Source organism: Astyanax mexicanus, unplaced genomic scaffold (assembly GCF_023375975.1).
Source record: "Astyanax mexicanus isolate ESR-SI-001 unplaced genomic scaffold, AstMex3_surface scaffold_31, whole genome shotgun sequence".
NCBI lineage: Eukaryota > Metazoa > Chordata > Actinopteri > Characiformes > Acestrorhamphidae > Astyanax > Astyanax mexicanus.
This window is the reverse complement of record NW_026040041.1, coordinates 442501-1457500: the sequence shown is the minus strand read 5'-3', so window position 1 is coordinate 1457500 and position 1015000 is coordinate 442501. Positions and strand designations below refer to the sequence as shown.

The 1015000-nt window shown below is 41.1% G+C and overlaps 28 protein-coding genes, 6 long non-coding RNA genes, 835 other non-coding genes, 2 pseudogenes and 3 gene segments (V, D, J or C); 420 read left to right on the top strand and 454 right to left on the bottom strand.

Moving 5' to 3' along the window:
* Window positions 1-24928, bottom strand: part of LOC111197530 (NLR family CARD domain-containing protein 3-like) — a 141681-nt gene extending 116753 nt beyond the window's left edge. The window contains exons 1-6 of the mRNA XM_049472838.1: window positions 24879-24928; window positions 22849-22965; window positions 19356-19472; window positions 18722-18776; window positions 6339-6546; window positions 809-2636 (exon numbers count right to left, since the gene is read on the bottom strand). Coding sequence (XP_049328795.1) covers window positions 809-2636; window positions 6339-6546; window positions 18722-18776; window positions 19356-19472; window positions 22849-22916 — 2276 coding nt within the window. The 5' untranslated portion in view covers window positions 22917-22965; window positions 24879-24928. The remainder of the gene's footprint in view (window positions 1-808; window positions 2637-6338; window positions 6547-18721; window positions 18777-19355; window positions 19473-22848; window positions 22966-24878) is intronic.
* Window positions 24929-47575: 22647 nt separating this feature from the next.
* Window positions 47576-49042, bottom strand: LOC125788835 (zinc finger MYM-type protein 1-like). The gene has a single exon (XM_049472711.1). It carries the CDS (start codon window positions 49040-49042, stop codon window positions 47576-47578), a length of 1467 nt encoding a protein of 488 aa, XP_049328668.1.
* Window positions 49043-94718: 45676 nt separating this feature from the next.
* LOC125788920 (Ig kappa chain V region 3381-like) lies at window positions 94719-95885 on the bottom strand. The segment is given in 2 exon segments: window positions 94719-95651; window positions 95795-95885. Coding segments are annotated over 2 exon segments (399 nt in total).
* Window positions 95886-96185: 300 nt separating this feature from the next.
* On the top strand, window positions 96186-98500 carry LOC125788923 (uncharacterized). The gene is made up of 2 exons (XR_007429881.1): window positions 96186-96277; window positions 98025-98500. It is a non-coding gene; the product is annotated as an uncharacterized LOC125788923 (long non-coding RNA).
* A 9115-nt stretch (window positions 98501-107615) lies between these two features.
* Window positions 107616-110199, top strand: LOC111196859 (uncharacterized). The gene is made up of 2 exons (XR_007429882.1): window positions 107616-107966; window positions 109724-110199. It is a non-coding gene; the product is annotated as an uncharacterized LOC111196859 (long non-coding RNA).
* Window positions 110200-122479: 12280 nt separating this feature from the next.
* On the top strand, window positions 122480-125401 carry LOC111196856 (immunoglobulin lambda constant 7-like). The segment is given in 2 exon segments: window positions 122480-123078; window positions 124830-125401. Coding segments are annotated over 2 exon segments (606 nt in total).
* Window positions 125402-142927: 17526 nt separating this feature from the next.
* LOC111189215 (Ig kappa chain C region, B allele-like) lies at window positions 142928-145478 on the top strand (the record flags this gene model as incomplete). The annotated part of the segment is given in 2 exon segments: window positions 142928-143087; window positions 144853-145478. Coding segments are annotated over 2 exon segments (480 nt in total), but the record flags the coding sequence as incomplete, so codon positions are not given.
* A 7150-nt stretch (window positions 145479-152628) lies between these two features.
* Window positions 152629-169033, bottom strand: LOC125780505 (uncharacterized). The gene is made up of 9 exons (XM_049472867.1): window positions 168958-169033; window positions 159693-159748; window positions 156008-156087; window positions 155551-155765; window positions 154979-155226; window positions 153827-153937; window positions 153537-153681; window positions 153415-153456; window positions 152629-153066 (listed from the first exon to the last, which is right to left on the bottom strand). The coding sequence occupies exons 1-9, from the start codon at window positions 168980-168982 to the stop codon at window positions 152795-152797; spliced, it is 1194 nt and encodes a 397-aa protein (XP_049328824.1). The 5' UTR covers window positions 168983-169033; the 3' UTR covers window positions 152629-152794.
* Window positions 169034-182443: 13410 nt separating this feature from the next.
* On the bottom strand, window positions 182444-200819 carry LOC125788915 (procathepsin L-like). Its single transcript, XM_049472870.1, has 8 exons — window positions 200387-200819; window positions 198536-198678; window positions 196580-196774; window positions 188325-188516; window positions 186591-186756; window positions 185603-185711; window positions 183687-183788; window positions 182444-182725 (listed from the first exon to the last, which is right to left on the bottom strand). Exons 1-7 carry the CDS (start codon window positions 200484-200486, stop codon window positions 183689-183691), a joined length of 1005 nt encoding a protein of 334 aa, XP_049328827.1. The 5' UTR covers window positions 200487-200819; the 3' UTR covers window positions 182444-182725; window positions 183687-183688.
* A 5546-nt stretch (window positions 200820-206365) lies between these two features.
* On the bottom strand, window positions 206366-215272 carry LOC125788918 (uncharacterized). The gene is made up of 4 exons (XM_049472872.1): window positions 215194-215272; window positions 212496-212858; window positions 209579-209626; window positions 206366-207501 (listed from the first exon to the last, which is right to left on the bottom strand). The coding sequence occupies exons 1-4, from the start codon at window positions 215252-215254 to the stop codon at window positions 207332-207334; spliced, it is 642 nt and encodes a 213-aa protein (XP_049328829.1). The 5' UTR covers window positions 215255-215272; the 3' UTR covers window positions 206366-207331.
* A 4263-nt stretch (window positions 215273-219535) lies between these two features.
* On the bottom strand, window positions 219536-227978 carry LOC125780522 (NACHT, LRR and PYD domains-containing protein 12-like; annotated as a pseudogene).
* Window positions 227979-260981: 33003 nt separating this feature from the next.
* On the top strand, window positions 260982-270161 carry LOC125780427 (interferon-induced protein 44-like). Its single transcript, XM_049472710.1, has 5 exons — window positions 260982-261164; window positions 261977-262126; window positions 268134-268302; window positions 269529-269629; window positions 269725-270161. Exons 1-5 carry the CDS (start codon window positions 260982-260984, stop codon window positions 269932-269934), a joined length of 813 nt encoding a protein of 270 aa, XP_049328667.1. The 3' UTR covers window positions 269935-270161.
* Window positions 270162-281744: 11583 nt separating this feature from the next.
* On the bottom strand, window positions 281745-317316 carry LOC111196675 (semaphorin-6D-like). Its single transcript, XM_049472851.1, has 18 exons — window positions 317229-317316; window positions 305323-305498; window positions 303509-303623; window positions 301847-301904; window positions 301453-301509; window positions 299783-299884; window positions 297823-297913; window positions 297134-297259; window positions 296288-296376; window positions 294725-294942; window positions 293297-293428; window positions 291689-291844; window positions 290173-290346; window positions 289016-289144; window positions 286641-286718; window positions 285964-286022; window positions 283924-283974; window positions 281745-283014 (listed from the first exon to the last, which is right to left on the bottom strand). Exons 2-18 carry the CDS (start codon window positions 305417-305419, stop codon window positions 281789-281791), a joined length of 2958 nt encoding a protein of 985 aa, XP_049328808.1. The 5' UTR covers window positions 305420-305498; window positions 317229-317316; the 3' UTR covers window positions 281745-281788.
* A 2027-nt stretch (window positions 317317-319343) lies between these two features.
* On the top strand, window positions 319344-328975 carry LOC125788922 (gastrula zinc finger protein XlCGF26.1-like). The gene is made up of 3 exons (XM_049472873.1): window positions 319344-319453; window positions 322025-323250; window positions 325900-328975. The coding sequence occupies exons 2-3, from the start codon at window positions 322113-322115 to the stop codon at window positions 326745-326747; spliced, it is 1986 nt and encodes a 661-aa protein (XP_049328830.1). The 5' UTR covers window positions 319344-319453; window positions 322025-322112; the 3' UTR covers window positions 326748-328975.
* LOC125780419 (zinc finger protein 420-like) lies at window positions 323951-333233 on the top strand. Of its 2 annotated transcripts, none has more exons than XM_049472852.1 (2): window positions 323951-324007; window positions 330831-333233. In XM_049472852.1, exon 2 carries the CDS (start codon window positions 330919-330921, stop codon window positions 332569-332571), a length of 1653 nt encoding a protein of 550 aa, XP_049328809.1. In that variant the 5' UTR covers window positions 323951-324007; window positions 330831-330918; the 3' UTR covers window positions 332572-333233. The 2 variants fall into 2 exon arrangements, with proteins under 2 accessions (XP_049328809.1, XP_049328810.1); XM_049472853.1 differs by lacking the exon at window positions 323951-324007 and adding an exon at window positions 330039-330122.
* Window positions 323954-414844, top strand: LOC125788909 (zinc finger protein 729-like). Of its 12 annotated transcripts, none has more exons than XM_049472840.1 (2): window positions 323954-324007; window positions 411265-414844. In XM_049472840.1, exon 2 carries the CDS (start codon window positions 411389-411391, stop codon window positions 414494-414496), a length of 3108 nt encoding a protein of 1035 aa, XP_049328797.1. In that variant the 5' UTR covers window positions 323954-324007; window positions 411265-411388; the 3' UTR covers window positions 414497-414844. The 12 variants fall into 12 exon arrangements, with proteins under 12 accessions (XP_049328797.1, XP_049328803.1, XP_049328800.1 ...); XM_049472846.1 differs by lacking the exon at window positions 323954-324007 and adding an exon at window positions 330106-330122; XM_049472843.1 differs by lacking the exon at window positions 323954-324007 and adding an exon at window positions 334821-334854.
* Window positions 323966-397087, top strand: LOC103034338 (gastrula zinc finger protein XlCGF26.1). 7 transcript variants are annotated; one of them, XM_049472857.1, is made up of 2 exons: window positions 323966-324007; window positions 393628-397087. In XM_049472857.1, the coding sequence occupies exon 2, from the start codon at window positions 393728-393730 to the stop codon at window positions 395027-395029; it is 1302 nt and encodes a 433-aa protein (XP_049328814.1). In that variant the 5' UTR covers window positions 323966-324007; window positions 393628-393727; the 3' UTR covers window positions 395030-397087. The 7 variants fall into 7 exon arrangements, with proteins under 7 accessions (XP_049328814.1, XP_049328818.1, XP_049328813.1 ...); XM_049472861.1 differs by lacking the exon at window positions 323966-324007 and adding an exon at window positions 330102-330122; XM_049472856.1 differs by lacking the exon at window positions 323966-324007 and adding an exon at window positions 334825-334854.
* Window positions 339025-342228, top strand: LOC107196862 (zinc finger protein 501-like; annotated as a pseudogene).
* Window positions 342939-350604, top strand: LOC125780481 (zinc finger protein 850-like). The gene is made up of 4 exons (XM_049472709.1): window positions 342939-342972; window positions 344560-345721; window positions 348072-348151; window positions 349276-350604. The coding sequence occupies exons 2-4, from the start codon at window positions 344680-344682 to the stop codon at window positions 350470-350472; spliced, it is 2319 nt and encodes a 772-aa protein (XP_049328666.1). The 5' UTR covers window positions 342939-342972; window positions 344560-344679; the 3' UTR covers window positions 350473-350604.
* On the top strand, window positions 354098-365339 carry LOC103040715 (zinc finger protein 850-like). The gene is made up of 3 exons (XM_049472874.1): window positions 354098-354177; window positions 355941-357047; window positions 363337-365339. Exons 2-3 carry the CDS (start codon window positions 356045-356047, stop codon window positions 364428-364430), a joined length of 2097 nt encoding a protein of 698 aa, XP_049328831.1. The 5' UTR covers window positions 354098-354177; window positions 355941-356044; the 3' UTR covers window positions 364431-365339.
* LOC111189525 (zinc finger protein 271-like) lies at window positions 368269-370656 on the top strand. Its single transcript, XM_049472866.1, has 2 exons — window positions 368269-368355; window positions 368628-370656. Exon 2 carries the CDS (start codon window positions 368794-368796, stop codon window positions 370042-370044), a length of 1251 nt encoding a protein of 416 aa, XP_049328823.1. The 5' UTR covers window positions 368269-368355; window positions 368628-368793; the 3' UTR covers window positions 370045-370656.
* Window positions 373359-378254, top strand: LOC125788912 (zinc finger protein 501-like). The gene is made up of 2 exons (XM_049472854.1): window positions 373359-373482; window positions 374848-378254. The coding sequence occupies exon 2, from the start codon at window positions 374969-374971 to the stop codon at window positions 376532-376534; it is 1566 nt and encodes a 521-aa protein (XP_049328811.1). The 5' UTR covers window positions 373359-373482; window positions 374848-374968; the 3' UTR covers window positions 376535-378254.
* LOC125788917 (zinc finger protein 239-like) lies at window positions 383049-385811 on the top strand. Its single transcript, XM_049472871.1, has one exon. It carries the CDS (start codon window positions 384513-384515, stop codon window positions 385488-385490), a length of 978 nt encoding a protein of 325 aa, XP_049328828.1. The 5' UTR covers window positions 383049-384512; the 3' UTR covers window positions 385491-385811.
* A 2568-nt stretch (window positions 414845-417412) lies between the features above and the next one.
* LOC103033704 (zinc finger protein 239) lies at window positions 417413-420931 on the bottom strand. The gene is made up of 2 exons (XM_049472869.1): window positions 420576-420931; window positions 417413-418848 (listed from the first exon to the last, which is right to left on the bottom strand). The coding sequence occupies exon 2, from the start codon at window positions 418783-418785 to the stop codon at window positions 417739-417741; it is 1047 nt and encodes a 348-aa protein (XP_049328826.1). The 5' UTR covers window positions 418786-418848; window positions 420576-420931; the 3' UTR covers window positions 417413-417738.
* A 2951-nt stretch (window positions 420932-423882) lies between these two features.
* Window positions 423883-507723, bottom strand: LOC125788904 (zinc finger protein OZF-like). 6 transcript variants are annotated; one of them, XM_049472830.1, is made up of 5 exons: window positions 507646-507723; window positions 488271-488400; window positions 446279-447945; window positions 444779-444855; window positions 423883-427645 (listed from the first exon to the last, which is right to left on the bottom strand). In XM_049472830.1, exons 3-4 carry the CDS (start codon window positions 447928-447930, stop codon window positions 444819-444821), a joined length of 1689 nt encoding a protein of 562 aa, XP_049328787.1. In that variant the 5' UTR covers window positions 447931-447945; window positions 488271-488400; window positions 507646-507723; the 3' UTR covers window positions 423883-427645; window positions 444779-444818. The 6 variants fall into 6 exon arrangements, with proteins under 6 accessions (XP_049328787.1, XP_049328788.1, XP_049328786.1 ...); XM_049472831.1 differs by lacking the exon at window positions 507646-507723 and adding an exon at window positions 498960-499033; XM_049472829.1 differs by lacking the exons at window positions 488271-488400; window positions 507646-507723 and adding exons at window positions 460605-461690; window positions 480421-480600 and having other exon boundaries at window positions 446279-446987.
* On the top strand, window positions 431925-434132 carry LOC125788908 (uncharacterized). The gene is made up of 2 exons (XR_007429880.1): window positions 431925-431991; window positions 432797-434132. It is a non-coding gene; the product is annotated as an uncharacterized LOC125788908 (long non-coding RNA).
* LOC125788905 (gastrula zinc finger protein XlCGF26.1-like) lies at window positions 447952-525891 on the bottom strand. Of its 8 annotated transcripts, none has more exons than XR_007429875.1 (5): window positions 525818-525891; window positions 515631-517425; window positions 514482-514558; window positions 512323-512405; window positions 447952-448073 (listed from the first exon to the last, which is right to left on the bottom strand). XR_007429875.1 is itself a non-coding variant. In XM_049472836.1 (4 exons), the coding sequence occupies exons 2-3, from the start codon at window positions 503900-503902 to the stop codon at window positions 485500-485502; spliced, it is 1689 nt and encodes a 562-aa protein (XP_049328793.1). In that variant the 5' UTR covers window positions 503903-504045; window positions 525818-525891; the 3' UTR covers window positions 482214-483399; window positions 485460-485499. The 8 variants fall into 8 exon arrangements, 3 of the variants coding, with proteins under 3 accessions (XP_049328793.1, XP_049328791.1, XP_049328792.1); XR_007429876.1 differs by lacking the exon at window positions 512323-512405 and adding an exon at window positions 456594-456676; XR_007429879.1 differs by lacking the exons at window positions 447952-448073; window positions 512323-512405 and adding exons at window positions 455489-456458; window positions 456594-456676.
* On the bottom strand, window positions 469006-474729 carry LOC125788907 (zinc finger protein OZF-like). Its single transcript, XM_049472837.1, has 3 exons — window positions 473067-474729; window positions 471918-471994; window positions 469006-469841 (listed from the first exon to the last, which is right to left on the bottom strand). The coding sequence occupies exons 1-2, from the start codon at window positions 474713-474715 to the stop codon at window positions 471958-471960; spliced, it is 1686 nt and encodes a 561-aa protein (XP_049328794.1). The 5' UTR covers window positions 474716-474729; the 3' UTR covers window positions 469006-469841; window positions 471918-471957.
* Window positions 525892-531254: 5363 nt separating the features above from the next.
* Window positions 531255-531327, bottom strand: trnav-uac (transfer RNA valine (anticodon UAC)). Its single transcript has one exon. It is a non-coding gene; the product is annotated as a tRNA-Val (tRNA).
* Window positions 531328-531447: 120 nt separating this feature from the next.
* On the top strand, window positions 531448-531519 carry trnag-ucc (transfer RNA glycine (anticodon UCC)). Its single transcript has one exon. It is a non-coding gene; the product is annotated as a tRNA-Gly (tRNA).
* A 79-nt stretch (window positions 531520-531598) lies between these two features.
* Window positions 531599-531670, bottom strand: trnad-guc (transfer RNA aspartic acid (anticodon GUC)). The gene has a single exon. It is a non-coding gene; the product is annotated as a tRNA-Asp (tRNA).
* Window positions 531671-531937: 267 nt separating this feature from the next.
* trnaa-agc (transfer RNA alanine (anticodon AGC)) lies at window positions 531938-532010 on the top strand. Its single transcript has one exon. It is a non-coding gene; the product is annotated as a tRNA-Ala (tRNA).
* Window positions 532011-532171: 161 nt separating this feature from the next.
* Window positions 532172-532245, bottom strand: trnai-aau (transfer RNA isoleucine (anticodon AAU)). The gene has a single exon. It is a non-coding gene; the product is annotated as a tRNA-Ile (tRNA).
* Window positions 532246-532688: 443 nt separating this feature from the next.
* Window positions 532689-532760, top strand: trnag-ucc (transfer RNA glycine (anticodon UCC)). The gene has a single exon. It is a non-coding gene; the product is annotated as a tRNA-Gly (tRNA).
* Window positions 532761-533178: 418 nt separating this feature from the next.
* trnaa-agc (transfer RNA alanine (anticodon AGC)) lies at window positions 533179-533251 on the top strand. The gene has a single exon. It is a non-coding gene; the product is annotated as a tRNA-Ala (tRNA).
* A 681-nt stretch (window positions 533252-533932) lies between these two features.
* Window positions 533933-534004, top strand: trnag-ucc (transfer RNA glycine (anticodon UCC)). Its single transcript has one exon. It is a non-coding gene; the product is annotated as a tRNA-Gly (tRNA).
* Window positions 534005-535176: 1172 nt separating this feature from the next.
* trnag-ucc (transfer RNA glycine (anticodon UCC)) lies at window positions 535177-535248 on the top strand. The gene has a single exon. It is a non-coding gene; the product is annotated as a tRNA-Gly (tRNA).
* A 79-nt stretch (window positions 535249-535327) lies between these two features.
* trnad-guc (transfer RNA aspartic acid (anticodon GUC)) lies at window positions 535328-535399 on the bottom strand. The gene has a single exon. It is a non-coding gene; the product is annotated as a tRNA-Asp (tRNA).
* Window positions 535400-535666: 267 nt separating this feature from the next.
* trnaa-agc (transfer RNA alanine (anticodon AGC)) lies at window positions 535667-535739 on the top strand. Its single transcript has one exon. It is a non-coding gene; the product is annotated as a tRNA-Ala (tRNA).
* Window positions 535740-536227: 488 nt separating this feature from the next.
* Window positions 536228-536300, bottom strand: trnav-uac (transfer RNA valine (anticodon UAC)). The gene has a single exon. It is a non-coding gene; the product is annotated as a tRNA-Val (tRNA).
* Window positions 536301-536571: 271 nt separating this feature from the next.
* On the bottom strand, window positions 536572-536643 carry trnad-guc (transfer RNA aspartic acid (anticodon GUC)). Its single transcript has one exon. It is a non-coding gene; the product is annotated as a tRNA-Asp (tRNA).
* Window positions 536644-536910: 267 nt separating this feature from the next.
* Window positions 536911-536983, top strand: trnaa-agc (transfer RNA alanine (anticodon AGC)). The gene has a single exon. It is a non-coding gene; the product is annotated as a tRNA-Ala (tRNA).
* Window positions 536984-537665: 682 nt separating this feature from the next.
* On the top strand, window positions 537666-537737 carry trnag-ucc (transfer RNA glycine (anticodon UCC)). Its single transcript has one exon. It is a non-coding gene; the product is annotated as a tRNA-Gly (tRNA).
* A 4074-nt stretch (window positions 537738-541811) lies between these two features.
* trnav-uac (transfer RNA valine (anticodon UAC)) lies at window positions 541812-541884 on the bottom strand. Its single transcript has one exon. It is a non-coding gene; the product is annotated as a tRNA-Val (tRNA).
* A 271-nt stretch (window positions 541885-542155) lies between these two features.
* Window positions 542156-542227, bottom strand: trnad-guc (transfer RNA aspartic acid (anticodon GUC)). The gene has a single exon. It is a non-coding gene; the product is annotated as a tRNA-Asp (tRNA).
* Window positions 542228-543055: 828 nt separating this feature from the next.
* On the bottom strand, window positions 543056-543128 carry trnav-uac (transfer RNA valine (anticodon UAC)). The gene has a single exon. It is a non-coding gene; the product is annotated as a tRNA-Val (tRNA).
* A 271-nt stretch (window positions 543129-543399) lies between these two features.
* trnad-guc (transfer RNA aspartic acid (anticodon GUC)) lies at window positions 543400-543471 on the bottom strand. Its single transcript has one exon. It is a non-coding gene; the product is annotated as a tRNA-Asp (tRNA).
* A 267-nt stretch (window positions 543472-543738) lies between these two features.
* On the top strand, window positions 543739-543811 carry trnaa-agc (transfer RNA alanine (anticodon AGC)). Its single transcript has one exon. It is a non-coding gene; the product is annotated as a tRNA-Ala (tRNA).
* Window positions 543812-543972: 161 nt separating this feature from the next.
* On the bottom strand, window positions 543973-544046 carry trnai-aau (transfer RNA isoleucine (anticodon AAU)). Its single transcript has one exon. It is a non-coding gene; the product is annotated as a tRNA-Ile (tRNA).
* Window positions 544047-544985: 939 nt separating this feature from the next.
* trnaa-agc (transfer RNA alanine (anticodon AGC)) lies at window positions 544986-545058 on the top strand. Its single transcript has one exon. It is a non-coding gene; the product is annotated as a tRNA-Ala (tRNA).
* A 161-nt stretch (window positions 545059-545219) lies between these two features.
* trnai-aau (transfer RNA isoleucine (anticodon AAU)) lies at window positions 545220-545293 on the bottom strand. Its single transcript has one exon. It is a non-coding gene; the product is annotated as a tRNA-Ile (tRNA).
* A 253-nt stretch (window positions 545294-545546) lies between these two features.
* On the bottom strand, window positions 545547-545619 carry trnav-uac (transfer RNA valine (anticodon UAC)). Its single transcript has one exon. It is a non-coding gene; the product is annotated as a tRNA-Val (tRNA).
* Window positions 545620-545739: 120 nt separating this feature from the next.
* On the top strand, window positions 545740-545811 carry trnag-ucc (transfer RNA glycine (anticodon UCC)). The gene has a single exon. It is a non-coding gene; the product is annotated as a tRNA-Gly (tRNA).
* A 79-nt stretch (window positions 545812-545890) lies between these two features.
* On the bottom strand, window positions 545891-545962 carry trnad-guc (transfer RNA aspartic acid (anticodon GUC)). Its single transcript has one exon. It is a non-coding gene; the product is annotated as a tRNA-Asp (tRNA).
* A 267-nt stretch (window positions 545963-546229) lies between these two features.
* trnaa-agc (transfer RNA alanine (anticodon AGC)) lies at window positions 546230-546302 on the top strand. Its single transcript has one exon. It is a non-coding gene; the product is annotated as a tRNA-Ala (tRNA).
* Window positions 546303-546463: 161 nt separating this feature from the next.
* trnai-aau (transfer RNA isoleucine (anticodon AAU)) lies at window positions 546464-546537 on the bottom strand. The gene has a single exon. It is a non-coding gene; the product is annotated as a tRNA-Ile (tRNA).
* Window positions 546538-546790: 253 nt separating this feature from the next.
* On the bottom strand, window positions 546791-546863 carry trnav-uac (transfer RNA valine (anticodon UAC)). Its single transcript has one exon. It is a non-coding gene; the product is annotated as a tRNA-Val (tRNA).
* Window positions 546864-546983: 120 nt separating this feature from the next.
* On the top strand, window positions 546984-547055 carry trnag-ucc (transfer RNA glycine (anticodon UCC)). Its single transcript has one exon. It is a non-coding gene; the product is annotated as a tRNA-Gly (tRNA).
* A 418-nt stretch (window positions 547056-547473) lies between these two features.
* On the top strand, window positions 547474-547546 carry trnaa-agc (transfer RNA alanine (anticodon AGC)). Its single transcript has one exon. It is a non-coding gene; the product is annotated as a tRNA-Ala (tRNA).
* Window positions 547547-548703: 1157 nt separating this feature from the next.
* trnag-ucc (transfer RNA glycine (anticodon UCC)) lies at window positions 548704-548775 on the top strand. The gene has a single exon. It is a non-coding gene; the product is annotated as a tRNA-Gly (tRNA).
* Window positions 548776-548854: 79 nt separating this feature from the next.
* On the bottom strand, window positions 548855-548926 carry trnad-guc (transfer RNA aspartic acid (anticodon GUC)). The gene has a single exon. It is a non-coding gene; the product is annotated as a tRNA-Asp (tRNA).
* Window positions 548927-549754: 828 nt separating this feature from the next.
* On the bottom strand, window positions 549755-549827 carry trnav-uac (transfer RNA valine (anticodon UAC)). Its single transcript has one exon. It is a non-coding gene; the product is annotated as a tRNA-Val (tRNA).
* Window positions 549828-550098: 271 nt separating this feature from the next.
* Window positions 550099-550170, bottom strand: trnad-guc (transfer RNA aspartic acid (anticodon GUC)). The gene has a single exon. It is a non-coding gene; the product is annotated as a tRNA-Asp (tRNA).
* Window positions 550171-550437: 267 nt separating this feature from the next.
* On the top strand, window positions 550438-550510 carry trnaa-agc (transfer RNA alanine (anticodon AGC)). The gene has a single exon. It is a non-coding gene; the product is annotated as a tRNA-Ala (tRNA).
* Window positions 550511-550999: 489 nt separating this feature from the next.
* trnav-uac (transfer RNA valine (anticodon UAC)) lies at window positions 551000-551072 on the bottom strand. The gene has a single exon. It is a non-coding gene; the product is annotated as a tRNA-Val (tRNA).
* A 120-nt stretch (window positions 551073-551192) lies between these two features.
* Window positions 551193-551264, top strand: trnag-ucc (transfer RNA glycine (anticodon UCC)). Its single transcript has one exon. It is a non-coding gene; the product is annotated as a tRNA-Gly (tRNA).
* A 1169-nt stretch (window positions 551265-552433) lies between these two features.
* trnag-ucc (transfer RNA glycine (anticodon UCC)) lies at window positions 552434-552505 on the top strand. Its single transcript has one exon. It is a non-coding gene; the product is annotated as a tRNA-Gly (tRNA).
* A 652-nt stretch (window positions 552506-553157) lies between these two features.
* Window positions 553158-553231, bottom strand: trnai-aau (transfer RNA isoleucine (anticodon AAU)). The gene has a single exon. It is a non-coding gene; the product is annotated as a tRNA-Ile (tRNA).
* A 446-nt stretch (window positions 553232-553677) lies between these two features.
* Window positions 553678-553749, top strand: trnag-ucc (transfer RNA glycine (anticodon UCC)). The gene has a single exon. It is a non-coding gene; the product is annotated as a tRNA-Gly (tRNA).
* A 79-nt stretch (window positions 553750-553828) lies between these two features.
* trnad-guc (transfer RNA aspartic acid (anticodon GUC)) lies at window positions 553829-553900 on the bottom strand. Its single transcript has one exon. It is a non-coding gene; the product is annotated as a tRNA-Asp (tRNA).
* Window positions 553901-554728: 828 nt separating this feature from the next.
* trnav-uac (transfer RNA valine (anticodon UAC)) lies at window positions 554729-554801 on the bottom strand. The gene has a single exon. It is a non-coding gene; the product is annotated as a tRNA-Val (tRNA).
* A 120-nt stretch (window positions 554802-554921) lies between these two features.
* On the top strand, window positions 554922-554993 carry trnag-ucc (transfer RNA glycine (anticodon UCC)). Its single transcript has one exon. It is a non-coding gene; the product is annotated as a tRNA-Gly (tRNA).
* Window positions 554994-555411: 418 nt separating this feature from the next.
* trnaa-agc (transfer RNA alanine (anticodon AGC)) lies at window positions 555412-555484 on the top strand. The gene has a single exon. It is a non-coding gene; the product is annotated as a tRNA-Ala (tRNA).
* Window positions 555485-555972: 488 nt separating this feature from the next.
* Window positions 555973-556045, bottom strand: trnav-uac (transfer RNA valine (anticodon UAC)). The gene has a single exon. It is a non-coding gene; the product is annotated as a tRNA-Val (tRNA).
* A 120-nt stretch (window positions 556046-556165) lies between these two features.
* Window positions 556166-556237, top strand: trnag-ucc (transfer RNA glycine (anticodon UCC)). Its single transcript has one exon. It is a non-coding gene; the product is annotated as a tRNA-Gly (tRNA).
* A 79-nt stretch (window positions 556238-556316) lies between these two features.
* On the bottom strand, window positions 556317-556388 carry trnad-guc (transfer RNA aspartic acid (anticodon GUC)). The gene has a single exon. It is a non-coding gene; the product is annotated as a tRNA-Asp (tRNA).
* Window positions 556389-556655: 267 nt separating this feature from the next.
* trnaa-agc (transfer RNA alanine (anticodon AGC)) lies at window positions 556656-556728 on the top strand. Its single transcript has one exon. It is a non-coding gene; the product is annotated as a tRNA-Ala (tRNA).
* A 161-nt stretch (window positions 556729-556889) lies between these two features.
* trnai-aau (transfer RNA isoleucine (anticodon AAU)) lies at window positions 556890-556963 on the bottom strand. Its single transcript has one exon. It is a non-coding gene; the product is annotated as a tRNA-Ile (tRNA).
* Window positions 556964-557216: 253 nt separating this feature from the next.
* Window positions 557217-557289, bottom strand: trnav-uac (transfer RNA valine (anticodon UAC)). Its single transcript has one exon. It is a non-coding gene; the product is annotated as a tRNA-Val (tRNA).
* Window positions 557290-557899: 610 nt separating this feature from the next.
* Window positions 557900-557972, top strand: trnaa-agc (transfer RNA alanine (anticodon AGC)). Its single transcript has one exon. It is a non-coding gene; the product is annotated as a tRNA-Ala (tRNA).
* A 1157-nt stretch (window positions 557973-559129) lies between these two features.
* On the top strand, window positions 559130-559201 carry trnag-ucc (transfer RNA glycine (anticodon UCC)). The gene has a single exon. It is a non-coding gene; the product is annotated as a tRNA-Gly (tRNA).
* A 979-nt stretch (window positions 559202-560180) lies between these two features.
* Window positions 560181-560253, bottom strand: trnav-uac (transfer RNA valine (anticodon UAC)). The gene has a single exon. It is a non-coding gene; the product is annotated as a tRNA-Val (tRNA).
* Window positions 560254-560524: 271 nt separating this feature from the next.
* trnad-guc (transfer RNA aspartic acid (anticodon GUC)) lies at window positions 560525-560596 on the bottom strand. The gene has a single exon. It is a non-coding gene; the product is annotated as a tRNA-Asp (tRNA).
* Window positions 560597-560863: 267 nt separating this feature from the next.
* On the top strand, window positions 560864-560936 carry trnaa-agc (transfer RNA alanine (anticodon AGC)). Its single transcript has one exon. It is a non-coding gene; the product is annotated as a tRNA-Ala (tRNA).
* Window positions 560937-561531: 595 nt separating this feature from the next.
* trnav-uac (transfer RNA valine (anticodon UAC)) lies at window positions 561532-561604 on the bottom strand. The gene has a single exon. It is a non-coding gene; the product is annotated as a tRNA-Val (tRNA).
* A 120-nt stretch (window positions 561605-561724) lies between these two features.
* Window positions 561725-561796, top strand: trnag-ucc (transfer RNA glycine (anticodon UCC)). Its single transcript has one exon. It is a non-coding gene; the product is annotated as a tRNA-Gly (tRNA).
* A 1169-nt stretch (window positions 561797-562965) lies between these two features.
* trnag-ucc (transfer RNA glycine (anticodon UCC)) lies at window positions 562966-563037 on the top strand. The gene has a single exon. It is a non-coding gene; the product is annotated as a tRNA-Gly (tRNA).
* Window positions 563038-563689: 652 nt separating this feature from the next.
* trnai-aau (transfer RNA isoleucine (anticodon AAU)) lies at window positions 563690-563763 on the bottom strand. The gene has a single exon. It is a non-coding gene; the product is annotated as a tRNA-Ile (tRNA).
* A 446-nt stretch (window positions 563764-564209) lies between these two features.
* On the top strand, window positions 564210-564281 carry trnag-ucc (transfer RNA glycine (anticodon UCC)). The gene has a single exon. It is a non-coding gene; the product is annotated as a tRNA-Gly (tRNA).
* A 79-nt stretch (window positions 564282-564360) lies between these two features.
* On the bottom strand, window positions 564361-564432 carry trnad-guc (transfer RNA aspartic acid (anticodon GUC)). Its single transcript has one exon. It is a non-coding gene; the product is annotated as a tRNA-Asp (tRNA).
* Window positions 564433-564699: 267 nt separating this feature from the next.
* On the top strand, window positions 564700-564772 carry trnaa-agc (transfer RNA alanine (anticodon AGC)). Its single transcript has one exon. It is a non-coding gene; the product is annotated as a tRNA-Ala (tRNA).
* A 161-nt stretch (window positions 564773-564933) lies between these two features.
* Window positions 564934-565007, bottom strand: trnai-aau (transfer RNA isoleucine (anticodon AAU)). The gene has a single exon. It is a non-coding gene; the product is annotated as a tRNA-Ile (tRNA).
* A 253-nt stretch (window positions 565008-565260) lies between these two features.
* trnav-uac (transfer RNA valine (anticodon UAC)) lies at window positions 565261-565333 on the bottom strand. The gene has a single exon. It is a non-coding gene; the product is annotated as a tRNA-Val (tRNA).
* Window positions 565334-565453: 120 nt separating this feature from the next.
* trnag-ucc (transfer RNA glycine (anticodon UCC)) lies at window positions 565454-565525 on the top strand. Its single transcript has one exon. It is a non-coding gene; the product is annotated as a tRNA-Gly (tRNA).
* A 418-nt stretch (window positions 565526-565943) lies between these two features.
* On the top strand, window positions 565944-566016 carry trnaa-agc (transfer RNA alanine (anticodon AGC)). Its single transcript has one exon. It is a non-coding gene; the product is annotated as a tRNA-Ala (tRNA).
* Window positions 566017-566177: 161 nt separating this feature from the next.
* On the bottom strand, window positions 566178-566251 carry trnai-aau (transfer RNA isoleucine (anticodon AAU)). The gene has a single exon. It is a non-coding gene; the product is annotated as a tRNA-Ile (tRNA).
* Window positions 566252-566504: 253 nt separating this feature from the next.
* On the bottom strand, window positions 566505-566577 carry trnav-uac (transfer RNA valine (anticodon UAC)). The gene has a single exon. It is a non-coding gene; the product is annotated as a tRNA-Val (tRNA).
* A 120-nt stretch (window positions 566578-566697) lies between these two features.
* Window positions 566698-566769, top strand: trnag-ucc (transfer RNA glycine (anticodon UCC)). The gene has a single exon. It is a non-coding gene; the product is annotated as a tRNA-Gly (tRNA).
* Window positions 566770-566848: 79 nt separating this feature from the next.
* On the bottom strand, window positions 566849-566920 carry trnad-guc (transfer RNA aspartic acid (anticodon GUC)). Its single transcript has one exon. It is a non-coding gene; the product is annotated as a tRNA-Asp (tRNA).
* A 267-nt stretch (window positions 566921-567187) lies between these two features.
* trnaa-agc (transfer RNA alanine (anticodon AGC)) lies at window positions 567188-567260 on the top strand. The gene has a single exon. It is a non-coding gene; the product is annotated as a tRNA-Ala (tRNA).
* A 161-nt stretch (window positions 567261-567421) lies between these two features.
* Window positions 567422-567495, bottom strand: trnai-aau (transfer RNA isoleucine (anticodon AAU)). The gene has a single exon. It is a non-coding gene; the product is annotated as a tRNA-Ile (tRNA).
* Window positions 567496-567941: 446 nt separating this feature from the next.
* Window positions 567942-568013, top strand: trnag-ucc (transfer RNA glycine (anticodon UCC)). The gene has a single exon. It is a non-coding gene; the product is annotated as a tRNA-Gly (tRNA).
* A 418-nt stretch (window positions 568014-568431) lies between these two features.
* Window positions 568432-568504, top strand: trnaa-agc (transfer RNA alanine (anticodon AGC)). The gene has a single exon. It is a non-coding gene; the product is annotated as a tRNA-Ala (tRNA).
* A 161-nt stretch (window positions 568505-568665) lies between these two features.
* trnai-aau (transfer RNA isoleucine (anticodon AAU)) lies at window positions 568666-568739 on the bottom strand. The gene has a single exon. It is a non-coding gene; the product is annotated as a tRNA-Ile (tRNA).
* Window positions 568740-569182: 443 nt separating this feature from the next.
* trnag-ucc (transfer RNA glycine (anticodon UCC)) lies at window positions 569183-569254 on the top strand. Its single transcript has one exon. It is a non-coding gene; the product is annotated as a tRNA-Gly (tRNA).
* Window positions 569255-569672: 418 nt separating this feature from the next.
* Window positions 569673-569745, top strand: trnaa-agc (transfer RNA alanine (anticodon AGC)). Its single transcript has one exon. It is a non-coding gene; the product is annotated as a tRNA-Ala (tRNA).
* A 161-nt stretch (window positions 569746-569906) lies between these two features.
* On the bottom strand, window positions 569907-569980 carry trnai-aau (transfer RNA isoleucine (anticodon AAU)). Its single transcript has one exon. It is a non-coding gene; the product is annotated as a tRNA-Ile (tRNA).
* Window positions 569981-570233: 253 nt separating this feature from the next.
* On the bottom strand, window positions 570234-570306 carry trnav-uac (transfer RNA valine (anticodon UAC)). The gene has a single exon. It is a non-coding gene; the product is annotated as a tRNA-Val (tRNA).
* Window positions 570307-570426: 120 nt separating this feature from the next.
* Window positions 570427-570498, top strand: trnag-ucc (transfer RNA glycine (anticodon UCC)). Its single transcript has one exon. It is a non-coding gene; the product is annotated as a tRNA-Gly (tRNA).
* Window positions 570499-570916: 418 nt separating this feature from the next.
* On the top strand, window positions 570917-570989 carry trnaa-agc (transfer RNA alanine (anticodon AGC)). Its single transcript has one exon. It is a non-coding gene; the product is annotated as a tRNA-Ala (tRNA).
* Window positions 570990-571150: 161 nt separating this feature from the next.
* Window positions 571151-571224, bottom strand: trnai-aau (transfer RNA isoleucine (anticodon AAU)). Its single transcript has one exon. It is a non-coding gene; the product is annotated as a tRNA-Ile (tRNA).
* A 250-nt stretch (window positions 571225-571474) lies between these two features.
* On the bottom strand, window positions 571475-571547 carry trnav-uac (transfer RNA valine (anticodon UAC)). Its single transcript has one exon. It is a non-coding gene; the product is annotated as a tRNA-Val (tRNA).
* A 120-nt stretch (window positions 571548-571667) lies between these two features.
* trnag-ucc (transfer RNA glycine (anticodon UCC)) lies at window positions 571668-571739 on the top strand. The gene has a single exon. It is a non-coding gene; the product is annotated as a tRNA-Gly (tRNA).
* A 79-nt stretch (window positions 571740-571818) lies between these two features.
* trnad-guc (transfer RNA aspartic acid (anticodon GUC)) lies at window positions 571819-571890 on the bottom strand. The gene has a single exon. It is a non-coding gene; the product is annotated as a tRNA-Asp (tRNA).
* A 267-nt stretch (window positions 571891-572157) lies between these two features.
* trnaa-agc (transfer RNA alanine (anticodon AGC)) lies at window positions 572158-572230 on the top strand. The gene has a single exon. It is a non-coding gene; the product is annotated as a tRNA-Ala (tRNA).
* Window positions 572231-572391: 161 nt separating this feature from the next.
* On the bottom strand, window positions 572392-572465 carry trnai-aau (transfer RNA isoleucine (anticodon AAU)). The gene has a single exon. It is a non-coding gene; the product is annotated as a tRNA-Ile (tRNA).
* Window positions 572466-572911: 446 nt separating this feature from the next.
* Window positions 572912-572983, top strand: trnag-ucc (transfer RNA glycine (anticodon UCC)). Its single transcript has one exon. It is a non-coding gene; the product is annotated as a tRNA-Gly (tRNA).
* Window positions 572984-573400: 417 nt separating this feature from the next.
* trnaa-agc (transfer RNA alanine (anticodon AGC)) lies at window positions 573401-573473 on the top strand. The gene has a single exon. It is a non-coding gene; the product is annotated as a tRNA-Ala (tRNA).
* A 161-nt stretch (window positions 573474-573634) lies between these two features.
* Window positions 573635-573708, bottom strand: trnai-aau (transfer RNA isoleucine (anticodon AAU)). The gene has a single exon. It is a non-coding gene; the product is annotated as a tRNA-Ile (tRNA).
* A 253-nt stretch (window positions 573709-573961) lies between these two features.
* On the bottom strand, window positions 573962-574034 carry trnav-uac (transfer RNA valine (anticodon UAC)). Its single transcript has one exon. It is a non-coding gene; the product is annotated as a tRNA-Val (tRNA).
* Window positions 574035-574154: 120 nt separating this feature from the next.
* On the top strand, window positions 574155-574226 carry trnag-ucc (transfer RNA glycine (anticodon UCC)). The gene has a single exon. It is a non-coding gene; the product is annotated as a tRNA-Gly (tRNA).
* A 79-nt stretch (window positions 574227-574305) lies between these two features.
* On the bottom strand, window positions 574306-574377 carry trnad-guc (transfer RNA aspartic acid (anticodon GUC)). The gene has a single exon. It is a non-coding gene; the product is annotated as a tRNA-Asp (tRNA).
* A 267-nt stretch (window positions 574378-574644) lies between these two features.
* On the top strand, window positions 574645-574717 carry trnaa-agc (transfer RNA alanine (anticodon AGC)). The gene has a single exon. It is a non-coding gene; the product is annotated as a tRNA-Ala (tRNA).
* A 678-nt stretch (window positions 574718-575395) lies between these two features.
* On the top strand, window positions 575396-575467 carry trnag-ucc (transfer RNA glycine (anticodon UCC)). The gene has a single exon. It is a non-coding gene; the product is annotated as a tRNA-Gly (tRNA).
* Window positions 575468-575546: 79 nt separating this feature from the next.
* Window positions 575547-575618, bottom strand: trnad-guc (transfer RNA aspartic acid (anticodon GUC)). The gene has a single exon. It is a non-coding gene; the product is annotated as a tRNA-Asp (tRNA).
* A 267-nt stretch (window positions 575619-575885) lies between these two features.
* Window positions 575886-575958, top strand: trnaa-agc (transfer RNA alanine (anticodon AGC)). The gene has a single exon. It is a non-coding gene; the product is annotated as a tRNA-Ala (tRNA).
* A 161-nt stretch (window positions 575959-576119) lies between these two features.
* trnai-aau (transfer RNA isoleucine (anticodon AAU)) lies at window positions 576120-576193 on the bottom strand. Its single transcript has one exon. It is a non-coding gene; the product is annotated as a tRNA-Ile (tRNA).
* Window positions 576194-576639: 446 nt separating this feature from the next.
* On the top strand, window positions 576640-576711 carry trnag-ucc (transfer RNA glycine (anticodon UCC)). The gene has a single exon. It is a non-coding gene; the product is annotated as a tRNA-Gly (tRNA).
* A 418-nt stretch (window positions 576712-577129) lies between these two features.
* trnaa-agc (transfer RNA alanine (anticodon AGC)) lies at window positions 577130-577202 on the top strand. The gene has a single exon. It is a non-coding gene; the product is annotated as a tRNA-Ala (tRNA).
* Window positions 577203-577363: 161 nt separating this feature from the next.
* Window positions 577364-577437, bottom strand: trnai-aau (transfer RNA isoleucine (anticodon AAU)). The gene has a single exon. It is a non-coding gene; the product is annotated as a tRNA-Ile (tRNA).
* A 253-nt stretch (window positions 577438-577690) lies between these two features.
* On the bottom strand, window positions 577691-577763 carry trnav-uac (transfer RNA valine (anticodon UAC)). The gene has a single exon. It is a non-coding gene; the product is annotated as a tRNA-Val (tRNA).
* Window positions 577764-577883: 120 nt separating this feature from the next.
* Window positions 577884-577955, top strand: trnag-ucc (transfer RNA glycine (anticodon UCC)). The gene has a single exon. It is a non-coding gene; the product is annotated as a tRNA-Gly (tRNA).
* A 79-nt stretch (window positions 577956-578034) lies between these two features.
* On the bottom strand, window positions 578035-578106 carry trnad-guc (transfer RNA aspartic acid (anticodon GUC)). The gene has a single exon. It is a non-coding gene; the product is annotated as a tRNA-Asp (tRNA).
* A 267-nt stretch (window positions 578107-578373) lies between these two features.
* Window positions 578374-578446, top strand: trnaa-agc (transfer RNA alanine (anticodon AGC)). Its single transcript has one exon. It is a non-coding gene; the product is annotated as a tRNA-Ala (tRNA).
* Window positions 578447-578607: 161 nt separating this feature from the next.
* Window positions 578608-578681, bottom strand: trnai-aau (transfer RNA isoleucine (anticodon AAU)). Its single transcript has one exon. It is a non-coding gene; the product is annotated as a tRNA-Ile (tRNA).
* A 443-nt stretch (window positions 578682-579124) lies between these two features.
* trnag-ucc (transfer RNA glycine (anticodon UCC)) lies at window positions 579125-579196 on the top strand. The gene has a single exon. It is a non-coding gene; the product is annotated as a tRNA-Gly (tRNA).
* Window positions 579197-579614: 418 nt separating this feature from the next.
* Window positions 579615-579687, top strand: trnaa-agc (transfer RNA alanine (anticodon AGC)). Its single transcript has one exon. It is a non-coding gene; the product is annotated as a tRNA-Ala (tRNA).
* Window positions 579688-579848: 161 nt separating this feature from the next.
* On the bottom strand, window positions 579849-579922 carry trnai-aau (transfer RNA isoleucine (anticodon AAU)). The gene has a single exon. It is a non-coding gene; the product is annotated as a tRNA-Ile (tRNA).
* A 446-nt stretch (window positions 579923-580368) lies between these two features.
* Window positions 580369-580440, top strand: trnag-ucc (transfer RNA glycine (anticodon UCC)). Its single transcript has one exon. It is a non-coding gene; the product is annotated as a tRNA-Gly (tRNA).
* A 79-nt stretch (window positions 580441-580519) lies between these two features.
* On the bottom strand, window positions 580520-580591 carry trnad-guc (transfer RNA aspartic acid (anticodon GUC)). Its single transcript has one exon. It is a non-coding gene; the product is annotated as a tRNA-Asp (tRNA).
* Window positions 580592-581092: 501 nt separating this feature from the next.
* On the bottom strand, window positions 581093-581166 carry trnai-aau (transfer RNA isoleucine (anticodon AAU)). Its single transcript has one exon. It is a non-coding gene; the product is annotated as a tRNA-Ile (tRNA).
* Window positions 581167-584632: 3466 nt separating this feature from the next.
* trnag-ucc (transfer RNA glycine (anticodon UCC)) lies at window positions 584633-584704 on the top strand. Its single transcript has one exon. It is a non-coding gene; the product is annotated as a tRNA-Gly (tRNA).
* A 418-nt stretch (window positions 584705-585122) lies between these two features.
* Window positions 585123-585195, top strand: trnaa-agc (transfer RNA alanine (anticodon AGC)). The gene has a single exon. It is a non-coding gene; the product is annotated as a tRNA-Ala (tRNA).
* A 161-nt stretch (window positions 585196-585356) lies between these two features.
* trnai-aau (transfer RNA isoleucine (anticodon AAU)) lies at window positions 585357-585430 on the bottom strand. The gene has a single exon. It is a non-coding gene; the product is annotated as a tRNA-Ile (tRNA).
* A 253-nt stretch (window positions 585431-585683) lies between these two features.
* On the bottom strand, window positions 585684-585756 carry trnav-uac (transfer RNA valine (anticodon UAC)). Its single transcript has one exon. It is a non-coding gene; the product is annotated as a tRNA-Val (tRNA).
* A 120-nt stretch (window positions 585757-585876) lies between these two features.
* On the top strand, window positions 585877-585948 carry trnag-ucc (transfer RNA glycine (anticodon UCC)). The gene has a single exon. It is a non-coding gene; the product is annotated as a tRNA-Gly (tRNA).
* A 79-nt stretch (window positions 585949-586027) lies between these two features.
* On the bottom strand, window positions 586028-586099 carry trnad-guc (transfer RNA aspartic acid (anticodon GUC)). Its single transcript has one exon. It is a non-coding gene; the product is annotated as a tRNA-Asp (tRNA).
* Window positions 586100-586366: 267 nt separating this feature from the next.
* Window positions 586367-586439, top strand: trnaa-agc (transfer RNA alanine (anticodon AGC)). Its single transcript has one exon. It is a non-coding gene; the product is annotated as a tRNA-Ala (tRNA).
* A 161-nt stretch (window positions 586440-586600) lies between these two features.
* trnai-aau (transfer RNA isoleucine (anticodon AAU)) lies at window positions 586601-586674 on the bottom strand. The gene has a single exon. It is a non-coding gene; the product is annotated as a tRNA-Ile (tRNA).
* Window positions 586675-586927: 253 nt separating this feature from the next.
* trnav-uac (transfer RNA valine (anticodon UAC)) lies at window positions 586928-587000 on the bottom strand. The gene has a single exon. It is a non-coding gene; the product is annotated as a tRNA-Val (tRNA).
* Window positions 587001-587610: 610 nt separating this feature from the next.
* trnaa-agc (transfer RNA alanine (anticodon AGC)) lies at window positions 587611-587683 on the top strand. The gene has a single exon. It is a non-coding gene; the product is annotated as a tRNA-Ala (tRNA).
* Window positions 587684-587844: 161 nt separating this feature from the next.
* Window positions 587845-587918, bottom strand: trnai-aau (transfer RNA isoleucine (anticodon AAU)). Its single transcript has one exon. It is a non-coding gene; the product is annotated as a tRNA-Ile (tRNA).
* A 253-nt stretch (window positions 587919-588171) lies between these two features.
* Window positions 588172-588244, bottom strand: trnav-uac (transfer RNA valine (anticodon UAC)). The gene has a single exon. It is a non-coding gene; the product is annotated as a tRNA-Val (tRNA).
* Window positions 588245-588854: 610 nt separating this feature from the next.
* On the top strand, window positions 588855-588927 carry trnaa-agc (transfer RNA alanine (anticodon AGC)). Its single transcript has one exon. It is a non-coding gene; the product is annotated as a tRNA-Ala (tRNA).
* Window positions 588928-589088: 161 nt separating this feature from the next.
* Window positions 589089-589162, bottom strand: trnai-aau (transfer RNA isoleucine (anticodon AAU)). Its single transcript has one exon. It is a non-coding gene; the product is annotated as a tRNA-Ile (tRNA).
* Window positions 589163-589415: 253 nt separating this feature from the next.
* On the bottom strand, window positions 589416-589488 carry trnav-uac (transfer RNA valine (anticodon UAC)). Its single transcript has one exon. It is a non-coding gene; the product is annotated as a tRNA-Val (tRNA).
* Window positions 589489-589759: 271 nt separating this feature from the next.
* On the bottom strand, window positions 589760-589831 carry trnad-guc (transfer RNA aspartic acid (anticodon GUC)). Its single transcript has one exon. It is a non-coding gene; the product is annotated as a tRNA-Asp (tRNA).
* Window positions 589832-590098: 267 nt separating this feature from the next.
* trnaa-agc (transfer RNA alanine (anticodon AGC)) lies at window positions 590099-590171 on the top strand. The gene has a single exon. It is a non-coding gene; the product is annotated as a tRNA-Ala (tRNA).
* A 161-nt stretch (window positions 590172-590332) lies between these two features.
* Window positions 590333-590406, bottom strand: trnai-aau (transfer RNA isoleucine (anticodon AAU)). The gene has a single exon. It is a non-coding gene; the product is annotated as a tRNA-Ile (tRNA).
* A 253-nt stretch (window positions 590407-590659) lies between these two features.
* Window positions 590660-590732, bottom strand: trnav-uac (transfer RNA valine (anticodon UAC)). The gene has a single exon. It is a non-coding gene; the product is annotated as a tRNA-Val (tRNA).
* Window positions 590733-590852: 120 nt separating this feature from the next.
* On the top strand, window positions 590853-590924 carry trnag-ucc (transfer RNA glycine (anticodon UCC)). Its single transcript has one exon. It is a non-coding gene; the product is annotated as a tRNA-Gly (tRNA).
* Window positions 590925-591003: 79 nt separating this feature from the next.
* trnad-guc (transfer RNA aspartic acid (anticodon GUC)) lies at window positions 591004-591075 on the bottom strand. The gene has a single exon. It is a non-coding gene; the product is annotated as a tRNA-Asp (tRNA).
* Window positions 591076-591342: 267 nt separating this feature from the next.
* trnaa-agc (transfer RNA alanine (anticodon AGC)) lies at window positions 591343-591415 on the top strand. The gene has a single exon. It is a non-coding gene; the product is annotated as a tRNA-Ala (tRNA).
* Window positions 591416-591576: 161 nt separating this feature from the next.
* trnai-aau (transfer RNA isoleucine (anticodon AAU)) lies at window positions 591577-591650 on the bottom strand. The gene has a single exon. It is a non-coding gene; the product is annotated as a tRNA-Ile (tRNA).
* Window positions 591651-592093: 443 nt separating this feature from the next.
* Window positions 592094-592165, top strand: trnag-ucc (transfer RNA glycine (anticodon UCC)). The gene has a single exon. It is a non-coding gene; the product is annotated as a tRNA-Gly (tRNA).
* Window positions 592166-592583: 418 nt separating this feature from the next.
* trnaa-agc (transfer RNA alanine (anticodon AGC)) lies at window positions 592584-592656 on the top strand. Its single transcript has one exon. It is a non-coding gene; the product is annotated as a tRNA-Ala (tRNA).
* Window positions 592657-592817: 161 nt separating this feature from the next.
* trnai-aau (transfer RNA isoleucine (anticodon AAU)) lies at window positions 592818-592891 on the bottom strand. Its single transcript has one exon. It is a non-coding gene; the product is annotated as a tRNA-Ile (tRNA).
* Window positions 592892-593337: 446 nt separating this feature from the next.
* trnag-ucc (transfer RNA glycine (anticodon UCC)) lies at window positions 593338-593409 on the top strand. Its single transcript has one exon. It is a non-coding gene; the product is annotated as a tRNA-Gly (tRNA).
* A 79-nt stretch (window positions 593410-593488) lies between these two features.
* trnad-guc (transfer RNA aspartic acid (anticodon GUC)) lies at window positions 593489-593560 on the bottom strand. Its single transcript has one exon. It is a non-coding gene; the product is annotated as a tRNA-Asp (tRNA).
* Window positions 593561-594061: 501 nt separating this feature from the next.
* On the bottom strand, window positions 594062-594135 carry trnai-aau (transfer RNA isoleucine (anticodon AAU)). The gene has a single exon. It is a non-coding gene; the product is annotated as a tRNA-Ile (tRNA).
* A 446-nt stretch (window positions 594136-594581) lies between these two features.
* Window positions 594582-594653, top strand: trnag-ucc (transfer RNA glycine (anticodon UCC)). Its single transcript has one exon. It is a non-coding gene; the product is annotated as a tRNA-Gly (tRNA).
* Window positions 594654-594732: 79 nt separating this feature from the next.
* trnad-guc (transfer RNA aspartic acid (anticodon GUC)) lies at window positions 594733-594804 on the bottom strand. Its single transcript has one exon. It is a non-coding gene; the product is annotated as a tRNA-Asp (tRNA).
* A 501-nt stretch (window positions 594805-595305) lies between these two features.
* trnai-aau (transfer RNA isoleucine (anticodon AAU)) lies at window positions 595306-595379 on the bottom strand. The gene has a single exon. It is a non-coding gene; the product is annotated as a tRNA-Ile (tRNA).
* Window positions 595380-595976: 597 nt separating this feature from the next.
* On the bottom strand, window positions 595977-596048 carry trnad-guc (transfer RNA aspartic acid (anticodon GUC)). Its single transcript has one exon. It is a non-coding gene; the product is annotated as a tRNA-Asp (tRNA).
* Window positions 596049-596315: 267 nt separating this feature from the next.
* Window positions 596316-596388, top strand: trnaa-agc (transfer RNA alanine (anticodon AGC)). Its single transcript has one exon. It is a non-coding gene; the product is annotated as a tRNA-Ala (tRNA).
* Window positions 596389-596876: 488 nt separating this feature from the next.
* Window positions 596877-596949, bottom strand: trnav-uac (transfer RNA valine (anticodon UAC)). The gene has a single exon. It is a non-coding gene; the product is annotated as a tRNA-Val (tRNA).
* Window positions 596950-597220: 271 nt separating this feature from the next.
* On the bottom strand, window positions 597221-597292 carry trnad-guc (transfer RNA aspartic acid (anticodon GUC)). Its single transcript has one exon. It is a non-coding gene; the product is annotated as a tRNA-Asp (tRNA).
* A 267-nt stretch (window positions 597293-597559) lies between these two features.
* Window positions 597560-597632, top strand: trnaa-agc (transfer RNA alanine (anticodon AGC)). The gene has a single exon. It is a non-coding gene; the product is annotated as a tRNA-Ala (tRNA).
* Window positions 597633-598226: 594 nt separating this feature from the next.
* trnav-uac (transfer RNA valine (anticodon UAC)) lies at window positions 598227-598299 on the bottom strand. The gene has a single exon. It is a non-coding gene; the product is annotated as a tRNA-Val (tRNA).
* A 120-nt stretch (window positions 598300-598419) lies between these two features.
* On the top strand, window positions 598420-598491 carry trnag-ucc (transfer RNA glycine (anticodon UCC)). Its single transcript has one exon. It is a non-coding gene; the product is annotated as a tRNA-Gly (tRNA).
* A 79-nt stretch (window positions 598492-598570) lies between these two features.
* Window positions 598571-598642, bottom strand: trnad-guc (transfer RNA aspartic acid (anticodon GUC)). The gene has a single exon. It is a non-coding gene; the product is annotated as a tRNA-Asp (tRNA).
* Window positions 598643-598909: 267 nt separating this feature from the next.
* On the top strand, window positions 598910-598982 carry trnaa-agc (transfer RNA alanine (anticodon AGC)). The gene has a single exon. It is a non-coding gene; the product is annotated as a tRNA-Ala (tRNA).
* Window positions 598983-599143: 161 nt separating this feature from the next.
* Window positions 599144-599217, bottom strand: trnai-aau (transfer RNA isoleucine (anticodon AAU)). Its single transcript has one exon. It is a non-coding gene; the product is annotated as a tRNA-Ile (tRNA).
* Window positions 599218-599660: 443 nt separating this feature from the next.
* On the top strand, window positions 599661-599732 carry trnag-ucc (transfer RNA glycine (anticodon UCC)). The gene has a single exon. It is a non-coding gene; the product is annotated as a tRNA-Gly (tRNA).
* A 418-nt stretch (window positions 599733-600150) lies between these two features.
* trnaa-agc (transfer RNA alanine (anticodon AGC)) lies at window positions 600151-600223 on the top strand. Its single transcript has one exon. It is a non-coding gene; the product is annotated as a tRNA-Ala (tRNA).
* A 161-nt stretch (window positions 600224-600384) lies between these two features.
* On the bottom strand, window positions 600385-600458 carry trnai-aau (transfer RNA isoleucine (anticodon AAU)). Its single transcript has one exon. It is a non-coding gene; the product is annotated as a tRNA-Ile (tRNA).
* A 446-nt stretch (window positions 600459-600904) lies between these two features.
* Window positions 600905-600976, top strand: trnag-ucc (transfer RNA glycine (anticodon UCC)). The gene has a single exon. It is a non-coding gene; the product is annotated as a tRNA-Gly (tRNA).
* A 418-nt stretch (window positions 600977-601394) lies between these two features.
* trnaa-agc (transfer RNA alanine (anticodon AGC)) lies at window positions 601395-601467 on the top strand. The gene has a single exon. It is a non-coding gene; the product is annotated as a tRNA-Ala (tRNA).
* A 161-nt stretch (window positions 601468-601628) lies between these two features.
* trnai-aau (transfer RNA isoleucine (anticodon AAU)) lies at window positions 601629-601702 on the bottom strand. The gene has a single exon. It is a non-coding gene; the product is annotated as a tRNA-Ile (tRNA).
* A 253-nt stretch (window positions 601703-601955) lies between these two features.
* On the bottom strand, window positions 601956-602028 carry trnav-uac (transfer RNA valine (anticodon UAC)). The gene has a single exon. It is a non-coding gene; the product is annotated as a tRNA-Val (tRNA).
* Window positions 602029-602148: 120 nt separating this feature from the next.
* trnag-ucc (transfer RNA glycine (anticodon UCC)) lies at window positions 602149-602220 on the top strand. The gene has a single exon. It is a non-coding gene; the product is annotated as a tRNA-Gly (tRNA).
* Window positions 602221-602638: 418 nt separating this feature from the next.
* On the top strand, window positions 602639-602711 carry trnaa-agc (transfer RNA alanine (anticodon AGC)). The gene has a single exon. It is a non-coding gene; the product is annotated as a tRNA-Ala (tRNA).
* A 161-nt stretch (window positions 602712-602872) lies between these two features.
* Window positions 602873-602946, bottom strand: trnai-aau (transfer RNA isoleucine (anticodon AAU)). Its single transcript has one exon. It is a non-coding gene; the product is annotated as a tRNA-Ile (tRNA).
* Window positions 602947-606502: 3556 nt separating this feature from the next.
* On the top strand, window positions 606503-606574 carry trnag-ucc (transfer RNA glycine (anticodon UCC)). The gene has a single exon. It is a non-coding gene; the product is annotated as a tRNA-Gly (tRNA).
* A 418-nt stretch (window positions 606575-606992) lies between these two features.
* On the top strand, window positions 606993-607065 carry trnaa-agc (transfer RNA alanine (anticodon AGC)). Its single transcript has one exon. It is a non-coding gene; the product is annotated as a tRNA-Ala (tRNA).
* Window positions 607066-607226: 161 nt separating this feature from the next.
* trnai-aau (transfer RNA isoleucine (anticodon AAU)) lies at window positions 607227-607300 on the bottom strand. Its single transcript has one exon. It is a non-coding gene; the product is annotated as a tRNA-Ile (tRNA).
* A 446-nt stretch (window positions 607301-607746) lies between these two features.
* On the top strand, window positions 607747-607818 carry trnag-ucc (transfer RNA glycine (anticodon UCC)). Its single transcript has one exon. It is a non-coding gene; the product is annotated as a tRNA-Gly (tRNA).
* Window positions 607819-607897: 79 nt separating this feature from the next.
* Window positions 607898-607969, bottom strand: trnad-guc (transfer RNA aspartic acid (anticodon GUC)). Its single transcript has one exon. It is a non-coding gene; the product is annotated as a tRNA-Asp (tRNA).
* Window positions 607970-608236: 267 nt separating this feature from the next.
* Window positions 608237-608309, top strand: trnaa-agc (transfer RNA alanine (anticodon AGC)). Its single transcript has one exon. It is a non-coding gene; the product is annotated as a tRNA-Ala (tRNA).
* A 161-nt stretch (window positions 608310-608470) lies between these two features.
* Window positions 608471-608544, bottom strand: trnai-aau (transfer RNA isoleucine (anticodon AAU)). Its single transcript has one exon. It is a non-coding gene; the product is annotated as a tRNA-Ile (tRNA).
* A 253-nt stretch (window positions 608545-608797) lies between these two features.
* Window positions 608798-608870, bottom strand: trnav-uac (transfer RNA valine (anticodon UAC)). Its single transcript has one exon. It is a non-coding gene; the product is annotated as a tRNA-Val (tRNA).
* Window positions 608871-608990: 120 nt separating this feature from the next.
* Window positions 608991-609062, top strand: trnag-ucc (transfer RNA glycine (anticodon UCC)). Its single transcript has one exon. It is a non-coding gene; the product is annotated as a tRNA-Gly (tRNA).
* A 79-nt stretch (window positions 609063-609141) lies between these two features.
* On the bottom strand, window positions 609142-609213 carry trnad-guc (transfer RNA aspartic acid (anticodon GUC)). The gene has a single exon. It is a non-coding gene; the product is annotated as a tRNA-Asp (tRNA).
* Window positions 609214-609480: 267 nt separating this feature from the next.
* Window positions 609481-609553, top strand: trnaa-agc (transfer RNA alanine (anticodon AGC)). The gene has a single exon. It is a non-coding gene; the product is annotated as a tRNA-Ala (tRNA).
* A 678-nt stretch (window positions 609554-610231) lies between these two features.
* trnag-ucc (transfer RNA glycine (anticodon UCC)) lies at window positions 610232-610303 on the top strand. The gene has a single exon. It is a non-coding gene; the product is annotated as a tRNA-Gly (tRNA).
* A 79-nt stretch (window positions 610304-610382) lies between these two features.
* On the bottom strand, window positions 610383-610454 carry trnad-guc (transfer RNA aspartic acid (anticodon GUC)). The gene has a single exon. It is a non-coding gene; the product is annotated as a tRNA-Asp (tRNA).
* A 501-nt stretch (window positions 610455-610955) lies between these two features.
* trnai-aau (transfer RNA isoleucine (anticodon AAU)) lies at window positions 610956-611029 on the bottom strand. The gene has a single exon. It is a non-coding gene; the product is annotated as a tRNA-Ile (tRNA).
* Window positions 611030-611475: 446 nt separating this feature from the next.
* Window positions 611476-611547, top strand: trnag-ucc (transfer RNA glycine (anticodon UCC)). Its single transcript has one exon. It is a non-coding gene; the product is annotated as a tRNA-Gly (tRNA).
* A 79-nt stretch (window positions 611548-611626) lies between these two features.
* On the bottom strand, window positions 611627-611698 carry trnad-guc (transfer RNA aspartic acid (anticodon GUC)). Its single transcript has one exon. It is a non-coding gene; the product is annotated as a tRNA-Asp (tRNA).
* A 267-nt stretch (window positions 611699-611965) lies between these two features.
* trnaa-agc (transfer RNA alanine (anticodon AGC)) lies at window positions 611966-612038 on the top strand. The gene has a single exon. It is a non-coding gene; the product is annotated as a tRNA-Ala (tRNA).
* A 161-nt stretch (window positions 612039-612199) lies between these two features.
* Window positions 612200-612273, bottom strand: trnai-aau (transfer RNA isoleucine (anticodon AAU)). Its single transcript has one exon. It is a non-coding gene; the product is annotated as a tRNA-Ile (tRNA).
* A 253-nt stretch (window positions 612274-612526) lies between these two features.
* Window positions 612527-612599, bottom strand: trnav-uac (transfer RNA valine (anticodon UAC)). The gene has a single exon. It is a non-coding gene; the product is annotated as a tRNA-Val (tRNA).
* A 120-nt stretch (window positions 612600-612719) lies between these two features.
* Window positions 612720-612791, top strand: trnag-ucc (transfer RNA glycine (anticodon UCC)). Its single transcript has one exon. It is a non-coding gene; the product is annotated as a tRNA-Gly (tRNA).
* Window positions 612792-612870: 79 nt separating this feature from the next.
* On the bottom strand, window positions 612871-612942 carry trnad-guc (transfer RNA aspartic acid (anticodon GUC)). Its single transcript has one exon. It is a non-coding gene; the product is annotated as a tRNA-Asp (tRNA).
* A 267-nt stretch (window positions 612943-613209) lies between these two features.
* Window positions 613210-613282, top strand: trnaa-agc (transfer RNA alanine (anticodon AGC)). The gene has a single exon. It is a non-coding gene; the product is annotated as a tRNA-Ala (tRNA).
* A 161-nt stretch (window positions 613283-613443) lies between these two features.
* trnai-aau (transfer RNA isoleucine (anticodon AAU)) lies at window positions 613444-613517 on the bottom strand. Its single transcript has one exon. It is a non-coding gene; the product is annotated as a tRNA-Ile (tRNA).
* Window positions 613518-613960: 443 nt separating this feature from the next.
* Window positions 613961-614032, top strand: trnag-ucc (transfer RNA glycine (anticodon UCC)). The gene has a single exon. It is a non-coding gene; the product is annotated as a tRNA-Gly (tRNA).
* A 652-nt stretch (window positions 614033-614684) lies between these two features.
* On the bottom strand, window positions 614685-614758 carry trnai-aau (transfer RNA isoleucine (anticodon AAU)). Its single transcript has one exon. It is a non-coding gene; the product is annotated as a tRNA-Ile (tRNA).
* A 597-nt stretch (window positions 614759-615355) lies between these two features.
* trnad-guc (transfer RNA aspartic acid (anticodon GUC)) lies at window positions 615356-615427 on the bottom strand. The gene has a single exon. It is a non-coding gene; the product is annotated as a tRNA-Asp (tRNA).
* A 267-nt stretch (window positions 615428-615694) lies between these two features.
* Window positions 615695-615767, top strand: trnaa-agc (transfer RNA alanine (anticodon AGC)). Its single transcript has one exon. It is a non-coding gene; the product is annotated as a tRNA-Ala (tRNA).
* Window positions 615768-619328: 3561 nt separating this feature from the next.
* Window positions 619329-619401, bottom strand: trnav-uac (transfer RNA valine (anticodon UAC)). Its single transcript has one exon. It is a non-coding gene; the product is annotated as a tRNA-Val (tRNA).
* A 120-nt stretch (window positions 619402-619521) lies between these two features.
* trnag-ucc (transfer RNA glycine (anticodon UCC)) lies at window positions 619522-619593 on the top strand. The gene has a single exon. It is a non-coding gene; the product is annotated as a tRNA-Gly (tRNA).
* A 79-nt stretch (window positions 619594-619672) lies between these two features.
* trnad-guc (transfer RNA aspartic acid (anticodon GUC)) lies at window positions 619673-619744 on the bottom strand. The gene has a single exon. It is a non-coding gene; the product is annotated as a tRNA-Asp (tRNA).
* Window positions 619745-620011: 267 nt separating this feature from the next.
* Window positions 620012-620084, top strand: trnaa-agc (transfer RNA alanine (anticodon AGC)). The gene has a single exon. It is a non-coding gene; the product is annotated as a tRNA-Ala (tRNA).
* A 161-nt stretch (window positions 620085-620245) lies between these two features.
* On the bottom strand, window positions 620246-620319 carry trnai-aau (transfer RNA isoleucine (anticodon AAU)). The gene has a single exon. It is a non-coding gene; the product is annotated as a tRNA-Ile (tRNA).
* Window positions 620320-620765: 446 nt separating this feature from the next.
* Window positions 620766-620837, top strand: trnag-ucc (transfer RNA glycine (anticodon UCC)). Its single transcript has one exon. It is a non-coding gene; the product is annotated as a tRNA-Gly (tRNA).
* Window positions 620838-620916: 79 nt separating this feature from the next.
* On the bottom strand, window positions 620917-620988 carry trnad-guc (transfer RNA aspartic acid (anticodon GUC)). The gene has a single exon. It is a non-coding gene; the product is annotated as a tRNA-Asp (tRNA).
* A 267-nt stretch (window positions 620989-621255) lies between these two features.
* trnaa-agc (transfer RNA alanine (anticodon AGC)) lies at window positions 621256-621328 on the top strand. The gene has a single exon. It is a non-coding gene; the product is annotated as a tRNA-Ala (tRNA).
* A 161-nt stretch (window positions 621329-621489) lies between these two features.
* Window positions 621490-621563, bottom strand: trnai-aau (transfer RNA isoleucine (anticodon AAU)). The gene has a single exon. It is a non-coding gene; the product is annotated as a tRNA-Ile (tRNA).
* Window positions 621564-621816: 253 nt separating this feature from the next.
* On the bottom strand, window positions 621817-621889 carry trnav-uac (transfer RNA valine (anticodon UAC)). The gene has a single exon. It is a non-coding gene; the product is annotated as a tRNA-Val (tRNA).
* Window positions 621890-622009: 120 nt separating this feature from the next.
* Window positions 622010-622081, top strand: trnag-ucc (transfer RNA glycine (anticodon UCC)). Its single transcript has one exon. It is a non-coding gene; the product is annotated as a tRNA-Gly (tRNA).
* Window positions 622082-622160: 79 nt separating this feature from the next.
* trnad-guc (transfer RNA aspartic acid (anticodon GUC)) lies at window positions 622161-622232 on the bottom strand. Its single transcript has one exon. It is a non-coding gene; the product is annotated as a tRNA-Asp (tRNA).
* Window positions 622233-622499: 267 nt separating this feature from the next.
* Window positions 622500-622572, top strand: trnaa-agc (transfer RNA alanine (anticodon AGC)). Its single transcript has one exon. It is a non-coding gene; the product is annotated as a tRNA-Ala (tRNA).
* A 161-nt stretch (window positions 622573-622733) lies between these two features.
* Window positions 622734-622807, bottom strand: trnai-aau (transfer RNA isoleucine (anticodon AAU)). Its single transcript has one exon. It is a non-coding gene; the product is annotated as a tRNA-Ile (tRNA).
* A 446-nt stretch (window positions 622808-623253) lies between these two features.
* On the top strand, window positions 623254-623325 carry trnag-ucc (transfer RNA glycine (anticodon UCC)). The gene has a single exon. It is a non-coding gene; the product is annotated as a tRNA-Gly (tRNA).
* A 79-nt stretch (window positions 623326-623404) lies between these two features.
* Window positions 623405-623476, bottom strand: trnad-guc (transfer RNA aspartic acid (anticodon GUC)). Its single transcript has one exon. It is a non-coding gene; the product is annotated as a tRNA-Asp (tRNA).
* A 267-nt stretch (window positions 623477-623743) lies between these two features.
* On the top strand, window positions 623744-623816 carry trnaa-agc (transfer RNA alanine (anticodon AGC)). Its single transcript has one exon. It is a non-coding gene; the product is annotated as a tRNA-Ala (tRNA).
* A 161-nt stretch (window positions 623817-623977) lies between these two features.
* On the bottom strand, window positions 623978-624051 carry trnai-aau (transfer RNA isoleucine (anticodon AAU)). The gene has a single exon. It is a non-coding gene; the product is annotated as a tRNA-Ile (tRNA).
* A 446-nt stretch (window positions 624052-624497) lies between these two features.
* On the top strand, window positions 624498-624569 carry trnag-ucc (transfer RNA glycine (anticodon UCC)). The gene has a single exon. It is a non-coding gene; the product is annotated as a tRNA-Gly (tRNA).
* A 79-nt stretch (window positions 624570-624648) lies between these two features.
* Window positions 624649-624720, bottom strand: trnad-guc (transfer RNA aspartic acid (anticodon GUC)). The gene has a single exon. It is a non-coding gene; the product is annotated as a tRNA-Asp (tRNA).
* Window positions 624721-625548: 828 nt separating this feature from the next.
* Window positions 625549-625621, bottom strand: trnav-uac (transfer RNA valine (anticodon UAC)). The gene has a single exon. It is a non-coding gene; the product is annotated as a tRNA-Val (tRNA).
* A 120-nt stretch (window positions 625622-625741) lies between these two features.
* On the top strand, window positions 625742-625813 carry trnag-ucc (transfer RNA glycine (anticodon UCC)). Its single transcript has one exon. It is a non-coding gene; the product is annotated as a tRNA-Gly (tRNA).
* A 79-nt stretch (window positions 625814-625892) lies between these two features.
* Window positions 625893-625964, bottom strand: trnad-guc (transfer RNA aspartic acid (anticodon GUC)). The gene has a single exon. It is a non-coding gene; the product is annotated as a tRNA-Asp (tRNA).
* A 2915-nt stretch (window positions 625965-628879) lies between these two features.
* On the top strand, window positions 628880-628951 carry trnag-ucc (transfer RNA glycine (anticodon UCC)). Its single transcript has one exon. It is a non-coding gene; the product is annotated as a tRNA-Gly (tRNA).
* A 79-nt stretch (window positions 628952-629030) lies between these two features.
* On the bottom strand, window positions 629031-629102 carry trnad-guc (transfer RNA aspartic acid (anticodon GUC)). Its single transcript has one exon. It is a non-coding gene; the product is annotated as a tRNA-Asp (tRNA).
* Window positions 629103-629369: 267 nt separating this feature from the next.
* On the top strand, window positions 629370-629442 carry trnaa-agc (transfer RNA alanine (anticodon AGC)). Its single transcript has one exon. It is a non-coding gene; the product is annotated as a tRNA-Ala (tRNA).
* A 161-nt stretch (window positions 629443-629603) lies between these two features.
* trnai-aau (transfer RNA isoleucine (anticodon AAU)) lies at window positions 629604-629677 on the bottom strand. The gene has a single exon. It is a non-coding gene; the product is annotated as a tRNA-Ile (tRNA).
* Window positions 629678-630123: 446 nt separating this feature from the next.
* trnag-ucc (transfer RNA glycine (anticodon UCC)) lies at window positions 630124-630195 on the top strand. Its single transcript has one exon. It is a non-coding gene; the product is annotated as a tRNA-Gly (tRNA).
* Window positions 630196-630274: 79 nt separating this feature from the next.
* On the bottom strand, window positions 630275-630346 carry trnad-guc (transfer RNA aspartic acid (anticodon GUC)). The gene has a single exon. It is a non-coding gene; the product is annotated as a tRNA-Asp (tRNA).
* A 267-nt stretch (window positions 630347-630613) lies between these two features.
* trnaa-agc (transfer RNA alanine (anticodon AGC)) lies at window positions 630614-630686 on the top strand. The gene has a single exon. It is a non-coding gene; the product is annotated as a tRNA-Ala (tRNA).
* Window positions 630687-630847: 161 nt separating this feature from the next.
* trnai-aau (transfer RNA isoleucine (anticodon AAU)) lies at window positions 630848-630921 on the bottom strand. The gene has a single exon. It is a non-coding gene; the product is annotated as a tRNA-Ile (tRNA).
* A 253-nt stretch (window positions 630922-631174) lies between these two features.
* On the bottom strand, window positions 631175-631247 carry trnav-uac (transfer RNA valine (anticodon UAC)). The gene has a single exon. It is a non-coding gene; the product is annotated as a tRNA-Val (tRNA).
* Window positions 631248-631367: 120 nt separating this feature from the next.
* Window positions 631368-631439, top strand: trnag-ucc (transfer RNA glycine (anticodon UCC)). Its single transcript has one exon. It is a non-coding gene; the product is annotated as a tRNA-Gly (tRNA).
* Window positions 631440-631857: 418 nt separating this feature from the next.
* Window positions 631858-631930, top strand: trnaa-agc (transfer RNA alanine (anticodon AGC)). Its single transcript has one exon. It is a non-coding gene; the product is annotated as a tRNA-Ala (tRNA).
* A 161-nt stretch (window positions 631931-632091) lies between these two features.
* Window positions 632092-632165, bottom strand: trnai-aau (transfer RNA isoleucine (anticodon AAU)). Its single transcript has one exon. It is a non-coding gene; the product is annotated as a tRNA-Ile (tRNA).
* Window positions 632166-632418: 253 nt separating this feature from the next.
* On the bottom strand, window positions 632419-632491 carry trnav-uac (transfer RNA valine (anticodon UAC)). Its single transcript has one exon. It is a non-coding gene; the product is annotated as a tRNA-Val (tRNA).
* Window positions 632492-632611: 120 nt separating this feature from the next.
* Window positions 632612-632683, top strand: trnag-ucc (transfer RNA glycine (anticodon UCC)). Its single transcript has one exon. It is a non-coding gene; the product is annotated as a tRNA-Gly (tRNA).
* Window positions 632684-632763: 80 nt separating this feature from the next.
* Window positions 632764-632835, bottom strand: trnad-guc (transfer RNA aspartic acid (anticodon GUC)). The gene has a single exon. It is a non-coding gene; the product is annotated as a tRNA-Asp (tRNA).
* Window positions 632836-633102: 267 nt separating this feature from the next.
* On the top strand, window positions 633103-633175 carry trnaa-agc (transfer RNA alanine (anticodon AGC)). Its single transcript has one exon. It is a non-coding gene; the product is annotated as a tRNA-Ala (tRNA).
* Window positions 633176-633336: 161 nt separating this feature from the next.
* On the bottom strand, window positions 633337-633410 carry trnai-aau (transfer RNA isoleucine (anticodon AAU)). Its single transcript has one exon. It is a non-coding gene; the product is annotated as a tRNA-Ile (tRNA).
* Window positions 633411-633856: 446 nt separating this feature from the next.
* Window positions 633857-633928, top strand: trnag-ucc (transfer RNA glycine (anticodon UCC)). Its single transcript has one exon. It is a non-coding gene; the product is annotated as a tRNA-Gly (tRNA).
* Window positions 633929-634007: 79 nt separating this feature from the next.
* Window positions 634008-634079, bottom strand: trnad-guc (transfer RNA aspartic acid (anticodon GUC)). Its single transcript has one exon. It is a non-coding gene; the product is annotated as a tRNA-Asp (tRNA).
* A 267-nt stretch (window positions 634080-634346) lies between these two features.
* trnaa-agc (transfer RNA alanine (anticodon AGC)) lies at window positions 634347-634419 on the top strand. Its single transcript has one exon. It is a non-coding gene; the product is annotated as a tRNA-Ala (tRNA).
* A 161-nt stretch (window positions 634420-634580) lies between these two features.
* trnai-aau (transfer RNA isoleucine (anticodon AAU)) lies at window positions 634581-634654 on the bottom strand. The gene has a single exon. It is a non-coding gene; the product is annotated as a tRNA-Ile (tRNA).
* Window positions 634655-634907: 253 nt separating this feature from the next.
* On the bottom strand, window positions 634908-634980 carry trnav-uac (transfer RNA valine (anticodon UAC)). The gene has a single exon. It is a non-coding gene; the product is annotated as a tRNA-Val (tRNA).
* Window positions 634981-635100: 120 nt separating this feature from the next.
* trnag-ucc (transfer RNA glycine (anticodon UCC)) lies at window positions 635101-635172 on the top strand. The gene has a single exon. It is a non-coding gene; the product is annotated as a tRNA-Gly (tRNA).
* A 418-nt stretch (window positions 635173-635590) lies between these two features.
* trnaa-agc (transfer RNA alanine (anticodon AGC)) lies at window positions 635591-635663 on the top strand. Its single transcript has one exon. It is a non-coding gene; the product is annotated as a tRNA-Ala (tRNA).
* Window positions 635664-635824: 161 nt separating this feature from the next.
* Window positions 635825-635898, bottom strand: trnai-aau (transfer RNA isoleucine (anticodon AAU)). The gene has a single exon. It is a non-coding gene; the product is annotated as a tRNA-Ile (tRNA).
* Window positions 635899-636345: 447 nt separating this feature from the next.
* On the top strand, window positions 636346-636417 carry trnag-ucc (transfer RNA glycine (anticodon UCC)). Its single transcript has one exon. It is a non-coding gene; the product is annotated as a tRNA-Gly (tRNA).
* A 79-nt stretch (window positions 636418-636496) lies between these two features.
* trnad-guc (transfer RNA aspartic acid (anticodon GUC)) lies at window positions 636497-636568 on the bottom strand. The gene has a single exon. It is a non-coding gene; the product is annotated as a tRNA-Asp (tRNA).
* A 267-nt stretch (window positions 636569-636835) lies between these two features.
* trnaa-agc (transfer RNA alanine (anticodon AGC)) lies at window positions 636836-636908 on the top strand. Its single transcript has one exon. It is a non-coding gene; the product is annotated as a tRNA-Ala (tRNA).
* A 161-nt stretch (window positions 636909-637069) lies between these two features.
* On the bottom strand, window positions 637070-637143 carry trnai-aau (transfer RNA isoleucine (anticodon AAU)). The gene has a single exon. It is a non-coding gene; the product is annotated as a tRNA-Ile (tRNA).
* A 253-nt stretch (window positions 637144-637396) lies between these two features.
* Window positions 637397-637469, bottom strand: trnav-uac (transfer RNA valine (anticodon UAC)). Its single transcript has one exon. It is a non-coding gene; the product is annotated as a tRNA-Val (tRNA).
* A 120-nt stretch (window positions 637470-637589) lies between these two features.
* On the top strand, window positions 637590-637661 carry trnag-ucc (transfer RNA glycine (anticodon UCC)). Its single transcript has one exon. It is a non-coding gene; the product is annotated as a tRNA-Gly (tRNA).
* A 79-nt stretch (window positions 637662-637740) lies between these two features.
* On the bottom strand, window positions 637741-637812 carry trnad-guc (transfer RNA aspartic acid (anticodon GUC)). Its single transcript has one exon. It is a non-coding gene; the product is annotated as a tRNA-Asp (tRNA).
* Window positions 637813-638079: 267 nt separating this feature from the next.
* On the top strand, window positions 638080-638152 carry trnaa-agc (transfer RNA alanine (anticodon AGC)). The gene has a single exon. It is a non-coding gene; the product is annotated as a tRNA-Ala (tRNA).
* A 161-nt stretch (window positions 638153-638313) lies between these two features.
* trnai-aau (transfer RNA isoleucine (anticodon AAU)) lies at window positions 638314-638387 on the bottom strand. Its single transcript has one exon. It is a non-coding gene; the product is annotated as a tRNA-Ile (tRNA).
* A 253-nt stretch (window positions 638388-638640) lies between these two features.
* Window positions 638641-638713, bottom strand: trnav-uac (transfer RNA valine (anticodon UAC)). Its single transcript has one exon. It is a non-coding gene; the product is annotated as a tRNA-Val (tRNA).
* A 120-nt stretch (window positions 638714-638833) lies between these two features.
* Window positions 638834-638905, top strand: trnag-ucc (transfer RNA glycine (anticodon UCC)). Its single transcript has one exon. It is a non-coding gene; the product is annotated as a tRNA-Gly (tRNA).
* Window positions 638906-639323: 418 nt separating this feature from the next.
* Window positions 639324-639396, top strand: trnaa-agc (transfer RNA alanine (anticodon AGC)). Its single transcript has one exon. It is a non-coding gene; the product is annotated as a tRNA-Ala (tRNA).
* Window positions 639397-640074: 678 nt separating this feature from the next.
* trnag-ucc (transfer RNA glycine (anticodon UCC)) lies at window positions 640075-640146 on the top strand. The gene has a single exon. It is a non-coding gene; the product is annotated as a tRNA-Gly (tRNA).
* Window positions 640147-640225: 79 nt separating this feature from the next.
* Window positions 640226-640297, bottom strand: trnad-guc (transfer RNA aspartic acid (anticodon GUC)). The gene has a single exon. It is a non-coding gene; the product is annotated as a tRNA-Asp (tRNA).
* Window positions 640298-640564: 267 nt separating this feature from the next.
* trnaa-agc (transfer RNA alanine (anticodon AGC)) lies at window positions 640565-640637 on the top strand. Its single transcript has one exon. It is a non-coding gene; the product is annotated as a tRNA-Ala (tRNA).
* Window positions 640638-641469: 832 nt separating this feature from the next.
* trnad-guc (transfer RNA aspartic acid (anticodon GUC)) lies at window positions 641470-641541 on the bottom strand. The gene has a single exon. It is a non-coding gene; the product is annotated as a tRNA-Asp (tRNA).
* A 267-nt stretch (window positions 641542-641808) lies between these two features.
* Window positions 641809-641881, top strand: trnaa-agc (transfer RNA alanine (anticodon AGC)). Its single transcript has one exon. It is a non-coding gene; the product is annotated as a tRNA-Ala (tRNA).
* A 161-nt stretch (window positions 641882-642042) lies between these two features.
* On the bottom strand, window positions 642043-642116 carry trnai-aau (transfer RNA isoleucine (anticodon AAU)). Its single transcript has one exon. It is a non-coding gene; the product is annotated as a tRNA-Ile (tRNA).
* A 446-nt stretch (window positions 642117-642562) lies between these two features.
* On the top strand, window positions 642563-642634 carry trnag-ucc (transfer RNA glycine (anticodon UCC)). Its single transcript has one exon. It is a non-coding gene; the product is annotated as a tRNA-Gly (tRNA).
* A 79-nt stretch (window positions 642635-642713) lies between these two features.
* trnad-guc (transfer RNA aspartic acid (anticodon GUC)) lies at window positions 642714-642785 on the bottom strand. Its single transcript has one exon. It is a non-coding gene; the product is annotated as a tRNA-Asp (tRNA).
* Window positions 642786-643052: 267 nt separating this feature from the next.
* On the top strand, window positions 643053-643125 carry trnaa-agc (transfer RNA alanine (anticodon AGC)). Its single transcript has one exon. It is a non-coding gene; the product is annotated as a tRNA-Ala (tRNA).
* A 161-nt stretch (window positions 643126-643286) lies between these two features.
* On the bottom strand, window positions 643287-643360 carry trnai-aau (transfer RNA isoleucine (anticodon AAU)). Its single transcript has one exon. It is a non-coding gene; the product is annotated as a tRNA-Ile (tRNA).
* Window positions 643361-643613: 253 nt separating this feature from the next.
* On the bottom strand, window positions 643614-643686 carry trnav-uac (transfer RNA valine (anticodon UAC)). The gene has a single exon. It is a non-coding gene; the product is annotated as a tRNA-Val (tRNA).
* Window positions 643687-643957: 271 nt separating this feature from the next.
* trnad-guc (transfer RNA aspartic acid (anticodon GUC)) lies at window positions 643958-644029 on the bottom strand. The gene has a single exon. It is a non-coding gene; the product is annotated as a tRNA-Asp (tRNA).
* A 267-nt stretch (window positions 644030-644296) lies between these two features.
* trnaa-agc (transfer RNA alanine (anticodon AGC)) lies at window positions 644297-644369 on the top strand. The gene has a single exon. It is a non-coding gene; the product is annotated as a tRNA-Ala (tRNA).
* Window positions 644370-644530: 161 nt separating this feature from the next.
* trnai-aau (transfer RNA isoleucine (anticodon AAU)) lies at window positions 644531-644604 on the bottom strand. The gene has a single exon. It is a non-coding gene; the product is annotated as a tRNA-Ile (tRNA).
* Window positions 644605-645047: 443 nt separating this feature from the next.
* On the top strand, window positions 645048-645119 carry trnag-ucc (transfer RNA glycine (anticodon UCC)). The gene has a single exon. It is a non-coding gene; the product is annotated as a tRNA-Gly (tRNA).
* Window positions 645120-645537: 418 nt separating this feature from the next.
* trnaa-agc (transfer RNA alanine (anticodon AGC)) lies at window positions 645538-645610 on the top strand. The gene has a single exon. It is a non-coding gene; the product is annotated as a tRNA-Ala (tRNA).
* A 161-nt stretch (window positions 645611-645771) lies between these two features.
* Window positions 645772-645845, bottom strand: trnai-aau (transfer RNA isoleucine (anticodon AAU)). Its single transcript has one exon. It is a non-coding gene; the product is annotated as a tRNA-Ile (tRNA).
* Window positions 645846-646291: 446 nt separating this feature from the next.
* trnag-ucc (transfer RNA glycine (anticodon UCC)) lies at window positions 646292-646363 on the top strand. The gene has a single exon. It is a non-coding gene; the product is annotated as a tRNA-Gly (tRNA).
* A 79-nt stretch (window positions 646364-646442) lies between these two features.
* Window positions 646443-646514, bottom strand: trnad-guc (transfer RNA aspartic acid (anticodon GUC)). The gene has a single exon. It is a non-coding gene; the product is annotated as a tRNA-Asp (tRNA).
* A 267-nt stretch (window positions 646515-646781) lies between these two features.
* Window positions 646782-646854, top strand: trnaa-agc (transfer RNA alanine (anticodon AGC)). The gene has a single exon. It is a non-coding gene; the product is annotated as a tRNA-Ala (tRNA).
* Window positions 646855-647015: 161 nt separating this feature from the next.
* Window positions 647016-647089, bottom strand: trnai-aau (transfer RNA isoleucine (anticodon AAU)). The gene has a single exon. It is a non-coding gene; the product is annotated as a tRNA-Ile (tRNA).
* Window positions 647090-647342: 253 nt separating this feature from the next.
* trnav-uac (transfer RNA valine (anticodon UAC)) lies at window positions 647343-647415 on the bottom strand. Its single transcript has one exon. It is a non-coding gene; the product is annotated as a tRNA-Val (tRNA).
* Window positions 647416-647535: 120 nt separating this feature from the next.
* Window positions 647536-647607, top strand: trnag-ucc (transfer RNA glycine (anticodon UCC)). Its single transcript has one exon. It is a non-coding gene; the product is annotated as a tRNA-Gly (tRNA).
* A 418-nt stretch (window positions 647608-648025) lies between these two features.
* On the top strand, window positions 648026-648098 carry trnaa-agc (transfer RNA alanine (anticodon AGC)). Its single transcript has one exon. It is a non-coding gene; the product is annotated as a tRNA-Ala (tRNA).
* A 161-nt stretch (window positions 648099-648259) lies between these two features.
* Window positions 648260-648333, bottom strand: trnai-aau (transfer RNA isoleucine (anticodon AAU)). The gene has a single exon. It is a non-coding gene; the product is annotated as a tRNA-Ile (tRNA).
* A 446-nt stretch (window positions 648334-648779) lies between these two features.
* On the top strand, window positions 648780-648851 carry trnag-ucc (transfer RNA glycine (anticodon UCC)). Its single transcript has one exon. It is a non-coding gene; the product is annotated as a tRNA-Gly (tRNA).
* Window positions 648852-648930: 79 nt separating this feature from the next.
* Window positions 648931-649002, bottom strand: trnad-guc (transfer RNA aspartic acid (anticodon GUC)). Its single transcript has one exon. It is a non-coding gene; the product is annotated as a tRNA-Asp (tRNA).
* Window positions 649003-649269: 267 nt separating this feature from the next.
* trnaa-agc (transfer RNA alanine (anticodon AGC)) lies at window positions 649270-649342 on the top strand. Its single transcript has one exon. It is a non-coding gene; the product is annotated as a tRNA-Ala (tRNA).
* Window positions 649343-649503: 161 nt separating this feature from the next.
* On the bottom strand, window positions 649504-649577 carry trnai-aau (transfer RNA isoleucine (anticodon AAU)). The gene has a single exon. It is a non-coding gene; the product is annotated as a tRNA-Ile (tRNA).
* A 253-nt stretch (window positions 649578-649830) lies between these two features.
* Window positions 649831-649903, bottom strand: trnav-uac (transfer RNA valine (anticodon UAC)). Its single transcript has one exon. It is a non-coding gene; the product is annotated as a tRNA-Val (tRNA).
* A 120-nt stretch (window positions 649904-650023) lies between these two features.
* trnag-ucc (transfer RNA glycine (anticodon UCC)) lies at window positions 650024-650095 on the top strand. Its single transcript has one exon. It is a non-coding gene; the product is annotated as a tRNA-Gly (tRNA).
* A 418-nt stretch (window positions 650096-650513) lies between these two features.
* On the top strand, window positions 650514-650586 carry trnaa-agc (transfer RNA alanine (anticodon AGC)). The gene has a single exon. It is a non-coding gene; the product is annotated as a tRNA-Ala (tRNA).
* A 161-nt stretch (window positions 650587-650747) lies between these two features.
* Window positions 650748-650821, bottom strand: trnai-aau (transfer RNA isoleucine (anticodon AAU)). The gene has a single exon. It is a non-coding gene; the product is annotated as a tRNA-Ile (tRNA).
* Window positions 650822-651074: 253 nt separating this feature from the next.
* Window positions 651075-651147, bottom strand: trnav-uac (transfer RNA valine (anticodon UAC)). Its single transcript has one exon. It is a non-coding gene; the product is annotated as a tRNA-Val (tRNA).
* A 120-nt stretch (window positions 651148-651267) lies between these two features.
* On the top strand, window positions 651268-651339 carry trnag-ucc (transfer RNA glycine (anticodon UCC)). The gene has a single exon. It is a non-coding gene; the product is annotated as a tRNA-Gly (tRNA).
* A 418-nt stretch (window positions 651340-651757) lies between these two features.
* Window positions 651758-651830, top strand: trnaa-agc (transfer RNA alanine (anticodon AGC)). Its single transcript has one exon. It is a non-coding gene; the product is annotated as a tRNA-Ala (tRNA).
* An 829-nt stretch (window positions 651831-652659) lies between these two features.
* Window positions 652660-652731, bottom strand: trnad-guc (transfer RNA aspartic acid (anticodon GUC)). The gene has a single exon. It is a non-coding gene; the product is annotated as a tRNA-Asp (tRNA).
* Window positions 652732-652998: 267 nt separating this feature from the next.
* On the top strand, window positions 652999-653071 carry trnaa-agc (transfer RNA alanine (anticodon AGC)). Its single transcript has one exon. It is a non-coding gene; the product is annotated as a tRNA-Ala (tRNA).
* Window positions 653072-653559: 488 nt separating this feature from the next.
* trnav-uac (transfer RNA valine (anticodon UAC)) lies at window positions 653560-653632 on the bottom strand. The gene has a single exon. It is a non-coding gene; the product is annotated as a tRNA-Val (tRNA).
* A 271-nt stretch (window positions 653633-653903) lies between these two features.
* trnad-guc (transfer RNA aspartic acid (anticodon GUC)) lies at window positions 653904-653975 on the bottom strand. Its single transcript has one exon. It is a non-coding gene; the product is annotated as a tRNA-Asp (tRNA).
* Window positions 653976-654242: 267 nt separating this feature from the next.
* trnaa-agc (transfer RNA alanine (anticodon AGC)) lies at window positions 654243-654315 on the top strand. The gene has a single exon. It is a non-coding gene; the product is annotated as a tRNA-Ala (tRNA).
* A 488-nt stretch (window positions 654316-654803) lies between these two features.
* Window positions 654804-654876, bottom strand: trnav-uac (transfer RNA valine (anticodon UAC)). The gene has a single exon. It is a non-coding gene; the product is annotated as a tRNA-Val (tRNA).
* A 610-nt stretch (window positions 654877-655486) lies between these two features.
* On the top strand, window positions 655487-655559 carry trnaa-agc (transfer RNA alanine (anticodon AGC)). Its single transcript has one exon. It is a non-coding gene; the product is annotated as a tRNA-Ala (tRNA).
* Window positions 655560-655720: 161 nt separating this feature from the next.
* On the bottom strand, window positions 655721-655794 carry trnai-aau (transfer RNA isoleucine (anticodon AAU)). Its single transcript has one exon. It is a non-coding gene; the product is annotated as a tRNA-Ile (tRNA).
* A 253-nt stretch (window positions 655795-656047) lies between these two features.
* Window positions 656048-656120, bottom strand: trnav-uac (transfer RNA valine (anticodon UAC)). The gene has a single exon. It is a non-coding gene; the product is annotated as a tRNA-Val (tRNA).
* Window positions 656121-656391: 271 nt separating this feature from the next.
* trnad-guc (transfer RNA aspartic acid (anticodon GUC)) lies at window positions 656392-656463 on the bottom strand. Its single transcript has one exon. It is a non-coding gene; the product is annotated as a tRNA-Asp (tRNA).
* Window positions 656464-656730: 267 nt separating this feature from the next.
* On the top strand, window positions 656731-656803 carry trnaa-agc (transfer RNA alanine (anticodon AGC)). The gene has a single exon. It is a non-coding gene; the product is annotated as a tRNA-Ala (tRNA).
* A 488-nt stretch (window positions 656804-657291) lies between these two features.
* Window positions 657292-657364, bottom strand: trnav-uac (transfer RNA valine (anticodon UAC)). The gene has a single exon. It is a non-coding gene; the product is annotated as a tRNA-Val (tRNA).
* A 120-nt stretch (window positions 657365-657484) lies between these two features.
* Window positions 657485-657556, top strand: trnag-ucc (transfer RNA glycine (anticodon UCC)). The gene has a single exon. It is a non-coding gene; the product is annotated as a tRNA-Gly (tRNA).
* Window positions 657557-657974: 418 nt separating this feature from the next.
* Window positions 657975-658047, top strand: trnaa-agc (transfer RNA alanine (anticodon AGC)). Its single transcript has one exon. It is a non-coding gene; the product is annotated as a tRNA-Ala (tRNA).
* A 161-nt stretch (window positions 658048-658208) lies between these two features.
* trnai-aau (transfer RNA isoleucine (anticodon AAU)) lies at window positions 658209-658282 on the bottom strand. Its single transcript has one exon. It is a non-coding gene; the product is annotated as a tRNA-Ile (tRNA).
* Window positions 658283-661599: 3317 nt separating this feature from the next.
* On the bottom strand, window positions 661600-661672 carry trnav-uac (transfer RNA valine (anticodon UAC)). The gene has a single exon. It is a non-coding gene; the product is annotated as a tRNA-Val (tRNA).
* Window positions 661673-662282: 610 nt separating this feature from the next.
* Window positions 662283-662355, top strand: trnaa-agc (transfer RNA alanine (anticodon AGC)). The gene has a single exon. It is a non-coding gene; the product is annotated as a tRNA-Ala (tRNA).
* A 488-nt stretch (window positions 662356-662843) lies between these two features.
* On the bottom strand, window positions 662844-662916 carry trnav-uac (transfer RNA valine (anticodon UAC)). The gene has a single exon. It is a non-coding gene; the product is annotated as a tRNA-Val (tRNA).
* Window positions 662917-663036: 120 nt separating this feature from the next.
* Window positions 663037-663108, top strand: trnag-ucc (transfer RNA glycine (anticodon UCC)). The gene has a single exon. It is a non-coding gene; the product is annotated as a tRNA-Gly (tRNA).
* Window positions 663109-663526: 418 nt separating this feature from the next.
* Window positions 663527-663599, top strand: trnaa-agc (transfer RNA alanine (anticodon AGC)). The gene has a single exon. It is a non-coding gene; the product is annotated as a tRNA-Ala (tRNA).
* A 5791-nt stretch (window positions 663600-669390) lies between these two features.
* trnav-uac (transfer RNA valine (anticodon UAC)) lies at window positions 669391-669463 on the bottom strand. The gene has a single exon. It is a non-coding gene; the product is annotated as a tRNA-Val (tRNA).
* Window positions 669464-669734: 271 nt separating this feature from the next.
* trnad-guc (transfer RNA aspartic acid (anticodon GUC)) lies at window positions 669735-669806 on the bottom strand. The gene has a single exon. It is a non-coding gene; the product is annotated as a tRNA-Asp (tRNA).
* A 267-nt stretch (window positions 669807-670073) lies between these two features.
* Window positions 670074-670146, top strand: trnaa-agc (transfer RNA alanine (anticodon AGC)). The gene has a single exon. It is a non-coding gene; the product is annotated as a tRNA-Ala (tRNA).
* Window positions 670147-670307: 161 nt separating this feature from the next.
* Window positions 670308-670381, bottom strand: trnai-aau (transfer RNA isoleucine (anticodon AAU)). Its single transcript has one exon. It is a non-coding gene; the product is annotated as a tRNA-Ile (tRNA).
* Window positions 670382-670977: 596 nt separating this feature from the next.
* trnad-guc (transfer RNA aspartic acid (anticodon GUC)) lies at window positions 670978-671049 on the bottom strand. The gene has a single exon. It is a non-coding gene; the product is annotated as a tRNA-Asp (tRNA).
* An 829-nt stretch (window positions 671050-671878) lies between these two features.
* On the bottom strand, window positions 671879-671951 carry trnav-uac (transfer RNA valine (anticodon UAC)). Its single transcript has one exon. It is a non-coding gene; the product is annotated as a tRNA-Val (tRNA).
* Window positions 671952-672071: 120 nt separating this feature from the next.
* Window positions 672072-672143, top strand: trnag-ucc (transfer RNA glycine (anticodon UCC)). The gene has a single exon. It is a non-coding gene; the product is annotated as a tRNA-Gly (tRNA).
* Window positions 672144-672222: 79 nt separating this feature from the next.
* Window positions 672223-672294, bottom strand: trnad-guc (transfer RNA aspartic acid (anticodon GUC)). The gene has a single exon. It is a non-coding gene; the product is annotated as a tRNA-Asp (tRNA).
* A 267-nt stretch (window positions 672295-672561) lies between these two features.
* Window positions 672562-672634, top strand: trnaa-agc (transfer RNA alanine (anticodon AGC)). Its single transcript has one exon. It is a non-coding gene; the product is annotated as a tRNA-Ala (tRNA).
* Window positions 672635-673122: 488 nt separating this feature from the next.
* Window positions 673123-673195, bottom strand: trnav-uac (transfer RNA valine (anticodon UAC)). The gene has a single exon. It is a non-coding gene; the product is annotated as a tRNA-Val (tRNA).
* Window positions 673196-673315: 120 nt separating this feature from the next.
* Window positions 673316-673387, top strand: trnag-ucc (transfer RNA glycine (anticodon UCC)). The gene has a single exon. It is a non-coding gene; the product is annotated as a tRNA-Gly (tRNA).
* Window positions 673388-673466: 79 nt separating this feature from the next.
* On the bottom strand, window positions 673467-673538 carry trnad-guc (transfer RNA aspartic acid (anticodon GUC)). Its single transcript has one exon. It is a non-coding gene; the product is annotated as a tRNA-Asp (tRNA).
* A 267-nt stretch (window positions 673539-673805) lies between these two features.
* Window positions 673806-673878, top strand: trnaa-agc (transfer RNA alanine (anticodon AGC)). Its single transcript has one exon. It is a non-coding gene; the product is annotated as a tRNA-Ala (tRNA).
* A 161-nt stretch (window positions 673879-674039) lies between these two features.
* Window positions 674040-674113, bottom strand: trnai-aau (transfer RNA isoleucine (anticodon AAU)). Its single transcript has one exon. It is a non-coding gene; the product is annotated as a tRNA-Ile (tRNA).
* Window positions 674114-674366: 253 nt separating this feature from the next.
* Window positions 674367-674439, bottom strand: trnav-uac (transfer RNA valine (anticodon UAC)). The gene has a single exon. It is a non-coding gene; the product is annotated as a tRNA-Val (tRNA).
* A 120-nt stretch (window positions 674440-674559) lies between these two features.
* trnag-ucc (transfer RNA glycine (anticodon UCC)) lies at window positions 674560-674631 on the top strand. Its single transcript has one exon. It is a non-coding gene; the product is annotated as a tRNA-Gly (tRNA).
* Window positions 674632-675049: 418 nt separating this feature from the next.
* trnaa-agc (transfer RNA alanine (anticodon AGC)) lies at window positions 675050-675122 on the top strand. Its single transcript has one exon. It is a non-coding gene; the product is annotated as a tRNA-Ala (tRNA).
* A 676-nt stretch (window positions 675123-675798) lies between these two features.
* Window positions 675799-675870, top strand: trnag-ucc (transfer RNA glycine (anticodon UCC)). Its single transcript has one exon. It is a non-coding gene; the product is annotated as a tRNA-Gly (tRNA).
* Window positions 675871-675949: 79 nt separating this feature from the next.
* Window positions 675950-676021, bottom strand: trnad-guc (transfer RNA aspartic acid (anticodon GUC)). The gene has a single exon. It is a non-coding gene; the product is annotated as a tRNA-Asp (tRNA).
* A 267-nt stretch (window positions 676022-676288) lies between these two features.
* trnaa-agc (transfer RNA alanine (anticodon AGC)) lies at window positions 676289-676361 on the top strand. The gene has a single exon. It is a non-coding gene; the product is annotated as a tRNA-Ala (tRNA).
* Window positions 676362-676522: 161 nt separating this feature from the next.
* On the bottom strand, window positions 676523-676596 carry trnai-aau (transfer RNA isoleucine (anticodon AAU)). The gene has a single exon. It is a non-coding gene; the product is annotated as a tRNA-Ile (tRNA).
* Window positions 676597-676850: 254 nt separating this feature from the next.
* trnav-uac (transfer RNA valine (anticodon UAC)) lies at window positions 676851-676923 on the bottom strand. The gene has a single exon. It is a non-coding gene; the product is annotated as a tRNA-Val (tRNA).
* A 610-nt stretch (window positions 676924-677533) lies between these two features.
* trnaa-agc (transfer RNA alanine (anticodon AGC)) lies at window positions 677534-677606 on the top strand. The gene has a single exon. It is a non-coding gene; the product is annotated as a tRNA-Ala (tRNA).
* A 161-nt stretch (window positions 677607-677767) lies between these two features.
* Window positions 677768-677841, bottom strand: trnai-aau (transfer RNA isoleucine (anticodon AAU)). Its single transcript has one exon. It is a non-coding gene; the product is annotated as a tRNA-Ile (tRNA).
* A 935-nt stretch (window positions 677842-678776) lies between these two features.
* On the top strand, window positions 678777-678849 carry trnaa-agc (transfer RNA alanine (anticodon AGC)). Its single transcript has one exon. It is a non-coding gene; the product is annotated as a tRNA-Ala (tRNA).
* A 161-nt stretch (window positions 678850-679010) lies between these two features.
* trnai-aau (transfer RNA isoleucine (anticodon AAU)) lies at window positions 679011-679084 on the bottom strand. The gene has a single exon. It is a non-coding gene; the product is annotated as a tRNA-Ile (tRNA).
* Window positions 679085-679530: 446 nt separating this feature from the next.
* On the top strand, window positions 679531-679602 carry trnag-ucc (transfer RNA glycine (anticodon UCC)). Its single transcript has one exon. It is a non-coding gene; the product is annotated as a tRNA-Gly (tRNA).
* A 79-nt stretch (window positions 679603-679681) lies between these two features.
* Window positions 679682-679753, bottom strand: trnad-guc (transfer RNA aspartic acid (anticodon GUC)). The gene has a single exon. It is a non-coding gene; the product is annotated as a tRNA-Asp (tRNA).
* Window positions 679754-680020: 267 nt separating this feature from the next.
* Window positions 680021-680093, top strand: trnaa-agc (transfer RNA alanine (anticodon AGC)). Its single transcript has one exon. It is a non-coding gene; the product is annotated as a tRNA-Ala (tRNA).
* Window positions 680094-680254: 161 nt separating this feature from the next.
* On the bottom strand, window positions 680255-680328 carry trnai-aau (transfer RNA isoleucine (anticodon AAU)). The gene has a single exon. It is a non-coding gene; the product is annotated as a tRNA-Ile (tRNA).
* Window positions 680329-680925: 597 nt separating this feature from the next.
* Window positions 680926-680997, bottom strand: trnad-guc (transfer RNA aspartic acid (anticodon GUC)). Its single transcript has one exon. It is a non-coding gene; the product is annotated as a tRNA-Asp (tRNA).
* A 267-nt stretch (window positions 680998-681264) lies between these two features.
* trnaa-agc (transfer RNA alanine (anticodon AGC)) lies at window positions 681265-681337 on the top strand. Its single transcript has one exon. It is a non-coding gene; the product is annotated as a tRNA-Ala (tRNA).
* A 161-nt stretch (window positions 681338-681498) lies between these two features.
* trnai-aau (transfer RNA isoleucine (anticodon AAU)) lies at window positions 681499-681572 on the bottom strand. Its single transcript has one exon. It is a non-coding gene; the product is annotated as a tRNA-Ile (tRNA).
* Window positions 681573-681825: 253 nt separating this feature from the next.
* Window positions 681826-681898, bottom strand: trnav-uac (transfer RNA valine (anticodon UAC)). Its single transcript has one exon. It is a non-coding gene; the product is annotated as a tRNA-Val (tRNA).
* A 120-nt stretch (window positions 681899-682018) lies between these two features.
* trnag-ucc (transfer RNA glycine (anticodon UCC)) lies at window positions 682019-682090 on the top strand. Its single transcript has one exon. It is a non-coding gene; the product is annotated as a tRNA-Gly (tRNA).
* Window positions 682091-682508: 418 nt separating this feature from the next.
* On the top strand, window positions 682509-682581 carry trnaa-agc (transfer RNA alanine (anticodon AGC)). Its single transcript has one exon. It is a non-coding gene; the product is annotated as a tRNA-Ala (tRNA).
* Window positions 682582-683257: 676 nt separating this feature from the next.
* On the top strand, window positions 683258-683329 carry trnag-ucc (transfer RNA glycine (anticodon UCC)). The gene has a single exon. It is a non-coding gene; the product is annotated as a tRNA-Gly (tRNA).
* Window positions 683330-683747: 418 nt separating this feature from the next.
* Window positions 683748-683820, top strand: trnaa-agc (transfer RNA alanine (anticodon AGC)). The gene has a single exon. It is a non-coding gene; the product is annotated as a tRNA-Ala (tRNA).
* Window positions 683821-683981: 161 nt separating this feature from the next.
* Window positions 683982-684055, bottom strand: trnai-aau (transfer RNA isoleucine (anticodon AAU)). The gene has a single exon. It is a non-coding gene; the product is annotated as a tRNA-Ile (tRNA).
* A 253-nt stretch (window positions 684056-684308) lies between these two features.
* On the bottom strand, window positions 684309-684381 carry trnav-uac (transfer RNA valine (anticodon UAC)). The gene has a single exon. It is a non-coding gene; the product is annotated as a tRNA-Val (tRNA).
* A 271-nt stretch (window positions 684382-684652) lies between these two features.
* trnad-guc (transfer RNA aspartic acid (anticodon GUC)) lies at window positions 684653-684724 on the bottom strand. The gene has a single exon. It is a non-coding gene; the product is annotated as a tRNA-Asp (tRNA).
* A 267-nt stretch (window positions 684725-684991) lies between these two features.
* trnaa-agc (transfer RNA alanine (anticodon AGC)) lies at window positions 684992-685064 on the top strand. The gene has a single exon. It is a non-coding gene; the product is annotated as a tRNA-Ala (tRNA).
* A 681-nt stretch (window positions 685065-685745) lies between these two features.
* On the top strand, window positions 685746-685817 carry trnag-ucc (transfer RNA glycine (anticodon UCC)). Its single transcript has one exon. It is a non-coding gene; the product is annotated as a tRNA-Gly (tRNA).
* A 79-nt stretch (window positions 685818-685896) lies between these two features.
* On the bottom strand, window positions 685897-685968 carry trnad-guc (transfer RNA aspartic acid (anticodon GUC)). The gene has a single exon. It is a non-coding gene; the product is annotated as a tRNA-Asp (tRNA).
* Window positions 685969-686235: 267 nt separating this feature from the next.
* trnaa-agc (transfer RNA alanine (anticodon AGC)) lies at window positions 686236-686308 on the top strand. The gene has a single exon. It is a non-coding gene; the product is annotated as a tRNA-Ala (tRNA).
* Window positions 686309-686469: 161 nt separating this feature from the next.
* Window positions 686470-686543, bottom strand: trnai-aau (transfer RNA isoleucine (anticodon AAU)). The gene has a single exon. It is a non-coding gene; the product is annotated as a tRNA-Ile (tRNA).
* Window positions 686544-686796: 253 nt separating this feature from the next.
* trnav-uac (transfer RNA valine (anticodon UAC)) lies at window positions 686797-686869 on the bottom strand. The gene has a single exon. It is a non-coding gene; the product is annotated as a tRNA-Val (tRNA).
* A 120-nt stretch (window positions 686870-686989) lies between these two features.
* On the top strand, window positions 686990-687061 carry trnag-ucc (transfer RNA glycine (anticodon UCC)). The gene has a single exon. It is a non-coding gene; the product is annotated as a tRNA-Gly (tRNA).
* A 418-nt stretch (window positions 687062-687479) lies between these two features.
* Window positions 687480-687552, top strand: trnaa-agc (transfer RNA alanine (anticodon AGC)). Its single transcript has one exon. It is a non-coding gene; the product is annotated as a tRNA-Ala (tRNA).
* A 488-nt stretch (window positions 687553-688040) lies between these two features.
* trnag-ucc (transfer RNA glycine (anticodon UCC)) lies at window positions 688041-688113 on the bottom strand. Its single transcript has one exon. It is a non-coding gene; the product is annotated as a tRNA-Gly (tRNA).
* A 120-nt stretch (window positions 688114-688233) lies between these two features.
* Window positions 688234-688305, top strand: trnag-ucc (transfer RNA glycine (anticodon UCC)). The gene has a single exon. It is a non-coding gene; the product is annotated as a tRNA-Gly (tRNA).
* A 79-nt stretch (window positions 688306-688384) lies between these two features.
* trnad-guc (transfer RNA aspartic acid (anticodon GUC)) lies at window positions 688385-688456 on the bottom strand. Its single transcript has one exon. It is a non-coding gene; the product is annotated as a tRNA-Asp (tRNA).
* Window positions 688457-688723: 267 nt separating this feature from the next.
* trnaa-agc (transfer RNA alanine (anticodon AGC)) lies at window positions 688724-688796 on the top strand. The gene has a single exon. It is a non-coding gene; the product is annotated as a tRNA-Ala (tRNA).
* Window positions 688797-688957: 161 nt separating this feature from the next.
* On the bottom strand, window positions 688958-689031 carry trnai-aau (transfer RNA isoleucine (anticodon AAU)). The gene has a single exon. It is a non-coding gene; the product is annotated as a tRNA-Ile (tRNA).
* Window positions 689032-689477: 446 nt separating this feature from the next.
* On the top strand, window positions 689478-689549 carry trnag-ucc (transfer RNA glycine (anticodon UCC)). Its single transcript has one exon. It is a non-coding gene; the product is annotated as a tRNA-Gly (tRNA).
* A 79-nt stretch (window positions 689550-689628) lies between these two features.
* trnad-guc (transfer RNA aspartic acid (anticodon GUC)) lies at window positions 689629-689700 on the bottom strand. Its single transcript has one exon. It is a non-coding gene; the product is annotated as a tRNA-Asp (tRNA).
* Window positions 689701-690713: 1013 nt separating this feature from the next.
* trnag-ucc (transfer RNA glycine (anticodon UCC)) lies at window positions 690714-690785 on the top strand. Its single transcript has one exon. It is a non-coding gene; the product is annotated as a tRNA-Gly (tRNA).
* A 418-nt stretch (window positions 690786-691203) lies between these two features.
* On the top strand, window positions 691204-691276 carry trnaa-agc (transfer RNA alanine (anticodon AGC)). The gene has a single exon. It is a non-coding gene; the product is annotated as a tRNA-Ala (tRNA).
* Window positions 691277-691437: 161 nt separating this feature from the next.
* Window positions 691438-691511, bottom strand: trnai-aau (transfer RNA isoleucine (anticodon AAU)). The gene has a single exon. It is a non-coding gene; the product is annotated as a tRNA-Ile (tRNA).
* A 597-nt stretch (window positions 691512-692108) lies between these two features.
* Window positions 692109-692180, bottom strand: trnad-guc (transfer RNA aspartic acid (anticodon GUC)). The gene has a single exon. It is a non-coding gene; the product is annotated as a tRNA-Asp (tRNA).
* Window positions 692181-692447: 267 nt separating this feature from the next.
* trnaa-agc (transfer RNA alanine (anticodon AGC)) lies at window positions 692448-692520 on the top strand. Its single transcript has one exon. It is a non-coding gene; the product is annotated as a tRNA-Ala (tRNA).
* Window positions 692521-693196: 676 nt separating this feature from the next.
* Window positions 693197-693268, top strand: trnag-ucc (transfer RNA glycine (anticodon UCC)). The gene has a single exon. It is a non-coding gene; the product is annotated as a tRNA-Gly (tRNA).
* A 4525-nt stretch (window positions 693269-697793) lies between these two features.
* On the top strand, window positions 697794-697866 carry trnaa-agc (transfer RNA alanine (anticodon AGC)). The gene has a single exon. It is a non-coding gene; the product is annotated as a tRNA-Ala (tRNA).
* Window positions 697867-698546: 680 nt separating this feature from the next.
* Window positions 698547-698618, top strand: trnag-ucc (transfer RNA glycine (anticodon UCC)). The gene has a single exon. It is a non-coding gene; the product is annotated as a tRNA-Gly (tRNA).
* Window positions 698619-699036: 418 nt separating this feature from the next.
* Window positions 699037-699109, top strand: trnaa-agc (transfer RNA alanine (anticodon AGC)). Its single transcript has one exon. It is a non-coding gene; the product is annotated as a tRNA-Ala (tRNA).
* Window positions 699110-699270: 161 nt separating this feature from the next.
* trnai-aau (transfer RNA isoleucine (anticodon AAU)) lies at window positions 699271-699344 on the bottom strand. The gene has a single exon. It is a non-coding gene; the product is annotated as a tRNA-Ile (tRNA).
* A 935-nt stretch (window positions 699345-700279) lies between these two features.
* Window positions 700280-700352, top strand: trnaa-agc (transfer RNA alanine (anticodon AGC)). Its single transcript has one exon. It is a non-coding gene; the product is annotated as a tRNA-Ala (tRNA).
* A 162-nt stretch (window positions 700353-700514) lies between these two features.
* On the bottom strand, window positions 700515-700588 carry trnai-aau (transfer RNA isoleucine (anticodon AAU)). The gene has a single exon. It is a non-coding gene; the product is annotated as a tRNA-Ile (tRNA).
* A 254-nt stretch (window positions 700589-700842) lies between these two features.
* Window positions 700843-700915, bottom strand: trnav-uac (transfer RNA valine (anticodon UAC)). Its single transcript has one exon. It is a non-coding gene; the product is annotated as a tRNA-Val (tRNA).
* A 120-nt stretch (window positions 700916-701035) lies between these two features.
* Window positions 701036-701107, top strand: trnag-ucc (transfer RNA glycine (anticodon UCC)). Its single transcript has one exon. It is a non-coding gene; the product is annotated as a tRNA-Gly (tRNA).
* A 418-nt stretch (window positions 701108-701525) lies between these two features.
* Window positions 701526-701598, top strand: trnaa-agc (transfer RNA alanine (anticodon AGC)). The gene has a single exon. It is a non-coding gene; the product is annotated as a tRNA-Ala (tRNA).
* Window positions 701599-701759: 161 nt separating this feature from the next.
* Window positions 701760-701833, bottom strand: trnai-aau (transfer RNA isoleucine (anticodon AAU)). The gene has a single exon. It is a non-coding gene; the product is annotated as a tRNA-Ile (tRNA).
* Window positions 701834-702087: 254 nt separating this feature from the next.
* On the bottom strand, window positions 702088-702160 carry trnav-uac (transfer RNA valine (anticodon UAC)). Its single transcript has one exon. It is a non-coding gene; the product is annotated as a tRNA-Val (tRNA).
* Window positions 702161-702280: 120 nt separating this feature from the next.
* trnag-ucc (transfer RNA glycine (anticodon UCC)) lies at window positions 702281-702352 on the top strand. Its single transcript has one exon. It is a non-coding gene; the product is annotated as a tRNA-Gly (tRNA).
* A 418-nt stretch (window positions 702353-702770) lies between these two features.
* On the top strand, window positions 702771-702843 carry trnaa-agc (transfer RNA alanine (anticodon AGC)). The gene has a single exon. It is a non-coding gene; the product is annotated as a tRNA-Ala (tRNA).
* Window positions 702844-703331: 488 nt separating this feature from the next.
* Window positions 703332-703404, bottom strand: trnav-uac (transfer RNA valine (anticodon UAC)). Its single transcript has one exon. It is a non-coding gene; the product is annotated as a tRNA-Val (tRNA).
* A 271-nt stretch (window positions 703405-703675) lies between these two features.
* trnad-guc (transfer RNA aspartic acid (anticodon GUC)) lies at window positions 703676-703747 on the bottom strand. The gene has a single exon. It is a non-coding gene; the product is annotated as a tRNA-Asp (tRNA).
* Window positions 703748-704014: 267 nt separating this feature from the next.
* Window positions 704015-704087, top strand: trnaa-agc (transfer RNA alanine (anticodon AGC)). The gene has a single exon. It is a non-coding gene; the product is annotated as a tRNA-Ala (tRNA).
* Window positions 704088-704248: 161 nt separating this feature from the next.
* On the bottom strand, window positions 704249-704322 carry trnai-aau (transfer RNA isoleucine (anticodon AAU)). Its single transcript has one exon. It is a non-coding gene; the product is annotated as a tRNA-Ile (tRNA).
* A 445-nt stretch (window positions 704323-704767) lies between these two features.
* On the top strand, window positions 704768-704839 carry trnag-ucc (transfer RNA glycine (anticodon UCC)). Its single transcript has one exon. It is a non-coding gene; the product is annotated as a tRNA-Gly (tRNA).
* Window positions 704840-704918: 79 nt separating this feature from the next.
* trnad-guc (transfer RNA aspartic acid (anticodon GUC)) lies at window positions 704919-704990 on the bottom strand. Its single transcript has one exon. It is a non-coding gene; the product is annotated as a tRNA-Asp (tRNA).
* Window positions 704991-705490: 500 nt separating this feature from the next.
* On the bottom strand, window positions 705491-705564 carry trnai-aau (transfer RNA isoleucine (anticodon AAU)). The gene has a single exon. It is a non-coding gene; the product is annotated as a tRNA-Ile (tRNA).
* A 252-nt stretch (window positions 705565-705816) lies between these two features.
* On the bottom strand, window positions 705817-705889 carry trnav-uac (transfer RNA valine (anticodon UAC)). The gene has a single exon. It is a non-coding gene; the product is annotated as a tRNA-Val (tRNA).
* A 611-nt stretch (window positions 705890-706500) lies between these two features.
* trnaa-agc (transfer RNA alanine (anticodon AGC)) lies at window positions 706501-706573 on the top strand. Its single transcript has one exon. It is a non-coding gene; the product is annotated as a tRNA-Ala (tRNA).
* A 161-nt stretch (window positions 706574-706734) lies between these two features.
* On the bottom strand, window positions 706735-706808 carry trnai-aau (transfer RNA isoleucine (anticodon AAU)). Its single transcript has one exon. It is a non-coding gene; the product is annotated as a tRNA-Ile (tRNA).
* A 253-nt stretch (window positions 706809-707061) lies between these two features.
* On the bottom strand, window positions 707062-707134 carry trnav-uac (transfer RNA valine (anticodon UAC)). Its single transcript has one exon. It is a non-coding gene; the product is annotated as a tRNA-Val (tRNA).
* Window positions 707135-707405: 271 nt separating this feature from the next.
* trnad-guc (transfer RNA aspartic acid (anticodon GUC)) lies at window positions 707406-707477 on the bottom strand. Its single transcript has one exon. It is a non-coding gene; the product is annotated as a tRNA-Asp (tRNA).
* A 267-nt stretch (window positions 707478-707744) lies between these two features.
* trnaa-agc (transfer RNA alanine (anticodon AGC)) lies at window positions 707745-707817 on the top strand. The gene has a single exon. It is a non-coding gene; the product is annotated as a tRNA-Ala (tRNA).
* A 681-nt stretch (window positions 707818-708498) lies between these two features.
* Window positions 708499-708570, top strand: trnag-ucc (transfer RNA glycine (anticodon UCC)). The gene has a single exon. It is a non-coding gene; the product is annotated as a tRNA-Gly (tRNA).
* A 79-nt stretch (window positions 708571-708649) lies between these two features.
* On the bottom strand, window positions 708650-708721 carry trnad-guc (transfer RNA aspartic acid (anticodon GUC)). The gene has a single exon. It is a non-coding gene; the product is annotated as a tRNA-Asp (tRNA).
* A 267-nt stretch (window positions 708722-708988) lies between these two features.
* trnaa-agc (transfer RNA alanine (anticodon AGC)) lies at window positions 708989-709061 on the top strand. The gene has a single exon. It is a non-coding gene; the product is annotated as a tRNA-Ala (tRNA).
* Window positions 709062-709222: 161 nt separating this feature from the next.
* Window positions 709223-709296, bottom strand: trnai-aau (transfer RNA isoleucine (anticodon AAU)). The gene has a single exon. It is a non-coding gene; the product is annotated as a tRNA-Ile (tRNA).
* A 936-nt stretch (window positions 709297-710232) lies between these two features.
* On the top strand, window positions 710233-710305 carry trnaa-agc (transfer RNA alanine (anticodon AGC)). The gene has a single exon. It is a non-coding gene; the product is annotated as a tRNA-Ala (tRNA).
* Window positions 710306-710793: 488 nt separating this feature from the next.
* On the bottom strand, window positions 710794-710866 carry trnag-ucc (transfer RNA glycine (anticodon UCC)). Its single transcript has one exon. It is a non-coding gene; the product is annotated as a tRNA-Gly (tRNA).
* Window positions 710867-710986: 120 nt separating this feature from the next.
* trnag-ucc (transfer RNA glycine (anticodon UCC)) lies at window positions 710987-711058 on the top strand. The gene has a single exon. It is a non-coding gene; the product is annotated as a tRNA-Gly (tRNA).
* Window positions 711059-711137: 79 nt separating this feature from the next.
* trnad-guc (transfer RNA aspartic acid (anticodon GUC)) lies at window positions 711138-711209 on the bottom strand. The gene has a single exon. It is a non-coding gene; the product is annotated as a tRNA-Asp (tRNA).
* A 267-nt stretch (window positions 711210-711476) lies between these two features.
* trnaa-agc (transfer RNA alanine (anticodon AGC)) lies at window positions 711477-711549 on the top strand. The gene has a single exon. It is a non-coding gene; the product is annotated as a tRNA-Ala (tRNA).
* Window positions 711550-711710: 161 nt separating this feature from the next.
* On the bottom strand, window positions 711711-711784 carry trnai-aau (transfer RNA isoleucine (anticodon AAU)). The gene has a single exon. It is a non-coding gene; the product is annotated as a tRNA-Ile (tRNA).
* A 446-nt stretch (window positions 711785-712230) lies between these two features.
* Window positions 712231-712302, top strand: trnag-ucc (transfer RNA glycine (anticodon UCC)). Its single transcript has one exon. It is a non-coding gene; the product is annotated as a tRNA-Gly (tRNA).
* Window positions 712303-712381: 79 nt separating this feature from the next.
* trnad-guc (transfer RNA aspartic acid (anticodon GUC)) lies at window positions 712382-712453 on the bottom strand. The gene has a single exon. It is a non-coding gene; the product is annotated as a tRNA-Asp (tRNA).
* A 1013-nt stretch (window positions 712454-713466) lies between these two features.
* On the top strand, window positions 713467-713538 carry trnag-ucc (transfer RNA glycine (anticodon UCC)). The gene has a single exon. It is a non-coding gene; the product is annotated as a tRNA-Gly (tRNA).
* Window positions 713539-713956: 418 nt separating this feature from the next.
* On the top strand, window positions 713957-714029 carry trnaa-agc (transfer RNA alanine (anticodon AGC)). Its single transcript has one exon. It is a non-coding gene; the product is annotated as a tRNA-Ala (tRNA).
* Window positions 714030-714512: 483 nt separating this feature from the next.
* On the bottom strand, window positions 714513-714585 carry trnav-uac (transfer RNA valine (anticodon UAC)). Its single transcript has one exon. It is a non-coding gene; the product is annotated as a tRNA-Val (tRNA).
* A 120-nt stretch (window positions 714586-714705) lies between these two features.
* trnag-ucc (transfer RNA glycine (anticodon UCC)) lies at window positions 714706-714777 on the top strand. The gene has a single exon. It is a non-coding gene; the product is annotated as a tRNA-Gly (tRNA).
* A 418-nt stretch (window positions 714778-715195) lies between these two features.
* Window positions 715196-715268, top strand: trnaa-agc (transfer RNA alanine (anticodon AGC)). Its single transcript has one exon. It is a non-coding gene; the product is annotated as a tRNA-Ala (tRNA).
* A 1170-nt stretch (window positions 715269-716438) lies between these two features.
* trnaa-agc (transfer RNA alanine (anticodon AGC)) lies at window positions 716439-716511 on the top strand. The gene has a single exon. It is a non-coding gene; the product is annotated as a tRNA-Ala (tRNA).
* A 162-nt stretch (window positions 716512-716673) lies between these two features.
* Window positions 716674-716747, bottom strand: trnai-aau (transfer RNA isoleucine (anticodon AAU)). Its single transcript has one exon. It is a non-coding gene; the product is annotated as a tRNA-Ile (tRNA).
* A 254-nt stretch (window positions 716748-717001) lies between these two features.
* On the bottom strand, window positions 717002-717074 carry trnav-uac (transfer RNA valine (anticodon UAC)). The gene has a single exon. It is a non-coding gene; the product is annotated as a tRNA-Val (tRNA).
* Window positions 717075-717194: 120 nt separating this feature from the next.
* Window positions 717195-717266, top strand: trnag-ucc (transfer RNA glycine (anticodon UCC)). Its single transcript has one exon. It is a non-coding gene; the product is annotated as a tRNA-Gly (tRNA).
* Window positions 717267-717684: 418 nt separating this feature from the next.
* Window positions 717685-717757, top strand: trnaa-agc (transfer RNA alanine (anticodon AGC)). The gene has a single exon. It is a non-coding gene; the product is annotated as a tRNA-Ala (tRNA).
* Window positions 717758-717918: 161 nt separating this feature from the next.
* Window positions 717919-717992, bottom strand: trnai-aau (transfer RNA isoleucine (anticodon AAU)). Its single transcript has one exon. It is a non-coding gene; the product is annotated as a tRNA-Ile (tRNA).
* Window positions 717993-718246: 254 nt separating this feature from the next.
* On the bottom strand, window positions 718247-718319 carry trnav-uac (transfer RNA valine (anticodon UAC)). The gene has a single exon. It is a non-coding gene; the product is annotated as a tRNA-Val (tRNA).
* Window positions 718320-718439: 120 nt separating this feature from the next.
* trnag-ucc (transfer RNA glycine (anticodon UCC)) lies at window positions 718440-718511 on the top strand. Its single transcript has one exon. It is a non-coding gene; the product is annotated as a tRNA-Gly (tRNA).
* Window positions 718512-718929: 418 nt separating this feature from the next.
* Window positions 718930-719002, top strand: trnaa-agc (transfer RNA alanine (anticodon AGC)). Its single transcript has one exon. It is a non-coding gene; the product is annotated as a tRNA-Ala (tRNA).
* Window positions 719003-719490: 488 nt separating this feature from the next.
* trnav-uac (transfer RNA valine (anticodon UAC)) lies at window positions 719491-719563 on the bottom strand. Its single transcript has one exon. It is a non-coding gene; the product is annotated as a tRNA-Val (tRNA).
* A 271-nt stretch (window positions 719564-719834) lies between these two features.
* trnad-guc (transfer RNA aspartic acid (anticodon GUC)) lies at window positions 719835-719906 on the bottom strand. The gene has a single exon. It is a non-coding gene; the product is annotated as a tRNA-Asp (tRNA).
* Window positions 719907-720173: 267 nt separating this feature from the next.
* On the top strand, window positions 720174-720246 carry trnaa-agc (transfer RNA alanine (anticodon AGC)). Its single transcript has one exon. It is a non-coding gene; the product is annotated as a tRNA-Ala (tRNA).
* Window positions 720247-720407: 161 nt separating this feature from the next.
* On the bottom strand, window positions 720408-720481 carry trnai-aau (transfer RNA isoleucine (anticodon AAU)). The gene has a single exon. It is a non-coding gene; the product is annotated as a tRNA-Ile (tRNA).
* A 445-nt stretch (window positions 720482-720926) lies between these two features.
* trnag-ucc (transfer RNA glycine (anticodon UCC)) lies at window positions 720927-720998 on the top strand. Its single transcript has one exon. It is a non-coding gene; the product is annotated as a tRNA-Gly (tRNA).
* A 418-nt stretch (window positions 720999-721416) lies between these two features.
* trnaa-agc (transfer RNA alanine (anticodon AGC)) lies at window positions 721417-721489 on the top strand. Its single transcript has one exon. It is a non-coding gene; the product is annotated as a tRNA-Ala (tRNA).
* Window positions 721490-721650: 161 nt separating this feature from the next.
* trnai-aau (transfer RNA isoleucine (anticodon AAU)) lies at window positions 721651-721724 on the bottom strand. Its single transcript has one exon. It is a non-coding gene; the product is annotated as a tRNA-Ile (tRNA).
* A 254-nt stretch (window positions 721725-721978) lies between these two features.
* trnav-uac (transfer RNA valine (anticodon UAC)) lies at window positions 721979-722051 on the bottom strand. Its single transcript has one exon. It is a non-coding gene; the product is annotated as a tRNA-Val (tRNA).
* A 120-nt stretch (window positions 722052-722171) lies between these two features.
* Window positions 722172-722243, top strand: trnag-ucc (transfer RNA glycine (anticodon UCC)). Its single transcript has one exon. It is a non-coding gene; the product is annotated as a tRNA-Gly (tRNA).
* Window positions 722244-722661: 418 nt separating this feature from the next.
* On the top strand, window positions 722662-722734 carry trnaa-agc (transfer RNA alanine (anticodon AGC)). Its single transcript has one exon. It is a non-coding gene; the product is annotated as a tRNA-Ala (tRNA).
* A 488-nt stretch (window positions 722735-723222) lies between these two features.
* On the bottom strand, window positions 723223-723295 carry trnav-uac (transfer RNA valine (anticodon UAC)). Its single transcript has one exon. It is a non-coding gene; the product is annotated as a tRNA-Val (tRNA).
* Window positions 723296-723905: 610 nt separating this feature from the next.
* On the top strand, window positions 723906-723978 carry trnaa-agc (transfer RNA alanine (anticodon AGC)). Its single transcript has one exon. It is a non-coding gene; the product is annotated as a tRNA-Ala (tRNA).
* Window positions 723979-724139: 161 nt separating this feature from the next.
* Window positions 724140-724213, bottom strand: trnai-aau (transfer RNA isoleucine (anticodon AAU)). The gene has a single exon. It is a non-coding gene; the product is annotated as a tRNA-Ile (tRNA).
* Window positions 724214-725148: 935 nt separating this feature from the next.
* On the top strand, window positions 725149-725221 carry trnaa-agc (transfer RNA alanine (anticodon AGC)). The gene has a single exon. It is a non-coding gene; the product is annotated as a tRNA-Ala (tRNA).
* Window positions 725222-725383: 162 nt separating this feature from the next.
* trnai-aau (transfer RNA isoleucine (anticodon AAU)) lies at window positions 725384-725457 on the bottom strand. Its single transcript has one exon. It is a non-coding gene; the product is annotated as a tRNA-Ile (tRNA).
* A 254-nt stretch (window positions 725458-725711) lies between these two features.
* On the bottom strand, window positions 725712-725784 carry trnav-uac (transfer RNA valine (anticodon UAC)). The gene has a single exon. It is a non-coding gene; the product is annotated as a tRNA-Val (tRNA).
* A 120-nt stretch (window positions 725785-725904) lies between these two features.
* trnag-ucc (transfer RNA glycine (anticodon UCC)) lies at window positions 725905-725976 on the top strand. Its single transcript has one exon. It is a non-coding gene; the product is annotated as a tRNA-Gly (tRNA).
* Window positions 725977-726394: 418 nt separating this feature from the next.
* Window positions 726395-726467, top strand: trnaa-agc (transfer RNA alanine (anticodon AGC)). Its single transcript has one exon. It is a non-coding gene; the product is annotated as a tRNA-Ala (tRNA).
* Window positions 726468-726628: 161 nt separating this feature from the next.
* On the bottom strand, window positions 726629-726702 carry trnai-aau (transfer RNA isoleucine (anticodon AAU)). Its single transcript has one exon. It is a non-coding gene; the product is annotated as a tRNA-Ile (tRNA).
* Window positions 726703-726956: 254 nt separating this feature from the next.
* trnav-uac (transfer RNA valine (anticodon UAC)) lies at window positions 726957-727029 on the bottom strand. The gene has a single exon. It is a non-coding gene; the product is annotated as a tRNA-Val (tRNA).
* Window positions 727030-727149: 120 nt separating this feature from the next.
* trnag-ucc (transfer RNA glycine (anticodon UCC)) lies at window positions 727150-727221 on the top strand. The gene has a single exon. It is a non-coding gene; the product is annotated as a tRNA-Gly (tRNA).
* Window positions 727222-727639: 418 nt separating this feature from the next.
* Window positions 727640-727712, top strand: trnaa-agc (transfer RNA alanine (anticodon AGC)). The gene has a single exon. It is a non-coding gene; the product is annotated as a tRNA-Ala (tRNA).
* A 488-nt stretch (window positions 727713-728200) lies between these two features.
* trnav-uac (transfer RNA valine (anticodon UAC)) lies at window positions 728201-728273 on the bottom strand. Its single transcript has one exon. It is a non-coding gene; the product is annotated as a tRNA-Val (tRNA).
* A 271-nt stretch (window positions 728274-728544) lies between these two features.
* On the bottom strand, window positions 728545-728616 carry trnad-guc (transfer RNA aspartic acid (anticodon GUC)). The gene has a single exon. It is a non-coding gene; the product is annotated as a tRNA-Asp (tRNA).
* Window positions 728617-728883: 267 nt separating this feature from the next.
* On the top strand, window positions 728884-728956 carry trnaa-agc (transfer RNA alanine (anticodon AGC)). Its single transcript has one exon. It is a non-coding gene; the product is annotated as a tRNA-Ala (tRNA).
* A 161-nt stretch (window positions 728957-729117) lies between these two features.
* trnai-aau (transfer RNA isoleucine (anticodon AAU)) lies at window positions 729118-729191 on the bottom strand. The gene has a single exon. It is a non-coding gene; the product is annotated as a tRNA-Ile (tRNA).
* A 445-nt stretch (window positions 729192-729636) lies between these two features.
* Window positions 729637-729708, top strand: trnag-ucc (transfer RNA glycine (anticodon UCC)). Its single transcript has one exon. It is a non-coding gene; the product is annotated as a tRNA-Gly (tRNA).
* A 79-nt stretch (window positions 729709-729787) lies between these two features.
* trnad-guc (transfer RNA aspartic acid (anticodon GUC)) lies at window positions 729788-729859 on the bottom strand. Its single transcript has one exon. It is a non-coding gene; the product is annotated as a tRNA-Asp (tRNA).
* Window positions 729860-730359: 500 nt separating this feature from the next.
* trnai-aau (transfer RNA isoleucine (anticodon AAU)) lies at window positions 730360-730433 on the bottom strand. The gene has a single exon. It is a non-coding gene; the product is annotated as a tRNA-Ile (tRNA).
* A 445-nt stretch (window positions 730434-730878) lies between these two features.
* On the top strand, window positions 730879-730950 carry trnag-ucc (transfer RNA glycine (anticodon UCC)). The gene has a single exon. It is a non-coding gene; the product is annotated as a tRNA-Gly (tRNA).
* Window positions 730951-731368: 418 nt separating this feature from the next.
* trnaa-agc (transfer RNA alanine (anticodon AGC)) lies at window positions 731369-731441 on the top strand. The gene has a single exon. It is a non-coding gene; the product is annotated as a tRNA-Ala (tRNA).
* Window positions 731442-731602: 161 nt separating this feature from the next.
* trnai-aau (transfer RNA isoleucine (anticodon AAU)) lies at window positions 731603-731676 on the bottom strand. The gene has a single exon. It is a non-coding gene; the product is annotated as a tRNA-Ile (tRNA).
* A 253-nt stretch (window positions 731677-731929) lies between these two features.
* trnav-uac (transfer RNA valine (anticodon UAC)) lies at window positions 731930-732002 on the bottom strand. Its single transcript has one exon. It is a non-coding gene; the product is annotated as a tRNA-Val (tRNA).
* Window positions 732003-732273: 271 nt separating this feature from the next.
* Window positions 732274-732345, bottom strand: trnad-guc (transfer RNA aspartic acid (anticodon GUC)). Its single transcript has one exon. It is a non-coding gene; the product is annotated as a tRNA-Asp (tRNA).
* A 267-nt stretch (window positions 732346-732612) lies between these two features.
* Window positions 732613-732685, top strand: trnaa-agc (transfer RNA alanine (anticodon AGC)). The gene has a single exon. It is a non-coding gene; the product is annotated as a tRNA-Ala (tRNA).
* Window positions 732686-733340: 655 nt separating this feature from the next.
* On the top strand, window positions 733341-733412 carry trnag-ucc (transfer RNA glycine (anticodon UCC)). Its single transcript has one exon. It is a non-coding gene; the product is annotated as a tRNA-Gly (tRNA).
* Window positions 733413-733491: 79 nt separating this feature from the next.
* Window positions 733492-733563, bottom strand: trnad-guc (transfer RNA aspartic acid (anticodon GUC)). The gene has a single exon. It is a non-coding gene; the product is annotated as a tRNA-Asp (tRNA).
* A 267-nt stretch (window positions 733564-733830) lies between these two features.
* trnaa-agc (transfer RNA alanine (anticodon AGC)) lies at window positions 733831-733903 on the top strand. Its single transcript has one exon. It is a non-coding gene; the product is annotated as a tRNA-Ala (tRNA).
* Window positions 733904-734064: 161 nt separating this feature from the next.
* trnai-aau (transfer RNA isoleucine (anticodon AAU)) lies at window positions 734065-734138 on the bottom strand. The gene has a single exon. It is a non-coding gene; the product is annotated as a tRNA-Ile (tRNA).
* Window positions 734139-734584: 446 nt separating this feature from the next.
* On the top strand, window positions 734585-734656 carry trnag-ucc (transfer RNA glycine (anticodon UCC)). The gene has a single exon. It is a non-coding gene; the product is annotated as a tRNA-Gly (tRNA).
* A 79-nt stretch (window positions 734657-734735) lies between these two features.
* On the bottom strand, window positions 734736-734807 carry trnad-guc (transfer RNA aspartic acid (anticodon GUC)). The gene has a single exon. It is a non-coding gene; the product is annotated as a tRNA-Asp (tRNA).
* Window positions 734808-735074: 267 nt separating this feature from the next.
* trnaa-agc (transfer RNA alanine (anticodon AGC)) lies at window positions 735075-735147 on the top strand. The gene has a single exon. It is a non-coding gene; the product is annotated as a tRNA-Ala (tRNA).
* Window positions 735148-735308: 161 nt separating this feature from the next.
* On the bottom strand, window positions 735309-735382 carry trnai-aau (transfer RNA isoleucine (anticodon AAU)). Its single transcript has one exon. It is a non-coding gene; the product is annotated as a tRNA-Ile (tRNA).
* Window positions 735383-735635: 253 nt separating this feature from the next.
* trnav-uac (transfer RNA valine (anticodon UAC)) lies at window positions 735636-735708 on the bottom strand. The gene has a single exon. It is a non-coding gene; the product is annotated as a tRNA-Val (tRNA).
* Window positions 735709-735828: 120 nt separating this feature from the next.
* trnag-ucc (transfer RNA glycine (anticodon UCC)) lies at window positions 735829-735900 on the top strand. Its single transcript has one exon. It is a non-coding gene; the product is annotated as a tRNA-Gly (tRNA).
* Window positions 735901-735979: 79 nt separating this feature from the next.
* trnad-guc (transfer RNA aspartic acid (anticodon GUC)) lies at window positions 735980-736051 on the bottom strand. Its single transcript has one exon. It is a non-coding gene; the product is annotated as a tRNA-Asp (tRNA).
* A 267-nt stretch (window positions 736052-736318) lies between these two features.
* Window positions 736319-736391, top strand: trnaa-agc (transfer RNA alanine (anticodon AGC)). The gene has a single exon. It is a non-coding gene; the product is annotated as a tRNA-Ala (tRNA).
* Window positions 736392-737536: 1145 nt separating this feature from the next.
* Window positions 737537-737609, top strand: trnaa-agc (transfer RNA alanine (anticodon AGC)). The gene has a single exon. It is a non-coding gene; the product is annotated as a tRNA-Ala (tRNA).
* Window positions 737610-737770: 161 nt separating this feature from the next.
* On the bottom strand, window positions 737771-737844 carry trnai-aau (transfer RNA isoleucine (anticodon AAU)). The gene has a single exon. It is a non-coding gene; the product is annotated as a tRNA-Ile (tRNA).
* Window positions 737845-738290: 446 nt separating this feature from the next.
* On the top strand, window positions 738291-738362 carry trnag-ucc (transfer RNA glycine (anticodon UCC)). The gene has a single exon. It is a non-coding gene; the product is annotated as a tRNA-Gly (tRNA).
* A 79-nt stretch (window positions 738363-738441) lies between these two features.
* On the bottom strand, window positions 738442-738513 carry trnad-guc (transfer RNA aspartic acid (anticodon GUC)). Its single transcript has one exon. It is a non-coding gene; the product is annotated as a tRNA-Asp (tRNA).
* A 267-nt stretch (window positions 738514-738780) lies between these two features.
* trnaa-agc (transfer RNA alanine (anticodon AGC)) lies at window positions 738781-738853 on the top strand. Its single transcript has one exon. It is a non-coding gene; the product is annotated as a tRNA-Ala (tRNA).
* An 832-nt stretch (window positions 738854-739685) lies between these two features.
* trnad-guc (transfer RNA aspartic acid (anticodon GUC)) lies at window positions 739686-739757 on the bottom strand. The gene has a single exon. It is a non-coding gene; the product is annotated as a tRNA-Asp (tRNA).
* A 267-nt stretch (window positions 739758-740024) lies between these two features.
* Window positions 740025-740097, top strand: trnaa-agc (transfer RNA alanine (anticodon AGC)). Its single transcript has one exon. It is a non-coding gene; the product is annotated as a tRNA-Ala (tRNA).
* A 161-nt stretch (window positions 740098-740258) lies between these two features.
* trnai-aau (transfer RNA isoleucine (anticodon AAU)) lies at window positions 740259-740332 on the bottom strand. Its single transcript has one exon. It is a non-coding gene; the product is annotated as a tRNA-Ile (tRNA).
* Window positions 740333-740585: 253 nt separating this feature from the next.
* trnav-uac (transfer RNA valine (anticodon UAC)) lies at window positions 740586-740658 on the bottom strand. The gene has a single exon. It is a non-coding gene; the product is annotated as a tRNA-Val (tRNA).
* A 120-nt stretch (window positions 740659-740778) lies between these two features.
* On the top strand, window positions 740779-740850 carry trnag-ucc (transfer RNA glycine (anticodon UCC)). Its single transcript has one exon. It is a non-coding gene; the product is annotated as a tRNA-Gly (tRNA).
* Window positions 740851-740929: 79 nt separating this feature from the next.
* Window positions 740930-741001, bottom strand: trnad-guc (transfer RNA aspartic acid (anticodon GUC)). Its single transcript has one exon. It is a non-coding gene; the product is annotated as a tRNA-Asp (tRNA).
* A 267-nt stretch (window positions 741002-741268) lies between these two features.
* Window positions 741269-741341, top strand: trnaa-agc (transfer RNA alanine (anticodon AGC)). The gene has a single exon. It is a non-coding gene; the product is annotated as a tRNA-Ala (tRNA).
* A 161-nt stretch (window positions 741342-741502) lies between these two features.
* On the bottom strand, window positions 741503-741576 carry trnai-aau (transfer RNA isoleucine (anticodon AAU)). The gene has a single exon. It is a non-coding gene; the product is annotated as a tRNA-Ile (tRNA).
* A 253-nt stretch (window positions 741577-741829) lies between these two features.
* Window positions 741830-741902, bottom strand: trnav-uac (transfer RNA valine (anticodon UAC)). Its single transcript has one exon. It is a non-coding gene; the product is annotated as a tRNA-Val (tRNA).
* A 120-nt stretch (window positions 741903-742022) lies between these two features.
* Window positions 742023-742094, top strand: trnag-ucc (transfer RNA glycine (anticodon UCC)). The gene has a single exon. It is a non-coding gene; the product is annotated as a tRNA-Gly (tRNA).
* A 418-nt stretch (window positions 742095-742512) lies between these two features.
* trnaa-agc (transfer RNA alanine (anticodon AGC)) lies at window positions 742513-742585 on the top strand. Its single transcript has one exon. It is a non-coding gene; the product is annotated as a tRNA-Ala (tRNA).
* A 676-nt stretch (window positions 742586-743261) lies between these two features.
* trnag-ucc (transfer RNA glycine (anticodon UCC)) lies at window positions 743262-743333 on the top strand. Its single transcript has one exon. It is a non-coding gene; the product is annotated as a tRNA-Gly (tRNA).
* Window positions 743334-743751: 418 nt separating this feature from the next.
* Window positions 743752-743824, top strand: trnaa-agc (transfer RNA alanine (anticodon AGC)). Its single transcript has one exon. It is a non-coding gene; the product is annotated as a tRNA-Ala (tRNA).
* Window positions 743825-743985: 161 nt separating this feature from the next.
* On the bottom strand, window positions 743986-744059 carry trnai-aau (transfer RNA isoleucine (anticodon AAU)). Its single transcript has one exon. It is a non-coding gene; the product is annotated as a tRNA-Ile (tRNA).
* A 253-nt stretch (window positions 744060-744312) lies between these two features.
* Window positions 744313-744385, bottom strand: trnav-uac (transfer RNA valine (anticodon UAC)). The gene has a single exon. It is a non-coding gene; the product is annotated as a tRNA-Val (tRNA).
* Window positions 744386-745285: 900 nt separating this feature from the next.
* On the top strand, window positions 745286-745357 carry trnag-ucc (transfer RNA glycine (anticodon UCC)). The gene has a single exon. It is a non-coding gene; the product is annotated as a tRNA-Gly (tRNA).
* A 418-nt stretch (window positions 745358-745775) lies between these two features.
* trnaa-agc (transfer RNA alanine (anticodon AGC)) lies at window positions 745776-745848 on the top strand. Its single transcript has one exon. It is a non-coding gene; the product is annotated as a tRNA-Ala (tRNA).
* A 488-nt stretch (window positions 745849-746336) lies between these two features.
* Window positions 746337-746409, bottom strand: trnag-ucc (transfer RNA glycine (anticodon UCC)). The gene has a single exon. It is a non-coding gene; the product is annotated as a tRNA-Gly (tRNA).
* A 120-nt stretch (window positions 746410-746529) lies between these two features.
* trnag-ucc (transfer RNA glycine (anticodon UCC)) lies at window positions 746530-746601 on the top strand. Its single transcript has one exon. It is a non-coding gene; the product is annotated as a tRNA-Gly (tRNA).
* A 79-nt stretch (window positions 746602-746680) lies between these two features.
* trnad-guc (transfer RNA aspartic acid (anticodon GUC)) lies at window positions 746681-746752 on the bottom strand. Its single transcript has one exon. It is a non-coding gene; the product is annotated as a tRNA-Asp (tRNA).
* Window positions 746753-747019: 267 nt separating this feature from the next.
* Window positions 747020-747092, top strand: trnaa-agc (transfer RNA alanine (anticodon AGC)). The gene has a single exon. It is a non-coding gene; the product is annotated as a tRNA-Ala (tRNA).
* A 161-nt stretch (window positions 747093-747253) lies between these two features.
* trnai-aau (transfer RNA isoleucine (anticodon AAU)) lies at window positions 747254-747327 on the bottom strand. Its single transcript has one exon. It is a non-coding gene; the product is annotated as a tRNA-Ile (tRNA).
* A 446-nt stretch (window positions 747328-747773) lies between these two features.
* trnag-ucc (transfer RNA glycine (anticodon UCC)) lies at window positions 747774-747845 on the top strand. The gene has a single exon. It is a non-coding gene; the product is annotated as a tRNA-Gly (tRNA).
* Window positions 747846-749005: 1160 nt separating this feature from the next.
* On the top strand, window positions 749006-749077 carry trnag-ucc (transfer RNA glycine (anticodon UCC)). Its single transcript has one exon. It is a non-coding gene; the product is annotated as a tRNA-Gly (tRNA).
* A 418-nt stretch (window positions 749078-749495) lies between these two features.
* trnaa-agc (transfer RNA alanine (anticodon AGC)) lies at window positions 749496-749568 on the top strand. The gene has a single exon. It is a non-coding gene; the product is annotated as a tRNA-Ala (tRNA).
* Window positions 749569-749729: 161 nt separating this feature from the next.
* On the bottom strand, window positions 749730-749803 carry trnai-aau (transfer RNA isoleucine (anticodon AAU)). Its single transcript has one exon. It is a non-coding gene; the product is annotated as a tRNA-Ile (tRNA).
* Window positions 749804-750400: 597 nt separating this feature from the next.
* On the bottom strand, window positions 750401-750472 carry trnad-guc (transfer RNA aspartic acid (anticodon GUC)). The gene has a single exon. It is a non-coding gene; the product is annotated as a tRNA-Asp (tRNA).
* A 267-nt stretch (window positions 750473-750739) lies between these two features.
* On the top strand, window positions 750740-750812 carry trnaa-agc (transfer RNA alanine (anticodon AGC)). The gene has a single exon. It is a non-coding gene; the product is annotated as a tRNA-Ala (tRNA).
* A 676-nt stretch (window positions 750813-751488) lies between these two features.
* Window positions 751489-751560, top strand: trnag-ucc (transfer RNA glycine (anticodon UCC)). Its single transcript has one exon. It is a non-coding gene; the product is annotated as a tRNA-Gly (tRNA).
* Window positions 751561-751978: 418 nt separating this feature from the next.
* Window positions 751979-752051, top strand: trnaa-agc (transfer RNA alanine (anticodon AGC)). Its single transcript has one exon. It is a non-coding gene; the product is annotated as a tRNA-Ala (tRNA).
* Window positions 752052-752731: 680 nt separating this feature from the next.
* On the top strand, window positions 752732-752803 carry trnag-ucc (transfer RNA glycine (anticodon UCC)). The gene has a single exon. It is a non-coding gene; the product is annotated as a tRNA-Gly (tRNA).
* Window positions 752804-753221: 418 nt separating this feature from the next.
* Window positions 753222-753294, top strand: trnaa-agc (transfer RNA alanine (anticodon AGC)). Its single transcript has one exon. It is a non-coding gene; the product is annotated as a tRNA-Ala (tRNA).
* A 161-nt stretch (window positions 753295-753455) lies between these two features.
* trnai-aau (transfer RNA isoleucine (anticodon AAU)) lies at window positions 753456-753529 on the bottom strand. Its single transcript has one exon. It is a non-coding gene; the product is annotated as a tRNA-Ile (tRNA).
* Window positions 753530-754464: 935 nt separating this feature from the next.
* On the top strand, window positions 754465-754537 carry trnaa-agc (transfer RNA alanine (anticodon AGC)). Its single transcript has one exon. It is a non-coding gene; the product is annotated as a tRNA-Ala (tRNA).
* Window positions 754538-754699: 162 nt separating this feature from the next.
* On the bottom strand, window positions 754700-754773 carry trnai-aau (transfer RNA isoleucine (anticodon AAU)). Its single transcript has one exon. It is a non-coding gene; the product is annotated as a tRNA-Ile (tRNA).
* A 254-nt stretch (window positions 754774-755027) lies between these two features.
* trnav-uac (transfer RNA valine (anticodon UAC)) lies at window positions 755028-755100 on the bottom strand. The gene has a single exon. It is a non-coding gene; the product is annotated as a tRNA-Val (tRNA).
* Window positions 755101-755220: 120 nt separating this feature from the next.
* trnag-ucc (transfer RNA glycine (anticodon UCC)) lies at window positions 755221-755292 on the top strand. Its single transcript has one exon. It is a non-coding gene; the product is annotated as a tRNA-Gly (tRNA).
* Window positions 755293-755710: 418 nt separating this feature from the next.
* On the top strand, window positions 755711-755783 carry trnaa-agc (transfer RNA alanine (anticodon AGC)). Its single transcript has one exon. It is a non-coding gene; the product is annotated as a tRNA-Ala (tRNA).
* A 161-nt stretch (window positions 755784-755944) lies between these two features.
* trnai-aau (transfer RNA isoleucine (anticodon AAU)) lies at window positions 755945-756018 on the bottom strand. Its single transcript has one exon. It is a non-coding gene; the product is annotated as a tRNA-Ile (tRNA).
* A 254-nt stretch (window positions 756019-756272) lies between these two features.
* Window positions 756273-756345, bottom strand: trnav-uac (transfer RNA valine (anticodon UAC)). Its single transcript has one exon. It is a non-coding gene; the product is annotated as a tRNA-Val (tRNA).
* Window positions 756346-756465: 120 nt separating this feature from the next.
* On the top strand, window positions 756466-756537 carry trnag-ucc (transfer RNA glycine (anticodon UCC)). Its single transcript has one exon. It is a non-coding gene; the product is annotated as a tRNA-Gly (tRNA).
* Window positions 756538-756955: 418 nt separating this feature from the next.
* trnaa-agc (transfer RNA alanine (anticodon AGC)) lies at window positions 756956-757028 on the top strand. Its single transcript has one exon. It is a non-coding gene; the product is annotated as a tRNA-Ala (tRNA).
* Window positions 757029-757516: 488 nt separating this feature from the next.
* trnav-uac (transfer RNA valine (anticodon UAC)) lies at window positions 757517-757589 on the bottom strand. The gene has a single exon. It is a non-coding gene; the product is annotated as a tRNA-Val (tRNA).
* A 271-nt stretch (window positions 757590-757860) lies between these two features.
* trnad-guc (transfer RNA aspartic acid (anticodon GUC)) lies at window positions 757861-757932 on the bottom strand. Its single transcript has one exon. It is a non-coding gene; the product is annotated as a tRNA-Asp (tRNA).
* A 267-nt stretch (window positions 757933-758199) lies between these two features.
* trnaa-agc (transfer RNA alanine (anticodon AGC)) lies at window positions 758200-758272 on the top strand. Its single transcript has one exon. It is a non-coding gene; the product is annotated as a tRNA-Ala (tRNA).
* Window positions 758273-758433: 161 nt separating this feature from the next.
* Window positions 758434-758507, bottom strand: trnai-aau (transfer RNA isoleucine (anticodon AAU)). Its single transcript has one exon. It is a non-coding gene; the product is annotated as a tRNA-Ile (tRNA).
* Window positions 758508-758952: 445 nt separating this feature from the next.
* On the top strand, window positions 758953-759024 carry trnag-ucc (transfer RNA glycine (anticodon UCC)). The gene has a single exon. It is a non-coding gene; the product is annotated as a tRNA-Gly (tRNA).
* Window positions 759025-759103: 79 nt separating this feature from the next.
* On the bottom strand, window positions 759104-759175 carry trnad-guc (transfer RNA aspartic acid (anticodon GUC)). The gene has a single exon. It is a non-coding gene; the product is annotated as a tRNA-Asp (tRNA).
* Window positions 759176-759675: 500 nt separating this feature from the next.
* On the bottom strand, window positions 759676-759749 carry trnai-aau (transfer RNA isoleucine (anticodon AAU)). The gene has a single exon. It is a non-coding gene; the product is annotated as a tRNA-Ile (tRNA).
* Window positions 759750-760194: 445 nt separating this feature from the next.
* On the top strand, window positions 760195-760266 carry trnag-ucc (transfer RNA glycine (anticodon UCC)). The gene has a single exon. It is a non-coding gene; the product is annotated as a tRNA-Gly (tRNA).
* Window positions 760267-760684: 418 nt separating this feature from the next.
* On the top strand, window positions 760685-760757 carry trnaa-agc (transfer RNA alanine (anticodon AGC)). The gene has a single exon. It is a non-coding gene; the product is annotated as a tRNA-Ala (tRNA).
* A 161-nt stretch (window positions 760758-760918) lies between these two features.
* Window positions 760919-760992, bottom strand: trnai-aau (transfer RNA isoleucine (anticodon AAU)). The gene has a single exon. It is a non-coding gene; the product is annotated as a tRNA-Ile (tRNA).
* Window positions 760993-761245: 253 nt separating this feature from the next.
* Window positions 761246-761318, bottom strand: trnav-uac (transfer RNA valine (anticodon UAC)). Its single transcript has one exon. It is a non-coding gene; the product is annotated as a tRNA-Val (tRNA).
* A 271-nt stretch (window positions 761319-761589) lies between these two features.
* Window positions 761590-761661, bottom strand: trnad-guc (transfer RNA aspartic acid (anticodon GUC)). The gene has a single exon. It is a non-coding gene; the product is annotated as a tRNA-Asp (tRNA).
* A 267-nt stretch (window positions 761662-761928) lies between these two features.
* trnaa-agc (transfer RNA alanine (anticodon AGC)) lies at window positions 761929-762001 on the top strand. Its single transcript has one exon. It is a non-coding gene; the product is annotated as a tRNA-Ala (tRNA).
* A 655-nt stretch (window positions 762002-762656) lies between these two features.
* trnag-ucc (transfer RNA glycine (anticodon UCC)) lies at window positions 762657-762728 on the top strand. Its single transcript has one exon. It is a non-coding gene; the product is annotated as a tRNA-Gly (tRNA).
* A 79-nt stretch (window positions 762729-762807) lies between these two features.
* Window positions 762808-762879, bottom strand: trnad-guc (transfer RNA aspartic acid (anticodon GUC)). The gene has a single exon. It is a non-coding gene; the product is annotated as a tRNA-Asp (tRNA).
* Window positions 762880-763146: 267 nt separating this feature from the next.
* trnaa-agc (transfer RNA alanine (anticodon AGC)) lies at window positions 763147-763219 on the top strand. The gene has a single exon. It is a non-coding gene; the product is annotated as a tRNA-Ala (tRNA).
* Window positions 763220-763380: 161 nt separating this feature from the next.
* Window positions 763381-763454, bottom strand: trnai-aau (transfer RNA isoleucine (anticodon AAU)). Its single transcript has one exon. It is a non-coding gene; the product is annotated as a tRNA-Ile (tRNA).
* Window positions 763455-763900: 446 nt separating this feature from the next.
* On the top strand, window positions 763901-763972 carry trnag-ucc (transfer RNA glycine (anticodon UCC)). The gene has a single exon. It is a non-coding gene; the product is annotated as a tRNA-Gly (tRNA).
* Window positions 763973-764051: 79 nt separating this feature from the next.
* On the bottom strand, window positions 764052-764123 carry trnad-guc (transfer RNA aspartic acid (anticodon GUC)). Its single transcript has one exon. It is a non-coding gene; the product is annotated as a tRNA-Asp (tRNA).
* Window positions 764124-764390: 267 nt separating this feature from the next.
* Window positions 764391-764463, top strand: trnaa-agc (transfer RNA alanine (anticodon AGC)). Its single transcript has one exon. It is a non-coding gene; the product is annotated as a tRNA-Ala (tRNA).
* A 161-nt stretch (window positions 764464-764624) lies between these two features.
* On the bottom strand, window positions 764625-764698 carry trnai-aau (transfer RNA isoleucine (anticodon AAU)). Its single transcript has one exon. It is a non-coding gene; the product is annotated as a tRNA-Ile (tRNA).
* A 253-nt stretch (window positions 764699-764951) lies between these two features.
* Window positions 764952-765024, bottom strand: trnav-uac (transfer RNA valine (anticodon UAC)). The gene has a single exon. It is a non-coding gene; the product is annotated as a tRNA-Val (tRNA).
* Window positions 765025-765144: 120 nt separating this feature from the next.
* trnag-ucc (transfer RNA glycine (anticodon UCC)) lies at window positions 765145-765216 on the top strand. Its single transcript has one exon. It is a non-coding gene; the product is annotated as a tRNA-Gly (tRNA).
* A 79-nt stretch (window positions 765217-765295) lies between these two features.
* On the bottom strand, window positions 765296-765367 carry trnad-guc (transfer RNA aspartic acid (anticodon GUC)). The gene has a single exon. It is a non-coding gene; the product is annotated as a tRNA-Asp (tRNA).
* A 267-nt stretch (window positions 765368-765634) lies between these two features.
* On the top strand, window positions 765635-765707 carry trnaa-agc (transfer RNA alanine (anticodon AGC)). The gene has a single exon. It is a non-coding gene; the product is annotated as a tRNA-Ala (tRNA).
* Window positions 765708-766362: 655 nt separating this feature from the next.
* Window positions 766363-766434, top strand: trnag-ucc (transfer RNA glycine (anticodon UCC)). The gene has a single exon. It is a non-coding gene; the product is annotated as a tRNA-Gly (tRNA).
* A 79-nt stretch (window positions 766435-766513) lies between these two features.
* Window positions 766514-766585, bottom strand: trnad-guc (transfer RNA aspartic acid (anticodon GUC)). The gene has a single exon. It is a non-coding gene; the product is annotated as a tRNA-Asp (tRNA).
* A 267-nt stretch (window positions 766586-766852) lies between these two features.
* On the top strand, window positions 766853-766925 carry trnaa-agc (transfer RNA alanine (anticodon AGC)). Its single transcript has one exon. It is a non-coding gene; the product is annotated as a tRNA-Ala (tRNA).
* Window positions 766926-767086: 161 nt separating this feature from the next.
* Window positions 767087-767160, bottom strand: trnai-aau (transfer RNA isoleucine (anticodon AAU)). Its single transcript has one exon. It is a non-coding gene; the product is annotated as a tRNA-Ile (tRNA).
* A 253-nt stretch (window positions 767161-767413) lies between these two features.
* On the bottom strand, window positions 767414-767486 carry trnav-uac (transfer RNA valine (anticodon UAC)). Its single transcript has one exon. It is a non-coding gene; the product is annotated as a tRNA-Val (tRNA).
* Window positions 767487-767606: 120 nt separating this feature from the next.
* On the top strand, window positions 767607-767678 carry trnag-ucc (transfer RNA glycine (anticodon UCC)). Its single transcript has one exon. It is a non-coding gene; the product is annotated as a tRNA-Gly (tRNA).
* Window positions 767679-768096: 418 nt separating this feature from the next.
* trnaa-agc (transfer RNA alanine (anticodon AGC)) lies at window positions 768097-768169 on the top strand. The gene has a single exon. It is a non-coding gene; the product is annotated as a tRNA-Ala (tRNA).
* A 161-nt stretch (window positions 768170-768330) lies between these two features.
* On the bottom strand, window positions 768331-768404 carry trnai-aau (transfer RNA isoleucine (anticodon AAU)). The gene has a single exon. It is a non-coding gene; the product is annotated as a tRNA-Ile (tRNA).
* A 253-nt stretch (window positions 768405-768657) lies between these two features.
* trnav-uac (transfer RNA valine (anticodon UAC)) lies at window positions 768658-768730 on the bottom strand. Its single transcript has one exon. It is a non-coding gene; the product is annotated as a tRNA-Val (tRNA).
* A 271-nt stretch (window positions 768731-769001) lies between these two features.
* Window positions 769002-769073, bottom strand: trnad-guc (transfer RNA aspartic acid (anticodon GUC)). Its single transcript has one exon. It is a non-coding gene; the product is annotated as a tRNA-Asp (tRNA).
* A 267-nt stretch (window positions 769074-769340) lies between these two features.
* trnaa-agc (transfer RNA alanine (anticodon AGC)) lies at window positions 769341-769413 on the top strand. The gene has a single exon. It is a non-coding gene; the product is annotated as a tRNA-Ala (tRNA).
* Window positions 769414-770068: 655 nt separating this feature from the next.
* Window positions 770069-770140, top strand: trnag-ucc (transfer RNA glycine (anticodon UCC)). Its single transcript has one exon. It is a non-coding gene; the product is annotated as a tRNA-Gly (tRNA).
* A 79-nt stretch (window positions 770141-770219) lies between these two features.
* trnad-guc (transfer RNA aspartic acid (anticodon GUC)) lies at window positions 770220-770291 on the bottom strand. The gene has a single exon. It is a non-coding gene; the product is annotated as a tRNA-Asp (tRNA).
* Window positions 770292-770558: 267 nt separating this feature from the next.
* Window positions 770559-770631, top strand: trnaa-agc (transfer RNA alanine (anticodon AGC)). The gene has a single exon. It is a non-coding gene; the product is annotated as a tRNA-Ala (tRNA).
* Window positions 770632-770792: 161 nt separating this feature from the next.
* trnai-aau (transfer RNA isoleucine (anticodon AAU)) lies at window positions 770793-770866 on the bottom strand. Its single transcript has one exon. It is a non-coding gene; the product is annotated as a tRNA-Ile (tRNA).
* A 446-nt stretch (window positions 770867-771312) lies between these two features.
* On the top strand, window positions 771313-771384 carry trnag-ucc (transfer RNA glycine (anticodon UCC)). Its single transcript has one exon. It is a non-coding gene; the product is annotated as a tRNA-Gly (tRNA).
* A 79-nt stretch (window positions 771385-771463) lies between these two features.
* trnad-guc (transfer RNA aspartic acid (anticodon GUC)) lies at window positions 771464-771535 on the bottom strand. The gene has a single exon. It is a non-coding gene; the product is annotated as a tRNA-Asp (tRNA).
* Window positions 771536-771802: 267 nt separating this feature from the next.
* On the top strand, window positions 771803-771875 carry trnaa-agc (transfer RNA alanine (anticodon AGC)). The gene has a single exon. It is a non-coding gene; the product is annotated as a tRNA-Ala (tRNA).
* A 161-nt stretch (window positions 771876-772036) lies between these two features.
* Window positions 772037-772110, bottom strand: trnai-aau (transfer RNA isoleucine (anticodon AAU)). The gene has a single exon. It is a non-coding gene; the product is annotated as a tRNA-Ile (tRNA).
* Window positions 772111-772363: 253 nt separating this feature from the next.
* On the bottom strand, window positions 772364-772436 carry trnav-uac (transfer RNA valine (anticodon UAC)). Its single transcript has one exon. It is a non-coding gene; the product is annotated as a tRNA-Val (tRNA).
* A 120-nt stretch (window positions 772437-772556) lies between these two features.
* Window positions 772557-772628, top strand: trnag-ucc (transfer RNA glycine (anticodon UCC)). The gene has a single exon. It is a non-coding gene; the product is annotated as a tRNA-Gly (tRNA).
* Window positions 772629-772707: 79 nt separating this feature from the next.
* On the bottom strand, window positions 772708-772779 carry trnad-guc (transfer RNA aspartic acid (anticodon GUC)). The gene has a single exon. It is a non-coding gene; the product is annotated as a tRNA-Asp (tRNA).
* A 267-nt stretch (window positions 772780-773046) lies between these two features.
* Window positions 773047-773119, top strand: trnaa-agc (transfer RNA alanine (anticodon AGC)). Its single transcript has one exon. It is a non-coding gene; the product is annotated as a tRNA-Ala (tRNA).
* A 655-nt stretch (window positions 773120-773774) lies between these two features.
* Window positions 773775-773846, top strand: trnag-ucc (transfer RNA glycine (anticodon UCC)). Its single transcript has one exon. It is a non-coding gene; the product is annotated as a tRNA-Gly (tRNA).
* Window positions 773847-773925: 79 nt separating this feature from the next.
* On the bottom strand, window positions 773926-773997 carry trnad-guc (transfer RNA aspartic acid (anticodon GUC)). The gene has a single exon. It is a non-coding gene; the product is annotated as a tRNA-Asp (tRNA).
* A 267-nt stretch (window positions 773998-774264) lies between these two features.
* trnaa-agc (transfer RNA alanine (anticodon AGC)) lies at window positions 774265-774337 on the top strand. Its single transcript has one exon. It is a non-coding gene; the product is annotated as a tRNA-Ala (tRNA).
* A 161-nt stretch (window positions 774338-774498) lies between these two features.
* Window positions 774499-774572, bottom strand: trnai-aau (transfer RNA isoleucine (anticodon AAU)). Its single transcript has one exon. It is a non-coding gene; the product is annotated as a tRNA-Ile (tRNA).
* Window positions 774573-774825: 253 nt separating this feature from the next.
* Window positions 774826-774898, bottom strand: trnav-uac (transfer RNA valine (anticodon UAC)). Its single transcript has one exon. It is a non-coding gene; the product is annotated as a tRNA-Val (tRNA).
* Window positions 774899-775018: 120 nt separating this feature from the next.
* On the top strand, window positions 775019-775090 carry trnag-ucc (transfer RNA glycine (anticodon UCC)). Its single transcript has one exon. It is a non-coding gene; the product is annotated as a tRNA-Gly (tRNA).
* A 79-nt stretch (window positions 775091-775169) lies between these two features.
* On the bottom strand, window positions 775170-775241 carry trnad-guc (transfer RNA aspartic acid (anticodon GUC)). The gene has a single exon. It is a non-coding gene; the product is annotated as a tRNA-Asp (tRNA).
* Window positions 775242-775741: 500 nt separating this feature from the next.
* Window positions 775742-775815, bottom strand: trnai-aau (transfer RNA isoleucine (anticodon AAU)). Its single transcript has one exon. It is a non-coding gene; the product is annotated as a tRNA-Ile (tRNA).
* A 445-nt stretch (window positions 775816-776260) lies between these two features.
* On the top strand, window positions 776261-776332 carry trnag-ucc (transfer RNA glycine (anticodon UCC)). Its single transcript has one exon. It is a non-coding gene; the product is annotated as a tRNA-Gly (tRNA).
* A 418-nt stretch (window positions 776333-776750) lies between these two features.
* Window positions 776751-776823, top strand: trnaa-agc (transfer RNA alanine (anticodon AGC)). The gene has a single exon. It is a non-coding gene; the product is annotated as a tRNA-Ala (tRNA).
* Window positions 776824-776984: 161 nt separating this feature from the next.
* Window positions 776985-777058, bottom strand: trnai-aau (transfer RNA isoleucine (anticodon AAU)). Its single transcript has one exon. It is a non-coding gene; the product is annotated as a tRNA-Ile (tRNA).
* A 253-nt stretch (window positions 777059-777311) lies between these two features.
* trnav-uac (transfer RNA valine (anticodon UAC)) lies at window positions 777312-777384 on the bottom strand. Its single transcript has one exon. It is a non-coding gene; the product is annotated as a tRNA-Val (tRNA).
* A 271-nt stretch (window positions 777385-777655) lies between these two features.
* On the bottom strand, window positions 777656-777727 carry trnad-guc (transfer RNA aspartic acid (anticodon GUC)). Its single transcript has one exon. It is a non-coding gene; the product is annotated as a tRNA-Asp (tRNA).
* A 267-nt stretch (window positions 777728-777994) lies between these two features.
* On the top strand, window positions 777995-778067 carry trnaa-agc (transfer RNA alanine (anticodon AGC)). The gene has a single exon. It is a non-coding gene; the product is annotated as a tRNA-Ala (tRNA).
* Window positions 778068-778722: 655 nt separating this feature from the next.
* On the top strand, window positions 778723-778794 carry trnag-ucc (transfer RNA glycine (anticodon UCC)). The gene has a single exon. It is a non-coding gene; the product is annotated as a tRNA-Gly (tRNA).
* Window positions 778795-778873: 79 nt separating this feature from the next.
* Window positions 778874-778945, bottom strand: trnad-guc (transfer RNA aspartic acid (anticodon GUC)). The gene has a single exon. It is a non-coding gene; the product is annotated as a tRNA-Asp (tRNA).
* A 267-nt stretch (window positions 778946-779212) lies between these two features.
* Window positions 779213-779285, top strand: trnaa-agc (transfer RNA alanine (anticodon AGC)). Its single transcript has one exon. It is a non-coding gene; the product is annotated as a tRNA-Ala (tRNA).
* Window positions 779286-779446: 161 nt separating this feature from the next.
* On the bottom strand, window positions 779447-779520 carry trnai-aau (transfer RNA isoleucine (anticodon AAU)). Its single transcript has one exon. It is a non-coding gene; the product is annotated as a tRNA-Ile (tRNA).
* A 446-nt stretch (window positions 779521-779966) lies between these two features.
* Window positions 779967-780038, top strand: trnag-ucc (transfer RNA glycine (anticodon UCC)). Its single transcript has one exon. It is a non-coding gene; the product is annotated as a tRNA-Gly (tRNA).
* Window positions 780039-780117: 79 nt separating this feature from the next.
* Window positions 780118-780189, bottom strand: trnad-guc (transfer RNA aspartic acid (anticodon GUC)). Its single transcript has one exon. It is a non-coding gene; the product is annotated as a tRNA-Asp (tRNA).
* A 267-nt stretch (window positions 780190-780456) lies between these two features.
* trnaa-agc (transfer RNA alanine (anticodon AGC)) lies at window positions 780457-780529 on the top strand. The gene has a single exon. It is a non-coding gene; the product is annotated as a tRNA-Ala (tRNA).
* Window positions 780530-780690: 161 nt separating this feature from the next.
* trnai-aau (transfer RNA isoleucine (anticodon AAU)) lies at window positions 780691-780764 on the bottom strand. Its single transcript has one exon. It is a non-coding gene; the product is annotated as a tRNA-Ile (tRNA).
* A 253-nt stretch (window positions 780765-781017) lies between these two features.
* trnav-uac (transfer RNA valine (anticodon UAC)) lies at window positions 781018-781090 on the bottom strand. Its single transcript has one exon. It is a non-coding gene; the product is annotated as a tRNA-Val (tRNA).
* Window positions 781091-781210: 120 nt separating this feature from the next.
* trnag-ucc (transfer RNA glycine (anticodon UCC)) lies at window positions 781211-781282 on the top strand. Its single transcript has one exon. It is a non-coding gene; the product is annotated as a tRNA-Gly (tRNA).
* Window positions 781283-781361: 79 nt separating this feature from the next.
* On the bottom strand, window positions 781362-781433 carry trnad-guc (transfer RNA aspartic acid (anticodon GUC)). Its single transcript has one exon. It is a non-coding gene; the product is annotated as a tRNA-Asp (tRNA).
* Window positions 781434-781700: 267 nt separating this feature from the next.
* On the top strand, window positions 781701-781773 carry trnaa-agc (transfer RNA alanine (anticodon AGC)). Its single transcript has one exon. It is a non-coding gene; the product is annotated as a tRNA-Ala (tRNA).
* Window positions 781774-782428: 655 nt separating this feature from the next.
* Window positions 782429-782500, top strand: trnag-ucc (transfer RNA glycine (anticodon UCC)). The gene has a single exon. It is a non-coding gene; the product is annotated as a tRNA-Gly (tRNA).
* A 79-nt stretch (window positions 782501-782579) lies between these two features.
* Window positions 782580-782651, bottom strand: trnad-guc (transfer RNA aspartic acid (anticodon GUC)). The gene has a single exon. It is a non-coding gene; the product is annotated as a tRNA-Asp (tRNA).
* A 267-nt stretch (window positions 782652-782918) lies between these two features.
* Window positions 782919-782991, top strand: trnaa-agc (transfer RNA alanine (anticodon AGC)). The gene has a single exon. It is a non-coding gene; the product is annotated as a tRNA-Ala (tRNA).
* Window positions 782992-783152: 161 nt separating this feature from the next.
* On the bottom strand, window positions 783153-783226 carry trnai-aau (transfer RNA isoleucine (anticodon AAU)). Its single transcript has one exon. It is a non-coding gene; the product is annotated as a tRNA-Ile (tRNA).
* Window positions 783227-783479: 253 nt separating this feature from the next.
* trnav-uac (transfer RNA valine (anticodon UAC)) lies at window positions 783480-783552 on the bottom strand. The gene has a single exon. It is a non-coding gene; the product is annotated as a tRNA-Val (tRNA).
* A 120-nt stretch (window positions 783553-783672) lies between these two features.
* On the top strand, window positions 783673-783744 carry trnag-ucc (transfer RNA glycine (anticodon UCC)). The gene has a single exon. It is a non-coding gene; the product is annotated as a tRNA-Gly (tRNA).
* Window positions 783745-784162: 418 nt separating this feature from the next.
* Window positions 784163-784235, top strand: trnaa-agc (transfer RNA alanine (anticodon AGC)). The gene has a single exon. It is a non-coding gene; the product is annotated as a tRNA-Ala (tRNA).
* A 681-nt stretch (window positions 784236-784916) lies between these two features.
* trnag-ucc (transfer RNA glycine (anticodon UCC)) lies at window positions 784917-784988 on the top strand. Its single transcript has one exon. It is a non-coding gene; the product is annotated as a tRNA-Gly (tRNA).
* Window positions 784989-785067: 79 nt separating this feature from the next.
* On the bottom strand, window positions 785068-785139 carry trnad-guc (transfer RNA aspartic acid (anticodon GUC)). Its single transcript has one exon. It is a non-coding gene; the product is annotated as a tRNA-Asp (tRNA).
* Window positions 785140-785406: 267 nt separating this feature from the next.
* trnaa-agc (transfer RNA alanine (anticodon AGC)) lies at window positions 785407-785479 on the top strand. Its single transcript has one exon. It is a non-coding gene; the product is annotated as a tRNA-Ala (tRNA).
* A 161-nt stretch (window positions 785480-785640) lies between these two features.
* Window positions 785641-785714, bottom strand: trnai-aau (transfer RNA isoleucine (anticodon AAU)). Its single transcript has one exon. It is a non-coding gene; the product is annotated as a tRNA-Ile (tRNA).
* A 253-nt stretch (window positions 785715-785967) lies between these two features.
* On the bottom strand, window positions 785968-786040 carry trnav-uac (transfer RNA valine (anticodon UAC)). The gene has a single exon. It is a non-coding gene; the product is annotated as a tRNA-Val (tRNA).
* Window positions 786041-786311: 271 nt separating this feature from the next.
* Window positions 786312-786383, bottom strand: trnad-guc (transfer RNA aspartic acid (anticodon GUC)). The gene has a single exon. It is a non-coding gene; the product is annotated as a tRNA-Asp (tRNA).
* Window positions 786384-786650: 267 nt separating this feature from the next.
* On the top strand, window positions 786651-786723 carry trnaa-agc (transfer RNA alanine (anticodon AGC)). The gene has a single exon. It is a non-coding gene; the product is annotated as a tRNA-Ala (tRNA).
* Window positions 786724-787403: 680 nt separating this feature from the next.
* trnag-ucc (transfer RNA glycine (anticodon UCC)) lies at window positions 787404-787475 on the top strand. The gene has a single exon. It is a non-coding gene; the product is annotated as a tRNA-Gly (tRNA).
* A 79-nt stretch (window positions 787476-787554) lies between these two features.
* On the bottom strand, window positions 787555-787626 carry trnad-guc (transfer RNA aspartic acid (anticodon GUC)). The gene has a single exon. It is a non-coding gene; the product is annotated as a tRNA-Asp (tRNA).
* A 267-nt stretch (window positions 787627-787893) lies between these two features.
* Window positions 787894-787966, top strand: trnaa-agc (transfer RNA alanine (anticodon AGC)). The gene has a single exon. It is a non-coding gene; the product is annotated as a tRNA-Ala (tRNA).
* Window positions 787967-788647: 681 nt separating this feature from the next.
* trnag-ucc (transfer RNA glycine (anticodon UCC)) lies at window positions 788648-788719 on the top strand. Its single transcript has one exon. It is a non-coding gene; the product is annotated as a tRNA-Gly (tRNA).
* Window positions 788720-788798: 79 nt separating this feature from the next.
* Window positions 788799-788870, bottom strand: trnad-guc (transfer RNA aspartic acid (anticodon GUC)). Its single transcript has one exon. It is a non-coding gene; the product is annotated as a tRNA-Asp (tRNA).
* Window positions 788871-789137: 267 nt separating this feature from the next.
* Window positions 789138-789210, top strand: trnaa-agc (transfer RNA alanine (anticodon AGC)). The gene has a single exon. It is a non-coding gene; the product is annotated as a tRNA-Ala (tRNA).
* A 161-nt stretch (window positions 789211-789371) lies between these two features.
* On the bottom strand, window positions 789372-789445 carry trnai-aau (transfer RNA isoleucine (anticodon AAU)). Its single transcript has one exon. It is a non-coding gene; the product is annotated as a tRNA-Ile (tRNA).
* Window positions 789446-789698: 253 nt separating this feature from the next.
* On the bottom strand, window positions 789699-789771 carry trnav-uac (transfer RNA valine (anticodon UAC)). The gene has a single exon. It is a non-coding gene; the product is annotated as a tRNA-Val (tRNA).
* A 271-nt stretch (window positions 789772-790042) lies between these two features.
* trnad-guc (transfer RNA aspartic acid (anticodon GUC)) lies at window positions 790043-790114 on the bottom strand. Its single transcript has one exon. It is a non-coding gene; the product is annotated as a tRNA-Asp (tRNA).
* A 267-nt stretch (window positions 790115-790381) lies between these two features.
* trnaa-agc (transfer RNA alanine (anticodon AGC)) lies at window positions 790382-790454 on the top strand. Its single transcript has one exon. It is a non-coding gene; the product is annotated as a tRNA-Ala (tRNA).
* Window positions 790455-791134: 680 nt separating this feature from the next.
* trnag-ucc (transfer RNA glycine (anticodon UCC)) lies at window positions 791135-791206 on the top strand. Its single transcript has one exon. It is a non-coding gene; the product is annotated as a tRNA-Gly (tRNA).
* A 79-nt stretch (window positions 791207-791285) lies between these two features.
* Window positions 791286-791357, bottom strand: trnad-guc (transfer RNA aspartic acid (anticodon GUC)). The gene has a single exon. It is a non-coding gene; the product is annotated as a tRNA-Asp (tRNA).
* A 267-nt stretch (window positions 791358-791624) lies between these two features.
* trnaa-agc (transfer RNA alanine (anticodon AGC)) lies at window positions 791625-791697 on the top strand. The gene has a single exon. It is a non-coding gene; the product is annotated as a tRNA-Ala (tRNA).
* Window positions 791698-792378: 681 nt separating this feature from the next.
* trnag-ucc (transfer RNA glycine (anticodon UCC)) lies at window positions 792379-792450 on the top strand. The gene has a single exon. It is a non-coding gene; the product is annotated as a tRNA-Gly (tRNA).
* Window positions 792451-792868: 418 nt separating this feature from the next.
* trnaa-agc (transfer RNA alanine (anticodon AGC)) lies at window positions 792869-792941 on the top strand. Its single transcript has one exon. It is a non-coding gene; the product is annotated as a tRNA-Ala (tRNA).
* A 161-nt stretch (window positions 792942-793102) lies between these two features.
* Window positions 793103-793176, bottom strand: trnai-aau (transfer RNA isoleucine (anticodon AAU)). Its single transcript has one exon. It is a non-coding gene; the product is annotated as a tRNA-Ile (tRNA).
* Window positions 793177-796716: 3540 nt separating this feature from the next.
* trnag-ucc (transfer RNA glycine (anticodon UCC)) lies at window positions 796717-796788 on the top strand. Its single transcript has one exon. It is a non-coding gene; the product is annotated as a tRNA-Gly (tRNA).
* Window positions 796789-797206: 418 nt separating this feature from the next.
* On the top strand, window positions 797207-797279 carry trnaa-agc (transfer RNA alanine (anticodon AGC)). The gene has a single exon. It is a non-coding gene; the product is annotated as a tRNA-Ala (tRNA).
* Window positions 797280-797767: 488 nt separating this feature from the next.
* Window positions 797768-797840, bottom strand: trnav-uac (transfer RNA valine (anticodon UAC)). Its single transcript has one exon. It is a non-coding gene; the product is annotated as a tRNA-Val (tRNA).
* Window positions 797841-797960: 120 nt separating this feature from the next.
* On the top strand, window positions 797961-798032 carry trnag-ucc (transfer RNA glycine (anticodon UCC)). Its single transcript has one exon. It is a non-coding gene; the product is annotated as a tRNA-Gly (tRNA).
* A 79-nt stretch (window positions 798033-798111) lies between these two features.
* On the bottom strand, window positions 798112-798183 carry trnad-guc (transfer RNA aspartic acid (anticodon GUC)). Its single transcript has one exon. It is a non-coding gene; the product is annotated as a tRNA-Asp (tRNA).
* Window positions 798184-798450: 267 nt separating this feature from the next.
* trnaa-agc (transfer RNA alanine (anticodon AGC)) lies at window positions 798451-798523 on the top strand. Its single transcript has one exon. It is a non-coding gene; the product is annotated as a tRNA-Ala (tRNA).
* Window positions 798524-798684: 161 nt separating this feature from the next.
* trnai-aau (transfer RNA isoleucine (anticodon AAU)) lies at window positions 798685-798758 on the bottom strand. Its single transcript has one exon. It is a non-coding gene; the product is annotated as a tRNA-Ile (tRNA).
* Window positions 798759-799204: 446 nt separating this feature from the next.
* On the top strand, window positions 799205-799276 carry trnag-ucc (transfer RNA glycine (anticodon UCC)). The gene has a single exon. It is a non-coding gene; the product is annotated as a tRNA-Gly (tRNA).
* Window positions 799277-799928: 652 nt separating this feature from the next.
* Window positions 799929-800002, bottom strand: trnai-aau (transfer RNA isoleucine (anticodon AAU)). The gene has a single exon. It is a non-coding gene; the product is annotated as a tRNA-Ile (tRNA).
* A 253-nt stretch (window positions 800003-800255) lies between these two features.
* trnav-uac (transfer RNA valine (anticodon UAC)) lies at window positions 800256-800328 on the bottom strand. The gene has a single exon. It is a non-coding gene; the product is annotated as a tRNA-Val (tRNA).
* Window positions 800329-800448: 120 nt separating this feature from the next.
* Window positions 800449-800520, top strand: trnag-ucc (transfer RNA glycine (anticodon UCC)). The gene has a single exon. It is a non-coding gene; the product is annotated as a tRNA-Gly (tRNA).
* A 651-nt stretch (window positions 800521-801171) lies between these two features.
* trnai-aau (transfer RNA isoleucine (anticodon AAU)) lies at window positions 801172-801245 on the bottom strand. The gene has a single exon. It is a non-coding gene; the product is annotated as a tRNA-Ile (tRNA).
* A 445-nt stretch (window positions 801246-801690) lies between these two features.
* Window positions 801691-801762, top strand: trnag-ucc (transfer RNA glycine (anticodon UCC)). The gene has a single exon. It is a non-coding gene; the product is annotated as a tRNA-Gly (tRNA).
* Window positions 801763-802180: 418 nt separating this feature from the next.
* trnaa-agc (transfer RNA alanine (anticodon AGC)) lies at window positions 802181-802253 on the top strand. The gene has a single exon. It is a non-coding gene; the product is annotated as a tRNA-Ala (tRNA).
* A 680-nt stretch (window positions 802254-802933) lies between these two features.
* Window positions 802934-803005, top strand: trnag-ucc (transfer RNA glycine (anticodon UCC)). Its single transcript has one exon. It is a non-coding gene; the product is annotated as a tRNA-Gly (tRNA).
* A 79-nt stretch (window positions 803006-803084) lies between these two features.
* Window positions 803085-803156, bottom strand: trnad-guc (transfer RNA aspartic acid (anticodon GUC)). The gene has a single exon. It is a non-coding gene; the product is annotated as a tRNA-Asp (tRNA).
* Window positions 803157-803423: 267 nt separating this feature from the next.
* Window positions 803424-803496, top strand: trnaa-agc (transfer RNA alanine (anticodon AGC)). Its single transcript has one exon. It is a non-coding gene; the product is annotated as a tRNA-Ala (tRNA).
* A 161-nt stretch (window positions 803497-803657) lies between these two features.
* On the bottom strand, window positions 803658-803731 carry trnai-aau (transfer RNA isoleucine (anticodon AAU)). The gene has a single exon. It is a non-coding gene; the product is annotated as a tRNA-Ile (tRNA).
* A 446-nt stretch (window positions 803732-804177) lies between these two features.
* trnag-ucc (transfer RNA glycine (anticodon UCC)) lies at window positions 804178-804249 on the top strand. The gene has a single exon. It is a non-coding gene; the product is annotated as a tRNA-Gly (tRNA).
* A 652-nt stretch (window positions 804250-804901) lies between these two features.
* Window positions 804902-804975, bottom strand: trnai-aau (transfer RNA isoleucine (anticodon AAU)). The gene has a single exon. It is a non-coding gene; the product is annotated as a tRNA-Ile (tRNA).
* Window positions 804976-805228: 253 nt separating this feature from the next.
* trnav-uac (transfer RNA valine (anticodon UAC)) lies at window positions 805229-805301 on the bottom strand. Its single transcript has one exon. It is a non-coding gene; the product is annotated as a tRNA-Val (tRNA).
* Window positions 805302-805421: 120 nt separating this feature from the next.
* Window positions 805422-805493, top strand: trnag-ucc (transfer RNA glycine (anticodon UCC)). The gene has a single exon. It is a non-coding gene; the product is annotated as a tRNA-Gly (tRNA).
* Window positions 805494-805572: 79 nt separating this feature from the next.
* Window positions 805573-805644, bottom strand: trnad-guc (transfer RNA aspartic acid (anticodon GUC)). The gene has a single exon. It is a non-coding gene; the product is annotated as a tRNA-Asp (tRNA).
* A 500-nt stretch (window positions 805645-806144) lies between these two features.
* trnai-aau (transfer RNA isoleucine (anticodon AAU)) lies at window positions 806145-806218 on the bottom strand. The gene has a single exon. It is a non-coding gene; the product is annotated as a tRNA-Ile (tRNA).
* Window positions 806219-806663: 445 nt separating this feature from the next.
* trnag-ucc (transfer RNA glycine (anticodon UCC)) lies at window positions 806664-806735 on the top strand. The gene has a single exon. It is a non-coding gene; the product is annotated as a tRNA-Gly (tRNA).
* Window positions 806736-807153: 418 nt separating this feature from the next.
* trnaa-agc (transfer RNA alanine (anticodon AGC)) lies at window positions 807154-807226 on the top strand. The gene has a single exon. It is a non-coding gene; the product is annotated as a tRNA-Ala (tRNA).
* Window positions 807227-807387: 161 nt separating this feature from the next.
* Window positions 807388-807461, bottom strand: trnai-aau (transfer RNA isoleucine (anticodon AAU)). Its single transcript has one exon. It is a non-coding gene; the product is annotated as a tRNA-Ile (tRNA).
* A 446-nt stretch (window positions 807462-807907) lies between these two features.
* trnag-ucc (transfer RNA glycine (anticodon UCC)) lies at window positions 807908-807979 on the top strand. Its single transcript has one exon. It is a non-coding gene; the product is annotated as a tRNA-Gly (tRNA).
* Window positions 807980-808058: 79 nt separating this feature from the next.
* On the bottom strand, window positions 808059-808130 carry trnad-guc (transfer RNA aspartic acid (anticodon GUC)). Its single transcript has one exon. It is a non-coding gene; the product is annotated as a tRNA-Asp (tRNA).
* Window positions 808131-809125: 995 nt separating this feature from the next.
* Window positions 809126-809197, top strand: trnag-ucc (transfer RNA glycine (anticodon UCC)). Its single transcript has one exon. It is a non-coding gene; the product is annotated as a tRNA-Gly (tRNA).
* A 79-nt stretch (window positions 809198-809276) lies between these two features.
* On the bottom strand, window positions 809277-809348 carry trnad-guc (transfer RNA aspartic acid (anticodon GUC)). The gene has a single exon. It is a non-coding gene; the product is annotated as a tRNA-Asp (tRNA).
* Window positions 809349-809615: 267 nt separating this feature from the next.
* On the top strand, window positions 809616-809688 carry trnaa-agc (transfer RNA alanine (anticodon AGC)). Its single transcript has one exon. It is a non-coding gene; the product is annotated as a tRNA-Ala (tRNA).
* Window positions 809689-809849: 161 nt separating this feature from the next.
* trnai-aau (transfer RNA isoleucine (anticodon AAU)) lies at window positions 809850-809923 on the bottom strand. Its single transcript has one exon. It is a non-coding gene; the product is annotated as a tRNA-Ile (tRNA).
* A 253-nt stretch (window positions 809924-810176) lies between these two features.
* trnav-uac (transfer RNA valine (anticodon UAC)) lies at window positions 810177-810249 on the bottom strand. Its single transcript has one exon. It is a non-coding gene; the product is annotated as a tRNA-Val (tRNA).
* Window positions 810250-810369: 120 nt separating this feature from the next.
* trnag-ucc (transfer RNA glycine (anticodon UCC)) lies at window positions 810370-810441 on the top strand. The gene has a single exon. It is a non-coding gene; the product is annotated as a tRNA-Gly (tRNA).
* Window positions 810442-810520: 79 nt separating this feature from the next.
* Window positions 810521-810592, bottom strand: trnad-guc (transfer RNA aspartic acid (anticodon GUC)). The gene has a single exon. It is a non-coding gene; the product is annotated as a tRNA-Asp (tRNA).
* A 501-nt stretch (window positions 810593-811093) lies between these two features.
* trnai-aau (transfer RNA isoleucine (anticodon AAU)) lies at window positions 811094-811167 on the bottom strand. Its single transcript has one exon. It is a non-coding gene; the product is annotated as a tRNA-Ile (tRNA).
* A 253-nt stretch (window positions 811168-811420) lies between these two features.
* On the bottom strand, window positions 811421-811493 carry trnav-uac (transfer RNA valine (anticodon UAC)). The gene has a single exon. It is a non-coding gene; the product is annotated as a tRNA-Val (tRNA).
* A 120-nt stretch (window positions 811494-811613) lies between these two features.
* On the top strand, window positions 811614-811685 carry trnag-ucc (transfer RNA glycine (anticodon UCC)). The gene has a single exon. It is a non-coding gene; the product is annotated as a tRNA-Gly (tRNA).
* A 79-nt stretch (window positions 811686-811764) lies between these two features.
* On the bottom strand, window positions 811765-811836 carry trnad-guc (transfer RNA aspartic acid (anticodon GUC)). The gene has a single exon. It is a non-coding gene; the product is annotated as a tRNA-Asp (tRNA).
* Window positions 811837-812103: 267 nt separating this feature from the next.
* trnaa-agc (transfer RNA alanine (anticodon AGC)) lies at window positions 812104-812176 on the top strand. The gene has a single exon. It is a non-coding gene; the product is annotated as a tRNA-Ala (tRNA).
* A 161-nt stretch (window positions 812177-812337) lies between these two features.
* trnai-aau (transfer RNA isoleucine (anticodon AAU)) lies at window positions 812338-812411 on the bottom strand. The gene has a single exon. It is a non-coding gene; the product is annotated as a tRNA-Ile (tRNA).
* Window positions 812412-812664: 253 nt separating this feature from the next.
* On the bottom strand, window positions 812665-812737 carry trnav-uac (transfer RNA valine (anticodon UAC)). Its single transcript has one exon. It is a non-coding gene; the product is annotated as a tRNA-Val (tRNA).
* A 120-nt stretch (window positions 812738-812857) lies between these two features.
* Window positions 812858-812929, top strand: trnag-ucc (transfer RNA glycine (anticodon UCC)). Its single transcript has one exon. It is a non-coding gene; the product is annotated as a tRNA-Gly (tRNA).
* A 346-nt stretch (window positions 812930-813275) lies between these two features.
* Window positions 813276-813348, top strand: trnaa-agc (transfer RNA alanine (anticodon AGC)). The gene has a single exon. It is a non-coding gene; the product is annotated as a tRNA-Ala (tRNA).
* A 1732-nt stretch (window positions 813349-815080) lies between these two features.
* On the bottom strand, window positions 815081-815153 carry trnav-uac (transfer RNA valine (anticodon UAC)). The gene has a single exon. It is a non-coding gene; the product is annotated as a tRNA-Val (tRNA).
* A 120-nt stretch (window positions 815154-815273) lies between these two features.
* On the top strand, window positions 815274-815345 carry trnag-ucc (transfer RNA glycine (anticodon UCC)). The gene has a single exon. It is a non-coding gene; the product is annotated as a tRNA-Gly (tRNA).
* A 79-nt stretch (window positions 815346-815424) lies between these two features.
* trnad-guc (transfer RNA aspartic acid (anticodon GUC)) lies at window positions 815425-815496 on the bottom strand. Its single transcript has one exon. It is a non-coding gene; the product is annotated as a tRNA-Asp (tRNA).
* A 266-nt stretch (window positions 815497-815762) lies between these two features.
* trnaa-agc (transfer RNA alanine (anticodon AGC)) lies at window positions 815763-815835 on the top strand. The gene has a single exon. It is a non-coding gene; the product is annotated as a tRNA-Ala (tRNA).
* Window positions 815836-815996: 161 nt separating this feature from the next.
* trnai-aau (transfer RNA isoleucine (anticodon AAU)) lies at window positions 815997-816070 on the bottom strand. The gene has a single exon. It is a non-coding gene; the product is annotated as a tRNA-Ile (tRNA).
* A 1497-nt stretch (window positions 816071-817567) lies between these two features.
* On the bottom strand, window positions 817568-817640 carry trnav-uac (transfer RNA valine (anticodon UAC)). The gene has a single exon. It is a non-coding gene; the product is annotated as a tRNA-Val (tRNA).
* Window positions 817641-817760: 120 nt separating this feature from the next.
* On the top strand, window positions 817761-817832 carry trnag-ucc (transfer RNA glycine (anticodon UCC)). Its single transcript has one exon. It is a non-coding gene; the product is annotated as a tRNA-Gly (tRNA).
* Window positions 817833-817911: 79 nt separating this feature from the next.
* On the bottom strand, window positions 817912-817983 carry trnad-guc (transfer RNA aspartic acid (anticodon GUC)). Its single transcript has one exon. It is a non-coding gene; the product is annotated as a tRNA-Asp (tRNA).
* Window positions 817984-818250: 267 nt separating this feature from the next.
* On the top strand, window positions 818251-818323 carry trnaa-agc (transfer RNA alanine (anticodon AGC)). Its single transcript has one exon. It is a non-coding gene; the product is annotated as a tRNA-Ala (tRNA).
* A 161-nt stretch (window positions 818324-818484) lies between these two features.
* trnai-aau (transfer RNA isoleucine (anticodon AAU)) lies at window positions 818485-818558 on the bottom strand. Its single transcript has one exon. It is a non-coding gene; the product is annotated as a tRNA-Ile (tRNA).
* A 253-nt stretch (window positions 818559-818811) lies between these two features.
* trnav-uac (transfer RNA valine (anticodon UAC)) lies at window positions 818812-818884 on the bottom strand. The gene has a single exon. It is a non-coding gene; the product is annotated as a tRNA-Val (tRNA).
* Window positions 818885-819004: 120 nt separating this feature from the next.
* trnag-ucc (transfer RNA glycine (anticodon UCC)) lies at window positions 819005-819076 on the top strand. The gene has a single exon. It is a non-coding gene; the product is annotated as a tRNA-Gly (tRNA).
* A 418-nt stretch (window positions 819077-819494) lies between these two features.
* Window positions 819495-819567, top strand: trnaa-agc (transfer RNA alanine (anticodon AGC)). The gene has a single exon. It is a non-coding gene; the product is annotated as a tRNA-Ala (tRNA).
* An 832-nt stretch (window positions 819568-820399) lies between these two features.
* Window positions 820400-820471, bottom strand: trnad-guc (transfer RNA aspartic acid (anticodon GUC)). Its single transcript has one exon. It is a non-coding gene; the product is annotated as a tRNA-Asp (tRNA).
* A 267-nt stretch (window positions 820472-820738) lies between these two features.
* trnaa-agc (transfer RNA alanine (anticodon AGC)) lies at window positions 820739-820811 on the top strand. The gene has a single exon. It is a non-coding gene; the product is annotated as a tRNA-Ala (tRNA).
* A 161-nt stretch (window positions 820812-820972) lies between these two features.
* trnai-aau (transfer RNA isoleucine (anticodon AAU)) lies at window positions 820973-821046 on the bottom strand. The gene has a single exon. It is a non-coding gene; the product is annotated as a tRNA-Ile (tRNA).
* Window positions 821047-821299: 253 nt separating this feature from the next.
* trnav-uac (transfer RNA valine (anticodon UAC)) lies at window positions 821300-821372 on the bottom strand. Its single transcript has one exon. It is a non-coding gene; the product is annotated as a tRNA-Val (tRNA).
* Window positions 821373-821492: 120 nt separating this feature from the next.
* trnag-ucc (transfer RNA glycine (anticodon UCC)) lies at window positions 821493-821564 on the top strand. The gene has a single exon. It is a non-coding gene; the product is annotated as a tRNA-Gly (tRNA).
* A 79-nt stretch (window positions 821565-821643) lies between these two features.
* Window positions 821644-821715, bottom strand: trnad-guc (transfer RNA aspartic acid (anticodon GUC)). The gene has a single exon. It is a non-coding gene; the product is annotated as a tRNA-Asp (tRNA).
* Window positions 821716-821982: 267 nt separating this feature from the next.
* Window positions 821983-822055, top strand: trnaa-agc (transfer RNA alanine (anticodon AGC)). Its single transcript has one exon. It is a non-coding gene; the product is annotated as a tRNA-Ala (tRNA).
* Window positions 822056-823226: 1171 nt separating this feature from the next.
* On the top strand, window positions 823227-823299 carry trnaa-agc (transfer RNA alanine (anticodon AGC)). The gene has a single exon. It is a non-coding gene; the product is annotated as a tRNA-Ala (tRNA).
* A 161-nt stretch (window positions 823300-823460) lies between these two features.
* On the bottom strand, window positions 823461-823534 carry trnai-aau (transfer RNA isoleucine (anticodon AAU)). Its single transcript has one exon. It is a non-coding gene; the product is annotated as a tRNA-Ile (tRNA).
* Window positions 823535-823979: 445 nt separating this feature from the next.
* trnag-ucc (transfer RNA glycine (anticodon UCC)) lies at window positions 823980-824051 on the top strand. Its single transcript has one exon. It is a non-coding gene; the product is annotated as a tRNA-Gly (tRNA).
* Window positions 824052-824469: 418 nt separating this feature from the next.
* On the top strand, window positions 824470-824542 carry trnaa-agc (transfer RNA alanine (anticodon AGC)). The gene has a single exon. It is a non-coding gene; the product is annotated as a tRNA-Ala (tRNA).
* A 681-nt stretch (window positions 824543-825223) lies between these two features.
* trnag-ucc (transfer RNA glycine (anticodon UCC)) lies at window positions 825224-825295 on the top strand. The gene has a single exon. It is a non-coding gene; the product is annotated as a tRNA-Gly (tRNA).
* A 418-nt stretch (window positions 825296-825713) lies between these two features.
* On the top strand, window positions 825714-825786 carry trnaa-agc (transfer RNA alanine (anticodon AGC)). The gene has a single exon. It is a non-coding gene; the product is annotated as a tRNA-Ala (tRNA).
* A 161-nt stretch (window positions 825787-825947) lies between these two features.
* On the bottom strand, window positions 825948-826021 carry trnai-aau (transfer RNA isoleucine (anticodon AAU)). The gene has a single exon. It is a non-coding gene; the product is annotated as a tRNA-Ile (tRNA).
* A 446-nt stretch (window positions 826022-826467) lies between these two features.
* Window positions 826468-826539, top strand: trnag-ucc (transfer RNA glycine (anticodon UCC)). Its single transcript has one exon. It is a non-coding gene; the product is annotated as a tRNA-Gly (tRNA).
* A 79-nt stretch (window positions 826540-826618) lies between these two features.
* On the bottom strand, window positions 826619-826690 carry trnad-guc (transfer RNA aspartic acid (anticodon GUC)). The gene has a single exon. It is a non-coding gene; the product is annotated as a tRNA-Asp (tRNA).
* Window positions 826691-827190: 500 nt separating this feature from the next.
* On the bottom strand, window positions 827191-827264 carry trnai-aau (transfer RNA isoleucine (anticodon AAU)). The gene has a single exon. It is a non-coding gene; the product is annotated as a tRNA-Ile (tRNA).
* A 252-nt stretch (window positions 827265-827516) lies between these two features.
* On the bottom strand, window positions 827517-827589 carry trnav-uac (transfer RNA valine (anticodon UAC)). The gene has a single exon. It is a non-coding gene; the product is annotated as a tRNA-Val (tRNA).
* A 120-nt stretch (window positions 827590-827709) lies between these two features.
* Window positions 827710-827781, top strand: trnag-ucc (transfer RNA glycine (anticodon UCC)). Its single transcript has one exon. It is a non-coding gene; the product is annotated as a tRNA-Gly (tRNA).
* Window positions 827782-827860: 79 nt separating this feature from the next.
* trnad-guc (transfer RNA aspartic acid (anticodon GUC)) lies at window positions 827861-827932 on the bottom strand. Its single transcript has one exon. It is a non-coding gene; the product is annotated as a tRNA-Asp (tRNA).
* A 500-nt stretch (window positions 827933-828432) lies between these two features.
* On the bottom strand, window positions 828433-828506 carry trnai-aau (transfer RNA isoleucine (anticodon AAU)). The gene has a single exon. It is a non-coding gene; the product is annotated as a tRNA-Ile (tRNA).
* A 445-nt stretch (window positions 828507-828951) lies between these two features.
* trnag-ucc (transfer RNA glycine (anticodon UCC)) lies at window positions 828952-829023 on the top strand. Its single transcript has one exon. It is a non-coding gene; the product is annotated as a tRNA-Gly (tRNA).
* Window positions 829024-829441: 418 nt separating this feature from the next.
* Window positions 829442-829514, top strand: trnaa-agc (transfer RNA alanine (anticodon AGC)). Its single transcript has one exon. It is a non-coding gene; the product is annotated as a tRNA-Ala (tRNA).
* Window positions 829515-829675: 161 nt separating this feature from the next.
* On the bottom strand, window positions 829676-829749 carry trnai-aau (transfer RNA isoleucine (anticodon AAU)). The gene has a single exon. It is a non-coding gene; the product is annotated as a tRNA-Ile (tRNA).
* A 253-nt stretch (window positions 829750-830002) lies between these two features.
* On the bottom strand, window positions 830003-830075 carry trnav-uac (transfer RNA valine (anticodon UAC)). Its single transcript has one exon. It is a non-coding gene; the product is annotated as a tRNA-Val (tRNA).
* A 120-nt stretch (window positions 830076-830195) lies between these two features.
* trnag-ucc (transfer RNA glycine (anticodon UCC)) lies at window positions 830196-830267 on the top strand. Its single transcript has one exon. It is a non-coding gene; the product is annotated as a tRNA-Gly (tRNA).
* A 79-nt stretch (window positions 830268-830346) lies between these two features.
* On the bottom strand, window positions 830347-830418 carry trnad-guc (transfer RNA aspartic acid (anticodon GUC)). Its single transcript has one exon. It is a non-coding gene; the product is annotated as a tRNA-Asp (tRNA).
* Window positions 830419-831220: 802 nt separating this feature from the next.
* On the bottom strand, window positions 831221-831293 carry trnav-uac (transfer RNA valine (anticodon UAC)). The gene has a single exon. It is a non-coding gene; the product is annotated as a tRNA-Val (tRNA).
* Window positions 831294-831413: 120 nt separating this feature from the next.
* On the top strand, window positions 831414-831485 carry trnag-ucc (transfer RNA glycine (anticodon UCC)). Its single transcript has one exon. It is a non-coding gene; the product is annotated as a tRNA-Gly (tRNA).
* Window positions 831486-831564: 79 nt separating this feature from the next.
* trnad-guc (transfer RNA aspartic acid (anticodon GUC)) lies at window positions 831565-831636 on the bottom strand. Its single transcript has one exon. It is a non-coding gene; the product is annotated as a tRNA-Asp (tRNA).
* A 267-nt stretch (window positions 831637-831903) lies between these two features.
* trnaa-agc (transfer RNA alanine (anticodon AGC)) lies at window positions 831904-831976 on the top strand. The gene has a single exon. It is a non-coding gene; the product is annotated as a tRNA-Ala (tRNA).
* Window positions 831977-832137: 161 nt separating this feature from the next.
* Window positions 832138-832211, bottom strand: trnai-aau (transfer RNA isoleucine (anticodon AAU)). Its single transcript has one exon. It is a non-coding gene; the product is annotated as a tRNA-Ile (tRNA).
* A 253-nt stretch (window positions 832212-832464) lies between these two features.
* trnav-uac (transfer RNA valine (anticodon UAC)) lies at window positions 832465-832537 on the bottom strand. The gene has a single exon. It is a non-coding gene; the product is annotated as a tRNA-Val (tRNA).
* Window positions 832538-832657: 120 nt separating this feature from the next.
* trnag-ucc (transfer RNA glycine (anticodon UCC)) lies at window positions 832658-832729 on the top strand. The gene has a single exon. It is a non-coding gene; the product is annotated as a tRNA-Gly (tRNA).
* Window positions 832730-832808: 79 nt separating this feature from the next.
* trnad-guc (transfer RNA aspartic acid (anticodon GUC)) lies at window positions 832809-832880 on the bottom strand. Its single transcript has one exon. It is a non-coding gene; the product is annotated as a tRNA-Asp (tRNA).
* A 267-nt stretch (window positions 832881-833147) lies between these two features.
* On the top strand, window positions 833148-833220 carry trnaa-agc (transfer RNA alanine (anticodon AGC)). The gene has a single exon. It is a non-coding gene; the product is annotated as a tRNA-Ala (tRNA).
* Window positions 833221-833381: 161 nt separating this feature from the next.
* On the bottom strand, window positions 833382-833455 carry trnai-aau (transfer RNA isoleucine (anticodon AAU)). Its single transcript has one exon. It is a non-coding gene; the product is annotated as a tRNA-Ile (tRNA).
* A 253-nt stretch (window positions 833456-833708) lies between these two features.
* On the bottom strand, window positions 833709-833781 carry trnav-uac (transfer RNA valine (anticodon UAC)). Its single transcript has one exon. It is a non-coding gene; the product is annotated as a tRNA-Val (tRNA).
* A 120-nt stretch (window positions 833782-833901) lies between these two features.
* Window positions 833902-833973, top strand: trnag-ucc (transfer RNA glycine (anticodon UCC)). Its single transcript has one exon. It is a non-coding gene; the product is annotated as a tRNA-Gly (tRNA).
* Window positions 833974-834319: 346 nt separating this feature from the next.
* trnaa-agc (transfer RNA alanine (anticodon AGC)) lies at window positions 834320-834392 on the top strand. The gene has a single exon. It is a non-coding gene; the product is annotated as a tRNA-Ala (tRNA).
* A 1732-nt stretch (window positions 834393-836124) lies between these two features.
* On the bottom strand, window positions 836125-836197 carry trnav-uac (transfer RNA valine (anticodon UAC)). Its single transcript has one exon. It is a non-coding gene; the product is annotated as a tRNA-Val (tRNA).
* A 120-nt stretch (window positions 836198-836317) lies between these two features.
* On the top strand, window positions 836318-836389 carry trnag-ucc (transfer RNA glycine (anticodon UCC)). The gene has a single exon. It is a non-coding gene; the product is annotated as a tRNA-Gly (tRNA).
* Window positions 836390-837559: 1170 nt separating this feature from the next.
* trnag-ucc (transfer RNA glycine (anticodon UCC)) lies at window positions 837560-837631 on the top strand. The gene has a single exon. It is a non-coding gene; the product is annotated as a tRNA-Gly (tRNA).
* A 418-nt stretch (window positions 837632-838049) lies between these two features.
* On the top strand, window positions 838050-838122 carry trnaa-agc (transfer RNA alanine (anticodon AGC)). The gene has a single exon. It is a non-coding gene; the product is annotated as a tRNA-Ala (tRNA).
* A 161-nt stretch (window positions 838123-838283) lies between these two features.
* Window positions 838284-838357, bottom strand: trnai-aau (transfer RNA isoleucine (anticodon AAU)). The gene has a single exon. It is a non-coding gene; the product is annotated as a tRNA-Ile (tRNA).
* A 253-nt stretch (window positions 838358-838610) lies between these two features.
* trnav-uac (transfer RNA valine (anticodon UAC)) lies at window positions 838611-838683 on the bottom strand. The gene has a single exon. It is a non-coding gene; the product is annotated as a tRNA-Val (tRNA).
* A 120-nt stretch (window positions 838684-838803) lies between these two features.
* On the top strand, window positions 838804-838875 carry trnag-ucc (transfer RNA glycine (anticodon UCC)). The gene has a single exon. It is a non-coding gene; the product is annotated as a tRNA-Gly (tRNA).
* A 79-nt stretch (window positions 838876-838954) lies between these two features.
* trnad-guc (transfer RNA aspartic acid (anticodon GUC)) lies at window positions 838955-839026 on the bottom strand. The gene has a single exon. It is a non-coding gene; the product is annotated as a tRNA-Asp (tRNA).
* Window positions 839027-840021: 995 nt separating this feature from the next.
* On the top strand, window positions 840022-840093 carry trnag-ucc (transfer RNA glycine (anticodon UCC)). Its single transcript has one exon. It is a non-coding gene; the product is annotated as a tRNA-Gly (tRNA).
* Window positions 840094-840172: 79 nt separating this feature from the next.
* Window positions 840173-840244, bottom strand: trnad-guc (transfer RNA aspartic acid (anticodon GUC)). The gene has a single exon. It is a non-coding gene; the product is annotated as a tRNA-Asp (tRNA).
* Window positions 840245-840511: 267 nt separating this feature from the next.
* Window positions 840512-840584, top strand: trnaa-agc (transfer RNA alanine (anticodon AGC)). Its single transcript has one exon. It is a non-coding gene; the product is annotated as a tRNA-Ala (tRNA).
* Window positions 840585-840745: 161 nt separating this feature from the next.
* On the bottom strand, window positions 840746-840819 carry trnai-aau (transfer RNA isoleucine (anticodon AAU)). Its single transcript has one exon. It is a non-coding gene; the product is annotated as a tRNA-Ile (tRNA).
* A 253-nt stretch (window positions 840820-841072) lies between these two features.
* On the bottom strand, window positions 841073-841145 carry trnav-uac (transfer RNA valine (anticodon UAC)). The gene has a single exon. It is a non-coding gene; the product is annotated as a tRNA-Val (tRNA).
* A 120-nt stretch (window positions 841146-841265) lies between these two features.
* On the top strand, window positions 841266-841337 carry trnag-ucc (transfer RNA glycine (anticodon UCC)). The gene has a single exon. It is a non-coding gene; the product is annotated as a tRNA-Gly (tRNA).
* A 79-nt stretch (window positions 841338-841416) lies between these two features.
* Window positions 841417-841488, bottom strand: trnad-guc (transfer RNA aspartic acid (anticodon GUC)). The gene has a single exon. It is a non-coding gene; the product is annotated as a tRNA-Asp (tRNA).
* A 501-nt stretch (window positions 841489-841989) lies between these two features.
* Window positions 841990-842063, bottom strand: trnai-aau (transfer RNA isoleucine (anticodon AAU)). Its single transcript has one exon. It is a non-coding gene; the product is annotated as a tRNA-Ile (tRNA).
* Window positions 842064-842316: 253 nt separating this feature from the next.
* trnav-uac (transfer RNA valine (anticodon UAC)) lies at window positions 842317-842389 on the bottom strand. Its single transcript has one exon. It is a non-coding gene; the product is annotated as a tRNA-Val (tRNA).
* Window positions 842390-842509: 120 nt separating this feature from the next.
* trnag-ucc (transfer RNA glycine (anticodon UCC)) lies at window positions 842510-842581 on the top strand. Its single transcript has one exon. It is a non-coding gene; the product is annotated as a tRNA-Gly (tRNA).
* Window positions 842582-842660: 79 nt separating this feature from the next.
* trnad-guc (transfer RNA aspartic acid (anticodon GUC)) lies at window positions 842661-842732 on the bottom strand. Its single transcript has one exon. It is a non-coding gene; the product is annotated as a tRNA-Asp (tRNA).
* A 267-nt stretch (window positions 842733-842999) lies between these two features.
* trnaa-agc (transfer RNA alanine (anticodon AGC)) lies at window positions 843000-843072 on the top strand. Its single transcript has one exon. It is a non-coding gene; the product is annotated as a tRNA-Ala (tRNA).
* A 161-nt stretch (window positions 843073-843233) lies between these two features.
* Window positions 843234-843307, bottom strand: trnai-aau (transfer RNA isoleucine (anticodon AAU)). The gene has a single exon. It is a non-coding gene; the product is annotated as a tRNA-Ile (tRNA).
* Window positions 843308-843560: 253 nt separating this feature from the next.
* On the bottom strand, window positions 843561-843633 carry trnav-uac (transfer RNA valine (anticodon UAC)). The gene has a single exon. It is a non-coding gene; the product is annotated as a tRNA-Val (tRNA).
* Window positions 843634-843753: 120 nt separating this feature from the next.
* Window positions 843754-843825, top strand: trnag-ucc (transfer RNA glycine (anticodon UCC)). Its single transcript has one exon. It is a non-coding gene; the product is annotated as a tRNA-Gly (tRNA).
* Window positions 843826-845976: 2151 nt separating this feature from the next.
* Window positions 845977-846049, bottom strand: trnav-uac (transfer RNA valine (anticodon UAC)). The gene has a single exon. It is a non-coding gene; the product is annotated as a tRNA-Val (tRNA).
* A 120-nt stretch (window positions 846050-846169) lies between these two features.
* On the top strand, window positions 846170-846241 carry trnag-ucc (transfer RNA glycine (anticodon UCC)). Its single transcript has one exon. It is a non-coding gene; the product is annotated as a tRNA-Gly (tRNA).
* Window positions 846242-846320: 79 nt separating this feature from the next.
* Window positions 846321-846392, bottom strand: trnad-guc (transfer RNA aspartic acid (anticodon GUC)). Its single transcript has one exon. It is a non-coding gene; the product is annotated as a tRNA-Asp (tRNA).
* A 266-nt stretch (window positions 846393-846658) lies between these two features.
* On the top strand, window positions 846659-846731 carry trnaa-agc (transfer RNA alanine (anticodon AGC)). The gene has a single exon. It is a non-coding gene; the product is annotated as a tRNA-Ala (tRNA).
* Window positions 846732-846892: 161 nt separating this feature from the next.
* trnai-aau (transfer RNA isoleucine (anticodon AAU)) lies at window positions 846893-846966 on the bottom strand. The gene has a single exon. It is a non-coding gene; the product is annotated as a tRNA-Ile (tRNA).
* Window positions 846967-848136: 1170 nt separating this feature from the next.
* trnai-aau (transfer RNA isoleucine (anticodon AAU)) lies at window positions 848137-848210 on the bottom strand. Its single transcript has one exon. It is a non-coding gene; the product is annotated as a tRNA-Ile (tRNA).
* Window positions 848211-848463: 253 nt separating this feature from the next.
* Window positions 848464-848536, bottom strand: trnav-uac (transfer RNA valine (anticodon UAC)). Its single transcript has one exon. It is a non-coding gene; the product is annotated as a tRNA-Val (tRNA).
* Window positions 848537-849706: 1170 nt separating this feature from the next.
* trnav-uac (transfer RNA valine (anticodon UAC)) lies at window positions 849707-849779 on the bottom strand. Its single transcript has one exon. It is a non-coding gene; the product is annotated as a tRNA-Val (tRNA).
* Window positions 849780-850389: 610 nt separating this feature from the next.
* trnaa-agc (transfer RNA alanine (anticodon AGC)) lies at window positions 850390-850462 on the top strand. The gene has a single exon. It is a non-coding gene; the product is annotated as a tRNA-Ala (tRNA).
* Window positions 850463-850949: 487 nt separating this feature from the next.
* Window positions 850950-851022, bottom strand: trnav-uac (transfer RNA valine (anticodon UAC)). The gene has a single exon. It is a non-coding gene; the product is annotated as a tRNA-Val (tRNA).
* A 272-nt stretch (window positions 851023-851294) lies between these two features.
* trnad-guc (transfer RNA aspartic acid (anticodon GUC)) lies at window positions 851295-851366 on the bottom strand. Its single transcript has one exon. It is a non-coding gene; the product is annotated as a tRNA-Asp (tRNA).
* Window positions 851367-851867: 501 nt separating this feature from the next.
* Window positions 851868-851941, bottom strand: trnai-aau (transfer RNA isoleucine (anticodon AAU)). The gene has a single exon. It is a non-coding gene; the product is annotated as a tRNA-Ile (tRNA).
* Window positions 851942-852877: 936 nt separating this feature from the next.
* Window positions 852878-852950, top strand: trnaa-agc (transfer RNA alanine (anticodon AGC)). The gene has a single exon. It is a non-coding gene; the product is annotated as a tRNA-Ala (tRNA).
* A 161-nt stretch (window positions 852951-853111) lies between these two features.
* trnai-aau (transfer RNA isoleucine (anticodon AAU)) lies at window positions 853112-853185 on the bottom strand. Its single transcript has one exon. It is a non-coding gene; the product is annotated as a tRNA-Ile (tRNA).
* Window positions 853186-853438: 253 nt separating this feature from the next.
* Window positions 853439-853511, bottom strand: trnav-uac (transfer RNA valine (anticodon UAC)). Its single transcript has one exon. It is a non-coding gene; the product is annotated as a tRNA-Val (tRNA).
* Window positions 853512-853631: 120 nt separating this feature from the next.
* Window positions 853632-853703, top strand: trnag-ucc (transfer RNA glycine (anticodon UCC)). Its single transcript has one exon. It is a non-coding gene; the product is annotated as a tRNA-Gly (tRNA).
* A 79-nt stretch (window positions 853704-853782) lies between these two features.
* On the bottom strand, window positions 853783-853854 carry trnad-guc (transfer RNA aspartic acid (anticodon GUC)). The gene has a single exon. It is a non-coding gene; the product is annotated as a tRNA-Asp (tRNA).
* Window positions 853855-854121: 267 nt separating this feature from the next.
* trnaa-agc (transfer RNA alanine (anticodon AGC)) lies at window positions 854122-854194 on the top strand. Its single transcript has one exon. It is a non-coding gene; the product is annotated as a tRNA-Ala (tRNA).
* Window positions 854195-855926: 1732 nt separating this feature from the next.
* Window positions 855927-855999, bottom strand: trnav-uac (transfer RNA valine (anticodon UAC)). Its single transcript has one exon. It is a non-coding gene; the product is annotated as a tRNA-Val (tRNA).
* Window positions 856000-856119: 120 nt separating this feature from the next.
* On the top strand, window positions 856120-856191 carry trnag-ucc (transfer RNA glycine (anticodon UCC)). Its single transcript has one exon. It is a non-coding gene; the product is annotated as a tRNA-Gly (tRNA).
* Window positions 856192-856270: 79 nt separating this feature from the next.
* Window positions 856271-856342, bottom strand: trnad-guc (transfer RNA aspartic acid (anticodon GUC)). Its single transcript has one exon. It is a non-coding gene; the product is annotated as a tRNA-Asp (tRNA).
* A 266-nt stretch (window positions 856343-856608) lies between these two features.
* On the top strand, window positions 856609-856681 carry trnaa-agc (transfer RNA alanine (anticodon AGC)). The gene has a single exon. It is a non-coding gene; the product is annotated as a tRNA-Ala (tRNA).
* Window positions 856682-856842: 161 nt separating this feature from the next.
* Window positions 856843-856916, bottom strand: trnai-aau (transfer RNA isoleucine (anticodon AAU)). Its single transcript has one exon. It is a non-coding gene; the product is annotated as a tRNA-Ile (tRNA).
* Window positions 856917-857852: 936 nt separating this feature from the next.
* Window positions 857853-857925, top strand: trnaa-agc (transfer RNA alanine (anticodon AGC)). Its single transcript has one exon. It is a non-coding gene; the product is annotated as a tRNA-Ala (tRNA).
* Window positions 857926-858086: 161 nt separating this feature from the next.
* On the bottom strand, window positions 858087-858160 carry trnai-aau (transfer RNA isoleucine (anticodon AAU)). Its single transcript has one exon. It is a non-coding gene; the product is annotated as a tRNA-Ile (tRNA).
* Window positions 858161-860418: 2258 nt separating this feature from the next.
* Window positions 860419-860490, top strand: trnag-ucc (transfer RNA glycine (anticodon UCC)). The gene has a single exon. It is a non-coding gene; the product is annotated as a tRNA-Gly (tRNA).
* Window positions 860491-860569: 79 nt separating this feature from the next.
* trnad-guc (transfer RNA aspartic acid (anticodon GUC)) lies at window positions 860570-860641 on the bottom strand. Its single transcript has one exon. It is a non-coding gene; the product is annotated as a tRNA-Asp (tRNA).
* Window positions 860642-860908: 267 nt separating this feature from the next.
* On the top strand, window positions 860909-860981 carry trnaa-agc (transfer RNA alanine (anticodon AGC)). Its single transcript has one exon. It is a non-coding gene; the product is annotated as a tRNA-Ala (tRNA).
* A 161-nt stretch (window positions 860982-861142) lies between these two features.
* On the bottom strand, window positions 861143-861216 carry trnai-aau (transfer RNA isoleucine (anticodon AAU)). Its single transcript has one exon. It is a non-coding gene; the product is annotated as a tRNA-Ile (tRNA).
* Window positions 861217-861813: 597 nt separating this feature from the next.
* trnad-guc (transfer RNA aspartic acid (anticodon GUC)) lies at window positions 861814-861885 on the bottom strand. The gene has a single exon. It is a non-coding gene; the product is annotated as a tRNA-Asp (tRNA).
* A 2072-nt stretch (window positions 861886-863957) lies between these two features.
* On the bottom strand, window positions 863958-864030 carry trnav-uac (transfer RNA valine (anticodon UAC)). The gene has a single exon. It is a non-coding gene; the product is annotated as a tRNA-Val (tRNA).
* Window positions 864031-864150: 120 nt separating this feature from the next.
* On the top strand, window positions 864151-864222 carry trnag-ucc (transfer RNA glycine (anticodon UCC)). Its single transcript has one exon. It is a non-coding gene; the product is annotated as a tRNA-Gly (tRNA).
* Window positions 864223-864301: 79 nt separating this feature from the next.
* trnad-guc (transfer RNA aspartic acid (anticodon GUC)) lies at window positions 864302-864373 on the bottom strand. Its single transcript has one exon. It is a non-coding gene; the product is annotated as a tRNA-Asp (tRNA).
* Window positions 864374-864639: 266 nt separating this feature from the next.
* Window positions 864640-864712, top strand: trnaa-agc (transfer RNA alanine (anticodon AGC)). The gene has a single exon. It is a non-coding gene; the product is annotated as a tRNA-Ala (tRNA).
* Window positions 864713-865200: 488 nt separating this feature from the next.
* Window positions 865201-865273, bottom strand: trnav-uac (transfer RNA valine (anticodon UAC)). The gene has a single exon. It is a non-coding gene; the product is annotated as a tRNA-Val (tRNA).
* Window positions 865274-865393: 120 nt separating this feature from the next.
* On the top strand, window positions 865394-865465 carry trnag-ucc (transfer RNA glycine (anticodon UCC)). Its single transcript has one exon. It is a non-coding gene; the product is annotated as a tRNA-Gly (tRNA).
* Window positions 865466-865883: 418 nt separating this feature from the next.
* Window positions 865884-865956, top strand: trnaa-agc (transfer RNA alanine (anticodon AGC)). Its single transcript has one exon. It is a non-coding gene; the product is annotated as a tRNA-Ala (tRNA).
* A 161-nt stretch (window positions 865957-866117) lies between these two features.
* Window positions 866118-866191, bottom strand: trnai-aau (transfer RNA isoleucine (anticodon AAU)). Its single transcript has one exon. It is a non-coding gene; the product is annotated as a tRNA-Ile (tRNA).
* A 253-nt stretch (window positions 866192-866444) lies between these two features.
* Window positions 866445-866517, bottom strand: trnav-uac (transfer RNA valine (anticodon UAC)). Its single transcript has one exon. It is a non-coding gene; the product is annotated as a tRNA-Val (tRNA).
* A 120-nt stretch (window positions 866518-866637) lies between these two features.
* trnag-ucc (transfer RNA glycine (anticodon UCC)) lies at window positions 866638-866709 on the top strand. The gene has a single exon. It is a non-coding gene; the product is annotated as a tRNA-Gly (tRNA).
* Window positions 866710-867127: 418 nt separating this feature from the next.
* trnaa-agc (transfer RNA alanine (anticodon AGC)) lies at window positions 867128-867200 on the top strand. The gene has a single exon. It is a non-coding gene; the product is annotated as a tRNA-Ala (tRNA).
* Window positions 867201-868032: 832 nt separating this feature from the next.
* trnad-guc (transfer RNA aspartic acid (anticodon GUC)) lies at window positions 868033-868104 on the bottom strand. The gene has a single exon. It is a non-coding gene; the product is annotated as a tRNA-Asp (tRNA).
* A 267-nt stretch (window positions 868105-868371) lies between these two features.
* trnaa-agc (transfer RNA alanine (anticodon AGC)) lies at window positions 868372-868444 on the top strand. Its single transcript has one exon. It is a non-coding gene; the product is annotated as a tRNA-Ala (tRNA).
* Window positions 868445-868605: 161 nt separating this feature from the next.
* On the bottom strand, window positions 868606-868679 carry trnai-aau (transfer RNA isoleucine (anticodon AAU)). Its single transcript has one exon. It is a non-coding gene; the product is annotated as a tRNA-Ile (tRNA).
* Window positions 868680-868932: 253 nt separating this feature from the next.
* Window positions 868933-869005, bottom strand: trnav-uac (transfer RNA valine (anticodon UAC)). The gene has a single exon. It is a non-coding gene; the product is annotated as a tRNA-Val (tRNA).
* Window positions 869006-869125: 120 nt separating this feature from the next.
* Window positions 869126-869197, top strand: trnag-ucc (transfer RNA glycine (anticodon UCC)). The gene has a single exon. It is a non-coding gene; the product is annotated as a tRNA-Gly (tRNA).
* Window positions 869198-869276: 79 nt separating this feature from the next.
* trnad-guc (transfer RNA aspartic acid (anticodon GUC)) lies at window positions 869277-869348 on the bottom strand. The gene has a single exon. It is a non-coding gene; the product is annotated as a tRNA-Asp (tRNA).
* Window positions 869349-869615: 267 nt separating this feature from the next.
* trnaa-agc (transfer RNA alanine (anticodon AGC)) lies at window positions 869616-869688 on the top strand. Its single transcript has one exon. It is a non-coding gene; the product is annotated as a tRNA-Ala (tRNA).
* Window positions 869689-869849: 161 nt separating this feature from the next.
* On the bottom strand, window positions 869850-869923 carry trnai-aau (transfer RNA isoleucine (anticodon AAU)). Its single transcript has one exon. It is a non-coding gene; the product is annotated as a tRNA-Ile (tRNA).
* A 1497-nt stretch (window positions 869924-871420) lies between these two features.
* trnav-uac (transfer RNA valine (anticodon UAC)) lies at window positions 871421-871493 on the bottom strand. The gene has a single exon. It is a non-coding gene; the product is annotated as a tRNA-Val (tRNA).
* A 120-nt stretch (window positions 871494-871613) lies between these two features.
* Window positions 871614-871685, top strand: trnag-ucc (transfer RNA glycine (anticodon UCC)). The gene has a single exon. It is a non-coding gene; the product is annotated as a tRNA-Gly (tRNA).
* A 79-nt stretch (window positions 871686-871764) lies between these two features.
* On the bottom strand, window positions 871765-871836 carry trnad-guc (transfer RNA aspartic acid (anticodon GUC)). The gene has a single exon. It is a non-coding gene; the product is annotated as a tRNA-Asp (tRNA).
* Window positions 871837-872336: 500 nt separating this feature from the next.
* On the bottom strand, window positions 872337-872410 carry trnai-aau (transfer RNA isoleucine (anticodon AAU)). The gene has a single exon. It is a non-coding gene; the product is annotated as a tRNA-Ile (tRNA).
* Window positions 872411-872663: 253 nt separating this feature from the next.
* trnav-uac (transfer RNA valine (anticodon UAC)) lies at window positions 872664-872736 on the bottom strand. Its single transcript has one exon. It is a non-coding gene; the product is annotated as a tRNA-Val (tRNA).
* Window positions 872737-872856: 120 nt separating this feature from the next.
* On the top strand, window positions 872857-872928 carry trnag-ucc (transfer RNA glycine (anticodon UCC)). Its single transcript has one exon. It is a non-coding gene; the product is annotated as a tRNA-Gly (tRNA).
* Window positions 872929-873346: 418 nt separating this feature from the next.
* Window positions 873347-873419, top strand: trnaa-agc (transfer RNA alanine (anticodon AGC)). The gene has a single exon. It is a non-coding gene; the product is annotated as a tRNA-Ala (tRNA).
* A 161-nt stretch (window positions 873420-873580) lies between these two features.
* Window positions 873581-873654, bottom strand: trnai-aau (transfer RNA isoleucine (anticodon AAU)). The gene has a single exon. It is a non-coding gene; the product is annotated as a tRNA-Ile (tRNA).
* Window positions 873655-873907: 253 nt separating this feature from the next.
* On the bottom strand, window positions 873908-873980 carry trnav-uac (transfer RNA valine (anticodon UAC)). The gene has a single exon. It is a non-coding gene; the product is annotated as a tRNA-Val (tRNA).
* Window positions 873981-874251: 271 nt separating this feature from the next.
* trnad-guc (transfer RNA aspartic acid (anticodon GUC)) lies at window positions 874252-874323 on the bottom strand. Its single transcript has one exon. It is a non-coding gene; the product is annotated as a tRNA-Asp (tRNA).
* Window positions 874324-874589: 266 nt separating this feature from the next.
* On the top strand, window positions 874590-874662 carry trnaa-agc (transfer RNA alanine (anticodon AGC)). Its single transcript has one exon. It is a non-coding gene; the product is annotated as a tRNA-Ala (tRNA).
* Window positions 874663-874823: 161 nt separating this feature from the next.
* Window positions 874824-874897, bottom strand: trnai-aau (transfer RNA isoleucine (anticodon AAU)). Its single transcript has one exon. It is a non-coding gene; the product is annotated as a tRNA-Ile (tRNA).
* A 1497-nt stretch (window positions 874898-876394) lies between these two features.
* Window positions 876395-876467, bottom strand: trnav-uac (transfer RNA valine (anticodon UAC)). Its single transcript has one exon. It is a non-coding gene; the product is annotated as a tRNA-Val (tRNA).
* A 271-nt stretch (window positions 876468-876738) lies between these two features.
* trnad-guc (transfer RNA aspartic acid (anticodon GUC)) lies at window positions 876739-876810 on the bottom strand. The gene has a single exon. It is a non-coding gene; the product is annotated as a tRNA-Asp (tRNA).
* A 267-nt stretch (window positions 876811-877077) lies between these two features.
* trnaa-agc (transfer RNA alanine (anticodon AGC)) lies at window positions 877078-877150 on the top strand. The gene has a single exon. It is a non-coding gene; the product is annotated as a tRNA-Ala (tRNA).
* Window positions 877151-877311: 161 nt separating this feature from the next.
* trnai-aau (transfer RNA isoleucine (anticodon AAU)) lies at window positions 877312-877385 on the bottom strand. Its single transcript has one exon. It is a non-coding gene; the product is annotated as a tRNA-Ile (tRNA).
* Window positions 877386-877638: 253 nt separating this feature from the next.
* trnav-uac (transfer RNA valine (anticodon UAC)) lies at window positions 877639-877711 on the bottom strand. The gene has a single exon. It is a non-coding gene; the product is annotated as a tRNA-Val (tRNA).
* A 120-nt stretch (window positions 877712-877831) lies between these two features.
* trnag-ucc (transfer RNA glycine (anticodon UCC)) lies at window positions 877832-877903 on the top strand. Its single transcript has one exon. It is a non-coding gene; the product is annotated as a tRNA-Gly (tRNA).
* Window positions 877904-877982: 79 nt separating this feature from the next.
* On the bottom strand, window positions 877983-878054 carry trnad-guc (transfer RNA aspartic acid (anticodon GUC)). Its single transcript has one exon. It is a non-coding gene; the product is annotated as a tRNA-Asp (tRNA).
* A 267-nt stretch (window positions 878055-878321) lies between these two features.
* On the top strand, window positions 878322-878394 carry trnaa-agc (transfer RNA alanine (anticodon AGC)). Its single transcript has one exon. It is a non-coding gene; the product is annotated as a tRNA-Ala (tRNA).
* Window positions 878395-878882: 488 nt separating this feature from the next.
* Window positions 878883-878955, bottom strand: trnav-uac (transfer RNA valine (anticodon UAC)). The gene has a single exon. It is a non-coding gene; the product is annotated as a tRNA-Val (tRNA).
* A 120-nt stretch (window positions 878956-879075) lies between these two features.
* trnag-ucc (transfer RNA glycine (anticodon UCC)) lies at window positions 879076-879147 on the top strand. The gene has a single exon. It is a non-coding gene; the product is annotated as a tRNA-Gly (tRNA).
* Window positions 879148-879565: 418 nt separating this feature from the next.
* trnaa-agc (transfer RNA alanine (anticodon AGC)) lies at window positions 879566-879638 on the top strand. Its single transcript has one exon. It is a non-coding gene; the product is annotated as a tRNA-Ala (tRNA).
* A 1171-nt stretch (window positions 879639-880809) lies between these two features.
* trnaa-agc (transfer RNA alanine (anticodon AGC)) lies at window positions 880810-880882 on the top strand. The gene has a single exon. It is a non-coding gene; the product is annotated as a tRNA-Ala (tRNA).
* Window positions 880883-881043: 161 nt separating this feature from the next.
* trnai-aau (transfer RNA isoleucine (anticodon AAU)) lies at window positions 881044-881117 on the bottom strand. Its single transcript has one exon. It is a non-coding gene; the product is annotated as a tRNA-Ile (tRNA).
* Window positions 881118-882611: 1494 nt separating this feature from the next.
* trnav-uac (transfer RNA valine (anticodon UAC)) lies at window positions 882612-882684 on the bottom strand. Its single transcript has one exon. It is a non-coding gene; the product is annotated as a tRNA-Val (tRNA).
* A 120-nt stretch (window positions 882685-882804) lies between these two features.
* trnag-ucc (transfer RNA glycine (anticodon UCC)) lies at window positions 882805-882876 on the top strand. Its single transcript has one exon. It is a non-coding gene; the product is annotated as a tRNA-Gly (tRNA).
* Window positions 882877-882955: 79 nt separating this feature from the next.
* trnad-guc (transfer RNA aspartic acid (anticodon GUC)) lies at window positions 882956-883027 on the bottom strand. Its single transcript has one exon. It is a non-coding gene; the product is annotated as a tRNA-Asp (tRNA).
* Window positions 883028-883527: 500 nt separating this feature from the next.
* trnai-aau (transfer RNA isoleucine (anticodon AAU)) lies at window positions 883528-883601 on the bottom strand. The gene has a single exon. It is a non-coding gene; the product is annotated as a tRNA-Ile (tRNA).
* A 446-nt stretch (window positions 883602-884047) lies between these two features.
* On the top strand, window positions 884048-884119 carry trnag-ucc (transfer RNA glycine (anticodon UCC)). The gene has a single exon. It is a non-coding gene; the product is annotated as a tRNA-Gly (tRNA).
* A 418-nt stretch (window positions 884120-884537) lies between these two features.
* On the top strand, window positions 884538-884610 carry trnaa-agc (transfer RNA alanine (anticodon AGC)). Its single transcript has one exon. It is a non-coding gene; the product is annotated as a tRNA-Ala (tRNA).
* An 832-nt stretch (window positions 884611-885442) lies between these two features.
* On the bottom strand, window positions 885443-885514 carry trnad-guc (transfer RNA aspartic acid (anticodon GUC)). The gene has a single exon. It is a non-coding gene; the product is annotated as a tRNA-Asp (tRNA).
* A 267-nt stretch (window positions 885515-885781) lies between these two features.
* On the top strand, window positions 885782-885854 carry trnaa-agc (transfer RNA alanine (anticodon AGC)). The gene has a single exon. It is a non-coding gene; the product is annotated as a tRNA-Ala (tRNA).
* Window positions 885855-886015: 161 nt separating this feature from the next.
* Window positions 886016-886089, bottom strand: trnai-aau (transfer RNA isoleucine (anticodon AAU)). The gene has a single exon. It is a non-coding gene; the product is annotated as a tRNA-Ile (tRNA).
* Window positions 886090-886342: 253 nt separating this feature from the next.
* Window positions 886343-886415, bottom strand: trnav-uac (transfer RNA valine (anticodon UAC)). The gene has a single exon. It is a non-coding gene; the product is annotated as a tRNA-Val (tRNA).
* Window positions 886416-886535: 120 nt separating this feature from the next.
* trnag-ucc (transfer RNA glycine (anticodon UCC)) lies at window positions 886536-886607 on the top strand. Its single transcript has one exon. It is a non-coding gene; the product is annotated as a tRNA-Gly (tRNA).
* A 418-nt stretch (window positions 886608-887025) lies between these two features.
* On the top strand, window positions 887026-887098 carry trnaa-agc (transfer RNA alanine (anticodon AGC)). Its single transcript has one exon. It is a non-coding gene; the product is annotated as a tRNA-Ala (tRNA).
* A 161-nt stretch (window positions 887099-887259) lies between these two features.
* Window positions 887260-887333, bottom strand: trnai-aau (transfer RNA isoleucine (anticodon AAU)). The gene has a single exon. It is a non-coding gene; the product is annotated as a tRNA-Ile (tRNA).
* A 253-nt stretch (window positions 887334-887586) lies between these two features.
* On the bottom strand, window positions 887587-887659 carry trnav-uac (transfer RNA valine (anticodon UAC)). Its single transcript has one exon. It is a non-coding gene; the product is annotated as a tRNA-Val (tRNA).
* A 120-nt stretch (window positions 887660-887779) lies between these two features.
* On the top strand, window positions 887780-887851 carry trnag-ucc (transfer RNA glycine (anticodon UCC)). Its single transcript has one exon. It is a non-coding gene; the product is annotated as a tRNA-Gly (tRNA).
* A 418-nt stretch (window positions 887852-888269) lies between these two features.
* trnaa-agc (transfer RNA alanine (anticodon AGC)) lies at window positions 888270-888342 on the top strand. Its single transcript has one exon. It is a non-coding gene; the product is annotated as a tRNA-Ala (tRNA).
* A 161-nt stretch (window positions 888343-888503) lies between these two features.
* Window positions 888504-888577, bottom strand: trnai-aau (transfer RNA isoleucine (anticodon AAU)). Its single transcript has one exon. It is a non-coding gene; the product is annotated as a tRNA-Ile (tRNA).
* A 253-nt stretch (window positions 888578-888830) lies between these two features.
* On the bottom strand, window positions 888831-888903 carry trnav-uac (transfer RNA valine (anticodon UAC)). Its single transcript has one exon. It is a non-coding gene; the product is annotated as a tRNA-Val (tRNA).
* A 120-nt stretch (window positions 888904-889023) lies between these two features.
* Window positions 889024-889095, top strand: trnag-ucc (transfer RNA glycine (anticodon UCC)). The gene has a single exon. It is a non-coding gene; the product is annotated as a tRNA-Gly (tRNA).
* Window positions 889096-890613: 1518 nt separating this feature from the next.
* LOC111196875 (uncharacterized) lies at window positions 890614-892392 on the top strand. Its single transcript, XR_007429929.1, has 5 exons — window positions 890614-891042; window positions 891139-891237; window positions 891628-891705; window positions 891986-892192; window positions 892288-892392. It is a non-coding gene; the product is annotated as an uncharacterized LOC111196875 (long non-coding RNA).
* A 9-nt stretch (window positions 892393-892401) lies between these two features.
* LOC125788833 (histone deacetylase complex subunit SAP130-like) lies at window positions 892402-897822 on the top strand. The gene is made up of 6 exons (XM_049472708.1): window positions 892402-892865; window positions 892958-893052; window positions 893655-894451; window positions 894553-894762; window positions 895127-896316; window positions 896455-897822. Exons 3-6 carry the CDS (start codon window positions 893692-893694, stop codon window positions 897637-897639), a joined length of 3345 nt encoding a protein of 1114 aa, XP_049328665.1. The 5' UTR covers window positions 892402-892865; window positions 892958-893052; window positions 893655-893691; the 3' UTR covers window positions 897640-897822.
* Window positions 897823-899891: 2069 nt separating this feature from the next.
* On the bottom strand, window positions 899892-899965 carry trnai-aau (transfer RNA isoleucine (anticodon AAU)). Its single transcript has one exon. It is a non-coding gene; the product is annotated as a tRNA-Ile (tRNA).
* Window positions 899966-901444: 1479 nt separating this feature from the next.
* Window positions 901445-906600, bottom strand: LOC125788949 (zinc finger protein 239-like). The gene is made up of 2 exons (XM_049472915.1): window positions 906530-906600; window positions 901445-903299 (listed from the first exon to the last, which is right to left on the bottom strand). Exon 2 carries the CDS (start codon window positions 903228-903230, stop codon window positions 902205-902207), a length of 1026 nt encoding a protein of 341 aa, XP_049328872.1. The 5' UTR covers window positions 903231-903299; window positions 906530-906600; the 3' UTR covers window positions 901445-902204.
* Window positions 906601-906745: 145 nt separating this feature from the next.
* Window positions 906746-910070, bottom strand: LOC125788951 (gastrula zinc finger protein XlCGF49.1-like). Its single transcript, XM_049472916.1, has 2 exons — window positions 910001-910070; window positions 906746-908162 (listed from the first exon to the last, which is right to left on the bottom strand). The coding sequence occupies exon 2, from the start codon at window positions 908068-908070 to the stop codon at window positions 907354-907356; it is 717 nt and encodes a 238-aa protein (XP_049328873.1). The 5' UTR covers window positions 908071-908162; window positions 910001-910070; the 3' UTR covers window positions 906746-907353.
* A 4201-nt stretch (window positions 910071-914271) lies between these two features.
* Window positions 914272-926973, bottom strand: LOC125780457 (uncharacterized protein DDB_G0283697-like). The gene is made up of 7 exons (XM_049472914.1): window positions 926811-926973; window positions 920483-920514; window positions 919160-919384; window positions 918911-919060; window positions 917918-917963; window positions 917320-917762; window positions 914272-915320 (listed from the first exon to the last, which is right to left on the bottom strand). The coding sequence occupies exons 2-7, from the start codon at window positions 920494-920496 to the stop codon at window positions 915095-915097; spliced, it is 1104 nt and encodes a 367-aa protein (XP_049328871.1). The 5' UTR covers window positions 920497-920514; window positions 926811-926973; the 3' UTR covers window positions 914272-915094.
* A 9393-nt stretch (window positions 926974-936366) lies between these two features.
* LOC125788978 (uro-adherence factor A-like) lies at window positions 936367-942348 on the top strand. Its single transcript, XM_049472955.1, has 4 exons — window positions 936367-936642; window positions 936780-936838; window positions 938423-938971; window positions 939187-942348. Exons 1-4 carry the CDS (start codon window positions 936400-936402, stop codon window positions 942194-942196), a joined length of 3861 nt encoding a protein of 1286 aa, XP_049328912.1. The 5' UTR covers window positions 936367-936399; the 3' UTR covers window positions 942197-942348.
* Window positions 942349-945572: 3224 nt separating this feature from the next.
* Window positions 945573-952033, bottom strand: LOC125788832 (uncharacterized). The gene is made up of 4 exons (XM_049472707.1): window positions 951789-952033; window positions 947309-947411; window positions 947085-947224; window positions 945573-945699 (listed from the first exon to the last, which is right to left on the bottom strand). The coding sequence occupies exons 1-4, from the start codon at window positions 951854-951856 to the stop codon at window positions 945573-945575; spliced, it is 438 nt and encodes a 145-aa protein (XP_049328664.1). The 5' UTR covers window positions 951857-952033.
* LOC125788831 (ubiquitin-conjugating enzyme E2 E3-like) lies at window positions 951972-968202 on the bottom strand. Its single transcript, XM_049472706.1, has 6 exons — window positions 968106-968202; window positions 961592-961716; window positions 959777-959874; window positions 954098-954234; window positions 953417-953541; window positions 951972-951980 (listed from the first exon to the last, which is right to left on the bottom strand). The coding sequence occupies exons 1-6, from the start codon at window positions 968200-968202 to the stop codon at window positions 951972-951974; spliced, it is 591 nt and encodes a 196-aa protein (XP_049328663.1).
* On the top strand, window positions 960029-960925 carry LOC125788980 (uncharacterized). The gene is made up of 2 exons (XR_007429928.1): window positions 960029-960304; window positions 960807-960925. It is a non-coding gene; the product is annotated as an uncharacterized LOC125788980 (long non-coding RNA).
* A 35734-nt stretch (window positions 968203-1003936) lies between the features above and the next one.
* The window catches only part of LOC125788973 (tumor necrosis factor alpha-induced protein 8-like protein 2), a 21580-nt gene continuing 10516 nt past the window's right edge, over window positions 1003937-1015000 (bottom strand). For 3 of the 7 annotated variants that reach the window (XM_049472951.1, XM_049472950.1, XM_049472947.1), the window contains exons 3-4: window positions 1005125-1005773; window positions 1003937-1004728 (exon numbers count right to left, since the gene is read on the bottom strand). In XM_049472951.1, coding sequence (XP_049328908.1) covers window positions 1005531-1005773 — 243 coding nt within the window. In that variant the 3' untranslated portion in view covers window positions 1003937-1004728; window positions 1005125-1005530. The remainder of the gene's footprint in view (window positions 1004729-1005124; window positions 1005774-1015000) is intronic. The other 4 variants (XM_049472953.1, XM_049472949.1, XM_049472952.1 and 1 more) reach the window with 4 other exon arrangements.
* LOC125788975 (uncharacterized) lies at window positions 1007062-1010914 on the top strand. The gene is made up of 3 exons (XR_007429926.1): window positions 1007062-1007336; window positions 1010622-1010749; window positions 1010888-1010914. It is a non-coding gene; the product is annotated as an uncharacterized LOC125788975 (long non-coding RNA).

Here is a 1015000-nt window from a genome sequence, read left to right as displayed (position 1 = left end):
CTTCCAAAAACCAAGTTAGTGAACCAGTTTTTACTCACGATTATGTGTACTGCAACTCATTTTCCAGAGGCAATACCTTATTACATTTAAGGTCTCCAGAGGCAGTTTATTCCATATACATAGTGTTGTATTTCCCCTTTTACCCCTAAACCCAAAAGGTGGGGAATTTAACAGTTCATTTTATCTTAAGAGATGTTTTTGTATTGTGATGTTTCTATCTGAAACTATGTGTGTATAGGCTGCAGGTTGGAGTGATTAAGTAAGTGATTGGTTGATGGACCAAATCATTTTTTTGTGTACACAATTCATTTTTTCATAATAGGTTGGAGCATTGAAATGGATTTTGTTTTGTTTATTTATGTAGTTGTGTGCTTACAAGTATTTTGAAATGCCTAAATTTGATCATGTGTTTTTTTCAGAATATGCAAAATGATATTGATTCCCCCACATTTAATATTTTTTTAGGCATAATAGAGAATTATTTTTATATACTTTTCTGAGTTTTCTTCAGAGAGAATCAATGTTTGTATTTTGACTGAGCTTTTTCAGAGGAGGAGTCAACAAAGACGTTCTTTTAAATTGTTTAAGTTTGGGCTTGCAAATCTCTCTGAGAAATACTCATAGAAATGACTTTTCTAATATCCTGCGTTAGTTAATTTGTAATTTGCTAAGATTGATCGCTTTTAGGAAACACGCCTCTGATTAATATGTTTAGTTTTTCAACAAATCATCAATAAAAGGACAGATTAATCCATACTATAAAATATAAAACAGCACAGATGAAACACTGATTAATGAAAATACTCACACAATCTTTCTGGATGTTTTCACCACTGGAAGCAGCCTCAGAAGACATTCTTCTGATTTCTGAAATTTACTCAGGTCAAACTCATCCAGATCCTCTTCTGAATTCAGCATCACAAACGCCACAGCTGACCACTCAGCAGGAGAGAGTTTAGCTCCACTGAGACCCCTGGATCCTCTTCCTCTGGATCCTCTTCCTCTGGATCCTCCTCCTCTGGATCCTCCTCCTCTGTTCAGGTACTGTTGGACTTGCTGCACTAGAGAATGATCATTCAGTTCATTCAGACAGTGGAACAGACTGATCGTTTTATCTGGAGAGAGATTCTCCTCGATCTTCTGCTTGATGTGCTCCACTACTTCCTCTTTACTGTGAGAGATGCTTCCTGTCTGTATCAGAAGACCTCGTAAGAGAGTCTGATTGGACTCCAGTGAGAGACCCAGAAGAAATCGGAGGAAAAGGTCCAGGTGTCCGTTTTTACTTTTTAAGGCCTCGTCCACGGCTCTCTTCAGGAAGTCAGACATCGTTTCCTTTTTGGAGAAATCCAAAACTCCAGGTAGAACATTTCTGTTGTTGGAGATGAAGGAGAGAAACGCATATAAAGCAGCCAGAAACTCCTGAACACTCAGATGTACAAAGCTAAAGACCTTTCCCAGGTGAAGTTCAGATTCCTGTCTGAAGATCTGGGTGCACACTCCTGAGTACACGAACACTTCTTTCACATCAATGCTGCACTCTTTCAGATCTTCCTCGTAGAAGATCAGGTTTCCTTTCTCCAGCTGTTGGAAAGCCAGTTTTCCCAGAGCCAGAATAATCTTTCTAGTCTGCTTAAGATCATCCTCACTGTTATGGTGGTACTTCTGGCTGCGGTGTTTGATCTGAAAGATCAGGAAGTGTGTGAACATTTGAGTCAGAGTCTTGGGGATCTCTCCTCCCTCTGCTTCACCCAACATCCTCTCTAGAACAGTGGCTGAGATCCAGCAGAAGACTGGGATGTGGCACATGATGTAGAGGCTTCTGGAGGACTTCATGTGTGTAATGATTCTTTCAGCAAGGCTCTGATCTCTGATCCTTTTCCTGAAGTATTCCTCTTTCTGAGGGTCTCTGAACCCTCGTACCTCTGTTACCTGGTCTATACAGTCAGGGGGGATCTGATTGGCTGCTGCTGGTCGAGTAGTTATCCACAGGAGAGCAGATGGAAGCAGGTTCTTCTTGATGAGGTTTGTCAGCAGCACATCCACTGAGGTTTGTTCTTCTATATCCACCAAGTTCTCATTGTTCTGGAAATCCAGAGGAAGTCGACACTCATCCAGACCATCAAAGATGAACATGATCTTGTAGCTCTTATAATGTCTTGGTTTTAAATCTTGTGTTTCTGGGAAGAAGCGCTGAAGAAGATTCACCAGACTGAGCTTCTTCTCCTTCATCAGATTCAGTTCTCTAAAAGGAAGAGGGAAAATGAAGAGGACGTCCTGATTTACTTTTCCTTCAGCCCAGTCCAGAATGAACTTCTGCACAGAGACTGTTTTTCCAATTCCAGCAACTCCTTTAGTCAGCACAGTTCTGATGGACCGGTTCTGTTCTGGTAATGGTTTAAAGATGTCGTTACATTTGATGGGAATCTCCTGTGTTGTCCTTTTCCTGGATGCATCTTCTATCTGTCTCACTTCATGTTCCTGATTGATCTCTCCACCCCCTCCCTGTGTGATGTAGAGCTCTGTGTAGATCTGATTCAGGAGGACTGAGGTTTCAGGATTTGTCATTCCTTCATTAATTTTCTCAAATTTTCCCTTCAGTGTTGATTTGAGCTTTCGGTGGCAGGAAGGAGCCAGTTCTAATAAACAGAGAAAACAAATAACAAAAACAAATACAGAACATTTGACGTTATAATTAATATATCATGTACCATATTAAGGGCCCTATTTTAACAATCTGTAACGCAATAGGTAATTGCGCTTTGCGCAGCTGGATTTTGGGGCGTGTCCTGTGTCTGTGTGTTTGGTATCTTGAGGGCGCGAAAAATATGCCTTGCGCAGCTCCAACTTATTCATGGGTGTGTTTTGGGCGTAAAGTGAAATAAAACCAATCAGTGTGTCTGTATCCATCCCCTTTAAGAGGCAGCTGCGCTCTGTCTTCTGTTCATTCCTATTTTAAGAGCATAAACTGACTGCGCCTCACGCTGTTCAAATAAGGCAAGAGTAATGTTATTTTATTCTTTATTCTGTTTATTGTTTATGTAAAAACTGGGTTTGCGTCATTGAATATTAATCAAGCAATCAACCATCATTTACACTGGAGAGGGACCCTCATTTACAATGCCACTGAGCATTTACAGTTTAAAAGGGATTAAACATATTTTTAAAAAATTAGAAATAAAAACTGACATTTACTATAGACAATTAAAATATATACGTAAAAAAGAAAAAATAAGACATTTTTAAAAGATCATAAAAATTGATACGTAAAAAAAAAAGAATTTATATCTTATGAAGAAAAAATAATAGTAGTGATTATAAAGTAAAATGATAAGAATGATAAAAAATTATAAAATTTATATGAATAAACGAAGAACATGGGATTCATGGGAAAAAAAAAATATATATATATATATATATATATATATACATATATATATATATATATAATTTGATCAATAAAATAATTAAAATAATTAAAATGAATTAAAAAATAAATAATATAAAATATAAACATATTAAAAAACTAATTTAAAACAATCACAGGCTTCCTGCTGATAAGAAACGAACGCTAACATATAGCTTTATATTTCTGTGTATTTTAAAAGTTTTAAGTTTTATATAATTGACGGACAGCCCCAGAGGCCAGGGTGACAATGTGCTTTATTTTTCAGATATATAAAAAAAAATAATAATAAAAGTGAATTTTTGGTTAAATAATAGTGAAGTGAAATAAAAGTCGATTTGTCCATTATGTTTATTTTTTATTTCTAAAACTATATAATAATAAGCATCTGTTAAAATTCTAAAACAGCAGAATGCCTGTGTCTGCTGAAATACAGCTATTAAATCTGTGTACTGAACATAAATATAAATCCTTATAACTGTAATGCAGATTTTTAAGTATATTTTATTTTTATAGTTGATTGCTGAAGGCTCTGGGTAAGGTTTTTTTATTTACTGTGGTAAGGAAGTGATGGTATGGGGTATTTTGCGGGGGGGGGGGGGGCGCAGGGTGATCGTGATTCAGTTTTTGGTGCGCGACTGACCATTGAATTTCAACGTCCTCTCACAGGATCAATCGTGCAACGCGTTTTTCCGCCGCCAAGATAGAAAAATGCCAGAAATTTACCTGAACACACGTCATTTCCAGACCACCACGCCCATCAGCGTTAATATATTCCAGAAGTCCATTGCTATTTTAAGGACGAGTGCGCAAGGCGTAAAAATAGACTGTTGATGTGGTTTACGATGGCAACGCGCCATGCTACACGCCTTGCGCGGGGTGTACGATAGGGCCCTAAACCCCCATGTAGAAATGTGGTGTTAGGAAGTTTGAAGTGGTCTCATAGCGTTTCAGACTACAGAAAAAAACCTAATTAAAACCAAATTTCAGAATATCCCAGCTCTTATTCAGAAACAAACAGAGAAACCCCTAGATGTCTTTTTTTTACTTTTTTTTGTGGATAAACTTAATGACAGTAAAAAAAACTGTTTGATTATAGATCAATTACAATTCAAAGTCAGAATTCTAGAAACAGTAGTGATAAAGCAGCTCTGCTCAGATCTCCACAACAACAGCATTCATTTGTTTTTTTTAGTCTGGACTGTAGCACTGAAACCAGCTTTACTAAGAGTAACTAATGATATACTTTTTCACTTGATAGGGGCAGCACTTCTTTTTCTTTCGTACACAATCAGATGGCCAACTCAGTGTCATGCAGCCACACCCTTCTCTATGGGTCCAAGTAAAATGGGCCAGATAATGAAAGTGAACAGGGGGCATCCCGTAATTATATGTTCGGCAGTCTGTTGAGGTTCGCCACACTCGCAAGGTCCATAGGTGGTGTGGCAGGTCTTCTCCTTTTACACCACCACCTGGTCCCTGATGAATTGTTGGATGTGTGAAAGCCAAGCTGTCTCCCATGTCTGCTTCCAGGATGCTGCTAGCCAAGCATCCCTGGAGAGGTCCTCAGGGATAGTCTGTAGCATCTCTTGTGCTGCCTTGTTGTATGGACGATGAGACTTGAGTCCTGGTGGGGCCGGTGTTGTAGTGACTCTGTGCAGGGTGTGCGTGTTATACTTCTGGGCTTTTCACACCAGAGTGAGGGTAGCTGCTTCCCCCCGGAAATTAGCTGGGGCGATTCCAGAAAGGACTGAGAGGTAGGACACGGAGGTGGATTTCAGGCAGCTAGTTTCACAGGGCGCTATAGATGGCAGTGTCTACCTTGGTCACGTGTGGGGTTCTGCTCCATGAAGGGGCACATTATTCGGCTACAGAAAGGACAAGGGCTTGAGTGAAGATGTGTAGGGTCTGAGGGAAAGCTCCCTAAATTGAACTGGCCAACCAGCAGTAGAGCGAGACCATTGTAGTTAACTTGGCCTTAACTTCATTGAGGTGCTGCTTATTGGACAGTGTTCCAGGCGAACACCTAGGTACTTTGGGGCTTGCTGGAACTTCTGGCGGTTATTGCCAACATACACACCCAATTTCCTTTCTTGCTTCCCGATTGTTGAGATGGTATGCTGCGGACACTGTCTTACGCACACTAAGCTGCAGATGCCACTTTTGGAGGTAGTCTGTCAGGATGCGACCCTTTGGTTGAGACCCTTCCATCACCTTCCATGTTGGGTGTCGTAGAATGATTGCCAATTTGTCTGCATAGACTTACTTGGTAGATTTTGTTTCTGGCAGGTCGTGAATATAGATGTTTAACAACATTGGCAAGAGGACGAAGCCTTGTGGGACACCATTCCTCAGCCTTCAGAGCCTGCTGGTCTGGCCTTCCCTGGTCAGGACAATTAAGCTATGGTTCGCAAGCATCTCCATGATGAACCTCACTATATGCCAGTCCGGGATAGTCCTCAGCAGTTTCAGGTGTAGCCTGTGGTGCCACACAGTGTCCCAGGCAACACTGCCATTCTTGTACTCTAGATCGTAGTGCTGCATTTGACACGATCAGTTCTAACCGATAGGTTTGAAAATCTTATAGGAATTAAAGGATCTGCTCAAAACTTTTCTCTTTACACAAGCTTTTGGATACGTTTTTTTATAATAATGTTTATCTGTATGTGTAGCCTGCTCTTTCTATTAGCTATAGTGCTTCATTATCTCTTTAACATTAACACTGAACATATACCATCACCTACACACACTCATAACTCAGAACCTGTTTCTACATTATCTATAGCTCTACATTATCTCTTTAACATTAACACTGAACATATACCATCACCTACTCACACTCATAACTCAGAACCTGTTTCTACATTATCTCTTAAATTCTCTTCTATTTAAATTCTAAATTAATTTACATAATGAGAAATCACATGACTCTTACTGGTCTGCAGTTTGTTAGCGAGGTCTGTCTGGTTCATGTTTCTCAGGACGTGCAGTGTGATCTTCAGCGCTCCCTCTCTGACACCACTCTGATCCTCCTCATCCTCCTCCTCTTTCCCAGAGCATGCTGGGTAATCCAGATTCTTCAGGACCTTCACAAACCTCTTCAGCTGGTTCTTTACCAGAGAGATGACTTTGTGCTCCAGTTCCTGATTAAACACATGGTAAGAAATGGTAGTAAGACAAGAACAGATGATAGTTTGTGATAAACTACCAAAAAAAAAAAAAACAGTATGAAAGGCCAATCTTTTTTACTGTAGTGTTGGGCAAATGATCTGAAGCACCAGATAAAAACAAAAGAAAGGCAGATTAAACTGATTTTATTTTCTTTGATCCTGTCACCATTTTTTTAGTGCAGGATATTTACAAGCATGCAGTTAAAAATAAAAAATAAAGAAAAATATATAAATAAATGGCCTTTAAACAGAGGCATAAGACTATGACTAATACCTAGGCCTGTCACAATAACAACATTTCCAGGACAATATATTGTCATTTTAAAGCACCACTGCTTCTAGGCTCCCAAAGGAGCGTAAAGACAATGTGCCACAGTAATAATATACTAGCATAATAATACTGTTACACCATTTTACAGTGAACCTAACTTTTTATTATTAAGAGCAGACATTGGGCTTCCAATATACAATTATATCCTAAATAAACAAAACAAATACAAGAACACCCACCCTGGGACTCCGTGGATTCTGAGAAAACGGCACTAAATAAAGACCTTTTATATAAAAATTATTAAAAAAAATTAAGTAACAACATACAGATTCAAGTAACATTTACATTAATTTTTTATTACTTTTTTTTATTAATTTTAAACTCTGCACAATAACACAAAGACACTTGCAGATGAATTTTTCGGATCATATATGTATATGCTGTAAAACACAAATTAGCTACAAACACAAGTGTCTATATGTTAAAAGTCAGATGGCTCAGCAATTAAGTCAATTTATCCTCATTTTTTGTTATTATTATTTAAAATATAGCATTGTTCATGTGCAAATATGTTACCTTTTGCATTATTTTTCATTATCTACACACATAGGAACACATTTAATCAAATTCTTTCAACTTACTTCAATTTAATTTGGGAATATCTTTTTATAAAAGTACCAAAATTCTTGTAACCTAAGCAGTTTATTATAAATACCCAAAATCCTTATTTTTTGTTTTTATTCTGAATGTCACACCATATGACATGGTGTCACACCATATGATGAATCACACCTCACACCTATCTGTATGCAAAAATCTGTATTAGCTGCATTTAGCAAACAAACAAACTTGGTTTGTTTACTGACTGAAATCATTTTCAGTTACAGCAGAATCACAAAATTGTTGAAGGAAAAGTGAAATCTACTCAACATAGTAAAGAATGTTTATAAGACATTAACTAATCCACTTATTGTATTCATTAGATGTTGCACTTTTTATTTTAATCTGCCGAATGTTAGCTACAGGAATTCTAACAATCTTTAGTAAATCATTGAACCTTTTTATATTTAATGCATATTTTTTTATATGAGAATGTCAGGGATCTAGAAATTGGACCCAAAAGCAGAGAGAAATCGGGAGAGTGCTGATTTATTAGGTCAAACAAAGAATACAACACAAACTTCCTCTTCTCAGGACAAAAACCTTTTCCCAAAAATACCAAACTAAAAATCCACTGGTTGGAGCAAAAATCTCTACAAAAATATCCCTTTAAGCAGGTCAAAAAATATCTAACAAAACAACCCACAAAAACAGTCCATCAATTGTCCAAACAAAAACAGATTCCCAAAATCCCATTTAATCAATTGTCCAAGAAAATCCCACAAAAACAGTCCATCAATTGTCCAAACAAAAAAACAGGTTCACAAAAATCCCACTTAAGTCCTTTCAGAGAGAAAAAAACACAACAGAACAGCACGAAGGATAAAGTCAGGAATAACTCACAAAACGTTGACAGGGCACGGCACGACAATCCGAGGCAGATTACCCAAAATCCAGGGTTTAAATAAGGCAGGAGGGGGGGAAAGAACCAATGAGAGGCAAGGAAACAACAAGGTCAAACAGTCACAGGTGGATGGCATCACAGACAATCAAGGTTCAGAGTTCAGATCAAAAAGGCAGGTCAATACCCACAAATGTCCACCAGATGGAGACAAAGGGGCCCGCAGATAGAACCCTTACAGTACCCCCCCATCAACGAACGCCTCCCGGCGTAACAGTGGATTGGGCAAGATGCCGATGGTGAAAGTCCCTGATGAGAGAGGGATCGAGGATCTGGCGCGCAGGGACCCAGCTCCTCTCCTCCGGGCCGTAACCCTCCCAGTCAACAAGATACTGCCAGCCACGGCCCCGTCGACGGGCCTGCAGCAGCCGACGCACTGTATAGGCATCAGAGCCATCAATGAGTCGGGGGGGAGGAGGGGGTACAGGGGCAGGGTGCATGGGACTACAAATGAATGGCTTGATGCGGGAGACGTGGAAAGTGGGGTGGATGCAGCGAAGGTTGAGGGGCAACTTCAGCCTAACAGCAGACCGGTTGATAAGTTTACAAATCGGGAAGGGGCCGATGAAGCGGGGTGCCAGCTTGCGGGAGTCCACCTTAAGTGGAAGGTCCTGGGTGGACAACCAAACACGCTGGCCCACCCGGTAACGAGGGGCCATGGTGCGATGCCTGTCCGCCTGTTTCTTGATCCTGGCCGAGGCACGTCGGAGAGCAGAGCGTGCTTGGCGCCATGTCCGACGGCAGCGACGAACGAAGGCTTGGGCAGAGGGAACCCCAACCTCCACTTCTTGGTCAGGGAACAGGGGCGGTTGGTAACCCAGGCAGCATTCAAAGGGTGACAGACCAGACGAAGAGGAGGTGAGCGAGTTGATAGAGTACTCGGCCCAGGGCAACTGCTGACTCCAGGTGGAGGGGTTCTGGGAGGCCAGGCAGCGTAGAACCGTCTCCAGAAGCTGGTTCGCCCTCTCCGTCTGGCCATTAGACTGCGGGTGAAAACCAGAAGAGAGAGAGACTGAAGCACCAAGCATCTTACAAAAGGCTTGCCAGAACCTAGATGTAAACTGTGGACCCCTGTCCGAGACCACCTCTACGGGGAGCCCATGCAGTCTAAAAACATGATTTATCAGCAAATTAGCGGTCTCTCTAGCAGATGGTAGTTTGGGCAAAGGGATAAAATGAACAGATTTAGAAAACCGGTCAACCACAGTTAAAATGGTAGTGTTGCCGTTAGATTCGGGCAGGCCGGTAATGAAATCAAGGGCAATGTGGGACCAGGGTCTCTTGGGTATAGATAAAGGCTGTAATAGACCTGATGGAGGTTGAGTAGGCCTCTTGTTCTGGGCGCAGACTGGACAGGCAGAGACGAATCGGCGGACCTCTCTCCCCATGGACGGCCACCAGAACCGTCTCTTGATAAAGGACTGGGTTCGTCTGGTTCCAGGGTGGCAGGACAGGCGGGAGGAGTGACCCCATTGCAGCACCTGTGGACGGACAGAAACTGGGACAAACAAACAATTAGACGGACACTGACTGGGGGTGGATTCAGAGTCTTGAGCATTCTGTACCAGTGACTCAATGTCCATAATGGCGGCGCCGACAAGGCAGCGTTCAGGGAGAATAGTGGTGGGGGAAGGGGTACTGTCCGAACTGCTGAATGAACGGGAAAGGGCATCAGGTTTTCCATTCTTCGACCCAGGGCGATAGGAGAGGGTAAAATTAAATCTGGAGAAGAAGAGGGACCAGCGGGCTTGACGGGGATTCAGGCGTTTGGCAGAGCGCAGATATTCCAGATTTTTATGGTCAGTCCAGACCAGGAATGGCAATGTGCTCCCCTCCAACCAATGCCTCCACTCCTCCAAGGCCAATTTCACCGCCAGGAGCTCTCGGTCACCGATGTCATAGTTGCGTTCACTGGGGGAGAGCCGGTGGGAGTAAAAGGCACATGGATGTACCTTCTGATCCTTAGTAGAGCGCTGGGAGAGGACAGCCCCCACACCCACATCCGAGGCATCTACCTCCACAATGAATTGTTGGTCAGGGTCAGGCTGTACGAGGATGGGGGCAGAGGTGAAACAAGATTTCAAGGCTTGGAAGACCTTATTGGCAGATGGGGACCAGTGGAAGGCCACAGCGGAAGATGTGAGAGAAGTCAGGGGGGCTGCCAGGGTGCTATAGTTCCTGATAAACCGGCGGTAAAAATTAGCAAAACCAAGGAACCGCTGTAGCTCCTTGCGTGTAGATGGTTCGGGCCACTCCACCACAGCCCGCACTTTGCTAGGATCCATTTGTAGGGTTCCCGTGGAGACCACAAAGCCCAGGAAGGAGATGGTGTCTTGATGGAACTCACTTTTTTCTGCCTTCACATAGAGCCGATTCTCCAGGAGGCGTTGAAGGACTGTTCGGACATGAGCAATATGCTCTGGTAAGGACTTCGAAAAAATGAGGATGTCATCCAAATAAACAAAAACAAACTTATTAAGCATGTCCCTGAGGACATCGTTAACAAGGGCCTGAAAGACGGCAGGAGCATTGGTCAGTCCAAATGGGAGGACAAGATATTCATAATGGCCAGAGGGGGTATTGAAAGCGGTCTTCCACTCATCTCCCTCCTTAATCCGGACCAAGTGGTAGGCATTACGGAGATCCAATTTGCTGAACACCGTGGCACCTTGAAGCATTTCAAAGGCAGAGGACATAAGAGGAAGGGGATAGCGGTTTCGGACAGTTATTTCATTTAGTCCTCGATAGTCAATGCAGGGCCGAAGTGAGCCATCCTTCTTGCCCACGAAGAAGAAACCGGCACCTGCTGGTGAGGAAGAAGGGCGAATGATACCCGCAGCTAGGGACTCTGATATGTATTTATTCATAGCCACAGTCTCAGGCTGAGAGAGCGAATATAGACCACCTCTGGGGGGGAATGTGCCAGGTAGAAGCTCTATGGCACAGTCATAGGGTCGGTGCGGGGGTAGGGATATGGCTCGGGACTTGCTAAACACCGCCTTCAGATCCAGGTATTCTAGGGGAATTTCAGACAGGTCAGGGAACTCTTCATGGGGTTCCGGGCTAGGGGACTCTGAAAGCATAGCAGAGCGCAGGCATTGGGAATGGCAGGACTGATTCCAACCAACAATTTTGTTTTTAGACCAGTCAATGAGAGGGTTGTGCTTGGCTAGCCAGGGGGTGCCCAGGACGAGGGGGGCTTGAGGGGAATCAACAAGGCATAGGGTAATCGACTCACGGTGGTTGCCAGACAGAGTGAGACTGACTGGAGAGGTGATGTGAGTGACCTCTCCCAGAGATGCTCCATTCAGAGCCCTTGCCAGTAAGGGTGTTTGAAGGGGAGATGTGGGTATGGCCAACTTGGAGGCTAGAGAAGCATCAATGAAGCTCTCGTCAGCTCCTGAGTCAATAAGCACCTGAAAGGTTTGACGTTGCTGGCCCCATTCTAAAACTGCAGGGAACAGGTTGCAAGGAATGGAAGAGGGTGGGTTAACAGGAGTCATGCTCACCAGTACTCCTCGCTTTACTGGCGAGCGTTGGCTTTTAGCGGGCAGGTGGCAGCCAGATGTCCCAACTGACCACAATAGAGGCAGGAACCGGACTGAATTCTTCTTTGCCTCTCTGTAGGTGACAGCCGGGTACGATCTACCTGCATGGGCTCGACATTGCTTGGTGTGGGAGGGGTCAGGCCTAGTGTAGACCGATGTGTGGATACGGTGCAGCCTGGTACACTCTGAAGCCTGGTGAAGAACCCCCCTCCTTGGCGTTGTCGCAGGCGATTATCAATACGAATGGCACGGTCCACAAGGTCGTCTAAAGTCTTAGGGGGGTCTTGGGCTATTAGTTGGTCTTTTACTGCCTCTGATAGACCATGGAGGAAGGTGTCGTGCTGGGCCTCGGAGTTCCAGCCACTCGAGGTGGCCAGGGTGCGGAACTGGATAGCAAAATCTGAAACTGACCTGTTGCCTTGGCGGATAACCAACATCTCTCTGGCAGCCTCTCTCCCATACTTCGACCTGTCAAAGACCTTCTTCATTTCCTCCACAAAATCTTTGTAGATCATGCAGAATGGCTGCTTTGTCTCCCAGACTGATGTTCCCCACTCTTTGGCTTTCCCCGAAAGTTGCGTTATGATATACGCCACCTTGGCTGGATCAGACGGAAAGGTCATAGGCTGGAGTTGAAAGACTAAGTCACACTGGGTGAGGAAAGCGCGGCAGGTGCCAGGTTCACCTGAGTACCGTTCTGGAGGGGGCAAACGGGGTTCGGGAGTATGGAGGGTTGACAGTGTCATAGGGGTCGGTTCGGCTTGGGTGGCAGGTGTAGCTTCAGCCGTGGCAGCTGTCCGGGAGAGGTGGAGGTGCTGGATCTGGGCCGCCAGGTCAGCTAGTCTTGTTGTCATGTTCTCCATAGTTTTGGACATTGAGTCTAGTTGGTTGTGGTGCCTCCCGAGAACAGCTCCTTGTTGTTCCAAGGCAGAGCGAAGGAAGTCGGGGAACGCTTGGTCTTGGGATGGTTGGTCTGCTGGGTCCATGTTGCTCGGATTGTACTGTCAGGGATCTAGAAATTGGACCCAAAAGCAGAGAGAAATCGGGAGAGTGCTGATTTATTAGGTCAAACAAAGAATACAACACAAACTTCCTCTTCTCAGGACAAAAACCTTTTCCCAAAAATACCAAACTAAAAATCCACTGGTTGGAGCAAAAATCTCTACAAAAATATCCCTTTAAGCAGGTCAAAAAATATCTAACAAAACAACCCACAAAAACAGTCCATCAATTGTCCAAACAAAAACAGATTCCCAAAATCCCATTTAATCAATTGTCCAAGAAAATCCCACAAAAACAGTCCATCAATTGTCCAAACAAAAACAGATTCCCAAAAATCCCACTTAATCGATTGTCCAACAAAAACCCACAAAAACAGTCCATCAATTGTCCAAACAAAAAAACAGGTTCACAAAAATCCCACTTAAGTCCTTTCAGAGAGAAAAAAACACAACAGAACAGCACGAAGGATAAAGTCAGGAATAACTCACAAAACGTTGACAGGGCACGGCACGACAATCCGAGGCAGATTACCCAAAATCCAGGGTTTAAATAAGGCAGGAGGGGGGGAAAGAACCAATGAGAGGCAAGGAAACAACAAGGTCAAACAGTCACAGGTGGATGGCATCACAGACAATCAAGGTTCAGAGTTCAGATTAAAAAGGCAGGTCAATACCCACAAATGTCCACCAGATGGAGACAAAGGGGCCCGCAGATAGAACCCTTACAGAGAATGAGCAAAACAATGATGGATCAGAAAGGTGATGATGTATTAATAAAAACAGTGTGCCAATAAACATTGTGAAACATTTGGCTTCTACTTAAAGAAACAAACAGAAGAACCATGTGTTTATAATGTCTTTCCTGGTTTTGTGCTGAAGCTGGATTTTCAGATGTGCTACAGTGAACTGAAACTGGGTCAGACTGAACTTTTTCTTTTGTGTTCAGGAGTAACTGAGTCTGAGTAAGTGAGTGAATCTGCATGCATGAGTGAGTGTTGCTGTATAAATATTACATTTGTGAATAATATACTATAAAAATGTTAAATAAAAGAAATATAAAAAAATCTTAACTATTAGATATAACATATGTATCTAATAGCATTATTTATGTATTTAAATGCAGTTCATATCATATAGTGTGACAAAATATTCATAACCCTGTCACACCATATGACGTTTCATGTACTTATCATGACATTAAGCAATGCGGCTTTAAGCTAACATCATAAAACCATGCTAACTACAATATGACAATATAGTTTAAAGGTAAAATTGACTGAACAGTAATTTAATTTGGGTATTATTGTGTAAAAGTGTAAAAATTTTTCTGAAAGAATAAAGAGCGATAATTCACCCTGTAACTTTCAGGGTCCTTCTGAGGTGTTGTTCTTCCTCCTGAAAAGATACTGTTTATTTTACCTTGGGTGTATTGACAAATATCATCAATTATGATTACTTATCTTAGTATCTATAAGTACATAATCATTGTGTGAAACCTTGTATTTTATATGCATTAACCAATACTCACATTGTATTTGATCATTTTTACTCACAGTGTATTTTACACGCATTTATATAGAAGATTAACCAATAATCACAATATATTCTTTACATATATAGTAAAACATTGTTTGATCAGGCATGTGACTAACACATCTATTATGACAAATTAACCCACATTATACATAAGGCGTTTACTAACACATAGGATCTATTATATGGCGGACTAACCACGCGCTACTAACACATTAATATATAACATATGAAATCTATTGTGTGACTAGCGTAGCTCATGCTTGAAGCATTTCGTTCACTGCATGTTTCTGACTAACGGCCATCAATCATCAGCTAGTGCACTCTGTATGATTTCGACTGGTGCGCTCGGTACGGGGCTAAATTGCTACAGAAGAGGCTCTTAGATCAAAGCGGCCTTTTGGTGAGTGAGTGCCTCCCTAAAAACCGCTGCAAACACTAGTGGTCCGGTCAGACACGTGAAACTTGAGTACTAACACGTGAAATTGTGCATATTAACATGAGCTAATCGTTAGCAACGCCTCATCAGCAGGTTTCACGTCATTTGGGGTATAAAACATGGAGTCAGATCAGACGGGGTCAGAACTTTTACTGAGACGGCTGTTAACTGTCTTGTATGTATTGGTTCTCCTGAGCTCAGTAATAAATACTTGGTTTGCTTTCAACTTCACTCCACCTGTCTGCGACTCTATCAAAACGAACACGTAGGGGAGTTGTACCCCGGATGAGGGGTGGGTGTGGACCCATCTTTCATTTTCTTTTTTACAACACTCCTGAAAGAAGAAGGACCCCCAGTCCCTAAAGGTCTCCAAACAAAAGCCCATTTTAAAAAAGGAGTATGGCGTCACACCATATTAAATTTATTTTTGTGACAAAATGTTTTAGTGAATGGGGGCTTATTATGCCCGAACTTTTGGCCAATCAGATCCACAAGTAGACATCTGGGTTATTAATATATGACTGATTAAACAGAAAATAAATTAATTTCCTTGTTTTTATTCAAAATCAAACTTTGTGAAATGTGATCGGGACAGTGACACCATATAAGCTTTTTCTGATTTGACTAAAAATTGTGAAAAAATGTAATGTTAATCCCATAAATGCTCTTTAAGTTCATATAAAACAGCACTTTTTTGACATATTCGTCTATACTTTACATATATTTGACACAATGGACCAAAAAAAAGGCCACGTCATGTCAACCAAACACCAAACCTAATTACAGGTAACTAACACGTTATTGTGATTTATGCCATTGATGTGATTTGTGTATTACGTGATGAACCCGTATGTGTGGTTTTGGGAGACGTTAGACGTTGTTGCTGTGAGTCTCCAATAAAGAACACACTTCCATTATCAATAGCTCTTCATGCATTTCTTTTAGGAGCACAAAATATAACATCAGCAGTTTTCAAACTTCAGCTCGATGTGCACACAGACAAGCAGGTGACGCTGGAGAACGTTGAAGGCAAGTCCGAGAAAAGCTCTCTTGCTAGTTAGCTTAGCTAGCTTGCAGTAGCCAAGACTTTGCTAGCTACGTTGCACAGCAGGGAAAAATAGCTGTGAGCCTGGCAATGGAGCAGTTTTTAAAGCCAACAACTGAACTAAAGTTGACAGGGAACGTAGAGGAACAATGGAAAAGGTTCAAACAACGGTTTACCCTATATCTGACGGTGATAGGGGCTGACGGAATAGTTGACAGACGAAGGGTAGCGCTGTTTCTGACTACAGCGGGTAGCAATGCCCTGGATGTCTTCGATAGCATGCAGCTAACAGAAGCTCAACTGAAGAACTATGCACTGGTAATGGAGAGAGTTGAACTGTCCTGTACTCCCAAGAAAAACGAGTCATATGAAAGATATGTTTTCAACAACAGGACACAGACAGAGTCAGAAACTGTGGAATAGTTTGTCATGAACTTGAAACTAAAGAGTAGGGGTGGGCGATATGCATACCTGTCAAGTTTTGGACTTAAAAATAAGGGATTTTTTCCGCCGCCCCAACAGCCCAAACGAGGGAAAAAAAAAAAAAAAAAAAAAAAATATATATATATATATATATATATATATATATATATATATATATATATATATATTTTTTATAGATTTAAAATTGAAATTGAAGGGTGCACAAATTTACAAAAAGGACATGGATCAGATATATTCCATAAGTAAATAATAGTCCTAAGGGACCTACACAATTAATAATCTTTCATTAATACTTCTTTCTATCGTTCAGTCCACTCCTGATCATCTCTTCTACCCCTTCTAAATAATACATTACATTACATTATAATACATTACCACAATACTTGAGATTTAAACAAATTCTAACAAACCCTAAAACTAGCCCTGAACTAATAGAGTTTGGAAATGATAGTTATTGGCTGATCAGGCACATCAGGGCAGGGCATTATATATATATATATATATATATATATATATATATATATATATATATATATATATATATATGTAGATTTTTCTCAAACCCTGAATATCTATCTAGCTAATTCTAAAGTTAAGCTAACTGAGTCACAAGCTGTATTTTATTAAACACACAGTGGGTTTAATTTATGTTTTGATTCAGAGAAGAGTCTTTTTAACCAGCTATCAGAAACAATCTCATCACAGTTTACATGGTTAATTACCTTTCTTTTAGAAAAATCTCCGTATATCCAGATTAGTTTTAACGACAGCTGCTCCGACTAGCTGCCTGAACTCACAGCGAGGGGAGGGGCGGGGCTTCCCCCACACTAAACTGCGCTCCGCAAAACCAGCTAGCTGATTGGCTGTTTCTCCAGAAAGGCGGGCTTTTCTCCTTGAACCGGCACCACGATTGGTTAAGAGACACACAGCGGTCAGTGCATTGTCGCCTGTGGCCTATATATTTTTTTATTTAGTATAATACGGGAAATTTACGGGAAAATACTAATACGGGAGGACGGCGGGAAAGAGGAGTAAAATACGGTAGTTTCCCGGCCAAAACGGGAGACTTGACAGGTATGGCGATATGGCTCTAAATAATATCACGATATTTCAGGGTATTTTTGCGATAACGATATACTTGGCGATATAGGAAAACAGAAAATTAATTAATTCATTTCAGGAATATAGTATAAGAGTATAACAGCATAATCATAATGTGGCAAAATAAATAATATAGCATAAAATAATATAATGCAGCAAAAAATATTGCAGAATATTTAGTGCATGCATATAAACTGCAAACTAAAACAATTATACAATAAATACACCTAAAGCTTCACAGTAAATAATAGACTACTTTTAAGACAGAACAGCCCTATTATCACGATATGGATTTTTAATATCATGATATTTCAGTGTCACGATATATTGTATACGATATAATATTGCCCACCCCTACTAAAGAGCCAAACTTGCAACTTCGGAGACCTCACTGATTCGCTCATACGCGACAGAATAGTGATGGGTGTGCGTGACAGAGACTGAGAGAGAGGCTACTCTGGGAATCTGATCTGACGCTTGAGAAAGCCGTGCAGATTTGTCAAGCAAGAGAAGCGACACAGAGCAGGATGAAAAGCATGGACAGTGGAAAGCCTCCGTAATGAAAACTGACAAGACGCCAAGAGCCATGGGAAAGAGGCAGAGTGGCAAAAAGCAAAAAGAACATAAAAATTTGACGCTGCTCGCGCTGCGGAGCTGATCAAGAGTGCTGAAAGTGTGGGATAATGAATCACTCTTATCTTATTTCTGCACTGATCACTAATAAATGGTCTTATCATTAATTAATGTGTGACATTACTAATGTGAATTAATCATTATGTAAATCACAATTATAGACAAACACAGTCTCACTAAATCTATAAAACATTTACTGTTAACATCTCGCTGTATTTTATTGAGTATGTTGAGTAAACCTCTGCCGCTCAGCTATTATTTCTTAATGACTATTAAATATCTAACTGGCCAAACTGAAACTACTGCTAAATATGATTATTAAATTATTTTTTATTTATGCTACAATAATAAAAGCAGCACTAATTAAATATAAACAGAGTAAAAAATACAGCTTTCTTCTTAATTGATAATTTAATGTTTATTATCCTAAGTTTACTAAACAGTAATATGTTGGATGTAATCTGAAAATATGTTTATTAAAATGAATAATTATATTTATCACTTCATATTTAAAGTTTAAATCACATTTTACAGTGTTCACATGTGCTCTGGCATTAGTCACACCTACACACCTTTAATATGGAGTCCATATTTCTCCTGCTGATTTCTGGAGTCTCCTTCTGGACTCTGTCAGAAAACATAACATTAACATATGTTACTAAATGGTGATTGTGAATATATCTACAGAAAGAAAGTTCCAGAAGATCAACCACCACTGCAACACTCCACCAACCTTCACGCTCACCAAAAAGTTAATTCTAGATTTATCAGATCAGAGAATCATGTTTCTCACAGTCTGGTGTTTTTTTGTAAAATCCAGATGTGTTTTTTACAGAGGTGAGGTTTTAGTTTCCTCCATAAAGATCAGATAGCTGGAGAGCTGCAGTGATGATTTATCTGCTGAAAGATTCTCCCATCTGCACACAGGATCTCTAGAGCTCAGTCAGAGTGATGATTATACACTACACTGCCCAAAGTATTCATTCACCCAATCAAATCATTAAACTCAGGTTCCAATCACTTCCATTACCACAGGTGTACAAAACCAAACACCTCCACACACAGACTGATTCTATTTGTTAGAATTTGTATTAGTAGAATTGTTTTCTCTAAAGTGTGTTTTAGTATAGAAGTTATAGTTGTAGAATTCAGAGAAAACATAGAAGTGTCTTTTCATCTTATTCTCCAGAGTCACGTCATCCTTACCTGAGATCAGCAGAACTGTTGTCCTCTCTGAAGTTTATTGGATTGCCCATTGACCGGTCACTCTTCATGGAGACACAGCTGGGTTCAGGTGAGTCTGATCTCTTATCCTGATCCAGTCTAAAACACAACCAGTATCAGACACCATCTACAACCTTTCCAGCATGCTGGTGTGATTCTACATTCATGTGATTTTGATGGTAAATGAGTTTATAATTGGGAAGTTGAACTTGAAAAACTTCTCAAGATTTAATTCCTAAATCATGTTTCTCACATTCTGAGAGTCTTTCAGAGATAATTTAGAAAAAATTAAGTTGAGACGTTGTTTAAAACATAATTTAAAAAAGAATACGTCAATTAGCAAATCCAATTTATATTCAATTTAATTCATTTCAAAGGAAAAAAATATTTAATGTTCAAACAAGATAAACGTTACTGTTTTTAGCAGATATTCACTCACTTTGAATCTGATCGTCTACAACACATTCTAAAGAAGTTGGGATGGTTTTTACCACTGTGTTAAATCACCTTCCCTTTAAAAACTCAATAAGCGCTCAGGAACTGAGGACCCTATGTGTGGAAGTTTTAGTTCAGGAAGTTCAACTAATGGTTTTCTGAAGTGATCCTGAGACCGTGTGGTGATTAATATCCCTTACAGAATGATGTCAGTTTATAATGCAGTGCCGTCTGAGGGGTCGAAGGTCACGGGTGTTTAATGTTGTTTTTCTGCAGCTTACTTACAGAGATTTCTCCAAATTCTCAGGATATTTTTTTTAGTTTAGTTTATTTTGGTTCATTAAAATTAAACCCTTTTTATACAAAGTGACAATAATAACAGTGATTAAAAATGTTAAGTGCACACATGCTTTCACACATGAAAAATTAGTAAAGAAAAGAGAAAAATAATAAAACCTGATAATGACTGAAAAGGTGTAGTCTGAAGCTGATGCTTATTTTTACTGCCCTTTTTAAATCTTATTGTCATCTTATATAGTCAAATCATACACATAAATAATACAGGAGTATGTTAATGTTAATCCACATATCAGAGCCTCCCATCATTAATAGTAGTTAATTCTTCATATTTATAAGAGCTTATCCTCTTATCTTTAAACATTCTTTTAAATTTACAAAGTGTTCTACACATTCTTAAATCTTTTTCACATTTATTCCATAACCGAACCCCTTTAACAGATATACATGTATTTTTTAAATCAGTTCTTAATTTTGTTTTTTTAAACACACACCTACTCCTCTAAGTTCATATTTACTCTCTTTAATTTCAAACAGCTTCTGGATGCAGATAGGAAGTAAATGGTTTTGTGCTTTGTACATTAACAGTGCAGTTTAAAGGTTGACTATATCACTGAATTTTAAAATATGTAGATTAATAAATAATCTGTTGGTTGGTTCATAGTATGTTTTTTTGACTTATAATTCTTATAGCTTTCTTTTGTAATATGAAGATTTAAAGGTTTAGTGTTGGTTTTATATGTGTTTCCCCACTGCTCCACACAATAGCTCATGTATGGAACAATGAAGGAACAATACAGTATATAAAGTTAATTTTGATTCAATATATCTTTAGTTTTATATAGTATTGCAAAAAGTTGAATTGTTGCCAGCATAATTTATGAATAACATTTATGATTAACATCATCAATCTTAATTTTAACTGTTTTTCTAATTTGTCTTTTACTAAATATTATGAATTTTGTTTTACTTAAATACAGGGATAGCTTGTTTATATCAAACCATTTCATTAAGACTGTCAGTTCCCTTTCCATCGTATTCAGTAGCTGTTCCAAACATTTCTCAGAGCACTACAGATTAGTATCATCAGCAAATAATGCAAATTTTAGCAATTTTGACACTTTACAGATATCATTTATATACAGTGTGAACAATATCGGTCCTAATACTGAACCTTGTGGAACTCCACAAGTGACCTTCAATAATTTAGATTTAAAATGATTTATTTGTACATATTGATACCTGTTATCAAGATTACTCTCAAGTCATGAGTATGCTGCTCCTCTAAAGCCATATCGTTCTAATTTGGTCATTAATAATTCATGATCTATAGTGTTAAATGCTTTTTTTAAAATCTATAAACACCCCAACAGCATATTCCTTGTGATCCACTGCAGCTGATATATCTTCTACAAGATGCATCACCGCCATTGAGGTGGACCTATTTACTCTAAAACCAAACTGTTGATCATTCAGTAAATTGTGTTTGTCTATGAAATGATTTATCCTGTCTACAAATATTTTTTCTAATTTTGTTTGAGAACTGGGAGAGCAGAGAGATTGATCTGTAATTTGAGAGCTGGTGAAAGTCTCCACTTTTAGAAATTGGAATAATTTTAGCTTTTTTCATTTAATTAGGAAATGAGCCTGTTTTAAGAGACTGATTACAGATATATGTAAAAGGGTTCACTATATATTCTATTATAGACTTAACTGTAGTCATTTCTATTCCATTCCAGTTTGTGGATGTTTTATTTATTTATTTTTTACAATTTCCAGTATTTCATTTTTTTTTATCAGTTCTCCTGTTAAATATGGAGAAAGGGTTTATATCAACAGTATCTTTGTCTACATCATCCTTATTTGTTGGTTTCTCAATCTCTTTTACTAAGTTGTATTTAATTTGTACATAGTAATCATTAAACTCATGAATCATTTATTTAGTTATAACTGTATCGTCTTCTTTTACAAGATATTCTGGAGAGTCTACTCTTGCAGGTCCTTCCTGATGATGGTATTTAGTACACTCCATGTTTTATGCAGGTTGTATCTATGCTGCTCCAATAAGTTTTTGATGATATTATGGGCTGTAGATGATGAAATCCCTAAATTCTGTGCAGCTGCATGTTGAGAAACACTGTTCTTAAACTGTTGGACTATTTCTTCACGCAGTTCTTCACAAAGTGGTGATCCTCTCTCCATCCTTGCTTATGAACGACTGAACTTTTCAGGAATGCTCCCTTCATACCCAATCATGACCCTCACCTGTTTCCTATTAACCTGATCACCTGTGGAATGTTCTGAACAGGTGTTTTTCCAGCATTCCTCACCTCTCCCGGTCTTTTGTTGCCCCTGTCCCAACTTACTTTGTACCTGTTGCAGCACCAAATTCAAAATAAGTGAATATTTGCAAAAAACGAATTAAGTTTAAACATTGGAACATTAAATATCTTGTCTTTGTAGTGAATAAAATGTAATATAAGGATTTGCAAATTATTATATTCTGTTTTGATTTATGTTTTACACAGAATCCCAAACTTTATTGGAATTAGAGTTGTAAAAAACAACAACAATAAAATATAAAACCTCTAAAGCCAGAATAATTAATCCCTTCATTTGAGTCCAGAGAACATAATTGTTACCATCACTAAAGTGTGTTTAGTATAGAAGTTATAGTTGTAGAATTCAGAGAAAACATAGAAGTGTCTTGTCATCTTATTCTCCAGAGTCACGTCATCCTTACCTGAGATCAGCAGAACTGTTATCCTCTCTGAAGTTTATAAGTTTACCCATTGACTCTTCACTCTTCATGGAGACACAGCTGGGTTCAGGTGAGTCTGATCTCTTATCCTGATCCAGTCTAAAACACAACCAGTATCAGACACCATCTACAACCTTTCCAGCATGTTGGTGTGATTCTACATTCATGTGATTTTGGAATGATGGTAAATACGAGTTTCTGATTGGGAAGTGGACCATGAACACCCTTTCGATTAGTAACTACTGGTGGGGAAACTCAGACGTAAAATTGTTTTCCTAAGATCCCAAGTTGAGGTGACCATTAATCTTATAACATGGCAGAAAAGAAGATCTATGGTCATTAACCTTGATACAGAACAATGCTATTATTTGTTCTGGCAATAGCACCATTTCCCAATGAAGATGATGAAAACAATACAAAAGTACAGAATTTACAGGTTAAGAAAATACAACGTTAGATTAGTCTCTATTGAACTAGTGTAAAGGTAAAACAACTATCCTCACATGGATTTTTGTCAATATGAATTTCAAGCATATTGGAAATTGTAATTAAAATGTAATCCCAGAATTTAGAAATCACACTGCACTCCCAAAATATATTTAAAAATGTAGCAACAGAATCAGTGTTACAGACAGTACAGTAAGGCGTGGGAATCTTGCCCATGTTGTATCTTAAGTATGGAGTGGAATAAGCCCTGTGTATACACTTATAGTTCAGAGGACATACTAATGAATACAAGCTGTATATTCCTGCACTGAAGTTCTGATAGACTCTTCCTTCTTCTGTCATCTTCAACAACAGACGTTACGCTTTAAGTGAACTCACACATTTACTGTGAACGAGTTTCACATCCAAACCAGTTTTAGCTGAAATCACAAAATCATTAATTTTTGCGTGAGGGTCACATCGGCTCGTAAAACGATCTTTGTTCCTTTTGCATCGGTAAGAACAGTATTATGTTTCTTGCATCAGCCTGTGATTTTTCCAGGCATCAACCTACAGCTGAGTTTTCCAGGTTCAAAGTTCATTCTCATAAGATCATATTAAATGAAATGTGAGTGAGTTCACACAATCTTTGGACTGTGATTTCCCAGATCAAAAACTGTTTGTTCTAAGGGTTTAGGGTTTGTGCATCAGATAGGCAGCGTTTCTATTTCAGAGAATCTTGGCCATACAACTTATAAGAATTATCTGTAAAACACGAGATAATAATTATTGAAATAATTAATATGAGTGGTTTTATAATCTTAAATTTTGTAAAGGGCAAAAATGAGCCATAGAGGAATATTTTCTTTTTTTTTTGTCCACCAGAAAATCTACATCTAGTGCTAAACATATTCTGTCTATATATGCTGACAGAGATGCATTTCAGGCAGATTTAAACCAGATGATGGATACATTTTTCTCCAAAAGAAAAACTAAGTTGTGCAAAAGGTTTAACACTGCAAATAAATCATTATGGTCTGAAATTCAGGGTTCTGCAGTGTTAATGTGTTCAGAAACACTATCTAGAACATTGTTTGATAGTTTTTAGTCAATATCATTTTATCTTTACTGATGGCAGAACACTGTGAACACAATATGAACACAATTAGAAGAAGAATGTTCTGATCATGAAACAGGTTTTAGAACTGATCAGGAAGTGTGCTGAGAAATTCTAAATTCTCCAGAATTCTCTAAATGTTCTAAAATCATAATTAGGTTTTTATACTGACAGGAGAACACAGGTTTCTGCTCCTTCTGTATTTTGTATTTTGGTTTTAGTAAAATGGTGAGATCTGGTCATTCAAACCCAGACTGCTCATCGTACCAATAACCCACTTAATTTCTGCTCATCTGGATTTTATGAATTGGTTGAATAATCTACTCTTATTGCGACTTTTAAAGGTGGACCAGAAATACAGAATAAGGTGCTGTGAAGTAAGATCTTTCAACTAGCTCATGAACACAGCATGAGAACAAAGAACACAGAGAACAAACTTATTTTACATCAAACCACATTATTATCTTACCTCTCAGCTTTCCCTGTGTCCAGTTCCTCAGAAACACTCTTAATAGACCTTTTTTCCGAAAAACACAGAACAAGAAAAAGTGGATTTTAGTGGAAGGAGACGTTAAAATAAAATTTTATTTTATATTTTGTTTGTGATTGATGTAAAAGCTGGAGTTGTGCTGAGCAGTGCATATATGGGCCCTATCGTGCACCCTGTGCAAGACGCATAGTGAGGCGCATTGCTATCTTCCACCCCATCAACAGTCTATTTTCACGCATCATTAAAATAGCGTTAGACTTCAGGAATATATTAACGCTGATGGGCGTGGTGGTCTGAAAGTGACTTGTGTTCAGGTAAATTTCTGGCGTGTTTCTATCTTAATATAATAGAGCTGCGCGACTGATCCAGATAAACCCGGACTAAAATCAACAGTCAGCCGCGCAACCAGAACTGGATCACCAATCACCACGAGCACTGCTCTCCCCATTCACTATACCACACACCATCACTTTACCACCTTTACCTTTAGCAAAAAACACCTCGCCCAGAGCCTTCAGCAATCAACTATAAAATAAATATACTTTAAAATCTGCACAGTAACTATAAGTTATTATTAGTTATAATTATTTCTGACAGTTATAAGGATTTATATTAATATTCAGTACACAGATTTAATAACTGTAGCTTAATATAGCAGATATACGCATTCTGCTGTTTGAGAATTTCAACAGATGCTCATTCTCAATCATTTTCTCATAAAAAAATTAAAAGAGAGAACATAACTTTTGACTGAACATAATTTAATATTATTTTACCTTGCTATTATTTAACTGAAAGTCACTTTTATATATTTTTTTATATACTCAAAAAACAAAACATAAAAGCACATTGTCAATGCGCTCTTGTCTGGTGCTGAACTTAAATTTTTCAAAACTTTAAAAAGCTTTATAAAGCTATATGTTAGCGTTCAATTCCTATCACCAGGGCACATTTATTAAAATATATAATACATATATTTATTAATTAAAATCTCGTCCAGCGTTCTATAAAATGCCACACAAGCACGGCATGGCGGAGTGTGTTAAACCGGCGGGGGTGTACCCACGCTGAGCGTGTGCCTCAGCACACGTATAAGATTATATGCGTGTCCATGCGGATGACTATTGACTGTTGTGTGGCGCACCTGTGTTTTTCACCGCCAACATAGTAACACGCCAGAAATGAACCTGAACACACCTCACTTTCAGAGCGCCACGCCCATCAGTGTAGATTTATTCCTAAACTCCAACTCTATTTTAATTTCATTGGTTTAAGGCGTGAAAATAGACTGTTGACGGGGTGTAAGATAGCAAAGAGCATTGTGACGTGCCTTGCACAGGGTGTACAATAGTGCCCAAGGTGTTGAAGTTCAAGCACTATTAAATTCTAAATAAAACTGTATTTGTAGTCTGTTTTATGCACTTTCTAGGGTATAAAGAGTCATTTGGTAAATGATATAATCAAGCGCAGCTGCCTGGAGTTAGCCTAGAACATTTCCCAACTCACTGCTCTGCTCCTGCTTCCCAAACACCTGATCCAGCTGATCTGCTCATCAACATCTTATTGAGTTAATATTAGAGTTTAACACCATGATGCAGGAAAAGGAACCAGATTTCTCTCAGTGTTGATTCTAAAGAACCCTGTTCATTTTTAAGGTAAGTGAAGAAGAAAAAACTCCTCCCCCTGATACTTAACAGCTGTAATCTGGGTTTAAATATTATATAAGGCCTGCAGAGAATTATTTGAAGAAAACATCAGATTATTTTTACAGTATAAAGATCACCAGTCACCTGTGCTGATAGTGCTGTTTGCTGGTGATGGACTGGGAGAATGAGTCTGTTTCTCCACAAGACTCATTCACACGTTCAGTTTGAGTCAGAAAGGGGAAATAACTGACTGACTGACTATTTATTTATAATCTAGTCCAGACTCGACTCGTGTAAAGATCCTGAAGGTGCTTAAAGGACCTCAGTGAAGCTGGCCCCTCATATCATTAGAAATGACGTAGAAAAGTTACCATTGGTTAGTGCTACATTTCTGCTGGTTTTTGCAGCAAATCTGCGTTTGTGCTGTTATCATTATTGAGATATTAAACATATTCATTTATTGAAATATTAAAGATCTAATTTCTGACCTGTTATGTAACACAGCCCCTCATCTGTGGCCAAACTGCACTCAGATGGTCTCGTTGGTTAGTGCTACATTTGTGCTGTTATTGTTATTGATTTATTAGGAAAAAAATATTTAATGGGTGTGAAGCTGGCCCCTCATATAATCAGAAATGGTATAAAAATATTTCGATTGGTTAGTGCTACATTTGTGCTGATTGGTGCAGCAAAAATTAGCGTTTATGATGTTATCATTATTGAGATATTAAACATCATATTCACTGTTATCGTTATTGAGAAATTAAACAATTTAATTTTAATTTAAAGCCCTTCATCTGTGGCTGAATCGCACCAAAGTGGTCTTGTTTTTTAGTGCTGTGTTTGTGTTGTTATTCTTATTGAGATATTAAACATTATATTTACTGTTCTCCTTAATTAAATATTAAACGTTTAATTCCTGACCTGTTATGTTACACAGCCCCTCATCTAAGGCCAAATTTCACCAAAGCGGTCTCATTGGTTAGTGCTATGTTTGTGAAAAAAAGCAAAAAAGATTGTGTTTGTGCTGTTACTGTTATTGAGTTATTAGCTAAAAATTATTTAATGGGTGTGAATTTTCCTAATAATATTTTCCTAATAAATAAATAACGATAACAACACAAATATAGCACTAACCAATGGAAATATATATCTTTTTTTTTTTATTTCTGATGATATGAGGGGCCAGCTTCACTCTCTCACATATAGTCTCTCACAGGAAAGCAAAATCAGTTCTGACTTGCATTGAAACAGAAGATACAGATGTCCGTGTAGCTCTTGATTAAACTGTGTGAAAATCACCAACAGCAGTAACTCTGTTCTGTGTATCACCTTAAAATGAGATCATTTCACTTGTTAAGATTTAGTTTTTAGCAGTTTATAAATGATTGTTCTTTTTAATCCATTCAGTCTAAGTACTGTAGTGTGATCTAAGGGTCTGTGTTTTAGAATCTGTGGTTAAGACTAATCTATAGTTTATGCTGATCCGTTTTTGATCAGTTATTTCTATGCTTATTAAGCAAAGCTATCAGTGACCTCTGGTGGAGTTCAGTTCATAAGTCATGTTTTGTGTTTATTGGGTTATAATGGGTAAACATTGGTTATTTTTCTGATAATTCATGATTTTTGGTCTGTATTTTGTATTTTAGTTGCAGTAAAATGGTGACATCTGGTCATTCAAGCCCAGTAAGACTCTCATCATACCCACAACCCCCTCTGATTTCTGCTCATCTGGATTTTATGAATTGGTTGAATTCATTGGTACTGGTATTGAGATTTTTTAAGGTGGACCGGAAATACAGAATAAGTTCCTGTGATGTACGATCTTTCAACTAGCACATGAACACAGCATGAGAACAAACTTATTTTACACCAAAAAATCACATTATTCTCTCACCTCCCAGCTTCCTGTGTGTGCTGCTCCCCAGAGACGCTCATTTTGGAGCTCATCTTAGACCTTTTTTACATCTAATCCTGTAAACACACACACACACACACACACACACACACAAACACACAGACACACACAGACACACACACACACACACACACACACACACACACAGTTAGGACCACGTGTTTCCTTCATCTTAAAGTTGTTATCTGAAATATTTCTATGTATTTCTGTTCTCTTTGTGTCTAAAACTCTTTAATATCAGATCAGACAGTAAATTCTAGTATTAAAGCTTCAGTTTTTACCTCTGTGCTTTTTATCCAAACGCTCTTCACCTTCTTCTCTCATCTAAACAGAAGCTGCTGAAGATTTCACTTTCACTTTAAACCGGTTTAAACTGGATCAGTTCCTCACTATAGGAGGAAGCGCTGAAAGGCTTTTTATAGGTTGAAGAGAGAGGAGTGATGTGTTTCTTGACCAATCAGAACACAGTGTTTAATGGTGGATGAATGGAGGAATTACACTATAACTTTTTAACATATATACAGTACTGTGCAAAAGTTTAGGCACCAAAGCAAATTACACTAATCTATTTATCTCAGCAATATGAGTGTTTTTACCTGAAAAAGCACCACATATGATATATGAACAGATGCAAATAAACATAAATACAGTAAAAAGTAACAAGGAATTTCTCATTTTTAACTATAAGTATGTTTTATATCCTGTGAGCCGAGCTGAAGAACAAAGTGTAGAGATTCCAGATTTCTCCTGGATGCTCCTCAGCCAGCATGTGTTTATTATGTTCAGTTCCGTCAGCAGCTCACCTGATTTACCACATTTACCAATTCACCAAACCAGGTGTTGATTAATATGATGAGAACTAGAAATAAAACTCTATTAAACTCAGATGAGGAGGAGAGATTATGAGATGTTTTAAGGAAAACAGGGCTGTAAAAGCTGCTCTGCTTTTTGTAAAATTGCTGTTTGTATTTATTGTAATGCTGTAATGTGTTTTACTGAGCTATTAAACACTTACTGCACAGATAAGAAGCTTTTTATTTACTGAAATTCCCACAGGGGCCTAAAACATTTGCACAGTACTGTATGTTAATTTTTTAAACCTACAGTGATTGTTTTATTTTTAGCACATTTTAAATTATATAAAGATAGGAGTTAAAAGAAAATACAAACAATTCATTACGTGCATTAAGGCATTCATTAACAAACAACAACAAAATACATATATACATGAATACATTCATACACATAGCTGACATATTATTGTAATAGAAATCATTTAACTTTAATTATAATCTTTAAAAAGCTAAAAAGTGTAACTAAAAATATCAGAGAAGTTTGTCTCTTTAAAAACTGTAAGAACAGCTTTGTTGAGTCTCTCTGATGGTTGATGTTTAATATAAACATATTCCTGCATATATGGATCCTATCTGTAAACTCTTTATTCTGCTCTGAGTTCCTCACATCTCCCACTCTAAGAGCTAAAATGTGTGTTCTTCAGTTTCCTCTGCTCTAACACTGCTGACCTGGAGCTGATGAATCTTCCATGGGTTATAAAATACAGTAACACACATCCTTATAAAGAAACTGTAAAATGAGCTCGTGTGAGAGAGAGGGCGGTACCTTAAATAAAATCCTCAAAAATCTTTACTTTCTTTTTTCTCTTTCCTAGAGGCTCCTCAGTTTCACTGTCTGACTGGCCAGTAGTTTAGTCATAATCATGACATTCCTGCTCTACATCTACTATTAAAAATAATAAAATAATAACTGACTGCTCATAACATTACAATACATATACTATTATGATTATATTATTAATATTTACCTGATTCATCTTCTGTTTTACAAGTTGAAAGGTGAACCCGTCTCTTTCAGGCTCTGACTTTTTATTTTTGATTAAATGCAGAAAACTGCCCCCTTCTAGACCATCTTACTTCCTTCTTTTCATGGTCAATCCATCGACTGGGGAGAAAACCCTCCATTTGAACTCCATTTTCACCCCATACTGCTCTTATAAAAGCCATTATCTAAAAATATAAAACAGAATAAGTCTGAGTCACTCGTGACTTTACCAAACACATGCACTCAAAACATGTTTATAGATGTTTCATTAAAACATTAATACACAATTAGATTCCAACTGAACAGAAAGATTCCTATTATATCAAGATTAACACAAACTTTAACATAAATTTATCTGTTATAATTAAAGCAGTTCCTCAGCGTTGGCTAGCTGCACTCAAACAACACAATCCTACACTTGATCACAGTTGTGGAGTTTTCAGCTGTTCTTACTGTCCAAACTAACTTTTTAAAACTCTTTTTTAATCTATAAAATGTAAAACCCGTAAAAGGAGCTCTGTTCTGATAGAAGTGAGTTTAGGACAGTGCTGGTTAGTCTGGTTATGTGGTTTTTCTCCACATTGCTCGTCACTCCTCTCTCTGCTCTGATAGGTGGCGCTGTTGGGCTCTTTCCTCGCGGCGCACGGACTCTTCTGTTATAGTACTCTGGGTCGGACAGTCAGTTCACCCAAACGCATAAGAAGAAGAACCGAACATGGAGGGGCGTCCTCCAACTTCAGCTTATTACTCCACCCAACTACCAGCACCCTGTCCTCCACAAAGTCCTCATTTACAAAGTGCAAATCACAGCATCACGCAGCAACGCTCAACAACCACTGTCTGATTAACAGACAAGATATAAAGTAGACCATCTTTTTTACTGTGTTTTATTACTGTATAAAATTCATTGCTATGGAGGACCAAAACTGCCAAAATAAAAAATAAATTAATAAATAAAAACATAAATAAATCACTCAATAAAAGTAATAAAACTATAAATAAAAAACGATAAAGAATAATTATAATTAATATAAAAATAAATACATATACATAAAAATAAATGTAATAATAATTTGTTATTTATGGGTTTCTTTATTAACATTGTTTAATTTTTCTTTTGATTCATTTATTTATTTATTTACATAAGTATTTATTTATGCATTTATTTATTTCCCTACGTATTTATTTCTGCATTCATTTATTTCCCAATTTATTTATTTCTGCATTTATTTATTTTCCGATGTATTTATTTCTGCATTCATTTATTTTTTGGTCAGTTTTTGTCCTCCATACATTGCTAGATCCAGGGGAAATACAAAAGTGATCTCCTTTGCATTGATATAATATTTGGCTTCTTTTGCTCATTTTCCACAGAGTTATCTAACGTAATGTAAACTAATGAAGGTTTACTGAGGCATAATGTCACATTTAGCACGAGGGCAACATGGTGCTACACTTTTTTTAAAGGGCCCTTTAAAATAATTAATAATTATATTTTATTCAGCTTCCCTGACACTGTTAAACCTATAAGGAGTTTTATTTTATTTAATATTATTACTGTAACAGACTTTATTATGTTGTGGGTAAAACTGATGGGGGGAGTTGACAGGGTGGTTTTGGGAGTAAAGAGAGAGCGCACCTGCGAGCTCGGGAGTTTTTTTCTTGCTGAGGAGTTTCTGATCAGGTGGATAAAGTGGAATATTTTGCACTCTTGTCTCGGTAAAGCTTACTGTGCTGTAAAGCACGTAAACCATAAAGACAATAAACGTTCCGCCGCTTTAAATGAACACGGTCAGAATTAAATCCTTCTCAGTAGTTTATCGGTCTGGGTCCGGACCTGGACCGCGGTCCACCTATTAGTGACCCCTGGGCTAGGGGAAGTCATTTTAAACAGCATGGCTTCAGAGGACTGATCTTGGATAGTATATGGAGTATTTATGGCTGTAATTTGTTTTATAAAACTAGAGTACATGTGGGGTAAGAAGAAAATTGTGTAAATTAGATTTTTTTACAGAACCATATTCTTTTAAAGAGTTTAAATTCTCAGTCACTAAATACTGTAAGTATAGGAACTAACAACCAGAAAACTGAAGATAAATTATTAAAAAATATTCTGTTTTCAATTTGTCTGTATTATTTCACCACTGCCAGTATGATGATGTGGTGCACAGGCAAACTTCTGTAACACATTTATTATAAAAGAAGACGGCCAAAGCAAATTAACTAAGTATTAGCATGTCTGACTGACATTCTGTCCTTTCCTACCAACATCTTCTAAACACAGTTTAAGAGTTTGTGATAATTGAGAGCTAAAATTCTAGTTAAATTAACTATCTGTGTAAATTAACTACTTTCTACAACCGTAAAACAATCGTTAGTAATAGTATTTAATTTTACAGTAAAATATGCTACTGACAGTTTCTAAATCAAGCCTCAGACTATTAACACACAGGACTATAAGTTAAATATAGCTAACAAATGTACCTCAATATAGCTAACGGCTAATTTTCTCAACACGCAAAAATCCAAGGTATGAAGAAACTGCAGCGGCAGGAGCTGCGTATTATACACTCTAACCTAGACATTACATAAAGAGCTAAATACACAACATACTGCTAATATTCACTACAGTGTTTTATTCCAGAATATTTATCTGGAGTTTGTAAGAAGTTATTAGTAACGTTAAATATTCTAAATGTGGGGAAAACATAAAAACAGCTCACTTCAGAAACCGTTTGGATAGTTAGCTAACCTACCTAGCTTAGTGTTTATTGGTACATACAGCTGAATTAAGAAACACATTATTACATTTTTACTGGGTTTTATTCAGCCGAGACAGAACTATTTTAATCTAATTATCGTTAAAGTTAATGACGAGCCCCAGGTGCGTAGCAGCAAATTTTGGGCCCTGTACACTCTCAATGTCAGTGGGCCCCTATCCATGCCAGTGTAACAGGTTTAAAAATGACCTTAAAAATAGCCTTAATAATTATAGTGAATTCAACCAAAATTATAATAATATTCAGCAAATAGTTTTGTAATTATCCTTTTTTTTATATAATTGTTCATTTCTGTTCACTATTTTGAAGTTGTGCTTTGCATTTGCAACATCCTGTTAGTGTGCAGCTGTAGCTTGGTCCCGCCCTCTTCCCTCACTCTGGCACAGTCTAACATGTGCTCTGCCAGAGAATGTGAAAATGTGCAGCTGCTGAAATCAAATTGCTGCTTGCTATGTGTGCAGAGGTCGAGAGAGAGAGAGAGAGAGTGCGAGACAATAAAGAGTAAAGAGAGAGAAAGACAAGAGAGCGGTCTCCTGGTCCTCCTTCACGCACGCACATGCAACCGTTACACTGGTGCCATGACGCCTTGGATCTCAAGATCAGCCTGATGCAGATCACCGTGTGGTTGCAGTAGGAGAGGTGGAGACCAAAGATATTCATCTAATCGGGTCAGATTGTGTCTTTCAAGGGACTGTTTGTGACTGATATTTACAGCATTGTACATTTACTCTTATTCAAAAAAATATTTCTATTTTTTTTTTCTCTTTCACAAACTTGTGAGTACAATATACTAAGTAGTATACGCCTACTTTTTTTTTTTCTCTTTCATTATTATTACTCTTTTTTTTGTACATTTTAAGGAACTCTTTTTTTTAACACTTTTTTTAAATATGGCCCAAAAACCCTCATTAGAGCTGCAAAGTGACGAATTCAGCCCTTTTGTTCCAAGAGGTAGAGGTGCATTGTTTTCTGGATTAGATGACAGTGGTGTAGTTTCTAATACATTTCACAGTGGTGGGGTGGGATTTACCCAGTCAAAGACTGTTAGTGCTAGGAGTGTTGGCCGAGGTCAGGCAACTGGTTGTTCTCCTGTAGGACAGTTTTTGAGGGAGGGTCCACATGCTTCCACACCCAGCAGTGATATCACAGACTCTGCATTGCATCATCTTACAGACATGGTGGGTCAGCTAGGTGCTCAGATAGGCGAATCCATTGTATCCAAGTTAATGTCAGCTGGTATGGTCAACATTAGCAGTACACAGCACAACACTTCACAAAAGAATATAGACACTGACACACTTGCTGACACAGATAGTACGAGACATGGAACACCCCAACTCTCAGTACACGTCGTATCAGAGAGAGAACCGGTCATATTTAGAGGGGATGGCTCTGATAAATATTCAGTACGTGAATGGATTGACATGACAAGAGCTTATCTGAGGAAACGGAAGTGTCCAGTGTCTGATCAAGCTGAAGAGATAATGAGCAGGTTGGCAGGCAAAGCCAAGGATGTCGTAAAAATTGGCTTGCGGAGTGATGAGTCTCTTGATGTACAGCAAAACCCAGAGCTAATTTACACTGTCCTTCTCAAATATTTCAGTGATGCTCCATCATGTCTGCCTCTAGCAGATTTCTACTCAACACTGCCCAAACCAAGAGAGAATCCAGTTGATTACTGGTTCAGAATAAATAAAGCAGCTGATCTGGCTGATGAAGGCCTATGCAGACAAGGTAGGAAAATGGAGAATCTCAGTGAGGAAGTGGCCCGAATGTTTGTTAAACATTGTCCGGATCCTGAGCTATCCTCAATCTTTAAATGCAAGCCCATCAGTGACTGGAATGCAAAAGACATCCAGCTAAGAATAGATGAGTACCAACGAGAGCAAAGAGCAACTACAACCCATGATAGGTTCCATCAACTTAAAAGTCAGGCCACAGCGCTTCAAGAGGAGCCTTCGTATGTTCAGATGCTCAGTCCACCCAGTGTTGATCAGCACCATGTTCCAAGTCTGCCTTCTGCCACACAGTATCAGACATCTGCCTCACCATGCGCATCCTCTGTCTCACCCTACCTGCATTCTGCACCACTGTGCCCATCTTCCACTTCTGCACAGACACACTGTCATTCTTCGTATTCCCAGCAAGCCCACTCACTGATCCAAAATGTGCAACAGCCTGAGGAGAGGATGTTGAACCGAATGATGGGTATGTTAGAGCTGGTGCTGGAAAAAGTACAGCAGAGAAATAACCCTGCACCAAGAACTGAGAGAAAATTTTATCCTAGCTCTGCTGAAAAAGCATGTAGAGTCTGCGAATCAAAAACACACACTACCAAGACTCACTGTCTCAGAGAGAGATTGTGCTTTGAATGCTTAACTCCTGGCCACTCTCACAACGAATGCAGCAAAAGATGTACACCTCAGCAAAATCCACAGGCAGGAAACTAGCCAACCTGTATGTGGCGGGAGGCCATACAGGTGTTTCTGAAAACTCCCATGAAAGAGAGCTCAGTGCTGATGTTCTATTTGAGACTGCTAAAGCATCATGCAACACACACAAAGTTATCTTCCAGAACACACAAGTAATAGGTAGGAGTGACAGCCTGTTTTACACACCAGTTATTGTTGGAAGAAAACTCACCTTGGGAGCAATGCTAGACAGTGGCTCCATGGCCTGCACTATAAGTGAGACTGCGGAGTTCCAGCTCATCAAGGCTGGTCTACTTGATGTAAAAAAACAGCATGATGCAGATGTTATTCTGGTAGGCTGTGGTGGTAATCAAGTCAAGCCCAAGTCAGCTTATGACCTCCAAATAGAAGTGTATGGCTGTGAAATGATTGTTCCAATCCTGGTTGTTCCAGGTCAACATGATGACATGATTTTAGGTACTAACGTCATTAAACACATGCTTCGTGAGTCAAAGAAGTGTGGTAGTTACTGGACAGCAGTATCATCTCCATGCTCTAATCTAGACTCAGAATCTGAGCAGTTCCTGTCAATGTTAGCTGGTCTATGTCGCTGGAGAGGCGATAAAATCCCAGACAAAATTGGCACAGTCAAGTCCAATTCTGCTGTGTGTCTTGATCCTGGCAAGGAGTATCTGGTTTGGGGTAAATTGCCAAAAACCTCTCTTGTTTCTGCTGGCAGCACTGTGATGACAGAGCCTACCTCGTCCCGCTCAGCTCCCAGAAACATACTGGTGTCACGAATTGTCACACCTCTTTGGGGAGACAGATGGGTCCCACTCAAACTCATTAACATGTCTGACCATCCAGTGACAATCAAACGTAATGCAAAGCTTGCTGACGTATTCTCTTGTGTCGCATTGGAAGACATGGATGATGATTGTCCAGTTCAACCTACTCCTCTTTCATGCTGTTCTCAGATGATTGCCTCAGATGTTTCTGTAGCAAGTAGATTGCAGGTTCCAGAAGATGCTGACAAGCGACTTCAGCAAATTGGACTGAGTGGACTGGATTTGAAATTGTGTGATGTCTCTGAGAAGTGTAAATCTCAGCTGGTCGACCTTATTGTGCGCTACGAGGATGTTTTCTCCCGCCACCACCTTGACTGTGGGGAAGCAAAGGGATTTGTGCACAGAATACACCTCTCTGACCAAAAGCCATTTCGTCTACCATTCAGAAGAGTGCCCCCAAGCCAATACCAAAAGTTGAGGCAAGTTCTAAACGAGATGGAAGAGCGAGACATTATTCGAAAGTCAAGCAGCGAATATGCATCTCCTTTAGTACTAGTTTGGAAGAAGAACGGAGACTTACGTGTGTGCACAGACTTCCGGTGGCTTAACAAAAGAACTCTGAAGGATGCACATCCTCTCCCTCATCAAGCAGACTGTTTGGCTGCACTTGGTGGCAATTGTCTTTTTAGCACGTTGGACCTTACCTCAGGATTTTACAATATGCCACTTCATGAAGAGGACAAGAGGTACTCAGCCTTTACGACACCTATGGGGCTATATGAGTACAACAGGCTCCCTCAAGGCCTATGTAACAGTCCTGCCAGCTTTATGCGCATGATGATGGGCATTTTTGGAGACCAAAATTTCCTGAGCTTACTTTGCTACCTTGACGATTTACTTGTCTTTGCACCAAATGAGACCATTGCCTTAGAACGCCTGGAGATGGTGTTTGTCAGACTGCGCAGTCACAACCTGAAACTGGCTCCAAAGAAATGTTTTTTTCTTAGGAACTCTGTCAAGTTCCTTGGCCATGTAATCAATGAAGATGGTGTCTCTACTGACCCAGGAAAGGTTGAGAGCATTGCAAATCTGACCAGTGCCCAACTCATGGAGGAGGATGGTGTGACACCATGCCAAAAACGTATCAGATCATTTCTTGGTATGATCAATTACTATCAACATTTTGTGCCCAACTACTCTGCTATCGCTAAGCCACTGTTTGATTTACTGTCTGGCCAGAAAAGAAAGTACAAAGGCACACGTAAGTCAAAACAAGCATCTCAGTATCGGAAACTAAACCCAACTGACTGGACACCTGAGCACCAGCAGGCCTTCGATAGACTGAAAGAATCTCTTGTTAACACTGCAGTCCTGGCACACCCTGATTTCACTCGTCCTTTTCTGCTGTCGACTGATGCATCACAAGATGGTATAGGTGCAGTCCTTTCACAGATACAGGATGGTGGAACTCGAGCAAGACCCATCGCATTTGCTAGTAAATCACTGTCTCGGTCTCAAAAGAATTATCCAGCCCACCGTTTGGAGTTTTTGGCATTAAAGTGGTCTATATGCGATAAATTTTGCCACTGGCTCAAGGGACATAAATTCACAGTCTTTACTGACAACAACCCACTCACTCACATTATGTCCAAACCTAAGCTGGATTGCTGTGAGCAGCGATGGGTTGCCAAATTGGCATCGTTTGATTTTGATATAAAGTATGTGCCTGGTACTCAGAACATTGTTGCTGATGCCCTTAGCCGAGTACCATTTGTCAAATCAAATATGGGTTATAGACTACTGAATGAGCCATTTCATAGTCTTATCCATGATGTTCAAAATGTGTCCAGTGCTGCAGTTCAAGATGCATTCAGATGGTCAACTGATCCTTCAGGCAGAGAAATGAGTCCATACCCACCAGCTGTTTGTCTTCAATCGTTGGCGAAGGATGATGTAGCTGCGATCTTACAGTCTCAGAAAGAATGGGAAACTGGAGTCAGGTCTCGTGCTGTTGAAGTTTTACATCACTTACCTCAAATAATAAACACTGGTCATGACACCTTACCTGCTTACTCAGTAAAAGAGCTCCATGATGCACAACTGAAAGACAAAATCCTGTCGAGAGTGCTGATGTATGTAGAGAGGCGTCGCAGACCTTCCAGACGTGACAGAGTGAGAGAGCCAGCATCTGTCTTGAGATACTTGAAGCACTGGGAGAAACTCATTGTCACTGATGGGATTCTCTACAGGGTCTCAAAAGATCAGTTTTCTAGAACTAAACGTTTCCAGTTTGTGGTTCCAGATTCTCTCAAATCTGAAGTTCTGAAGGGTATCCATGACCATGTTGGCCACCAAGGCCAGTTTAGAAGTCTTAGTTTGGCAAGACAAAGATTCTTCTGGGTGCACATGGACCGAGACGTGAGAGAATATGTGCGTCATTGTCAGCGCTGCATTGTAAGTAAAGCTGCTGAGCCAGAGGGCAGAGCACGTCTAGAGAACATAACATCTACAAGACCACTACAGCTTGTGTGCATCGATTTTTGGTCAGCAGAAGATGCAAGCAATAAGTCCATTGACGTGCTGGTTGTTACTGACCATTTTTCGAGGCTAGCTCACGCATTTGTCTGCAAAAATCAGTCGGCTAAACAAGTTGCCAGAGTCCTGTGGGATAAGTACTTCTGTGTGTATGGGTTTCCAGAGAGGATACACTCAGATCAAGGGGCGAGTTTTGAAAGTCAGCTGATCAGTGAACTCCTCAGAATCTCTGGAATAAGGAAGTCCCATACCACCCCTTACCACCCAATGGGTAACGGAAGTGTTGAGCGTTTCAACAGGACACTAGGTAACATGATCCGAGCTCTTAGTCCAGAAAGAAAGCTCAACTGGCCAAGTCAACTGCAGACACTTACTTTCATGTACAATTGCACGGTTCATGAGACGACGGGGTATGCTCCATTTGCTCCATATTTGATGTTTGGAAGGCTCCCTCGTCTTCCCATAGATGTCATGTTTAAGAGTGTTCTACATGATCCATGCGTAGCAGATTACAACAAGTATGTGGCATCTCTGTCCAAAGATCTCAAGGAGGCCATGTTGATTGCCCAGAAGCATGCTGAAAAGGAGCAGAGTCGCCATGCTGAGATCTACAACAGGAAAGTGAAAGGGCCTTCTATTGAAGTGAATGACCGGGTGCTCTTGGCTAATAAGACAGAAAGAGGAAAGAGGAAAACTGCAGATCGCTGGGAGTCAACAGTGTATACAGTGGTGGATAAAAACCCTCAAACTCACACTTTCAGGATTCGAAATACAGCCAATGGGCAAGAGAAAGTTGTGCATCGCAACCTCTTGATGCTAGCAAACTTCCTTCCAGTAGTGGAAGACAGTCTGTTGCCTGACTCAGTCACAACTATGTCCAGTGTCAGCTCAGATGAGCCTATGGACATTCATATGCAAACAGGCCATGATTTTCCTGCTCCTGACCAAAACACTGAGCAACTTTCATCTGACGACAGACAAAGTGACTGTGCATCTTTGAGCTTTGGTGGATCACAGGAACCTGTTTATGACTCTGACAGAGGAACAAAGACATGCCCATCTGCAATTGGCAGTTCAGATACTAACTCTGTGCGCACAAATGATCCAAACCATTTCAACTCTGAAAACAGGACTTTGGAATGGATCAAGGACTTGAATGAATCTCCTGTAAGAAACCTTAGCCATGCTAGAAGTGTGTCACTATTTCTTGAGAATGAGACCAGTACAAGTAAGAGTGGAGATGAGGCTGAAGACATCCAAGATGGTCAAGAACCTGTAAATCTCACTGAGAGTGTCAATTCTGTACATCCTGATCAGAAGTCTCCTCATCCTGAGAATGAACAGCCCAATATATCCCTCAATACACACCCAGATGCACCCAACACTCAGACTGAGAACACAACTACACACACAGATGTCAGATCTCGTTTTGGTCGCATTGTTAGACCAGTAAACAGATTGATATACACTATGTCTAGGCAAGACGCTGTTAGCAATGCTAAAGATAATGTTCGGACCGTTTGTAGGTCAATTTTTCAGACATTCAAACATTAAGATGTAGGTTAACACTGTTCAGTTTCGATACATTGTAAACCAATTTGCTTTTGTTATTGTTTTATTTTAACAGTAATTTGTTTGGATGTGACAGGCATTATGGTGCATATTGAATGGGTAATGTGGGGTGTAAAAGGCATCTTACAGCCAGTGGTTGGCTTTAGAGTTTAGCGCTGCTCTCTTGCCACTTCGTCCACATGGGACACTTTCCAAAGTTGGCAGTCCAGTTTAGGACATCCTGTTGGTTAAATGTTATGTATAGCACCTATGTGTTTTTCATATTTGTTATGTAATTTTGGCAGAATTCAGTGGGGGTGGGTGTAACAGGTTTAAAAATGACCTTAAAAATAGCCTTAATAATTATAGTGAATTCAACCAAAATTATAATAATATTCAGCAAATAGTTTTGTAATTATCCTTTTTTTTATATAATTGTTCATTTCTGTTCACTATTTTGAAGTTGTGCTTTGCATTTGCAACATCCTGTTAGTGTGCAGCTGTAGCTTGGTCCCGCCCTCTTCCCTCACTCTGGCACAGTCTAACATGTGCTCTGCCAGAGAATGTGAAAATGTGCAGCTGCTGAAATCAAATTGCTGCTTGCTATGTGTGCAGAGGTCGAGAGAGAGAGAGAGAGTGCGAGACAATAAAGAGTAAAGAGAGAGAAAGACAAGAGAGCGGTCTCCTGGTCCTCCTTCACGCACGCACATGCAACCGTTACACCAGTACACAAGGAAAGTGAGCGAAAGAGGCCCCTCTCCCTACTTGGGCCCTGGGTCGTCAGGTCCACTTTTCCCCCCACTACCACGCCCATGACGAGCCACACCGACCCTCATCTTTACCGTGGAACAGGACTGGTCTAGCACTGGCGTTAGCACGTTAGCTTCTGCTGTAGCATAACACATAGCTAGCTAGCAGGCTAATTATCTTTATTACAGAACAGAAAACATGATAATATTTATATTAAAAGACCCGCTGTACATGTACTGTATTAAACACTGCAAATATCTACTTAAAAATAGTGAAATATTACTCCTCACCTGGACCAGCGTCTGAATGTGGAGCTCTGGGGTGAGTTACCAATTCCAGAACCTTCTAAAGGGGCGGAACCCATTAGCCCCGCCCCCGCAGCGTTTGATTGACAGGATTGCTAATTTCCCATAACTTCAGGCCACCAGTTTTTATTTCTGCCCTGCTGGAAAGAGAGGGATATTTATTATGCTGCTGATTTGTTGGACGAATCTGAACATTTACTCTCTTATGAAAATTTTATTAACAAATATTTATATTTCTTTTCTTATAAAATATAAAGAGTTTATAGTTGTAGCTAAAGCTATTCCTAAAGGTTTATTAATGCTGATGGAATCTCATATGTAATTTTACACCGTCTCCAAGTTTAAACCTTTGCTTTATTTGCTTTAATGGTCGAAACTTCAGAAGTGAAAAGTGTTCTAATAAATACTGTATATTAGGGAAGTATTCTATATCAAAATAAAAATTAGACCACGAGGGATATCATATTGGAATTCTTGTTTTAAAAGATCTTTTGGAGGGAAGCTTGGTCACTCCCTTTATATAATTTTTTTATATAAATTTATAATAAAATCAGAGAAGTACATTTAAAAATCCTAGATAATATCTACCCATGTAATTATAATCTTGCTAAATTTGTAGATATAGATCAGAATTTTTTATTTGATTAATTTTGCTCTAAACACCCAGAAAAACTAGAACATTTATTATTTGAATGTTCTTATTCAGAATATTTTTAGAAAGCTCTAGCTAAATATTTTTCTAATAAAGCAAATTTCAGGGTAGATATAAAATGTAAAGATGTTTTTTTTTAGCTGTAAGGTCTCTAATATCTTTTTTTTTTACTTTGAATCTGATTATCCTCTTTAAGGAACACTATCTGCACAAATAAAAAAATGTTAAAGGAAAACCCTTTTTTAATGTAACTCTCATGTTTAATTTAACATGTTTACGGAGTCTCTTAACTGCCTTAGCAACAACAACAAAAAAAGCTGTGTCCACCATAAAGTACATGAAGGAGTTAAATTTGCTGGTTGATGAATGAGATGTGTTGTCAGTATAAACTGTTTGTTTAGCTTGTAATAAAGTTTTGGTTGTATTTTATTATCTATGTCCGTGTTTGTATTTTGTTGTTTTGTAAAATGTAAGAAAAAGAGAGAAAAAAGGCCTGAATAAATATTGTAGAATTAAAATAAGGAAAAAGACAAATAAAAAATCCCATTAGAACATAAAAACAAAAATAATAATAATAATAATAATAAATAAATAAATAAATAACTTGAGCGCCACCTTGAGGTGCAAGCTGTCCATTGTTTAAATTTTTACCAGACTGAGAATAAAACACCACAATTTCTCTGTACTCTGTACTGAATACTCATTTAAATTTAAAATGGGTTTTAAGTAATGAACTTTTAGTAAAATATATATTTAAAAATGGTAATCGCCAAGTGACATTTAAATCATGCAGACGCATAACAAATAATTTTCTAACTCAGTGGTGTCCTGATGATCTTCTCAGCAGTCTCTACAGAACCAAACCACCATCAGTTCCAGTACTCACTGGACCACCAAACCATTATCCAGGGGGGAAACCTGCTTCTGATTCCTGGGATGAATCACGGCTGAATCGGTAAAATATCACAAGGTCTGTTTCTTTACCCAAACGGAAGTGAACGCTTATAGATCATGGCCAGACATGCTGCAAATAATTTACTTTAATTTTTATTAATCGTTATTTTTAATAACCACTCACCCAGTTAACACCCCGCTAATACAAGTGAATATATAAAAATAAATAAATACATAAATTAATCACTGCAGACAGATTCCCAATAATTCACTTCCCACCAGCAGTAACACCTAAACCCACCAGATGGAGCCAATGGACTATTTTACATACAGTCCCTTACCAGCCCTACTACACTTTACAGACAGGTCATACTGTGGAGGAGAAACAGATACCAGTCTTCACACCTCAATAAAACCTTTCATTAGTTTTTCATAATTAAACACAAGAGAATAAACTCTGACTCAGAAAACGAAGACATGTCTGTGTTTGATTTTATTAAACTGTGTGAAGTCATTACATTTCATATATATATGTTTTTATTTACATATTTAACAGAAATAATGCAGATAAACACTTTTAAACAAAATACAAGTTATGTAATGTATATAGGAATTCTAGCTGTTGATAATTTTGAGCTGTTGTTTTTGGGTAGAAAGGCTTAAAGGGAAATAACACATTTTAAGGTTCTGTAAAAGTTAAAAGAATGTGTTTAGATAAGAGTTTATACAGTTTCTGAAGGTTTCAACACATTCTTAATTAATTTAAACAACATGATAAAAGTATAAGACAGTGCTGAACCGATCACTGTCGACTGGTTAACCCTCACTGCTCTGCCTGCTATACAGAATATAAAAGTGTACTATACTGTATGTGTAGATTCAGATCTCTCTAAACCAGATTTCACACCACATTTTAGCACAGCCAATGATTTAGAGCTCGGAGTATTTACCTAAGAGTCTGAAAATGCTGCTCTACCTCTCACTGACTTTCAGTAGGAATTAAGAATCTTCTGGAACCAAAATATCATCTGTGAAAATTTCAGTTTTTAACAGACAAGACTCCCACTTTCCTACTAAACTCCACAATATAGAAATCAACAAGGTTCTATTTCCACTCTGATAAGAAGATTAGAGCTGTTCTGATAATGATCTGTTACTGTTTAGTTCAGCTATTCCAGCTGCTGAACAGCCGGATCTCACTTCAGCTCATATGAACATTTTGGAAGCTTCTAAACTCCACAGAAGAGCTGAATGAAGAGCTGATGAAGAGCCCAGATTGTCCAATAAGAGCAGGTCAGGTTTTCAGAAGCTGGAAAGCAGAAAACAGAACAGAATGATCAGACATGAACACACACTTACAGTCAGCACTAACCTTATTAGATTGTGAAAACATCCACAAGAAACAGAAATTGTATAAAATCCTCTAAATCTAAAACTCTCATTCTCTGTCTGACTGAAACTCACTGAGCACAGTTCCACACACAAGGTGATTCAGAACAGCTTCATCAAACAAACTACAGCTTAATCCTATAAAACCACACACTCACATACCAAACACTTCACACTCTACACTGTAGAGATGGAGAGAGGTTCTTTTTGGTCAAAACTACTAAATTAATAATATGTTATATGTTTAATTATAAATTATATACTAAAGATATTAACCCTCTTACCTTTTTGGTAAAATAAATATCTGATAAAACTATATTAAAACTATATATTAGTATATTAGTTATATTAGTTTTTTTTTCATAATTAAGCTGAATGTTTAATATTGTGCTGCTTCTCTACACAGAGTCACAATAATGAGTCTTAGAGAGTAATATATTCTCACTACACTGAGAAAAGGCTGTGAAGTTCATCCTGTGTTTAAAAGTTAAACAGGTTTGATTGAAGTTGATACAATATTTCCAGTGACTGTGAACCACAGTAACACACTCTGTTTCACACAGGTCTATTTTCACCCTAAACGTCACTAAAATAACGGTCTGATCTGGTTTGTTCGGCAGGTCAATCAAACACCTCCTTCCTTTAAAAACAGGAAGTTCTTGTTCATGCTGTGATGTAACCCACCTGACTCTCAGATACAAACAATGGTAGCTTAGCAACACTGCCCAAACATGAACTCAATTATAACCCAAACATACTGTTTTTATTACATCAAATCAAAATCACCATAAATTGGTGCATTTTGGGTAGAATTCTTCCAGTCCACTGTATACAATATTACCTTAACAAGTTAACTTAAACTCAACTCTAAAAAACTGTAGGTGAACAACAATTGTGTGTGTGTGTGTATGTGTGTGTGTGTTTCAGAGACAGTAATTCAGTAACTTACTATAGTTTCTCCAGTTTAAAGTGAGGATCCTTCTGTAGATCAGAGAGCAGCTTCTTTCCTGACTCTCCTGGATTATTGAGTTTCAGATTCAACACTCTCAGGTGTGAGGGGTTTGATTTCAGAGCTGAAGCTAAAGCAGCACAGCCTTCTTCTGTAATACTGCAGCTCTTCAGCCTGCAGAGAGAAGGAGTGAAAAGTACAACAGATGAGTGTACAGTTATATTCACACACTAGGAGTGTAAAGACCCCCCATACACCCAACCGCCACTAGCTTATAACAATGTTGTAGGAGCAAGTATAAATAAGCTTAACTATACCTGTGAAAGAATCAGACCTGTAAACGTATATTAACATGTCTTACAGTCATTAACATCATATAGACAAACACAGGGTAAGACAGGCATTAGTATTGGATTTTATATACCCTGCATTCCAACCCTCTGCTATTGACCTGTAGAATTACATTAAACACTGCCAAAGAGAGCAGTGTAAATTCCACCCACAGAGAACACTGATAGTTCTACTGAGCTCAAGAAGAGACCTGAATGTTCATCACTCTCTCGATCTGTTGCACAAAAAATATCATGAGCAGCTCGATATACTGATTTGCGGGATACTGTACATGATTTGTGGCTGTCAGGGAGACAAAATCAATATGCAGGAGAATCCTGAGACTCACAGGATCTGTAAAATCTCAAAGTTAAAGATGAACAAATAAATCACTCTGTTACTTTGTGTAGAAGAAAACTCTCTCCTATAGTGTTACAGCAACTACTACAGCTTCACTCCTGAATCCTGCAGTTCATTATTACTCAGGTTTAGTTCTCTCAGAGTTGAGGAGTTTTATGGAGTCAAATTGGGGTCTTTAATGTTGACAAGAAAATAAAACAATCACGAAAAAAATGTTGCAAAAAGTTGCAAAAATAATCTGATATTGCAAACAAAGAAGAGAACATAAATTACCTTTTTTCACTTCTAATAATTTTTTTTTGCATAAATCTTCTGCAACACCACTTTTACTTTGTGTTTTGCGCTTTACTTTCCTTTTTTCTTTCTGCAATACATTCCCTCCTTTGTGTTCCTCCGTTTTGTTTGCGAGTCTTTTTGGACCCCTTTTTGATATGGGGCACGGGGAGAGGAGAGGGGCGTGACCTAAACCGAAAGGGGGTTATGGAGGATTAATGTCATCAGCTGGAGCCTCTGCCGCTATACGTAATGCTGGCTGCTGGCCAGTTCATCCAGCCGTTCTGACCGAGCTAACCAGGCAGAACAACAGCTATTTATAGTTCATAAGTTAATGCTAATAATTTATTTTACGTTTACATAATTATTAAATTTAATTATTAAATTATAGAACATTGTTGATGTCAGTTTTTAAATTGAGCATGAGGCTGAATTTGGCTTCTTTTTCACCAGCATGCTTGCTGCAGTTACATGCGGCCGCCTGTAGATGGCGGATTTTAACAGGAAAAAGCCCCATTAAAACAGCACTGTGCAAACGCTTTAAATAAAAAGGAAAAACACAGAAAGACCTTGAAGTTTATTTTAGATTTATATATAGATAAATTAAAATAATAAGACAGAAGATAACATAAAATAAGAATGTTTTACTCTCCCTGGAGGAATTGGAGGAATTGGACTGTTCCAGGAACTTATATACAGATACACACAAGTAGACACGTCAGAAAAATAGAATAATAACAAAGGAAGACATTTTCTCATACCAGAATGTGATTTTAGATTTTTTTTTTTGTGATAGTTTTACTTTCTCGTCAGCATTAAAGACCCCAATTTGACTCCACAGAGTTTGAGCTGAGAGCTGAGGCCAGATCTGCACATTTAAAACTTACTCTTACACTCACTAACAATAACACACACACACACACACACACACAGTCTTTTTGAGAGTGGGCAAATTAGGCCTGGACAATAATTAGATATCAGTATTTATCACGATAAGAAATGTTTCAATAACAGTGATATCATTTTTGTGTCATATCGATATGTATTATTTACAGAATCTGTCACGGACAGGCATTTCACTGCAGAGCTGAACACAATCAGCCTCCGTAGCAGGGCTACATCAGTGCGTGATGACGTAATCACACAGGCACGTAGCCAGATAGCAGGGGCGGACTTGGTAGTTCTGGGGCCCCAAGCAATGTTTTTTCTGGGGGCCCTGATCATACGTTTTTTTGGTTGTTTGTTTTTTTAATAGCAAAATGCAATATTAACTCACCTTGCACTATTTTCAATCTTCCTACTGCACTCAGAATTGAACCATCCTGGTTTTGGTTTCAGCAAATGCGTTGATGATGTCCTCCATATTCAATGACCTACGGACTCTCTGCTCGATAGAGATCATTGCTAAGCCAGTCAGTCTTTCTTGAGACATGGTGGAGCGCAGGAAATTTTTTATCAGTTTTAAGGAGGAGAAGCTTCTTTCTCCTGAAGCAACAGTGATGGGCAATGTCAAGAGTAAGCGCAGGGCAATGCTTAAATTGCCATAAAGCTCCAAGAGATTCTCCTTGTAAATGTAATCTAAAATATCTGCAGGAGAAGAGATGTGATCTGGAAAAACACTGACAGCTGCCGTCACTTCCAGAACCAGGTCTTGGCTGTCAACATCACCCAGTGTGCGCTCCAGTTTCTTACATGAGTCCTCCAGAGTGTCCTCTTGAATTGCCTTCTTCATGTTATTTGCATAGTACAAAAATCCAAACAAAGAAAAGAAAACATCGACTTGGGTGAACCTTTCACTGATACTGATTAGTGCTGTATCAATCAGGGGAAGAAAAACATCCTGATTAAAACGCTGTTCTGGTGTAAGCTGAACTTCGTCCTTCCCCTCATAAAGGAACTTGCGAGTTGTTCTTCTTTGTCTTGCCACTGGAAATGTCATATCTACCTGTAATTTCTCTGCAATTTCTCTTGCTTCTGTTTTGGCAGATGAAATTCCATGATCCCGGTATTCTTGGAGAAACTGTTTAACATGGTCAGTCTCTCTCTTCACTGCATCAATTGCCATATTCGGGCTCTGTAGGAGTTTGCTTACATGGTTAATGTGAAACAACACATTGTACCAGATCACAACACAAAGAATAAATTGCCATGACATCAGTTCCTTACACAAATTCTGTGCTGAATACAGTGTCTCTCCATCCTTTTTCTCTGCAGCATGTTCAGTGAGCACAGATAAGGCCTCAATCATCTCTGGATATTGGTGGCGCAAGGCTTTTACACTTTCAATACGGCACTCCCACCTCGTTGTTGAAAGATTTTTCACAGTGAGCTTTACATGGCGCTGTAGGATTGACCAGCGGTGCACAGAAGAACTGAAAAGGTTGTAGAGCCACTGAAGAATGCCAAAAAAGGTCACAGACAACACAGAAGACTTGGCAGCATCAGCTACAACAAGGTTTAGTGAATGACTGCTGCAGGGAACACACAGTGCCTTTTGGTTTATCTCCAGCACTCTTTTCTGAACTCCCTGCTTGTGTCCCATCATATTGCTTCCATTATTGTAAGACTGACCACGGCAGTCTGCGATGTTCAGTTTCATGTGTTTGAGCTCTTCAGTGAGGGTATTACACAGGCCTCTTCCTGAGGTGTCCTGAACGCTGAAAAAACCAACAAAGTGCTCTGAGATGGAGGCTCCTGAACATGATTCACAATTCACAATGCGTAGTACCAGGGACATTTGTTCATTGTGACTGGTATCTGGAGTGCAGTCCATTATTACAGAAAAGTATTTCGCATCCTTAACTTTCTGGACAATTGCATCCTTTGTTTTCTGTCCAACCAATGAAATTAGTTCATTCTGAATGGTTTTACTTAAGTAGTGATCTTTGATCTCCTTTTTGTCAATCCTTCTGAGGTGTTCACTCATTAACTGTGCCATTAACTCTATCTGGCCAAGAAAGTTGCCATTATGGGGCTCAAATAGTTTCTCTGAATGCCCTCTTAGTGCCTGGTTGCGTTCTGCTAAATGACAAACAATAGCAAGTATCCTTCTTAAGACAGCTTTCCTATGCTGTACTTCAAGGGCACGTAATTCCTGACAAGCATTGTGCCTGTTTTAAGCCTCTCTGCTAATTCACGCCAGTTTTGCATGTTTGCACGGTGTATTTTGCTTTTTTCATGATCTCTTAAATGACTGTGAATATTGATCCACGAGCGAAATCCACTGCTACTGAGAGCAAACTTGCTTTCCCTCTCAAAAACAGTGCAACAGAAGCAGAACACAGAATCGCTGCTCAGTGAATAAACTAGCCAATTCCGATTTATTTTCTCTCCGTTGTTCATTTTCATGTGGTAGTTGTCGACAGTAAATCGACGAGGTATTTTGTCGTTGTTTTGAGGAAAGTCAAACTCCTTTATTTGAACTGGCCCACGTTTTATAATTTCACATCGCTGTTGGTCAGTCAACGTTTCTGGCCAAAGCGCTGGGTCGTCAGAAAGAACGGTAATTTTAGCTGCGCTTACCGTCTCTTCTAGGATTGACTGCTGTGGGGAACTGTGTAGAGAAACACTAGACCCAGCCACTTCAGCTGCTACGGGTGCAGCATCTTCCTCTGACAACCTAGCGGTCTCAGGTACCTCATCCTCGTCTGACTTTTCATCTCTTGCTGCTAAGAAAAAATTGGTAAGCTTTGTCAAGCTTTGAGTACTGGATTTCCTCTCCTTTATTTTCCTTCTTTTTTGGGCACCGCTGGGGTAAGAGCGCTTCATTGTTGTGCCTCCTTAGTTAACCTCGACTAGCTTAACTTATGTGTATGGTGTCTCTTCGGTGTCAAAAATAAATAAATAATGCGTTTTTTTTTTTTTTTCCAACCTTTTGGCCAGCAGGGGGCCCCCTGATCCCAGGGGCCCCAAGCAATTGCGTGGTCTGCGTGGTGGTTAAATCCGCCCCTGCCAGATAGGCTAGGCTAGGCTAGGCTAGGCTCGGATCCGCTCCAATCTGCATCTAAAATGTCCCACGATGAAGCCAAACTGACCCTAACCGAGCGGTTCCGCTACATACAATATTTTCCTTATTCTGGCTGAAGCGATTTTGTAGTTTATGTTGTAACTGAGTTATTTATAGTTGATAAAGCCTATAGGTTTGATTATTTTACGGGGATATCATGTTCCTTTTATGTGTATGAAGGATTTTTGCATTCTTTATCCTGGTTGAAGCATTTTTATTTTGATCTGTTAAATTTGTTTACAAAAGAATAAGAAGCCTCTGTTATAATTTAAAGTTATTTATATTGGTAATATGTATATAGGTTATAGGTTTATGCTTGACAGGGATGTCGTGTTTTTATTTTGCTATATGCAAATAAAAGTGAGCATTAATTTATTTAGAAATGTTTTATTATATTAAGTGTTATATTATTCTATAGTTTTTGTGTGAGGAGGCTTCAAAAACTTAAATTAAATGTTCAGACAGTAGTGGGTACAAATTTCCATTGCATTCCATTTATTCCTAGCAGTTTTTCTGAGGCCTTCAAAGTATTTATATCGATATGGAAATTGTATCGTATCGACCGAAATTAAGGAATATATTGTGATATAAATTTTGGCCAGCACTAGGGCAAATATATATCTGAGATTTTTTTTTGTTCGAGGTGGGATTATTATACCATAGTGTGAGGAATACACAGTGCTGTAACCTCCAGAATATAAAATATAAAATCACGGAGTCGGTTAAGGAATTAACTTCTGCCCCTCAGTAGAAACAGCCAATCAGCTTGCTGGTTTTGTGGCGCCCAGAGGAGAGTCAGTGTGCTGGTGGGATGGAAGCCCCTCCCCCTCGCTGTGAGATTTAGAAGCGGGGTACAGAATCAGCTGATGTTAAAACAGATCTGGATATACAGAGATTTTTCTAAAAGAAAGGTAAAGGAGCTAACCATGTAAACTGTGGTGACACTGTTTCTGATAGCTGGTTAAAAAGACACGTCTCTGAATCAAAACAGACAGATCAAACCCACTGTGTGATTAATAAACTGCAGCTGTGTTAGTCAGTTAGCTTAACTTTGGAATTAGATAGATAGGGAGTCAAGGTTTAAGAAAAAAATAAACTATATATGTAATGTTCATCTTGCCCTGATGTACCTGATCAGCTAATCACTATTTCATTTTCAAACTGTGTTTATTAATTTAAGATCGCAGGACTTACTGTAAGCTATAATGAACAAAAATTCATTTAAATAACTAGATCTAGAAGCTAGATGTAGAGGATAGCCAGAATTTAAAGGAACAGGGTTAAGAAACATTGATCTAACCTGACTTCTGTTCATTTGTAGTTTACAGTAACACCACAGTAAGACCACATGTCCTGACTTTTCACGCATATTTTTTCTAACAACAGTAATGTAATGTGTTTAGGTTGTAAAGTCACCTTTACTTGGATGTAACTAATAATAAACTGAATACAAAAATAGGGATTATTTGTGATTTAAAGATGTTGTTCTATGATACTTTAGGCTGGGCTTTGGTTCATATTAGCAAGTGTGTGTGTAGTGGTGTGTGAGTGTGAGTGTGTGTGTGTGTGTGTGTGTGTGTGTGAAGGTGAGATGCTCTGTTTGTTGTATTTTGATGATCTTACTCCAGTTTCTCCAGTTTACAGTGTGAACTCTTCAGTCCAGCAGAGAGCAGCTTCACTCCTGAATCCTGCAGTTTATTATAACCCAGGTTCAGATCTCTCAGAGTTGAGGAGTTTGAGCTGAGAGCTGAGGCCAGATCTGCACAGCTTTTCTCTGATAGGTTACACCCAGCCAGCCTGAGAGGGAAAGGATAATCCATTAGAAACACTGACATATAAACACAAATACACACCCCTTAGGAAGGAGGTGTAGTAGTATATATTTGAGACAATTATGCTTTATTGCATAGCAGATATATAATCATGTTTATTTAATATAGATCTAGTAAATATAACTATTTTGACTCACTGCTGTGGTTCCTCTTATGTCAAAACTATATCTTGTTGTGCAACACTGACCAAAAAAATATTTTATTGAATCAGGATGTTTTGATCAATTAGTACGTATAATTAGGAGTATTTGTCCTCCATTTTGATATTCCTTTATACTGGATATAAAAAGTTTTCATCTGCTACTAGTTTCAATCGTTTACTAATGTGTGTGTATATGTGTGTGTGTGTGTGTGAAGTTGAGATCCTCTGTTTGTTGTATTTTGATGATCTTACCCCAGTTTCTCCAGTTTACAGTGTGGATTCTTCAGTCCAGCAGAGAGCAGCTTCACTCCTGAATCCTGCAGTTTATTATAACCCAGGTCAAGTTCTCTCAGAGTTGAGGAGTTTGAGCTGAGAACTGAGGCCAGATCTGCACAGCTTTTCTCTGATAGATTACAGTTCCACAGCCTGAGAGAGAAATGATAATCCATTAGAAACACTGACATATAAACACACAACACCCTATTAGTATATATTTGAGATAATTATGCTTTATTACATAATAGTTATACAATCCTTTTTTATTAAAATACATCTAGTAAATATATCTATTGTGTAGAACAGTTCATGTAAAAATATTATACTATTATTTAGTGAATTAAACTGAGTGAAGCTGAATATGTTTTACATATTTAAGAAATGTTTAACATGTTTCCCTTCCTTTACTATAAACATAAATATGCACATGAATACATATACATATCCTCCACACACACAACTAATTCTAATTTCTTTATCAGTAAATTGGTTACAGAACATTTTCAGTGATTATTTCGTCAATTATTAAAGCAAGACATGATCATTCATTTAGCTGAATCTCACACACTGCAGATTAAACTAACACTGAACTTAAATTCAGATAAACAGACATGCATGTACTTCTGATAAAGATATCAGAACAGAACACTTTTCCACAGAAAACATGCTGTAGTGTATTTCTCTTTATGAGGGTGAAATTAGAATAAGATTATTTAGTATTGTTTTAAATAATTTTGTTGAACCACACTTCAAAAGCAATGTCTGTTTTTCATTTATTTTTTATTTACAACCACCCTCCTCTTTAGAGGACTATTAATTATTTATTCTTTATTTATTAATTTGTTTAATTTGTATATAACTATATTCATTTAACATAGTTGGAGGGGTTCAGGGTTGGATGGAGTGAGATGCAGAAGGGAGAAGGGAGAAAAAACAAACAAACAAACAAAAACAAAGAAACAAAGAGAAAGAAAAATTAGGAAAGAAATAGACATACATATATACCAAAACATAGCTAAACAGAAAACAGTATCATGAAGTTATGTGTGATTTTAACTAATGGTTTTGCTACGCTTTATCTTGTGTTGGATTATTGTGATTTACTGTAATGTTTGAATTAGATGTGTCCAAATTGGGTCTGAATCTGTGTTTTTGGTGGGTTCTGAGTGTCTAGAGAGAGATAGTCTGTTAGTAGATTTTTCCAGTGATTGATGTTAATGTTATTTTTGTTTTCCAGTTTATGAGGAGGATTTTCTTGGCGATGACTCGCGACATTAAGATTATTCTATTGTTTTGTGGTGTTGTGTTAGTGGTTGTTGTGTCTCCTAGTAGGCAGAGTGATGGTGTTGGGTGGATTTGGGTGGTGAGGGCCTGAGATAGGAGGGTAATAACTTCTTTCCAGAACTGGTTAATGGGTGTGCAGTGCCACATAGCGTGGATATAATTATCGACTGTGTTTTGATTGCAGTGTGTACAAATTGGTGAGTTTATGAATCCCATTTTATACATTTTGTATATGGTGTAGTGTACTCGGTGGATAACTTTATACTGGATGAGTTGTAAATTAGTGTTTCTGATCATGTTGTGATTATTATTACACACCTGGACCCAGAAATCGGCATTAGGAGTTAATGATAAATCTTCTTCCCATTGTTTGCATGGTAAGCTAATAGTAAGATTCAATTGATAGATTATTTTATATATGTTGGATAATATTTTATTTGTTGTAGTAATACTAAGAAATTCTGAAATTGGTGTAGGCAGGTCTAATGTGATTGGGGTGATTTTTGAACAGATGATTGATCTTAACTGGTGGTATTGTAAAAATTGAGTTCTCCCAATGCCGTATTTCTGGGTTAATTGTGGTAGTGACATTAAGGTGGTATTGTGATACATGTGTTTGATGTGTGTGATCCCCTTTTTGATCCAAGGTGGGTAGTTTAGTGTTTTTTATCAATGATAAAGTCCGGGTTGTTCCAGATGGGTGAATGACTGGTTGGTGTGAGTACAGAGTTTGTTATCTTGTGAAAATAATGGTGGAAGTTTGGTGCCTCTAGGCCGCCATGCAATTTTGAGTTCTGTAATGTGGTGAGTTTGATTCTGGGTGGTTTATTTTTCCAGTAATATTCAGTTATTGTGGTATTTAGAGTTTGAAACCAGGAGGGTGGGGCTGAATGGGAATCATTGAAAATAAATAATTGATTTTTGGTAATACTGTCATTTTAATTGTAGCAATTCTGCCAGAAAGTGAAAAGGGAAGTGTTGTCCAACAGCGAAGATCATCACTTATTGTTTTAGTTAATGAGTTTAAATTGAGTTTGAACAACTCTGACAGCTGGGGGAGACCCTCACACCCAGATATGTAAATTAGTGCACATGGGGATGGGTAGTGTTTTCAGTTTAACATCAGGTTTATTTATGGTTATTGGGAGAACTGCAGATTTTGACCAATTGATTGAATACTCTTATATTTTTGAATAATTTTCCGATTGTTTGGATTGTTTCTTTTATTGAAATAACTGTTTTTTTGTAGAAATAGTAAGATATCACCTGCATATAGACTGATTTTATGTAGCATGCTGGGTGTTTGGATTCCTTTAATGTTTGTGTTTTGATGTATCGCTGCTGCTAGCGGTTCTATGAAGATAGAGAATAGATAAGGAGAGAGTGAGCATCTGTCACCATAAACAGGTAAAGAGACTGAATGCAGATGCAGATTGGGTTTATTCAAATAAACAATCCAAAAGACAGTCACGGGTCGAATCACAGGCAAACAGGGTATTCAGAGGAAAAGGCTGAGACGAAGTAAATAAACAAGGCTAGAGGTCAGACTACCAGAAAAACAATACGAATATAATGCTCAGAGCTTAGAATTCAAATGAAATGCTAAGACTTCGCAGAGAGTCTCTTAACTGGAGCTCCTTTATAGAGCTGGTAATAGAGTTCAGGTGCTCAGGGTGGGGCCGGTGATTAAAACTACGGTGAAGCCAAGCGCTGTTGGGCAGGAGAGGGTGGAGTCGGCGGGCTGACAGCATCCTTGTCTAGTCCCCCGGTGTAGTGTGAAGGGTTGTGATATTACCCCATTGGTGTTGACTGTGGTCTTAGGTGCAGTGTATAAAATCTGTATCCAATTAACAAATGATTCTCCAAACCCGAGTTTGTGCAGTGTGGTGAATAAGAGTTTCCAATTCACTCTATCAAAGACTTTCTCTGCATCCAGGGTTACAACTGCTGTTGGTATGTTCTGGTGAGAGGTGTAATCTATTATGTTCACTAATCTGCACATATTGGTGGATGAATATCGACCCTTGAGGAATCCAGTTTGATCAGGATGTACTAAATTACGGATTATTGTTTCTATTCTGTTGGCTGGAGCCTTGCTGATTATTCTTGTGTCTGTATTTATTAATGATAATGGTCTCTAGCTGGATGGTAGGGTAGGGTCTTTGTTTGGTTTAAGGTGAAGGGAGATGAATGCAGTATTCATGTTTGTTGGTAGTTTTGCATTTTGTTTAATTTCTGATATCATTCTGTAAAACAGTTGAGATAGGTATGACCAAAAGTGTTTATAAATCTCAGCAGGGAATCCGTCAGGTCCTGGTGCTTTATTGTTAGGAATGTGTTTTAGGGCTTTGTAGAATTCTTCTGGAGATAATGATATTTCAAGTGTATGTTTTTGGTTTTTGGTTAATTTAGGCAGTTTGATGTGGTCCAGAAAGTTACTGATTTCATCTAAGTTGGTTTCATTGCCTGATGAATAAACATTTTTAAAAATCTTTAAAGGTGTCGTTAATTTTATCAGGTATCTGTACTATTTTCCCTGCTGAGTTTTTTATGGTAGGAAAAATATTTTTTTCTTTATTAAGCTTAATGAGATTTGCTAAATATTTTCAGTATGTATTCAGTGTTTGAATTCCATATCACTGAGACAGGTGCATGGTCACTTATTGTGATAGGGTGAATTTATATATGTCCAATGTTTGAGAAAATTGAATTACTAATTAGAAAATAATCAATGTGTGAATATGATTTATGTACTGCTGAGTAAAATGTGAATTCTTTGGTTGTTGGATGATTTTGTCGCCACCCATCACTAAGACCAAAATCCTGCATGTACTGTTTTATTATTTCAGTATCTCAGGTAAGAGATAGAGAGAAAGATTAGTGTAGGCATAAACAGGGTAGTGCGGTGTTGTTTTCCTGTTTTATGCATAAAGAAAAGTGCAGTGTAGACGAGTGCGATGTAGTGATGGATAGTTATAAATACATATTCAGACAGTATTCTTATGTACATTATTTGTGTATATATTTGCATGTATATTTCTTATTAAAATATATATAAGATAGATAGATATATCTAGATAGATAGACAGTTATTCAGCGTGGTGCGCAGTCAGGTAAACAGCTGTGGTGCGTCTCCATTAATGAGCACCCAACCGGCATCAGTACAGCCAGGGCGTGATTTCCTTATATCTCTACAGCTGAACATTCACATAGAGTTTATCAATGGAGAGAACTGCCCTTTTTCCATTTTGTATGAGCTGTTTTCTTACGGTGAGTAGTTTTTTCCGTCTGTCAAGTATTTCTCTGTGGTGCTGGTTAATGTCGTAGTTTGTTCCTTTCAGTTCTTTCCTTTGCTGAATATTGTTTGTGTTTATAGTGTTCCACTTTTGCTAAAATGGGTCTGGGGTGTTTGTATTGTGAGTTTATTCCTCCCATGCGGTGCACGCGGTGAAAGGTTATGGTGTTGGCTGTTTCAGGTGGGTGGGTTTTTTAGTTTGGAGATTATGAACTCCGTGACCAGTTTTTCTGGGGTTTTGGGGATCCCGAAAAAAACACAACATTGTTCCTCATACTGTGAGTTTGTAAGTTAAGTATTGTCCGTTTCATTTCCTTGTTTTCCTTGATAACAGATGAGAGTTGGTTCGTGACGGTGTTTATATTGTGCTGTAGTGTTTTGTTCTCCTTTGCCAGAGACGTGACCTGCTCCTGGCTGAACTCCAGGCTTTCACGCAGCGCCTGGAACTCTTTATGCAGGATCTCCACTAGTGAGATCCTCGTATCCAGAGTAGCGAGCTTGGAGTCGATGGAGATGAGGATTTCACGAACCTCTGTGTGGGACGGGGACTCCTGTCCCTCCGAGTCTCCAGGTGAGCTGGGAGGACGTGGTCTTTTAGAGGTAGGAGTTGACCTCATTTTTTCTTTTTTGTCCGAGCTCATGCTGCAGAACAGGTGGTAGTACTCCTCAATGAGTTCTTCTAGCACTTACAGGTTTTGGTTTTGTGTTTGTTTGTTTTTTATTTGAAGAGAAAAAAAGTATACGTATTCTGAAGCTTCCAATGTTTGTTTTGGTTAGTCACTGTGGGCTGCCATCTTGCTCTGTCTTGTCTTGCTCTGTCTTGTGAGAGGGTAGCGTTACAGCGTCATCAGCCTGTCTCTAAATAATCTAATGTCTGATTTTCATTAGGTTTAGTATTTTTACGTTTATTACTTTTTTCAGTTTAAAGATATACAGTTGTAAGAAAAAGTTTGTGAACCTTTTGGGATTAAACTTGGATTTCTGCATAAATTGGTCATTAAATGTGTTCTGATCTTCACCTAAGTCACAACAATAGATAAACACACTCTGCTTAAACTAATACCACACAAAAATATGTTTGCATGGTTTTATTGAACACAACATGTTAACATTCACAGTGAGGGTAGAAAAACTATGTGAATCTTTGGATTTAATAACTGGTTGATCCTCCTTGGGCAGCAAAAACCTCAACCAATCGTTTCCTGTAGCTGCAGATCAGACCTGCAGAACAGTCAGGAGGAATATTGGATCATTCCTCTTCACTAAACTGTTTCAGTTCAGCTGTAATATTCTTGGGATATCTGGTGTGAATCGCCCTTTTGAGGTCATGATGCCACAGCATCTCTATTGGGTTCAGGAGGTCAGGACTCTCCAGAAGGCGTATTTTCTTCTGTAGAAGCCGTTCGATTGTTGATTTGTTTCTATGTTTTGGGTCGCTGTTCTGTTGCATCATCCATCCTCTGTTGAGGTTCAGTTGGCGGACAGATGGTCTTAAGTTTTCCTGCAAAAAGTCTTGGTAAACTGGGGAAATGCTGTGCCTTTTTTCTCCATACATAACATTGTGTGTTCCTTCCAAACAACTCAAATTTGGTTTAATCTGTCCACAGTATATTAAGCCAGTACTGCTGTGGAGCATCCAGGTGCTCTTTTGCAAAGTTCAAATGTGCAGCAATGTTTTTTTGTAGCTTCCTCCGTGGTTTCCTCCCATGAACTCCATTCTTGTTTAATGTTTTCCTCATTCTTGAGGAATTCTTGAACGTAGGTCTTCTGAGAGCTCTTTTGTGTGAGGCATGATTTACATCAAGTAATGCTTCTTAACAACAGCAAACTCAAAACTGGTGTGTTTTTATAGGGCAGGGCAGCTTTAACCAACACATCCAATCTCATCACATCCTGCCTCCAATTAGCTCTTAGAAAATTCATTAGCCTAGGGGTTCACATACTTTTCCCCTCTCACAGTGAATGTTAACATGTTGTGCTCAATAAAACCATGCAAACATACCATTTTTTGTGTGATATTAGTTTAAGCAGACTGTGTTTGTTTATTGTTGTGACTTAGATGAAGATCAGAACACATTCAATGGCCAATTTATGCAGAAATCTAAGTAATCCCAAAGGGTTCATATACTGTTTGTTGCAACTGTATCAACATTGTGGCTATATGAATTGCAACTACTGTGTTTTTATCTTATTTTAACTGAAGTGTACCAACGATTTTGTTCCAGTGTGCACATATTTAAGTTTACCTTTACTGTAACAAAGAAAACTTCTCTTTGAATAAAAATTCTCACAGTTTCACTGTTAATAGAGTGGTTATCTCATGGCTACATCTTCAAAACCTTTTAGTTTTGCAACTTTTAAAAATATTTTTTCTCAATATTTTATTGGATGGGGATGATCAATAAATATTATAAACATTACAGCTAAAAAACTTAGGAGGAAAAGAAGCAGGTTCGTAAAGTAACCTCTCTCATTAGAACTAAATAAAACAGAAATGGTAGAAGAAAAGTGTAGAAAAAAAAGTATACAGGCAACCATAACATTTTCTGCTAATTCTTTATCTTTTTGTCCCAGAATTGAGTCAAATGTGTCAAAAACTTAAAAAGAATTCTATTGAATTCCTTGGTCCAGAATTGTATGGAAAAGTGTGCTCATTTGACTGTATAGGTTTTTAACTCAAGGAGCTATGCCAATTTCTTTATATTTTTTTAGGTTCAGATTTGGGATAGGTGTAGTAAAGGGTTAAAAATAAGCTGCACAGGACATTTTTTGTCCTGTTAGCTGTCATTATCTTAAAGTAGACACTTCAAAAATTAAGAAAAATATCAAGATGTTTTTATCCAGTGCACAGGATTTTAGTATAATGTGAAAACAAACATGCGACCTTAACATTTTCTGTTATTTTTTTAAATCTCTTTGTCCCAGAATTGAGTCACAATGTGTCAAAAACTTAAAAATAACCATTCTATTGAATTCCTTGGCCCAGAATTGTATGGAAAAGTGTGCTCATTTGTCTGTTTAACTTAAGGAGATATGCCAATTTATTAATTATTTTTCAGGTTTGGCATTAGGATAGATGTAGTAAAAAGTAAAAAATAAGCCCCACAGGACATTTTTTGTCCTGTTACCTGTCAGTAGATACTTTAAGGACTAAGAAAAATGTTTTTATTTAGTGTGCAGGAATTTAGTATAACGTGAAAACGTACAGGCAAATTAACATTTTCTGCTATTTTTTTTTTTTCCCCAGAATTAAGTCAAAATGTGTCAAAAAATTCTATTGAAATCCTTGGCCCAGAATTGTATGGAAAAGTGTGCTCATTTGTCTGTATAGGTTGTTAACTCAAGGAGCTATGCCATTTTCTTCATTATTTTTTTCTGGTTCGGAATTAGCATAGATGCATTAAAGGGTTAAAAATAAATGTCATGGGAAATTATTTCATCCTGTTACCTGTCAGAATCTTAAAATAGACACTTTAAAGATTAAGAAAAAACAGGTGGCGAAAAAAAATCCACTATGTGCTCGTGGACCCCTGTTTCCATCTAGACTAATAGTCAGAGCACACCTGCTTAATATAATTTGCATAAGAGATCATGTTTGTGTGTGTATGTGTGTGTGTGTGTGTGTGTGTGTGTATGTGCGTGTGTGTGTGTGTGTGTGTGTGGTGTGTGTGTGTGTGTGTGTGTGTGTATGTGTGTATGTGTGTGTGTGTGTGTGAAGGTGAGATGCTCTGTTTGTTGTATTTTGATGATCTTACCCCAGTGTCTCCAGTTTACAGTGTGGATTCTTCAGTCCAGCAGAGAGCAGCTTCACTCCTGAATCCTGCAGTTCATTATTACTCAGGTTCAGTTCTCTCAGAGTTGAGGAGTTTGAGCTGAGAGCTGAGGCCAGATCTGCACAGCTTTTCTCTGATAGATTACACCAATCCAGCCTGAGAGAGAAATAATAATCCATTAGAAACACTGACATATAAACACACACACACCTTAGGAAGAGGTGTAAATATATCTATTACTTATCTATTACCTATCTAATATATCTATTAAATATATCTATTATGTAGAATAGTTTATGTAGAAATTTGATATGATTATTCAGTGAATTAAAGTAAGTAAAGCTGAAGATTATTTACTTATTTAAGAAAGGATTAAAATGCCTCTCACATGCATACATATACATATCCTCCACACACAAACTAACTCCATTTTTTTTTCAATAAATTGGTTAACATATTTTTCAGAGATTATTTCAGCAATTATTAAAGCACAACATGATTTAGCTGATTCTCACACACTGCAGATTAAACTAACACTGAACTTAAAATTCAGATAAACAGACATGCATGTACTTCTGATAAAGAGCTCAGAATAGAACACTTTTCCACAGAGAACATGCTCTACTGACATGGTTCTTATAGCCTATAGGAATATAAAGGATAGGTTCCATCACCTTTCTAGTAGAGATCAGTTCATGTTCAGTGTAGAACAGCAGAGAAAATGCAGTAATGCAGGAATATTTACAAACTAAATCATTTTATTACACTTCACAACTACACCTCTACTGAACTAGGATACATTCTCTATCTAAGCCCTGAGAAAAATATATATTAAATGTATGTAAATAGTTTTTATCTCTTTTACTGTAACTAATGAAACAATGGTTCCCATTAAGTCAAAAATGTACCTTGTGGTGTAACACTGACAAAAAAATCTTAATATTTTATTGGATCAGGATCTTTTGATCAAAAAGTACAAATAATTAGATGCAGCTTTACTAATGGAGTATTTGTCCTCTGTGAAATTACCACATTTATACTGGAATATCAAAAGTATTCAGGTGATGCTGGTTTTAATTATTTAATTGTGTGTGTGTGTGTGTGTGTGTGTGTGAGTGTGAAGGTGAGATGTTGTATTTTGATGATCTTACTCCAGTTTCTGCAGTTTACAGTGTGAACTGTAAATATATATATATTGTGTAGAACAGTTCATGTAAAAATATTATACTATTATTTACTGAATTAAAATGAGTAAAGCTGAAGATGTTTTACATATTTAAGAAATGTTTAACATGTTTCCCTTCCTTTACTATAAACAATAATATGCACCTGAATACATATAAATATCCTCCACACACAGAATTCTAACTAAAGAAACTAACTCTAATTTCTTTATCAATAAATTGGTTACAGATTATTTTCAGTGATTATTCCATCAATAATTAAAGCAAGACATGATCATTCATTTAGCTGAATCTCACACACTGCAGATTAAACTAACACTGAACTTAAATTCAGATAAACAGACATGCATGTACTTCTGATAAAGAGCTCAGAATAGAACACTTTTCCACAGAGAACATGTTGCTCACCTCTCTATATGAGGGTGAAATTAGAATAAGATTATTTAGTATTGTTTTAAATGATTCTGTTGAACCACACTTCAAAAACAATGTCTGGTTTTCATTTGTTTCATTTGTATATAACTATATTCATTTAATATAGTTGGGGGGTTCAGGGTTGGAGGAAGTGAGATGCAGAAGGGGTTACAGGGGGAGAAAAAAACAAACAAACAAACAAAAAAACAAAAACAAAAAAACAAAGAAAAATTAAAATTAAGAAAGAAATAGATATATATATATACCAAAATATAGCTAAACAATATTACATGCAATATTACATGCAATTTTAACTGCTAGTTTTGCTATGTTTTATCTTGTGTTGGATTATTATGTGATTTAATGTAATGTTTGAATTAGATGTGTCCAAATTGGGTCTGAATCTGTGTTTTTGGTGGGTTCTGAGTGTCTAGAGAGAGATAGTCTGTTAGTAGATTTTTTCCAGTGATTGATGTTAATGTTATTTTTTGTTTTCCAGTTTATGAGGAAGATTTCTTGGCGATGACTCGCGACATTAAGATTATTCTATTGTTTTGTGGTGTTGTGTTAGTGGTTGGTGTGTCTCCTAGTAGGCAGAGTGATGGTGTTGGGTGGATTTGGGTGGTGAGGGCATGAGATAGGAGGGTGATAACTTCTTTCCAGAACTGGTTAACGGGTGTGCAGTGCCACATAGCGTGGATATAATTATCAACTGTGTTTTGATTTCAGTGAGTACAAATTGGTGAGATAGTGAATCCCATTTTATACATTTTGTGTGTGGTGTAATGTAAATTAGTGTTTCTGATCATGTTGTGATTATTATTACACACCTGGACCCAGAAATCGGCATTAGGAGTTAATGATAAATCTTCTTCCCATTGTTTGCACGGTAAGCTAATAGTAAGATTCAATTGATAGATTATTTTATATATGTTGGATAATATTTTATTTGTTGTAGTAATTCTAAGAAATTCTGAAATTGGTGTAGGCAGGTCTAATGTGATTGGGGTGATTTTTGAACAGATTGATCTTAACTGGTGGTATTGTAAAAATTGAGTTCTCCCAATGCCGTATTTCTGGGTTAATTGTGGTAGTGACATTAAGGTGGTATTGTGATACATGTGTTTGAGGTGTGTGATCCCTTTTCAATTGAAGGTGGGTAGTTTAGTGTTTTTTATTGATGATAAAGTCTGGGTTGTTCCAGATGGGTGAATGACTGGTTGGTGTGAGTACAGAGTTTGTTATCTTGTGAAAATAATGGTGGAAGTTTGGTGCCTCTAGGCCGCCATGTGATATTGAGTTCTGTAATGTTGTGAGTTTGATTCTGGGTGGTTTATTTGTCCAGTAATATTCAGTTGTTGTAGTATTTAGAGTTTGAAACCAGGAGGGTGGGGCTGAATGGGAATCATTGAAAATAAATCATTGATTTTTGGTAATACTGTCATTTTAATTGTAGCAATTCTGCCTGCAAGTGAAAGGGGAAGTGTTGTCCAACGGCGGAGATCATCACTTATTGTTTTAGTTAATGAGTTTAAATTGAGTTTGAACAACTCTGACAGCTGGGGGAGACCCTCACACCCCGATATGTGAATTAGTGCACATGGGGGTGGGTAGTGTTTTCAGTTTAACATCAGGTTTATTTATGTTTATTGGGAGAACTGCAGATTTTGACCAATAGATTGAATACTCTTATATTTTTGAATAATTTCCGATTGTTTAGATTGTTTCTTTTACTGAAATAACTGTTTTTTGTAGAAATAGTAAGATATCACCTGCATATAGACTGATTTTATGTTGCATGTTTGCTGTTTGGATTCCTTTAATGTTGGTGAAGCACCAACTGAGGAGCCTGTTAAAGGTACTCTGGTGATAGGAGATTCTATCGTCCGACACGTGAAATTAGCTACTCCTTTAGGGGCACCAGCGGCAACAGTTACTTGTTTACCGGGAGCCAGAGCACCGGACATTAGTGGCAACCTCAGGTTAGGGAATAGGAGATATTCGAGGGTAGTAATTCATGTAGGGGCCAATGATATTCGTCTGCGGCAGTCTGAAGTAACTAAGGCTAATATTAAAGAGGTGATTAAACAGGCCCAGACGCTGTCCGAGGAAGTAATCTGCTCTGGCCCCATCCCAATGAGGCGTGGTGATGAAGCTTACAGCAGGCTTTCTTCGCTGAACCGCTGGATGTCCAAGTGGTGTGCAGAAAATCATGTGGGCTTTATAGATAACTGGCTACACTTTGAGGGCAAGCCTGGTCTTTTAGGTAGGGATGGTGTCCACCCCACTCGGGAGGGTGCTGCCTTACTTTCATGCAGCATAGCTCATAGTCTTTTAGCTAGTCGGCAGAGTAGTATTAGAAGCTGCTGACAATCCAGAGCCGGGACCAGGCCGCAGACAGAGAGGCTTAACCGACCATCTGCGAGCTGCAAAGAGACGTTACCTAGATACCAATGTATTCAGGCTGTGTCTGTCCCCCGAGTCAAACAAAAACATCAAAAAACTAAAACAGTAAATCTAAATAACTTAACTTATATTAAACAATCATATCCAGACTGTAGTACTAACATTTCAAGCCTAAAGATTGGTTTACTTAATATTAGATCTCTAAATTCAAAAGCAGTTCTAGTGAATGAAATGATAACTGATCAGAAATTCGATGTTCTGTGTCTGACAGAAACCTGGATTAGGCCAAATGAATATGTAGCATTAAATGAAGCCACCCCTGCAGGCTATAATTATATACACAATCCGAGATTTTCCGGTAGAGGAGGTGGGGTCTGCATATTTTTCCAAAGTACTTTAGTTAGCAATCAGAAACGCTATGAAAATTTTACTTCTTTTGAGCTTCTTTACACCAGTATAATTAATCCAGTTACAAAAAAGAATACATTTTCTTTAATTAACATCTACAGACCACCAGGGCCCTATTTAGAATTTTTAAAAGAATTTAGTGATTTTGTCACAGACTTAGCAGTAAGTAATGATAAAGTGATTATAGTTGGAGACTTCAACATTCATTTCGAAAAATTGGATGATCCATTAAAAAAGGCATTCACATCGATTTTAGACTCAGTTGGTATTATTCAAAATATAACAGGACCTACTCATTACTGTAATCATACTCTGGATTTAGTTTTGACCCTGGGTGTGAGCATAGATAACCCGAATATTCATTCTCAAACCTCCGCAATTTCAGATCATTACCTTATTTCATTTAAATTACATCTCAGTCATAATATACGTACATCCCCTAGCTACTCTGTAAAACGTTCAATTACGCCTTTTACAGCCCAACAATTTACAGGTAAGCTTCCAGACTTATCAACTCAAATATATTCTCCTGTAGACCCAGTAGAACTAGACAAACTAACCGAAGGTTTAGAAAATACCTTTCGCTCTACCTTAGATGTTGTAGCACCCCTTAAACACAAAATAGAGAGACAGAAAAAGCTCGCACCGTGGTACAATGATCAAACTCGTACCTTAAAGCAGTTAGTATGAAATTTAGAGCGTAAATATCGATCAACTAAACTGGAAGTGTTTCGCTCTGCGTGGAAAGACAGTCTTGTTAAATATAGAAAAGAACTAAATAAAGCCCGCTCAGCGTATCTGGCCTCACAGATCGAGATAAATAAAAATAATCCTAGAGTTCTCTTTAGTGTTATTTCCAAATTAACTAAAAACCAGGCAGGTACTGAACCTCAGATTCCAGCCATTCACACCAGCAACGATTTTATGGACTTCTTCAATAGTAAAATTGAAAACATTCGGGATAAAATTAAACAGATAAATAATACATCCTCTCTGTCATCTGGTCTGGCTGATCTAGAACAAAACCCTGTTACTGAAGTTAGGTTGGAAGTCTTTAACCCACTTCCACAGCTAGAACTAGAGAAAATTATCTCCTCTTCAAACAGCACAACCTGCACACTTGATGCTGTTCCCACAAAATTACTAAAACGGGTACTGCCAGATATAATTAAACCTCTGTTAATGATAGTAAACTCATCGCTCACCCTGGGCCATGTACCCAAAGCCTTTAAAACAGCTGTAATTAAACCTCTGATCAAGAAACCAAATCTTGATCCTAGTGTACTGTCTAACTATAGACCTATTTCAAACTTACCCTTTATTTCTAAGATTTTAGAAAAAGCTGTAGCCCAACAACTTTGCTCTTACCTGCAAAGAAACCAGATCTATGAAAAATTTCAATCTGGATTTAGGCCTTATCATAGCACTGAGACAGCTTTAGTTAGAATAACAAACGATCTACTTATAGCCGCTGACCAAGGCTGTGTTTCCCTACTCGTACTTCTCGATCTGAGCGCAGCCTTTGATACAATAGATCATACTATCCTTTTAGAAAGACTAGAGAACATGGTCGGTGTAACCGGAACTGCCTTAGCATGGTTTAAATCGTACTTAACCGATCGCTATCAGTTTGTAAGGTTAAATGATATGTCTTCCAGTTATACCAAGGTAAGATATGGAATTCCACAAGGCTCTATATTAGGACCGTTATTATTTACATTATATATGCTCCCACTGGGCAAAGTTATTAGAAAACATGATGTGAATTTTCATTGTTATGCGGATGACACGCAGCTCTTCATATCAGCCAAACCTGATGACAGAGTGAGATTAAAGAAAATCGAGGATTGTGTAGAAGATGTAAAATCATGGATGTCGCACAACTTCCTCCTATTAAATAGTGATAAAACAGAAGTTCTCCTATTAGGCCCCAAAGCTGCTAGAAATAAATTATCAGACTTAATGCTAAATCTGGCTGACTTCTCAGCCACCCCTGGTTCAGCAGCTAAAAACCTTGGAGTTATCATAGATTCAGATCAAGCATTCGATAAACACATATCTAATGTTACTAGAACAGCTTTTCTACACCTCCGTAATATTGCCAAGCTAAGAAATGCCCTATCACTGCATGACGCAGAAAAATTAGTACATGCCTTTATTACCTCAAGGCTAGATTATTGTAATGCGCTACTGTCTGGATGTTCCGGCAGTAACTTAAATAAACTTCAGCTAGTTCAAAATGCTGCAGCCAGGGTCCTTACTAAAACTAGAAAATTTGACCATATTAGTCCAGTATTATCAGCACTGCACTGGCTTCCAGTCAAATTCCGCATAGACTATAAAATTCTCCTGTTAACGTATAAAGCCCTACACGTGCTCGCTCCTGAGTATGTACAAGACCTCATCTCCTGTTATGAACCACCGCGATTACTTAGATCTCAGGGTGCTGGTTTATTAGTAGTTCCTAAAATTCAGAGGAGCTCTGCAGGAGGAAGAGCTTTCTCTTATAAAGCACCTCAACTCTGGAATAATCTCCCCGAATATGTTCGGGACTCAGACACAGTCTCAATCTTTAAGTCTAGACTGAAAACTTACTTGTTTAGTTTAGCTTTTGGTAATTAATGTTTTTCCCTTTAGATAAGGCTGCAGATTCAGGGGTTCATGGACAGAGGAAATTGTGGTAAACTGAGATGCTGGTGCTGCTGTTCTCCCACTGCACACGGTCACTCAGGTTTGTGGACGGTGGAGTGGGTGGATGCCGATGTTTCAGGGAGCCTCCATGTCTATGTTACCTTCTGGCTCTCTGCCTATAGTTAGGCTGTTATAATTAGATCTGCCGGAGTCATTTGCCACACTCTGATAATGTTTTATATTCTCTGTTTTACATAAATCCAGTCAAAACTAATTCCATCTCTCTGCCTTCCTCCGAGTTACTGACTGCCCACCTGTCTGACCCGATACCGAGGGATGTTGGACCCTCAGGCTCTCATGTCCTCTGTCTGGCCAGACTGGAAGTTTCTGAAGTCAGCTCTTCTCCATCCACCACCACAGATCAGCTGCTCATCATCCATCTTTCTCTATAAGCCATTAGTGGAGCTGCTACTGAATATATAAAACCTATGTGGATGTATGAAAGACTTTTAAAAATTAATTTAAAAGCCATTTGACCAGTGGTAGGATGGTCCCCCCTTTAATGTGAGTCTTGGTCCTCCCAAGGTTTCTTCCTCCTCCTGCAGCTCTGAGGGAGTTTTTCCTTGCCTCCGCGCTCACTGGGGGTTCTGTATTATGTATATTCTATGTTTAATATTTTGCCTGATTCTTTGTCCTGTAATCATGTTTCTGTAAAGCTGCTTTGTGCCAACACCAGTTGTAAAAAGCGCTATACAAATAAATTTGATTTGATTTGATTTGATGTTTGTGTTTTGATGTATCGCTGCTGCTAGCAGTTCTATGAAGATAGAGAATAGATAAGAAGAGAGTGAGCATCTGTCACCATAAACAGGTAAAGAGACTGAATGCAGATGCAGACTGGGTTTATTCAAATAAACAATCCAAAAGACAGGCACGGGTCGAATCACAGGCAAACAGGGTATTCAGAGGAAAAGGCTGAGACGAAGTAAATAAACAAGGCTAGAGGTCAGACTACCAGAAAAACAATACGAATATAATGCTCAGAGCTTAGAGTTCAAATGAAATGCTAAGACTTTGCAGAGAGTCTCTTAACTGGAGCTCCTTTATAGAGCTGGTAATAGAGTTCAGGTGCTCAGGGTGGGGCCGGTGATTAAAACTACGGTGAAGCCAAGCGCTGTTGGGCAGGAGAGGGAGGAGTCGGCGGGCTGACAGCATCCTTGTCTAGTCCCCCGGTGTAGTGTGAAAGGTTGTGATATTACCCCATTGGTGTTGACTGTGGTCTTAGGTGCAGTGTATAAAATCTGTATCCAATTAACAAATGATTCTCCAAACCCGAGTTTGTGCAGTGTGGTGAATAAGAGTTTCCAGTTCACTCTATCAAAGGCTTTCTCTGCATCCAGGGTTACAACTGCTGTTGGTATTGTTGTAAAAAAAAGAAAATGAAAGGTGGGTTTACACCCACCCCTCATCCGGGGTACAACTCCCCTACGTGTTCGTTTTGATAGAGTCGCAGACAGGTGGAGTGAAGTTGAAAGCAAACCAAGTATTTATTACTGAATTCAGGAGAACCAATACATACAAGACAGTTAACAGCCGTCCCAGTAAAAGTTCTGACCCCCTCTGATCTGACTCCATGTTTTATACCCCAAAATGACATGAAACCTGCTGATGAGGCGTTGCTAAAATCATCTCATGTTAGTATGCATAATTTCACGTGTTAGTAATCCATTTCACGTGTCTGACCGGACCACTAGTGTCTGACCTTGACTGTGTTCTTCCAGAATGGAACATCGTGGCACTATCTGTGTGTGTGCGTCACCCCCCGCTTTGAAGCAGCGGTTTTAGGGAGGCACCCACACAGAGTAGGCTGCTTTGATGTAAGAGCCTCCTCTGTAGCAATTTAGTCTCGTACCAAGTGTACCAGTCGAAATCATACAGAGTGTACCAGCCGATGATTGATGGCCGTTAGTTAGGGTCATGCAGTGAACGAGATGCTTCAAGCATGAGCTACGCAAGTCACACAATAGATTTCATATGTTATATGCTAATGTGTTAATAACGCGTGGTTAGTACGCCATACAGTAGATCCTATGTGTTAGTAAATGCCTTATGTATCATGTGGGTTGATTTGTCATATAATAGAGTCTGTGTTAGTCACATGCCTGATAAAGCAATGTTTTACTATATGTGTAAAGAATATATATTGTGGTTATTGGTTAATCTTCTATATAAATGTATATAAAGTAAAATGTGAGTATTGATTAGTCTTCTGTATAAATGTATATAAAATACAAGGTTTCACACAATGATTATGTACTTATAGATACTAAGTTAAGTAATCATAACTGAAAGATATTTGTCAATACACCCAAGGTATAATAAACAGTTACTCTTCAATTCCCCCTTTTGACGTATCAACCAGATACGTCAGTATGTTTTGGTGAGAGGTGTAATCTATTATGTTCACTAATCTACTCATATTGGTGGATGAATGTCGACCCTTGAGGAATCCAGTTTGATCAGGATGTATTAAATTATGGATTATTGTTTCTATTCTGTTATCTAGAGCCTTGCTGATTATTCTTGTGTCTGTATTTATTAATGATAATGGTCTGTAGCTGGATGGTAGGGTAGGGTCTTTGTTTGGTTTAAGGTGAAGGGAGATGATTGCAGTATTCATGTTTGTTGGTAGTTTTGCATTTTGTTTAATTTCTGATATAATTCTATAAAACAGTTGAGATAGTGATGACCAAAAGTGTTTATAAAACTCAGCAGGGAATCCGTCAGGTCCTGGTGCTTTATTGTTAGGAATGTGTTTTAGGGCTTTGTAGAATTCTTCTGGAGATAATGGTATTTCAAGTGTATGTTTTTGGTTTTTGGTTAATTTAGGCAGTTTTATGTGGTCCAGGAAGTTACTGATTTCATCTAAGTTGGTTTCATTGTCTGATGAATACACTTTAAAAAAAAATCTTTAAAGGGTGTCGTTAATTTCATCAGGTGTCTGTACTATTTTCCCTGCTGACTTTTTTAGGGTTGGAATAATTGTTTTTTTCTTTTATTACACTTAATGAGATTTGCTAAATATTTTCCAGATTTAATTGAGTATTCAGTGTTTTCATGTCTCAATCTTTGAAATAAGAATTTAGTTTTCTTGTTTTTTAATTAATTTAGATCATATCTTAGTTGCCGAAGTTCTTTTTGCTTTTCTTCAGATATACTTATTCTACTTATATTCTTTAATGTTTTATTCTAACTTTACCTCATGTTCTGTTTCTTTCTTCTGTTTAAATGTGGCATATGATATTATTTTTCCTCTTAGAACCGCTTTGCCAGTCTCCCATAAAAGTGTTGGTGATGTGTCTGGAGAATCATTTATTTCTAGGGACGATACCCACTTTCTTTTTATATAGCTGTTGAATTCTTTTTTTTTTATATATTTTGTTTTATTGAATTTTTATTTTTGCAGAAACATATACAGAACACGCATATTCAACCCTGCCCCATCCGTTCAGACATTCAGTACATCCTCAAGATAGCAAAAAAAAAAAAAAAAAAAAAAAAAAAAGGTACATAAAGTAGATATACAAATATATAAATTAAATAAAACAGAATTTAAATGTAAAAAAAAGGGGGGGGGGATTAATCAGAGGGTGGATTATTTTTATATTTCTCTCACTCTTTAAGGTGATGAAGTATGGGTTCCCAGAATTTTATGATGTGCAACCGGGAATGAGGATTCCGAGTGCGTAGTCGCTCCATTGTAATAAAATTGTACATTTCAGTTTTTAAAAGAGGGAGCTGAACGTGATTTCCAATGTAACAGGATCAATTTTTTAGCAACCATCATAGACGCCATCACTATACGTTGAACCGTATACGACAACCCAAATAAAAAAGAAGAGCAGCCACATATTATAAGAATAGGATCTGGTTCCAAAGGGATTTCGAGAACACTTGAAAGCCATCCAAAGATATTATTCCAAAAGGGCTGCAAAGCCGAGCATGTGGTGAATAAATGCGCCAAGGTGCCTCTTTCTATTGAACATTTGTCACAGAGTGGAGAGATAGCAGGGAAAATCTTGTGCAGTTTAGTTTTAGAATAGTGCAACCGATGCAATACTTTGAATTGAATTAATCTATACCGTGAGTTTATAGAGCAGTCCAATGTTCTAGAAAGACTTTCCTCCCACAGATCCTCAGGTATTTTATCTTCTATTTCTTTTGCCCAGGCTTCCCTGAGATAAGCAAAATCAGGAGTACATTTTAGAAATGAGATACAACGAGATATTCTTTGTTTGGACAGCGGATCTGAGTTCAGGAAACGGTATAAAACATGATCTGGTGGTTTTGATGCTAAGTCCAGGAGGGCAGTCTTGGTGTAGTGCCTTAGCTGTAAGTAACGAAAGAAATGCGTCTGTGGTATGTTGTATTTATCTCTCATGTCGTTAAATGACATAAAACAACCGTCTTTATACAAGTCTCCTAAAGAGACTAAGCCTTGGTTTTCAAGTTCTATAAAAAATCTTTCATTTTTGGCAGGGATGAATTCTTGGTTGAATGTAATAGGGGTATGTATAGAAGTTGGTGGGGCTTTTGTGGCAAGCTTAATTTGATTCAATATTTTTAAAGAGTTTTTGATTATCAAATTGTAGTTTATGCCAATTTTACCAAATGATAGTTTTGTATATAGAAACGTTGGTAAAGAGGTCAAAGGAGAGAAACTGGCCTCAACCTTAACCCATAGCGGGGTATGCTTTGACACCAGTCCAGAGCGAGAACCTAGCTGCCAAAATGAAATGGCTCTAGCATTTGCCGCCCAATAGTAGTGTTTAAAGTTGGGTAAGTTCAAGCCTCCATCTGTGGTGCTTTTTTGTAAATGAGTTTTGGAGATGCGTGGGGTCTTTTGAGCCCATATGAACGAGAGTATACACGTATCTATTAGCTGGAAAAAGGAGTTGGGGAGGAAAAAAGGAAGGTTTTGAAAAAGATATAGATATCGTGGTAATATAATAATTTTAATGGCATTAATTTTTCCAATCATAGACAGTGGAAGTAATTTCCATCTTGCTATTTCCTTTTTAAGCTTGTCTAATGCATTCTCGTAGTTTAATTTGATGGTTGTTTTTGGATTTTTAGAAATTTGGAGACCAAGGTATGTGAAGTGTTCGTTAGTTATGTTGAAGGGTAATGTCAAGTCAAAATGTAAATAAATAAATAAATAATGGAAAAAGAGAGAGGGCGGAGCTAAGTGTGAGTGAAAGTGAAACTTAGCAGTGTACCGAGAGCCAGTGTCTGTAACTAAATATGTTCTGTTTAGTTAAAAATTAAGTTGATGTTCGGCAAATGGGATGCCTTCTTTTAAACATGTGACTGAAACGCGCTGCTGCTCGCGCTGCGGACTCGCGGTGCTCTCGCAAGGGATCGCGCTGAAATCGCGCTAAAATCGCGCTGGACAGAAAAAAAGGCGAGCAGGCTGAGTTTTCCCCGCGGTGAAAAACGGGTCCGTCTAAGATGTGCACCAGAGGCAAACGACTCTTAACCTCCATTCTGAGGTAGTTTAAGACACCAGTGCAGGATTGGAGAAGGAGACTGTTGCACAGGCGTCCACACGGAGGAGAGAGGAGAAGCTGAGTTGTGCAGAGAGGTGTTTCAGCTCGTGTTTGACTGCAGAGAGGCACTGGTAGGATCTAACGTGCCACCTAGCACATGTAGAAGTTTAAGTATTGATATAATTTGCAATTGTTAGTGAAATAGTAAATGTATTGTGTGTATTTTGTGTGTATTTTAGGTTATCAACCTGTTAACTAAATCCTGGAAATAATAAAAATCCCTAAGAGGAGGCAAAGTTTCATCTGTTGTGGGGAAATTTACTAAAATATCCAGAGTTTGGGAGTGGATACAAGCGCCCTAATTGTAGTCACAACACAGGCTTTTTCAAGTTAAGCCAAGAACTGAAACGAACCTGAGATAACTTGACAGTTGATAACCACCAAAGTGGGGTCCTTAGTATCAAACAACCTGGAAGAAAAATGGCAGAGGAACTCTTTGGTAAAACAGTGGATGAGCTAAAAAGATGGAGGACTGTTGCAAAAAGTGCCCTGACCAAGCAGGCTAATTTTCTCAGTAGAGGTGGCCATAACTTTACTGAATCAGAGCTCAGGGAAGAGTTTAAGAAGCTTGATGATGCAGCAAGAAAAGTCTGGGAAACCAATGATGACTACAGGGCTGGTCTACTAGCTGAGAAAGAGGCTAAAGCTGAGTTTGGTGAGCAGGTGACTCTTGAGGAGCAGATAGAGAATGATATTGAAAACACAGTCCAAGAATGTAAATCAAGATTGGATGAAGGAAGGAAGATTGTTCAGACTTATCTTTGGTCTAAATATGGGGAGGCTCAGCTGCTGACTGCTATTCAGGAAGCTGAAAAAGCTTGTGATGATGCAACTGCTATCCCCGCAAATGGTACCAATTGTGATGGCTATGACGTGCAGCTGGATATGGTGGACAAGTTGATTATTGAGGCAACTAAAGCACTGTCAAACTGGGAGCAGTGGATTCCCGAAGCAGATAAAGTTAGTCTTGGGAACAGTGTAAAGTCGTTTAAAGTAATTGGCAACAGGCTCCAAGCAAGAAGAGTGGAGTTTGTTACAGCACGGAGAATTGCAGAGGAAGAAAAGGCTGCTACTGTACTTCGAGCATCAGTTATGCCTGCCATGCCAGTTATCAAACTAAAACCCACCAGTCTACCTAGGTTCTATGGCAACAGAAGGGATTTTCATCATTGGAAGAAAGACTGGGAAAGCCTGCAAAAGCAGGGAGAGCCAACTGGATCAGCAGAGGTTAAGAAAATTCAGCTCCTTGACAGTCTAGATGACAAAATCATCAGAGACCTTAGGCTTTCAACATACAACACAGCTGGTGACATACTCAGAGTGTTAGAAAACCGGTATGGAAACAAGTCCTCAATTGCAATGGAAATTGTAGAGAGCCTGGAGAAGATTCCAGCAGTGCAAGAAAGCCAGCCTAGGAAGGTGATAGACCTAATCCGCACAGTGGAAAAAGCCCTGGTAGACCTCACAGAGTTAGAGGACACCGGAGCCATTAAGAACCCCTTGGTAATCAAGTCCATAGAGAGCAAGCTGCCAGACTCTGTGAAAAAGGATTGGCTTATCTTCATGGTCAACCCCAGTAATGGTGTCAAGCCAGACAACCACTTTGACAACCTCCTGAAATTTCTAAAGACACAAGAAGAGGTCTTTGAGAGGCTTGAACAGCTTGGAGTCACAGAAAAACTAGAGAGACCAGATAAGCTAAACAGGAAATTGGAAAAGAAATATGCTTCTACAAAAAACACAAAAAAGACGAGTCAGAAGATGGGTGCAGTATCTGTGGTGCAGATGGCCACAAGAATAAAGTCTACTTTTGCAAGAAATTCAGGAGACTTCGGCTCTCCGAAAAGAAGGATGCTGTTAAAAAACTGGGAGCATGCAGGAAGTGCCTTGGGTGTCACGAGACTGATGACGGCTGTAAAGACACCTTTCTGTGCAAGAATAAAGACTGCAGAAAGGGCAGCTGTTCAGACCACCACTTTTTCCTTTGCCCAAAAGCAGAAGAAAAAAGAGCCAAAGATGGAAATGGCACAAGGACTAGTGAAAGAAAAGTCAGGCTGACTGAAGAGCAAGAACGTTTCTTAGCTGAACTCCCTCCAGAAATGGCAGAAAAGTGCAAAAAGGCTTTTACCAATAAGACTAGCATGACAGACTGCAGTAATCAAAATCAAATAGGACTTGTGAAGGAAAACGGACTTCAAGAACTCCCTGTCATTATGATGCTGCTGGAGGTTACAGCCAATGCAGGCCAGAGAATTGGAACTCTAATAGATCTTGCATCAGACACCAATTACATCACCCATGAGGCCACTGATAGGCTAAGACTCAGAGGTGAAGAAGTCACATTAGTCGTGCATGGGGTTGGTGGAATGACCATGCAAGAGAGAACCAAGAGGTATCTTCTCAGAGTCCGGGTCAAAACTCCCAAAGGAACAGAGATTGCACATGAAATGATTTGCTATGGTTTGGATGAGATTGCCAAAGTACATCGAGGTGTCACTCCTATGCAACTGAAAAGGTTCTTCCCAGAGGCCGAGCTTGAAGAGCTAAAAAGACCTGAAGAGATTGAACTCCTTATCAGCCACCGGGAGGGCAAACTCGCACCACAAAGAGTGAAAATTGTGGGAGATCTTGTCTTATGGGAAAGCCCACTTGGAAAGATTGTGGGTGGAGCACATCCTGACCTCTTTGAGGAGATAGAGGTTGCAGCGCATGAATCCAAGACACATTTTGCCCGCTCTATGAGAACAGCTGCAGTCAAGTATGAAGAAAAAGTCATACAACCCAAGGAAGAAGTAATCTGGCTGTCACAAAAGGCTATGGCTACGACTGTGAGTACAGCTGTTGGAAGCCGAGAGTTCCTTGAATGGTGGCGGTGGGACAGTATTGGGGCAGCTTGTGAACCAAAGTGTGGAGGTTGTCGCTGTGGAACCTGCCAACCAGGAGGGAAAGAGATGACCTTAGCAGAGGAAAGAGAACTCGAGGTAATCAAAGAAGGGCTCACATACATCAAAAAAGATGCTCACAGTAAGACACCCCATTGGGATGCAAAGTATCCATGGACTGAGGATCCAGCTTCTCTTCCCAACAACAGAAGAGGAGTGGAAGCAACTTTCCTGAGGACAGAAAGGCAACTCATTAAAACACCTGAGTGGAAGGCTGCCTACACAGCTCAAGTCTGTGACATGGTGGAGCGGGGAGCTGCGAAAAAACTCACAACTGAAATCAGCAGCTGGAAGGGACCAGTGTGGTATGTGAGTCACTTGGTTGCTCCAAACCCCCATTCAGTAACAACTCCAGTAAGGCTTGTATGGAATAGCAGCCAGAAGTTTGAAGGGTTAAGCATGAATGACCTTCTGCTCAAGGGGCCAGATGTCCTTAATCCAATCAGAGCAGTGTTACTAAGATTCCGGAATGGGGTACATGCAGCATTAGGTGACATCACAAAAATGTACAATTCGGTGTGGTTGGAAGAGCGTGAGATGCACCTTCACCGCTTTCTTTGGAGAGACAGTCCAGAAGAAGATTTAAGTGAGTATGCCATTACTAGAGTCAATATCGGAGACCGACCAGCAGGGTGCATTGCTCAGTTAGCTATGAGGGAGACAGCCAGACTGCCCGAATTCACTGACCTTAAAGAGGCGAGGAGAGTCCTTGAAGAGGACAGCTATGTAGACGACATTCTTACCTCTCATAACAGCAAAGACATTCTGGACAAGATAGTTGGTGAGGTTGAGGAGATTCTCAATACTGGTGGATTCTCTCTCAAGCCATGGGTTCGGTCAGGGCAAAGTGAGGAGACATCAGCTGCAGAGACCACTGATGCAGAAAGATCAGCTAAGGGGAGCAATGCCTTGATACTTCCAAATCAAATGAAGGATGGGGAAAATAAAGCTCTAGGAGTTGGATACCTCGTGGAGGAGGACAAGCTTTATTTAATGACCTCAATTAACTTTTCAAAAAGGAAAAAGAAGATGAGGTTAGGTCGGGATCTCCATGAAGGTGAGGTGAGAGAAAACACTCCTAATCCCCTGACAAGAAGGGAATTATTAAGTCAAGTGGCTGGACTTTATGACCCAATCGGCCTTGTCACACCAGCCAAACAAAAAGGTGCTGTTCTGGTGAGAAAGGCTTTCCAGGAGGTGGGATCACGAAATCTGACACGTGACACATGGGATAATCCACTTTCAGAGGGCCTTAGAGAGGATGCAGTGAAACTGTTTGTGGAATATGTGCAACTTGGCCAGATTACATTTCAGAGGAGTCTTACACCAGCTGGTTGGAAAGGAAAGCCATGGGGAGTCACATTCTCAGATGGGAGCGAAAGTGCTTATGGGGCTGTGGCATACCTAAGGTGGCAAACTGACCAAGGAATTGAGGTCAGACTGATTGAATCCAAAGCCAAACTGACACCACTGAATCAGAAGGGGGAGGCTGTTAAAGCGGAGATCTGCGGTGCAGTCTTTGCAACTCGACTTCGGAAGTATATTGAAAGGCACAGCCGAATGGAAGTAGAACGCTGGCTCCACCTAGTGGACAGTCGGACAGTGCTGGGAGCAATTCAACGGGACAGCTACGGATACCAAACCTTCTTTGCCAATAGGATTGGGGAAATTCAAAAGGACAGCTCAATCAGTGATTGGTGGTGGATTCCAGGAGACTTCAATATCGCTGACATCATCACCAGAGGAAGTTCTCCTGAAGACCTAAATGAACATTCTGTATGGCAAAGGGAACCAGAGTTCCTGAGAAGGCCTGAAGAAGAATGGCCAAAAAAGTCAGCAAAAGAGGTTGCGGTTGATGCCAGAGAGGATATCAGCAAGCTTCAGAGAAAATCATTCTCTGCTGCAATAACAACAAGTCAAGCTAATAAACCACCAGAAAACATTGCAAGACAGGGAAATAGTTTGGAAGAGTACAACCAAAGCTCAAGCACTGAGAGAACAGTTAGAGGAAGAGCACCAGCTCCCTCGATGGTCAAGACACTTATAGACGTTACAAGGTTCAGTAACTTGCATAGATTGGTCTCTACTGTTGCCTGGGTTTGGCAAGCTGCCAAGAAATGGCTAAAGTTAAAAAATCAATCCGGTGAAAAGGCAAAGTGGGAGGTTACTCTTCAAAAGAAGGCGACTAAAAACTTGACAAAAGAACTAGTGCTGAACGTGAGGGAGCGTGAAGATGCTTTCTGGGATCTGGTTCTGTCTGCTCAAGAAAATGCAACATTTTCTGTCACTACCCTTAACAGGTTGGTGGTGTACAGAGAAGAGAGCTCTGGACTGCTACTGTGTGGAGGCAGAGTCCAAAACTTCAGTGAAGACAGAACAGCTGTACCAGTTCTACCACATAATGCATGGATATCCACATTACTGTGTTTGGAATCTCATAAAACAAACCATGAAGGAGTAGCAGGAACTCTCCTCAAAATGAGAAAGAAGGCTTGGGTGATAAAAGGCAGAAGACTTGCAAAGAGAATCGTAGATAGCTGTATTATCTGCTGAAAAGCCAGGGCTAGGAAGTGTCGGCAGATCATGGGTGACCTTCCACCTGAAAGATCAACACCATCCACCCCGTTTGAGTTCACCACTTTAGATCTCTTTGGCCCTTATGAGGTGAGGGATGAGGTGAAAAAGAGAGTAAAGCTCAAAGTGTGGGGAATCGTCTGGTGTTGCATGGCATCACGAGCCATACATGCTGATGTTGTCAGTGACCAGTCTTCTGAAGGTTTTCTGTTAGCCTACAAGAGATTTACAGCTTTGAGAGGGCACCCAAGAAAGCTTTGGTCAGATCCAGGGACAAATTTCACGGGAGCAAAGCCTGCACTTGGAGAGCTTTATTGCTACCTTGATCAATTGAATAAAACTGAACTGGAGAGAGAGGCTGCTAAAAATGGAACAGAATGGCACTGGCACATCCATCCTGCAGATTCTCCTCATAGAAACGGAGCTGCTGAAGCAGCTGTGCAGATAATAAAGCGAGCTCTGCAAAACCTAGGAGGAGATGGTAGTTTGACATGGGGAGAATTCCAGACTTTCCTCTACATGGCAGCCAACTTGGCCAACGAAAGACCTATTGATGCCAGGATACAAAGTAGAGAAGACTCTGTTGAGTACATCAGCCCCAACTCACTACTGCTGGGACGAACCGGACCCAGAGGAGACCCAGGTGACTTTAGTTTTCAAGGGTACCCTTACAAAAGGCTAAAGGCTATTCAAGAGGAAGTGAACAGGTTCTGGAAGAAATGGTGCCAATTAGCTGGGCCGAACTTGTTTGTGAGGAACAAGTGGCATACAAAAGAGCGAAATGTGGCTGTTGGAGATTTGGTCTGGCTTGCTGACCAGAATGCTTTAAGGGGCCAGTACAAGTTAGCCAGGGTAGTCAGTGTAAATGCTGACAGTAAAGGCATTGTGAGAGATGTCAAGGTTAGAACAGTCCCAAGCTACCCAGTCTCAATGGCAAAACCAGCTAAGAAGGGATTCGCCAATAAAGGTGACAAGGCTACCAGACAACCCTCGACCAAGATCCCTGCCACAATCCTTCATAGGGATGTTAGGCGTCTGATTGTTCTACTTGCTGCAGAGGAGCAGGAGATGGGCATGTTGGAATCAGCATGTCTAATGAATGAATAACCGCCCTGAAGCATCACCACCATACAAGCGGACTGTGACTTTACCAGAGAAAGGCAACCATAGTGAGGTGACCTCCTTGGGTTGACACCAGGAGCTCAAGTGGGAGGTGTCAAGTCAAAATGTAAATAAATAAATAAATAATGGAAAAAGAGAGAGGGCGGAGCTAAGTGTGAGTGAAAGTGAAACTTAGCAGTGTACCGAGAGCCAGTGTCTGTAACTAAATATGTTCTGTTTAGTTAAAAATTAAGTTGATGTTCGGCAAATGGGATGCCTTCTTTTAAACATGTGACTGAAACGCGCTGCTGCTCGCGCTGCGGACTCGCGGTGCTCTCGCGAGGGATCGCGCTGAAATCGCGCTAAAATCGCGCTGGACAGAAAAAAAGGCGAGCAGGCTGAGTTTTCCCCGCGGTGAAAAACGGGTCCGTCTAAGACGTGCACCAGAGGCAAACGACTCTTAACCTCCATTCTGAGGTAGTTTAAGACACCAGTGCAGGATTGGAGAAGGAGACTGTTGCACAGGCGTCCACACGGAGGAGAGAGGAGAAGCTGAGTTGTGCAGAGAGGTGTTTCAGCTCATGTTTGACTGCAGAGAGGCACTGGTAGGATCTAACGTGCCACCTAGCACATGTAGAAGTTTAAGTATTGATATAATTTGCAATTGTTAGTGAAATAGTAAATGTATTGTGTGTATTTTGTGTGTATTTTAGGTTATCAACCTGTTAACTAAATCCTGGAAATAATAAAAATCCCTAAGAGGAGGCAAAGTTTCATCTGTTGTGGGGAAATTTACTAAAATATCCAGAGTTTGGGAGTGGATACAAGCGCCCTAATTGTAGTCACAACACAGGCTTTTTCAAGTTAAGCCAAGAACTGAAACGAACCTGAGATAACTTGACAGGTAAAGCAGATAAGAAGTTTTGATCAAAATTATTAGTAAGTGGCATAAATTCACATTTATTCCAATTAATTGTGTAGCCTGACAATCGACCAAACAGATTTATATAATCCAAAAGTTTGGGAACAGAAGTAGCAGGATTGGAAATAGACAGTAAAAGGTCATCCGCATATAAGTTAACCAAGGTCTCAAGACCATTTATTGTAATACCATGGATAGCTGGGTGATTTCGAATGCCAATTGCAAGCGGTTCGAGCGCCAAATTGAAAAGTAATGGGAAACGAGGATCGCCTTGTCTGACCCCGCGCTGAAGCGGGAATGGGAGAGAGCGATTAGAGTTAGTTAGAATGGAGGAGCAGGGGTGTAAGTAGAGGGCCTTGACCAGGTTTATGAAGGGAGTGCCGAATCCGAATTTACTGAGTGTATAAAACATGTAAGGCCATTCAACCTGGTCAAAGGCCTTTTGGGCATCCAATGAAAGAATGGCCGCTGGGACACTGCCTTGTTGTGCAGAATGAATGGTATTGAGAAGTAAATGCACATTACCAAATGAAAATCTCCCAGGGATAAATCCCGTCTGATCTGGGTGAATTATATCTGAAATATGATGCGCTAAACGATTAGCCAAGACTTTTGAAATTATTTTTTGGTCTACGTTGAGCAAAGCAATAGGTCGATAAGAGGCAGGATCAGTTTTGACTTTTCCTTTCTTTAATATTACAGAAATGTTTGCCTGGTACAATGAGTCAGGGAACCTGTTATTAGCAATTGAGTCATTAAACATCCTAAGTAACAGAGGGATAAGTTTCGAGGAGAACGTTTTGTAAAACTCGCATCCAAATCCGTCGGGTCCAGTGGCTTTACCTAATGGGAAGCTATCTATTGCGTCCTGAATTTCAGATGGATCAATCGGTGAGTCTAGAGTTTCTCTTGCTGAGTCAGAAAGTTTGGGTATGGCAAGATTATTGAAGAAGGAGTCTAAAGCAGGTTCTGAAGCTGTAAATCTTGAGGTATATAAATCTGAATAGTAATCTCTAAATCTATTGTTAATCTCTTGGTGATTTGTAATCGAGTGTCCTGAAATTGAATAAATTTCGTGAATTGCTTGGTTAGCCCTGATGTCTCTAAGTTGTCTAGCTAGAAGCCCTTCTGGTTTTTCCCCAAGTTCAAAATATTTCCTTTTAAGTTTAAGAAGAAGATTTTCAACTCTCTGATTGAGAATATTGTTGTATTCAAATTTATATTGCAGAATTTGGTTGTAGACTTCAGTAGAGGGAGAAAGCGCATTTGTTTTTTCCAGCGTGATTATAATATTTTCAAGTTCAGTGAGACGCTTATTTAATTCTTTCTTTTTTGTTGCTTCAAATGCTAATATATGTCCCCTGGTTACTGCTTTAAATGTTTCCCAAAGAACTGTATCCGAAACATCCTTAGTATCATTAAATTCTAAAAATTCTGAAATCTTAGCATTCATGTATTTAATAAAAGTAGTGTCTGAAAGAAGGTTAGGATTAAATTTCCAGTGATATGCAGGCTTAGTGATTATGTTCTGTAGTGTAAGGGTGATCGGGCTATGGTCAGAAATTAGAATGGGATGATATACAGTAGAGTTAACCCTTGGGACTAACTCTGATGAGATCAAGAAATAATCAATCCTAGAAAAAGATTTATGTACAGGAGAGTAGAATGAAAAACCTTTAGTAGTTGGATGCTGTAGTCTCCAGATGTCTACAAGGTTAGTAGACTTAAGTAAAGAGTTTAAGATCTGAGCGGAAACTAGAGTGGGTGATGTTTTGGCGGATAATTTATCCAGGTTTGAATCTAAACAACAGTTAAAATCTCCGCCAATAATAATATTATCTGATGAGGTGAATGGAATAATATTGAAGAGATTGCGAAAGAAATCAGGGTTGTCATAGTTAGGGCCATAGACATTGACTAAGGTCAAGGGAATGGAATTAATGTTTCCCAAAATAATGATATACCTGCCTTGCGGATCATGTCCGCGGATCATGTTGCGGATCATGTCCTTCAGTTGGAATGGGACGTTTTTCCTAAAAAGAATTGCTACACCACGGGCTTTTGATGAAAATGTAGTTTGGAAAGTTTGAGATATCCACTGTGTTCTCAATCTGGCTCGATGGGAAAAATCTATATGAGTTTCCTGTAGAAAAATTATATCCGCTTTCAGCCTTTTCAAGTGTGCGAAGACTTTTCCCCGCTTAAGGGGATGGTTAATACCTCGAACATTCCAAGAGGCAAGTGTGATGTTAGTTAGACTTATATCAGTGGTGAGTACCATTTAAATTGGAAGGTAGAAGAATAAGTGTATCCACCCAGAGGAAAAAATAATAATAATAATAAAAAAAAATAATAATAAATAAATAAATAAAAAAGGGGGAAAAAACACACCACGCACATCTTGAGTTTTGATATTCCTGAGAAAAAGTCAGTAAGAACGTAACCTTATACACCCACCCACCCAAACTCCGAACAGACCTATTTCCACCCTGGAAATGTCTAAGTATACCCATATAACAGGGACACAACCGCTATATAATGAACTCTACGCTAAACTGTACTGCGGGTGGAGGAGGGTCCCCAGGACGAAGTGACAGTTATGTGAGACGAGGAGAAAGGGAAAAAAAAAAAAAACTTAAATCTTCCTAGAGAATCCGATTACAGAGTGGCATATAAGTAGAGCCGTAGAAATAAGAGCAATAAAGAACGTAACGTATTTCCTTCCTTGAGCATTTTGATTATAGTCAACTTCAGAAAGTCAGTGCTTTACACAGATCGAAAAAGAAGATTGTGTAGGACCTCCCAAAACAGGTGAACTTCCAGTTTCTTAGATCTTGCCTCTGGTCCTGCATATTGTCTTATTTTTTTCAAACACAGAGGGGAAGGCAAAAAGAGAAGAAGAAAGAAAAAAAAAAAAAAAAAACCCAAAGGTATTAAAATAATATAATACAATTCGGTCACAGATACGCACAACTTGCTTTCAAAGTTCGTGTAGTATAAAGAGATGCAACATTTTCGGTTATTACCGAGGACCAACACACTGTAGTGGCCCGATAAGGAGTGAAGCGCTTAAGTAAAGTGTTGCATTCTTGATTTGATCGACTTCACAAAGTCATCAGCCTCAGATGAATCGTGAAAAGTATGTGACTGGTTTTCAAAGGTTACCTGTAGTGTGTAATCTTTAGATTTCTTAACTCTTGCAGTGTTCCTGTAAACTGCCTCCTTTTGTCGATCACTGAGCTGGTGTAGTCCGGGAAGATAAGGATTTTGTGTCCTTGAAACAGGAGCGGGCCCGCGGATCTCCTTAGACGTAGAATCTTTTCCTTGGTTTGGAAAAGGTGTATCCGTGCGATGATGGGTCGTGGCCTGGCACCCTCCAGCGGGCGCGGGCGCAGCGCTCTGTGAGCCCGGTCCACCAATAGCGGAGAATCGAGATTACTCTCGCCGAGAAGCTTGGGTAGAAGAGCGGCCACAAAATCAGTGACCCTAGAACCCTCGCTCCCCTCGGGGACACCGATGATTCGGATGTTATTCCTCCTCGATCGGCTCTCCAGGTCGTCTAATTTCAGCATGATCATAGCGTTCGCTTTTTCCAGCTCTTTCAGCGCGTATTCCAGGGAGTCGATTCGGGAGTCATGGGTTGATACCGCTTCTCCCAGGGAGCTCAGGGTTTCTTTGAGGTCCTTTAGCTCAGACCGGACAGACGTTAAGGTAAGCTCCAGGTTACCCAGACGTGAAGAGATATTTTCCAGCGGATTTCGTAGCGAGTCGAACAGGTTCTTAGCCCACAATGGCGGAGAGTCAAGTTCAGTTTCGCTTTGTTCAGGTAGCCCTCGTGGTGGTGAGGCTGAGTGTGCCGGAGATCGGTTTCCGGAGTCCTTGGGAGTTTTCGCAGATTTGGGCGGCATTTTGTAGCTTGTCGATCTCAGAGAGTTTCCAAGTTGTGCTAGGAGTCTTTAGCCATCAAATAAACATAAACTTAACAAAATAAAAGCAGAAAAAATCAGTTTAAATAATAATGGCCTGGAGACCCTGGCTAACACACGTCTACACCATTGTGTGCTCCCTAGCGCCCCCCCGAATTCTTGATCATTAAGTAGTGATGTGTTAAAGCGCCATCTAAAGGTCTGTTTATGTTGTTGGTTTGAATTCCATATCATTGAGACAGGTGCATGGTCACTTATTGTGATAGGGTGAATTTATATATGTACAATGTTTGAGAAAATTGAATTAATAATTAGAAAATAATCAATGTGTGAATATGATTTATGTACTGCTGAGTAAAATATGAATTATTTGGTTGTTGGATGATTTTGTCGCCACCCATCACCAAGACCAAAATCCTGCATGTACTGTTTTATTATTTCAGTGGAATTCCAGTTGTGTGTGTTCTGAGTATGAGCTGATTGGTCTAAAGATGAATCTATAACTGCATTAAAATCGCTTCCAATCATGATTGAATAGTTCGATAGTGAGGAAATTTGTGTAAAAAAGTCATGAAAAAATGAGGGATTGTCAATATTTGGTCTGTAGATGTTAGCAATGGTAAAAGTGTGGTTGTTAATGGTGATATTTATGATGATAAATCGTTCATCTGGGTCTGTGATTGTAGTATTGTGTGTGAATGTGATTTTGTTATGTATTAAAATGGCTACACCTCTTTGTCTAGAGTTATAATTGGCTGTAAATATATGATTGTGTTCTACTGATTTCAGTTTATGTTGATCTGATTCTGTTAGGTCAGTTTCTTGTAGAAGGTATATATCTGCTTTTAAACGGCTGAGATGGAGGAGTATTTTAGTTTTTTTCTCTTGGGAGCCGATTCCATGTATATTCCATGTAATACATTTTAATCAATGCAGGTTTGAGTGTTGTTGGGTGAATAAAGCATGATTGATTCAAACATGATTAAAACAAATAGAAGTAACATTTAAAAACATGTAAAAGCACAACAAGGAATTGGAAATAAAAAATAAAATAAGAATAAAGCATGAATAAAACATGATACAAAAGTGCCGTTACAGAATAAAAGTGGGCGGAGCTGCAGTGTTTTAAGCTAAGCTGAAGGCCTGATCAAACATGTAGGTTTTCAGTCTGGATTTAAAAGTGTTTAGAGTTGGTGCTCTTCTAATGCTCTCTGTTAACTGGTTCCATTTAAGAGCAGCGTAGTAGCTAAACGCTGCCTCTCCGTGTTTAGTTTTTACTTTAGGAAGCTCTAACTGACCAGTTCCTGATGATCTGAGAGTTCTGCTCGGCTCATACTGCTGGAGCACATCAGATAAATATGCTGGTCCTGCACCATTAAGACATTTATAGACCAGTAACAGTACCTTAAAGTCATTTATGTAACATACTGGTATCCAGAGTAGGGATTTAAGGATGGGGGTGATGTGCTCCCTTCTTTTACTCCTAGTCAGAACTCTGGCTGCTGAATTCTGAATCAGCTGAAGCTGTTTGAGGGTCTTTTTTGGGAGTCCAGTTAGGAGTCCATTACAGTAATCAATCCTACTAGAAATAAAGGCGTGGATGAGTTTCTCCAGGTCTGCTGTAGACAGAAAATCTCTGATCTTATTGATGTTCTTGAGGTGATAAAATGCTGATTTGGTGACGGCTTTGACATGACTGTTAAAAGTGAGATCAGAGTCCATTTGTACACCAAGTTTACGCACTAGTTCTTTAGATTTTAGGCTTTTTGAATCCAGATAGGCAGCTAGTCTGTGCCTCTCATTACTATTCCCAAATAAAATAATCTCTGTTTTATCTTTATTCAACTGCAGAAAGTTCTGTCCCATCCATTTATTTATCTGCTCAAGGCATTTACACAGTGAGTCAATGGGAGCATAGTTGTTTGGGCAGAGGGCCATGTAGATCTGAGTGTCATCTGCATAGCTGTGGTAAGATATCCCATAGTCACGCATGATTTCACCCAGAGGAATCATATATAAATTAAATAAGAGTGGCCCAAGAATTGAACCCTGGGGTATACCACAGGTCACTTGCACAGTCTCACAGAAACATTATTTTCCATTTCCACAAAGTATTTCCATGAAGGTATGAACTGAACCATTTTAGGACAGTTCCAGAAAGTCCAACCCGGTTCTCAAGTCTATCTGTGAGAATGTTGTGGTCAATGGTGTCAAAAGCAGCAGTGAGATCAAGCAGTAGTAGAATAGACATTTTTCCTGAGTCTGTATTTAAGCGAAGGTCATTGATAACCTTAATTTGCGCAGTCTCAGTACTATTATTGGGCCGGAAACCTGACTGAAATTGGTCTAGACAGTTATTTATGGACAGAAAGTGCATAACTTGCTTGAATAAATTTTTTTTAGAGATTGGTCTGTAATTGTTTAATAAGTTTGTATCTAAATTTTTCTTTTTTAATAGAGGCTTCACAACGGCTGTTTTGAATGCATTTGGAAAAACACCCAACATGAGTGAGGTACTTACTATTTGAAGAACGTCTGCTGATATTGAGTAAAAACATTCTTTAAAAACTTGGTTGGTAATGTATCAAGACTGCAAGTGGATGATTTGAGGTTACTCACTGTATCAATTAAAACTTCGGTAACGCTTTCTTTTACAGTACCCTAAGTTCTAGGTATTAACCAGGTAATAGTGAGGTACAAACTCTGAAGTACTAAGTAATTATTTTTGGTAACGAGATGGTAAGTACCAGGAAAGTCTTGCCTAATTACACTGAAATATCTAGGTATTAACCAGGTAATAGTGAGGTACAAACTCGGAAGTACTAAGTCATTATTTTTGGTAACAAGATGGTAAGTACCAGGAAAGTCTTGCCTAATTACACTGAAATATCTAGGTATTAAGCAGGTAATAGTGAGGTACAAACTCGGAAGTACTAAGTCATTATTTTGGGTAACAAGATGGTAAGCACCAGGACAGTCTTGCCTAATTACACTGAAATGGAACTAGGTAATAAACAGGTACATGGGTGGTACAAACTCTAAAGTACTAGGTAATTATGTTGGTTAACAAGATGGTAAGAACAAGGACAGTTCAATTTAATTACACTGAAATGTCTCACAGGTTCTAGGTAATAACCAGGTAAGTGTGAGGTACTAACCCCAGTAACATGATGATAAGTACCAATACAGTCTCCTTACCCTGAAATATCTCGCAGGTTCTAGGTAATAACCAGGTAAGTGTGAGGTACTAACCCCAGTAACATGATGATAAGTACCAATACTGTTCATTTTAATCAGTCTCTATTTATTTGATTTAAAAATAAAAGGTCAATACCTGATAACAGAGAAGAAATAGCTTATTTCTCTTTACTGAGTTCTTACCATTTAGTTCAACAAATAACCCTCTGTAGAACATCCTTCTGTAAGTACCATATAAAACACTGTGTAACTAACAGAACTTTCTGCTTAATAAAGGAGTAAAAGGACTGTAAAAGAAAGCAGAGCTTATTTCTCTGGTTTTACTCAGTTCTTACCGTGTAGTTCAACAAATAACCCTCTGTAGAACATCCTACTGTAAGTACCATGTAAAACACTGTGTAACTAACAGAACTTTTTGCTTAATAAAGGAGTAAAAGGACTGTAAAAGAAAGCAGAGCTTATTTCTCTGGTTTTACTCAGTTCTTACCGTGTAGTTCAACAAATAACCCTCTGTAGAACATCCTTCTGTAAGTACCATGTAAAACACTGTGTAACTAACAGAACTTTCTGCTTAATAAAGGAGTAAAAGGACTGTAAAAGAAAGCAGAGCTTATTTCTCTGGTTTTACTCAGTTCTTACCGTGTAGTTCAACAAATAACCCTCTGTAGAACATCCTACTGTAAGTACCATGTAAAACACTGTGTAAGTAACAGAACTTTCTGCTTAATAAAGGAGTAAAAGGACTGTAAAAGAAAGCAGAGCTTATTTTTCTGGTTTTACTCAGTTCTTACCATGTAGTTCAACAAATAACCCTCTGTAGAACATCCTACTGTAAGTACCATATAAAACACTGTGTAACTAACAGAACTTTCTGCTTAATAAAGGAGTAAAAGGACTGTAAAAGAAAGCAGAGCTTATTTCTCTGGTTTTACTCAGTTCTTACCATGTAGTTCAACAAATAACCCTCTGTAGAACATCCTACTGTAAGTACCATGTAAAAACACTAACTGTTACACTCCCCAGGCGTGGGTTAGGCTATAACAGTTTGCGACCCCGGGTGAGCAGGGCCTAGATCAGCTGAATACAGGATACAGAGAAGACACAGTGAGACGGTGTTTCCAGTGAGTTCTCAGCTTAATCTCTTTATTTAACAACATACACAAACTAAACCACTTTTACTTTGGTCTCTTTTCTCTTTCTTTTGCAGTTTCACATACACATTGCATCTCATCTGCATTTTACATACATTCACAGAGAATCCTTTTTTTTTTTACTTTTTTTCAGTTAACAAAACTCTGTATATCACAGTACATATTACCTTTACTTTTTAATCAGCAAACCCTCTTAATACTGTTTCTACACAAAAAAAAATATATATATATATATATATATATATGAATATAAAAATACTACTCTATATTAATACATTTACATATGCATACATATACCAATACTCAAACTTCTTTCATATTAACACACTACATTACCGAAAACACCTTTAACTTTTACTGAGCACACTAACTACATCTTAGTGCTTTTAAATCTCATTTTAAGCAGAGTTTCTAATATTTGTATCTGCATAGAGTGTATAGAATTGACCAAAGTATAAAACTTGAACAAAGTGTATAAAAACATGATTACTTAGAGAAACCTTAAACTGTAGCTTATCTAGCTGTAATAACTCATTATTGTGGTTGGCAGAGGCTCTATATTTACTTTAACAAGGCCAAACTGGCTCTTAAAAAGAGAATAAAATTGACTTGACTTTTAATAAACATGTATTTAACTAACAGCGACTGCTAATGCTAGCGTAAATGTATAGAGAAACAATAGGAATGAAGGCGCGAAATTAGCCCGAGCTACTTTGAGAAACAGCGACACACGGGCACAATTACCGAGCGAAAATAGCTAAAACTAGAGCGCGAACACACGAGAGATAATTACAGGCTTAAACACGGTTATAGAGCGAAGTTAGCGACCGAAAGAGCGAGAGGAATAACAGCGGGGAGCCGGTAAGGCGCGCGGTTAGCGGGGGCAGTGGTTAATGCTAGTGGCAGAGGCAAGAGCGCCGGCCAGGCGCGCGGCTCGCGGGCCGCGGGAGTGAATGCTCCCCGATGCTGAGCGTCCACCAACACACAAGACCATAGCGGCTCATATTACACAGCAAAACCTTTTAACGAACATATACACTCAAATATCCCTCTTATAGTGCTTTGGAAACATTTATACTTGCACAGTTCCACATATTTCCCCACCTGGATACAGAGAAGACACGGTGTTCCCAGTTCTCAGCTGAATCTGAGACCCATCTCCTGTTGCTCACCTAAGCCACAGCCTAGCGCCCGCCCCCTGGCACTGCTCCCCCTACAGGACTGGATGTTTCACGTTTCACATACAAAAACCCATTCAGAAACCCAAAAGAATATATATTACATGGTACTTACAGAAAGTTGTGTCACATTTAAGTAGTTATTATTTTATATATATATATATATATATATATATATATATATATATATATATATATATATATATATATATATTAAAATATATATAATAACTACTTAAATGTGACACAACTTTCTGTAAGTACCATATAAAACACTGTGTAACTAACAGAACTTTCTGCTTAATAAAGGAGTAAAAGGACTGTAAAAGAGAGCAGAGCTTATTTCTCTGGTTTTACTCAGTTCTTACCATGTAGTTCAACAAATAAGCACTTCAAAAAGAACAACATACAACTTCAAAACAAAACAGAACTGTTTACTGTTTATTATTTATCTCTTTTTTGACACAACCAAGCATGCATTACTGAACTTATATATATACAATGAAAGCTGAGGACAGCTTTTATTGGGGTAAGCAGCTTGCGGGCAGGAGCTTGCCTTCGCCCCCTTGACCCTTCCAAGCCACTTCAAATTTTCTATTTCTCTGATCTATGTATAGGTACATGTTTGAGTAAAATGAACACTGTTATTTTATTCTATAAACTACTGACAACATTTCTCCCAAATACTAAATAAAAATATTGTAATTTAGAGCAGAAAATGAGAAATGGTCAAAATAATGAAAAAGATGCTTTAGTGCTTTCAGATCTCAAATAATGCAAACAAAAGCAGTTAATATTAATTTAGAAACAACTATAATAATGTTTTAAGATTTCAGAAATCAATATTTGGTAGTTTTAATAACCCTGATTTTTAAGCAGTTTTAATATATATATATAAGTTAAATATATATATATATATATATTTAACATGTAAGACCTTATTCTACAAATTATGTTTAAAAAGGGGGTAAATACACATATTCAACACTTTATTCTTATGGTATACTTTTTCACCCTTAAACCTTGTAACATGCTCTAATGTCTTTAAACATATGGCCAAGTATTCCATTCCTGTGCTGTCTTCCTAGTGAAGAATTCCACTCTATAAACCTTAAATTCATTTTTAGAGATTTCTCAGTCAAATAAATAGAGACTGATTAAAATGAACAGTATTGGTACTTATCATCATGTTACTGGGGTTAGTACCTCACACTTACCTGGTTATTACCTAGAACCTGCGAGATATTTCAGTGTAAGGAGACTGTATTGGTACTTATCATCATGTTACTGGGGTTAGTACCTCACACTTACCTGGTTATTACCTAGAACCTGCGAGATATTTCAGGGTAAGGAGACTGTATTTGTACTTATCATCATGTTACTGGGGTTAGTACCTCACACTTACCTGGTTATTACCTAGAACCTGCGAGGTATATCAGGGTAAGGAGACTATATTGGTACTTATCATCATGTTACTGGGGTTAGTACCTCACACTTACCTGGTTATTACCTAGAACCTGCGAGATATTTCAGTGTAAGGAGACTGTATTTGTACTTATCATCATGTTACTGGGGTTAGTACCTCACACTTACCTGGTTATTACCTAGAACCTGCGAGGTATATCAGGGTAAGGAGACTATATTGGTACTTATCATCATGTTACTGGGGTTAGTACCTAAAACTTACCTGGGTATTACCTAGAACCTGTGAGATATTTCAGTGTAATTAAATTGAACTGTCTGGTTCTTACCATCTTGTTAACCAACATAATTACCTAGTACTTTGGACTTTGTACCACCCATGTACCTGTTTATTACCTAGTTCCATTTCAGTGTAATTAGGCAAGACTTTTCTGGTACTTACCACCTTGTTACCCAAAATAATTACTTAGTACTTCCGAGTTTGTACCTCACTATTACCTGGTTAATACCTAGACATTTCAGTGTAATTAGGCAATACTTTCCTGGTACTTACCATCTTGTTACCAAAAATAATTACTTAGTACTTCCGAGTTTGTACCTCACTATTACCTGGTTAATACCTAGAACTTAGGGTACTGTAAAAGAAAGCGTTACCAATATTTTGGTCCTTCTAATGAAAAATTGTATGTTCAGAAATGCTCTGTTAGAACTGCCTTGCTCTGCTAAAAAGGATCTTGCCAGAATCTTGAGGAGACTTAAAATTTCATAGGGGGCTAATAATATCGTCCTCAACTGTATATATATATATATATATGTATATATATATACATATATATATATAGTCACACCTGGCGCTGTAGGCGCTTCTGTCTCTCCCACAATCAGCTCTACCTGCAATCTGCAGCCCAGGATGCACCTCACACTGAAACTACACTGACTCATGATCACATGACACATCACATGCTTCTACCAGGAAGTCGGTCCCCAGAATACTAGGCCTCATGGCCTATAAAAGGGACTCATTTTGCACCTGTGCTCCGCCGAGTACTGATGGTATTTTTCCTCATACAACGCGTTTCTTTTGCCTATTTTTGTATCTCTTGTTTTTTGACCTTGCTTTGTTCACCGACTCTGATTTTTGCCTGCCCTCTGATATTGCCTGCCTGTGTTTGACCTCTGGACTGTTTCTACTCTGGTATGTTGTATTCCTTCTGCTGTTGTTCGCCCCTGTTGATATATTTCTGTCTGACTATCCCTTTGTCTGCTACTTTATTTAATAAAGTCACGTTTTATCTGCATCAGCGCGTGTCTGAGTCCTGTCCAGCCATGACACACATATATATATATATATATATATATATATATATATATATATATATAGCACCTTTAGATTTTACAACTGTGAGATAAAACAAATAATACAAATAAAACTGAAATAAACTACAAAGTGAAATATACAAGTTAGTGGAAAATTAACACTACATATACATATAATACAGAATAAGATATAGAAATAATTTTAACTATACATGCAGAAAAAAAATATTGAAACAAGTAATGCTTAATCTTCCTTTGTTAATTTTGATTTATGTGGTATCTAAGATGGGGAAGGAAGAAAAGCTTGCGCATTTACTTACAATTCCCTACTTTACCACATGATGCCACTAATTCCCGCTCTCTCCGCACACTTTTGAAGGCATACGCATGCCTCAAACCTTGCATAAATGTACGCTCATTTTCACGCCAAGTATTTCTTTCTCACAATTCTTGTGTGAGATGTTGCTTACGCACATTTCTGCCCTCTTTTTATGCGTACGCACTTCACTGAGGAGTTTCCCCTTCCCCCAGAGGGAGGCAGACGCTGCATCTTTTACAGTAAAAGAACAAAAATACATCATATATATTAGCAGTGGGGCCGGTGCATGCAGTTACTGTAAGATAGCATCAGTAGGAATATACTTGTAAAACGTATTCTTTACCTATTAGTTTATCTAAATGTCTGAATAATGGAAGACACAGTTGAGCGTCTGAGGTTGGGCTGCACTCTTTCACCAGCCTCCCTCAGTGATTGGCCGTGGTTCATCAGATGGTCTATGATGGAGGCTCTAATTTCATCAGTGACAGTAGTTCTTACCCTTTGTTGAACACCACCATGCATTCTTACTCCTCTCCCTCGCCTCGGCCCAACTCTTCCTCTTCCTTGTCCAGACATGATTCCTCTTTCCTCTTTTCTTTCCTCTTTCCTCTGCCTGCTCCTGTGCCCACACTGACCAAACTCATTCAAAATAAAGCCCTGTTTTTATGTGTTCCTGTCACTGACAGCAGCTGCTTGTGTCTCTAACTGGGATTGGAATCAGCTGCCTTTTATTTCAGTGATCTGATGTGTAAAATGTGTAAATGTGTAAAAGTTTGTATGACAGTATGAGCTTTTCACCTGATTTTTAGGTTTTCAGTTTTGACTTGCTGTTTGCAAGCATTTGTAAATAAGAGAAAAATTATCCAGAATTGTGTTATTGGGTAACCTTGTGTGTACAGAAAATGTAAGCATTGTAGAAGCATGATAAATGACTGAATTTTCTGTAAAAACAACATTAATTGTGTTAATGGTATAGCCCAAGAAACACTGATTTACTGTGTTTAGAGTTTTGTGACTACAGATTGGAAAAAAGGATTTTAGCAATCGTGAAAAACTGTAGTACTTAAGTACAGTAGTGAAGTAAAAATAATACCCCAATAGAGTGCAGATACAGTATTTTAGTACTTAAGTACAGTAGTGAAGTAAAAATAATATTCCAGTAGATACAGATACAGTATTTTAGTACTTTAGTACTAAGTATAATAAGTATAATTCTGTTTTATTCTTCCTGTAAACACATCACTACTGGATACAGATCAGGACTGCAGGCAGGACAGTCCAGTATCTGTACGCTGTTCTTCCACAGTCATGTATTTTAATGTGGTTTTGTATTATTTCTGCATTAATGCTGCATCACAGAAGTGTAGTGATGCACCTCCATACCATGACTGAACCTGAATTTTGGACTTGTTGCTGAGAACAGTCTGCATGGTACTTTACAGTTTTGTTCTGGAGCTCACGTCGTTCATTTCTTCCAAAAATGATCTGAAATTTTTAATCCCAGTCTCTGGAGAGTGTGTGTGATCTCCTAAGAGTGTGTATCTGCTGCTGCTTCACTGCTACTAGTGAGATGTTCCATCTAGTGGTGAAATCTCTGTTCCACAGTGAGGAAAACTCCCTAAAGAGAGAGAAATGTTCACTACTGTAGAGTTCTGGAGTTGATGAGCTCAGCTGAGTGCAGCTTTATCAGCTGATCTCAGATCAGTGTGTGTTTCTGAGTCTGAGCACTTCCTCTACAGCTGAGGGAGGTTTTTGTACGACGCTCTAACACTGTGTGATCCCGCTGCTATACTGCTGACAGTAATAATCTCCTGCATCTCCAGCCTGAACTCCAGAGATCTGTAGAGAATATTCAGATCCAGATCCACTCCCAGTAAAACGATCAGAAACACCAGACTGACGAGTAGAAGCACGATAGACCAGCAGTTTAGGAGCTTCTCCAGATTTCTGAAGATACCAGGCTAACCAACTATAAATGTTCTGACTGGATCTGCAGCTGATGGTAACAGTCTGTCCTGGAGTCACAAGCTGAGAATTTGGAGACTGAGTCATTATGATTTCCCCAAAAGACTCTAAAAAGAAGAAAAAGTAGAAAAAAGAACAAAAACACATTTAATATATTAGAACACACTGGATTCACCCGTTCACACACATCTAAACTCAGTGATAATAAAGGGGTTAATGTGACTGTTAATATTTAACCCCTGATATTTACCTCCAGTCCAGAGAGTGAGAGTCCAGATGAAGATGGAGAAGAAAGTCATGGTTGCTGTGGGTGAAGTTGCTGGGCAGCAGCTCTCAGTCATGAAGTGTTAAACTCACAGGACTATAAACACTAGCAGAGCACTGAAGCATGGGCTGATAATGCAAAGTGGAACCTCTCTATGGAAATATCTAGAACCCCTCCTGAACCTAAAACACAACAAAGAAAACACTCTAAATATTACAGAACAATATTACACTCACACCATTTTATACACCCAGATTCTGACTGGATACATCTGATACACATCCAGAGGACTGAGTGTGTGTGTGTGTGTGTGTGTGAGTGTGTGTGTGTGTGTGTGTGTGTGTGTGTGTGTGAGTGTGTGTGTGTGTGTGGTTCATCACTGGAGTGTAACAGAGGTTTTTGTACGACGGCTTCATTGGAATGTATCACTGTGGTACACTTTCGGCGGAGGAACTAAACTCACTATAAGTAAGTCTCTATTTTACATTTTAACAAGAAAAATCCAGAATTCAGGAAGATTTTATAATGATGCTAGTTTTTAAAACATGTACAATTAAATATATATATAAATTATAATGACAGAATCATGATATAATGTAATTAATGTAACTGGAGCTAGAAATAATTAAATAGTATATTAGTAACATTTTATAAGACCCATATCAGCTGAAACTTCATCCTAAAGAAATATGGTGAACATATCTGGAATTCAAGTCAAGTCAAGTAGTTTTATTGTCAGTACTGCATATGTACAGGACATACAGAGAATTGAAATTACGTTACTCTCTTCCCAATTTTACAGCAAGTACAGATAATAGATATAATAAAGGAGAATGGGAGACACTATGTGTACAATATAGTTGTATATACAGTTGTTGTACATCAGTTCTGAATATTTTATAATAATAACAATACTGCTTATATAAGTATTATATTTACAATTATCATTAATGTACATGTTCTTTAGCCTAAAGTATCACACTACTGTACATAAACTATGTATAAATGTTTCTATTAAATAAATAAGTAATGATATTTGAGTTGATGAATTAATTTAGATTATAATTACTATATATAGTGGTGGCATTGGATTTTTATAGATTCTATACTCTATATTCACTCTCCAGCCCTGTGTGTCCTCAATATAATGTTTCAGGGTTTTATAATATTTATACATTTAAAAAGGTCTTTTACTATTTACAGTTAATGTAATATAAATATACATGGTTACTACTTCATAAATCATGATGGATAAATCAGGTTGTATGTAATGCAGTTATTTAAAATGCAGTGACACTATTAGACACATTTTAAAATTAAATGAAAATTATTAGGAACAACTTTTCAGCCCTTTTTATAAAGAGGAAACTATTCTATATTATTATTATTCTAAAAATCATTATGTTTATTACTAATCTAATACCTTGTAGTGAGTCATTTTTTAATTTATTGATAAAAAATTATTTATTCCGTTGTAGCTAAAATAAGACCAAAGCATTTACTCATTGCAAATATCCATCAATGTTATTGTTTCTATTAAACATAAACTGATGGACATTGTTTTACGTGTGATTTAGCTTTCTGGACCTTCAAATTAATAAGAAACCTAAAAAGCAGATTAGTAGAACTTAACAGCTTATATAAATTGTCTTATAAATTTGTCTAACATATTGGTTTGTTTTTAAATATTATAAAAATATATAACAATTCATGATGGGTTAAATATGAATAAATCTAAAAATGACTTTGAAACTAACTTTGCTCTAAAGTTTTTTTTTGCTGTAAAGACGTGATGTTGATTATTTGAAGATGTTGATAATAAAGTGAAGATGTTCTCCAGTGCTGGAGAGCATTGGTGCTGCTGCAGAGCTTCCAGTTGTGTCTCTATTGGAGTTGAGATCATTTCCAGAATACACTCACTGAGCGTTCCAGTGTTGGACACAGTTGGACTATTGGAGTTAGTGAATAGATCTGGGAGTGCACTAAATCTAATGCAGTCTGATTACGCTGTGGACTCACTATTAGTGCTTTCTAAATGGATCTTTGTTACTTAGTGACTTTAATCTCACTATACTGGAGTTTGGGGGTCCCACCATCAAGCCTTATACCCTTATACCCCTTATACTACATGGGGGGTGTAGGTAGGTAAAGCTGATTTGGGACCATGTCTGTTCTAAACAGTGTGTGTGTGTGTGTGTGTGTGTTCTCTCTCCAGCCGGTCCCACGGTGAAGCCCTCCGTGTCTCTGCTCCGCCCCTCCTCTCTGCAGCTGTCTGAGGGCTCCGCCTCTCTGCTCTGCCTGCTGTCTGGCTACTCTCCACAGGGGGCGCTGGTCAGCTGGACGGTGGACGGCTCAGAGGTGAAGGACGGGGTTCTGACCAGTGCAGAAGAAGAGAAGAACGGCCGCTACAGCCGCAGCAGCACCCTGACACTCAGCAAAGCACTCTGGGAAAAGGGGGAGGAGTTTATCTGCAACGTCTCCCACGACAACGCGGTTCAGCCAATCAGGTTGAGGAAGAGCGAGTGTGAAGGCTAGCAGCTCCAAGATAGAAGTGAACATAGAGCTGCTTCCACCTGCATCTCCAATAGAGTGTAAATTCTACACAGTGCTGATATTTGTGTCTTTACTCTGGTCAGTGTGCTGTAGCTGTCCCCATACTTTTGCTGTGCTGAAATAAAGCTGGATTTTGGACACTGTGTGTGTTGTATTGTAATGAATGCTGATGATCAGTGTTGGTAGAGAGTGTGTTTAGCTGCAGCTTCAGTGCAGTGCTGTTTGTGTTGTGCTTGAGTGAGTTTGGCTGAATGAAGCTGAACATCTGCTGAAAGTTCTGCTCTATTCTGGGAGAAAGAGGACCAATCAGGACTGTTCATGCAGATCTGAGCTCCACTGGTTGGAGGGGGGTCTGGTTTCACTTCTGTCTTCTGTCTTTACTGCTGCTGATAACAGTAAACACGAGTCCAATCAGATCAAACACACATTTAACAAAGTTTCAGATAAATTTAGGAAGAGTTTTCTACATGGGTATTAAAAGTTATATTTAGATTTAATTAGATTTAGATTAAATATTACCCTGAAAACTTCTCTCTCACATGTATCAGGACTAGGAATGTACTCTTAGTGCACCTCTTTAATGCTACAGATACCTTGTATAGATTAATTTAATATAAATGATTAAATCTGAGCCATATTACGTCAAAGACATGGTTTATCTGGCAACAGTTGTAGATTGTAGTCAGATTCTCAAGGTTGTGCTCCAGTATTTCCAAACTTAGAACCATCCAACTGGGAACTTTTTACTATGGGTGTTATATTGGCCTCATGAATGGGTTCCAACCAGAGTCAATTATCAGATCAGGAGGGGTTAGATATGGGCACGCCCCTTAAATGGAGCCCATGTGAAATTAAGGTTGGCTGTAATGACGAGGTTCATTTTGGGAGTCCAACTTAGTCTCAGTAAAAACTATAAAACTTGAAACCCATCTAGCCCATGTTTTTAGAGCATGTTGGCTGTGTTTATTTCAGAGATTGAGAAAAGTAGATGTTATATATGCTATCCATCCTCAAAGAGAGTTCTCACATTCATCAGCAGGTATTTCTTATTGTGAAATGCTGTAGGATTCTCAGGTAAGGATTTTGACCTCCTAGGAAACAGTAAAAGAATAAAATGCTTAAAACAGGTTATTCCTTAATGGAATTGGAAATTACTGAGACATTGGTTACTACTCTATCCAGACATTTAGTTTTCTCTAGAAAAGTGTATTTACAAAACCTATAGAAATAAGTATACTCATTCTTTTAGATCTGCAAAGAAGAAATACTTCAGTGAAAAAATAAAGACTCATTCACAAGATACTAAAACAACATGGAAAGTAATAAATCAGTTGCTACAGAGAGAAAAGGCTGCTATAGAGGTACCATACAAAATTATTTCAACAATCCATCTGATATTGCTAATAAATATAACTGTTTTTTTGTAAATATTGGTTGTGAAATAGTTAACAGTATTCGGAATTGTAATGGTAACCCACTGGACTTTATAACCAGAACATTTCCTGTGATATCTTCTTTTACGTCTGTTGATAACCAAGAAATAAGTGATATAATTGATGAATTAATAATATCTTCAGCTGGTCATGACAATATTTCTGCATTTCTTGTTAAACAGTTAAAGCATGAAATATTGCAGCCACTAGCTTATATTTTTTCATTCTCTTTGAGAACTGGCATTGTGCCAGCAGATTAAAAATTTGCCATCGTTACTCCAATGTTTAAAGCAGATGATCCATGTTGTTTTAACAATTATAGACCTATATCAATTTTGCCATGTTTTTCAAAGAAATTAGAAAAAATAATACATAAAAAGAATAGTCTTTCATCTAGATTCTAATTCAGTTTTTTATAAACATCAGTATGGTTTTCGGAAACATCATTCTACTTTTATGGCTCTGACAAAATAACCTCTGCACTAGAAAAAAATACATGTTAATTAAGTTTGTCTTTATAGATGGCGTCTACTCTAGTAAAGCTGAATTGCTTTGTGGTGTCCCACAGGGTTCTATTCTGGGAGCATTATTATTTCTTATTTATATTAATGATTTGTCTAATATTTCATATTTTCCCCCAATAAAGTTTGCAGATGATGTAACTCTAATAAATTGCCATTCAAATTTTAATTCATTAATTAAGGATGCAAATACTGATTTAGCTGCTTATGCAACCTGGTTTAAATTAAACAAACTTGTCTTAAATATTAAAGAGTCAAGTCAAGTCAAGAGGCTTTTATTGTCATTACATCTGAGTACAGGTACACAGTGTAGTGAAATTACGTTCCTCCGGAACCATGGTGCAACATAGAACAACAAGCAATAGACAACATAAAGTGCAGGAGTGACGACAGTGCAACATAAAATTATAAAATTATAACACTAAATAACAATAAATACAATAAATACAAAAGACGAGACAATTTAAAGGCAAGGCAAGGCAAGGCAAGGCAAGTTTATTTATATAGCACCTTTCATACACAACGGTCATTCAAAGTGCTTTACAAGTTAGAAAATACACAGAGAAATCAAATAAAAAAAAAACATGTAAAAGATTAACAGTAAAAATGGAAATAAAAACTAAAATAAGAATAAAGCATGATTGATTAAAACATGATTAAAACAAAGAGGATTAAATTAAAAACATGTAAAAGAACAACAAGGAATTAATAAGAATAAAGCATGAATAAAACATGATATAAAAGTGCCGTTACAGAATAAAAGTGGGCGGAGCTGCAGTGTTTTAAGCTGAGCTGAAAGCCTGATCAAACATGTAGGTTTTCAGTCTAGATTTAAACATGTTTAGTGTTGGAGCTCTTCTAATGCTCTCTGTTAACTGGTTCCATTTAAGAGCAGCGTAGTAGCTAAACGCTGCCTCTCCGTGTTTAGTTTTTACTTTAGGCGGCTCTAACTGAGCAGTTCCTGATGATCTAAAGACAGGACAGTGCAGTACCGATACGGTATAATAAAGTGTATAGTGAGGATAAGGTGCAGAGATGTGTGACATACTGTAACATATAGAACATATATAATCACAGCAGTTACTGAGGTAGAGTTTATAGTTTTTAAGAGTGCAGCAAATATTGCTGATAGGAATAAAGTCATGTCAGCCTCTGTGTGCTGAGTGTGAGTGTGTGTGTGAAGCTCAGTCTTTGTGAGTGTAAAGGGGGGGGGTCAGTTCAGGTTTGCGTGAGTGTGGTGGGTGAGTGGTGGGTGGGGTGGGGTTCAGTTCTGTCTCTGTGCGTTGAGAAGTCTGACTGCCTGGTGGATGAAGCTGTTGCAGAGTCTAGTAGTGGAGGCTCGGATGCTCCTGTATCTTCTGCCGGACGGAGTTTACCTGCACCGTCTAACTACATTATTTTTTAAAAGCATATCAAAAATGACAATTGAATCCGTGATGTTGACTAATGTCATGTGGTCCCTGTCTGTTCTCGTGTTTCTGTGTTTATTTACCTTTTTCTGTGCCTGTCTCTGCTTGTGCCTGTGAGTGTGTCTCCCACGTGATCCGTGCTCCTCAGTGTTTCTTGCCCTCACCTGTGTATCATTTGTAACTCCGCCCCTTAGCCCCAGGTGTTCTCTGTTTCCCGTGTGTGTTACACTATTTATAGTCCGTGCTCCCTTTCCCTCGTGTCGGTTCTTGTGCTTTGTTAGCCTGTTGTGGTTGCGTCTCTGTGTCTCATGTTTCTTGTTTTCAGTTTAGTTTCCGTTTATTTGTTTATTTTTGTCTTTTGTTATCTGTATAATAAATACACTCGCATTTGCATCCGCTCTCCTCGTCCCTCCTTCACGCACCCTGACAGAAGAACCGACCAAACTATGGATGCAGCGAGTGGCGTCTACCTGGGTTCCAGATTGGCGATCCGCCGCACCTCCCTTTCTCGCGGCGTGCTGGAGGAGCAGCCTCCTCTCAACTCCTCAGCTAGCCGGCGCCGGAGGAGGAAAAGACGGCAGCGGCGTTCTCAGCGCTCCCGCTCGCCCGAGGAGGACCCTCTCAAGGGGGGAGCACTTTTTGGGGGGGCGCACCGTGTTGGCAGGGACGCAGGTTGTGAGGAGTCTTATTTCTGGGACTATGTAGACTTCCTCACACCTGCGTCCAGCTCGGAGGAGGAGGAGGGAGATTACCTCCCTACACCAGCCCGTCTGCCGTTGCCTCCAGGGGCAGTCCTGCCTCCCGCATGCCTTTGTCCGCCCTGGTTCCTGACCGGCGACCCAGCGCCCTCCGAGCCGGACTTCACCGGCGGACCAGCGCTTCCCGCGCCGGACTTCACCGGCGGACCAGCGCTCCCCGCGCCGGACTTCACCGGCGGACCAGCGCTCCCCGCGCCGGACTTCACCGGCGACCCAGCGCTCCCCGCGCCGGACTTCACCGGCGGACCAGCGCTCCCCGCGCCGGACTTCACCGGCGGACCAGCGCTCCCCGCGCCGGACTTCACCGGCGGACCAGCGCTCCCCGCGCCGGACTTCACCGGCGGACCAGCGCTCCCCGCGCCGGACTTCAACGGCGGACCAGCGCTCCCCGCGCCGGACTTCACCGGCGGACCAGCGCTCCCCGCGCCGGACTTCACCGGCGGACCAGCGCTCCCCGCGCCGGACTTCACCGGCGACCCAGCGCTCCCCGCGCCGGACTTCACCGGCGACCCAGCGCTCCCCGCGCCGGACTTCACCGGCGACCCAGCGCTCCCCGCGCCGGACTTCACCGGCGGACCAGCGCTCTCCGCGCCGGATTTCACCGGCGGACCAGCGGCCTCTGCACCTACCCCTGTGCCCGTGGCTCCCGCCGCCACGCCCACTCCCAGGCCCCGCCTTTCCAGGCCTGCTCCGAGGCCCCCTGACTTTGCCTCCCGTGGTGTACCCAGGCTACCCCCACAGACTTTGTCCAGCCCTGGGTACCCATCTATGTTTCTCGTACCCCTGTCTCTGCCTGTCATGGTTCCCGTCTCTGTCTATGTTCCAGTCTCTGTCACTCGTGGTTTTTCTGTTCCAGTCCCCGTCACCGTGTTTGTTTCTGTCCCCATTACTGTTTTCGTTCCGGTCCCTTTGCCCAGTAATGTCCAGTCCCCGTTTTCTGTTCAGTCTCCTCTCGGGTGTCCTCTGTTCTAGTCTTGTGTTTTGTTTTGTTTTTTGGTTTCCACCCTCTCCTGACCGGCTCCTGGGGGTTTGTTTTTTCGCGCCCCAGGAGTTGCGCGTTAAGGGGTGGGTTCTGTCATGTGGTCCCTGTCTGTTCTCGTGTTTCTGTGTTTATTTACCTTTTTCTGTGCCTGTCTCTGCTTGTGCCTGTGAGTGTGTCTCCCACGTGATCCGTGCTCCTCAGTGTTTCTTGCCCTCACCTGTGTATCATTTGTAACTCCGCCCCTTAGCCCCAGGTGTTCTCTGTTTCCCGTGTGTGTTACACTATTTATAGTCCGTGCTCCCTTTCCCTCGTGTCGGTTCTTGTGCTTTGTTAGCCTGTTGTGGTTGCGTCTCTGTGTCTCATGTTTCTTGTTTTCAGTTTAGTTTCCGTTTATTTGTTTATTTTTGTCTTTTGTTATCTGTATAATAAATACACTCGCATTTGCATCCGCTCTCCTCGTCCCTCCTTCACGCACCCTGACAACTAAAGTGCCTAATTCAAAGTTTTCGGGAATCATTATTGATGAAAATTTGAGTTGGAAAGAGCAAATAGACTGGGTTAGTAGAAAAATAAATAAATCTATAGGTATAATAAGGAGGATTAGTTATCTGGTTAACACAAAATGTCTTCTTACTCTTTACTATAGTCTTATTTAACCATATCTTTCATATTGTAATATAGTTTGGGGGAGTACATATTCTACTAGTCTTAGTTTGTTTGTATTGCAGCACAATTAAATTTATACACACCATCTGCTCCTCTATTTCAGAAACTTCAAATTCTCTCAATTTACAATATTAATATATTTCAAATGTGTATTTTTATTCATAAAATTTATTCAAATCATGAAAATATCCCAGAGCAATTCAAAAATTACTTCATTACAAAAACAGAGATTCATAAATATTCAACTCGTCAGTCTTTAGATCTTCATCTTCCAAAATTTCTCTATTGTAGAGGTAAATTTTCAATAAGATATCGGGGGACAAAACTGTGGAATGATTTTAACCATTTGGCAAAAAAATGTTCATCTGTAAAACATAAGCGGTGTTTAAAAGATCATTTGATTATTGTTTTGTGATCATTTTTTAGTGTTTTTTGTCATATAGTTGAAATGTGATATTCTTCTGTTATGTTCATTATAATACATTTTTTGTATATTATTAAGGTAGAGGCTTTATATAAGCCCATGTTAGCCATTTGCAGTATATGTATGTTGTTTTTTTTGTTTGTGCAAAAATAAAAACACAAAATACAAATAGGGAGGAAAATGTTCTACAAATATTATGTTTATAGTGGATACATTGACAGTCCTGAGCAAAAAGCTCTGGAGTCTTCATTGTTTATGGAGGTAAATAAAAGAACAACCTTCAGAAACACATTTGGGATGTTTGAGTTTAATGTGATTCCATTTGGACTATATTGGGCACCAGCATGTTTCTGAATTTAGATGTTTCTACTGAACCAGAACACCAGTAAACTCTCTGTAGACTCATTATTGCTGCTTTTGAGACCATGATGGCATCATCTGCAAACCCAGGATCATCTGAGATGACTCTTTAGAGATGTAGTATTTAATATAAAGGATATATTAGAATATAAATATAAGGAGTGACAGCACACAGCCTTGTGCTACTCCATTACTGAGATTCAGCAGGTCTGATACACAGTACTGGTGTTTGTAATGATGATATTGATGCCTGGTTAATAATGAGAAACACCATCATGAACACATATAAAGAACAAACTGTTTTATTAGCATCAACACCAAGACAGAATGAAGGTGAAGGATGAAGGTGTGGAGGAGGAGGGATAGATGATGGATGGGTTAATAAGCAATAATGCATCCTAACTTGGAACATGGAGAAAATCTCTCCCACGGGTAGTCAGGAGATCAAGAAAATGACTTCCTGTTCCTGCCCCCTAACAATCCCTATGTTCTACCTATGTCCTGCCTGCAGGACTATGGGAACTGGAGTTTGTAAACTCTCTGTGTGTTTAGGTTAAGTTGTGTGTCAGTTTGTGTTGTGTTAGTGTGTTAGTTTTGTGTTGAATTGTAAGTTACAGGTTTTCTCGATTGTTTATACAAATATTCTGAAAGCATGCCTTATATTCTCAGAACTCTACACACAAATAAAACCACACACAATTGTCAAATTTAAATGTTATCTCTTCTCAAAACGGTGCTTTGTTTTCAGATGACACACACAGACCATCATATGAATAGGCTTTTATAAAAAGCAGTTGAACTCTGATGTGCTCAATGTAAAACACTTCTTCAACATTCATCCTAATGACTTAGCTCTTTTATGTTCATTGTTAGATTTACTACAAACAGGACATACATAAAAGTGCTGAAAAATAGTTTAGAATATTGTTTTTACTCAGAACAAACAATTACACAATAACAAATATATTTTATTTTTCTCACATAAGCAATGTATACAGTGTACATCACAACCAACGCAAAGTTGCACATACAGTGATCTAAATACAAAACAATAGAAGAATTTACTGTATAAAGTTACAGTAAAACCAAATGCAGCATCCTCTCTTCCAATGTTGGAAACCCTTCAGTTTTTCAATAGAAATAGTAAAATACTGTAATACATTTTCCAAATACTTGAAGCATACTTTATATTTACAGCTATAAAGAACTGGTCACATACAATACTGTACTACTGTACTCACTGATACTGTATAGATATGCAGTACTGCAGTTTAATAGTTAATAGTGAAAGTAGATTTCTTGCCTGTTCTCTTTTCATAGAGTCTGGATGATGGATGCTACAGTTTATCTGCTGAAATTTGCATGTATTCTTTTTCCAGCCTACCTCACTGTTAGCCAATGGATGACCACATGGTCGAACAAAGTGGCTCGGATCTCATCAGAGATTTAGGTCCATAGCCTTCCTCATCCTCCTCCTCTTACTCTCACTCCTCTGACTCTTCCTCTGTTTCCAATGATGGCAACAACCTGTTGGAGCTCACCTGTTGCTCTTTCATGCTAAAGCTCTGATTGATAAATCTAAACCTGTGTGAAAGGTGTTTGTCCATGTGACAAGTTAATGTGTAGAGTAGGGCAGTTAACTTTACAGTATTGAATAACAGTGTGTTCCTTGTGTAAACAAGAGATTTTCTGCATGAAAATTGTGCCAAATGCAGAAAATTGTGTGTAGTGTTTTGAAAAAAAAAAAGTGTTTTATAGCTGCAGTTTGAGTGTAAAGCAGGACTTGTGATTGTAGTTTAGCAGAACTGGTTCAGGAGGTTGAGATACATGAGTTACATGTTGTGGACATTGTGTCTCCAGTACCAGTATGTGTGTGTAAACAAACAAGAAAAACTGTAAGATGTTAATGTATGTGTTATTGTGCTGGTGTTAGTGTGTGTGTTGAGTTGTGAGTAAATGTGTTGAGTTGTATGTTATTGTGTGTATTGAGTTTTGTGTTAGTATGTTTGTGTGTGTGTATGTAGTGTGTGTTAGTGTGTATGGTGTGTTAGTGTGTGTATCTCCTGCAGTAGGTGCAGCAGTGCAGTGTGTGAGTGAGGGGGTTTTTGTACAGCTCTGTAACACTGTGTGAACGACCAGGTGTTACTGATATAGTGAGCACTCTGACAGTAATAATCTGCTGCATCTCCAGGCTGGATGTTACTGATGGTCAGAGTGAAGGAAGATCCAGATCCACTACCACTGAAACGAGCTGGAGTTTCACCATAATTTGTATCTGCATAATAAATCAGGAGTTTAGGAGCTTCTCCAGGTTTCTGCTGATACCAGGCAAGACAGTCATCTGAAGAATAACAGCTTGCTGGTGCAGAACTGAATCTGCAGCTGATAGAAAGTGATTCTCCTGCAGAAACTGATTTCACTGTAGGAGTCTGATCCACAGTCACCTGACCACTGGATTCTGAAAGAATGAATAAATAAAATAAATGAAATCTTACAGTTATTAGAAAATGTAAAAGATGAGAAACAGTATGTTCTATTGTACTGTATAAGTACAGAAATGAATTTAGAGCTGCAGATAGAAATGAAGGACTTACCCTGAATCCAGAGAGTGAGAGTCCAGATGAAGATGGAGAAGAAAGTCATGGTTGCTGTGGGTGAAGTTGCTGGGCAGCAGCTCTCAGTCATGAAGTGTTAAACTCACAGGACTATAAACACTAGCAGAGCACTGAAGCATGGGCTGATAATGCAAAGTGGAACCTCTCTATGGAAATATCTAGAACCCCTCCTGAACCTAAAACACAACAAAGAAAACACTCTAAATATTACAGAACAATATTACACTCACACCATTTTATACACCCAGATTCTGACTGGATACATCTGATACACATCCAGAGGACTGAGTGTGTGAGTGTGTGAGTGTGTGTGTGTGTGTGTGTGTGTGTGTGTGTGTGGTTCATCACTGGAGTGTAACAGAGGTTTTTGTACGACGGCTTCATTGGAATGTATCACTGTGGTACACTTTCGGTGGAGGAACTAAACTCACTATAAGTAAGTCTCTATTTTACATTTTTAACGAGAAAAATCCAGAATTCAGTAAGACTTTACAATGATGCTAGTTTTTAAAACATGTACAATTAAATATATCTATAAATTATAATGACAGAATCATGATATAATGTAATTAATGTAACTGGAGCTAGAAATAATTAAATAGTATATTAGTAACATTTTATAAGACCCATATCAGCTGAAACTTCATCCTAAAGAAATATGGTGAACAGATCTGGAATTCAAGTCAAGTCAAGTAGTTTTATTGTCAGTACTGCATATGTACAGGACATACAGAGAATTGAAATTACGTTACTCTCTTCCCAATTTTACAGTAAGTACAGATAATAGATATAATAAAGGAGAATGGGAGACACTATGTGTACAATATAGTTGTATATACAGTTGTTGTACATCAGTTATGACTATTTTATAATAATAACAATAGTGCTTATATAAGTATTATATTTACAATTATCATTAATGTACATGTTCTTTAGCCTAAAGTATCACACTACTGTACATAAACTATGTATAAATGTTTCTATTAAATAAATAAGTAATGATATTTGAGTTGATGAATTAATTTAGATTATAATTACTATATATAGTGGTGGCATTGGATTTTTATAGATTCTATACTCTACATTCACTCTCCGCCCTGTGTGTCCTTAATATAATGTTTCAGGGTTTTATAATATTTATAAAGTTAAAAAGGTCTTTTACTATTTACAGTTAATGTAATATAAATATACATGGTTACTACTTCATAATTCATGATGGATAAATCAGGTTGTATGTAATGCCATTATTTAAAATGCAGTGACACTATTAGTCACATTTTAATTAAAATTAAATGAAAATTTTTAGGAACAACTTTTCAGCCCTTTTTCTAAAGAGGAAACTATTCTATATTATTATTATTATAAAAATCATTATGTTTATTACTAATCTAATACCTTGTAGTGAGTCATTTTTTTATTTATTGATAAAATATAATAATTGCGTTGTAGATAAAATAAGACCAAAGCATTTACTCACTGAAAATAGCCATCAATGTTATTGTTTCTATTAAACATAAACTGATGGACATTGTTTTACCTGTGATTTAGCTTTCTGGACCTTCAAATTACTAAGAAACCTAAAAAGCAGATTAGTAGAACTTAACAGCTTATATAAATTGTCTTATAAATTTGTCTAACATATTGCTTTGTTAATAAATATTATAAAAATATATAACAATTCATGATGGGTTAAATATGAATAAACCTAAAAATGACTTTGAAACTAACTTTGTTCTAAAGGTTTTTTTTGCTGTAAAGACGTGATGTTGATGATTTGAAGATGTTGATAATAAAGTGAAGATGTTCTCCAGTGCTGGAGAGCATTGGTGCTGCTGCAGAGCTTCCAGTTGTGTCTCTATTGGAGTTGAGATCATTTCCAGAATACACTCACTGAGCGTTCCAGTGTTGGACACAGTTGGACTATTGGAGTTAGTGAATAGATCTGGGAGTGCACTAAATCTAATGCAGTCTGATTACGCTGTGGACTCACTATTAGTGCTTTCTAAATGGATCTTTGTTACTTAGTGACTTTAATCTCACTATACTGGAGTTTGGGGGTCCCACCATCAAGCCTTATACCCTTATACCCCTTATACTACATGGGGGTGTAGGTAGGTAAAGCTGATTTGGGACCATGTCTGTTCTAAACAGTGTGTGTGTGTGTGTGTGTGTGTGTGTGTGTTCTCTCTCCAGCCGGTCCCACGGTGAAGCCCTCCGTGTCTCTGCTCCGCCCCTCCTCTCTGCAGCTGTCTGAGGGCTCCGCCTCTCTGCTCTGCCTGCTGTCTGGCTACTCTCCACAGGGGGCGCTGGTCAGCTGGACGGTGGACGGCTCAGAGGTGAAGGACGGGGTTCTGACCAGTGCAGAAGAAGAGAAGAACGGCCACTACAGCCGCAGCAGCACCCTGACCCTCAGCAAAGCACTCTGGGAACAGGGGGAGGAGTTTATCTGCACCGTCACCCACGACAACGCAATTCAGCCAATCAGGTTGAGGAAGAGCGAGTGTGAAGGCTAGCAGCTCCAAGATAGAAGTGAACATAGAGCTGCTTCCACCTGCATCTCCAATAGAGTGTAAATTCTACACAGTGCTGATATTTGTGTCTTTACTCTGGTCAGTGTGCTGTAGCTGTCCCCATACTTTTGCTGTGCTGAAATAAAGCTGGATTTTGGACACTGTGTGTGTTGTATTGTAATGAATGCTGATGATCAGTGTTGGTAGAGAGTGTGTTTAGCTGCAGCTTCAGTGCAGTGCTGTGTGTGTTGTGCTTGAGTGAGTTTGGCTGAATGAAGCTGAACATCTGCTGAAAGTTCTGCTCTATTCTGGGAGAAAGAGGACCAATCAGGACTGTTCATGCAGATCTGAGCTCCACTGGTTGGAGGGGGGTCTGGTTTCACTTCTGTCTTCTGTCTTTACTGCTGCTGATAACAGTAAACACGAGTCCAATCAGATCAAACACAAATTTAACAAAGTTTCAGATAAATTTAGGAAGAATTTTCTATATGGGTATTAAAATAGTTATATTTAGATTTTTTTTCTGTAATTATATGTTTATTAAGTTTTTCAAACATTACAATTATATCAAAACAAATTTAAAATCTCTCGTCACATCAGTATCAAAAGGAGGTTAACATAGTATGTAAACGTAGAGGATAACAGGTAAAATAAAGAAAATAACAACATGGTAAATAAGAATAACATTAAAATCGTGGAAAATAAAGATAAAGCAGAATGCCAGACATGATACAAAAGGGAGAATCACAAATCATCCAATGTTTTCCAGACTGATGACCAGATTTTACAGAATTTTTGGTGTCTATTGTGAATTCTGAAAGTGAGTTCCTCCAATGGAAGAAGGTTAGATACCTGTGTCAACCACATATTGAGTGAGGGAACATTCGGGGATATCCACAGCAGTAAGATGCATTTTTTTTGCTAGATATGATAAGACTCCCAACAAATAGGCTTCATTCTCATTTAAACCCACATCAGGGCTGTAGTTCAAAAGATACAAATATGGTGACATAGAAACATTTTTATCCAGCATTTTTATAACAACTTGGTGGACATCTCTCCAAAATGTTTGAATTTTTGTACATTTCCAAAACATATGCATAAATGTGCCATGCTCTGTATTGCACTTGGGACACATTGGAGATACACTTCTAAACATCTTATGAAGACGTGTAGGAGTTAGGTCAAATCTGTAAAAGAATTTGAAATTCTGTTCTTGAATGTTAACAGAGGTACACCTGGGAAATATTTTCTTATGAATATTGTTCCATGTATCATCATCAAATGTAATAGAGAGATCCCTCTCCCAAACATACCTCAATGAGTCATAAGATGATATACTGGCTTCAGACAGGGTAGAATATTTATAAGAGACTTTGCACAGGAGACCATCAGGTTTAATAAGAAATTTCTCCAGATCAGTTAGCTCCCTGCGAAACTTATTGTCTTTAGATAGGGAATCTACAAAATGCGGTAACTACAGGTATTTAAAGAAATCTGAGTTTGGGACCTTAAACTGAGTCCTTATCTGCTCAAAAGTCATTAAACCTTGATTGAATATACAGGACAGATCTATTATTCCACATATAAACCAGTTACGTAACCCTATGATCCTTAGTTGCGTGGGAAAATCTGGGTTGAGGAAAATTGGGGAATATAAAGAAATGGAGTTCGGGATTTTCAAGTATTGCCTAACATCATTCCAAGCCAGAAGTGTATTGTAAATAATGTACTTGTCTTTTAGGATATCACATTTTTTCTATGGAACAAATAAATGGGAGAGACTTTAATTCAAGTGGCTTGGAAAATAAAGATTCAATTCCAACCCATCTGGAATCTTGCCTGTCTAAAAACCAAGATGCCATTTGTTTAATTTGTGCTGACCAGTAATAAAGTTGAAAGTTAGGTAGAGAGACACCTCCCTTTTCTTTGGGTTTGGTAAGTTTTGATAGTTTGATTCGAGGTTTCTTTTTATTCCATATATACTCTGTTATGCTAGCATTTATGATCAAGATTTACGCGCAAATCTTGATCAATTTTGCCCCAGAGTGATGGGTAATTAGCAGTGAATAAATCATCCAGCTTAGGTGTAATAAATACTCCTAGATATCTAAATCCCATATCAGAAATTTGAAAGGGAGATAAATGTCGTATGTCAGCATCCTGTGAGATATTCATGGGCAGAGCCAATGATTTACTAAGATTAATTTTATAGCCAGACACTAAACTATATTCTGAGATCAAATCTAGGACAACTTTAACAGAATTGTCCGGATTAGATAAGTAGAAGAGGACATCATCTGCGTAAAGAGAAATCCGGTGGTCTTCTCCACCAATATTAATGCCAGAAAGAAGTATATTACCTCTGATTGACTGAGCTAAGGGTTCAATTACTAAGGAAAAAAGGAGAGGAGAGAGTGGGCACCCCTGACGACAGCCCCTAGCCACTGGAAACATTCCAGAATTAAGATTGTTTGTATTAACTATGGCAGCTGGGTGTGAGTACAGTGATTTAATTAAATTGATAAAAACTGATCCCAAGTTTGATTTCTCCAGAACCGCGAATAAGAAATCCCAATGGACCCTGTCAAACGCTTTTTCAGCGTCAAGAGAAACAATTAGTGCTGGGTCCGTGTTTCTACTAAGGTGGTCTATTATATTGAGAGCTCGACGCACATTGTCTGAACCATATCTTGATCTTACAAATCCCGTTTGGTCGGCATGTATTAACCGTGGCAATAAACCATCAAGTCTTTGAGCTAGCACTTTAGAAATAATTTTAAAGTCCACATTCAGTAAACTTATCGGTCTATAAGAAGAGCATTCCAGTGGATTTTTATTTTTTTTAAGAAGCAGACAGATGGATGCGGCTCTCCATGAATCTGGCATAACATTTTGTTCATAAATGTGGTGGAGAACAGGCATAAAAATAGGTGATAACTCAGGCCAGAATTTCTTATAAAACTCCACAGAATATCCGTCTAGTCCTGGAGCCTTACCAGAGGGCATAGACTGAATCGCCTCCAAAACCTCCTCCTCAGTGAACGGTGAGCTAAGGTCTGCTATTTCGGCTTCGGAAGCTACTCGTAGAACAATCTGATCAAGATAAGCTTCAATATTTACACCGCTCTTGGGCTGTGCTGAGTAGAGATTTTTATAGAAATCTCGAAAAGTTTCATTTATTAAATGTGGGTCATATGTAATGTCACCATTATTTGTTTTAATTGCTTTTATGGATTTCATGTTCTGATCTGCCTTTAGTTGATACGCCAACAGTCTGCTCGGTCTGTTCCTGTCACGGATTGACCCAGGCAGGGAGACGAGGAGGCGGACACAGGTGCAGGTAAGGGCGATATAAATAAATAATTTATTAAATAAATAACAAAGAAACAAGGAAACGAGGAACAAATAAACATGTAACAAAGAAACACAAATAACCAATAACAAACGAGTGATGATAATAATGAAAAACAAACAGGGAATATATATAGGGAGCTAAACTAGGAATAAACACAAAGCAGGGGTATGTACAAGGAACTAGGGAACACGGAGCTAAACAAGAGACTAGAAAAACCAAACAAGAAATGAACAAAACCAAACAAGGCAGGGATATGTAAACAAGGGAATAAACTAATAAACACAAGCAGGGTAATATACAAGGAACTAACAAGAGGCTAAACTAGACAGGGAAAAACTAAACTAGACAAGAATAAATAAACTAAGCAGGGAACTTAAAGGGAACAAGAAACAAGAAGATGTAAACAAGGAACTAGGGCTAGGGCTAAGGCTTGAAATAACAAAGAGACACGGAGAGACAAACAACAGGGGTTAGTGCAAAGACCGACGGAGACAAAGTGGTAGACCAGGGCTATTTATAGCAACACAAACACACTAGAATTGGAAACACCTGGGGAAGGGGCGGAGCTACAAATGAGACACAGGTGGAAAAGTACTGAGACGGAAGACACAGGGGAGCACAGGTCACGTGGGGAATGCACACAAGGACACGAGACAGGGCCAAGACATGACAGAAGCCTCCCCCTAAACGCGCAGCTCCCGAGGCGCGGAAAAACGAACCCCGGGGGCTGGCGGCAGGGAGAGGCCAGGGAAAACAGGAGTCGAGACCGGGGACTGAAACGGAGACAGGACAGAGGACAGAGACTGGACGAGAGACTGGACAGAGGACAGAGACTGGACGAGAGACTGGACAGGCCTAGGAGACTGAACGGGGAACTGGAGAGGGGATGGAGACTGGACGGGGAACGGAGACAGAACGGGAGACTGGACGGGGAACGGAGACAGAACGGGAGACTGGACGTGAGACTGGACAGGAGACGGAGACTGGACGTGAGACTGGACAGGAGACGGAGACTGGACGTGAGACTGGACAGGAGACGGAGACTGGACGTGAGACTGGACAGGAGACGGAGACTGGACAGGAGACGGAGACTGGACAGGAGACGGAGACTGGGCGGGAGACTGGACAGGAGACGGAGACTGGGCGGGAGACTGGACAGGAGACGGAGACTGGACAGGACTAGACATGGGAACAGGGACGAAGACATTAACAGGGACAGAAACAAACACGGTGACTGGGACAGGAACGGAGAAACGACCAGGGACAGGAACAGGAACAAACACAGACACGGGGACCAAGACAGGGAGAGACACAGGGACCAAAAACATGGGTGGATGCCCAGGACTGGCAAAAGTCTGAGGGGATAGCCTGGGCACATAACTGGAATGAAAGTCCGGGGGCCTCGGTGCCTGCCTGGGTAAATGGGCCCTGGGGCCAAACAAAGTTCTGGGAGCAGGAACCGGCGGGGTAGTGACACTGGCAGCGGGAGCTGGTGCTGGCGGCGCGGCGACTCTGGCAGCGGGAGCTGGTGCTGGCGGCGCGGCGACTCTGGCAGCGGGAGCTGGTGCTGGCGGCGCGGCGACTCTGGCAGCGGGAGCTGGTGCTGGCGGCGCGGCGACTCTGGCAGCGGGAGCTGGTGCTGGCGGCGCGGCGACTCTGGCAGCGGGAGCTGGTGCTGGCGGCGCGGCGACTCTGGCAGCGGGAGCTGGTGCTGGCGGCGCGGCGACTCTGGCAGCGGGAGCTGGTGCTGGCGGCGCGGCGACTCTGGCAGCGGGAGCTGGTGCTGGCACGGAGACTTGGGCAGCTGGCTCTGGCACGGAGACTTGGGCAGCTGGCACTGGCACGGAGACTAGGGCAGCTGGCTCTGGCACGGAGACTTGGGCAGCTGGCTCTGGCACGGAGACTTGGGCAGCTGGCTCTGGCACGGAGACTTGGGCAGCTGGCTCTGGCACGGAGACTGGAACTGCTGGAGCAGACACTGAGACTGGAACTGCTGGAGCAGACACTGAGACTGGAACTGCTGGAGCAGACACTGAGACTGGAACTGCTGGAGCAGACTTGAAGGCTTGAACAGCTGGAGCAGACTTGAAGGCTTGAACAGCTGGAGCAGACTTGAAGGCTTGAACAGCTGGAGCAGACTTGAAGGCTTGAACAGCTGGAGCAGACTTGAAGGCTTGAACAGCTGGAGCAGACTTGAAGGCTTGAACAGCTGGAGCAGACTTGAAGGCTTGAACAGCTGGAGCAGACTTGAAGGCTTGAACAGCTGGAGCAGACTTGGAGGCTTGAACAGCTTCAGCAGAGACGGAGGCTGGAGCAGCTTCTGCAGACACGGAGGCTTCAGCAGCTTCAGCAGACACGGAGACTGGAGCAGAGACTGAGGCTGGAGCAGCTTCTGCAGAGACGGAGGCTGGAGCAGCTTCTGCAGACACGGAGGCTTCAGCAGCTTCAGCAGACACGGAGACTGGAGCAGAGACTGAGGCTGGAGCAGCTTCTGCAGAGACGGAGGCTGGAGCAGCTTCTGCAGACACGGCAGGAGTCCGGGGGCGTGGCTCAGCAGCCGAAGACACCTCGGAGATGGGCGTGGCCGCCGAGAGAATTTCGGAGCTGGGTGTGTGCAGATCCAGCGGAGCAGCAGCAGGGCTTGAGACTGCGGTTGAAATAAAAACCCGGACCGGAGCTGCAGCTTCGCCGGCAGAGACTGTAGAAGCAGAAAGCGCGGGGCCGCCGGTAAAGTCCGGCGCGGAGAGAGTTCCAGAGCGCGGCTGATTTGCCGCGGAGATGGTCCCAGAGAGAGGCTGGTTCGCAGCGGCGGAATCCAGCTCTGCAGCCGCCATGAAAACCAGCTCCTCAGCCTGAGGTGCTGGCGCTGCAGCTGTGGGGCTTGAGAGTGCGGTAGCCGTAAAATCCCGGACTGGATTAGTACTCTCTCCAGCTGAGTCAAGCGCGGGGAAAGTCTCTGCTCGCGGCTGGCTCGCTGGGCAGGAGTTCCTGTAGCGCGGCTCGATTGCTACCGCGGAAATCACGGGGCACGGTTCGGCAGCTACCGCGGGGATCTCGGGGCGCGGTTTCACAGCAGTCACGGAGCGTGGCTTAGCCGCTGAAGAGGAGAGTGTCTTGGCCGCGGGAGGAGCTAGCTTTGGAGGCGCTGGGGAAGCTAACGCCTTAGCCACCGGGGAAGCTAGCTCTGGAACCGCCGGTGAGGAGCGCACCTTGGCTGCAGGGGATCGGACGGGAGTCGGAACGGCCTCTGGAGCTGTGCGGCCGAGAGCCGGGTAGAGCACCGCCCCTGGGGGAAACGGTAACGGAGCACGGACTGGTGCAGGGTAGAGCTCCTCTTCGTCCTCGGAGCTACTGGGAGCGCACCCGAGAAAGTCCCACGGATCCCGCTCCTTTAGCCTCGGGTACACGGAGGCACCGAGGCTAACCGCACCAGCCCTTAGCGCCCCCCCAAGAAAATCCTCCCCGGAAAAGGGGTCTTCTTCAGGCTGGCGGGACCCCTTAGAACGCCTACCCCGAGGCCTGCGGCGTCCTTGAGGCCTCGAGGTGTCCTGCGCCGGGGTCCCGCAAGGAGCACGGCGAATCGCCATTCTGGTGCCAGTCCACGCAGAACCTGCTGTGTCCATGTTGAGGTCGGTCTTTCTGTCACGGATTGACCCAGGCAGGGAGACGAGGAGGCGGACACAGGTGCAGGTAAGGGCGATATAAATAAATAATTTATTAAATAAATAACAAAGAAACAAGGAAACGAGGAACAAATAAACATGTAACAAAGAAACACAAATAACCAATAACAAACGAGTGATGATAATAATGAAAAACAAACAGGGAATATATATAGGGAGCTAAACTAGGAATAAACACAAAGCAGGGGTATGTACAAGGAACTAGGGAACACGGAGCTAAACAAGAGACTAGAAAAACCAAACAAGAAATGAACAAAACCAAACAAGGCAGGGATATGTAAACAAGGGAATAAACTAATAAACACAAGCAGGGTAATATACAAGGAACTAACAAGAGGCTAAACTAGACAGGGAAAAACTAAACTAGACAAGAATAAATAAACTAAGCAGGGAACTTAAAGGGAACAAGAAACAAGAAGATGTAAACAAGGAACTAGGGCTAGGGCTAAGGCTTGAAATAACAAAGAGACACGGAGAGACAAACAACAGGGGTTAGTGCAAAGACCGACGGAGACAAAGTGGTAGACCAGGGCTATTTATAGCAACACAAACACACTAGAATTGGAAACACCTGGGGAAGGGGCGGAGCTACAAATGAGACACAGGTGGAAAAGTACTGAGACGGAAGACACAGGGGAGCACAGGTCACGTGGGGAATGCACACAAGGACACGAGACAGGGCCAAGACATGACAGTTCCCGTACTCATAAAAATTTTGCTTAGTTAAAAAAAGGAGCTTCTTTATATAATCCGTGTAATGGAGATTGAACTGTGCCCTTGCTTTAATCGACTGATTCCAGTTATGTTGATTAGGTATTTGTTTATGTTGCTGTTCCAATCGGAGAAGCTCGGCCTCTAGAGTGCGTCGTCTCTCCTCTCGTGATTTTTTAATAAACGAGCTCTGGCTGATTATATGGCCACGAATTGTTGCTTTGGCAGCATCCCAGATTATGCACGAGGAGACTGGGGAGTGTTGATTTTCTGACCAGTAGTATTTTATTGAATTCCGGATTGATTCGCAGAATGTGTCATTACTCAACAATGACGAATTACATTTCCAATTTTTTGTCCTTGGTAAAGTTACACAGAAATTACAGTTCAAATAAACCGGACTATGATCTGAGAGCAAAATGGGGCCAATTTTACAATCCATTACTGTATGTATATAACTAACCGGTATAAAAATATAATCTAATCTTAAGTATAATTGGTGTGGATGAGAATAAAATGTATAATCTTTGATCATGGGGTGCCGCTCTCTCCATATGTCAGCAAGGCCAAAATCACTGCAGAGTTTTTTAAGGGTTTTGGAAGATTTCTGATTTGATGATGGGACAGATGATGATCTATCTAATGTATCGTCCAGCACACAATTAAAGTCCCCGGCCAAAAGGGTTAATCCTTTACAGTACTGATTAAACAACAAGACGATGTGAGACATAAATTGAGGGCAGTCTACATTGGGGGCATAAACATTCATTATAGTGATAGATTGTCCCAAAATGGAGCCAACAATTAGAATATAACGACCTTCGGGATCCCGCTTTTCAAAGTCGAGGATTAGTTTAGCATGTTCTGCATCAGTGAGATGCGTTTCTTGTAGTAATCTGATTGATATTTTATCTTTCTTTAAGGACATTAAGATTTTTTTCCTTTTTATAACATTGCCCATACCCTTAACATTCCATGTAACCAACCTCATAGTATCGTTCATAATAAGTATGATTTAAAAGTAGGCTTGTATTATAATGATATGCAAAGATAACATACTGTGCGGCGAGAGATTGAGCAGTTATATAGTAGAACAAAATTAAACAAAGAACACAATAACAATAACATCCCCTTACCCACCCTCCCAGCCCCGTCCCCAAATGACGGGGCAGTTTAATCAAATCTATCAGGTCACCAAAATCAAACATATCACAGGACAAACATCGGGACCTCCTGAGGACAACAGCGGCTCCATGTATATTACGAACCAGCAAGAAAACTTACTATTAGTCAAATGAGAAAGTTATACAATCCATGATTTATGTCTATTTGTCATCCACCCAGTACTAAAACAACAACACCTCAACAAAATGCCCTGGGTGGTGAAGAGACTGCTGGTTTTAAAGTGAAGACATCTCCGAAAAATAAAAATAAAATATAACTTGGACATAAAGCCAGAACAGGTACAAGTAAGAAAACTCACTCTGGTCCGAGGGATTCCAGAAAGGTGAGAGCGGATTTTGGATCCTCAAACAGCCAGATCTGTCCTTCATGAACGCATCTATGCCTGGCGGGGTACGCAAACCCACAAAACATGTTGCGTTGTACCATGCGTTTCAAAACGGTGACAAATGTACGGCCTTTCCGAAGAACCTCCGATGACAGATCTGCGTAAAAGCGGAGCCGGGAACCCTGAAAGGACATCTCACGCTTCTTAGCTGTGGCTCTCAGGACAGCCTCCCTATCTGGGAACCGCAGAAAACGGACAAGGACGCTCCTCGGTGGAGAACCTGAGGCTGGTGCAGGAGCGAGAGAGCGGTGGGCACGCTCTATGTCAAGGGGATGGAAATCCTGAGAAAGACCCACCCAAGAGGGAAGCATTTCTTGGAGAAACTGAACAAGTGGTGTGGAACCCTCAGCTTTTTCAGGTAGGCCGATGATTTTTAAATTCTTCCGTCGTCCTCTGTTTTCCAAATCATCGACCTTGGCCTAAAGCTGACCCATCGTTGCCGTCAGAGACGCGAGAATCGTAGCCTGCTTACCGAGATTCTGTTTTCGGCTACATTGAGCCTACTTTCGGTTTGTTGGACCCGCTGAGTGAGGTTGGTGATAGCTCTTTCCATAGATGAGATTGATACAGCGATTGTGTTCAGTCGCCCATCCATGGTGTCCAGCCACGACCCAACAGACTTAATCTCGGCAAGGATCAGGTCTGAATCAGACAGAGCTGCTGACGCCGTGGCGTCCATGTTAGCTTTAGCCGGTTCGTTGGGCACATGCGGTTCTTTTTTTCTTGCCTCTTTAAGGGCAAGACGAGGCAAAAATTGGAAAGTCCTTGTCATTTTGTGGATCCGACATGTTTCAGAAACGGATAGTAGTACCTTTTTAAAAGCAGAATGTCCTTTTTGGAGAAGAAAAAGCTATTTTTAGAATATTTAGGAGCGGAGCGAAGTTTCAGGCGGCCATCTCCTATCAACTCACGTGACACCCCCCATTTAGATTTATTTTAATTAAATAAAACCCTGAAAACTTCTCTCTCACAACTACCAGGACTAGGAGTTCACTCTTATTGCACCTGTTCAAACGTGTGGTTGTCTAAATGTATTATAACTGATAATGCTACAGATACTTCATGTAAATTAAATTCATAAAAATATTTAATAAAACTTATCAAATGTTTTCCATACTACATCAAATACATTGTTTATCTGGCATGTTTTGGAATGTAGTCAAATCTTCAAGGTTGTGCTCCAGTTTTTCCAATATAAGAACCATCAAATTGTTTTTACTTTGGATATTATATTGGCCCCATGTATGGGTTCCAACCATAATCACCTGGCCAGGTGTTAGGTATTTGAACTTTGAAATTAAGGTGGGCTGTAATAATAGCTTGAAACTTATCTAGCCCATGTTTTAGAGAATGCTGGGTGTTTTACTTTCAGAGAATGGGAAAAGTGGCTATTATATCTGCTATCCATCCTCAAAGAGAGTTCTCACATTCATCAGCAGGTATTTCTCAGTGTGAAAGGCTTTAGGATTCTCAGGTGAGGATTGGGAACTCTGGGAAAACATATATTTTAGCATCTGTCATCAGAGTAGCCCAGAATAACTCAAGACCGGGAAAAACATAGGAAATTAAACTAAGGAAAGTACAAGATTGGGCCAGAACAGCAAATGCTGATGGTGCAAATGAAGTAGAATGGGCTACAAACACAGAAACAACATCATCAGCAAACATCATCAGCACAGATCATAGTGAGGTGTAGGAAAAGAGGAATATCATCACTAACTGAACGATAACTAACTGAAACTGAATTTAGTGTTTATAATACCAACTAAAACAAACTAAACGTACAGACAGAATACCCTTCCTTTTCATGTTTGTTAATTTATTTTTAAGCATTGTTTCAGCTCGAACAGTCGCCAGCTAGCCACGAAATAGGAACAGAAAATACTGAGAAAGCTGCAGAATTCTGTATGGGATTAGAATATGAGCATGAGGGAGATAAAAGCACATGTTCTGTAGTGAAACAGGAGATACAGTATGTAGAATAAACTCCACACAGATATACGTCTGTTTGAGAAGCAGCATAAGAGCGCTAACTGTGAGAACATTTACCAGCCTGACTCTGTGAGTAGCTCATACACCAGAACACCAGAGGATGAACTGATAAATCTCTCTCTGACTCACACACACTCTAACAGACTGTAGTTTACTTACTGATGCTATAAATGTGAAGTACAGTAGAGTTAATTCTGCACTGATTTGGTGTGAGTGGATAATTCTGGTGAAAATGAGTGAAAGCTGTAGAGTTTATTGGTTTCTGAGTTTGTTTATATGTTTCTCAGATTGAGCTCTCTGGTGTGATGTGTGTTTTATGTTCATGTGTGTCCTATTGGCTGTTTTAAGCAGCACTAATACATATATATTTAGCAGTTAAGGCTGCTAGCTTGTGGACTGTTTCAGTGTTTGTGGACAGTAACTGAACATTTTTAATGGTTTCTTTTTGTAGTTTTATTACATAAGACCTTTTTGAATCATGCAGCTCACAAATAACCCAAAGTATGAAAGCACTAAACGTAATACTAGCATTAATACGAACTAACTAAAACTAAGCACAAATAAAAACTATTAGAAACTAGAAAACCCACCCTAAAAACTAATTAAAAATAACTGAATTGGATGAGAAAAAGTTATAATAAAATTAAATTATAATGAAAAATTCTAAACTATTATAACCTTGGTGTGTATACTGTGTATAAGTGTGTGTATATATGTGGGTATGGGTGTGTGTAGTTCCTGCAGTAGGTGCAGCAGTGCAGTGTGTGAGTGAGGGGGTTTTTGTACAGCTCTGTAACACTGTGTGAACGGGTAGCTCCCACTGATAGAATGAACACTCTGACAGTAATAATCTGCTGCATCTCCAGGCTGGATGTTACTGATGGTCAGAGTGAAGGAAGATCCAGATCCACTACCACTGAAACGATCTGGAATTCCTGACTGTCTGCGGCTAACACCGTAGATCAGGAGTTTAGGAGCTTCTCCAGGTTTCTGCTGATACCAGGCAAGACAGTCATTTGAAGAATAACAGCTTGCTGGTGCAGAACTGAATCTACAGCTGATAGAAAGTGATTCTCCTGGAGAAACTGATTTCACTGTAGGAGTCTGATCCACAGTCACCTGACCACTGGATTCTGAAAGAATGAATAAATAAAATAAATGAAATCTTACAGTTATTAGAAAATGTAAAAGATGAGAAACAGTATGTTCTATTGTACTGTATAAGTACAGAAATGAATTTAGAGCTGCAGATAGAAATGAAGGACTTACCCTGAATCCAGAGAGTGAGAGTCCAGATGAAGATGGAGAAGAAAGTCATGGTTGCTGTGGGTGAAGTTGCTGGGCAGCAGCTCTCAGTCATGAAGTGTTAAACTCACAGGACTATAAACACTAGCAGAGCACTGAAGCATGGGCTGATAATGCAAAGTGGAACCTCTCTATGGAAATATCTAGAACCCCTCCTGAACCTAAAACACAACAAAGAAAACACTCTAAATATTACAGAACAATATTACACTCACACCATTTTATACACCCAGATTCTGACTGGATACATCTGATACACATCCAGAGGACTGAGTGTGTGTGTGTGAGTGTGTGTGAGTGTGTGTGTGTGTGTGTGTGTGTGGTTCATCACTGGAGTGTAACAGAGGTTTTTGTACGACGGCTTCATTGGAATGTATCACTGTGGTACACTTTCGGTGGAGGAACTAAACTCACTATAAGTAAGTCTCTCTTTTACATTTTTAACGAGAAAAATCCAGAATTCAGTAAGACTTTATAATGATGCTAGTTTTTAAAACATGTACAATTAAATATATATATATAAATTATAATGACAGAATCATGATATAATGTAATTAATGTAACTGGAGCTAGAAATAATGAAATAGTATATTATTAACATTTTATAAGACCCATATCAGCTGAAACTTCATCCTAAAGAAATATGGTGAACATATCTGGAATTCAAGTCAAGTCAAGTAGTTTTATTGTCAGTACTGCATATGTACAGGACATACAGAGAATTGAAATTACGTTACTCTCTTCCCAATTTTACAGCAAGTACAGATAATAGATATAATAAAGGAGAATGGGAGACACTATGTGTACAATATAGTTGTATATACAGTTGTTGTACATCAGTTATGACTATTTTATAATAATAACAATAGTGCTTATATAAGTATTATATTTACAATTATCATTAATGTACATGTTCTTTAGCCTAAAGTATCACACTACTGTACATAAACTATGTATAAATGTTTCTATTAAATAAATAAGTAATGATATTTGAGTTGATGAATTAATTTAGATTATAATTACTATATATAGTGGTGGCATTGGATTTTTATAGATTCTATACTCTACATTCACTCTCCGGCCCTGTGTGTCCTTAATATAATGTTTCAGGGTTTTATAATATTTATAAAGTTAAAAAGGTCTTTTACTATTTACAGTTAATGTAATATAAATATACATGGTTACTACTTCATAATTCATGATGGATAAATCAGGTTGTATGTAATGCCATTATTTAAAATGCAGTGACACTATTAGTCGCATTTTAATTAAAATTAAATGAAAATTATTAGGAACAACTTTTCAGCCCTTTTTCTAAAGAGGAAACTATTCTATATTATTATTATTATAAAAATCATTATGTTTATTACTAATCTAATACCTTGTAGTGAGTCATTTTTTAATTTATTGATAAAATATATTAATTGCGTTGTAGCTAAAATAAGACCAAAGCATTTACTCATTGAAAATATCCATCAATGTCATTTTTTCTATTAAACATAAACTGATGTACATTGTTTTACCTGTGATTTAGCTTTCTGGACCTTCAAATTACTAAGAAACCTAAAAAGCAGATTAGTAGAACTTAACTGCTTATATAAATTGTCTTATAAATTTGTCTAACATATTGCTTTGTTATTAAATATTATAAAAATATATATAACAATTCATGATGGGTTAAATATGAATAAATCTAAAAATGACTTTGAAACTAACTTTGATCTAAAGTTTTTTTTTTTTGCTGTAAAGACGTGATGTTGATGATTTGAAGATGTTGATAATAAAGTGAAGATGTTCTCCAGTGCTGGAGAGCATTGGTGCTGCTGCAGAGCTTCCAGTTGTGTCTCTATTGGAGTTGAGATCATTTCCAGAATACACTCACTGAGCGTTCCAGTGTTGGACACAGTTGGACTATTGGAGTTAGTGAATAGATCTGGGAGTGCACTAAATCTAATGCAGTCTGATTACGCTGTGGACTCACTATTAGTGCTTTCTAAATGGATCTTTGTTACTTAGTGACTTTAATCTCACTATACTGGAGTTTGGGGGTCCCACCATCAAGCCTTATACCCTTATACCCCTTATACTACATGGGGGTGTAGGTAGGTAAAGCTGATTTGGGACCATGTCTGTTCTAAACAGTGTGTGTGTGTGTGTGTTCTCTCTCCAGCCGGTCCCACGGTGAAGCCCTCCGTGTCTCTGCTCCGCCCCTCCTCTCTGCAGCTGTCTGAGGGCTCCGCCTCTCTGCTCTGCCTGCTGTCTGGCTACTCTCCACAGGGGGCGCTGGTCAGCTGGACGGTGGACGGCTCAGAGGTGAAGGACGGGGTTCTGACCAGTGCAGAAGAAGAGAAGAACGGCCGCTACAGCCGTAGCAGCACCCTGACCCTCAGCAAAGCACTCTGGGAAAAGGGGGAGGAGTTTATCTGCACCGTCACCCACGAAAAGGTGGTTCAGCCAATCAGGTTGAGGAAGAGCGAGTGTGAAGGCTAGCAGCTCCAAGATAGAAGTGAACATAGAGCTGCTTCCACCTGCATCTCCAATAGAGTGTAAATTCTACACAGTGCTGATATTTGTGTCTTTACTCTGGTCAGTGTGCTGTAGCTGTCCCCATACTTTTGCTGTGCTGAAATAAAGCTGGATTTTGGACACTGTGTGTGTTGTATTGTAATGAATGCTGATGATCAGTGTTGGTAGAGAGTGTGTTTAGCTGCAGCTTCAGTGCAGTGCTGTGTGTGTTGTGCTTGAGTGAGTTTGGCTGAATGAAGCTGAACATCTGGGACACCTGGGTCCAAAGAGGACCAATCAGGACTGTTCATGCAGATCTGAGCTCCACTGGTTGGAGGGGGGTCTGGTTTCACTTCTGTCTTCTGTCTTTACTGCTGCTGATAACAGTAAACACGAGTCCAGTCAGATCAAACACACATTTAACAAAGTTTCAGTTAAATTTAGGAAGAATTTTCTACATGGGTATTAAAATAGTTATATTTAGATTTATTTAGATTAAATATAACCCTGAAAAACTTCTCTCTCACAACTACCAGAACTAGATATGTACTCTTAGTGCACCTGTTTAAACATATGTGAAGACTGATAATGCTACAGATAACTTGTGTAGATTAATTTCATACACAATACTGAATATGCGTAATATTATATCAAAGATATAGTTTATATTGGAATAGTTTTGCATTGCAGTCATATTATCAAGGTTGTGCTCCAGTGTTTCCATGTTTTCAATGATCCAACTGGGAATTAGACAGTTTTACTATGTGTGTTATATTGGCCCCATGTATGAGTTCCAACCAAACCAGGAGGGTTAGATGTGGGACCCCCCCCCCCCCCCCCCCCCCGGCTCATAAGAAATTAACTTGGGCACTAATGAAGAGACCCATTTCTGGAGTCAAACTCAGTCCCAGTAAGAACTTTAAAACATGAAACACTTCTAGCCCATGTTTTTAGAGCATGTTGTCTGTGTTACTTTCTGAGATTGCGAAAAGTGGCTATTATAACTGCTATCCATCGTTAAAGAGAGTTCTCACATTCATCAACAGGTACAATACAGGCCAAAAGTTTAGACACACCTTCTCTTTTTCAATGTGTTTTCTTTATTTTCATAACTATTTACATTGTAAATTCTCACTGAAGGCATCAAAACTATAAATGAACACATGGATTTTTGTACTTAACATAAAATAAATAACATTCTAATTTCTTCAAAATAGCCCCCCTTTGCACACTCTTGTTATTCTCTCAATGAGCTTCAAGAGGTGGCCACCTGAAATGGTTTTCCAACAGTCTTGAAGGAAGGAAGGAGTTCCCAGAGGTGTTTATTAGTTCTTGTTGCTCCTTTATCTTCTTCACTCTGTGCTCCAGCTCACCCCAAACCATCTGGATTGAGTTCAGGTCCGGTGACTGTGGAGGTTCAGCTCATTTTTTCTTAAGTACATAAAACTCCACATGTGTTCATTCATAGTTTTGATGCCTTCAGTGACTAAATCTCATTCGGGATCAATAAAGTATCTATCTATCTATCTATCTATCTATCTATCTATCTATCTATCTATCTATCTATCTATCTATCTTCAGTGAGAATCTACAATGCAAATAATCATGAACATAAAGAAAATGCATTGAATGAGAAGGTTTTTGGCCTGTACTAAATTTCTCATTGTGAAATCCTGTAGGACTATCAGTTGAGGATTGTGAACTCTGGGAAAACAGTAAAAGGACAAAATACTTAAATATTTTAGCATCTGTCATCAGATTGGCCCAAAAGAAACCCAAGACCAGGAAAACCCTAGGACATTAAAATAAAGAAAGTATAATAAGATTGAACCAGAAGTACAAATTCTGATCTCCAAATGAAGTTGGATGGGCTACTAACACAGCATCATCATCACAGATCATAGTAAGATCTGGGAGAAAAGGAATATCATCACTTCATTAATGTTACAGCTGTAAAAAACATGTTGTACCTAGATGGAAATGGAAATCATTAGTTCCAGATCATTTATCAAGAAAAGTGTTTAAATAGGGAGGGAAATTTAGTACAAATATTATGTATATAGTGGATAGATTGAGAGTCCTCAACTGAAAGCTCTGCAGTCTCCATAGTTTATTAATGTAAATGAAAGAAGAACTTTCAGAAACACATTTGGAATGTTTGAGTTTAACGTGATTCCATTTGGACTATATTGGGCACCAGCATCTATCTGAACTCAGATGTTTCTACTGTACCAAAACACCAGTAAACTCTCTGTATACTTATTATTGCTGGTTTTGAGATCATGATGGAGTCATGTGCAAACCCAGGATCATCAGAGATAGTTCTTTAGAGATGTAGTCATTAATATAAAGACTAAACACAAGAGGTGTCAGCACACAGTCTTGTGTGTACTGGTGTTTGTAATGATGTTTTAGATTCCTGGTTAGTAATAAGGAACACCACCATGAAAAGATATGAAGAACAAACTGATTTATTAACACTGATACCAAGAGGATGTAGGTGGATGGATGAAGGTGTTGAGGAGGAGGGAGAGATGATGGATGGATTAATAAGCAATAATCAATCCCAATTTGGAACATGGAAAAATCTGTCCCCCAGGTGGTCAGGAGATCAAGAAAAGGACTTCTTCTTCCTGCCCCTTAAAAACCCTAGGTTCCACCTACATCCTGCCAACAGGACTATGGGGACTGGAGTTTTTAGGCTATGTGTGTTCGTATTAAGATGTGTGTTAGTCTGTGTGTTGAGTTATATGTATTGTGTGTTAGAGTAATTGTGAGTGTGTAAGAGTGTGTGTATTGTGCAAGTTGTGTGTGTTGAGTTGTGTGTTAGTATGTGTGACAAGGTTATTATTGGTAATTAAAAAGGAAAGAAATAACAAAAACTGACAGTGAAAAAACTTTTTGGGTATTTAAAACGTATAGAAATGGTAATTAAAAGACAACAATGGTAACTAACGGGAACTAAATTGAATGTTTATAAAACAAATTAAAACAAACTGAAATTATAGAGAGAATACCTTTAATTTTCGCGTTTGTTAATTTATTTATAGGTGCTGTTTCCACTTGAGCAGTTTACACCTCATGGTCAGTAATGTTACTTTCCTTTAGAGTTGTCACTTAGCCATGAAATATTGGTAACGCTTTCTTTTACAGTACCCTAAGTTCTAGGTATTAACCAGGTAATAGTGAGGTACAAACTCGGAAGTACTAAGTAATTATTTTTGGTAACAAGATGGTAAGTACCAGAAAAGTCTTGCCTAATTACACTGAAATGTCTAGGTATTAACCAGGTAATAGTGAGGTACAAACTCGGAAGTACTAAGTAATTATTTTTGGTAACGAGATGGTAAGTACCAGGAAAGTCTTGCCTAATTACACTGAAATGTCTAGGTATTAACCAGGTAATAGTGAGGTACAAACTCGGAAGTACTAAGTAATTATTTTTGGTAACGAGATGGTAAGTACCAGGAAAGTCTTGCCTAATTACACTGAAATGTCTAGGTATTAACCAGGTAATAGTGAGGTACAAACTCGGAAGTACTAAGTAATTATTTTGGGTAACAAGATGGTAAGCACCAGGACAGTCTTGCCTAATTACACTGAAATGGAACTAGGTAATAAACAGGTACATGGGTGGTACAAACTCTAAAGTACTAGGTAATTATGTTGGTTAACAAGATGGTAAGAACAAGGACAGTTCAATTTAATTACACTGAAATGTCTCACAGGTTCTAGGTAATAACCAGGTAAGTGTGAGGTACTAACCCCAGTAACATGATGATAAGTACCAATACAGTTTCCTTACACTGAAATATCTCGCAGGTTCTAGGTAATAACCAGGTAAGTGTGAGGTACTAACCCCAGTAACATGATGATAAGTACCAATACTGTTCATTTTAATCAGTCTCTATTTATTTGATTTAAAAATAAAAGGTCAATACCTGATAACAGAGAAGAAATAGCTTATTTCTCTTTACTGAGTTCTTACCATTTAGTTCAACAAATAACCCTCTGTAGAACATCCTTCTGTAAGTACCATATAAAACACAGTGTAACTAACAGAACTTTCTGCTTAATAAAGGAGTAAATGGACTGTAAAAGAAAGCAGAGCTTATTTTTCTGGTTTTACTCAGTTCTTACCATGTAGTTCAACAAATAACCCTCTGTAGAACATCCTTCTGTAAGTACCATATAAAACACTGTGTAACTAACAGAACTTTCTGCTTAATAAAGGAGTAAATGGACTGTAAAAGAAAGCAGAGCTTATTTTTCTGGTTTTACTCAGTTCTTACCATGTAGTTCAACAAATAACCCTCTGTAGAACATCCTTCTGTAAGTACCATATAAAACACTGTGTAACTAACAGAACTTTCTGCTTAATAAATGAGTAAAAGGACTGTAAAAGAAAGCAGAGCTGATTTCTCTGGTTTTACTCAGTTCTTACCGTGTAGTTCAACAAATAACCCTCTGTAGAACATCCTACTGTAAGTACCATGTAAAACACTGTGTAACTAACAGAACTTTCTGCTTAATAAAGGAGTAAAAGGACTGTAAAAGAAAGCAGAGCTTATTTCTCTGGTTTTACTCAGTTCTTACCATGTAGTTCAACAAATAACCCTCTGTAGAACATCCTACTGTAAGTACCATGTAAAACACTGTGTAACTAACAGAACTTTCTGCTTAATAAAGGAGTAAAAGGACTGTAAAAGAAAGCAGAGCTTATTTCTCTGGTTTTACTCAGTTCTTACCATGTAGTTCAACAAATAACCCTCTGTAGAACATCCTACTGTAAGTACCATGTAAAAACACTAACTGTTACACTCCCCAGGCGTGGGTTAGGCTATAACAGTTTGCGACCCCGGGTGAGCAGGGCCTAGATCAGCTGAATACAGGATACAGAGAAGACACAGTGAGACAGTGTTTCCAGTGAGTTCTCAGCTTAATCTCTTTATTTAACAACATACACAAACTAAACCACTTTTACTTTGGTCTCTTTTCTCTTTCTTTTGCAGTTTCACATACACATTGCATCTCATCTGCATTTTACATACATTCACAGAGAATCCTTTTTTTTTTTTTTTTACTTTTTTTCAGTTAACAAAACTCTGTATATCACAGTACACATTACCTTTACTTTTTAATCAGCAAACCCTCTTAATACTGTTTCTACACAAAAAAACAAAACAAAACAAAACATATATATATATATATATATATATATATATATATATATATATATATATATATATATATATGAATATAAAAATACTACTCTATATTAATACATTTACATATGCATACATATACCAATACTCAAACTTCTTTCATATTAACACACTACATTACCAAAAACACCTTTAACTTTTACTGAGCACACTAACTACATCTTAGTGCTAATATTTGTATCTGCATAGAGTGTATAGAATTGACCAAAGTATAAAACTTGAACAAAGTGTATAAAAACATGATTACTTAGAGAAACCTTAAACTGTAGCTTATCTAGCTGTAATAACTAATTATTGTGGTTGGCAGAGGCTCTATATTTACTTTAACAAGGCCAAACTGGCTCTTAAAAAGAGAATAAAATTGACTTGACTTTTAATAAACATGTATTTAACTAACAGCGACTGCTAATGCTAGCCTAAATGTATAGAGAAACAATAGGAATGAAGGCGCGAAATTAGCCCGAGCTACTTTGAGAAACAGCGACACACGGGCACAATTACCGAGCGAAAATAGCTAAAACTAGAGCGCAAACACACGAGAGATAATCACAGGCTTAAACACGGTTATAGAGCGAAGTTAGCGACCGAAAGAGCGAGAGGAATAACAGCGGGGAGCCGGTAAGGCGCGCGGTTAGCGGGGGCAGTGGCTAATGCTAGTGGCAGAGGCAAGAGCGCCGGCCAGGCGCGCGGCTAGCGGGCCGCGGGAGTGATTGCTCCCCGATGCTGAGCGTCCACCAACACACAAGACCATAGCGGCTCATATTACACAGCAAAACCTTTTAACGAACATATACACTCAAATATCCCTCTTATAGTGCTTTGGAAACATTTATACTTGCACAGTTCCACATATTTCCCCACCTGGATACAGAGAAGACACGGTGTTCCCAGTGTGAGTTCTCAGCTGAATCTGAGACCCATCTCCTGTTGCTCACCTAAGCCACAGCCTAGCGCCCGCCCCCTGGCACTGCTCCCCCTACAGGACTGGATGTTTCACGTTTCACATACAAAAACCCATTCAGAAACCCAAAAGAATATATATTACATGGTACTTACAGAAAGTTGTGTCACATTTAAGTAGTTATTATATATATATATATATATATATATATATATATATATATATATATATATATATATATATATATATATAATAACTACTTAAATGTGACACAACTTTCTGTAAGTACCATATAAAACACTGTGTAACTAACAGAACTTTCTGCTTAATAAAGGAGTAAAAGGACTGTAGGACTGAAGAGAGCAGAGCTTATTTCTCTGGTTTTACTCAGTTCTTACCATGTAGTTCAACAAATAAGCACTTCAAAAAGAACAACATACAACTTCAAAACAAAACAGAAATGTTTACTGTTTATTATTTATCTCTTTTTTGACACAACCAAGCATGCATTACTGAACTTATATATATATATACAATGAAAGCTGAGGACAGCTTTTATTGGGGTAAGCAGCTTGCGGGCAGGAGCTTGCCTTCGCCCCCTTGACCCTTCCAAGCCACTTCAAATTTTCTATTTCTCTGATCTTACTATGTATAGGTATATGTTTGAGTAAAATGAACACTGTTATTTTATTCTATAAACTACTGACAACATTTCTCCCAAATACTAAATAAAAATATTGTAATTTAGAGCAGAAAATGAGAAATGGTCAAAATAATGAAAAAGATGCTTTAGTGCTTTCAGATCTCAAATAATGCAAACAAAAGCAGTTAATATTAATTTAGAAACAACTATAATAATGTTTTAAGATTTCAGAAATCAATATTTGGTAGTTTTAATAACCCTGATTTTTAAGCAGTTTTAATTTATATATATAAGTTATATATATATATATATATATATATATATATATATATATATATATATATATATATATATATATATATATATTTAACATGTAAGACCTTATTCTACAAATTATGTTTAAAAAGGGGGTAAATACACATATTCAACACTTTATTCCTTTATTCTTATGGTATACTTTTTCACCCTTAAACCTTGTAACATGCTCTAATGTCTTTAAACATATGGCCAAGTATTCCATTCCTGTGCTGTCTTCCTAGTGAAGAATTCCACTCTATAAACCTTAAATTCATTTTTAGGGATTTCTCAGTCAAATAAATAGAGACTGATTAAAATGAACAGTATTGGTACTTATCATCATGTTACTGGGGTTAGTACCTCACACTTACCTGGTTATTAGCTAGAACCTGTGAGGTATATCAGGGTAAGGAGACTATATTGGTACTTATCATCATGTTACTGGGGTTAGTACCTCACACTTACCAGGTTATTACCTAGAACCTGTGAGATATTTCAGTGTAATTAAATTGAACTGTCCTTGTTCTTACCATCTTGTTAACCAACATAATTACCTAGTACTTTGGACTTTGTACCACCCATGTACCTGTTTATTACCTAGTTCCATTTCAGTGTAATTAGGCAAGACTTTCCTGGTACTTACCATCTTGTTACCAAAAATAATTACTTAGTACTTCCGAGTTTGTACCTCACTATTACCTGGTTAATACCTAGACATTTCAGTGTAATTAGGCAAGACTTTTCTGGTACTTACCATCTTGTTACCAAAAATAATTACTTAGTACTTCCGAGTTTGTACCTCACTATTACCTGGTTAATACCTAGAACTTAGGGTACTGTAAAAGAAAGCGTTACCGAAATATTACCAGAAAACAGAGAAAGCTGTAGAATTATATATGAGACGAGTGTGAGGGAGATAAAAGCATGTGTTCTGTAGTGAAAGAGGAGATACAGTATGTAGAATAAACTCCACACAGATACACGTCTGTTTGAGAAGCAGCATAAGAGCACTAACTGTGAGAACATTTACCTGTGAGTAGCTCATGTACCAGAACCCCAAACAGGAGGATGAACTGATGAATCTCTCTCTATCTCTCACACACACTCTAAAAGTGTATTTCAGACAGCTGTGTTCTGATGTTATATATGTGAGGTACAGTATAGTTAGATCTGCACTGATATGGTAAAAAGCTATATCTGTATCTAGTGCTGGATCTCCATTTCCTCCTTGTAAATTTCCTAGTAGATAATTCTGGTGAAAATAAGTGAAAGCTGTAGAGTTTATTGGGTTTCTGAGTTTATGTGTTTCTCAGGTTGAGCTCTCTGATGTGATGTGTGTTTTATGTTCATGTGTGTCTGTTTTAAGCAGCACTAATACATATATATTTAGCAGTTAAGGCTGCTAGCTTGTGGACTGTTACAGTGTTTGTGGACAGTTGGTTGTTTAACAGTAACTGACTATATTTGAAAGGGTTTCTTTTGTTGAGTTTTATAACATAAGACCTTTTTGAATCATGCAGCTCACAAATAACCCAAATTATGAAAAAACTAAAACTAATACTAGAATTAATAAGAACTAACCCAAACTAAGCACTAATAGAAAAATAAAAACTAATGAAAACTAGCAAAACCACCTTAAAAACTACTTTAAAATAACTGAATCGGAAGAGAACAAAAGGAAAACTAAATAAAATTTAATTATAATGAAAAATGTAACCCTATTATAACCTTGGTGTGTGTATTGTGTGTATGTAGTGTGTGTTAGTGTGTGTGTGTGTATTGTGTGTATGTAGTGTGTGTTAGTGTGTGTGTGTATTGTGTGTAGCTCCTGCAGTAGGTGCAGCAGTGCAGTGTGTGAGTGAGGGGGTTTTTGTACAGCTCTGTAACAGTGTGTGAACACTAAGCTATCACTGATCACATGGAGACTCTGACAGTAATAATCTGCTGCATCTTCAGGCTGGATGTTACTGATGGTCAGAGTGAAGGAAGATCCAGATCCACTACCACTGAAACCAGCTGAAATTCCTGACTCTAACTGATTTACATATTTAATCAGGAGTTTAGGAGCTTCTCCAGATTTCTGCTGATACCAGGCAAGAGCAATATCCCCTAACACATCAGTGCTGGTTCTACAGCTGATAGAAAGTGATTCTCCTGGAGAAACTGATTTCACTGTAGGAGTCTGATCCACAGTCACCTGACCACTGGATTCTGAAAGAATGAATAAATAAAATAAATGAAATCTTACAGTTATTAGAAAATGTAAAAGATGAGAAACAGTATGTTCTATTGTACTGTATAAGTACAGAAATGAATTTAGAGCTGCAGATAGAAATGAAGGACTTACCCTGAATCCAGAGAGTGAGAGTCCAGATGAAGATGGAGAAGAAAGTCATGGTTGCTGTGGGTGAAGTTGCTGGGCAGCAGCTCTCAGTCATGAAGTGTTAAACTCACAGGACTATAAACACTAGCAGAGCACTGAAGCATGGGCTGATAATGCAAAGTGGAACCTCTCTATGGAAATATCTAGAACCCCTCCTGAACCTAAAACACAACAAAGAAAACACTCTAAATATTACAGAACAATATTACACTCACACCATTTTATACACCCAGATTCTGACTGGATACATCTGATACATATCCAGAGGACTGAGTGTGTGTGTGTGTGTGTGTGTGTGTGTGTGTGTGTGTGAGTGTGGTTCATCACTGGAGTGTAACAGAGGTTTTTGTACGACGGCTTCATTGGAATGTATCACTGTGGTACACATTCGGTGGAGGAACTAAACTCATTATAAAGAGTGAGTAACTTTACTTCTTCTAAAGCTTCAAATATTATATTACATTTTATATATTTAATTGAATTAATATATAACTGAGTTTATAAAGAAAAACAGATGAATGACCCAGAATTGCTCTGACTAAATGGTGGTGCTTCAACTAAACATAATGATCAAGAAATTATCATTAATATTTAATTTTATATACGAATTTTAATGATTAAACAAGTTAATAATGAGCTTTAAAATGTTTTTAATTTTGCCTGTAAAAGTGTTGTTGTGTCAATAGTGATATACATAGTATATATATTGTATTGTTATAATAAATATTACTCTTTAGCTCTTGACATTCTAAACCATTAAACAACATCTTGAAAATTCTAAATTGTTTAAACTGCAGTGTTTGTTTGAAATATATCTGCTGCATTTTAGAACTTTTATTAGTGAAGATATTGGAGATATGATCCAATCACAAATCAGAATTTACACTCATTAATCAGAATTGACTCCTGATACTGTAGTATTTAATAATGAAGTTATCAGAAGTGTTAGGAGTGTTGTTTGTGTTGATCTTATCAGATATGTATGGATTATTGTTTTTCTATAAACTGTTACAGTATCTGTGATTATGGGATGTACTGAATGCAGAGTAACTGTACTGGTTCTGTAGTTTTGGGCTCATTAATAAAGTGTGTATTTGGGTTCTGCAGATTGTTGGAGCAGGTTAAAGAAAAGTCGAGCAGTTAGTAAAGAACTGTTCTCTCTCTCAGTGGTTATAGGCAGCCTGTATATCTGGACGACACGCTGTTCTCTGAATCTTTAACATCGTTCTCAGTCTAAACCTGGATTACATAATGACTCTCAACTAACATATGGATACTATCATTTATTTTCTCCCTTTTTAATGTAAATAAAGTGTTTAAATGTGTGTGTTCTCTCTCCAGCCGGTCCCACGGTGAAGCCCTCCGTGTCTCTGCTCCGCCCCTCCTCTCTGCAGCTGTCTGAGGGCTCCGCCTCTCTGCTCTGCCTGCTGTCTGGCTACTCTCCACAGGGGGCGCTGGTCAGCTGGACGGTGGACGGCTCAGAGGTGAAGGACGGGGTTCTGACCAGTGCAGAAGAAGAGAAGAACGGCCGCTACAGCCGCAGCAGCACCCTGACCCTCAGCAAAGCACTCTGGGAAAAGAGGGAGGAGTTTACCTGCACCGTCACCCACGAAGAGGTGGTTCAGCCAATCAGGTTGAGGAAGAGCGAGTGTGAAGGCTAGCAGCTCCAAGATAGAAGTGAACATAGAGCTGCTTCCACCTGCATCTCCAATAGAGTGTAAATTCTACACAGTGCTGATATTTGTGTCTTTACTCTGGTCAGTGTGCTGTAGCTGTCCCCATACTTTTGCTGTGCTGAAATAAAGCTGGATTTTGGACACTGTGTGTGTTGTATTGTAATGAATGCTGATGATCAGTGTTGGTAGAGAGTGTGTTTAGCTGCAGCTTCAGTGCAGTGCTGTGTGTGTTGTGCTTGAGTGAGTTTGGCTGAATGAAGCTGAACATCTGCTGAAAGTTCTGCTCTATTCTGGGAGAAAGAGGACCAATCAGGACTGTTCATGCAGATCTGAGCTCCACTGGTTGGAGGGGGGTCTGGTTTCACTTCTGTCTTCTGTCTTTACTGCTGCTGATAACAGTAAACACGAGTCCAATCAGATCAAACACACATTTAACAAAGTTTCAGTTACATTTAGGAAGAATTTTCTATATGGGTATTAAAATAGCTACATTAAGATTTATTTAGATTAAATATAACCCTAAAAACTTCTGGGTAAGTACTCTTAGTGTACCTGTTTAAATATGTGTGATTGTCTACAGATCTGATAATCCTACAAATACCTTGTGTAGATTAATTTAATACAACATAGTAAATGTGTCATATTATACCAAAGACATGGTTTATCTGGCAATAGTTTTAGATCATAGTCATATTCTCAAGGTTGTGCCTCATATGAAATTAAAGTGGGCTGTAATGATGAGTCCCATTTCTGGAGTGAGAGATTGGGAAAAGTGACCCTTATATCTGCTATCCATCCTCAAAGAGAGTTCTTAAATTAATCAGAAGGTATTTCTTATTGTGAAATGCTCTAGTGCTCTCAGTGAGGATTGGGACCTCTTGGGAAAATAGTAAAAGAACAAATTACTTAAATATTTTAGCATCTGAAATCAGCGTAGCCTGAAAGAACCCAATATCAGGAAAACCCAAGAGAATTAAAACAAGGAAAGAACATGATTAGACCAGAACAGCAAATGCTAATGGTTGGAATGAAGTAGAATGGGCTAAAAACACAGAATCATTAGCATAGATCATAATGAAGTGCAGGAGAAAGGAAATATTACCTAATTAATTATACATGAATTAAAACATGTTATACCTGGAAGGACAAAGAAAATACTGAGACATTTGTTACTACTTTCTATAGATCATTAGTTTTCTCAACAAAAGTGTTAAATAGGCAGGGAAATACAGTACATATGTTATTACTATAGTGGATACATTGACAGTCCTGAGCAAAAAGCTCTGCATTCTTTATTGATTATGGAGGTAAATGAAAGAAGAACCTTCAGAAACAGATTTGGGATGTATGAGTTAGGCATGATTCCATTTGGACTATATTGGGCACCAGCATGTTTCTGAATGCAGATGTTTTTACTGTACCAGAACACCAGTAAACTCACTGTAGACTCATTATTCTTGGTTTTGAGCAAAACCAGGATCCTCAGAAATGAGCCTTTGTAGATGTAGTCATTAATATAAAGGATATATTAGAATATAAGGTTAAGGGGTAACTGTTGTATTAGCATAAATACCAAGACAGAATGAAGAAGGATGAAGGTGTGGAGGAGGAGGGATAGATGATGGATGCGTTAGTAAGCAATAATGCATCCTAACTTGGAACATGGAGAAAATCTTTCCCACGGGTAGTCAGGAGATCAAGAAAATGACTTCCTGTTCCTGTCCCCTAACAACCCCTGTGTTCTACCTATGTCCTGCCTGCAGGACTATGGGAAGTGGAGTTTGTAGACTCTGTGTGTTTAGGTTAAGTTGTGTGTTAGTGTGTGTTGTGTTAGTGTGCTAGTTTTGTGTTGAATTGTAAGTTACAGGTTTTCTCGATTGTTTATACACAAATTATAAAGCATGCCTTATAAAAAAAACACATAAAAAACACATACACATTGGGCAAAACACCTAAATGTTCTTGCAAAAAAACTATACATTCAAATCAATGTATCTCTTCTCAAAATGGTGCTTTGTTTTCAGATGACACACACAGACCATCATATGAATAAGTTTTTATAAAAAGCAGTTGAACACTGATGTGCTCAATGTAAAACAATTCAACATTCATCCTAATGACTTAGCTCTTTTATGTGCATTGTTAGACTTACTACAGACAGTACATACATAAAAGTGCTGTAAAATATTTTAGCATATTGTTTTTTACTCAGAACAAACAATTACACAATAAAAAATAAATTTTATTTTTCTCACAAAAACAATGTACACAGTGTACATCTCAACCAATGCAAAGTTGCACATACAGTGATGTAAATACAAAACAATAGAAGAATTTACTGTATAAAGTTACAGTAAAACCAAATGCAGCATCCTCTCTTCCACCTTGAGTTGGAAATCCTTCAGTTTTACAATAGAAATAGTAAAATACTGTAATACTGTAACGGGTGAGCAGGGAGGCGGACGTTTAGACGGGTAAGACATGACTTTATTAAATAACAAATAAACAAGTAAACAAAACAGGGGAATAACGAAAATATCTATATACATAAACAAACAAGGAAAACCAACAAAGAACTAAGCTAAACTAAACAGATAATAACAAAACAAGGCAAGGGAATATATACAAAGGAATAATACGTAAATATATACAAAATAAACAAAGAAACAAACAAGAACTAAACGTGACTAGAATATAAACAAGAGCGAGAAACTACAAACAACCAAAGAACGAGAACTAGAGCAATAACGTAAACGTGGCGAGACAGACAACAGGGGAAGGTGCAAAGACCGACAGCAAACATAGATTAACAAGTACTATTTATACTAAACATGAAACACAGAACACCTGGGAAGGGGCGGAGTTACAAATTAGACACAAGTAATGGAAAAGTACAAGAGAAACACACTAGGAAACGGGGAAAACACCAGAAAACATAGCGAGGGCGTAACAGAAGCCCCTCCCTAAACGCGCAGCTCCCGAGGCGCGTAAAAACGAACTCCGGGGGCCGGCACCGGGGAGAGGCCGGGAAAAACAAGAGACGAGACCGGGGACTTGACTTGAGACAAAACAGGAGATGGGACAGAAGACTTGACAAAGAAAGGAGACTGAACCGGGGACGTGACTTGAGACTGGACATTGGGCGAGACAGGAGACTGGACAGGGAACTGGACAGGGGTCGATGACTGGACATGGGGCATGACTGGTGACTGGACTGGACTGGACAAGGGAACAGGGACAAAAACATTAACCGGGACAGACACGAACACGGTCACAGGGACAGGTACACAGAAACCAGACAAGACAGGAACAGGAACATAGACCGACACAGGAACCATAACGGGGAGCGACATGGGGACCAGAAAGACCTGGGGATGCCCAGGACTGGCTAAAGTCATAGGGGTAGTTCGTGGAGCCAGCCTGGGCAAAGTTCTTGGGCTGGGGTCCGGGGGCCTTGGGGCAGACCTGGGCACACGAGGCTTGGGGCAAAACGTAGTCCTGGGCACCGGGATAGGCGTGGGTGTGGTGACGGGCCTCGCTGGCGACGCGACGGCTTGGGCAGCATAAGCTGGAGGCGCGGCGACTCGGGGAGCAGGAGCTGGCGGCGCGGCGACTCGGGCAGCAGGAGCTGGCGCTGCGGCGACTCGGGCAGCAGGAGCTGGCGGTGCGGCATCTCGGGCAACTGGAGCTGGCGGCACAGCGACTCGGGCAGCAGGAGCTGGCGGTGCGGCGACTCGGACAGTAGACACTGGTGGTGCGGCATCTCGGGCAGCAGGAGCTGACGGCGCGGCGACTTGAGCAGCTGGGGCTGGCGGCGTGGTCGGCGCTGGAGCGGTAGGCACCACTGGCACAGGGACATGGACGGTGGGCACTGCTGGCTTCGGTACATGGGCAGTGGACACCGCTGGCACAGGAACATGGACGGTGGGCACTGCTGGCTTTGGCACATGGACAGTGGACACCGCTGGCACAGGAACATGGACGGTGTCTGGCACCGCTGGTATCGTAGCATGGACGGTGGGCACTGCTGGCACAGGAACATAGGCGGTGGGCACTGCTGGCATCGTAGCAGGAGCGGTGGGCACCGCTGGCATCGTAGCATGGGCGGTGGGCACCGCTGGCACAGGAACATTGGCGGTGGGCACCGCTGGCATCGTAGTAGGGGCGGTGGTCACCGCTGGCATCGTAGCATGGGCGGTGGGCACCGCTGGCACAGGAACATTGGCGGTGGGCACCGCTGGCACAGGAACAATGGCGGTGGGCACCGCTGGCACAGGAACATTGGCGGTGGGCACCGCTGGCACAGGAATATTAGCGGTGGCGGGCACCGCTGACACAGGAACACTCACATGAACTGACTTGGACCCTTGGGCTGTAGATGTCTGTGTGACGACTCGGGCTGCTGAAGACTGCACGGAGACTTGACCTAATTTCACCGCAGCGTATTCAGGTTCCGGGGTGGCAGTAGCAGTACAGTGTAGCGCCGTTGTCATGGGAACCCCGGAGCGAAGATCTGCTGCCGCTACGGGTGACTGGAAGCGCTGCACGGCGGCCGCCGTGGAAGCTGGGTCTGCAGCCGTAGAAGATGCGAGCGCCGTAGCAGCCAGAGAAACTTGACCCGTGGAATCAGGAGATGCTAACTGCGTTAGCCGCGTAGCCGTGGGGATGCCTGGAGCTGCAGCTGCTGGAGATGCTAACTGCGTTAGCCGCGTAGCCATGGGGATGCCTGGATCTTCAGCCGCTGGAGATGCTAACTGCATTAGCCGCGTAGCCGTGGGGATGCCTGGAGCTGCAGCCGCTGGAGATGCTAACTGCGTTAGCCGCGTAGCCGTGGGGATGCCTGGAGCTGCAGCCGCTGGAGGAGCTAGCTGGTTAGCCTCAGAAGCTAGCTGCGGAGCCGCCGAGGTGGAGCGCGCCCTGGGAGGCGGGTGGAGGATAGCCTCCGCAAGCGGCGGCAAGCGGGCTCTCGTCAGGGGGTAGAACTCGTCCTCCGAACTGGACGCGGCTGCGAGGAGGTCCACGTAATCCCAGAAGTAGTCCTCACAGTCCGCGTTTCTGCCCGCCTTGCCTACCTCGCGGTTCGGAGCGAGGCCGATGGCCCCAACCGTTAGCCCCCCCCAAGAAAATCCTCCGATTTTTGGGACCTCTTAGAACGCCTAGCCCGAGGCCTTCTCTGGCCTCGAGGCCTCGGGTTTTCCTGCGCCGAGGTCCCAAAGGGGGCATGACGGATGGCCAGCCCGGATCCAACCCAAGGGTTTCCCACATGGTCAAACAAAGTGGCTCGGGTCTCATCAGAGATTATAGTCCTTAGCCTTCCTCATCCTCCTCCTCTTACTCTCACTCCTCTGACTGTTCCTCTGTTTGCAATGATGGCAACAACCTGTTGGAGCTCCCCTGTTGCTCTTTCATGTTAAAGCTCTGATTGATAAATCTAAACCTGTGTGAAAGGTGTTTGCCCATGTGAGAGTAGGGTTTTAGTGTATTAAATAACAGTGTTTTCCTTATGTAAACAAGAGATTGTCTTCAAGAAAATTTTGCCAAATGCAGACATTTGCATGTAGTGTTTTAAAACATGTGTTTTATAGCTGCAGATTGAGTGTAAAGCAGGAATTTTGATTGTAGTTTAGCAGAACTGGTTCAGGAGGTTGAGCTACATGAGTTACATGTTGTGGACATTATGTCTCAATTACCAGTATGTGTGTGTAAACAATCAAGAAAACATCTAATATGTTAATATATGTGATTGTGCTCATGTTAGTGTGTCTGTTGAGCTGTGTGTATTGTGGTATTGTGTGTGTGTGTAGTAGTGTGTGTGTATTGTGTAGTTCCTGCAGTATGTGCAGCAGTGCAGTGTGTGAGTGAGGGGGTTTTTGTACAGCTCTGTAACACTGTGTGAACACGTAGCTACCACTGATCTCATGGAGACTCTGACAGTAATAATCTGCTGCATCTCCAGGCTGGATGTTACTGATGGTCAGAGTGAAGGAAGATCCAGATCCACTACCACTGAAACGATCTGAAATTTCATCTTCATTTGTATCTGCACCATAAATCAGGAGTTTAGGAGCTTCTCCATGTTTCTGCTGATACCAGGCAACATAATAACAACAGTCTGGTTCAGAACTGAATGTACAGCTGATAGAAAGTGATTCTCCTGCAGAAACTGATTTCACTGTAGGAGTCTGATCCACAGTCACCTGACCACTGGATTCTGAAAGAATGAATAAATAAAATAAATGAAATCTTACAGTTATTAGAAAATGTAAAAGATGAGAAACAGTATGTTCTATTGTACTGTATAAGTACAGAAATGAATTTAGAGCTGCAGATAGAAATGAAGGACTTACCCTGAATCCAGAGAGTGAGAGTCCAGATGAAGATGGAGAAGAAAGTCATGGTTGCTGTGGGTGAAGTTGCTGGGCAGCAGCTCTCAGTCATGAAGTGTTAAACTCACAGGACTATAAACACTAGCAGAGCACTGAAGCATGGGCTGATAATGCAAAGTGGAATCTCTATGGAAATATCTAGAACCCCTCCTGAACCTAAAACACAACAAAGAAAACACTCTAAATATTACAGAACAATATTACACTCACACCATTTTATACACCCAGATTCTGACTGGATACATCTGATACATATCCAGAGGACTGAGTGTGTGTTTGTGTGTGTGTGTGTGTGTGTGTGTGTGTGTGTGTGTGGTTCATCACTGGAGTGTAACAGAGGTTTTTGTACGACGGCTTCATTGGAATGTATCACTGTGGTACACTTTCGGCGGAGGAACTAAACTCACTATAAGTAAGTCTCTCTTTTACATTTTAACAAGAAAAATCCAGAATTCAGGAAGATTTTATAATGATGCTAGTTTTTAAAACATGTACAATTAAATATATATATAAATTATAATGACAGAATCATGATATAATGTAATTAATGTAACCGGAGCTAGAAATAATTAAATAGTATATTAGTAACATTTTATAAGACCCATATCAGCTGAAACTTCATCCTAAAGAAATATGGTGAACATATCTGGAATTCAAGTCAAGTCAAGTAGTTTTATTGTCAGTACTGCATATGTACAGGACATACAGAGAATTGAAATTACGTTACTCTCTTCCCAATTTTACAGCAAGTACAGATAATAGATATAATAAAGGAGAATGGGAGACACTATGTGTACAATATAGTTGTATATACAGTTGTTGTACATCAGTTATGACTATTTTATAATAATAACAATAGTGCTTATATAAGTATTATATTTACAATTATCATTAATGTACATGTTCTTTAGCCTAAAGTATCACACTACTGTACATAAACTATGTATAAATGTTTATATTAAATAAATAAGTAATGATATTTGAGTTGATTAATTAATTTAGATTATAATTAATATATATAGTGGTGGCATTGGATTTTTATAGATTCTTTACTCTACATTCACTCTCCAGCCCTGTGTGTCCTTAATATAATGTTTCAGGGTTTTATAATATTTATAAAGTTAAAAAGGTCTTTTACTATTTACAGTTAATGTAATATAAATATACATGGTTACTACTTCATAATTCATGATGGATAAATCAGGTTGTATGTAATGCCATTATTTAAAATGCAGTGACACTATAAGTCACATTTTAATTAAAATTAAATGAAAATTTTTAGGAACAACTTTTCAGCCCTTTTTCTAAAGAGGAAACTATTCTATATTATTATTATTATAAAAATCATTATGTTTATTACTAATCTAACACCTTGTAGTGAGTCATTTTTTAATTTATTGATAAAATATATTAATTGCGTTGTAGCTAAAATAAGACCAAAGCATTTACTCATTGTAAATAGCCATCAATGTCATTGTTTCTATTAAACATAAGCTGATGGACATTGTTTTACCTGTGATTTAGCTTTCTGGACCTTCAAATTACTAAGAAATCTAAAAAGCAGATTAGTAGAACTTAACAGCTTATATAAATTGTCTTATAAATTTGTCTAACGTATTGCTTTGTTATTAAATATTATAAAAATATATATAACAATTCATGATGGGTTAAATATGAATAAATCTAAAAATGACTTTGAAACTAACTTTGTTCTAAAGTTTTTTTTTTGCTGTAAAGACGTGATGTTGATGATTTGAAGATGTTGATAATAAAGTGAAGATGTTCTCCAGTGCTGGAGAGCATTGGTGCTGCTGCAGAGCTTCCAGTTGTGTCTCTATTGGAGTTGAGATCATTTCCAGAATACACTCACTGAGCGTTCCAGTGTTGGACACAGTTGGACTATTGGAGTTAGTGAATAGATCTGGGAGTGCACTAAATCTAATGCAGTCTGATTACGCTGTGGACTCACTATTAGTGCTTTCTAAATGGATCTTTGTTACTTAGTGACTTTAATCTCACTATACTGGAGTTTGGGGGTCCCACTATCAAGCCTTATACCCTTATACCCCTTATACTACATGGGGGGTGTAGGTAGGTAAAGCTGATTTGGGACCATGTCTGTTCTAAACAGTGTGTGTGTGTGTGTGTGTGTGTGTGTGTGTGTGTTCTCTCTCCAGCCGGTCCCACGGTGAAGCCCTCCGTGTCTCTGCTCCGCCCCTCCTCTCTGCAGCTGTCTGAGGGCTCCGCCTCTCTGCTCTGCCTGCTGTCTGGCTACTCTCCACAGGGGGCGCTGGTCAGCTGGACGGTGGACGGCTCAGAGGTGAAGGATGGGGTTCTGACCAGTGCAGAAGAAGAGAAGAACGGCCGCTACAGCCGCAGCAGCACCCTGACCCTCAGCAAAGCACTCTGGGAAAAGAGGGAGGAGTTTACCTGCACCGTCACCCACGACAACGCGGTTCAGCCAATCAGGTTGAGGAAGAGCGAGTGTGAAGGCTAGCAGCTCCAAGATAGAAGTGAACATAGAGCTGCTTCCACCTGCATCTCCAATAGAGTGTAAATTCTACACAGTGCTGATATTTGTGTCTTTACTCTGGTCAGTGTGCTGTAGCTGTCCCCATACTTTTGCTGTGCTGAAATAAAGCTGGATTTTGGACACTGTGTGTGTTGTATTGTAATGAATGCTGATGATCTCTATAGAGTCGTGTTTTATCAGTATCAGTATCAGTGTAGCTGTGGAAGGAGAGAACATATAGAGATTTAACAATAATGATATTGATCCTAATATGGATTCAGAGAACCTCGTTTCAGAGAGAAATGAGTAAAAGCAGTTAAATCAGTTCTAGACAGGCCAGCATGGTCTAATTCTATCTAACAGAATCTGATGGTCCACAGTGTGGAAGGAGGCACTCAGGTCTCGCAGCACCAGAAATGAAGGACTGTTATTTTAAGGATTTGTTCTGATTTTATTTACTATATTATGCAGAACAGGTTCTGTGCTGTGAGCTGGGTTTATATCTTTTAATAATTCAGAAATGATCTCTGTTGGGAATAAAAGGTAGAATGTGAAGAAATCCCCTTGTTAATGAAAGTCTTATAATTAGAATGTGTTTTTAATGCATGACTGATCTCAGCTCTGCTCTGTTATGAAAAGGAGAAATGAAACTCACATCTGTGCGTGTGTGTGTGTGTGTGTGTGTGTGTGTGTGTGCAGTTGCCTTGGGTTTGATTCATAGCTAACGCATTACCTTTAAGGGAAAGGTTCAGGCATCAGGGCATCAGGCTATCGATGACAGGGTTGTGGGTTTGATGCTACTGTTGGGCTCTTAACCCTCACTGCTCCCTGGTCCAGATTCACACTTTTCCAAACAAACTGGGATTGTTTAAAGTATCGTCACCTCAACATCAATACCAATAATATTTTACTTATAATGAAAATGCTTTAAAATAAAATAAAATAAGGTAATATTATCAGAAGTAGATTAATAGTTCTGTGAATTGCAGTGATCCATTAGCTTCTCACTCCTTTATCTCTGGTCAGTCTGTAAAAGTAAAGCTCTGATTCTTTTCACTGAATCTGTTCGTACATCAATCACAATCAACATCAACCCTCCCCTTCTGTGATTCACATCATGTGAACAGAATGCTAATGCTAACAATATTTTAGCAATCTGTGCTTGTCATTCCCTTTAAGATCCAGGTGAGCTCTGACTTTGGCGAATTGCTATTTGACCGGCGCAGCTACCTGGACAAGTCCAATGCTACTTCTCAGCATATGACCTTTATTTTGTTTTGAGGAAGAACTATTTTATTGTATTATTCTTTTATATTAATTTATTTTATTTTGTATTTTGACAGGATGTATGTGTTTATGCACTGCTGTGTGTACGTGTGTGTAACAAACGGGAGTGTACGCACTTATGCACAGTGTAATTCACTGCCAAGATAGCAATGAATGTCTGTCTAGGTTGTATTGCGTTTTCTGTTGCCAAGATAAACAAGCAAAACTCCAGAAATTTACATTTACCTGAACACACCTCATTTCCAGAACACCACGCCCATCAGTGAAGATATATTCAGAAGCTCTGCTATTTAAACCAGGCAGGAGTAAGGAGTGAAAATAGACTGTTGGTGGGGTGTAAGATAGCAATGAGCATTGTGACATGCTTTACACAAGGTGCGAGATCTGGCACGTCTGTATTTTTACCACTCAGTGGGTGTGACCACAGTGACTCCTCCCATCTGTGATATCACAACCATACCCTGCTACAGCTGATCCCCCATTCCAAGTCATGGTCAGATCTTTCCTCAGCCCAGTTTACTGACATTTACTAACACAGTTTACTGAAACTCAGATTGTTTCTTGTAATCAGACGGTGGTCCTGAGGGCTGTGTTGCTCTGGTTAATTCTGATTATTGAAGATCTGTGGATCTCATCATGTACAGGCTCTGCAGCTGAAGTATATTTACTTTAGCTTTATAATAATTTACTCTTAAATCAAAATGTGGAATATAATATATGGTGTAAATGTAAATAAGCTCCCAGCTCTCGGATCGGACCGCAGTGATCAGACCGCTGGATGGGCTGCTAGTGTGGTTCTGGTTCTTGTGTTGGCTGTGAGAGATCTGCTGCTGGAGGGAGGGGTTTACTGTGTGTTACTGGGATCTGAAGTGCTGCTGTGGCTCCCTCCAGTGGTCAGAGTTTGTAATAGCAGGCAGTGTAACATGGGGACTGCTAGAACTGTGTTCTTCACTACTGGAGCTCCACAGCATGGTCCAGTATAGTGCTTTCACTGCTACAGGACTGGGAGTAGACTCCACTAGTAATCCTGTAAATGGATATTGTATAACTCTAGTAAATGTTGTAGCATAAGTCATGGTCATTCTCCAGGCTTTAGGCTAAAGATCAGCAGTGGAAACTCTGATTACTGAACAAAGAAATACAGTCATTTACATCAAAGGCTTCACATTAGATCAGCTAAAGTTTCTATACATAGGCAGAACTACTGTCTGAGTTACATTCATAATGAGATCATGGTCGAGGTCTAGACTGAACTTCCTGTTGAAATGTTTTTATTTTTGGACGGTTCAGGTTTTTACAGCGTATACAGGTGTTCCCAAGCTGTCCACTCAGGTAACACTTCATGATCCAATTTTCATGAACATTCTGCTGTCCCATCACTTTTGGCATGTCATTATTGTTGAGAAAATCAAAAACAGACATCAAACTGTCCGACATTTGGATTATCTTGAGATGCTTCTCTATTTAATTCAAGATTTGATAGTTTATTATCATATGCACAGAGAAACAAATAGATGCACTGTACGATGAATGATGAGTCGCTGTTTATCAATAAGCTCTATAATACAATATAGTGATAAAATAATAAATGATAAACATCAAATCACCAAACCAAAATCTCATAATAATTTGTTAGTAGAGTCCCATTAACTGATTTTTGGTTTAAAAAAAAGTCTCAAATTTCCTGGTTCAGACCACAAATTATTCTGCAATGCTATGAGCTCCTCCCTTATTGTGATGTCACAATAAGAAAACCTGCTTTGAACCACCCTGGCTCCACCCCTCCACCCGTCAACCACCACCAGAGCCCCGCCCACAAGATCATTTGAAGAAACGCCATTTCGGTCTGCTGGTTAAGAACCTCAGAGTCAGTACACAGCAGGATTAGCCAGTAGACTTCGTCTGAGGGAGGAATCTGTACCTACTGTCTGTATCTTTTCCATCTCTCCACTCATCCATCACATCCTGCATTCTGTTCATCACTATACTGTGAAAGACACTGAGTGAATAAACTGTATCAGCTGAAGTCTGTTCATCCTACTGTGTTTAATAAACACACCATCACAACAATCAACCTCCCAGTTACTAAACCCAACAGAACTTTACACTTAGTGTTACATCCATATAAATAATAACATAAAAATACAACACTTGGATAAGAACAACCATTTATTAAAAATACATAAAAAGTAAATTTTACAAAAGATAAAAATATATGTTTTCATTTCCTTTAATACATCCTCATCTGTCTTTGTCTTAAAAGTAAGAGACAGATTTGCCCAAATCGACTCTAAATCAACTCTAAATATGCAGACGATAAAAAACTAACTTCATGTATCCACGTTGGTGGATTGGTTGTGATAAAAGAGATAACTGTGATAATTGTATAAAATATCTGTCTGTTTAATCACCGTATGTTCTACTAATCCCTTCCTGAAAAATACAAATTTAATATAATACAGGTTTAAGGTGGAAACATTTACATTTTTACAGCTTTAGAACACAAAATGAACAATTTTAAAACATGAAAAAACAAGAGGTTTTACTGATACAGAAAAACGCTATGATACATTGACCATTTCATGACTTTTACTCTGAACATGATAAAAAATAAATTAGAAACCTGTTCAACCTGTTTACATGATCTACCAACCAAATCTGGAGAATGTAATTATTGTGTGCATTTCTACAGAGGGATATTATTTAGAGAAATATATTATTTACATCATTTAACAATCTGTTCCCTCAATCAAATAATATTCTTCTTTAATTTAATCATCCACTCTGTACATTTCCTCTGGAATCTGAGAATCAGAGCCACAGGTTGCAGTAATTACCCAGAGTCCAACACCACAGCGCCCCCTACTGGGAAACCTCTATAACAGTGAGCTAGTGACTCAGAGGAGCTTCAGCATAAGTTCATAACTAAACATAAACAGAATTAACAAAGCAGATCTTTATAAATATAAAAACACTTTGTAGGAGTGCTGTACATTTTTAAAGCAGGTGATTGGACACTTCTAGACGCTACAGAAGTCCTGAATGAATAAAATACTGTAATAAATATGATTAAAGCAGTTTATTAAGATCAGAATCTTCATATTGATTACTGTTAGAGAACAGAAGCAGCAGAACTTCAGCTCCTTCATTCCTTCTCCACCCATATTCAACCATACCTGTGTGTGTGTGTTGATGTACAGGACACTGTATGTGGAGTCACAGGCAGTGTTGGGCACGTTACTTTGAAAAAGTAATTAGTTATAGTTACTAGTTACTTCTCCAAAAAAGTAACCGAGTTACTAACTGAGTTACTCCACTATAAAAGTAACTAGTTACCAGTAAAAGTAACTATTGCGTTACTTCGCCCTGTAAAAATAAATAAATAAAGAATAAATAAAGAAAATAAATGATGTAATTACTATTATTATTAGAAAAATAACAAACAAAAATAAACCCAAAATGTTGACAAAAATATAGTCTAACGAATAAAAAAAAAAAAAGAAACGAAAAACTCCACAGGACCAAAGAAAATTACTAAGACATGTAATACTGAAAAAAAACCGGAAAAAACAAATACACGTCTGGGGATAAAAATTAAACAAACCAAACCACACTCAAAGAAATAAATGTATATATAAACAAAACAAAAGAATGGACAAAAACAACAATCCGTTAAAAAAACTCATTTAAATCCATTAAAAAAACTCATTTAAAACAATCACAGGCTTTTTGCGCAGAATAATAAAAGTTTCGGTTAGTTTCAGTTTCAAATCATGAAAACAGCTCACCAAAACCTCAACCTATCCTTTATATTTGACAATATTTGATTAACTTACAGGTCCTTACTTATTTTTATTTAACTGAACTGAGTTGTAAATTATTTATAGCCTCGCGCTGAATTCAGCTCTGCACTGTGAAAGAAAAAGAGAGAGAGAGAGCGAGAGAGAGAGAGGCGCAGCGCATTTTGCCTGATTTCTCTTTATTAATTAACAGTACATTTGTTGGCTTTAGTAAGTTTAATAACATTAATTTTAGTATACTTGTCAGATCTTATTTATAAAAACTTTTTTTAGAAGACAGAGGTTATTCTGCGCGCAATGCCGCGCCGCTGCGCCAAGCACCACTTTGCGTGCCTGACATTTCAGAGCGCTGGACGAGATTTTAATTCATGAATTAATATATTTAATATTTTAATAAATTTGCCCTTGTGATAAGAAACGAATGCTAACATATAGTGTTATATTTCTGTGTATTTCAAATGTTTTAACTTTTATATAATTGACGGGCAGCACCACGCGCCAGATTGACAATGTGCTTTGTTTTTCAGATATAAAAGTGAAATTCAGTTAAATAATAGCAAAGTTAACTAAAATAAATTTATGTTCAGTCAAAGTTATTTTCTCTTTTAATTTTCCATTTCAAAACTCCAGCATTTGAGTGAGAATAAGCATCTGTTGAAATTTTTAAACAGCAGAATGCCTAGTTACAGTTATTTAGTCTGTGTACTAAACATAGATATAAATCCTTATAACTGACAGAAATAAATATAACTAATAATAATTTATAGATACAGTGCAGATTTTTAAGTATATATATTTTTTCATAGTTGATTGCTGAAGGCTCTGGGTGTGGTTTATTTTTATGTGGTAAAGATGTGATGGTATGGAGTATTTTGGAGCGCAGGGTGAGCAATCGCGCTAAGCTTTTTTCCGCCGCCAAGATAAAAACACGCCAGAAATTTACCTCAACACACATCATTTCCAGACCACCACGCCCATCGGTGTTAATATATTCCAAAGTCCAACGCTATTTTAAGGACGCGTGCAAGGCCTAAAAATAGACTGTTGACAGGTGGCAAAGCGCCACGCTACACGCCTTGTGCGGGGTGTATGATAGGGCTCTTTGTCTGTATGCGCAAAGTTAAAAAAAAGTTCATTCAGCTGCTAAAGTAACGTGCAGTAACGGAGTGTCGAAAATGGTAACGGCGTTATAGTTACAGTCTGAGTAATTAGTTAGATTACTCGTTACTGAAAAAAGTAACGGCGTTAGTAACGCCGTTTATTTTAACGCCGTTACTCCCAACACTGAGTATGAACAGCACAATAACCTGACAACACAAAATGCTGTGTATTGTGAACCAGGCATTATGATTCCTAAATTTGCATTTGCATTGTAGCATAATAATTTAGTAATTTAGTAGCGTGCATTTTCACAGTGAAGTGGTCTGCGTTCTGAGTCTGTTCATGTTCATTCTGATACTAACACAGTGGATCCAACAATAAATTCAGCATTCAACTTCTTGTATAACGTCACTGATGGATTATCAGACATCCCAAGTTGCAAAAGTTGATTTCAGGGAGGCCCCCCAAACCGGGAAATTATATGTGACTCTATTGGCTGTGCTTCTCATGGGGTAAAAAGTGATTGAGTGCCCTCTAGAGTTGCCTTTCTTGCAGTAAATTATGATGATGTGCCTCTAGATCATGAATAGTCTGATAGTGTGCCTTAATAAACTCTACTTAATGGCAAAAGGCAAGAATGTTGAAGTTGTCCGTTTTTTTTTTTTATTAATTTCAGTTGTCTGTCACCTATTCTATCCATGTAAGTTTTTAGTTCTATCCACACCCTTTCTAAAAGTGTTTATATGGCATGAAACTTACTATACAGTCTGAGCTGTAATCCTGGTACAGCAACAGTGTTTAACTTGGTCAAACAACTGTTTATTTGTAGCTGTAAAGAACAAGTTTATCCTAATAACATAGTATTTTTAGTAATATGAATATTGTATTGTATCTGTGGTGAGGTGCATTGCAATAAGCACCCAAAGCCCTCACCTAAAAAGGTGTAATACTGACTATGCCACCCCTATATTTTGGAGAAAAAGGGGAACCCTGCGCTAGGCCACCCAGCAAAATAAATTTAAGTACCATAACAATATACGTCCATCAAATAGTCAATGTAAATTTTATTTCAGTTAATTATAGAAATACATTAAGAGTAAGAGTTTTTTGTCTTGTGTTGTTTTAACGTCTTCAATATTAATAAAAAAAGAATTTAAAAAAAGAAAACACATTGAATGAGAAGAGGTGTGTCCAAACTTTTGACTCCAAAACAGCAACTTTACAGGAGTGAGAAAAAACTTGTAAACTTTCAATGATAGTCAATGTAAAAAGAGTTTATTTCAAGTCATTTTAAAGAGTTTCTATTGGTCCGTTTATCAAGAAATTTAGGCACAGTATAAGGGACAGTTTGTCTGTTCAAATTATGTAGTAAACTAAAAATCGACCAAAAAATGTTTTATTGGACAGCGACGATATCCTCTAAGCCTGGCTGGGTCCAGCCTCCAGTTCATCCACAAGGAGCTGCTGCTTCTTCTTAAGGATTTTGTAGAATTCCACCTTCACAGCTCGTCCTCCTGAATTAAGCACATTGTACAACATCCTCATTTGTTCCTGAGATGGTTTTGTAACTTTGATGTTATCGTACATTTCCTTGCTGATCATTTTTTGCTTTTCTAAACAGTCCAGTATCTCCATCACAGAGGAAACTCTCTGAATGAGCTGTTCCCTGTGAGCATCCACAAATGCAGCACCTGAAATACAGATAAATAGATAAAGAGACACAGTAAATGGATTTTAACCTGCTAATTAAGCCTATTCATCATACACTATATTGCCAAAAGTATCTGTTAGCCTGCACTGCGTTTGGTAATGTAAGGCTTAGATGGATCTGCTCGACCCATTCTTTCACTGATGTTATTAGAAGCAGTCATAGGCGCTTGGTTTTATACACCTGTGGCCATAGAAGTGACTGGAACCTGAGTTCAGTGATTTGGAGGGGTGAGCAAATACATTTAGCAATATAGTGTAAAAGAGGATAAAATATTTCTGTTGGTATCACTATTGCAAATTTTGTAAAATTAATTATCAGAAGGTCTTACATTCTGCTTCTGTCTGGAGTTTGACTCCTTGTGTACTAATATCTGAAAAGAAAATATAGAAATTGTCATGTATGTTTATGTAAACATAAATCAGTATACAAAAAGCAAGAACACTTGTCTACCTGTAAGAAAGACCAGCCGGGGCTTCCACACCTCCTGCTCATCTTCATCCAGCAGCCCTATTTTGGCATCCTCAGCATCAATGTCTATGAACACCTCAAATGTAGCATGATAGTTGGGACCATAGTCACACTCAAATGTCTCATCCTTGTGGAAAAAACAAGAACAGAGTTTTTTGTTCCAAGAAATTAAACTGTCTCTGAAATATCTCAACTCATTTTATTTACAAGTGAATGCAATGTTATAATAAGCTTTGTGGTGAGGAACTTAACTAGTGAGCACTGTAATTTACCTCTGGCTGAGATACATAAGGGTCACAGGAAAGCCTGTATTTTCTACCAGGGGTCAATTGACATTTAGAGCTGGTGTCAATGTATTTGCTGGACGGATGTTTTTTCTTCACCTTGAAGGACAGGAAAATCAAAGTCAAAGTCAATGTTTTCTACCTTACTATGTATATAATAAAAAAAAACATAAATAGCTCAGTAAAATCCCCCTCAGTAGTAAGAGCAGTGATAGTGGTGCAAGCTGACCTTAGTGAAATCTGCAGTAGTCAGATTAGAATTAAGGAAATTAAGATTCTTGTGTTAAAATTTCTCTATCACTGCATAATAGAAGCCCACTGCCAGGCCAGTTGCAATGGAGCAAGGAAACCAAGCAATTGCTTGGGGCCCAAAGCTGGTCTGGGGCCCCCAGACAATGAGAGGTTAAGAATTAAATGCAGTGACAAACTGTGGGAGTCCCCCATTAAATTCTGTTACTGTCCATGAACTTGAGACTGTTTTCAGAATCCTCCTCAAGGCAGAGCTTAGATCAGGCCCAAAATATCCAGCCTAACCTGGTCCAAGCCAATGCACGTTCTGCACAAAATCCCGACCCCACCCCCCCATAAAGTGTCCTTTTTAGCCCGAGTCTGATTTAAACCCGACATTTTTTTAGAAAGTAGAGTGTTAAAACTTTTTTGGGCTGTTTAAATGCATCTGTTCAGAATGATGTTAATTAAAATTGCAACACTGAAGAAGAGCTATTATTTAAGAAAAAATGTTACAGGAACAAAACAATATTTTAAAGCTTAATAAACACATAAAATAAATAAAATAAAAACAAACAGCTCTGGAAAAAAATAAGAGACCACTTAAAAATAATTAGTTTCTTTGATTTTACCAAATTAAAAACCTCTGGAATATAATCAAGAGGAAAATGGATGATCACAAACCATCAAACCAAACTGGACTGCTTGAATTTTTGCACCAGGAGTGGCATAAAGTTATCCAAAAGCAGTGTGTAAGACTGGTGGAGGAGAACATGCCAAGATGCATGAAAATTGTGATTCAAAAACAGGATTATTCCACCAAATATTGATTTCTGAACTCTGTTTGTAAATGAATCCAACCACACAAAACAGGGTTACAAGCACTTAATGAACTTCTGAATTGTAGTTTACCTCTTCAACAGGCACATTCCTTGGCAACAGGTGGATGTTTAGTTTACTCATTCTTTGTCTGACAGACAGTTTTTTATGAAAGAGTAATACTTGGCCACTGATGGGATTAGCTGAGAATAGATTTCTTAAAAGGCCAAAGAGAGAAAGTGCTTGGATGCATATGATCACATGAGTGGTCGTCACTCTGAGGGGTGGAATGATCTCTACATTACCAGCAGTGAAATGCACCACAGCTTGCTGACTTTCATCTGTAAAATGTGAACAGAAACAGGATAAGTGGTTAAAATAGTCTACAGTCTGCAGAGTAAACAACTAAGGCATCCGTTATGGATGAGCTAAAGTTAGCATGCTCCCTGTAGACAGTAGACATGTTACTAACACTGGGTGTAATTATGCTTTCTATCAATCACAAATGACCCTACTCTGTGTTTTTTATTAGCTTTTTGAAGGAAGCCTACCTGTCTCAAGATGTTTTGAACATCTTATATTGAACCATTTTATATTACACTAAATATTAAATAAAACTTTTGAATTAGCCTCAATTTTATTTTAATGTTCAGAGACAAACTCACCTGAAAGTATCTCACAGTGTGGAAGATACAAATGACTAATTAATCCTTTGCAGTCAATATCATACAGAGGTCCTGCAGGCTGCATCTGACCTAATCCATCCAGGAGACGAGCATCCCAGGAGACAATTCTGTACAGCACCTCCCCTTTCTCCTTCATCTCAAACACAAGGCTGGTAATTTTACACTGAAACAGACCAGCATGAGGGCAATGAAACCTGCAAGGAAGAAGACTCAACTGTCATATTTAATACCTTATTCAGTTTCTTATCCTTTTTGTTTAATATACATGATTCTCAATCTAGACCAGGAAACAGCAGCCAGTCCATGTTTTCTCTGTTCCAGCTCCTCACAGACATGAACACAGGTAATCAGGAGCTTAAGCCTAAGGTATTAACTGGAAGTCTAGGTTGAAACTATCTGGTTAAGAAAACAAAGCTGACATAAGTTAACATTTTACCTGTAACAGATGGTGGTCCCATCCCCTGAAGTGACTTCAGTCTCTTCAGGAATGAACAGTTTAGTATCTGCTGAGAGCAGCTAAAGTAGAGAAGAACAGAGGAGGACAAGCATTTATTTTATTTAAAATTCATCTTCACCTATTAAGTAATACAAATGTTAAACCATTGACCATAATTTTAAGGTGAACTTAAAATCCATCAATTTCCCCAAAAATCATCAGTGTGCCTTTTAATCTAGTGAGCCTTATGTATGAATTGTACCAGTCAGGTTGAAGTACAGCATAATACAGGAGTTTCAGTTTAGCTCTCCAGCACTGAGACTGGAGTAGCATTAGCATTAGCCACTAGCTGCTATTTCCCCATTCAGAGGTATTATTGACCTGTAGCCTGCTCCTAATCACGGCTAGAACTGCAGCTAGTTCTTTCGTGTTCAGAGGTGAGTATATCGGACTTTAGCCTGCGTGTTTACCATGTTAAGGAAGCTATGTGGGACAAACCGCTAGATAATATCTTCCTGGCTTACCAGAGCACTCAGGGTTACTCAGTTAACTGATAATGGTTAGCCGCTAATGCCAAAACAACAGCCTTAATGCTGGAGAAATTCAGGAATCTAAGCTTACTGTAAATAAATGGAAGCACTTTACTCGCCCAAATAAACAGTTTTCAGTAGAGTAATCTGTGTAGATTGACATCCGGCGCTCGTTTAACTTTAAAATACAGTCTTTTAATTTTGTTTATTAGCTTAGCTTTACTTAGTTAGCTACCCCCCACCACCACCTAACAGTGAGACCTACTGAATTAGAAATTCAAAAAAGGTGTCTCTTAAAATGTATGAAATGACGAGTATGCATGAAAATAGACCAGGAAACAGATGTCCATTGATCTTATAAAACAGTGCACCTTATAGTGCAAAACATATGGTTTAAGGACGTTTTGGTATCAAAGATTCCTTCTATTTTTGAAAAAAAATTACAAAAATGATAAAATCAATCAAATGATTCTGTTGTACTTCATCTTATTAACACATAAATGAGACAAGGGGTATAGATGCATCAAATGCAATTGAGTGTTGTAAAGCTGCACGTTTACTAATATATTTAGAATACAGAGGCATATTTTATACCAATAAGACTAGCATGTACAATATACTTAAAATAGGCCTGAAAGAAACATCTGACTACACCAATCAAGTCAATCTCACACTAGCTCAAAATAATAATAATAATAATACTTTATTTTTATATAGCGCTTTTCAAAAACCCAAAGACGCTTACAGTTATTGGTACAAAGATACAGATATACAATACACAGACAATACAGGTACAACATTTACAGTGGAGCTCCAACTCAGCAGTACTATAGTATGTGAGATCAAACATAATGTTAAGCAGAAGAGAGACCATAAGCAAGAGAGAATCAGTGTTGGGCACGTTACTTTGAAAAAGTAATTAGTTATAGTTACTCGTTACTTCTCCAAAAAAGTAACTGAGTTACTAACGGAGTTACTCCACTATAAAAGTAATTAGTTACCAGTAAAAGTAACTATCGCGTTACTTTTTATTATTCGCCCGTCAAAAAAAGGAAATCAATTATGCATTTACTATTATTATTAGAAAAATAACAAAAAATAACAAACGAAAATAAACCCAAAATGTTGACAAAAATATAATCTAACGAATTTCAAAAAAATAAAACGAAATTCTCCACACAACCAAAGAAAATTACTAAAACTTGTAATACTGAAAAAAGCGGAAAAACGCGTCTGGGGATGAAATTTAACAAACCAAGCCACACTCAAAAGAAATATGTATATATAAAACAAAATAATGGACAAAAACAACAATTTAATGCCCGTTAAAATGGTATTAATATAACAGCTTCACCAAAAGAGAATAGAGCTTAGATCGTGCCCAAAAAATCCGACCCAGCCGGAGCCCGTGCACATTCTGCCCAAGCCCGAACCATAAACTGTCATTATGAGCCTGACCCGATCCGCTCCATAAACTGTCTGTTTTCGGGCTGATTGAATGAGCCAAATATAATCAGAATTATGTTAATTAACACTGTAACATAGAAGCATAGAACTATTATTTAATTTAAATGATTTTTAAGAACAGCTACACACAGTGCTGCAAGTCAAACGCGGAGGCGTTCACGTGCGCCCAGAGCTACGTGATTACAGTTTTCATTTTTATTATAGTTTAATTTTATTTTGTTTTTATTTTTTCTGTTCATTTTAGGGTGGGCTTGCTAGCGCGAGCGCTTTACACAAGAACTAACGGACCACGAGTGCCGCGCGCTCGGCACAACAACTCCCGCTGTACAACTCCGCTTTACAACAGCGCTTATAAATAAATTAAACACAAAAATGAGGGTATTCTATCAGTAATTTAAATTCGTTTTAGTTAGTTTTATAAATACAAAATACAGTTCGAGATAGTTATGTTTTTCCTTTTAATTACCGTTTTTATTAGATTCAGTTAACACAAATGTTTTTCACTTTCAATTTTCGCTATTTCGTTCGCTTTAGTGAACAATAATAATTGGTTACTTAGCAACATTGTGATTATCACACCAGAGCTTTATATAAAATAAAAATTTGCCTGATTTCGGGTCGGTCCTCAGGTCAGGTGGGATTCGGGCAGAGAATCTAAGCTCTAAAATAGAAAGCAGCAGCACCACAAAAACCGGAGCAGCTAAAAAGAGCTTAACGTCCTTAATTCGGAACTTGGGTTGTCCACGGCAATCACTGAATTGATTAGAGCAGCAAATCGTCACAATTGTGCCTCACTTCACCACGCCAAACCACAGGCACAGCGGCCAGAAGCTCAAGTTCACCGGACAGAGGAGGGGTTAACCAGGGCAAAGCGAAATAAAAAAAAAAAAGTTCATAGAGCGGCTAAAGTAACGTGCAGTAACGGGGTGTCGGAAATGGTAACGGCGTTATAGTTACAGTCATAGTAATTAGTTAGATTACTCGTTACTGAAAAAAAGTAACGGCGTTAGTAACGGAGTTACTCCCAACACTGGAGAGAATAGATGAGTTTTAAGATTTGATTTAAATATGGGAAGAGTGGGAGATAGCTTAACTGCAGTTAATTACAAGTTACATTTGCAAGTCTGGCAGATAAAGGCTTGGCTGAGCAGTGTCTCATTTCACGGAATATCATTATAATAATAAAAAAAAGACAATCAAACCAGCCGTTCTGAACAGAGCTGCTGACGCAGGTTTATGGTGTTCTTGGCGGTTGATCATTGAGGTATTTTAACCTAAACATGTCACACACTTTTGATTCTAACCTCAGAAAATTGTGTTAATTTGTGGAATCTTTAAGCCTCATATTATTTCAATACACACACATTTCGCTAACACAATTAACAGTACTTACAACAGTAATAAACATTGTTAAATGGTTCAGTAATGCCTCAACTAATTATATATTGGTAAATGTTAATTAACACTAATTAAACATTACTCAATTTAAATGTTTACGAATGTTATAAATAATAATTAATTGACATTAGTTAAAACATTTGTAAACATTAATAATGTTCCTGTAATAATGTATCTCTATTGTGAAGTGTTTTTAAAATTAAAATTCAGGTTTTATTAGTTTTCTGATATTTCTTTGTTTTGAATTACTTTATCTTTACAGGCTTCAGTTTAATAAACATGGCACTCACTTCTGCAGCATCAGTGTATGATGGTTTTGACTTAGATTCTCCAGAAAGCTCCTCTTCTGAAAAAAAAAAAACAAACATTTTTTACCTGGAACAACAGTGCAGGCAACACAAACGTTCAGGTAACTCGTTCTGTACTATTCTCTATTGTGTTGATTTTGTTTATGTGTGTGTGCAATTTGGTATTATAAATAAACACTACATGGTTGGGTAATTTTAGTACATTTCTCTAAATATTTTATGTTATTTTGTACACCTATAGAGAGTAATACATTACCTATGCCACATCAGTGTTTATAGTGTTTCAATGTTACAGATGGGTTTAAATACTGTAAAACATTTTCTTAAATAATTGTTAATACAGGCAATTGTTTTATATAGAACCATGACAACTTAAAGAATCACACAAGTTCTTCAAATGATTGAAAAATATTTTGCAGATGTTTTTTTGCACTATTTTAATGAGTAAAACAATCCTTTGCAATATTTAAAATGTAAAATGTAGGAAATGTCTATTTGTACAGAAATGCGTTTGGACTTGGTGCATGTTGGGTTTTTTACCAATAAATATTTAGATATTTTTGTAATGGTGCTTCTGTAGACATTGAGCTTTAAGCTGTTTAACAAACAAATCTTTTTGGATGAAAGCCCTCCCTTATTTTAAGTACACCATATTGCCAAAAGTATCTACTCGCATACTGTTCCTGAGCTGATCTGAAGGCCACTTCAAGTTTGGAGATCTGTAGTGATTGACTCTACAGAAACTAGCAACCTCTCCACACTATGCACCTCATCATCCACTGACCCCAATCTGTTGTTTCATGTTGACAAAGCGAGTTGATGTTGTTTCCAGTCGCCTCCACTTTGTCATAATAGCACTGACGGTTGACTGTGGAATATTTAGTAGTGAGGAAAGTTCAGGACTGAACTTAAAGAAGTGCTGCATCCTATATTGGTACCAGACTGGATTTCACTGAGCTTCTGAGAGAGACCCATTCTTTCACTAATGTTTGTAGGAGCAGTCTGCATGACTATGTGCTTTATTTTATATACCTGTGGCCATAGAAGGGACTGGAATTTTATTCCATTATTATTTAAGTAGAGCTTGTAAGATCTTAGTGTCTATAATAAATAGGTCAGAAGCGTTCTTTGACCAAAAACTACATTTCCCACAATGCTTGTCGATTGTGTTACCCGCGAAGTTACGGCTTACTGCCACTACACGGCAGTGCAGTCATTGATGTGGAAACCCTGCCGGAGGGAAGGTGTAACTTCGCGGGTGGAATTGAGACATACAAATGTTTATCCCATAATGTCCAGAAAAAGAAAAGTTGATGCAGACGGACGGCTGTGCTTCAAGGCGAAAGACCGGTAAGCCTTTTGTGTTACGAAGAGTGTTACTGACCAAAATAGACGCTTTTTAGGAGAGATATAAGTTCTGTGTAAATATTTATAAGACAATAGCTGACAAAATCTGTTTTAATGAGGTTAATAAACATCACTGTGACAGCGCTAGTCGCAGTTTCACCGCAGAAAAGGACGAGGACGTGAATCACTTATCTAACCAGCCTTTACTGATTTCTGCCCCCAATAACCCTTTTAATAACCTCCAATAGCCTTTAATAGTCTTCAGTAGCCTTCAACAGTCTAACCTTGCAGCCGTGGTGTGTTCTAAACTCCGTAGTTATAAACATCCTGAGGTTAGCAGCGCGCTAACTAACCTGTTTATAATGTAATCCCAGCAGTGACTCTGTGACGGCTGCTCTAAACTGCAGCTGTTAGCTGCTTGGGCTGAAATATGAACTGTAGAGAGCTGTATTATCCGGTTACTGGGGTTATTTTATTTCATACACAGAAGAACTTAAAATTTTTAAAACCGCTCCAGACTGGCTCAGCTGAGTCCTGTAGCCCGTGGCTGGGCTGTAGCTCTGACGTGGCTGGGCTGTAGCTCTGACTCAGTAAAGACTGCGGGCTTGTGCTGCTGCAGCTCCCACTAATGGTTGGATGAGGAACTGCTAAATCTGAGGAAATGCTAAATCTGAGGAAATGCTAAATCTGTCACATGTTCTTAACAGCTCACAATTTTTGATTTTATATTTATTAAGCCTTATTTCAGTATCAAACGTTTTGATCAAAGTTAATATAACTTGTATTTGATGTAATTTCTATTCACTTGTATAGTTTGGTTCTTGATTGATGGAGTTTTTGGATTTCATAACATGACAAATTAAAAGGATTTATGTTAATAGAGCAACAAGCAAACATATTTTCCATGCAACTGTAATATTTGATTGAATAAATAATATATTGAGAGTTATTTAACATTAAGGAGTAATTATATTCATTTTATATTACATTTGGTTACATTTTATTACATTTATAAGTTACATCTGGCCCTGAGAGGACAGCCAATATGCCAATGTGGCCCTCGGCCAAAATGAGTTTGACACCCCTGCTGTATAATATGTAGTTTTTACTTTTTTATTTAACGGATTTACAAAAAAATAAAGCGTGCAGGAGTTCATAATTGTTTATTGTTGTTATCTTAATTCAAATCAATACAACAACTAGGAAACAAGAGATAACACTGCTTTTAACAGAAAATGAAAGTGTCAAACTCTAAAAACAATTTTTACTAGATTTCCCAGCCAAACTTCTGTTTACACGCAGATGCTTTCTTGAGGTTTAGTGGATGTTTATTTAAGCAAAGTCTACCTATGTCCCTGGAACTCTTTAACTGCATTTTAACTGTCTCTTCTGAACTGAAGGTAGTGAAAAAGACAGGCTGCATGTGAGTGTAACCCAGCTGTATTCTAGCCATTAAATGTAAGGTTACCCCTTAATCAAGCGCTGCCCCTTTAAGAAAACCGCAGCAGTTTTCACACACACTCTGCACACTGTCAGTTCTGTCTGCTTTACGGCAAAATCACGCAGCTCCCGTAGGAATGCATAGGCAGGAGAGCACGAGGCTCAGACGATTAGGCGCGAAGAGGTCTGATAGCTGCAGCTGCCCTCATATTATTAACTCGTGTTTACTGATTCTCCTGCTAGGTGAGCATTGCCCGCTTATAGGGCATCCTAGTGCATAATTATGAAGAGCTTTATATGTTTTATTTGTTTCATAAAAATAGCACTAAATGTGTTTAAAAGTTCTGCTGAAGTACGTTCAGTTTAAGCTTGAAACTCTAGTTTATCTGGTCTGTATTAGTGGATTATATGCTCTCTACATGCTTTAAGCATGCAACTCAAATGTTTGAGTAAAATATTAAGTGTATTTTAATTACTTAAAATGCTCTGTATATGCTTTAAATATAAGCATTTAGTTCCAGAGTTTTGGGTGACATATTAAGTGTTTTATTAACTTTAATCGCTCTGTTTATGCTTTAAATAGAAGCATATAATTCAAGTGTTTTGACTGAAATGTTAAATGTATTTTAATGACTTTAAATGCTCTTTATATGCTTTAAATATAAGCATTTAGTTAAAGTGTTTTAAGTGAAATACTAGAGGTGTTTTCTAAAAGTTCTAAAGATAGATAGATAGATAGATAGATAGATAGATAGATAGATAGATAGATACTTTATTGATCCAGAAGGAAATTTAGCAGCCTGTAGCAGTTACACAACATAATAGAAACAAACAATAAGTGTAGTACAATACAAGAGCCCATTGAGGGATAAAAGACTCTAAACTATAAAATTCTAAACTGATACTTAAAAATATATACATAAATATATAAATACAAAAAACTATAGAAAGTGTGGAAGTAAACAGTCATAGATATGTATAGGAGGTATTAGCAGATATGACTATATTAAACATAAACACGTGCAAGTATTGTTTTTAAGTTAGGTGCGTAGTGTCCAGGGGTGCAAATGTACAGGATGTACAGTAAAATGTTTTTCCAGTCCAGATAAAAAGAAGGCTGTGATTAAGAAAGCATATATGAGACTCGTTCCCTTATCTGTCTTCTCTCTTCCGGCTCCACTGGGAGGAGTTGAAGAGTCTGATGGCTCTCGGAACAAACGATCTTCTCAGTCTGTCCGTAGAGCAGCTCTGTGACAAGAATCTGCCACTGAAACTGCTCCTTTGGTCCATGATGATGGAATGCAATGGGTGACCCGCATCATCCATGATGGAGAGTAGTTTTTGCAGTGTCCTCCTCTCTGCCACCGTTACCACAGAGTCCAGCTCCACGCCAACCACGGACCCCGCACGCCTGACCAACTTGTCCAGACGCATCTCGTCCCTCTTCTTCATGCTTCCTCCCCAGCACACCACAGCATAGAAAAGACAGCTGGACACCACAGTCCGATAAAACATTAGCAGGAGCTTCCGACAGATGTTAAAAGACCCCAGCCTCCTCAGGAAGTAGAGCCGGCTCTGTCCCTTCCTGTACAGGATGTCTGTGTTGGCTGACCAGTCCAGCCTATCATCCAGATGCAGTCCGAGATACCTGTAGGTCTTTACCATCTCCACATCAACTCCCACAATAGATACTTGCTGTGTGGGTGGCCTGGCCCTGCGGAAGTCCACCACCATCTCCTTGGTCTTGGAGGTGTTCAACAGCAGGTTGTTCCTATTGCACCACGCCACAAAGTCATTCACAAGGTGTCTGTACTCCTCCTCCTTTCCTCCCCGTATACATGCCACAATGGCAGTGTCGTCCGAAAACTTCTGCATGTGGTACGTCTCAGAGTTTTACTGGAAGTCTGAGGTGTAGAGTGTAAAAAGGAACGGGGAGAGCACAGTCCCCTGTGGTGCTCCTGTGCTGCAGACCACAGTCTCTGATGTACAGTCCTTCAACCTGACATACTGAGGTCTGTCAGTGAGGTAGTATGTGATCCAGGAAACCAAAAATGGATCCACCTGCATCCCCACCAGCTTGTCTTTCAGTAGGAGAGGCTGAATGGTGTTGAAAGTAGGGCTGGGGCGGTATTGATTTTTTATAACCGCGGTAAAAAACTAACGCATCACCGCGATATTGCGGTTAACCGCGAGACCCCCCCCCCCAAAAAAAAAACACCACAAATTCAGCTCAGGATATTCGGCAGTAATTGGTAGTGAATATTCTAATATTAGTTTAAAAAAAAAAAGACGAATTAATCCACAGCTAAATTTTCCACTGACCCCCGGCCCCGAAAAAAATATATTTCTCACCCCTTTCTCACCCCTTAAATATCTACTAGATACAGATTATATCTGTACAGTATCATTTATTTCACTTCCCTCCTGAATATTTGGAGTGCATTATGTCTCCTTATGTTGTGTAGTTATGTAGTTTTCACCCCAGAATTTCTGCTGCCTCACACCAGGCTTCGGCTGCATCGCAGGGCAGGAGCGCAGCTGCGTTACGGCTATTTCGTTTGAATTGTGCAGTGCAGAGTATTACAGATTTTGTATTTTTGCACTTGGGCTATTAGCTCAATATTAAATATTTCGTTTGTTTATAAATTATTTTATATTCTTAAACCATGTTAAATTATATTCGATTGGAGGAAATTAATTCAGACATCATTTCTTTTTTGTCCCGTTACCGTTCCGCAAAAAAAATCCTTCCTTTAATCCCGCATCAGCCCGCCACATACACAGTTTTGCCGCACCTGCCCCGCGGTCCTAAATAAATTTAATAAATTACATTTAGTGCTTAAAATAAAAAAAAATATTTATTAAAACCGCGCTGAATAGTGCGGTCACATTTCTTACCACATTACAAAAAAAAAAAATCGGTGTGTGTGTGCGCGTGTCGGTCCATTCTCCGCTCCTTTTTTGTGCTTAGGGTTTTTTTGTTGCGTGCATGAGAATCACTGCGTGATTATTACAATTTTCTTAACTATTTATTAATGTGCTCCCACATCCTCTGGATTGATTAAACTCCTGTTCCCGCCAATAACAATTCAGTTCTGTCTGTGCCGCAAGATATCCTGACGGGACCCGCGTCATATAATATGTTGATTAAAATGTCGTGACGTTAAGAAATCGGCTCGCAAGAGACAACCGACCAAAAAAAAGACATTAGTTCCATTTTAAAATAATAGAAACCTGTCCTTTATGTTTGACAATTTTTGTTTCACTTTACGTGTCCTTACTCATCTGAAGTTTATTTATCTGAACTGAGTTTTATATGGTTATATTTGTAGCGGTTCTGAACTCAGTTCCGCGTGCTGTGAAAGAGACAAGGCGCAGCGCATTTTACCTCAGACTTGGTCAGATAACAACATTTCAGTAAAGATGGTGGTTATAGTTTTATATCATTGCTTTGCTGTTTGAACTACACTTCAACCAACCTTACTATTTTTACCAAGACTGAGGCGCAATGCCGCGCGTTCTCCGCGGTGCTCACGCAGAACAGCCAGCAGCCAGACAATGAATTAATATATTTTACTTTCTCAAAATGTGACCACGGAACACCTTACATGGCTCTATGGTTTACCTTGAGGTGGGTGAATTAGTTTGATGTGTTGGCGAGAGGTGCAGACACCACTTTCCGGCAAATCTTGCAGATGATTCTCTTCTGTCCTGAGTCTTTTTCTTCCTTTTTTCTCAACTAACTGAGCCTGCCCTGTAGCTTCCATTTCCAAGCCAATATTAGTGCTGCTAATCTTCACTCTCTTCAGCAGCCTCAATGGAGACGAAGTGAGCAGGAGACTCCAGAGCTGTTCTGACCTCAATGAGTACCACGCACCGCGTTTTGCTTAACCCATTCGCTGCCGCGCCAGTGCAGCGGCAGCACAGATAAATGACAAAAATTTTTATATTCGATATTATGAATTTTGAGATCCTTTGACACCAATATCTATCGCGATCAAAATGTATTTGATATATTGCACAGCCCTATAGTGTAGGACTTACACTTGACATATTAATACTGAATTCACCACAGTTGTGCTTATATGGAGCATTTTACTACCGCTCAAAACGCAGTCAATCAGATTTGACAGCCATAAAAAAATGCGGTAATGACGGTAATGAGCTCATCACCGCGGTGACTCCCATAACCGCGGTATTGCGGTAATAAAATTATCGTCACAGCCCTAGTTGAAAGCACTGGAAAAATCAAAGAACATGACTCTCACAGTGCTGCGTCCTCTGTCCAGATGAGAGTGGGTCCGGTGGAGAAAGTACAGTATGGCATCATCCACTCCCACTTTCTCTCTGTAGGCGAATTGCAAGGGGTCCATTGCATGTTGAACCTGGGGTCTGAGGTGGTGTAGAAGCAGAAGTTCCAGGGTCTTCATGATATGTGATGTAAGAGCGACCGGCCTGAAGTCATTGAGCTCACTGGGATGCGTCTTTTTGGGTACTGGAACCAGGCATGTTGTCTTCCACAGTGGTGCTGGTGGTCAGGACAGCTGAGTGTGGGGAGGAGGGGGGAGCAGGGGCTGAGTTGCTTGATGAGATGAGGGGGGGTGTGGAGGAGGTGTCTGCCAGAGCTGTAGGGTCTTGAACAGGGCAGTCAAACCGGTTGTAGAAGGTGTTGAACTCATTGGCTCTCTGTACTTCACCATCTGCAGCACTGTCCATCCTCTGCTTACAGCCAGTGATTGTCTTCATTCCATTCCATACCTCCCTCATGTCATTTTCTCTCAGCTTCTGCTCCACCTTCTTCCTGTAGGACTCCTTGGCCTCTCGCAAATGGACCTTGAGCTCCCTCTGTACGCTCCTAAGCTCCTCCTGGTTGTTATCTTTAAAGGCCCTCTTCTTCTTGTTTAGAAGGCCTTTAACATTGCTGGTTATCCAGGGCTTGTTGTTAGCAAAACAACGCACAGTTTTCACAGGAACAACAATGTCCATGCAAAAGTTCATGTAGTCCGTCATGCAATGTGTAATCCCCTCAATGTCCTCCCCGTATGGCTCCTGCAATACACTCCATTCAGTGGACTCAAAACAGTCCCTAAGAGCTGCTTCAGCATCAGGAGACCATTTCCTGAAGGAGTATGTAGATGCAGGTTGTCTACGGACCTGGGGCTTGTACTGGGGCTGCAGGTAGATCAGGTTGTGGTCAGATTTTCCCAGAGGGGGTAGAGGTGTGGCGGTGTATGCATCATTTAGGTTGGAGTAAAGGAGATCAATAGTTCTGTTCTTCCTGGTGGGACAGTTCACATACTGGTGGAAAGCAGGGAGTACTGAGTCCAGTGTGACGTTGTTAAAGTCCCACGAGATGGCAAGAAAAGCTTCAGGATGCTGTGTCTGAAGTCTCTGAAGTGAATGTTTGTTTAATAAGCGTATTGTAAAACAGTATTTGGGTATTTTAATTTTATTCATGTGTATTATTGATTTAGTGTTCTCTGTATAAGATTAAACTCTGCTCAGACGATTAGGCGCGAAGGGAGAGAGAGGTCTGATAGCTGCAGCTAGCTCCAGCCGTCGTCATATTATTAACTCGTGTTTACTGATCTCCTGCTAGACTGGCGGTGTGCTCAAGCTAGTTCCCAGACTGGCTTCTGGGTCGCGCTGAGAGAGAGAGAGAGAGTGAGGTGGAGAGTGAGACGTAGAGTGAGGGAGAGTGAGACGGCCGTATCTGCTCTAAACCTGTCTTGGATCACTTAAGTATACAGAATTGAGTTGTTTTTTTTTTGCAAATTGTTCAAGGACTGTTTCAATCCCTTTTTTTGTCTACTTCACGAACACTCAAAGGAACTGTTCTCTGAAAAAAAGTAGTTTTCAAGGTTGAAGAGCTCTTCCATATTGTTGAATTGTGAATATATATATATATATATGGGTTTAATCTCATTCATACAAGGTGAATTCAGGGAAGTGTGACTGTGTACATTATATATATATTGTTTTTTTGTTTATACACATATTATTTTCATAAGTGTCTCTGTATATAAAATATAATTGATATCTTTTATACATTGCTGAGAGAAAGAAACGCTCCAGTCCACTAAACTCTTATTCAGTTGGACACAGGTAGTACACTGCTGCAATTTTGCTACACAAAATAAATGCCCTTTAACACCAGTTTTATCAGTTTCTGTTGTGGCTCTTTTGTTTGGCTTAAAACATTTTAAAGCTTGGTTATACACACACACACACACACATACACACATCATAAAAAGGTCTTTCATTCAGTTCTTCATACCTGAAATGATTCTACATCCAAATTCATATTTAAAATCATTAATCTGAGACTGTTATAAATAATGAATCACATAATTAACAATAATATATTCATTTCTTAATAATCTCACCACTGATTCAATATAATACAATACAAAATACAATATAATTAACCACATTCAGAAATATCTATGTCTATCCTCACCGGTCAGCAGAGCAGATTCCTCCATTTTTATTCTCTCCTCTTCTGTCCATTTTCTGTCCCTCTGTAGAAGAGAATAAAACAGTGTGAAGATTTCATGCATGATGTCATACTGTATTATAAATTATTAATAACTGCTTCTGTATCAATATTAAAATACTGATATTACTAACAGTAGAGTGTGTGAAGAACAGAGAGAGAGAGAAAGAGAGAGAAAAAGAGAGAGAGAGAGATTAAATTGATATAAACTTTCTGAACAGCATTTACACACACTGATATTCATTTATAGATTTATAATCATATTAATACTGTTTAATAAAGAGATTGAGAGATTTAATCAGAATAATGAGCTCACCAGCTGAATGAAGAGGAGACAACTGGAGGAGACAAAATAAAACATTTAAAATACTGAAATCACAAAATATCAGTAAACATTCTGCTTGTATTTTCTATCTCTTCTTCTTTCTTCTCTTCATCACTTTATAATAATACTGAGCTCCTGAATCCTGACTCTCTGATCACTGAGATGTTGGAGGAGAGGAAGAAAGTAATGAAAGTTAAACTGAAACTAAAGAGATTAAAAACTTCCTCCTTTTCTATAGTTGAAGATGAACTGCTCTGGAGCTTCTGCATCAGTTTCTCTCACTGTCAGACTGAAGATCAGACACGTGTGTGTGTGTATGTTTGTGTGTGTGTGTGTGTGTGTGAGTGTGTGTGTGTGTGAGTGTTAGTGTGTGTGTGTGTGTGAGAGTGTGTGTTTGTGAGCATGTTTATGTGTGTAAGAATGTTTGTGTGTGAGCATTTTTGTGAGTGTGAAAATGTTTGTGTGTGAGCATGTCTGTGTAAGCATGTTTTTGTGTGTGAGCATGTCTGTGTGTGTGAACATGTTTGTGTGTGTGGGCAAGCCAGTGTGTGAGCATGTTTATGTTTGTGTGAACATGTTTGCAAGTGGGTGTGTTTGTGTGTAGTGTCAGCTGCCAAGTCTGAAAGGCAGAAACAGGTGAAAAGAGATTATTGTGTGAAGGTGACATTTTCTGTTCTGCTGAGTTTCTAAATACCTTACTCCAGTTTCTACAGTTTACAGTGTGAACTCCTAGTCCAATAGAGAGAAGCTACACTCCTGAATCCTGCAATGTATTATTACCAGGTCAGTTCTCTCAGACTTGAGGAATTTGAGCTGAGAACTGAGGCCAGAGTGTGTGAATGATTGTGTGTGAGCATGTTTGTGTGTGTGAGCATGTTTGCGTATGTGTGTGTGTAGTTGCAGTTGCCAGGTCTGATAGACTTGGAAGAGATTGATGTTTGTAGGTGAGATTTTCTGTTTTGCTGCATTTCAAATGATCTTACTACAGTTTCTGCAGTTTACAGTGTGAACTCTTCAGTCCAGCAGAGAGCAGCTTAACTCCTGAATCCTGCAATTCATTATTACCCAGGTACATTTCTCTCTCTTTAGTTTGTGTGTGAGTGTGTGTGTGTATCTGTGTGTGACAGAGTGTTTGTGAGCATGTCTTTGTGTGTAAGTATGTTTCTGTGTAAGCACTATTGTCTTCTGTCCTACATATGTCTATTGAGTCCTTGTTGTATTGTACATATAGTGTCTCCTATTCTTTTATATTATATATCTTATTTCACCCACCACCACTGCAGCACTTTGTTTTCTGTCTCATGTATGTCTATTTGGGTCCCTGCTGCATTGTACAAATAGTGTCTCCCTTTCTCTCGTATTATATCTATTATCTGTACTTGCTGTAAAATTTGGGAAGGAGAGTAAAGTTATTTAAATTCTTTGTGTGTCCTGTACATATGCAGTATTGACAATAAAAACTACTTGACTTGACTTGACTTGATTTATTAATTTAGTAAAAATTATCTGAAGTGCTGCTGTGGCTCCCTCCAGTGGTCAGTGTGTGTAATAGCATGCAGTGTAACATGGGGACTGCTAGAACTGTGTTCTTCACTACTGGAGCTCCACAGCACAGTATAGTGCTTTCACTGCTACACGACTGGAAATAGACTCCACTATTTATCATGTAAATGGATACTGTATAACTCTAGTAAATGTTGAAGTGTAAGCATGGACATGGATGTAGGTTATTTATGGTGTTCCTTTAGTGTAAACATGAAAAATAGTCTAAGTTTTAGACTGAGCTCTCTGGATCTGTTCCAGATGAAAAATGAAAATGAAATAAATTGTGAAAATATTTTCACATTTCACAGATCCTCACCTGGTCCTTCAACACAAACTGCATCTGCATCACCAACATCTACACCACACTCTGCATTACCAACATCTACACCATGCTCTGCATCACCAACATCTACACCACATCTGCATCAACAACATCTACACCACACTCTGCATCACCAACATCTACACCACACTCTGCATCACCAACATCTGCATCACCAACATCTACACCACATCTGCATCACTAACATCTACACCACATCTGCATCACTAACATCTACACCACACTCTGCATCACCAACATCTACACCACATGTGCATCACTAACATCTACACCACATCTGCATCACTAACATCTACACCACACTCTGCATCACCAACATCTACACCACATCTGCATCACTAACATCTACACCACATCTGCATCACCAACATCTACACCACACTCTGCATCACCAACATCTATACCACACTCTGCATCACCAACATCTACACCACATCTGCATCACCAACATCTACACCACACTCTGCATCACCAACATCTACACCACACTCTGCATTACCAACATCTACACCACACTCTGCATCACCAACATCTACACCACACTCTGCATCACCAACATCTACACCACATCTGCATCACCAACATCTACACCACACTCTGCATTACCAACATCTACACCACATCTGCATCACTAACATCTACACCACACTCTGCATCACCAACATCTACACCACACTCTGCATTACCAACATCTACACCACATCTGCATCACCAACATCTACACCACACTCTGCAACACCAACATCTACACCCACATCTGAATCACCAACATCTACACCACACTCTGCATCACCAACATCTACACCACACTCTGCATCACTAACATCTACACCACATCTGCATCACTAACATCTACACCCACATCTGCATCACTAACATCTACACCACACTCTGCATTACCAACATCTACACCACACTCTGCATCACTAGCATCTACACCACATCTGCATCACCAACATCTACACCACACTCTGCATCACCAACATCTACACCACACTCTGCATCACCAACATCTACACCACACTCTGCATCACCTACATCTACATCACACTCTGCATCACCAACATCTACACCACATCTGCATCACCAACATCTGTGTCGGAAATGAGAGTGTGAATTAGTGTGTGAGCAAGTTTGTTTGTTCATGTGTGAGCAGGTTTACGTTTGTGTGTGTAGTGGCAGCTGCCAGGTCTAAAAGGCATGAACAGGTGAAAAGACATTGATGTTTGACGATGAGGTTTTTCTGTTCTGTTTACTCCAGTTTCTGCAGTTTACAGTGTGAACTCTTCAGTCCAGTAGAGAGCAGATTCACTCCTAAATCCTGCAGTTCATTATTACCCAGGTCAAGTTCTCTCAGACTTGAGGAATTTGAGATGAGATAAGTGTATGTTTGTGAGCATGTTGTGTGTGTGTGAGCATGTTGTGTATGTGTGTAAGCGTGAGCGTGTGTATGCAGGTTTGTGTGTCAGCATGTTTGTGTGTCTGTGTGAGCATGTTTTTGTGTTTGTGTATGCAGGTTTGTGTGGGTGTGTGTGTGAGCATGTCTGTGTGTGTGAGCATGTTTGCGTATGTATGTGTGTGTTTGCACGTGTAGTTCCAGCTGCCAGGTCTTCCAGGTAGAAACAAGTGATAAGAGATGAACGTGTGAAGGTGAGATTTTCTGTTCTGCTGCATTTCTGCTGATGCAATAGTTTTCTTTCTATTACTGAATATCATATAGTTTGTTTTATCCAAATTTAATGATAATTTATTAAGCTGAAACCAAGTTTGTATTTTCACAAATTCTATCTGTATAATACCCAACATTCGTTCTATATCTTTACCTAAACGAAAAAAGTGGTATCATCTGCAAATAGAAAACATTTAAAAAATCGTGAAACATTTACCAAGTCATTTACATATAAAATAAATAACTTTGGACCAAGTACAGAACCCTGAGGAACTCCACATGTAATATTACAAAGTTCAGATCGTATATCACTTATTTATACAAATTGTTTTCTATTTTCTAGATAGCTAGCTACCCACTGTAGTGCTGTCCCTCTAATGCCATATTTATTTAGCTTTTCAAGAAGAATAATATGGTCAATGGTGTCAAATGCTTTCTTTAGATCAACAAAAATGCTAACACAGTACTGTTTTTGATCAACAGCAGTTGATATCTGCTCCATCAATTCAATGAGAGCCATTGATGTTGAATTATTTGCTCTAAATCCATACTGACTGCTACTTAAAATATTTTGTTTATCAATAAATTTATCTGATCTACTCACAAATAACTTCTCTAGAATTTTAGAAAAGTGTGCCAACAAGGATATTGATCTATAGTTTTTAAAGACACATTTGTCACCATTCTTATAATACTTTTTGTATCTCTCTTCTGCTTCTTTTGTCCTCAATTTCAAGAAACATGAATATAGATAATTCTTTTTTTTACAGGCATCCCTTAACCCGTTCGTCATTCATGGCTTGTCAGCAACATTTCTCTTAGCACAATTTTTTTGCATACAATTTTTTTCATACAGGGTTTCCAAAATATTCATAAACACAACATATGCTCTATTTACATCATCAACATACACATCCTTCCAGTTTTGTTTTTTAAAATCATCTTTCAATTTATCCAAAGCTTTTTTTTATGTATTTATTATTAAAACTGCTTTTTACTTAAGTTATTATTTTTTACAAATTGTAAACACTGGCAAATGATCACTTATATCAGTTATCATAATCCCACTCAGCACCTCTTCATTTCTTATATTTGTAAAGATGTTATCAATAACTGTATCACTGTGGGTTGTAATTCTTGTTGATTTGGTTATTAAAGGATAAAGACTTAAGCTATACATTGTATTAATAAACGTTCTAATATTATTTGAATCAGTTTGACCTCCCAAATCAATATTAAAATCTCCACACAGAAAAACTGTTTTATTACAACTACTTTCAAAGAGCTTAATGATTTTATCTGTAAATAAGTCAATATTTGAACCTGGTGACCTGTACACACAACTAATTATTGTATTTTTAGAGTTTTCATTTATTATATCAACAGTAATCATTTCCATTACACCATCAACAGCTATTGACATTTTATTTTTAATTTTACACTTTAATTTAATATCGATAAATAAAGCAACCCCTCCACCTCTTTTATCACTTCTATTCATATAATATAGTCTATATCCTTCTATTTCATAATTGTTTGTATTTTCATCATTGAACCAGGTCTCTGAGACTGCTATAATATTAAAATATCGGTTTAGCTGTTTTAAATAGTCTGTTATTTAAAAAAAATGAATTCATGCGTCTACTATTAAAGTGAATGATAGAGAAACCTCCATTTACCATTATATTGCTGTTGAATTGCTCCTGATTTTAATATTTACAATGTTCAATCACTGGGAAAAAATCTGCATCAACCATAGTATCTACATCATATATTTTAGACTCTAAGTGTTTATGAGTATTCATTTATTTTTATTTTGTTTTGTATTTATCTAAATCCAGTAACAGAGCTTTCATTAAAAAAAATAAGTAAACCCATATTTATTTCTATTATGTAACTGTTAATTGTTGTGCATCCACTACTTATAAACTCCTAACTTGTCTAGTTGTTCTAAGGATCTAATTCATATAACTTTAGCATTCTCAGGCGCATCCTTTGTTTTTATAAAAACTTTACAGTTCACCGTCCATGTAGCCTGGATTTTGTTTTGTTTTCTTAGTAATCTGGCTTTCTTAGCAATGTAGGCATTCTTTTTAATGAAATGTTTATTAATATAAACACTTGTACCTTTCAGATTTTTTCCTTGCTTCAGAAAATCAATCTTATGTTTTCTATTGTTGAACCAAATGATTATTGGTGATACAGCAGACCTTCCTCTCTGATTTTTGATTGGTAGGGTATGACAAGCTTCAATATTCTCACTTTCAATGTCAATGCCTTTACTCTGCAGGAATGTAATTACCTGCTCCTCTGTTGTACTTTCATGTTCTGAAATGTTGTCAGCCCTGCTCCTTCTCACAGCCTGTGAATAGCTCCGTGGTCTTATTTCTAGTGCTGTTATCATGACATCATTTATTCGGGAATACTGCTCCAAATCGGAGACTCTATTTTCCAAAATTTCAATTCTTTTGCCTTGTTCCATGTTTACCATTTTAAGCTGCTTGATTTCATTTAGCAGTTCAGTTCTAATTGTCTGTTGTTTTGTCAGTGTCGCCAACTCACCAGACATCATGTTCATGGCATCTTTTAACTCCTCCATATCCTTTTGTATTACTTTCATAGCCATCCTTGTCAGCAACAAAAGTCCAGTAGCTATATTTCATCCACCGCGGACTCCTCTTTCACTCCACCGTGGGCCTTTCTCTCACTCCACCGCGGGCTCCTCTCTCACTCCAGTAGGCCAGTGTTGAATTAAGTCCCACAGATGGGACTATGAGATTTGTTTGCAATATAGAGTCTTGTTTTATATAGTCTAGTATAAAGAGGTAAAGAGTAGTAAAGCACTGGACTGTAGCACTTCTGATGGGAGCAGTAAAGAAAAATTGAATCCAGTCAAATCTACTTCCAGTCTTTTTAGTACTGGATAGCTGTCATTGGGAGACACTGATAACACCCGTTAGCAGTGATACTATGACTATGTGTTTGAGTGCATGCATACCAGTGAGTTCCTTGAGTTCCTTTAGCTTTGAGTAAGGGCACACAGAGTATTGAGTGTTTCACACAGATACAGGTATGTGTGATAAACGTGTGTGAATGAGTGTGTGAGCATGTTTGGCTATGTGTGTGTGTCTGTTTGTGTGTGTGTAGTTGCAGTTCCCAGGTCTGATAGACAGAAACAGGTGAAAAGAGATTAATGTGTGAAGGCGAGATTTTCTGTTCTGCTGAATTTCTGTTGATTTTACTCCAGTTTCTGCAGTTTACAGTGTGAACTCTAAAGTCCAGCAAAGAGCAGCTTCAACCCTGAATCCTGCAGTTTATTATAACCCAGGTCCAGATCTCTCAAACTTGAGGAATTTGAGATATGATAAGTGTCTGTTTGTGTGTGTTGTGTGTGTAAGAGTACTTGTGTGTGTTTTTTGTGTGTAGGGCCAACTGCCAGGTCTTACAGGCAGAAACAGGTAAAAAAAAAGATTAATGTGTGAAGGTGAGATTTTCTGTTCTGCTGCATTTCTGATGATCTTACTCCAGTTTCTGCAGTTTACAGTGTGAACTCTTCAGTCCAGCAGAGAGCAGCTTCACTCCTGAATTCTGCAGTTCAATATTACCCAGGTCCATTTCTCTCAGACTTGAGGAATTTGAGATACGATAAGTGATAAGGGGCCCCCAAATCTGACCATACCAGCTACAGTAAATACACCAAAAACAATGTTAATTTGTTACTTATGTAAAGTAAAGAAAAAACATATTTATATTTAAAAAACAACAGAAATATCAGTAGAATACCGAATTAATGTCTAAATACTAATTGTCCAAACACACACACCCCCCTCTGTTGCTTGCATTTAACTAGTCCATAATATGATGATGTAGCAATGTGCCACACGACATGACTTCAAACCAAAACAGCAGGAACTGTACGCGACTAGAGTGACAGCTGTCGCAGTGAAAATGAAGCGGAGTTATGAAAGTGGTTCTGCTAAACGAAAGAAACGGGCAGAGAGCAAAATAATTGCAGACACACTGCCAAAATTGACCTCCTTTTTTACACGTCATGGACCAATCAGTGTTTTTGGGGCCGATTCCAATCGCCGATACCAATATTGGGCAGGGCCAAGCAGCGCGCTAACTAACCTGTTTTTAACGTAATCCCAGCAGTGACTCCGTGACTTCTGCTCTAAACTGCTGTTGTTAACCTGTTGGGCTGAAAGATAAACTGCAGAGAGCTGTATAATCCAGTTAGTGGGGTTAAAACCTTTATTTCCTACACAAATGAATTTAAGAAAAGCTAAGCCCTGTAGCCCGTGGCTGGGCTGTAGCTCTGACTGAGTAACAGCAGGGCTTGTGCTGCTGCAGCGCTGACTAGTGGTTGGATGAGGAACTGCAGCTTCCTGTGAGCGAGCAGTTTCACTGGTTTCACCAGTTTCATCCACACACAGCTCTGATTAACTGCTTAACCCTAAACTCCTGAATCAGATCGGCTAAAATCAGAAGAATATCTGCAGATCGCCAATACCGTATTTCAGCCGGTACCGATACACTGCCGATCGATCTTTCCATCTCTAGTTATTTGGTTTATGTGTGTTTCAAGAATGAGGGCCCCTTGTTTATATTTTACCTAGGACCCCAAAATGGCTAGATCCGGCCCTGGTGTGAGCATGTCTGTATGTGTGAGCATGTTTGTGAGTGTGAGCATGTCTGTGTGTACGCATGTTTGTGTGTGTGTGTGTGTGAGCATGTTTGTGACTGTGAGCATGTCTGTGTGTGAGCATGTCTGTGTGTACGCATGTTTTTGTGTGTGTGTGGGGGGGGGGATTTGTGTATGTGTGTGAGGATGTTTGTGTGTGTATGCAGCAATGTGTGTTTGAGCATGTCTTTGTGTGTGATCACATTGCGAGAGTGTGTATGAGTGGGTATTTGTGTATGTTTGTGTGTGAGTGTGTGTGTATCTGTGTGTGACAGAGTGTGTTTGTGAGCATGTCTGTGTGTGTAAGAATGTTTGTGTGTGAGCATGTTTGTGTTTGTGTGAACAGGTTTGCGCATGGGTGTGTTTGTGTGTGTAATTCTAGCTGCCAAGTCTGACAGGCAGAAACAGGTGAAAAGAGATTATTGTGTGAAGGTGGGATTTTCTTTTCTGCTGCATTTTTGATTATCTTACTCAAGGTTCTGCAGTTTACAGTGTGAACTCCTTAGTCGAACAGAGAGAAGCTTCACTCCTGAATCCTGCAATTCATTATAACACAGGTGCAGTTCTCTCAGACTTGAGGAATTTGAGCTAAGAACTGAGGACAGAGTTGCACAGCTGTTCTCAGATAGATAACATCTCCACAGCTTGTAGAAAGAAAAGATAATACACTGAAAACACTGACACACAAATGATAGTTCAGTGTCATTACACAGCTTGTGTTTACATTCAGAACTCACATTTCTCACAGATACAGGTAAGTGCGATAAATGAATGAGTGTGTGTGAGCATGTTTGTTTGTGTGTGTGAGCATGTTTGCTTATGTGTGTGTCTGTTTGTGTAGTTGCAGTTGCCAGGTCTGATAGACAGAAACAGGTGAAAAGAGATTAATGTTTGTAGATGAGATTTTGTTCTGCTGCATTTCTGATGATCTTACTCCAGTTTCTGCAGTTTACAGTGTGAACTCTTCAGTCCAGCAGAGAGCAGCTTTACTCCTGAATCCTGCAGTTCATTATTACCCAGCTTCAGTTTTCTCAGATTTGAGGAATTTCAGATACGATAAGTGTCTGTTTGTGTGTGGGTCATGTGTGGTGGCAGTTCCCAGGTCTAACAGGCACAAACAGGTAAAAAGAGAGATTTTATGTTCTGTTGCATTTTTGACACTCTTACTCCAGTTTCTGCAGTTTACAGTGTGAACTCTTTAGTCCAGCAGAGAACAGCTTCACTTCTGAATCCTGCAGTTCATTATTAGTTCTTTCAGACTTGAGGAATTTGAGAAGAGATAAGTATGTGTAGGTAAGCATGTCTGTGTGAGCATGTTTGTGTGCTTGTGTATGCAGTTTTGTGTGTGTGTGTTTGTGTGCGTCAGCATGATTGTGTGTCAGCATGTATGTGTGTTTGTGAGCATGTGCATGTGTGTGAGAGCATGATTGTGTGTGTGAGCATGTGTGTCTGTGTGAGCATGTCTGTGTGTGTGAGCATGTGAACTGGGGGAGCGTGGTGTTCAGGTGGGCTGGCTGTGACCTTTGCGGTAGCATTAGCCTTAGCCTTTCAACTATGCCACAGAGATGTTGCCCATTCACCCCGCTGTGAGGCCGGAGTCGAGGGGGTACTAGCTCTCCCTGAGACACCCGGGGCTGCTAACAGTGAATCCTGCTGTCTATCCCTTATTAAACCCCGGACGTGCAGCTCTAACTTATTCACCTTATCCTCCAAGGTGCTAACTGTCTCCCACTTAGTACAAATACCACTATTTTTACCAGTATCGTTAGAAAAGGGATCTAATCTAAACATGCCACACTCTAAACAGGAGTAAACCTGAGCAGAAGCCATGGTAAAAAAAGCACTCACCTTGTTTCAGTTGAAATTAGAAACTTACACAAACCAACTGCAGCAGCAAACAGCTAATCCAGCAAACCTAAGGAAAAGTTCAATAAAATTAGTCTTAGAGTTGATTAATAGGTGTGTAGAGCAAAAGGAAGCAGACTAAAGTGGATTAGTACGTGTGAAGAGAGTAAAAGAAAAGAAAACAGAGAAAAGTGTAGAAGCTGAAGATTAGAGCAGCACACAAGCAGCACACCAGCAGACCAGAGTAGCAGAGTGCAAAGTAACATGTGCAGAGTACATGTGAAAAGAGATTATTGTGTAAAAGTGTTTTTTTTCTGCTGCATTTCTGATGATTCTGATTACTCCAGTGTCTGCAGTTTACAGTGTGAACTCCTTAATCAAACAGAAAGAAGCTTCACTCCTGAATCCTGCAATTAATCATTACCATGTGCAGTTCTCTCAGACTTGAGGAATTTGAGCTGAGAAGCCAGAGCTGCACAACTTTTCTCAGATAAATCACATCTCCACAGCTTGTAGAGTGAAAAGATAATACACTAGAAACACTGACACACACATTAATAGTTTACTTGAATTTAAACATAAAAATAGAGCAGCATATGGAATCCAAATGATAGCTCAGTCGTTCCACAACTCATGTTTACATTCAGAACATACAGGTATGTGTTATAAATGTATGTGTGAATGAGTGTGTGTGAGCATGTTTGTTTGTGTGTGAGCATGTTTGAGTACATGTGTGTCTGTTTGTGTGTGTGTAGTTGCCAGGTCTAATAGACAGAAACAGGTGAAAAGAGATTGATGTTTGTAGGTGAGATTTTCTGTTTTGCTTCGTTTTAAATGATCCAACTCCAATTTCTGCAGTTTACAGTGTGAACTCTTCAGTCCAGCAGAGAGCAGCTGCACTCCTGAATTCTGCAGTTCATTATTACCCAGGTCCAGATCTCTCAGACTTGAGGACTTTGAGATATGATAAGTGTGTGTGTTGTGTGTGTGTAAGACTGTTTGTGTGTGTAGTGCCAGCTTCCAGGTCTAACAGGCAAAAACAGGTAAAAATAGATTTATGTGTGAAGGTGAGATTTTCTGTTCTGTTGTACTACTGATGTACTTCTTCCGTTTACAGTGTGAACTCTTCAGTCCAGCAGAGAGCAGCTTCACTCCTGAATCCTACAGTTCATTATAACCCAGGTCCAGTTCTCTCAGATTTTGAGATGGGATATATGTGTGTGTGTGAGCATGTTTGTGTATGGGTGTGAGCTTGTGTATGTGTGAGCATGTTTGTGTCTCTGTTTGTGAGCATGTCTGTGTGAGCATGTTTGTGTGTTTGTGTATGTAGGTTTTTGTTTGTGTATGTGTGAAAATGTCTGTGTGTGCGAAAATGTTTTTGTGTATGAGCATGTTTGTGTGTGTTAACATGTTTGGGGAGTGTGTGTGTGTGAGCATGTTTGTGTGTGCATGTTTGTGTGTGTGTGTAAGCATGTTTACGTATGTGTGTGTGTGTGTGTGTGTGTGTAGTGCCAGCTGCCAGGTCTGACAGGCAGAAACAGTTGAAAAGAGATTTATGTGTGAAGGTGAGATTTTCTGTTCTGCTGCATTTCTGATGATCTTACTCCAGTTTCTGCAGTTTACAGTGTGAACTCTTCAGTCCAGCAGACAGTAGCTTCACTCCTGAATCCTGCGGTTTTTAAAACCTAGGTCCAGTTCTCTCAGACTTTAGGAATTTGAGCTAAGAGCTATGGCCAGAGCTGCACAGCTCTTCTCTGATAGATCACACCTCCACAGGGTTTAGAGAGAAAAGATAATACATTAGAACAGTGACAAACACACACATACTAAGAGTTTATTTGTATTTACATCTAATTATAGTAGCTCATATAGAATCCAAATCATAGTTGAGAGTCATTACACAGCTGATGATTACATGCAGAATGCACATTTCTCACATATATAGGTAATGTTGTCATATAGGTAACAATGTACAGGATGTCTATTCCTGCTGATACAAAGCAGTACTTCAATAACTTTGATAACAGAAATTGACATTTACCTGAACACACATAATTTCCAGACCACCACACCCATCAGAGTAGATCTATTCAGAAGCACTGCTGCTATTTAAACAAGGCAGGAGAAAGGAGTGAAAATAGACTGTTGGATGGGTGTAAGATAGCAATGAGCATTGTAATGTGCTTTACACAGGGTGCAAGATCTGACAAATCTGTATTTTTACCCCTCAGTGGGTGTGACTACAGTAACTCCTCCCAACTGTGATGTCACATCCATACCCCCCTACAGCTGATCCGCCATTCCAAGTCATGGTCAGATCTTTCCTCAGCCCAGTTTACTGACATTTACTAACAACGTTACTGAACCTTGGATTGTTTCTTGTAATCAGACGGTGGTCCTGAGGGCTGTGTTGCTCTGGTTAAGTCTGATTTCTGAAGATCTGTGGATCTCATAATGTACAGGCTCTGCAGCTGAAGTATATTTACTTTAGGTTTTTAATAATTTACTCTTAAATCAAAATGTGGAATATAATATATGGTCTACATGTAAATAAGCTCCCAGCTCTCAGATCAGACCACAGTGATTAGACGGCTGGATGGGCTGCTAGTGTGGTTCTGGTTCTTGTGTTGGTTGTGAGAGATCTGCTGCTGGAGGGAGGGGTTTACTGTGTGTTACTGGGAGCTGAAGTGATGCTGTGGCTCCCTCCAGTGGTCAGAATGTGTAATAGCAGGCAGTGTACCATGGGGACTGCTAGAACTGTGTTCTTCACTACTGGAGCTCCACAGTATGATCCAGTATAGTGCGTTCACTGCTACAAGACTGGGAATAAACTCCACAAGTAATCATGGAAATAGATATTGAATAGCAGATGCTGTAGTGTAAGCATGAAAATGAATATAGGTTAATTAGGATGTTTCTTTAGTGTAAACATGAAAAATAGGTATATAGTGTACCAGAACCTGTCTTTAACAGAAACTGAATTTTGATTAATTCACACTACAGTCACTATTCGAGCAATCACACTTTTTTTTAAAATGCAGATTTTTATTAGTTCATTTGTAGCAGTTTTTATATATATATCAATATTATGAATATAAGGATTATACCGTCCATTTATCAAGCATGGAAAATCAGTAAATGAAAAAATATATAGTGGGAAAATAGGTAAAATCTGTTAACAGTAGCTGTTTTAGCTCTGGTAGATACATGTTTCTATTCTGAATTAAAGATGTTTAATGTAGATGATCAGGTTAAACAGGTAAACAGTGATCAGACTGAGCCCTCCTCCTGAGATTCTTCAGCAGTCTGTATCTGTTCCATCTGAAAAATGAAAATAAAAATATTTACTTCTGATTACCGGGGGAATTCTATGATCAAATGTTTAAAATTACTGTGAATTTTAGAGAGTTCCCAACAGTGGTGAGTGAATAATTTCAGAATAAATTCTTTTAAACAAAACATTCCTCCCATAGCTGCGTTCTCCATGATCTGGTCTAGTTTAAAAATCTTAAAGTCAGAAGCTTTGCAAAACTCAGTGTGGATTTTTCAGGGAATCTGCTCACGCTGGTCAATAAAATCCCATCATTTATTTCTAGCACCTCACCTTCAATATAATAAACAGACAGACAGTACTAGTCTAGCACCTCGCCTTTCATATAATAAACACACAGACAGTACTAGTCTAGAATGTCGCCTTTAATATAATAAACACACAGACAGTACCAGTGTAGCAACTCAACTTTAACATAATTTACACACAGGCAGTACTAGTCTAGCACCTCACCTTTAATATAATAAACACACAGATAGTATTTGTCTAGCACCATACCTTTAATATAATAAACACACAGACAGTACTAGTCTAGCACCTTACCTTTAATATAATAATAAACACACAGACAGTAGTAGTCTAGCACCTTACCTTTAATATAATAAACACACAGACAGTACTAGTCTAGCACCTCACCTTTAATATAATAATAAACACACAGACAGTACTAGTCTAGCACCTTACCTTTAACATAATAAACACACAGACAGTACTAGTCTAGCACCTCACCTTTAATATAATAACCACACAGACAGTACTAGTCTAGCACCTTACCTTTAATATAATAAACACACAGAGAGTACTAGTCTAGCACCCCACCTTTAATATAATAAACACACAGACAATACTAGTGTTACATCTCACCTTTAATATAATAAACACACACAAGTCTTTAAGTGTCTATAAAGCACAGTGTAGAAGATTATATAACCTTGATGTGAGGAAATATACCTTTAAATTAGAGGAAAGCTGGCTCGTGTGGCAATACCACACTGGTTGTCTTTGTTCCTGGACATCCTGATGTAGCCTCTTTCACCCCACTGAGTCCCCCAGCTGCAGAATAAATCAACATTAATGTGGGATTTGGAGCTGGTGCATTATTTGGATTTATTAGGATTAAATGATGCACTGTGTTACTTTTTTATATACCAGTACCTGGAGAGATGCTGTATAACATTTAATACACTTTAAAAGAGAAATCAATTTATTTAGCAACATACCGTATTTTTCGGACTATAAGGCCCACTTAAAATGCAAGGTGCATTGTGTGTGAATCTGGTTGTGCCTTTTTTACCTTGATTTTATTTGGAACACGGCACACTGTTGTGCCAAATATCCTGATTACAAAGCTCAGGGGAGCTAGTTTCCACCGCAGCTCCGTAAACCAGAACCAGCCAAACTTCCCCATACACTTGTTCTGGGGACAAATCCTAACTTTGGTTCTTATCCAAAGGAAAAATGAGCAGAAACTGGTTTAAATCAAAGTACTGAGCATGTATTGTAGCTTGCTTGGTCGTGACATGAAAATAAAACAAGTGGTCGTGCTAAAACAAAAAAATGAGTGAGAGAGAACTTAACGTACCGTTCCCACTGCAGTGCCTAGACTACACAGGCGGGGGTGAGGATTTTTTCCGAGATATTGTGAATGAATTAGAGCTAAGATCGGGCCCAAAATAGCCAGCCCGATCCTAATTATGAGCAAAATCTGTTCAGAATGATGTTAATAATTGTTGCAACACTGAAAAAGCATTGACCTATTATTGAAGAAAACGTTTATTAAGAACAGATCTCCGAAAGATACATTTTTTTATACTGAGCTTATAGTCTAAGTGCAAAAACACAGCGACTCGGTTCTGATACATCAGCTCACAGATGCAGCCTTGTGCTGATCCACATCACCCTAGGAGTGATGAGGGGAAAGAGTGCCATCTACTGTACCCACCCAGAGAGAGCAAGACCCTGTGTGCTCTCTCGGGGCTCCGGCAGCTGATGGCAAGCTGCTTCAGAAGGTTTTCGAACCAGCAATCTCCCGATCATAGTGGCAGCGCTTTAGACCACTGGAACACTCGGCATCAACTTTGCTGTATTTTAATTATCACACAATACCTTTATATAATATAAAAATACCATTACAAAACAGATGCATACATCAGGGATTAAAACAGCCATGATGCCGCTCAGAAAATCAGAAAATACCTGAAAAATCCTCTGTATGTAAGTGGTATGTTAAGGTTTTGGTACCCTTGTGTAATTGATGTTCTAAGAATAAATTCTTTAGTATGAACTCAGAGGTTTGTGCCAGAGTTCAGAGCAGATTTGCAGTGGAATGTGGAATATGTTTAGATCAGTTCTGTTTACACTAGTAAAAGTAAAAATCCACCCCGGGGTTTTGTTCCAACTGCTTTTGTGGCTCTGCTGTGGCTCAGCCAACAAAACCCAGCGTGTAATTTTACTTTCTTGACCTGGACTACCCACCTCTGTGTGTACCAAAATAACTATAGTTTTAAATAGGATTTCCGACATATTTGGCATTTTACAGAGACTCTAAGAATAGGTCAGCGGCTGAACTGCACTTAGCAGGGCATACACATGTTGTAAAGTAACATATGAAACTGCAAAGGCTTATTATTTATTAGTGTCTCCCAGTGCTGTTCAGAGGTGATATGTTTGCATGTATGAATATTCATGAGCAAGATCCCTCCCCAATCTCTTCAACGGACTAAAGCAGTGTTATACTGGATCATGGGAGCACTTTTCTTCACAGAAACCAGCTCACATGGCATTCATTCATACAAGAGACACAACTAGACATTTAAAATGAATAAAAAACTGATGGAATGAGACCTTCATTTAGCTTGTTCATTTACCTGTTCTTGACCAGCCAGAACTCGCGTCCGGAGCTGTCGGTGCCGTAACCAACAACCAGGACAGACAGATTCAGATTGTACGTGCTGCAGTTCGGCTCATTGTAAATACCTGTAATCATACAGTTTATCAGAAATCAGATCACAGCAGGGTCTCTGCCTCGACCACCTGAACCACGGTCTATTTGTTTTTGGTTTGAAAACACTTTTTGGTTAAATTACAGAAAGGTTATAGAGTCAGGCTATCATCAAACATTAAACAATAGAAGGAGAAAAAGAAGAGGTGTTGTGTTGAAATCCAAATTTCTATAGTGATTCTGTACTGACTGTAACTGTAGATTTAATCCTTATTTCTAAACGCAAATAAAAGGAATCTGAGAGGAATCTGTTCTTCATCTGTTCTTTACTCATTCTGCACTCAAATAATAGAAACACATTCTGGCAGGGAGCAGAATTCAGCACAACACCAGGAAAGGTAAACCTTTAAACAACATGCCGCTGTTGTCTATAAACGAATGTAAAGGTAGACTCTGCATGTAGGTGAGTTATGATGACAGGATGTAGTAAAGTTGTTTTGATGCTCAGTCACTAAACTGCAGTGTGAAACTGAAACTAACCAGATTAAATACAATACAAAATACAATGTAATGCATGAACAACACACTCTTCAAAGTTTTAGGCACTTTTTGCTTATTAATATTATAGGGATGTACATACTTTTAAAAATATTTTCTCACTTGGTTAATCTCACAAAAGTGAAACCCCCAAATCTTGGAGCCACCATAAATGACCACCTATCTTTAGTACTTTAGGACCAAAAGGAACACAAGCCTGGTCCTGATCCAATCGGCATATTCACAATCAGATTAGATATCACTAACTGAATGATGAACAAATCCTAATTATTTGTTGAGTGATACCAGTAAACTCCACCACCCGGAACAAGAACAGGGAGTTCTTTCAGTTGGTTCTTGAGGTTTCTGGAGGTTACCTGACTGGTAGAGCAGGAAACTGCTTTTGGAGGCATCTATAACCACAGAGATGGGTCCGACTGCAGTCACGGCTTGCTGCAGCTCATACTCGTCTTCACTGTCCAGTTTCTGAAAGCCACGGCAGGTAGCAGAAATGTACGGTGGGTAAGAGAGGCACATCCCTTCCTGTAGAGAGACGGGACAATCAGGAGAGGTTGAAGGAAAGTGGGAATTCTGTTCAAGACCCAAAGCACAGGTTTCCATTAGCAGGCAGCACTGGTACAGGGTTACCTTGGCAAATATTAGCAAATATGGCCTGTTTTATTCTAAGGTTTTTGGGTGGGTAGCATCTGTAATGAACACAGGAACCAGGGAATGCAGAGGCACATGCTGAATGTAGAAAAGAGATTTATTACAAAGTATTTATACAAAGTAAAAAACAGGGCAGCAAATAAATAGGGCGTACCAAAACTTGCAAGCAGGAGGTAGATAACAAAAAGGCAGTAGAAGAAGGGCTAGGCAAACTTTTTAACTTATTATGCACAAATTTTAACTTAATGATGCTCAGATTTGCAGCCTACAACATCAAGGCCAGGTAGTTCATACCTATTATAATCACACCCAAGATAACCTTGGGAGAAACACTACACACTGACGGTGGGAGTCAGAAACTAAAAGACTTCTAGTATGCAAAAAGATGCTGCTAGAATGCAATGGAAAAGAAGCAGACTACTACTGACAACAGACTAAATGTATATGTGGCTATAAATATTTGCTCAAAACTTAAGATCTCATTCAGCCAAAATCCACTTTTTCTTGTTGTTTGTGAAATACAGCAGGTCTCTCTGAGTTGTTTATGATGCTGCGCATGATACTGTTTCTCAGCCTCCATTGTCTGCAGCAGCTAGTAAAAGAAAATATTCAGAAACACAAGTTGATCAGAGAAATGTCAACCAGTGACTTCATGGCCTTGCCCACCTTGGCTCAGGACTGCCCACAGACCGCGCTATACCCGTGCTGCAGCTATAGCTAAGGAAGAGGTGACAGCTCTGTTTACTCTGTTTACAGAGCTAATTAATGTTTACTATCTTGTGTAAGTTACTCTAGGTTTAAATCAGATCTCTGGTGGATTCTGAGTTTTACAGAGACCTTAAATAAATACTAGGGAAGGATGGTTTGACAAAGCAATACCACTCGACAGAACACCGGTCAAAGCGGCGCAGTTCACAACAGATTTTATGAGTTTAGTAGCGTTAGTTTAGCTGAAAGAAACGCTATTTATGACACAGGTAGGGGGAGGGGTGGTGGAGTGAATTGCGCTGCTGCGGAGATAGTGGGGTCACAGCCACGGGTAAGCAGTTATTTGCACTGAAGCGTTAAGTGAAGTTTAAGGGTTAAATTCATCTAGCACTCAGTGCTGTATCTTTATAACTAAGGCTGTATCTCTGAAAATATTTTGTCCTTTGAGTTTTAGAGCTGTTTTCTGCTGCAGTGATGTTGCCAATCAGAGGTGATATGTTTGCATGTATGAATATTCATGAGCAATAGCCAAAACTTGTCTTCCTTCAGAGACCACTTATCCAGTGAACTAAAGCAGGGCTACATAGAAACACCGAAGCACTTTTTTTCACAAGGCTCACATAGCATTAATTTATACTAGAGACACAACTAGACATAATGAGACTTTTGAAGCAGTTGAGTTAGGTTTATCTTGTCGGTTTTCTTCAAATTGTGGCTTTACAGTGTGAGCTTACCCTGGCTGTATATGTATAGGAGTCCCCAGTCTGCAGACCACCATTGGCATTGACGTACTGGAAGGCCATTTCCACTGAACCACCACCGCAACCTTCGTTTCCCTGAAGCCAAGAGCAGTCGATCAGCTGCTGCTCACTCAGGGGTACAAGTTTCCTTGTCTTCTTGTACATCTGACCCTCTAGCGCCCCCGTCTGAGAGTGAGGGATGATGGAAAACAATGGAGATAAACAGAAAGGTCTCAATTGTTTTAACCTCTTCACAGGCCAGCATTTTTGTCAATGACATTGCACGCATGAATCATGAGGACTTCTATTTTAGCTTCACTTAAATAAGGTGTCATGTTTGATAAGAAACTTATCAAATATACTGAAAACCCTAATTGTAACTGTAATTGAAATTACACTAATCCATTTAATCTGAGCAAAATAAGTGTTTTTCCCTGAAAAAATTCCAAAAAAGGAATTCTCATTATTAACTATAAGTATGTTTTATCCTGTGAGCCGAGCTGAAGAACAAAGTGTAGTTCCAGATTTCTCCTGGATGCTCCTCAGCCAGCATGTGTATATTATGTTCAGTTCCGTCAGCAGCTCACCTGATTTACCAAATTAACCAGTAATTTACCAAAACAGGTGTTGAAATAATGAGAACTAGAAATAACTCTATTAAACTCGAGGAGATTAGGAGATGCGTTTTGTAAAATTGCTGTTTTTATTTATTGTAATGCGTCTCTCTGTTTTACTGAGCTTAAAAACACTTACTTCACAGATAATGAGCATTTTCTTTACTGAAATTCACACAGGTGCCTAAAACTTTAGCACAATACTGTATATATTTTATTATGCATTAAGAACATTTCATGTCTTCTAAACCTTTTGTTTCATTATGGTTGTTAAAATTTTATGTCTATTTTTAAATGTAAGAATTTGGGTTGATTCCTGTTACTGATCTGGACAGTGACAGGAACGATGTCAACAGCCAATAGGAGAAAAGCTTCGGGAAGTCAAAAGGCGAGTGCAGGAACGTTTGAGGAGCTGCACATGGATGAGAAAAGGAGGAGAACCTGGTGGAGCTGTGGAGCAAGCAAGAGTAATAATAATAATATAAAAATATAGCCGCAAGCGGCAATCTGCGGGTTCAAGCACCAGCTGGCACAATGGTGCACACTAGAGCACAGAATGGTGATGTGTAAGAAGGTCTAATATGATTGGAGATGCCCTGTCACATTTAGAAATTATCAAAAGTTTTTCACCTGTGATTAATGTTGAGCAGAGGCCTTTCAACCTGATCAGTGCTTAAATTCACATGCAAATCTATTGTAGTTTGTAGGATATTCATTAAGTGAGTTAGCACCAGTCAAAAGGTGTCTACATGTTATGGGTATTGATTAGGTGGCTTCAACCAGAATGTTCACAAAGTGGTGTTCAGATTGACCTTTGAACCTTTGCAAAACAAGCTGAAATGTTTGACCAAACAAGTTTAAATTAACACAAAGGAGTGCATTGTCTGACATGACATGTAATAACAAAGTTATTCTAAATCTAGTTCTGAATTAAATGGCACTTCATCAAGCACCAACTGTCACAATGGTGCCTACTAGAGCATAGGATGGTGATGTGTAAGAAGGTCTAACACAACTGGAGACACTCTGTCACATTTAGAAATTATCAAAAGTCTTTCACCTGTTATTAATGTTGAGCAGAGGCACAAAGGAGTGAATGTTCTGATATGACGTAATTACAAAGTTATTCTAAATCTAGTTCTGAATTAAATGGTGATTCATCAGAGTGATACTGTACAGCAGTGTTTAACATTGTGAGATTACAGCAAATACTGCAGAGTTACAGCAATTTAGGTTAGCAATTCCAAGGATGCTCAGATTGCTTGATGCCTGGACACTATTGTATGTGAACTTTTCACAAATGTTTTTAATGAATATTTACCTAGAGACTCTACAGTGTGCAAATACAGGCCAAATATCCAGAGACTAGTTTCAATATAGCTATTGTCAAACAATTAGCAATCATGAATAAACAAAGCACTTTTTAAACATAGTTGTATTGACAAATTTGTCAGAGCCATTGTACTAAATATGGCAAAAATAATTAGATGTCAAAATAGTACAGTATGATTGACATATACTAGTTTTTTTGGAACAGCACCCCCCAGTGGCCGGATTGTTTCAGCACTTTGCAGGTCACTACAGTTTCTCCACCTGAACATAACTGCCAAGTGTCATCCAGATTGGGCAACATTCAGCCTGCCAAAATGTCTGCTGAATGCTGATTGGCTGATGGTGTTCAGCCATGTTTATTGATTAAGTTGCCCTTTGAACATCCTTTTGAGGCTGTATGAGAGATTGTGCATGCAAAGTTTCAGCTTGCTAGGTTGCACGGTTGCTGAGAAACAGTGCTCCAAATTTACCTCTTGACGTGAATGGGGCATATATCCGGAAGGACTAATTTGCATATGGCGGCCAAATTGTTTACATATTTCAACTTTTTGGATTGGATTGGTCAAATTTCCTAGGACTAGTTCGCAAAAGTATGTTTTGCATATTATGCAAATTAGCAAAAAATCTATATAAGACGGAAGTGCATGGTCCAAAGTAATCCATCAAAAAAGAACTTTGAATGTAGGTCTAATGGTTTTTGAGTTATTGAGAAAATTGTGAAAAATGAATTTCCTTGTTTATAGCGCCACCACTTGACCAATCGGTGCCATTTTTGTTGTCCACCGAGATGCACTGATACTACATCAACCTACCAAGTGCCAAGTCTGTGGGAGTTACAGTTTAGGCTGCACAAGTGTTTTTTCAGGAGAAAAAGAATAATAATAATAAATATAGCCGCAAGCATCAATCATCGGGTTCAAGCACCAATTGGCACAATGGTGCCTAATAGAGCATAGAATGGTGATGTGTAAAAAGGGCTAATATGATTGGAGATGCCCTGTCACATTTAGAGATTATCAAGTTTTTCACCTGTTATTAATGTTGAACAGAGGCCTTTCAAAATGATCAGTGCTTAAATTCACATACATATCTATTGAAGTTTGTAGGATATTCATCAAGTTAGTTAGAACTAGTCAAAAGGTGTCTACATGTTATTGGTATTGATCAGGTGGCTTCAACTAGAATTTTCACAAAGTGGTGTTCAGATTGACCTTTTAACCTTTGCAAAACAAGCTGAAATGTTTGACCAAACAAGTTTAAATGAACATGAAGGAGTGCATCAGCTGACATGACATGTAATTACAAAGTTATTTTAAATCTAGTTCTGAATTAAATGGCGCTTCATCAAGCACCAACTGGCACAATAGTGCCTACTAGAGCATGTAAGAAGGTCTTAACATATTTGGAGACACTCTGTCACATTTAGAAATTATCAAAAGTCTTTCATCTGTTATTAATGTTGAGCAGAGGCACAAAGGAGTGAATGTTCTGATATGACATATGATATGATAATTACAAAGTTATTCTAAATCTAGTTCTGTATTAAATGGTGCTTCATCAGAGTGATATTGTACAGAGGTCTTTGACATTGTGAGATTAGAGCAAATACTGCAGAATTACAGCAATTTAGGTTGGGAATTTCAAGGACGCACAGATTGCTTGATGCCTGGACACTATTGTATGTGAAATTTTCACAAATGTTTTTATTGAATCTTAACCTAGAGACTCTACAGTGTACAACAAGTCTGAAATGGAGGTGATAGGCCAAATATCCAGAGACTAGTATCAATATTGCTATTTTCAAACAATAAGCAATTATGAATAAACAAAGCACTTTTTAAACATAGTTGTATTGACAAATTTGTCAGAGCCACTGTACTTAATATGGCACAAACATTTAGATGTCAAAATAGTACAGTATGATTGACATATATATGATTTTTTGGAGCAGCGCCCCCCAGTGGCCGCTGTTGTTTCAGCACTTTGCAGGTCACTACAGTGTCTCCACCTGAACATAACTGCCAAGTGTCATCCAGATTGGGCAACATTCAGCCTGCCAAAATGTCTGCTGAAGGCTGATTGGCTGATGGTGTTCAGCCATGTTGATTGATTAAGTTGCCCTTTGAACATCCTTTAGAGGCTGTATGATAGATTCTGCATGCAAAGTTTCAGCTTGCTAGGTTGCACGGTTGCTGAGAAACAGTGTTCCAAATTTAACAATTGAAGTGAACGGGGCATATATCCGGAAAGACTAATTTGCATATGGCGGCCATATTGTTTACAAATTTCAACATTTTTTTGATGAATATTGAAGGGCATGCTCTCACGAGTATTTTGATACCAAACATGCCAGGATTGATCACAATTCCTAGGACTAGTTCGCAAAAGTATGTTTTGCATATTATGCAAATTAGCAAAAAATCTGTATAGACGGAAGTGCATGGTCCAAATTGAAAAGTTGTAGCTATTGACCCAAGGAATGCATCAAAAAAAGAATTTTGAAGGTAGGTCTTATGGATTTTGAGTTATTGAGAAAAATGTGAAAAATGAATTTCCTTGTTTATAGCGCCACCACTTGACCAATCGGTGCCATTTTTGTTGTCCACCGAGATGCACTGATTCTACATCTACCTACCAAGTTTCATTTCTCTACGACTTACGGTTTAGGCTGCACAACTGCTTTTTCAGAGGAAAAAGAATCAAGCTGGGTGACCAGCGTGACCATAAAGACAGTAATGACAATGCCAGATGAGTGGTGTGAGTAAAGTTGAAAAACATTGATAAATTGAGCTGTAGTGTTCATCAGGTTTTATGTGGTCTCTTGCTGCACTCTAGTAGACATTTGGTGAAACAACTTCAGTTCTTAAATTGAAAAACACAAGCCACATTTATCCTGCTGAGAGCCTAGCAGTGAGGCATAAAAGGGCACATATCAGTAACCAATAATATCAATAATAGTGTATAAGTTTTTACCTGATTAACATTCAGCCTGTCAAAAGCTTGCTGGAATGTGATTGGCTAATTGTGACCACAAAAGTGTCCATTTCAAATTTTCATTTGGTGTACCATTAGTGCATGGGCCATAGATGATAATTGGCAAGGACGACCTTGGTAGCTTGTATGGTTCTAGAGAAACAGCTATCTAGCATTGGCTCCACCCCCTGGGGGTGTATGTCTATTTAAACTGACAGGGTATCTGAGAATCATGTAATGATCAAAGGACTGAAGTTGTATTAGTGTCAGGTTAAGCATTCAAAAGTTATAAGTGTTAAAGACATTTTACTGCACCATGATAGAACTAATTTGCATATGGCGGCCATATTGTCTACAAATGTAAAGATTTTTTAAATAATTATTGAGGAGTAAGCTCTGCTGAACTGTTTGACACCAAACATGTCATGATTGGTCAAGGAGCCAAGGACAAGATCTCAAAAGCAGGTTTTGCATATTATGCAAATATAAAAAAAATTAAGTGGGTGGAGCACAAACAAGAATGACCCAGGTGGCTGACCAGCATGAACAAGAAGGATAAATATGTTCAATTAAGCAAGACAAGCAAGATTAAATAAGTTCAGCAGAGCTTTAATTTAGAATAATTCAAATGTAGCTGTTTCACCAAATGACCACCAGAGCGCAGCAAGAGACATATATAACCTGCTGGAAATCTATTTGTCTGATAGAAAGAGAGAGGTTCCTATCCGAGTATATCTATTTATTACAGGGAGAAGAAAAGTCCGATTTGGCTTTAAATTGGCAGTCAAGATCACAATATCAGTCTATATATGTATGTCAATTTCTGCGTTGATAGGATCAAAGGTTCCTGACTTCTGACCATTTAGGTTTGAAAAAAGCGATAATACAGGCTTGAGGCCTGCTAAATTGCTGTTGCTATTTCGCCATATCAGTGGCAAATTACATCCGATTTGGCTCAAAATCTGTAGTCAAGATCACAATATCAGTCTATATATGTATGTAAATTTCTGTGTTGATAGGGTCAAAGGTTCCTGTCTTCTGTCCATTTAGGTTGGAAAATAGCGATAATACAGGCTTGAGGCCTGTAAAATCGCTGTAGTTTTCCAGCCGTTGTAGAGGGAAAACATGTCCGATTTGGCTGAAAATTTGCAATCTAGATCGGATTATCATTCTATATATGTGTATAAATTTGTGTGTTGATAGGATGAAAGGTTCCTGTCTTCTGTCCATTTAGGTTGGAAAATAGCGATAAATAGAATAAATTGAAAATAGTTAATTTGTCACTGTAGAGCCTACTGAAGACTTATTTGGCTCATACTTGGCACATGTGCTTGAAATGTCATTGTTAATTAGTAGCTTCAACAGTTTTGGCATGCCGCAAACATTGCCAGAGTTTTGGCCAAATAACTCTGAAAAGGCTTTCATGTGCAATTTTTACTCTACTGGCCACTGATGCAAAACAATACATTTTTGGTAAAGACATGTAATTACAAAGTTGTAAAGGTTACAGCAAAGCATACAAATAAAAAAGAATCCTATGACTGGGCCACACGTACATTTAGATATAAATGATTTTCTGCTATAGCGCCCCCTAGAGGCCAATCAATGCCATATTTTAAAGGGTGATAGAAGGCCCTCATATACATGTACAGTATAAGTGTCGTCCTGATTGGTGATTGTTTAGCCTGTCAAAAGCTTGCTGGAAACTGATTGGCTAATAGCGACCACAAAAATTTACATATCAAATTTTCCTTCAGTAGACCATTAGGACATAGCACACAGATGATACATGCCAAACGAGAGCTTGATAGCTTGTACGGTTCCTGAGAAACAGATTTTTAGCTTTGGCTCCGCCTCCTGGGGGCGAACGTCTACACAGATTGACAGGCTACCTCAGAATCATGTTAGGACCAAAGGTCTAAAGCGGCATTCGTTTCAGTTTAAGCATTCAAAAGTTACAGCTGTTAGAGTGAATTTTGGTGTGCCACGGTAAGATTCATTTGCATGTGGCGGCCATCTTGTTTACAAATTTCAAGATTTTTTCGATAATTATTGAGGTTGGGACTCTGCTGAGTTGTTTGACACCAAACTTGTCAGGATTGGTCCTTGGACCTTTTTGATTTGCCATTAACCAAGGAATCATATAATGCAAGAATTTTTGCTCTAGCTATCAGGGCGTGGGAGTTACGAGGCCTAACGCGTTGACCTTCACCATAGCGCCCCCTTGAGGCCGATCGGGCTCATCTTTTGAATCTGAGTAGTGAGAAGTACTACCATATGACCAAGTCTCAGCCCTGTAGGCCTTACGGTTTCTTCTGCCCAATCACTTCTATGGCAGAAAAAGAATAATAATAATAATAATAATAATAATAATAATAATCAGAACAATTACAATAGGGTTTCTAGCACTACGTGCTCGAACCCCTAATAATAATCAGAACAATTACAATAGGGTTTCTAGCACTACGTGCTCGAACCCCTAATAATAAGAAGAAAAATCTTAACAAAAACAATAGGGTTCTACGCACCTTCGGTGCTTGAACCCTAATAATAATAATAAGAAGAAGAAGAAAAATCTTAGCAAAAACAATAGGGTTCTACGCACCTTCGGTGCTTGAACCCTAATAAATAATAATAATAATAATCATCAATAATTTTAGAAAGAATCTGGTTGCAGTCTTGCAAATATTGACCCTGCAGGATCCCCAGTCTTTATAAAATCTTAGTCTCTGACTCGTCTTTAGATGTGAGAGAGTGTCAGACTTTAGTCTATTAACTCTTTCAGACCTGAATTATCTCCAGTGATGAAAGAAAATATAAGTATGCTGTTTTCTGTCTGTAACAAAATCTGTAGTTTATTTTTATTTCCATTACATTGTAAGCATGTGTGTAATATTTTATATTGATATTTATATTGATAATATTGATTATATTTATATTGTTACTTCATAAACCATCCTTAAACAGTGTTTAATTGTTTAAAACATAATTAAACATGTTCTACATCATGGTAAATGCTAAAAATGATCTATTACTTTGCCTCAATTGCCTCTGGTACTACTCTGGTTTTTCCAGTGTTTTGCAGTGGGTGGGACCAAGCTACTGTTTAATTAGTGTATAAACTTGTTTATTGGCTGGTCGTTTCTGATGGAAAACAGTCCCTAAATAATGTTTTATGCAACAAAACAGTTTAAATAAAGAAAATGCATGATGTCGATTGTAATGGATGCAGGGTCTGAAAGGGTTAAAAGCTACTTTCGGAGTCTTTTCGAAGTCGGCTAGTGTATGGTTAGCACAAGTTAGCATTAGTTAGCATTAGCGGTAACTCACTGCACTGAAGGCCCAGCTGGATCTACAATGGCTCTGGTTTTTAACCGGTGTAACGTATCCTGCAGAAACCCAGTCTACCAAACTGGGTAGACCAACACCATCTTTCTGATGGTGGTTTGGAGCTGGCTGGTGGGTCTTGTTCTTGTTGAAGGACTCAGGGCTGGTTTTGAACATCTGCTTATGCTCCTGGTCATCCTGTTAGAAACAGAAGGAGAGGAAGATGGTGAAGAACTTAGCTCCAAGCTTTGGACCATTCAGTTTGGTGTGAATCAAAATAGCAGGTGTAAAAGGGGCAACAGATTTCAGTGCTGGTGATTCTACTTTAACTGTAGATTAATTACAGAGCAGTACGGGTACAACAGATTACAGTGCTGGTGATTCTGTATCTACTGTAACTGTAGATTAATTACAGAGCAGTATGGGTACAACAGATTACAGTGCTGGTGATTCTGTATCTACTGTAACTGTAGATTAATTACAGAGCAGTACGGGTACAACAGATTACGGTGCTGGTGATTCTGTATCTACTGTAACTGTAGATTAATTACAGAGCAGTATGGGTACAACAGATTACGGTGCTGGTGATTCTGTATCTACTGTAACTGTAGATTAATTACAGAGCAGTATGGGTACAACAGATTACAGTGCTGGTGATTCTGTATCTACTGTAACTGTAGATTAATTACAGAGCAGTACGGGTACAACAGATTACGGTGCTGGTGATTCTGTATCTACTGTAACTGTAGATTAATTACAGAGCAGTATGGGTACAACAGATTACGGTGCTGGTGATTCTGTATCTACTGTAACTGTAGATTAATTACAGAGCAGTACGGGTACAACAGATTACAGTGCTGGTGATTCTGTATCTACTGTAACTGTAGATTAATTACAGAGCAGTATGGGTACAACAGATTACGGTGCTGGTGATTCTGTATCTACTGTAACTGTAGATTAATTACAGAGCAGTACGGGTACAACAGATTACGGTGCTGGTGATTCTGTATCTACTGTAACTGTAGATTAATAACAGAGCAGTATGAGTACAACAGATTACAGTGCTGGTGATTCTGTATCTACTGTAACTGTAGATTAATTACAGAGCAGTACGGGTACAACAGATTACGGTGCTGGTGATTCTGTATCTACTGTAACTGTAGATTAATTACAGAGCAGTACGGGTACAACAGATTACAGTGCTGGTGATTCTGTATCTACTGTAACTGTAGATTAATTACAGAGCAGTATGGGTACAACAGATTACGGTGCTGGTGATTCTGTATCTACTGTAACTGTAGATTAATTACAGAGCAGTATGGATACAACAGATTACAGTGCTGGTGATTCTGTATCTACTGTAACTGTAGATTAATTACAGAGCAGTATGGGTACAACAGATTACGGTGCTGGTGATTCTGTATCTACTGTAATTGTAGATTAATTACAGAGCAGTATGGGTACAACAGATTACAGTGCTGGTGATTCTGTATCTACTGTAACTGTAGATTAATTACAGAGCAGTACGGGTACAACAGATTACAGTGCTGGTGATTCTGTATCTACTGTAACTGTAGATTAACCCTTATTTATAAGCACTTATAAAGGAATCTGAGGGGAATCAGTTCGGGACTAATTCTGCTGCAGGACAAGATTGTAATTTATCCCACAAACCAATCAGTGTGAATTATAGGGAGTCTTATAGGGAGTCATATTTGAAGATGGCAGGATGTAGTAAAGTCCTTTAGTTCACTCAGTTTAATTTAAATTGCAGTGTATTTTAGTATGGGCTTCAGTCTTTCACCTTTTATTGATAAAGTGGCATTGCTAAAGTGTTTATATGAATAGGGTTTGGATAACTTATCTTTAAATTTTTTTAGAAATGTGATATAGTTACAGGTATTATATTCGTTTTGGTCATTTCATTTTGGTTTTAAGTGATGATCACAGTGTCCTCACCATGTCTGCTAGGTGGGTCATGCCGAGTCTGAAGCTTTTGAGACACTGGTCTGCCAGCATGTTGTGTTCCAGGACCAGTTTACGATTGGTCAGCCAGATCATCTTCCTCTGAGACTCTTCTTCCTCTGTGGAATAGCTCTTACCTAACAAACACACAGTTACTCAGAACACACACTATCAGCTTAGAGCTTTCTGATACAGATTACTGATAAACACCAACAGAAGAAGGACTGATAGCATTCAGATGAATGTTCAACACTGAGATCACTGTAAAATGAAAGTAAAAATGTACTTATGTACTTGTTATTATCTGATCTGATTGTACAGGGAAGAAGAAACACATATGTATTTGACATCCCTCCCCCCAAACCAGCTCAGATAATGTGATCATTCGGGTTTTTTTGTAAACCGGTTTTAGAAAGAGGAAGAAAAACGTATAGACAGCAAAACAAAGAAAGAACATCTGTAGTAACCTTCTCTTTAATAATCTTATACACTATAGGTGAATATAAAAGTGTTGGGTTCTTCTGAATTCAATGGTATTGAAAAGAGTTAGACATGGAGCTAATGGGTTCACATTAATTTATCTGTTCCATATAGTCCTATTTTATATTATGCACATTTATAAGCTTTAAAAAGCTCAATGCCCTCATTAGAAGGGGTGCCCATACATATTAGGATATACAGAATAGTTATAACACATTAGTTAGTTAATCAATTAGTAACAAATGTGATTGGCTACTTATGGACTGTTTATTAATTACACTGTGGGTCTCAGATTTGTAAAATCTGGTAGGCTAGGTGGGTTTCAATAGGGCATGGGCTTTGAGTGGAGTTGTACGTATGTTGTTAGTGGAACCCCTTTTGCCCATATTAAACCCCTCTTGGTATATGTTTAACCCCTCCTAGCACATGTTTAATCCTTCTCTCTTTATGTTTTCCCCTCCTGGTGCAAGTTTTACTTCTCCTGGACCATGTTTAACCCCTCTTGGGCCATGTCTACCCCTCATAGCCCATGTTTAACATGGTAACCCCGTCTGGTCTATGTTTACCCCTTCCTGCACCATCCCTATCCCTCCTAGTCCATATTTAAGCCCTCCCATTTCATGTTTAACCCTTCCTGTTCCATGTTTTAACACTCTGGGATCATTTTTACCTTTTCCGGCCAAGGTTTAATCCATTCCTCGTCGATGTTTAACCCATTTCTTACCATGTTCAACCCTTCCTGGACCATGTTTAAACACTCTGGGATCATTTTTATCTTTTCAGGACAATGTTTAACCCTTTCTTGACCATGCCTACCCCTCTTAGCTCATATTTAAGCCCTCTTAGTCTGTGTTTAACCCTTGCTGGCCTATGTTTAAACACTCTGGGATCATCTTTACCTTTTCTGGCCAATGTTTAACTCATTCCTCACCATGTTTATCCCTTCCTGGACCATGTTTAAACACTCTGGGATCATTTTTACCTTTTCAGGACAATGTTTAACCCATTCCTCACAATGTTTAAGCCTTTCTTGACTAAGCCTACCCCTCTTAGCACATATTTAAGCCCTCTTAGTCTGTGTTTAACCCTTCCTGGCCTATGTTTAAACACTCTGGGATCATCTTTGCCTTTTCTGGCCAATGTTTAACTCATTCCTCACCATGTTTAACCCTTTCTTGACCATGCCTACCCCTCTTAGCACATATTTAAGCCCTCTTAGTCTGTGTTTAACCTTTCCTGGCCCATGTTTAAACATTTTGGGATAATTTTTTACCTGTTTAGGCCAATGTTTAACCCATTCCTCACCACCTGGGTATGCTATCTGGGTATTACAGTGTGGTAAAATAAGTCAAATAAAGTTCTCACCAAACTTCAGCTTCCATGCCTTAAACTCCAGATCCTCCAGAGAGACACTGACTGCAGTGGCCACGACCACCAGGGCGGCCACAGCGAGTACGGTCCTCATTCTGCACAGGGTTACAGTATAAACTGTGTATTGCAGAGTGTTGGAGAGTGTGTGATGGAGAGTGTGTGATGGAGAGTGTGTAATAATTAGAAAGGATAACCGTATATCAGATTAGATTTGTTTCGTTTTGCTGTAGCTCCGCCTCCCTGTTCCTCAAATTTTTTGTACGTAGGTTTTAATGTAAAAAATGCCGCAGTAAAACCAGTCTGCCCAACACAGGTATGTTTAAGTACATTCCACTAAAACCAAAACTAAATACAAAAACAAAACCAGTTGTTCGTTTTACTGTCTGTTTCCTTGTTTACGTGTTTGTGTGTGATTTGTACATTTTAAGATAGATAGACAGACAGATAGATAGATAGATAGATAGATAGATAGATAGATAGATAGATAGATAGATAGATAGATAGATAGATAGATAGATAGATACTTTATTTATCCTGAAGTTTAGAAATTTAGAAAAAGATTGATATAAAACAATACAAATTTAACAATTATTATAATTGCTATTCCAAACAGTCTATTCACTATGTAGTAAGTAAAGTAAATTAAACCAATGCTTCAAAAACTGCTTAGAATAACTGATTAAAAACAGACACATATTAAAGACTGATTCAATTAATTTATAGACCCGAACTGACTCACACAGACCCGAACTGAATCACACAGACCCGAACTGAATCACACAGACCCGAACTGAATCACACAGACCTGAACTGAATCACACAGACCCGAACTGAATCACACAGACCCGAACTGACTCACACAGACCGAACTGAATCACACAGACCCAAACTGAATCACACAGATCCGAACTGACTCACACAGACCCAAACTGACTCACACAGATCTGAACTGACTCACACTGATCTGAACTGACTCACACTGATCTGAACTGATCAGAACTGAAATGAATCAATTGATTTATAGACTCCAACTAGATCGATAAATACTTTATTTATTCTGAAGGAAATTTAAAAAAGATTGATATAAAACAATACAAAACTTTAAATAATTGCTATTCCAAACAGTCTATTCACTATATAATAAATTAAATCAATGATTCAAAAAATGCTTAGAATAACTGATTCAAAACAGACACATATTAAAGACTCATTTGATTCAATTGATTTATGGACCCGAACTGATTCACACAGACCCAAACTGAATCACACAGATCCAAACTGACTCACACAGATCCAAACTGACTCACACAGACCGAACTGACTCACCCAGACCGAACTAAATCACACAGATTTGAACTGAATCACACATACCCAAACTGACTCACACAGATTCAAAATGAATCACACAGACCGAGCTGACTCACACAGACCCAAACTGACTCACACAGACCTGAACTGACTCACCCAGACCGAACTAAATCACACAGACCCGAACTGAATCACACAGACCCGAACTGACTCACACAGACCCAAACTGACTCACACAGACCTGCACTGACTCACACTGATCTGAACTGACTCACACTGATATGAACTGATCAGAACTGACTCACACAGACTGAACTGACTCACACAGACCCAAACTGAATCACACAGATTCGAACTGAATCACACATACCCAAACTGACTCACAAAGATTCAAACTGAATCACACAGACCCAAACTGACTCACACTGAACTGAACTGATCAGAACTGACTCACACAGACTGAACTGACTCACACAGATCCGAACTGACCCGAAAAGGCTTATTTCGTTTTGCTGTAGCTCCGCCTCCCTGTTTCTCACATACTTGTACAAAGGTTTTAATGTAAAAGGTTTTAAATGTCACAGTAAAACCAGTTTGCCCAACACAGGTATGTTTAAGTACATTCCACTAAAACCAAAACTAAATACAAAAGAAAAAACAGTTGTTAGTTTTATTGTCTGTTTCCTTGTTTACGTGTTTATGTGTGTGATTTGTACATTTTAAGATAGATATAAAACAATGCAAAATTAAAAATGACTGCTATTCCAAACAGTCTGTTCACAATTTTCACTATATAAGTACATCAAACCAATGCTTCAAATACTGCCTAGAATAACTGATTCAAAACAGCCACATAATAAAGACTCAAATTGATTCAATTGATTTATAGAATCCAACTGACTCACACAGACCCTAACTGACTCACACAGGCCCGAACTGACTCACACAGACCCGAACTGACTCACACAGATCCAAACTGACTCACACAGACCCGAACTGACTCCCACAGACCCGAACTGACTCAAACAGATCTGAACTGACTCTCACAGACCTGAACTGAATTGCACAGATTCGAACTGAATCACACATATCCGAACTGACTCACGCAGATTCGAACTGAATCACACACATCCGAACTGACTCACACAGACCCAAACTGACTCACACAGACCCAAACTGACTCACACAGATCTGAACTGACTCTCACAGACCTGAACTGAATCACACAGATTCGAACTGAATCACACATATCTGAACTGACTCACACAGATCCGAACTGACTCACACTGATCTGAACTGATCCAAACTGACTCACACTGATCTGAACTGATCCAAACTGACTCACACTGATCTGAACTGATCCGAAAAGACTCACACAGATCTGAACTGACTCACACAGATCCGAACTGACTCACACTGATCTGAACTGACTCTCACAGACCTGAACTGAATCACACAGATTCGAACTGAATCACACATATCTGAACTGACTCACACAGATCCGAACTGACTCACACTGATCTGAACTGATCCAAACTGACTCACACTGATCTGAACTGATCCAAACTGACTCACACTGATCTGAACTGATCCGAAAAGACTCACACAGATCTGAACTGAATCACACAGACCCGAACTGAATCACACAGACCCGAACTGAATCACACAGACCTGAACTGAATCACACAGACCCGAACTGAATCACACAGACCCGAACTGACTCACACAGACCGAACTGAATCACACAGACCCAAACTGAATCACACAGATCCGAACTGACTCACACAGACCCAAACTGACTCACACAGATCTGAACTGACTCACACTGATCTGAACTGACTCACACTGATCTGAACTGATCAGAACTGAAATGAATCAATTGATTTATAGACTCCAACTAGATCGATAAATACTTTATTTATTCTGAAGGAAATTTAAAAAAGATTGATATAAAACAATACAAAACTTTAAATAATTGCTATTCCAAACAGTCTATTCACTATATAATAAATTAAATCAATGATTCAAAAAATGCTTAGAATAACTGATTCAAAACAGACACATATTAAAGACTCATTTGATTCAATTGATTTATGGACCCGAACTGATTCACACAGACCCAAACTGAATCACACAGATCCAAACTGACTCACACAGATCCAAACTGACTCACACAGACCGAACTGACTCACCCAGACCGAACTAAATCACACAGATTTGAACTGAATCACACATACCCAAACTGACTCACACAGATTCAAAATGAATCACACAGACCGAGCTGACTCACACAGACCCAAACTGACTCACACAGACCTGAACTGACTCACCCAGACCGAACTAAATCACACAGACCCGAACTGAATCACACAGACCCGAACTGACTCACACAGACCCAAACTGACTCACACAGACCTGCACTGACTCACACTGATCTGAACTGACTCACACTGATATGAACTGATCAGAACTGACTCACACAGACTGAACTGACTCACACAGACCCAAACTGAATCACACAGATTCGAACTGAATCACACATACCCAAACTGACTCACAAAGATTCAAACTGAATCACACAGACCCAAACTGACTCACACTGAACTGAACTGATCAGAACTGACTCACACAGACTGAACTGACTCACACAGATCCGAACTGACCCGAAAAGGCTTATTTCGTTTTGCTGTAGCTCCGCCTCCCTGTTTCTCACATACTTGTACAAAGGTTTTAATGTAAAAGGTTTTAAATGTCACAGTAAAACCAGTTTGCCCAACACAGGTATGTTTAAGTACATTCCACTAAAACCAAAACTAAATACAAAAGAAAAAACAGTTGTTAGTTTTATTGTCTGTTTCCTTGTAAAAATGATTGCTATTCCAAACAGTCTGTTCACAATTTTCACTATATAAGTACATCAAACCAATGCTTCAAATACTGCCTAGAATAACTGATTCAAAACAGCCACATAATAAAGACTCAAATTGATTCAATTGATTTATAGAATCCAACTGACTCACACAGACCCTAACTGACTCACACAGGCCCGAACTGACTCACACAGACCCGAACTGACTCACACAGATCCAAACTGACTCACACAGACCCGAACTGACTCCCACAGACCCGAACTGACTCACACAGATCTGAACTGACTCTCACAGACCTGAACTGAATCGCACAGATTCGAACTGAATCACACATATCCGAACTGACTCACGCAGATTCGAACTGAATCACACACATCCGAACTGACTCACACAGACCCAAACTGACTCACACAGACCCAAACTGACTCACACAGATCTGAACTGACTCTCACAGACCTGAACTGAATCACACAGATTCGAACTGAATCACACATATCTGAACTGACTCACACAGATCCGAACTGACTCACACTGATCTGAACTGATCCAAACTGACTCACACTGATCTGAACTGATCCGAAAAGACTCACACAGATCTGAACTGACTCACACAGATCCGAACTGACTCACACTGATCTGAACTGATCCGAACTGACTCACACTGATCTGAACTGATCCAAACTGACTCACACTGATCTGAACTGATCCAAACTGACTCACACTGATCTGAACTGATCCGAAAAGACTCACACAGATCTGAACTGACTCACACAGATCCGAACTGACTCACACTGATCTGAGCTGATCTGAAAAGACTCACACAGATCTGAACTGACTCACACAGATCCAAACTGACTCACACTGATCTGAACTGATCCAAACTGACTCCCAATCATATATATGTCCAAACATATTAAAGCCAACTAACCGTTCCACTCAACCGGACCCCCCCCTCCCCCCCAGCATACGCCTCATGACTCTCTCAGACTCTGGCTGCAAATGACGAAACTTTAAAATATTTAAACATTAAAACATTGTTTTACATACAACACAATGAATACAACAAACTATGTTTGAATAATATTTTCATTTTTGAACTGCTTTCAGGACACTCAAGAAAAAAAAATGTAACAGAGTAGATGTTACAAAAAACATGAGATAACACAATTACAGCAAAATAACACACAACATTAAAGCATCCCTTGTAAAAGAAAAGTGTATTAAGTATGTTATTTAAAGTATACTTAACATTGAAAAGTATATACCTTTTTATATATATACTTAAATACATACTAAATGTACTATTTTGGAAGAACTTATTGTAACTTAAGTCTATTTCAGTTGTAATTAAGCTCTATTTAAACAACATAAAAGTATTAATTTGTGCTTTTTGAGTGATATTTTGTACAAATTCTGCAAACGTAAGTAGATTTAACACTTGAAGTATATTGTAAATGTAATACTTTGCGTATTGATGCACATATTGTGTAGTTCACATTAAGCAGTATTTAATGGCACTATATAAATTTTCTATCAATACAACATACAATTTAAAGCATGGCTATGTGCCTATGTGAAAACAAACCAAACCAAAGGGAAAAATGCTCCAAATAATCAAACTCTTCACCTGATTCAGACCAAAGAAACTAAATTTAGGTGTGAAAACACCCTTAGATTTCATATACCTGTTAGTAAAAATTACTTTCTGGTTGCCGAGTTCTGCATTTGGTTCCGTTGCATTTAGATTTTTCCACGTTTTACCACTTTTTCCTGTTTTTCATTTTACTATTTTTTCTTTGATGTTGATCTGCTGTGCTTTGAACTCTGGTATGTAATGTATATTGGATTCGTCCTTTTTAATAAATCATCATTAATGTATCCAAGCTTGTCTCTTTCCTGTCCTATTATAAAAACAACAGTAGCGAATAATAATAGTTATACAATATAATTCAGAAAATATAAATTTTTTTATTAATATTTAAATCTCAGTTAAAGCCATTTATAGTATCAAATAATCTCCTGAAAACAACTAATTCTATGGTGTGTAAACATCTATCAAAACGTCCTGCAGAATTGGTCTAGAACCCTAAAAGTTGAGTTTTTAAAGTGGAGTAAATCATGCATTAGATCAGGAGCTTCACCAGCAGAAATCAAGACAAAGGAGAATGAAATTGCAAAAATAATGGTGACTAATCGACCAATCATTAGTTGCAGCATTTTCCATTAATTTCCATGCACAGTTTCTACATTTCTAAATGTTTAAGTTAACTCTTAAAGGTCTTAATTTTGTAGATTTAAAACTATAAAATAACTTTAGGCATTGATGAGCTATTTAAAAAAAAACATGTAACATCAGAACATCTACACAACATCTGTATGACCTTTATGACCACAGTAGACCCATTAAATGTGAGGGTTTTTTATATATTTCAGTGTGTATTTTATTGTTTAACTGTTTTATTATTGTCTTTTTAACTATAATCTCCACTTACTTTACAACAGTTTTTATACTTTGCTTTAGTAGGTTTTAGAAACAATATTATTTTTGAGTTTATATGTTTACAGAATGACTAAACTGAATTATAAGCGTATAGCACTATTAATAACTTGACTAAACTGAATTATAAGCGTATAACACTATTAATAACTTGACTAAACTGAATTATAAGCGTATAACACTATTAATAACATATAAAGCGTATATATGCATATATTCCCGTATCAGGTAGATGTTCTGGATCCTTGTGAGATCCTCAGATCTTCATTTCTTCAGAGAGCGACGCTGAGCTGAGTCTCGTCCTGCTGCCCAGCCGGAGCGCCAGGATCTCCGGTGGATCACCCAACCAGCAGCGATCGAGGCCAGGAGAAACACCAGCGCCACGGCACCCACCCCCACCAACATCATCACTCTCTCCACCGCACTGACACCGTCTAGAACCACAGAGAACCAGGAGAACACACTGAGATTATATACACCACAGAGAACCAGAAGGACACACTGAGATTATATACAACCACAGAGAACCAGGAGAACACAATGAGATTATATACAACCACAGAGAACCAGGAGAACACACTGAGATTATATACGACCACAGAGAACCAGGAGAACACACTGAGATTATACACAACCACAGAGAACCAGGAGAACACACTGAGATTATACACAACCACAGAGAACCAGGAGAACATACTGAGATTATATACAACCACAGAGAACCAGGAGAACACACTGAGATTATATACAACCACAGAGAACCAGGAGAACACACTGAGATTATATACAACCACAGAGAACCAGGAGAACACACTGAGATTATATACAACCGCAGAGAACCAGGAGAACACACTGAGATTATATACTACCACAGAGAACCAGGAGAACACACTGAGATTATATACAACCGCAGAGAACCAGGAGAACACACTGAGATTATATACTACCACAGAGAACCAGGAGAACACACTGAGATTATATACAACCACAGAGAACCAGGAGAACACACTGAGATTATATACAACCACAGAGAACCTGTAAGAAAGCGGCATGTGCTGACAACCACCAGCAGAGGGCCTGGACACTGTAGTGGAAGAGCTGGTGGATCTGGGGCAAAAAACTCCAAGTCCCAGAATCCCCAGCGGTAATTAGTGCAAATCAGGCTAAGCTGTAAAACACAGCTTAAAAACCCCAGCCGAACCTCAGTTCACCGTCACACCTTTGTAGAGGGGTGACCGGTAACAGTGGGTATAGAAGAAAGAGATTAGAAAGAAAAGAACTCTTAAAAGAAGCCACAAAAAAGAGAGAGAAAAGATCTCAGAGTTTTTCTAAGTTTTGGTTTTCAAGAAGCCTTTCCTAAGTTTCTTTAAGGGCATTTTCACACCTGTAGTTCGTTTCTCTGGTCCGAATCAGTTAATGAGTTTGTTTACTTGGAGCGTTTTCTCGCTCTGTTCGGTCTGGTTTCCACATAGGCATAAATGTAAACGCACCAAAATGCGCATCAATAAACCACGCGAGCAGCCTGTGTCCTCTGATTGGTCCGAGCTGTCTGACACAGGAGTATGTTAAATATAAATATACAAAAAAAATAAATACAGCGAGAAGATTTTGTGTTCCAGCGCAAATATCCGTGCTTTAACACTGAACGCTGAAACACTGCACTTTCAAACACAGTGTTTCTACGTGCAGCGCAGATTTATACATAATAAACATAGTCACCCGACTGTGAGCAGTGAATGCAGCGCAGACAGGCAGAGCCTGCACGGACACAATGTTTGTTCACAGCTGTGAACCACAAGCGAACCGCTCCAGAGTTCGTTTGGTACCGGACCGAGACCGCCTCCTCTAGCTGGTCTCGGTCCGGTTCTTTTGATCCGCACCCGAGTGCGATTACTGTTTTCACACCTGCTCAATTTTAACCGGACCAAACAGTGCTGGTGTGAAAACGCCCTTAGTTTGATTTAATTTTCATTTGTTTGGGCCATGCCATGTGGCAGCAGGTCCATTGTTTGATTTTCCCGCCCTTTTTCTCCACTGCCACATTTAAGGCCCTCTTCCGAAACCACTGCACACACTTTAAGTAGTGCAGTGGGAGTTCAAACCCATCCCAGATACATCAAACCATCTACACACACAGACACACAAGTAATATATCTAACTAACTAACTAAATAATAAAACTAAATACTAGCAAAAAATAAATAAGCAAATATATAAATAAATAAAATAATAATAATAAATAAATAAAACAACTCTGCATTTGAGTTCACCTCTCCCACAAAACCGTAACGGAACCAGAAGAACACACTAATATGTTCAAGAACTACAACAAACCACAGATTACCAGAAGAACATACTGATATATTTATTGTGGATTACCAAAGACAAATCTTTAAGTGATAAACCTTATTGATTATATTTATATTAGTTTAGTAATAAGAAAAATTATTTAAAGGACATTTTATTTCCATTAAAGTTCTTATAGACAAAATTAAGTTTGGACTGGTCTTACCTTTTACCCCATTCTCTGGAGACGTCTGGTCTTGTTTGGACTTCTGGTCTGCATATAAAATTTAAATATTAATAAATAAATATGTATCTGGGTTAAAAAAAAAACACCACAGTATTTTCCATTTAACTTTTTTAAATGATCTCTGAAGAAGTGAAAACATTTCAACAGGAAATTCAGTCTAAACCTCGACCTCAATCTTATTATCACAATATCTCTGTAACATGCTCTGCCTGTCTGTGAAACCTTCAATTTGGATGTTGTTCAATTAAGTTTATTGAATTTTGCACAAACACTTTTAAAACAATAATAAAAGCAAAATTATAATTATAGTAATCAGGATGTGTGAAGAAGAGGTGAAATGAAACCAGAGAGGGCTTATATAAAAAAAAACACATTTGTTTCTAACAAAGGGAAAAAAACAACAGAAAACATACATGAAAGAATAAAGTAAAACAATAAATATACATGCAATAAATAAAACATGAGAAATGGAAGAAAAGAATGGTCTAAAACAATAAATAAACAATGTAACTATAGATGACTAATTAGTTTTGTCTACACAGTTTCTGGTTAGTTCTCTTTAGTTTTATAGTCTTTGTTTCTTCAGACTTAGAGTTTGTTTTACTGCTTTAGTTTTTGTTCTTTGTTGTTTTTGTTTTTTTTTAACGGATGTTCATTGCATCTGACGTGCATTTGCATTCTGCCTCCAATCTATTATAGGTGACTGATAATGTACCTTTTAAATTATGTTAAATAGCATTTTTTTTTTTCAGATAATCAGGAAGCTGATTCCAAAGACTAGGAGCTTGATAAAGTATTGCAAATTTCCCAAAAGAGTCTCTAATGAAGGCAGTGTGGAGATTGTAGGGATTTTGTGTCGATTGATTGTCAACTTGGTCATTAAATACAAATATATGAAAAAAAAAACCTTTAAGGTAGATGATTCATATTTGCTGGAAGACAAATAAGAAGATTTCAAACACATTTATATCATAAACAGTCAAAATGGCACGTTTTTAAAACCGAAGATGTGAGTTTGCAGATGGTTGTCTATATATGATTTCTTTAAGAAAATATATATTAAAGTGTGTATTAAAGTATTATACAGTGATATTAGAATGTTTCTGGGTAAGACATACCTTATTCTGCTGACAAAACTAATGTTTTCCAACTTTTTTATATAGAGTGGTGGTTATCACCAGCATTGATTTCCTGGTTCAATCTGCTTTTAAGGTCACTAGCTCTTCCCCTGGGTTTTTGTACTTGCCTAACTAAACACAACTCATATAGAAAGACCACCAAGTCCATCTAGTGTAGATATATTCACAAGCACTGTTGCTATTTAAACAACTCAGATGCAAGGCGTGAAAATAGGCCATTGTTGGCGTGTAAGACTACAATAATCATTTTACATACGGTCAAAGATTTGGCCCCAGTTACTTATTTTAAATACATTACCAATAGTCTTCTTTATGGGTTAGCATTGAAGTTAAACGTTTTTTTTTTATTATTAATTATTGGATATCTTAATACAGTTATTCTTATGTAATTACTTAGTAATCTATGCAGATCACACATACAGGAGAGTTTTTACTGAAAAGCTTAGTCATAGTCAATAAAATAAAAGTTAAATCATGTAAATTAAGAGGGAAATTTATTTAAACAAACAAAAAAAACAGGCATACCAGTAGAAGCTGTAGGTAGCTGTTCCTGAAACAGTAGTAGAAGAAGTGAAAACACTTCCACTCTGAGTCACCTTCCCCTGTTGTTTTGTACGTGCCCACAGTTCGGGAAAAGGTAAAAGCGTAGTAAACTAACCCTTTTTCCTTGTACGTGTCTTAACATTATCCAAACGTAATATATCTTTCAGATTTTTCTCTCTACAATCTAGCTTTGAATGTTTTTTAAAGCACTTATACTATACTTTTGAAGTACTATTACTGATAAATACCCTAAACATAAATGTAAAGTGATTGACTGGCCAAATACAATTGCAAGAAAAAGTATGTGGGATTACTTGTATTTCTGCATAAATTGGTCATTAGTCACAACAATAGACAAACACAGTCTGCTTAAACTAATACTACACAAAATATGTTTACATGGTTTTATGGATCACAACATGTTAATATTCACAGTGAGGAGGAAAAGTATGTGAATCTTTGTATTTAATAACTGGTTGATCTTCCTTTAGCAGCAAAAACCTCAACCAATGGTTTCCTGTAGCTGCAGATCAGACCTGCAGAACGGTCAGGAGGAATTCTGGATCATTCCTCTTCACTAAACTGTTTCAGTTCAGCTATAATATTATGGGATATCTGGTGTGAATCTCTCTCTTGAGGTCATGATGCTGCAGCATCTCAGTTGGGTTCAGGAGGTCAGGACTCTCCAGAAGGAGTATTTATTTATTTTCTTCTGTTGAAGTCGTTCAGTTGTTGATTTACTTCTATGTTTTGGGTCGTTGTTCTGTTGCATCATCCATCCTCTGTTGAGCTTCAGTTGGAGGACAGATGGTCTTAAGTTTTCCTGAAAAATGTCTTGGTAAACTTGGGAATTCATTTTACTGTCGATGACAAAAATCCCTCCAGACCCTGAGGCTGCAAAGCAAAGCAGCCCCAAACCATGATGCTCCCTCCACCATGTTTCACAGTCTGGATGAGGTTTTGATGATGGTGTTCTGTGCCTTTTTTCTCCACACATAGCATTGTGTGTTCCTTCCAAACAACTCACTTTTTTATTGCAATATTTTTCTTGCAAATGTAAAATATTGACACTACTCTAAGTTACTCTAAGTTGTCTCGTGAAACAATATTGCAGAAGTTTAAAGAGTATGGTCACCTTCCAATAACTCAAACACCAGAACTAAGACAGAATGTTAAATTTATATAAACTCCCAGAATATAGAAAAACCACAAACCTTTCAGCTGCAGTCTGATTGGCCTGGCGAAATACATCTGATAGAAATCGGCTTTAGTCCCACAGAAATAAAAGCCCAGATCATCCGGCTGAACCTCTCGGACTGTAAGTCTGGCCTCAGTAATCTCGCTGTTCGCCGTCAGGATGAAGCGCTTTTCGTCTGTATTGTAGGAGAACGGAAGGCTTTTCCTGGTTCTGGTTTTCTCGCCATGGATCAGCAGCGTTAGCTCCTCTAACCGAGAGTTCAGGCGATACCAGGACACCTCGTGCTTTTCAGTGATGTTGCAGCTCATAGTGACGTTTTCTCCCAGTCGAACAGTCCGAGTCTGAGTGGAAGACAAATCTAAAGAGGGTGCAGGAGGATCTGAAATAAAGAGATCAGAAATCTAATCAATTATTTAAGTGATCTATAGGCCAGTCATTAACCGTGAACTGTGCAGCTTGATTTAGGGCAGGGCGGTGTGTCTTTGCTATCAGAACGACGGGAAAAGTACAGCTTGCATGGCTTCAAATGCAAGACATAAGGCATGTATTAATTTCCTTAATTAATTGCCTTTCCCTTTAGGAGTCAGCTGAGCTCTGTCTTTGGTGGATTGCTATTGTAACGGTGCAGCTACCTGGACGTGTTCAACAAACTCTTCTCAGCAGAGGAAACTGAGCTGCTGGTTGACGCTGTGAAGGAGCTCCAGCAGCTCATTTACGGGAACAGCAATGTTATTTTATTTACTATTCTGTTTATTGTTGATGTAAAAGTTGGGTTTGTGCTGCTGTGGTGTGCCTGTGTTGCCAAGATAGCGATGAACGTCTGTCTAGGTTGTATTCAGTCAGTGGAGCTCCTGTGTTTCCTGTTACCAAGATAAACAAGCAAAACTCCAGAAATGTACCTGAACACACCTCATTTCCAGAACACCACGCCCATCAGTGTAGATATATTCAGAAGCTCTGTTGCTAAGGTGTGAAAATTGGTGTTGACTGTTGGTGGGATGTAACATAGCAATGATCATCGCAATGCACCTTACACAGGGTGTAAGATACGATCCCAGTTACTTATTACAAACACATTACCAATAGTCTTGTTTATGGGTAAGCATTGAAGTTAAATAACTTTAATAGTATTAATTATTGGTTATTGTATTATGCAGCATATTTTAGTACAGTTATTCTGATCATAGGTGTAGGAACCGGTGGGGATGGGTGGGACATGTCCCACCCAATAGTAGAAACAGGTGGATTTGTCCCCCCCAAAAATGACATCAGTTCGCTCAGATCAGCTGTACTATTAATGAGGAGACAGACCGGACCAATCACAGAGCTGGTTCAGGTATTAAGTCCCGCCTCTCAGTAGAAACAGCCAATCAGCTTGCTGGTTTTGCGGCGCGCGGAGCAGAGGCAGTTTGCTGTTGGGGAAGCCCCGCCCCTTCGCTGTGAGATTTAGCAGCGGGATCGGGACGCAGCAGCTTCAGCTGATTTTAAAACAGATGCATATACGGAGATTTTACTAAAAGAAAGTTAACGATAGGCTAACCACATAAACTGTGATGATATGTTTCTGATAGCTGGATAAAAATACACGTCTCTGAATCAGCACACAGATCAAAACTCACTGTGATTAATAAACTGCAGCTGTGTTAGTGTGTAAGCTTATCTTTGACTGGGAGTCAGGCATAAAGAAAAAAAAGAACTATATATGTAATGTTTCCCTGTACCTGATCAGCTAATCACTTTAATTTTCAAACTGTTTATTCATTTAGGATTACAGGACTTACTGTGAGCTATAATGAACGAAAATTCATTTAGCTAACTAGTTATCTAGAAGCTGGATGTAGATGATCGCCAGAATTTAGTACAGTACTTTAAGTTGGTAGTTTAAAGCAGTTACTTAACCCTGATCACTGCCCTAAACTAGTGTTTTCCACCTGATCCAGTTGATCAGCTAATAAACAGTCCTTTACTGAGTTTACCTGTTAAAATCCTTTAGCCCCCTATGGAGCCTAAATTAATCATGTATATCCACCAGAGGAAGCTCTAGAATATGCAGAATAGTGTTAATATGCAGTAGAATATGTAAGAACAGGGTAGAGAAACACTGCTGTAACGTGACTTCTTCTTTTGTAGTTCACAGTAAGACCACATGTCCTGACGTTTATAAAAATCTCTATGAAACGTAAAGTTACATTCTTTTACATAAAAGGACACCATCTTCAGAAGAGCTCTCAGTAGAAAAAAAATAAGAGTGCAGGAGAAAATGTAAATATACGACAGAATTGACAATATTATTTTAAATATTAGGTGATAACTGATAATTTTTGTCATATGTATATAATTCAGACATTGCATGCATATTATTTCTAACAACAGTAACTGTAACGTGGAGTAACATGTTTAGGTAGTAAAATCACCTTATAATAATAATAATTTACTTTTAATTAAAAGTAATTTCCACAAATGTTGTTCTAGGAAACTATTGGGTGGGCTTGGGTTCATATTGGCAAATGTGTCCCCCCAATATCAAGCCCCCTCCTACGCCCTTGATTCTAATGCAATTACCCAGTAACCTACATAGATCACATGTACAGGAGAGTTTTTCTGCTACACCTAAGCATTCTGTATTTGCAGCTCTAATCAAGTTAGTCCAAGTTAATATAATAAAAGTTAAATATTGTAAAATATGAGGTACATTTATAAAACAACAGGCATACCAGTAGAAGCTGTGCGTAACTGTCCATAAAACAGCAGAAGAAGAAGTATAAACACATCCATTCTGAGTCATCAGCGGAACGAAAATGTCTGCACACCCTGACCACTGTCTCTTCTAGGTAACTGAATGTGTCTGTTCGTGAGAAACACAGACAGGTAGTGATGTCACTGTTTAGCCCCAAAAGTTTACAATCTTTCAGCTGTTTGTAAATAAATATCCATCTAAACCATCTTATTCTATAGTTAGCAATTCTAACCCAACATCCCAACATGCTATTTAACCTTTTCCTCAGGTATTTACAGTTATTTGCAATATAGCAAGTTAGCAACCAAACTGACAGTATCTATCCACTGCCTTCCAGAGAAAGGAGATGCAACTGTGTTTAAAAGAGTTACATTTAATCCATCAATCCAAACATCCAAACTCCTGCATGACGATTACCCAGAATCAATTTTAGTCTAATTCTAAATTAGATAGAATTTTAAAGGAGATGCTATGGTTACAATTTATTTTATTCATTTCAGGATGAAGGTGATGCACAACAAATGTACTGTCATATGAATTACATTATTCACTAAGACAGCTATTGTTGTTTTTGACACTCAGCAAGATGGGGTAGGTAGGTAGGTAGATAAATTGGTAGGTTGGTTGATAGTTAGAATGGTTGGTAGGTAGGTAGGTAAATATGTATGTAGGTAGACTGGTAAATTGGTAGAGGGGTAGGTTAGAGGGGTAGATTACTTCTGGAATAAGGGCTCAGACTTGGGTCATATTTTATACTTCAACTATTAAAAATACAATAGAAGTGGTTGAAGGTTGAGAAGGTCTGTGGAGCTTTAATGTGTTCTATTGTATTTCAATTGATGCAATCTAAGATTATTATTATTATTACTTACAAATAATTTTACATTACAGAAGCTGTTTATGAAAACATGCATATAAAAAATATTATTCCTAATTGCTAGCAGTGAGTATATGTTTATTGTTAAAACTCCAGATCTCATTAAAACAGATATAGCTAAACTTACAGTAAATCCATTAAAAAGAAGAGTACCTTTCAGTCTGGAGAAAGGAGTTGAGATCTTGTGAGCTTTTATATATAAAGAATAAAGTTTGGTTAGATGGAATTTTAACGGTTTTAAATTGATCTTTATTTGTTCAAGTTAAAGGCAGTGCACAACAAAGCTGTCATGTAAATACCTTCTCTTTTACAGGCTCAGCAGGATGTGGTTTGAGTCTGTGGGTGGATCACAGAGCCGAAAGGTGCTATATGCACACATATAAATGCAACCTTTGCATTTATGCTCAGTCACATCATGTACATCAAAGCCATTTAGAGCACAGCAGTCTTCACAATTTTGTTCCACCTCATGTACCACATGTGATGCAAATGACAATAAATCTCCTTGAATCCTTGAGGAAAAAAAAAACATTTTTTAATTTATATTTTGTATTAATTCATTGCTGTCATGTAATACTTTTGTCTTACACAAGGCTGCTTTAAAAACATTATTTTTAAAAGTAATACATCATATAGAAAAAGAGATGCCATGGCTACACCTGTGTAAGAGAGCCTGTGGGCTGCAGACTGTAGAGTTTTTTTTAGAGATGTTAGCGAACTAAGACATCTAATCAATTTAAGACTGGATTAACAATAATATTAATGACTAGTGGCCAGAAGATGTGGTGCTCCATTTCTGAAGTTGTGTTTCGGGTATTTAACATTCCTCCCTCCACAATGTGACATGCGTTCTGAGAATACACCGTAGAAGCTAATATTACCACCCACAGTGGACAGTGTAGTGGGGGATAATAATGGTGACTGGCAGTGTCTGGCCTAATCTGTTGTACCCGTACTGTTCTGTAATTAATCTACAGTTACAGTAGATACAGAATCACCAGCACTGTAATCTGTTGTACCCGGACTGCTCTGTAATTAATCTACAGTTACAGTAGATACAGAATCACCAGCACTGTAATCTGTTGTACCCATACTGCTCTGTAATAAATCTACAGTTACAGTAGATACAGAATCACCAGCACCATAATCTGTTGTACCCGTACTGCTCTGTAATTAATCTACAGTTACAGTAGATACAGAATCACCAGCACTGTAATCTGTTGTACCCATACTGCTCTGTAATTAATCTACAGTTACAGTAGATACAGAATCACCAGCACTGTAATCTGTTGTACCCATACTGCTCTGTAATTAATCTACAGTTACAGTAGATACAGAATCACCAGCACCGTAATCTGTTGTACCCGTACTGCTCTGTAATTAATCTGCAGTTACAGTAGATACAGAATCACCAGCACTGTAATCTGTTGTACCCGTACTGCTCTGTAATTAATCTACAGTTACAGTAGATACAGAATCACCAGCACTGTAATCTGTTGTACCCGTACTGCTCTGTAATTAATCTACAGTTACAGTAGATAAACAACAAATCTTCTTTTTCTTCTTCAATTGTTTAATGGGTGACAAAAGACTGACTCACCATCCTGTAATTGGTGTGAAAAGCTGAACCAAAGATTCCAAAAAATTGAATCAAGTTAATAATTGGATCAAATTAAAATATCTTAAACTTCAGAACAAAAAGCAGTAGTGAAAGCAGCCCAGAACTGTATCTTATTCAAGGCAGTGATTCCTCTTTTCAGCCATGGTTCCTCTCAAGAGCTCCTCCTCACATCCTGACTGGGATTTTCCCCAGATTGATCAAACACATTTCAGCTGATTTATGAAATCAGTCTGTTGTAATGATTAAACTATATTTAAAAAAAATAACTGTCACACTTCCATAAACTTGTGTAGTAAATACCAGAGTTTAATTGTGCAGAATTAAAATACAGGAAAGTTTGCAAAAGCCACACAGTTGCAAAAAAATAGTCATAAAATGTGTTCTAATCTTCATCTAAGTCAAAACAATAGACAAACACAGTCTGCATAAACTAATACCACACACACACAATTATATGTTTGCATGGTTTTATTGAACACAACATGTTAATATTCACAGTGAGGAGGAAAAGTATGTGAACCTTTGGGATTACTTGTATTTCTGCATAAATTGGTGATTAAATGTGTTCTGATCTTCATCTAAGTCACAACAATAGACAAACACAGTCTGCATAAACTAATCCCAAACAAAATATTATATGTTTGCATGGTTTTATTGAACACAACATGTTAATATTCACAGTGAGGGAAAAGGATGTGAATCTTTGTATTTAATAACTGGTTGATCCTCCTTTGGCAGCAAAAACCTAAACCAATCGTTTCCTGTAGCTGCAGAACAGACCTGCAGAACGGTCAGGAGGAGTGTTGTGTGTTTTCCTTCCAAACAACTCAACTTTGGTTTCATCTGTCCACAGTATATTTAGGCAGTATTGCTGTGGAACATCCAGGTGCTCTTTTGCTTGAAACTTCAAACGTGCAGCAATGTTTTTTTGGACAGCAGTGGCTTCCTCCGTGGTGTCCTCCCATGAACTCCATTCTTGTTTAATGTTTTCCTTATTGTAGATTTGTCAACTAAAATGTGAGCATGTGCCACAGATTTCTGTAAGTCTTCAGCTGACACTCTAGGATTCTTCCTCACCTCATTGATCATTCTGCGCTGTGCTCTTGCAGTCATCTTTACAGAACTTTACCACACCTAGGGAGAGTAGCAGCAACAGTGCTGAACTTTCTCCATTTGTAGAGCGTCTGTCTTAGTGTGGACACATGAACATCAAGGCTTTTAGAGATACTTTTGGAACCCTTTCTAGCTTCATGCAAGTCAACAATTCTTGAACGTAGGTCTTCTGAGAGCTCTTTTGTGCAAGAAATGATTTACATCAAGCAAGGCTTCTTAAGAACATTAAACTCAAAACTGGTGTGTTTTTTTTATAGGGCAGAGCAGCTTTAACCAACACATCCAATCTCATCTCATCACACCCTGCCTCCAGTTAGCTCTTAGAAAAGTATTTAGCCTAGGGGTTCATATACTTTTCCCTCCTCACTGTGGAAGTTAACATGTTGTGTTCAATAAAACCAGGCAAACATATAATTTTTTGTGTGGTTTTAGTTTAAGCAGACTGTGTTTGTCTATTGTTGTGATGTAGATGAAGATCCGGCAACTGTATATTAACAAATCAACTGAAGTTGACCTGACAAAACCTAATATTTTGAGATGAAAAACTGACTGCAATGAAATAGAAGCCATAGTGAATGTAAAAAATAGTGTTTGTACACCCCAATCATTTCAGATTTTAAGTTTTTATGATATAGATAGATGTGTTATTTAAGATGTGATACATTAGAGCAACATCATCCATATTGTTTTGAGTTCCTTCAATCTGTCTCACACGCACAGACTAACGAATGAGTCTTTATCAATCCAAAACCCAGCATAGAGTGACTCAGTGAAACAGGTTTTGAAGGTGTGAAGGTGGGTCAGTGTGTGGGTATCGGGTGAGATGAGGTAGAAAGACAAAGTACCAGCTGTCCAGTCCAGATAAACTCCTACTCTGTGAAAGTCCGAGGGATGGACAGGTATAGCAGTTTTCTTATTATTGTGCCAGACAGAGAATATTTTATCACAACAGTTCAGAGTCCAGGAATGATTATTGTATCCAAACCAGCAGTCCTCACTGTCTCCTTTTCTTTGGATTCTGCCGTATGAAATGGCTACTGTTCCACTAATCCCACCCCACTCCACCTCCCAGTAGTGGTGTCCAGTCAGACTCTCCACACTCAGAGCCTGCTTGCAGCAATCAAATCTGTCTGGATGATCTGGATATAATTGCCTGCCTTTCACACGTCGCACCTTTCTGTTCCCATCAGACAGAGAGAGAAGAGTGTGTGCTGTGTTCGGGTCCAGGGTGAGATCACAGGCATCTACACATAAACACACACAGATAAACAGTAATGAAGTACTAATACTTAAATGTAGGTTATCTTTGCTTTACTAGAGTAACTACTATTAAATTTTTACACAATAATCTGAACTTTCTACTCATTACATTTTAACAAAGCCTCGTTACTCCTATTTCATTTCAGCTGGTTTTCATTCCGGCTTCTCATTGTTTAATAAAACCCCTATCCAGATAAATCTCTCCATCCAGATAGAGTGAATCTGATTGTGATTGGATGTAGAGAAATATGAACCTATACCATTCCCATTCCCTATTGGTTTATACTGTGATCCATCACACCTGCACACCCCCCCCCCCCACGTCCCCACGTCCAGCAAGAACATAGCAGACGTATATAGTCTAGTATGAAACCAGTACTTTTACACTTTTACTTAAAGAGTAAAAAGCTTGAGTTGATACCTCAACTTCTACAAAAGTATTTTAAACTTACACTTCTATACTTCTGCCTACAGATTAATAAATGGAGATACTTTTCACACCTGTGTGTGTGTTTGTGTGGTTCTTACATTTATTCAGACCAGGTTTCATCCTAATTTTTCCTCCATGCTCTACCCTTAAAAAGAAAAACAAATTTTTAAGGTATTTGTATTCAGGATTCATTAAAGTCTTACATTTATTCATTACTCCCTGATAATGAATTCCATAAGTGGTCTTTATGTAAAGTCGGTGGTTCTTTATAGATTCATAACAAAAAAGGGAAATAATAGGTCAACATAATGAGTCCAGTTTTTTACATTTAGTGCATCAGTACACACCTGTATGATCTCTGAAAAACACAATAACTTATTTTAGTTATATCAATACAACAGTGAATACTAGGGTGAAAACAAGGAACTTGAGATCCAATTACTGAGCATAATTTGTCACTCATATTTACATTAGATTATATTATGTCACAGCCTTGTGCATATCAGAAACCTCATGACAGCAGGTTAGGTCAACTGACCCAAACTTAGATTTCACTAATATTTTAATAAGAATTTAAGTAATACTTAATAATAATTATTTAACAAATATGTGTGCATGTTTTAGCATGTGTAATTTCTAGCACCAAAAAGTCAGTTTAAATCTTACTTATGTTATTCACATCAGTATGCTTTCTGTAGAACAAGCCTGTTCATTGGAGAAATAAACTTCACAGCTTGCATGTTGTTTAATGTAACGAGTGCAGCTTTGTGTGTACAGCTACATGTCAGCAACTCACTTTAGCTCATTCAGTTTATAGTGCTGATCCTCCAACAGACCAGAGAGCAGCTTTACTCCAAATTCTTCTGGGTGATTATAGGTCAGGTCCAGTTCTTTAATGTAGGAAGGGTTTGATTTCAGAGCAGATGCAATACATCAACATATAAATTCTGGGAAATACTCATACATCCTATGAATTTGTAATTCCAATTTCTAAATTCTAAAATTGTAATTGCGCCCACTTGAGTCTGGAAATTATGCAGTGATGGATAACTAACCCATGGCTTCTGTAAAGCACACAATAGAGATAGAAATACATCAACAGTGATACTATCAATTGCAGGTATCTGCCATGCATAGAATAAAAACATATTTGCCATATAAATACTTTGTAAATTTAAAGACTGTGTAGGGTTTACTACTATGCACCATTTGAAGAAGATATACCAATTTTGTTGTGATTATTGTGCAATGGCATTACATTTTAATGTATTTAATAGCATTAACATTTGAAATTACAAAAAATTCACCTGAGTGTCTGCAGTTTACAGTGTGAACTTTTCAGTCCATCACAGATCAGCTTTACTCCTGAATCCTGCAGGTCATTGTTACTGAGTTCCAGCTCTTTCAGAAAGGAGCTTACTGACTGTAAAGCTGATCCCAGATTTTTACAAGATTTTAATAAATACATTACACAGGTATTATTTTTGTTATGAAGTAAGTGTATGTATGCATAATACATCAACACAGATGAAAAATGAAACATGTATACCTAAAAACAAAAGCTAGCAAGGATATAATTGCTTACTGGTGTATAGTACAAGTGATGGCACTTCTCTTACAGAGAACTATTACCATTGTTTCAGTAAATTAAATAAAGAATTAACTAATAAAAAACATTAAAATATATTTTCCTGTATAGTTTAAGCATGATACAGTTATTTAATAACCTTATTTCAGTTAAATATAAATCCACAAATATTACCTGATAGTCTGCAGTTTACAGTGTGAACCCTTCAGTCCAGCACAGAGCAGCTCCACTCCTGAATCCTGAAGGTCATTATTACTGAGATCCAGCTCTTTCAGCGGAGAGTTTACTAACTGAAGAGCTGATCCCAAATATTCACAAGCTTTTCCCCCAAGTTTACAGAAAGTAAGTCTGCAGAGTGAATGTCATCAAAATGAGTTATGCACTATACAAATGCAACAGTTCATTGCAATTCTCAAACATGAATATCTGTAGACCATGATGTTTAAACCACACAACTGCAAGTGTGTGTTATATTAGTTTAAACTGTAAGGAGAAAACAAAATTGAAAACCACAGGAAGGTATAAGTTTGGTATTCCTGTGCTTTAAATTTGTTACATGTAAATCACACTGTTTCTTTTTCTATTTTTTTCTTTTCTCTTAACTTTCTCTTCTTTCTTCCCTGTCTTTCTCTGTCTTTCTCCTCATGGATTTCAGGGTCTCTCCTAGATGACTCTAAATGACCCTCTGCCAATCTGTCAATCAGAGAGCCCTGCTGATCCAGATAGAGGCAGGATAAGATTAGCATTTTAGCACACTGGCTCATTTGGCATGGTTGGGTCCTGCATCATGTGGCTTTAGTTTTGTCTGATACTAATACCTACTTTTTTTCTAATAAGTAATGATTAAGGATTTTTTTCACAGAATGTTTACCTAAGTGTCTCCAGTTTACAGTGTGAACTTTTTAGTCCAGCAGAGATCAGCTCTACTCCTGAATCCTGCAGGTCATTGTTACTGAGGTCAATCTCTTTTAGGGTGGAGTTGGCTGATTGTAGAGCTGGTAGTAGGTTTTCACAGGAAAGTGCAGTAATATTACAGCCAGAAAGTCTGCAAAATCAGATTTCAGAAATGAGAGATTTAACAGTTCAATTGATATGGTGTCATTGCCTGAAAAAAAGTTCACCAAAATTCCCTCCCATCCCTCTGAGCCTGTTAGTTCCCATTCCAGTCAACAAATCTGTCTCAGTCCTCATTGTTGTATCTGTCCTATGCCCATGTATGTTATATCTACTGCTTTTTTCTAAAACTTTTTTCTTGTTTCTAAGACCTCTATTATATTATCTGTCTAGAGTCCTGTCCGGCCCCTGTCATGTCACCTGTCCAGATTTATATTCAGTACCTTGACCCATTCTGACATAAACTCATATGATTCTTGAATAGCCCAGTATTGTGTCCTTTTTTTGTTACTGTGTTACAACAATTTGTAGTCATTTTTCTTCTTTGCCTGCCTACCTGTTTTTTTCTGTTTAGTCTTTCTCTATGTGCTTTCCTCATATAAGGGAAAGCCTGAGCAAGAAAAAAACATTTTAGGCTACACCTATTTAATCAAATAAAATAACATTCTGCACTGGCCAATGTGGCACATCCATTTTTAAATTTGCTTACTATTTGCTTTATTCCAATTTATCAAATACCTTTGGGGAAAAGTAGGGGTGAATGCCACTTTGTTTTGAATTGCTTATGATTTATTTTTGTTGCAGGTAGTTCTGTGTAATTTGGTTTCTTTGGTGTTCTTTGGTTGTTGTTTTTTTGTGTTTTGGCATGGGCCACCCCAAAGCCACATTTCTCTGTTTCTTTCAAATAGATTCTTGTTCACAATGTCTGGTGTTTAGTCTGACAGAGAGTCTGGGGGAGAGCAGTCTTTTTCTCTGTTACGAGCTGACCCTAGAAGAAACAGCTGTCAATTGTGTCCTTAGCTCAGTCAGCTCTTCTGTCCCACATTTTACAATTTTACGAAAAACATTAACTTATTTAGAACTTGATGGCATCAATGCATCTTCAAAAAGTTGGGCAAGTGGCAAGATGAAAAATTAATTGGTACCAATACAAAGAGTGGCAATTGAGATATCTGCAACTATGATTTGGTGTTTGGTTATCTAAAAACTCTGTGGAAAGAACAGTTCTCAATATAAAGTTTAAAGACCTTGTCATCTACAGTACATAATAGCAAAACTTATAATTAATAATTTGAATGTATTTTCTTTTATATTACAGCAGTTTCTTCTCAGGTTATTTTTGTTAAAGAATGTATAAACAGGCTTACTTGAGTTTCTGCAGTTTACAGTGTGAACTCTTCAGTCCAGCAGAGAGCAGCTCCACTCCTGAATCCTGCAGCTCATTATTACTGAGGTCCAGATCTTTCAGGAAAGAGTTTACTGATTGTAGAACAGAGCAGAGAGTATCACAGTTGTCCATAGTGAGATCGCACCCATCTAGTCTGGAAATAATTATTAACCACAGTACATACATAGCACAATTAAAACAGGCATACACTCAAATGTTATGTATTGAAAGGGTTTTCTTAATTGATTTGATCTTTGATGTTATGTCTGACAGGTCAGAAACAGACTTAAGATGGGGCATATTTGTCAGAGACTACTATGCACAGGAGATACAAACAGAAATTCACAGAATTCACTGCATTATGCAAACCAAAAATCAGAATGACCACATTACAGTTTGCAAAAAGTCTTTAAAAAATGCAGAAGTCTGGCGAAGTGTCTTCCAGAAATAAAAGTCCAGCATTACCCTGTATTAGAGGGATGGTAAAGTAAAGTTATTGATCCATTTAAGTGAGGAGCAATTCAGAAATCTCAGTTTCCTGATGGTTATCCTGAGGTTCATTTGGCTGCAGAGCAATAACCTCCAGATTGATTGGTGGAGGACCTGTATATTCCAGGTATATATGTAAATGAGGTCAATACTGTTGGGTTTCTGGTTATGCTGTAGGGCAGGGGTGTCCAAACTATGACCCGCGCGCCATTTGCGGCCCGTTTCCTCTTTTTGTGAGTGGCCCACAAGGTATTTTCAGATATAAAATGAAAGTTGGTCCACTATTAAGCAGGTTTTTATAATGTGAGATTCAAAGATTGAACGCTAGGTGTCACTGTCACATAAACCCAATCTAAAATGCTCCTCACCTGCTTTTCTGCCTTCTTTAGCCTACATTAATGTTCTGGAGCTTTTGGGAGAACATGGCAACTCCAAAGAAACTAAAAATAGAGAGTGAATGCAGAAAATTTCAGGTATGTTAGGAAAAATGCTATTTTTTAACTGAAGAAAGTGTGTATGTTTAATTTGTCAGGAATCAGTTGCCGTAATGAAGGAGTATAATATTAAGAGACATTATGAAATGAAACATAAAATAAAATATCAACAAAAATGTGTTAAATGATCCTTTCAAGTGAATGTGAAAGTGGTGGTAAAATGTAAATACTAAATAACTAAAATGTATGTGTGATATTCATCTGATGTTGGATTTTACTTTAGTATAGATTAAACACCTACCTTGCCTTTCTGCAGACAGTCACTGCGGGGATCAGTCTCCCATAACCCTCAACAGATGCATTGTATTTCTTCAGGTTTAGCTCATCCAGAACTTCATCTGAGACCAGGAGCATGCAGGCTATTGTTGAACACTGTCCAGGAGAGAGCCAGTGTGTCTCTGATTTTAGATACTCCTGAATCTCTCTGGAGAGACACTGATCATTCATTTCAGACAGACAGGGGAACAGATTAATGGATCTTTGAGTGGAGATATGATTAAAATCCTCTCCTTTGATGAGTTTCTTGATGTATGTGGTCGTTTTCTCTGAGCTGATATGTGAGATGGTCAGTAGTCCCTGTAACATTCTCTGATTGGACTCCAGTGAGAGGCCCAGCAGGAAACGGAGGAAAAGGTCCAGGTGTCCATTTTGGCTTTCTACAGCTTTATCCACCACTGCCTTTAAAAAGTCATTGAGTTGGACATTCTTAGTCCATTTTCTGTACGGAGGTTCAAACACATTCAAAACATCCATGTTCTTGTTCTCATAGCAAGGAAACACATAAACAGCAGCCAGAAACTCCTGAAAGCTCAGATGAACAAAGCAGTAGACCTTCCTTTGGTAAAACCCACATTCCTCTTTCAAGATCTCAGTGAAGATTCCTGAATACACTGAGGCCTCAGTGACATTAATTCCACTCTCTATTAGATCTTCTTCATAGAACATCACTTTACCCTTCATCAGCTGTTTAAAAGCCAGTTCAGCCAGACTGAGAAGTATGTTTTGCTCAGATTTAAACAGGATCTTTGTATCTTTTTGATGAATCATATCATATTTTTCTCTTTTCGTGTCCACCTGAATGGTCAAGAAGTTTGTGTACATTTGAGTTAAAGTTTTAGGGATTTGGGACAGATTGCATTTTTTCATGATTTGCTGAAGTACAATATATGTGATCCAACAGAAAATGGGAATGTAGCACATAATGTGGAGGGTCTTTGATTGTTTAATGTGTGAGATGATTCTACAAGCTTGATCCTTGTCCCTGATTCTCTTCCTGAAGTACTCCTCCTTCTGCTGGTCTGTAACGAATCCTTGTACTTCTGTTACCAGGTGAACGTGTTTTAAGGGGATCTGATCTGCTGCTGCAGGTCTGGAGGTGATCCAAATGAGAGCAGATCGAAGTATTGCTCCTGTGATGAGGTTGGTTATTATTTTACTTACTGTGACCTTCTCTGTTATTGATGACATTTTCTTCTGTTTAAAATCCAGTGTGTTTCTGAGCTCATCCAGTCCGTCAAAGATGAAGACGCACTTGCATTTGCCATTGAAAAGTCCAGTTTCTTTTAGACGGTTCAGTTCTGGGTAGAGGTAAAGCAGAAGATCATAAAGGCTGTGTTTTTCGTCTTCTAGAAGATTCAGCTCCCGGAAAGGAATTATAAAGACAAAATCAATATTGGCATTAGATTTTCCTTCAGCCCAATCCAGAGCAAACTTCTTAACTGAGACAGTTACAATCCCAGCTATTCCCATCGTGAGCACTTTTTTAACATTAGGTTTTCCACTGAAAATGTCATTGAACTTAATTAAAGTGACTGCCGTCTCAGATTTTGCAGACCTGGCTTCTTTCCGAATCACTTCGTGATCTGTAATTACTCCTCCTGTCCAGTTCTCCACTACAACAAGCTCTGTGTAAATGTCATTAAGCTCATTGTGTTTCCCCTTTGCTGCTGTGACTTCAAATATCGTTGCATATTTATCTTTGATGTTTAACTTGAGCTTTTTAGATTCTTCTCTTCGTTTTTCATCTAAAGAATAAAAGTTTTTCAATAAAACATTAAATATTTTGAACCATGACATGTTAATCTTTCTTGCTTGCCTTCTGTTAGTATTATAATAAGGAGGAAAATGCTGTACCTAATAACTGAGGTAATACAAGGCCCTGCTCATTCCCTTCCCCTGTACTATACTCTCCCAATCACCCACCTTTAACTACCCAACAATCACACCTAACTAACTGCTGTGGCCATTTATGATTCAACTTTTAACACAAATATGAAACACCAAATCCACTCCACAGCAAGCTCTTTACAGGGGACATAAAGTAAGCACCTCCCTTCATCAGTGCTTTGCTGAATTATGACCACAAAACCTTTGGTGTTCCAGACTCCTTCCTTCCAAGCTCACTACATATGATTCCACAAGACCCACTACTGCCATACCACTAACCCACAAATATATGCACCAAGCAGCTATATCCCTTCATCATACTACTCCTTTAACTACACACTCTGCCATTACACTGCCCCTCACAAACAAATTGTGTTTTTTTTATCTTCACTGAGAGCAGTAGCATTAATGGTACCTCTGAGTTGACCAGTTCCAGATGCCATGTGACCTAGAAGAGGAGGAACAAATGCTTTATTAAAAACACAAACGTAAAATATCATACTCCACAGATTTACCGACCATGAAAAACAACACTTGCCAACGGTAATAGCAGAGAATATCTTTAAATTATTAGCAAGCTTTAGCTTAGGTTTATGTACAGTTTTGTGCAAAATTTGTTAAATTTGTTCTGTTTATTTTTAAATGAGTTTACATTGCCCCCCCTACCGTGCTCAATGTTGTGTATGTTGCTTGTTTTTTGATCTCTGTGAATATTTACTCATGTGTTTTTACTGTCTGCACTACCACCACAAGGTTATTATCCTTAGTGAAAATTAACGAAATAATGAAACCTGAAAGTAAAAAAAACATTTTTGGTAACTGAAAATAATAGAAATGGTAAGAAATAAAAAGAAAAGAAATAAACGGTAACTAACTGGAACTGAATTGAGTGTTTATAAAACGAACTAAAACAAACTGAAATTACAGCTAGAATACACTTTGTTTTTGAGTTTGTTAATTTGTATAATACTTATATAAATATAATGTAATAATATAATATACTAACAGCTATAAGATCTGTTACAGAAGCAGCACAAGAGCGCTAAATGTGAGAACCTTTACCTGTGATCAGATCATACACTAGAACACCCTGAGTTGGAAGATGAACTGATAAATCTCTCTCTTTCTTACACTTAGAGAAGTGTATTTCAGACAGCTGTGTTCTGATGTTATATATGTGAGGTACAGTATGGTGAAAATGTGTGAAACCTGTAGAGTTTATTTGGTTTCTGAGTTTGTTTACGTGTTTCTCTGATTGAGCTCTCTGATTAGATGTGTGTTTCATGTTCATGTGTGTCCTATTGGCTATTTTAACCCTCTTAAGGCTGCTAGCTTGTGGACTGTTACAGTTTGTTTTTGAGTGTATGACCTTGCTCTTTGTTTTTTCGATGCCAATTTCTGCCTGTACCTCTGATTGTGGATTCTCTGTGTTTGACCTGGACTGTTTAACGTTTCCGATTTTTGGATTACCTCTGGCTTCCTCGTGTATGAACTCTGGACTGTTTCCCGTTTATGGTATGGTTATTCCTATTTCTGTTTTTGACTTACTCTGTGCTACTCCTAATTTTAATAAACAACCCATTTTACTGTATCCGCAAGTGTCTGTATTCTGTGCACACCATGACAGCTTCTTTAGTGTGGTAATGTTAATTAACATCATTCTGAAAAGATTCCGCTCATTTAAAGAGCCCTAAAAGGTTTTTAAAAGCTCAGTTTTTAACGCTCTACTCACTAAAATAATGTTGGGTTTAAATCGGGCTCAGGCTCAAAAGAATAGTTTATGGGTCAGGTCGGATTTAAGCAGAACATGCACGGGCTCGGGACGGATTTTTTTAGGCCCCATCTAAACTCTATAACAGAGTTTCTGGAACATTCCAGGAGTGTTTTCTAATGCAAAAGCTTCTAAATTCTAATTACTGTATACTAAGGGAAAATAGATGCAGTCACATAAGCAGAGAGATCTGAAATTACGGTATCGTTTGGTTTGTGAATCATTTGATGAGCTTTGCTTTTCTGATTGGCTGGTTTACAAGATCACCCATAATGCACTGGAGAATGCAGATTTAAGAACTGAAAGAAAAAGAGGAGTACTCAACTATATTTATTTTTAAGTCTCAGTCCAATAGATAAGAGTTAAACAAGACAAAGGAAGATTTCTGCAAAGCAACAGCCTAGTGGTTCTGTTTGTGGTGAGAATGTGATCCAACCTCGATACAATCAAATTATTAAATATAATCCTCATGATGTATTACCCAGAAGTACATGCAGCAGATAAAAAATAAATACTATTTTTAGTAATTAATTAATTAATTACTAAATTAATTAATATCACAGATAATCCCCTCTTCATTTATTTCACTTTTAATGCTATTTATTGTTTTATATGGCTAATGTGAGTATATACAGTGGAGTAAACAAAAAGTTTTTGCCCCTTATTGTTTTTTTACTTTTTTGCGTATTTGTATCTTAAATGTTTCAGATCATCAAACAAACTTAAATATTACTCAAAGACAACACAAGTAAACACAAACTGCAGTTTTTATTATTAAATGAGAACAAAATCCTGTGTGGAAAAAGTGTTTACCAACCAAAAACCTAATAACTGGTTCTTATATCCTTAGCAGTAAAAACAGCAATTTACAATTTGTTTTTCTCATCACTGTGGAGGGATTTAGTTCCACTCTTCTTTACAGAATTATTTTAATTCAGACACACTGGAGGATTTTCCAGCATAAACATCCTGTTTAAGATCATCCACAGCATCTCAATCAATCAGACTTTAACTAGACCCTCCTAAAACTTCATTTAGTTTATTATTAATCCATTCAGAGACAGTGAACTTTTTGATTGTGAGTTTTGGGTCATTGTCCTGCTGCAGAACCCAAGTAACTCCTGAGCTTGAGGTCAGTAAGGAACAGATGGAGGATTCTGATTCTTCTTCAGGATTTTCTGGTAAACAGCAGAATTCCTGCTTCCATCTGTTACAGAAAGTTCCTATTCCAGCAGCTCCAGACCATCATAAGACACTACCACCACCATATTTTACAGTATGATGTTCTTTTTCTGAATTATTTACACCATATATAATGGGACACACACCCTATTTACCCAAAGTCTCTTTCTTATTATTGAATCATTAACACTGATCTTAACTGAGGCGAGTGAGACCTGCAGTTCTTTAAATGTAGTTCTGGGTTCTTTTGGGATCTCCTGGATGAGTTCTTCATGCCCTTTTTGGAGTAATTTTTGTTCGGCCGGCCGGTCACTCCTGGGAAGGTTCACCAGTGTTCCATGTTTTCTCCATTAGTGAATAATAGTGAATCACTGTGGTTCTCTGGAGTCTCAAAGCTTCAGAAATAACTTTATAACCTTTTCCAGACTGATAGATGAGTAATCAATGACTTTCTTTCTGATTTGTTCCTGAATTTATTTGGATATTAGTATGATGTTTAGATTTTGGGTATATTTTAGTCTACATCTCCTTATCAGGAAGGTTCTATTTAAGTGATGTATTGATTGAGAACAGGTGTAGCAGTAATCAGACCTGGGTGTGGTTAGAGAAATTGAACTCAGGTGTGATAAACCACAGTTATGTTATATTTTAACTGGGGGGGGGGGGGGCAAACACCTTTTCACACAGGTTTGGTAGGTTTTTCTTAATTTTCTTAATAATAAAACCCTACATTTAAAAACTGCATTTAAGTGTTGTTTTGGTGATTGATGATGTAATTTACGAGTGACAAACATGCAAAAATATAAAAAATCATGAAGGGGCAAACACTTTTTTGTCCAATTTTCGAGTCTGCATAAGGCAGACTGCATTTACTGCTCTGCATAGATTGTTCATATTGGTGTTTTGGAACTGAGGTATTTTGAGCATTTCTAATGCGTTTTGGTACTATAAGCCTAGCAACATGTTTTGGAGATTTAAAAAAATGTACTGAGCATGTATTGTATTTTATTCAGTGGGTAATAAGCGCCCTCTTCTGGTAATGTAGATTTCTAGCTTTTTTACTTATCAAAAGAATTAATAGTATCTCAATTCATTACTCTGTAGGTAGAAGTATAGATCCTAGTGTTTAATAACAAAAGCTTAGGCCACGCCCACAGAGTCCTACAGTGCAATACCCCCCCCCTCCCTCTCCAAAACACATTTTACTAAAAGCTATAATGACTATAATATCAAAATATTAAAATGTTAATGTTGATAATATAATTTGGGATTTTGCACTAGGCTGTTCTCTAGTGTTTCAGCTGCATATATGCTGATTATAAATAAATGTATTTTATTTAGTAGAATGTAAATATATTAAAGAAGCTTAGTTGGACTGGAGTTTGCCTGGAGTTCTCTTAAGTCTCTCCACGGATCATCTTCATATTACAGGCCAGATTTGTGGAGAGCAGGACTTATAGTTGTCCTGTGATCAGATTCTCCTGATCCACCTGATCTGTGGATCTCTGCAGCTCCTCCAGAGTGACCATGGGTCTCTTGGCTCTCCTTGCTGGATCTGTCAGTTTGGGTGGATGGTTGGTTCATGTCTTGGTTGGTTTGTAGAAACAGGTGTAGAATAAATTTTTTAGGAATCTTTTTTGGATGATGGATTGTGGAACAGTGCTGCTTGTGATGATGCTTGGAAGATGTTTTTATAATCTAACCCTGCTTTAAATTTCTTCTCCACAACTTTATCTCTGATCTGTCTGCTGAGTTTCTTCTTGGTTCTTTGTGATGCTGTTTGTTCACTAGTGTTCACAAATAAACCACTGAGGCCTTCACAGAACAGCTGTATTCATACTGAGACTAACTCTATTAACTCATTAAGTTAAGACTTCTAAAGGCAATTGATTTTATTTAGGGGTTTCAGAGTAAAGGGGGTTAAATATTTTTGCATGTCACACACTTTCAGATTTTTCTAGGATTAAACTTTTAAAAAACATGTATCATTTTGTTCCACATCACACTTATACAATACTTTGTACTGGTCTATCACTTAAAATCGCAATAAAATACATTAAAGTTTGTGGTTGTAAAGTGACAAAATGTGAGCCACTTTTTTTTTATTTTGTAAAGCCACTTTATCTCAGACTGCATGACGATGTAATTGGAACTGACCAGATACTGTAACACTATTAGTGCATAAGAAATGAACTCTTGAAAGTGGGCATGGTGAAAGTGAAACTGAAAGTGTTGATGTAATATGCACAGCAGCGTCTAAAGCTCAGTTTTATTTATATTTTATTAAGTGATGAGAGTCTTATAGTTAAAACCACAGGGGCAAACACTGGGGTCTAAAAGAGAAAAAACAAAACTGCCTTTTGTTGCCTCTTAAAAGAAAAGATCTGTTTGTGAACTGGTGTGTTTAATTAACTTCCTGTAAATGGCTTTATCAGATGTAAAAGCCTGGTTCTTATCTGATGGAGCCCCAGTGTTAATAGACACAAAAGCTTGGCTCAGAAGGTTTCATGTTCTCTTTAACTGTAGGAGAATATTAACCCATCACTGCATCCCTCTGCATTCACTCTACTGAAAAGAGCATCTATGGGATACTGTTTAGTAGAGGGGGCATAAAAAGCACTTCATAACATAAGAGTAAGAACTCTTACCTCAGACTTGGTGATTCAGTGTTTGGACAGTTTCACCACGTCGAAGCCGTTTTATATATCATATTCTGTGTTTTTCCGAATTGTCCTGCCTTGTCAAACCGTGCTTGCTTATTGTTTATTTAAAGCCTCGTAAAAAGCAGAATCGCTTTCTTTACATTCATTTTCCTTTTACACAGCGTCCCAGCTTTTTCGGAACTGATAAACGTGATTTTTACAGATAGGACATTCTAAAGCAAAAAAAAAAAGGAATTCCAGGGTTTTTCCTTTTGATTCACTGACCCCACCCTATAGCATGTCCATGCCGCATAGAGCTGAAAGTGAAAGCAGAATAAGTGCATAAATACAGGGAGCAAATGAGCAACGCAGACATTGAGCAGAGAGAAAGAGACAGAGAGAGAGAAGAACCAAGAGCGAGAGAGATACTGAATTAAAGGTAAGTCCAGCTGATGTGGATGAATGCAATTGGATTTTTTTTTAGTTTAGGAGTATTCTGAAAATCTTCAGATTTTCTTAATTTCTTAATAATAACAGTAATAACAATAATTTCAATTACAGTTCACTACAGGACTAAACATGGGAAATACAGTACCTGGTGAGTGTTATTTTTTATTATGTAACACAGAACTGCATGTGTTAAGTCTAAATAGAAAATCAAATGTCTGATCTAAATTATCATGTACAGTAATGTTTGTGGTGCATTAAAATATACAATAATTAATCTATTTACTATTGCATTTCTGAATCAATGAAGATTGGACTTTGCTGAACTGGGTGTGGTCAGACAGTTAATAGGCTTGTTGGTCAGTGAGAGTAACCTGGTGAAGGCTGGTGGAGAGAAGTCAGGTCAGATAGTCTCCATCTGCAGCAGAACTACAGCAGATCTCACCATGTGACTCTTATAAATGAATAAAATAAGAAATTCCTCTGATATTATAACATTAAATTGCATGAATATGAGCTAGAATTACAGCTGTGGAGAACAGCTAGATGACAGAGGCGATTGCTCTAAGACTGCAAGGGAAGCTCAGCTTCCCCTAAAATGTAAAAAAAATAAGTGATTAAATATATACTGTTGTGTGTACATGTCATTGAATAAATATAACGACGCGGTTTTCCTCTCACTCATTCCCGCAGCTTCACAGTGCTGCTTTAAACAGTGCGGACGCTGAGTGAGTGCAGCGAAATTAATTAATTAATTAAAGATTAAAACACTTGTTTTTCTGGAATGGCACTTTCATGATTTTTTTCCTCTATTGCAGTAATTCCAAAATTTCCCCTCGGGGATCAATAATATATGTATATATATATATAAATATATATATATACACACATACATATACACGATTTAATGCAAGATAGACAGACAGACAGATAGATAGATAGATAGATAGATAGATAGATAGATAGATATATAGATAGATAGATGGATAGATAGATAGATAGATAGATAGATAGATACTTTATTGATCTATCACTCTTTCTGACTTCTATCACACTTTCTGACTTCTATCACTATTTCTGACTTCTATCACTCTTTCTGACTTCTATCACTCTTTCTGACTTCTATCTCTCTTTCTGACTTCTATCACACTTTCTGACTTCTGTCTCTCTTTCTGATTTCTATCACTCTTTCTGACTTCTATCACTCTTTCTGACTTCTATCACACTTTCTGACTTCTATCACTCTTTCTGACTTCTATCACTATTTCTGACTTCTATCACTCTTTCTGACTTCTATCACTCTTTCTGACTTCTATCTCTCTTTCTGACTTCTATCACTCTTTCTGACTTCTATCACACTTTCTGACTTCTATCACTCTTTCTGACTTCTATCACACTTTCTGACTTCTATCACTCTTTCTGACTTCTATCACTAATTCTGACTTCTATCGCTCTTTCTGACTTCTATCGCTCTTTCTGACTTCTATCACTCTTTCTGACTTCTATCACTCTTTCTGACTTCTATCACTCTTTCTGACTTCTATCTCTCTTTCTGACTTCTATCTCTCTTTCTGAATTCTATCACGCTTTCTGACTTCTATCACGCTTTCTGACTTCTGTCTCTCTTTCTGATTTCTATCACTCTTTCTGACTTCTATCACTCTTTCTGACTTCTACCACTCTTTCTGACTTCTATCACTATTTCTGACTTCTATTACTCTTTCTGACTTCTATCACTCTTTCTGACTTCTATTACTCTTTCTGACTTCTATCACTCTTTCTGACTTTATCTCTCTTTCTGACTTCTATCACTATTTCTGACTTCTATTACTCTTTCTGACTTCTATCACTCTTTCTGACTTCTATTACTCTTTCTGACTTCTATCACTCTTTCTGACTTCTATCACTCTTTCCGACTTCTACCGCTCTTTCCGACTTCTATCGCTCTTTCTGACTTCTATCGCTCTTTCTGACTGCTATCTCTCTTTCTGACTTCTATCTCTCTTTCTGACTTCTACCGCTCTTTCCGACTTCTATTACTCTTTCTGACTTCTATCTCTCGTTCTGACTTCTATCATTCTCTCTGACTTCTATCTCTCGTTCTGACTCCTATCACTCCGGCTTCTATCACTCTTTCTGACTTCTACCGCTCTTTCCGGCTTCTATCACTATTTCTGACTTCTATCTCTCTTTCTGACTTCTATCTCTCTTTCTGACTTCTACTGCTCTTTCTGACTTCTATTACTCTTTCTGACTTCTATCACTCTTTCTGACTTCTATCTCTTTCTGATTTCTATCACTCTTTCTGACTTCTATCACTCTTTCTGACTTCTATCACTCTTTCTGACTTCTATTACTCTTTCTGACTTCTATCACTCTTTCTGACTTCTACCGCTCTTTCCGACTTCTATCACTCTTTCTGACTTCTACCGCTCTTTCCGACTCCTATCACTCTTTCTGACTTCTATCTCTCGTTCTGACTTCTATCATTCTCTCTGACTTCTATCTCTCGTTCTGACTCCTATCACTCCGGCTTCTATCACTCTTTCTGACTTCTACCGCTCTTTCCGGCTTCTATCACTATTTCTGACTTCTATCTCTCTTTCTGACTTCTATCTCTCTTTCTGACTTCTACTGCTCTTTCTGACTTCTATTACTCTTTCTGACTTCTATCACTCTTTCTGACTTCTATCTCTTTCTGATTTCTATCACTCTTTCTGACTTCTATCACTCTTTCTGACTTCTATCACTCTTTCTGACTTCTATTACTCTTTCTGACTTCTATCACACTTTCTGACTTCTATCACTCTTTCTGACTTCTATCACTATTTCTGACTTCTATCACTCTTTCTGACTTCTATCACTCTTTCTGACTTCTATCACTATTTCTGACTTCTATCTCTCTTTCTGACTTCTATCACACTTTCTGACTTCTGTCTCTCTTTCTGATTTCTATCACTCTTTCTGACTTCTATCACTCTTTCTGACTTCTATCACTCTTTCTGACTTCTATCACACTTTCTGACTTCTATCACTCTTTTTGACTTCTATCACACTTTCTGACTTCTATCACTCTTTCTGACTTCTATCACTATTTCTGACTTATATCGCTCTTTCTGACTTCTATCAATCTTTCTGACTTCTATCAATCTTTCTGACTTCTATCACTCTTTCTGACTTCTATTACTCTTTCTGACTTCTATCACTCTTTCTGACTTCTATCTCTTTCTGACTTCTATCTCTCTTTCTGACTTCTACCACTCTTTCTGACTTCTATCACTATTTCTGACTTTATCTCTCTTTCTGACTTCTATCACACTTTTTTTACTTCTATCACTATTTCTGACTTCTATTACTCTTTCTGACTTCTATCACTCTTTCTGACTTCTATCTCTCTTTCTGACTTCTATCACTCTTTCTGACTTCTATTACTCTTTCTGACTTCTATCACTCTTTCTGACTTCTATCTCTTTCTGACTTCTATCTCTCTTTCTGACTTCTACCACTCTTTCTGACTTCTATCACTATTTCTGACTTTATCTCTCTTTCTGACTTCTATCACACTTTTTTTACTTCTATCACTATTTCTGACTTCTATTACTCTTTCTGACTTCTATCACTCTTTCTGACTTCTATCTCTCTTTCTGACTTCTATCACTCTTTCTGACTTCTACCGCTCTTTCCGACTTCTATCGCTCTTTCTGACTTCTATCGCTCTTTCTGACTGCTATCTCTCTTTCTGACTTCTATCATTATTTCTAACTTCTATGTCTCTTTCTGACATCTATCGCTCTTTCTGACTTCTACCGCTCTTTCTGACTTCTATCGCTCTTTCTGACTTCTATTGCTCTTTCTGACTTCTATCACGCTTTATGACTTCTACCGCTCTTTCCGACTTCTATCTCTCTTTCTGACTTCTATCATTATTTCTAACTTCTATGTCTCTTTCTGACATCTATCGCTCTTTCTGACTTCTACCGCTCTTTCTGACTTCTATCGCTCTTTCTGACTTCTATTGCTCTTTCTGACTTCTATCACGCTTTATGACTTCTACCGCTCTTTCCGACTTCTATCACTCTTTCTGACTTCTATTACTCTTTCTGACTTCTATCACTCTTTCTGACTTTATCTCTCTTTCTGACTTCTATCACTATTTCTGACTTCTATTACTCTTTCTGACTTCTATCACTCTTTCTGACTTCTATTACTCTTTCTGACTTCTATCACTCTTTCTGACTTCTATCACTCTTTCCGACTTCTACCGCTCTTTCCGACTTCTATCGCTCTTTCTGACTTCTATCGCTCTTTCTGACTGCTATCTCTCTTTCTGACTTCTATCTCTCTTTCTGACTTCTACCGCTCTTTCCGACTTCTATTACTCTTTCTGACTTCTATCTCTCGTTCTGACTTCTATCATTCTCTCTGACTTCTATCTCTCGTTCTGACTCCTATCACTCCGGCTTCTATCACTCTTTCTGACTTCTACCGCTCTTTCCGGCTTCTATCACTATTTCTGACTTCTATCTCTCTTTCTGACTTCTATCTCTCTTTCTGACTTCTACTGCTCTTTCTGACTTCTATTACTCTTTCTGACTTCTATCACTCTTTCTGACTTCTATCTCTTTCTGATTTCTATCACTCTTTCTGACTTCTATCACTCTTTCTGACTTCTATCACTCTTTCTGACTTCTATTACTCTTTCTGACTTCTATCACTCTTTCTGACTTCTACCGCTCTTTCCGACTTCTATCACTCTTTCTGACTTCTACCGCTCTTTCCGACTCCTATCACTCTTTCTGACTTCTATCTCTCGTTCTGACTTCTATCATTCTCTCTGACTTCTATCTCTCGTTCTGACTCCTATCACTCCGGCTTCTATCACTCTTTCTGACTTCTACCGCTCTTTCCGGCTTCTATCACTATTTCTGACTTCTATCTCTCTTTCTGACTTCTATCTCTCTTTCTGACTTCTACTGCTCTTTCTGACTTCTATTACTCTTTCTGACTTCTATCACTCTTTCTGACTTCTATCTCTTTCTGATTTCTATCACTCTTTCTGACTTCTATCACTCTTTCTGACTTCTATCACTCTTTCTGACTTCTATTACTCTTTCTGACTTCTATCACACTTTCTGACTTCTATCACTCTTTCTGACTTCTATCACTATTTCTGACTTCTATCACTCTTTCTGACTTCTATCACTCTTTCTGACTTCTATCACTATTTCTGACTTCTATCTCTCTTTCTGACTTCTATCACACTTTCTGACTTCTGTCTCTCTTTCTGATTTCTATCACTCTTTCTGACTTCTATCACTCTTTCTGACTTCTATCACTCTTTCTGACTTCTATCACACTTTCTGACTTCTATCACTCTTTTTGACTTCTATCACACTTTCTGACTTCTATCACTCTTTCTGACTTCTATCACTATTTCTGACTTCTATCGCTCTTTCTGACTTCTATCAATCTTTCTGACTTCTATCAATCTTTCTGACTTCTATCACTCTTTCTGACTTCTATTACTCTTTCTGACTTCTATCACTCTTTCTGACTTCTATCTCTTTCTGACTTCTATCTCTCTTTCTGACTTCTACCACTCTTTCTGACTTCTATCACTATTTCTGACTTTATCTCTCTTTCTGACTTCTATCACACTTTTTTTACTTCTATCACTATTTCTGACTTCTATTACTCTTTCTGACTTCTATCACTCTTTCTGACTTCTATCTCTCTTTCTGACTTCTATCACTCTTTCTGACTTCTATTACTCTTTCTGACTTCTATCACTCTTTCTGACTTCTATCTCTTTCTGACTTCTATCTCTCTTTCTGACTTCTACCACTCTTTCTGACTTCTATCACTATTTCTGACTTTATCTCTCTTTCTGACTTCTATCACACTTTTTTTACTTCTATCACTATTTCTGACTTCTATTACTCTTTCTGACTTCTATCACTCTTTCTGACTTCTATCTCTCTTTCTGACTTCTATCACTCTTTCTGACTTCTACCGCTCTTTCCGACTTCTATCGCTCTTTCTGACTTCTATCGCTCTTTCTGACTGCTATCTCTCTTTCTGACTTCTATCATTATTTCTAACTTCTATGTCTCTTTCTGACATCTATCGCTCTTTCTGACTTCTACCGCTCTTTCTGACTTCTATCGCTCTTTCTGACTTCTATTGCTCTTTCTGACTTCTATCACGCTTTATGACTTCTACCGCTCTTTCCGACTTCTATCACTCTTTCTGACTTCTATCTCTCTTTCTGACTTCTACTGCTCCTTCTGACTTCTATCACTATTTCTGACTTCTATCTCTCTTTCTGACTTCTACTGCTCTTTCTGACTTCTATTACTCTTTCTGACTTCTATCTCTCTTTCTGACTTCTATCTCTCTTTCTGACTTCTACTGCTCTTTCTGACTTCTATTACTCTTTCTGACTTCTACCACTCTTTCTGACTTCCATCACTCTTTCTGACTTTTATCACTATTTCTGACTTCTATTACTCTTTCTGACTTCTATCACTCTTTCTGACTTCTATCTCTCTTTCTGACTTCTATCACTCTTTCTGACTTCTACTGCTCTTTCCGACTTCTATCACTATTTCTGACTTCTATCTCTCTTTCTGACTTCTATCGCTCTTTCTGACTTCTATCGCTCTTTCTGACTGCTATCTCTCTTTCTGACTTCTATCATTATTTCTAACTTCTATGTCTCTTTCTGACTTCTATCGCTCTTTCTGACTTCTATCGCTCTTTCTGACTTCTATTGCTCTTTCTGACTTTTATCACGCTTTATGACTTCTACCGCTCTTTCCGACTTCTATCACTCTTTCTTACTTCTACCGCTCTTTCCGACTTCTATCACTCTTTCTGACTTCTACCGCTCTTTCTGACTTCTATCACTCTTTCTGACTTCTATCACTCTGACTTCTATCTCTGGTTCTGACTCCTATCACTCTTTCTGACTTCTATCTCTCGTTCTGACTTCTATCATTCTCTCTGACTTCTATCTCTCGTTCTGACTCCTATCACTCTGACTTCTATCACTCTTTCTGACTTCTACCGCTCTTTCCGACTTCTATCACTATTTCTGACTTCTATCTCTCTTTCTGACTTCTATCTCTCTTTCTGACTTCTACTGCTCTTTCTGACTTCTATTACTCTTTCTGACTTCTACCACTCTTTCTGACTTCTATCACTCTTTCTGACTTTTATCACTATTTCTGACTTCTATTACTCTTTCTGACTTCTATCACTCTTTCTGACTTCTATCTCTCTTTCTGACTTCTATCACTCTTTCTGACTTCTACCGCTCTTTCCGACTTCTATCACTATTTCTGACTTCTATCTCTCTTTCTGACTTCTATCGCTCTTTCTGACTTCTATCGCTCTTTCTGACTGCTATCTCTCTTTCTGACTTCTATCATTATTTCTAACTTCTATGTCTCTTTCTGACTTCTATTACTCTTTCTGACTTCTACCACTCTTTCTGACTTCTACCGCTCTTTCCGACTTCTATCACTATTTCTGACTTCTATCTCTCTTTCTGACTTCTATCTCTCTTTCTGACTTCTACTGCTCTTTCTGACTTCTATTACTCTTTCTGACTTCTACCACTCTTTCTGACTTCTATCACTCTTTCTGACTTTTATCACTATTTCTGACTTCTATTACTCTTTCTGACTTCTATCACTCTTTCTGACTTCTATCTCTCTTTCTGACTTCTATCACTCTTTCTGACTTCTACCGCTCTTTCCGACTTCTATCACTATTTCTGACTTCTATCTCTCTTTCTGACTTCTATCGCTCTTTCTGACTTCTATCGCTCTTTCTGACTGCTATCTCTCTTTCTGACTTCTATCATTATTTCTAACTTCTATGTCTCTTTCTGACTTCTATTACTCTTTCTGACTTCTACCACTCTTTCTGACTTCTATCACTCTTTCTGACTTTTATCACTATTTCTGACTTCTATTACTCTTTCTGACTTCTATCACTCTTTCTGACTTCTATCTCTCTTTCTGACTTCTATCACTCTTTCTGACTTCTACTGCTCTTTCCGACTTCTATCACTATTTCTGACTTCTATCTCTCTTTCTGACTTCTATCGCTCTTTCTGACTTCTATCGCTCTTTCTGACTGCTATCTCTCTTTCTGACTTCTATCATTATTTCTAACTTCTATGTCTCTTTCTGACATCTATCGCTCTTTCTGACTTCTACCGCTCTTTCTGACTTCTATCGCTCTTTCTGACTTCTATTGCTCTTTCTGACTTCTATCACGCTTTATGACTTCTACCGCTCTTTCCGACTTCTATTACTCTTTCTGACTTCTACCACTCTTTCTGACTTCTATCACTCTTTCTGACTTTTATCACTATTTCTGACTTCTATTACTCTTTCTGACTTCTATCACTCTTTCTGACTTCTATCTCTCTTTCTGACTTCTATCACTCTTTCTGACTTCTACCGCTCTTTCCGACTTCTATCACTATTTCTGACTTCTATCTCTCTTTCTGACTTCTACCGCTCTTTCTGACTTCTATCGCTCTTTCTGACTGCTATCTCTCTTTCTGACTTCTATCATTATTTCTAACTTCTATGTCTCTTTCTGACTTCTATCGCTCTTTCTGACTTCTACCGCTCTTTCTGACTTCTATCGCTCTTTCTGACTTCTATCGCTCTTTCTGACTTCTATCAATCTTTCTGACTTCTATCACTCTTTCTGACTTCTATTACTATTTCTGACTTCTATCACTCTTTCTGACTTCTATCTCTCTTTCTGACTTCTATCACTCTTTCTGACTTCTATCTCTTTCTGATTTCTATCACTCTTTCTGACTTCTATCACTCTTTCTGACTTCTATCACTCTTTCTGAATTCTATCACACTTTCTGACTTCTATCACTCTTTCTGACTTCTGTCTGTCTTTCTGATTTCTATCACTCTTTCTGACTTCTATCACGCTTTCTGACTTCTTCCACTCTTTCTGACTTCTATCACTCTTTCTGACTTCTACCACTCTTTCTGACTTCTATTACTATTTCTGACTTTATCTCTCTTTCTGACTTCTATCACGCTTTATGACTTCTACCGCTCTTTCCGACTTCTATCAATCTTTCTGACTTCTACCGCTCTTTCTGACTTCTATCACTCTTTCTGACTTCTATCTCTCGTTCTGACTCCTATCACTCTGACTTCTATCACTCTTTCTGACTTCTACCGCTCTTTCCGACTTCTATCACTATTTCTGACTTCTATCTCTCTTTCTGACTTCTACTGCTCTTTCTGACTTCTATTACTCTTTCTGACTTCTACCGCTCTTTCCGACTTCTATCTCTCTTTCTGACTTCTATCACTCTTTCTGACTTCTACCGCTCTTTCTGACTTCTATTGCTCTTTCCGACTTCTACCGCTCTTTCTGACTTCTACCACTCTTTCTGACTTCTATCTCTCTTTCTGACTTCTATCACTATTTCTGACTTCTATCACTATTTCTGACTTCTATCACTATTTCTGACTTCTATCACTATTTCTGACTTCTATCTCTCTTTCTGACTTCTATCACTCTTTCTGACTTCTATCACGCTTTCTGACTTCTATCACTATTTCTTACTTCTATCACTCTTTCTGACTTCTATTACTCTTTCTGACTTCTATCACTCTTTCTGACTTCTATTACTCTTTCTGACTTCTACCACGCTTTCTGACTTCTATCACTATTTCTGACTTCTATCACTCTTTCTGACTTCTACCTCTCTTTCTGACTTCTATCGCTCTTTCTGACTTCTATCTCTCTATCTGACTTCTATCGCTCTTTCTGACTTCTATCGCTCTTTCTGACTGCTATGTCTCTTTCTGACTTCTATCATTATTTCTAACTTCTATTTCTCTTTCTGACTTCTATCGCTCTTTCTGACTTCTATCACGCTTTATGACTTCTACCGCTCTTTCCGACTTCTATCACTCTTTCTGACTTCTACCGCTCTTTCCGACTTCTATCACTCTTTCTGACTTCTACCGCTCTTTCTGACTCCTATCACTCTTTCTGACTTCTATCTCTCGTTCTGACTTCTATCATTCTCTCTGACTTCTATCTCTCGGTCTGACTCCTATCACTCTGACTTCTATCACTCTTTCTGACTTCTATCTCTCTTTCTGACTTCTACCGCTCTTTCTGACTTCTATTACTCTTTCTGACTTCTACCACTCTTTCTGACTTCTATCACTCTTTCTGACTTTATCTCTCTTTCTGACTTCTATCTCTCTTTCTGACTTCTACCGCTCTTTCTGACTTCTATCGCTCTTTCTGACTTTATCTCTCGTTCTGACTTCTATCACTCTTTCTGACTTCTATCTCTCTTTCTGACTTCTACCACTCTTTCTGACTCCTATCACTCTTTCTGACTTCTACCGCTCTTTCCGACTTCTATCACTATTTCTGACTTCTATCTCTCTTTCTGACTTCTATCTCTCTTTCTGACTTCTACCGCTCTTTCTGACTTCTATTACTCTTTCTGACTTCTACCACTCTTTCTGACTTCTATCGCTCTTTCTGACTTTATCTCTCTTTCTGACTTCTATCTCTCTTTCTGACTTCTACCGCTCTTTCTGACTTCTATCACTCTTTTTGACTTTATCTCTCGTTCTGACTTCTATCACTCTTTCTGACTTCTATCTCTCTTTCTGACTTCTACCACTCTTTCTGACTTCTATCGCTCTTTCTGACTTTATGTCTCGTTCTGACTTCTATCACTCTTTCTGACTTCTATCTCTCTTTCTGACTTCTACCACTCTTTCTGACTCCTATCACTCTTTCTGACTTCTACCGCTCTTTCCGACTTCTATCACTATTTCTGACTTCTATCTCTCTTTCTGACTTCTACCACTCTTTCTGACTTCTATCTTTCTTTCTGACTTCTACCACTCTTTCTGACTTCTATTACTCTTTCTGACTTCTATCTCTCTTTCTGACTTCTATCACTCTTTCTGACTTCTATTACTCTTTCTGGCTTCTATCACTCTTTCTGACTTCTACCACTCTTTCTGACTTCTATTACTCTTTCTGACTTCTATCACTATTTCTGACTTCTATTACTCTTTCTGACTTCTACCTCTCTTTCTGACTTCTATCGCTCTTTCTGACTTCTATCTCTCTTCCTGACTTCTATCGCTCTTTCTGACTTCTATCACGCTTTATGACTTCTACCGCTCTTTCCAACTTCTATCACTATTTCTGACTTCTATTACTCTTTCTGACTTCTACCTCTCTTTCTGACTTCTATCTCTCGTTCTGACTCCTATCACTCTTCCTGACTTCTATCGCTCTTTCTGACTTCTATCACGCTTTATGACTTCTACCGCTCTTTCTGACTTCTATTACTCTTTCTGACTTCTACCACTCTTTCTGACTTCTATCGCTCTTTCTGACTTTATCTCTCTTTCTGACTTCTATCTCTCTTTCTGACTTCTACCGCTCTTTCTGACTTCTATCACTCTTTTTGACTTTATCTCTCGTTCTGACTTCTATCACTCTTTCTGACTTCTATCTCTCTTTCTGACTTCTACCACTCTTTCTGACTTCTATCGCTCTTTCTGACTTTATGTCTCGTTCTGACTTCTATCACTCTTTCTGACTTCTATCTCTCTTTCTGACTTCTACCACTCTTTCTGACTCCTATCACTCTTTCTGACTTCTACCGCTCTTTCCGACTTCTATCACTATTTCTGACTTCTATCTCTCTTTCTGACTTCTACCACTCTTTCTGACTTCTATCTTTCTTTCTGACTTCTACCACTCTTTCTGACTTCTATTACTCTTTCTGACTTCTATCTCTCTTTCTGACTTCTATCACTCTTTCTGACTTCTATTACTCTTTCTGGCTTCTATCACTCTTTCTGACTTCTACCACTCTTTCTGACTTCTATTACTCTTTCTGACTTCTATCACTATTTCTGACTTCTATTACTCTTTCTGACTTCTACCTCTCTTTCTGACTTCTATCGCTCTTTCTGACTTCTATCTCTCTTCCTGACTTCTATCGCTCTTTCTGACTTCTATCACGCTTTATGACTTCTACCGCTCTTTCCAACTTCTATCACTCTTTCTGACTTCTACCGCTCTTTCTGACTTCTATCACTCTGACTTCTATCTCTCGTTCTGACTCCTATCACTCTTTCTGACTTCTATCTCTCGTTCTGACTTCTATCATTCTCTCTGACTTCTATCTCTCGTTCTGACTCCTATCACTCTGACTTCTATCACTCTTTCTGACTTCTACCGCTCTTTCCGACTTCTATCGCTATTTCTGACTTCTATCTCTCTTTCTGACTTCTATCTCTCTTTCTGACTTCTATCGCTCTTTCTGACTTCTATCGCTCTTTCTGACTTTTATCGCTCTTTCTGACTTTATCTCTCGTTCTGACTTCTATCACTCTTTCTGACTTCTATCTCTCTTTCTGACTTCTACCACTCTTTCTGACTTCTATCGCTCTTTCTGACTTTATGTCTCGTTCTGACTTCTATCACTCTTTCTGACTTCTATCTCTCTTTCTGACTTCTACCACTCTTTCTGACTCCTATCACTCTTCCTGACTTCTACCGCTCTTTCCGACTTCTATCACTATTTCTGACTTCTATCTCTCTTTCTGACTTCTACCACTCTTTCTGACTTCTATCTCTCTTTCTGACTTCTTCCACTCTTTCTGACTTCTATCGCTCTTTCTGACTTCTATCTCTCTTTCTGACTTCTATCGCTCTTTCTGACTTCTATCGCTCTTTCTGACTTTTATCGCTCTTTCTGACTTCTATCACGCTTTATGACTTCTATCACTATTTCTGACTTCTTTCTCTCTTTCTGACTTCTATCACTATTTCTAACTTCTATGTCTCTTTCTGACTTCTATCGCTCTTTCTGACTTCTATCACGCTTTATGACTTCTACCGCTCTTTCCGACTTCTATCACTCTTTCTGACTTCTACCGCTCTTTCTGACTTCTATCACTCTGACTTCTATCTCTCGTTCTGACTCCTATCACTCTTTCTGACTTTTATCTCTCGTTCTGACTTCTATCATTCTCTCTGACTTCTATCTCTCGTTCTGACTCCTATCACTCTGACTTCTATCACTCTTTCTGACTTCTACCGCTCTTTCCGACTTCTATCACTATTTCTGACTTCTATCTCTCTTTCTGACTTCTATCGCTCTTTCTGACTTCTATCGCTCTTTCTGACTTTTATCGCTCTTTCTGACTTCTATCACGCTTTATGACTTCTACCGCTCTTTCCGACTTCTATCACGCTTTCTGACTTCTATCTCTCTTTCTGACTCCTATCACTCTGACTTCTATCACTCTTTCTGACTTCTACCGCTCTTTCCGACTTCTATCACTATTTCTGACTTCTATCTCTCTTTCTGACTTCTATCTCTCTTTCTGACTTCTATCTCTCTTTCTGACTTCTATCGCTCTTTCTGACTTCTATCGCTCTTTCTGACTTTTATCGCTCTTTCTGACTTTATCTCTCGTTCTGACTTCTATCACTCTTTCTGACTTCTATCTCTCTTTCTGACTTCTACCACTCTTTCTGACTCCTATCACTCTTCCTGACTTCTACCGCTCTTTCCGACTTCTATCACTATTTCTGACTTCTACCACTCTTTCTGACTTCTATTACTCTTTCTGACTTCTATCTCTCTTTCTGACTTCTATCACTCTTTCTGACTTCTATTACTCTTTCTGGCTTCTATCACTCTTTCTGACTTCTACCACTCTTTCTGACTTCTATTACTCTTTCTGACTTCTATCACTATTTCTGACTTCTATTACTCTTTCTGACTTCTACCTCTCTTTCTGACTTCTATCGCTCTTTCTGACTTCTATCTCTCTTTCTGACTTCTATCGCTCTTTCTGACTTCTATCACGCTTTATGACTTCTACCGCTCTTTCCGACTTCTATCACTCTTTCTGACTTCTACCGCTCTTTCTGACTTCTATCACTCTGACTTCTATCTCTCGTTCTGACTCCTATCACTCTTTCTGACTTTTATCTCTCGTTCTGACTTCTATCATTCTCTCTGACTTCTATCTCTCGTTCTGACTCCTATCACTCTGACTTCTATCACTCTTTCTGACTTCTACCGCTCTTTCCGACTTCTATCACTATTTCTGACTTCTATCTCTCTTTCTGACTTCTATCGCTCTTTCTGACTTCTATCGCTCTTTCTGACTTTTATCGCTCTTTCTGACTTCTATCACGCTTTATGACTTCTACCGCTCTTTCCGACTTCTATCACGCTTTCTGACTTCTATCTCTCTTTCTGACTTCTATCACTATTTCTGACTTCTATCACTCTTTCTGACTTTTATCACTATTTCTGACTTCTATCACTCTTTCTGACTTTTATCACTATTTCTGACTTCTATTACTCTTTCTGACTTCTACCTCTCTTTCTGACTTCTATCGCTCTTTCTGACTTCTATCTCTCTTTCTGACTTCTATCACTCTTTCTGACTTCTATTACTCTTTCTGGCTTCTATCACTCTTTCTGACTTCTACCACTCTTTCTGACTTCTATTACTCTTTCTGACTTCTATCACTATTTCTGACTTCTATTACTCTTTCTGACTTCTACCTCTCTTTCTGACTTCTATCGCTCTTTCTGACTTCTATCTCTCTTTCTGACTTCTATCGCTCTTTCTGACTTCCATCACGCTTTATGACTTCTACCGCTCTTTCCAACTTCTATCACTCTTTCTGACTTCTACCGCTCTTTCTGAGTTCTATCACTCTGACTTCTATCTCTCGTTCTGACTCCTATCACTCTTTCTGACTTCTATCTCTCGTTCTGACTTCTATCATTCTCTCTGACTTCTATCTCTCGTTCTGACTCCTATCACTCTGACTTCTATCACTCTTTCTGACTTCTACCGCTCTTTCCGACTTCTATCACTATTTCTGACTTCTATCACTATTTCTGACTTCTATCTCTATTTCTGACTTCTATCACTATTTCTAACTTCTATGTCTCTTTCTGTCTTCTATCGCTCTTTCTGACTTCTATCACGCTTTCTGACTTTTATCGCACTTTCTGACTTCTATCACGCTTTCTGACTTTTATCGCTCTTTCCGACTTCTATCACGCTTTCTGACTTCTATCTCTCTTTCTGACTTCTATCACTATTTCTGACTTCTATCATTCTTTCTGACTTATATCAGTATTTCTGACTTCTATTACTCTTTCTGACTTCTATCACTATTTCTGACTTCTATTACTCTTTCTGACTTCTATCGCTCTTTCTGACTTCTATCACTATTTCTGACATCTATCTCACTTTCTGACTTCTATCACTATTTCTAACTTCTATGTCTCTTTCTGTCTTCTATCGCTCTTTCTGACTTCTATCACGCTTTATGACTTCTACCGCTCTTTCTGACTTCTATCACTCTTTCTGACTTCTATCACTCTGACTTCTATCTCTCGTTCTGACTCCTATCACTCTTTCTGACTTCTATCTCTCGTTCTGACTTCTATCTCTCTTTCTGACTTCTACCGCTCTTTCTGACTTCTATCGCTCTTTCTGACTTCTATCACTATTTCTGACTTCTATCACTATTTCTGACTTCTATCACGCTTTCTGACTTCTATCACTATTTCTGACTTCTATCACACTTTCTGACTTCTGTCTTTCTGACTTCTACCGCTCTTTCCGACTTCTATCACTATTTCTGACTTCTATCACTCTTTCTGACTTCTATCTCTCTTTCTGACTTCTACCACTCTCTCTGACTTCTATTACTCTTTCTGACTTCTACCACTCTTTCTGACTTCTATGACTATTTCTGACTTCTATCACTATTTCTGACTTCTATCACGCTTTCTGACTTCTATCTCTCTTTCTGACTTCTATCACTTTTTCTGACTTCTATCACTCTTTCTGACTTCTATTACTTTTTCTGACTTCTATCTCTCTTTCTGACTTCTATCACTCTTTCTGACTTCTATTACTCTTTCTGGCTTCTACCACTCTTTCTGACTTCTACCACTCTTTCTGGCTTCTACCACTCTTTCTGACTTCTATTACTCTTTCTGACTTCTATCGCTCTTTCTGACTTCTATCGCTCTTTCTGACTTCTATCACTATTTCTGACTTCTACCGCTCTTTCCGATTTCTATCACTTTTTCTGACTTCTATCACTCTTTCTGACTTCTATCTCTCTTTCTGACTTCTACCACTCTTTCTGACTTCTATTACTCTTTCTGACTTCTACCACTCTTTCTGACTTCTATCTCTCTTTCTGACTTCTATCACTATTTCTGACTTCTACCACTCTTTCTGACTTCTACCACTATTTCTGACTTCTATCACTCTTTCTGACTTCTATTACTCTTTCTGACTTCTATCGCTCTTTCTGACTTCTATCGCTCTTACTGACTTCTATCGCTATTTCTGACTTCTATCTGTCTTTCTGACTTCTATCACTATTTCTAACTTCTATGTCTCTTTTTGACTTCTATCGCTCTTTCTGACTTCTATCGCTCTTTCTGACTTCTATCACTATTTCTGACTTCTATGTCTCTTTTTGACTTCTATCACTTTTTCTGACTTCTATCACTCTTTCTGACTTCTATTACTTTTTCTGACTTCTATCTCTCTTTCTGACTTCTATCACTCTTTCTGACTTCTATTACTCTTTCTGGCTTCTACCACTCTTTCTGACTTCTACCACTCTTTCTGGCTTCTACCACTCTTTCTGACTTCTATTACTCTTTCTGACTTCTTTCGCTCTTTCTGACTTCTATCGCTCTTTCTGACTTCTATCACTATTTCTGACTTCTATCTCTCTTTCTGACTTCTATCACTATTTCTAACTTCTATGTCTCTTTCTGACTTCTATTACTCTTTCTGACTTCTATCGCTCTTTCTGACTTCTATCGCTCTTTCTGACTTCTATCACTATTTCTGACTTCTATCTCTCTTTCTGACTTCTATCGCTCTTTCTGACTTCTATCACGCTTTATGACTTCTATCTCTCTTTCTGACTTCTACCACTCTTTCTGACTTCTATCGCTCTTTCTGACTTTGTCTCGTTCTGACTTCTATCACTCTTTCTGACTTCTATCTCTCTTTCTGACTTCTACCACTCTTTCTGACTTCTATCACTCTTTCTGACTTCTATCACGCTTTCTGACTTCTATCACTATTTCTGACTTCTATGACTATTTCTGACTTCTATCACTATTTCTGACTTCTATCATGCTTTCTGACTTCTATCTCTCTTTCTGACTTCTATCACTATTTCTGACTTCTATCACTATTTCTGACTTCTATCGCTCTTTCTGACTTCTATCACGCTTTATGACTTCTATCTCTCTTTCTGACTTCTACCACTCTTTCTGACTTCTATCGCTCTTTCTGACTTTGTCTCGTTCTGACTTCTATCACTCTTTCTGACTTCTATCACTCTTTCTGACCTCTATCACGCTTTCTGACTTCTATCACTATTTCTGACTTCTATGACTATTTCTGACTTCTATCACTATTTCTGACTTCTATCATGCTTTCTGACTTCTATCTCTCTTTCTGACTTCTACCACTCTTTCTGACTTCTATCTCTCTTTCTGACTTCTACCACTCTTTCTGACTTCTATCACGCTTTCTGACTTCTATCACTATTTCTGACTTCTATGACTATTTCTGACTTCTATCACTATTTCTGACTTCTATCATGCTTTCTGACTTCTATCTCTCTTTCTGACTTCTATCACTATTTCTGACTTCTATCACTATTTCTGACTTCTATCACTCTTTCTGACTTATATCACTATTTCTGACTTCTATCACTCTTTCTGACTTCTATCTCTCTTTCTGACTTCTACCGCTCTTTCCGATTTCTATCACTTTTTCTGACTTCTATCACTCTTTCTGACTTCTATCTCTCTTTCTGACTTCTACCACTCTTTCTGACTTCTATTACTCTTTCTGACTTCTACCACTCTTTCTGACTTCTATCTCTCTTTCTGACTTCTATCACTATTTCTGACTTCTACCACTCTTTCTGACTTCTACCACTATTTCTGACTTCTATCACTCTTTCTGACTTCTATTACTCTTTCTGACTTCTATCGCTCTTTCTGACTTCTATCGCTGTTACTGACTTCTATCGCTATTTCTGACTTCTATCTGTCTTTCTGACTTCTATCACTATTTCTAGCTTCTATGTCTCTTTTTGACTTCTATCGCTCTTTCTGACTTCTATCGCTCTTTCTGACTTCTATCACTATTTCTGACTTCTATGTCTCTTTTTGACTTCTATCACTTTTTCTGACTTCTATCACTCTTTCTGACTTCTATTACTTTTTCTGACTTCTATCTCTCTTTCTGACTTCTATCACTCTTTCTGACTTCTATCACTATTTCTGACTTCTATGACTATTTCTGACTTCTATCACTATTTCTGACTTCTATCACGCTTTCTGACTTCTATCTCTCTTTCTGACTTCTATCACTATTTCTGACTTCTATCACTCTGACTTATATCACTCTTTCTGACTTCTATTACTCTTTCTGACTTATATCTCTCTTTCTGACTTCTATCACTCTTTCTGACTTCTATTACTCTTTCTGGCTTCTACCACTCTTTCTGACTTCTACCACTCTTTCTGACTTCTATCACTATTTCTGACTTCTATTACTCTTTCTGACTTCTATCGCTCTTTCTGACTTCTATCTCTCTTTCTGACTTCTATCACTATTTCTGACTTCTATCTCTCTTTCTGACTTCTATCAGTATTTCTAACTTCTATGTCTCTTTCTGACTTCTATTGCTCTTTCTGACTTCTACCGCTCTTTCCGACTTCTATCACTCTTTCTGACTTCTACCACTCTTTCTGACTTCTATCACTATTTCTGACTTCAATCTCTCTTTCTGACTTCTATCGCTCTTTCTGACTTCTATCACTCTTTCTGACTTCTATCACTCTTTCTGACTTCTATCACTCTTTCTGACCTATTTCACTCTTTCTGACTTCTATCTCTCTTTCTGACTTCTATCACTCTTTCTGACCTATTTCACTCTTTCTGACTTATATCTCTCTTTCTGACTTCTATCACTATTTCTGACTTTTATCACTCTTTCTGACTTTTATCACTCTTTCTGACTTCTATCACTCTTTCTGACTTCTATCACTCTTTCTGACTTCTATCACTATTTCTGACTTCTACCACTCTTTCTGACTTCTACCACTCTTTCTGACTTCTATCACTATTTCTTACTTCTATCTCTCTTTCTGACTTCTACCACTCTTTCTGACTTCTACCACTCTTTCTGACTTCTACCACTCTTTCTGACTTCTACCACTCTTTCTGACTTCTATCACTCTTTCTGACTTCTACCACTCTTTCTGACCTATATCACTCTTTCTGACTTCAATCTCTCCTTCTGACTTCTATCGCTCTTTCTGACTTCTATCACTATTTCTGAGTTCTATCTCTCTTTCTGACTTCTACCACTCTTTCTGACTTCTACCACTCTTTCTGACTTCTATCACTATTTCTGACTTCTATCTCTCTTTCTGACTTCTACCACTCTTTCTGACTTCTACCACTCTTCCTGACTTCTACCACTCTTTTTGACTTCTATCACTATTTCTGACTTCTATCTCTCTTTCTGACTTCTACCACTCTTTCTGACTTCTACCACTCTTTCTGACTTCTATCACTATTTCTGACTTCTACCACTCTTTCTGACTTCTATCACTATTTCTGACTTCTATCACTCTTTCTGACTTCTATCACTCTTTCTGACTTCTATCACTCTTTCTGACTTCTATCACTCTGACTTCTATCTCTCGTTCTGACTCCTATCACTCTTTTCTATCGCAGTTTCTTTCCAGCGGGTGCTGCTCAGCCCCTCCACCGTCACAAAGCACTCACAGACGGACACACTTCACACTAGCCTCGCTCCAGTCCCTATAGCTAGGTAGCAAGCTGAACATAATGTCAGACAGTTTTAATGTTGTGGACGGATTTTGGAGAAGCCATTTGATAGTCTTCCTTATGAAGAAACGAAGAGTTAAACAGCAGCAGGGCAGATCAACTGCTCAGATTAATTTGGTGTAAAAGGTGGGGAAAGTAACAGGTATTTTCAGCTGTTCTGGTTTGATAAAGTGAGCTGGCTGACTGGAAGTGCTGTAACAAATAAAATGTACTGATTCCTCTTGATGAAACTATCTCAGTACATAAATGAACAGGGGGCCGTAGTAAGTATTGTGTTATCATTTATTTATAAAAAAGGGATTATTCAAGGAAATTAAAACTGTCCAAAAAGCATTTTTTTCCCTTTATTTGTGACCAAATACTTGAGACTCGACTCGGACTTGTGACCAAATACTTGAGACTCGACACGGACTTGTGACCAAATACTTGAGACTTGACTCGGACTCGTGCCCAAAGATGTGAAACTTGACTCGGACTTGTGCCCGACGATTTGGGACTCGACTTGGACTCGTGCCCAAAGAATTGAGAATCGACTCAGACTCGTGCCCAAAAGACTCCAGACTCGACTCAGACTCGTACCCAAAAGACTGCAGACTTGACTCAGACTCGTACCCAAAAGACTCCAGACTCGACTCGGACTTGAGACCAAATACATAAGACTCGACTGCGACTCATGCCCAAAGACTTGAGACTCGACTCTGACTCGTGCCCAAAGACTTGAGACTCGACTCATGTCCAAAGATTTGAGTCTTGTCTCGGACTTGTGACCAAAGACTTGAGACTCGACTCATGCCCAAAGATTTGAGACTTGACTCGGACTTGTGACCAAAGACTTGAGACTCGACTCAGACTTGTGACCGAAGACATGAGACTTGACTCAGACTTGTGAGCAAATACTTGAGACTCGACTTGGACTTGTGACCAAATACTTGAGACTCGACTCGGACTTGTGACCAAAGACTTGAGACTCGACTCGGACTTGTGACCAAATACTTGAGACTCGACTCGGACTTGTGACCAAAGACTTGAGACTCGACTTGGACTTGTGACCAAAGACTTGAGACTCGAATCAGACTTGTGACCAAAGACATGAGACTTGACTCAGACTTGTGAGCAAATACTTGAGACTCGATTTGGACTTGTGACCAAAGATTTGAGACTTGACTCGGACTTGTGACCAAATACTTGAGACTCGACTCGGACTTGTGACCAAATACTTGAGACTCGACTCGGACTTGTGACCAAAGACTTGAGACTCGACTCGGACTTGTGACCAAAGACTTGAGACTCGACTCGGACTTGTGACCAAAGACTTGAGACTCGAATCAGACTTGTGACCAAAGACATGAGACTTGACTCAGACTTGTGCCCAAAGACTTGAGACTCGACTTGGACTTGTGACCAAATACTTGAGACTCGACTCGGACTCATGCCCGAAGATTTGAGACTTGACTCGAACTTGTGACCAAAGATTTGAGACTCGACTTGGACTTGTGACCAAATACTTGAGACTCGACTCGGATTCGTGACCAAATACTTGAGACTCGACTCTGACTTGTGACCAAAGACTTGAGAACTGTATTTTGTGTTTATAAAACTAACTAAAAGGAACTGAAATTACTGATAGAATAACCCCATTTCCGTGTTTAATTTATTTATAAGCGGAGTTGTACAGCGGGGGGTGTTGTGCTGATTCTGTTTGAGAAGTGGAGTCGGATTCAGCGGGGAGTCGGATTCGGCACAGCAGTGCTCTTTCTCTCTCTCGTTTCTTAGATTGATCTCTCTGATGAGATGTGTGAAAACTAATAAAAACTAGCAAGCCCACCCTAAAAACTTACTGAACAGAAAAAATAAAAACAAAATAAAATTAAACTATAATAAAAATGAAAAATGTAATCACGTAGCTCTGGGCGCACGTGAACTCCTCCGCATTTGACTTGCAGCACTGTGTGTAGCTGTTCTTAAAAATCATTTTAATTAAATAATAGTTCTATGCTTCTATGTTACAGTGTTAATTAACATAATTCTGATTTCGTTCATTCAATCAGCCTGAAAACAGACAGTTTATGGGGTGGGTCGGGTCGGGCTCGGGCTGGGTCCGGTCGGATTTTTTGGGCCCAATCTAAGCTCTAACTCTGTAAACTGGTGTTTACTGTCTACTGTGTTCAACTGCACTACCTCCATTCTACATTACACACACACACAATACTGTACTTTAAGCAGTGATGGTATGGTTACTTTGAAAAAGTAATCCGATTACTGATTACTGATTACTCCTTTAAAAAGTAACTTCGTTACTTTATTGATTACTTGATTTTAAAAGTAACTAAGTTACTTTATTAGTTACTTTCAGCAGCTGCAGACACCACCTCCCGCCGCCTTAACATAAACATTATAACCAGTTTTGCCAATACTCCCTTTATTGGAAAATGCATTTTTAACAGAATCAATGTATCTCTAGACATTTAAAGTTGAAGTATTTCCTGAAAAAATACGTTTTTTTTTTATCAAATTAAAAGACCATTTCTCTTGAATTAACTTAACATAATTTTTTTAAATAAAAAATAAAATATGGTCTTTCTTGATTTTACTAAACATAAATACTTGTTTTTATTAAAAATATATAAAATAAAGAAAGTCTTTCTTGACCTGACATATTTAACACTGTAAAACTGAACATTGAACTTGTTGTTCTCTGCAGGGCAGCAAGGAGTGGTTTTATAAAACAGAACCGTGTATATGGTCTAGACCAGGGATCACATATTTGCAGACTGCGGTCCGGGTCCGGACCCAGACGTTGTCCAATACGGACCCGTACCGGACCCAACTACTGAGAAGGATTTAATTCTGCCAGTGTTCATTTAAAGCACCGGAACTTTTCTTGTCTTTACGGTATACGCGCTCTGCGCCACAGTGAACTTCCAATCACGTGTGGCGTAAAATCTTTAAATGCTCTCCTCTGCCAATCAAATTTGTGGCAGGCCGCTGCCATGGCTAGTGAATTGAGACGCGGCCGCAAAAAAACTCCTTTATAAAGAGATAGGGAGCCGAGAACTGGCGAAAAACAAAAACGGGCGGAAACTAAAGACACGCCGAGCGCGCGAGAGAGAGAGACAGGGGAGAAAGCGAGACGCGTGTGATCAGTGTTGCCAACTTGGCGACTTTGTCGCTATATTTAGCGACTTTTCAGACCCTCCAGCGACTTTTTTTGTAAAAAAGCGACTAGCGACAAATCTAGCGAGTTTTTGTGGTGTTATTGGAGACTTTTGGCGACTCTGAGATGAACACGCGCTCTTCAGTTCCTGTCCTCCGCGCTGCAGCGGGCGCTGCCGTCAGCACCGCCCCACACCACTCACAGTGCAGTCTGACTGTCAGAGCACACACACACACACCGCTCCACCAACACACTGCTAATGAATCACACGTGCCCACAGCCGCCGCTGACTGACCCCGCTCTGTATTTACAGAGCAGAAGTATTAATATTAATGTGTCTTCAGTGTGACACGAACAGAAACCCCTTAATTTAACTCACACAGTCTCAATCATTCACTCACCTCATTCACCACACAGCCTGTCCCTCACCTCCTCCACAGTGTCTGCCTCTTTATAAAAAGCTAAATATCTGTTGAACCATTGAACAATTTGTCTATGATAGGTTTAAAAATAAAGAAAACTTAAGAAAACGTAAAAAATAAAAATAAAATAAAACAAACTAACTAAAAAACGTAGAATTACAGTTCCGGCTAACTGCTGCTCTTATAATAACATTTAAGAACATGGCAAAAAACTAATTTATGTAATTCACTTAAAAATGAAGTTACTGTAAAAAAGTGACGTCCTATTTAAAAAGCAACAGAAGTTGTTCATTTTTAACATTTCTAACACATTTATGGTGTTTTTTACTCACTTTTTTCTCCCCCACAATCCTAATCCTTTTCAGCTTCAAAAACATGTATTATGCAAATTAGGCGATGACGTCATTTAGCGACTTCTAGCGACTTTTAGGACAGCCAATAGCTACTTCCTTACTGAGGAGTTGGCAACACTGCGTGTGATTGGGGAAGAGCGGAGGGGGAATGGGTAAGGGAGCGGTGTGTGTGTGTGTGTGTGTGTGTGGAGGAGATGAGGTGGAGAGAGAGAGAGAGAGTAACGCACAGTGACTTGGATAAGTAACTTTAATCTGATTACTGGATTGGAAATAGTAACGCGTTAGATTACTCATTACTGAAAAAAAGGGTCAGATTAGAGTAACGCGTTACTGACATCACTGACTTTAACATTGTACATTCTTTTTTTATCTTATTGTATTTATATGTATCGTAATATTTTATCCTTTTGGAACTTTGTTTACTATACACACCTGCTGCTGGATGTCTAGAATTTCCCCTCGGGGATCAATAAAGTATCTATCTATCTATCTATCTATCTATCTATCTATCTATCTATCTATCTATCTATCTATCTAAGTATCTATCTATCTATCTATCTATCTATTATAAGTATGTATGTATGTATCTATCTATCTATCTATCTATCTATCTATCTATCTATCTATCTATCTATTATCTCTATCTATCTATCTATCTATCTATCTATCTATCTATCTATCTATCTATCTATCTATCTATCTATCTATCTATCTATCTTCACTCTGCACTTAGCTGGGTTTAGCATGGGTTTAGACTGAGGGGAACCAACACTTTAATTAATTATTTCTCTTATTTTTCTTGTGTTTCCAATAGAATTTAAAACCCGTCCACCTGCTCAGCTAATCGTGGGGACTGGTGAACATATTGTCCTTAAGTGTGAATTGAACACAGATAAAGTAACAGCAACCGTCAAGAAGAATAATCATGAACTGAATTTGGTGCAGGGGAAACACACTCTTAAACAAGAGAAACGCACTTTTAAACAAGAGAAACCCCCTCGAGTGGAAATATTATTAAGCTTAGAAATCCTGAACGCTGAGGAGGGAGATGAAGGGAAGTACACCCTGGATGTGGAGAACGATTCGGGTAGGGCTTCGTGCTCCATCATGGTCATTGTTGGTAAGAATGACTTGTTTACTGCATTTCTCATCAAAATACTCGGCACTATTAAAATTGCCGTATTTTTCACACTATAAGGTGCACTGTATTATAAGGCGCACTAACAATAATCGTCTATTTTCATGTCTATTTTCATACATAAGGCGCACTGATTATAAAACATTTTCATTAAATAACAGGTCTATACTTCTTCAGTGTTGCAATGTCAATTAACATAATTCTGGACATATTTCACTCATTTAAACATTCCAAAATGTGTTCAAAATGTTCTTTTTATAAACGCTCTACTTATATACTTATATACTTATATAATGTGGGGTTTAATTCGAGCTCGGGCTCAAAATGACAGTTTATGGGTCGTCAGGCTGGATATTTTGGGCCCGATTAAAGCTCTAATTCATTCACAATATCTCAGAAAAAATTCCTCACCATCATTTTTGTTGTTTTAGCTCGGCCACTTGTTTTATTTTCGTGTCACGACCAACCAGGCTACAATACATGGCCAGTACATCGATTTAAACCAGTTTCTGCTCATTTTTTCACTTTTTTTCCCCAGAACAGGTGGAAGGGAAAGTTTAGCTGGTTCTGGTTCGAGGAGCTGCGGTGGAGACTAGCTCGGCTGAGCATTGAGATCGCAGTAGGGAGGCAGTAATCAGGATATCCAGCACAACAGAGCGCCGTGTACCAGATTAAATCGAGGTCAAAAAGGATCAACCAGATTCATATACAACGACGCACTGTCAATTCTTGAGAAAATTTAAGGATTTTAAAATACGGTATAACAAATGGAGCCCAGGAGCCATAAATAAAAAAAATGAAACTGAATGAACGATTTTGCAGTTTGTGCACTCTATTTCTTTAATAGTAGTACAAACGAAAAACAATTATTTATATTAATGTTAATGTATTAGTGTTTTAATTGTATGTTTGTACTTATATTTTATATTTGTCTTCATACAGTTCTTTTGTATGTGATGCAAACGCTTAAATGTTTGGCTTTTGACATGTTGAACTGTTCAGCAGGAACTGCAAAATCAATCGCTCAAATGAACATTAAAGAAATCGTGAGCACAAACTGCAAAATCGTTGAGATTAATTTAGGAAGTCATTCACTTGAATAAACGAAAATGTGTGCACGATCTGTAAACCTGCTCCCTCAGTTTTATTATTTTTTTTATGATTCCTAGGCTCTGTCTTAAAAAGAAAATATCAATAAATCAAAGTATCACAAGATCATGTTTTGCAATATTGTAGCGATTTTTGTGACGCCAGGTAGAGAGGAGTGACGCGAGCCTAGTTAAAAATACAGACAGGTTTATTAGCAGGAAGGCTAACAGACCCTGCTAACAGAATAGCCAGGCAAACAGTGATCTCACAGATGACAGAAAACGTAGTCAAAAATACAGTCCGAGTTCGTAACCAAGAAACAGTCCAACCATACATCAAATCCGAAAAGGGCAAAACAAAAGACAGAAACCGATAATCCGAAAACAGGGTCGTAACGAGAAGGCAAAAACAAGATACAGGAAAACGCTTAGTATGTAACATGAGTTAGCAATACCTCGCGGTGTTTGTTTACAAACTGCTGCCTTAAATACCGGAGCCAGATAGAGATGAACCGGAACTAACTCAGTACACGGGAGAATCAGAGCGTCGGAGTGTAATGCGATTGGGTGAAGACGAACGGGTGCTGTTGACGTCATAATCAGTGGGATTCTGGGAAATGGAGTCCGACAGCGTAGAAGGAGACTGAGGCGGCGTGACAATTTTCAAAAACACAGTATTGGTTATTAATTATTAGTTTACATTTGCACATATTACACAGTGGATTATTCAATGTTCATTGTAGTGTGATTAGGTCCTACATAAGCAAGGATGATGTTTCCACAAATCAATCAATCAATAATGAGAATGATTTTACTTTGACTTTACGCTATTTGAATTTATTGATTTATTGTCTACCGATGCATTTCTTACAGGACTCAAGCCTTGGAGAGCTATAACAGAATCGTAAGTCCACGCTAATCATTCAATATACTTACATTGGCTTAATAAATAAAGTGTCAGAGTTTCTTACATTTTTTCATATTTTCACTGATCAGAGATAAACTTCTGTTTAAAAAACAACTATGCTTTCACGTTTACAGGAGCTGGAATTCTTTTTAGAGGCGCTTTTGCCTCCCTAAAAATTGTCTGCAAAACCCCTGCTTCCATGTGTTTAATCCCGGATTAAACGATAGATGTAGTAAAACAACCGATAATCAATTATAGCATTAATAAAATACGGAATAGTTTCACACACTGTGTAAATTCTAAAAAAAATTATCAATTTTTTTTTTCAGACAAGATGAAATGTTAAACAACTTGAGAAAATATAAGATCTGTAAAAAAGTTCCAGAGCTTCGTTTTCTCCTGCATGGACCAGTAGGAGCAGGAAAATCCAGCACCATCAACACCATCAACAGCATTTTTGAAAATCGACCGTATTACCTCTCTCTGACTGCTGCAGCGTCTGGTAAAAGTTTTACTCTAAAAGTGAGTACTGTCCTCTCATACACTCCTTTAACTCCAAGGGTGTAAAAAGTATTCACATTCATTACTCAATGTATATATGTATAATAAATAAATTTGTTTCACTGTATATAGCTGCAAATTTACAAATAATATATACATTTAGAGATTGGACCTGTTTGTTCACTTGAGATCTATTTTTGTATAAATAAAGCCATATATATAATACATATTTCATATAATGTATGTTTATACACTAATAATTTATTTGACACTTAAATTGAGAAAGAGCTGGAATTCCCATTATTATACTAAAGTAATATCAACGTTGAAATGTTGAATCAACATAACGTCCTCAACCTTCTGCCTTTTGAATTAGCATTTTACCTTTCATCACCATATAATGTGTAAAAACAGTTGGATGGAGGAATGAAAGTGTTTTACCTCTATTTGCAGTAACTGCTTTTTAATTTAACACCATGTTCACGTTCTATTAGTTTAATTGTTTTTGGGGTCAGATGTTCAGTAATCAGATTGATAGTGGTGGTGGGTATAAACTTTCTTTATACTCAGATTTACTACAGTGATGAAAGATATTTGTTAACACTGTTAACCAGAGGATTTTCTACTTTTAGTGAGCTATGGTTTATTAAATATCAACGTTGATTCACTTTTCAAAATCAACACTAAATCCAACGTTGATTCAACCATTACATCAACATATATTAACGTTCATCATAAACAACTCAGAGAAACCCACTGTATTTCACAAAGAACAAGAAAAAGAGGATTTCAGTGAAAGGAGAGATTTAACAGTCTGGTTGGTTCACTTTCAGTATCACAAGTTCCCCATTGGAAGTGGGCGCTCTGGACGAGTACCCTTCGCCTTCTATGATGTAATGGGTCTAGAAGAGGGAAAAAACGAAGGAATGCACACTGATGACATCATCAGCGCTTTAAAGGGACACATACCAGAAGACTATGAAGTAAGATTAACATTTTTGCAAAACACACACACACACACACACACACGCACACTCGTAAAACACTATCGGTCCTAATCTGATCGAGATATGGTTTCAGTTTGCTCACAATGTAATTCCAACCTCTTCTCCACTTTTTGGGTGGTTTTGTGAATTTTGATAAAAACAGCCTAGTTTAGAAAACTGTGTTTTAGCAACTGAAAAAAAAACTGTAATAATAAAACATTTTTTCATATGCACTCCCCTCCAAACTTTTATTTCTGTTGTAGACTGAAAACATTTGAGTTTGACATTAAAAGATCAACATCAACATTTCAGCTTTTATTTCCAGATATTTTTTACATTACATTACATTACATTACATTTGGCAGACGCTTTTGTCCAAAGCGACTTACAATAGTCAAGTACAATGTAAAATAAGTTTAAAGGTAAAACATATTTGGATAGGGATAAAAGGAGGTCAAAGGGGAATAATAGGATAGAGGAGTGAAGGAGGGGAAGAAGGAAATGAGGTTAGAAGTAGTTAGTGTGTTAGAGGTGTTAGGAGAGTAAGTGCTCTTTGAAGAGCTCTGTCTTCAGGAGTTTCTTAAAGATAGTGAGAGATTCTCCTGATCTGGTAGTAGAAGGTAGTTAGTTAGAGGTGTTAGGAGAGTAAGAGCTCTTTGAAGAGCTCTGTCTTCAGGAGTTTATTAAAGATAGCGAGAGATTCTCCTGATCTGGTAGTAGAAGGTAGTTAGTTAGAGGTGTTAGGAGAGTAAGTGCTCTTTGAAGAGCTCTGTCTTCAGGAGTTTCTTAAAGATAGCGAGAGATTCTCCTGATCTGGTAGTAGAAGGTAGTTAGTTAGAGGTGTTAGGAGAGTAAGAGCTCTTTGAAGAGCTCTGTCTTCAGGAGTTTATTAAAGATAGTGAGAGATTCTCCTGATCTGGTAGTAGAAGGTAGTTAGTTAGAGGTGTTAGGAGAGTAAGAGCTCTTTGAAGAGCTCTGTCTTCAGGAGTTTCTTAAAGATAGCGAGAGATTCTCCTGATCTGGTAGTGGAAGGTAGTTTGTTCCACCATTGGGGAACTCTGTATGAGAACAGTGTGGATTGCTTTGTGTGAATGTTTGGCAAAGCGAGGCGACGTTCACTGGAGGAGCGCAGCGGCCGGGAGGTAGCGTAAGCCTTCAGGAGCGAGTGCAGGTAGGAAGGAGCTGTTCTGTCGTCACCTTGTAGGCAATTGTAAGAGCTTTGAATTTGATGCGAGCATCAACTGGTAGCCAATGGAGCTCAATGAGCAGCGGGGTGACATGTGCCCGTTTTGGCTGGTTGAAGACCAGACGTGCTGCTGCATTCTGCATTTGGGGTGGTTTTACTACACAGGCCGGGAGGCCAGTTAGCAGGGCATTGCAGTAGTCGAGGCGTGAGATGACGACCGCTTGCACCAGGAGTTGGGTGGCCTGTTGCGTCAAGAACGGTCTAATTTTTCGGATGTTATAGAGCGCAAAGCGGCAGGACCGAGCAACTGAGGCCACATGGTGCGTGAAGGAGAGTTGGTCATCAACCAGAACACCCAGGTTCCTAGCAACCTTTGTCGGCGAGAGAGAGAGAGAGAGTCGATGCTTATAGAGAATTTGTGTTAAAAAGATGGTTTTGCTGGTATAACCAGAAGTTCAGTCTTTGAGAGATTTAATTGAAGGTGATGCTCCTTCATCCATGAGGATATGTCAGAGAGACACTGCGATATCCGTGCAGAGATTGAGTGATCTTCAGGTGAGAACGACAGGTATAGCTGGGTGTCATCCGCAAAGCAATGGTAGGAAAATCCGTGTGAGCGGATAACCTGACCAAGAGAGGTGGTGTATATGGAGAAGAGAAGGGGTCCCAGTACCCAACCTTGGGGAACCCCAGTGGATAAGGAGTGGGCTGAGGACAGCTGTCCTTGCCAAGACACCTTGAACGAGCGCCTAGTGAGGTATGATCTGAACCATGACAGCACATTGTCTGCGATCCCCATGTTTGAGAGTATAGTTAGGAGGAAGTCATGGTTGACTGTGTCAAATGCGGCCGAGAGGTCCAGCAGAATGAGCACTGAGGACTGACCTGCAGCTCTGGCAGTTTTCAACGCTTCAGTCACAGACAACAGAGCCGTCTCGGTAGAGTGTCCTTTTTTGAACCCAGATTGGTTCTGGTCCAGAAGGTCATTCTGGGAGAGGAAGCCAGAGACCTGATTTAAAACAGCTCTTTCTAGTGTTTTAGAGAGAAAGGGTAGCAGTGAGACCGGTCTGTAGTTATCAACCTGGGCGGGGTTGAGAGAAGGCTTTTTAAGCAGTGGTGTCACATGTGCTTGTTTGAAAGCAGTCGGGAATACACCAGAAGTTAAAGAGGCATTGATGGTGTGAGTGATAGCCGGAATGATTGCAGGTGCGATAGTTTGCAGTAGGTTTGAAGGAATTGGGTCAAGCGGACACGTAGTAGGACGGCTACGCGTTAGGAGAGCCAGTGTCTCGTTCTCAGTGAGAGGAGTGAACGAGGAGAAAGCAACGCCTTCGGTGGAGGGACACCGGGCAGTAGAGGATGCAGTAGGACTGCTACATTGTGCATCAGTAAACTGGTTGCTGATGGCCGCCACTTTGCCAGTAAAGAATGAGGCAAGTGTTTCAGCAGTAAGGCATGTAGCCGGAGGAGGAGGCAGAGGGTTGAGTAGTGATTTAAATGTAGCAAATAGTTTCCGGGAGTCTGTGAGAGAGCAGAATTTATTGTGATAAAATTCAGCTTTAGCAGTAGTGAGGTTGGCTGAAAAAGAAGCCAGGAGCAGTTGGTAATTTTTTAGGTCTGCTTGTTTTTGGGTTTTTTGCCATTTTCTTTCAGCAGCTCGGAGTTTGGAGCATAGTTCCCTGAGTGTGTCATTTTTAAGCCATGGCTGCGGTTTGTTTGAGCTAATGGCTCGAGATGTAAGAGGACAGAGGTTGTCCAAACAGGAGCTTAGTGTGGAGCAGAGAGTGTCAGTGGCATCATTTACATTGAGTGATGAAAATGAGCCTGGTGGAGGCATATTGTCAGTCACCAGCGAGGAGTAGTGGTCTGCTGAGAGATCTCGAAGATTTCGGCGGAACGAGACCATAGTAGGAGTAGCTGTGGGTTTATTTGAAACATGAACATTGAGTTTCATAAAGTAGTGATTTGAGACGTGCAAAGGAGTGACAGTTAGAGAGTCGGTGTCACAGTTACGAGTGAAGATCAGGTCTAGATGTTTGCCAGCTTTATGTGTTGGAGGGCTGGGGACCTGCTCCAGTTCGAAAGACTGCATGAGGGATAGGAAGTCTGTGAAGCTGGTACTGTCATGGTGGATGTTCATATCCCCTAGAATGAGCATGGGACAATCTTGCTCAGGGATAGAAGACAGTTGCATGTCAAGTTCATGCGTGAATTCGCCCATTTGTCCAGGAGGACGGTAGAGAACAATAATGGCAAGTTTTGCTGGAGTATTAACCAGTGTGGCATGATACTCAAATGTATTGAATGTGTTTCAATACATGAATGTATCAGGACCAGGTGTGTCCTGATACATTAATTATACATCTGGATCTGATACACAGTTCAGAAGATTCAGCACCTTCTGTTTAAACCCACCCATTTTTGACTGTCAGGTGTATTTTGTTGCCCAGGTGTGTCCTGATACATTAATTATTCAAACAATAAGCACTGAGTTTCAGATTTGGATTTTATCTGTTCAGACTGAGTATTTATAGTTAGAGGAGTAACCAGTAATATTAAAATCTGAGAGATATGAGAGTTTATGGGAGAAAAAACAAGCAGTTGCAAGGCTGAGAGAAGCTGGAAAATCAATCAGAACATTAGAGCACAAATATTGACCATTGCCACAATAACTGTTTGGAATGTCCTGAAGAAGAAAGTCATCACTGGTGTATTAAATAACAGATGATGAAACAGGTAGACCAAGGAAAACCACAGCAGATGATGAAACAGAAACAGTGTGAGTTCTATAAAGAAAAACCCTAAAATAACAGTTAGTAACATCAGCTCAACCTCCAGAGAGCAGGAGTGAAGATATCTCAATCTAATGCTCACAGAAAAAAGACTTCATGAATTCAAGTACAGAGGATTCAGCAGAAGATGAAAATCAGTATTAACCAGAAGATAAGGAAAGCCAGGCTGGAATTTACCAAGGAGTACCATATTTTTCGCACTATAAGGCTTATCGGTTTATAAGGCACATTTTAAGCAACACTAGTAAGGAACAGGGGTGTCATCATGTTTCCCCTCTAATTCAGCAAACAAACCAGTAACTCTTCAGACGAGTCAGACGAGCTCTGGTTTTTAATCTACACAGATTTCTTTTCTAAAAATGCTTTATTTGAGTGAATAAAAAGTGCTTCTGTTTATTTACAGAAAACTTAAGATTCCCAGATTTCCAATAAGGCTGGATGCAGCAGCATTAGCATTAGCAGATAACCCCTAAATAGAGCTTAGATTCTCTGCCCGAACCCGACCTGGGCCGAGATTTCCCACCACATTCCTCGGGCCGGGTTCGGGCTCCAGAAAATAGTCTGAGATGTAGGCGTCTGTTTTTTAATTATATTTTTATTTTTAAATAAAATAACGAAAACTGAAAGTGAAATTAACTAATTTATTTATAAGCGCTGTTTTCACTCCCGCAGTTCTACAGTGGGGGTGTTGTGCCGATTCTGTCCGCGAAGCGGGAGTCAGATTCAGCAGAGAGTCGGATTCGGCACAAGCGCGGCGGCACCTCGCGGTCCGCGGTGTTAGTTGTAAGCGCTCGCGCTAGCCACAAAATACGACAGAAAACACTGAGAAACTGCAGAATTATGTATGGGACTAGAACATGACCACAAGGAGATAAAAGAGAACCTTCACCTGTGAGTAGCTCACATCAGAACACGCAAATCTCTCTCTCTCTCTTTGTCTCTCTCTCTCTCTCTGTCTCTCTCTCTCTTTCTCTGTGTCTCTCTCTCTCTCTCTCTCTGTGTCTCTCTCTCTCTCTCTCTCTCTCTCTGTGTCTCTCTCTCTTTCTCTGTGTCTCTCTCTCTCTTTCTCTCTCTCTCTTCTCCTCATTCAATCAGCCCGGAAACAGACAGTGTATGGTTCGGGTTGGGTTGGGTTGGGTTGGGTTGGGTCGGGCTTGGGCAGAACGTGCACGGGCTCGGGCTGGGCCGGGTTGGATTTTTTGGGCCCGATCTAACCCTAATGCTGCCTTACTGCCGCCCAACAGCGCTACTCTGAGGAACCCTGAGTGTTCTGGTTAGCCAGGGTGATATTAGCTAGCGGTTCGTCCCACATAGCTTGATTTAACACAGTAAATGCGCAAGCTGTAGGCCGATAATACTGACTTCTGAACAGCCAAAAAGCTAGAGCTTAGCTGGTAAAGCTAATGCTGTTAGCAGCAGACTATAGGTCGATAATACTCCCCTCTGAACAGCAAAAGAGTTAGCGCTTAGCAGATAATGCTAATGCTGCTCCAGCAGTGCTAGCCAGGGTTAGCAGCAGGCAACAGGCTGATAATACTCACTTCTGCACCGTGAAAGAGTTAGCGCTTAGTGCGCTTAGCGTTTAATGCTAATGCTGCTCCAGTCTCGGTGCTGGAGAACTAAACTGAATCTCCTGTATAACTCTGTACTTCAGTGGAGTGTCTTTACTGCTCCTTAATACCTGACTGATAAAATTTATACATAAGGAGCACCGGATTATAAGCAGCTCTGATGATTTTTGGGAAAATTAAAGAATTTTAAGTGCAGTTTAAGTGCAAAAAATATGATACAGAGAAAAGTCTGTGGACTAATTATAGACTGATGAGACAAAGATGAACTTTTACCAGTGTGATGGAAAGAATAAAGTTTAGTTTTCATCTTTTTACATTAAACCCAAATGTTTTCGGTCTACAGCAGAAATAATGGAATTGGTCTCACTGTTCTAATACTTTTAAAGGGGACTGTATGTAATAAAAAATGTTAAAACACAAACATAACGTCACCAGCTACTGTTTCTCTGGCTTAGTTTCAGCCACATGCAATGATTAAAGAGGACAAGAGGTACATCAGGGACCCCACTCTCAGAGATATGATCCACTGTCTCGTGAGCGTTGTACCTGCGGCTACAGTCAAGCTAATGTCCGACTCCGTCATTAATAAAATGAAGACTGTCAGAGCGGCGGCGAGCGCATTAGGTGAGTTCAACTACAACTACAGCAAGCTTTTTTTTTCAGATTTTATTATTATTATTTTGAATTGCTTTTATTATTACTATTACCGCTATTTCCATATTAGGTCGACGCTGAACTAAAGATTCTGCATTGCTTTGTGTGAATTACTCAGACGCTGAATAGTTAATATTATGGAGATAACAGCTTGAAGATGAATTTTGTGCAGCTTACAGAAGGAAGAGGTTGAGATAAGGGACCTTCCAGGATTTTGGTACATTTCAGGGGTGATCACTTCTGAAAATTTGTTCTTCAATTTGATCATTTTTAGTCATATATTTATTAAATACAGGTAACAGACTATCAAAAAGTTTGATTCGTCAAGCTCAGGTATCAAAGCAGTTTTTTAATTAGATTATGTAATATATTTGGTAACTTACAGTAACAGGGTTGTGAGTAACAGGGTTGTAAATCTAGGCTAAGTTGTGGTTTACCCCAGGAACAGATGCTAACTGTAAAATTTAGCTATGTATACAAGATCAAGGACAAACATGGTTATATAAGTATATAAAGTAAATTTTGACTCTACTCATTATTAGTCTTACAGTATGAGTAACAGGGTTGAGTTCACTGAGAGACACACACAAGCTGGACAAATTTGAAAATTGTTAGAGCACTTACTCTTGGTTTTGCCATGTGGGCAGAAAATGTCCTTGTGATGTCACTTCCTTTGTGCCAGTAGACTTTAAATATTTTTAACTCTTTCTCTGCAGGTAAAATTCCTTATGGTTGAGCGCATGTTGTGGGCACAACTTTACAGCATAAAAACTGTAACATGCAAAACAATGTAGACCAAAGAAGTTGTTTTCATAAGTAAAGGAGATGCAGATCAACAATATACAAGAGGAAGTCGTTTATTTAGAGCTTAGTTTAATTGTTAAATTTGCCAAAGGAGTTGGTCACCCAATGTGTGGAACAAGAGAAAACGGCCATTTTTTGAGGTGGTCCAAAGGTATTCGGTCTTTTGAATAATATCTAAGGAGCTTATTTTTCCAACAAATTTTACAGTTTGTCTTATAACAAGTACATTTCTCACAGAAAATAGTCATTTAGATATTTTGGATATGTACACTTGAAATTTAAGTGGTGGGACAGGAAATGTACCAAAATCCTGGAATGTCCCGTATGCAGATCTAGAAGGTGGAGTGAAAGAGTCCACTAATGTCCACAAATGTCTCCTTCCTGTCCTGCAGGAATGCCTCAAATGGTTTTCATGACCAAAGTGGACGAGGCTTGTCCCATGATAAAGGACGATCTCAGCAAGGTCTACCAAAGCAAGAAGGTCAAAGAAAAGGTAAGTCTTTGATCTTATAAAACACTTTTAAAGACTTTTATCTTACATCGTACCTGATAATATAATAAAGTGGGCGTGTTTTAATGTGTGTGCAGGTGCAAGAGTGCAGTAACAGGTTAGGCGTTCCTATGAACTGCATTTTCCCTTTGAAAAACTACCACGAGGAGACCGTTCTAAATGAGTCAGTAAACCTCCTGATGCTGGAGGCTCTGAAACAGATCGTCACCGCCGCCAACGACTATGTGGAAAAATGTTCCGGCAAGAAATCCAGCAAGGGAAGTAGAGCATGGCACTGTTTTGTGTAGGTGCATTGGGTTATTTGTATTATTATTAATAGTATTACAGGACTTCTGCTTGGCACCCAGTAGGCCTTATGTATGGCCATGTAGAGGACCTGGGTTTCCATCTCTTACCATGTCTTGTCAGGCGAGCCCCTATGCTACAAAACAGGAACGTAGTGGATGATTCTCCTGCAAACTAGCTAAATCAGCTTATACTACACAAAATATTATCCATGTGTATCTTTGTCTTTAATCAGAGTTACTACTTTGTCTACAGAGCAGTGGCATGATGGGAAATAGTAATCAAACTGCGTTTTTTTTTACATTAAACTGCTTTAAAGGGGACATGAAACACTTCAAGTATTTAGTATAATTCACAAGATGTATTTTCACTCTAACAAATTTTATAAGTTTAACAGTTGTCAGTGAAGCGGAATTAAAATAATGAGCAATCTAAATGTCATTTTTTTAAGTAAGGGCAGCGCCATCTTGTCCCAGCGCTGAAAGTGACGTCACGAGGTTGGTTCTCGAACGCCTCACTACTATAATCTATGAGAATACCGTAATTTAGATCCTCAATAGATCATAAAATCCAAACCAAAACTCAATGCAGAGCGGGGGGCACTTTTGTATTGCCCCTGTGTGTAGTAATACTGGGAGTAGTGAAATTTAATAGGGTGAGGAATGAGAAATATTCACTTTCACTTTCATACCTTCAGCGGGGCTCGCAGCGCTGAAGCGTGAGAATCCTCCGGTTAGCTGCAGGGCTAGGGGTTAGTGGCGAGCACTTTCTAGACCAGGACTATGTGAAGGAGAGGGGTTTGAGTCGGGAGCATTAGCGCCGGATAAATAAGCTGAAGTCCGAGGCTTTTTTCCTCCGTTTTTTATTTTTCCTCTGATCAGCTGAGATGTACAGACCGTCCCACTGAGGCTAACTTTACTACGAGAGCAGCAGCTGTGAGCCGAACGGAACGAGAACACCGCGCTCACCCAGCAGAGCACCGAGAGGTACCGTTACTGAAAGTCTAGATAAAATGAAAATTAAAAAAAAACATAGCTAGCGTTAGTGTAGGAGCCAAAACCCACATTTGAGTTTTTTCTGATATCTCTTTTCTTTTTCGTTGTGCAAGCCCATTTCTGTCTCCCTCTTGTGGCCAAAGGGGCCACTCATCTATCCTTTATCTACAGGTGATGTTACCTGAGAAGGTTTGGCCAGAGCAGGAAGTGATGGTCTTTGACCTAACAACCGAGCCATACTACCAAGCCAAAGAATCTTTATTTATCTTAGCAATCCTGCTTTATATGGACTTTATATAACTTCAGAGTTTTGTATCATATTTTACTTTCATTAAATCTCTCAATATTTTTGGACAACATTTATCTGGACCCTATTTACTTGGATGTTTGAGTCAACCTCTCCAGCTTGGCCACCAGTGGTTATCAATAGGAAAACAATAGGATCACAAAATAGCCATTACAAAAAGTCAAAGACCCCTTCCAAACTCATGGATGCCATCCAGTGAGCTGAGCCAACTCGAAAAAACAACCTGTGGATTCAGGATGGGAAAGAGATATGGATGGAAGTTATGGAGCACAAGTTGCTGAACGTTTGAGAGCATGTGGCTCGCTGGTGCCTCCAAGACTGCCAAATCCGAACCAGAAGAGGAGAAGGAGGAGGAAGTAGAGGTAACGGCCAAGGACAGCATTTCACAAGTCTCTCAAAGGTCCCGTGGGTCCAGGACATCTACAGTGGCATCAGCAAGAATAGTTGCGGAAGCTGAGAGAGCTGGACTCATGGCCAAGGCTGCAGCATTGAAGGAAATGCATGAATTGGAGGAACGGGAGAGTGCACTACAGAGAGAAATGCGAGCATTAAAGCAGAAACGTGATGCTCTTGAGCTGAGAACACAGTTGGCCGTCTCAACATCCAAACTGGCAGTTCTCAAGTCTGCTGAGCAACAACAAGGAGTCTTGGTGTCCAGTCCAACAGTGAAACCACCCAGTGAGGAGCTGCCAAGGAGTCCAATCACAGTCACACCAGCAACAGGCACGCATGTGAAGCTACCAGAGGAAACACTTCAGAGTGAAGGTAAAGATCTAATGAATGCTTACCTTGCTGAAATGACAATGAAAAGTGCTACAGAAGAGAGTGAGTTCCTCTCATTAGATAAAGTTGCCCAAGCTCTTTCAATAATGCAAACCCCAAGCATTCGCCCAAAGGATGGGGTTCACTTTCAGTCTGTCTTGGTAGGAGAGGGAGAGAGTTTAGAGAGTAGAAAGACCACCTCAAGTCCTCTTGAGTCAAGAAAGAGCAACCTCTCCAAATCGACAAGCACATCTAACCAACCCATAGCGCCTCCACGGCATGATGGTGATAATGGACTTGCAAATATTCTACAGCGTCAAAATGACATAACATCCATTCTTGTAAAGCAACAACAACAGTCAAAACTTCCTCAAAGAGAAGTCCCAGTCTTCAATGGAGATGTTCTGCTGTATAGGCCATTCATCAGGGCTTTTGAGCATATGATCGAGCTTAAAACTGACAATAGTGCAGATAGGCTGTACTTTCTTGATCAGTACACAAGTGGGTACCCTCGAGACCTTGTGAGGAGTTGTCTTCACATGAGCTCAAACACAGGCTATGAAAGGGCAAAGGCTTTGCTGCAGGAACACTATGGGGACGAATTCAAGATTTGCTCTGCCTACTTGAAAAAGGCACTAGACTGGCCTGTCATTAAAACTGAGGACACACAGGCACTACAAGCCTTTGTGTTATTTTTGAGGAGTTATTGTAATGCAATGCTAGAAATGAAATATTCACAGGAAATTAACTTGTCCTCCAACCTGAGGGTCTTAATCATGAAGCTCCCATATAAATTCAGAGAGCGCTGGCGCTCTTATGTGTGTGAATTCCAATTCCCTGATCTTGTTACATTTCTTGAAAGGAAATTGAGAGTGATTACTGATCCAGTGTATGGAGACATTCAGGATAGGCCTACAAGGGCGACAAGTAAATTTCCCAATACCTCTAAGCCGTCCAAGTCCACCGGTGCCACTTTTGTCAGTGGTCAGTGGTGCCACTACTATCACTGCCTCCTCCCCCCAACCCAGCCCAAATTTCAAAGCTTAATGCCATGCAAGGGTCTTGCCCTATGTGTAGCTCTAATCATACACTGGACTGCTGTGATGCACTCATGAAAAAGAGACACAGAGAGAAGATAGACTTCTTAAAGACAAAAGGGATCTGCTTTGGCTGTCTACACCAAGGTCACCTCAGCAAACACTGTAAACAAAGACTTACCTGCACAGTATGTTCCAAACAGCACCCAAGTGTCCTGCACATTGACACAAAACAAAAGCCACAACAACAACAAAGGTCTGACACGTCTGAAGACGTACATCCTGCTGATGCGCAGCCTAAGGAGTGTGGGCACATTGGGGCCGGTACAGGGGCCGGTAACGTGCTCTCAGTGCTCCCTGTGAAGGTAAAAGCAGGTAGAGGGGACAAGGTCATAACAGCGTATGCATTCATTGACCCAGGTAGCACAGCTACTTTTTGTACCGAGAGACTCATGACACGGCTGAATATTCAGGGAAGGAAAACAAACGTATTGCTACAAACAATGAGTCACGAGACATCTGTGCCTACTTATGTGATTTCAGGCTTAGAAATTTCTGGTCTTGAAGAAAACAATTTCATTCCATTACCTGATGTGTTCACACAAAAAGAGATGCCTGTAACCTCTGAACATATCCCCACAAAGCAAGATCTCTCTAGATGGCCATACCTGGAAAAGGTCAACATTTCAGTGATAGACAGCAGTATTGAATTGCTGTTAGGAACCAATGCTTCAAAGTTAATAGAGCCCTGGGACATAGTAAACAGTCAGGGAGAGGGACCTTATGCCATAAAGACCCTAGTGGGATGGGTTGTCAATGGGCCCTTAAGACATGGCAAGTCCTCTATTGATGATGATTACCAATCTGCAGCAGTAAACAGGATCTCTGTTGCAAATTTGGAGAAGTTGTTAAGTCAATATAATCATGAATTTAATGAAAGGACTGTTGACGAAAAGCGTGAGCACTCCATTGAGGACAAAAGGTTTCTTGATATTGCAAACAACTCTGTGTCACTCATAGATGGCCACTATACACTAGATTTACCCTTTAAGGACGATAATGTCAAACTGCCCAATAATCGTCCCATTGCCCTACAGCGCCTCCAAAGCCTGAAAAGGAAACTAAAGAAAAATGAAGTGTTCCGTGATGAGTACACCACATTCCTGAACGATGTCATAGCTCAAGGATATGCTGAAGTGGTCCCGAAGAAAGAGCTGGAAGGAATGAAAGGACGAACCTGGTATATACCGCATCATGGAGTATACCATCGTTCATTAAATCTATGTTCCATCAAGTCAGGGTAACCAAGTCAGACACAGATTTTCTGTGATTCTTGTGGTGGAGAGATGGGAACATTGAACAAGACCCAGCATTCAGCAATGGAAGTTCATTGAGAGTAAACACAACCCAGCGGATGATGCCTCCAGGGGGCTCAGTGCAAAGAAATTCTTGGACAATAAGCGTTGGCTTAGAGGTCCTCAATTTCTCTGGGAACAGAATCACACCTGGCCCACAATGAACATTGACTCAGAACCTTTATCACACGACGATCCAGAGGTCAAGCGTTCCATTGTATGCAGTGCAGTCATTCAAGATCAATCAAATCCATCTAACAAGCTTCTCTCTTACTTCTCAGATTGGAGCAGGCTGATGAAAGCTATTGCCTGGTACCAGAAATTTGGAGATAGTCAGCTGGCATTGGCTGCAAAAAGACGACAATTGGCCACTGCTGTAATCACCCGTTCTCGCCAACAGAATACAACATCTCAGTTGCAAGCCCTCAGATTAAAGCTAGGTAGTCAAATAATATCACTAGATGACATGGAAAGGGCTGAGAGAGCAGTGTTATCATTCACTCAAAGACAAGCATTCCCAGTTGAATTGGAAAAGTTGGCAACAATGTCCCCTTGTGTTCCAAAACGTAGCAAACTTTATAGACTAGACCCTATCCTGAAAGACGGGCTGCTCAGAGTAGGAGGACGATTGTCCAGAGCAGCCATGTCAGACACAATGAAGCATCCCATCATTCTACCAAATCAGTCTCACATCTCCAGTCTCCTACTCAAACATATACATGAAAAGTATGGACACTGTGGCAGAAACTACATCCTCAGCCAAATGAGAAGAAAGTACTGGATTCTTAGTGCAAACAGTGAGGCGAGAAAGGTAATCACAAAATGTGTGACCTGCAGACGCTTAGAAACCAAAACAGCTGAACAAAAGATGGCAAATTTGCCACATGAGAGAACCAAGCCTAACCTTCCCCCATTCACCAATGTTGGTATGGATTATTTTGGTCCAATAGTAACCAGGAGAGGCAGAAGTTTAGTGAAAAGATACGGTGTGATATTCACCTGTTTGTCTTGCAGAGCCATCCATCTTGAAATAGCATACACTCTCGACACGGATTCCTGCATCCATGCGATAAGACGATTTGTATGCAGACGAGGCCAGGTACAGCACATCTGGTCAGACAACGGCACCAATCTAGTTGGTGCTAACAAAGAAATGAAACAGGCTTTGTCCAGTCTCAATGACAAGAAGATCCAAGGTACCCTGCTGAAGAGAGGCATAAGCTGGACCTTCAACCCCCCAGGAGCATCTCACCATGGTGGGGAGTGGGAGAGACTGATCAGGTCAGTGAGACGGGTCCTGAATGCCCTCACACACCATCAAACCCTGACGGATGAAGGTCTCCAGACGTTGTTTTGTGAGGTCGAGGCTATCCTCAACAACCGCCCAATCACAACAGCCTCCTCTGACCCTTTTGACTTACCCCAAATCACATCCTCTTAATCAACACTCAGCCTGTGCTCCCTCCCGGTGAGTTCTCTAGTACTGACACCAGGCGCCGGTGGAAACAAGTGCAGTATCTGGCAGACTTGTTTTGGAAACGATGGACGCACGAATACTTGGCACTGATGCAAAAAAGAGAAAAATGGTCCAAAGAAAGAGAAAACCTCAGGACAGGAGATGTTGTGGTGATTGTTGACCCTACCTCCCCAAGATCTTCATGGCCTCTTGCAAGAATCCTTGAGACAAAGCCTGATGCAGAAGGATTGGTCCGGTCAGTAAAACTCAAAACAAAAACTGGCGTTCTAGAGAGGCCAATTACTAAACTGTACCTGCTCTTGGAAGACGGGACCTAGTGACCAAATCAGAACATGTAAAGTATGTCTTTCTTTATTGTTTAATTTATTGGCTCCTTATAAAGAATTGGTATTTGTTTTATGTTAATCCTAAAACAATTAGGGGCCGGATTTGTAGGAGCCAAAACCCACATTTGAGTTTTTTCTGATATCTCTTTTCTTTTTCTTTTGTGTTGTGCCAGCCCATTTCTGTCTCCCTCTTGTGGCCAAAGGGGCCACCCATCTATCCTTTATCTACAGGTGATGTTACCTGAGAAGGTTTGGCCAGAGCAGGAAGTGATGGTCTTTGACCTAACAACCGAGCCATACTACCAAGCCAAAGAATCTTTATCTATATCTTTATCTATATCTTTATCTTAGCAATCCTGCTTTATATGGACTTTATATAACTTCAGAGTTTTGTATCATATTTTACTTTCATTAAATCTCTCAATATTTTTGGACAACATTTATCTGGACCCTATTTACTTGGATGTTTGAGTCAACCTCTCCAGCTTGGCCACCAGTGGTTATCAATAGGAAAACAATAGGATCACAAAATAGCCATTACAGTTAGCTACTTAGCTAGCTATCTTACCATAGCTAGCCAACGCTAGCTAACTAGCTAACACTAACTAGATGAAGCTAGCTACCCAGTAAGCATTCTAACTTCTAAACTGAACGGTTTATCAACCAAACAGCGCCTGGATGTTTAAATATCCACTTAAATCATGTTCGTTTCATTCAGTCGTAATGAACTCTGGACTTTACATGTTAAATAGCTAAATGTATATAAACTAGCTGGTTAACTGGATGGTAGTACCTGCTGTGGTCGCGCTGCAGGGTTTCAGCACGGCTCCATGTAGAGAGAGAATAAACACTCCCAAAACGTCTCGCTCTCAGAAAAGCATCTGAAAAGTTCTGCTCAGGTTTATACAGGAAAGATCTCTGAGTAAATGCTCCATGTTAGCCTAGTTCAGCTTCATCTTCATCCATAATCTCCACAAACTATAAGCTCTTTTCCTCTAGCTATATGCCTGGGATCTTAAACCAACCAACCTCGTGACGTCACCAGCGCTGCACGGGCAACATGGCGGCGCCCTAGCTCAAACATAACAAACATAAATATATTATAATTTAGTGTGTAAACATTTTATATAAAAAAATTCCCCCCCAAATAAATTCCATTATATTTAATCCCTTAGAAAACTTGTATAAACTGAAATGTTTCATGTCCCCTTTAAAGTCACCATTATGGTTGCAGTACAGGCGCAGATGAAGGAAAGTCTCTGTGGACACGTCTTCAGTTGCAAGTCAAGATATTTTCAGCCAAATTTGACATCCCATGCTCTTTGTCCCCGGCTTCCTTCCACCTACCCCCATTTATACAGGTTTAGGCCAGGGGCCACTGCATGCAAGATCAAATTTCTTATCATATATAAATGACTTACATGCATGCATTTATACCCAAAAATATTCTAAGATGACCATATGGGCTCTGTGTGACATACCGGCCTCTATCAAACACCCTATGCAAGACCCATTGTGATGCTCTTTGCTATCTTACATGCCATTAACAGTCTATTTTCACGCCTTGCGCCTGCACCATTAAAATAGTTTAGGAATATCTACATTGATGGGCATGGTGTTCTGGAAATGAGGTGTGTTTAGGTACATTTCTGGAGTGTTTCTATCTTGGCGGCAGAAAAACAGGTGCACCATCGACTGATTAAAACCCTGACAACAGTCAACTGTCCAATCCTATAGGTGCGTCATGCATACCCTGCCGGCCTGACGCATTTACACTCGTTAATCACACACGGACGCACTGCAGAGCACAAATCCAACTTATAACTCAACACAAAAATATATAGAATAAAAAAATAAAGGTACTTTTTCCCTAATTGAGCTGCTGGTGTATCTTTGCAGCATGAATGAGCAGCACAGTATCCTCTGCTGAGACGCACAAAAGCACCGCACTGTTAAGATACGAACATGCCAAAGTCAGCTCACCTGCCTCTTAAAGGGAATGACAACTGGCACACTGATTGTTTTTTTTTTTTTCATTTTACACTCAAAACACACACGCAATTAATTAAGACAATCAGTAAATGCCTTTTGCTTTGCGTTTCAAGTTTCGCACGGCATATTTTTTTGTGCCATCACAATACCAAAGACACACAGATACGGCCTAAGTCCAGCTGTGTGGTGCGTAATCGACCGGTGCACTATAGATCCCTTAAACAGGGCACATCCCCCTCTTAAGTGAGGGTGCTGACTCAGGAACTGTCTCACACATGGTTTTTATGGCATTTCAACAAAGTTAAACTTAGTTAATTTTGTAAGATTATTTTTTTGGGAAGGGGGATAAAAGTTGGTCTTTAAATGGATTAAATGGAAAAGTTTGAGAAACACTGTTCTATAACCACAGCTAATAATCACTTATATATAAAAATCACATTTATTGCATGTTGAAATCATGTTCATCACAGTGTATTAAAGTTTTGTAAACTGTGTTAATTGTGCATCTCCACCCCAAGGATGGAGATATTTACATAATATAAAAACTGGATGTAGCATGCAATAAACCAGTGTACCCCTTGATTGTACGAGTGATTCTTTCATCATGTAATAACGAATTACACACCTGTAACGTTTGATACGTCCTACTTTACTCTCTTTACTGACTACTCCCATTGTGATGCTGGTCGGTACCCGAGCCTGATTTAAACCCCACATTATTTTAGTAAGTAGAGTGTTAAAACTGAGCTTTTTAAATACATTTTTAGGGCTGTTTAAATGAGCGAAATCTGTTCAGAATGATGTTAATTTACATTGCAACACTCAAGAAGCATAGACCTATTATTCAAGAACAGATCTTTCCGTCTATTCTAAAATAATTAACACTGTCTAAGAATATAAAACACTTTCTGAACAAACAGTTTTTTATTTTATTTTAAGCATATAGCCTATATTAATAATATTAATAAAGTTTGATTTGTTACTTTGCTATATTGTGATTATCACGATTATTGTGATTATTAAAAACAGACGCCTACATCACAGACTATTTTCTTGAGCCCGGCCTGGGTCGGGCTCGGGTAGAGAATCTTAGCTCTAACATTTGTTAGCTGACATACAGTATCAGAGCTGGGGATCCGATGTTGTGCCAAATTCTGCACCCCTGCCAGGAAAAGCACCCCTTCTCAGGAGCGTATTTCTAAGTAAGTATTTCTAAGTGTATTTGTAAGTAAGATTATTTTAGCTTTTATCAAGAAGATGAGAGAGGGTGCTTTGCATGGCGGGAGTGCAGATTTCGGCACTACTATGGTACTGAATTCAGCACCCCCACCAGGATAGACTGGAGGTGAAGTTTGTTTTTCTTTATTTCTTAAGAGTCAGTGTAGATTAGAACAGCATCTTGGGTATTTCCATTTTCTAAAAAATAGTTAAAGCCAAGAAGACATGGGTGCACGTTCACGAGAGAGGGTGCTTTTCCTGGCGGGGTGCTGAATTCAGCACAACACCAGCACCACTGGCAGACTCAACAGTGGGTTTGGGGGGGGGCAGCCACAATTCCATGCCTTAAAGTGCAAATAGGGGTCATAAGGGTCACAGACAACAATTTTAACTAGAAGGTAAAACTAAAATGTACATTTTTGGACAAAAACTAAACTGAAGCCAAACAAAATGAAGCATAGTTTGTATTTGTTTTTCATTATTGTTTAAATTAAACAACCTAAACTTAGTTTTATCTTGCTTTTAATAGAATAGCCACAATCAAATGAACTACAAAGAAGTACAATGAAATGAACTGAAATTAAAAATATTTATTGAACAATGGACAGTGGATATTTTACAATTCCAAAAGAGACACGAACTAATCACACAGTATGACCTAGAATAGATTAGTCCATCATTGTTCAATATAAATGCTCTTTTCAGTCGACGGTTGATGAAAATTCAGTAATTCTCTAATTTTAACCCACGAACACACCGTGAACCACACACTCTGTCACACTAATGCTAATGCTAATGCTAATGCTAACACAGTGAATTCCCACTCTCTAATTCAGTCACTGGGACAAACTACAAATATATACAAATATCAGCCCTTTACGATGTAAAACAAGTGTTTTATAAACATTAAAATCAGTAAAATACTGTACAGTGCATAGTTCATCACATGACCTCAGCATAGCTGTTCTCTGCAGGTCTTTAATCTCAACTGATTTATGATCACGGCTAAACACATTAATCTCTCTTTTTTCTCTGTTTGGAGGCTTATAAATTACATTTTTTACATTTTTATTTATTTATAAACCAATCAATAAATATACCGATCAATCAATAACAGTGAACTGAATGATAGACAGACAGATAAACACATTTAAATCATGAGAAAATGATAAATGTCAGTTTTTAAGTCCTGAGAAGATCTAAATACTGTATATTTTACGTATGTTTTAAAGTTTAAAGGGTTAATCAGTGTTTTTTGCTTTCAGAAAACACAAAGTGTCCACAATGCACAGATATAGCTTTATCCGTAAATAAAATAAAATAAAATAAGGTACTTTTTATATTTCACTCTTTATATATTACAGTTATTTAACAGTCATTACAGCGTAATTAAGTTTAAAAGAGTCAGATCACTATGCTTTTGGTCCTTAAAATTGATTAAAAATAAAAAAGAAGAAAAAAAAATCAGAATATTGTATTTGCGTGTGTATGTAAGCAATGCAGACAGTTAGTACCATATTTACAGCTCTGAAAAAAATAAGAGACTTCTACCTAAGATGAGTTTCTTTGATTTTACCAAATTAAAAATCTCTGGAATATAATCAAGAGGAAGATGGATGATCACAAACCATCAAACCACCAAACTGAACTGCTTGAATTTTTGCACCAGGAGTAAAGCAGCATAAAGTTATCCAAAAGCAGTGTGTAAGACTGGTGGAGGAGAACATGATGCAGAGATTATTCCACCAATTATTGATTATTTCTGAACTCTTAAAACTTTATGAATATGAACTTGTTTTCTTTGCATTATTTGAGGTCTGAAAGCTCTGCATCTTTTTTGTTATTTCAGATATTTCTCATTTTCTGTAAATAAATGCTCTAAATGAGAATATTTTTATTTGGAATTTGGGAGAAATGTTGTCTGTAGTTTATAGTATAAAACAACAATGTTCATTTTACTCAAACATAAACCTATAAATAGCAAAATCAGAGAAACTGATTCAGAAATTGAAGTGCTCTCTTTATTTTTTTTCTAGAAAATAAGAAATGGCTGAAATAACAAAAACGATGCAGAGCTTTCAGAATCAATATTTGGTGGAATAACCCTGGTTTTTAATCACAGTTTTAGTTTTCATGCATCTTGGCATCATGTTCTCCTCCACCAGTCTTACACACTGCTTTTGGATAACTTTATGCTGCTTTACTCCTGGTGTAAAAATTCAAGCAGTTCAGTTTGGTGGTTTGATGGTTTGTGATCATCCATCTTCCTCTTGATTATATTCCAGAGGTTTTCAATTTGGTAAAATCAAAGAAACTCTTCATTTATAAAGTTAAAAATCTCTTATTTTTTACAGAGCTGTATATATATATATATATCATTAGTAGAGTCAGTAGTCGGTGGTGTCGCGTGTTCCCGTGGGGACGGTAGGGGGCGGGAACACTCTGGGTGGGCTGGTCTGGGGTGAGTGTGGTTTGAGGGAAGCTGTTCGGCGTATGATGGCGGCGCGCTGCGTGTGCAGTTGCGTGTGCGGCTGCTCGCTGTAGCTGTGTTGCCGCGTGAGACACGAACCGCCGGGAAGCAGCAGTCTGCAGTCCGTGGCATCAGTCCCGTTACCGTGGCCCAGCTGGTCTGCTTTGGTACTGGCGGCGTTCCTGTCGGGGCTGATGTGCACCAGCCTGTGCTGCAGCGCCCTCCGCTGGTTGTAGCTGTGCTGGCGGGACACGGCAGCACAGCCGGTGCCAAGTTTTATTAGCTTTAGCCGCTGAGAGGGACGCCGTCCGAGGCTCTCCGGACGCGCTGATTCTACTGGTTCTACAGGTTCCACCGGTTGTAATGGTTCAGACTTTACCGGAGGTTCGTGGTCTTGCGGAAGAATTGTTGATGATGAACCGTAAGAACTGTAAAAAGAAGGGACCGAACAGCACGTGGGGACGGTAGCTTCTGGTAGCGTTGGGGACACTGAGGACACAGCGGCTATTCCGTCTCCTTCCGTGGATTTGCAGCTGGTAATCTCCTGATGCAAGTGTTGGAGATACTTGTCCATATCTGCAACCGCCATTGTACCTTGATTTTGCCAATCGACTGGAGACTGGAAATGGATCGAACGTGACAGGGACATGAACGGGGAAGCTGATTGGTTGTTGGAAAGAGACAGTTCAGCTCCTGATTGGGTATCACTGATGTTCTGAGTGAAAGGGAAGACCTGCTGGGTTGGAACGTTGTTGCTGCAGGTCTGGTTTTGATGGTGTTTGTTGTTGGTTAGTTGTGGGGTAGTCTCGGGCGTAGGCACGGTGGACCGTTGCTGCGTGTCCTGGTCTCCTCTAGGGGGCGCCGCGGTGGAGCCGGGCACTTCCTGTTGCGAGGGTTTGGACAGGAAGGAGCAGTAGATCTGCTGGGAGGCTCCGGGGGCTCGCGGCTCCAGCAGGTCGCTGAGTTTGGCCAGGCTGAGTTTGGTCTGCGGGTCCGACGCCGCCGTCTGGCCGCAGTAACAGGAAACCATCAGTGCCGAGAGAAACGCGCCGCAAACAAACGCCACCAGCACACACGCCATCAGCAGCGTGTAGTGAACACCTGAGCTCTCAGATGCCGAGACACCCGACATGTTCGACACACCTGAAGAGGGGCGGAGACAGGGGCGGGGTTAATAATAATAACACCTGAGCAAGAACCAACCAGAGACACACATTTAAAATATGCACAAAGCTAAACAGCAGAAAATCACACACAGTATTGGGGATGTGAACTTATTAAACAAAAAAAAAAAACGAATTATACAATATATATATACATATATACAGATGTACAGTGTCGTAAAAAAGTATTTGCCCCCTACAGATTTCTTTTGCTTTTGCTTTTTGTCGTCTGTATAAAATATTTCACTCTTCTACTCTTTAGTAATAAAACTCCTGCATCCGGACTGCAATTGTAAAACAGGAGAATCAGTGAGTTTTTAGGATTTTTTTTCTCGGTCACATGACCTCATCGTGGAGTTCAGTAGCTCCTCCATTTCCACTCGCTGTTGTGTTTTTTTAACGTGGATCTCCATGGAAACTGTTGCCCGCCCAAAGTGTAACTACGGCGCGCGGCAGTGGACAAATATCAATTGTATTAAAGGCGAGGAGACGAAACTCAGAGATGTGCGTCCGGACGGGACTAAAATCACAGAGGACCTGTCCTGCTGCAGAACCCAAGTACTCCTGAGCTTGAGGTTTTAATCCACACGTAACAGAACACAAACTTTCCTAAACAATCACCGGAATAATCTGAAAAAATTACGTATTTAAGTACAAAAATGCAAAAGCAATAAGGGGCAAATACTTTTTCACACCACTGTAGATGGACCAATGGATGAATGGATAGATCCTGATTCTCCACTGTAAAATTGGTTAAATTTATATAATTCAAGTTATAAATCACATTTTTTACATTAATTCTAATGAGATATCAAAACTGCTGTATTTGATCAAAGTGACCAATAATCACAGAATTTATATTAAATTCAGAACAGGAAATGATACTAACCAAGTGTTGAATCAGTTTCTGAGTTATGATTTCCTGCCTCTGAAATTAAATCTTTAAAACAAACAGAAAAACACAGTAAATATGAATGTGTTAATGAGGGACTGCACAGACGAGCACCAGCACAACAGCGATTCAGACGACTGCATAAAATTAACAATTAAAAACAAAAAAAAAATTACAGGTAAAATTAATTCGGTTTACCGATCATTCCACTGAATGGGGGCCATTTGCTTGTTGTATTTCTTCCAATTTAAACTTATTTTTTATTTTTTTTTCCGTCTCTGAATGTAATAACACATATATTTAACTACAAGGTTTCTAATCTGAAGATATTTACAAAACTCATGTAACATTTAAAAATCATGTTTAAAAGCAAGTCCAAGAATTCCTTTGATTTTCTAAAGAAAGTCTTTATTTTAAAGAAATTGTTGACTACATGTTCAAATGATTGATATTTATGTCAAAATATTCACTCCTGTTACTGGACCTCATTCCTGTTACTAGAAACTCACTCCTGTTACTAGAAACTCACTCCTGTTACTAGAAACTCACCCCTGTCACTAGAAACTCACTCCTGTTACTAGAAACTCACTCCTGTTACTAGAAACTCACCCCTGTCACTAGAAACTCACCCCTGTCACTAGAAACTCACTCCTGTTACTAGAAACTCACCCCTGTTACTAGAAACTCACTCCTGTTACTAGAAACTCACTCCTGTTACTAGAAACTCACCCCTGTCACTAGAAACTCACCCCTGTTACTAGAAACTCACTCCTGTTAGTAGAAACTCACCCCTGTTACTAGAAACTCACTCCTGTTACTAGAAACTCACCCGTTACTAGAAACTCACTGCTGTTATTAGAAACTCACCCGTTACTAGAAACTCACTGCTGTTACTAGAAACTCACCCCTGTTACTAGAAACTCACTGCTGTTACTAGAAACTCACCCGTTACTAGAAACTCACTGCTGTTACTAGAAACTCACCCGTTACTAGAAACTCACTGCTGTTACTAGAAACTCACCCGTTACTAGAAACTCACTGCTGTTACTAGAAACTCACCCGTTACTAGAAACTCACTGCTGTTACTAGAAACTCACCCGTTACTAGAAACTCACTGCTGTTACTAGAAACTCACTGCTGTTACTAGAAACTCACTGCTGTTACTAGAAACTCACTGCTGTTACTAGAAACTCACCCGTTACTTGAGTAACATGAGTGAAAATAACTGGACTGAGTTTTTAGCATAGAAATAGCCAAACCATAAAAAAACAGCTAAATGACGGCTATGCTAATAGCACGAGGACACTGAGCACATTCTGGTGATTTTCCCAAAATTTGTATTTTAAAAATAAACCAATAAGATCTTTAAGAATTTCTCAAGCCCAAAATCTCCCCAATTTACCAGTTCCTAGTTCTCAATTCTATCAATCACCAGTTCTCCACAAAGACCAACGTTTTATCATACCTACAATTCGTCTCAAGTCTCCTAATCCCTACTTTTCCCAATCAATACTACCTCTAATATCCCAGTTCCACCCAATACTCAAATCCAGATAATCTCCAGTTTCCAATAACCCACAGCACCCACTCCCAGAGTACCTAGTCCCCAAATCCCAGAGTTTCCCAAGTCCCAGTTCTCTTTAATTCACAATTCTCAACATTCCCAAATTCTCCCCAATTTCCCAGTTTCTAGTTCTCAATTCTATCAATCCCCAAAGATATTCAACTCACCAGATTTCCCAATCTCCTCAATCATAAACCCCTAATCCCAATTTCTCTAAGATTCTCCAATTACCAGTTTTTCCTATTCCAAGTACTATTTAATTTCCAGTTTTCTTCAATAACCAGCCCCCAAATCACCAGTAAAATCACTAAACTTTCAGTAAGATTAGTCGTTTCCACTAGTAGGTTAATAGATTAACATTTCTTTATAAACACCTTCAGATTTACTATTAATAAGTGAATTTCTAAAACTACAGTATAAAATAATTCCTAAAGTGTTTGTAATAAATGTGTAAAAACACAGTAATAACTCACCGTTACAGGAGTCCAGGGATGGTGTTTGTTTACCGTCGATATCCTGCTCAAATCCTGCTCTAAAAACACAGAATAAACACAGAGAAATCTAAATAAACTGATCTAAGATTAACCCACAGACACTGTGTGAGTAAAGCTTTACACTTTCTGCTCACGACTCTTTTCTTTAGTTCCAAACTCACACTAAATATTATCAAATCTTGATCTATTTCTTAATCGGATGAGTAATAAACTGTTTAACCTGTCTGAGATAATACTTTAACTTTATTAAATACAATAAGGTATTTGACTAAAACGGCAATGAAAATCTGCCTGTATATTTCCATTTCTTAACAAAAAAAAAAACATTTTTTGGGTGAAAGAGCCAGAATTACTGCTACTGTAAGCTGATTGGTTGTTGAGCTGATGCTGGAGACACTTTAATACTAGAGATAAAAGCACTTATCACCAGTTAGAACTAGTTTTAAAGCTTTATAACTGGAGTTTAGAGCTTGTTTAGAATTCGTCTGCGGTACTAAAAGATGATACAGATCTGAGTTGAGGCAATTTCAGTTTTATAAACTACACTTTTGCTGAAATTCTCCATATAAACCTATTCAATGGCTCCCTCTAGTGTCTGAGAAACATGGAGCACATCCCTGTGTGAGTATTCTCTTAGAGAATGTAAAATTACTCACTTAAATCCTGGTAACAGGTCCGCACAACTTCCTGTTTTCAGCCAGATGCAGTATGGGTCGCGGGAGGAGAGACAGCGACTGGGTAGAGAGAGAAAGGTGTTAGATATTCAATTATAAAGGGAATAAATAAACACATCCCATGCACATCACATGCAATCCAGATAGGGGGCGGGTCCTGCAAATAAAACTAAGGGGGTAAGGAATATTGATATATCAAAGAAATATTGTGATATTATGTTTTGCAATTACTGTGTTGACTCTTAAAACAAAGTACTGATTATAAAAGGGTAACTTTTATACCACTTTTTAACAGTTTTCAGTTAGAATATGTTAATAAATAGAATAATAATAGAATATGTTAATAAAGTTATTTACACAAAATTACGCTCACATAAAGATTTCCAGTTTCAGTCTTTTTCAGAACGAGCCGTTTAAGAGCTGTTTAGGGTCACTATTATGTACATAAGCTGTTGCTGGCCTCGGACAGTAGATACAGATCCCTCCCTCAGACGAAGTCTGCTGGCTAATTCAACTGATCTAGTGGGTGAAGCCACATTGGTTCTATACAGGTTTCCTTATTGTGACATCATTATAAGGGAGGAGCATTCTAACGACTCATAGAAGCAAGAAGATGTTCAGACACTTCAGTTCATTTAGAACCAATTCTCCTTCTAAATCTGTCTTCAGATTCCACTATTCTGATTGGATGAACAGGTTATTTTTCTCTGAGATTATTATTAATATATTGGTATGTTTAATATTAATACTGCCTTGCTTACAGTATTGCAATTTACTGCAATATATAGAATCATAAGCTCTGAATCGTGATACATGATACTTATTTTATCGTCAGATTCTTGTCAATGCACATCCTTATTGTAGGGCTGCACGATTTTGTGCAAAATATCTAATTGCGATTTTTCCAAAGAATATTGTGATTGCAATTTTTAATCCATTAAACTCTAAACTTGTATTAGTGGTTAAAATATCTATCAAAAATAATTATAAACTTTTTTCCCCATAAAATATTTCCAGTGTTCTCAGATTAAATGCAGTTGTCAAAAATTCAAAGAACAACAACAACAATAATAAAAAAAAAAAAATATATATATATATATATATATATATATATATATATATATGTGTGTGTGTGTGTGTGTGTGTGTGCGAGAGAGTGTGTGTATATACATAATATGCAATTGTATTATTATTATTTACATTTATATATTTTCTTTCTCTTCAAGCTACATTTTATAAATGTGTCACAGCTTTTATTTATTATTGGACAGAACTAAATGATAAGACATAAATATATTGGCACACTGGCCACGACTCATTCTTCGTCTCCTGTCATCATTATTCAAATCGCCCTACTCTAGTGTAATTTTGAGTGTTTTTTTTATATTTAAAAGGAATTTTAAATATAAAAAATACATTTTTGTAGTGCCATTAATCTTTGTTATCTAGCATTGTATGTGTGCAATAATTTGTGGGAAACCGAGGACTACAAAGGATACATCAGCCGCGTCCTGCCAGAGATATATAAAGTACTAGATTCCTCTTTTAAAAGAAATTACTAAAGTATCTTTGTACCCAAGTATTGCTTAAGTTGTTAATTGTAAAGTGTATTAGTGAAGTACTGAAAGTAAAAGTACAGTACTGTGTAACAGGGGTTGGAGAATGAAACTGAAACACCTGTCATCATTTTAGTGCGGGATTTTAGGTTTCATGGCTAAATTGGAGCAGCCTGGTGTTCAATCTTCATTAATTGCACATTGCACCAGTAAGAGCAGAGTGTGAAGGTTCAGTTAGCAGGGTAAGAGCACAGTTCTGCTCTAAATATTACAATGCACACAACATTATGGGAGACATACCAGAGTTCAAAAGAGGACAAATTGTTGGTGCACGTCTTGCTGGAGCATCTGTGACCAAGACAGCAAGTCTTTGTGATGCATCAAGAGCCACGGTATCCAGGGTAATGTCAGCACACCACCAAGAAGAACCAACCACATCCAACAGGATTAACTGTGGACGCTGTAAGAGGAAGCTGTCTGAAAGGGATGTTCGGGTGCTAACCCGGATTGTATCCAAAAAACATAAAACCACAGCTGATCAAATCACACAGAATTCAATGTGCACCTCAACTCTCCTGTTTCCACCAGAACTGTCCGTCACCACAATCAATTATTGTGCTCTAAAACCAGGTGTTTCACTTTCATTCTCCAACACCTGTACTAAATTGCATTGAACATCGTCTGCTTTTCTCAGGTAGATATAAAATGTCCTTCGGTTTGGGTTTTGTAGAGTTTGTAGTTTGCGTAGGTGTGTTTTAGTGCAGTAAAAATGGATTTGAGGTGTGTATGTGTGAGTCTGACCTCCTGCAGTTTCGGTGTTTAGTGCAGCGGCTGAGAGGAACTCTGATGATGCAGCTGGAAAAAGCTACGAACAGAGCGTGATGTTCCTTATCCAGCTCTAAACCCAGAACCCTCCGATCTCCTTTACACCTGCAGAACAAACACACAGTCCGGATTAATCTCAACACGTTACACTGTTCTGTATTCTGTACGTTTAGTTTCAGTTTCACACTGTAGTTTTAGTGACTGGTCGAATAAACAACTTTACTACATCCTGACATCATAACTCATCTAAGTGGCCATAGTCTCCCTATACTTCACAGGCTGGGTGCAGCAGCATTAGCATTGGCAGCTAACCGCTAGCACTAGGCACAATTAGCCGCTAATTCCGCCCGACAGCGCTACACTGAGGAACCATGAGTGTTCCAATAAACCAGGGCGATTTTAGCTAGCGTTTTTTTTTCAAACGTAGCTTATTTTAATACATTAAAGATGCAATGCTAATGCTGCTCCAGCAGTGCTAGTTGGGGTTATCAGCAGGCTACAGGTTGATAATACTCATCTATGAATGGCGAAAGCCCTTAGAACAGTTATTGGGTAATGCTAATGCTGCTCCAGCAATGCTAGCTGTGGTTAGGAGCAGGCTACAGTCCGATAATACTCACCTCTAAACGGGTAAATAGTGAGCAGTGGTTAGCGGCTAATGCTAATGCTACTCCAGTCTCTGTGATGGAGAAACTAAACTGAAACTCCTGTATAACTCTGTACTTCTGACTGATAGAATTCATACATAAGGTCCACCGAAATATAAGGAGCTCTGATGATTTTTTGGGAAAATTAAAGGATTTATTTCTTTATTTTATTTAAGGAATTTATACTTTATAGTGCAAAAAGTACAGTACATTCTGTGTACGGTAAAAAATAGAAATGAGGAATTTTTCAGATGCATGTTGGATACAGATACACACAGATAAACACTATGATATAGTGAATAAAGCCTAAAATAAGCATTGTTTTTAAATAAAATCAGATTTACTCTGTGTGAATTTAAACAATATTAATTAGTCTTTACTAATAAAATACTTATTCTACCAAGGATATCTCTACTTTAACACAGATCTACTGTGAGATATGTAGAGTTCAGTATATATATGTATAGTATAGGTGATCAGACTCACGTTTTGGGGTTATATACGTGAATATCCTCCAGCATGGTGGTGCTGTAGGAAAGGTTTGGGTCAGAATTCATCAGGATCTTCTGAACATGTCCGTCTTCAGAACCCAGGAACATCACCGTACGGTTTCTATTCGGTCCAGCAACCGTGTCCACGACTATCTGAGATAACTTATAGCTGCAGAGTAAAAACACTCAGCATCAGAGACAAAAATACAGTTTAATTCTCACAAAGCAATCAGAACAAAATAAAAATCACATTTAAGAATCAATTTCAAGAAATATTTACAGAATGTAACCAAATAAACAAAAAAACACTTTTCCACTGCAGGGAGGGTAACTTCATTCCACAGAACTTTTCAGTGGGAGGGGCTTTACAACTGAGGAATCTTCCTATTGGCTTGCCAGGCTGGGTGGCAGCCATAGCCACCAGCATTGAGTTGTAAGCTGATGGCAGTACATAAATCAAGTAGCCACTCCCATTTCAGTACTGTACACTGAGATTTCTTATTCGGTTTAAATCAGTCATACATTTTACAGACATCCTGTCAAAATTAAATAAAAATTCATTAGGGCTTTTATTTTTAGGGCTTATTTTGGCCAAATTTAACATTTTTATCTTTTTTATTTTTTGCGCATGAGAGATTAATGACTGTGTGGCACTTCAGAACCTTAATGCTTTTTGAGATGAACATTATATGCAAAAAAATTGGGCTTTCAAATACACATGATGATTTTGATTTATTAATTGTTAATTAATTAATTGGCCATTAGCCACTGTGGCTAAATTCCCCAGGTTAGATTGTACTAATAAAAAGATATGTAGTCAAAAAAAATAACAGTAAAGAACATCCAGTTTTTTATTTGATTGTGTATTATTTTATTATATTTGATTTTTAAATCTAAATATGTCAAATATAACATTTCTAAGCACGTTAAACAGGGCTGGTATATTTTATTATTACACAGCAACATATTCCAGCTATTATTATAAGAATTAATCTCTAAAATTTCCTGAAAATAACCTCTGGCACTAAATATAATAATATAATAAAATGGTCTAGTTTTGTAAGACTTTAACTGTGTAAAATATTTCACTCTTCTAATCTTTAGTGATAAAACTCCTGCATCTGGACTGCAATTGTAAAAACAGGAGGATCAGTGAGTTTTTAGGCTTTTTTCTCCGTCACATGACCTCATCACGGAGTTCAGTAGCTCCTCCATTTCCACTCGCTGTTGTGTTTTTAATGTGGATCTCCATGGAAACCGTGGGGCGTTCAAAGTGTAAGTACGGTGCGCGGCAGTGGACAAATATCTATTTTATTAAAGGCGAGGAGACGAAACTCAGAGATGTGCGTCCGGACGGGACTAAAATTACCGGAGGAGCACGGAGTTCAGAGAAAAACAGTAGATAATTCAGCCTGTAATTTTCTCAGAGGACGTCTGAGAAAAACACGAACATGATCGTTCTGGACAGGAATAAAATCACAGAGGATAAAAAACCCATAAGAGATGGTTACCTGCTGGTGGTCTGCGTGAGAAACGGCTGGTTGTTGATGGAGGAAACCGATTCGTCCATCAGTGGATGAGCTTTGATGAAGGAGAGCATGGAGTCGGGAAACAGAGCAGAAGAAGAGAACGCTGACGCTGAACCCTCACCTGCACAGGAGCCGGGACTGTAGAGACATCAATCATTAACATCAATCAATAACATCAATCATTAACATCAATCAATAATATCAATCAATAACATCAATCATTAACATCAATCATTAACATCAATCAATAATATCAATCAATAACATCAATCAATAACATCAATCATTAACATCAAACATTAACATCAATCAATAATATCAATCAATAACATCAATCATTAACATCAATCATTAACATCAATCAATAACATCAATCAATAATATCAATCATTAACATCAATCAGTAACATCAAACATTAACATCAATCAATAATATCAATCATTAACATCAATCAATAACATCAATCATTAACATCAATCATTAACATCAATCAATACATTCCTTTCATTTTTAGTTTTACTCAACTTCCTTCCTATTTTATCTGAACCAATTAACTAATTAGGAACCTCCCCCCCTCTCACTGCAACGCCCCCTACAGACACTGGGGGGGTAATACAGACGAGTGCATGCCTCCTTCAGTACATATAAAATAAAGCTCTAAACGCGTTTTCATCCTTTTTATTTTCAAAAAGGGACTGAAGACACTCGCTGCAATAATTAATAATAGTCATAATGTTGTTTTCTTACTAAAAAGCCTAATCTGTTCCCCCTGTCAGAATAAAATATCATTTTAGAAATTTCCATCAAATGCTGATTTTCACTAAAATCACATGTATGTAATGAAAAAATGAGAATAAAACTTGATTAGGCTGAAAAATATGACTTTAAATATTTTAATGGTTCTAAAGGTTTTAAAACAGGGGTGTCCAAACTTTTTTTGTTGGGGGCCAGAAGGAGAAATATATTTGAAGTCAAAGGCCACTCTGTAATAAATGAAGGAAATATACCACTTTAAATAATACATTTTCCTGATTATTTCATTTACACACTATTTTACATTACTTACTATCTTTATCTATCTTTGACAGTGTTGTGTAAACTAAGATTTGATTAATTACGGCAACTTTTAGACTCTTTGTCCTGTTTTTCTGTGGCTAGAAATGCGCACTCTCTCCGCTTTTAGACTCTTTGGCCCGTTTTTCTGCGCTAGAAATGTGCACTCTCTCCGCTTTTAGACTCTTTGGGCCGTTTCTGACACCTAGCGTTCAAACTTTGAATCTCACATTATAAAAAACCTGCTTAACAGCGGGCCAACTTTCATTCTATTTCTAAAATACCTCGCGCTCCAAAAAAGGAAACGGGCCGCAAATGGTCCGCGGGACGTAGTTTGGACTCCCCTGTTTTAAAGGCTGTACATTTTTGAAGGTTCTGAACATTTTTAACATTCTAAAAGTTTGTAAGGTTTTGAATTTTATGAAGAATTGAAAGTTTCTAAAGGTTCTGAAAGTTATGAAAACTAAAAGACACAGTATTCTATGTATTAAATCCCTTTAATGATGGTCTCTGAGTGGTGGTAGTGTTTGTGTTACCGTGGTTTTGGGACCTGCTCCTCTGGAACTGAACTCCAGGCTGAATCTGTTCCTTTCTGTTCCTTAAATCTGCCCTGAAACACTCGCTCCATCTCATCCAGGTAGAACCCGCACACTGCAGAACCCGGAATACTGCACACAAACAGCCAGGTTACAACAGGGCTAGAACATATAGATATATATATATATATATAGACCCTGCGTCCTCATGTGGGGACGTTACTGCTTCTCTGCATCATGATACTCTTTATAATCATTTTTTGACCCTTTGGCCTCTTATAAAGACACTTCCCGTACCATCTAGTGGTCAAACGACAACATTACACTCAATTTAAATATTAAAATAAACTAAATAAAAATATATATTTTTATTTTATATGTATTATTTTTATGAATAAATGAATGGAATGATTCAGTACTGGCTGTTTGCTTTTGTTGTTTTTTTGCAATCAAGGTTTTTTATTGAAAGTTTTGTAGATAACAGGTGTAACTAAATAATGCATTACAAAAACTGACAATGTTTTCCCCAATCTCTTTTAAATCCCCTCCACCTTACCCACAACCATCCATCCCCACCTGTTTGCTGTTGTTTTTCTATTTTACTTTTTTATTTTACTTCTATTTACTATTTGTAAATCTGACTTTAAAAAAACACTCATACAGCGAGAAACAGCAGCAGGAGCTCCTCAGATAAAGTGCTGTTCCCGTACCCTTAACCCTAACTAATCCTAACCTAAAGCTGGGTCTCAGGAGGATATTTAAATATATATATAGTATTCTGAGCAGGTGAACTATGCTGTCAGGAGCGTTTAGAGAATAAACTTTGATATTTAAAAGTGTTAAACAAACCAAAATACTATGTGAAGTATTTAGATACTCTTATCTGAAACTCTCGCTCTTTCTTTCCTGATGAGTGCCAGTTTCATCATCATAACATTTTTGAAGGTTTTTGCAGTGACTGCACTTTAGGATACTTTCAAAGTTCTTAAAATTGAGTTTTGGACCTTTTTAAAGTCAATTTTAAATTCTTTATTTAGTTGAGTAGTTGTTGCTTCTCATAACCTGGATTAGAACATTACTCAAATATTCACTATTCACTGTATACCTGTAACTCTACCTCTTCACTACTTTACTTTAACTGATGCTCTCAAACACTTTATTAAGAGACAAGAAATTCAAGTAATTAACTCTTGATGAGTTCAGCACAGCTGTTAACTGAACGCCTGAATTCCAGGTGACTCTACCTCATAAAACTGACTGAGAAAATCCAGCAGAGACGTTCAAAATATAAAATATATTCTGGTTTGTTTAAAAGGTTTTTTCTTTACTAAAAAAAAATTGCATATGTTTTTCTTCATAGTTTGTATGAGTTTAGTATTAATCTACAATATAGAACATTTTAAAATAATAAAAAAACATTAAATTGACCTGTTCATCTGTGTAGTGAACACTCCCACCACTGCGGGGCGCTGGTTGATCTGTATGATGCCGCTGACTGATTGTAAAACGTCGAAGTAGAAGAAGGAATCTCCCGGAATGGAACAGTTCAGCCGAGCTTTCAGAAACGACGTCCAGTACCGCTCCAACACTCGAGCTGATCCACCACTGTCGTTCTTACACACTCGCGCTACGCGAGAGTACACTACCTGCACACACACACACACATATATATTACATACATTAATAACTAGTGATGCACTGCTAAAATAAAACAATCAACACATCATTCCAATCCAATCAATTAAGGCCTTAATTAAAGCAATTAAAGCAATTTTACAACATAAAAACTATAAAAAGTACTTTTTTAAAAATATGATATGATATGTTTTTATACTAAAGTTTAAAGACTAACATAAATCCACTTGCCTACTTGCCTTATTAAAGTATATTAATAGTGATATATTAAATCATAACCCCTCTATCGTGATGCATATCGTATGTTTTTTACAAATACACACACAAAAAAAGTGAAACCTTCTTAAATGTGGTTAATCAATCTGATATTTCTCATTTTAACATTATTAAAGCAATATTATAAGAATTAATAACTCATTTCTAATTTACGTGAACTTGCTTTAAGTGATTAAATCTACTAAAATTGTCGAATTCCATTGGCAGAAAATTTTGTTTTATTAAAAAAAAAAATCTTAAAAAATTCTTAATTTTTTTAATTCTTAAAAAATATCTTGAATATATGGAATAAGAAACTTTCAGTAAATTAAATTTCAAAAAAAGGATAAAATGTGTAAGAATTAAGCTTAATTTACTCATAGAATTGTGAAAACAGTGCAACCTGCAATGCCTGAACAACAACAGCAGGTCTAATTTTAGCTATTTTTTAACTTTAATCTTAAACTGAGTGTAAATAGTTAATCTACTAAAAGTGTCTTATTTTATTGGCAGATAGTTTTACTTAATTTATGAAACAATACATACAAAATACAAAACAGTGCTTAAAACAAGCAAAAATATCTGCAAACGGAATAAGACACTTTCTGTATATTAAATTGCTAAAAATGAAAAAAAAAAAAAAAAAAAAAGCTTAGAGTAAAGTTATATTATAAGAATATTCTTATAAAATTGTGATGAAAATGGCTGGAATTGGTCATTTTGATGACCTTGTACTTGTTCCTGTACAACCGAGGAAACTCTTGCTCTTCCTTTCCTGGGGTGATCCTGATTTGTGCCAGTTCCATCATAATGGACTTGTTTTTTTTTTTTACTTTCAAAGGTCTTAAAATTCTTCTTTTCAAACTGCTTCACTGATCTTCATTTCTTCTTAAAGTATTTTTTTTTACTATTCTTGTAAAATTGTGTCAAAAATCTGAAAATTTAAACATTTAAACCAGATTCAAGAGGGTTTAACTGGCTCATATTTTAAGTTTTGCCTATGCAACCCAACCTGCAAAACAACAGATCTAATTTTTGCTAATTTTTCTTTAATCTTAAACTGAATGTAAATTGTTTTTCTGTTTTATTCCCATGTTTTACCTTCCCGAGGGTTGTGTACTCCACAGCAATCTCACTGAAGAAGAAGTAAACGTAGCTGCTGTACTCAATCGCGTGCAGAAAACGAGGCTCTAAAGAAAGAAAAGAGCGGAAAAACTAAAATTATCAGGCTAAACTCGCTCTAACTGCTTTTCTGTGTTTTATAAAATTTCCCAGATCTACTGTAGCTTTTCCACTTTTTAACCATTCTGACCTTATTTACCCTGTAAATCTGCACTAGAAACAGGCAATATGGGAAAAATATTATATCACAATATTTAAAGACATTTTAATAAAAAACAACATGTATAGCTTTAATTTTATATGCAGAAGAAATGCTTTAGTAACGGTGGATTTCTTAAAAACTGATTTCACCTGATTTGCCAGGCAGAGAACAGTGATTCTTTTATCATTATATCTTCCCAATATTGGTATACAAATTAATTAAATACAAATTTAATTGCAAATTTAATTATAAATATACAAGTGATTTTCCATTACGATTTGTTTTGTTTTTAGTTTGTTTTTAATGTAACATTTTTTATCAGGTTTTATTTGTAGATGTGATGAAACACAACATTTGTAGTCTTACGACATTTCCTTGTAACTTCCTGCTGTCAGTTTTTGTTTTATTCATTTATTTACTGTATTATCAGATCCTAAATATAAACAAATACACATAAAATAACCATGCATTTCCCTGAACAGCAATTAATTCAATTCAAATTCAATTCAACATCCTGTAAGTTGGAAGTTGAATGTACATTAATTGAACTAAATAAAAAATTGAATTTTGCACAGACCTGGTGTGTGTATAAGTGTGTGTGTATAAGTGTGTGTGTGTGTTACCTCTGAGCCATTTGGAGTCGTATTTAACGGAGCGTAACACAGGACTCCCCTCTCCTCCTAAACTCCTGTAAATCACAGCATCACTCGCCTGGAAATCAGACATCGTAGCCGAGTAGAAATGACCACCTGAAACACAAAATAATCACAAAAAAACTTTTATATCTTCTGTAGGTGCTTTAGAATATCTGATCAATATACACTGATCACATAAAAGTTTCTGGTGTCTAGATATATTAACCCAGCGTTAATTACAGTCATTTATAACATCATTTATTCCCAACCTGTCTATGGAAAAATAGGCAAGTCCTGATTAGTGCCAGTTCCATCATAATAACGTTTCTGATGGTCTTTTTGTTTGCGATTCGTACTTGAAGATACTTTCAAAGTTCTTACAGTTCTTCTTTTCAGATTGGGTGACCTTCACGTCTTCTTAAAGTATTTTTTTTCTTTGCTATTCTTATAAAACTGTGACGAAAATGCAAAAAACAGGAAATTCAAACATTTAAACCAGATTTAAACACCACGCCCCGCCCCAATCTGCTCGTCTCTAAACCCATACATCACCCAGTGCCCCTCCCAAATCATTATAGGTTGTAGATAGATGTTATATAAAGTTTCACAGCACTGTGATCCTTCTGTATTGTCCTCTTTTTTATATACTAATATAAAATATGAATTTGCTTCATTACTTGCGAATATTCCCACGTTGGCCTGGTGCGACTCAAACGGACAGCGAGCCTGTCCCACAAGCTCCGCCCCCACCTGCTCCAGAGACGACAGCTGATACACACAAACCAATAAACACCCAAACAGATCAATAAATCAATCAATAGTCTTTAAATTGAGATAAATTAAACCTTATAACGGAAAAGAGACAGTAATTAATACATTAATCTGAATTTGATCATTTCACTAAAACAGATTTCTTATATTTATGAAGTTTAGCGCATAAGCTTCTGTTTTTTTTTCACGATTTTTCACTGATCTGCCCAAAACTTCTCCCAAAACTTTCCAAAGCTTCAGTTTCTCCCTCTGTTTGGTTTATTTTCACACAGGTATAAAAACCTAAACTCACCAAAAAAATGTGCACCAATAAGCCACGCTTTGAGCACATTGAAGTCTCCTCTGATTGGTCAGAGCTGTCTGATGTGAGAGCAAGATTAAAGTGAGTATAGTGAGAAAACAGAACACTGAAAATGTGCTGCTGCTGTTTTAAACACAGTGTTTTTAATGAGACGTGCAGCGCAGATGTGAGCAGTGAACACAGCACAGACTGTGCTCTCAGTGTGTAAACAGCGTGGAGCAGCAGAGACAGTGTTTCTTCATAGCTGTGGTAAATAATTATCGTTATCTGGCTAATATATATCAGATTAAACTGCATCTAAACAGCAGTTCAGCTCAAATTAAAACAGGAGTATATTTAATAACTGGGTCGAATTGAGACCGGATTACGTTCACACCACAAGAGAACCGCTCCAGAGTTCTATTAGGACCGGAACTAAGTGTGATTAGTGTTTTCACACCTGCTCAAACGAATCACACTAAAAGTACAAACCAAACAAGACTGTTTTAACTGCAACTAAATAGTGCTGGAGTTCAAAAACACACTAAAATTCTCAGACTGTCTGACGAAATATGTTCCGCTGCTTTAATGAAATAGAGCATCCCAAAATGAAGCACAAAAAGAGTGCAGCTTTCTGTTTTCATTTTGTTGTTCTTATTTTTATTTCTATGTTTATTTTGTTCTAAAATTACTTTTATTTATTAAATACTTTTATATTAAACCTTTACTTATTGTAACTTATTGTTTTACATTTATCAGTTTTATTTAATTTCATTGTGAAGAACTTATTATTATTATTATTATTACTATTATTATTACTATTATTATTATTAACCTGGTGAAAAAATATACATATAAAAGTACAGTGACATTATGCTTGTTACAGGTGTAATACTCATTATTAAATGTATTATAAGTTTACTGTCAGTATATTTAAAATATGGGGTTACATACATGAAGTAGTTTAAAAGTTTAAATGTTACTTAAGTATATTTAAAATAGTTCCATTTCAGTACAGTTAAGAACACTTAGCACAATTTAATTAAGACTTTTGTACTATTTTTATTTTATAATTAAAGTTTAATAAGTACAATAAAAGTTGTTCACTATAGCATAATAATGCTTAGTATATTTTAATCTACTTTTATTCACTGGCCAGTATTATTATTATTTTATAGAATATTACCTGTTCCAAAGTGTAACAGGAAACCTAGCTCTGATTTAAAGTGTAAATTGATGTTTAATGCTTGTTTTGGTCACTAGAGGGCAGCAAGTATTCAAAAATGCATCAGATCCTTTGTGGCCAAAACTATTGGGACACATCTTCACTCACTGTTTCATCTGAAATCAAGAGATTTAAAGGGTCATTCCACCAAATGGGAGCCATTTTCTTGTTGTAACTATTTTTATCTTTTCTTCAGCTCTAATGATCTAATAAAACATATATTTCACTATTCAAAGTAGTGATCAAACTCAGAAATGGCACAGATTCTGTGTAATGACCTGTAAACAGTTTATTCCCCCAACTCTGTAACTCATTCCCTCATAATAATATAAAATAAAATAAAAAGTTGGGGTTCTTTTACCCTGTAGTTTCTGCAGGTGGGGTTGAAAGCGTTTGTCCCGCAGGTGAAGAGAGTCTCGTCGTTTCTCTGAACCAAAACTTTAATGTAGTTGTAACATTCATCCTGTAACACATCCAGAAACACACACACTGTTCACTATACACCACTATATCACACAGAGATACAGGCTGTGTAATAAAGCCTAGACTGAAGAATATATATAAATTATATATGTATATACAGTGCCCTCCATAATTATTGGCACCCCTGGTTAAGATGTGTTATAGATTACTGAATAAATTCACTTGAGTTAAAGGTTGTATTTTACTCTTTTTTTCCCATCGTGGTCCTATATTATTTTGAACAAAACTCAATTTATGAGAAGCTAAAGAACACATCTTAACCAGGGGTGCCAATAATTATGGAGGGCACTGTATATAATGTATAATTCATTCATATATAAGTATACCTCACATGTAAAGATTGGTGTCAGAAGTGGTTTGTTTAGTGTTGTGCTTAAACCCCACCACTATCTATCTATCTATCTATCTATCTATCTATCTATCTATCTATATGATAGTGTTTTTTTTTATACTATAAGCATTTTAGGAATTCTTTCATTTGAAACTATGTAGGAATTCTTTAATGTGGTTTGAGGAATATTTGAGTTTTAGAAGTTGTGTTTTTTGAAGCATCGTAAGAGTTTCCTCCACAGTTTTAAACTGAAAAAAACTCCAAAAAAAGGTCCTGAAACAACTTAAAATATTTATAATCAATTAAATTTACATTCTGCTCTTTCGCTCTGTTATGTATGTATTATGTATTGGCTGTTTGCACCGATATAGATGAGTTTATATATTTATCTATCGATTCTATTTATCTGAGTGTATATCATTCTGTGCTGTTGCTGTCTGTATCTGTCTGTCTTATCTGTCTGTCTGTCTGTCTTTGACTGCCTGTCTGTCTTTGACTGTCTATCTACGCCTGTCTGTCTTTGATTGTCTATCTATGTCTGTCTGTCTTTGACTGTCTTATCTGTCTGTCTGTCTTTGACTGTCCATGTCTGTCTGTCTTTGACTGTCTGTTTATATCTGCCTTTAACTGTCTGTCTGTCTTTGACTGTCTGTTTACGTATGCTTTTAACTGTCTGTCTGTCTTTGACTGTCTTATCTGTCTGTCTCTCTTTGACTGTCTATCTATGTCTGTCTGTTTTTGACTGTCCATGTCTGTCTGTCTTTGACTGTCTGTCTGTCTTTGACTGTCTATCTACGTCTGTCTTTGACTGACTGTCTATGTCTGTCTGTCTTTGACTGTCTGTCTGTCTTTGACTGTCTGTCTATGTCTGTCTGTCTTTGCCTGTCTGTCTACATCTGCCTTTAACTTTCTGTCTGTCTTTGACTGTCTGTCTTTGACTGTCTATCTACGTCTGTCTTTGACTATCTGTCTTTCTTTGACTGTCTGTCTACATCTGCCTTTAACTGTCTGTCTGTCTTTGACTGTCTGTCTTTGATTGTCTATCTACGTCTGTCTTTGACTGTCTGTCTTTCTTTGACTGTCTTATCTGTCTGTCTGTCTTTCACTGTTTATCGATGTCTGTCTGTCTATGTCTGCCAGTCTTTGTCTGTCTGTCTGTCTGTATATAATCAGCAGTATTGTGAGGGGGTGGTAAGGTGGAGGGTATTTGTACTCACGGTGTTTTTACCCCTGACGGTGCATTTCCCCACATCCTTAGATCTCCAGATCAGTCTCTGCACAGAGGAAACAGTATAGATCATTAATATTAATACTCCAGTAATTTAATACAGTATCTGTACTTCATTACTCCTCACCTCTGATTAATAGTATAATAATAGTAAGGGTCAGGGGTCAGATTAATGAGAAATCGATTTAGTGGAGTATTTTTATTGCACTTCTACAGTTTGAGCAGCTGTAGAATTTGATTAATCTCTTTACTACTGTTTTTATTTCTTAAACTAGACGACTGTTCAACAGATCTGCACTGCAGCGGCTAACAGACATCCTGCTAATCAGTCTATGAAACTCTTAGTGTGTGTTTTCAGGTGTGTGTGTGTGTGTGTGTTATACCTGCTGAGGGATGACCTGGTTTACTGAAGCCGAGAGGTTAACAGCAAATACATGATCCCTGAGAGAGAGACAGAGAGAGAGAGAGACAGAGAGACAGAGAGAGAGACAGAGAGAGAGAGAGACAGAGAGAGAGACAGAGAGAGAGAGAGAGACAGAGAGAGAGACAGAGAGAGAGACAGAGAGAGAGAGAGAGACAGAGAGACAGAGAGAGACAGAGAGAGAGAGAGAGACAGAGAGAGAGAGAGAGAGAGAGACAGAGAGACAGAGAGAGAGAGAGAGACAGAGAGAGAGAGAGAGAGAGACAGAGAGACAGAGAGAGAGAGAGAGAGAGAGAGACAGAGAGAGACAGAGAGAGAGAGAGAGACAGAGAGAGAGAGAGAGAGAGACAGAGAGACAGAGAGAGAGAGAGACAGAGAGAGAGAGAGAGAGAGACAGAGAGACAGAGAGAGAGAGAGAGAGAGAGAGACAGAGAGAGACAGAGAGAGAGACAGAGAGACAGAGAGAGAGAGACAGAGAGAGACAACGACAAAGAGACAGAGAGAGACAAAGACAGAGAGACAGAGAGAGAGACAGAGAGAGAGAGAGACAGAGAGAGACAAAGACAGAGAGACAGAGAGAGAGAGAGAGACAGAGAGAGAGACAGAGAGAGAGAGAGAGAGACACAGAGAGAGAGACAGAGAGAGAGAGAGAGACAGAGAGAGAGACAGAGAGAGAGACAGAGAGAGACAGAGAGACAGAGAGAGAGACAGAGAGAAATAAAGACAGTTTATATTACAATTCACTTGGTATTTTAACAAAACCAAGATGAAAACACTTACAAACACTTAAAACTTGTTAATTAATTTATATAAAGATATACAGCTCTGGAGAAAAATAAGATTTCACTTAAAAATGATGAGTTTCTTTGATTTTACCAAATTAAAAACCTCTGGAATATAATCAAGAGGAAGATGGATGATCACAAACCATCAAACCACCAAACTGAACTGCTTGAATTTTTACACCAGGAGTAAAGCAGCATAAAGTTATCTAAAAGCAGCGTGTAAGACTGGTGGAGGACAGTTTCCTCTGCTGAGAAGAGTTTGTTGAACACGTCCAGGTAGCTGCACCGTTACAATAGCAATCCACCAAAGACAGAGCTCACCTGATTCTACTCTTAAAGAGAATGATGAGAAGGAGACACTCTGATTGTTTTATTATTTAACGTTACGCCCAATATAAACCTAATAAACACACCCATAATTAATTAAGAGAATTAGTACATGACTTTTATGTTAAGTTTCGAGCCGCACAAGGTCTACTTTTCCCGTCATCACGATAGCAAAGACAATCTGACACGCACTTAATCAAGCTGCACGCACGGTGCACGACTAATAGATTGCCTAGTCACTGAACCAAAGAATCAGAATCTTGTGACAAAGTTGGCAAAATATAGTCAAATATGCCCAAAGAAGATTATAGATGGAAAAACTTCACTTCCTTCATCCATAAACTAAAAGTTAAACAGGTTTTTATTTTTATTTTATTTGAATTCTGTTATATAAAGTGTTTTTATTGCAGAAAATCCACATTGTAAATTCCACAGATGAAAACATAGCTAAAATTATTATTATTATGAGATTTGTTACTATAGTAACTGATGCAGCGATGTGATTGGCTGACCTGGCTGCGATGTAGAGCATGCGGTTGATTCGGATCATGCGCTGGTAGTCCAGTCCCAAACGCTGCGTATCGTTATCCGACACCAAACCCTGAAAACTGGGAAACAACCGCGAATCTGCAGATCAGGAGAAGAGTTATTATACATTATTACATTACATGAAACACATATTTACACCTTTTACACCGTACTGCTTTTAAAATACATCAATATCTTTAAAAAACATTTTTATATAGCGTATTTTTCACACCTAAAATACTGTAATTTTCCCAAAAATCATCAGTGCTCCTTATAATCCAGTGCTGCTTATGTATGAATTCTATCAGTCAGGTATTAAAGAGCAGTAAAGACACTCCACTGAAGTACAGAGTTATACAGGAGTTTCAGTTTAGTTCTCCAGCACTAAGACTGGAGCAGTATTAGCATTAGCTGCTAACCATGCTAAGCGCTAGCACTTTAGCCATTCCGAGGTGAGTATACCAGACTGCAGTCTGGTTGTTTACCCTGTTAAAATAAGCTATGCGTGACAAACCACTAGCTAATATCACTCTGACTTACAGGAACACTCAGGGTTCCCCAATGTAGCTCTGTCCGGCAGCATTAGCTGCTAACTGATAGCGGTTAGCTGCTAAAGCTAATGCTCCAGCCTTAGTGCTGGGGAAATTTGAGAATCTAAGCTTACTGTAAATAAACGGAAGTGCTTTTCTAACCCAAATAAACAGTTTTCAGGAGAGAAATCTGTGTAGATTAACATCCAGTGCTTGTTTAACTTTAAAAGAAAATGTTTTTTTAAGAATTACAGTTTTGTTGTCTTAGTTTAGCTTAGCCTTGCTTTAGTTAGTTACCTCCCTCACCACCACCACCCTATGGTGAGATCTGCTGAATTAGAAGGGAAACATGGCGACACCCCTGTTCCTTACTAGTGTCACATATAATGGGCCTTATAATCCGGTGCGCTTTATAGTGAGAAATATACAGTATCTTTGTAATGCACACTGTTTAATGAATAGTTAAATATTTACATATTTACTCAACGTCAAAAAAAACAGTTGCATGAAACTTGGTGGGTAGTCGTGCCAGACTGTTACGTAGTGACTCATAATGACAGTGGATCATCTTCAGTGATGAGTCCTGCTTTTGTCTTGGTGAAGACGACCAACGAATTCATGTGTGGAGGCAACAAAGTCAAATCTAACGCTATTTAATGTGACACTAGTAAGAAACAGGGGCGTTGTCATGTTTTCCTTCTAATTCAGCAGGTCTCAGACCTCACCCCTGGGTAATTAAAACTAAGCTAAACTAACTAAGCTAAGCCAAGTAAACAAAACTGTAATTTCTTAAAAAAACATTTTATTTTAAAGTCGATTGAGTGCTGGATGTTAATCTACACATATTTCTCTCCTGAAAACTGTTTATTTGGGTGAGAAAAGAGCTTCTGTTTATTTACAGTAAGCTTAGATTTCCAGATTTCCACTAGCGCTAGCCTCGGTTAGCGGCTAATGCTGCCGACAGAGCTACAGTGAGGAATCCTGAGTGTTCCGGTAAGCCAGGGTGATATAAGCTAGTGGTTTGTCCCACTTTGTTTGTTTTAACAGGGTAAACATGCAGACTACAGTCTGATAACCTCACCTCTGAACAGCTAAAGAGCTAGCACTTAGCGCTGTGGTTAGCGGCTAATGCTAATACTGCTCCAGCAGGAACATTAAGAACCTCTACAACTCTCTACATGCATTATTAACTACACTACTCCTGCATGTGTGGATCAATAAAAACAGGGTATCTAAACAGAATCACAACGTATGCGATTTCTACGAACCTTCAGGTCCAGCTGTGCTGATTGGCTGCAGGTCTTTGGGAAAGGGCGTGGCTACAGCAGTGATGGACAGCAGGCCGGCTGTAATCAGCAGCTCCATAACTGAAGAGGCGAGAGGTCATTCCTGATTCATCATTAAACTGGAGGAGGGTCAGTGAGGCATACTGAAGAACCTACGCCTGTGAGAAACACATTTAAAATATATTTACACACAGAAAAATGAACAAATATATTACTTTAACTGTCAATAAAAATTTACATCACTGAAACTAGGGTGGGTGATATATTGTCCCAGAAATTATTGCGATAATCAATAGTATTGTCATTTTAAGACCATTTAATGTCACTGATATAATTATAATAGAATATCATAAAAAAATAAAGGTACCACCTTAAAATAAGACTACCTTTATAAAGGGTTCATAAATGGTTTACATTTAGTTTATTAATGGTTACTAATTAGGTTGTAAATGCCTTAAAAATAATCAATAATCAGTTATAACACATACGTATAAAGGGCAACAGTATAGACGGCTGTGGGTTCACTATTTGGCAAACAAAAGATCATTGTTGCCCTTTCTACATACGTGTTATAACTGACTATAAAGCATTTACAACCTAATTAGTAACCATTAATAAACTTATTGTAAACCATTTATAAACCCTTTATGAAGGTAGTCTTATTTTAAAGTGGTACCAAAATAAATTATACCCTTTTAAAGAAAACTAATTTTATTCATAGTTTAGAAAATAAATATTTTCTAAAATTTCTAAAATTCTCTTCATTGTCATATATGTGAACAAACACATAAATAAACACAATAAGCGATATCACGATATAAAATATTATTAAGGTCATGTCCATTTATTGTACTATAAATTGATAATGTAATTATTGTTACAGGCCTAAATGGAACCAATTCTGAAATTGGCCTGCAAATGCAAACAGTGCTGCCTGATAGTTTGTAAACTATTTAAAATGTTCTTAAAGACCTAAAGGTAGATTTGCTCATTTATTTATTCAGTAAAAAAAAATATTACACTAATACTAGTGCATCTCAAAAAAAATTAATATCATTATATCAAGTCATATATTATATAGATGTATTAAACACACTCACAGAGTGATCTATTTTAAACACTTATTTATTTTATTGTTGATGATTATGAAACTTACAGCCAATAAAAAAAACAAAAATCCGTGTATCAGAAAATGTAAATATTATATAAGACCAATTATATACTTTTAGCAGCGTGGGCAGCGTGCCAAGTCCTGCTGGAAAATAAAAACAAAGTACCAGATGAGATCTAAAAAATGTGTATTGTGGGTGTAGCGCTATATTTGAAGAAATGAAAACACTGCAACCTAAACACAACCATGTGTTTACTGTTTTAATATTTTTGTAAAGTTTAGATTTGAAAAAGAGAAAACAATTAAAAATCCATTTCTTTTTTTAAATGTACCGAAAGGAAGCTTGACATCTAATTATTTGCTTTTTTTAAGCAGAATCTGACTGATATGCAGCACAAATCGAATGAAAATCACTGAACTGTGCATTAAATATATCTGTGAAATCATTGTGATGAATTTTGTGTATGGTGAATAGGTAATGTTTTGATAATATTTTATCGTATCTTCCAGCTCTACAACTATTATCATCACTAAGCAGCTTCATAGAAATCCACATCCAAGGAAACAGTGAAGGAAAAAACCTGTTTATTCTGTCGTCTGTCCTTTAATATATTTCTGATTACACCGTTTCTTTACTCTGTGCTGCAGAAAATACAATAAAACAATGTAGGAATGTATTTTGAATTTATATGTCCTGTAATTTGGCTCTTGTGCACAGAGTTGCCAGGTTCTGCTAAATTGAGCTTGAGGAAAAAACAGAGTTCAGGAACAAAAATGACCAGGGTTGCCAGGTCCAACAAAAATATCCAGCCCAAATTGGGTCTAAAATTCGCCCTTCAGAAGCTTAAACTAATCCAACATATATATATGCGACACACAAGTAAATCAATAAATACTGTATTTTTCGGACTATAAAGCGCACCGGATTATTATTAATACCAGATTAAGTTAAGTAAAGCTAAATTAAGTAAACAAAACTAATAAAACAATACTTTCTTTTATATTTAAACGAGCGCTGGATGTTAATGACGGTTGTGAACTTAACAACAAAATAAGGACCTTAATGGGCTCCGATAGGTCCAGTAGACTAAAGTGATGTCAGTATGATCGAGAGATTCCTAGTTCGAATCCCAGTCATGCAGCTTGCCATCATCTGCCGGAGTCCCGAGAGCACAGTTGGTCTTGCTCTCTCTCTCTGGGTGGGTACAGTACAGTAGATGGCCCCCTCTCTTTCCCCTCATCACTCCTAGGGTGATGTGGATCAAACACAAGGCTGCATCTGTGAGCTGATGTATCAGAACCGAGTCCGAGTGTTAGCGCTGTGATGCTACTCGGCAAAAAGTTTAAAAAGAGGCGGAGTCTGACTTCACATGTATCGGAGGAGGCGTGTGCTGGTCTTCACCCTCCTGGTGTGTTGGGGCATCACTAGTGATAGGGGGGAGTATTAATGAGTGGGTTGGGTGACTGGGGAGAAAATGAGATAAAAAATAAATAAATAAATCGGCAAATAATCACACTAAAACCTCTTTTAAATGTGGCTCCAAAATGCGATTTTATGTGGTTTCTGGCTGCTCAGACTATCAAAAATGAATATGGATACAATCTAGATAAAAGTAAAATCAGATTTGGGCTGGATTATATTAGATTATAGAATCAGATTCAGGGCTGAGAAAGTGAAGAGTGTTTGGACGGAGTGAAAAAGTGCAGATCAGATCGGAACGACTGGAAGGACAACAGTTTCCTCTAGACACAACTCCCCCGACTCCACAACTAATACACACACACACACACACACACACACACACAAACAAACACACACTATACACACACACACACACACAAATAAACACACACTATACACACACACATATCTACAATGACATTTGACACTGCTATGAAGTGTCTGTTTACTTTTCCACTTTCCCACAGTACTGCAGTACAAAACACGCCTCACTGTGTGTGTGTGTGTGTTACTGTGTGTGTGTGTATAATAGTGTGTGTGTATAAAGTTAAATAGAGTTATATATAGAGGCGGTGCTGCAGCTGGACAGAGCTGTGGTCAGATCTGAGCATCTGTTCAGTTTTAATGAGAAAAGCCTTTAATCTCTCCTATATAATTTATTTAATTAACCTTATTCACATAATTAAAGCCTAAAACTGAGGCTAGACGATAATTTAATTTTGATATTTATCGTAATATACAGCTTTATAAAAAAATATAAAGAGTTCACTTCAGTTTCTGAATCAGTTTCTCTGATTTTGTTATTTATAGGTTTATGTTTGAGTAAAATGAACATTGTTGTTTTATTCTATAAACTACAGACAACATTTCTCCCAAATTCTTATATGTTTGCACTTAAAATCCTTTAATTTTCCCAAAATCATCATCAGAGCTTCTTATAATCCGGTGCTCCTTATGTATAAATTATATCAGTCAGGTATTAAGGAGCAGTAAAGACACTCCACTGAAGTACAGAGTTATACAGGAGATTCAGTTCAGTTCTCCAGCACCAAGACTGGAGCAGTATTAGCATTAGCCGCTAACCACAGTGCTAAGCGCTAGCTCTTTCACTGTTCAGAGGTGAGTATATCAGACTGTAGTCTGCATGTTTACTTTGTTAAAATAAGCTACGTGAGATGAACCGCTAGCTAATATTGGCCTCTGGTTTACCGGAACACTCAGGGTTCCTCAGCGTAGTCGCTAATGCTAATGCTGCTGCACCCAGCCTTAGTGGAAATCTGGAAATCGAAGCTTACTGTAAATAAACGAAAGCGATTCACTCACCCAAAAAAACAGTTTTCAGGAGAGAAATCTGTGTAGATCAACATCCAGCACTCGATTCACTTTTTTTAAGAATTACTGAGAGATCTGCTGAATTAGAAGGAAAACTTGGTAACACCCCTGTTCCTTACTATTGTTTCCTAAAATGCGACTTATAATCCAAAAAATACGATACATTAAAGCAATTGTACAGTAAGCAAGGACAAAATAGCAAATTTTACTCATGTTTTGACCTTCAAATTAAAAAGTTGGAATTAAAAGAGAAACTTTGATTTTTGTGAAAAAGCCCTTTTAGGTACTATCCTATTTTAGGGACAGTATGAACCTACTGGTACCTACTGATCAGTTTAAAACACTGGCATCTGAAGGAGCTTCTTACTGGATTAAAACTCCGCAGGTCGCTTCAGAGTTTAGAGCTGGGTCTAGTCTAGTGATTCAGAACGATTTGTAGTCCAGGATCAGGACTAATCCTAATTCTAATCCTAGTCCTAATCCTAGATCCTTATCAAAAACACCCAACCTGAGGGAGAAAAGGGTGAAGGAAACACTAAAAAAAGTCATTTACACCCAGTAGAGTCTGGTCATATCCTTCCTCTAAACAGGAATAAAACTGAACTGTTAAAAGAAATAAATAACCTTTAGAATCTCTTTCTCTGTAATCTCAGATTAATCTCTCTCTCTCTCTCTCTCTCTCTCTCTCTTTCTCTCGTTCAGGTAATTAGCCTCTTGCTGATCTCCTCCAGGATCAGCTTATGGCTGTAAATCACTGTTTTACACTAATAAGCATTTTTGGAGTAAACACTGCTTTCCTCTAATTTACTGACCTCACTGTATTTCTATCTAATTGATTGAAATTTTATTTTATTCCTGTTTCTATTGGTGGTTCTTTTGGGGAAAATGTTGGGTTGAAGCCTTTAATGGATGTGGACTTTTTGTCATTTGAATTAGACTTGTGTTCCCTTGTAAAAACAAAGTATACTTAAGAGCTTTAAAGATATACAGCTCTGGAAAAAAATAAGAGCACTTTAAAATGATGAGTTTCTTTGATTTTACCAAATTGAAAACCTCTGGAATATAATCAAGAGGAAGATGGATGATCACAAACCATCAAACCACCAAACTGAACTGTTTGAATTTTGCACCAGGAGTAAAGCAGCATAAAGTTATCCAAAAGCAGTGTGTAAGACTGGTGGAGGAGAACATGATGCCAAGATGCATGAAAAAAAAACTGTGATTAAAAACCAACCAGGATTATTCCACCAAATATTGATTATTTCTGAACTCTTAAAACTTTATGAATATGAACTCTGCATCTTTCTGACGCAGTTTCAGTAAAGTTCTCTAGCAGTATTAGCATTAGCCGCTAACCGCGCTAAGCACTAGCTCTTTCGCCGTTCAGAGGTGAGCATTATCGGACTGTAGTCTGCTTCTAACCCTGGCTAGCACTCCTGGAAATTAGCCCCTAGCTAATTGATTGATTGATTGGCATTGAATTCAGAAGGGTTGATGGGGGGTGGTGTCCTATCAGCCCCTCTCGAGAGTCAGGGAGCTGGAGGATGGGGTGGGTAAGGTTGATTTGGTTGGTTTGACAGAGTTCATTTTAGGGGTTACAGTGCTGGTTTTAGGTGATTTACAGTGCTGGTTTAGTTTTAGTGAGGGGTTGGCAGCGTTGATTTGGTTGGTCTGACAAGGTTAATTTTAGGGGTTACAGTGCTGGTTTTAGGGGATTTATGTTGTTGGTTTTAGCGAGGGGTTGGCATGTGTTGGTTTGGTAGGTCTGACAGGGTTATTTTGGGGGGTTACAGTGCTGGTTTTAAGGTAAATACAGTGTTGGTTTTAGCGAGGGGTTGGCAGGTGTTGATTTGGTTGGTCTGACAGGGTTAATTGCAGGGGTTACCGTGCTGGTTTTAGTGGATTTACGGTGTTGGTCTTAGGGAGGGGTTGAAAGTGATGGTTTGAGAGGTCTGACATGGTTAATTTCAGGGGTTACAGTGCTGGTTTTAGGGGATTTACGGTGTTGGTTTTAGCGAGGGGTTGGCAGGTGTTGGTTTGGTTGCTCTGACAGGGTTAATTTCAGGGGTTACAGTGCTTGTTTTAGGGGTTACAGTGCTGGTTTTAGGGGATTTACTGTGTTGGTTTTAGAGAGGGGTTGGCAGGTGTTGATTTGCTTGGTCTGACAGGGTTAATTGCAGGGGTTACAGTGCTGGTTTTAGTGGATTTACGGTGTTGGTCTTAGGGAGGGGTTGAAAGTGATGGTTTGAGAGGTCTGACATGGTTAATTTCAGGGGTTACAGTGCTTGTTTTAGGGGTTACAGTGCTGGTTTTAGGGGATTTACTGTGTTGGTTTTAGCGAGCGGTTGGCAGGTGTTGATTTGCTTGGTTTGAGATGGTTTTGCGGGCGGACGTGTTTTTGGTTTGGTATTTTGATGTGTGGCAGCATGCCGTGTGGAGAACATAGCGTGAGATTAGGATCAGACTCTTATCAGGGGGCGTGAGATTAGAGTAAATACAGTGTGAGGAATGAGGGAAGACAGACAGATAGAAAGAAGCTCAGAGAACCACACTGCTCAGTTCTAAACTAAAATAAAAGATTTGTAGTTGATTGTTTTAGTTTGACCAGTTGGATTGTTTAATGTGAATTAACTACGTTAAAACTTTGATTTGTGCACAAGATCCACAAGATCACAAATTAGTTTTGGAACATTAAACCTAACCTGAACTCATTTATACTTCAATCAGAGCACATGCAGTGCAGTATAAAGGCTCATTTAAAAATATATATATATATATATATATTTGCATGATTTCATTGAACACATGTTAAAATTCACAGTGAGAGTAAATAAAACTATGTGAATCTTTGTATTTAATAACTGGTTGATCCTCCTTTAGCAGCAAAAACCTCAACCAATGGTTTCCTGTAGCTGCATATCAGACCTGCAGAACGGTCATGTGCTGTGCTCTTACAGTCACCTTTACAGGACTTTACCATGCCTAGAGAGAGTAGCAGCAACAGTGCTGAACTTTCTCCATTAGTAGAGCGTCTGTCTTACCGTGGACACATGAACATCAAGACTTTTAGAGATACTTTTATAACCCTTTCCAGCTTCATGCAAATCAACAGTTCTTGAATGTAGATCTTCTGAGAGCTTGATCTTTTGTGTGAGACATGATTCACATCAAGCATTCAAGCTTCTTAAGAAAACTGGGGAGAGTTTTTATAGGGCAGGACAGATTTAACCAACACAACCAATCACATCTCATCACATCCTGCCTCCAATTAGCTCTTAGAAAAGTCATTAGCCGAGGGGTTCACATACTTTTACCTCCTTCACTGTGAATGTTAACATGTTGTGTTTAATAAAATCATACAAATATATAATTATTTGTGTGGTTTTAGTTTGATCAGACTGTGTTTGTCTATTGTTGTGATGTAGATGAAGATCAGAACACATTTAATCACCAATTTATGCAGAAATCCAAGTATAATCCCAAAGAGTTCACATACTTTTTCCTGCAACTGTATATTTTATCGGTAGGTACACAGCCTTATTTACTGAAAATCATAGTTTTTGTTTATATCGTACATCCTTATGTAGAATTATGAGGTCAGCGACAAACCGACAAATTTACTACAGATTTTTTAAGATACTTTAAATCACACACACACACACACACACACAAACACACACACACACACATACTAAAACACACACACACACAAACACACACACACACACATACTAAAACACACACACACATACTAAAACACACACACACACACACACACTGGGGGAAGAGGCAGTAATTGTGCAGCAGAAGGTGAGTTTTAGAGGCCGAGCTCATGCTGATAAATCCAAGGATCATCTCCTGCAATGGAGCTTATCTTACACACACACACACACACTGCACTAATACACACACACACACACACACACACACACATAGCAGAGCTACAATACTCAAATACCTTAAGTACCACCTTCTCTAGAAAACCCAAAAATCGTCAGTGCGCCTTATATATGAATATTACCAGTCAAGATATACAGCAGTTTCAGTAAAGTTTCTCCAGCACCAAGGCTGGAGCAGTATTAGCATTAGCTGCTAACAGTAGCACTAGCTCTTTCGCCATTCAGAGGACTCTAGTCTTTGAGTTTACTGTGTTAAAACAAGCTACGTGAGATGAACCACTAGCTGATATTACTCTGGCTTACCGTGTAGCACTATTGGGCAGCATTAACTAGCGCTAAGCACTGCTAACCGCTACTAACTACGAATAGCCCTGCTGCTAACCAAGCTAAAATACTGGAAATCTAAGCTTACTGTAAATAAATGGAAGCGCTTTACTCACCCAAATAAATAAGAGTTTTCAGGAGAGAAATCTGTGTAGATTAACATCCAGCACTCGATTAACTTTAAAATATATATATATATTTTTTAGGAATTACAGTTTTGTTCACTTAGGCCCCTCCCCCTGCAGAATTACAAAAATAAAAATATATACTTAATTGTACTTAAAACATTGAGAAATGTCTAAGTATGCAATAAATATACATATGCAATATATATAGAGATTTATGTACTTACTTAAAATATATATTAAAAGTACATTATAATATTATCAAATGTTTGAAAGTAAACTTTGATCATACTTTTTAAAAAGTACAATATAGTGTATTTAAAAATAATAGTATACTATTAAGTACACTTTTAGTTTAATGTAATTCAGTACACTAAAATACTTATTTCCAAATATACTTTTGTACATTTTTAGCAAAGTGTGTTAAAAGTACAATGTATCATAAAACTTTTTAGAAACTCAATTAAATTACTAAATTCATCAAATTTTAACGCGCAAAAAATTGTAGTACAGTATATTAAAATATATATTTATACCCAATGAACAAGACAGGAACAAGAAGCATATTTGTACTCTTACTAATGTAAATATAGATCACATATATTTCACATTAATTCTTGGTACATTTCTAATATACCTGGTGTATAATAATAAATAGTGAAACAGTTGTAATACTCATTATTAAATTTATTATAATTTTACTGTAAGCATGTTTAAAATATATATGGGGTTACATACATGAAGTAGTTTAAATGTTTAAATGTTACTTAAGTATATTTTAAAAAGTTTAATTTTAGTACAGTTAAGTACACTTAGCACAATTAAAAAAATAAGATTTTTGTACTATTTTTAAATAATTAAAGTATAATAAGCACAAAAAAGGTGTTGTATTTTATCACTCTTTAAATATACTGATTAATAATAATGTGGCTACAAGAACACTTTAGTACTTTAGTGCACTATAGTATAATAATGCTTATAGTATATTTTAATCTACTTTTTTCACTAGGGATAATCTTATTTAAAATATTAAATAAATGTATAAATGTCAGTATTTATCTCTTGAACAGTTCAGTCCGGTGCACTGTAGTGAACAGTGTGTAATATATTTATCCAGCTAATTAAAGTGGTGTTTTGGTGGGATAACTGTATAACAGATGGTCAGACAGTAAAATGCCCTAAATCCGTCCGCCAGCAGAAACCGGATTAAACCCAAAACCCCACGTCCTGCAGTGAAGTTCAGTCTGAATAACAGATCAGATCACTCACATTTACACTGCGCTTAATCTCGCACTGACCTTCCTCTCACAATATATACAATCTGCTCTTAATACCAGTATAAATATTTATATTCTGCCCCCCACATATATCCATTATTACAGATATAACACAAAAAATTACATCTAATCTACAAAATCCTTTACACATTCACATTCCTATAGCTAAACCTGTTTATTATTAAGATTATCTCACTTCTGTATAATTAGAAAGATCAGAAATATAAACTTATATACAGATTATACATCATACTATAGTCTATTGTATTGACTATAAATCATACTATAGACTATAATACCGATTATACATCACACTATAGACCACCATACAGATTATACATTCCACTAGACTATCGTATTGATTCTATATATCAATATAGAGCCCATATAGATTATGCATTCAACTATAGACTATCATACAGCTTAAACATCACACTATAGACTAAAATACTGCTTATACATCACACTATAGACTATAATAAAGATTATACATCACACTATAGACTATCATCTTGATTATACATCATAATATAGACTATCATATTGATTATATATCACACTATAGACCACATTTACAGATTATACATCACACTATAGACCCCCAAACTGATTATACACGAAACTAAAGACCACCATACTGATTATCCATAACACTATAGAGTACAATACAAAATGTTAAAACATCACACTATAGACCAATATACAGAATATACAATACACTATAGACTATAATAAAGATTATACATCATATTATAGACTATCATTTTGGTTATACATTACACTATAGACTATCATCTTGATTATATATCACACTATAGACCACATTTACAGATTATACATCAAACTATAGACCCCCAAACTGATTATACATGAAACTAAAGACCACCATACTTATTATACATCACACTATAGAGTACAATACAAAATGTTAAAACATCACACTATAGACCAATATACAGATTATACAATACACTATACATTATGATCTTGATTATACATCATACTGTAGAATCATACATCATACTTGTTATACATTACACTATTCTAATAATATATTTCATTATAGACCCATACATATTTTACATCACACTAAAGAAAATCATACAGATTACACCATACACTATACATTATTATAAATCACACTATAGACACCCATGCTTATATATTACAGTGTTCAGATTATATATCATATTATAGACCCCTATACTGTGTATGCATCACATTATAGACCCCTATATTAATTATGCACCCAATACTGGTTATGCATTAAATTATACACCCCATTCTGATTGTACATCACAATAAAAAAACTCAGTACAGATCATACATCACACTATAGACTATCATTATGAATATACATCAAACTATAGACCCTCATACTGATTTTACATCACACTTAAGACCACCATACATATTATACATTACACTATACATTATCAAAATGATTATACATCACACTATAGACTGCCTTGATTATATATCCCACTACAGACCATCATACTCATTATACATCACACTATAGACTATCATGAATATACATCACATTATAGACCCCAAACTGACTATGCATAACACTACAGACCGCAGACTAATTTTACATCACACTAAAAACCACTATAATTATACATCACACTATAGACTATCATACTGATGATACCTCACACTATAGATTATCATCTTGATTATACATCACACTATAAAACCCCATACTTGTTATACATTTAACTATTCTGATTATATATCACACTACAGACCTCATACTGATAATGCATCACACAAAAGACCATCATACTGATTATACATCACACTATAGACTATCATACTGATGATACCTCACACTATAGATTATCATCTTGATTATACATCACACTATAAAACCCCATACTTGTTATACATTTAACTATTCTGATTATATATCACACTACAGACCTCATACTGATAATGCATCACACAAAAGACCATCATACTGATTATACATCACACTATAGACTATCATACTGATGATACCTCACACTATAGATTATCATCTTGATTATACATCACACTATAAAACCCCATACTTGTTATACATTTAACTATTCTGATTATATATCACACTACAGACCTCATACTGATAATGCATCACACAAAAGACCATCATACTGAGTATACATCACACTATAGACTATCAACATGATTATAAATTTACACCATATATAACACCATTCTGATTATACATCACTCTATAGACCCCCCACACTGAAACACACACACACACACGCGCGCGCGCGTGCCGCTGAGCTCGACTCCGCGCAGCAGGAGTAAAGTTAGAGTCTCGAGACTCTCGGTAAACGGGAGCGCGCGCAGGTTTAACGGTACCGTGCTGTAATGTGTGTTCCGGTCCCGGGTCCGGCTGTGTGTCCGCGCGGTAAACTCTCCGTAATCCGGGTCCCGGTCCCCCATTCACTCAGCCTCTCTACCCGAGAACAATAGAGCTCCGGAGCCCCGCCCCCAGCCTGACCACGCCCCCCGCCCCGCATCCAACCGGGGTACCCCCCCTCTCCCCTCATCCGGGCTCTTTAATTAACTCAGCTTTAATTAGACTCAGTAATTAATTAATTAATCTATATGTGCAGGATATAGAGATATATATTCCCTGGTGAAAAAAATATATACTTAATTTTTACATAAAACATATTGAGAAATGTCTAAGTATGCTCTAAATATACTAACAGATTTATTTACTTACTTATATATATATATTATATATAATAAAAAGACATTAATATTATGTTGTATATGCTATAGTATATGTAATATGTAATTACACTAAGTTACTATGTTATAAATGTTTGAAAGTCAACTTTGATCATACTTTTTAAAAAAATACAAAATAGTGTATTTTAAATAAATAGACTTCTAAGAAGTACACTTTTAGTTTAATGTAATTCAGTATACTTCTAAAATACTTACTTCAAAATATACTTTTGTACATTTTTAGCAAAGCGTGTTAAAAACGGCTGTTACAGTAGTATCATATAACTTTTTTTAGAAAGTAAATTAAATTATTATTACTAATAAAAAAATTAAAGTAAATTTGTAACAAGCTAAAATTGTAGTACAGTATATTAAAATATATTTTATACCCAACGAAGTACACTAGAAGTGTGCTACTTACAAAAGACCGGAACAAGAAGTATATTTGTACTCTAATGTAAATATAGATCACATATATTTAACATCAATTCTTAGTACATTTCTAATATACCAGGTGTAAAATAAATAGTGATGCAGTTGTAATACTTATTATTAAATGTATTATAATTTTACTGTAAACATATTTAAAATATGGGATTAAATAAATTAAGTAGTTTAAATGTTTAAATGTTACTTAAGTATATTTAAAATAGTTCCATTTTAGTACAGTTAAGTACACTTAGCACAATTTAAGAAAGACTTTTGTACTATTTTTATACTGTAATTAAAGTATAATAAGTACTAAAAAAGTTGTTCCATTTTATCACTCTTTAAATATACTGATTAATAATAAAGTGGCTACAAGAACACTTTAGTGCACTATAGAATAATAATGATAAGTGTACTTTAATCTACTTTTATTCACTAAGGAACCCAATGTATTTACGTATACATGCCATTAATCATGATATATAAAACTGTATCAACTTTTAGTGACTGTAAACAATTTGAATTATTTGTTGGTAGATACTCGCTCTTCTTGTTTAGCTTTAAATGTTAGCGTTAGCTAGCTAACTAACTAGCAACCTAACTAGCTAGTTAGTGGCAAAATCTATTATACTATTACACTGTGTTAAACATTCTGCACAAAGACTAATTTTATTTGAAACACTAATAACAGAGGCATTACAGAGATATTCATCCTGTTTAGCTTAGCTTTTTATTAGTTCTGTTCCGCTTATATTTAATTATTATTATTGTTATTATTATTATTATTATTATTATTATTATTATTATTATTATTTTCTTAATTAAATGCTTTTGTTGTTCTTGTTCTTATTTTATAATTTTTGTTTAAATCTTTTTTATTTTATATTTTATTTTAATATACATGTCTTATTTCCTACTATTTTATGAAATTGTTACTCTTTAATTGTTTTATTTATTTTATATTAATTTTACATTTTCCTGATCTATTTAATTTTATTGTAAAGCACTTTAAGCTGCATTTTTATGTATGAAAGGTGCTATACAGATAAAGTTTATTATTATTATTATTACTATTATTATTATTATTATTATTATTATTATTATTATTATTATTATTAATAATAATAATAATAATAATAATAATAATAAGTCCTACAGCTCTGGAATGAGTTTATGGGTTTAGTACACAAGCAGGTGCTGCTGTTTTTAAAGAGTGTCGGGATGTTTAGTTTCATTTAATTTAATTTAATTTAATTTAATTTAATAAAAATACTGCAGATCATGATCCCAAATTCTTGCTTTTTACTCCAGGTCAGTAGGGGGCGGTAATGCACCTGTAGTTGGCCTGAAAACCGCCATAAATCCAATAGAAGAAGATTCTGTATGGTTACAGAGAAACAGGATCTGATCTGCTGCAGGTAAAGAACTCTACTACACTTCTACTCACTGTTTACTCTCACTTTACTCCCCACTCTCTCTCTCTGATTTTGTCCATCCCAATATGTACTCACTTAGATTTGAGTTTAGAACTTTTAAAAAACAGATCCACCTTATTCTCCTGAGGTAGATTCTGTATTAAACTTCCAGACACGTTCTCTTCTTGTCTGACTGTGAGGAAATCTGATGTAAAATATTTTTTTGGAATTGTTGTATGAGCTCATTTTATAAAGGTTTCAATCTCACTGATTTTTCTGTTTACAGAGGATACAGTAATGCTTGAGTAATGTTATCTGTTAGACATAGTGCTGGGCAGTATGACCAAAAATGCATAATGCTTTTGCTTTCTATTATTTTTTATGACTTTTTCATGCTTTCAAAGCAAATTTTCATGACCACACGATTTTTAAAACATCAGTGCAGACATGGACAATAAAACCAAAAATCTACTAAAACTCTAATTAAAATTGATGTAATAGAGGTCTAAAATGAATCGGATAAGAATGCACAATAATAAAATGTGTGTCAGATCCTGAGAGCTCCATTGTTTAGAGTTAAATTAAAGTTTAAGTTAAATCTGTGATGTATTTGTAGCTCAAAATAGATTTTCTCCTTCGATAAACTGAAACACAAAGATTTCTAGACCAAATTTCCATGACTTTTTCAAAACTTCCTGGGTATTTTTATTTTTCCAAAACTTATCCAGGCCTGGAAATTGCTATTTTCAAATTCCATGGCTTTTCCAGGGTTTCCTTACTGTATATATATATATATATACACTATAAAACACTAAGGCTTTAAATTAAGACTGAACATACATAAAATACTCAAAATATAAGTATATAAAAGTGATATTTCTCAAATGTTCTATTGCATAAGTAAAGTATATTATTATTGAAGTCATAAGAGGCTTTAAAGTATTGAAGTAGCTGTTCATCAGTTTATTTCAATTCCCTTCTTTCTCCTGTTACTGTGATCTGATTGTTGATGATCTAATGCTGGAGTTATAGTATGAGACATTTAAAAAAAAACTTTTAACTTGAGTTTAAAACCTAAAATAATGTAATCTGCAATACTGGAACATGTGTACATAAGTACATACAGCTCTGGAATAAAACGAAGAGAGCTCTTCAGTTTCTGAATCAGTTTCTCTGATTTAGCTATTTATAGGTTTATGTTTGAGTAAAATGAACATTGTTGTTTTATTCTATAAACTACAGACAACATTTCTCCCAAATTACAAATAAAAATATTCTCATTTAGAGCATGTATTAGCAAGTTCATATTCATAAAGTTTTAAGAGTTCAGAAATAATCAATATTTGGTGGAATAACCCTGGTTTTTAATCACAGTTTTAATGCATCTTGGCATCATGTTCTCCTCCACCAGTCTTACACACTGCTTTTGGATAACTTTATGCTGCTTTACTCCTGGTGCAAAAATTCAAGCAGTTCAGTTTGGGTTTTATGGCTTGTGATCAAGAGGTTTTTAATTGGATAAATGATCATACATGTATGCAACTCTGATTTTGCTCAATTGCTCCATATAAACCCATTCAATCTGGACTCACTTCAGGTGGGTATTCTCCTCTATAGAGATTATCTGGCATGGCATCGTCTGCTGTGCCTCCAGTTCTGGCGGGTTTTCTAATGACTAATTTTGTTTCTGGAGAGCACTCAGGTGATTTCCCTCGGTAAAACAAATTGTGTAATTTGTGATCCTATGTGTGTCGCTAATTGGTCACGTAGTGTGAATGTCACAACAACTTAATTACTTGTGGTCGTTCCAATCACGACCAGTCATGTACTGGTGAACTTTGGTGCCAGAAGTACTGAATTCAGTACTCGCAGACATTTTGCAGAAAAATCCAGAGAAATCCAGAGAAATCCAAAGTAGTCCAATAATTCCATCAGTGAGGTGGAAAGTGGGACTAAAATAAATAAATATACCTTCAGAAATACACTATCCCCAATAATCAATCAACTACAGCCTCTGACAGGTACTAGGGGTCGGCGATATGGCCCTAAAATAATATCACAATATTTCTTGGTATTATCGCGATATCGATACTCTTGGCGATATGACAAAAAAAAGAAAAATACACTACTGCAACAAAACAAATCTTACATTTTATTATTGGGTTCCCCCAGGAAAATTAAAATTCTAGCAGCATCATTACAGTAAAACAATGCATATACACAAGGACAATTGGAAAGTATAAGTAATACTAATAATGCACATAATCTGTCTCTTGTAGATATTTAATAGAAAATGAGAAATGTGTCGTTTTTTTTCTTTAGCTTAAAACAGCAAAAAGTAGTACCCTGATGTGATAATTAGGGGTGAGTGTTATGGCACGATATTTTAGTGTATAATATTGTTCACGATATTCAAAAATGTTGGCGATATTATGGCGTACGATATGATGCACACCCCTAACAGGTACTACTGAAAACACTGCATGATTCTGTTTCTGTATGTGATTATGAGTGCATGCAGTGAAGTAAAAATGATGAAATATTCATATTAATATTGTATTTTTCCTTTTCCAGAGACCATTGACCTCTTGCCACAAGTCTTCTGCTGCACCTAGCCTTTGTTTCTGCTTGTCCCTTCAAACCTTCTGCCTCAAGAATCACCATGGCGACAGAACTCGTAGTGTCGTCGTCCGAAGAGATAAAATGTGAAGATATAGTTTCCAGAAACTCCGTTACCAAGAAAGAACCCTGCTTACCTGATTACTGTTCTCCACAAGAAGAAACCACAACCAGTACACACAGCATAACGAAACAGAGGGACATCCAAAAAAATAAGAGCGTTCACACTGGAGAGAAACCGTATCACTGCTCAAAGTGTGGACAGAGTTTTACGAAGATTGAGGGCCTCAATAGTCACCAGCGTGTTCACACCGCCGAGAAACCGTATCAGTGCTCAGACTGTGGGAAGAGTTATTGCCGACCAAGTACTCTTCAAATACACCAGCGCATTCACACTGGAGAGAAACCGTTTCACTGCTCAGACTGTGGAAAAAGCTTTATAGAGAGTAGTATCCTCAGAAATCACCGGCGCGTTCACACTGGGAAGAAACTGTATCCCTGCTCAGAGTGCGGGAAGAGTTTCAGTCAAAAGAGTAATCTTCAAACACATCGGCGCATTCACACTGGAGAAAAACCGTATTACTGCTCAGAGTGCAAAATGAGTTTCAGTCAACAGAGTGCCCTTCAAAAACACCAACTTATTCACACTGGAGAAAAACCGTATCAGTGCTCAGAATGTGGAATAGCCTTTAGAGAGAGTGGTACCCTCAAACAACACCAGCGCGTTCACACTGGAGAGAAACCGTATCAGTGTTCAGACTGCGGGAAGAAATTCAGTTTACTGAACAGTCTTCGAATACATCGGCGCATTCACACTGGAGAGAAACCGTATCAGTGCTCAGACTGTGGGATGACCTTTAGAGATGATCGTGCCCTCACAAAACACCAGCGCGTTCACACTGGAGAGAAACCGTATCAGTGCCCAGAGTGCGGGAAGAGTTTTAGAGAGAATGGTACTCTTAAAAGACACCGGAGAATTCACACTGGAGAGAAACCGTATCGGTGCTCAGAATGTGGAATAAGCTTTAGTGCAAGTAATACCTTTAAAAATCACCAGCGCGTTCACACTGGAGAGAAACCGTATCACTGTTCAGTGTGTGGGAAGAGTTTTAAAAACAGTAGTCACCTCAAAACTCATCAGCGCGTTCACACTGGAGAAAAAACCTATTACTGCTCAGACTGTGGGAGGAACTTCAGAAATGTAAAGGCTCATAAATGCAATAAACTTGAATGATGATGTGATAAATGCTAGTTTTTGTATTGCAGTATCATTTTATCTGAATATATGTAGTAAGTTTGTGAACATATTGATGTATGCATTTTTTCCTACATGGTGCAGTGTCTTAACGTAAGTTTATACTTTTGCATTAAGTCAATGCATTGTCCAGGATTCTTACACCATTTTCAAAGTCAAATTAAGACCCAAAAATGTTGTAATAATGTAGGTAGAACCCTGGTGTAAAATAATTTACTTTATTGTAAAGTAAAAATTACATTTCCCATTTGTCATTTTTTTCACTTTCCCGTAATGTTAGCTAGCTCTCAACGAGAGATTCCAGAAGCCAAAAATCCACAGAAAATTCACAAAAACCCACAAATAAAAGCAAAGACTGACAAAATCCAAACCAAAATAGTTTTCAAATAACTGCAAGAGATAATAAAGTAACCAAGTATATTTAGAAACATGTATTTGCTATATATTTTTTCTCTTTTAAATTTTGATTCTTAAAATTTTATTTATGGACTATTTTTTTTTTGTAAAACGTTTGGCACAAAATTCACTCCATATCTCTCCTGAAATCACACTTCACTCTCCAGATCAGTAGGGGGCGGTAATGCACCTTTAGTTATTCTACCATAAACCTGAAATAAATAATAATAAGAAGAAGATGTGAGTCCGCAGTGTTTTATAGAGAAACAGGATCTGATCTGCTGCAGGTAAAGAACTCTACTACACTTTTACTCACTGTTTACTCTCACTTTACTCCTCACTCTCTCTGATGGAGGAGAAATGCTGTATATTTGAATTTTTCTGTGGTTTTGAACAGATAAACACTGCTAGCCTGTACAGTAATACTAATAATATAACGTATTTGGTAATAAACAAGATTTATGTGCAAGAAAATAAAGTGTTTTATCATAAAATTAATTAACGATCATGATAAATGCTAATAGCTTGGTTAAAACCAAGAATATTGGTAAAACAAAACAAAAAAACGATCAACGATCATGAAAAATGTTAGAATCTTGGTAAAAAACAAGAATATTGTTAAGACAAAAAGAAAAGATCAACGATCATGAAAAATTATTATATCTGGTTAAAAATAAAGAATATTGGTAAAACAAACAAAAAAAGATTATGAAAAAATAATAAAATCTTGGTAAAAAAAAAAAACAAAAAAAAAACAAGAATGTTGGAAAACTAAAAAAAGATAAAGAAATATTGGGAAAACCAAGATTTCTGTGCAAGAAAATAAAGTGTTTTATCATAAAATCGATTAACGATCATGACAAATGCTAATATCTTGGTCAAAACCAAGAATATTGGTTAAACAAAACAAAAAAAAACGATCAACAATCATGAAAAATCCTGAAATCTTGGTAAAAAAACAAGACTATTGGTATAAACAACAAAAAAAAAGATGAAAGCTAAAATCTTGGTAAAAACCAAGACTATTGGTAAAACAAACAAACAAAAAATGTTAGAATCTTGGTAAAAAAAAAAACAATCAAAAAAAAGAAAAGATCAACGATCATGAAAAATTATTAAATCTTGTTCAGAATCAAGAATATTGGTTAAATGAACAAAAAAAATCATGAAAAATAATAAAATCTTGGTAAAAAAAAAACAAGAAAAAGAAATATTGGTAAAACCAAGATTTCTGTGCAAGAAAATAAAGTGTGTTACCATAAAATCGATCAACAATCATGAAAAATGCCAAAATCTTGGTACAAACCAACAATATTGGTAAAAACTGGTAAAGAACAAGATTTATGTTACCATAAAAACTGATCAACGATTATGAAAAATAATAAAATCTAACATAAGGCAGAGCAGATAATAACAGCACAGGGAAAACATTTCAGAGCATAAAAACATGAAGGAAACAGTCGAATCACACACTGTGGATCTTAACTAAAGATTGAAGTTAAAAACGTATAAATATGTTGGAAAAATGAACATTCAATTCACAGGAAACAGTTAACCAGCCCAGTTTTTGCTTGTCAACTTTGAAATTTACTGACTTTAAAATACATTTTATTATTAAGCATAGTGTTTTGTACATCGACCTAATCGCAAAAGTAAGATATGTAATTAAAAACATTAATAAAAACTACTTAGAACACTGAAAAAATAGCATTTGTTACCCGTCCCCACTCTCTAACTATAAACTTTACCATCAAAATTAGCATATGTTTAGCCGTTTAGCTATTTTTCATGTTTTTGCTAATTCTATTCTAAAAACTAATTCCTGTTACTTTTAGTCCTGTTACTCAAAACATTAATAAAAAGTAACAGGAGTGACTTTTCTGTCATAATTACCAGTTATTTGATATTTATTTTCATGCAGTCAATAATTTTTTTTTTATATACTTTTTTCTCTTTTTCTCCAGAATAGAATGACTTTTTTCATCTCAATTCTTCTGCTGCTTTAAGAGCATTGATTCCCTGTGTCCTTAAAAATCTACTTCTTTAAGAAAAACTGAGAAGAAGATGGATCTCAGCATGCAGTCGTCTGAAGAGATCAAATCTTAGGACATGGAAAGTTTTTATGGTGACTTTTCTTCAGAAGAACAAACGGAAAAAGTGATGTCTCACTCCTGTCTAGACTGCGGGAAGAGTTTTACTGCACAGAGTGATCTTAAAAAACACCAGCGCATTCACACTGGAGAGAAACCGCATCAGTGCTCAGAGTGTGGAAAGAGTTTTGTCCAGCTGAGTGGTCTTAAAACACATCAGCGCATTCACACTGGAGAGAAACCGTATCAGTGTTCAGAATGCGGAATGAGTTTTAGACAGAATGATACGCTTTTAAAACACCAGCGCATTCACACTGGAGAGAAACCGTTTCAGTGCCCAGATTGTGGAAAGTGTTTTAATCTACGGAGTAACTTAAAAAAACACCAGCACATTCACACCGGAGAGAAACCGTATTATTGCTGCGAGTGCGGAATGAGTTTTAGAGAAAGTGGTACCCTCAAAAAACACCATCGCCTTCACACTGAAGAAAAACCCTATCAGTGTTCAGACTGTGGGAAGAGTTTTATCCAGCTGGGCGGTCTTAAAACACATCAGCGCATTCACACTGGAGAGAAACCGTATCACTGCTCAGAGTGTGGACAGAGTTTTGGAAAGAGTGGTACTCTCAAAAACCACTTGCGTATTCATACTGGAGAGAAACCGTTTCAGTGCTCCGAGTGTGGACAGAGCTTTAGAAAGAGTGGGACCCTCAGAGCTCACCAGCTAATTCATACTGGAGAGAAACCGTATCCCTGCACGGAGTGTGGACAGAGTTTTAGGAACAGTGGGACTCTCAGAAAACACCAGCGCGTTCACACTCGAGAGAAACCGTATCACTGCGCTGAGTGCGGGAGGAACTTCCAACATTCAAAGCTGAAAAAGCATAAATGCATTAAAAACGGAGTTAAAAACTTTCTAATCCAGAAATGTAATTAACGCAACGTGTGTTAAGATGATTTCACACTGAACGCAGCAGATTTGCGACTGCATAATAAAAAAAAATGGATTTTTAAAAAAATTTTATGCATACAGAGACTGGATTAACATATGCGCATTGCAGGTCACAGAACATTAGCGTAAACACACGCAGAATACACGCTGCAGTCTATAGGAGAACCAATCAACGTAATGCGGAACTAATGTTTAGCACTGACTGAAAACAGCAGAGCAATTTAGATAATTCCTTCGTGCTGTCTCGCTCTCACGCTGTCTGTCTCTCAAGCTGTCTGTCTCTCTCTCGCTTTTTCTCGCTCTCTCACTCGCACTGTCTATCTCTCGCTCTCTAGGTCTCTGTCTCACTCTCTTTCTTTTTCTCTCACTCGAGCCATCTGTCTCTTGCTCGCTCTCTTTTTTGCTTGCTCTCTCTCTCACTCGTCTCTCGCTCACTTACTCTCTCTCTCGCTTGCTCTCACTCGCGTCTTCTGTCTCTCTCTCCCCCTCTTTCTCGCTCACTTTCTCTCTTACTCGCGGCGTCTCTTTCTTGCTCTCTCGCTCACTCTCTCACTCGTGCCGCCTGTCTCTTACTCGCTCTCTCACTCACGCAGTCTGTCTCTTTCTTGCTCTCTCTCTCTCGCTCACTCTCTCACTCGCGCCGTCTGTCTCTTTCTTGCTCTCTCTCGCTCGCTCTCTTACTCACGCCGTCTGTCTCTTAGTCGCTCTCTTACTCGTGCCGTCTGTCTCTGTCTTGCTCTCTCTCTCTCGCTCACTCTCTCACTCGCGCCGTCTGTCTCTTTCTTGCTCTCTCTCTCTTGCTCGCTCTCTCACTCACACCGTCTGTCTCTTAGTCGCTCTCTTACTCGCGTCGTCTGTCTCTTTCTTGATCTCTCTCTCTCGCTCTCTCACTCGCGCCGTCTGTCTCTTTCTTGCTCTCTCACTCGCTCGCTCTCTTACTCACGCCGTCTGTCTCTTAGTCGCTCTCTTACTCGCGTCGTCTGTCTCTTTCTTGCTCTCTCTCTCGCTCATTCTCTCACTCGCGCCGTCTGTCTCTTACTCGCTCTCGCACGCTCTCTCACTCACGCCGTCTGTCTCTTACTCGCTCTCGCTCGCTCTCTCACTCACGCCGTCTGTCTCTTAGTCGCTCTCTTACTCGCGTCGTCTGTCTCTTTCTTGCTCTCTCTCTCTCGCTCATTCTCTCACTCGCGCCGTCTGTCTCTTACTCGCTCTCGCTCGCTCTCTCACTCACGCCGTCTGTCTCTTACTCGCTCTCTCACTCGAGCCGTCTGTCTCTTACTCGCTCTCGCTCGCTCTCTCACTCACGCCGTCTGTCTCTTACTCGCTCTCTCACTCGAGCCGTCTGTCTCTTACCCGCTCTCTCTCGCTTGCTCTCTCACTCGCGCCGTCTGTCTCTTTCTTGCTCTCTCACTCGCTCGCTCTCTTACTCACGCCGTCTGTCTCTTACTCACTCTCTCTCTCGCTCGCTCTCTCGCTCTCTTACTCGCGCCGTCTGTCTCTTACTCGCGTCGTCTGTCTCTTACTCGCTTTCCCTCTCACTCGTGCAGGCTGTCTCTCTCACTCACTCTCTCTGTCATTCGCGCCGCCTGCCTCTCTCGCTCACTTTTTCTCGCTCTCTCACTTGCGTCGTCTTTCTTTCACGCTCTTACTCGCTCTCTCTCTCACTCGTTTGTCTCTCGCTTGCTCTCTTTCTGTCTCATGCTGTCTCTCTCTCTTACCTGCGCCGTCTGTTTTTTATATCTGACTCTGATGTAATAAATCAGAATGTGATGTTTACATGTTTACAGTTCAGACGGTGATGAACTCATATCAGGAGCGTCTGTGAGTTGCAGTATCAGGAGGACTGAAACAGTGGACTTTTTTATTCAAATTCTACTTTACATTTTCTTTAGCACTTTTTAGCCCAAGCGTTATATGAGTGGAAGTGACTGACAAGTGCAAATTTTTGGTGTCTGTTAAAAACCAACAAGACCTGTAAAGAAAAGCATGTTCTTGCTTGTAAATAATATTAATATCTTATATTACTGTAATCATGTACATACTGCAATCTAAATTTAAAAATGAAACACTAGTGTAATATTTATGTATTTAGCCGGTATTTTACTACTTTTTTATGTGCTATTTTACTTGGCGAGGAGGAAAGAAAGAATTTCATTGTACAAAGAGACTTGTTTACTGTGCCGATTACAATAAACTCTGAACTTTAAACTTGACTGATTGTTGAGTTTTTTGTTAAATTTTAAGCTTGTGTGTCTGAGTTATAATATAATTTATTATATAACAGTAGTTATACTGTTATAAATAGTCACTTTTCTGTATGTTTTAGTCCTGATACCACTAAATGGGCCGAGCAGGACTAGGATTGAGAAACACTGAACTACACTGTTATCTGAGAAATCAGAGAACTGCAGAAATCTGTTAATAATCTGATTATTAAGTGAATTTAGAAGCATGCAATGTTTTTTTAAATAATGCACCATGTGATGTGTTGGGTTGGTAAACCAGTCGCATGAGCCTCTCTATCCTTACACAAATTTAACTTATTTAAAGGCAGCTAAGAATAAAACTACACACTGAAATCAGTGAGAAAACAGTAAATGATTGGACATTCTTTGAAAGAATGTAAAGAGAGTTGCCTCCATCTTTAAACTGATTTTTTTTTATGAGTAAATCACTCAATAAAAGTAATATGGTGAAGAATAATTATGAATAATATAAAAATAAATACATGAAATCTATGAAAATAAATATCCTAATTATTTGTTCTTTATGTGTTTCTTTATTAACATTGTTTATTTTTTTGCTTATTTGTTTGTTTCTTTATTTGTTCATTTATTTATGTATTTTCTTGTCCTTATATGATAATGAAGGGGCGTGTTTTATAATAATCTTCTACGTAACCAAAGTTACCGCCAAAGGGGCGAGACATGTACAATCAATCTGACATTAATTAACCAATAGGAACGCTAAGACACTGTGACATCATTTGCTGGACAGCCCCTTCATTATCATATAAGGAAAAGGGAAAACAGAAATAAATAAATCAGGAAATAAATGAATGCAGAAATAAATATTTATGTAAATAAATAAACAAAAGAATCAAAAGGGAAATTAAACCCAAAAATAACAATTTATTAAGATATTTATTTTTATGTATATGTATTTATTTTTATATTAATTATAATAGTGTTTTACTGTTTTAATCACCATATTACTTTTTTGAGTGATTTACTAACATTTTTATTGATCCTGAAGGGGGCAGCAGCGCATCAATCTGGATCCCAGCCGCCATTAAACTACAGTAGAAGAAGATCTGAGTCCGCAGTGTTTTATAGAATAACAGGATCTGATCTGCTGCAGGTAAAGAACTCTACTACACTTTTACTCACTGTTTACTCTCACTCTACTCCTCTCTCTCTCTCTCTGATGGAGGAGAAATAAACACCTTTATTAAACATGAGTTTTGGTTGGGTGGGAGTTGTAATGTTTTCCTGTGGGTTAGGAAGGATAAACACTCCTCTAATCCTCTATAATAATAATAATAATAATTAAAAAATTATAAAAAAAATTAGATAATAAAATATCATACTGTTGAACGTAATTGAATGTGAAGATTTTTATGCAACATTTTATGTCAATAACCAAACAATACCAATATAAGGGATACATTTGAGTGTACATTTGTGTATAATGAGAATTCTTCTCATTATAATGAGCAAAGATTACTGTCTTAAGTCTTGTTACCTTTACTTATAATTATATCCAATGTTTCTACAAAATTCTAAACAAAATAAATACACACGATATTGGACTGTACTTGCTGTTCAAATTGAGCAAAGTTCAAAAATGACCAATTTAATTAGAATCTTCTCATTTTAATGAGCACAGTTTACATGGGCTCAAGAATCGTTTTTTAATAAAGTATAATACATTAAAAATGTACTTTTAGTATTTTTTACCTAATTTGAACATGCATGTAATGCTCTTAAGTATACTTCCTTTTCACAAGGGTAGTAATACTGGTTTTGATATGTGAATGTTACCTTTTATATATAATTTGTTTTCCAGATTGGAATGACTTCTAATCACTTCCAAGTCTTCTGCTGCTTCAAGTGTCAGTTTTTAAAAATCTACTTCCTCACGAAACACTAAGACGATGGATTCTACAATTCTGTCATCCGAAGAGATAAAATGTGAGAATGCTGAAGGTTTTTATGGTTACCTTTCGCCACAAGATCAAACCCAAATCGATAAAGAAGAAGAAGGGACGTCTCACCGCTGTCCAGACTGTGGAAAGATTTTTACAAAACAGCGCGATCTCCGAAAACACCAGCGCATTCACACCGGAGAAAAACCGTTTCAGTGCTCCGAGTGCGGGAAGTGTTTTACTCAGCAAGGAGATCTCAAAATTCACCAGCGCATTCACACTGGAGAGAAACCGTATCAGTGCTCAGAATGTGGGAAGAGTTTTAATCAGAACGGTAGTCTCACCGCACACCAGCGCATTCACACTGGAGAGAAACCGTTTCATTGCTCGGATTGTGGGAAAAATTTTAATCGACAGAGTAGTTTAAAAACACACCAACGCATTCACACTGGAGAGAAACCGTATCACTGCTCAGAGTGTGGACAGAGTTTTAGAAGCCTTGGAATCCTTACAAGACACCATTTGATTCACACTGGAGAGAAACCGTTTCAGTGCGCGGATTGTGGAATGACTTTTAGAGAAAGTGGTACTCTCAAAAAACACGAACGAATTCATACTGGAGAGAGACCTTATCAGTGCTCAGAGTGTGGAAAGGGTTTTATTCAGCAGAGCGCTCTTAAAAAACACCAGTGCTCTCACGCGGAAGAGAAACCGTTTCAATGCCCAGAGTGTGGACAGAGTTTTAGACAGATTTCTAAACTCCAAAAACACCAGCAAATTCATAAAGTAGAGAAAGTGTATCAGTGTTCAGAGTGTGGAAGTAGTTTTAATCAGGAGAGTAGTCTCAAACGACACCAGATCATTCACACTGCAGAAAAACCATATTGCTGTTCAGAGTGTGGGATGAGTTTTAGACGGATTAGTAAACTAAAAAAACATCAGCGCATTCACACTGGAGAGAAACCGTATCAGTGCACAGAATGTGGAATGACTTTTAGAGAAAGCGGTACGTTCAAAAAACACCAGCGCATTCACACTGGAGAGAGACCCTATCAGTGCTCAGAGTGCGGAAAGAGTTTTAATCAACTGGGAACTTTAAAAACACACCAGCGCATTCACACCGGAGAGAAACCGTATCAGTGCACCGAATGTGGAAAGAGTTTTAACCAGCAGGGTAGTCTCATAGCACACCAGCGCATTCACACCGGAGAAAAACCCTACCACTGCTCCGACTGCGGGAAGAATTTTAATCGAGAGAGCAGTCTCAAAACTCACCAGCGCATTCACACTGGAGAGAAACCATATCACTGCTCAGAATGTGGTGTGAACTTTAGAAGCCTTGGTATTCTCAAAAAACACCAGCTCATTCACACCGGAGAAAAACCCTATCAGTGTTCAGACTGCGGTATGAGTTTTAGAGAAAGCGGAACCCTTAAAAAACACCAGCGTATTCACACTGGAGAGAAACCGTATCAGTGCACAGAGTGTGAAAAGAGTTTTATTCAGCAGAGCGCTCTAAAAACGCACCAGCGCGTTCACACCGGAGAGAAACCGTATCACTGCTCGGAGTGTGGACAGAGTTTTAGAAAGAGCGAGACTCTTAAAAACCACCAGCGTGTTCACACTAAAGGAGATGCACAAGTATCACAATTAGATAATTAGTTTTATATAAACCAGAAATGTGAACAGGACGATGTGTAATTCAGTATATAAAACAGTATCTATAAAGTATGTATATGTGAACACAATAATGTACATTTTTTAAATAATAATGCATTGATAATACTGTTTAAAAATACTAATATTTTTGCAATGTGGACTGTTGAGTGAGTGGAAAACTTTTGTGAAAATCTTTTACCTGTAGAGTCTCGTCTTTTATGATGCAACAAATTTAGAAATGAAACTTCCCATCAAAATCCCATTATTTATATTGCCTTGTCAAGTGCTGATAAGTGTTTAAGCTCACTCATAAAAATATATATTTTTTGTCCCTTTTGGTATTAAATTAAAGTCAAATTGTAACTGTCAAAATACAGAACAATGCCACCAATCTGAACCCAACAACCCATTAAATCCACTTTAAGCTAAAAGCAACAGTTTCTGGTTATTTGTTGATTTAAAGAAGTTATTTTTTATTTTCAGAAAACTGAACTGTCAGTTCTAATAAATCAGATTTGGAAATCACAGATAAAAACCCAATTTTTAATTGAACTTTGAACTTATTAAACACTTAGTATTAGAATAAATGTATTAAATATTTTATTTAATGAGAAAAATCGAATTTTTTGATCAGATTTTTTGACTCTCTGATCTTTTTTAGATCATGAGTCACTCTCATATGTGCTTCATGCAGTTTCTTCTTTAATGCGTGTGTTAATTTTATGTTTAACTTATTTTGTTATTTTTGTTTACTGAAAATTTCCTGACTATTCTTGATATTTTTTCTGTTCATGATGTGCTTTTTTAATTAATATTATAAATGTGTTTTTTTGTTGTTGTCCCAAGTGGAGTTTGTTTCAAAAGAGTACAAGTGAGTGAATTATGTTAATTAATATAAAATTGCACAGCAAAAAGTCAAGTGTTGAATTAACTCTTTCCACAAAGTTGATTTCAAAGCCTACCACAAGGTTTATATACTGCTAACTAACATTAGCAGCGAGCTAACTAACATACTAACATTAGTGGTGAGTTAGCTACATTCCTGGGGAGAGAACTAAGGTTAGCACAAAGCTAGCTAACATAAGTGGCAAGCTAGCTAACATACTAACATTAACAGGAAGCTACTTAATATTAGCAGCAAGCTAGCTACCATACTAAAGTTTACAGGGAGCTAGCTAATATTAGCAACGAGCTAGCTACCATACTAACGTTAGTGGCGTGTTATCTAACTATGTGTCTAGGGACAGAACTAAGTTCAGTGGAGAGCTAGCTAACATACTAACTAACTAACATTGGTGGCGAGTTAGCTATATTACCGAGGAGAGAAATAAGGTTAGCAAAGAGCTAGCTAACATGCTAAAGTTGGTGGCAAATTAGCTAGCTATGTTACTGAGGAGAGAATTAAGTTTAGTGGAGAGCTAGGTAACATTAACAGCAAGCTAGCTAACATACTTAAGTTAACAGCATGCTAGCTAACATTAGCAACAAGCTAGCTACCATACTAATATTAACAGTGATCTAGCTAACATTAGCAACAAGATAGCTAACCTTCTATGTTGGTGGTGAGTTAGCTATGTTACTGGGGAGAGAACTAAAGTTAGCAGAGAGCTAGCTAACATTAACAGCAAGCTAGCTAACATACTTAAGTTAAAAGCGTGCTGGCTAACATTAGCCACAAGCTAGCTACCATACTAATGTTAACAGCGAGCTAGCTAACATTAGCAACAAGCTAGCTAACATTCTATGTTAGTGGTGAGTTAGCTATGTTAGCTACGTTACCGGGCAGAGAACTAAGGTTAGTGGATTTTTTGGAAAAGAAAAACATAATAATAAATGGGAAACATTACGTTTTTTTTCCAATACAATAAATTATTTTCTACTACGTATTGGGGTCTTAAATTATATTTACAGAGGTCCTAAAAAGCATTAAATTTGATTTTGAATGGTGCAAGAACCCTGTAATACTGGATAAAACATTCCTGCTTAATCCAAAGAGCCCTGACATTTAAAACGAGGTTAAAACAAGGCATTAATAACCTTAAAAAGTGAAAAAGAAGCTTATTAAAAAACACTGTTTACTGTTTAGGTCATAGAGCTTATAAAAGAAACACATTGCAAGAAGAGTTTAGATTTTATATATATGTATATATATCACAGTGTAATTACACCTCAGTCCAGTAGATGGCGGTAATGCACTAAGATTGCAAACTGCCAAAAAACAACCACAGAAGAAGAAGCTCTCAGTCCGCAGTGTTTTATAGAGAAACAGGATCTGATCTGCTGCAGGTAAAGAACTCTACTACACTTTTACTCACTGTTTACTCTCACTTTACTAAACATATATAATATATATATATATTATGTGTATTCTACACTTCTTATCCAATGCACAGACATGCTGATATACAGATTTCCCCACCTAGGATTTTTAATATTTTGGGTATTGTAACGTTACATTTTTTTGCAATGATTTAAAGTAAAAGCTGCTCCCCAAAAATAATAATAATGTATTATAATCACTATTAAAATGATAAGAATTAGTGTTTAAATGTCCAGTTCTACACTGTAGGAATGCAAATCAAAGCCCAGCCTAAAGTGACTTAGAAGAACATTTGCGGAATTACAGTTAATCACAAAAAACTAAATAACGTTACATATGTTCTGTACTACAGATAACTGCTTTAGCTAACTTTAATTAGAAATGCGCTCCTGAGGGGGTGCTTTTCATAGCCGGGGTGCAGATTTTGTCACACTTTCAAAATATAAGTTTGTATGGCCATGGAAAAATGTACATTTTCAGTTAAAAAGAAGTCACGTCACTGTAATTTTATGTTGTCTTAAGTTATTTAACTTTTGTATTTTTTATTTATTTTTGTTTTCTTGTTTATATTATGCTGTTTAAATGTATGCGTGAATCAGATATGTGTTGTAGCTTTGTATGTTACATGTTTGAATGCATTGTTTGGTTAAAATCGCAACAATAAAAAGAAAATTAAAAAAATATATAATTTTAAAACAATTTCTGCTTTTTCATTTTTTGAGGGGGACAAATCCACCTATTTCTATATTGGACGGGACACGTCCCCCCATTCGCCCTGGTTCCTACGCCAATGGAGGCCAGTGCTTTATTTCTTGGCAAATGTTGGGATAACAGTATATTTTAACAGTATATAATTTATTCCCAACCATGTAAATTCATTTTTATTCCTTGGCTTTTAACCCAACTTAAGACTTTGTTCTTGTTTTATTTATTAATTACTTATTTTTTTTATTTTTTTATTTTTTTTATTTATTTTATTTCTGTTTTTATTTTATTTTGTTTTTACTTTTACTTTAATTAGTTCTTAGATTTATCTGAAACTTTTTATTGATACCTATATTTTAATTTGTCATTGTTTCTAGTATTTTGTTTCTTATCTTATAATGTGCTATGTACAGCACTTTGTTGCAGCTGTTGTTGTTTTTAAAGTGCTCTATAAATAAAGTTGAGTTGAGTTGAGTAAACTATTAGGTACGAGGCTAATTAGCCAAACGCTATAGAAATGCTAATCATACGTGCTTTAGTCTTGTTGTAAAAGTTAGGATTTTTAAAAGTTCTTATTGTAAATATCTTACTAAAACTAAAGTAAATATATTAGGAAATACAGAAATAACCAGACTACAGAATAACTATTGCATATAATTTGTTAACAATAGGCAGTGGTTATTAAAGCGCAGTGTGTCCCCTCTGAAAAATCAGTTTTAAATGGTCTAAGCTTGTATTTTTGTTGGTCATGGTGGTTGAAAAGCAGGTTGTCAGGTTTCTCATGTTGGTGAATTTTATGTTAAATTTTACTTTTGTTTTTTTGTTTTCTTACCCAGAATGGAATGACCTCCGATTGCAACTCTTCCGCTGCTGCTGATGTCTTCATTTCTTATTGTATCTTAAACTTAATCGCACAAAGGTCTTTAGAAACACCACCAAAAGGTGCATCTAAAATGTTTTCTTCTAAAGAGATAAAAATTGAGAATGGAGTTTCTGAAAGTTCTACTATTTTTAATGGTTACTATTCTTCACAACAACAAAGGGAAACAAATCAGTGTGAAGAAACGTCTCACTGCTGCCCAGACTGCGGAAGGACTTTTAAAAAACAGAGTAATCTTCGAAAACACCAGAAAATTCACACTGGAGAGAAACCGTATCACTGCTCGGAATGCGGGAAGACGTTTAGAACTCAGAGCGACCTCCGGAGACACCAGCTAATTCATACTGGAGAAAAACTGTATGAATGCTCAGAGTGTGGAAAGAGTTTTAGAAATATTAAAACCTTTCAAAGACACGAGCGAATTCACACTGGAGAGAAACCGTATCAGTGCACAGAGTGCGGAATGAGTTTTATAGAAAGTGATTATCTCAGAATTCACCAGCGCGTTCACACTGGAGAGAAACCGTATCAGTGCTCGGATTGTGGAAAGAGTTTTAATCAACAGTCTGATCTCCGAAAACACGAGCGAATTCACACTGGAGCCAAACCGTATCAGTGCCCAGAGTGCGGAAAGAGTTTCAATCAACAGGGTAATCTACGTTCACACCAGCGAATTCACACTGGAGAGAAACCATATCAGTGCTCAGAGTGTGGACAGAGTTTTAATCAACAGAGTTCTCTTCAAAAACACCTTCGCATTCACACTGGAGAGAAACCGTATTACTGCTCCGAATGTGGGAAGAGTTTTAGAGAGGGTAGTAAGCTCAGAAAACACCATCGCATTCACACTGGAGAGAAACCGTATCAGTGCTCAGAGTGTGGAAAGGGTTTTAGAGAGGGAAGTAAGCTCAGAATTCACCAGCGCGTTCACACTGGAGAGAAACCGTATCACTACCCAGAGAGCGGAATAAACTTTGATTGTCAAAGTATTTTCAAAGAACATCAGCGCATTCAAACAGAAGAAATAACACATGAAAGTGTGGAAGAAAAGACTGACATTTGAAATTGAAAGAAACACAAATGCACTGTTTAAACAAAGCAAAGTACAGCTCTGGATAAAATAAAATCCCACTTAAAAATGATGTTTCTTTGATTTTAACAAATTCAAAAACCTCTGGAATATAATCAAGAGGAAGATGATCACAAACCATCAAACCACCAGGAGTAAAGCAGCATAAAGTTATCCAAAAGCAGTGTGTAAGACTGGTGGAGGAGAACATGATGACAAGATGCATGAAATAAAAACTGTGATTAAAAAACAGAATTATTACACCAAATATTGATTATTTCTGAACTCTTAAAACTTTATGAATATGAACTTGTTTTCTTTGCATTATTTGAGGTCTGAAAGTTCTGCATCTTTTTTGTTATTTCAGTCATTTCTCATTTTCTGTAAATAAATGCTCTAAATGAGAATATTTTTATTTGGAATTTGGGAGAAATGTTGTTTGTAGTTTATAGAATAAAACAACAATGTTCATTTTACTCAAACATAAACCTACAAATAGCAAAATCAGAGAAACTGATTCAGAAACTGAAGTGATCTCTTCATTTTTCCAGAGCTGTATATAGCGGACTTTCTGAAATATAAAGTAAATGTGTATGATCATTTTGTATTGATTTATGAGTGTTTTTATGTGATGCACAGTAAATTGCCCCCCAAATTTTGTTTTTGCAGAAGTATTTTTGCCACCGTGTGTGTGTGTGTATAGTAAGTAATTAAAAAATAGGATAACTGTTCATTAATGTGAGCTTGTAATCTTTACATTATTTGTTATACTTTACAAATTTATAAGAAACTGATTTGTGCCTGTATATTTTCTATAATATCAACAGAAAATTCCTACAATCCTTAACCAGATTTTTCCGGTAAAGTATAGTAGATGTCTTTCTTATTTTATGTATTCTCTCTCTTTAAAAAGGGAAATTTCTGTTGAAATTCAGCTAAAGAATATCCTGCAAAACAACTGTTTATTTATATTTTAAAGTACTAATCATATTTGTATTCTCACTTACTCCTATTTTCACTTTTGAATATTATGTTCTCAACCTATATCTGAATACATTTACTTTTTTTTTTTATTATAATTCTAATTTAACCAAGGTATTTTTCACGAGCAAAGTATTCAGTTATTATGCATTACATATAAGTTTGAATATATATTAACTCTGGCTAAAATGACAATCTTAACATGCCCACCCATTATGTTCTCATTAATAAACATGAAACAGGGATGTGTCGGTATTAAAAACTAAGGAAGACACCTGAACATCTATTTTTAAACAATATTATCTGAAACTTTTTAAATAGCTGCAAATACCTAGGTTTTGTTTTTGCATCTATTTTTTTTTTTCTTCTTCTGTTTTTAATTTTAATATTACTTATTTTACTGCAATTCACTATCCTGAAATTGCGCTTCACACTCCAGATCAGTAGGGGGCGGTAATGCACCTAAAGTTGGTCTGCGATCCGCCATTAAAACCTGATGGAAGAAGAAGAAGATCTGAGTCCGCAGTGTTTTATAGAGAAACAGGATCTGATCTGCTGCAGGTAAAGAACTCTACTACACTTTTACTCACTGTTTACTCTCACTCTCTCTCTCTGATGGAGGAGAAATAAACACCCAGATGGAAAAAAGAACATGAAATAAACGTTGAATTATTTTTGCATGATCTTAAACTGTCAGGCACAATCCTATAATACAGCTACTATACTATACTATAATGCATTAATAAAGCTTTAGCTGCTTCACCAGCGGCTGATTCAGATTTCCGTTTCGTGAAAAGCTGCATTTAAAGCATAGTTACTGTGCAAAACTCTAAATAAATAAAAAGAAGTCGCTATGCTATCCGTGGTGATTGCTAAGTGGTGTTGCTGAATGGTTGCTAGGTGATTGCCAAGATGTTGCCAAGGTATCCGTGGTGATTACTATAGTGCTGCTACGTGGTTGCTAAGACACTCAATGTTTAATTTGGCCTTGAATTGTGATTGCAGTGCTGATTTGTGGCTGGTTGCTATGGTGTTGCTAAGTGGTTGCTATGTGTTTTTTAAGACACTCAAAGTTTAATATAGACTTGAATAGAATGTAGATAGATCTGTAGTGCAGATCTGTGGCTGGTTGCTATGGTGTTGCTAAGGTTTTGCTAGGTTGTTGCCAAAGTTTAATTTGGCCTTGAATCGAATGTAGATATAACTAGATTAGACTAGATCTTGTAGGAGCTGCTAGTGTGGTGATTTGCAGTGCTGATTTGTGGCTGGTTGCCATGGTGTTGCTAAGCGTTTGCTAAGAAGTGGTTAAGATATCGCTGTGGTGTCCATGGTGGTTGCTAATTGTTGTTGCTGAATAGTTGCTAGGTAATGCTAAGGTGTTGTTAGGTGGTTGCCAAGATGGTGATTGCTATGGTGCTGCTTAGTGGTTGCTAAGACACTCAAAGGTTAATTTGGCCTTAAATTCAATGTAGGTAAAACTAGATCCTGCAGGAGCTGCTAGTGTGGTTGCAGTGCTGATATGTGGCAGGTGGCAATGGTGTTGCTAGGTGGTTGCTATGGTGTCCACCGTGGTTGGTAAGACACTTAAAGTTTAATTTAGATTTGAATAAAATATAGATAAAATTAGGTCATTAAAGACATTACATAAACATTATAAAAGTTCAATTTCACCCTTTATTAAATTATATTACATTATTACATGCTACGTTCACAGGGTTATTATAAGAAATGCACAGTAATATTTGTTATTCAGGATTTTTAACATTCTTATAAAAAAAATGTTTATTTCCTTTATTCATTAGAGGGATTGATTGTATTTAAGTTTTTTGATTACAACTAAAGTAAATTAATGCATCAGAAAACCCCTGCAAAGTACCGTGGGCTCTATGGCCACGGGAGGCATCTTGCGGCGCAATATAGGCTAGGCTACCGGTTGCGACGCCTCCACAGCAGTGCAACCTATATATGTACCAATTAGTTTTTCTTTTTAAAATTAGTTGGTGTGGCTTACATTCAGATGCACTCAATAGCCTGGAAATTTCGGTACATTTCTTTTTAATAAAAACTCTAGTATCAGTATATTTTTAATAGATATTTATAAATGCATAACTTGATATTTTTTTACTTTTCCCATTGCACTATTTTGCAGTGTGTATGTTGCTAACTTTTACATATTTTGTTTTGTTTTTTTTGGTTTTCCTTTGTCAGAATGTAATGATCTCTCATCGCGTCAAGTCTTCTGCTCTCTGAGTGTCCACATCTTCCACAAAGATCTCAAGAAACGCCACAAAGAAGAGTCCTAAAATGTTGTCATCAGAAGAGATAAAATGTGAGAATAATGTAGTTTCCATTGTGTACTCTCCACAAGAACAACCAGAAATCAGTGCAGGAAAAGGGAGGTCTCACCACTGCACGGACTGCGGGAAGAGTTTTACGAAACAGAGTGATCTTCAAATACACCAGCTCATTCACACTGGAGAGAAACCGTATCAGTGCACTGAGTGTGGAATGAGTTTTAGCAATCAGAGTAATCTCAGAAGACACAGGCGTGTTCACACTGGAGAGAAACCGTGTCGCTGTTCTGAATGTGGAATGAGTTTTAGTAATCGGAGTAATCTCAGAAGACACCAGCGCATTCACACTGGAGAGAAACTGTATCAGTGCTCAGAATGTGGGAATTGTTTCAGTCAACAGAGTGATCTTCAAAGACATCAGCGCGTTCACACTGGAGAAAAACCGTATCAGTGTTCAGAGTGTGAAATGAGTTTCAGAAATAGTGATGCCTTAAAAAAACACGAACGCATACACACTGGAGAGAAACCGTATCAGTGTTCAGATTGTGGACAGAGTTTTAGAGACAGTTGCAATCTCAAAAAACACCTTCTCAGTCATACAGGAGGGAAACCGTATTACTGTTCAGAGTGTGGAAAAGGTTTTAGAGACAGTTGCAGTCTCAAAAAACACTTTCTCAGGCATACAGGAGAAAAACCTTATCACTGTTCAGAGTGTGGAAAGAGTTTTACCAGTCAGAGTTTTTTCCAAGAACATCAGCGCGTTCACACTGGATAGAAACCATATTATTGCTCAGAGTGTGGAATGAGTTTTATCAGTAAGAGTAATCTCAGAAGACACCAGCGCGTTCACACTGGAGAAAAACCGTATCAGTGCTCTGAGTGTGAAAAGAGTTTTTATCAACAGAGTGCTCTTCAAACACACCAGCGTGTTCACACTGGAGAGAAACCGTATCAGTGTTCAGAGTGTGAAAAGAGTTTTAGAGACAGTTGCAATCTCAAAAAACACCTTCTCAGGCATACAGGAAGAAAAAACGTATCATTGTTTAGATTGTGAAAAAGGTTTTTATGAAACAGAGTGACCTCCAAAAATACCAGTGCATTCACACTGCAGAGTAACCGTATCACTGAACAGACTGTGGGAAAAGTTTTACTCAACAGGTTAATCTAAAAAAACACCAGTGCATTCACACTGGAGAGAAACCATATTATTGCTCAGACTGTTGCAACTGTTTTAATCGACAGAGTGCTCTTCAAACATACCCGCAAATTCATACTGGAGAAAAAACGTTTCCATGCTCAGAGTTAGGAAAAGATTTATTTATTCGGATTGGAGGAAAGTTCTGCATGTAAACATAGCTGTTAAACATCTATTTTATGTATATTACATAATAAAACATTTTCCAGTCTGCAACTGTTTCAGTCAGTTCATTATCTAATACCATAGGAAGCCATGGTATTTTTAAATATACATCAGCTCACAGACGCAGCCTTGTGCTGATCCACATCACCCTACAAATAATGAGGGGAAAGAGCGCCATCTACTGTTCCCACCCAGAGAGAGCAAGAACAACTGTGCTCTCTGAAGGCTCCGGCAGCTGATTGCAAGCTGCATTGCCTGGATTCTAACCAACAATCTTCCGATTATAGTGGCAGCACTTAGCCTGCTGTACCACTCAAAATAAATACATAAAAATACATTAAAACGTGAAAAACATTAAAAGAATGTAGTCTGTACACATGTTTGGCAATATAATAGGATATAATGTTCCAGTCATGCAAAAATAAATAAATATGTACCAATTATATTAAATAAATAATACATTAAATAAATTCTTGTTTCATTGTTTCAATGGTTGGTGCCAAGATGCATTAAAACTGTGATTAAAAACCAGGATTATTCCACCAAATATTGATTTCTGAACTCTTAAAACTTTATCAATATGAACTTGTTTTCTTTGCATTATTTGAGGTCAATAAACATATACCTATAAATAGCTAAATTAGAGAAACTGAAGTTGTCTCTTAATTTTTCCAGAGCTGTACTTAGTTCTCTTCCAGTCCAGGTGGAGGTGCTGGTTCTCCAAAGATAATAAAGTGTAGAAGAAGATCTCAGTCCGCAGTGTTTTACAGAGCAACAGTAGATGATCTGCTGCAGGTAAAGAACTGTTTACTCAGATACCGAACTTAAGGTCAGTAATGAACTTTTTTGCGCTGCCTGAACTGCCGCAATTCCAATTTCTTTACTTTGGATTTAAAGAGAATTCGGAATCGGCGCAAAACACACTGAAATCTAAACTGAGTGGCCAGACTAAGCTGCATCGGTACAAATCAGATTTAAACTGGGTTTTAAACCACCTTATTTTTTTTAAATTGAGTTTAATGTGGTTCCTGGCAGTCCACACTATCAGAAATCACAGTCTGAATTGAATCTAAATATGCAGCCTGAATAAACAGTTAAACATCAGCTGTCTCTTAAAGTCTATTAGCCAGCTGGCATTGAATCAACCCTATGCTATGCTTAAATCAACGTTGAATTTGATGTTTATTTTGAAAAGCGAATCAACGATTATGTTATGGTTGATTCAATGTTAGATTTTGTGTTTATCTTGTAAATAAGTGAATAATCGTTCAAACAATGTTGAATTTGGTGTTAATTTAAAAAAAAAGCAAACCAACGTTAATGTTATGGTTGAAACAACTTTTAATTCGCTGTTGATTTGGATTTGGTGTTGATTTTAAAAAGTGAATCAACATTGATATTATGGTTTCATCAAAGTTGGATTTGATTTTGAAAAGTGAATTAACGTTGTATCAACAATAAAATAAATAAACGTTTTTAAATAGATCACTGTGTGTTATACATCTACATAATATATAAGTTTCACATTTACAACTGAATTAATGAAATAAAGTAACTTTTTTAATCATTCATTTTTTGAGATGCACTAGAATATCCATTCTGCAGCCACTTGCAACCCTGTTTGGGTTTGTAGTCCCTTTAGAACACCAAATTGTGTCTACATATTTGAACCATCTAGCTAACTGTGGTTTGTGGTCATTCTAAGGTAATCATACTCCCAAAAAAACAGTTATTCTCACATCTGACCATAAAAAAATTCTCCAAATTGCTTTTTTTATGGGCAGACGGATGTGGAACAGATACAGCTCTGAGGAAAAAATAAGAGACCTCTTAAAAATGATGAGTTTCTTTGATTTTACCAATTTGAAAACCTCTGGAATATAATCAAGAGGAAGATGGATGATCACAAGCCATCAAACCACCAAACTGAACTGCTTGAATTTTTACACCAGGAGTAAAGCAGCATAAAGTTATCCAAAAGCAGTGTGTAAGACTGGTGGAGGAGAACATGATTCCAAGATGCATGAAAAAAACTGTGGATAAAAAACAGGGTTATTCCACCAAATATTGATTATTTCTGAACTCTTAAAACTTTATGAATATGAACTTGTTTTCTTTGCATTATTTGAGGTCTGAAAGCTCTGCATCTTTTTTGTTATTTCAGTCATTTCTCATTTTCTGTAAATAAATGCTCTAAATGAGAATATTTTTATGTGGAATTTGGGAGAAATGTCTGTAGTTTATAGAATAAAACAACAATGTTCATTTTACTCAAACATAAACCTATAAATAGCAAAATTAGAGAAACTGATTCAGAAACTGAAGTGATATCTTCATTTTTTACAAAGCTGTATTTAGTTTTTTTGTTTTACTCTTTTTCAGTTCCTGTGATCCTTCGTCAGAATAGAATGATCTCTCGTCGCAAGTCGTCTGCTGTTTCTAGTGACCACATCTTAAATTTACTTCCACATTTACGTCGAAACACACCACAAAGTTCTCACAATGTTGTCATCAGAAGAGATAAAATGTGAGAATGTAGTTTCCATCATTTACTGTCCACAAGAAGAATCCCAAATCAGTTCAGGACAAGGAATATCTCACCACTGCTTACACTGTGGGAAGAGTTTTATAAAACTGAGTGCCCTTCAAATACACCAGCGCGTTCACACTGAGGAGAAACCGTATCAGTGCTCAGAATGTGGGATGAGCTTTCGAACTAATGATGCTATCAAAAAACACGAGCGCGTTCATACTGGAGAGAAACCGTATCGCTGTTCAGAGTGTGGGGTGAGTTTTAGAAACCAGAGTAATCTGAGAAGACACCGGCGCGTTCACACTGGAGAGAAACCGTATCAGTGCTCCGAATGTGAAAAGAGTTTTTATCAACAGAGTGATCTTCAAACACACCAGCGTGTTCACACTGGAGAGAGACCGTTTTATTGCTCAGAGTGTGGAATGAGTTTTATCAATAAGAGTAATCTCAGAAGACACCAGCGCATTCACACTGGAGAAAAACTGTATCAGTGCTCCGAATGTGAAAAGAGTTTTTATCAACAGAGTGACCTTAAAACACACCAGCGCGTTCACACTGGAGAAAAACCGTTTTACTGCTCAGAGTGTGGAAAAAGTTTCAGAAAGAGTGACGCCTTCAAAAAACATGAACGCATTCACACTGGAGAAAAACCGTATCAGTGTTCAGAGTGTGGAAAGAGTTTTAGAGATAATTGCAATCTCAAAAAACATCATCTCACCCATACAGGAGAGAAACCGTATTCATGTTCAGAGTGTGGAAAAAGTTTTACTCACCAGAGTTCCCTTCAAGAACACCAGCGCATTCACACTGCGGAGAAACCGTATCAGTGCTCAGAGTGCGGGAAAAGTTTTACCCAACAGAGCAATCTGAAAAAACACCAGCGTGTTCACACTGGAGAGAAACCGTTTTATTGCTCAGAGTGCGGAAAGTGTTTTACACAAAGTGGTAATCTCAGAAAACACCAGCGCATTCACACTGGAGAAGAAAAAACTGAATTAAAGTGCAATATGTAATGTTGCAGATTTTGCATTTGGATCATTGCAGTTAAAAAAAACTGTGAATGATCCAACTTTGATTCAATGTTGAAATGCCAGCTAGGATTCCTGGTTGGACTGAAACCCTACAAAATGTGTGAAGTTGCAAAACAAAAAATTCAGGTAAATTTAACAAATGTGTAAAACGAGACCATTATAAAACTCAACAGCTGTTTCTTAAAAGATAAACTTCAGAAAAACAGCCTAATGGCTAAAAGCTTGTGATCACTAAATCCAGCAGTTACTTCAGAAGAATATAGTAACAAGAATAAAAAAGAATGCTAAAAGCTAAAACTAGTTTTACCGGTAAAGGAGAAAGTGCCTGACTGGAGGCTACATGCTCTGTTTATTTCTGTTTATTTCCGGGACTAAAATTACCGGAGGAGCACGGAGTTCAGAGAAAAACAGTAGATAATTCAGCCTGTAATTTTCTCAGAGGACGTCTGAGAAATAAAACACATACGTCGAGGATAAAACCCCCCATAAAAATTACCCCAAAACCCCCTGAGAAACGAATCCCATCTGGATAGGGCTTAATATACTGTTATACAGACAGAGTTGTTCTTTTATCATCTTTTTAAAATTTTCTGCTGGTTGGTTGTTTTTAAAAACCATCAGTTTCTTGATTATTGACTTTTGAAAAACATTCACAATAATTGATGTTCAACCATCCTGTGCCCTTAGGCCTTTTGACTGAGATCATTATCCTGCCAAAAAGTGAAATACCTCCTGTTTTTTTTTGTTTGTTTGTTTTAATACACTGATGCAAATTGTCTTGTTTTAAGACATCTTTTCATAAATTTTAACAAGATGCTCCGAGTGTGGAAAGAGTTTTAGATTAAAGAGTGATCTCCAAAATCACCAGCGCATTCACACCGGAGAGAAACCGTATCAGTGCTCAGAGTGTGGGATGAGTTTTAGAGAGAGTAGTGGCCTCAAGAAACACCAGCACTTTCACATTGGAGAGAAACCGTTTCAATGCACAGACTGTGGGAAAGGTTCTTTGGAATAAAATCCCAGTCATGCTGCTTGCCATCAGCTGCCGGAGCCCTGAGAGAGCACAGTTGGTCTTGCTCTCTCTGGGTGGGTACAGTAGATGGCGCTCTCTCTATCCCCTCATCACTTCTAGGGTGATGTGGATCAGCACAAGGCTGCATCTGTGAGCTGATGTATCAGAACAGAGTCGCTGTGCTTTCCTCCGAGTGTTAGCGCTGTGATGCTACTCGGCAATGCTACAGCAGCAGTTTAAAAAGAGGCGGAGTCTGACTTCACATGTATCGGAGGAGGCGTGTTCTAGTCTTAAAAAAAGGATGATTTTGTTGTACAGAGTGTTTAAATAGATATAGATGACAAAGAAAAGAAATCACTCGATATGTGTATAGTCTGAAATCTGGATCATTTCCGCACCTTATTGTATTGTATTGTTTTAAATAATATATGTGCATTTAGGTAAGATACAAAAAACACACAAAGATGATCATAATAAAGTGTTTTATTTTTTTTCGTCAAAGCATTCCTCTGAGATCTCTTTTTTTTACTTTCTGGTGTTCATGAATGCATCTCAGTAATGCTGTTTTTGTCACATATTTACCTCAGGATTGCTATTTTAATGATAAGCTTACATCTGAATTGATATTTAATGAGTACTGCAATTTCGTAGTGACATTCACATTAGCAGTGATATTATAATCATAAATATTTTTGATTAATGCTGTTCCAGTCATACATTTATCTCAGTAATGCAATTGTTGTTACCTCTGGATTGTTAATTTATTGATAGATTTACATTACCAGTGCTATCCAAATGAGTAATTCATCTTAGTAGTGATTGTGATCATACATATTCTTGATTAATGCTGTTATTGTGATACTTACCTCAGTAATGCTATTCTTGTCACACATTTACCTCAGGATTGATAACTTTGTCAAAAATGCTATTTTAACTAGTAATTTGCTTTTGTAGTGTCATTGTAAACGTTAAACAGCTTCAGTATTGCTGTCCTAGTAAAATCCCCAAGTCCTGCTGAAAAATGAAATCCACATCTTCATTTATAAAGTAAGTCAACAAAAACAAATTGGCAAAAGAAGCACCAAAATCAGACCAAGTAGAAGTACAGGTTCCACCAGTCAGAATTTAAAACAATAATCAAGGCTTCATGAGGTGAAACGAAACTGTGATCACATGATCCAGGTTACCACCAAAGAGCAATTGTTAAATAGATGAATAATTGAAAATTTTAATTGAATTGAATAAATATAAAGATAAATGTATTTGATATCTAAATGTGATTACACCTCAGTCCAGTAGGTGGCGGTAATGCACTAAGATTGCAAGCTGCCAAAAAATAACCACAGAAGATCTGAATCCGCAGTGTTTTATAGAGAAACAGGAGCTGATCTGCTGCAGGTAAAGAACTCTACTACACTTTATATCCCTGTTTACTCTTCAATCTCTCTAATTGAGCAGAAATGCGGTAGTTCTGAATACAAGTTGGAGAATTGAAGGGGTCAGAATTGTCAGATTTAGGACGTGTCAACACGCTGTAGGGATATTTATTGGAAACAATGTTTTTCTTCTGCTTTCTCGTCTCGTATTCACGTTAAAAACTAGTTTTTGATCGCTGAAAATTGAGGTTTTTAAAAACTATCCCCACTTTGGTCTTTTAAAAGTAGAAAGTATTGTGTAAAACGGAGCTTTAGGGAAATACTAGCGTTACTACGCAGGTTTCTGGCCGAATCTCGATTACAACTTTACCCCAGAAAACAAAGAACATTGAATTAACATTCAACTGGCTAATTAACTGGCTGGCATTTCAACGTTGAATCAACGTTCATATCACCTCCATATGGTGATATTGTAAGAAGAATTATTTAAATACAGCTCTGGAAAAAATGAAGAGAGCACTTAAGTTTCTGAATCAGTTTCTCTGATTTTGTTATTTATAGGTTTATGTTTGAGTAAAATGAACATTGTTGTTTTATTCTATAAACTACAGACAACATTTCTCCCAAATTCCAAATAAAAATATTCTCATTTAGAGCATTTATTTACAGAAAATGAGAAATGACTGAAATAACAAAAAATATGCAGAGCTTTCAGACCTCAAATAATGCAAAGAAAACAAGTTCATATTCATAAAGTTTTAAGAGTTCAGAAATAATCAATAATTGGTGGAATAACCCTGTTTTTTTATCACAGTTTTTATCATGCATCTTGGCATCATGTTCTCCTCCACCAGTCTTACACACTGCTTTTAGATAACTTTATGCTGCTTTACTCCTGGTGCAAAAATTAAGCAGTTCAGTTTGGTTTGATGGCTTGTGAGGTTTTTAATTTGGTAAAATCTAAGAAACTTATCAATTTTAGGTGCTCTCTTATTTTTCCAGAGCTGTAAATAAAGCTAAGGACTGCTGCATGAACGTTTGGTATTGTATAATTGCAATTTGATATCTCTCGAATGATCTCTCATCGCAAGTCTTCTGCTTCCTTTGTTTCCATTTTCTCTTATATTTCTTAAAAAATACTTTCAGAAATACCACAGGAACACCAAAAAGATGGATCTCTCAATGCCATCAAAAGAGGTAAAACTCGAAGAAGGACTTTCTAAAGAAATAAAACTCGAGGACAGACTTTCTAGCAGTTCTGTGGCTCAAGAGGAATATTTTTGTGTTTCTCCACAAGAACCGACCCAAACCAATTCAGGAAAAGGGATGCCTTTCCACTGTTCAGACTGTGGTAAGAGTTTTATGAAAAAGAGTGCTTTTCAAACGCACCAGCGCATTCACACTGGAGAGAAACCGTTTCAGTGCTCAGAGTGTGGACAGTACTTTAGAAAGACTGAAACCCTTAAAAAACACCTGCGAATTCACACTGGAGAGAAACCCTATTACTGCTCGGAGTGCGGGTTAAGTTTTACAGAGAGTAGTCAACTCAAAAGTCACCAGCGTGTTCACACTGGAGAGAAACCGTATCACTGCTCTGAATGTGGACAGAGTTTTAGAGACAGTTCTAACCTTAAGAAACACCACCGCATTCACACTGGAGAGAAACCTTATCACTGCTCAGAGTGTGGACAGAGTTTTAGAGACAGCGCTAGCCTTAAAAAACACCAGCGCATTCACACTGGAGAGAAACCCTATTACTGCTCGGAGTGCGGGTTAAGTTTTACAGAGAGTAGTCACCTCAAAAGTCATCAGCGTGTTCACACTGGAGAGAAACCGTATCACTGCTCTGAGTGTGGACAGAGTTTTAGAGACAGTGCTAACCTTAAGAAACACCACCGCATTCACACTGGAGAGAAACCGTACCAGTGCTCCGACTGCGGGATGAGTTTTACCGAAAGTGGTTCCCTTAAAAGACACCGGTTCATTCACACCGGAGAGAAACCGCATCACTGCATTGATTGTGGAAAAAGTTTTAACCAACAGAGTGACCTCAGGAGACACCAGAGCGTTCACACTGGAGAGAAACCGTATCAGTGCTCAGAGTGTGGGATGAGTTTCACGCACAGTGGGAACCTGAAAAAACACCAGAGAATTCATACTGGAGAGAAACCGTATCCCTGTTTGGAGTGTGGGATGAGTTTCAGGAACAGTGGGACCCTGAAAAAACACCAGCGAATTCATTCTGGAGAGAAACCGTATCCCTGTTTGGAATGTGGGATGAGTTTCAGGGAGTGTGGGAACCTGAAAAAACACCAGCGCATTCATTCTGAGGGAAAACTGTAAAAATGCTCAGTAAGTCAATGACGTTTTAGAGATGGTGGAACCCAATAGAAGTTTTGAGAAACTGTGGACAGAGCGTTAATCAACAGTGATCTCTATATGGCTACTTATGGCGCACCATTTCCACAAACAAAAGTAGATTCTAGAACCAGGGACGTTCGTTTGTAGAGGGAACTGAAGAATTCTGAGTTCTTCAGTGCGAATTGCATTCATCACTGCTGTGCAGCGCCCTCTGTTGATGACGGATGGTGTGACGTTTTTATGGTTCCACTAAAACTAGTGGAAATGCAAACTGGTTCTCTGAAAAGCACCACAGTTCTGACAAGCTTGAAAGGAACTGGTTCAAGAACCAGAGTTCTTTTGGTGGAAAAGCGCTATAAAGTAGGGCTGCAATGATTAGTATGATTGTATAATCGACAGTGACGATTTGTCGACTAACCTTCAATTTGTAACAGTACTGCATTACACAAAGTTCTGGGGACAGAAGCGCAATGGGAGATGGGTAAATGGATTACTCACACAGTTTAGACTCAACTAAGTTACAAAAACACAACAGCTTACATATTTACTCAGTCAGTACTTTTCACGTTTAAACACCATCAGGACATTTAAATGTCTTTTAAATCTTTCGCTTTTAGAGATAAAGGACATAGTCGACTAATCAAAAAATAATTATCAGATTGGTCGACTACCAAAATAAACATTAGTTGCAGCCCTTCTATAAAGCCCTATCCGGATGGGATTAGTTTCTCAGGGGGTTTTGGGGTAATTTTCTCTTTTATGGGGGTTTTTATCCTCTGTGATTTTATTCCTGTCCAGAACGATCATGTTCGTGTTTTTCTCAGACGTCCTCTGAGAAAATTACAGGCTGAATTATCTACTGTTTTTCTCTGAACTCTGTGCTCCTCCGGTAATTTTAGTCCCGTCCGGACACACATCTCTGAGTTTCCTTTCCTTGCGTTTAATAAAACAGATATTTGTCCACTGTCGAGCTACTGAACATGATGTCATGTGACCAAGAAAAACGAAAAACTAACTGGTCCCCCTGTTTTTTCAGTTCAGTTTTTTCAGTCCGGAGTAGAAGGGTGAAATATATTTTTCACAGATGCCCCCCTGAGAAACTAATCATGTCCTGATAACATTGAAATTTGATGACACAGGTACATTAAGTAGGAGGTAAAATCTTAACATGCAAAGTAGAAACAAGAACGAAGTCATAATGTTATGCTTGATTGGTTTATATTAATAAAAATAATGTTTCCTGTTTGGTGAGTGACCTTTAAAAATGTGGACAGCTCTGGTGGACCTCGCTTAAACTTTTTTAGAGGTGTTTGAAGAGTCAGTCATGTCATTGGTACAACCAGTAAAAATGCATGGAATTACCTCTATATTTTTGGCCAGATGTTGTGTTGGGCAGTGTGCAGGTTCCTTTTGGTAAATAGTGTTAAATTCGATCATGAATTTGCATTTTCTTAAATATCGTTAGAAGCTAAAAAACTCTGGTTTAAATGGACTTTGGGTGTAGATAAACATTATAAAGAGTATTAACCTTTGTTGAATAGCACACCTTTATTCTCCCACAGCTTTCCGAGGTAATGTAATTTTGTGCTTTTGCCCAGCACTCAAGGCTCAAAATAGCTCCATACTTCATTGGTAGAATCTGATACAGAGAGCCCTGACATTTAAAACGAGGCATTAAAGCTGATGTCAGTACATTTTGGGATTTGGAGGATTTAGGGTTCTCTTTGGTGAGAATGGATAATTGCATCGAAATTGCATGTGGAAGAATCATTTTAGACTGGGCGGGTGTGATGCGGTCTCCTTTCAGAGCAGATGAATGAATCCGATTCCAGGTTATGTTCAGTCAGTAACTTCACTCCTTCGTTTCTTTGGTTTTACTAGGAGTGAATGAGCTACTGAGCTCTGAGTTTCTTCTTCTGAAGTCTCCGTTGCTCCACCAGCCGCTCGCGTTCAGTAAAACTGAGCCGGATCCTCTTTTAGAGGCTGTACGTGTGACGTAAGTACGTAAAGACACGTGACCTGACCAGAAGAAGAATTCCCGTGAAAAGCGACCCGACACCCCAGTTTTAAGTATGAATTGATTGGGCTTAGCAGGGATGGTGGTTCAGCACACTGGTACCCTTAAACACAATATTTTATCCATATTCTTCTCCACTCAGAAATTCTTCTGTTTTTAGTTTAGAAACTTAATAATGCAGACTGACACTTTAAAAAAAAGTGCATAAGAAGCTTATTAAAAAACATTGTTTACAACCGGGCCTGGAGATTTGCTCTCTCTGGCTGGGTACAGTACAGTAGATGGCACCCTTTACCCTCATCACTCCTAGGGTGATGTGGATCATCACAAGGCTGCGTCTGTGAGCTGATGTATCAGAACCGAGTCGCTGCGCTTTCCTCCGAGCGTTAGCGCTGTGATGATGCTACTCGGCAATGCTAAAGCATCAGCAGCAGTTCAAAAAGAGGTGGAGTCTGACTTCAGTGTTTAAATAGATATAGATGACAAAGAAAAGAAATCACTCGATATGTGTATTGTCTGAAATCTGGATCATTTGCACACCTTACTGTATTGTTTTAAATAATATATGTGCATTTAGCTAAGGTACAAAAAACACACAAAGATGATCATAATAAAGTGTTCTATTTTTTTCGTCAAAGCATGCCTCTAAGATCTCTTTTTTTCTTTTTGGTATTCATTAAGAATTTTATTTTCATTTTAAGAATTTAAATAAGCAATTCTATTTAATGAGTAATATATGTATGGTATACATTTTCTCCATCAGTGCTGTTCTAATCATGAATGCATCTCAGTAATGCTGTTTTTGTCACATATTTACCTTAGGATAGCTATTTTAATGATAAATTTACATCTGAATTGGTATTTTAATGAGTTGTGCAAATTCGTAGTGACATTGTAATCCTGAATATTCTTTATATTAAAAGTTCTATTTGAATGACATTCACATTAGCAGTGATATTCTAATCATAAATATTTTTGACTAATGCTGTTCCAGTCATACATTTACCTCAGTAATACTATTCTTGTCACATATTTACCTCAGGGTCGTTAATTTAATGATAGGTTTTCATTACCAGTTATATCCAAATGAGAATTTCACCTTAGTAGTGATTATTGTAATCATTAATATTCTTCATTATTGCTGTTATAGTGATACATTTACCTCAGTAATGCTATTTGTGTCACACATTTACCTCAAGATTGAAAACTTTGTCAAAAATGTTATTTTAACAAGTATTTTGCTTTTGTAGTGTCATTTGTAATCGTTAAACAGCTTCAGTATTGCTGTCCTAGTAAAATCCCCAAGTCCTGCTGAAAAATGAAATCCACATCTTCATTTATAAATTAAATTAACAAAAACAAATTGGCAAAATAAGCACTGAAATCAGAGCAAGTAGAAGTACAGGTTCCACCAGTCAGAATTTAAAACAATAATCTAGGATTCAAGGTTGGAACATAACTTTGATCTCATGGTCCAGTTCACACCCAAAGAGCAATTGTTAAATAGATAAATATAAAGATAAATGTATTTGATATCTCAATGTGATTACACCTCAGTCCAGTAGATGGCGGTAATGCACTAAGATTGCAAGCTGCCAAAAAACAACCCCAGAAGAAGAAGATCTCAGTCCGCAGTGTTTTATAGAGAAACAGGAGCTGATCTGCTGCAGGTAAAGAACTCTACTACACTTTATATCCCTGTTTACTCTTCAATCTCTCTAATTGAGCAGAAATGCGGTAGTTCTAAATACAATTTGGAGAATTGAAGGGGTCAGATTTAGGACGTGTCAACACGCTGTAGGGATATTTATTGGAAACACTGTTTTTTCTGCTTTCTCGTCTCGTATTCACGTTAAAAACTATTTTCTGATCGCTGAAAACTGAACTTTTTAAAAACGATCCCCACTTTGGTCTTTTAAAAATAGAATGTAATGTGTAAAACGGAGCTTTAGGGAAATGCTGGCGTTACTACGCATGTTTCTGTTCGAATCTCGGTTACATCTTTACCCCAGAAAACAAAGAACATTAAATTAACATTCAATAAACGTTGAAATATGTTTTACGCGTATCTTTTACGTTTAACGTTGACGCTGACTAACCTAACTGGCTGGCATTTCAACGTTGGATTTGGTGTTAGGTTTGAAAAGTGAATCTGTTGATATGGCAACGTTGTTTCAACGTCATACGTTCAACCTTTAATAAACCATAGCTCACAAACTATTAATTCATATTATTAACAATTCATGAGTGTTAACAATAAGCTTACATCACTGTAGTAAAGTATTTTACATTTTATTTAACGTTTCATTTAACATTAAATGTTGATTCAACTTTGAAACAACAACAGACATTAATTTAACTATATTTCAACCACATTTCAGATGGAAATGCATTACTAACCATGAACAAGACATGATGCAATATATTAACAATTCTTAAATAACATTAATTAAACATGGAACAACATCATTAATTAATGTTACTTTCACATGAAATGTAGATAAACTAATGTTACAAGTGAAGTATTTGTTAAGCTGAGTAATAAATCATACACTTTATTAATAGTGTTAACTAATGTTAACTAAAGTAACATCTGCATTAGCTAACATTTGCTTATATACTGCAGTTATGCATACGGTAATTGTTAATTATGTATTAATTAAATGTTAGTTGTAAATAGAATTGGCTGTAATAACACTTATGCAGTGGTAGCCTGTTAGGGCTGGGTGACATTGTAAGAAGAATTATTTAAATACAGCTCTGGAAAAAGTAAAGAGAGAAGATTTTGCTATTTATAGGTTTATGTTTGAGTAAAATGATCATTGTTGTTTTATTTTATAAACTACAGACAACATTTCTCCCAAATTCCAAATAAAAATATTCTCATTTAGAGCATTTATTTACAGAAAATGCAAAGAAAACAAGTTCATATTCATAAAGTTTTAAGAGTTCAGAAATAATCAATATTTGGTGGAATAACCCTGATTTTTAATCACAGTTTTAATTTCATGCATCTTGGCATCATGTTCTCCTCCACCAGTCTTACACACTGCTTTTGGATAACTTTATGCTGCTTTACTCCTGGTGTAAAAATTCAAGCAGTTCAGTTTGGTGGTTTGATGGTTTGTGATCATCCATCTTCCTCTTGATTATATTCCAGAGGTTTTTAATTTGGTAAAATCAAAGAAACTCATTATTTTTAGGTGCTTTCTTATTTTTCCAGAGCTGTAAATAAAGCTAAGGACTGCTGCATGAAAGTTTGTCATTGTATAACTGCAATTTAATATTTAAGCACAGTAGGAAAATCCAGGAAGGAGGAGGCAAATTATGAGCCACCTTCTAGTATATTTGACTAGTACTATTGTAACACTTCATTTGTGTGTTTTCCAATAAAGTAAATCTAAATCATGTTTTTCTTTCCTTTCTTTTTTAGATTGGAATGATCTCTCGTCGCGAGTCTTCTGCTGCCTCTGTGTCTGTTTTCTCTTATATTTCTTAAGAACTACTTCCAAATATACCTCAACAAACTCAACAGAGATGGATCTCTCAATGCCATCAAAACAAATAAAACTCGAAGAAGGACTTTCTACAGAAATAAAACTCGAGGACGGACTTTCTAGCAGTTCTGTGGCTCAAGAGGAATTTTTTTGTGTTTCTCCACAAGAACCGACCCAAACCAATTCAGGAAAAGGGATGCCTTTCCACTGTTCAGACTGTGGAAAGAGTTTTATGAAAAAGAGTGCTTTTCAAACGCACCAGCGCATTCACACTGGAGAGAAACCGTATCAGTGCTCAGACTGTGGAAGGAGTTTTACTCAGCAGAGTAATCTCAAGAAACACCAGCGCATTCACACGGGACAGAAACCATATATGTGTTCGGAGTGCGGGATGACGTTTAATCAACAGAGTGCTCTTCAGGCGCACCGGCGCACTCACACTGGAGAAAAACCGTTTCAGTGCTCAGAGTGTGGACAGTACTTTAGAAAGACTGAAACCCTTAAAAAACACCAGCGAATTCACACTGGAGAGAAACCCTATTACTGCTCGGAGTGCGGGTTAAGTTTTACAGAGAGTAGTCAACTCAAAAGTCACCAGCGTGTTCACACTGGAGAGAAACCGTATCACTGCTCTGAATGTGGACAGAGTTTTAGAGACAGTGCTAACCTTAAGAAACACCACCGCATTCACACTGGAGAGAAACCGTACCAGTGCTCGGACTGCGGGATGAGTTTTACCGAAAGTGGTTCCCTTAAAAGACACCGGTTCATTCACACCGGAGAGAAACCGTATCACTGCATTGTTTGTGGGAAGAGTTTTAACCAACAGAGTGACCTCAGGAGACACCAGAGCGTTCACACTGGAGAGAAACCGTATCAGTGCTCAGAGTGCGAGATGAGCTTTAGAGAGAGTGGTCACCTCAAAAAACACCAGAGAATTCATACTGGTGAGAAACCGTATCCCTGTTTGGAGTGTGGGATGAGTTTCAGGGACAGTGGGAACCTTAAAAAACACCAGCGAATTCATTCTGGAGCAAAACCGTAAGAATTCTTAGCAGGTCAATGGAGCTTTAGAGATTGTGGAACCCTCAGAAGTTTTGAGAACCTGTGGACAGAGCGTTAAACAACAGTGTTCTCTAAATGGCTACTCATGGCGCTTTTCAATTGGCGTGAAACTGGCACGTTTTGGTTTTGCAAAACCTAATTTCGTACCGTTTGCTGCGTTTTCACCAACAAAAGTAGATTCTAGAACCAGGAATGTTCGTTTGTAGAGGGAACTGAAGAATTCTGGGTTCTTCAGCACCAATTGCGTTCATCGCTGCTGTGCAGCGCCCTTTGTTGATAATGTATGATGTGACGTTTTGATGGTTCCACTAAAACTGGTGAAAATGCGAACTGGTTCACTGAAAAGCACCAAAAGTTCTTATAGGCTTGAAAGGAACTGTTTCAAGAACTGGAGTTCTTTTGGTGGAAAAAGCGCTATAAAGCCCTATCCTGACAAAATTAGTTTGTCAGGGGGTTCTGGGTTTTCTCTTTTCTCTCCTCTGTGATTTTATTCCCGTCCAGAACGATCATGTAGTTGTTTTCCACTTTGGGCTTGCCACAGTTTCCACGGAGATCCACTTTAAAAACACAAAAGCGAGTGGAAATGGAGGAGCTACTGAACGCTGCGATGTCATGTGACCGAGAAAAAAGTCTAAACTCCCGTCCAGAACGATCATGTAGTTGTTTTCCACTTTGGGCTTGCCACAGTTTCCACAGAGATCCATGTTAAAAACACAAAAGCAAGTGGAAATGGAGGAGCTACTGAACGCTGCAATGTCATGTGACCGAGAAAAAAGTCTAAACTCTCTGGTCCCCTTGTTTTTCAATTGCAGTCCAGATGCAGGAGTTTTATCACTAAAGAGTAGAAGTGTTAAATATTTATCACAGACGCCCCCTGAGAAAATAATCCCGTCCAGATAGAGCTTTAGAGTCTTTGGGAAGAACCTTAACTTTGAAATTTGAAAACACAGGTACATTAAAAAGGAGGTAAAATCTTAACATGTAAAGTAGAAACAAGGACATGGTCATAATGTTATGCTTGGTTGGTGTATATAAGTTAAAATAATGTGGAAAGCTCTGGTGGACCTCACTTAACCTTTTTTTAGAGGTGTTGGAAGAGTCAGTCATGTCATTGCTATAACCAGTAAAAATGCATGGAATTACTTTATATTTTTGGCCAGGTGTTGTGGTGGGCAGTGTGCAGGTTCTTTTGGTAAATAGTGTTAAAATTTGTCCTGAATTTGCATTTCTTAAATATTGTTAAAAGCAAAAAAAGTATTAATCTTTGTTGAATAGCCCACCTCCACTCTCCTGCTGCTTTCCCAGGTAACATAATTTTAGGTAAAGTCTCCTTTCAGAGCGGATGAATCCGATTTCAGGTTATGTTCAGTCAGAGAGAGAGCTCAGTCAGAACCTTTCATTCTTCGTTTCGTTGGTTTTACTATGAGTGAAAGATCTACTGAGCTCTGAGTTTCCTCTTCTGAAGTCCCCGTTGCTCCACCAGCCGCTCGCGTTCAGTAAAACTGAGCCGGATCCTCTTTTAGAGGCTGTACGTGAGACGTAAGTACGTAAAGACGCGTGACCTGACCAGAAGAAGAATTCCCGCGAAAACTGACCTGATACCCCAGTTTTTAGGATGAATATATTATATTAGGATTAGCAGGGATGGTGGTTCAGCACACTGGTACCATTAAACACAATATTTTATCCATATTCTTCTCCACTCAAAAATTCTTCTGTTTTTAGTTTAGAAACTTAATAATGCAGACTGACACTTAAAAAATGTTAAAAGTGCATAAGAAGCTTATTAAAAAGCTTTTTGTGCAGTTTTAAAGTCCTAAATGCCTCGTTTTAAATCTCTGGGCTCTCCGGATTCTACGAATGAAGTGTGGAGCTACTTTGAGTCTGTGCAAAAAGTAATTTATTGGGGCAAAATATGCCCTGAAGTGCCCGTTGTACAGAGTGCTGGGCAAAAAGCACAACAAAAGTTAGTACTTTTTATTATGTTTTTCCACACTAAAAGTCAAATTTACACCGGAGGATTTCTCCTTTAATGTCTTGGAGAGCGGTGGAGGAGGTTAAGAGGAAAGATAGATAAGTATATTCTCCAGTTAAAAATAATCAGAACACTTCTTTAGTGGTCCTAAATTTGTGAAAGAAGATCAGAAGGGTACTTGTTTGTTTATTTAAGGACATTAAAACACAACGAAATTATTTAGGACTGTGCCTTTCATATTGGCTTTTAGAAAACAAGGTTGTAAATTGATCTATTGAGATATCAACATCATCGCAACTGTTGAGTATATACAAAATGTATTTATACTTACTCCTAACCTGTTTGTATTCCACATTTACTCTTAGTTATTAGTTTACATGTTTTACTGAGTTGGTTTGTAGATATCATAATTACTAACACCAGTAATGATTATATTAGAAAACACTAAAAACCAAAAGCTCACAAAAAAGTTGTTTAGCAGCATAATTCCAAACAACCTGGTCTAAAAACAAACTTTTTTGTAGCTAAAAGTCATTGGAACAGTATTGGAAAAAAATGCATCATCTTTTGTGTGAAAATATGGTACAACTAAATTTTTTTTTTTCAATTTCTGTATGAAACTTTATGTATGTACTTTTTAAAATATGGATCTGTAACCTAATTGTACTGTTCTTGATGTTTACTGCTCGTAAAGGTGCACACGATTTTAGAAACTCAAAGGAGAACAATGTAATTAAATTTTTATTAATAATTATCCATTCCTGCATTTTAGGCCTACTTCCTACTTTAAAATGTTGCCTTTACTTCTACCAACATTTAATGTGTTTGGCACTGAGGATACCAAGTCTGTTCTTTCTGCTAAAACATCTTAAAAGATTGGGTTTTTTTTTGTCACATTTTAATGTTCTGCAAAAGTTACCAGTTTTTCGTGTTGTTTCATCTGCTGCTGTTTGTTTAATGACTGTTCTTGATGTAGTTCTTAATGCATCTCAACTTTTCTGGAATGGCCTAAAATGCAGGAAAAGATAGAAACAGCTCTGGAAAAAAAATAAGAGACCACTTTAAAAATTATTTGATTTTACCAAATTGAAAACCTCTGGATTATAATCAAGAGGAAGATGGATGATCACAAGCCATCAAACCACCAAACTGAACTGCTTGAATTTTTACACCAGGAGTAAAGCAGCATAAAGTTATCCAAAAGCAGTGTGTAAGACTGGTGGAGGAGAACATGATGCCAAGATGCATGAAAAAAAAACTGTGATTAAAAACCAACCAGGGTTATTCCACCAAATATTGATTATTTCTGAACTCTTAAAACTTTATGAATATGAACTTGTTTTCTTTGCATTATTTGAGGTCTGAAAGTTCTGCATCTTGTTTGTTATTTCAGCCATTTCTCATTTTCTGTAAATAAATGCTCTAAATGAGAATATTTATATTTGGAATTTGGGAGAAATGTTGTCTGTAGTTTATAGAATAAAACAACAATGTTCATTTTACTCAAACATAAACCTATAAATAGCAGAATCAGAGAAACTGATTCAGAAACTGAAGTGCTCTTTTTATTTTTTCCAGAGCTGTTTTATGAAATTAAATAAAGTTAATGAGATAAAACATTAAATATAATGCATTCATACTGTCTGCAATGCAATTAATTATTCTGATTTAGGATTATAGACAATGTCAGCACATTACATATAAATGTATAACACTACAGTATTAAGTGCAGTACGATTGACAATGCCTTATTTTATTTTTATTTTTTTTGCTTTAGTGTTTTCAATGTTGTTTGTTAGTTTTTTTTGCTATTGAGTGTCTTCTAATACTTTCTGCCATTTTTTTCATATTATAGTTATATTCATATTCTGTTTTCTGTATTTCTAGTTTTTTTGTGTGTAGGTGTTTTTAAGCCTGTATTTTCTTCATCTTGCCAAGACCCTTTTTCTGTACACTTATATGTGTATATGTGTGCCAAATATTATTTAAATAAATAAATATCTTCTATACATAAACCATTAATTAAATTGCATATAGCAAATGTGTGAATGAGTGAGAACAGATAGCATTAAGATTGTGTTTTAAGTCTAAAAAAAAAACATTTTGTGGTTGGGCTAAGTGTGTGATGTCAGACTGTATTTTATTCATATAAATGCTTTTATACACATTTTTTGCTGCAAAATAGTTAAGACTTGTCAGACATCAGTGCAACGAAGAGATCACTTCAGTTTCTGAATCAGTTTCTCTGATTTTACTATTTATAGGTTTATGTTTGAGTAAAATGAACATTGTTGTTTTATTCTATAAACTACAGACAACATTTCTCCCAAATTCCAAATAAAAATATTCTCATTTAGAGCATTTATTTACAGAAAATGAGAAATGTCTGAAATAACAAAAAGATGCAGAGCTTTCAGACCTCAAATAATGCAAAGAAAACAAGTTCATACTCATAAAGTTTTAAGAGTTCAGAAATAATCAACATTTGGTGGAATAATCCTGGGTTTTTTATGCATCTTGAAATGCATCATGTTCTCCTCCACCAGTCTTACACACTGCTTTTGGATAACTCTTTAGTCTTTAGTCTTGAAGTAGTTCAGTTTAGATTAGTTCTACTCCAGTCCAGGTGGAGGTGCTGCTTCTCCAAATATAATAAAGTGTAGAAGAAGAAGATGTGAGTCCGCAGTGTTTTATAGAGAAACAGGATCTGATCTGCTGCAGGTAAAGAACTCTACTACACTTTTACTCACTGTTTACTCTCACTTTACTCATCACTCTCTCTCTGATGGAGGAGAAACACTGTTTATTTTTTATTAAAGTGGGGAGAGAGTCCGATATTTATTCATTTATTTAGATTCAGAACATATAAAGACTCTATTCACACACAACACTATGAATGTTTACACTAATATTAAATCACATTGTTAAGGTGATAAAGGTAATAAAGATAACGACAGATAATGAGTTTTTTTTTTGCATTTTAGTGTATAATGTGTACGACTTTTAATGTTAAAAAAGGCCGTTTTTATTTCATCAGTAATAACATATAATAATAGTTTGGCTGATCATGATTAAACTGACTGAAGAACGGATAATCAGGTGATAATCAATAATAGATAAATATCAGAGGCTGCACCGTACAAAGCAGCCAATAATAAAGCAGGTTAGATCTTTTTTACAAAAGTACAGAGTGACATCATGTTAAAAAAATAAATAAATAAATAATGAGTGGCCACGACTTATTAAGATGTGGGAATGAGATCCTAATGTGTGAGAACAAGATAATTAAGGCATGGAAACGAGATTCTAATGTGTGAAAATTAGATAATTAAGGCATGGGAACAAAATTATAATGTTTGTGAACAAGATAATTAAGGCATGGGAACATGAACCTAATGTGTGGGAACAAGGTAATTGAGGCATGGGAATGAGATCATTAAAGCATAGGAACAAGATAATTAAGGTATGACCACAACTTATTAACGGCATGAGAACAAGATCATTAAGGTGTGGGAGCAAGATCCTAAATTGTGGGAATTAGATAATTAAGGCGTGGGAACAAGATCCTAATGGGTGGGAATGAGATAGTTAAGGCATAGAAACGAGATCGTAATTTGTGAGAACGAAGTAATTAAGATGTGGGAACGAGACGATTAAGACATGAGATAAGATCCTAATGCATGAGAATGAGATAATTATCTGGATTCCACACTTTAATTAAGGCATCGGAACAAGAACCTAATGCGTGGGAATGAGATAATTAAGGCGATGGGAACGATGTCTTAATTATCTCATTCCAGTGCATTAGGGTAATAATATAAGTTGTGACCATGCATTATGATCTCATTATGATCTTAAGGTGTTCCCACACCTTAATACTTATTTTTTTAACATGATGTCACCCTAGGGTCTCCGTACAAAAGACTACGTTATTTAATGTATTTGTTAAGAAATTCAACACCCAGTTCCTCCATGTGAAAAAGTGATTGCCCTTATGTCTTTCAATAGACTGATACATTATGATCTCATTTTTCTTTTTTTAATTGTTTCTTTCTTTAGAATGGAATGACCTCCAATCCCAAAGCTTCTGCTGCTTCGGGTCCAATTGTCTTCTTTTCCTTCCCCAAGTACCTCAAGAAACACCACAAAAAAGGAACTCACAATGTTGTCATCAGAAGAAATCAAATGTGAGGATGAACTTTTGAACAGTTCCATCACTCAAGAGGAATATTTTCAGGGTAATTTTTCTCCAAAAGAGGAAACTCAGAACCTTCCAGAAAAAGGGACGTCTCACCACTGCCCAGACTGTGGGAAGGGTTTTACGAAACAGAGCGATCTTCAAAAACACCAGCGCATTCACACTGGAGAGAAACCATTTCAGTGCCCAGAGTGTGGGATGAGTTTTAGAGAGAGTGGTACCCTGAAAACACATCGACGCATTCACACTGGAGAGAAACCGTATCAGTGTTCAGAATGTGGAAAAGGTTTTAGAGAAAGTGGTAACCTCAGAAAACACATGCGCATTCACACTGGAGAGAAACCGTATTGTTGCTCAGAGTGCGGAATGAGTTTTAGAGAAAGTGGTACCCTCAAAACCCACCAGCGCATTCACACTGGAGAGAAACCGTATTACTGCTCAGATTGTGGAATGAATTTTAGAGAGAGCAGTAACTTTAAAGCACACCAGCGCATTCACACTGGAGAGAAACCGTATCAGTGCTCAGAGTGTGAGATGAGTTTTAGAAAAAGTGATAGCCTCAAAAAACACCAGCTGATTCACACTGGAGAAAAACCATATTACTGTTCAGATTGTGGGATGAGATTCAGAGTGAGTTGTACCCTCAAAACACACCAGCGCATTCACACTGTAGAGAAACCGTATCACTGCTCTGATTGTTGGAAAAGCTTTAATCAAGAAGTTGATCTTCAAAAACACCAGCGCGTTCACACTGGAGAAAAACTGCATCAGTGCTCAGACTGCGGGAAGAGTTTTAGTCAAGAGAGTGCTCTTCAAACTCACCGGCGCATTCACACTGGAGAGAAACCGTATCGCTGTTCTGAGTGTGGGATCAGTTTTAGGAGAAGTGATTCCCTCAAAAAACATATGCAAATTCACACTGGAGAGAAGCTGTATCCGTGTTCAGACTGTGGGAAGAGTTTTGATCAGGAGAGTACGCTTAAAAGACACCGGCGCATTCACACTGGAGAGAGACCCTATTACTGCTCAGACTGCGGGAAGAGTTTTAATCAAGACAGTGCTCTGAAAAGACACCAGCAAATTCATAGTGGAGAGAAACCGTATCAGTGCTCAGAGTGTGGAAAGGGTTTTAATCAGCTTAGTAATCTCAAAAGGCATCAGCACGTTCACACTGAAAATCTAAAGTAGATGTTTGGACTCGTTGAAGTATGACTGTTCTTTTATAAGATGCTGTTAATTAGGCTCTGTTCACATTACCAGGCTAAAGTGGTTCAGATCTGATTTTTTCATGACTGTGTGAACGTGCCAATTCTGATTTTTTCAAATCCGCTTCGAGTCACTTTCATATGTGGTCCTAAATCACATACGTATCCGATCCATAGACATGCGACATGAATGTGAACAGTCAAATCTGAATTCATGCGTCTTTTTGCTTTTATGTTGTCAAAACTAAATATTGTCATTTAAAGTATTTATATGCAGAAAATGAGAAATGGCTGAAATTTTTTCATGCATCTTGGCATCATGTTCTCCTCCACCAGTCTTACACACTGCTTTTGGATAACTTTATGCTGCTTTACTGCTGGTGCAAAAATTCAAGCAGTTCAGTTTGGTTTGATTGCGTGTGATCATCCATCTTTTAATCTACATTTTGTTAGTTAGCTAGCTAGCTTACCTCATTAGGAATTATTAGTCTTTTTAATAATAATGCCCTGTAGCAAAATATATACGTTATGTATTGTTGATTATTGACTAATTATTATCTAAATAACTTTATGGCAATTAAAAGGGTTTAATTGTGCATGTTCATTGAATTTTCAGTTTTGCTACTACTAATTATTTGTATTCAACGTATAAATGGGTGAATTCATTAATGAATAAATAAAATGAACATGAAAAGTGTAAAGCACGGTTTTTATTAAAGTTAAAATCTCAGTATACAAATAAAAATGATTCCTAGTATAAGACATATTCAACATATTCACTATTTGTGTTTGACACAGAAGGAATTTGACATTCATCATTTACCCTATATATGCTGTAAAACTTGGATAGTAAATTTAACAGTGAAATGATTGCAATTTATTATAATATATTATTATTATTAGTAGTAGTAGTAGTATTGTATTGGAATTATTGATTCTTCATTGTACTACATCTGTTTTAGTGCCGTATTCTTATTAAGTTGGCTTGGAAAACTGTTCTTAGTAATCTTCTGTAATCTAGAAATCCACTTTCTATAAACAGTTTCTCCTCCTACAGTTTTCCTAACTTCAACCACTTCTAACCATATTATTGCTCAGAGTGTGGAGTGAGTTTTAGAGATGGTAGTAACCTCAAAAAACACCAACAAATGCATTACAAAAAAGGCAAAACTTGTTTGAGAAATAGCTTAATTTCAGTGAGAAAATCGGCAAACGTACTGCATATGTTTCTGTGTATTGGATCTTTTTAATGTGATGCAATGTTAAAATTTAACATTGTTAAACTATTCTTTTTGATTAAAAGGTGGCTGAGAATAAAGTGCTTACTACACTCACTTTTGTAATTTAAAGAGAAGCAGAAGGTGCCAATAGTTTAAACGACTCAGGATAATGATAGGATATAGGATTTTTCTTCGTTTTTCAGTAGTTTTAGTTTTCGTCATTTGGGAATAAAAAAACACTGGTATGCTGGTAAACCAGCTCCAGTCCAGCACAACCCACCTTAAACTGGCAATTTAAAAGAAGAAAAACAATATTTGAAACCATATTCTGTGTTATGTTTCTTTTTTTAAAAGCATCCATCTTAAAAGAAATCCAACTACACAAAGAAACACTGAAACGACGTCTTTTTGTGGTCATTTTTGCATGTTTATATTGATGTTCCCCAGACCTCCAAATTAAGGGCTAATTCTAGTCCAAATGAGGTCATTGTAGATGTCTTTTCTATGTAAAAATTAGACTTATTTTAGACATCATTTTTATAGACCTACTACCTCTAGGCTTTGTGCATAGCTGTAGTTCCATTTCAGAAGATGGCAACTGTTCCACAAATTGCATTGCCAAATAAAAAATACATTTGTAATTAAATACCTAAAGTTGTTAATTAATTAAAAAGATAGAAAAATATGATGTACTCAACTAAATAATTAGTAATAAACAATGCTTAATCATAAATAATCTATATTGATATTTATTAACCGTATTGATAACAACAATGTTTATATGTTATAAATAAACAAATAAGTTTATTCTTTGATAATATACAGTACAGGCCAAAAGTTTGGACACACCTTCTCTTTTTCAGTGCGTTTTCTTTATTTTCATGATTATTTACATTGTAGATTCTCACTGAAGCATCAAAACTATGAATGAACACATGTGGAGTTTTATGTACTTAATGTACTCTGTACTTCCAGAATGCAGCAGCACGTCTGGTCTTCAACCAGCCAAAACGGGCACATGTCACCCCGCTGCTCATTGAGCTCCATTGGCTACCAGTTGATGCTCGCATCAAATTCAAAACTCTTACAATCGCCTACAAGGTGATGACAGAACAGCTCCTTCCTACCTGCACTCACTCCTGAAGGCTTACGCTACCTCCCGCCCGCTGCGCTCCTCCAGTGAACGTCGCCTCGCTTTGCCAAACATTCACACAAAGCAATCCAGACTGTTCTCATACAGAGTTCCCCAATGGTGGAACAAACTACCTTCTACTACCAGATCAGGAGAATCTCTCGCTATCTTTAATAAACTCCTGAAGACAGAGCTCTTCAAAGAGCACTTACTCTCCTAACACCTCTAACTAACTACCTTCTACTACCAGATCAGGAGAATCTCTCGCTATCTTTAATAAACTCCTGAAGACAGAGCTCTTCAAAGAGCACTTACTCTCCTAACACCTCTAACTAACTACCTTCCACTACCAGATCAGGAGAATCTCTCACTATCTTTAATAAACTCCTGAAGACAGAGCTCTTCAAAGAGCACTTACTCTCCTAACACCTCTAACTAACTAACTACTTCTAACCTCATTTCCTTCTTCCCCTCCTTCACTCCTCTATCCTATTATTCCCCTTTGACCTCCTTTTATCCCTATCCAAAGATGTTTTTACCTTTAAACTTATTTTACATTGTACTTGACTATTGTAAGTAGCTTTGGACAAAAGCGTCTGCCAAATGTAATGTAATGTAATGTAATGTAATAAAAAATTAGCTGAACCTCCACAGTCACCGGACCTGAACCCAATCCAGATGGTTTGGGGTGAGCTGGAGCACAGAGTGAAGAAGACAAAGGGGCAACAAGTGCTAATAATCACCTCTGGGAACTCCTTCCTTCTTTCAAGACTGATGCAGAGAGTGTGTAAAGCAGTAATCAGAGCAAAGGGGGCTATTTTGAAGAAACTAGAATATAAACATGTTTTTAGTTATTTCACCTTTTTTTTTAAGTACATAAAACTCCACGTGTTCATTCATAGTTTTGATGCTTCAGTGAGAATCTACAATATAAAATAGTCATGAAAATAAAGAAAACGCATTGAAAAAGAGAAAGTGTGTCCAAACTTTTGGCCTGTACTGTATATTTCCAGCACCTGTCTCAGACGTCCCCATGACGTCCAAAAAAGTTACCTGGTCCGACGTTCAAATGTTTAAATGCATTTTGACGCCCAAGTGAAGTCACAGTTAGTCCAAATAGCGGACCTAGTTTGCACGTCGTGTAGAAGTTCAGAACTGGTCTTGGAATCGACGGATGCAATAAAGACATGATCTGCACGTCCGTAAGACGTCTAATGTTTAGTGGGATGGCTTTGAAAACTGCTAAAGTATGTTATAAATGTTCACAATTCATTCCATTATTGGGAACAACCATAAAAACCTCAAAAAGCTTATTAGTGCCAATCTTTAGAATACTTGGAATCATGCTAGTTTCTTGGTATAAACTAGAGCTACTTTGACTGATAAAAAAAACACATTAGTGTCCTGTATCTTTAAGAAAACTCTATAAACCACAGTGTAAGTTCTCCTCCAGTCCAGGTGGAGGTGCTGCTTCTCCAAAGATAATAAAGTGTAGAAGAAGAAGAAGCTCTCAGTCCGCAGTGTTTTATAGAGAAACAGGATCTGATCTGCTGCAGGTAAAGAACTCTACTACACCGTTACTCACAATGCTAACATTGGATACCTGTATTGTGTGTACGCTCCCCACACCATATCCTCAGATAGGGCTAAAGCAAACCTTTATGGTACAATGAAAAAATCCTGGAATACACAGTTAACTGCAAGTCAATGTATGCGTCCAATGAGCATTGTTTATGCATGTTGGAAATCAAACCAAATAAAAATGCCAATCTAGTTATGCATGTGAATTTTTGGTGACAAGCTTGTGTTACTTTTCTTCCTTCTCCAGAATGGAATGAAATTTCTCTTCGCAAGTCTTCTGCTGCTCCTTCTGGATTCCTTCCTTGGATAAGAGACACCTCCCCACGGCAGAAGATTTTTTTGGAAAAAAAGTGATTACGAAACATACCTTTATTTTTATACAAGAAAGAAACTGTCAATGCTTACAGTGAAAGATGAGTTTTGAAGAAAGTGGAAACCTCAAAAAACACCAGCGCATTCACACCGGAGAGAAACGGTATCAGTGCTCAGAGTGTGGATTGTGTTTTAGACTGAGCGATTCCCTCAAAAAACACCAGCGAATTCACACTGGAGAGAAACCGTATCAGTGCTCGGAGTGTGAGAGGAGTTTCCATCAACAGAGAGGTCTGATTTTACATCAGCGCATTCACACTGGAGAGAAACCGTATCAGTGCTCTGACTGTGGATTGAGTTTTAGGCAGAGTACTGCCCACAAAAGACACCAGCGCATTCACACTGGAGAGAAACCGTATTACTGCTCAGAATGTGGAAAGAATTTTAGAGACGGTAGCAACCTCAAAACACACCAGCGCATTCACACCGGAGAGAAACCGTATTACTGCTCAGAATGTGGAAAGAATTTTAGAGACGGTAGCAACCTCAAAACACACCAGCGCATTCACACCGGAGAGAAACCGTATCAGTGCTCCGAGTGTGGATTGAGTTTTAGACTGAATGATACCCTCAAAAAACACCAGCGCATTCACACCGGAGAGAAACCATATCAGTGCTCGCAGTGTGAGAAGAGTTACTATCAACAGAGTGGTCTGATTTTACATCAGCGCATTCACACTGGAGAGAAACCGTATCAGTGCTCTGACTGTGGAAAGAGTTTTAATCATCGGAAGGATCTGATATCACATCAGCGCATTCACACTGGAGAGAAACCGTATTACTGCTCAGATTGTGGAAAGAATTTTATAAACGTTACCAACCTCAAAAGACACCAGCGCATTCACACCGGAGAGAAACCGTATCAGTGCTCCGATTGTGGAAAGAGTTTTAATCATCGGAAGGATCTGATATCACATCAGCGCATTCACACTGGAGAGAAACCGTATTACTGCTCAGATTGTGGAAAGAATTTTAGAAACGGTACCAACCTCAAAACACACCAGCGCATTCACACCGGAGAAAAACCGTATCAGTGCTCCGAGTGTGGAAAGAGTTTTAGACTGAATGATACCCTCAGAAATCACCAACGCATTCACACCGGAGAGAAACCGTATCAGTGCTCGCAGTGTGAGAAGAGTTACTATCAACAGATTGGTCTGATTTTACACCAGAGCATTCACACCGGAGAGAAACCGTATCAGTGCTCCGAGTGTGGGAAGAGTTTTAGACTGAGTGATTCCCTCAAAAAACACCGGCGCATTCACACCAGAGAGAAACCGAGTGTGGATTGAGTTTTAGACTGAGTAATACGCTAAAAAAAAAACCAGCGCATTCACACTGGAGAGAAACCATATCGATGTTCGGAGTGTGAGAATAGTTTCCATCAACAGAGTTATCTGATATCACATCAGTGCGTTCACAAAGAAGGGAAACCGTATCAGTGCTCTGATTGTGATTGAGTTTTAGGCAGGGTACTACCCTCGAAAGGCACCAGCGCATTCACACTGGAGAGAAACCGTATCAGTGCTCCCATTGTAAGAAGAGGTTCTCTGAACAGAGTTGTCTGATATCACACCAGCGCGTACACACCACAGAGAAACCGTATTACTGCTCAGAATGTGGGATGAGTTTTAGAGAGTGCCTGTAAAAGACACCAGCGCATTCATGATGAGCGAAGTGGTATCACTGAAAGTGGAAGCAAATTCTAATGCTCACATTTGAAAATACACAAATGTATTAGGAAGGAAGTAAAATAGAAATTGCAATTTCTGAATAATTTGTAATGTTTCAATGTGACATTATGTTTTGATATGATGTAAAAACTCTCTCTTACTTTGGATTTAGATTAGTTCATTAAAAGCTTGTTGAAAATAAACTGCTTATTTCAAAAAGCGGAATTATTCTGAGAACCAACTATGCATTGAATTCTGCATGTTCTTTGTATGTTCTTTAGTTGCACTTAGAGAATAATCCTTCCAGCTGTAAACCAAATTTCAAATAGTCAGAAAGTGTGAACACGTATGACTTTATTTGACTGTGCAATGACCTTATAGTGCTAGATTTAGCCTTCGTTCACATTACAAGCCACGTTGCTCAAATCAGATTTTGCACATTGATACCTGTATAAACGCCTCCTTCTTCACCAACAACAAAACCCCTCATATTAGAGAGAGGAGAGACTCGTAGCTTTATAAAGGGAAATGGATGAGTTAGCAGCTCATATGTGGAGCATCTTTTGCTGGAGTGGAGAAACAGTAAACAGCTGCTCTGAAGTTCATGCTCAGGTCCAGGAGGTGAAAAAAGGACAGGTGGTTTGCTTTTGCTGTTTTTTTTTTTTGCAGCTATAGCTGCACAGCTGCACCAAGAGATACAGTGTGGGTACAAGAGAGAAGCATGTAGCACTAATGCTAATGCGTAAAAGCAAAAAGATAGAGCATGAATTCTGATTTGACCGCTCACATTCCTGTTGCATGTCTGTGAATTGGATACTTATCCGATTTAGGACCACTTATGAAAGTGAATCAAATATGATTTGTCACGTTCACACAGACATGAAGAAATCTGATCTGAGACATATTGAGCAAAAAAATCTGATTTGAATCACTTCAGCTTGGTAATGTGAACGCAATGTGAAAATACGGTGAATTAATAAAATGACATTTACCGAATAAATAGTAATAATTATAATAAATAGTAATAAGTAATAATATGTTGCTGAATTAATAATTTGAATTTAATTCTTGATATGAACAGTTAGGAACAGGTAGAAATTGCAAGTGAAGTGTTTTTCATGATGTGAAATCTATACCAGTAATTTAAATACTTAATCAATATTAGTTAATCTGTCGTTTATGGGGCTCCTCTAATTTTAAATGTGTCTGGATCACAGAATATACATTTTACCAGTTAAAGGTAAGGTAATAGAGGTGCTTAAAAACTGTTTTCTTCTATTATTATTAATATTTATACTTCTCCAACGCTCAAGAAAATCACGACAGGTTGTTTAACAATTCATTTAGTCGCTGGGTATCATAACTCAACCAAAAATATGCTTTAAAAACCATTAATCCAAAGTGATTTTATTGTGTCTTATTGTAAAAGTAAGATGTTCAAATTAGGTAATGAACACTAAAATTGCTTTTTCCATATAATATACTTTATGCAAATATATATACTGGCATTAAATACTGCGAAAAGTGCACTGTAGTGTAGTTTTTTACTCTATATTTCAGGTGTATTGAAAATGTTTAAAAAACACGTACTTAAGTCTATTTAACTTTGCATAAGTTATACAAAAAAAGCACTCAAAAGCTCAATTTAATGCTTTTATGATATGTTTAAATATAGCTTAATTACAACTGAAATATAATTAAGTTGAAATAGGTTGTGCCAAAATAGTACATTTAGTGTGTTTTTAAGTACATATTTAAAAAAAAAAAGTATGTACTTTTCCATGTTAAGTATACTTTTAAAATCTATACCTAAATGCACTTTTCTTTTACAAGACATACCATGCATATTGCTGGGTATCGTAACTCAACCAAAAATATGCTTTAAAATCCAGGAACCTAAAATGAGACAATGTATTAAAGCTTTATTCTTTATTCTACTATTATTAGTACATTTTTGGGGATCTGTTATGTGGAAATCAAAAATAATTGCCGTATTTGTATTAGGCACAATAAGACATTTTTTTCCATCCTGTTAAGCACAATATTAGGTATGAACTATGACCTGGTAGATGCAGAGTTATTGCTGTATCTAAGTTTATTAAGTGAGTGAGTTTATGTAGTCATTATTGCACCAAGATGTGTTCTATATTGTAAAAGGAAGTTCCACTTAAAAATGATGAGTTTCTTTGATTTTACCATCAAACCAAACTGAACTGCTTGAATTTTTGCACCAGGAGTAAAGCAGCATAAAGTTATCCAAAAGCAGTGTGTAAGACTGGTGGAGGAGAACATGATGCCAAAATGCATGAAAAAAAACTGTGATTAAAAACCAGGGTTATTGCACCAAATATTGATTATTTCTGAACTCTTAAAACTTTATGAATATGAACTTGTTTTCTTTGCATTATTTGAGGTCTGAAAGCTCTGCATCTTTTTTGTTATTTCAGTCATTTCTCATTTTCTGTAAATAAATGCTCTAAATGAGAATATTTTTATGTGGAATTTGGGAGAAATGTTGTCTGTATAGAATAAAACAACAATGTTCATTTTACTCAAACATAAACCTATAAATAACAAAATCAGAGAAACTGATTCAAAAACTGAAGTGCTCCCTTTATTTATTCCAGAGCTGTACATTGTTTTCAAAAGAAATAATGCGAAAATGCAGTTTAAAGACTTTTGTTTTAGGTCATATTTATGCAGAAATATATAAAATTCTAAAGAAAAATAGGTATATAGTGATGAAATGCTATTTTCTAGAAAGGTTTGAACATAAGCAAAGGAATTTCTAATGTCTAATGTCTTCTTAAAGCTGAATCGGGATAAAACTCTCCTTAGATCTTCTCTTTTAAGCCTCCTCAGATCCTTTGATGCAGGTTGCTACGGTAACACAACAGACAAATCAACTTCTAGCCATGTGCAGTGCAGTGATCACGTGGTCCCATTGTACATACTCCTCCAGTCCAGGTGGAGGTGCTGGTTCTCCAAATATAATAAAGTGTAGAAGAAGAAGATCTGAGTCCGCAGTGTTTTATAGAGAAACAGGAGCTGCAAAAGGTACTGTACTACACTTTTACTCACTGTTTACTCTCACTTTACTCCTCTCTCTCTCTCTAATGGAGAAGAAATGCTGTATATTTAATATAGGTTTGGTGGTAGCGATGCAATTTTGTTTTATCTGAAATTTAAAAACAGATAAACACTAGTGTGATGCTTCTGCACAACTCCAGCTACAGTAATATTAAAGTCAATATAGTTTACTAAATTAATAATGTATTGTAACATTCACTTTAACCGAGAATAAAGTTAGCGTAAAGGTTTGTGAGTTAACATTTGCAACTAAATGTTTAATAACTGAATACTAAAATCTGTTCATTGATGCTTAGATGTTTACCTATTACTTAAATGCTAACATAGACTCTGCTTCTTCTTCTTTACACCATATTTTCTTACACATTTGAATATTCATAGCTGCTAAATGAATGCATTTTTTAAATCTTTGTATTTTTATCTAACCTAAGCTAAATCTAGACTCGCTTCCAGGGCTAAATGCTCTAATTTTCCCAATCTCATATATTTTGTGGCATTAATAAAGTATGATTGGGACTGTCCTGTACCAGTTTTGGATTTTTGTAATTTTACAGAATTTTTATCAGATTTTTGTTTTTGAAAGAAATTCAACAGTATTCATGAACAATACTCTCCTCAACTCAACTGACAGAATAAATACACAGTGGAATCTAGGGGAACTTTATAGCAAGTTGTCTGTCAATAAATCAAAGCTTCTGCATGTGACTGATGCTGCTGTGAACACTGTGTATATATGTGATATTTCTCTATGAAATTGTCATTGTTTTAAGTTGAAGACATTTCTTTAATATGCTCTTTTAGTAATTAGAAAAACTATTTTCTGTAAAACAGGGTTCTTGCACCATTTTAAAAGCTTTTAAAGACCTTTTTAAGACCTCAAAAATGTAGCCATAATATCTTTAGTTCTTCGCTAACGTTAGTATGTTAACTAACTTGCCGCTAATGTTAGCTAGCTCTCCGCTAACCTTATTTCTATCCCTGGTAATGCTAGCTAGCTTCCTTTAGTTAGCTAAAATCGGTATATTAGTTAGCTTACTGCTAAAGTTAGTATGTAGCTAACTCACCGCTAATATTAGCTAGCTCTTCATTAATCTTTGTTCTCTCCCTAGATTAAATGTTAATGATAGGCCACTGTGCTTTCCCACCAGCATTTAAACGCAACCTGAAAATGTAATACCTACAGCAAATTTAAGACAATTTTAGACCCTAATTACCCAGATTTTAATTTAAGACTTTTTCAGGACCCACAGGAACCCTATAAATGTATTTGATCATTTTCAGTATGTTGCCAAGTTGGTAATTTTTAAATTGTTTTTTTTCTTTCTTCTTCAGCATGGGATGACTACTTCTTCTTGCAAGTTTTCTGCTACTCTTAGTGGCCGTTTTATCTTAAGGATCCTAAAATTGACTTTTACAAGCACTTCAATAAATCCCCAAAAAAACAGATCTCACAATGTTGTCATCAGATGAAATAAAATGTGAGAATGTAGTTTCCATAATTTATACTCCACCAGAACAACCCAAAATCAACGCAGGAAAAGGGAATTCCCATCACTGCGCAGACTGTGGGAAGAGTTTCTTGAAACCTAGTGCTCTTCAAATACACCAGCGCGTTCACACTGGAGAGAAACCGTATCAGTGCTCCGATTGTGGGATGAGTTTTAGAAAAAGTGGTGCCCTCAAAACACACCAGCTCATTCACACTGGAGAGAGACCATATCACTGCTCGCAGTGTGAAATGACTTTTAGAGACAGTGGTAACCTTAAAAAACACCAGCGCATTCACACCGGAGAGAAACCACATTACTGCCCGGAATGCGGAAAGAGTTTTAATCGCCAGAGTAATCTCCAAAAACACCAGCGCATTCACACCGGAGAGAAACCGTTTCGCTGCTCAGAGTGTGGAAAGAGTTTCAGAGAAAGTGGCACCCTCAACAGACATCAACGCATTCACACTGGAGAGAAACCGTATTACTGTTCAGACTGTGGAAAGAGTTTTAACCAACTGAGTTCCCTTCAAACACATCAGCGCATTCACAGAGGAGAGAAAACGTATCCCTCCTCGAAGAGCGGACAGAACGATGTCCAAACTAACCAAAGCGTTCACACTGGAGAGAAACCATATCTGTGTTCAGATTGCGGGAAGGGTTTCCACCAACAGAGCGACCTTCGAAGACACCAGCGCATTCACACAGGAGAGAAACCGTATCACTGTTTAGAGTGTGCAAAGAGCTTTAATCAGCGGAGTTCTCTCAAAAAACACCAGCGCATTCACACTGGAGAGAAACCGTATCAGTGCTCTGAATGTGGGAAGAGTTTTAATCAACATGGCGATCTCCAGAGACACCACCATATACACACAGGAGAAAAACCATATCAATGCTCAGAGTGTGGAACAAGCTTTAATCAGCATAGTACTCTCCAAGCACACCAGCGCATTCACACTGGAGAGAAACTGCATCGTTGCTCAGAGTGTGGAACAGGTTTTAGAAAGAGAGGTACCCTAAAAAAACACCAGTGTGTTCACACCGGAGAGAAACCGTATTACTGCTTGGAGTGCGGCATGAGTTTTAGAAAGAACAGTGCCCTCAAAAAACACCTGAGGATTCACACAGGCGAGAAACCGTATCAGTGCTCAGAATGTGGCACGAGCTTTAGAAAGATTAGTACTCTGAAAAAACACCAGCGTGTTCACACTGGGGAGAAACCGTATCAGTGCTCAGAGTGTGGACAGAGTTTTAGAAAGATCAATACTCTCAAAACGCATAAGCGAATTCACACAGGAGAGAAACCGTATTACTGTCCCGAGTGTGGGGTGAATTTTAGAAAGAGCAGTTCCCTCAAAAAACATCTGAGCGTTCACACTGAGGAGAAACCGGATCAGTGCTCGAAAGTGTGGGATGAGTTTCAGATTACAGAGTCACCTCCAAATTCACCAGCACATTCAATCAAGACCGAATCTGTTTCACCGCTTAGAGTGTGGGAGGAATTACCAACATTAAAATCTGAAGAAATATAAATACATTACGTGTTACGGTACATGTCCACTTGCACTCAATAAAGTATCTATCTATCTACTTTAGCGCTAACATATCCTTTTCGTTTAAAGGCTAAGCACCACCTGAAAGGACCTCCTTGAAAATTTCACATTATTTAAGCTTCTAAAACTGTAAAAGTTAATTAAAAATGACAATCACATATTTAATTTATTTTAACGTTTATCGCGACGGAAATTACAGAAACCATCGATAATCACAAGTTAAAAACTGAGTCCTATCCAAACAGAATTTCTTAGGGGGTCCTGGGGTATGAGTTGCATTGAGTTGAGTTAAACTCAGCCAGACACCAAACATACAGCTGAAAATGTCAGAATTTGGATTTACAGAACAAACACCTACTGTAAGGCTTTTGTTTTGCTTGATTTGACTGGAAAAATGTCAGAGACGCCCTTCACTCTTTGGCAAGAGATCAGGCATGGACGAAGGCGTAAAGAAAGTGCGAGTGGACTTTAAACTATGGTTAATCTTGTATTATGTTGAACCAGAAATGTATAAAAGGCTATGTATATTACAAAGTATGAGTATGTAAATATATTAGTATATAATATATAATATGCAGTTTAAATGTTCTTTTAAGATAATTTGTTGTGGACTTCTGTCTTTTGGTGGAGCTTAAACACGTGGACGAGTAATCTGGATAAATAGAGTACAGGGCCACAAGGTTTCACAACCGTCTTTAAGGACCTACAGACCTTCAATAACACAGACCTTGTGACAAACAGCAAGAAACATAGTCAAAAATGTAAAAAAGTACCTCCAGTCTAAAAGAGAAAAAATAAACCTGAACACAATCATCTGAGGATATTAAACCTTGACATTAATATGAGACAGAATTTTTATATTGGTTTTGAGTGTCTGGGTTGGAAGTGTGCCTAGGTTGTGAAATCGATCCACTACAACAGAAACTGTGTGGGCGAAGGGTTCCTCAACCCTGTTCCTCAACAGCATGCTGAAGAAAATGTGTGAACTTGGGCAAATAATGTGTTTTTGTTTCTTTAGTTTGTCTGAAGGTGTCTTATTTATGTCCAGTTATGCATAATGTAATAATTGAGAAATAAAATAATGCAATTAGGGCTGCAACTAATGAGTATTTTGGTAGTCGACTAATCTGATCTAATCTATTTTTTTGATTAGTCGATTGGTCAACGGTTATTTGTGCCATGTCCTACAATTCTAAAACGATAGGTCTAAAAACAGCTGAACATGAGATTTAAAAGACATTTAAATGTCTAGATGTTGTTTAAACGTGGAAAGTACTGATTCTTATTAAGTAAATATATAATATGTTGTGTTTGGGAACTTTTGGAGAGACAGACTAGTTGACAATTAGTCGACAATAATATTTGTCAGCAAATTTAAATAATCGACATCTGTGATTATATTGACTAATTGTTGCAGCCCTAAATGCAATACATAGATACACATTTAATGCAGGAACACTTCCTTCATTGACTATCAGTTGACATTTGTTTTGTTGTTGCCTTTTTTGATTTATCCATGCATTTCTATTTAAGGTTTTAATTACTGTCTGAAAAACTACTGGTGGAATGCATAAATATTTTTACTTACCACTTTCAAACCTGTCCTTTCCCATCACACTTCCCTGGTACTTCAGCCCCAATTCTATATGTTGTTTAATATTTATTCTGCCATATTAAATTACCTGTGCAAAAAAAAAAACTGGTGAGTTCTTACATACAGATAAAAACATTAAAGCTATGAACCACATTTTTTATATTCTAAGACATGCTTAATTAGTGTCACAGTATTGTACAACTTTTACCATGCGTTATACAGCTCTGAAAGTAATGAGAGACCACTGCAGTTGCTAAATCAGTTTTTTTTTATTTTGCTATTTATAGGTAAATGATTTCTAATAATTTAACTGTTATGGAGATAAAAAGGCAAATAATACATATTCTATTTTATTTATTTATTTAATCTTCATTTTTCATCACTAAAACATAATTCAGGATAAGGCAGAACACTAAAATATAAGACAACAAACTGTAAAAGAAAAGATGTTCTGATTTGTATTATTAAAATAAGTATAAAACAAATAATTAATAACGAGTAGAAATTTCAACCTCTTCAATCTCTATATGATATATATATGCCTGATTTTTGCACCAGGATTGGTATAAAGGTATACCGAATATTGATTATTTCTGAACTCTTAAAACTTTATGAATATGAACTTGTTTTCTTTGCATTATTTGAGGTCTGAAAGCTCTGCATCTTTTTTGTTATTTCAGTCATTTCTCATTTTCTGTAAATAAATGCTCTAAATGAGAATATTTTTATTTGGAATTTGGGAGAAATGTTGTCTGTAGTTTATAGAATAAAACAACAATGTTCATTTTACTCAAACATAAACCTATAAATAGCAAAATCAGAGAAACTCATTCAGAAACTGAAGTGTTCTATTCATTTTTTTCCAGAGCTGCATGTATTTTCCTTTACTGTTTTTTATTTACTGAATCATGTAATTGATCTGTGTTGATGGACATATATTAAACACAAACATTTATATTTTATATGTATCTTTATATTAATTTGTAATATGTTTTATGTGTTTATGTAAAAATACTGAGCTCTGAAAGTGTTTAAATCAACGGACAGTTCTAGATAGAGTTAGCTAGAACCAAAAGACAAATCAAAAATAAAGTTCTACTCCTATTTAACGTAAGAAAGTTAATTTGTTTTCTGTCAGGAATGTTTTTTAATTGTATTTATCCGTTCCACCTTAAATGCTGCAGTTACAGTAATTAGTGAGATGTATTAGCTTGAGGCCAGCGCAGGCGCGCCGCGGCACTATTTAAGGTGGAACGGAAAAGTTTAATATAATCCTGAAGAAAATCTGAACTCACCCTGGTCTCCGCAGCTCTAGTAACTAAATTAATCATTTATTGAAGCTTTTTCAGACACAAAACCCTGCAGATTTAACCCAAAATCTGATAATTCGTCCCGATTCGGCTGAATAACTGTGTGAGGGAGCGGGGTTAGCTAGCTGGCTAACTACAGGAGAAAAAGCCACAGAGCCGCGGGCGCGAGGACGAGCGGCGCGCGCGGCTCGGGTTTGGCGCCTTTTCTGCTCTGAGGTAAAATTAGGGGAAATTACTTTAGGGCTTAGCATACTTAGCTAACTAGCCACATATCCTATTTACACAAACAGATAAATAACCACCGCCTCATATATCATCAAATTATGATTTTTATTTATCAAAACAATAAATAACTACATTAAAAATTTTATATTCTGGACAAGTTCACACTTCTCTGCTAAGGTAACTAGGTAAGGTAACTAAGAAGCTCACAGCTAGCTAGCTATCAGTCTGTTTATTTTTTATTTTATCAAAAAACACTAAATAAGTTTGTTTTTTGAAAATCAAATGTTCAGCTCTTGTTAAACTTCCTTAAATTAAAAAATCTGGCTCAAGAATAAATTAAATTTATTAAAAATACATTTTTTTACAGTGGATTTACTACATTCTTACTCGTGCCACATTTAATTTATATTCACAATATTTATCCCACTTAACACAGCCAATGTTTATTTAATATTTACACCCCAAATTTAACTAATATTAGCTATATTAATAATGTAAACCTTCATGTTGCTGCTACTTTATACTACCCTTTATATTTTGTGTATTTATTTTCAAACCTATTTATTTTATTTCATCTTTATATTTATTTATTACATATACCACATGTGATAGGAATGACAAAAAAAAATCCTTGAATAACTAATAAATGAAGAAGTTAGCTAAGTTATGTACAAAGCTAGTTAGCTAGTCATCCCCTAACCAAAATGTTTTAATTTTTAGATAGATTTAACATTTAAAATATACATATTTCTTCCTCTTATTATTTTATCAGAAACTCTAACTGTATAAGGTTGTCTTCCCACAACCAAATTGTCAGCTCCTCCCAAAATAATGGGTAAACTCCCTTGCTAATCAAAAATACAGTATAATACATTTAACTGTTAAAACACTGTGATTGAATTCATTCACACTCATGACACATTTAACATTTACATAATGCTAACCCTAGACCCTACAGTTTTTGTTTATTAAATATTCCCACCCCACATTTAACTAATATTAGCATTGTTAATAATGTGAACCTTTATGAATTAATAAATGAACAGAGTAATCAAATAATGTACATGCAAAAAAATGAATATTTGTTTTTGTAAAATCTAATATGCTTTTGCATCCACACCATAGTTTTTTAAATTTTATAAGAACCCTGTATAACAGTATATGTATTTATTTCTGAACAAATATATATTACACATATCAGAGAATGTTACCCTTCACTTTTATAAAGTAATTTTTGTATTTCTATTTTTTCTATACTATATATATCTATATATATTTTTCGATGTAGGTTTTTTATAACCTCTGCAGGTCAAGAATTAAAAATGTGTGTGTATATATATATATATATATAATACATTTTTGATTTTGGTATTTTAATTATTCATTTAGTTTGTTTAAAAAAAGGCCAGCAATTAAAACGTGTCCAAGAATTCCCTCCTGTCACCTTTAATAATATATATACTTTATATTTTATACTTTTTATATCTGTGGTATCATAACCAAACTTGCTGCATATTTAGCAATTAATAATACTAATTTTACTTAATATTTTTCATCAATTATGTCTCCATAATTGCATAACTTGCTGAGGGAAAGTTTAAGCTTTTAAAATAATCATCAGTTTTAGTCATTAAATGCCAGTTTTTACTAAAAAACATCCACCTTGTCATTTAGCTTTTACTGTATTGAGATAATAATTCAGGTGTAGCTGATCAATTTTAAGAGAAACAGGTGTATTTTTGAGTAGAGTGTAAACAAACTCCTTTGTTCAGGTGGATCCAGGTGTGAGTCCTCCTCCAGTCCAGGTGGAGGTGCTGGTTCTACAGCTGTGGAGAAGAGTGTAGAAGAAGATCCCAGTCCGCAGTGTCTTATTCAACAACAGGAGCTGATCTGCTGAAGGTATAGAACCCATTTTTATTTCTTTATTCTTGCAGCAATCAGTGAAGAAATGCTCTATTTTTGAGATATAACATGTTAAATATTGTTGCTGCCATGCCTGTTTTTAAACGTGACATCAATTAAATATGGTGATTATTCTGTACATACAAAAAATGTAAGCTGCAGTTTTGTAGATACAAGGTTTTTATATGGCAGTGATCTAAATGTGCTAGCTAATTTTTGGTGATAATGTCTCTGGGTAAGTTTAGGTGTGGATGATTTTTTGAAGTGGTAGTGTTAAAGCTGAGAAAATGCAAAAATGTAGGAAGTAAAGACTGTAAGTAAAAACATTGATTATATCATTTAAATTGGATCAGCACCAGAAAGCTGAAATTCACTACAAAAACAGGAGCACCAGTGAGTTTTCCCCTGTTGTGTTTACGTGGATCTCCGTGGAAACGTCCACCCAAAGTGTAATTAAGGTGCGCGGCAGTGGACAAATAGCTATTTTATTAAACGTCCCCATAAAAGAGAAAATTACCCCAGAACCCTCTGAGAAACGAATCACGTCTGGATAGGGCTCTAGTCTCTAAAAACATTCAGACAGCCTGTACCTGATTTACTTAATATTATAATTTTTTCATTATATTATTTTTTAATAGTTTTGTATTTTTAATTTGTATTTTAATTTGTTGCTTTTTTATTTGTATTTATTGTTATAGATTTTTGTTGTACTGTGTATGTTAGTTAATATACATTTTTACTGTCTTTTTTATCTTAATTTCTTATCAATTAACCTCAAGTTTTGTTTTTAAAACGATTAAATTTATTTAATAAGGGTGGCCCTCAATGTACCTCACAGGCAAAATAAAGGTTGATTGATTGATTTAAAAATTGGAAGGAAATTTTATCATCAACATGTGGGTGACATTAGCCAACCCTTACTTTCACAGCGTGCATTATTTTTTAAATATTAGGAAATCTGATCTTTAAAAATTTGGATATGATTTCAATAATTGTTGATAATTATCAAGTTGTAAAGTATCCTTGTCATAAAAAAGTAAAACTATGTATACCTTGATTTAGTACTATTAGTCTGTTCTTGATAATGTATAGTAAGGAGAGAATATACACAAAAAACAAACAAAAAAAGCTAAATTAACAGGAGATATTTTTTATATATGTTTTTTTTATTAACAAAAGTGTTGATTTTCAATTAGAACCCGTTAGAAATCTAGGCCTATCTGGTTTTAGTCTGGTTTACATTACACAATCGATCCTTATAGCAATGAATGAATAGTTCAGTGCAGTAAAATTCTCCAAGCTGTCATCAATCATTATTTTTATTTGGTCTTCCCACAGGTTTTGGCAAAGCCTTGAGATCCTCCTGTTTGTCCCCAAGAACGCTGAAGTCACCGGCCCTGCATGGAAGTAGTATGTCTGGTGTGAAGGGGTAGGTATCACTAGCCTCTATTTCATGTCTTTTTTTTAGGTGAAAATGGTGATAAAATGTACTTTTTTGTGAGAAAACCAAGTGCAAGCCGATTGATGTCTCTAGGTTTTCTCCAGAAAACATACTTGCATGTTGCATTTAGTGCTGCAGTACCTTTTGGTTCATCTCATGTATATATTTTAAGGCTAGTAATTAAAATTAAATTAAAATTGAGACCACCACAGCACAGTCTAAATGTGATTTTTTGCATCAAAGACCAGTTTGTTCAGGACTAGAAAAGAGGGAATGACAGTAATTTAGCCACAAAGTGGTACAATACATAACAGGACAACTGGTTCAGCGGATCCAGAGATCGCCAACTTTCTGTAGAGTCAATTATTACAGACTACAAACTGCAACAAAATGAAAATTAAATTTTAATTATTGCATACGATATGATACGGCACACCCCTAACTGAGATATTAAAAAATACAAGAATTTGATCAGATTTGTAACAGAAGTCAATGATCTAGAATGCCATGATACTAATAATAATGCACTCCAAATATCTCCATATATCCAGGATTAAAGTAAAATAAATGATACTGAACAGATATAATCTGTCTCTAGTAGATATAAATTGGAAAATGAGAACAGTGGGAATTTTTCTTTTGAAAAAAGTAAAACCCTGACGTGATAATTAGGGGTGGGTGATATGGCACCATATTTCGAATCAGATTTTTTTGCTTAATGTGGCTCAGATCAGATTTTTAATGGCTGCGTTAACGTGCCAAATTAGTCAAATCAGATTTGAGTCACTTCCATATGTGGTCCTAAATCCGATATGTATCCGATCTACGGACATGCGGCATGAATGGGAACGTCAAATGAAGCAGAATTCATGCATCATTTTGCTTTTAGGCATTAGCATTAGCGATATGTGCTTCTCTCTCGTACCCACACTGCATCTCTTGGTGCAGCTGTGCAGCTATAGCTGCAAAAAAACAGCAAAAGCAAACCACCTGTCCTTTTTTCACCTCCTGGAGCTGAGCATGAACTTCAGAGCAGCTGTTTACTGTTTCTCCACTCCAGCAAAAGATGCTCCACATATGAGCTGCTAACTCATCCATTTCCCTTTATAAAGCTACGAGTCTCTCCTCTCTCTAATATGAGGGTTTTTGTTGTTGGTGAAGAAGGAGGCGTTTATACAGGTATCAATGTGCAGCATGTGAGACGATTCAGGAACAGATTCTGTGTTCACATTACACACAGATACAGATCACTTACATTTACAGTGAATGTGAACCAACAAGATAGACAAATCTGATCTGAGCAAAAGTGGCGTGTTGTGAATGTGAACGTAGCCTTGTTGATGCATTTAATATTGAATTTTATATATTTTTTCCTTCTCCAGAATGTAATGACCTCCTGTTACATATCCTCTACGACGGCACCTAGTGACCTTTTTCTCTACAACCTCAATCTACTTCAACAGACACCTCAAGAAAGATAGCACAATGTTGTCATTAGACCAGATCAAATGTGAGGATGAAGTTTCTACAAGCTTCACTCAGACGATAGATATGTCTGCTGCTGTACACAGTACTATTTCCTGCACACAAACACAAAACAGCACAGAAGAAGAAAGATGTTTTCAGTGTTTAGATTGTGGAAAGAGTTTTAGTCAACCGGGTGTTTTCCAGAGACACCAGCGCATCCTTTGCGGGGAGCAACTGTGTACAGAATGTGGGAAGAGTTTTAAAGACTTCAGTACCCTCAAAAAGCACCAGCTAATTCACGCAGAAATAAAACCGTTTCCGTGCCTAGAGTGTGGAATGAGCTTTAGCGACAGTAGCAACCTCAAAAAACACCAGCGCATTCACACTGGAGAGAAACCTCATCGCTGCTCAGAGTGTGGAATGAGTTTCAGAAAGAGAAGTGGCCTGAAAATACACCAGCGCATTCACACTGGAGAGAAACCGTATCACTGCACTGAGTGCGGGATGAGCTTTAGTATCACTAGTAACCTCAAAAAACACCAGCGCGTTCACACTGGAGAGAAACCGTTTCAGTGCTCCGAGTGTGGGAGGAGTTTTAGAAATAGTAGTGCCTTCAAAGCTCACCAGCGCATTCACACTGGAGAGAAACCGTATCAGTGCCCAGAGTGTGGACAGAGCTTTAGAGACGGTGGTGGCCTTAAAAAACACCGGCGCATTCACACTGGAGAGAAACCGTATTACTGCTCAGAGTGCGGCATGAGTTTCAGAGAGAGTAGTACCCTGAAAACTCACCAGCGCATTCACACTGGAGAGAAACCGTATCTGTGTTCAGAATGTGGATTAAATTGTAGAGCTCTCAGCCAACTTCTGACACACCGGCGCATTCACACTGGAGAGAAACCGTATCAGTGCTTAGAGTGCGGGAAGAATTTTAGAGACTATAGTGCCTTTAAAAAGCACCAGCGTGTGCACTCAGGCCCAAAATCGAATGATTAATCAAAATCAATGCTTAATATTAAAATGTTTGTTTGTTCAGAAAGTGTTTTATATTCTTAAACATTGTTAATTATATTTAAAGTAGACAAAAGTCATTGCAAATGACTAATTATTTAATTATTATTAGTGTTGTTGGTCTATATGGGTTTAATAAAGTGTGTTTAATGATGAGTGCAGTGCATCGCCTATTGCTATTTTTTTTGTGTGTGTTTTTGCACTTTGGTTATAAGCTCAATATAAAAAAGTTTGTTTGTTTAGAAATTATTTTCCATTCTTAAATTATGTTAAATTATATTAGATTATAGAGGAAAGTCCTTCAGATATCATTCTTGTATACTAATTTACAGATGTACATACCTGTGGATCATTGTTCGTACTGTTTGTGTTTTAATCTTTGGGAGATCTGATCTTAATAAACATTTCACTTAAATAATATGTCTATGCTTCTTCAGTGTTGCAATGTTAATTAACATCATTCTAAACAAATTTCACTTATTTAAGCAGCCCAAATTTTTTTAAACGCTCTACTCACTAAAATAATGTAATGTTTAAATATAATTTGATGTAATTTAGTGAATAGAAGTTTCAGTGTATCTGTTGGAGGGAACATATTTCATGTGGCGTTCCACAAGGGTCAATCCTTGGCCCCATTTTATTTTCTTCAACTTGATTCACCTTTTTAGCACATCTTACACAGCTTAATCTCTATGTAAAGAAGAATGATTTCAGTAGGTTAGAGTGCCTCAATGATTGTATTCAATAATTAAAGTTTGGATGATTTTTGATCTGTTTTGGTCTTGGTCAGAACAATTTGTGTATTATAGGTTTGAAACTAAAGAACACTTAAAAAAGTAAAATAAAATAAAAAAAAAAGAAAGAAAACAAAAAAAAACTAGAATAGCAGTTCCTGCTAACTGGTGCTCTTATGCTACCGTTTAACAACAGAGCAACAAAATGATAAATACAGAGCATTAAAATCATGAAGATGTTTTGAAGTGACTTCCTATTTCAAAGACAACAGAAGTTGTTCATTTGTTCAGAGTTTGTTTGTAGTTCTAACATACTTAGGTGTTTTTTTACTCACTTTTTTTTATCTCCCACAACGTTATTCCGTCTTCAAGCGACTTTTAGGACAGCCAATTGCTATTTTGCTTTCACAAATATCATATGTAATATTCTTCCAGTTTAGGTCCTCCTGCTCTCCAGATGGGGGCAGTAATTCTACAGCTGTAGTTCTCTATAAACAACAGAGAAGAATATTCTGCAGCGTCTAACTAGGATCTGATCTGCTGCAGGTAAAGAACTTTACTATACTTTTACTCACTGTTTACTCTCACTTTACTCCTAACATTTATTGAAATGTGGGGAGGAATGCTGTGTTCTGAAAATGTAGAGGACAAATCCCTGTTGCAACAGTGGAAGAAGAAGCTGCTAAAAGACATTTATATACCAAGTGCCCAGTCAGAAATATTATTATTATTATTATTATTATTATAGATAAGCATTGACAACTTTAACTGGCCACAGAACACAACTTTCAATTCTCAACTGCTATGTTATAGACGGATACTATATTTAAAAAGCCCTAAAATGCAGCCAATAATATGAGACACAGCTCTGGAAAAAATTAAGATTTCACGTCAGTTTCTGAATCAGTTTCTCTGATTCTGCTATTTATAGGTTTATGTTTGAGTAAAATGAACATTGTTGTTTTATTCTATAAACTACAGACAACATTTCTCCCAAATTACAAATACAAATATTGTCATTTAGAGCATTTATTTACAGAAAATGAGAAATGGCTGAAATAACAAAAAAAAGATGCAGAACTTTCAGACCTCAAATAATGCAAAGAAAATATAAAGTTCATATTCATAAAGTTTTAAGAGTTCAGAAATCATCAATATTTGGTGGAATAACCCTGGTTGGTTTTTAATGTTTTTTTCATGCATCTTGGCATCATGTTCTCCTCCTCCACCAGTCTTACACACTGCTTTTGGATAACTTTATGCTGCAAAAATTCAAGCAGTTCAGTTTGGTTTAATGGTAATATCAAAGAAACTCATAATTTTTAAGTGTTTTATTTTTTTCCAGAGCTGTATAGAGAATGCAGAATGTATAGCAAGACCAGGTTGTCGCACCATGAAAATTGTACAAAAATGGTTTTGATTAACGTGTTTTTTACACTTGCCAGAGAGGCAAATCTCTAGGCTATTCATTTAAAATGTTTTATCAAATACACATTATTTGTATATAGTTATCTAGTATAGTGCCTTCTTTGATTATAACAAACAGCTTGTTCAGTTTGAGTGCTTAAAAATTAATATTTTTCCTTATTGTGTTAAATTTAAAGGTAGTTTCCTCCAGAATGGAAGAAATACCTCCCCTACTATCAGTATCCAGTTTTTACTCTATATAAATACCACCACCATTCACCAGAGCGTTCACACCGGAGAGAAATCACATCAGTGCTCAGATTGTGGATTAAGTTTCAAAATACACAGTCAACTCCGAATTCACCAGCGTATCAGTGCTCAGAGTGCGGAAAGAACTTCAGGATACAGAATCAACTCCAGATACACCGGCGCATTCACACCGGAGAGAAACCGTATTACTGCCTCGACTGTGGACAGAGTTTCCGAGAGCGTAGCACCCTCAAATCACACCGGCGCATTCACACCGGGGAGAAACCGTATCGATGCTCGGAGTGCGGGATGACTTTCGCTCATCTGAGTAATTTCGTAGCGCACCAGCGTGTTCACACTGAGAAACCGCATCAGTGCGCGGTGTGTAAGAGGAGGTACAGGTACTCTCACAAATGCCACTGGGCGTCAAAACCTGCGAAAATATGACATTATCGACTAATCGTTCAATAAATGGACATGACCTCAATCATTTTCATAATTCACAACCTCCATCCACACATCAAAACAGTAAAAAGTAGTACCTTCATGTGATAATTAAGAATGGGTAATTTGGCACCATATTTCAAGAAATAATATCGTTCACCATATTAACAAATGTTGGTGATTTTATCGTGTACGACACGATATGGCGCATCATTAGTTGGAGAACAGCTGATTTTCGTAGTTGATATGATAAAGAGTAAATAAACCTCCTGATTTTATGACTCAATCCTCAGCTCAAATTGGAAAAATGCTAAAAAAAAAAAAAAAAGAGAAGATGAGAGTAGTTTGGGAGGGGCACTGTGTGATGTATGGGTTTAGGGGCGGGGTAGAGGTGAAAGCTGATTGGACTGAGCAGTGTACCTCTGATAGCGATGAGACGCAGATGGTTGGATGTCAGCAGGGGGGGGGGGGGATTATTGATTGATTGATTGATTGATTGATTGATTAATTTGCATATTGTGAGTGTCAGAGCAAGAAGTTCACAGACCCATCATCCTGGCCTATAGCACAGCTGAACCTGAGAGGGAGCTGCTGAGGCAGAAATTACCACACTAAAAGTGTTTTTAAAGGTTAGGAAATGTTTATAATAATTTTAAGCAAGTCTGGTATGTTTTATTACTTCAAATGAAGTATGAACTGTATCTGTGGTTGAACGAAAGTGGACTGGTCCAATCACAGTTTTTCTCTAATCTTTTGCATGGTCATGTGTGAGCTGTTTTTAAATAGCTAAAAAGCCTGAAGGTTCTGCTGGAATGGAAATAAGAAATTATACACAAAATAATCCTGCAGTGGACTGGAACCCTGTCTAGTCCAACTTTTTCAGCCAGTTCCAATTTTGTTTTATTTAATGTGAGAATGTGTCTCATTGTATTGTTGTAAAATATATATATATATATTTTTTGACTTGTGTATGTGTAGAAATAATACAACTTTATAAAAACAATTACGTGACTGTACATATATCATTTATTATTTATATATTTATTTATTATAAACAAATAAAAAAAGAGATTAATAAAATGAAATAAAATGTAAGAAATATAAAAAATAAGGCTTCCACTTTTATTTGATTGTATATAAATATTTCACATAATTTCAGAAATGTAGTATTTTCTCTGTAATGACGAGTGTAAACATCCACATTTAACAGGATGAACTTATATTTACTGACTGTTTGCAGCAGCTGTGATTGGCTGGGCAGTTTTAAAGGAGCTGAAAATAAGCGTTGTGATTGGCTCAGTTTATCAGAAGTCAACATCCCATTAAAAGGGATCTGATGTCCCATTTCCCCAATTACTGCAGCTCCTTCTCTTCATTCCTCCTCCTCCCCTCCTCGACCCCTTTACCTTCTTACAGGATAGGAAAGGAGGATTATGTAAGAAGGAGGAGCTGTCAGATACACAAGTGTCAACAAAACATTCCCCATTTTTTAAATTTGGGTAAAAAATTTCATATGTAATTTTTTCGTACTGAAATAGGCCACTTGTTTTGTTCAAGTATTTTTATTTTATTTAAAAGAAGAATAAGAAAATAAGACCTTTTTTGGAAGGGTGGATAATAAAAATAATAATAATAATAATAATAATAATAATAATAATAATAATAATAATAATAGCAAGCTCAAAGACGTCCACTGTATGAAAACCGTAAGATATATCTTATCTTATAAGCTTCTCCGCCAAAAGATTATTTTATCAGTTTTGTTCAGCAATTTTTAAATTCATTTTGTATTGCAGCTCCTACTAACATTACTGTTGTTTAAACAGAATGCTGGAGAAGTAGGAGAGGAGGAGTAGAAAAGAAGGAGGAGAAAAGGAGGATTAGGTAAGGAGGAGGAGTATGTAAAGAGAAGGAGGAGTAGAAAAGGAGGAGAGGAGGATTAAATAAGTAGAAGTAAAGGAGTAGGTAAGGAAGAGGAGGAGTAAGTAAGAAGAAGGAGGAGTAGAAAAGGTGGAGAGGAGTATGAAAGGAGGATTAAATAAGGAGAAGTGAAGGAGTAGAATTAGGCTGGGAGGAACAGGAAAAAAGGAGATGAGGATTAGGTAAAAATGAGAGTAGGAGTAGGGAAAGAGAATAGATGGATTAGCTAAGGAGGAGTAGGTAAGGAAGGGAAGGAGGAGGAGGAAATGATAAGTTAGAGAGAACGATAAGGTAAGGAGAGGAGTAGGAAAGGAAGAGGAGAGGAGGAGTAGGAAAGCAGGAGGAGAGGAGTAGGAAAGGAAGAGGGGGATTAGGACAGGAGGAGTAGGAAAGCAGGAGGAGAGGAGGAGTAGGAAAGCAGGAGGAGAGGAGTAGGAAAGGAAGAGGGGGATTAGGACAGGAGGAGTAGGAAAGCAGGAGGAGAGGAGGATTAGGAAAGAAAGAGGAGGAAAGCAGGATTTGGACAAGGGAGTAGGAAAGCAGGAGGAGGTAGGAGTAGAAAAGGAATAGGAGGAGTAGGAAAGGAAGAGGAGGATTAGGACAGGAGGAGTAGGAAAGCAGGAGGAGAGGAGGAGTAGAAAAAGGAAGAGGAGGATTAGGACAGGAGGAGTAGGAAAGCAGGAGGAGAGGAGGAGTAGGAAAGCAGGAGGAGAGGAGTAGGAAAGGAAGAGGGGGATTAGGACAGGAGGAGTAGGAAAGCAGGAGGACAGGAGGAGTAGGAAAGCAGGAGGAGAGGAGGAGTAGGAAAGCAGGAGGAGAGGAGGATTAGGAAAGAAAGAGGAGGAAAGCAGGATTTGGACAAGGGAGTAGGAAAGCAGGAGGAGGTAGGAGTAGAAAAGGAATAGGAGGAGTAGGAAAGGAAGAGGAGGATTAGGACAGGAGTAGTATGAAAGCAGGAGGAGGGAGGAGTAGAAAAAGGAAGAGGAGGATTAGGACAGGAGGAGTAGGAAAGCAGGAGGAGGGAGGAGTAGGAAAGGAAGAGGAGGAGAGGAGAATTAGGTAAGGAGGAGTAGGAAAGCAGGAGGAGAGGAGGATCAGGACATGAGGAGGAGTAGGAAAGGAGGAGGATGAGTAAGTAGAAGGAGAGTAGTAGGTAAGGAAGAGAAGGAGTAGGTAAGGACGATTACGTAAGGATGAGAGGAGGAGGTGCATTAGGTAAGGAGGAGTAGGTGAAGAGAAGGAAGAAATAAGGAGTATGAGAGGAGAAATAGAAGAGGAGGAGGAGTAGAAGAGGAAGGAATACCTAGGGAGGAAAGGAGGATTATGTAAAGAGGAGAGGAGGAATAGGTGATGAGGAGGAGGAGAAGGTAAGTAAGAAGAGGAGTAGGTAAAGATACTGGACGCAGCCACAGAGAACAGTTGTAGTAATACTCCTCCAGTCCAGGTGGGGGCAGCAGTTCTGCAGCTGTAATTCTGTACAGATAATGAATAAAACAGAGAAGAAGATCATCTGTATCGTTATAGATAAACAGGATCTGATCTGCTGCAGGTAAAGAACTCTACTACACTTTTACTCACTGTTTACTCTCACTTTACTCCTCACTCTCTCTCTCTGATGGAGGAGAAACACTGTAAATATAAACAGTAAGATGTGAATAATTATATATTATATATGAGCAGATATCAGTCTTTATTCAGACAGATCTGAGGAGATTAATGCTGCAGTGTTTATACTGATACTGATGATCTGGTTTGGTTGGAGATTAGAATATCATTGAAAGGTTTATTTCATGCATTTATTCATTTTATTGTTGATTGTTATGGTTTACAGCCAATAAAAACCCAAAAACCAGTGATGGTTTGGAGAGACATGTCATCCTACTGGTGTTGATCTACTGTGTTTCATGTACTGAAATGTTTAATAAATGTTTAATATCTCAGTAATATGTGATAATGGTGATATTGGTCTATATTGTGTTTATTTGTGTGTTTGTTGTTTACATATATAACAGTGAACAGTATTTATTCAGTCATGCTAAATGACCAATCAGTGCTTCAATAACTGTGATTCCATAAACAAACTGTAGAATTCTGCAGTAGGAGAAGAATAAACTATATATTTCCACCAAACTATGATTAATAAAAAGGGTATGAATGCTTCGTTATGCTTATATATTATGTCAGTGACATTTAATTGTATAAAAATGACATTATTGTTTATCGCAGTCATATCTTTGACAATATATCATCCACAAAATATTGTTATGGTGACAGGCCTAATAATACACCTTAAAATGTAATCAGTACTGTAACATACCAGAAAAAATATATAAGATCCATTACGTCAATGTAATCTCTTTTATTGTTTTTACTTTAGTGATTGCTTTCATTTTGGTACTAATTACGCTAAGTTTGTTTTACACTGCAGTTCTGTTACTCTGTACTTTAGTGGAGTATATGCTACCGCCACCATGCTTAACAGTTTGAACAGTAAGTGTTCTTTAGGATGAAAGGCTTTTTTTTTCACTCCTCAAAATGTACTATTTTTTTTAATTCTATGTGGTTTGTAACACAACCAGCACACTATAAAATCAAATAAACTCAAATTACTTAGTGTTTTTTTTTTTTACATAAAAACAGGTAGCAGAACAAAGACTCAAACACAAAACATAAAAAGCAAGGAAACACACTCTCAAAAGTTTCTCAGGGGAAGTCTGTGAAAAATATTTCTCACTTCTACTATTTAGTGATAAAACTCCTGCATTTGGACCGCAATTGTAAAAACATAAGGATCAGTGAGTTTTTAGGCTTTTTTCTTGGTCACATGACATCATCACAGCGTTCAGTAGCTCCTCCATTTCCGCTCGCTGTTGTGTTTTTAACATGGATCTCTGTGGAAACCGTGGCGTGCCCAAAGTGTAATTACGGTGCGCAGCAGTGGACAAATATCTATTTTATTAAAGGCGAGGAGACGAAACTCCGAGATGTGCGTCCGGACGGGACTAAAATTACCGGAGGAGCACGGAGTTCAGAGAAAAACAGTAGATAATTCAGACTGTAATTTTCTCAGAGGACGTCTGAGAAAAACACCTACATGATCGTTCTGGACAGGAATAAAATCACAGAGGATAAAAACCCCGTCCTCCTCAGGTCAAAACTGCTTAAAGATTATGGAAAAAAGATTCAGGAGTACTGATATATTAGTAAAATTAAAGTAATAAAGATGATTAGTTAGAAGATAAAGAGGAATTGCAGCCTAACTAAAGAGAGCAAGGTAACATAGAAATGATAGCAAACTGAATCTTGAGTTTCTGCTTTATATCTTTGATATCTGACAGAATTACGTTTTCTTTTTCTTTCTCCTCCAGGATGGACTGATTCCCTGATCTCCTGATCTTCTGTTCACAATTTGCTCTCAGAATCTCTGAATCTCCACAAACCCAAGAAATATCACAGGATCTGTTCACAATGTCAGAATCAGGAGAGATTAAATGTGAGAGCTTGGAGTGTAATATATCCAGTTCTTCAAAAACATCTTCAGATCTTTTCCATACGAATGAATCTCTAGGACAAACCCAAGAAAACTCCTGCTCAGTTTGTGGGAAGAGTTTTACAGCTCCGAGTTATCTCCAGAAACATCAGCGAATTCATACCGGAGAGAAACCCCATTACTGCTCAGAGTGCGGGATGAGTTTTAGACTAAAGATTCACCTTCGAAAACATCAGCAAATTCATACTGGAGAGAAACCGTATCAGTGCCCAGAGTGTGGGATGAGTTTTCGAGCCATTGGCACCTTCCAAACCCACCAGCGAATTCACACCGGAGAGAAACCGTTTCAGTGCGCAGAGTGTGGGCAAAGCTTTAGAGATGGCAGTACCCTCAAAAGACACCAGCTAATTCATACTGGAGAGAAACCGCATCAGTGCTCAGAGTGCGGACAGAGTTTTAGAGAGAGTAGCACTCTCAAAACACACCAGCGAATTCACACTGGAGAGAAACCCTATCCCTGCTTAGAATGCGGGAAGAGTTTCGGAGTACAGAGTAATCTCCAAACGCACCAGCGAATTCACACTGGAGAGAAACCGTTTCGCTGCCCGGAGTGTGGACAGAGTTTTAGAGTCAAGGCTCAACTTCAAAAACACCATCAAATTCATACTGGAGAGAAACCGTATCACTGCTCGGACTGTGGGATGAGTTTTCGAGCGATTGGCACCTACCAAAAGCACCAGCGAATTCATACCGGAGAGAAACCGTATCGCTGCTCAGAGTGCGGACAGAATTTTAAAGAGAACGACGCCCTCAAAAGACACCAGCTAATTCACACTGGAGAAAGACCATGTCAGTGCTCAGAGTGTGGGAAAAACTTCAGAGACAATATCGCCCTCAAGATGCATCAGAGAATTCATACTGGAGAAAAGCTCCATCAGTGCTCAGAATGTGGGCAGAGTTTTAAAGAGAGTGGTGCTCTCAAAACGCACAAGCGAATTCATACCGGAGAGAAACCGTTTCAGTGCACAGAGTGTGGGAAAAACTTCAAAGAGAAGGGAACCCTCAAGATACACCATAGAATTCATACTGGAGAGAAGCCGTTTCAGTGCTCTTACTGTGGGAAGAACTTCAGAGAAAAGGGAACACTTACGATACATCAGCGAATTCATACTGGAGAGAAACCGTATCAGTGCTCAGAGTGTGGAAAGAGTTTCAGAGTACAGGGTGATTTCAGAAAACACCAGAAAATTCACACTGGAGAGAAACTGGATTCATGTTAAGAGTGTTGGATTAAAAAAAGCATTAAATAGGAAAATAAAAGCTTAATCATGCAAAACAGCTCGTTGCACCAATGCACAGTGGGGGAAATCCCATGGTGTATTATTGTGAATATAATGTAAAGTATTGAACATATTGTGTGGAAATGTGTTTAATTTGTTTTTTGTCTAGTTCAAACATGAAATCAGCTTATCTCAATACAGGAAGAGATAAAAGATGAGAAAGTGGAGACCTCTGGAGAACTTTGGGTTGGAGTTCGGACACTTTCAACTAGTCGTAGTCCTATCAGGAGAGTCAAGAAGAAGAGATAACCCAGTTAAAGGAGAACTCTGGTGTGAAATGGACTTATGGGTGTATTTATTAAAACGTGATAAAAAGTACTTAAATTTGTTGATTAGCTCTCCTCCGCTCTCCTGCAGCTTTCTGACATCCAGTATTTTGTGCTCTTTACCCAAACAGGCTTTAGAATGAGTGATACATTGTTTTTTACACCGTTATTCAGCTCAAAGTAGTTTCACAACTGACATTTAAAAAACGCAGTTTACATCCCATAGCGTAGGTAAATCTCCGGGCGCCGTAAATTTAAGTTACAATAAATCAACCGTCGAGCACGAGAACGAATAGTTAAATATTTTGAGCGATGTTTATGCCATTTGTTGTTGGTTCTTTGCATTCTAATATCAGCAGTAACCAGTTATTTTATATATTTTCAGCAACAGCTGGAATTCATGCATTTCCAAGCAATTAATTTTGCAATAAACTTTTTTTCTTGTCCTCGACGGTTGACTTATTGTAACTTAAACTCAAGATGGCGGTGCACTGAGATTTACCTACGCTATGGGATGTAAACAGTGGTTTACTGTGCACTTTTTATTAGGGGTGTGACGAGATCTCGCGAGATTAAAACGTGACGATATTTCTCGTCAAGCTTAAACCTGTCTCACGGGAAAAAAAAAGTTTAGTGTGGACTTTTTTACAGGGATCTGGCAACCCAGTAGTGATAGCAGCGAGTGTGGTGGCTGAGCAGTGAGAGCAGCTCTCAGCAGAAGAGGAAAATTCAGGTATTTGTATAGAAGATGCTTCTGCTACTTTTAAGTTGTATGTCTGGCTGCATTTTGGCTCCAGTGGAAACAATAAACGGTAACAGAGTGACCAACAAGATACAAACCATATATAAATACTGTAAGTAAATCCTACACGTGACTGTTTCATAGACAGCTGTACTAATCCCTTAGCTCTGTACTGTATTAAAAAACATGTTCTGTCTCTGTTTCACTTCAATCATAGTCTTAATATGACTGGTTGTGGTTTGCACTTATTGTTTACACTATATAAGACCTAGAAAAGTTTGATTTTTATTTTTCATTCTTATTTCTATTTCTATTTCTTATAGAATCAGTGTGTGAGAGAAACCAGTCGATAGTTTTTTTTCAAATAAAACTCAAGTTTTCAAGCTATTTTTCATTTTTTTAATGTTTTCTTTAAAATTTTATTTTTAAATCTCTTCTCGTTCTCGTGAACCCAATATTGTGTCTCGTCTCGTGATATTAGTGTCTCGTCACACCCCTACTTTTTAAGTTATTAATGCCTTGTTTTAAATATCAGGACTCTCCGGATTCTACCAATGAGAAGTGTGGAGCTACTTTGAGCTGAATAACGGTGTAAAAAGTGATTTATCTGCAGGGTAAAATATGCCCCATATCACTCATTCTAAAGCCTGTTTGGGTAAAGAGCAGAAAATACTGGAGGTCAGAAAACTGCAGGAGAGCGGAGGAGAGATACTCAACTAAGATAACAACTTTTATCATGTTTTAAAACACAGAAGTTCTGCTTTTAAAGGGAGGAAATTCCAGGATATTTATAGGATGTTAGATTGGAAATGGGAGGAGCTTCAGAAAACACTAAAAAAAACAAGGTCCCAGAGATTTTCTGTAATGCCCATCTCTTTATCTCTTTTAGGCATGCACAGAGAATGTATTTTTTCAAAATGTTAGATTTGTGGATCTAGACAAAATACTGTACTTTACTAATATAATATTAAACAAAACCAGATTTGTTGATTTTGCATCCTTTCCTATCCGTTGGCTGCTTAGGTGCGTCACTTTTACAAAAGCAAACATTGTTTTCTGCCTCCAAAGATCAAAGACTAAATGTACAGATTACATTGTAACATATTAACTTCAATATGGATTGAATTTAGCAGACGCTTTTATCCAAATTGACTTAAAACAAATGATGTACATTATCAATAGAGGACATAGAAATTCAAGGCAAAACCTTTAGCGAGTAACATCATGTTAAAAAATACTTATTATTAAGATTTATTAAGGCACATGAACGAAATCCTCACGCGTGGGAATGAGATAGTTAAGTCGTAGTCAGAGAATAATAAAGCATGCTTTTTTTTGTAAATTAAATCCAATGAAGAAACTGAATGTTACATCAAAGCCTCTTTAATCCAATTATTATCTTTAGTAAAAAAATGAAGAGTGGTTTCTTTTTATTTTTAGAAGAGATGGAAAGTGGAGTTCTAATTGGACACTGCGGAGCCCCTAAGGTGACATTATGTAAAAAATAAAAAAAGAAAGTGTGGGAACGAGATTATTAAGGCGTGGGAACAAGATCATAAAGGTGTGGGAACGAGATAAATAAGGTTTGGGAATAAGATACTAATGCATGGGAATGAGATAATCAAGGTGTAGGAACAATATACTAATGCGTGGGAACGAGATAATTAAGGTGTGGGAATCAGATACTAATGTGTGGGAACGGGATACAAATGTGTGGGAACGTGATAACTAAGCTATGAGAATAAGATACTAATGCAAGGGAATGAGATCATTAAGGTGTGGGAACGAGAAAATTAAGGCGTGGGAACGTGATAATTAAGCAGTGGGAACAAGATAGTAATGCATGGGAACAAGTTAACTAAGGCTTGGGAACGAGATACTAATAAGAGAGAGTACTGGTTTCTTTTTATTTTACTCTCTGAATGAATTATGGTGATATTTTATTATTTAATTCTCATACTAAAAGCTGATTGGTTCAGACGCAGACAGTATACAGACCTGTTTACCTTCTTTACGCATCATATTCTACAGAACCCTTGAGAGCTGAGAGCTTTATCAACTGTGAAACTAAAGGACCTTCTGGCCACGACACAATGGCTTTAATTTAATTAACTTGTTCCTACGCCTTAATAAGTTGTGACCACGCCTTAATGATCTCATTCCCACACATTAGTATCTCATTCCCACGCATTAGTATCTCGTTCCCACGCCTTAGGATCTCGTTCCTTAATAAGGCGTAGCCACGCATTATCTTTTTTTTTTTTTTTACTTGATGTCACCTTAGGGGCTCAGTAGGGATTGTTTATTAGGATTTAGTCCTGTGCTTCATGTTCTTTTCCAGTAGGGGGCAGTAATGCACCAATAATCAGAGTACTGGCCGTCAGAAATCCCATAGAAGAAGCTGAAGATCTGAGTCCGCAGTGTTTTATAGAGAAACAGGATCTGATCTGCTGCAGGTAAAGAACTCTACTACACTTTTACTCACTGTTTACTGTTTAGATATAGAATTTGTGAATTATTTGAGTTTATACAGAAGCTGTATTTATCCAGACTGATCTGTGAAGAGTAACGCTATTATGCTAAAGCTGTTAATCTGTTATATTGAGTAAATGTACCTGTTTAATAGAGGTGTGCCAAAAAATCGATTCACATAAGAATCTTGATTCTCATTTACTACGATTCAGAATCGATTTAAAATGTCCCAAAATCGATTCTGAGGGGCGGGTTTTAGACTGATTTTGGGCTGGGTATTTTTGTTGGACCTGGCAACCCTGGGCATAGCGCTTGTCCTTTCAAACGGAGATCTTCCAGACCCACACAGAGCGTAGGTGTTTGAGAATCACCGGTAAGATGGCAGAACAAGCACTATATTACCTTAGATTAACGTGTAGTTTCAATGTTTTATGGCAGAATGCTTCATAACAAGCATAAAAAAGATCGCTAGTAGTTAGTTTCAGTAACTGTTAGCTAGCTAACTAGCTAACTTTCCAGTTCCACCTTAAATAACGCTACAGGTGGCAGCGGGCTGCAGCATTTAAGGCGGAACGGAAAAATAACAATAAGCTAATCAGAGCTAATTTCAGCTCCTCATCACAGAGGAATTAAGGAATGGACCATATGAATTAATTTCTCCACCTCCTGCCCCCTTTCTGAAGAAATACAACGACCTTAAATTAACTAGTTAATCAGCAGCTGCTCCTGAACTTTAGCGCTCCACTGCTATCATCACATCAGCCCAGCAGCGTCACCTACACACCACCGCTAGTAGCCTGGTAATAAAGCAGTGTTATTTATTATTTATTTATTGTTCATTAACGTCATTGTGATATCCCAGTGATTCCTCTGTCACTGAGGACCCACATTCCTGCACATTTTATTGTTTTTGTAACACATTACCTGCTCCAGGACCAGTGTATATTATGGAGGGTTTTTTTTCAATAAGATTCATAAGCCAGAAGCAGAAATTTTTATAATTCAAATCGTTTTGAATCAAAAATCGATTTTGAATCGAATCGTGGCCCCCAAAATCGGAATCGAATCGAATCGTGAGATAGTAAACGATTCCCACCCCTACTGTTTAACCCATAAATTGGTCTTGATCTTGGTTCTGCCTAAGGTTTCTTTCTGTTCATTTAAAGGAGTTTTTCCACATTAATCAGCATCTCTGTGGTGCTGCTCATGAGAGGCATGGAACTGTTTTAATTTAATTTAATTCATTGGGTACCCATTACTTTACATTGATTAAGCATAATCAAAATAAAGAGAAACTGAAACAAATTATATCTCAGTTCAGTATGAAGTTTAATAAAAATTACCCGGTGAAATTGTCCCAATCTCGCACAAGTGAAAGCCAAGGTCTTCCCCTCTCACATTATGAAAAAATAAAATACATTTAATAGATAAAATATTTTTGTATAGTGTAACAAAATAAATGATGCAGTAAAATTTCTCCAAATTTGCACTTTTAAATAACCACTGCTAGACTGCTGTTGTGATATTATGTCAAATAAAATTATGAAATTCATGAAAATACCTAACAAATTTGTAAAAATAAAGTAATTCAGTGAACTTTCCCCAAACTTGTAATAATAAAAGCCAGTGGCTGCCCCTCTCTCACACTGATGCTGAATTGTTGTGGTATTACGAGAAAGTTATGTAGAATATATAGAAAATAATTTTATTCTATAAACTACAGACAATATTTCTCCCAAATTACAAATAAAAATATTCTCATTTAGAGCATTTATTGACTGAAATAACAAAAAGATGGAGAGCTTTCAGACCTCAAATAATACAAAGAAAACAAGTTCATATTCATAAAGTTTTCAGAAATCAATATTTGGTGGAATAACCCTGGTTTTTAATCACAGTTTTCGTGGGTGCGCGCTCCGAGAGAGGGTGCTTTTCCTGGTAGGGGTGCAGATTTAGGCACTACTATGATGGTGAATTTAGAACCCCTGCCAGGAAAAGCACCCTCTCTCGGGAGAGGCTGTAAGGGACATTTCTTTTTCCTTATTCCTTACAATTCAGCGTAGCTTAGAACAGCTGGTATTTGCATTTTCTAAGTAAAGTTAAAGTCAAGAAGACGTGGGCGGGCTCCCGAGAGGGGGTGCTTTTCCTGGCAGGGGTGCTGAATTCGGCATAACACCAGCTTACCTGCGAGAACAGTGATGAGAGCAATGAATTCCAACAACAACAATCAATGTTATTTATGCTCTGCTGTTTTTGTCATATCGCAAAAATGGCATTAAATATTATGATATTATTTTAGGGCCATATCGCCCACCCCTAGTAGACAGTTCCAGTGTGACATTTCTGCGTTGACGAAGAGTTTAAATATATTGATTAAAGTATGCCGGGGAAATTTGTTGAGACTTGTATTGAATTTTATTTATTTCTTCTCTAGAATGTGACAACCTCCTCAAGTCTTCTTCTGCTCCTAGTATCTAAATTCCTAAAGAGTGCCACAGATTTACTTTCTCAAATATCTTGGCAAACACCAACAAGAAGGATATCTCACAATGCAGAAATCAAAGGAGATAAAACTTGAGGATCTTGTGGTTGCAGGATCTAATACTCAAAAAAATACTCAGAAAAAGAAAGTTCACTGCTGCTCAGAGTGTGGAAATAGGTTTCCTGGGCCTCATCATCTCAGACAACACAAGCGAATTCACACCGGAGAGAAACCGTATTACTGCTCTGATTGTGGGAAGAGTTTTACACAAAAGGGTAATCTCCAAAGACACCAACGCATTCACACTGGAGAGAAACCGTATCAGTGCTCAGACTGTGGAAAAAGTTTTAGAGGACAGAGTGTTCTCCATAAACATCGGCGCGTTCACACTGGAGAGAAACCGTATCAGTGTTCAGAATGTGGAATTAATTTCCGAGAACTGTCTCATCTCCAAACACACCAGCGCGTTCACACTGGAGAGAAACCGTATCACTGTTCAGAGTGCGGAAAGAGTTTTCGACGTTCAAATTTTAAGAAGCACGAATGCCTTAAAAGCGAAGTAGAAACTAGTGCAAATCTACCTGTAGCCTCTTTAATCTCTAATCTGATTCACTCATCAGGTTCATGAACAGTTCCTATTGTGCAAACAGGACCACAACTAAAGCTACTAAGGCTACGTTCATATTATTAGCTACTTTGCTCAAATCTGATGTTTTGCTCAGATGGAATTCGTCTATCTTGTCGGTTCACATTTACAAATGTAGATAATCTGTATCTGTGTGTCACGTGAACGAATCTGTCCCTGAAATGGCTTACTTTGGGCGCGCGTTTCCACAGAGATCCATGTAAATACAACAGTGAGTGGAAATGGAGGAGCTACTGAACCTAATGTCATGTGACCATGAAAGCCTAAAAACTCACTGGTCCTCCTGATTTTTCAATTGCAGTCCGGAAGCAGGAGTTTTAAGTTCTTTACCACATATAAAATGTTTTAACACATTAACTGTTATTATCATTAGGGGGTATGTTTAATAAAATTGGATTTATACTTAACGGGTCATGTCTTGAAATTATTTTGACTGTCATTTGCATTGATTATTTAGGAAAACCTGAGAAAAATATAATTTGGCCCCATGGTTTTAAACACATAAGGAACAAAAGATCTGTAGCATCCAATACTGATGCTTTGTCCAATACTAAGCTTTGTCCTTTTCACAAGGATTTTTCCAGATTGTCTGAACTTTTCATGTGAATTAGTTGCTAATTACTTCTATTGCAAATGCTGTTATTAGTACTGTGTACATTACCAGCCTTATGTGGCAAATGTCTCATTTTCAACATATAATATATGCTCTATATTCAGTTGTAAATAAAATATGGATCTATGTTTTTTTTTTTCAATCATTGTATTCTGCTTTTATTTACATTTTACACAATATCGGATTTTTTGCAGGTTGGGTTGTAAATAAGTGGTTTCCTGATTATCTAAACAGGTTACACATTATCTAGAAGAATCAGTAGTTTGAGATAAAACATTCTTTAATTTATTTTAAAAAACTTACTTAGACTCAGTAACAACACTTCTTGAGAAATAATAGAAAAAATACAAACAAGTTGTCTTGTGAAATATTATCATAAAATACAAATTTCACTGTATTTTTTGTGGTTATTATAATAGTTTTCTTTTTCTTATCATGTATGACTTTAAATGTAAAATAACAGAAATGCACAAAATCATTGAGAGAAGATTACACTTGTACAAACTGCCTAATTTACAGCTCTGGAAAAAATGAAGCGACCATATGTAATATAACAATAATTTTGCTATTTATAGGTATATGTCTGAGTAAAATAAGCATTCTATATGAATGAATATTCCATAAACTACAGACAACATTTCTCCCAAATTACAAATAAAAATATTCTCATTTAGAGCATTTATTTACAGAAAATGAGAAATGACTGAAATAACAAAAAAGATGCAGAACTTTCAGACCTCAAATAATGCAAAGAAAACAAGTTCATATTCATAAAGTATTAAGAGTTCAGAAATAATCAATATTTGGTGGAATAATCCTGGTTGGTTTTTAATCACAGTTTTTTTTTTTCATGCATCTTGGCATCATGTTCTCCTCCACCAGTCTTACACACTGCTTTTGGATAACTTTATGCTGCTTTACTCCTGGTGCAAAAATTCAAGCAGTTCAGTTTGGTGGTTTGATGGTTTGTGATCATCCATCTTCCTCTTGATTATATTCCAGAGGTTTTTAATTTGGTAAAATCAAAGAAACTCATTATTTTTAAGTGGTTCCCTACAATTTTTTAGAGCTGTAATTATGACCTGATTTTTGAGTGTAAAAAATCTAATGGGAGAAAAAACAGTTCATACAGAAGAATAAAAGATGATCCAACATTACAGTCAATTGTGCCTCATATTTATCGTATTATATAATGTATTATTTATGTTATCATTATTCTTTTATAGATTGGTAATAGCATTTGCAGTATTTTGCTATTCCAAGTTCTAGCTGAGCCTCAGGGATCACGTGTTTCCAGGTGTAGTTCCTCCTCCAGTCCAGGTGGAGGTGCTGCTTCTCTAAATATAATAAACTGTAGAAGAAGAAGATGTGAGTCCGCAGTGTTTTATAGAGAAACAGGAGCTGATCTGCTGCAGGTAAAGAACTCTACTACACTTTTACTCACTGTTTACTCTCACTTTACTCCTCACTCTCTCTCTGATGGAGGAGATTTGGAGAAAATTAAGATACAAAATTATATGAGAAACACACAGAAACAGCCTTTATTCAGACCAATCTGTGGAAGCTAATGCTAGCTGATCTGTTATTTGGGGTAAATTTATCTTATTAAAACTCCTTAAGCTCCTTCCACAATATTTCCATTGGATTACTTTATTTTTCTTGATCCATTTCTTGGTAGAATTAAGTCTAAGGGATTTTACCAAATGTAAAACCTCTGGAATATAATCAAGAGGAAGATGGATGATCACAAACCATCAAACCACCAAACTGAACTGCTTGAATTTTTGCACCAGGAGTAAAGCAGCATAAAGTTATCCAAAAGCAGTGTGTAAGACTGGTGGAGGAGAACATGATGCCAAGATGCATGAAAAAAAAAACTGTGATTAAAAACCAACCAGGATTATTCCACCAAATATTGATTATTTCTGAACTCTTAAAACTTTATGAATATGAACTTGTTTTCTTTGTATTATTTGAGGTCTGAAAGCTCTGCATCTTTTTTGTTATTTCAGTCATTTCTCATTTTCTGTAAATAAATGCTCTAAATGAGAATATTTTTATTTGTAATTTGGGAGAAATGTTGTCTGTAGTTTATAGAATAAAACAACAATGTTCATTTTACTCAAACATAAACCTATAAATAGCACAATCAGAGAAACTGATTCAGAAACTGAAGTGAAATCTTAATTTCATCCAGAGCTGTATATTATGCATTTATCTGAAGTTTGGTTTTTACATTTATGTTTTGATAATTTTATTATTTGTACAATTGTTATTGTAATTTTCTCTGATTGATTTTGTGCATTTCTGTTTATTTTACATTTGTAGTCATTCATGATAAGAAAAAGAAAACTATTATAATACCCCCAAAAATTACAGAAAAAAAAAAATTTATGATAATATTCCACAAGACAGCCTGTTTGTATTTTTTCTATTTTTTTTTATGCAGTGTTGTTATTGAAAGGGTAAGTTTTTAAAAATATGCTGAAGAATATGTTTTATCTACTACTTGTGCTTGAACTTTTGATTCTTCTAGATAATTTGTAACATGTTTAGATAATCAGGAAACCACTGATTTGCAACCCAACCTGCAAAAAATTGGATGTTGTTTAAAATAAATATAAATAAAAGCAGAATCCAATGACTGGAAAACCCCATAGATCCATATTTGATTCACAACTGAACAGATAACATACATTAAAAGTGAGACATTTTAAACAAAAATAGAATTAGAATAAAATATATATACATATATATAATTAAAATAAAACTTGGTTTAATTGATAAGAAATTAAAATCAAAAGAAGATACGATTAAGACAACAAAATTTAGTTAAGGTTAAGCTAAAACTAACTTTTACATACTACAATAAAAAATACAAATAAATAATAATAAAAGAAAATCAAATAAGTTAAAAAGCAATAATACAAAACTATTAAAATTCATAAAATAAGGAAAGAAATAAAAAGGAAATAAAAAGTTAAATAAATAAGACAAATAAGAATAAACAAGATTAAGTAAAACATGTTCCCTGATCTTTATATAAAACAGTTCCACCTCAAAAATTTGACCTTTTTTTTTCTTTCTCTCTTTTTTTTTTTTTACAGGAGCAGCAGAAGGACCTCCTCCTTTCTTTCCACAGGTGGAGGTGAGCTCTACTCAGCAGGATAAAAGCAGATAAGTGTTCGTCTTCGTGAAGACGCTCAGGTCAGTGTTTGAAATGCTTGTGACTCAAGCAGAGTATTGTTTATTAATATGTTATAGTGCCTCCAATCAGTCTAGATGTTTCGTCTTTGCCAAAGCATTTCTGAAATTAAGCTGTATGACAGAAATGTATTATTTCTAATGCTACGTTCACATTACAAGCTACATTGCTCAAATCAGATTTTTTGCTCAGATCAGATTTGTCTTATCTTGACGGTTCACATTCACTGTAAATGTAAGTGATCTGTATCTGTGTGTAATGTGAACGAATCTGTTTCTGAATCGTCTCACATGCTGCACATTGATACCTGAGGACAGGCGGTTTGCTTTTGCTGTTTTTGCAGCTATAGCTGTACAGCTGCACCAAGAGATGCAGTGTGGGTATGAGAGAGAAGCACATAGCGTTAATGCGTAAAAGCATAAAAAAAACGCATGAATTCGCATTTGATCGTTCACATTCATGTTGCATGTCTGTAGATCGGATACGTATCTGATTTAGGACCACGTATAAAAGTGATTCAAATCTGATTTGAAAAAAAAATCGGATTTTGCACGTTCTCTCAGCCCTGAAAAAATCTGATCTGAGCCATATTGAGCAAAAAAATCAGATTTGAGTCACTTCAGCCTGGTAATGTGAACGTAACTAAAGTGACTAAAATCTGTTTAAAAAAAATCTGATTAGGCACGTTCACACATCCATGAAAAAATCACATCTGAGCCACATTGAGCAAAAAAATCAGATTTGAGTCACTTCAGTGCCCTGCCCTTATAATTAATTTAAATATATTGATTCAGCTATGCCTGTAGTTTTTGAGACTTATATTAATTTTATTTGTTTCTTCTCCAGAACAGAAAAACAAGCTCCTGAAGTCTTCTGCTGCTTCTAGAGATTACCTTCACAAACACCTTGGCAAAACTCCACCAGGAGGGATTTTTCACAATGCTCACAATACTGAAATCAGAGGAGATTAAATGTGAGGACCTTGAGGTTGCAGGTTCTAGTAATCAGGAAACTGTTTACAGCAATGAATCTTTTTACACAGGAGAGAAACCATTTTCCTGCACGGATTGTGGGAAGAGTTTTACACAAAAGGGTAATCTCCAAAGACACCAACGAATTCATACCGGAGAGAAACCGTATCAGTGCTCAGAGTGCGAAAAAAGTTTTAGGGTACAGAGTGTTCTCCATAAACATCAGCGCATTCACACTGGAGAGAAACCGTATGAGTGTTCAGAATGTGGACTTAATTTTAGAGAACAGTCTCACCTCCGAAAACACCAGCGTGTTCACACCGGAGAGAAACCGTATAACTGTTCAGAGTGCGGGAAGAGTTTTAATCAACAGAGCAATCTCCAAATACACCAACGAGTTCACACTGGAGAGAAACCGTATCAGTGCTCTGAATGTGGAATAAGCTTTGTAACTCGGAACGTGCTCAAATCACACCAACGAATTCATACCGGAGAGAGACCGTATCACTGTTCAGTGTGCGGTATGAGTTTTAGAGAGAATGGTACCCTCCAAACACACCAACGTATTCATACCGGAGAGAAACCGTATCAGTGCTCAGAGTGTGGAAAGAGTTTTAATCAGCTGTGTAATCTCCGAAAACACCAGCGCATTCACACTGGCGAAAAACCCTATCAATGCTTGGAGTGTGGATCGAGTTTTGGAACACAGTATATGCTCCAAACACACCAGCGTATTCATACCGGAGAGAGACCATATAGCTGCTCAGTGTGCGGTATGAGTTTTAGAGAGAATGGTACCCTCCAAACACACCAACGTATTCATACCGGAGAGAAACCGTTTCAGTGCTCAGAGTGTGGAAAGAGTTTTAATGACAGGGGTAATCTCCGAAAACACCAGCGCATTCACACTGGAGAGAAACCGTTTCAATGCTTGGATTGTGGGAAGAGTTTTAATCATAAAGGTAATCTCCGGGAACACCAGCGTGTTCACACTGGAGAGAAACCGTATCAGTGCCCTGAGTGTGGAAAGACTTTTCGACGTTCAAATATTAAGGACCACGAATGCATTAAAAGCGAATTAGAAACTAGTGCAAGTCTACCTGCAACTGAAGTCGACCTGTAGCCTCTTAAATCTCTAATCCGATTCACTCATCAGGTTCTTGAACAGTTCCCATCATGCCAAAGAGACCACAACTTAAGCTTCTAAAGCGTAGCACTTCAAGGTTTCCTCCTGAAGTTGACTTGACTCAGTGTGGCTCAGATCTGATTTTTTCATGGCTGTGTGAACATGCCAAATCCGATTTTTTCACAACACATTTGAGTCACTTTTATATGTGGTCCTAAATCAGATACATATCCGATCCATGGCATTGCTACATGAATGTGAATGGTCAAATCTTAATACACGCATCTTTTTGCTCATACGCATTAGCATTAGCGCTACGTGCTTCTGTCTCGTACCCACACATCTCATGGTGCAGCTGTGCAGCTATAGCTGCAAAAACAGCAAAAGCAAACCACCTGTCCTTTTTTCAGCTCCTCGACCTGAGCATAAACTTCAGACCAGCTGTTTAAAAGAAGGATAAGTTTTGGAAAAATAAACATACCCAGAAAAATGTGGAATTTTGTCTACGATTCATTGTGTTTCCGTTTATGGATGGAGAAAATCTATATTGAGTAAACAAAAAAAACATCAACTCTGTTTATGATTCAGTAATTTTGCCCTAAACAGTCTAGCTCTTGGGATCTGACACACATTTTATTTTTAAAGATTGCGTGTCAACATTTTGTCCGATTCATTTTAGACCCACTATAATCAATTTTTATAATAGTTTTATTTGATATTTGGTTTTGTTGTCCATGTTTGGACTGATGTTTTAAAAATCATATTGTCATGAAAAGTCATGAAAAAAATAAACGAAATGTATTAGTGCTCAATGCTCATATATATTTAAAAATATACCGTTATATGTATTAGTTTATTAGTACTGTATACTTTACCAGCCTTCTGTTGCCTCTGTTTCATCATTAAGTTGAAGTTTAAAAGTAATTAATATTCTTTATGAATGTTTTTTCAACATCTGCTCTATGTTCTGTATTCTGTTATGAATAAAATCTGTATCTATGAGGTTTTCCAATTATTGTATTATCCTTTTATTTAAATTTATTTACACAATGTCCCAATCTTTTAGAATTGGGGTTGTAAACTAGTGGTTTCCTGATTACCTAAACAGGTTATTTAGTCTAGAAAGATCAAAAGTACCAGGACAAGTAGTGGAGGAAACATATTTTTCCAGAGTTTTGTCCAATTCTTTGTCCAATTAGCCTTCAAGTCACATAACCCGTATCCCTAAAAATTTAGCAGCAACTCTGCATGAGAAATAAAGTAAGAGTCATGTGAGAAAAATACAAACATACAAAAAGTTGTGCAGAGGAATTATCATAATATACAATTGTCACTGTAATTGCTGGGGAATATATTAGTTAGTTTGTTGGGGTTTTTTTTCTTCATTTTATAGGTTAGATGTTAGGTGTGGCCGTTTATTATGTAATTTAAACAAAGTATGCATGACAGAGAGATTAATAAATAACTAAAAAAAGAAAAGAAAACAAAGTAAATCCCAAACTTCATATAACTGCAGTAATATAATTATGAACTGCTTTTTCAACACAGTGCACACCCAAGACAAAATTATAAAGTATTGCTGGCAGTGTACCCTCATACAGCTCCGGAAAACAATAAGAGACCTTTTAAAAATTTTCAGTTTCTTTGATTTTACCAAAGTGAAAACCTCTGGAATATAATAAAGAGGAAGATGGATGATCACAAGCCATCAAACCACCAAACTGAACTGCTTGAATTTTTACACCAGGAGTAAAGCAGCATAAAGTTATCCAAAAGCAGTGTGTAAGACTGGTGGAGGAGAACATGATGCCAAGATGCATGAAAAAAACTTATTCCACCAAATATTGATTTCTGAACTCTTAAAACTTTATGAATATGAACTTGTTTTCTTTGCATTATTTGAGGTCTGAAAGCTCTGCATCTTTTTTGTTATTTCAGCCATTTCTCATTTTCTGTAAATAAATGCTCTAAATGAGAATATTTTTATTTGGAATTTGGGAGAAATGTTGTCTGTAGTTTATAGAATAAAACAACAATGTTCATTTTACTCAAACATAAACCTATAAATAGCAGAATCAGAGAAAGTGATTCAGAAACTGAAGTGATATTTTTTCCAGAGCTGTATTAAGTTCTCCTCCAGTCCAGGTGGAGGTGCTGGTTGTAGAGCTGTGGTTGTATAAAGATAATAAAGAGTAGAAGAAGATCTGAGTCCGCAGTGTCTTATAGAGAAACAGGATCTGATCTGCTGCAGGTAAAGAACTCTACTACACTTTTACTCACTGTTTACTCTCACTTCGCTACCGACTCTCTCTCTCTGATGGAGGAGAAATGCTGTATATTTAAAAAGTAAGATGTAAAATAAGTGAATAATATGAGCTAACAGCAGTAGCCCTGCTGGTTTAATCAGTAGGGAATGTTTGGTGGAACTTGTTCTTCTTTACTTTGTTTAAAAGAAATCGTTTTTAGTTCATTAGTGGTACATGGATTTGCAGTTTACAGTTAGAACTCTTCAGTCCAGGTCCTAAAGGGCCAGTACTCTGCACTGTATACTGTAATAATTTTTATGATTTTCGGTTATAAATCACTGGTTGTTTAGATCCACAATTTCAGTTAAATATACCATATAGCAGTGCAACACAGTGATATTTAAGAAGTGAAATGTTTGAGAAGTTTAAAGGATTTACAGAAAGCGTGCAATAATTACTTAAATTAAATCATGAACAGCCTGTTTTAAATCCCACCACAGATTTTCAATAATATTCAGGTCTGGGGACTGAGATGATCATTCCATAACGTTGTACTTGTTCTTCTGCATGAATGCATTGCTGGGATGTTTCTTTAACATTTTTTCAATATATATTTTTCCAAATAATCAATTAATCTGATTTATAAAGAAAAATCATGAAAATGATCAAGGGTGCCCAAACTTTCCTTCCCCAGTAACATTACCTAGTTTGCTGCAAAACTTAGTTCTGTCTTTGGTAACATAGCTAACTCGCCGCTAACTTTAGTATGTTAGCAAGTTCACCGCTAATGTAAGCTAGCCAGTAAAAACGTAGCAATAATACTTGTATACTTGAGTTCATTACGAATGTGGATGTTTTACTAGTGACAATTGTAGTGAAAATGTCTAAGTTGTTTTTTAAACCTATTATTATTAATTATTAACCTATTATTATTTTAATATTAAATATTTAAAAAAGTAAAAAAAAAATCTATATAAGAGAGAACACAATTCATGTACAGTAACTTACACAAGAGGCTAAAAGGTGGTATACACGCATTTATTTTAAAAATGTTAAACAAACGGGGTTAAAGTTTTATATTGTTTGTCACATTTCAATTTAAGAAAAATGCTATTTTCCTTTGTTTCTTTTTTCATTTTCACACCATATATCACATTTTTGGTGCAGCTGAGTAAAAATCGGTAACCAGTGATTCCTTAAGTTTTCCCAAATATCAGATTTTACACTTCCTAATTACCTAAATGTTTTCTTTAAAAAATTGTTTTACAAAAAAATCTTGTTAAAAATGTTTGGATGGAAAATAATGTTAAATAAACTGGTTTAGGTATGTCTTATTATTTAAAACTAGAGTAATGTTAACCTTTTTAAAATGGCCTAAAATTATTTTTGCCTCTTTTTTCCCTCAGAATGGATTGACAGCTTCAAGACATGCGCTGCTCCTAGTGCCAACTTTCTTGCAGAGGTTTTTTGCAGGATTTGTGGCATTTTTGCCAATGCCACAACTAGCGACACCCAGAGGGAATTTTCACAATGCAGAAATCAGAGGAGATAAAATGTGAGGATCTTGGTATCAGAAGCTCCAGTATGCAACACACATCTCATGATGATGTTCACAGCAACACCTCTATTAGACAGACAGAAAAAAAGGAGTGTGGCAATTCACTTCTTCAACAACAACTCATTCACACTACAGGGAAACCGTACGATTGCTCAGAGTGTGGGAAGACCTTTAGTCTCAAAGGTAATCTTAAAAAACACCAACGAATTCACACTGGAGAGAAACCTTATCAGTGCTCCGAATGTGGGAAGAGTTTTATACAAAAGTGTAATCTGCAAACACATCAGCGCATTCACACTGGAGAGAAACCGTTTCATTGCTCAGAGTGTGGAAAGAGTTTTCGAGAACAAAGTGTTCTCCGCAAACACCGGTGCATTCACACTGGAAAGAAACCGTATCACTGCTCGGAATGTGGGAAAAGTTTCATTCAACAAGATCATCTCCTGAAACACCAACGCATTCACACTGGGGAGAAACCGTATCAGTGCTCAGAGTGTGGAAAGAGTTTTAGAGTAAACAGTTATCTCCAAATACATCAGCGCATTCACAATGGAGAGAAACCGTATCAGTGCTCAGAATGCGGGAAAAGTTTCAATCAGCAAGGTAATCTCCAGAAACACCAGCTCATTCACACTGGAGAGAAACCGTATCACTGCACAGAGTGTGGACGCAGTTTTGTAGCAAAATATATGCTCCTAGCACACCAGAGCATTCACACAGGAGAGAAACTGTATCAGTGCTCAGAGTGTGGAAAAGGGTTTAATCACAGCGGTAATCTTCGAAAACACCAGAGCATTCATACAGGAGAAAAACCGTATCAGTGCCCAGAGTGTGGGAGGAGTTTCAGACAAAAAGTGAATCTCCAAACACATCAGCGCATTCACACCGGGAACAAACCGTATCACTGCTCAGAATGTGAGAAGAGTTTTAGAGAAAAGAGTGCTCTTGTAAAACACCAACGCATTCACACTGGAAAAAAACCCTATTACTGTTCAGAGTGTGGGATGAGTTTTAGAAACCTGTCTCAGCTCCAAACACATCAACGCATTCACACTGGAGAGAAACCGTATACCTGCATAGAGTGTGGGAAGAGTTTCAGAGACGGTGGAACCCTCCAAAAACACCAGCGCATTCACACTGGAGAGAAACCGTATCAGTGCTTAGAGTGCGGGAAGAGTTTTAGAGTAAACGGTAATCTCCAAATACACCAGCGCATTCACACTGGAGAGAAACCGTACCAGTGCTCAGAATGTGGGAAGAGTTTCAATCAACAAGGTAATCTCCAGAATCACCAACGCATTCACACTGGAGAGAAACCGTATCAATGCTCAGAGTGCGGTAAGTGTTTTAGAGTAAAGAGCAATCTCCAAACACATCACCGCATTCACACCGGGAAGAAACCGTATCAGTGCTCAGAATGTGGGAAGAGTTTCCGAAACAGTGGAATACTCCAAAAACACCAGCTGATTCACACTGGAGAGAAACCATATCAGTGTTCAGAGTGCGGTAAGAGTTTTAGAGTAAACAGTAATCTCCAAATACATCAGCGCATTCACACTGGAGAGAAACCGTTTCAGTGCTCTGAATGTGAGAAGAGTTTTAGAGATCAGAGTGCTTTTGTAATACACCAACGCATTCACACTGGAGAGAAACCGTATTACTGCATAGAGTGTGGAAAGAGTTTTAGAGACGGCGGTACCCTCCAAAAACACCAGCGCATTCACACTGGAGTGAAACCGTATTTTTGTTTAGAGTGCGGGAAGAGTTTTATACAAAAGGGAAGTCTCCAAATACACCAACGCATTCACACTGGAGACAAACCGCATCAGTGCCCAGAGTGCAGAAAGAGTTTTATCACAAGGTATAAGCTCAGAAGACACCAGAACATTCACACTGGAGAGAAACCGTATCACTGTTCAGAGTGCGGAAAGAGTTTTATACAAAAGGGAAATCTCCAAACACACCAGCGAATTCACACTGGGGAAAAACCGTATCACTGCTCAGAGTGCGGAAAGAGTTTTAGGGAACAGAGTGCTTTCGACAAACACCAACGCATTCACACTGGAGAGAAACCGTATCAGTGCTCTGAATGCGGGAAGAGTTTTAGACAAAAGGGTAATCTCCGAGCACACAAGAAAATTCACACTGAAGAAAAACCGTTTCAGTGCTCAGAGTGTGGGAAGAGTTTCAGAGTAAACAGTAATCTTCAAATACATCTGCGCATTCACACTGGAGAGAAACCGTTTCAGTGCTCAGAATGTGGGAAGAGTTTCAATCAACAAGGTAATCTCCATAATCACCAACGCATTCACACTGGAGAGAAACCGCATCAGTGCTCAGAGTGCGGTAAGAGTTTTAGAGAACAGAGTGCTCTCATAAAACACCAGCGCATTCACACTGGAGAGAAACCATATCAGTGCTCAGAGTGTGGAAAGAGTTTTAGAGATGGTGGAACCCTCCAAAAACACCAGTGCATTCACACCGGAAATAAACTGTATCAGTGCTCAGAATGTGAGAAGAGTTTTAGACAACAGAGTGCTCTCCTAAAACACCAACACATTCACACTGGAGTGAAACCGTATTTTTGTTCAGAGTGCGGGAAGAGTTTTAACCAAAAGGGAAATCTCCAAACACATCAGCGCATTCACACTGGAGAGAAACCGTATCTGTGTTCGGAGTGTGGAAAGAGTTTTATTACAAGTTCTAAACTCAGAAGACACCAGAACATTCACACGGGAGAGAAAACTTATTTTTGTTCAGAGTGTGGGAAAGGTTTTAATCATAAGGGAAACCTCCAAGATCACCAGCGCATTCACACTGGAGAGAAACCGTATCGTTGCTCCGATTGCGGGAAGAGTTTCAGACAAAAGGGAAATCTCCAAATACACCAGCGAATTCACACTGGAGAGAAACCGTATTACTGCTCGGAGTGTGGAAAGAGTTTTAGACAGAGTGGAACTCTCCTCAAACATCAGCGGATTCACATGGAAGAGAAATCATTTCAGTGTTCAGAGTGTGGACAGAGTTTTCCGTATGTGGATTTTGAGGGTCATAAATGCATTAAGAAGGAAGCAGAATAAACGTAGGACTACTTGGAGTCGATGTGAATTTTTTCTGTATTAAAAACCTGTCGATTTACCCATTAGAGCCTTCCTATTATGCCAACGAGCCCTGGAACTGGAATATAGTGAAATAGAGTCTGAATATTTCCATGTGCAAACAATCTCTGATTATGCTAAAAGCTTCTGAAAAATATATGGACATCTGTGGACAATTTTCATATCATGCAATTAAATCATGTATGTAAAAGAAAACATTATATACTGAATATTAAGCTCAATTCCACTAAATATGTTGTATTTGATGTTAAATGAAAAGTAAATTGTATGACCTTGCTTTGGATGAAAATTATACCATTTGATCTCTGAATGAGTTCTAAATGAGTATATTCTTCAAGAAATTATAATATTCTGTTCTGTTATATTGTAAATAAAATATGAATCTGTGAGATTTTCAAATTAATGCACCCTTGCTTTTATTTACAGTATACCTTATTTCTGTAGATATTGTATTATATATGTTTGCAAGATTATAGAAACAGTATAGAAATTATATTGCAGTTATAATTAGGATTTTCAGTAACGTTTCCTATTTTTGTAAAGCTTGAGGAGAATTCCTTAAGATATGGGCATAATACCTGGCAATAAATAAATAAGATGCTTTTGTTTCAGAAGACAGTATATCTATTCTCTATCTATACAAGCTATACACTGAAGACTCTTAAGTTATATCCAGGTATTTTTTCCTATAGTCTTAAAATCTCAAAGTCTCCAAGGTGAATGCAGAGGTCAACATTAGCACAGATCCCTTTTAGTTTAAATATGGGCAGAAAAGATGTACAGATGATGCATCCTGATAAATCCACAACTTATGCTTGTTTATTATTTTTGGATTTCAGCTCTGCTAAAAAAAAAAAAGTACATTTTTAAATCTATTTTTATCTATTATTAACTGCTATTTTAAAATGATTATTATAATGTAGTTATTATTTTCTTTGTCATGTTTTTGTAAATGCGCAGCTACATTAAAAATGAGGGTTGGCCTCAATGTACTTCCGAGTAAAAATAAAGGTTGATTGATTGATTTTTTATTATATAATGATACTGCCAAACTATCATGTTACAAATACAAGAACAAATTGTATTTTTTAAGTTGTCACAATAAATACAAGCAAACAATTTAGTTAATTAATGTATCATGTATTAAGTACAGTTTTATTTTTCCAAGTTCTTACGCAAAAAAATACAATTACAAAACAAGCTGCTAGCATGTCGTCCAATTGAAATAAGTTTTGCAACATTTTGCTTCATAGGTCTCTGCTTTTTAACAGTTAAGGATCATACAATTTTAAATCTACCACGTGTTTATGGGTTTAGTTTTTTTTGTGTTTGTTGAAGCAATTTTGGATACCTGAATAATTATTCATCAAGGTGCAGTAATGGAGGTATTATTAGCCATGCATCAGTGTGGATGTAAAATATATGCAATTTATAATGAGTTTAACAATGTGCACATTAGATGGTCATATGTGTACTGCTATAACTGTAACATTGTTATATTTTTGAACAACGTTATTAATATATAATTGATATCTAGTTAAAAAAAACAGATAACAACACAATCACATCATCTGTTAAATAATGTTTTTGACAGTTTTACCTTAGTGACTGTCTCTTTTTTGATCATTTTTTTTAAAAGTTTCCCTGGATACAATCTTTTAAAAGTTCCGTGTCATCAGAGAAAATTATCTACGATAAAAATTTACAAATTCTCACGTTAAAACACAAGTACAGATGTACATATTTTATTTTTTAATTTGACACATTATAAATACAAGTACAAATTGTAGTTTACAAAACTTTTAACGATTTAAATCTACAAGTGCTCCAGTTTTGCAGCATTTTGCTCCACAGGTCTCTGCTCTCTGAACAGGTAATAATGTTAACTATTAGTCTTTGGACCAGTTTGAGTATCAGATTATCAGAGATAAATAAATATTAATATATTTATATCAGTTTTATTACTTGTTGACCAGTAATTTAAATAGGGCCAGTAATGTGTGAATAAGATGCTGTCATTGAAGAAACCAGTAGTTTGCTTAATCCTTTCACACCTGGAGAAGACTCTAATATTCTATATTCTAATTTTTCTATAAAATCAATATATATTAAATAAAACTGATGAATTAAAATGTATATATATATTTTATTTCCATTGCATTGGAAGCCTATAGTTTAGTTTTTATATTGAGCTTTTTATTTCAGTAACCATAACCAACAAATCAATGGCTTTAGTACTACTGTTTCTCCAGTGTTTTTGCAGTGGGCGGGGCCAAATTATTTTTTCTTTGATGTATAAACTTGTTCATTGGCTGGTTCATAGTCTATTCTGATGGGAAACAGCTCCCAAACAGAAATGTTTGACTGCATGTTCAAATAATTGATATTTATGACAAAAAGAATCACTCCTGTTACTGGCACTCACTCCTGTTGCTTTTTATGTTTTGAGTAACAGGACTGAAAGTGAAATGAGTTTTAGCAAAACATGAAAAATAGCTAAATGAACACATGAGTACATTCTAACGATTTCCCAAAATTTGTATTTTACAAATAAACAAAAAAGATCTAAGAATTGATTTAGGTAACAGGACTGAGTGTTGAGATTGAGCTCCTCAGTCATCGTTACAATAAAATCAAATATACAGAAAAAAACTAATGAGGGAACTTAATTATGGTCTTCCCATGATCTTCAGAACAACCAGCTGATGTCACTTCCTGTTGTAGTATGTTCTAGATATACAGTAACAGGACTGAGTGAAACACATTTAAGTATTTTTAACTTAAATATTATGGACTTAACAAAAATATAATATAAAATATAATATATATAAAAAATATATATTATAAAGCACAGATAGGATTGAGTCACACAATCATGCAAAACAAAAAACATCGCTAAAGGATTTTAATAATTATATTTCATGGTAAATGGAGAGTGGGGACAGGAAACAAATGCTATTTTTCCAGTGTTCTAAGTAGTTTTTATTGACGTTTTTATTTACATATCATACTTTTGCAATTAGGTCAATGTACAAGACACTATAATTAATTTTGTGCACACATTTATACATGTAACTTAAAAATAAATGGCCCTTAAAAATAAATAAAATACATGATGCATATTGTAATGGATGCAGGGTCTGAAAGGGTTAAAGTTCTGAATAGTGATATCATGCATTCTCTCCTGTATAAAGGCACTGATGTCATTGTGAATTCGGTTTCTCTCCAGTGTGAACGATCTGGTGTCTCTGAAGATGACTCTGTTGCGTAAAACTCCTCCCACACTCTAAACACCGATACGGTTTCTCTCCAGTGTGAATGCGCTGATGCCGTTGTAGATTACTCTGTATATTAAAACTCTGTCCACACTCTGAGCAATAATACGGTTTCTCTCCAGTGTGAATTAGCCGGTGTACCTTTAGATTTCTCTGTTGGGTAAAACTCTTTCCACAATCTGAGCACTGATGCGGTTTCTCTCCAGTGTGAATGCGCTGGTGTATTGTGAGATAACTGTGTTGGCTAAAAAGCTTCCCGCAGTATGAGCACTGATGCGGTTTCTCTCCGGTGTGAACGCGCTGGTGTGTTTGGAAATGACCCAGTTGATTAAACCCTTTCCCACACTCTGAGCAATGATACGGTTTTATTCCAGTGTGAACGCTCATGTGCACTCTTAGATCGTTTAACCTGATAAAACTTTGTTCACATGCGGAGCAGTGATACGGTTTCTCTCCGGTGTGAATTCGCTGGTGATTTCGGAGATCGTTCTGTCTGGTAAATCTCTGTCCGCACTCTGAGCATTCATGCGGTTTCTCCCCAGTGTGAATTCGCTGATGAACTTTGAGGGCAGTCCTGTCTCTAAAACTGTTTCCACACACTGAGCAGTGAAACTGTTTTTCTCCAGTGTGAATGAGCTGGTGTGTTTGGAGGATGCTATTCTCTCTAAAAGTCATCCCGCACTCTGAGCAATAATACGGTTTCTCTCCGGTGTGAATGCGCCGGTGTCGTTGGAGATTGCTGAGTGCAGTAAAACTCTTTCCACATTCTATACACTGAAAGGGTTTCAGTCCAGTGTGAACGATCTGGTGTCTTTGGAGATGACTCTGTGCAGTAAAGCTCTTTTCGCAGTCTGAGCATTTGTGAATTCTCTCTTTTTTGCATTCGTTTTGCGTTTGTCTGTGAGATGAATCGGTTCGAGCGCTGGGGCTGATGGACTCCATACTCTTCATATCCATATTTCCACTTGTTTCCATTTGTTTTTGAGATCATAGAAGTAAATCTGAATTTTTGGACTTGCAACAGGAGGACATTTCTTTCTGGAGGAGAAAAAAGAAACAATAAAATAAAAAATTTAAATGCAAATTAACGACACGTTGACCGCATTTACACCTGGTCACTTCACGAGACTGGTATCTGGATTAGGGGTGAGAATCACAGGGAATCTCAAGAAAACAATATCACACTCTTACCATCGATAACCATGATATCACAATACTGTCAATCTGCAATACTCAACGTATCATAAGACAATTCTCTACTATACTTAATGGGATCTGTGCGACTTAAGATAATAAAATACCGCTAAATAAACAAATACTAGGAATTATGGATTTATTGGTGTTTAAGTTTCACACAATTTAACAACCAATATTCTTCACCGCAGGTTTATTAACCCTATTCATTTGATTATAGCACCACCATGTGGAGTACTGAAGCAGTAGTTTGTTTCCCACTAAAGTTAGTATGTTAGCTAGCTCGCCACTAAATTTGGTATGCTAGCTAACTCGTCACTACTATTAGCTAGCTCTACGCTAACTTTAGTTCTCTCCCCAGTAAAGTTAGCTAGCTCTCTGCTAACCTTAATTCTTTCCCCATTAAGATTAGCTTGCTCTCTGCTAATATTAGTATGTTAGCTAACTGTCTGCTAACCTTAGTTCTCTCCCCAGTAAGGTTAGCTAGCTCTCTGCTAATGTTAGTATGTTAGCTAGCTCTCCGCTAACCTTAGTTCTCTCCCCGGTAAGGTTAGCTAGCTCTCTGCTAATATTAGTATGTTAGCTAACTGTCTGCTAAACTTATTTACCCCCCCGGTAGTGTTAGCTAGCTTTCCACTAACCTTAGTTCTTTCCCCGGTAACATTAGCTAGCCCTCTGCTAATATTAGTATGTTAGCTAACTGTCTGCTAACCCTAGTTCTCGCCCAGATAAGGTTAGCTAGCTCTCTGCATAATATTAGTATGTTAGCTAGCTGTCTGCTAACTCTAGTTCTTGCCCAGATAAGGTTAGCTAACTCTCTGCTAATATTAGTATGTTAGCTAGCTGTCTGCTTAACTTATTTATCTTCCCGAAACCATTAGCTAGGTCGCTGCTAACCTTAGTTCTCTACCTGTTATCGTTTGCTAGCTTGTTGCTAACCTTAGTTCTCTACCTGTTAATGTTAGTTAGCAAGCTCGCTGCTAACCTCCCACTAAAGATAGTATGTTAGCTAACTCGCTAAAGTTAGCTAGCTCTAGCTTAGCAAGAGGTAATCATAAGACTAGATTTTACTTTTAATTAAAAATTTCCATTTAAAATATAGTTTTGTTCAGGCCTTGGCTTAATCCCTGTTTGGAAAACCAACACAAACCTCTGCAGTTCCAGATTCTAATTTTTGCAATAGGCTGCTGTTTGTGAATACTTTAATTATTCAATAAAAACAAGGATTTATATAAAGTGACTTAAGCTATAAAACATGGCTAAACTGTTATAGAACAAGCTAACAAAATCCTAGTGGCCAAATTGAAAAAAACTGGATCATTTTAACAAAATGAGTGTTTAAAAACACACAAAACAAATCCAATAATACTGAAAAAGACATTTGGAAAGGATGAATAAAATACAATTTCTTCACTTTCTCAGATCAGTCTTAACAAAGACTACTTGTTTTAGCTTATATATTTATTTAGATTATTTTTATTTTACCTCTTATAATACAGATTTTCTCCTCCATCAGAGTGAGGAGTAAAGTGAGAGTAAACAGTGAGTAAAAGTGTAGTAGAGATCTTTACCTGCAGCAGATCAGATCCTGTTTAGATAATAATGGTGAATCTGTTGATTGCAGCTCTTCTCTCTCCGTTATTCTTCTCTGTACTTCAGTCTGTGAGCAGGAAAATCACGAGATGCGTTTCTGCCACCTTCTGGACTTTATCCTGAATACACCCAGATAACACACTGCACCAGCCGCCATATTGGATGGGTCTCCCACGCGCCCCCAGTGCATTAATCAGTACTGAGGAAGGTGTTTAATGTAACTATAATTAATCATAACTCTTCCAGTTTTTACCTGATTTTCACGTTTTGTTACAAACAGCAGAGATGTAGTAATGATACAGGATGCTGTCACACATTACAAATACCTGCTTTCATACTAAAATACTTTATATTATTATTCTCTTTAACAAAGACAGATATATGCTATGGCATATTAATAAGTATATGATTGAATTTTTTATATATATATTATATATACACTGCTCAAAAAAATAAAGGGAACACTCAAATAACACATCCTAGATCTGAATGAATGAAATATTCTCATTGAATACTTTGTTCTGTACAAAGTTGAATGTGCTGACAACAAAATCACACAAAAATCATCAATGGAAATCAAATTTATTAACCAATGGAGGCCTGGATTTGGAGCCACACACAAAATTAAAGTGAAAAAACACACTATAGGCTGATCCAACTTTAATGTAATGTCCTTAAAACAAGTCAAAATGAGGCTCAGTATTGTGTGTGGCCTCCACGTGCCTGTATGACCTCCCTACAACGCCTGGGCATGCTCCTGATGAGGTGGCGGATGGTCTCCTGAGGGATCTCCTCCCAGACCTGGACTAAAGCATCCGCCAACTCCTGGACAGTCTGTGGTGCAACGTGACGTTGGTGGATGGAGCGAGACATGATGTCCCAGATGTGCTCAATCGGATTCAGGTCTGGGGAACGGGCGGGCCAGTCCATAGCTTCAATGCCTTCATCTTGCAGGAACTGCTGACACACTCCAGCCACATGAGGTCTAGCATTGTCCTGCATTAGGAGGAACCCAGGGCCAACCGCACCAGCATATGGTCTCACAAGGGGTCTGAGGATCTCATCTCGGTACCAAAGGCAGTCAGGCTACCTCTGGTGAGCACATGGAGGGCTGTGCGGCCCTCCAAAGAAATGCCACCCCACACCATTACTGACCCACTGCCAAACCGGTCATGCTGAAGGATGTTGCAGGCAGCAGACCGCTCTCCACGGCGTCTCCAGACTCTGTCACGTCTGTCATGTGCTCAGTGTGAACCTGCTTTCATCTGTGAAGAGCACAAGGCGCCAGTGGCGAATTTGCCAATCCTGGTGTTCTCTGGCAAATGCCAAGCGTCCTGCACGGTGTTGGGCTGTGAGCACAACCCCCATCTGTGGACGTCGGGTCTGTCTCCTGGTAGCGCCTCCAGCCTCTGGACACTACGCTGACAGACACAGCAAACCTTCTTGCCACAGCTCGCATTGATGTGCCATCCTGGATGAGCTGCACTACCTGAGCCACTTGTGTGGGTTGTAGAGTCCGTCTCATGCTACCACGAGTGTGAAAGCACCACCAACATTCAAAACTGACCAAAACATCAGCCAGACAGCATAGGTTCTGAGAAGTGGTCTGTGGTCCCCACCTGCAGAACCACTCCTTTATTGAGTGTGTCTTGCTAATTGCCAATAATTTCCACCTGTTGTCTATTCCATTTGCACAACATCAGGTGAAATTGATTGTCAATCAGTGTTGCTTCCTAAGTGGACAGTTTAATTTCACAGAAGTTTGATTTACTTGGAGTTATATTGTGTTATTTGAGTGTTCCCTTTATTTTTTTGAGCAGTGTATTTGGAAAACCCCTTCAAAACTATCAGTTTCTCTGATTTAACTATCTATAGGTATATGTTTCAGTAAAATGAACATTGTGATTTTTTTCTATAAACTGTTTTACTCAATTATCTATCAACCTTTATTTCAACTCGGTAAATACATTGAAGGTAACAACTCATTTTCAGTGCAGCCGAGCAAACACAACATTAAAGGGATTGACAATTAGGGTTGAATTATAAAAACAAGCAAACAATGTAAGATTTAATTAAGAAACATTTAAATAATTCAAAATAAAAGGATATGCAAACAGGCTAAAATGTAGACCAAAAACAAATTGTAAAATAACCACAATTCTAAAAAAAGCAAATGATGGAACTAAAATAAATAATAATAAGTAAAATAAATAAGTAAATAAAAGAAATAAAACGCAGTAACAAAACAAATAAAAGGATAAAATGAATAAAATAAAAGGGCTAAAAAGGTAAAACAAAAAATAAATAAATAAAAACTAGACAAAATAATTAAAATAAATAACAAGGTTAAAGGTAAAACTCAACTAAAACAGTTACAGGCTGTCTGAAGATGGTTAAATATTAAAAGTAGTGGTGTCAATCAATTACAAAATTTAACATAAAATAAAGTATTTCATCATGAAAGCAGGTATTAGTAATGTGTAACAGCGTCCTGTATCATTACTACATCTCTGCAAACAAACCATTAGTAACAAACCGTGTGAAAATTATGGAGGACCAAAACTGCCAATATTAAAAATAAATAAGTAAATAAAATGGTAAGTAAATCACTCAATAAAAATAATATACTGATCCTTGCCATCAGCTGCCGGAGTCCTGAGAGAGCACAGTTGTCCTTGCTCTCTCTGGGTGGGTACAGTACAGTAGCTGGCGCTCTTCTTTCCCCTCATCACTCCTAGGGTGATGTGGATCAGCACAAGGCTGCGTCTGTGAGCTGATGTATCAGAACCGAGTCGCTGCACTTTCCTCCGAGTGTTAGCGTTGTGATGCTACTCGGCAATGCTACAGCATCAGCAGCAGTTCAAAAAGAGGCGGAGTCTGACTTCACATGTATCGGAGGAGGCGTGTGCTGGTCTTCACCATCCTGGTGTTGGGGAGAAAATAGGAAAAGAAAAATCTAAATAAAATCACAAAAAATAAATACTTTGGCAAAGAGATTTGGGGTCTAAATTAGAAAGTAAAATTTGGTCAGGAAGATACAGTATATTAGTCCAATATAATATAGTGCATAAATATTATTTGATACCATGCTGACTATATATAATGGGTCTTAATAAACAATGACTGCTGTTTAAGATGTCAAAAAGTGAGGGGCACCTTTTTTCACTGTATATTGTAATTTTGAAAGTGTTGGCTAACTGGATGGGGAAAAATGTACCAGTGTGCCCACAGTTATACAGTTACACTTACAATAAAGATTCGGCAAGAGACATAAATACGATTGAATTTGATTTTTTTCAGTTGTTTATTTAGATTTTTCGGTTCACACATAAGGCACACCATGTACGAAAATCAAAAAGAACATTACAACATTGTTATTAAAACAAATCGGAAATTAACTAAGTTACCAGAGTTAAAGGAGAACTCTGGTGTAAAATTGACTTTTAGTTGTAGTAAAACATGATAGAGAGTACTAAACTGTTAAATAGCCCACCTCCGCTCTCCCACAGCTTTCTGAGATCCTGAAATTTTATTCTGTTTTGCCTCTGCAGATAAATCATTTGTTTACAGTAGCTGTAGTTTTACCTACGCTATTGGTTGTAAAACATCGTTTTTAATAAAACCAACTAAATAAAATAAAATACATTTCTTTTGCATTTTTTAAGTTATTAATACCTCGTTTTAAATGTCAGGACTCTCCGGATTCTAGCCAAGGTGCTGTGGAGCTACTTTGTGCTGAATAAAACTGTGTAAAAAGTGATTTATCTGCAGGGTAAAATATGCCCCATATCATCCAAAAAACCAACAAAAGTCAATTTTACACCGCATTCTCCTTTAAAGAAATGGTTCAATTTAATGACAGAAACGGCTTATTATGAAAATATATTACAAGTGTACTTTGTGGGGCCTAAATTATGATATTGAATATCGATATGTGTAAATCTTCATATACTAAGCGCTCTCGGCCTTACATGAGCAAAGTTCATTAAGTTCGCTCATCCTCTGTCTGCTCTTCCCGTAACAAGTTTAAACCTGTACCTGGCATGTCTCAGAGGGAGGCAGTTGCTATAGATAACAGGCCATAATTGGATGACTTCCCAGAAAACGCTATCTCTAAATTCATTAGAACAAACCAGATGTCCACATAGGCCCTAGCTCTCACGGGAAAACTAAACAGGTGAAGGTCAGGTTTTTAAAAAAAAACCACACCATGTTGATTTGATCACAATTAGGTTCAATTATGGGAATAATGGCACCGCGCCCAAAGACGTGACCGGAAAAACCTCCCTAAAGATGATCATGTTTGGGAACAATTATGTTCAACTGAAAAATGGTTATATAACGGTAAAAGGTGGAGCCTAAAGCCCCCACCTTTTGTTCACCCAAAGACTGTATAAAAGTGTGTGTAAAACCTTTGTCTCATCAGAAGACTGGATCCTTCTGACTGAACCTGGCTGATTTCAAGGCAATAAAAGAACTTCTTAGAACTTCGAAGAACTCCGTCTTCTCCTTTCTTTGACTCGAGGCACTCGTCTGATTTTTATCTTCTTTCTTTTGAATTTAAAGCTTTGTAGTGATGCATGACTAGATAACCTTTTAAGAGTCTACTTTAAGCTAGCCCAAGGCTTCCCTTTAAGGGAGGCCTTAAGAGTCGTCAGATTACGAACGACAACTTCTAGTTAAAAAACTTTAAGTGTAATACAAGCAGACCACACCCCTTCTTCTGCCCAATCTCCTCCTACCTAGGGGTGGGCGATACGGCTAAAAAATTATAATATTTTACGGTATTTTCGCAATGATTATACTGTTGGCGATATGACAAAACACAGAATTAAAAAAAATATATATTTCAAGAATACACTACTGTAACAAAATAAAAATTCAATTTTATTACTGTATACAATATTATATGATATGGAACAGCCCATTTTAGATTTTTAAAAATACAAAATTTTTATCAGAATTGTAACAGAAGTCAATGATCCAGAATATCATGATACTACTAATAATAATAATAAATGCACTCAAAATATCTCCATATATTCAGGATTAAAGTAAAATAAATGATACTGGACAGATATAATCTGTCTCTAGTAGATATTGTCGTGGTGATTTTTCACGACTCTTCTAAGGCCTCCCCAAAAAGGGAAGCCTGGGCTAGCGTAAAGAGCTCTCGATCTATGTAGTCTTGCGTTAAAACAAAAGTTCTAAGTCAGAAAAATAAGAAGTTGAAACCAGACGAGTAGCGGTACGAACCGGTACAGGCCTTTCCGAGAGGAGGTTAGACAGAGTTTTAACAGAACTCAGTGAACTCTTCATATGTAACCAAGTATACTAATATAGTGGTAATATAACACATATTGATCACTAATTTAGGCCCCACAATATAGAACGGGAAATGAGAACTCTGTGGATTTTTCTTTTGATAAAACCAGTAAAAAAGTAGAACCCTGATGTGATAATTAGGGGTGGGTGATATGGAGCAATAGTTCAGGGTATAATATCATTCACCATATTCAAAAATGTGTCTGATTTACTCATTTATTTATTAACTATTATTTTATTTTAGTTTCGTGTCAACTCTGACTCTATGGATATGCTTTAAAAATATTCTTAAAATGTAAAGTGTACCTGTTGATTTGCCCTGTGTCTGTAGTTGTAAAGTTTATGAAGGAAGTGAGTAATAAAAAAATTCAATTACAAAAATAAGAAATATCAACAATCTCAAAAAACAAAGAAGAGAAAAGAAAAAAAACAATACCTTTTTACAGCAATTCAGTGCGAACATTCTCTAATTCATATACTGTCTCTTCCAGGATTTACCTGATTCATTCAGCCAATCACAGAGCAAGCTCCACCTTTCAGGACTACAGTGGGTATAGAGTGTCGTTCGTTACTTGACGACTCTTAGGCCTCCCTTAAAGGGAAGCCTGGGCTAGTTTAAAATAGACTCTTAAAAATGATCTAGTCATGCATCGATGTAAAGCTCTAAATTCAAAAGAGAGAAGATAAAAACAGACGAGTGCCCCAGGTTTAAAGAAAGGAGAAGACTTCTTTCCGATGTTCTAAGTTGATTCTTTATTGTTCTTCAGTCAGGAGGATTCAGTCTTCTGATGAGACAAAGGGTTACACACACTTTTATACAGTCTTTGGGTGAACAAAAGGTGGGGGCTTTAGGCTCCACCTTTTACTGTTATATAACCATACGTCGGTTGAACATAATTGTTTCCAAACATGATCATCTTTAGGGAGGTTCTTCCGGTCACGTATCTGGGCATTATGCCATTATTCCCATAATTGGAGACTGAGCTAGGGTCTGTTTGTGGACATCTGGTCTGATTAATGAACTTAGAGATATGCTCCCCAGCCATTAAGAAGCGTTTTCCTGGAAACTCTCCAAATTATGGCCTGTTATCTTATACAGCTGCCTCCCTCCGGGACGTGCCTGGTACAGGTTTAGGCTTGTTAGAGAAGGAGAGCAGACAGAGGACGAGCAAACTCAGTGAACTTGTTCATGTAAGGCCGAGTGCGCTTAATATATGAGGATTTACACATATTGATCTTCAATATCCTAATTTAGGGCCCCACAAGAGTTACAGGTATGTACAACAGGTAAGTATCACAGGTAAGTGTGACAAATATGCATAGTAGAAAAAATATATAGGGTAAATATAAAAGTACCTTCATATATCATTATAGACATGTACTGACCCAAAATCAGTAAGTAAATATTACAGTGAATACAATAAAATCTTCAGTGTTGTGTACTCGGAAAACAAAAGTGGTATCGTAAAATTTGTAAATACACAAGTAATTTTAAGGTTAAAAATAGAGTAAATATAAAGAAAATGCATAAATATATATATAATCATACTTAAAAAAAACATTCTTTATTTTTTTCATTCCTTCACTACTGGAATAAAAAACAAACTAAAAAACTAAAGAATATTTACGAGTGAGAGGTATTTGGAGATCTTTCTCAGGACGTTGAGCTGCCAGTCTCTCCTCTTTTATCATTTTCTTCCCTGTTGCTGTGAAAAGGACCAGGCTGTAAAAAATGCACAAAAACAGAAAGAGAGAATTAATAGAATTATCTCAAAAATATACATTTATGGCATTCAGCTGATAACTGTATCCACAAGGACTTAAAATTGAATCAGAGCTACTCCTAGAGGTGTATTGTGATACACCTGCCTGGCCAAAAATATAGGGATCCCTGCAGTATGTCTTCTTTTTAAAATGTATTTCTAATTTTTATCCCATTTTCTACCAAATTTACACGGCCAACTACCCAACCCACTCATTAGGACTGCCCCTATCACCAGGAGGGTGAAGACTAGCACATGCCTCCTCCGACACATGCGAATTCAGACTCCGCCTCTTTTTGAGCTGCTGCTGATGCAGCATTACCGAGAAGCATCACAGCGCTAAAGGTGCTTACACACTGCACGCGGTAGGTGCGGCGCGGTACGCTGACCCCCATAGGATTCAATAGTGTCTAGAGCGGTAGAGCGGTGCGTCGCTGCCGCGGAGCAGAGCGGAAAGGGGCGCGTTTCCCCGCCCATAACCACGCCTCCACCGCGCTACCGCTTACCGCGGGCAAAGTTCAACATGGTTCAACTTTGACCTCGCGGCAAGCGGTACCTCGGCAGAAAACGCATGACGTAAACTCACGCGACTAGAGAGAAACTGTAGTCCAAACAACAATAAACGTGCGCGAGAGACTAATAATAGCGATTAGTGAATCCCCTCAGCTGTACATCACTTCCCTACACTCATATAGAGATAACAGGAGGAAGAGAAGAATCAGAGCTTTGTTCTGAGGCTGAGAAACAGATACAGATCCACAGAGGCTGTAGAGACTCAAAACTACAAAACACCGCTCACAGAGGTGATGGGTTTTAGAAAACTCCGCCTATTATCAGCAGGAGACGCTTGGCGTCAGCAGCAGCGCAACGCACCCGCAACTGACCAGCGTAGAGTAGAGCGGCAGCACAGCGGAATGCCGCGCGGCATACCGCGTTCAGTGTGTAAGCACCTTAACGCTCGGAGGAAAGCGCAGCGACTTGGTTCTGATACATCAGCTCACAGACGCAGCATTGTGCTGAACGACATCATCCTTTGGAGTGATGAGGAGAAAGAGAGAGTGTCATCTACTGTACTGTACCCACTGAAGAGTAACTGTTTATTATACTTTGGGTGTATTGACAAATATCTTTCAGTTATGATTACTTATCTTAGTATCTATAATTACATAATTATTGTGTGAAACCTTGTATTTTATATGCATAACCAATACTCACATCGTATTTGATCATTTCTATTACTCACAGTGTATTTTACACGCATTTATATAGAAGATTAACCAATAATCACAGTATATTCTTTACATATATAGTAAAACATTGTTTGATCAGGCATGTGACTAACACAGACTCTATTATAACAAATTAACCCACATGATACATAAGGCGTTTACTAACACATAGGGTCTATTGTATGGCGGTCTAACCACGCGCTACTAACACATTAACATATAACATATGAGATCTATTGTGAGACTTATGTAGCTCATGCTTGAAGTATTTTGTTTACTGCATGTCTCTGACTAACGGCCATCAATCATCAGCTAGTGCACTCTGTACGAACTGAATTGATACAAAGGAGGCTTCAGGACGAACCATTATTTGCCCAATAATTATTTTATACTTTTTATCTTTTTTAAACCTATTACCTTTTACATCCCTCACCACTATTACTAAAATTTTTTGACCAATCATTATTTTATAGATATAGAGCATTTTTTAAACTGTTTATCTTTTTAAAGTTTGGGTTTAAAACAACCACTATGCAGATGAGCAATTACTTTCAGCAATATTGTAAAAGTTTTAGCTTTTAAGACAAACTCAATCCTAATTTTAAAAATATGAAATGTAGACACTTTAGAATTCACAAAATTAAACTTTCATTATTCAACATGTAAGCCATTTTTTTTGAACAAGAGGAACAATGTGTGGGGCTTGATAAATTGTTTAAGGAAATAGATGTATTGTTGATAATTGTGAAAAGCAGTCTGCTGTGCATTGCATATGCATAAATACTTATTGAACATATTGATCAGTAAACGTAAAGCATTGTTCGGATTTTATTTGCTATAATAACAAGAACAAAGCAAAGCATAAAATTGTTTATTGATATTGCTAATATTATTGTCTGTAATGGAAAGATTGATACAGAGAAAAATAATCACTTTCCACTTATCCCAATTCTTAAAGCACTTAATAAAATCAACTAAATCTAGAAATCAAGTCTTTATAAAATCTGGGGAACTGAAAAAAGTCAGAAATATAATTACTTAATACATATCACACCGCAGAAAATTAAAGTGGCAGGTAAAATAATATAGCCACAAGCGGTGATTCTAAAGTCCAAGCAAAAGTAACCCAAGAAAGCCCAGTACATCAATATGGAACCATTCCTGAGACAGAAGCCACATTATGTGTAGTTTGTTTGAGTTTAAAACTTTGGGCCCTGATATTGTATAAATCAGTGTGGAGATGAATAGACAGGGCCGCCGCTCTGCATACGCAGACAACGCAGCCAGCGTTAGGCCTCAACCATTTTGCAGTTGCAGGGAGCCAAATTGACTGAGAATGAAATGTGTTGAAATTATGACATTATTAAATTTAAAACCCAATGTGAATTATTTATGATACGCTCATCTTTTTTGTCTTTAAACATTGCATGGGGCACCTACTCTACTACTTAAAAGCGGCACGTTATTATTTTTGTGCATAATATAATGCCCCCACCCCTATTGCCTGAAATGGCACGGCTCGGTTTGCTCTGTTGGTTGTTGCCAAAAAATGCATGGAGGCGCTAAATCTTGCGCATGTTTAACCATTTTTAAAGTGTATGTGGCCATTCTATACAAAAACTTGTCCAGTGCAATATTTGTGTAAGTTAAAAACTTAAAATAAAATAAACAAATAGGATGAAAAATCGTAACTTATCTGGCAACCTTAGTCCTAACTAAAGTAGCAACGCTACTTGAGTTTGGCAGGAGACAAGTTCACCGCGCGAAGTTGCTACTAAATGGTAATTCAACTATGAAGCGACGGTTTGAGTCTGGAGCTGAGAAGAAGAAAAAGAAGCAGAAAGATGAGGCCCATGCATCCCTTTCTGGTGAGTAACTTCTATGTTAAAGGTTTAAATAGTTTTGATTACTTCATGTTCAGTGGTGTTGCCTGAGCTAGTTACGTTGGCTTTGCTGATTTGGTAGCTTTAAACGCTTAACTAGAAACTAATCTGGGTATTGCAAGGCACGTGGCACGTTTGCAAATAGTAGTAGTGTAGTTTAGTAAATTTTTGCGTAAACCTTTTGTGTTTGTGTGTGTGTGTGTTACCTTAGCAGCGGCCCTGTGAATAGAGCAGCTGATCATTAAAACTTTGCATGGTGTGGGGCCTAAATTAGGATATTGAAGATCATATGTGTACATCTTCATATACTGAAGCACACTCGGCCTTATATGAGCAAGTTCATTAAGTTCGCTCATCCTCTGTTTGCCCTCTCCCGTAACAAGTTTAAACCTGTACCTAACATATCTCAAAGGGAGACAGCTGCTACAGATATGTACCTAACATATCTCAAAGGGAGACAGCTGCTACAGATAACAGGTCATAATTGGCTAGCTTCCCGGGAAATGCTATATAATGACTGAGGAGCGTATCTCTAAATTCATTAGACAGAGACCAGATGTCCACATAGACTCCAGCTCCCATGGGAACATCAAACAAAGTGAAGGTCAACATTTTTAAAAAACCACACCATGTTGATTTGATCACTATTAGATCCAATTATGGGACTAATGGCATAATGCCCATAGCCTTGACTGGAAAACCTCCCTAAAGAAGATCATGTTTGGGAACAATTATGTTCAACTGAAAAATGGTTATATAACGGTAAAAGGTGGAGCCTAAAGCCCCCACCTTTTGTTCACCCAAAGACTGTATAAAAGTGTGTGTAATCCTTTGTCTCATCAGAAGACTGGATCCTTCTGACTGAACCTGGCTGATTTCAAGACAATAAAAGAACTTCTTAGAACTTCGAAGAACTCCGTCTTCTCCTTTCTTTGACTTAAGGCACTCGTCTGTTTTTATCTTCTTTCTTTTGAATTTAAAGCTTTGTAGTGATGCATGACTAGATAACCTTTTAAGAGTCTACTTTAAGCTAGCCCAAGGCTTCCCTTTAAGGGAGGTCTTAAGAGTCGTCAGATTACGAACGACAATGGAGCAATAATAATAAACATGATTCAGATGTTTGTTCCTTATTTATTATCTATATAGTATTACCAATACAATATAAGAAGATATGCAGGAAGCATTCAGTGGGAGGTGTCGTGCGTAATTTCACGACTCTTCTAGGCCTCCCAGAGAGGGAAGCCTGGGCTAGCTAAAATGAGCTCTAAAACTTTATCTAGTCATGCATCACTACAGAAGTTCTAAGTTCAAAAGAAAGAAGGTAAAAACAGACGAGTGCCTCAAGTTTAAAGAAAGGAGAAGACGAATCGTTCCGAAGTTCTAAGTTGATCTTTTATTGTTCTTGAAGTCAGCCAGGTTCAGTCAGGAAGCTTCAGTCTTCTGACAGCATTACATTATATTATGTATAGTTATATATTAACATTATATAACTATACATCGGTTGAACATAATCGTCACCAAACATGGTCAGTTTTGGGAGGATACTTCCGGTCCCATCTTTTGGCATCATGCCGTATTCCCATATGTGGAGTTAATCGTGGACAAATCAATATGGTATGTTTTTTTAAAAACCCTGTCCTTCACCTGTCTAGCTTCCTCGTGGGAGAGAAAGCTTGGTCAGCGACTTTCTCGTGGGGGAGAGGACTACTCTAGGGCCTGTTTAGACATCTGGTGTGATTAATGACTTGAGAGATAGCGTTCCCAGCCGCTATGAAGAGAGTTCTGGGTACTTTCCAACTATGGCCAATCATTATCATATATCACAACTGCCTCTCCCTCGGTCCACAGCTGTGCTTGGTACAAACTGGGCCTAACTGAGGGAGGGCGGACAGAGTTTTAACAGAACTCAATGAACTCGCTCATATGTGGCCAAATGTACTAATATATGGGTATTATAACATATATTGATCCCTAATATCTTAATTAGGTCCCCACAGAGGTTTAACAGCAGGTGCATTTAAAGCAGCAGCTTTGGGCTGTGAAGCAGTAAAATATGGTCTGTACAATGATGCTGCAGAGTTGAGGTGTGTTCTTTGGCTTTGGTAGTGTTTGTGAGAGTGGAAGTGTTTGAGTTTGTGAGTGTGTGCATGCACAAGAAATAGTGTGTGTCTAGTGGTAAACTGGGTCGTGAACACTGGTAGTGTTGTAAGATCTAATTTGGATATAACAGAGCCACAGGGAAGCAGTTACACTAACAGGGAAAGGGGTGTGAGCAAAAGGAAGGTAAAAGCAAGTAATTAATGGTGCTGACAATTAAATGTAGTATTTTAAATTTGAAAATTACTAAATGTTAGGGATTTAAAGCACATTCGACAGTAAAGATCATGATTGAGTATAACTGAAAATCAGGACAACTGAAGGAGGTAAGAAAACAAAAATTGGGCTGAAATCTGTGCGCAGACAAAATTTAAATATGAAATAATTAACTTCCAAGGGGAAATTAGAGCTTAAGTCAAGTGTGATAAATGTATTTTGACCATGTATTTTAACTTGCAGGAAGGAAACACGGCGGAAGCATTGAAAGACTTCCAAAATGAATAGAGAACCTTAAACATGATTATAACGAATACAAAAGTCTCGTTTCAGATCTGTTTACACAGGGGGAGAAGGAGGACGTGGTGCAAAGGTGGACCAGTCCAGACACAGAGTGAGGGCTCCTCCGCCATTACGCACGAAAGGGGAACAAGCATGGCTGGATTGAGCCTTTCCAGGTGACTGAGAGAACAACGTACGCATATCAACTGATAAGCGAGGGTTCGACAGCTGTGCAGCAACAGAGATCGCTCACAGAGCAGCAGGAGGAGACGAGACAGCAGCAGCTGAATCGTCTGACCCCGCAGCAGCAGCAGCAGGAAGGAGGGGCAGCAGAGCCCCCGCAGCACGGGCCTGGCCTGGCCACAGCAGAGAAAAGAGTTTCTCAGAGCACAGCAGCAGCACACAGCCTGGCTGTGACCGAGGAGCAGAAGTGAGGGAGTGACTCATTCAACAACTGTTCGATTGCGTCAAAGTACACTACATACAAGACTCTTAAACACATCTCATTAAAGAACACACATAGTCTTATCACACACCAACTCATACTTTTCATTCACTGATACTGCAGACATCAAGAGCCAGAATAAAGCTCTTCGTACGTGGGGCTGAGGTAGTCTACCTTCAGAACCCTGAAACAAGAAGAAAGAAGAAAAGAACAACACGCATTGCAACTTTAACACTTACACATATAGGGGTATAAACTGTGATTTGCTAAATTAGGGGGGGAACACATTATTTTTTCTTTACAGGTTGTCCTGGACATTGCTTTCCTTTACAGGTTGCCTTGGACTCTTGTAAAAACGGAATTGTAAAAAAAAAAATATATATACACTCTGTAACTTTAACACTTACACATATAGAGCTATGGATAACAAGTTTACAAAATAGTGGAAAACTTAGAGGGAAAACACATTTATGGTTTAATAATGGCTTGGTACGGAAAAAGGGGGTGGGACAGGTCAAAGTACGGACACTATAACCAACCGGCATTTCCTCTAGCTATTCCAATATGGCTCCAGATAATAATAACCGTTGCCCTCATGGGTATAATGATAATAAAGACTATAAACCGCCATATATGTTACCTATACTGGAGTGTGAGGAAGAGCAAGAGGAACTGCTGTAAACCAACCAGTCTTGGGGATGACTTTAAGGCAATGATGTCACTTCCCTTATACTGAGACAGCTAATAATTGGTTTTGTATGTTCTCCTGGATCCAGTACTTTGTAATAAATACTTGGTTTGCTTTCAACTCCACTCCACCTGTCTGACTCTCTCTATCAAACGAACACGCAGGGGAGTTGTACCCCGGACGAGAGGTGGGTGATGACCCACCCTTTATTTTCATTTCTACAACACCACCCAGAGAGAGCAAGACCAACTGTGCGCTCTCAGGACTCCAGCAGCTGATGGCTCCCAATCTCCCAATCATAGTGGCAGCGCTTTAGTCAGCTGGACCATTTGCATCACGTCTCCTAGAACATTTCTGAAATGCTTTGGTAATTTTTGATGTGCTTGTGCTTTTTTATTTAGTATGGAAGCCCATTCCCGCCACCTAAAAATAATCCAGCACATTTTTTTTTATTAATAAGTAAACTGCTATCTCAATATTTTGAGATAGTAAGTCATTATTGTGAGATACTATGTCATTATTTTGAGATACTAAGTCATTATTTTGAGATATTAAGTCAATATTTTGAGATATTAAGTCAATATTTTGAGATACTAAGTCATTATTTTGAGATACTGTCTCAATATTTTGAGATACTAAGTCATTATTTTGAGATACTGTCTCAATATTTTAAGATACTAAGTCATTATTTTGAGATACTGTCTCAATATTTTGAGATACTAAGTCATTATTTTGAGATATTAAGTCAATATTTTGAGATATTAAGTCAATATTTTGAGATACTAAGTCATTATTTTGAGATACTGTCTCAATATTTTAAGATACTAAGTCATTATTTTGAGATACTGTCTCAATATTTTGAGATACTAAGTCATTATTTTGAGATACTGTCTCAATATTTTGAGATACTAAGTCATTATTTTGAGATACTGTCTCAATATTTTAAGATACTAAGTCATTATTTTGAGATACTGTCTCAATATTTTAAGATACTAAGTCATTATTTTGAGATACTGTCTCAATATTTTGAGATACTAAGTCATTATTTTGAGATATTAAGTCAATATTTTGAAATATTAAGTCAATATTTTGAGATACTAAGTCATTATTTTGAGATACTGTCTCAATATTTTAAGATACTAAGTCATTATTTTGAGATACTAAGTAATTATTTTGAGATATTAAGTCAATATTTTGAGATATTAAGTCAATATTTTGAGATACTAAGTCATTATTTTGAGATACTGTCTCAATATTTTAAGATACTAAGTCATTATTTTGAGATACTAAGTCATTATTTTGAGATATTAAGTCAATATTTTAAGATACTAAGTCATTATTTTGAGATACTAAGTCATTATTTTGAGATATTAAGTCAATATTTTGAGATATTAAGTCAATATTTTGAGATACTAAGTCATTATTTTGAGATACTAAGTCATTATTTTGAGATATTAAGTCAATATTTTGAGATATTAAGTCAATATTTTAAGATACTAAGTCAATATTTTGAGATACTATCTCAATATTGAGATACTAAGTCATTATTTTGAGATACTATCTCAATATTTTGAGATACTAAGTCATTATTTTGAGATACTGTCTAAATTTTTTTATGATACTATCTCAATATTTTGAGATACTAAGTCATTATTTTGAGATACTATCTTAATATTTTGAGATACTAAGTCATTATTTTGAGATACTATCTTAATATTTTAAGATACTAAGTCATTATTTTGAGATACTGTCTCAATATTTTAAGATACTAAGTCATTATTTTGAGATACTGTCTCAATATTTTAAGATACTAAGTCAATATTTTGAGATACTATCTCAATATTGAGATACTAAGTCATTATTTTGAGATACTATCTCAATATTTTGAGATACTAAGTCATTATTTTGAGATACTGTCTCAATTTTTTTATGATACTATCTCAATATTTTGAGATACTAAGTCATTATTTTGAGATACTGTCTCAATTTGTTTCTGATACTATCTCAATATTTTGAGATAGTAAGTCAATATTTTGAGATACTATCTCAATATTGAGATAGTAAGTCATTATTTTGAGATACTATCTCAATATTGAGATAGTAAGTCATTATTTTGAGATACTAGTAGAATGCCCAGAGACAGAAGCAGGTGAGACAAAGACGCAAAATAATATTATTGAGGATTACTTCAGTCGTGGATTCACAAATGATGAAATATTGGTGCTTTTAGAGGAATCACATAATATCAGAATAAGCCTCCAGACTTTGGAGAGAAGAGATTAATTTAATAACACACACTGGACTTCTATTTTTGTGTTTTTGTGAATTTTCTGTGGATTTCTTTATTTTAAAGACTTTTGCTTCTGCAGTTATGGCACAGTTTGACGGGTGGTCAAAGCGCCAGTTTCAAGCGTTCTTCCAAACACAGAGCAAACAGGTTCCAGTGCACAGCAACAGCAGATACTTTTACAAATAAATTGTATATAAACGTTATGTTTAATGTTATATTTATTCTATAAACAAGTGTTTCACTCCATTAAAAAACTCACATTAGTGAGGTGTGCTAAATCTAAATCTAATCTAAACCAGCTGACCAATAGAGATTCAAGGGGAATGTCTTATTCTAAGCCCCGCCCACCCCTGAAAACCGTGCCAATGCAAAAATCCAGAGCAGAAGCAAAAAAAGAGATTCCAGAAGCAAAAAGTCTTCAACAGAAACCCCCCCCCCCCCCAAAACAGAAAATTCACAAAACACACAAATAAAATCAAAGACTTTCAAAATCCATACTGAAATCATTTTCAAATAACTGCAAAGGATAATAAAGTAACCAAGTATATTTAAATTAAATATGTTTGCTATATATTTTTTTCTCTTGCAACATACAAGTTTTCTTTTTGATTCTTAAGTTCAACCTATATAGCTCCTTTCTAGAAACTGTGGGGCCCTAAATTAGGATATTAGTGATCAATATATGTTATATTACTCATACATTAGTACATCTGGCCATATATGAACGAGTTCATTGAGTTCTGTTAAAACTCTGTCTGCTCTTCCTCAGTAGGGCCCAGTCTGTACCAGGCGCAGCTGTGAACTGAGGGGGAGACAGTTAAGAAATATGATAATGACTGGCCATAGTTGGAAAGTACCCAGGAAAGCTCTTCATAACGGCTGAGAACGGCTAACCTGATTCATTAGTTATACAAAGTGTCTCAAGAGGCCCAAGGTCAGTCTTCTCCCACGGGAAAGCAGGGCAGGTGAAGGACAGGGTTTTTTAAAAAACTATACCATGTTGATTTGTCCACGATTAACTCCAAAAATGGGAACATGGCATGACGCCAAGAAATGGGGCCGGAAGAATCCTCCCTCAAACTGAACGTGTCTGGTAACGATTATATTCACCCGATGTATAGTTATATAATGTTAAAAGGTGGAGCTTAAAGCCCCCACCTTTGTTCACCCAAATACTGTATAAAAGTGTGTGTATTCCTTTGTGTTGTCAGAAGACTGAAGCTTCCTGACCCAATCTGACTTCAAGAACAATAAAAGATCAACTTAGAACTTCGGAAAGACTCGTCTTCTCCTTTCTTTAAACTTGAGGCACTCGTCTGTTTTTATCTTCTTTCTTTTGAACTTAAAACCTTTATATTGATGCATGATTAGATAAGTTCTAGAGATCATTTAAGCTAGCCCAGGCTTCCCTCTCTGGGAGGCCTAGAAGAGTCGTGAAACAGCCGCGACAAAACCCAAGGACGCTTTACAATTTACACACAACTATTAATTTGGTTAAAACTTACTAAGTAGAATTTGGTTGAGGATTTTATTATTGTTTTTAAACTTTTGGCACAAAATTCAGTCCATAATACTCTAAACTCTACTTATTGCTGCTGTAGTGCTCTATTATATGCAATATCAAAATTCTCCATGCACGGCATAATCTGTTCCCAATCACTTACCATATGCAATATCACCACATTTACTAGAGAGAGATATACAGACGTTGCAAGCGGATGAGAGAGACAGACAGACAGTGTGGGAACCAAACAAGTAACCTTATAGCTATTTAAACTGTATGTTAATTAGAGTTTCAATTTTCGAGTTTGTTCGAATCCCCAAAGTCTTCTGATGATACCAGACAAAGACACACAGTTTTATACAGTTGAAAATGGGTTGGACAGTCAGGTGGGCTGGAATACATTTCTTTTGTTATAGAACTCCCTTCGGTTTCAGTATCCAAATTTGGTCAAGATCCGTTTTTTTTTATTTTTATAAAAAACCTTGAGTAGCCGAGGCAGAGACCGGGGCAGGTTAACGCCTAACGCACCGGCTTTATCTGTCCTTATCTATAGGGAGGCTAACACACTCTACACGTTTATAATAAATCCACACACACACACACACACACTTAAGAGGCCCGTTTGAGGACTTCAAACAGCGGACAGTGCAGATCAACACCTATGCTGTTTTACAGTTACATTGCGTTAAAACTGTCTTCCCTTTTCTTTAAAAAGCTTGATTCTCGTCTATCTTTTATTTATTGTTTTAACTTTGTAAATTGTGAAAGAGAGAGTGTCGCGGTTATTTCACGACTCTTCTAGGCCTCCCAGAAAGGGAAGCCTGGGCTAGCTAAAATGAGCTCTAAAACTTATCTAGTTATGCATCACTACAGAAGTTTTAAGTTCAAAAGAAAGAAGGTAAAAACAGACGAGTGCCTCAAGTTTAAAGAAAGGAGAAGACGAGTCTTTCCGAAGTTCTAAGTTGATCTTTTATTGTTCTTGAAGTCAGATTGGGTCAGGAAGCTTCAGTCTTCTGACAACACAAAGGAATACACACACTTTTATACAGTATTTGGGTGAACAAAGGTGGGGGCTTTAAGCTCCACCTTTTAACATTATATAACTATACATCGGGTGAATATAATCGTTACCAGACACGTTCAGTTTTAGGAAGGATTCTTCCGGCCCCATTTCTTGGCGTCATGCCATGTTCCCATTTTTGGAGTTAATCGTGGACAAATCAATATGGTATAGTTTTTTAAAAACCCTGTCCTTCACCTGCCCTGCTTTCCCGTGGGAGAAGACTGACCTTGGGCCTCTTGAGACACTTTGTATAACTAATGAATCAGGTTAGCCGTTCTCAGCCGTTATGAAGAGCTTTCCTGGGTACTTTCCAACTATGGCCAGTCATTATCATATTCATAACTGTCTCCCCCTCAGTTCACAGCTGCGCCTGGTACAGACTGGGCCCTACTGAGGAAGAGCAGACAGAGTTTTAACAGAACTCAATGAACTCGTTCATATATGGCCAAATGTACTAATGTATGAGTAGTATAACATATATTGATCACTAATATCCTAATTTAGGGCCCCACATTCCCCCCTTCCGTGGGATTTAACGATGGTATGGTTAAGTATCTTAAGCTATCACTTCAGAACATAAAGATTATGACTTTTTAAGTTAATTTTAATTATTTTATTATGTGTAAGTTCCGTGCTCGTAAATAGTTTTAAGTCCCAAGTCCATATTAAACCATGTTGATTTGATACGTTTTTATGCATATATGTGAGTAAGTATGACAGAATAGTAGAAAATACATGGTTATATAACATCTACATGACACCAAAACAGATGGGTAAATGAGGGTGTAACTACAAGAGGTATGAAAATACACATATACAAATGGATTACATATGATATATATATAAGTTGAGTATCATATATGGTTTAAGTTCCATATTAATATATTGTCCACCAGGGGGGGGTCAGACAGGTCCAAAGGAATTTACACATCTCAAGTATTGAGATGGCCGTTTGTTACAAAAATTGACATAAGTATCTTAACCTCGCCCCACATTCCCCACCTCAGCTGGAAACTGGCGACTAATCGAGCATAGAGAGGCACGTCAAACATGGCACCAGGCAAAGCGACCCAACGTGACCCCACATGCAGCAGCATACCCCAAGAACCAAGGGTTAAGGCAAACCACCCCGGAACAAAGTCAAGGATGGCCAACCCCCCTTAGAACCAAAGGCACTCTGCCGATGAGAGAGTAGCTACGTCATTTGGTGGCTTCCCGGAAAAGCTACCTCATAGGTCCCTTAGTGTGTAGCGTTACCAAGACAATGCACAGTCAAGAGGCTCCTCTTCACGCCTCTTCAGAGGATGTTGGGAACGCGAGCAGAGAAAAAGTATAACCCAGAAATAAGCCTAGGCAATGAAGGGTCAATTAAGCCTGTCCCCCCTTGCGCACAATACACATATGTAACTCCGAAACATTTCACCAGACAGTGAAAGGCACTCTTGAAACAAAATAAACAAAACGCACAACCAATTATGATGGAGCATTGGGACAAAAATGGAGTAAAAGGGTGCATGAGTAAATAGTCCATAGAGTTGGAGAAATAATCCAAAGGCAAAACACAAAAGTAAAAATACAAGTCCAGTTGAAGGCGCCGAAGATGTCTTCCGCCTTTTGTGACTTTACGCCACGTAGAAAGGCACGGTGCAGGTCAAGGGAGAGGTTACTAGCACTTCACCTTGACCCGGAAGTAGCAGTCGCCTTAGCTATCCGGCCTTGCCCTGGCCCATGTGGCAAGTTACTGCAAGTCCCGCTGACGAGTCAACGGACGCATGAAAAACAGCATATTGTCCAGAGATAGACGAAATTGTTCGCTCAACCAACATTCTCAGACAGGGTACAACACAACAGGCAACAAACATCAAAATCAAAATGACATATAAAAGCATCATAGCCATCCTCATTAAGAGAGCTTTCCATTGACCAGAAAATAACCAGTTAAACCAGGAGGTTTGAACAGCTTGCGTGTTTCTAACATGTTCATCTCGCAGTTTTCTAAGTTTAGACATAACCTTTGTGAAGTTGCCCTCAGAGCCAGTGTGTAAGGGAATATACGAACAACATTCGTCGCCAATCAAAACACAGACACCATCATCAGGTGCTCTCATTTGGTCAATAGCAAATCTGTTTTGAAGGGTCATTTTTGAAGTAGCGTCCAATTGTTCACCAAGGGCTTCTAAAGCAGTAATGGTATGATTGAGGAATCTCTGTTGATTGTACCAAATGTAATTAATCCAGTGGCCATTTCTATAGGCTTGCATTCCCGCAAACAGGATACCTGTAGCTCCAATGCTACCATCACTCATAACTAGGTGTTCCTTAGGAATTTTTACAGGAATGCCTAGGTAATTTAGTTCAGGAACATTCTGAATGTCTGAGATGTCAGGTAGTGAATAGAGATCCCTCTTGTGTCTGGGCAAAGTATCATCAAAGGTCATGACTGAAACAGAACCGGTTAAAGTGACAGGTGCACAACAGCCAGTCCATGTGTTAGTAAGGGACTGGAGCAGCTTAGTGTCTGATTGACATATCCAGAAAAGATCAGCTAGAGGAAGGGTACCATTGGCCAGATTAACCTTGAGATATCTACGTCCTGTGAGTATATCAGTTCCAGTAGGAGTAAGTCGGGTACGATACCTGTGATCAAGCTCAGGGAGGTTGTGTCGTGTAGTGGGTCTGCAAAAACAAAATGGATACTGAGCTCCAGTATCTCTAATAATGGGAGGAGGTGGAACAATTGGGCTGTCAATATCAGTACATATTGGATCAACAATTGAGTGTTGGTTGGGAATATTCAATGAAGACATCAAGCATTGAAGAGGTGATGGGACTGTTCTATTAGTAACATCATCTAAACCATCTATAGGGGTAATAGTTGGGACGCTGTTCCCGTTGTGACAAGCTAAGCAGTCAGTTGAAGCAACTGATTGAGCAGTGTAGGTCAGATATTGATAGAACATATTCTGTTCAGCATATTGAGAAATTACTACACCAGGATCATTATCTGTGTCAGGTAAGTCATTAGGGTTTAAGGAATCAAATGTGAATAATCTCTGTGCCTCCCAAGAATGCACCACAGCTCTTGGAGTTCTGTTCAGGCGGGCTTGTTCATAACAGAGTAGAGGCTCACAGAATGCATTCAAGGTATATTGTGCCTGATGTGAGCAGTTAGTACCAATTGGGTAAGCCTTCACGGAGAATGTACCTTTTGTGTCAATTAGGAACGCTACGGAGTTCATTGATCGATATTCAACTTGGAAGTAGGTGTATCGAGCTCGTGTCGAAGGATTAGTGGTAAGAAAGTAGGACATTAATAAGGCTATGCTACAACGCAGAAGCTTGGATGGGCGTCTTTTAAGGCGGGCAGAATTGAAACAGTTAGCAGGTTGGTCACAGATATTCTCAGGTGACGCCATGCAACGTTTCCTAATTGTTTTGTAATCAGATTGGCGATATAGTGTCCATTCAAAGTAAATATTTGCGTAAGAGAATGATGAGAACAGGTTGGATGTCGATGTCATACAAATCGTTGGGTCAACATAAGGACAGTACCGTTCGCACGAGCGATTGCCCGATTCAGACCAAGTCTGATGGACAATGGATCGTTTGTACTTGTTCGCATGAAGTGAGCGTTTAAAGACAACTTGTGAAGTGTCAGTGTAAGAGCTGGTCATCGTGCCATGCGAACAGATTTGGTATCCGCTACATATCATAGATATGGCTAAGGCACCTAACGCAGAGGTAATAAAGACTGCCAGGACAACTGTGAACCCAAGTAAAAGATGGTCCTTATGATTTCCAAATGTCAAGACTCTTAGTCCTGATTTGTATGAGTCTCATCTTTACGATGCAGTCCAATGACAGCAGTAGGTTAACAGTGAGGATTTTTCTGTTACAAACGAACGAAAGTATTGTCTTCGACTTAAGGATGCTGTATCACCAGGAGTGGCGAAGTACCATACAATGGTGGTGGTAAAGGTTGGTTTAACTATCTCTGCAACTAGAAGGTGCTCTGGGTTAATCAGTAGAGTTGATTTCAGAAATGGAACAAAATCAGTGTATATTTCTAAACCAATGTCTATAATACCCGTTGGTCCAGCTTGGCTAGATGAATGGGCTATAAATGTATGGGCAGTAGTAAAGTCTGCGTCAACCAAATACAAAGGCAAATCTTTGAAAAAAGGAGAGAGTGGATATGGGAGGGTTGAAATATGGAACGCTCTGCAGGGAATCATCAGGTGGAATTTGGACAAAAACATACACAATGATCACACAGAAATAGTATAAGGTATCAGTAGGTCTATCACACAATGAAAGTCATTCACTCAACAATAGTTCAAAAAGAAAAATAAAAACAAGAAAAAGGTCCATGTACTTAGTTAGTACGGTCCAGTAGTATTTGATTCAAGAGAGCAATTTACACAGAGTTCCAGTCCAGTGTAAGATAACTTGGCAGACTGTTCCGTGAAAAATACAACAAGAGACAGACAGACAAACAGTGCAAGCAAAAGAAAGAGACAGACAGATAGACAGACAACGTTAGCGAAAGATACAGACAGATGGTGCGAGCGAAAGAGAGAGACAAAGATACAGACAGAAATTTGGTGCAAGTGGGAAAAGAAAAAAAAGAAGAGAGACAGACAGATGGTGCGAGTGAATAAGAGAGACAGACAGATGCCGAGAGAGAGAGAGAGAGAGAGAGAGAGAGAGAGTATGAGTGTTACGTATCTTCCGCTCTTCATTTTTAATTTCCCTGAAAAATGAAAACATTCTGTCCCTGTACCCAGAATGCAATGGGCGATTCCAGAACTGAAAGTCTGTTAGCTCTTTTCCACCAAAAGAACTCTGGTTCTTGAACCCGTTCCATTCAGACTTATTAGAAGACTTATATCACCTTCAGCTCTTTAGTGTGAACATATCCTGCCCGAGATAAACCCTCCGCTAGTTCACCGTAGAGTTTCTCCTTCCTAGTTCTCCCTAGAAGTTTATCCTGAAACTCTGGAGAACAGAGTTTTCCCACTGAGGAATTTAGTATTCTTTGGTTTCCGCTGGGAACGAAAGTTCTTGGTTCCGGAACTTACTGTTGTTGATGGAAACACGGCGAACCGGTTCAAAATTAGGTTCACGAACCAGAACCACGTCGGTGGAAAAGCACTGTGTGTGTGCCTTTGTTGTGCGAAGAGCAGAATGTCTGGTTGCCCAGAGCTTTAATATTCAATAAAAACGTGTGCCAGTTTCTCTTTTAACTGGAGACAGTGGTTTTATTTCTTAGTAATTGTAGTTGTAGTAATTATTAGAAGTAAAGTTTCAGGAGAAAAAATATGTATTTTCAGAAAAAAAAAATGTGACTGGTCTAGCAGTGATCCATGGCAATGAAACCAGTGAAAGCAACTCACCACTGCAGAGCTCAGATTGGCAGTTTCTACATTCTGTCCTTTAGTCCGAACTGTCTTCGTCCCACTCCTCTGCAGAACTATCAAAAACATACAGATCATCAACAGTTATCTCTCCAAACAGCCAAACAAACGTCCCATCAATCAATCAATCAATCGATCTAGGCGACATGCTAATCATACAAATATACAAAAGCTTAATTTTATTGGAATGCATTAAAACTACACTCCATATCTAGACTGTGCATTTCCTGCAGAAACTGTGACTACGCCTGCAGCTCAGGTTTCAGATGTTAGGGTGTTGCATGAAGGCTGCTAAGGTGTTACTAGATGATGGATTGTAAATATATGTTTGTCTAATAGGGCTGAGTCCTAAAACATTTGCTTCAGCTTAGGAGTCCAAATACCTTTGACTGAAACAGTGAATTGAAAAGACGTCCAGGAGTTCAAAACTATTTGGCTAAATGGTGGAACTGTGCTTGGCCCCGATAGTGTCCCAAAACGTTTTGTAATGTCATTATGGGATTTAAACAGTGTTTTTAGTAAGCTTCTTGTACATGTTTAAAGTTCTTAATGCCTCAATTTAAATGTCAGGGCTCTCTGGATTCTACCAAGGAGGTGTGGAGCTACTTTGAGCCTGGATAACGGTATTAAAAAACGATTTATTGGGGCAAAACATGCCCCGGTACGGCCGCTGTACAAAGACCAAATGTTCGCAAAAAGTACAAAATTACTGGATCTGAGAAAGCTGAGAAAGAGCAGATATGGGCTTTTCAACAAAGTACTTTTTATCACGTTACAACTACACATTGTGGTGGAAATACCTGTGACAATTAATAAGAACAAACATTAAGCTCTGAGTCTTGTCAAATGAGTAACAAGTTTTTATTAAAGCAAATGGTGAGAGTACAATCAGTTCATGAAATCATCACGCTCTGAAAGTGCTCTGGGACCAACAGCTTCCCAGAGTGTGTTATTTATCCCCGCTCGGCCTAATCTAAAGACATGTACCAAATATGGACATAGGACTTCCGCCTGCAGTTGTATCCATCAAAACTCCCTTCTATTCCAAGACAGAAAAACTCCCTTCTATTCCCAAGCAAAGTTGCTTTCTCGTCTAAATGTCAAGGTAACCTCTTTCCGTCCATGTCCACATGTTTACATAAAAGCGCTATCAGAGAACATTTTCCTGCTAGTCAGCACGTACGCACTGTTGCATTTTTGAATCACTCTTTCACAGCAAACTGAGTAATATAAGTGAATTACCATAGTGAGTAATATAAATGACAATGATTACATTTCAGTGAAATGAACATGCATAAAATGATTACATTTCTCATAATGGAATGATTATAATGATTATTATAATGGTGATAGGTGAATTGGTTACATTTCCCATATCAACATCAACTACACCCAAAGTCTTTCAAAAAATGAAATAATGAGTAAATTGATGCACCATTTAACATATATTGTCCCAGGCTTTAAAAATGATGTTCTTACCTCTCGTTTGATGGTGATGAACTTTCCTGGCTCTCTGCGGCAGAATGAAGGCGCTGGTGTTTTAGAAGATTCCTCTTAACTGTAAAACTCTCTCCACACTCTGAGCACCGATGCATTCTTTCTTCTCTGGCATGAAGGCGCTGGTGTTTTTGGAGATCCTTCACATTTGTACAGCTCTTCCCACACTCCGAGCACTGATACTTCTTCTCTTTGATATGAAGGCGCTGGTGGTTTTTGAAAATCTTCTTATTCGTAAAACTCTTGGCGCACTCTTCGCAGTGATATTTTTTCTCTTTGGCGTGAATGCGCTTCTGGTGCAGTACAAGGAGAAACTCTGCAGTAAACGTCTTCTCGCACTCCGTGCAGTGATAAGGCCTCTCTCCAGTGTGCGAGTGCTGGTGTCTTTGGAGACAACGCTTTCTTATAAAACTCTTTTCACACTGTGTGCACTGATGCGGTTTGATTTCTTTATGAATGTACTGGTGAGATTGTAGACTACGCCGCCTCAAAAAACTCTTGTCACAATGTGAGCAGTGATACGGCTTCTCCCCAGTGTGAATACGTTTGTGTATTGTAAGAGCTCTGCTGTTAGAAAAAGCCTTCTCGCACAGCGAGCACTGAAACGGTTTCTCACCAGTGTGAATGAGCTTGTGTGATATCAGATGAGAATGCGTGGTAAAACTCTTTCCGCACAACGTGCAGTTAAACGGTTTCTCTCCAGTGTGAATGCGCTTGTGTTTTTTAAGAGCTCGCACTTCTTTAAAATATTTCCCACAATCCGAGCACTCGTGAGGTCTCAACTGTGTGTGAGTACTTCGGTGTGATATTAGATTACTGTGTGCCCTAAAACTCTGTCCACACACTGAGCATTGATACGGTTTCTCTCCAGTGTGAATGCGCTGATGTGTTTGGAGACTGCGTAGCCTAGCGAAGCTCTTCTTGCACTCTGAACACTGATACGGTTTCTTTCCTGTGTGAATGAGCTGATGTGTTTGGAGACTGCTTTGCCTAGCAAAGCTCTTCTTGCACTCTGAACACTGATACGGTTTCTCTCCTGTGTGAATTCTCATGTGTTGTTTAAGATGGCATTTTACAGTAAAGCTCTTCCCACACTCTGTGCACTGAAACGGTTTCTCTCCAGTGTGAATACGCTCGTGATCTAAAAGACTACTTAGTCTAGGAAAGCTCTTGTCACACTTTAGGCACGGATACGGTTTCACTCCAGTGTGAACGTACTGGTGTTCATCCAGACTGCTCTGTACTGTAAAACACTTCCCACACTCTGAGCACTTATATGGTTTCTCTCCAGTGTGAACGCGCTCGTGTATGTTTAGACTACCCTTGCTATTGAACCTCTTCCCGCAGTCTGAGCACTCATACGGTTTCTCTCCAGTGTGAAGGCGCTTGTGTACTTGAAGGCAACTCTGTGCTTTAAAACTTATACCACACTCAGAGCACTGATACGGTTTCTCTCCAGTGTGAATCCGCCGGTGTATTCTGAGACCATTCTTTGTAGTTAAATTCTTCCCGCATTCAGGGCACTGATGTGATTCCTTCTTTTTCACTTGACTCTTTTGTTTCGTCCTGTTAGTTGTTTCATTACCAGTGGAAGCAGGGGTTGTTTTCTGAGAACCGGAGCTTTTAGACACCATGTTTAAATTACACTCCTTTTTTTGCACAGTGGGAGGAATTCCTAATGGAGATGTTTATGCATCTGTTTAAGTAAATTCTTGAACCTTGTTGCAAGATGACTACCCAAAGCAGGAGAAGACACGAAGCAGGAGGTCCTTTCTTTCTGCAGGAGAAACAGGGGAAAACTCAGTCAGTCATTTAGTTCTGTTATTTTTGTCTACAAAAATTATGTAAGGTTATTGAAGGGAGCTGTACCTGTCTGAGTAACATGTTGATTAAGGTGTTTTTATTGTTTTATTTATCATTATAAATTAATTGTCATTTTATTTGGTTATTAAAAAGTGCTAAAAACCAGTATGAACAGGTTTAAAAATAAGAGTAAAATGTGTTTAAAATATACAAATCTAAAATATTTTGTACTTTAGTGTTGTTTTGTGGTGGAATGTAAAGAGTCATGTGACGCGAACTAACTAACAACAGCCATAGCCAACACAAGGTCTAAAAGGTCTAAAACTAAAAATATACATTTTTGTGTAATCTTGTTTATTTTGAGTTGTACACAGTATTGTTGTGCTAGCTAACTAGAGTGTAACTAGAAATGGACTCTAGCTCAAGACACTTCAAAAAACCTTAAAAAGACATCAGTATGACTCGTGCCCATTATTTTTACAACAACAAAAAATGTCCATGCTGTTTGTTCAAACTATGTTCCATTTGTTTGAAGACGTATTTACAACATCTAAATTAGGTTGAATAGATAAATAAGGACACACATTGCATTTGGATAAACTTACAGTAAAATAAATATTCCAAGTAGAAAAGTTAAATATTTATTCCATGTTTAATGATACTTAAACTTTAATTTATTGCCACTTCTGTAAAAAAAACATTTTACAGAGACCAGATTTTTAGTTAAAACAATCCTCTCCAAACACTCACCATAATACCCCCCATCAATATCATATACAGAAGCTTTATTAACTAAACACCATTAAGTTTCATCCAAACGACAAAGCAAAAATAACTATGATATACTTCAAAGCATAACTATATACTTTTACATACTTTTAACTTGAATTATTCCTCACGCTTAGCCAAACAACGGGTACAGGCTTTTTAACTTAACCTAGCTAAGCTAACTAGCTAGCTAGCGTAACGCTAGTTACCTCAGACACATACACAGGGCCTATTTAACTTGATTTGGTAGTAATTGTTGCATACAAACCAAAACAATTATCCATATACTGTGTTTTATGAAGGTTCACTAGGAGTTGTAGATTCTATTAAAACAAAACAAGTTTATTAACAGGAGGCTCCTGGAGAGCCTACCCTGAAGCCTCACGATTCGCAGACCGCTCAGCTTCCAGAGACAGTCTCTGAATCTCTTACATTTTACAGTCGTATTAAAAGAACTGTATTCTCCTCGACTCCTCCCAGTATGAAGACACCTTAACATTTGCCTAAACAATCCTAAACAAATGTATATGTGAGTACATTTACTGTTTTTCCCATTAGCTGAGGGTCCTGAATCTACAGATCCCTGCGAATCCTAAAGTTGTGTTTCCTGTTTTGCATGAACCGTTCAGCTATACCATGTCCGAAGAATGTGTGGACAATGCACCGCTGGGCTTTCCTGTTTCCTGTATATTTCTCTCTCTCTCTCTCTCTGTTTATATATATATATATATATATATATATATATACACACATATATACACACACATATATACACACACACACACACATACATATATATATATATATATATATATATATATATATATATATATATATATATATATATATATATATATATATATATACACACATATATATAGATATATAGGGTTACCATAAACTTAAAATAATCAGTTATAATCTAAATTGTCTGATTATATTCAAATATTGTCTTATACATAACTTTATATATCAAAGTTACACAATAAAAGCCAAAAGATTGTCTGTTTTCCCTCACACAGTTGCACAAAAAGGTGGTTTATTAGACGTTTGCCTAGTCCTGCAAACCGAGCTAGCATTAAGCTGGTTCAGTTACCTCAGGCTCAGGATCCACCACAGGTCCTATTAACTTGGTTTCTTAATAATAATAAAATATAGTTAACTAACGTTGAGCTAACTGAGCTAGCTAAGCTAACTAGCTAGATAATGTAACGCTAGTTACCTCAGGCTCAGACTCCATCACGGGTCCTATTTAACTTGATTTGGTAATAAAGTTACACAAGAAAACCCACTAAATTGTCCGTTTTCCTCACACAGTTGAACAAAAAGGTGGTTTATCAGACCATACTTAGGTAACTTACTTATCTGGCCATAGCCTCGTCCTGCTAACTGAGCTAAGCTAACTAGCTAGCTAGCTAAGCTAACTAGCTAGTTAGCTTACCTAATGCTAGTTACCTCAGGCACAGACTCCATCACAGGTGCTATTTAAGCTTGTTTTAAAATAATATAAAGTTACACAATAAAACCCAATAAATTGTCTTTTTTTCCCTCACAGTTACACAAAGTGGCGTTTTATCAGATTTGCCTCTGTAACTTTATTACCTAATCAAGTTTAATAGGACCCTTGATGAAGTCTGAGCTAAGCTAACTAGCTAGCTAAGCTAACTAGCTAGCTAGCGTAACGCTAGTTACCTCAGGCTCAGACTCAAAAAGGGTCCTATTTAACTTGATTTGGAAATACAGTTACACAATAAAACCCAATAAACTGTCCGTTTTCCTCACACAGTTGCACAAAAAGGTGGTTTATCAGACTTTTGCTGTATCTGACCATAGCCTCGTCTTGCTAACCGAGCTAAGCTAAATAGCTAGCCAAGCTAACTAGCTAGCTAGCGTAACGCTAGTTACCTCAGGCTCAAACTCCATCACGGGTCCTATTTATAAATATAAAATATAAAGTTACACAATAAAACCCAATAACTTGTATGTTTTTTCTCACACAGCTGCACAAAATGGTGATTTCTCAGACTTTGGCCTTATCTGCTATTAGTCTTATTCAGCTAACCTAGCTAAGCTAACTAGCTAGCTACTCTCTGGGGTCTGCGGTCATTCTCACGATGCCATTGCTGGCACTGATTCGTCATAAAAAAAAAAAATACATTAAAAATTACTATTTTTTTTACTATTTAATTACTATTACTATTTGCTTCTAGTGCTTCCAAAATATTTGAATAAACCCATTAGTTTTTAGAGAAACAGATTAGAAACTGCCAGACCACAAACAGAATTTAGATAAGGTGGGAATATCCAGAAAAATAAATCCGCCTGGTGCTGCTGATGTATTCTGTCACAGTAATAATAATCCACGTAATAAACTATCATCAAAATCCTTATACTTTTTATTTGAATTCTGTACATAAATAATAAGTAAAAAATAAAAGAGGCGCTGGGTAATTATTTTTTTTATCAAAACATGATCAATTCCATCAAGATTTACAAATTCTGGAAGCATTTACATCTCAAATAATGATATTTTTAAGCAGCACAACCTCAGCACACCCTGGGATGGATTTTTACTTTCTGGACCTGGATTCGCCCCCAGCCCTAAGCCCCCTCCCCTCGACATAAATACCCCTTTACAACTACAGCACAACACAACATGCATTTAAAATCAATTCTAACGCCAATAAAATCTAATTATACTGGAACAAAACTTTTCTCTTCATTACTACCAAATTATCTGGGTTTTACTTGGCACAACTTTCTCTACATACCTCTCCCTTCGGCCATCAGCGCAGACTGGAGGAGTCAAGGAGAGAACGGAGCAGGGTTGCCAGGTCCAACAAAATATATCCAACCCAAACCCAAAGTCTAAAACCCACCCTTCCGAAGATTAAACTAGCCCAAAATATTATCTGTCACACGTTTAAAGCAAATGGTAAAACAACTCTGAGTGTATGACTTAGTATTAATTAATCATAAATATTACTATTTACCTTAAAGTTATTAATAACTTATGTAACATTAATGTTTTATTATAAGTTTTATATCCCAGTCAAGAACATTTAATAGTAACATAAGTAGCAAGACAAGATTTTTCCTTACTCATTCTCCTCTTCAATGTTTTTTATTGTCTTGTGATTTCCGGTTAAAAAAAAGAAAGTGCAAACGGTATTTGCTTTTTCATTTTAGTGTTTTCATTTCAGTTTTATTTTTGGCAGCATGAATAGGAGAGAGAGAGAGAGAGAGAGAGAGAGAGAGAGAGAGAGAGAGAGAGAGAGAGAGAGAGAGAGAGAGATCTCAACGTAACCAGAAACAAGAAATCACAAGGTAATTAATAAAAATGTTAAAGGGGAGAGGAGAGTTCAGGAGGGGCAAGAACAGAAAAGAGTAAGGAAAAGTATATATTTTTTGCTAATTATGTTACTATTAAATGTTCCTGACTGGAATATAAACTGTTATAAAGTAAATAATAATAAACATTTTACAATATTATTAATGACTTTATGATTAATAGAAATACTCATAATAAATACCTTACTCTACTTAGTCGTGTACTCATAGTTGTTTTGCGATTTGCTTCAAACGTGAGACACAGAGATATTTATTGGTCTAGTTTAAGCTTCTGAAGGGAGGGTTTTAGACTGAGTTTGCGCTGTATTTTGTTCGACCTGGCAACCTAGCCCTGCAGTGGAAAATAGAGAATGTTGCACTACAGCACTATATATGGTGACACAGTTATACAGGAAGTAGAGCTCATGTTGAGGCTATTCCTCACAGCATTCAGGGACACGTTCATAACATGTTTGGTTATTGTAATTTCACTGCTCGTACTCATTAAAGCACAGTGAACAAATGGAGTATTGTTCCTATCTAGAAAAGCGTTCAGACTGCAGTTCGCCTGTGATCTGGAGTTCTGAACCGGTCCGAGAACCATTGCCATCATAAACACACTCTGACAGGCAATTAACACAATGAAACAAAAACACGTTGAGATCTGGCTTCACTTAACATCTTAAAAACAAAACTTCTACATCCATCTATAACTTCCATCCATTCATACCTACAGTATTTTATCAACATTTATGCACACAAGCAAACACATATTTTAATTTTTTTAACTGAGCTGCAGAGCCCAATTTTCAACGTCTAAATAAGGTAATCACGGACCAACCAAATTTACCCCCAAGTAAAAACGTCTGGAATATGGGACGAAGCAGTGTTTTACACTTAAGCTGCTTTACTTCAACATCAGGTTTAAAAAGCGCTATATGATTAAAACAGATTTTAATGAACTGGAACATAAAGCACCCCAAAATATATTGTTGCTTATATGTTCCTGTATGTATTATTTTGGAATTCAAGAAAAAAAAACTCAACCATTAAAACCTTTCGCATTCAAAGTATATATTTATCTCTTTATATACCACTCCTTACTCTATACCACACGAATACACCCTGTATGTGTACGCTTACAGCCACAATGATTATCAAACTAATTATCTAACTATTCCTATAATTATTCCTGATTGATAAATCAAGAGTCAATTCTGAGGTCAGAGATCAACGCTGTTTTAATGCATAAGAAGTCAATCAACACACTTCTGCTATCTGGGATGCGAGTTAAATAATTAAAGATATTAAAGTGTAGATAAAGTTAAAATACAATCTAAACTTAACCTCTTACAGTCCAGTCTGAACAAGATCCAATTTACATTTACAGAGTTTTTCCTCCATCAGAGAGAGAGAGTGAGGAGTAAAGTGAGAGTAAACAGTGAGTAAAAGTGTAGAAGAGTTCTTTACCTTCAGCAGATCAGCTCCTGTTTCTCTATAAGGACTAGAGGTGGGCGGGTCGATCCAAATATATCGATACCAACGCTGTTATTGGTATTAAGCAATACTTGTGTAAAAAGATCGATACTCAAGCTTGCTTTTTTTCTCCCCCCCTCCCCCTCTGGTCTTTTGTTGTTGCACGTGTGTCACGTGGCTCAGCGGAGCCAGCCAATCAGCCAACAGGTATGGAGTACGACAACCTGAATATTTATATATATATATTTTTACACTCTATGTATTTAAGAAGAATAGAATTGCACTGAAATGAAGAAAATGACTTATTTTTTAAATTCTTTTTCTTAAGAACAATTCTATTTGAAAAAAGAAACAAAGAACTAGAAAAGATGTCTAGTGAGAGGAGAATTTTTGTTTTATTTTTGTATTGTGGCTGCTCCTTTTCTATCTCAAAAAATATTTACTTCCCTAACGTGAAGGCAAACTTTGTTTTGTTACTGTTCCATTGTTTGGCGAAATTTTATCCTAGATCTTTTGGATCCTTTGGATCTATGAAGCTTAAAATATTCAAAAGTAACGGTATCGATATCGCCAATACTGACCCTGGGTTGTTTTTTGGCAGCTTGCAATCTTAGTGCATTACCGCCATCTACTGGACTGAAGTGTGATTAAATTGTGTGAGATATGATATAAAAATATATATTTATATTAAAAAAAATCTAAAGTCTTCTTGCAATTTGTGTATCTTTTGTAAATTTTATGACTGCTTTGACTGTAGGCTCTGTACCACCTAAACTATTTTTTTCTAAGTTACAGAGTTTTTTGTTACCCTCTCAAGATGTTCTCTCTTGTTAGAGTAATGCCTACGTGTATTAAATACACGCTTTACGGTTTCAGTCTCAGTACAGTATAGGCACATTCCGGTCTCATGTTTTCCTATAGTGTGTAAACCACTATTCAGTCCAGTTGGATTATCCTTATCCTGGTGAACCAGGTTTCCTCCTGCTGTATTAGTGAACTGAATTTCCTGACTGTTATTACTCTTGTTGTTTACTATATAAATACCTGCCTTTTGTCTCCTTATCCCATTCATCTTACCAGATTTTTTTATTATTGTTTTAAATTCTGATTTGCTTAGTGTAACCTGTACTTCTACTTGGTAATTTCAGTTATTTTAGTGCTTCTCATTTTATACTGGAGCCAGCACCTCCACCTGGACTGGATGAAGAGTTTAAACCTGCCTCTATTTGCCAATTAAATGTTGCAAATGTTGGTAAATGGACAAATTACACATAGTTTAAAGTTGAATATATATATATATATATATATATATATATATATATATATATATATATATATATATATATATATATATATATATATATATATAAAATTTTATTATTGCATACAATATGATATGATATGGCACAGCCCTGAGATAATACATGAATTTTATCAGATTTGTAACAGAAGTCAATGACCCAGAATATTACTAATACTAATAATACTACACTCCAAATATCTCCATATATCCATTAAAGTCAAATAAATGATAAAGTACAGATATAATCTGTATCTAGTAGATATATAATGGAAAATGAGAACAGTGTGATAAAAACAGTAAAAAAGTAGAACCCTTATGTGATAATTAGGGGTGGGTGATATAGCATCATATTTCAGGCTGTAATATCGTTCACCATATAAAATAATGTTGGTGATATTATTGTGTACGGTACGATATGGCACACTCCTACTCCTGATTTATCTGATTTACTTATTTATTTATTAACTATTATTATATTTTAGTTTCTTGTCAAATCTGACTCTATGGATATGTTTATAAATATTCTTAAAAACTTAAAATGTACCTGTTGATTTGCCCTGTGTCTGTAGTTGTAAAATGTATAAAGAGATTCAATTACAAAAATAAGAATGTGAATCTCAAAAAGAGAGTTGCAAAAATAAAACAAGAGAAAAAGTAAAAACTATACCTGTTTACATCAATTCAGTGCGAACATTCTCTAATTCATATACTGTCTCTTCCAGGATTTACCTGATTCATTCAGCCAATCACAGAGCTAGCTCCACCTTTCAGGACTACGTATAGATTTACAGGTACGTACAACAGGTAAATATCACAGGTAAGTGTGACAAAAATGCATAGAAGATAAATACAACAGGTAAATATATAGGGTAAATATAAAAGTACCTTTATATATCATTATAGACATGTATCATAGATTGTATATAGCTGGACAGAGCATCGTCTCTCAAAAGTGAAGCCACCACAGGTCAGGCGCCCCCTGCTGTTCGGTTTCAGAAAGCTGTGTAACTCCACCCATCCCCATAGGTGTCAATGGCAAAACAGAACTTTCAACCACGTTTTTTTCTAATATATTCTATATATAATTATATTGTTAAATTTTTATATCCACACATAATTTGTTATTTAAAACGTTATTCAGCTCTATTTAAAAAAGGTGTGGTTATGGTAAAAGGGCTGGTTATGGGCGGTGCCAATAACAGACCGTCAGCTCCGCTCCGCCCTGCAGCCTGTGACCTCGAGGCAGCCCTCAGGGGCGGGGTTATTTAAATGAGTAGGCGGTCTCTCCACAGTCTTTCTCCCTCCTCTGGTCTCTACTGCGCAGAATCGGTGTCAGGATCGCCAACATGGAGGAAGATTTTAGCTTCATTTTCATTGAATGACTGGGAACGGAGACACGGCGTCCATCTTTTTTTTTTTACAGTCTCTGACATGTACTGATCCAAAATCAGTAAGTAAATATTACACTGAATACAATAAAACCTTCAGTGTGGAAAAAAGAGTAAATATAAAGAAAACGCATAAAAATATATAATCATACTTATAAAACCATTCATTATTTTTCGTTCCTTCACTACTGGAATACAAAACAAACAAAAAAAACTAAAGAATATTTACGAGTGAGAGGTATTTGGAGATCTTTCTCAGGATGTTTTTCCTCTTTTATCATTTTCTTCCCTGTTGCTGTGAAAAGGACCAGGCTGTATAAAAAGCACAAAAACAAAAGTAGAGAATTAACAGAATTATCTCAAAAATATACATTTATGGCATTCGGCTGATCACTTTATCCACAAGGACTTAAAATGGAATTTTCTCCCCAATTTACGAGGTCAATTACCCAACCCACCCTTTAGGACCCCCCCCCCCCTTCTGAAATCTCTTGTTTGCTTCTGCTTCAGTTTTTGCTTCTGAGTCTGTTTTTGGGTACACATCCCCCATGTATAAACACTATTTAGACGGTGTGTGAGACACAGTCAGTCAGTTGGTGTTGGAGTTGAGCAGGGTGGAGTTGGGGGAGCTGGGAGCTGCTGAGCGCCCTAAGGTTGGACCGTGCTTTGAATAAAGAGAACACCTTTCTGCAATAATAACCTTTCATAATAACAAAGGAACTTTCTTATAACAATGTTATTGTTTTACTAAACATGTCTACACATATGTTTTCTTAAGCATTTTACTGGATGCATTTCAGGGTTTGAGTTCTTTTTAAAAAATATCAGCATTAGATTGTTAAAATTAAAATATATTAGTGGGTCACTTAAAATGAATTAAAAATCATGATTTATTTTTTTAATGCTGGAATTTCCCTGTATTATTGTGAGGGACAGTAATAATTGTGTAGTTTAGGTCAGGCAGACTAGATCATTTTTACTGTATTATAATATCTCAGAGAGAGAGAGAGAGAGAGAGAGAAAGACAAATGGCATGAACAAAAGAGAAAGAGAGAGATACAGATGTTGCAAGCGAATGAGAGAGACAGACAGCGTCGGAGCCAAACAAGTAACCTTATAGATATTTAAACTGTATGTTAAATAGTAGATAGTTTCAATATTCAAGTTTATTTGGATCCCCAAAGACTTCTGATGATACCAGACAAAGACACAGTTTTATACAGTTGAAAATGGGCTGGACAGTCAGGTGGGCTGAAATACATTTATTTTGTTATATAACTCCCTTCGGTTTCAGTGTCCAAATTTGGTCAAGATCGCCTTTTTAAAAAAAACACGAGTAGCCGAGGCAGAGACCGGGGGCAGGTTAATCTTTGCACTGGCGTTATCTGTCCTAATCTATAGGGAGGCTAACACACTCGGCTCGCTCACCCGGGGAAAGTGTCAGTATCTTGGCCTGCTGCCCACGTCCAAACTGTCCACTCTGTTTATAATAAATCTGTACGTGAACTCACGCACACATGCACACACACACACCTGAAACCTGTCTTCTCTTTTCTTTTAAAAGCTTGATTCTCGTCTATCTTTTATTCACTGATTTAACTTAACTTAACTGTAAATTGTATGCTTAGCGAACTTAGTAGAACACGAGTTGTAGAGAGCCCCGGCTTTCCTTCAGGGAAAACAACCCCATATGCTGTATTAGACGCGACAACAGAAGCTGCAAGCGAAAGAGAGAGACAGACAGACAGACAGATGGTGACAGCGAAAGAGAGAGACAAAGATACAGACAGACGATGTTAGCGAAAGAGAGAAACAGTGACGGACAGACAGACGATGCGAGCCGAAGAGAAAGACACACAGACAGTGCAAGAAAAAGAGAGAGATAGACAGACAGACAGATGCTGCGTGCGAATAAGAGAGACATGGAGAAATATGGAGCGAGTGAAAGGAAAAAACAAGAGAGACAGATGGAGCAAGCGAAAGAGAGAGATATAGAGACAGACAGACAGACAACGTTAGCGAAAGAAAGAAAGACAGACGACGTTAGCGAAAGAAAGACAGACAGACAGATGGTGTTAGCGAAAGAGAGACAGACAGACAGACGTTAGCGAAAGAAAGAAAGAAAGACAGGTGGCGTTAGCGAAAGAGAGAGACAGACAGACAGACAAGCGTTAGCGAAAGAATTTCTGGTTGCCCAGAGCTTTAATATTCAATAAAAACGTCTGGCAGTTTGTTTTAACGGGAGACAGTGGTTTTATTTCTTAGTAATTGTAGTTGGAGTAATGATGAAAAAATTTTAGCCCCGAAAAAAATATGTATTGTCAGAAAAACAAAAGGTTATAGTGATGGGTCTAGCAGTGATCCAAACGGCTGAAACCAACTCACCACTGCAGAGCTCGGATTGGCAGTTTCTAGAATCTGTCCTTTAGTCAGATCTGTCTTCGTCCCACTCCTCTGCAGAACTATCAAAAACACAGATCAACAGTTATCTCTCCAAACAGCCAAACAAACTTCCAATCAATTAATCAATCAATCAATAGAGGCGACATGCTTATCATACAAATATACAAAAGCTTAATTTTATTGGAATGCAATAGAACTACACTCCAGATCTAGACTGTGCATTTCCTGCAGAAACTGTGACTACGCCTGCAGCTCAAGTTTCAGATGTTAGGGTGTTGCATGGAGGCTGCTAAGGTGTTACTAGATGATGGGTTGTAAATATGTTTGTCTAATAGGGCTGAGTCCAAAAACGTTTGCTTCAGCTTAGGAGTCCAAATACCTTCGGCTGAAACAGTGAATTGAAAAGACGTCCAGGAGTTCAAAACTATCTGGCTAAATAGTGAAACTGTGCTTGGCCGAAAGTGTCCCAAAACTTTTTGGCTAAATGGAGGAATGCATGTCAAAAAACACAAAAACAAAAACCACTGTTTATATCTCATAGTGCAGGTAAATCTTTGGACGTTGCCATCTTTGTACTGATAATGTCATAGACATATTTATACATAGACTCTGCATAGCCTATACATAGAGTCTGTGTGTGTATACATGTGTGTATACAGACTCTATATATAGGCATTGCAGAGTCTATGTATAAATATGTCTATGACATTATCAGTACAGTGATGGTGGCGCCCGGAGCTCCAAAGAAGCGTTATAAGATGTAAACAGTGGTTTTTAATAAGCTTCTTGTGCACTTTTAAAAGTTCTTAATGCCTCAATTTAAATGTCAGGGCTCTCTGGATTCTACCAAGGGGGTGTGGAGCTACATTGAGACTGGATAACGGTGTAAAAAGCGATTTGCTGGGGCAAAACATGCCCCGGTGCGGCCACTGTACAAAGTGTTGGCAAAAAGCACAAAATTACTGGATCTGAGAAAGCTGAAGGAAAGCGGAGGTGAGGTATTCAACAAAGGTTAGTACTCTTTATCATGTTTAACTACACCCAAAGTCTTCACCTTTAAAATGAAATAATGAGTAAATTGATGCACCATTTAAAATATATTGTCACAGGCTTTAAAAATAATGTTCTTACCTCTCGTTTGATGGTGAACTTTCCTGGCTCTCTGCGGCAGTATGAAGGCGCTGGTGTTTTAGAAGATTCCTCTTAACTGTAAAACTCTCTCCACACTCTGAGCACCGATGCATTCTTTTTTCTCTGGCATGAAGGCTCTGGTGTTTTTGGAGATTCCTCACATTTGTACAGCTCTTCCCACACTCCGAGCACCGATACTTCTTCTCTTTGATATGAAGGCGCTGGTGGTTTTTGAAAATCTTCTTATTCGTAAAACTCTTGGCGCACTCTTCGCAGTGATATTTTTTCTCTTTGGCGTGAATGCGCCGCTGGTGCAGTACAAGGAGAAACTCTGCAGTAAACGTCTTCTCGCACTCCGTGCAGTGATAAGGCCTCTCTCCAGTGTGCGAGTGCTGGTGTCTTTGGAGACAACGCTTTCTTATAAAACTCTTTTCACACTGTGTGCACTGATGCGGTTTGATTTCTTTATGAATGTACTGGTGAGATTGTAGACCACGCCGCCTCAAAAAACTCTTGTCACAATGTGAGCAGTGATACGGCTTCTCCCCAGTGTGAATACGTTTGTGTATTTTAAGAGCTTTGCTGTTAGAAAAAGCCTTCTCGCACAGCGAGCACTGAAACGGTTTCTCATCAGTGTGAATGAGCTTGTGTGATATCAGATTAGAATGCGTGGTAAAACTCTTTCCGCACAACGTGCAGTTTAAAGGTTTCTCTCCAGTGTGAATGCGCTTGTGTATTTTAAGAGCTCGCACTTCTTTAAAATATTTCCCACAATCCGAGCACTCGTGAGGTCTCAACTGTGTGTGAGTACTTCGGTGTGATATTAGATTACTCTGTGCCCTAAAACTCTGTCCACACACTGAGCATTGATACGGTTTCTCTCCAGTGTGAATGCGCTGATGTATTTGGAGACTGCGTAGCCTAGCGAAGCTCTTCTTGCACTCTGAACACTGATACGTTTTCTTTCCTGTGTGAATGAGCTGATGTTTTTGGAGATTGCTTAGCCTAGCAAAGCTCTTCTTGCACTCTGAACACTGATACGGTTTCTCTCCTGTGTGAATTCTCATGTGTTCTTTAAGATGTCTTTTTAAAGTAAAGCTCTTCCCACACTCTGTGCACTGAAACGGTTTCTCTCCAGTGTGAATACGCTCATGATCTACAAGATTATTTAGTCTAGAAAAGCTCTTGTCACACTTTAGGCACGGATACGGTTTCACTCCAGTGTGAACGTACTGGTGTTCATCCAGACTGCTCTGTACTCTAAAACACTTCCCACACTCTGAGCACTTATATGGTTTCTCTCCAGTGTGAACGCGCTCGTGTAAGTTTAGATTACCCTTGCTATTGAAGCTCTTCCCGCAGTCTGAGCACTCATACGGTTTCTCTCCAGTGTGAAGGCGCTTGTGTATTTGAAGGCCACACTGTTCTTTAAAACGTTTACCACAATCAGAGCACTGATACGGTTTCTCTCCAGTGTGAATCCGCCGGTGTATTCGGAGACCATTCTTTGTAGTTAAATTCTTCCCGCATTCAGGGCACTGATGTGATTCCTTCTTTTTCACTTGACTCGTTTGTTTCGTCCTGTTAGTTGTTTCATTACCAGTGGAAGCAGGGGTTGTTTTCTGAGAACCGGAGCTTTTAGACACCATGTTTAAATTACACTCTTTTTTTTGCACAGTGGGAGGAATTCCTAATGGAGATGTTTATGCATCTGTTTAAGTAAATTCTTGAACCTTGTTGCAAGAAGACTACCCAAAGCAGGAGAAGACACGAAGCAGGAGGTCCTTTCTTTCTGCAGGAGAAACAGGGGAAAACTCAGTCAGTCATTTAGTTCTGTTATTTTTGTCTACAAAAATTATGTAAGGTTATTGAAGGGAGCTGTACCTGTCTGAGTAACATGTTGATTAAGGTGTTTTTATTGTTTTATTTATCATTATAAATTAATTGTCATTTCATTTGGTTATTAAAAAGTGCTAAAAACCAGTATGAACAGGTTTAAAAATAAGAGTAAAATGTGTTTAAAATATACAAATCTAAAATATTTTGTACTTTAGTGTTGTTTTGTGGTGGAATGTAAAGAGTCATGTGACGCGAACTAACTTACAACAGCCATAGCCAACACAAGGTCTAAAAGGTCTAAAACTAAAAATATACATTTTTGTTTAATCTTGTTTATTTTGAGTTGTACACAGTATTGTTGTGCTAGCTAACTAGAGTGTAACTAGAGTGCTAGAGTGTAACTAGAAATGGACTCTAGCTCAAGACACTTCAAAAAACCTTAAAAAGACATCAGTATGACTCGTGCCCATTATTTTTACAACAACAAAAAATGTCCATGCTGTTTGTTCAAACTATGTTCCATTTGTTTGAAGACGTATTTACAACATCTAAATTAGGTTGAATAGATAAATAAGGACACACATTGCATTTGGATAAACTTACAGTAAAATAAATATTCCAAGTAGAAAAGTTAAATATTTATTCCATGTTTAATGATACTTAAACTTTAATTTATTGCCACTTCTGTAAAAAAAACATTTTACAGAGACCAGATTTTTAGTTAAAACAATCCTCTCCAAACACTCACCATAATACCCCCCATCAAGATCATATACAGAAGCTTTATTAACTAAACACCATTAATTTTCATCCAAACGACAAAGCAAAAATAACTATGATATACTTCAAAGCATAACTATATACTTTTACATACTTTTAACTTGAATTATTCCTCACGCTTAGCCAAACAACGGGTACAGGCTTTTTAACTTAACCTAGCTAAGCTAACTAGCTAGCTAGCGTAACGCTAGTTACCTCAGACACATACACAGGGCCTATTTAACTTGATTTGGTAGTAATTGTTGCATACACACCAAAACAATTATCCATATACTGTGTTTTATGAAGGTTCACTAGGAGTTGTAGATTCTATTAAAACAAAGCAAGTTTATTAACAGGAGGCTCCTGGAGAGCCTACCCTGAAGCCTCACGATTCGCAGACCGCTCAGCTTCTAGAGACAGTCTCTGAATCTCTTACATTTTACAGTCGTATTAAAAGAACTCTATTCTCCTCGACTCCTCCCAGTATGAAGACACCTTAACATTTGCCTAAACAATCCTAAACAAATGTATATGTGAGTACATTTCCTGTTTTTCCCATTAGCTGAGGGTTCTGAATCTACAGATCCCTGCGAATTCTAAAGTTGTGTTTCCTGTTTTGCATGAACAGTTCAGCTATACCATGTCCGAAGAATGTGTGGACAATGCACCGCTGGGCTTTCCTGTTTCCTGTATATTTCTCTCTCTCTCTCTCTCTCTCTCTCTCTCTCTCTCTCTCTCTCTGTCTCTCTCTCTCTCTCTCTCTCTATCTATATATATATATCTATATATATATATATCTATATATATATATATATCTCTCTCTCTCTCTCTCTATATATATATATATATATATATATATATATATATATATATATATATATATATATATATACATATATATACACACACACATATAGATATATAGGGTTACCATAAACTTAAAATAATCAGTTATAATCTAAATTGTCTGATTATATTCAAATATTGTCTTATACATAACTTTATATATCAAAGTTACACAATAAAACCCAAAAGATTGTCTGTTTTCCCTCACACAGTTGCACAAAAAGGTGGTTTATTAGACTTTTGCCTCGTCCTGCTAACCGAGCTAGCATTAAGCTGGTTCAGTTACCTCAGGCTCAGGATCCACCACAGGTCCTATTAACTTGGTTTCTTAATAATAATAAAATATAGTTAACTAACGTTGAGCTAACTGAGCTAGCTAAGCTAACTAGCTAGATAATGTAACGCTAGTTACCTCAGGCTCAGACTCCATCACTGGTCCTATTTAACTTGATTTGGTAATAAAGTTACACAATAAAACCTACTAAATTGTCCGTTTTCCTCACACAGTTGAACAAAAAGGTGGTTTATCAGACCATACTTAGGTACTTATCTGGCCATAGCCTCGTCCTGCTAACCGAGCTAAGCTAACTAGCTAGCTAGCTAAGCTAGCTAGCTAGTTAGCTTACCTAATGCTAGTTACCTCAGGCACAGACTCCATCACAGGTGCTATTTAATCTTGTTTTAAAATAATATAAAGTTACACAATAAAACCCAATAAATTGTCTTTTTTTCCCTCACAGTTACACAAAGTGGCGTTTTATCAGATTTGCCTCTGTAACTTAATTACCTAATCAAGTTTAATAGGACCCTTGATGAAGTCTGAGCTAAGCTAACTAGCTAGCTAGCGTAACGCTAGTTACCTCAGGCTCAGACTCAATCAAGTGTCCTATTTAACTTGATTTGGAAATACAGTTACACAATAAAACCCAATAAATTGTCCGTTTTCCTCACACAGTAGCACAAAAAGGTGGTTTATCAGACTTTTGCTTTATCTGGCCATAGCCTCGTCTTGCTAACCGAGCTAAGCTAAATAGCTAGCCAAGCTAACTAGCTAGCTAGCGTAACGCTAGTTACCTCAGGCTCAAACTCCATCACGGGTCCTATTTATAAATATAAAATATAAAGTTACACAATAAAACCCAATAACTTGTATGTTTTTTCTCACACAGCTGCACAAAATGGTGATTTCTCAGACTTTGGCCTTATCTGCTATTAGTCTTATTCAGCTAACCTAGCTAAGCTAACTAGCTAGCTACACTCTGGGGTCTGCGGTCATTCTCACGATGCCATTGCCGGCACTGATTCGTCATAAAAAAAAAAATACATTAAAAATTACAATTTTTTTACTATTTAATTACTATTAATATTTGCTTCTAGTGCTTCCAAAATATTTGAATAAACCCATTAGTTTTTAGAGAAACAGATTAGAAACTGCCAGACCACAAACAGAATTTAGATAAAGTGGGAATAGCCAGAAAAATAAATCCGCCTGGTGCTGCTGATGTATTCTGTCACAGTAATAATAATCCACGTAATAAACTATCATCAAAATCCTTATACTTTTTATTTGAATTCTGTACATAAATAATAAGTAAAAAATAAAAGAGGCGCTGGGTAATTATTTTTTTTTATCAAAACATGATCAATTCCATCAAGATTTACAAATTCTGGAAGCATTTACATCTCAAATAATGATATTTTTAAGCAGCACAACCTCAGCACACCCTGGGATGGATTTTTACTTTCTGGACCTGGATTCGCCCCCAGCCCTAAGCCCCCTCCCCTCGACATAAATACCCCTTTACAACTACAGCACAACACAACATGCATTTAAAATTCTAACGCCAATAAAATCTAATTATACTGGAACAAAACTTTTCTCTTCATTACGACAAAATTATCTGGGTTTTACTTGGCACAACTTTCTCTACATACCTCCCCCTTCGGCCATCAGCGCAGACTGGAGGAGTCAAGGAGAGAACGGAGCAGGGTTGCCAGGTCCAACAAAATAAATCCAACCCAAACCCAAAGTCTAAAACCCACCCTTCCGAAGATTAAACTAGCCCAAAATATACATCTGTCACACGTTTAAAGCAAATGGTAAAACAACTCTGAGTGTATGACTTAGTATTAATTAATCATCAATATTGCTATTTACCTTAAAGTTATTAATAACTTATGCAACATTAATGTTTTATTATAAGTTTTATATCCCAGTCAAGAACATTTAATAGTAACATAAGTAGCAAGACAAGATTTATCCTTTTTTTTTAATTGTCTTGTGATTTCTGGTTAAAAAAAGAAAGTGCAAACGGTATTTGCTTTTTCATTTTAGTGTTTTCATTTCAGTTTTATTTTTGGCAGCATGAATAGGAGAGAGAGAGAGAGAGAGAGAGAGAGAGAGATAGAGAGAGAGAGAGAGAGAGAGAGAGAGAGAGAGAGATCTCAACGTAACCAGAAACAAGAAATCACAAGGTAATTAATAAAAATGTTAAAGGGGAGAGGAGAGTTCAGGAGGGGCAAGAACAGAAAAGAGTAAGGAATTTTTTTTTTTTGCTAATTATGTTACTATTAAATGTTCCTGACTGGAATATAAAACTGTTATAAAGTAAATAATAAAAAAACATTTTACAATATTATTAATGACTTTATGATTAATAGAAATACTCATAATAAATACCTTACTCTACTTAGTCGTGTACTCATAGTTGTTTTGCGATTTGCTTCAAACGTGAGACACAGAGATATTTATTGGTCTAGTTTAAGCGTCTGAAGGGAGGGTTTTAGACTGAGTTTGCGCTGTATTTTGTTCGACCTGGCAACCTAGCCTGCAGTGGAAAATAGAGAATGTTGCACTACAGCACTATATATGGTGACACAGTTATACAGGAAGTAGAGCTCATGTTGAGGCTATTCCTCACAGCATTCAGGGACACGTTCATAACATGTTTGGTTATTGTAATTTCACTGCTCGTACTCATGAAAGCACAGTGAACAAATGGAGTATTGTTCCTATCTAGAAAAGCGTTCAGACTGCAGTTCGCCTGTGATCTGTAGTTCTGAACCGGTCCGAGAACCATTGCCATCATAAACACACTCTGACAGGCAATTAACACAATGAAACAAAAACACGTTGAGATCTGGCTTCACTTAACATCTTAAAAACAAAACTTCTACATCCATCTATAACTTCCATCCATTCATACCTACAGTATTTTATCAACATTTATGCACACAAGCAAACACATATTTTAATTTTTTTAACTGAGCTGCAGAGCCCAATTTTCAACGTCTAAATAAAGGTAATCACGGACCAACCAAATTTACCCCCAAGTAAAAACGTCTGGAATATGGGACGAAGCAGTGTTTTACACTTCAGCTGCTTTACTTCAACATCAGGTTTAAAAAGCGCTATATGATTAAAACTGATTTTAATGAACTGGAACATAAAGCACCCCAAAATATATTGTTGCTTATATGTTCCTGTATGTATTATTTTGGAATTCAAGAAAAAAAAACTCAACCATTAAAACCTTTCGCATTCAAAGTATATATTTATCTCTTTATATACCACTCCTTACTCTATACCACACGAATACACCCTGTATGTGTACGCTTACAGCCACAATGATTATCAAACTAATTACCTAACTATTCCTATAATTATTCCTGATTGATAAATCAAGAGTCAATTCTGAGGTCAGAGATCACACTTCTGCTATCTGGGATGCGAGTTAAATAATTAAAGATATTAAAGTGTAGATAAAGTTAAAATACAATCTAAACTTAACCTCTTACAGCCCAGTCTGAACAAGATCCAATTTACATTTACAGAGTTTCTCCTCCATCAGAGAGAGAGTGAGGAGTAAAGTGAGAGTAAACAGTGAGTAAAAGTGTAGAAGAGTTCTTTACCTTCAGCAGATCAGCTCCTGTTTCTCTATAAGGACTAGAGGTGAATATTTACTTCCCTAACGTGAAGGCAAACTTTGTTTTGTTACTGTTCCATTGTTTGGCGAAATTTTATCCTAGATCTTTTGGATCCTTTGGATCTATGAAGCTTAAAATATTCAAAAGTAACGGTATCGATATCGCCAATACTGACCCTGGGTTGTTTTTTGGCAGCTTGCAATCTTAGTGCATTACCGCCATCTACTGGACTGAAGTGTGATTAAATTGTGTTAGATGTGATATAAAAATATATATTTATACATTAAAAAAATCTAAATTCTTCTTGCAATTTGTGTATCTTTTGTAAATTTTATGACTGCTTTGACTGTAGGCTCTGTACCACCTAAACTATTTTTTTCTAAGTTACAGAGTTTTTTGTTACCCTCTCAAGATGTTCTCTCTTGTTAAGAGTAATGCCTACGTGTATTAAATACATGCTTTACGGTTTCAGTCTCAGTACAGTATAGGCACATTCCGGTCTCATGTTTTCCTATAGTGTGTAAACCACTATTCAGTCCAGTTGGACTATCCTTATCCTGGTGAACCAGGTTTCCTCCTGCTGTATTAGTGAACTGAATTTCCTGACTGTTATTACTCTTGTTGTTTACTATATAAATACCTGCCTTTTGTCTCCTTATCCCATTCATCCTACCAGATTTTTTATTATTGTTTTAAATTCTGATTTGCTTAGTGTAACCTGTACTTCTACTTGGTAATTTCAGTTATTTTAGTGCTTCTCATTTTATACTGGAGCCAGCACCTCCACCTGGACTGGATGAAGAGTTTAAACCTGCCTCTATTTGCCAATTAAATGTTGCAAATGTTGGTAAATGGACAAATTACACATAGTTTAAAGTTGAATATATATATATATATATATATATATATATATATATATATATATATATATATATATATATAAAATTTTATTATTGCATACAATATGATATGATATGGCACAGCCCTGAGATAATACATGAATTTTATCAGATTTGTAACAGAAGTCAATGACCCAGAATATTACTAATACTAATAATACTACACTCCAAATATCTCCATTAAAGTCAAATAAATGATAAAGTACAGATATAATCTGTATCTAGTAGATATATAATGGAAAATGAGAACAGTGTGATAAAAACAGTAAAAAAGTAGAACCCTTATGTGATAATTAGGGGTGGGTGATATAGCATCATATTTCAGGCTGTAATATCGTTCACCATATAAAATAATGTTGGTGATATTATTGTGTACGGTACGATATGGCACACTCCTACTCCTGATTTATCTGATTTACTTATTTATTTATTAACTATTATTATATTTTAGTTTCTTGTCAAATCTGACTCTATGGATATGTTTATAAATATTCTTAAAAACTTAAAATGTATCTGTTGATTTGCCCTGTGTCTGTAGTTGTAAAATGTATAAAGAGATTCAATTACAAAAATAAGAATGTGAATCTCAAAAAGAGAGTTGCAAAAATAAAACAAGAGAAAAAGTAAAAACTATACCTGTTTACATCAATTCAGTGCGAACATTCTCTAATTCATATACTGTCTCTTCCAGGATTTACCTGATTCATTCAGCCAATCACAGAGCTAGCTCCACCTTTCAGGACTACGTATAGATTTACAGGTACGTACAACAGGTAAATATCACAGGTAAGTGTGACAAAAATGCATAGAAGATAAATACAACAGGTAAATATATAGGGTAAATATAAAAGTACCTTTATATATCATTATAGACATGTATCATAGATTGTATATAGCTGGACAGAGCATCGTCTCTCAAAAGTGAAGCCACCACAGGTCAGGCGCCCCCTGCTGTTTGGTTTCAGAAAGCTGTGAAACTCCACCCATCCCCATAGGTTTCAATGGCAAAACAGAACTTTCAACCACGTTTTTTTCTAATATATTCTATATATACTTATATTGTTAAATTTTTATATCCACACAGAATTTGTTATTTAAAACTTTATTCAGCTCTATTTAAAAAAGGTGTGGTTATTGAAAAAGGGCTGGTTATGGGCGGTGCCAATAACAGACCGTCAGCTCCGCTCCGCCCTGCAGCCTGTGACCTCGAGGCAGCCCTCAGGGGCGGGGTTATTTAAATGAGTAGGCGGTCTCTCCACAGTCTTTCTCCCTCCTCTGGTCTCTACTGCGCAGAATCGGTGTCAGGATCGCCAACATGGAGGAAGATTTTAGCTTCATTTTCATTGAATGACTGGGAACGGAGACACGACGTCCATCTTTTTTTTTTACAGTCTCTGACATGTACTGATCCAAAATCAGTAAGTAAATATTACACTGAATACAATAAAACCTTCAGTGTGGAAAAAAAGAGTAAATATAAAGAAAACGCATAAAAATATATAATCATACTTATAAAACCATTCATTATTTTTCGTTCCTTCACTACTGGAATACAAAACAAACAAAAAAAAACTAAAGAATATTTACGAGTGAGAGGTATTTGGAGATCTTTCTCAGGATGTTTTTCCTCTTTTATCATTTTCTTCCCTGTTGCTGTGAAAAGGACCAGGCTGTATAAAAAGCACAAAAACAAAAGTAGAGAATTAACAGAATTATCTCAAAAATATACATTTATGGCATTCGGCTGATCACTTTATCCACAAGGACTTAAAATGGAATTTTCTCCCCAATTTACGAGGTCAATTACCCAACCCCCCCTTTAGGACCCCCCCCCCCTTCTGAAATCTCTTGTTTGCTTCTGCTTCAGTTTTTGCTTCTGAGTCTGTTTTTGGGTACACATCCCCCATGTATAAACACTATTTAGACGGTGTGTGAGACACAGTCAGTCAGTTGGTGTTGGAGTTGAGCAGGGTGGAGTTGGGGGAGCTGGGAGCTGCTGAGCGCCCTAAGGTTGGACCGTGCTTTGAATAAAGAGAACACCTTTCTGCAATAATAACCTTTCATAATAACAAAGGAACTTTCTTATAACAATGTTATTGTTTTACTAAACATGTCTACACATATGTTTTCTTAAGCATTTTACTGGATGCATTTCAGGGTTTGAGTTCTTTTTAAAAAATATCAGCATTAGATTGTTAAAATTAAAATATATTAGTGGGTCACTTAAAATGAATTAAAAATCATGATTTATTTTTTTAATGCTGGAATTTCCCTGTATTATTGTGAGGGACAGTAATAATTGTGTAGTTCAGGTCAGGCAGACTAGATCATTTTTACTGTATTATAATATCTCAGAGAGAGAGAGAGAGAGAGAGAGAGAGAAAGAGAAATGGCATGAACAAAAGAGAAAGAGAGAGATACAGATGTTGCAAGCGAATGAGAGAGACAGACAGCGTGGGAGCCAAACAAGTAACCTTATAGATATTTAAACTGTATGTTAAATAGTAGATAGTTTCAATATTCAAGTTTATTTGGATCCCCAAAGACTTCTGATGATACCAGACAAAGACACAGTTTTATACAGTTGAAAATGGGCTGGACAGTCAGGTGGGCTGAAATACATTTATTTTGTTATATAACTCCCTTCGGTTTCAGTGTCCAAATTTGGTCAAGATCGCCTTTTTAAAAAAAACACGAGTAGCCGAGGCAGAGACCGGGGGCAGGTTAATCTTTGCACTGGCGTTATCTGTCCTAATCTATAGGGAGGCTAACACACTCGGCTCGCTCACCCGGGGAAAGTGTCAGTATCTTGGCCTGCTGCCCACGTCCAAACTGTCCACTCTGTTTATAATAAATCTGTACGTGAACTCATGCACACATGCACACACACACACCTGAAACCTGTCTTCTCTTTTCTTTTAAAAGCTTGATTCTCGTCTATCTTTTATTCACTGATTTAACTTAACTTAACTGTAAATTGTATGCTTAGCGAACTTAGTAGAACACGAGTTGTAGAGAGCCCCGGCTTTCCTTCAGGGAAAACAACCCCATATGCTGTATTAGACGCGACAACAGAAGCTGCAAGCGAAAGAGAGAGACAGACAGACAGACAGATGGTGACAGCGAAAGAGAGAGACAAAGATACAGACAGACGATGTTAGCGAAAGAGAGAAACAGTGACGGACAGACAGACGATGCGAGCCGAAGAGAAAGACACACAGACAGTGCAAGAAAAATAGAGAGATAGACAGACAGACAGATGCTGCGTGCGAATAAGAGAGACATGGAGAAATATGGAGCGAGTGAAAGGAAAAAACAAGAGAGACAGATGGAGCAAGCGAAAGAGAGAGATATAGAGACAGACAGACAGACAACGTTAGCGAAAGAAAGAAAGACAGACGACGTTAGCGAAAGAAAGACAGACAGACAGATGGTGTTAGCGAAAGAGAGACAGACAGACAGACGTTAGCGAAAGAAAGAAAGAAAGACAGGTGGCGTTAGCGAAAGAGAGAGACAGACAGACAGACAAGCGTTAGCGAAAGAATTTCTGGTTGCCCAGAGCTTTAATATTCAATAAAAACGTCTGGCAGTTTGTTTTAACGGGAGACAGTGGTTTTATTTCTTAGTAATTGTAGTTGGAGTAATGATGAAAAAATTTTAGCCCCGAAAAAAATATGTATTGTCAGAAAAACAAAAGGTTATAGTGATGGGTCTAGCAGTGATCCAAACGGCTGAAACCAACTCACCACTGCAGAGCTCGGATTGGCAGTTTCTAGAATCTGTCCTTTAGTCAGATCTGTCTTCGTCCCACTCCTCTGCAGAACTATCAAAAACACAGATCAACAGTTATCTCTCCAAACAGCCAAACAAACTTCCAATCAATTAATCAATCAATCAATAGAGGCGACATGCTTATCATACAAATATACAAAAGCTTAATTGTATTGGAATGCAATAGAACTACACTCCAGATCTAGACTGTGCATTTCCTGCAGAAACTGTGACTACGCCTGCAGCTCAAGTTTCAGATGTTAGGGTGTTGCATGGAGGCTGCTAAGGTGTTACTAGATGATGGGTTGTAAATATGTTTGTCTAATAGGGCTGAGTCCAAAAACGTTTGCTTCAGCTTAGGAGTCCAAATACCTTCGGCTGAAACAGTGAATTGAAAAGACGTCCAGGAGTTCAAAACTATCTGGCTAAATAGTGAAACTGTGCTTGGCCGAAAGTGTCCCAAAACTTTTTGGCTAAATGGAGGAATGCATGTCAAAAAACACAAAAACAAAAACCACTGTTTATATCTCATAGTGCAGGTAAATCTTTGGACGTTGCCATCTTTGTACTGATAATGTCATAGACATATTTATACATAGACTCTGCATAGCCTATACATAGAGTCTGTGTGTGTATACATGTGTGTATACAGACTCTATATATAGGCATTGCAGAGTCTATGTATAAATATGTCTATGACATTATCAGTACAGTGATGGTGGCGCCCGGAGCTCCAAAGAAGCGTTATAAGATGTAAACAGTGGTTTTTAATAAGCTTCTTGTGCACTTTTAAAAGTTCTTAATGCCTCAATTTAAATGTCAGGGCTCTCTGGATTCTACCAAGGGGGTGTGGAGCTACATTGAGACTGGATAACGGTGTAAAAAGCGATTTGCTGGGGCAAAACATGCCCCGGTGCGGCCACTGTACAAAGTGTTGGCAAAAAGCACAAAATTACTGGATCTGAGAAAGCTGAAGGAAAGCGGAGGTGAGGTATTCAACAAAGGTTAGTACTCTTTATCATGTTTAACTACACCCAAAGTCTTCACCTTTAAAATGAAATAATGAGTAAATTGATGCACCATTTAAAATATATTGTCACAGGCTTTAAAAATAATGTTCTTACCTCTCGTTTGATGGTGAACTTTCCTGGCTCTCTGCGGCAGTATGAAGGCGCTGGTGTTTTAGAAGATTCCTCTTAACTGTAAAACTCTCTCCACACTCTGAGCACCGATGCATTCTTTTTTCTCTGGCATGAAGGCTCTGGTGTTTTTGGAGATTCCTCACATTTGTACAGCTCTTCCCACACTCCGAGCACCGATACTTCTTCTCTTTGATATGAAGGCGCTGGTGGTTTTTGAAAATCTTCTTATTCGTAAAACTCTTGGCGCACTCTTCGCAGTGATATTTTTTCTCTTTGGCGTGAATGCGCCGCTGGTGCAGTACAAGGAGAAACTCTGCAGTAAACGTCTTCTCGCACTCCGTGCAGTGATAAGGCCTCTCTCCAGTGTGCGAGTGCTGGTGTCTTTGGAGACAACGCTTTCTTATAAAACTCTTTTCACACTGTGTGCACTGATGCGGTTTGATTTCTTTATGAATGTACTGGTGAGATTGTAGACCACGCCGCCTCAAAAAACTCTTGTCACAATGTGAGCAGTGATACGGCTTCTCCCCAGTGTGAATACGTTTGTGTATTTTAAGAGCTTTGCTGTTAGAAAAAGCCTTCTCGCACAGCGAGCACTGAAACGGTTTCTCATCAGTGTGAATGAGCTTGTGTGATATCAGATTAGAATGCGTGGTAAAACTCTTTCCGCACAACGTGCAGTTTAAAGGTTTCTCTCCAGTGTGAATGCGCTTGTGTATTTTAAGAGCTCGCACTTCTTTAAAATATTTCCCACAATCCGAGCACTCGTGAGGTCTCAACTGTGTGTGAGTACTTCGGTGTGATATTAGATTACTCTGTGCCCTAAAACTCTGTCCACACACTGAGCATTGATACGGTTTCTCTCCAGTGTGAATGCGCTGATGTATTTGGAGACTGCGTAGCCTAGCGAAGCTCTTCTTGCACTCTGAACACTGATACGTTTTCTTTCCTGTGTGAATGAGCTGATGTTTTTGGAGATTGCTTAGCCTAGCAAAGCTCTTCTTGCACTCTGAACACTGATACGGTTTCTCTCCTGTGTGAATTCTCATGTGTTCTTTAAGATGTCTTTTTAAAGTAAAGCTCTTCCCACACTCTGTGCACTCAAACGGTTTCTCTCCAGTGTGAATACGCTCATGATCTACAAGATTATTTAGTCTAGAAAAGCTCTTGTCACACTTTAGGCACGGATACGGTTTCACTCCAGTGTGAACGTACTGGTGTTCATCCAGACTGCTCTGTACTCTAAAACACTTCCCACACTCTGAGCACTTATATGGTTTCTCTCCAGTGTGAACGCGCTCGTGTAAGTTTAGATTACCCTTGCTATTGAAGCTCTTCCCGCAGTCTGAGCACTCATACGGTTTCTCTCCAGTGTGAAGGCGCTTGTGTATTTGAAGGCCACACTGTTCTTTAAAACGTTTACCACAATCAGAGCACTGATACGGTTTCTCTCCAGTGTGAATCCGCCGGTGTATTCTGAGACCATTCTTTGTAGTTAAATTCTTCCCGCATTCAGGGCACTGATGTGATTCCTTCTTTTTCACTTGACTCTTTTGTTTCGTCCTGTTAGTTGTTTCATTACCAGTGGAAGCAGGGGTTGTTTTCTGAGAACCGGAGCTTTTAGACACCATGTTTAAATTACACTCTTTTTTTTGCACAGTGGGAGGAATTCCTAATGGAGATGTTTATGCATCTGTTTAAGTAAATTCTTGAACCTTGTTGCAAGATGACTACCCAAAGCAGGAGAAGACACGAAGCAGGAGGTCCTTTCTTTCTGCAGGAGAAACAGGGGAAAACTCAGTCAGTCATTTAGTTGTGTTATTTTTGTCTACAAAAATTATGTAAGGTTATTGAAGGGAGCTGTACCTGTCTGAGTAACATGTTGATTAAGGTGTTTTTATTGTTTTATTTATCATTATAAATTAATTGTCATTTCATTTGGTTATTAAAAAGTGCTAAAAACCAGTATGAACAGGTTTAAAAATAAGAGTAAAATGTGTTTAAAATATACAAATCTAAAATATTTTGTACTTTAGTGTTGTTTTGTGGTGGAATGTAAAGAGTCATGTGACGCGAACTAACTTACAACAGCCATAGCCAACACAAGGTCTAAAAGGTCTAAAACTAAAAATATACATTTTTGTGTAATCTTGTGTATTTTGAGTTGTACACAGTATTGTTGTGCGAGCTAACTTGTTTGAGTGTAACTAGAAATGGACTCTAGCTCAAGACACTTCAAAAAACCTTAAAAAGACATCAGTATGACTCGTGCCCATTATTTTTACAACAACAAAAAATGTCCATGCTGTTTGTTCAAACTATGTTCCATTTGTTTGAAGACGTATTTACAACATCTAAATTAGGTTGAATAGATAAATAAGGACACACATTGCATTTGGATAAACTTACAGTAAAATAAATATTCCAAGTAGAAAAGTTAAATATTTATTCCATGTTTAATGATACTTAAACTTTAATTTATTGCCACTTCTGTAAAAAAAAACATTTTACAGAGACCAGATTTTTAGTTAAAACAATCCTCTCCAAACACTCACCATAATACCCCCCATCAATATCATATACAGAAGCTTTATTAACTAAACACCATTAAGTTTCATCCAAACGACAAAGCAAAAATAACTATGATATACTTCAAAGCATAACTATATACTTTTACATACTTTTAACTTGAATTATTCCTCACGCTTAGCCAAACAACGGGTACAGGCTTTTTAACTTAACCTAGCTAAGCTAACTAGCTAGCTAGCGTAACGCTAGTTACCTCAGACACATACACAGGGCCTATTTAACTTGATTTGGTAGTAATTGTTGCATACACACCAAAACAATTATCCATATACTGTGTTTTATGAAGGTTCACTAGGAGTTGTAGATTCTATTAAAACAAAACAAGTTTATTAACAGGAGGCTCCTGGAGAGCCTACCCTGAAGCCTCACGATTCGCAGACCGCTCAGCTTCTAGAGACAGTCTCTGAATCTCTTACATTTTACAGTCGTATTAAAAGAACTCTATTCTCCTCGACTCCTCCCAGTATGAAGACACCTTAACATTTGCCTAAACAATCCTAAACAAATGTATATGTGAGTACATTTCCTGTTTTTCCCATTAGCTGAGGGTTCTGAATCTACAGATCCCTGCGAATTCTAAAGTTGTGTTTCCTGTTTTGCATGAACAGTTCAGCTATACCATGTCCGAAGAATGTGTGGACAATGCACCGCTGGGCTTTCCTGTTTCCTGTATATTTCTCTCTCTCTCTCTCTCTCTATATATATATATATATATCTATATATATATCTCTATATATATATATATCTATATCTCTCTCTCTCTCTCTCTCTCTATATATATATATATATATATATATATATATATATATATATATATATATATATATATATATATATATATATACACACACATATAGATATATAGGGTTACCATAAACTTAAAATAATCAGTTATAATCTAAATTGTCTGATTATATTCAAATATTGTCTTATACATAACTTTATATATCAAAGTTACACAATAAAAGCCAAAAGATTGTCTGTTTTCCCTCACACAGTTGCACAAAAAGGTGGTTTATTAGACTTTTGCCTCGTCCTGCTAACCGAGCTAGCATTAAGCTGGTTCAGTTACCTCAGGCTCAGGATCCACCACAGGTCCTATTAACTTGGTTTCTTAATAATAATAAAATATAGTTAACTAACGTTGAGCTAACTGAGCTAGCTAAGCTAACTAGCTAGATAATGTAACGCTAGTTACCTCAGGCTCAGACTCCATCACGGGTCCTATTTAACTTGATTTGGTAATAAAGTTACACAATAAAACCCACTAAATTGTCCGTTTTCCTCACACAGTTGAACAAAAAGGTGGTTTATCAGACCATACTTAGGTACTTATCTGGCCATAGCCTCGTCCTGCTAACCGAGCTAAGCTAACTAGCTAGCTAGCTAAGCTAACTAGCTAGTTAGCTTACCTAATGCTAGTTACCTCAGGCACAGACTCCATCACAGGTGCTATTTAAGCTTGTTTTAAAATAATATAAAGTTACACAATAAAACCCAATAAATTGTCTTTTTTTCCCTCCCAGTTACACAAAGTGGCGTTTTATCAGATTTGCCTCTGTAACTTAATTACCTAATCAAGTTTAATAGGACCCTTGATGAAGTCTGAGCTAAGCTAACTAGCTAGCTAGCGTAACGCTAGTTACCTCAGGCTCAGACTCAATCAAGGGTCCTATTTAACTTGATTTGGAAATACAGTTACACAATAAAACCCAATAAATTGTCCGTTTTCCTCACACAGTTGCACAAAAAGGTGGTTTATCAGACTTTTGCTGTATCTGGCCATAGCCTCGTCTTGCTAACCGAGCTAAGCTAAATAGCTAGCCAAGCTAACTAGCTAGCTAGCGTAACGCTAGTTACCTCAGGCTCAAACTCCATCACGGGTCCTATTTATAAATATAAAATATAAAGTTACACAATAAAACCCAATAACTTGTATGTTTTTTTCTCACACAGCTGCACAAAATGGTGATTTCTCAGACTTTGGCCTTATCTGCTATTAGTCTTATTCAGCTAACCTAGCTAAGCTAACTAGCTAGCTACACTCTGGGGTCTGCGGTCATTCTCACGATGCCATTGCTGGCACTGATTCGTCATAAAAAAAAAATACATTAAAAATTACTATTTTTTTTACTATTTAATTACTATTAATATTTGCTTCTAGTGCTTCCAAAATATTTGAATAAACCCATTAGTTTTTAGAGAAACAGATTAGAAACTGCCAGACCACAAACAGAATTTAGATAAAGTGGGAATATCCAGAAAAATAAATCCGCCTGGTGCTGCTGATGTATTCTGTCACAGTAATAATAATCCACGTAATAAACTATCATCAAAATCCTTATACTTTTTAATTTGAATTCTGTACATAAATAATAAGTAAAAAATAAAAGAGGCGCTGGGTAATTATTTTTTTTTATCAAAACATGATCAATTCCATCAAGATTTACAAATTCTGGAAGCATTTACATCTCAAATAATGATATTTTTAAGCAGCACAACCTCAGCACACCCTGGGATGGATTTTTACTTTCTGGACCTGGATTCGCCCCCAGCCCTAAGCCCCCTTACCCTCGACATAAATACCCCTTTACAACTACAGCACAACACAACATGCATTTAAAATTCTAACGCCAATAAAATCTAATTATACTGGAACAAAACTTTTCTCTTCATTACTACCAAATTATCTGGGTTTTACTTGGCACAACTTTCTCTACATACCTCCCCCTTCGGCCATCAGCGCAGACTGAAGGAGTCAAGGAGAGAACGGAGCAGGGTTGCCAGGTCCAACAAAATATATCCAACCCAAACCCAAAGTCTAAAACCCACCCTTCCGAAGATTAAACTAGCCCAAAATATTATCTGTCACACGTTTAAAGCAAATGGTAAAACAACTCTGAGTGTATGACTTAGTATTAATTAATCATAAATATTACTATTTACCTTAAAGTTATTAATAACTTATGTAACATTAATGTTTTATTATAAGTTTTATATCCCAGTCAAGAACATTTAATAGTAACATAAGTAGCAAGACAAGATTTTTCCTTACTCATTCTTCCTTACTCCTTCAATGTTTTTTATTGTCTTGTGATTTCCGGTTAAAAAAAAGAAAGTGCAAAAGGTATTTGCTTTTTCATTTTAGTGTTTTCATTTCAGTTTTATTTTTGGCAGCATGAATAGGAGAGAGAGAGAGAGAGAGAGAGAGAGAGAGAGAGAGAGAGAGAGAGATCACAACGTAACCAGAAACAAGAAATCACAAGGTAATTAATAAAAATGTTAAAGGGGAGAGTTCAGGAGGGGCAAGAACAGAAAAGAGTAAGGAAAAGTATAGATTTTTTGCTAATTATGTTACTATTAAATGTTCCTGACTGGAATATAAAACTGTTATAAAGTAAATAATAATAAACATTTTACAATATTATTAATGACTTTATGATTAATAGAAATACTCATAATAAATACCTTACTCTACTTAGTCGTGTACTCATAGTTGTTTTGCGATTTGCTTCAAACGTGAGACAGAGAGATATTTATTGGTCTAGTTTAAGCTTCTGAAGGGAGGGTTTTAGACTGAGTTTGCGCTGTATTTTGTTCGACCTGGCAACCTAGCCCTGCAGTGGAAAATAGAGAATGTTGCACTACAGCACTATATATGGTGACACAGTTATACAGGAAGTAGAGCTCATGTTGAGGCTATTCCTCACAGCATTCAGGGACACGTTCATAACATGTTTGGTTATTGTAATTTCACTGCTCATTACTCATTACTCATCAGTACTCATTAAAGCACAGTGAACAAATGGAGTATTGTTCCTATCTAGAAAAGCGTTCAGACTGCAGTTCGCCTGTGATCTGTAGTTCTGAACCGGTCCGAGAACCATTGCCATCATAAACACACTCTGACAGGCAATTAACACAATGAAACAAAAACACGTTGAGATCTGGCTTCACTTAACATCTTAAAAACAAAACTTCTACATCCATCTATAACTTCCATCCATTCATACCTACAGTATTTTATCAACATTTATGCACACAAGCAAACACATATTTTAATTTTTTTAACTGAGCTGCAGAGCCCAATTTTCAACGTCTAAATAAAGGTAATCACGGACCAACCAAATTTACCCCCAAGTAAAAACGTCTGGAATATGGGACGAAGCAGTGTTTTACACTTCAGCTGCTTTACTTCAACATCAGGTTTAAAAAGCGCTATATGATTAAAACTGATTTTAATGAACTGGAACATAAAGCACCACAAAATATATTGTTGCTTATATGTTCCTGTATGTATTATTTTGGAATTCAAGAAAAAAAAAACTCAACCATTAAAACCTTTCGCATTCAAAGTATATATTTATCTCTTTATATACCACTCCTTACTCTATACCACACGAATACACCCTGTATGTGTACGCTTACAGCCACAATGATTATCAAACTAATTATCTAACTATTCCTATAATTATTCCTGATTGATAAATCAAGAGTCAATTCTGAGGTCAGAGATCAACGCTGTTTTAATGCATAAGAAGTGAATCAACACACTTCTGCTATCTGGGATGCGAGTTAAATAATTAAAGATATTAAAGTGTAGATAAAGTTAAAATACAATCTAAACTTAACCTCTTACAGCTCAGTCTGAACAAGATCCAATTTACATTTACAGAGTTTTTCCTCCTTAAGAGTGAGGAGTAAAGTGAGAGTAAACAGTGAGTAAAAGTGTAGAAGAGTTCTTTACCTTCAGCAGATCAGCTCCTGTTTCTCTATAAGGACTAGAGGTGGGCGGGTCGATCCAAATATATCGATACCAACGCTGTTATTGGTATTAAGCAATACTTGTGTAAAAAGATCGATACTCAAGCTTGCTTTTTTTCTCCCCCCCTCCCCCTCTGGTCTTTTGTTGTTGCACGTGTGTCACGTGGCTCAGCGGAGCCAGCCAATCAGCCAACAGGTATGGAGAGCGACAACCTGAATATTTATATATTTATATTTTGACACTCTATGTATTTAGGAAAAATAGAATTGCACTGAAAGGAAGAAAATGACTTTTTTTTTTTTTCTTAAGAACAATTCTATTTGAAAAAAGAAACAAAGAACTAGAAAAGATGTCTAGTGAGGGGAGAATTTTTGTTTTATTTTTGTATTGTGGCTGCTCCTTTTCTATCTCAAAAAATATTTACTTCCCTAACGTGAAGGCAAACTTTGTTTTTGTTACTGTTCCATTGTTTGGCGAAATTTTATCCTAGATCTTTTGGATCCTTTGGATCTATGAAGCTTAAAATATTCAAAAGTAACGGTATCGATATCGCCAATACTGACCCTGGGTTGTTTTTTGGCAGCTTGCAATCTTAGTGCATTACCGCCATCTACTGGACTGAAGTGTGATTAAATTGTGTGAGATATGATATAAAAATATATATTTATATTAAAAAAAATCTAAAGTCTTCTTGCAGTTTGTGTATCTTTTGTAAATTTTATGACTGCTTTGACTGTAGGCTCTGTACCACCTAAACTATTTTTTTCAAAGTTACAGAGTTTTTTGTTACCCTCTCAAGATGTTCTCTCTTGTTAGAGTAATGCCTACGTGTATTAAATACATGCTTTACGGTTTCAGTCTCAGTACAGTATAGGCACATTCCGGTCTCATGTTTTCCTATAGTGTGTAAACCACTATTCAGTCCAGTTGGATTATCCTTATCCTGGTGAACCAGGTTTCCTCCTGCTGTATTAGTGAACTGAATTTCCTGACTGTTATTACTCTTGTTGTTTACTATATAAATACCTGCCTTTTGTCTCCTTATCCCATTCATCTTACCAGATTTTTTTATTATTGTTTTAAATTCTGATTTGCTTAGTGTAACCTGTACTTCTACTTGGTAATTTCAGTTATTTTAGTGCTTCTCATTTTATACTGGAGCCAGCACCTCCACCTGGACTGGATGAAGAGTTTAAACCTGCCTCTATTTGCCAATTAAATGTTGCAAATGTTGGTAAATGGACAAATTACACATAGTTTAAAGTTGAATATATATATATATATATATATATATATATATATATATATATATATAATTTTATTATTGCATACAATATGATATGATATGGCACAGCCCTGAGATAATACATGAATTTTATCAGATTTGTAACAGAAGTCAATGACCCAGAATATTACTAATACTAATAATACCACACTCCAAATATCTCCATATATCCAGGATTAAAGTCAAATAAATGATAAAGTACAGATATAATCTGTATCTAGTAGATATATAATGGAAAATGAGAACAGTGTGAATTTTTATTTTGATAAAAACAGTAAAAAAGTAGAACCCTGATGTGATAATTAGGGGTGGGTGATATAGCATCATATTTCAGGCTGTAATATCGTTCACCATATAAAATAATGTTGGTGATATTATTGTGTACGGTACGATATGGCACACTCCTACTCCTGATTTATCCGATTTACTTATTTATTTATTAACTATTATTATATTTTAGTTTCTTGTCAAATCTGACTCTATGGATATGTTTATAAATATTCTTAAAAACTTAAAATGTACCTGTTGATTTGCCCTGTGTCTGTAGTTGTAAAATGTATAAAGAGATTCAATTACAAAAATAAGAATGTGAATCTCAAAAAGAGAGTTGCAAAAATAAAACAAGAGAAAAAGTAAAAACTATACCTGTTTACATCAATTCAGTGCGAACATTCTCTAATTCATATACTGTCTCTTCCAGGATTTACCTGATTCATTCAGCCAATCACAGAGCTAGCTCCACCTTTCAGGACTACGTATAGATTTACAGGTACGTACAACAGGTAAATATCACAGGTAAGTGTGACAAAAATGCATAGAAGATAAATACAACAGGTAAATATATAGGGTAAATATAAAAGTACCTTTATATATCATTATAGACATGTATCATAGATTGTATATAGCTGGACAGAGCATCGTCTCTCAAAAGTGAAGCCACCACAGGTCAGGCGCCCCCTGCTGTTTGGTTTCAGAAAGCTGTGAAACTCCACCCATCCCCATAGGTTTCAATGGCAAAACAGAACTTTCAACCACGTTTTTTTCTAATATATTCTATATATACTTATATTGTTAAATTTTTATATCCACACAGAATTTGTTATTTAAAACGTTATTCAGCTCTATTTAAAAAAGGTGTGGTTATTGAAAAAGGGCTGGTTATGGGCGGTGCCAATAACAGACCGTCAGCTCCGCTCCGCCCTGCAGCCTGTGACCTCGAGGCAGCCCTCAGGGGCGGGGTTATTTAAATGAGTAGACGGTCTCTCCACAGTCTTTCTCCCTCCTCTGGTCTCTACTGCGCAGAATCGGTGTCAGGATCGCCAACATGGAGGAAGATTTTAGCTTCATTTTCATTGAATGACTGGGAACGGAGACACGGCGTCCATCTTTTTTTTACAGTCTCTGACATGTACTGATCCAAAATCAGTAAGTAAATATTACACTGAATACAATAAAACCTTCAGTGTGGAAAAAAAGAGTAAATATAAAGAAAACGCATAAAAATATATAATCATACTTATAAAACCATTCATTATTTTTCGTTCCTTCACTACTGGAATACAAAACAAACAAAAAAAACTAAAGAATATTTACGAGTGAGAGGTATTTGAAGATCTTTCTCAGGATGTTTTTCCTCTTTTATCATTTTCTTCCCTGTTGCTGTGAAAAGGACCAGGCTGTATAAAAAGCACAAAAACAAAAGTAGAGAATTAACAGAATTATCTCAAAAATATACATTTATGGCATTCGGCTGATCACTTTATCCACAAGGACTTAAAATGGAATTTTCTCCCCAATTTACGAGGTCAATTACCCGACCCCCCCCCCCCCCTTCTGAAATCTCTTGTTTGCTTCTGCTTCAGTTTTTGCTTCTGAGTCTGTTTTTGGGTACACATCCCCCATGTATAAACACTATTTAGACGGTGTGTGAGACACAGTCAGTCAGTTGGTGTTGGAGTTGAGCAGGGTGGAGTTGGGGGAGCTGGGAGCTGCTGAGCGCCCTAAGGTTGGACCGTGCTTTGAATAAAGAGAACACCTTTCTGCAATAATAACCTTTCATAATAACAAAGGAACTTTCTTATAACAATGTTATTGTTTTACTAAACATGTCTACACATATGTTTTCTTAAGCATTTTACTGGATGCATTTCAGGGTTTGAGTTCTTTTTAAAAAATATCAGCATTAGATTGTTAAAATTAAAATATATTAGTGGGTCACTTAAAATGAATTAAAAATCATGATTTATTTTTTTAATGCTGGAATTTCCCTGTATTATTGTGAGGGACAGTAATAATTGTGTAGTTTAGGTCAGGCAGACTAGATCATTTTTACTGTATTATAATATCTCAGAGAGAGAGAGAGAGAGAGAGAAAGACAAATGGCATGAACAAAAGAGAAAGAGAGAGATACAGATGTTGCAAGCGAATGAGAGAGACAGACAGCGTGGGAGCCAAACAAGTAACCTTATAGATATTTAAACTGTATGTTAAATAGTAGATAGTTTCAATATTCAAGTTTATTTGGATCCCCAAAGTCTTCTGATGATACCAGACAAAGACACACAGTTTTATACAGTTGAAAATGGGCTGGACAGTCAGGTGGGCTGAAATACATTTATTTTGTTATATAACTCCCTTCGGTTTCAGTGTCCAAATTTGGTCAAGATCGCCTTTTTAAAAAAAACACGAGTAGCCGAGGCAGAGACCGGGGGCAGGTTAATCTTTGCACTGGCGTTATCTGTCCTAATCTATAGGGAGGCTAACACACTCGGCTCGCTCACCCGGGGAAAGTGTCAGTATCTTGGCCTGCTGCCCACGTCAAAACTGTCCACTCTGTTTATAATAAATCTGTACGTGAACTCACGCACACATGCACACACACACACCTGAAACCTGTCTTCTCTTTTCTTTTAAAAGCTTGATTCTCGTCTATCTTTTATTCACTGATTTAACTTTGTAAATTTTATGCTTAGCGAACTTAGTAGAACTTAGCGAGTTGTAGAGAGCCCCGGCTTTCCTTCAGGGAAAACAACCCCATATGCTGTATTAGACGCGACAACAGAAGCTGCAAGCGAAAGAGAGAGACAGACAGACAGACAGATGGTGACAGCGAAAGAGAGAGACAAAGATACAGACAGACGATGTTAGCGAAAGAGAGAAACAGTGACGGACAGACAGACGATGCGAGCCGAAGAGAAAGACACACAGACAGTGCAAGAAAAAGAGAGAGATAGACAGACAGACAGATGCTGCGTGCGAATAAGAGAGACATGGAGAAATATGGAGCGAGTGAAAGGAAAAAACAAGAGAGACAGATGGAGCAAGCGAAAGAGAGAGATATAGAGACAGACAGACAGACAACGTTAGCGAAAGAAAGAAAGACAGACAGACGACGTTAGCGAAAGAAAGACAGACAGACAGATGGTGTTAGCGAAAGAGAGACAGACAGACAGACGTTAGCGAAAGAAAGAAAGAAAGACAGGTGGCGTTAGCGAAAGAGAGAGACAGACAGACAGACAAGCGTTAGCGAAAGAATTTCTGGTTGCCCAGAGCTTTAATATTCAATAAAAACGTCTGCCAGTTTGTTTTAACGGGAGACAGTGGTTTTATTTCTTAGTAATTGTAGTTGGAGTAATGATGAAAAAATTGTAGCCCCGAAAAAAATATGTATTGTCAGAAAAACAAAAGGTTATAGTGATGGGTCTAGCAGTGATCCAAACGGCTGAAACCAACTCACCACTGCAGAGCTCGGATTGGCAGTTTCTAGAATCTGTCCTTTAGTCAGATCTGTCTTCGTCCCACTCCTCTGCAGAACTATCAAAAACACAGATCAACAGTTATCTCTCCAAACAAACAAACAAACTTCCAATCAATTAATCAATCAATCAATAGAGGCGACATGCTTATCATACAAATATACAAAAGCTTCATTTTATTGGAATGCAATAGAACTACACTCCAGATCTAGACTGTGCATTTCCTGCAGAAACTGTGACTACGCCTGCAGCTCAAGTTTCAGATGTTAGGGTGTTGCATGGAGGCTGCTAAGGTGTTACTAGATGATGGGTTGTAAATATGTTTGTCTAATAGGGCTGAGTCCAAAAACGTTTGCTTCAGCTTAGGAGTCCAAATACCTTCGGCTGAAACAGTGAATTGAAAAGACGTCCAGGAGTTCAAAACTATCTGGCTAAATAGTGAAACTGTGCTTGGCCGAAAGTGTCCCAAAACTTTTTGGCTAAATGGAGGAATGCATGTCAAAAAACACAAAAACAAAAACCACTGTTTATATCTCATAGTGCAGGTAAATCTTTGGACGTTGCCATCTTTGTACTGATAATGTCATAGACATATTTATACATAGACTCTGCATAGCCTATACATAGAGTCTGTGTGTGTATACATGTGTGTATACAGACTCTATATATAGGCATTGCAGAGTCTATGTATAAATATGTCTATGACATTATCAGTACAGTGATGGTGGCGCCCGGAGCTCCAAAGAAGCGTTATAAGATGTAAACAGTGGTTTTTAATAAGCTTCTTGTGCACTTTTAAAAGTTCTTAATGCCTCAATTTAAATGTCAGGGCTCTCTGGATTCTACCAAGGGGGTGTGGAGCTACATTGAGACTGGATAACGGTGTAAAAAGCGATTTGCTGGGGCAAAACATGCCCCGGTGCGGCCACTGTACAAAGTGTTGGCAAAAAGCACAAAATTACTGGATCTGAGAAAGCTGAAGGAAAGCGGAGGTGAGGTATTCAACAAAGGTTAGTACTCTTTATCATGTTTAACTACACCCAAAGTCTTCACCTTTAAAATGAAATAATGAGTAAATTGATGCACCATTTAAAATATATTGTCACAGGCTTTAAAAATAATGTTCTTACCTCTCGTTTGATGGTGAACTTTCCTGGCTCTCTGCGGCAGTATGAAGGCGCTGGTGTTTTAGAAGATTCCTCTTAACTGTAAAACTCTCTCCACACTCTGAGCACCGATGCATTCTTTTTTCTCTGGCATGAAGGCTCTGGTGTTTTTGGAGATTCCTCACATTTGTACAGCTCTTCCCACACTCCGAGCACCGATACTTCTTCTCTTTGATATGAAGGCGCTGGTGGTTTTTGAAAATCTTCTTATTCGTAAAACTCTTGGCGCACTCTTCGCAGTGATATTTTTTCTCTTTGGCGTGAATGCGCCGCTGGTGCAGTACAAGGAGAAACTCTGCAGTAAACGTCTTCTCGCACTCCGTGCAGTGATAAGGCCTCTCTCCAGTGTGAGAGTGCTGGTGTCTTTGGAGACAACGCTTTCTTATAAAACTCTTTTCACACTGTGTGCACTGATGCGGTTTGATTTCTTTATGAATGTACTGGTGAGATTGTAGACCACGCCGCCTCAAAAAACTCTTGTCACAATGTGAGCAGTGATACGGCTTCTCCCCAGTGTGAATACGTTTGTGTATTTTAAGAGCTTTGCTGTTAGAAAAAGCCTTCTCGCACAGCGAGCACTGAAACGGTTTCTCACCAGTGTGAATGAGCTTGTGTGATATCAGATTAGAATGCGTGGTAAAACTCTTTCCGCACAACGTGCAGTTAAACGGTTTCTCTCCAGTGTGAATGCGCTTGTGTATTTTAAGAGCTCGCACTTCTTTAAAATATTTCCCACAATCCGAGCACTCGTGAGGTCTCAACTGTGTGTGAGTACTTCGGTGTGATATTAGATTACTCTGTGCCCTAAAACTCTGTCCACACACTGAGCATTGATACGGTTTCTCTCCAGTGTGAATGCGCTGATGTATTTGGAGACTGCGTAGCCTAGCGAAGCTCTTCTTGCACTCTGAACACTGATACGTTTTCTTTCCTGTGTGAATGAGCTGATGTTTTTGGAGATTGCTTAGCCTAGCAAAGCTCTTCTTGCACTCTGAACACTGATACGGTTTCTCTCCTGTGTGAATTCTCATGTGTTCTTTAAGATGTCTTTTTAAAGTAAAGCTCTTCCCACACTCTGTGCACTGAAACGGTTTCTCTACAGTGTGAATACGCTCATGATCTACAAGATTATTTAGTCTAGAAAAGCTCTTGTCACACTTTAGGCACGGATACGGTTTCACTCCAGTGTGAACGTACTGGTGTTCATCCAGACTGCTCTGTACTCTAAAACACTTCCCACACTCTGAGCACTTATATGGTTTCTCTCCAGTGTGAACGCGCTCGTGTAAGTTTAGATTACCCTTGCTATTGAAGCTCTTCCCGCAGTCTGAGCACTCATACGGTTTCTCTCCAGTGTGAAGGCGCTTGTGTATTTGAAGGCCACACTGTTCTTTAAAACGTTTACCACAATCAGAGCACTGATACGGTTTCTCTCCAGTGTGAATCCGCCGGTGTATTCGGAGACCATTCTTTGTAGTTAAATTCTTCCCGCATTCAGGGCACTGATGTGATTCCTTCTTTTTCACTTGACTCGTTTGTTTCGTCCTGTTAGTTGTTTCATTACCAGTGGAAGCAGGGGTTGTTTTCTGAGAACCGGAGCTTTTAGACACCATGTTTAAATTACACTCTTTTTTTTGCACAGTGGGAGGAATTCCTAATGGAGATGTTTATGCATCTGTTTAAGTAAATTCTTGAACCTTGTTGCAAGATGACTACCCAAAGCAGGAGAAGACACGAAGCAGGAGGTCCTTTCTTTCTGCAGGAGAAACAGGGGAAAACTCAGTCAGTCATTTAGTTGGGTTATTTTTGTCTACAAAAATTATGTAAGGTTATTGAAGGGAGCTGTACCTGTCTGAGTAACATGTTGATTAAGGTGTTTTTATTGTTTTATTTATCATTATAAATTAATTGTCATTTCATTTGGTTATTAAAAAGTGCTAAAAACCAGTATGAACAGGTTTAAAAATAAGAGTAAAATGTGTTTAAAATATACAAATCTAAAATATTTTGTACTTTAGTGTTGTTTTGTGGTGGAATGTAAAGAGTCATGTGACGCGAACTAACTTACAACAGCCATAGCCAACACAAGGTCTAAAAGGTCTAAAACTAAAAATATACATTTTTGTTTAATCTTGTTTATTTTGAGTTGTACACAGTATTGTTGTGCTAGCTAACTAGAGTGTAACTAGAGTGCTAGAGTGTAACTAGAAATGGACTCTAGCTCAAGACACTTCAAAAAACCTTAAAAAGACATCAGTATGACTCGTGCCCATTATTTTTACAACAACAAAAAATGTCCATGCTGTTTGTTCAAACTATGTTCCATTTGTTTGAAGACGTATTTACAACATCTAAATTAGGTTGAATAGATAAATAAGGACACACATTGCATTTGGATAAACTTACAGTAAAATAAATATTCCAAGTAGAAAAGTTAAATATTTATTCCATGTTTAATGATACTTAAACTTTAATTTATTGCCACTTCTGTAAAAAAAACATTTTACAGAGACCAGATTTTTAGTTAAAACAATCCTCTCCAAACACTCACCATAATACCCCCCATCAATATCATATACAGAAGCTTTATTAACTAAACACCATTAATTTTCATCCAAACGACAAAGCAAAAATAACTATTATATACTTTAAAGCATAACTATATACTTTTACATACTTTTAACTTGAATTATTCCTCACGCTTAGCCAAACAACAGGTACAGGCTTTTTAACTTAACCTAGCTAAGCTAACTAGCTAGCTAGCGTAACGCTAGTTACCTCAGACACATACACAGGGCCTATTTAACTTGATTTGGTAGTAATTGTTGCATACAAACCAAAACAATAATCCATATACTGTGTTTTATGAAGGTTCACCAGGAGTTGTAGATTCTATTAAAACAAAACAAGTTTATTAACAGGAGGCCTCCTGGAGAGCCTACCCTGAAGCCTCACGATTCGCAGACCGCTCAGCTTCCAGAGTCTCTGAATCTCTTACATTTTACAGTCGTATTAAAAGAACTCTATTCTCCTCAACTCCTCCCAGTATGAAGACACCTTAACATTTGCCTAAACAATCCTAAACAAATGTATATGTGAGTACATTTACTGTTTTTCCCATTAGCTGAGGGTCCTGAATCTACAGAGGGTCCTGAATCTACAGATCCCTGCGAATTCTTAAGTTGTGTTTTCTGTTTTGCATGAAAAACAGTTCAGCTATACCATGTCCGAAGAATGTGTGGACAATGCACCGCTGGGCTTTCCTGTTTCCTGTATATATCTATATATGTGTATCTATCTATCTATCTATCTATCTATAAATATATATATATATATATATACACAAACACACACACACATATATATATATATATATATATAGATACACATATATGGATATATAGGGTTACCATAAACTTAAAATAATCGGTTATAATCTAAATTGTCTGATTATTTATATATTACAATATAATATATTTGATATATATTATATATATCAAATATTGTCTTATACATAACATTATATATCAAAGTTACACAATAAAAAGATTGTCTGTTTTCCTTCACACAGTTGCACAAAAAGGTGGTTTATTAGACGTTTGCCTAGTCCTGCTAACCGAGCTAGCATTAAGCTAGTTCAGTTACCTCAGGCTCAGGATCCACCACAGGTCCTATTAACTTGGTTACTTAATAATAATAATAATAAAATATAGTTAACTAACGTTGAGCTAACTGAGCTAGCTAAGCTAACTAGCTAGATAATGTAACGCTAGTTACCTCAGGCTCAGACTCCATCACGGGTCCTATTTAACTTGATTTGGTAATAAAGTTACACAATAAAACCTACTAAATTGTCCGTTTTCCTCACACAGTTGCACAAAAAGGTGGTTTATCAGACCATACTTAGGTAACTTACTTATCTTGCCATAGCCTCGTCCTGCTAACCGAGCTAAGCTATCTAGCTAGCTAGCTAAGCTAACTAGCTAGTTAGCTTACCTAATGCTAGTTACCTCAGGCACAGACTCCATCACAGGTGCTATTTAATAGAGGTGTGCCAAAAAATCGATTCACATAAGAATCTTGATTCTCATTTACTACGATTCAGAATCGATTTAAAATGTCCCAAAATCGATTCTGAGGGGCGGGTTTTAGACTGATTTTGGGCTGGGTATTTTTGTTGGACCTGGCAACCCTGGGGATAGCGCTTGTCCCTTTGGAGATCTTCCAGACACACACAGAGCGTAGGTGTTTGAGAATCACCGGTAAGATGGCAGAACAAGCACTATATTACCTTAGATTAACGTGTAGTTTCAATGTTTTATGGCAGAATGCTTCATAACAAGCATAAAAAAGATCGCTAGTAGTTAGTTTCAGTAACTGTTAGCTAGCTAACTAGCTAACTTTCCAGTTCCACCTTAAATAACGCTACAGGTGGCAGCGGGCTGCAGCATTTAAGGCGGAACGGAAAAATAACAATAAGCTAATCAGAGCTAATTTCAGCTCCTCATCACAGAGGAATTAAGGAATGGACAATATGAATTAATTTCTCCACCTCCTGCCCCCTTTCTGAAGAAATACAACCACCTTAAATTAACTAGTTAATCAGCAGCTGCTCCTGAACTTTAGCGCTCCACTGCTATCATCACATCAGCCCAGCAGCGTCACCTACACACCACCGCTAGTAGCCTGGTAATAAAGCAGTGTTATTTATTTATGTATTTATTGTTCATTAACGTCATTGTGATATCCCAGTGATTCCTCTGTCACTGAGGACCCACATTCCTGCACATTTTATTGTTTTTGTAACACATTACTTGCTCCAGGACCAGTGTATATTATGGAGGGTTTTTTTTCAATACGATTCATAAGCCAGAAGCAGAAATATTTATAATTCAAATCGTTTTGAATCAAAAATCGATTTTGAATCGAATCGTGGCCCCCAAAATCGGAATCGAATCGAATCGTGAGATAGTAATCGATTCCCACCCCTACTATTTAAGCTTGATTTGATAATAAAGTTACACAATAAAACCCACTAAATTGTCCGTTTTCCTCACACAGTTGCACAAAAAGGTGGTTTATCAGACCATACTTAGGTACTTATCTGGCCATAGCCTCGTCCTGCTAACCGAGCTAAGCTAACTAGCTAGCTAGCTAAGCTAACTAGCTAGCTAGCTTACCTAATGCTAGTCACCTCAGGCACAGACTCCATCACAGGTGCTATTTAAGCTTGTTTTCAAATAATATAAAGTTACACAATAAAACACAATCAATTGTCTTTTTTCCCTCACAGTTACACAGTGGCGTTTTATCAGATTTGCCTCTGTAACTTTATTACCTAATCAAGTTTAATGGGACCCTTGATGAAGTCTGAGCTAAGCTAACTAGCTAGCTAAGCTAACTAGCTAGCTAGCGTAACGCTAGTTACCTCGAGAAGGGTCTGCGCGCAGATCTCATTTCTGCCCTACCTCTCCTGTGGTACCTACATGAGGCAAAGAATACGTCCTTTGTTTTGGAAGTAATGACGCCTGAGGTAAGCTCAATTGTAATTTTCAAATGTATTTTTGATTTGCATGACATCTTAAAATTGCATTGTCCAATCTAATCTGTAAATCATCCTATTTTAAGATTACCATCCTTCTGCTGAGGAAGCTGGAGGGGTTCAACAGATTTGAAGCTGAAAGTGTTTTTTCTCAACATGTTACATTTGAGTAATTATGAGAAATGAATCTTCCCATTCCACTTTAAATGCGAACTTGTTGTTTTGTTGTTGTCTTGTTGTCAGATTCATCATAGTTATATTGTTTTTCCTCTGTTTATATTGTGTAGTTTTTTTTATGAATAAATAAACTTTATTTGCTTTTATTATATTATTTTCCCTCTGTTTATATTTGTACATTGTTATTATTATTATTATTATTACTTCATTAACCTTTTCTTCATTAACCTTTTCTTCATTTAAAGCATTACAAGAACTGCTTGCTTCCTTGCTTTTACATAGTTTTCATTGTTTTTGAATAGAAACCTTTTATATTGTGTAGTATTTTTAATGAATGAAAACTTAATGCTTGCTTTTATTTCTTTTCCCCATTGTTTATTTTTATTATTATTATTATTATTATATTTAATTTTATTTTGTTTAGTGTCTTTTTTTCTGCTTCTTTTTGTATTTATTTTTTATTTCTGTATTTTATTTATTTATTTTTTAACATTGTTTTCCTATTTAGATTTGGTTTTCCTTCTGTAGTTTATTAAAAAAAAAATGCTTGCTTTTATTACATTTAATTGTCCTCTGTTCATTTATTGTTGTTTTTTAATAAAGTCGCTGCTTGAATTATTTTTCCGCTTGTTTATTGTGCATACTTTATTGCATCTTTCTGAAAATAAGCAATTTTATAGTGTTATTAAAACACAGACAAGCATGCTATTAGAAAATGTAACAGGTTACTAGCAATCAAAACAACTAGCTAAGTTTTTTGTCAATGAATGTTTTATATTACAACACAAACCTATTGCCTACATCTCAGTCAAACCTAGAATCTCCTAGGCACCCCAAACCCAAAAAGTATAAAATATATTTGTAAAGTATAAAGTTCATTAAACTATTGTTGCTTGTTATAACCTTGGTTTCGTACAATGAGCAGTCGGCCAAGTTGACTTTTATTTTGAAAATATATTATTCTGCGGCCTGACGCTGTTGGTTACCTCAGGCTCAGACTCAATCAAGGGTCCTATTTAACTTGATTTGGAAATACAGTTACACAATAAAACCCAATAAATTGTCCGTTTTCCTCACACAGTTGCACAAAAAGGTGGTTTATCAGACTTTTGCTGTATCTGGCCATAGCCTCGTCTTGCTAACCGAGCTAAGCTAAATAGCTAGCCAAGCTAACTAGCTAGCTAGCGTAACGCTAGTTACCTCAGGCTCAAACTCCATCACGGGTCCTATTTATAAATATAAAATATAAAGTTACACAATAAAACCCAATAACTTGTTTTTTCTCACACAGCTGCACAAAATGGTGATTTCTCAGACTTTGGCCTTATCTGCTATTAGTCTTATTCAGCTAACCTAGCTAAGCTAACTAGCTAGCTACACTCTGGGGTCTGCGGTCATTCTCACGATGCCATTGCTGGCACTGATTCGTCATAAAAAAAAATAATACATTAAAAAAATGCTTAAAATTTACTATTTGCTTCTAGTGCTTCCAAAATATTTATATGAAGTATAAAATAAAATGACATTTGAATAAACCCATTAGTTTTTAGAGAAACAGATTAGAAACTGCCAGACCACAAACAGAATTTAGATAAGGTGGGAATATCCAGAAAAATAAATCCGCCTGGTGCTGCTGATGTATTCTGTCACAGTAATAATAATCCATGTAATAAACTATCATCAAAATCCTTATACTTTTTAATTTGAATTCTGTACATAAATAATAAGTAAATAATAAAAGAGGCGCTGGGTAATTTTTTTTTTTTTATCAAAACAAGATCAATTCCATCAAGATTTACAAATTCTGGAAGCATTTACATCTCAAATAATGATATTTTTAAGCAGCACACCCTGGGATGGATTTTTACTTTCTGGACCTGGGTTCGCCCCCAGCCCTAAGCCCCCTCCCCTCGACATAAATACCCCTTTACAACTACAGCACAACACAACATGCATTTAAAATTCTAACGCCAATAAAATCTAATTATACTGGAACAAAACTTTTCTCTTCATTACTACCAAATTATCTGGGTTTTACTTGGCACAACTTTCTCTACATACCTCCCCCTTCGGCCATCAGCGCAGACTGGAGGAGTCAAGGAGAGAACGGAGCAGGGTTGCCAGGTCCAACAAAATATATCCAACCCAAACCCAAAGTCTAAAACCCACCCTTCCGAAGATTAAACTAGCCCAAAATATTATCTGTCACACGTTTAAAGCAAATGGTAAAACAACTCTGAGTGTATGACTTAGTATTGATTAATCATCAATATTGCTATTTACCTTAAAGTTATTAATAACTTATGTAACATTAATGTTTTATTATAAGTTTTATATCCCAGTCAAGAACATTTAATAGTAACATAAGTAGCAAGACAAGATTTATCCTTTTTTTAAATTGTCTTGTGATTTCTGGTTAAAAAAAGAAAGTGCAAACGGTATTTGCTTTTTCATTTTAGTGTTTTCATTTCAGTTTTATTTTTGGCAGCATGAATAGGAGAGAGAGAGAGAGAGAGAGATCACAACGTAACCAGAAACAAGAAATCACAAGGTAATTAATAAAAATGTTAAAGGGGAGAGGAGAGTTCAGGAGGGGCAAGAACAGAAAAGAGTAAGAAAAAGTTTTTTTTTTTGCTAATTATGTTACTATTAAATGTTCCTGACTGGAATATAAAACTGTTATAAAGTAAATAATAAAAAAACATTTTACAATATTATTAATGACTTTATGATTAATAGAAATACTCATAATAAATACCTTACTCTACTTAGTCGTGTACTCATAGTTGTTTTGCGATTTGCTTCAAACGTGAGACACAGAGATATTTATTGGTCTAGTTTAAGCGTCTGAAGGGAGGGTTTTAGACTGAGTTTGCGCTGTATTTTGTTCGACCTGGCAACCTAGCCTGCAGTGGAAAATAGAGAATGTTGCACTACAGCACTATATATGGTGACACAGTTATACAGGAAGTAGAGCTCATGTTGAGGCTATTCCTCACAGCATTCAGGGACACGTTCATAACATGTTTGGTTATTGTAATTTCACTGCTCATTACTCATTACTCATCAGTACTCATTAAAGCACAGTGAACAAATGGAGTATTGTTCCTATCTAGAAAAGCGTTCAGACTGCAGTTCGCCTGTGATCTGTAGTTCTGAACCGGTCCGAGAACCATTGCCATCATAAACACACTCTGACAGGCAATTAACACAATGAAACAAAAACACGTTGAGATCTGGCTTCACTTAACATCTTAAAAACAAAACTTCTACATCCATCTATAACTTCCATCCATTCATACCTACAGTATTTTATCAACATTTATGCACACAAGCAAACACATATTTTAATTTTTTTAACTGAGCTGCAGAGCCCAATTTTCAACGTCTAAATAAGGTAATCACGGACCAACCAAATTTACCCCCAAGTAAAAACGTCTGGAATATGGGACGAAGCAGTGTTTTACACTTAAGCTGCTTTACTTCAACATCAGGTTTAAAAAGCGCTATATGATTAAAACTGATTTTAATGAACTGGAACATAAAGCACCACAAAATATATTGTTGCTTATATGTTCCTGTATGTATTATTTTGGAATTCAAGAAAAAAAAAAACTCAACCATTAAAACCTTTCGCATTCAAAGTATATATTTATCTCTTTATATACCACTCCTTACTCTATACCACACGAATACACCCTGTATGTGTACGCTTACAGCCACAATGATTATCAAACTAATTACCTAACTATTCCTATAATTATTCCTGATTGATAAATCAAGAGTCAATTCTGAGGTCAGAGATCAACGCTGTTTTAATGCATTAGAAGTGAATCAACACACTTCTGCTATCTGGGATGCGAGTTAAATAATTAAAGATATTAAAGTGTAGATAAAGTTAAAATACAATCTAAACTTAACCTCTTACAGCTCAGTCTGAACAAGATCCAATTTACATTTACAGAGTTTTTCCTTCTTAAGAGAGAGAGTGAGGAGTAAAGTGAGAGTAAACAGTGAGTAAAAGTGTAGAAGAGTTCTTTACCTTCAGCAGATCAGCTCCTGTTTCTCTATAAGGACTAGAGGTGGGCGGGTCGATCCAAATATATTGATACCAACGCTGTTATTGGTATTAAGCAATACTTGTGTAAAAAGATCGATACTCAAGCTTGCTTTTTTTCTCCCCCCCTCCCCCTCTGGTCTTTTGTTGTTGCACGTGTGTCACGTGGCTCAGCGGAGCCAGCCAATCAGCCAACAGGTATGGAGTACGACAACCTGAATATTTATATATATATATTTTTACACTCTATGTATTTAAGAAGAATAGAATTGCACTGAAATGAAGAAAATGACTTATTTTTTAAATTCTTTTTCTTAAGAACAATTCTATTTGAAAAAAGAAACAAAGAACTAGAAAAGATGTCTAGTGAGGGGAGAATTTTTGTTTTATTTTTGTATTGTGGCTGCTCCTTTTCTATCTCAAAAAATATTTACTTCCCTAACGTGAAGGCAAACTTTGTTTTTGTTACTGTTCCATTGTTTGGCGAAATTTTATCCTAGATCTTTTGGATCCTTTGGATCTATGAAGCTTAAAATATTCAAAAGTAACGGTATCGATATCGCCAATACTGACCCTGGGTTGTTTTTTGGCAGCTTGCAATCTTAGTGCATTACCGCCATCTACTGGACTGAAGTGTGATTAAATTGTGTGAGATATGATATAAAAATATATATTTATATTTAAAAAAAATCTAAAGTGTTCTTGCAATTTGTGTATCTTTTGTAAATGTTATGACTGCTTTGACTGTAGGCTCTGTACCACCTAAACTATTTTTTTCAAAGTTACAGAGTTTTTTGTTACCCTCTCAAGATGTTCTCTCTTGTTAGAGTAATGCCTACGTGTAATAAATACATGCTTTACGGTTTCAGTCTCAGTACAGTATAGGCACATTCCGGTCTCATGTTTTCCTATAGTGTGTAAACCACTATTCAGTCCAGTTGGACTATCCTTATCCTGGTGAACCAGGTTTCCTCCTGCTGTATTAGTGAACTGAATTTCCTGACTGTTATTACTCTTGTTGTTTACTATATAAATACCTGCCTTTTGTCTCCTTATCCCATTCATCTTACCAGATTTTTTTATTATTGTTTTAAATTCTGATTTGCTTAGTGTAACCTGTACTTCTACTTGGTAATTTCAGTTATTTTAGTGCTTCTCATTTTATACTGGAGCCAGCACCTCCACCTGGACTGGATGAAGAGTTTAAACCTGCCTCTATTTGCCAATTAAATGTTGCAAATGTTGGTAAATGGACAAATTACACATAGTTTAAAGTTGAATATATATATATATATATATATATAAAAAATTTTATTATTGCATACAATATGATATGATATGGCACAGCCCTGAGATAATACATGAATTTTATCAGATTTGTAACAGAAGTCAATGACCCAGAATATTACTAATACTAATAATACTACACTCCAAATATCTCCATATATCCATTAAAGTCAAATAAATGATAAAGTACAGATATAATCTGTATCTAGTAGATATATAATGGAAAATGAGAACAGTGTGATAAAAACAGTAAAAAAGTAGAACCCTTATGTGATAATTAGGGGTGGGTGATATAGCATCATATTTCAGGCTGTAATATCGTTCACCATATAAAATAATGTTGGTGATATTATTGTGTACGGTACGATATGGCACACTCCTACTCCTGATTTATCTGATTTACTTATTTATTTATTAACTATTATTATATTTTAGTTTCTTGTCAAATCTGACTCTATGGATATGTTTATAAATATTCTTAAAAACTTAAAATGTACCTGTTGATTTGCCCTGTGTCTGTAGTTGTAAAATGTATAAAGAGATTCAATTACAAAAATAAGAATGTGAATCTCAAAAAGAGAGTTGCAAAAATAAAACAAGAGAAAAAGTAAAAACTATACCTGTTTACATCAATTCAGTGCGAACATTCTCTAATTCATATACTGTCTCTTCCAGGATTTACCTGATTCATTCAGCCAATCACAGAGCTAGCTCCACCTTTCAGGACTACGTATAGATTTACAGGTACGTACAACAGGTAAATATCACAGGTAAGTGTGACAAAAATGCATAGAAGATAAATACAACAGGTAAATATATAGGGTAAATATAAAAGTACCTTTATATATCATTATAGACATGTATCATAGATTGTATATAGCTGGACAGAGCATCGTCTCTCAAAAGTGAAGCCACCACAGACCACAGTCTTTCTCCCTCCTCTGGTCTCTACTGCGCAGAATCGGTGTCAGGATCGCCAACATGGAGGAAGATTTTAGCTTCATTTTCATTGAATGACTGGGAACGGAGACACAGCGTCCATCTTTTTTTTTTACAGTCTCTGACATGTACTGATCCAAAATCAGTAAGTAAATATTACACTGAATACAATAAAACCTTCAGTGTGGAAAAAAAGAGTAAATATAAAGAAAACGCATAAAAATATATAATCATACTTATAAAACCATTCATTATTTTTCGTTCCTTCACTACTGGAATACAAAACAAACAAAAAAAACTAAAGAATATTTACGAGTGAGAGGTATTTGGAGATCTTTCTCAGGATGTTTTTCCTCTTTTATCATTTTCTTCCCTGTTGCTGTGAAAAGGACCAGGCTGTATAAAAAGCACAAAAACAAAAGTAGAGAATTAACAGAATTATCTCAAAAATATACATTTATGGCATTCAGCTGATCACTTTATCCACAAGGACTTAAAATGGAATTTTCTCCCCAATTTACGAGGTCAATTACCCAACCCACCCTTTAGGACCCCCCCCCCCCCCCCCTTCTGAAATCTCTTGTTTGCTTCTGCTTCAGTTTTTGCTTCTGAGTCCCCCATGTATAAACACTATTTAGACGGTGTGTGAGACACAGTCAGTCAGTTGGTGTTGGAGTTGAGCAGGGTGGAGTTGGGGGAGCTGGGAGCTGCTGAGCGCCCTAAGGTTGGACCGTGCTTTGAATAAAGAGAACACCTTTCTGCAATAATAACCTTTCATAATAACAAAGGAACTTTCTTATAACAATGTTATTGTTTTACTAAACATGTCTACACATATGTTTTCTTAAGCATTTTACTGGATGCATTTCAGGGTTTGAGTTCTTTTTAAAAAATATCAGCATTAGATTGTTAAAATTAAAATATATTAGTGGGTCACTTAAAATGAATTAAAAATCATGATTTATTTTTTTAATGCTGGAATTTCCCTGTATTATTGTGAGGGACAGTAATAATTGTGTAGTTTAGGTCAGGCAGACTAGATCATTTTTACTGTATTATAATATCTCAGAGAGAGAGAGAGAGAGAGAGAAAGAGAAATGGCATGAACAAAAGAGACAGAGAGAGATACAGATGTTGCAAGCGAATGAGAGAGACAGACAGCGTGGGAGCCAAACAAGTAACCTTATAGATATTTAAACTGTATGTTAAATAGTAGATAGTTTCAATATTCAAGTTTATTTGGATCCCCAAAGTCTTCTGATGATACCAGACAAAGACACACAGTTTTATACAGTTGAAAATGGGCTGGACAGTCAGGTGGGCTGAAATACATTTATTTTGTTATATAACTCCCTTCGGTTTCAGTGTCCAAATTTGGTCAAGATCGCCTTTTTAAAAAAAACACGAGTAGCCGAGGCAGAGACCGGGGGCAGGTTAATCTTTGCACTGGCGTTATCTGTCCTAATCTATAGGGAGGCTAACACACTCGGCTCGCTCACCCGGGGAAAGTGTCAGTATCTTGGCCTGCTGCCCACGTCAAAACTGTCCACTCTGTTTATAATAAATCTGTACGTGAACTCACGCACACATGCACACACACACACCTGAAACCTGTCTTCTCTTTTCTTTTAAAAGCTTGATTCTCGTCTATCTTTTATTCACTGATTTAACTTTGTAAATTTTATGCTTAGCGAACTTAGTAGAACTTAGCGAGTTGTAGAGAGCCCCGGCTTTCCTTCAGGGAAAACAACCCCATATGCTGTATTAGACGCGACAACAGAAGCTGCAAGCGAAAGAGAGAGACAGACAGACAGACAGATGGTGACAGCGAAAGAGAGAGACAAAGATACAGACAGACGATGTTAGCGAAAGAGAGAAACAGTGACGGACAGACAGACGATGCGAGCCGAAGAGAAAGACACACAGACAGTGCAAGAAAAAGAGAGAGATAGACAGACAGACAGATGCTGCGTGCGAATAAGAGAGACATGGAGAAATATGGAGCGAGTGAAAGGAAAAAACAAGAGAGACAGATGGAGCAAGCGAAAGAGAGAGATATAGAGACAGACAGACAGACAACGTTAGCGAAAGAAAGAAAGACAGACAGACGACGTTAGCGAAAGAAAGACAGACAGACAGATGGTGTTAGCGAAAGAGAGACAGACAGACAGACGTTAGCGAAAGAAAGAAAGAAAGACAGGTGGCGTTAGCGAAAGAGAGAGACAGACAGACAGACAAGCGTTAGCGAAAGAATTTCTGGTTGCCCAGAGCTTTAATATTCAATAAAAACGTCTGCCAGTTTGTTTTAACGGGAGACAGTGGTTTTATTTCTTAGTAATTGTAGTTGGAGTAATGATGAAAAAATTTTAGCCCCGAAAAAAATATGTATTGTCAGAAAAACAAAAGGTTATAGTGATGGGTCTAGCAGTGATCCAAACGGCTGAAACCAACTCACCACTGCAGAGCTCGGATTGGCAGTTTCTAGAATCTGTCCTTTAGTCAGATCTGTCTTCGTCCCACTCCTCTGCAGAACTATCAAAAACACAGATCAACAGTTATCTCTCCAAACAAACAAACAAACTTCCAATCAATTAATCAATCAATCAATAGAGGCGACATGCTTATCATACAAATATACAAAAGCTTCATTTTATTGGAATGCAATAGAACTACACTCCAGATCTAGACTGTGCATTTCCTGCAGAAACTGTGACTACGCCTGCAGCTCAAGTTTCAGATGTTAGGGTGTTGCATGGAGGCTGCTAAGGTGTTACTAGATGATGGGTTGTAAATATGTTTGTCTAATAGGGCTGAGTCCAAAAACGTTTGCTTCAGCTTAGGAGTCCAAATACCTTCGGCTGAAACAGTGAATTGAAAAGACGTCCAGGAGTTCAAAACTATCTGGCTAAATAGTGAAACTGTGCTTGGCCGAAAGTGTCCCAAAACTTTTTGGCTAAATGGAGGAATGCATGTCAAAAAACACAAAAACAAAAACCACTGTTTATATCTCATAGTGCAGGTAAATCTTTGGACGTTGCCATCTTTGTACTGATAATGTCATAGACATATTTATACATAGACTCTGCATAGCCTATACATAGAGTCTGTGTGTGTATACATGTGTGTATACAGACTCTATATATAGGCATTGCAGAGTCTATGTATAAATATGTCTATGACATTATCAGTACAGTGATGGTGGCGCCCGGAGCTCCAAAGAAGCGTTATAAGATGTAAACAGTGGTTTTTAATAAGCTTCTTGTGCACTTTTAAAAGTTCTTAATGCCTCAATTTAAATGTCAGGGCTCTCTGGATTCTACCAAGGGGGTGTGGAGCTACATTGAGACTGGATAACGGTGTAAAAAGCGATTTGCTGGGGCAAAACATGCCCCGGTGCGGCCACTGTACAAAGTGTTGGCAAAAAGCACAAAATTACTGGATCTGAGAAAGCTGAAGGAAAGCAGAGGTGAGGTATTCAACAAAGGTTAGTACTCTTTATCATGTTTAACTACACCCAAAGTCTTCACCTTTAAAATGAAATAATGAGTAAATTGATGCACCATTTAAAATGTATTGTCCCAGACTTTAAAAATAATGTTCTTACCTCTCGTTTGATGGTGATGAACTTTCCTGGCTCTCTGCATCAGTATGAAGGCGCTGGTGTTTTAGAAGATTCCTCTTAACTGTAAAACTCTCTCCACACTCTGAGCACCGATGCATTCTTTTTTCTCTGGCATGAAGGCTCTGGTGTTTTTGGAGATTCCTCACATTTGTACAGCTCTTCCCACACTCCGAGCACCGATACTTCTTCTCTTTGATATGAAGGCGCTGGTGGTTTTTGAAAATCTTCTTATTAGTAAAACTCTTGGCGCACTCTTCGCAGTGATATTTTTTCTCTTTGGCGTGAATGCGCCGCTGGTGCAGTACAAGGAGAAACTCTGCAGTAAACGTCTTCTCGCACTCCGTGCAGTGATAAGGCCTCTCTCCAGTGTGAGAGTGCTGGTGTCTTTGGAGACTACGCTTTCCTATAAAACTCTTTTCACACTGTGTGCACTGATGCGGTTTGATTTCTTTATGAATGTACTGGTGAGATTGTAGACCACGCCGCCTCAAAAAACTCTTGTCACAATGTGAGCAGTGATACGGCTTCTCCCCAGTGTGAATACGTTTGTGTATTTTAAGAGCTTTGCTGTTAGAAAAAGCCTTCTCGCACAGCGAGCACTGAAACGGTTTCTCACCAGTGTGAATGAGCTTGTGTGATATCAGACTAGAATGCGTGGTAAAACTCTTTCCGCACAACGTGCAGTTAAACGGTTTCTCTCCAGTGTGAATGCGCTTGTGTATTTTAAGAGCTCGCACTTCTTTAAAATATTTCCCACAATCCGAGCACTCGTGAGGTCTCAACTGTGTGTGAGTACTTCGGTGTGATATTAGATTACTCTGTGCCCTAAAACTCTGTCCACACACTGAGCAGTGAAACGGTTTCTCTCCAGTGTGAATGCGCTGATGTATTTGGAGACTGCGTAGCCTAGCGAAGCTCTTCTTGCACTCTGAACACTGATACGGTTTCTCTCCAGTGTGAATGAGCTGATGTTGTTGGAGTCTGCTTAGCCTAGCAAAGCTCTTCTTGCACTCTGAACACTGATACGGTTTCTCTCCTGTGTGAACAGTCATGTGTTGTTTAAGATGGCTTTTTACAGTAAAGCTCTTCCCACACTCTGTGCACTGAAACGGTTTCTCTCCAGTGTGAATACGCTCATGATCTAAAAGACTATTTAATCTAGGAAAGCTCTTGTCACACTTTAGGCACGGATACGGTTTCACTCCAGTGTGAACGTACTGGTGTTCATCCAGACTGCTCTGTACTCTAAAACACTTTCCACACTCTGAGCACTTATATGGTTTCTCTCCAGTGTGAACGCGCTCGTGTAAGTTTAGATTACCCTTGGTATTGAAGCTCTTCCCGCAGTCTGAGCACTCATACGGTTTCTCTCCAGTGTGAAGGCGCTTGTGTACTTGAAGGGAACTCTGTGCTTTAAAACTTATACCGCACTCAGAGCACTGATACGGTTTCTCTCCAGTGTGAATCCGCCGGTGTATTCTGAGACCAGTCTTTGTAGTTAAATTCTTCCCGCATTCAGGGCACTGATGTGATTCCTTCTTTTTCACTTGACTCGTTTGTTTCGTCCTGTTAGTTGTTTCATTACCAGTGGAAGCAGGGGTTGTTTTCTGAGAACCGGAGCTTTTAGACACCATGTTTAAATTACACTCCTTTTTTTGCACAGTGGGAGGAATTCCTAATGGAGATGTTTATGCATCTGTTTAAGTAAATTCTTGAACCTTGTTGCAAGATGACTACCCAAAGCAGGAGAAGACACGAAGCAGGAGGTCCTTTCTTTCTGCAGGAGAAACAGGGGAAAACTCAGTCAGTCATTTAGTTGGGTTATTTTTGTCTACAAAAATTATGTAAGGTTATTGAAGGGAGCTGTACCTGTCTGAGTAACATGTTGATTAAGGTGTTTTTATTGTTTTATTTATCATTATAAATTAATTGTCATTTCATTTGGTTATTAAAAAGTGCTAAAAACCAGTATGAACAGGTTTAAAAATAAGAGTAAAATGTGTTTAAAATATACAAATCTAAAATATTTTGTACTTTAGTGTTGTTTTGTGGTGGAATGTAAAGAGTCATGTGACGCGAACTAACTTACAACAGCCATAGCCAACACAAGGTCTAAAAGGTCTAAAACTAAAAATATACATTTTTGTTTAATCTTGTTTATTTTGAGTTGTACACAGTATTGTTGTGCTAGCTAACTAGAGTGTAACTAGAGTGCTAGAGTGTAACTAGAAATGGACTCTAGCTCAAGACACTTCAAAAAACCTTAAAAAGACATCAGTATGACTCGTGCCCATTATTTTTACAACAACAAAAAATGTCCATGCTGTTTGTTCAAACTATGTTCCATTTGTTTGAAGACGTATTTACAACATCTAAATTAGGTTGAATAGATAAATAAGGACACACATTGCATTTGGATAAACTTACAGTAAAATAAATATTCCAAGTAGAAAAGTTAAATATTTATTCCATGTTTAATGATACTTAAACTTTAATTTATTGCCACTTCTGTAAAAAAAACATTTTACAGAGACCAGATTTTTAGTTAAAACAATCCTCTCCAAACACTCACCATAATACCCCCCATCAATATCATATACAGAAGCTTTAACTAAACACCATTAAGTTTCATCCAAACGACAAAGCAAAAATAACTATGATATACTTCAAAGCATAACTATATACTTTTACATACTTTTAACTTGAATTATTCCTCACGCTTAGCCAAACAACGGGTACAGGCTTTTTAACTTAACCTAGCTAAGCTAACTAGCTAGCTAGCGTAACGCTAGTTACCTCAGACACATACACAGGGCCTATTTAACTTGATTTGGTAGTAATTGTTGCATACACACCAAAACAATTATCCATATACTGTGTTTTATGAAGGTTCACTAGGAGTTGTAGATTCTATTAAAACAAAGCAAGTTTATTAACAGGAGGCTCCTGGAGAGCCTACCCTGAAGCCTCACGATTCGCAGACCGCTCAGCTTCTAGAGACAGTCTCTGAATCTCTTACATTTTACAGTCGTATTAAAAGAACTCTATTCTCCTCGACTCCTCCCAGTATGAAGACACCTTAACATTTGCCTAAACAATCCTAAACAAATGTATATGTGAGTACATTTCCTGTTTTTCCCATTAGCTGAGGGTTCTGAATCTACAGATCCCTGCGAATTCTAAAGTTGTGTTTCCTGTTTTGCATGAACAGTTCAGCTATACCATGTCCGAAGAATGTGTGGACAATGCACCGCTGGGCTTTCCTGTTTCCTGTATATTTCTCTCTCTCTCTCTCTCTCTCTCTCTCTCTCTCTCTCTCTGTCTCTCTCTCTCTCTCTGTCTCTCTCTCTCTCTCTATATATATATATATATCTATATATATATCTCTCTCTATATATATATATATATATATATATATGTATATGTATATATATATATATATACATATATATATATGTATATGTGTATATATATATATATATATATATATATATATATATATATATATATATATATATATATATATATATATATATATATATACACACACACATATAGATATATAGGGTTACCATAAACTTAAAATAATCAGTTATAATCTAAATTGTCTGATTATATTCAAATATTGTCTTATACATAACTTTATATATCAAAGTTACACAATAAAACCCAAAAGATTGTCTGTTTTCCCTCACACAGTTGCACAAAAAGGTGGTTTATTAGACTTTCGCCTCGTCCTGCTAACCGAGCTAGCATTAAGCTGGTTCAGTTACCTCAGGCTCAGGATCCACCACAGGTCCTATTAACTTGGTTTCTTAATAATAATAAAATATAGTTAACTAACGTTGAGCTAACTGAGCTAGCTAAGCTAACTAGCTAGATAATGTAACGCTAGTTACCTCAGGCTCAGACTCCATCACGGGTCCTATTTAACTTGATTTGGTAATAAAGTTACACAATAAAACCCACTAAATTGTCCGTTTTCCTCACACAGTTGAACAAAAAGGTGGTTTATCAGACCATACTTAGGTACTTATCTGGCCATAGCCTCGTCCTGCTAACCGAGCTAAGCTAACTAGCTAGCTAGCTAAGCTAACTAGCTAGTTAGCTTACCTAATGCTAGTTACCTCAGGCACAGACTCCATCACAGGTGCTATTTAAGCTTGTTTTAAAATAATATAAAGTTACACAATAAAACCCAATAAATTGTCTTTTTTTCCCTCCCAGTTACACAAAGTGGCGTTTTATCAGATTTGCCTCTGTAACTTTATTACCTAATCAAGTTTAATCGCTGTTGGTTACCTCAGGCTCAAACTCAATCAAGGGTCCTATTTAACTTGATTTGGAAATACAGTTACACAATAAAACCCGATAAATTGTCCGTTTTCCTCACACAGTTGCACAAAAAGGTGGTTTATCAGACTTTTGCTTTATCTGGCCATAGCCTCGTCTTGCTAACCGAGCTAAGCTAAATAGCTAGCCAAGCTAACTAGCTAGCTAGCGTAACGCTAGTTACCTCAGGCTCAAACTCCATCACGGGTCCGATTTATAAATATAAAATATAAAGTTACACAATAAAACCCAATAACTTGTATGTTTTTTCTCACACAGCTGCACAAAATGGTGATTTCTCAGACTTTGGCCTTATCTGCTATTAGTCTTATTCAGCTAACCTAGCTAAGCTAACTAGCTAGCTACACTCTGGGGTCTGCGGTCATTCTCACGATGCCATTGCTGGCACTGATTCGTCATAAAAAAAAATACATTAAAAATTACTATTTTTTTTACTATTTAATTACTATTACTATTTGCTTCTAGTGCTTCCAAAATATTTGAATAAACCCATTAGTTTTTAGAGAAACAGATTAGAAACTGCCAGACCACAAACAGAATTTAGATAAGGTGGGAATATCCAGAAAAATAAATCCGCCTGGTGCTGTTGATGTATTCTGTCACAGTAATAATAATCCACGTAATAAACTATCATCAAAATCCTTATACTTTTTAATTTGAATTCTGTACATAAATAATAAGTAAAAAATAAAAGAGGCGCTGGGTAATTATTTTTTTTATCAAAACATGATCAATTCCATCAAGATTTACAAATTCTGGAAGCATTTACATCTCAAATAATGATATTTTTAAGCAGCACAACCTCAGCACACCCTGGGATGGATTTTTACTTTCTGGACCTGGGTTCGCCCCCAGCCCTAAGCCCCCCTACCCTCGACATAAATACCCCTTTACAACTACAGCACAACACAACATGCATTTAAAATTCTAACGCCAATAAAATCTAATTATACTGGAACAAAACTTTTCTCTTCATTACTACCAAATTATCTGGGTTTTACTTGGCACAACTTTCTCTACATACCTCCCCCTTCGGCCATCAGCGCAGACTGAAGGAGTCAAGGAGAGAACGGAGCAGGGTTGCCAGGTCCAACAAAATATATCCAACCCAAACCCAAAGTCTAAAACCCACCCTTCCGAAGATTAAACTAGCCCAAAATATTATCTGTCACACGTTTAAAGCAAATGGTAAAACAACTCTGAGTGTATGACTTAGTATTAATTAATCATAAATATTACTATTTACCTTAAAGTTATTAATAACTTATGTAACATTAATGTTTTATTATAAGTTTTATATCCCAGTCAAGAACATTTAATAGTAACATAAGTAGCAAGACAAGATTTTTCCTTACTCATTCTCCTCTTCAATGTTTTTTATTGTCTTGTGATTTCCGGTTAAAAAAAAGAAAGTGCAAAAGGTAAAAAGGTATTTGCTTTTTCATTTTAGTGTTTTCATTTCAGTTTTATTTTTGGCAGCATGAATAGGAGAGAGAGAGAGAGAGAGAGAGAGAGAGAGAGAGAGAGAGAGAGAGAGAGAGAGAGAGAGAGATCACAACGTAACCAGAAACAAGAAATCACAAGGTAATTAATAAAAATGTTAAAGGGGAGAGGAGAGTTCAGGAGGGGCAAGAACAGAAAAGTGTAAGAAAAAGTTTTTTTTTTTGCTAATTATGTTACTATTAAATGTTCCTGACTGGAATATAAAACTGTTATAAAGTAAATAATAAAAAAACATTTTACAATATTATTAATGACTTTATGATTAATAGAAATGCTCATAATAAATACCTTACTCTACTTAGTCGTGTACTCATAGTTGTTTTGCGATTTGCTTCAAACGTGAGACAGAGAGATATTTATTGGTCTAGTTTAAGGGCGGGTTTTAGACTGAGTTTGCGCTGTTTTTTTTTCTCGACCTGGCAACCTAGCCCTGCAGTGGAAAAGCGTTCAGACTGCAGTTCGCCTGTGATCTGTAGTTCTGAACCGGTCCGAGAACCATTGCCATCATAAACACACTCTGACAGGCAATTAACATTATGAAACAAAAACACGTTGAGATCTGGCTTCACTTAACATCTTAAAAACAAAACTTCTACATCCATCTATAACTTCCATCCATTCATACCATTTTTAACCGAGCTGCAGAGCCCAATTTTCAACGTCTAAATAAAGGTAATCACGGACCAACCAAATTTACCCGCAAGTAAAAACGTCTGGAATATGGGACGAAGCAGTGTTTTACACTTCAGCTGCTTTACTTCAACATCAGGTTTAAAAAGCGCTATATGATTAAAACTGATTTTAATGAACTGGAACATAAAGCACCCCAAAATATATTGTTGCTTATATGTTCCTGTATGTATTATTTTGGAATTCAAGAAAAAAAAAACTCAACCATTAAAACCTTTCGCATTCAAAGTATATATTTATCTCTTTATATACCACTCCTTACTCTATACCACACGAATACACCCTGTATGTGTACGCTTACAGCCACAATGATTATCAAACTAATTACCTAACTATTCCTATAATTATTCCTGATTGATAAATCAAGAGTCAATTCTGAGGTCAGAGATCAACGCTGTTTTAATGCATTAGAAGTGATTCATCACACTTCTGCTATCTGGGATGCGAGTTAAATAATTAAAGATATTAAAGTGTAGATAAAGTTAAAATACAATCTAAACTTAACCTCTTACAGCTCAGTCTGAACAAGATCCAATTTACATTTACAGAGTTTTTCCTCCATCAGAGAGAGAGTGAGGAGTAAAGTGAGAGTAAACAGTGAGTAAAAGTGTAGAAGAGTTCTTTACCTTCAGCAGATCAGCTCCTGTTTCTCTATAAGGACTAGAGGTGGGCGGGTCGATCCAAATATATCGATACCAACGCTGTTATTGGTATTAAGCAATACTTGTGTAAAAAGATCGATACTCAAGCTTGATCCCCCCCCCCCCCCCCTCTGGTCTTTTGTTGTTGCACGTGTGTCACGTGGCTCAGCGGAGCCAGCCAATCAGCCAACAGGTATGGAGAGCGACAACCTGAATATTTATATATTTATATTTTGACACTCTATGTATTTAGGAAAAATAGAATTGCACTGAAAGGAAGAAAATGACTTTTTTTTTTTTTTTCTTAAGAACAATTCTATTTGAAAAAAGAAACAAAGAACTAGAAAAGATGTCTAGTGAGGGGAGAATTTTTGTTTTATTTTTGTATTGTGGCTGCTCCTTTTCTATCTCAAAAAATATTTACTTCCCTAACGTGAAGGCAAACTTTGTTTTTGTTACTGTTCCATTGTTTGGCGAAATTTTATCCTAGATCTTTTGGATCCTTTGGATCTATGAAGCTTAAAATATTCAAAAGTAACGGTATCGATATCGGAAATACTGGCCCTGGGTTGTTTTTTGGCAGCTTGCAATCTTAGTGCATTACCGCCATCTACTGGACTGAAGTGTGATTAAATTGTGTGAGATATGATATAAAAATATATATTTATATTAAAAAAAATCTAAAGTCTTCTTGCAATTTGTGTATCTTTTGTAAATTTTATGACTGTTTTGACTGTAGGCTCTGTACCACCTAAACTATTTTTTTCAAAGTTACAGAGTTTTTTGTTACCCTCTCAAGATGTTCTCTCTTGTTAGAGTAATGCCTACGTGTATTAAATACATGCTTTACGGTTTCAGTCTCAGTACAGTATAGGCACATTCCGGTCTCATGTTTTCCTATAGTGTGTAAACCACTATTCAGTCCAGTTGGACTATCCTTATCCTGGTGAACCAGGTTTCCTCCTGCTGTATTAGTGAACTGAATTTCCTGACTGTTATTACTCTTGTTGTTTACTATATAAATACCTGCCTTTTGTCTCCTTATCCCATTCATCTTACCAGATTTTTTTATTATTGTTTTAAATTCTGATTTGCTTAGTGTAACCTGTACTTCTACTTGGTAATTTCAGTTATTTTAGTGCTTCTCATTTTATACTGGAGCCAGCACCTCCACCTGGACTGGATGAAGAGTTTAAACCTGCCTCTATTTGCCAATTAAATGTTGCAAATGTTGGTAAATGGACAAATTACACATAGTTTAAAGTTGAATATATATATATATATATATATATATATATATATATATATATATATAATTTTATTATTGCATACAATATGATATGATATGGCACAGCCCTGAGATAATACATGAATTTTATCAGATTTGTAACAGAAGTCAATGACCCAGAATATTACTAATACTAATAATACTACACTCCAAATATCTCCATATATCCATTAAAGTCAAATAAATGATAAAGTACAGATATAATCTGTATCTAGTAGATATATAATGGAAAATGAGAACAGTGTGATAAAAACAGTAAAAAAGTAGAACCCTTATGTGATAATTAGGGGTGGGTGATATAGCATCATATTTCAGGCTGTAATATCGTTCACCATATAAAATAATGTTGGTGATATTATTGTGTACGGTACGATATGGCACACTCCTACTCCTGATTTATCTGATTTACTTATTTATTTATTAACTATTATTATATTTTAGTTTCTTGTCAAATCTGACTCTATGGATATGTTTATAAATATTCTTAAAAACTTAAAATGTATCTGTTGATTTGCCCTGTGTCTGTAGTTGTAAAATGTATAAAGAGATTCAATTACAAAAATAAGAATGTGAATCTCAAAAAGAGAGTTGCAAAAATAAAACAAGAGAAAAAGTAAAAACTATACCTGTTTACATCAATTCAGTGCGAACATTCTCTAATTCATATACTGTCTCTTCCAGGATTTACCTGATTCATTCAGCCAATCACAGAGCTAGCTCCACCTTTCAGGACTACGTATAGATTTACAGGTACGTACAACAGGTAAATATCACAGGTAAGTGTGACAAAAATGCATAGAAGATAAATACAACAGGTAAATATATAGGGTAAATATAAAAGTACCTTTATATATCATTATAGACATGTATCATAGATTGTATATAGCTGGACAGAGCATCGTCTCTCAAAAGTGAAGCCACCACAGGTCAGGCGCCCCCTGCTGTTTGGTTTCAGAAAGCTGTGAAACTCCACCCATCCCCATAGGTTTCAATGGCAAAACAGAACAACTTTCAATCACGTTTTTTTCTAATATATTCTATATATACTTATATTGTTAAATTTTTATATCCACACAGAATTTGTTTTTTAAAACGTTATTCAGCTCTATTTAAAAAAGGTGTGGTTATTGAAAAAGGGCTGGTTATGGGCGGTGCCAATAACAGACCGTCAGCTCCGCTCCGCCCTGCAGCCTGTGACCTCGAGGCAGCCCTCAGGGGCGGGGTTATTTAAATGAGTAGGCGGTCTCTCCACAGTCTTTCTCCCTCCTCTGGTCTCTACTGCGCAGAATCGGTGTCAGGATCGCCAACATGGAGGAAGATTTTAGCTTCATTTTCATTGAATGACTGGGAACGGAGACACGGCGTCCATCTTTTTTTTTACAGTCTCTGACATGTACTGATCCAAAATCAGTAAGTAAATATTACACTGAATACAATAAAACCTTCAGTGTGGAAAAAAAGAGTAAATATAAAGAAAACGCATAAAAATATATAATCATACTTATAAAACCATTCATTATTTTTCGTTCCTTCACTACTGGAACACAAAACAAACAAAAAAAAACTAAAGAATATTTACGAGTGAGAGGTATTTGGAGATCTTTCTCAGGATGTTTTTCCTCTTTTATCATTTTCTTCCCTGTTGCTGTGAAAAGGACCAGGCTGTATAAAAAGCACAAAAACAAAAGTAGAGAATTAACAGAATTATCTCAAAAATATACATTTATAGCATTCAGCTGATCACTTTATCCACAAGGACTTAAAATGGAATTTTCTCCCCAATTTACGAGGTCAATTACCCAACCCACCCTTTAGGACCCCCCCCCCCCCCCCTTCTGAAATCTCTTGTTTGCTTCTGCTTCAGTTTTTGCTTCTGCTTCAGTTTTTGCTTCTGAGTCCCCCATGTATAAACACTATTTAGACGGTGTGTGAGACACAGTCAGTCAGTTGGTGTTGGAGTTGAGCAGGGTGGAGTTGGGGGAGCTGGGAGCTGCTGAGCGCCCTAAGGTTGGACCGTGCTTTGAATAAAGAGAACACCTTTCTGCAATAATAACCTTTCATAATAACAAAGGAACTTTCTTATAACAATGTTATTGTTTTACTAAACATGTCTACACATATGTTTTCTTAAGCATTTTACTGGATGCATTTCAGGGTTTGAGTTCTTTTTAAAAAATATCAGCATTAGATTGTTAAAATTAAAATATATTAGTGGGTCGCTTAAAATGAATTAAAAATCATGATTTATTTTTTTAATGCTGGAATTTCCCTGTATTATTGTGAGGGACAGTAATAATTGTGTAGTTTAGGTCAGGCAGACTAGATCATTTTTACTGTATTATAATATCTCAGAGAGAGAGAGAGAGAGAGAGAGAGAGAAAGAGAAATGGCATGAACAAAAGAGAAAGAGAGAGATACAGATGTTGCAAGCGAATGAGAGAGACAGACAGCGTCGGAGCCAAACAAGTAACCTTATAGATATTTAAACTGTATGTTAAATAGTAGATAGTTTCAATATTCAAGTTTATTTGGATCCCCAAAGACTTCTGATGATACCAGACAAAGACACAGTTTTATACAGTTGAAAATGGGCTGGACAGTCAGGTGGGCTGAAATACATTTATTTTGTTATATAACTCCCTTCGGTTTCAGTGTCCAAATTTGGTCAAGATCGCCTTTTTAAAAAAAACACGAGTAGCCGAGGCAGAGACCGGGGGCAGGTTAATCTTTGCACCGGCTTTATCTGTCCTAATCTATAGGGAGGCTAACACACTCGGCTCGCTCACCCGGGGAAAGTGTCAGTATCTTGGCCTGCTGCCCACGTCCAAACTGTCCACTCTGTTTATAATAAATCTGTACGTGAACTCACGCACACATGCACACACACACACCTGAAACCTGTCTTCTCTTTTCTTTTAAAAGCTTGATTCTCGTCTATCTTTTATTCACTGATTTAACTTAACTTAACTGTAAATTGTATGCTTAGCGAACTTAGTAGAACGCGAGTTGTAGAGAGCCCCGGCTTTCCTTCAGGGAAAACAACCCCATATGCTGTATTAGACGCGACAACAGAAGCTGCAAGCGAAAGAGAGAGACAGACAGACAGACAGATGGTGACGGCGAAAGAGAGAGACAAAGATACAGACAGACGATGTTAGCGAAAGAGAGAAACAGTGACGGACAGACAGACGATGCGAGCCGAAGAGAAAGACACACAGACAGTGCAAGAAAAAGAGAGAGATAGACAGACAGACAGATGCTGCGTGCGAATAAGAGAGACATGGAGAAATATGGAGCGAGTGAAAGGAAAAAACAAGAGAGACAGATGGAGCAAGCGAAAGAGAGAGATATAGAGACAGACAGACAGACAACGTTAGCGAAAGAAAGAAAGACAGACAGACGACGTTAGCGAAAGAAAGACAGACAGACAGATGGTGTTAGCGAAAGAGAGACAGACGTTAGCGAAAGAAAGAAAGAAAGACAGGTGGCGTTAGCGAAAGAGAGAGACAGACAGACAGACAAGCGTTAGCGAAAGAATTTCTGGTTGCCCAGAGCTTTAATATTCAATAAAAACGTCTGGCAGTTTGTTTTAACGGGAGACAATGGTTTTATTTCTTAGTAATTGTAGTTGGAGTAATGATGAAAAAATTTTAGCCCCGAAAAAATATGTATTGTCAGAAAAACAAAAGGTTATAGTGATGGGTCTAGCAGTGATCCAAACGGCTGAAACCAACTCACCACTGCAGAGCTCGGATTGGCAGTTTCTAGAATCTGTCCTTTAGTCAGATCTGTCTTCGTCCCACTCCTCTGCAGAACTATCAAAAACACAGATCAACAGTTATCTCTCCAAACAGCCAAACAAACTTCCAATCAATTAATCAATCAATCAATAGAGGCGACATGCTTATCATACAAATATACAAAAGCTTCATTTTATTGGAATGCAATAGAACTACACTCCAGATCTAGACTGTGCATTTCCTGCAGAAACTGTGACTACGCCTGCAGCTCAAGTTTCAGATGTTAGGGTGTTGCATGGAGGCTGCTAAGGTGTTACTAGATGATGGGTTGTAAATATGTTTGTCTAATAGGGCTGAGTCCAAAAACGTTTGCTTCAGCTTAGGAGTCCAAATACCTTCGGCTGAAACAGTGAATTGAAAAGACGTCCAGGAGTTCAAAACTATCTGGCTAAATAGTGAAACTGTGCTTGGCCGAAAGTGTCCCAAAACTTTTTGGCTAAATGGAGGAATGCATGTCAAAAAACACAAAAACAAAAACCACTGTTTATATCTCATAGTGCAGGTAAATCTTTGGACGTTGCCATCTTTGTACTGATAATGTCATAGACATATTTATACATAGACTCTGCATAGCCTATACATAGAGTCTGTGTGTGTATACATGTGTGTATACAGACTCTATATATAGGCATTGCAGAGTCTATGTATAAATATGTCTATGACATTATCAGTACAGTGATGGTGGCGCCCGGAGCTCCAAAGAAGCGTTATAAGATGTAAACAGTGGTTTTTAATAAGCTTCTTGTGCACTTTTAAAAGTTCTTAATGCCTCAATTTAAATGTCAGGGCTCTCTGGATTCTACCAAGGGGGTGTGGAGCTACATTGAGACTGGATAACGGTGTAAAAAGCGATTTGCTGGGGCAAAACATGCCCCGGTGCGGCCACTGTACAAAGTGTTGGCAAAAAGCACAAAATTACTGGATCTGAGAAAGCTGAAGGAAAGCGGAGGTGAGGTATTCAACAAAGGTTAGTACTCTTTATCATGTTTAACTACACCCAAAGTCTTCACCTTTAAAATGAAATAATGAGTAAATTGATGCACCATTTAAAATGTATTGTCCCAGACTTTAAAAATAATGTTCTTACCTCTCGTTTGATGGTGATGAACTTTCCTGGCTCTCTGCGGCAGTATGAAGGCGCTGGTGTTTTAGAAGATTCCTCTTAACTGTAAAACTCTCTCCACACTCTGAGCACCGATGCATTCTTTTTTCTCTGGCATGAAGGCTCTGGTGTTTTTGGAGATTCCTCACATTTGTACAGCTCTTCCCACACTCCGAGCACCGATACTTCTTCTCTTTGATATGAAGGCGCTGGTGGTTTTTGAAAATCTTCTTATTCGTAAAACTCTTGGCGCACTCTTCGCAGTGATATTTTTTCTCTTTGGCGTGAATGCGCCGCTGGTGCAGTACAAGGAGAAACTCTGCAGTAAACGTCTTCTCGCACTCCGTGCAGTGATAAGGCCTCTCTCCAGTGTGCGAGTGCTGGTGTCTTTGGAGACAACGCTTTCTTATAAAACTCTTTTCACACTGTGTGCACTGATGCGGTTTGATTTCTTTATGAATGTACTGGTGAGATTGTAGACCACGCCGCCTCAAAAAACTCTTGTCACAATGTGAGCAGTGATACGGCTTCTCCCCAGTGTGAATACGTTTGTGTATTTTAAGAGCTTTGCTGTTAGAAAAAGCCTTCTCGCACAGCGAGCACTGAAACGGTTTCTCATCAGTGTGAATGAGCTTGTGTGATATCAGATTAGAATGCGTGGTAAAACTCTTTCCGCACAACGTGCAGTTTAAAGGTTTCTCTCCAGTGTGAATGCGCTTGTGTATTTTAAGAGCTCGCACTTCTTTAAAATATTTCCCACAATCCGAGCACTCGTGAGGTCTCAACTGTGTGTGAGTACTTCGGTGTGATATTAGATTACTCTGTGCCCTAAAACTCTGTCCACACACTGAGCAGTGAAACGGTTTCTCTCCAGTGTGAATGCGCTGATGTATTTGGAGACTGCGTAGCCTAGCGAAGCTCTTCTTGCACTCTGAACACTGATACGGTTTCTCTCCAGTGTGAATGAGCTGATGTTGTTGGAGTCTGCTTAGCCTAGCAAAGCTCTTCTTGCACTCTGAACACTGATACGGTTTCTCTCCTGTGTGAACAGTCATGTGTTGTTTAAGATGGCTTTTTACAGTAAAGCTCTTCCCACACTCTGTGCACTGAAACGGTTTCTCTCCAGTGTGAATACGCTCATGATCTAAAAGACTATTTAATCTAGGAAAGCTCTTGTCACACTTTAGGCACTGATACGGTTTCACTCCAGTGTGAACGTACTGGTGTTCATCCAGACTGCTCTGTACTCTAAAACACTTTCCACACTCTGAGCACTTATATGGTTTCTCTCCAGTGTGAACGCGCTCGTGTAAGTTTAGATTACCCTTGGTATTGAAGCTCTTCCCGCAGTCTGAGCACTCATACGGTTTCTCTCCAGTGTGAAGGCGCTTGTGTACTTGAAGGGAACTCTGTGCTTTAAAACTTATACCGCACTCAGAGCACTGATACGGTTTCTCTCCAGTGTGAATCCGCCGGTGTATTCTGAGACCAGTCTTTGTAGTTAAATTCTTCCCGCATTCAGGGCACTGATGTGATTCCTTCTTTTTCACTTGACTCGTTTGTTTCGTCCTGTTAGTTGTTTCATTACCAGTGGAAGCAGGGGTTGTTTTCTGAGAATCTGAGCTTTTAGACACCATGTTTAAATTACACTCCTTTTTTTGCACAGTGGGAGGAATTCCTAATGGAGATGTTTATGCATCTGTTTAAGTAAATTCTTGAACCTTGTTGCAAGATGACTACCCAAAGCAGGAGAAGACACGAAGCAGGAGGTCCTTTCTTTCTGCAGGAGAAACAGGGGAAAACTCAGTCAGTCATTTAGTTGTGTTATTTTTGTCTACAAAAATTATGTAAGGTTATTGAAGGGAGCTGTACCTGTCTGAGTAACATGTTGATTAAGGTGTTTTTATTGTTTTATTTATCATTATAAATTAATTGTCATTTCATTTGGTTATTAAAAAGTGCTAAAAACCAGTATGAAGAGGTTTAAAAATAAGAGTAAAATGTGTTTAAAATATACAAATCTAAAATATTTTGTACTTTAGTGTTGTTTTGTGGTGGAATGTAAAGAGTCATGTGACGCGAACTAACTTACAACAGCCATAGCCAACACAAGGTCTAAAAGGTCTAAAACTAAAAATATACATTTTTGTGTAATCTTGTGTATTTTGAGTTGTACACAGTATTGTTGTGCGAGCTAACTTGTTTGAGTGTAACTAGAAATGGACACTAGCTCAAGACACTTCAAAAAAACTTAAAAAGACGTCAATATGACTCGTGCCCGTTATTTTTACAACAACAAAAAATGTCCATGCTGTTTGTTCAAACTATGTTCCATTTGTTTGAAGACGTATTTACAACATCTAAATTAGGTTGAATAGATAAATAAGGACACACATTGCATTTGGATAAACTTACAGTAAAATAAATATTCCAAGTAGAAAAGTTAAATATTTATTCCATGTTTAATGATACTTAAACTTTAATTTATTGCCACTTCTGTAAAAAAAACATTTTACAGAGACCAGATTTTTAGTTAAAACAATCCTCTCCAAACACTCACCATAATACCCCCCATCAATATCATATACAGAAGCTTTAACTAAACACCATTAAGTTTCATCCAAACGACAAAGCAAAAATAACTATGATATACTTCAAAGCATAACTATATACTTTTACATACTTTTAACTTGAATTATTCCTCACGCTTAGCCAAACAACGGGTACAGGCTTTTTAACTTAACCTAGCTAAGCTAACTAGCTAGCTAGCGTAACGCTAGTTACCTCAGACACATACACAGGGCCTATTTAACTTGATTTGGTAGTAATTGTTGCATACACACCAAAACAATTATCCATATACTGTGTTTTATGAAGGTTCACTAGGAGTTGTAGATTCTATTAAAACAAAGCAAGTTTATTAACAGGAGGCTCCTGGAGAGCCTACCCTGAAGCCTCACGATTCGCAGACCGCTCAGCTTCTAGAGACAGTCTCTGAATCTCTTACATTTTACAGTCGTATTAAAAGAACTCTATTCTCCTCGACTCCTCCCAGTATGAAGACACCTTAACATTTGCCTAAACAATCCTAAACAAATGTATATGTGACTACATTTCCTGTTTTTCACATTAGCTGAGGGTCCTGAATCTACAGATCCCTGCGAATTCTTAAGTTGTGTTTTCTGTTTTGCATGAAAAACTAACAGTTCAGCTATACCATGTCCGAAGAATGTGTGGACAATGCACCGCTGGGCTTTCCTGTTTCCTGTATATATCTATATATGTGTAACTATCTATCTATCTATAAATATATATATATATATATATATATATATATATATATATATATATATATATATATATATATATATATATATACACTGCTCAAAAAAATAAAGGGAACACTCAAATAACACAATATAACTCCAAGTAAATCAAACTTCTGTGAAATTAAACTGTCCACTTAGGAAGCAACACTGATTGACAATCAATTTCACCTGCTGTTGTGCAAATGGAATAGACAACAGGTGGAAATTATTGGCAATTAGCAAGACACACTCAATAAAGGAGTGGTTCTGCAGGTGGGGACCACAGACCACTTCTCAGAACCTATGCTGTCTGGCTGATGTTTTGGTCAGTTTTGAATGTTGGTGGTGCTTTCACACTCGTGGTAGCATGAGACGGACTCTACAACCCACACAAGTGGCTCAGGTAGTGCAGCTCATCCAGGATGGCACATCAATGCGAGCTGTGGCAAGAAGGTTTGCTGTGTCTGTCAGCGTAGTGTCCAGAGGCTGGAGGCGCTACCAGGGGACAGGCCAGTACACCAGGAGACGTGGAGGAGGCCGTAGGAGGGCAACAACCCAGCAGCAGGACCGCTACCTCCGCCTTTGTGCAAGAAGGAACAGGAGGAGCACTGCCAGAGCCCTGCAAAATGACCTCCAGCAGGCCACAAATGTGCATGTGTCTGCACAAACGGTTAGAAACCGACTCCATGAGGATGGTATGAGGGCCCGACGTCCACAGATGGGGGTTGTGCTCACAGCCCAACACCGTGCAGGACGCTTGGCATTTGCCAGAGAACACCAGGATTGGCAAATTCGCCACTGGCGCCTTGTGCTCTTCACAGATGAAAGCAGGTTCACACTGAGCACGACAGACGTGACAGAGTCTGGAGACGCCGTGGAGAGCGGTCTGCTGCCTGCAACATCCTTCAGCATGACCGGTTTGGCAGTGGGTCAGTAATGGTGTGGGGTGGCATTTCTTTGGAGGGCCGCACAGCCCTCCATGTGCTCACCAGAGGTAGCCTGACTGCCATTAGGTACCGAGATGAGATCCTCAGACCCCTCGTGAGACCATATGCTGGTGCGGTTGGCCCTGGGTTCCTCCTAATGCAGGACAATGCTAGACCTCATGTGGCTGGAGTGTGTCAGCAGTTCCTGCAAGATGAAGGCATTGAAGCTATGGACTGGCCCGCCCGTTCCCCAGACCTGAATCCGATTGAGCACATCTGGGACATCATGTCTCGCTCCATCCACCAACGTCACGTTGCACCACAGACTGTCCAGGAGTTGGCGGATGCTTTAGTCCAGGTCTGGGAGGAGATCCCTCAGGAGACCATCCGCCACCTCATCAAAAGCATGCCCAGGCGTTGTAGGGAGGTCATACAGGCACGTGGAGGCCACACACAATACTGAGCCTCATTTTGACTTGTTTTAAGGACATTACATTAAAGTTGGATCAGCCTGTAGTGTGTTTTTTCACTTTAATTTTGTGTGTGGCTCCAAATCCAGGCCTCCATTGGTTAATAAATTTGATTTCCATTGATGATTTTTGTGTGATTTTGTTGTCAGCACATTCAACTTTGTACAGAACAAAGTATTCAATGAGAATATTTCATTCATTCAGATCTAGGATGTGTTATTTGAGTGTTCCCTTTATTTTTTTGAGCAGTGTATATCTATCTATAAATATATATATATATATATATATGTATGTATATATATATATATATATATATATATATATATATATATATATATATATATATATATATATATATATATATATATATATACACTACCGTTCAAAAGTTTGGGGTCACTCAAACAATTTTGTGTTTTCCATGAAAAGTCACACTTATTCACCACCATACGTTGTGAAATGAATAGAAAATAGAGTCAAGACATTGACAAGGTTTGTATTTGAAATAACATTGTTTTTACATCAAACTTTGCTTTCATCAAAGAATCCTCCATTTGCAGCAATTACAGCATTGCACACCTTTGGCATTCTAGCTGTTAATTTGTTGAGGTAAGCTGGAGAAATTGCACCCCACGCTTCTAGAAGCAGCTCCCACAAGTTGGATTGGTTGGATGGGCACTTCTGGCGTACCATACGGTCAAGCTGCTCCCACAACAGCTCAATGGGGTTCAGATCTGGTGACTGCGCTGGCCACTCCATTACCAATAGAATACCAGCTGCCTGCTTCTGCTGTAAATAGTTCTTGCACAATTTGGAGGTGTGTTTAGGGTCATTGTCCTGTTGTAGATCAGGCGCTGTCCACTGGGTATGGCATGGCGTTGCAAAATGGAGTGATAGCCTTCCTTATTCAGAATCCCTTTTACCCTGTACAAATCTCCCACCTTACCAGCACCAAAGCAACCCCAGACCATCACATTACCTCCACCATGCTTAACAGATGGCGTCAGGCATTCTTCCAGCATCTTTTCATTTGTTCTGCGTCTCACAAACGTTCTTCTTTGTGATCCAAACACCTCAAACTTGGATTCATCCGTCCACAACACTTTTTTCCAGTCTTCCTCTGTCCAATGTCTGTGTTATTTTGCCCATCTTAATCTTTTTCTTTTATTAGCCAGTCTCAGATATGGCTTTTTCTTTGCCACTCTGCCCTGAAGCCCAAAATCCTGCAGCCGCCTCTTCACTGTAGATGTTGCGGGTACTATTTAATGAAGATGCCAGTTGGGGACCTGTGAGGCGTCTGTTTCTCAAACTAGAGACTCTAATGTACTTATCTTCTTGCTTAGTTGTGCAACGCGGCCTCCCACTTCTTTTTCTACTCTGGTTAGAGCCTGTTTGTGCTGTCCTCTGAAGGGAGTAGTACACACCGTTGTAGGAAATCTTCAATTTCTTAGCAATTTCTCGCATGGAATAGCCTTCATTTCTAAGAACAAAAATAGACTGTCGAGTTTCAGATGAAAGTTCTCTTTTTCTGGCCATTTTGAGCGTTTAATTGACCCCACAAATGTGATGCTCCAGAAACTCAATCTGCTCAAAGGAAGGTCAGTTTTGTAGCTTCTGTAATGAGCTAGACTGTTTTCAAGTGTGTGAACATGATTGCACAAGGGTTTTCTAATCATCAATTAGCCTTCTGAGCCAATGAGCAAACACATTGTACCATTAGAACACTGGAGTGATAGTTGCTGGAAATGGGCCTCTATACACCTATGTAGATATTGCACCAAAACCAGACATTTGCAGCTAGAATAGTCATTTACCACATTAGCAATGTACAGAGTGTATTTGTTTAAAGTTAGGACTAGTTTAAAGTTATCTTCATTGAAAAGTACAGTGCTTTTCCTTCAAAAATAAGGACGTTTCAATGTGACCCCAAACTTTTGAACGGTAGTGTATATATATATATATATATACACACAAACACACACACACACACACACACATATATATATATATATATATATATATATAGATACACATATATGGATATATAGGGTTACCATAAACTTAAAATAATCGGTTATAATCTAAATTGTCTGATTATATATATTACAATATAATATATTTGATATATATTATATATATCAAATATTGTCTTATACATAACATTATATATCAAAGTTACACAATAAAAAGATTGTCTGTTTTCCTTCACACAGTTGCACAAAAAGGTGGTTTATTAGACGTTTGCCTAGTCCTGCTAACCGAGCTAGCATTAAGCTAGTTCAGTTACCTCAGGCTCAGGATCCACCACAGGTCCTATTAACTTGGTTACTTAATAATAATAATAATAAAATATAGTTAACTAACGTTGAGCTAACTGAGCTAGCTAAGCTAACTAGCTAGATAATGTAACGCTAGTTACCTCAGGCTCAGACTCCATCACGGGTCCTATTTAACTTGATTTGGTAATAAAGTTACACAATAAAACCCACTAAATTGTCCGTTTTCCTCACACAGTTGCACAAAAAGGTGGTTTATCAGACCATACTTAGGTACTTATCTGGCCATAGCCTCGTCCTGCTAACCGAGCTAAGCTAACTAGCTAGCTAGCTAAGCTAGCTAGCTAGTTAGCTTACCTAATGCTAGTTACCTCAGGCACAGACTCCATCACAGGTGCTATTTAAGCTTGATTTGATAATAAAGTTACACAATAAAACCCACTAAATTGTCCGTTTTCCTCACACAGTTGCACAAAAAGGTGGTTTATCAGACCATACTTAGGTACTTATCTGGCCATAGCCTCGTCCTGCTAACCGAGCTAAGCTAACTAGCTAGCTAGCTTACCTAATGCTAGTCACCTCAGGCACAGACTCCATCACAGGTGCTATTTAAGCTTGTTTTCAAATAATATAAAGTTACACAATAAAACACAATCAATTGTCTTTTTTCCCTCACAGTTACACACAGTGGCGTTTTATCAGATTTGCCTCTGTAACTTTATTACCTAATCAAGTTTAATGGGACCCTTGATGAAGTCTGAGCTAAGCTAACTAGCTAGCTAAGCTAACTAGCTAGCTAGCGTAACGCTAGTTACCTCGAGAAGGGTCTGCGCGCAGATCTCATTTCTGAGCCCTACCTCTCCTGTGGTACCTACATGAGGCAAAGAATACGTCCTTTGTTTTGGAAGTAATGACGCCTGAGGTAAGCTCAATTGTAATTTTCAAATGTATTTTTGATTTGCATGACATCTTAAAATTGCATTGTCCAATCTAATCTGTAAATCATCCTATTTTAAGATTACCATCCTTCTGCTGAGGAAGCTGGAGGGGTTCAACAGATTTGAAGCTGAAAGTGTTTTTTCTCAACATGTTACATTTGAGTAATTATGAGAAATGAATCTTCCCATTCCACTTTAAATGTGAACTTGTTGTTTTGTTGTTGTCTTGTTGTCAGATTCATCATAGCTATATTGTTTTTCCTCTGTTTATATAGTGTAGTTTTTTTATGAATAAATAAACTTTATTTGCTTTTATTATATTATTTTCCCTCTGTTTATATTTGTACATTGTTATTATTATTATTATTATTACTTCATTAACCTTTTCTTCATTAACCTTTTCTTCATTTAAAGCATTACAAGAACTGCTTGCTTCCTTGCTTTTACATAGTTTTCATTGTTTTTGAATAGAAACCTTTTATATTGTGTAGTATTTTTAATTAATGAAAACTTAATGCTTGCTTTTATTTCTTTTCCCCATTGTTTATTTTTATTATTATTATTATTATTATTATTATTATTATTATTATTATATTTAATTTTATTTTGTTTAGTGTCTTTTTCTCTGCTTCTTTTTGTATTTATTTTTTATTTCTGTATTTTATTTATTTATTTTTTAACATTGTTTTCCTATTTAGATTTGGTTTTCCTTCTGTAGTTTATTAAAAAAAATGCTTGCTTTTATTACATTTAATTGTCCTCTGTTCATTTATTGTTGTTGTTTTTTAATAAAGTCGCTGCTTGAATTATTTTTCCGCTTGTTTATTGTGCATACTTTATTGCATCTTTCTGAAAATAAGCAATTTTATAGTGTTATTAAAACACAGACAAGCATGCTATTAGAAAATGTAACAGGTTACTAGCAATCAAAACAACTAGCTAAGTTTTTTGTCAATGAATGTTTTATATTACAACACAAACCTATTGCCTACATCTCAGTCAAACCTAGAATCTCCTAGGCACCCCAAACCCAAAAAGTATAAAATATATTTGTAAAGTATAAAGTTCATTAAACTATTGTTGCTTGTTATAACCTTGGTTTCGTACAATGAGCAGTCGGCCAAGTTGACTTTTATTTTGAAAATATATTATTCTGCGGCCTGACGCTGTTGGTTACCTCAGGCTCAGACTCAATCAAGGGTCCTATTTAACTTGATTTGGAAATACAGTTACACAATAAAACCCAATAAATTGTCCGTTTTCCTCACACAGTTGCACAAAAAGGTGGTTTATCAGACTTTTGCTTTATCTGGCCATAGCCTCGTCTTGCTAACCGAGCTAAGCTAAATAGCTAGCCAAGCTAACTAGCTAGCTAGCGTAACGCTAGTTACCTCAGGCTCAAACTCCATCACGGGTCCTATTTATAAATATAAAATATAAAGTTACACAATAAAACCCAATAACTTGTATGTTTTTTCTCACACAGCTGCACAAAATGGTGATTTCTCAGACTTTGGCCTTATCTGCTATTAGTCTTATTCAGCTAACCTAGCTAAGCTAACTAGCTAGCTACACTCTGGGGTCTGCGGTCATTCTCACGATGCCATTGCTGGCACTGATTCGTCATAAAAAAAATAATACATTAAAAATAACTATTTTTTTTACTATTTAATTACTATTACTATTTGCTTCTAGTGCTTCCAAAATATTTGAATAAACCCATTAGTTTTTAGAGAAACAGATTAGAAACTGCCAGACCACAAACAGAATTTAGATAAAGTGGGAATATCCAGAAAAATAAATCCGCCTGGTGCTGCTGATGTATTCTGTCACAGTAATAATAATCCATGTAATAAACTATCATCAAAATCCTTATACTTTTTAATTTGAATTCTGTACATAAATAATAAGTAAAAAATAAAAGAGGCGCTGGGTAATTATTTTTTTTATCAAAACATGATCAATTCCATCAAGATTTACAAATTCTGGAAGCATTTACATCTCAAATAATGATATTTTTAAGCAGCACAACCTCAGCACACCCTGGGATGGATTTTTACTTTCTGGACCTGGGTTCGCCCCCAGCCCTAAGCCCCCCTACCCTCGACATAAATACCCCTTTACAACTACAGCACAACACAACATGCATTTAAAATTCTAACGCCAATAAAATCTAATTATACTGGAACAAAACTTTTCTCTTCATTACTACCAAATTATCTGGGTTTTACTTGGCACAACTTTCTCTACATACCTCCCCCTTCGGCCATCAGCGCAGACTGGAGGAGTCAAGGAGAGAACGGAGCAGGGTTGCCAGGTCCAACAAAATATATCCAACCCAAACCCAAAGTCTAAAACCCACCCTTCCGAAGATTAAACTAGCCCAAAATATTATCTGTCACACGTTTAAAGCAAATGGTAAAACAACTCTGAGTGTATGACTTAGTATTAATTAATCATAAATATTACTATTTACCTTAAAGTTATTAATAACTTATGTAACATTAATGTTTTATTATAAGTTTTATATCCCAGTCAAGAACATTTAATAGTAACATAAGTAGCAAGACAAGATTTTTCCTTACTCATTCTCCTCTTCAATGTTTTTTATTGTCTTGTGATTTCCGGTTAAAAAAAAGAAAGTGCAAAAGGTATTTGCTTTTTCATTTTAGTGTTTTCATTTCAGTTTTATTTTTGGCAGCATGAATAGGAGAGAGAGAGAGAGAGAGAGAGAGAGAGAGAGAGAGAGAGAGAGAGAGAGAGATCACAACGTAACCAGAAACAAGAAATCACAAGGTAATTAATAAAAATGTTAAAGGGGAGAGGAGAGTTCAGGAGGGGCAAGAACAGAAAAGTGTAAGAAAAAGTTTTTTTTTTGCTAATTATGTTACTATTAAATGTTCCTGACTGGAATATAAAACTGTTATAAAGTAAATAATAAAAAAACATTTTACAATATTATTAATGACTTTATGATTAATAGAAATACTCATAATAAATACCTTACTCTACTTAGTCGTGTACTCATAGTTGTTTTGCGATTTGCTTCAAACGTGAGACAGAGAGATATTTATTGGTCTAGTTTAAGCTTCTGAAGGGAGGGTTTTAGACTGAGTTTGCGCTGTATTTTGTTCGACCTGGCAACCTAGCCCTGCAGTGGAAAATAGAGAATGTTGCACTACAGCACTATATATGGTGACACAGTTATACAGGAAGTAGAGCTCATGTTGAGGCTATTCCTCACAGCATTCAGGGACACGTTCATAACATGTTTGGTTATTGTAATTTCACTGCTCGTACTCATTAAAGCACAGTGAACAAATGGAGTATTGTTCCTATCTAGAAAAGCGTTCAGACTGCAGTTCGCCTGTGATCTGTAGTTCTGAACCGGTCCGAGAACCATTGCCATCATAAACACACTCTGACAGGCAATTAACATTATGAAACAAAAACACGTTGAGATCTGGCTTCACTTAACATCTTAAAAACAAAACTTATACATCCATCTATAACTTCCATCCATTCATACCTACAGTATTTTATCAACATTTATGCACACAAGCAAACACATATTTTAATTTTTTTAACTGAGCTGCAGAGCCCAATTTTCAACGTCTAAATAAAGGTAATCACGGACCAACCAAATTTACCCCCAAGTAAAAACGTCTGGAATATGGGACGAAGCAGTGTTTTACACTTCAGCTGCTTTACTTCAACATCAGGTTTAAAAAACGCTATATGATTAAAACTGATTTTAATGAACTGGAACATAAAGCACCCCAAAATATATTGTTGCTTATATGTTCCTGTATGTATTATTTTGGAATTCAAGAAAAAAAAAAACTCAACCATTAAAACCTTTCGCATTCAAAGTATATATTTATCTCTTTATATACCACTCCTTACTCTATACCACACGAATACACCCTGTATGTGTACGCTTACAGCCACAATGATTATCAAACTAATTACCTAACTATTCCTATAATTATTCCTGATTGATAAATCAAGAGTCAATTCTGAGGTCAGAGATCAACGCTGTTTTAATGCATTAGAAGTGATTCATCACACTTCTGCTATCTGGGATGCGAGTTAAATAATTAAAGATATTAAAGTGTAGATAAAGTTAAAATACAATCTAAACTTAAACTCTTACAGCTCAGTCTGAACAAGATCCAATTTACATTTACAGAGTTTTTCCTCCATCAGAGAGAGAGTGAGGAGTAAAGTGAGAGTAAACAGTGAGTAAAAGTGTAGAAGAGTTCTTTACCTTCAGCAGATCAGCTCCTGTTTCTCTATAAGGACTAGAGGTGGGCGGGTCGATCCAAATATATCGATACCAACGCTGTTATTGGTATTAAGCAATACTTGTGTAAAAAGATCGATACTCAAGCTTGCTACCCCCCACCCCCCCCTCTGGTCTTTTGTTGTTGCACGTGTGTCACGTGGCTCAGCGGAGCCAGCCAATCAGCCAACAGGTATGGAGAGCGACAACCTGAATATTTATATATTTATATTTTGACACTCTATGTATTTAGGAAAAATAGAATTGCACTGAAAGGAAGAAAATGACTTATTTTTTTAAATTCTTTTTCTTAAGAACAATTCTATTTGAAAAAAGAAACAAAGAACTAGAAAAGATGTCTAGTGAGGGGAGAATTTTTGTTTTATTTTTGTATTGTGGCTGCTCCTTTTCTATCTCAAAAAATATTTACTTCCCTAACGTGAAGGCAAACTTTGTTTTGTTACTGTTCCATTGTTTGGCGAAATTTTATCCTAGATCTTTTGGATCCTTTGGATCTATGAAGCTTAAAATATTCAAAAGTAACGGTATCGATATCGGAAATACTGGCCCTGGGTTGTTTTTTGGCAGCTAGCAATCTTAGTGCATTACCGCCATCTACTGGACTGAAGTGTGATTAAATTGTGTTAGATGTGATATAAAAATATATATTTATATTAAAAAAAAATCTAAAGTCTTCTTGCAATTTGTGTATCTTTTGTAAATTTTATGACTGTTTTGACTGTAGGCTCTGTACCACCTAAACTATTTTTTTCAAAGTTACAGAGTTTTTTGTTACCCTCTCAAGATGTTCTCTCTTGTTAGAGTAATGCCTACGTGTATTAAATACATGCTTTATGGTTTCAGTCTCAGTACAGTATAGGCACATTCCGGTCTCATGTTTTCCTATAGTGTGTAAACCACTATTCAGTCCAGTTGGATTATCCTTATCCTGGTGAACCAGGTTTCCTCCTGCTGTATTAGTGAACTGAATTTCCTGACTGTTATTACTCTTGTTGTTTACTATATAAATACCTGCCTTTTGTCTCCTTATCCCGTTCATCTTACCAGATTTTTTTATTATTGTTTTAAATTCTGATTTGCTTAGTGTAACCTGTACTTCTGCTTGGTAATTTCAGTTATTTTAGTGCTTCCTTCGCCATCTTGTCTGCTTTCTCATTTTATACTGGGGCCAGCACCTCCACCTGGACTGGATGAAGTCCAGGTGGAGACTTTAAACCTGCCTCCATTTGCCAATTAAATGTTGCAAATGTTGGTAAATGTACAAATTACACATAGTTTAAAGTTGAATATATATATATATATATATATATATATATATATATATATATATATATATATATATATATATATATATATATATATATATATGGACACAAAACAAGACTGTAACATTTTAACATAAACTTCATATTTAAAATGAAATCCACAAAACTAAAAAATGTAATTGCTTTTCAATGTCAGCCAGTGTAACGTTTTTCAATTCAATTGTCTGACCAATTATGGCTACATTTGCAAATTAAAGGTAAGGCCTCTTTATTGTTGAACTCTTAGCATTTGGTGTAGTATAGAATAAATGTTTTTAAAATCCATTTTTCAACTTTCTATTTTCTTTATTTCTACACCTCACATTTAAAATTAAAAAATCTTCTCTCGATTTTCAGAGTTTTCCATCTTGTAACAAAAGTAAGTTGTATTATAGCATCAGACTTTTGTTGCAAAATGCAAAAAAATATTGAGAAAAAAGTATTTTTTCTGTTGCTAGGAAGGCAGAAATGGAAAAACTAAAGATTGGAAAAATAGATTCATTTCTTTTTCCCCAAAGTAAATGAAAATGAAATAATGAACTTTTAAACTGTTTTTCCTGTGCAGTGGGTGGGGCTAAGCTACTGTTTATTGACTGGTAAACTTTTTCATTGGGTGGTTCATGTTCTATTCTGATGGAAAACTCAAATAAAAAAGAGTGGCTAACTACTTGCCCAGATATTCCTTTAATTTTAAATTAGAATCAGGGGTTTCAGCAAAAAAAAAAGAACTTGCCTGTAAATTTCCATTTTTCTACAACAAACAGCTTTTAGGCAAAAAACACACTGGCGTTCCTGCTAAGGTATGCTGATTGGTTGGTGTGTTACAGCCAGAGCTTGTTTAAAATGTTTATATCTAGAGATTCCTTTCCTTAAGAATTATGTGTTGAGTACTGTCCAAACAAACCCAGAAGAGATTCTTAAATGAGTAGTCTCACTGTCGCAAAACAGTGGAACATTGAACAGAAGTTCAAGAAACACAAAGACCCTAAATAAAAATAAACATCCCAACGCAATTGTATCAAGTAAAATGCTTTCTTGGTCCTGTCATTTCAAACACTGTTTAGCCGCCAAATTGGCATTTAAATTACCCTCTACTCCAACATATAGCAAAAGCCACAAAATCTAAATTGTCTATTACCTTTTCAGGTTTTTCGGCCGTAGGTTCAGAAAAAACATATTCTCTCCCCGTCGGGGAAGCAAACCCCGGTCTTCCGCGTGACAGGCGGAGATACTGTCCACTATACTAACGAGGAAGCTGTGTGCAGCTGAATCTCTGCAACATGCAACAGGTAATACTGGCCCCTTCTCAATCTTCACAGAAGGTGTGTGTGTTCTTGTGCCTTTTTCATTAGGGAATGCATGGTGAGTGAGCTTGTCAGTGATGTGAAGTCCCAGAAACCTGAAACTGTGCATAGTTCTCCCTGTGCTACTGCTGAAGTGAGTCACCTCTGATCAACATGCTTCAGCCTTCTAAATGTTATGCTGTTGTCATGAGAGGCTAACAGCTCCTGTTTCTTCAAGGGGAATTAGCTCAAATGGTAGAGCGCTTGCTTAGCATGCGAGAGGTAGCGGGATCGATGCCCGCATTCTCCAACGAAGGTTTTGACTGTGTGAATGCCACTGAGAACAGCTTTAAAAACTGTAAGTTTGAGTGTATAACTTCAGTGTACGTTATTTACCTGACTCACCATTTGCCTCTGCTTGACAGATGACCGTCTGAAAGCATGATATAGCAAAACAAAGAGAAGAATTTTTGGCCCGTACGGGGATCGAACCCGCGACCTTGGCGTTATTAGCACCACGCTCTAACCAACTGAGCTAACCAGCCCACAGTTGAAAGCAGAACCCTTCAGGCATGACGGATGAATGTCCACCAGGTGTAATTGTTTTATTCTGTTTTTTTCCACATCCGAAGCCAAGCGCAGAAGGCACAACAACAGCACGGGGATGGCATGATTGCTTCCTGTGCTCGCAATTGTCTTAATAAGGCCTAACACAAAATATAGATTGTTCCCATCTACTAATGAGGTGTGATGACAGGCTTGCCCATAGTGTCAGACAAAAGACAAGAACTAAAGGCATGTTTCTGCCTGGTTTCGAACCAGGGACCTTTCGCGTGTAAGGCGAACGTGATGACCACTACACTACAGAAACCACAATTTTCCACCAAGCGTGCATGTGTCCCGCAGTGGAAATGACAGAGTTTGGTCATCTTTCCCAGGGGAAAATTTGCACTGAGGGTCTTTCAGCAAAACAATGGTGCGCTTGTTTGTGGCGTTGGTGGTATAGTGGTGAGCATAGCTGCCTTCCAAGCAGTTGACCCGGGTTCGATTCCCGGCCAACGCATTGCCTTTAGCGCGTCGCACCTTGCTGCTCCAAAACCGTTTCAGGTTTTTCGGCCGTAGGTTCAGAAAAAACATATTCTCTCCCCGTCGGGGAATCGAACCCCGGTCTTCCGCGTGACAGGCGGAGATACTGTCCACTATACTAACGAGGAAGCTGTGTGCAACTGAATCTCTGCAACATGCAACAGGTAATACTGGCCCCTTCTCAATCTTCACAGAAGGTGTGTGTGTTCTTGTACCTTTTTCATTAGGGAATGCATGGTGAGTGAGATTGTCAGTGATGTGAAGTCCCAGAAACCTGAAACTGTGCATAGTTCTCCCTGTGCTACTGCTGAAGTGAGTCACCTCTGATCAACATGCTTCAGCCTTCTAAATGTTATGCTGTTGTCATGAGAGGCTAACAGCTCCTGTTTCTTCAAGGGGAATTAGCTCAAATGGTAGAGCGCTCGCTTAGCATGCGAGAGGTAGCGGGATCGATGCCCGCATTCTCCAACGAAGGTTTTGACTGTGTGAATGCCACTGAGAACAGCTTTAAAAACTATAAGTTTGAGTGTATAACTTCAGTGTACGTTATTTACCTGATTCACCATTTGCCTCTGCTTGACAGATGACCGTCTGAAAGCATGATATAGCAAAACAAAGAGAAGAATTTTTGGCCCGTACGGGGATCGAACCCGCGACCTTGGCGTTATTAGCACCACGCTCTAACCAACTGAGCTAACCGGCCCACAGTTGAAAGCAGAACCCTTCAGGCATGACGGATGAATGTCCACCAGGTGTAATTGTTTTATTCTGTTTTTTTCCACATCCGAAGCCAAGCGCAGGAGGCACAACAGCACGGGGATGGCATGATTGCTTCCTGTGCTCGCAATTGTCTTAATAAGGCCTAACACAAAATATAGATTGTTCCCATCTACTAATGAGGTGTGATGACAGGCTTGCCCATAGTGTCAGACAAAAGACAAGAACTAAAGGCATGTTTCTGCCTGGTTTCGAACCAGGGACCTTTCACGTGTAAGGCGAACGTGATGACCACTACACTACAGAAACCACAATTTTCCACCAAGCGTGCATGTGTCCCGCAGTGGAAATGACAGAGTTTGGTCATCTTTCCCAGGGGAAAATTTGCACTGAGGGTCTTTCAGCAAAACAATGGTGTGCTTGTTTGTGGCGTTGGTGGTATAGTGGTGAGCATAGCTGCCTTCCAAGCAGTTGACCCGGGTTCGATTCCCGGCCAACGCATTGTCTTTAGCGCGTCGCACCTTGCTGATCCAAAACCTTTTCAGGTTTTTCGGCCGTAGGTTCAGAAAAAACATATTCTCTCCCCGTCGGGAAATCGAACCCCGGTCTTCCGCGTGACAGGCGGAGATACTGTCCACTATACTAACGAGGAAGCTGTGTGCAGCTGAATCTCTGCAACATGCAACAGGTAATACTGGCCCCTTCTCAATCTTCACAGAAGGTGTGTGTGTTCTTGTGCCTTTTTCATTAGGGAATGCATGGTGAGTGAGCTTGTCAGTGATGTGAAGTCCCAGAAACCTGAAACTGTGCATAGTTCTCCCTGTGCTACTGCTGAAGTGAGTCACCTCTGATCAACATGCTTCAGCCTTCTAAATGTTATGCTGTTGTCATGAGAGGCTAACAGCTCCTGTTTCTTCAAGGGGAATTAGCTCAAATGGTAGAGCGCTCGCTTAGCATGCGAGAGGTAGCGGGATCGAAGCCCGCATTCTCCAACGAAGGCTTTGACTGTGTGAATGCCACTGAGAACAGCTTTAAAAACTGTAAGTTTGAGTGTATAACTTCAGTGTACGTTATTTACCTGACTCACCATTTGCCTCTGCTTGACAGATGACCTTCTGAAAGCATGATATAGCAAAACAAAGAGAAGAATTTTTGGCCCGTACGGAGATCGAACCCGCGACCTTGGCGTTATTAGCACCACGCTCTAACCAACTGAGCTAAACGGCCCACAGTTGAAAGCGGAACCCTTCAGGCATGACGGATGAATGTCCACCAGGTGTAATTGTTTTATTCTGTTTTTTTCCACATCCGAAGCCAAGCGCAGAAGGCACAACAACAGCACGGGGATGGCATGATTGCTTCCTGTGCTCGCAATTGTCTTAATAAGGCCTAACACAAAATATAGATTGTTCCCATCTACTAATGAGGTGTGATGACAGGCTTGCCCATAGTGTCAGACAAAAGACAAGAACTAAAGGCATGTTTCTGCCTGGTTTCGAGCCAGGGACCTTTCGCGTGTAAGGCGAACGTAATGACCACTACACTACAGAAACCACAATTTTCCACCAAGCGTGCATGTGTCCCGCAGTGGAAATGACAGAGTTTGGTCATCTTTCCCAGGGGAAAATTTGCACTGAGGGTCTTTCAGCAAAACAATGGTGTCCTTGTTTGTGGCGTTGGTGGTATAGTGGTGAGCATAGCTGCCTTCCAAGCAGTTGACCCGGGTTCGATTCCCGGCCAACGCATTGCCTTTAGCGCGTCGCACCTTGCTGCTCCAAAACCGTTTCAGGTTTTTCGGCCGTAGGTTCAGAAAAAACATATTCTCTCCCCGTCGGGGAATCAAACCCCGGTCTTCCGCGTGACAGGCGGAGATACTGTCCACTATACTAACGAGGAAGCTGTGTGCAGCTGAATCTCTGCAACATGCAACAGGTAATACTGGCCCCTTCTCAATCTTCACAGAAGGTGTGTGTGTTCTTGTGCCTTTTTCATTAGGGAATGCATGGTGAGTGAGCTTGTCAGTGATGTGAAGTCCCAGAAACCTGAAACTGTGCATAGTTCTCCCTGTGCTACTGCTGAAGTGAGTCACCTCTGATCAACATGCTTCAGCCTTCTAAATGTTATGCTGTTGTCATGAGAGGCTAACAGCTCATATTTCTTCAAGGGGAATTAGCTCAAATGGTAGAGCGCTCGCTTAGCATGCGAGAGGTAGCGAGATCGATGCCCGCATTCTCCAACGAAGGTTTTGACTGTGTGAATGCCACTGAGAACAGCTTTAAAAACTATAAGTTTGAGTGTATAACTTCAGTGTACGTTATTTACCTGATTCACCATTTGCCTCTGCTTGACAGATGACCGTCTGAAAGCATGATATAGCAAAACAAAGAGAAGAACTTTTGGCCCGTACGGGGATCGAACTCGCGACCTTGGCGTTATTAGCACCACGCTCTAACCAACTGAGCTAACCGGCCCACTGTTGATAGCGGAACCCTTCAGGCATGACGGATGAATGTCCACCAGGTGTAATTGTTTTATTCTGTTTTTTTCCACATCCGAAGGCAAGCGCAGAAGGCACAACAACAGCACGGGGATGGCATGATTGCTTCCTGTGCTCGCAATTGTCTTAATAAGGCCTAACACAAAATATAGATTGTTCCCATCTACTAATGAGGTGTGATGACAGGCTTGCCCATAGTGTCAGACAAAAGACAAGAACTAAAGGCATGTTTCTGCCTGGTTTCGAACCAGGGACCTTTCGCGTGTAAGGCGAACGTGATGACCACTACCCTACAGAAACCACAATTTTCCACCAAGCGTGCATGTGTCCCGCAGTGGAAATGACAGAGTTTGGTCATCTTTCCCAGGGGAAAATTTGCACTGAGGGTCTTTCAGCAAAACAATGGTGTGTTTGTTTGTGGCGTTGGTGGTATAGTGGTGAGCATAGCTGCCTTCCAAGCAGTTGACCCGGGTTCGATTCCCGGCCAACGCATTGCCTTTAGCGCGTCGCACCTTGCTGCTCCAAAACCGTTTCAGGTTTTTCCGCCATAGGTTCAGAAAAAACATATTCTCTCCCCGTCGGGGAATCGAACCCCGGTCTTCCGCGTGACAGGCGGAGATACTGTCCACTATACTAACGAGGAAGCTGTGTGCAGCTGAATCTCTGCAACATGCAACAGGTAATACTGGCCCCTTCGCAATCTTCACAGAAGGTGTGTGTGTTCTTGTGCCTTTTTCATTAGGGAATGCATGGTGAGTGAGCTTGTCAGTGATGTGAAGTCCCAGAAACCTGAAACTGTGCATAGTTCTCCCTGTGCTACTGCTGAAGTGAGTCACCTCTGATCAACATGCTTCAGCCTTCTAAATGTTATGCTGTTGTCATGAGAGGCTAACAGCTCCTGTTTCTTCAAGGGGAATTAGCTCAAATGGTAGAGCGCTCGCTTAGCATGCGAGAGGTAGCGGGATCGATGCCCGCATTCTCCAACGAAGGTTTTGACTGTGTGAATGCCACTGAGAACAGCTTTAAAAACTATAAGTTTGAGTGTATAACTTCAGTGTACGTTATTTACCTGACTCACCATTTTCCTCTGCTTGACAGATGACCGTCTGAAAGCATGATATAGCAAAACAAAGAGAAGAATTTTTGGCCCGTACGGGGATCGAACCCGCCACCTTGGCGTTATTAGCACCACGCTCTAACCAACTGAGCTAACCGGCCCACAGTTGAAAGCGGAACCCTTCAGGCATGACGGATGAATGTCCACCAGGTGTAATTGTTTTATTCTGTTTTTTTCCGCATCCGAAGCCAAGCGCAGAAGGCACAACAACAGCACGGGGATGGCATGATTGCTTCCTGTGCTCGCAATTGTCTTAATAAGGCCTAACACAAAATATAGATTGTTCCCATCTACTAATGAGGTGTGATGACAGGCTTGCCCATAATGTCAGACAAAAGACAAGAACTAAAGGCATGTTTCTGCCTGGTTTCGAACCAGGGACCTTTCGCGTGTAAGGCGAACGTGATGACCACTACACTACAGAAACCACAATTTTCCACCAAGCGTGCATGTGTCCCGCAGTGGAAATGACAGAGTTTGGTCATCTTTCCCAGGGGAAAATTTACACTGAGGGTCTTTCAGCAAAACAATGGTGTGCTTGTTTGTGGCGTTGGTGGTATAGTGGTGAGCATAGCTGCCTTCCAAGCAGTTGACCCGGGTTTGATTCCCGGCCAACGCATTGCCTTTAGCGCGTCGCACCTTGCTGATCCAAAACCTTTTCAGGTTTTTCGGCCGTAGGTTCAGAAAAAACATATTCTCTCCCCGTCGGGGAATCGAACCCCGGTCTTCCGCGTGACAGGCGGAGATACTGTCCACTATACTAACGAGGAAGCTGTGTGCAGCTGAATCTCTGCAACATGCAACAGGTAATACTGGCCCCTTCTCAATCTTCACAGAAGGTGTGTGTGTTCTTGTACCTTTTTCATTAGGGAATGCATGGTGAGTGAGCTTGTCAGTGATGTGAAGTCCCAGAAACCTGAAACTGTGCATAGTTCTCCCTGTGCTACTGCTGAAGTGAGTCACCTCTGATCAACATGCTTCAGCCTTCTAAATGTTATGCTGTTGTCATGAGAGGCTAACAGCTCCTGTTTTTTCAAGGGGAATTAGCTCAAATGGTAGAGCGCTCGCTTAGCATGCGAGAGGTAGCGGGATCGATGCCCGCATTCTCCAACGAAGGTTTTGACTGTGTGAATGCCACTGAGAACAGCTTTAAAAACTATAAGTTTGAGTGTATAACTTCAGTGTACGTTATTTACCTGACTCACCATTTTCCTCTGCTTGACAGATGACCGTCTGAAAGCATGATATAGCAAAACAAAGAGAAGAACTTTTGGCCCGTACGGGGATCCAACCCGCGACCTTGGCGTTATTAGCACCACGCTCTAACCAACTGAGCTAACCGGCCCACAGTTGATAGCGGAACCCTTCAGGCATGACGGATGAATGTAAACCAGGTGTAATTGTTTTATTCTGTTTTTTTTCCACATCCGAAGCCAAGCGCAGAAGGCACAACAACAGCACGGGGATGGCATGATTGCTTCCTGTGCTCGCAATTGTCTTAATAAGGCCTAACACAAAATATAGATTGTTCCCATCTACTAATGAGGTGTGATGACAGGCTTGCCCATAGTGTCAGACAAAAGACAAGAACTAAAGGCATGTTTCTGCCTGGTTTCGAACCAGGGACCTTTCACATGTAAGGCGAACGTGATGACCACTACACTACAGAAACCACAATTTTCCACCAAGCGTGCATGTGTCCCGCAGTGGAAATGACAGAGTTTGGTCATCTTTCCCAGGGGAAAATTTGCACTGAGGGTCTTTCAGCAAAACAATGGTGTCCTTGTTTGTGGCGTTGGTGGTATAGTGGTGAGCATAGCTGCCTTCCAAGCAGTTGACCCGGGTTCGATTCCCGGCCAACGCATTGCCTTTAGCGCGTCGCACCTTGCTGCTCCAAAACCGTTTCAGGTTTTTCGGCCGTAGGTTCAGAAAAAACATATTCTCTCCCCGTCGGGGAACCGAACCCCGGTCTTCCGCGTGACAGGCGGAGATACTGTCCACTATACTAACGAGGAAGCTGTGTGCAGCTGAATCTCTGCAACATGCAACAGGTAATACTGGCCCCTTCTCAATCTTCACAGAAGGTGTGTGTGTTCTTGTGCCTTTTTCATTAGGGAATGCATGGTGAGTGAGCTTGTCAGTGATGTGAAGTCCCAGAAACCTGAAACTGTGCATAGTTCTCCCTGTGCTACTGCTGAAGTGAGTCACCTCTGATCAACATGCTTCAGCCTTCTAAATGTTATGCTGTTGTCATGAGAGGCTAACAGCTCCTGTTTCTTCAAGGGGAATTAGCTCAAATGGTAAAGCGCTCCCTTAGCATGCGAGAGGTAGCGGGATCGCTGCCCGCATTCTCCAACGAAGGATTTGACTGTGTGAATGCCACTGAGAACAGCTTTAAAAACTATAAGTTTGAGTGTATAACTTCAGTGTACGTTATTTACCTGATTCACCATTTGCCTCTGCTTGACAGATGACCGTCTGAAAGCATGATATAGCAAAACAAAGAGAAGAACTTTTGGCCCGTACGGGGATCGAACTCGCGACCTTGGCGTTATTAGCACCACGCTCTAACCAACTGAGCTAACCGGCCCACTGTTGATAGCGGAACCCTTCAGGCATGACGGATGAATGTCCACCAGGTGTAATTGTTTTATTCTGTTTTTTTCCACATCCGAAGGCAAGCGCAGAAGGCACAACAACAGCACGGGGATGGCATGATTGCTTCCTGTGCTCGCAATTGTCTTACAGTTTTTCTCAATTGGTTTGGCTCATTTCTTGAAACTGAGATGACATTCCTATAACTAAAAGGTAAATTGGCCAAACAGACTTACAGTTCCTCACAACACTTCAGATAACCAGCAAAATGTCATATGTCTCCCAAAATGTTCATTCTTGCTTCAAAATGAAGTCTTTCTCCCATATAAATAGTCAGTACCATAAAAATGGCATAGATCCTTCTCAATTGCTTTGGCACATTTTCATTAATTTTGTCCATCTGTCAAAATAAACTGGACGGTGCAGCAAAACTACATGGATCCTCATCACTGCTCATATCGCTCCAAAAACAGTTTACCCATGTGTCAAAACTGATTTCTTTTCTCAAACAAATCATCAGTGCCCCCAAAATGCATTGTCCCTTTGGCATTGTGTAAGTACTGCAAGTCAAAATGCTTAGATGTTTTGTCTTTATGGCAGAGGTCTAGCTAAAGGAATACAATGTTCACACCACACACACTGCACTCTTTCTGCTGAGGAAATTGGAACTATTTTTATTTACAAGTACATTTTTACACATTACTGTAGGTAGAAAGAAAAGAAAATACTAAGGAAAATGTATCAAATATACTATGTATACAAATTACAAAAACCTGCAAAAACAAAACAAAATACATTACAGTAGGTGAAAAAATAGTCAAGCATCACAAATGCAATACAGTAACATTCTGACTACTCTGTGTCACTCCCCTCTCACTCCTGCTCATCTTCCTGGCCATCCATCCGCTGCAGTCTGTTTGGCCATAAATTCTCATCAACATTGCATCTGATATGTTCTTTAGCAATGCACTGTGGGAAGAATGCCTGAGCCATCCTCTACACTGATCGCCACAGGACTATATAATCATTATATCATCACAGGACTATATCATCGTTATATAATCACAGGACTAGCATCAAAGAACTAGCACCAGGCCAAGATGTATACAGTGGATAGAAAAAGTCTACACACCCCTGTTCAAATGGTAGGTTTTTGTGATGTAAAAAAAATTACAATAAGACAAATAATTTCTACCTATAATGTGACCTATAACCTGTACAATGCAATTGAAAAACAAACAGAAATCTTTCAGGGAGGTGAAGTAAAAATAAACAACTGAGCTATTGAGGTTGCATAAGTGTGCACACCCTTTTATAACTAGGGGTGTTGCTGTGTTCAAATTTAACCAATAACCTTCAAACTCACTTTAAATTGGAGTCAGCACACACCTGTCAACGATTAAAGTGCCTCTGATCAACTCCAAATAAAGTTTAACTGTTCTAGTAGGCTTGTCCTGATATTTTTGTAGCCACATCTTTCAGCACAAGCCATGGTCCACAAAGAGATGCCAGAGCATCAGAGGTATCTCATTATTCATAGATATCAGTCAAGTGAAGGCTACAAAAGTCATTAAATATACCATGGAACACTTTGAAGACTGTCATCATCAAGTGGAGAAAACATGGCACAAAAAGACATTACCAAGAACAAGACATTTGACAAAAATTGATGATAAGACAAGAAGAAAATTGGTCAAGGAGGCTGCCAAGAGGCCGACAGCAGCACTGAAGGAGCTGCAAGAATTTCTGGCAAGTACTGGCTGTGTAGTACATGTGACAACAATCTGCCGACTTCTTCATATGTCTGTGCAAAACAAACATCCAGAAAACATCTAAGCTCTACTTAATTTTCCAAAAATTCATCTGATATCTACCAAACGCATGTGGGAAAATGTGTTATGGTTTAATGAAACCAAGGTTAAACGTTTTGGACATAATTCCAAAAGGTATATTAGGCGCAAAAGCAACACTGCTCGTCACCAAAAGAACAGCATACCTACAGTGAAGCATGGTGGTGGCAGCATCATACTTTGGGGCTGTTTTTCTTCAGCTGGAACTGGGGCTTTATTCAGGGTGGACGGAATTTTGAACAGTTCCAAATACCAGTCAGTATTGGCAAAAACCTTCGGCCTCTGGTAGAAAACTGAAGATGAAAAGGAACTTCATCTTTCAGCACAACAATGACACAAAGGACACATCTAAATCAACAAAAGAATGGCTTCAGCGGTATAAGATTAAGGCTTTGATGGCTTTATGGCCCAGCCTGAATCCAGACCTGAATCCCATTGAACATCTGTGGGGTAATCTGAAGAGGGCTGGGCACAGGAGATGCCCTCACATTTTGTCAGATTTTGAGCAGTTATGCAAAGAAGAGTGGGCAAATTTTGCCACATCAAGATGTGTCACGCTGATCACGTGTCACTGTGTCACGGTTCCTACCCAAAAAGACTGAGTGCTGTAATAGATGCAAAAGATGTTGCAACAAAGTATTAGTTGTATGTATTTAACCAGGTGATTTTTTGTTTTATATTTTTTCGCTGTAAAGATTTATGTTTGTTTTTCAATTGCATTGTACAGGTTATAGGTCACATTAAATGTGAAAAAAGTTATGAAATTATTTGTCTTGCTTTAATTTTTTTACAACACAAAAACCTGGCATTTGAACAGGGGTGTGTAGACTTTTTATATCCACTGTATATAGAGCAATGCCAGCATTCAAAATAATAGACAACAAACTGATGGATTGGTCACCAGTAATGTGGGACACTCATTTTCGTCAAAACCTGCTTTCACCTGTTACCTACTCACCTGATTGTAATGAATTTATGAAATGTTCCAAAATATGTGTTCTGTATTGTATTACAATTTCTTAATTCATTTTGAGAATTGAGCAGACTATTCTGCAGATGATGACTTATATGATGAAATTGTGCTGACATGTTTTGAAGAGAACAACCATTACACTGAGAACTAACCAATTAAGATAGATCAACAAGATGCATTCTTTTGGAAAATGTACTAAATGTAGGATGATTGTGTTAAGTGTAGGCTACTTGTACAAAACCATTTGCAAAGATGTACTAAGTGCTTGAGACATGTACAAAGCATTTGAAATGTGATGAAAGCAATGAGAAATGCCATTCTGTTATGAGAAACTGCAAGTTAGTTTGGGAATTTGTCCATGTTATTTTGAGAATGTCATCTCGGTTTCAAGAAATGAGCCAAACCAATGGAGAAAAACTGTAATAAGGCCTAACACAAAATATAGATTGTTCCCATCTACTAATGAGGTGTGATGACAGGCTTGCCCATAGTGTCAGACAAAAGACAAGAACTAAAGGCATGTTTCTGCCTGGTTTCGAACCAGGGACCTTTCGCGTGTAAGGCGAACGTGATGACCACTACACTACAGAAACCACAATTTTCCACCAAGCGTGCATGTGTCCCGCAGTGGAAATGACAGAGTTTGGTCATCTTTCCCAGGGGAAAATTTGCACTGAGGGTCTTTCAGCAAAACAATGGTGTGCTTGTTTGTGGCGTTGGTGGTATAGTGGTGAGCATAGCTGCCTTCCAAGCAGTTGACTCGGATTCGATTCCCGGCCAACGCATTGTCTTTAGCGCGTCGCACCTTGCTGATCCAAAACCTTTTCAGGTTTTTCGGCCGTAGGTTCAGAAAAAACATATTCTCTCCCCGTCGGGGAATCGAACCCCGGTCTTCCGCGTGACAGGCGGAGATACTGTCCACTATACTAACGAGGAAGCTGTGTGCAGCTGAATCTCTGCAACATGCAACAGGTAATACTGTCCCCTTCTCAATCTTCACAGAAGGTGTGTGTGTTCTTGTGCCTTTTTCATTAGGGAATGCATGGTGAGTGAGCTTGTCAGTGATGTGAAGTCCCAGAAACCTGAAACTGTGCATAGTTCTCCCTGTGCTACTGCTGAAGTGAGTCACCTCTGATCAACATGCTTCAGCCTTCTAAATGTTATGCTGTTGTCATGAGAGGCTAACAGCTCCTATTTCTTCAAGGGGAATTAGCTCAAATGGTAAAGCGCTCCCTTAGCATGCGAGAGGTAGCGGGATCGCTGCCCGCATTCTCCAACGAAGGATTTGACTGTGTGAATGCCACTGAGAACAGCTTTAAAAACTATAAGTTTGAGTGTATAACTTCAGTGTACGTTATTTACCTGATTCACCATTTGCCTCTGCTTGACAGATGACCGTCTGAAAGCATGATATAGCAAAACAAAGAGAAGAACTTTTGGCCCGTACGGGGATCGAACTCGCGACCTTGGCGTTATTAGCACCACGCTCTAACCAACTGAGCTAACCGGCCCACTGTTGATAGCGGAACCCTTCAGGCATGACGGATGAATGTCCACCAGGTGTAATTGTTTTATTCTGTTTTTTTCCACATCCGAAGGCAAGCGCAGAAGGCACAACAACAGCACGGGGATGGCATGATTGCTTCCTGTGCTCGCAATTGTCTTAATAAGGCCTAACACAAAATATAGATTGTTCCCATCTACTAATGAGGTGTGATGACAGGCTTGCCCATAGTGTCAGACAAAAGACAAGAACTAAAGGCATGTTTCTGCCTGGTTTCGAACCAGGGACCTTTCGCGTGTAAGGCGAACGTGATGACCACTACACTACAGAAACCACAATTTTCCACCAAGCGTGCATGTGTCCCGCAGTGGAAATGACAGAGTTTGGTCATCTTTCCCAGGGGAAAATTTGCACTGAGGGTCTTTCAGCAAAACAATGGTGTGCTTGTTTGTGGCGTTGGTGGTATAGTGGTGAGCATAGCTGCCTTCCAAGCAGTTGACTCGGGTTCGATTCCCGGCCAACGCATTGTCTTTAGCGCGTCGCACCTTGCTGATCCAAAACCTTTTCAGGTTTTTCGGCCGTAGGTTCAGAAAAAACATATTCTCTCCCCGTCGGGGAATCGAACCCCGGTCTTCCGCGTGACAGGCGGAGATACTGTCCACTATACTAACGAGGAAGCTGTGTGCAGCTGAATCTCTGCAACATGCAACAGGTAATACTGGCCCCTTCTCAATCTTCACAGAAGGTGTGTGTGTTCTTGTACCTTTTTCATTAGGGAATGCATGGTGAGTGAGCTTGTCAGTGATGTGAAGTCCCAGAAACCTGAAACTGTGCATAGTTCTCCCTGTGCTACTGCTGAAGTGAGTCACCTCTGATCAACATGCTTCAGCCTTCTAAATGTTATGCTGTTGTCATGAGAGGCTAACAGCTCCTGTTTCTTCAAGGGGAATTAGCTCAAATGGTAGAGCGCTCGCTTAGCATGCGAGAGGTAGCGGGATCGATGCCCGCATTCTCCAACGAAGGTTTTGACTGTGTGAATGCCACTGAGAACAGCTTTAAAAACTATAAGTTTGAGTGTATAACTTCAGTGTACGTTATTTACCTGATTCACCATTTGCCTCTGCTTGACAGATGACCGTCTGAAAGCATGATATAGCAAAACAAAGAGAAGAACTTTTGGCCCGTACGGGGATCGAACCCGCGACCTTGGCGTTATTAGCACCACGCTCTAACCAACTGAGCTAACCGGCCCACAGTTGATAGCGGAACCCTTCAGGCATGACGGATGAATGTCCACCAGGTGTAATTGTTTTATTCTGTTTTTTTTCCACATCCGAAGCCAAGCGCAGAAGGCACAACAACAGCACGGGGATGGCATGATTGCTTCCTGTGCTCGCAATTGTCTTAATAAGGCCTAACACAAAATATAGATTGTTCCCATCTACTAATGAGGTGTGATGACAGGCTTGCCCATAGTGTCAGACAAAAGACAAGAACTAAAGGCATGTTTCTGCCTGGTTTCGAACCAGGGACCTTTCACATGTAAGGCGAACGTGATGACCACTACACTACAGAAACCACAATTTTCCACCAAGCGTGCATGTGTCCCGCAGTGGAAATGACAGAGTTTGGTCATCTTTCCCAGGGGAAAATTTGCACTGAGGGTCTTTCAGCAAAACAATGGTGTCCTTGTTTGTGGCGTTGGTGGTATAGTGGTGTGAGCATAGCTGCCTTCCAAGCAGTTGACCCGGGTTTGATTCCCGGCCAACGCATTGCCTTTAGCGCGTCGCACCTTGCTGCTCCAAAACCGTTTCAGGTTTTTCGGCCGTAGGTTCAGAAAAAACATATTCTCTCCCCGTCGGGGAACCGAACCCCGGTCTTCCGCGTGACAGGCGGAGATACTGTCCACTATACTAACGAGGAAGCTGTGTGCAGCTGAATCTCTGCAACATGCAACAGGTAATACTGGCCCCTTCTCAATCTTCACAGAAGGTGTGTGTGTTCTTGTGCCTTTTTCATTAGGGAATGCATGGTGAGTGAGCTTGTCAGTGATGTGAAGTCCCAGAAACCTGAAACTGTGCATAGTTCTCCCTGTGCTACTGCTGAAGTGAGTCACCTCTGATCAACATGCTTCAGCCTTCTAAATGTTATGCTGTTGTCATGAGAGGCTAACAGCTCCTGTTTCTTCAAGGGGAATTAGCTCAAATGGTAGAGCGCTCGCTTAGCATGCGAGAGGTAGCGGGATCGATGCCCGCATTCTCCAACGAAGGTTTTGACTGTGTGAATGCCACTGAGAACAGCTTTAAAAACTATAAGTTTGAGTGTATAACTTCAGTGTACGTTATTTACCTGATTCACCATTTGCCTCTGCTTGACAGATGACCGTCTGAAAGCATGATATAGCAAAACAAAGAGAAGAACTTTTGGCCCGTACGGGGATCGAACCCGCGACCTTGGCGTTATTAGCACCACGCTCTAACCAACTGAGCTAACCGGCCCACTGTTGATAGCGGAACCCTTCAGGCATGACGGATGAATGTCCACCAGGTGTAATTGTTTTATTCTGTTTTTTTCCACATCCGAAGCCAAGCGCAGAAGGCACAACAACAGCACGGGGATGGCATGATTGCTTCCTGTGCTCGCAATTGTCTTAATAAGGCCTAACACAAAATATAGATTGTTCCCATCTACTAATGAGGTGTGATGACAGGCTTGCCCATAGTGTCAGACAAAAGACAAGAACTAAAGGCATGTTTCTGCCTGGTTTCGAACCAGGGACCTTTCGCGTGTAAGGCGAACGTGATGACCACTACACTACAGAAACCACAATTTTCCACCAAGCGTGCATGTGTCCCGCAGTGGAAATGACAGAGTTTGGTCATCTTTCCCAGGGGAAAATTTACACTGAGGGTCTTTCAGCAAAACAATGGTGTGCTTTTTTGTGGCGTTGGTGGTATAGTGGTGAGCATAGCTGCCTTCCAAGCAGTTGACCCGGGTTCGATTCCCGGCCAACGCATTGCCTTTAGCGCGTCGCACCTTGCTGATCCAAAACCTTTTCAGGTTTTTCGGCCGTAGGTTCAGAAAAAACATATTCTCTCCCCGTCGGGGAATCGAACCCCGGTCTTCCGCGTGACAGGCGGAGATACTGTCCACTATACTAACGAGGAAGCTGTGTGCAGCTGAATCTCTGCAACATGCAACAGGTAATACTGGCCCCTTCTCAATCTTCACAGAAGGTGTGTGTGTTCTTGTGCCTTTTTCATTAGGGAATGCATGGTGAGTGAGCTTGTCAGTGATGTGAAGTCCCAGAAACCTGAAACTGTGCATAGTTCTCCCTGTGCTACTGCTGAAGTGAGTCACCTCTGATCAACATGCTTCAGCCTTCTAAATGTTATGCTGTTGTCATGAGAGGCTAACAGCTCCTGTTTCTTCAAGGGGAATTAGCTCAAATGGTAGAGCGCTCGCTTAGCATGCGAGAGGTAGCGGGATCGATGCCCGCATTCTCCAACGAAGGTTTTGACTGTGTGAATGCCACTGAGAACCGCTTTAAAAACTATAAGTTTGAGTGTATAACTTCAGTGTACGTTATTTACCTGACTCACCATTTGCCTCTGCTTGACAGATGACCGTCTGAAAGCATGATATAGCAAAACAAAGAGAAGAATTTTTGGCCCGTACGGGGATCGAACCCGCGACCTTGGCGTTATTAGCACCACGCTCTAACCAACTGAGCTAACCGGCCCACAGTTGATAGCGGAACCCTTCAGGCATGACGGATGAATGTCCACCAGGTGTAATTGTTTTATTCTGTTTTTTTTCACATCCGAAGGCAAGCGCAGAAGGCACAACAACAGCACGGGGATGGCATGATTGCTTCCTGTGCTCGCAATTGTCTTAATAAGGCCTAACACAAAATATAGATTGTTCCCATCTACTAATGAGGTGTGATGACAGGCTTGCCCATAGTGTCAGACAAAAGACAAGAACTAAAGGCATGTTTCTGCCTGGTTTCGAACCAGGGACCTTTCGCGTGTAAGGCGAACGTGATGACCACTACACTACAGAAACCACAATTTTCCACCAAGCGTGCATGTGTCCCGCAGTGGAAATGACAGAGTTTGGTCATCTTTCCCAGGGGAAAATTTGCACTGAGGGTCTTTCAGCAAAACAATGGTGTGCTTGTTTGTGGCGTTGGTGGTATAGTGGTGAGCATAGCTGCCTTCCAAGCAGTTGACCCGGGTTCGATTCCCGGCCAACGCATTGCCTTTAGCGCGTCGCACCTTGCTGCTCCAAAACCGTTTCAGGTTTTTCGGCCGTAGGTTCAGAAAAAACATATTCTCTCCCCGTCGGGAAATAGAACCCCGGTCTTCCGCGTGACAGGCGGAGATACTGTCCACTATACTAACGAGGAAGCTGTGTGCAGCTGAATCTCTGCAACATGCAACAGGTAATACTGCCCCCTTCTCAATCTTCACAGAAGGTGTGTGTGTTCTTGTACCTTTTTCATTAGGGAATGCATGGTGAGTGAGCTTGTCAGTGATGTGAAGTCCCAGAAACCTGAAACTGTGCATAGTTCTCCCTGTGCTACTGCTGAAGTGAGTCACCTCTGATCAACATGCTTCAGCCTTCTAAATGTTATGCTGTTGTCATGAGAGGCTAACAGCTCCTGTTTCTTCAAGGGGAATTAGCTCAAATGGTAGAGCGCTCGCTTAGCATGCGAGAGGTAGCGGGATCGATGCCCGCATTCTCCAACGAAGGTTTTGACTGTGTGAATGCCACTGAGAACAGCTTTAAAAACTATAAATTTGGGCGCCGAGTGGTCCAGCGGTCTAAAGCGCTGCCACTATGAGCAGGAGGTCGCCGGTTCGAACCCCAGCTCATGCAGCTTTGCCATCAAGCTGCCGGCGTCAGAGGGAGCAAAATTGGCCCTGCTCCCTCTGGGTGGGTAGATGGCGCTCTCTCCCCACATCACTCCTACGGGGATGTCTGCAGCACAGGGCGTCTGTGAGCTGATGTACTGGAGCCGAGCCGCTGCGCTTTCCTCCAAGCGCGCTGGCTGCTCGGTAATGCTGCATCAGCAGCAGCTCGAAAAGAAGCGGTGGCTGACTTCACATGTATCGGAGGAAGCATGTGCTAGTCTTCACCCTCCTGGTGTGTTGAGGTATCACTAGTGATAGGGGGAGTCCTAATGAATGGGTTGGGTAATTGGCCGTGTAAATTGGGGAGAAAATGGGAAAAAAATTAGAAATAAAATTAAAAAAAAAAAAAAAAAAAAACTATAAGTTTGAGTGTATAACTTCAGTGTACGTTATTTACCTGATTCACCATTTGCCTCTGCTTGACAGATGACCGTCTGAAAGCATGATATAGCAAAACAAAGAGAAGAATTTTTGGCCCGTACGGGGATCAAACCCGCCACCTTGGCGTTATTAGCACCACGCTCTAACCAACTGAGCTAAACGGCCCACAGTTGAAAGCAGAACCCTTCAGGCATGACGGATGAATGTCCACCAGGTGTAATTGTTTTATTCTGTTTTTTTCCACATCCGAAGCCAAGCGCAGAAGGCACAACAGCACGGGGATGGCATGATTGCTTCCTGTGCTCGCAATTGTCTTAATAAGCCTTAACACAAAATATAGATTGTTCCCATCTACTAATGAGGTGTGATGACAGGCTTGCCCATAGTGTCAGACAAAAGACAAGAACTAAAGGCATGTTTCTGCCTGGTTTCGAACCAGGGACCTTTCACGTGTAAGGCGAACGTGATGACCACTACACTACAGAAACCACAATTTTCCACCAAGCGTGCATGTGTCCCGCAGTGGAAATGACAGAGTTTGGTCATCTTTCCCAGGGGAAAATTTGCACTGAGGGTCTTTCAGCAAAACAATGGTGTGCTTGTTTGTGGCGTTGGTGGTATAGTGGTGAGCATAGCTGCCTTCCAAGCAGTTGACCCGGGTTCGATTCCCGGCCAACGCATTGTCTTTAGCACGTCGCACCTTGCTGATCCAAAACCTTTTCAGGTTTTTCGGCCGTAGGTTCAGAAAAAACATATTCTCTCCCCGTCGGGGAATCGAACCCCGGTCTTCCGCGTGACAGGCGGAGATACTGTCCACTATACTAACGAGGAAGCTGTGTGCAGCTGAATCTCTGCAACATGCAACAGGTAATACTGGCCCCTTCTCAATCTTCACAGAAGGTGTGTGTGTTCTTGTGCCTTTTTCATTAGGGAATGCATGGTGAGTGAGCTTGTCAGTGATGTGAAGTCCCAGAAACCTGAAACTGTGCATAGTTCTCCCTGTGCTACTGCTGAAGTGAGTCACCTCTGATCAACATGCTTCAGCCTTCTAAATGTTATGCTGTTGTCATGAGAGGCTAACAGCTCCTATTTCTTCAAGGGGAATTAGCTCAAATGGTAAAGCGCTCCCTTAGCATGCGAGAGGTAGCGGGATCGCTGCCCGCATTCTCCAACGAAGGATTTGACTGTGTGAATGCCACTGAGAACAGCTTTAAAAACTATAAGTTTGAGTGTATAACTTCAGTGTACGTTATTTACCTGATTCACCATTTGCCTCTGCTTGACAGATGACCGTCTGAAAGCATGATATAGCAAAACAAAGAGAAGAACTTTTGGCCCGTACGGGGATCGAACTCGCGACCTTGGCGTTATTAGCACCACGCTCTAACCAACTGAGCTAACCGGCCCACTGTTGATAGCGGAACCCTTCAGGCATGACGGATGAATGTCCACCAGGTGTAATTGTTTTATTCTGTTTTTTTCCACATCCGAAGGCAAGCGCAGAAGGCACAACAACAGCACGGGGATGGCATGATTGCTTCCTGTGCTCGCAATTGTCTTAATAAGGCCTAACACAAAATATAGATTGTTCCCATCTACTAATGAGGTGTGATGACAGGCTTGCCCATAGTGTCAGACAAAAGACAAGAACTAAAGGCATGTTTCTGCCTGGTTTCGAACCAGGGACCTTTCGCGTGTAAGGCGAACGTGATGACCACTACACTACAGAAACCACAATTTTCCACCAAGCGTGCATGTGTCCCGCAGTGGAAATGACAGAGTTTGGTCATCTTTCCCAGGGGAAAATTTGCACTGAGGGTCTTTCAGCAAAACAATGGTGTGCTTGTTTGTGGCGTTGGTGGTATAGTGGTGAGCATAGCTGCCTTCCAAGCAGTTGACTCGGGTTCGATTCCCGGCCAACGCATTGTCTTTAGCGCGTCGCACCTTGCTGATCCAAAACCTTTTCAGGTTTTTCGGCCGTAGGTTCAGAAAAAACATACTCTCTCCCCGTCGGGGAATCGAACCCCGGTCTTCCGCGTGACAGGCGGAGATACTGTCCACTATACTAACGAGGAAGCTATGTGCAGCTGAATCTCTGCAACATGCAACAGGTAATACTGGCCCCTTCTCAATCTTCACAGAAGGTGTGTGTGTTCTTGTGCCTTTTTCATTAGGGAATGCATGGTGAGTGAGCTTGTCAGTGATGTGAAGTCCCAGAAACCTGAAACTTTGCATAGTTCTCCCTGTGCTACTGCTGAAGTGAGTCACCTCTGATCAACATGCTTCAGCCTTCTAAATGTTATGCTGTTGTCATGAGAGGCTAACAGCTCCTGTTTCTTCAAGGGGAATTAGCTCAAATGGTAGAGCGCTCGCTTAGCATGCGAGAGGTAGCGGGATCGATGCCCGCATTCTCCAGCGAAGGTTTTGACTGTGTGAATGCCACTGAGAACAGCTTTAAAAACTATAAGTTTGAGTGTATAACTTCAGTGTACGTTATTTACCTGATTCACCATTTGCCTCTGCTTGACAGATGACCGTCTGAAAGCATGATATAGCAAAACAAAGAGAAGAAGTTTTGGCCCGTACGGGGATCAAACCCGCGACCTTGGCGTTATTAGCACCACGCTCTAACCAACTGAGCTAACCGGCCCACAGTTGATAGCGGAACCCTTCAGGCATGACGGATGAATGTCCACCAGGTGTAATTGTTTTATTCTGTTTTTTTTCCACATCCGAAGCCAAGCGCAGAAGGCACAACAACAGCACGGGGATGGCATGATTGCTTCCTGTGCTCGCAATTGTCTTAATAAGGCCTAACACAAAATATAGATTGTTCCCATCTACTAATGAGGTGTGATGACAGGCTTGCCCATAGTGTCAGACAAAAGACAAGAACTAAAGGCATGTTTCTGCCTGGTTTCGAACCAGGGACCTTTCGCGTGTAAGGCGAACGTGATGACCACTACACTACAGAAACCACAATTTTCCACCAAGCGTGCATGTGTCCCGCAGTGGAAATGACAGAGTTTGGTCATCTTTCCGAGGGGAAAATTTGCACTGAGGGTCTTTCAGCAAAACAATGGTGTGCTTGTTTGTGGCGTTGGTGGTATAGTGGTGAGCATAGCTGCCTTCCAAGCAGTTGACCCGGGTTCGATTCCCGGCCAACGCATTGCCTTTAGCGCGTCGCACCTTGCTGCTCCAAAACCGTTTCAGGTTTTTCGGCCGTAGGTTCAGAAAAAACATATTCTCTCCACGTCGGGGAATCGAACCCCGGTCTTCCGCGTGACAGGCGGAGATACTGTCCACTATACTAACGAGGAAGCTGTGTGCAACTGAATCTCTGCAACATGCAACAGGTAATACTGGCCCCTTCTCAATCTTCACAGAAGGTGTGTGTGTTCTTGTACCTTTTTCATTAGGGAATGCATGGTGAGTGAGCTTGTCAGTGATGTGAAGTCCCAGAAACCTGAAACTGTGCATAGTTCTCCCTGTGCTACTGCTGAAGTGAGTCACCTCTGATCAACATGCTTCAGCCTTCTAAATGTTATGCTGTTGTCATGAGAGGCTAACAGCTCCTGTTTCTTCAAGGGGAATTAGCTCAAATGGTAGCGCGCTCGCTTAGCATGCGAGAGATAGCGGGATCGATGCCCGCATTCTCCAACGAAGGTTTTGACTGTGTGAATGCCACTGAGAACAGCTTTAAAAACTATAAGTTTGAGTGTATAACTTCAGTGTACGTTATTTACCTGATTCACCATTTGCCTCTGCTTGACAGATGACCGTCTGAAAGCATGATATAGCAAAACAAAGAGAAGAATTTTTGGCCCGTACGGGGATCGAACCCGCCACCTTGGCGTTATTAGCACCACGCTCTAACCAACTGAGCTAACCGGCCCACAGTTGAAAGCGGAACCCTTCAGGCATGACGGATGAATGTCCACCAGGTGTAATTGTTTTATTCTGTTTTTTTCCACATCCGAAGCCAAGCGCAGGAGGCACAACAGCACGGGGATGGCATGATTGCTTCCTCTGCTCGCAATTGTCTTAATAAGGCCTAACACAAAATATAGATTGTTCCCATCTACTAATGAGGTGTGATGACAGGCTTGCCCATAGTGTCAGACAAAAGACAAGAACTAAAGGCATGTTTCTGCCTGGTTTCGAACCAGGGACCTTTCACGTGTAAGGCGAACGTGATGACCACTACACTACAGAAACCACAATTTTCCACCAAGCGTGCATGTGTCCCGCAGTGGAAATGACAGAGTTTGGTCATCTTTCCCAGGGGAAAATTTGCACTGAGGGTCTTTCAGCAAAACAATGGTGTGCTTATTTGTGGCGTTGGTGGTATAGTGGTGAGCATAGCTGCCTTCCAAGCAGTTGACCCGGGTTCGATTCCCGGCCAACGCATTGCCTTTAGCGCGTCGCACCTTGCTGATCCAAAACCTTTTCAGGTTTTTCGGCCGTAGGTTCAGAAAAAACATATTCTCTCCCCGTCGGGAAATCAAACCCCGGTCTTCCGCGTGACAGGCGGAGATACTGTCCACTATACTAACGAGGAAGCTGTGTGCAGCTGAATCTCTGCAACATGCAACAGGTAATACTGGCCCCTTCTCAATCTTCACAGAAGGTGTGTGTGTTCTTGTGCCTTTTTCATTAGGGAATGCATGGTGAGTGAGCTTGTCAGTGATGTGAAGTCCCAGAAACCTGAAACTGTGCATAGTTCTCCCTGTGCTACTGCTGAAGTGAGTCACCTCTGATCAACATGCTTCAGCCTTCTAAATGTTATGCTGTTGTCATGAGAGGCTAACAGCTCCTGTTTCTTCAAGGGGAATTAGCTCAAATGGTAGAGCGCTCGCTTAGCATGCGAGAGGTAGCGGGATCGATGCCTGCATTCTCCAACGAAGGTTTTGACTGTGTGAATGCCACTGAGAACAGCTTTAAAAACTATAAGTTTGAGTGTATAACTTCAGTGTACGTTATTTACCTGATTCACCATTTGCCTCTGCTTGACAGATGACCGTCTGAAAGCATGATATAGCAAAACAAAGAGAAGAATTTTTGGCCCGTACGGGGATCGAACCCGCGACCTTGGCGTTATTAGCACCACGCTCTAACCAACTGAGCTAACCGGCCCACAGTTGAAAGCAGAACCCTTCAGGCATGACGGATGAATGTCCACCAGGTGTAATTGTTTTATTCTGTTTTTTTCCACATCCGAAGCCAAGCGCAGAAGGCACAACAACAGCACGGGGATGGCATGATTGCTTCCTGTGCTCGCAATTGTCTTAATAAGGCCTAACACAAAATATAGATTGTTCCCATCTACTAATGAGGTGTGATGACAGGCTTGCCCATAGTGTCAGACAAAAGACAAGAACTAAAGGCATGTTTCTGCCTGGTTTCGAGCCAGGGACCTTTCGCGTGTAAGGCGAACGTAATGACCACTACACTACAGAAACCACAATTTTCCACCAAGCGTGCATGTGTCCCGCAGTGGAAATGACAGAGTTTGGTCATCTTTCCCAGGGGAAAATTTGCACTGAGGGTCTTTCAGCAAAACAATGGTGTCCTTGTTTGTGGCGTTGGTGGTATAGTGGTGAGCATAGCTGCCTTCCAAGCAGTTGACCCGGGTTCGATTCCCGGCCAACGCATTGCCTTTAGCGCGTCGCACCTTGCTGCTCCAAAACCGTTTCAGGTTTTTCGGCCCTAGGTTCAGAAAAAACATATTCTCTCCCCGTCGGGGAATCGAACCCCGGTCTTCCGCGTGACAGGCGGAGATACTGTCCACTATACTAACGAGGAAGCTGTGTGCAGCTGAATCTCTGCAACATGCAACAGGTAATACTGGCCCCTTCTCAATCTTCACAGAAGGTGTGTGTGTTCTTGTGCCTTTTTCATTAGGGAATGCATGGTGAGTGAGCTTGTCAGTGATGTGAAGTCCCAGAAACCTGAAACTGTGCATAGTTCTCCCTGTGCTACTGCTGAAGTGAGTCACCTCTGATCAACATGCTTCAGCCTTCTAAATGTTATGCTGTTGTCATGAGAGGCTAACAGCTCCTATTTCTTCAAGGGGAATTAGCTCAAATGGTAGAGCGCTCGCTTAGCATGCGAGAGGTAGCGAGATCGATGCCCGCATTCTCCAACGAAGGTTTTGACTGTGTGAATGCCACTGAGAACAGCTTTAAAAACTATAAGTTTGAGTGTATAACTTCAGTGTACGTTATTTACCTGATTCACCATTTGCCTCTGCTTGACAGATGACCGTCTGAAAGCATGATATAGCAAAACAAAGAGAAGAACTTTTGGCCCGTACGGGGATCGAACTCACGACCTTGGCGTTATTAGCACCACGCTCTAACCAACTGAGCTAACCGGCCCACTGTTGATAGCGGAACCCTTCAGGCATGACGGATGAATGTCCACCAGGTGTAATTGTTTTATTCTGTTTTTTTCCACATCCGAGGGCAAGCGCAGAAGGCACAACAACAGCACGGGGATGGCATGATTGCTTCCTGTGCTCGCAATTGTCTTAATAAGGCCTAACACAAAATATAGATTGTTCCCATCTACTAATGAGGTGTGATGACAGGCTTGCCCATAGTGTCAGACAAAAGACAAGAACTAAAGGCATGTTTCTGCCTGGTTTCGAACCAGGGACCTTTCGCGTGTAAGGCGAACGTGATGACCACTACACTACAGAAACCACAATTTTCCACCAAGCGTGCATGTGTCCCGCAGTGGAAATGACAGAGTTTGGTCATCTTTCCCAGGGGAAAATTTGCACTGAGGGTCTTTCAGCAAAACAATGGTGTGCTTGTTTGTGGCGTTGGTGGTATAGTGGTGAGCATAGCTGCCTTCCAAGCAGTTGACCCGGGTTCGATTCCCGGCCAACGCATTGCCTTTAGCGCGTCGCACCTTGCTGCTCCAAAACCGTTTCAGGTTTTTCCGCCATAGGTTCAGAAAAAACATATTCTCTCCCCGTCGGGGAATCGAACCCCGGTCTTCCGCGTGACAGGCTGAGATACTGTCCACTATACTAACGAGGAAGCTGTGTGCAGCTGAATCTCTGCAACATGCAACAGGTAATACTGGCCCCTTCGCAATCTTCACAGAAGGTGTGTGTGTTCTTGTGCCTTTTTCATTAGGGAATGCATGGTGAGTGAGCTTGTCAGTGATGTGAAGTCCCAGAAACCTGAAACTGTGCATAGTTCTCCCTGTGCTACTGCTGAAGTGAGTCACCTCTGATCAACATGCTTCAGCCTTCTAAATGTTATGCTGTTGTCATGAGAGGCTAACAGCTCCTGTTTCTTCAAGGGGAATTGGCTCAAATGGTAGAGCGCTCGCTTAGCATGCGAGAGGTAGCGGGATCGATGCCCGCATTCTCCAACGAAGGTTTTGACTGTGTGAATGCCACTGAGAACAGCTTTAAAAACTATAAGTTTGAGTGTATAACTTCAGTGTACGTTATTTACCTGACTCACCATTTGCCTCTGCTTGACAGATGACCGTCTGAAAGCATGATATAGCAAAACAAAGAGAAGAATTTTTGGCCCGTACGGGGATCGAACCCGCCACCTTGGCGTTATTAGCACCACGCTCTAACCAACTGAGCTAACCGGCCCACTGTTGATAGCGGAACCCTTCAGGCATGACGGATGAATGTCCACCAGGTGTAATTGTTTTATTCTGTTTTTTTCCACATCCGAAGCCAAGCGCAGAAGGCACAACAACAGCACGGGGATGGCATGATTGCTTCCTGTGCTCGCAATTGTCTTAATAAGGCCTAACACAAAATATAGATTGTTCCCATCTACTAATGAGGTGTGATGACAGGCTTGCCCATAGTGTCAGACAAAAGACAAGAACTAAAGGCATGTTTCTGCCTGGTTTCGAACCAGGGACCTTTCGCGTGTAAGGCGAACGTGATGACCACTACACTACAGAAACCACAATTTTCCACCAAGCGTGCATGTGTCCCGCAGTGGAAATGACAGAGTTTGGTCATCTTTCCCAGGGGAAAATTTACACTGAGGGTCTTTCAGCAAAACAATGGTGTGCTTTTTTGTGGCGTTGGTGGTATAGTGGTGAGCATAGCTGCCTTCCAAGCAGTTGACCCGGGTTCGATTCCCGGCCAACGCATTGCCTTTAGCGCGTCGCACCTTGCTGATCCAAAACCTTTTCAGGTTTTTCGGCCGTAGGTTCAGAAAAAACATATTCTCTCCCCGTCGGGGAATCGAACCCCGGTCTTCCGCGTGACAGGCGGAGATACTGTCCACTATACTAACGAGGAAGCTCAGTGCAGCTGAATCTCTGCAACATGCAACAGGTAATACTGGCCCCTTCTCAATCTTCACAGAAGGTGTGTGTGTTCTTGTGCCTTTTTCATTAGGGAATGCATGGTGAGTGAGCTTGTCAGTGATGTGAAGTCCCAGAAACCTGAAACTGTGCATAGTTCTCCCTGTGCTACTGCTGAAGTGAGTCACCTCTGATCAACATGCTTCAGCCTTCTAAATGTTATGCTGTTGTCATGAGAGGCTAACAGCTCCTGTTTCTTCAAGGGGAATTAGCTCAAATGGTAGAGCGCTCGCTTAGCATGCGAGAGGTAGCGGGATCGATGCCCGCATTCTCCAACGAAGGTTTTGACTGTGTGAATGCCACTGAGAACCGCTTTAAAAACTATAAGTTTGAGTGTATAACTTCAGTGTACGTTATTTACCTGACTCACCATTTGCCTCTGCTTGACAGATGACCGTCTGAAAGCATGATATAGCAAAACAAAGAGAAGAATTTTTGGCCCGTACGGGGATCGAACCCGCGACCTTGGCGTTATTAGCACCACGCTCTAACCAACTGAGCTAACCGGCCCACAGTTGATAGCGGAACCCTTCAGGCATGACGGATGAATGTCCACCAGGTGTAATTGTTTTATTCTGTTTTTTTTCACATCCGAAGGCAAGCGCAGAAGGCACAACAACAGCACGGGGATGGCATGATTGCTTCCTGTGCTCGCAATTGTCTTAATAAGGCCTAACACAAAATATAGATTGTTCCCATCTACTAATGAGGTGTGATGACAGGCTTGCCCATAGTGTCAGACAAAAGACAAGAACTAAAGGCATGTTTCTGCCTGGTTTCGAACCAGGGACCTTTCGCGTGTAAGGCGAACGTGATGACCACTACACTACAGAAACCACAATTTTCCACCAAGCGTGCATGTGTCCCGCAGTGGAAATGACAGAGTTTGGTCATCTTTCCCAGGGGAAAATTTGCACTGAGGGTCTTTCAGCAAAACAATGGTGTGCTTGTTTGTGGCGTTGGTGGTATAGTGGTGAGCATAGCTGCCTTCCAAGCAGTTGACCCGGGTTCGATTCCTGGCCAACGCATTGCCTTTAGCGCGTCGCACCTTGCTGCTCCAAAACCGTTTCAGGTTTTTCGGCCGTAGGTTCAGAAAAAACATATTCTCTCCCCGTCGGGAAATAGAACCCCGGTCTTCCGCGTGACAGGCGGAGATACTGTCCACTATACTAACGAGGAAGCTGTGTGCAGCTGAATCTCTGCAACATGCAACAGGTAATACTGCCCCCTTCTCAATCTTCACAGAAGGTGTGTGTGTTCTTGTACCTTTTTCATTAGGGAATGCATGGTGAGTGAGCTTGTCAGTGATGTGAAGTCCCAGAAACCTGAAACTGTGCATAGTTCTCCCTGTGCTACTGCTGAAGTGAGTCACCTCTGATCAACATGCTTCAGCCTTCTAAATGTTATGCTGTTGTCATGAGAGGCTAACAGCTCCTGTTTCTTCAAGGGGAATTAGCTCAAATGGTAGAGCGCTCGCTTAGCATGCGAGAGGTAGCGGGATCGATGCCCGCATTCTCCAACGAAGGTTTTGACTGTGTGAATGCCACTGAGAACAGCTTTAAAAACTATAAATTTGGGCGCCGAGTGGTCCAGCGGTCTAAAGCGCTGCCACTATGAGCAGGAGGTCGCCGGTTCGAACCCCAGCTCATGCAGCTTTGCCATCAAGCTGCCGGCGTCAGAGGGAGCAAAATTGGCCCTGCTCCCTCTGGGTGGGTAGATGGCGCTCTCTCCCCACATCACTCCTACGGGGATGTCTGCAGCACAGGGCGTCTGTGAGCTGATGTACTGGAGCCGAGCCGCTGCGCTTTCCTCCAAGCGCGCTGGCTGCTCGGTAATGCTGCATCAGCAGCAGCTCGAAAAGAAGCGGTGGCTGACTTCACATGTATCGGAGGAAGCATGTGCTAGTCTTCACCCTCCTGGTGTGTTGAGGTATCACTAGTGATAGGGGGAGTCCTAATGAATGGGTTGGGTAATTGGCCGTGTAAATTGGGGAGAAAATGGGAAAAAAATTAGAAATAAAATTAAAAAAAAAAAAAAAAAAAAACTATAAGTTTGAGTGTATAACTTCAGTGTACGTTATTTACCTGATTCACCATTTGCCTCTGCTTGACAGATGACCGTCTGAAAGCATGATATAGCAAAACAAAGAGAAGAATTTTTGGCCCGTACGGGGATCAAACCCGCCACCTTGGCGTTATTAGCACCACGCTCTAACCAACTGAGCTAAACGGCCCACAGTTGAAAGCAGAACCCTTCAGGCATGACGGATGAATGTCCACCAGGTGTAATTGTTTTATTCTGTTTTTTTCCACATCCGAAGCCAAGCGCAGAAGGCACAACAGCACGGGGATGGCATGATTGCTTCCTGTGCTCGCAATTGTCTTAATAAGGCTTAACACAAAATATAGATTGTTCCCATCTACTAATGAGGTGTGATGACAGGCTTGCCCATAGTGTCAGACAAAAGACAAGAACTAAAGGCATGTTTCTGCCTGGTTTCGAACCAGGGACCTTTCACGTGTAAGGCGAACGTGATGACCACTACACTACAGAAACCACAATTTTCCACCAAGCGTGCATGTGTCCCGCAGTGGAAATGACAGAGTTTGGTCATCTTTCCCAGGGGAAAATTTGCACTGAGGGTCTTTCAGCAAAACAATGGTGTGCTTGTTTGTGGCGTTGGTGGTATAGTGGTGAGCATAGCTGCCTTCCAAGCAGTTGACCCGGGTTCGATTCCCGGCCAACGCATTGCCTTTAGCACGTCGCACCTTGCTGATCCAAAACCTTTTCAGGTTTTTCGGCCGTAGGTTCAGAAAAAACATATTCTCTCCCCGTCGGGGAATCGAACCCCGGTCTTCCGCGTGACAGGCGGAGATACTGTCCACTATACTAACTAGGAAGCTGTGTGCAGCTGAATCTCTGCAACATGCAACAGGTAATACTGGCCCCTTCTCAATCTTCACAGAAGGTGTGTGTGTTCTTGTGCCTTTTTCATTAGGGAATGCATGGTGAGTGAGCTTGTCAGTGATGTGAAGTCCCAGAAACCTGAAACTGTGCATAGTTCTCCCTGTGCTACTGCTGAAGTGAGTCACCTCTGATCAACATGCTTCAGCCTTCTAAATGTTATGCTGTTGTCATGAGAGGCTAACAGCTCCTATTTCTTCAAGGGGAATTAGCTCAAATGGTAAAGCGCTCCCTTAGCATGCGAGAGGTAGCGGGATCGCTGCCCGCATTCTCCAACGAAGGATTTGACTGTGTGAATGCCACTGAGAACAGCTTTAAAAACTATAAGTTTGAGTGTATAACTTCAGTGTACGTTATTTACCTGATTCACCATTTGCCTCTGCTTGACAGATGACCGTCTGAAAGCATGATATAGCAAAACAAAGAGAAGAACTTTTGGCCCGTACGGGGATCGAACTCGCGACCTTGGCGTTATTAGCACCACGCTCTAACCAACTGAGCTAACCGGCCCACTGTTGATAGCGGAACCCTTCAGGCATGACGGATGAATGTCCACCAGGTGTAATTGTTTTATTCTGTTTTTTTCCACATCCGAAGGCAAGCGCAGAAGGCACAACAACAGCACGGGGATGGCATGATTGCTTCCTGTGCTCGCAATTGTCTTAATAAGGCCTAACACAAAATATAGATTGTTCCCATCTACTAATGAGGTGTGATGACAGGCTTGCCCATAGTGTCAGACAAAAGACAAGAACTAAAGGCATGTTTCTGCCTGGTTTCGAACCAGGGACCTTTCGCGTGTAAGGCGAACGTGATGACCACTACACTACAGAAACCACAATTTTCCACCAAGCGTGCATGTGTCCCGCAGTGGAAATGACAGAGTTTGGTCATCTTTCCCAGGGGAAAATTTGCACTGAGGGTCTTTCAGCAAAACAATGGTGTGCTTGTTTGTGGCGTTGGTGGTATAGTGGTGAGCATAGCTGCCTTCCAAGCAGTTGACTCGGGTTCGATTCCCGGCCAACGCATTGTCTTTAGCGCGTCGCACCTTGCTGATCCAAAACCTTTTCAGGTTTTTCGGCCGTAGGTTCAGAAAAAACATATTCTCTCCCCGTCGGGGAATCGAACCCCGGTCTTCCGCGTGACAGGCGGAGATACTGTCCACTATACTAACGAGGAAGCTATGTGCAGCTGAATCTCTGCAACATGCAACAGGTAATACTGGCCCCTTCTCAATCTTCACAGAAGGTGTGTGTGTTCTTGTGCCTTTTTCATTAGGGAATGCATGGTGAGTGAGCTTGTCAGTGATGTGAAGTCCCAGAAACCTGAAACTTTGCATAGTTCTCCCTGTGCTACTGCTGAAGTGAGTCACCTCTGATCAACATGCTTCAGCCTTCTAAATGTTATGCTGTTGTCATGAGAGGCTAACAGCTCCTGTTTCTTCAAGGGGAATTAGCTCAAATGGTAGAGCGCTCGCTTAGCATGCGAGAGGTAGCGGGATCGATGCCCGCATTCTCCAGCGAAGGTTGGCTAACAGCTCCTATTTCTTCAAGGGGAATTAGCTCAAATGGTAAAGCGCTCCCTTAGCATGCGAGAGGTAGCGGGATCGCTGCCCGCATTCTCCAACGAAGGATTTGACTGTGTGAATGCCACTGAGAACAGCTTTAAAAACTATAAGTTTGAGTGTATAACTTCAGTGTACGTTATTTACCTGATTCACCATTTGCCTCTGCTTGACAGATGACCGTCTGAAAGCATGATATAGCAAAACAAAGAGAAGAAGTTTTGGCCCGTACGGGGATCAAACCCGCGACCTTGGCGTTATTAGCACCACGCTCTAACCAACTGAGCTAACCGGCCCACAGTTGATAGCGGAACCCTTCAGGCATGACGGATGAATGTCCACCAGGTGTAATTGTTTTATTCTGTTTTTTTTCCACATCCGAAGGCAAGCGCAGAAGGCACAACAACAGCACGGGGATGGCATGATTGCTTCCTGTGCTCGCAATTGTCTTAATAAGGCCTAACACAAAATATAGATTGTTCCCATCTACTAATGAGGTGTGATGACAGGCTTGCCCATAGTGTCAGACAAAAGACAAGAACTAAAGGCATGTTTCTGCCTGGTTTCGAACCAGGGACCTTTCGCGTGTAAGGCGAACGTGATGACCACTACACTACAGAAACCACAATTTTCCACCAAGCGTGCATGTGTCCCGCAGTGGAAATGACAGAGTTTGGTCATCTTTCCGAGGGGAAAATTTGCACTGAGGGTCTTTCAGCAAAACAATGGTGTGCTTGTTTGTGGCGTTGGTGGTATAGTGGTGAGCATAGCTGCCTTCCAAGCAGTTGACCCGGGTTCGATTCCCGGCCAACGCATTGCCTTTAGCGCGTCGCACCTTGCCGCTCCAAAACCGTTTCAGGTTTTTCGGCCGTAGGTTCAGAAAAAACATATTCTCTCCACGTCGGGGAATCGAACCCCGGTCTTCCGCGTGACAGGCGGAGATACTGTCCACTATACTAACGAGGAAGCTGTGTGCAACTGAATCTCTGCAACATGCAACAGGTAATACTGGCCCCTTCTCAATCTTCACAGAAGGTGTGTGTGTTCTTGTACCTTTTTCATTAGGGAATGCATGGTGAGTGAGCTTGTCAGTGATGTGAAGTCCCAGAAACCTGAAACTGTGCATAGTTCTCCCTGTGCTACTGCTGAAGTGAGTCACCTCTGATCAACATGCTTCAGCCTTCTAAATGTTATGCTGTTGTCATGAGAGGCTAACAGCTCCTGTTTCTTCAAGGGGAATTAGCTCAAATGGTAGCGCGCTCGCTTAGCATGCGAGAGGTAGCGGGATCGATGCCCGCATTCTCCAACGAAGGTTTTGACTGTGTGAATGCCACTGAGAACAGCTTTAAAAACTATAAGTTTGAGTGTATAACTTCAGTGTACGTTATTTACCTGATTCACCATTTGCCTCTGCTTGACAGATGACCGTCTGAAAGCATGATATAGCAAAACAAAGAGAAGAATTTTTGGCCCGTACGGGGATCGAACCCGCCACCTTGGCGTTATTAGCACCACGCTCTAACCAACTGAGCTAACCGGCCCACAGTTGAAAGCGGAACCCTTCAGGCATGACGGATGAATGTCCACCAGGTGTAATTGTTTTATTCTGTTTTTTTCCACATCCGAAGCCAAGCGCAGGAGGCACAACAGCACGGGGATGGCATGATTGCTTCCTCTGCTCGCAATTGTCTTAATAAGGCCTAACACAAAATATAGATTGTTCCCATCTACTAATGAGGTGTGATGACAGGCTTGCCCATAGTGTCAGACAAAAGACAAGAACTAAAGGCATGTTTCTGCCTGGTTTCGAACCAGGGACCTTTCACGTGTAAGGCGAACGTGATGACCACTACACTACAGAAACCACAATTTTCCACCAAGCGTGCATGTGTCCCGCAGTGGAAATGACAGAGTTTGGTCATCTTTCCCAGGGGAAAATTTGCACTGAGGGTCTTTCAGCAAAACAATGGTGTGCTTGTTTGTGGCGTTGGTGGTATAGTGGTGAGCATAGCTGCCTTCCAAGCAGTTGACCCGGGTTCGATTCCCGGCCAACGCATTGCCTTTAGCGCGTCGCACCTTGCTGATCCAAAACCTTTTCAGGTTTTTCGGCCGTAGGTTCAGAAAAAACATATTCTCTCCCCGTCGGGAAATCAAACCCCGGTCTTCCGCGTGACAGGCGGAGATACTGTCCACTATACTAACGAGGAAGCTGTGTGCAGCTGAATCTCTGCAACATGCAACAGGTAATACTGGCCCCTTCTCAATCTTCACAGAAGGTGTGTGTGTTCTTGTGCCTTTTTCATTAGGGAATGCATGGTGAGTGAGCTTGTCAGTGATGTGAAGTCCCAGAAACCTGAAACTGTGCATAGTTCTCCCTGTGCTACTGCTGAAGTGAGTCACCTCTGATCAACATGCTTCAGCCTTCTAAATGTTATGCTGTTGTCATGAGAGGCTAACAGCTCCTGTTTCTTCAAGGGGAATTAGCTCAAATGGTAGAGCGCTCGCTTAGCATGCGAGAGGTAGCGGGATCGATGCCTGCATTCTCCAACGAAGGTTTTGACTGTGTGAATGCCACTGAGAACAGCTTTAAAAACTATAAGTTTGAGTGTATAACTTCAGTGTACGTTATTTACCTGATTCACCATTTGCCTCTGCTTGACAGATGACCGTCTGAAAGCATGATATAGCAAAACAAAGAGAAGAATTTTTGGCCCGTACGGGGATCGAACCCGCGACCTTGGCGTTATTAGCACCACGCTCTAACCAACTGAGCTAACCGGCCCACAGTTGAAAGCAGAACCCTTCAGGCATGACGGATGAATGTCCACCAGGTGTAATTGTTTTATTCTGTTTTTTTCCACATCCGAAGCCAAGCGCAGAAGGCACAACAACAGCACGGGGATGGCATGATTGCTTCCTGTGCTCGCAATTGTCTTAATAAGGCCTAACACAAAATATAGATTGTTCCCATCTACTAATGAGGTGTGATGACAGGCTTGCCCATAGTGTCAGACAAAAGACAAGAACTAAAGGCATGTTTCTGCCTGGTTTCGAGCCAGGGACCTTTCGCGTGTAAGGCGAACGTAATGACCACTACACTACAGAAACCACAATTTTCCACCAAGCGTGCATGTGTCCCGCAGTGGAAATGACAGAGTTTGGTCATCTTTCCCAGGGGAAAATTTGCACTGAGGGTCTTTCAGCAAAACAATGGTGTGCTTGTTTGTGGCGTTGGTGGTATAGTGGTGAGCATAGCTGCCTTCCAAGCAGTTGACCCGGGTTCGATTCCCGGCCAACGCATTGCCTTTAGCGCGTCGCACCTTGCTGCTCCAAAACCGTTTCAGGTTTTTCGGCCCTAGGTTCAGAAAAAACATATTCTCTCCCCGTCGGGGAATCGAACCCCGGTCTTCCGCGTGACAGGCGGAGATACTGTCCACTATACTAACGAGGAAGCTGTGTGCAGCTGAATCTCTGCAACATGCAACAGGTAATACTGGCCCCTTCTCAATCTTCACAGAAGGTGTGTGTGTTCTTGTGCCTTTTTCATTAGGGAATGCATGGTGAGTGAGCTTGTCAGTGATGTGAAGTCCCAGAAACCTGAAACTGTGCATAGTTCTCACTGTGCTACTGCTGAAGTGAGTCACCTCTGATCAACATGCTTCAGCCTTCTAAATGTTATGCTGTTGTCATGAGAGGCTAACAGCTCCTGTTCCTTCAAGGGGAATTAGCTCAAATGGTAGAGCGCTCGCTTAGCATGCGAGAGGTAGCGGGATCGATGCCCGCATTCTCCAACGAAGGTTTTGACTGTGTGAATGCCACTGAGAACAGCTTTAAAAACTATAAGTTTGAGTGTATAACTTCAGTGTACGTTATTTACCTGATTCACCATTTGCCTCTGCTTGACAGATGACCGTCTGAAAGCATGATATAGCAAAACAAAGAGAAGAATTTTTGGCCCGTACGGGGATCGAACCCGCGACCTTGGCGTTATTAGCACCACGCTCTAACCAACTGAGCTAACCGGCCCACAGTTGAAAGCAGAACCCTTCAGGCATGACGGATGAATGTCCACCAGGTGTAATTGTTTTATTCTGTTTTTTTCCACATCCGAAGCCAAGTGCAGAAGGCACAACAACAGCACGGGGATGGCATGATTGCTTCCTGTGCTCGCAATTGTCTTAATAAGGCCTAACACAAAATATAGATTGTTCCCATCTACTAATGAGGTGTGATGACAGGCTTGCCCATAGTGTCAGACAAAAGACAAGAACTAAAGGCATGTTTCTGCCTGGTTTCGAACCAGGGACCTTTCGCGTGTAAGGCGAACGTGATGACCACTACACTACAGAAACCACAATTTTCCACCAAGCGTGCATGTGTCCCGCAGTGGAAATGACAGAGTTTGGTCATCTTTCCCAGGGGAAAATTTGCACTGAGGGTCTTTCAGCAAAACAATGGTGTCCTTGTTTGTGGCGTTGGTGGTATAGTGGTGAGCATAGCTGCCTTCCAAGCAGTTGACCCGGGTTCGATTCCCGGCCAACGCATTGCCTTTAGCGCGTCGCACCTTGCTGCTCCAAAACCGTTTCAGGTTTTTCGGCCGTAGGTTCAGAAAAAACATATTCTCTCCCCGTCGGGGAACCGAACCCCGGTCTTCCGCGTGACAGGCGGAGATACTGTCCACTATACTAACGAGGAAGCTGTGTGCAGCTGAATCTCTGCAACATGCAACAGGTAATACTGGCCCCTTCTCAATCTTCACAGAAGGTGTGTGTGTTCTTGTGCCTTTTTCATTAGGGAATGCATGGTGAGTGAGCTTGTCAGTGATGTGAAGTCCCAGAAACCTGAAACTGTGCATAGTTCTCCCTGTGCTACTGCTGAAGTGAGTCACCTCTGATCAACATGCTTCAGCCTTCTAAATGTTATGCTGTTGTCATGAGAGGCTAACAGCTCCTGTTTCTTCAAGGGGAATTAGCTCAAATGGTAGAGCGCTCGCTTAGCATGCGAGAGGTAGCGGGATCGATGCCCGCATTCTCCAACGAAGGTTTTGACTGTGTGAATGCCACTGAGAACAGCTTTAAAAACTATAAGTTTGAGTGTATAACTTCAGTGTACGTTATTTACCTGATTCACCATTTGCCTCTGCTTGACAGATGACCGTCTGAAAGCATGATATAGCAAAACAAAGAGAAGAACTTTTGGCCCGTACGGGGATCGAACCCGCGACCTTGGCGTTATTAGCACCACGCTCTAACCAACTGAGCTAACCGGCCCACTGTTGATAGCGGAACCCTTCAGGCATGACGGATGAATGTCCACCAGGTGTAATTGTTTTATTCTGTTTTTTTCCACATCCGAAGCCAAGCGCAGAAGGCACAACAACAGCACGGGGATGGCATGATTGCTTCCTGTGCTCGCAATTGTCTTAATAAGGCCTAACACAAAATATAGATTGTTCCCATCTACTAATGAGGTGTGATGACAGGCTTGCCCATAGTGTCAGACAAAAGACAAGAACTAAAGGCATGTTTCTGCCTGGTTTCGAACCAGGGACCTTTCGCGTGTAAGGCGAACGTGATGACCACTACACTACAGAAACCACAATTTTCCACCAAGCGTGCATGTGTCCCGCAGTGGAAATGACAGAGTTTGGTCATCTTTCCCAGGGGAAAATTTACACTGAGGGTCTTTCAGCAAAACAATGGTGTGCTTTTTTGTGGCGTTGGTGGTATAGTGGTGAGCATAGCTGCCTTCCAAGCAGTTGACCCGGGTTCGATTCCCGGCCAACGCATTGCCTTTAGCGCGTCGCACCTTGCTGATCCAAAACCTTTTCAGGTTTTTCGGCCGTAGGTTCAGAAAAAACATATTCTCTCCCCGTCGGGGAATCGAACCCCGGTCTTCCGCGTGACAGGCGGAGATACTGTCCACTATACTAACGAGGAAGCTCAGTGCAGCTGAATCTCTGCAACATGCAACAGGTAATACTGGCCCCTTCTCAATCTTCACAGAAGGTGTGTGTGTTCTTGTGCCTTTTTCATTAGGGAATGCATGGTGAGTGAGCTTGTCAGTGATGTGAAGTCCCAGAAACCTGAAACTGTGCATAGTTCTCCCTGTGCTACTGCTGAAGTGAGTCACCTCTGATCAACATGCTTCAGCCTTCTAAATGTTATGCTGTTGTCATGAGAGGCTAACAGCTCCTGTTTCTTCAAGGGGAATTAGCTCAAATGGTAGAGCGCTCGCTTAGCATGCGAGAGGTAGCGGGATCGATGCCCGCATTCTCCAACGAAGGTTTTGACTGTGTGAATGCCACTGAGAACCGCTTTAAAAACTATAAGTTTGAGTGTATAACTTCAGTGTACGTTATTTACCTGACTCACCATTTGCCTCTGCTTGACAGATGACCGTCTGAAAGCATGATATAGCAAAACAAAGAGAAGAATTTTTGGCCCGTACGGGGATCGAACCCGCGACCTTGGCGTTATTAGCACCACGCTCTAACCAACTGAGCTAACCGGCCCACAGTTGATAGCGGAACCCTTCAGGCATGACGGATGAATGTCCACCAGGTGTAATTGTTTTATTCTGTTTTTTTTCACATCCGAAGGCAAGCGCAGAAGGCACAACAACAGCACGGGGATGGCATGATTGCTTCCTGTGCTCGCAATTGTCTTAATAAGGCCTAACACAAAATATAGATTGTTCCCATCTACTAATGAGGTGTGATGACAGGCTTGCCCATAGTGTCAGACAAAAGACAAGAACTAAAGGCATGTTTCTGCCTGGTTTCGAACCAGGGACCTTTCGCCTGTAAGGCGAACGTGATGACCACTACACTACAGAAACCACAATTTTCCACCAAGCGTGCATGTGTCCCGCAGTGGAAATGACAGAGTTTGGTCATCTTTCCCAGGGGAAAATTTGCACTGAGGGTCTTTCAGCAAAACAATGGTGTGCTTGTTTGTGGCGTTGGTGGTATAGTGGTGAGCATAGCTGCCTTCCAAGCAGTTGACCCGGGTTCGATTCCCGGCCAACGCATTGCCTTTAGCGCGTCGCACCTTGCTGCTCCAAAACCGTTTCAGGTTTTTCGGCCGTAGGTTCAGAAAAAACATATTCTCTGCCCGTCGGGGAATCGAACCCCGGTCTTCCGCGTGACAGGCGGAGATACTGTCCACTATACTAACGAGGAAGCTATGTGCAGCTGAATCTCTGCAACATGCAACAGGTAATACTGGCCCCTTCTCAATCTTCACAGAAGGTGTGTGTGTTCTTGTACCTTTTTCATTAGGGAATGCATGGTGAGTGAGCTTGTCAGTGATGTGAAGTCCCAGAAACCTGAAACTGTGCATAGTTCTCCCTGTGCTACTGCTGAAGTGAGTCACCTCTGATCAACATGCTTCAGCCTTCTAAATGTTATGCTGTTGTCATGAGAGGCTAACAGCTCCTGTTTCTTCAAGGGGAATTAGCTCAAATGGTAGAGCGCTCGCTTAGCATGCGAGAGGTAGCGGGATCGATGCCCGCATTCTCCAACGAAGGTTTTGACTGTGTGAATGCCACTGAGAACAGCTTTAAAAACTATAAGTTTGAGTGTATAACTTCAGTGTACGTTATTTACCTGATTCACCATTTGCCTCTGCTTGACAGATGACCGTCTGAAAGCATGATATAGCAAAACAAAGAGAAGAATTTTTGGCCCGTACGGGGATCGAACCCGCGACCTTGGCGTTATTAGCACCACGCTCTAACCAACTGAGCTAACCGGCCCACAGTTGAAAGCAGAACCCTTCAGGCATGACGGATGAATGTCCACCAGGTGTAATTGTTTTATTCTGTTTTTTTCCACATCCGAAGCCAAGCGCAGGAGGCACAACAGCACGGGGATGGCATGATTGCTTCCTGTGCTCGCAATTGTCTTAATAAGGCCTAACACAAAATATAGATTGTTCCCATCTACTAATGAGGTGTGATGACAGGCTTGCCCATAGTGTCAGACAAAAGACAAGAACTAAAGGCATGTTTCTGCCTGGTTTCGAACCAGGGACCTTTCACGTGTAAGGCGAACGTGATGACCACTACACTACAGAAACCACAATTTTCCACCAAGCGTGCATGTGTCCCGCAGTGGAAATGACAGAGTTTGGTCATCTTTCCCAGGGGAAAATTTGCACTGAGGGTCTTTCAGCAAAACAATGGTGTGCTTGTTTGTGGCGTTGGTGGTATAGTGGTGAGCATAGCTGCCTTCCAAGCAGTTGACCCGGGTTCGATTCCCGGCCAACGCATTGTCTTTAGCGCGTCGCACCTTGCTGATCCAAAACCTTTTCAGGTTTTTCGGCCGTAGGTTCAGAAAAAACATATTCTCTCCCCGTCGGGAAATCGAACCCCGGTCTTCCGCGTGACAGGCGGAGATACTGTCCACTATGCTAACGAGGAAGCTGTGTGCAGCTGAATCTCTGCAACATGCAACAGGTAATACTGGCCCCTTCTCAATCTTCACAGAAGGTGTGTGTGTTCTTGTGCCTTTTTCATTAGGGAATGCATGGTGAGTGAGCTTGTCAGTGATGTGAAGTCCCAGAAACCTGAAACTGTGCATAGTTCTCACTGTGCTACTGCTGAAGTGAGTCACCTCTGATCAACATGCTTCAGCCTTCTAAATGTTATGCTGTTGTCATGAGAGGCTAACAGCTCCTGTTTCTTCAAGGGGAATTAGCTCAAATGGTAGAGCGCTCGCTTAGCATGCGAGAGGTAGCGGGATCGATGCCCGCATTCTCCAACGAAGGTTTTGACTGTGTGAATGCCACTGAGAACAGCTTTAAAAACTATAAGTTTGAGTGTATAACTTCAGTGTACGTTATTTACCTGATTCACCATTTGCCTCTGCTTGACAGATGACCGTCTGAAAGCATGATATAGCAAAACAAAGAGAAGAATTTTTGGCCCGTACGGGGATCGAACCCGCGACCTTGGCGTTATTAGCACCACGCTCTAACCAACTGAGCTAACCGGCCCACAGTTGAAAGCAGAACCCTTCAGGCATGACGGATGAATGTCCACCAGGTGTAATTGTTTTATTCTGTTTTTTTCCACATCCGAAGCCAAGTGCAGAAGGCACAACAACAGCACGGGGATGGCATGATTGCTTCCTGTGCTCGCAATTGTCTTAATAAGGCCTAACACAAAATATAGATTGTTCCCATCTACTAATGAGGTGTGATGACAGGCTTCCCCATAGTGTCAGACAAAAGACAAGAACTAAAGGCATGTTTCTGCCTGGTTTCGAACCAGGGACCTTTCGCGTGTAAGGCGAACGTGATGACCACTACACTACAGAAACCACAATTTTCCACCAAGCGTGCATGTGTCCCGCAGTGGAAATGACAGAGTTTGGTCATCTTTCCCAGGGGAAAATTTGCACTGAGGGTCTTTCAGCAAAACAATGGTGTGCTTGTTTGTGGCGTTGGTGGTATAGTGGTGAGCATAGCTGCCTTCCAAGCAGTTGACCCGGGTTCGATTCCCGGCCAACGCATTGCCTTTAGCGCGTCGCACCTTGCTGCTCCAAAACCGTTTCAGGTTTTTCGGCCGTAGGTTCAGAAAAAACATATTCTCTCCCCGTCGGGGAATCGAACCCCGGTCTTCCGTGTGACAGGCGGAGATACTGTCCACAATACTAACGAGGAAGCTGTGTGCAACTGAATCTCTGCAACATGCAACAGGTAATACTGGCCCCTTCTCAATCTTCACAGAAGGTGTGTGTGTTCTTGTACCTTTTTCATTAGGGAATGCATGGTGAGTGAGCTTGTCAGTGATGTGAAGTCCCAGAAACCTGAAACTGTGCATAGTTCTCCCTGTGCTACTGCTGAAGTGAGTCACCTCTGATCAACATGCTTCAGCCTTCTAAATGTTATGCTGTTGTCATGAGAGGCTAACAGCTCCTGTTTCTTCAAGGGGAATTAGCTCAAATGGTAGAGCGCTCGCTTAGCATGCGAGAGGTAGCGGGATCGAAGCCCGCATTCTCCAACGAAGGTTTTGACTGTGTGAATAACACTGAGAACAGCTTTAAAAACTATAAGTTTGAGTGTATAACTTCAGTGTACGTTATTTACCTGATTCACCATTTGCCTCTGCTTGACAGATGACCGTCTGAAAGCATGATATAGCAAAACAAAGAGAAGAATTTTTGGCCCGTACGGGGATCGAACCCGCGACCTTGGCGTTATTAGCACCACGCTCTAACCAACTGAGCTAACCGGCCCACAGTTGAAAGCAGAACCCTTCAGGCATGACGGATGAATGTCCACCAGGTGTAATTGTTTTATTCTGTTTTTTTCCACATCCGAAGCCAAGCGCAGGAGGCACAACAGCACGGGGATGGCATGATTGCTTCCTGTGCTCGCAATTGTCTTAATAAGGCCTAACACAAAATATAGATTGTTCCCATCTACTAATGAGGTGTGATGACAGGCTTGCCCATAGTGTCAGACAAAAGACAAGAACTAAAGGCATGTTTCTGCCTGGTTTCGAACCAGGGACCTTTCGCGTGTAAGGCGAACGTGATGACCACTACACTACAGAAACCACAATTTTCCACCAAGCGTGCATGTGTCCCGCAGTGGAAATGACAGAGTTTGGTCATCTTTCCCAGGGGAAAATTTGCACTGTGGGTCTTTCAGCAAAACAATGGTGTGCTTGTTTGTGGCGTTGGTGGTATAGTGGTGAGCATAGCTGCCTTCCAAGCAGTTGACCCGGGTTCGATTCCCGGCCAACGCATTGCCTTTAGCGCGTCGCACCTTGCTGCTCCAAAACCGTTTCAGGTTTTTCGGCCCTAGGTTCAGAAAAAACATATTCTCTCCCCGTCGGGGAATCGAACCCCGGTCTTCCGCGTGACAGGCGGAGATACTGTCCACTATACTAACGAGGAAGCTGTGTGCAGCTGAATCTCTGCAACATGCAACAGGTAATACTGGCCCCTTCTCAATCTTCACAGAAGGTGTGTGTGTTCTTGTGCCTTTTTCATTAGGGAATGCATGGTGAGTGAGCTTGTCAGTGATGTGAAGTCCCAGAAACCTGAAACTGTGCATAGTTCTCCCTGTGCTACTGCTGAAGTGAGTCACCTCTGATCAACATGCTTCAGCCTTCTAAATGTTATGCTGTTGTCATGAGAGGCTAACAGCTCCTGTTTCTTCAAGGGGAATTAGCTCAAATGGTAGAGCGCTCGCTTAGCATGCGAGAGGTAGCGGGATCGAAGCCCGCATTCTCCAACGAAGGTTTTGACTGTGTGAATGCCACTGAGAACAGCTTTAAAAACTATAAGTTTGAGTGTATAACTTCAGTGTACGTTATTTACCTGATTCACCATTTGCCTCTGCTTGACAGATGACCGTCTGAAAGCATGATATAGCAAAACAAAGAGAAGAATTTTTGGCCCGTACGGGGATCGAACCCGCGACCTTGGCGTTATTAGCACCACGCTCTAACCAACTGAGCTAACCGGCCCACAGTTGAAAGCAGAACCCTTCAGGCATGACGGATGAATGTCCACCAGGTGTAATTGTTTTATTCTGTTTTTTTCCACATCCGAAGCCAAGCGCAGAAGGCACAACAACAGCACGGGGATGGCATGATTTCTTCCTGTGCTCGCAATTGTCTTAATAAGGCCTAACACAAAATATAGATTGTTCCCATCTACTAATGAGGTGTGATGACAGGCTTGCCCATAGTGTCAGACAAAAGACAAGAACTAAAGGCATGTTTCTGCCTGGTTTCGAGCCAGGGACCTTTCGCGTGTAAGGCGAACGTAATGACCACTACACTACAGAAACCACAATTTTCCACCAAGCGTGCATGTGTCCCGCAGTGGAAATGACAGAGTTTGGTCATCTTTCCCAGGGGAAAATTTGCACTGAGGGTCTTTCAGCAAAACAATGGTGTCCTTGTTTGTGGCGTTGGTGGTATAGTGGTGAGCATAGCTGCCTTCCAAGCAGTTGACCCGGGTTCGATTCCCGGCCAACGCATTGCCTTTAGCGCGTCGCACCTTGCTGCTCCAAAACCGTTTCAGGTTTTTCGGCCCTAGGTTCAGAAAAAACATATTCTCTCCCCGTCGCGGAATCGAACCCCGGTCTTCCGCGTGACAGGCGGAGATACTGTCCACTATACTAACGAGGAAGCTGTGTGCAGCTGAATCTCTGCAACATGCAACAGGTAATACTGGCCCCTTCTCAATCTTCACAGAAGGTGTGTGTGTTCTTGTGCCTTTTTCATTAGGGAATGCATGGTGAGTGAGCTTGTCAGTGATGTGAAGTCCCAGAAACCTGAAACTGTGCATAGTTCTCCCTGTGCTACTGCTGAAGTGAGTCACCTCTGATCAACATGCTTCAGCCTTCTAAATGTTATGCTGTTGTCATGAGAGGCTAACAGTCCTGTTTCTTCAAGGGGAATTAGCTCAAATGGTAGAGCGCTCGCTTAGCATGCGAGAGGTAGCGGGATCGATGCCCGCATTCTCCAACGAAGGTTTTGACTGTGTGAATGCCACTGAGAACAGCTTTAAAAACTATAAGTTTGAGTGTATAACTTCAGTGTACGTTATTTACCTGATTCACCATTTGCCTCTGCTTGACAGATGACCGTCTGAAAGCATGATATAGCAAAACAAAGAGAAGAACTTTTGGCCCGTACGGGGATCGAACCCGCGACCTTGGCGTTATTAGCACCACGCTCTAACCAACTGAGCTAACCGGCCCACTGTTGATAGCGGAACCCTTCAGGCATGACGGATGAATGTCCACCAGGTGTAATTGTTTTATTCTGTTTTTTTCCACATCCGAAGGCAAGCGCAGAAGGCACAACAACAGCACGGGGATGGCATGATTGCTTCCTGTGCTCGCAATTGTCTTAATAAGGCCTAACACAAAATATAGATTGTTCCCATCTACTAATGAGGTGTGATGACAGGCTTGCCCATAGTGTCAGACAAAAGACAAGAACTAAAGGCATGTTTCTGCCTGGTTTCGAACCAGGGACCTTTCGCGTGTAAGGCGAACGTGATGACCACTACACTACAGAAACCACAATTTTCCACCAAGCGTGCATGTGTCCCGCAGTGGAAATGACAGAGTTTGGTCATCTTTCCCAGGGGAAAATTTGCACTGAGGGTCTTTCAGCAAAACAATGGTGTGCTTGTTTGTGGCGTTGGTGGTATAGTGGTGAGCATAGCTGCCTTCCAAGCAGTTGACCCGGGTTCGATTCCCGGCCAACGCATTGCCTTTAGCGCGTCGCACCTTGCTGCTCCAAAACCGTTTCAGGTTTTTCGGCCGTAGGTTCAGAAAAAACATATTCTCTCCCCGTCGGGGAATCGAACCCCGGTCTTCCGCGTGACAGGCGGAGATACTGTCCACTATACTAACGAGGAAGCTGTGTGCAGCTGAATCTCTGCAACATGCAACAGGTAATACTGGCCCCTTCTCAATCTTCACAGAAGGTGTGTGTGTTCTTGTGCCTTTTTCATTAGGGAATGCATGGTGAGTGAGCTTGTCAGTGATGTGAAGTCCCAGAAACCTGAAACTGTGCATAGTTCTCCCTGTGCTACTGCTGAAGTGAGTCACCTCTGATCAACATGCTTCAGCCTTCTAAATGTTATGCTGTTGTCATGAGAGGCTAACAGCTCCTGTTTCTTCAAGGGGAATTAGCTCAAATGGTAGAGCGCTCGCTTAGCATGCGAGAGGTAGCGGGATCGATGCCCGCATTCTCCAATGAAGGTTTTGACTGTGTGAATGCCACTGAGAACAGCTTTAAAAACTATAAGTTTGAGTGTATAACTTCAGTGTACGTTATTTACCTGATTCACCATTTGCCTCTGCTTGACAGATGACCGTCTGAAAGCATGATATAGCAAAACAAAGAGAAGAATTTTTGGCCCGTACGGGGATCGAACCCGCCACCTTGGCGTTATTAGCACCACGCTCTAACCACCTGAGCTAACCGGCCCTCAGTTGAAAGCGGAACCCTTCAGGCATGACGGATGAATGTCCACCAGGTGTAATTGTTTTATTCTGTTTTTTTCCACATCCGAAGCCAAGCGCAGAAGGCACAACAGCACGGGGATGGCATGATTGGCTCCTGTGCTCGCAATTGTCTTAATAAGGCCTAACACAAAATATAGATTGTTCCCATCTACTAATGAGGTGTGATGACAGGCTTGCCCATAGTGTCAGACAAAAGACAAGAACTAAAGGCATGTTTCTGCCTGGTTTCGAACCAGGGACCTTTCACGTGTAAGGCGAACGTGATGACCACTACACTACAGAAACCACAATTTTCCACCAAGCGTGCATGTGTCCCGCAGTGGAAATGACAGAGTTTGGTCATCTTTCCCAGGGGAAAATTTGCACTGAGGGTCTTTCAGCAAAACAATGGTGTGCTTGTTTGTGGCGTTGGTGGTATAGTGGTGAGCATAGCTGCCTTCCAAGCAGTTGACCCGGGTTCGATTCCCGGCCAACGCATTGCCTTTAGCACGTCGCACCTTGCTGATCCAAAACCTTTTCAGGTTTTTCGGCCGTAGGTTCAGAAAAAACATATTCTCTCCCCGTCGGGGAATCGAACCCCGGTCTTCCGCGTGACAGGCGGAGATACTGTCCACTATACTAACGAGGAAGCTGTGTGCAGCTGAATCTCTGCAACATGCAACAGGTAATACTGGCCCCTTCTCAATCTTCACAGAAGGTGTGTGTGTTCTTGTGCCTTTTTCATTAGGGAATGCATGGTGAGTGAGCTTGTCAGTGATGTGAAGTCCCAGAAACCTGAAACTGTGCATAGTTCTCCCTGTGCTACTGCTGAAGTGAGTCACCTCTGATCAACATGCTTCAGCCTTCTAAATGTTATGCTGTTGTCATGAGAGGCTAACAGCTCCTGTTTCTTCAAGGGGAATTAGCTCAAATGGTAGAGCGCTCGCTTAGCATGCGAGAGGTAGCGGGATCGATGCCCGCATTCTCCAATGAAGGTTTTGACTGTGTGAATGCCACTGAGAACAGCTTTAAAAACTGTAAGTTTGAGTGTATAACTTCAGTGTACGTTATTTACCTGACTCACCATTTGCCTCTGCTTGACAGATGACCGTCTTAAAGCATGATATAGCAAAACAAAGAGAAGAATTTTTGGCCCGTACGGGGATCGAACCCGCGACCTTGGCGTTATTAGCACCACGCTCTAACCAACTGAGCTAACCGGCCCACAGTTGAAAGCGGAACCCTTCAGGCATGACGGATGAATGTCCACCAGGTGTAATTGTTTTATTCTGTTTTTTTCCACATCCGAAGCCAAGCGCAGAAGGCACAACAACAGCACGGGGATGGCATGATTGCTTCCTGTGCTCGCAATTGTCTTAATAAGGCCTAACACAAAATATAGATTGTTCCCATCTACTAATGAGGTGTGATGACAGGCTTGCCCATAGTGTCAGACAAAAGACAAGAACTAAAGGCATGTTTCTGCCTGGTTTCGAGCCAGGGACCTTTCGCGTGTAAGGCGAACGTAATGACCACTACACTACAGAAACCACAATTTTCCACCAAGCGTGCATGTGTCCCGCAGTGGAAATGACAGAGTTTGGTCATCTTTCCCAGGGGAAAATTTGCACTGAGGGTCTTTCAGCAAAACAATGGTGTCCTTGTTTGTGGCGTTGGTGGTATAGTGGTGAGCATAGCTGCCTTCCAAGCAGTTGACCCGGGTTCGATTCCCGGCCAACGCATTGCCTTTAGCGCGTCGCACCTTGCTGCTCCAAAACCGTTTCAGGTTTTTCGGCCCTAGGTCCAGAAAAAACATATTCTCTCCCCGTCGGGGAATCGAACCCCGGTCTTCCGCGTGACAGGCGGAGATACTGTCCACTATACTAACAAGGAAGCTGTGTGCAGCTGAATCTCTGCAACATGCAACAGGTAATACTGGCCCCTTCTCAATCTTCACAGAAGGTGTGTGTGTTCTTGTGCCTTTTTCATTAGGGAATGCATGGTGAGTGAGCTTGTCAGTGATGTGAAGTCCCAGAAACCTGAAACTGTGCATAGTTCTCACTGTGCTACTGCTGAAGTGAGTCACCTCTGATCAACATGCTTCAGCCTTCTAAATGTTATGCTGTTGTCATGAGAGGCTAACAGCTCCTGTTTCTTCAAGGGGAATTAGCTCAAATGGTAGAGCGCTCGCTTAGCATGCGAGAGGTAGCGGGATCGATGCCCGCATTCTCCAACGAAGGTTTTGACTGTGTGAATGCCACTGAGAACAGCTTTAAAAACTATAAGTTTGAGTGTATAACTTCAGTGTACGTTATTTACCTGATTCACCATTTGCCTCTGCTTGACAGATGACCGTCTGAAAGCATGATATAGCAAAACAAAGAGAAGAATTTTTGGCCCGTACGGGGATCGAACCCGCGACCTTGGCGTTATTAGCACCACGCTCTAACCAACTGAGCTAACCGGCCCACAGTTGAAAGCAGAACCCTTCAGGCATGACGGATGAATGTCCACCAGGTGTAATTGTTTTATTCTGTTTTTTTCCACATCCGAAGCCAAGTGCAGAAGGCACAACAACAGCACGGGGATGGCATGATTGCTTCCTGTGCTCGCAATTGTCTTAATAAGGCCTAACACAAAATATAGATTGTTCCCATCTACTAATGAGGTGTGATGACAGGCTTGCCCATAGTGTCAGACAAAAGACAAGAACTAAAGGCATGTTTCTGCCTGGTTTCGAACCAGGGACCTTTCGCGTGTAAGGCGAACGTGATGACCACTACACTACAGAAACCACAATTTTCCACCAAGCGTGCATGTGTCCCGCAGTGGAAATGACAGAGTTTGGTCATCTTTCCCAGGGGAAAATTTGCACTGAGGGTCTTTCAGCAAAAAATTGGGTTGCTTGTTTGTGGCGTTGGTGGTATAGTGGTGAGCATAGCTGCCTTCCAAGCAGTTGACCCGGGTTCGATTCCCGGCCAACGCATTGCCTTTAGCGCGTCGCACCTTGCTGCTCCAAAACCGTTTCAGGTTTTTCGGCCGTAGGTTCAGAAAAAACATATTCTCTCCCCGTCGGGGAATCGAACCCCGGTCTTCCGCGTGACAGGCGGAGATACTGTCCACTATACTAACGAGGAAGCTGTGTGCAACTGAATCTCTGCAACATGCAACAGGTAATACTGGCCCCTTCTCAATCTTCACAGAAGGTGTGTGTGTTCTTGTACCTTTTTCATTAGGGAATGCATGGTGAGTGAGCTTGTCAGTGATGTGAAGTCCCAGAAACCTGAAACTGTGCATAGTTCTCCCTGTGCTACTGCTGAAGTGAGTCACCTCTGATCAACATGCTTCAGCCTTCTAAATGTTATGCTGTTGTCATGAGAGGCTAACAGCTCCTGTTTCTTCAAGGGGAATTAGCTCAAATGGTAGAGCGCTCGCTTAGCATGCGAGAGGTAGCGGGATCGATGCCCGCATTCTCCAACGAAGGTTTTGACTGTGTGAATGCCACTGAGAACAGCTTTAAAAACTATAAGTTTGAGTGTATAACTTCAGTGTACGTTATTTACCTGATTCACCATTTGCCTCTGCTTGACAGATGACCGTCTGAAAGCATGATATAGCAAAACAAAGAGAAGAATTTTTGGCCCGTACGGGGATCGAACCCGCGACCTTGGCGTTATTAGCACCACGCTCTAACCAACTGAGCTAACCGGCCCACAGTTGAAAGCAGAACCCTTCAGGCATGACGGATGAATGTCCACCAGGTGTAATTGTTTTATTCTGTTTTTTTCCACATCCGAAGCCAAGCGCAGGAGGCACAACAGCACGGGGATGGCATGATTGCTTCCTGTGCTCGCAATTGTCTTAATAAGGCCTAACACAAAATATAGATTGTTCCCATCTACTAATGAGGTGTGATGACAGGCTTGCCCATAGTGTCAGACAAAAGACAAGAACTAAAGGCATGTTTCTGCCTGGTTTCGAACCAGGGACCTTTCACGTGTAAGGCGAACGTGATGACCACTACACTACAGAAACCATAATTTTCCACCAAGCGTGCATGTGTCCCGCAGTGGAAATGACAGAGTTTGGTCATCTTTCCCAGGGGAAAATTTGCACTGAGGGTCTTTCAGCAAAACAATGGTGTGCTTGTTTGTGGCGTTGGTGGTATAGTGGTGAGCATAGCTGCCTTCCAAGCAGTTGACCCGGGTTCGATTCCCGGCCAACGCATTGTCTTTAGCGCGTCGCACCTTGCTGATCCAAAACCTTTTCAGGTTTTTCGGCCGTAGGTTCAGAAAAAACATATTCTCTCCCCGTCGGGAAATCGAACCCCGGTCTTCCGCGTGACAGGCGGAGATACTGTCCACTATACTAACGAGGAAGCTGTGTGCAGCTGAATCTCTGCAACATGCAACAGGTAATACTGGCCCCTTCTCAATCTTCACAGAAGGTGTGTGTGTTCTTGTGCCTTTTTCATTAGGGAATGCATGGTGAGTGAGCTTGTCAGTGATGTGAAGTCCCAGAAACCTGAAACTGTGCATAGTTCTCCCTGTGCTACTGCTGAAGTGAGTCACCTCTGATCAACATGCTTCAGCCTTCTAAATGTTATGCTGTTGTCATGAGAGGCTAACAGCTCCTGTTTCTTCAAGGGGAATTAGCTCAAATGGTAGAGCGCTCGCTTAGCATGCGAGAGGTAGCGGGATCGATGCCCGCATTCTCCAACGAAGGTTTTGACTGTGTGAATGCCACTGAGAACAGCTTTAAAAACTATAAGTTTGAGTGTATAACTTCAGTGTACGTTATTTACCTGATTCACCATTTGCCTCTGCTTGACAGATGACCGTCTGAAAGCATGATATAGCAAAACAAAGAGAAGAATTTTTGGCCCGTACGGGGATCGAACCCGCGACCTTGGCGTTATTAGCACCACGCTCTAACCAACTGAGCTAACCGGCCCACATCTGAAAGCAGAACCCTTCAGGCATGACGGATGAATGTCCACCAGGTGTAATTGTTTTATTCTGTTTTTTTCCACATCCGAAGCCAAGCGCAGAAGGCACAACAACAGCACGGGGATGGCATGATTGCTTCCTGTGCTCGCAATTGTCTTAATAAGGCCTAACACAAAATATAGATTGTTCCCATCTACTAATGAGGTGTGATGACAGGCTTGCCCATAGTGTCAGACAAAAGACAAGAACTAAAGGCATGTTTCTGCCTGGTTTCGAACCAGGGACCTTTCACGTGTAAGGCGAACGTGATGACCACTACACTACAGAAACCACAATTTTCCACCAAGCGTGCATGTGTCCCGCAGTGGAAATGACAGAGTTTGGTCATCTTTCCCAGGGGAAAATTTGCACTGAGGGTCTTTCAGCAAAACAATGGTGTGCTTGTTTGTGGCGTTGGTGGTATAGTGGTGAGCATAGCTGCCTTCCAAGCAGTTGACCCGGGTTCGATTCCCGGCCAACGCATTGCCTTTAGCACGTCGCACCTTGCTGATCCAAAACCTTTTCAGGTTTTTCGGCCGTAGGTTCAGAAAAAACATATTCTCTCCCCGTCGGGGAATCGAACCCCGGTCTTCCGCGTGACAGGCGGAGATACTGTCCACTATACTAACGAGGAAGCTGTGTGCAGCTGAATCTCTGCAACATGCAACAGGTAATACTGGCCCCTTCTCAATCTTCACAGAAGGTGTGTGTGTTCTTGTGCCTTTTTCATTAGGGAATGCATGGTGAGTAAGCTTGTCAGTGATGTGAAGTCCCAGAAACCTGAAACTGTGCATAGTTCTCCCTGTGCTACTGCTGAAGTGAGTCACCTCTGATCAACATGCTTCAGCCTTCTAAATGTTATGCTGTTGTCATGAGAGGCTAACAGCTCCTGTTTCTTCAAGGGGAATTAGCTCAAATGGTAGAGTGCTCGCTTAGCATGCGAGAGGTAGCGGGATCGACGCCCGCATTCTCCAACGAAGGTTTTGACTGTGTGAATGCCACTGAGAACAGCTTTAAAAACTATAAGTTTGAGTGTATAACTTCAGTGTACGTTATTTACCTGATTCACCATTTGCCTCTGCTTGACAGATGACCGTCTGAAAGCATGATATAGCAAAACAAAGAGAAGAATTTTTGGCCCGTACGGGGATCGAACCCGCGACCTTGGCGTTATTAGCACCACGCTCTAACCAACTGAGCTAACCGGCCCACAGTTGATAGCAGAACCCTTCAGGCATGACGGATGAATGTCCACCAGGTGTAATTGTTTTATTCTGTTTTTTTTCCACATCCGAAGCCAAGCGCAGAAGGCACAACAACAGCACGGGGATGGCATGATTGCTTCCTGTGCTCGCAATTGTCTTACAGTTTTTCTCAATTGGTTTGGCTCATTTCTTGAAACTGAGATGACATTCCTATAACTAAAAGGTAAATTGGCCAAACAGACTTACAGTTCTTCACAACACTTCAGATAACCAGCAAAATGTCATATGTCTCCCAAAACGTTCATTCTTGCTTCAAAATGAAGTCTTTCTCCCATATAAATAGTCAGTACCATAAAAATGGCATAGATCCTTCTCAATTGCTTTGGCACATTTTCATTAATTTTGTCCATCTGTCAAAATAAACTGGACGGTGCAGCACAACTACATGGATCCTCATCACTGCTCATATCCCTCCAAAAACAGTTTACCCACGTGTCAAAACTGATTTCCTTTCTCAAACAAATCATCAGTGCCCCCAAAATGCATTGTCCCTTTGGCATTGTGTAAGTACTGCAAGTCAAAATGCTTAGATGTTTTGTCTTTATGGCAGAGGTCTAGCTAAAGGAATACAATGTTCACACCACACACACTGCACTCTTTCTGCTGAGGAAATTGTAACTATTTTTATTTACAAGTACATTTTTACACATTACTGTAGGTAGAAAGAAAAGAAAATGTATCAAATATACTATGTATACAAATTACAAAAACCTGCAAAAACAAAACAAAATACATTACTGTAGGAAAAAAAATAGTCAAGCATCACAAATGCAATACAGTAACATTCTGACTACTCTGTGTCACTCCCCTCTCTCCATCACCTTCCTGGCCATCCATCCGCTGCAGTCTGTTTGGCCATAAATTCTCATCAACATTGCATCTGATATGTTCTTTAGCAATGCACTGTGGGAAGAATGCCTGAGCCATCCTCTACACTGATCGCCACAGGACTATATAATCATTATATCATCATAGGACTATATCATCGTTATATAATCACAGGACTAGCATCAAAGAACTAGCACCAGGTCAAGATGTATACAGTGGATAGAAAAAGTCTACACACCCCTGTTCAAATGGTAGGTTTTTGTGATGTAAAAAAAATTACAATAAGACAAATAATTTCTACCTATAATGTGACCTATAACCTGTACAATGCAATTGAAAAACAAACAGAAATCTTTCAGGGAGGTGAAGTAAAAATAAACAACTGAGATATTGAGGCTGCATAAGTGTGCACACCCTTTTATAACTAGGGGTGTTGCTGTGTTCAAATTTAACCAATAACCTTCGAACTCACTTTAAATTGGAGTCAGCACACACCTGTCAACAATTAAAGTGCCTCTGATCAACTCCAAATAAAGTTTAACTGTTCTAGTAGGCTTGTCCTGATATTTTTGTAGCCACATCTTTCAGCACAAGCCATGGTCCACAAAGAGATGCCAGAGCATCAGAGGTATCTCATTATTCATAGATATCAGTCAAGTGAAGGCTACAAAAGTCATTAAATATACCATGGAACACTTTGAAGACTGTCATCATCAAGTGGAGAAAACATGGCACAACAAGACATTACCAAGAACAAGACATTTGACAAAAATTGATGATAAGACGAGGAAAATTGGTCAAGGAGGCTGCCAAGAGGCCGACAGCAGCACTGAAGGAGCTGCAAGAATTTCTGGCAAGTACTGGCTGTTTAGTACATGTGACAACAATCTGTCGACTTCTTCATATGTCTGTGCAAAACAAACATCCAGAAAACATCTAAGCTCTACTTAATTTTCCAAATATTCATCTGATATCTACCAAACGCATGTGGGAAAATGTGTTATGGTTTAATGAAACCAAGGTTAAACATTTTGGACATAATTCCAAAAGGTATATTAGGCGCAAAAGCAACACTGCTCGTCACCAAAAGAACAGCATACCTATAGTGAAGCATGGTGGTGGCAGCATGGGGCTTTATTCAGGGTGGACGGAATTTTGAACAGTTCCAAATACCAGTCAGTATTGGCAAAAACCTTCGGCCTCTGGTAGAAAACTGAAGATGAAAAGGAACTTCATCTTTCAGCACAACAATGACACAAAGGACACATCTAAATCAACAAAAGAATGGCTTCAGCGGTATAAGATTAAGGCTTTGGAATGGCCCAGCCTGAATCCAGACCTGAATCCCATTGAAAATCTGTGGGGTAATCTGAAGAGGGCTGGGCACAGGAGATGCCCTCACATTTTGTCAGATTTTGAGCAGTTATGCAAAGAAGAGTGGGCAAATTTTGCCACATCAAGATGTGTCACGCTGATAGGTTCCTACCCAAAAAGACTGAGTGCTGTAATAAATGCAAAAGATGTTGCAACAAAGTATTAGTTATATGTATTTAACCAGGTGATTTTAAGTTTTTTGTTTTATATTTTTTCGCTGTAAAGATTTATGTTTGTTTTTCAATTGCATTGTACAGGTTATAGGTCACATTAAATGTGAAAAAAGTTATGAAATTATTTGTCTTGCTTTAATTTTTTTACAACACAAAAACCTGGCATTTGAACAGGGGTGTGTAGACTTTTTATATCCACTGTATATAGAGCAATGCCAGCATTCAAAATAATAGACAACAAACTGATGGATTGGTCACTGGGACACTCATTTTCGTCAAAACCTGCTTTCACCTGTTACCTACTCACCTGATTGTAATGAATTTATGAAATGTTCCAAAATATGTGTTCTGTATTGTATTACAATTTCTTAATCCATTTTGAGAATTGAGCAGACTATTCTGCAGATGATGACTTATATGATGAAATTGTGCTGACATGTTTTGAAGAGAACAACCATTACACTGAGAACTAACCAATTAGGATAGATCAACAAGATGCATTCTTTTGGAAAATGTACTAAATGTAGGATGATTGTGTTAAGTGTAGGCTACTTGTACAAAACCATTTGCAAAGATGTACTAAGTGCTTGAGACGTGTACAAAGCATTTGAAATGTGATGAAAGCAATGAGAAATGCCATTCTGTTATGAGAAACTGCAAGTTAGTTTGGGAATTTGTCCATGTTATTTTGAGAATGTCATCTCAGTTTCAAGAAATGAGCCAAACCAATGGAGAAAAACTGTAATAAGGCCTAACACAAAATATAGATTGTTCCCATCTACTAATGAGGTGTGATGACAGGCTTGCCCATAGTGTCAGACAAAAGACAAGAACTAAAGGCATGTTTCTGCCTGGTTTCGAACCAGGGACCTTTCACATGTAAGGCGAACGTGATGACCACTACACTACAGAAACCACAATTTTCCACCAAGCGTGCATGTGTCCCGCAGTGGAAATGACAGAGTTTGGTCATCTTTCCCAGGGGAAAATTTGCACTGAGGGTCTTTCAGCAAAACAATGGTGTCCTTGTTTGTGGCGTTGGTGGTATAGTGGTGAGCATAGCTGCCTTCCAAGCAGTTGACCCGGGTTCGATTCCCGGCCAACGCATTGCCTTTAGCGCGTCGCACCTTGCTGCTCCAAAACCGTTTCAGGTTTTTCGGCCGTAGGTTCAGAAAAAACATATTCTCTCCCCGTCGGGGAACCGAACCCCGGTCTTCCGCGTGACAGGCGGAGATACTGTCCACTATACTAACGAGGAAGCTGTGTGCAGCTGAATCTCTGCAACATGCAACAGGTAATACTGGCCCCTTCTCAATCTTCACAGAAGGTGTGTGTGTTCTTGTGCCTTTTTCATTAGGGAATGCATGGTGAGTGAGCTTGTCAGTGATGTGAAGTCCCAGAAACCTGAAACTGTGCATAGTTCTCCCTGTGCTACTGCTGAAGTGAGTCACCTCTGATCAACATGCTTCAGCCTTCTAAATGTTATGCTGTTGTCATGAGAGGCTAACAGCTCCTGTTTCTTCAAGGGGAATTAGCTCAAATGGTAGAGCGCTCGCTTAGCATGCGAGAGGTAGCGGGATCGATGCCCGCATTCTCCAACGAAGGTTTTGACTGTGTGAATGCCACTGAGAACAGCTTTAAAAACTATAAGTTTGAGTGTATAACTTCAGTGTACGTTATTTACCTGATTCACCATTTGCCTCTGCTTGACAGATGACCGTCTGAAAGCATGATATAGCAAAACAAAGAGAAGAACTTTTGGCCCGTACGGGGATCGAACCCGCGACCTTGGCGTTATTAGCACCACGCTCTAACCAACTGAGCTAACCGGCCCACTGTTGATAGCGGAACCCTTCAGGCATGACGGATGAATGTCCACCAGGTGTAATTGTTTTATTCTGTTTTTTTCCACATCCGAAGGCAAGCGCAGAAGGCACAACAACAGCACGGGGATGGCATGATTGCTTCCTGTGCTCGCAATTGTCTTAATAAGGCCTAACACAAAATATAGATTGTTCCCATCTACTAATGAGGTGTGATGACAGGCTTGCCCATAGTGTCAGACAAAAGACAAGAACTAAAGGCATGTTTCTGCCTGGTTTCGAACCAGGGACCTTTCGCGTGTAAGGCGAACGTGATGACCACTACACTACAGAAACCACAATTTTCCACCAAGCGTGCATGTGTCCCGCAGTGGAAATGACAGAGTTTGGTCATCTTTCCCAGGGGAAAATTTACACTGAGGGTCTTTCAGCAAAACAATGGTGTGCTTTTTTGTGGCGTTGGTGGTATAGTGGTGAGCATAGCTGCCTTCCAAGCAGTTGACCCGGGTTCGATTCCCGGCCAACGCATTGCCTTTAGCGCGTCGCACCTTGCTGATCCAAAACCTTTTCAGGTTTTTCGGCCGTAGGTTCAGAAAAAACATATTCTCTCCCCGTCGGGGAATCGAACCCCGGTCTTCCGCGTGACAGGCGGAGATACTGTCCACTATACTAACGAGGAAGCTGTGTGCAGCTGAATCTCTGCAACATGCAACAGGTAATACTGGCCCCTTCTCAATCTTCACAGAAGGTGTGTGTGTTCTTGTGCCTTTTTCATTAGGGAATGCATGGTGAGTGAGCTTGTCAGTGATGTGAAGTCCCAGAAACCGGAAACTGTGCATAGTTCTCCCTGTGCTACTGCTGAAGTGAGTCACCTCTGATCAACATGCTTCAGCCTTCTAAATGTTATGCTGTTGTCATGAGAGGCTAACAGCTCCTGTTCCTTCAAGGGGAATTAGCTCAAATGGTAGAGCGCTCGCTTAGCATGCGAGAGGTAGCGGGATCGAAGCCCGCATTCTCCAACGAAGGTTTTGACTGTGTGAATGCCACTGAGAACCGCTTTAAAAACTATAAGTTTGAGTGTATAACTTCAGTGTACGTTATTTACCTGACTCACCATTTGCCTCTGCTTGACAGATGACCGTCTGAAAGCATGATATAGCAAAACAAAGAGAAGAATTTTTGGCCCGTACGGGGATCGAACCCGCGACCTTGGCGTTATTAGCACCACGCTCTAACCAACTGAGCTAACCGGCCCACAGTTGATAGCAGAACCCTTCAGGCATGACGGATGAATGTCCACCAGGTGTAATTGTTTTATTCTGTTTTTTTCCACATCCGAAGGCAAGCGCAGAAGGCACAACAACAGCACGGGGATGGCATGATTGCTTCCTGTGCTCGCAATTGTCTTAATAAGGCCTAACACAAAATATAGATTGTTCCCATCTACTAATGAGGTGTGATGACAGGCTTGCCCATAGTGTCAGACAAAAGACAAGAACTAAAGGCATGTTTCTGCCTGGTTTCGAACCAGGGACCTTTCGCGTGTAAGGCGAACGTGATGACCACTACACTACAGAAACCACAATTTTCCACCAAGCGTGCATGTGTCCCGCAGTGGAAATGACAGAGTTTGGTCATCTTTCCCAGGGGAAAATTTGCACTGAGGGTCTTTCAGCAAAACAATGGTGTGCTTGTTTGTGGCGTTGGTGGTATAGTGGTGAGCATAGCTGCCTTCCAAGCAGTTGACCCGGGTTCGACTCCCGGCCAACGCATTGCCTTTAGCGCGTCGCACCTTGCTGCTCCAAAACCGTTTCAGGTTTTTCGGCCGTAGGTTCAGAAAAAACATATTCTCTCCCCGTCGGGGAATAGAACCCCGGTCTTCCGCGTGACAGGCGGAGATACTGTCCACTATACTAACGAGGAAGCTGTGTGCAGCTGAATCTCTGCAACATGCAACAGGTAATACTGCCCCCTTCTCAATCTTCACAGAAGGTGTGTGTGTTCTTGTACCTTTTTCATTAGGGAATGCATGGTGAGTGAGCTTGTCAGTGATGTGAAGTCCCAGAAACCTGAAACTGTGCATAGTTCTCCCTGTGCTACTGCTGAAGTGAGTCACCTCTGATCAACATGCTTCAGCCTTCTAAATGTTATGCTGTTGTCATGAGAGGCTAACAGCTCCTGTTTCTTCAAGGGGAATTAGCTCAAATGGTAGAGCGCTCGCTTAGCATGCGAGAGGTAGCGGGATCGATGCCCGCATTCTCCAACGAAGGTTTTGACTGTGTGAATGCCACTGAGAACAGCTTTAAAAACTATAAGTTTGAGTGTATAACTTCAGTGTACGTTATTTACCTGATTCACCATTTGCCTCTGCTTGACAGATGACCGTCTGAAAGCATGATATAGCAAAACAAAGAGAAGAACTTTTGGCCCGTACGGGGATCGAACCCGCGACCTTGGCGTTATTAGCACCACGCTCTAACCAACTGAGCTAACCGGCCCACTGTTGATAGCGGAACCCTTCAGGCATGACGGATGAATGTCCACCAGGTGTAATTGTTTTATTCTGTTTTTTTCCACATCCGAAGGCAAGCGCAGAAGGCACAACAACAGCACGGGGATGGCATGATTGCTTCCTGTGCTCGCAATTGTCTTAATAAGGCCTAACACAAAATATAGATTGTTCCCATCTACTAATGAGGTGTGATGACAGGCTTGCCCATAGTGTCAGACAAAAGACAAGAACTAAAGGCATGTTTCTGCCTGGTTTCGAACCAGGGACCTTTCGCGTGTAAGGCGAACGTGATGACCACTACACTACAGAAACCACAATTTTCCACCAAGCGTGCATGTGTCCCGCAGTGGAAATGACAGAGTTTGGTCATCTTTCCCAGGGGAAAATTTGCACTGAGGGTCTTTCAGCAAAACAATGGTGTGCTTGTTTGTGGCGTTGGTGGTATAGTGGTGAGCATAGCTGCCTTCCAAGCAGTTGACCCGGGTTCGACTCCCGGCCAACGCATTGCCTTTAGCGCGTCGCACCTTGCTGCTCCAAAACCGTTTCAGGTTTTTCGGCCGTAGGTTCAGAAAAAACATATTCTCTCCCCGTCGGGGAATAGAACCCCGGTCTTCCGCGTGACAGGCGGAGATACTGTCCACTATACTAACGAGGAAGCTGTGTACAGCTGAATCTCTGCAACATGCAACAGGTAATACTGCCCCCTTCTCAATCTTCACAGAAGGTGTGTGTGTTCTTGTACCTTTTTCATTAGGGAATGCATGGTGAGTGAGCTTGTCAGTGATGTGAAGTCCCAGAAACCTGAAACTGTGCATAGTTCTCCCTGTGCTACTGCTGAAGTGAGTCACCTCTGATCAACATGCTTCAGCCTTCTAAATGTTATGCTGTTGTCATGAGAGGCTAACAGCTCCTGTTTCTTCAAGGGGAATTAGCTCAAATGGTAGAGCGCTCGCTTAGCATGCGAGAGGTAGCGGGATCGATGCCCGCATTCTCCAACGAAGGTTTTGACTGTGTGAATGCCACTGAGAACAGCTTTAAAAACTATAAGTTTGAGTGTATAACTTCAGTGTACGTTATTTACCTGATTCACCATTTGCTTCTGCTTGACAGATGACCGTCTGAAAGCATGATATAGCAAAACAAAGAGAAGAATTTTTGGCCCGTACGGGGATCGAACCCGCGACCTTGGCGTTATTAGCACCACGCTCTAACCAACTGAGCTAACCGGCCCACAGTTGAAAGCAGAACCCTTCAGGCATGACGGATGAATGTCCACCAGGTGTAATTGTTTTATTCTGTTTTTTTCCACATCCGAAGCCAAGTGCAGAAGGCACAACAACAGCACGGGGATGGCATGATTGCTTCCTGTGCTCGCAATTGTCTTAATAAGGCCTAACACAAAATATAGATTGTTCCCATCTACTAATGAGGTGTGATGACAGGCTTGCCCATAGTGTCAGACAAAAGACAAGAACTAAAGGCATGTTTCTGCCTGGTTTCGAACCAGGGACCTTTCGCGTGTAAGGCGAACGTGATGACCACTACACTACAGAAACCACAATTTTCCACCAAGCGTGCATGTGTCCCGCAGTGGAAATGACAGAGTTTGGTCATCTTTCCCAGGGGATAATTTGCACTGAGGGTCTTTCAGCAAAACAATGGTGTGCTTGTTTGTGGCGTTGGTGGTATAGTGGTGAGCATAGCTGCATTCCAAGCAGTTGACCCGGGTTCGATTCCCGGCCAACGCATTGCCTTTAGCGCGTCGCACCTTGCTGCTCCAAAACCGTTTCAGGTTTTTCGGCCGTAGGTTCAGAAAAAACATATTCTCTCCCCGTCGGGGAATCGAACCCCGGTCTTCCGCGTGACAGGCGGAGATACTGTCCACTATACTAACGAGGAAGCTGTGTGCAACTGAATCTCTGCAACATGCAACAGGTAATACTGGCCCCTTCTCAATCTTCACAGAAGGTGTGTGTGTTCTTGTACCTTTTTCATTAGGGAATGCATGGTGAGTGAGCTTGTCAGTGATGTGAAGTCCCAGAAACCTGAAACTGTGCATAGTTCTCCCTGTGCTACTGCTGAAGTGAGTCACCTCTGATCAACATGCTTCAGCCTTCTAAATGTTATGCTGTTGTCATGAGAGGCTAACAGCTCCTGTTTCTTCAAGGGGAATTAGCTCAAATGGTAGAGCGCTCGCTTAGCATGCGAGAGGTAGCGGGATCGATGCCCGCATTCTCCAACGAAGGTTTTGACTGTGTGAATGCCACTGAGAACAGCTTTAAAAACTATAAGTTTGAGTGTATAACTTCAGTGTACGTTATTTACCTGATTCACCATTTGCCTCTGCTTGACAGATGACCGTCTGAAAGCATGATATAGCAAAACAAAGAGAAGAATTTTTGGCCCGTACGGGGATCGAACCCGCGACCTTGGCGTTATTAGCACCACGCTCTAACCAACTGAGCTAACCGGCCCACAGTTGAAAGCAGAACCCTTCAGGCATGACGGATGAATGTCCACCAGGTGTAATTGTTTTATTCTGTTTTTTTCCACATCCGAAGCCAAGTGCAGAAGGCACAACAACAGCACGGGGATGGCATGATTGCTTCCTGTGCTCGCAATTGTCTTAATAAGGCCTAACACAAAATATAGATTGTTCCCATCTACTAATGAGGTGTGATGACAGGCTTGCCCATAGTGTCAGACAAAAGACAAGAACTAAAGGCATGTTTCTGCCTGGTTTCGAACCAGGGACCTTTCGCGTGTAAGGCGAACGTGATGACCACTACACTACAGAAACCACAATTTTCCACCAAGCGTGCATGTGTCCCGCAGTGGAAATGACAGAGTTTGGTCATCTTTCCCAGGGGAAAATTTGCACTGAGGGTCTTTCAGCAAAACAATGGTGTGCTTGTTTGTGGCGTTGGTGGTATAGTGGTGAGCATAGCTGCCTTCCAAGCAGTTGACCCGGGTTCGATTCCCGGCCAACGCATTGCCTTTAGCGCGTCGCACCTTGCTGCTCCAAAACCGTTTCAGGTTTTTCGGCCGTAGGTTCAGAAAAAACATATTCTCTCCCCGTCGGGGAATCGAACCCCGGTCTTCCGCGTGACAGGCGGAGATACTGTCCACTATACTAACGAGGAAGCTGTGTGCAACTGAATCTCTGCAACATGCAACAGGTAATACTGGCCCCTTCTCAATCTTCACAGAAGGTGTGTGTGTTCTTGTACCTTTTTCATTAGGGAATGCATGGTGAGTGAGCTTGTCAGTGATGTGAAGTCCCAGAAACCTGAAACTGTGCATAGTTCTCCCTGTGCTACTGCTGAAGTGAGTCACCTCTGATCAACATGCTTCAGCCTTCTAAATGTTATGCTGTTGTCATGAGAGGCTAACAGCTCCTGTTTCTTCAAGGGGAATTAGCTCAAATGGTAGAGCGCTCGCTTAGCATGCGAGAGGTAGCGGGATCGATGCCCGCATTCTCCAACGAAGGTTTTGACTGTGTGAATGCCACTGAGAACAGCTTTAAAAACTATAAGTTTGAGTGTATAACTTCAGTGTACGTTATTTACCTGATTCACCATTTGCCTCTGCTTGACAGATGACCGTCTGAAAGCATGATATAGCAAAACAAAGAGAAGAATTTTTGGCCCGTACGGGGATCGAACCCGCGACCTTGGCGTTATTAGCACCACGCTCTAACCAACTGAGCTAACCGGCCCACAGTTGAAAGCAGAACCCTTCAGGCATGACGGATGAATGTCCACCAGGTGTAATTGTTTTATTCTGTTTTTTTCCACATCCGAAGCCAAGCGCAGGAGGCACAACAGCACGGGGATGGCATGATTGCTTCCTGTGCTCGCAATTGTCTTAATAAGGCCTAACACAAAATATAGATTGTTCCCATCTACTAATGAGGTGTGATGACAGGCTTGCCCATAGTGTCAGACAAAAGACAAGAACTAAAGGCATGTTTCTGCCTGGTTTCGAACCAGGGACCTTTCACGTGTAAGGCGAACGTGATGACCACTACACTACAGAAACCACAATTTTCCACCAAGCGTGCATGTGTCCCGCAGTGGAAATGACAGAGTTTGGTCATCTTTCCCAGGGGAAAATTTGCACTGAGGGTCTTTCAGCAAAACAATGGTGTGCTTGTTTGTGGCGTTGGTGGTATAGTGGTGAGCATAGCTGCCTTCCAAGCAGTTGACCCGGGTTCGATTCCCGGCCAACGCATTGTCTTTAGCGCGTCGCACCTTGCTGATCCAAAACCTTTTCAGGTTTTTCGGCCGTAGGTTCAGAAAAAACATATTCTCTCCCCGTCGGGAAATCGAACCCCAGTCTTCCGCGTGACAGGCGGAGATACTGTCCACTATACTAACGAGGAAGCTGTGTGCAGCTGAATCTCTGCAACATGCAACAGGTAATACTGGCCCCTTCTCAATCTTCACAGAAGGTGTGTGTGTTCTTGTGCCTTTTTCATTAGGGAATGCATGGTGAGTGAGCTTGTCAGTGATGTGAAGTCCCAGAAACCTGAAACTGTGCATAGTTCTCCCTGTGCTACTGCTGAAGTGAGTCACCTCTGATCAACATGCTTCAGCCTTCTAAATGTTATGCTGTTGTCATGAGAGGCTAACAGCTCCTGTTTCTTCAAGGGGAATTAGCTCAAATGGTAGAGCGCTCGCTTAGCATGCGAGAGGTAGCGGGATCGATGCCCGCATTCTCCAACGAAGGTTTTGACTGTGTGAATGCCACTGAGAACAGCTTTAAAAACTATAAGTTTGAGTGTATAACTTCAGTGTACGTTATTTACCTGATTCACCATTTGCCTCTGCTTGACAGATGACCGTCTGAAAGCATGATATAGCAAAACAAAGAGAAGAATTTTTGGCCCGTACGGGGATCGAACCCGCGACCTTGGCGTTATTAGCACCACGCTCTAACCAACTGAGCTAACCGGCCCACAGTTGAAAGCAGAACCCTTCAGGCATGACGGATGAATGTCCACCAGGTGTAATTGTTTTATTCTGTTTTTTTCCACATCCGAAGCCAAGCGCAGAAGGCACAACAACAGCACAGGGATGGCATGATTGCTTCCTGTGCTCGCAATTGTCTTAATAAGGCCTAACACAAAATATAGATTGTTCCCATCTACTAATGAGGTGTGATGACAGGCTTGCCCATAGTGTCAGACAAAAGACAAGAACTAAAGGCATGTTTCTGCCTGGTTTCGAGCCATGGACCTTTCGCGTGTAAGGCGAACGTAATGACCACTACACTACAGAAACCACAATTTTCCACCAAGCGTGCATGTGTCCCGCAGTGGAAATGACAGAGTTTGGTCATCTTTCCCAGGGGAAAATTTGCACTGAGGGTCTTTCAGCAAAACAATGGTGTCCTTGTTTGTGGCGTTGGTGGTATAGTGGTGAGCATAGCTGCCTTCCAAGCAGTTGACCCGGGTTCGATTCCCGGCCAACGCATTGCCTTTAGCGCGTCGCACCTTGCTGCTCCAAAACCGTTTCAGGTTTTTCGGCCCTAGGTTCAGAAAAAACATATTCTCTCCCCGTCGGGGAATCGAACCCCGGTCTTCCGCGTGACAGGCGGAGATACTGTCCACTATACTAACGAGGAAGCTGTGTGCAGCTGAATCTCTGCAACATGCAACAAGTAATACTGGCCCCTTCTCAATCTTCACAGAAGGTGTGTGTGTTCTTGTACCTTTTTCATTAGGGAATGCATGGTGAGTGAGCTTGTCAGTGATGTGAAGTCCCAGAAACCTGAAACTGTGCATAGTTCTCCCTGTGCTACTGCTGAAGTGAGTCACCTCTGATCAACATGCTTCAGCCTTCTAAATGTTATGCTGTTGTCATGAGAGGCTAACAGCTCCTGTTTCTTCAAGGGGAATTAGCTCAAATGGTAGAGTGCTCGCTTAGCATGCGAGAGGTAGCGGGATCGACGCCCGCATTCTCCAACGAAGGTTTTGACTGTGTGAATGCCACTGAGAACAGCTTTAAAAACTATAAGTTTGAGTGTATAACTTCAGTGTACGTTATTTACCTGATTCACCATTTGCCTCTGCTTGACAGATGACCGTCTGAAAGCATGATATAGCAAAACAAAGAGAAGAATTTTTGGCCCGTACGGGGATCGAACCCGCGACCTTGGCGTTATTAGCACCACGCTCTAACCAACTGAGCTAACCGGCCCACAGTTGAAAGCAGAACCCTTCAGGCATGACGGATGAATGTCCACCAGGTGTAATTGTTTTATTCTGTTTTTTTCCACATCCAAAGCCAAGCGCAGAAGGCACAACAACAGCACAGGGATGGCATGATTGCTTCCTGTGCTCGCAATTGTCTTAATAAGGCCTAACACAAAATATAGATTGTTCCCATCTACTAATGAGGTGTGATGACAGGCTTGCCCATAGTGTCAGACAAAAGACAAGAACTAAAGGCATGTTTCTGCCTGGTTTCGAGCCAGGGACCTTTCGCGTGTAAGGCGAACGTAATGACCACTACACTACAGAAACCACAATTTTCCACCAAGCGTGCATGTGTCCCGCAGTGGAAATGACAGAGTTTGGTCATCTTTCCCAGGGGAAAATTTGCACTGAGGGTCTTTCAGCAAAACAATGGTTTCCTTGTTTGTGGCGTTGGTGGTATAGTGGTGAGCATAGCTGCCTTCCAAGCAGTTGACCCGGGTTCGATTCCCGGCCAACGCATTGCCTTTAGCGCGTCGCACCTTGCTGCTCCAAAACCGTTTCAGGTTTTTCGGCCCTAGGTTCAGAAAAAACATATTCTCTCCCCGTCGGGGAATCGAACCCCGGTCTTCCGCGTGACAGGCGGAGATACTGTCCACTATACTAACGAGGAAGCTGTGTGCAGCTGAATCTCTGCAACATGCAACAGGTAATACTGGCCCCTTCTCAATCTTCACAGAAGGTGTGTGTGTTCTTGTGCCTTTTTCATTAGGGAATGCATGGTGAGTGAGCTTGTCAGTGATGTGAAGTCCCAGAAACCTGAAACTGTGCATAGTTCTCCCTGTGCTACTGCTGAAGTGAGTCACCTCTGATCAACATGCTTCAGCCTTCTAAATGTTATGCTGTTGTCATGAGAGGCTAACAGCTCCTGTTTCTTCAAGGGGAATTAGCTCAAATGGTAGAGCGCTCGCTTAGCATGCGAGAGGTAGCGGGACCGATGCCCGCATTCTCCAACGAAGGTTTTGACTGTGTGAATGCCACTGAGAACAGCTTTAAAAACTATAAGTTTGAGTGTATAACTTCAGTGTACGTTATTTACCTGATTCACCATTTGCCTCTGCTTGACAGATGACCGTCTGAAAGCATGATATAGCAAAACAAAGAGAAGAACTTTTGGCCCGTACGGGGATCGAACCCGCGACCTTGGCGTTATTAGCACCACGCTCTAACCAACTGAGCTAACCGGCCCACTGTTGATAGCGGAACCCTTCAGGCATGACGGATGAATGTCCACCAGGTGTAATTGTTTTATTCTGTTTTTTTCCACATCCGAAGGCAAGCGCAGAAGGCACAACAACAGCACGGGGATGGCATGATTGCTTCCTGTGCTCGCAATTGTCTTAATAAGGCCTAACACAAAATATAGATTGTTCCCATCTACTAATGAGGTGTGATGACAGGCTTGCCCATAGTGTCAGACAAAAGACAAGAACTAAAGGCATGTTTCTGCCTGGTTTCGAACCAGGGACCTTTCACGTGTAAGGCGAACGTGATGACCACTACACTACAGAAACCACAATTTTCCGCCAAGCGTGCATGTGTCCCGCAGTGGAAATGACAGAGTTTGGTCATCTTTCCCAGGGGAAAATTTGCACTGAGGGTCTTTCAGCAAAACAATGGTGTGCTTGTTTGTGGCGTTGGTGGTATAGTGGTGAGCATAGCTGCCTTCCAAACAGTTGACCCGGGTTCGATTCCCGGCCAACGCATTGCCTTTAGCACGTCGCACCTTGCTGATCCAAAACCTTTTCAGGTTTTTCGGCCGTAGGTTCAGAAAAAACATATTCTCTCCCCGTCGGGGAATCGAACCCCGGTCTTCCGCGTGACAGGCGGAGATACTGTCCACTATACTAACGAGGAAGCTGTGTGCAGCTGAATCTCTGCAACATGCAACTGGTAATACTGGCCCCTTCTCAATCTTCACAGAAGGTGTGTGTGTTCTTGTGCCTTTTTCATTAGGGAATGCATGGTGAGTGAGCTTGTCAGTGATGTGAAGTCCCAGAAACCTGAAACTGTGCATAGTTCTCCCTGTGCTACTGCTGAAGTGAGTCACCTCTGATCAACATGCTTCAGCCTTCTAAATGTTATGCTGTTGTCATGAGAGGCTAACAGCTCCTGTTTCTTCAAGGGGAATTAGCTCAAATGGTAGAGCGCTCGCTTAGCATGCGAGAGGTAGCGGGATCGATGCCCGCATTCTCCAATGAAGGTTTTGACTGTGTGAATGCCACTGAGAACAGCTTTAAAAACTGTAAGTTTGAGTGTATAACTTCAGTGTACGTTATTTACCTGATTCACCATTTGCCTCTGCTTGACAGATGACCGTCTGAAAGCATGATATAGCAAAACAAAGAGAAGAACTTTTGGCCCGTACGGGGATCGAACTCGCGACCTTGGCGTTATTAGCACCACGCTCTAACCAACTGAGCTAACCGGCCCACTGTTGATAGCGGAACCCTTCAGGCATGACGGATGAATGTCCACCAGGTGTAATTGTTTTATTCTGTTTTTTTCCACATCCGAAGGCAAGCGCAGAAGGCACAACAACAGCACGGGGATGGCATGATTGCTTCCTGTGCTCGCAATTGTCTTAATAAGGCCTAACACAAAATATAGATTGTTCCCATCTACTAATGAGGTGTGATGACAGGCTTGCCCATAGTGTCAGACAAAAGACAAGAACTAAAGGCATGTTTCTGCCTGGTTTCGAACCAGGGACCTTTCGCGTGTAAGGCGAACGTGATGACCACTACACTACAGAAACCACAATTTTCCACCAAGCGTGCATGTGTCCCGCAGTGGAAATGACAGAGTTTGGTCATCTTTCCCAGGGGAAAATTTGCACTGAGGGTCTTTCAGCAAAACAATGGTGTGCTTGTTTGTGGCGTTGGTGGTATAGTGGTGAGCATAGCTGCCTTCCAAGCAGTTGACTCGGGTTCGATTCCCGGCCAATGCATTGTCTTTAGCGCGTCGCACCTTGCTGATCCAAAACCTTTTCAGGTTTTTCGGCCGTAGGTTCAGAAAAAACATATTCTCTCCCCGTCGGGGAATCGAACCCCGGTCTTCCGCGTGACAGGCGGAGATACTGTCCACTATACTAACGAGGAAGCTATGTGCAGCTGAATCTCTGCAACATGCAACAGGTAATACTGGCCCCTTCTCAATCTTCACAGAAGGTGTGTGTGTTCTTGTGCCTTTTTCATTAGGGAATGCATGGTGAGTGAGCTTGTCAGTGATGTGAAGTCCCAGAAACCTGAAACTTTGCATAGTTCTCCCTGTGCTACTGCTGAAGTGAGTCACCTCTGATCAACATGCTTCAGCCTTCTAAATGTTATGCTGTTGTCATGAGAGGCTAACAGCTCCTGTTTCTTCAAGGGGAATTAGCTCAAATGGTAGAGCGCTCGCTTAGCATGCGAGAGGTAGCGGGATCGATGCCCGCATTCTCCAGCGAAGGTTGGCTAACAGCTCCTATTTCTTCAAGGGGAATTAGCTCAAATGGTAAAGCGCTCCCTTAGCATGCGAGAGGTAGCGGGATCGCTGCCCGCATTCTCCAACGAAGGATTTGACTGTGTGAATGCCACTGAGAACAGCTTTAAAAACTATAAGTTTGAGTGTATAACTTCAGTGTACGTTATTTACCTGATTCACCATTTGCCTCTGCTTGACAGATGACCGTCTGAAAGCATGATATAGCAAAACAAAGAGAAGAACTTTTGGCCCGTACGGGGATCGAACTCGCGACCTTGGCGTTATTAGCACCACGCTCTAACCAACTGAGCTAACCGGCCCACTGTTGATAGCGGAACCCTTCAGGCATGACGGATGAATGTCCACCAGGTGTAATTGTTTTATTCTGTTTTTTTCCACATCCGAAGGCAAGCGCAGAAGGCACAACAACAGCACGGGGATGGCATGATTGCTTCCTGTGCTCGCAATTGTCTTAATAAGGCCTAACACAAAATATAGATTGTTCCCATCTACTAATGAGGTGTGATGACAGGCTTGCCCATAGTGTCAGACAAAAGACAAGAACTAAAGGCATGTTTCTGCCTGGTTTCGAACCAGGGACCTTTCGCGTGTAAGGCGAACGTGATGACCACTACACTACAGAAACCACAATTTTCCACCAAGCGTGCATGTGTCCCGCAGTGGAAATGACAGAGTTTGGTCATCTTTCCCAGGGGAAAATTTGCACTGAGGGTCTTTCAGCAAAACAATGGTGTGCTTGTTTGTGGCGTTGGTGGTATAGTGGTGAGCATAGCTGCCTTCCAAGCAGTTGACCCGGGTTCGATTCCCGGCCAACGCATTGCCTTTAGCGCGTCGCACCTTGCTGCTCCAAAACCGTTTCAGGTTTTTCGGCCGTAGGTTCAGAAAAAACATATTCTCTCCCCGTCGGGGAATCGAACCCCGGTCTTCCGCGTGACAGGCGGAGATACTGTCCACTATACTAACGAGGAAGCTGTGTGCAACTGAATCTCTGCAACATGCAACAGGTAATACTGGCCCCTTCTCAATCTTCACAGAAGGTGTGTGTGTTCTTGTACCTTTTTCATTAGGGAATGCATGGTGAGTGAGCTTGTCAGTGATGTGAAGTCCCAGAAACCTGAAACTGTGCATAGTTCTCCCTGTGCTACTGCTGAAGTGAGTCACCTCTGATCAACATGCTTCAGCCTTCTAAATGTTATGCTGTTGTCATGAGAGGCTAACAGCTCCTGTTTCTTCAAGGGGAATTAGCTCAAATGGTAGAGCGCTCGCTTAGCATGCGAGAGGTAGCGGGATCGAAGCCCGCATTCTCCAACGAAGGTTTTGACTGTGTGAATGCCACTGAGAACAGCTTTAAAAACTATAAGTTTGAGTGTATAACTTCAGTGTACGTTATTTACCTGATTCACCATTTGCCTCTGCTTGACAGATGACCGTCTGAAAGCATGATATAGCAAAACAAAGAGAAGAATTTTTGGCCCGTACGGGGATCGAACCCGCGACCTTGGCGTTATTAGCACCACGCTCTAACCAACTGAGCTAACCGGCCCACAGTTGAAAGCAGAACCCTTCAGGCATGACGGATGAATGTCCACCAGGTGTAATTGTTTTATTCTGTTTTTTTCCACATCCGAAGCCAAGCGCAGGAGGCACAACAGCACGGGGATGGCATGATTGCTTCCTGTGCTCGCAATTGTTTTAATAAGGCCTAACACAAAATATAGATTGTTCCCATCTACTAATGAGGTGTGATGACAGGCTTGCCCATAGTGTCAGACAAAAGACAAGAACTAAAGGCATGTTTCTGCCTGGTTTCGAACCAGGGACCTTTCACGTGTAAGGCGAACATGATGACCACTACACTACAGAAACCACAATTTTCCACCAAGCGTGCATGTGTCCCGCAGTGGAAATGACAGAGTTTGGTCATCTTTCCCAGGGGAAAATTTGCACTGAGGGTCTTTCAGCAAAACAATGGTGTGCTTGTTTGTGGCGTTGGTGGTATAGTGGTGAGCATAGCTGCCTTCCAAGCAGTTGACCCGGGTTCGATTCCCGGCCAACGCATTGTCTTTAGCGCGTCGCACCTTGCTGATCCAAAACCTTTTCAGGTTTTTCGGCCGTAGGTTCAGAAAAAACATATTCTCTCCCCGTCGGGAAATCGAACCCCGGTCTTCCGCGTGACAGGCGGAGATACTGTCCACTATACTAACGAGGAAGCTGTGTGCAGCTGAATCTCTGCAACATGCAACAGGTAATACTGGCCCCTTCTCAATCTTCACAGAAGGTGTGTGTGTTCTTGTGCCTTTTTCATTAGGGAATGCATGGTGAGTGAGCTTGTCAGTGATGTGAAGTCCCAGAAACCTGAAACTGTGCATAGTTCTCACTGTGCTACTGCTGAAGTGAGTCACCTCTGATCAACATGCTTCAGCCTTCTAAATGTTATGCTGTTGTCATGAGAGGCTAACAGCTCCTGTTTCTTCAAGGGGAATTAGCTCAAATGGTAGAGCGCTCGCTTAGCATGCGAGAGGTAGCGGGATCGATGCCCGCATTCTCCAACGAAGGTTTTGACTGTGTGAATGCCACTGAGAACAGCTTTAAAAACTATAAGTTTGAGTGTATAACTTCAGTGTACGTTATTTACCTGATTCACCATTTGCCTCTGCTTGACAGATGACCGTCTGAAAGCATGATATAGCAAAACAAAGAGAAGAATTTTTGGCCCGTACGGGGATCGAACCCGCGACCTTGGCGTTATTAGCACCACGCTCTAACCAACTGAGCTAACCGGCCCACAGTTGAAAGCAGAACCCTTCAGGCATGACGGATGAATGTCCACCAGGTGTAATTGTTTTATTCTGTTTTTTTCCACATCCGAAGCCAAGCGCAGAAGGCACAACAACAGCACGGGGATGGCATGATTGCTTCCTGTGCTCGCAATTGTCTTAATAAGGCCTAACACAAAATATAGATTGTTCCCATCTACTAATGAGGTGTGATGACAGGCTTGCCCATAGTGTCAGACAAAAGACAAGAACTAAAGGCATGTTTCTGCCTGGTTTCGAGCCAGGGACCTTTCGCGTGTAAGGCGAACGTAATGACCACTACACTACAGAAACCACAATTTTCCACCAAGCGTGCATGTGTCCCGCAGTGGAAATGACAGAGTTTGGTCATCTTTCCCAGGGGAAAATTTGCACTGAGGGTCTTTCAGCAAAACAATGGTGCCCTTGTTTGTGGCGTTGGTGGTATAGTGGTGAGCATAGCTGCCTTCCAAGCAGTTGACCCGGGTTCGATTCCCGGCCAACGCATTGCCTTTAGCGCGTCGCACCTTGCTGCTCCAAAACCTTTTCAGGTTTTTCGGCCCTAGGTTCAGAAAAAACATATTCTCTCCCCATCGGGGAATCGAACCCCGGTCTTCCGCGTGACAGGCGGAGATACTGTCCACTATACTAACGAGGAAGCTGTGTGCAGCTGAATCTCTGCAACATGCAACAGGTAATACTGGCCCCTTCTCAATCTTCACAGAAGGTGTGTGTGTTCTTGTGCCTTTTTCATTAGGGAATGCATGGTGAGTGAGCTTGTCAGTGATGTGAAGTCCCAGAAACCTGAAACTGTGCATAGTTCTCCCTGTGCTACTGCTGAAGTGAGTCACCTCTGATCAACATGCTTCAGCCTTCTAAATGTTATGCTGTTGTCATGAGAGGCTAACAGCTCCTGTTTCTTCAAGGGGAATTAGCTCAAATGGTAGAGCGCTCGCTTAGCATGCGAGAGGTAGCGGGATCGATGCCCGCATTCTCCAACGAAGGTTTTGACTGTGTGAATGCCACTGAGAACAGCTTTAAAAACTATAAGTTTGAGTGTATAACTTCAGTGTACGTTATTTACCTGATTCACCATTTGCCTCTGCTTGACAGATGACCGTCTGAAAGCATGATATAGCAAAACAAAGAGAAGAATTTTTGGCCCGTACGGGGATCGAACCCGCGACCTTGGCGTTATTAGCACCACGCTCTAACCAACTGAGCTAACCGGCCCACAGTTGAAAGCAGAACCCTTCAGGCATGACGGATGAATGTCCACCAGGTGTAATTGTTTTATTCTGTTTTTTTCCACATCCGAAGCCAAGTGCAGAAGGCACAACAACAGCACGGGGATGGCATGATTGCTTCCTGTGCTCGCAATTGTCTTAATAAGGCCTAACACAAAATATAGATTGTTCCCATCTACTAATGAGGTGTGATGACAGGCTTCCCCATAGTGTCAGACAAAAGACAAGAACTAAAGGCATGTTTCTGCCTGGTTTCGAACCAGGGACCTTTCGCGTGTAAGGCGAACGTGATGACCACTACACTACAGAAACCACAATTTTCCACCAAGCGTGCATGTGTCCCGCAGTGGAAATGACAGAGTTTGGTCATCTTTCCCAGGGGAAAATTTGCACTGAGGGTCTTTCAGCAAAACAATGGTGTGCTTGTTTGTGGCGTTGGTGGTATAGTGGTGAGCATAGCTGCCTTCCAAGCAGTTGACCCGGGTTCGATTCCCGGCCAACGCATTGCCTTTAGCGCGTCGCACCTTGCTGCTCCAAAACCGTTTCAGGTTTTTCGGCCGTAGGTTCAGAAAAAACATATTCTCTCCCCGTCGGGGAATCGAACCCCGGTCTTCCGTGTGACAGGCGGAGATACTGTCCACTATACTAACGAGGAAGCTGTGTGCAACTGAATCTCTGCAACATGCAACAGGTAATACTGGCCCCTTCTCAATCTTCACAGAAGGTGTGTGTGTTCTTGTACCTTTTTCATTAGGGAATGCATGGTGAGTGAGCTTGTCAGTGATGTGAAGTCCCAGAAACCTGAAACTGTGCATAGTTCTCCCTGTGCTACTGCTGAAGTGAGTCACCTCTGATCAACATGCTTCAGCCTTCTAAATGTTATGCTGTTGTCATGAGAGGCTAACAGCTCCTGTTTCTTCAAGGGGAATTAGCTCAAATGGTAGAGCGCTCGCTTAGCATGCGAGAGGTAGCGGGATCGAAGCCCGCATTCTCCAACGAAGGTTTTGACTGTGTGAATGCCACTGAGAACAGCTTTAAAAACTATAAGTTTGAGTGTATAACTTCAGTGTACGTTATTTACCTGATTCACCATTTGCCTCTGCTTGACAGATGACCGTCTGAAAGCATGATATAGCAAAACAAAGAGAAGAATTTTTGGCCCGTACGGGGATCGAACCCGCGACCTTGGCGTTATTAGCACCACGCTCTAACCAACTGAGCTAACCGGCCCACAGTTGAAAGCAGAACCCTTCAGGCATGACGGATGAATGTCCACCAGGTGTAATTGTTTTATTCTGTTTTTTTCCACATCCGAAGCCAAGCGCAGGAGGCACAACAGCACGGGGATGGCATGATTGCTTCCTGTGCTCGCAATTGTCTTACAGTTTTTCTCCATTGGTTTGGCTCATTTCTTGAAACTGAGATGACATTCCTATAACTAAAAGGTAAATTGGCCAAACAGACTTACAGTTCTTCACAACACTTCAGATAACCAGCAAAATGTCATATGTCTCCCAAAACGTTCATTCTTGCTTCAAAATGAAGTCTTTCTCCCATATAAATAGTCAGTACCATAAAAATGGCATAGATCCTTCTCAATTGCTTTGGCACATTTTCATTAATTTTGTCCATCTGTCAAAATAAACTGGACGGTGCAGCAAAACTACATGGATCCTCATCACTGCTCATATCGCTCCAAAAACAGTTTACCCACGTGTCAAAACTGATTTCCTTTCTCACACAAATCATCAGTGCCCCCAAAATGCATTGTCCCTTTGGCATTGTGTTAGTACTGCAAGTCAAAATGCTTAGATGTTTTGTCTTTATGGCAGAGGTCTAGCTAAAGGAATACAATGTTCACACCACACACACTGCACTCTTTCTGCTGAGGAAATTGTAACTATTTTTATTTACAAGTACATTTTTACACATTACTGTAGGTAGAAAGAAAATGTATGAAGGAAAATGTATCAAATATACTATGTATACAAAATACAAAAACCTGCAAAAACAAAACAAAATACATTACAGTAGGAAAAAAAATGGTCAAGCATCACAAATGCAATACAGTAACATTCTGACTACTCTGTGTCACTCCCCTCTCTCCATCACCTTCCTGGCCATCCATCCGCTGCAGTCTGTTTGGCCATAAATTCTCATCAACATTGCATCTGATATGTTCTTTAGCAATGCACTGTGGGAAGAATGCCTGAGCCATCCTCTACACTGATCGCCACAGGACTATATAATCATTATATCATCACAGGACTATATCATCGTTATATAATCACAGGACTAGCATCAAAGGACTAGCACCAGGCCAAGATGTATACAGTGGATAGAAAAAGTCTACACACCCCTGTTCAAATGGTAGGTTTTTGTGATGTAAAAAAAATTACAATAAGACAAATAATTTCTACCTATAATGTGACCTATAACCTGTACAATGCAATTGAAAAACAAACAGAAATCTTTCAGGGAGGTGAAGTAAAAATAAACAACTGAGATATTGAGGTTGCATAAGTGTGCACACCCTTTTATAACTAGGGGTGTTGCTGTGTTCAAATTTAACCAATAACCTTCAAACTCACTTTAAATTGGAGTCAGCACACACCTGTCAACAATTAAAGTGCCTCTGATCAACTCCAAATAAAGTTTAACTGTTCTAGTAGGCTTGTCCTGATATTTTTGTAGCCACATCTTTCAGCACAAGCCATGATCCACAAAGAGATTCCAGAGCATCAGAGGTATCTCATTATTCATAGATATCAGTCAAGTGAAGGCTACAAAAGTCATTAAATATACCATGGAACACTTTGAAGACTGTCATCATCAAGTGGAGAAAACATGGCACAACAAGACATTACCAAGAACAAGACATTTGACAAAAATTGATGATAAGACAAGAAGAAAATTGGTCAAGGAGGCTGCCAAGAGGCCGACAGCAGCACTGAAGGAGCTGCAAGAATTTCTGGCAAGTACTGGTTGTGTAGTACATGTGACAACAATCTGCCGACTTCTTCATATGTCTGTGCAAAACAAACATCCAGAAAACATCTAAGCTCTACTTAATTCTCCAAAAATTCATCTGATATCTACCAAACGCATGTGGGAAAATGTGTTATGGTTTAATGAAACCAAGGTTAAACGTTTTGGACATAATTCCAAAAGGTATATTAGGCACAAAAGCAACACTGCTCGTCACCAAAAGAACAGCATACCTACAGTGAAGCATGGTGGTGGCAGCATCATACTTTTGGGCTTTTGGGTTTTTCTTCAGCTGGAACTGGGGCTTTATTCAGGGTGGACGGAATTTTGAACAGTTCCAAATACCAGTCAGTATTGGCAAAAACCTTCGGCCTCTGGTAGAAAACTGAAGATGAAAAGGAACTTCATCTTTCAGCACAACAATGACACAAAGGACACATCTAAATCAACAAAAGAATGGCTTCTTTTGTTGATTAAGGCTTTGGAATGGCCCAGCCTGAATCCAGACCTGAATCCCATTGAACATCTGTGGGGTAATCTGAAGAGGGCTGGGCACAGGAGATGCCCTCACATTTTGTCAGATTTTGAGCAGTTATGCAAAGAAGAGTGGGCAAATTTTGCCACATCAAGATGTGTCACGCTGATAGGTTCCTACCCAAAAAGACTGAGTGCTGTAATAAATGCAAAAGATGTTGCAACAAAGTATTAGTTATATGTATTTAACCAGGTGATTTTAAGTTTTTTGTTTTATATTTTTTCGCTGTAAAGATTTATGTTTGTTTTTCATTGTACCTGTACAATGCAAAACAAATTTCATTCAATTGTTTTGCATTGTACAGGTTATAGGTCACATTAAATGTGAAAAAAGTTATGAAATTATTTGTCTTGCTTTAATTTTTTTACAACACAAAAACCTGGCATTTGAACAGGGGTGTGTAGACTTTTTATATCCACTGTATATAGAGCAATGCCAGCATTCAAAATAATAGACAACAAACTGATGGATTGGTCACCAGTAATGTGGGACACTCATTTTCGTCAAAACCTGCTTTCACCTGTTACCTACTCACCTGATTGTAATGAATTTATGAAATGTTCCAAAATATGTGTTCTGTATTGTATTACAATTTCTTAATTCATTTTGAGAATTGAGCAGACTATTCTGCAGATGATGACTTATATGATGAAATTGTGCTGACATGTTTTGAAGAGAACAACCATTACACTGAGAACCAACCAATTAAGATAGATCAACAAGATGCATTCTTTTGGAAAATGTACTAAATGTAGGATGATTGTGTTAAGTGTAGGCTACTTGTACAAAACCATTTGCAAAGATGTACTAAGTGCTTGAGACATGTACAAAGCATTTGAAATGTGATGAAAGCAATGAGAAATGCCATTCTGTTATGAGAAACTGCAAGTTAGTTTGGGAATTTGTCCATGTTATTTTGAGAATGTCATCTCAGTTTCAAGAAATGAGCCAAACCAATGGAGAAAAACTGTAATAAGGCCTAACACAAAATATAGATTGTTCCCATCTACTAATGAGGTGTGATGACAGGCTTGCCCATAGTGTCAGACAAAAGACAAGAACTAAAGGCATGTTTCTGCCTGGTTTCGAACCAGGGACCTTTCACGTGTAAGGCGAACGTGATGACCACTACACTACAGAAACCACAATTTTCCACCAAGCGTGCATGTGTCCCGCAGTGGAAATGACAGAGTTTGGTCATCTTTCCCAGGGGAAAATTTGCACTGTGGGTCTTTCAGCAAAACAATGGTGTGCTTGTTTGTGGCGTTGGTGGTATAGTGGTGAGCATAGCTGCCTTCCAAGCAGTTGACCCGGGTTCGATTCCCGGCCAACGCATTGTCTTTAGCGCGTCGCACCTTGCTGATCCAAACCCTTTTCAGGTTTTTCGGCCGTAGGTTCAGAAAAAACATATTCTCTCCCCGTCGGGAAATCGAACCCCGGTCTTCCGCGTGACAGGCGGAGATACTGTCCACTATACTAACGAGGAAGCTGTGTGCAGCTGAATCTCTGCAACATGCAACAGGTAATACTGGCCCCTTCTCAATCTTCACAGAAGGTGTGTGTGTTCTTGTGCCTTTTTCATTAGGGAATGCATGGTGAGTGAGCTTGTCAGTGATGTGAAGTCCCAGAAACCTGAAACTGTGCATAGTTCTCACTGTGCTACTGCTGAAGTGAGTCACCTCTGATCAACATGCTTCAGCCTTCTAAATGTTATGCTGTTGTCATGAGAGGCTAACAGCTCCTGTTTCTTCAAGGGGAATTAGCTCAAATGGTAGAGCGCTCGCTTAGCATGCGAGAGGTAGCGGGATCGATGCCCGCATTCTCCAACGAAGGTTTTGACTGTGTGAATGCCACTGAGAACAGCTTTAAAAACTATAAGTTTGAGTGTATAACTTCAGTGTACGTTATTTACCTGATTCACCATTTGCCTCTGCTTGACAGATGACCGTCTGAAAGCATGATATAGCAAAACAAAGAGAAGAATTTTTGGCCCGTACGGGGATCGAACCCGCGACCTTGGCGTTATTAGCACCACGCTCTAACCAACTGAGCTAACCGGCCCACAGTTGAAAGCAGAACCCTTCAGGCATGACGGATGAATGTCCACCAGGTGTAATTGTTTTATTCTGTTTTTTTCCACATCCGAAGCCAAGCGCAGAAGGCACAACAACAGCACGGGGATGGCATGATTGCTTCCTGTGCTCGCAATTGTCTTAATAAGGCCTAACACAAAATATAGATTGTTCCCATCTACTAATGAGGTGTGATGACAGGCTTGCCCATAGTGTCAGACAAAAGACAAGAACTAAAGGCATGTTTCTGCCTGGTTTCGAGCCAGAGACCTTTCGCGTGTAAGGCGAACGTAATGACCACTACACTACAGAAACCACAATTTTCCACCAAGCGTGCATGTGTCCCGCAGTGGAAATGACAGAGTTTGGTCATCTTTCCCAGGGGAAAATTTGCACTGAGGGTCTTTCAGCAAAACAATGGTGCCCTTGTTTGTGGCGTTGGTGGTATAGTGGTGAGCATAGCTGCCTTCCAAGCAGTTGACCCGGGTTCGATTCCCGGCCAACGCATTGCCTTTAGCGCGTCGCACCTTGCTGCTCCAAAACCGTTTCAGGTTTTTCGGCCCTAGGTTCAGAAAAAACATATTCTCTCCCCGTCGGGGAATCGAACCCCGGTCTTCCGCGTGACAGGCGGAGATACTGTCCACTATACTAACGAGGAAGCTGTGTGCAGCTGAATCTCTGCAACATGCAACAGGTAATACTGGCCCCTTCTCAATCTTCACAGAAGGTGTGTGTGTTCTTGTGCCTTTTTCATTAGGGAATGCATGGTGAGTGAGCTTGTCAGTGATGTGAAGTCCCAGAAACCTGAAACTGTGCATAGTTCTCCCTGTGCTACTGCTGAAGTGAGTCACCTCTGATCAACATGCTTCAGCCTTCTAAATGTTATGCTGTTGTCATGAGAGGCTAACAGCTCCTGTTTCTTCAAGGGGAATTAGCTCAAATGGTAGAGCGCTCGCTTAGCATGCGAGAGGTAGCGGGATCGATGCCCGCATTCTCCAACGAAGGTTTTGACTGTGTGAATGCCACTGAGAACAGCTTTAAAAACTATAAGTTTGAGTGTATAACTTCAGTGTACGTTATTTACCTGATTCACCATTTGCCTCTGCTTGACAGATGACCGTCTGAAAGCATGATATAGCAAAACAAAGAGAAGAATTTTTGGCCCGTACGGGGATCGAACCCGCGACCTTGGCGTTATTAGCACCACGCTCTAACCAACTGAGCTAACCGGCCCACAGTTGAAAGCAGAACCCTTCAGGCATGACGGATGAATGTCCACCAGGTGTAATTGTTTTATTCTGTTTTTTTCCACATCCGAAGCCAAGCGCAGAAGGCACAACAACAGCACGGGGATGGCATGATTGCTTCCTGTGCTCGCAATTGTCTTAATAAGGCCTAACACAAAATATAGATTGTTCCCATCTACTAATGAGGTGTGATGACAGGCTTGCCCATAGTGTCAGACAAAAGACAAGAACTAAAGGCATGTTTCTGCCTGGTTTCGAACCAGGGACCTTTCGCGTGTAAGGCGAACGTGATGACCACTACACTACAGAAACCACAATTTTCCACCAAGCGTGCATGTGTCCCGCAGTGGAAATGACAGAGTTTGGTCATCTTTCCCAGGGGAAAATTTGCACTGAGGGTCTTTCAGCAAAACAATGGTGTGCTTGTTTGTGGCGTTGGTGGTATAGTGGTGAGCATAGCTGCCTTCCAAGCAGTTGACCCGGGTTCGATTCCCGGCCAACGCATTGCCTTTAGCGCGTCGCACCTTGCTGCTCCAAAACCGTTTCAGGTTTTTCGGCCGTAGGTTCAGAAAAAACATATTCTCTCCCCGTCGGGGAATCGAACCCCGGTCTTCCGCGTGACAGGCGGAGATACTGTCCACTATACTAACGAGGAAGCTGTGTGCAGCTGAATCTCTGCAACATGCAACAGGTAATACTGGCCCCTTCTCAATCTTCACAGAAGGTGTGTGTGTTCTTGTGCCTTTTTCATTAGGGAATGCATGGTGAGTGAGCTTGTCAGTGATGTGAAGTCCCAGAAACCTGAAACTGTGCATAGTTCTCCCTGTGCTACTGCTGAAGTGAGTCACCTCTGATCAACATGCTTCAGCCTTCTAAATGTTATGCTGTTGTCATGAGAGGCTAACAGCTCCTGTTTCTTCAAGGGGAATTAGCTCAAATGGTAGAGCGCTCGCTTAGCATGCGAGAGGTAGCGGGATCGATGCCCGCATTCTCCAATGAAGGTTTTGACTGTGTGAATGCCACTGAGAACAGCTTTAAAAACTATAAGTTTGAGTGTATAACTTCAGTGTACGTTATTTACCTGATTCACCATTTGCCTCTGCTTGACAGATGACCGTCTGAAAGCATGATATAGCAAAACAAAGAGAAGAATTTTTGGCCCGTACGGGGATCGAACCCGCCACCTTGGCGTTATTAGCACCACGCTCTAACCACCTGAGCTAACCGGCCCTCAGTTGAAAGCGGAACCCTTCAGGCATGACGGATGAATGTCCACCAGGTGTAATTGTTTTATTCTGTTTTTTTCCACATCCGAAGCCAAGCGCAGAAGGCACAACAGCACGGGGATGGCATGATTGGCTCCTGTGCTCGCAATTGTCTTAATAAGGCCTAACACAAAATATAGATTGTTCCCATCTACTAATGAGGTGTGATGACAGGCTTGCCCATAGTGTCAGACAAAAGACAAGAACTAAAGGCATGTTTCTGCCTGGTTTCGAACCAGGGACCTTTCACGTGTAAGGCGAACGTGATGACCACTACACTACAGAAACCACAATTTTCCACCAAGCGTGCATGTGTCCCGCAGTGGAAATGACAGAGTTTGGTCATCTTTCCCAGGGGAAAATTTGCACTGAGGGTCTTTCAGCAAAACAATGGTGTGCTTGTTTGTGGCGTTGGTGGTATAGTGGTGAGCATAGCTGCCTTCCAAGCAGTTGACCCGGGTTCGATTCCCGGCCAACGCATTGCCTTTAGCACGTCGCACCTTGCTGATCCAAAACCTTTTCAGGTTTTTCGGCCGTAGGTTCAGAAAAAACATATTCTCTCCCCGTCGGGGAATCGAACCCCGGTCTTCCGCGTGACAGGCGGAGATACTGTCCACTATACTAACGAGGAAGCTGTGTGCAGCTGAATCTCTGCAACATGCAACAGGTAATACTGGCCCCTTCTCAATCTTCACAGAAGGTGTGTGTGTTCTTGTGCCTTTTTCATTAGGGAATGCATGGTGAGTGAGCTTGTCAGTGATGTGAAGTCCCAGAAACCTGAAACTGTGCATAGTTCTCCCTGTGCTACTGCTGAAGTGAGTCACCTCTGATCAACATGCTTCAGCCTTCTAAATGTTATGCTGTTGTCATGAGAGGCTAACAGCTCCTGTTTCTTCAAGGGGAATTAGCTCAAATGGTAGAGCGCTCGCTTAGCATGCGATAGGTAGCGGGATCGATGCCCGCATTCTCCAATGAAGGTTTTGACTGTGTGAATGCCACTGAGAACAGCTTTAAAAACTGTAAGTTTGAGTGTATAACTTCAGTGTACGTTATTTACCTGACTCACCATTTGCCTCTGCTTGACAGATGACCGTCTGAAAGCATGATATAGCAAAACAAAGAGAAGAATTTTTGGCCCGTACGGGGATCGAACCCGCGACCTTGGCGTTATTAGCACCACGCTCTAACCAACTGAGCTAACCGGCCCACAGTTGAAAGCGGAACCCTTCAGGCATGACGGATGAATGTCCACCAGGTGTAATTGTTTTATTCTGTTTTTTTCCACATCCGAAGCCAAGCGCAGAAGGCACAACAACAGCACGGGGATGGCATGATTGCTTCCTGTGCTCGCAATTGTCTTAATAAGGCCTAACACAAAATATAGATTGTTCCCATCTACTAATGAGGTGTGATGACAGGCTTGCCCATAGTGTCAGACAAAAGACAAGAACTAAAGGCATGTTTCTGCCTGGTTTCGAGCCAGGGACCTTTCGCGTGTAAGGCGAACGTAATGACCACTACACTACAGAAACCACAATTTTCCACCAAGCGTGCATGTGTCCCGCAGTGGAAATGACAGAGTTTGGTCATCTTTCCCAGGGGAAAATTTGCACTGAGGGTCTTTCAGCAAAACAATGGTGTCCTTGTTTGTGGCGTTGGTGGTATAGTGGTGAGCATAGCTGCCTTCCAAGCAGTTGACCCGGGTTCGATTCCCGGCCAACGCATTGCCTTTAGCGCGTCGCACCTTGCTGCTCCAAAACCGTTTCAGGTTTTTCGGCCCTAGGTCCAGAAAAAACATATTCTCTCCCCGTCGGGGAATCGAACCCCGGTCTTCCGCGTGACAGGCGGAGATACTGTCCACTATACTAACGAGGAAGCTGTGTGCAGCTGAATCTCTGCAACATGCAACAGGTAATACTGGCCCCTTCTCAATCTTCACAGAAGGTGTGTGTGTTCTTGTGCCTTTTTCATTAGGGAATGCATGGTGAGTGAGCTTGTCAGTGATGTGAAGTCCCAGAAACCTGAAACTGTGCATAGTTCTCACTGTGCTACTGCTGAAGTGAGTCACCTCTGATCAACATGCTTCAGCCTTCTAAATGTTATGCTGTTGTCATGAGAGGCTAACAGCTCCTGTTTCTTCAAGGGGAATTAGCTCAAATGGTAGAGCGCTCGCTTAGCATGCGAGAGGTAGCGGGATCGATGCCCGCATTCTCCAACGAAGGTTTTGACTGTGTGAATGCCACTGAGAACAGCTTTAAAAACTATAAGTTTGAGTGTATAACTTCAGTGTACGTTATTTACCTGATTCACCATTTGCCTCTGCTTGACAGATGACCGTCTGAAAGCATGATATAGCAAAACAAAGAGAAGAATTTTTGGCCCGTACGGGGATCGAACCCGCGACCTTGGCGTTATTAGCACCACGCTCTAACCAACTGAGCTAACCGGCCCACAGTTGAAAGCAGAACCCTTCAGGCATGACGGATGAATGTCCACCAGGTGTAATTGTTTTATTCTGTTTTTTTCCACATCCGAAGCCAAGTGCAGAAGGCACAACAACAGCACGGGGATGGCATGATTGCTTCCTGTGCTCGCAATTGTCTTAATAAGGCCTAACACAAAATATAGATTGTTCCCATCTACTAATGAGGTGTGATGACAGGCTTGCCCATAGTGTCAGACAAAAGACAAGAACTAAAGGCATGTTTCTGCCTGGTTTCGAACCAGGGACCTTTCGCGTGTAAGGCGAACGTGATGACCACTACACTACAGAAACCACAATTTTCCACCAAGCGTGCATGTGTCCCGCAGTGGAAATGACAGAGTTTGGTCATCTTTCCCAGGGGAAAATTTGCACTGAGGGTCTTTCAGCAAAACAATGGTGTGCTTGTTTGTGGCGTTGGTGGTATAGTGGTGAGCATAGCTGCCTTCCAAGCAGTTGACCCGGGTTCGATTCCCGGCCAACGCATTGCCTTTAGCGCGTCGCACCTTGCTGCTCCAAAACCGTTTCAGGTTTTTCGGCCGTAGGTTCAGAAAAAACATATTCTCTCCCCGTCGGGGAATCGAACCCCGGTCTTCCGCGTGACAGGCGGAGATACTGTCCACTATACTAACGAGGAAGCTGTGTGCAACTGAATCTCTGCAACATGCAACAGGTAATACTGGCCCCTTCTCAATCTTCACAGAAGGTGTGTGTGTTCTTGTACCTTTTTCATTAGGGAATGCATGGTGAGTGAGCTTGTCAGTGATGTGAAGTCCCAGAAACCTGAAACTGTGCATAGTTCTCCCTGTGCTACTGCTGAAGTGAGTCACCTCTGATCAACATGCTTCAGCCTTCTAAATGTTATGCTGTTGTCATGAGAGGCTAACAGCTCCTGTTTCTTCAAGGGGAATTAGCTCAAATGGTAGAGCGCTCGCTTAGCATGCGAGAGGTAGCGGGATCGATGCCCGCATTCTCCAACGAAGGTTTTGACTGTGTGAATGCCACTGAGAACAGCTTTAAAAACTATAAGTTTGAGTGTATAACTTCAGTGTACGTTATTTACCTGATTCACCATTTGCCTCTGCTTGACAGATGACCGTCTGAAAGCATGATATAGCAAAACAAAGAGAAGAATTTTTGGCCCGTACGGGGATCGAACCCGCGACCTTGGCGTTATTAGCACCACGCTCTAACCAACTGAGCTAACCGGCCCACAGTTGAAAGCAGAACCCTTCAGGCATGACGGATGAATGTCCACCAGGTGTAATTGTTTTATTCTGTTTTTTTCCACATCCGAAGCCAAGCGCAGGAGGCACAACAGCACGGGGATGGCATGATTGCTTCCTGTGCTCGCAATTGTCTTAATAAGGCCTAACACAAAATATAGATTGTTCCCATCTACTAATGAGGTGTGATGACAGGCTTGCCCATAGTGTCAGACAAAAGACAAGAACTAAAGGCATGTTTCTGCCTGGTTTCGAACCAGGGACCTTTCACGTGTAAGGCGAACGTGATGACCACTACACTACAGAAACCATAATTTTCCACCAAGCGTGCATGTGTCCCGCAGTGGAAATGACAGAGTTTGGTCATCTTTCCCAGGGGAAAATTTGCACTGAGGGTCTTTCAGCAAAACAATGGTGTGCTTGTTTGTGGCGTTGGTGGTATAGTGGTGAGCATAGCTGCCTTCCAAGCAGTTGACCCGGGTTCGATTCCCGGCCAACGCATTGTCTTTAGCGCGTCGCACCTTGCTGATCCAAAACCTTTTCAGGTTTTTCGGCCGTAGGTTCAGAAAAAACATATTCTCTCCCCGTCGGGAAATCGAACCCCGGTCTTCCGCGTGACAGGCGGAGATACTGTCCACTATACTAACGAGGAAGCTGTGTGCAGCTGAATCTCTGCAACATGCAACAGGTAATACTGGCCCCTTCTCAATCTTCACAGAAGGTGTGTGTGTTCTTGTGCCTTTTTCATTAGGGAATGCATGGTGAGTGAGCTTGTCAGTGATGTGAAGTCCCAGAAACCTGAAACTGTGCATAGTTCTCCCTGTGCTACTGCTGAAGTGAGTCACCTCTGATCAACATGCTTCAGCCTTCTAAATGTTATGCTGTTGTCATGAGAGGCTAACAGCTCCTGTTTCTTCAAGGGGAATTAGCTCAAATGGTAGAGCGCTCGCTTAGCATGCGAGAGGTAGCGGGATCGGTGCCCGCATTCTCCAACGAAGGTTTTGACTGTGTGAATGCCACTGAGAACAGCTTTAAAAACTATAAGTTTGAGTGTATAACTTCAGTGTACGTTATTTACCTGATTCACCATTTGCCTCTGCTTGACAGATGACCGTCTGAAAGCATGATATAGCAAAACAAAGAGAAGAATTTTTGGCCCGTACGGGGATCGAACCCGCGACCTTGGCGTTATTAGCACCACGCTCTAACCAACTGAGCTAACCGGCCCACAGCTGAAAGCAGAACCCTTCAGGCATGACGGATGAATGTCCACCAGGTGTAATTGTTTTATTCTGTTTTTTTCCACATCCGAAGCCAAGCGCAGAAGGCACAACAACAGCACGGGGATGGCATGATTGCTTCCTGTGCTCGCAATTGTCTTAATAAGGCCTAACACAAAATATAGATTGTTCCCATCTACTAATGAGGTGTGATGACAGGCTTGCCCATAGTGTCAGACAAAAGACAAGAACTAAAGGCATGTTTCTGCCTGGTTTCGAGCCAGGGACCTTTCGCGTGTAAGGCGAACGTAATGACCACTACACTACAGAAACCACAATTTTCCACCAAGCGTGCATGTGTCCCGCAGTGGAAATGACAGAGTTTGGTCATCTTTCCCAGGGGAAAATTTGCACTGAGGGTCTTTCAGCAAAACAATGGTGCCCTTGTTTGTGGCGTTGGTGGTATAGTGGTGAGCATAGCTGCCTTCCAAGCAGTTGACCCGCGTTCGATTCCCGGCCAACGCATTGCCTTTAGCGCGTCGCACCTTGCTGCTCCAAAACCGTTTCAGGTTTTTCGGCCCTAGGTTCAGAAAAAACATATTCTCTCCCCGTCGGGGAATCGAACCCCGGTCTTCCGCGTGACAGGCGGAGATACTGTCCACTATACTAACGAGGAAGCTGTGTGCAGCTGAATCTCTGCAACATGCAACAGGTAATACTGGCCCCTTCTCAATCTTCACAGAAGGTGTGTGTGTTCTTGTGCCTTTTTCATTAGGGAATGCATGGTGAGTGAGCTTGTCAGTGATGTGAAGTCCCAGAAACCTGAAACTGTGCATAGTTCTCCCTGTGCTACTGCTGAAGTGAGTCACCTCTGATCAACATGCTTCAGCCTTCTAAATGTTATGCTGTTGTCATGAGAGGCTAACAGCTCCTGTTTCTTCAAGGGGAATTAGCTCAAATGGTAGAGCGCTCGCTTAGCATGCGAGAGGTAGCGGGATCGATGCCCGCATTCTCCAACGAAGGTTTTGACTGTGTGAATGCCACTGAGAACAGCTTTAAAAACTATAAGTTTGAGTGTATAACTTCAGTGTACGTTATTTACCTGATTCACCATTTGCCTCTGCTTGACAGATGACCGTCTGAAAGCATGATATAGCAAAACAAAGAGAAGAATTTTTGGCCCGTACGGGGATCGAACCCACGACCTTGGCGTTATTAGCACCACGCTCTAACCAACTGAGCTAACCGGCCCACAGTTGAAAGCAGAACCCTTCAGGCATGACGGATGAATGTCCACCAGGTGTAATTGTTTTATTCTGTTTTTTTCCACATCCGAAGCCAAGCGCAGAAGGCACAACAACAGCACGGGGATGGCATGATTGCTTCCTGTGCTCGCAATTGTCTTACAGTTTTTCTCAATTGGTTTGGCTCATTTCTTGAAACTGAGATGACATTCCTATAACTAAAAGGTAAATTGGCCAAACAGACTTACAGTTCTTCACAACACTTCAGATAACCAGCAAAATGTCATATGTCTCCCAAAACGTTCATTCTTGCTTCAAAATGAAGTCTTTCTCCCATATAAATAGTCAGTACCATAAAAATGGCATAGATCCTTCTCAATTGCTTTGGCACATTTTCATTAATTTTGTCCATCTGTCAAAATAAACTGGACGGTGCAGCAAAACTACATGGATCCTCATCACTGCTCATATCGCTCCAAAAACAGTTTACCCACGTGTCAAAACTGATTTCCTTTCTCACACAAATCATCAGTGCCCCCAAAATGCATTGTCCCTTTGGCATTGTGTAAGTACTGCAAGTCAAAATGCTTAGATGTTTTGTCTTTATGGCAGAGGTCTAGCTAAAGGAATACAATGTTCACACCACACACACTGCACTCTTTCTGCTGAGGAAATTGTAACTATTTTAATTTACAAGTACATTTTTACACATTACTGTAGGTAGAAAGAAAAGAAAATACTAAGGAAAATGTATCAAATATACTATGTATACAAATTACAAAAACCTGCAAAAACAAAACAAAATACATTACAGTAGGTAAAAAAATAGTCAAGCATCACAAATGCAATACAGTAACATTCTGACTACTCTGTGTCACTCCCCTCTCTCCATCACCTTCCTGGCCATCCATCCGCTGCAGTCTGTTTGGCCATAAATTCTCATCAACATTGCATCTGATATGTTCTTTAGCAATGCACTGTGGGAAGAATGCCTGAGCCATCCTCTACACTGATCGCCACAGGACTATATAATCATTATATCATCACAGGACTATATCATCGTTATATAATCACAGGACTAGCATCAAAGAACTAGCACCAGGCCAAGATGTATACAGTGGATAGAAAAAGTCTACACACCCCTGTTCAAATGGTAGGTTTTTGTGATGTAAAAAAAATTACAATAAGACAAATAATTTCTACCTATAATGTGACCTATAACCTGTACAATGCAATTGAAAAACAAACAGAAATCTTTCAGGGAGGTGAAGTAAAAATAAACAACTGAGATATTGAGGTTGCATAAGTGTGCACACCCTTTTATAACTAGGGGTGTTGCTGTGTTCAAATTTAACCAATAACCTTCGAACTCACTTTAAATTGGAGTCAGCACACACCTGTCAACAATTAAAGTGCCTCTGATCAACTCCAAATAAAGTTTAACTGTTCTAGTAGGCTTGTCCTGATATTTTTGTAGCCACATCTTTCAGCACAAGCCATGGTCCACAAAGAGATGCCAGAGCATCAGAGGTATCTCATTATTCATAGATATCAGTCAGGTGAAGGCTACAAAAGTCATTAAATATACCATGGAACACTTTGAAGACTGTCATCATCAAGTGGAGAAAACATGGCACAACAAGACATTACCAAGAACAAGACATTTGACAAAAATTGATGATAAGACAAGAAGAAAATTGGTCAAGGAGGCTGCCAAGAGGCCGACAGCAGCACTGAAGGAGCTGCAAGAATTTCTGGCAAGTACTGGCTGTGTAGTACATGTGACAACAATCTGCCGACTTCTTCATATGTCTGTGCAAAACAAACATCCAGAAAACATCTAAGCTCTACTTAATTTTCCAAAAAATCATCTGATATCTACCAAACGCATGTGGGAAAATGTGTTATGGTTTAATGAAACCAAGGTTAAACGTTTTGGACATAATTCCAAAAGGTATATTAGGCGCAAAAGCAACACTGCTCGTCACCAAAAGAACAGCATACCTACAGTGAAGCATGGTGGTGGCAGCATAATACTTTGGGGCTGTTTTTCTTCAGCTGGAACTGGGGCTTTATTCAGGGTGGACGGAATTTTGAACAGTTCCAAATACCAGTCAGTATTGGCAAAAACCTTCGGCCTCTGGTAGAAAACTGAAGATGAAAAGGAACTTCATCTTTCAGCACAACAATGACACAAAGGACACATCTAAATCAACAAAAGAATGGCTTCAGCGGTATAAGATTAAGGCTTTGGAATGGCCCAGCCTGAATCCAGACCTGAATCCCATTGAACATCTGTGGGGTAATCTGAAGAGGGCTGGGCACAGAAGATGCCCTCACATTTTGTCAGATTTTGAGCAGTTATGCAAAGAAGAGTGGGCAAATTTTGCCACATCAAGATGTGTCACACTGATAGGTTCCTACCCAAAAAGACTGAGTGCTGTAATAAATGCAAAAGATGTTGCAACAAAGTATTAGTTATATGTATTTAACCAGGTGATTTTAAGTTTTTTGTTTTATATTTTTTCGCTGTAAAGATTTGTTTGTTTTTCAATTGCATTGTACAGGTTATAGGTCACATTAAATGTGAAAAAATTTATGAAATTATTTGTCTTGCTTTAATTTTTTTACAACACAAAAACCTGGCATTTGAACAGGGGTGTGTAGACTTTTTATATCCACTGTATATAGAGCAATGCCAGCATTCAAAATAATAGACAACAAACTGATGGATTGGTCACCAGTAATGTGGGCCACTCATTTTCGTCAAAACCTGCTTTCACCTGTTACCTACTCACCTGATTGTAATGAATTTATGAAATGTTCCAAAATATGTGTTCTGTATTGTATTACAATTTCTTAATTCATTTTGAGAATTGAGCAGACTATTCTGCAGATGATGACTTATATGATGAAATTGTGCTGACATGTTTTGAAGAGAACAACCATTACACTGAGAACTAACCAATTAAGATAGATCAACAAGATGCATTCTTTTGGAAAATGTACTAAATGTAGGATGATTGTGTTAAGTGTAGGCTACTTGTACAAAACCATTTGCAAAGATGTACTAAGTGCTTGAGACATGTACAAAGCATTTGAAATGTGATGAAAGCAATGAGAAATGCCATTCTGTTATGAGAAACTGCAAGTTAGTTTGGGAATTTGTCCATGTTATTTTGAGAATGTCATCTCAGTTTCAAGAAATGAGCCAAACCAATGGAGAAAAACTGTAATAAGGCCTAACACAAAATATAGATTGTTCCCATCTACTAATGAGGTGTGATGACAGGCTTGCCCATAGTGTCAGACAAAAGACAAGAACTAAAGGCATGTTTCTGCCTGGTTTCGAACCAGGGACCTTTCGCGTGTAAGGCGAACGTGATGACCACTACACTACAGAAACCACAATTTTCCACCAAGCGTGCATGTGTCCCGCAGTGGAAATGACAGAGTTTGGTCATCTTTCCCAGGGGAAAATTTGCACTGAGGGTCTTTCAGCAAAACAATGGTGTGCTTGTTTGTGGCGTTGGTGGTATAGTGGTGAGCATAGCTGCCTTCCAAGCAGTTGACCCGGGTTCGATTCCCGGCCAACGCATTGCCTTTAGCACGTCGCACCTTGCTGATCCAAAACCTTTTCAGGTTTTTCGGCCGTAGGTTCAGAAAAAACATATTCTCTCCCCGTCGGGGAATCGAACCCCGGTCTTCCGCGTGACAGGCGGAGATACTGTCCACTATACTAACGAGGAAGCTGTGTGCAGCTGAATCTCTGCAACATCCAACAGGTAATACTGGCCCCTTCTCAATCTTCACAGAAGGTGTGTGTGTTCTTGTGCCTTTTTCATTAGGGAATGCATGGTGAGTGAGCTTGTCAGTGATGTGAAGTCCCAGAAACCTGAAACTGTGCATAGTTCTCCCTGTGCTACTGCTGAAGTGAGTCACCTCTGATCAACATGCTTCAGCCTTCTAAATGTTATGCTGTTGTCATGAGAGGCTAACAGCTCCTGTTTCTTCAAGGGGAATTAGCTCAAATGGTAGAGCGCTCGCTTAGCATGCGAGAGGTAGCGGGATCGATGCCCGCATTCTCCAATGAAGGTTTTGACTGTGTGAATGCCACTGAGAACAGCTTTAAAAACTGTAAGTTTGAGTGTATAACTTCAGTGTACGTTATTTACCTGACTCACCATTTGCCTCTGCTTGACAGATGACCGTCTGAAAGCATGATATAGCAAAACAAAGAGAAGAATTTTTGGCCCGTACGGGGATCGAACCCGCGACCTTGGCGTTATTAGCACCACGCTCTAACCAACTGAGCTAACCGGCCCACAGTTGAAAGCGGAACCCTTCAGGCATGACGGATGAATGTCCACCAGGTGTAATTGTTTTATTCTGTTTTTTTCCACATCCGAAGCCAAGCGCAGAAGGCACAACAACAGCACGGGGATGGCATGATTGCTTCCTGTGCTCGCAATTGTCTTAATAAGGCCTAACACAAAATATAGATTGTTCCCATCTACTAATGAGGTGTGATGACAGGCTTGCCCATAGTGTCAGACAAAAGACAAGAACTAAAGGCATGTTTCTGCCTGGTTTCGAGCCAGGGACCTTTCGCGTGTAAGGCGAACGTAATGACCACTACACTACAGAAACCACAATTTTCCACCAAGCGTGCATGTGTCCCGCAGTGGAAATGACAGAGTTTGGTCATCTTTCCCAGGGGAAAATTTGCACTGAGGGTCTTTCAGCAAAACAATGGTGTGCTTGTTTGTGGCGTTGGTGGTATAGTGGTGAGCATAGCTGCCTTCCAAGCAGTTGACCCGGGTTCGATTCCCGGCCAACGCATTGCCTTTAGCGCGTCGCACCTTGCTGCTCCAAAACCGTTGCAGGTTTTTCGGCCCTAGGTCCAGAAAAAACATATTCTCTCCCCGTCGGGGAATCGAACCCCGGTCTTCCGCGTGACAGGCGGAGATACTGTCCACTATACTAACGAGGAAGCTGTGTGCAGCTGAATCTCTGCAACATGCAACAGGTAATACTGGCCCCTTCTCAATCTTCACAGAAGGTGTGTGTGTTCTTGTGCCTTTTTCATTAGGGAATGCATGGTGAGTGAGCTTGTCAGTGATGTGAAGTCCCAGAAACCTGAAACTGTGCATAGTTCTCACTGTGCTACTGCTGAAGTGAGTCACCTCTGATCAACATGCTTCAGCCTTCTAAATGTTATGCTGTTGTCATGAGAGGCTAACAGCTCCTGTTTCTTCAAGGGGAATTAGCTCAAATGGTAGAGCGCTCGCTTAGCATGCGAGAGGTAGCGGGATCGATGCCCGCATTCTCCAACGAAGGTTTTGACTGTGTGAATGCCACTGAGAACAGCTTTAAAAACTATAAGTTTGAGTGTATAACTTCAGTGTACGTTATTTACCTGATTCACCATTTGCCTCTGCTTGACAGATGACCGTCTGAAAGCATGATATAGCAAAACAAAGAGAAGAATTTTTGGCCCGTACGGGGATCGAACCCGCGACCTTGGCGTTATTAGCACCACGCTCTAACCAACTGAGCTAACCGGCCCACAGTTGAAAGCAGAACCCTTCAGGCATGACGGATGAATGTCCACCAGGTGTAATTGTTTTATTCTGTTTTTTTCCACATCCGAAGCCAAGTGCAGAAGGCACAACAACAGCACGGGGATGGCATGATTGCTTCCTGTGCTCGCAATTGTCTTAATAAGGCCTAACACAAAATATAGATTGTTCCCATCTACTAATGAGGTGTGATGACAGGCTTGCCCATAGTGTCAGACAAAAGACAAGAACTAAAGGCATGTTTCTGCCTGGTTTCGAACCAGGGACCTTTCGCGTGTAAGGCGAACGTGATGACCACTACACTACAGAAACCACAATTTTCCACCAAGCGTGCATGTGTCCCGCAGTGGAAATGACAGAGTTTGGTCATCTTTCCCAGGGGAAAATTTGCACTGAGGGTCTTTCAGCAAAACAATGGTGTGCTTGTTTGTGGCGTTGGTGGTATAGTGGTGAGCATAGCTGCCTTCCAAGCAGTTGACCCGGGTTCGATTCCCGGCCAACGCATTGCCTTTAGCGCGTCGCACCTTGCTGCTCCAAAACCGTTTCAGGTTTTTCGGCCGTAGGTTCAGAAAAAACATATTCTCTCCCCGTCGGGGAATCGAACCCCGGTCTTCCGCGTGACAGGCGGAGATACTGTCCACTATACTAACGAGGAAGCTGTGTGCAACTGAATCTCTGCAACATGCAACAGGTAATACTGGCCCCTTCTCAATCTTCACAGAAGGTGTGTGTGTTCTTGTACCTTTTTCATTAGGGAATGCATGGCGAGTGAGCTTGTCAGTGATGTGAAGTCCCAGAAACCTGAAACTGTGCATAGTTCTCCCTGTGCTACTGCTGAAGTGAGTCACCTCTGATCAACATGCTTCAGCCTTCTAAATGTTATGCTGTTGTCATGAGAGGCTAACAGCTCCTGTTTCTTCAAGGGGAATTAGCTCAAATGGTAGAGCGCTCGCTTAGCATGCGAGAGGTAGCGGGATCGATGCCCGCATTCTCCAACGAAGGTTTTGACTGTGTGAATGCCACTGAGAACAGCTTTAAAAACTATAAGTTTGAGTGTATAACTTCAGTGTACGTTATTTACCTGATTCACCATTTGCCTCTGCTTGACAGATGACCGTCTGAAAGCATGATATAGCAAAACAAAGAGAAGAATTTTTGGCCCGTACGGGGATCGAACCCGCGACCTTGGCGTTATTAGCACCACGCTCTAACCAACTGAGCTAACCGGCCCACAGTTGATAGCGGAACCCTTCAGGCATGACGGATGAATGTCCACCAGGTGTAATTGTTTTATTCTGTTTTTTTCCACATCCGAAGGCAAGCGCAGAAGGCACAACAACAGCACGGGGATGGCATGATTGCTTCCTGTGCTCGCAATTGTCTTAATAAGGCCTAACACAAAATATAGATTGTTCCCATCTACTAATGAGGTGTGATGACAGGCTTGCCCATAGTGTCAGACAAAAGACAAGAACTAAAGGCATGTTTCTGCCTGGTTTCGAGCCAGGGACCTTTCGCGTGTAAGGCGAACGTAATGACCACTACACTACAGAAACCACAATTTTCCACCAAGCGTGCATGTGTCCCGCAGTGGAAATGACAGAGTTTGGTCATCTTTCCCAGGGGAAAATTTGCACTGAGGGTCTTTCAGCAAAACAATGGTGCCCTTGTTTGTGGCGTTGGTGGTATAGTGGTGAGCATAGCTGCCTTCCAAGCAGTTGACCCGGGTTCGATTCCCGGCCAACGCATTGCCTTTAGAGCGTCGCACCTTGCTGCTCCAAAACCGTTTCAGGTTTTTCGGCCCTAGGTTCAGAAAAAACATATTCTCTCCCCGTCGGGGAATCGAACCCCGGTCTTCCGCGTGACAGGCGGAGATACTGTCCACTATACTAACGAGGAAGCTGTGTGCAGCTGAATCTCTGCAACATGCAACAGGTAATACTGGCCCCTTCTCAATCTTCACAGAAGGTGTGTGTGTTCTTGTGCCTTTTTCATTAGGGAATGCATGGTGAGTGAGCTTGTCAGTGATGTGAAGTCCCAGAAACCTGAAACTGTGCATAGTTCTCCCTGTGCTACTGCTGAAGTGAGTCACCTCTGATCAACATGCTTCAGCCTTCTAAATGTTATGCTGTTGTCATGAGAGGCTAACAGCTCCTGTTTCTTCAAGGGGAATTAGCTCAAATGGTAGAGCGCTCGCTTAGCATGCGAGAGGTAGCGGGATCGATGCCCGCATTCTCCAACGAAGGTTTTGACTGTGTGAATGCCACTGAGAACAGCTTTAAAAACTATAAGTTTGAGTGTATAACTTCAGTGTACGTTATTTACCTGATTCACCATTTGCCTCTGCTTGACAGATGACCGTCTGAAAGCATGATATAGCAAAACAAAGAGAAGAATTTTTGGCCCGTACGGGGATCGAACCCGCGACCTTGGCGTTATTAGCACCACGCTCTAACCAACTGAGCTAACCGGCCCACAGTTGAAAGCAGAACCCTTCAGGCATGACGGATGAATGTCCACCAGGTGTAATTGTTTTATTCTGTTTTTTTCCACATCCGAAGCCAAGCGCAGAAGGCACAACAACAGCACGGGGATGGCATGATTGCTTCCTGTGCTCGCAATTGTCTTAATAAGGCCTAACACAAAATATAGATTGTTCCCATCTACTAATGAGGTGTGATGACAGGCTTGCCCATAGTGTCAGACAAAAGACAAGAACTAAAGGCATGTTTCTGCCTGGTTTCGAGCCAGGGACCTTTTGCGTGTAAGGCGAACGTAATGACCACTATACTACAGAAACCACAATTTTCCACCAAGCGTGCATGTGTCCCGCAGTGGAAATGACAGAGTTTGGTCATCTTTCCCAGGGGAAAATTTGCACTGAGGGTCTTTCAGCAAAACAATGGTGTCCTTGTTTGTGGCGTTGGTGGTATAGTGGTGAGCATAGCTGCCTTCCAAGCAGTTGACCCGGGTTCGATTCCCGGCCAACGCATTGCCTTTAGCGCGTCGCACCTTGCTGCTCCAAAACCGTTTCAGGTTTTTCGGCCCTAGGTTCAGAAAAAACATATTCTCTCCCCGTCGGGGAATCGAACCCCGGTCTTCCGCGTGACAGGCGGAGATACTGTCCACTATACTAACGAGGAAGCTGTGTGCAGCTGAATCTCTGCAACATGCAACAGGTAATACTGGCCCCTTCTCAATCTTCACAGAAGGTGTGTGTGTTCTTGTGCCTTTTTCATTAGGGAATGCATGGTGAGTGAGCTTGTCAGTGATGTGAAGTCCCAGAAACCTGAAACTGTGCATAGTTCTCCCTGTGCTACTGCTGAAGTGAGTCACCTCTGATCAACATGCTTCAGCCTTCTAAATGTTATGCTGTTGTCATGAGAGGCTAACAGCTCCTGTTTCTTCAAGGGGAATTAGCTCAAATGGTAGAGCGCTCGCTTAGCATGCGAGAGGTAGCGGGACCGATGCCCGCATTCTCCAACGAAGGTTTTGACTGTGTGAATGCCACTGAGAACAGCTTTAAAAACTATAAGTTTGAGTGTATAACTTCAGTGTACGTTATTTACCTGATTCACCATTTGCCTCTGCTTGACAGATGACCGTCTGAAAGCATGATATAGCAAAACAAAGAGAAGAACTTTTGGCCCGTACGGGGATCAAACCCGCGACCTTGGCGTTATTAGCACCACGCTCTAACCAACTGAGCTAACCGGCCCACTGTTGATAGCGGAACCCTTCAGGCATGACGGATGAATGTCCACCAGGTGTAATTGTTTTATTCTGTTTTTTTCCACATCCGAAGGCAAGCGCAGAAGGCACAACAACAGCACGGGGATGGCATGATTGCTTCCTGTGCTCGCAATTGTCTTAATAAGGCCTAACACAAAATATAGATTGTTCCCATCTACTAATGAGGTGTGATGACAGGCTTGCCCATAGTGTCAGACAAAAGACAAGAACTAAAGGCATGTTTCTGCCTGGTTTCGAACCAGGGACCTTTCGCGTGTAAGGCGAACGTGATGACCACTACACTACAGAAACCACAATTTTCCACCAAGCGTGCATGTGTCCCGCAGTGGAAATGACAGAGTTTGGTCATCTTTCCCAGGGGAAAATTTGCACTGAGGGTCTTTCAGCAAAACAATGGTGTGCTTGTTTGTGGCGTTGGTGGTATAGTGGTGAGCATAGCTGCCTTCCAAGCAGTTGACCCGGGTTCGATTCCCGGCCAACGCATTGCCTTTAGCGCGTCGCACCTTGCTGCTCCAAAACCGTTTCAGGTTTTTCGGCCGTAGGTTCAGAAAAAACATATTCTCTCCCCGTCGGGGAATCGAACCCCGGTCTTCCGCGTGACAGGCGGAGATACTGTCCACTATACTAACGAGGAAGCTGTGTGCAGCTGAATCTCTACAACATGCAACAGGTAATACTGGCCCCTTCTCAATCTTCACAGAAGGTGTGTGTGTTCTTGTGCCTTTTTCATTAGGGAATGCATGGTGAGTGAGCTTGTCAGTGATGTGAAGTCCCAGAAACCTGAAACTGTGCATAGTTCTCCCTGTGCTACTGCTGAAGTGAGTCACCTCTGATCAACATGCTTCAGCCTTCTAAATGTTATGCTGTTGTCATGAGAGGCTAACAGCTCCTGTTTCTTCAAGGGGAATTAGCTCTACCTGGAACACAAGCGCCGGCTTTCAGCACGCCAATCGTGTCACTCTTCTTCCAACGCCACTTCCATTTCTCTCCAATCAGCTCACGGCACAGCGTCCATTTCTTACCAATGAAATCTACTCCTCGGTTATCCCGTCCATTTCTTACCAATCAAAACCCCTGGCGTGTCTCCATTTCTTACCAATCAAAACCCCTGGCGTGTCTCCATTTCTTGCCAATCAAATCGCAGCGCTTGCCCGATGCTCTGTCCATTTTTAACCAATTAAATGTTTCTCCACCGCGGGCCTTCCATTTCTGACCAATCAAAATCCTCGCCACCTTAAAGCGTGGCTTAAAGAGATACACTCTTTAAAAAATTACACTCTTTGATTTTGAGTGTGAATTCAAACGAATTCCTTTGAAATTCAATTCATAATTTAAGTCTGGTTAGTAAAAAAAAACATATTATAAAAACCACCTTCAAGTATATTAAATATTGTGGCGTCTGTTATACTATATAAAATATTGTGGCCTCTGTTATACTATATAAAATATAGTGGTTCACCTGTTATACTATATAAAATATAGTGGTACACCTGTTACACTATATAAAATATTATGGTATCTGTTATACTATATAAAATATAGTGGTACACCTGTTATACTATATTAAATTATTGTGCCATCTGTTATAGTATATAAAATATAGTGGTACACGTGTTATACTTTGTAAAATATTGTGGTATACCTGTTTTACTATGTAAAATAAATGCTGGTATACCTGTCATACTATATAAAATATTGAGATATACCTTTAATACTATATAAAATATTGTGGCATCTGTTATACTATATAAAATATTGTGGTATCTGTTATACTATATAAAATATAGTGGTACACCTGTTATACTATATAAAATATTGTGGCCTCTGTTATACTGTATAAAATATAGTGGTACACCTGTTATACTATATAAAATATTGTGGCCTCTGTTATACTATATAAAATATTGTGGCATCTTTTTTACTATATAAATATTGTGGCATCTGTTATAGTATATAAAATATAAAGGTACACGTGTTATACTTTGTAAAATATTGTGGTATACCTGTTTTACTATGTAAAATAAATGCTGGTATACCTGTCATACTATATAAAATATTGAGATATACCTTTAATACTATATAAAATTGTGTGGTATACCTTTAATACTATATAAAATATTGTGGCATCTGTTATACTATATAAAATATAGTGGTACACTTGTTATACTATATAAAATATAGTGGTAAACCTGTTATCCTATATAAAATATTGTGATATAACTTTAATACTGTATAAAATATTGTGGTATACCTTTAATAGTATATAAAATATTCTGGTATCTACAATATTGTGGTATACATTTTATACTATGTAAAATATTTTGGTAAACCTGTTATAATATATAGAACACTGTGGTATACATATTATACTATGTAACAATTTGTGATAAGCCTTTTATAGTACATAAAATGTATTTTTTTTCACATAATTTAGAGATTAACAGTAAATTAAGATTAGTGTATAGAAAAACGTGTTTAAATGCCTCTAAATTTCAGTAGATTTTAGGTACATTTAAAATCTAAGCTGCTGTTCTTTGATAGCACACCGGGATTTGAACTCGCGACCTTTGTATCTGCCCCGATCTTCCCTTTAGCTCAGAAAATGACAATAATAATATAAAAAGAAACATATTCAACGAAATAAACACTGCAGTTCTTTAAAAGAGGCAGAACCATTTCATTTTTCAGTTTTTGCTCGATGGTTAACTTTTCTTTTTCTCGCTTTCTTTCCTTTTCCCTTCTTCCCCCTTCTTCCCTCCATTTTTTCTTCTTCCCACGGCAAAGCAGACTATTGTTCCCCAGCTTAAGAGCAAATGGTAGAGCGCTCGCTTAGCATGCGAGAGGTAGCGGGATCGATGCCCGCATTCTCCAACGAAGGTTTTGACTGTGTGAATGCCACTGAGAACAGCTTTAAAAACTATAAGTTTGAGTGTATAACTTCAGTGTACGTTATTTACCTGATTCACCATTTGCCTCTGCTTGACAGATGACCGTCTGAAAGCATGATATAGCAAAACAAAGAGAAGAATTTTTGGCCCGTACGGGGATCGAACCCGCCACCTTGGCGTTATTAGCACCACGCTCTAACCACCTGAGCTAACCGGCCCTCAGTTGAAAGCGGAACCCTTCAGGCATGACGGATGAATGTCCACCAGGTGTAATTGTTTTATTCTGTTTTTTTCCACATCCGAAGCCAAGCGCAGAAGGCACAACAGCACGGGGATGGCATGATTGCTTCCTGTGCTCGCAATTGTCTTAATAAGGCCTAACACAAAATATAGATTGTTCCCATCTACTAATGAGGTGTGATGACAGGCTTGCCCATAGTGTCAGACAAAAGACAAGAACTAAAGGCATGTTTCTGCCTGGTTTCGAACCAGGGACCTTTCACATGTAAGGCGAACGTGATGACCACTACACTACAGAAACCACAATTTTCCACCAAGCGTGCATGTGTCCCGCAGTGGAAATGACAGAGTTTGGTCATCTTTCCCAGGGGAAAATTTGCACTGAGGGTCTTTCAGCAAAACAATGGTGTGCTTGTTTGTGGCGTTGGTGGTATAGTGGTGAGCATAGCTGCCTTCCAAGCAGTTGACCCGGGTTCGATTCCCGGCCAACGCATTGCCTTTAGCGCGTCGCACCTTGCTGCTCCAAAACAGTTTCAGGTTTTTCGGCCGTAGGTTCAGAAAAAACATATTCTCTCCCCGTCGGGGAATCGAACCCCGGTCTTCCGCGTGACAGGCGGAGATACTGTCCACTATACTAACGAGGAAGCTGTGTGCAGCTGAATCTCTGCAACATGCAACAGGTAATACTGGCCCCTTCTCAATCTTCACAGAAGGTGTGTGTGTTCTTGTGCCTTTTTCATTAGGGAATGCATGGTGAGTGAGCTTGTCAGTGATGTGAAGTCCCAGAAACCTGAAACTGTGCATAGTTCTCCCTGTGCTACTGCTGAAGTGAGTCACCTCTGATCAACATGCTTCAGCCTTCTAAATGTTATGCTGTTGTCATGAGAGGCTAACAGCTCCTGTTTCTTCAAGGGGAATTAGCTCAAATGGTAGAGCGCTCGCTTAGCATGCGAGAGGTAGCGGGATCGATGCCCGCATTCTCCAATGAAGGTTTTGACTGTGTGAATGCCACTGAGAACAGCTTTAAAAACTGTAAGTTTGAGTGTATAACTTCAGTGTACGTTATTTACCTGACTCACCATTTGCCTCTGCTTGACAGATGACCTTCTGAAAGCATGATATAGCAAAACAAAGAGAAGAAATTTTGGCCCGTACGGGGATCGAACCCGCGACCTTGGCGTTATTAGCACCACGCTCTAACCAACTGAGCTAACCGGCCCACAGTTGAAAGCGGAACCTTTCAGGCATGACGGATGAATGTTCACCAGGTGTACTTGTTTTATTCTGTTTTTTTCCACATCCGAAGCCAAGCGCAGAAGGCACAACAACAGCACGGGGATGGCATGATTGCTTCCTGTGCTCGCAATTGTCTTAATAAGGCCTAACACAAAATATAGATTGTTCCCATCTACTAATGAGGTGTGATGACAGGCTTGCCCATAGTGTCAGACAAAAGACAAGAACTAAAGGCATGTTTCTGCCTGGTTTCGAGCCAGGGACCTTTCACGTGTAAGGCGAACGTAATGACCACTACACTACAGAAACCACAATTTTCCACCAAGCGTGCATGTGTCCCGCAGTGGAAATGACAGAGTTTGGTCATCTTTCCCAGGGGAAAATTTGCACTGAGGGTCTTTCAGCAAAACAATGGTGTCCTTGTTTGTGGCGTTGGTGGTATAGTGGTGAGCATAGCTGCCTTCCAAGCAGTTGACCCGGGTTCGATTCCCGGCCAACGCATTGCCTTTAGCGCGTCGCACCTTGCTGCTCCAAAACCGTTTCAGGTTTTTCGGCCGTAGGTTCAGAAAAAACATATTCTCTCCCCGTCGGGGAATCGAACCCCGGTCTTCCGCGTGACAGGCGGAGATACTGTCCACTATACTAACGAGGAAGCTGTGTGCAGCTGAATCTCTGCAACATGCAACAGGTAATACTGGCCCCTTCGCAATCTTCACAGAAGGTGTGTGTGTTCTTGTGCCTTTTTCATTAGGGAATGCATGGTGAGTGAGCTTGTCAGTGATGTGAAGTCCCAGAAACCTGAAACTGTGCATAGTTCTCCCTGTGCTACTGCTGAAGTGAGTCACCTCTGATCAACATGCTTCAGCCTTCTAAATGTTATGCTGTTGTCATGAGAGGCTAACAGCTCCTGTTTCTTCAAGGGGAATTAGCTCAAATGGTAGAGCGCTCGCTTAGCATGCGAGAGGTAGCGGGATCGATGCCCGCATTCTCCAACGAAGGTTTTGACTGTGTGAATGCCACTGAGAACAGCTTTAAAAACTATAAGTTTGAGTGTATAACTTCAGTGTACGTTATTTACCTGACTCACCATTTGCCTCTGCTTGACAGATGACCGTCTGAAAGCATGATATAGCAAAACAAAGAGAAGAATTTTTGGCCCGTACGGGGATCGAACCCGCGACCTTGGCGTTATTAGCACCACGCTCTAACCAACTGAGCTAACCGGCCCACAGTTGATAGCGGAACCCTTCAGGCATGACGGATGAATGTCCACCAGGTGTAATTGTTTTATTCTGTTTTTTTCCACATCCGAAGGCAAGCGCAGAAGGCACAACAACAGCACGGGGATGGCATGATTGCTTCCTGTGCTCGCAATTGTCTTAATAAGGCCTAACACAAAATATAGATTGTTCCCATCTACTAATGAGGTGTGATGACAGGCTTGCCCATAGTGTCAGACAAAAGACAAGAACTAAAGGCATGTTTCTGCCTGGTTTCGAACCAGGGACCTTTCGCGTGTAAGGCGAACGTGATGACCACTACACTACAGAAACCACAATTTTCCACCAAGCGTGCATGTGTCCCGCAGTGGAATTGACAGAGTTTGGTCATCTTTCCCAGGGGAAAATTTGCACTGAGGGTCTTTCAGCAAAACAATGGTGTGCTTGTTTGTGGCGTTGGTGGTATAGTGGTGAGCATAGCTGCCTTCCAAGCAGTTGACCCGGGTTCGATTCCCGGCCAACGCATTGCCTTTAGCGCGTCGCACCTTGCTGCTCCAAAACCGTTTCAGGTTTTTCGGCCGTAGGTTCAGAAAAAACATATTCTCTCCCCGTCGGGAAATAGAACCCCGGTCTTCCGCGTGACAGGCGGAGATACTGTCCACTATACTAACGAGGAAGCTGTGTGCAGCTGAATCTCTGCAACATGCAACAGGTAATACTGCCCCCTTCTCAATCTTCACAGAAGGTGTGTGTGTTCTTGTACCTTTTTCATTAGGGAATGCATGGTGAGTGAGCTTGTCAGTGATGTGAAGTCCCAGAAACCTGAAACTGTGCATAGTTCTCCCTGTGCTACTGCTGAAGTGAGTCACCTCTGATCAACATGCTTCAGCCTTCTAAATGTTATGCTGTTGTCATGAGAGGCTAACAGCTCCTGTTTCTTCAAGGGGAATTAGCTCAAATGGTAGAGCGCTCGCTTAGCATGCGAGAGGTAGCGGGATCGATGCCCGCATTCTCCAACGAAGGTTTTGACTGTGTGAATGCCACTGAGAACAGCTTTAAAAACTATAAGTTTGAGTGTATAACTTCAGTGTACGTTATTTACCTGATTCACCATTTGCCTCTGCTTGACAGATGACCGTCTGAAAGCATGATATAGCAAAACAAAGAGAAGAACTTTTGGCCCGTACGGGGATCGAACCCGCGACCTTGGCGTTATTAGCACCACGCTCTAACCAACTGAGCTAACCGGCCCACAGTTGAAAGCGGAACCCTTCAGGCATGACGGATGAATGTCCACCAGGTGTAATTGTTTTATTCTGTTTTTTTCCACATCCGAAGCCAAGCGCAGAAGGCACAACAACAGCACGGGGATGGCATGATTGCTTCCTGTGCTCGCAATTGTCTTAATAAGGCCTAACACAAAATATAGATTGTTCCCATCTACTAATGAGGTGTGATGACAGGCTTGCCCATAGTGTCAGACAAAAGACAAGAACTAAAGGCATGTTTCTGCCTGGTTTCGAACCAGGGACCTTTCGCGTGTAAGGCGAACGTGATGACCACTACACTACAGAAACCACAATTTTCCACCAAGCGTGCATGTGTCCCGCAGTGGAAATGACAGAGTTTGGTCATCTTTCCCAGGGGAAAATTTGCACTGAGGGTCTTTCAGCAAAACAATGGTGTGCTTGTTTGTGGCGTTGGTGGTATAGTGGTGAGCATAGCTGCCTTCCAAGCAGTTGACCCGGGTTCGATTCCCGGCCAACGCATTGCCTTTAGCGCGTCGCACCTTGCTGCTCCAAAACCCGTTTCAGGTTTTTCGGCCGTAGGTTCAGAAAAAACATATTCTCTCCCCGTCGGGGAATCGAACCCCGGTCTTCCGCGTGACAGGCGGAGATACTGTCCACTATACTAACGAGGAAGCTGTGTGCAACTGAATCTCTGCAACATGCAACAGGTAATACTGGCCCCTTCTCAATCTTCACAGAAGGTGTGTGTGTTCTTGTACCTTTTTCATTAGGGAATGCATGGTGAGTGAGCTTGTTAGTGATGTGAAGTCCCAGAAACCTGAAACTGTGCATAGTTCTCCCTGTGCTACTGCTGAAGTGAGTCACCTCTGATCAACATGCTTCAGTCTTCTAAATGTTATGCTGTTGTCATGAGAGGCTAACAGCTCCTGTTTCTTCAAGGGGAATTAGCTCAAATGGTAGAGCGCTCGCTTAGCATGCGAGAGGTAGCGGGATCGATGCCCGCATTCTCCAATGAAGGTTTTGACTGTGTGAATGCCACTGAGAACAGCTTTAAAAACTGTAAGTTTGAGTGTATAACTTCAGTGTACGTTATTTACCTGATTCACCATTTGCCTCTGCTTGACAGATGACCGTCTGAAAGCATGATATAGCAAAACAAAGAGAAGAATTTTTGGCCCGTACGGGGATCGAACCCGCGACCTTGGCGTTATTAGCACCACGCTCTAACCAACTGAGCTAACCGGCCCACAGTTGATAGCGGAACCCTTCAGGCATGACGGATGAATGTCCACCAGGTGTAATTGTTTTATTCTGTTTTTTTCCACATCCGAAGGCAAGCGCAGAAGGCACAACAACAGCACGGGGATGGCATGATTGCTTCCTGTGCTCGCAATTGTCTTAATAAGGCCTAACACAAAATATAGATTGTTCCCATCTACTAATGAGGTGTGATGACAGGCTTGCCCATAGTGTCAGACAAAAGACAAGAACTAAAGGCATGTTTCTGCCTGGTTTCGAACCAGGGACCTTTCACGTGTAAGGCGAACGTGATGACCACTACACTACAGAAACCACAATTTTCCACCAAGCGTGCATGTGTCCCGCAGTGGAAATGACAGAGTTTGGTCATCTTTCCCAGGGGAAAATTTGCACTGAGGGTCTTTCAGCAAAACAATGGTGTGCTTGTTTGTGGCGTTGGTGGTATAGTGGTGAGCATAGCTGCCTTCCAAGCAGTTGACCCGGGTTCGATTCCCGGCCAACGCATTGCCTTTAGCACGTCGCACCTTGCTGATCCAAAACCTTTTCAGGTTTTTCGGCCGTAGGTTCAGAAAAAACATATTCTCTCCCCGTCGGGGAATCGAACCCCGGTCTTCCGCGTGACAGGCGGAGATACTGTCCACTATACTAACGAGGAAGCTGTGTGCAGCTGAATCTCTGCAACATGCAACAGGTAATACTGGCCCCTTCTCAATCTTCACAGAAGGTGTGTGTGTTCTTGTGCCTTTTTCATTAGGGAATGCATGGTGAGTGAGCTTGTCAGTGATGTGAAGTCCCAGAAACCTGAAACTGTGCATAGTTCTCCCTGTGCTACTGCTGAAGTGAGTCACCTCTGATCAACATGCTTCAGCCTTCTAAATGTTATGCTGTTGTCATGAGAGGCTAACAGCTCCTGTTTCTTCAAGGGGAATTAGCTCAAATGGTAGAGCGCTCGCTTAGCATGCGAGAGGTAGCGGGATCGATGCCCGCATTCTCCAATGAAGGTTTTGACTGTGTGAATGCCACTGAGAACAGCTTTAAAAACTGTAAGTTTGAGTGTATAACTTCAGTGTACGTTATTTACCTGACTCACCATTTGCCTCTGCTTGACAGATGACCGTCTGAAAGCATGATATAGCAAAACAAAGAGAAGAATTTTTGGCCCGTACGGGGATCGAACCCGCGACCTTGGCGTTATTAGCACCACGCTCTAACCAACTGAGCTAACCGGCCCACAGTTGAAAGCGGAACCCTTCAGGCATGACGGATGAATGTCCACCAGGTGTAATTGTTTTATTCTGTTTTTTTCCACATCCGAAGGCAAGCGCAGAAGGCACAACAACAGCACGGGGATGGCATGATTGCTTCCTGTGCTCGCAATTGTCTTAATAAGGCCTAACACAAAATATAGATTGTTCCCATCTACTAATGAGGTGTGATGACAGGCTTGCCCATAGTGTCAGACAAAAGACAAGAACTAAAAGCATGTTTCTGCCTGGTTTCGAACCAGGGACCTTTCGCGTGTAAGGCGAACGTGATGACCACTACACTACAGAAACCACAATTTTCCACCAAGCGTGCATGTGTCCCGCAGTGGAAATGACAGAGTTTGGTCATCTTTCCCAGGGGAAAATTTACACTGAGGGTCTTTCAGCAAAACAATGGTGTGCTTGTTTGTGGCGTTGGTGGTATAGTGGTGAGCATAGCTGCCTTCCAAGCAGTTGACCCGGGTTCGATTCCCGGCCAACGCATTGCCTTTAGCGCGTCGCACCTTGCTGATCCAAAACCTTTTCAGGTTTTTCGGCCGTAGGTTCAGAAAAAACATATTCTCTCCCCGTCGGGGAATCGAACCCCGGTCTTCCGCGTGACAGGCGGAGATACTGTCCACTATATTAACGAGGAAGCTGTGTGCAGCTGAATCTCTGCAACATGCAACAGGTAATACTGGCCCCTTCTCAATCTTCACAGAAGGTGTGTGTGTTCTTGTGCCTTTTTCATTAGGGAATGCATGGTGAGTGAGCTTGTCAGTGATGTGAAGTCCCAGAAACCTGAAACTGTGCATAGTTCTCCCTGTGCTACTGCTGAAGTGAGTCACCTCTGATCAACATGCTTCAGCCTTCTAAATGTTATGCTGTTGTCATGAGAGGCTAACAGCTCCTGTTTCTTCAAGGGGAATTAGCTCAAATGGTAGAGCGCTCGCTTAGCATGCGAGAGGTAGCGGGATCGATGCCCGCATTCTCCAACGAAGGTTTTGACTGTGTGAATGCCACTGAGAACAGCTTTAAAAACTATAAGTTTGAGTGTATAACTTCAGTGTACGTTATTTACCTGATTCACCATTTGCCTCTGCTTGACAGATGACCGTCTGAAAGCATGATATAGCAAAACAAAAAGAAGAACTTTTGGCCCGTACGGGGATCGAACCCGCGACCTTGGCGTTATTAGCACCACGCTCTAACCAACTGAGCTAACCGGCCCACAGTTGATAGCGGAACCCTTCAGGCATGACGGATGAATGTCCACCAGGTGTAATTGTTTTATTCTGTTTTTTTTCCACATCCGAAGCCAAGCGCAGAAGGCACAACAACAGCACGGGGATGGCATGATTGCTTCCTGTGCTCGCAATTGTCTTAATAAGGCCTAACACAAAATATAGATTGTTCCCATCTACTAATGAGGTGTGATGACAGGCTTGCCCATAGTGTCAGACAAAAGACAAGAACTAAAGGCATGTTTCTGCCTGGTTTCGAACCAGGGACCTTTCACATGTAAGGCGAACGTGATGACCACTACAAAACAGAAACCACAATTTTCCACCAAGCGTGCATGTGTCCCGCAGTGGAAATGACAGAGTTTGGTCATCTTTCCCAGGGGAAAATTTGCACTGAGGGTCTTTCAGCAAAACAATGGTGTCCTTGTTTGTGGCGTTGGTGGTATAGTGGTGAGCATAGCTGCCTTCCAAGCAGTTGACCCGGGTTCGATTCCCGGCCAACGCATTGCCTTTAGCGCGTCGCACCTTGCTGCTCCAAAACCGTTTCAGGTTTTTCGGCCGTAGGTTCAGAAAAAACATATTCTCTCCCCGTCGGGGAATCGAACCCCGGTCTTCCGCGTGACAGGCGGAGATACTGTCCACTATACTAACGAGGAAGCTGTGTGCAGCTGAATCTCTGCAACATGCAACAGGTAATACTGGCCCCTTCTCAATCTTCACAGAAGGTGTGTGTGTTCTTGTGCCTTTTTCATTAGGGAATGCATGGTGAGTGAGCTTGTCAGTGATGTGAAGTCCCAGAAACCTGAAACTGTGCATAGTTCTCCCTGTGCTACTGCTGAAGTGAGTCACCTCTGATCAACATGCTTCAGCCTTCTAAATGTTATGCTGTTGTCATGAGAGGCTAACAGCTCCTGTTTCTTCAAGGGGAATTAGCTCAAATGGTAGAGCGCTCGCTTAGCATGCGAGAGGTAGCGGGATCGATGCCCGCATTCTCCAACGAAGGTTTTGACTGTGTGAATGCCACTGAGAACAGCTTTAAAAACTATAAGTTTGAGTGTATAACTTCAGTGTACATTATTTACCTGATTCACCATTTGCCTCTGCTTGACAGATGACCGTCTGAAAGCATGATATAGCAAAACAAAGAGAAGAACTTTTGGCCCGTACGGGGATCGAACCCGCGACCTTGGCGTTATTAGCACCACGCTCTAACCAACTGAGCTAACCGGCCCACTGTTGATAGCGGAACCCTTCAGGCATGACGGATGAATGTCCACCAGGTGTAATTGTTTTATTCTGTTTTTTTCCACATCCGAAGGCAAGCGCAGAAGGCACAACAACAGCACGGGGATGGCATGATTGCTTCCTGTGCTCGCAATTGTCTTAATAAGGCCTAACACAAAATATAGATTGTTCCCATCTACTAATGAGGTGTGATGACAGGCTTGCCCATAGTGTCAGACAAAAGACAAGAACTAAAGGCATGTTTCTGCCTGGTTTCGAACCAGGGACCTTTCGCGTGTAAGGCGAACGTGATGACCACTACACTACAGAAACCACAATTTTCCACCAAGCGTGCATGTGTCCCGCAGTGGAAATGACAGAGTTTGGTCATCTTTCCCAGGGGAAAATTTACACTGAGGGTCTTTCAGCAAAACAATGGTGTGCTTTTTTGTGGCGTTGGTGGTATAGTGGTGAGCATAGCTGCCTTCCAAGCAGTTGACCCGGGTTCGATTCCCGGCCAACGCATTGCCTTTAGCGCGTCGCACCTTGCTGATCCAAAACCTTTTCAGGTTTTTCGGCCGTAGGTTCAGAAAAAACATATTCTCTCCCCGTCGGGGAATCGAACCCCGGTCTTCCGCGTGACAGGCGGAGATACTGTCCACTATACTAACGAGGAAGCTGTGTGCAGCTGAATCTCTGCAACATGCAACAGGTAATACTGGCCCCTTCTCAATCTTCACAGAAGGTGTGTGTGTTCTTGTGCCTTTTTCATTAGGGAATGCATGGTGAGTGAGCTTGTCAGTGATGTGAAGTCCCAGAAACCTGAAACTGTGCATAGTTCTCCCTGTGCTACTGCTGAAGTGAGTCACCTCTGATCAACATGCTTCAGCCTTCTAAATGTTATGCTGTTGTCATGAGAGGCTAACAGCTCCTGTTTCTTCAAGGGGAATTAGCTCAAATGGTAGAGCGCTCGCTTAGCATGCGAGAGGTAGCGGGATCGATGCCCGCATTCTCCAACGAAGGTTTTGACTGTGTGAATGCCACTGAGAACAGCTTTAAAAACTATAAGTTTGAGTGTATAACTTCAGTGTACGTTATTTACCTGACTCACCATTTGCCTCTGCTTGACAGATGACCGTCTGAAAGCATGATATAGCAAAACAAAGAGAAGAATTTTTGGCCCGTACGGGGATCGAACCCGCGACCTTGGCGTTATTAGCACCACGCTCTAACCAACTGAGCTAACCGGCCCACAGTTGATAGCGGAACCCTTCAGGCATGACGGATGAATGTCCACCAGGTGTAATTGTTTTATTCTGTTTTTTTCCACATCCGAAGGCAAGCGCAGAAGGCACAACAACAGCACGGGGATGGCATGATTGCTTCCTGTGCTCGCAATTGTCTTAATAAGGCCTAACACAAAATATAGATTGTTCCCATCTACTAATGAGGTGTGATGACAGGCTTGCCCATAGTGTCAGACAAAAGACAAGAACTAAAGGCATGTTTCTGCCTGGTTTCGAACCAGGGACCTTTCGCGTGTAAGGCGAACGTGATGACCACTACACTACAGAAACCACAATTTTCCACCAAGCGTGCATGTGTCCCGCAGTGGAAATGACAGAGTTTGGTCATCTTTCCCAGGGGAAAATTTGCACTGAGGGTCTTTCAGCAAAACAATGGTGTGCTTGTTTGTGGCGTTGGTGGTATAGTGGTGAGCATAGCTGCCTTCCAAGCAGTTGACCCGGGTTCGATTCCCGGCCAACGCATTGCCTTTAGCGCGTCGCACCTTGCTGCTCCAAAACCGTTTCAGGTTTTTCGGCCGTAGGTTCAGAAAAAACATATTCTCTCCCCGTCGGGAAATCGAACCCCGGTCTTGCGCGTGACAGGCGGAGATACTGTCCACTATACTAACGAGGAAGCTGTGTGCAGCTGAATCTCTGCAACATGCAACAGGTAATACTGCCCCCTTCTCAATCTTCACAGAAGGTGTGTGTGTTCTTGTACCTTTTTCATTAGGGAATGCATGGTGAGTGAGCTTGTCAGTGATGTGAAGTCCCAGAAACCTGAAACTGTGCATAGTTCTCCCTGTGCTACTGCTGAAGTGAGTCACCTCTGATCAACATGCTTCAGCCTTCTAAATGTTATGCTGTTGTCATGAGAGGCTAACAGCTCCTGTTTCTTCAAGGGGAATTAGCTCAAATGGTAGAGCGCTCGCTTAGCATGCGAGAGGTAGCGGGATCGATGCCCGCATTCTCCAACGAAGGTTTTGACTGTGTGAATGCCACTGAGAACAGCTTTAAAAACTATAAGTTTGAGTGTATAACTTCAGTGTACGTTATTTACCTGATTCACCATTTGCCTCTGCTTGACAGATGACCGTCTGAAAGCATGATATAGCAAAACAAAGAGAAGAATTTTTGGCCCGTACAGGGATCGAACCCACCACCTTGGCGTTATTAGCACCACGCTCTAACCAACTGAGCTAAACGGCCCACAGTTGAAAGCGGAACCGTTCAGGCATGACGGATGAATGTCCACCAGGTGTAATTGTTTTATTCTGTTTTTTTCCACATCCGAAGCCAAGCGCAGAAGGCACAACAGCACGGGGATGGCATGATTGCTTCCTGTGCTCGCAATTGTCTTAATAAGGCCTAACACAAAATATAGATTGTTCCCATCTACTAATGAGGTGTGATGACAGGCTTGCCCATAGTGTCAGACAAAAGACAAGAACTAAAGGCATGTTTCTGCCTGGTTTCGAACCAGGGACCTTTCACGTGTAAGGCGAACGTGATGACCACTACACTACAGAAACCACAATTTTCCACCAAGCGTGCATGTGTCCCGCAGTGGAAATGACAGAGTTTGGTCATCTTTCCCAGGGGAAAATTTACACTGAGGGTCTTTCAGCAAAACAATGGTGTGCTTGTTTGTGGCGTTGGTGGTATAGTGGTGAGCATAGCTGCCTTCCAAGCAGTTGACCCGGGTTCGATTCCCGGCCAACGCATTGCCTTTAGCACGTCGCACCTTGCTGATCCAAAACCTTTTCAGGTTTTTCGGCCGTAGGTTCAGAAAAAACATAATCTCTCCCCGTCGGGGAATCGAACCCCGGTCTTCCGCGTGACAGGCGGAGATACTGTCCACTATACTAACGAGGAAGCTGTGTGCAGCTGAATCTCTGCAACATGCAACAGGTAATACTGGCCCCTTCTCAATCTTCACAGAAGGTGTGTGTGTTCTTGTGCCTTTTTCATTAGGGAATGCATGGTGAGTGAGCTTGTCAGTGATGTGAAGTCCCAGAAACCTGAAACTGTGCATAGTTCTCCCTGTGCTACTGCTGAAGTGAGTCACCTCTGATCAACATGCTTCAGCCTTCTAAATGTTATGCTGTTGTCATGAGAGGCTAACAGCTCCTGTTTCTTCAAGGGGAATTAGCTCAAATGGTAGAGCGCTCGCTTAGCATGCGAGAGGTAGCGGGATCGATGCCCGCATTCTCCAATGAAGGTTTTGACTGTGTGAATGCCACTGAGAACAGCTTTAAAAACTGTAAGTTTGAGTGTATAACTTCAGTGTACGTTATTTACCTGACTCACCATTGGCCTCTGCTTGACAGATGACCTTCTGAAAGCATGATATAGCAAAACAAAGAGAAGAAATTTTGGCCCGTACGGGGATCGAACCCGCGACCTTGACGTTATTAGCACCACGCTCTAACCAACTGAGCTAACCGGCCCACAGTTGAAAGCGGAACCCTTCAGGCATGACGGATGAATGTTCACCAGGTGTAATTGTTTTATTCTGTTTTTTTCCACATCCGAAGCCAAGCGCAGAAGGCACAACAACAGCACGGGGATGGCATGATTGCTTCCTGTGCTCGCAATTGTCTTAATAAGGCCTAACACAAAATATAGATTGTTCCCATCTACTAATGAGGTGTGATGACAGGCTTGCCCATAGTGTCAGACAAAAGACAAGAACTAAAGGCATGTTTCTGCCTGGTTTCGAGCCAGGGACCTTTCGCGTGTAAGGCGAACGTAATGACCACTACACTACAGAAACCACAATTTTCCACCAAGCGTGCATGTGTCCCGCAGTGGAAATGACAGAGTTTGGTCATCTTTCCCAGGGGAAAATTTGCACTGAGGGTCTTTCAGCAAAACAATGGTGTGCTTGTTTGTGGCGTTGGTGGTATAGTGGTGAGCATAGCTGCCTTCCAAGCAGTTGACCCGGGTTCGATTCCCGACCATAGCATTGCCTTTAGCACGTCGCACCTTGCTGATCCAAAACCTTTTCAGGTTTTTCGGCCGTAGGTTCAGAAAAAACATATTCTCTCCCCGTCGGGGAATCGAACCCCGGTCTTCCGCGTGACAGGCGGAGATACTGTCCACTATACTAACGAGGAAGCTGTGTGCAGCTGAATCTCTGCAACATGCAACAGGTAATACTGGCCCCTTCTCAATCTTCACAGAAGGTGTGTGTGTTCTTGTGCCTTTTTCATTAGGGAATGCATGGTGAGTGAGCTTGTCAGTGATGTGAAGTCCCAGAAACCTGAAACTGTGCATAGTTCTCCCTGTGCTACTGCTGAAGTGAGTCACCTCTGATCAACATGCTTCAGCCTTCTAAATGTTATGCTGTTGTCATGAGAGGCTAACAGCTCCTGTTTCTTCAAGGGGAATTAGCTCAAATGGTAGAGCGCTCGCTTAGCATGCGAGAGGTAGCGGGATCGATGCCCGCATTCTCCAATGAAGGTTTTGACTGTGTGAATGCCACTGAGAACAGCTTTAAAAACTGTAAGTTTGAGTGTATAACTTCAGTGTACGTTATTTACCTGACTCACCATTTGCCTCTGCTTGACAGATGACCGTCTGAAAGCATGATATAGCAAAACAAAGAGAAGAATTTTTGGCCCGTACGGGGATCGAACCCGCGACCTTGGCGTTATTAGCACCACGCTCTAACCAACTGAGCTAACCGGCCCACAGTTGAAAGCGGAACCCTTCAGGCATGACGGATGAATGTCCACCAGGTGTAATTGTTTTATTCTGTTTTTTTCCACATCCGAAGCCAAGCGCAGAAGGCAAAACAACAGCACGGGGATGGCATGATTGCTTCCTGTGCTCGCAATTGTCTTAATAAGGCCTAACACAAAATATAGATTGTTCCCATCTACTAATGAGGTGTGATGACAGGCTTGCCCATAGTGTCAGACAAAAGACAAGAACTAAAGGCATGTTTCTGCCTGGTTTCGAACCCGGGACCTTTCGCGTGTAAGGCGAACGTGATGACCACTACACTACAGAAACCACAATTTTCCACCAAGCGTGCATGTGTCCCGCAGTGGAAATGACAGAGTTTGGTCATCTTTCCCAGGGGAAAATTTGCACTGAGGGTCTTTCAGCAAAACAATGGTGTCCTTGTTTGTGGCGTTGGTGGTATAGTGGTGAGCATAGCTGCCTTCCAAGCAGTTGACCCGGGTTCGATTCCCGGCCAACGCATTGCCTTTAGCGCGTCGCACCTTGCTGCTCCAAAACCGTTTCAGGTTTTTCGGCCCTAGGTCCAGAAAAAACATATTCTCTCCCCGTCGGGGAATCGAACCCCGGTCTTCCGCGTGACAGGCGGAGATACTGTCCACTATACTAACGAGGAAGCTGTGTGCAGCTGAATCTCTGCAACATGCAACAGGTAATACTGGCCCCTTCTCAATCTTCACAGAAGGTGTGTGTGTTCTTGTGCCTTTTTCATTAGGGAATGCATGGTGAGTGAGCTTGTCAGTGATGTGAAGTCCCAGAAACCTGAAACTGTGCATAGTTCTCACTGTGCTACTGCTGAAGTGAGTCACCTCTGATCAACATGCTTCAGCCTTCTAAATGTTATGCTGTTGTCATGAGAGGCTAACAGCTCCTGTTTCTTCAAGGGGAATTAGCTCAAATGGTAGAGCGCTCGCTTAGCATGCGAGAGGTAGCGGGATCGATGCCCGCATTCTCCAACGAAGGTTTTGACTGTGTGAATGCCACTGAGAACAGCTTTAAAAACTATAAGTTTGAGTGTATAACTTCAGTGTACGTTATTTACCTGATTCACCATTTGCCTCTGCTTGACAGATGACCGTCTGAAAGCATGATATAGCAAAACAAAGAGAAGAATTTTTGGCCCGTACGGGGATCGAACCCGCGACCTTGGCGTTATTAGCACCACGCTCTAACCAACTGAGCTAACCGGCCCACAGTTGAAAGCAGAACCCTTCAGGCATGACGGATGAATGTCCACCAGGTGTAATTGTTTTATTCTGTTTTTTTCCACATCCGAAGCCAAGCGCAGAAGGCACAACAACAGCACGGGGATGGCATGATTGCTTCCTGTGCTCGCAATTGTCTTAATAAGGCCTAACACAAAATATAGATTGTTCCCATCTACTAATGAGGTGTGATGACAGGCTTGCCCATAGTGTCAGACAAAAGACAAGAACTAAAGGCATGTTTCTGCCTGGTTTCGAACCAGGGACCTTTCGCGTGTAAGGCGAACGTGATGACCACTACACTACAGAAACCACAATTTTCCACCAAGCGTGCATGTGTCCCGCAGTGGAAATGACAGAGTTTGGTCATCTTTCCCAGGGGAAAATTTGCACTGAGGGTCTTTCAGCAAAACAATGGTGTGCTTGTTTGTGGCGTTGGTGGTATAGTGGTGAGCATAGCTGCCTTCCAAGCAGTTAACCCGGGTTCGATTCCCGGCCAACGCATTGCCTTTAGCGCGTCGCACCTTGCTGCTCCAAAACCGTTTCAGGTTTTTCGGCCGTAGGTTCAGAAAAAACATATTCTCTCCCCGTCGGGGAATCGAACCCCGGTCTTCCGCGTGACAGGCGGAGATACTGTCCACTATACTAACGAGGAAGCTGTGTGCAACTGAATCTCTGCAACATGCAACAGGTAATACTGGCCCCTTCTCAATCTTCACAGAAGGTGTGTGTGTTCTTGTACCTTTTTCATTAGGGAATGCATGGCGAGTGAGCTTGTCAGTGATGTGAAGTCCCAGAAACCTGAAACTGTGCATAGTTCTCCCTGTGCTACTGCTGAAGTGAGTCACCTCTGATCAACATGCTTCAGCCTTCTAAATGTTATGCTGTTGTCATGAGAGGCTAACAGCTCCTGTTTCTTCAAGGGGAATTAGCTCAAATGGTAGAGCGCTCGCTTAGCATGCGAGAGGTAGCGGGATCGATGCCCGCATTCTCCAACGAAGGTTTTGACTGTGTGAATGCCACTGAGAACAGCTTTAAAAACTATAAGTTTGAGTGTATAACTTCAGTGTACGTTATTTACCTGATTCACCATTTGCCTCTGCTTGACAGATGACCGTCTGAAAGCATGATATAGCAAAACAAAGAGAAGAATTTTTGGCCCGTACGGGGATCGAACCCGCGACCTTGGCGTTATTAGCACCACGCTCTAACCAACTGAGCTAACCGGCCCACAGTTGAAAGCAGAACCCTTCAGGCATGACGGATGAATGTCCACCAGGTGTAATTGTTTTATTCTGTTTTTTTCCACATCCGAAGCCAAGCGCAGGAGGCACAACAGCACGGGGATGGCATGATTGCTTCCTGTGCTCGCAATTGTCTTAATAAGGCCTAACACAAAATATAGATTGTTCCCATCTACTAATGAGGTGTGATGACAGGCTTGCCCATAGTGTCAGACAAAAGACAAGAACTAAAGGCATGTTTCTGCCTGGTTTCGAACCAGGGACCTTTCACGTGTAAGGCGAACGTGATGACCACTACACTACAGAAACCATAATTTTCCACCAAGCGTGCATGTGTCCCGCAGTGGAAATGACAGAGTTTGGTCATCTTTCCCAGGGGAAAATTTGCACTGAGGGTCTTTCAGCAAAACAATGGTGTGCTTGTTTGTGGCGTTGGTGGTATAGTGGTGAGCATAGCTGCCTTCCAAGCAGTTGACCCGGGTTCGATTCCCGGCCAACGCATTGTCTTTAGCGCGTCGCACCTTGCTGATCCAAAACCTTTTCAGGTTTTTCGGCCGTAGGTTCAGAAAAAACATATTCTCTCCCCGTCGGGGAATCGAACCCCGGTCTTCCGCGTGACAGGCAGAGATACTGTCCACTATACTAACGAGGAAGCTGTGTGCAGCTGAATCTCTGCAACATGCAACAGGTAATACTGGCCCCTTCTCAATCTTCACAGAAGGTGTGTGTGTTCTTGTGCCTTTTTCATTAGGGAATGCATGGTGAGTGAGCTTGTCAGTGATGTGAAGTCCCAGAAACCTGAAACTGTGCATAGTTCTCCCTGTGCTACTGCTGAAGTGAGTCACCTCTGATCAACATGCTTCAGCCTTCTAAATGTTATGCTGTTGTCATGAGAGGCTAACAGCTCCTGTTTCTTCAAGGGGAATTAGCTCAAATGGTAGAGCGCTCGCTTAGCATGCGAGAGGTAGCGGGATCGATGCCCGCATTCTCCAATGAAGGTTTTGACTGTGTGAATGCCACTGAGAACAGCTTTAAAAACTGTAAGTTTGAGTGTATAACTTCAGTGTACGTTATTTACCTGACTCACCATTTGCCTCTGCTTGACAGATGACCGTCTGAAAGCATGATATAGCAAAACAAAGAGAAGAATTTTTGGCCCGTACGGGGATCGAACCCGCGACCTTGGCGTTATTAGCACCACGCTCTAACCAACTGAGCTAACCGGCCCACAGTTGAAAGCGGAACCCTTCAGGCATGACGGATGAATGTCCACCAGGTGTAATTGTTTTATTCTGTTTTTTTCCACATCCGAAGGCAAGCGCAGAAGGCACAACAACAGCACGGGGATGGCATGATTGCTTCCTGTGCTCGCAATTGTCTTAATAAGGCCTAACACAAAATATAGATTGTTCCCATCTACTAATGAGGTGTGATGACAGGCTTGCCCATAGTGTCAGACAAAAGACAAGAACTAAAAGCATGTTTCAGCCTGGTTTCGAACCAGGGACCTTTCGCGTGTAAGGCGAACGTGATGACCACTACACTACAGAAACCACAATTTTCCACCAAGCGTGCATGTGTCCCGCAGTGGAAATGACAGAGTTTGGTCATCTTTCCCAGGGGAAAATTTGCACTGAGGGTCTTTCAGCAAAACAATGGTGTCCTTGTTTGTGGCGTTGGTGGTATAGTGGTGAGCATAGCTGCCTTCCAAGCAGTTGACCCGGGTTCGATTCCCGGCCAACGCATTGCCTTTAGCGCGTCGCACCTTGCTGCTCCAAAACCGTTTCAGGTTTTTCGGCCGTAGGTTCAGAAAAAACATATTCTCTCCCCGTCGGGGAATCGAACCCCGGTCTTCCGCGTGACAGGCGGAGATACTGTCCACTATACTAACGAGGAAGCTGTGTGCAGCTGAATCTCTGCAACATGCAACAGGTAATACTGGCCCCTTCGCAATCTTCACAGAAGGTGTGTGTGTTCTTGTGCCTTTTTCATTAGGGAATGCATGGTGAGTGAGCTTGTCAGTGATGTGAAGTCCCAGAAACCTGAAACTGTGCATAGTTCTCCCTGTGCTACTGCTGAAGTGAGTCACCTCTGATCAACATGCTTCAGCCTTCTAAATGTTATGCTGTTGTCATGAGAGGCTAACAGCTCCTGTTTCTTCAAGGGGAATTAGCTCAAATGGTAGAGCGCTCGCTTAGCATGCGAGAGGTAGCGGGATCGATGCCCGCATTCTCCAACGAAGGTTTTGACTGTGTGAATGCCACTGAGAACAGCTTTAAAAACTATAAGTTTGAGTGTATAACTTCAGTGTACGTTATTTACCTGACTCACCATTTGCCTCTGCTTGACAGATGACCGTCTGAAAGCATGATATAGCAAAACAAAGAGAAGAATTTTTGGCCCGTACGGGGATCGAACCCGCGACCTTGGCGTTATTAGCACCACGCTCTAACCAACTGAGCTAACCGGCCCACAGTTGATAGCGGAACCCTTCAGGCATGACGGATGAATGTCCACCAGGTGTAATTGTTTTATTCTGTTTTTTTCCACATCCGAAGGCAAGCGCAGAAGGCACAACAACAGCACGGGGATGGCATGATTGCTTCCTGTGCTCGCAATTGTCTTAATAAGGCCTAACACAAAATATAGATTGTTCCCATCTACTAATGAGGTGTGATGACAGGCTTGCCCATAGTGTCAGACAAAAGACAAGAACTAAAGGCATGTTTCTGCCTGGTTTCGAACCAGGGACCTTTCGCGTGTAAGGCGAACGTGATGACCACTACACTACAGAAACCACAATTTTCCACCAAGCGTGCATGTGTCCCGCAGTGGAATTGACAGAGTTTGGTCATCTTTCCCAGGGGAAAATTTGCACTGAGGGTCTTTCAGCAAAACAATGGTGTGCTTGTTTGTGGCGTTGGTGGTATAGTGGTGAGCATAGCTGCCTTCCAAGCAGTTGACCCGGGTTCGATTCCCGGCCAACGCATTGCCTTTAGCGCGTCGCACCTTGCTGCTCCAAAACCGTTTCAGGTTTTTCGGCCGTAGGTTCAGAAAAAACATATTCTCTCCCCGTCGGGAAATAGAACCCCGGTCTTCCGCGTGACAGGCGGAGATACTGTCCACTATACTAACGAGGAAGCTGTGTGCAGCTGAATCTCTGCAACATGCAACAGGTAATACTGCCCCCTTCTCAATCTTCACAGAAGGTGTGTGTGTTCTTGTACCTTTTTCATTAGGGAATGCATGGTGAGTGAGCTTGTCAGTGATGTGAAGTCCCAGAAACCTGAAACTGTGCATAGTTCTCCCTGTGCTACTGCTGAAGTGAGTCACCTCTGATCAACATGCTTCAGCCTTCTAAATGTTATGCTGTTGTCATGAGAGGCTAACAGCTCCTGTTTCTTCAAGGGGAATTAGCTCAAATGGTAGAGCGCTCGCTTAGCATGCGAGAGGTAGCGGGATCGATGCCCGCATTCTCCAACAAAGGTTTTGACTGTGTGAATGCCACTGAGAACAGCTTTAAAAACTATAAGTTTGAGTGTATAACTTCAGTGTACGTTATTTACCTGATTCACCATTTGCCTCTGCTTGACAGATGACCGTCTGAAAGCATGATATAGCAAAACAAAGAGAAGAACTTTTGGCCCGTACGGGGATCGAACCCGCGACCTTGGCGTTATTAGCACCACGCTCTAACCAACTGAGCTAACCGGCCCACAGTTGAAAGCGGAACCCTTCAGGCATGACGGATGAATGTCCACCAGGTGTAATTGTTTTATTCTGTTTTTTTCCACATCCGAAGCCAAGCGCAGAAGGCACAACAACAGCACGGGGATGGCATGATTGCTTCCTGTGCTCGCAATTGTCTTAATAAGGCCTAACACAAAATATAGATTGTTCCCATCTACTAATGAGGTGTGATGACAGGCTTGCCCATAGTGTCAGACAAAAGACAAGAACTAAAGGCATGTTTCTGCCTGGTTTCGAGCCAGGGACCTTTCGCGTGTAAGGCGAACGTAATGACCACTACACTACAGAAACCACAATTTTCCACCAAGCGTGCATGTGTCCCGCAGTGGAAATGACAGAGTTTGGTCATCTTTCCCAGGGGAAAATTTGCACTGAGGGTCTTTCAGCAAAACAATGGTGTCCTTGTTTGTGGCGTTGGTGGTATAGTGGTGAGCATAGCTGCCTTCCAAGCAGTTGACCCGGGTTCGATTCCCGGCCAACGCATTGCCTTTAGCGCGTCGCACCTTGCTGCTCCAAAACCGTTTCAGGTTTTTCGGCCCTAGGTTCAGAAAAAACATATTCTCTCCCCGTCGGGGAATCGAACCCCGGTCTTCCGCGTGACAGGCGGAGATACTGTCCACTATACTAACGAGGAAGCTGTGTGCAGCTGAATCTCTGCAACATGCAACAGGTAATACTGGCCCCTTCTCAATCTTCACAGAAGGTGTGTGTGTTCTTGTGCCTTTTTCATTAGGGAATGCATGGTGAGTGAGCTTGTCAGTGATGTGAAATCCCAGAAACCTGAAACTGTGCATAGTTCTCACTGTGCTACTGCTGAAGTGAGTCACCTCTGATCAACATGCTTCAGCCTTCTAAATGTTATGCTGTTGTCATGAGAGGCTAACAGCTCCTGTTTCTTCAAGGGGAATTAGCTCAAATGGTAGAGCGCTCGCTTAGCATGCGAGAGGTAGCGGGATCGATGCCCGCATTCTCCAACGAAGGTTTTGACTGTGTGAATGCCACTGAGAACAGCTTTAAAAACTATAAGTTTGAGTGTATAACTTCAGTGTACGTTATTTACCTGATTCACCATTTGCCTCTGCTTGACAGATGACCGTCTGAAAGCATGATATAGCAAAACAAAGAGAAGAATTTTTGGCCCGTACGGGGATCGAACCCGCGACCTTGGCGTTATTAGCACCACGCTCTAACCAACTGAGCTAACCGGCCCACAGTTGATAGCGGAACCCTTCAGGCATGACGGATGAATGTCCACCAGGTGTAATTGTTTTATTCTGTTTTTTTCCACATCCGAAGGCAAGCGCAGAAGGCACAACAACAGCACGGGGATGGCATGATTGCTTCCTGTGCTCGCAATTGTCTTAATAAGGCCTAACACAAAATATAGATTGTTCCCATCTACTAATGAGGTGTGATGACAGGCTTGCCCATAGTGTCAGACAAAAGACAAGAACTAAAGGCATGTTTCTGCCTGGTTTCGAACCAGGGACCTTTCGCGTGTAAGGCGAACGTGATGACCACTACACTACAGAAACCACAATTTTCCACCAAGCGTGCATGTGTCCCGCAGTGGAAATGACAGAGTTTGGTCATCTTTCCCAGGGGAAAATTTGCACTGAGGGTCTTTCAGCAAAACAATGGTGTGCTTGTTTGTGGCGTTGGTGGTATAGTGGTGAGCATAGCTGCCTTCCAAGCAGTTGACCCGGGTTCGATTCCCGGCCAACGCATTGCCTTTAGCGCGTCGCACCTTGCTGCTCCAAAACCGTTTCAGGTTTTTCGGCCGTAGGTTCAGAAAAAACATATTCTCTCCCCGTCGGGAAATAGAACCCCGGTCTTCCGCGTGACAGGCGGAGATACTGTCCACTATACTAACGAGGAAGCTGTGTGCAGCTGAATCTCTGCAACATGCAACAGGTAATACTGGCCCCTTCTCAATCTTCACAGAAGGTGTGTGTGTTCTTGTACCTTTTTCATTAGGGAATGCATGGTGAGTGAGCTTGTCAGTGATGTGAAGTCCCAGAAACCTGAAACTGTGCATAGTTCTCCCTGTGCTACTGCTGAAGTGAGTCACCTCTGATCAACATGCTTCAGCCTTCTAAATGTTATGCTGTTGTCATGAGAGGCTAACAGCTCCTGTTTCTTCAAGGGGAATTAGCTCAAATGGTAGAGCGCTCGCTTAGCATGCGAGAGGTAGCGGGATCGATGCCCGCATTCTCCAACGAAGGTTTTGACTGTGTGAATGCCACTGAGAACAGCTTTAAAAACTATAACTTTGAGTGTATAACTTCAGTGTACGTTATTTACCTGAATCACCATTTGCCTCTGCTTGACAGATGACCGTCTGAAAGCATGATATAGCAAAACAAAGAGAAGAATTTTTGGCCCGTACGGGGATCGAACCCGCGACCTTGGCGTTATTAGCACCACGCTCTAACCAACTGAGCTAACCGGCCCACAGTTGAAAGCAGAACCCTTCAGGCATGACGGATGAATGTCCACCAGGTGTAATTGTTTTATTCTGTTTTTTTCCACATCCGAAGCCAAGCGCAGAAGGCACAACAACAGCACGGGGATGGCATGATTGCTTCCTGTGCTCGCAATTGTCTTAATAAGGCCTAACACAAAATATAGATTGTTCCCATCTACTAATGAGGTGTGATGACAGGCTTGCCCATAGTGTCAGACAAAAGACAAAAACTAAAGGCATGTTTCTGCCTGGTTTCGAACCAGGGACCTTTCGCGTGTAAGGCGAACGTGATGACCACTACACTACAGAAACCACAATTTTCCACCAAGCGTGCATGTGTCCCGCAGTGGAAATGACAGAGTTTGGTCATCTTTCCCAGGGGAAAATTTGCACTGAGGGTCTTTCAGCAAAACAATGGTGTGCTTGTTTGTGGCGTTGGTGGTATAGTGGTGAGCATAGCTGCCTTCCAAGCAGTTGACCCGGGTTCGATTCCCGGCCAACGCATTGCCTTTAGCGCGTCGCACCTTGCTGCTCCAAAACCGTTTCAGGTTTTTCGGCCGTAGGTTCAGAAAAAACATATTCTCTCCCCGTCGGGGAATCGAACACCGGTCTTCCGCGTGACAGGCGGAGATACTGTCCACTATACTAACGAGGAAGCTGTGTGCAACTGAATCGCTGCAACATGCAACAGGTAATACTGGCCCCTTCTCAATCTTCACAGAAGGTGTGTGTGTTCTTGTGCCTTTTTCATTAGGGAATGCATGGTGAGTGAGCTTGTCAGTGATGTGAAGTCCCAGAAACCTGAAACTGTGCATAGTTCTCCCTGTGCTACTGCTGAAGTGAGTCACCTCTGATCAACATGCTTCAGCCTTCTAAATGTTATGCTGTTGTCATGAGAGGCTAACAGCTCCTGTTTCTTCAAGGGGAATTAGCTCAAATGGTAGAGCGCTCGCTTAGCATGCGAGAGGTAGCGGGATCGATGCCCGCATTCTCCAACGAAGGTTTTGACTGTGTGAATGCCACTGAGAACAGCTTTAAAAACTATAAGTTTGAGTGTATAACTTCAGTGTACGTTATTTACCTGATTCACCATTTGCCTCTGCTTGACAGATGACCGTCTGAAAGCATGATATAGCAAAACAAAGAGAAGAATTTTTGGCCCGTACGGGGATCGAACCCGCCACCTTGGCGTTATTAGCACCACGCTCTAACCACCTGAGCTAACCGGCCCTCAGTTGAAAGCGGAACCCTTCAGGCATGACGGATGAATGTCCACCAGGTGTAATTGTTTTATTCTGTTTTTTTCCACATCCGAAGCCAAGCGCAGAAGGCACAACAGCACGGGGATGGCATGATTGCTTCCTGTGCTCGCAATTGTCTTAATAAGGCCTAACACAAAATATAGATTGTTCCCATCTACTAATGAGGTGTGATGACAGGCTTGCCCATAGTGTCAGACAAAAGACAAGAACTAAAGGCATGTTTCTGCCTAGTTTCGAACCAGGGACCTTTCACGTGTAAGGCGAACGTGATGACCACTACACTACAGAAACCACAATTTTCCACCAAGCGTGCATGTGTCCCGCAGTGGAAATGACAGAGTTTGGTCATCTTTCCCAGGGGAAAATTTGCACTGAGGGTCTTTCAGCAAAACAATGGTGTGCTTGTTTGTGGCGTTGGTGGTATAGTGGTGAGCATAGCTGCCTTCCAAGCAGTTGACCCGGGTTTGATTCCCGGCCAACGCATTGCCTTTAGCGCGTCGTACCTTGCTGCTCCAAAACCGTTTCAGGTTTTTCGGCCGTAGGTTCAGAAAAAACATATTCTCTCCCCGTCGGGGAATCGAACCCCGGTCTTCCGCGTGACAGGCGGAGATACTGTCCACTATACTAACGAGGAAGCTGTGTGCAGCTGAATCTCTGCAACATGCAACAGGTAATACTGGCCCCTTCTCAATCTTCACAGAAGGTGTGTGTGTTCTTGTGCCTTTTTCATTAGGGAATGCATGGTGAGTGAGCTTGTCAGTGATGTGAAGTCCCAGAAACCTGAAACTGTGCATAGTTCTCCCTGTGCTACTGCTGAAGTGAGTCACCTCTGATCAACATGCTTCAGCCTTCTAAATGTTATGCTGTTGTCATGAGAGGCTAACAGCTCCTGTTTCTTCAAGGGGAGTTAGCTCAAATGGTAGAGCGCTCGCTTAGCATGCGAGAGGTAGCGGGATCGATGCCCGCATTCTCCAACGAAGGTTTTGACTGTGTGAATGCCACTGAGAACAGCTTTAAAAACTATAAGTTTGAGTGTATAACTTCAGTGTACGTTATTTACCTGATTCACCATTTGCCTCTGCTTGACAGATGACCGTCTGAAAGCATGATATAGCAAAACAAAGAGAAGAACTTTTGGCCCGTACGGGGATCGAACCCGAGACCTTGGCGTTATTAGCACCACGCTCTAACCAACTGAGCTAACCGGCCCACTGTTGATAGCGGAACCCTTCAGGCATGACGGATGAATGTCCACCAGGTGTAATTGTTTTATTCTGTTTTTTTCCACATCCGAAGGCAAGCGCAGAAGGCACAACAACAGCACGGGGATGGCATGATTGCTTCCTGTGCTCGCAATTCTCTTAATAAGGCCTAACACAAAATATAGATTGTTCCCATCTACTAATGAGGTGTGATGACAGGCTTGCCCATAGTGTCAGACAAAAGACAAGAACTAAAGGCATGTTTCTGCCTGGTTTCGAACCAGGGACCTTTCGCGTGTAAGGCGAACGTGATGACCACTACACTACAGAAACCACAATTTTCCACCAAGCGTGCATGTGTCCCGCAGTGGAAATGACAGAGTTTGGTCATCTTTCCCAGGGGAAAATTTACACTGAGGGTCTTTCAGCAAAACAATGGTGTGCTTGTTTGTGGCGTTGGTGGTATAGTGGTGAGCATAGCTGCCTTCCAAGCAGTTGACCCCGGTTCGATTCCCGGCCAATGCATTGCCTTTAGCGCGTCGCACCTTGCTGATCCAAAACCTTTTCATGTTTTTCGGCCGTAGGTTCAGAAAAAACATATTCTCTCCCCGTCGGGGAATCGAACCCCGGTCTTCCGCGTGACAGGCGGAGATACTGTCCACTATACTAACGAGGAAGCTGTGTGCAGCTGAATCTCTGCAACATGCAACAGGTAATACTGGCCCCTTCTCAATCTTCACAGAAGGTGTGTGTGTTCTTGTGCCTTTTTCATTAGGGAATGCATGGTGAGTGAGCTTGTCAGTGATGTGAAGTCCCAGAAACCTGAAACTGTGCATAGTTCTCCCTGTGCTACTGCTGAAGTGAGTCACCTCTGATCAACATGCTTCAGCCTTCTAAATGTTATGCTGTTGTCATGAGAGGCTAACAGCTCCTGTTTCTTCAAGGGGAATTAGCTCAAATGGTAGAGCGCTCGCTTAGCATGCGAGAGGTAGCGGGATCGATGCCCGCATTCTCCAACGAAGGTTTTGACTGTGTGAATGCCACTGAGAACAGCTTTAAAAACTATAAGTTTGAGTGTATAACTTCAGTGTACGTTATTTACCTGATTCACCATTTGCCTCTGCTTGACAGATGACCGTCTGAAAGCATGATATAGCAAAACAAAGAGAAGAATTTTTGGCCCGTACGGGGATCGAACCCGCCACCTTGGCGTTATTAGCACCACTCTCTAACCACCTGAGCTAACCGGCCCTCAGTTGAAAGCGGAACCCTTCAGGCATGACGGATGAATGTCCACCAGGTGTAATTGTTTTATTCTGTTTTTTTCCACATCCGAAGCCAAGCGCAGAAGGCACAACAACAGCACGGGGATGGCATGATTGCTTCCTGTGCTCGCAATTGTCTTAATAAGGCCTAACACAAAATATAGATTGTTCCCATCTACTAATGAGGTGTGATGACAGGCTTGCCCATAGTGTCAGACAAAAGACAAGAACTAAAGGCATGTTTCTGCCTGGTTTCGAACCAGGGACCTTTCGCGTGTAAGGCGAACGTGATGACCACTACACTACAGAAACCACAATTTTCCACCAAGCGTGCATGTGTCCCGCAGTGGAAATGACAGAGTTTGGTCATCTTTCCCAAGGGAAAATTTACACTGAGGGTCTTTCAGCAAAACAATGGTGTGCTTGTTTGTGGCGTTGGTGGTATAGTGGTGAGCATAGCTGCCTTCCAAGCAGTTGACCCGGGTTCGATTCCCGGCCAATGCATTGCCTTTAGCGCATCGCACCTTGCTGATCCAAAACCTTTTCAGGTTTTTCGGCCGTAGGTTCAGAAAAAACATATTCTCTCCCCGTCGGAGAATCGAACCCCGGTCTTCCGCGTGACAGGCGGAGATACTGTCCACTATACTAACGAGGATGCTGTGTGCAGCTGAATCTCTGCAACATGCAACAGGTAATACTGGGCCCTTCTCAATCTTCACAGAAGGTGTGTGTGTTCTTGTGCATTTTTCATTAGGGAATGCATGGTGAGTGAGCTTGTCAGTGATGTGAAGTCCCAGAAACCTGAAACTGTGCATAGTTCTCCCTGTGCTACTGCTGAAGTGAGTCACCTCTGAGCAACATGCTTCAGCCTTCTAAATGTTATGCTGTTGTCATGAGAGGCTAACAGCTCCTGTTTCTTCAAGGGGAATTAGCTCAAATGGTAGAGCGCTCGCTTAGCATGCGAGAGGTAGCGGGATCGATGCCCGCATTCTCCAACGAAGGTTTTGACTGTGTGAATGCCACTGAGAACAGCTTTAAAAACTATAAGTTTGAGTGTATAACTTCAGTGTACGTTATTTACCTGATTCACCATTTGCCTCTGCTTGACAGATGACCGTCTGAAAGCATGATATAGCAAAACAGAGAGAAGAACTTTTGGCCCGTACGGGGATCGAACCCGCGACCTTGGCGTTATTAGCACCACGCTCTAACCAACTGAGCTAACCGGCCCACAGTTGAAAGCTGAACCCTTCAGGCATGACGGATGAATGTCCACCAGGTGTAATTGTTTTATTCTGTTTTTTTCCACATCCGAAGCCAAGCGCAGAAGGCACAACAACAGCACGGGGATGGCATGATTGCTTCCTGTGCTCGCAATTGTCTTAATAAGGCCTAACACAAAATATAGATTGTTCCCATCTACTAATGAGGTGTGATGACAGGCTTGCCCATAGTGTCAGACAAAAGACAAGAACTAAAGGCATGTTTCTGCCTGGTTTCGAACCAGGGACCTTTCGCGTGTAAGGCGAACGTGATGACCACTACACTACAGAAACCACAATTTTCCACCGAGCGTGCATGTGTCCCGCAGTGGAAATGACAGAGTTTGGTCATCTTTCCCAGGGGAAAATTTGCACTGAGGGTCTTTCAGCAAAACAATGGTGTGCTTGTTTGTGGTGTTGGTGGTATAGTGGTGAGCATAGCTGCCTTCCAAGCAGTTGACCCGGGTTCGATTCCCGGCCAACGCATTGCCTTTAGCGTGTCGCACCTCTCTGCTCCAAAACCTTTTCAGGTTTTTCGGCCGTAGGTTCAGAAAAAACATACTCTCTCCCCGTCGGGGAATCGAACCCCGGTCTTCCGCGTGACAGGCGGAGATACTGTCCACTATACTAACGAGGAAGCTGTGTGCAGCTGAATCTCTACAACATGCAACAGTTAATACTGGCCCCTTCTCAATCTTCACAGAAGGTGTGTGTGTTCTTGTGCCTTTTCCATTAGGGAATGCATGGTGAGTGAGCTTGTCAGTGATGTGAAGTCCCAGAAACCTGAAACTGTGCATAGTTCTCCCTGTGCTACTGCTGAAGTGAGTCACCTCTGAGCAACATGCTTCAGCCTTCTAAATGTTATGCTGTTGTCATGAGAGGCTAACAGCTCCTGTTTCTTCAAGGGGAATTAGCTCAAATGGTAGAGCGCTCGCTTAGCATGCGAGAGGTAGCGGGATCGATGCCCGCATTCTCCAACGAAGGTTTTGACTGTGTGAATGCCACTGAGAACAGCTTTAAAAACTATAAGTTTGAGTGTATAACTTCAGTGTACGTTATTTACCTGATTCACCATTTGCCTCTGCTTGACAGATGACCGTCTGAAAGCATGATATAGCAAAACAAAGAGAAGAACTTTTGGCCCGTACGTGGATCGAACCCGCAACCTTGGCGTTATTAGCACCACGCTCTAACCAACTGAGCTAACCGGCCCACAGTTGAAAGCTGAACCCTTCAGGCATGACGGATGAATGTCCACCAGGTGTAATTGTTTTATTCTGTTTTTTTCCACATCCGAAGCCAAGCGCAGAAGGCACAACAACAGCACGGGGATGGCATGATTGCTTCCTGTGCTCGCAATTGTCTTAATAAGGCCTAACACAAAATATAGATTGTTCCCATCTACTAATGAGGTGTGATGACAGGCTTGCCCATAGTGTCAGACAAAAGACAAGAACTAAAGGCATGTTTCTGCCTGGTTTCGAACCAGGGACCTTTCGCGTGTAAGGCGAACGTGATGACCACTACACTACAGAAACCACAATTTTCCACCAAGCGTGCATGTGTCCCGCAGTGGAAATGACAGAGTTTGGTCATCTTTCCCAGGGGAAAATTTACACTGAGGGTCTTTCAGCAAAACAATGGTGTGCTTGTTTGTGGCGTTGGTGGTATAGTGGTGAGCATAGCTGCCTTCCAAGCAGTTGACCCGGGTTCGATTCCCGGCCAACGCATTGCCTTTAGCGCGTCGCACCTCGCTGCTCCAAAATCTTTTCAGGTTTTTCGGCCGTAGGTTCAGAAAAAACATACTCTCTCCCCGTCGGGGAATCGAACCCCGGTCTTCCGCGTGACGGGCGGAGATACTGTCCACTATACTAACGAGGAAGCTGTGTGCAGCTGAATCTCTACAACATGCAACAGGTAATACTGGCCCCTTCTCAATCTTCACAGAAGGTGTGTGTGTTCTTGTGCCTTTTTCATTAGGGAATGCATGGTGAGTGAGCTTGTCAGTGATGTGAAGTCCCAGAAACCTGAAACTGTGCATAGTTCTCCCTGTGCTACTGCTGAAGTGAGTCACCTCTGATCAACATGCTTCAGCCTTCTAAATGTTATGCTGTTGTCATGAGAGGCTAACAGCTCCTGTTTCTTCAAGGGGAATTAGCTCAAATGGTAGAGCGCTCGCTTAGCATGCGAGAGGTAGCGGGATCGATGCCCGCATTCTCCAACGAAGGTTTTGACTGTGTGAATGCCACTGAGAACAGCTTTAAAAACTATAAGTTTGAGTGTATAACTTCAGTGTACGTTATTTACCTGATTCACCATTTGCCTCTGCTTGACAGATGACCGTCTGAAAGCATGATATAGCAAAACAAAGAGAGGAACTTTTGGCCCGTACGGGGATCGAACCCGCGACCTTGGCGTTATTAGCACCACGCTCTAACCAACTGAGCTAACCGGCCCACAGTTGATAGCGGAACCCTTCAGGCATGACGGATGAATGTCCACCAGGTGTAATTGTTTTATTCTGTTTTTTTCCACATCCGAAGGCAAGCGCAGAAGGCACAACAACAGCACGGGGATGGCATGATTGCTTCCTGTGCTCGCAATTGTCTTACAGTTTTTCTCCATTGGTTTGTCTCATTTCTTGAAACTGAGATGACATTCTCAAAATAACATGGACAAATTCCCAAACTAACTTGCAGTTTCTCATAACAGAATGGCATTTCTCATTGCTTTCATCACATTTCAAATGCTTTGTACATGTCTCAAGCACTTAGTACATCTTTGCAAATGGTTTTGTACAAGTAGCCTACACTTAACACAATCATCCTACATTTAGTACATTTTCCAAAAGAATGCATCTTGTTGATCTATCTTAATTGGTTAGTTCTCAGTGTAATGGTTGTTCTCTCCAAAACATGCCAGCACAATTTCATCATATAAGTCATCATCTGCAGAATAGTCTGCTCAATTCTCAAAATGAATTAAGAAATTGTAATACAATACAGAACACATATTTTGGAACATTTCATAAATTCATTACAATCAGGTGAGTAGGTAACAGGTGAAAGCAGGTTTTGACAAAAATGAGTGTCCCACATTACTGGTGACCAATCCATCAGTTTGATGTCTATTATTTTGAATGCTGGCATTGCTCTATATACAGTGGATATAAAAAGTCTACACACCCCTGTTCAAATGCCAGGTTTTTGTGTTGTAAAAAAATTAAAGCAAGACAAATAATTTCATAACTTTTTTCACATTTAATGTGACCTATAACCTGTACAATGCAATTGAAAAACAAACATAAATCTTTACAGCGAAAAAATATAAAACAAAAAACTTAAAATCACCTGGTTAAATACATATAACTAATACTTTGTTGCAACATCTTTTGCATTTATTACAGCACTCAGTCTTTTTGGGTAGGAACCTATCAGCGTGACACATCTTGATGTGGCAAAATTTGCCCACTCTTCTTTGCATAACTGCTCAAAATCTGACAAAATGTGAGGGCATCTCCTGTGCCCAGCCCTCTTCAGATTACCCCACAGATGTTCAATGGGATTCAGGTCTGGATTCAGGCTGGGCCATTCCAAAGCCTTAATCTTATACCGCTGAAGCCATTCTTTTGTTGATTTAGATGTGTCCTTTGTGTCATTGTTGTGCTGAAAGATGAAGTTCCTTTTCATCTTCAGTTTTCTACCAGAGGCCGAAGGTTTTTGCCAATACTGACTGGTATTTGGAACTGTTCAAAATTCCGTCCACCCTGAATAAAGCCCCAGTTCCAGCTGAAGAAAAACAGCCCCAAAGTATGATGCTGCCACCACCATGCTTCACTGTAGGTATGCTGTTCTTTTGGTGACGAGCAGTGTTGTTTTTGTGCCTAATATACCTTTTGGAATTATGTCCAAAACGTTTAACCTTGGTTTCATTAAACCATAACACATTTTCCCACATGCGTTTGGTAGATATCAGATGAATTTTTGGAAAATTAAGTAGAGCTTAGATGTTTTCTGGATGTTAGTTTTGCACAGACATATGAAGAAGTCGACAGATTGTTGTCACATGTACTACACAGCCAGTACTTGCCAGAAATTCTTGCAGCTCCTTCAGTGCTGCTGTCGGCCTCTTGGCAGCCTCCTTGACCAATTTTCCTCTTGTCTTATCATCAATTTTTGTCAAATGTCTTGTTCTTGGTAATGTCTTGTTGTGCCATGTTTTCTCCACTTGATGATGACAGTCTTCAAAGTGTTCCATGGTATATTTAATGACTTTTGTAGCCTTCACTTGACTGATATCTATGAATAATGAGATACCTCTGATGCTCTGGCATCTCTTTGTGGACCATGGCTTGTGCTGAAAGATGTGGCTACAAAAATATCAGGACAAGCCTACTAGAACAGTTAAACTTTATTTGGAGTTGATCAGAGGCACTTTAATTGTTGACAGGTGTGTGCTGACTCCAATTTAAAGTGAGTTTGAAGGTTATTGGTTAAATTTGAACACAGCAACACCCCTAGTTATAAAAGGGTGTGCACACTTATGCAACCTCAATATCTCAGTTGTTTATTTTTACTTCACCTCCCTGAAAGATTTCTGTTTGTTTTTCAATTGCATTGTACAGGTTATAGGTCACATTATAGGTAGAAATTATTTGTCTTATTGTAATTTTTTTACATCACAAAAACCTACCATTTGAACAGGGGTGTGTAGACTTTTTCTATCCACTGTATACATCTTGGCCTGGTGCTAGTTCTTTGATGCTAGTCCTGTGATTATATAACGATGATATAGTCCTGTGATGATATAATGATTATATAGTCCTGTGGCGATCAGTGTAGAGGATGGCTGAGGCATTCTTCCCACAGTGCATTGCTAAAGAACATATCAGATGCAATGTTGATGAGAATTTATGGCCAAACAGACTGCAGCGGATGGATGGCCAGGAAGGTGATGGAGAGAGGGGAGTGACACAGAGTAGTCAGAATGTTACTGTATTGCATTTGTGATGCTTGACTATTTTTTTACCTACTGTAATGTATTTTGTTTTGTTTTTGTAATTTGTATACATAGTATATTTGATACATTTTCCTTAGTATTTTCTTTTCTTTCTACCTACAGTAATGTGTAAAAATGTACTTGTAAATAAAAATAGTTACAATTTCCTCAGCAGAAAGAGTGCAGTGTGTGTGGTGTGAACATTGTATTCCTTTAGTTAGACCTCTGCCATAAAGACAAAACATCTAAGCATTTTGACTTGCAGTACTTACACAATGCCAAAGGGACAATGCATTTTGGGGGCACTGATGATTTGTGTGAGAAAGGAAATCAGTTTTGACACATGGGTAAACTGTTTTTGGAGCGATATGAGCAGTGATGAGGATCCATGTAGTTTTGCTGCACCGTCCAGTTTATTTTGACAGATGGACAAAATTAATGAAAATGTGCCGAAGCAATTGAGAAGGATCTATGCCATTTTTATGGTACTGACTATTTATATGGGAGAAAGACTTCATTTTGAAGCAAGAATGAACGTTTTGGGAGACATATGACATTTTGCTGGTTATCTGAAGTGTTGTGAAGAACTGTAAGTCTGTTTGGCCAATTTACCTTTTAGTTATAGGAATGTCATCTCAGTTTCAAGAAATGAGCCAAACCAATTGAGAAAAACTGTAATAAGGCCTAACACAAAATATAGATTGTTCCCATCTACTAATGAGGTGTGATGACAGGCTTGCCCATAGTGTCAGACAAAAGACAAGAACTAAAGGCATGTTTCTGCCTGGTTTCGAACCAGGGACCTTTCGCGTGTAAGGCGAACGTGATGACCACTACACTACAGAAACCACAATTTTCCACCAAGCGTGCATGTGTCCCGCAGTGGAAATGACAGAGTTTAGTCATCTTTCCCAGGGGAAAATTTGCACTGAGGGTCTTTCAGCAAAACAATGGTGTGCTTGTTTGTGGCGTTGGTGGTATAGTGGTGAGCATAGCTGCCTTCCAAGCAGTTGACCTGGGTTCGATTCCCGGCCAATGCATTGCATTTAGCACGTCGCACCTTGCTGCTCCAAAACCTTTTCAGGTTTTTCGGCCGTAGGTTCAGAAAAAACATACTCTCTCCCCGTCGGTGAATCGAACCCCGGTCTTCCGCGTGACAGGCGGAGATACTGTCCACTATACTAACAAGGAAGCTGTGTGCAGCTGAATCTCTGCAACATGCAACAGGTAATACTGGGCCCTTCTCAATCTTCACAGAAGGTGTGTGTGTTCTTGTGCATTTTTCATTAGGGAATGCATGGTGAGTGAGCTTGTCAGTGATGTGAAGTCCCAGAAACCTGAAACTGTGCATAGTTCTCCCTGTGCTACTGCTGAAGTGAGTCACCTCTGATCAACATGCTTCAGCCTTCTAAATGTTATGCTGTTGTCATGAGAGGCTAACAGCTCCTGTTTCTTCAAGGGGAATTAGCTCAAATGGTAGAGCGCTCGCTTAGCATGCGAGAGGTAGCGGGATCGATGCCCGCATTCTCCAACGAAGGTTTTGACTGTGTAAATGCCACTGAGAACAGCTTTAAAAACTATAAGTTTGAGTGTATAACTTCAGTGTACGTTATTTACCTGATTCACCATTTGCCTCTGCTTGACAGATGACCGTCTGAAAGCATGATATAGCAAAACAAAGAGAAGAACTTTTGGCCCGTACGTGGATCGAACCCGCGACCTTGGCGTTATTAGCACCACGCTCTAACCAACTGAGCTAACCGGCCCACAGTTGAAAGCTGAACCCTTCAGGCATGACGGATGAATGTCCACCAGGTGTAATTGTTTTATTCTGTTTTTTTCCACATCCGAAGCCAAGCGCAGAAGGCACAACAACAGCACGGGGATGGCATGATTGCTTCCTGTGCTCGCAATTGTCTTAATAAGGCCTAACACAAAATATAGATTGTTCCCATCTACTAATGAGGTGTGATGACAGGCTTGCCCATAGTGTCAGACAAAAGACAAGAACTAAAGGCATGTTTCTGCCTGGTTTCGAACCAGGGACCTTTCGCGTGTAAGGCGAACGTGATGACCACTACACTACAGAAACCACAATTTTCCACCAAGCGTGCATGTGTCCCGCAGTGGAAATGACAGAGTTTGGTCATCTTTCCCAAGGGAAAATTTACACTGAGGGTCTTTCAGCAAAACAATGGTGTGCTTGTTTGTGGCGTTGGTGGTATAGTGGTGAGCATAGCTGCCTTCCAAGCAGTTGACCCGGGTTCGATTCCCGGCCAACGCATTGCCTTTAGCGCGTCGCACCTCGCTGCTCCAAAATCTTTTCAGGTTTTTCGGCCGTAGGTTCAGAAAAAACATACTCTCTCCCCGTCGGGGAATCGAACCCCGGTCTTCCGCGTGACAGGCGGAGATACTGTCCACTATACTAACGAAGAAGCTGTGTGCAGCTGAATCTCTACAACATGCAACAGGTAATACTGGCCCCTTCTCAATCTTCACAGAAGGTGTGTGTGTTCTTGTGCCTTTTTCATTAGGGAATGCATGGTGAGTGAGCTTGTCAGTGATGTGAAGTCCCAGAAACCTGAAACTGTGCATAGTTCTCCCTGTGCTACTGCTGAAGTGAGTCACCTCTGAGCAACATGCTTCAGCCTTCTAAATGTTATGCTGTTGTCATGAGAGGCTAACAGCTCCTGTTTCTTCAAGGGGAATTAGCTCAAATGGTAGAGCGCTCGCTTAGCATGCGAGAGGTAGCGGGATCGATGCCCGCATTCTCCAACGAAGGTTTTGACTGTGTGAATGCCACTGAGAACAGCTTTAAAAACTATAAGTTTGAGTGTATAACTTCAGTGTACGTTATTTACCTGATTCACCATTTGCCTCTGCTTGACAGATGACCGTCTGAAAGCATGATATAGCAAAACAAAGAGAGGAACTTTTGGCCCGTACGGGGATCGAACCCGCGACCTTGGCGTTATTAGCACCACGCTCTAACCAACTGAGCTAACCGGCACACAGTTGAAAGCGGAACCCTTCAGGCATGACGGATGAATGTCCACCAGGTGTAATTGTTTTATTCTGTTTTTTTCCACATCCGAAGCCAAGCGCAGAAGGCACAACAACAGCACGGGGATGGCATGATTGCTTCCTGTGCTCGCAATTGTCTTACAGTTTTTCTCCATTGGTTTGGCTCATTTCTTGAAACTGAGATGACATTCTCAAAATAACATGGACAAATTCCCAAACTAACTTGCGGTTCCTCATAACAGAATGGCATTTCTCATTGCTTTCATCACATTTCAAATGCTTTGTACATGTCTCAAGCACTTAGTACATCTTTGCAAATGGTTTTGTACAAGTAGCCTACACTTACAGTTTTTCTCAATTGGTTTGGCTCATTTCTTGAAACTGAGATGACATTCCTATAACTAAAAGGTAAATTGGCCAAACAGACTTACAGTTCTTCACAACACTTCAGATAACCAGCAAAATGTCATATGTCTCCCAAAACGTTCATTCTTGCTTCAAAATGAAGTCTTTCTCCCATATAAATAGTCAGTACCATAAAAATGGCATAGATCCTTCTCAATTGCTTTGGCACATTTTCATTCATTTCGTCCTCCTGTCAAAATAAACTGGACGGTGCAGCACAACTACATGGATCCTCATCACTGCTCATATCGCTCCAAAAACAGTTTACCCACGTGTCAAAACTGATTTCCTTTCTCACACAAATCATCAGTGCCCCCAAAATGCATTGTCCCTTTGGCATTGTGTAAGTACTGCAAGTCAAAATGCTTAGATGTTTTGTCTTTATGGCAGAGGTCTAGCTAAAGGAATACAATTTTCACACCACACACACTGCACTTATTCAAGTACATCTTTACACATTACTGTAGGTAGAAAAGAATAAAAATACAAAGGAAAATGTATCAAATATACTATGTATACAAAATACAAAAACCTGCAAAAACAAAGCAAAATACATTACAGTATGTAAAAAAACAGTCAAGCATCACAAATGCAGTACAGTAACATTCTGACTACTCTGTGTCACTTCCCTCTCACTCCTGGTCAACTCCCTGGCCATCCATCCACTGCAGTCTGTTTGGCCATAAATTCTCATCAACATCACATCTGATGTGTTCTTTAGCAATGCACTGTGGGAAGAGCGTCGTGAAAGCCTGAGCCATCCTCTACACTGATCCTTATATCATAACAGGACTAGCATCAAAGTACTAGCACCAGGCTGAGCTATATATATACAGCAATGGCAGCATTCACAATCATAGTGTTACGCCCTCGCTATGTTTTCCTGTGTTTTCCCCGTTTCCTAGTGTGTTTCTCTTGTACTTTTCCATTACGTGTGTAATTTGTAGCTCCGCCCCTTCCCCAGGTGTTTCTAATTATAGTGTGTTTTATGTTACTATATATAGCCCTCCTCTGCCACCTTGTCCTCCGTCGGTCTTTGCACCTTCCTCTGTCGTTTGTCTCGCCACGTTTGCTATTGTTACTACGTCACGTTATTGCTCTTTCTATGTTCTTGTATTTACACGCTATGGTTTATTTCTAGTCACGTTTATTTCCTGTTTGTTTCTTAGTTTATTTTGTATATATTTACGTATTTATCCCTGTTTATATTCCCTAGCCCTGTTTAGTTATTATCTGTTTAGTTTAGCCACTCATCTGTTTAGCTTAGCTCTTTGTTGGTTTTCCCTGTTTGTTTATGTTTATATATTTATTCGTTATTCCCCTGTTTGTTTATTTGTTTATTTGTTATTTATTAAAGTATTGTTCTTACCCGCTTATAAATCCGCCTCCCGTCTCATCCCCGCATCACACATAGACAATAAACTGATGGATTGGTCACCTGTAATGTGGGACACTCCTCCTCGTCCAAACCTGCTTTCACCTGTTACCTACTCACCTGATTGTCATGAATTTATGAAATGTTCCTAAATATGTGTACTGTATTGTATTACAATTTCTTAACTCATTTTGAGAATTGAGCAGACTATTCTGCAGATGATGACTTATACGATGAAACTGTGCCAACATGTTTTGGAGAGAACAACCATTACACTGAGAACCAACCAATTAGGATAGATCAACAAGATGCATTCTTTTGGAAAATGTACTAAATGTAGGATGATTGTGTTAAGTGTAGGCTACTTGTACATAACCATTTGCAAAGATGTAGTAAGTGCTTGAGAAACGTACAAAGCATTTGAAATGTGATGAAAGCAATGAGAAATGCCATTCTGTTATGAGGAACCGCAAGTTAGTTTGGGGATTTGTCCATGTTATTTTGAGAATGTCATCTCAGTTTCAAGAAATGAGCCAAACCAATTGAGAAAAACTGTAACACAATCATCCTACATTTAGTACATTTTCCAAAAGAATGCATCTTGTTGATCTATCTTACAGTTTTTCTCCATTGGTTTGGCTCATTTCTTGAAACTGAGATGACATTCTCAAAATAACATGGACAAATTCCCAAACTAACTTGCAGTTTCTCATAACAGAATGGCATTTCTCATTGCTTTCATCACATTTCAAATGCTTTGTACATGTCTCAAGCACTTAGTACATCTTTGCAAATGGTTTTGTACAAGTAGCCTACACTTAACACAATCATCCTACATTTAGTACATTTTCCAAAAGAATGCATCTTGTTGATCTATCTTAATTGGTTAGTTCTCAGTGTAATGGTTGTTCTCTTCAAAACATGTCAGCACAATTTCATCATATAAGTCATCATCTGCAGAATAGTCTGCTCAATTCTCAAAATGAATTAAGAAATTGTAATACAATACAGAACACATATTTTGGAACATTTCATAAATTCATTACAATCAGGTGAGTAGGTAACAGGTGAAAGCAGGTTTTGACGAAAATGAGTGTCCCACATTACTGGTGACCAATCCATCAGTTTGTTGTCTATTATTTTGAATGCTGGCATTGCTCTATATACAGTGGATATAAAAAGTCTACACACCCCTGTTCAAATGCCAGGTTTTTGTGTTGTAAAAAAATTAAAGCAAGACAAATAATTTCATAACTTTTTTCACATTTATTGTGACCTATAACCTGTACAATGCAATTGAAAAACAAACATAAATCTTTACAGCGAAAAAATATAAAACAAAAAACTTAAAATCACCTGGTTAAATACATATAACTAATACTTTGTTGCAACATCTTTTGCATCTATTACAGCACTCAGTCTTTTTGGGTAGGAACCTATCAGCGTGACACATCTTGATGTGGCAAAATTTGCCCACTCTTCTTTGCATAACTGCTCAAAATCTGACAAAATGTGAGGGCATCTTCTGTGCCCAGCCCTCTTCAGATTACCCCACAAATGTTCAATGGGATTCAGGTCTGGATTCAGGCTGGGCCATTCCAAAGCCTTAATCTTATACCGCTGAAGCCATTCTTTTGTTGATTTAGATGTGTCCTTTGTGTCATTGTTGTGCTGAAAGATGAAGTTCCTTTTCATCTTCAGTTTTCTACCAGAGGCCGAAGGTTTTTGCCAATACTGACTGGTATTTGGAACTGTTCAAAATTCCGTCCACCCTGAATAAAGCCCCAGTTCCAGCTGAAGAAAAACAGCCCCAAAGTATGATGCTGCCACCACCATGCTTCACTGTAGGTATGGTGTTCTTTTGGTGACGAGCAGTGTTGTTTTTGCGCCTAATATACCTTTTGGAATTATGTCCAAAACGTTTAACCTTGGTTTCATTAAACCATAACACATTTTCCCACATGCGTTTGGTAGATATCAGATGAATTTTTGGAAAATTAAGTAGAGCTTAGATGTTTTCTGGATGTTTGTTTTGCACAGACATATGAAGAAGTCGGCAGATTGTTGTCACATGTACTACACAGCCAGTACTTGCCAGAAATTCTTGCAGCTCCTTCAGTGCTGCTGTCGGCCTCTTGGCAGCCTCCTTGACCAATTTTCTTCTTGTCTTATCATCAATTTTTGTCAAATGTCTTGTTCTTGGTAATGTCTTCTTGTGCCATGTTTTCTCCACTTGATGATGACAGTCTTCAAAGTGTTCCATGGTATATTTAATGACTTTTGTAGCCTTCACTTGACTGATATCTATGAATAATGAGATACCTCTGATGCTCTGGCATCTCTTTGTGGACCATGGCTTGTGCTGAAAGATGTGGCTACAAAAATATCAGGACAAGCCTACTAGAACAGTTAAACTTTATTTGGAGTTGATCAGAGGCTTTTTAATTGTTGACAGGTGTGTGCTGACTCCAATTTAAAGTGAGTTTGAAGGTTATTGGTTAAATTTGAACACAGCAACACCCCTAGTTATAAAAGGGTGTGCACACTTATGCAACCTCAATATCTCAGTTGTTTATTTTTACTTCACCTCCCTGAAAGATTTCTGTTTGTTTTTCAATTGCATTGTACAGGTTATAGGTCACATTATAGGTAGAAATTATTTGTCTTATTGTAATGTTTTTTACATCACAAAAACCTACCATTTGAACAGGGGTGTGTAGACTTTTTCTATCCACTGTATACATCTTGGCCTGGTGCTAGTTCTTTGATGCTAGTCCTGTGAGGATATAATGATTATATAGTCCTGTGGCGATCAGTGTAGAGGATGGCTCAGGCATTCTTCCCACAGTGCATTGCTAAAGAACATATCAGATGCAATGTTGATGAGAATTTATGGCCAAACAGACTGCAGCGGATGGATGGCCAGGAAGGTGATGGAGAGAGGGGAGTGACACAGAGTAGTCAGAATGTTACTGTATTGCATTTGTGATGCTTGACTATTTTTTACCTACTGTAATGTATTTTGTTTTGTTTTTGCAGGTTTTTGTAATTTGTATACATAGTATATTTGATACATTTTCCTTAGTATTTTCTTTTCTTTCTACCTACAGTAATGTGTAAAAATGTACTTGTAAATAAAAATAGTTACAATTTCCTCAGCAGAAAGAGTGCAGTGTGTGTGGTGTGAAAATTGTATTCCTTTAGCTAGACCTCTGCCATAAAGACAAAACATCTAAGCATTTTGACTTGCAGTACTTACACAATGCCAAAGGGACAATGCATTTTGGGGGCACTGATGATTTGTGTGAGAAAGGAAATCAGTTTTGACACGTGGGTGAACTGTTTTTGTAGCGATATGAGCAGTGATGAGGATCCATGTAGTTGTGCTGCACCGTCCAGTTTATTTTGACAGATGGACAAAATTAATGAAAATGTGCCAAAGCAATTGAGAAGGATCTATGCCATTTTTATGGTACTGACTATTTATATGGGAGAAAGACTTCATTTTGAAGCAAGAATGAACGTTTTGGGAGACATATGACATTTTGCTGGTTGTCTGAAGTGTTGTGAAGAACTGTAAGTCTGTTTGGCCAATTTACCTTTTAGTTATAGGAATGTCATCTCAGTTTCAAGAAATGAGCCAAACCAATTGAGAAAAACTGTAATAAGGACTAACACAAAATATAGATTGTTCCCATCTACTAATGAGGTGTGATGACAGGCTTGCCCATAGTGTCAGACAAAAGACAAGAACTAAAGGCATGTTTCTGCCTGGTTTCGAACCAGGGACCTTTCGCGTGTAAGGCGAACGTGATGACCACTACACTACAGAAACCACAATTTTCCACCAAGCGTGCATGTGTCCCGCAGTGGAAATGACAGAGTTTGGTCATCTTTCCCAGGGGAAAATTTACACTGAGGGTCTTTCAGCAAAACAATGGTGTGCTTGTTTGTGGCGTTGGTGGTATGGTGGTGAGCATAGCTGCCTTCCAAGCAGTTGGCCCGGGTTCGATTCCCGGCCAACGCATTTCCTTTAGCGCGTCGCACCTTGCTGCTCCAAAACCGTTTCAAGTTTTTCGGCCGTAGGTTCAGAAGAAACATATTCTCTCCCCGTCGGGGAATCGAACCCCGGTCTTCCGCGTGACAGGCGGAGATACTGTCCACTATACTAACGAGGAAGCTGTGTGCAGCTGAATCTCTGCAACATGCAACAGGTAATACTGGCCCCTTCTCAATCTTCACAGAAGGTGTGTGTGTTCTTGTGCCTTTTTCATTAGGGAATGCATGGTGAGTGAGCTTGTCAGTGATGTGAAGTCCCAGAAACCTGAAACTGTGCATAGTTCTCCCTGTGCTACTGCTGAAGTGAGTCACCTCTGATCAACATGCTTCAGCCTTCTAAATGTTATGCTGTTGTCATGAGAGGCTAACAGCTCCTGTTTCTTCAAGGGGAATTAGCTCAAATGGTAGAGCGCTCGCTTAGCATGCGAGAGGTAGCGGGATCGATGCCCGCATTCTCCAACGAAGGTTTTGACTGTGTGAATGCCACTGAGAACAGCTTTAAAAACTATAAGTTTGAGTGTATAACTTCAGTGTACGTTATTTACCTGATTCACCATTTGCCTCTGCTTGACAGATGACCGTCTGAAAGCATGATATAGCAAAACAAAGAGAAGAACTTTTGGCCCGTACGGGGATCGAACCCGCGACCTTGGCGTTATTAGCACCACGCTCTAACCAACTGAGCTAACCGGCCCACTGATGATAGCGGAAGCCTTCAGGCATGACGGATTAATGTCCACCAGGTGTAATTGTTTTATTCTGTTTTTTCCACATCCGAAGGCAAGCGCAGAAGGCACAACAACAGCACGGGGATGGCATGATTGCTTCCTGTGCTCGCAATTGTCTTAATAAGGCCTAACACAAAATATAGATTGTTCCCATCTACTAATGAGGTGTGATGACAGGCTTGCCCATAGTGTCAGACAAAAGACAAGAACTAAAGGCATGTTTCTGCCTGGTTTCGAACCCGGGACCTTTCGCGTGTAAGGCGAACGTGATGACCACTACACTACAGAAACCACAATTTTCCACCAAGCGTGCATGTGTCCCGCAGTGGAAATGACAGAGTTTGGTCATCTTTCCCAGGGGAAAATTTGCACTGAGGGTCTTTCAGCAAAACAATGGTGTGCTTGTTTGTGGCGTTGGTGGTATAGTGGTGAGCATAGCTGCCTTCCAAGCAGTTGACATGGGTTCGATTCCCGGCCAACGCATTGCCTTTAGCGCGTCGCACCTTGCTGATCCAAAACCTTTTCAGGTTTTTCGGCCGTAGGTTCAGAAAAAACATATTCTCTCCCCGTCGGGGAATCGAACCCCGGTCTTCCGCGTGACAGGCGGAGATACTGTCCACTATACTAACGAGGAAGCTGTGTGCAGCTGAATCTCTGCAACATGCAACAGGTAATACTGGCCCCTTCTCAATCTTCACAGAAGGTGTGTGTGTTCTTGTGCCTTTTTCATTAGGGAATGCATGGTGAGTGAGCTTGTCAGTGATGTGAAGTCCCAGAAACCTGAAACTGTGCATAGTTCTCCCTGTGCTACTGCTGAAGTGAGTCACCTCTGATCAACATGCTTCAGCCTTCTAAATGTTATGCTGTTGTCATGAGAGGCTAACAGCTCCTGTTTCTTCAAGGGGAATTAGCTCAAATGGTAGAGCGCTCGCTTAGCATGCGATAGAGTAGCGTGATCGATGCCCGCATTCTCCAACGAAGGTTTTGACTGTGTGAATGCCACTGAGAACAGCTTTAAAAACTATAAGTTTGAGTGTATAACTTCAGTGTACGTTATTTACCTGACTCACCATTTGCCTCTGCTTGACAGATGACCGTCTGAAAGCATGATATAGCAAAAGAAAGAGAAGAATTTTTGGCCCGTACGGGGATCGAACCCGCCACCTTGGCGTTATTAGCACCACGCTCTAACCAACTGAGCTAACCGGCCCACAGTTGAAAGCGGAACCCTTCAGGCATGACGGATGAATGTCCACCAGGTGTAATTGTTTTATTCTGTTTTTTTCCACATCCGAAGCCAAGCGCAGAAGGCACAACAACAGCACGGGGATGGCATGATTGCTTCCTGTGCTCGCAATTGTCTTAATAAGGCCTAACACAAAATATAGATTGTTCCCATCTACTAATGAGGTGTGATGACAGGCTTGCCCATAGTGTCAGACAAAAGACAAGAACTAAAGGCATGTTTCTGCCTGGTTTCGAACCAGGGACCTTTCGCGTGTAAGGCGAACGTGATGACCACTACACTACAGAAACCACAATTTTCCACCAAGCGTGCATGTGTCCCGCAGTGGAAATGACAGAGTTTGGTCATCTTTCCCAGGGGAAAATTTACACTGAGGGTCTTTCAGCAAAACAATGGTGTGCTTGTTTGTGGCGTTGGTGGTATAGTGGTGAGCATAGCTGCCTTCCAAGCAGTTGACCCGGGTTCGATTCCCGGCCAACGCATTTCCTTTAGCGCGTCGCACCTTGCTGCTCCAAAACCGTTTCAGGTTTTTCGGCCGTAGGTTCAGAAAAAACATATTCTCTCCCCGTCGGGGAATCGAACCCCGGTCTTCCGCGTGACAGGCGGAGATACTGTCCACTATACTAACGAGGAAGCTGTGTGCAGCTGAATCTCTGCAACATGCAACAGGTAATACTGGCCCCTTCTCAATCTTCACAGAAGGTGTGTGTGTTCTTGTGCCTTTTTCATTAGGGAATGCATGGTGAGTGAGCTTGTCAGTGATGTGAAGTCCCAGAAACCTGAAACTGTGCATAGTTCTCCCTGTGCTACTGCTGAAGTGAGTCACCTCTGATCAACATGCTTCAGCCTTCTAAATGTTATGCTGTTGTCATGAGAGGCTAACAGCTCCTGTTTCTTCAAGGGGAATTAGCTCAAATGGTAGAGCGCTCGCTTAGCATGCGAGAGGTAGCGGGATCGATGCCCGCATTCTCCAACGAAGGTTTTGACTGTGTGAATGCCACTGAGAACAGCTTTAAAAACTATAAGTTTGAGTGTATAACTTCAGTGTACGTTATTTACCTGATTCACCATTTGCCTCTGCTTGACAGATGACCGTCTGAAAGCATGATATAGCAAAACAAAGAGAAGAACTTTTGGCCCGTACGGGGATCGAATCCGCGACCTTGGCGTTATTAGCACCACGCTCTAACCAACTGAGCTAACCGGCCCACTGTTGATAGCGGAACCCTTCAGGCATGACGGATGAATGTCCACCAGGTGTAATTGTTTTATTCTGTTTTTTTCCACATCCGAAGGCAAGCGCAGAAGGCACAACAACAGCACGGGGATGGCATGATTGCTTCCTGTGCTCGCAATTGTCTTAATAAGGCCTAACACAAAATATAGATTGTTCCCATCTACTAATGAGGTGTGATGACAGGCTTGCCCATAGTGTCAGACAAAAGACAAGAACTTAAGGCATGTTTCTGCCTGGTTTCGAACCAGGGACCTTTCGCGTGTAAGGCGAACGTGATGACCACTACACTACAGAAACCACAATTTTCCACCAAGCGTGCATGTGTCCCGCAGTGGAAATGACAGAGTTTGGTCATCTTTCCCAGGGGAAAATTTACACTGAGGGTCTTTCAGCAAAACAATGGTGTGCTTTTTTGTGGCGTTGGTGGTATAGTGGTGAGCATAGCTGCCTTCCAAGCAGTTGACCCGGGTTCGATTCCCGGCCAACGCATTGCCTTTAGCGCGTCGCACCTTGCTGATCCAAAACCTTTTCAGGTTTTTCGGCCGTAGGTTCAGAAAAAACATATTCTCTCCCCGTCGGGGAATCGAACCCCGGTCTTCCGCGTGACAGGCGGAGATACTGTCCACTATACTAACGAGGAAGCTGTGTGCAGCTGAATCTCTGCAACATGCAACAGGTAATACTGGCCCCTTCTCAATCTTCACAGAAGGTGTGTGTGTTCTTGTGCCTTTTTCATTAGGGAATGCATGGTGAGTGAGCTTGTCAGTGATGTGAAGTCCCAGAAACCTGAAACTGTGCATAGTTCTCCCTGTGCTTCTGCTGAAGTGAGTCACCTCTGATCAACATGCTTCAGCCTTCTAAATGTTATGCTGTTGTCATGAGAGGCTAACAGCTCCTGTTTCTTCAAGGGGAATTAGCTCAAATGGTAGAGCGCTCGCTTAGCATGCGAGAGGTAGCGGGATCGATGCCCGCATTCTCCAACGAAGGTTTTGACTGTGTGAATGCCACTGAGAACAGCTTTAAAAACTATAAGTTTGAGTGTATAACTTCAGTGTACGTTATTTACCTGACTCACCATTTGCCTCTGCTTGACAGATGACCGTCTGAAAGCATGATATAGCAAAACAAAGAGAAGAATTTTTGGCCCGTACGGGGATCGAACCCGCGACCTTGGCGTTATTAGCACCACGCTCTAACCAACTGAGCTAACCGGCCCACAGTTGATAGCGGAACCCTTCAGGCATGACGGATGAATGTCCACCAGGTGTAATTGTTTTATTCTGTTTTTTTCCACATCCGAAGGCAAGCGCAGAAGGCACAACAACAGCACGGGGATGGCATGATTGCTTCCTGTGCTCGCAATTGTCTTAATAAGGCCTAACACAAAATATAGATTGTTCCCATCTACTAATGAGGTGTGATGACAGGCTTGCCCATAGTGTCAGACAAAAGACAAGAACTAAAGGCATGTTTCTGCCTGGTTTCGAACCAGGGACCTTTCGCGTGTAAGGCGAACGTGATGACCACTACACTACAGAAACCACAATTTTCCACCAAGCGTGCATGTGTCCCGCAGTGGAAATGACAGAGTTTGGTCATCTTTCCCAGGGGAAAATTTGCACTGAGGGTCTTTCAGCAAAACAATGGTGTGCTTGTTTGTGGCGTTGGTGGTATAGTGGTGAGCATAGCTGCCTTCCAAGCAGTTGACCCGGGTTCGATTCCCGGCCAACGCATTGCCTTTAGCGCGTCGCACCTTGCTGCTCCAAAACCGTTTCAGGTTTTTCGGCCGTAGGTTCAGAAAAAACATATTCTCTCCCCGTCGGGAAATCGAACCCCGGTCTTCCGCGTGACAGGCGGAGATACTGTCCACTATACTAACGAGGAAGCTGTGTGCAGCTGAATCTCTGCAACATGCAACAGGTAATACTGCCCCCTTCTCAATCTTCACAGAAGGTGTGTGTGTTCTTGTACCTTTTTCATTAGGGAATGCATGGTGAGTGAGCTTGTCAGTGATGTGAAGTCCCAGAAACCTGAATCTGTGCATAGTTCTCCCTGTGCTACTGCTGAAGTGAGTCACCTCTGATCAACATGCTTCAGCCTTCTAAATGTTATGCTGTTGTCATGAGAGGCTAACAGCTCCTGTTTCTTCAAGGGGAATTAGCTCAAATGGTAGAGCGCTCGCTTAGCATGCGAGAGGTAGCGGGATCGATGCCCGCATTCTCCAACGAAGGTTTTGACTGTGTGAATGCCACTGAGAACAGCTTTAAAAACTAAGTTTGAGTGTATAACTTCAGTGTACGTTATTTACCTGATTCACCATTTGCCTCTGCTTGACAGATGACCGTCTGAAAGCATGATATAGCAAAACAAAGAGAAGAATTTTTGGCCCGTACGGGGATCGAACCCGCCACCTTGGCGTTATTAGCACCACGCTCTAACCAACTGAGCTAACCGGCCCACAGTTGAAAGCGGAACCCTTCAGGCATGACGGATGAATGTCCACCAGGTGTAATTGTTTTATTCTGTTTTTTTCCACATCCGAAGCCAAGCGCAGAAGGCACAACAGCACGGGGATGGCATGATTGCTTCCTGTGCTCGCAATTGTCTTAATAAGGCCTAACACAAAATATAGATTGTTCCCATCTACTAATGAGGTGTGATGACAGGCTTGCCCATAGTGTCAGACAAAAGACAAGAACTAAAGGCATGTTTCTGCCTGGTTTCGAACCAGGGACCTTTCACGTGTAAGGCGAACGTGATGACCACTACACTACAGAAACCACAATTTTCCACCAAGCGTGCATGTGTCCCGCAGTGGAAATGACAGAGTTTGGTCATCTTTCCCAGGGGAAAATTTGCACTGAGGGTCTTTCAGCAAAACAATGGTGTGCTTGTTTGTGGCGTTGGTGGTATAGTGGTGAGCATAGCTGCCTTCCAAGCAGTTGACCCGGGTTCGATTCCCGGCCAACGCATTGCCTTTAGCACGTCGCACCTTGCTGATCCAAAACCTTTTCAGGTTTTTCGGCCGTAGGTTCAGAAAAAACATATTCTCTCCCCGTCGGGGAATCGAACCCCGGTCTTCCGCGTGACAGGCGGAGATACTGTCCACTATACTAACGAGGAAGCTGTGTGCAGCTGAATCTCTGCAACATGCAACAGGTAATACTGGCCCCTTCTCAATCTTCACAGAAGGTGTGTGTGTTCTTGTGCCTTTTTCATTAGGGAATGCATGGTGAGTGAGCTTGTCAGTGATGTGAAGTCCCAGAAACCTGAAACTGTGCATAGTTCTCCCTGTGCTACTGCTGAAGTGAGTCACCTCTGATCAACATGCTTCAGCCTTCTAAATGTTATGCTGTTGTCATGAGAGGCTAACAGCTCCTGTTTCTTCAAGGGGAATTAGCTCAAATGGTAGAGCGCTCGCTTAGCATGCGAGAGGTAGCGGGATCGATGCCCGCATTCTCCAACGAAGGTTTGGACTGTGTGAATGCCACTGAGAACAGCTTTAAAAACTATAAGTTTGAGTGTATAACTTCAGTGTACGTTATTTACCTGATTCACCATTTGCCTCTGCTTGACAGATGACCGTCTGAAAGCATGATATAGCAAAACAAAGAGAAGAACTTTTGGCCCGTACGGGGATCGAACCCGCGACCTTGGCGTTATTAGCACCACGCTCTAACCAACTGAGCTAACCGGCCCAAAGTTGATAGCGGAACCCTTCAGGCATGACGGATGAATATCCACCAGGTGTAATTGTTTTATTCTGTTTTTTTTCCACATCCGAAGGCAAGCGCAGAAGGCACAACAACAGCACGGGGATGGCATGATTGCTTCCTGTGCTCGCAATTGTCTTAATAAGGCCTAACACAAAATATAGATTGTTCCCATCTACTAATGAGGTGTGATGACAGGCTTGCCCATAGTGTCAGACAAAAGACAAGAACTAAAGGCATGTTTCTGCCTGGTTTCGAACCAGGGACCTTTCGCGTGTAAGGCGAACGTGATGACCACTACACTACAGAAACCACAATTTTCCACCAAGCGTGCATGTGTCCCGCAGTGGAAATGACAGAGTTTGGTCATCTTTCCCAGGGGAAAATTTACACTGAGGGTCTTTCAGCAAAACAATGGTGTGCTTTTTTGTGGCGTTGGTGGTATAGTGGTGAGCATAGCTGCCTTCCAAGCAGTTGACCCGGGTTCAATTCCCGGCCAACGCATTGCCTTTAGCGCGTCGCACCTTGCTGATCCAAAACCTTTTCAGGTTTTTCGGCCGTAGGTTCAGAAAAAACATATTCTCTCCCCGTCGGGGAATCGAACCCCGGTCTTCCGCGTGACAGGTGGAGATACTGTCCACTATACTAACGAGGAAGCTGTGTGCAGCTGAATCTCTGCAACATGCAACAGGTAATACTGGCCCCTTCTCAATCTTCACAGAAGGTGTGTGTGTTCTTGTGCCTTTTTCATTAGGGAATGCATGGTGAGTGAGCTTGTCAGTGATGTGAAGTCCCAGAAACCTGAAACTGTGCATAGTTCTCCCTGTGCTACTGCTGAAGTGAGTCACCTCTGATCAACATGCTTCAGCCTTCTAAATGTTATGCTGTTGTCATGAGAGGCTAACAGCTCCTGTTTCTTCAAGGGGAATTAGCTCAAATGGTAGAGCGCTCGCTTAGCATGCGAGAGGTAGCGGGATCGATGCCCGCATTCTCCAACGAAGGTTTTGACTGTGTGAATGCCACTGAGAACAGCTTTAAAAACTATAAGTTTGAGTGTATAACTTCAGTGTACGTTATTTACCTGATTCACCATTTGCCTCTGCTTGACAGATGACCGTCTGAAAGCATGATATAGCAAAACAAAGAGAAGAACTTTTGGCCCGTACGGGGATCGAACCCGCGACCTTGGCGTTATTAGCACCACGCTCTAACCAACTGAGCTAACCGGCCCACAGTTGATAGCGGAACCCTTCAGGCATGACGGATGAATGTCCACCAGGTGTAATTGTTTTATTCTGTTTTTTCCACATCCGAAGGCAAGCGCAGAAGGCACAACAACAGCACGGGGATGGCATGATTGCTTCCTGTGCTCGCAATTGTCTTAATAAGGCCTAACACAAAATATAGATTGTTCCCATCTACTAATGAGGTGTGATGACAGGCTTGCCCATAGTGTCAGACAAAAGACAAGAACTAAAGGCATGTTTCTGCCTGGTTTCGAACCCGGGACCTTTCGCGTGTAAGGCGAACGTGATGACCACTACACTACAGAAACCACAATTTTCCACCAAGCGTGCATGTGTCCCGCAGTGGAAATGACAGAGTTTGGTCATCTTTCCCAGGGGAAAATTTACACTGAGGGTCTTTCAGCAAAACAATGGTGTGCTTGTTTGTGGCGTTGGTGGTATAGTGGTGAGCATAGCTGCCTTCCAAGCAGTTGACATGGGTTCGATTCCCGGCCAACGCATTGCCTTTAGCGCGTCGCACCTTGCTGATCCAAAACCTTTTCAGGTTTTTCGGCCGTAGGTTCAGAAAAAACATATTCTCTCCCCGTCGGGGAATCGAACCCCGGTCTTCCGCGTGACAGGCAGAGATACTGTCCACTATACTAACGAGGAAGCTGTGTGCAGCTGAATCTCTGCAACATGCAACAGGTAATACTGGCCCCTTCTCAATCTTCACAGAAGGTGTGTGTGTTCTTGTGCCTTTTTCATTAGGGAATGCATGGTGAGTGAGCTTGTCAGTGATGTGAAGTCCCAGAAACCTGAAACTGTGCATAGTTCTCCCTGTGCTACTGCTGAAGTGAGTCACCTCTGATCAACATGCTTCAGCCTTCTAAATGTTATGCTGTTGTCATGAGAGGCTAACAGCTCCTGTTTCTTCAAGGGGAATTAGCTCAAATGGTAGAGCGCTCGCTTAGCATGCGAGAGGTAGCGGGATCGATGCCCGCATTCTCCAACGAAGGTTTTGACTGTGTGAATGCCACTGAGAACAGCTTTAAAAACTGTAAGATTGAGTGTATAACTTCAGTGTACGTTATTTACCTGACTCACCATTTGCCTCTGCTTGACAGATGACCGTCTGAAAGCATGATATAGCAAAACAAAGAGAAGAATTTTTGGCCCGTACGGGGATCGAACCCGTGACCTTGGCGTTATTAGCACCACGCTCTAACCAACTGAGCTAACCGGCCCACAGTTGAAAGCGGAACCCTTCAGGCATGACGGATGAATGTCCACCAGGTGTAATTGTTTTATTCTGTTTTTTTCCACATCCGAAGCCAAGCGCAGAAGGCACAACAACAGCACGGGGATGGCATGATTGCTTCCTGTGCTCGCAATTGTCTTAATAAGGCCTAACACAAAATATAGATTGTTCCCATCTACTAATGAGGTGTGATGACAGGCTTGCCCATAGTGTCAGACAAAAGACAAGAACTAAAAGCATGTTTCTGCCTGGTTTCGAACCAGGGACCTTTCGCGTGTAAGGCAAACGTGATGACCACTACACTACAGAAACCACAATTTTCCACCAAGCGTGCATGTGTCCCGCAGTGGAAATGACAGAGTTTGGTCATCTTTCCCAGGGGAAAATTTACACTGAGGGTCTTTCAGCAAAACAATGGTGTGCTTGTTTGTGGCGTTGGTGGTATAGTGGTGAGCATAGCTGCCTTCCAAGCAGTTGACCCGGGTTCGATTCCCGGCCAACGCATTGCCTTTAGCGCGTCGCACCTTGCTGCTCCAAAACCGTTTCAGGTTTTTCGGCCGTAGGTTCAGAAAAAACATATTTTCTCCCCGTCGGGGAATCGAACCCCGGTCTTCCGCGTGACAGGCGGAGATACTGTCCACTATACTAACGAGGAAGCTGTGTGCAGCTGAATCTCTGCAACATGCAACAGGTAATACTGGCCCCTTCTCAATCTTCACAGAAGGTGTGTGTGTTCTTGTGCCTTTTTCATTAGGGAATGCATAGTGAGTGAGCTTGTCAGTGATGTGAAGTCCCAGAAACCTGAAACTGTGTATAGTTCTCCCTGTGCTACTGCTGAAGTGAGTCACCTCTGATCAACAGGCTTCAGCCTTCTAAATGTTATGCTGTTGTCATGAGAGGCTAACAGCTCCTGTTTCTTCAAGGGGAATTAGCTCAAATGGTAGAGCGCTCGCTTAGCATGCGAGAGGTAGCGGGATCGATGCCCGCATTCTCCAACGAAGGTTTTGACTGTGTGAATGCCACTGAGAACAGCTTTAAAAACTATAAGTTTGAGTGTATAACTTCAGTGTACGTTATTTACCAGATTCACCATTTGCCTCTGCTTGACAGATGACCGTCTGAAAGCATGATATAGCAAAACAAAGAGAAGAACTTTTGGCCCGTACGGGGATCGAACCCGCGACCTTGGCGTTATTAGCACCACGCTCTAACCAACTGAGCTAACCGGCCCACTGTTGATAGCGGAACCCTTCAGGCATGACGGATGAATGTCCACCAGGTGTAATTGTTTTATTCTGTTTTTTTCCACATCCGAAGGCAAGCGCAGAAGGCACAACAACAGCACGGGGATGGCATGATTGCTTCCTGTGCTCGCAATTGTCTTAATAAGGCCTAACACAAAATATAGATTGTTCCCATCTACTAATGAGGTGTGATGACAGGCTTGCCCATAGTGTCAGACAAAAGACAAGAACTAAAGGCATGTTTCTGCCTGGTTTCGAACCAGGGACCTTTCACATGTAAGGCGAACCTGATGACCACTACACTACAGAAAACACAATTTTCCACCAAGCGTGCATGTGTCCCGCAGTGGAAATGACAGAGTTTGGTCATCTTTCCCAGGGGAAAATTTACACTGAGGGTCTTTCAGCAAAACAATGGTGTGCTTTTTTGTGGCGTTGGTGGTATAGTGGTGAGCATAGCTGCCTTCCAAGCAGTTGACCCGGGTTCGATTCCTGGCCAACGCATTGCCTTTAGCGCGTCGCACCTTGCTGATCCAAAACCTTTTCAGGTTTTTCGGCCGTAGGTTCAGAAAAAACACATTCTCTCCCCGTCGGGGAATCGAACCCCGGTCTTCCGCGTGACAGGCGGAGATACTGTCCACTATACTAACGAGGAAGCTGAGTGCAGCTGAATCTCTGCAACATGCAACAGGTAATACTGGCCCCTTCTCAATCTTCACAGAAGGTGTGTGTGTTCTTGTGCCTTTTTCATTAGGGAATGCATGGTGAGTGAGCTTGTCAGTGATGTGAAGTCCCAGAAACCTGAAACTGTGCATAGTTCTCCCTGTGCTACTGCTGAAGTGAGTCACCTCTGATCAACATGCTTCAGCCTTCTAAATGTTATGCTGTTGTCATGAGAGGCTAACAGCTCCTGTTTCTTCAAGGGGAATTAGCTCAAATGGTAGAGCGCTCGCTTAGCATGCGAGAGGTAGCGGGATCGATGCCCGCATTCTCCAACGAAGGTTTTGACTGTGTGAATGCCACTGAGAACAGCTTTAAAAACTATAAGTTTGAGTGTATAACTTCAGTGTACGTTATTTACCTGACTCACCATTTGCCTCTGCTTGAAAGATGACCGTCTGAAAGCATGATATAGCAAAACAAAGAGAAGAATTTTTGGCCCGTACGGGGATCGAACCCGCGACCTTGGCGTTATTAGCACCACGCTCTAACCAACTGAGCTAACCGGCCCAAAGTTGATAGCGGAACCCTTCAGGCATGACGGATGAATGTCCACCAGGTGTAATTGTTTTATTCTGTTTTTTTCCACATCCGAAGGCAAGCGCAGAAGGCACAACAACAGCACGGGGATGGCATGATTGCTTCCTGTGCTCGCAATTGTCTTAATAAGGCCTAACACAAAATATAGATTGTTCCCATCTACTAATGAGGTGTGATGACAGGCTTGCCCATAGTGTCAGACAAAAGACAAGAACTAAAGGCATGTTTCTGCCTGGTTTCGAACCAGGGACCTTTCGCGTGTAAGGCGAACGTGATGACCACTACACTACAGAAACCACAATTTTCCACCAAGCGTGCATGTGTCCCGCAGTGGAAATGACAGAGTTTGGTCATCTTTCCCAGGGGAAAATTTGCACTGAGGGTCTTTCAGCAAAACAATGGTGTCCTTGTTTGTGGCGTTGGTGGTATAGTGGTGAGCATAGCTGCCTTCCAAGCAGTTGACCCGGGTTCGATTCCCGGCCAACGCATTGCCTTTAGCGCGTCGCACCTTGCTGCTCCAAAACCGTTTCAGGTTTTTCGGCCGTAGGTTCAGAAAAAACATATTCTCTCCCCGTCGGGAAATCGAACCCCGGTCTTCCGCGTGACAGGCGGAGATACTGTCCACTATACTAACGAGGAAGCTGTGTGCAGCTGAATCTCTGCAACATGCAACAGGTAATACTGCCCCCTTCTCAATCTTCACAGAAGGTGTGTGCGTTCTTGTACCTTTTTCATTAGGGAATGCATGGTGAGTGAGCTTGTCAGTGATGTGAAGTCCCAGAAACCTGAATCTGTGCATAGTTCTCCCTGTGCTACTGCTGAAGTGAGTCACCTCTGATCAACATGCTTCAGCCTTCTAAATGTTATGCTGTTGTCATGAGAGGCTAACAGCTCCTGTTTCTTCAAGGGGAATTAGCTCAAATGGTAGAGCGCTCGCTTAGCATGCGAGAGGTAGCGGGATCGATGCCCGCATTCTCCAACGAAGGTTTTGACTGTGTGAATGCCACTGAGAACAGCTTTAAAAACTAAGTTTGAGTGTATAACTTCAGTGTACGTTATTTACCTGATTCACCATTTGCCTCTGCTTGACAGATGACCGTCTGAAAGCATGATATAGCAAAACAAAGAGAAGAATTTTTGGCCCGTACGGGGATCGAACCCGCCACCTTGGCGTTATTAGCACCACGCTCTAACCAACTGAGCTAACCGGCCCACAGTTGAAAGCGGAACCCTTCAGGCATGACGGATGAATGTCCACCAGGTGTAATTGTTTTATTCTGTTTTTTTCCACATCCGAAGCCAAGCGCAGAAGGCACAACAGCACGGGGATGGCATGATTGCTTCCTGTGCTCGCAATTGTCTTAATAAGGCCTAACACAAAATATAGATTGTTCCCATCTACTAATGAGGTGTGATGACAGGCTTGCCCATAGTGTCAGACAAAAGACAAGAACTAAAGGCATGTTTCTGCCTGGTTTCGAACCAGGGACCTTTCACGTGTAAGGCGAACGTGATGACCACTACACTACAGAAACCACAATTTTCCACCAAGCGTGCATGTGTCCCGCAGTGGAAATGACAGAGTTTGGTCATCTTTCCCAGGGGAAAATTTGCACTGAGGGTCTTTCAGCAAAACAATGGTGTGCTTGTTTGTGGCGTTGGTGGTATAGTGGTGAGCATAGCTGCCTTCCAAGCAGTTGACCCGGGTTCGATTCCCGGCCAACGCATTGCCTTTAGCACGTCGCACCTTGCTGATCCAAAACCTTTTCAGGTTTTTCGGCCGTAGGTTCAGAAAAAACATATTCTCTCCCCGTCGGGGAATCGAACCCCAGTCTTCCGCGTGACAGGCGGAGATACTGTCCACTATACTAACGAGGAAGCTGTGTGCAGCTGAATCTCTGCAACATGCAACAGGTAATACTGGCCCCTTCTCAATCTTCACAGAAGGTGTGTGTGTTCTTGTGCCTTTTTCATTAGGGAATGCATGGTGAGTGAGCTTGTCAGTGATGTGAAGTCCCAGAAACCTGAAACTGTGCATAGTTCTCCCTGTGCTACTGCTGAAGTGAGTCACCTCTGATCAACATGCTTCAGCCTTCTAAATGTTATGCTGTTGTCATGAGAGGCTAACAGCTCCTGTTTCTTCAAGGGGAATTAGCTCAAATGGTAGAGCGCTCGCTTAGCATGCGAGAGGTAGCGGGATCGATGCCCGCATTCTCCAACGAAGGTTTTGACTGTGTGAATGCCACTGAGAACAGCTTTAAAAACTATAAGTTTGAGTATATAACTTCAGTGTACGTTATTTACCTGATTCACCATTTGCCTCTGCTTGACAGATGACCGTCTGAAAGCATGATATAGCAAAACAAAGAGAAGAACTTTTGGCCCGTACGGGGATCGAACCCGCGACCTTGGCGTTATTAGCACCACGCTCTAACCAACTGAGCTAACCGGCCCAAAGTTGATAGGGGAACCCTTCAGGCATGACGGATGAATATCCACCAGGTGTAATTGTTTTATTCTGTTTTTTTCCACATCCGAAGGCAAGCGCAGAAGGCACAACAACAGCACGGGGATGGCATGATTGCTTCCTGTGCTCGCAATTGTCTTAATAAGGCCTAACACAAAATATAGATTGTTCCCATCTACTAATGAGGTGTGATGACAGGCTTGCCCATAGTGTCAGACAAAAGACAAGAACTAAAGGCATGTTTCTGCCTGGTTTCGAACCAGGGACCTTTCGCGTGTAAGGCGAACGTGATGACCACTACACTACAGAAACCACAATTTTCCACCAAGCGTGCATGTGTCCCGCAGTGGAAATGACAGAGTTTGGTCATCTTTCCCAGGGGAAAATTTACACTGAGGGTCTTTCAGCAAAACAATGGTGTGCTTTTTTGTGGCGTTGGTGGTATAGTGGTGAGCATAGCTGCCTTCCAAGCAGTTGACCCGGGTTCAATTCCCGGCCAACGCATTGCCTTTAGCGCGTCGCACCTTGCTGATCCAAAACCGTTTCAGGTTTTTCGGCCGTAGGTTCAGAAAAAACATATTCTCTCCCCGTCGGGGAATCGAACCCCGGTCTTCCGCGTGACAGGCGGAGATACTGTCCACTATACTAACGAGGAAGCTGTGTGCAGCTGAAGCTCTGCAACATGCAACAGGTAATACTGGCCCCTTCTCAATCTTCACAGAAGGTGTGTGTGTTCTTGTGCCTTTTTCATTAGGGAATGCATGGTGAGTGAGCTTGTCAGTGATGTGAAGTCCCAGAAACCTGAAACTGTGCATAGTTCTCCCTGTGCTACTGCTGAAGTGAGTCACCTCTGATCAACATGCTTCAGCCTTCTAAATGTTATGCTGTTGTCATGAGAGGCTAACAGCTCCTGTCTCTTCAAGGGGAATTAGCTCAAATGGTAGAGCGCTCGCTTAGCATGCGAGAGGTAGCGGGATCGATGCCCGCATTCTCCAACGAAGGTTTTGACTGTGTGAATGCCACTGAGAACAGCTTTAAAAACTATAAGTTTGAGTGTATAACTTCAGTGTACGTCATTTACCTGATTCACCATTTGCCTCTGCTTGACAGATGACCGTCTGAAAGCATGATATAGCAAAACAAAGAGAAGAATTTTTTGCCCGTACGGGGATCGAACCCGCGACCTTGGCGTTATTAGCACCACGCTCTAACCAACTGAGCTAACCGGCCCACAGTTGAAAGCAGAACCCTTCAGGCATGACGGATGAATGTCCACCAGGTGTAATTGTTTTATTCTGTTTTTTTCCACATCCGAAGCCAAGCGCAGAAGGCACAACAACAGCACGGGGATGGCATGATTGCTTCCTGTGCTCGCAATTGTCTTAATAAGGCCTAACACAAAATATAGATTGTTCCCATCTACTAATGAGGTGTGATGACAGGCTTGCCCATAGTGTCAGACAAAAGACAAGAACTAAAGGCATGTTTCTGCCTGGTTTCGAGCCAGGGACCTTTCGCGTGTAAGGCGAACGTAATGACCACTACACTACAGAAACCACAATTTTCCACCAAGCGTGCATGTGTCCCGCAGTGGAAATGACAGAGTTTGGTCATCTTTCCCAAGGGAAAATTTGCACTGAGGGTCTTTCAGCAAAACAATGGTGTCCTTGTTTGTGGCGTTGGTGGTATAGTGGTGAGCATAGCTGCCTTCCAAGCAGTTGACCCGGGTTCGATTCCCGGCCAACGCATTGCCTTTAGCGCGTCGCACCTTGCTGCTCCAAAACCGTTTCAGGTTTTTCGGCCCTAGGTTCAGAAAAAACATATTCTCTCCCCGTCGGGGAATCGAACCCCGGTCTTCCGCGTGACAGGCGGAGATACTGTCCACTATACTAACGAGGAAGCTGTGTGCAGCTGAATCTCTGCAACATGCAACAGGTAATACTGGCCCCTTCTCAATCTTCACAGAAGGTGTGTGTGTTCTTGTGCCTTTTTCATTAGGGAATGCATGGTGAGTGAGCTTGTCAGTGATGTGAAGTCCCAGAAACCTGAAACTGTGCATAGTTCTCCCTGTGCTACTGCTGAAGTGAGTCACCTCTGATCAACATGCTTCAGCCTTCTAAATGTTATGCTGTTGTCATGAGAGGCTAACAGCTCCTGTTTCTTCAAGGGGAATTAGCTCAAATGGTAGAGCGCTCGCTTAGCATGCGAGAGGTAGCGGGATCGATGCCCGCATTCTCCAACGAAGGTTTTGACTGTGTGAATGCCACTGAGAACAGCTTTAAAAACTATAAGTTTGAGTGTATAACTTCAGTGTACGTTATTTACCTGATTCACCATTTGCCTCTGCTTGACAGATGACCGTCTGAAAGCATGATATAGCAAAACAAAGAGAAGAACTTTTGGCCCGTACGGGGATCGAACCCGCGACCTTGGCGTTATTAGCACCACGCTCTAACCAACTGAGCTAACCGGCCCACTGTTGATAGCGGAAGCCTTCAGGCATGACGGATGAATGTCCACCAGGTGTAATTGTTTTATTCTGTTTTTTTCCACATCCGAAGGCAAGCGCAGAAGGCACAACAACAGCACGGGGATGGCATGATTGCTTCCTGTGCTCGCAATTGTCTTAATAAGGCCTAACACAAAATATAGATTGTTCCCATCTACTAATGAGGTGTGATGACAGGCTTGCCCATAGTGTCAGACAAAAGACAAGAACTAAAGGCATGTTTCTGCCTGGTTTCGAACCAGGGACCTTTCGCGTGTAAGGCGAACGTGATGACCACTACACTACAGAAACCACAATTTTCCACCAAGCGTGCATGTGTCCCGCAGTGGAAATGACAGAGTTTGGTCATCTTTCCCAGGGGAAAATTTGCACTGAGGGTCTTTCAGCAAAACAATGGTGTGCTTGTTTGTGGCGTTGGTGGTATAGTGGTGAGCATAGCTGCCTTCCAAGCAGTTGACCCGGGTTCGATTCCCGGCCAACGCATTGCCTTTAGCGCGTCGCACCTTGCTGCTCCAAAACCGTTTCAGGTTTTTCGGCCGTAGGTTCAGAAAAAACATATTCTCTCCCCATCGGGGAATCGAACCCCGGTCTTCCGCGTGACAGGCGGAGATACTGTCCACTATACTAACGAGGAAGCTGTGTGCAGCTGAAGCTCTGCAACATGCAACAGGTAATACTGGCCCCTTCTCAATCTTCACAGAAGGTGTGTGTGTTCTTGTGCCTTTTTCATTAGGGAATGCATGGTGAGTGAGCTTGTCAGTGATGTGAAGTCCCAGAAACCTGAAACTGTGCATAGTTCTCCCTGTGCTACTGCTGAAGTGAGTCACCTCTGATCAACATGCTTCAGCCTTCTAAATGTTATGCTGTTGTCATGAGAGGCTAACAGCTCCTGTTTCTTCAAGGGGAATTAGCTCAAATGGTAGAGCGCTCGCTTAGCATGCGAGAGGTAGCGGGATCGATGCCCGCATTCTCCAACGAAGGTTTTGACTGTGTGAATGCCACTGAGAACAGCTTTAAAAACTATAAGTTTGAGTGTATAACTTCAGTGTACGTTATTTACCTGATTCACCATTTGCCTCTGCTTGACAGATGACCGTCTGAAAGCATGATATAGCAAAACAAAGAGAAGAACTTTTGGCCCGTACGGGGATCGAACGCGCGACCTTGGCGTTATTAGCACCACGCTCTAACCAACTGAGCTAACCGGCCCACAGTTGAAAGCGGAACCCTTCAGGCATGACGGATGAATGTCCACCAGGTGTAATTGTTTTATTCTGTTTTTTTCCACATCCGACGCCAAGCGCAGAAGGCACAACAACAGCACGGGGATGGCATGATTGCTTCCTGTGCTCGCAATTGTCTTAATAAGGCCTAACACAAAATATAGATTGTTCCCATCTACTAATGAGGTGTGATGACAGGCTTGCCCATAGTGTCAGACAAAAGACAAGAACTAAAGGCATGTTTCTGCCTGGTTTCGAACCAGGGACCTTTCGCGTGGAAGGCGAACATGATGACCACTACACTACAGAAACCACAATTTTCCACCAAGCGTGCATGTGTCCCGCAGTGGAAATGACAGAGTTTGGTCATCTTTCCCAGGGGAAAATTTACACTGAGGGTCTTTCAGCAAAACAATGGTGTGCTTGTTTGTGGCGTTGGTGGTATAGTGGTGAGCATAGCTGCCTTCCAAGCAGTTGACCCGGGTTCGATTCCCGGCCAACGCATTTCCTTTAGCGCGTCGCACCTTGCTGCTCCAAAACCGTTTCAGGTTTTTCGGCCGTAGGTTCAGAAAAAACATATTCTCTCCCCGTCGGGGAATCGAACCCCGGTCTTCCGCGTGACAGGCGGAGATACTGTCCACTATACTAACGAGGAAGCTGTGTGCAGCTGAATCTCTGCAACATGCAACAGGTAATACTGGCCCCTTCTCAATCTTCACAGAAGGTGTGTGTGTTCTTGTGCCTTTTTCATTAGGGAATGCATGGTGAGTGAGCTTGTCAGTGATGTGAAGTCCCAGAAACCTGAAACTGTGCATAGTTCTCCCTGTGCTACTGCTGAAGTGAGTCACCTCTGATCAACATGCTTCAGCCTTCTAAATGTTATGCTGTTGTCATGAGAGGCTAACAGCTCCTGTTTCTTCAAGGGGAATTAGCTCAAATGGTAGAGCGCTCGCTTAGCATGCGAGAGGTAGCGGGATCGATGCCCGCATTCTCCAACGAAGGTTTTGACTGTGTGAATGCCACTGAGAACAGCTTTAAAAACTATAAGTTTGAGTGTATAACTTCAGTGTACGTTATTTACCTGACTCACCATTTGCCTCTGCTTGACAGATGACCGTCTGAAAGCATGATATAGCAAAACAAAGTGAAGAATTTTTGGCCAGTACGGGGATCGAACCCGCGACCTTGGCGTTATTAGCACCACGCTCTAACCAACTGAGCTAACCGGCCCACAGTTGAAAGCGGAACCCTTCAGGCATGACGGATGAATGTCCACCAGGTGTAATTGTTTTATTCTGTTTTTTTCCACATCCGAAGGCAAGCGCAGAAGGCACAACAACAGCACGGGGATGGCATGATTGCTTCCTGTGCTCGCAATTGTCTTAATAAGGCCTAACACAAAATATAGATTGTTCCCATCTACTAATGAGGTGTGATGACAGGCTTGCCCATAGTGTCAGACAAAAGACAAGAACTAAAGGCATGTTTCTGCTTGGTTTCGAACCCGGGACCTTTCGCGTGTAAGGCGAACGTGATGACCACTACACTACAGAAACCACAATTTTCCACCAAGCGTGCATGTGTCCCGCAGTGGAAATGACAGAGTTTGGTCATCTTTCCCAGGGGAAAATTTACACTGAGGGTCTTTCAGCAAAACAATGGTGTGCTTGTTTGTGGCGTTGGTGGTATAGTGGTGAGCATAGCTGCCTTCCAAGCAGTTGACCCGGGTTCGATTCCCGGCCAACGCATTGCCTTTAGCGCGTCGCACCTTGCTGATCCAAAACCTTTTCAGGTTTTTCGGCCGTAGGTTCAGAAAAAACATATTCTCTCCCCGTCGGGGAATCGAACCCCGGTCTTCCGCGTGACAGGCGGAGATACTGTCCACTATACTAACGAGGAAGCTGTGTGCAGCTGAATCTCTGCAACATGCAACAGGTAATACTGGCCCCTTCTCAATCTTCACAGAAGGTGTGTGTGTTCTTGTGCCTTTTTCATTAGGGAATGCATGGTGAGTGAGCTTGTCAGTGATGTGAAGTCCCAGAAACCTGAAACTGTGCATAGTTCTCCATGTGATACTGCTGAAGTGAGTCACCTCTGATCAACATGCTTCAGCCTTCTAAATGTTATGCTGTTGTCATGAGAGGATAACAGCTCCTGTTTCTTCAAGGGGAATTAGCTCAAATGGTAGAGCGCTCGCTTAGAGAGGTAGCGGGATCGATGCCCGCATTCTCCAACGAAGGTTTTGACTGTGTGAATGCCACTGAGAACAGCTTTAAAAACTAAGTTTGAGTGTATAACTTCAGTGTACGTTATTTACCTGATTCACCATTTGCCTCTGCTTGACAGATGACCGTCTGAAAGCATGATATAGCAAAACAAAGAGAAGAATTTTTGGCCCGTACGGGGATCGAACCCGCCACCTTGGCGTTATTAGCACCACGCTCTAACCAACTGAGCTAACCGGCCCACAGTTGAAAGCGGAACCCTTCAGGCATGACGGATGAATGTCCACCAGGTGTAATTGTTTTATTCTGTTTTTTTCCACATCCGAAGCCAAGCGCAGAAGGCACAACAACAGCACGGGGATGGCATGATTGCTTCCTGTGCTCGCAATTGTCTTAATAAGGCCTAACACAAAATATAGATTGTTCCCATCTACTAATGAGGTGTGATGACAGGCTTGCCCATAGTGTCAGACAAAAGACAAGAACTAAAGGCATGTTTCTGCCTGGTTTCGAACCAGGGACCTTTCACGTGTAAGGCGAACGTGATGACCACTACACTACAGAAACCACAATTTTCCACCAAGCGTGCATGTGTCCCGCAGTGGAAATGACAGAGTTTGGTCATCTTTCCCAGGGGAAAATTTGCACTGAGGGTCTTTCAGCAAAACAATGGTGTGCTTGTTTGTGGCGTTGGTGGTATAGTGGTGAGCATAGCTGCCTTCCAAGCAGTTGACCCGGGTTCGATTCCCGGCCAACGCATTGCCTTTAGCACGTCGCACCTTGCTGATCCAAAACCTTTTCAGGTTTTTCGGCCGTAGGTTCAGAAAAAACATATTCTCTCCCCGTCGGGGGATCGAACCCCGGTCTTCCGCGTGACAGGCGGAGATACTGTCCACTATACTAACGAGGAAGCTGTGTGCAGCTGAATCTCTGCAACATGCAACAGGTAATACTGGCCCCTTCTCAATCTTCACAGAAGGTGTGTGTGTTCTTGTGCCTTTTTCATTAGGGAATGCATGGTGAGTGAGCTTGTCAGTGATGTGAAGTCCCAGAAACCTGAAACTGTGCATAGTTCTCCCTGTGCTACTGCTGAAGTGAGTCACCTCTGATCAACATGCTTCAGCCTTCTAAATGTTATGCTGTTGTCATGAGAGGCTAACAGCTCCTGTTTCTTCAAGGGGAATTAGCTCAAATGGTAGAGCGCTCGCTTAGCATGCGAGAGGTAGCGGGATCGATGCCCGCATTCTCCAACGAAGGTTTGGACTGTGTGAATGCCACTGAGAACAGCTTTAAAAACTATAAGTTTGAGTATATAACTTCAGTGTACGTTATTTACCTGATTCACCATTTGCATCTGCTTGACAGATGACCGTCTGAAAGCATGATATAGCAAAACAAAGAGAAGAACTTTTGGCCCGTACGGGGATCGAACCCGCGACCTTGGCGTTATTAGCACCACGCTCTAACCAACTGAGCTAACCGGCCCACAGTTGATAGCGGAACCCTTCAGGCATGACGGATGAATGTCCACCAGGTGTAATTGTTTTATTCTGTTTTTTTCCACATCCGAAGGCAAGCGCAGAAGGCACAACAACAGCACGGGGATGGCATGATTGCTTCCTGTGCTCGCAATTGTCTTAATAAGGCCTAACACAAAATATAGATTGTTCCCATCTACTAATGAGGTGTGATGACAGGCTTGCCCATAGTGTCAGACAAAAGACAAGAACTAAAGGCATGTTTTTGCCTGGTTTCGAACCAGGGACCTTTCGCGTGTAAGGCGAACGTGATGACCACTACACTACAGAAACCACAATTTTCCACCAAGCGTGCATGTGTCCCGCAGTGGAAATGACAGAGTTTGGTCATCTTTCCCAGGGGAAAATTTACACTGAGGGTCTTTCAGCAAAACAATGGTGTGCTTTTTTGTGGCGTTGGTGGTATAGTGGTGAGCATAGCTGCCTTCCAAGCAGTTGACCCGGGTTCAATTCCCGGCCAACGCATTGCCTTTAGCGCGTCGCACCTTGCTGATCCAAAACCTTTTCAGGTTTTTCGGCCGTAGGTTCAGAAAAAACATATTCTCTCCCCGTCGGGGAATCGAACCCCGGTCTTCCGCGTGACAGGCGGAGATACTGTCCACTATACTAACGAGGAAGCTGTGTGCAGCTGAATCTCTGCAACATGCAACAGGTAATACTGGCCCCTTCTCAATCTTCACAGAAGGTGTGTGTGTTCTTGTGCCTTTTTCATTAGGGAATGCATGGTGAGTGAGCTTGTCAGTGATGTGAAGTCCCAGAAACCTGAAACTGTGCATAGTTCTCCCTGTGCTACTGCTGAAGTGAGTCACCTCTGATCAACATGCTTCAGCCTTCTAAATGTTATGCTGTTGTCATGAGAGGCTAACAGCTCCTGTTTCTTCAAGGGGAATTAGCTCAAATGGTAGAGCGCTCGCTTAGCATGCGAGAGGTAGCGGGATCGATGCCCGCATTCTCCAACGAAGGTTTTGACTGTGTGAATGCCACTGAGAACAGCTTTAAAAACTAAGTTTGAGTGTATAACTTCAGTGTACGTTATTTACCTGATTCACCATTTGCCTCTGCTTGACAGATGACCGTCTGAAAGCATGATATAGCAAAACAAAGAGAAGAATTTTTGGCCCGTACGGGGATCGAACCCGCCACCTTGGCGTTATTAGCACCACGCTCTAACCAACTGAGCTAACCGGCCCACAGTTGATAGCAGAACCCTTCAGGCATGACGGATGAATGTCCACCAGGTGTAATTGTTTTATTCTGTTTTTTTCCACATCCGAAGCCAAGCGCAGAAGGCACAACAGCACGGGGATGGCATGATTGCTTCCTGTGCTCGCAATTGTCTTAATAAGGCCTAACACAAAATATAGATTGTTCCCATCTACTAATGAGGTGTGATGACAGGCTTGCCCATAGTGTCAGACAAAAGACAAGAACTAAAGGCATGTTTCTGCCTGGTTTCGAACCAGGGACCTTTCACGTGTAAGGCGAACGTGATGACCACTACACTACAGAAACCACAATTTTCCACCAAGCGTGCATGTGTCCCGCAGTGGAAATGACAGAGTTTGGTCATCTTTCCCAGGGGAAAATTTGCACTGAGGGTCTTTCAGCAAAACAATGGTGTGCTTGTTTGTGGCGTTGGTGGTATAGTGGTGAGCATAGCTGCCTTCCAAGCAGTTGACCCGGGTTCGATTCCCGGCCAACGCATTGCCTTTAGCACGTCGCACCTTGCTGATCCAAAACCTTTTCAGGTTTTTCGGCCGTAGGTTCAGAAAAAACATATTCTCTCCCCGTCGGGGGATCGAACCCCGGTCTTCCGCATGACAGGCGGAGATACTGTCCACTATACTAACGAGGAAGCTGTGTGCAGCTGAATCTCTGCAACATGCAACAGGAAATACTGGCCCCTTCTCAATCAAATCAAATCAAATCAAATTTATTTGTATAGCGCTTTTTACAACAGGTGTTGGCACAAAGCAGCTTTACAGAAACATGATTACAGGACAAAGAATCAGGCAAAACATTACACATAGAAAATACAGAATACAGAACCCCCAGTGAGTGCGGAGGCAAGGAAAAACTCCCTCAGAGCTGCGGGAGGAGGAAGAAACCTTGGGAGGACCAAGACTCACATTAAAGGGGGGACCATCCTACCACTGGTCAAACGGCTTTTAAATTAAAATTTAAAAAGTCTTTTATACATCCATATAGGTTTTATGTACTCAGGAGTGTAATAGCGCCACTAATGGCTTGGATGTAATCTGTAGTGGAGAGTAAGATGGTCGATGAGCAGCTGATCTGTGGTGGTGGTGGAGAAGAGCTGACTTCAGAAACTTCCATCAGTCTGGCGGGACAGGAGACACGAGAGCCTGAGGGTCCAACATCGGTATCGGGTCAGACAGGTGGGCAGTCAGTAACTCGGAGGAGCAGAGAGATGGAATTAGTTTTGACTGGATTTATGCAAAACTGAGAATATTAAAACATTATCAGAGTGTGGCAAATGACTCCGGCAGAACTGAATAAAACAGCCTAACTAAAGGCAGAGAGCCAGAAGGTAACATAGACATGGAGGCACCCTGAAACACCAGCATCCACCCACTCCACCGTCCACAAACCTGAGTGACCGTGTGCAGTGGGAGAACAACAGCACCAGCATCTCAGTTTACCACAATTTCCTCTGTCCATGAACCCCTGAATCTGCAGCCTTATCTAAAGGGAAAAACATTAATTACCAAAAGCTAAACTAAACAAGTAAGTTTTCAGTCTAGACTTAAAGATTGAGACTGTGTCTGAGTCCCGAACATATTCGGGGAGAATATTCCAGAGTTGAGGCGCTTTATAAGAGAAAGCTCTTCCTCCTGCAGAGCTCCTCTGAATTTTAGGCACTACTAATAAACCAGCACCCTGAGATCTGAGTAATCGCGGTGGTTCATAACAGGAGATGAGGTCTTGTAAATACTCAGGAGCGAGTCCGTGTAGGGCTTTATACGTTAACAGGAGAATTTTATAGTCTATGCGGAATTTGACTGGAAGCCAGTGCAGTGCTGATAGTACTGGACTAATATGGTCAAATTTTCTAGTTTTAGTAAGGACCCTGGCTGCAGCATTTTGAACTAGCTGAAGTTTATTTAAGTTACTGCCGGAACATCCAGACAGTAGCGCATTACAATAATCTAGCCTTGAGGTAATAAAGGCATGTACTAATTTTTCTGCGTCATGCAGTGATAGGGCATTTCTTAGCTTGGCGATGTTACGGAGGTGTAGAAAAGCTGTTCTAGTAACATTAGATATGTGTTTATCGAATGCTAGATCTGAATCTATGATAACTCCAAGGTTTTTAGCTGCTGAACCAGGGGTGGCTGAGAAGTCAGCCAGATTTAGCATTAAGTCTGATAATTTATTTCTAGCAGCTTTGGGGCCTAATAGGAGAACTTCTGTTTTATCACTATTTAATAGGAGGAAGTTGTGCGACATCCATGATTTTACATCTTCTACACAATCCTCGATTTTCTTTAATCTCACTCTGTCATCAGGTTTGGCTGATATGAAGAGCTGCGTGTCATCCGCATAACAATGAAAATTCACATTGTGTTTTCTAATATCTTTGCCCAGTGGGAGCATATATAATGTAAATAATAACGGTCCTAATATAGAGCCTTGTGGAATTCCATATCTTACCTTGGTATAACTGGAAGACATATCATTTATCCTCACAAACTGATAGCGATCGGTTAAGTACGATTTAAACCATGCTAAGGCAGTTCCGGTTACACCGACCATGTTCTCTAGTCTTTCTAAAAGGATAGTATGATCTATTGTATCAAAGGCTGCGCTCAGATCGAGAAGTACGAGTAAGGAAACACAGCCTTGGTCGGCGGCTATAAGTAGATCGTTTGTTATTCTAACTAAAGCTGTCTCAGTGCTATGATAAGGCCTAAATCCAGATTGAAATTTTTCATAGATCTGGTTTCTTTGCAGGTAAGAGCAAAGTTGTTGGGCTACAGCTTTTTCTAAAATCTTAGAAATAAACGGTAAGTTTGAAATAGGTCTATAGTTAGACAGTACACTAGGATCAAGATTTGGTTTCTTGATCAGAGGTTTAATTACAGCTGTTTTAAAGGCTTTGGGTACATGGCCCAGGGCGAGCGATGAGTTTACTATCATTAACAGAGGTTTAATTATATCTGGCAGTACCTGTTTTAGTAATTTTGTGGGAACAGCATCAAGTGTGCAGGTTGTGCTGTTTGAAGAGGAGATAATTTTCTCTAGTTCTAGCTGTGGAAGTGGGTTAAAGACTTCCAACCTAACTTCAGTAACAGAGTTTTGTTCTAGATCAGCCAGACCAGATGACAGAGAGGATGTAATATTTATCTGTTTAATTTTATCCCGAATGTTTTCAATTTTACTATTGAAGAAGTCCATAAAATCGTTGCTGGTGTAAATGGCTGGAATCTGAGGTTCAGTACCTGCCTGGTTTTTAGTTAATTTGGAAATAACACTAAAGAGAACTCTAGGATTATTTTTATTTATCTCGATCTGTGAGGCCAGATATGCTGAGCGGGCTTTATTAAGTTCTTTTCTATATTTAACAAGACTGTCTTTCCACGCAGAGTGAAACACTTCCAGTTTAGTTGATCGATATTTACGCTCTAAATTTCGTACTAACTGCTTTAAGGTACGAGTTTGATCATTGTACCACGGTGCGAGCTTTTTCTGTCTCTCTATTTTGTGTTTAAGGGGTGCTACAACATCTAAGGTAGAGCGAAAGGTATTTTCTAAACCTTCGGTTAGTTTGTCTAGTTCTACTGGGTCTACAGGAGAGTACATTAGAGTTGATAAGTCTGGAAGCTTATCTGTAAATTGTTGGGCTGTAAAAGGCGTAATTGAACGTTTTACAGAGTAGCTAGGGGATGTACGTATATTATGACTGAGATGTAATTTAAATGAAATAAGGTAATGATCTGAAATTGCGGAGGTTTGAGAACGAATATTCGGGTTATCTATGCTCACACCCAGGGTCAAAACTAAATCCAGAGTATGATTACAGTAATGAGTAGGTCCTGTTATATTTTGAATAATACCAACTGAGTCTAAAATCGATGTGAATGCCTTTTTTAATGGATCATCCAATTTTTCGAAATGAATGTTGAAGTCTCCAACTATAATCACTTTATCATTACTTACTGCTAAGTCTGTGACAAAATCACTAAATTCTTTTAAAAATTCTAAATAGGGCCCTGGTGGTCTGTAGATGTTTATTAAAGAAAATGCATTCTTTTTTGTAACTGGATTAATTATACTGGTGTAAAGAAGCTCAAAAGAAGTAAAATTTTCATAGTGTTTCTGATTGCTAACTAAGGTACTTTGGAAAAGTATGCAGACCCCACCTCCTCTACCGGACAATCTCGGATTGTGTATATAATTATAGCCTGCAGGGGTGGCTTCATTTAATGCTACATATTCATTTGGCCTAATCCAGGTTTCTGTCAGACACAGAACATCGAATTTCTGATCAGTTATCATTTCATTCACTAGAACTGCTTTTGAATTTAGAGATCTGATATTAAGTAAACCAATCTTTAGGCTTGAAATGTTAGTACTACAGTCTGGATATGATTGTTTAATATAAGTTAAGTTATTTAGATTTACTGTTTTAGTTTTTTGATGTTTTTGTTTGACTCGGGGGACAGACACAGTCTGAATACATTGGTATCTAGGTAACGTCTCTTTGCAGCTCGCAGACGGTCGGTTAAGCCTCTCTGTCTGCGGCCTGGTCCCGGCTCTGGATTGTCAGCAGCTTCTAATACTACTCTGCCGACTAACTAAAAGACTATGAGCTATGCTGCATGAAAGTAAGGCAGCACCCTCCCGCGTGGGGTGGACACCATCCCTACCTAAAAGACCAGGCTTGCCCTCAAAGTGTAGCCAGTTATCTATAAAGCCCACATGATTTTCTGCACACCACTTGGACATCCAGCGGTTCAGCGAAGAAAGCCTGCTGTAAGCTTCATCACCTTCATCAGCTTCACAGAAGGTGTGTGTGTTCTTGTGCCTTTTTCATTAGGGAATGCATGGTGAGTGAGCTTGTCAGTGATGTGAAGTCCCAGAAACCTGAAACTGTGCATAGTTCTCCCTGTGCTACTGCTGAAGTGAGTCACCTCTGATCAACATGCTTCAGCCTTCTAAATGTTATGCTGTTGTCATGAGAGGCTAACAGCTCCTGTTTCTTCAAGGGGAATTAGCTCAAATGGTAGAGCGCTCGCTTAGCATGCGAGAGGTAGCGGGATCGATGCCCGCATTCTCCAACGAAGGTTTGGACTGTGTGAATGCCACTGAGAACAGCTTTAAAAACTATAAGTTTGAGTGTATAACTTCAGTGTACGTTATTTACCTGATTCACCATTTGCCTCTGCTTGACAGATGACCGTCTGAAAGCATGATATAGCAAAACAAAGAGAAGAACTTTTGGCCCGTATGGGGATCGAACCCTCGACCTTGGCGTTATTAGCACCACGCTCTAACCAACTGAGCTAACCGGCCCACAGTTGATAGCGGAACCCTTCAGGTATGACGGATGAATGTCCACCAGGTGTAATTGTTTTATTCTGTTTTTTCCATATCCGAAGGCAAGCGCAGAAGGCACAGCAACAGCACGGGGATGGCATGATTGCTTCCTGTGCTCGCAATTGTCTTAATAAGGCCTAACACAAAATATAGATTGTTCCCATCTACTAATGAGGTGTGATGACAGGCTTGCCCATAGTGTCAGACAAAAGACAAGAACTAAAGGCATGTTTCTGCCTGGTTTCGAACCCGGGACCTTTCGCGTGTAAGGCGAACGTGATGACCACTACACTACAGAAACCACAATTTTCCACCAAGCGTGCATGTGTCCCGCAGTGGAAATGACAGAGTTTGGTCATCTTTCCCAGGGGAAAATTTACACTGAGGGTCTTTCAGCAAAACAATGGTGTGCTTGTTTGTGGCGTTGGTGGTATAGTGGTGAGCATAGCTGCCTTCCAAGCAGTTGACCCGGGTTCGATTCCCGGCCAACGCATTGCCTTTAGCGCGTCGCATTTTGCTGATCCAAAACCTTTTCAGGTTTTTCGGCCGTAGGTTCAGAAAAAACATATTCTCTCCCCGTCGGAGAATCGAACCCCGGTCTTCCGCGTGACAGGCGGAGATACTGTCCACTATACTAACGAGGAAGCTGTGTGCAGCTGAATCTCTGCAACATGCAACAGGTAATACTGGCCCCTTCTCAATCTTCACAGAAGGTGTGTGTGTTCTTGTGCCTTTTTCATTAGGGAATGCATGGTGAGTGAGTTTGTCAGTGATGTGAAGTCCCAGAAACCTGAAACTGTGCATAGTTCTCCCTGTGCTACTGCTGAAGTGAGTCACCTCTGATCAACATGCTTCAGCCTTCTAAATGTTATGCTGTTGTCATGAGAGGCTAACAGCTCCTGTTTCTTCAAGGGGAATTAGCTCAAATGGTAGAGCGCTCGCTTAGCATGCGAGAGGTAGCGGGATCGATGCCCGCATTCTCCAACGAAGGTTTGGACTGTGTGAATGCCACTGAGAACAGCTTTAAAAACTATAAGTTTGAGTGTATAACTTCAGTGTACTTTATTTACCTGATTCACCATTTGCCTCTGCTTGACAGATGACCGTCTGAAAGCATGATATAGCAAAACAAAGAGAAGAACTTTTGGCCCGTACGGGGATCGAACCCGCGACCTTGGCGTTATTAGCACCACGCTCTAACCAACTGAGCTAACCGGCCCACAGTTGATAGCGAAACCCTTCAGGCATGACGGATGAATGTCCACCAGGTGTAATTGTTTTATTCTGTTTTTTCCACATCCGAAGGCAAGCGCAGAAGGCACAGCAACAGCACGGGGATGGCATGATTGCTTCCTGTGCTCGCAATTGTCTTAATAAGGCCTAACACAAAATATAGATTGTTCCCATCTACTAATGAGGTGTGATGACAGGCTTGCCCATAGTGTCAGACAAAAGACAAGAACTAAAGGCATGTTTCTGCCTGGTTTCGAACCCGGGACCTTTCGCGTGTAAGGCGAACGTGATGACCACTACACTACAGAAACCACAATTTTCCACCAAGCGTGCATGTGTCCCGCAGTGGAAATGACAGAGTTTGGTCATCTTTCCCAGGGGAAAATTTACACTGAGGGTCTTTCAGCAAAACAATGGTGTGCTTGTTTGTGGCGTTGGTGGTATTGTGGTGAGCATAGCTGCCTTCCAAGCAGTTGACCCGGGTTCGATTCCCGGCCAACGCATTGCCTTTAGCGCGTCGCACCTTGCTGATCCAAAACCTTTTCAGGTTTTTCGGCCGTAGGTTCAGAAAAAACATATTCTCTCCCCATCGGGGAATCGAACCCCGGTCTTCCGCGTGACAGGCGGAGATACTGTCCACTATACTAACGAGGAAGCTGTGTGCAGCTGAATCTCTGCAACATGCAACAGGTAATACTGGCCCCTTCTCAATCTTCACAGAAGGTGTGTGTGTTCTTGTGCCTTTTTCATTAGGGAATGCATGGTGAGTGAGCTTGTCAGTGATGTGAAGTCCCAGAAACCTGAAACTGTGCATAGTTCTCCCTGTGCTACTGCTGAAGTGAGTCACCTCTGATCAACATGCTTCAGCCTTCTAAATGTTATGCTGTTGTCATGAGAGGCTAACAGCTCCTGTTTCTTCAAGGGGAATTAGCTCAAATGGTAGAGCGCTCGCTTAGCATGCGAGAGGTAGCGGGATCGATGCCCGCATTCTCCAACGAAGGTTTTGACTGTGTGAATGCCACTGAGAACAGCTTTAAAAACTATAAGTTTGAGTGTATAACTTCAGTGTACGTTATTTACCTGATTCACCATTTGCCTCTGCTTGACAAGATGGCCGTCTGAAAGCATGATATAGCAAAACAAAGAGAAGAACTTTTGGCCCGTACGGGGATCGAACCCGCGACCTTGGCGTTATTAGCACCACGCTCTAACCAACTGAGCTAACCGGCCCACAGTTGATAGCGGAACCCTTCAGGCATGACGGATGAATGTCCACCAGGTGTAATTGTTTTATTCTGTTTTTTTTCCACATCCGAAGCCGAGCGCAGAAGGCACAACAACAGCACGGGGATGGCATGATTGCTTCCTGTGCTCGCAATTGTCTTAATAAGGCCTAACACAAAATATAGATTGTTCCCATCTACTAATGAGGTGTGATGACAGGCTTGCCCATAGTGTCAGACAAAAGACAAGAACTAAAGGCATGTTTCTGCCTGGTTTCGAACCAGGGACCTTTCGCGTGTAAGGCGAACGTGATGACCACTACACTACAGAAACCACAATTTTCCACCAAGCGTGCATGTGTCCCGCAGTGGAAATGACAGAGTTTGGTCATCTTTCCCAGGGGAAAATTTGCACTGAGGGTCTTTCAGCAAAACAATGGTGTGCTTGTTTGTGGCGTTGGTGGTATAGTGGTGAGCATAGCTGCCTTCCAAGCAGTTGACCCGGGTTCGATTCCCGGCCAACGCATTGCCTTTAGCGCGTCGCACCTTGCTGCTCCAAAACCGTTTCAGGTTTTTCGGCCGTAGGTTCAGAAAAAACATATTCTCTCCCCGTCGGGAAATCGAACCCCGGTCTTCCGCGTGACAGGCGGAGATACTGTCCACTATACTAACGAGGAAGCTGTGTGCAGCTGAATCTCTGCAACATGCAAATGGTAATACTGCCCCCTTCTCAATCTTCACAGAAGGTGTGTGTGTTCTTGTACCTTTTTCATTAGGGAATGCATGGTGAGTGAGCTTGTCAGTGATGTGAAGTCCCAGAAACCTGAAACTGTGCATAGTTCTCCCTGTGCTACTGCTGAAGTGAGTCACCTCTGATCAACATGCTTCAGCCTTCTAAATGTTATGCTGTTGTCATGAGAGGCTAACAGCTCCTGTTTCTTCAAGGGGAATTAGCTCAAATGGTAGAGCGCTCGCTTAGCATGCGAGAGGTAGCGGGATCGATGCCCGCATTCTCCAACGAAGGTTTTGACTGTGTGAATGCCACTGAGAACAGCTTTAAAAACTGTAAGTTTGAGTGTATAACTTCAGTGTACGTTATTTACCTGACTCACCATTTGCCTCTGCTTGACAGATGACCGTCTGAAAGCATGATATAGCAAAACAAAGAGAAGAACTTTTGGCCCGTACGGGAATCGAACCCGCGACCTTGGCGTTATTAGCACCACGCTCTAACCAACTGAGCTAACCGGCCCACAGTTGATAGCGGAACCCTTCAGGCATGACGGATGAATGTCCACCAGGTGTAATTGTTTTATTCTGTTTTTTTTCCACATCCGAAGCCGAGCGCAGAAGGCACAACAACAGCACGGGGATGGCATGATTGCTTCCTGTGCTCGCAATTGTCTTAATAAGGCCTAACACAAAATATAGATTGTTCCCATCTACTAATGAGGTGTGATGACAGGCTTGCCCATAGTGTCAGACAAAAGACAAGAACTAAAGGCATGTTTCTGCCTGGTTTCGAACCAGGGACCTTTCGCGTGTAAGGCGAACGTGATGACCACTACACTACAGAAACCACAATTTTCCACCAAGCGTGCATGTGTCCCGCAGTGGAAATGACAGAGTTTGGTCATCTTTCCCAGGGGAAAATTTGCACTGAGGGTCTTTCAGCAAAACAATGGTGTGCTTGTTTGTGGCGTTGGTGGTATAGTGGTGAGCATAGCTGCCTTCCAAGCAGTTGACCCGGGTTCGATTCCCGGCCAACGCATTGCCTTTAGCGCGTCGCACCTTGCTGCTCCAAAACCGTTTCAGGTTTTTCGGCCGTAGGTTCAGAAAAAACATATTCTCTCCCCGTCGGGAAATCGAACCCCGGTCTTCCGCGTGACAGGCGGAGATACTGTCCACTATACTAACGAGGAAGCTGTGTGCAGCTGAATCTCTGCAACATGCAAATGGTAATACTGCCCCCTTCTCAATCTTCACAGAAGGTGTGTGTGTTCTTGTACCTTTTTCATTAGGGAATGCATGGTGAGTGAGCTTGTCAGTGATGTGAAGTCCCAGAAACCTGAAACTGTGCATAGTTCTCCCTGTGCTACTGCTGAAGTGAGTCACCTCTGATCAACATGCTTCAGCCTTCTAAATGTTATGCTGTTGTCATGAGAGGCTAACAGCTCCTGTTTCTTCAAGGGGAATTAGCTCAAATGGTAGAGCGCTCGCTTAGCATGCGAGAGGTAGCGGGATCGATGCCCGCATTCTCCAACGAAGGTTTGGACTGTGTGAATGCCACTGAGAACAGCTTTAAAAACTATAAGTTTGAGTATATAACTTCAGTGTACGTTATTTACCTGATTCACCATTTGCCTCTGCTTGACAGATGACCGTCTGAAAGCATGATATAGCAAAACAAAGAGAAGAACTTTTGGCCCGTACGGGGATCGAACCCGCGACCTTGGCGTTATTAGCACCATGCTCTAACCAACTGAGCTAACCGGCCCACAGTTGATAGCGGAACCCTTCAGGCATGACGGATGAATGTCCACCAGGTGTAATTGTTTTATTCTGTTTTTTTCCACATCCGAAGGCAAGCGCAGAAGGCACAACAACAGCACGGGGATGGCATGATTGCTTCCTGTGCTCGCAATTGTCTTAATAAGGCCTAACACAAAATATAGATTGTTCCCATCTACTAATGAGGTGTGATGACAGGCTTGCCCATAGTGTCAGACAAAAGACAAGAACTAAAGGCATGTTTCTGCCTGGTTTCGAACCAGGGACCTTTCGCGTGTAAGGCGAACGTGATGACCACTACACTACAGAAACCACAATTTTCCACCAAGCGTGCATGTGTCCCGCAGTGGAAATGACAGAGTTTGGTCATCTTTCCCAGGGGAAAATTTACACTGAGGGTCTTTCAGCAAAACAATGGTGTGCTTTTTTGTGGCGTTGGTGGTATAGTGGTGAGCATAGCTGCCTTCCAAGCAGTTGACCCGGGTTCAATTCCCGGCCAACGCATTGCCTTTAGCGCGTCGCACCTTGCTGATCCAAAACCTTTTCAGGTTTTTCGGCCGTAGGTTCAGAAAAAACATATTCTCTCCCCGTCGGGGAATCGAACCCCGGTCTTCCGCGTGACAGGCGGAGATACTGTCCACTATACTAACGAGGAAGCTGTGTGCAGCTGAATCTCTGCAACATGCAACAGGTAATACTGGCCCCTTCTCAATCTTCACAGAAGGTGTGTGTGTTCTTGTGCCTTTTTCATTAGGGAATGCATGGTGAGTGAGCTTGTCAGTGATGTGAAGTCCCAGAAACCTGAAACTGTGCATAGTTCTCCCTGTGCTACTGCTGAAGTGAGTCACCTCTGATCAACATGCTTCAGCCTTCTAAATGTTATGCTGTTGTCATGAGAGGCTAACAGCTCCTGTTTCTTCAAGGGGAATTAGCTCAAATGGTAGAGCGCTCGCTTAGCATGCGAGAGGTAGCGGGATCGATGCCCGCATTCTCCAACGAAGGTTTTGACTGTGTGAATGCCACTGAGAACAGCTTTAAAAACTGTAAGTTTGAGTGTATAACTTCAGTGTACGTTATTTACCTGACTCACCATTTGCCTCTGCTTGACAGATGACCGTCTGAAAGCATGATATAGCAAAACAAAGAGAAGAACTTTTGGCCCGTACGGGGATCGAACCCGCGACCTTGGCGTTATTAGCACCACGCTCTAACCAACTGAGCTAACCGGCCCACAGTTGATAGCAGAACCCTTCAGGCATGACGGATGAATGTCCACCAGGTGTAATTGTTTTATTCTGTTTTTTCCACATCCGAAGCCAAGCGCAGAAGGCACAACAACAGCACGGGGATGGCATGATTGCTTCCTGTGCTCGCAATTGTCTTAATAAGGCCTAACACAAAATATAGATTGTTCCCATCTACTAATGAGGTGTGATGACAGGCTTTGCCATAGTGTCAGACAAAAGACAAGAACTAAAGGCATGTTTCTGCCTGGTTTCGAGCCAGGGACCTTTCGCGTGTAAGGCGAACGTAATGACCACTACACTACAGAAACCACAATTTTCCACCAAGCGTGCATGTGTCCCGCAGTGGAAATGACAGAGTTTGGTCATCTTTCCCAGGGGAAAATTTGCACTGAGGGTCTTTCAGCAAAACAATGGTGTCCTTGTTTGTGGCGTTGGTGGTATAGTGGTGAGCATAGCTGCCTTCCAAGCAGTTGACCCGGGTTCGATTCCCGGCCAACGCATTGCCTTTAGCGCGTCGCACCTTGCTGCTCCAAAACCGTTTCAGGTTTTTCGGCCGTAGGTTCAGAAAAAACATATTCTCTCCCCGTCGGGGAATCGAACCCCGGTCTTCCGCGTGACAGGCGGAGATACTGTCCACTATACTAACGAGGAAGCTGTGTGCAGCTGAATCTCTGCAACATGCAAATGGTAATACTGCCCCCTTCTCAATCTTCACAGAAGGTGTGTGTGTTCTTGTACCTTTTTCATTAGGGAATGCATGGTGAGTGAGCTTGTCAGTGATGTGAAGTCCCAGAAACCTGAAACTGTGCATAGTTCTCCCTGTGCTACTGCTGAAGTGAGTCACCTCTGATCAACATGCTTCAGCCTTCTAAATGTTATGCTGTTGTCATGAGAGGCTAACAGCTCCTGTTTCTTCAAGGGGAATTAGCTCAAATGGTAGAGCGCTCGCTTAGCATGCGAGAGGTAGCGGATCGATGCCTGCATTCTCCAACGAAGGTTTTGACTGTGTGAATGCCACTGAGAACAGCTTTAAAAACTATAAGTTTGAGTGTATAACTTCAGTGTACGTTATTTACCTGATTCACCATTTGCCTCTGCTTGACAGATGACCGTCTGAAAGCATGATATAGCAAAACAAAGAGAAGAACTTTTGGCCCGTACGGGGATCGAACCCGCGACCTTGGCGTTATTAGCACCACGCTCTAACCAACTGAGCTAACCGGCCCACAGTTGATAGCGGAACCCTTCAGGCATGACGGATGAATGTCCACCAGGTGTAATTGTTTTATTCTGTTTTTTCCACATCCGAAGGCAAGCGCAGAAGGCACAGCAACAGCACGGGGATGGCATGATTGCTTCCTGTGCTCGCAATTGTCTTAATAAGGCCTAACACAAAATATAGATTGTTCCCATCTACTAATGAGGTGTGATGACAGGCTTGCCCATAGTGTCAGACAAAAGACAAGAACTAAAGGCATGTTTCTGCCTGGTTTCGAACCAGGGACCTTTCGCGTGTAAGGCGAACGTGATGACCACTACACTACAGAAACCACAATTTTCCACCAAGCGTGCATGTGTCCCGCAGTGGAAATGACAGAGTTTGGTCATCTTTCCCAGGGGAAAATTTGCACTGAGGGTCTTTCAGCAAAACAATGGTGTGCTTGTTTGTGGCGTTGGTGGTATAGTGGTGAGCATAGCTGCCTTCCAAGCAGTTGACCCGGGTTCGATTCCCGGCCAATGCATTGCATTTAGCACGTCGCACCTTGCTGCTCCAAAACCTTTATCAGGTTTTTCGGCCGTAGGTTCAGAAAAAACATACTCTCTCCCCGCCGGGGAATCGAACCCCGGTCTTCCGCGTGACAGGCGGAGATACTGTCCACTATACTAACGAGGAAGCTGTGTGCAGCTGAATCTCTGCAACATGCAACAGGTAATACTGGCCCCTTCTCAATCTTCACAGAAGGTGTGTGTGTTCTTGTGCCTTTTTCATTAGGGAATGCATGGTGAGTGAGCTTGTCAGTGATGTGAAGTCCCAGAAACCTGAAACTGTGCATAGTTCTCCCTGTGCTACTGCTGAAGTGAGTCACCTCTGATCAACATGCTTCAGCCTTCTAAATGTTATGCTGTTGTCATGAGAGGCTAACAGCTCCTGTTTCTTCAAGGGGAATTAGCTCAAATGGTAGAGCGCTCGCTTAGCATGCGAGAGGTAGCGGGATCGATGCCCGCATTCTCCAACGAAGGTTTTGACTGTGTGAATGCCACTGAGAACAGCTTTAAAAACTATAAGTTTGAGTATATAACTTCAGTGTACGTTATTTACCTGATTCACCATTTGCCTCTGCTTGACAGATGACCGTCTGAAAGCATGATATAGCAAAACAAAGAGAAGAACTTTTGGCCCGTACGGGGATCGAACCCGCGACCTTGGCGTTATTAGCACCACGCTCTAACCAACTGAGCTAACCGGCCCAAAGTTGATAGGGGAACCCTTCAGGCATGACGGATGAATATCCACCAGGTGTAATTGTTTTATTCTGTTTTTTTCCACATCCGAAGGCAAGCGCAGAAGGCACAACAACAGCACGGGGATGGCATGATTGCTTCCTGTGCTCGCAATTGTCTTAATAAGGCCTAACACAAAATATAGATTGTTCCCATCTACTAATGAGGTGTGATGACAGGCTTGCCCATAGTGTCAGACAAAAGACAAGAACTAAAGGCATGTTTCTGCCTGGTTTCGAACCAGGGACCTTTCGCGTGTAAGGCGAACGTGATGACCACTACACTACAGAAACCACAATTTTCCACCAAGCGTGCATGTGTCCCGCAGTGGAAATGACAGAGTTTGGTCATCTTTCCCAGGGGAAAATTTACACTGAGGGTCTTTCAGCAAAACAATGGTGTGCTTTTTTGTGGCGTTGGTGGTATAGTGGTGAGCATAGCTGCCTTCCAAGCAGTTGACCCGGGTTCAATTCCCGGCCAACGCATTGCCTTTAGCGCGTCGCACCTTGCTGATCCAAAACCGTTTCAGGTTTTTCGGCCGTAGGTTCAGAAAAAACATATTCTCTCCCCGTCGGGGAATCGAACCCCGGTCTTCCGCGTGACAGGCGGAGATACTGTCCACTATACTAACGAGGAAGCTGTGTGCAGCTGAAGCTCTGCAACATGCAACAGGTAATACTGGCCCCTTCTCAATCTTCACAGAAGGTGTGTGTGTTCTTGTGCCTTTTTCATTAGGGAATGCATGGTGAGTGAGCTTGTCAGTGATGTGAAGTCCCAGAAACCTGAAACTGTGCATAGTTCTCCCTGTGCTACTGCTGAAGTGAGTCACCTCTGATCAACATGCTTCAGCCTTCTAAATGTTATGCTGTTGTCATGAGAGGCTAACAGCTCCTGTCTCTTCAAGGGGAATTAGCTCAAATGGTAGAGCGCTCGCTTAGCATGCGAGAGGTAGCGGGATCGATGCCCGCATTCTCCAACGAAGGTTTTGACTGTGTGAATGCCACTGAGAACAGCTTTAAAAACTATAAGTTTGAGTGTATAACTTCAGTGTACGTTATTTACCTGATTCACCATTTGCCTCTGCTTGACAGATGACCGTCTGAAAGCATGATATAGCAAAACAAAGAGAAGAATTTTTTGCCCGTACGGGGATCGAACCCGCGACCTTGGCGTTATTAGCACCACGCTCTAACCAACTGAGCTAACCGGCCCACAGTTGAAAGCAGAACCCTTCAGGCATGACGGATGAATGTCCACCAGGTGTAATTGTTTTATTCTGTTTTTTTCCACATCCGAAGCCAAGCGCAGAAGGCACAACAACAGCACGGGGATGGCATGATTGCTTCCTGTGCTCGCAATTGTCTTAATAAGGCCTAACACAAAATATAGATTGTTCCCATCTACTAATGAGGTGTGATGACAGGCTTGCCCATAGTGTCAGACAAAAGACAAGAACTAAAGGCATGTTTCTGCCTGGTTTCGAGCCAGGGACCTTTCGCGTGTAAGGCGAACGTAATGACCACTACACTACAGAAACCACAATTTTCCACCAAGCGTGCATGTGTCCCGCAGTGGAAATGACAGAGTTTGGTCATCTTTCCCAAGGGAAAATTTGCACTGAGGGTCTTTCAGCAAAACAATGGTGTCCTTGTTTGTGGCGTTGGTGGTATAGTGGTGAGCATAGCTGCCTTCCAAGCAGTTGACCCGGGTTCGATTCCCGGCCAACGCATTGCCTTTAGCGCGTCGCACCTTGCTGCTCCAAAACCGTTTCAGGTTTTTCGGCCCTAGGTTCAGAAAAAACATATTCTCTCCCCGTCGGGGAATCGAACCCCGGTCTTCCGCGTGACAGGCGGAGATACTGTCCACTATACTAACGAGGAAGCTGTGTGCAGCTGAATCTCTGCAACATGCAACAGGTAATACTGGCCCCTTCTCAATCTTCACAGAAGGTGTGTGTGTTCTTGTGCCTTTTTCATTAGGGAATGCATGGTGAGTGAGCTTGTCAGTGATGTGAAGTCCCAGAAACCTGAAACTGTGCATAGTTCTCCCTGTGCTACTGCTGAAGTGAGTCACCTCTGATCAACATGCTTCAGCCTTCTAAATGTTATGCTGTTGTCATGAGAGGCTAACAGCTCCTGTTTCTTCAAGGGGAATTAGCTCAAATGGTAGAGCGCTCGCTTAGCATGCGAGAGGTAGCGGGATCGATGCCCGCATTCTCCAACGAAGGTTTTGACTGTGTGAATGCCACTGAGAACAGCTTTAAAAACTATAAGTTTGAGTGTATAACTTCAGTGTACGTTATTTACCTGATTCACCATTTGCCTCTGCTTGACAGATGACCGTCTGAAAGCATGATATAGCAAAACAAAGAGAAGAACTTTTGGCCCGTACGGGGATCGAACCCGCGACCTTGGCGTTATTAGCACCACGCTCTAACCAACTGAGCTAACCGGCCCACTGTTGATAGCGGAAGCCTTCAGGCATGACGGATGAATGTCCACCAGGTGTAATTGTTTTATTCTGTTTTTTTCCACATCCGAAGGCAAGCGCAGAAGGCACAACAACAGCACGGGGATGGCATGATTGCTTCCTGTGCTCGCAATTGTCTTAATAAGGCCTAACACAAAATATAGATTGTTCCCATCTACTAATGAGGTGTGATGACAGGCTTGCCCATAGTGTCAGACAAAAGACAAGAACTAAAGGCATGTTTCTGCCTGGTTTCGAACCAGGGACCTTTCGCGTGTAAGGCAAACGTGATGACCACTACACTACAGAAACCACAATTTTCCACCAAGCGTGCATGTGTCCCGCAGTGGAAATGACAGAGTTTGGTCATCTTTCCCAGGGGAAAATTTGCACTGAGGGTCTTTCAGCAAAACAATGGTGTGCTTGTTTGTGGCGTTGGTGGTATAGTGGTGAGCATAGCTGCCTTCCAAGCAGTTGACCTGGGTTCGATTCCCGGCCAACGCATTGCCTTTAGCGCGTCGCACCTTGCTGCTCCAAAACCGTTTCAGGTTTTTCGGCCGTAGGTTCAGAAAAAACATATTCTCTCCCCATCGGGGAATCGAACCCCGGTCTTCCGCGTGACAGGCGGAGATACTGTCCACTATACTAACGAGGAAGCTGTGTGCAGCTGAAGCTCTGCAACATGCAACAGGTAATACTGGCCCCTTCTCAATCTTCACAGAAGGTGTGTGTGTTCTTGTGCCTTTTTCATTAGGGAATGCATGGTGAGTGAGCTTGTCAGTGATGTGAAGTCCCAGAAACCTGAAACTGTGCATAGTTCTCCCTGTGCTACTGCTGAAGTGAGTCACCTCTGATCAACATGCTTCAGCCTTCTAAATGTTATGCTGTTGTCATGAGAGGCTAACAGCTCCTGTTTCTTCAAGGGGAATTAGCTCAAATGGTAGAGCGCTCGCTTAGCATGCGAGAGGTAGCGGGATCGATGCCCGCATTCTCCAACGAAGGTTTTGACTGTGTGAATGCCACTGAGAACAGCTTTAAAAACTATAAGTTTGAGTGTATAACTTCAGTGTACGTTATTTACCTGATTCACCATTTGCCTCTGCTTGACAGATGACCGTCTGAAAGCATGATATAGCAAAACAAAGAGAAGAACTTTTGGCCCGTACGGGGATCGAACGCGCGACCTTGGCGTTATTAGCACCACGCTCTAACCAACTGAGCTAACCGGCCCACAGTTGAAAGCGGAACCCTTCAGGCATGACGGATGAATGTCCACCAGGTGTAATTGTTTTATTCTGTTTTTTTCCACATCCGACGCCAAGCGCAGAAGGCACAACAACAGCACGGGGATGGCATGATTGCTTCCTGTGCTCGCAATTGTCTTAATAAGGCCTAACACAAAATATAGATTGTTCCCATCTACTAATGAGGTGTGATGACAGGCTTGCCCATAGTGTCAGACAAAAGACAAGAACTAAAGGCATGTTTCTGCCTGGTTTCGAACCAGGGACCTTTCGCGTGGAAGGCGAACATGATGACCACTACACTACAGAAACCACAATTTTCCACCAAGCGTGCATGTGTCCCGCAGTGGAAATGACAGAGTTTGGTCATCTTTCCCAGGGGAAAATTTACACTGAGGGTCTTTCAGCAAAACAATGGTGTGCTTGTTTGTGGCGTTGGTGGTATAGTGGTGAGCATAGCTGCCTTCCAAGCAGTTGACCCGGGTTCGATTCCCGGCCAACGCATTTCCTTTAGCGCGTCGCACCTTGCTGCTCCAAAACCGTTTCAGGTTTTTCGGCCGTAGGTTCAGAAAAAACATATTCTCTCCCCGTCGGGGAATCGAACCCCGGTCTTCCGCGTGACAGGCGGAGATACTGTCCACTATACTAACGAGGAAGCTGTGTGCAGCTGAATCTCTGCAACATGCAACAGGTAATACTGGCCCCTTCTCAATCTTCACAGAAGGTGTGTGTGTTCTTGTGCCTTTTTCATTAGGGAATGCATGGTGAGTGAGCTTGTCAGTGATGTGAAGTCCCAGAAACCTGAAACTGTGCATAGTTCTCCCTGTGCTACTGCTGAAGTGAGTCACCTCTGATCAACATGCTTCAGCCTTCTAAATGTTATGCTGTTGTCATGAGAGGCTAACAGCTCCTGTTTCTTCAAGGGGAATTAGCTCAAATGGTAGAGCGCTCGCTTAGCATGCGAGAGGTAGCGGGATCGATGCCCGCATTCTCCAACGAAGGTTTTGACTGTGTGAATGCCACTGAGAACAGCTTTAAAAACTATAAGTTTGAGTGTATAACTTCAGTGTACGTTATTTACCTGACTCACCATTTGCCTCTGCTTGACAGATGACCGTCTGAAAGCATGATATAGCAAAACAAAGTGAAGAATTTTTGGCCAGTACGGGGATCGAACCCGCGACCTTGGCGTTATTAGCACCACGCTCTAACCAACTGAGCTAACCGGCCCACAGTTGAAAGCGGAACCCTTCAGGCATGACGGATGAATGTCCACCAGGTGTAATTGTTTTATTCTGTTTTTTTCCACATCCGAAGGCAAGCGCAGAAGGCACAACAACAGCACGGGGATGGCATGATTGCTTCCTGTGCTCGCAATTGTCTTAATAAGGCCTAACACAAAATATAGATTGTTCCCATCTACTAATGAGGTGTGATGACAGGCTTGCCCATAGTGTCAGACAAAAGACAAGAACTAAAGGCATGTTTCTGCTTGGTTTCGAACCCGGGACCTTTCGCGTGTAAGGCGAACGTGATGACCACTACACTACAGAAACCACAATTTTCCACCAAGCGTGCATGTGTCCCGCAGTGGAAATGACAGAGTTTGGTCATCTTTCCCAGGGGAAAATTTACACTGAGGGTCTTTCAGCAAAACAATGGTGTGCTTGTTTGTGGCGTTGGTGGTATAGTGGTGAGCATAGCTGCCTTCCAAGCAGTTGACCCGGGTTCGATTCCCGGCCAACGCATTGCCTTTAGCGCGTCGCACCTTGCTGATCCAAAACCTTTTCAGGTTTTTCGGCCGTAGGTTCAGAAAAAACATATTCTCTCCCCGTCGGGGAATCGAACCCCGGTCTTCCGCGTGACAGGCGGAGATACTGTCCACTATACTAACGAGGAAGCTGTGTGCAGCTGAATCTCTGCAACATGCAACAGGTAATACTGGCCCCTTCTCAATCTTCACAGAAGGTGTGTGTGTTCTTGTGCCTTTTTCATTAGGGAATGCATGGTGAGTGAGCTTGTCAGTGATGTGAAGTCCCAGAAACCTGAAACTGTGCATAGTTCTCCATGTGATACTGCTGAAGTGAGTCACCTCTGATCAACATGCTTCAGCCTTCTAAATGTTATGCTGTTGTCATGAGAGGATAACAGCTCCTGTTTCTTCAAGGGGAATTAGCTCAAATGGTAGAGCGCTCGCTTAGAGAGGTAGCGGGATCGATGCCCGCATTCTCCAACGAAGGTTTTGACTGTGTGAATGCCACTGAGAACAGCTTTAAAAACTAAGTTTGAGTGTATAACTTCAGTGTACGTTATTTACCTGATTCACCATTTGCCTCTGCTTGACAGATGACCGTCTGAAAGCATGATATAGCAAAACAAAGAGAAGAATTTTTGGCCCGTACGGGGATCGAACCCGCCACCTTGGCGTTATTAGCACCACGCTCTAACCAACTGAGCTAACCGGCCCACAGTTGAAAGCGGAACCCTTCAGGCATGACGGATGAATGTCCACCAGGTGTAATTGTTTTATTCTGTTTTTTTCCACATCCGAAGCCAAGCGCAGAAGGCACAACAACAGCACGGGGATGGCATGATTGCTTCCTGTGCTCGCAATTGTCTTAATAAGGCCTAACACAAAATATAGATTGTTCCCATCTACTAATGAGGTGTGATGACAGGCTTGCCCATAGTGTCAGACAAAAGACAAGAACTAAAGGCATGTTTCTGCCTGGTTTCGAACCAGGGACCTTTCACGTGTAAGGCGAACGTGATGACCACTACACTACAGAAACCACAATTTTCCACCAAGCGTGCATGTGTCCCGCAGTGGAAATGACAGAGTTTGGTCATCTTTCCCAGGGGAAAATTTGCACTGAGGGTCTTTCAGCAAAACAATGGTGTGCTTGTTTGTGGCGTTGGTGGTATAGTGGTGAGCATAGCTGCCTTCCAAGCAGTTGACCCGGGTTCGATTCCCGGCCAACGCATTGCCTTTAGCACGTCGCACCTTGCTGATCCAAAACCTTTTCAGGTTTTTCGGCCGTAGGTTCAGAAAAAACATATTCTCTCCCCGTCGGGGGATCGAACCCCGGTCTTCCGCGTGACAGGCGGAGATACTGTCCACTATACTAACGAGGAAGCTGTGTGCAGCTGAATCTCTGCAACATGCAACAGGTAATACTGGCCCCTTCTCAATCTTCACAGAAGGTGTGTGTGTTCTTGTGCCTTTTTCATTAGGGAATGCATGGTGAGTGAGCTTGTCAGTGATGTGAAGTCCCAGAAACCTGAAACTGTGCATAGTTCTCCCTGTGCTACTGCTGAAGTGAGTCACCTCTGATCAACATGCTTCAGCCTTCTAAATGTTATGCTGTTGTCATGAGAGGCTAACAGCTCCTGTTTCTTCAAGGGGAATTAGCTCAAATGGTAGAGCGCTCGCTTAGCATGCGAGAGGTAGCGGGATCGATGCCCGCATTCTCCAACGAAGGTTTTGACTGTGTGAATGCCACTGAGAACAGCTTTAAAAACTAAGTTTGAGTGTATAACTTCAGTGTACGTTATTTACCTGATTCACCATTTGCCTCTGCTTGACAGATGACCGTCTGAAAGCATGATATAGCAAAACAAAGAGAAGAATTTTTGGCCCGTACGGGGATCGAACCCGCCACCTTGGCGTTATTAGCACCACGCTCTAACCAACTGAGCTAACCGGCCCACAGTTGATAGCAGAACCCTTCAGGCATGACGGATGAATGTCCACCAGGTGTAATTGTTTTATTCTGTTTTTTTCCACATCCGAAGCCAAGCGCAGAAGGCACAACAGCACGGGGATGGCATGATTGCTTCCTGTGCTCGCAATTGTCTTAATAAGGCCTAACACAAAATATAGATTGTTCCCATCTACTAATGAGGTGTGATGACAGGCTTGCCCATAGTGTCAGACAAAAGACAAGAACTAAAGGCATGTTTCTGCCTGGTTTCGAACCAGGGACCTTTCGCGTGTAAGGCGAACGTGATGACCACTACACTACAGAAACCACAATTTTCCACCAAGCGTGCATGTGTCCCGCAGTGGAAATGACAGAGTTTGGTCATCTTTCCCAGGGGAAAATTTGCACTGAGGGTCTTTCAGCAAAACAATGGTGTGCTTGTTTGTGGCGTTGGTGGTATAGTGGTGAGCATAGCTGCCTTCCAAGCAGTTGACCCGGGTTCGATTCCCGGCCAACGCATTGCCTTTAGCACGTCGCACCTTGCTGATCCAAAACCTTTTCAGGTTTTTCGGCCGTAGGTTCAGAAAAAACATATTCTCTCCCCGTCGGGGGATCGAACCCCGGTCTTCCGCATGACAGGCGGAGATACTGTCCACTATACTAACGAGGAAGCTGTGTGCAGCTGAATCTCTGCAACATGCAACAGGAAATACTGGCCCCTTCTCAATCTTCACAGAAGGTGTGTGTGTTCTTGTGCCTTTTTCATTAGGGAATGCATGGTGAGTGAGCTTGTCAGTGATGTGAAGTCCCAGAAACCTGAAACTGTGCATAGTTCTCCCTGTGCTACTGCTGAAGTGAGTCACCTCTGATCAACATGCTTCAGCCTTCTAAATGTTATGCTGTTGTCATGAGAGGCTAACAGCTCCTGTTTCTTCAAGGGGAATTAGCTCAAATGGTAGAGCGCTCGCTTAGCATGCGAGAGGTAGCGGGATCGATGCCCGCATTCTCCAACGAAGGTTTGGACTGTGTGAATGCCACTGAGAACAGCTTTAAAAACTATAAGTTTGAGTGTATAACTTCAGTGTACGTTATTTACCTGATTCACCATTTGCCTCTGCTTGACAGATGACCGTCTGAAAGCATGATATAGCAAAACAAAGAGAAGAACTTTTGGCCCGTATGGGGATCGAACCCTCGACCTTGGCGTTATTAGCACCACGCTCTAACCAACTGAGCTAACCGGCCCACAGTTGATAGCGGAACCCTTCAGGTATGACGGATGAATGTCCACCAGGTGTAATTGTTTTATTCTGTTTTTTCCATATCCGAAGGCAAGCGCAGAAGGCACAGCAACAGCACGGGGATGGCATGATTGCTTCCTGTGCTCGCAATTGTCTTAATAAGGCCTAACACAAAATATAGATTGTTCCCATCTACTAATGAGGTGTGATGACAGGCTTGCCCATAGTGTCAGACAAAAGACAAGAACTAAAGGCATGTTTCTGCCTGGTTTCGAACCCGGGACCTTTCGCGTGTAAGGCGAACGTGATGACCACTACACTACAGAAACCACAATTTTCCACCAAGCGTGCATGTGTCCCGCAGTGGAAATGACAGAGTTTGGTCATCTTTCCCAGGGGAAAATTTACACTGAGGGTCTTTCAGCAAAACAATGGTGTGCTTGTTTGTGGCGTTGGTGGTATTGTGGTGAGCATAGCTGCCTTCCAAGCAGTTGACCCGGGTTCGATTCCCGGCCAACGCATTGCCTTTAGCGCGTCGCACCTTGCTGATCCAAAACCTTTTCAGGTTTTTCGGCCGTAGGTTCAGAAAAAACATATTCTCTCCCCATCGGGGAATCGAACCCCGGTCTTCCGCGTGACAGGCGGAGATACTGTCCACTATACTAACGAGGAAGCTGTGTGCAGCAGAATCTCTGCAACATGCAACAGGTAATACTGGCCCCTTCTCAATCTTCACAGAAGGTGTGTGTGTTCTTGTGCCTTTTTCATTAGGGAATGCATGGTGAGTGAGCTTGTCAGTGATGTGAAGTCCCAGAAACCTGAAACTGTGCATAGTTCTCCCTGTGCTACTGCTGAAGTGAGTCACCTCTGATCAACATGCTTCAGCCTTCTAAATGTTATGCTGTTGTCATGAGAGGCTAACAGCTCCTGTTTCTTCAAGGGGAATTAGCTCAAATGGTAGAGCGCTCGCTTAGCATGCGAGAGGTAGCGGGATCGATGCCCGCATTCTCCAACGAAGGTTTTGACTGTGTGAATGCCACTGAGAACAGCTTTAAAAACTATAAGTTTGAGTGTATAACTTCAGTGTACGTTATTTACCTGATTCACCATTTGCCTCTGCTTGACAAGATGGCCGTCTGAAAGCATGATATAGCAAAACAAAGAGAAGAACTTTTGGCCCGTACGGGGATCGAACCCGCGACCTTGGCGTTATTAGCACCACGCTCTAACCAACTGAGCTAACCGGCCCACAGTTGATAGCGGAACCCTTCAGGCATGACGGATGAATGTCCACCAGGTGTAATTGTTTTATTCTGTTTTTTTTCCACATCCGAAGCCGAGCGCAGAAGGCACAACAACAGCACGGGGATGGCATGATTGCTTCCTGTGCTCGCAATTGTCTTAATAAGGCCTAACACAAAATATAGATTGTTCCCATCTACTAATGAGGTGTGATGACAGGCTTGCCCATAGTGTCAGACAAAAGACAAGAACTAAAGGCATGTTTCTGCCTGGTTTCGAACCAGGGACCTTTCGCGTGTAAGGCGAACGTGATGACCACTACACTACAGAAACCACAATTTTCCACCAAGCGTGCATGTGTCCCGCAGTGGAAATGACAGAGTTTGGTCATCTTTCCCAGGGGAAAATTTGCACTGAGGGTCTTTCAGCAAAACAATGGTGTGCTTGTTTGTGGCGTTGGTGGTATAGTGGTGAGCATAGCTGCCTTCCAAGCAGTTGACCCGGGTTCGATTCCCGGCCAACGCATTGCCTTTAGCGCGTCGCACCTTGCTGCTCCAAAACCGTTTCAGGTTTTTCGGCCGTAGGTTCAGAAAAAACATATTCTCTCCCCGTCGGGAAATCGAACCCCGGTCTTCCGCGTGACAGGCGGAGATACTGTCCACTATACTAACGAGGAAGCTGTGTGCAGCTGAATCTCTGCAACATGCAAATGGTAATACTGCCCCCTTCTCAATCTTCACAGAAGGTGTGTGTGTTCTTGTACCTTTTTCATTAGGGAATGCATGGTGAGTGAGCTTGTCAGTGATGTGAAGTCCCAGAAACCTGAAACTGTGCATAGTTCTCCCTGTGCTACTGCTGAAGTGAGTCACCTCTGATCAACATGCTTCAGCCTTCTAAATGTTATGCTGTTGTCATGAGAGGCTAACAGCTCCTGTTTCTTCAAGGGGAATTAGCTCAAATGGTAGAGCGCTCGCTTAGCATGCGAGAGGTAGCGGGATCGATGCCCGCATTCTCCAACGAAGGTTTTGACTGTGTGAATGCCACTGAGAACAGCTTTAAAAACTGTAAGTTTGAGTGTATAACTTCAGTGTACGTTATTTACCTGACTCACCATTTGCCTCTGCTTGACAGATGACCGTCTGAAAGCATGATATAGCAAAACAAAGAGAAGAACTTTTGGCCCGTACGGGAATCGAACCCGCGACCTTGGCGTTATTAGCACCACGCTCTAACCAACTGAGCTAACCGGCCCACAGTTGATAGCGGAACCCTTCAGGCATGACGGATGAATGTCCACCAGGTGTAATTGTTTTATTCTGTTTTTTTTCCACATCCGAAGCCGAGCGCAGAAGGCACAACAACAGCACGGGGATGGCATGATTGCTTCCTGTGCTCGCAATTGTCTTAATAAGGCCTAACACAAAATATAGATTGTTCCCATCTACTAATGAGGTGTGATGACAGGCTTGCCCATAGTGTCAGACAAAAGACAAGAACTAAAGGCATGTTTCTGCCTGGTTTCGAACCAGGGACCTTTCGCGTGTAAGGCGAACGTGATGACCACTACACTACAGAAACCACAATTTTCCACCAAGCGTGCATGTGTCCCGCAGTGGAAATGACAGAGTTTGGTCATCTTTCCCAGGGGAAAATTTGCACTGAGGGTCTTTCAGCAAAACAATGGTGTGCTTGTTTGTGGCGTTGGTGGTATAGTGGTGAGCATAGCTGCCTTCCAAGCAGTTGACCCGGGTTCGATTCCCGGCCAACGCATTGCCTTTAGCGCGTCGCACCTTGCTGCTCCAAAACCGTTTCAGGTTTTTCGGCCGTAGGTTCAGAAAAAACATATTCTCTCCCCGTCGGGAAATCGAACCCCGGTCTTCCGCGTGACAGGCGGAGATACTGTCCACTATACTAACGAGGAAGCTGTGTGCAGCTGAATCTCTGCAACATGCAAATGGTAATACTGCCCCCTTCTCAATCTTCACAGAAGGTGTGTGTGTTCTTGTACCTTTTTCATTAGGGAATGCATGGTGAGTGAGCTTGTCAGTGATGTGAAGTCCCAGAAACCTGAAACTGTGCATAGTTCTCCCTGTGCTACTGCTGAAGTGAGTCACCTCTGATCAACATGCTTCAGCCTTCTAAATGTTATGCTGTTGTCATGAGAGGCTAACAGCTCCTGTTTCTTCAAGGGGAATTAGCTCAAATGGTAGAGCGCTCGCTTAGCATGCGAGAGGTAGCGGGATCGATGCCCGCATTCTCCAACGAAGGTTTGGACTGTGTGAATGCCACTGAGAACAGCTTTAAAAACTATAAGTTTGAGTATATAACTTCAGTGTACGTTATTTACCTGATTCACCATTTGCCTCTGCTTGACAGATGACCGTCTGAAAGCATGATATAGCAAAACAAAGAGAAGAACTTTTGGCCCGTACGGGGATCGAACCCGCGACCTTGGCGTTATTAGCACCATGCTCTAACCAACTGAGCTAACCGGCCCACAGTTGATAGCGGAACCCTTCAGGCATGACGGATGAATGTCCACCAGGTGTAATTGTTTTATTCTGTTTTTTTCCACATCCGAAGGCAAGCGCAGAAGGCACAACAACAGCACGGGGATGGCATGATTGCTTCCTGTGCTCGCAATTGTCTTAATAAGGCCTAACACAAAATATAGATTGTTCCCATCTACTAATGAGGTGTGATGACAGGCTTGCCCATAGTGTCAGACAAAAGACAAGAACTAAAGGCATGTTTCTGCCTGGTTTCGAACCAGGGACCTTTCGCGTGTAAGGCGAACGTGATGACCACTACACTACAGAAACCACAATTTTCCACCAAGCGTGCATGTGTCCCGCAGTGGAAATGACAGAGTTTGGTCATCTTTCCCAGGGGAAAATTTACACTGAGGGTCTTTCAGCAAAACAATGGTGTGCTTTTTTGTGGCGTTGGTGGTATAGTGGTGAGCATAGCTGCCTTCCAAGCAGTTGACCCGGGTTCAATTCCCGGCCAACGCATTGCCTTTAGCGCGTCGCACCTTGCTGATCCAAAACCTTTTCAGGTTTTTCGGCCGTAGGTTCAGAAAAAACATATTCTCTCCCCGTCGGGGAATCGAACCCCGGTCTTCCGCGTGACAGGCGGAGATACTGTCCACTATACTAACGAGGAAGCTGTGTGCAGCTGAATCTCTGCAACATGCAACAGGTAATACTGGCCCCTTCTCAATCTTCACAGAAGGTGTGTGTGTTCTTGTGCCTTTTTCATTAGGGAATGCATGGTGAGTGAGCTTGTCAGTGATGTGAAGTCCCAGAAACCTGAAACTGTGCATAGTTCTCCCTGTGCTACTGCTGAAGTGAGTCACCTCTGATCAACATGCTTCAGCCTTCTAAATGTTATGCTGTTGTCATGAGAGGCTAACAGCTCCTGTTTCTTCAAGGGGAATTAGCTCAAATGGTAGAGCGCTCGCTTAGCATGCGAGAGGTAGCGGGATCGATGCCCGCATTCTCCAACGAAGGTTTTGACTGTGTGAATGCCACTGAGAACAGCTTTAAAAACTGTAAGTTTGAGTGTATAACTTCAGTGTACGTTATTTACCTGACTCACCATTTGCCTCTGCTTGACAGATGACCGTCTGAAAGCATGATATAGCAAAACAAAGAGAAGAACTTTTGGCCCGTACGGGGATCGAACCCGCGACCTTGGCGTTATTAGCACCACGCTCTAACCAACTGAGCTAACCGGCCCACAGTTGATAGCAGAACCCTTCAGGCATGACGGATGAATGTCCACCAGGTGTAATTGTTTTATTCTGTTTTTTCCACATCCGAAGCCAAGCGCAGAAGGCACAACAACAGCACGGGGATGGCATGATTGCTTCCTGTGCTCGCAATTGTCTTAATAAGGCCTAACACAAAATATAGATTGTTCCCATCTACTAATGAGGTGTGATGACAGGCTTTGCCATAGTGTCAGACAAAAGACAAGAACTAAAGGCATGTTTCTGCCTGGTTTCGAGCCAGGGACCTTTCGCGTGTAAGGCGAACGTAATGACCACTACACTACAGAAACCACAATTTTCCACCAAGCGTGCATGTGTCCCGCAGTGGAAATGACAGAGTTTGGTCATCTTTCCCAGGGGAAAATTTGCACTGAGGGTCTTTCAGCAAAACAATGGTGTGCTTGTTTGTGGCGTTGGTGGTATAGTGGTGAGCATAGCTGCCTTCCAAGCAGTTGACCCGGGTTCGATTCCCGGCCAACGCATTGCCTTTAGCGCGTCGCACCTTGCTGCTCCAAAACCGTTTCAGGTTTTTCGGCCGTAGGTTCAGAAAAAACATATTCTCTCCCCGTCGGGAAATCGAACCCCGGTCTTCCGCGTGACAGGCGGAGATACTGTCCACTATACTAACGAGGAAGCTGTGTGCAGCTGAATCTCTGCAACATGCAAATGGTAATACTGCCCCCTTCTCAATCTTCACAGAAGGTGTGTGTGTTCTTGTACCTTTTTCATTAGGGAATGCATGGTGAGTGAGCTTGTCAGTGATGTGAAGTCCCAGAAACCTGAAACTGTGCATAGTTCTCCCTGTGCTACTGCTGAAGTGAGTCACCTCTGATCAACATGCTTCAGCCTTCTAAATGTTATGCTGTTGTCATGAGAGGCTAACAGCTCCTGTTTCTTCAAGGGGAATTAGCTCAAATGGTAGAGCGCTCGCTTAGCATGCGAGAGGTAGCGGGATCGATGCCCGCATTCTCCAACGAAGGTTTTGACTGTGTGAATGCCACTGAGAACAGCTTTAAAAACTGTAAGTTTGAGTGTATAACTTCAGTGTACGTTATTTACCTGACTCACCATTTGCCTCTGCTTGACAGATGACCGTCTGAAAGCATGATATAGCAAAACAAAGAGAAGAACTTTTGGCCCGTACGGGAATCGAACCCGCGACCTTGGCGTTATTAGCACCACGCTCTAACCAACTGAGCTAACCGGCCCACAGTTGATAGCGGAACCCTTCAGGCATGACGGATGAATGTCCACCAGGTGTAATTGTTTTATTCTGTTTTTTTTCCACATCCGAAGCCGAGCGCAGAAGGCACAACAACAGCACGGGGATGGCATGATTGCTTCCTGTGCTCGCAATTGTCTTAATAAGGCCTAACACAAAATATAGATTGTTCCCATCTACTAATGAGGTGTGATGACAGGCTTGCCCATAGTGTCAGACAAAAGACAAGAACTAAAGGCATGTTTCTGCCTGGTTTCGAACCAGGGACCTTTCGCGTGTAAGGCGAACGTGATGACCACTACACTACAGAAACCACAATTTTCCACCAAGCGTGCATGTGTCCCGCAGTGGAAATGACAGAGTTTGGTCATCTTTCCCAGGGGAAAATTTGCACTGAGGGTCTTTCAGCAAAACAATGGTGTGCTTGTTTGTGGCGTTGGTGGTATAGTGGTGAGCATAGCTGCCTTCCAAGCAGTTGACCCGGGTTCGATTCCCGGCCAACGCATTGCCTTTAGCGCGTCGCACCTTGCTGCTCCAAAACCGTTTCAGGTTTTTCGGCCGTAGGTTCAGAAAAAACATATTCTCTCCCCGTCGGGAAATCGAACCCCGGTCTTCCGCGTGACAGGCGGAGATACTGTCCACTATACTAACGAGGAAGCTGTGTGCAGCTGAATCTCTGCAACATGCAAATGGTAATACTGCCCCCTTCTCAATCTTCACAGAAGGTGTGTGTGTTCTTGTACCTTTTTCATTAGGGAATGCATGGTGAGTGAGCTTGTCAGTGATGTGAAGTCCCAGAAACCTGAAACTGTGCATAGTTCTCCCTGTGCTACTGCTGAAGTGAGTCACCTCTGATCAACATGCTTCAGCCTTCTAAATGTTATGCTGTTGTCATGAGAGGCTAACAGCTCCTGTTTCTTCAAGGGGAATTAGCTCAAATGGTAGAGCGCTCGCTTAGCATGCGAGAGGTAGCGGGATCGATGCCCGCATTCTCCAACGAAGGTTTGGACTGTGTGAATGCCACTGAGAACAGCTTTAAAAACTATAAGTTTGAGTATATAACTTCAGTGTACGTTATTTACCTGATTCACCATTTGCCTCTGCTTGACAGATGACCGTCTGAAAGCATGATATAGCAAAACAAAGAGAAGAACTTTTGGCCCGTACGGGGATCGAACCCGCGACCTTGGCGTTATTAGCACCATGCTCTAACCAACTGAGCTAACCGGCCCACAGTTGATAGCGGAACCCTTCAGGCATGACGGATGAATGTCCACCAGGTGTAATTGTTTTATTCTGTTTTTTTCCACATCCGAAGGCAAGCGCAGAAGGCACAACAACAGCACGGGGATGGCATGATTGCTTCCTGTGCTCGCAATTGTCTTAATAAGGCCTAACACAAAATATAGATTGTTCCCATCTACTAATGAGGTGTGATGACAGGCTTGCCCATAGTGTCAGACAAAAGACAAGAACTAAAGGCATGTTTCTGCCTGGTTTCGAACCAGGGACCTTTCGCGTGTAAGGCGAACGTGATGACCACTACACTACAGAAACCACAATTTTCCACCAAGCGTGCATGTGTCCCGCAGTGGAAATGACAGAGTTTGGTCATCTTTCCCAGGGGAAAATTTACACTGAGGGTCTTTCAGCAAAACAATGGTGTGCTTTTTTGTGGCGTTGGTGGTATAGTGGTGAGCATAGCTGCCTTCCAAGCAGTTGACCCGGGTTCAATTCCCGGCCAACGCATTGCCTTTAGCGCGTCGCACCTTGCTGATCCAAAACCTTTTCAGGTTTTTCGGCCGTAGGTTCAGAAAAAACATATTCTCTCCCCGTCGGGGAATCAAACCCCGGTCTTCCGCGTGACAGGCGGAGATACTGTCCACTATACTAACGAGGAAGCTGTGTGCAGCTGAATCTCTGCAACATGCAACAGGTAATACTGGCCCCTTCTCAATCTTCACAGAAGGTGTGTGTGTTCTTGTGCCTTTTTCATTAGGGAATGCATGGTGAGTGAGCTTGTCAGTGATGTGAAGTCCCAGAAACCTGAAACTGTGCATAGTTCTCCCTGTGCTACTGCTGAAGTGAGTCACCTCTGATCAACATGCTTCAGCCTTCTAAATGTTATGCTGTTGTCATGAGAGGCTAACAGCTCCTGTTTCTTCAAGGGGAATTAGCTCAAATGGTAGAGCGCTCGCTTAGCATGCGAGAGGTAGCGGGATCGATGCCCGCATTCTCCAACGAAGGTTTTGACTGTGTGAATGCCACTGAGAACAGCTTTAAAAACTGTAAGTTTGAGTGTATAACTTCAGTGTACGTTATTTACCTGATTCACCATTTGCCTCTGCTTGACAGATGACCGTCTGAAAGCATGATATAGCAAAACAAAGAGAAGAACTTTTGGCCCGTACGGGGATCGAACCCGCGACCTTGGCGTTATTAGCACCACGCTCTAACCAACTGAGCTAACCGGCCCACAGTTGATAGCGAAACCCTTCAGGCATGACGGATGAATGTCCACCAGGTGTAATTGTTTTATTCTGTTTTTTCCACATCCGAAGGCAAGCGCAGAAGGCACAGCAACAGCACGGGGATGGCATGATTGCTTCCTGTGCTCGCAATTGTCTTAATAAGGCCTAACACAAAATATAGATTGTTCCCATCTACTAATGAGGTGTGATGACAGGCTTGCCCATAGTGTCAGACAAAAGACAAGAACTAAAGGCATGTTTCTGCCTGGTTTCGAACCCGGGACCTTTCGCGTGTAAGGCGAACGTGATGACCACTACACTACAGAAACCACAATTTTCCACCAAGCGTGCATGTGTCCCGCAGTGGAAATGACAGAGTTTGGTCATCTTTCCCAGGGGAAAATTTACACTGAGGGTCTTTCAGCAAAACAATGGTGTGCTTGTTTGTGGCGTTGGTGGTATTGTGGTGAGCATAGCTGCCTTCCAAGCAGTTGACCCGGGTTCGATTCCCGGCCAACGCATTGCCTTTAGCGCGTCGCACCTTGCTGATCCAAAACCTTTTCAGGTTTTTCGGCCGTAGGTTCAGAAAAAACATATTCTCTCCCCATCGGGGAATCGAACCCCGGTCTTCCGCGTGACAGGCGGAGATACTGTCCACTATACTAACGAGGAAGCTGTGTGCAGCTGAATCTCTGCAACATGCAACAGGTAATACTGGCCCCTTCTCAATCTTCACAGAAGGTGTGTGTGTTCTTGTGCCTTTTTCATTAGGGAATGCATGGTGAGTGAGCTTGTCAGTGATGTGAAGTCCCAGAAACCTGAAACTGTGCATAGTTCTCCCTGTGCTACTGCTGAAGTGAGTCACCTCTGATCAACATGCTTCAGCCTTCTAAATGTTATGCTGTTGTCATGAGAGGCTAACAGCTCCTGTTTCTTCAAGGGGAATTAGCTCAAATGGTAGAGCGCTCGCTTAGCATGCGAGAGGTAGCGGGATCGATGCCCGCATTCTCCAACGAAGGTTTTGACTGTGTGAATGCCACTGAGAACAGCTTTAAAAACTATAAGTTTGAGTGTATAACTTCAGTGTACGTTATTTACCTGATTCACCATTTGCCTCTGCTTGACAAGATGGCCGTCTGAAAGCATGATATAGCAAAACAAAGAGAAGAACTTTTGGCCCGTACGGGGATCGAACCCGCGACCTTGGCGTTATTAGCACCACGCTCTAACCAACTGAGCTAACCGGCCCACAGTTGATAGCGGAACCCTTCAGGCATGACGGATGAATGTCCACCAGGTGTAATTGTTTTATTCTGTTTTTTTTCCACATCCGAAGCCGAGCGCAGAAGGCACAACAACAGCACGGGGATGGCATGATTGCTTCCTGTGCTCGCAATTGTCTTAATAAGGCCTAACACAAAATATAGATTGTTCCCATCTACTAATGAGGTGTGATGACAGGCTTGCCCATAGTGTCAGACAAAAGACAAGAACTAAAGGCATGTTTCTGCCTGGTTTCGAACCAGGGACCTTTCGCGTGTAAGGCGAACGTGATGACCACTACACTACAGAAACCACAATTTTCCACCAAGCGTGCATGTGTCCCGCAGTGGAAATGACAGAGTTTGGTCATCTTTCCCAGGGGAAAATTTGCACTGAGGGTCTTTCAGCAAAACAATGGTGTGCTTGTTTGTGGCGTTGGTGGTATAGTGGTGAGCATAGCTGCCTTCCAAGCAGTTGACCCGGGTTCGATTCCCGGCCAACGCATTGCCTTTAGCGCGTCGCACCTTGCTGCTCCAAAACCGTTTCAGGTTTTTCGGCCGTAGGTTCAGAAAAAACATATTCTCTCCCCGTCGGGAAATCGAACCCCGGTCTTCCGCGTGACAGGCGGAGATACTGTCCACTATACTAACGAGGAAGCTGTGTGCAGCTGAATCTCTGCAACATGCAAATGGTAATACTGCCCCCTTCTCAATCTTCACAGAAGGTGTGTGTGTTCTTGTACCTTTTTCATTAGGGAATGCATGGTGAGTGAGCTTGTCAGTGATGTGAAGTCCCAGAAACCTGAAACTGTGCATAGTTCTCCCTGTGCTACTGCTGAAGTGAGTCACCTCTGATCAACATGCTTCAGCCTTCTAAATGTTATGCTGTTGTCATGAGAGGCTAACAGCTCCTGTTTCTTCAAGGGGAATTAGCTCAAATGGTAGAGCGCTCGCTTAGCATGCGAGAGGTAGCGGGATCGATGCCCGCATTCTCCAACGAAGGTTTTGACTGTGTGAATGCCACTGAGAACAGCTTTAAAAACTGTAAGTTTGAGTGTATAACTTCAGTGTACGTTATTTACCTGACTCACCATTTGCCTCTGCTTGACAGATGACCGTCTGAAAGCATGATATAGCAAAACAAAGAGAAGAACTTTTGGCCCGTACGGGAATCGAACCCGCGACCTTGGCGTTATTAGCACCACGCTCTAACCAACTGAGCTAACCGGCCCACAGTTGATAGCGGAACCCTTCAGGCATGACGGATGAATGTCCACCAGGTGTAATTGTTTTATTCTGTTTTTTTTCCACATCCGAAGCCGAGCGCAGAAGGCACAACAACAGCACGGGGATGGCATGATTGCTTCCTGTGCTCGCAATTGTCTTAATAAGGCCTAACACAAAATATAGATTGTTCCCATCTACTAATGAGGTGTGATGACAGGCTTGCCCATAGTGTCAGACAAAAGACAAGAACTAAAGGCATGTTTCTGCCTGGTTTCGAACCAGGGACCTTTCGCGTGTAAGGCGAACGTGATGACCACTACACTACAGAAACCACAATTTTCCACCAAGCGTGCATGTGTCCCGCAGTGGAAATGACAGAGTTTGGTCATCTTTCCCAGGGGAAAATTTGCACTGAGGGTCTTTCAGCAAAACAATGGTGTGCTTGTTTGTGGCGTTGGTGGTATAGTGGTGAGCATAGCTGCCTTCCAAGCAGTTGACCCGGGTTCGATTCCCGGCCAACGCATTGCCTTTAGCGCGTCGCACCTTGCTGCTCCAAAACCGTTTCAGGTTTTTCGGCCGTAGGTTCAGAAAAAACATATTCTCTCCCCGTCGGGAAATCGAACCCCGGTCTTCCGCGTGACAGGCGGAGATACTGTCCACTATACTAACGAGGAAGCTGTGTGCAGCTGAATCTCTGCAACATGCAAATGGTAATACTGCCCCCTTCTCAATCTTCACAGAAGGTGTGTGTGTTCTTGTACCTTTTTCATTAGGGAATGCATGGTGAGTGAGCTTGTCAGTGATGTGAAGTCCCAGAAACCTGAAACTGTGCATAGTTCTCCCTGTGCTACTGCTGAAGTGAGTCACCTCTGATCAACATGCTTCAGCCTTCTAAATGTTATGCTGTTGTCATGAGAGGCTAACAGCTCCTGTTTCTTCAAGGGGAATTAGCTCAAATGGTAGAGCGCTCGCTTAGCATGCGAGAGGTAGCGGGATCGATGCCCGCATTCTCCAACGAAGGTTTGGACTGTGTGAATGCCACTGAGAACAGCTTTAAAAACTATAAGTTTGAGTATATAACTTCAGTGTACGTTATTTACCTGATTCACCATTTGCCTCTGCTTGACAGATGACCGTCTGAAAGCATGATATAGCAAAACAAAGAGAAGAACTTTTGGCCCGTACGGGGATCGAACCCGCGACCTTGGCGTTATTAGCACCATGCTCTAACCAACTGAGCTAACCGGCCCACAGTTGATAGCGGAACCCTTCAGGCATGACGGATGAATGTCCACCAGGTGTAATTGTTTTATTCTGTTTTTTTCCACATCCGAAGGCAAGCGCAGAAGGCACAACAACAGCACGGGGATGGCATGATTGCTTCCTGTGCTCGCAATTGTCTTAATAAGGCCTAACACAAAATATAGATTGTTCCCATCTACTAATGAGGTGTGATGACAGGCTTGCCCATAGTGTCAGACAAAAGACAAGAACTAAAGGCATGTTTCTGCCTGGTTTCGAACCAGGGACCTTTCGCGTGTAAGGCGAACGTGATGACCACTACACTACAGAAACCACAATTTTCCACCAAGCGTGCATGTGTCCCGCAGTGGAAATGACAGAGTTTGGTCATCTTTCCCAGGGGAAAATTTACACTGAGGGTCTTTCAGCAAAACAATGGTGTGCTTTTTTGTGGCGTTGGTGGTATAGTGGTGAGCATAGCTGCCTTCCAAGCAGTTGACCCGGGTTCAATTCCCGGCCAACGCATTGCCTTTAGCGCGTCGCACCTTGCTGATCCAAAACCTTTTCAGGTTTTTCGGCCGTAGGTTCAGAAAAAACATATTCTCTCCCCGTCGGGGAATCGAACCCCGGTCTTCCGCGTGACAGGCGGAGATACTGTCCACTATACTAACGAGGAAGCTGTGTGCAGCTGAATCTCTGCAACATGCAACAGGTAATACTGGCCCCTTCTCAATCTTCACAGAAGGTGTGTGTGTTCTTGTGCCTTTTTCATTAGGGAATGCATGGTGAGTGAGCTTGTCAGTGATGTGAAGTCCCAGAAACCTGAAACTGTGCATAGTTCTCCCTGTGCTACTGCTGAAGTGAGTCACCTCTGATCAACATGCTTCAGCCTTCTAAATGTTATGCTGTTGTCATGAGAGGCTAACAGCTCCTGTTTCTTCAAGGGGAATTAGCTCAAATGGTAGAGCGCTCGCTTAGCATGCGAGAGGTAGCGGGATCGATGCCCGCATTCTCCAACGAAGGTTTTGACTGTGTGAATGCCACTGAGAACAGCTTTAAAAACTGTAAGTTTGAGTGTATAACTTCAGTGTACGTTATTTACCTGACTCACCATTTGCCTCTGCTTGACAGATGACCGTCTGAAAGCATGATATAGCAAAACAAAGAGAAGAACTTTTGGCCCGTACGGGGATCGAACCCGCGACCTTGGCGTTATTAGCACCACGCTCTAACCAACTGAGCTAACCGGCCCACAGTTGATAGCAGAACCCTTCAGGCATGACGGATGAATGTCCACCAGGTGTAATTGTTTTATTCTGTTTTTTCCACATCCGAAGCCAAGCGCAGAAGGCACAACAACAGCACGGGGATGGCATGATTGCTTCCTGTGCTCGCAATTGTCTTAATAAGGCCTAACACAAAATATAGATTGTTCCCATCTACTAATGAGGTGTGATGACAGGCTTTGCCATAGTGTCAGACAAAAGACAAGAACTAAAGGCATGTTTCTGCCTGGTTTCGAGCCAGGGACCTTTCGCGTGTAAGGCGAACGTAATGACCACTACACTACAGAAACCACAATTTTCCACCAAGCGTGCATGTGTCCCGCAGTGGAAATGACAGAGTTTGGTCATCTTTCCCAGGGGAAAATTTGCACTGAGGGTCTTTCAGCAAAACAATGGTGTCCTTGTTTGTGGCGTTGGTGGTATAGTGGTGAGCATAGCTGCCTTCCAAGCAGTTGACCCGGGTTCGATTCCCGGCCAACGCATTGCCTTTAGCGCGTCGCACCTTGCTGCTCCAAAACCGTTTCAGGTTTTTCGGCCGTAGGTTCAGAAAAAACATATTCTCTCCCCGTCGGGGAATCGAACCCCGGTCTTCCGCGTGACAGGCGGAGATACTGTCCACTATACTAACGAGGAAGCTGTGTGCAGCTGAATCTCTGCAACATGCAAATGGTAATACTGCCCCCTTCTCAATCTTCACAGAAGGTGTGTGTGTTCTTGTACCTTTTTCATTAGGGAATGCATGGTGAGTGAGCTTGTCAGTGATGTGAAGTCCCAGAAACCTGAAACTGTGCATAGTTCTCCCTGTGCTACTGCTGAAGTGAGTCACCTCTGATCAACATGCTTCAGCCTTCTAAATGTTATGCTGTTGTCATGAGAGGCTAACAGCTCCTGTTTCTTCAAGGGGAATTAGCTCAAATGGTAGAGCGCTCGCTTAGCATGCGAGAGGTAGCGGATCGATGCCTGCATTCTCCAACGAAGGTTTTGACTGTGTGAATGCCACTGAGAACAGCTTTAAAAACTATAAGTTTGAGTGTATAACTTCAGTGTACGTTATTTACCTGATTCACCATTTGCCTCTGCTTGACAGATGACCGTCTGAAAGCATGATATAGCAAAACAAAGAGAAGAACTTTTGGCCCGTACGGGGATCGAACCCGCGACCTTGGCGTTATTAGCACCACGCTCTAACCAACTGAGCTAACCGGCCCACAGTTGATAGCGGAACCCTTCAGGCATGACGGATGAATGTCCACCAGGTGTAATTGTTTTATTCTGTTTTTTCCACATCCGAAGGCAAGCGCAGAAGGCACAGCAACAGCACGGGGATGGCATGATTGCTTCCTGTGCTCGCAATTGTCTTAATAAGGCCTAACACAAAATATAGATTGTTCCCATCTACTAATGAGGTGTGATGACAGGCTTGCCCATAGTGTCAGACAAAAGACAAGAACTAAAGGCATGTTTCTGCCTGGTTTCGAACCCGGGACCTTTCGCGTGTAAGGCGAACGTGATGACCACTACACTACAGAAACCACAATTTTCCACCAAGCGTGCATGTGTCCCGCAGTGGAAATGACAGAGTTTGGTCATCTTTCCCAGGGGAAAATTTACACTGAGGGTCTTTCAGCAAAACAATGGTGTGCTTGTTTGTGGCGTTGGTGGTATAGTGGTGAGCATAGCTGCCTTCCAAGCAGTTGACCCGGGTTCGATTCCCGGCCAACGCATTGCCTTTAGCGCGTCGCACCTTGCTGATCCAAAACCTTTTCAGGTGTTTCGGCCGTAGGTTCAGAAAAAACATATTCTCTCCCCATCGGGGAATCGAACCCCGGTCTTCCGCGTGACAGGCGGAGATACTGTCCACTATACTAACAAGGAAGCTGTGTGCAGCTGAATCTCTGCAACATGCAACAGGTAATACTGGCCCCTTCTCAATCTTCACAGAAGGTGTGTGTGTTCTTGTGCCTTTTTCATTAGGGAATGCATGGTGAGTGAGCTTGTCAGTGATGTGAAGTCCCAGAAACCTGAAACTGTGCATAGTTCTCCCTGTGCTACTGCTGAAGTGAGTCACCTCTGATCAACATGCTTCAGCCTTCTAAATGTTATGCTGTTGTCATGAGAGGCTAACAGCTCCTGTTTCTTCAAGGGGAATTAGCTCAAATGGTAGAGCGCTCGCTTAGCATGCGAGAGGTAGCGGGATCGATGCCCGCATTCTCCAACGAAGGTTTTGACTGTGTGAATGCCACTGAGAACAGCTTTAAAAACTGTAAGTTTGAGTGTATAACTTCAGTGTACGTTATTTACCTGACTCACCATTTGCCTCTGCTTGACAGATGACCGTCTGAAAGCATGATATAGCAAAACAAAGAGAAGAATTTTTGGCCCGTACGGGGATCGAACCCGCGACCTTGGCGTTATTAGCACCACGCTCTAACCAACTGAGCTAACCGGCCCACAGTTGAAAGCGGAACCCTTCAGGCATGACGGATGAATGTCCACCAGGTGTAATTGTTTTATTCTGTTTTTTTCCACATCCGAAGCCAAGCGCAGAAGGCACAACAACAGCACGGGGATGGCATGATTGCTTTCTGTGCTCGCAATTGTCTTAATAAGGCCTAACACAAAATATAGATTGTTCCCATCTACTAATGAGGTGTGATGACAGGCTTGCCCATAGTGTCAGACAAAAGACAAGAACTAAAGGCATGTTTCTGCCTGGTTTCGAACCAGGGACCTTTCGCGTGTAAGGCGAACGTGATGACCACTACACTACAGAAACCACAACTTTCCACCAAGCGTGCATGTGTCCCGCAGTGGAAATGACAGAGTTTGGTCATCTTTCCCAGGGGAAAATTTGCACTGAGGGTCTTTCAGCAAAACAATGGTGTGCTTGTTTGTGGCGTTGGTGGTATAGTGGTGAGCATAGCTGCCTTCCAAGCAGTTGACCCGGGTTAGATTCCCGGCCAACGCATTGCCTTTAGCGCGTCGCACCTTGCTGCTCCAAAACGGTTTCAGGTTTTTCGGCCGTAGGTTCAGAAAAAACATATTCTCTCCCCGTCGGGGAATCGAACCCCGGTCTTCCGCGTGACAGGCGGAGATACTGTCCACTATACTAACGAGGAAGCTGTGTGCAGCTGAATCTCTGCAACATGCAACAGGTAATACTGGCCCCTTCTCAATCTTCACAGAAGGTGTGTGTGTTCTTGTGCCTTTTTCATTAGGGAATGCATGGTGAGTGAGCTTGTCAGTGATGTGAAGTCCCAGAAACCTGAAACTGTGCATAGTTCTCCCTGTGCTACTGCTGAAGTGAGTCACCTCTGATCAACAGGCTTCAGCCTTCTAAATGTTATGCTGTTGTCATGAGAGGCTAACAGCTCCTGTTTCTTCAAGGGGAATTAGCTCAAATGGTAGAGCGCTCGCTTAGCATGCGAGAGGTAGCGGGATCGATGCCCGCATTCTCCAACGAAGGTTTTGACTGTGTGAATGCCACTGAGAACAGCTTTAAAAACTATAAGTTTGAGTGTATAACTTCAGTGTACGTTATTTACCTGATTCACCATTTGAAAGCATGATATAGCAAAACAAAGAGAAGAACTTTTGGCCCGTACGGGGATCGAACCCGCAACCTTGGCGTTATTAGCACTACGCTCTAACCAACTGAGCTAACCGGCCCACAGTTGATAGCGGAACCCTTCAGGCATGACGGATGAATGTCCACCAGGTGTAATTGTTTTATTCTGTTTTTTCCACATCCGAAGGCAAGCGCAGAAGGCACAACAACAGCACGGGGATGGCATGATTGCTTCCTGTGCTCGCAATTGTCTTAATAAGGCCTAACACAAAATATAGATTGTTCCCATCTACTAATGAGGTGTGATGACAGGCTTGCCCATAGTGTCAGACAAAAGACAAGAACTAAAGGCATGTTTCTGCCTGGTTTCGAACCCGGGACCTTTCGCGTGTAAGGCGAACCTGATGACCACTACACTACAGAAACCACAATTTTCCACCAAGCGTGCATGTGTCCCGCAGTGGAAATGACAGAGTTTGGTCATCTCTCCCAGGGGAAAATTTACACTGAGGGTCTTTCAGCAAAACAATGGTGTGCTTGTTTGTGGCGTTGGTGGTATAGTGGTGAGCATAGCTGCCTTCCAAGCAGTTGACCCGGGTTCGATTCCCGGCCAACGCATTGCCTTTAGCGCGTCGCACCTTGCTGATCCAAAACCTGTTCAGGTTTTTCGGCCGTAGGTTCAGAAAAAACATATTCTCTCCCCGTCGGGGAATCGAACCCCGGTCTTCCGCGTGACAGGCGGAGATACTGTCCACTATACTAACGAGGAAGCTGTGTGCAGCTGAATCTCTGCAACATGCAACAGGTAATACTGGCCCCTTCTCAATCTTCACAGAAGGTGTGTGTGTTCTTGTGCCTTTTTCATTAGGGAATGCATGGTGAGTGAGCTTGTCAGTGATGTGAAGTCCCAGAAACCTGAAACTGTGCATAGTTCTCCCTGTGCTACTGCTGAAGTGAGTCACCTCTGATCAACATGCTTCAGCCTTCTAAATGTTATGCTGTTGTCATGAGAGGCTAACAGCTCCTGTTTCTTCAAAGGGAATTAGCTCAAATGGTAGAGCGCTCGCTTAGCATGCGAGAGGTAGCGGGATCGATTCCCGCATTCTCCAACGAAGGCTTTGACTGTGTGAATGCCACTGAGAACAGCTTTAAAAACAGTAAGTTTGAGTGTATAACTTCAGTGTACGTTATTTACCTGACTCACCATTTGCCTCTGCTTGACAGATGACCGTCTGAAAGCATGATATAGCAAAACAAAGAGAAGAATTTTTGGCCCGTACGGGGATCGAACCCGCGACCTTGGCGTTATTAGCACCACGCTCTAACCAACTGAGCTAACCGGCCCACAGTTGAAAGCAGAACCCTTCAGGCATGACGGATGAATGTCCACCAGGTGTAATTGTTTTATTCTGTTTTTTTCCACATCCGAAGCCAAGCGCAGAAGGCACAACAACAGCACGGGGATGGCATGATTGCTTCCTGTGCTCGCAATTGTCTTAATAAGGCCTAACACAAAATATAGATTGTTCCCATCTACTAATGAGGTGTGATGACAGGCTTGCCCATAGTGTCAGACAAAAGACAAGAACTAAAGGCATGTTTCTGCCTGGTTTCGAGCCAGGGACCTTTCGCGTGTAAGGCGAACGTAATGACCACTACACTACAGAAACCACAATTTTCCACCAAGCGTGCATGTGTCCCGCAGTGGAAATGACAGAGTTTGGTCATCTTTCCCAGGGGAAAATTTGCACTGAGGGTCTTTCAGCAAAACAATGGTGTCCTTGTTTGTGGCGTTGGTGGTATAGTGGTGAGCATAGCTGCCTTCCAAGCAGTTGACCCGGGTTCGATTCCCGGCCAACGCATTGCCTTTACCGCGTCGCACCTTGCTGCTCCAAAACCGTTTCAGGTTTTTCGGCCGTAGGTTCAGAAAAAACATATTCTCTCCCCGTCGGGGAATCGAACCCCGGTCTTCCGCGTGACAGGCGGAGATACTGTCCACTATACTAACGAGGAAGCTGTGTGCAGCTGAATCTCTGCAACATGCAACAGGTAATACTGGCCCCTTCTCAATCTTCACAGAAGGTGTGTGTGTTCTTGTGCCTTTTTCATTAGGGAATGCATGGTGAGTGAGCTTGTCAGTGATGTGAAGTCCCAGAAACCTGAAACTGTGCATAGTTCTCCCTGTGCTACTGCTGAAGTGAGTCACCTCTGATCAACATGCTTCAGCCTTCTAAATGTTATGCTGTTGTCATGAGAGGCTAACAGCTCCTGTTTCTTCAAGGGGAATTAGCTCAAATGGTAGAGCGCTCGCTTAGCATGCGAGAGGTAGCGGGATCGATGCCCGCATTCTCCAACGAAGGTTTTGACTGTGTGAATGCCACTGAGAACAGCTTTAAAAACTGTAAGTTTGAGTGTATAACTTCAGTGTACGTTATTTACCTGACTCACCATTTGCCTCTGCTTGACAGATGACCGTCTGAAAGCATGATATAGCAAAACAAAGAGAAGAACTTTTGGCCCGTACGGGGATCGAACCCGCGACCTTGGCGTTATTAGCACCACGCTCTAACCAACTGAGCTAACCGGCCCACTGTTGATAGCGGAACCCTTCAGGCATGACGGATGAATGTCCACCAGGTGTAATTGTTTTATTCTGTTTTTTTCCACATCCGAAGGCAAGCGCAGAAGGCACTACAACAGCACGGGGATGGCATGATTGCTTCCTGTGCTCGCAATTGTCTTAATAAGGCCTAACACAAAATATAGATTGTTCCCATCTACTAATGAGGTGTGATGACAGGCTTGCCCATAGTGTCAGACAAAAGACAAGAACTAAAGGCATGTTTCTGCCTGGTTTCGAACCAGGGACCTTTCGCGTGTAAGGCGAACGTGATGACCACTACACTACAGAAACCACAATTTTCCACCAAGCGTGCATGTGTCCCGCAGTGGAAATGACAGAGTTTGGTCATCTTTCCCAGGGGAAAATTTGCACTGAGGGTCTTTCAGCAAAACAATGGTGTGCTTGTTTGTGGCGTTGGTGGTATAGTGGTGAGCATAGCTGCCTTCCAAGCAGTTGACCCGGGTTCGATTCCCGGCCAACGCATTGCCTTTAGCGCGTCGCACCTTGCTGCTCCAAAACCGTTTCAGGTTTTTCGGCCGTAGGTTCAGAAAAAACATATTCTCTCCCCGTCGGGGAATCGAACCCCGGTCTTCCGCGTGACAGGCGGAGATACTGTCCACTATACTAACGAGGAAGCTGTGTGCAGCTGAATCTCTGCAACATGCAACAGGTAATACTGGCCCCTTCTCAATCTTCACAGAAGGTGTGTGTGTTCTTGTGCCTTTTTCATTAGGGAATGCATGGTGAGTGAGCTTGTCAGTGATGTGAAGTCCCAGAAACCTGAAACTGTGCATAGTTCTCCCTGTGCTACTGCTGAAGTGAGTCACCTCTGATCAACAGGCTTCAGCCTTCTAAATGTTATGCTGTTGTCATGAGAGGCTAACAGCTCCTGTTTCTTCAAGGGGAATTAGCTCAAATGGTAGAGCGCTCGCTTAGCATGCGAGAGGTAGCGGGATCGATGCCCGCATTCTCCAACGAAGGTTTTGACTGTGTGAATGCCACTGAGAACAGCTTTAAAAACTATAAGTTTGAGTGTATAACTTCAGTGTACGTTATTTACCTGATTCACCATTTGAAAGCATGATATAGCAAAACAAAGAGAAGAACTTTTGGCCCGTACGGGGATCGAACCCGCGATCTTGGCGTTATTAGCACCACGCTCTAACCAACTGAGCTAACCGGCCCACAGTTGATAGCGGAACCCTTCAGGCATGACGGATGAATGTCCACCAGGTGTAATTGTTTTATTCTGTTTTTTCCACATCCGAAGGCAAGCGCAGAAGGCACAACAACAGCACGGGGATGGCATGATTGCTTCCTGTGCTCGCAATTGTCTTAATAAGGCCTAACACAAAATATAGATTGTTCCCATCTACTAATGAGGTGTGATGACAGGCTTGCCCATAGTGTCAGACAAAAGACAAGAACTAAAGGCATGTTTCTGCCTGGTTTCGAACCCGGGACCTTTCGCGTGTAAGGCGAACGTGATGACCACTACACTACAGAAACCACAATTTTCCACCAAGCGTGCATGTGTCCCGCAGTGGAAATGACAGAGTTTGGTCATCTTTCCCAGGGGAAAATTTACACTGAGGGTCTTTCAGCAAAACAATGGTGTGCTTGTTTGTGGCGTTGGTGGTATAGTGGTGAGCATAGCTGCCTTCCAAGCAGTTGACATGGGTTCGATTCCCGGCCAACGCATTGCCTTTAGCGCGTCGCACCTTGCTGATCCAAAACCTTTTCAGGTTTTTCGGCCGTAGGTTCAGAAAAAACATATTCTCTCCCCGTCGGGGAATCGAACCCCGGTCTTCCGCGTGACAGGCAGAGATACTGTCCACTATACTAACGAGGAAGCTGTGTGCAGCTGAATCTCTGCAACATGCAACAGGTAATACTGGCCCCTTCTCAATCTTCACAGAAGGTGTGTGTGTTCTTGTGCCTTTTTCATTAGGGAATGCATGGTGAGTGAGCTTGTCAGTGATGTGAAGTCCCAGAAACCTGAAACTGTGCATAGTTCTCCCTGTGCTACTGCTGAAGTGAGTCACCTCTGATCAACATGCTTCAGCCTTCTAAATGTTATGCTGTTGTCATGAGAGGCTAACAGCTCCTGTTTCTTCAAGGGGAATTAGCTCAAATGGTAGAGCGCTCGCTTAGCATGCGAGAGGTAGCGGGATCGATGCCCGCATTCTCCAACGAAGGTTTTGACTGTGTGAATGCCACTGAGAACAGCTTTAAAAACTGTAAGATTGAGTGTATAACTTCAGTGTACGTTATTTACCTGACTCACCATTTGCCTCTGCTTGACAGATGACCGTCTGAAAGCATGATATAGCAAAACAAAGAGAAGAATTTTTGGCCCGTACGGGGATCGAACCCGTGACCTTGGCGTTATTAGCACCACGCTCTAACCAACTGAGCTAACCGGCCCACAGTTGAAAGCGGAACCCTTCAGGCATGACGGATGAATGTCCACCAGGTGTAATTGTTTTATTCTGTTTTTTTCCACATCCGAAGCCAAGCGCAGAAGGCACAACAACAGCACGGGGATGGCATGATTGCTTCCTGTGCTCGCAATTGTCTTAATAAGGCCTAACACAAAATATAGATTGTTCCCATCTACTAATGAGGTGTGATGACAGGCTTGCCCATAGTGTCAGACAAAAGACAAGAACTAAAAGCATGTTTCTGCCTGGTTTCGAACCAGGGACCTTTCGCGTGTAAGGCAAACGTGATGACCACTACACTACAGAAACCACAATTTTCCACCAAGCGTGCATGTGTCCCGCAGTGGAAATGACAGAGTTTGGTCATCTTTCCCAGGGGAAAATTTACACTGAGGGTCTTTCAGCAAAACAATGGTGTGCTTGTTTGTGGCGTTGGTGGTATAGTGGTGAGCATAGCTGCCTTCCAAGCAGTTGACCCGGGTTCGATTCCCGGCCAACGCATTGCCTTTAGCGCGTCGCACCTTGCTGCTCCAAAACCGTTTCAGGTTTTTCGGCCGTAGGTTCAGAAAAAACATATTTTCTCCCCGTCGGGGAATCGAACCCCGGTCTTCCGCGTGACAGGCGGAGATACTGTCCACTATACTAACGAGGAAGCTGTGTGCAGCTGAATCTCTGCAACATGCAACAGGTAATACTGGCCCCTTCTCAATCTTCACAGAAGGTGTGTGTGTTCTTGTGCCTTTTTCATTAGGGAATGCATAGTGAGTGAGCTTGTCAGTGATGTGAAGTCCCAGAAACCTGAAACTGTGTATAGTTCTCCCTGTGCTACTGCTGAAGTGAGTCACCTCTGATCAACAGGCTTCAGCCTTCTAAATGTTATGCTGTTGTCATGAGAGGCTAACAGCTCCTGTTTCTTCAAGGGGAATTAGCTCAAATGGTAGAGCGCTCGCTTAGCATGCGAGAGGTAGCGGGATCGATGCCCGCATTCTCCAACGAAGGTTTGGACTGTGTGAATGCCACTGAGAACAGCTTTAAAAACTATAAGTTTGAGTGTATAACTTCAGTGTACGTTATTTACCAGATTCACCATTTGCCTCTGCTTGACAGATGACCGTCTGAAAGCATGATATAGCAAAACAAAGAGAAGAACTTTTGGCCCGTACGGGGATCGAACCCGCCACCTTGGCGTTATTAGCACCACGCTCTAACCAACTGAGCTAACCGGCCCACTGTTGATAGCGGAACCCTTCAGGCATGACGGATGAATGTCCACCAGGTGTAATTGTTTTATTCTGTTTTTTTCCACATCCGAAGGCAAGCGCAGAAGGCACAACAACAGCACGGGGATGGCATGATTGCTTCCTGTGCTCGCAATTGTCTTAATAAGGCCTAACACAAAATATAGATTGTTCCCATCTACTAATGAGGTGTGATGACAGGCTTGCCCATAGTGTCAGACAAAAGACAAGAACTAAAGGCATGTTTCTGCCTGGTTTCGAACCAGGAACCTTTCACATGTAAGGCGAACCTGATGACCACTACACTACAGAAAACACAATTTTCCACCAAGCGTGCATGTGTCCCGCAGTGGAAATGACAGAGTTTGGTCATCTTTCCCAGGGGAAAATTTACACTGAGGGTCTTTCAGCAAAACAATGGTGTGCTTTTTTGTGGCGTTGGTGGTATAGTGGTGAGCATAGCTGCCTTCCAAGCAGTTGACCCGGGTTCGATTCCTGGCCAACGCATTGCCTTTAGCGCGTCGCACCTTGCTGATCCAAAACCTTTTCAGGTTTTTCGGCCGTAGGTTCAGAAAAAACACATTCTCTCCCCGTCGGGGAATCGAACCCCGGTCTTCCGCGTGACAGGCGGAGATACTGTCCACTATACTAACGAGGAAGCTGTGTGCAGCTGAATCTCTGCAACATGCAACAGGTAATACTGGCCCCTTCTCAATCTTCACAGAAGGTGTGTGTGTTCTTGTGCCTTTTTCATTAGGGAATGCATGGTGAGTGAGCTTGTCAGTGATGTGAAGTCCCAGAAACCTGAAACTGTGCATAGTTCTCCCTGTGCTACTGCTGAAGTGAGTCACCTCTGATCAACATGCTTCAGCCTTCTAAATGTTATGCTGTTGTCATGAGAGGCTAACAGCTCCTGTTTCTTCAAGGGGAATTAGCTCAAATGGTAGAGCGCTCGCTTAGCATGCGAGAGGTAGCGGGATCGATGCCCGCATTCTCCAACGAAGGTTTTGACTGTGTGAATGCCACTGAGAACAGCTTTAAAAACTATAAGTTTGAGTGTATAACTTCAGTGTACGTTATTTACCTGACTCACCATTTGCCTCTGCTTGAAAGATGACCGTCTGAAAGCATGATATAGCAAAACAAAGAGAAGAATTTTTGGCCCGTACGGGGATCGAACCCGCGACCTTGGCGTTATTAGCACCACGCTCTAACCAACTGAGCTAACCGGCCCAAAGTTGATAGCGGAACCCTTCAGGCATGACGGATGAATGTCCACCAGGTGTAATTGTTTTATTCTGTTTTTTTCCACATCCGAAGGCAAGCGCAGAAGGCACAACAACAGCACGGGGATGGCATGATTGCTTCCTGTGCTCGCAATTGTCTTAATAAGGCCTAACACAAAATATAGATTGTTCCCATCTACTAATGAGGTGTGATGACAGGCTTGCCCATAGTGTCAGACAAAAGACAAGAACTAAAGGCATGTTTCTGCCTGGTTTCGAACCAGGGACCTTTCGCGTGTAAGGCGAACGTGATGACCACTACACTACAGAAACCACAATTTTCCACCAAGCGTGCATGTGTCCCGCAGTGGAAATGACAGAGTTTGGTCATCTTTCCCAGGGGAAAATTTGCACTGAGGGTCTTTCAGCAAAACAATGGTGTCCTTGTTTGTGGCGTTGGTGGTATAGTGGTGAGCATAGCTGCCTTCCAAGCAGTTGACCCGGGTTCGATTCCCGGCCAACGCATTGCCTTTAGCGCGTCGCACCTTGCTGCTCCAAAACCGTTTCAGGTTTTTCGGCCGTAGGTTCAGAAAAAACATATTCTCTCCCCGTCGGGGAATCGAACCCCGGTCTTCCGCGTGACAGGCGGAGATACTGTCCACTATACTAACGAGGAAGCTGAGTGCAGCTGAATCTCTGCAACATGCAACAGGTAATACTGGCCCCTTCTCAATCTTCACAGAAGGTGTGTGTGTTCTTGTGCCTTTTTCATTAGGGAATGCATGGTGAGTGAGCTTGTCAGTGATGTGAAGTCCCAGAAACCTGAAACTGTGCATAGTTCTCCCTGTGCTACTGCTGAAGTGAGTCACCTCTGATCAACATGCTTCAGCCTTCTAAATGTTATGCTGTTGTCATGAGAGGCTAACAGCTCCTGTTTCTTCAAGGGGAATTAGCTCAAATGGTAGAGCGCTCGCTTAGCATGCGAGAGGTAGCGGGATCGATGCCCGCATTCTCCAACGAAGGTTTTGACTGTGTGAATGCCACTGAGAACAGCTTTAAAAACTATAAGTTTGAGTGTATAACTTCAGTGTACGTTATTTACCTGACTCACCATTTGCCTCTGCTTGAAAGATGACCGTCTGAAAGCATGATATAGCAAAACAAAGAGAAGAATTTTTGGCCCGTACGGGGATCGAACCCGCGACCTTGGCGTTATTAGCACCACGCTCTAACCAACTGAGCTAACCGGCCCAAAGTTGATAGCGGAACCCTTCAGGCATGACGGATGAATGTCCACCAGGTGTAATTGTTTTATTCTGTTTTTTTCCACATCCGAAGGCAAGCGCAGAAGGCACAACAACAGCACGGGGATGGCATGATTGCTTCCTGTGCTCGCAATTGTCTTAATAAGGCCTAACACAAAATATAGATTGTTCCCATCTACTAATGAGGTGTGATGACAGGCTTGCCCATAGTGTCAGACAAAAGACAAGAACTAAAGGCATGTTTCTGCCTGGTTTCGAACCAGGGACCTTTCGCGTGTAAGGCGAACGTGATGACCACTACACTACAGAAACCACAATTTTCCACCAAGCGTGCATGTGTCCCGCAGTGGAAATGACAGAGTTTGGTCATCTTTCCCAGGGGAAAATTTGCACTGAGGGTCTTTCAGCAAAACAATGGTGTCCTTGTTTGTGGCGTTGGTGGTATAGTGGTGAGCATAGCTGCCTTCCAAGCAGTTGACCCGGGTTCGATTCCCGGCCAACGCATTGCCTTTAGCGCGTCGCACCTTGCTGCTCCAAAACCGTTTCAGGTTTTTCGGCCGTAGGTTCAGAAAAAACATATTCTCTCCCCGTCGGGAAATCGAACCCCGGTCTTCCGCGTGACAGGCGGAGATACTGTCCACTATACTAACGAGGAAGCTGTGTGCAGCTGAATCTCTGCAACATGCAACAGGTAATACTGCCCCCTTCTCAATCTTCACAGAAGGTGTGTGCGTTCTTGTACCTTTTTCATTAGGGAATGCATGGTGAGTGAGCTTGTCAGTGATGTGAAGTCCCAGAAACCTGAATCTGTGCATAGTTCTCCCTGTGCTACTGCTGAAGTGAGTCACCTCTGATCAACATGCTTCAGCCTTCTAAATGTTATGCTGTTGTCATGAGAGGCTAACAGCTCCTGTTTCTTCAAGGGGAATTAGCTCAAATGGTAGAGCGCTCGCTTAGCATGCGAGAGGTAGCGGGATCGATGCCCGCATTCTCCAACGAAGGTTTTGACTGTGTGAATGCCACTGAGAACAGCTTTAAAAACTAAGTTTGAGTGTATAACTTCAGTGTACGTTATTTACCTGATTCACCATTTGCCTCTGCTTGACAGATGACCGTCTGAAAGCATGATATAGCAAAACAAAGAGAAGAATTTTTGGCCCGTACGGGGATCGAACCCGCCACCTTGGCGTTATTAGCACCACGCTCTAACCAACTGAGCTAACCGGCCCACAGTTGAAAGCGGAACCCTTCAGGCATGACGGATGAATGTCCACCAGGTGTAATTGTTTTATTCTGTTTTTTTCCACATCCGAAGCCAAGCGCAGAAGGCACAACAGCACGGGGATGGCATGATTGCTTCCTGTGCTCGCAATTGTCTTAATAAGGCCTAACACAAAATATAGATTGTTCCCATCTACTAATGAGGTGTGATGACAGGCTTGCCCATAGTGTCAGACAAAAGACAAGAACTAAAGGCATGTTTCTGCCTGGTTTCGAACCAGGGACCTTTCACGTGTAAGGCGAACGTGATGACCACTACACTACAGAAACCACAATTTTCCACCAAGCGTGCATGTGTCCCGCAGTGGAAATGACAGAGTTTGGTCATCTTTCCCAGGGGAAAATTTGCACTGAGGGTCTTTCAGCAAAACAATGGTGTGCTTGTTTGTGGCGTTGGTGGTATAGTGGTGAGCATAGCTGCCTTCCAAGCAGTTGACCCGGGTTCGATTCCCGGCCAACGCATTGCCTTTAGCACGTCGCACCTTGCTGATCCAAAACCTTTTCAGGTTTTTCGGCCGTAGGTTCAGAAAAAACATATTCTCTCCCCGTCGGGGAATCGAACCCCAGTCTTCCGCGTGACAGGCGGAGATACTGTCCACTATACTAACGAGGAAGCTGTGTGCAGCTGAATCTCTGCAACATGCAACAGGTAATACTGGCCCCTTCTCAATCTTCACAGAAGGTGTGTGTGTTCTTGTGCCTTTTTCATTAGGGAATGCATGGTGAGTGAGCTTGTCAGTGATGTGAAGTCCCAGAAACCTGAAACTGTGCATAGTTCTCCCTGTGCTACTGCTGAAGTGAGTCACCTCTGATCAACATGCTTCAGCCTTCTAAATGTTATGCTGTTGTCATGAGAGGCTAACAGCTCCTGTTTCTTCAAGGGGAATTAGCTCAAATGGTAGAGCGCTCGCTTAGCATGCGAGAGGTAGCGGGATCGATGCCCGCATTCTCCAACGAAGGTTTTGACTGTGTGAATGCCACTGAGAACAGCTTTAAAAACTATAAGTTTGAGTATATAACTTCAGTGTACGTTATTTACCTGATTCACCATTTGCCTCTGCTTGACAGATGACCGTCTGAAAGCATGATATAGCAAAACAAAGAGAAGAACTTTTGGCCCGTACGGGGATCGAACCCGCGACCTTGGCGTTATTAGCACCACGCTCTAACCAACTGAGCTAACCGGCCCAAAGTTGATAGGGGAACCCTTCAGGCATGACGGATGAATATCCACCAGGTGTAATTGTTTTATTCTGTTTTTTTCCACATCCGAAGGCAAGCGCAGAAGGCACAACAACAGCACGGGGATGGCATGATTGCTTCCTGTGCTCGCAATTGTCTTAATAAGGCCTAACACAAAATATAGATTGTTCCCATCTACTAATGAGGTGTGATGACAGGCTTGCCCATAGTGTCAGACAAAAGACAAGAACTAAAGGCATGTTTCTGCCTGGTTTCGAACCAGGGACCTTTCGCGTGTAAGGCGAACGTGATGACCACTACACTACAGAAACCACAATTTTCCACCAAGCGTGCATGTGTCCCGCAGTGGAAATGACAGAGTTTGGTCATCTTTCCCAGGGGAAAATTTACACTGAGGGTCTTTCAGCAAAACAATGGTGTGCTTTTTTGTGGCGTTGGTGGTATAGTGGTGAGCATAGCTGCCTTCCAAGCAGTTGACCCGGGTTAGCTTAGCATGCGAGAGGTAGCGGGATCGATGCCCGCATTCTCCAACGAAGGTTTTGACTGTGTGAATGCCACTGAGAACAGCTTTAAAAACTATAAGTTTGAGTGTATACCTTCAGTGTACGTTATTTACCTGATTCACCATTTGCCTCTGCTTGACAGATGACCGTCTGAAAGCATGATATAGCAAAACAAAGAGAAGAATTTTTTGCCCGTACGGGGATCGAACCCGCGACCTTGGCGTTATTAGCACCACGCTCTAACCAACTGAGCTAACCGGCCCACAGTTGAAAGCAGAACCCTTCAGGCATGACGGATGAATGTCCACCAGGTGTAATTGTTTTATTCTGTTTTTTTCCACATCCGAAGCCAAGCGCAGAAGGCACAACAACAGCACGGGGATGGCATGATTGCTTCCTGTGCTCGCAATTGTCTTAATAAGGCCTAACACAAAATATAGATTGTTCCCATCTACTAATGAGGTGTGATGACAGGCTTGCCCATAGTGTCAGACAAAAGACAAGAACTAAAGGCATGTTTCTGCCTGGTTTCGAGCCAGGGACCTTTCGCGTGTAAGGCGAACGTAATGACCACTACACTACAGAAACCACAATTTTCCACCAAGCGTGCATGTGTCCCGCAGTGGAAATGACAGAGTTTGGTCATCTTTCCCAGGGGAAAATTTGCACTGAGGGTCTTTCAGCAAAACAATGGTGTGCTTGTTTGTGGCGTTGGTGGTATAGTGGTGAGCATAGCTGCCTTCCAAGCAGTTGACCCGGGTTCGATTCCCGGCCAACGCATTGCCTTTAGCGCGTCGCACCTTGCTGCTCCAAAACCGTTTCAGGTTTTTCGGCCGTAGGTTCAGAAAAAACATATTCTCTCCCCATCGGGGAATCGAACCCCGGTCTTCCGCGTGACAGGCGGAGATACTGTCCACTATACTAACGAGGAAGCTGTGTGCAGCTGAAGCTCTGCAACATGCAACAGGTAATACTGGCCCCTTCTCAATCTTCACAGAAGGTGTGTGTGTTCTTGTGCCTTTTTCATTAGGGAATGCATGGTGAGTGAGCTTGTCAGTGATGTGAAGTCCCAGAAACCTGAAACTGTGCATAGTTCTCCCTGTGCTACTGCTGAAGTGAGTCACCTCTGATCAACATGCTTCAGCCTTCTAAATGTTATGCTGTTGTCATGAGAGGCTAACAGCTCCTGTTTCTTCAAGGGGAATTAGCTCAAATGGTAGAGCGCTCGCTTAGCATGCGAGAGGTAGCGGGATCGATGCCCGCATTCTCCAACGAAGGTTTTGACTGTGTGAATGCCACTGAGAACAGCTTTAAAAACTATAAGTTTGAGTGTATAACTTCAGTGTACGTTATTTACCTGATTCACCATTTGCCTCTGCTTGACAGATGACCGTCTGAAAGCATGATATAGCAAAACAAAGAGAAGAACTTTTGGCCCGTACGGGGATCGAACGCGCGACCTTGGCGTTATTAGCACCACGCTCTAACCAACTGAGCTAACCGGCCCACAGTTGAAAGCGGAACCCTTCAGGCATGACGGATGAATGTCCACCAGGTGTAATTGTTTTATTCTGTTTTTTTCCACATCCGACGCCAAGCGCAGAAGGCACAACAACAGCACGGGGATGGCATGATTGCTTCCTGTGCTCGCAATTGTCTTAATAAGGCCTAACACAAAATATAGATTGTTCCCATCTACTAATGAGGTGTGATGACAGGCTTGCCCATAGTGTCAGACAAAAGACAAGAACTAAAGGCATGTTTCTGCCTGGTTTCGAACCAGGGACCTTTCGCGTGGAAGGCGAACATGATGACCACTACACTACAGAAACCACAATTTTCCACCAAGCGTGCATGTGTCCCGCAGTGGAAATGACAGAGTTTGGTCATCTTTCCCAGGGGAAAATTTACACTGAGGGTCTTTCAGCAAAACAATGGTGTGCTTGTTTGTGGCGTTGGTGGTATAGTGGTGAGCATAGCTGCCTTCCAAGCAGTTGACCCGGGTTCGATTCCCGGCCAACGCATTTCCTTTAGCGCGTCGCACCTTGCTGCTCCAAAACCGTTTCAGGTTTTTCGGCCGTAGGTTCAGAAAAAACATATTCTCTCCCCGTCGGGGAATCGAACCCCGGTCTTCCGCGTGACAGGCGGAGATACTGTCCACTATACTAACGAGGAAGCTGTGTGCAGCTGAATCTCTGCAACATGCAACAGGTAATACTGGCCCCTTCTCAATCTTCACAGAAGGTGTGTGTGTTCTTGTGCCTTTTTCATTAGGGAATGCATGGTGAGTGAGCTTGTCAGTGATGTGAAGTCCCAGAAACCTGAAACTGTGCATAGTTCTCCCTGTGCTACTGCTGAAGTGAGTCACCTCTGATCAACATGCTTCAGCCTTCTAAATGTTATGCTGTTGTCATGAGAGGCTAACAGCTCCTGTTTCTTCAAGGGGAATTAGCTCAAATGGTAGAGCGCTCGCTTAGCATGCGAGAGGTAGCGGGATCGATGCCCGCATTCTCCAACGAAGGTTTTGACTGTGTGAATGCCACTGAGAACAGCTTTAAAAACTATAAGTTTGAGTGTATAACTTCAGTGTACGTTATTTACCTGACTCACCATTTGCCTCTGCTTGACAGATGACCGTCTGAAAGCATGATATAGCAAAACAAAGTGAAGAATTTTTGGCCAGTACGGGGATCGAACCCGCGACCTTGGCGTTATTAGCACCACGCTCTAACCAACTGAGCTAACCGGCCCACAGTTGAAAGCGGAACCCTTCAGGCATGACGGATGAATGTCCACCAGGTGTAATTGTTTTATTCTGTTTTTTTCCACATCCGAAGGCAAGCGCAGAAGGCACAACAACAGCACGGGGATGGCATGATTGCTTCCTGTGCTCGCAATTGTCTTAATAAGGCCTAACACAAAATATAGATTGTTCCCATCTACTAATGAGGTGTGATGACAGGCTTGCCCATAGTGTCAGACAAAAGACAAGAACTAAAGGCATGTTTCTGCTTGGTTTCGAACCCGGGACCTTTCGCGTGTAAGGCGAACGTGATGACCACTACACTACAGAAACCACAATTTTCCACCAAGCGTGCATGTGTCCCGCAGTGGAAATGACAGAGTTTGGTCATCTTTCCCAGGGGAAAATTTACACTGAGGGTCTTTCAGCAAAACAATGGTGTGCTTGTTTGTGGCGTTGGTGGTATAGTGGTGAGCATAGCTGCCTTCCAAGCAGTTGACCCGGGTTCGATTCCCGGCCAACGCATTGCCTTTAGCGCGTCGCACCTTGCTGATCCAAAACCTTTTCAGGTTTTTCGGCCGTAGGTTCAGAAAAAACATATTCTCTCCCCGTCGGGGAATCGAACCCGGTCTTCCGCGTGACAGGCGGAGATACTGTCCACTATACTAACGAGGAAGCTGTGTGCAGCTGAATCTCTGCAACATGCAACAGGTAATACTGGCCCCTTCTCAATCTTCACAGAAGGTGTGTGTGTTCTTGTGCCTTTTTCATTAGGGAATGCATGGTGAGTGAGCTTGTCAGTGATGTGAAGTCCCAGAAACCTGAAACTGTGCATAGTTCTCCATGTGATACTGCTGAAGTGAGTCACCTCTGATCAACATGCTTCAGCCTTCTAAATGTTATGCTGTTGTCATGAGAGGATAACAGCTCCTGTTTCTTCAAGGGGAATTAGCTCAAATGGTAGAGCGCTCGCTTAGAGAGGTAGCGGGATCGATGCCCGCATTCTCCAACGAAGGTTTTGACTGTGTGAATGCCACTGAGAACAGCTTTAAAAACTAAGTTTGAGTGTATAACTTCAGTGTACGTTATTTACCTGATTCACCATTTGCCTCTGCTTGACAGATGACCGTCTGAAAGCATGATATAGCAAAACAAAGAGAAGAATTTTTGGCCCGTACGGGGATCGAACCCGCCACCTTGGCGTTATTAGCACCACGCTCTAACCAACTGAGCTAACCGGCCCACAGTTGAAAGCGGAACCCTTCAGGCATGACGGATGAATGTCCACCAGGTGTAATTGTTTTATTCTGTTTTTTTCCACATCCGAAGCCAAGCGCAGAAGGCACAACAGCACGGGGATGGCATGATTGCTTCCTGTGCTCGCAATTGTCTTAATAAGGCCTAACACAAAATATAGATTGTTCCCATCTACTAATGAGGTGTGATGACAGGCTTGCCCATAGTGTCAGACAAAAGACAAGAACTAAAGGCATGTTTCTGCCTGGTTTCGAACCAGGGACCTTTCACGTGTAAGGCGAACGCGATGACCACTACACTACAGAAACCACAATTTTCCACCAAGCGTGCATGTGTCCCGCAGTGGAAATGACAGAGTTTGGTCATCTTTCCCAGGGGAAAATTTGCACTGAGGGTCTTTCAGCAAAACAATGGTGTGCTTGTTTGTGGCGTTGGTGGTATAGTGGTGAGCATAGCTGCCTTCCAAGCAGTTGACCCGGGTTCGATTCCCGGCCAACGCATTGCCTTTAGCACGTCGCACCTTGCTGATCCAAAACCTTTTCAGGTTTTTCGGCCGTAGGTTCAGAAAAAACATATTCTCTCCCCGTCGGGGGATCGAACCCCGGTCTTCCGCGTGACAGGCGGAGATACTGTCCACTATACTAACGAGGAAGCTGTGTGCAGCTGAATCTCTGCAACATGCAACAGGTAATACTGGCCCCTTCTCAATCTTCACAGAAGGTGTGTGTGTTCTTGTGCCTTTTTCATTAGGGAATGCATGGTGAGTGAGCTTGTCAGTGATGTGAAGTCCCAGAAACCTGAAACTGTGCATAGTTCTCCCTGTGCTACTGCTGAAGTGAGTCACCTCTGATCAACATGCTTCAGCCTTCTAAATGTTATGCTGTTGTCATGAGAGGCTAACAGCTCCTGTTTCTTCAAGGGGAATTAGCTCAAATGGTAGAGCGCTCGCTTAGCATGCGAGAGGTAGCGGGATCGATGCCCGCATTCTCCAACGAAGGTTTGGACTGTGTGAATGCCACTGAGAACAGCTTTAAAAACTATAAGTTTGAGTATATAACTTCAGTGTACGTTATTTACCTGATTCACCATTTGCATCTGCTTGACAGATGACCGTCTGAAAGCATGATATAGCAAAACAAAGAGAAGAACTTTTGGCCCGTACGGGGATCGAACCCGCGACCTTGGCGTTATTAGCACCACGCTCTAACCAACTGAGCTAACCGGCCCACAGTTGATAGCGGAACCCTTCAGGCATGACGGATGAATGTCCACCAGGTGTAATTGTTTTATTCTGTTTTTTTCCACATCCGAAGGCAAGCGCAGAAGGCACAACAACAGCACGGGGATGGCATGATTGCTTCCTGTGCTCGCAATTGTCTTAATAAGGCCTAACACAAAATATAGATTGTTCCCATCTACTAATGAGGTGTGATGACAGGCTTGCCCATAGTGTCAGACAAAAGACAAGAACTAAAGGCATGTTTTTGCCTGGTTTCGAACCAGGGACCTTTCGCGTGTAAGGCGAACGTGATGACCACTACACTACAGAAACCACAATTTTCCACCAAGCGTGCATGTGTCCCGCAGTGGAAATGACAGAGTTTGGTCATCTTTCCCAGGGGAAAATTTACACTGAGGGTCTTTCAGCAAAACAATGGTGTGCTTTTTTGTGGCGTTGGTGGTATAGTGGTGAGCATAGCTGCCTTCCAAGCAGTTGACCCGGGTTCAATTCCCGGCCAACGCATTGCCTTTAGCGCGTCGCACCTTGCTGATCCAAAACCTTTTCAGGTTTTTCGGCCGTAGGTTCAGAAAAAACATATTCTCTCCCCGTCGGGGAATCGAACCCCGGTCTTCCGCGTGACAGGCGGAGATACTGTCCACTATACTAACGAGGAAGCTGTGTGCAGCTGAATCTCTGCAACATGCAACAGGTAATACTGGCCCCTTCTCAATCTTCACAGAAGGTGTGTGTGTTCTTGTGCCTTTTTCATTAGGGAATGCATGGTGAGTGAGCTTGTCAGTGATGTGAAGTCCCAGAAACCTGAAACTGTGCATAGTTCTCCCTGTGCTACTGCTGAAGTGAGTCACCTCTGATCAACATGCTTCAGCCTTCTAAATGTTATGCTGTTGTCATGAGAGGCTAACAGCTCCTGTTTCTTCAAGGGGAATTAGCTCAAATGGTAGAGCGCTCGCTTAGCATGCGAGAGGTAGCGGGATCGATGCCCGCATTCTCCAACGAAGGTTTTGACTGTGTGAATGCCACTGAGAACAGCTTTAAAAACTAAGTTTGAGTGTATAACTTCAGTGTACGTTATTTACCTGATTCACCATTTGCCTCTGCTTGACAGATGACCGTCTGAAAGCATGATATAGCAAAACAAAGAGAAGAATTTTTGGCCCGTACGGGGATCGAACCCGCCACCTTGGCGTTATTAGCACCACGCTCTAACCAACTGAGCTAACCGGCCCACAGTTGATAGCAGAACCCTTCAGGCATGACGGATGAATGTCCACCAGGTGTAATTGTTTTATTCTGTTTTTTTCCACATCCGAAGCCAAGCGCAGAAGGCACAACAGCACGGGGATGGCATGATTGCTTCCTGTGCTCGCAATTGTCTTAATAAGGCCTAACACAAAATATAGATTGTTCCCATCTACTAATGAGGTGTGATGACAGGCTTGCCCATAGTGTCAGACAAAAGACAAGAACTAAAGGCATGTTTCTGCCTGGTTTCGAACCAGGGACCTTTCACGTGTAAGGCGAACGTGATGACCACTACACTACAGAAACCACAATTTTCCACCAAGCGTGCATGTGTCCCGCAGTGGAAATGACAGAGTTTGGTCATCTTTCCCAGGGGAAAATTTGCACTGAGGGTCTTTCAGCAAAACAATGGTGTGCTTGTTTGTGGCGTTGGTGGTATAGTGGTGAGCATAGCTGCCTTCCAAGCAGTTGACCCGGGTTCGATTCCCGGCCAACGCATTGCCTTTAGCACGTCGCACCTTGCTGATCCAAAACCTTTTCAGGTTTTTCGGCCGTAGGTTCAGAAAAAACATATTCTCTCCCCGTCGGGGGATCGAACCCCGGTCTTCCGCATGACAGGCGGAGATACTGTCCACTATACTAACGAGGAAGCTGTGTGCAGCTGAATCTCTGCAACATGCAACAGGAAATACTGGCCCCTTCTCAATCTTCACAGAAGGTGTGTGTGTTCTTGTGCCTTTTTCATTAGGGAATGCATGGTGAGTGAGCTTGTCAGTGATGTGAAGTCCCAGAAACCTGAAACTGTGCATAGTTCTCCCTGTGCTACTGCTGAAGTGAGTCACCTCTGATCAACATGCTTCAGCCTTCTAAATGTTATGCTGTTGTCATGAGAGGCTAACAGCTCCTGTTTCTTCAAGGGGAATTAGCTCAAATGGTAGAGCGCTCGCTTAGCATGCGAGAGGTAGCGGGATCGATGCCCGCATTCTCCAACGAAGGTTTGGACTGTGTGAATGCCACTGAGAACAGCTTTAAAAACTATAAGTTTGAGTGTATAACTTCAGTGTACGTTATTTACCTGATTCACCATTTGCCTCTGCTTGACAGATGACCGTCTGAAAGCATGATATAGCAAAACAAAGAGAAGAACTTTTGGCCCGTATGGGGATCGAACCCTCGACCTTGGCGTTATTAGCACCACGCTCTAACCAACTGAGCTAACCGGCCCACAGTTGATAGCGGAACCCTTCAGGTATGACGGATGAATGTCCACCAGGTGTAATTGTTTTATTCTGTTTTTTCCATATCCGAAGGCAAGCGCAGAAGGCACAGCAACAGCACGGGGATGGCATGATTGCTTCCTGTGCTCGCAATTGTCTTAATAAGGCCTAACACAAAATATAGATTGTTCCCATCTACTAATGAGGTGTGATGACAGGCTTGCCCATAGTGTCAGACAAAAGACAAGAACTAAAGGCATGTTTCTGCCTGGTTTCGAACCCGGGACCTTTCGCGTGTAAGGCGAACGTGATGACCACTACACTACAGAAACCACAATTTTCCACCAAGCGTGCATGTGTCCCGCAGTGGAAATGACAGAGTTTGGTCATCTTTCCCAGGGGAAAATTTACACTGAGGGTCTTTCAGCAAAACAATGGTGTGCTTGTTTGTGGCGTTGGTGGTATAGTGGTGAGCATAGCTGCCTTCCAAGCAGTTGACCCGGGTTCGATTCCCGGCCAACGCATTGCCTTTAGCGCGTCGCATTTTGCTGATCCAAAACCTTTTCAGGTTTTTCGGCCGTAGGTTCAGAAAAAACATATTCTCTCCCCGTCGGAGAATCGAACCCCGGTCTTCCGCGTGACAGGCGGAGATACTGTCCACTATACTAACGAGGAAGCTGTGTGCAGCTGAATCTCTGCAACATGCAACAGGTAATACTGGCCCCTTCTCAATCTTCACAGAAGGTGTGTGTGTTCTTGTGCCTTTTTCATTAGGGAATGCATGGTGAGTGAGTTTGTCAGTGATGTGAAGTCCCAGAAACCTGAAACTGTGCATAGTTCTCCCTGTGCTACTGCTGAAGTGAGTCACCTCTGATCAACATGCTTCAGCCTTCTAAATGTTATGCTGTTGTCATGAGAGGCTAACAGATCCTGTTTCTTCAAGGGGAATTAGCTCAAATGGTAGAGCGCTCGCTTAGCATGCGAGAGGTAGCGGGATCGATGCCCGCATTCTCCAACGAAGGTTTGGACTGTGTGAATGCCACTGAGAACAGCTTTAAAAACTATAAGTTTGAGTGTATAACTTCAGTGTACTTTATTTACCTGATTCACCATTTGCCTCTGCTTGACAGATGACCGTCTGAAAGCATGATATAGCAAAACAAAGAGAAGAACTTTTGGCCCGTACGGGGATCGAACCCGCGACCTTGGCGTTATTAGCACCACGCTCTAACCAACTGAGCTAACCGGCCCACAGTTGATAGCGAAACCCTTCAGGCATGACGGATGAATGTCCACCAGGTGTAATTGTTTTATTCTGTTTTTTCCACATCCGAAGGCAAGCGCAGAAGGCACAGCAACAGCACGGGGATGGCATGATTGCTTCCTGTGCTCGCAATTGTCTTAATAAGGCCTAACACAAAATATAGATTGTTCCCATCTACTAATGAGGTGTGATGACAGGCTTGCCCATAGTGTCAGACAAAAGACAAGAACTAAAGGCATGTTTCTGCCTGGTTTCGAACCCGGGACCTTTCGCGTGTAAGGCGAACGTGATGACCACTACACTACAGAAACCACAATTTTCCACCAAGCGTGCATGTGTCCCGCAGTGGAAATGACAGAGTTTGGTCATCTTTCCCAGGGGAAAATTTACACTGAGGGTCTTTCAGCAAAACAATGGTGTGCTTGTTTGTGGCGTTGGTGGTATTGTGGTGAGCATAGCTGCCTTCCAAGCAGTTGACCCGGGTTCGATTCCCGGCCAACGCATTGCCTTTAGCGCGTCGCACCTTGCTGATCCAAAACCTTTTCAGGTTTTTCGGCCGTAGGTTCAGAAAAAACATATTCTCTCCCCATCGGGGAATCGAACCCCGGTCTTCCGCGTGACAGGCGGAGATACTGTCCACTATACTAACGAGGAAGCTGTGTGCAGCTGAATCTCTGCAACATGCAACAGGTAATACTGGCCCCTTCTCAATCTTCACAGAAGGTGTGTGTGTTCTTGTGCCTTTTTCATTAGGGAATGCATGGTGAGTGAGCTTGTCAGTGATGTGAAGTCCCAGAAACCTGAAACTGTGCATAGTTCTCCCTGTGCTACTGCTGAAGTGAGTCACCTCTGATCAACATGCTTCAGCCTTCTAAATGTTATGCTGTTGTCATGAGAGGCTAACAGCTCCTGTTTCTTCAAGGGGAATTAGCTCAAATGGTAGAGCGCTCGCTTAGCATGCGAGAGGTAGCGGGATCGATGCCCGCATTCTCCAACGAAGGTTTTGACTGTGTGAATGCCACTGAGAACAGCTTTAAAAACTATAAGTTTGAGTGTATAACTTCAGTGTACGTTATTTACCTGATTCACCATTTGCCTCTGCTTGACAAGATGGCCGTCTGAAAGCATGATATAGCAAAACAAAGAGAAGAACTTTTGGCCCGTACGGGGATCGAACCCGCGACCTTGGCGTTATTAGCACCACGCTCTAACCAACTGAGCTAACCGGCCCACAGTTGATAGCGGAACCCTTCAGGCATGACGGATGAATGTCCACCAGGTGTAATTGTTTTATTCTGTTTTTTTTCCACATCCGAAGCCGAGCGCAGAAGGCACAACAACAGCACGGGGATGGCATGATTGCTTCCTGTGCTCGCAATTGTCTTAATAAGGCCTAACACAAAATATAGATTGTTCCCATCTACTAATGAGGTGTGATGACAGGCTTGCCCATAGTGTCAGACAAAAGACAAGAACTAAAGGCATGTTTCTGCCTGGTTTCGAACCAGGGACCTTTCGCGTGTAAGGCGAACGTGATGACCACTACACTACAGAAACCACAATTTTCCACCAAGCGTGCATGTGTCCCGCAGTGGAAATGACAGAGTTTGGTCATCTTTCCCAGGGGAAAATTTGCACTGAGGGTCTTTCAGCAAAACAATGGTGTGCTTGTTTGTGGCGTTGGTGGTATAGTGGTGAGCATAGCTGCCTTCCAAGCAGTTGACCCGGGTTCGATTCCCGGCCAACGCATTGCCTTTAGCGCGTCGCACCTTGCTGCTCCAAAACCGTTTCAGGTTTTTCGGCCGTAGGTTCAGAAAAAACATATTCTCTCCCCGTCGGGAAATCGAACCCCGGTCTTCCGCGTGACAGGCGGAGATACTGTCCACTATACTAACGAGGAAGCTGTGTGCAGCTGAATCTCTGCAACATGCAAATGGTAATACTGCCCCCTTCTCAATCTTCACAGAAGGTGTGTGTGTTCTTGTACCTTTTTCATTAGGGAATGCATGGTGAGTGAGCTTGTCAGTGATGTGAAGTCCCAGAAACCTGAAACTGTGCATAGTTCTCCCTGTGCTACTGCTGAAGTGAGTCACCTCTGATCAACATGCTTCAGCCTTCTAAATGTTATGCTGTTGTCATGAGAGGCTAACAGCTCCTGTTTCTTCAAGGGGAATTAGCTCAAATGGTAGAGCGCTCGCTTAGCATGCGAGAGGTAGCGGGATCGATGCCCGCATTCTCCAACGAAGGTTTTGACTGTGTGAATGCCACTGAGAACAGCTTTAAAAACTGTAAGTTTGAGTGTATAACTTCAGTGTACGTTATTTACCTGACTCACCATTTGCCTCTGCTTGACAGATGACCGTCTGAAAGCATGATATAGCAAAACAAAGAGAAGAACTTTTGGCCCGTACGGGAATCGAACCCGCGACCTTGGCGTTATTAGCACCACGCTCTAACCAACTGAGCTAACCGGCCCACAGTTGATAGCGGAACCCTTCAGGCATGACGGATGAATGTCCACCAGGTGTAATTGTTTTATTCTGTTTTTTTTCCACATCCGAAGCCGAGCGCAGAAGGCACAACAACAGCACGGGGATGGCATGATTGCTTCCTGTGCTCGCAATTGTCTTAATAAGGCCTAACACAAAATATAGATTGTTCCCATCTACTAATGAGGTGTGATGACAGGCTTGCCCATAGTGTCAGACAAAAGACAAGAACTAAAGGCATGTTTCTGCCTGGTTTCGAACCAGGGACCTTTCGCGTGTAAGGCGAACGTGATGACCACTACACTACAGAAACCACAATTTTCCACCAAGCGTGCATGTGTCCCGCAGTGGAAATGACAGAGTTTGGTCATCTTTCCCAGGGGAAAATTTGCACTGAGGGTCTTTCAGCAAAACAATGGTGTGCTTGTTTGTGGCGTTGGTGGTATAGTGGTGAGCATAGCTGCCTTCCAAGCAGTTGACCCGGGTTCGATTCCCGGCCAACGCATTGCCTTTAGCGCGTCGCACCTTGCTGCTCCAAAACCGTTTCAGGTTTTTCGGCCGTAGGTTCAGAAAAAACATATTCTCTCCCCGTCGGGAAATCGAACCCCGGTCTTCCGCGTGACAGGCGGAGATACTGTCCACTATACTAACGAGGAAGCTGTGTGCAGCTGAATCTCTGCAACATGCAAATGGTAATACTGCCCCCTTCTCAATCTTCACAGAAGGTGTGTGTGTTCTTGTACCTTTTTCATTAGGGAATGCATGGTGAGTGAGCTTGTCAGTGATGTGAAGTCCCAGAAACCTGAAACTGTGCATAGTTCTCCCTGTGCTACTGCTGAAGTGAGTCACCTCTGATCAACATGCTTCAGCCTTCTAAATGTTATGCTGTTGTCATGAGAGGCTAACAGCTCCTGTTTCTTCAAGGGGAATTAGCTCAAATGGTAGAGCGCTCGCTTAGCATGCGAGAGGTAGCGGGATCGATGCCCGCATTCTCCAACGAAGGTTTGGACTGTGTGAATGCCACTGAGAACAGCTTTAAAAACTATAAGTTTGAGTATATAACTTCAGTGTACGTTATTTACCTGATTCACCATTTGCCTCTGCTTGACAGATGACCGTCTGAAAGCATGATATAGCAAAACAAAGAGAAGAACTTTTGGCCCGTACGGGGATCGAACCCGCGACCTTGGCGTTATTAGCACCATGCTCTAACCAACTGAGCTAACCGGCCCACAGTTGATAGCGGAACCCTTCAGGCATGACGGATGAATGTCCACCAGGTGTAATTGTTTTATTCTGTTTTTTTCCACATCCGAAGGCAAGCGCAGAAGGCACAACAACAGCACGGGGATGGCATGATTGCTTCCTGTGCTCGCAATTGTCTTAATAAGGCCTAACACAAAATATAGATTGTTCCCATCTACTAATGAGGTGTGATGACAGGCTTGCCCATAGTGTCAGACAAAAGACAAGAACTAAAGGCATGTTTCTGCCTGGTTTCGAACCAGGGACCTTTCGCGTGTAAGGCGAACGTGATGACCACTACACTACAGAAACCACAATTTTCCACCAAGCGTGCATGTGTCCCGCAGTGGAAATGACAGAGTTTGGTCATCTTTCCCAGGGGAAAATTTACACTGAGGGTCTTTCAGCAAAACAATGGTGTGCTTTTTTGTGGCGTTGGTGGTATAGTGGTGAGCATAGCTGCCTTCCAAGCAGTTGACCCGGGTTCAATTCCCGGCCAACGCATTGCCTTTAGCGCGTCGCACCTTGCTGATCCAAAACCTTTTCAGGTTTTTCGGCCGTAGGTTCAGAAAAAACATATTCTCTCCCCGTCGGGGAATCGAACCCCGGTCTTCCGCGTGACAGGCGGAGATACTGTCCACTATACTAACGAGGAAGCTGTGTGCAGCTGAATCTCTGCAACATGCAACAGGTAATACTGGCCCCTTCTCAATCTTCACAGAAGGTGTGTGTGTTCTTGTGCCTTTTTCATTAGGGAATGCATGGTGAGTGAGCTTGTCAGTGATGTGAAGTCCCAGAAACCTGAAACTGTGCATAGTTCTCCCTGTGCTACTGCTGAAGTGAGTCACCTCTGATCAACATGCTTCAGCCTTCTAAATGTTATGCTGTTGTCATGAGAGGCTAACAGCTCCTCTTTCTTCAAGGGGAATTAGCTCAAATGGTAGAGCGCTCGCTTAGCATGCGAGAGGTAGCGGGATCGATGCCCGCATTCTCCAACGAAGGTTTTGACTGTGTGAATGCCACTGAGAACAGCTTTAAAAACTGTAAGTTTGAGTGTATAACTTCAGTGTACGTTATTTACCTGACTCACCATTTGCCTCTGCTTGACAGCTGACCGTCTGAAAGCATGATATAGCAAAACAAAGAGAAGAACTTTTGGCCCGTACGGGGATCGAACCCGCGACCTTGGCGTTATTAGCACCACGCTCTAACCAACTGAGCTAACCGGCCCACAGTTGATAGCAGAACCCTTCAGGCATGACGGATGAATGTCCACCAGGTGTAATTGTTTTATTCTGTTTTTTCCACATCCGAAGCCAAGCGCAGAAGGCACAACAACAGCACGGGGATGGCATGATTGCTTCCTGTGCTCGCAATTGTCTTAATAAGGCCTAACACAAAATATAGATTGTTCCCATCTACTAATGAGGTGTGATGACAGGCTTTGCCATAGTGTCAGACAAAAGACAAGAACTAAAGGCATGTTTCTGCCTGGTTTCGAGCCAGGGACCTTTCGCGTGTAAGGCGAACGTAATGACCACTACACTACAGAAACCACAATTTTCCACCAAGCGTGCATGTGTCCCGCAGTGGAAATGACAGAGTTTGGTCATCTTTCCCAGGGGAAAATTTGCACTGAGGGTCTTTCAGCAAAACAATGGTGTCCTTGTTTGTGGCGTTGGTGGTATAGTGGTGAGCATAGCTGCCTTCCAAGCAGTTGACCCGGGTTCGATTCCCGGCCAACGCATTGCCTTTAGCGCGTCGCACCTTGCTGCTCCAAAACCGTTTCAGGTTTTTCGGCCGTAGGTTCAGAAAAAACATATTCTCTCCCCGTCGGGGAATCGAACCCCGGTCTTCCGCGTGACAGGCGGAGATACTGTCCACTATACTAACGAGGAAGCTGTGTGCAGCTGAATCTCTGCAACATGCAAATGGTAATACTGCCCCCTTCTCAATCTTCACAGAAGGTGTGTGTGTTCTTGTACCTTTTTCATTAGGGAATGCATGGTGAGTGAGCTTGTCAGTGATGTGAAGTCCCAGAAACCTGAAACTGTGCATAGTTCTCCCTGTGCTACTGCTGAAGTGAGTCACCTCTGATCAACATGCTTCAGCCTTCTAAATGTTATGCTGTTGTCATGAGAGGCTAACAGCTCCTGTTTCTTCAAGGGGAATTAGCTCAAATGGTAGAGCGCTCGCTTAGCATGCGAGAGGTAGCGGATCGATGCCTGCATTCTCCAACGAAGGTTTTGACTGTGTGAATGCCACTGAGAACAGCTTTAAAAACTATAAGTTTGAGTGTATAACTTCAGTGTACGTTATTTACCTGATTCACCATTTGCCTCTGCTTGACAGATGACCGTCTGAAAGCATGATATAGCAAAACAAAGAGAAGAACTTTTGGCCCGTACGGGGATCGAACCCGCGACCTTGGCGTTATTAGCACCACGCTCTAACCAACTGAGCTAACCGGCCCACAGTTGATAGCGGAACCCTTCAGGCATGACGGATGAATGTCCACCAGGTGTAATTGTTTTATTCTGTTTTTTCCACATCCGAAGGCAAGCGCAGAAGGCACAGCAACAGCACGGGGATGGCATGATTGCTTCCTGTGCTCGCAATTGTCTTAATAAGGCCTAACACAAAATATAGATTGTTCCCATCTACTAATGAGGTGTGATGACAGGCTTGCCCATAGTGTCAGACAAAAGACAAGAACTAAAGGCATGTTTCTGCCTGGTTTCGAACCCGGGACCTTTCGCGTGTAAGGCGAACGTGATGACCACTACACTACAGAAACCACAATTTTCCACCAAGCGTGCATGTGTCCCGCAGTGGAAATGACAGAGTTTGGTCATCTTTCCCAGGGGAAAATTTACACTGAGGGTCTTTCAGCAAAACAATGGTGTGCTTGTTTGTGGCGTTGGTGGTATAGTGGTGAGCATAGCTGCCTTCCAAGCAGTTGACCCGGGTTCGATTCCCGGCCAACGCATTGCCTTTAGCGCGTCGCACCTTGCTGATCCAAAACCTTTTCAGGTTTTTCGGCCGTAGGTTCAGAAAAAACATATTCTCTCCCCATCGGGGAATCGAACCCCGGTCTTCCGCGTGACAGGCGGAGATACTGTCCACTATACTAACAAGGAAGCTGTGTGCAGCTGAATCTCTGCAACATGCAACAGGTAATACTGGCCCCTTCTCAATCTTCACAGAAGGTGTGTGTGTTCTTGTGCCTTTTTCATTAGGGAATGCATGGTGAGTGAGCTTGTCAGTGATGTGAAGTCCCAGAAACCTGAAACTGTGCATAGTTCTCCCTGTGCTACTGCTGAAGTGAGTCACCTCTGATCAACATGCTTCAGCCTTCTAAATGTTATGCTGTTGTCATGAGAGGCTAACAGCTCCTGTTTCTTCAAGGGGAATTAGCTCAAATGGTAGAGCGCTCGCTTAGCATGCGAGAGGTAGCGGGATCGATGCCCGCATTCTCCAACGAAGGTTTTGACTGTGTGAATGCCACTGAGAACAGCTTTAAAAACTGTAAGTTTGAGTGTATAACTTCAGTGTACGTTATTTACCTGACTCACCATTTGCCTCTGCTTGACAGATGACCGTCTGAAAGCATGATATAGCAAAACAAAGAGAAGAATTTTTGGCCCGTACGGGGATCGAACCCGCGACCTTGGCGTTATTAGCACCACGCTCTAACCAACTGAGCTAACCGGCCCACAGTTGAAAGCGGAACCCTTCAGGCATGACGGATGAATGTCCACCAGGTGTAATTGTTTTATTCTGTTTTTTTCCACATCCGAAGCCAAGCGCAGAAGGCACAACAACAGCACGGGGATGGCATGATTGCTTTCTGTGCTCGCAATTGTCTTAATAAGGCCTAACACAAAATATAGATTGTTCCCATCTACTAATGAGGTGTGATGACAGGCTTGCCCATAGTGTCAGACAAAAGACAAGAACTAAAGGCATGTTTCTGCCTGGTTTCGAACCAGGGACCTTTCGCGTGTAAGGCGAACGTGATGACCACTACACTACAGAAACCACAACTTTCCACCAAGCGTGCATGTGTCCCGCAGTGGAAATGACAGAGTTTGGTCATCTTTCCCAGGGGAAAATTTGCACTGAGGGTCTTTCAGCAAAACAATGGTGTGCTTGTTTGTGGCGTTGGTGGTATAGTGGTGAGCATAGCTGCCTTCCAAGCAGTTGACCCGGGTTAGATTCCCGGCCAACGCATTGCCTTTAGCGCGTCGCACCTTGCTGCTCCAAAACGGTTTCAGGTTTTTCGGCCGTAGGTTCAGAAAAAACATATTCTCTCCCCGTCGGGGAATCGAACCCCGGTCTTCCGCGTGACAGGCGGAGATACTGTCCACTATACTAACGAGGAAGCTGTGTGCAGCTGAATCTCTGCAACATGCAACAGGTAATACTGGCCCCTTCTCAATCTTCACAGAAGGTGTGTGTGTTCTTGTGCCTTTTTCATTAGGGAATGCATGGTGAGTGAGCTTGTCAGTGATGTGAAGTCCCAGAAACCTGAAACTGTGCATAGTTCTCCCTGTGCTACTGCTGAAGTGAGTCACCTCTGATCAACAGGCTTCAGCCTTCTAAATGTTATGCTGTTGTCATGAGAGGCTAACAGCTCCTGTTTCTTCAAGGGGAATTAGCTCAAATGGTAGAGCGCTCGCTTAGCATGCGAGAGGTAGCGGGATCGATGCCCGCATTCTCCAACGAAGGTTTTGACTGTGTGAATGCCACTGAGAACAGCTTTAAAAACTATAAGTTTGAGTGTATAACTTCAGTGTACGTTATTTACCTGATTCACCATTTGAAAGCATGATATAGCAAAACAAAGAGAAGAACTTTTGGCCCGTACGGGGATCGAACCCGCAACCTTGGCGTTATTAGCACTACGCTCTAACCAACTGAGCTAACCGGCCCACAGTTGATAGCGGAACCCTTCAGGCATGACGGATGAATGTCCACCAGGTGTAATTGTTTTATTCTGTTTTTTCCACATCCGAAGGCAAGCGCAGAAGGCACAACAACAGCACGGGGATGGCATGATTGCTTCCTGTGCTCGCAATTGTCTTAATAAGGCCTAACACAAAATATAGATTGTTCCCATCTACTAATGAGGTGTGATGACAGGCTTGCCCATAGTGTCAGACAAAAGACAAGAACTAAAGGCATGTTTCTGCCTGGTTTCGAACCCGGGACCTTTCGCGTGTAAGGCGAACCTGATGACCACTACACTACAGAAACCACAATTTTCCACCAAGCGTGCATGTGTCCCGCAGTGGAAATGACAGAGTTTGGTCATCTCTCCCAGGGGAAAATTTACACTGAGGGTCTTTCAGCAAAACAATGGTGTGCTTGTTTGTGGCGTTGGTGGTATAGTGGTGAGCATAGCTGCCTTCCAAGCAGTTGACCCGGGTTCGATTCCCGGCCAACGCATTGCCTTTAGCGCGTCGCACCTTGCTGATCCAAAACCTGTTCAGGTTTTTCGGCCGTAGGTTCAGAAAAAACATATTCTCTCCCCGTCGGGGAATCGAACCCCGGTCTTCCGCGTGACAGGCGGAGATACTGTCCACTATACTAACGAGGAAGCTGTGTGCAGCTGAATCTCTGCAACATGCAACAGGTAATACTGGCCCCTTCTCAATCTTCACAGAAGGTGTGTGTGTTCTTGTGCCTTTTTCATTAGGGAATGCATGGTGAGTGAGCTTGTCAGTGATGTGAAGTCCCAGAAACCTGAAACTGTGCATAGTTCTCCCTGTGCTACTGCTGAAGTGAGTCACCTCTGATCAACATGCTTCAGCCTTCTAAATGTTATGCTGTTGTCATGAGAGGCTAACAGCTCCTGTTTCTTCAAAGGGAATTAGCTCAAATGGTAGAGCGCTCGCTTAGCATGCGAGAGGTAGCGGGATCGATTCCCGCATTCTCCAACGAAGGCTTTGACTGTGTGAATGCCACTGAGAACAGCTTTAAAAACAGTAAGTTTGAGTGTATAACTTCAGTGTACGTTATTTACCTGACTCACCATTTGCCTCTGCTTGACAGATGACCGTCTGAAAGCATGATATAGCAAAACAAAGAGAAGAATTTTTGGCCCGTACGGGGATCGAACCCGCGACCTTGGCGTTATTAGCACCACGCTCTAACCAACTGAGCTAACCGGCCCACAGTTGAAAGCAGAACCCTTCAGGCATGACGGATGAATGTCCACCAGGTGTAATTGTTTTATTCTGTTTTTTTCCACATCCGAAGCCAAGCGCAGAAGGCACAACAACAGCACGGGGATGGCATGATTGCTTCCTGTGCTCGCAATTGTCTTAATAAGGCCTAACACAAAATATAGATTGTTCCCATCTACTAATGAGGTGTGATGACAGGCTTGCCCATAGTGTCAGACAAAAGACAAGAACTAAAGGCATGTTTCTGCCTGGTTTCGAGCCAGGGACCTTTCGCGTGTAAGGCGAACGTAATGACCACTACACTACAGAAACCACAATTTTCCACCAAGCGTGCATGTGTCCCGCAGTGGAAATGACAGAGTTTGGTCATCTTTCCCAGGGGAAAATTTGCACTGAGGGTCTTTCAGCAAAACAATGGTGTCCTTGTTTGTGGCGTTGGTGGTATAGTGGTGAGCATAGCTGCCTTCCAAGCAGTTGACCCGGGTTCGATTCCCGGCCAACGCATTGCCTTTACCGCGTCGCACCTTGCTGCTCCAAAACCGTTTCAGGTTTTTCGGCCGTAGGTTCAGAAAAAACATATTCTCTCCCCGTCGGGGAATCGAACCCCGGTCTTCCGCGTGACAGGCGGAGATACTGTCCACTATACTAACGAGGAAGCTGTGTGCAGCTGAATCTCTGCAACATGCAACAGGTAATACTGGCCCCTTCTCAATCTTCACAGAAGGTGTGTGTGTTCTTGTGCCTTTTTCATTAGGGAATGCATGGTGAGTGAGCTTGTCAGTGATGTGAAGTCCCAGAAACCTGAAACTGTGCATAGTTCTCCCTGTGCTACTGCTGAAGTGAGTCACCTCTGATCAACATGCTTCAGCCTTCTAAATGTTATGCTGTTGTCATGAGAGGCTAACAGCTCCTGTTTCTTCAAGGGGAATTAGCTCAAATGGTAGAGCGCTCGCTTAGCATGCGAGAGGTAGCGGGATCGATGCCCGCATTCTCCAACGAAGGTTTTGACTGTGTGAATGCCACTGAGAACAGCTTTAAAAACTGTAAGTTTGAGTGTATAACTTCAGTGTACGTTATTTACCTGACTCACCATTTGCCTCTGCTTGACAGATGACCGTCTGAAAGCATGATATAGCAAAACAAAGAGAAGAACTTTTGGCCCGTACGGGGATCGAACCCGCGACCTTGGCGTTATTAGCACCACGCTCTAACCAACTGAGCTAACCGGCCCACTGTTGATAGCGGAACCCTTCAGGCATGACGGATGAATGTCCACCAGGTGTAATTGTTTTATTCTGTTTTTTTCCACATCCGAAGGCAAGCGCAGAAGGCACTACAACAGCACGGGGATGGCATGATTGCTTCCTGTGCTCGCAATTGTCTTAATAAGGCCTAACACAAAATATAGATTGTTCCCATCTACTAATGAGGTGTGATGACAGGCTTGCCCATAGTGTCAGACAAAAGACAAGAACTAAAGGCATGTTTCTGCCTGGTTTCGAACCAGGGACCTTTCGCGTGTAAGGCGAACGTGATGACCACTACACTACAGAAACCACAATTTTCCACCAAGCGTGCATGTGTCCCGCAGTGGAAATGACAGAGTTTGGTCATCTTTCCCAGGGGAAAATTTGCACTGAGGGTCTTTCAGCAAAACAATGGTGTGCTTGTTTGTGGCGTTGGTGGTATAGTGGTGAGCATAGCTGCCTTCCAAGCAGTTGACCCGGGTTCGATTCCCGGCCAACGCATTGCCTTTAGCGCGTCGCACCTTGCTGCTCCAAAACCGTTTCAGGTTTTTCGGCCGTAGGTTCAGAAAAAACATATTCTCTCCCCGTCGGGGAATCGAACCCCGGTCTTCCGCGTGACAGGCGGAGATACTGTCCACTATACTAACGAGGAAGCTGTGTGCAGCTGAATCTCTGCAACATGCAACAGGTAATACTGGCCCCTTCTCAATCTTCACAGAAGGTGTGTGTGTTCTTGTGCCTTTTTCATTAGGGAATGCATGGTGAGTGAGCTTGTCAGTGATGTGAAGTCCCAGAAACCTGAAACTGTGCATAGTTCTCCCTGTGCTACTGCTGAAGTGAGTCACCTCTGATCAACAGGCTTCAGCCTTCTAAATGTTATGCTGTTGTCATGAGAGGCTAACAGCTCCTGTTTCTTCAAGGGGAATTAGCTCAAATGGTAGAGCGCTCGCTTAGCATGCGAGAGGTAGCGGGATCGATGCCCGCATTCTCCAACGAAGGTTTTGACTGTGTGAATGCCACTGAGAACAGCTTTAAAAACTATAAGTTTGAGTGTATAACTTCAGTGTACGTTATTTACCTGATTCACCATTTGAAAGCATGATATAGCAAAACAAAGAGAAGAACTTTTGGCCCGTACGGGGATCGAACCCGCGATCTTGGCGTTATTAGCACCACGCTCTAACCAACTGAGCTAACCGGCCCACAGTTGATAGCGGAACCCTTCAGGCATGACGGATGAATGTCCACCAGGTGTAATTGTTTTATTCTGTTTTTTCCACATCCGAAGGCAAGCGCAGAAGGCACAACAACAGCACGGGGATGGCATGATTGCTTCCTGTGCTCGCAATTGTCTTAATAAGGCCTAACACAAAATATAGATTGTTCCCATCTACTAATGAGGTGTGATGACAGGCTTGCCCATAGTGTCAGACAAAAGACAAGAACTAAAGGCATGTTTCTGCCTGGTTTCGAACCCGGGACCTTTCGCGTGTAAGGCGAACCTGATGACCACTACACTACAGAAACCACAATTTTCCACCAAGCGTGCATGTGTCCCGCAGTGGAAATGACAGAGTTTGGTCATCTCTCCCAGGGGAAAATTTACACTGAGGGTCTTTCAGCAAAACAATGGTGTGCTTGTTTGTGGCGTTGGTGGTATAGTGGTGAGCATAGCTGCCTTCCAAGCAGTTGACCCGGGTTCGATTCCCGGCCAACGCATTGCCTTTAGCGCGTCGCACCTTGCTGATCCAAAACCTGTTCAGGTTTTTCGGCCGTAGGTTCAGAAAAAACATATTCTCTCCCCGTCGGGGAATCGAACCCCGGTCTTCCGCGTGACAGGCGGAGATACTGTCCACTATACTAACGAGGAAGCTGTGTGCAGCTGAATCTCTGCAACATGCAACAGGTAATACTGGCCCCTTCTCAATCTTCACAGAAGGTGTGTGTGTTCTTGTGCCTTTTTCATTAGGGAATGCATGGTGAGTGAGCTTGTCAGTGATGTGAAGTCCCAGAAACCTGAAACTGTGCATAGTTCTCCCTGTGCTACTGCTGAAGTGAGTCACCTCTGATCAACATGCTTCAGCCTTCTAAATGTTATGCTGTTGTCATGAGAGGCTAACAGCTCCTGTTTCTTCAAGGGGAATTAGCTCAAATGGTAGAGCGCTCGCTTAGCATGCGAGAGGTAGCGGGATCGATGCCCGCATTCTCCAACGAAGGCTTTGACTGTGTAAATGCCACTGAGAACAGCTTTAAAAACTGTAAGTTTGAGTGTATAACTTCAGTGTACGTTATTTACCTGACTCACCATTTGCCTCTGCTTGACAGATGACCGTCTGAAAGCATGATATAGCAAAACAAAGAGAAGAACTTTTGGCCCGTACGGGGATCGAACCCGCGACCTTGGCGTTATTAGCACCACGCTCTAACCAACTGAGCTAACCGGCCCACTGTTGATAGCGGAACCCTTCAGGCATGACGGATGAATGTCCACCAGGTGTAATTGTTTTATTCTGTTTTTTTCCACATCCGAAGCCAAGCGCAGAAGGCACTACAACAGCACGGGGATGGCATGATTGCTTCCTGTGCTCGCAATTGTCTTAATAAGGCCTAACACAAAATATAGATTGTTCCCATCTACTAATGAGGTGTGATGACAGGCTTGCCCATAGTGTCAGACAAAAGACAAGAACTAAAGGCATGTTTCTGCCTGGTTTCGAACCAGGGACCTTTCGCGTGTAAGGCGAACGTGATGACCACTACACTACAGAAACCACAATTTTCCACCAAGCGTGCATGTGTCCCGCAGTGGAAATGACAGAGTTTGGTCATCTTTCCCAGGGGAAAATTTACACTGAGGGTCTTTCAGCAAAACAATGGTGTGCTTGTTTGTGGCGTTGGTGGTATAGTGGTGAGCATAGCTGCCTTCCAAGCAGTTGACCCGGGTTCGATTCCCGGCCAACGCATTGCCTTTAGCGCGTCGCACCTTGCTGATCCAAAACCTTTTCAGGTTTTTCGGCCGTAGGTTCAGAAAAAACATATTCTCTCCCCATCGGGGAATCGAACCCCGGTCTTCCGCGTGACAGGCGGAGATACTGTCCACTATACTAACAAGGAAGCTGTGTGCAGCTGAATCTCTGCAACATGCAACAGGTAATACTGGCCCCTTCTCAATCTTCACAGAAGGTGTGTGTGTTCTTGTGCCTTTTTCATTAGGGAATGCATGGTGAGTGAGCTTGTCAGTGATGTGAAGTCCCAGAAACCTGAAACTGTGCATAGTTCTCCCTGTGCTACTGCTGAAGTGAGTCACCTCTGATCAACATGCTTCAGCCTTCTAAATGTTATGCTGTTGTCATGAGAGGCTAACAGCTCCTGTTTCTTCAAGGGGAATTAGCTCAAATGGTAGAGCGCTCGCTTAGCATGCGAGAGGTAGCGGGATCGATGCCCGCATTCTCCAACGAAGGTTTTGACTGTGTGAATGCCACTGAGAACAGCTTTAAAAACTGTAAGTTTGAGTGTATAACTTCAGTGTACGTTATTTACCTGACTCACCATTTGCCTCTGCTTGACAGATGACCGTCTGAAAGCATGATATAGCAAAACAAAGAGAAGAATTTTTGGCCCGTACGGGGATCGAACCCGCGACCTTGGCGTTATTAGCACCACGCTCTAACCAACTGAGCTAACCGGCCCACAGTTGAAAGCGGAACCCTTCAGGCATGACGGATGAATGTCCACCAGGTGTAATTGTTTTATTCTGTTTTTTTCCACATCCGAAGCCAAGCGCAGAAGGCACAACAACAGCACGGGGATGGCATGATTGCTTTCTGTGCTCGCAATTGTCTTAATAAGGCCTAACACAAAATATAGATTGTTCCCATCTACTAATGAGGTGTGATGACAGGCTTGCCCATAGTGTCAGACAAAAGACAAGAACTAAAGGCATGTTTCTGCCTGGTTTCGAACCAGGGACCTTTCGCGTGTAAGGCGAACGTGATGACCACTACACTACAGAAACCACAACTTTCCACCAAGCGTGCATGTGTCCCGCAGTGGAAATGACAGAGTTTGGTCATCTTTCCCAGGGGAAAATTTGCACTGAGGGTCTTTCAGCAAAACAATGGTGTGCTTGTTTGTGGCGTTGGTGGTATAGTGGTGAGCATAGCTGCCTTCCAAGCAGTTGACCCGGGTTAGATTCCCGGCCAACGCATTGCCTTTAGCGCGTCGCACCTTGCTGCTCCAAAACGGTTTCAGGTTTTTCGGCCGTAGGTTCAGAAAAAACATATTCTCTCCCCGTCGGGGAATCGAACCCCGGTCTTCCGCGTGACAGGCGGAGATACTGTCCACTATACTAACGAGGAAGCTGTGTGCAGCTGAATCTCTGCAACATGCAACAGGTAATACTGGCCCCTTCTCAATCTTCACAGAAGGTGTGTGTGTTCTTGTGCCTTTTTCATTAGGGAATGCATGGTGAGTGAGCTTGTCAGTGATGTGAAGTCCCAGAAACCTGAAACTGTGCATAGTTCTCCCTGTGCTACTGCTGAAGTGAGTCACCTCTGATCAACAGGCTTCAGCCTTCTAAATGTTATGCTGTTGTCATGAGAGGCTAACAGCTCCTGTTTCTTCAAGGGGAATTAGCTCAAATGGTAGAGCGCTCGCTTAGCATGCGAGAGGTAGCGGGATCGATGCCCGCATTCTCCAACGAAGGTTTTGACTGTGTGAATGCCACTGAGAACAGCTTTAAAAACTATAAGTTTGAGTGTATAACTTCAGTGTACGTTATTTACCTGATTCACCATTTGAAAGCATGATATAGCAAAACAAAGAGAAGAACTTTTGGCCCGTACGGGGATCGAACCCGCAACCTTGGCGTTATTAGCACTACGCTCTAACCAACTGAGCTAACCGGCCCACAGTTGATAGCGGAACCCTTCAGGCATGACGGATGAATGTCCACCAGGTGTAATTGTTTTATTCTGTTTTTTCCACATCCGAAGGCAAGCGCAGAAGGCACAACAACAGCACGGGGATGGCATGATTGCTTCCTGTGCTCGCAATTGTCTTAATAAGGCCTAACACAAAATATAGATTGTTCCCATCTACTAATGAGGTGTGATGACAGGCTTGCCCATAGTGTCAGACAAAAGACAAGAACTAAAGGCATGTTTCTGCCTGGTTTCGAACCCGGGACCTTTCGCGTGTAAGGCGAACCTGATGACCACTACACTACAGAAACCACAATTTTCCACCAAGCGTGCATGTGTCCCGCAGTGGAAATGACAGAGTTTGGTCATCTCTCCCAGGGGAAAATTTACACTGAGGGTCTTTCAGCAAAACAATGGTGTGCTTGTTTGTGGCGTTGGTGGTATAGTGGTGAGCATAGCTGCCTTCCAAGCAGTTGACCCGGGTTCGATTCCCGGCCAACGCATTGCCTTTAGCGCGTCGCACCTTGCTGATCCAAAACCTGTTCAGGTTTTTCGGCCGTAGGTTCAGAAAAAACATATTCTCTCCCCGTCGGGGAATCGAACCCCGGTCTTCCGCGTGACAGGCGGAGATACTGTCCACTATACTAACGAGGAAGCTGTGTGCAGCTGAATCTCTGCAACATGCAACAGGTAATACTGGCCCCTTCTCAATCTTCACAGAAGGTGTGTGTGTTCTTGTGCCTTTTTCATTAGGGAATGCATGGTGAGTGAGCTTGTCAGTGATGTGAAGTCCCAGAAACCTGAAACTGTGCATAGTTCTCCCTGTGCTACTGCTGAAGTGAGTCACCTCTGATCAACATGCTTCAGCCTTCTAAATGTTATGCTGTTGTCATGAGAGGCTAACAGCTCCTGTTTCTTCAAAGGGAATTAGCTCAAATGGTAGAGCGCTCGCTTAGCATGCGAGAGGTAGCGGGATCGATTCCCGCATTCTCCAACGAAGGCTTTGACTGTGTGAATGCCACTGAGAACAGCTTTAAAAACAGTAAGTTTGAGTGTATAACTTCAGTGTACGTTATTTACCTGACTCACCATTTGCCTCTGCTTGACAGATGACCGTCTGAAAGCATGATATAGCAAAACAAAGAGAAGAATTTTTGGCCCGTACGGGGATCGAACCCGCGACCTTGGCGTTATTAGCACCACGCTCTAACCAACTGAGCTAACCGGCCCACAGTTGAAAGCAGAACCCTTCAGGCATGACGGATGAATGTCCACCAGGTGTAATTGTTTTATTCTGTTTTTTTCCACATCCGAAGCCAAGCGCAGAAGGCACAACAACAGCACGGGGATGGCATGATTGCTTCCTGTGCTCGCAATTGTCTTAATAAGGCCTAACACAAAATATAGATTGTTCCCATCTACTAATGAGGTGTGATGACAGGCTTGCCCATAGTGTCAGACAAAAGACAAGAACTAAAGGCATGTTTCTGCCTGGTTTCGAGCCAGGGACCTTTCGCGTGTAAGGCGAACGTAATGACCACTACACTACAGAAACCACAATTTTCCACCAAGCGTGCATGTGTCCCGCAGTGGAAATGACAGAGTTTGGTCATCTTTCCCAGGGGAAAATTTGCACTGAGGGTCTTTCAGCAAAACAATGGTGTCCTTGTTTGTGGCGTTGGTGGTATAGTGGTGAGCATAGCTGCCTTCCAAGCAGTTGACCCGGGTTCGATTCCCGGCCAACGCATTGCCTTTACCGCGTCGCACCTTGCTGCTCCAAAACCGTTTCAGGTTTTTCGGCCGTAGGTTCAGAAAAAACATATTCTCTCCCCGTCGGGGAATCGAACCCCGGTCTTCCGCGTGACAGGCGGAGATACTGTCCACTATACTAACGAGGAAGCTGTGTGCAGCTGAATCTCTGCAACATGCAACAGGTAATACTGGCCCCTTCTCAATCTTCACAGAAGGTGTGTGTGTTCTTGTGCCTTTTTCATTAGGGAATGCATGGTGAGTGAGCTTGTCAGTGATGTGAAGTCCCAGAAACCTGAAACTGTGCATAGTTCTCCCTGTGCTACTGCTGAAGTGAGTCACCTCTGATCAACATGCTTCAGCCTTCTAAATGTTATGCTGTTGTCATGAGAGGCTAACAGCTCCTGTTTCTTCAAGGGGAATTAGCTCAAATGGTAGAGCGCTCGCTTAGCATGCGAGAGGTAGCGGGATCGATGCCCGCATTCTCCAACGAAGGTTTTGACTGTGTGAATGCCACTGAGAACAGCTTTAAAAACTGTAAGTTTGAGTGTATAACTTCAGTGTACGTTATTTACCTGACTCACCATTTGCCTCTGCTTGACAGATGACCGTCTGAAAGCATGATATAGCAAAACAAAGAGAAGAACTTTTGGCCCGTACGGGGATCGAACCCGCGACCTTGGCGTTATTAGCACCACGCTCTAACCAACTGAGCTAACCGGCCCACTGTTGATAGCGGAACCCTTCAGGCATGACGGATGAATGTCCACCAGGTGTAATTGTTTTATTCTGTTTTTTTCCACATCCGAAGGCAAGCGCAGAAGGCACTACAACAGCACGGGGATGGCATGATTGCTTCCTGTGCTCGCAATTGTCTTAATAAGGCCTAACACAAAATATAGATTGTTCCCATCTACTAATGAGGTGTGATGACAGGCTTGCCCATAGTGTCAGACAAAAGACAAGAACTAAAGGCATGTTTCTGCCTGGTTTCGAACCAGGGACCTTTCGCGTGTAAGGCGAACGTGATGACCACTACACTACAGAAACCACAATTTTCCACCAAGCGTGCATGTGTCCCGCAGTGGAAATGACAGAGTTTGGTCATCTTTCCCAGGGGAAAATTTGCACTGAGGGTCTTTCAGCAAAACAATGGTGTGCTTGTTTGTGGCGTTGGTGGTATAGTGGTGAGCATAGCTGCCTTCCAAGCAGTTGACCCGGGTTCGATTCCCGGCCAACGCATTGCCTTTAGCGCGTCGCACCTTGCTGCTCCAAAACCGTTTCAGGTTTTTCGGCCGTAGGTTCAGAAAAAACATATTCTCTCCCCGTCGGGGAATCGAACCCCGGTCTTCCGCGTGACAGGCGGAGATACTGTCCACTATACTAACGAGGAAGCTGTGTGCAGCTGAATCTCTGCAACATGCAACAGGTAATACTGGCCCCTTCTCAATCTTCACAGAAGGTGTGTGTGTTCTTGTGCCTTTTTCATTAGGGAATGCATGGTGAGTGAGCTTGTCAGTGATGTGAAGTCCCAGAAACCTGAAACTGTGCATAGTTCTCCCTGTGCTACTGCTGAAGTGAGTCACCTCTGATCAACAGGCTTCAGCCTTCTAAATGTTATGCTGTTGTCATGAGAGGCTAACAGCTCCTGTTTCTTCAAGGGGAATTAGCTCAAATGGTAGAGCGCTCGCTTAGCATGCGAGAGGTAGCGGGATCGATGCCCGCATTCTCCAACGAAGGTTTTGACTGTGTGAATGCCACTGAGAACAGCTTTAAAAACTATAAGTTTGAGTGTATAACTTCAGTGTACGTTATTTACCTGATTCACCATTTGAAAGCATGATATAGCAAAACAAAGAGAAGAACTTTTGGCCCGTACGGGGATCGAACCCGCGATCTTGGCGTTATTAGCACCACGCTCTAACCAACTGAGCTAACCGGCCCACAGTTGATAGCGGAACCCTTCAGGCATGACGGATGAATGTCCACCAGGTGTAATTGTTTTATTCTGTTTTTTCCACATCCGAAGGCAAGCGCAGAAGGCACAACAACAGCACGGGGATGGCATGATTGCTTCCTGTGCTCGCAATTGTCTTAATAAGGCCTAACACAAAATATAGATTGTTCCCATCTACTAATGAGGTGTGATGACAGGCTTGCCCATAGTGTCAGACAAAAGACAAGAACTAAAGGCATGTTTCTGCCTGGTTTCGAACCCGGGACCTTTCGCGTGTAAGGCGAACCTGATGACCACTACACTACAGAAACCACAATTTTCCACCAAGCGTGCATGTGTCCCGCAGTGGAAATGACAGAGTTTGGTCATCTCTCCCAGGGGAAAATTTACACTGAGGGTCTTTCAGCAAAACAATGGTGTGCTTGTTTGTGGCGTTGGTGGTATAGTGGTGAGCATAGCTGCCTTCCAAGCAGTTGACCCGGGTTCGATTCCCGGCCAACGCATTGCCTTTAGCGCGTCGCACCTTGCTGATCCAAAACCTGTTCAGGTTTTTCGGCCGTAGGTTCAGAAAAAACATATTCTCTCCCCGTCGGGGAATCGAACCCCGGTCTTCCGCGTGACAGGCGGAGATACTGTCCACTATACTAACGAGGAAGCTGTGTGCAGCTGAATCTCTGCAACATGCAACAGGTAATACTGGCCCCTTCTCAATCTTCACAGAAGGTGTGTGTGTTCTTGTGCCTTTTTCATTAGGGAATGCATGGTGAGTGAGCTTGTCAGTGATGTGAAGTCCCAGAAACCTGAAACTGTGCATAGTTCTCCCTGTGCTACTGCTGAAGTGAGTCACCTCTGATCAACATGCTTCAGCCTTCTAAATGTTATGCTGTTGTCATGAGAGGCTAACAGCTCCTGTTTCTTCAAGGGGAATTAGCTCAAATGGTAGAGCGCTCGCTTAGCATGCGAGAGGTAGCGGGATCGATGCCCGCATTCTCCAACGAAGGCTTTGACTGTGTAAATGCCACTGAGAACAGCTTTAAAAACTGTAAGTTTGAGTGTATAACTTCAGTGTACGTTATTTACCTGACTCACCATTTGCCTCTGCTTGACAGATGACCGTCTGAAAGCATGATATAGCAAAACAAAGAGAAGAACTTTTGGCCCGTACGGGGATCGAACCCGCGACCTTGGCGTTATTAGCACCACGCTCTAACCAACTGAGCTAACCGGCCCACTGTTGATAGCGGAACCCTTCAGGCATGACGGATGAATGTCCACCAGGTGTAATTGTTTTATTCTGTTTTTTTCCACATCCGAAGGCAAGCGCAGAAGGCACTACAACAGCACGGGGATGGCATGATTGCTTCCTGTGCTCGCAATTGTCTTAATAAGGCCTAACACAAAATATAGATTGTTCCCATCTACTAATGAGGTGTGATGACAGGCTTGCCCATAGTGTCAGACAAAAGACAAGAACTAAAGGCATGTTTCTGCCTGGTTTCGAACCAGGGACCTTTCGCGTGTAAGGCGAACGTGATGACCACTACACTACAGAAACCACAATTTTCCACCAAGCGTGCATGTGTCCCGCAGTGGAAATGACAGAGTTTGGTCATCTTTCCCAGGGGAAAATTTGCACTGAGGGTCTTTCAGCAAAACAATGGTGTCCTTGTTTGTGGCGTTGGTGGTATAGTGGTGAGCATAGCTGCCTTCCAAGCAGTTGACCCGGGTTCGATTCCCGGCCAACGCATTGCCTTTAGCGCGTCGCACCTTGCTGCTCCAAAACCGTTTCAGGTTTTTCGGCCGTAGGTTCAGAAAAAACATATTCTCTCCCCGTCGGGGAATCGAACCCCGGTCTTCCGCGTGACAGGCGGAGATACTGTCCACTATACTAACGAGGAAGCTGTGTGCAGCTGAATCTCTGCAACATGCAAATGGTAATACTGCCCCCTTCTCAATCTTCACAGAAGGTGTGTGTGTTCTTGTACCTTTTTCATTAGGGAATGCATGGTGAGTGAGCTTGTCAGTGATGTGAAGTCCCAGAAACCTGAAACTGTGCATAGTTCTCCCTGTGCTACTGCTGAAGTGAGTCACCTCTGATCAACATGCTTCAGCCTTCTAAATGTTATGCTGTTGTCATGAGAGGCTAACAGCTCCTGTTTCTTCAAGGGGAATTAGCTCAAATGGTAGAGCGCTCGCTTAGCATGCGAGAGGTAGCGGATCGATGCCTGCATTCTCCAACGAAGGTTTTGACTGTGTGAATGCCACTGAGAACAGCTTTAAAAACTATAAGTTTGAGTGTATAACTTCAGTGTACGTTATTTACCTGATTCACCATTTGCCTCTGCTTGACAGATGACCGTCTGAAAGCATGATATAGCAAAACAAAGAGAAGAACTTTTGGCCCGTACGGGGATCGAACCCGCGACCTTGGCGTTATTAGCACCACGCTCTAACCAACTGAGCTAACCGGCCCACAGTTGATAGCGGAACCCTTCAGGCATGACGGATGAATGTCCACCAGGTGTAATTGTTTTATTCTGTTTTTTCCACATCCGAAGGCAAGCGCAGAAGGCACAGCAACAGCACGGGGATGGCATGATTGCTTCCTGTGCTCGCAATTGTCTTAATAAGGCCTAACACAAAATATAGATTGTTCCCATCTACTAATGAGGTGTGATGACAGGCTTGCCCATAGTGTCAGACAAAAGACAAGAACTAAAGGCATGTTTCTGCCTGGTTTCGAACCCGGGACCTTTCGCGTGTAAGGCGAACGTGATGACCACTACACTACAGAAACCACAATTTTCCACCAAGCGTGCATGTGTCCCGCAGTGGAAATGACAGAGTTTGGTCATCTTTCCCAGGGGAAAATTTACACTGAGGGTCTTTCAGCAAAACAATGGTGTGCTTGTTTGTGGCGTTGGTGGTATAGTGGTGAGCATAGCTGCCTTCCAAGCAGTTGACCCGGGTTCGATTCCCGGCCAACGCATTGCCTTTAGCGCGTCGCACCTTGCTGATCCAAAACCTTTTCAGGTTTTTCGGCCGTAGGTTCAGAAAAAACATATTCTCTCCCCATCGGGGAATCGAACCCCGGTCTTCCGCGTGACAGGCGGAGATACTGTCCACTATACTAACAAGGAAGCTGTGTGCAGCTGAATCTCTGCAACATGCAACAGGTAATACTGGCCCCTTCTCAATCTTCACAGAAGGTGTGTGTGTTCTTGTGCCTTTTTCATTAGGGAATGCATGGTGAGTGAGCTTGTCAGTGATGTGAAGTCCCAGAAACCTGAAACTGTGCATAGTTCTCCCTGTGCTACTGCTGAAGTGAGTCACCTCTGATCAACATGCTTCAGCCTTCTAAATGTTATGCTGTTGTCATGAGAGGCTAACAGCTCCTGTTTCTTCAAGGGGAATTAGCTCAAATGGTAGAGCGCTCGCTTAGCATGCGAGAGGTAGCGGGATCGATGCCCGCATTCTCCAACGAAGGTTTTGACTGTGTGAATGCCACTGAGAACAGCTTTAAAAACTGTAAGTTTGAGTGTATAACTTCAGTGTACGTTATTTACCTGACTCACCATTTGCCTCTGCTTGACAGATGACCGTCTGAAAGCATGATATAGCAAAACAAAGAGAAGAATTTTTGGCCCGTACGGGGATCGAACCCGCGACCTTGGCGTTATTAGCACCACGCTCTAACCAACTGAGCTAACCGGCCCACAGTTGAAAGCGGAACCCTTCAGGCATGACGGATGAATGTCCACCAGGTGTAATTGTTTTATTCTGTTTTTTTCCACATCCGAAGCCAAGCGCAGAAGGCACAACAACAGCACGGGGATGGCATGATTGCTTTCTGTGCTCGCAATTGTCTTAATAAGGCCTAACACAAAATATAGATTGTTCCCATCTACTAATGAGGTGTGATGACAGGCTTGCCCATAGTGTCAGACAAAAGACAAGAACTAAAGGCATGTTTCTGCCTGGTTTCGAACCAGGGACCTTTCGCGTGTAAGGCGAACGTGATGACCACTACACTACAGAAACCACAACTTTCCACCAAGCGTGCATGTGTCCCGCAGTGGAAATGACAGAGTTTGGTCATCTTTCCCAGGGGAAAATTTGCACTGAGGGTCTTTCAGCAAAACAATGGTGTGCTTGTTTGTGGCGTTGGTGGTATAGTGGTGAGCATAGCTGCCTTCCAAGCAGTTGACCCGGGTTAGATTCCCGGCCAACGCATTGCCTTTAGCGCGTCGCACCTTGCTGCTCCAAAACGGTTTCAGGTTTTTCGGCCGTAGGTTCAGAAAAAACATATTCTCTCCCCGTCGGGGAATCGAACCCCGGTCTTCCGCGTGACAGGCGGAGATACTGTCCACTATACTAACGAGGAAGCTGTGTGCAGCTGAATCTCTGCAACATGCAACAGGTAATACTGGCCCCTTCTCAATCTTCACAGAAGGTGTGTGTGTTCTTGTGCCTTTTTCATTAGGGAATGCATGGTGAGTGAGCTTGTCAGTGATGTGAAGTCCCAGAAACCTGAAACTGTGCATAGTTCTCCCTGTGCTACTGCTGAAGTGAGTCACCTCTGATCAACAGGCTTCAGCCTTCTAAATGTTATGCTGTTGTCATGAGAGGCTAACAGCTCCTGTTTCTTCAAGGGGAATTAGCTCAAATGGTAGAGCGCTCGCTTAGCATGCGAGAGGTAGCGGGATCGATGCCCGCATTCTCCAACGAAGGTTTTGACTGTGTGAATGCCACTGAGAACAGCTTTAAAAACTATAAGTTTGAGTGTATAACTTCAGTGTACGTTATTTACCTGATTCACCATTTGAAAGCATGATATAGCAAAACAAAGAGAAGAACTTTTGGCCCGTACGGGGATCGAACCCGCAACCTTGGCGTTATTAGCACTACGCTCTAACCAACTGAGCTAACCGGCCCACAGTTGATAGCGGAACCCTTCAGGCATGACGGATGAATGTCCACCAGGTGTAATTGTTTTATTCTGTTTTTTCCACATCCGAAGGCAAGCGCAGAAGGCACAACAACAGCACGGGGATGGCATGATTGCTTCCTGTGCTCGCAATTGTCTTAATAAGGCCTAACACAAAATATAGATTGTTCCCATCTACTAATGAGGTGTGATGACAGGCTTGCCCATAGTGTCAGACAAAAGACAAGAACTAAAGGCATGTTTCTGCCTGGTTTCGAACCCGGGACCTTTCGCGTGTAAGGCGAACCTGATGACCACTACACTACAGAAACCACAATTTTCCACCAAGCGTGCATGTGTCCCGCAGTGGAAATGACAGAGTTTGGTCATCTCTCCCAGGGGAAAATTTACACTGAGGGTCTTTCAGCAAAACAATGGTGTGCTTGTTTGTGGCGTTGGTGGTATAGTGGTGAGCATAGCTGCCTTCCAAGCAGTTGACCCGGGTTCGATTCCCGGCCAACGCATTGCCTTTAGCGCGTCGCACCTTGCTGATCCAAAACCTGTTCAGGTTTTTCGGCCGTAGGTTCAGAAAAAACATATTCTCTCCCCGTCGGGGAATCGAACCCCGGTCTTCCGCGTGACAGGCGGAGATACTGTCCACTATACTAACGAGGAAGCTGTGTGCAGCTGAATCTCTGCAACATGCAACAGGTAATACTGGCCCCTTCTCAATCTTCACAGAAGGTGTGTGTGTTCTTGTGCCTTTTTCATTAGGGAATGCATGGTGAGTGAGCTTGTCAGTGATGTGAAGTCCCAGAAACCTGAAACTGTGCATAGTTCTCCCTGTGCTACTGCTGAAGTGAGTCACCTCTGATCAACATGCTTCAGCCTTCTAAATGTTATGCTGTTGTCATGAGAGGCTAACAGCTCCTGTTTCTTCAAAGGGAATTAGCTCAAATGGTAGAGCGCTCGCTTAGCATGCGAGAGGTAGCGGGATCGATTCCCGCATTCTCCAACGAAGGCTTTGACTGTGTGAATGCCACTGAGAACAGCTTTAAAAACAGTAAGTTTGAGTGTATAACTTCAGTGTACGTTATTTACCTGACTCACCATTTGCCTCTGCTTGACAGATGACCGTCTGAAAGCATGATATAGCAAAACAAAGAGAAGAATTTTTGGCCCGTACGGGGATCGAACCCGCGACCTTGGCGTTATTAGCACCACGCTCTAACCAACTGAGCTAACCGGCCCACAGTTGAAAGCAGAACCCTTCAGGCATGACGGATGAATGTCCACCAGGTGTAATTGTTTTATTCTGTTTTTTTCCACATCCGAAGCCAAGCGCAGAAGGCACAACAACAGCACGGGGATGGCATGATTGCTTCCTGTGCTCGCAATTGTCTTAATAAGGCCTAACACAAAATATAGATTGTTCCCATCTACTAATGAGGTGTGATGACAGGCTTGCCCATAGTGTCAGACAAAAGACAAGAACTAAAGGCATGTTTCTGCCTGGTTTCGAGCCAGGGACCTTTCGCGTGTAAGGCGAACGTAATGACCACTACACTACAGAAACCACAATTTTCCACCAAGCGTGCATGTGTCCCGCAGTGGAAATGACAGAGTTTGGTCATCTTTCCCAGGGGAAAATTTGCACTGAGGGTCTTTCAGCAAAACAATGGTGTCCTTGTTTGTGGCGTTGGTGGTATAGTGGTGAGCATAGCTGCCTTCCAAGCAGTTGACCCGGGTTCGATTCCCGGCCAACGCATTGCCTTTACCGCGTCGCACCTTGCTGCTCCAAAACCGTTTCAGGTTTTTCGGCCGTAGGTTCAGAAAAAACATATTCTCTCCCCGTCGGGGAATCGAACCCCGGTCTTCCGCGTGACAGGCGGAGATACTGTCCACTATACTAACGAGGAAGCTGTGTGCAGCTGAATCTCTGCAACATGCAACAGGTAATACTGGCCCCTTCTCAATCTTCACAGAAGGTGTGTGTGTTCTTGTGCCTTTTTCATTAGGGAATGCATGGTGAGTGAGCTTGTCAGTGATGTGAAGTCCCAGAAACCTGAAACTGTGCATAGTTCTCCCTGTGCTACTGCTGAAGTGAGTCACCTCTGATCAACATGCTTCAGCCTTCTAAATGTTATGCTGTTGTCATGAGAGGCTAACAGCTCCTGTTTCTTCAAGGGGAATTAGCTCAAATGGTAGAGCGCTCGCTTAGCATGCGAGAGGTAGCGGGATCGATGCCCGCATTCTCCAACGAAGGTTTTGACTGTGTGAATGCCACTGAGAACAGCTTTAAAAACTGTAAGTTTGAGTGTATAACTTCAGTGTACGTTATTTACCTGACTCACCATTTGCCTCTGCTTGACAGATGACCGTCTGAAAGCATGATATAGCAAAACAAAGAGAAGAACTTTTGGCCCGTACGGGGATCGAACCCGCGACCTTGGCGTTATTAGCACCACGCTCTAACCAACTGAGCTAACCGGCCCACTGTTGATAGCGGAACCCTTCAGGCATGACGGATGAATGTCCACCAGGTGTAATTGTTTTATTCTGTTTTTTTCCACATCCGAAGGCAAGCGCAGAAGGCACTACAACAGCACGGGGATGGCATGATTGCTTCCTGTGCTCGCAATTGTCTTAATAAGGCCTAACACAAAATATAGATTGTTCCCATCTACTAATGAGGTGTGATGACAGGCTTGCCCATAGTGTCAGACAAAAGACAAGAACTAAAGGCATGTTTCTGCCTGGTTTCGAACCAGGGACCTTTCGCGTGTAAGGCGAACGTGATGACCACTACACTACAGAAACCACAATTTTCCACCAAGCGTGCATGTGTCCCGCAGTGGAAATGACAGAGTTTGGTCATCTTTCCCAGGGGAAAATTTGCACTGAGGGTCTTTCAGCAAAACAATGGTGTGCTTGTTTGTGGCGTTGGTGGTATAGTGGTGAGCATAGCTGCCTTCCAAGCAGTTGACCCGGGTTCGATTCCCGGCCAACGCATTGCCTTTAGCGCGTCGCACCTTGCTGCTCCAAAACCGTTTCAGGTTTTTCGGCCGTAGGTTCAGAAAAAACATATTCTCTCCCCGTCGGGGAATCGAACCCCGGTCTTCCGCGTGACAGGCGGAGATACTGTCCACTATACTAACGAGGAAGCTGTGTGCAGCTGAATCTCTGCAACATGCAACAGGTAATACTGGCCCCTTCTCAATCTTCACAGAAGGTGTGTGTGTTCTTGTGCCTTTTTCATTAGGGAATGCATGGTGAGTGAGCTTGTCAGTGATGTGAAGTCCCAGAAACCTGAAACTGTGCATAGTTCTCCCTGTGCTACTGCTGAAGTGAGTCACCTCTGATCAACAGGCTTCAGCCTTCTAAATGTTATGCTGTTGTCATGAGAGGCTAACAGCTCCTGTTTCTTCAAGGGGAATTAGCTCAAATGGTAGAGCGCTCGCTTAGCATGCGAGAGGTAGCGGGATCGATGCCCGCATTCTCCAACGAAGGTTTTGACTGTGTGAATGCCACTGAGAACAGCTTTAAAAACTATAAGTTTGAGTGTATAACTTCAGTGTACGTTATTTACCTGATTCACCATTTGAAAGCATGATATAGCAAAACAAAGAGAAGAACTTTTGGCCCGTACGGGGATCGAACCCGCGATCTTGGCGTTATTAGCACCACGCTCTAACCAACTGAGCTAACCGGCCCACAGTTGATAGCGGAACCCTTCAGGCATGACGGATGAATGTCCACCAGGTGTAATTGTTTTATTCTGTTTTTTCCACATCCGAAGGCAAGCGCAGAAGGCACAACAACAGCACGGGGATGGCATGATTGCTTCCTGTGCTCGCAATTGTCTTAATAAGGCCTAACACAAAATATAGATTGTTCCCATCTACTAATGAGGTGTGATGACAGGCTTGCCCATAGTGTCAGACAAAAGACAAGAACTAAAGGCATGTTTCTGCCTGGTTTCGAACCCGGGACCTTTCGCGTGTAAGGCGAACCTGATGACCACTACACTACAGAAACCACAATTTTCCACCAAGCGTGCATGTGTCCCGCAGTGGAAATGACAGAGTTTGGTCATCTCTCCCAGGGGAAAATTTACACTGAGGGTCTTTCAGCAAAACAATGGTGTGCTTGTTTGTGGCGTTGGTGGTATAGTGGTGAGCATAGCTGCCTTCCAAGCAGTTGACCCGGGTTCGATTCCCGGCCAACGCATTGCCTTTAGCGCGTCGCACCTTGCTGATCCAAAACCTGTTCAGGTTTTTCGGCCGTAGGTTCAGAAAAAACATATTCTCTCCCCGTCGGGGAATCGAACCCCGGTCTTCCGCGTGACAGGCGGAGATACTGTCCACTATACTAACGAGGAAGCTGTGTGCAGCTGAATCTCTGCAACATGCAACAGGTAATACTGGCCCCTTCTCAATCTTCACAGAAGGTGTGTGTGTTCTTGTGCCTTTTTCATTAGGGAATGCATGGTGAGTGAGCTTGTCAGTGATGTGAAGTCCCAGAAACCTGAAACTGTGCATAGTTCTCCCTGTGCTACTGCTGAAGTGAGTCACCTCTGATCAACATGCTTCAGCCTTCTAAATGTTATGCTGTTGTCATGAGAGGCTAACAGCTCCTGTTTCTTCAAGGGGAATTAGCTCAAATGGTAGAGCGCTCGCTTAGCATGCGAGAGGTAGCGGGATCGATGCCCGCATTCTCCAACGAAGGCTTTGACTGTGTAAATGCCACTGAGAACAGCTTTAAAAACTGTAAGTTTGAGTGTATAACTTCAGTGTACGTTATTTACCTGACTCACCATTTGCCTCTGCTTGACAGATGACCGTCTGAAAGCATGATATAGCAAAACAAAGAGAAGAACTTTTGGCCCGTACGGGGATCGAACCCGCGACCTTGGCGTTATTAGCACCACGCTCTAACCAACTGAGCTAACCGGCCCACTGTTGATAGCGGAACCCTTCAGGCATGACGGATGAATGTCCACCAGGTGTAATTGTTTTATTCTGTTTTTTTCCACATCCGAAGGCAAGCGCAGAAGGCACTACAACAGCACGGGGATGGCATGATTGCTTCCTGTGCTCGCAATTGTCTTAATAAGGCCTAACACAAAATATAGATTGTTCCCATCTACTAATGAGGTGTGATGACAGGCTTGCCCATAGTGTCAGACAAAAGACAAGAACTAAAGGCATGTTTCTGCCTGGTTTCGAACCAGGGACCTTTCGCGTGTAAGGCGAACGTGATGACCACTACACTACAGAAACCACAATTTTCCACCAAGCGTGCATGTGTCCCGCAGTGGAAATGACAGAGTTTGGTCATCTTTCCCAGGGGAAAATTTGCACTGAGGGTCTTTCAGCAAAACAATGGTGTGCTTGTTTGTGGCGTTGGTGGTATAGTGGTGAGCATAGCTGCCTTCCAAGCAGTTGACCCGGGTTCGATTCCCGGCCAACGCATTGCCTTTAGCGCGTCGCACCTTGCTGCTCCAAAACCGTTTCAGGTTTTTCGGCCGTAGGTTCAGAAAAAACATATTCTCTCCCCGTCGGGGAATCGAACCCCGGTCTTCCGCGTGACAGGCAGAGATACTGTCCACTATACTAACGAGGAAGCTGTGTGCAGCTGAATCTCTGCAACATGCAACAGGTAATACTGGCCCCTTCTCAATCTTCACAGAAGGTGTGTGTGTTCTTGTGCCTTTTTCATTAGGGAATGCATGGTGAGTGAGCTTGTCAGTGATGTGAAGTCCCAGAAACCTGAAACTGTGCATAGTTCTCCCTGTGCTACTGCTGAAGTGAGTCACCTCTGATCAACATGCTTCAGCCTTCTAAATGTTATGCTGTTGTCATGAGAGGCTAACAGCTCCTGTTTCTTCAAGGGGAATTAGCTCAAATGGTAGAGCGCTCGCTTAGCATGCGAGAGGTAGCGGGATCGATGCCCGCATTCTCCAACGAAGGTTTGGACTGTGTGATTGCCACTGAGAACAGCTTTAAAAGCTATAAGTTTGAGTGTATAACTTCAGTGTACGTTATTTACCTGATTCACCATTTGCCTCTGCTTGACAGATGACCGTCTGAAAGCATGATATAGCAAAACAAAGAGAAGAACTTTTGGCCCGTACGGGGACCGAACCCGCGACCTTGGCGTTATTAGCACCACGCTCTAACCAACTGAGCTAACCGGCCCACAGTTGAAAGCGGAACCCTTCAGGCATGACGGATGAATGTCCACCAGGTGTAATTGTTTTATTCTGTTTTTTTCCACATCCGAAGCCAAGCGCAGAAGGCACAACAACAGCACGGGGATGGCATGATTGCTTCCTGTGCTCGCAATTGTCTTAATAAGGCCTAACACAAAATATAGATTGTTCCCATCTACTAATGAGGTGTGATGACAGGCTTGCCCATAGTGTCAGACAAAAGACAAGAACTAAAGGCATGTTTCTGCCTGGTTTCGAGCCAGGGACCTTTCGCGTGTAAGGCGAACGTAATGACCACTACACTACAGAAACCACAATTTTCCACCAAGCGTGCATGTGTCCCGCAGTGGAAATGACAGAGTTTGGTCATCTTTCCCAGGGGAAAATTTGCACTGAGGGTCTTTCAGCAAAACAATGGTGTCCTTGTTTGTGGCGTTGGTGGTATAGTGGTGAGCATAGCTGCCTTCCAAGCAGTTGACCCGGGTTCGATTCCCGGCCAACGCATTGCCTTTAGCGCGTCGCACCTTGCTGCTCCAAAACCGTTTCAGGTTTTTCGGCCGTAGGTTCAGAAAAAACATATTCTCTCCCCGTCGGGGAATCGAACCCCGGTCTTCCGCGTGACAGGCGGAGATACTGTCCACTATACTAACGAGGAAGCTGTGTGCAGCTGAATCTCTGCAACATGCAACAGGTAATACTGGCCCCTTCTCAATCTTCACAGAAGGTGTGTGTGTTCTTGTGCCTTTTTCATTAGGGAATGCATGGTGAGTGAGCTTGTCAGTGATGTGAAGTCCCAGAAACCTGAAACTGTGCATAGTTCTCCCTGTGCTACTGCTGAAGTGAGTCACCTCTGATCAACATGCTTCAGCCTTCTAAATGTTATGCTGTTGTCATGAGAGGCTAACAGCTCCTGTTTCTTCAAGGGGAATTAGCTCAAATGGTAGAGCGCTCGCTTAGCATGCGAGAGGTAGCGGGATCGATGCCCGCATTCTCCAACGAAGGTTTTGACTGTGTGAATGCCACTGAGAACAGCTTTAAAAACTATAAGTTTGAGTGTATAACTTCAGTGTACGTTATTTACCTGATTCACCATTTGCCTCTGCTTGACAGATGACCGTCTGAAAGCATGATATAGCAAAACAAAGAGAAGAACTTTTGGCCCGTACGGGGATCGAACCCGCGACCTTGGCGTTATTAGCACCACGCTCTAACCAACTGAGCTAACCGGCCCACAGTTGATAGCGGAACCCTTCAGGCATGACGGATGAATGTCCACCAGGTGTAATTGTTTTATTCTGTTTTTTTCCACATCCGAAGGCAAGCGCAGAAGGCACAACAACAGCACGGGGATGGCATGATTGCTTCCTGTGCTCGCAATTGTCTTAATAAGGCCTAACACAAAATATAGATTGTTCCCATCTACTAATGAGGTGTGATGACAGGCTTGCCCATAGTGTCAGACAAAAGACAAGAACTAAAGGCATGTTTCTGCCTGGTTTCGAACCAGGGACCTTTCGCGTGTAAGGCGAACGTGATGACCACTACACTACAGAAACCACAATTTTCCACCAAGCGTGCATGTGTCCCGCAGTGGAAATGACAGAGTTTGGTCATCTTTCCCAGGGGAAAATTTACACTGAGGGTCTTTCAGCAAAACAATGGTGTGCTTTTTTGTGGCGTTGGTGGTATAGTGGTGAGCATAGCTGCCTTCCAAGCAGTTGACCCGGGTTCAATTCCCGGCCAACGCATTGCCTTTAGCGCGTCGCACCTTGCTGATCCAAAACCTTTTCAGGTTTTTCGGCCGTAGGTTCAGAAAAAACATATTCTCTCCCCGTCGGGGAATCGAACCCCGGTCTTCCGCGTGACAGGCGGAGATACTGTCCACTATACTAACGAGGAAGCTTTGTGCAGCTGAATCTCTGCAACATGCAACAGGTAATACTGGCCCCTTCTCAATCTTCACAGAAGGTGTGTGTGTTCTTGTGCCTTTTTCATTAGGGAATGCATGGTGAGTGAGCTTGTCAGTGATGTGAAGTCCCAGAAACCTGAAACTGTGCATAGTTCTCCCTGTGCTACTGCTGAAGTGAGTCACCTCTGATCAACATGCTTCAGCCTTCTAAATGTTATGCTGTTGTCATGAGAGGCTAACAGCTCCTGTTTCTTCAAGGGGAATTAGCTCAAATGGTAGAGCGCTCGCTTAGCATGCGAGAGGTAGCGGGATCGATGCCCGCATTCTCCAACGAAGGTTTTGACTGTGTGAATGCCACTGAGAACAGCTTTAAAAACTGTAAGTTTGAGTGTATAACTTCAGTGTACGTTATTTACCTGACTCACCATTTGCCTCTGCTTGACAGATGACCGTCTGAAAGCATGATATAGCAAAACAAAGAGAAGAACTTTTGGCCCGTACGGGGATCGAACCCGCGACCTTGGCGTTATTAGCACCACACTCTAACCAACTGAGCTAACCGGCCCACAGTTGATAGCAGAACCCTTCAGGCATGACGGATGAATGTCCACCAGGTGTAATTGTTTTATTCTGTTTTTTCCACATCCGAAGGCAAGCGCAGAAGGCACAACAACAGCACGGGGATGGCATGATTGCTTCCTGTGCTCGCAATTGTCTTAATAAGGCCTAACACAAAATATAGATTGTTCCCATCTACTAATGAGGTGTGATGACAGGCTTGCCCATAGTGTCAGACAAAAGACAAGAACTAAAGGCATGTTTCTGCCTGGTTTCGAACTCGGGACCTTTCGCGTGTAAGGCGAACGTGATGACCACTACACTACAGAAACCACAATTTTCCACCAAGCGTGCATGTGTCCCGCAGTGGAAATGACAGAGTTTGGTCATCTCTCCCAGGGGAAAATTTACACTGAGGGTCTTTCAGCAAAACAATGGTGTGCTTGTTTGTGGCGTTGGTGGTATAGTGGTGAGCATAGCTGCCTTCCAAGCAGTTGACCCGGGTTCGATTCCCGGCCAACGCATTGCCTTTAGCGCGTCGCACCTTGCTGATCCAAAACCTTTTCAGGTTTTTCGGCCGTAGGTTCAGAAAAAACATATTCTCTCCCCGTCGGGGAATCGAACCCCGGTCTTCCGCGTGACAGGCGGAGATACTGTCCACTATACTAACGAGGAAGCTGTGTGCAGCTGAATCTCTGCAACATGCAACAGGTAATACTGGCCCCTTCTCAATCTTCACAGAAGGTGTGTGTGTTCTTGTGCCTTTTTCATTAGGGAATGCATGGTGAGTGAGTTTGTCAGTGATGTGAAGTCCCAGAAACCTGAAACTGTGCATAGTTCTCCCTGTGCTACTGCTGAAGTGAGTCACCTCTGATCAACATGCTTCAGCCTTCTAAATGTTATGCTGTTGTCATGAGAGGCTAACAGCTCCTGTTTCTTCAAGGGGAATTAGCTCAAATGGTAGAGCGCTCGCTTAGCATGCGAGAGGTAGCGGGATCGATGCCCGCATTCTCCAACGAAGGCTTTGACTGTGTGAATGCCACTGAGAACAGCTTTAAAAACTGTAAGTTTGAGTGTATAACTTCAGTGTACGTTATTTACCTGACTCACCATTTGCCTCTGCTTGACAGATGACCGTCTGAAAGCATGATATAGCAAAACAAAGAGAAGAATTTTTGGCCCGTTCGGGGATCGAACCCGCCACCTTGGCGTTATTAGCACCACGCTCTAACCAACTGAGCTAACCGGCCCACAGTTGAAAGCGGAACCCTTCAGGCATGACGGATGAATGTCCACCAGGTGTAATTGTTTTATTCTGTTTTTTTCCACATCCGAAGCCAAGCGCAGAAGGCACAACAACAGCACGGGGATGGCATGATTGCTTCCTGTGCTCGCAATTGTCTTAATAAGGCCTAACACAAAATATAGATTGTTCCCATCTACTAATGAGGTGTGATGACAGGCTTTGCCATAGTGTCAGACAAAAGACAAGAACTAAAGGCATGTTTCTGCCTGGTTTCGAGCCAGGGACCTTTCGCGTGTAAGGCGAACGTAATGACCACTACACTACAGAAACCACAATTTTCCACCAAGCGTGCATGTGTCCCACAGTGGAAATGACAGAGTTTGGTCATCTTTCCCAGGGGAAAATTTGCACTGAGGGTCTTTCAGCAAAACAATGGTGTCCTTGTTTGTGGCGTTGGTGGTATAGTGGTGAGCATAGCTGCCTTCCAAGCAGTTGACCCGGGTTCGATTCCCGGCCAACGCATTGCCTTTAGCGCGTCGCACCTTGCTGCTCCAAAACCGTTTCAGGTTTTTCGGCCGTAGGTTCAGAAAAAACATATTCTCTCCCCGTCGGGGAATCGAACCCCGGTCTTCCGCGTGACAGGCGGAGATACTGTCCACTATACTAACGAGGAAGCTGTGTGCAGCTGAATCTCTGCAACATGCAACAGGTAATACTGGCCCCTTCTCAATCTTCACAGAAGGTGTGTGTGTTCTTGTGCCTTTTTCATTAGGGAATGCATGGTGAGTGAGCTTGTCAGTGATGTGAAGTCCCAGAAACCTGAAACTGTGCATAGTTCTCCCTGTGCTACTGCTGAAGTGAGTCACCTCTGATCAACATGCTTCAGCCTTCTAAATGTTATGCTGTTGTCATGAGAGGCTAACAGCTCCTGTTTCTTCAAGGGGAATTAGCTCAAATGGTAGAGCGCTCGCTTAGCATGCGAGAGGTAGCGGGATCGATGCCCGCATTCTCCAACGAAGGTTTTGACTGTGTGAATGCCACTGAGAACAGCTTTAAAAACTATAAGTTTGAGTGTATAACTTCAGTGTACGTTATTTACCTGATTCACCATTTGCCTCTGCTTGACAGATGACCGTCTGAAAGCATGATATAGCAAAACAAAGAGAAGAACTTTTGGCCCGTACGGGGATCGAACCCGCGACCTTGGCGTTATTAGCACCACGCTCTAACCAACTGAGCTAACCGGCCCACAGTTGATAGCGGAACCCTTCAGGCATGACGGATGAATGTCCACCAGGTGTAATTGTTTTATTCTGTTTTTTTCCACATCCGAAGGCAAGCGCAGAAGGCACAACAACAGCACGGGGATGGCATGATTGCTTCCTGTGCTCGCAATTGTCTTAATAAGGCCTAACACAAAATATAGATTGTTCCCATCTACTAATGAGGTGTGATGACAGGCTTGCCCATAGTGTCAGACAAAAGACAAGAACTAAAGGCATGTTTCTGCCTGGTTTCGAACCAGGGACCTTTCGCGTGTAAGGCGAACGTGATGACCACTACACTACAGAAACCACAATTTTCCACCAAGCGTGCATGTGTCCCGCAGTGGAAATGACAGAGTTTGGTCATCTTTCCCAGGGGAAAATTTACACTGAGGGTCTTTCAGCAAAACAATGGTGTGCTTTTTTGTGGCGTTGGTGGTATAGTGGTGAGCATAGCTGCCTTCCAAGCAGTTGACCCGGGTTCAATTCCCGGCCAACGCATTGCCTTTAGCGCGTCGCACCTTGCTGATCCAAAACCTTTTCAGGTTTTTCGGCCGTAGGTTCAGAAAAAACATATTCTCTCCCCGTCGGGGAATCGAACCCCGGTCTTCCGCGTGACAGGCGGAGATACTGTCCACTATACTAACGAGGAAGCTTTGTGCAGCTGAATCTCTGCAACATGCAACAGGTAATACTGGCCCCTTCTCAATCTTCACAGAAGGTGTGTGTGTTCTTGTGCCTTTTTCATTAGGGAATGCATGGTGAGTGAGCTTGTCAGTGATGTGAAGTCCCAGAAACCTGAAACTGTGCATAGTTCTCCCTGTGCTACTGCTGAAGTGAGTCACCTCTGATCAACATGCTTCAGCCTTCTAAATGTTATGCTGTTGTCATGAGAGGCTAACAGCTCCTGTTTCTTCAAGGGGAATTAGCTCAAATGGTAGAGCGCTCGCTTAGCATGCGAGAGGTAGCGGGATCGATGCCCGCATTCTCCAACGAAGGTTTTGACTGTGTGAATGCCACTGAGAACAGCTTTAAAAACTGTAAGTTTGAGTGTATAACTTCAGTGTACGTTATTTACCTGACTCACCATTTGCCTCTGCTTGACAGATGACCGTCTGAAAGCATGATATAGCAAAACAAAGAGAAGAACTTTTGGCCCGTACGGGGATCGAACCCGCGACCTTGGCGTTATTAGCACCACACTCTAACCAACTGAGCTAACCGGCCCACAGTTGATAGCAGAACCCTTCAGGCATGACGGATGAATGTCCACCAGGTGTAATTGTTTTATTCTGTTTTTTCCACATCCGAAGGCAAGCGCAGAAGGCACAACAACAGCACGGGGATGGCATGATTGCTTCCTGTGCTCGCAATTGTCTTAATAAGGCCTAACACAAAATATAGATTGTTCCCATCTACTAATGAGGTGTGATGACAGGCTTGCCCATAGTGTCAGACAAAAGACAAGAACTAAAGGCATGTTTCTGCCTGGTTTCGAACCCGGGACCTTTCGCGTGTAAGGCGAACGTGATGACCACTACACTACAGAAACCACAATTTTCCACCAAGCGTGCATGTGTCCCGCAGTGGAAATGACAGAGTTTGGTCATCTCTCCCAGGGGAAAATTTACACTGAGGGTCTTTCAGCAAAACAATGGTGTGCTTGTTTGTGGCGTTGGTGGTATAGTGGTGAGCATAGCTGCCTTCCAAGCAGTTGACCCGGGTTCGATTCCCGGCCAACGCATTGCTTTTAGCGCGTCGCACCTTGCTGATCCAAAACCTTTTCAGGTTTTTCGGCCGTAGGTTCAGAAAAAACATATTCTCTCCCCGTCGGGGAATCGAACCCCGGTCTTCCGCGTGACAGGCGGAGATACTGTCCACTATACTAACGAGGAAGCTGTGTGCAGCTGAATCTCTGCAACATGCAACAGGTAATACTGGCCCCTTCTCAATCTTCACAGAAGGTGTGTGTGTTCTTGTGCCTTTTTCATTAGGGAATGCATGGTGAGTGAGTTTGTCAGTGATGTGAAGTCCCAGAAACCTGAAACTGTGCATAGTTCTCCCTGTGCTACTGCTGAAGTGAGTCACCTCTGATCAACATGCTTCAGCCTTCTAAATGTTATGCTGTTGTCATGAGAGGCTAACAGCTCCTGTTTCTTCAAGGGGAATTAGCTCAAATGGTAGAGCGCTCGCTTAGCATGCGAGAGGTAGCGGGATCGATGCCCGCATTCTCCAACGAAGGCTTTGACTGTGTGAATGCCACTGAGAACAGCTTTAAAAACTGTAAGTTTGAGTGTATAACTTCAGTGTACGTTATTTACCTGACTCACCATTTGCCTCTGCTTGACAGATGACCGTCTGAAAGCATGATATAGCAAAACAAAGAGAAGAATTTTTGGCCCGTTCGGGGATCGAACCCGCCACCTTGGCGTTATTAGCACCACGCTCTAACCAACTGAGCTAACCGGCCCACAGTTGAAAGCGGAACCCTTCAGGCATGACGGATGAATGTCCACCAGGTGTAATTGTTTTATTCTGTTTTTTTCCACATCCGAAGCCAAGCGCAGAAGGCACAACAACAGCACGGGGATGGCATGATTGCTTCCTGTGCTCGCAATTGTCTTAATAAGGCCTAACACAAAATATAGATTGTTCCCATCTACTAATGAGGTGTGATGACAGGCTTTGCCATAGTGTCAGACAAAAGACAAGAACTAAAGGCATGTTTCTGCCTGGTTTCGAGCCAGGGACCTTTCGCGTGTAAGGCGAACGTAATGACCACTACACTACAGAAACCACAATTTTCCACCAAGCGTGCATGTGTCCCACAGTGGAAATGACAGAGTTTGGTCATCTTTCCCAGGGGAAAATTTGCACTGAGGGTCTTTCAGCAAAACAATGGTGTCCTTGTTTGTGGCGTTGGTGGTATAGTGGTGAGCATAGCTGCCTTCCAAGCAGTTGACCCGGGTTCGATTCCCGGCCAACGCATTGCCTTTAGCGCGTCGCACCTTGCTGCTCCAAAACCGTTTCAGGTTTTTCGGCCGTAGGTTCAGAAAAAACATATTCTCTCCCCATCGGGGAATCGAACCCCGGTCTTCCGCGTGACAGGCGGAGATACTGTCCACTATACTAACGAGGAAGCTGTGTGCAGCTGAATCTCTGCAACATGCAACAGGTAATACTGGCCCCTTCTCAATCTTCACAGAAGGTGTGTGTGTTCTTGTGCCTTTTTCATTAGGGAATGCATGGTGAGTGAGCTTGTCAGTGATGTGAAGTCCCAGAAACCTGAAACTGTGCATAGTTCTCCCTGTGCTACTGCTGAAGTGAGTCACCTCTGATCAACATGCTTCAGCCTTCTAAATGTTATGCTGTTGTCATGAGAGGCTAACAGCTCCTGTTTCTTCAAGGGGAATTAGCTCAAATGGTAGAGCGCTCGCTTAGCATGCGAGAGGTAGCGGGATCGATGCCCGCATTCTCCAACGAAGGTTTGGACTGTGTGAATGCCACTGAGAACAGCTTTAAAAACTATAAGTTTGAGTATATAACTTCAGTGTACGTTATTTACCTGATTCACCATTTGCCTCTGCTTGACAGATGACCGTCTGAAAGCATGATATAGCAAAACAAAGAGAAGAACTTTTGGCCCGTACGGGGATCGAACCCGCGACCTTGGCGTTATTAGCACCACGCTCTAACCAACTGAGCTAACCGGCCCACAGTTGATAGCGGAACCCTTCAGGCATGACGGATGAATGTCCACCAGGTGTAATTGTTTTATTCTGTTTTTTTCCACATCCGAAGGCAAGCGCAGAAGGCACAACAACAGCACGGGGATGGCATGATTGCTTCCTGTGCTCGCAATTGTCTTACAGTTTTTCTCAATTGGTTTGGCTCATTTCTTGAAACTGAGATGACATTCCTATAACTAAAAGGTAAATTGGCCAAACAGACTTACAGTTCTTCACAACACTTCAGATAACCAGCAAAATGTCATATGTCTCCCAAAACGTTCATTCTTGCTTCAAAATGAAGTCTTTCTCCCATATAAATAGTCAGTACCATAAAAATGGCATAGATCCTTCTCAATTGCTTTGGCACATTTTCATTAATTTTGTCCATCTGTCAAAATAAACTGGACGGTGCAGCAAAACTACATGGATCCTCATCACTGCTCATATCGCTCCAAAAACAGTTTACCCACGTGTCAAAACTGATTTCCTTTCTCACACAAATCATCAGTGCCCCCAAAATGCATTGTCCCTTTGGCATTGTGTAAGTACTGCAGGTCAAAATGCTTAGATGTTTTGTCTTTATGGCAGAGTTCTAGCTAAAGGAATACAATTTCCACACCACACACACTGCACTCAATCTGCTGAGGAAATTGTAACTATTTTTATTTACAAGTACATTTTTACACATTACTGTAGGTAGAAAGAAAAGAAAATACTAAGGAAAATGTATCAAATATACTATGTATACAAATTACAAAAACCTGCAAAAAACAAAACAAAATACATTACAGTAGGTAAAAAAATAGTCAAGCATCACAAATGCAATACAGTAACATTCTGACTACTCTGTGTCACTCCCCTCTCTCCATCACCTTCCTGGCCATCCATCCGCTGCAGTCTGTTTGGCCATAAATTCTCATCAACATTGCATCTGATATGTTCTTTAGCAATGCACTGTGGGAAGAATGCCTGAGCCATCCTCTACACTGATCGCCACAGGACTATATAATCATTATATCATCACAGGACTATATCATCGTTATATAATCACAGGACTAGCATCAAAGAACTAGCACCAGGCCAAGATGTATACAGTGGATAGAAAAAGTCTACACACCCCTGTTCAAATGGTAGGTTTTTGTGATGTAAAAAAAATTACAATAAGACAAATAATTTCTACCTATAATGTGACCTATAACCTGTACAATGCAATTGAAAAACAAACAGAAATCTTTCAGGGAGGTGAAGTAAAAATAAACAACTGAGATATTGAGGTTGCATAAGTGTGCACACCCTTTTATAACTAGGGGTGTTGCTGTGTTCAAATTTAACCAATAACCTTCAAACTCACTTTAAATTGGAGTCAGCACACACCTGTCAACAATTAAAGTGCCTCTGATCAACTCCAAATAAAGTTTAACTGTTCTAGTAGGCTTGTCCTGATATTTTTGTAGCCACATCTTTCAGCACAAGCCATGGTCCACAAAGAGATACCAGAGCATCAGAGGTATCTCATTATTCATAGATATCAGTCAAGTGAAGGCTACAAAAGTCATTAAATATACCATGGAACACTTTGAAGACTGTCATCATCAAGTGGAGAAAACATGGCACAAAAAGACATTACCAAGAACAAGACATTTGACAAAAATTGATGATAAGACAAGAGGAAAATTGGTCAAGGAGGCTGCCAAGAGGCCGACAGCAGCACTGAAGGAGCTGCAAGAATTTCTGGCAAGTCCTGGCTGTGTAGTACATGTGACAACAATCTGCCGACTTCTTCATATGTCTGTGCAAAACAAACATCCAGAAAACATCTAAGCTCTACTTAATTTTCCAAAAATTCATCTGATATCTACCAAACACATGTGGGAAAATGTGTTATGGTTTAATGAAACCAAGGTTAAACGTTTTGGACATAATTCCAAAAGGTATATTAGGCGCAAAAGCAACACTGCTCGTCACCAAAAGAACAGCATACCTACAGTGAAGCATGGTGGTGGCAGCATCATACTTTGGGGCTGTTTTTCTTCAGCTGGAACTGGGGCTTTATTCAGGGTGGACGGAATTTTGAACAGTTCCAAATACCAGTCAGTATTGGCAAAAACCTTCGGCCTTCTGGTAGAAAACTGAAGATGAAAAGGAACTTCATCTTTCAGCACAACAATGACACAAAGGACACATCTAAATCAACAAAAGAATGGCTTCAGCGGTATAAGATTAAGGCTTTGGAATGGCCCAGCCTGAATCCAGACCTGAATCCCATTGAACATCTGTGGGGTAATCTGAAGAGGGCTGGGCACAGGAGATGCCCTCACATTTTGTCAGATTTTGAGCAGTTATGCAAAGAAGAGTGGGCAAATTTTGCCACATCAAGATGTGTCACGCTGATCACGTGTCACTGTGTCACGGTTCCTACCCAAAAAGACTGAGTGCTGTAATAAATGCAAAAGATGTTGCAACAAAGTATTAGTTATATGTATTTAACCAGGTGATTTTAAGTTTTTTTTTTATATTTTTTCGCTGTAAAGATTTATATTTGTTTTTCAATTGCATTGTACAGGTTATAGGTCACATTAAATGTGAAAAAAGTTATGAAATTATTTGTCTTGCTTTAATTTTTTTTACAACACAACAACCTGGCATTTGAACAGGGGTGTGTAGACTTTTTATATCCACTGTATATAGAGCAATGCCAGCATTCAAAATAATAGACAACAAACTGATGGATTGGTCACCAGTAATGTGGGACACTCATTTTCGTCAAAACCTGCTTTCACCTGTTACCTACTCACCTGATTGTAATGAATTTATGAAATGTTCCAAAATATGTGTTCTGTATTGTATTACAATTTCTTAATTCATTTTGAGAATTGAGCAGACTATTCTGCAGATGATGACTTATATGATGAAATTGTGCTGACATGTTTTGGAGAGAACAACCATTACACTGAGAACTAACCAATTAAGATAGATCAACAAGATGCATTCTTTTGGAAAATGTACTAAATGTAGAATGATTGTGTTAAGTGTAGGCTACTTGTACAAAACCATTTGCAAAGATGTACTAAGTGCTTGAGACGTGTACAAAGCATTTGAAATGTGATGAAAGCAATGAGAAATGCCATTCTGTTATGAGAAACTGCAAGTTAGTTTGGGAATTTGTCCATGTTATTTTGAGAATGTCATCTCAGTTTCAAGAAATGAGCCAAACCAATGGAGAAAAACTGTAATAAGGCCTAACACAAAATATAGATTGTTCCCATCTACTAATGAGGTGTGATGACAGGCTTGCCCATAGTGTCAGACAAAAGACAAGAACTAAAGGCATGTTTCTGCCTGGTTTCGAACCAGGGACCTTTCGCGTGTAAGGCGAACGTAATGACCACTACACTACAGAAACCACAATTTTCCACCAAGCGTGCATGTGTCCCGCAGTGGAAATGACAGAGTTTGGTCATCTTTCCCAGGGGAAAATTTACACTGAGGGTCTTTCAGCAAAACAATGGTGTGCTTTTTTGTGGCGTTGGTGGTATAGTGGTGAGCATAGCTGCCTTCCAAGCAGTTGACCCGGGTTCGATTCCCGGCCAACGCATTGCCTTTAGCGCGTCGCACCTTGCTGATCCAAAACCTTTTCAGGTTTTTCGGCCGTAGGTTCAGAAAAAACATATTCTCTCCCCATCGGGGAATCGAACCCCGGTCTTCCGCGTGACAGGCGGAGATACTGTCCACTATACTAACAAGGAAGCTGTGTGCAGCTGAATCTCTGCAACATGCAACAGGTAATACTGGCCCCTTCTCAATCTTCACAGAAGGTGTGTGTGTTCTTGTGCCTTTTTCATTAGGGAATGCATGGTGAGTGAGCTTGTCAGTGATGTGAAGTCCCAGAAACCTGAAACTGTGCATAGTTCTCCCTGTGCTACTGCTGAAGTGAGTCACCTCTGATCAACATGCTTCAGCCTTCTAAATGTTATGCTGTTGTCATGAGAGGCTAACAGCTCCTGTTTCTTCAAGGGGAATTAGCTCAAATGGTAGAGCGCTCGCTTAGCATGCGAGAGGTAGCGGGATCGATGCCCGCATTCTCCAATGAAGGTTTTGACTGTGTGAATGCCACTGAGAACAGCTTTAAAAACTGTAAGTTTGAGTGTATGACTTCAGTGTACGTTATTTACCTGACTCACCATTTGCCTCTGCTTGACAGATGACCGTCTGAAAGCATGATATAGCAAAACAAAGAGAAGAATTTTTGGCCCGTACGGGGATCGAACCCGCGACCTTGGCGTTATTAGCACCACGCTCTAACCAACTGAGCTAATCGGCCCACAGTTGAAAGCGGAACCCTTCAGGCATGACGGATGAATGTCCACCAGGTGTAATTGTTTTATTCTGTTTTTTTCCACATCCGAAGCCAAGCGCAGAAGGCACAACAACAGCACGGGGATGGCATGATTGCTTTCTGTGCTCGCAATTGTCTTAATAAGGCCTAACACAAAATATAGATTGTTCCCATCTACTAATGAGGTGTGATGACAGGCTTGCCCATAGTGTCAGACAAAAGACAAGAACTAAAGGCATGTTTCTGCCTGGTTTCGAACCAGGGACCTTTCGCGTGTAAGGCGAACGTGATGACCACTACACTACAGAAACCACAACTTTCCACCAAGCGTGCATGTGTCCCGCAGTGGAAATGACAGAGTTTGGTCATCTTTCCCAGGGGAAAATTTGCACTGAGGGTCTTTCAACAAAACAATGGTGTGCTTGTTTGTGGCGTTGGTGGTATAGTGGTGAGCATAGCTGCCTTCCAAGCAGTTGACCCGGGTTCGATTCCCGGCCAACGCATTGCCTTTAGCGCGTCGCACCTTGCTGCTCCAAAACGGTTTCAGGTTTTTCGGCCGTAGGTTCAGAAAAAACATATTCTCTCCCCGTCGGGGAATCGAACCCCGGTCTTCCGCGTGACAGGCGGAGATACTGTCCACTATACTAACGAGGAAGCTGTGTGCAGCTGAATCTCTGCAACATGCAACAGGTAATACTGGCCCCTTCTCAATCTTCACAGAAGGTGTGTGTGTTCTTGTGCCTTTTTCATTAGGGAATGCATGGTGAGTGAGCTTGTCAGTGATGTGAAGTCCCAGAAACCTGAAACTGTGCATAGTTCTCCCTGTGCTACTGCTGAAGTGAGTCACCTCTGATCAACAGGCTTCAGCCTTCTAAATGTTATGCTGTTGTCATGAGAGGCTAACAGCTCCTGTTTCTTCAAGGGGAATTAGCTCAAATGGTAGAGCGCTCGCTTAGCATGCGAGAGGTAGCGGGATCGATGCCCGCATTCTCCAACGAAGGTTTTGACTGTGTGAATGCCACTGAGAACAGCTTTAAAAACTATAAGTTTGAGTGTATAACTTCAGTGTACGTTATTTACCTGATTCACCATTTGCCTCTGCTTGACAGATGACCGTCTGAAAGCATGATATAGCAAAACAAAGAGAAGAATTTTTGGCCCGTACGGGGATCGAACCCGCGACCTTGGCGTTATTAGCACCACGCTCTAACCAACTGAGCTAACCGGCCCACAGTTGAAAGCGGAACCCTTCAGGCATGACGGATGAATGTCCACCAGGTGTAATTGTTTTATTCTGTTTTTTTCCACATCCGAAGCCAAGCGCAGAAGGCACAACAACAGCACGGGGATGGCATGATTGCTTCCTGTGCTCGCAATTGTCTTAATAAGGCCTAACACAAAATATAGATTGTTCCCATCTACTAATGAGGTGTGATGACAGGCTTGCCCATAGTGTCAGACAAAAGACAAGAACTAAAGGCATGTTTCTGCCTGGTTTCGAGCCAGGGACCTTTCGCGTGTAAGGCGAACGTAATGACCACTACACTACAGAAACCACGATTTTCCACCAAGCGTGCATGTGTCCCGCAGTGGAAATGACAGAGTTTGGTCATCTTTCCCAGGGGAAAATTTGCACTGAGGGTCTTTCAGCAAAACAATGGTGTCCTTGTTTGTGGCGTTGGTGGTATAGTGGTGAGCATAGCTGCCTTCCAAGCAGTTGACCCGGGTTCGATTCCCGGCCAACGCATTGCCTTTACCGCGTCGCACCTTGCTGCTCCAAAACCGTTTCAGGTTTTTCGGCCGTAGGTTCAGAAAAAACATATTCTCTCCCCGTCGGGGAATCGAACCCCAGTCTTCCACGTGACAGGCGGAGATACTGTCCACTATACTAACGAGGAAGCTGTGTGCAGCTGAATCTCTGCAACATGCAACAGGTAATACTGGCCCCTTCTCAATCTTCACAGAAGGTGTGTGTGTTCTTGTGCCTTTTTCATTAGGGAATGCATGGTGAGTGAGCTTGTCAGTGATGTGAAGTCCCAGAAACCTGAAACTGTGCATAGTTCTCCCTGTGCTACTGCTGAAGTGAGTCACCTCTGATCAACATGCTTCAGCCTTCTAAATGTTATGCTGTTGTCATGAGAGGCTAACAGCTCCTGTTTCTTCAAGGGGAATTAGCTCAAATGGTAGAGCGCTCGCTTAGCATGCGAGAGGTAGCGGGATCGATGCCTGCATTCTCCAACGAAGGTTTTGACTGTGTGAATGCCACTGAGAACAGCTTTAAAAACTGTAAGTTTGAGTGTATAACTTCAGTGTACGTTATTTACCTGACTCACCATTTGCCTCTGCTTGACAGATGACCGTCTGAAAGCATGATATAGCAAAACAAAGAGAAGAACTTTTGGCCCGTACGGGGATCGAACCCGCGACCTTGGCGTTATTAGCACCACGCTCTAACCAACTGAGCTAACCGGCCCACTGTTGATAACGGAACCCTTCAGGCATGACGGATGAATGTCCACCAGGTGTAATTGTTTTATTCTGTTTTTTTCCACATCCGAAGGCAAGCGCAGAAGGCACAACAACAGCACGGGGATGGCATGATTGCTTCCTGTGCTCGCAATTGTCTTAATAAGGCCTAACACAAAATATAGATTGTTCCCATCTACTAATGAGGTGTGATGACAGGCTTGCCCATAGTGTCAGACAAAAGACAAGAACTAAAGGCATGTTTCTGCCTGGTTTCGAACCAGGGACCTTTCGCGTGTAAGGCGAACGTGATGACCACTACACTACAGAAACCACAATTTTCCACCAAGCGTGCATGTGTCCCGCAGTGGAAATGACAGAGTTTGGTCATCTTTCCCAGGGGAAAATTTGCACTGAGGGTCTTACAGCAAAACAATGGTGTGCTTGTTTGTGGCGTTGGTGGTATAGTGGTGAGCATAGCTGCCTTCCAAGCAGTTGACCCGGGTTCGATTCCCGGCCAACGCATTGCCTTTAGCGCGTCGCACCTTGCTGCTCCAAAACCGTTTCAGGTTTTTCGGCCGTAGGTTCAGAAAAAACATATTCTCTCCCCGTCGGGGAATCGAACCCCGGTCTTCCGCGTGACAGGCGGAGATACTGTCTACTATACTAACGAGGAAGCTGTGTGCAGCTGAATCTCTGCAACATGCAACAGGTAATACTGGCCCCTTCTCAATCTTCACAGAAGGTGTGTGTGTTCTTGTGCCTTTTTCATTAGGGAATGCATGGTGAGTGAGCTTGTCAGTGATGTGAAGTCCCAGAAACCTGAAACTGTGCATAGTTCTCCCTGTGCTACTGCTGAAGTGAGTCACCTCTGATCAACATGCTTCAGCCTTCTAAATGTTATGCTGTTGTCATGAGAGGCTAACAGCTCCTGTTTCTTCAAGGGGAATTAGCTCAAATGGTAGAGCGCTCGCTTAGCATGCGAGAGGTAGCGGATCGATGCCTGCATTCTCCAACGAAGGTTTTGACTGTGTGAATGCCACTGAGAACAGCTTTAAAAACTATAAGTTTGAGTGTATAACTTCAGTGTACGTTATTTACCTGATTCACCATTTGCCTCTGCTTGACAGATGACCGTCTGAAAGCATGATATAGCAAAACAAAGAGAAGAACTTTTGGCCCGTACGGGGATCGAACCCGCGACCTTGGCGTTATTAGCACCACGCTCTAACCAACTGAGCTAACCGGCCCACAGTTGATAGCGGAACCCTTCAGGCATGACGGATGAATGTCCACCAGGTGTAATTGTTTTATTCTGTTTTTTCCACATCCGAAGGCAAGCGCAGAAGGCACAGCAACAGCACGGGGATGGCATGATTGCTTCCTGTGCTCGCAATTGTCTTAATAAGGCCTAACACAAAATATAGATTGTTCCCATCTACTAATGAGGTGTGATGACAGGCTTGCCCATAGTGTCAGACAAAAGACAAGAACTAAAGGCATGTTTCTGCCTGGTTTCGAACCCGGGACCTTTCGCGTGTAAGGCGAACGTGATGACCACTACACTACAGAAACCACAATTTTCCACCAAGCGTGCATGTGTCCCGCAGTGGAAATGACAGAGTTTGGTCATCTTTCCCAGGGGAAAATTTACACTGAGGGTCTTTCAGCAAAACAATGGTGTGCTTGTTTGTGGCGTTGGTGGTATAGTGGTGAGCATAGCTGCCTTCCAAGCAGTTGACCCGGGTTCGATTCCCGGCCAACGCATTGCCTTTAGCGCGTCGCACCTTGCTGATCCAAAACCTTTTCAGGTTTTTCGGCCGTAGGTTCAGAAAAAACATATTCTCTCCCCATCGGGGAATCGAACCCCGGTCTTCCGCGTGACAGGCGGAGATACTGTCCACTATACTAACAAGGAAGCTGTGTGCAGCTGAATCTCTGCAACATGCAACAGGTAATACTGGCCCCTTCTCAATCTTCACAGAAGGTGTGTGTGTTCTTGTGCCTTTTTCATTAGGGAATGCATGGTGAGTGAGCTTGTCAGTGATGTGAAGTCCCAGAAACCTGAAACTGTGCATAGTTCTCCCTGTGCTACTGCTGAAGTGAGTCACCTCTGATCAACATGCTTCAGCCTTCTAAATGTTATGCTGTTGTCATGAGAGGCTAACAGCTCCTGTTTCTTCAAGGGGAATTAGCTCAAATGGTAGAGCGCTCGCTTAGCATGCGAGAGGTAGCGGGATCGATGCCCGCATTCTCCAACGAAGGTTTTGACTGTGTGAATGCCACTGAGAACAGCTTTAAAAACTGTAAGTTTGAGTGTATAACTTCAGTGTACGTTATTTACCTGACTCACCATTTGCCTCTGCTTGACAGATGACCGTCTGAAAGCATGATATAGCAAAACAAAGAGAAGAATTTTTGGCCCGTACAGGGATCGAACCCGCGACCTTGGCGTTATTAGCACCACGCTCTAACCAACTGAGCTAACCGGCCCACAGTTGATAGCGGAACCCTTCAGGCATGACGGATGAATGTCCACCAGGTGTAATTGTTTTATTCTGTTTTTTCCACATCCGAAGGCAAGCGCAGAAGGCACAACAACAGCACGGGGATGGCATGATTGCTTCCTGTGCTCGCAATTGTCTTAATAAGGCCTAACACAAAATATAGATTGTTCCCATCTACTAATGAGGTGTGATGACAGGCTTGCCCATAGTGTCAGACAAAAGACAAGAACTAAAGGCATGTTTCTGCCTGGTTTCGAACCCGGGACCTTTCGCGTGTAAGGCGAACCTGATGACCACTACACTACAGAAACCACAATTTTTCACCAAGCGTGCATGTGTCCCGCAGTGGAAATGACAGAGTTTGGTCATCTTTCCCAGGGGAAAATTTGCACTGAGGGTCTTTCAGCAAAACAATGGTGTCCTTGCTTGTGGCGTTGGTGGTATAGTGGTGAGCATAGCTGCCTTCCAAGCAGTTGACCCGGGTTCGATTCCCGGCCAACGCATTGCCTTTAGCGCGTCGCACCTTGCTGCTCCAAAACGGTTTCAGGTTTTTCGGCCGTAGGTTCAGAAAAAACATATTCTCTCCCCGTCGGGGAATCGAACCCCGGTCTTCCGCGTGACAGGCGGAGATACTGTCCACTATACTAACGAGGAAGCTGTGTGCAGCTGAATCTCTGCAACATGCAACAGGTAATACTGGCCCCTTCTCAATCTTCACAGAAGGTGTGTGTGTTCTTGTGCCTTTTTCATTAGGGAATGCATGGTGAGTGAGCTTGTCAGTGATGTGAAGTCCCAGAAACCTGAAACTGTGCATAGTTCTCCCTGTGCTACTGCTGAAGTGAGTCACCTCTGATCAACAGGCTTCAGCCTTCTAAATGTTATGCTGTTGTCATGAGAGGCTAACAGCTCCTGTTTCTTCAAGGGGAATTAGCTCAAATGGTAGAGCGCTCGCTTAGCATGCGAGAGGTAGCGGGATCGATGCCCGCATTCTCCAACGAAGGTTTTGACTGTGTGAATGCCACTGAGAACAGCTTTAAAAACTATAAGTTTGAGTGTATAACTTCAGTGTACGTTATTTACCTGATTCACCATTTGCCTCTGCTTGACAGATGACCGTCTGAAAGCATGATATAGCAAAACAAAGAGAAGAATTTTTGGCCCGTACGGGGATCGAACCCGCGACCTTGGCGTTATTAGCACCACGCTCTAACCAACTGAGCTAACCGGCCCACAGTTGAAAGCGGAACCCTTCAGGCATGACGGATGAATGTCCACCAGGTGTAATTGTTTTATTCTGTTTTTTTCCACATCCGAAGCCAAGCGCAGAAGGCACAACAACAGCACGGGGATGGCATGATTGCTTCCTGTGCTCGCAATTGTCTTAATAAGGCCTAACACAAAATATAGATTGTTCCCATCTACTAATGAGGTGTGATGACAGGCTTGCCCATAGTGTCAGACAAAAGACAAGAACTAAAGGCATGTTTCTGCCTGGTTTCGAGCCAGGGACCTTTCGCGTGTAAGGCGAACGTAATGACCACTACACTACAGAAACCACGATTTTCCACCAAGCGTGCATGTGTCCCGCAGTGGAAATGACAGAGTTTGGTCATCTTTCCCAGGGGAAAATTTGCACTGAGGGTCTTTCAGCAAAACAATGGTGTCCTTGTTTGTGGCGTTGGTGGTATAGTGGTGAGCATAGCTGCCTTCCAAGCAGTTGACCCGGGTTCGATTCCCGGCCAACGCATTGCCTTTACCGCGTCGCACCTTGCTGCTCCAAAACCGTTTCAGGTTTTTCGGCCGTAGGTTCAGAAAAAACATATTCTCTCCCCGTCGGGGAATCGAACCCCAGTCTTCCACGTGACAGGCGGAGATACTGTCCACTATACTAACGAGGAAGCTGTGTGCAGCTGAATCTCTGCAACATGCAACAGGTAATACTGGCCCCTTCTCAATCTTCACAGAAGGTGTGTGTGTTCTTGTGCCTTTTTCATTAGGGAATGCATGGTGAGTGAGCTTGTCAGTGATGTGAAGTCCCAGAAACCTGAAACTGTGCATAGTTCTCCCTGTGCTACTGCTGAAGTGAGTCACCTCTGATCAACATGCTTCAGCCTTCTAAATGTTATGCTGTTGTCATGAGAGGCTAACAGCTCCTGTTTCTTCAAGGGGAATTAGCTCAAATGGTAGAGCGCTCGCTTAGCATGCGAGAGGTAGCGGGATCGATGCCTGCATTCTCCAACGAAGGTTTTGACTGTGTGAATGCCACTGAGAACAGCTTTAAAAACTGTAAGTTTGAGTGTATAACTTCAGTGTACGTTATTTACCTGACTCACCATTTGCCTCTGCTTGACAGATGACCGTCTGAAAGCATGATATAGCAAAACAAAGAGAAGAACTTTTGGCCCGTACGGGGATCGAACCCGCGACCTTGGCGTTATTAGCACCACGCTCTAACCAACTGAGCTAACCGGCCCACTGTTGATAACGGAACCCTTCAGGCATGACGGATGAATGTCCACCAGGTGTAATTGTTTTATTCTGTTTTTTTCCACATCCGAAGGCAAGCGCAGAAGGCACAACAACAGCACGGGGATGGCATGATTGCTTCCTGTGCTCGCAATTGTCTTAATAAGGCCTAACACAAAATATAGATTGTTCCCATCTACTAATGAGGTGTGATGACAGGCTTGCCCATAGTGTCAGACAAAAGACAAGAACTAAAGGCATGTTTCTGCCTGGTTTCGAACCAGGGACCTTTCGCGTGTAAGGCGAACGTGATGACCACTACACTACAGAAACCACAATTTTCCACCAAGCGTGCATGTGTCCCGCAGTGGAAATGACAGAGTTTGGTCATCTTTCCCAGGGGAAAATTTGCACTGAGGGTCTTTCAGCAAAACAATGGTGTGCTTGTTTGTGGCGTTGGTGGTATAGTGGTGAGCATAGCTGCCTTCCAAGCAGTTGACCCGGGTTCGATTCCCGGCCAACGCATTGCCTTTAGCGCGTCGCACCTTGCTGCTCCAAAACCGTTTCAGGTTTTTCGGCCGTAGGTTCAGAAAAAACATATTCTCTCCCCGTCGGGGAATCGAACCCCGGTCTTCCGCGTGACAGGCGGAGATACTGTCCACTATACTAACGAGGAAGCTGTGTGCAGCTGAATCTCTGCAACATGCAACAGGTAATACTGGCCCCTTCTCAATCTTCACAGAAGGTGTGTGTGTTCTTGTGCCTTTTTCATTAGGGAATGCATGGTGAGTGAGCTTGTCAGTGATGTGAAGTCCCAGAAACCTGAAACTGTGCATAGTTCTCCCTGTGCTACTGCTGAAGTGAGTCACCTCTGATCAACATGCTTCAGCCTTCTAAATGTTATGCTGTTGTCATGAGAGGCTAACAGCTCCTGTTTCTTCAAGGGGAATTAGCTCAAATGGTAGAGCGCTCGCTTAGCATGCGAGAGGTAGCGGATCGATGCCTGCATTCTCCAACGAAGGTTTTGACTGTGTGAATGCCACTGAGAACAGCTTTAAAAACTATAAGTTTGAGTGTATAACTTCAGTGTACGTTATTTACCTGATTCACCATTTGCCTCTGCTTGACAGATGACCGTCTGAAAGCATGATATAGCAAAACAAAGAGAAGAACTTTTGGCCCGTACGGGGATCGAACCCGCGACCTTGGCGTTATTAGCACCACGCTCTAACCAACTGAGCTAACCGGCCCACAGTTGATAGCGGAACCCTTCAGGCATGACGGATGAATGTCCACCAGGTGTAATTGTTTTATTCTGTTTTTTCCACATCCGAAGGCAAGCGCAGAAGGCACAGCAACAGCACGGGGATGGCATGATTGCTTCCTGTGCTCGCAATTGTCTTAATAAGGCCTAACACAAAATATAGATTGTTCCCATCTACTAATGAGGTGTGATGACAGGCTTGCCCATAGTGTCAGACAAAAGACAAGAACTAAAGGCATGTTTCTGCCTGGTTTCGAACCCGGGACCTTTCGCGTGTAAGGCGAACGTGATGACCACTACACTACAGAAACCACAATTTTCCACCAAGCGTGCATGTGTCCCGCAGTGGAAATGACAGAGTTTGGTCATCTTTCCCAGGGGAAAATTTACACTGAGGGTCTTTCAGCAAAACAATGGTGTGCTTGTTTGTGGCGTTGGTGGTATAGTGGTGAGCATAGCTGCCTTCCAAGCAGTTGACCCGGGTTCGATTCCCGGCCAACGCATTGCCTTTAGCGCGTCGCACCTTGCTGATCCAAAACCTTTTCAGGTTTTTCGGCCGTAGGTTCAGAAAAAACATATTCTCTCCCCATCGGGGAATCGAACCCCGGTCTTCCGCGTGACAGGCGGAGATACTGTCCACTATACTAACAAGGAAGCTGTGTGCAGCTGAATCTCTGCAACATGCAACAGGTAATACTGGCCCCTTCTCAATCTTCACAGAAGGTGTGTGTGTTCTTGTGCCTTTTTCATTAGGGAATGCATGGTGAGTGAGCTTGTCAGTGATGTGAAGTCCCAGAAACCTGAAACTGTGCATAGTTCTCCCTGTGCTACTGCTGAAGTGAGTCACCTCTGATCAACATGCTTCAGCCTTCTAAATGTTATGCTGTTGTCATGAGAGGCTAACAGCTCCTGTTTCTTCAAGGGGAATTAGCTCAAATGGTAGAGCGCTCGCTTAGCATGCGAGAGGTAGCGGGATCGATGCCCGCATTCTCCAACGAAGGTTTTGACTGTGTGAATGCCACTGAGAACAGCTTTAAAAACTGTAAGTTTGAGTGTATAACTTCAGTGTACGTTATTTACCTGACTCACCATTTGCCTCTGCTTGACAGATGACCGTCTGAAAGCATGATATAGCAAAACAAAGAGAAGAATTTTTGGCCCGTACGGGGATCGAACCCGCGACCTTGGCGTTATTAGCACCACGCTCTAACCAACTGAGCTAACCGGCCCACAGTTGAAAGCGGAACCCTTCAGGCATGACGGATGAATGTCCACCAGGTGTAATTGTTTTATTCTGTTTTTTTCCACATCCGAAGCCAAGCGCAGAAGGCACAACAACAGCACGGGGATGGCATGATTGCTTTCTGTGCTCGCAATTGTCTTAATAAGGCCTAACACAAAATATAGATTGTTCCCATCTACTAATGAGGTGTGATGACAGGCTTGCCCATAGTGTCAGACAAAAGACAAGAACTAAAGGCATGTTTCTGCCTGGTTTCGAACCAGGGACCTTTCGCATGTAAGGCGAACGTGATGACCACTACACTACAGAAACCACAACTTTCCACCAAGCGTGCATGTGTCCCGCAGTGGAAATGATAGAGTTTGGTCATCTTTCCCAGGGGAAAATTTGCACTGAGGGTCTTTCAGCAAAACAATGGTGTGCTTGTTTGTGGCGTTGGTGGTATAGTGGTGAGCATAGCTGCCTTCCAAGCAGTTGACCCGGGTTCGATTCCCGGCCAACGCATTGCCTTTAGCGCGTCGCACCTTGCTGCTCCAAAACGGTTTCAGGTTTTTCGGCCGTAGGTTCAGAAAAAACATATTTTCTCCCCGTCGGGGAATCGAACCCCGGTCTTCCGCGTGACAGGCGGAGATACTGTCCACTATACTAACGAGGAAGCTGTGTGCAGCTGAATCTCTGCAACATGCAACAGGTAATACTGGCCCCTTCTCAATCTTCACAGAAGGTGTGTGTGTTCTTGTGCCTTTTTCATTAGGGAATGCATGGTGAGTGAGCTTGTCAGTGATGTGAAGTCCCAGAAACCTGAAACTGTGCATAGTTCTCCCTGTGCTACTGCTGAAGTGAGTCACCTCTGATCAACAGGCTTCAGCCTTCTAAATGTTATGCTGTTGTCATGAGAGGCTAACAGCTCCTGTTTCTTCAAGGGGAATTAGCTCAAATGGTAGAGCGCTCGCTTAGCATGCGAGAGGTAGCGGGATCGGTGCCCGCATTCTCCAACGAAGGTTTTGACTGTGTGAATGCCACTGAGAACAGCTTTAAAAACTATAAGTTTGAGTGTATAACTTCAGTGTACGTTATTTACCTGATTCACCATTTGAAAGCATGATATAGCAAAACAAAGAGAAGAACTTTTGGCCCGTACAGGGATCGAACCCGCGACCTTGGCGTTATTAGCACCACGCTCTAACCAACTGAGCTAACCGGCCCACAGTTGATAGCGGAACCCTTCAGGCATGACGGATGAATGTCCACCAGGTGTAATTGTTTTATTCTGTTTTTTCCACATCCGAAGGCAAGCGCAGAAGGCACAACAACAGCACGGGGATGGCATGATTGCTTCCTGTGCTCGCAATTGTCTTAATAAGGCCTAACACAAAATATAGATTGTTCCCATCTACTAATGAGGTGTGATGACAGGCTTGCCCATAGTGTCAGACAAAAGACAAGAACTAAAGGCATGTTTCTGCCTGGTTTCGAACCCGGGACCTTTCGCGTGTAAGGCGAACCTGATGACCACTACACTACAGAAACCACAATTTTCCACCAAGCGTGCATGTGTCCCGCAGTGGAAATGACAGAGTTTGGTCATCTTTCCCAGGGGAAAATTTGCACTGAGGGTCTTTCAGCAAAACAATGGTGTCCTTGCTTGTGGCGTTGGTGGTATAGTGGTGAGCATAGCTGCCTTCCAAGCAGTTGACCCGGGTTCGATTCCCGGCCAACGCATTGCCTTTAGCGCGTCGCACCTTGCTGCTCCAAAACCGTTTCAGGTTTTTCGGCCGTAGGTTCAGAAAAAACATATTCTCTCCCCGTCGGGGAATCGAACCCCGGTCTTCCGCGTGACAGGCGGAGATACTGTCCACTATACTAACGAGGAAGCTGTGTGCAGCTGAATCTCTGCAACATGCAACAGGTAATACTGGCCCCTTCTCAATCTTCACAGAAGGTGTGTGTGTTCTTGTGCCTTTTTCATTAGGGAATGCATGGTGAGTGAGCTTGTCAGTGATGTGAAGTCCCAGAAACCTGAAACTGTGCATAGTTCTCCCTGTGCTACTGCTGAAGTGAGTCACCTCTGATCAACATGCTTCAGCCTTCTAAATGTTATGCTGTTGTCATGAGAGGCTAACAGCTCCTGTTTCTTCAAGGGGAATTAGCTCAAATGGTAGAGCGCTCGCTTAGCATGCGAGAGGTAGCGGGATCGATGCCCGCATTCTCCAACGAAGGTTTTGACTGTGTGAATGCCACTGAGAACAGCTTTAAAAACTATAAGTTTGAGTGTATAACTTCAGTGTACGTTATTTACCTGATTCACCATTTGCCTCTGCTTGACAGATGACCGTCTGAAAGCATGATATAGCAAAACAAAGAGAAGAATTTTTGGCCCGTACGGGGATCGAACCCGCGACCTTGGCGTTATTAGCACCACGCTCTAACCAACTGAGCTAACCGGCCCACAGTTGAAAGCGGAACCCTTCAGGCATGACGGATGAATGTCCACCAGGTGTAATTGTTTTATTCTGTTTTTTTCCACATCCGAAGCCAAGCGCAGAAGGCACAACAACAGCACGGGGATGGCATGATTGCTTCCTGTGCTCGCAATTGTCTTAATAAGGCCTAACACAAAATATAGATTGTTCCCATCTACTAATGAGGTGTGATGACAGGCTTGCCCATAGTGTCAGACAAAAGACAAGAACTAAAGGCATGTTTCTGCCTGGTTTCGAACCAGGGACCTTTCGCGTGTAAGGCGAACGTGATGACCACTACACTACAGAAACCACAATTTTCCACCAAGCGTGCATGTGTCCCGCAGTGGAAATGACAGAGTTTGGTCATCTTTCCCAGGGGAAAATTTGCACTGAGGGTCTTTCAGCAAAACAATGGTGTGCTTGTTTGTGGCGTTGGTGGTATAGTGGTGAGCATAGCTGCCTTCCAAGCAGTTGACCCGGGTTCGATTCCCGGCCAACGCATTGCCTTTAGCGCGTCGCACCTTGCTGATCCAAAACCTTTTCAGGTTTTTCGGCCGTAGGTTCAGAAAAAACATATTCTCTCCCCGTCGGGGAATCGAACCCCGGTCTTCCGCGTGACAGGCGGAGATACTGTCCACTATACTAACGAGGAAGCTGTGTGCAGCTGAATCTCTGCAACATGCAACAGGTAATACTGCCCCCTTCTCAATCTTCACAGAAGGTGTGTGTGTTCTTGTACCTTTTTCATTAGGGAATGCATGGTGAGTGAGCTTGTCAGTGATGTGAAGTCCCAGAAACCTGAAACTGTGCATAGTTCTCCCTGTGCTACTGCTGAAGTGAGTCACCTCTGATCAACATGCTTCAGCCTTCTAAATGTTATGCTGTTGTCATGAGAGGCTAACAGCTCCTGTTTCTTCAAGGGGAATTAGCTCAAATGGTAGAGCGCTCGCTTAGCATGCGAGAGGTAGCGGGATCGATGCCTGCATTCTCCAACGAAGGTTTGGACTGTGTGAATGCCACTGAGAACAGCTTTAAAAACTATAAGTTTGAGTATATAACTTCACTGTACGTTATTTACCTGATTCACCATTTGCCTCTGCTTGACAGATGACCGTCTGAAAGCATGATATAGCAAAACAAAGAGAAGAACTTTTGGCCCGTACGGGGATCGAACCCGCGACCTTGGCGTTATTAGCACCACGCTCTAACCAACTGAGCTAACCGGCCCACAGTTGATAGCGGAACCCTTCAGGCATGACGGATGAATGTCCACAAGGTGTAATTGTTTTATTCTGTTTTTTTCCACATCCGAAGCCAAGCGCAGAAGGCACAACAACAGCACGGGGATGGCATGATTGCTTCCTGTGCTCACAATTGTCTTAATAAGGCCTAACACAAAATATAGATTGTTCCCATCTACTAATGAGGTGTGATGACAGGCTTGCCCATAGTGTCAGACAAAAGACAAGAGCTAAAGGCATGTTTCTGCCTGGTTTCGAACCAGGGACCTTTCGCGTGTAAGGCGAACGTGATGACCACTACACTACAGAAACCACAATTTTCCACCAAGCGTGCATGTGTCCCGCAGTGGAAATGACAGAGTTTAGTCATCTTTCCCAGGGGAAAATTTACACTGAGGGTCTTTCAGCAAAACAATGGTGTGCTTGTTTGTGGCGTTGGTGGTATAGTGGTGAGCATAGCTGCCTTCCAAGCAGTTGACCCGGGTTCGATTCCCGGCCAACGCATTGCCTTTAGCGCGTCGCACCTCGCTGCTCCAAAACCTTTTCAGGTTTTTCGGCCGTAGGTTCAGAGAAAACATGCTCTCTCCCCGTCGGGGAATCGAACCCCGGTCTTCCGCGTGACAGGCGGAGATACTGTCCACTATACTAACGAGGAAGCTGTGTGCAGCTGAATCTCTGCAACATGCAACAGGTAATACTGGCCCCTTCTCAATCTTCACAGAAGGTGTGTGTGTTCTTGTGCCTTTTTCATTAGGGAATGCATGGTGAGTGAGCTTGTCAGTGATGTGAAGTCCCAGAAACCTGAAACTGTGCATAGTTCTCCCTGTGCTACTGCTGAAGTGAGTCACCTCTGGGCAACATGCTTCAGCCTTCTAAATGTTATGCTGTTGTCATGAGAGGCTAACAGCTCCTGTTTCTTTAAGGGGAATTAGCTCAAATGGTAGAGCGCTCGCTTAGCATGCGAGAGGTAGCGGGATCGATGCCCGCATTCTCCAATGAAGGTTTTGACTGTGTGAATGCCACTGAGAACAGCTTTAAAAACTATAAGTTTGAGTGTATAACTTCAGTGTACGTTATTTACCTGATTCACCATTTGCCTCTGCTTGACAGATGACCGTCTGAAAGCATGATATAGCAAAACAAAGAGAAGAATTTTTGGCCCGTACGGGGATCGAACCCGCGACCTTGGCGTTATTAGCACCACGCTCTAACCAACTGAGCTAACCGGCCCACAGTTGATAGCAGAACCCTTCAGGCATGACGGATGAATGTCCACCAGGTGTAATTGTTTTATTCTGTTTTTTTCCACATCCGAAGCCAAGCGCAGAAGGCACAACAACAACACGGGGATGGCATGATTGCTTCCTGTGCTCGCAATTGTCTTAATAAGGCCTAACACAAAATATAGATTGTTCCCATCTACTAATGAGGTGTGATGACAGGCTTGCCCATAGTGTCAGACAAAAGACAAGAACTAAAGGCATGTTTCTGCCTGGTTTCGAACCAGGGACCTTTCGCGTGTAAGGCGAACGTGATGACCACTACACTACAGAAACCACAACTTTCCACCAAGCGTGCATGTGTCCCGCAGTGGAAATGACAGAGTTTTGTCATCTTTCCCAGGGGAAAATTTGCACTGAGGGTCTTTCAGCAAAACAACGGTGTGCTTGTTTGTGGCGTTGGTGGTATAGTGGTGAGCATAGCTGCCTTCCAAGCAGTTGACCCGGGTTCGATTCCCGGCCAACGCATTGTCTTTAGCACGTCGGGGAATCGAACCCCGGTCTTCCGCGTGACAGGCGGAGATACTGTCCACTATACTAACGAGGAAGCTGTGTGCAGCTGAATCTCTGCAACATGCAACAGGTCATACTGGCCCCTTCTCAATCTTCACAGAAGGTGTGTGTGTTCTTGTGCCTTTTTCATTAGGGAATGCATGGTGAGTGAGCTTGTCAGTGATGTGAAGTCCCAGAAACCTGAAACTGTGCATAGTTCTCCCTGTGCTACTGCTGAAGTGAGTCACCTCTGATCAACATGCTTCAGCCTTCTAAATGTTATGCTGTTGTCATGAGAGGCTAACAGCTCCTGTTTCTTCAAGGGGAATTAGCTCAAATGGTAGAGCGCTCGCTTAGCATGCGAGAGGTAGCGGGATCGATGCCCGCATTCTCCAACGAAGATTTTGACTGTGTGAATGCCACTGAGAACAGCTTTAAAAACTATAAGTGTGAGTGTATAACTTCAGTGTACGTTATTTACCTGATTCACCATTTGCCTCTGCTTGACAGATGACCGTCTGAAAGCATGATATAGCAAAACAAAGAGAAGAATTTTTGGCCCGTACGGGGATCGAACCCGCGACCTTGGCGTTATTAGCACCACGCTCTAACCAACTGAGCTAACCAGCCCACAGTTGAAAGCGGAACCCTTCAGGCATGACGGATGAATGTCCACCAGGTGTAATTGTTTTATTCTGTTTTTTTCCACATCCGAAGCCAAGCGCAGAAGGCACAACAACAGCACGGGGATGGCATGATTGCTTCCTGTGCTCGCAATTGTCTTAACAAGGCCTAACACAAAATATAGATTGTTCCCATCTACTAATGAGGTGTGATGACAGGCTTGCCCATAGTGTCAGACAAAAGACAAGAACTAAAGGCATGTTTCTGCCTGGTTTCGAACCAGGGACCTTTCGCGTGTAAGGCGAACGTGCTGACCACTACACTACAGAAACCACAATTTTCCACCAAGCGTGCATGTGTCCCGCAGTGGAAATGACAGAGTTTGGTCATCTTTCCCAGGGGAAAATTTACACTGAGTGTCTTTCAGCAAAACAATGGTGTGCTTGTTTGTGTCGTTGGTGTTATAGTGGTGAGCATAGCTGCTTTCCAAGCAGTTGACCCGGGTTCGATTCCCGGCCAACGCATTGCCTTTAGCGCGTCGCACCTTGCTGATGCAAAACCTCTTCAGGTTTTTCGGCCGTAGGTTCAGAAAAAACATATTCTCTCCCCGTCGGGAAATCGAACCCCGGTCTTCCGCGTGACAGGCGGAGATACTGTCCACAATACTAACGAGGAAGCTGTGTGCAGCTGAATCTCTGCAACATGCAACAGGTAATACTGGCCCCTTCTCAATCTTCACAGAAGGTGTGTGTGTTCTTGTGCCTTTTTCATTAGGGAATGCATGGTGAGTGAGCTTGTCAGTGATGTGAAGTCCCAGAAACCTGAAACTGTGCATAGTTCTCCCTGTGCTACTGCTGAAGTGAGTCACCTCTGATCAACATGCTTCAGCCTTCTAAATGTTATGCTGTTGTCATGAGAGGCTAACAGCTCCTGTTTCTTCAAGGGGAATTAGCTCAAATGGTAGAGCGCTCGCTTAGCATGCGAGAGGTAGCGGGATCGATGCCCGTATTCTCCAACGAAGGTTTTGACTGTGTGAATGCCACTGAGAACAGCTTTAAAAACTATAAGTTTGAGTGTATAACTTCAGTGTACGTTATTTACCTGATTCACCATTTGCCTCTGCTTGACAGATGACCGTCTGAAAGCATGATATAGCAAAACAAAGAGAAGAATTTTTTGCCCGTACAGGGTTCGAACCCGCGACCTTGGCGTTATTAGCACCATGCTCTAACCAACTGAGCTAACCGGCCCACAGTTGATAGCGGAACCCTTCAGGCATGACGGATGAATGTCCACCAGGTGTAATTGTTTTATTCTGTTTTTTTCCACATCCGAAGCCAAGCGCAGAAGGCACAACAACAGCACGGGGATGGCATGATTGCTTCCTGTGCTCGCAATTGTCTTAATAAGGTCTAACACAAAATATAGATTGTTCACATCTACTAATGAGGTGTGATGACAGGCTTGCCCATAGTGTCAGACAAAAGACAAGAACTAAAGGCATGTTTCTGCCTGGTTTCGAACCAGGGACCTTTCGCGTGTAAGGCGAACGTGATGACCACTACACTACAGAAACCACAATTTTCCACCAAGCGTGCATGTGTCCCGCAGTGGAAATGACAGAGTTTGGTCATCTTTCCCACGGGAAAATTTGCACTGAGGGTCTTTCAGCAAAACAATGGTGTGCTTGTTTGTGGCGTTGGTGGTATAGTGGTGAGCATAGCTGCCTTCCAAGCAGTTGACCCGGGTTCGATTCCCGGCCAACGCATTGCCTTTAGCGCGTCGCACCTTGCTGCTCCAAAACCTTTTCAGGTTTTTCGGCTGTAGGTTCAGAAAAAACATATTCTCTCCCCGTCGGGGAATCGAACCCCGGTCTTCCGCGTGACAGGCGGAGATACTGTCCACTATACTAACGAGGAAGCTGTTGCAGCTGAATCTCTGCAACATGCAACAGGTAATACTGGCCCCTTCTCAATCTTCACAGAAGGTATGTGTGTTCTTGTGCCTTTTTCATTAGGCAATGCATGGTGAGTGAGCTTGTCAGTGATGTGAAGTCCCAGAAACCTGAAACTGTGCATAGTTCTCCCTGTGCTACTGCTGAAGTGAGTCACCTCTGGGCAACATGCTTCAGCCTTCTAAATGTTATGCTGTTGTCATGAGAGGCTAACAGCTCCTGTTTCTTTAAGGGGAATTAGCTCAAATGGTAGAGCGCTCGCTTAGCATGCGAGAGGTAGCGGGATCGATGCCCGCATTCTCCAATGAAGTTTTTGACTGTGTGAATGCCACTGAGAACAGCTTTAAAAACTATAAGTTTGAGTGTATAACTTCAGTGTACGTTATTTACCTGATTCACCATTTGCCTCTGCTTGACAGATGACCGTCTGAAAGCATGATATAGCAAAACAAAGAGAAGAATTTTTGGCCCGTACGGGGATCGAACCCGCGACCTTGGCGTTATTAGCACCACGCTCTAACCAACTGAGCTAACCGGCCCACAGTTGATAGCGGAACCCTTCAGGCATGACGGATGAATGTCCACCAGGTGTAATTGTTTTATTCTGTTTTTTTCCACATCCGAAGCCAAGCGCAGAAGGCACAACAACAGCACGGGGATGGCATGATTGCTTCCTGTGCTCGCAATTGTCTTAACAAGGCCTAACACAAAATATAGATTGTTCCCATCTACTAATGAGGTGTGATGACAGGCTTGCCCATAGTGTCAGACAAAAGACAAGAACTAAAGGCATGTTTCTGCCTGGTTTCGAACCAGGGACCTTTCGCGTGTAAGGCGAACGTGCTGACCACTACACTACAGAAACCCCAATTTTCCACCAAGCGTGCATGTGTCCCGCAGTGGAAATGACAGAGTTTGGTCATCTTTCCCAGGGGAAAATTTACACTGAGTGTCTTTCAGCAAAACAATGGTGTGCTTGTTTGTGTCGTTGGTGTTATAGTGGTGAGCATAGCTGCTTTCCAAGCAGTTGACCCGGGTTCGATTCCCGGCCAACGCATTGCCTTTAGCGCGTCGCACCTTGCTGATGCAAAACCTTTTCAGGTTTTTCGGCCGTAGGTTCAGAAAAAACATATTCTCTCCCCGTCGGGGAATCGAACCCCGGTCTTCCGCGTGACAGGCGGAGATACTGTCCACAATACTAACGAGGAAGCTGTGTGCAGCTGAATCTCTGCAACATGCAACAGGTAATACTGGCCCCTTCTCAATCTTCACAGAAGGTGTGTGTGTTCTTGTGCCTTTTTCATTAGGGAATGCATGGTGAGTGAGCTTGTCAGTGATGTGAAGTCCCAGTAACCTGAAACTGTGCATAGTTCTCCCTGTGCTACTGCTGAAGTGAGTCACCTCTGATCAACATGCTTCAGCCTTCTAAATGTTATGCTGTTGTCATGAGAGGCTAACAGCTCCTGTTTCTTCAAGGGGAATTAGCTCAAATGGTAGAGCGCTCGCTTAGCATGCGAGAGGTAGCGGGATCGATGCCCGTATTCTCCAACGAAAGTTTTGACTGTGTGAATGCCACTGAGAACAGCTTTAAAAACTATAAGTTTGAGTGTATAACTTCAGTGTACGTTATTTACCTGATTCACCATTTGCCTCTGCTTGACAGATGACCGTCTGAAAGCATGATATAGCAAAACAAAGAGAAGAATTTTTTGCCCGTACAGGGTTCAAACCCGCGACCTTGGCGTTATTAGCACCATGCTCTAACCAACTGAGCTAACCGGCCCACAGTTGATAGCGGAACCCTTCAGGCATGACGGATGAATGTCCACCAGGTGTAATTGTTTTATTCTGTTTTTTTCCACATCCGAAGCCAAGCGCAGAAGGCACAACAACAGCACGGGGATGGCATGATTGCTTCCTGTGCTCGCAATTGTCTTAATAAGGTCTAACACAAAATATAGATTGTTCACATCTACTAATGAGGTGTGATGACAGGCTTGCCCATAGTGTCAGACAAAAGACAAGAACTAAAGGCATGTTTCTGCCTGGTTTCGAACCAGGGACCTTTCGCGTGTAAGGCGAACGTGATGACCACTACACTACAGAAACCACAATTTTCCACCAAGCGTGCATGTGTCCCGCAGTGGAAATGACAGAGTTTGGTCATCTTTCCCACGGGAAAATTTGCACTGAGGGTCTTTCAGCAAAACAACGGTGTGCTTGTTTGTGGCGTTGGTGGTATAGTGGTGAGCATAGCTGCCTTCCAAGCAGTTGACCCGGGTTCGATTCCCGGCCAACGCATTGCCTTTAGCGCGTCGCACCTTGCTGCTCCAAAACCTTTTCAGGTTTTTTGGCTGTAGGTTCAGAAAAAACATATTCTCTCCCCGTCGGGGAATCGAACCCCGGTCTTCCGCGTGACAGGCGGAGATACTGTCCACTATACTAACGAGGAAGCTGTGTGCAGCTGAATCTCTGCAACATGCAACAGGTAATACTGGCCCCTTCTCAATCTTCACAGAAGGTGTGTGTGTTCTTGTGCCTTTTTCATTAGGGAATGCATGGTGAGTGAGCTTGTCAGTGATGTGAAGTCCCAGAAACCTGAAACTGTGCATAGTTCTCCCTGTGCTACTGCTGAAGTGAGTCACCTCTAATCAACATGCTTCAGCCTTCTAAATGTTATGCTGTTGTCATGAGAGGCTAACAGTTCCTGTTTCTTCAAGGGGAATTAGCTCAAATGGTAGAGCGCTCGCTTAGCATGCGAGAGGTAGCGGGATCGATGCCCGCATTCTCCAACGAAGGTTTTGACTGTGTGAATGCCACTGAGAACAGCTTTAAAAACTATAAGTTTGAGTGTATAACTTCAGTGTACGTTATTTACCTGATTCACCATTTGCCTCTGCTTGACAGATGACCGTCTGAAAGCATGATATAGCAAAACAAAGAGAAGAACTTTTGGCCCGTACGGGGATCGAACCCGCGACCTTGGCGTTATTAGCACCACGCTCTAACCAACTGAGCTAACCGGCCCACAGTTGATAGCGGAACCCTTCAGGCATGACGGATGAATGTCCACAAGGTGTAATTGTTTTATTCTGTTTTTTTCCACATCCGAAGCCAAGCGCAGAAGGCACAACAACAGCACGGGGATGGCATGATTGCTTCCTGTGCTCGCAATTGTCTTAATAAGGCCTAACACAAAATATAGATTGTTCCCATCTACTAATGAGGTGTGATGACAGGCTTGCCCATAGTGTCAGACAAAAGACAAGAACTAAAGGCATGTTTCTGCCTGGTTTCGAACCAGGGACCTTTCGCGTGTAAGGCGAACGTGATGACCACTACACTACAGAAACCACAATTTTCCACCAAGCGTGCATGTGTCCCGCAGTGGAAATGACAGAGTTTTGTCATCTTTCCCAGGGGAAAATTTGCACTGAGGGTCTTTCAGCAAAACAATGGTGTGCTTGTTTGTGGCGTTGGTGGTATAGTGGTGAGCATAGCTGCCTTCCAAGCAGTTGACCCGGGTTCGATTCCCGGCCAACGCATTGTCTTTAGCACGTCGCACCTTGCTGCTCCAAAACCCTTTCAGGTTTTTCGGCCGTAGGTTCAGAAAAAACATATTCTCTCCCCGTCGGGGAATCGAACCCTGGTCTTCCGCGTGACAGGCGGAGATACTGTCCACTATACTAACGAGGAAGCTGTGTGCAGCTGAATCTCTGCAACATGCAACAGGTCATACTGGCCCCTTCTCAATCTTCACAGAAGGTGTGTGTGTTCTTGTGCCTTTTTCATTAGGGAATGCATGGTGAGTGAGCTTGTCAGTGATGTGAAGTCCCAGAAACCTGAAACTGTGCATAGTTCTCCCTGTGCTACTGCTGAAGTGAGTCACCTCTGATCAACATGCTTCAGCCTTCTAAATGTTATGCTGTTGTCATGAGAGGCTAACAGCTCCTGTTTCTTCAAGGGGAATTAGCTCAAATGGTAGAGCGCTCGCTTAGCATGCGAGAGGTAGCGGGATCGATGCCCGCATTCTCCAACGAAGATTTTGACTGTGTGAATGCCACTGAGAACAGCTTTAAAAACTATAAGTGTGAGTGTATAACTTCAGTGTACGTTATTTACCTGATTCACCATTTGCCTCTGCTTGACAGATGACCGTCTGAAAGCATGATATAGCAAAACAAAGAGAAGAATTTTTGGCCCGTACAGGGTTCGAACCCGCGACCTTGGCGTTATTAGCACCATGCTCTAACCAACTGAGCTAACCGGCCCACAGTTGATAGCGGAACCCTTCAGGCATGACGGATGAATGTCCACCAGGTGTAATTGTTTTATTCTGTTTTTTTCCACATCCGAAGCCAAGCGCAGAAGGCACAACAACAGCACGGGGATGGCATGATTGCTTCCTGTGCTCGCAATTGTCTTAATAAGGTCTAACACAAAATATAGATTGTTCACATCTACTAATGAGGTGTGATGACAGGCTTGCCCATAGTGTCAGACAAAAGACAAGAACTAAAGGCATGTTTCTGCCTGGTTTCGAACCAGGGACCTTTCGCGTGTAAGCCGAACGTGATGACCACTACACTACAGAAACCACAATTTTCCACCAAGCGTGCATGTGTCCCGCAGTGGAAATGACAGAGTTTGGTCATCTTTCCCAGGGGAAAATTTGCACTGAGGGTCTTTCAGCAAAACAATGGTGTGCTTGTTTGTGGTGTTGGTGGTATAGTGGTGAGCATAGCTGCCTTCCAAGCAGTTGACCCGGGTTCGATTCCCGGCCAACGCATTGCCTTTAGCGCGTCGCACCTCGCTGCTCCAAAACCTTTTCAGGTTTTTCGGCCGTAGGTTCAGAAAAAACACATTCTCTCCCCGTCGGGGAATCGAACCCCGGTCTTCCGCGTGACAGGCGGAGATACTGTCCACTATACTAACGAGGAAGCTGTGTGCAGCTGAATCTCTGCAACATGCAACAGGTAATACTGGCCCCTTCTCAATCTTCACAGAAGGTGTGTGTGTTCTTGTGCCTTTTTCATTAGGGAATGCATGGTGAGTGAGCTTGTCAGTGATGTGAAGTCCCAGAAACCTGAAACTGTGCATAGTTCTCCCTGTGCTACTGCTGAAGTGAGTCACCTCTGGGCAACATGCTTCAGCCTTCTAAATGTTATGCTGTTGTCATGAGAGGCTAACAGCTCCTGTTTCTTTAAGGGGAATTAGCTCAAATGGTAGAGCGCTCGCTTAGCATGCGAGAGGTAGCGGGATCGATGCCCGCATTCTCCAATGAAGGTTTTGACTGTGTGAATGCCACTGAGAACAGCTTTAAAAACTATAAGTTTGAGTGTATAACTTCAGTGTACGTTATTTACCTGATTCACCATTTGCCTCTGCTTGACAGATGACCGTCTGAAAGCATGATATAGCAAAACAAAGAGAAGAATTTTTGGCCCGTACGGGGATCGAACCCGCGACCTTGGCGTTATTAGCACCACGCTCTAACCAACTGAGCTAACCGGCCCACAGTTGATAGCAGAACCCTTCAGGCATGACGGATGAATGTCCACCAGGTGTAATTGTTTTATTCTGTTTTTTTCCACATCCGAAGCCAAGCGCAGAAGGCACAACAACAACACGGGGATGGCATGATTGCTTCCTGTGCTCGCAATTGTCTTAATAAGGCCTAACACAAAATATAGATTGTTCCCATCTACTAATGAGGTGTGATGACAGGCTTGCCCATAGTGTCAGACAAAAGACAAGAACTAAAGGCATGTTTCTGCCTGGTTTCGAACCAGGGACCTTTCGCGTGTAAGGCGAACGTGATGACCACTACACTACAGAAACCACAACTTTCCACCAAGCGTGCATGTGTCCCGCAGTGGAAATGACAGAGTTTTGTCATCTTTCCCAGGGGAAAATTTGCACTGAGGGTCTTTCAGCAAAACAATGGTGTGCTTGTTTGTGGCGTTGGTGGTATAGTGGTGAGCATAGCTGCCTTCCAAGCAGTTGACCCGGGTTCGATTCCCGGCCAACGCATTGTCTTTAGCACGTCGCACCTTGCTGCTCCAAAACCCTTTCAGGTTTTTCGGCCGTAGGTTCAGAAAAAACATATTCTCTCCCCGTCGGGGAATCGAACCCCGGTCTTCCGCGTGACAGGCGGAGATACTGTCCACTATACTAACGAGGAAGCTGTGTGCAGCTGAATCTCTGCAACATGCAACAGGTCATACTGGCCCCTTCTCAATCTTCACAGAAGGTGTGTGTGTTCTTGTGCCTTTTTCATTAGGGAATGCATGGTGAGTGAGCTTGTCAGTGATGTGAAGTCCCAGAAACCTGAAACTGTGCATAGTTCTCCCTGTGCTACTGCTGAAGTGAGTCACCTCTGATCAACATGCTTCAGCCTTCTAAATGTTATGCTGTTGTCATGAGAGGCTAACAGCTCCTGTTTCTTCAAGGGGAATTAGCTCAAATGGTAGAGCGCTCGCTTAGCATGCGAGAGGTAGCGGGATCGATGCCCGCATTCTCCAACGAAGATTTTGACTGTGTGAATGCCACTGAGAACAGCTTTAAAAACTATAAGTGTGAGTGTATAACTTCAGTGTACGTTATTTACCTGATTCACCATTTGCCTCTGCTTGACAGATGACCGTCTGAAAGCATGATATAGCAAAACAAAGAGAAGAATTTTTGGCCCGTACGGGGATCGAACCCGCGACCTTGGCGTTATTAGCACCACGCTCTAACCAACTGAGCTAACCAGCCCACAGTTGAAAGCGGAACCCTTCAGGCATGACGGATGAATGTCCACCAGGTGTAATTGTTTTATTCTGTTTTTTTCCACATCCGAAGCCAAGCGCAGAAGGCACAACAACAGCACGGGGATGGCATGATTGCTTCCTGTGCTCGCAATTGTCTTAACAAGGCCTAACACAAAATATAGATTGTTCCCATCTACTAATGAGGTGTGATGACAGGCTTGCCCATAGTGTCAGACAAAAGACAAGAACTAAAGGCATGTTTCTGCCTGGTTTCGAACCAGGGACCTTTCGCGTGTAAGGCGAACGTGCTGACCACTACACTACAGAAACCACAATTTTCCACCAAGCGTGCATGTGTCCCGCAGTGGAAATGACAGAGTTTGGTCATCTTTCCCAGGGGAAAATTTACACTGAGGGTCTTTCAGCAAAACAATGGTGTGCTTTTTTGTGGCGTTGGTGGTATAGTGGTGAGCATAGCTGCTTTCCAAGCAGTTGACCCGGGTTCAATTCCCGGCCAACGCATTGCCTTTAGCGCGTCGCACCTTGCTGATCCAAAACCTTTTCAGGTTTTTCGGCCGTAGGTTCAGAAAAAACATATTCTCTCCCCGTCGGGGAATCGAACCCCGGTCTTCGGCGTGACAGGCGGAGATACTGTCCACTATACTAACGAGGAAGCTGTGTGCAGCTGAATCTCTGCAACATGCAACAGGTAATACTGGCCCCTTCTCAATCTTCACAGAAGGTGTGTGTGTTCTTGTGCCTTTTTCATTAGGGAATGCATGGTGAGTGAGCTTGTCAGTGATGTGAAGTCCCAGAAACCTGAAACTGTGCATAGTTCTCCCTGTGCTACTGCTGAAGTGAGTCACCTCTGATCAACATGCTTCAGCCTTCTAAATGTTATGCTGTTGTCATGAGAGGCTAACAGCTCCTGTTTCTTCAAGGGGAATTAGCTCAAATGGTAGAGCGCTCGCTTAGCATGCGAGAGGTAGCGGGATCGATGCCCGCATTCTCCAACGAAGGTTTTGACTGTGTGAATGCCACTGAGAACAGCTTTAAAAACTATAAGTTTGAGTGTATAACTTCAGTGTACGTTATTTACCTGATTCACCATTTGCCTCTGCTTGACAGATGACCGTCTGAAAGCATGATATAGCAAAACAAAGAGAAGAACTTTTGGCCCGTACGGGGATCGAACCCGCGACCTTGGCGTTATTAGCACCACGCTCTAACCAACTGAGCTAACCGGCCCACAGTTGATAGCTGAACCCTTCAGGCATGACGGATGAATGTCCACCAGGTGTAATTGTTTTATTCTGTTTTTTCCACATCCGAAGGCAAGCGCAGAAGGCACAGCAACAGCACGGGGATGGCATGATTGCTTCCTGTGCTCGCAATTGTCTTAATAAGGCCTAACACAAAATATAGATTGTTCCCATCTACTAATGAGGTGTGATGACAGGCTTTCCCATAGTGTCAGACAAAAGACAAGAACTAAAGGCATGTTTCTGCCTGGTTTCGAACCCGGGACCTTTCGCGTGTAAGGCGAACGTGATGACCACTACACTACAGAAACCACAATTTTCCACCAAGCGTGCATGTGTCCCGCAGTGGAAATGACAGAGTTTGGTCATCTTTCCCAGGGGAAAATTTACACTGAGGGTCTTTCAGCAAAACAATGGTGTGCTTGTTTGTGGCGTTGGTGGTATAGTGGTGAGCATAGCTGCCTTCCAAGCAGTTGACCCGGGTTCGATTCCCGGCCAACGCATTGCCTTTAGCGCGTCGCACCTTGCTGATCCAAAACCTTTTCAGGTTTTTCGGCCGTAGGTTCAGAAAAAACATATTCTCTCCCCATCGGGGAATCGAACCCCGGTCTTCCGCGTGACAGGCGGAGATACTGTCCACTATACTAACAAGGAAGCTGTGTGCAGCTGAATCTCTGCAACATGCAACAGGTAATACTGGCCCCTTCTCAATCTTCACAGAAGGTGTGTGTGTTCTTGTGCCTTTTTCATTAGGGAATGCATGGTGAGTGAGCTTGTCAGTGATGTGAAGTCCCAGAAACCTGAAACTGTGCATAGTTCTCCCTGTGCTACTGCTGAAGTGAGTCACCTCTGATCAACATGCTTCAGCCTTCTAAATGTTATGCTGTTGTCATGAGAGGCTAACAGCTCCTGTTTCTTCAAGGGGAATTAGCTCAAATGGTAGAGCGCTCGCTTAGCATGCGAGAGGTAGCGGGATCGATTCCCGCATTCTCCAACGAAGGTTTTGACTGTGTGAATGCCACTGAGAACAGCTTTAAAAACTGTAAGTTTGAGTGTATGACTTCAGTGTACGTTATTTACCTGACTCACCATTTGCCTCTGCTTGACAGATGACCGTCTGAAAGCATGATATAGCAAAACAAAGAGAAGAATTTTTGGCCCATACGGGGATCGAACCCGCGACCTTGGCGTTATTAGCACCACGCTCTAACCAACTGAGCTAACCGGCCCACAATTGAAAGCGGAACCCTTCAGGCATGACGGATGAATGTCCACCAGGTGTAATTGTTTTATTCTGTTTTTTTCCACATCCGAAGCCAAGCGCAGAAGGCACAACAACAGCACGGGGATGGCATGATTGCTTTCTGTGCTCGCAATTGTCTTAATAAGGCCTAACACAAAATATAGATTGTTCCCATCTACTAATGAGGTGTGATGACAGGCTTGCCCATAGTGTCAGACAAAAGACAAGAACTAAAGGCATGTTTCTGCCTGGTTTCGAGCCAGGGACCTTTCGCGTGTAAGGCGAACGTAATGACCACTACACTACAGAAACCACAATTTTCCACCAAGCGTGCATGTGTCCCGCAGTGGAAATGACAGAGTTTGGTCATCTTTCCCAGGGGAAAATTTGCACTGAGGGTCTTTCAGCAAAACAATGGTGTCCTTGTTTGTGGCGTTGGTGGTATAGTGGTGAGCATAGCTGCCTTCCAAGCAGTTGACCCGGGTTCGATTCCCGGCCAACGCATTGCCTTTACCGCGTCGCACCTTGCTGCTCCAAAACCGTTTCAGGTTTTTCGGCCGTAGGTTCAGAAAAAACATATTCTCTCCCCGTCGGGGAATCGAACCCCAGTCTTCCACGTGACAGGCGGAGATACTGTCCACTATACTAACGAGGAAGCTGTGTGCAGCTGAATCTCTGCAACATGCAACAGGTAATACTGGCCCCTTCTCAATCTTCACAGAAGGTGTGTGTGTTCTTGTGCCTTTTTCATTAGGGAATGCATGGTGAGTGAGCTTGTCAGTGATGTGAAGTCCCAGAAACCTGAAACTGTGCATAGTTCTCCCTGTGCTACTGCTGAAGTGAGTCACCTCTGATCAACATGCTTCAGCCTTCTAAATGTTATGCTGTTGTCATGAGAGGCTAACAGCTCCTGTTTCTTCAAGGGGAATTAGCTCAAATGGTAGAGCGCTCGCTTAGCATGCGAGAGGTAGCGGGATCGATGCCCGCATTCTCCAACGAAGGTTTTGACTGTGTGAATGCCACTGAGAACAGCTTTAAAAACTGTAAGTTTGAGTGTATAACTTCAGTGTACGTTATTTACCTGACTCACCATTTGCCTCTGCTTGACAGATGACCGTCTGAAAGCATGATATAGCAAAACAAAGAGAAGAACTTTTGGCCCGTACGGGGATCGAACCCGCGACCTTGGCGTTATTAGCACCACGCTCTAACCAACTGAGCTAACCGGCCCACTGTTGATAACGGAACCCTTCAGGCATGACGGATGAATGTCCACCAGGTGTAATTGTTTTATTCTGTTTTTTTCCACATCCGAAGGCAAGCGCAGAAGGCACAACAACAGCACGGGGATGGCATGATTGCTTCCTGTGCTCGCAATTGTCTTAATAAGGCCTAACACAAAATATAGATTGTTCCCATCTACTAATGAGGTGTGATGACAGGCTTGCCCATAGTGTCAGACAAAAGACAAGAACTAAAGGCATGTTTCTGCCTGGTTTCGAACCAGGGACATTTCGCGTGTAAGGCGAACGTGATGACCACTACACTACAGAAACCACAATTTTCCACCAAGCGTGCATGTGTCCCGCAGTGGAAATGACAGAGTTTGGTCATCTTTCCCAGGGGAAAATTTGCACTGAGGGTCTTTCAGCAAAACAATGGTGTGCTTGTTTGTGGCGTTGGTGGTATAGTGGTGAGCATAGCTGCCTTCCAAGCAGTTGACCCGGGTTCGATTCCCGGCCAACGCATTGCCTTTAGCGCGTCGCACCTTGCTGCTCCAAAACCGTTTCAGGTTTTTCGGCCGTAGGTTCAGAAAAAACATATTCTCTCCCCGTCGGGGAATCGAACCCCGGTCTTCCGCGTGACAGGCGGAGATACTGTCCACTATACTAACGAGGAAGCTGTGTGCAGCTGAATCTCTGCAACATGCAACAGGTAATACTGGCCCCTTCTCAATCTTCACAGAAGGTGTGTGTGTTCTTGTGCCTTTTTCATTAGGGAATGCATGGTGAGTGAGCTTGTCAGTGATGTGAAGTCCCAGAAACCTGAAACTGTGCATAGTTCTCCCTGTGCTACTGCTGAAGTGAGTCACCTCTGATCAACATGCTTCAGCCTTCTAAATGTTATGCTGTTGTCATGAGAGGCTAACAGCTCCTGTTTCTTCAAGGGGAATTAGCTCAAATGGTAGAGCGCTCGCTTAGCATGCGAGAGGTAGCGGATCGATGCCTGCATTCTCCAACGAAGGTTTTGACTGTGTGAATGCCACTGAGAACAGCTTTAAAAACTATAAGTTTGAGTGTATAACTTCAGTGTACGTTATTTACCTGATTCACCATTTGCCTCTGCTTGACAGATGACCGTCTGAAAGCATGATATAGCAAAACAAAGAGAAGAACTTTTGGCCCGTACGGGGATCGAACCCGCGACCTTGGCGTTATTAGCACCACGCTCTAACCAACTGAGCTAACCGGCCCACAGTTGATAGCGGAACCCTTCAGGCATGACGGATGAATGTCCACCAGGTGTAATTGTTTTATTCTGTTTTTTCCACATCCGAAGGCAAGCGCAGAAGGCACAACAACAGCACGGGGATGGCATGATTGCTTCCTGTGCTCGCAATTGTCTTAATAAGGCCTAACACAAAATATAGATTGTTCCCATCTACTAATGAGGTGTGATGACAGGCTTGCCCATAGTGTCAGACAAAAGACAAGAACTAAAGGCATGTTTCTGCCTGGTTTCGAACCAGGGACCTTTCGCGTGTAAGGCGAACGTGATGACCACTACACTACAGAAACCACAATTTTCCACCAAGCGTGCATGTGTCCCGCAGTGGAAATGACAGAGTTTGGTCATCTTTCCCAGGGGAAAATTTGCACTGAGGGTCTTTCAGCAAAACAATGGTGTGCTTGTTTGTGGCGTTGGTGGTATAGTGGTGAGCATAGCTGCCTTCCAAGCAGTTGACCCGGGTTCGATTCCCGGCCAACGCATTGCCTTTAGCGCGTCGCACCTTGCTGCTCCAAAACCGTTTCAGGTTTTTCGGCCGTAGGTTCAGAAAAAACATATTCTCTCCCCGTCGGGGAATCGAACCCCGGTCTTCCGCGTGACAGGCGGAGATACTGTCCACTATACTAACGAGGAAGCTGTGTGCAGCTGAATCTCTGCAACATGCAACAGGTAATACTGGCCCCTTCTCAATCTTCACAGAAGGTGTGTGTGTTCTTGTGCCTTTTTCATTAGGGAATGCATGGTGAGTGAGCTTGTCAGTGATGTGAAGTCCCAGAAACCTGAAACTGTGCATAGTTCTCCCTGTGCTACTGCTGAAGTGAGTCACCTCTGATCAACATGCTTCAGCCTTCTAAATGTTATGCTGTTGTCATGAGAGGCTAACAGCTCCTGTTTCTTCAAGGGGAATTAGCTCAAATGGTAGAGCGCTCGCTTAGCATGCGAGAGGTAGCGGATCGATGCCTGCATTCTCCAACGAAGGTTTTGACTGTGTGAATGCCACTGAGAACAGCTTTAAAAACTATAAGTTTGAGTGTATAACTTCAGTGTACGTTATTTACCTGATTCACCATTTGCCTCTGCTTGACAGATGACCGTCTGAAAGCATGATATAGCAAAACAAAGAGAAGAACTTTTGGCCCGTACGGGGATCGAACCCGCGACCTTGGCGTTATTAGCACCACGCTCTAACCAACTGAGCTAACCGGCCCACAGTTGATAGCGGAACCCTTCAGGCATGACGGATGAATGTCCACCAGGTGTAATTGTTTTATTCTGTTTTTTCCACATCCGAAGGCAAGCGCAGAAGGCACAGCAACAGCACGGGGATGGCATGATTGCTTCCTGTGCTCGCAATTGTCTTAATAAGGCCTAACACAAAATATAGATTGTTCCCATCTACTAATGAGGTGTGATGACAGGCTTGCCCATAGTGTCAGACAAAAGACAAGAACTAAAGGCATGTTTCTGCCTGGTTTCGAACCCGGGACCTTTCGCGTGTAAGGCGAACGTGATGACCACTACACTACAGAAACCACAATTTTCCACCAAGCGTGCATGTGTCCCGCAGTGGAAATGACAGAGTTTGGTCATCTTTCCCAGGGGAAAATTTACACTGAGGGTCTTTCAGCAAAACAATGGTGTGCTTGTTTGTGGCGTTGGTGGTATAGTGGTGAGCATAGCTGCCTTCCAAGCAGTTGACCCGGGTTCGATTCCCGGCCAACGCATTGCCTTTAGCGCGTCGCACCTTGCTGATCCAAAACCTTTTCAGGTTTTTCGGCCGTAGGTTCAGAAAAAACATATTCTCTCCCCATCGGGGAATCGAACCCCGGTCTTCCGCGTGACAGGCGGAGATACTGTCCACTATACTAACAAGGAAGCTGTGTGCAGCTGAATCTCTGCAACATGCAACAGGTAATACTGGCCCCTTCTCAATCTTCACAGAAGGTGTGTGTGTTCTTGTGCCTTTTTCATTAGGGAATGCATGGTGAGTGAGCTTGTCAGTGATGTGAAGTCCCAGAAACCTGAAACTGTGCATAGTTCTCCCTGTGCTACTGCTGAAGTGAGTCACCTCTGATCAACATGCTTCAGCCTTCTAAATGTTATGCTGTTGTCATGAGAGGCTAACAGCTCCTGTTTCTTCAAGGGGAATTAGCTCAAATGGTAGAGCGCTCGCTTAGCATGCGAGAGGTAGCGGGATCGATGCCCGCATTCTCCAACGAAGGTTTTGACTGTGTGAATGCCACTGAGAACAGCTTTAAAAACTGTAAGTTTGAGTGTATAACTTCAGTGTACGTTATTTACCTGACTCACCATTTGCCTCTGCTTGACAGATGACCGTCTGAAAGCATGATATAGCAAAACAAAGAGAAGAATTTTTGGCCCGTACGGGGATCGAACCCGCGACCTTGGCGTTATTAGCACCACGCTCTAACCAACTGAGCTAACCGGCCCACAGTTGAAAGCGGAACCCTTCAGGCATGACGGATGAATGTCCACCAGGTGTAATTGTTTTATTCTGTTTTTTTCCACATCCGAAGCCAAGCGCAGAAGGCACAACAACAGCACGGGGATGGCATGATTGCTTTCTGTGCTCGCAATTGTCTTAATAAGGCCTAACACAAAATATAGATTGTTCCCATCTACTAATGAGGTGTGATGACAGGCTTGCCCATAGTGTCAGACAAAAGACAAGAACTAAAGGCATGTTTCTGCCTGGTTTCGAACCAGGGACCTTTCGCGTGTAAGGCGAACGTGATGACCACTACACTACAGAAACCACAACTTTCCACCAAGCGTGCATGTGTCCCGCAGTGGAAATGACAGAGTTTGGTCATCTTTCCCAGGGGAAAATTTGCACTGAGGGTCTTTCAGCAAAACAATGGTGTGCTTGTTTGTGGCGTTGGTGGTATAGTGGTGAGCATAGCTGCCTTCCAAGCAGTTGACCCGGGTTCGATTCCCGGCCAACGCATTGCCTTTAGCGCGTCGCACCTTGCTGCTCCAAAACGGTTTCAGGTTTTTCGGCCGTAGGTTCAGAAAAAACATATTTTCTCCCCGTCGGGGAATCGAACCCCGGTCTTCCGCGTGACAGGCGGAGATACTGTCCACTATACTAACGAGGAAGCTGTGTGCAGCTGAATCTCTGCAACATGCAACAGGTAATACTGGCCCCTTCTCAATCTTCACAGAAGGTGTGTGTGTTCTTGTGCCTTTTTCATTAGGGAATGCATGGTGAGTGAGCTTGTCAGTGATGTGAAGTCCCAGAAACCTGAAACTGTGCATAGTTCTCCCTGTGCTACTGCTGAAGTGAGTCACCTCTGATCAACAGGCTTCAGCCTTCTAAATGTTATGCTGTTGTCATGAGAGGCTAACAGCTCCTGTTTCTTCAAGGGGAATTAGCTCAAATGGTAGAGCGCTCGCTTAGCATGCGAGAGGTAGCGGGATCGGTGCCCGCATTCTCCAACGAAGGTTTTGACTGTGTGAATGCCACTGAGAACAGCTTTAAAAACTATAAGTTTGAGTGTATAACTTCAGTGTACGTTATTTACCTGATTCACCATTTGAAAGCATGATATAGCAAAACAAAGAGAAGAACTTTTGGCCCGTACAGGGATCGAACCCGCGACCTTGGCGTTATTAGCACCACGCTCTAACCAACTGAGCTAACCGGCCCACAGTTGATAGCGGAACCCTTCAGGCATGACGGATGAATGTCCACCAGGTGTAATTGTTTTATTCTGTTTTTTCCACATCCGAAGGCAAGCGCAGAAGGCACAACAACAGCACGGGGATGGCATGATTGCTTCCTGTGCTCGCAATTGTCTTAATAAGGCCTAACACAAAATATATATTGTTCCCATCTACTAATGAGGTGTGATGACAGGCTTGCCCATAGTGTCAGACAAAAGACAAGAACTAAAGGCATGTTTCTGCCTGGTTTCGAACCAGGGACCTTTCGCGTGTAAGGCGAACGTGATGACCACTACACTACAGAAACCACAATTTTCCACCAAGCGTGCATGTGTCCCGCAGTGGAAATGACAGAGTTTGGTCATCTTTCCCAGGGGAAAATTTGCACTGAGGGTCTTTCAGCAAAACAATGGTGTGCTTGTTTGTGGCGTTGGTGGTATAGTGGTGAGCATAGCTGCCTTCCAAGCAGTTGACCCGGGTTCGATTCCCGGCCAACGCATTGCCTTTAGCGCGTCGCACCTTGCTGATCCAAAACCTTTTCAGGTTTTTCGGCCGTAGGTTCAGAAAAAACATATTCTCTCCCCGTCGGGGAATCGAACCCCGGTCTTCCGCGTGACAGGCGGAGATACTGTCCACTATACTAACGAGGAAGCTGTGTGCAGCTGAATCTCTGCAACATGCAACAGGTAATACTGCCCCCTTCTCAATCTTCACAGAAGGTGTGTGTGTTCTTGTACCTTTTTCATTAGGGAATGCATGGTGAGTGAGCTTGTCAGTGATGTGAAGTCCCAGAAACCTGAAACTGTGCATAGTTCTCCCTGTGCTACTGCTGAAGTGAGTCACCTCTGATCAACATGCTTCAGCCTTCTAAATGTTATGCTGTTGTCATGAGAGGCTAACAGCTCCTGTTTCTTCAAGGGGAATTAGCTCAAATGGTAGAGCGCTCGCTTAGCATGCGAGAGGTAGCGGGATCGATGCCCGCATTCTCCAACGAAGGTTTTGACTGTGTGAATGCCACTGAGAACAGCTTTAAAAACTATAAGTTTGAGTATATAACTTCACTGTACGTTATTTACCTGATTCACCATTTGCCTCTGCTTGACAGATGACCGTCTGAAAGCATGATATAGCAAAACAAAGAGAAGAACTTTTGGCCCGTACGGGGATCGAACCCGCGACCTTGGCGTTATTAGCACCACGCTCTAACCAACTGAGCTAACCGGCCCACAGTTGATAGCGGAACCCTTCAGGCATGACGGATGAATGTCCACAAGGTGTAATTGTTTTATTCTGTTTTTTTCCACATCCGAAGCCAAGCGCAGAAGGCACAACAACAGCACGGGGATGGCATGATTGCTTCCTGTGCTCACAATTGTCTTAATAAGGCCTAACACAAAATATAGATTGTTCCCATCTACTAATGAGGTGTGATGACAGGCTTGCCCATAGTGTCAGACAAAAGACAAGAACTAAAGGCATGTTTCTGCCTGGTTTCGAACCAGGGACCTTTCGCGTGTAAGGCGAACGTGATGACCACTACACTACAGAAACCACAATTTTCCACCAAGCGTGCATGTGTCCCGCAGTGGAAATGACAGAGTTTAGTCATCTTTCCCAGGGGAAAATTTACACTGAGGGTCTTTCAGCAAAACAATGGTGTGCTTGTTTGTGGCGTTGGTGGTATAGTGGTGAGCATAGCTGCCTTCCAAGCAGTTGACCCGGGTTCGATTCCCGGCCAACGCATTGCCTTTAGCGCGTCGCACCTCGCTGCTCCAAAACCTTTTCAGGTTTTTCGGCCGTAGGTTCAGAGAAAACATGCTCTCTCCCCGTCGGGGAATCGAACCCCGGTCTTCCGCGTGACAGGCGGAGATACTGTCCACTATACTAACGAGGAAGCTGTGTGCAGCTGAATCTCTGCAACATGCAACAGGTAATACTGGCCCCTTCTCAATCTTCACAGAAGGTGTGTGTGTTCTTGTGCCTTTTTCATTAGGGAATGCATGGTGAGTGAGCTTGTCAGTGATGTGAAGTCCCAGAAACCTGAAACTGTGCATAGTTCTCCCTGTGCTACTGCTGAAGTGAGTCACCTCTGGGCAACATGCTTCAGCCTTCTAAATGTTATGCTGTTGTCATGAGAGGCTAACAGCTCCTGTTTCTTTAAGGGGAATTAGCTCAAATGGTAGAGCGCTCGCTTAGCATGCGAGAGGTAGCGGGATCGATGCCCGCATTCTCCAATGAAGGTTTTGACTGTGTGAATGCCACTGAGAACAGCTTTAAAAACTATAAGTTTGAGTGTATAACTTCAGTGTACGTTATTTACCTGATTCACCATTTGCCTCTGCTTGACAGATGACCGTCTGAAAGCATGATATAGCAAAACAAAGAGAAGAATTTTTGGCCCGTACGGGGATCGAACCCGCGACCTTGGCGTTATTAGCACCACGCTCTAACCAACTGAGCTAACCGGCCCACAGTTGATAGCAGAACCCTTCAGGCATGACGGATGAATGTCCACCAGGTGTAATTGTTTTATTCTGTTTTTTTCCACATCCGAAGCCAAGCGCAGAAGGCACAACAACAACACGGGGATGGCATGATTGCTTCCTGTGCTCGCAATTGTCTTAATAAGGCCTAACACAAAATATAGATTGTTCCCATCTACTAATGAGGTGTGATGACAGGCTTGCCCATAGTGTCAGACAAAAGACAAGAACTAAAGGCATGTTTCTGCCTGGTTTCGAACCAGGGACCTTTCGCGTGTAAGGCGAACGTGATGACCACTACACTACAGAAACCACAACTTTCCACCAAGCGTGCATGTGTCCCGCAGTGGAAATGACAGAGTTTTGTCATCTTTCCCAGGGGAAAATTTGCACTGAGGGTCTTTCAGCAAAACAATGGTGTGCTTGTTTGTGGCGTTGGTGGTATAGTGGTGAGCATAGCTGCCTTCCAAGCAGTTGACCCGGGTTCGATTCCCGGCCAACGCATTGTCTTTAGCACGTCGGGGAATCGAACCCCGGTCTTCCGCGTGACAGGCGGAGATACTGTCCACTATACTAACGAGGAAGCTGTGTGCAGCTGAATCTCTGCAACATGCAACAGGTCATACTGGCCCCTTCTCAATCTTCACAGAAGGTGTGTGTGTTCTTGTGCCTTTTTCATTAGGGAATGCATGGTGAGTGAGCTTGTCAGTGATGTGAAGTCCCAGAAACCTGAAACTGTGCATAGTTCTCCCTGTGCTACTGCTGAAGTGAGTCACCTCTGATCAACATGCTTCAGCCTTCTAAATGTTATGCTGTTGTCATGAGAGGCTAACAGCTCCTGTTTCTTCAAGGGGAATTAGCTCAAATGGTAGAGCGCTCGCTTAGCATGCGAGAGGTAGCGGGATCGATGCCCGCATTCTCCAACGAAGATTTTGACTGTGTGAATGCCACTGAGAACAGCTTTAAAAACTATAAGTGTGAGTGTATAACTTCAGTGTACGTTATTTACCTGATTCACCATTTGCCTCTGCTTGACAGATGACCGTCTGAAAGCATGATATAGCAAAACAAAGAGAAGAATTTTTGGCCCGTACGGGGATCGAACCCGCGACCTTGGCGTTATTAGCACCACGCTCTAACCAACTGAGCTAACCAGCCCACAGTTGAAAGCGGAACCCTTCAGGTATGACGGATGAATGTCCACCAGGTGTAATTGTTTTATTCTGTTTTTTTCCACATCCGAAGCCAAGCGCAGAAGGCACAACAACAGCACGGGGATGGCATGATTGCTTCCTGTGCTCGCAATTGTCTTAACAAGGCCTAACACAAAATATAGATTGTTCCCATCTACTAATGAGGTGTGATGACAGGCTTGCCCATAGTGTCAGACAAAAGACAAGAACTAAAGGCATGTTTCTGCCTGGTTTCGAACCAGGGACCTTTCGCGTGTAAGGCGAACGTGCTGACCACTACACTACAGAAACCACAATTTTCCACCAAGCGTGCATGTGTCCCGCAGTGGAAATGACAGAGTTTGGTCATCTTTCCCAGGGGAAAATTTACACTGAGTGTCTTTCAGCAAAACAATGGTGTGCTTGTTTGTGTCGTTGGTGTTATAGTGGTGAGCATAGCTGCTTTCCAAGCAGTTGACCCGGGTTCGATTCCCGGCCAACGCATTGCCTTTAGCGCGTCGCACCTTGCTGATGCAAAACCTCTTCAGGTTTTTCGGCCGTAGGTTCAGAAAAAACATATTCTCTCCCCGTCGGGGAATCGAACCCCGGTCTTCCGCGTGACAGGCGGAGATACTGTCCACAATACTAACGAGGAAGCTGTGTGCAGCTGAATCTCTGCAACATGCAACAGGTAATACTGGCCCCTTCTCAATCTTCACAGAAGGTGTGTGTGTTCTTGTGCCTTTTTCATTAGGGAATGCATGGTGAGTGAGCTTGTCAGTGATGTGAAGTCCCAGAAACCTGAAACTGTGCATAGTTCTCCCTGTGCTACTGCTGAAGTGAGTCACCTCTGATCAACATGCTTCAGCCTTCTAAATGTTATGCTGTTGTCATGAGAGGCTAACAGCTCCTGTTTCTTCAAGGGGAATTAGCTCAAATGGTAGAGCGCTCGCTTAGCATGCGAGAGGTAGCGGGATCGATGCCCGTATTCTCCAACGAAGGTTTTGACTGTGTGAATGCCACTGAGAACAGCTTTAAAAACTATAAGTTTGAGTGTATAACTTCAGTGTACGTTATTTACCTGATTCACCATTTGCCTCTGCTTGACAGATGACCGTCTGAAAGCATGATATAGCAAAACAAAGAGAAGAATTTTTTGCCCGTACAGGGTTCGAACCCGCGACCTTGGCGTTATTAGCACCATGCTCTAACCAACTGAGCTAACCGGCCCACAGTTGATAGCGGAACCCTTCAGGCATGACGGATGAATGTCCACCAGGTGTAATTGTTTTATTCTGTTTTTTTCCACATCCGAAGCCAAGCGCAGAAGGCACAACAACAGCACGGGGATGGCATGATTGCTTCCTGTGCTCGCAATTGTCTTAATAAGGTCTAACACAAAATATAGATTGTTCACATCTACTAATGAGGTGTGATGACAGGCTTGCCCATAGTGTCAGACAAAAGACAAGAACTAAAGGCATGTTTCTGCCTGGTTTCGAACCAGGGACCTTTCGCGTGTAAGGCGAACGTGATGACCACTACACTACAGAAACCACAACTTTCCACCAAGCGTGCATGTGTCCCGCAGTGGAAATGACAGAGTTTTGTCATCTTTCCCAGGGGAAAATTTGCACTGAGGGTCTTTCAGCAAAACAATGGTGTGCTTGTTTGTGGCGTTGGTGGTATAGTGGTGAGCATAGCTGCCTTCCAAGCAGTTGACCCGGGTTCGATTCCCGGCCAACGCATTGTCTTTAGCACGTCGCACCTTGCTGCTCCAAAACCCTTTCAGGTTTTTCGGCCGTAGGTTCAGAAAAAACATATTCTCTCCCCGTCGGGGAATCGAAGCCCGGTCTTCCGCGTGACAGGCGGAGATACTGCCCACTATACTAACGAGGAAGCTGTGTGCAGCTGAATCTCTGCAACATGCAACAGGTCATACTGGCCCCTTCTCAATCTTCACAGAAGGTGTGTGTGTTCTTGTGCCTTTTTCATTAGGGAATGCATGGTGAGTGAGCTTGTCAGTGATGTGAAGTCCCAGAAACCTGAAACTGTGCATAGTTCTCCCTGTGCTACTGCTGAAGTGAGTCACCTCTGATCAACATGCTTCAGCCTTCTAAATGTTATGCTGTTGTCATGAGAGGCTAACAGCTCCTGTTTCTTCAAGGGGAATTAGCTCAAATGGTAGAGCGCTCGCTTAGCATGCGAGAGGTAGCGGATCGATGCCTGCATTCTCCAACGAAGGTTTTGACTGTGTGAATGCCACTGAGAACAGCTTTAAAAACTATAAGTTTGAGTGTATAACTTCAGTGTACGTTATTTACCTGATTCACCATTTGCCTCTGCTTGACAGATGACCGTCTGAAAGCATGATATAGCAAAATAAAGAGAAGAACTTTTGGCCCGTACGGGGATCGAACCCGCGACCTTGGCGTTATTAGCACCACGCTCTAACCAACTGAGCTAACCGCCCCACAGTTGATAGCGGAACCCTTCAGGCATGACGGATGAATGTCCACCAGGTGTAATTGTTTTATTCTGTTTTTTCCACATCCGAAGGCAAGCGCAGAAGGCACAGCAACAGCACGGGGATGGCATGATTGCTTCCTGTGCTCGCAATTGTCTTAATAAGGCCTAACACAAAATATAGATTGTTCCCATCTACTAATGAGGTGTGATGACAGGCTTGCCCATAGTGTCAGACAAAAGACAAGAACTAAAGGCATGTTTCTGCCTGGTTTCGAACCCGGGACCTTTCGCGTGTAAGGCGAACGTGATGACCACTACACTACAGAAACCACAATTTTCCACCAAGCGTGCATGTGTCCCGCAGTGGAAATGACAGAGTTTGGTCATCTTTCCCAGGGGAAAATTTACACTGAGGGTCTTTCAGCAAAACAATGGTGTGCTTGTTTGTGGCGTTGGTGGTATAGTGGTGAGCATAGCTGCCTTCCAAGCAGTTGACCCGGGTTCGATTCCCGGCCAACGCATTGCCTTTAGCGCGTCGCACCTTGCTGATCCAAAACCTTTTCAGGTTTTTCGGCCGTAGGTTCAGAAAAAACATATTCTCTCCCCATCGGGGAATCGAACCCCGGTCTTCCGCGTGACAGGCGGAGATACTGTCCACTATACTAACAAGGAAGCTGTGTGCAGCTGAATCTCTGCAACATGCAACAGGTAATACTGGCCCCTTCTCAATCTTCACAGAAGGTGTGTGTGTTCTTGTGCCTTTTTCATTAGGGAATGCATGGTGAGTGAGCTTGTCAGTGATGTGAAGTCCCAGAAACCTGAAACTGTGCATAGTTCTCCCTGTGCTACTGCTGAAGTGAGTCACCTCTGATCAACATGCTTCAGCCTTCTAAATGTTATGCTGTTGTCATGAGAGGCTAACAGCTCCTGTTTCTTCAAGGGGAATTAGCTCAAATGGTAGAGCGCTCGCTTAGCATGCGAGAGGTAGCGGGATCGATGCCCGCATTCTCCAACGAAGGTTTTGACTGTGTGAATGCCACTGAGAACAGCTTTAAAAACTGTAAGTTTGAGTGTATAACTTCAGTGTACGTTATTTACCTGACTCACCATTTGCCTCTGCTTGACAGATGACCGTCTGAAAGCATGATATAGCAAAACAAAGAGAAGAATTTTTGGCCCGTACGGGGATCGAACCCGCGACCTTGGCGTTATTAGCACCACGCTCTAACCAACTGAGCTAACCGGCCCACAGTTGAAAGCGGAACCCTTCAGGCATGACGGATGAATGTCCACCAGGTGTAATTGTTTTATTCTGTTTTTTTCCACATCCGAAGCCAAGCGCAGAAGGCACAACAACAGCACGGGGATGGCATGATTGCTTTCTGTGCTCGCAATTGTCTTAATAAGGCCTAACACAAAATATAGATTGTTCCCATCTACTAATGAGGTGTGATGACAGGCTTGCCCATAGTGTCAGACAAAAGACAAGAACTAAAGGCATGTTTCTGCCTGGTTTCGAACCAGGGACCTTTCGCGTGTAAGGCGAACGTGATGACCACTACACTACAGAAACCACAACTTTCCACCAAGCGTGCATGTGTCCCGCAGTGGAAATGACAGAGTTTGGTCATCTTTCCCAGGGGAAAATTTGCACTGAGGGTCTTTCAGCAAAACAATGGTGTGCTTGTTTGTGGCGTTGGTGGTATAGTGGTGAGCATAGCTGCCTTCCAAGCAGTTGACCCGGGTTCGATTCCCGGCCAACGCATTGCCTTTAGCGCGTCGCACCTTGCTGCTCCAAAACGGTTTCAGGTTTTTCGGCCGTAGGTTCAGAAAAAACATATTTTCTCCCCGTCGGGGAATCGAACCCCGGTCTTCCGCGTGACAGGCGGAGATACTGTCCACTATACTAACGAGGAAGCTGTGTGCAGCTGAATCTCTGCAACATGCAACAGGTAATACTGGCCCCTTCTCAATCTTCACAGAAGGTGTGTGTGTTCTTGTGCCTTTTTCATTAGGGAATGCATGGTGAGTGAGCTTGTCAGTGATGTGAAGTCCCAGAAACCTGAAACTGTGCATAGTTCTCCCTGTGCTACTGCTGAAGTGAGTCACCTCTGATCAACAGGCTTCAGCCTTCTAAATGTTATGCTGTTGTCATGAGAGGCTAACAGCTCCTGTTTCTTCAAGGGGAATTAGCTCAAATGGTAGAGCGCTCGCTTAGCATGCGAGAGGTAGCGGGATCGGTGCCCGCATTCTCCAACGAAGGTTTTGACTGTGTGAATGCCACTGAGAACAGCTTTAAAAACTATAAGTTTGAGTGTATAACTTCAGTGTACGTTATTTACCTGATTCACCATTTGAAAGCATGATATAGCAAAACAAAGAGAAGAACTTTTGGCCCGTACAGGGATCGAACCCGCGACCTTGGCGTTATTAGCACCACGCTCTAACCAACTGAGCTAACCGGCCCACAGTTGATAGCGGAACCCTTCAGGCATGAAGGATGAATGTCCACCAGGTGTAATTGTTTTATTCTGTTTTTTCCACATCCGAAGGCAAGCGCAGAAGGCACAACAACAGCACGGGGATGGCATGATTGCTTCCTGTGCTCGCAATTGTCTTAATAAGGCCTAACACAAAATATAGATTGTTCCCATCTACTAATGAGGTGTGATGACAGGCTTGCCCATAGTGTCAGACAAAAGACAAGAACTAAAGGCATGTTTCTGCCTGGTTTCGAACCCGGGACCTTTCGCGTGTAAGGCGAACCTGATGACCACTACACTACAGAAACCACAATTTTCCACCAAGCGTGCATGTGTCCCGCAGTGGAAATGACAGAGTTTGGTCATCTTTCCCAGGGGAAAATTTGCACTGAGGGTCTTTCAGCAAAACAATGGTGTCCTTGCTTGTGGCGTTGGTGGTATAGTGGTGAGCATAGCTGCCTTCCAAGCAGTTGACCCGGGTTCGATTCCCGGCCAACGCATTGCCTTTAGCGCGTCGCACCTTGCTGCTCCAAAACCGTTTCAGGTTTTTCGGCCGTAGGTTCAGAAAAAACATATTCTCTCCCCGTCGGGGAATCGAACCCCGGTCTTCCGCGTGACAGGCGGAGATACTGTCCACTATACTAACGAGGAAGCTGTGTGCAGCTGAATCTCTGCAACATGCAACAGGTAATACTGGCCCCTTCTCAATCTTCACAGAAGGTGTGTGTGTTCTTGTGCCTTTTTCATTAGGGAATGCATGGTGAGTGAGCTTGTCAGTGATGTGAAGTCCCAGAAACCTGAAACTGTGCATAGTTCTCCCTGTGCTACTGCTGAAGTGAGTCACCTCTGATCAACATGCTTCAGCCTTCTAAATGTTATGCTGTTGTCATGAGAGGCTAACAGCTCCTGTTTCTTCAAGGGGAATTAGCTCAAATGGTAGAGCGCTCGCTTAGCATGCGAGAGGTAGCGGGATCGATGCCCGCATTCTCCAACGAAGGTTTTGACTGTGTGAATGCCACTGAGAACAGCTTTAAAAACTATAAGTTTGAGTGTATAACTTCAGTGTACGTTATTTACCTGATTCACCATTTGCCTCTGCTTGACAGATGACCGTCTGAAAGCATGATATAGCAAAACAAAGAGAAGAATTTTTGGCCCGTACGGGGATCGAACCCGCGACCTTGGCGTTATTAGCACCACGCTCTAACCAACTGAGCTAACCGGCCCACAGTTGAAAGCGGAACCCTTCAGGCATGACGGATGAATGTCCACCAGGTGTAATTGTTTTATTCTGTTTTTTTCCACATCCGAAGCCAAGCGCAGAAGGCACAACAACAGCACGGGGATGGCATGATTGCTTCCTGTGCTCGCAATTGTCTTAATAAGGCCTAACACAAAATATAGATTGTTCCCATCTACTAATGAGGTGTGATGACAGGCTTGCCCATAGTGTCAGACAAAAGACAAGAACTAAAGGCATGTTTCTGCCTGGTTTCGAACCAGGGACCTTTCGCGTGTAAGGCGAACGTGATGACCACTACACTACAGAAACCACAATTTTCCACCAAGCGTGCATGTGTCCCGCAGTGGAAATGACAGAGTTTGGTCATCTTTCCCAGGGGAAAATTTGCACTGAGGGTCTTTCAGCAAAACAATGGTGTGCTTGTTTGTGGCGTTGGTGGTATAGTGGTGAGCATAGCTGCCTTCCAAGCAGTTGACCCGGGTTCGATTCCCGGCCAACGCATTGCCTTTAGCGCGTCGCACCTTGCTGATCCAAAACCTTTTCAGGTTTTTCGGCCGTAGGTTCAGAAAAAAAATATTCTCTCCCCGTCGGGGAATCGAACCCCGGTCTTCCGCGTGACAGGCGGAGATACTGTCCACTATACTAACGAGGAAGCTGTGTGCAGCTGAATCTCTGCAACATGCAACAGGTAATACTGCCCCCTTCTCAATCTTCACAGAAGGTGTGTGTGTTCTTGTACCTTTTTCATTAGGGAATGCATGGTGAGTGAGCTTGTCAGTGATGTGAAGTCCCAGAAACCTGAAACTGTGCATAGTTCTCCCTGTGCTACTGCTGAAGTGAGTCACCTCTGATCAACATGCTTCAGCCTTCTAAATGTTATGCTGTTGTCATGAGAGGCTAACAGCTCCTGTTTCTTCAAGGGGAATTAGCTCAAATGGTAGAGCGCTCGCTTAGCATGCGAGAGGTAGCGGGATCGATGCCTGCATTCTCCAACGAAGGTTTGGACTGTGTGAATGCCACTGAGAACAGCTTTAAAAACTATAAGTTTGAGTATATAACTTCACTGTACGTTATTTACCTGATTCACCATTTGCCTCTGCTTGACAGATGACCGTCTGAAAGCATGATATAGCAAAACAAAGAGAAGAACTTTTGGCCCGTACGGGGATCGAACCCGCGACCTTGGCGTTATTAGCACCACGCTCTAACCAACTGAGCTAACCGGCCCACAGTTGATAGCGGAACCCTTCAGGCATGACGGATGAATGTCCACAAGGTGTAATTGTTTTATTCTGTTTTTTTCCACATCCGAAGCCAAGCGCAGAAGGCACAACAACAGCACGGGGATGGCATGATTGCTTCCTGTGCTCACAATTGTCTTAATAAGGCCTAACACAAAATATAGATTGTTCCCATCTACTAATGAGGTGTGATGACAGGCTTGCCCATAGTGTCAGACAAAAGACAAGAACTAAAGGCATGTTTCTGCCTGGTTTCGAACCAGGGACCTTTCGCGTGTAAGGCGAACGTGATGACCACTACACTACAGAAACCACAATTTTCCACCAAGCGTGCATGTGTCCCGCAGTGGAAATGACAGAGTTTAGTCATCTTTCCCAGGGGAAAATTTACACTGAGGGTCTTTCAGCAAAACAATGGTGTGCTTGTTTGTGGCGTTGGTGGTATAGTGGTGAGCATAGCTGCCTTCCAAGCAGTTGACCCGGGTTCGATTCCCGGCCAACGCATTGCCTTTAGCGCGTCGCACCTCGCTGCTCCAAAACCTTTTCAGGTTTTTCGGCCGTAGGTTCAGAGAAAACATGCTCTCTCCCCGTCGGGGAATCGAACCCCGGTCTTCCGCGTGACAGGCGGAGATACTGTCCACTATACTAACGAGGAAGCTGTGTGCAGCTGAATCTCTGCAACATGCAACAGGTAATACTGGCCCCTTCTCAATCTTCACAGAAGGTGTGTGTGTTCTTGTGCCTTTTTCATTAGGGAATGCATGGTGAGTGAGCTTGTCAGTGATGTGAAGTCCCAGAAACCTGAAACTGTGCATAGTTCTCCCTGTGCTACTGCTGAAGTGAGTCACCTCTGGGCAACATGCTTCAGCCTTCTAAATGTTATGCTGTTGTCATGAGAGGCTAACAGCTCCTGTTTCTTTAAGGGGAATTAGCTCAAATGGTAGAGCGCTCGCTTAGCATGCGAGAGGTAGCGGGATCGATGCCCGCATTCTCCAATGAAGGTTTTGACTGTGTGAATGCCACTGAGAACAGCTTTAAAAACTATAAGTTTGAGTGTATAACTTCAGTGTACGTTATTTACCTGATTCACCATTTGCCTCTGCTTGACAGATGACCGTCTGAAAGCATGATATAGCAAAACAAAGAGAAGAATTTTTGGCCCGTACGGGGATCGAACCCGCGACCTTGGCGTTATTAGCACCACGCTCTAACCAACTGAGCTAACCGGCCCACAGTTGATAGCAGAACCCTTCAGGCATGACGGATGAATGTCCACCAGGTGTAATTGTTTTATTCTGTTTTTTTCCACATCCGAAGCCAAGCGCAGAAGGCACAACAACAACACAGGGATGGCATGATTGCTTCCTGTGCTCGCAATTGTCTTAATAAGGCCTAACACAAAATATAGATTGTTCCCATCTACTAATGAGGTGTGATGACAGGCTTGCCCATAGTGTCAGACAAAAGACAAGAACTAAAGGCATGTTTCTGCCTGGTTTCGAACCAGGGACCTTTCGCGTGTAAGGCGAACGTGATGACCACTACACTACAGAAACCACAACTTTCCACCAAGCGTGCATGTGTCCCGCAGTGGAAATGACAGAGTTTTGTCATCTTTCCCAGGGGAAAATTTGCACTGAGGGTCTTTCAGCAAAACAATGGTGTGCTTGTTTGTGGCGTTGGTGGTATAGTGGTGAGCATAGCTGCCTTCCAAGCAGTTGACCCGGGTTCGATTCCCGGCCAACGCATTGTCTTTAGCACGTCGGGGAATCGAACCCCGGTCTTCCGCGTGACAGGCGGAGATACTGTCCACTATACTAACGAGGAAGCTGTGTGCAGCTGAATCTCTGCAACATGCAACAGGTCATACTGGCCCCTTCTCAATCTTCACAGAAGGTGTGTGTGTTCTTGTGCCTTTTTCATTAGGGAATGCATGGTGAGTGAGCTTGTCAGTGATGTGAAGTCCCAGAAACCTGAAACTGTGCATAGTTCTCCCTGTGCTACTGCTGAAGTGAGTCACCTCTGATCAACATGCTTCAGCCTTCTAAATGTTATGCTGTTGTCATGAGAGGCTAACAGCTCCTGTTTCTTCAAGGGGAATTAGCTCAAATGGTAGAGCGCTCGCTTAGCATGCGAGAGGTAGCGGGATTGATGCCCGCATTCTCCAACGAAGATTTTGACTGTGTGAATGCCACTGAGAACAGCTTTAAAAACTATAAGTGTGAGTGTATAACTTCAGTGTACGTTATTTACCTGATTCACCATTTGCCTCTGCTTGACAGATGACCGTCTGAAAGCATGATATAGCAAAACAAAGAGAAGAATTTTTGGCCCGTACGGGGATCGAACCCGCGACCTTGGCGTTATTAGCACCACGCTCTAACCAACTGAGCTAACCAGCCCACAGTTGAAAGCGGAACCCTTCAGGCATGACGGATGAATGTCCACCAGGTGTAATTGTTTTATTCTGTTTTTTTCCACATCCGAAGCCAAGCGCAGAAGGCACAACAACAGCACGGGGATGGCATGATTGCTTCCTGTGCTCGCAATTGTCTTAACAAGGCCTAACACAAAATATAGATTGTTCCCATCTACTAATGAGGTGTGATGACAGGCTTGCCCATAGTGTCAGACAAAAGACAAGAACTAAAGGCATGTTTCTGCCTGGTTTCGAACCAGGGACCTTTCGCGTGTAAGGCGAACGTGCTGACCACTACACTACAGAAACCACAATTTTCCACCAAGCGTGCATGTGTCCCGCAGTGGAAATGACAGAGTTTGGTCATCTTTCCCAGGGGAAAATTTACACTGAGTGTCTTTCAGCAAAACAATGGTGTGCTTGTTTGTGTCGTTGGTGTTATAGTGGTGAGCATAGCTGCTTTCCAAGCAGTTGACCCGGGTTCGATTCCCGGCCAACGCATTGCCTTTAGCGCGTCGCACCTTGCTGATGCAAAACCTCTTCAGGTTTTTCGGCCGTAGGTTCAGAAAAAACATATTCTCTCCCCGTCGGGGAATCGAACCCCGGTCTTCCGCGTGACAGGCGGAGATACTGTCCACAATACTAACGAGGAAGCTGTGTGCAGCTGAATCTCTGCAACATGCAACAGGTAATACTGGCCCCTTCTCAATCTTCACAGAAGGTGTGTGTGTTCTTGTGCCTTTTTCATTAGGGAATGCATGGTGAGTGAGCTTGTCAGTGATGTGAAGTCCCAGAAACCTGAAACTGTGCATAGTTCTCCCTGTGCTACTGCTGAAGTGAGTCACCTCTGATCAACATGCTTCAGCCTTCTAAATGTTATGCTGTTGTCATGAGAGGCTAACAGCTCCTGTTTCTTCAAGGGGAATTAGCTCAAATGGTAGAGCGCTCGCTTAGCATGCGAGAGGTAGCGGGATCGATGCCCGTATTCTCCAACGAAGGTTTTGACTGTGTGAATGCCACTGAGAACAGCTTTAAAAACTATAAGTTTGAGTGTATAACTTCAGTGTACGTTATTTACCTGATTCACCATTTGCCTCTGCTTGACAGATGACCGTCTGAAAGCATGATATAGCAAAACAAAGAGAAGAATTTTTTGCCCGTACAGGGTTCGAACCCGCGACCTTGGCGTTATTAGCACCATGCTCTAACCAACTGAGCTAACCGGCCCACAGTTGATAGCGGAACCCTTCAGGCATGACGGATGAATGTCCACCAGGTGTAATTGTTTTATTCTGTTTTTTTCCACATCCGAAGCCAAGCGCAGAAGGCACAACAACAGCACGGGGATGGCATGATTGCTTCCTGTGCTCGCAATTGTCTTAATAAGGTCTAACACAAAATATAGATTGTTCACATCTACTAATGAGGTGTGATGACAGGCTTGCCCATAGTGTCAGACAAAAGACAAGAACTAAAGGCATGTTTCTGCCTGGTTTCGAACCAGGGACCTTTCGCGTGTAAGGCGAACGTGATGACCACTACACTACAGAAACCACAATTTTCCACCAAGCGTGCATGTGTCCCGCAGTGGAAATGACAGAGTTTGGTCATCTTTCCCACGGGAAAATTTGCACTGAGGGTCTTTCAGCAAAACAATGGTGTGCTTGTTTGTGGCGTTGGTGGTATAGTGGTGAGCATAGCTGCCTTCCAAGCAGTTGACCCGGGTTCGATTCCCGGCCAACGCATTGCCTTTAGCGCGTCGCACCTTGCTGCTCCAAAACCTTTTCAGGTTTTTCGGCTGTAGGTTCAGAAAAAACATATTCTCTCCCCGTCGGGGAATCGAACCCCGGTCTTCCGCGTGACAGGCGGAGATACTGTCCACTATACTAACGAGGAAGCTGTTGCAGCTGAATCTCTGCAACATGCAACAGGTAATACTGGCCCCTTCTCAATCTTCACAGAAGGTATGTGTGTTCTTGTGCCTTTTTCATTAGGCAATGCATGGTGAGTGAGCTTGTCAGTGATGTGAAGTCCCAGAAACCTGAAACTGTGCATAGTTCTCCCTGTGCTACTGCTGAAGTGAGTCACCTCTGGGCAACATGCTTCAGCCTTCTAAATGTTATGCTGTTGTCATGAGAGGCTAACAGCTCCTGTTTCTTTAAGGGGAATTAGCTCAAATGGTAGAGCGCTCGCTTAGCATGCGAGAGGTAGCGGGATCGATGCCCGCATTCTCCAATGAAGTTTTTGACTGTGTGAATGCCACTGAGAACAGCTTTAAAAACTATAAGTTTGAGTGTATAACTTCAGTGTACGTTATTTACCTGATTCACCATTTGCCTCTGCTTGACAGATGACCGTCTGAAAGCATGATATAGCAAAACAAAGAGAAGAATTTTTGGCCCGTACGGGGATCGAACCCGCGACCTTGGCGTTATTAGCACCACGCTCTAACCAACTGAGCTAACCGGCCCACAGTTGATAGCGGAACCCTTCAGGCATGACGGATGAATGTCCACCAGGTGTAATTGTTTTATTCTGTTTTTTTCCACATCCGAAGCCAAGCGCAGAAGGCACAACAACAGCACGGGGATGGCATGATTGCTTCCTGTGCTCGCAATTGTCTTAACAAGGCCTAACACAAAATATAGATTGTTCCCATCTACTAATGAGGTGTGATGACAGGCTTGCCCATAGTGTCAGACAAAAGACAAGAACTAAAGGCATGTTTCTGCCTGGTTTCGAACCAGGGACCTTTCGCGTGTAAGGCGAACGTGCTGACCACTACACTACAGAAACCCCAATTTTCCACCAAGCGTGCATGTGTCCCGCAGTGGAAATGACAGAGTTTGGTCATCTTTCCCAGGGGAAAATTTACACTTAGTGTCTTTCAGCAAAACAATGGTGTGCTTGTTTGTGTCGTTGGTGTTATAGTGGTGAGCATAGCTGCTTTCCAAGCAGTTGACCCGGGTTCGATTCCCGGCCAACGCATTGCCTTTAGCGCGTCGCACCTTGCTGATGCAAAACCTTTTCAGGTTTTTCGGCCGTAGGTTCAGAAAAAACATATTCTCTCCCCGTCGGGGAATCGAACCCCGGTCTTCCGCGTGACAGGCGGAGATACTGTCCACAATACTAACGAGGAAGCTGTGTGCAGCTGAATCTCTGCAACATGCAACAGGTAATACTGGCCCCTTCTCAATCTTCACAGAAGGTGTGTGTGTTCTTGTGCCTTTTTCATTAGGGAATGCATGGTGAGTGAGCTTGTCAGTGATGTGAAGTCCCAGTAACCTGAAACTGTGCATAGTTCTCCCTGTGCTACTGCTGAAGTGAGTCACCTCTGATCAACATGCTTCAGCCTTCTAAATGTTATGCTGTTGTCATGAGAGGCTAACAGCTCCTGTTTCTTCAAGGGGAATTAGCTCAAATGGTAGAGCGCTCGCTTAGCATGCGAGAGGTAGCGGGATCGATGCCGGCATTCTCCAACGAAGGTTTTGACTGTGTGAATGCCACTGAGAACAGCTTTAAAAACTATTAGTTGGAGTGTATAACTTCAGTGTACGTTATTTACCTGATTCACCATTTGCCTCTGCTTGACAGATGACCGTCTGAAAGCATGATATAGCAAAACAAAGAGAAGAACTTTTGGCCCGTACGGGGATCGAACCCGCGACCTTGGCGTTATTAGCACCACGCTCTAACCAACTGAGCTAACCGGCCCACAGTTGATAGCGGAACCCTTCAGGCATGACGGATGAATGTCCACCAGGTGTAATTGTTTTATTCTGTTTTTTTCCACATCCGAAGCCAAGCGCAGAAGGCACAACAACAGCACGGGGATGGCATGATTGCTTCCTGTGCTCGCAATTGTCTTAATAAGGCCTAACACAAAATATAGATTGTTCCCATCTACTAATGAGGTGTGATGACAGGCTTGCCCATAGTGTCAGACAAAAGACAAGAACTAAAGGCATGTTTCTGCCTGGTTTCGAACCAGGGACCTTTCGCGTGTAAGGCGAACGTGATGACCACTACACTACAGAAACCACAATTTTCCACCAAGCGTGCATGTGTCCCGCAGTGGAAATGACAGAGTTTGGTCATCTTTCCCAGGGGAAAATTTACACTGAGGGTCTTTCAGCCAAACAATGGTGTGCTTGTTTGTGGCGTTGGTGGTATAGTGGTGAGCATAGCTGCCTTCCAAGCAGTTGACCCGGGTTCGATTCTCGGCCAACGCAATGCCTTTAGCGCGTCGCACCTTGCTGATCCAAATCCTTTTCAGGTTTTTCGGCCGTAGGTTCAGAAAAAACATATTCTCTCCCCGTCGGGGAATCGAACCCCGGTCTTCCGCGTGACAAGCGGAGATACTGTCCACTATACTAACGAGGAAGCTGTGTGCAGCTAAATCTCTGCAACATGCAACAGGTAATACTGGCCCCTTCTCAATCTTCACAGAAGGTGTGTGTGTTCTTGTGCCTTTTTCATTAGGGAATGCATGGTGAGTGAGCTTGTCAGTGATGTGAAGTCCCAGAAACCTGAAACTGTGCATAGTTCTCCCTGTGCTACTGCTGAAGTGAGTCACCTCTGATCAACATGCTTCAGCCTTCTAAATGTTCTGCTGTTGTCATGAGAGGCTAACAGCTCCTGTTTCTTCAAGGGGAATTACCTCAAATGGTAGAGCGCTCGCTTAGCATGCGAGAGGTAGCGGGATCGATGCCGCATTCTCCAACGAAGGTTTTGACTGTGTGAATGCCACTGAGAACAGCTTTAAAAACTATTAGTTTGAGTGTATAACTTCAGTGTACGTTATTTACCTGATTCACCATTTGCCTCTGCTTGACAGATGACCGTCTGAAAGCATGATATAGCAAAACAAAGAGAAGAACTTTTGGCCCGTACGGGGATCGAACCCGCGACTTTGGCGTTATTAGCACCACGCTCTAACCAACTGAGCTAACCGGCCCACAGTTGATAGCGGAACCCTTCAGGCATGACGGATGAATGTCCACCAGGTGTAATTGTTTTATTCTGTTTTTTTCCACATCCGAAGCCAAGCGCAGAAGGCACAACAACAGCACGGGGATGGCATGATTGCTTCCTGTGCTCGCAATTGTCTTAATAAGGCCTAACACAAAATATAGATTGTTCCCATCTACTAATGAGGTGTGATGACAGGCTTGCCCATAGTGTCAGACAAAAGACAAGAACTAAAGGCATGTTTCTGCCTGGTTTCGAACCAGGGACCTTTCGCGTGTAAGGCGAACGTGATGACCACTACACTACAGAAACCACAATTTTCCACCAAGCGTGCATGTGTCCCGCAGTGGAAATGACAGAGTTTGGTCATCTTTCCCAGGGGAAAATTTACACTGAGGGTCTTTCAGCAAAACAATGGTGTGCTTGTTTGTGGCGTTGGTGGTATAGTGGTGAGCATAGCTGCCTTCCAAGCAGTTGACCCGGGTTCGATTCTCGGCCAAGGCAATGCCTTTAGCGCGTCGCACCTTGCTGATCCAAAACCTTTTCAGGTTTTTCGGCCGCAGGTTCAGAAAAAACATATTCTCTCCCCGTCGGCGAATCGAACCCCGGTCTTCCGCGTGACAAGCGGAGATACTGTCCACTATACTAACGAGGAAGCTGTGTGCAGCTGAATCTCTGCAACATGCAACAGGTAATACTGGCCCCTTCTCAATCTTCACAGAAGGTGTGTGTGTTCTTGTGCCTTTTTCATTAGGGAATGCATGGTGAGTGAGCTTGTCAGTGATGTGAAGTCCCAGAAACCTGAAACTGTGCATAGTTCTCCCTGTGCTACTGCTGAAGTGAGTCACCTCTGATCAACATGCTTCAGCCTTCTAAATGTTATGCTGTTGTCATGAGAGGCTAACAGCTCCTGTTTCTTCAAGGGGAATTAGCTCAAATGGTAGAGCGCTCGCTTAGCATGCGAGAGGTAGCGGGATCGATGCCCGCATTCTCCAACGAAGGTTTTGACTGTGTGAATGCCACTGAGAACAGCTTTAAAAACTATTAGTTAGAGTGTATAACTTCAGTGTACGTTATTTACCTGATTCACCATTTGCCTCTGCTTGACAGATGACTGTCTGAAAGCATGATATAGCAAAACAAAGAGAAGAATTTTTGGCCCGTACGGGGATCGAACCCACGACCTTGGCGATATTAGCACCACGCTCTAACCAACTGAGCTAACCGGCCCACAGTTGAAAGCGGAACCCTTCAGGCATGACGGATGAATGTCCACCAGGTGTAATTGTTTTATTCTGTTTTTTTCCACATCCGAAGCCAAGCGCAGAAGGCACAACAACAGCACGGGATGGCATGATTGCTTCCTGTGCTCGCAATTGTCTTAATAAGGCCTAACACAAAATATAGATTGTTCCCATCTACTAATGAGGTGTGATGACAGGCTTGCCCATAGTGTCAGACAAAAGACAAGAACTAAAGGCATGTTTCTGCCTGGTTTCGAACCAGGGACCTTTCGCGTGTAAGGCGAACGTGATGACCACTACACTACAGAAACCACAATTTTCCACCAAGCGTGCATGTGTCCCGCAGTGGAAATGACAGAGTTTGGTCATCTTTCCCAGGGGAAAATTTACACTGAGGGTCTTTCAGCAAAACAATGGTGTGCTTGTTTGTGGCGTTGGTGGTATAGTGTTGAGCATAGCTGCCTTCCAAGCAGTTGACCCGGGTTCGATTCCCGGCCAACGCATTGCCTTTAGCGCGTCGCACCTTGCTGATCCAAATCCTTTTCAGGTTTTTCGGCCGCAGGTTCAGAAAAAAACATATTCTCTCCCCGTCGGGGAATCGAACCCCGGTCTTCCGCGTGACAGGCGGAGATACTGTCCACTATACTAACGAGGAAGCTGTGTGCAGCTGAATCTCTGCAACATGCAACAGGTAATACTGGCCCCTTCTCAATCTTCACAGAAGGTGTGTGTGTTCTTGTGCCTTTTTCATTAGGGAATGCATGGTGAGTGAGCTTGTCAGTGATGTGAAGTCCCAGAAACCTGAAACTGTGCATAGTTCTCCCTGTGCTACTGCTGAAGTGAGTCACCTCTGATCAACATGCTTCAGCCTTCTAAATGTTATGCTGTTGTCATGAGAGGCTAACAGCTCCTGTTTCTTCAAGGGGAATTAGCTCAAATGGTAGAGCGCTCGCTTAGCATGCGAGAGGTAGCGGGATCGATGCCTGCATTCTCCAACGAAGGTTTTGACTGTGTGAATGCCACTGAGAACAGCTTTAAAAACTATTAGTTTGAGTGTATAACTTCAGTGTACGTTATTTACCTGATTCACCATTTGCCTCTGCTTGACAGATGACCGTCTGAAAGCATGATATAGCAAAACAAAGAGAAGAACTTTTGGCCCGTACGGGGATCGAACCCGCGACCTTGGCGTTATTAGCACCACGCTCTAACCAACTGAGCTAACCGGCCCACAGTTGATAGCAGAACCCTTCAGGCATGACGGATGAATGTCCACCAGGTGTAATTGTTTTATTCTGTTTTTTTCCACATCCGAAGCCAAGCGCAGAAGGCACAACAACAGCACGGGGATGGCATGATTGCTTCCTGTGCTCGCAATTGTCTTAATAAGGCCTAACACAAAATATAGATTGTTCCCATCTACTAATGAGGTGTGATGACAGGCTTGCCCATAGTGTCAGACAAAAGACAAGAACTAAAGGCATGTTTCTGCCTGGTTTCGAACCAGGGACCTTTCGCGTGTAAGGCAAATGTGATGACCACTACACTACAGAAACCACAATTTTCCACCAAGCGTGCATGTGTCCCGCAGTGGAAATGACAGAGTTTGGTCATCTTTCCAAGGGGAAAATTTACACTGAGGGTCTTTCAGCAAAACAATGGTGTGCTTGTTTGTGTCGTTGGTGGTATAGTGGTGAGCATAGCTGCCTTCCAAGCAGTTGACCCGGGTTCGATTCCCGGCCAATGCATTGCCTTTAGCGCGTCGCACCTTGCTGATCCAAAACCTTTTCAGGTTTTTCGGCAGTAGGTTCAGAAAAAACATATTCTCTCCCCGTCGGGGAATCGAACCCCGGTCTTCCACGTGACAGGCGGAGATACTGTCCACTATACTAACGAGGAAGCTGTGTGCAGCTGAATCTCTGCAACATGCAACAGGTAATACTGGCCCCTTCTCAATCTTCACAGAAGGTGTGTGTGTTCTTGTGCCTTTTTCATTAGGCAATGCATGGTGAGTGAGCTTGTCAGTGATGTGAAGTCCCAGAAACCTGAAACTGTGCATAGTTCTCCCTGTGCTACTGCTGAAGTGAGTCACCTCTGATCAACATGCTTCAGCCTTCTAAATGTTATGCTGTTGTCATGAGAGGCTAACAGCTCCTGTTTCTTCAAGGGGAATTAGCTCAAATGGTAGAGCGCTCGCTTAGCATGCGAGAGGTAGCGGGATCGATGCCCGCATTCTCCAACGAAGGTTTTGACTGTGTGAATGCCACTGAGCACAGCTTTAAAAACTACTAGTTTGAGTGTATAACTTCAGTGTACGTTATTTACCTGATTCACCATTTGCCTCTGCTTGACAGATGACCGTCTGAAAGCATGATATAGCAAAACAAAGAGAAGAACTTTTGGCCCGTACGGGGATCGAACCCGCGACCTTGGCGTTATTAGCACCACGCTCTAACCAACTGAGCTAACCGGCCCACAGTTGATAGCGGAACCCTTCAGGCATGACGGATGAATGTCCACCAGGTGTAATTGTTTTATTCTGTTTTTTTCCACATCCGAAGGCAAGTGCAGAAGGCACAACAACAGCACGGGGATGGCATGATTGCTTCCTGTGCTCGCAATTGTCTTAATAAGGCCTAACACAAAATATAGATTGTTCCCATCTACTAATGAGGTGTGATGACAGGCTTGCCCATAGTGTCAGACAAAAGACAAGAACTTAAGGCATGTTTCTGCCTGGTTTCGAACCAGGGACCTTTCGCGTGTAAGGCGAACGTGATGACCACTACACTACAGAAACCACAACTTTCCACCAAGCGTGCATGTGTCCCGCAGTGGAAATGACAGAGTTTTGTCATCTTTCCCAGGGGAAAATTTGCACTGAGGGTCTTTCAGCAAAACAATGGTGTGCTTGTTTGTGGCGTTGGTGGTATAGTGGTGAGCATAGCTGCCTTCCAAGCAGTTGACCCGGGTTCGATTCCCGGCCAACGCATTGTCTTTAGCACGTCGCACCTTGCTGCTCCAAAACCCTTTCAGGTTTTTCGGCCGTAGGTTCAGAAAAAACATATGCTCTCCCCGTCGGGGAATCGAACCCCGGTCTTCCGCGTGACAGGCGGAGATACTGTCCACTATACTAACGAGGAAGCTGTGTGCAGCTGAATCTCTGCAACATGCAACAGGTCATACTGGCCCCTTCTCAATCTTCACAGAAGGTGTGTGTGTTCTTGTGCCTTTTTCATTAGGGAATGCATGGTGAGTGAGCTTGTCAGTGATGTGAAGTCCCAGAAACCTGAAACTGTGCATAGTTCTCCCTGTGCTACTGCTGAAGTGAGTCACCTCTGATCAACATGCTTCAGCCTTCTAAATGTTATGCTGTTGTCATGAGAGGCTAACAGCTCCTGTTTCTTCAAGGGGAATTAGCTCAAATGGTAGAGCGCTCGCTTAGCATGCGAGAGGTAGCGGGATCGATGCCCGCATTCTCCAACGAAGATTTTGACTGTGTGAATGCCACTGAGAACAGCTTTAAAAACTATAAGTGTGAGTGTATAACTTCAGTGTACGTTATTTACCTGATTCACCATTTGCCTCTGCTTGACAGATGACCGTCTGAAAGCATGATATAGCAAAACAAAGAGAAGAATTTTTGGCCCGTACGGGGATCGAACCCGCGACCTTGGCGTTATTAGCACCACGCTCTAACCAACTGAGCTAACCAGCCCACAGTTGAAAGCGGAACCCTTCAGGCATGACGGATGAATGTCCACCAGGTGTAATTGTTTTATTCTGTTTTTTTCCACATCCGAAGCCAAGCGCAGAAGGCACAACAACAGCACGGGGATGGCATGATTGCTTCCTGTGCTCGCAATTGTCTTAACAAGGCCTAACACAAAATATAGATTGTTCCCATCTACTAATGAGGTGTGATGACAGGCTTGCCCATAGTGTCAGACAAAAGACAAGAACTAAAGGCATGTTTCTGCCTGGTTTCGAACCAGGGACCTTTCGCGTGTAAGGCGAACGTGCTGACCACTACACTACAGAAACCACAATTTTCCACCAAGCGTGCATGTGTCCCGCAGTGGAAATGACAGAGTTTGGTCATCTTTCCCAGGGGAAAATTTACACTGAGTGTCTTTCAGCAAAACAATGGTGTGCTTGTTTGTGTCGTTGGTGTTATAGTGGTGAGCATAGCTGCTTTCCAAGCAGTTGACCCGGGTTCGATTCCCGGCCAACGCATTGCCTTTAGCGCGTCGCACCTTGCTGATGCAAAACCTCTTCAGGTTTTTCGGCCGTAGGTTCAGAAAAAACATATTCTCTCCCCGTCGGGGAATCGAACCCCGGTCTTCCGCGTGACAGGCGGAGATACTGTCCACAATACTAACGAGGAAGCTGTGTGCAGCTGAATCTCTGCAACATGCAACAGGTAATACTGGCCCCTTCTCAATCTTCACAGAAGGTGTGTGTGTTCTTGTGCCTTTTTCATTAGGGAATGCATGGTGAGTGAGCTTGTCAGTGATGTGAAGTCCCAGAAACCTGAAACTGTGCATAGTTCTCCCTGTGCTACTGCTGAAGTGAGTCACCTCTGATCAACATGCTTCAGCCTTCTAAATGTTATGCTGTTGTCATGAGAGGCTAACAGCTCCTGTTTCTTCAAGGGGAATTAGCTCAAATGGTAGAGCGCTCGCTTAGCATGCGAGAGGTAGCGGGATCGATGCCCGTATTCTCCAACGAAGGTTTTGACTGTGTGAATGCCACTGAGAACAGCTTTAAAAACTATAAGTTTGAGTGTATAACTTCAGTGTACGTTATTTACCTGATTCACCATTTGCCTCTGCTTGACAGATGACCGTCTGAAAGCATGATATAGCAAAACAAAGAGAAGAATTTTTTGCCCGTACAGGGTTCGAACCCGCGACCTTGGCGTTATTAGCACCATGCTCTAACCAACTGAGCTAACCGGCCCACAGTTGATAGCGGAACCCTTCAGGCATGACGGATGAATGTCCACCAGGTGTAATTGTTTTATTCTGTTTTTTTCCACATCCGAAGCCAAGCGCAGAAGGCACAACAACAGCACGGGGATGGCATGATTGCTTCCTGTGCTCGCAATTGTCTTAATAAGGTCTAACACAAAATATAGATTGTTCACATCTACTAATGAGGTGTGATGACAGGCTTGCCCATAGTGTCAGACAAAAGACAAGAACTAAAGGCATGTTTCTGCCTGGTTTCGAACCAGGGACCTTTCGCGTGTAAGGCGAACGTGATGACCACTACACTACAGAAACCACAATTTTCCACCAAGCGTGCATGTGTCCCGCAGTGGAAATGACAGAGTTTGGTCATCTTTCCCACGGGAAAATTTGCACTGAGGGTCTTTCAGCAAAACAATGGTGTGCTTGTTTGTGGCGTTGGTGGTATAGTGGTGAGCATAGCTGCCTTCCAAGCAGTTGACCCGGGTTCGATTCCCGGCCAACGCATTGCCTTTAGCGCGTCGCACCTTGCTGCTCCAAAACCTTTTCAGGTTTTTCGGCTGTAGGTTCAGAAAAAACATATTCTCTCCCCGTCGGGGAATCGAACCCCGGTCTTCCGCGTGACAGGCGGAGATACTGTCCACTATACTAACGAGGAAGCTGTTGCAGCTGAATCTCTGCAACATGCAACAGGTAATACTGGCCCCTTCTCAATCTTCACAGAAGGTATGTGTGTTCTTGTGCCTTTTTCATTAGGCAATGCATGGTGAGTGAGCTTGTCAGTGATGTGAAGTCCCAGAAACCTGAAACTGTGCATAGTTCTCCCTGTGCTACTGCTGAAGTGAGTCACCTCTGGGCAACATGCTTCAGCCTTCTAAATGTTATGCTGTTGTCATGAGAGGCTAACAGCTCCTGTTTCTTTAAGGGGAATTAGCTCAAATGGTAGAGCGCTCGCTTAGCATGCGAGAGGTAGCGGGATCGATGCCCGCATTCTCCAATGAAGTTTTTGACTGTGTGAATGCCACTGAGAACAGCTTTAAAAACTATAAGTTTGAGTGTATAACTTCAGTGTACGTTATTTACCTGATTCACCATTTGCCTCTGCTTGACAGATGACCGTCTGAAAGCATGATATAGCAAAACAAAGAGAAGAATTTTTGGCCCGTACGGGGATCGAACCCGCGACCTTGGCGTTATTAGCACCACGCTCTAACCAACTGAGCTAACCGGCCCACAGTTGATAGCGGAACCCTTCAGGCATGACGGATGAATGTCCACCAGGTGTAATTGTTTTATTCTGTTTTTTTCCACATCCGAAGCCAAGCGCAGAAGGCACAACAACAGCACGGGGATGGCATGATTGCTTCCTGTGCTCGCAATTGTCTTAACAAGGCCTAACACAAAATATAGATTGTTCCCATCTACTAATGAGGTGTGATGACAGGCTTGCCCATAGTGTCAGACAAAAGACAAGAACTAAAGGCATGTTTCTGCCTGGTTTCGAACCAGGGACCTTTCGCGTGTAAGGCGAACGTGCTGACCACTACACTACAGAAACCCCAATTTTCCACCAAGCGTGCATGTGTCCCGCAGTGGAAATGACAGAGTTTGGTCATCTTTCCCAGGGGAAAATTTACACTGAGTGTCTTTCAGCAAAACAATGGTGTGCTTGTTTGTGTCGTTGGTGTTATAGTGGTGAGCATAGCTGCTTTCCAAGCAGTTGACCCGGGTTCGATTCCCGGCCAACGCATTGCCTTTAGCGCGTCGCACCTTGCTGATGCAAAACCTGTTCAGGTTTTTCGGCCGTAGGTTCAGAAAAAACATATTCTCTCCCCGTCGGGGAATCGAACCCCGGTCTTCCGCGTGACAGGCGGAGATACTGTCCACAATACTAACGAGGAAGCTGTGTGCAGCTGAATCTCTGCAACATGCAACAGGTAATACTGGCCCCTTCTCAATCTTCACAGAAGGTGTGTGTGTTCTTGTGCCTTTTTCATTAGGGAATGCATGGTGAGTGAGCTTGTCAGTGATGTGAAGTCCCAGAAACCTGAAACTGTGCATAGTTCTCCCTGTGCTACTGCTGAAGTGAGTCACCTCTAATCAACATGCTTCAGCCTTCTAAATGTTATGCTGTTGTCATGAGAGGCTAACAGTTCCTGTTTCTTCAAGGGGAATTAGCTCAAATGGTAGAGCGCTCGCTTAGCATGCGAGAGGTAGCGGGATCGATGCCCGCATTCTCCAACGAAGGTTTTGACTGTGTGAATGCCACTGAGAACAGCTTTAAAAACTATAAGTTTGAGTGTATAACTTCAGTGTACGTTATTTACCTGATTCACCATTTGCCTCTGCTTGACAGATGACCGTCTGAAAGCATGATATAGCAAAACAAAGAGAAGAACTTTTGGCCCGTACGGGGATCGAACCCGCGACCTTGGCGTTATTAGCACCACGCTCTAACCAACTGAGCTAACCGGCCCACAGTTGATAGCGGAACCCTTCAGGCATGACGGATGAATGTCCACAAGGTGTAATTGTTTTATTCTGTTTTTTTCCACATCCGAAGCCAAGCGCAGAAGGCACAACAACAGCACGGGGATGGCATGATTGCTTCCTGTGCTCGCAATTGTCTTAATAAGGCCTAACACAAAATATAGATTGTTCCCATCTACTAATGAGGTGTGATGACAGGCTTGCCCATAGTGTCAGACAAAAGACAAGAACTAAAGGCATGTTTCTGCCTGGTTTCGAACCAGGGACCTTTCGCGTGTAAGCAGGCCCGTAGCCAGCATTGTGATGGGGGGGATCTTTTTCCCCCAAAAGTGGACTTCATTTGGCTCTCTACTCCAATGCCCCCTAAATACACGAGCACACTTCAAACCTTTTAATTTAGACATATTTTATTCATTATAAGTTTGTTGTGAATCTGTTGTTGCTGTCCTTATTTGTTCGTCTGTTGCTCCCCACTGTTAACATACATTTGATATAAATGTAAGTGTTACTCAAACTTCCTACATCTGTGATGTGACTTCATTGTCTGTCTCTGTTGCTCACCTCAGTTGTCTGTTGCTTTGTTCCATTGTCTCTGTTGCTGCCCTCCATTGTCTGTCTCTGATGTTGCTGTCCTTTATTGTCTATCTCTCTACTATTGACATAAATAGATAAGAATTACTTCATTAGGAACACTATCGGTATGGTCATTAAAACTTAAACATGAATTAATAATAATATAAATTGAAGTGTTCTGTCTTATTAAAATCTTCCTACAACTGTGCTGGGACTTCGTTGCCCCCACAACCCCCCTGACAGAGCTCATTTGCATACCGTCTGGTCTGTGAGGGTCTGCTGATTCATTAGATATGCGTGGATTCGTGGAGCGACCAATAATCCGCTTTTAATAACGCGTTAAAGTTGATATTATTTTTTTCTGCCTCAAATTATTTTAAGCACTGTTTGGATATATGTGAGAATTACTGGTGACTGGATTGATGGATTTTCTTAAGTTTGGAGGCGTTTTGAAGGTAAGAGTGTGGGGGAAGCGCTGGAGGGGGTTGGGTGTGTGTCTCGAGTGTCCTGAGGTAAACACAAAGCGAAACACAAGCAGATTTAAACTCTAAACACAGTTCCGTAATCCGGAGAGGCAGACGGTTCGAATGGTGTATAACATGTCCGCATTCGACCAAATATGGACGTACGAAAAACGCAAATATGAATAACTATAAATATTTCATAACTTTCCTAAACTAGGCATATTTCGCCCTAAATGTTTATTTTCTGAAAGGAGATACAGCTAAATAGGCTAGATAACTGAAAAGCTTTAAAATGGCATATTGGGTGTCTACATTGAACCTATAAGTATTCATAAACACAGCCAGATATTAAATATTATATTTTTCTGGCCCGCCGGCGGGCCAGGGCGTGTTAAGAGGTTAACCCCCTTTTTACACCTCTATACTGTATTTTATATATGGCCTTAGGAGCAACAGGCATGTTGAGAGTAAAATACACCCTAGCTTGATCATCAGAATTGCAAAGTGAGTGACTGAATGTTATTGTCACTTAACCTACATTTCTTAAAAATCAACTAAAATCCAGACTTTGGATTTATCGTAATAATAACAGTAATAACCCGGTGTTACATGTACAATATACTATTGGGCTAAGCCGAGCCCGGCATTTTTAACGCAGGGGAGTTGTAAAGAAATAGAAGCCCTGCACTCAGCAACTTACCGATTTTGGGCCTTTTTTTGAACAAGTCACCAATATTAGTAACAATGTTACCGCCGTTTTCTTCCGTTTTCGCTCCTTGTCTTCTTTTTTACCCATTTTCTCAAGTAACTTTCCCCTGATTCTTATTCTTTCCACAAGCTAAGAACAGAAATGGGGGAATTGCCGCCACCTACTGGATTGGTGTAAAACAGTCTGAACAAAATGTGTAAAGAGAAACATTAACAATTTTTCTTACTCGTCACTACTCTGGGGGCAGGCGGGGGGGGGGGGGGGCTTGAGGTGGCTGAGGGGGGGTTGTGGGGGATGGGGGGGATCGAACGAACCCTTCGATCCCCCCTGGCTACGGGCCTGGTAAGGCGAACGTGATGACCACTACACTACAGAAACCACCATTTTCCACCAAGCGTGCATGTGTCCCGCAGTGGAAATGACAGAGTTTGGTCATCTTTCCCAGGGGAAAATTTACACTGAGGGTCTTTCAGCAAAACAATGGTGTGCTTGTTTGTGGCGTTGGTGGTATAGTGGTGAGCATAGCTGCCTTCCAAGCAGTTGACCCGGGTTCGATTCCCGGCCAACGCATTGCCTTTAGCGCGTCGCACCTCGCTGCTCCAAAACCTTTTCAGGTTTTTCGGCCGTAGGTTCAGAAAAAACATACTCTCTCCCCGTCGGGGAATCGAACCCCGGTCTTCCGCGTGACAGGCGGAGATACTGTCCACTATACTAACGAGGAAGCTGTGTGCAGCTGAATCTCTACAACATGCAACAGGTAATACTGGCCCCTTCTCAATCTTCACAGAAGGTGTGTGTGTTCTTGTGCCTTTTTCATTAGGGAATGCATGGTGAGTGAGCTTGTCAGTGATGTGAAGTCCCAGAAACCTGAAACTGTGCATAGTTCTCCCTGTGCTACTGCTGAAGTGAGTCACCTCTGATCAACATGCTTCAGCCTTCTAAATGTTATGCTGTTGTCATGAGAGGCTAACAGCTCCTGTTTCTTCAAGGGGAATTAGCTCAAATGGTAGAGCGCTCGCTTAGCATGCGAGAGGTAGCGGGATCGATGCCCGCATTCTCCAACGAAGGTTTTGACTGTGTGAATGCCACTGAGAACAGCTTTAAAAACTATAAGTTTGAGTGTATAACTTCAGTGTACGTTATTTACCTGATTCACCATTTGCCTCTGCTTGACAGATGACCGTCTGAAAGCATGATATAGCAAAACAAAGAGAAGAACTTTTGGCCCGTACGGGGATCGAACCCGCGACCTTGGCGTTATTAGCACCACGCTCTAACCAACTGAGCTAACCGGCCCACAGTTGATAGCGGAACCCTTCAGGCATGACGGATGAATGTCCACAAGGTGTAATTGTTTTATTCTGTTTTTTTCCACATCCGAAGCCAAGCGCAGAAGGCACAACAACAGCACGGGGATGGCATGATTGCTTCCTGTGCTCGCAATTGTCTTAATAAGGCCTAACACAAAATATAGATTGTTCCCATCTACTAATGAGGTGTGATGACAGGCTTGCCCATAGTGTCAGACAAAAGACAAGAACTAAAGGCATGTTTCTGCCTGGTTTCGAACCAGGGACCTTTCGCGTGTAAGCCGAACGTGATGACCACTACACTACAGAAACCACAATTTTCCACCAAGCGTGCATGTGTCCCGCAGTGGAAATGACAGAGTTTGGTCATCTTTCCCAGGGGAAAATTTGCACTGAGGGTCTTTCAGCAAAACAATGGTGTGCTTGTTTGTGGTGTTGGTGGTATAGTGGTGAGCATAGCTGCCTTCCAAGCAGTTGACCCGGGTTCGATTCCCGGCCAACGCATTGCCTTTAGCGCGTCGCACCTCGCTGCTCCAAAACCTTTTCAGGTTTTTCGGCCGTAGGTTCAGAAAAAACACATTCTCTCCCCGTCGGGGAATCGAACCCCGGTCTTCCGCGTGACAGGCGGAGATACTGTCCACTATACTAACGAGGAAGCTGTGTGCAGCTGAATCTCTGCAACATGCAACAGGTCATACTGGTCCCTTCTCAATCTTCACAGAAGGTGTGTGTGTTCTTGTGCCTTTTTCATTAGGGAATGCATGGTGAGTGAGCTTGTCAGTGATGTGAAGTCCCAGAAACCTGAAACTGTGCATAGTTCTCCCTGTGCTACTGCTGAAGTGAGTCACCTCTGATCAACATGCTTCAGCCTTCTAAATGTTATGCTGTTGTCATGAGAGGCTAACAGCTCCTGTTTCTTCAAGGGGAATTAGCTCAAATGGTAGAGCGCTCGCTTAGCATGCGAGAGGTAGCGGGATCGATGCCTGCATTCTCCAACGAAGATTTTGACTGTGTGAATGCCACTGAGAACAGCTTTAAAAACTATAAGTGTGAGTGTATAACTTCAGTGTACGTTATTTACCTGATTCACCATTTGCCTCTGCTTGACAGATGACCGTCTGAAAGCATGATATAGCAAAACAAAGAGAAGAATTTTTGGCCCGTACGGGGATCAAACCCGCGACCTTGGCGTTATTAGCACCACGCTCTAACCAACTGAGCTAACCGGCCCACAGTTGAAAGCGGAACCCTTCAGGCATGACGGATGAATGTCCACCAGGTGTAATTGTTTTATTCTGTTTTTTTCCACATCCGAAGCCAAGCGCAGAAGGCACAACAACAGCACGGGGATGGCATGATTGCTTCCTGTGCTCGCAATTGTCTTAACAAGGCCTAACACAAAATATAGATTGTTCCCATCTACTAATGAGGTGTGATGACAGGCTTGCCCATAGTGTCAGACAAAAGACAAGAACTAAAGGCATGTTTCTGCCTGGTTTCGAACCAGGGACCTTTCGCGTGTAAGGCGAACGTGCTGACCACTACACTACAGAAACCACAATTTTCCACCAAGCGTGCATGTGTCCCGCAGTGGAAATGACAGAGTTTGGTCATCTTTCCCAGGGGAAAATTTACACTGAGTGTCTTTCAGCAAAACAATGGTGTGCTTGTTTGTGGCGTTGGTGGTATAGTGGTGAGCATAGCTGCTTTCCAAGCAGTTGACCCGGGTTCGATTCCCGGCCAACGCATTGCCTTTAGCGCGTCGCACCTTGCTGATGCAAAACCTTTTCAGGTTTTTCGGCCGTAGGTTCAGAAAAAACATATTCTCTCCCCGTCGGGGAATCGAACCCCGGTCTTCCGCGTGACAGGCGGAGATACTGTCCACAATACTAACGAGGAAGCTGTGTGCAGCTGAATCTCTGCAACATGCAACAGGTAATACTGGCCCCTTCTCAATCTTCACAGAAGGTGTGTGTGTTCTTGTGCCTTTTTCATTAGGGAATGCATGGTGAGTGAGCTTGTCAGTGATGTGAAGTCCCAGAAACCTGAAACTGTGCATAGTTCTCCCTGTGCTACTGCTGAAGTGAGTCACCTCTGATCAACATGCTTCAGCCTTCTAAATGTTATGCTGTTGTCATGAGAGGCTAACAGCTCCTGTTTCTTCAAGGGGAATTAGCTCAAATGGTAGAGCGCTCGCTTAGCATGCGAGAGGTAGCGGGATCGATGCCCGTATTCTCCAACGAAGGTTTTGACTGTGTGAATGCCACTGAGAACAGCTTTAAAAACTATAAGTTTGAGTGTATAACTTCAGTGTACGTTATTTACCTGATTCACCATTTGCCTCTGCTTGACAGATGACCGTCTGAAAGCATGATATAGCAAAACAAAGAGAAGAATTTTTTGCCTGTACAGGGTTCGAACCCGTGACCTTGGCGTTATTAGCACCATGCTCTAACCAACTGAGCTAACCGGCCCACAGTTGATAGCGGAACCCTTCAGGCATGACGGATGAATGTCCACCAGGTGTAATTGTTTTATTCTGTTTTTTTCCACATCCGAAGCCAAGCGCAGAAGGCACAACAACAGCACGGGGATGGCATGATTGCTTCCTGTGCTCGCAATTGTCTTAATAAGGTCTAACACAAAATATAGATTGTTCACATCTACTAATGAGGTGTGATGACAGGCTTGCCCATAGTGTCAGACAAAAGACAAGAACTAAAGGCATGTTTCTGCCTGGTTTCGAACCAGGGACCTTTCGCGTGTAAGGCGAACGTGATGACCACTACACTACAGAAACCACAATTTTCCACCAAGCGTGCATGTGTCCCGCAGTGGAAATGACAGAGTTTGGTCATCTTTCCCACGGGAAAATTTGCACTGAGGGTCTTTCAGCAAAACAACGGTGTGCTTGTTTGTGGCGTTGGTGGTATAGTGGTGAGCATAGCTGCCTTCCAAGCAGTTGACCCGGGTTCGATTCCCGGCCAACGCATTGCCTTTAGCGCGTCGCACCTTGCTGCTCCAAAACCTTTTCAGGTTTTTCGGCTGTAGGTTCAGAAAAAACATATTCTCTCCCCGTCGGGGAATCGAACCCCGGTCTTCCGCGTGACAGGCGGAGATACTGTCCACTATACTAACGAGGAAGCTGTTGCAGCTGAATCTCTGCAACATGCAACAGGTAATACTGGCCCCTTCTCAATCTTCACAGAAGGTATGTGTGTTCTTGTGCCTTTTTCATTAGGCAATGCATGGTGAGTGAGCTTGTCAGTGATGTGAAGTCCCAGAAACCTGAAACTGTGCATAGTTCTCCCTGTGCTACTGCTGAAGTGAGTCACCTCTGATCAACATGCTTCAGCCTTCTAAATGTTATGCTGTTGTCATGAGAGGCTAACAGCTCCTGTTTCTTCAAGGGGAATTAGCTCAAATGGTAGAGCGCTCGCTTAGCATGCGAGAGGCAGCGGGATCGATGCCCGCATTCTCCAACGAAGGTTTTGACTGTGTGAATGCCACTGAGAACAGCTTTAAAAACTATAAGTTTGAGTGTATAACTTCAGTGTACGTTATTTACCTGATTCACCATTTGCCTCTGCTTGTCAGATGACCGTCTGAAAGCATGATATAGCAAAACAAAGAGAAGAACTTTTGGCCCGTACGGGGATCGAACCCGCGACCTTGGCGTTATTAGCACCACGCTCTAACCAACTGAGCTAACCAGCCCACAGTTGATAGCGGAACCCTTCAGGCATGACGGATGAATGTCCACAAGGTGTAATTGTTTTATTCTGTTTTTTTCCACATCCGAAGCCAAGCGCAGAAGGCACAACAACAGCACAGGGATGGCATGATTGCTTCCTGTGCTCGCAATTGTCTTAATAAGGCCTAACACAAAATATAGATTGTTCCCATCTACTAATGAGGTGTGATGACAGGCTTGCCCATAGTGTCAGACAAAAGACAAGAACTAAAGGCATGTTTCTGCCTGGTTTCGAACCAGGGACCTTTCGCGTGTAAGGCGAACGTGATGACCACTACACTACAGAAACCACAATTTTCCACCAAGCGTGCATGTGTCCCGCAGTGGAAATGACAGAGTTTAGTCATCTTTCCCAGGGGAAAATTTACACTGAGGGTCTTTCAGCAAAACAATGGTGTGCTTGTTTGTGGCGTTGGTGGTATAGTGGTGAGCATAGCTGCCTTCCAAGCAGTTGACCCGGGTTCGATTCCCGGCCAACGCATTGCCTTTAGCGCGTCGCACCTCGCTGCTCCAAAACCTTTTCAGGTTTTTCGGCCGTAGGTTCAGAAAAAACATACTCTCTCCCCGTCGAGGAATCGAACCCCGGTCTTCCGCGTGACAGGCGGCGATACTGTCCACTATACTAACGAGGAAGCTGTGTGCAGCTGAATCTCTACAACATGCAACAGGTAATACTGGCCCCTTCTCAATCTTCACAGAAGGTGTGTGTGTTCTTGTGCCTTTTTCATTAGGGAATGCATGGTGAGTGAGCTTGTCAGTGATGTGAAGTCCCAGAAACCTGAAACTGTGCATAGTTCTCCCTGTGCTACTGCTGAAGTGAGTCACTTCTGATCAACATGCTTCAGCCTTCTAAATGTTATGCTGTTGTCATGAGAGGCTAACAGCTCCTGTTTTCTCAAGGGGAATTAGCTCAAATGGTAGAGCGCTCGCTTAGCATGCGAGAGGTAGCGGGATCGATGCCCGCATTCTCCAACGAAGGTTTTGACTGTGTGAATGCCACTGAGAACAGCTTTAAAAACTATAAGTTTGAGTGTATAACTTCAGTGTACGTTATTTACCTGATTCACCATTTGCCTCTGCTTGACAGATGACCGTCTGAAAGCATGATATAGCAAAACAAAGAGAAGAACTTTTGGCCCGTACGGGGATCGAACCCGCGACCTTGGCGTTATTAGCACCACGCTCTAACCAACTGAGCTAACCGGCCCACAGTTGATAGCGGAACCCTTCAGGCATGACGGATGAATGTCCACAAGGTGTAATTGTTTTATTCTGTTTTTTTCCACATCCGAAGCCAAGCGCAGAAGGCACAACAACAGCACGGGGATGGCATGATTGCTTCCTGTGCTCGCAATTGTCTTAATAAGGCCTAACACAAAATATAGATTGTTCCCATCTACTAATGAGGTGTGATGACAGGCTTGCCCATAGTGTCAGACAAAAGACAAGAACTAAAGGCATGTTTCTGCCTGGTTTCGAACCAGGGACCTTTCGCGTGTAAGGCGAACGTGATGACCACTACACTACAGAAACCACAATTTTCCACCAAGCGTGCATGTGTCCCGCAGTGGAAATGACAGAGTTTTGTCATCTTTCCCAGGGGAAAATTTGCACTGAGGGTCTTTCAGCAAAACAATGGTGTGCTTGTTTGTGGCGTTGGTGGTATAGTGGTGAGCATAGCTGCCTTCCAAGCAGTTGACCCGGGTTCGATTCCCGGCCAACGCATTGTCTTTAGCACGTCGCACCTTGCTGCTCCAAAACCCTTTCAGGTTTTTCGGCCGTAGGTTCAGAAAAAACATATTCTCTCCCCGTCGGGGAATCGAACCCTGGTCTTCCGCGTGACAGGCGGAGATACTGTCCACTATACTAACGAGGAAGCTGTGTGCAGCTGAATCTCTGCAACATGCAACAGGTCATACTGGCCCCTTCTCAATCTTCACAGAAGGTGTGTGTGTTCTTGTGCCTTTTTCATTAGGGAATGCATGGTGAGTGAGCTTGTCAGTGATGTGAAGTCCCAGAAACCTGAAACTGTGCATAGTTCTCCCTGTGCTACTGCTGAAGTGAGTCACCTCTGATCAACATGCTTCAGCCTTCTAAATGTTATGCTGTTGTCATGAGAGGCTAACAGCTCCTGTTTCTTCAAGGGGAATTAGCTCAAATGGTAGAGCGCTCGCTTAGCATGCGAGAGGTAGCGGGATCGATGCCCGCATTCTCCAACGAAGATTTTGACTGTGTGAATGCCACTGAGAACAGCTTTAAAAACTATAAGTGTGAGTGTATAACTTCAGTGTACGTTATTTACCTGATTCACCATTTGCCTCTGCTTGACAGATGACCGTCTGAAAGCATGATATAGCAAAACAAAGAGAAGAATTTTTGGCCCGTACAGGGTTCGAACCCGCGACCTTGGCGTTATTAGCACCATGCTCTAACCAACTGAGCTAACCGGCCCACAGTTGATAGCGGAACCCTTCAGGCATGACGGATGAATGTCCACCAGGTGTAATTGTTTTATTCTGTTTTTTTCCACATCCGAAGCCAAGCGCAGAAGGCACAACAACAGCACGGGGATGGCATGATTGCTTCCTGTGCTCGCAATTGTCTTAATAAGGTCTAACACAAAATATAGATTGTTCACATCTACTAATGAGGTGTGATGACAGGCTTGCCCATAGTGTCAGACAAAAGACAAGAACTAAAGGCATGTTTCTGCCTGGTTTCGAACCAGGGACCTTTCGCGTGTAAGCCGAACGTGATGACCACTACACTACAGAAACCACAATTTTCCACCAAGCGTGCATGTGTCCCGCAGTGGAAATGACAGAGTTTGGTCATCTTTCCCAGGGGAAAATTTGCACTGAGGGTCTTTCAGCAAAACAATGGTGTGCTTGTTTGTGGTGTTGGTGGTATAGTGGTGAGCATAGCTGCCTTCCAAGCAGTTGACCCGGGTTCGATTCCCGGCCAACGCATTGCCTTTAGCGCGTCGCACCTCGCTGCTCCAAAACCTTTTCAGGTTTTTCGGCCGTAGGTTCAGAAAAAACACATTCTCTCCCCGTCGGGGAATCGAACCCCGGTCTTCCGCGTGACAGGCGGAGATACTGTCCACTATACTAACGAGGAAGCTGTGTGCAGCTGAATCTCTGCAACATGCAACAGGTAATACTGGCCCCTTCTCAATCTTCACAGAAGGTGTGTGTGTTCTTGTGCCTTTTTCATTAGGGAATGCATGGTGAGTGAGCTTGTCAGTGATGTGAAGTCCCAGAAACCTGAAACTGTGCATAGTTCTCCCTGTGCTACTGCTGAAGTGAGTCACCTCTGGGCAACATGCTTCAGCCTTCTAAATGTTATGCTGTTGTCATGAGAGGCTAACAGCTCCTGTTTCTTTAAGGGGAATTAGCTCAAATGGTAGAGCGCTCGCTTAGCATGCGAGAGGTAGCGGGATCGATGCCCGCATTCTCCAATGAAGGTTTTGACTGTGTGAATGCCACTGAGAACAGCTTTAAAAACTATAAGTTTGAGTGTATAACTTCAGTGTACGTTATTTACCTGATTCACCATTTGCCTCTGCTTGACAGATGACCGTCTGAAAGCATGATATAGCAAAACAAAGAGAAGAATTTTTGGCCCGTACGGGGATCGAACCCGCGACCTTGGCGTTATTAGCACCACGCTCTAACCAACTGAGCTAACCGGCCCACAGTTGATAGCAGAACCCTTCAGGCATGACGGATGAATGTCCACCAGGTGTAATTGTTTTATTCTGTTTTTTTCCACATCCGAAGCCAAGCGCAGAAGGCACAACAACAACACGGGGATGGCATGATTGCTTCCTGTGCTCGCAATTGTCTTAATAAGGCCTAACACAAAATATAGATTGTTCCCATCTACTAATGAGGTGTGATGACAGGCTTGCCCATAGTGTCAGACAAAAGACAAGAACTAAAGGCATGTTTCTGCCTGGTTTCGAACCAGGGACCTTTCGCGTGTAAGGCGAACGTGATGACCACTACACTACAGAAACCACAACTTTCCACCAAGCGTGCATGTGTCCCGCAGTGGAAATGACAGAGTTTTGTCATCTTTCCCAGGGGAAAATTTGCACTGAGGGTCTTTCAGCAAAACAATGGTGTGCTTGTTTGTGGCGTTGGTGGTATAGTGGTGAGCATAGCTGCCTTCCAAGCAGTTGACCCGGGTTCGATTCCCGGCCAACGCATTGTCTTTAGCACGTCGCACCTTGCTGCTCCAAAACCCTTTCAGGTTTTTCGGCCGTAGGTTCAGAAAAAACATATTCTCTCCCCGTCGGGGAATCGAACCCCGGTCTTCCGCGTGACAGGCGGAGATACTGTCCACTATACTAACGAGGAAGCTGTGTGCAGCTGAATCTCTGCAACATGCAACAGGTCATACTGGCCCCTTCTCAATCTTCACAGAAGGTGTGTGTGTTCTTGTGCCTTTTTCATTAGGGAATGCATGGTGAGTGAGCTTGTCAGTGATGTGAAGTCCCAGAAACCTGAAACTGTGCATAGTTCTCCCTGTGCTACTGCTGAAGTGAGTCACCTCTGATCAACATGCTTCAGCCTTCTAAATGTTATGCTGTTGTCATGAGAGGCTAACAGCTCCTGTTTCTTCAAGGGGAATTAGCTCAAATGGTAGAGCGCTCGCTTAGCATGCGAGAGGTAGCGGGATCGATGCCCGCATTCTCCAACGAAGATTTTGACTGTGTGAATGCCACTGAGAACAGCTTTAAAAACTATAAGTGTGAGTGTATAACTTCAGTGTACGTTATTTACCTGATTCACCATTTGCCTCTGCTTGACAGATGACCGTCTGAAAGCATGATATAGCAAAACAAAGAGAAGAATTTTTGGCCCGTACGGGGATCGAACCCGCGACCTTGGCGTTATTAGCACCACGCTCTAACCAACTGAGCTAACCGGCCCACAGTTGAAAGCGGAACCCTTCAGGCATGACGGATGAATGTCCACCAGGTGTAATTGTTTTATTCTGTTTTTTTCCACATCCGAAGCCAAGCGCAGAAGGCACAACAACAGCACGGGGATGGCATGATTGCTTCCTGTGCTCGCAATTGTCTTAACAAGGCCTAACACAAAATATAGATTGTTCCCATCTACTAATGAGGTGTGATGACAGGCTTGCCCATAGTGTCAGACAAAAGACAAGAACTAAAGGCATGTTTCTGCCTGGTTTCGAACCAGGGACCTTTCGCGTGTAAGGCGAACGTGCTGACCACTACACTACAGAAACCACAATTTTCCACCAAGCGTGCATGTGTCCCGCAGTGGAAATGACAGAGTTTGGTCATCTTTCCCAGGGGAAAATTTACACTGAGTGTCTTTCAGCAAAACAATGGTGTGCTTGTTTGTGTGGTTGGTGTTATAGTGGTGAGCATAGCTGCTTTCCAAGCAGTTGACCCGGGTTCGATTCCCGGCCAACGCATTGCCTTTAGCGCGTCGCACCTTGCTGATGCAAAACCTCTTCAGGTTTTTCGGCCGTAGGTTCAGAAAAAACATATTCTCTCCCCGTCGGGGAATCGAACCCCGGTCTTCCGCGTGACAGGCGGAGATACTGTCCACAATACTAACGAGGAAGCTGTGTGCAGCTGAATCTCTGCAACATGCAACAGGTAATACTGGCCCCTTCTCAATCTTCACAGAAGGTGTGTGTGTTCTTGTGCCTTTTTCATTAGGGAATGCATGGTGAGTGAGCTTGTCAGTGATGTGAAGTCCCAGAAACCTGAAACTGTGCATAGTTCTCCCTGTGCTACTGCTGAAGTGAGTCACCTCTGATCAACATGCTTCAGCCTTCTAAATGTTATGCTGTTGTCATGAGAGGCTAACAGCTCCTGTTTCTTCAAGGGGAATTAGCTCAAATGGTAGAGCGCTCGCTTAGCATGCGAGAGGTAGCGGGATCGATGCCCGTATTCTCCAACGAAGGTTTTGACTGTGTGAATGCCACTGAGAACAGCTTTAAAAACTATAAGTTTGAGTGTATAACTTCAGTGTACGTTATTTACCTGATTCACCATTTGCCTCTGCTTGACAGATGACCGTCTGAAAGCATGATATAGCAAAACAAAGAGAAGAATTTTTTGCCCGTACAGGGTTCGAACCCGCGACCTTGGCGTTATTAGCACCATGCTCTAACCAACTGAGCTAACCGGCCCACAGTTGATAGCGGAACCCTTCAGGCATGACGGATGAATGTCCACCAGGTGTAATTGTTTTATTCTGTTTTTTTCCACATCCGAAGCCAAGCGCAGAAGGCACAACAACAGCACGGGGATGGCATGATTGCTTCCTGTGCTCGCAATTGTCTTAATAAGGTCTAACACAAAATATAGATTGTTCACATCTACTAATGAGGTGTGATGACAGGCTTGCCCATAGTGTCAGACAAAAGACAAGAACTAAAGGCATGTTTCTGCCTGGTTTCGAACCAGGGACCTTTCGCGTGTAAGGCGAACGTGATGACCACTACACTACAGAAACCACAATTTTCCACCAAGCGTGCATGTGTCCCGCAGTGGAAATGACAGAGTTTGGTCATCTTTCCCAGGGGAAAATTTGCACTGAGGGTCTTTCAGCAAAACAATGGTGTGCTTGTTTGTGGCGTTGGTGGTATAGTGGTGAGCATAGCTGCCTTCCAAGCAGTTGACCCGGGTTCGATTCCCGGCCAACGCATTGCCTTTAGCGCGTCGCACCTTGCTGCTCCAAAACCTTTTCAGGTTTTTCGGCTGTAGGTTCAGAAAAAACATATTCTCTCCCCGTCGGGGAATCGAACCCCGGTCTTCCGCGTGACAGGCGGAGATACTGTCCACTATACTAACGAGGAAGCTGTTGCAGCTGAATCTCTGCAACATGCAACAGGTAATACTGGCCCCTTCTCAATCTTCACAGAAGGTATGTGTGTTCTTGTGCCTTTTTCATTAGGCAATGCATGGTGAGTGAGCTTGTCAGTGATGTGAAGTCCCAGAAACCTGAAACTGTGCATAGTTCTCCCTGTGCTACTGCTGAAGTGAGTCACCTCTGATCAACATGCTTCAGCCTTCTAAATGTTATGCTGTTGTCATGAGAGGCTAACAGCTCCTGTTTCTTCAAAGGGAATTAGCTCAAATGGTAGAGCGCTCGCTTAGCATGCGAGAGGTAGCGGGATCGATGCCCGCATTCTCCAACGAAGGTTTTGACTGTGTGAATGCCACTGAGAACAGCTTTAAAAACTATAAGTTTGAGTGTATAACTTCAGTGTACGTTATTTACCTGATTCACCATTTGCCTCTGCTTGACAGATGACCGTCTGAAAGCATGATATAGCAAAACAAAGAGAAGAACCTTTGGCCCGTACGGGGATCGAACCCGCGACCTTGGCGTTATTAGCACCACGCTCTAACCAACTGAGCTAACCGGCCCACAGTTGATAGCGGAACCCTTCAGGCATGACGGATGAATGTCCACAAGGTGTAATTGTTTTATTCTGTTTTTTTCCACATCCGAAGCCAAGCGCAGAAGGCACAACAACAGCACGGGGATGGCATGATTGCTTCCTGTGCTCGCAATTGTCTTAATAAGGCCTAACACAAAATATAGATTGTTCCCATCTACTAATGAGGTGTGATGACAGGCTTGCCCATAGTGTCAGACAAAAGACAAGAACTAAAGGCATGTTTCTGCCTGGTTTCGAACCAGGGACCTTTCGCGTGTAAGGCGAACGTGATGACCACTACACTACAGAAACCACAAATTTCCACCAAGCGTGCATGTGTCCCGCAGTGGAAATGACAGAGTTTAGTCATCTTTCCCAGGGGAAAATTTACACTGAGGGTCTTTCAGCAAAACAATGGTGTGCTTGTTTGTGGCGTTGGTGGTATAGTGGTGAGCATAGCTGCCTTCCAAGCAGTTGACCCGGGTTCGATTCCCGGCCAACGCATTGCCTTTAGCGCGTCGCACCTCGCTGCTCCAAAACCTTTTCAGGTTTTTCGGCCGTAGGTCCAGAAAAAACATACTCTCTCCCCGTCGAGGAATCGAACCCCGGTCTTCCGCGTGACAGGCGGCGATACTGTCCACTATACTAACGAGGAAGCTGTGTGCAGCTGAATCTCTACAACATGCAACAGGTAATACTGGCCCCTTCTCAATCTTCACAGAAGGTGTGTGTGTTCTTGTGCCTTTTTCATTAGGGAATGCATGGTGAGTGAGCTTGTCAGTGATGTGAAGTCCCAGAAACCTGAAACTGTGCATAGTTCTCCCTGTGCTACTGCTGAAGTGAGTCACTTCTGATCAACATGCTTCAGCCTTCTAAATGTTATGCTGTTGTCATGAGAGGCTAACAGCTCCTGTTTCCTCAAGGGGAATTAGCTCAAATGGTAGAGCGCTCGCTTAGCATGCGAGAGGTAGCGGGATCGATGCCCGCATTCTCCAACGAAGGTTTTGACTGTGTGAATGCCACTGAGAACAGCTTTAAAAACTATAAGTTTGAGTGTATAACTTCAGTGTACGTTATTTACCTGATTCACCATTTGCCTCTGCTTGACAGATGACCGTCTGAAAGCATGATATAGCAAAACAAAGAGAAGAACTTTTGGCCCGTACGGGGATCGAACCCGCGACCTTGGCGTTATTAGCACCACGCTCTCACCAACTGAGCTAACCGGCCCACAGTTGATAGCGGAACCCTTCAGGCATGACGGATGAATGTCCACCAGGTGTAATTGTTTTATTCTGTTTTTTTCCACATCCGAAGCCAAGCGCAGAAGGCACAACAACAGCACGGGGATGGCATGATTGCTTCCTGTGCTCGCAATTGTCTTAATAAGGTCTAACACAAAATATAGATTGTTCACATCTACTAATGAGGTGTGATGACAGGCTTGCCCATAGTGTCAGACAAAAGACAAGAACTAAAGGCATGTTTCTGCCTGGTTTCGAACCAGGGACCTTTCGCGTGTAAGGCGAACGTGATGACCACTACACTACAGAAACCACAATTTTCCACCAAGCGTGCATGTGTCCCGCAGTGGAAATGACAGAGTTTGGTCATCTTTCCCACGGGAAAATTTGCACTGAGGGTCTTTCAGCAAAACAATGGTGTGCTTGTTTGTGGCGTTGGTGGTATAGTGGTGTGCATAGCTGCCTTCCAAGCAGTTGACCCGGGTTCGATTCCCGGCCAACGCATTGCCTTTAGCGCGTCGCACCTTGCTGCTCCAAAACCTTTTCAGGTTTTTCGGCTGTAGGTTCAGAAAAAACATATTCTCTCCCCGTCGGGGAATCGAACCCCGGTCTTCCGCGTGACAGGCGGAGATACTGTCCACTATACTAACGAGGAAGCTGTTGCAGCTGAATCTCTGCAACATGCAACAGGTAATACTGGCCCCTTCTCAATCTTCACAGAAGGTATGTGTGTTCTTGTGCCTTTTTCATTAGGCAATGCATGGTGAGTGAGCTTGTCAGTGATGTGAAGTCCCAGAAACCTGAAACTGTGCATAGTTCTCCCTGTGCTACTGCTGAAGTGAGTCACCTCTGGGCAACATGCTTCAGCCTTCTAAATGTTATGCTGTTGTCATGAGAGGCTAACAGCTCCTGTTTCTTTAAGGGGAATTAGCTCAAATGGTAGAGCGCTCGCTTAGCATGCGAGAGGTAGCGGGATCGAAGCCCGCATTCTCCAATGAAGTTTTTGACTGTGTGAATGCCACTGAGAACAGCTTTAAAAACTATAAGTTTGAGTGTATAACTTCAGTGTACGTTATTTACCTGATTCACCATTTGCCTCTGCTTGACAGATGACCGTCTGAAAGCATGATATAGCAAAACAAAGAGAAGAATTTTTGGCCCGTACGGGGATCGAACCCGCGACCTTGGCGTTATTAGCACCACGCTCTAACCAACTGAGCTAACCGGCCCACAGTTGATAGCGGAACCCTTCAGGCATGACGGATGAATGTCCACCAGGTGTAATTGTTTTATTCTGTTTTTTTCCACATCCGAAGCCAAGCGCAGAAGGCACAACAACAGCACGGGGATGGCATGATTGCTTCCTGTGCTCGCAATTGTCTTAACAAGGCCTAACACAAAATATAGATTGTTCCCATCTACTAATGAGGTGTGATGACAGGCTTGCCCATAGTGTCAGACAAAAGACAAGAACTAAAGGCATGTTTCTGCCTGGTTTCGAACCAGGGACCTTTCGCGTGTAAGGCGAACGTGCTGACCACTACACTACAGAAACCCCAATTTTCCACCAAGCGTGCATGTGTCCCGCAGTGGAAATGACAGAGTTTGGTCATCTTTCCCAGGGGAAAATTTACACTGAGTGTCTTTCAGCAAAACAATGGTGTGCTTGTTTGTGTCGTTGGTGTTATAGTGGTGAGCATAGCTGCTTTCCAAGCAGTTTACCCGGGTTCGATTCCCGGCCAACGCATTGCCTTTAGCGCGTCGCACCTTGCTGATGCAAAACCTTTTCAGGTTTTTCGGCCGTAGGTTCAGAAAAAACATATTCTCTCCCCGTCGGGGAATCGAACCCCGGTCTTCCGCGTGACAGGCGGAGATACTGTCCACAATACTAACGAGGAAGCTGTGTGCAGCTGAATCTCTGCAACATGCAACAGGTAATACTGGCCCCTTCTCAATCTTCACAGAAGGTGTGTGTGTTCTTGTGCCTTTTTCATTAGGGAATGCATGGTGAGTGAGCTTGTCAGTGATGTGAAGTCCCAGTAACCTGAAACTGTGCATAGTTCTCCCTGTGCTACTGCTGAAGTGAGTCACCTCTGATCAACATGCTTCAGCCTTCTAAATGTTATGCTGTTGTCATGAGAGGCTAACAGCTCCTGTTTCTTCAAGGGGAATTAGCTCAAATGGTAGAGTGCTCGCTTAGCATGCGAGAGGTAGCGGGATCGATGCCCGTATTCTCCAACGAAGGTTTTGACTGTGTGAATGCCACTGAGAACAGCTTTAAAAACTATAAGTTTGAGTGTATAACTTCAGTGTACGTTATTTACCTGATTCACCATTTGCCTCTGCTTGACAGATGACCGTCTGAAAGCATGATATAGCAAAACAAAGAGAAGAATTTTTTGCCCGTACAGGGTTCAAACCCGCGACCTTGGCGTTATTAGCACCATGCTCTAACCAACTGAGCTAACCGGCCCACAGTTGATAGCGGAACCCTTCAGGCATGACGGATGAATGTCCACCAGGTGTAATTGTTTTATTCTGTTTTTTTCCACATCCGAAGCCAAGCGCAGAAGGCACAACAACAGCACGGGGATGGCATGATTGCTTCCTGTGCTCGCAATTGTCTTAATAAGGTCTAACACAAAATATAGATTGTTCACATCTACTAATGAGGTGTGATGACAGGCTTGCCCATAGTGTCAGACAAAAGACAAGAACTAAAGGCATGTTTCTGCCTGGTTTCGAACCAGGGACCTTTCGCGTGTAAGGCGAACGTGATGACCACTACACTACAGAAACCACAATTTTCCACCAAGCGTGCATGTGTCCCGCAGTGGAAATGACAGAGTTTGGTCATCTTTCCCACGGGAAAATTTGCACTGAGGGTCTTTCAGCAAAACAACGGTGTGCTTGTTTGTGGCGTTGGTGGTATAGTGGTGAGCATAGCTGCCTTCCAAGCAGTTGACCCGGGTTAGATTCCCGGCCAACGCATTGCCTTTAGCGCGTCGCACCTTGCTGCTCCAAAACCTTTTCAGGTTTTTTGGCTGTAGGTTCAGAAAAAACATATTCTCTCCCCGTCGGGGAATCGAACCCCGGTCTTCCGCGTGACAGGCGGAGATACTGTCCACTATACTAACGAGGAAGCTGTGTGCAGCTGAATCTCTGCAACATGCAACAGGTAATACTGGCCCCTTCTCAATCTTCACAGAAGGTGTGTGTGTTCTTGTGCCTTTTTCATTAGGGAATGCATGGTGAGTGAGCTTGTCAGTGATGTGAAGTCCCAGAAACCTGAAACTGTGCATAGTTCTCCCTGTGCTACTGCTGAAGTGAGTCACCTCTGAGCAACATGCTTCAGCCTTCTAAATGTTATGCTGTTGTCATGAGAGGCTAACAGTTCCTGTTTCTTCAAGGGGAATTAGCTCAAATGGTAGAGCGCTCGCTTAGCATGCGAGAGGTAGCGGGATCGATGCCCGCATTCTCCAACGAAGGTTTTGACTGTGTGAATGCCACTGAGAACAGCTTTAAAAACTATAAGTTTGAGTGTATAACTTCAGTGTACATTATTTACCTGATTCACCATTTGCCTCTGCTTGACAGATGACCGTCTGAAAGCATGATATAGCAAAACAAAGAGAAGAACTTTTGGCCCGTACGGGGATCGAACCCGCGACCTTGGCGTTATTAGCACCACGCTCTAACCAACTGAGCTAACCGGCCCACAGTTGATAGCGGAACCCTTCAGGCATGACGGATGAATGTCCACAAGGTGTAATTGTTTTATTCTGTTTTTTTCCACATCCGAAGCCAAGCGCAGAAGGCACAACAACAGCACGGGGATGGCATGATTGCTTCCTGTGCTCGCAATTGTCTTAATAAGGCCTAACACAAAATATAGATTGTTCCCATCTACTAATGAGGTGTGATGACAGGCTTGCCCATAGTGTCAGACAAAAGACAAGAACTAAAGGCATGTTTCTGCCTGGTTTCGAACCAGGGACCTTTCGCGTGTAAGGCGAACGTGATGACCACTACACTACAGAAACCACCATTTTCCACCAAGCGTGCATGTGTCCCGCAGTGGAAATGACAGAGTTTGGTCATCTTTCCCAGGGGAAAATTTACACTGAGGGTCTTTCAGCAAAACAATGGTGTGCTTGTTTGTGGCGTTGGTGGTATAGTGGTGAGCATAGCTGCCTTCCAAGCAGTTGACCCGGGTTCGATTCCCGGCCAACGCATTGCCTTTAGCGCGTCGCACCTCGCTGCTCCAAAACCTTTTCAGGTTTTTCGGCCGTAGGTTCAGAAAAAACATACTCTCTCCCCGTCGGGGAATCGAACCCCGGTCTTCCGCGTGACAGGCGGAGATACTGTCCACTATACTAACGAGGAAGCTGTGTGCAGCTGAATCTCTACAACATGCAACAGGTAATACTGGCCCCTTCTCAATCTTCACAGAAGGTGTGTGTGTTCTTGTGCCTTTTTCATTAGGGAATGCATGGTGAGTGAGCTTGTCAGTGATGTGAAGTCCCAGAAACCTGAAACTGTGCATAGTTCTCCCTGTGCTACTGCTGAAGTGAGTCACCTCTGATCAACATGCTTCAGCCTTCTAAATGTTATGCTGTTGTCATGAGAGGCTAACAGCTCCTGTTTCTTCAAGGGGAATTAGCTCAAATGGTAGAGCGCTCGCTTAGCATGCGAGAGGTAGCGGGATCGATGCCCGCATTCTCCAACGAAGGTTTTGACTGTGTGAATGCCACTGAGAACAGCTTTAAAAACTATAAGTTTGAGTGTATAACTTCAGTGTACGTTATTTACCTGATTCACCATTTGCCTCTGCTTGACAGATGACCGTCTGAAAGCATGATATAGCAAAACAAAGAGAAGAACTTTTGGCCCGTACGGGGATCGAACCCGCGACCTTGGCGTTATTAGCACCACGCTCTAACCAACTAAGCTAACCGGCCCACAGTTGATAGCGGAACCCTTCAGGCATGACGGATGAATGTCCACAAGGTGTAATTGTTTTATTCTGTTTTTTTCCACATCCGAAGCCAAGCGCAGAAGGCACAACAACAGCACGGGGATGGCATGATTGCTTCCTGTGCTCGCAATTGTCTTAATAAGGCCTAACACAAAATATAGATTGTTCCCATCTACTAATGAGGTGTGATGACAGGCTTGCCCATAGTGTCAGACAAAAGACAAGAACTAAAGGCATGTTTCTGCCTGGTTTCGAACCAGGGACCTTTCGCGTGTAAGGCGAACGTGATGACCACTACACTACAGAAACCACAATTTTCCACCAAGCGTGCATGTGTCCCGCAGTGGAAATGACAGAGTTTTGTCATCTTTCCCAGGGGAAAATTTGCACTGAGGGTCTTTCAGCAAAACAATGGTGTGCTTGTTTGTGGCGTTGGTGGTATAGTGGTGAGCATAGCTGCCTTCCAAGCAGTTGACCCGGGTTCGATTCCCGGCCAACGCATTGTCTTTAGCACGTCGCACCTTGCTGCTCCAAAACCCTTTCAGGTTTTTTGGCCGTAGGTTCAGAAAAAACATATTCTCTCCCCGTCGGGGAATCGAACCCTGGTCTTCCGCGTGACAGGCGGAGATACTGTCCACTATACTAACGAGGAAGCTGTGTGCAGCTGAATCTCTGCAACATGCAACAGGTCATACTGGCCCCTTCTCAATCTTCACAGAAGGTGTGTGTGTTCTTGTGCCTTTTTCATTAGGGAATGCATGGTGAGTGAGCTTGTCAGTGATGTGAAGTCCCAGAAACCTGAAACTGTGCATAGTTCTCCCTGTGCTACTGCTGAAGTGAGTCACCTCTGATCAACATGCTTCAGCCTTCTAAATGTTATGCTGTTGTCATGAGAGGCTAACAGCTCCTGTTTCTTCAAGGGGAATTAGCTCAAATGGTAGAGCGCTCGCTTAGCATGCGAGAGGTAGCGGGATCGATGCCCGCATTCTCCAACGAAGGTTTTGACTGTGTGAATGCCACTGAGAACAGCTTTAAAAACTATAAGTGTGAGTGTATAACTTCAGTGTACGTTATTTACCTGATTCACCATTTGCCTCTGCTTGACAGATGACCGTCTGAAAGCATGATATAGCAAAACAAAGAGAAGAATTTTTGGCCCGTACAGGGTTCGAACCCGCGACCTTGGCGTTATTAGCACCATGCTCTAACCAACTGAGCTAACCGGCCCACAGTTGATAGCGGAACCCTTCAGGCATGACGGATGAATGTCCACCAGGTGTAATTGTTTTATTCTGTTTTTTTCCACATCCGAAGCCAAGCGCAGAAGGCACAACAACAGCACGGGGATGGCATGATTGCTTCCTGTGCTCGCAATTGTCTTAATAAGGTCTAACACAAAATATAGATTGTTCACATCTACTAATGAGGTGTGATGACAGGCTTGCCCATAGTGTCAGACAAAAGACAAGAACTAAAGGCATGTTTCTGCCTGGTTTCGAACCAGGGACCTTTCGCGTGTAAGCCGAACGTGATGACCACTACACTACAGAAACCACAATTTTCCACCAAGCGTGCATGTGTCCCGCAGTGGAAATGACAGAGTTTGGTCATCTTTCCCAGGGGAAAATTTGCACTGAGGGTCTTTCAGCAAAACAATGGTGTGCTTGTTTGTGGTGTTGGTGGTATAGTGGTGAGCATAGCTGCCTTCCAAGCAGTTGACCCGGGTTCGATTCCCGGCCAACGCATTGCCTTTAGCGCGTCGCACCTCGCTGCTCCAAAACCTTTTCAGGTTTTTCGGCCGTAGGTTCAGAAAAAACACATTCTCTCCCCGTTGGGGAATCGAACCCCGGTCTTCCGCGTGACAGGCGGAGATACTGTCCACTATACTAACGAGGAAGCTGTGTGCAGCTGAATCTCTGCAACATGCAACAGGTAATACTGGCCCCTTCTCAATCTTCACAGAAGGTGTGTGTGTTCTTGTGCCTTTTTCATTAGGGAATGCATGGTGAGTGAGCTTGTCAGTGATGTGAAGTCCCAGAAACCTGAAACTGTGCATAGTTCTCCCTGTGCTACTGCTGAAGTGAGTCACCTCTGGGCAACATGCTTCAGCCTTCTAAATGTTATGCTGTTGTCATGAGAGGCTAACAGCTCCTGTTTCTTTAAGGGGAATTAGCTCAAATGGTAGAGCGCTCGCTTAGCATGCGAGAGGTAGCGGGATCGATGCCCGCATTCTCCAATGAAGGTTTTGACTGTGTGAATGCCACTGAGAACAGCTTTAAAAACTATAAGTTTGAGTGTATAACTTCAGTGTACGTTATTTACCTGATTCACCATTTGCCTCTGCTTGACAGATGACCGTCTGAAAGCATGATATAGCAAAACAAAGAGAAGAATTTTTGGCCCGTACGGGGATCGAACCCGCGACCTTGGCGTTATTAGCACCACGCTCTAACCAACTGAGCTAACCGGCCCACAGTTGATAGCAGAACCCTTCAGGCATGACGGATGAATGTCCACCAGGTGTAATTGTTTTATTCTGTTTTTTTCCACATCCGAAGCCAAGCGCAGAAGGCACAACAACAACACGGGGATGGCATGATTGCTTCCTGTGCTCGCAATTGTCTTAATAAGGCCTAACACAAAATATAGATTGTTCCCATCTACTAATGAGGTGTGATGACAGGCTTGCCCATAGTGTCAGACAAAAGACAAGAACTAAAGGCATGTTTCTGCCTGGTTTCGAACCAGGGACCTTTCGCGTGTAAGGCGAACGTGCTGACCACTACACTACAGAAACCACAATTTTCCACCAAGCGTGCATGTGTCCCGCAGTGGAAATGACAGAGTTTGGTCATCTTTCCCAGGGGAAAATTTACACTGAGTGTCTTTCAGCAAAACAATGGTGTGCTTGTTTGTGTCGTTGGTGTTATAGTGGTGAGCATAGCTGCTTTCCAAGCAGTTGACCCGGGTTCGATTCCCGGCCAACGCATTGCCTTTAGCGCGTCGCACCTTGCTGATGCAAAACCTCTTCAGGTTTTTCGGCCGTAGGTTCAGAAAAAACATATTCTCTCCCCGTCGGGGAATCGAACCCCGGTCTTCCGCGTGACAGGCGGAGATACTGTCCACAATACTAACGAGGAAGCTGTGTGCAGCTGAATCTCTGCAACATGCAACAGGTAATACTGGCCCCTTCTCAATCTTCACAGGTGTGTGTGTTCTTGTGCCTTTTTCATTAGGGAATGCATGGTGAGTGAGCTTGTCAGTGATGTGAAGTCCCAGAAACCTGAAACTGTGCATAGTTCTCCCTGTGCTACTGCTGAAGTGAGTCACCTCTGATCAACATGCTTCAGCCTTCTAAATGTTATGCTGTTGTCATGAGAGGCTAACAGCTCCTGTTTCTTCAAGGGGAATTAGCTCAAATGGTAGAGCGCTCGCTTAGCATGCGAGAGGTAGCGGGATCGATGCCCGTATTCTCCAACGAAGGTTTTGACTGTGTGAATGCCACTGAGAACAGCTTTAAAAACTATAAGTTTGAGTGTATAACTTCAGTGTACGTTATTTACCTGATTCACCATTTGCCTCTGCTTGACAGATGACCGTCTGAAAGCATGATATAGCAAAACAAAGAGAAGAATTTTTTGCCCGTACAGGGTTCGAACCCGCGACCTTGGCGTTATTAGCACCATGCTCTAACCAACTGAGCTAACCGGCCCACAGTTGATAGCGGAACCCTTCAGGCATGACGGATGAATGTCCACCAGGTGTAATTGTTTTATTCTGTTTTTTTCCACATCCGAAGCCAAGCGCAGAAGGCACAACAACAGCACGGGGATGGCATGATTGCTTCCTGTGCTCGCAATTGTCTTAATAAGGTCTAACACAAAATATAGATTGTTCACATCTACTAATGAGGTGTGATGACAGGCTTGCCCATAGTGTCAGACAAAAGACAAGAACTAAAGGCATGTTTCTGCCTGGTTTCGAACCAGGGACCTTTCGCGTGTAAGGCGAACGTGATGACCACTACACTACAGAAACCACAATTTTCCACCAAGCGTGCATGTGTCCCGCAGTGGAAATGACAGAGTTTTGTCATCTTTCCCAGGGGAAAATTTGCACTGAGGGTCTTTCAGCAAAACAATGGTGTGCTTGTTTGTGGCGTTGGTGGTATAGTGGTGAGCATAGCTGCCTTCCAAGCAGTTGACCCGGGTTCGATTCCCGGCCAACGCATTGCCTTTAGCGCGTCGCACCTTGCTGCTCCAAAACCTTTTCAGGTTTTTCGGCTGTAGGTTCAGAAAAAACATATTCTCTCCCCGTCGGGGAATCGAACCCCGGTCTTCCGCGTGACAGGCGGAGATACTGTCCACTATACTAACGAGGAAGCTGTTGCAGCTGAATCTCTGCAACATGCAACAGGTAATACTGGCCCCTTCTCAATCTTCACAGAAGGTATGTGTGTTCTTGTGCCTTTTTCATTAGGCAATGCATGGTGAGTGAGCTTGTCAGTGATGTGAAGTCCCAGAAACCTGAAACTGTGCATAGTTCTCCCTGTGCTACTGCTGAAGTGAGTCACCTCTGATCAACATGCTTCAGCCTTCTAAATGTTATGCTGTTGTCATGAGAGGCTAACAGCTCCTGTTTCTTCAAAGGGAATTAGCTCAAATGGTAGAGCGCTCGCTTAGCATGCGAGAGGTAGCGGGATCGATGCCCGCATTCTCCAACGAAGGTTTTGACTGTGTGAATGCCACTGAGAACAGCTTTAAAAACTATAAGTTTGAGTGTATAACTTCAGTGTACGTTATTTACCTGATTCACCATTTGCCTCTGCTTGACAGATGACTGTCTGAAAGCATGATATAGCAAAACAAAGAGAAGAACCTTTGGCCCGTACGGGGATCGAACCCGCGACCTTGGCGTTATTAGCACCACGCTCTAACCAACTGAGCTAACCGGCCCACAGTTGATAGCGGAACCCTTCAGGCATGACGGATGAATGTCCACAAGGTGTAATTGTTTTATTCTGTTTTTTTCCACATCCGAAGCCAAGCGCAGAAGGCACAACAACAGCACGGGGATGGCATGATTGCTTCCTGTGCTCGCAATTGTCTTAATAAGGCCTAACACAAAATATAGATTGTTCCCATCTACTAATGAGGTGTGATGACAGGCTTGCCCATAGTGTCAGACAAAAGACAAGAACTAAAGGCATGTTTCTGCCTGGTTTCGAACCAGGGACCTTTCGCGTGTAAGGCGAACATGATGACCACTACACTACAGAAACCACAAATTTCCACCAAGCGTGCATGTGTCCCGCAGTGGAAATGACAGAGTTTGGTCATCTTTCCCAAGGGAAAATTTACACTGAGGGTCTTTCAGCAAAACAATGGTGTGCTTGTTTGTGGCGTTGGTGGTATAGTGGTGAGCATAGCTGCCTTCCAAGCAGTTGACCCGGGTTCGATTCCCGGCCAACGCATTGCATTTAGCACGTCGCACCTTGCTGCTCCAAAACCTTTTCAGGTTTTTCGGCCGTAGGTTCAGAAAAAACATATTCTCTCCCCGTCGGGGAATCGAACCCCGGTCTTCCGCGTGACAGGCGGAGATACTGTCCACAATACTAACGAGGAAGCTGTGTGCAGCTGAATCTCTGCAACATGCAACAGGTAATACTGGCCCCTTCTCAATCTTCACAGAAGGTGTGTGTGTTCTTGTGCCTTTTTCATTAGGGAATGCATGGTGAGTGAGCTTGTCAGTGATGTGAAGTCCCAGAAACCTGAAACTGTGCATAGTTCTCCCTGTACTACTGCTGAAGTGAGTCACCTCTGATCAACATGCTTCAGCCTTCTAAATGTTATGCTGTTGTCATGAGAGGCTAACAGCTCCTGTTTCTTCAAGGGGAATTAGCTCAAATGGTAGAGCGCTCGCTTAGCATGCGAGAGGTAGCGGGATCGATGCCCGCATTCTCCAACGAAGGTTTTGACTGTGTGAATGCCACTGAGAACAGCTTTAAAAACTATTAGTTTGAGTGTATAACTTCAGTGTACGTTATTTACCTGATTCACCATTTGCCTCTGCTTGACAGATGACCGTCTGAAAGCATGATATAGCAAAACAAAGAGAAGAACTTTTGGCCCGTACGGGGATCGAACCCGCGACCTTGGCGTTATTAGCACCACGCTCTAACCAACTGAGCTAACCAGCCCACAGTTGATAGCGGAACCCTTCAGGCATGACGGATGAATGTCCACAAGGTGTAATTGTTTTATTCTGTTTTTTTCCACATCCGAAGCCAAGCGCAGAAGGCACAACAACAGCACGGGGATGGCATGATTGCTTCCTGTGCTCGCAATTGTCTTAATAAGGCCTAACACAAAATATAGATTGTTCCCATCTACTAATGAGGTGTGATGACAGGCTTGCCCATAGTGTCAGACAAAAGACAAGAACTAAAGGCATGTTTCTGCCTGGTTTCGAACCAGGGACCTTTCGCGTGTAAGCCGAACGTGATGACCACTACACTACAGAAACCACAATTTTCCACCAAGCGTGCATGTGTCCCGCAGTGGAAATGACAGAGTTTGGTCATCTTTCCCAGGGGAAAATTTGCACTGAGGGTCTTTCAGCAAAACAATGGTGTGCTTGTTTGTGGTGTTGGTGGTATAGTGGTGAGCATAGCTGCCTTCCAAGCAGTTGACCCGGGTTCGATTCCCGGCCAACGCATTGCCTTTAGCGCGTCGCACCTCGCTGCTCCAAAACCTTTTCAGGTTTTTCGGCCGTAGGTTCAGAAAAAACACATTCTCTCCCCGTCGGGGAATCGAACCCCGGTCTTCCGCGTGACAGGCGGAGATACTGTCCACTATACTAACGAGGAAGCTATGTGCAGCTGAATCTCTGCAACATGCAACAGGTCATACTGGTCCCTTCTCAATCTTCACAGAAGGTGTGTGTGTTCTTGTGCCTTTTTCATTAGGGAATGCATGGTGAGTGAGCTTGTCAGTGATGTGAAGTCCCAGAAACCTGAAACTGTGCATAGTTCTCCCTGTGCTACTGCTGAAGTGAGTCACCTCTGATCAACATGCTTCAGCCTTCTAAATGTTATGCTGTTGTCATGAGAGGCTAACAGCTCCTGTTTCTTCAAGGGGAATTAGCTCAAATGGTAGAGCGCTCGCTTAGCATGCGAGAGGCAGCGGGATCGATTCCCGCATTCTCCAACGAAGGTTTTGACTGTGTGAATGCCACTGAGAACAGCTTTAAAAACTATAAGTTTGAGTGTATAACTTCAGTGTACGTTATTTACCTGATTCACCATTTGCCTCTGCTTGACAGATGACCGTCTGAAAGCATGATATAGCAAAACAAAGAGAAGAACTTTTGGCCCGTACGGGGATCGAACCCGCGACCTTGGCGTTATTAGCACCACGCTCTAACCAACTGAGCTAACCGGCCCACAGTTGATAGCGGAACCCTTCAGGCATGACGGATGAATGTCCACAAGGTGTAATTGTTTTATTCTGTTTTTTTCCACATCCGAAGCCAAGCGCAGAAGGCACAACAACAGCACGGGGATGGCATGATTGCTTCCTGTGCTCGCAATTGTCTTAATAAGGCCTAACACAAAATATAGATTGTTCCCATCTACTAATGAGGTGTGATGACAGGCTTGCCCATAGTGTCAGACAAAAGACAAGAACTAAAGGCATGTTTCTGCCTGGTTTCGAACCAGGGACCTTTCGCGTGTAAGGCGAACGTGATGACCACTACACTACAGAAACCACAATTTTCCACCAAGCGTGCATGTGTCCCGCAGTGGAAATGACAGAGTTTAGTCATCTTTCCCAGGGGAAAATTTACACTGAGGGTCTTTCAGCAAAACAATGGTGTGCTTGTTTGTGGCGTTGGTGGTATAGTGGTGAGCATAGCTGCCTTCCAAGCAGTTGACCCGGGTTCGATTCCCGGCCAACGCATTGCCTTTAGCGCGTCGCACCTCGCTGCTCCAAAACCTTTTCAGGTTTTTCGGCCGTAGGTCCAGAAAAAACATACTCTCTCCCCGTCGAGGAATCGAACCCCGGTCTTCCGCGTGACAGGCGGCGATACTGTCCACTATACTAACGAGGAAGCTGTGTGCAGCTGAATCTCTACAACATGCAACAGGTAATACTGGCCCCTTCTCAATCTTCACAGAAGGTGTGTGTGTTCTTGTGCCTTTTTCATTAGGGAATGCATGGTGAGTGAGCTTGTCAGTGATGTGAAGTCCCAGAAACCTGAAACTGTGCATAGTTCTCCCTGTGCTACTGCTGAAGTGAGTCACTTCTGATCAACATGCTTCAGCCTTCTAAATGTTATGCTGTTGTCATGAGAGGCTAACAGCTCCTGTTTCCTCAAGGGGAATTAGCTCAAATGGTAGAGCGCTCGCTTAGCATGCGAGAGGTAGCGGGATCGATGCCCGCATTCTCCAACGAAGGTTTTGACTGTGTGAATGCCACTGAGAACAGCTTTAAAAACTATAAGTTTGAGTATATAACTTCAGTGTACGTTATTTACCTGATTCACCATTTGCCTCTGCTTGACAGATGACCGTCTGAAAGCATGATATAGCAAAACAAAGAGAAGAACTTTTGGCCCGTACGGGGATCGAACCCGCGACCTTGGCGTTATTAGCACCACGCTCTCACCAACTGAGCTAACCGGCCCACAGTTGATAGCGGAACCCTTCAGGCATGACGGATGAATGTCCACAAGGTGTAATTGTTTTATTCTGTTTTTTTCCACATCCGAAGCCAAGCGCAGAAGGCACAACAACAGCACGGGGATGGCATGATTGCTTCCTGTGCTCGCAATTGTCTTAATAAGGCCTAACACAAAATATAGATTGTTCCCATCTACTAATGAGGTGTGATGACAGGCTTGCCCATAGTGTCAGACAAAAGACAAGAACTAAAGGCATGTTTCTGCCTGGTTTCGAACCAGGGACCTTTCGCGTGTAAGGCGAACGTGATGACCACTACACTACAGAAACCACAATTTTTCACCAAGCGTGCATGTGTCCCGCAGTGGAAATGACAGAGTTTTGTCATCTTTCCCAGGGGAAAATTTGCACTGAGGGTCTTTCAGCAAAACAATGGTGTGCTTGTTTGTGGCGTTGGTGGTATAGTGGTGAGCATAGCTGCCTTCCAAGCAGTTGACCCGGGTTCGATTCCCGGCCAACGCATTGTCTTTAGCACGTCGCACCTTGCTGATGCAAAACCTTTTCAGGTTTTTCGGCCGTAGGTTCAGAAAAAACATATTCTCTCCCCGTCGGGGAATCGAACCCCGGTCTTCCGCGTGACAGGCGGAGATACTGTCCACAATACTAACGAGGAAGCTGTGTGCAGCTGAATCTCTGCAACATGCAACAGGTAATACTGGGCCCTTCTCAATCTTCACAGAAGGTGTGTGTGTTCTTGTGCCTTTTTCATTAGGGAATGCATGGTGAGTGAGCTTGTCAGTGATGTGAAGTCCCAGAAACCTGAAACTGTGCATAGTTCTCCCTGTGCTACTGCTGAAGTGAGTCACCTCTGATCAACATGCTTCAGCCTTCTAAATGTTATGCTGTTGTCATGAGAGGCTAACAGCTCCTGTTTCTTCAAGGGGAATTAGCTCAAATGGTAGAGCGCTCGCTTAGCATGCGAGAGGTAGCGGGATCGATGCCCGCATTCTCCAACGAAGGTTTTGACTGTGTGAATGCCACTGAGAACAGCTTTAAAAACTATAAGTTTGAGTGTATAACTTCAGTGTACGTTATTTACCTGATTCACCATTTGCCTCTGCTTGACAGATGACCGTCTGAAAGCATGATATAGCAAAACAAAGAGAAGAACTTTTGGCCCGTACGGGGATCGAACCCGCGACCTTGGCGTTATTAGCACCACGCTCTAACCAACTGAGCTAACCGGCCCACAGTTGATAGCGGAACCCTTCAGGCATGACGGATGAATGTCCACAAGGTGTAATTGTTTTATTCTGTTTTTTTCCACATCCGAAGCCAAGCGCAGAAGGCACAACAACAGCACGGGGATGGCATGATTGCTTCCTGTGCTCGCAATTGTCTTAATAAGGCCTAACACAAAATATAGATTGTTCCCATCTACTAATGAGGTGTGATGACAGGCTTGACCATAGTGTCAGACAAAAGACAAGAACTAAAGGCATGTTTCTGCCTGGTTTCGAACCAGGGACCTTTCGCGTGTAAGGCGAACGTGATGACCACTACACTACAGAAACCACAATTTTCCACCAAGCGTGCATGTGTCCCGCAGTGGAAATGACAGAGTTTGGTCATCTTTCCCACGGGAAAATTTGCACTGAGGGTCTTTCAGCAAAACAACGGTGTGCTTGTTTGTGGCGTTGGTGGTATAGTGGTGAGCATAGCTGCCTTCCAAGCAGTTGACCCGGGTTCGATTCCCGGCCAACGCATTGCCTTTAGCGCGTCGCACCTTGCTGATCCAAAACCTTTTCAGGTTTTTCGGCCGTAGGTTCAGAAAAAACATATTCTCTCCCCGTCAGGGAATCGAACCCCGGTCTTCCGCGTGACAGGCGGAGATACTGTCCACTATACTAACGAGGAAGCTGTGTGCAGCTGAATCTCTGCAACATGCAACAGGTAATACTGGCCCCTTCTCAATCTTCACAGAAGGTGTGTGTGTTCTTGTGCCTTTTTCATTAGGGAATGCATGGTGAGTGAGCTTGTCAGTGATGTGAAGTCCCAGAAACCTGAAACTGTGCATAGTTCTCCCTGTGCTACTGCTGAAGTGAGTCACCTCTGATCAACATGCTTCAGCCTTCTAAATGTTATGCTGTTGTCATGAGAGGCTAACAGCTCCTGTTTCTTCAAGGGGAATTAGCTCTACCTGGAACACAAGCGCCGGCTTCCAGCACGCCAATCGTGTCACTGTTCTTCCAAAGCCGCTTCCATTTTTCTCCAATCAGCTCACGGCACAGTGTCCATTTCTTACCAATGAAATCTGCTCCTCAGATAACCCGTCCATTTCTTGCCAATCAAAAACCTTGGCGGGTCTCCATTTCTTGCCAATCAAATCGCAGCGATTGCCTGACGCTCTGTCCATTTTTAACCAATTAAATGTTTCTCCACCACTCCATTTCTGACCAATCAAAATCCATGCCGCCTCTCCTTTTCTTTCCAATCACATCCCTTCAACAGTTATAGGTGAAAAAAATGATCTAACTATCTAGTTAGCTGTCTATCTTTTTTGAAAATAGTTTATTTAACTAGCTAGCTCCGTTGGTAATATTGGAATAATATGGCATCTAAAAAAAAACACCGAGCGATGGGTGATGAGGAGTGGGTGGCCAGGCTAAAGACCTTCGCTGGTACGGGCGTTTGGCCCTCGGAGGCGGGGAACAGGCCAGCCCCGAGGCAAAAGAAATGGCATGAGCTCTATCAAAAGGCAAGCATTAAACACATAATAAATCAAGGCTGCGATGTAGGGATTTTTACGTGTTTAAGATAGTTTTGTAGTTTTATTTGTATAGACAGTCTGAACGGTTTATAGAAACGTGACAAAAGAGACTATTCTACCTATTTGTTTTTATTATTAAACACATTTTCTCAGTGTGTTAATTAATTTGTTATAAATTGTTGTAACAAAGTCATTTTGACGCATCAAACGCGTCTAATACCTATCATGCTTATTAAAATATTATTATTATATTCGTAAACATATCTAATATATACATATTAAGTTCTATTATATATTTAGATTTGCACTGGTTTCTCTAGAACACTGCTCTGAAGGACTCTGAACCATTTGATTATGCATAAACAGTGGAATCCCCCTATAGATTATTCAGTGAGTACCACGTGATTTTAGGTCACACAATATAGAATTAAATTAATGTGTTATACACTTAATGTGTTAATACATTTATACACTGACTGACCATTTCATTTACTATACTGTACATTATGACTAGAGCCCCATAAATATGGTTATGGGACACATAAATTAATGCCAGTTAATGCATGTGCCTCACACTTTTGTCCTGTTTGTGACTTTCCTGGCCCCTCAGTGTCTGCCTACAAGCTCACATAGTGTCAATCTACATGTATGTTGTTCTACAGTGGCTAATGAAATCACAAATCAAGTCCAGTAAGAGTATGAAGCCAGAATTCTACATTTTGTAATGATTTATTTAATTACGGCACATACACGTTTTGGTACATTACTGTCCTTTAACAATTGGTTTTAATGCTAGCTACATTACAGCACAATTAACAATGCAGTCAGTAAATTGTCCTATTGGAATTTCTTGCAGATAGAGAAGTGTCCAGCACAGCTCAAACAACAGACGTCAATTTTTGGGGGTCGTCAGAGCTGTGTGTGCGGGTACCACTGTGTAAAGGTGTGGAAATAGGTGGATATAATGAGCAGAAAAGCATGTATTATGTATTTAAGTGATTTTTAATGGTTGTACTTTTTTTTTAATGTATTTCTTTAGACCACTAGTGAACATACATCTACTGTGCCATGCACATCAAGACAACCTGTGTGTTCCAGCCCCTCTTTACCCACACTCACAGTTTCCCAGCGACAAATAGTGAGTGAAGTATTCCCTTCTTACTTTTTATGTTTGTTTTTTACCCTTAAAAAGGGTCTTCTTCAGTTTTTGGTAGACAAATTTTGCTGGAATTATTATTGAAAGAGCGTTCTTACTCAAACCAGTTTTAAGTACTCCCATGTGGTACAATACGATTTTCTTTTTCTGTTCCCAATTAGTGAAATTTCTACATTTCTACTAATTTCTACACATTAATTAATGTATTAATTAATGTAGTCAAATCTCTATCAGTGTAAAATTAAGAAAAACAATGGTCATTATATTTGTATGATCATTTGTATGATCAAATGTTTTTTGCTTTTTTAAAATTAAGATGTTTATATGATACCACTTGGACTAAATTGCTCTAATTTATTTTTCTTTCTTCAGTTTAAACCATCTCGTTTTGGTGGAAAGCATGTCGCTGCAGCAAAACCAGTGCTTAGTCAGGCCAGGCCTCCAACTAAGGTATGGTTTAGTGCATGGGCCACCACTCCGATCTGTAAAGGGCCAGTCAGGGTGTATGTTTTTATTTCAACCAAGCAATGACATGTCCTATATAACCAACTGTTTAAAGGCTGAGACTAGCCGATTAAGCAAGTAGTGCTGCTGGTAGTTTAGAAAGCATACCGGCCAAGATTGGAGAACACTGGTTTAGAGAATGTAAATGTTTGTTATATCATAGCATAATTTGAGCTGTCAGTATAATTCGCTATAAACTGTTGTTGATGTAAAATCTGTTCTCTAGGATCATGCCACTGACACTACTACAGCTGGCCCACCTGCATTCACCAGTCCTGCTGTTGCCAGGGCCACATCCACTGCCCTGCAGCAATCATGCAGTCCCAAGACTTACATCCAGACCACATCCCCTTTTTCCTTGCCTCCTTCTTTATCTACCTCTGCAAGGAGGAAGCCATCCACCTTGTCGATGTCTTCTGTGTCCACCGTTTCTGTAAGTTTCAGTGTCTAAATTAGGATGTGGTTTGTCTTTGTTGCCTTAATATATTTTTAATTATCCCTTTTTTAATGTGTGTATGTGTGAAACAGAGTGAATCCATTACCACCAGCTGTGCATCAGATGACTGCCCCAGTGTGGAAACCACTCTATCCAGTCTTCCCTCTGTTGTACCTGCTGTCCCACCTGTCCCTCAGACTCCTCCTCAATCTCCTGCTCTGTCATCTTCTGGTTTCAATGATTTCTGGTTGCCAGCAGAGATGAAGAAAAACATCCCTCTACAAGACCAGAAATGGATAGCATCCACATTGTGGGGGAATCAGAGACTTAGAAGTGGCCTGAAGCTATGGTATGAGCCACCTACACCAGCTCTGATTTACCATCAGGTGCCCACACCAGATCCCTTCTTCACCCATCGTCTTCTTGTGTGGATGCCATACCACCTGTGGAAGGTCAGGTTGCAGTGCCCAGACTGCGGCAAGCAGCTGACTGGTTGCGGAATCCATAAAAGAGTGCGACATGTCTTGGACATTGACAGATATTACCTGATGGTGACCGAGACTCTCCGTTGCAATTTTTGTAAAGTCACCCATCTGTCAACAAGCAAGACCGTCCTGGACCAACTGGATGTCCCTCACCGGTCAGAGTTCCGAATCATCCTCACACGAAAGTAAGTAGCACCGACTGTCAGTTACATTCTGAGCACAACTTTAAATTTACCTCAGACAAAATTCTACAATAGTTGTCTGTCTTGTTTTGCAGGTATGCTTGTGATATTAGGGTCATCCGTCTGATGAGAGAGAGGACATTGGGGAACAGCTCCAATCGTCTCCTAAAGCAGCTAAAAGAAAATCACAGTGAGGAGTGGTTGATTCGCCTTGCCAGATATTTTGGGGAGTGTGAATCTTTTGTAGCGCATCCCAGCCTTTTTCCTGTGGTTTTTCAAGAGCCCCCAGAGCCGATTGCTGTCCCCACAGAAAGATGGCTTCTTACAGTCTACGGAAAGGACATAATGAGTCGAGTCGACCACATCAAGGCTTCCATTACGTCCATTTTTGGATCCATCTTAAAAATGGACTCCACTAAAAAGGTATTAGATCATTACTGTGTAACATTTAGATAAAATTCCACTCAGGGTTTTTGTGTGTGAAATGCTCTGTTCTAAAGAAATGTGTGGAGTCAGAATTGTTCTTGGCTTTGCTGTTTGAAATTTTATTTGCTTCTAAAATTACCTCTATTTTATGATCAACACACAAAACACTTGTAGGTTTACTGGTGGTTTTGAATAGCAAATGAAATGGCTTTATTTGCACTGCAGCTATAACCTCTCCTTTCTATCACCATATGTTAAATCAGTGAGATTCAGTAGGTTTCTCTACTAATTAACAATTCCCATTTAACAATGGCTGATTATTGATGCAATGCAATCTTATGTCCTATTGTTTTGTTAGATCACAAGGAAGCTTGCTGGTCCAGCCAAGGGGACAGCACAGTGGATGACCTCTGTCAGCAACGAGAGAGGTCAAATTCTCATCAGTGTGCTCACTGCGCAAGAGGGGCCAGGATTGGATGCAATGGTCAAAGGTCTCATCAAGAGATACTCCCAGGCAGCCATGGTGCCACCAAAGCTCTTGTATGTGGACTCTGGCTGCTGCAAGGACACAGGTGGGCAGACTAAACTGGAGGAGAGGTTTAGCGGTTGGCCAGACCTCACTGTCAGACTGGACATCTACCATTTTATGAGGCGCCTGGCTGTCGGTTGTACCACTGACGCTCATCCTCTGTACCCCACGTTCATGGCCCGACTGTCCTCGTGCATTTTTGAATGGGACCCAAATGATGTTGCCTTGCTGCGCTTGGCAAAGAGGAAACAGCTTAAAAAAGAGGGTGTTCCTGGGGTGACCAGTGCAATGGTGGACAGGAACATCACAAAAGATGAGCTGGCCCAGTACTGCAGACGAAGGACACGGGGTGAGGAGACCACAATCCTCCTCATTCAAACACTCCTGCAGGAGCTGATGGGAGAGAAGGGCAGAGACCAAATGGGTGTCCCTTTGTTGGACAATGTCAGAATGGAGCACATATGGCGTGTGCAGCAGAGGCATGTAAAGTGCATTCAGGATGTACCAGGTGTACCACTGTACACTGACATAGGGAACACCACAGTGGAAGGCATTGTACTAACCAGGTACAGATGTGCAAGAGGCTCTAAATCCCTGGAATCCTTCCACCTGCACCTCAACAGATTCATCCCAGGTGAGTTGTGGCAATATAATTAAGACATTTACTGTTAGCAAAGAACAAATTAGCATTGCGATGGTTAAACTGTTTGATTAAAATGTATGTGTATTTTTAAGGTACACAGGCCAACAGTCTCAACTTTCAGCTGTACCTGTTGGAGGGTCTTAACAGGTGGAATCATAACAGGAGTGTGGAGTCTGTGGCATCCAAACCTCCCTCTTTTCTATGTTATTCTGGGGACCTGCTTCACAGTGTGAACAACAGCTCTCTGAAAGTGCTTGGGCGGAGGTTTGTCCCATCCTTTCAGCCACCCACACAGTACACTGGTAAGTTATTCTGAACTTAAAACACTCCAAACTGTTTAATGTCAAAGTATTTATGTTACCCAGCTCAAGGTCCATTCTCTTAATTTAACATGTTATTGAGCTTGTTTTAAGTTATACTATTTGCAGAGTAACAACCCAACTTTATCTTATTTTACATCAACCATTCAAGATACATCAATGTTTGTACTATTTATTAAAGAGAAGTTCCATCAGAAATAAAAGTAGATTAGTTCAACAAGCAGTCCCAAATGTAAAATGCCAAATGTTATGTTTCAAGTCCAAGTAACTGAAGACAATGTGTATATATTTTTTTAAATATCCAAATCTTAACACAACTCTGGTTCCTGTGTATTTGTTCCTACAGGAGAATTAATTGGTATCGACTACTTGTATGAGCAGACTGGGCACTCTTTTCCAGAGATGGAGAAGGAAACTGAAGAGACAGATGAGTTATTAGAGGACATTGCCTTGGAGTATGAACACCTAGATGAGGGTTTTGATGAGCCTGTGTTTCCCATCCTGGATAACATTTTAGCTGATCCATTGGCTGCTACCATCACCATCCCAGCTGTGACCTCACCCTCCATTGGCCTTCTGCTTGTGCCACCATCAGAACAAACATCTGTGCTCTCACAGTATCCACCATCACCTCTGCTGCCTGCTACTCACATTTCTTCTCCCTCACCACACCAGTGTTCTGTACCACCTGTTGCTCCACTTACACAGTCCTCTGCCTCCTGCGTGGCTCCTCCTGCCCTCACACAGTCCTCTGCCTCCTGCGTGGCTCCTCCTGCCCTCACACAGTCCTCTGCCTCCTGCGTGGCTCCTCCTGCCCTCACACAGTCCTCTGCCTCCTGCGTGGCTCCTCCTGCACTTATACAGTCCTCTGCCTCCTGCGTGGCTCCTCCTGCCCTCACACAGTCCTCTGCCTCCTGCGTGGCTCCTCCTGCCCTCACACAGTCCTCTGCCTCCTGCGTGGCTCCTCCTGCCCTCACACAGTCCTCTGCCTCCTGCGTGGCTCCTCCTGCCCTCACACAGTCCTCTGCCTCCTGCGTGGCTCCTCCTGCCCTCACACAGTCCTCTGCCTCCTGCGTGGCTCCTCCTGCCCTCACACAGTCCTCTGCCTCCTGCGTGGCTCCTCCTGCCCTCACACAGTCCTCTGCCTCCTGCGTGGCTCCTCCTGCCCTCACACAGTCCTCTGCCTCCTGCGTGGCTCCTCCTGCCCTCACACAGTCCTCTGCCTCCTGCGTGGCTCCTCCTGCCCTCACACAGTCCTCTGCCTCCTGCGTGGCTCCTCCTGCCCTCACACAGTCCTCTGCCTCCTGCGTGGCTCCTCCTGCCCTCACACAGTCCTCTGCCTCCTGTGTGGCTCCTCTTGCCCTCACACAGTCCTCTGCCTCCTGCGTGGCTCCTCCTGCACTTATACAGTCCTCTGCCTCCTGCGTGGCTCCTGCTCCAGTTGCACAGATGTCAGCGTCCTTCATGCCCCTTGCTCCACTTGCGTCAGTCTCTGCCACCACCGATGCCACTACAGAGGAGCCTGTAGAGCAACTGGTAAGCAAACAGTTACTTCACACTGAGAAAATAAGCTATCAATTCTATAAAAATTGAGTAAGAAATATTTATTAATGTGGTTTGCATTTGCTCTTTCTCAACCATCACTAATCTTAATGGGTTTATTTGTTATTGCAGGCTGTAGATGACCATAACATACCTGGGATGGACCGTGTGGACAGCCTTGCTGAGTACCTAGTGGGTCTTCGCAGTGAAACAAGTCTGATAATAACCAACCAACAGGCTAGTACCATTATAGGCCTTTGGCAAAATTTGCTACCATATGACCAGCAGCGTGTAGCTTTTGCTGCTCGTTATCAGGACCGGCTCACCACAGGCAGGTTCAGGTCACCAAAGAAAAAAAGAGAGTTTACCCCTGGTGTGGAGAGCCTAAAACGCTGCATTCTGAGCTCCTCTGGTTCTCCTGCCCAGTGGCCAGACTGTTGCCGTCTGTTGGAAGCCATTTTTGTCAAGCTCTGTGGAATACACAGGAGCCCAAAAAAACAAGGGCAGGTGACTTTGTCAAGGTGGGCTTTGATTCTAAAAGACTACAGCAAAATCCGACAGCTTATCCTGGGTAATGGTGCTGTTATGCAAAGCACCACTCTTCAGCTAGTGGAAGTCAACTCAACCACCCTGAACCAATGGTACAACAAACGAGTCAAGAAACAGGATGTTCAGTTAGTGCTGCAAGGGATAAACCTGCCATCTTCTGTCCCTGTTGCCACTGAGCCTCTTCAGCCTGCAAATCTTCGCCCTGCTGTTGCTCCTCCACCACCAGGTGTTCAACATGTGTACCACTTGCCACAAAGCACAGTAGGGCAGGCAAAGTGTAAAAAACGAGCTGCATCAACAGATGACCACTTCTTACCACCTTCTGCACGTCAGAAGATGTGTGCTCAGAGGAAACTTTTTCCAAAGCCTTCAACTGTCCCGTCTTCTCAAACATTTTCTCTGCAAACCACTACAACTTTAAGTCAGCCAGCAGTGATATTTAAGCCTTCCCCTCCTTTGTCTTCCATTTTTACCATACCTGTATCCTTCCCTGTCTCGTCTGTGAGTACTGTTGCCCAGACAACAGCTACAACAGCTTCATCGGTTGCACCAACCCCATCCATGTGTACTACAAAGAAATCCACATCCAAGGCCAGGTTTAATAAAAGGAGAGTGGAGGCAAACTCCTGTCGCAAGTGTGGGCAGTTCAGAACTGAGACAACAGGGCACAGTCAGTATAAAGGGAAAATATATTGCCCTAATACAGAGACAATGTCTCGGGAAAAGTGGCTTGAGGAGACAAAAAAGAGAAAAGCTGACCATACCTAAACACTGTACATTTAACTGTATTTAGTTTGTTTGTTTTTTTGTTGTTGTTGCTGACAATTTTTCTCTCCGTCATGTTATTTATAGAGTAAAATAAGCTGGACTCCTAACATTTTTTGTTAAATGTTTGATAATGTCTCTGTTGGTAAAAATAATTACACTTTTGCATGTAAATTCAAATAAATTTCCTTTGAAATTCAGTTAGTTATTCAAGTCTCTTGTTTGTAAAAAAAAAACATATTATAAAAACCAACTGCAAGTATATAAAATGTTGTGGTATCTGTTATACTATATAAATATTGTAGTATACCTGTTATGCTATAAAGAATATTGTAGTATACCTTTTACACTATCTAAATTATTGTGGTATACCCCTTTATACTATATACAATATTGTGGTATACCTCTTATACTATGGAAAATATTAAGGTATACCTTTAAAATATATAAAATATTGTAGCATCTGTTTTACTATGTAAAATATTGTGGTATACCTGTTATACTATATAAAACGTGGTGTACCTGTTATACTATATACCACGCTGTGACATACCTGTTACACTATATAGAACGCTGTGGTATACCTGTTAGACTATATACAACGCTGTGGTATACCTGTTACACTATATACAATACTGTGGTATATCTGTTACATACAACGCTGTGGTATCCCTGTTACACTATATACAACGCTGTGGTATCCCTGTTACACTATATACAACGCTGTGGTATACCTGTTACACTATATACAATGCTGTGGTATACCTGTTACACTATATACAATACTGTGGTATATCTGTTACATACAACGCTGTGGTATCCCTGTTACACTATATACAACGCTGTGGTATCCCTGTTACACTATATACAACGCTGTGGTATACCTGTTACACTATATACAATGCTGTGGTATACCTGTTACACTATATACAACGCTGTGGTATACCTGTTACACTATATACAATGCTGTGGTATACCTGTTACACTATATACAACGCTGTGGTATCCCTGTTACACTATATACAACGCTGTGGTATACCTGTTACACTATATACAATGCTGTGGTATACCTGTTACACTATATACAACACTGTGGTATACCTGTTACACTATATACAATGCTGTGGTATACCTGTTACACTATATACAACGCTGTGGTATACCTGTTACACTATATACAACGCTGTGGTATCCCTGTTACACTATATACAACGCTGTGGTATCCCTGTTACACTATATACAACGCTGTGGTATACCTGTTACACTATATACAACGCTGTGGTATACCTGTTACACTATATACAATGCTGTGGTATACCTGTTACACTATATACAATACTGTGGTATATCTGTTACATACAACGCTGTGGTATCCCTGTTACACTATATACAACGCTGTGGTATCCCTGTTACACTATATACAACGCTGTGGTATACCTGTTACACTATATACAATGCTGTGGTATACCTGTTACACTATATACAACGCTGTGGTATCCCTGTTACACTATATACAATGCTGTGGTATACCTGTTACACTATATACAACACTGTGGTATACCTTTTACACTATATAGAACATTGTGGTATACCTGTTTTACTAATTTATAATATAATAATTATATTATAAATTAATTAAATAATAAATTAACAGTAAATTAAGATTGGTGTATGGGAAAACATTTGTTTAAATGCCTTTTAAGTTTCAGTTAATTTTAGTTACATTTAAAATCTAAGCTGCTGTTCTTTGATAGCACACCGGGATTTGAACTCGCGACCTTTGTATCTGCCCCGATCTTCCCTTTAGCTCAGAAAATGACAATAATAATAAAAAAGAAACATATTCAACGAAATAAACACCGCAGTTTTTTTTAAAGAGGCAGAAACAATTCATTTTTCAGTTTTTGCTCGATGGTTAACTTTTCTTTTTCTCGCTTTCTTTCCTTTTCCCTTCTTCCTCCTTCTTCCCCCTTCTTCCCTCCATTTTTTCTTCTTCCCACGGGAAAGCAGACTATTGTTCCCCAGCTTTGGCGCAAATGGTAGAGCGCTCGCTTAGCATGCGAGAGGTAGCCGGATCGAGGCCCGCATTCTCCAACGAAGGTTTTGACTGTGTGAATGCCACTGAGAACCGCTTTAAAAACTATAAGTTTGAGTGTATAACTTCAGTGTACGTTATTTACCTGACTCACCATTTGCCTCTGCTTGACAGATGACCGTCTGAAAGCATGATATAGCAAAACAAAGAGAAGAACTTTTGGCCCGTACGGGGATCGAACCCGCGACCTTGGCGTTATTAGCACCACGCTCTAACCAACTGAGCTAACCGGCCCACAGTTGAAAGCGGAACCCTTCAGGCATGACGGATGAATGTCCACCAGGTGTAATTGTTTTATTCTGTTTTTGGCCCGTACGGGGATGTGTGTGTGTGTGTTCTTGTGCCTTTTTCATTAGGGAATGCATGGTGAGTGAGCTTGTCAGTGATGTGAAGTCCCAGGAACCTTTTGCCTCTGCTTGACAGATGACCGTCTAAAAGCACACAGTCTCAGTCAGTCACCTCACCTCATTCACCACATAGCCTGTCACTCACCTCCTCCACAGTGTCTCCCTTTTTATAAAAAAGCTAAACATCTATTGAATCATTGAACAATTTGACCATGATAGGTTTAAAAATAAAGAAAACTTAAGAAAACATAAAAAAAATAAAATAAAACAAACAAACTCACTTTTTTCTCTCCCTAATCCTTTACAGCTTCACAAACATGTATTATGCAAATTAGGCGATGACGTCATTTATTCTAACGACTTTTAGGACAGCCAATAAGCTACTGAGGAGTTGGCAAAACTGAGCCCATCTGCTTCACAGTTTAAACTGTTAAAATGCACATTCTCCCTCTTTTTGTGAAGTTTAAAAGCCGACACAAACGTATCAGAACCTGAATCTGTTTATTTATACATCCTTCTAATTACCTTTATATATTTGCACTGAACTTTATATATTTGTATTAAGGTTCATTTTCTGAAGGTTTATAAGACCTCATTGTTACAAATACCTGTACACACCGTTAATGACAACTCTCCACTCCCAACGGGCCACAGCGTTCAATGTCACGTAGCAAAAAATCATGTTTTTTATTTCATGTAGAATTTAATGCAAGTTCACCATCATGTTACCATATCCCACTGCTTTGAGTATTTTTATCAATATGGACAAAGTTCCAACTAATAAAAAAACTAATTTACTATACTAGGAATTTATTTTCAGCTGCTTATAATAATAACAACAAATTTTTTAATAAAGAATTATTCTACAAAATTATTAGAAAAACAATTTTATTTAGTCAAAAAGAAGACACAAATAAAACTATATACAAAAATGCAAACTTTTTTGTCTAAATAAATAAATTGTGTTATTTACTGGTATTATTTTTTGGAACATTATATAAATAAGTTTGAAGCACTAGAAGTAAATAATATTGTTTGGGGAAAAGTCTCTTTTTTTTTCAACACTTTGGACAATCAGTGGAAATCATGACGACAGATCCGAGAGTAAATGTAAATGTAACTGATTATGTGTTTTGAGCAAATAAATGGAGTTATAATGGAGGAATAAAACAAAAAAAACTTTTAAAGAAAACAAGGAACAAGAAAGATGAAATGGTTTATGTTGGTGCATGAATGCATTCCCGAGTAATTTATCTGAGATCACAAAGTGCACTTTTGGATGTAAAACCTGTTTTAATCCAAGGGTTAAAAATCCACTATAAAAACTTGTGTCTTCAGTAGAACACATGGTAATCACAGAATAATGTTGTGATTAACTGGATTTAATTTGATTTATTGATTGACACCACTAATAAATATATATACACACACACACAAAATATTAAAACTGTGACAGAAAGTAAGCAGAAAGTGTTAAATAAACCAGAATACGTTTCACACTGTGAACACTTCAAAGTGATTCCTTTAGCTTTAACTGATTCAGACCAGAGAAACAAACTACAGACGAACGCATTTTGTCTTAAAGGAGAACTCTGGTGTAAAATGTACTTTTGTTGTAGTAAAACATGATTAAAAAGTTCTTATATTTGTTGAATAGCTCATCTCCGTTCTCCCACAGTGTTCAGAGATCCAGAAATTGTGTGCTTTTAGCCCAGAACTCTTTACAGCAGCCGTATTGGGGCATATTTTGCCTCGATAAATTGCTTTTTACACCGTTATACACCTCCTTGGTAAAATCCCTTGGCGCCGGCTGCTACACTATGCGGAGTCTATGTATATATATGTCTATGTTATTATCAGTACAGTAATGGCGGCACTCGGAGCTGAAGCTAGTATTATGGGATGTACACAGTGGTGTTTAATAAGCTTCTTGTGCACTTTTTAAGTTATTAATGCCTCGTTTTAAATGTCAGGGCTCTCCGGTTCTGGGCAAAAAGCACAATATTTCTGGATCTCTAAACGCTGTGGGAGAACGGAGTTGAGCTATTCAACAAATATAAGTACTTTTATCATGTTTTACTACAACAAAAGTCCATTTTACAAGGTATAAGTATATTTTTCCCTCGTTATTGTATTTGTCTTTGTTTGAAGCATCTGTGTGTTTTAATGTTTAAATGTCTGAAGTTTCTCCCGCAGTCTGAGCAGTGATACGGTTTCTCTCCAGTGTGAATTCGCCGATGTATTTGGAGATTACTCTGTTGAGTAAAACTGTGTCCACAATCCGGGCAGTGATAGGGTTTCTCTCCGGTATGAATCCGCTGGTGAATCTGGAGACTACTCCGTTGAGTAAAACTCCTCCCGCAGTGCGAGCACTGGTGCGGTTTGCGTCCGGTATGAATTCTCTGGTGTCTTTGGAGATTGCTCAGCTGAGTAAACCTCTTCCCGCAGTCTGAGCAGTGATAGGGTTTCTCTCCGGTATGTATTCGCTGGTGTATTTTTAGCGTGCCGCTCCCTCGAAAACTTTGCCCGCACTCTGAGCACCGATAGGGTTTCTCTCCGGTATGAATACGCTGGTGTTTTCTGAGAGCACCACTCCCTCTAAAACTCCGTCCACATTGTGAGCACGTATAAGGTTTCTGTCCAGTATGAATTAGCTTGTGTGTTTGCAGATTACTCGGTTGACTGAAATGCTTCCCACAGTCTGAGCAGCGATATGGCTTCTCTCCGGTATGTATTCTCTGGTGCAGTTGGAGATGACCTGCTTGATTAAAGGTTTTTCCACATTCTGAACAGCGGTACGGTTTCTTTCCGGTATGAATTAGCTGGTGCAGTTGGAGATGAATCTGCTGGGTAAAACTTTTTCCGCACTCTGAGCAGTGGTACGGTTTCTCTCCAGTATGAATTCTCTGGTGTTTTTTGAGAGTCGCTCGTTCTCTAAAGCTCTTCCCGCACTCCGAGCAGCGATGCGGCTTCTCTCCAGTATGAATTTTCTGGTGTTTTTTGAGATTCCCTCGTTCACTATAGCTCTTTCCACACTCTGAGCAGTGATACGGTTTCTTTTTGACGGTATTTCGTTGTGTTTTCCTGTGAGGCGCGCTGACGTGATCAGATGCAGAGGATATTTTCTGAGTTCTGGATCTTCTGGAAACCATATTCTCAAATCTGAATGTCTCTCACGTTCGATATTTGTAAGACGATCCTCTTATTAAACATTTTTCATCCTGTGGAAGAACACAAAGAATAAAAGCATTTTCATTAGATATATATATATATCTTTGTACTCCAAATTAGTGTCTAGTGTGGTAGAACAATTGTGGATTTTGTAATAAAGAGAGTTTTGCAGTCTGGTGAAAACCTTGACTTAATGATGGGCGGTATAGCAGAGGGAAAACTACAACCAGTATGTATTTCTCTCATACCGCAATACCCCTACAGGCACCACCAAAGAAGCACACGCAGCTCTGTGGAGTCGAACGCTGGTCTAATACCATCCTACAGAGAAACCAGAACAGCTCCTGCTGCTGTTTCTACTGTATGAGTGTTTTATCCCAGTAAAATTCAGCAGTAACTACAGACCTTTAAATATATTAATACTATATTATTACTGTAGCTTAAAGGATGACTTGAATATATTTACTGACTAGAGAAAGAAGGGAATTGTAGCTGATTTAAATACTGTAATCCTTTAATGGCTTCAATAATAACATACAGTAAATTGATATTAAACTTGTATATAAATTGTGCAATAAAATATTTGAGAAATATCTCTTGTAAATACTTAAACATTCAGTATTTTAGGTTTGTTTCTAGTGTTTATGGAACTGTTTAAAATGTGTAATTTAGTAAAAGTGGCGTTTCTCTTATTAAGGACTATTGTTTATATTCTTCAGCTCTTTTTCTGATGATAATAAAGTCTGACTTCTATATATATTGAGTTTATATTTTGTGGTTCAAAATAAACCCAATACTAATCAAAGCCTTTAGTGTTTGAATAGCTAACGTGACTCACTCAAGCCCTTTTTATCCGACCTGTGTTTATTTTTTATATAGTTTCACTCCCATGTTACTGTTGCTCCTAGTAATAATATTTATTTATTTTTCAACTGCAATAATACATATGCTGCCTCTGAATACACCTAAATTACCCTCATTTACCATGCCCATTTATTTATTTATTTATTTATCTTTTTGTGTGCTAATTGCTGTTTAACTTTTGTTGCTTTTTATTTTTCTTAATGTATGTTTGATCATGTGTGTTGTATGTTCAGTACTGTGACACTGCAATTTCCTTCAGGATCATTAAAATGCTATCTTATCTTATCTAATATTACATGACTCTTGGTGGGACAAAAAAAAGTTCTAGTTCTGGTTCTCATTTTCTGTAAATAAATGCTCTAAATGAGAATATTTTTATTTGTAATTTGGGAGAAATGTTGTCTGTAGTTTATAGAATAAAACAACAATGTTCATTTTACTCAAACATAAACCTATAAATAGTAAAATCAGAGAAACTGATTCAGAAACTGTATTTTCTTTGTTTATAAATGTTTAGTTGCACAGAACACTATTTGAGAGCTGTTTGTTGGCAATAAACAAGTTTATAAACCAAGGAATCAGTAGAGTTAGATTAGCCCTGCCCACTGGAAAAACAGTAGTACTTTTAAAGTCATTGAGGGAATGAAACAGTGAATTTCTACTAATTTAATTAATGTGATTTAGAACAAAGCCCTTTAAAGCCCAATCCGGACGGGACTACAAGTTTAGAGAAAAACAGTAGATAATTCTGGAGGACGTATGAGAAAAACATGTATTTTAATTAATGGGATTTCTTTGCTATATATATTTTACAGTAGAATATTAGAGTCAGAAAACAGCATTCTTACATTTGTTTTCATCACTGAAGATAATTCAGGTCTGAAAGGGTTAAATAGTATGTAAGAGTTTTGTGGATGTTAGAGATTTAGTGGATATTCAAGTTTGAACTCTTTTCTTGCTCACAAACAACATCCACAATTCTCCCAAATAACACTAAGCAAACTAAGCTTAGATCTTTCCATTTCTCCCCAATACATTTAATAAGAATAGCCGGTGCTGTGCCGAATTCAGCACGTCTTCTTGGCTTTAACTTTTAACTTTTAGAAAATGGAAAAACCCAAGATACTGTTTTAAGCTACGCTGAGAACTCGTAAAAAATAATGAAAAATAGTAACGTCACCCGCAGCCTCTTCTGAGAGAGGGTGCTTTTCCTGGCGGGGGTGCTGAATTCAGCACAACACCATATTTACTAGGGGACCATCTGTAAAAAGACCCTGTTAAAAAACGTTAAAGTTTAAGGACCTAAACGGACTAATAAAAATAAGTACAGATTTGTAAACTCTTAAAAAAAGAGTTTAAGTTTGTCTCTGGGGCTGAACCTTGTATTGAGGTACAATAGAGTGTAATCTTTCAGTGAAAGTCTTTTTTCGTACCAGTAAAGATTATCATTAACTAAATGTGTGTCAAAAACTTGATAAAGTCTGGAGGAAGAGTGGAGAGACACACAGTCCAAACTGCTCGAGGTCTAGTGTGAAGTTTCCACCAATCAGTGATGGTTTGGAGAGTCATGTCTGTCATCTGCTGGTGTTGATCCACTGTGTTTTATTATCAAGTCTAAAGTCAGTGCAGTTTTGTTTTCCCACAAAATCTTACAGCACTTCATATCTTACAGCTTCCCTCTGCTGATAATAACTTTTATAGAGATGCAGATTTCATTTTCCAGCAGGACTTAGCACACTGCCCACACTGAGTACCAAAAGTACTTATTGGTCTTTTAATATAATATTCAAATTTTCTGATACACTGATTGTTGAGTTTTTAATTGGCTGTCAGCCAGTAAAACAATAACATAAATAAACACTTAAAATAGATCACTCTGTGTTTAATACATCTATATAATATATGAGTTTCACATCTTGAACTAAATTACTGAAATAAAGTAACTTTTTAATGATATTCTAATTTTTTGAGATGCAACTGTACATACAGTATATTAATACAGTGATATAGAATACTGAATGTACCTTTTAGCAGGTTAAATGGTATAAAACTGTATTTTCTGCTGTTAGGAAAGACTTTGTACTTCAGAGGGAATCGAATCTGACCCGGTAAAGACCAATATTACACCTATAAGAGTACAATAATAAAGTACTAATATCAAACCTCTGTTTTCTTTGAGTGTGTAAGTAGCCTGTTAGTCCTATAATTATATAATAAATTATACCTCAAACATCAAAATAAACCATAAAAACCCAAAATCACAGAGTAAGAGTCAACCTTAGCCTCCTCAGCTCACATTAATCTCTCTTATTTTACATTTTACTGCTAAAATATACAGGATTTCTCCTCTTTTAGAGGGAAAGTTAGGAGTAAAGTGAGAGTAAACAGTGAGTAAAAGTGTAGTAGAGTTCTTTACCTGCAGCAGATCAGATCCTGTTTCTCTATAAAACACTGCGGACTCAGATCTTCTTCTTCTTATTATTTTTCTTTCAGGTTTATGGTAGAATAACTAAAAGTGCATTACCGCCCCCTACTGATCTGGAGTGGGAAGTGTGATTTGAGGAAGTGAAGTGACCAAAAACCCAAAGATAAAGGTTTATTTATATAACAATTAGTTATTTTTATTTTTTAACATCGAATACAAAATCTCATAGAGGTTTAACGTACAGTACAATAGGGGAAAATAGAAAATATATATAGAACAAAACAAAGAACAAGGGACTTAAAACAAAACATACATATTCTACAGGACTAAGTCTCAGTTTCATATAGAGCTGTTCTAAAACTTTTGACTGGTAGTGACTGTGTATTTTAAAAATAAGAGGGCACTTAAAAATTATGATTTTCTTTGATTTACCAAATTATCACAAGCAATCAAACCACCAAACTGAACTGCTTGAATTTCTGCACCAGGAGTAAAGCAGCATAAAGTTATCCAAAAGCAGTGTGTAAGACTGGTGGAGGAGAACATGATGCCAAGATGCATAAAAAAACTGTGATTAAAAACCAACCAGGGTTATTCCACCAAATATTGATTATTTCTGAACTCTTAAAACTTTATGAATATGAAATTCATAATCACAGAAACTGATTCAGAAACTGAAGTGATCTAATTTTTTCCAGAGCTATATTTCCTAATCTATGATTAATTCAAATTTACTGTTTTTTAAAAGGGTATAATTGCGTAGACCACGACAAGTTTTGTATAGAGCATTATACACGTTTTTACACATACAGTCCTTATTTTACAGCTTTTGCAGGATTTGGCGCCCAGTGGCATTTGTGAGAGTACCTGTACCTCCTCTTACACACCGCACACTGATGCGGTTTCTCAGTGTGAACGCGCTGGTGACCGTTGAGAATCCCCCGATGGGAAAAGCTCTTCCCGCACTCTGAGCAGTAAAACGGTTTCTCTCCGGTGTGAATGCGCCAGTGGCTTTTAAGAGTGTTAGCGTCTCTGAAACTGTGTCCACACTCGAAGCAGTAAAACGGTTTCTCTCCGGTGTGAATGCGCTGGTGGACCTGGAGCTGATACTTACTTCTGAAACCCTCGCCGCACTCCGAGCACCGGTGCGGTTTCTCTCCGGTGTGAATGCGCTGGTGGATCTGGAGCTGGTTCTTTAATCTGAAGCTCTTCTCGCAGTGTGAACACTGATGCGGTTTCTCGCCGGTGTGAAAACTCTGGTGTAGTTGGAATTGGCTGTGTGTTCTGAAGCGCATGCCGCACTCCGAGCAGTGATGCGGTTTCTCTCCGGTGTGGTTGAGCTGGTGTCGTTGGAAACTCGTCTTATTAGTAAAGCTCTTCTGGCAGTACGAGCAGTGGAGGACGCCATCTTTCACTGTATTCGTTTCTGTGAGTTCGTGAGATGAGCTGATCTGAAGAGTAGAACAGGATGCGACCTCTATACTCGACTCTATATCCTCACATTTAATAATAATATCTTCTGTTTTCAACATCGTGAGATTTTCCTCCTTCTTCAGGTTGAGTCTCTCAATTTTACGTAGAGTACACACTGGATACTGGGAGCAGGAGAGGGCTTTGTTCCATTCTGGAGGGAAATAATAATATTTATTTAATATTCTTATAAATATATTATTATATTTATATTATTATATAATAAATAAATATCCTCCTGAGACCCAGCGTCCTCATATGAGGACATTCCATTACTGCTCCTCTGCACCATTATTCTTAATTTTTTTTTTTTTTTTAAACGTTAACCCTTTAGCCTTATATGGAGACACGTACGTATGCCAGTACTATTTGGTGGTCACATGACAACATTATACTTAACTCATTAAAAAAACAAGATGGCGAGAATCCCAGGCAAACGTTTTCACAGCCAGGTTTTTATGTTTGAAACTAGGTTATTTACTTTCCGTAGAAATAAAAAAAATATTTTTTTTTACTAAATGGGTCCATCTGATCTCGAATGGCAAGGTATTTTTTTTCCCAAAAATGCTTGCTTTACAAAGAGAAAGTTAAGTTTTTATATATTTTTATACTTGTTAGGTACTCCTGAATAGATAGAAGAAATAAAAAATGCACACCAAGCTAAAGTCCGGGTCTCAGGAGGATATACAGTGTAGGGGTGGGCGATATAGCCCTAAAATAATATCACAATATTTTATGGTATTTAAAAAAAAAATTCAAAAATACACATACAATATAATACTGCACACTCAGTATTATAAGTGACCTATTAAAAAATACAAGACTTTGTCAGATTTGTAACAGAAGTCAATGATCCAGAATATCATGATACTAATAATAATTATAATAATGCACTCCATATATCTCCATATATTCAGGATTAAAGTAAAATAAATGATACTGGACAGATAGAATCTGTCTCTATATAGCTAGATATATAATGGAAATGTGGTGGGTAGTGCACTATAGGACTATATAAGCTTTTGTTCTTAATGCCTTTATTTTTAGTTTAGTTTTCATTAGTTTTATTTTTATTTTTATACTTTGGGTTATTTCTGAGGTGCAGGATTTAAAAATGTATTGTGTCATAAAAAAAAATCAACAAAATAAACCATTAAAAAAAAAAATATATATATATATTCAGTTACTGTCAAACAAACAAAGAACTGTCTACAAAAAAATGTAATACTGCTGATTAAAATAACAAACAGACTAAAACTCACACTTAACACTTAAGATGAAAATAAAAACTATCAATGAGACACGTCATCATCACACCAGAGAGAAAATCATAAACAAACTCAGAAACACAATAAAATCTACAGGTTTTACTCATTTTTACCAGAATTACCAACTAAAAACGCTTCTAAATAAATGAACAAACATGAAAACTAAGCATACGCTATGTGTAATTTTAGTTAGTTTTAGTTTGTTTTATAAACTCTTAATTCAGTTCCAGTTAGTTACTGTTTTGTTTTTGATTTTAATAACCGTTTTATTAGTTTTAGTTAATGGAAATGTTTTTTCACTTTTAGTTTTCATTATTTCATTATTTGGCTTTATTTTTTCCCCTTAAATTACTTTTACTCTCATACTTTTTTTAAGCTTTTTATAGTTTTGAAACCAGTACTTTTACTCTTGTACTTAAAGAGTTAAAGGCTTGAGTTGATACTTTAACTTCTATATAAGTATTTTATTAAACCCGAGTATCTATACTTCTATCCAATACTATAAAATCATCCTGTTTTACTTTTAAAATCAGAGGATTTTTATAAAGCAGGGCTGATTTTTGCTAAGATAAGAGTCAGAACTGCTTACAGAGTCTCAACAGTGCCCGTTTCTGAGTTTACTTGATCTTACTTTTAGAAACTACCGCATTTCTCCTCCATCAGAGAGAGAGTGAGGAGTAAAGTGAGAGTAAACAGTGAGTAAAAGTGTAGTAGAGTTCTTTACCTGCAGCAGATCAGATCCTGTTTCTCTATAAAACACTGCGGACTGAGAGCTTCTTCTTCTACTTATTTTTTATTTTAGATCAACTAAAAGTGCATTACCGCCCCCTACTGATCTGGAGTGTGCAGTGCGCTATCGGGAAGTGACGGAATTATTCAATAATACCCAAATAAAATAGAGAGAGAGTCTAAAATGCACTAAAATTATTTTGAAATTCTATGATCCCAGATATAAATTGAAAAAAAAAAAGCATTGCTTTTACTCTATAAATTTTATATCCCCAATAAAGCTAGGGAAGTACACTTAAAAAAATACTTTACATTGTTGGAGAAACGTTATCCGTATCCTTTTTTTTGTCATATATTTAAATAAATACAGGTAATAAACTATCAAAAAGTTTGATTTGTCAAGCTCAGGTATCAAAGCAGTTTTTTTAAATTAGATTACGCAATATATTTGGTAACTTACAGTAACAGGGTTGTGAGTAACAGGGTTGCAAATCTAGGCTAAGTTGTGGTTTGCCCCAGGAACAGATGCTAACTGTAAAATTTAGCTATGTACACAAGATCAAGCACAAACATGGTTATATAAGTATATAAAGTCAATTTTTAATCTACTCATTATTAGTCTTACAATATGAGTAACAGGGTTGAGTTCACTGAGAGACACACACAACTTGGACAAACTTGAAAATTGTTAGAGCACTTACTCTTGGTTTTGCCATGTGGGCAGAAAATGTCCTTGTGATGTCACTTCCTTTGTGCCAGTAGATAAATATTTTTAACTCTTTCTCTGCAGGTAAAATTCCTTATGGTAACAGGGTTGAGCGCATGTTGTGGGACACGACTTAATAGCATAAAAACTGTAACATGCAAAACAATGTAGACCAAAGAAGTTGTTTTCATGAGTAAAGGAGATGCAGATCAACAATATATAAGAGGAAGTCATTTATTTAGAGCTTATTTTAATTGTTAAATTTGCCAAAGGAGTTGGTCACCCAATGAGTGGGACAAGAGAAAACGGCCATTTTTTGAGGTGGTCCAAAGGTATTTTTGAGTCTTTTGAATAATATCTAAGGAGCTTATTTTTCCACCATATTTTACAGTTTGTCTTACAGCAAGTACATTTCTCACAGAAAATAGTCATTTAGATATTTTGGACATGTACACTTGAAATTTAAGTGGTGGAACAGGAAATGCACCAAAATCCTGGAATGTCCCACATAACAGTGCATTAGAGGAGACTTTAGATTTGATGTTATATATTTGGGAATTAACCCCATGGAAAAGTACCCCTAGCAACAAGTAAAAAGGCGTTGACTAGAAATTGGCTTCAATCAAACTCGCCACAAAAATAATTCTTTATTAATGTAGTAAAAAAAGTCTTTATAATGGAAAAAAACACCCCAATGTATTTGTTTTGTAGGACACTCACTGTAATCTCCCTCAAACCCTGTAAATAGTTTTTAAACACATAGGAGGTACATAACCTGTAATATTGTAGTAATTAAAAGTAATGGATGTTGAGGAGGGTGTATGAAGGTATGTATGTGTACATGTATGTTTATGTATGTATGAGTATATATATGGGTATATATGTGAGCAAGTGCAGGTGTGCACATATGTACATGTATATGTATACTATGTATGTGTGGATATGTGTCTAGATATGTGTACACCTATGCATAAAGAGTGTACGTTTATGGTATATATATATATATATATGGTATATATCTTGTCAACCATACTTACTGATGTGAAGAATTTGTAAAGAAATAATTTGTATGATTCCGTTTCAATAAAAACTTAAATAAAAAAACAAAAACAAAATGAAAATACTTTACAACATATATCCTTCGAATTAGATAATTGCAAAATTTGAAAATATAGATGTTAAATCTTAATTTTATCTTTTTTTTAATGTTCCGTTGTATCTAAATTCTGACGATACTTTGCATTATTAGTATGTTTATATTATTGAGTAAATACTACATTCACCGATGTAAATACTTGACCTCAATACCAAAATTAGAAATTTTATTTACTCTGAAATCCTTTAGAATAGCTAAGAATAAGAAATTCTATTTAATTTTTAAATTAACTGTAATTCCGGAAATGCTGTTCTAACTCACTATAGGGTGAGCTTTGATTCATTTTAGCAAATGTGTTTTTAGCAAACTTCACATGATCTGTAAGATTCCTTTAGAAAATAATGTGAAAAAATTTAACTTTTAACAGTTTTAACAAACAACTAAATTTTAACCACAAATCTCACAGCTTTTTTTTTTAAGATGCAAGTCAAATTTACATTTAACAGGTTTTTAATACATAATTTACTCTCATTACTAGAAATAAGTTTAAGTTAAATCCATTCCTATAAAATTCATTACATATTTGATTATAAATCTCTTTATTATAATAATGTAACCAGTTAGTAAACACTATAAAATCAGTAAATAAAGATCTGCTGAGTGTACAGAGCTGTGAAGTGCTGATGATCAGTATCTGTCATTAGCTCAGTATGGTGATCATGCTAATAGTGCTAATAGTGCTAATGCTAATAAACGACCCGTTACTGAGGATAACAGCTCTTAATGATTCAGGGAGGGACCAAGGTTAGAATAGCTTTTAATTTTATAGTATAGTTTAATTTTATTTAGTTTTGGTTAGTTAGTTTTAATTAGTTTTTAGAGCAGGTTTCCAAGTTTTTTTTATATTATTAATGCTTAGTTTTAGTTTAGTTTCATTAGTTTTAATATTAGTTTTAGGTTTTTCATACTTTGGGTTATTTCTAAGGTGCAGGATTCAAAAAGGTATTGTGTAATAAAAAAAAACAATAAACTAAATAAACCATTAAAAATATATATTCAGTAACTGTTAGAAAAAGTATATATGTAATACTGCAGATTAAAATAACCAACAGACTAAAACTGAAAAAAAAAGACCCTATCCATGAGACACGTAATAAACAACATAAAAAACATAAACAAACTCCAATAAAATCTACAGGTTTTACTCACTAAAACACTTCTAAATAAATTAACAAAGATTAAAACAAAGGATATTGTAACTGTAATTTCAGTTTGACTTAGTTAAGTTTTATAAACTGTCAATTCAGTTTATTATTTTTTTATTTATGTTTAGTTTTAAACCATTAAAAGAAAATATATATATACTGTACTGAGTTACTGTATTGTAATACAGCTGCTTAAAATAGTCAGTAGACTAAAACTCACATTAAGATGAAAATTAAAACCCTATCAATGAGACAGAATCATCATCACACCAGAGAAAAAAAACATAAACAAACTTAGAAACACAATAAAATCTACAGTTTTTACTCATTTTACCAGAATTACCAACTAAAGATGCTGATAAATAAATAAACAAAGAAAACTAAAACTATGCAAATTCTACCTGTAATTTCAGGTTCAGTTCCAGTTAGTTCTGTTTATTTCTTTTAATTGACGTTTTATTAGTTTCAGTTAACAAAAATGTTTTTTCAATTTTATTTTTTTCATTCGTTTTTGTTACAATAATAATCGATTGCTTTATTAGGCTGCATCAAACACTGTATACCATGTGACACTGGGAAATATAAACCCACGGTGAACGATAAGTCTCAGGACGTTTCCGCAACGGGAACCAAATTGGCCCCACGTTTTGCCTTCCTTTTTGTAGGTTACTTGGAAGAACAGGTTTTATATGAAGTACAAAAACAGCAATATCTCTCTAATACTATTTAATGGAAAAGATATATAGAAGACGTTTTCTTTGTTTGGAAAGGTACAGTCAATCTTTAGATGGAATTTGTACAATTTTTAAATATTAACTTTGCGGAACTAAAATGTAATAATACTACTACTAATAAAATAATCTAATTAAATTAATAATTAACTAATTAAAGTAATAATACAAAACTATTAAACATAAAATAAAATGAACTATTTTCATACTTATAACTTAAAATAGACCAGAAAATAGACGTTCACTGATTGTGCTCCTTATATAATGTGCAATAAAGTGCTCAGACAAAATTCTATTCTGTGTGTGCAAGATAATAAGGTACTAATAATAAAACTTGGTTTAATTGATGAGAAATTAAGATCAAAAGAAGATAAGATTAATACAATAAAAAAACAATTACTTTTACTTTAAAGAAGGTAAAAGGTAATAATACAAAACTTTAAAATAATAAAATAAAATGAATTATTTTTATACTGTGGTGGAAAATAAAGATTAGTGAGAGAAGAAACACGAAAATCTGAGTCTGGATCAAGTGAGCAGCAATTATTTAATAGGAGAAAAAAGACAGATTACATTACAAAGCATGCAAAAAACAGAAAATGAAACATTACAAAGATAAAATAAAATGTAGTGGATTTTATAATTATGTATTAAACACGTGATGCTTCAGTTTAGAAAACTGTAAATATTTTATTGTTTTGAGTAAATCAACACAACCTGATATAAAACAGCATGTTTATCAAAGAGCAGCATCGCTTTAACTTAATAAAGAACAAGAAATTAAACATTACAGCCATGCAATGAAAATTTTACTCGCAATAAATGTATTTTTATGTTTCTTCTTCCTCAGTTTTGTGTTCAGTGAGAGAAATCCAGCCTGTTTTGGGCGTGAACGAGTGTATTATGAAAAAATGAATATAGTTTGGCATCCCATTACTTTAAAATGATACAGTAATATCACTGGAAATGTATGTTTTGAACACATGAGAAAGATCTTAAAGAATTTAGTGGTGTGATTTTATAATAACCCTTTGATTTTCCTGTTTTATAGGACTCCAAACTCTTGATTTATTTTTCAGTATTATAACTGGAAACATACATACTGAATATAATAAAAATGTTACACAGTGTTCAGCAGTTAAAATGTTACGCTGATCTACAGATTATTTAGCTGTAAAACTAGTTTTAGTCTCGGCAGGAGAAGCTGCTACCGTAATACCGCCAATCACCTCCATTCCAATACTTACAGCTTAAAATAGACCAGAACATAGATGTTTACTGATGGTGCTGCTTATAATCCGCTAATAACAGGACTAGCAGTATTTTGTTTGTATAAGATAGTAACAGTAATTTATTTTAAATACTCGAGGAGGATCTTCTTCGATTGAAGCTGCCGCTGGTCAATAAGCCAGCGCTCGCTGCAGTAGCGCTCGTGAGCTCCGGTTAGCTCTGTTAGCATCCGCCCCTTCGGCAGAGCCCCGCCCACCGTTATAGGACACGCCTCCAACAGCTTCTCATAGGCCGCTTGTTGTTCCCTGTTTTCGGGGGCAGAATCAGTGGTGTTATCCTCCTGCTCACTAGAAGTAGAGAAAACCAGAGAAACCATGAGATACAGAACACAGGAAAACCATGAGATACATAACACAGGAAACCATGAGATACAGAACACAGGAAAACCATCAGATACAGAACACAGGAAAACCATGAGATACAGAACACAGGGAAACCAGGGCTGTTAGCGTTAAAGCGCTAACGCAGGGGTGTCCAAACTACGGCCCGCGGGCCGTTTCCTTTTTTGGAGCGCGAGGTATTTTAGAAATAGAATGAAAGTTGGCCCGCTGTTAAGCAAGTTTTTATAATTCAAAGTTTGAACGCTAGATGTCTGAAACGGGCCAAAGAGTCTAAAAGCGGAGAGAGTGTGCATTTCTAGCGCAGAAAAACGGGCCAAAGAGTCTAAAAGCGGAGAGAGTGCACATTTCTAGCGCAGAAAAATGGGCCAAAGAGTCTAAAAGCGGAGGGAGTGTGCATTTCTAGCGCAGAAAAATGGGCCAAAGAGTCTAAAAAGCGGAGATAGTGCGCATTTCTAGCGCAGAAAAAAAGGCCAAAGAGTCTAACAGCGGAGAGAGAGTGCACTTCTAGCACAGAAAAACGGGCCAAAGAGTCTAAAAGCGGAGAGAGTGCACATTTCTAGCACACAAAATCAGGCCAAATAGTCTAAAAGCAGAGAGGGTGCGCGTTTCTAGCACAGAAAAACAGGCCAAAGAGTCTAAAAGCGGAGAGAGTGCGCATTTCTAATCATTCATAATCATCAAGTTATGATTAGTTAAATCCAAACAAAGGTGACTTCATAACCTTTATAAACATGTTACTCCACATTACATTTACTGTTGTTAGAATAAATTATATGTGCAAAATCTGAATTATATACATATACAACAAAAAACAATCAGTTATGTGATTATATTGGCATGTTAATTCTGTTATATATTTATATATTTACATTGGATCCTGTGTTTTAAGTTTACGTTTTATAGCTATTTTTGGCAGCAGTTAATATAAAAATATAAACGTATAAACGTTAGATAACCCAAACCCTCCCAGTCTGTTAGCAGAACAAGACATTATCCTAAAAGTCGTTTTTATTACAGTATATTGTGTTTTATTATTACTATTGTTGTGATTCACTGCTCTGATTACTGAACTCAAATTCAGCCCCCCCCCGCCAGGAAAAGCGCCCTCTCTTTGTTCTTAGTTCTAGATAAAAGCGTGGATTAGAGTTTTAGCTAACTTTAATTAGGGTCTCATTTTTATATTTTTTTACACACACACTCGACACCCCATGCACTCCACACCAACCACTTAGCAACACCTTAGCAACCACCTGGTAAACGTTAGCAACTGCCTAGCAACTGCTTAGCAACCACTTTAGAAATTATAGCAACCGCCTAGCAACCACTTAGCAACTAAATGAAACACGTTAGCAACTGCCTAGCAACCACTTAGCAACCACTTTAGAAATTATAGCAACTGCCTAGCAACCAGATAGCAACTGCTTAGCAACCACCTGGAAAACGTTAGCAACTGCCTAGCAACCATTTATCAAACACTTAGGAACCATGTGGAATACGTTATCAACTGCCTAGAAACTACCTAGCAACCACTAAGCAACACCTTACTATATCAGACAATTATTAGCTTTCCAGCCAATGCTTTTTGAACTTTTTGGACATTTAGCCGAAAGTCAACAGCATAGCAACCACTGTTTGCACGCTTCAGACAGAAACAGTTATTAGCGCACTTTTCCAAGCCAACTTAAAGATCGTTATTGAACTTTCCTTTTCTTTTTTCTGATATTCATCCCCACGTTTCCTACGCCAACGAACACCACTAATATAAATATAATTACATTTCACATTTATTACATTTAATCTTTTATTTAAATTAAAATATCCACTATAAAACTATAAAAAGCATCTTAAGAAGAACGAGTGAAATCAATCGCAGTTAATCACAGAGTATTGTTGTGGTTATTCTAATGAAAACATATTTGATATATTTGATATATTTCACACTTACTATGAGTGAGTGGTGAGTCTCTTGAGCAGGACACTCGCCGCCACCACGTTGCCAAATTCCTGCATGCAGTAGTGCATCTCTGCATTTTCTGAACAGGAAGTGAGACGTCCCTCCGTCAGGTGCTTCTCGTCATCCGTCATCCTGCTGGTGAACGTCCTGGAAGTGTTACGGGACTTTTTATCATCCTCCTCTTCATCACCCGGCGTCCTGCTGGAGGACGTCCTGGGCATCCAGCTGCTCTCTTCATCATCCTCCTCATCATCTTCCTCATCCTCTTCTTCATCATCCATCATCCTGCTGGAGAACGTCCAGGTGGTATGTTCATCATCCTCATCCTCATCGTCCGTCGTGATCTCTTCCTCCTCCTCTTCCTCTTCCTCCTGGCGCTTCCTCTTCTTCCTCGACTGAACTGAGCTCGGCTCTTCGCTGTCCGAACCAGACGCCTGTAAAAAGAACGTTAAAAACACGTTAAAATCACTTTTAAAGTGCTTCCCACAGCACACACACGATCACACTCGTTATAACAGGTTATAACAGGTTGTAACAGCATTTATAACATATCACATCAATTAAATCAATTAAATACTGAAGATCTTACCGTCTCCTGCTGCTGATTCACGCTCTCTCGGTTCCTCACATCAGGACTGAAATAAAATAAAAACATATTTTATTAATTCTCACGAACGCTCAGGAATGAGGGTGGAAGTGTTTATTAATCTAAAAATAGAAAACTGAGCGAAAAACGCAAATCAAGAATAAACTAGGCTAAGAAAAAAACTGACTTTATAAACAGACCAAAAAAAAAAAACTAAAAAAACAAAGAATACAAAACAAAACTAAAACTAAACAAATTTAACAAGAAACAACAAACCAACTAAAACCTGAGAAGCACGAAACATAATTATTATATTATTATTATAAGAAACATTTTATGTGACACTAGTACGGAACAGGGGCGTCGCCATGTTTCCCTTCTAATTCAGCAAGTTAACTAAAGCTAAACTAAGTAAACAGAACTGTAATTCTTATAAAAAAAATATTAGTGCTGGATGTTAATCTACACAGATTTCTCTCCTGAAAACTGTTTGTTTGGCATGATGCATTAGCATTATTGGCTAACCATTAGCTCTAGTAAATACCACCCGCTAGCGCTACACTGAGTAACCCTGAGTGTTAAGGTAAACCACGGCGATATTAGCAAGTACCACATAGCTTATTTTAGCACAGTAAACACGGAGACTACAGTACAATACTTAGCGTGTTAGCAGCTAATGCTAATACTGCTAAAACTGAACTGAAAACTCCTGTATAATGCTGTATAATACTTCAGTGGAGTGGCTTTAATACCTGCTCCCTAATATCCTTTATAAAATTAAAGGACTTCTAAAGAATTTTAGTGCGCCTTTTAGTGTGAAAAATACAGTATATATGCAAGGAGGGTGAGGAACACCTGGGGAAGGAAACGAGGGGGCGGGGTTACAAACAAGACACACCATAGCACATAGCACCATAACACTAACAGCTAGGGCTCAGACAGGACTATAACAAAGGATCATGTGCTTTAAAAGAAATTTTTATTTTAAACACTCACCCAGAGCTCTCAGAATCTGAATCTGATTCACTCTCAGCCACGCCCACTGCAGGGGGAGGGGCTTCAGGCAGATATGGAATAAGAGGAGGAATGGCTTCAGGAGGGATGTTGACCACAACGTTCCCCCTGTCCTTCAGCTGCGCCATAAAACTGTTAAAAACAAAAATGAAATAAAAACGGGAATCAGCTTTTTAGGATTGGTTTTAAAAGGGTTTTTAGGTAAAACTGATTAAAGTATCAGAGTTTTACCAGCGGATAGGATCCGGCTGATCCATGATCCTCCTGATCAGACTGTAGTCCCACACCCGACCGTCCCTCAGCAAATCCTGCGCAGTCATCTTCTCCATTTCCACCTCCCTCTCCACCTCAGAGGCAGACCTCCCCCTCATGCACCGCCTCCTCAGGTGAGCCCCCAGGTTCCAGCGGGTCTTCTTACAGACGGGACACAGCAGGTACGGCCTGTAACAACCCTCGCTGTTACAGAAAAAACATACATTAAAAATACAGATTATTATAACTTTTTACTTTCTGTACACCTTTACCTTTATTTCATTTATTCATTTCTTTTTATTCTTTACTTTGAGTCCAATTACTTAAAATAAGGTAAAAAAAATTCTAAGAAAGACTGATTAAGATAAGTATTCCTAAAAAAATAAGATATATTGCTTTAAATTTTTTCCCACACTTTAAATATATACACTTTTATCTTTTAAAATAAACATAAATTGATTTTTACTTTTTTAAAGGTAAAAAAAAATCATATAAATCATGCATTGTTATATGTAAATAAAATAATTCAGCATAAAAGGATAAAATATATGTATCTTTTTATACATCTAATTTTCTGTTTTACATTTTGAGCCTTGTTTTATTTTATTTTGGCATGTTACCTTGTTATTTAATTTATTTTATCATTGTACACAAATAAAAATGTATTAACTAAAAGTGAAAAAAACTGTAATTAAAAGAAAAAACAGTAACTAACTGGAACTGAATTGAGAGTTTATAGAACGAACTGAAATTTTATGTAGAACATGTTTTTTGTCTTTGTTCATTTAGTTGTAAGTGTTTTACGTTAGCAATTCTGGTAAAGAGGAGTAAAACCTGTATATTTTATTGGGTTTTTTTATTTGTTTAATATCTTTTATCTCTGGTGTGATGATTTTATTTATTTTTATTTGTTTTTAATTGTTTTATTGTATTTTATGTTTCTTTTAAAAGATAAAAAGTGTATAGAATTAAAGTGTGTTCAGATGCTACATGTTCTACACTGCAAAAAACAATCTAATGATTTTTTTTTTAGGAATACTTATCTGAATCAATTTTCTTAGAATTTTAATTGGACTCAAATTAAGCACAAAAAGTCTCCAGTCAAGTTATTCTGATTCTTGTTTTCAAATTTAAGGTGATTTCTGTTTTTCCTACTTTTGTCTAGTTTTTGCCAATAGTATTTTTTGCAGTGGAAAAATAAAACTACAAAATTTACTTAAAAAATAAAAACTACAGCGTGTATACATATATATATACATACACACACACACAGTTTAAGACAGATAATAAAACTGTACTCACAGGAATGCAGCCATCTCAAGCAGGAAGAAGATCTACGAGCAGAAAGAAGCAAAGATCAGTGAAGCAGCTTCCAAACTAAAACTAGAAGTAGAACTGAGACTCTCAGTTCCAGCTTTTATGTAGGGATATAACCCTGCCCCTCCAGTCTCACAGTCCCTCCCACTACCACCCAGTCCCTCCCACTACCACCCAGTCCCTCCCACTCCATTAACAAAAAATAACAAAATAACAAAAACTAAAAGTGAAAAACATTTTCTTCAACTGAAACTAATAAAAACTGTAACTAAAAGAATCAAACTGTAACTAACTAGAACTGAATTGAGAGTTTATAAAATTAACTGATATTACAGTGTCATTGTATGTGTATTAGGTGTTTTTTAGTTGGTAATTCTGTTAAAAATGAGTAAAAACTGTAGATTTTATTGTGTTTGAGTTTGTTTATGATTTTCACTCTGGTGTGACGATGATGTGTCTCATTGATAGAGTTTTTATTTGCATCCTAATGTGAGTATTACATGCAGATTTTAGTGTACCTTTTTGAATCCTGCATCTCAGAAACAACCCAAAGTATAAAGAAAAAAAAAGACTAAAACTAATGAAAACTAAACTAAAACTAAACATTAATAAAAAACGAAAAACAAAAAAACCTAACAAACCTGCTCTAAAAGCTAATTAAAAATAACTAAATCACGATTTTACTGAACTAAATTGAACTGAAATTACAGGTACAATATTCTTTATTTTAATCTTTATTTATTTAAAAGTGTTTTTAGTTGGTAATTCTGGTAAAATTAGTAAAACCTGTACATTTTTATTGGGTTTCCGAGTTTGTTTATGTTTTTCTCTCTGGTGTGATGATGATGTGTCTCATGGATAGGTTTTTTTATTTTAATTTTAAGTGTGAGTTTTAGTCTGTTGGCTATTTTAAGCTGCAGTATTACATGCAGTTTTTAGTGGACAGTTGGATGTTTAATATATATTTTAATGGTTTATTTTGTTGAGTTTTTATTACACACTACCTTTTTAAATCCTGCACCTCAGAAATAAACCAAAATATAAAAAAATAAAACTAATAGTAAAACTGATTAAAACTAAACTAAAACTAAGCATTAATCAAAAAATTTAAATGTGGAAAAACTAGCAAACCTGCTCTAAAACTAATTAAAACTAACTGAATTGAGAGTTTATAAAACTAACTATTTTGAACTGAAATTACAGGTACAATTTGCTTCGTTTTAATCTTTGTTAATTTATTTTTAAACATTTTTTTGAGTTGGTAATTCTGGTAAAAAATAAGCATCAGTGTTACATATATTTTTTTTGTGGACAGTTGTTTGTTTAACAGTAACTAAATATATAAATATATATTATTTTTTATGGTTTATTTTGTTGAGTTTGTATTACACAACACCTTTTTAAATCCTGCACCTCAGAAACAACACAAAGTATGAAAAAAAACTAAAACTTATACTAAAACTAATGAAAACTAAATTAAAACTAAGCATTAATAAAAATAAAAAAATAATTACAACTAACTGAACTGGAGGAGGAATGGTCAAAACTAAATAAAATTAAACTAGAATATAAAATTAAAAGCTATTCTAAACTTGGTCCCTCCCTGAACCATTAAGAGCTGTTATCCTCAGTAACGGGTCGTTTATTAGCATTAGCACTATTAGCACTATTAGCATGATCACAATACTGAGCTAATGACAGATACTGATCATCAGCACTTCACAGCTCTGTACACTCAGCAGATCCTTATATACTGATTTTATAGTGTTTACTAACTGGTTACATTATTCACATAAAAGAGGTTTATAATATAAAATATGTGATGAATTTTATAGGAAAGGACTTCATTTTAAACTTCTTTCTAGATATGAGAGTAAACTACTTATTAAACGTCTGATAAATGTAAATTTGACTCACAGTTAGAAGATTAGCTTTGAGATCTTTGGGTAAAATGTAGTTGTTTTGTTAAAACTGTTAAATATTCTGTAGCCAAACTGTAATAAAGATAAGACTTCAGATAATTTTCTAAAAAATGTTACTCAAAATGTGAAGTCTGAACATTGTTGTTTTATTCTATAAACTACAGACAACATTTCTCCCAAATTCCAAATAAAAATATTCTCATTTAGAGCATTTATTTACAGAAAATGAGAAATGACTGAAATAACAAAAAAAGATGCAGAGTTTTCAGACCTCAAATAATGCAAAGAAAACAAGTTCATATTCATAAAGTTTTAAGAGTTCAGAAATAATCAATATTTAGTGGAATAATCCTGGTTGGTTTTTAATCACAGTTTTTTTTTCATGCATCTTGGCATCATGTTCTCCTCCACCAGTCTTACACACTGCTTTTGGATAACTTTATGCTGCTTTACTCCTGGTGTAAAAATTCAAGCAGTTCAGTTTGGTGGTTTGATGGTTTGTGATCATCCATCTTCCTCTTGATTATATTCCAGAGGTTTTTAATTTGGTAAAATCAAAGAAACTCATCATTTTTAAATGGATTCTTATTTTTTTTACAGAGCTGTTTTCTTTTAAATCTGCCCCAAACTGTGCATTTTTTTTTCAATAAAGAGATCAGAGAAGTGTAGCGCAGGTTATGCATTTAATTTTTGCACGTTTTTTTTTTTTTTTGCATGTTAGCGAGGAAAAGCAATGCACATTGTTGATTACATTTTACATTTTTACACTGCTTTTTTTTTTTACATTTTGCTGCTTTTAAGTTTAAAAGTCAGGACACATTTAATAAAAAAAATATGAGATAATTCAGACAATGCATGAAGAGAAGAGTCTCAAGCATTTTATTCACTTTATATTAATAGTATATAATATAATCTAATAATGTCAATATTGCATGATTTTAATCTAGAAGCTCCTTCTTAAAGCATTTGTGTTTCTTTAAGTTGGAATGTCTGAAGTTCTTGCCGCAGTCAGAGCAGTAATACGGTTTCTCTCCGGTATGAATTCTCCTGTGGATTTGGAGATTGCTCAGTTGATTGAAGCTCTGCCCGCACTCCGAACAGTGATACGGTTTCTCTCCGGTATGAATTCTCTGGTGGGTTCGGAGGTGAGTCTGTTGTTTGAAGGTCTTCCCGCAGTCTGAGCACTCGTACGGTTTCTCTCCGGTATGAATTCGCTGGTGTTTTCGGAGTTTACCCTGCGTAGTAAAGCTCTTCCCACACTCGAGGCAGTGATGCGGTTTCTCTCCGGTATGAATTTGCTGGTGTCTTCGCAGGTTACTCTGCTGATAGAAACTCTGGCCGCAGTCGGAGCACTCGTACGGCTTCTCTCCGGTATGAATTCGCCGGTGTTTTTGGAGATTGGCGTGTTGGGTAAAACTTTTGCCGCAGTCTGAGCAGAGAAACGGTTTCTCTCCGGTATGAATTTGCTGGTGTCTTTGGAGATTACTGCGCAGCGCAAACGTCTTTCCACATACCGAGCACTCGTAGGGTTTCTCTCCGGTATGAATTCGTCGGTGTCTTTGGAAATGACTGAGTCCCATAAACGTCCTCCCACAGTCTGAGCAGCAGTGAGTTTCTGGTGTTGGTCTAGGAGATAAATTAGCGTTGAGAAGATCTGAAGATGTTTTCTCAGGGCTGGAGGTGATAGAAACCGTACTCTCGCGTTTAACCTCTCCAAACTTCAGCATTGTGAGAGACGTCTGGATATCTCGTGTTTGCGAGAGTAAATTTTAACTGTAGAGGCAGTTTTAAAGAATTCATTCGAAGACGACGCCAACAACGATGACGATCGGAAACTGGTCTTTCTGGAAGAGACGAAAAATTATAATGTCAGATATTTTTGTAATTCGATAATATTTTAGCTCTGCAAATGTATTTGTGTATTAAAGTCAAGTATATTGGACTGTAGTCTGAGCGATTACTGTGTTAAAACAAGCTATTGGGGAAAAAACGCTGGCTAATATCACCCTGGCTTACCAGAACAGTCAGGGAACCTCAGTGTAGTGCTGGCTAGCTCTAGGGGTTAGCTGCTAATGATAATGCTAATGCTGCTGCACCCAGCCTTAGTAAAAATCTGGAAATCTAAGCTTACTGTAAATAAAGAAGAGAAATCTGTGTCGATTAACATCCAGCGCTCGTTTGACTTTGAAATTCTTCTAGACCAGCTGATTTAGAAAGGGAACATGGAGACACCCATGTTCCTTACTAGTGTTGCATAGATAGTGCCCCTTACAATATGGTGCGCCTTAAAGTCTGTAAAATACAGTACATTGCACAAAGTGGATAGAATAATTCTACATTAATCGATTTCAACCACCAGCTTTAGACTAGTGGTTTTCAAACTGTGGCACTGTGGTATTGTATTTGGAACAATAAAATGATATATTTAAGATGACTGAATATTAATGGCCTGTTTTTCTGCATATTTCGAGTTTCTAATAGTTGTATTTTCATTAGGTGGTGTCAAATTTAACAGACTGTTTGATAATCTGGAGTTATGGCAACTGGAAATTGAGCAACAGGCAATTATACTCCTTCAGTCGTATAAATTAATGCTAAGTTCAGAGGATCATAATAAAATGATAGAATAATATTCCTTGTTTTTTAGGATATTAACAGAGCAATTGGTCTATTTTCATAATTTCATGTCATCTTCAACAAGCTATTTGATAATATGGAGTTTAGACAACTGGAAATATGCAAAACAGGCAATTAATTCTCATCCAATATTTAGGGCAACTGGAAATATGAACATCAATCAATTTATTCTCATTTAGAATTGATCATATTCAGAATGCCATATTCAGAGGGTCATATTAAAAATCATGGTACAGTAATATTTCTTAATCTTCAGGCTATTCACAGTCTTATAGTTATAATTTCATTATTTGGTGTGAACTTCAACAGATTATTTGATAATCTGGAGTTGGGGCATCTGTAAATATGCAGAACAGGCAATTTATTCTCCCTCAGTATTGTATTAAATGCCAAGTTGAGAGGGTCATAATAAAAAAATGGTACAGTAATATTTCTTATTATTTGGGATATTCACAGTGTAATAGTTATATTTTTATAATTTGGTTTTAAATTGAACATATTATTTGATAATCTGGAGTTACGGTAACTGGAAATATGCAGAACAGGTAATTTATTCCCAATTAATCTTCTCAAATGCCAGGTTCAGAAGGTCATAATAAAGAAACGGTACAGTAATAGTCTTCGTTCTTTGGGATATTCACAGTGTAATAGTTCTATTTTCATAATTTGGTGTCAAATTGAACAGATTATTTCATAATCTAGAGTTACGGCAACTGGAAATATGCAGAACAGGCAATTTATTCTCCTTCAATATTTCTCAAATGTGAAGTTCAGACAGTCATAATAAAGAAATGGTACAGTAATATTCCCAACAGTTCAGGATACTTACAGCATATTTGGTCTAATTTCATAATTCTGTGTTTTCCTTAACAGATTATTTCATAATCTAGAGTTAAGGCAACTGGAAATATGCAGAACAGGCAATTTATTCTCAATTAATCTTCTCAAATACCAGCTTCAGAAGGTCATAATAAAGAAATGGTACAGTAATATTTCTTATTCTTTGGATTATTCACAGTAGAATTGTTATATTTTCATAATTTGGTTTCAATTTCAACAGACTGTTTGAAAATCTGGAGTTACGGCATCTGAAAATATGCAGAACAGGCTATTTAGCCTATTCTCCTTCAGTTTTGTATTAAATGCCAAGTTGAGAGGGTCATAATAAAAAAATGGTACAGTAACATTCCTTATTATTTGGGATGTTCACAGTGTAATAGTTATATTTTTATAATTTGGTTTCAAATTGAACAGATTATTTGATAATCTGGAGTTACGGCAACTGGAAATATGCAGAACAGGTCATTTATTCCCAATTAATCTTCTCAAATGCCAGCTTTGGAAGGTCATAATAAAGAAATGGTAAAGTAATATTTCTTATTCTTTGGGATATTCACAGTGTAATAGTTCTAAATTAATAATTTAGTTTCAGATTCAACAGACTGTTTGATAATCTTGAGTTACAGCAACTAGAAATATGTAGAACAGGCAATTTATTCTCTTATTCTCTCTACTTAAAAGCTAAACTCAAACCCCAATCCTGCTCTATACTGGTGAATCATTATTATATAGTATTTCAACTTTTTAGGGTGGACCTGAGATATCTATCTATCTATCTATCTATCTATCTATCTATCTATCTATCTATCTATCTATCTATCTATCTATCTATCTATCTATCTATCTGCTCTTGATCTGGAGTGAGGAGTAAAGTGAGAGTAAACAGTGAGTAAAAGTGTAGTAGAGTTCTTTACCTGCAGCAGATCAGATCCTGTTTCTCTATAAAACACTGCGGACTCAGATCTTCTTCTTCTCCTTTTGTGTTTTTATGGCAGTTTGGCACCAAATTTATATGGAGCATTACTGCCACCATCTGGACTGGAGTATATGGTTCAGGAGTTTACAAGAAAAAAAAATAAAAATAAAATAAAAATAAATAAAATACAATAATAATCCCAAATCCTGTTAATTCGTCCAGTATTTTTTAAGAAACAAATTTAATATTTGAAACGGACGTCACCTGTACTTAATTGCAGAATTCCCTTAAGACTGAACAGGGGTGGGTTTTCTTACTTAAGATTGATGGTAGGCCTGTCACAATAATCGCAATATCGATTTATCGTACAATAAATGAACATGATCTCAATCATTTTTGATAATGGTAATATCGTATGTTGTGTTTATTTTTGTTTGTTCGCACACACTACAGTGAACAGTATTTTAGCCAGTCATGCTTCAATATTAATAATTGTGACTCCATACACACAGTATGGACTAAAGTAGATGAAGAAATAAATATATAATCCTAAAATAATTATTCAAAAATAATAAAAGACATTATTATTATTAATTTTTGCCATCTTTAAAAGTGTGTAATTGCATTTTTATGCTATTCTGTTTTCATTATATCAGTGGTATTTAATAGTCTTAAAATTACAATTGTATCGCAATAACTTCTAGGACAATATATCGTCCACAAAATATTCTTATTGTGACAGACCTAATTGTTCGATAATTAGATAATTCGATTTTTTCAAACCCGTGTGTAAACTCACTCGCAGATTAACGAGTAAACTGACCCAATCGTTATTTTTAAAGTTATTTATAAAGTTAAGCAGTTCAGCAATTTTAAGTTGCTTCCAGTTCAGTACCTTAAACACTAATTTTAAGGGAGAAAAGGTATTATTTCCATGGTTGAATTATTATATTATATTATTTTATATTATGTTATGTTATATTATAGGGCATATTGGAACTGATCAATCAAACCCATGAATAAATCATTAAAATCCAGATTAGTGATGTTAGAGTGTTTTACATTAATGTTGCAATTAATGCAATTAATACATTTCTGCAGATGATGCTCACAGACTAAACAAAGCTGCAAACTCTCCAGGTCTGTGGATTCTGTAACCAGGCTGTTACTGTACCATTCACACACTTATATACAATTTATATCAGACCAGGAATTACAGGAATTTAACACCACATTATGAAAATAGAACTGTATCACTGTAGACAGTCTAAAAAAAATAAAAATATTACTGTACCATTTCTTTATTATGACCTTCTGAACTTGAGATTTGACAGTAGTTACTGAACATTAATTGCCTGTTCTTCATATTTCCAGTTGCTCTAAATACATATCATCAAATAATCTGTTAACTTTGACTCCAAATTATAAAAATAGATTTATTAGTCTGTGAATAGCCTAAAGAACAAGGGGGATTACTGTAACATTTATTTTATTGTGACTCTCTGAACTTGCCATTTAAAAAAAATATTAAAGGAGAAATTAAATTGCCTGTTCTGCATATTTCCAGTTTCTCTAACTCCAGATTATCCAATAATCTGTTGAATTTGACACTGAATTATGAAAATAGAACTATTAGTCTGTAAACAGCCTAAAGAACACAGGATATTACTGTAATTTATTTTTATTTTATATTTTTTAAATGCTAAGTTCAGAGGGTCATAATAAATAAAATGCTACAGTAATATTTATATTTCTTTAGGCTATTCACAGACTAATAGTTCTATTTTCATAATCTAGTGTTAAATTAAACAGATTATTTGATAATCTGGAGTTAGAGAAACTGGAAATATGCAGAACTGACTAATTATTCTCTTTTAATATTTTTAATGTCAACTTTAGAGGGTCATAATAAAAACATTGCACACCAATATTCTTGTTTGTTTTAGGATAGTCGCAGTGTAATAGTTCTATTTGTATAATCTGGTGTTGCCTTTAACAGATTATTTGATATTCTGAAGTAGTGCTGTGCGATTATGATGGTAAATATTGTGGGGATGATAGAAAAGTGCTACTTAGCTTCTATCATCCCTATTTATTCTACAGTAAATTCATTAATTATTCATGCAAATATATAAAGTAGGCTATGATGAAATGTGTTGGCGTGGTCACTTTGCATAAACTCGGTTTATATAAGTGATAATAAAGTAATCTTTGCGAAAAAAGCTTCATTATGTGTTTTTTTTGCGACGTGGCGCTGCTTCACGTTATTTGACAGACACTTTAAAAAATGTTAATTGAATTTATTTTGATAACTTGAAAAAATGAGCTACTGCATCTACCTCATCTGTTTTTTATCATGTGATACATATATGTTGCTGCATTAAAAGGTAGTAATTCTCATTTTTGAAAGTTTGGTTTAATGTCACTTTTAAAAAATATATATGATATATGAATTTTCCCATATCTCCCAGCACTAATCTGGAGTTAGGGTAGCTGGAAATATGCAGAACAGTCTATTTATTTTTTTTAAAGAATTTTATCAAACGCCAAGGTTAGAGGGTCATAATAAAGAATGATACAGTAAAATCCTCAACAGTTCAGGATATTTACAGCATATTCAGTCTATTTTTATAATTTCGAGTCAACTTCAGCAGATTATTTGATAATCTGGAGTTGAGGCAAGTGAAAATATGCAGAACAGGCCATTCATTCTCCTTTCATATTTTTAATGCCAAGTTCAGAGGGTCATAATAAAAAACTGTACACTAATATTCTTATTTTTCTTGGGATATTCACAGTGTAATAGTTCTATTTGTATAATTTGGTGTTGCCTGCAGCAGATTATTTGATAATCTGGAGTTAGAGCAACTGGAAATATGCAGAACAGGCAATTTATTTTTTTTTAAAGAATTTTCTCAAACGCCAGGGTTAGAGGGTCATAATAAAGAATGATACAGTAAAATAAAAATAAAAACTGTTCAGTATATTTACAGCGTATTTGATCTATTTTCATAAATTGGAGTCAACTTCAGCAGATTATTTGATAATCTGGAGTTAGAGCAACTGGAAATATGCAGAATAGACAATTTATTCTCCTTCAGTATTGTATTAAATGCCAAGTTCAGAGGGTCATAATAAAAAATTGTACACTAATATTCTTATTTTTCTTGGGATATTCACAGTGTAATAGTTCTATTTGTATAATTTGGTGTTGCCTTCAACAGATTATTTGATAATCTGGAAATATGCAGAACAGTCTATTCATTTTTTTAATGAATTTTCTCAAATGCCAGGGTTAGAGGATCATAATAAAGAATGATACAGTAAAATTTCCCAGCAGTTCAGGATATTTACAGCGTATTTGGTCTAGTTTTTATAATTTCGAGTCAACTTCAGCAGATTATTTGATAATCTGGAGTTAGGGCAACTGGAAATATGCAGAACAGGCAATTTATTTAATCTCTATGTAGTTTCTCTAAAAGCAAAACTCATTTTGCTCTGGAGAATCATTTTTATATAGTATTTAAACTTTTTAAGGTGGACCGGTGTTCCGTCGAGGTTGTGCTACCCACCGCTACGTGCTTCCTAAAGGCACTGCGCATGCGCTGACCTACAGTTATTCATTATTTCTCGTGTGTTTTTTATTTATAATAAATCTATTATTTTTGGGATTTTTTTTTGTGCATTAAACAACATGGACTCACTGTCATTGTACAACAAAAGTTTACATAAAAATTTATATTAATAAATACAATAATTAAAAGTTTAAAAGTAGTTTGTAATGACCTCTCACTGCCACAACTGTACAAACTGTACAATCACACAGTGATCTGCGGTCTTCAGAGATTTACACAGACTTCCGCTGAGAACAGGCTCTAATATGGAGCTTTTTCTGCATTTTTAAAGTTAAAAATACTACCAGGGTAGCACGATTTGATAAGGTAGCACAACTCGACACAACACCGGAAAATCTGAATCAGAAACTGGCGAATAAGAAGCACCTCTGATCTCCAACCAGCTCATAAATCCCCCATCAGCCCTCAGCTCAGGAGTCAGTAGTAAAGTGAGAGTAAACAGTGAGTAAAAGTGTAGTAGAGTTCTTTACCTGCAACAATCAGATCCTGTTTCTCTATAACGATACGGATGATCTTCTTCTATTTCTCCTTATTTCAGGTTTATGGCAGATGAAGCTGCATTACCGCCCCCTACTGATCTGGAGGCTGAAGTGCGACTTCAGGAAGTGACGTTTTTTTTTAATTTATTTATTTTTCATTTTTAAATGAACGTTTTTTTCAGGTTATTTGATAATCTGGAGTTAAGGCAAGTGAAAATATGCAGAACAGGCAATTTATTCTCAATTAATTTCCTCAAATGCCAGCTTCGGAAGGTCATAATAAAAAAATGGTACAGTAATAGTCTTTGTTCTTTGGGATATTCACAGTGTAATAGTTCTATTTTCATAATTTGGTGTCAAATTGAACAGTTAATTTGATAATCTGGAGTTACGGCAACTGGAAATATGCAGAACAGGCAATTTATTCCCAATGTATTTTTCTTAAAAGCCACACTCATTTTGCTCACCCCAATCCTGCTCTAAACTGGTGAATCCTTATTATATAGTATTTCAACTTTTTAAGGTGGACCGAAAAATCGGAATCGGTTTTCAGGAAGTTTTTTTTTCATTTTGGAGTATTTTTATTGGTCTGTTTATCATCAAATACAGACAGATATGATGTCTAGCCTACTTAGAGAACATGGAACTATATAACTACTACTAACAAAAAAACACAACCCTAATCTGGTTTAGTTCACTGTTTTTTTATTTATTTTTTTATAAACAAACGACAATATTCAAAACTAACATCAACATGTACAAAAATATATCTTTCAATAACATCTCACCTCCCCAAACATCACACATCTATATGCCACATTAATATTGGCATGTTAAACAACTAAGAATTAAACCAAAACAGTTCCATGTATGTTCAGTAATATAAGAAACTCTTGGTCCTAAAACAGAGAAATAAAGAAGGAAGAAAAAATAAATAAAAAGGAGAGAGATCTAATCTAACAGAGAAAGATGATAGCCTAGTCAATAAAATTGTATTAAAATATACTAAGCATTATTATGCTATAGTGCTCTAAAGTAATACAGTGTTTTCTTGTAGCAACATTATTATTAATCAGTATATTTAACTAAAATAAAAGAACTTTTTTTTACTTATCACACTTTAATTATAGTATAAAAACAGTACAAAAAAGTCTTACTTAAATTTTGCTAAAAAGTGTACTTAAGTGTACTAAAATTAACCTATTTTAAATATACTTTAAATAAGTAACATTTAAACTTTTAAACTACTTCATTTATGTAACCCCATATTTTAAATATGCATACAGTAAAATTATAATACGTTTGATAACGAGTATTAATTACAACTGTATCACTATGTATTATTATACACCAGGTATATTAGAGTATATGTACTAAGAATTGATGTCAAATATATGTTATATATACAAATATACTTCTTGTTCCTGAAAGAACCACTATTTTCCGATGAATTTTCTAAAATGCCAAATTCAGAGGGTCATAATAAATAAAATGGTACAGTAATATTCTCTACTGTTCAGGATATTTACAGTCTATATGGTCTAATTTCATTATTCAGTGTAAACTTCAACAGACTGTTTGATAATCTGGAGTTACGGCAACTGGAAATATAAAAAACAGGCATTTTTTTCTTAATGTATTTTTCTTAAATGCCAAACAAAATGAGCACACGTTTCTACACAACTCTTAGTCAATGAATTCAATAGAATTGTTTAATACTAAATAGAGGAAGATGATTAGATCACATGTATATTTTCTTTTAAATAATTGCAGAACTAATTGTTGATAAAAATCCAAAAATGTACTTGAAATAAAGTCTGTTTTCAGTCTCTGTCTCTTCCTTCTGATCTTCTGTCGCCCTTCAGTCAATCCCAGGTCTACTTCAGAACTTGCATCCAGGGCTCTGTTAACACCCACCGTCTTCTGCAATGATTATAAAATCATTTCCTTAGATTAAAATTTCAGACCCCTTCATGTTTTCTAAGTGGGAGAACTTTCTAAGTCACAGGGTGTTCAAATACTTATTTTCCTCACTGTATATGTGTGAAATTTGTTGCTTTTAGGAAACATAATACAGGTTGAACACTCCTGCTTATTTGTGATAAAAGGGCAAAATAGTATGTTATATTTGATATACCCACTCACACAGAACTTTCAAAATTATACTTTTCCATCTGATAAATATTATTTATGCCATAGAGGGTTAAATGTCAATTAAAATTTTTGTATTTCTTTTATTTATTTATTTATTTTTACTTTTTTGTTCCTTATTATTATTTACATTTTATATTTTATGTTTTTAATCCTTTTTAAACTGTAAAGGTTTGGCTGCATTGTAAATGAGGCTCACTCTCAGTGTACTTATACCTTATCATTTCACATGTACCTTATACTATCACATGTACTTTATACTATTACATGTACTATCACATATAGTAGCTAATATAGCTAATATATTAAGGGGGACATATCCTTCTTTGATTAAACAACTTGTAAAGGATTGTTAAAGTCACTCTACATCCACACAGCTCTAATATAGAACATTCCTCTCAGAGTTAATTTAAACTGGGATGTAGTCAGTAGTGGAGAGTAGATGAATTAAAAGTATATATTTATATTGTTGTTTTTCTGACAAAATAGAGCCACATGTTATAGCAGTGCAAATGCATCCAATTCAACAACCAAAACTCCCAGGAAAAAACCCAAACATCAGTACAGACCACATCCCTGTTTTTCACTGTTAAATACCACCTGAACTACTGCTCCCAGTTCAGACTATCACTTACTGTACTCTGTCTGCTGCAGATTAAAGCCTATTGTACAGAGTAACTGTAGTGAAACTACCTGTGTATTTCCATTAAAAATAACCTGTTATTTAACCGTGTCCGAGAATTCCTCATTAACCCTGTAACCTCAAAGTAATGTTTGATATCATCAGTGACATCACGACCTTCACAGTGTTTTATTTTCTATTTATGGGACTAAAGACACTGTTGATGTTGCATGTTCAACATAATTAATAATATTATTTTCACTTGAAATAGCTTAAAAAAGTAAAGCTTAAGCTTTAGTCCACACTGTCACAGTAAAATATCACAGTAATTCTTATTTTTTGGTCAATTTAAATGTATCTTTGAAACAAGATTTACGTAGATAAGCCATGTCTTCATTAAATTCTGATTTTATCTAAAATTGACTGTCCACCCTGTTGTGCAGCTTGTTGATCAAGCTGTAAAATATGATTGTGTGTAATCTGACGTCTTATACGACTATATATATGATAAATAGTCAAAATAATCACATATATTGAATAATTTTAGAAAGTTTTTAAGTCAAAATATGACCCACAGGCGATGAAATATGTTAAAAAGGCAAGCTTTTAATTGGGTGTTTTTTTAAACATGACTACGTGTTGGTATTTAGGTTTCTGTTTCTGGTAATCTGTATATCTGGATGTAATGGGTGTGTCTATATTACTGCAGTGCCTTCAGGGCAAATACAGAGCAGAATAGGCTAGTTTGGGCAGGCCTGGAGCTCCAGACCTGTTGCTGTTATGTCAGCTGTACTGTAATTATAGGGAGACACACCCATTCCATCAGACCCAGTCGCTTCTCATAAACAGCTTTACTGATTACCAGAAACTGAAACCTAATCTCTGACACACAGTAATGTGATAAAATGAACACAACCCAATAAAACAGAGCAGCTATTATTATTATTATTATTATTATTATTATTATCAGCACTGCATTGATTAGCAGTGATTAGCATAGTAATGGTGTATGAGGTGTAATGGTGAGTGTTAAGCTGGTACAGTGAATAAATTAGATACAGCAGTGCTGCTGGAGATGTTACACACCTCGGAGTCCAAGCTGCACTGAGAATGGACCACCAATGTGGACCATGTGGACATCACACAGCAGGATGGGTACAACCAACAGATTACACTGGAGATTCCTGTATCCACACTGGGTAAAATAAGAAATTGGAGATTCTACAGGTTCCGTATGGATCCTGCAGCACATTTACCCACAGATGTTGCTACAGCTGGGCCTGTAGATCCTGTAGCTCTACACTCGTAGGTTGAGTCCCGGCTGCTCCATAAATGCTGGATTGGTGATAAATCTGGAGAGCTGCAGGACGAGGAAGTGCTGCAATCGGGTGGAGACATTTCTGGGAAAACCTTGCTGTGTGTGGGTGAACATTATCCTGCTGAAAAATGCTATTTTTTGGAAGTTCTGCCATAACAGGCCACAACATGTGTCTGCAGGATGTTCTGCACAGATCACTGAGATCACTGTTAGTAATGTTCCTCCTATCACTACTAGGAGTGACCGACACTCACTGTATGAGATGCTCCTCAGATCATTAATCACACCTGCAGTTTACACTGTGAACTCTTTAGTCCACACCAGCAGTTTACACTGTGAACTTCTTAGTCCACACCTGCAGTTTACACTGTGAACTCTTCAGTCCAGGTCAAAGGCAGGATTGAAGCTTCACTATGAGACTCCATACTCAAATCTGCCTTTCGACAGATCTCAAACAGGACTTTGATTTGTTGCTAAAAAATGATATGGGTCAAATCTGCAGTGTTCCAGTTTTTTTATTAAGGTTAGGATTAGGGCTAATTCTATCACATAGCACACTGTTGGTGGCAGTTGACATTAGAAAGCATGTGCCGGCAACACAAAGGATTTGGGACGGGAGAGCGCTGGTTCAAATCCCATTCATGTAGCTTGCCATCAGCTGCCAGAGCCCTGAGAGAGCACAGTTGGCCTTGCTCTCTCTGGATGATGTGGAAAGGCACAAGGCTGAATCTTTGAGCTGATGTATCAGAACCAATCGCTGCGCTTTCCTCCGAGCGTTAGCACTGTGATGCTACTCGGCAATGCTGCATCAGCAGCAGTTCAAAAAGAGACGGAGTCTGACTTCACATGTGTCGAAGGAGGCTTGTGCTAGTCTTCACCTTCCAGGTGTTTGAGCATCACTATTGATAGGGGGAGTCCTAATGAGTGGATGAGATAATTGGCCGTGTAAATTAGGGAGAAAATAGGATAAAAAAATAAAGGATCTGGAAGAATCTACACAATGTTTAATCCAGAATGGCCCCATCATTAACATCCATACGTGGGCACAACACAGAACCCATGGGCAAAACGTACTGGTTCATACAGGCCTCACATGATCATCTCATTTAGGTTATGACACTTTTAAAAGTATTAGAGCTGGAAACATTTCAAATGTGTCTGTCTCTCCCTAAACCACAGGCAGACAATGATTTCTAAAAAAGCAGAGATAAGATAAGTGCACGTAATCTGAAGTGAAAACATGAAACCACAGCTCAGGTAAGTTTCTGTTCATCAGAAACAGAAGATCAGAGGCCCCACCCATCCCTCCCCGCTCTCACGCAACACTATAAAACTTTGCAGGAGTCTGGTTCAGCCAGTCTTTCACCACTTCCTCTTATTGTATGATCACAGGTTTCTCCTGTAGTGAACAGTTTATCTTCTCTTCTTCGCGAAGGACTAAGAGGAGTTTGAACAAGGGCTGGGACAGGATGACCCGCAGGTCCCTGTCTGATCCAGAATCTCCAGTGGAAATGGTCAGTGGTGGAGAAAGTCCTTTAGATATGAATCCCTGTGTAGACACAGGTCAGCACAGGGGCCGGCAGCTCACCTGTCCCAGCCCTCCGGAGTACGGGACTGCCTTCATGGTGAGTAATACTGTGTGTTTTTGATCTGAAAGTAATGGGATGAAAGGAGAATATAATCTACAGTTTTTAGATAAAAACAATGGGTATAATTTATATTAATACTTTATTGTTCTGAATGTTAATATTGTTTATCTCAGGTTTCCAAGAAGCGTAGTCCCTCACCTCCAGAGGAGAGTGGACCAGAATGGCTTGCACGGTAAGTCACATATTAATTTGCAATACCCTCAGGCAGAAAGGCATTGCAAACTTCTTTAACCGAAAAATAATAAAGTTTCCTGTTCAGAATTCTGCTCTTCCTGACCATTTATCAAAAAAGACATTAAAGACACACTATGCAACAAAACACTGTGATGATTTCTCTCTTTCTGTGCATTGACTGTGGCAGCCATTGTGTGTAAAGGTGTTTGATCCTGTTACGCCCTCGCTATGTTTTCCTGTGTTTTCCCCGTTTCCTAGTGTGTTTCTCTTGTACTTTTCCATCACGTGTGTGTAATTTGTAGCTCCGCCCCTCGTTACCTGTTTCCCCAGGTTTTCAGTGTTTCATGTTACTATAAATAGCCCTCCTCTGCCACCTTGTCCTCCGTCGGTCTTTGCACCTTCCTCTATCGTTTGTCTCGCCACGTTTGCTATTGTTTGTTCACGGTTTCGTTACGCTCTATTTATTTCTTGTATTTTTCTAGTCACGTTTCTTGCCTGTTTGTTTCTTTGTTTATTTTGTATTTATTTACGTATTTATCCTTTGTATATATATCCCTAGCCCTGTTTTGTACTTATCTGTTTAGTTTAGCTCTTTGTTTGTTTTCCCTGTTTGTTTATGTATATATATTTATTCGTTATCCCCCTGTTTGTTTATTTGTTTATTTGTTATTTATTAAAGTCTTGTTCTTACCCGCATTTAAATCCGCCTCCCGTCTCAACCCTGCGTTACAGATCCACTGTTTTTATAACTGTGGTCTGCTGCTGGATAGATAAGTGGCTAGTGGGGATGTTCATTTTGATCAATAGTTAATTCATTGGCTGAACATTGTTGCTTGGGAAATACCTAATGCTATATAACTGCCTTTCAATCACTTGCTTTTTGGTAAACTTGCTTTATAAGTGAAGTTCATTGCATGTTTCTGTATTTACGTTATTAGATATATTGTTATTTGGTACAGATTTGGTTTAAAGTGTGCTTTACTATGAGCTGCAGAAACCAGTACAAGATCTGGTTGCGTTTGCTAGTCGCCATAAAACTTACAAAGCTAGAGTGTTGCCTAGACTAGCATTCACTGATTACCTTAGAATGGTTAGATTTCTTTCTGATTTTATTATATTGTAGATGTGTTTATATATTGCGTTCACCGATCTGCTGTGCTCAAAACAATCATGCAAGGCGAGAGTGAGAAACCGGAGGAACAGCATCGCCTGTTTACAACAGTGAATATTTACACTTAGCCTGTAGGGGGAGCCTCGTAAGAAAACGTAACAGTTATTCATGATTAATTTTGTCTGGTAGTTTTCCTACAGTCCCTAAAGTGCCAAATATGCTCAAATATAATCATACACAAGTTAAGTTTAGTAAAATAAAGGTGCAGTAAAGATGGTGGTTATAGTTTGTTGTTTATCATGGTGTGAACTGCACTTTGTCGATCTTCGAGACCTTCAGTCTGATATACACAGTGTAGCATCACCCTCTACCTTATACAGTATCCGCACTGTGTGGAAATGCTGAATATAAACTTATATATAATATAAAACAGTGGTTTCTCACTTTTTAATGAGGATGTGTCATTTCCAGGAAGAAGACTCGACAGAGTGAATGTCCTGCTGATGATGAAGCAGATTCTGCTGAAGGCTCGAACAGTACGGACAACACTCTCAACACCACCGACCACCCAGCTGACGTAGACACCAGTCAGACCACCACCGACCACCCAGCTGATGTAGACACCAGTCAGACCACCACCGACCACCCAGCTGACGTAGACACCAGTCAGACCACCACCGACCACCCAGCTGACGTAGATACCAGTCAGACCACCACCGACCACCCAGCTGATGTAGACACCAGTCAGACCACCACCGACCACCCAGCTGATGTAGATACCAGTCAGACCACCACCGACCACCCAGCTGATGTAGACACCAGTCAGACCACCACCGACCACCCAGCTGACGTAGATACCAGTCAGACCACCACCGACCACCCAGCTGATGTAGACACCAGTCAGACCACCACCGACCACCCAGCTGATGTAGATACCAGTCAGACCACCACCGACCACCCAGCTGACATAGACACCAGTCAGACCACCACCGACCACCCAGCTGATGTAGACAATATGAAGTGAGTACCAATAATAAAGTATTATTAGCTCTTCAGTTGTGATGTAGTAATAATGACTTTATAATATCGTAACTTCATCATTTACAGTTCTGTCCTTATTAAAACTCTTTAACAATAATCCATTATGTTTATCTAATATCATAATGCTAACTCAGTATCACATGTTCATGTTAGCTCTAGTGATTCATATTCGTGCTTTTTATCATGTTTTACAGGATCGATCCAGCTGTGAAGCTGTCCCCTGAAGAGTGGAATAGTTCAAATTTAATTGATTATTGCTCAATGACAAATAGTTTATTGTATCCGGACCTGTCTAATCGATTTCTGTCTATCCCTCTCATCTTAAAACTATCTAACCATACCCGTCATATTCCTGGATATGATTCTGACAGTCCTATCAAGAACATTGTTTCAATTCAGTATAAAAAATGTTGTCAGTCATTAGATAAAAAGACAATGGAAAAGATCAATAATAAGGATCAGTATGCATTAATTTTTTTTAGAAGAAATGACGGCTCGTATACAGACCCCTCTCAACCGTATTTCCCAACAAACGGAGGTCATGATCACAGTGAGGATCGTATAATTGAGCCAATACAAGATCATATTAATAAAAGCATCAGGCAGTACTGTGAGCTGTGGATCTTCACACAGAACAGTCCGTGTTTGGGGAGAAAAGATAAGGATCCCTGTATGATTAATTTAATCAGGTTATCATATGTACTGGGCAGATTTTATCAGATTAAAACTTTCATCACATTCTCAAAACCATACGGCCCAACAGGTTCCATCGTTTCTAAATTACCAGATCACATCTACAGAACCTGTTCCTACAGAACCATCCAGAACAGTGCTCACCATCAGGACCCTCCACCAACCATCCCTGAAACTGATCAACCCACTAAATCCACTAAATGTAAAAGAAAGAGATGTGATTCGTTACCAGCTGATATCTCTAATAAACCCCTGACTTCTCTAACAGTTAATCAGAACAATTATCAGTCTTCTACCAGACTGCCCCCTCCTAACACTCCATCCCAAAAACAGCCAAGTACAGTAAAAAATAAATTGAAGATAAAAAGATGCAATTCGCTCACGGCTAATAGAACTTACAAAGCACCAAGTTATTCCTCTAAAACAACAAATCTACACAATTCTGAACCTCAGTTTAAGAGGTCCAATTCTGACCGTTCATCTAAAAACAGTGATTTCAACAAGTTACTGGAGTCAGCGAGGAAAACACTTCTCACCACAGCCGATCGTGAATCTAAATTCCTCATGAAACCGCCTTCTAGATTTAAACCAAATTATGCAAACAATTCGGTTAAAAAAAAAATTCCCAAAAATAAACGGCAAATACATTTTAAAGAACTGAATAAATGTCGCCCTGAATTCCCCGAAACTCCACACAGTTTTGAAGAGTTTGAAAGGATGGGATTGAATAGAGCAGAAGAATATGAAAAGTCACTGAGAGCTTTATTCAGTGAGGAGTTTAATCAGGAAATCTGTAATTCCATCTGTGAGACGTTTATATCTGAGTTCCTGAGCTGGTGGGCTTTAAATCTAGAAAAGTCTTACAGCTCATTTCTAAACACGAGATTCAGTGAAGCTTATAATAGAACAGCTGTTCAGATTTTCATTCACGAGATCCAGAACCTTCCATATAAACCTACTATAATCTGTGTTGGTGACATCACTGATTCAGAGACTGCTACAGACTGCACTGGTGACATCAGTGCTATTCGGAGTATAGATGGTAGTGAGAACATCATCAATTCTCAGAGCATAGACTCTCTTAGTGACAGCACTAATACTCCTCATGACATCACTGATTCACCTTGTGACATCGCTGATTCTCAGAGTACAGACTGTAGTCGTGACATCGCTGATTCTCAGAGTATAGACTGTACTAGTGACATCACTGATTCTCAGGGTATAGACTGTACTAGTAACATCGCTGATTCTCAGAGTATAGACTGCAGTCGGGACATCGCTGATTCTCAGAGTATAGACTGTACTCGTGACATCACTGATTCTCAGGGTAAAGACTGTAGTCGTGACATCGCTGATTCTCAGAGTATAGACTGTAGTCGTGACATCGCTGATTCTCAGGGTACAGACTGTAGTCGTGACATCGCTGATTCTCAGAGTATAGACTGTACTAGTGACATTGCTGATTCTCAGAGTATAGACTGTAGTCGTGACATCGCTGATTCTCAGAGTATAGACTGTAGTCGTGACATCACTGATTCTCAGGGTATAGACTGTACTAGTAACATCGTTGATTTTCAGAGTACAGACTGCAGTTGTGACATCGCCGATTCTCAGAGTACAGACTGTACTCGTGACATCACTGATTCTCAGAGTATAGACTGTAGTCGGGACATCACTGATTCTAAAACTATAGACTGTACTAGTGACATCGCTGATTCTCAGAGTATAGACTGTACTAGTGACATCACTGATTCTCAGAGTATAGACTGTAGTCGGGACATCACTGATTCTCAGAGTGTAGACTGTACTAGTGACATCGCTGATTCTCAGGGTATAGACTGTACTAGTAACATCGTCGATTCTCAGAGTATAGACTGCAGTCGTGACATCACTGATTCTCAGAGTACAGACTGTACTAGTAACATCACTGATTCACAGTGTACAGACTGTGCTAGTGACATCGCCGATTCTCAGAGTATAGACTGTACTAGTGACATCGTCGATTCTCAGAGTACAGACTGTACTAGTGACATCACTGATTCTCAGAGTATAGACTGTACTAGTGACATCGTCGATTCTCAGAGTACAGACTGTACTAGTGACATCACTGATTCTCAGAGTATAGACTGTACTAGTAACATTGTCGATTCTCAGAGTATAGACTGTAGTCATGACATCACTGATTCTCAGAGTATAGACTGTACTAGTGACATCGTCGATTCTCAGAGTACAGACTGTACTAGTGACATCACTGATTCTCAGAGTATAGACTGTACTAGTGACATTGTCGATTCTCAGAGTATAGACTGTAGTCATGACATCACTGATTCTCAGAGTATAGACTGTGCTAGTGACATCGCTGATTCTCAGAGTATAGACTGTACTCGAGACATCATTGATTCTCAGAGTATATACTCTCTTACTGACATCACTAATACTCCTTATGACATCACTGAGTTTCCTCATGACATCACTGAGTTTCCTCGTGACATCACGCTTCTCAGAGTATAGGATGAAACTAATGATTTTTGAGTATAGTTTGTATTGATGACATCATTAACAGTTCTTGTTAGTAATCAGTTTCTGTTCAGGTGCTGTTTCTCCATCACTCATATCTATCCGTAAATTTGTCTAAATTGAATTAAAAGAATCTTCCCCCTGAATATTGCTGTGTTTATTTATAATTTATATATTTTAGATGTATGTGTTATTATGGTATGATGTTCTGGGATACATCCATTTTACTATAAGTCTGGTAAATTTAAATAATAATAATTATTAGTAGTAGTGAATATCTTGTTAGATAGATTTTATATATGAATTTGTAATATGCTTACAGTATATATCCTCAGGGATTTCTATAAACAGCAGTAATATTATAACTCGCCACAGTGACTGGATCAGCTGTCAGGTACTGGGAGTTTTTACTGAACTGGGAAAATCTGCTTATATTTCCAGTTGCACCAGTGAGGTGGAAATCAGCACGGGAGCCTTTTAGTTTTAGCTTTTAACTTTAGTTTTAGCTGAGTTTTACACTTTCTTTATATATATTATATTAACTGTTATTTATTTTTAGATTGTATTATTGTATTTATTTATTAAGTATTTATTTTAGTATTATTATTTAAACTAATGGCTTTAGTCTTCTTTTTCTTACACATACTTTACCTGCTTGCCGGTACATTGTGTACACAGTTTTTTTAATGCTAAAAATAAAACTTAATTTGAAGTTTTCATATACATATATATATACACATACAGTTAAAACCCGGTCTAGGATCAGGTTGTAACAGATAATGAGAGTGGTTTCTCCTCTCAGACCCTCTGCCATGTTAAACACTGGAGATCATGAATAAACGAAGCAGAATAAGTTTTAGTCACAAGAAATTGGGAAGGTGGCTTCAGGGATACAACTAAAAACAAAGGGATGAAACAAAAAACACCAAAACGATGCATGTTAGGAAATCAGGGGACGTTGGTATCAAGACAAATGTCACTTCTCCTACTCTTCTGATAAATAATAATAATAAATAAAGCCAGTAAACAGACAGCGTGAGATATGGAGGTGCTGGGTTGGGCTGAGCAGGATGTTTTTCCAGGTCATTAAAGGGGAGGAGCTATAAAAGTCTCTCTCCCAGGTAAAGGTGTAGGAGCAGGTTTAATAATGGAGGGGGACACATTTGCTAAAATGAATCCAAGCCCACCCTATATTTACTTAGAAAAACATTTACGGAATTACAGTAAAACAATGTATATATATATATATCAGTTATCACCTATATTTAAAATAATATAACAACAGATTATTGTTATTATTATTATTATTATTATTATTATTATTATTATTATATATTGGCATGTCTATTCTGTCATATATTTGTATTCTTTAAAAAATAATAATTTTTACGATGGTGTCCTTTTATTAAAGGAAAGTAATTTTATGTTTTATAGAGATTTTTGGCAGCAGTTAATATAAACGTTAGATAACTCAAATCCTTCCAGTCTGTTAGCAGAACAAAGAAGTCGTTGTTTTTATTGCAGTTTATTGTTTTATTATTATTGTTATGATTCATTGCTCTCATCGCTGACCTCGTGTGTAAAGCCGGTGTTGTGCTGAATTCAGAACCCCCGCCAGGAAAAGCACCCCCTCTCTCGGGAGCGTACACCCACGTCTTACTGGCTTTAACTTTAATTAGAAAATAGAAAAATACCCAAGATACAGTTCTATGCTACACTGACTCATAAGAAATAAGGAAAAATAAAAGTCACCTGCAGCCTCTCCTGAGAGGGGGTGCTTTTCATGGCGGGGGTGCTGAATTTAGTGCGCTTTCAAAATAAAAGTGGACTTGTGAAGAAAATCCTGCTGAAAAAACCTGAATAAGCAGGTGAAAATGAGACACACCACTTAATGACTGAATTCAGGTACTTTATTCAGTGCCTCAGCTGTATAAAATCAAACCCATAATAGTGCAGTGTTTTACAGACATGAGTAAAACCTGTATCTACCATTAATTAATCACAATCTACTATAATTTAATACATATTAATTATTAATTCCTCAAAATCTACTATGAACAACTCAGTATCCACTATCAATTACTTAGTATTTAGTATGAATTACTACATATGAATTACTAATTACTCAAAATCTACTATGACCAACTCAGTATCCACTATCAATTACTTAGTATTTAGTATGAATTACTACATATGAATTACTAATTACTCAAAATCTACTATGAACAACTCAGTATCCACTATCAATTACTTAGTATTTAGTATGAATTACTACATATGAATTACTAATTACTCAAAATCTACTATGAACAACTCAGTATCCACTATCAATTACTTAGTATTTAGTATGAATTACTACATATGAATTATTAATTACTCAAAATCTACTATGAACAACTCAGTATCCACTATTAATTACATAGTATTTAATATAAATGATTACATATCTCCTATTAATTATTTAAAATCTGCTATAAACAACTCAGTATCCACTATTAATTACTTAGTATTTAGTATGAATTACTACATATCAATTATTAATTACTAGTATCTCCTATTAATTAGTAATTCCTCTGGATATCTGCAGATATATGATTTATTACTCAGTATTGTAATGTAAATTCTGTATTTATGAAATAAATGTCATTTAGAGACCTTTAGGAATTGTGAACAACAACACACCAACAATTTAAACCTAAAGAAAATATTAAAATATTAATAAAAAAACAACAACAATTGTCTTTATACATGTCTTTATTTAGTAAATACACTACAGAAAATATATTTTCCCAACACACTGCTTATTAAAAAGCATGTCTCACTTAATAAAGAAACTTTAAGCATATTAAATCAATGATTTTGATTGATTTGACTGATTTAGATTTTTGCATGAGTAAATCTTTTATCTTAATTGCATTTTCTGCTAAATGTAGAAAGGAGCCACAGCATTGTCTTTATATCAGTGAATGTAAAGGATGAATCATTGCATAATATATACTAAAATAGTTTTTTAAACATCTAAAAAAAACCATACATATAAAGATACATATTAGGATGCTTATCACTATGCTTAGATTGTAATAAAAATGATACTACCTTAAACTGAGTTTGAATTAGCATTGCTAGCATTACAGCATTAGTATAATTATTTAAGATGTCTCTCAGACACTAACGTGAACACAGAAACTGATTTTTCTACAGAATTTTCTGCTATTAAAAAAGTAGATCTCCTGAGATCTCCTGTAATCACCACATACTTACTGAATTATCACACAAATGATCTGAACATCAAACAAACAAATAATCACAATTAAAGGCATAAGATATACAGTCATTTCTGAGATGCATCTGCTGAACATTTCTTCACACACTAATCTTCACTTTCCTTAATCTGTTCCTTTCTATAGTCCTGGACCGACTTTTTGATATGTTTGTCTTTTGTTAAGTCTGTTCTTCTCAGAGGTCTTTTTGCTGTATCCAGTGGATCCCATCTGAACCTAAAAAATATAAAATGAAACAATTAATACAGATTGCAAAATTGATTCTATGAAAGAAAATCAGGTAGGTTTTTTTTTTACAAGCAGATGGATCTTTGTGCACATTTAATTTGAGAATTGCAAGTGTTGACTGTTCTGTAGGGCTCAAAGAGAGGTATATTTATGTGTAATTAATGTGTTCAGCTATTTAAAAAAAAATCACAAATTTATTTTTCTATTCTCTTCCCCTTTTACATAAAAAAGTCAGAATCTTTCAGACTTCATGGTTCTTCCTCTCAGCAAACCTGGAACCATACTCTCTCCACCCCATACACTGTTCCACTGGCCACTTCAGAAAAAATGCACAGGTGCATCTCAAACAATTAGAAAATCATTAAAAAGTTCCTGTGAAACTCATATATCATATAGATTATTAAACATAGAGTGATCTACAGTCATGAAAAAGTTTGGGCACCCCTTTTAATCTTAATCATTTTTAGTTGTAAATATTTGGGTGTTTGAACAGCCATTTCAGTTTGATATATCTAATAACTGATGAACACAGTACTATTTCAGGATTGAAATGAGGTTTATTGTACTGAACAGAAAATGTGCAATATGCATTAAACCAAAATTTGACCGGTGTAAAAGTATGGGCACCCTTATCATTTTATTGATTTGAATACTCCTAACTACTTTTTACTGACTTACTGAAGCACAAAATTGGTTTGATAACCTCATTGAGCTTTGAACTTTGCACAAGGAGAAGCTGTATGGGAGAGTGATGTGAAAGAAGCCATTTCTGTAAGCACGCCACAAACAGAGTCGCCTGAGGTGTGCAAAAGCACATTTTCTGTTCAGTACAATAAACCTCATTTCAATCCTGAAATATTACTGTGTCCATCAGTTATTAGATATATCAAACTGAAATGGCTGTTCAAACACCCAAATATTTACAACTAAAAATGATTAAGATTAATAGGGGTGCCCAAACTTTTTCATATGACTGTATTTTAAGAGTTTATTTCTTTTATTGTTAATTATGGTGCACAGTTAATGAAATGCCAATTAAGATGCAGATTTCATTTTCCAGCAGGATTTGGCACACTGCCCACACTGCCAAAAGTACCAATTGGTCTTATATAATATTCTAATCTAAAACAGCAGTGATGAAAGCAGTGTTATTAGTCCATCAGTATTAGTAATGATTCCATTCACCTTCCTTCATGGTTAGTTTTTAAAATATAACGTAGCTGAGCTTTAGCAGCTTGAGTTTAGCTTGTGTGTGTGTCAAGAAAGTCAGCCTTAAGGTGTAAGACCTCTCTGATCACACTCACTTGATTAAAACAAATAACAATAAATAAAGAAAAATAATTCTATATACATTTTAAGGTAACTGTAAATACCTTGTCAGATACTTTTCTATGGCTTTGCGCTCGTATGTAAAGCCATATTTAGTTTTCACTGGATCCACAAACAGTTTGTTTGTCAAGTGGCATTTCAGATGAGGAGGTATCACAACCTCTGCTATTTCAGGAATGTATTTCTGAAACACAAAAAGTACCATTTTTTATTATATAAATGTTATGCATAAACTAACATGAAAAAGAGTCTGTACACCTCAATTTACCTTTTCTGCTTCATCCATCGACTGATTTGCATTGCTTTCAGTGTTTTTTCGAGCTTGTTCATCATACTTGTCCTTGCTGGACCTGTATTCTTCTGCAAGAACACTAAATAAACCAAAGACAATGTTTTTGTTTAAATAAGAGCACATGAACTTTTGTCAGTATTAGTCAGTAAAAAAAATCCTAAATGAATGATGCCTATCAATATTTATTAGCATGCTACACTTAATACATAACACATAATACATATACATAACATTATTAGCTGAAACTCCCATCCTGTCAGATTTGATCTCTCAAACAATAATCAGACTCTCAGATCATAATTATCTCAACAGTGCAAGGGATCGTTTACTGTCATTGATAGTAAAGAACAGCAATCAGGAACTCCTCTAAGCAGCTGCTGGTCATACTGATAATTACCAGAACTGATGAAACAGAACCTGAGAACTGACTACAAGAGGAAGGAGGTCCTAAAAATTCTGAAACCAAATCTTAGCAGGATAATGTAGCTAATAAGTCCAGATAGACAGTGCTGTCCCACTAATAAATAACACCTACAGAGGGACATCCAAAACCTTTTCCACTCAAAAATCAGCACAAGCTAAATGTTTTGTGTTCTCAACTTGCTTTTTGGCCATGGTCAGGTTTTTAGTTTTCCACCAATTAAATCCTTATGGCCATGGTGGTGGAGAGTTTAGGGTCCACCACCAATTGTTCCTGGAGCTGGTGGCACTGGTGCACTGGTCGCACACAGTAAGGGCTTAAGACAGGGAATGTGGGGTTAATGAGCATAGTGGGGGGCAGCGCTAGGCGATAGAAGACAGGGTTGATTTTGCGGAGAACCTTGAATGACCCAATGTAACGGGGGCAAGTTTCTGACATTCAACCCGGAGGGAGAGGTCCACCAACAGCTTTCAAAAGAGCCCTGTGTCCCCGTTGCCATGCCCTACGGCAACCTTGGATGACCAGTGCTGCTGATTGTACCCGTGTGTTCCTCCGGGTCCGGAAACATGGGTGGAGCATAGGCAAAGTGGCACTTAAATGGAGAAATACCCATAGATGAGTGCCGTAGTGTGTTATGGGCGAACTCTGCCCCTATAAGATGTTCAGACCTGGAGGAGGGTCTGGAGGCCAGACAGATAAGTGCGCTCAAGATCCTGGTTCAGTCTGGCCATTAGACAGTAAATTGGTGTCCTCGGTCTGAAACCACATCTCTGGGCAGCCCATGAATGTGAACCACGTGCTTAAGAAGTAGTTCTGCTGTCTAATTGGCAGATGGCAGTTTTGGCAATACTACCAACCTAGCAGCTTTTGAACAGTGGTCTACTATAACTAGTATCACAGAGTTGCCACGATAGATGGGCAGGGTGCGGGTCACTCCCATATGTGCAGCAAAAGGCAAGGCATGCCCCCACTGCATGACTTGCCTTCTGGTAGCACGGGGCACATACAGCTTTCCAGGGGGCACACCACCTGGATCTTGTTCATGTTGTAACCCACGCTGTGCATCATTCTCTACCCCCCACTAAATAGGGGCTATGATACATGCTTCTGGGAGGATGGTAGTTGGTTGTTGTTCCTGAGAGGCAGGCTCCCACTGGCAGGAGAGGGCATCCTGCTTAGTATTCTTAGAGCCTGGTCGATATGACAGGATAAAACCAAAAGGGTGAAGAAAAGAGCTCCCCTGGCCTGATGGGGGATAAGACCAGAACAGGAAAGAATGTTTGGCCCCCAGCCAGTGTCTCCACTCCTTCAAAGCGAGCTTAACAGCCAGCAACTCACAATCTCCCACATTGTAGTTGCATTCAGCTGGGGTGAGCTGAAGTTCCGCACAAAAAGAAATTGGCAAATCCCAGCAAGCATTGGACCAAACATAGAGATGTAGGGCGGGGTCAATCTGCCACTGCCCGAGTCTTAGCTGGGCCCATGCTCAGCTGATTGTGGGAGACCACAAGGCCCAAAAAGGACACAGACTGAGCATGGATCACAGATTTCACAGCTTCACAAAGAGAAGATTCTCCATAAGGAGCTGGAGAACTCACCTAACCTGGCCTACTTGTTCATCTACATTCTTACTGTAAATAAGAATATCATCCAAGTAGAAGAACACGGAGTGGTCAAGTGCCTCCCTCAATACCTCATTGATGAAGCGCTGAAAGACATCTGGGGCATTCATGAGCCCGAAAGGCATAACCAGGTTCTCGTAATGGCCTGACGGGGTGATGAAATCCGTCTTCCACTCATCACCTTCCTTGACAGGCACCAGGTTGTAAGCACTACACAAGTCCAGTTTGGTGAAAATGCTGGCCTGCTGTAGTGCTTCCAAGGCTGAGGTCATGAGGGGCAGGGGGGAGCGATCCTTGATCATGATTTTATTTAATTCACATTGGTCAATACAGGGCGTAGGCCTCCATCCTTCTTCACAACAAAGAAGATGCCAGCCCCTGCTGGAGATGTAGATGGTGTGATAAACCCAAGTGCGAAGGCCTCTTTGATGTAATCCTCCATTGCCTTGCGCTGGGGACCAGAAAGGGAGAACATGCAACCCCGGGGGGACATGTACCAGGTTGAAGTTTAATGGCAATGTCATAGGGCCGGTGTGGGGGCAGGATCTGGGCCTTCTTCTTGTTGAAGGCTTCCCACATGTCTCAGTACTCCCGTGGGACCTGGGAAAGATCAGGCCCTACCTTCCCTAGGGGTTTGTGCCACCTTTCTCGAAGATGAAGTGTTTGAGGGCAAGAGGCTTGGCACATGGGCCCCCAGGATAGCACAGACCTGGTAGACCAATTCAGGCGTGGGTTATGAGGAGCATTGATCAAATATGAAGTGATCTGCTCAATGTGCTGTCTGCTCTGCAGTGAGAGTGGTCGAGTTTGGTGTGTGACTACCCCGGGTTCAAGGGACCGCCCATCAATAGCTGAGATGAGCAAAGGGATGTCCAGCAAAACCAGGTGTAGTCTTAGGGTGCCGGCCAAGGCAGCGTCAATAATGTTCCCTGCAGCCCCCGAATCTATGAAAGCTCTGAAGTGTTCCTCTGAGGACCCCCACAACAGTGCTATCCAATTGTAGGATTAGATCGATTAGATCATCGAGCGACGTAGATCACGAGGGGCCAGCTCATCCTTTAGCTCCTCAGAAAGGCCCTGCTGAAAAGCAGCTAGTAATGCCACAAAGTTCCACCCGCTTTCCACCGCTAGGATATGAAACTCCATGGCATAGTCAGCCACAGACCTTTTCCCCTGACGTGTGTGCAGAGACGGGAACTGATATCTCCTCTGTGGACTGGGTGGTCGAATGTCGGAGACAGAGCTGTTGAAAATCCAGGGCCCGTCCAGTCAGGAGAGAGATCATTTAGGCCACCTTTACTCACTCAGTTGCAAAACGAGATGGCTGTTGCTCAAAAGCAAGGGAGCACTGAAGAAGGAAGCCCCAACATCCCCCAGGCTCTCCTGCATAACGCTCTGGGGTTGGCAGGTGTGGTTCTAGCCACGGGGCCGTGGCCTCTGTTAACACAGGTGCCACATCCTGAGCTGCAACCAAGGGGGAAGCAGGCACAGGCTGAGGGGGGGCAGGCACCTCCTGAGGGGCAGAGGCAGCTTGGCAAAGGGCCTTCGTCAGACCCTGCAGCTGAGATAGAATTTGCTGCAGGGCCTGCTCATGTCTGCCACTGGCAGCCCCCTGGCTGGTTAGGGCAACTTTAATCTGCTCCAAGTTAACCTGCTGCTCTGCTGGGTCCATAATTGGTTGCTTCAGTCTTCTAGCAAAAGAAGGTGTGGTGAGGGATAGTAGGAACAGTCTCAGAGGAGGGGGGTCAAAAAAGAGGTAGAAAACTAAAGAACAGCCCGGGGTAGGGAAAAAAAATTAACAAAATGGCTCCTTCAACAAAGGAGAAAAGGAAGCCACAGCTTTCCTTTCACAGATAAATTATTTATTTATGACTTTTTCCTCTCTCTTTGTTGAGAGGCAGAAAAAAAGGGGGGAAAGAAAGAAATGATGTCTCAGGGACCTGAGAGCTCGAAAGTATAAAGAATAGTAGCCTATTGGCCACTCACACCCACTCTCACACATACAATTACACAGCAACTGCTGGTCTGTGTTCTCTTATAAAGGCAGGCCAGAGGTGTTCCTGATTAGGCCTGATTGCTACCAAAGGCTGCCCAATGCCCCCCCTCTGGTGGCCTGAGGACGCCTAGCCCTGGAGCCACCCTTAAATTATTTAATGTTTTTGTTTTGGATATTTTGTTATTATTCTGTTTTTCACTGTTACAATGAACTTACAACTATACAATATTTGTGTATTTGAACAGGGATAAACTTACTTAAATCAGTCAAATATTCTTTAGACATATTCAAACATAAATGTATATTTAAAGTAAAATGTGTTAAATAGCAAGAAGAGTAATTATAAGTAATGATCAACCATTGGTATGATAAGCCTACAGTATATGAAGATAACAGTAAAATATGGAACAAATTCACCTGTCTAAAGGATCATTAGGCTCAGGAGCGATCAGGAGTCCGTAAACAGCATCCAGAATCTCCCGCATGGTGATCTGGGCGGAGTAATTACGATCAAATATGTTGTGGCAGATTCTTCCCACACTGTTCACGTTGCAGTGATAAATCTTCAGCACAATTAAGGATTTTCACAAGAACAAGGAACTAGGAGCTCTATATAGAGAAATATTAAATAATTGTAGAACTGGTTCAGGACATTACACAGCAAATGTACCAGTTCTGATATATAAAAAACAGAAGGTAGTTGCCAACAACTGTACAACAGTGAACCTTGGAAATAGTGTTTTATAAAATGTTGCCTGCCTGTTCAAAAACATTCAATTTAGTGTTCTCAAAAAACTCAGACCATCAGTAAAGTGTTTGTGTAGACAACAGACTGAAACTCAGAAAAATCTGTTTTTAATAAAGAAATATGTAAAAACAGGACGGGCCTTTAGATTGCTTTACTAGTAGTCCACCACAAAGCAAACTACTGGTTCACCTGTTTTTTATAGCAGTAAAAAGTGTAACTTTGACGTTTATTTAATTGAAGAGAGTATGAATCCAAGATAAAAACAGTTGGGAGAGTAAACTATTTACCACTTTAAAATGTTAGAAATCCTTCTCACGACATTTGAAGCCATTTCAGATTTGTGTTTTATCTCTTCAACTCTTATTTTAAGTTTTTTTGTTTCAGTAATTTTACTTATAAAAGAAAAACAGCCTCACTGTTCCCTTATTTTTGGAGGAGAGTGTAAGGCTCCATGCAAATATCAAGCAGCATGGTATGATGGTTACATTTTTAAAAAATTAACAAAACATATAAACAAATAATTTGTGTTTTTCCCAGTGAAGCAGGCATCAGTGAGCAAAGTTCACAGCCAGCCTTTGAACACAGGAATACAAAAATAAATTTTGCACATCAGCTGGGATGTTAAAAATGTTAAATGTTCAACATGTATTTTTATTGTAGTTTTCTTGTTGCTTTTTTTTAAACAAAAATACATTCAAAGTATTTAATTTGGTGACTGTGAACAAATTGCTAAAATGGAAGAAAACCTGCAGAAAACTGTGTTTGGTATTCGGCATGCAGTATTCATACTGTAGTGACCTTTTAAACAAAACGATCTAAAATGACTTAAGCCACCATAATTAGAAGAAGAGCTGGCGATAGCGGTTTGACTCGCTGTAGCGGGTATTATAACAAAGTCCATACCTTTAAAACGTTGGATATACCAATCCATTTATTGGTCTGACATCAGCAGTACATATTCCAGCAGTAGTTCCAGCGTTCATGGTCTTTAAATGTCCCGCTTTACACACACACCAATAGCGTTCACCGTGCGGTCAAAATACTGTTGACTTCCTCGCCAACTCCCCTTTCCCACTCTACCATACATTCACCTATAAACCTTGGCAGCGCCCCCAAGTGGAAAATGTCAATATAAACCAAAATTTTAAAGAAACATAAATAGCTCCAACACATACAATGGACACGCTTGTTTGATTTCTGCTTTGGGAACTTTTGTATTATAAATGCTTTTTCTTATTTTCATTTTAGTTTATCCTTAATTTAAAATAAAAGAAAAATCTGTCAGAAAAAAGGATACGGGTGTGAGGAATTTCATCAGCGGTGGTTTCACGGGGTATTCTGTCCCAAACTCACAATACAGCTCAAACACTCCGTTCTCATACGGTGTTTCAGGAGGACCCTGCATCAGAATCTTCCAGAAGGCTAAAAATTACAAATATAGAAACAAATCTACTATTAGACTAATTCTGAGTGATCTGTACCTCAGATTTTCATTGAGTTATCTCAATGAAAATCTGTTTAAGGTGACTGAACAAAAATATAAATGCAACACTTTTGGTTTTGATCTCATTTTTAATGAGCTGAATTTAAATATATAAGACTTTCCTATCTCAAATAAATGCCTTTTTCTCTCTAATTTTGTTCACAGTTGAGTCTAAATCTGTGTTAGTGAGCACTTCACCTTCGCTGAGATAAATCGTCCACCAATCACAGGTGTGGCATATCAAGATGCTGATTAGACACAGTGATTATTATAAAGGTGTATCTTGGGCTGCACACAAAAAAACACTCGCAACTAGATTACTGAACACCCACTAACAACATGCTGCCTTCAGGACAGTCTGTCTGTCTGTCTGTCTATATTTTGGAAAGGTATTTTAAGTAGTAAATCAGGATTCTCCATCATTGAAATGTTTAGCCTTTTTTTATTTTATTTTTTAGAAAATTATCTTGATCTTTTTATTTTTTAATTACTCACTGAAATCAGATTCTGAAGGTAGGACTGTGCAGTATGGATGAGGGTCACAGTGCAGACTCTTCAGCTCCTGCAAAATACGCTTGTCTTTCTCCAAGAGGCGTCCCAATCTCTGTTCCACAATCTGTCTCTTCAACACGCTGTACAAGAAAATATATTAAAACAGAAGTTCTTCTATCAGGACCAAGAGCGGCTAGGAGCAAAATGCTGATAAAACTTTACACTGTTAGTGACACCTGCACAATAGATAAACAGGTAATGGAAAAAATCTTTCTGAAAATATGTCATACCAAGTAACGTGTATATATATATACAGTGGATATAAAAAAGTCTATACATCGCTGTTCAAATGGCAGGTTTTTGTGATGTAGCAAGACAAATAGTTTGACTACTTTCATACCACTTATAATGTGACCTATAACCTGTACAATGCAATTTAAACACAAACAGAAATCTTTCAGGGAGGTGAAGTTAAAAAAACTGAGATAATGAGGTTGCATAAGTGTGGACACCCTTTTATAACTAGGGGTGTGGCTGTGTTCAGACTTAACCAATTACCTTCAAACTCACTTTAAATTGGAGTCAGCACACACCTGCTACAAAATAATTTCCAATTCATTGAATATACCATAGAACACAGTGAAGAATATCATCATCAAGTGGAGAAAACATGGCACAACAGTGACATGACCAAGTACAAGACATTTGCCAAAAATTGATGATAAGACAAGAAGAAAATTGGTCTAGGAGGCTGCCAAGAGGCCGACAGCAGCACTGAAGGAGCTGCAAGAATTTCTGGCAAGTACTGGCTGTGTAGTACATGTGACAACAATCTGCCGACTTCTTCATATGTCTGTGCAAAACAAACATCCAGAAAACATCTAAGCTCTACTTAATTTTCCAAAAATTCATCTGATATCTACCAAACGCATGTGGGAAAATGTGTTATGGTTTAATGGACGCAAAAACAACACTGCACGTCACCAGAAGAGCACCTTACCCTCAGTGAAACATAGTGGTGGCAGCATCATACTTTGGGGCTGCTTGTCTTCAGCTGGAAATGGGGCTTTATTCAGGGTGGACGGAATTATGAACAGTTTCAAATACCAGTCAGTATTGGCACAAAACCTTCGGCCTTCTGTTGAGGAACTTCATCCTTCAGCACAACAATGACCCAAAGGACACATCTAAATCAAGAAAAGAATGGTTTCAAAAGGCTTTAGAATGGCCCAGCCAGAGTCCAGACCTGAGGGCTGGGCACAAGAGATGCCCTCCTAATTTTGTCAGATTTGGAACATTTTTGCAAAGAAGAGTGGGCAAATATTGGCACATCAAGGTGTGCAATGCTGATAGGTTCCTACCCAAAAAGTACTGTAATAAAAGCAAAAGATGCCGCAACAATGTATTAGTTTAAGGGTGTGCATATTTATGCAACTATGTTATTTAAAGTTTTTTATTTTATATTTTTTCACTGTAGAGATTTCTGTTTGTGTTGCAATTGCATTGTACCGGTCATAGGTCACATTACATTATAGGTGGAAAAAGTTGTGAAATTATTTGTCTTGCTGTAATTTTTTTACATCGCAAAAACCTGCCATTTGAACAGATATGTATAGACTTTTATATATATATATATATATATATATATATATATATATATATATATATATATATATATATATATATATATATTATTATTTTGGGACAATATTTTGAAAAAGTTTCAGTAGTCCCTTGTTTTGTTTGGTACATTGTGTTGTTCTGATAAGTTCAGCTGAATACTGGGGGTGCAGGATGCAGGCAGATGATTTTTGAAAAAAATATAATAATAGAAAAGTAAATTTTAATAATGCATGCGTTTGTACTTATTTTTTACCGTTTTAACACAAAACCAGGGTTCTTGCTAGGGTTACCAACCGTCCCTTGAAATCTGTAATCGTCCCGTATTTGGGCAGTAAAATACGCGTTCCGTATTAAATTGATCCGGGACGCGATTTGTCCCGTATTTTTAAGGTGAGTTATTAAGGCGGGTGATTTGTTTCAGAAACACCGCTGCGGCGCTGCCCCTCCTCCGCTGGAGAACAGCCAATCCTTCTAAACAGAGGCTGTGACTCTCATTGGTCCTGACACGGAGACTCACAACCAATCAGAAGCGCAGCCTGAGCGGAGGAGGGGCAGCGCGTTCTAAATCACTCCCTCCCTATCACAGAAACAGTGCACTATTTACCACCGGTTAACACACAATATAGTGCACTATTCCTGTGATTTAGAACGCAGAGACCAGTGCTCACATACAGCGTTTAACAGCAGAAATGAGAGGCTGAGGAGGAGAATACAGGGAGTGGCAGCTGTGTCGAGGTTCCCTGTGCGATATGCGTCTCCAGAAGCTGATCTGGTATTAAAAAGCTCATTTGAAAGCATATATTATCTGTAAACTGCACAATTTAATTTCTTACATTAAAAATATTTATGTTATGAACAACATATTTCTGAATGAAACATACAGTACTGTGCAAAAGATTTAGGCACCTGTGGGAATTTCAGTGAAGAAAAAGCTTATTGCTGTAAGTGTTTATTAGCTCAGTAAAACACTTGTATTACAATGAATACAAACAGCTATTATACAAATAGCAGAGCTTTTACAGCCCTGTTCTCTTTAAAACATTTCCTAATCTCTCCTCATCTAAGTTTAATAGAGTTATTTCTCATTATATCAACACCTGGTTTGGTAAATTGGTAAAGCAGGTGAGCTGCTGATGGAACTGAATATAATATACACATGCTGTCTGAGGAGCATCCAGGAGAAATCTGGAATCTCTACACTTTGTTCTTCAGCTCGGCTCACAGGATACAACATACTTAGTTAAAAATGAGAATGTCTTTGTCATGTTTTACTGTATTTATGTTTATGTGCATCTGTTCATATGTGGTGCTTTTTCCCGGTAAAAACACTCATATTGCTGAGATAAATGGATTAGTGTAATTTACTTTGGTGCCTAAAACGTAAGCACAGTACTGTATATTATACATGTGGTTTGAATTAATCTAATATCAAAAGTGTCTGTCAAAACCTATTTTTTTTTCAACAAACTTAGTGTAACTGATAAATTATTTTATTTGTATTTTTTTATTAATTTTTTTTTTTTTAATGTGAACTCCACTAAAACCTTTTGAACTAAACTGAAACTAATTATCTGAAGCAAAATTGCGGTAAAAACAGGTTTTATATGTTGTATGTTTGTTTATTAGTAGATAATTTTGGTTCCTCCTTACCTTGTTGTAGCTGGGGCCCTAATTAGCGCTACACCTGCAGCAAGCACATGAGAGCTTTCGCGCTATTTTTAGCAGAAGCATAGTGGATGCTTGAACGGGTAAGACGTGTTTCTGTGGCTCTGATCCCTTAGTTTTAATGAATCTCTAAAATGAAATAATTATAAACCTGTACTATAAAGCAAGTGCTTAGGACTGTGTGTAAGAAATCTGAGCTGATATAAACGTGTGAAAACCGAGTTTTGGTGACTTTAGAGAAGTTTAGTTCAGCTTTTTTTTCCCCCACTATGTGTATGTAGGGGCTGATGAGAGAGCTGCTGCTTGCTGCATGTGCTAACTGTGCCCCGTGCTATATTTTGTGCAGGTATGTTCATGTTTTGTGCAATTTAATGAGTTCTACTGAATATTTTGAGGTCTTGTTGGTTCTAAAATATTATAATAAGCCACTATACGATCAGATGTTTAGCTTTTTACAGTAACTATTTTATATTAATATTATATATATTTTTATAAATACTATATACATATTTTTATCCTATATATAAGGTTTAGAGTAAAAAAAAAATCAAGCTTGTCTGTCCTGCATCCTAGCTCTGTGCTGGATCACATAGTATTTAGGGGTGGGAATCTTTTACTATCTCACGATTCGATTCGATTCCGATTTTGGGGGCCACGATTCGATTCAAAATCGATTTTTGATTCAAAACGATTTGATTTATAAAAATTTATTGAAAACTTATTGAAAAAAAAGCCTCCATAATATACACTGGTCCTGGAGCAGGTAATGTGTTACAAAAACAATAAAATGTGCAGGAATGTGGGTCTTCAGTGACAGAGGAATCACTGGGATATCACAATGACGTTAATGAACAATAAATAAATAATAAATAACACTGCTTTATTACCAGGCTACTAGCGGTGGTGTGTAGGTGACGCTGCTGGGCTGATGTGATGATAGCAGTGGAGCGCTAAAGTTCAGGAGCAGCTGCTGATTAACTAGTTAATTTAAGGTCGTTGTATTTCTTCAGAAAGGGGGCAGGAGGTGGAGAAATTAATTCATATGGTCCATTCCTTAATTCCTCTGTGATGAGGAGCTGAAATTAGCTCTGATTAGCTTATTGTATTTTTCCGTTCCGCCTTAAATGCTGCAGCCCGCTGCCACCTGTAGCGTTATTTAAGGTGGAACTGGAAAGTTAGCTAGTTAGCTAGCTAACAGTTACTGAAACTAACTACTAGCGATCTTTTTTATGCTTGTTATGAAGCATTCTGCCATAAAACATTAAAACTACACGTTAATCTAAGGTAATATAGTGCTTGTTCTGCCATCTTACCGGTGATTCTCATACACCTACGCTCTGTGTGGGTCTGACGGTAAGTTCAAACTGCAGCGGCCACGGTCGCTTTGGGCAGTGGGAGGCGGAGCGAAAAACGCTTCGTGCCGCTGCAGTGTGAACTTACCGTGAGGGGTAGGGCCAAGGGAAGAAATGGGATTGGACCTTAGAATCGATTTTGGGACATTTTAAATCGATTCTGAATCGTAGTAAATGAGAATCAAGATTCTTATGTGAATCGATTTTTTGGCACACCTCTAATAGTATTACTCCAAAGTTCTCTGTCCTGCATCTTTGCTCTGTGCTGTTTAATGTAGTATTACACCCCAGTGTTAGTCATATTATTATAATTTTTTATTGAACTATTTTGCATTTTTTTTGTCTTGAATATATATATATATATATATATATATATATGCTTATGTGATTTTATATATATAATTGTTATGAGGAGAAGCATAGTGGATGCTTGAACGGGGGCTGATGAGAGAGCTGCTGCTTGCTGCATGTGCTAACTGTCCCCCATGCTATATTTTGTGCAGAAATTAAATCTTCAGACCTCCAGTCCCTGTGTGTGTGTCTTCTATGTGGCGACGATCTGAAGTCTGCTACAGTAGCATACTGTTTCATGGTTTGGAGTTATATTATATAATTTACAGTACCCCCCCCCCCCCCCCCCCCAAAGCATATAAAACCCAGGGCCTGGAAGTTGCAGTGGAGGAGCTGGTGAATCTGGGCCAAAAAAAATTCCCAGAATCCCCAGCGGTAATCAGCACAGGAGACTGGTCAGTATTCCTCAAGATTGGGATTTCAGGTCTCACCTTTGGGCAACACTTAAATTCACAATCACTCCTTTAATACCAAGTACAACAAACAAATAACATAAATAAAAAAACATATCCTGAAAAACCAGAAAAAGCACGTCCATCAATAAATAAGAAAATATAATGAACCTGAATTTGTAATGTGCATTATGTGATGTTATGTAACATTTAATTGAAAAATTGAAAAGGTTTCTTGTAATATAATTGTACAATTATACTAAATAATGTGTTCTAAATTACAAAACACAAGTACTCACTTCTGAGTCATTGTCACTTTCTCGTTTATCTGTGGAGGCAGCTTTACTTCAGGTTTCTGATCATATGGGCGGGTGAGAAAAATCTTTTTTAAGTCCTCCTGGAAAAAATGTACAGAATAATTCAAGTCAGCAATATTGTATCATTTGAAATGTAACTATAGTTAGTCAAGAATTAAATACAAAATTAGCATCATAATTAGTGTAATTTTATACTCTTTACATATTGTAATGATTTATGATCGATGTAGACATGAGCTGCGGTCCAATCTGAAGGGAGCTGCCCAACTAGGCAGCATTTGCAGGCAGCATAGGCGCGCTCCCGAGAAAAGGACTGTCCCATTCGGAAGGTAGCATGTGCTGCCTACCTGGGCAGCTGCCTTATTTTACCCCAATTCTGAAGGCAGTGTGAGATGTATCCTTCACGGCGAAGGCAATCCCATGATGCATTTCACCAGCTCAGAGTTCCAGCGCTCAGATTTAAAAACATGGCGGACGGAGCCGGCACTGCGAGGGAGTTTCTGTACAAATGTAAGTAATTCCCTCCTGTATTTCCACTCACCGCTGCGTGGGTTTATCAAACTAGCATATTTTAGACTGTTTTAAGTTGTTTTCCAGTGTTGTTTTCGCCTGTACTTCATTTAATGTAAGACCTGACCGGCGGAAGCTACCGTTAGCTTATCGCGCTAATTTACCGGGTAAGCTAACGCGGATCTAGCCGACTTACAGAGTACCAAACGCGGCTGCAGCGCTGAGGAAACCCCCGCTAGGAAACAAAGATACCCTGGCCGTCCAGTATAAAAAGTTTTAACTGTTTTAAGTCACTGTTACGTATAACTAAGTGATTTACTGTGTAAATAGTGTAAAACTGTAGAATAACCTGTAATTCAGTGATTTAATGCGTAAACAGTTTAATTGTTAGAGGGAATAACTAGAGTTACCTGTAACTGAGTGATTTACTGTGTAAATAGTGGAATTATGAGCGCGATCTCCATAAACCGCTGTTACTAATTCAGATTTATTTTTTCCACAGGGATGAACGTGGGCCGGGGAAGGTGAACTCTGGTCAGACCGGCTGGAGGCAGCGTTAGCTCCCTTTATGAATATATATTTTTTTCTTTGAATGTAATAAAGTTTTCTCTCTTAACATTATTATTTTTGCTTGTTGTGTTTTGTATAGTCACTATGCTTATTGTAGTATCACATCTCAACTAGTGAGTATGGGTACATTTTAAAATTGAAAGTTTATGAATCATGTTATGTTTGTGTTTTATGCAACTAAAAGGTAAAGATAAATTAGCTGACTGTGTATGAATGTACTATTGTGTGAAACGTAGCTTAGTTTGATAATTTAGCTCTGATGGCTCATACAACATATTTATTATATTATGGTTTCATTACTCATGCATTTCTACGAAGCATCTAATCAAAAATAAATTAAATACATAAATAAAACTGACCATACTCTGAGAATGAAGTGAGGAAAAGTGTATAATTAAAGTAAATCATGAATATTTAAATATATGTAATATTTGGATGAGTAAAAGAGAAATAGCTGCCGCTGCATTGAGATTTATCCCGAGGTAAGTGATCATTAACTTTAGTTATTTATAAACAAGCTCACGGGCACAGCGCGCTAGACGTGATGACGTATGCTGACTCCAGAGCGTGTCCCGAACGCGCTGCCTTATAAGATCCCTTATGGGTGAAAATGCTGCCGAACGAGGGAGCTGCCTTTGAAGGCAATGACTACCTAGGCAGCTCCCTTCAGATTGGAACGCAGCTTATAACTTCATACACAATACATTCATCACATACCGTAGTCGTGATGGAAGATATATCTATGTGTGGTTTCTCCTCCCTCTGCTCCATGGACAAAACCGTTTCCATCTCAAACAGCTGCAAAGCATCTTTAGCAGTCTCAGGTTTAAAACAGCATCCTCCTTAAAATAAAATGATTTTATACAACTTATGATTTTATATATAATAAAAGCTTAACTTACTAAATTTAAGATGATAAAATTAACCTGTGACATTGCTGATCCCATGCAGCACCGTGTTTCCCCCACCACCAATAATCACAGCATCAACAACGATGTTTAACATCACCAGTCTCCTTGCAACATCAACTGGGCTGGATGCTGATCTGTGATTTTTTTTTTAGGACAGAAGAAATACACTAGCTTAGCAATATATGTAAACTGGAAATCACTGCATGAGCTCAGGAAGACAAAGATTGAAAAAAGTTGTAAACATGAATGTAGAGAATGTTTAATGTCTGAGCAAGGGTAATGTAGAGTAATCAATTTCAACATATAAATGCAGCAAAATTAAAGGAAAGTAAGTAAAGAAAATGCTGTCACTCATGTTTAATAGCTAAGCTAGCATTCTTGCTTGGTTTGCCCGACAACATGCAAGCTAGCTAACAAGCAAACAACCAACCGAACAAGATGCTCCTTTAGTTCCTTTGTAGGTTTTTCATATTGTTTTTTGAAAAACTAACACCACCACATAAAAAACATAAACACATATTAAATAACCTACCTAGAATTAGGAGGTGCTACATATATACTTTTGCAGCAATGTTATTACAAATTATCACAAACAAAAATTGTGGTTTTGTGAAAAAAGTAAGGTTCTGGTCATATTCTGATTTTTCTTTATTGCTGAGTAGTTAAAAAATTGGACTCTCAGTGAACTGCTTGCTAGTCTTGTCCTAGTTAGCAGTCCGCAGGTGTGTGATAGCTAGCTAATGCTAATATTAAACATTAGCATTGTGATAGAATGGACTGAACAGAGAGACTACCGATGCTTTCACACCTGCCCTGTTTGGTTAAGACATTGAGACTTTTCAGTTTGATGCAATTCAAACAAGACTTGTCAAGACTTGTCACAAACCAGAGTCTAAATACATAGATGCAGCTCACTTACAGTAGAAGCATTTAAGAGTAAAGAGTAAAATTTGTATGTATCCAAGATGGCGGCGCGTGCACATACAGCGCCTACTCTCTCTCCAGAGGAAACAGCATTTTCGTGTTTTTTGTCCCCTAAGTCGCAGTGTTTTTGTAAGCCTTTGTCGTGCGTTCACGTCCTGAAGCGCACCTACAGCCGTGAGTTTCTGCTTGGAGTCGGCAGAAACTCACTTTTGGAGTTAAACCGCGGACTCCGAGAAGAACTGCGAGTCTGCGGCGTGCTCCGGACACCCGCACCCCCACCGCTGCAGCTCGCCCACAATGGAAGCGCCACAGGCGGCAGGCGAGTAGGCAGAAGCGGGGTAAGCGCGGGGGTATCCGAACGAGGCTAGCAGCTAGCCCACACAAGCCAGCTATCCCCACCATGCTTTTGGCCAATGTACGCTCTCTGGACAATAAACTGGACTACATCCGCTTACTTCAGTCAACTAACTCAGAAGACCGTGAGAGACTGTTGTGTTTATGTTTTCACTGAAACCTGGCTCAACAACAGCGCCCCGGACCACGCCGTTCAGCTGGAGCGGCTAGCATGCTATCGGGTGGATCGCGCGCTAGCTGACGGAGGTAAGAGCCGCGGCGGCGGGCTCTGTGTTTACATCAGCGATGCTTGGTGTCGGAACGTTGTTGTGGTCTGTAAACACTGCTCACCGGTAGTGGAACTGATGATTATCAAATGCCGTCCGTTCTATCTACCGAGAGATTTCTCCGCCGTGCTGATCGCTGCTGTTTACATCCCTCCGACCTCCAACAACAGCGTGAGGAGTGAAGCACTGAATGAACTGTACCAGTACATCAGTGAGCAGCAGACAGCGCACCCAGATGCTTTTCTCATTCTGGCTGGAGATTTCAACCATGCAGACCCAAAGAGTGTGTTTTCTGGACTTTTTAACCACATAGACTTTCCAACCAGGGGAAACAACATATTGGACCAGGTCTTTACTACACACAGAGGAGCCTACCGAGCCTCCCCCCTCCCCCACCTGGGAGCCTCTGATCACCTCACCATTATGCTAATGCCAGCTTACAGACCACTGGTTAAAGTCACCAAACCAGTTCTGAAGCAGGTACGAGTGTGGCCAGAGGGTTCCTCAGAGGCACTTCAGGACTGTTTCAGCACAACAGACTGGAATATGTTCAGAGAGGCTGCCACCCATAACAACTCCACAGACATTCAGGAGTACACAGAAACTGTCTCTGCCTACATCACCAAGTGCACTGATGATGTAACCAACCTCAAGACCGTCACTGTTCGAGCAAATCAGAAACCATGGCTGACAGGAGAGGTCCACAAGCTCCTGAAGGCTAGAAATGCAGCCTTCAGAATAGGTGACCAGGCAGGCCTGAGGACAGCCAGGACCAACCTGTCCCGCGGGATCAGGAAAGCTAAGAGGCTGTACTCAAAGAAGATTTCCCAATGCAGGGTATCCAGTCTATCACAGGCTATAAACCACATCCACAGACCTGCGACAGCGACACATCTCTGCTGAACGACCTGAATGGGTTCTTCGCAAGGTTCGAGCCACTCAACAACACACCCGCCCAGAAATCCATCCTTCCTCCTGGTGACCAGGTGCTGACGCTGTCCCCAGACAGTGTGAGGAGAGCATTCAGCAGGATCAATGCTCCGAAAGCTCCTGGGCCTGACAACATTCCTGGTCGTGTGCTGAGAGACTGTGCCTGGGAACTCGCAGAGGTTTATACTGACATCTATAACACCTCTCTGAGTCAGGCTGTGGTTCCCACATGCTTCAAAGCCACCACCATCATCCCTGTCCCAAAGAAGGCATCGCCATCCTGTTTCAATGACTATCGTCCAGTTGCACTCACCCCCATCCTCATGAAGTGCTTCGAACGACTAGTCATGCATCACATCAAGTCTTCGCTCCCCCCCTCCCTGGACCCCTACCAGTTTGCATATCGGTCAAATCGCTCGACCGATGATGCCATCTCCACTGTTCTCCACTCAGCCCTCACACACCTAGACAAGAAGAACACCTACGTCAGAATGCTGTTTGTTGACTTCAGCTCAGCATTCAACACAATCGTCCCCCAACAGCTCATACACAAACTGGACAGTTTGGGGCTGAGCACTTCCCTGTGCAACTGGCTGTTAGACTTCCTGATTCGAAGAATCTCTCTCTGAACACAGAGAAGACCAAGGAGATTGTTGTGGACTTCAGGAGAACTCACACACAGCACACACCTCTGTCCATCAACGGAACTGCTGTGGAGAGGGTGAGCAGCACCCAGCTGGTGAACTTGCGCTGTTGAGCGGAACTATTTAACAGGCTCACACTAGCCCATCGGGAGAGCGGAAGTGCAGGACCAGGGATGCCGTACGCGGACGCGGTTGTGGGCTCTCACCAAACACACGGCAGTGGAGAAGCGGAGCGGAGAGCTGACTGAGAATGACTCGCGCTGACTGAACTGGGATTCGAAGGAATCGAGTGGCCGCTGGTTGAATCACTGATCGAGAAGGTGAATCGGTGAGGCTGTGTTGGCTGGGGGAAGGGTGTGGATTCGACTCACCCTTCCACAAAGTTAAGTTTCTATTCTGAGTCAGTTCTGAACAAGTTGCTGTCTGTGAGAAACGGAGCGGCTTTCTGTTCATGTTAGTGTTTGCCCTGTGTCTGCTGCAGCGCGCTGGGAAGCCACGTGGACCTGCCGGTGTGTATGAGAACGTGAGAGACTCTATTGCAGCGGCGTTTGTCTGCTGCAAGAGGCGTTGTGAGGAGAAGGAAGGGTGAGAACGCTCACCCTTCCCTAAGTTAAGTGCTATTTCCCCCCCATATCTTGAGAATTCTACTCACTAGTATTAGTTTAAGTACATTTTATGTATTTTTGGTTTATTGATTTTGTTTATTTTAAATTAATAATAATGTAATTTTTTTTTCACTCTGGCTTCTGGTTTCATTTAATTTGCTATTTACTTATTATTTTTGTGAAGAGTGTGTGGGTTTTTGTATATTTGAAATTTGGGGTGATTGAGTGTGCAGTGGTGTGAAGGCGTGACTATTTAGTGTTTTACCAGTTCTAGCCAGTAGAGATTGGTTCATTTGTTATTTTTGATTTATATTTATTTATAGTGGGTTCAAATATTTTGGCCAAATTCCAAATTATAAAATTTAGTGACTGCTTTTGTTTCTTTCTTTGCTTCTTTTTTTTGGTATCTCGTCAGTGGTGAAGCCAACAACAGACTAAGTGGACTGTGGACTGTTTTTACTTCCCTCCTTGAGCTGCTGCCAAGGTTTTGGACTTCTGCATGGACTTCTGGAGTTCTGCAAAATCTTATTTCTTAATCTCTTTTAAGTAGATCTTATTTTTCCATTGTTCAATAAATGATTGTGAAACGTATACCCTCTCCAGTGTATTACTGTTGGCTTTACTGATCCCAAAGGTGTATAGGTTTTTTTAATTGGGTTAGGAGATATTTTGGCCCATTTTTAAACTAGGCTGTGACATGTGCACGTCACAGAGGACCTCTCCTGGAGCACCAACTCAGCATCACTGGCCAGGAAGGCAAACCAGCGTCTCTACTTTCTCCGCAAGCTGAGAAGAGCTGGAGCCCCCACCCCCATCATGACCACCTTCTACAGAGGGGCCATCGAGAGCATCCTGACCAGCTGTTTCACCGTGTGGTACGGGGCCTGCACAGCATCCTGCCGCAGGACCCTCCAGCGCATTGTGAGAGCAGCTGAGAAGATTGTTGGCACCTCTCTCCCCTCCCTTCAGGACCTGTACAGCTCCCGCCTCACGCGGAAAGCCCTCCGTCTGGCAGGAGATCCCTCCCACCCACTACACAGCTTCTTCAGCCTGCTGCCATCAGGGAGGAGACTGCGGAGTCTCGGGGCGAGGACCAGCAGACTGCGAGACAGCCCCATCCATCAGGCTGTGAGGATGCTGAACTCTCTTCCTGCTCTACCCCCCATCCCAATCCTGCCCCCAGCACACACTCACTCAGCATCCTGACCCCCCCACTAATAAAGTACTGAAACTCTGCACTATAATGCACAAAGTACTGGTCCCTTCCTACACACCCAATATCTGATATACTTGCACTGTCAATACACACTTTAATTCCCCCAAAAGGTTCGGGTTCTATTAATACTGTCATCCCATCTCAATCACCATCAATATTGCACTATTGTCTTACGTATGTTTATTGTGTCTTGTTCTATTGTACATATACTGTCTCCCACTCTTTTATATTATATATCTTTTTTTTTACTTATATTTATATATCTATTCCTCCCCCACACTACTGCACCTTGTTTTTGTCTCATGTATGTCTATTTGTGTCCCTGCTGTATTGTACTCATAGTGTCTCCCATTCTCTTTTATTATATCTATTATCTGTACCTGCTGTAAAATTGGGAAGGAGAGTAACGTAATTTAATTCTCTGTATGTCCTGTACATATGCAGTACTGACAATAAAACTACTTGACTTGACTATAATTTGTCTCCATGTTTGTTGTGTTTTCAGTTGTTAATTTAATGTGAATCTGACAGTTGTTATTTAAAGTGTATTAGAATCCAGCATCACCAACAACAACTTACCTATTATCCTCACCATCAGTTAAACAGATAATGCGACATCTGCAGTCTGGAAACTTCGCTTTAACTTGAGTGAATTCTTGAATTCCATGACTCAAGGCATCATACAGTTGAGTGTTGCCCCTTGCCTGTAGACCATGGACATGTTCCTAAAAAAGACAGAACTGATGTTAGAAATGTTTGTTTTATCATGATATAACAGTGTTAGAAGATAGACCACACCTCAGTTAACCTGAACTCCTCCATAGCTCTATATGTAGTGGAGAGGAATTAGTGCCAAATTGAAAAGCAAACAGTACAGTGGAAAGATTTAAATATAATCCACAAAATGCATTGCTTTTACACTCTTAACATGCAGAATACAGTGCCAAAATGAAAGGCAAAACATTACATTTTACTGCACTTGATCTCTTTATTGTCAAACAATATACAAGAATTTACATTTTTAAAACCAAATGCTGAATTTGTGTCAGAATTGCACGTAAAATGCAATCAACTCAATTACACTGTATTCCACTGTGACGCTGTCAATGTTCAAAATCACAATGCACAGGGTTGCATTTCCTCTAGCAGCACCGCGGAGTTCGTGCGAAAATGAAATGTAATCACTGTCCAATTAGAACCCACTACTGAACTTGGGGCAGGGCTTAGGACAGGATATAAGAGGACATAAACACTGTAATTCTATAAATGAAGGCTGGCACAGTTACAGACTTTTTCAGAGTTTGGCTTGGTTCTCACGCTTTGGGGCGTATACACTGGCCTTTTCTCCAGACCCTGGTCTGTTTTTCCAGGGCTTTGGTACGATTGGTCCAGTGTGAAAGCTGCTTTTGAGCCCAGGAGCGATCCGTCCAGAGTACCGATCTCTGGTCAGTTGTCTGGGGCTCGTTGGTGTAGACCATGTCGGGTGTAGAAGCTATCCTAATCGTGGAGTGATGTGGGTGTTAAACATTTTTAACATGACACTCCCCCCTATATTGAGTTTTACTGGTTTCTCAGCCTGTACCAAAAACAATGTAGTGTGACATACAGTACAATATAACTGTAATAAAGAAAGACTGAAAAACAAAAATTACCTTAAAAGTTTCCATGTTCTCTGCAAAGGTATGAAGAGTTTTCACTTTAGAGTCAAATTTAATCAGGCTGATCACGTGGTGAAAATCATAAGCACTGCTTCTGTTCGAGAAACTATCAAACACTTCTTTAATTGCATTGATTCGCGTCATCTGGCACTGAGAGTCGAAGCACTCCTTTTTCATTGAGGAACTCGAATCAAGGAGCACCTAAAAGAAAACAAGAGCATGTAAACAGTGTAAAATGTTTTCCAGGACTGTAACTAAGATCTGCCTTCATTTGTTTTCTTTTAGTTCATTAGAGTTCATTAATTGTTCTCTAAAAAGCTCAGAGTTACAGACTGAACAAACACAAGCACCTAAAAGACTGTGGCTGCTTATGGCGAAACAGCAGCATAATCTACTGTACTCAAGTGCCTGGAGCGACCCGTTCTGTCTGCTCTGGTTTAGTGCCCGGGGGGACCAGTTTTGTCTGCCCATATGTAGTGCCCAGAGCGACCCGCTCTGTCTGCCCGGGTTTAGTGCCTGGAGCCACCCGCTCTGCCTGCCCGTGTTTAGTGCCGGGAGCGACCCGCTCTCTCTGCTTGGGTTTAGTGCCCGAAGCGACCCGCTCTGTCTGCCCGGCTTTAGTGCCCGGAGGGACCAGCTCTTTCCGCCCGGGTTTAGTGCCCGGAGCGACTCCCTCTGTCTGTCCGGGTTCAGTGCCCGGAGCGACCGGCTCTGTCTGCTTGGGTTTAGTGCCCAGAGCGACCAGCTCTGTCTGCCCGTGTGTAGTGTCCAGAGCGACCCACTCTGTCTGCTTGGGTTTATGCTCGGGTTTAGTGCCCGAAGCCACCCACTCTGTCTGCTTGTTTTTAGTGCCCGGAGCGACCCGCTCTGTCTGCCCATGTTCAGTGCCCAGAGCGACCAGCTCTGTCTGATTGTGTTCAGTGCCTAGAGCGACCCGCTCTGTCTGCCCAGGTTTAGTGCCTGGAGCAACCCGCTCTGTCTGCTCTGGTTTAGTGCCCGGAGGGACCAGCTCTGTCTGCCCGTATGTAGTGCCCCGAGCGACCCGCTCTGTCTGCCTGGGTTTACTGCCTGGAGCGACCCGCTCTCTCTGCCCATGTTTAGTGCCCGGAGCGACTTGCTCTATCTGTCCAGGTTTAGTGCCTGGAGCAACCCGCTCTGTCTGCCTGGGTTTAGTGTCTGGAGCAACCCGCTCTGTCTGCCTGGGTTTAGTGCCCGGAGCGACTCGCTCTATCTGTCTGGGTTTAGTGCCCGGAGTGACCCGCTCTGTCTGCCCGTGTTTAGTGCCGGGAGCGACCCGCTCACTCTGCCCAATTTTAGTGCCTGGAGCGACCCGTTCTGTCTGCTCGGATTTAGTGCCCGGAGTGACCCGCTCTGTCTGCTCGGATTTAGTGCCCGGAGCAACCCGCTCTGTCTGTCTGGGTTTAGTGCCCGGAGCGACCCGCTCTGTCTGTCTGGGTTTAGTGCCCCGAGTTTTTTTGCTCGCTAGTTTCACATTTGTGCTCATGAGAAGTCAATTTACACACACAAAATGTTAAAACACGCTGGTAATTTTTTTTTCACCTGGTACTTTGCGTCCTCGACTTTTGACATTGATATGAAGCCGTAAGTAGTTTCCTTTTTGTAGGTTAGTGTAGGTGTATAGTGAGTAGAAAGCCAATTTACCAAAATGTAATTCAGATGTTAATTGTTTATGTAAATTGTAAGGATAGCTTAATACTAGATAGTGTAAATGGTAATAACGTGCTGACAGATTAATAGAATATTTCTTTAACATACCGCTATGGCTTCTTTTGGTGTTCTTGTCACGTTGAAAGTTAAGTCAGCTCTTTTATCTCTCAGCCTATAAACACAAATCACCAGTCAAGACATACAGATATACAATTAGGTCGTGTTAGAAAAATCTTAAGAAATGAACACATATGCTAATATACACTATGATATACACATGGGTTGAATCTGTTGGGTAATTTATTTGGGTTATTTCTACAGTTCTGGGTTGATTAGACGTTGGCCTTATGTGTCTCAAAAGTAGCTGCGGTCCAATCTGAAGGGAGCTGCCCAACTAGGCAGCATTTTCAGGCAGCATAGGCGCGCTCCCGAGAAAAGGACTGTCCCATTCGGAAGGTGGCATGTGCTGCCTACCTGGGCAGCTGCCTTATTTTACCCCGATTCTGAAGGCAGCGTGAGATGTATCCTTCACGGTGAAGGCAATCCCATGATGCATTTCACCAGCTCAGAGTTCCAGCGCTCAGATTTAAAAACATGGCGGACGGAGCCGGCACTGAGGGGAGTTTCTGTACAAATGTAAGTAATTCCCTCCTGTATTTCCACTCACCGCTGCGTGGGTTTATCAAACTAGCATATTTTAGACTGTTTTAAGTTGTTTTTCCAGTGTTGTTTCCGCCTGTACTTTATTTAATGTAAGACCTGACCGGCGGAAGCTACCGTTAGCTTTTCGCGCTAATTTACCGGGTAAGCTAACACGGATCTAGCCGACTTACAGAGTACCAAACGCGGCTGCAGCGCTGAGGAAACCCCCGCTAGGAAACAAAGATACCCTGGCCGTCCAGTATAAAAAGTTTTAACTGTTTTAAGTCACTGTTACGTATAACTAAGTGATTTACTGTGTAAATAGTTTAATTGTTAGAGGGAATAACTGTAGAATAACCTGTAACTAAGTGATTTAATGCGTAAACAGTTTAATTGTTAGAGGGAATAACTAGATTTACCTGTAACTCAGTGATTTACAGTGTAAATAGTGGAATTATGAGCGCGATCTCCATAAACCGCTGTTACTAATTCAGATTATTTTGTCCACAGGGATGAACGCGGGGGGAAGGTGAACTCAGACCGGCTGGAGGCAGCGTTAGCTCCCTTTATGAAGATTTTTTTTTTCTTTTAATTTAATAAAGTTTTCTCTCTCTTAACATTATTATTTTTGCTTGCTGTGTTTTATAGTCACTATGCTTATTGTAGTATCACATCTCAACTAGTGAGTATGGGTACATTTTAAAATTGAAAGTTTATGAATCATGTTATGTTTGTGTTTTATGCAACTAAAAGGTAAAGATAAATTAGCTGACTGTGTATGAATGTACTATTGTGTGAAACGTAGCTTAGTTTGATAATTTAGCTCTGATGGCTCATACAACATATTTATTATATTATGGTTTCATTACTCATGCATTTCTACGAAGCATCTAATCAAAAATAAATTAAATACATAAATAAAACTGACCATACTCTGAGAATGAAGTGAGGAAAAGTGTATAATTAAAGTAAATCATGAATATTTAAATATCTGTAATATTTGGATGAGTAAAAGAGAAATAGCTGCCGCTGCATTGAGATTTATCCCGAGGTAAGTGATCATTAACTTTAGTTATTTATAAACAGCCCACGGGCACAGCGCGCTAGACGTGATGACGTATGCTGACTCCAGAGCGTGTCCCGAACGCGCTGCCTTATAAGATCCCTTATGGGTGAAAATGCTGCCGAACGAGGGAGCTGCCTTTGAAGGCAATGACTACCTAGGCAGCTCCCTTCAGATTGGAACGCAGCTATTGTTTCAGGTTTAAAGCAGAAAAAAATAATTTACCTTGTTATTTCAGTACCTAGGATCCAGTGATAAGCTTTTGTGTTTTATGATTTTACATATACTAAAGGTGTTCAATTTATAGTACTTTTTAAATAATATTAGTGAAATTGTGGAAGATTGTGATTAGTGACACTGTGGTATGAGGCAATGGGAGTTTCAGGGTTTTTCATGTTTTATAACATGTATTGAAAAAGTGCTCATACAAAAATATAAACAAGTGATGACTTAGCAGCACTGAAAGTCACGTTTCACATGTTGAATTGTTTCCTGCAGAGATTTGGTTATTGCTAGTGACGTGGTCCAGTGACTCCAGACTTCATAGAATTTGGCACTGGCCATTCGTCTGGAACTTCTAAACAGTAGCTACGTCAAGATACAACTTACAGAGGTTATCTAAACTACTTTACACAGACCCAACAGATCTTCTCTCTTAATCGTCTTTCTTATATATTTATTGTGAATCATGTTAACAGTGAAGTGCTATTTCTACAGACACTATCATGTAAATCATGACTTTTCTTTAATTATCTTTAATTATTTGTTATAGCCGAATACAATTGTACAATCTAATCCCTTTGATGATACGTACTTATTGGCCAGCTCATCAACATCCACATTTTCATTTTTTCCAGAAAGACAGTTGAACACTGTGATGTTTTGAGGGGACATTTTTTCTTTGCAGACGTACATGCCGACATTTTCTGTAAGAGTAAAAATAAAACGAAAAAATTAAATATTTTAGTTCCTAACATTTTTCATTGCTCATGTTTCTGTGCTTTTTTTTGTATACTAAAGTAATGGTAATGATCAGCACCAGTGATAAAATCTAGACCAGAGATCAGAGTCAGTGTCCAGAACAAAGACTTTACTGATAGATAGATAGATAGATAGATAGATAGATAGATAGATAGATAGATAGTTTATTCATTCTGAATACCTTTAGGAAGATAGATAGATAGATAGATAGATAGATAGATAGATAGATAGATAGATAGATAGATAGATAGATAGATAGATAAAGGATCGGTAAGGCTGGGTAAAGATCATGGGCTAGTAGTAGAATTTAGACCTCTTTTTTCTTTTTTTTTCTTTCTTCTCACAATAACAAATGACAAATATTTTACTGATACAAATATAAAATCTAAGATAATCAACAATACACCAGTAGATCTGTGCCTGTCACAATAAACATCTATACATATTTACTGTCATTACTTTTAGTTTCATTTTCATATTTATTTATCTTACCATGTTTTATAGACAATTTCACAGAAATTTTCCTGTTGTAATTATTTACTAATGTAGTCATGTAACAATGTATTAATTCAAATAAAACTTCAAGCAAAGTATTTCCTACCTTCAGTGAGATGCACCAGGCATGGTCCCTCAACTCCCAGTCTCTTCAGTGTTAATGGTGGATTTATGTTTATGTGAGGGTACTTTGCAAGTTCCTCATTCATTTGGGCATATGTTTTCTCTGGATCCATCCTAAATCTAAAACATTTTTTTTTTTAGATACTTAGGATCATTAATAACATGTACCGTCATCTTTGATTCCACTCTGTCGTTCACTCTTCATATTAACTCCAAAAGTCTATCTTTTCCATCTGTGCAATATTGCGGAGATTAGATCATCCCTCTGTCTGCTGCAGAAATTAATTTCCAGCCGTCTCAACTACTGTAACACTCTCCTATCTGGTATCAACTCTTCCTTCATTAAAAATTCTTCTGCTCACCTATAAAGCCCTGAACAACCTCACCCTTTCGTACCTGTCTGATCTTCTTTCTCCCTAAACACCCTCTCACTCTCTCAGGTCATCCTCAGCTGGACTTCTTACCATCACTCCATCTACCCTCCGAGGTTTCGGTGATGGAGCAAAACAATGTAGGCGAGGAGTCGGAAGCGTGGTGGTGCCATCCATCCTCCTCTCCAATGTTTGCTCCCTGCGGAACAAGCTCGACCACCTCCGGCTCCAGCGGACATCCCAGTGCGAGTTCAGAGACTGCTGTGTGTTCGTTTTCACGGAGACGTGGTTAACGAACTCCATCCCGGACTCCGCGATTGAGGTGAGCGGCATGCTAAGCTACCGCGCGGACCGTGACGCCGGCCTCTCAGGCAAAGTACGTGGAGGTGGGGTGTGTGTTTACATCAACACAGCATGGTGTAACAACGCTGCGCTGATCTCCAGCTACTGCTCGCCGCTGGTGGAGTTTGCTGTAGTCAGAGCCAGGCCATTCTACCTGCCCAGAGAGCTTAGCAGCGTGTACATAATAACAGTGTATGTAGCACCCAGTGCTAATGCTAATGCTAACGGTGCTAATGCTAACACTCTGCAAGAACTGTACACTGTTATCTCCAAACTCCAGAACTCACACCTCGACGGACTGTTTATTGTTGCTGGTGATTTCCATCACAGTAATCTGAAGGCTCTGCCGCCCAGCTTTCACCAACATGTGGATTTTCCAACCCGGGGAGCCAACCTGCTCGATTGTGTGTATACTAACATTCCCGGTTCGTACAGAGCAGAGCCCCGCCCCCACTACGGCTACTCTGATCATATCACTGTCATGCTCATCCCAGCATACAGACAGGTCATCAGACGTGCCAAATCAGAGAAGAAGCAAGTTACAACCTGGCCTCCAGGAGCCATCTCTGCTCTTCAGGACTGTTTTGAGCACACTGACTGGGACATGTTCAGAGAAGCTGCTACTTCTGATGACTCCATCAACCTGGAGGAGTACACAGACTCAGTGACTGGCTACATCAGCAAGTGCATCGAGGATGTTACTGTCTCCAAAACCATCACAACCTACCCCAATCAGAAGCCATGGATGACTGCAGAGGTGCGTGTGCTGCTGAGATCCCGAGACAAGGCCTTTAAGTCAGGGGACAGGGCTGGCCTCCGAACAGCTAGAGCCAAGCTCTCCCGGGGGATCAGAGAGGCAAAGCGCACCTACGCAAAGAAAATCCACGCCCACTTCCAGGACACTACTGACACTCGGCGCATGTGGCAGGGCATCCAGACCATTACCAACTACAAGTCACCCTCCCCTGCTTGTAACAGTGATGCCGCCTCCCTTCCAGATGCACTGAACTCCTTCTACGCAAGGTTCGAAGCACAGAACTACACGACAGCAAGGAAGACCACACCTCCTCCAAACGACCAGGTACTGTGCCTGTCCTCAGCTGATGTGCGGAAAACTCTACTCAGAGTCAACCCACGGAAAGCCCCAGGACCAGACAGCATACCTGGCAGAGTGCTCAGAGGATGTGCAGAACAACTCACGGATGTTCTCACGGACATTTTCAACATCTCTCTGAGCACTGCGGTCATGCTGACATGCCTCAAGATGACCGTCATCGTCCCTGTGCCGAAGAAGTCTCAAGAGTCCTGCCTCAATGACTACTGAGCTTGCTGGGCCGGAACTCCTCCCTCTGTAACTGGGTTTTGGACTATCTGACTGAGAGACCAGATTCAGTCAGGATTGGAAACAACACCTCCAGCACCACCATACTGAGCACCGGCATCCCCCAGGGCTGTGTGCTCAGCCCACTGCTGTTTACTCTGCTGACTCAAATCACATCATCAAGTTCGCTGATGACACAACTGTAGTTGGCCTCATCAGCAAGAACGACGAGTCAGCATACAGAGAGGAGGTGCAGTGGCTGACGGACTGGTGCAGAACCAACAACCTATCTCTTAACGTGGATAAAACCAAGGAGATGGTTGTTGACTTCAGGAGAGCTCCAGGGGTCCAGCGCCCGCTGAACATCAACGGCTCTGCTGTGGAAATTGTGGATAACACCAAGTTCCTCTGTGTTCACATTGCAAGGAACCTCACCTGGTCCCTCAACACCAGCTCCATAACCAAGAAAGCCCAGCAGCGCCTCTACTTCCTGCGGAGACTGAGGAAAGCACATCTCCCACCCCCCATCCTCACCATGTTCTACAGAGGGACTGTAGAAAGCATCCTGAGCACCTTCATTACCGCCTGGAGTCTGTCTACCCTCCATCACCGAGATCTACACCACACGCTGCATCTGCAAAGCCTCCAGCATTGTGGACGACCCCACCCATAACTCGCACGCCTCCACTACCAGACTTTGCAATAGCTTCTTCCACCAGGCAGTCAGACTACTCATCACACAGAGCCTCCACTACCAAACTCTGCAACAGCTTCTTCCACCAGGCCATCAGACTCCTTAAAACACAGAGCCTCCAGAACTTCCACTACTCCCCCGCTCCACCCCAACCCCCACTCCCACCCCCCATTGTGAATGTTAACATGTGTTCACCAAAACCATGCAAACTTATTTTTTGTGTGGTTTTGGTTCAAGCAGACTGCGTTTGTCTATTGTTGTGACTTGGAACTGTACATAAAAGTAACTTATTATTACTGTTTTAATTTTACAAAGTAAAAAGACAGCTCATACCCGCAGCTGGGTTGATCAGCATTATAAGAAATCCACAGTGGGAAAGTATCGACTGATGGTGGGAGACTGAGCAGAATCTTCTCAATATCTGTCGCTCTTTGAATGGATGACTCTCTCAGGTTCTCTTCAGTACAGTTGGGGATCGTCTCACTCTCTGAATACATTTTAGAGGTGGTTACAGGATGTAGTTCTCTGAACTGTTAGCAGTAAAATACCAGACAGAAAGGTTCTTACCATTTATTTTCTCCAGAATGTACACCCTGTCGAAGACTTCGGGCACTCCAGGAACTCTCACTGGCTCAGAGAGACGCTGGTCTGTGGACTGAGCCTTCAGAGATATTGGAGCGTAATTTTCCTGCTCTGTGCTCTCGTTCTGGAGAAAGAAACAGTACAGAAGTTCAGACAGGCTAGATATTTCTTCATAGCTCGAATGATTATACTGCATAATTACCAAGGTTTTTCCTGCAGACATTCATATGGCAATGTCATATGTTGGCTTCGCTTTTCCTTATACAGAAAAATATATTTTTTTAATTTTAGATTTGGTTTTAGATTAAATGGCATTTTACAGCAGGATAATGCTCAACCGCACACATTTAAGTTCAAGTTCAAATAGTTTGTCATCTGCACAGAGGGGAAACAGGTTTCCTTGTGCAATGAAAATCCGCATAAAGAGAACAAATACCATTAAACAAGAAATAATAAACAAACTAAATATATGAACAATAAATTTACATTAAGATGCAATATGTACATGATTACAGTAATACATGATATAAATATTATTTACAATAATATACAGTAGGGGTGTACTATACCGTATCGTTCACGATAATACCGGTATCATTTTTAAAACGGTACAAAAAAATACATATCGCGATATTAGCGGTATTCTGCGTTGTTTACATATGTACGTCATACAGTTACGCGTGTGGCGTACGTTCATTACGTGGGGCGTTTGGACACAGCAACAAGTATGGCGGAAAGCGGCTCTGCTGTGGAGGAGCCCGTTCAGAAAAGGGGAGACAGTTCAGTAGTGTGGCAGTGGTTTGGTTACAAAATATCTGATACACACTGTAATATGTAAGGTTTGTCAGAAGCGCATAATATCAAAAGGGGGGAACACCGGTAACCTGTTCCACCACCTCCGTCAGAAACACCCAGTTCAGTACAAGGAAAGCCAAAAAAGTCGCGGAGTGACTGCAGTGACCAGTGTGAGTAACGCTACCCCAAGCAGACAGTACGCTGACTCAGCACAACATCGCCACAGCTTTGGAAATATACACTCCCTATGACAGAAAGAGCAAACGCTGGTAAGAAATTACTGAATTATCGCATTTTGTTTAGCTATAGGACATGATTTGTTTAGGATATGATGCCAATTTAAACTGTTGAGAAGAAAGGCTTTACCAAACGCAGCCAAACACAAAGGTACCGAGCATGCAGCGAAAAATAGTGGACATATTACTTCAGCGATGTGAAATTCGTAATCCTACCGTTTCTAAAAACTGCAGAGTCATCGCTGTACAGTTAGATATATTGTTAAACAATAATGCGCGCTCCTGTTTCTTTCACATTTTAACTTTAGAGTCTCTATTTCAGTCAGAAACTCGCGTTCTGAAGTTTTATCCACTGTCTGAGTTTCTCCGCGGCTCTGCGGCATATCAACGCATGAGCTTGTAAACAATGTTTTGAATCACGGATCATTGACTTGTGAATAGATTCAATAAGTGAGTCGACTCCTCACTCAACCCAAAGCGTCTGAAAACCAAACAGATCACATGATAATTCACTATATCTGTGGAGTTAAAGTGTTCAAAATTTATTGCATATATATTTATATGTATTTGTTTTATAATTTTTTTCTGCAATACTGTTTTCTTGAAATTAATAAAATATCTTTGTTATATCGTCAAAAATATCGTTCAGGGAAATATCGCGATATTATTTTAGGGTCATATCGCCCACCCCTAATATACAGCAAAGAGATGTGAGAAAAAAAGAGAGTGCAAAAATTTCAGTAGTGCAATTTTAAACATTGTTGCAATAAATTGAAGGTGTGCCACAGATAAATATCAGTGGCCTGTAAAAGTGTAGAGAGTAAGGTGCAGGGTTATTTCTGAGGTAGGTTCAAGAGTCTGATTGCAGTAGTGAAAATAGAGTTCTTTAACCTGGTGGTTTAACAATTCTATATATTACATTACATTACATTACATTACATTACATTTGGCAGAAGCTTTTGTCCAAAGCGACTTACAATAGTGAAGTACAAAAATAATAGATGTTAAAAACATCTTTATACAGGACCTAAAGGAGGTCAAAGGGTAATAAAGGGATATAGAAGTGAAGGAGGGGAAGAAGGAAATGAGGTTAGAAGTAGTTAGTGTGTTAGAGGTGTTAGGAGAGTAAGTGCTCTTTGAAGAGCTCTGTCTTCAGGAGTTTATTAAAGATAGTGAGAGATTCTCCTGATCTGGTAGTAGAAGGTAGTTAGTTAGAGGTGTTAGGAGAGTAAGTGCTCTTTGAAGAGCTCTGTCCTCAGGAGTTTATTAAAGATAGTGAGAGATTCTCCTGATCTGGTAGTAGAAGGTAGTTAGTTAGAGGTGTTAGGAGAGTAAGTGCTCTTTGAAGAGCTCTGTCTTCAGGAGTTTATTAAAGATAGTGAGAGATTCTCCTGATCTGGTAGTAGAAGGTAGTTAGTTAGAGGTGTTAAGAGAGTAAGTGCTCTTTGAAGAGCTCTGTCTTCAGGAGTTTATTAAAGATAGTGAGAGATTCTACTGATCTGGTAGTAGAAGGTAGTTAGTTAGAGGTGTTAGGAGAGTAAGTGCTCTTTGAAGAGCTCTGTCTTCAGGAGTTTATTAAAGATAGTGAGAGATTCTCCTGATATGGTAGTGGAAGGTAGTTTGTTCCACCATTGGGGAACTCTGTATGAGAACAGTCTGGATTGCTTTGTGTGAGTGTTTGTTTGGTAAACCGAGGCGACGTTCATTGGAGGAGCGCAGCGGCCGGGAGGTAGCGTAAGCTTTCAGGAGTGAGTGCAGGTAGGAAGGAGCTGTTCTGTATCACCTTGTAGGCGATTGTAAGAGCTTTGAATTTGATGCGAGCAGCAACCGGTAGCCAGTGCAGCTCAATGCGCAGTGGGGCGACATGTGCCCGTTTTGGCTGGTTGAAGACCAGACGTGCTGCTGCGTTCTGGATCATCTGGAGTGGTTTTACTACACAGGCCGGGAGGCCAGTTAGCAGGGCATTGCAGTAGTCGAGGAGTGAGATGACGACCGCTTGCACCAGGAGTTGGGTGGCCTGTTGCGTCAAGAACGGTCTAATTTTCCTGATGTTATAAAGCGTGAAGTGGCAGGATCGAGCAACCGAGGCCACATGGTGCGTGAAGGAGAGCTGGTCATCAACCATGACACCCAGGTTCCTAGCAACCTTTGTCGGTGAGAGAGAGAGAGAGTCGATACTTATAGAGAGGTTGTGTTGAAAAGATGGTTTTGCTGGTATAACCAGAAGTTCAGTCTTTGAGAGATTTAATTGAAGGTGATGCTCCTTCATCCATGAGGATATGTCAGAGAGACACTGCGATATCCGTGCAGAGATTGAGTGATCTTCAGGTGAGAACGACAGGTATAGCTGGGTGTCATCAGCAAAGCAATGGTAGGAAAAGCCATGTGAGTGGATAACCTGACCAAGAGAGGCGGTGTATATTGAGAAGAGAAGGGGACCCAGTACCGAACCCTGGGGAACCCCAGTGGATAGGGAGTGGGCTGAGGACAGCTGTCCTTGCCACGACACCTTGAACGAGCGCCCAGTGAGGTATGATCTAAACCATGACAGCACATTGTCTGAGATCCCCATGTTCGAGAGTATAGTTAGGAGGAAGTCATGGTTGACTGTGTCGAAGGCGGCCGAGAGGTCCAGCAGAATGAGCACTGAGGACTGTCCTGCAGCTCTGGCAGTTTTTAACGCTTCAGTCACAGACAACAGAGCCGTCTCGGTAGAGTGTCCTTTTTTGAATCCAGATTGGTTCTGGTCCAGGAGGTCATTCTGGGAGAGGAAGCCAGAGACCTGATTTAAAACTGCTCTCTCGAGTGTTTTAGAGAGAAAGATTAGTAGTGAGACCGGTCTGTAGTTATCAACCTGGGCGGGGTTGAGAGAAGGCTTTTTAAGCAGTGGTGTCACATGTGCTTGTTTGAAAGCAGTTGGGAAAACACCAGAAGTTAAAGAGGCATTGATCGTGTGAGTGATAGCCGGAATGATTGCAGGTGCGATGGTTTGTAGTAAGTTTGAGGGAATTGGGTCAAGCGGACACGTAGTAGGACGGCTACGTGTTAGGAGAGCCAGTGTCTCGTTCTCAGTGAGAGGAGTGAACGAGGAGAAAGCAACGTCTTTGGCGGAGGGACACCGGGCTGCAGAGCATGTAGTAGGACCGCTACATGTTACATCAGTAAACTGGTTGCTGATAGCTGCCACTTTTCCAGTAAAGAATGAGGCAAGTGTTTCAGCAGTAAGGCATGTAGCCGGAGGAGGAGGGTTGAGTAGTGATTTAAATGTAGCAAATAGTTTCCGGGAGTCTGTGAGGGAGCTGAATTTATTGTGATAAAATCCAGCTTTAGCAGTCATGATGGTGGCTGAGAAGGAAGCCAGGAGCAGTTGGTAGTTTTTTAGGTCTGCTTGTTTTTGTTTTTTTTTGCCATTTTCTTTCGGCAGCTCGGAGTTTGGAGCGTAGTTCCCTGAGTGAGTTATTTTTTAGCCATGGCTGCGGTTTGCTAGAGCTAATGGCTCGAGATGTAAGAGGACAGAGGTTGTCCAAACAGGAGCTTAGTGTGGAGCAGAGAGTATCAGTGGCATCATTTACACTGAGTGATGAAAATGAGCCTGGTGGAGGCATGTTGTCAGTCACCAGCGAGGAGAACTGGTCTGCCAGGAGAGCTCGAAGATTTCGGCGGAACGAGACCATAGTAGGAGTAGCTGTGGGTTTTTTCGAAATGCGAACGTTGAGTTGCATGAAGTAATGATCCGAGAGGTGCAAAGGAATGACAGTTAAAGAGTCGGTGTCACAGTTACGAGTGAAGATCAGGTCTATGTTCATATCCCCTAGAATGAGCATGGGGCAATCTTGCTCAGGGATAGAAGACAGTAGCATGTCAAGTTTGTGTGTGAACTCGCCCATTTGTGCAGGAGGACGGTAGATAACAATAATGGCAAGTTTTGCTGGAGTATTAACCAGTGTGGCATGATACTCAAATGAATTGTATGAGTTTGCAGGTAATCGTGGAGTATGTTTTAAGCCATTAGCGATTAATAGGCCAGTTCCACCTCCTTATCCTGAGAGACGAGAAGTATGGGAGAAGGAATAATTATTAGAAAGAGCCGCCGGAGTAGCAGTGTTTTCTGGTTTAATCCAAGTTTCTGTCAGAGCCAGCAGTTATAATGACAGATGATTTGCATAAGAGGCGATAAAATTACTGGCAGTTCCATAGAGAATGAGATAGTAGTGAGCGTGGTTTGTTTTAGTGGCCGCAGGTTGGTATGATCCTGGCGCCTGTTTGTGTTTTGTTGCCTTCTGTGAGTACCGGAGATGACAGGAATGTGATGGGAGCACATTTTAGGAAGCATTGGGACAGGCTGCCTTGTCGGTGGCCTTGCTCGGTGGACTCGCGCAGGTAGACTCGCAGGTCTTTACCCGCGTTGGTCTTCACACGAGGTGGTCTTCACACAATAGCTTACGCCTCGGCGAGTGTGAGTGACGAAATAGGACTCTAGATTGCGCACAGCTGCGGGCGATATAGGAAATCAGCGCCACCAGACTTTTAAAGCCGTGAGTAACGCCCCCGAGGTCCGCAGACAGAGAATGTGTGAAAGAGGGGATTTGCCACGCCCCACCCTACGAAACTCGCCCAACCTTGTCCGAAAAGCACGCTAAAAAGCGTGTGTTGTTGCTGATAAAGCGTAGCTGAAGTGAAAGTGAAGTAAAAGAGCAGTCTGGTCTAGCTTGAGTTTCCTGATTGCCCTTTTTGTATACCTTTGCAAACATGTGAACAGTCCATGCAGGGGGTAGGTAGAGTCTTTGAGGATGGAGGCAGCTCTCCTGAGGACTCTCTGGTGGTAGATGCCCTGCAGAGAGGGCAGTGAAGTCCTGATGATCTTCTCAGCAGGTCTTTATCATGCTAAGGGACCTCTTGATGACCCAGCTGTAGAAGTTGCAGCTCCTCAGCCTCCTCAGAAATACAGCCGCTGTTGAGACTGTGTGGTGTTCTGACTGTTGATCCAGGGCTTCTGATTGGGGAATCTCTTCACTTGATGGTAGGCACGATGTTATCCACACAAGTCCTGATGTAGCCGGACACCTGCTCAGCATAGTCCTCTATGCAGACAGAGGAGTCCTCCATTGTGGCTGCAGCTTTAAACACATCCCAGTCTGTTGTAGCAAAACAGTCCTGCAGGATGCCCTCAGTCTCCAGAGACCACAGTTTAACTGTTTTGGTAACAGGGTTTGCCTGTTTGAGTCTCTGTCTTTAGGCTGGGTACAGGAACACTGAGATGTGGTCTGACTGTCCGAAGTGGGGGCGAGGTGCGGCTCTGTATGCACCGCGTACATTGCTGTACACATGGTCCAGGGTGTTCTTGTCACGGGTGGGAATGTCCAAGTGTTGGTAGTGTTTGTGCAATACAGTCCGTAAGTTGCACTGGTTAAAATCCCCAGCGGTGATGAAGACAGAATCAGGGTGAGCCGTTTCCAGCATGCTGATGACGTCATGGAGTTTGCTGAGCGCTGCCGTAGAGTTAGCCCGCGGGGGAATTTAAACAGTAGCTAAAAACACAGCAGTAAATTCCTGTGGTAGGTAGTAGGTAAGGCATTTTAACAGTAGGAAGTCTTCTCTGTGTACAGAGTGAGTCTCTAGATGAATAGCACTGTCCGGTGGGTAATTACTTGATCTTCTTGGCAGTGGCGGTGGTGGTGGCTGTGGGAGCGAACAATGAGTTGTAGCTCTGGTGGAATAAAGACAGTAAATCCCAAATGACTGTGTGATGTGATGTCTTACAGAGTTTTTTTGTCATATATTAGCAATGCATGGCATTTGTGTACTGGAAAGAGAGCATAAAAGCCCAAAAAGAAGAAAAATACGGCATATTAGAGCAGAGCGAGCAAACACGTCTGCCTCGGGGGGTGCCATTATGCCACACATGAGTGTGTTGGACCTACAAGCATGCAAAATCTGTGGGTAAATGTGTGGGCCCTTAAGGGATTTCTGTTTTTTGAAAGATCAGTAGATATATAGATGATAGTGTAAAGAATTAAGTGGTTGAGTAATAATGTCCATGTGGTGTGACTGGATTAAACTCAGTCGTCAGCAGCATCCCGTCCCCGATGGGAGGAGTTAAAGAGTCTGATGGCTCTCGGAATGAAGGATTGTCTGTTGTGCAGCTCTGTGACAGCAGTCTGCTGCTGAACACACTCCTCTGCTTCATGATGGTGGTGTGAAGTGGGTGACTATCATTGTTCATGATAGAAAGCAGTTTATCCAAAGTCCTCCTCTCAGCTGTTGTAACCAGAGAGTCCAGCTCCATTCCAACCACTGCCCCGGCCCTCCTGACCAGCTTGTCCAGCCGTGATGCATCTCTCCTCTTCATGTTGCCTCCCCAGCACACCACAGCGTAGAAGAGAATGCTGGCCACGATTGATTGGTAGAACATCTGCAGAAGCTTCTTACAGATGTTAAAGGACCGCAGTCTCCTCAGGAAATAGAGCCGACTCTGTCCCTTCCTGTTTGTTGACCAGTCCAGTTTGTTGTCCAGCTGCAGACCAGGGTACTTGTAGGTCTTCACTGTCTCCACATCAACCCCCTCAATGGAGACTGGCTGCAAGGGTAGTCCAGACCTACGGACGTCCACCACCATCTCCTTGGTCTTGGATATGTTCAACTGCAGTTGATTCAGTCGGCACCAAGAAACAAAGTCATCCACCTGTCTCCTGTACTCCTCTTCCTGACCACCCTTCACACACCCAACGATGGCAGTGTCATCCAAGAATTTCTGCAGATGGCACATCTCAGAGTTGTACTGGAAGTCTGATGTGTAGAGAGTGAAGAGGAAGGGGGAGAGCACAGTCCCCTGTGGTGCTCCAGTGCTACTGACCACAGTCTCAGATGTACCGTCAGTGAGCCTCACGTACTGTGGTCTGCAGGTGAGGTACTCAGTGATCCAGGACACCAGGTGAGGATCCACATTCATCTTCACCAGCTTGTCTCTGAGAAGTGGAGGCTGGATGGTGTTAAAAGCACTGGAGAAATAAAAAATCATGATTCTCACAGCACTACTGCCCTTGTCCAGATGAGAGTAGGTTCGGTGGAGGAGGTAGATGACTGCATCCTCAACACCAATCTTCTCCCGATATGCAAACTGGAGAGGGTCCAGTGCATGCTGTACCTGGGGTCTGGGGAGTGGGAGAAGCAGTCGTTCCATGGTCTTCATAATGTGCGAGGTCAAAGCTACTGGCCTGAAATCATTGAGCTCACTGGGACGAGGTTTCTTGGTAACAGGGACCAGGCATGAAGTTTTCCACAGCGTTGGAACCCTCCCCAACTGCAGGCTCATGTTGAAGATATTCGACAAGGGTGACCCAAGTTCAAAGGCGCAAGCCTTCAGAAGTCTCGGGCTCACCTCGTCAGGTCCGGCTGATTTCCCTGAGCGGAGTCTCCTCAGCGCCCTTGTGACCTGGTCTGCAGAGAGGTGGAGGGTGGAGGTGGGGGGTGACAGACTGGATGTGCTGACAGTGTGTGGGAGGGAGACCTGAGCAGCACTCAGAAGAGGTAGGGAGGTGTCTAGTGGGGCAGAGGCTGAGGTTGCTGAGATAGCAGGACAGACAGAAGCAGGTGAGGATGAAACAGGGCAATCAAACCGGTTATAGAAGAGATTGAGTTTGTTCGCTCTCTCCACACCACCAGCTGTTGCACTATCACTCTTTGGCTTGCAGTCCTTCAGGGTCTCCTCTGCCTCCTGAGACCACTTCCTGAAGGAGCATGTTGTGGTAGGTTGCCTCATCACACAGGGTTTGTACTGAGGCTTCAGGAAAACCAGGTTGTGGTCAGATTTTCCAAGTGGGGGCAGTGGGATGGCGGTGTATGCATCACTGATGTTTGCATACAGGAGTCAATTGTCCTGTTTTTTCTGGTGGGACAGTCCACATACTGGTTAAAAGAAGTCAGTGTGGAGTCCAGCATGACGTGGTTGAAGTCACCAGACAGAGCGACAAAAGCATCCTGGTGTTGTGTCCGGAGCCTAGCGATGGTCTCGTGAATGACGTCACACGCAGCCTCCGTGTCCGCTCAGGGGGGCACGTACACACAAACAACAATGGCGTGTGAGAACTCCCGCGGGACGTAATATGGTCTTAATCTCACCGCAAGCTGTTAAACATCCCAGCAGCAGTCTCTTAGCTTTGCCGGTCTGTTGGCTGTCTCTGTCCGCTCTCACATTGACAAATCCGGGGATGTTTACATTAGCATCGGGAATGCTAGCATTTAGCCAAGTTAGTGAAGCAGAAGAGACTGCACTCCCGGTAGATCCTCTGGTTCCTCACTAATGCTGAAAGCTCGTCCGTCTAGTTGACCAGCAAGTTCACAGTCCCCATAACCACTGCCGGAAAACAAGGCCTGTATTTCCAGCGGTTCTCCTGTTGCTTAGCCTTTAGCTTAGCACTGGCTCTGCAGAGCAGTGCTAAGGAGCAGACAAGGAGAAAGATGAAAGTTTGGGTTCCACTTTATCTGCTTTGTCAGGTCAGGTGAGACAAAGGTATGCTGCACTTAGCAAATGACTGTGATTCAGGCAGACCTGAAGAAGCAGCTCAAGTTTCCAGAAGAGATAACCCATACTAGGCTTAGATCAGATATGGTCACCTAGTCTAGAGGTACTGAACAGGTGGTGCTGATAGAGTTGACAGTACCCTGGGAGGAGAGGCTAGAGCAAGTCATCAGCTGGGCAGCCTCCTCTTTTAGATGTTTTATCAAATTAAGCCCATGGCACATCGGGAAGGCTCAATACCGTCAGACCTTCACCAGTTTGGTTACCCCACCTCACGTTTCACTGGATCCAAATGCACTGGGATGCTGCCTCTGCCTGTCTAGTAATATTATCCACCAGCTGTTTACTGCCCGGCAAAGCCCCTGCGGCCTACTCCTACTGGTAGATTCCAAGCCTTCCATCCATTTTTCTGGCTCTCTGGGATGAGGCCTTGATAGTTATTCAGATTGTACTCATATGCCTCCTTAATCCACTCAACTCTTGCCCAGAGCTAGTGTCTGGAAAAAGAGAATGAAAGAAAAGAGCGATGCCACTGGCCCACAGATGATGCAGGGCAGAGTACCTGTCAATGTGGGCCAGAAGCTATAACTCTATTATATTTTGCATAAGGCAAATACAGTATGAGTGGAGTGTGGATATTGTTAGGGATCTCTTGGTTTCAACCCCGCACCTGACATTGATTTGTATCTACGGGGGTCCATAACCTTTTCTAACATTTAAATTACTGTGGACTTTTTTAGAGCCCGTTAGACAAAGAGTTTCATATACCTACCTCCCCCTGAGATAAAAGGTAGGCCCAGCAAACAGTTGAATGTTCAAAAACATCCCCATCTTCGATTATCCTGTCCCCGTATCTTTTAGTTGGGCTTGGCAACATTTCCCTGAAGAGGAAGTACAACCCTTCCACAATGGCTACCTGGAAAGATGCAAAATAAAATGCTCAAAAAAATGAAGGGATCACGTAATCATTACAGTTCAACAAGCACTGAGTAACACACTTAGTAACACAGTTAGTTAATTAGATATATCAGGTGTGCTTTAATTAGTATAAACCAATGACCATAAATAATAAATCAGCAGGGAAGTGCTGCTCCAGAACCAGCACTGAGAACCACTGAGCTGCTTAAGCTCACTTTCTCTTATTATTTGTCTTTTACTCTAACAAAGAGACCATAGACAAATGCCAGTTAGACATTGAAGCCCAAATATGGGCCTAAACAACATGGCACCAGCTACAAAATGATGACATGACTTCAGTGGTGTATTGGCCTGTTCTTGTCCATTTTCTTCAGAGATGGGAGCAGGTTTACGCAGAGTACAGATGTGACAGGTTTTTGAGATGCAATATTAAACGTTTTGCTGTTGCAACGTTATCCAGCAAGATCAGTTTACTTGGGTGTCAGTGATGATCTGGGGGGGCATATCTTTGGGAGGGTAACACATTGTCAGACCTTCCATTGACTATTGTTTTGTCATTTTATTTGCAGTTTTACTAGTATTCCCAATGCCCTTGAAGCTGAGAATGGGGGTGCAAACTTAGAGGTTTTAGGCAGAAGTTCGGGCCAGCTTCGCTGGGAAGTGAGGGTTTATAAAGGGCTCAGTGGGAGGAATAATAAATCAATCTCCCAAAATTAAGTTATATTCATAAATCCATTTTGCTGGCCTGTAATGGAAAAGGGGAGGAGCGGGCAGGAGTTCGGGAAGCCCCTAAAGTTTACAAGTTAAAAGAAGCAAGAAGTTTTTGAGCAGCAAGGAGATCCGGTGAGTGAGTTTTTATGTTTCGTGGTTGGTTTGTGACGTCAACGTCAGAGGATTTGGGCTGTGTGGTCGGGCAGTCCTCGGTGCGAGGCAGTGGAGGTTACACTGATTCTCAAAGAGTGACCAGAAAAATTAGAAGGGGGTGAGGGGATTTGTTTTATGTTGTGGTGGAACCGGTGGCAAGTGACTTTTAATCTGGTTTCTGTGGTGAAAGGTGGGTTGAGTATGGAGGAGATTGAGATGGAGGTATCTAGTCAGGCGATGACAGTGAGGAGAGGGGGGGAGAAAAGTATAAGATGAAGATGGGGCTGAGGTATAGAGCTAATAAGTTTTGATGCATTTAACCTTAATGGTTAGTGTTTTTTCATCTAGGATGGTGAGACCTGCCAGACACTGGTGGAGAGCAGGATTATGGAAAGTGGAAGAGGTGGTAAATTCTAAGCAATGTAGGAAACCAAAGGAAGCCAGGAGGAAGATGGTGAGGAGAATAATGATGATGGTGAGGAGGAGGATGGTGATGATGATGATGGGGAGGAGGATAAAAATGAGGAGTAGAACAGATATGGAAAATTAACAAGAATGAGGTTGATGGTATGGAGAAGGATGATGGCGAGGATGAGGATAATGATGATGGTGAGGAGAAAGATGGGGAGGAGAATGGACAACGAGGAGAGGGGTTGGGATGGGGAAAAAGATGAGAGAAGAGGAGGAAGGAAGAGAAAGAGAATGCAAAGGTTGAAAACAGGCAGAAGCGGGAAGGAGAGGAAACGAAGAACCAGGAGGATCACACAGGATTGAGAGACGAGAAGGCATGGCTGCACGTGAGGACCACAGTGTTTGCAGAGGGTGCAGAGCCCCAAGAAGGAGCACTGGGGGAGGCTACAGCGAGGCCAAGCCACTGCAGGCCACAACAGAAAAGAACGAGAAGACAGGAAAGTCTGACGTGGAGGCTCCTTGGTAGTGTCGGGTGAGGAGAAGTCCAGCAATGATGCAAGGAGGCCCTATGGGAGTGGCGGGAGTAGCGGGTGGGGAGGAACCAGAAGGAAGGCCAATGAAACAAAGGAGAAGACGGTGAAATCCGGCGATGGCGCAAGGAGGGCCCACAGGAGTAGAGGATCGAGGAATCACAATGGAGGGGTGCGTGAAGCACTGAAGAGGACAAGAAGCTGTTAGTCCAACTATGATGCAAGTAGGCCCCGTGGGAATAACGGAAGGGAAGGAACTTTACAAGGGGCTCGAGGAGTGCTGACAAAAAGAAGGAGAAACCAGTGAAGTCCATTCATGACACAAGGAACGCATGGAGACAGATAGGTCGAGGTCCATCGTGAAACGGGTAAGGATTGGGAGCCAACACCACATGTAATGTTGTTAAACACATATGTAGAGGGGAAGTAAGGGTTTATATAGGGCTGAGTTGGAGGAGTAAAGGGCATAGATCAATCTCCACAAAATTAAACTATATTCATAACCCCACTAATTACATGATTTAAATCAGTAAAGATTGTCCCTTAAATGTTTCTTTTAATTGGCCAAAAAATAAAAATGCATTATTTTGTACTTCTTTAAAGTTTTTTTTTTTTAATTACAGTGAAAAAAACCAATGTTACCTTTTGGACTCTGGTAATAATTGTAGTTTTGCAGATGAGCTGGTACAGACTTTGAGCCAGAGCGCTACATCCACTCAGCTTTCGGATGTACGCTATCACTTTCTTGAACTCATCTCCGCTGTGCCTGCATTTCTAGAGGATAAAAAAATATATGTTTAGTTCAACAAAACATTTAAATCTGTTTCAAAAAATAGTATCTGATTAGTGAAACACTTGCAAATATATTATCCCATTTTAAAATAAATAAAAAAAATAATGGAAAAATACTGAAATGTATTGTAATAAAGCTGTTTCCCACAGAGCTCACAGAATTACTTGTGGGATGTAATTATACTGGTTGAGTGTTTTATTGTAAATCTGTGTGAATCTGCTTGTGTGAATGATGGTGCATGTTCATACTGAACACAGTCAAATACATTAGTGTGTATAATCCATTAAGGGGAGTTTGTGTTACTTTTGTGTGATTACATATCCAAAAGTTACAATGTACTGTGTTAGAACATTTACTTTTTTATTAAATTCAATTAACATAATGTTTATAATGGGTTTCCAGGGTTCAGTATTAGGCCTGATTTTATTGTTGGTTTTATTATAAAAATTATATTTTAATATTTTATGTAAACAATACAGAAGTAAATATATTAATGGATGGACACAAAACAGTTTTAAGAAAGTGAAAGTGAGTGAGGGTGTATTACATTGATTTGTTTCATAACCAGTAAAGAGAACTTACAACAGATTGCAGTGTAGAGTAGAAAATGCTCAGGCCCTTTTGTGTTTGTTGTACGGTGGGTTTGACATCATTTTGGAAGATATCAATCAAAGATGGTGTTAAACCATGAAATGAAGACAAGACAAAATGCACTGTTTCATCTTCAGTGATGCCAAGATCTTGTAGTTTCATCCCACTCATGTAATCCTTATCTCTGTAAAAAAAATTACAGGGCATTAAAGGACATTACCATGTCAATGTTTAATGTGTGTTAACAAACAGTTAGTTAAAGTTCTATTATAATATAAAACCTTTTTCACTTTTAGAACATTAACATTTAAATTTTACAATTTACAAAGGAGTTCAGGCCCAGCAAGCTCAGTTTTCCGATCAGATGCTGAGGGATGATGGTGTTGAATGCTGAACTGAAGTCGATGAACAGCATTCGAACATAGCAGTCTTTGTTGTCCAGGTGGGTGAGAGCCAGGTGGAGCGCAGTAGAGATGGCATCGTCTGTTGATCTGTTTGGACGATACGCAAACTGCAGAGGGTCCAGTGAGAAGGGGAGCTGGTTTTTGATGTGCCTCATGACCAGCTTCTCAAAGCACTTCATGATGATGGGAGTAAGTGCAATGGGACGGTAGTCATTAAGGCAGGACACTTGAGACTTCTTCGGCACAGGGACGATGGTGGTCGTCTTGAAGCACGTCGGCACGATTGCAGTACTCAGAGAGATGTTGAAAATGTCCGTGAGAACATCCGTGAGTTGGTCTGCACATCCTCTGAGCACTCTGCCAGGTATGCTGTCTGGTCCTGGGGCTTTCCGTGGGTTGACTCTGAGTAGAGTTTTCCGCACATCAGCTGAGGACAGGCACAGTACCTGGTCGTTTGGAGGAGGTGTTGTCTTCCTTGCTGTCGTGTAGTTCTGTGCTTCGAACCTTGCGTAGAATGAGTTTAGTGTTCAGTGATGTAAACACACAGCCCTCCACCACGGATCTTACCGGAGAGACATCAGTGTACCAGCTGTGCACAAATTTGTAGGTCTGTATGTACTTACCTGGGGTACAACACTTGTGAAGGTATTCCACTTTCCAATGAAAGTCGTCCCTTCAGATGAGCAAAAGTGTCTTGCTCCAGGTCCACGTGAATTTCAAAATCCCCCTATTAGAAGATGAATGTGTAGGAATTACCAAATGAGCATTCAATTTCTCTAAATATAAACTGAGACAACACATTCTTTCTACATAGGCCTACATTACATTACATTTAGTGGACGCTTTTATACAAATAATAATACATAATGTGGATTTACAAAATCTGTTTTACCCTTCCTAGACTGGGACCTTGTTAAGGCAGATCTAATCATTGAGGGATCTAAAGACCTCCAGGGCTAGGTCACCTGGGGCCTGGAGTAAGATCCTGACATAATAAAAAATCCCTAATTAAAAGGAGTATAAGAAAAGTGAATACCATGCCCAGGAACTCATTACTGTTACCTATACATGGATCTTGGTCTAGGGGTACTGTCTGCAGGTGAGCGCTTAGTGGCCAAGCAGCACAAGTAACAAGGGACAACCATGTGCAGAGTTTGGACTGGGGATGCAGTGCAATGATAATCACGCAAGGGTCAAGGGCATGGTGGTCCTAATGGAATCATGGAACTCAGCAACAGGCTTAGTGCTGGAGAAATTCCGGAGTCTAAGTTTACTGTAAATAAATGGAAGCACTGCATACCCAAATAAACAGTTTTCAAGAGAGAAATCTGTGTAGATTAAAATCCAGCACTTGATTAACTTTTTTATCACAGATTTTTTTACTTAGCTTAGCTTTACTAAACTAAGTTAGCTACCAAAATGAACAGTACCTTGAGCATAACATGGCAGCGGACAGTGTCAGGTCCTTCGTTTTTCATGTTATTTTGGTTGTGAGCATAATCTGTTAGGTTTTCTTTAGGTGTAAATATGGCATATAGTTTGCTCCCATTTCCGATATGTCTGTCCTGCAACGACCCTGTAAAATAATTCAAAAATATTTTTTTATGAGAGGAGCCAAAAGAAATGCACAACTTAATAACATTGCATATTATTCAACATGTACACTAAACTGCTGAACATTCATGTACTTTATCAACCCATAACTTTTAAAATTAACATCAAGCAGAGATACAGTGTACACTCCTCATTTTTCTGCAGATATTTAAGTATATCTATATTTCATGGGAAACACTGACAAAATCACACTTTAACACAATGAAAAGTAGTCTGTGTGCAGCTTATTATATAACAGTTTAAACTTATTCTTCCCTCAAAATAACTCAATATACAGCCAATAATGTCTAAAAAAAACCACAATATAAGTGATACACCCCTAAGAGACCATTTCCCTCCAAAATGTCATGTGACTCGTTAGTGTTACTAGGTCTCAGGTGTGCATAGGGAGCAGGTGTGTTCAGTTTTGTAGGACAGCTCTCACACTCCATCATACTGCTCACTAAGTTCCACCATGGCACCTCATGGCAAAGAACTCTCTGAGGATCTTAAAAGATGAATTGTTGTGCTACAAGAAGATTACCGACACTCTGAAACTGAGCTGCAGCACAGCGGCCAAAATCATCCAGTGTACAGAACAGACCTTGCGTTGGTCGCCAAAGAAGCTGAGAGCATGTGAAGCTCAGCGTCACATACAAACGCTGTCTTTGAAAGATAGACGCAGGGATGCTGCCAGCGTTGCTGCAGAGATTAAAGAGGTGGAGGGTCAGCCTGTCTGTGCTCAGACCATACGCCGCACACTACATCAAACTGGTCTGCATGACTGTCACCCCAGAAAAGAGCCTCTTCTAAAGTCTGTACACAAGAAAGCCTGCAAACAGTTTGCTGAGTTTACCGTGACCATGTCGTATGGTTTAATGAGAACAAGATTCATTTGTTTGGTTCAGATGGTCTCAAGCAAGTGTGAAGAGTACAAATATAAGTGTGTCATGACTACAGTAATGCATGAGTGCAGCAGGTGTTGGGGAGTTACATGAACTCCAGTATGTACTGTGTGAAATACTGAAGCAGAGCGTGATCCCCTCCCTCTGGAAACTGGGTCTCAGGGCGGAGTTCCAGGCTGATAATGACCCCAAACACGCCTCTAATACAAGCTCTGCTGTACTTAAGAGGCTGAGGGTAAAGGTGATGAACTGGCTGAGCATGTCTCCAGACCTAAACCCTATAGAAGATCTTTGGGGCATCATTAAGCGGAAGATGGAGGAGAGTAAAGAGTAAAGTCTGGAATATTCGCATAATGGTCATCATGGAGGAGTGGAAAACATTCCAGTGGAACCTGTAAAGCTCTGTTAAAGTCCTCTCCCAGGAGAATTAAAGCAGTTCTGGAAAAAAATGGTGGCCATTAAATATTCACACTTTAGGAACTTTCACTAAGATGTGTAGTCTTACTTTAGTTGTGGGTGGGTGCTTTATGTTGAGTTATTTTGAGGGAAGAATAAATTTACACTGTTATATACAGTAATCTGTTCACAGACTACTTTTCTTTGTGTTAAAGTGTGATTTTGTCAGCATTTTCCCATGAAAAGATAAATATCTGCAGAAATGTGAGGGGTGTACTCACTTTTGTAATAAACTGTATATATTCCACTGAGCCAACGTCCAACATTAGTCTACAGTTTCAGTTATTAAATATTAATTGTTCAAATTTTCTGTGTTTATTTTTCTTCCTGTAATAAGGTATCTGGAGGTGACCTCATTAATTAATGAGAAGGAGGCTCTGCTACAGGTTAATACTGTACTTTATGCAATAGATCATTGACCGTTATTCTGTAGGAGAATTCACCACATCTTTATCAATTTCAGAAGTGCTTGTTACTCTGAGAAGCAGTTCATTTTTACTCACAGGTGTTGAAGAAAGGGTCGTCTGTCAGCGGCATTCCATCACCAGAGAATAAACACACCCCAGGACCATCTCTCTCCTCGTGACAAATCCTCATCATCAGATCCTCCACAGTGTTCTGGCTAGAGTCCATTCCTGTCCATCAACAACACGAACATGGATCAATCAGTTTTAATGATGGGGTTATGCATTATAATATCAATCAATCAATCAACTTTTATTTAACTCGGATGTACATTGAGGGCAGCCCTCATTTTCAATGTAGCCGAGCGTTTACAGAAACAGGGATTGATTATGACAGAGAAAATAAACCTAAATTTAATTATTGTAAAATAGCAGTAAGTAAAACATAAAAAATAAATAAAAAATACAAGTAGAAAAATATAAAAAATAATAATATAATAACTATAAGAATAAGAATAATAATAATAAAATGAAAATAAAAAAGGAAACAAAATAAAAAAAAAGGAAAAATAAAAGTAAAAGGAGAACTAAGTTAAAGTTAAGGATAAATAAGATTAAGTCAAACAGGAACAGGCTGTCTGAAGGTGGTTAGATATTAATAGTTTAAAATGATTTAGGGACACCAGTGAGCTGAGTTTTAGAGTTTTAGGTTTTCCTGTGTGAACTTTAGCTCACTGGTGCTGCTCTGTAGCTAAAAACAGATTTTCACAGTTCAGTAAAGACTCTTTAAACCTGGCAGCTGATCCAATCACTGGAGCGAGTCTGATAATTACTGTTTTTTACACTCATTAATGAAGTGATGTATTCTGGCAAATGACCGGAGAATCAGCCAGTGTGTTTCCCTTCTTACCGTTAAAGATGGCGTACAGCTCACAGTGATGAGTTCTGTATGGAGCTCCAGTGATGAACCTCAGTGCAGAGTGATACACTGGGTCCAGTAATTTGAGGGAGCATGTTTATAAATAATGTCGCCATAGTCCAGCACTGACAGTAAAGTTGCCTCAACTAATCTTTTTCTGGTGTGCATGAGGGGGGGGGGGGGGGGGGGGGCTGGATCCTTCCAGGGTTGTAATATTTACAGTGCTAAAATCAGTATTTAGAGATCTGGAAAACAACATAAACTTAGTTTTCATGGCATTTAAAACTAGTTTGCGCTTATACAATGCAACTTGTAAGTCATTAAATGAGCTTTGTAATTTTCTTGTGGCAGCCTGAACAGAATCAGCTGAGCAATATAAAATTGTGTCATCTGCATAAAGGTGGATTTTGCAGTCTGAGGTAAAAGCAGAGGCAGCAATATCATTTATGTAGATATTAAATAGAACTGGACCCAAAATTGAACCTTGTGGGTTGCCTTTAGTCACAGATACCAAATCTGATTTTAAATTATTCAATGACATGGACTGTTTTCTGTCAGTGTGGTTTTGGGTCCATTCCAGAACAGATTCATCAAAGCCAATCATTTCTAAATTCCTTAAAAGAAGAGAGTGATCAACTGTGTCGAAGGCTTTTGTTAAGTCAATAAAAATAGCTGCACAGTGTTTCTTCTTGTCCATTTCTGAATAGAGATCATTTAAAACCAATGTTGTAGCAGAGATAGTGCTGTGTCCTTCTCTAAAACCAGACTGATATTTAGTTAAAACAGAATTTTCTAGAAGAAATGATTTCAATTGTTGGTTCACTAGAGATTCTAAAATCTTTGCTAAACATGACAGTTTTGAGATTGGTCTATAATTATTTAACTCTGCTGTCTCACCACCTTTATGCAGAGGAATTACAGGAGCTGTTTTCCAGACCCTGTGGAATTCTGCAAGATAAAACTGAGAGATTAAAAATGTATAAAATGTATTCTAAAATAATTGGGGCTGCGAGACCCAATAAAAAAGGGGTCCAGCCCATCTTCTCCAGTGGCTTTTCGTGGATTAATTTTAGCCAGGGCATTAGCAACTAAATATGGAGAAAATGGCTGAAGTGAGAAGAGACCATGTGTTTTAGAAACAGTAGAGTTGGGATCAGTTTTATTCAATATGTTTGTTTTATTCAATAAAGCTTGCTCGTTAAAATTATTACAATTTCTTCTAACCACCAATCGAGAGCCTGTTTTGTTTGTACAACTGCAGTTTGTCAGCTTTATTGGACAGTATTAGATCTATTAGGGTTGACTTGGTAGGTTCTTTCAGATTTGGGCGAGTTGGTTCATCGATTAATTGGGTTAGAGTAAGATTTCCACATATTTCCTTTAAGTGATCGGATGCATTAGAAAGCCAGTTGAGGTTAAAATCACCAGGACCAGCAATTCAGAACTACTAAATTTAGATAAAGATCAGCTCATTCCTCGACTGCAGAGTGCGGGGCAGAGGGAGGCCTGTATATCCCAATTAAAGCAAAAGAGTTATTTTTCTCAAAGTAAAACCTTAAGGGCTAAAAACTCATAACATTTTTCTTTAGATACTGCACATAAAACCGTAGTCTGTATATTTACTCGGGTGTAAATAGCAACTCCCCCTCCCCTTGAAATTCTATCTTTTCTATGGAGGATAAAATTATTTAAAACTACAACTTCATCATTGGTTCTATGACTAAGCCAGGTCTCCGTTAAAACTATTATATCAGGATCAGATTGTGCAGCCAGGATTTTAAGATGATCCATTCTATCGTTCTGTAGTAGGCTTCTAATATTAAAACGGATTATACCTAAACCTTTTCTTTTTTTAAAACTTTCAAGATTACTCATTGGATTATCTGTACAGTTTTCCTTTTGGTTTACAGTAATTTGAGATGGCTTAATGTGTACAAGATTATTACAATTACTAAAAACATCAAACTTTTGTAGATTATACCCATTTTTGTAAAAATGCTGGTCCTAGGTCTTCTACTACTAATGACTACTGGTATAATTGAACTTGCATTGTATTATAAAGTGGTTTATTTTTTTATACACTATAAATATATTTTATTTACCTGTAAGCTCCTTGTATTCCGGACAGTCTGGGGTTTTGTAATGTAGTTTAAATGATCCCGTTGTTTTTTTCACTTGAACATTACTTGCGGAGCCGAGTCTTCTGATGGAATCTTTGAGTTTATTGAATCGATTTTTCTCAATTTGGCTGAAGCCTGGAGTCGACCGGTAGAGGATCGCAGAGAGGTGCGGGACAGAAGAAAAGAAAAACCCTGATTTAATGTGTTTCTTTTGTTAAAAGTAAAAAAGCTCATGAACAACAATTTTACACAACAAGAATCTCATGGAAACATTTGTCTTACTACAATACAGTGAGGAACTCATACTGGATCTATGATTTAAAGATGGAATATGTAAGACCTTTTGTGCCATTGTTGACATTATTGACTATTTACTTGTACCATCAAATACACTTTACCACATTGTGAGGGCACCTATAAGGCACCACATTTAATCCACTGGTGGCATATATATATATATATACATATATTATTGCAGATGAACACAGTGATATTTGAGAAGTGAATGTTTGAGAAGTTTATAGGATTTACAGAGCAATAATTTTAATAATAATTTTAAACTAAGTTTAACAGGTGCATAAATCTATAAATTTGGGCCCCAACAGAAAAATGACATCAATATTTGTTAGATCCTTCTTTTGCAGAAATAACAGCCTCTAAACACTTCCTATAGCTTCTAATGAGAGTCTGGTTGAAGCTTCTGGTTGAAGGTGTTTTGGATAATTCTTCTTTACTAAACATCTCCAGTTTAATCAGGTTTAATTCAGGTTTCTGATCATAAATAACCTGCTTTAAATCACACCACAGATAATATTCAATAATATTCAGGTTTAGAGGCACATCATCATCCTTTATTGCAAGAAGAGGCACCTTAGCAACCACTCCATCACTTTTTCACTAAAGAAGAAAAACCAGTAGAGCAGCTTTTATTGAACTTAACTTAATCAACTCAAATTTAACACTAGAAAGATCAGTGGATCTGGCCACAGTGTGATTTTGGCGGTTTTAACTTTTATGGAATGGAATGGAAAAAATGAAATTTACATTTCCATTCATTATATTTTATAATGTATGCATAATTTGTTTTCAGTTTTATATAAGCTCCATCTCTCAATACTGTTCTAATGAATGTCCATATAATTAAATATGTTAAACAAGACTAAGGTTTCCATATGTACAGTATATTACATGAATTGTAATTTTTATCACTTGCTTCTACATTTTTTATAACTATAACCTTTATAACCTTGCATTTTAAAGTCATACATGAAACACCCAGCCTTTTATAATATATATATATATGAAGAGCTCTTTTCCAAAAAGCGATAAACGCCATTTAAAAAAAAAATGAGTTAGAGCCAGAATCAGAATGTTATGTGACCACTCTTGAAAAGCCAATATTCAATTTTCATCAAAACGCCACACCCGCCGTGTAATACTGCCCTGCTTTCTCTCTTTCTTTCCAAAACGCGATAAACGCCAGTCTTGTTTTCCCGCAGAACACCACATCTCCACTCATCCAATCACAGGGCAGCATTCCACGAGCCATCTTATGTAAACACGGGCGCTGTTGAGCGTGCCGGCATTTCGTGTAGCCTACTTTCAGTTTCGTTTTTCACTCTCAAAGTCCGCGAAAATGAGCGGTTTTGATGGTATAGAGGAGCCTGTTCGTGAAGCAGTTATTGAAAAAAAAGAGAAAGCCATCAAAAGAGTCTCCTGTACGAGAAAAGGTAAAGAAAATGAGGCATTCAGGAGGGGGGGTGGGGGGGTGGGGGGGAATACCGGCTGTCATCTGCAGTTCACACACACACACACACACACACACTATACTACACTACGCTACAGCACATGAATGTAACGTGATTTTGTGGATTTTATAGTGTTAATGTCTTGTTCTTTAATGAAATTTTGCACTTTTTCGAAAAGAAATGTTTTGAAATTTGTTTTTTTTAGGCCCAATGGTTAAACTATTATATTCAGATGTACAATTTACTGTTATTTAGTATTGTATTTTGCACATCATTAGTAAAAAAAATTCTATTGATGCCAAAGGATATATAAGACATTTTGAAAAAAAAAAAACTTGGCATGGATTTATTGCGTTTTGCGAAAAAACTAATTATTTTTAAAAATAAATCTTTAAATATTAAAATCTTGATTCGATTTTTTTTGTGTTATTTTAACCTTAGTATGGTATTTGATAGTTTGAAACAGAAAACGGTGGTTTTCAGCCTACCACTGTCTCGCTAAAGAAAACCCTTTTTTACTCAAATTCATAAAAATGGATTTATAGCGTTTTGGAAAAGAGCTCTTCATATATATATATATATAAATATAATTTTACATTCATACCCATTTCTTTCAGATTCTCGTCGGTAATGCTGTCAATGAAGTCTTGTTCATTTTCCACTCCCATTTGCAGGAATGTGTTGTAGTATTTTTCCAGCCTGTGGTTTTGAAGTAAGTTGAAAATTTTCTGAGTTTCCATCTCTGATCTCACAGTTACAGTCCAGTCTCTCCTAGATCACAACTGTAAATAAATAAAAAAATAAATAAATAACAGTACAGTATTCAGTGTAAGAGGTGAATTAGGCACAAATGAAAGCAACCTTTCATTTTTAGTTCATGTTCATGTTTCCAGATCAGTGTGATGTTATTTAATTATTTCCGCATGTGTCACCATATCATTATCAGTGTATAACATTTAAACAAGCTTATCTTAGTATATATCAGTGGCCCTGACCTGTAAAACTTTCGTTTTCTGTTTCCCAGAAAGGGTGTGGTTCTGGGGATTTTACCATCAAGCCATCAAACCACCAAACTGAACTGCTTGAATTTTTACACCAGGAGTAAAGCAGCATAAAGTTATCCAAAAGCAGTGTGTAAGACTGGTGGAGGAGAACATGATGCCAAGATGCATGACAAAAAATATTGATTAAAAACCAACCAGGATTATTCCACCAAATATTGATTTATTTCTGAACTCTTAAAACTTTATGAATATGAACTTGTTTTCTTTGCATTATTTGAGGTCTGAAAGCTCTGCATCTTTTTTGTTATTTCAGTCATTTCTCATTTTCTGTAAATAAATGCTCTAAATGAGAATATTATTATTTGGAATTTGGGAGAAATGTCTGTAGTTTATAGAATAAAACAACAATGTTCATTTTACTCAAACATAAACCTATAAATAGCAAAATCAGAGAAACTGATTCAGAAACTGAAGTGATCTCTACATTTTTTACAGAGCTGTGTATATATATATATATATATATATATATATACAAATATTTATATTCATAGTAAATAAAATAAAGTTTTTGACTTTGATTTACTTACTTTAGTCCTGAAAACTCAAGTCGTCAGAAAGAGTGCACACAGCAGCTGCAGTGATTTACTGGAAATTGAAAGTATTTTGTCTTTTATACTGCTAGCATCCAGTTTCCCAGAAGAGGAGGAGCTACACCTCCCTCAGGATCTGCCACACCCACTTTTACCTGAGGCTATACTGGGCTTTATCACACCTGTGTCTCATTAGATTACACACCTGTATCATTTCCCTCTGTTACTCTTCTCCTCATGCTTTGTTCTCCTTGATTCCATTTATTTCTTTTTATACATTTATTTACATTTATTTATTTATATTAAGCTTAGCTTTCAGCACCTGTTTTACATGGGTATCGTGGGCGGGGTCTTCCACCTGGGTATCTGGGAGGAATCAAACCTGAACAAGGGGATAAATAGGATTTCACACCTGGAATCAGGTTCCTGTTATATTTACTTACAGCATATTTTAGTAGAAAGTTATAAAGCCACTGATTAGTTAATTATTATTTAGATATGCTGGACTCAGCAGTATTAGTAATCGGTAGAATAAGTATTTAGTAGTATTAGTACGCAGTAGTATCAATACTCGGTAGTACAAGTACTTAGTAGTAGTCAAGTCAAGTATTCAGTAGTATTAGTAATTGGTTGTATTACTACTCTGCAGCATTGGTACTTGGCATCATTAAAACTCAGCGCTATTAGTACTCTGTAGTATTACTACTTGGTATCATTAGTACTGTGCAGTATTGTTACACAGTAGTATTAGTACTCGGCAGTACTAGTACTTTGTAATATTAGTACTGAGTAGTATTAGTACTTGGTAGCATTAGTGCTCTGTAGTATTAGTACTCAGTAGTATTAATACCAAGTAGTATTAGTTCTCTGTAATATTAGTACTCAGTAGTATTAGTTCTCAGTAGTATTAGCACTCTGCAGTATTAGTACTCGGTAGTATTAGTGCTCAGTACTAGTTGTACTCAGTAGTATTAGCACTCTGCAGTATTAGTACTCGGTAGTATTAGTGCTCAGTACTAGTTGTACTCAGTAGTATTAATACTCAGTAGTATTAGTATTCATCAGTTTTGGTACTTGGTATTATTACTAGTAAGCTGCATTAGTACTCAGTAGTATTAGTACTCGGCAGGAGTAATACTTAGTAGTATTAGTACTCAAATAGTATTAATACTTGATAATATTTGTACTATCTGGCAGTATTAGTCATTTGTAGTATTAGTACTCAGCACTATTACTACTCATCAGTTTTAGTACTTTGTAGTATTATTACTCAGACTCTGTCAGCACTCTCATCACATTTACAGTACGTTCTGGTCTGGACTGAGTTTAAATAACAGTTAAAACATTATTTTATATTTTTTAGGATCAGCGGTGTGTGCTGACTGTTTCTGCGTGTGCTCTACGTTCACAGCGTTACGTGTTTATGCACGTTTCATGCAGCGTACGAAAACAGGCAACACATTTTTATAACTTTCGTTACTCTGTAGTAAAGAGACATTTCAGTCTGTGCCTTTTTGATATAAAATTACGATACCCAGCTCTAGTCTTCCACCAGTTCATCTACTCGAGCTCCACCACCACTGATAACTTGTCTGTTGATGAAGAGATTAACAAACAGATTGATAAAGCTGCAGAAACCCTCTCTCGCCTCACCGCAGGTATCTGGCAGAACTGGTTTAGTGTGGATATAATGATGGCAGGGTACAGAGCACACTGCTATGTGGTAGCGAGACATGGACCGGGCATGCCCTCCACCACAAGACAGGGGCCGTTTCTCTGCGTTCTTAGAAGATCACAGTTAACGAAGTTCACTACAAATACCTGGATGTGTTCTTGCTCCTCCCACATTATCCAGGATGCGTGGAAGGTGACTGATATCCCACAATGCACCTTGTAGCAGTATCGGCAGAGGAGAAAGTACCTACCTGTAAGGTATATGTTTTTAAACAGTACTGCTGTGTGAAAAAGTTTCAGACTTTAGATATGTGTTTTTTATTAAAAAGTGACTATGGGAAAATGTTCTCCTATGTTTTCCGAACAATGTTTTCCTCGCCCTGAGAGAGTGACTCATAAAGTACACAGCTGTTCCAATTACAGAATAAAAGTCCCGCATCCTCCCGTCCTCAGGAGTATGCACTCCTGAGCCTAACTTACCAAGTCCGTTCTTTTCTATTATGCGAGTCCAATCTTGTGTACTCTGTATTGAGGAATGGCCAGAGTGTCCAACACAGAGGTCCTGTATCGTGCCGACCTGCCCATTATATTCATACTCCCCAGACAACACCGCCTGCCATGAACAATAGGTGCATTCCAAAAGACATTCTGTCCAAGTACTGGACACCGACGCTGAGGACAAACATTCTAGCACTGCCAATGATAAGTGTGCTCACAGGAAAGATCACCACACCCATTGTAAAACCCAGGTTACCTTCATCTGCGACGTCTGCAGACGTGTCTGCCTGTCCAAGACCGGACTCTTTAGCCAGATGATGAACTCTTTCAGCAGAGATGCTCCAAAAGTAAAGATTATTTCATAGACAAAGTGACTGACGATGGCCCATAAGGTGGACCTCCCCACCCCCCATCACACAGCATACTTTAATAACTGCTGTACATTTTTATATTTTTAAGAGTTCTTCCCATATGGCGTCACATCAATGTCAAAAGTCGGGGGAGCAAAAACACCAGGTAAAATTAACTTCTCACGATCACAAATGTGAAACTCTGAGTGCACGCTGAACAGAATATCGCTCTCGAACTTCATTTTTTGGGGGCGGGGTCAGGGTAGCCTCCCTCAGCAAACGCTATTGGCTCATACCTCCAGGGTTTGTGACGGACCGCCTACTAACAACAGCCGGAGGAGGGCGGAGAAAAAAGGACAGCAGTAGAGTTAGCTAACTGGCTATGCTAACATCCAAACAACCCGCTCTCCGGCGCTAAGAGGCAGTTGTTTAGATATTAGCAAACCCTGGAGATATCAGCCAACGTCATTCGCTGAGGGAGCTGACCCTGACTCCGCCCCCAAACTGTCGCAAAATCTTCTTTCCAGCAAAAATAGCAGCCGCAGGCTATTCACAAAGTGCGCGAGGAGAACTGTGAATTCACAAGTAAAATAAACACCTAAGAATGAAACTGAAACTCCTGTCATTATTTTAGTGTGGGATTTTAGGTTTCATGTCTAAATTGGAGCAGCCTGGTGTTCAATCTTCATTAATTGCACATTGCACCAGTAAGAGCAGAGTGTGAAGGTTCAATTAGCAGGGTAAGAGCACAGTTCTGCTCTAAATATTACAATGCACACAACATTATGGGAGACATACCAGAGTTCAAAAGAGGACAAATTGTTGGTGCATGTTTAGAAATGTATGGTCAGCTTTTCAGAGCTTAAAAAAGGCCCTAAAAGAATTTAACCCATTGGTGTAAGATCCTGAACTTCCTGCCCTCTGCGTTCACAGAGCTTTAATGATTAACCCACGACTCCAGTAAGTCTAAAAACACTGATAGTCCACTGTCTTATTTACATAACAATATTATCAATTATTTAAAAGATTCACTTTAACAAGAAAAGGTCTGTACACATAATATTTTATTAAAACTTGATTTGAAGTATTAAAATAAAATAAACACTCAGATGGTATTTTACATCATAAGGGAAATACACTTTTATAGAAACACACACACACACACACACACACATTGGTTTTGCCATTCTTGTGAGGACCATCCATTCACACAACAACTGTAGCTAATTTACACTACACCTACCAATAACCTTAATCTTAACCCCAACCTTAAACCTAACTCTAAACTTAACTCTAATCTTTACCCTAACTCTAAACTTAACCTTAACCCTAACTCTAAACTTAACTCTAATCTTAACCCCAAACTTAAACCTAACCTTAACCCTAACTCTAAACTTAACTCTAATCTTAACCCCAAACTTAAACCTAACTCTAAACTTAACTCTAATCTTTACACTAACTCTAACCTTAATTCTAATCTTAAACCTAATCTTAACCATAGTCTTAACCCTAACTCTAAACTTAACTCTAATCTTAACCCCAAACTTAAACCTAACCTTAACCCTAACTCTAAACTTAACTCTAATCTTAACCCCAAACTTAAACCTAACCTTAACCCTAACTCTAAACTTAACTCTAATCTTAACCCCAATCTTAAACCTAACCTTAACCCTAACTCTAAACTTAACTCTAATCTTAACCCTAACTCTAAACTTAACTCTAATCTTAACCATAATCTTAACCCTAACTCTAAACTTAACCCTAACTCTAATCTTAACCCTAACTTTAAACTTACCCCTAATCTTAACCCTAATTTTATCCCTAACTCTAAACGTAACCCTTATCTTAGCCCTAACTCTAAACTTAACCCTAATCTTAACCCTAACTCTAAACTTAATCCTAATCTTAACCCTAATTTTAAACTTACCCCTAATCTTAACCCTAATTTTAGCCCTAACTCTAAACGTAACCCTTATCTTAACCCTAATTCTAATCTTAACCCTAATCTTAACCCTAAATTTAACCCTAATTTTAGCCCTAACTCTAAACTTAACCCTAATCTTAACCCTAAATTTAGCCCTAACTCTAAACTTGACCCTTATCTTGACCCCAACTCTAAACTTAATTCTAATCTTAAACTTAAACCTAATTTTAACCTTAAACTTAACGCTAACTCTAATCTTAACATTAATCTTAACCCTAACTCTAAATTTAATACTAAACTCAACTCTAATTTTAACCCTAACTCTAAACATAATTCTAATCTTAACTCATCACAGTGTCCTCACAAACAGAGTTATGACATATCACTATGCTACTGAGGTCCTCATGAAGATACCAAAATGTGCACATGCTCTCACACACACACACACCAACACACACACACTCACACACACACTACACACACACACACACACACACACTCACACACACACTACACACACACACACACACACACACACTCACACACACACTCACACTGACACACACACACACTCACACACACACACACCAACACACACTCTCTCTCTCTCCGGGTTCTGCACTAGAGCTTGTCCTCCTCGATCAGGCGGTTGAGTCCGGAGCAGATTTTGGTGAGGCTGGGCCACAGCGCCCCCCGGGGGTCGTACAGGTGAGTGAGCAGCTCCGGGTCCGAGTAGTGATTAAAGACGTGCTGAATCCGACCCACAGACTTCTGAGTGAGATGATTCTCCACCAGCTTCACCAGCAGATCCCTACACTCCGACAGCAGCTCCATCATCACCGCCTTATCAAACGTAAACTCCACCTGAGAGACAGACAGGTACAGAGAGAGAGACAGAGCATCACCGCCTTATCAAACGTAAACTCCACCTGAGAGACAGAAAGGTACAGAGAGACAGAGCATCACCGCCTTATCAAATCTAAACTCCACCTGAGAGACAGAAAGGTACAGAGAGACAGAGCATCACCGCCTTATCAAACGTAAACTCCACCTGAGAGACAGACAGGTACAGAGAGAGAGAGACAGAGCATCACCGCCTTATCAAACATAAACTCCACCTGAGAGACAGACAGGTACAGAGAGAGAGAGACAGAGCATCACCGCCTTATCAAACGTAAACTCCACCTGAGAGACAAACAGGTACAGAGAGAGAGACAGAGCATCACCGCCTTATCAAACGTAAACTCCACCTGAGAGACAGTCAGGTACAGAGAGAGAGACAGAGCATCACCGCCTTATCAAACGTAAACTCCACCTGAGAGACAGTCAGGTACAGAGAGACAGAGCATCACCGCCTTATCAAACGTAAACTCCACCTGAGAGACAGACAGGTACAGAGACAGAGAGAGAGAGCATTACCGCCTTATCAAACGTAAACTCCACCTGAGAGACAGACAGGTACAGAGAGAGAGACAGAGCATCACCGCCTTATCAAACGTAAACTCCACCTGAGAGACAGACAGGTGCACAGAGAGAGAGACAGAGCATCACTGCCTTATCAAACGTAAACTCCACCTGAGAGACAGACAGGTACAGAGAGACAGAGAGAGCATCACTGCCTTATCAAACGTAAACTCCACCTGAGAAACAGACAGGTACAGAGAGAGAGCATCACCGCCTTATCAAACGTAAACTCCACCTGAGAGACAAACAGGTACAGAGAGACAGAGCATCACTGCCTTATCAAACGTAAACTCCACCTGAGAGACAGACAGGTACAGAGAGAGAGAGAGACAGAGCATCACCGCCTTATCAAACCTAAACTCCACCTGAGAGACAGACAGGTACAGAGAGAGAGAGAGCATCACCGCCTTATCAAACGTAAACTCCACCTGAGAGACAGACAGGTACAGAGAGAGAGACAGAGCATCACCGCTTTATCAAACATAAACTCCACCTGAGAGACAGACAGGTACAGAGAGAGAGAGACAGAGCATCACCGCCTTATCAAACGAAAACTCCACTTGAGAGGCAGACAGGTACAGAGAGAGAGAGAGCATCACCGCCTTATCAAACCTAAACTCCACCTGAGAGACAGACAGGTACAGAGAGAGAGACAGAGCATCACCGCCTTATCAAATCTAAACTCCACCTGAGAGACAGAAAGGTACAGAGAGACAGAGCATCACCGCCTTATCAAACGTAAACTCCACCTGAGAGACAGACAGGTACAGAGAGAGAGAGACAGAGCATCACCGCCTTATCAAACGTAAACTCCACCTGAGAGACAGACAGGTACAGAGAGAGAGACAGAGCATCACCGCCTTATCAAACGTAAACTCCACCTGAGAGACAGACAGGTACAGAGAGAGAGAGACAGAGCATCACCGCCTTATCAAACGTAAACTCCACCTGAGAGACAGACAGGTACAGAGAGAGAGAGACAGAGCATCACCGCCTTATCAAACGTAAACTCCACCTGAGAGACAAACAGGTACAGAGAGAGAGACAGAGCATCACCGCCTTATCAAACGTAAACTCCACCTGAGAGACAGTCAGGTACAGAGAGAGAGACAGAGCATCACCGCCTTATCAAACGTAAACTCCACCTGAGAGACAGACAGGTACAGAGACAGAGAGAGAGAGCATTACCGCCTTATCAAACGTAAACTCCACCTGAGAGACAGACAGGTACAGAGAGAGAGACAGAGCATCACCGCCTTATCAAACGTAAACTCCACCTGAGAGACAGACAGGTGCACAGAGAGAGAGACAGAGCATCACTGCCTTATCAAACGTAAACTCCACCTGAGAGACAGACAGGTACAGAGAGACAGAGAGAGCATCACTGCCTTATCAAACGTAAACTCCACCTGAGAAACAGACAGGTACAGAGAGAGAGCATCACCGCCTTATCAAACGTAAACTCCACCTGAGAGACAAACAGGTACAGAGAGACAGAGCATCACCGCCTTATCAAACGTAAACTCCACCTGAGAAACAGACAGGTACAGAGAGAGAGAGAGCATCACCGCCTTATCAAACGTAAACTCCACCTGAGAGACAGACAGGTACAGAGAGAGAGCATCACCGCCTTATCAAACGTAAACTCCACCTGAGAGACAGACAGGTACAGAGAGAGAGAGAGCATCACCGCCTTATCAAACGTAAACTCCACCTGAGAAACAGACAGGTACAGAGAGAGAGCATCACCGCCTTATCAAACGTAAACTCCACCTGAGAGACAAACAGGTACAGAGAGACAGAGCATCACCGCCTTATCAAACGTAAACTCCACCTGAGAGACAGACAGGTACAGAGAGAGAGAGAGACAGAGCATCACCGCCTTATCACACCTAAACTCCACCTGAGAGACAGACAGGTACAGAGAGAGAGAGCATCACCGCCTTATCAAACGTAAACTCCACCTGAGAGACAGACAGGTACAGAGAGAGAGACAGAGCATCACCGCTTTATCAAACATAAACTCCACCTGAGAGACAGACAGGTACAGAGAGAGAGAGACAGAGCATCACCGCCTTATCAAACGAAAACTCCACTTGAGAGGCAGACAGGTACAGAGAGAGAGAGAGCATCACCGCCTTATCAAACCTAAACTCCACCTGAGAGACAGACAGGTACAGAGAGAGAGACAGAGCACCACCGCCTTATCAAACATAAACTTCACCTGAGAGAGAGACAGGTTCAGAGAGAGAGACAGAGCACCACCGCCTTATCAAAGGTAAACTTCACCTGAGAGAGAGACAGGTACAGAGAGAGAGACAGAGCATCACCACCTTATCAAACGTAAACTCCACCTGAGAGAGAGAGATGGAGCATAACCGACTTTTCAAATGTAAACTTCACCTGAGAGACAGACAGGTACAGAGAGAGAGACAGATATAGAGAAAGAGACAGAGCATCACCGCCTTATCAAACGTAAACTCCACCTGAGAGCGAGACAAATACAGAGCATCACTGCCTTATCGAACGTAAACTTCCCCTGAGAGACAGACAGGTACAGAGAGAGACAGAGCATTACCGCCTTATCAAACCTAAACTCCACCTGAGAGAGACACAGATACAGAGCACCACCGCCTTATTAAACATAAACTTCACCTGAGAGAGACAGGTACAGAGAGAAAGACAGATACAGAGAAAGAGACAGAGCATCACCGCCTTATCAAACGTAAACTTCACCTGAGAGAGAGAGACAGGTACAGAGAGAGAGACAGAGCATAACCGCATTATCAAAAGTAAACTCCACCTGAGAGAGACACAGATACAGAGCATCACCGCCTTATCAATCATAAACTTCACCTGAGAGAGAGACAGGTACAGAGAGAGAGACAGAGCATCACCACCTTATCAAACATAAACTCCACCTGAGAGAGAGAGACAGGTACAGAGAGAGAGACAGAGCATCACCACCTTATCAAACATAAACTCCACCTGAGAGAGAGAGACAGGTACAGAGAGAGAGACAGAGCATCACCGCCTTATCAAACGTAAACTGCACCTGAGAGACAGACAGGTACAGAGAGAGAGACAGAGCATCACCGCCTTATCAGATATAAACTCCACCTGAGAGACAGACAGGTACAGAGAGAGAGACAGAGCATCACCGCCTTATCAAACGTAAACTCCACCTGAGAGACAGACAGGTACAGAGAGAGAGACAGAGCATCACCGTCTTATCAAACCTAAACTCCACCTGAGAGACAAACAGGTACAGAGAGAGACACAGAGCATCACCGCCTTGTCAAACGTAAACTCCACATGAGAGACAGACAGGTACAGAGAGAGAGAGAGACAGAGCATCACCGCCTTATCAAACCTAAACTACACCTGAGAGACAGACAGGTACAGAGAGAGAGAGCATCACCGCCTTATCAAACCTAAACTCCACCTGAGAGACAGACAGGTACAGAGAGAGAGAGCATCACCGCCTTATCAAACGTAAACTCCACCTGAGAGACAGACAGGTACAGAGACTGAGAGACAGAGCATCACCACCTTATCAAACGTAAACTCCACCTGAGAGACAGACAGGTACAGAGAGAGACACAGAGCATCACCGCCTTGTCAAACGTAAACTCCACATGAGAGACAGACAGGTACAGAGAGAGAGAGAGACAGAGCATCACCGCCTTATCAAACCTAAACTACACCTGAGAGACAGACAGGTACAGAGAGAGAGAGCATCACCGCCTTATCAAACCTAAACTCCACCTGAGAGACAGACAGGTACAGAGAGAGAGAGCATCACCGCCTTATCAAACGTAAACTCCACCTGAGAGACAGACAGGTACAGAGACTGAGAGACAGAGCATCACCACCTTATCAAACGTAAACTCCACCTGAGAGACAGACAGGTACAGAGAGAGAGAGCATCACCGCTTTATCAAACATAAACTCCACCTGAGAGACAGACAGGTACAGAGACAGAGAGAGAGAGAGCATCACCGCCTTATCAAACCTAAACTCCACCTGAGAGACAAACAGGTACAGAGACAGAGAGAGAGAAAGCATCACCGCCTTATCAAACGTAAACTCCACCTGAGAGAGAGACAGGTACAGAGAGAGAGAGAGAGACAGAGCATCACCGCCTTATCAAACCTAAACTCCACCTGAGAGACAGACAGGTACAGAGAGAGAAAGAGAGAGCATCACCGCCTTATTAAACATAAACACCACCTGAGAGACAGACAGGTACAGAGAGACAGAGCATCACCGCCTTATCAAACGTACACTCCACCTGAGAGACAGACAGGTACAGAGAGAGAGAGACAGAGCATCACCGCCTTATCAAACCTAAACTCCACCTGAGAGACAGACAGGTAAAGAGAGAGAGAGAGAGACAGAGCATCACCACCTTATCAAATGTAACCTCCACGTGAGAGAGAGAGACAGGTACAGAGAGACAGACGGAGCATCACCGCCTTATCAAACCTAAACTCCACCTGAGAGACAGACAGGTACAGAGAGAGAGAGACAGAGCATCACCGCCTTATCAAACCTAAACTCCATTTGAGAGACAGACAGGTACAGAGAGAGACAGAGCATCACTGCCTTATCAAACGTAAATTCCACCTGAGAGAGAGACAGGTACAGAGAGAGAGAGACAGAGCATCACCGCCTTATCAAACCTAAACTCCACCTGGGAGACAGACAGGTACAGAGAGAGAGAGACAGAGCATCACCGCCTTATCAAACGTAAACTCCACCTGAGAGAGAGACAGGTACAGAGAGAGAGACAGAGCATTTCCGCCTTATCAAACCTAAACTCCACCTGAGAGACAAACAGGTACAGAGAGAGAGACAGAGCATCACCGCCTTATCAAACGTAAACTCCACCTGAGAGACAGATGGTACAGAGAGAAAGACAGATACAGAGAGACAGACAGAGCATCGCCGCCTTATCAAACGTAAACTCCACCTGAGAGAGAGACAGACAGAGCATCACCGCCTTATCAAACCTAAACTCCACCTGAGAGAGAGACAGATACAGAGCATCCCCAACTTATCAAACCTAAACTCCACCTGAGAGAGACACAGATACAGAGCATCACCGCCTTATCAAACATAAACTCCACCTGAGAGGCAGACAGGTACAGAACATCACCGCCTTATCAAACATAAACTCCACCTGAGAGACAGACAGGTACAGAGAGAGAGACAGAGCATCACTGCCTTATCAAACCTAAACTCCACCTGAGAGACAAACAGGTACAGAGAGAGAGACAGAGCATCACCGCCTTATCAAACGTAAACTCCACCTGAGAGAGAGACAGGTACAGAGAGAGACAGAGCATCACCGTCCTTATCAAACCTAAACTCCACCTGGGAGACAGACAGGTACAGAGAGAGAGAGACAGAGCATCACCGCCTTATCAAACGTAAACTCCACCTGAGAGAGAGACAGGTACAGAGAGAGAGACAGAGCATTTCCGCCTTATCAAACCTAAACTCCACCTGAGAGACAAACAGGTACAGAGAGAGAGACAGAGCATCACCGCCTTATCAAACGTAAACTCCACCTGAGAGACAGATGGTACAGAGAGAAAGACAGATACAGAGAGACAGACAGAGCATCGCCGCCTTATCAAACGTAAACTCCACCTGAGAGAGAGACAGACAGAGCATCACCGCCTTATCAAACATAAACTCCACCTGAGAGAGACAGATACAGAGCATCACCGCCTTATCAAACCTAAACTCCACCTGAGAGAGAGACAGATACAGAGCATCCCCAACTTATCAAACCTAAACTCCACCTGAGAGAGACACAGATACAGAGCATCACCGCCTTATCAAACATAAACTCCACCTGAGAGACAGACAGGTACAGAACATCACCGCCTTATCAAACATAAACTCCACCTGAGAGACAGACAGGTACAGAGAGAGAGACAGAGCATCACTGCCTTATCAAACCTAAACTCCACCTGAGAGACAAACAGGTACAGAGAGAGAGACAGAGCATCACCGCCTTGTCAAACGTAAACTCCACCTGAGAGAGAGACAGGTACAGAGAGAGAGACAGAGCATTACCACCTTATTAAACCTAAACTCCACCTGAGAGATAAACAGGTACAGAGAGAGAGACAGAGCATCACCGCCTTATCAAACGTAAACTCCACCTGAGATACAGATGGTACAGAGAGAAAGACAGATACAGAAAGACAGACGGAGCATCACCGCCTTATCAAACATAAACTCCACCTGAGAGACAGACAGGTACAGAGAGAGAGACAGAGCATCACTGCCTTATCAAACCTAAACTACATCTGAGAGACAGACAGGTTCGAAGAGAGACAGAGAGACAGAGCATCACCGCCTTATCAAACGTAAACTCCACCTGAGAGAGAGACAGGTGCAGAGAGAGAGACAGAGTATTACCGCCTTATTAAACCTAAACTCCACCTGAGAGACAAACAGGTACAGAGAGAGAGACAGAGCATCACCGCCTTATCAAACGTAAACTCCACCTGAGATACAGATGGTACAGAGAGAAAGACAGATACAGAAAGACAGACAGAGCATCACTGCCTTATCAAACGTAAACTCCACCTGAGAGAGAGACAACAGAGCATCACCGCCTTATCAAACATAAACTCCACCTGAGAGAGAGACAGATACAGAGCATCACTGCCTTATCAAACACAAACTCCACCTGAGAGAGAGACAGACAGAGCATCACCGCCTTATCAAACATAAACTCCACCTGAGAGAGAGACAGATACAGAGCATCACCACCTTATGAAACCTAAACTCCACATGAGAGAGAGACAGGTACAGAGCATCACCGCCTTATTAAACCTAAACTCCACCTGAGAGAGAGACAGATACAGAGCATCACCGCCTTATCAAACATAAACTCCACCTGAGAGGCAGACAGGTACAGAGCATCACCGCCTTATCAAACATAAACTCCACCTCAGAGGCAGACAGGTACAGAGCATCACCGCCTTATCAAAGGTAAACTCCACCTGAGAGAGAGACAGATATAGAGCATCACCACCTTATCAAACCTAAACTCCACATGAGAGAGAGACAGGTACAGAGCATCACCGCCTTATCAAACATAAACTCCACCTGAGAGAGAGACAGATACAGAGCATCACCGCCTTATCAAACATAAACTCCACCTGAGAGAGAGACAGATACAGAGCATCACCGCCTTATCAAACATAAACTCCACCTGAGAGGCAGACAGGTACAGAGCATCACCGCCTTATCAAACATAAACTCCACCTCAGAGGCAGACAGGTACAGAGCATCACCGCCTTATCAAAGGTAAACTCCACCTGAGAGACAGACAGGTACAGAAAGAGAGACAGAGCATCACCACCTTATCAAACGTAAACTCCACCTGAGAGACAGACTGGTACAGAGAGAGAGACAGATACAGAGAGACAGACAGAGCATCACCGCCTTATCAAACGTAAACTCCACCTGAGAGAGAGACAGACAGAGCATCACCGCCTTATCAAACATAAACTCCACCTGAGAGAGAGACAGATACAGAGCATCACCGCCTTATCAAACCTAAACTCCACCTGAGAGAGAGACAGGTACAGAGCATCACCGCCTTATCAAACCTAAACTCCACCTGAGAGATAGACAGGTACAGAGAGAGAGAGAGCATCACCGCCTTATCAAACCTAAACTCCACCTGAGAGAGAGACAGGTACAGAGCATCACCGCCTTATCAAACATAAACTCCACCTGAGAGACAGACAGGTACAGAGAGAGAGACAGAGCATCACTGCCTTATCAAACCTAAACTACATCTGAGAGACAGACAGGTTCGGAGAGAGACAGAGAGACAGAGCATCACCGCCTTATCAAACGTAAACTCCACCTGAGAGAGAGACAGGTGCAGAGAGAGAGACAGAGTATTACCGCCTTATTAAACCTAAACTCCACCTGAGAGACAAACAGGTACAGAGAGAGAGACAGAGCATCACCGCCTTATCAAACGTAAACTCCACCTGAGATACAGATGGTACAGAGAGAAAGACAGATACAGAAAGACAGACAGAGCATCACCGCCTTATCAAACGTAAACTCCACCTGAGAGAGAGACAACAGAGCATCACCGCCTTATCAAACATAAACTCCACCTGAGAGAGAGACAGATACAGAGCATCACTGCCTTATCAAACACAAACTCCACCTGAGAGAGAGACAGACAGAGCATCACCGCCTTATCAAACATAAACTCCACCTGAGAGAGAGACAGATACAGAGCATCACCACCTTAAGAAACCTAAACTCCACATGAGAGAGAGACAGGTACAGAGCATCACCGCCTTATTAAACCTAAACTCCACCTGAGAGAGAGACAGATACAGAGCATCACCGCCTTATCAAACATAAACTCCACCTGAGAGGCAGACAGGTACAGAGCATCACCGCCTTATCAAACATAAACTCCACCTCAGAGGCAGACAGGTACAGAGCATCACCGCCTTATCAAACATAAACTCCACCTCAGAGGCAGACAGGTACAGAGCATCACCGCCTTATCAAAGGTAAACTCCACCTGAGAGAGAGACAGATATAGAGCATCACCACCTTATCAA

Coding starts and splice junctions, on each gene's coding strand:
- LOC125788904 (XM_049472828.1), bottom strand. CDS start 443,095: ATGATATGTAGCGGATACCAAATCTGTTCGCATGGCACGATGACCAGC.
- LOC125788832 (XM_049472707.1), bottom strand. CDS start 951,856: ATGCGGGAGATTCTGGATGCTGTTTACGGACTCCTGATCGCTCCTGAG. Junction 947,412..951,788: donor CCTAATGATCCTTTAGACAG/GTGAATTTGTTC, acceptor TGGTTTATTTAG/TGTTCTTGCAGAAGAATACA. Junction 947,225..947,308: donor CGATGGATGAAGCAGAAAAG/GTAAATTGAGGT, acceptor TTTGTGTTTCAG/AAATACATTCCTGAAATAGC.
- LOC111196675 (XM_049472851.1), bottom strand. CDS start 305,419: ATGGAGCTGCTGATTACAGCCGGCCTGCTGTCCATCACTGCTGTAGCC. Junction 286,719..289,015: donor AAACACCGAAACTGCAGGAG/GTCAGACTCACA, acceptor CTCTCTACCCAG/TCGCTGTCTCTCCTCCCGCG. Junction 283,975..285,963: donor ATCCCTGGACTCCTGTAACG/GTGAGTTATTAC, acceptor TTTGTTTTAAAG/ATTTAATTTCAGAGGCAGGA.
- LOC125788918 (XM_049472872.1), bottom strand. CDS start 215,254: ATGGATGTGTTTATACTTCTTCTTCTGCTGTTTTATGGACAGTTACGC. Junction 209,627..212,495: donor AATCAGACTGCAGCTGAAAG/GTTTGTGGTTTT, acceptor TTTTATATGCAG/ACCAGAAGTCCAAACAAGAC. Junction 207,502..209,578: donor TCCAGAGAATGGGGTAAAAG/GTAAGACCAGTC, acceptor CTGTGGTTCTAG/ACGGTGTCAGTGCGGTGGAG.
- LOC125788833 (XM_049472708.1), top strand. CDS start 893,692: ATGACCTCTGTCAGCAACGAGAGAGGTCAAATTCTCATCAGTGTGCTC. Junction 894,452..894,552: donor CCTCAACAGATTCATCCCAG/GTGAGTTGTGGC, acceptor TGTATTTTTAAG/GTACACAGGCCAACAGTCTC. Junction 896,317..896,454: donor AGGAGCCTGTAGAGCAACTG/GTAAGCAAACAG, acceptor TTGTTATTGCAG/GCTGTAGATGACCATAACAT.
- LOC125788831 (XM_049472706.1), bottom strand. CDS start 968,202: ATGGTCTACACCAACGAGCCCCAGACAACTGACCAGAGATCGGTACTC. Junction 959,875..961,591: donor TATCTTCCATCACGACTACG/GTATGTGATGAA, acceptor CATTTTTTCCAG/GAGGACTTAAAAAAGATTTT. Junction 954,235..959,776: donor AAAGTGACAATGACTCAGAA/GTGAGTACTTGT, acceptor TTTCTTGTACAG/CGTGTTGAAGAGACAGATTG.
- LOC125788951 (XM_049472916.1), bottom strand. CDS start 908,070: ATGTTGAAAACAGAAGATATTATTATTAAATGTGAGGATATAGAGTCG.
- LOC125780427 (XM_049472710.1), top strand. CDS start 260,982: ATGTTAAACAACTTGAGAAAATATAAGATCTGTAAAAAAGTTCCAGAG. Junction 261,165..261,976: donor GTAAAAGTTTTACTCTAAAA/GTGAGTACTGTC, acceptor GTTCACTTTCAG/TATCACAAGTTCCCCATTGG. Junction 269,630..269,724: donor GCAAGAAGGTCAAAGAAAAG/GTAAGTCTTTGA, acceptor ATGTGTGTGCAG/GTGCAAGAGTGCAGTAACAG.
- LOC125788922 (XM_049472873.1), top strand. CDS start 322,113: ATGGCGACAGAACTCGTAGTGTCGTCGTCCGAAGAGATAAAATGTGAA. Junction 323,251..325,899: donor AACCTATTACTGCTCAGACT/GTGGGAGGAACT, acceptor ACTCCTGTCTAG/ACTGCGGGAAGAGTTTTACT.
- LOC103034338 (XM_049472857.1), top strand. CDS start 393,728: ATGTCAGAATCAGGAGAGATTAAATGTGAGAGCTTGGAGTGTAATATA.
- LOC125788915 (XM_049472870.1), bottom strand. CDS start 200,486: ATGAGGACCGTACTCGCTGTGGCCGCCCTGGTGGTCGTGGCCACTGCA. Junction 196,775..198,535: donor TGACCCACCTAGCAGACATG/GTGAGGACACTG, acceptor TGTTTCTAACAG/GATGACCAGGAGCATAAGCA. Junction 183,789..185,602: donor TTCTGGCTGGTCAAGAACAG/GTAAATGAACAA, acceptor TTTATTCTGCAG/CTGGGGGACTCAGTGGGGTG.
- LOC111189525 (XM_049472866.1), top strand. CDS start 368,794: ATGAGTTTTGAAGAAAGTGGAAACCTCAAAAAACACCAGCGCATTCAC.
- LOC103040715 (XM_049472874.1), top strand. CDS start 356,045: ATGGATCTCTCAATGCCATCAAAACAAATAAAACTCGAAGAAGGACTT. Junction 357,048..363,336: donor TCATTCTGGAGCAAAACCGT/AAGAATTCTTAG, acceptor AAGGGACGTCTC/ACCACTGCCCAGACTGTGGG.
- LOC103033704 (XM_049472869.1), bottom strand. CDS start 418,785: ATGGAAACAAGTGGAAATATGGATATGAAGAGTATGGAGTCCATCAGC.
- LOC125788949 (XM_049472915.1), bottom strand. CDS start 903,230: ATGGTTTCCAGAAGATCCAGAACTCAGAAAATATCCTCTGCATCTGAT.
- LOC125788909 (XM_049472840.1), top strand. CDS start 411,389: ATGCAGAAATCAGAGGAGATAAAATGTGAGGATCTTGGTATCAGAAGC.
- LOC125788835 (XM_049472711.1), bottom strand. CDS start 49,042: ATGGACTGCACTCCAGATACCAGTCACAATGAACAAATGTCCCTGGTA.
- LOC125780457 (XM_049472914.1), bottom strand. Junction 917,763..917,917: donor TGAATCAGCAGCAGGAGACG/GTAAGATCTTCA, acceptor TTCTTTTTACAG/GCGTCTGGTTCGGACAGCGA. Junction 915,321..917,319: donor AGACTCACCACTCACTCATA/GTAAGTGTGAAA, acceptor CTCTACTTCTAG/TGAGCAGGAGGATAACACCA.
- LOC125788978 (XM_049472955.1), top strand. CDS start 936,400: ATGATCACAGGTTTCTCCTGTAGTGAACAGTTTATCTTCTCTTCTTCG. Junction 936,643..936,779: donor AGTACGGGACTGCCTTCATG/GTGAGTAATACT, acceptor TGTTTATCTCAG/GTTTCCAAGAAGCGTAGTCC. Junction 938,972..939,186: donor GCTGATGTAGACAATATGAA/GTGAGTACCAAT, acceptor CATGTTTTACAG/GATCGATCCAGCTGTGAAGC.
- LOC125780505 (XM_049472867.1), bottom strand. CDS start 168,982: ATGGAGGAATCTGCTCTGCTGACCG. Junction 156,088..159,692: donor CATACACTGATGCTGCAGAA/GTGAGTGCCATG, acceptor TCTCTACTTTAG/CTGCTCTCAGCAGATACTAA. Junction 153,938..154,978: donor GGAATGTGCCTGTTGAAGAG/GTAAACTACAAT, acceptor CTGTCCTTCAAG/GTGAAGAAAAAACATCCGTC.
- LOC125788917 (XM_049472871.1), top strand. CDS start 384,513: ATGTTGTCATTAGACCAGATCAAATGTGAGGATGAAGTTTCTACAAGC.
- LOC125780481 (XM_049472709.1), top strand. CDS start 344,680: ATGTTGTCATCAGAAGAGATAAAATGTGAGAATGTAGTTTCCATCATT. Junction 345,722..348,071: donor TGAATTAAAGTGCAATATGT/AATGTTGCAGAT, acceptor TAATGCACTAAG/ATTGCAAGCTGCCAAAAAAT. Junction 348,152..349,275: donor CAGGAGCTGATCTGCTGCAG/GTAAAGAACTCT, acceptor AAATACTTTCAG/AAATACCACAGGAACACCAA.
- LOC125788905 (XM_049472836.1), bottom strand. CDS start 503,902: ATGGTGTCTAAAAGCTCCGGTTCTCAGAAAACAACCCCTGCTTCCACT. Junction 485,537..502,250: donor TCATCACCATCAAACGAGAG/GTAAGAACATTA, acceptor TGTTTTTGATAG/TTCTGCAGAGGAGTGGGACG.
- LOC125788907 (XM_049472837.1), bottom strand. CDS start 474,715: ATGGTGTCTAAAAGCTCCGGTTCTCAGAAAACAACCCCTGCTTCCACT. Junction 471,995..473,066: donor AGTTCACCATCAAACGAGAG/GTAAGAACATTA, acceptor TGTTTTTGATAG/TTCTGCAGAGGAGTGGGACG.
- LOC125780419 (XM_049472852.1), top strand. CDS start 330,919: ATGGATTCTACAATTCTGTCATCCGAAGAGATAAAATGTGAGAATGCT.
- LOC125788912 (XM_049472854.1), top strand. CDS start 374,969: ATGTTGTCATCAGATGAAATAAAATGTGAGAATGTAGTTTCCATAATT.